The following is a 975,175-nucleotide window of genomic DNA, read 5'->3' on the forward strand; positions in this document are numbered from 1 at the left end:
GATAAAGTATAATGGGAAAGAATCTGAATATATATACATATGTAATTAATGTATATGTAACTGAATCACTTTGCTATACACCAGAAACTAACAGTATTGTAAATCAACTATACTACATAAAAAATAAAAATAAAAAGACTTCTTGTCTATGGTGGGAATGTAAATTGATACAGCCACTACAGAGAACAGTATGGAGATTCCTTTAAAAATGAATCTACCTTTTTAAAGGAATTCCTTAAAAAAAGGAACTACCATATGACCCAGCAATCCTACTACTGGGCATATACCCTGAGAAAACCATAATTCAAAAAGATACATGTACCCCAATGTTCACAGCAGCACTATTTGCAATAGCCAGAACATGGAAGCAACCTAGATGTCCATCGACAGATGAATGGATAAAGAAGTTGTGGTACATATATACAATGGAATATTACTCAGCCATAAAAAGGAATGAATTTGAGTCAGTTGTAGTGAGGTGGATGAACCTAGAGCCTGTTATACAGAGTGAAGTCAGAAAGAGAAAAACAAATATCATATATTAACACATATATATGGAATCTAGAAAAATGGTACTGATGAACCCATCTGCAGGGAAGGAATGGAGATGCAGATGTAGAGAACAGACTTGTGGACACAGCAGGGGAAGGAGAGGGTGGGACGAATTGAGAAAGTAGTATTGCCATACATATGTCACCAAATGCAAAATAGATAGCTAGTGGGAAGCTGCTATATAACACAGGGAGCCCAGCCTGGTGCTCTGTGACAACCTGGAGTGGGAGTGGGATAGGGGAGTGGGAGGGAAGTTCAAGAAGGAGGGGATGTATCTCTCTCTCTCTCTCTCTCTCTCTCTCTCTCTCTCTATATATATATATATATATATATAGTTATGACTGTATATATGTGTGTGTGTGTGTATATATATATATCGTTATGACTGACTCTTGTGTGGTAGTATGGCAGAAACCAACACAACATTGTAAAGCAATTATCCTCCAGTTAAAAAAAAAAGACTCTTTGTTTAAAAATATTAAGTACAATGTCTAAAGACTCCCGAAGTGTTTCCCAGTCAATACCCTTGAAGGCAGAGACAGTGGCAGCAAGGAGACTTCTCAAGCTTGGGAACGAGGCATGGCTATAAAGTGTTCAGTTATCAGCAGGTAGGGGGTTTCCACTTCTGCTCAGTTGTCTTAGAGCCCCGGCATGGGCATAGTTGTCTAACATGTAAGCTTCCAGATTGCCAGATCTACTGGCTTTCTTTGTCAGCTCCTGGCCTAAAGCCTGCCCTGAGTACATCCAGGCTGACTAAGCAGTATGCTCCTATGCAGTTGTACCATTGTTATAGCACTGAAGTACTTCCTAGACGCTGGGTAAAGTGCAGCTATCTCAGGCTTCCCCAAGCGTCCCCTGCAGACTCTACTGCTTCGGCCCCTCCTCTGGGACACTTGAGCATTCTCTACAATCCATAGCTAAAGGGTAAATGCCTGGCACAGCAGAAGGCCTTTAGTATTCTGCACCCATGGTCCTCCAGCATCTTTTCTGGTTGGTTAGTGCCCAAGCTGGACCAGAAGGTAAGTATTTTGGAAATCACTTGGTCCCATCACTTCATGGCAAATAGGTGGGGAAACAATGGAAACAGTGACAGACTTTATTTTCTTGGGCTCCAAAATCACTGTGGACAGTGACTACAGCCATGAAATTAAAAGATGCTTGCTCCTTGAAAGAAAAGCTATGACAAACCTGCTGCTGCTGCTGCTAAGTTGATTTAGTTGTGTCCGACACTAGACAGCATATTAAAAAGCAGAGACATTACTTTGCTGACAAAGATCCATATAGTCAAAGCTATGGTTTTTCCAGTAGTCATATATGGATGTGAGAGTTGGACCATAAAGAAGGCTGAGTGCTGAAGAATTGATGCTTTTGAACTGTGGTGTTGGAGAAGACTCTTGAGAGTCCCTTGGACTGCAAAGAGATCAAACCAATCAATCCTAAAGGAAATCAGTCCTGAATATTCATTAGAAGGACTGATGCTGAAGCTGAAGCTCCAATCCCTTTGCCACCCTGATGCAAAGAATTGACTCACTGGAAAAGACCGTGATGCCAGGAAAGATTGAAGGCAGGAGGAGAAGGAGGCAACAGAGGACAAGATGGTTGGATGGCATCACTGACTCAATGGCATGAATTTGAACAAACTCCGGGAGATGGTAAAAGACAGGGAAGTCTGGCATGCTGCAGTCCATGGGGTTGCAAAGAGTCAGACACGACTTTAGCGAATGAACAACAACTAAGCACATCACAAAATGATACCTTCATTGCTGGCGGTGATGAGGGGAAACATACTGAAAAAAAGCACCTCAGGATCTTCATGAGAAAAACACCAAGAATCTGTTTCATTCCTCAGGGCAGCCCTGAAGCCATGAGCACTAGCATTGCCGCCAGCTCCCTGGGTAGAGAGTATGGCATCTAGTACAAGGGTTGGCCGGAAGTGAGTATGCAGGAAGTGTACATGGTAGCAGGTAATTCCAGCTGCTGAGGAATCTGCTCTTGCCACTCTCCTCAGCCATGATTTTCCTTAAGTGTAGGCCAGTTCTGGGGGTACTGAAATATATCCCAGATAGGAATCACCTGGGCTTTTGATTGAGATCAGAATGGGGAAAGGATGGGTGGAAGGACATAAAGGACCAAAGTGACCTAATCATGATGCTGCCAAATTATGTATGTGCCTTGGGGTAAAATGTCTTACGGACCCACATCAGAAGACCAGAATGAGTCCTGGTGCTGTCATTAGCTGTCTGCTTCAGACATGTCCCTTCATCTCTCTGGGTCTTGGCTCTTCATCTATATCATCAAAAGACTGAGTTAAGTGATCTCTTGGGTTCCTTCTAGCTTTGAAATTCTATGGATTAATCATCATAATTAATAATTAGAACACTCAGTCGTGTCCAACTCTTTGTGACCCCATGGACTGTAGCCTGCCAAGCTCCTCTGTCCATGGAATTCTCCAGGCAAGAATACTGGAGTGGGTTGCCATTCCCTTCTCCAGAGGATCTTCCCAACCCAGGGATTGAACCCAGGTCTCCCACATTGCAGGCAAGATTCTTTACCATCTGAGCCACCAGGGAAGCCTAATCAGAAGCCTACCTTCAATTTATCAGGTACTCACTGTGTGTTGGGAGAAGGCAATGGCACCCACTCCAGTACTCTTGCCTGGAAAATCCCATGGATGGAGGAGCCTGGTGGGCTGCCATCTATGGGGTCACACAGAGTCGGACACGACTGAAGCGACTTAGCAGCAGCAGCAGCACTGTGTGTTGGGCGTGATGCTAAGCATTGGTTGGCCAAATCTTATGGAAAAACCCGAATGAACATTTTGGCCAACCCAATACTTTTCCATGTGTTCTTTTGAATGTATTCAAAATGATTTTGAATGATTTACATGGATTCATGGGCTTCCCAGGTGGTGTACATGGATTCATGGGCTTCCCAGGTGGTGCTAGTGGTAAAGAACTCGCCTGCCAATGCAGGAGACATGAGACGTGGGTTCAATCCCTAGGTTGGGAAGATCCCCTGGAGGAGGGCATGGCAACCCACACCAGTATTCTTGCCTGGAGAATCCCCATGGACAGAGGAGTTTGGCAGGCTACAGTCCATGCAGTCACAAAGACTCGGACACGACTGAAGCAATTTAGCCTCTGCCACACATGGATTCATGTACGTGTATTCTAAAAGTCCACAAAACAACCCTATGAGGTAAGTATTACTGTTGTCATCCGATTTTTTTACAAATGTGGAAGGTCATATAGGTATAGTAGGAAGTATAACCAGGACTCAAACTCATGGCTGCTGGATCTAAGACCCATGCTCTTACCTCTTCACTGTCCCTCAGCTGTGGCTCCATGTGTCTAAGACTGCAGGCTGTGTCTACACACATCTTGGTTTGCACCACTGCCTCTATTTTTCTTTTCCCTACACTCCCTGATTGTGAATTCTATGACTCTCCTATCTCTAGATTCCTCTCTCACCACCTCCCCATCTTCCTGGTGTTTCACAGGCAAATAAATAGAATAGGCAGGAAGCCAAAACTTATACATTGGCTCCTAAAAAATAAATAGACCCACCATCTCTCTTTAGAGGTTGGATTAGAAGAAGAGGGATGTCTGATTATATTCATGACCCAGAAACCATTCTCAAGCAGAGACAGCCAAACCAGTAATATTTAGAAAAATAACAAAAAAATGACTGCATTTAGCTCTGCAGTGGAACCCTGCTGCTTGTTCATGGTTAAATATTAATATCTCAGCTGTTTCTGGCCATCTGAGTGACAGGCTGTAGATCTGGATAAATGACCTTCCACAAACTCAATTTGGCTGTCTGCTTCTCAGAAGAAAAAAAAAAAAAAGAGTTATCTTCATATTAAAAGTTAGTGAAACCAGGGGGTTTTAGCTGTATCTAGTGCATTCACAGTCCAAAGAAGCCTATATTAAATTTAAGTTCTAGATGGTTGGAGCTAAAAGGAACATACAGATTTCACCTCTTTCTCTTGTATTGCAGATGAGGAACTGGCGACCCAGAGAAGGAAAGAGACCCATCCGAAGTCACACAGTTGAGCTACCGGCAGAGTCAGACCTTGACCTGGATTGCACTCATCACCCTTATTTTAAATTAAATTATTTGTATTTCTAAATTAATTTTTATTAGAGTACAGTAACTTAACCACCCTTGTTTTATATGAATGAGGCTGAGGCCCAGAGATTTGTCGAAGGTCACAAGGCCAGAAATGGCAAAAAGGCTAGGTTGATACGTATGCTTTGCCTCCATAGCTCATATTCATTCCTGGGTAGCCAAAGGAATTGACTAGATAGCTTATACATGCAGGGGTTTCTTATCTCAGGTCACAAGCTCAGTTGTGTGAAAGTGAAAGTGAAGTCACTCAGTCATGTCTGATTCTTTGAGACCCCATGGACTGTAGCCTGCCAGGCTCCTCCATCCATGGGATTTTCCAGGCAAGAATACTGGAGTGGGTTGCCATTTCCTTCTCCAGGGGATCTTCCCGACCCAGGGATCAAACCCAGGTCTCCCACATTGCAGGTAGATTCTTTACCATCTGAGCCACCAGGGAATCCCAGTTGTGTAGGAAAAGTAATTTTCTTAAATCTCCCAGGCATGCAATGCGTGCTAAGTCGCTTCAGTCACATCCAACTCTTTGTGACCCTGTGGACTGTAGCCTTCCAGGCTCCTCCATCCATGGGATTTTCCAGGCAAGAATACTGGAGTGGGTTTCCATGCCCTCCTTCAAGGGATCTTCCTAACCTAGGGATTTAATCCATGTCTACTTACATCTCCTAAATTTTCCATAATGAAACCTAATTTCTATATTGAATGTTCCTTCAGGCCGGTAGTAGACTCTCAATCTTAGTCACTTCTGGTTGTCTCTGTCATTTCCAGCCCTCTTCTTTCTCCTGAGTTGTATGTAAGTTCAGAGGAGTTTCAGAGTTTGCCAAGAATGGGGTTGGGGAGATGTGTGGGCTGAGGGGTAGGGGTGGAAGTGCTGGCTTCTACTCACATGTGCAGCATTCTCTCTGATCCTTGGCTGTGGATTCAAGGCTACTGTTGCACTGGCCTTTCTTCTCCACCACAGGGATCCCCCAGGTCCAGCTCTCTCTCAGCCACTTCCATATCCCTCAGGCCCATGGGACACAGGATGTCCCCCTTTGTCTCTTTGGAGCTGCAAGAAATTCAGAAAGGCTGCCTCAGACCCATCTGGAGACATTTCTTCCAATTCCACATAATGTGGACTATGGCAAACTACTACTCTTAGGCCCTTCCCAGACCCACAGGACCAGTTTCCTCTTGGGTTCCCTAAACTAGTGGGGGAAGTTCATAGTTCCTCCTGCCCCCAGGATCCCTCTCAGTGAAGTGTCAGACACAGGATCCTCACGCAGGACTTGCTATGCTGACTCACTTCCAGTCTCTTCACTGCCTCTCTGACCCCCCCATTTGGAAGATCTTTACATTGATGTGGGAGGGCAGAAGAATCTTGTCTCCATATCCTCTGTTTAATGTCCAAAGACTCAGCCCAAGGGATAAGGAAATTGAAGACATTTTGCTCTCACTCAGAGACTTAGAGAAGAGCGTATGGCTGCTGGTGTTGGGAGGGGGGAAGGATGGGGGGAGGGGATAGTTAGGGAGTTTGGGATGAACATGTACACACTGCTATATTTAAAGTGGATAACCAACAAGGACCTACTGTATACCACAGAGAACCCTGCTCAATATCGTGTGGCAGCCTGGGTGGGAGAGGATTGAGGGACAAAATGGATTCGTGTTTTTGTACGGCTGAATCCCTTCACTGTTTACCTGGAAATATCACAGCATTGTTATGATTAATCAGCTATACCCCAAAACAAAATAAAAAGTTAAAAAAAAAACCTGTTGCTCTCAAATGGTTATGTCTTCTGTGAGCTTGTTTCTATTTAATATTTTTAGTGTGTCCTTAAGTTCACAGAAATGGATTCATCAACATCCTTGCTTTAAGTGACACCTTATCTTCATTCCACACATGGCCCTCTGTGATTTAACTAGCTATTTAGTTTTAATAATGGTAATAGACACTCCAAACACTCTCACTCAAAACAAAAACTAGAAATTTAGAACCTTAATAATAGCCTACATCTAGCCATGTGACCCTCCCCCCATCGTATCCCCTTGCCAACCTCACCTGATGTGACCATGATTCTGAATCCCACACTCATCATGCTTTTGCATTTGTGTTGATTTAACTTTAATACATTTACATGTATGATAGAAAGTACTTAACCTCTAAAGCCATGATTGTTTTTAATTCTATGAAAAAGGCATCATGTCTTATGAAAATCTTTTTGGACTTCATTTTTTTCACCTAATATATTGCTAACTTCATCAACATTGTTGTGCATGACTCTAGATCATTTATTTTGATGGCTTCACAATGTTCTACCATGTGAAGAATATGACAGCTTACTCATCCAGGCTCCACAGTGACAGCCATTTGGTTTGTTTCTATGTGAACTTTAAAAGCCAGGAGTTGACTCTTTCCCTTCCTCCACTATTTATGCTATCATGTCCCTACTTGGAAGCAATGGATACTGATGCTGAGTGAATCAGCCTGAATGAGAGAAAGGTAATGGAATAACAGGAAATGCCTAGATGGAAAATGAACTTTGGTTAATACATGCAGATGCAAACTCAAAGGTTTTTTTTTTACCTAATCAAACCCTAAGCATGGCATTCATTGGTCAAAAGGAACAATCTGACGGGTGAGGGGAGAGGAGCGGCAGGGATGGTTCCTTGAAGCTGAGCCTGGGTACTGAGAGAACATCTCAAAGAACTTATTTTGTAGGAATAGAATATTTATAGTAAAAATACAGTATATCACTTAGCCGATTTTCTCCTCCTCTTTCTTCTCCTGACAATTTTTCTCAGAAGTCAGGATAGGTGGGGTAGGGAAAATTTAAGAAAGCATGTGGTTCCTGGCTCTCCATTACCATGAGTATCCTTTAGTCATGTTTTAGATTATCTCGCCATTTACTGAAGAACACTGACTCTGCTAAAGTTATGCTACCATTAGTGCCAATGCAACCCAATCTTGATTTCTTAACGTATTTCCCTTTCTCTGTCACAATTAAGTACCTCTTGATACTGACAAGTGCTACTTAGAGGCAAAATACTGAAAATGAAGAATTTTACTGAAGATTCTGGGTGTGAAATATGTTTATAAAAGGAAGGAAGGTGGTTTATATGGTTTACAAAATTAAAGATGGGGTTTGTTGTGAGGATCTTCTGTCCGTTTAGTCTATGGCATATGAACTTTGATTTAAGGAAAAGATCAGGCAACTTGTTGGTAGGGAGGGGTTCATGATACTCACTGTTTATCTTTTTCAGCCAGTGCATAGCCAGCTGCTGATTTCTACTCCTTTAATTTAACTTCCAATGTTAACTTCCAATGTCAATATGAAGCTTATTCTTCAGAATGACACCATGAGCTTATAGCTCCAAGAGGCATTTGTTGGCAAACAGGTGCTTCAGAGGAGAAAAAGCCTGAAAATTATTGGGGGATACTATTTTTTATTCATCCCTCACCAACATAGGAGTTACCAAAAAAGTAGAGGGAGAAGTATTGGGTGAGCCAATACATGTTTTTCCATAACATCTTACAGAAAAACCCAAACAAACTTTTTGGCCAACTCATAGAAATATGCTACTGATAATGATAAATATAAATATATTATATAATTATATATATATATATATACATATATATATATATATACATACAGTTCTGGGTGAGATACATGTGTGTGTGTGTTCAGTAGTTAAATTGCGTCCGACTCTTTGCGATCCCATGGATGCCAAGCTTCCCTGTCCTTCACCATCTCCAGGAGCTTGCTCAAACTCATGTCCATTGAGTTGGTGATGCTATCTAACCATCTCATCCTCTGTCGTCCCCTTCTCCTCCTGCCTTCAATCTTTCCCAGCATCAGGGTCTTTTCTAATGAGTCAGCTCTTCACATCAGGTGGCCAAAGTATTGGAGCTTCAGCTTCAGTCCTTCACCAATGAATATTCAGGATTGATTTCCTTTAGGATTGACTGGTTTGATCTCCTTGCAGTCCAAGGGACTCTCAAGAGTCTTCTCCAACACCACAGTTCAAAAGCATCAATTCTTCAGTGCTCAGCTTTCCTTATGGTCCAGCTCTCACATCCATACATGACTACTGGAAAAGCCATAGATTTGACTATATGAAACTTTGTCAGCAGAGTGATATATACAGATTAATTTCAAAGTTACTACACCTTTTAAAGGTACAGTGTTTTAAACACTTTGTATTATTGTAAGTATATTTTAATGCAATTTTTACTTTGGAAAAATTTTATATTTATATGAGTTGCAAAGACAACACAGTGAGTTCCCATATAGCTTCCACTCAGTTTCCCCTAATGCCAGTATCTTATACAACTGTAGCACATTCTCCAAAATGAAGAGATTAATGTTATTGGTATATTACTATTAAATAAACTTCAGCCTTTATTCATATTTCATTCGTTTTTCAACTAATAGCCTTTTTCAGTTCCAGGCATCCATTCAGGCATCACAATTAAAAAAATGTATTTTAAATGGAAAGAACCAACCAATTAGAGAAACAGTTGAGAGAAGGCCCTTCATTCCTAAAGCAAATTACTCATTGGATTTTCAGTTGTGTGCGTTTCTCAGAGAATGACAGTAGGGAAGAGTGGGCGGTGGGAGGTTGGGAATAATAAACTAATTGATTAATTAAAGGAGACTTTTTTCATATTTTGTTAGGAGCCACAAATGTTATCAAGAATGCAGAAGAATACAAAGAGCCCCCAAATGAATCCAAACTGCGCCTGACTCTCAGAGCACCCATCCTCATTTCTGCCTACCCTGACTCTACTGCCAAACCAGTTACCAATATTTTGTTAACACCAAAAACAGTTCTTTGGGGAAATTCCCTGGTGGTCCACTGGCTAGGACTCCACACTCTCTCTTCCAAGGGCCTAGGTTCAGGAGACTAAAATTCCACAAGTGGTGCAGGGAAAAAAAATTCTTTTGTTGGATTATCTCCATCTTACCTTAGCAGGGAAATAACTATCAGGAAATCTCCATCTCAGTAGCCAAGTGAGAGAAAAAATCACCGTGAACTCAAGAGTAGGAAACAAAAATATATGAATCTTCCTATCTGTATTGCCCAGATTAGTTGTTGTCTGGTTGCTCAGTCCTGTCCAACTTCTTGGAGTCCCATGGACTGCAGCATGCTGGACTTCCCTGTCCTCCACTATCTCCCAGAGTTTGCTCAAGTTCATGTCCATTGAGTCAGTGATGCTATCCCAACACCCAAATTAGACCCCAATACAAAGTTTCTTCTTTCCTCCCTCCCCCTCTCACCCACCTTCCTTTCTTTCCCTCCTTTCCTCCTTCCCTTCCTTCTGTTCTTTTTCTCTTTTTCCTTTTCCTCTGTCTCTCATTTTTTTCCTTGCTCTCCCTTTCTATCTTTGTGTGTTTAGAGACTTTTAAATGAGTCAAATAATCTTGTACAGTTTTGTCAGAAGGACTTTTTCCCTGAGGATCACCATGCAGGCCAAGCTCAGAAAAATGTGTAAAGTAATCAAAGTGTAAGGAGGCACAGTGATTTAGAGGAAATTTTGGACCAGCAGTTAGTAAATTTGGGTTCCAGTCTAAACACTATTACTTGACACCTATGTGACCTTTTAGAATTCACTAACTGGCTCTCTGCCTCCATTTCATCATCTATAAAATGGGAGAGTTTTACTTAACTTTATTCATCTCAAGGAATTGCTTTGAGAAGCAAATGAGATAATGCATGTGAAGATTCCTTTGGGGGCAAAGGGACGAAAAAGCTATTCTAGGCAAGGTACACTTATTAATAAGAGTAAGAAGGTGATCATGTGCCAATCAGACTGAGCTGATTCTCCATCAAACTTTGTTTTCAAAGCTGAATGTTGGCATTCTTGGTTTCATTCAAAATGTCTCAAGCTTTCTGTGTTGCTTATGCTGATGACAAATTGATTTTGACCTGTTAAGATTTTAGATGTTTCCATTTCCAAAACAAGGCATCAGATGTATAAAATGAAAAGAAGAGAAAAGCAAATTTGGGCTTTGTCTTCCCATCACCCAAGGAATTGGCTGAGAAGTGAAAAATTAAATCAAATACATGCTTTGACTATGTGTAAGCAAGCAAATAGCTCTAAGTGACTTTTTCATTGTATTGACTAGATCTTCCGGTTGTTTGGAGGTCATAAGAGCCTATTTGTGTACCAATTCTGTATTAACATAGCCAAGGAGATTGCACCACTAAGAATTCCCACGGAAAATGGACTCCCCCCATCTTACGTTCACAACATATATTTGATGTGAGATAGATTTCAGTTGATTTGAAAACACTCTACAGTAAATTGTTTGGTCTTTATTCTCTACTTCTTACCTCCTTTCCTGAAATGTTAATGCTTTGACCCATTTTTCAGCTGCTTCAGAAGCATAAATAAAAATGCTGATTATCCTCACTGATTTCCTATCCCCCAATGCTCCTGAAAGGTATATTTGGTGTCTGTGTTACAGCTCATAAGTGCAAAAGAAAAAAAATTGTTGCTGATGGGCTCTAGATATGTGATAATAAGCAGATCACCTTGGCTCAAATTTGAATTCCTTCATACATTAAACAATATTTATGCATTATCTAATATTTATTAGGCAGTAGGGTTCCAAATAAATGCATATGTGCTGAATGATGGTTATGGAATAATTATAATTATGATAGTAATATACACCAGCATTGAGCTAAGTATGCTTTATTTCATTTACTCTCACAACACCCCCTCTTTTTCTTTTTGACTATGTTGCTCAGCCTGTGGGATCTTAGTTTCCCAACCAGGGACCACACCCACATTCCCTGCATGGAAGCACAGAGTCTTAACCACTGGGAGGCTAAGAATTTCCCAACACTCCCCTTTTTAACCCCATTCTACAGATAAGGAAATTAAGTCTCAAATGGGTTAAGTAATAGCTCAGTCAAGATCATATACTGATAAAGCTAAGATTTGAACTCAGACCATAGTGGTTAAAGTTCTTACTTTGTTTACTACTTCCTATACAAAGTCAAAGAACTTGGCTTCTGATACCTAGCTCCAGTTAGGTCAGATGTTCATTCAACCTGGACATCTAAATTAGGATTCATGGACCTAATTAAACTTAAAAGTTTTTGCACAGCAAAGGAAACCATAAACAAGATGAAAAGACAACCCTCAGAATGGGAGAAAATATTGCAAATGAAGCAACTGACAAAGGATTAATCTCCAAAATATACAAACAGCTCATGCAGCTCAATATCAGAAAAACAAACAACCCAACTAAAAATGGACAAAAGACCTAAACAGACACTTCTCCAAAGACATCCAGATGGCTAATAAAGAGATGAAAAGATGCTCAACACCACTTACTATTAGAGAAAGGAAAATCAAAACTACAATGCAGTATCACTTCACACATGTCTGAATGACCATCATCAAAAATCTACAAATAATAAATGCTGGAGAAGATGTGGAGAAAAGGGAACCTTCTTGCACTGTTAGTGGGAATGTAAATTGATATAGCCACTATGGAGAACAGTATGGATGGAGATTTCTTTATAAACTAGGAATAAAACTACCATATGACCCAGGAATCCCACTACTGTGCATATACCCTGAGGAAACCATAATTGAAAAAGACACATGTACCCCAGTGTTCATTGCAGCACTGTTTACAATAGCTAGGACATGGAAGCAACCTAGATGTCCATCAACAGATGAAAGGATAAAGAAGTTGTGGTACATATATACAATGGAATATTATTCAGCAATAAAAAGAAATGAATTTGAGTCAGTTGTAGTGAGGTGGATGAACCTAGAGCCTGTTATACAGAGTGAAGTAAGTCAGAAAGAGAAAAATATTGTATATTAACACACACACACACACACACATATATATATATATATATATGGAATCTAGAAAAATGGTACTAATGAACCTATTTGCAGGGCAGCAATGGTGCAGTATACTATATTAGAATACCTTCTAGAGATGGTAAAATATACTATATTAGATCAAGCAGAGAGGGAGATAGGAAATGTATACGATGAGGGTGGGGTTGGGGTTTGCAATCTTAGGATAACCATATTGAGAAGGTGACATTTGAACAGGTCAAGTAAATGAGCCATGTGGATATCTAGAAGAAGAGTGTTCCAAGCAGGAGTAGCAAATTCAAAGGCCCTAAGATGAGACAGTGCCTGGTACAGTCAAGGAACAGCAAGGAGACTGGTGTGGCTGGAGAAGACAGAGTGAGGGGGAAAGTGGTAGCGAGATGAGGTCATAGAGGGAACAGGGTCAGATCATGGAGGGCTTTGGAAATCATAATCAGAATGTTGATTTTATTTTTTTTTTCAGTTTCATTTATTTTTTAATTTTTTTACTTTACAGTATTGTATTGGTTTTGCCATACATTGACATGAATCTGCCATGGGTGTACATGTGTTACCCATCCTGATTTTACTATGAGGGAGATGTTGAACTGTTAGAGGATTTTGAGCAGAGGGGTGTCATCTGATTTGTGTTCTCATTGGATCATTATGGCTCCTATGTTGAGAATATACTTATGGTGGACAAGGCTGAAGCAAGAACATCAGTTAGAAGCCTATTATAATAATCCATGAGAGATATGATGGTGATTTGGACCAGGATGGCAGAATATGGTAAGAAATGCTCAGATTCTCAATCAGTTTTGAAGGTAGAGCTGAAAACATTTTCTGATAGATCAGATGTTAGGGTTACCCCTAAGATTTTGGATCTTACCAGAAGGAATAAAGAGTTGCCATTTACTGAGATGTGAATTTACTGAGATGTGTAAGAGTAGGTTTGGGGGAGGAAGATCATGAACTGCATTTAGACATATTAAGTTTAAAATACTTAACTGACATCTAAGTGTAGATGTCAAATAGGTAGTTGGCATCAGTGCTGTATTGATGATATATAAAATTAACACCCTGAATGAGATCCTCTAAGGGACAAGTATAGATGGAGAGAAGAGTTACCACAACTAAGCCCTGGGCACTCCAACATTTAGAGGACAGGAAGATGAGGAGAAGTCAACAAAGGACACTGAGAAGTGGCCATTGAAGTGAGGGGATATAGAAGTGAGTATAGCATTCTGAGAGCTAAGTGAGGAAAGAATTTCAAGGAAGAGTGAGTGACCATTTGTGAAAAAGTGTACTGAGGGGTCAAGCGAGATGAGAACTGAGAAATAATCCTTGGATTTAATAATATAGATGAGTGACATCATTAATGGGTGACCTTGCTCAGAGCAGTTTTAGAGAAGTAGAGGGAGTCAATGCATTATTAAACTGGAAGGAAGGAAAAGGGGGTCTGAGAATAGAGACAACCCTTTCCAAGGAGTTTCTCTATAAGGGGGAAAAATAGAGCCATAGCTGGAGGGAGGAGTGGAATCATAAAATATTCAGGGCACTATTAAGGAGGAAAAGTGAGTTGCAGAACAACAGTAATCGCTAGCATTTACTGAGGGGTAAATGTATGTTAGACATTGTCCCAAGTACTTTATTACTATCAGGAGTGCTGAAGTCAAAGGGTGATTTGCACTATTAAATAGACTCAGTGTGATCAGAGCAGAATGAGAGATGGGAAATGTAGTGGGATATAAGGACTACAGTGGGACCAAATCTTGCTAGGCCTATTACCCTAGCAAGTATTATTACCACCATTGCATCCCTGCCTATGAGGTAGGCAGTATCATTACTCCTACTTTACAGATGATAAAACGGAGGCAAAGAATATTTGAGGAAATTCTCTAATGATGCATAAGCGTTAAGTGCTAAAATGGGGATTTGAATTCAGGCAGGTTGACACTAGAACCTATGCTTTTAACTTTCCTATGATACCACTTACATCATTTACACAAGTAAACCCCCACTTTTTATATAAGTATATATTCATATATATTTTACTTCATAAAGATTTGGAGGGATGTGTAATCAAACTGGTAATGGTGGTTATCTTGGCGTGTGGAACTGAGATGAGATAGGCCAAGAGGGACATCATTCATTCTGCCTTATGACTTGAAATGTTAGGAAGGAGAATGATGAATATAGCCATGTGTTATATCTGTAATTTTAAAAAGTTTTTGGAGAAACTAACAGGTTCTACTTCTGGTAATGACCAACTAAATGCCTATTGGACCAACCCTCCTGAAGATAAAAATATAAACTCTGGACAAAATTTGAAAAACAGCTCCATCAAACAACTAAAATGCGACAGAAAGTGAGCAGATTCTGGTGGGTCAATACTTGGTCAAAGAAAATGACAAAGGATGTTTCCTTTTTTACAATTTCTGGCTGAGGGCAGGCCCTCGCCCTTGCCATATTGAGCCAACTAATACTCTGATACAAAACTAGAAGGCTTTCAGAATTGAGGAACCACAAGGTAGAATTTGGGGCAACCACAGCTGCTAGAAAGTGCAGGACAACTCTCAGAAAGGAAAGTTGAAAGGAGAGGTGCAAATTCTGTGTATAAATTCTTCTGTTGACTTCTGAATTTTAGAGATACAGCGTGGACTCCAAGAAGTTCAGCTCAGGATAAAGAACAGATCTGAGATTAAACTGCCACTCAGGAGTCAGAGTTTGTTGTTGAAGTCCAACCAATAAAATTGCCTGTTAGAACAAAAACATCAACATTCATCAAGGAAATATAACATTAAACAGAGTTCCCACAATCTAACATTCATGAAACCCAAGTTACAATCTGAAACTATGTGATAGATGCAGTATCAGGAGAGTATGACCCATTCTCTTGAGAAAAAACCTTCAGTGAAGACCAAATCTGAAATGACTCATGTCAAATTAGTAAGCAAGGATTTTTAAGCAGCTATTGTAACTATGCTCAATGAAGGAAAACATGCCTAAAGTGAATGCCAAGATCGGGAATTTCAACAGAGAAATAGAAACTATAAATTAAAATTCTTTAAACTGAAAAATACAATATCAAAAACATTTTTTAAAATAGTAAAGAAACTTAAGAGTAGAGTGTAGGCAATAAAGGAAAGAATCAGTGAACTTGAAGATTGACCCATAGAAATTATCCAGTCTGAAGAAAAAAGAAAAAAATGGGGAAAAAAACCCCCATAAACTAATACATAACCTCAGGGGTCAGTGCGGCAATATCAAAAGGTCTAACTTTTGTGTAACTTGAGATTCAGAAGGAAAGGAGAGGGAGAGTGAAGCAGGAGAAAAGCTTCTTTGAAGAAATAAGGGCTGAAAATATCTCAAATTTAGTGAAGGATATACATTTAGAGATTCAGGAACTTCAGTAAACCCAAGAAGGATATATACAAAGAAAGCCATTCCTAGGAAAATCATAGTCAAACTGATTCATCAAAGATAAACAGAAAAATCTTGAAAACAGGCAAAGAAAATGATGCATTATATAGGGGATTAGGAAATGGCAACCCACTCCAGTACTCTTGCCTAGAAAATCCCATGGACGGAAGAGCCTGGTAGGCTGCAGTCCATGGGGTCGCGAAGAGTCGGACATGGCTGAGCGACTTCACTTTCACTTTCAGCGATTCAATAATCTAGAAATGATCTATATGTTGGAATTAGCAGGAAAAAAAAATGGAGTGCAGAAGACAGTTGAATAACATCTTTAAAGTGTTAAAAGGGAAAAAAATTCTTAACCTATAATTATATATCCAGAGAAATTATCCATCAAGAATGAAAGTAAAATGAAAATTGGTTTACACAGAAGAAAACTAAGAGATTTTGTGTCCAGCAAATTTGTACTACAAGAAATGATAAAAGGAGTTCTTCAGGTTGAGGGAAATGATACCGTATAAAAACTGGAAACTTCAGGAAGGAATGAAGAATTTCAGAAATGGCAAATATCTAGTAAATGTGAAAACTATTTCCCTCTTAGTTTCTTAAAAAGATATAGCTGTTTAAAGCAAAGACTATATTGTGTTGGATACAAAATGTATGGAGATAAAAAAAATGCCTATATGTGTAAAGTTACTTTGCTTTACAGCAGGGATTGGCACAACATTGAAAGTAAACTATATTTCAATTTAAAAAAATATTTTAAATATATGGAGGTGTAATGTATCTGACAACTAGAGCACACAGATGGGAACTGAGGTAAATTGACTTAAAAAGCTAAAATGGTTCTATATTTTATGTGAACAGACAAAAGATTAACTCTGAGTAGACAATGAAAAGTTAAGGAAAACTGGATATCCAAACAGAAAAAAAGTAGACCTCCATCCCTATCTCAAGTCATACTCAAAAATTTATTTGAGTAGGCACATATACTTAATGTAAAAACTTAATCCATAAATCTTTTAGAAGAAAACACAGAAGTGTACCTCTATGACCTGGGAGTAGGCAACAGTTTTTTAGACAGGACACAGACAGCAATAATCATACAATTTAAAAATTGATAAACTAAACTTCATCAAAATTAAAAACATTTTTTTTTACCAAAAGACACTATTAAGAAAATACATATAAGCTGCATGTGTATGTGCATGTTAAGTCACTTCAGTTGTGTCCGACTGTTTGCAACCCTATGGACTGCAGCCTGTCAAGCTCCTCTGTCCATGGGATTCTCCAGGTGAGAATACTGGAGTGGGTTACCACTTCTTTCTCCAGGGAATCTTCCCAACTCATAGAATAAACCCATGTCTTCTGCGGCTGCTGCACTGCAAATGGGTTCTTTACCACCAAGCTGCCAAGGAAGCCCATAAACCACATACTAGGAGAAAATATTCACAATGTATCTGATAAAGGACTGATATCTGGGATATATAAAGATGAACAATCTAATAAAACAGACAAAATACTTGAACAGAATATTCACAAAATAAGATATGTGAATGGTCAATAAACACATGAATATGCAGTCAACATCATTAGTGATTAGGAAATTGTTTACTAAAATCACAATGAAAAATAAATAAAACCACAATACCACTACAAATCCACAAGAATGGCTAAAATTAAATATACTGACAACACCAAAAGTTGTCAAGAATTTGGAGCCACTGGAATTTGCATACATTTTTGGTGGGAGTGTAAAATGGTAGAACCACTTTGGAAAAGTGTCTTGCAGTTATTTATAAAATGAAATATACAGCAACCATAATACTGAAAAATTCTACTCCTCAGTATTTTCACAAGAGAAATGAAATCATTAGTCCACACAAAACCTGTATATGAATGGTCATAGCATCTTTATTCATAATACCTTCAAACTGGAAATAACTCATGGGTCCAGTAGTAGATGAAAAACTGTGGTATAGTCATACAATGGAATATTACTCAGCATAAAAAGGAATGAATCACTGATACACACAACAGCATGGATGAAACTTTAAAATATTATGCTGAATGAAGAATCCTAACACAAAGGAGTATAAACTTCATGATTCTATTTACATAAAGTTCTAGAATAGGCAAAGTTAATCTATGATAAAAATACAAACACAACACAGCGGTTGCCTGCCTGAGGCAGGGATAAGAGGAGGAATTGAATGGAAAGTGGCATGAGGAACTTTCTGAAGTTTTGGTAATGTTCTATATCTTGAAAGAGGTCCAGGTTACATGTGTATTAATTTTTCATTTCTCACTGGTGGTTCAATGAAGATATATGCATCTCATTTTTATATAACTTTAATTAAAAAAAAATGTACCCTAAACCAATGCTGAACTCTAGTTCATGATAGGTATACTGAAGTATTTAGGGAGAAGGGTATTGTCATCTGTAACTTATTTTGACATGCATCAAAATAATAAGGATGATAAATGGATAGAGGGATCAAGAGATGAAGTGTGTGATAATACAATATAAACTGTAAAATATGGATGTTTGGTATATAGGTGTTCACTGTGAAATTCTTTCAAATTCTTTGCTTTTAAATATTAATAAACTATTAGAGACAAAATAATGGTGGTTATGATTTATCCAGGTGTCCCTTATCTCCCCACATCTCTTCTGTCTGATTTCTTAATGCTCACCCATACTTAGGATCTGAATCACCCTCTCTTATTTTATTCCTGGCTTATGACTTGTACCCTCATACTTCTTACTCCCCAGTGTTTCCCATAACTCACATCTTCCTCACTAACTCCATTTCAGAATATCTGCAGATAAGGGATGTGATCAACTTATCCACTGGACCCTTCCAAGGGCCCTACCCCATCTGATGGAACCTCCCAGCTCAGGCTCCAACAGCCCTCCCTGTCTCCCGCTGAAAAGGATTAGCTTGCAGAGATACAAGCTCACAGTGCAGAAGAAATTGCAACGTACACACAAAGGCATCCATCTTGGCTTGTACAGTTGAAGATGGCCTTGTGTGGGGCTTTCGTTTTACCTTATATCTAGATCAAGCATTTGACCTCAGTTTATTTCAGAGGCTGTACAGAAATCTGTTCAGGGTCCAGGTAGTGTCCACAGGGCCCTCCCAGACAAACCATGATATATTATTTTAGGAACCAAGATGAAGTTCAGAGGTCTTACAAATCCAACAGGCTTGATCACTGGTTCTCATCTTTATGTTCTTGAGTGATGATTGTGAGTCAAGCTTAAAAGGAAATAAGTCTCCAAAACCTCCAGAACTGGATGCCAGAATATCTAGTCCAGTGGTTCTCACCCTTCAGTTCAGTTCAGTCGCTCAGTCGTGTCCAACTCTTTGTGACCCCATGGACTGCAGCACGCCAGGCCTCCCTGTCCATCACCAACTCCCAGAGTTTACTCAAACTCATGTCCATTGAGTCAGTGATGCCATCCAACCATCTCATCCTCTGTCGTCCCCTTCTCCTCCCACCTTCAATCTTTCCCAGCATCAGGGTCTTTTCAAATGAGTCAGTTCTTCGCATCAGGTGGCCAAAGTATTGGAGTTTCAGCTTCAACATCAGTCCTTCCAATGAATATTCAAGACTGATTTCCTTTAGGATGGACTGGTTGGATCTCCTTGCAGTCCACAACAGGACTCTCAAGAGTCTTCTCCAACACCACAGTTCAAAAGCATCAGTTCTTTGGCACTCAGCTTTCTTTAGAGTCCAAATCTCACATCCATACATGACTACTGAAAAAACCATAGCTTTGACTAGATGGACCTTTGTTGGCAAAGCAGTGTCTCTGCTTTTTAATATGCTGTCTAGGTTCATCATAGCTTTTCCTCCAAAGAGCAAGTGTATTTTAACTTTATAGCTGCAGTCAGTCACCATTTGCAGTGATTTTGGAGCCCCCCCAAAATAAAGTCTGTCACTGTTTCCACTGTTTCCCCATCTATTTGCCATGAAGTGATGGGACCAGATGCCATGATCTTTGTTTTCTGAATGTTGAGTTTTAAGCCAACTTTTTCACTCTCCTCTTTCACTTTCATCAAGAGGCTTTTTAGTTCTTCTTTGCTTTTTGCTGTAAGGGTGGTGTCATCTGCATATCTCATATTTCTCCCGGCAATCTTGATTCCATCTTGTGCTTCATCCAGTCCAGCATTTCTCATGATGTACTCTGCATATAAGTTAAATAAGCAGGGTGACAATATACAGCCTTGATGTACTCCTTTCCTGATTTGGAACCAGTCTGTTGTTCCATGTCCAGTTGTAACTGTTGCTTCTTGACCTGCATACAGATTTCTCAGGAGGCAGGTAAGGTGGTCTGGTATTCCCATCTCTTTAAGAATTTTCCAGTTTGTTATGATCCACACAGTCAAAGGCTTTGACATAGTCAATAAAACAGAAGTAGATGATTTTCTGGAACTCTCATTGCTTTTTCAATGATCCAATCGATGTTGGCAATTTGATCCCTGCTTCCTCAGCCTTTTCTAAATCCAGCTTGAACATCTGGAAGTTCACTATTCACGTACTGTTGAAGCCTGGCTTGGAGAATTTTGAGCATTATTTTGCTAGCGTGTGAGATGAGTGTAATTGTGCAGTAGTTTGAGCATTCTTTGGCATTGCCTTTCTTTGGGATTGGAATGAAAACTGACCTTTTCCAGTCCTGTGGCCACTGCTCAGTTTTCCAAATTTGCTGACATATTGAGTGTAGCACTTTCACAGCATCATCTTTTAGGATTTGAAATAGCTCAATTGGAATTCCATCACCTCCACTAGGTTTGTTTGTAGTTGTAGTTGTAGTTGTAGTTGTAGGCCCATTTCACTTTGCATTCCAGGATGTCTGGCTCTAGGTGAGTGATCACACCATCTTGATTATCTGGGTCGTGAAGATCTCTTTTGTATAGTTCTTCTGTGTATTCTTGCCATCTCTTCTTAATATCTTCTGCTTCTGTTAGGCTACACATTAAAATTACCTGGGCACTGATGTTTTTAAAGGCTCTCGAAATGATTCTAGTGTGCAGGGCAAACAAGTTGAATTATCCCATTGGGATTAATTAGTATAGCCATACCCATTGTGAAGATATTGAGAAATACTTTCAATGAAGTTGGTAAATGATCTGAGACCTGAGTGTCCTGGACACCTCATCTCTTCCACTCCAGAGCCCCCAGACATTCCCACAATCAGTTATTAAATGGTTAATGCCTGTCCAGCAAGAGTCCTTCAGAACCCTGCTTCAGCATTTAGCCAGATTCCATTCTAAATAGTCAGTGCCCAGTACTGTACCCATTATTAAACACTTCAAATGTCACTTCTGCAGCCAGTGCTGAGAACCACTGATCTGGTCAGTTCAGACAAGCATCTGAATCTTTTATCTGTACCACACTAAATAACTAGTCTAACTACATTGCTACCTTTGTCCATGCATATAACCAGGCTTATGATCTTAAGCAAGTCCTTTCCTCACCCTGAATCCCATCTGAAAAGTGACAGGATTTAACTAGGTCCACTTTAAGCACACTTCCAACTCTGAATTGTGTGGCACTATGGTTCTATGAATCACAAATTCAGCAAAGCTAAAAGCATCTCCAAGAGAAGTGAAAGCCAAACTGATCTAACCTCCTGTACACTGACCCAAACCAGCCAAAGAAAACCCAGAGTGCATGCTAACTGTATATTGCTCTTCTTAGGAGACATGAATCTTTCTTAAAGCTGCACACCTCCCCCAACCCACCAAGTTATGGTTGGGAACTTGAAGTCTGGAGATGAATTCTCCCCAACTTGGGACAAAGATGCAAATATTATTAGAGCTGATTATGAAGTTATCCAATCTGCTTTTAAAGTATGGTTCCGACACTTCCATTTACAGCTTCTTGCAGTAGTGCCCTGCATAGAGGGTGACATACTACAGGAAGACATAGTCTGTTTTACTTGTTCCATGTTTATTTGCCATCCATTTCATTGAGTAACCCCTTTGTTTGTGGATTATAGGGAAGAGAAGAAGTCAGTTGGTTTTTATTGGTCCCTCCAGAAATTTAAACAGCTTCAAACTGTCCTCCCCCAGCCTACGCCTCTTTTGGCCAAGTGTGCCTTTGATTTTACAATCTCATCACAATCCTCAGTGCTATGGCTTTTCAAGCACAGCTCACTTTATCTGGATCTTTTCACTTTTCACTTGATCTTTCCCAAGGCAATGTTGCCAAGTGGTAACTGGAACCATGTTTACAATAATCTGAAGTGAGATGGTGAGTTGGCAATTATGTAGTTCATACAATCCTTGTGAATGGCCTGAACTATCCAGATCACTTGTCTATACTGAAAAATAAATAGTGTAGTTGCCAAATCATTTCACTTCACGTAGTGGAGGTATAACTTATCATCTTGCTGATATCTCTGAAATGTATATCTATAATACTGATCTATTATCCTGAGTGAGACCAATATCTCTCAAGGCTAGCTTTGAGACTGTTACCTTGGGAAATTTCAATGCAAAACTCAGAGCCCACATCTCCATCTCCATTCCAATTGCTCTAGCCCAATGCACCAAACACTCCCCGGGTATTGATTATTCCCCATATCCCCTAAGTCAGACACCAACAACCAAAGATGAGACTTAACAGTTCAAGGAAACAGATGATCTTTTTACCCAATCAGACCAGAGAAGACTACGTTGAAATGGAAGGATGGGAGTAGACACACTTATCAACCAAAAGTCTGGTTGGCCTGGACTGCTCTTCAGCCAACATTTGTGGGGACCTGGCCAGATTGGTCTGTGACCCACTTCCCTTTGCTTCATCTTGAGACTCTACCATCTTCCTGAGATGAAAGTCCTCCCACAGTATGCATTTGGAATTTTCAAAGTGTGCCCTTTACAAAGACCAACCGTAGCAGAGTCACTGGAAATACTATGTAAAATGGAGATCTCTGAGCCCTATCACAACCTATAGATACAAACTAAAATTGTAGAACCATCACTATTTATTTTGATAAAGTGACTTCATTTGCCTGAACGCTTATTTGCTCAATTAGCAAAATAGCAATTGTTTCCTACTTTACAGAGCTGCTTAGAGAGCATTTTCATTTACACAGTCTGTCACCATCTTAATCTTCAGCTCAAAGTATCTAAACTTAGAGGCATCTTTCACTCTAAATTGTTTCCCCACATAAAATTCTCCACATGTATTAGTGGTGCCACCATAACCTCCAGGATCCCAGAATCAAACCTCAAAGTCCACAGCAATAAATTAGGAAGAATCCATTGTTTGTTTCTGTTTTTTGTTGTTGCTGTTGCTGTTTTTTGTGGTTGGTTTCTCTTCCCCCTAGAGGAGGGAGAGAGTGGTAGATCAAAGCTTGCTTTGTTATCATGCATAGATACTATCACAGCACAATCTCCAAACCCTATCAGGCATGCACTCTTAGGTGGAAATATGAGAGTCTGCAGAAATTCTGTTGTGGGAATCAAAACACCTTATAAGATACCAGTTGGGGCAGGGCGAGTCCCAAACAACTCCTACATGCCTGCTAAGGCTGACTCTTTGCAACCCCATGGACTATAGCCCACCAGGCTCCTCTGTCCATGGGATTCTCCAGGCAAGAATACTGGAGTGGGTTGCCATGCCCTCCTCCAGGGGATCTTCCCAATCCAGGAGATCAAACCCACGTCTCATGTCTCCTGCACTGGCAGGTGGATTCTTTACCACACTAGTGCCACCTGGGAAGCCCCAAACAACTCTCACTCGGGCTCAGTTTCACCCAGATCCCTGACATTTCTTTTCCTATTTGGAGTCCCAGAGACCATTGGATATCTAGCTAAAGTTTCTTTGCTGATATCAAAATAAGAAGGCTCCCACCTTCATTATCTGCCAAGTACCCTTCACTATTACTAATTAACAGCTTACATGTATGGAGCAATTCTATGTGCCAGATACTGTTCTGATGACTTAATAAGGTTTTATAACCAACAGTACAGCATCGGGATTCAGACCCAGACAGTGTGGTTGCAGTGTCCATGCTCTTAACCATCACACTGTCTGCTAACCACTGGCAGTCTTCAGCATCTAGACTATGTGTGAAGCTGAAAGCTGTCTGCCCCAAATAATCATCAAAACCTCCTTCTTCTGTCATCTCTGCCAAAATGATGAGGACATGCTACTAGGGATTTGGTAAAGCCCTTAAAAAGGCTACTGCAGCTACATACATATGTAGTAAAAGAATAAAGAAATTCATGGAAAGATAATCACCAGATTTAGGATAGAAGTAACTTCTGGAGGAAGAGAAGGGGGTGTGATTGGGAAAAGGTGCACTGGGAGCTCCAACTACATTGATAATATTTAATTTCTTAAGCTGGTTGGGGGTTAAACAAGAAGTACATGAACCTTTTTACATCTTAAATATTTCACAGTACATATTTTAAAGGGACTCCTAGGGGGACTTTCCTGGCGGTCCAATGGTTAAGACTCTGTGCTTCCACTGCAGGGGGCATGGGTTTGATTCCTGGTCAGGGAACTAAGATCCTACATGCCGAATGGCACGACCAATAAATAAATAAATAATTGTTGAATTAAAAAAAATAATAGTACTCCTAGTGATTGTGCTGTCTTAAAAAGAGGAGAGAGATCATCCTGCAGCACTGTGCTTACTGTACTAAGGTCTGAAGAATCTAGAAGTGGGGGTGTATCATTCTTGCTCACAAGGGAGAATCTTTCAATTTATAGTCTTTATTTCCTCTTGGCTATTCTAAATCCCCTTCAAGGTCTGGCAGTGAGCAGTACCTTAATATTATGTACACACATATCCCCAAATTCTGGAACTTCATATTTCTAAACAGTATGGACCTAACAGAAGCAGAAGATACTAAGAAGAGGTGGCAAAAATACACAGAAGACTATATAAAAAAGATCTTCATGACCTGGATAACCATGATGGTGTGATCACTCATCTAGACCCAGACATCTTGGAGTGTGAAGTCAAGTGGGCCTTAGGAAGCATCACTACAAACAAAGCTAGTGATGGTTATGGAACTCCAGATGAGATATTTCAAATCCTAAAAGATGACGCTGTGAAAGTGCTGCACTCAATATGCCAGCAAATTTGGAAAACTCAGCAATAGCCACAGGACTGGAAAAGGTCAGTTTTCATTCTAATCCCAAAGAAGGGCAATGCCAAAGAATGCTCAAACTACCGTACAGTTGCACTCATCTCACATGCTAGCCAAGTAATGCTCAAAATTCTCCAAGCCAGGCTTCATCAGTACATGAACCTAGAACTTTCAGACAATCAAGGTGGATTTAGAAAAAGGCAGATGAACCAGAGATCAAATTGCCAACATCCGTTGGATCATAGGAAAAGCAAGAGAATTTCAGAAATATATCTACTTTTACTTCACTGACTATGCTAAAGCCTTTGTATAGATCATGACAAACTGGAAAATTCTGAAAGAGATGGGAATACCAGACCACCTTACCTGCCTCCTGAGAAATCTGTATGCAGGTCAAGAAGCAACAGTTAGACCTGGACATGGAACAATAGACTGGTTCCAAATTGGGGAAGGAGTACGTCAAGCTGTATATTGTCACCCTGCTTATTTAACATATATGCAGAGTACATCATGAGAAATGCCAGGCTGGATGAAGCATAAGCTGAAATCAAGATTGCTGGGAGAAATATCAATAACTTCAGATATGCAGATGACACCACCCTTATGGCAGAAAGTGAAGAGGAACTGAAGAGCCTCTTGATGAAGGTAAAAGAGGAGAGTGAAAAAGCTGGCTTAAAACTCAACATTCAAAAAACTAAGATCATGGCATCCAGTCCCATCACTTCATGGCAAATAGATGGGGAAACAATGGAAACAGTGACAGACTTTATTTTCTTGGGCTCCAAAATCACTGAGGACAGTGACTGCAGCCATGAAATTAAAAGACACTTACTCCTTGGAAGAAAAGCTATGACGAACCTAGACAGCATATTAAAAAGCAGAGAGATCACTTTGCCAACAAAAGTCCATATAGTCAAAGCTATGGTTTTTCCAGTAGTCATGTATGGATGTGAGAGTTGGACCATAAAGAAAGCTGAGTGCCAAAGAATTGATACTTTTGAACTGTGGTATTGGAGAAGACTCTTGAGAGTCCCTTGGACTGCAAGGAGATCAAACCAGTCAATCCTAAAGGAAATCAACCTTGAATATTCATCAGAAGGACTGATGCTGAAACTGAAGCTCTAATACTTTGTTCACCTGATGAAAAAAGCTGACTCATTGGAGAAAGACCCTGATGCTGGGAAAGATTGAAGGCCGGAGGAGAAGGGGACAGCAGAGGATGAGATGGTTGGATGGTATCACTGACTCAATGGACATGAATTTGAGCAAGCTCTGGAAGACAGTGAAGGACAGAGAAGCCTGGCATGGTGCAGTCCATGGAGCTGCAAATAGTCAGACACGACTGAGTGACTGAACAGCATATTTCTATACCTATGAGGAATTGGGGCCTGTATATATTGGGAGGTGGGGGAATAAGGTAGGGAACCAGAGAGAGGGTAAGGAGGGAAGAAACACTGAAAGACTTGAATAAGCTCCAAAGATGAAGGGGAATAAAAAGAATGAAAGGAAATAAGAGCAGAAAATAAGGAGAATGATAAAGCCTAGAAACATACACAAACACAAATGGACAGAGAGACAAGGGAGAGAAAAACAAGAAATGATATAAGGAAAAGGAAAGAAGGGAGGCTGAAAAGAAATGAAGAAGATGCAAATAAGAGCAGAAAGATAATATGTAAAAAAAACAACAACAAAACCTAATTGAGGGCCTACTGTATTTCAGACACTGTGCTGAGTTCTTAATAAGCATTTTCTCATGTGACCACCCTCTTCCCCCACCAATAAACCCAAGAGATAGGCGTTAATAGGCCCAAGTTCTACAGACGAGAAAAGTGAGATTCAGAGAAATTGAAAGACTTGTCCTAGGTCACACAGCTTGATAAAATGCAGTTTTGACCCCAGATCTGAGTAACCTTAAAGGTTGGGGGCTTAACCAGTTGGCTTACTACCTCCCAACAGCAGCCATGAGAAGGAAGAAGAAAAGATGTTGGAGAAAGGAACTGAAATCCTCATATGTACAGGAGACCATCAGGGAACAGATGCTCAGGAGGATGTTGGCTGGGCCTGTGGGCCCTGAAGAGTGTTTGCCTTGTTAAAGGCAGCTGGACTCAGCTCCAGCTGATGGCCACCTTGTAGTAATGTGGGCCAGGTTTACCAGATATTCTGTTTTTCAAGTAAAGTTCAAAATCCAGATTTTTTTATAAAAAGAAAATCTCATGATTGTTTAATGTTAGCAAAAAAAAAAAAAAAATACTAGGAAAAAAACACCCTGTGGGCCAAATAAAGCCCAACTATGGGCTGAATTTGGCTCACCAGTCACCAGTTTGCAACCTCTGGATGAAGAATGGCAGATAAAAAGAAAGGAAGAAGGGAGAAATAAAGAATCAGAGAACAAGAAAGAGAGGAAAGGAGACATTAAAAAATAAAAGACTTTGGGACTTCCTTGGCAGTGGTTAGGATTCAGGCACTTTCACTGCTAAAGGCCGGAGTTCAATCCCTGGTGGGGGGAACTAAGAACCCAAAACCCAGCTAGCCCCCGCAAAAAAACCAGTCAGAAAAGAGTGAAGGATCAAATGATCAAATAAAGGGCAATACAAGAGGGAAGGGGGAGGGGTTGTGAGAAGTCCAAGAGGTAGATGGGAAGGAGAAAGCTAGTGGAGAAAGAAGCAAAGAGCTCAGAAGAGAGAAGTAAGAGGAAGAACAGGGATGAGAAGAGAAGAAAGGCATATTGAAGAGGGTAACCCTCACCCAGCAATTCTGGGAGGACCCAGTTGGTGCAGGGAGAGGTGGGGGTGGGAGACAGGAGACAACCCTGTCTTGGGATTGCTCTCTCCCATTGAAAGGTGGAGCTGAACACAAGATGGCAGCAGCTGCAGCGCCAGTTACACGTCAGGGTGAGGCTTCTCAGGGCTGTCTCTGGGGCTGGACAGCAGGCTGAGTGGCACTCTCTGCTGGTTGGCACTGCCTAACCCATCAGGGAGCTTCCAAGACTGAGGCCAGCTTAGAGCTGCAAGGAATGGGCCAGCCTCAGTCTGCACACACCCTTTCCTGGCATCATTGGGGAGCTTGTGCAATAGAGCAGTAGCCATGGTAACCCTGTATGCTGCTACCCTGTTTGGATTCACAGAAGGGAGCTGAATTTTGCATGAGGACAGCCATATTCAGAAAAGATGGATCCAGTCTGTCCCAGCTCCTGGGCCCCCTCCCTCTGGAAATCCCAGACAAAACAGGGAGAGAGGAATATTGGACAGAAGAAATTCTACAGTCTCTAAGCCTTCCCCTTCCTGCTCCTCACATTACTCCACCAGGGGGCTTTATTGACTCCAATACTTACTAGACCTCAAAGGTAATTCCTGCATCAAACTCCAACATAAATCTTAATGCCCTACACCTCCCCAAACAATAGGTTTTAGGATCAGCTGGGGCCTCTCAGCAAGCCAAACTCACAATGACAATTTCCAGATACTAAGACTCTTCGTACATGTGTATGTGCACAATCTCTCAGTCTTGTCCGACTCTTTGCGACCCCATGGACTGTAGCCCATTGGGCTTCCTCTGCCCATGGAATTTTCCAGGTAAGAATACTGGAGTGGGTTGCCATTTCCTACTCCAGGGGATCTTCCAACCCAGGATCAAACCTGCATCTCCTGTGTCTCCTGCATTGGCAAGCAGATTCTTTACCACTAGCACCATCTGGGAAGCCCCCTCTTCATGCATAACATATTCTAAACACCAAACCTGTTGCTCAAATTGGGCTATATTTTCAATGTTTACATAGCACATGATTACACTTTAAACTAAAAAAAAAAACACATCCATTTGTTTCTATCTGCTCACTAAGAGTTAATGATTAATGTATCTTCTGACTGATGCAAAAGTTTGGAATCTTTGCAGCTAAATAATGTCATGGGATTTTTAATATAACAGTGACTATTATGCCAATTAGGGGTTTGGCTGATGACCATGAATAACTCATAAACTATAACACAATTCTAATTTAAATGTTCCATGGCAGATGGCAATGTTCTACAATAGTATTTTGCTAATCACATCATAATTGCCAGATTTATTTTTAAAATTAATTCACAGTGCAGTACAGGTAGTGGACCAAGTGATGAGACAAAAGTTTAAAGATATGTGCTACATTCCATGGGGTCACAAAGAATTGGACATGCCTTAGCAACTGAACAACAAATATGATGAATATCTTCCTTTTGTCGTATGACTAAACACTGTATATTGAGAAATTCACTCAGGGATAACTTCAAAAATCTAAAGTTGAAGACGTTTGTGAATTCATTGCCCAGGTTAAATGCCCTCCTTCCTTGTTCCCCACCTCCATCCTTTAGAGGGGATTAATTACTTTTTAACACATTATTGACCAGGGGATTTTTGCAGAAACTAATGCCTGTGGCATTAATAATATATCTCAGGTCAATAATGTGTTAATAGTGGACTCTTGGAAGTAAAAGACTTCAAACATCTTGATTGGGGGCATTTTAGACATTAGAATGGAGTTCTGGGTTTTGGAGATTTAATGCCCTTCAAATGACATCACAACATGACTCACTGTTCTTACCTCCTGTCTAAATCTGAATTGAGGTGGCAGCATGATGGGGGGCTGATCATTTTAATGATCTTTTTTTTAATTATGAAATAATAGTAGTGTTTAAAATGAACTCCTAGATACAGAGAACATAGGCGGTTGCCAGAAGCAAGAAGTGAAGGGTGGGCAAAATGGGTAAAGATGATTAAAAAGAACAAACTTCCAATAAATAAGTCCTGGGATGTAATGTACAGCATGGTGGCTGTATTGCATACTGTATTACATACTTGAAAGTTGCTAAGAGAGTAGATTTTAAAAGTTCTCATCACAAGAAAACAATTTTTGTGACTATGTATGGTGATGGATGTTAACTAGACATTGTGGTGATCATTTTGCAATATATGCAAATATCAAATCATTATATTGCACATCTGAAACTAATATAATATTATATGTCAATTATACCTCAATTTAAAAATAAATACAGACTGGAAAAAATTACAAAATATGTCAAACATGCTGTTACAAATGACCAACCAATTTAGCAGCTTAAAACAACCATGATTTTATGCTCATGGAATCAACATGTCAGAAATTTAGAAAGGGCACAATGGGGAAAGCTTTCTGTGCTCCACATGTAGAAAACTTGAAGGCTGAGAGTGACTTGATGGCCAGGGGCTGGAATCATCTAAAATCCTATTCACTCACATGCCTGGTGCCTGGGCTGGGAGGACTCAAAGATGAGAAGTGCCAACCAAAGGGCTTACCTGTGTCCTGTCCACATGACTGGCTATCACACTGTACAGTGCCTTCAAGGTAGTCAAACTTCTTACACAGTGACTCAGGGCTCCAAGAGTAAGTGTTCCAGCAAGCAAAGTGGAAATGAAAGGACCTTTTTTGATCTAGCCTCAGGACTCACATTTCTGATCTAGCCTCAGGACTCACATAGAGTCACTCCCACAACAACCTGTGGGGTACAAAGAGTTTGCAAGAATCCAAGAGTCCTAAGAAATCTGTATAGAATCACAAAAGACCTCAAAAAGCCAAAGTGATCTTGAGAAAGAAGAACAGAGTTGGAGGCATCACACATCCTGTCTTCAAACTATATTACAAAGCCACAGTAATCAGAAGAGTATGATTCTGGCACAAAAAAAGACACATAGACCAATGGAACAGAATAAAGAGCCCAGAAATAAAATTATACATATATGGTCGATTAATCTCTAAAGCTGAAGCTCCAATACTTTGGGAAGTGCTGACTCATTGGAAAAGATCCTGATGATGGGAAAGACTGAGGGCAGGAGGAGAAGGGGCAACAGAGGATGAGATGGTTAGATAGTGTCACTGACTCAATGGACATGAGTTTGAGCAAACTCCAGGAGATAGTGAAGGACAGGAAAGCCTGGTGTGCTGCAGTCCATGGGGTCACAAAGAGTCGGACATGACTTAGCAACTGAACAACAACAGCAGCAAAATCTTTTTTTTTTTTTCAGCAAAATCTTTAACAAGGTGCCCAATAACACACAATGGGGAAAGGATAGTCTCTGCAATAAATGATATTGGGAAAACTGTATATACACATGCAAAATAATGAAACTGGACTCCTATTTTACACCACTCATGAAAATTAACTAGAAATGGATTAAAGACTTAAATGTAAGACCTGAAACTATAAAACTTCTAGAAGAAAATGCAATAGAAATCTCCTTGATTGGTCTTGGCAATCATTTTTTTGGATATGACACCAAAGCAGAGGCAATAAAAGCAAAAACAGACAAGTGAGACTACATCAAAATAATAAGGCTCTGCACAGCAGAAGGAAACAATCAACAGAGTGAAGAAGAAATCTATGGGAGAAAATATTTCCAAAACATGTGTCTGATAGGAGGATATAAGGAACTCCTACAACAAAATAGCAAAATCATCATCATCATCATCATCATCTAAGTAACTAAATGGGCAGAGAACCCAAAGAGATTTTCTCAAAGAAGACATACAAATGGCCTATGGGCACACAAAAAGGTGCTCAACATCACTAAGCATCAGAGAAATGCAAATTAATCACCTAATACCTCACACTTTACACTGAGAAAAAACAGAGTTGGCCAGGATGTGGAGAAAAGGGACCCTCCCCTCCCCCATGCACTGATGGTGGGAATGTAAATTGGTGCAGTCTCTATGGAAAACAGTATGGAGCCTCCTCAGAATGTTAAAAATAGACTTATCATATGATCCAGCAATCCCACTTCTGGGTATTTATCTGAAGGAAAAGAAATCAGTATCTTAAATCAATGATACTCCAATAAAAATTTAAAAAAGAAAAAGAAGAGATCTTGAAGAGATAACTGTACTCCCATGTTTCTTGCAGCATTATTCTTGATAGCTAAAATAAAATAATAAAATTGACAATAACATTGACAGGGAAACAACCTATCAATAGGTGAATGGATAAAGAAACAATCCACTACAGTATTCTTGCCTGGAGAATCCCATGGACAGAGGAGCCTGGTGGGCTATAGTCCATGGGGTGCAAAGAGTCGGACACGATTGAGTGACTCACACACACACATACACACATATATAATTCAGACATAAAAAATAAAATTCTGCTATTTACATGGATGAAACTAGAGAACATTATGCTAAGTAAAATAAGCCAAACAAGAAAGACAAATACATTTGCTGAGAGAGCAGAGCTTAAACATTCTCACCACACACACACACATTGGTTCAGTTCAGTCGCTCAGTTGTGTCTGACTCTTTGCGACCCCATGAATCGCAGCACGCCAGGCCTCCCTGTCCATCACAAACTCCTGGAGTTTACTCAAACTCATGCCCATCGAGTCGGTGATGCCATCCAGCCATCTCATCCTCTGTCGTCCCCTTCTCCTCCTGCCCCCAATCCCTCCAAGCATCAGGGTCTTTTCCAATGAGTCAACTCTTCACATGAGGTGGCCAAAGTATTGGAGTTTCAGCTTCAGCATCAGCCCTTCCAATGAACACCCAGGACTGATCTCCTTTAGGATGGACTGGTTGGATCTCCTTGCAGTCCAAGGGACTCTCAAGAGTCTTCTCCAACACCACAGTTCAAAAGCATCAATTTTTCGGCGCTCAGCTTTCTTCACAGTCCAACTCTCACATCCATACATGACCACTGGAAAAACCATAGCCTTGACTAGATGGACCTTTGTTGGCAAAGTAATGTCTCTGCTTTTTAATATGCTGTCTAGGTTGGTCATAACTTTCCTTCCAAGGAGTAAGCATCTTTTAATTTCATGGCTGCAATCACCATCTGCAGTGATTTTGGAGCCCAAAAAAATAAAGTCTGACACTGTTTCCACTGTCTCCCCATCTATTTCCCATGAGGTGATGGGACCAGATGCCATGATCTTAGTTTTCTGAATGTTGAGCTTTAAGCCAACATTTTCACTCTCCTCTTTCACTTTCATCAACAGGCTTTTTAGTTCCTTTTCACTTTCTGCCATAAGGGTGGTGTCATCTGCATATCTGAGGTTATTGATATTTCTCCCGGCAATCTTAATTCCAGCTTGTGCTTCTTCCAGCCCAGCGTTTCTCATGATGTATTCTGCATATAAGTTAAATAAGCAGGGTGACAATATACAGCCTTGATGTACTCCTTTTCCTATTTGGAACCAGTCTGTTGTTCCATGTTCAGTTCTAACTGTTGCTTCCTGACCTGCATACAGGTTTCTCAAGAGGCAGGTCAGGTGGTCTGGTATTCCCATCTCTTTCAGAATTTTCCATAGTTTGTTGTGATCCACACAGTCGAAGGCTTTGGCGTAGTCAATAAAGCAGAAATAGATGTTTTTCTGGAACTCTCTTGCTTTTTCGATGATCCAGTGGATATTGGCAATTTGATCTCTGGTTCCTCTGCCTTTTCTAAAACCAGCTTGAACATCTGGAAGTTCTCGGTTCACGTATTGCTGAAGCCTGGCTTGGAGAATTTTGAGCATTACTTTACTAGCGTGTGAGATGAGTGCAATTGTGCAGTAGTTTGAGCGTTCTTTGGGATTGCCTTTCTTAGGGACTGGAATGAAAACTGACCTTTTCCAGTCCTGTGGCCATTGCTGAGTTTTCCAAATTTGCTGGCATATTGAGTGCAGCACTTTCACAGCATCATCTTTCAGGATTTGAAATAGCTCAACTGGAATTCCATCACCTCCACTAGCTTTGTTCATAGTGATGCTTTCTAAGGCCCACTTGACTTCACATTCCAGGATGTCTGGCTCTAGGTGAGTGATCACACCATTGTGATTATCTGGGTCATGAAGACCTTTTTTGTATAGTTCTTCTGTGTATTCTTGCCACCTCTTCTTAATATCTTCTGCTTCTGTTAAGTTCATACCATTTCTGTCCTTTATTGAGCCCATTTTTGCATGAAATGTTCCCTTGGTAGCTCTAATTTTCTTGAAGAGATCTCTAGTCTTTCCCATTCTGTTATATGTGAGGTGATAGATGTGCTAATTAACCTGATTATGGTAGTCATTTCACAATGTGTACATATATCAAATCATCATATCCTACACTTTAAACATATAGTACAATGTTATTTGTCAATTATAACCCAATAAAGCTGGGGAAAATAACCAAATGGCACCAATTTAAAATATCAACAACAACAAAAATGCTACAAGAAGGGACAGAGTCACCCCCCATCTATAGGAAAAGTGCCAAAGATTTACATATTTTAAAACTACCACACAAGTTAAGATATAGAGAATAATATAAAAATAAAACATTAAAGTAGCCATAACCCAGAATTTATGCATTAACATTCTTGCATGGATTTTTTTAAACAAATAAAATGCCACTTTAAAAGAAACAATCCTTGGGACTTCCCTGGTGGCCCAGTGGTTAAGACCTCACTTTTCAGTGCTGGAGGAGGGTTTGATTCCTGGTCAGGGAGCTAAGATCCCGCATGACTCACAGCCAAAAAATCAAAACAAAACAGAAGCAATATTGCAACAAATTCAATAAAGACCTTTTAAAACATGGTCCTCATTTAAAAAATCTTTAAAGAAAGGACTCCAGCCTATTGAATTTCCTATTCCAGTATCTGAAGACTGCTAATTGAATAGTCCATGGAATTCTCCAGGCCAGAATACTGGAATGGGTAGCCTTTCTTTTCTCCAGGGGATCTTCCCAACCCAGGGATTGAACCCAGGTCTCCAGCATTGTAGGCAGAATCTTTACCTGCTGAGCCTCCAGGGAAGCCCAATATAGAAATTTACTTTACAATAATAATAATAGGGAGCATTTGGGGAGCTCCTGCTAGGTGCTAGCCATCATACTTTTATATGGATTTCTCTCAACAACCTTATTAAGCAGGTATCAAAATCATCCCCAATTGACAGACAGAAAAAGACACCAAGACTTAGAGAGGTAGGCTGACCAACCACACAAAGTTAAGAGTTCTAGTCAATTCTACAAATATTTGTTGAGTATAGGTGGCACAGTGGTAAAGAACCCACCTGCCAATGCCAGGAGACATGGGCTTGATCCCTGGGTCGGGAAGATCCCCTGGAGAAGGAAATGGCAAGTCCACTCCAGTATTCTTGCCTGGGAAATCCCATGGACAGAGGAGTCTGGTGGGCTACAGTCCATGGGGTTGCAGAGTCAGACATGACTGAGCAACTGAGCACATCTACTATATGCCAGGCCAGACATGGCCCCTTGCCTTATCCATATAACTTATAATCTAGTGCAAGTCAGGTCATAACAATAACAGAGATTATAAAAAGGACTGTGAAAGAAATATATATAGCTAGTGTCTTAAAGAACTCAGGAAAACAGAGAACACAGTCAATATTTGAACCCAGGCAGCCTAATTCTAGAATCTACATGCTCTTGTACTATACAGATTCATATGTGTTTTTCAATTCTGGGTTCATTTTATGTTTTATTTTTATTTTATTATTTTTAAAATTTTTGGCCACACCCCACGGCATGTGGGATCTAGTTTCCTGACCAGGGATCCAAGCTGCATCCCCTACATTGGAAGGCAGAGTCTTAACCACTGAACTGCTGGGGAAGTCCCCAAATTCATATTTTTGAGTTTGGTTTAGGACTGAAACCTAATAAAACTAGGTCTGTGGCACATGGTATCCTTTCCTCTGACCACTATCCTGTATGGCCTCCCTTTTGCCTTCATTTAAATTATTCTTCCAGCATTCATTGCTTCGTGGTTATTTATTTTGCTTGCCTTGGATTTTCCTGGTAGAACTCTCTTGGCAGTAGGCAATCTTGTCACAGAGAGGTTCTATAAAGCAGATATGTACAAACTATCTTTAATAAAATAAAATGGCCTCCCCCACCACAATGAACAATGTTGAGCATATATTGAAACTTCAAATGTCCCCAAATCCAGATTCATCCATCCTGTATCATAAAGGCATAAAGCTGCTTTTATCACTCTGTAAAATAATAGTTGAATGATTTTCTTGGAAACTCTAAAAGCTGGGAGGGGAAATTAAGTGGTTTGGGCCCTTTGGGGATATAATTAGATCTTCCAGGACTATTTGACTAGGTTATGCTGCCCGCGGCCATGGGAGGAAAAAAATGGTTGATATTTTCACCCATGTTGAACTCAAGCATGTGACGCACATGTTTTTGAGATTCCCCATTATTTGCCAGTCTGGGGCTGCACTTTTATTACAATCAGGTTATGCCTTTCTCTGGCAATTTAATTTTATGTCATTGAAATTGTAGGTCTTAATGAAAACATCAGACTTTTTTTTATGTTTAGAAATAATGACACAGGAAATGAGTTGGGTGCCCCTATGTGGCAAAACAAATAAATTAGAACAAAATCCAGCTATGAAATTCTTTCTTTCCTGGTCTCAGTTCTGCACCTGCTCAGTGCCTGGTTTCCTGGGGCTTAATGAGAAAGAAAGGCCGAGGTCTTGACTTCTCTTTTCGGAATGACCAGGCTTATTAGATTTTTTTTAACAGTTTTTTAAAAATTGAGATATAATTCACATATCATAACATGGACCCCTTTTAAAGTATACAATTTAGTGGTTTTGAGTATATTTATGGAGTTGTGATAACATCACCACTGTCTAATTTCAGACCATTCAACACCCAGGAAGCAAGCCCCATACCCACCAGCAGTCACACTCCACTCTCACCTAACACCCACCCCTGGTGGCATACTTTCTGTTTCTGTAGATTGGCCTCTTATGGACATTTCATATACAGAAACCAGATCATTTTTGCATCTTTCCCTTTCTCTCTCTTTGACTCCCTGCAAAGTCAGGCTCCTGAATTGCTACAGTAGTCTCTAAGGCAGGGCTGAATCTGTCTGAAACAGGTTTGCTTTTCTTGTTTTCTCCGCCCAGTTAGCCCATCTGCCTTTTCTTATTCTCTCCTGTCTTCATTTAAACCTGCTCTATTTTTTTTCTTTTGGCCCACAGCTTATAGGACCTTAGTTCCCCAACGAAGGGATTGAACCTGAGACCTCAACACTGAAAGCGTGGACTCCTAACTGCTGGACCACCAGGGAATACCCCAAACTTACTCTTATTTAATCCATTCTCCAGTATTTATTGAACATCAGGTACAACTGTAATATATAAAACTGAGCACTTAAGAGGAGTCAAGAAAAACTGTCCTAAGAGCTTTACTTGCATTAACTCTTTTGATTCAATAACCAAATGAAATCAGTATTATTATTATCATTCTCCTCAGTCCCATTTTATGGATGGTTAAACTTGGGTGTGGAAAGAATCAAGGACTTACAGGCAGCAAGTCAGTGCCAGAGATGGGATGTGCAAAGCAGGAGGGGGCAGGAGGTGGGGTGATCAAAAAAAGACCTGGCTCTTGACCTCACAGAGTTGGGAGAGGAAATACATCACGCGTGCATGCGCGCGTGTGCACATACACACACACACGGGCACAATATTGAAGCAGTAGTATAAGATGGTGGTTTTCAAGTGTTAGTGTGCCTCAGAATCACCTGGAGGCTTGTGGAAACAGAAGCGGCCAGGCCCACCCTTCGGAGTTCCTGCCTCGGGTTTGATGCCCCTGGGTCTGGGAGCAGAGCTGTCAGAGTTAGCATCTGGAAATGCAGCCACTCTGAGTACAAGCAGGCACATTTAGAAAAAGCAGGAACTCTGACCAGATGTTTGTGTGGCATCATGAGTCACCTGAACATGCTGGCAAAGGGAAGAAAGACCTCAGCTCAGGCAAATTAGATCCCCGCCCTCTTACAAGTCTCCTGTGTGTTCCAGCCTCCTACTCCTCACATGTCAAGTTTAAGCTGTACCCGAGGTCCCTCGCAATATGGCTCCCACTGGCCTCCCCAGCCTCACAGTCCTGAGCACTTATCAGTCCCTTTACAGACTAACAATCCCAAGTGGCTCTGGGTTAGCAGCCGTCCACGGCAGTTCACATCCTGCTGTTGTTTCCTCGGGCTGAAATATCCTCTCATATCTCCCTCTCACTCAGGGCCTCCTGGCTCTACCAGGCCCTGGCATGAACTAACCAATGACCTTGAGCAAGTTGGTTACCTTCTCCGTGCCTCAATGTCCTCATCTGTGAATGGGGATAATAGGGCTATTGTAAAGATTAAATAAGGTAAGGTAATGTTTATAAAACATTCAGTACAGAGTCTCAGTCAGTTCACCTTAGTTGCTCAGTTGTGTCTGACTCTTTGCGACCCCATGGATTGCAGCACACCAGGCCTCCCTGTCCATCACCAACTCCCAGAGCTTACTCAAACTCATGTCCATTGAGTCGGTGATGCCATCCAACCATCTCATCCTCTGTTGTCCCCTTCTCTTCCCGCCTTCAATCTTTCCCAGCATCAGGGTCTTTTCAAATGAGTCAGCTCTTCGCATCAGGTGGCCAAAGTATTGGAGTTTCAGCTTCAACATCAGTCCTTCCAATGAATATTCAGGACTGATTTCCTTTAGGATGGACTGGTTGGATCTCCTTGCAGTCCAAGGGACTCTCAAGAGTCTTCTCCAACACCACAGTTCAAAAAGTATCAATTCTTCGGCACTCAGCTTTCTTTAGAGTCTAACTCTCACATCCATACATGACTACTGGGAAAATAATAGCCTTGACTAGACGGACCTTTGTTGGCAAAGTAATGTCTCTGCTTTTTAATATGCTGTCTAGGTTGGTCATAACTTTCCTTCCAAGGAGTAAGTGTCTTTTAATTTCATGGCTGCAGTCACCATTTGCAGTGATTTTGGAGCCCCCCAAAATAAAGTCTGTCACTGTTTCCACTGTTTCCCCATCTATTTGCCATGAAGTGATGGGACTGGATGCCATGATCTTAGTTTTCTGAATGTAGAACTAAATGAAAGAAAAAACACCCAGTTGTGGATGTGACTGGTGATGGAAGCAAAGTTCAATGCTGTAAAGACCAATATTGCATAGGAACCTGGAATGAATCAAGGCAAATTGAAGTGGTCAAACAGGAGATGGTAAGAGTGAACATCAACATTTTAGGAATCAGTGAACTAAAATGGACTGGAATGGGTGAATTTAACTCAGATGACCATTACATCTACTACTGTGGGCAAGAATCCCTTAGAAGAAATGGAGTAGCCATCATAGTCAACAAAAGAGTCCGAAATGCAGTACTTGGGTGCAATCTCAAAAACGACAGAATGATCTCTGTTCGTTTCCAAGGCAAACCATTCAATATCACAGTAATCCAAGTCTATGCCCTGACCAGTAATGCTGAAGAAGCTGAAGTTGAATGGTTCTATGAAGACCTACAAGATCTTCTAGAACTAACATCCAAAAAAAGATGTCCTTTTTATTATAGAGGACTGGAATACAAAAGTAGGAAGTCAAGAAACACCTGGAGTAACAGGCAAATTTGGCCTTGGAGTACAGAATGAAGCAGGGCAAAGACTAATAGAGTTTTACCAAGAGAATGCACTGATCATAGCAAATACCCTCTTCCAACAACACAAGAGAAGATTCTACACATGGACATCACCAGATGGTCAATACCAAAATCAGATTGATCATATTCTTTGCAGCCAAAGATGGAGAAGCTCTATACAATCAGCAAAAACAAGACCGGGAGCTGACTGTGGCTCAGATCATGAACTCCTTATTGCCAAATTCAGACTGAAATTGAAGAAAGTAGGGAAAACCACTAGACCATTCAGGTATGACCTAAAGCAAATCCCTTATGATTATACAGTGGAAGTGAGAAATAGATTTAAGGGACTAGATCTTATAGAGTGCCTGATGAACTATGGATGGAGGTTTGTGACATTGTACAGGAGGCAGGGATCAAGACCATCCCCAAGAAAAAGAAATGCAAAAAAGCAAAATGGTTGCCTGAGGAGGCCTTACAAATAGCTGTGAAAAGAAGAGAAGTGAAAAGCAAAGGAGAAAAGGAAAGATATACCCATTTCCAGAGAATAGCAAGGAGAGATAAGAAAGCCTTCCTCAGTGGTCAATGCAAAGAAATAGAGGAAAACAATAGAATGGGAAAGACTAGAGATCTCTTCAAGAAAATTAGAAATACCAAGGGAAAATTTCATGCAAAAATGGGCTCAATAAAGGACAGAAATGGTGTGGACCTAACAGAAGCAGAAGATATTAAGAAGAGGTGGCAAGAATACACAGAAGAACAAAAAAAGATCTTCATGACTCAGATAATCACAATGGTGTGATCATTCACCTAGAGCCAGACATCCTGGACTGTGAAGTCAAGTGGGCCTTAGGAAGCATCACTATGAACAAAGCTAGTGGAGGTGATGGAATTCCAGTTGAGCTATTTCAAATCCTAAAAGATGATGCTGTGAAAGTGCTGCACTCAATATGCCAGCAAATTTGGAAAACTCAGCAATGGCCACAGGACTGGAAAAGGTCAGTTTTCATTCCAATCCCAAAGAAAGGCAATGCCAAAGAATGCTTGAACTACCGCACAATTGCACTCATCTCACACGCTAGTAAAGTGATGCTCAAAATTCTCCAAGCCAGGCTTCAACAATACGTGAACCATGAACTTGCAGATGTTCAAGCTGGTTTTAGAAAAGGCAGAGGAAGCAGAGATCAAATTGCCAACATCCACTGGATCATCAAAAAAGCAAGACAGTTCAAGAAAAACATCTACTTCTGCTTTATTGACTATGCCAAAGCCTTTGACTGTGTGAACCACAACAAACTGTGGAAAATTCTGAAAGAGAAGGGAATACCAAACCACCTGACCTTCCTTCTGAGATATCTGTATGCAACTCAGGAAGCAACAGTTAGAATTGGACATGGAACAACAGACTGGTTTCAAATAGGAAAAGGAGTACATCAAGGCTGTATATTGTCACCCTGCTTATTTAACTTATATGCAGAGTACATCATGGGAAATGCTGGGCTGGATGAAGCACAAGCTGGAATCAAGATTGCCAGGAGAAATATCAATAACCTCAGATATGCAGATGATACCACCCTTATGGGCCTCTTGAGCCTCTTTTGATGAAAGTGAAAGAGGAGAGTGAAAATATTGGCTTAAAGCTCAATATTCAGAAAACTAAGATTATTGCATCTGATCCTATCACTTCAGGGCAAATGGATGGGGAAACAGTGGAAACAGCAGGGAGCCTATGTGTATTCAAAAACATCACGTGTTTTCACTACTCTGTTATTATTATCCATTTCACTTAACCCATCTTGGGCATTAGCTCTGCCAGAAAGTCTTCCTTGTCACTCTCAGCCCATGCCTACTGACATTATTTGTGATTCTCTCTCTTTCCTGTACTTCCTCTGTGCTTAATTCATGCTTCGATTCAAATTCGTGCTTCATCACTTGTTGTCTGTGTGATCCTGAGCAAGTCACTTAACCTCTCTGAACCTAGGTTTCCTCATCTGTAAAATGAGAATAATAATAGCCTCAAAGTATCCGTCACCTAGGATTATTGCATATATGAAAGAAGGCAGTGCACGAAGCAGCTCTTAGCATAGTGCTCAGTACTTAGTAGAGGTTGAATTCAAAGTTATTCTCAAAGAGATTCAAAGGTTAATCTCAAAGTTATTTTGAGATGCACCATGGCATTGTGAGAAATTAAGAGATTGTGCCTTCTCAAGGTAACATTGTGATGCTCTTATCTCAAGAGGTAGTTGGGAAGAGCAGATGGTTTTATGTATCAGTTCCTGGTTGTGATATCATTATTGCATTTCTAAACTTCACCTCTACCTACCCTGCACCTCATTCCACATTCTCTTATTGTGCCCACTAGCTCCCACCTGCTTCCTCAGCACACAGCATACTGTCGCAAGTTTCCGGTTCAGTCTGTTTCCTCTGTCCCAAATCCCCTTTCCCACGTTCTTCCCTGGCTATTACCTGCCCTTTCTTTATGATTCCAGAAGGACTTCCCTGAGCCTCCAGATTGAGGTGCGTACCACATCTCTGCTTACTCCACCACAGTGCTTATGATATTATCATAGAAATTTTTTGTTCAGGGATCAATGTCCCCAATGAGACGGTGACTTTCTTCCTTTTTCTCCCCCGCTGCAACATGCGGCTTGTGGGATCTTAGTTCCCCAACCAGGGATCGAACCCAGGCCCCTCGGTAGTGAAGGCACTTGCGATATAGTATGTGCTCAATGAGTATTTGCACTAAAACAGAGTGCTGTACCGGTACCCAGCTGTACCGGAACCGGCTTCAGATTATTGTTCAAATGTCAACAAGTTGCCAAAAGCAAGTTACCTTTCCAGAAACTGCAGCATGGAAAACATGTGGGCATTCTTCTAGTGACAGGAAAGATGGTTCATTTGACCTATGACTCATGAAAAACTGGCATTAAACAAAGCTGGCCTTTTCTGTCATTCAAAGCCTGGAGAACGCTGCCATCTAGTGGTGAACTTCAGAGCTGCTGGAACATGAACTTTGTAGTTCTCAATGGGGGTGTACAGAGCACGACGTTTCTCTGAATAAGGCAGATATGTAACTTGCATTTTCACCTGATATAGCTTGTTAATTGAGAAAAATAAAGATTTGAGTATCTCAGTAGTCACCAAGACCTATAAAGGTGGCTGGCTGCTGATAGGGTAGGGATTTAGGAGTCCAGATGGAACCTCTTTGGTCCCATTGCGGTATTCTGTGTCAGATAATGTACGTTGTTTTTTCAAATGTAAAAGTATGGTTGGCACAGAGCTACTCTTGGGCCTTATGCAATCTGATTGGATACAAGAAGCAATTAAGGAATAAGGCATCATTCAACTTGACTCAGATCAGTTGACTGGATATGTGAGTGTCAAGCAAACATGTTCTTGTGGTTTAGTTGCTAAGTTGTGTCCAACTCTTTTGTGACCCCATGGACTGTAGCCCACCAGGCTCCTCTGTCCATGGGATTTCCCAGGCAAGAATACTGGAGGGTTGCCATTTCCTTCTCCAGGGGATCTTCCCAACCCAGAGATGGAACCTGCGTCTCTTGCATCTCCTGCATTGGCAGGTGGATTCTTTATCATTGAGCCACACGGGAAGCCTCCAAGCAAATATACCAGATGTATACAAGAGTATTTGCCATCCTCCTGAGGCTCTCTGTACTTTTTCTAGGAACCCTCAAAGAATTTTGGAATATATTGCCCTTAGAATCATTCTGAGTCCGTTCTAACACTAATAAGAAGCATGACAGATAATAATCTACCACATATCCAGCAACTGAATGCACACTGCATTTGGGTTCCGACTGCAGCTCTATCACTTGCCAGCTGTGTGACTTTGGCCAATTACTTTACTTCTCTGTGTCTCTTCATTTGTGCTTCTTCATTTGCAAAGTAAAAGTGAAAATAAACCTTACCTCATTTGGTTTTTGTAAGGATTAAGTGAGATATACATACAAAGAATTTGAAACAGCTTTGGGCACTTTAGTAAGCGTTTGCCTTTTTAACAAATAATTTGCTCTCCTGAAAACAATGAATCAAGGAAACAAGGAAAGTCATGGACAATGTAATATATCTAATATGTACACAATTTTATGTATGTGTGTCACATAATTTATGTGTGTGTGTGTCAGAGAGAGAGAGAGAGTCAGAGGGAAACACATAGAGACAGACAGAAAGGCCTAACTGTGCTGTTAAGGAGAAATAAAAGGAAAATGTTTGTAATTAATCCATCTGTAAAGGTTCAGGCCGTACAACAGTAGAAGATCTAAGGAAACAGGCAGAAACTTGCACCTTTGTGTAGAAAACCCATAGGTGCAAATTATGCTACAAATACAGACCTTTACAGAGCATTGCATTAGCGACTCCATTACCATGAGCAGCATTGCTGTCAGCAACTTGATCTTCATAAATGGTAACTCTCTTGGGAGAGTTCTGAACAAAACAAAACTCAATTTTCTTTCCACTTACACAGTAGTTGTATTACTGGAAATTTCAAGCAAATACTCAAACCATGCAAAAAATCTTTAATATGTAAAGCAGAGTTATGTTTTAGGCACAGATAATTATAAATAGATTTTTTTTTCATCTACATGAATAACTGGGTAGGGGGAGGTGACATTCAAAAGTTAGGCAGAATCCAGGGCATTCTTCACCATGTGAGACTGTCCAGCAATGTTGGGGACATCCAGCCTCTGTCCACGAAATGCTAGTATGTGGAACCAATCTCTACACACTCACATGCACGCAGAGCATGGAATTCAAGAATCCATTGACAGAAAGTTTCAAGGTAGAAACTGAGTCAAAGCCCTGCTATTCATTACAGGGCAAGACTAGGAGATAGGAATTGGGGATGGAGACTCAGTGTTGGATGGGAAATGGAAAAGGGTCTTATAAGCTGTAGAGTCAATTGAGTCACGTGTCTGGGTGAAGCATGCATGGGGAGAGCATAGCACGTGGCCTTGAGGCAGATCCGGTGGTGGGAAGGCAGTTATCTAAACACTGAAGATTAAAGAAAGGCTGAGAGTCATGGAAAGGTTTACAGCCAGGGTCAGAGCCCAAGCCAAAATTAAAGTTCTAGAAAGGCAACAAATCAGGAGGCATGAAGACAGACAACAATCAGGGTTGAAATAGCAGGCAGAACAAGGGAAGGGGGTCTGAGCATAGGCTGATCGCCTTCCACCCAACCAGTTAAAAGCACAGACATGTAGTCAGAAGGACCTGGCTTCAAGTCCCGACCCTGCTACTCACTGTGTGACTTTGGGAAAGTTTCTTCAGGTCTCAGAACCTCACATTCCCTCCTCAGTAGAGTGAGCACAGTGATGAGTGTCTGCCTGCTCCCCCCATGATGCATGAGCCATGAATGCTATAACTACCTTCCCTGCCCACCTGCTCTTCCTCTGTACCCACCTCTCAGTGAGTGGCAACACCATTCACCTGCCCAGTCACTCAGGCCAGAAGATGATCCTTGAAGGAGCCTCTACTTCCTCATGCCTCACAATACTGCTGATTTTCCCTTGGAAATTCCTCTTGTATCTGCTGCCTCTCCTTCCCCATGCGTGCTAAGTCACTTCAGTCGTGTCCGACTCTTTTGTGACCCTACGGACTGTATCCTGCCAGGTTCCTCTGTCCACAGGGATTCTTCAGGCAAGAATACTGGAGTGGGTTGCCATTTCCTTCTCCAGGGCATCTTCCCAACCCAGGGATAGAACTTGTGTCTCCTGAGGCTCCTGTTTGCAGGCGGATTCTTTACCGCTGATCCGACTGTAAAGTGAAAATACCTTCTGCCATATTAACAAACAAGAAATGTCACAGCCATCAGTGATTTCTGGCCTCCAAATGTGAATGAGGGTTCCCAAAACTGAGATCCAGCGGATGCTGCCACCCCCACAGTGACTGCTGAGGAGCTGGGGGAATGCAAGAAGCAAAGTGAACAAGGAAACAGGATTGGCCCCAGATAGCTGAGGTGCATATGAAAGGAATGAATTCAGTGAGCCCAGAGGCTTGCATCTTCCCATACACAGAATGCTAAATTCCTTAACTGATATCTGATCTTTGATGTTCAGACTGCCTGCTCCCTTTGTTGCAAACTTGTATATAGCCTGATTTCCCCTCCTGCCTCCTTGGAGCAGTTTTCTCAGAGCTACTGAGATGCTGTCTCCCAGGCTCAGAGTCCTAAACATTCCCACCAAATAAAATAACTCTCTACTTTCAGGTTGTGACTGTATTTTTTAGTCGACAGTTTTACTGCCAGGAAAATAATGGCCAGATATGATTGCCAGTTCAACCCATCACCACCACTCACCTGTGTTTGGACCCCATCCTGGGAGCTTGGCTACACCTGGTGGAGGGGAGGGACTATCAGTCCTCCTGGAACTCGACTTGGACGGAGTCTTGGTGGGGATAGGCAGGACAATTATTCAGAATGGTTGGGAATAAATAAAACGCAAGGGGGCGCTGTGGACTAGAACTTAAAAGGGAAGCCAAGGGTATTGTCAGAAGAGTGGCACAGGATAGTGAATAAGCCCTCAGAATGTGGAGCCATGCTTCTTGGGTCTGAATTCTGATTCTGTCTCTTCCTAGTTTTGAACCTCAGGTGATTTATTTTACCTCTCTGTGCCTCAGTTTCCTCATCTCTAAAATGGAAATTAAAACATTACTTCTGTCAGAGAGTTGTGGTAAAGATAAAATGATTTATTATATGTAAAGGGCTAAGAAAGGTGCCTGGTACACAGTCATTATGAAAAGTATTTGTTAAAATATTTAAAAATTTTAGGGAATTATCTGGTGGTCCAGTAGATAAGAATCTGCCTGCTATAAGCAAGGTGAAAAGACAGCCCTCAGATTGGGAGAAAATAATAGACAACAAGCAACAGACAAAGGATTAATCTCAACAATATACAAGCAACTCCTCCAGCTTAGCTCCAGAAAAATAAATGACCCAATCAAAAAATGGGCCAAAGAACTAAACAGACATTTCTCCAAGGAAGACATACAGATGGCAAAAAAACACATGAAAAGATGCTCAACATCACTCATTATCAGAGAAATGCAAATCAAAACCACAATGAGGTACCATTACACGCCAGTCAGGATGGCTGCTATCCAAAAGTCTACAAGCAATAAAATGCTGGAGAGGGTGTGGAGAAAAGGGAACCCTCTTACACTGTTGGTGGCAATGCAAACTAGTACAGCCACAGTGTGGAGATTTCTTAAAAAGCTGGAAATAGAACTGCCATATGTTCCAGCAATCCCACTTCTGGGCATACACACCAAGGAAACCAGATCTGAAAGAGACACGTGCACCCCAATGTTCATCGCAGCACTGTTTATAATAGCCAGGACATGGAAGCAACCCAGATGCCCATCAGCAGACGAATGGATAAGAAAGCTGTGGTACATATACACCATGGAATATTACTCAGCCATTAAAAAGAATACATTTGAATCAGTTCTAATGAGATGGATGAAACTGGAGCCCATTATACAGAGTGAAGTAAGCCAGAAAGATAAAGACCATTACAGTATACTAACACATATATATGGAATTTAGAAAGATGGTAATGATAACCCTATATGCAAAACAGAAAAAGAGACTCAGATATATAGAACAGACTTGTGGACTCTGTGGGAGAAGGCGAGGGTGGGATGTTTCAAGAGAACAGCATCGAAACATGTATATTATCTAGGGTGAAACAGATCACCAGCCCAGGTTGGATGTATGAGACAAGTGCTCAGGCCTGGTGCACTGGGAAGACCCAGAGGGATCAGGTGGAGAGGGAGGTGGGAGGGGGGACCGGGATGGGGAATACATGTAAATCCATGGCTAATTCATGTCAATGTATGACAAAAACCACTGCAATGTTGTAAAGTAATTAGCCTCCAACTAATAAAAATAAATGAAAAAAAAAAAAAAAAAGAATCTGCCTGCCAATGCAGGAGACGTGGGTTCGATCCCTGGTCCGGGAAGATTCCACATGCCGCAGAGCAACCAAGCTTGTGCACTAAACTACTGAGCCCGCAAACCTAGAGCCTATGATCTACAACAAGGGAGGAAACTATAATGAAAAGCACGTGCACCGCAATAAAGAGTGGCCCCTGCTTGCTGCAACTAGAGAAAGCCCACATGTAGCAATGAAAACCCAGCACAACCAACATTTGAATTATAGGGGTCCCAGAAGAAGAGAAAAAGAAAGGGTATGAGAAAAATTTTGAAGAGATTATAGCTATCTTTCTCTTTCTTCAGACTTTGAACATAAGATTCATGTGGGGTTTGATGCAGTCACTGGGGAACTAACTGCAAGTAAACTTTTTATTTTGTTTCATAAGGCATGAAACATTTTTTTCTTCGTGAAAATAGGGTTCAAAGAAGAATTGACATGTCCCAAAATGTCAGACTTGATGTCTTTGGTGATTTCAAGGAAGATGGACTTCGCTTAGACTATCACAGAAGGAACTAGAGAGTGGCAAGAGAATTGGCAAAATTATTTTGTTCATCATGGCAAAAATGTCTAATTGTGGTTAGCCTTCAACTTAATTCAGTTCAGTTCAGTTGCTCAGTCGTGTCCAACTCTTTGCAACCCCATGGACTGCAGCACGCCAGGCCTCCCTGTCCATCACCAACTNNCCCGGAGTTTACTCAAACTCATGTCCATTGAGTCAGTGATGCCATCCAACCATCTCATCCTCTGTCATCCCCTTCTCCTCCCGCCTTCAATCTTTCCCAGCATCAGGGTCTTTTCCAATGAGTCAGCTCTTCACATCAGGTGGCCAAAGTATTGGAGTTTCAGCTTCAACATCAGTCCTTCCAGTGAATATTCAGGACTGATTTCCTTTAGGATGGACTGGTTGGATCTCCTTGCAGTTCAAGGGATTCTCAAGAGTCTTCTCCAACACCACAGTTCAAAAGCATCAATTCTTTGGCTTTCTTTATAGTCCAACTCTCACATCCATACATGACTACTGGAAAAACCATAGCCTTGACTAGACAGAACTTTGTTGGCAAAGTAATGTCTCTGCTTTTTAATATGCTATCTAGGTTGGTCATAACTTTCCTTCCAAGGAGTAAGTGTCTTTTAATTTCATGGCTGCAGTCACCATTTGCAGTGATTTTGGAGCCCCCCAAAATTGAAGTCTGCCACTGTTTCCACTGTTTCCCCATCTATTTGCCATGAAGTGATGGGACCAGATGCCATGATCTTAGTTTTCTGAATGTTGAGCTTTAAGCCAACTTTTTCACTCTCCTCTTACCATGGCACAGGGAACGTAGTCCAGATAGATTCAACTTAGATTGTTCTTTCTCACTTCACTATTTCCTTTTCCATGTTGGGGAAATTTTCAAAATGTTGGTGCATTTAATATTGTCCCAGAGATCTCTGAGACTATCCTCAGTTCTTTTCATTCTTTTTACTTTATTCTGCTCTTCAGCAGTTATTTCCACCATTTTATCTTCCAGCTCACTGATTTGTTCTTCTGCTTCAGATATTCTGCTATTGATTCCTTCTAAAGTATTTTTAATTTCAGTAATTGTGTTGTTTGTCTCTGTATGTTTATTCTTTAATTCTTCTAGGTCTTTGTTAATTGATTCTTGCATTTTCTCCATTCTGTTTTCAAGGTTTTTGATCATCTTTACTATCATTATTCTGAATTCTTTTTCAGGTAGTTTGCTTATTTCCTCTTCATTTATTTGGACTTCTGTGTTTCTAGTTTGTTCCTTCATTTGTGCAGTATTTCTCTGCCTTTTCATTTTTTTTTAAACTTATTGTGTTTGAGGTCTCCTTTTCCCAGGCTTCAAGGTTGAATTCTTTCTTCCTTTTGGTTTCTGCCCTTCTAAGGTTGGTCCAGTGGTTTGTGTAAGCTTCATATAGGGTGAGATTTGTGCTGAGTTTTTTTTTTCCTCTGATGGGCAAGGCTGAGTGAGGTGGTAATCCTGTCTGCTGATGATTGGGTTTGTATTTTTGTCTTGTTTGTTGTTTGGATGAGGTGTCCTGCACAGGGTGCTACTGGTGGTTGGGTGATGCCAGGTCTTGTATTCAAGTGGTTTCCTTTGAATGAGTTCTCACTATTTGATACTCCCTAGGGTTAGGAGTTCTCTGGTTGTCTAGGGTCTTGGAGTCAGTGCTCCCACTCCAAAAGCTCAGGGCTTGATCTCTGGCCAAGGAATGGAGATTCCACAGGTGGTTTGTTATGGCATTAAAGTGAGATTAAAACAAATACCCAAAAATGAGAAACCAAAGATGAACCCCAGACAAATGGCAGTTACAAAATCAGGCAAATAATAATTAAAATAATGGAATATATACATATACACCCATAAGCAAAATCAAAACAGTCCAACAAAAATAAAGTACAATAGATTGACCTGGTGAACAAAGGAAACCAAAAATGATATCCACCAGTTAAGAACAAAACTAACTAAAGCACAAACTGGAAAACAAAACTAAAGCAAGGTGCCAACTGGGGAATAAAGCAATGAAAACAAAACTAACAAATATGGTGAGAAAAAGAAAGGAAAGAAAGAATAGAAATGCAAAGTTAAATAAAGGTAGATAAAGAAGATTTATATATATTAAAGATTAACTGCAAGGGGAAAAGAACAGTAGGAAAAGCAAACAAAGGAATAAATGTATAAAAAATAATAATAGGTTTTTAAAAATTAAAATTAAAAAAAAATTTTAAAAAGAAGGAAAAAAGGCAAGGAAAACTCCACAGAACTGCAAAAGCCCAATGTAGAGGCAGAGGTTTATAACAGCAATAAAAACTGTGATTGAGAAAAAAAACTCAAAAGCTTAATTAGATTTCATAGTGCTAATAAAGTCGACAACTACAACAGAGAGGGGGAAAATGGAAAACAGAAATGGAAAAACAGAAAAGGAAAAAAAGAAAAAAAGAAAAAGAAATTACAGAACAAGTCAAAATATAAGAATAATAAATGTTTTTCTTGAGTCACTGCTGTCAGTCCTTTCCCTCGCTGGGAGTCACAGTCCACCTCACCTCCCTAGGATGCCCTCCAACACTGTGTTAGTCTCTGGGCCTGCTGTGAGGGCAGCTCAGATTCTAATCTGGTCCTACTCCTGTGTGTTCTTGCCTCCAATGTCCACAGCTATCAGAACTAGTGCGTTTTCTTTTGTGGGAGCTCTCAGTGTCCTTTTATATATTCCATAGACACAAAATCTGCCTAGTTGATTGTGTGGATTTAATCTGCAACTTGTACAGCTGGTGGGAAGGTTTTGGGTCTTGTTCCTTAGCCACACTGCCCCTGGGTTTCAATTGTGGTTTTATCTCCACCTCTGCATGTGGGTTGTCCACTGGGGTTTGCTCCTGAGGCTGCCCTGGAGGACTTGGGTCTGCCCCTGTGAGGGCCAGGTGTGGAGGTGGTGCAGCTGCTTGGGTCACAGGGGTTCTGGCAGCACCAGGTACTCAGGGGGGTTGGCAGCTAGGGCAGCAGGAAATACAGTGCTCTAGAAGGGTATGGCAACCAGTATTGGCCAATACACTCCAGTATTCTTGCCTGGAGAACCCCACTGACAGAGAAGCCTGGCAGGCCACAGTCCACAGGGTCTCAAAGAGTTGGACACAACCGAAGTGACACCGCGTGGATAGATGCAGAGCCTGTGGCAGCTCTGCCCCAGGTCAGGGTTGAGCATGAAGGTGATGCAGCTGCTTGGGTCACAGGGACTCTGATGGCACCAAATGTGCAGGGACACGGACTGCCTCAGCCACGGGAGTTATGGCCCTATCAGAGTTTGCTTGTTTTTTGCTGCTGTTGTTCTTGAGCTTCTGGTAGCTGGCAATCAGAAGGCCTCTTTGGCTAGTCTTTCTCCATAGCTCCACCCCGTTCAGGCACTTAGAGGGTTCCCTTGCCTGGGGTCCTTCTCTGTTGTTCCTGTGTCAGGCACATAGAGGACCCCTCCCCCTCCACCCCCGCTGGGGTCCTACTCTGTGAATTGGCGCTTCAGGCACTGAAAGGGGCACCCTGGGTGGGGGCCTACTTTGTAGATCTGAATATCAGGCACATAGAGCACACTGCCCCCCCCACGCTGAGGTCCTACTCTGTGGATCAGCACGTCAGGCACTTAAATGGGGCACCCTGAGTGGGGTACTACTCTGTAGTTCGGTGGGTGATGGGCCAGCCTCGATATTGTTCAGCTGAACAATAGGAACTCTCATTCATTGTTAGTGGGGATGCAAAATGGTACAGTCATTTTGGAAGCAATGTCTTACATAGCTAAACACTGTCATACCCCAATTTTGCTCCTAGATAGTTCACCAAATGATGTGAAAGTTAATGCTCACACAAAAACATGCACATGAATTTTATAACAGCTTAATTCATACTCCCTTTCACACACACAGACACGCATACAAATTGGAGGCAATCAAAATGTCCTTTACTAGCTGGATGGATAAACAAACTACCGTACATCAATATAACAGAATATTATTCAAGAGTAAAAATGAATGAGCTATCAGATCACAAAAAGAAATGGATGAAACCTGAATGAATGTTATTAAGTATAATAAGCTGGTCTGGAAAAGGTTATCCACTGTGAAAGTGAAAGTCGCTCAGTCGTGTCCGACTCTTTGCGACTCCATGGACTACAGTCCATGGAATTCTCCAGGCCAGCAAATGTTGGAGTGGGTAGCCTTTCCCTTCTCCAGGGGATCTTTCCAACCCAGGGATCGAACGCAGGTCTCCCAGTCTGGAAAAGGTTATACACTGCATGATACCAATTATACGACATTCTGGAAAAGGTAAAACTGTACGTGAATAAAAAATATCAGAGGCTATTTACTTTTGCTTCAAAATACTTTTATTAGTTTGGATATATTTTGTCAACACTAAACTACTCCTCTTCTTCGATGTGCAAATCCACTCCATCGGAGTCTCCGGTGTTCATATAATGTAACGTTATTCTGTGCGTCAGCAGAAACCTCGATATTGGGACGCTGGCGTTTCTCACCGGTTGCCTCATTGAATTTCAGATTCTGCACCCTGGACACAAGGTTCACAAGTTCCTTCTCGACCTCGGTTAAGGCACCGCACATAGTCTTTGCCGGGGGAAGTCTTTATCTTCTTTCTTCCTGGAGAGCCAAATGAACAGCCCCGACGGACACGAGGAGTGCACACGTTACTCTTGTCACTGCCTCCTAGAAACTTCAGGATCACCAACAACATGAGGAAGAGTAAAAGCCAGTGTGACTTGCTCCCAAACCAGCCTGGGGCATGCTCTGGTTGATTCTGCCGAATCCGGAAGTGCCTTCCGCTGGGCACCATCCCCAGAAGTTCTTCGGCTTCATCTCTCAGAGCGTAAAACACATAGGCAAAGATAAACGAGACAAACGTAGGCCAAAAAATGAACCATATTACAGACCGCATCGTGAGCTGAAACCAAGTGGCTCCTGGTGCGCTGGTCTGCGCTGGCACCTGGAGACTGAGGACCAGGCAGGGCTGGGCCCTTGGTGACGTCACAGAGGGCCCCGCCCCACCAGAACCCATGTGTATGACTTCAGGGCAGAGGGTAAGGAGGCCTGCAGGGGTCAACCGGGAGTGGGGCTTAAAGGGACATGGCGACATTTCCAGTGGGCAATTGAAAAAGAGGCGAGGAGTGACAGAATGCCATCTCCATGCCAGTGTATTCTTTCTGAACCTGGTGTTCTACTGGGAGGGTCGGTCCATCTTCTATTTTTATTTTTCCATTGTTGGATCCAGACACTGGTGGGCAGAGCAGACCCACGGGCAAGTGCCCCTGTGGAGCAGAGAGCCAAGGGGGAAAGAAAGATATTAAGCCAGAGGCCACAAACTAGGAGCCACTGATGTTTTGTGCGGCCTACCGCTGTTCCTAAAAATGACTGTGCTCAGTGCTAAGTCCTGTCTGACTCTTTGCCACCCCATGGACTGTAGCCTGCCAGGTTCCTCTGGAGAAGGAAAATCAGGGGCATCACCAGTGATGTGGTAGAGGTGGGCAATGGAGTAGGTACTCTCTAAGATCCCTCCCAGATCAGAGGTTCTATGATCCTGCATGGCAATTTCCCAGAGGGCGGGGATGCACCTCCCAGGCAACAAGCAGTGGAACTGGCACATCTCTGGGGAATTGCTGAGTTGGCGACACTACACTGCCTCTGACGCACCTGTGGATGAGCAGGTACTAGCTGCACTCTCCCCCTGTGCTTGTCCAACCGCCACATGTGCTGGAAGGTGACCTTGCTCCGCAGGTGTGGCTTGAGAGCTGTGCTCCTTTTCACTGTCCTTCCCTAGGAAGATGATCCTTCTTTGTGCTGTGCAAGTTGATGATCCAAACGCTTGTGTATGGCTGCAGCACTCGGCACTTTGCCTTTCTGTCTGGGCCGGTGGTTTACACACTTGAGTGTGTATCAGAGTCACCTAGAGGGCTTGCAAAGTCCCATATTGCTGGATCTCAGTCCCCAGTCAGTCCTGGGTGAAACGTGAAGACTGGCCCTTCTGTAGGTCTCTGGGCCACACTGAGAACCACCCTCCAGGCAACGGCTTCACTCACAAAGATGCGGCTTCCCTCTGACTGCTGTGCACTGAACCTGAGGGGCCAGTGGGAGTGGAGCGGCAGCAAGAGCACCGAACTGGAGCCTGAAGGCCAGGGTTCTACACTGCACCTGCGCTCTAGTTAGCTGTGTGACCTTAGGCAAGCCTCAGCACTTCTCTGTGCCTGTAGCTGCCTTGCAGGCACAAGGATGCGATGAAGTTGGTGACTGCTACTCTGGGTGTTTCTGAAATTCAGAGTTGGTCTGTCACTCTTGTCCCCAGCCCAGTCTTCCCAATTGGGAAGCCAGAGAACCCCCACAGCACCCCACCCCCAAGCATCCAAGTGCCCACTTCTGTCCACAATCACTCCGAGCTGGAGTGGTCCACTTGCTTGGGGGTCTCCTTCTACAGCTGGCCCTGTGTATGGAGCCCAAAGAGTGAAACTGGTGTCCCCTCTTAGAGATCCACGTCTACCACTTGGGTGTATGTGTGTCTTGTGTGTGCTATTTCTTGTGTGTGCCTTTTAGCACAGAGATAAGGATACAGAATCCTAGAGCTAGTCTCCTGCAGGTAAATTCTGATGCTAACGATTTACTGTGTTACCTTGGGTAAGTTAGTTAATATTTCTGAGCCTCATGTACCCAACTTTAAAATGGAGAAACAGTACCTACTTCATGGGATTGCTGTGAGGACTAAATGGGATCATGTATGCAAGGCCTTTACTCCTGGCACATAGTAAGTGCTTAACATGGTAGCTTTTGTTTCTCAAAAAGAGGGTATTGCCCTGTCTATAACATTAGACATTGACATTATAATATTAAACAATGGAAACAATGACAGACTTTCTTTTCTTGGGCTCCAAAATCACAGCAGATGGTGACTGCAGCCATGAAATTGAAAGACGCTTGCTCCTTGGAAGAAAAGCTATGACCAACCTAGACAACATATTAAAAAGCAGAGACATTACTTTGCCAACAAAGGTCCGTCTAGTCAAGGCTATGGTTTTTTTCAGTAGTCATGTATGGATGTGAGAGTTGGACTATAAAGAAAGCTGAGCACCAAAGAATTGATGTTTTTGAACTGTGGTGTTGGAGAAGACTCTTGAGAGTCCCTTGGACTGCAAGGAGATCACAACCAGTCTATCCTAAAGGAAATCAGTCCTGAATATTCATTGGAAGGACTGATGTTGAAGCTGAAACTCCAATACTTTGGTCACCTGATGTGAAGAACTGACTCATTAGAAAAGACCCTGATGCTGGGAAAGATTGAAGGCGACGAGGAAACAAGAACTGAAAGAGACACGTGTACCCCATTGTTCATCGTAGCACTGTTTATAATAGCCGGGACATGGAAGCAACCTAGATGCCCATCAGCAGACGAATGGATAAGAAAGCTGTGGTACATATACACAATGGAATATTACTCGGCCATTAAAAAGAACACATTTGAATCAGTTCTAATGAGATGGATGAAACTGGAGCCCATTATACAGAGTGAAGTAAGCCAGAAAGATAAACACCAATACAGTATACTAACTCATATATATGGAATTTAGGAAGATTATAATGGTAACCCTATATGCAAGACAGAAAAAGAGACACAGATGTGTAGAACAAACTTTTGGACTCTATGGGAGAAGGCGAGGGTGGGATGATCTGAGAGAATAGCATTGAAACATATATATTATCAAGTGTGAAACAGATTGCCAGTCCAGGTTGGATGCATGAGACAAGTGCTCAGGGCTGGTACACTGGGATGACCCAGAGGGGTGGGATGGGGAGGGAGGTGGGAGGGGGGTTCAGGATGGGGAACACATGTAAATCCATGGCTGATTCATGTCAATGTATGGCAAAAACCACTACAATATTGTAAAGTAATTAGCCTCCAACTAATAAAAATAAATTAAAAAAAAAAAAAGATTGAAGGTGGGAGGAGAAGGGGACGACAGAGGATGAGATGGCTGGATGGCATCACTGACTCAATGGACATGAGTTTGAGCAGGCTCTGGGAGTTGGTGATGGACAGGGAAGTCTGGTGTGCTGCAGTCCATGGGTGTCGCAAAGAATCAGACATGACTGAACGACTGAACTGAACTGACTTCATTAGACATGCAGGGAAGCTGAGAACACAATGGCTACATGTGTCCTACTTTCTTAATACCTCCTATGGTACATAATAATAATGATAATACATATAGTAACACTAGGGCTTCCCAGGTGGCCCTAGTGGTAAAGAATCCACCTGCCAATGCAGGAGACATAAGAGACTGGTATTCGACCCTTCAGGATTCGATCCCTGCATCAGGAAGATCTCCTGGAGATGGGAATGGCAACCTACTCCAGTATTCTTGCCTGGAGAATCCCTGTGAACAGAGGAGCCTGGCGGGCTACAGTCCATGTGGTCGCAAAGAGTCAGACACAGCTGAAGCGACTTATCCGCTGCAACACATGGATTCATGTACATGTATTCTCAGTTCAGTTCAGTCACTGATAGTGGCTGGCATGGGGCAGAAGCTGCCAGCTGGCTTGAAGGCTCCAGGTTGCAACAGACTAGATGCCACTCCTGTCACCCTTCTGACTTCCAGCTCTCCTAAGGGCAGTCTTTTCTAGGTTCATGTGATAGTAGGCCATGGTCCTCTCCAGGGCACTCTTCATCCCAACTAAATTGCTTTCTGGTACTTGGTGGCAATGGGATAGTATGAGTAGAAAACTGAAATAGTACCCAGTGGCAGGCGGGAATTGCCATTTACCCTTAAGGGTTCAGGGGATCCCTTTCCAGATTAGTGGATTTCTTTCTTACCAGGCTCCACACAGGTGCCCTAGACAGGCAGAAAGAGGCCAAGGAGCTCTCCACTTGTTAAACATTCATTTACCAGTGCGAGTGCTGCTGTGGCAGGTCCATGGCTGCCTGAGTCAAGAATTTGATGGTGTAGAGAAGCAGTAAAGATGAAGCCTGAATATAGGGGGTCTCATGAGATCTGGTTCATCAGCTGTTCGAAAAGCTGTTGTGCAAGCTTCAGGCTGTCATCAGATGTGGGAACTGTCTGAAATAGTGGAGGATTTTGGTCACCCTGTTAGATTTGATCAGGGGTGTCAGTGACCTGAAAGTCTAACTCTGCATGGCCTTGGATCCCATGGGGTTTTGTCTGGGAAGTTGGGGATTCACAAAATTGAGAAAGTTTCCACATGGTTACAGAACTGACACTGCAGAGTTCTGGCAGAATTAGGTGCTTAGTGTCGCAGTTGTATCTGACGCTTTGTGACCCCGTGGACTGGGGCCCGCCAGTCTCCTCTGTCCATGGAGTTCTCCAGGCAAGAATACTGGAGTGAGTTGCCATTTCCTTCTCTAGGGGATCTTCCCAACCCAGGGATCGAACCCGAGTCTCCTGCATTGGCAGGCAGATTCTTTACCACTGAGCCACCAGAGTCAGAGCTGTCGATTTTTCTTTCTACAAAGAGTATTGAGTCCCTTCTGGGGAGGTAGAGGATCTGGTGAAGCTTGGCAAAAACTCATGCTGGAATGTTTGTGGAGGCAAATGTGAGCAAAATCTTGAGATGTACAGGATGCAGTTGCCCTGAAGATGGTAGAAGTTTGGCTTTATAGTCAGAGGAGGCCAGGGATGAAGAAACAGAGTGGAGCTGAGAGATAAGGTTTGCAAGTGACATTATATCTAGCCAGAACATTTGAATAATGCCACATGTGGACTTTTTCTTATACCTCATGGGAGAAATGACGCTTCAGTTGTGTCCAACTCTTTCTGACCCCATGGACTACAGTCCACCAGGATCCTCTGTCCATGGGATTCTCCAGTCAAGAATACTGGAGTGGGTTGCCATTTCCTCCTACAGGGGATCTTCCTGACCCAGGCATGGAACCTGCATCTCCTGCTGCTCCTGCATTGCAAGCATATTCTTTACCACTGAGCCACAGGGCAAGCCCCTTGCTATACTTCAGTGATCATTATTTTTCCGAATCATAGAGTGGGGTTCACCCACACTGGAGCTGGCTTAAGCCATGTGAATTGGCTGGGCAGGGTCCACAGAGATTTCTAAAACCTTTTAGTCTATCAGAAATCTGGAAGTAGTTACCATATGTCCTGGAATGTGCCAGTGCCTGACACATTGTGACTGAGGGCATAGGGATGCTAGGTCTCAGTTGGCATTCAGAGCCGGATTTGACTTGGTTACCCCTTTGCCGGCAGGCCGGGCTGGTCTTCCTGATGGGCAGACTTGCTGCATCAAGGGCACAAGAAAGTTCAACTTCAAGACTGGAATTTCACAATCAGGAAATCTAGAAATGTCACTGGAAGTTCAGCAGAATAATTTGCAGTTTAGTTTTGCTTTTGTTTTAAATTGCGTATGAGGTAGATGTCATAGTCTTTTCCATGCTCTCAGGTCTCTGAGGGTCCTAAGTGGGCCTGGACAACAAGCCCAACAGCTTGGGAACAGTGAGTGTATTAGACTGGATTACAATTATGAAAGCCTTTTGGCGTGGTGGCCCCTCCTGGCCACGGGCACCTACAATGGCGCCATCTGGTGGCGTATGCTGTGCCATGGGGAATGAGTTTGAACCTGCCACGGAGCTGTCCCAGCCTCCTCGTGAAGGGAAGATGGGCTCCTGTGGCAATGGTGAGGAGGTGAGGCCTGGCCTTGTGGCGTAATGGTCAGCTCCGCACCTGAGTTTCTATTCTGTTCTGCCTGCAGACTTGTTCTTTTCACAGCATCCCAGCACCCAACATGAACCCTAAGCACAGATACATCCATCCAGTTCCTGGGCCAGAGTCACACAGAATTCCTAAGAGCTGGGATTTTGACTTTGGGGTGCCATGGAACCCTTTAGCAGACCTCTATTCAGAACCATTTTTTAAAGTTTAACTTGATGGAAGTATAGTTGATTTACAACGTTGCATTAGTTTCTACTTTACAGCAGTGATTCAGTTGCACACATATATATGTATGTATATACATTTTTAATATTCTTTTCCATTATGGTTTATTATAAGATATTGAGTATAGTTCCCTGTGCTATATAGTAGGACCTTATTGTTTATACATTCTGTGTATAATAGTTTGTATCTGCTAATCCCAAACTCCCAGTCCATCCCTCCCCCTACCCCCACCCCCCGCCCCAGCAATCACAAGTCTGTTCTCTAGTCTGTGAGTCTGTTTCTGTTTCATAGACATGTTCATTTGTGTCATATTTTAGATTCCAAATATAAGTGATATCATATGATATTTGTCTTTCTCTGTCTGACTTACTTCACTTAGTGTGATCATCTCTAGGTCCATGTTGCTGCAGATGGCATTATTTCATTCTTTTTTATGGCTGAGTAATATTCCATTGTATATATGTACCACATCTTCTTTATCCATTCATCTGTCGATGGACATTTAGGTTGCTTCCATGTCTTAGCTATTGTGAATAGTGCTGCTGTGAACATAGGGGTGCATATATCTTTTTGAATTATACTTTTGTCAGGATATATGCCCAGGAATGGGATTGCAGGATCATACAGCAACTCTATTTTTAGTCTTTTTAAGGAAACTCCATACTGTTTTCCATAATGTTGGCACCAATTTACATTCCCACCAACAATGTAGAAAGATAGAACCATGTTTTTAAATGCATAAGACAAAATATATAGAAATAAAAAGAAAACCTATTATACTGAAATACAGTTATAAAATATTGAAAAATGAATTTGTGATATACCAATATCTGTGCTTCTTTATGACACATTAAATAACAAGATCTAGTGGAAGGTCTCATTACTACCATGTTTTCGAAGCAATGATGAGCACAAACATTACTTGAAGAGATCTGCAGCTGTTGTAATGTGATACGCAACCATCTGTGACTTCCACTGATGACAAAGTCACAGGTACTGCTAATACCACTGCGGGTTGTCACTTATGTTTATAATAGAAGGAAATGCTACGTTGAATTAAAGGAAACTGAAGTTAGAGATTAGTAACGACAAGGATGTATTTTCTTCATCCAAATTCTCATATCCTCTCTGTAGATGACTCCCGTGTTTGGAGGCCAGGTTAAGAAGTCATGCACTGGGCTTCCCTGGTGGCTCAGTGGTAAAAAATCCGCCTGCCAATGCAGGAGACACAGGTTCGATCCCTGATCCGGGAAGATCTCACATGCCATGGAGCAACTAAGCCCATGTGCCACAACTATTGAGCCTGTGCTCTAGAGCCCGGGAGCCACAACTACTGAGCCCAGGTGCCGCAACTACTGAAGCCCATGCATCCTAGAGCAGGTGCTCTGCAGCAAGAGAAGCCATCGCGATGAGAAATCTGCACACAGCAACTAGAGTGTAGCCCTTGCACACCACAACTAGAGAAAAAGCCTGCACAGCAATGAAGACCCAGAACAGCCAAAAATAAATAAATAAATAAAATGATATAAAGAAAGAAGCCCTGTATTAGAACATCCTGGAGCCAGGAGTTGCAGATTGCAGCTCTGGCTAACCCCTCTCAGGAAGACTCCTAGAAGAGGAGGATCTAGAAATCCACAGAATTCCCTGAAAAGGAGCTGACTGGTTACTAGAGCAACACCCACCCTCTGCTTCTTATTCCCCTATGTCCAGGCTCCTGCACAAAGTGGGAAACCTGGGGCAGGGGCCCAGGCGTTGCTCCATCTTTAGATTCTCTCTCTTTTTTTTTTTTCCCCTGAGATCATTTCCTCTTTTCTCCAGAGGGTGGCGTAAGGGCAAGGCTGAGGTCCCTTGGCGGCTGCACTCTGAGGCATCACCACCCACAGAGGAGCAGCTCTGGCCAATCTGTGGCCAGCTGAGCTGTCAGGAGGAAGCACCATCAAGAGAAATCGGCCTTTTTTTCTCCCCAGACAGCAGGTGACAGCTCTGCAAAGCAGCCCAGAGTTGGAGGCAACTTGTTCGAGTCCCCATTCTATGGCAGTTAGAGGCTGAGACCAGCCCACCCAGGAAGAGGGTAAAGCAGCCTAGGGTTGAGATTTGGTCCAGCAGCCCTGGACGGAGAGTGGCTATTCCTGCTAAAACAGGCTGGACCACAAAACTTGGAGAACTACCCAGGAGGGGTTCCTTCGGAGAACAATAAAGGTGGGATACTAGAAAGACTCAGTACCAAACCCAAGTTTAAGGTCCAGAGGTTGCACAAGAAGCCAATCAAGGGATTAAAATGCCAGAAGGCTGTAGCCTGGCAGGGCTGGAGGAGAGCAGTCTGCAGAGTAATTCCTGTGATGTGATCTGGGTCATGCAGCTAGCCGCTGAGGATCAGCATGCATGTCAGCTGGCCTCAGAGGTTTAGCATGAGGGATTTGGGGGACATAGGAAAGCATTTGGGGGTGTCAAAGTTGCTGTGACAGAGGAGGTTCTAACCAGGACACACCAGCAGTGGTTCTGTGTGAATTCAGCATTTGTGAGGTGCTAGTGGTAAAGAGCTTGCCTGCAATGCATGAGATGTAGTTTCAATCCCTGGGCTGGGAAAATCCCCTGGAGGAGGGTATGGCAACTCACTCCAGCATTCTTGCCTGGAGAATCATGTAGACAGAGGAGCCTGGTGGCTATGGTCCATAGGGTTGCAAACAGTCATACATGACTGAAGTGATTTAACATGACAGCATATCTTCTTAAGGAGGCCACATGCATTCTGTGTAAGCATGCCAACCCTGAAGTCACTCTGCCCAGCTTTAAATCCCAGCTTTGCTTGTTACCAGCTGTGTGATCTTGGGCAAGTTGCTTAACCTCTCTGTGCCTCTGCTTCCTTATCTATAAATGGAGATTAAAATATTAATAATACCCATTTCCACCGGTTATGGGTTTCCCTGGTGGCTCAGACAGTAAAGAATCCACCTGCAGTGTGGGAGACCTGGGTTCAATCCCTGGGTTGGGAAGATCCCTGGAAGAGGGCATGGCAACCCACTCCAGTGTTCTTGCCTGGAGAATCCCCAGGCGGGCTACAGTCCTTGGGGTCGCAAAGAGTCAGACACAACTGAGCGACTAAGCACAGCTCACCACAGGTTACGGTCAGTTAAAATCAAGAAAAGCATGTAACTAACATGATTAAGACAGTGCCTGGCACATAGTGTAAGGGCTCCCCTGGTGGCTCAGTCGGTAAAGAGTCTGCCTGCAATACAGGAGACCCGTGTTCGATCCCTGGGTCGGGAAGATCCCCTGGAGAAAGAAATGGCAACCCACTCCAATATTCTTGCCTGGAGAATTCCATGAACAGAGGAGCCCAGTGGGCTACAGTCCATGGGGTCACAAAGAGTCGGACATGACTGAGTGACTAACACTGGCACATAGTATAAATCTGATATATATTAGCTGTCATGATTTCAGCAAATCAAATTATTTATTCTCTCTTAGCCTCAGTTTCCTTATCTGTAACATGGGAATAATAGTATTATCTAACCCTACAGAAAAAGACCTTCACAACCCAGATAATCACAATGGTGTGATCACTCACCCAGAGCCAGACATCCTAGAATGTGAAGTCAAGTAGGCCTTAGGAAGCATCACTACAAGCAAAGCTAGTGGAGGTGATGGAATTCCAGTTGAGCTATTTCAAATCCTAAAAGATGATGCTGTGAAAGTGCTGCACTCAATATGTCAGCAAATTTGGAAAACTTGGCAATGGCCACAGGACTGGAAAATGTCAGTTTTCATTCCAATCCCAAAGAAAGGCAATGCCAAAGAATGCTCAAACTACTGCACAATTGCACTCATCTCACATGCTAGAAAAGTAATGCTCAAAATTCTCCAAGCCAGGCTTCAGCAATATGTGAACCATGAACTTCCAGATATTCAAGCTGGTTTTAGAAAAGGCAGAGGAACCAGAAATCAAATTGCCAACATCCATTGGATCATTGAAAAAGCAAGAGAGTTCCAGAAAAACATCTATTTCTGCTTTATTGACTATGCCAAAGCCTTCGACTGTGTGGATCACAATAAACTGTGGAAAATTCTGAAAGAGATGGGAATACCAGACCACCTGAACTGCCTCTTGAGAAACCTGTATGCAGGTCAGGAAGCAACAGTTAGAACTGATCATGGAACAACAGACTGGTTCCAAATAGGAAAAGGAGTACATCAAGGCTGTATATTGTCACCCTGTACATCATGAGAAACGCTGGGCTGGATGAAGCACAAGCTGGAATCAAGATTACCAGGAGAAATATCAGTAATCTCAGATATGCAGATGACACCACCCTTATGGCAGAAAGTGAAGAAGAACTAAAGAGCCTCTTGATGAAAGTGAAAGAGAGAGTGAAAAATTTGGCTTAAAGCTCAACATTCAGAAAACTAAGATCATGGCATCTGGTCCCATCACTTCATGGCAAATAGATGGGGAAACAGTGGAAAATAAAGTCAGTGGATGACTTTATTTTGGGGGGCTCCAAAATAACTGCAGATGGTGATTGCAGCCACGAAATTAAAAGACGCTTACTCCTTGGAAGAAAAGCTATGACCAACCTAGATAGCATATTAAAAAGCAGAGACATTACTTTGTCAACAAAGGTCTGTCTAGTCAAAGCTATGGTTTTTTCAGTAGTCATGTATGGATGTGAGAGTTGGACTATAAAGAAGGCTGAGTGCCAAAGAATTGATGCTTTTGAACTGTGGTGTTGGAGAAGACTCTTGAGAGGTCCCTTGGACTGCAAGGAGATCCAACCAGTCCATCAGGAGATCAGTCCTGAGTGTTCATGGGAAGGGCTGTTGCTGAAGCTGAAATGCCAATCCTTTGACTACCTGATGCAAAGAGCTGACTCATTTGAAAAGACCCTGATGTTGGGAAAGATTGAGGGCAGGAGGAAAAGGGGATGACAGAGGATGAGATGGTTGGATGGCATCACCGACTCAATGGACATGAGTTTGGGTAAACTCCGGGAGTTGGTGATGGACAGGGAGGCCTGGTATACTGCAGTTCATGGGGTCACAGTTGAATGCAACTGAGCGACTGAACTGAACCTCACAGAGTTGTTCTGAGAATTAAATGAGATAATAAGTATAAAGTGATTGGCACATATGTAAAGCTCAATCGGTGTTAACTCTAATTACTGATCTATGGACATCAAACAGGTAGATCTGAAGAGTGCCCTCCAAAATCAGTACTTGATAAGGAAAAAAATATTGGAAGGTTACACGAGATATTATTAATGGTGGTGTCATTTAGAGAGAATGAGTAGAAATCAGGGGTGGGAGGTAATAAAGAAGTCCCTACAATTAATTTTATGCTCTTTTGAACTTCTTGTATTTTATTTTACCATCTGTGAATTTCAAAATTCAAGAAATATTAATGGGTTGTCAGTAATTATGGACCATCTGTGATAAGTTCATACACTTTTGTATTAAGAGGGTAAAGTCCAATATCCTGTGTTAAACCATTGGAAAAGAGTATTTGAAAGAACATACATTTATTTGTGTGTATAACTGAGTCATTTTGCTGTACAGCAGAAATTAACACAACATTTTAAATCTACTATACTTCAATAAAAATTTTTTTAAACAGGGGACACTTCCCTGGTGGTACAGTGGATAAGAATCTGCCTGCCAATGCAGGGGACACAGGTTCAATCCCTGGTCCAGGAAGATTCCACATGCCACAGAGCAACTAAAGCCCATGCACCACAACTACTGAGCTTGCATGCGTCACAACTACTGAAGCCTGTGTGCCTAGAGCCTGTGCTCCACAACAATGGGAGAAGCCACCGCAATGAGAAGCCCACACACCGCAAAGAAGAGTAGCCCCTGCTCACTGCAACTAGAGAAAGCCTGCACGCAGCAATGATCCAGCATAGCCCCAAATAATTTTTTTTTTTTAGAAAGGGAAAGTCCATGAGTCGGGGCCTTTGGATAGAGTATGTATTTCTGAAGACTCCGAGACACAGCCACCTTCTGGTAAACAGTGAGGCAGTGACCAAGCTGAAGGCATCAGGGTGCAGGGCGCAAGGGAAGATGTGTCTAGTTTTTGTGTGGATGTCCATGCTGACCACTGCTTTGTGGCCTGGGAATGGTGTTAATCTGTTAGAATGTCCAAGATAGTAAATCTCAACTTATGAGCCATGGACCAGCTGCAGAAAAATCCCCTGGAGGGGGTTGTTGAACCCTACCTGGGACCCTCTGGATCTGAACGTCTGTGAATTTGGCCCTGGGATCTATATTTACAACTAGCACTCCAGGCTGTTCAGAGGTGCAGTAAATCATGAGGCCCACTGATCTAAAGGTTAAAAGCAGAAGTTCTTGCTTTAGACAGAGTTGAACTCAACTCCAGTTCAGTTCTGAGCTGCATTGAAGCCCCCACCTCTAAAATGCATCATTGCCAACTTGTTGCTTGGGCCCCTGGATTCCCCTGTTACATAGCCCTGCCCAAATGCACATCCCCCCCACCTCTTCCCAACCATGTGGGCAGAGGAAAGCCTCCTCCTCATGAAGAGCTGCCCTCTTCTCCTCCTTACTGCACATGTGCCATTAGCACAGGGGCAGCCATTTTGTCTCCTTTCTTTCCCAGGCCCCTGTCATGAAATGGCTACCAATCCTCCTCATCAAACACATTTGTTACAGTGGCTGGAATTCACTGCTGTGATCAATCAAGGGGCTGATAGTGTGTACTTGGCTATTGCTTTCTCCAGCTCATGCTCTGGTAGCAAGCTACTCAAGTGCACACATAAACCCAGGTGAAAAAACCTCTCTAGGTGTCAGGGTGTAGGGTGGATAACAGTAGTGCTTAGTTAATGATATTCTTGTGGTTATTACATGAGATAATACATATAAAATGCTTAGCACCATCCCTAGCTTCTATTACTAGATCATGTCTGGGACCCCTTTTCTGGTAGGGGTGTGGTCTTTTATCTCCCTAGTTGATTTCTCTCTCTGGGCCTCAGTCTCCACATCCCTAATGCTATGGGGGCGGGGAGACAGGTGCATGATCTCTGAGGTTCCTCTTCATCCCAGCTCTTAGAATTGTCTATCAGGGGTTATCCAAAAGACAACTTTTGATTGGCCCTAGGAAAGCCTCTGAGGTCAGTGTCAGGCAATAGATGCTTCAGAGTAGGGTCTTGAAGGATGACTAGGAGTTGGCCTTCCTATACTGCTACCAGAGCAGTTCCTTGCCCAAGTGACTAAAAGTTGGCAGGACTTTCTTGGGCCTTGAAGCTACTTTACATCCTCCTCACTACCTCTGCCTACACAGTGGTCCTTATTCTCAAAGGCTTTTTTCATGCAAACTCTCACTCACTAATGTGGACATCCCTTCTCTTTACATCTTCTGGTTGTGCCCCATCAGTCTGGTTAACTGATGACAAGATAAACTGATGGCTTTCAAACTTGACTGTGCATCAGAACCACTTGAGGACTTGTTCAACACATGGACCCTTGGGTTATACCAGAGAACTTACTCAACCAGTATCGCAAGGGATAAGTTCTGACATCACAAATACCAGGCATCACAAAGTGTAGTTGGTCCATAGAACACCTGCATCAGAACCATCTAGAGTGTTTGCTTAAAATGGAGATTCCTGATTGGGTCCCAGACCTATTGAATCCAGTTCTCAGGCTTAGGGATGATTACATGAAGGTTGGACTAGAGCAGCGGTTCTCAAAGTGTGTCCCTTGACTCCTCAGCCACAACATATCACCTGGGAACTTGTCGGGAATGCACATACTGAGGTCCTAGTCCAGACCTACTGAATCAGAAACTTTGGAGGTGGATATCAATAATGAGTATTTTCACAAGAACTCCATGTGATTCGGATGCAGGCTCCAAGTTGAGAGCCACCATGCTGAGGTGTCACCACTCCCACATCCCATTCCTGCAAGGCCACATCACAATGGTTCTGAGCTCTCCCCAGGGGCCACTGGGCTTGTGCTCTGTGTGCTCAGTCCTGTCCGACTCTTTGTGACCCCATGGACTGTAGCCCACCAGTCTCCTCTGTCCATGGGATTCTCCAGGCAAGAATACTGGAGTGGGTTGCCATTTCCTCCTCCAGGGGATCTTCCTGACCCAGGGACTGAACCTGCATCTCCTGTGTCTCCTGCATCGCAGGGAGATTCTTTACCTGCTGAGCCATTGGGGCCTTCCTGGCCACTGGATGTAGTGGTCAGTTATTTCTACCTCCAGATGAAAGTCCAGCAAAGTTAGACTCAAAACATTTTCTGGGAGAATCCCTCTTAGAGATTCTCTTGAGACAGAATGGTCAATACGGCAAAGAATCATGGGTGAGCTGAGTCAAGACGTACAAGGAACGTGGAGGTGAATAGCTTCAGACATAGCTGGAGTCAGAGGAGGCCTCATCTTTTCTTCTAGAGATCATGCAGAGGGGTGTCCAAACTGAGAAAATGGACAAGACTCCAAGTCCCCTGTGAGATACGTTATAGCCCCAAAGAATCTGTTATTCCTTTGCTGATTCTGAGATCTTGCTATTTTTACATCTGAAGATGCCATGTCCAGCCTCAACCAAAAATGGCTGAGGAATTCATTTTCTTTATTTTCAAATATGCATTTTAGAAAATATTTCACAAGTATTCATTTTATACGTTAATTCTACTCTCTAAATGGCAAGAACTATACTAAGGGCTTTGCATAGATTATCACATTAAAATTCTTACATCAGCCCTATGAGTCATGCAAGAAATTGAGGCTCAGGGCATATTAGCCAAGGTCACACTGCTACTAAGTGGCAGAGCTGAGATCTGAGAATGGGTTTTTCCTGTCTGTTGTTGACAGGAAAGGTCCAGACTGAAGATACATAGTTGAAAGTCAACATTATAGCAATGGAAGTAGAAACTACTAAAATGGATCCTCTCTCCAAAGAGTATGAGTGTAACTATGCCATATTGTCTCCCATGTGTTTGGTGGCCCTTCTGAAGTCACTCAGTTCAGTTCACTCTGTCGTGTCTGACTCTTTGCAACCCAAAGGACTGTAGCACGCCAGGCCTCCCTGTCCATCACCAACTCCCAGAGTTTACTCAAACTCATATCCATTGAGTCGGTGATGCCATCCAACCATCTCATCCTCTGTCGTCCCTTTCTCCTCCTGCCTTCAATCTTTCCCAGCATCAGGGTCTTTTCAAATGAGTCAGTTCTTCACATCAGGTGGCCAAAGTATTGGAGTTTCAGCTTCAGCATCAGTCTTTCCAATGAATATTCAGGACTGATTTCCTTTAGATTGACTGGTTGGATCTCCTTGCAGTCCAAGGGACTCTCAAGAGTCTTCTCCAACACCACAGTTCAAAAACATCAGTTCTTTGGCACTCAGCTTTCTTTATAGTCCAACTCTCACATCCATACATGACTACTGGAAAAACCATAGCCTTGACTAGACGGACCTTTGTTGACAAAGTAATGTCTCTGCTTTTTAATATGCTGTCTAGGTTGGTCACAGCTTTTCTTCCAAGGAGCAAGCGTCTTTTTTTTTTTTTTTCATTTATTTTTATTAGTTGGAGGCTAATTACTTTACAACATTGCAGTGGTTTTTGTCATACATTGACATGAATTAGCCATGGATTTACATGTATTCCCCATCCCGGTCCCCCCTCCCACCTCCCTCTCCACCCGATCCCTCTGTCTTCCCAGTGCACCAGGCCCGAGCACTTGTCTCATGCATCCAACCTGGGCTGGTGATCTGTTTCACCCTAGATAATATACATGTTTCGATGCTGTTCTCTTGAAACATGTTCCCACCCTCGGAAGCAAGTGTCTTTTAATTTCATGGCTGCAGTCACCATCTGCAGTGATTTTGGAGCCCCCAAAAATAAAGTCTGCCACTGTTTCCACTGTTTCCCCATCTATTTGCCATGAAGTGATGGGACCAGATGCCATGATCTTAGTTTTCTGAATGTTGAGTTTTAAGTCAACTTTTTCACTCTCTTCTTTCACTTTCATCAAGAGGCTCTTTAGTTCTTTTCTGCTTTCTGCCATAAATGTGGTGTCATCTGCATATCTGAGGTTATTGACGTTTCTCCCGGCAATCTTGATTCTAGTTTGTGCTTCATCCAGCCCAGCATTTCTCATGATGTACTCTGCATATAAGTTAAATAAGCAAGGTGACAATATACAGTCTTGATGTACTCCTTTTCCTATTTGGAACCAATCTGTTGTTCCATGTCCAATTCTGTTGCTTCCTGAGCTGCATACAGATTTCTCAAGGGGCAGGTCAGGTGGTCTGGTATTCCAATCTGTTGAATAACTTTCCACAGTTTGTTGTGACCTCTGTTATCATTGTTTTGATAGTCTAAACATTCTGACACATCCTCAGCTTTATTTTTTTCTTTTTCATAAAAAGTACTAGGATCTGGGGAGGGTAGGTTAGAGAGCCACATTCAGAGGTTTACTTTAAACATTGAGAGACCTATGGTTTCTTGAATGCTATACTACCTTAGACAGGCTGGGAAACTATAAATCAGAAAGATACATGCACCCCAGTGTTCATTGTAGGACTATTTGCAATAGTCAAGACATGGAAGCAACCTAGATGTCCATCAACAGAGGAATGGATAAAGAAGATGTGGTACATATATACAATGGAATACTACTCAGCCATAAAAAGGAACAGAATTGTGCCATTTGCAGAGATGTGGATGGACCTAGAGACTGTCATACAGAGTGAAGTAAGTCAGAAAGAGAAAAACAAATGTATATTAACACATATATGTGGAATCTAGAAAAATGGTACAGATGAACTTATTTGCAAAGCAGAAATAGAGACACAGACATAACAAATGTATGGATACCAAGGGGAGAAAAGGGTGTAATGGATGGGAAACTGGGACTGCCATACATATACTACTATGTGTAAAATAAGTAACTAATGAGAATCTACTGTATAACAGAGAAATTTATTCAGTGCTCTGTGGCTACTTAAATGGGAAGGAAATCCAAAAAAGAGGGGATATATGTATATGTATAGCTGATTCACTTTGCTGTACAGTAGAAACTAACACAACATTGTAAAGCAACTATACTCCAATAAAAATTAATTAAAAAACAAATAAATGTGATTTCTGCAGACAAAATGGCTGGGTATAGCATCTTATCTCCAGACAGAGGGAAGTGCCGTCATGACAAGCAGAGGATACTTCCATCCTCACCCTGAGACAGTCAGGAACATAAAAGGCCAAAGCAGAGAATTCAAACATATGGGGTGCAATGCAGGAGGTCAAGCTAAGGAAACCAAGTATGGATTTCAATCAGAAAGGGTAAGAACAGAATCCAAATCAAGAAATAGTGTCCAAAGTCAGATCGTACAACTTGAACCAAATATAATGTCCAACCCAAGTCCGCCAGGTATCACCATCTAGGTCTGTCACATCTTCTCTCCAGCCGTTAGCCATCTGGGGAAGAATACTAGACCCAATGGTAAATGTACAATATGGAATAAAAAGTATAAAAACTCACCATCCATTCTAGCAGTGTATGGGAACTCATTGAGTTCTTCCACTGGAGCACACACCAAGACTGTTGCTTTCAAGAGTCTTTTTTTTTTTTTTTCCATTTATTTTTATTAGTTGGAGGCTAATTACTTTACAACATTGCAGTGGTTTTTGTCATACATTGACATGAATTAGCCATGGATTTACATGTATTCCCCGTCCCGGTCCCCTCTCCCACCTCCCTCTCCACCCGATCCCTCTGGGTCTTCCCAGTGCACCAGGCCCGAGCACTTGTCTCATGCATCCAACCTGGGCTGGTGAACTGTTTCACCCTAGATAATATTAACAAGGTAGTGAGGGTTGAAAAATGGAAATCACAATGAGGGTATCTAATGTCACTGAATGTCTTTGCTAGACAAGAAAGGACCAAGAACATTCCATTATTCAATGTATTTATACTCCCACCTTGTCAATCTCTTGAAACTATGCAGTGAACACGAATAATACATTTTGTTAAGGACTTTGATAAAGAATGCCAATATGAGGTTCTGAACATTGGCATGAGGTAGACCCAGAGGAGGAAGTCACCACTTCTCCTTTGGGAAGACAACAGCTTCACTGAGTCTTGAGCTGAGTTTTGAAAAACAAATGTGTCCTACAGGTGAAAGCATTAGTCTTTCAATCGTGTACGACTCCTTGTGACACTATGAACTGTAGCCTGCCCAGCTCCTGTGTCCGTGGAATTCTCCAGGCAAGAATACTGGAGTGGGTTGCCATGCCCTCCTCCAAGGGAGGAGGGATCTTCCTGTATCCAGGGATCGAACCCAGGTCTCCTGCATTGCAGGCAGATTCTTTACCATCTGAGCCACCAGGGAAGCAGTATGAGTAAAGATGAGATGGCATGGCATATGAGGGGAGCTGTAAAGAGCTTAGCAGGGTTTGAGGGGCTGGAGATTGAGTTCAAACCATATAGCATCATTTTTGAACTGCAGCTTATAACCCATTACTATTTTGTGAGGTTGATTTTGTGAGTCATGAACAACATCCAATTAAATGATATGGACTATAGTAGAATAGAAAATATAATGTATTGCCTGCAGTAAAGGTAAAAATTCTTTTGTGAAAAAATTTGTTATTTATATGCATATTTATAGCAGTGGGTATTAGGTTACAACATAAAATGTATTTTGTACTGTGGGTCACAGTCAAAAAGGTTTGAAATCCACTGTCACAAAGGTACTTGTCAACCTTGGTGACATGTTTGGACATTTCTCCTGTAGGCCATGGCAACCTCTTGAAGGATTTTAAGCAAGGTAATGACATGATCCAATTTGTGTTTCATCAGACAGTTTAACCACCTTAGATCAAATTAACCATGGAAAAGGTGTTAGAATCCAATTAAGTACAGATTGACAGCTGATCTTTTCAAAATTAAATGGTCAGGCTAATTTAATCTGTGTATTATAAGGAAGACACTTCAAATTTGTACACATTCCTTTATTTGAAAAATATGTTTGGAGGCATATCATGTGTCAGGCACTGTGCTAGACATGGAGGATACAATATAATCATGAACAAATAGCACAGAGAGCCCAGCCTGGCGCTCCATGATGACCTAGTGGGGTGGGATGGGGAGATGGGAAGGAGGAGGCTCAAGAGTGAGGATGTATACATATATATATATATATATAATTATGACTGATTCGTGTTGTTGTATGGCAGAAACCAACACAACATTGTAAAGCAATTTTCCTCCAATTAAAAATAAATTTAAAAAATCAGCACCATCACCTCCTTCACGGAGTTCAGGCTAGTGAAAGAGACAGGAAATAAACAAAATCTGAATGAATGTGATAAGTGCTGCAGGGAGAAGTCCAGGATGCTATGAGAGAGAAGAGTAGAGTGGAGATACAGGAAAAGAATAGCGATTTAAGCCGTCCAGTCACAGATGGGCTCTCTGAGGAAGTAATCTTTAAGCTGAGCCCTTAAGGATGAATAGGAGTGAGAGCATAGGGGGAAAGAGGGTCTCAGGAAGAGGACACTTAGTGCAAAGGCCTGGAGGCAAGAAAAGAGCTGGGCATGTTCAAAAACAAACAGGAGACCATTGTGGCTGGAGTACAATGATCAAAGAGAAAGAGTAGCACTGGATGAGACAGGAGATACAAGGAGGGCCAGGGGAGGCCATTGTGTGAGGTTTGAAGCAGGGGAAAGGCTGGATAAAACCCAGAAGGACTGGCTTACACTCAGACACTTGTCAGGGCCTTTGGCATAGGCATGCTGGGAGGAGTTAAAGGGATCGATGTGTAAAGAGCACCACTTTTTCTCTACAGGCTTCTGGTGCAGGTGGAATGAGCCATCGCTCCCTCAGAATTTGCCTAGTGTAAAGCTTTAAAGTGTTTGGGAGGATCCAGAGATTAGAATGTACCTCTGCAAACTGTAAAGGCATGCTGTGTACTGCACAATGCCAGGAGCACCATTTAACACTTTCCTAGAGCTTTTCTTGAACCCAGCACCTTTTGCTTAATAAACACTTTTCTCAACTCAGATTGTGACCCTTTGCCCACTTGCTAGCAGCAGAGCAATACTCAGTGGATATGTATGGAGGAGGTTTGCTTGAACTAGAAGAACTTGGACTTGACCACCTCTGTCACCTCAGACCCAAATGGTAACTCTCCAGATTCTAAAATAATTGAGTAGAGAATAGGGTATAGTCCATTCAAATGTCCTTCCTTGTGTTTGGTACTATTTGGCATTCTTTTTCTACCAATGTTTTATAAGGTGATGGTTGTTTTTTGTTTGTTTAAGAGCAGTTCCTAGCTCCTATAAGGATTATCTGGCTCCAGTGAAAGTGGAATAGTAGCAGTGGAAACTGGTTGCTAAGAAAGCGTGTTTTGAGGGATGGGCTACAATGATTTGAGTACATCTCTGTTGTGGTGATTTAAATAAATATTTCTCCAAAAAAGATAAACAACGGCCAAGAAACAGATGAAAAGATGCTCAGTTGCTTTAGTTATTAGGGAATTGAAAATCCCTGTTGCAAATTGCAAAAGATATTAATACAATAAGATACCATTTTACATCCGCTCAGTTCAGTTCAGTTCAGTCGCTCGGTCGTGTCTGACTCTTTGCGACCCCATGGACTGCAGCACGCCAGGCCTCCCTGTCCATCACCAACTCCCGGAGTTTACTCAAACTCATGCCCATTGAGTCGGTGATGCCATCCAACCATCTCATCCTCTGTTGTCCCCTTCTCCTCCCACCTTCAATCTTTCCCAGCATCAGGGTCTTTTCAAATGAGTCAGTTCTTCGCATCAGGTGGCCAAAGTATTGGAGTTTCAGCTTCAACATCAATCCTTCCAATGAATATTCAGGACTGATTTCCTTTAGGATGGACTGGTTGGATCTCCTTGCAGTTCAAGGGACTCTCAAGAGTCTTCTCCAACACACCCACTAGGTGGCTATAATGAAAAAGTAGAAAACAAGAAGCGCTGATGAGGATGTGGAAAACTTGGAACCCTCATTCATTGCTGGTGGGAGTGTAAAATGGTACAGCCACTTTTGAAACAGTTTGATTTCTTGAAATACTAAACATGGAATTATCATAAAGTAAGTAAGTAAGTGAACATGTTAGTTGCTCAATAGTGTCTGACTCTTTGCAACCCCATGGACTGTAGCCTGCCAGGCTTCTCTGTCCATGGAATTCTCCAGGCAAGAATACTGGAGTGGGTAGCCATTCCCTTTTCCAGGGGATCTTCCCAACCCAGGGATTGAACCCAGGTCTCCTGCACTGCAGGCAGATTCTTTACCATCTGAGCCACCAGGGAAGTCCAACAGTAGGGAAACAAGCTAAATGACTAGTAAGACCCTGAGTGATTTATATGCATTGGTTCATATAATTTTCAGAACAATATTATGAAGGAGGCACAACTATTATCATCATTCTCATTTTACAGAGGGAAATTGAAGCAGAAACTGTCATGTAATTAATGAGAGGCAGAGTCAGGATTCAAACTCTAGTCTAATAGACCCCAAATTCCTGTGCTTAATCACCAAGGTGTATAGTACCAGTTGCCCACATTCTTACAGAAAGCCTAGGTGTTTGGTTAAGAGAAGGATATGGGTACATAGGGACATGGGTTCCAGAAGCAAATCTGTTTTCATATGGATAAATTGCTTCCCAGGTTTGTCAACTGGGGGAAAACACACACACAACCTAAAAGTTGAGAATTATGTTTTATTTGACAGACTTTCGGAAGACAACAAGCCTGGGAAGCAGCCTCTCAGATTGCTCTGAAGCACTGCTCCAAAGAGGTGAGGGAGGAACCATGATATTTAGGAGTTTTTGCAACAAAAACTAGATAGTCAGAACATCAAAAGATTACCACTAATTAAAGAAGAGCAGACATCTCAAGTTAATGAATTGACCATTTTTCTGTTTATGGGAAGATGCAAGAGTATGGGCTCACTGAAGTTACTCCTTTGACTATGCACCTCAGCTATCTAGGGCCAGTATCCTGTTCTTTCCCCTCCTGAGTGCCCTCTGGATGAACCGTTGGTAGTGGATGAGTGGTTTCCATCCTGAGTTCCCTCAGGCTCAATTCAGGGAGGAGGTATGGCTGATGGCTTGATGGCCACATCCTTTGTTTGCTGAGAAATCAGGCAACATTTTTCATCGTAAGGTCTAGGAGAGACAGGTACTATACAGCCTAGGAAAAGGGTGGACCTCATACAGGGAAGAAAATGTGTTTCCAGAAAGTGGCCTAAATTTGTGGCCTTCTAGCACCAAAACCCTGAAAGACCAATGGGAAAAGTGGAAAGTGGGTAAAATGTAGTTTTTACTGTTGATCTGCAAGTTACTATCATTCAGGGCAGGCTTCCCAGGTGGCTCAGTGGTAAACAATCTGCCTGCCAATGCAGGAGACTTGGTTCAATCCCTGGGTCAGGAAGATCCCCTGAAGGGAAATGGCAGCACTTCTCCAGTATTCTTGCCTGGAGAATCCCATAGACAGAGAAGCCTGGCGGGCCACAGTCCATAGGGTGGCAAGGAGCTGAACATGACTGAGCAACTGAGCAACACGCATCATACAGGGACCTGGAAGTTGTATGAACTCATTTGGACATTTCCACACAAGTAAAGGTGAGCTATTGAAAGAGTTAAGCAGAGTTGTGTTTCATCAAAAGATTAACTATATTTGATAAAATTGGCCATAAAGACTGTCTTGATTTGCTCCCTCACTTTCACTTTGATATGACCATCTTGTGGCTCACAGGCATTGCCATCAGGGTTGATCTATCATTGCTAGGCCTTCATAGGGTGGTTGGAGGAACAAGTCGTTACTTTCAAGATAGGAGAAATGGCAGCCATGTTCTAGGTCCCTTCAGAAGACATAAACAGACAAACTGTACTACAAGCACAGACACTAAACTTCAGTGGTTGCCAGAAGGAAGCCAAAGTCCCTAGTTCCAGTGGTTTCTGCAGGACAAAGTATAGTACCCACACACTAAGGCATGTGGTATGTGTTATCTCATATGCCTAGGCTAGATGCTGGAGTAATAATGTTTCTCACCTATGTTTTAGGAGTCTTTGCCTACAGCCAGTAACTGGAAGTGATAATATCTTGTTTAAAAAAATCTTTTGGCCACACTGCATGGCATGTGGGATCTTAGCTCCCTAACTGATGTAGGAGATAGATGGGCTCCAGGTTAGACATTTACAACTGGCCTCCTGTTTGCATTTCATGGGGCATGAAGAAGTGGGCTTCAGGCTGGATACTTAAATACTGTTAGCATTTTCTGAGACAAGAGATAGGTGGGCTCCAGTTAAGGCATTTACAATCAGCCTCCTGTTTGCCCTCCAAAATGGAAGTAACAACAGAAACAGGGTAAATAGCCAGTGTTTGTCTCTTGTAAACACCTTAAGGTAAGTCATGGCAAGGACAAAGAGGGGCAAACTTTGAGTAAAGTTAAGGGTTCTCCACTCTCCCTTAAAGGAGACACTATGTATGCGCAGAAAGTTTCCTTGTGGGTCAAAAGTCAGGGAATAATGCCAGACTATAATGAGTCTTGCTCTTCCCAGAAACCTTCCCTTTGATATCCATCTTGGCTGAGGAGGGGAGGTCCGTGTACTCCCAGGGAAGTGTCCAGGGTAGGTCAGGTGTGGAAAAAGAAACCAGATAATTGGCTAAAGGTAAACAAAGACCCAGAAGAACTGACCTATATAAATGACTTAACTGCCTCTTTACTGCACTCCTCCTCACTAGGGAGGATGCCCACACCCTTTCTCTCCAGGTGTGCATCTCTGCCTTGCTTCTATCTTAACTAAACAAACTGTTTCTCTGTGTGCTCTCCCACTTGTTGTGCTATGTCTCTAATAATAAACTTTGTACCTGCATTTACAGTTTCTGCCTCTGTGATACCTGTATTTTTCAAAGGGGGCAAAGATCCAGGGAAAAATAGCTTCTAGCCTCTAGCCCTTGCTGGTCTGGTGGCTAGGATTCCTAGTTTTCATCCAGGCTACCCAGGTTCAATTCCTGGGCAGGGAATTAAGATCTTGTTTCTCACCACCATTTGTTCCTGCCTCACTGAGGTCAGTACCAGGGGATTGAACCCATATCTTTTGAATTGGCAGCATGGAGTCTTAACCACTGGACCACCAGGGAAGTCCCTGGAAGTGATAATATCTAGTGCTACAAGGTCACTAAACACAAATGGGTCTGGATGAAAGCTAGAACCCAAGATACAAAGGGAGCCAGAAGAGGGGCCAAGACAGGAGGTTTGCAGAGGTGAGAGAAAGGCAAACTTTGAAGCATTTTCCTTCATTCACTCAGTAGCAGCCTTGTCTGCAGTGCCCATGACCTTGGGTTTGATCACACTGACTGCATTTAGAGGGAATGAAGTATTAAAGGTGGCTGTGGTGTCTGACTTCCCTTCTGCTGCAGGCCTGGCTGGGCATGTAGCAGTGACACGATATAGTTGAGAGTACAGGTTCTGAATTCAAATGCATCTGGGCTGGAACCCTAACTTTTTGTGTCTCTGTCTACTAGTATGATTTTGATAAGTCATTTAACCTTAGTGAGCCTCACATTTCTCATCTACAAAATGAGAATAATGATAGTAAGTATTTCATAGGGATTTCAAAATATTAAATGAGATAATGAACATGAAATGCTCAGCCCAATTCCTGATGCTTAGTAGTAGCTCAACGAATGTTGGCTCCCCTCTTCCTCCTCTTCTTCTTCCTCGTTATGATTATTGTACTGAATGGAGTTTGGGAGAAGTTACTTGAAGAATTGTCCTAAGGAAATTCCAGGTCAGAGTCATGAAGACCGTCCAAATTCAAGTTTCTAATCCACACAGTTTAGAGAAACAATCAAGAGGAACAATCAAGGTATGAATTTGAGGGAGACGGGAATCGAAGGAGATCAGTGAGATAGGTTGTGTACACAGAGATGGGGTGGGAAGGAAGCCTGGAGTAATGACTATGCCAGGATACAGATGACTTCTGTGGTTTTTCATTAGATGCCATGACCACCATCATGGTTCTTCTGGAAGCATTAAAATGGACAACAGCAGAGTAGACACTATTTTCTTCCAAACATTTTTTGGCAAGGGATGGATACCAGGATTTTTGTGTGTTGGTTTTATGAATTCTGGCCTGTTTCTGACCAGGTAGAATGTGAGGTAGAATCCTAAGACCAGGCCATTGGCTGTGACCCTCCCATAAGGCCAGGTATAGATCTAACCATACGATCAACATGAACCCTATACCTGCTCTCTATGAAATATTAATAATTTTATTCCTAGGTTGTCTGGGAGAGCCACTGAGTGCAAAATGGAAAATGAGATTTAATGGGTTAAGTGTAGACAGGAACATGTCTGGAAAGCTGGTGTCAGAAAGCTACAGGGTTGATAATAGATATTCACTGTCTTTTTTTCTCTTTTTTTTTTGTTGAAGTGTAGTTGATTCACAATGTTGTGTTAATTTCTGCTGTACAGCAAAGTGGCAGTTATACACACACATATACATATATATGTTTATATATTTATATACATTCTTTTTATATTCTTTTCAATTATTGTTTATCCCAGGATATTGAATACAGTCCCCTATGCTATGCAGTAGGACCTTGTTGTTTATCCATTCTAAATGTAATAGTTTGCATCTACTAATCCCAAACTCCAAGTCCATCCCTCCCCAACCCCCCTCTCCTTGGCAACCACAGGTCTGTTCTCTGTGTCTATGAGTCTGTTTCTGTCTTGTAGACAGGTTTATTTGTGCCATCTTTTAGCATCCTCATATAAGTGATATCATATGGTATTTTTCTTTCTCTTTCTGACTTATTTCACTTAGTATGATAATCTTTAGTTGTAGATAATAGATATTCTTAAAACTTTACAAGCAGGGATCGTTGAGCTTCCATGGTGCATACATGCCTAGAAATAACCCAAACATTTTCTTCCATATTGTTTCCCATCAATTCTCTACCCTTTCATGAAAGAACCAGTAGGCCTGTCTTTGTACTGGTCTTTGGCCTACCAGAAGGAGCCCTTTCTTGGCATCTTACAGCTCCCCAGGGTACAAACTGGCTGCAAGATATCCCTGATATTAGAAATGAAAAAAGTAGTGAAGGCCAGGACTGGAGTTATTATGAAAGGAGGTGCTTCCAAACCAGAAATACAGGGAGATGTTATAGGCAGCTTCTGCTGTGGTGAAGTAGGTGGATCATGTGGCTGGTAGGCGGAATAGCAGCAGAGAAATTCTTCTAGCACTGAACTGATTAAACTCTTTGACTCAGTCTGTAGGTGGATGGTATACAAATGGATGAAGCAGGGTCAGATGGCTCGAACGTCCAAAGAGGCAAAGGATCTTGTAAGATAAACAAGGTGGTGGTATCCTCTGCCCATCTTTACATCTTCATTTTGCACCAATCTCCCACTCACTCACCATATTTCAGCATCTTCTTTCTGTTCCTGAAACCTAGGCCCTTTCTTGCCATTGGGACTTTGCACCCACTCTTCCCTCTACTTGCATGTTCCTTGCATGGCTTGTTCCCTCCTGCCAATGACTTTTTCACGTCAGTCTATTAATTTTCTTGTTGAAATTTATCAGCCTTTTCAGATTGATTTGGGTGTTTAACTATTTGTTTATATGCTTGTTTTTTCCTCCTTTCCCTCCTTCACATATAACATCTATGTGATCAAGGACCTTGTTATTCCTTTTTAATACTGTTTCCACAATACCCAGAACAATAAACACTTAATACACAGTTATTGAACAAATAAATGAACGCAGATGTGGATAGGAGTCAGAGTCAGGATATAACATAATTTTTTTGTTAAGAAACCACTGCCATCACAAAGATGGCTTTGTAGATGTGAAAAATGCCAGTTTGGGAAGGAGCTTGAACTTAATGGTGTCCCAGGAACATTTGGTGTCAGGAGTGGAAAAATTGGTCTTTGAGTTGCTTGGACCTATATTTGACTTTGGATATAGGTGTCAGAGTTCATGGTATTCTGAGGAGTGTCACATCAGTTGCAGAGTTTCCTGTAGGCCCTGTATTTAGGGTTAGGATGAGCCATAAACAACTGGAAGTTGGAATAATGTCAGGAAGTGAGAACTCCTCACTTCCTGAGGCCAACTATAAGCGACCCTGAAACTCAGTGAGGTGCTTCTCCATATAGTCAACCCCTTGTGGGCCTGCTGAGCCACCTCTGCTAGTTGGGGTTGCATCTTGACAACTGCTAAATCTCTGTTACCTAAATATCCTTGGGTGAGGTTGCCTCCCCATCTCATAGTACTCCAGATTCTAGGTTTGCCTAGGAAATTCTAGCTGTTTGGGATATAGCAGATGAAAAGCTCTAAGCACTTGAGTCATGTGGCACATAGGGGCTAGTTAAAACCTTTAGAAGCGCTAAAGCACAGCAGTGTGTATACCCTCCCTATTATGACCGAAAATACAAACAATAACTAACTATAAATAGGTCTTAGAGAAGTCCAAAAAAGTGCAAACTTTTTTTGAGATACTAGTTTGGCGATTTAAAAAATATATGTAGCATTTCTTTTTCAAATAGTGCTCAGTAGTGTCCAACTCTTTGCAACCCCATGGACTGTAGCCTGCCAGACTCCTCTGTCCATGGAATTTTCCAGGCAAGAATACTGGAGTTGGTTGCCTTACCCTCCTCCAGGGGATCTTCCTGACCCAGGGATTGAACTTGTGTCTCTTGTGTCTCCTGCATTGGCAGGCAGATTCTTTACCACTGGTGCCACCTGGGAAGCCCTTTCACAGATATATTTCTTAGTTTATTGGAACCACTCCTTTGCCAATCTCTTAAATAAATGCTTTGTGTGGGCTTCCCTGGTGGCTCAGAGGGTAAAGAATCTGCCTGCAATGCAAGAGACCCAGGTTTGATCCCTGGGTGGGGAAGATCCCCTGGAGAAGGGAATGGCAACCCACTCCAGTATTCTGCCTGGAGAATTCCATGGACAGAGGAGCCTGGTAGGCTACAATCCATGGGGTCACAAAGAGTCGGACACTACTGAGCAACTAACACACAGTTTAAGTAAATACCTAATGTGTCTAGAGAGCCAAGCAGCAGTAAGCAGCCACTGTGTTTAGGATGCTCTAGACTTCAGTATTCTGAGTATTCTGTCACCAAACACCTGGATTCTAGGAAGTAACAACATACCTCTAAGAGAGTTCTGATGGTCAGTAGCTTTCTTTTGCAAACAAAGACCTTGATGATGTTCACATAAACGTTGCAGGAGAATCAGACAGGAATGTGGGCACTAGTACTGGAATTCTGATAGAATGGCCCCATACCTTGATGCTATAAGAATCAGCTTCATCAAGTTATGGCCTAGTTTGATAGACCAGAACCTAAATAGAGTTAGCAGAGTCTTCATGGCCATGGTTATTGTCATAGATCAGAGGAACCCATTTCCCTTAGGTAAGAGGTCCCCCATTAGCCATGTCAGGGCAGAGAAGTGGGGATCAATGTTCAGCAGTATCTAGTGAATCTCAGACATTTATAGATATGCTTAATTGACATAAAGGGTTACTACAGCTGGATGGTTGGCGTCTAGGCTAGACAGGATTTGGTTCAAGAATTCCACCTCTGGAATCTAAAAAAGCAGAACATATAAACAAGAGAGTAGAACATTGGTTAATGGAGCTGGGAGTGTGAAAAATGGGGAGACGTTAGTCAAAGGCTACAAACTTTTAGTTATAAGAGGAATAAGTTCTGGGAATTTAATGAACAGCATGGTGACTATAGCTAATAGTACTGTACATGACCTTCCTGAAGTCCACACTGCTATATTTAAAATGGATAACCAACAAAAACCTATTGTATAGCACATGGAACTCTGCTCAATGTTATGTGCCAGCCTGGATGGGGAGGGGGTTTGGGGGAGAATGGATACATGTATATGTATGGCTGAGTCCCTTCACTGTTCACCTGAAACTATCACAACATTGTTAATTGGCTATACCCCAATACAAAATGTTTTTGGTGTTAAAAAAATAAAAATTGAATTTTTAAATAGTACTGTATACTTGAAATTTTCTACTTTCTACTTCAAGTGTATAGATCTTGTGTTTCCACTACACCAAAAAAAAAAAAAAAAAAAAAAAGAGAGAGAGAGAGACAGAGAGATGACTATATGAGAAGATGGATGTGTGAATTAACTTGATTGTTATAATCATCTCATAATGTATATGTATATTAAACCATAGTGTCAGACACCTTAAATACATACAGTGGTTTTCAATTATACCTCAATAAAACTGGAAAAAAGAATTCCTCTTCTGGACTTTGGCATCTGCAGTGTGAGTTCAAGGGTGATGCCACTACAGGCAGTACTAGGCCTGCCAGACCATATATTTGCTTTGTTTTACTTTGCTTTTTTTCTAAAATCAGGTCAGTAAATAAAATATGATGCTATCCAGATAGAGAACAGGCTGTACGTGTAGGAGGTCATATAAGCTCTTGATCATTAAAATAATAGGTAACATTTATTGAGCACTTATTATGTCCATGGTTCTATTCTTATTCTATTCCTACTTTATAAATTATAAAACTAAGACACAGAAAGCTTATGTAAAACTTACCCCAAGGTCGTATAGGTAGTGACTGGAAGAATTGGGATTTGAACCAAGGTAGTCTGATGATAAATGTCATACTCTGAAAAATATGGTACACCACTATCCAGTGTTGCACTCTCTTCTATTCCACTATGTGTTAGAAGATACAGGATGCTGCTTTGGTTAAACCATATTACGGTAAATTTGCCTCAGCTAAGGTACAACTTTTATCTGTTAACTTATAAGAAATAAAAACAACTGTAAGCCTCTAGAGGTCCAGTTTCATAATGATGACTCACTGAGCTAGTCCCAGAGATTGGCAATCAGCATGCGCAGGTAGTGGTGATCACGTCAAGGTCATTGTCATTCAGGTAAAGGTGGAACTCTTCAGTTTTCCAAATCAGAAAGAAAACTGGGGTCTCATTAGGGGAATCAAATGAATCCCTGCAGCAAGTTGGTGTCTTATCCTTGGGCTCTAATGCAGAATATAAGCATTGAGCAGTGACCTAAGCCCTGGAGTCCAGGCTGAAAGGAATGGCTTTGTCCTCAGAGTAAGGGCAGTTTCTCTACTTGCTACCCCCGAGTCTCTCAGGGTGGACAGTGTTCTGGGTGATCTAGGGCTGAGAGGACACATGAGGTGTTGGGTAACTGTATTGTTTTGTTATAAATTGGAACAAAGTCTGAGTTTTGAAGAAGTCCACTTCAAGGACTTCAAGCCATGAAAAGCTGAGGGCCCAGGAGGAAGGAACATCAGCCCCTGGGCACTTTCTCCCACTCACAACTTAATGGAAGATCTCCATAGTCACTGATCCCTTCCACAGGCAGTACCATCAGTGGTGTCAATAATAACAATAATAAGATGAGAATGTAAATTGGTGTAGCAACTGTGGAAAACAATATGGTGATTCCTAAAAAAAAAGAAAAATAAAACTACCATTTATCCAGCAATTCCATACCCAGGTACATCCAAAGGAATTACATTCAGGATCTCATAGACATACCTGCCCTCTCATGTTCATCGTAGCAACTACTGTGAATAGGAACCAAGTTATGGAAACAACCTAAATGTCTGTCAACAGAAGAATGGATAAACAAGTGTGATATGTTCATAAGGTAGAATATTATGCATCCTGAAAAAAGGACATTTTTGACAACATGGATGGACCTGGAGGACATTATGCTAAATGAAATAAACCAGACAGAAAAACAAATATCACACAACCCCGCTTTCATGAGAAATCCAAAATAGTAAAACTGAAAGAACCAGAGAGGAAACTAGTGGTTACCAGGAGCTAGAGGAGGGGAAAATAGAGAGGTGTAGGTCAAGGGTACAAAATTTCAATTATACAAGATGAATAAGTTCTGGAGAGCTACCATACAACATGGGGTCTAGAGGTAACAATATTGCAATCGCATACTTGAAATTTTGCTTAACAGGGTAGGTTGTATGTTAAATGCCCTTACTGCAAGAGGAAAGCATTTTTAAAAATTTTTAAAATAAATTTTAAAAAGTAAAGGGAACAAAAGAAACTTTCGGAGGTGACAGAAATTTTATGGCCTTGATTACTGTGATGGCTTCATGAGCATATACTTATTCCCAAGCTCATCAAGTTACATACATTACATATGTACAGCTTTTGTGTGTTGATCATACCTCAGTGAAGTAGCTTAAAAAATTAAATCTTAAGAAATATCAAATTTTAATAAAATAATGGTAGCAATAGATGGCACTTATTGATAACTTACTATGTTCCAGCCCTGTGCTAAACACTCTATATGCATTATTTCACTTAAGCTTCATTGTTACTTGTGATGCCAGTTCTACTTTTATCCCTAATTTAAAGACAAGAAAACTTAAGCACAGAGAAATGAAATGATTTGCCTAGGGTCACAGAGCAGATGGCTGGGTCAGTACTGATTCCAAGTGTATTGCGTTCAGAAACTGTCCTCTTAACCACTATGATGGAAGCAAGCACCACTCATTCCTGAGTCAGGGTCTTCACACCTGTTGTTCTTCCTGCTTGGAACAATTTCCCCTGGATTGTCCTATGGATCCCTCCTCATCATCATTCAGTGTGTGTGCTGAGTTGCTTCAGTCATGTCCAACTCTGTGAAACCCCATGGACTGTAGCCTGCCAGGCTCCTCTGTCCATGGGATTTCCCAGGCAAGAATACTGGAGTGGGTTGCCGTTTTCTCCTTCTCCAGGGGATCTTTCCAACCCAGGGATCGAACCTGGGTCTCCTGCTTGGCAGGTGGGTTCTTTACCACTGAACCACCCGGGAAGCCCCACTATGTGACGGTTTGTTACCATTTCTGTGATCTGCCAATCAAGACTCCAGTTATGTAGTATGTCCACCATGCCCTGCAGTCTCAGAACAGAGTGTCATCCACAGAAAGCCAGACTACCACTAGCCATCACCAGCAATTTCCTACAGGACTTGGAGTTTTGGCAGCAAAGGCTTAGGCATGGATACTAAAATTTTCAGTTCCAATGCTGGGCTGTCACTTGGCAGAATGTCTACTACCTACATTACTGCCACAAGCCTCCTCTGGGAAATGCAAACAGAAGCCCCACAAGGAGCCAAATAGACTCTAATACTTGTCTGGTACCTTGCCTATGACTAGTTGAGCCAGAGGGATTACTGTAGTTCTGATCAGAGGGATGTCCCTTATACTCAGACAGGCCAAAGCAGGGGGATTCCACTTGCCCCTTGGTGTCATTATATGGAATCAAAAAGCAGTTGCCTAAAGCAACATCCTCAAAAATTGTAGGTTCAGAAAAAGGAAAGTATCTGTTCCTGAAAAACAAATAGGACTTAATAAGAGGAGGTGGTAAAGTATAAGCAGGGGTTTGGTGGTCAGTGCATAACAACTGGCTCTTCGGGTGGGAAGAAACTAGCTTGCAGTGTTTGACCATTTTTGTGGTATAAATCCTCCTATTAAGGATGATTTCACAACACTGATGTGACATCCCTGAAGGCAGAGTTGGGAAGATATGTGTACACTTATCTCTCAAGAGGCGGTGGCAAGGATTTCCCTGGTTGTCCAGTGGTTAGGACTCTGTGCTTCCACTGCTGGGGCATGGGTTTGATCCCTGGTCAGAGAACTAAGATCCCACGTGCCATGTGGCCCAGCCAAAAAATAAAAATAATAAAATAAAATAAACGAGGCAGTGGTGGCTGCTTCTAGCCAATAAAAATGGGGTCTGAAAGCAGCCAAGGAAAACAGGAGTTAGAAGTTGGTGGTGAGGTATGAAGTCTAAATTACTCATTCTCAGCCTCAAGACAGGTCACTGTAGTAACATGGACACACAAGAAGCTCTTACAGGACATGGCAGGAGAACAGGCAATTACCTTTCCCACAACATATTCTATTTCCTGCCTTGGGTCATCAGCCCAGTTGAGGGCCAGAAGAAAGAGAGACAGTGGGGAAATATGCAGTGGAGCAGGCAGAGTAGAAATGCTCTGTATGGTCAGGCCACTCAAGATGGCTGTTCTCTTGCTCTCTGTCCATCCACTGTCTGACCAGTGCCTGCTTCACCTACACCCTACTCACAGGACTGACATTCCTACTCACTTGCCGCAGGATCCAGCTGGTGATTATGCTTATCAAAGGGGAGATGAGAGGCATGCTTCTCTGCTGTTAACACTGAGCCCACCTTATGTCAATTCACCCTGTAACTGGCAATCTCCCCTTCCCCCTGGGAGTGAAGACTGCCACCATGTCCTGCTCACTGTTGGCCTCACACAGTGGAGTGTCACTCCAGATCTTGCTTCAGACGTCTAAGCTCCCCCTTCCATTAAACTGATGTCTCTGCCACTGACTCCAGACTCTTTCTCAGCCTTGAAGCTGAGCAAGCATAGGGATCTAGGCCTGCAGGGTGCAGTCCCACATGCATCAAGCAGATCATATCTTTTAGGAGCTTCAGGTAAACCACTCTTCAGTTGGGGGCAAAGGCAGGAGGACAGCTCCCCCTTGACTAGCCAACATCCTTCTTGTTCTCATCCTAGGCCCACCAGAAGGGGAGCCTACAAGTTCTGTTGGTTGGCCTGTCTATCTTCTAAGTTCTGACCAGCCAGTGGAGTGATATAAGTGCTAAAGAGAAAAGTGATTGCTCTGAAATGGGGCATTCCTCGGGGCAATTCAGTGACTTTCTCCATGTGACTCTTAAGTCTACTAGGTTAGGAAATATGTCCCTGCTGTGCATAGTAGGCGTAGCATAGAGGGATGCCTCCAAGAGCTCATTTAAAGAAGGCATCTGACCACCCATCTGCCAATGGTGATAGGTAGATGCAAAAGTGGAGAACTTTGAATGGTACCCTCCAAAGTAGGGATACAATCATGGTTTTTAGTGAGAGACTGGGTTGATGTCAAGTCCTTAGAGACAGAAAATTTCCTTGATGATTTTGGTAGCAGTGTTGGCACAGCTGGGGTACAATCGCAAAGGCGGTAATATGCCACATGAATAATAGGATTCTTTACTATTAGAATTTTCCCCTAATCCCAGTTTGATAGTGAGGTTTCATGAGAAACATGGCTCCTACAGCAAAGAGGTATGAGTGGCAACTCAAGATTGGCTTGGGCTGTGTGGTCAGCTACATCAAGACTTCATTTGTAAAAGTGTCCATTAGTCAGAAGTCTACTGGGGTCCAGACGTGAAGGCAGGTGCTATGGCTTGAAACTCTACAGGAGTAAAGCAGGGTTCAAGAATGATTAAGGCTTAGGCCCAACCAATCCCAGAGGTTAACACCAGTCCTCTAGTTATTTCATCTACTTGCCCATCTCTTGTCCACTGTTTTAGTAGGTGTTGTGGTGCAGTAAAAAGTGTTTGGTGGGTGACAAAATAACACCATGTAAATGTCTCTGAATTTCCAAAAGACTGAGAGACTTGGACACAGCATCTATTCATTGTGGAGTTCACTGAGACCCTCTCAGAATTGGTCGTCTCTGAGCTATTTTTAGCTGCTTACATATGGGGCTGTTGAATGTACCTTCTCTTTCACCATAGACTGAATCAGCAGATTATGGTGTTGAAACTCTTAAGACAGGCAGAGCATTCATGTACCTCTCAGGGGTTTACAGGAAATCCCTTTAATCCTTCCCTAAACTGTCCATTTCTAGATTGCAAGAGAGTGCAGTGGCTCACTGCTTCACTTCCTCTGCAAGATGTGACTTTCTCAGATAGTCACAAAATCCAGTAACTCCATGTACCCATCTTATATCCCCATCTGCTCTAGGTGGGGATGCCATGTCAGGGAGCTTCAACTAGGCATGGGGCGGGGATGGGGTGGGTCAAACCTCACCCATGATGAAGGGCAGTGTTTGAAATGTGAGTCATCCAACTCTTCCAAAGACTGAAACCAAAATGCAGGCATATCAATGGTTCATCTAGGTTGTCAAGCCAGAGGAGCGCTCAGAGGGGGAGAATTCAGCTATGAAGGGAACCAGTCAAGAGTGATAGGATGCCAAGCAGATAGTGGGAGTCAGAACCTGAGAGAATTTTCCCGAGCCAAAGAAATGTGACCAGAGTGGAAAACCGATAGCGTCACATGTTGAAAAGGGGGAGCTAGTAAAGGCAACCACACTACACTGTCCTCTCCCCTGCTCAGATCTCCTCTGCTGCCCAGGACACGGCATGGTTGTGCTTCCCCATGTGCAACTGATAAAAGGCCTACCTCAATCCAGTACTTTTAGGAAACATGAGCTAGTTTCTCATGACCAGTTTTCAGTTTTCTTGGTGTTTCATTCACTCAACAGATACTTATTGAGTACTTGCCACAACAAGGCACTGTAGCTGGACACAGAATCTTTGGGATTTTTTTTTTTAATCCATGACAGTAGTTTAGAAAAGGTAGCAGAGCAGGGCTTGGATGCCCCAGACCGGGTGAGGTACAGTGGAGAATGGGATAGAGGCATAGGGAAGAGAGAGGCTTAGCTGGGAAGACCATGAAGTTAATGTCAGTTACCTTAAACATGCTCAGATAACGATCTTAAGGTTTCCAACAAGGGCACGGAATGGACATATGTTTGACAGAGATTCAGCCAGCAACTCCTACTTGGACGCCTGCCCTTGTAACTTGGTACCCTTTGAAATACTCAGCCCTTTTTGTACAGCAGGACATCTTAATAGGTGCTTTTAAGAGGCTCATGTTCTCACAGGTACTGCCTGGCTGCTGGGTCTCCATCGTTCTAGGAGAAGAGGAGGACTGTACTGTTGGTAAATTGAAAAATAATGGCTGGCAGATCTTTTCAAGTACTAAGCACACTGATCTTGTGCCTACATCACGTTTCAATTTATTCCTGGCTCATCTCCTGATGTGCTCTGTGTCACAGGTGGACCGAACTCTGCAGACTACATTTCCCAGACTTCCATATTAGTGGACTTCCAGCTAAATCCGGCTAAGGGCAGGTACTGATGTGAGATTGGAGGATGGGAAGTTAGTGCTAGGGGTGAAGACTGAGTACATGCATGCATGCTAAGTCACTTCAGTCATGTCCAACTTTTTGTGACCCCATGGATGTAGCCCACCAGGCTCCTTTGTCCATGGATTCTCCAGGCAAGAATACTGGAGTGGGTTGCCATGTCCTTCTGTAGTGGATCACATTTTGTCAGAACTCTCTGCTTGACTCATCCATCTTGGGTGGCCCTGCAGGGCATGGCTCATAGCTTCATTGAGTTATGCAAGCCCTTTTGCCATGACAAGGCTGTGATCCATGACAGGGTTTTTACTGTTGTTCCATTGCAAAATATGACTCCAACACAGTTTTCAAAGCACTCCATGAACCATTCATGTTTCCCAACTTTCACTCTATGCTCCAGGGATGCTGAACTATTTGATGTTCTCTGCAAATGCTCTTTCTTCTCTATGTAGCTGTATAGGGGTAACTTTGTCTGCCTGCAGTGATCCAGCCACCTATTCGTTGGGCATATTTCTCCTCTTCCTTCAGTACTTGACTGGAGCATCTGCTCTCTGAGGCTTGCTCTGCCTACTTTCCATGCAGAGTGAGTTACGCTTTCCTTGTATTATCATGTTGCACGAAATGAAGAAGACTAGATCCATAGGCCTTGATGACTGAGTGAATACTAGGATTGGTGGAGAGGTAGGAGATAAAGATGGTTCTAAGTTTCTTGCTTGGACAGTCAAGTGGATGGTATTGCCATTCTCTGACCTAGGGAACACAAGTGGAAGAGCAGATTGCATTGGGGTGGGTGATGTGTTCAGCTTTGGACACGTCAGGTCTGAGGAACCTAGGCTACATCCGAGTGCAGGTCCCCAGTAGTCAGTTGAATGTATTAGTGTAGAGCACAGGAGGGAGACCTAGGATACAGAATTCAGGAGGCTGAAGCCATAAAGCTTATGGATAGACTTGCTCAGAATGACCTGTAGAGTGAGAAAAACAGAGGAACCAGGATAGAGGCTGAAGAAATAACTCACACTTGCGGGGCAGAAGAAGAAAGCCTTCTTACAGACAGAATCTATTAGAAATTAAGATATTTGCCAAAGGGACTCTTTTGTGACTCAATTTGGGCATTATAACCAGAAATGTTTATAAGAAATAGACTCTATTGTGTGTATAAAGATCCCAAGGAAGTATGTGATTCCACTTCTTTGAAGTTCCTAGAGTTGTCAAATTATAGACACAGAAAGAGTGGGTGACAAGGGCTGAATGGCAGGGGAAATGCGGGTACAGAGTTTCAGTTTTGTAAGATGAAAAGGGTTCTAGAGATTGATTGTACAATAATGGGGATCACTTAACCCAACTGAACTGAACACCTAAAAATGGTTAAGATGGTATATTTTATGTTATGTGCATGTTACCCCAATTTTTCAAAACCCCAAGAAAGAAAGAATTTCAACATAGATTAGGGCTGGAAGAGTTTAGGGCTTTCTTCTCTTTTCCTTAATAGTTCTTTAAATACCCGAGAAAACTCTTTCCTTTCTCTTCCCACAGGACTCTATCCCACCATCCTCTAGCTCTTGGGTACCTAATTCAGTGCTTAATAGAATCTATTGTTTGAAAATCCTTCCAGCTATTGACTCCAGTCTGACTCTGAAATAAAATGGCCTTCCATTTCAGTTGATTAATATAGATTTCCTCAGTGCCTGCGAATGTAGTTTCAAGATATGAACCTTGCCGTTCTTAGGAGTATTCATTTCCCTGAGGTATTCTCCTGTTTTATAGACAGAGTCTGTGTTTCCTGCTACAGTGAGCACACACAGACGTGGTTGAGTTACCTGGGCCCTGGTGGGCAGAGATTCCTGTGGATATTAGCAAAATGCCAATCACTCCAACACTCATCCCTGGGCTCAAAGAGAACTCAAATCCATTTGCTCAGAGTTGGGCTGATCACAGTCTCTGTGGTTTCCAAGGAGAATTTGCCTTTGAATGAGGTTTGGACTTCTTTTTTTTTCTCCCTGTGAAGTGGGGAGACTTAGGATATATAAGAAGGCTGAGCTTGGGTGTCAGGGTGTTACAGAATAGGTGTTGTGGGGTGGAATGGATAAGATATAGGCAGATGTTGCTGAATGTTCACATAGTATCATTTCTGGGGACTGACAGTGTCCATTTTTGTGTCCCCTCCACAAACCACAATTCTGTCTCTTTCCATATTTATTGTTGACTGGTTCCTAGGCACCCAGACCAGTGCTAGGTCCTATGAGAAGTATAGCAATAGATACCTGATCAGCCTTGTTCTCAATATCTTATTATCTACTTGGGGAGTAATCCAGGGATGATTTCTTAGGGAACTGTTTTCTAAAGCTCCAATGCACAAGGAGTCCTTCAAAGTCAAAAGAGGAGGAAACCCTTGTAGGTTAGGGGTGGTGGGCTTGGAGCAAAGCTGCTCCAAGGCGGTAGAAGAATAAGTAGATGTCTCCTCCACTAGGGTGCTGGAGGGAAGAGAGTGGGACCTGAAATACACTCTGTAATCCCCATTTCCCAAGCTCTGTGCTCTGGCTTGGGTGTGCATCAGCCCTGAGAAAGGCACACCTTTCCCCGAGTTTGTCCTCCTAGCAGGGCTGCCTCTTTGTAATTCACCCAGTGATGGCATATGTGCTGGTGGAGACCCTGGCCTAGAAGATAGATGACATTGCTCATGGCAGAAAAGTAAAAGAACGGAGCTGAGCAAATCAGGAATCTACCTTCTGGAGGAGGGACGGAGGGCACACATCAACATTGGCAAAGGCAACCCTTACACCACCAGCTTTGACACCACTTTGACACAGCGAATATCAGCATGTCAACAGGTTGTGTTTGTTTTCCATTTAAGGCAACCCAGAAAGAAGCTGAGGAAAGTCCATTTCTTCTTCTGGGCTCAGGGGAGTACATTGTTAGCACCAGATAGGAAGGGTACCACTGGTCTCTTTGGAAAGCATGGACAGAAGAGGCCCCAGGGATGACATGATGGGGAAGGTCAGCACAGTAGTGATGCGCTAGACTCTAGGGTCAAACTGGCCAGTATTCAAATCCCACAGCCACTGCTTGCTAGCTATACAACCTTAGGTAGCTTTACTATCTTCCCTCTGCCGAGCCTCATTTTCCTCTTCTGTAAAATGGATATAGTATCTCCCAGGTTATTATGAGGATTCAAGAAGACAATATATAAGGTATCGGGCATGTAATAAGCACTTGATAAATGTTGTAAAAGTGTTAGTCGCTCGGTCATGTCTGACTCTTTGTGACCCCATGGACTGTAGCCCACCAGGCTCTTCTATCCATGGGATTTCCCAGGCAAGAATACTGGAATGGGTTGCCATTTCCTTCTCCATGATAAATGTTAGGTATTGTTATTTCTCTGCAATTTCTTCTAACATTACACAATAAGGCACCGGCAATTTTACAATGAATGGTATATCTTCATCCCAGGGGAACCCAGGAGCTGACAGGCAGAGGCTACAGAGGCTCTGTGTCACCTTCTCAGATGGGACTTTCTCTCACTCCAGTGGTTTGATTGCAGCCTTCTTGCCACCACACGAGTTGATGTGCAATTGTTAGCCGGCTTGGCAGAAATGTCCTTCTCCTTTCTAGCAGCGATCTCCTTGCTTGACAGGTATTTACTCTAGCAAAGAAAGGGTGGCAAGCTGATTTCCAGATGCTCTCATAGGTTGGATATGAGTCACATGTGGATCTTATTTCAGCAGCATGGTCAGCTAACTCTGGAGAGTTGAGGATTTTTTTTTCACTCTTCAGAAAAACATTTCTTGCTTAAAAAAAAAGAAAAAAAAGAAAAAAAAAGAAAGAAAGCTCTGTATTTGTGTCAACAGGGCCAGCTTTCAACAAAGCTGAGAGTTGGTTGAGAAGTGTGTCATTGACTGCTTTTCATTCTCCCTTTCCATTTCTCTCCTCTCTCCCTCATTCCAGGATCTCATGGTCTATTCCCACATGTCCTTCATCTTTGTTCACTTTTTTTAAAACCTAAGATTCAGGCTTATACATTTTAATATGTGGTCCCTATAAGACATGCTTTACCAAATAGCTTGGCCGCTGATGGGGGAAATCTGTGATAGGAATTATGCCCACATATGGGAGCTCCTGGGGCTTCCCTGGGTGACTCAGATGGTAAAGAATTCATCTCTAATACAGGAGACCTGGATTCGATCCCTGGCTTGGGAAGATCCCCTGGGGAGGGCATGGCAACCCACTCCAGTATTCTTGTCTGGAGAATCCTCATGGACAGAGGAGCCTGGCAGGTTAAAGGCCATGTGGTCGCAAAAAAGAATCGGACACGACTGACTGACTAAGCACAGAACAGCACAGCACGGAAGCCCCTGGGTCTGGGAGGTCCCTCAGATAACCTCATGTGTTGCCCCCTCAGCCAAAACAATGTGAGTTTTGGACTCCCAAAGCAAATCCCATCCTGAGCCCTCCAGCTTCAATCCCTGGCTTCACCTCTTTTTTTCTTTCCTTTTCAATCAGAGTGCAATGCGTGGAATGAAAGCAGAAAAATAAAATAAATCAGCTACTATTAGGCCTGAGGGGAGAAAAGAGAAGGGCAGGGTGGACATTGTTTATTAATTAGCATTTCCTGAGAGAATACTATGAAACTGGAAATGCCCTTGGCACTTTCTCACTCCCTACCTTATTTAACCCTTCAGCATTCCTAGGAGGTGAGTACTTTCATCCTGATTTTCCTGATGGGGGAACTGAGGCTCAAAGCAGTTATGAAGTGTCAGAGTCAGTGTTTGGAGGCCAAATCCATACAATGCACCACCAGACAAACCTACTTCAGTGTATCTTACAACATGCCTACCAATCTTACAACTCATCTGTATTTCTTGAACAGTCCTCTATGCCAAATGTTGTGCTGGGAATAACTTGAATCAGCCCCAGGCGATCAAGCACCCCAGTTGTCTCAAGATGTAGGGTGTTGAGTGCTAAAACTTTCACTGCTAAGAACAGAGCCCTGCCTTCAAATCCTTTACAGTAACATTCCTTCCCAACTCTGGTTCAATACCATCAGGTATTAATAGATAACTAAAATCGGCTATGGTCAGAGGATTTATTCCACAGAAATCACTAAGCTCTACAAATTAGGGCCTTTTTTTCCTTTCCCAAGAGAGCTCATTGTTAAGCATTTATTGGCACACCATCACCTACAGTCTAGTAGGAAATGCATCTGAGTGGATATGCAGTATCTATATCTAGCACAGTACCTGATGCATTGTAATAACAAGAGTTAATGTGTATTGAGAGTTAACAAAGCACTGTTCTGTGTGCTTTAGCTAGATTAACTTCTTTAATCCAGTCTTTACAACAACCATATGAAGTCAGAACTATTGTTATCCCTGTTTTACAGATGAGGAAACTGAGGCACAGAAAGCTTAATTAAGTTGCCCAGAGTCATACAGCTACTAGGGCTTCCCAGGTGGCGTTAGTGGAAATGAATACACCTGCCAATGCAGGACATGCAGGTTCAATCCCTGGGTCAGGAAGATCCACTGGAGGAGGGCATGACAACCCACTCTGGTATTCTTTTTTTTTCCATTTATTTTTATTAGTTGGAGGCTAATTACTTTACAACATTGCAGTGGTTTTTGTCATACATTGAAGTGAATTAGCCATGGATTTACATGTATTCCCCATCCCGGTCCCCCCTCCCCCACTCTGGTATTCTTGCCTGGAGAATCCCGTGGACGGAGGAGCCTGGCGGGCTATAGTCCATGGGGCACAAAGAGTCAGACACAGCTGTGCGACTGAGCACATACAGCTACTAAATGAGCAAAGCCGCAGCTCAAACACAAGTATGCCTGGTTGTAAATCTGTACTCAAGGTAGCCTGTGAAGATGGAAGATCCAGGATGAATAGAGTAATGGTGTTGGATCCAGGTAGGCCCTTGAGACAGAGGCAATGTCGGGCATTGAATGAGCTACAGAGATCTACTGGAGTAGCTTCTTGGGCCTGAGTTTTTATCTCTTTCATACAACAATATTAAAATCTCTTGAACCCATTAAAACCCAAAGTCCTCTTTCATTCTAAGAACTCCACGGCCATTCCTCAAAGCTCTGGACCTGCTGGGTATACCAGATTATTTCCAATAACTAGCGTGGGCCTGCTGCTGCTGCTGCTGCTGCTGCTGCTGCTGCTGCTAAGTCGCTTCAGTCGTGTCCGACACTGTGCTCCTCCATCCTTAGCGTGGGCCTAGAGAGCCTCAAATGTCTTAGGCCAGAGGTTTTGACTCCTTGCTAATTCAGCTTCTCAGAGAGAACTACCTTTGGCCCTTGACTTCTGCTGGCCAGAACACCATATTTCATCTCCTTTCATTATGAAAATACATATTCTTCACTTTAATTCTCTATTCTGCTGCCAGGGTTGTTTGTACCCCCTGGGACCTAACTCATCAGTCACCTGAATACTTGGGACCAGAAGTGTTCAGGAAGAATAAGTGCTGCCTTCTCATGAATGTGATGGGAGATCACCCCAGTCCTCAGGACTCATTTGTCTGTCAGGTACGTAACCCTTAGAACCCAATACCCAAGCTGTGTGAATGTCTGCAGCAGCCAGTGTATGGGAGGGTTTCACCCAGCCTCCTAATGCCCACAAAAGCTCTGATGCTCCTTGTGAGAAAGGAAACAGGATAAGTCATCTCTGCCAGGATTCCTGCTCCTGTAACACACTTACTCCTCTGATTATTGACCTCACAGAGCATGGGCTGACCTTACAGAGTCCTATGACTTGGACGGAAAGAGCAAGAGGTGGAGACGGACTTTCCTTCACCAATCTAGAACCTTGACTAGTTTGAAAGTTTTGTTCAGCTCTTGGACCTGTGTGATGCCTGATCCATTGTTTATATAGCTCAACAATTGACAGTTTGGGTTCCAGAGGTAGACTGTGGATTCAAATCCTGGCTCCACCACACCCTGGCTTTGCATCTTTGGGTCGGTTATGTAACTTTTCTGTGGTTCCATTGTAACAGGGATAAAATGAACATAATTGGAATAATGGCAAATAGGAATATGGTGAGAAATAAATGTGATCTTCCATGTAAACATCTTAGAGTGATGCCTGAGTATATAATAAGTATTCAATAAATATTAACTAGCATTATTTATTATTGTTTTTATTATCTTACCCAGGGGATAGCAAACTTTTTCTTCTGTGAAGGGCCAGATAGTAAACACTTTAGACTTTGCAGGTCAAGAGAAAATTTAACAATATTATTATGCAGCTTCATCATAAACATCATAAGCACTTATGATGTACTTTCATCATAAGAAAGTAAAATGATTCCCACAAATTTTTATTGAAAAAATTCTAAATACAATAATGATTGGGTATGATTTTTGATAATACGTGCAAAGACACTTCAGTTGTATCTGACTCTTTGCAACCTTATGGACTGTAGCCCACCAGGCTCCTCTCTCCATGGGATTTCCCAGGCAAGAACACTGGAATGGGTTGCCATTCCCTTCTCCAGGGGATCTTCCTGACCCAGGGATCAAACCCAAGTCTTTATGTCTCCTGCATTGGCAAGCGGGTTCTTTACCACTAGTACCACCTGGGAAGCCCATTTTGATAATATAACCACTAATGAGAAAAATGGAAAAGTTTTTTTAAAATAACATTTCACTTAATTTGGTTTTGAGTTAGCATGACCTGCCATTAAGTCAATTGCAAATGCTTATCTGTAAAAATTGTTTTTAGGGAATTCCCTGGCAGTCTAGTGGTTAGGATTTGGTGCTTTCATTGATGTGGGCCCAGGTTCAATCCTTGGTTGAGGAACTAAGATCCCACAAACAACCCGGCATGGCCAAAGGGGGGGAAAAAAAACTATTCTTAGTTCATGGGCTAAAGAAAACCAAAGAGTGGCTTGATTTTGACTCATGAGCCTTAGTTTGCTGACTTTGGATATTATACAACCTCATCAACAGAACGTTTATTATCTACCTGGAGGATATCCTAATTTATTCCCATGAACTGACCTCGAAAGAATCCCAAGTCTGGGCAGTTCTGGGTCATTTAAAGTAGCACCACCTCTGGGAAGACCTTGAAAAACCCAGAGGTGACTTTCTTAAGTGAAGGCCTGGCCACCCCAGTCATTTGCATAATGCCTGACAAAGTGCCAGCCCCACCAGATTGGGACCCTCAGGTCATTCAAAGTGGTCTATTGATATCTGAAGTTGATAGAGAATGGCTACTGCCTTCTACCCCATTTTACCACACTTACTGGCCTCTAGGTTAACTTTCTCAAAAGAAGAAAGTGTTTATCTGGTTCTCATCATGGCCCCAGTTCTCTAGCAGTTGGAGCCACTTTTCATCCCTGACCTCATGCTGGCCTCCTATACATAGCTAGTCCCACACTGTCCCAACCAGTATCATAAAAACAACAATCAATGCCTATCTAACTAACCCTAGCTGCATCACTGTCATTATGTGTGTGTGTGTGTGTGTGTGTACTCAGCTGCTCAGTTGTGTCTGACTCTGCTACCCCATGGACTGTAGCCCTCCAGGCTCCTCTTGTCCATGAGATTTCCCAGGCAAGAATACTGGAATAGGTTGCCATCTCCTCCTCCAGGGGATCTTCCTGACCCAGGGATGGAACCCATATATCTCCTGCATTGGCAGGTAGATTTGTTACAACTTCCACCAGGGAAGGCCACTGTCATTTTACTCGCCTGCTTCTCTAGGAAGGAAATATCTCTGCCTATGTTCCACTAACTTTGTGTATGTGTGAGGGGTACTGGCCATGAAGGCTAACCTAGAAACCTAGACATGCTACTTCAAGGATATCCAATACCCATGACTGATAGGCATAGACTCCAAGAGCTAGAGCAATGGAGAAAGACCCAGCAGCTCATCTATTGGAGCAGTTCGGTATCTCTGTTGTGGATATGCTTGCATGCCAAGTCACTTTAGTCATGTCTGACTCTTTCCAACCCCATGGACTGTAGCCCACCGGGCTCCTCTGTCCATGGGATTCTCCAGGCAAGAATACTGGAAAGGGTTGCCATGCCCTCCTCCAGGGGATCTTCCTGACCCAGGGATCGAACCCGTGTCTCTTACATCTCCTGCATTGGCAGGTGGGTTCTTTACCATTAGTGCCATCTGGGAAGCCCATTGTGGATATAGTGGTTTACATTTTGAACTGTTACTGACTGTCATTATATGTCAAGCCTTTAGGACAGATTGGAGGACACCCCGTCTAAGTCAATGCCCTTTCTAACTCCTTCTGCTCACACTGTGGTCAAAGGCATCCTAGAAAACTTGTTTGTGTGTGTGAGCCACAGCTTGGGGAATTTTCCCAGGCTTTTTTCCTGCCCTCTGTTTAACAGCAACAACTAACATTCATTGTGAATCTACTGTGTGCCAGACACTAAATATAACATGTACTTTGTAGAGACTGCCATTTTTAATTCTCACAAGTATTCTATGACTTATGTATCCTTTTAAATCTCTATTTCCACAGATGAAGAAACTGTAGAACAGAAAGGTAAGTAATTCATCCAAGGCCAACAGCTAAGGAAATGGCAAACTCAGAATACAAATCAAGTTTAATTAAGATGCTCAAGGCAATTCAACTTGTCTGTGGTGGAACTGAGTAATAACCAAGCCCTCTCTGGCTTTTAGGTAATTTCCCCCCTCTCTACTCTCTTACCTACATCACAGACTCTCCTACCCAGCCTATGTGGACTGATATTTAGATTTGACTATTTGCCTGGCCTTCATTTCAATTTTTCTCTATAATGTTACTGCTTGGATGGCCCAACTCTGTTCTATCTTCTGCAGACTGCATTCCAGCCCAGCACTACTCCTGTGACCAATACAAGTTCCAGTGACAGCACATGCATGCTAAGTTGCTCACTCGTGTCCAATTCTTTATGATGTGATGGACTATAGCCTGGCAGGCTCCTCTGTCCATGGAATTCTCCAGGCCAGAATACTGGAGTGGGTTGCCATTTCATCATCAAAGGGATTTTCCTGACCCAGGGATCGAACCTGGGTCTCTTATGTCTCCTGCATTGGCAGGTGGGTTCTTTATAACTAGCAGCACCTGGGAAGCCCAGTGATAACACACTCCAGTATAAATCCAGTTGTTCCAGAGTTCTACTTATCTGGAAGGAGAAATCCAATATTACTTCAGAAAAAAAATGGAGTAAGAGGGGAAAATGGAGGCAGCCTCACCCTGGTAGGTTCTCCCACAGACCTTGGTTATCCAGACCCCCAAAAAATAATAACCAATGTTAATCCCATCCTCCAAGCACTTGGATAAATGCTTTGCACAAATTATTTCATTTAAATCCTCATGGATGTTCACTGAATGTATTGTGGTAACTGTTTCATGGAGTAAGCAAGACACCGTGCTGTACCGTTTAAACTTAGACAGTGCTATAGGTCAATTATATCTCTACAAAACTGGTGGAAAATATAAAAAATCCTCATAACAATTCTTTACATTTTAGTACTATTGTCATTCACATTTTTAGAGATGTGGAGACTAATATTTGAAGAAATTAAGTGACTTGTCTAATTTTGAAGAGCTAGGTTTGGGATTCAGGTCTCTTGGATTCCAAGCCCCACACCACCACACTCTACAATTAGCTTACATGATCCAGAGCAGGCTGTAGATGGATGCCTGCTCATGGCTACACCTGGCTGAGATCCAACCCTGATAGGCACAGAATATTGTAACTACCTATTCTCTTAGAGGGAGCAATTATATTTCCTAGCTGGAGAAGCTCACACACAAGTATTTCTCTTGTACCATGTACTAGCTCTGATGGCCACTGTGATGCATTCAAGTCAAGACCTTGAACATGATTTTTAGTAGGGCTCCATCACTGACAAAACATCTCCAAGGTGTCATCACTTGTGATAGCTGCTTCTAAGTCGAGGAGTAGACTAGGAGGTCCAAAAGTCTTCTGCCTCCACTTCAGGTCTCCAAACACCTCTGGGATCTCAAACATCTCACAGTCATCTATTTTTAGCATATTCCCATTTTATAACTTCACAAAATCCTCATAGTGGCAGATGCCCTAGGGAGAAAATCAATCATGTGTATTTAGCACCATCTCCCTATCTATTCCAGCTGTGTTTATTTTGTTTATCAATAGAATCTTCTGGTTCCAAATTATCCAGCTATTTGGTCTTTGGTTACTGCTGTCAATAATCATCCCAATTTTGGAGGGCCCCGTTCAAGGTCCCTCATGTTTGTATCTATTTGTGAATTACTTACTGCTATCTAGAGGAGTACCTCTGCTGTTTTGTCTTTTACTAGCCACATACTGGCTTCCCTCCTTACTATTCCCCAGTTTTCTCATAACTTATCACATTCATCCAGCCAGAAATACTTCTTTTTGCAGTAATTATGACTTTTACATCCACTGCCTTCCTCACTCTCCCATACTATGTAGGACATAAGAAGCTGCAATTTACCAGCATTTTGAAGGTCAGGAAAGGAAGCATACTGGACAATTCTGGGTCCTTGAAGAGAACATCACCATGGGAGACAATCACACATACAAAAACACCACCCTATGGGGCACTCAAGGTAATGACCATTACTGACGCAATAGGTTTCCAGCTAACCCCTTTGTGGGAATCTATTCCATTTACCCCCATTCCTTGCTATATCCCACCCACTGAAAGTTCACCCCTATATCAGTGGCTGGGTCCTCAGATTCGAGGAAAGCAAAGTCAAGGACCAAGGGAGATTGGATAGTGGCCAATGGGCAGCAGTGTCCAGTGACACCCTCCTATATCCTTACCTATGAGGTAACCTTGAGAGTCCCCAGTTAGAAAGATGCATTGGTGATAGTCATTCACATAGTGGTGAGTATGGGTTAAATAGGCAACTGGGTTCATTGATCAGTGTTTGGTCTACCAAGCAGTAATGGGTCCTGAGTATATCCTATCCTCAGTTAAGTGGCAGGGTACACTGGCTCCCTTTTGACAAGCTTGGCCACCAAATATATTTCTCAGATTAGTTAAGAGGCCAAGTACTTTCTGAACTTGCAAGAAGTATAAACCTTACTCATCCATGTCTATAGGCATACAGGACATAATTGTTGTTGCTGTTCAGTCACTCAGTCGTGTCTGACTCTTTGTTACCTCATGGATGGCACCACACCAGGCTTCCCTGTCCTTCACCATCTCATGGAGCTTGCTCAAACTCATATCCATTGAGTTGGTGATGCCATCCAACCATCTCATCCTCTGTCATCCCCTTCTCCTCCCAGCTTCAATCTTTCCCAGCATCAGGGTCTTTTCTAATGAGTCAGCTCTTTGCATCAGGTGGCCAAAGTACTGGAGCTTCAGCTTCAGCATCAGTCCTTCCAATGAATATTCAGGATTGATTTCCTTTAGGATTGACTGGTTTGATTTCCTTGCAGTCCAAGGGACTCTCAAGAGTCTTCTCCAACACCACAGTTTGAAAGCATCAATTCTTCAGTGCTCAGCCTTCTTTATGGTCCAGCTCTCACATCCATACATGACTACTGGAAAAACCATTAGTTCAGTTCAGTTCAGTTGCTCAGTTGTGTCTGACTCTGAGACCCCATGGACTGCAGCACGCCAGGCTTCCCTGTCCATCACCAATTCTCAGAGCTTGCTCAAACTCATGTCTGTTGAGTCAGTGATGCCATCCAACTATCTCATCCTCTGTCATCCTCTTTTCCTCCCATCTTCAATCTTTCCCAGCATCAGGGTCTTTTCAAATGAGTCAATTCTTTGCATCAGGTGGCCAAAATGTTGGAGTTTCAGCTTCAGCATCAGTCCTTCCAATGAATATTCAGGGCTGATTTCCTTTAGAATTGACTGATTGGATCTCCTCACAGTCCAAGGGAATAGCTTTGACTACATGGACCTTTGTTGGCAAAGTGACCTCTCTGCTTTTTAATATGCTGTCTAGGTTGGTCATAACTTTTCTTCCAAAGAGCAAGCATCTTTTATGGCTGCAGTCACCAGCCACAGTGATTTTGGAGCGCAAAAAAATAAAGTCTTGTCACTATTTTCTTTGTTCCCCCAACTATTTGCCATGAAGTGATGGGACCAGATGCCATGATCTTCGTTTTTTGAATGTTGAGTTTTAAGACAGCTTTTTCACTCTCCTCTTTTTCCTTCATCAAGAGGCTCTTTAGTTCCTCTTCACTTTCTGCCATAAGGGTGATGTCATCTGCATATCTGATATGCAATATTATTGATATTTCTCCTGGCAATCTTGATTCTAGCTTGTGCTTCATCCAGTCTGGCATTTTGCATGATGTACTCTGCATAGAAGTTAAATAATCAGGGTGACAATATACAGCCTTGACATACTTCTTTCCCAATTTGGAACCAGTCTGTTGTTCCATGTCTGGTTCTAACTGTTGCTTCTTGACCAGCATACAGGTTTCATAGGAGGCAGGTAAGGTGGTCTGGTACTCCTATCTCTTTAAGAATTTTCCACAGTTTATTGTGATCCACACAGTCAAAGGCTTTAGAGTAATCAATGAAGCTGAAGTACATGTTTTTCTGGAATTCTCTTGTTTTTTAAATGATCCAACGGATGTTGGTAATATGATCTCTGGTTCCTCTGCCTTTTCTAAATCCAGCTTGTATATCTGGAATTTCTTGGTTCATATACTGTTGAAGCCTCACTTGGAGGATTTTGAGCATTACCTTGCTAAAACGAGGAATGAGTTCAATTGTACGGTAGTTTGAACATTATTTGGCATTACCTTTCTTTGAGACTGAAACTTTTCCAGTTCTGTGGCCACTGCTGAGTTTTCCAAATTTGCTGGCATATTGAGTGCAGCACTTTAACAGCATCATCTTTTAGGATTTGAAATAGCTCAGCTGGAATTCCATCACCTCCACTAGCTTTGTTTATAGTGATGCTTCCTAAGGCCCACTTGACTTCACACTCCAGGATATCTGGCTCTAGGTGAGTGATCACACCATCGTGGTTATCTGGGTCATTAAGATCTTTTTTGTGTAGTTCTGTATATTCTTGCTGCTTCTTAATCTCTTCAGCTTCTGTTAGGTCCATACCATTTCTGTTCTTTATTGAAAACATCTTTGCATGAAATGCTAATTTTCTTGAAGAGATCTCTAGTCTTTCCCATTCTATTGTTTTCCTCTATTTCTTTACACTGATCACTTAGGAAGGCTTTCTTATCTCTCCTTATTATTCTTTGGAACTCTGTGTTCAAATGGGTGTATCTTTCCTTTTCTCCTTTGCTTTCTGCTTCTCTTCTTTTCTCAGCTATTTGTAAGGCCTCCTCAGACAATCACTTTTTGCATTTCCTTTTCTTGGGGATAGTTTTGACCACTATGCCCCACACAATGTTATGTACCTCCATCCGTAGTTCTTCAGGCACTCTATCAGATCTAATCCCTTGAATCTGTCTGTCACTTTCACTGTATATTATACAGTAAGGATTTGATTTAGGTTAGGGATTTGATTTAGGTAAGGGATTTGATTTAGGTCAAATCCAACTGATAGCTCAGTTGGTAAAGAATCCGCCTGCAATGCAGGAGACCCCAGTTCAATTCCTGGGTCAGGAAGATCCACTGGAGAAGGGATAGGCTACCCACTCCAATATTCTTGGGCTTCCCTTGTGGTTCAGGTGGTAAAGAATCTGCCTGCAATGTGGGAGAGCTGGGAAGATCCCTTGGAGAAGTATTCTGGCCTGGAGAATTCCATGGACTGTATAGTTCATGGGGTCACAAAGAGTTGGACACAACTGAGTGACTTTCACTTTCATACCTGAATGGCCTAGTGGTTTTCCCTACTTTCTTCAATTCAAGAAAAGTAGCTTTCTTTGATTCTGCTGTGAAAGATGGCTGAATATCTTCATATATACCAGCATTTGGAGCCCAAAGCTGGTGGCATGAATCTTTATCAAGCTAGGACATGTTCCAACACAGTGACCAAAGCTTTGTCCTAGTAGGTGATAGGTAAGCATGCAGCCCTGTATCCATGCCTAAAGAGAAAGTTGCCCTCTAAATACTGTCTGATGTTCTTCTCATAATGTAGAGGGTAGGAAGCAGAGCAACCTAGTGAGTTAGTCCCACAAGTCATAGATGGGTAACAGGAGCTGCTTCTTCCTGAAGTTCTTGCTCATGGATCTGGAAGGAAGAAATAACGAAGTTATATGTAAACAAAAAAAACTATCTAAACTAAGTGGTGATGCAAGAGTCTTAGGAAAGCAGTAGAAGTTGAGGGTCAGTGTCAAATGGGAAGAACTAAGAAAGGCAAGAGGAAAATCATAAATTAGGTAGGTGTGGGAAATACCAAATATGTGGTATCTGAATGAATATCAAAAGCAGGAACCAAGTGACAATGGACACTGGGACTATACCTGTTCTAGATATCACTTGCATGAATGAGCCAGGTCCCTTTTAATGGGGCCAGAATGACTATCACATTAAAAATTTAAATAACCAACTAACTAAATAATTTTAAATGCACATAATCTCTAGCTCAGCAATTTGATTTCAGAAATTTTTCCTACCAACATATTTGCATAAAGACATAAATATAAGGATGTCCATTGTAGCATTAATTGTATTAATAATAGACTGAAAAGAATAGAATGTGCATCAATACTGGACTGGTTAAATAAATTATGGTACATTCATACAATGTAATATTACTTAACCACTAATGAGAATAATAAATCAATTTGAAACTAACCCAGAATTAACACAGACACTAGAATTAGCAAAGACATTAAAACAGTTACTTTAACTGTAGTCCATATGTGGCTCAGATGGTAAAGAATCTGCCTGCAATGCAGAAAACCCAGGTTTGACCCCCTGGGTCGGGAAGACCCCCCCCCCACAGAGAAGGAAATGGTTCCTCACTCTAATATTCTTGCCTGGAGAATTCTGTGGACAGAGGAGCCTGGTGGGCTACAATCCCTGGGGCTGCAAAGAGTTGGATATGACTGAGTGACTTACATACATATATTCACAGTGTCCCATAGAGATATGGAAAAAATTATAAATGACCCAAATAGAACTTTAGAGATGAGAACTATAATGTGTAAGATTAAAAACGTACTAAATTGGATTCCAGTAGTCATGTACGGATGTGAGAGTTGGACCATAAAGCAAGCTGAGTGCTGAAGACTTTTGATGCTTTCAAATGGTGGTGCTGGAGAAAACACTTGAGAGTCCCTTGGACAGCAAGGAGATCAAACTAGTCAGTCCTAAAGGAAATCAACCCTGAAAATTCATTGGAAGGACTGATGCTGAAGCTGAAGCTCCAGTACTTTGGCCACCTGATGCAAAGAGCCAACTCACTGGAAAAGACCCTGATGCTGGGAAAGATTGAGGACAAGAGGAGAAGGAGGCAACAGAGAATGAGATGGTTGGATGGCATCACCGACTCAATGGACATGAGTTTGAGCAAACTCTGGGAGATAGTGAAAGACAGGGAAGCCTGGTGTGCTACAGTCCATGGGGTCACAAAGACTTGGACATGACTTAGTGACTGAACAACAAAATGGGATTTATGGCAGATTAGAGACTGCAGGGGAAAATATTAGTAAACTAAAAAATACAACAATAAAAACTACCTTTGGAAAACACAGGACAGAAAGAATCAGTATAATGAAAGGCACATCAGTGAGCTGTGAAACAACTTTTGGCAGCCTAATATATGAGTAATTGGAGTTACTGAAGGAAAGCAAGGAAACATTAGGGAAAATATTTGAGGAAACAATAGTTGAAAAATTTCCAAACTCAATGAAAACTATAAACCCACAGATTCAGGTAGCTTAGAGACTCTCACAAGTGTGAAACCTGAAGAAAATTATACCAAGTGACATCCTAATCAAATTTATCAAAGCCAATGATAAAGAGACCATCTTAAAAGCAGCCAGAGAAAAAAGACAAGTTTACATACTGAAGACCTAAAATAAGAGTCACAGTAGATTTTTCATGGGAAATGGTGCAAGTGAAAAGAGAATGAAAATAATATCTTTTTTTTTTTTTGAAAATAATATCTTTAACGTTCTGAAAGGAAATGTGTTAACCTAGTGTTCTATACCCAGGGAAAATACCTTTTAAAAATGAAGATGACAGACAGACATTTTCAGACACACAAACCTTAAGATACTTCATCACCATCAACCCCACACTACAAGAAGTATTAAAGGATGTCTTTCAAGTTTACTAGATGGAAATTTGTATCTACACAAAAGAATAAAGAGTGCTAGAAATGATGACTACTTGGGTAAATACATATTTTTCTATAATAATTAAATTTCTTTATAGGATAGCTGATTCTTTAAACAGATAAAATAACAATGAATTGTGGGATTTATAAATAAGTAAATAAAGTCTTATAAATAAGACTTCCCTGGTGGCTCAGATGGTAAAGCATCTGCCTACAATGTGGGAGACCTGGGTTCAATCCCTGGGTCGGGAAGATCCCCTGGAGAAGGAAATGGCAACCCACTCCAGTATTCTTGCCTGGAGAATCCCATGGATGGAGGAGCCTGGTAGGCTACAGTCCATGGGGTTGCAAAGAGTCAGACACAACTGAGTGACTTCACTTTCACCTTAAATAAATAAAAATAAAATGTATGACAGTAGCGTAAAATCTGGGAGGGAAAAAATGGATTTATACTATTGTTAGGTTCTTATACTACTTGTGAATAAAGTGAAAGTGTTATTTGCTCAGTCGTGTCTGACTCTTTGCAACCCCATGGATTGTGGCCTGCCAGGCTCCTCTGTGGTGAAGGGGTATAAATTCACTTGACAGTAGACTGTTAATCACTTACAAATGTTTCTGTAAATCTTGAATCAATCTGTAAACTAACAAAATAAAAGCTATAGCTAATGAACCAACAAAGAAGATAAAATATGATAATTAAAAATGAAGAATAATCCAAAAAAAGGTAGAAAAAGAGGTAAAGGGAGCAAGAACAGATGAGGCAAAGAGAAAACAAATTGCAAGATGATAGAGTTAGCACCAACCATAACAATAATCACATTAGAAGTCAATGGTCTAATCTCCTTAATTAAAGGGCAAAGATTGTCAGATTGAATAAAAATAAGATTTAAATATTGCTGAATTTAATATACAGATATACCTCAGAGGTATTGCACACTTGATTTCATACCACCACAATAAAGCAAATATCACAATGAAGGGGATCACATTAATTTTATGGTTTCCTAGAGCATATAAAAGTTATGTTTAAACTATAGTGTAGTCTATAAAGTGTGCAATAGCATTAGGTCTAAAAAAGTAATGTACATACCTTAATTTAAAAATGAAAAGCAAAAATTGCAATACCAATATCGAAGATCACTGATCACAGACCACCATAACAAATATACTAATAATGAAAAAGTTTGAAATATTGGGAGAATTGCCAAAATGTGACACAGAGATCTGAAGTAAGCAAATGCTGTTGAAAAAATGGTGCCAATAGATTTGCTAAATGCAGAGTTGCCACAAACATTCCATTTATTAAAAAATGCAGTATCTGTGAAGGGCAATAAAATGAAGTGCAGTAAAATGAAGTATGCTTTACACACTTTAAATATAAAGACACCAGCCCAGGTTGGGTGCATGAGACAAGTGCTCGGGCCTGGTGCACTGGAAAGACCCAGAGGGATCGGGTGGAGAGGGAGGTGGGAGGGGGGACCGGGATGGGGAATACATGTAAATCCATGGCTGATTCATTTCAATGTATGACAAAAACCACTGCAATGTTGTAAAGTAATTAGCCTCCAACTAATAAAAATAAATGGAAAAATAAATAAATAAATAAATAAATAAATTTCTGTTGTTTAAGTCAAAAAAAAAAAAAAAGACACAAACAAGTGAAAAGTAAAAGGATGACATAAAACACATCATGCTAACCCTGGCCAAAAGAAAGTTGACACAATTGCATTCGTAACAAAGTGAATTTGAAAGCAAAAATTGTATTATCAGTGACAGAGAAGGTCATTTCATAATGATAAGGGGATCAATTCTTCAAGAGGACACAACAGTCCTAAATGCTTATGCTCTTAAAAAATACATGAAGCAAAAAGTAATAGAACAACAAGGAGAAATCTGCAACTATAGTTGGTGATTTCAACAACATTCTCTCAATAACTAATAGAGTAAGTAGAAAGAAAATAAGCAATGGTATTGTAGGTTTAAACAACAGTATCAAAGAACTTGTTTGACACATATAGAACAGTCCACCCAACAACAGCAGATATCACATTTTTCTCAAGTGCAGATGGAAGATCTATCAAGATAGATCATATTGTTGAGCAAAACAGTGTAGTGTGTTAGTCGTTTAGTCGTTGTCCAACTCTGTGTGACCCCATGGACTGTAGCCTTCCAGGCTCCTCTGTCCATGGGATTCTCCAGGCAAGAATACTGGAGTGGGTTGCCATTCCCTTCTCCGGGGGATCTTCCCAACCCAGGGACTGAACCCAGGTAGACTGCATTGTAAGCAGATTCTTTACTGTCTGAGCTACCAGGGAAGCCCCTGTTGAACAAAATGTCTCAATAAATGTTAAGGTATTCAATGTATATTCTTTCACCGCAGTAGAATTAATTTAGAAATTAATCAAAAGCATCTGAGAAATGTTTAAATATATTTAAAAACTGAATAACACACTTTTAAATAACCCATGAGTCAAAGAAGAGATCAAAGGGAAATTAGAAAATATTTTGAACTGCGTGAAAATGAAAATATAGTGTATAGAATTTGTGGTATGTAACTAGAAGTAGTTTAGAAAGATCTCAAATCAATGATCTCAGCCTTCACCTTAAAAGTTAGAAAAACAAATGCAAAGTAACTAAAAGAAAATAAATAATGAAGACTAAAGTATAAATCAATAATATAGGAAACAGAAAGACAATAGAGAAAAGCAATGAAACCAAAAGCTGGTTCTTTGAGAAGCATAGGGGCATCTGCCTGTTGTCTGTTTCACTTGCCTCAATTAGATGCAACTGACTACAATGGCAGTAAAATTCCTAGGTCAGAGGCTCTCTTGAGGTGGGGTCTTGGCTGCACCCAGACCTACTTGACTGGGCATGTACTCAATGGAACAGATTGGATGTGAAAAGTCTACCCCTTCTGGAATAGTGTCACTTCACCTGGCAAAAGTGAGCATCTAATTTTGCTTTGATGGGATCATAATACATAGTTTGGTCTACATCATTATAGATGCAGAGACTCCATGCCTCAAAGGCAGCTCTAACTGCCAGCAGTTCCTGTTCCTACTTAAGCACTTAACCTAAGAGAGAGGCACATAGGTGGAAGTTCTTGGGCTGAGATCTTCTTGTAACAGGATCACTCTACCTTTATACCGAAGGTGTTAGTTTAAATTAAGTAAGGCCAGGTTGGCTCAGGTTAGGCCAGGGTCAATGCAGAAAGTTTTTTTAACTGCTTTATTGACATATATAAAATATACCACACAAAATTCAAATAATTACTATTTCTTTCTTTTTTCCCCTCACCTTTTTGTTTTTTTTCCTTGTCTGACTGTACTTGCTGGAACCTCCACTGGCTGAACAACGATTGTGCCAGGAGGCATCTTTGTCTGGTTTCTGATGTTAAAAGAAATACTTTCGAGATTTCCCCAGGATGATGTCTGTTATACTTATTGGCATAGGGCACTTTATCAGGCGTAGGAAGAGCCCTTTCGTTCCTAGTTAGCTAAGGGACTTTTAAAATAATGAATGAATGTTAAGTATTATTAAATGTGTTTTCCATATTGGTAAAATGATCATATGGGACTTTTCCTTTTTAATCAGCTAATATGATGAGTTATGTTAATTCTCCAAACTAACCTTGCATATCTGGTGTAAACCCAGCTTGGTAAATATTATCTTTTTAATACATTGCTAAATTTAGTTTTCCTTTTTTTTAGTTCTACCAGTTATTGCTACCAACCCATTTCCCTATATCCTCATGCATGCGTGCTCAGGCATACAACCCCATGGACTGCAGCCAGCCAGGCTCTTCTGTCCATGGATTTTTCCAGGCAAGAATACTGGAGTGGGTTGCCATTAGTTTCCTAAGTTTTAAAATAAATTTTACATCTTATAATCACAAATAAGAGTGACTTGTATCATTCCTCTGTTAGGTTTTGGTACCAAAATAACTCTAGGAGTGTACTAATTTTCTTTTCTCTGGAAAAAATTGAGAAATATTGAATGATATTTTCCTTCAGTGGTTGGTAGAACCAACCAACCAAGCCTGTCAAGAACTGTGCGTCCAGTGTTTCCCCTCCGCCCCCCTGGGTACAATTTTATGTACTGACATTTTCTTTAGTGGTTAAAGGACTTTTTGAATTCTCTATTTCTAAATTCACTTTTAGTAAATGTATTTTTCAAAGAATAAGCTCATTTTTAAACCCAAGTTTTCAAATGTATTGATATGAAGTTCTTTGTATTATCTTATTGTTATGTTTCATCTCTGTAGCATCTGTATCTCCCACTTTTTAAATTCTAAAATGTATATATGCATCATCTGTCTTTTTCCCCATTGGTTAATCTTTCTAGAGGTTTTTGTATTTTATTAGTCTTTTCAAAGAAATAATTCTTGGTTTTGTTGATACTTCTATCTATATATTTGCTTTATATTTCATTGACTCTTACTTATATCTTTATTATTTCCTTCCTTCTGCTTTCATGAGGATTAGTCTGATATTCTAATTTCTACAATTAACAAGTTTAATTTCATGTTTCACAGATTAGTTCTGAGCCTTCATTTTTTTCTAGTGAAAGCTTTTAAGTCTATTCATTTTCTTCTAAATATCATTTTAGATGATCTCACAAATTTTGATATGCAGTATTTTTTCATTATGTTTCACATCTAAGTATTCAGTTCTAAATCTAATTTTCATTATAATTTTTCTTTTACCTATAAGTTATCTAATACTGTGTTTCAAGTTTCTAAACAAATGAATTTTTCATAGTCATTTAAAAATACTGATTTATAACTTAGTTGCATTGTAATTAGGGAAGGTGATCTAATACTACACCAAATCCTGGAAATTTGTTGAAGCTAGCATGTGGTTAATTTTTGTTTGTGCTTCAAAAATACCTGAAAGTAATGTATACTAATTGTTGAAATTTTCTACATATATATCTATTATATTCAGCTTGCTAATTATTCTGTTCAAGTCTTTTAATATCTTTACTGTTTATTTTTTGCTTGACCTATCAGTTACTATATAAGATGTGTTAGAATCTCCCACTACAATAGTGGATTTATCAATTTATCCTTATAGATCTGTCGACTGTTGTTTTGAAGAAAACTTTGGCTATATTAATAGGCAATTACACATTTAGAAATATTATATCTTCCTAGTTTAATTTACTTTTTTCCATTATGAAGTGACTTCTTTCATCTCTAATAACACTTTGCCATACATTTAAAAGTATTATATGAAAATAGCTACTTAATGCTTCTTTGGTCAGTTTTTGCCCAGTAAATTTTTCTATCATTTGATATATAGTCTTTCCATGTCCTTACTTTGAAGTCTAAATGAAATTATTTCTCTTTTAAATAGTATATAACTGGGTTTTGTTCATTTATTTATCTTGACAATCCTTGACATTTTCATTGAGTACTTTAGTCTATTTATATTCAGAGTTACTACTGATATATTTGGATTTATTCTTATCCCCTTATAATGTGATTTTTATTTTTCCTTTTTACTATTTCATTTTCCTCCTCCTCTTTTCTTGGCTTTATTTATTTACTTATTTTTGGCCATGCCAAGCAGCTTGCAGAATCTTAGTTCCTCGACCAGAGATTGAACCCAAGCCATGGAAGTGAAAGCATTGAGTCCTAACCACTAGACCACCAGGGCATTCCCTTAGCTTCTTTTAAATTAAGCTTTTTTTTTCTTTTGCATTCCATTTTTCTCTCTACCAATTTGAAAGTTATATGTTACGTGTCTATTCTTTTGCTGCTCACTCTTGCCATTTTAACATGCATGCTTTAAATAGTCTAAAATTAATAATTTCCATTTCCTTTATAATTTAAATTTCAAAGCACCATACACATTATCCATACTCACCATATTTTGCCTTCAGCATCAGTGTCTGAAAACTATGAATTATGTAGTACTCTTCCTACAAGCCTTTCATTTTTCCCAGTTTTGCAAAGAGACGTGTTTAAAAAATTATTACCAATTTTGTAGATCAAGAAATTGGGTCAAAAACAAAGAACTTATCCATAGAAATAACTCATCAACCACGCCCCCTGACTATTTTTCTAATTACGGAATTCAGGAGATGGCCTGGGGAAACTTTATTGTCATAAAACAAAAATTAAAAAAAATTTATATACATTGCCACCTTGCCCTCTAGAGAAATTATACTAATTTATATATAATTTACATATACTAATTATATAGAGCAGTAATTTAAATCCATGATCAATCTAATGCTGAGTTCCTTCCAGTTCTCAGAGTACAGGGACCATGTTTTTTTTTATTATTTGTATTATAGAAAGTTTTGAACATATATAGGGATAGAGAGACTAGTTAATAAATTTTGTGATAACTTTTAAAAAATTATTGAAATATAGTTGATTTACAGTGTTGTGTTAGTTTCTGCTGTACAAGGAAGTGAATCAGCTACACATATATTGTGAGAACTTTTTAATCCCAGGTTGCTGTCAACAGCTTCAGTTTGTATCAGTCGCTCAGTCACGTCCAACTCTTTGCGACTCGATGGACTGCAGCACGCCAGGCCTTCCTGTCTATCACCAACTCCCAGAGCTTACTCAAACTCATGTCCAATGGAGTCAGTGATGCCATCCAGCCATCTCATCCTCTGTCGTCCCCTTCTCCTCCTGCCCTCAATCTTTCCCAGCATCAGGGTCTTTTCAAATGAGTCAGCTCTTCGCATCAGGTGGCCAAAGTATTGGAGTTTCAGCTTCAACATCAGTCCTTTCAATGAACACCCAGGACTGATCTCCTTTAGGATGGACTGGTTGGATCTCCTTGCAGTCCAAGGGACTCTCAAGAGTCTTCTCCAACACCACAGTTCAAAAGCATCAATTCTTTGGCGCTCAGCTTTCTTTATAGTCCAACTTTCACATCCATATGTGACTACTGGAAAAACCACAGTCTTGACTAGATGGACCTTTGTTGGCAAAGTAATGTCTCTGCTTTTTAATATGCTATCTAGGTTGGTCATAACTTTTCTTCCAAGGAGCAAGCATCTTTTAATTTCATGGCTGCAGTCACCATCTGCAGTGATTTTGGAGCCCCCCAAAATAAAGTCTGTCACTGTTTCCCCATCTATTTGCCATGAAGTGATGGGACTGGATGCCATGATCTTAGTTTTCTGAATGTTGAGCTTTAAGCCAACTTTTTCACTCTCCTCTTTCACTTTTATCAAGAGGCTCTTTAGTTCTTCACTTTCTGCCATTAGGGTGGTGTCATCTGCATATGTGAGGTTATGGATATTTCTCCCGGCAATCTTGATTCCAGCTTGTGCTATATCTAGCCCAGCATTTCTCATGATGTACACTGCATATAAGTTAAATAAGCAGGGTGACAATATACAGCCTTGATGTACTCCTTTTCCTATTTGGAACCAGTCTGTTGTTCCATGTCCAGTTCTAACTGTTGCGTCCTGACCTCCATATAAATTTCTCAAGAGGCAGGTCATGTGGTCTGGTATTCCCATCTCTTTCAGAATTTTCCACAGTTTATTGGAAAAAAAATTAGTCAACAGCTTAGATAGGAAATACTACAGTAAAAAAGAAGAAAGTAAGACTAAATAGTATTGGGCTTTATGTTCTATTTTTTTAAAGATGAGGTTCTTTTCAATCTTTTCTCTGTTTTGAGATTACAGTAAAACTTTAATTAACAGGATTCTAATAAACTGGAAACTTTCACTAACTAGATTCTTTCCTGGTACTCTATTTTAAGTAGAGTCTCATTATAATAGGGCTTCCCTCATAGTTCAGTTAGTATAGAATCTGCCTGCAATGCAGGAGACTCGGTTTGATTTCTGGGTCAGGAAAATCTTCTGGAGAAGGGAAAGGCTACCCACTCTAGTATTCTGGCCTGGAGAATTCCACGGTCTACAGCCAACAGGGTCGTAAAGATTTGGACACGACTGAGCGATTTTCACTTTCACTTTCATTATAATATGCTCCTAACAGAGATTTATTCTAAAAATGCAAGTTTCATGGAATGACTCCTAAACAGCCAATGGTCCAAAGAAGAAATCAATAGGAAATTAGAAAAAATCTTGAAACAAATGAAAAGGAAAATACAACATAGCAGAACTTATGAGATGCAGTAAATGCAGTATTAAGAGGAAAGTTTTAGCAGTAAATGCCCACATTTAAAAAAAAACTCAATTAACCTAACTTTACACCTCAAGAAACTAAAAAAAGACAAATTAAGCCTGAAGTTAACAGAACAAAATAGTAAAGATCAGAGCAGAAATAGACAAAACAGAGAAAAGACATATAATAGAAAAAAAAATCAGTGAAACTGAGCTTTTAAAAAGATTTTAAAAATTGACAAACTTTTAGCTAGACTAAGAAAGAAAGAGGGAAAACTGAAATAAATAAAGTCAGAAATGAAAGAGGAGACATAACAATTGATGCCACAAGAATAAAAAGGATTGTAACAGACTACTGAGAACAATTATATATCCGTAAATTGGGTAACCTAGAACAAAAAGATATATTTCTAGAAACATACAAACTACCAAGGTTGAATTAGAAAGAAACTGAAAACCTGAATAGATTTTTAACTATTAAGGAGATTGAATCAGTAATTGAAAATCTGCCAACAAAGAAAAGCCCAGGACCAGATGGCTTTACAGGTGTATTCTATGAAATATTTAAAGGAAAATTAATGCCAATTCTTCTCAAACTATTCCAAAAATATTGAAGAGGAGGGAAAATTTCCAAACTCATTTTATGAGGCCAGCATTACCCTGATACCAAAGCTTGACAAACTAAAGAAAAGAAAGTGACAGGCCAATATCTATGATGAACATAGATGTGAAAATCCTCAACAAAATACTAGCAAGCCAAAATCAACAGCACGATAAAAGGATCATACACCATGACCAAGTGGGATTTATTCTTGAGATACAAGGATGGTTCAGCATATAAAATATCAATTCATGTGAGGCATGAAAGATAAAAATTACATGATCATCTCAATAAATGCAGAAAAAGCATTTCACAAAATTCAACATCCTTTTGTAATAAAGGGCTTCCCCGATGGCTCAGACGGTAAAGAATCTGCCTGCAATGCGAGAGACCTGGGTTTGATCCTTGGGTCGGGAAGATCCCCTGGAGAAGGGAATGGCAACCCACTCCAGTATTCTTGCTTGGAGAATCCCATGGACAGAGAAGCCTGGCGGGCTACAGTCCATTGGGTTGTAAAGAGTCAGACATGACTGAGTGACTAACACTTCCACTTTTGTAGTAAAAACTCTCAACACACCAGGAATAGAAGGAAATTATGTTGGTCAAAGTGTATAAAGTTTCAGTTATGCAGGATGAACAAATTCTGAGGATCTAATGTACAGCATGGTGACTGTAGTTAATAATACTGTATTGTATACTTGAAATTTGCTAAAGTAGATCTTAATATTTTCTTGCCACACACACAAAGAAAGGTAAGTGTGTGAGGTGATGGATGTGTTAATTAGCTTGATTGTGGTAGTCATTTCACAGTGGACCCATATATCAAAATATTGTACAACCTTAAATACATATAATATTAATTTGTTGATTATACTTTAATAAAGCTGGAAAAAAAAGGAAGTCACCTCAATAAAATAAAGGCCATATATGAAATTCCCATAGCTAGCATCATACTCAGTGGTGAAAAACTGAAGACTTTTCTTTTAAGATCAGGAACATGGCAAGGATGCCAACTCTTGCCACTTTTATTCAACATATTACTGGCAGTCCCAGCCAGAGCAACTGGATGGAACAAAAAGGGATCCAAATGGGAAAGGAACCAGTAAAATTTTTTCTGTTTGCAGATGACATGATCCTCTTTGTAGAAAACCCTAAAGACTCCCCCTACATACCCGCCAAAACTGTTAGAATTAATAAGTGAATTCAATGAAGTTGCAGAATATAAAATCAACATACACAAACCAGTTGCATTTCTATACACCAAGAATAAACTATTCAAAAAGGCACTTAAGGAAGCAATATCATTTACAGTAACATCAAAAATAATAAATTGCTTTGGAATAAACTTAACCAAAGAAACCAAAAATTGGTACATTGAAAACTACAAAACACCGATGAAAGAAATGTGAAAAGACACAAGTAAATGGGAAGACATCTTATATTCATAGATTTAAAGACTTAATATTGTTAAAATGTCCATATCACCCAAAGTGGCCTACAGATTCAATGCAATGCCTATCAGCACCCCAATGGGTGCCAATATCCAGAGAATAGAATGGTGGTTGCCATGTATTGGGAGGAGGGGGAATGGTTAGGGGCTATTCAATGGGTATAAAGTTTCAGTGATGCAAGATGACTAAATCCCAGTGATCTGCTGTACATTGTGCCTACAGTTAACAATTTTGGGGCTTCCCAGGTAGTGCTAGTGTTAAGGAGCCCGCCTACCAATGCAGGTAGGGAAAATCCCCTGGAGGAGGAAATGGCAGGCAACCCACTCCAGTATTCTTGCCTGGAGAATCCCATGGACAGAGGAGCCTGGCGGAGTACAGTCCATGTGGTCACAAAGAGTCAGACATGACTGAAGCGACTTAGCACACACACATTGTATACTTAAACAATGTTTTTAAAAGGGTAGGTCTCATATTAAACATTCTTATCACAATAATAAACAAAAGATTCAGGGAATGACCAGGATTCTGTCCACCCTCAGTATAGTCTTATACCTCTAATATCATTTCCAGAGTCAGGTGCCTGGCATCACTTAGATGATTCTACCTGTCAGTCTTGTTTGAAATGGCGACTCAGAAAAATTACGTGTCAGGAGCAAGCTAAAAGAAGCAAGAAGCAGGACTGCACCTTCATTTTGGTCCTCTGTTCTTATTTTCATGTCATCCTTATGTACCCAGAACAAAGTCTCAAACGTCAATCCTGAGCGATTGTTCCTGATTTTCTTCCTGGCAGATGGAGTAAGACATTGTAGTGGAAATTCAATGTGCCTGGAATTCAAGTCCTGACTCTCCTTCTTGGGAGCTCTGTGGTCGTGGAAGAGTCACTTAACCTTTCTGAGCTTTGGTTTAATCAATACTTGTGAAACAAAGGAGTTGGGCTGGAAATAATAACTAATGTCTCTTCCTGTTCTGGGTTTCTGTTATGATGTGAATTTACATTTCCAAGGTCTGGTCTTATTCATGGAACATCTCATACCTAAAAGGTGTGAGGGCACCCAGGAATATCTTTACCACCTTGAAAGCCTGACCTTCTACCATTAGTGATCCATTTCATTGGGCTTAGCATTGTTTCCTCCTGCTAGTCTTCCTTTTGAGAAGCATATAAAGGCACTTCATTCTAAATCTAGGTCATTTTTCCTGGTTGGGAAAGGCAGGGATTTTGATGTCCAGAAAAAAAAAAAATTTGTTTTGATGTCCAGAGATTTTAAGTGGGAAGATAAGGGTGTATGTAACACAGAGAGACCTCGAAGGGTGTCAGAGACAGATTTCACCTCTTTTACAATTTTTCTGCAGCTTGGCTCTGAGCATTGTTATGACTCAACCTCTCTGTGCTTGGCAAGGCTCAAACAAGAATAATCTCTGTTTGGTACAAATCAGAACAGGGAGTCCCTAGCTAAATGTCAGATTCAGGTATTTCTGACAGATTCTGAATGCAGTTCTTTATTATTAAGTCTTTTGATAAAAGGAACTTGTTTAGAAAAGCCAAAACACCCCTTTGAGTAAACCATGTACATTGTTACAAAACTGTGAACTGGCCGATAGGCCCAATCTTAGACACTCTCTTTTTCATCACTGTCTTCAAATCCTGTTCTCTTCCATGCTGGTCCTCAGTAGTTGCAGGAAATCCCTCATCTCTCTTTGTTTATCTTGCCTATCGCCTGTCACTAGCACTGGATCTCTCCTATCCTGGAGAAAAGCAATCTCTTCTTCTGCATGCTCTCTGTTGAGGTACCACTAGTGATAAAGAGTTTCTGCTTTTTTTTTTTAAGAGTTTCTGCTTTAAATGGAGAAAGACCCATTAATGTAGTTGTTGCTTTTCTCTCTCTAACAATAATAGCTATCATTTATTGAGTTTTGCTATGTCTCAGGCAAGTTTGTGTGCCCAAGGCACTGTGAGACCAAACAAATATAAATACGGAAAGGCACACAGAGGTTTATTGCACAAGGAAGCAAGGAGAACCAGGGGGAGGGGTTCATGCCCCCCAAAACCTTGAATTCCCAAAGGGTTTTGTGTATGCATGTTAAGTCGCTTCAGTCGTGTCTGACTCTGTGACCTTATGGACTGTAGCCCACCAGGCTCTTCTGTCCATGGGATTTCCCAGGCAAGAACACTGGAGTGGGTTGCCATGCCCTCCTCCAGGGGATCTTCCTGAGCCAGGGATCAAACCCGAGTCTCCTGTGTCTTCTGCGTTGGCAGGCAGATTCTTTACCACCGCACCACCAGGGAGCATTCTTTTTTTGGCCATGCCACACGGCATGCAGGATCTTAGTTCCCCAATCAGGGATTGAACCCAGGCCCCAGCAGTGAAAACGCTGTATTTCAACCATTGGAAGTTCTAACCAGGCAAGTCCCCAAGCAAAGCATTTTTAAAAGCAAGATGGGGGATGAGGGTCTCAAAGAATGTGATGATCTCCGGCACAATTCTCTGGTTGATGTTGAGGCTACAGGGCAGTTAACATCCTTAGGCACCAGTAGGTGGGTGGGGGTGGGGGGTGCTACATCCTCCTGATCATTAAGTAGTTAATTTCTTCCCTTAGGTGGTGGTTTTATTGAGATACTATTATCTGGGTATTTTAGAGAGAGGCGCTACAACAGAAGATATGGGGGAGATCTGTCCTGAGAAGGCCCCAGAGCATCCTGCTCAGTTACATCATCACTCCATTTGGTTTTCACATCTCTCCACCTATTTTACAAGTGGATGGCAACCTACTCCAGTATTCTTGCCTGGAGAATCCCATGGACAGAGGAGCCTGGTGGGCTACAGTTCATGGGGTCGCAAAGAGTCAGACATGACTGAAGCGACTCAGCATGCACACATCCATACTGAGTCATTCTCCAGGATTTTTCAGCTAGAGCTGTATGGCCCCAGAGCACAGCTTTTGCCTCCAGCACTGCCAACCTTTTCTGCCTGATAGCCATCTGCATACTCTTGAGACTTCCCGGGGCTGCTGTGTGGGAGACAGGGTTCCTCCCCTGATGACAAATGATGGTTTATTCTTGAGACTTAGAAGACAAAGACCTAGCTCATGGGGGAAATATTCATAAGGTTATCACCCCAGGAAATTAAAATAGATCCTCTTTCTGCTGTCCTTTCTGTACCAAATTACTCTTACAGTAGATGTTGGTAGCAGAATCAAAAGAATCATTTTTGTATGCTGGTTGGGGACTGAGACCTAAAAGTTATTACCTCTTTTCTGCTTCATAACTTGTGAGTTGCACCTGAATGCATCCACCTAACTGAAATACCTTTTCAAAATCTCATTTTATTTAATTTCTATTTAGACAATGCACTAAACCATTACCTTCCAACATGGAGATCAATAGATGAATTTGAAATTTCTTTGCAAGGTGTCATTTCAAATAGGAGCTTTGGGAATTGCCTGGTGGTTCAGTGATTAGGACTCAGCACTTTCACTGCTATGGCCTGGGTTTGATCCTTGGTCACTGGGTAACTAAGATCCCACAGGGCCCACAGCGCAGAAAAAGAAAAAAAGAGACAAAGGGGAAAAATGGGCTTTGCTCTAAAAATCTGAAGACTTGAGTCCCAATTCTGGATCTGCCACTTATTAGCCTGTGTGCATGTGCTAAGTCACTTCAGTCGTGTCTGACTCTTTGCCACCCTATGGACCATAGCCCACCAGACTCCTCTGTCCATGGAATTCTCCAGGCAAGAATACTAGAGTGGGTTGCCATGCCCTCCTCCAGGGAATCTTCCCAACCCAGGGATTGAACCCACATCTCTTATGTCTCCTGCATTGGCAGGCAGGTTCTTTACCACTAGTGACCCTCGAGAAGCCCTTATTACCCTGTAATGTGTTGTGGTCCATGCATGGGTTGGAAAAGAATTTCCAGACATGAGGCAGAATGAGAGGAGAATAAAGTTTATTAGAGTGATTGGAGATGCTGTTAGAACAGTGGGCTGGCTCAAGGGAGAGCCAAACCCTTTGCAGGCTAGCAGCCAATTTTTATAGCCTCAAGACAGAGAAAATTCCTACTGGAATGATGGCATTAGGTGATTGGTTAGGATGCTCTAGGGTGGGTATTTTACCTAATACGGGGTCAGGGAACTAGCCAGTTTAGATCCGGAGGCTCATGGCAACAGTTGCTATGGGGTTTGGTCAGTTCCAGAGATTTTTATCCTGTGACCTTGGTACAGGGCTCCTCATAATGTTAGGAAAATACACTTAATTTTGTTAAATCTGTTTCCTCATCTGTAAAATACAAATAATTATATTTTCCTTGCTTAATTCACAGAGGTGACATGGTAGGGGTACCACTATTAGGAAGTGCTTTGTTAATCTACAAGCAGAAGCCACTAGGCAAGATGAATTGGAATGCTCAAAAGGTCATGAGTGAGAAGGAGACCTTCAGCAGGGCTCGAAGAAAGGGGTTCATCAAGGATTCAGTCATGGAGAAAAATTATGCATCTTTCAATTGGTTTCATTTTATCTTAGCTTGAGGGGTGCAGATCTGAATAGTCTCCAGCTGGATGCCTGATATTCTTCAACCCTCTGACTTCCAGGAAACAAGTCTTGGTTCTCATCTAAACTGAGTGCCCCACTTCTAGAGGGAGAGTGGCATGAGGATTAAGCGACTGCTTGACACCAGTGAAACCAGGTATCTGGATAATACTGGCTGGATGAACAGACTAAAAAGTAGAGAATTGACTGCATGCCACCTTGGTTACAGGGCTTCCCAGGTGGCGCTGGCAGTAAGGACCCTACCTGCCTAATGCAGGAGATGTGGGTTCGATCCCTGGGTTGGGAAGATCCCTTGGAGGAGGGCATGGCAACCCACTCCAGTATTCTTGCCTGGAGAATCCCATGGACAGAGGAGCCTGGCGGGCTACAGTCCATAGGGTCACAAAGAGTCAGACAGGACTGAAGCGACTTAGCACCCACCTATCCTCACACCTTGGTACAAGCACAGAGATTTGGCAATGAAGTGAGGGATAGGAGAAAAGGCAGAACTCAGATCCTGTATGAAGTTACGGCGCCTCAACTCCTGAAAGTTAATCCCAAGTTAGAACAGAAATTGCCTTCTGGGTAGTCCAGACAGCGCTGAACGTAGCGAGCAGCTCACTGAATACCATGTGATGGTGACTGTCCTTGGTTTCTTGGTGTCTGTTCTCCTTAGCTATAGGTTTTCCAAAGATACGTGTTAAAGGATGCAATTTATCAGTGCCCAGAAAGAAGACTGAAGGTAGGGACGTGTTCATTAATGGCAGGCCTGGCACCCTAGTACTGAGCGCCTTCTCCCCATTCTCGCTCATTTCACCTCCAACCCCGATCCCCAGACCAGCATAATCAGGTTTGGGAGACTGAAAGGGTTTCACTTCCGCCTGGCTGCAGGAACCATAAATTCCAGACTAGGTCGGAATTGGAATAATCGCAGTCAAAATACAGCCAGATGCTCTTACACACCCAGGCGCGCGCGCATCCCCAGGCCATGGGGCGCACGTGAGCCCACGCCCCGCGCGCCCAGCCCTGCCCCTCGCCGGAGCATCCTCCGCAGCTGCCACAGAAGCCGCCGCCTCCTCCTTCTCCTCCTCCTCGTCCACCTCCTCCTCTTCCTCCCTCTACGGCCACCGCCGCGGCTGCTGTGACTCCCATCCCCTCTTGTCCTCATTCCTCTCCCAGTGCTTGCTCCTCCTCCCATCCCCGGCGCCTGCTGCCCGGCGCCGAAGGGCAGAACCCTCGGCAACGTCTCCTCTCCGCGCGGGCCACGAAGAGACTGGAACAGGTCTGTGTCGGGGGCGCTTTGTTGCAGGCTGTTGGAGCTCCAGTGGCTCCAAGAGCCGTTGGGAGGGGGCACGGGGCAGACGGGAGGGTAGATTATTTCTCAGGTTTTGGTCTTTTTCTATGAATAGATGGGATGCGATGCGGTGGGAGGGCAGTCCGGTCCCTTTGCCAGTTCGCCATCCCTGTCGCTTCATGGAGAGCTTGGTAACTGCCCGGACTCGTGACCCTGCCCACCTCTAAAGCTCTCTTTCTTTGGGCCCCCAATCCCCACATCCACTTCCCGGAGCTGAGCTTTCTCTCGTTGGGGGCGCTCATGGGTGGGGGCGGGGAGAGATGGATGGAGTCGATCCAGCGGGACGCCTGGGTGCATGAGGCTTTGTTGCCTACAACAAAACCAGTCCCCACCAGCTTCCAGTTCCAGGCTAGGCTATAGTCTGCCGGTAGAGTGGGGTGTGGATGGGGCAGTCTGGGGAAGTGAGGGAATGTGAGGGGCACTCCCTGTGTGTGACTGGCATACAGGAATGCAAATTTGGGAGGGAGATGGTGCAGGTTTTGTGTGGGGTTCGTTGAGTGTGAATTGGAATGGTGTGTGTGTGTGTGTGTGTGTGTGTGTGTCTGCAACCATGGGGTTGGGCTACTCTTGGCATTACATGTCCTTGGGTATCGTCCCATGCCAAGCCAGATTGCAGTAACACACAGGCAGATCAGGTCCAACCTGTTCTGCCCACAACGGAAGGGTAATGATGGTTTCAAAGTCATGGAAATCCCCCCAGCTGGGGCTGTTGCTTAGGACATTCTGGATGTGGAATCTCTAGCCAGGTTGGCCAAGTCCTACTGGACATCATTATTGTTCCCCCAAAGATGCCCAACTTTCTTACCAGGCTTCTCTTCTCAGCCAATGAGGATACAAAGCTCTTACAGTGATCCCTGCAGTAACTCCCCCCACCCCACTTCCTCACCCCACCCCTTTAATTAGTGAATCCTCATGTCTTTACTGCAGTGGTGTTAGCGGTGTTTTAGGAGGTAGCTGTATTATGTTTGGAGAAAATGGACATGCTAAAAGCATTATGTGTTAGTCGTGAATTTGGTTTAGAGGGTTTTTTGTTGGTTGATCCATAAGGTGTGAATTGGCATGGCCATTTTTTTTTAACCAAAGAAAGAAGAGATCAGTAAAAATGAACAAAACTAGTAAGTCTTCTCTTTGACATTTTCATTTATGATTTTAATAAAGTGTTGTTTTTCAGGGTCAAAAAATGTACAATTAAGAACAGTAATCATTTAGTCAAACAACCGACATTTATTAAACACCTGCTATGTGCCAGAGATGTTAGGTATTGGAAGTATAGAAATGAATAAATGAATGAAACATCATCTCAGCTCTCAGGGAGTGCACAGTCTGGTAGGCGACAGAGAAGGTGTAAACAGATAATTACGGTAGAGTTTGACAAGGCCTAGGAAGGGTACTGTAAGAACATGGAAGAGGGAAGCCTGGCTGGAGGAGTGGGGAGAAGATCAAGAAAGGTTTCATGGGGGAAGTGACATTTGAATGAGTCTTGAAGAATTAATTCACCAGTTGGTTAAATTGAAGTGACAGTATATATAAAGTTAGAGGAATCCTTGGACGGGTCACTGTTACATTCTCAACAAAGTTAGGATGAATCACCTTGGACTGGGATGGTGATTAATAGTGAATTCAAAAGGAGCCAGTATTGCAGACTGATACAGTTCAGAATACATTCCCATCTTAAGAAATGTCTAGCTCATTTATTAATATTAGTGTGTTTTGCTTTAAGCAAATCTGATATGTGTAATTATGGATTAACAAGGCAAATAAACTAGATGGGGACAGTATTCACATTGCAGAATTTGTTGTTTTACAAAAGGATTCATAATCAGATCATCTTAAATAACAGTGCCCCTGTGACCTTTACAGTGAATATTTTTACAAAAAATCTATTTATACAGAATTGTTCCCATAACCAATGGATGGATACAGAAAGGTATATTTGTATTACATTTACTGTTTTCATACAAATTTACCAATTTCAGTGGAAGTGTTTTCCCTCATGGTGTGGATGTTTAATAAACACCAAAAGAAAACGTGAAAATGGCAGTAATAAATATGAAATCCTTTGTTATCTTCTATCATTTGAATTGTATATGCGTGCATGCTAAGTCACTTCAGTTGTGTCTGATTCTTTGTGACCCTATGGACCATAGCCCACCAGGCTCCTCTGTCCGTGGGATTCTCCAGGCAAGAATACTGGAGTGAGTTGCCATGCCCTCCTCCAGGGGATCTTTCTGACCTGGGATGGAACCCGCGTCTCTTATGTCTCCTGTATTGGCATATGGGTTCTTTACCACTACCGCCACCTGGGAAGCCCCGAATTGTATATAAAATACAAATTAATCAGGACAGAGTCTTCAGGGAGTTTTACATTTTAGGTACTTTTAGTAGTGTCACTGGTAATTAATAGCACAATATTTCTGTGCTGTATGTTAGTTCTGAAATGGATATATGATGACCACTCTAATACTCATGCAATGAAGCCAGAACAGGGGCACATTCTGAGTCTTCTGTTTTGTTGTGTGGCACTGATTGCATGGACTGATGAATGGCACTGGAAATGAACCTAAGAGATGGATGATTTCTACTGGAAGTGCCTGGTGAGCACAAAATTCTGCTAGTTAAGAGTGTGGACCCTGAACGTTTGGACCAGCATCCCAGGCATTTACTGCCTTCAATGAAGACCAAAATAGTTTTGGCTTCTATTCGAAAGGTGCGCCAGCAGAAGTAGACAAGCTTGAATTGGCTTCCTCTCATCTGGCCGGTGCCCTGCTGCAGAGGAAATGATGCCCTGAGGTCCTTTGGGCGCCTCAAGGTCCTTTGGTCACTGACTGTCAGTATCTGAAGGTATGGGGCATTATCTCTAAGAAACATCCTCTACAGCTTGGGCTAGAACAGAATTGATCTGCTACTGTGGTGATACTCAAATTAGTCTAATGGCTAGGACAGTGCTTCCTAATGCAGATTCCAAAAAGACTAGTGCCATAGGATGGTAGTTGGTGTTACACACACACTCACAGCCACCCACCCCACGCACACACCCACTGAGTTTTGTGGTTAACTTTGAGAAATTCTTGCTTAAACAGAAACAGTTTTGTTTATTGCAGGGCTTCTAAAAGCCATCACTAGGCCAGTATATATATCTTTGCCCACAGAACCTGGTGTTCCAGCAAGCATTTGGCTGAGCTGGTGTGGGGAAGAACATTCTTTGGGCAATGCTGGGCAAGACCATTTTTGCATTGAGTTTGGAGGCTGTCATTGTCTTGCCTAGTAAACTTGGATGACTCGCTTCAGCCCTCTAGGCTTTCCTTCCCCCACGTGTAAAATGAAGCTGATAATGATCATTGCTCTCACTGACTGTGATGGTGTGATGACAACTAAGATAATATCTCTGCAAGTATTTTGAGCTCTTTAGAAGAAACACTCTATATAAACTCAAGGTTATTATGAAAAGGAAGTGAAGAATTAAGGCAATTATCTCAATAGTTTGGTCCCTAGTCCTGTTTTTCTGCTGCTTTATTGGGCAGTGTGCCTCTGTTCTCTGCTCTGCTTTGACTGCAAAAACCTATATCCTCATCCAACCTTGGGTGACTCAGTTCTCTGGGCTTGCTTCTTTTCACATCCTGACACTTTCAGCATGGCCTTTAATTTCCTGGTCCAGAGGTATCATCAGTGCAGCCTCAAGGAAATCCCATCAATCTGAACACACCCTGCTGACCAGAGAGCCCTGGAGGTGGGAATTAAGTGTAGCTGGAAAGTTGCTTTTATCCTTCAGACTCATCCTCCTGAAGAAGCAGTTCTAAAGGACCATCTTGGAAGCTGACTGCTACGGGCTCCTCTCCAGTGGCCCCAGTGCCCCATCTGGATCAGAGTCCTGTTCACAGGAGAGGTTTCTTGACCAGTTTCCAGGGTCCCTTTTGCCAGTAGGAAGTCATGGCCATCTTTAAGGAAATTTAAAGGCAAAAGAAAAAACACTCCTGTGGCCATTGACCCTTCCTGATTCCCTTGACTCTTCGTTAATTCCTTCTTTTTCTTACAAGCTGCCTTGAAAGGATAGAGTTCTTGAGGATTAACCACTAAATAATCATTGCAGACTGGGTTTGAGGTAGAGACTGAGGTGAAGGCATTAGAGTTAGCAGTCTACAGTGCTCTGTACATGGACCAGCAATTTCCCACATGCAAGCGGCAAGCTTCCATCACAGTAGGAAGGATTTAGGTTTAACCACAAGAGGAAACTGTGTGACTTTAAGATGTGATGCTGGAAAGTGAAAGTGAAGTCATTCTCTGTCCTGGAGAGCTTATGGAAATGCCTATCCGGGAGGGGAGAGTCATCTCACAGCAGAGCTGCAAGTGCCTCGTGACGTCCATCTGATTCAAACGTTCTCTTTGGATGAGGCAAGTGAGGCCCAGAGAAGTGCAGTAAGCTACTAAGGTCACACAGCTACCATATGTCAGAACGGAAGTCCTCCTAAAAGCTAAAACTCAGATCTGCTGCCTCCTGATGCTCTTTACACAGCTTTATATCCAGCTGTGTTCTTGTACGGGGATTCCTTGGTGACTAGACAGTAAAGAATCTGTCTGCAATGCAGCATACCAGGGTTCGATACCTGGGTTGGGAAGATCCCCTGGAGAAGAGACTGGCTACCCACTCCAGTATTCTTGCCTGGAGAGTTCCATGTACAAAGGAGCCTGGCTGGCTATAGTCTTGTATATTTCAGGGGAGTGTGGATTGGCTCATTCAGTGGCACTTGAAGGTCGTGTGCAGGGCTGAGTTGTGTGGGCTGTAGCAGAGGAACAGGTTTCTCTGGAAGGCCTCAAAGGCCTGCTTCCTTGTATCTCCAGATCTCCATTCCTTTTGAGCATATGGTTGTTTGATTCACCAAACCATACAGCTAGCTGGAAACCTAAGGCCTGGGTGTTCTGCCAAGCTACCCAGTGGGTGATAAAATCATCCCAGTCCCTCTACCTTGGTCATTATTAACATTGCATGGACCAAGGACCTCCTTGAAAGTCTGATGAAAACTATTGATACACTCCCCAGCTAGGGCCCACATCTGCTACCACAGATATGTAATGTCAGGGTCATCTAGGTTTGTAGCTCCTGGTCTGCTGGCTGTTGGTGTTGGTACACAGCCTAGGATCACTTGTAGACACTCCCTAAATTCTGAAGACTCCCAGAGCTGGAATTGTCAGTCTTATCTCAGAGGAAATTGGAAGTACTGGGATGAGCCTTGTGCCAAATAGACTGGGGTGGTGTAGAGGTTAGAGTGAAATTTCTCTAGGATGAAAGAATGGGATTGAATCCTGGACTTGAAGGAAAAACAAAAAAGGAACTGAAATGAGCTAGCCATTTCCCTTTCTCCCAACATTATAAAAGAGATAAAGAGAAAAGGAGGCATGGCAGAAAGAAAGGTGGGAGACTTGGAAGGATGGGAGAGGGAGATGTTCTAAAAAGGGTGTCCATCATGTCACCACTACATGAAACAAGTTCTTCTGAAAAAAATGCAACAACCCTTCTACCTCTTTCCAGACTTTCTCATCCTAGTTCAACTTCTCAACAGCAAAAGCTCATGTCTTTGGGAATTAGAAATTGTCTTAGATCCTGGAACACCATGTCCTTGAAGGGGACATTTTTAGAGGCTTGGAGTGGGAGCTGGACATTGTGGGGGAGTGGTACAGCTTGCCTCACTTCTTGTTTAAAAAAGCATTTTTATGATCAAAATAATACATGCTTATGGCTTGTAAAAATAGGAATGTGAAGTAGAATGTTCCTGGCTTCTCCACCACTGATTACCCACTATGTTCATAGTTTGGTATGTATAGTTATGTGTGTGTTTCTATGAATATTCACATATGTATTCATGTGCCTAAAATAGTAATTAAAGATGTGAACAAGACACCATATACTGCTTTATAGTGTGCACTTCATTGGACACTGTGTCTGGAGGTCTTTGCCTGCCAGTATACATCTAGCTAGTTCACTCTTTTTAGCAGTTGCATAGTATTCTGTCATCCAGTTGTGACCTAATTTTTTTTTTAATCCAAGCTTTATTGATGCATTTTTACATTGTTTCAAATTTTTACAAATTATTAAATACTGGTGCAGCCTATTTCCTTCTACACATATCTCCCCCATTCTGTGGCCAGCATTTTTATAGTGTAAATTCACAGTGGACTTTCCAGGTGGCTCAGTGATAAAGAATCTGCCCACCAATGCAGGAGACTTAGGAGACACAGATTCAATCCCTGGGTTGGGAAGATTCCACCAAAGGAGGAAATGGCAACCTATTCCAGTATTCTTGCCTGGAAAGTTCCATGGACAGAGGAGCCCAGCAGGATACAGTCCATTGGATCACAAAAAGGTGGGACTTGATTGAGCAGCTGAACACACACACAGATTCACAGTAGTGACCTTATTGGTTCAAAGAGTTTAGTTACACATCTGTCTTTTTTTTTAGAGAGCCTGCTCATTTGAAGTTGATGGTGACTTACCTTCTCCCCCAACAATGGCCGTTTCTCCATGCTCTTCCTCACCCATTTCAGTTAGGTTGGTTGATCCCTTTGATCTTTGACAATGTGATTGCTGGAAAAAGTCTCCTTTTCCTTTGCCTATTTTTTGAGTGCTAGTGAGGCCAAAGTATGTGTATGGCACATCTGCATTTCTTCTGAGTTGCCATTTCATATCCTTTGCCTATTTTTCTCCTGGGTTGTTCCTTCTCATTGTGATAACCAGAATCTCTCTATATATTTTCAGTAGTAATAATTTAACTGTGATCTATATTGCAAATACAGTAACTAGTCTATTATTTATCTTTTGACTTTGATTTTAGTGTCTTTCATCAAACAGAAATGTTTATGATTTTAAAAAATAATCATTGCCACTCTGTTCCTTTATGAGCCCTTCAACAATGCCACCACGAACGTCTGTGGACTCTATTATACGCGTTTGGCTCATTATTTCCTTAAGATAAATTCCTGGGATTGGGTTTGTTCAGTTTTTTAATATATATGTTGCCAAAGTGCCTTCTGAAGTGTTTTTTTAAAAACCAATTTGCACTCCAACTGCAGTATATCAAAGTATACTCTATTCCTCCTCTTGAGATCTTCTGATAAGTCAGGTTTTGCATCTTAAATCAAGTGCTAGGCAGGAACTCATATTTGGCATCACCAAAGGCTGGGGCAGAAATCCCTAACTGCATGTGAAACACATGTAATACACATTTCACCTTCAATTATTTAAGCAAACATGTTTTTTAATTCATCTCCAACTAGAACTGTGTCAAAAGCATTTTCCAACATCAAGTCACTCTAAATTCACTGTGAAATGAATGGCTATTTATGGTCATTTCTGCTGGTGGCCGCTGCAGCAGCAGACAATGGCAAATGAACTTTAGAGATGTATGTTGTAAGACACTTGGAACAAAGCTACTGCTGCACCATCACTGAACTCTGAGGTCAGCTAGATTGGTCCCAGAATTTTCCAGAGGCTGAGGGCTGAGTAGGAGTCGGCTTCTCTCCAACTTGCCTTCCTGCAAAGAGGACACGTTTGAGGTCCTCCCATGAGGAGTTATTCTAATAGAAATAAACAGTGATGTCACCCTCTGCAAAGGGAATAGTGACAAACAGGTACAGGTGTAGCTTTTCTTGTCACTCTACCTGGGCTTGCTTCATCTTCTTGCATCTCTGCTGCCAACATCCAGGTACGGTCAAGGGAATTTCGGTGTTTGCTTTAGGCCACATGTAGAATTAGGAGAAGGTGGATATCAGAGCAGTCATTTATGTGGCTTAAGAACTGTCTTTTGTCTGAAGATTGAGAGCAGCAGTAGCAACCTTTAAATCCTTTGGGGGTGGTTGAGCATGTTGTGGGGTATGAAAGAGCAGTGATAGTTGGTACCCATTTTACAGATGGAGAAGACACATCTGGAAAGGAGAAATTCTCTGAGAGTTGGACATGCTGGAAAAGTCTCCTGACATACCTCCAACACATGCTAGTTAAAAATCTGGCCACTTTTCTTCTCTAGGGATGGAATGTGTGTGCTAAGTAAGTTGCTTCAGTCGTGTCCAACTCTTTGCAACCCCATGGACTCGTAGCCCACCAGGCTCCTCTGTCCATGGGATTCTCCAGGCAAGAATACTGGAGTGGGTTGCCATGCCCTCCTCCAGGGGATCTTCCTGACCCAGGGATTGAACCCAGGTCTCCTGCATTGTAGGCAGATTCTTTTACCATCTGAGCCACCAGGGAAGTCTGCATTTGAACTATAGCCAGTTATTATTTGTGGTTTCCCATTTACCTCAAAATCTTGATATTTGGAAAATGACTTAAATCCTAATATATGTGCGTTTTTTCTTTTAAAGGCTTGGAAATGATGGCCAATAATTATTGCTCTTTGCTGCTTTGAAAAAAAATGGCTTTGGCTGTTAAGTTAATGAATGTCCTGGAACTTCCCTGGTGGCTCAACTGGTAAAGAACCCGCCTGCCAGTGCAGGAGACACAAGAGATGTGGGTTCGATCCCTGGGTCAGGAAGATCCCCTGGAGGAGGAAATGGCAACCCACTCCAGTATTCTTGCCTGGAAAATCCCATGGACGAGAGAGGAGCCTGGCAGGCTACTATAGTCCATGGGGTCACAAAAGAGTCAGACATGACTGAACACACACACACACACACACACACACACACACACACTCATCTTAAAGCAAGGGTGTCCCTTCTTTGATGCTGAATTATTTGTCTGTCTATTTATTTATTTTGGCTGTGCTGCATGGCTTACACAATCTTAATTCCCTGGCTAGGGATTGAACCGAGGGCCACAGCAGTGAAAGCACCTAGTCCTAACCACTGGACCACCAGGGAACTCTCCAATGCTGAATAATTTATAACTGAAACATTATAGCCACAAATTTGGTCTCTACACATAAATCATGTGATGAATTTCTCCTTATGGGTGGTCATAATGGAAATGGCTATATTTTCTTTTCTTTTTAAAACTCTGCTTGATGCTTTTCATACAACTGGGGATTGTCATGTTTTGTTTTCTAAGGATTATTCCCCAAAGGTAGCATTGCTGTTTAACTCATTAGAACCAGGAGGGGATATCTATTGTTCCCATACTTAAACTTGAAAGGACAATTTTATTAAGCAAAGTCAGTCAGTTAGTGGAGCTTACAGGAAATTGGGAGGCAGAGACCTGAATCCCAGTTCTGGTTTTGTTCTAATTAGCTGTGTGACCTTGCACAAGTGCTTCACTGTCTCTGAGCCTCAGTTTCCTCACTCTTTGTTAGGAATAGATTATATTGTAGTGCCTTTCATCTAAGCAAAGCATACTTGTCTCCAAAGTCAAAACTTGCTTAGTGACAAAATCATTTGGGGGCACATTAAAAAATATGTTGGAGTCTCCACCTCAACCAATTGAATCGGAAAACTCCAAGAGTGGACCCAGCTAAACTATTTGTTAACAAGCTTCTTCGATGAGTCAGAGATGGCTGTAACCCCTTCCTGTGGTAACTTTCTGGAGGCAAGAACTGAGTTTTCCAACCTGAGGGATTGAAACCCATTTTCCAAAGTGGGAAAGTCCAGGTGTCTCTGTGTCTCTGGCTTAGAAACCTGTGATATGAGACCTCATTTGGGGAGGCTGGTTTGCGACCTTGTTCCCTGGGGCTAGTTTCTTCAGAGGTGAGTGGAGAGCAGACTGTTCTTTTTAATAAGAGCAAGTCTGAATGAACAAACTGACCATTTATTCAATAATGAGCATATTTCAGGCCCTTTGGCACAAAATCTTTGGTTGAGGCATTTCTGAGAAAGGACAAAGTGGTTTCCAGAATTCAGATCTTTCTGCCCAAGTTCTCCTGTGAATCCCTTTTGAAGCTTCCTTCTATCCCTTCTTTGACTTTGTAAACTTTTCTTTCTCTTTCCTTCATTCAGCTCATGGTGTTGCTGTGGGTTCTCTTGTTTCATGGCATTTCAACCTCTGAGCTTTTTAGGCCCTCATCTCCTGCCACTCCACCCCTCTTTAAACACCTTCTCCCCACCCATCACTGCTCACTTCATCACATTACTGATTTCATTTCCTTTTTTTTTCCCATTTATTTTTATTAGTTGGAGGCTAATTACTTTACAATATTGTAGTGGTTTTTGTCATACATTGACATGAATCAACCATGGATTTACATGTATTCCCCATCCCTATCCCCCCTCCCACCTCCCTCTCCACCCGATTCCTCTGGGTCTTCCCAGTGCACCAGGCCTGAGCACTTGTCTCATGCATCCAGCCTGGGCTGGTGATCTGTTTCACCCTGGATAATATACATGGTTCGATGCTGTTCTCTCAAAACATCCCACCCTTGCCTTTTCACAAAGAGTCCAAAAGTCTGTTCTGTACATCTGTGTCTCTTTTTCTGTTTTGCATATAGGGTTATCGTTACCATCTTTCTAAATTCCATATATATGCGTTGGTATACTGTATTGGTCTTTATCTTTCTGGCTTACTTCACTCTGTATAATGGGCTCCAGTTTCATCCATCTCATTAGAACTGATTCAAATGAATTCTTTTTAATGGATGAGTAATATTCCATGGTGTATATGTACCACAGCTTCCTTATCCATTCATCTGCTGATGGGCATCTAGGTTGCTTCCATGTCCTGGCTATTATAAACAGTGCTGTGATGAACACTGGGGTACACGTGTCTCTTTCAGATCTGGTTTCCTTGGTGTGTATGCCCAGAAGTGGGATTGCTGGGTCATATGGCAGTTCTAATTCCAGTTTTTTTAAGAAATCTCCACACTGTTCTCCATAGCAGCTGTACTAGTTTGCATTCCCACCAACAGTGTAAGAGGGTTCCCTTTTCTGCACACCCTCTCCAGCATTTATTGCTTGTAGACTTTTGGATAGCAGCCATCCTGACTGGCATGTAATGGTACCTCATTGTGGTTTTGATTTGCATTTCTCTGATAATGAGTGATGTTGAGCATCTTTTCATGTGTTTGTTAGCCATATGTATGTCTTATTTGGAGAAATGTCTGTTTAGATCTTTGGCCCATTTTTTGATTGGGTCATTTATTTTTCTGGAATTGAGCTTCAGGAGTTGCTTGTATATTTTTGAGATTAATCCTTTGTCTGTTGCTTTGTTTGCTATTATTTTCTCCCAATCTGAGGGCTGTCTTTTCACCTTGCTTATAGTTTCCTTTGTTGTGCAAAAGCTTTTAAGTTTCATTAGGTCCCATTTGTTTATTTTTGCTTTTATTTCCAATATTCTGAGAGGTGGGTCATAGAAGATCCTGCTGTGATTTATGTTGGAGAGTGTTTTGCCTGTGTTCTCCTCTAGGAGTTTTATAGTTTCTGGTCTTACATTTAGATCTTTAATCCATTTAGAGTTTATTTTTGTGTATGGTGTTAGAAAGTGTTCTAGTTTCATTCTTTTGCAAGTGGTTGACCAATTTTCCCAGCACCACTTGTTAAAGAGGTTGTCTTTTTTTCCATTGTATATTCTTGCCTCCTTTGTCGAAGATAAGGTGTCCATAGGTTCATGGATTTATCTCTGGGCTTTCTATTCTGTTCCATTGATCTATATTTCTGTCTTTGTGCCAGTACCATACTGTCTTGATGACTGTGGCTTTGTAGTATAGTATGAAGTCAGGCAGGTTGATTCCTCCAGTTCCATTCTTCTTTCTCAAGATTACTTTGGCTATTTGAGGTTTTTTTGTATTTCCATACAAATTGTGAAATTATTTTTTCTAGTTCTGTGAAAAATACTGTTGGTAGCTTGATAGAGATTGCATTGAATCTATAGATTGCTTTGGGTAGTACAGCCATTTTGACAATATTGATTCTTCCAATCCATGAACACGGTATATTTCTCCATCTGTTTGTGTCCTCTTTGGTTTCTTTCACCAGTATTTTATAGTTTTCTATGTATAGGTCTTTTGTTTCTTTAGGTAGATATACTCCTAAGTATTTTATTCTTTTTGTTGCAATAGTGAATGGTATTGTTTCCTTAATTTCTCTTTCTGTTTTCTCATTGTTAGTGTATAGGAATGCAAGGGATTTCTGTGTGTTAATTTTATATCCTGCAATTTTACTATATTCGTTGATTAGCTCTAGTAATTTTCTGGTAGAGTCTTTAGGGTTTTCTATGTAGAGGATCATGTCATCTGCAAACAGAGAGAGTTTCACTTCTTCTTTTCCTATCTGGATTCCTTTTATTTCTTTTTCTGCTCTGATTGCTGTGGCCAAAACTTCCAAAACTATGTTGAATAGTAGTGGTGAGAGTGGGCACCCTTGTCTTGTTCCTGATTTTAGGGGACATGCTTTCAATTTTTCACCATTGAGGGTAATGCTTGCTGTGGGTTTGTCATATATAGCTTTTATTATGTTGAGGTATGTTCCTTCTATTCCTGCTTTCTGGAGAGTTTTAATCATAAATGGATGTTGAATTTTGTCAAAGGCTTTTTCTGCATCTATTGAGATAGTCATGTGGTTTTTATCTTTCAATTTGTTAATGTGGTGTATTACATTGATTGATTTGCGGATATTAAAGAATCCTTGCATTCCTGGGATAAAGCCCACTTGGTCATGATGTATGATTTTTTTTTAATATGTTGTTGGATTCTGTTTGCTAGAATTTTTCCTTCAACCGTAGGCCCTCTCTCAATATTGTCCTGTTCTCTAAGTGCCAAAAGGAAAGGGGTGAGCATCAAGATACACACCTTTGGGGATTTCCAAGGCAGTCCAGTAGTTAGGACTCTCACTGCCAGACTGGGTTCAATCCCTGGTCGGGGACCTAAGATCCCGCCAACTGCACAGTGGGATAAAAAAATAAAAATGTATACATCTCTTTGCTCCATTTCTTTCCTCGGGTCTCAGCCTTCAGCCCTTCACTTCATTACAGGGGAAATTGGAGCTAGAGAAATTCTGCTTCAAGGCAAAGTTTCAGAGACGGCAAGTCTTCCTCTTTATCTATAGCAATCATTTACTAAGCCAAGTGCCAGGTACTGTGCCACTGTCCTGGCATGCATTATCTCACTGAATCTCTTCCACAGCTCCATCAGATAGGCACTCTTAGTATTCCCATATCCCAGAGGAGGAAACTGAGGTTCAGAGCCACTAAGGGACTTGTACAAGTTCAGTCAGCTGGTGAGTAGCAAAGCAGATCTATCTGTCTGTTCCTAGGGCTGCATGGTTACAGAGAGTATTCTACTATTAAGGATTCCCCATGGTATATATCAGGCTTCCATGATGGCTCAAACAGTAACAAATCCACCTGCAATGCAGGAGACTCAGGAGATGCAGGTTCAATCCCTGGGTCAGGAAGATCCCCTGGAAGAGGAAATGGCAACCCACTCCAATATTCTTGCCTGGGAAATCTCATGGACAGAGAAGCCTGGCGGGCTACAGTCCTTGGGGTCACAAAAAGTTGGATACAACTTAACATGCACACATGCATACAGTATCTACCTCCTACCTTGTGGTATCTATCAGGCTGGATTGTACCTAAGGCCAATCTATGCAGCAACAGATTTTCTTGGGTGTGAAGAGTCTGAGCCTTGAAGAGCCTCAGTAACTTTAAACACCAAGAAAGAAGGGGGAGTTGATTTTAATGGCAGAATAATATTGCCATGGTTATTAAGTATCATTGTAGGGGTGGGCCTGGGAACCTGGTTTTGATTCTTGAGAACTGAAAACTGAGTAAAACTGCAAATTTTGGCATTGAGAAGCACATTCCTGAGACCCTTGTGACTATTGTTAGTTTCATAGACCCCAGGGATGTGAAACATACTTGGTATTTTCTTCCTCCCACTCCCTTCCAGAAGCCAGTGCCAAGAGCAGAGGTAGGGAATGACTTCCTGGATGCTCTTAGCTAAAAGGGGACTGGAAAAGGGGAGATAGCCAGGAAAGGGGCCCAGAATAGGCTGAACAACATTCTTGTTGGCTTGGATTCTTGGGTTTCCAGCTCACCCAAGTCCTTCTTGTCTGATTCTCATTATCAAACTTGCAACACGAGGCAAGGAATATTTGGCATCCACCAATACAGACTCATTGAATTCGTGTTGATGTGACTCAAACTCATGAGTACAACAAATCCATGCCCAGAGATTTCCAGAATATTCCCACGGGAGCAAGTCTGTCTTGGAACCATAACCTAAGACCCCATTTGAAGGAGCCCAAGTTTTCACTTTGACTGGAGTGCATGGATCTATTTAACATTGCTACAGAAAAACAGTTTTTTTTCTTTTTCTTAGCTCCTTCCTGGAAAGATCTTACATTGGCTATAATTTCTGTAAAACCTCTTTTGAGTTGGAGATGCCAGATGAAGACTCCCACCTCTTTCCTACAGGGTTTGTCCTTTTTATTGTCATGTTCAGTCATGGGAGTCAGTGGGCCTAAGGGTCTCTTAAGGCCTCGGTCACTTGCTCCATGTCTAATGCCTGACAAGTCACTTGGTCTCCCAAGCCTCAGTTCTCCCATCTGTAATGATCCCGACTCTCCAGTTTCCATGGGGATATTAAAGCAAGCAGGTCATTGAAAACAAATTGTCCAAGATAGATGATTGTAGTTGTCTTTAGGTTTTCCCTGGTAAAAGAGCTGTTTGGGGGAAAAAAAGAGAGAAGTAGTAGAAGGTTCAAGGGCTGAGAGTTGGAATCATTTGCTTAGGTTCAAATTCCCGTTCTGTCTCCTACTAACTATGCAATCTTGGAAAGTTTCTTAATCACCTAATTGCCTTAGCTCTGTACAATGGAAAGAGTAGTAATTACACCTATGTCATAGAGCAATAGTAAGGAATCAAAGAGATAATACATAGCAAGGGTCTGCCCCACAGTTAGTGCTCAGTAAAGAGCAGCTATTTCTTATATGATGATGAGCGCATGAATCCTAGTCCAGCAACTTTGGGTAAGTCGCTTAGCCTCTTTAAACCTAAGTTTCTTCACCTGTATAATGTGAACAATCATAGTAGTCACCTCATAGGGTTTTTTGAGGAATAAACAAGCTCATTCTTGCAAGGTTCTCAGCATACTGCTTGGCCCGTAGAAGTGCTCAAGAAAGTATTGTCAGTTGCCAACTTAGTGGCCCTGTAGGCTCTTTGGCCCCTGGCTTCTCCATGTCTGGGCCACCTCTGAACCTAACTCCCACCCCAGCAGAGGTTTCTGATGCCTGTTGATGAGGGTGAGCAGAGGAGACAGCCTTTCTGCCTGGAGACCTCCTGAGAGCTTCCTGCAAAAACCCTGCACCCGGGCTGTGTCACCTGGGCAGCTTCTGGACAGCAGCTGATTGATTCCTAGGACCCCTAGTGGTTCACAAAGTGACAAAAATGAGGACAAGGCAGACCTTGCTTATCAGATCCCATAGGAACCTGGCCCCAGGCAGCACTAAGTTTTGTTAGCTGCCCCTCCCTTTCCTCCCTTGGCAGCCCCGCCAGACACGTATTCCCTTCTGGCCTTCCTCCAAGACAACAGGCCAGAGGGCCCTGCGTCTCCTCCCACGTCAAGGAAGGCAAGCAGATGCTGCCATAGTGACAGTTCCTACCTGATCAATAGAGCTGGGAATTGAACCCTGGTGACAGGGCCTGCCTTGAGGGGGGCCACCTCCCAGGGCATCACCTACCTCAGTCTGGTGACCAAGCAACCTGCCCTGCCCTGCCAACCACTGGCTGGGTACCAGCCTTGAACCCTTTCTCTATACCTTTATCTGTACCTCTGGAGCCCCACAGTGACTGCCCATTTCAGGCATATGCTGTCCTCGTTGGATTCCTCAGTGACTTTGCCTTAGTTCAGACCTTATTATTTCTTTCCTGAACTGGTCAATATTATTGTTGTTGCTGCTGTTGAAGCTGTTAATAACAGTAGGAATAGCTAACATTATTGAGTGCTTCCTGTGTGTGAGGCACTATGCTAAGTACTTCATATGTGTTTTCTTAATCAATCCTCCTAATGATCATTTCATGTAGGAGGCAGTATTATTACTACTAGAGATATCAGTCAGCCTGGAGTGTTAAGGGTCCAGATGGGATCTTGGACACCTATAAAATATTCAGAAGGGGTTACATGACCCAAGGGGACTTTTTGATGTGTTAGGGCTAGCCAAAAAGTTCTTTCAGGCTTTTCCATACATCTTATGGAAAAATTCAGCAAACTTTTTGGCCAACCCAATACTTGGTCAAGAAGCACTTCTATTCCACCCCTTCCACTTTTCCACTGGTACAGAAGACATTGGTACAGCAATGTACAATTGATTGACTTGGACACAGCAGATTTTGCTTATTCTGAATCCTGCTGGGCCCCTGGCCATGCCTGGAGATATGGAAGCTATACCACCCCTAACTGCTTGCAGCACAGGAGGATTTTTGCATCCGGTCCACCCTGGGGTTGCTTGGATGCTAGCTGGGATCAGGCTAGGGTAGCTGCATGGTGGACATGACCAAGTAAAGATCACACTTCTTAGCCTGAAGTTTCAGACTTTCTATTATATGGGCTTCCCAGGTGGCTCAGTGGCTAAGAATCTGCCTGTAATGCATGGGTTTGATCCCTGGGTAAGGCAGATCCCCTGAAGGAGGAAATGGCAATGCACTCCCATATTCTTGCCTGCAGATTCCCATGAACAAAGGATCCTGGTGGGCTACAGTTCATGGGGTCATAAAGAGACACAACAGCACGCACACACTATAAGTATAAATGACTATGACACACATTTCCAATAGTATTTACTTAACATAGACCCCATACTCCAGCTACACCAGGCTACCCTCATCCCCAGAATACATCTTGCACATAAATACTCTTTTCCATGCCTCTGTTCATGGTGCTCTCCTACTGGTTCTTCTCCAAAAATCCTTCTGAGAACATCTTACTTCTTTGCTCCTTTATTCTTTCATTCCAAGGACCCATTGAGCATCTGTTATATACGAGGTGCTGTGCTTGGCACTTAGAATGTGATTATAAACTAAACAGACATATACTCTGCCTTCATCAAGTGCACAATTTAGTGCAGGAAACAGACATTAAGCAAACCAACAGAGACATATACAATTAGAGTTGAACCTCAAACAATATGAGGTTTGAAGTACCAACCTCCGTGTCATTGAAACATGTATATTATCTAGGGTGAAACAGATAACCAGCTCAGGTTGGGTACATGAGACAAGTGCTCGGGCCTGGTGCACTGGGAAGACCCAGAGGGATCGGGTGGAGAGGGAGGTGGGAGGGGGGACTGGGATGGGGAATACATGTAAATCCATGGCTAATTCATTTCAATGTATAACAAAAACTACTGTAATGATGTAAAGTAATTAGCCTCCAACTAATAAAAATAAAAAAATAAAATAAAATAAATAAAAAAAAAGAAGAAAAAAATGTATATAACTTCTAGTCAGCCCTCCATATATGTGATCCCAACCTATTTGCAATTCCCACCCATGGATTCAACCACTGATTATGTAGTACTGTGGTATTTGTGCTCAGTCACTCAGTCATGTCTGACTCTTTGCATCCCCATGGACTGTAGCCTGCCAGGCTCCTCTGTCCACAGAATTTTCCAGGCAAGAATACTGGAGTGGGTTGTCATTTGCTTCTCCAGGGGATCTTCCTGACTCAGGGATTGAATCACTTGTCTCTTGCATTACCACTGAGCCACCTGGGAAGTTCCCCCACATCAGAAAATATCCACATGTAAGTGAACCCACACCATTCTGACCTATATTGTTCAAGGGTCAAATGTGTAAGTTGTGATAAGTGCTGTGAGGGAGAAAGGGTGGTTATGAGAGATGGTTACAAGGGAGACAATTTAGATGGGAGGGAATGAAGAAAGGGGGAAGTGACATCTAAGCTGAGATTGGAAAGATGAATAAATAATAACAAAGAATATTCCAGACTGGGGGACCAAGGTGGGCAAACACCTGAGGTGGCTGGCCGTATTCAACTGACTCAAAGAGTTAGTGAATCAAGGAGAAAGTGGTGCTCAGTGAGACTGGAGACCACGTGGGGGCTTGCAGGCCACGGTAATGTGTTCCCTCTTTATGCTGAGTGCATTGGGAAGTCATGGATATGTTTAAGTCAAGGATCAAAATTATTAATTCATACGTTTAAAATAGTCCTCTGTCTGCAACACAGAATTGGCCTGTAGAGAGGTATGAAGGGAAAGAAGGCCAAGATTAGGTGGCTGGGATACTAGTTCAGGAAGAGAGATTCTGGTGGCTTGGACTAAGGGGTGGCAGTGGCCATGGAGAAAAGTGAGCAGATTTAAGATACATATTACAGTTAGAGCCAAAAGGACTTGCTAGTGGACTGGATATGCTGGCAAGGGGAGGGAGCAATCAAGGAGGACTTCCATGTGTCTGACTTGAGTGAGGAAGATGGCAGTCCCACTAACAGACATGGGGTTGTAGCCTGAAGCCAATTCAGAGTTTGGCTCTCCTGTGCCACATTCGGTCTCTAATGGTTGTGTAGCATATATACTATACTGCTTTGTTTTGATGATAACTAGCATGAGAGTATTTGTTGTCTCTCTGTCCCTGCGTGCTCAGTCGCTTCAGTCATTTCCAACTCTTTGTGACCCCAGGGACTGTAGCCCACCAGGCTTCTCTGTTCATGGGATTCTCTGAAGAATACTGGAGTGGGTTGCCATGCCCTCCTCCAGAGGATCTTCCTGATTCAGGGATCAAACCCAAATCTCCTGTATTCCAGGCAGATTCCTTACCACTGAGCCACTGGGAAGCCCCATTGTTTCCCTAGGTAGGTTTTAAACTCTTTGAGGACACTGACTGTGTCTTCCTCATGTCTGTATTCCCCAAAGCACCTAAGACATCATGTATTGAAGACTGATCAATTAAGGGAAGGAACTTGTTTATTTTTCAATTTTACTCTTCTCACTAAGGCATCAGACATGAATGGATGAATCTTTTCTTTAAAAAAGAAAAAAGATATGTGCCTGGATAGACTTTGAACTGCATTTAATCATTAATCCCCTTTTGAATGATTGCTGCTGTGTCAGCATGATGCACAGGGAACACCTAACCTTGGTCCTCAGAACATCTTCATCCATGCAGTAAAGCTTCTGTGTTTACAGAAGTGTGGTTTCATGGGAATGTGCAGGCTAGCTCAGGATGGGCAGAGCAGAAGACTAGAAGTGACCCAAGGGCCTCAGTTGCTCAGGCAGGTGTGGGTTTTCATGGCCATGGGTAAGCACATACTATGGATAGCATGCTGTGGACCTTAGAGTCCATCACAGAATAGACAAAATATAGTGGGGTTGCAGCATCTAGACAAGATAAAATAAGGAGGTGCCCTATTGCAGTGTTTATGTGATTCTTGCAGAAGTTCTCCAGGGAGTTGTCTGATCCTATAGTTCTGAGGTAGGAGCTCAGGAATCTGCATTTTTACAAGCATTCCAGGCAATGTTGGTGCAGGTAAGCCCTGGATCACATGTTGAGATCTCCTGGCTTCAGAGATCAGCCCTGGAACTGAAAGTGTACAGCTAACTCCTTGGGGACAACCTGGCTCATCCCTGCTCCCTTCTTAGAGGAGGTCCAGAGTCATCCTCAGGAGCCCCAGGAGCTACACACACAGTTGTAGACACGCATGGGCACCCAGTTGAGTGACAGAAAAAGAGATGTAACAGTCCTGACCACCAGAGTGGGAAGGGTCAGGAGGTCAGAATCCATAACTTTGCAGCTACACTTGGGAACTGACTGGGCTTCCCTGGTGGCTCAGTAGTAAAGAATCTGCCTGCCAATGCAGGAGACAGGGGTTTGATCCCTGGGTCAGGAAGATCCCCTGGAGAAGGAAATGGCAACCCACTCCAGTATTCTTGCCTGGAAAATCCCATGGGCAGAAGAGCCTGGCAGGCTACGGTTCCTGGGGTTGCAAAGAGTCAGACTCCACTGAGAAGCATGCACACACAGAGGTCCATCTTAGTGAAGGCCTTAAGGGGGTGCTAGGTGGTGGGTTAGTCTGCAGAGGCAGCACCCTGGCTGGTCCCCACAGACTGCTAAGGTTGCTTTCCAATGAGGAACTGAACTGGGCCTTGCCCTGTACTCTAATGGGCTTCCCTCATGACTCAGATGGTAAAGAATCTGCCTACAATGCAGAAGACCCAGATTTGATCCCTAGGGTCAGGAAGATCCCCTGGAGAATGGAAAGGCTACCTACTCTGGTAATACCCAACCAGGGGTATTGGAGGGGGATGGGTATGAATTTAGCATCTCAGTGGGATTAAGGGTACCCAGCAGCTCCCTGCCTCCAGAGACCTGATCCTGGTCCAGCCAGCCCAGCTTCCTACCTAACCAAAACTTGCTTTGCATCCACTCCCTGTAGTCCAGACAGAATGGAAACCACCTTCCTCCAACTGTCCATGGGGTTAACTCTAAGCAGCTTCATCATCACTGCTCCCACTTGCCTTGCCTTCAGCCTCTCCTGATGGAGACCCAAGACTGACCTGGTCATCATTTGCAGAACACACAGCCTATAGCAGTGAACATCTAGGGGTCTACTTCACTTCCTGTTTTCCAAAGCCACCAAGAGAAATTTTCAAGCTATCATCACATCCCTACCTTCTACCCACCTTGGACCTGAATGTACCATCTGAATTCTCCAAATCTGGAACTGGTCTAGGTGGTAATCAACACCTCCCCAGCTTGTTTCAACTCTGGGACAATCACTGGGTGCAGTGATTTCCTTCCAAAAGGAGTCAACTCTGAATTTTGAGACCTCTTAAAGCCTCTCCATTCATGTGATCCTCTGCCACTGTCATAAATGTAAGCCCCTTTCCGCTCTCCTGGGGCTTTTCATCCCCATACATGTTTGTACTTTCTTTTCATCACCCCCATCGTGTCTCCCATGATTTTCTCTATGCCCTTTGAGACTCAGGTTGCACATCGACAAAGTCCCCTGGCCCTTCCCTCTTGCTGTGTCATCCACCTCCAAGCATCACAGCGCTGGCTGCACATTAGCGTCACTTGGGAAGCTTTTAACAAGGACTGAAGCCTGGACTCCCTCCCTGGGAGATTCTGATTCAACTGGCCTGAAGTGGGGCCTGAGTGCTTCTACTTTTTAGAGAGCCACACCCCAGGTGATGCTGATGTGCAGCCAGGTTTACAAACTCCTGACACCTGCTTGCCTTAGACAACATATCCATTCTCTTGCAGTTGCTCATTCTCTGGGGCTGCGCACACCACATTGCTGAGGGGTGATGTCCACATGCTCTTATTCTCTGACACTATTTTCAGGCCTTTTTTGTCCATCTTAAAAAAAAAAAGGGAAATGCTTTCAATTTTTCACCATTGAGGGTAATGCTTGCTGTGGGTTTGTCATATATAGCTTTTATTATGTTGAGGTATGTTCCTTCTATTCCTGCTTTCTGGAGAGTTTTAATCATAAATGGATGTTGACGTAAGTCCATGGCTAACTCATGTCAATGTATGGCAAAAACCACTACAATATTGTAAAGTAATTAGCCTCCAATCAATAAAAATAAATGGAAAAAAATAAAATAAAATAAAAAAATAAAAACTCAAAAAGAAAACAAGCCAACAGATAATAGAATTCAATAACAACTAAATGTATTGTTTATTGTTTTAAAAAAGATTGTTTTTTATTATTTTTTATTTTTAAATTGGAGGATAATTGCTTTACAATGTTGTGTTGGTTTCTGCTGTACAACAATGTGAATCAACTGTGCCTGCATGTGTGCTCAGCTGCTCAGTCGTGTCTGACTCTTTTTGACCCCATGGACTATAGCCTACCAGGCTCCTCTGTCCATGGGATTTCCAGGCAAGAATACTGGAGTGGGTTGCCATTTCCTTCTCCAGAGGATCTTCCCAGCCCAGGGATCGAACCTGTGTCTCTTGTGTCTCCTGCATTGGCAGGCGGATTCTTTACCCCTGAGCCACCCAGGAAGCCCCAAATCAGCTATAAATATACATTTATCCACCCCCCACCCCATTTGCACATCTGTCCCACCCACCCCCCATCCCAGCCCTGTAGGTCATCACAGTCTAAAAAATAGATTGTTTTAAAAATGAAATAAAATTAAATAAATGCTCCTTTGAGGCATGTGCTGCTTATACTATCCACTCTTTTTTTTTGTCAACTCTTCCTTCCCTTTCACCCACACTTTTCCTGGACTTTTAATGCCTGGTTTATTACCTTACTCTCAAACATGAGCCCTGCTTTTATCCTGGAAGACTTTAGTGCCCCAGTGTACAGTCCATCCAGCACCTTGGACTCATGACTTGTGCCTTTGATGAATATTTATGGAGTGTTGTGATATACTGGGCACTGTCAGAGGTGTGGTGTGAAGGCTATAGCAATGAACAAATGGACAAAAATTCCTGCCCATAAGACCCTTACCATCAGAAGGACAGGAGTAGGGGAGAGAGTTAACCCATCAGTAAACCAATAATCATGGATAGAATGTCAGTTGGTGATAAACAGATGGAAAAGAATGAAACAGGGAAACAAGGTAGGACATGATGAGAGAGAAGAATCACTTTTAGATGTGAGAGAAGGAATTTCAACAAGGGTAGCCTTCATTGAGCAGATGATATTTGGGCAAAGACCTGGAGGAAGTGAGGGAGCTACCATGTAAATATCTTGTGGGAGAGCATTACAGGCAGAGAGAACAGAGAGTGCGAATGTTTTAAGGCATTTGTACCTGGCTGGGAAAGGGCCAATATGGCTGAAGCTGAGTTCGTGAAGGGAGAGTAAAAGACAAGGTCGGGGAGCCATATGAGACCAGGTCTTCTTAGGCCTTGTACGAAATTGTACAGACTCTGGCTTTTACTCTGAATTGAGATGGTGAGCTTTTGGAAGGGAGGGTTCTGGCTGGAGAATGGGATAGAGTCTGACTTAATTTGAAGTTTACTTGATTTCACTCGTCTCCACTCACCTTCATCTCTACTCCACTTTGATCATGTGTCCCTATTGCCAGCTCATGTATTTTTTCATTGCCCTGAACTACTACACCTCTGAAATCTTAAACTCAAGTAGTATGATAGCAAAGCTTCTTCGCTTAGTCATATCTGACTCTTTGTGAGGCCATGGACTATACAGTCCATGGAATTCTCCAGGCCAGAATACTGGAGTGGGTAGCGTTTTCCTTCTCTAGGGGATCTTCCCAACCCAAGGATCAAACCCAGGCTTCCCACATTGCGGGTGAATTCTTTGCCAGCTGAATCACAGGGAAGCCCAGGAATGCTGGACTGGGTAGCCTATCCCTTCTCCAGCCGATCTTCCTAACCTAGGAATTGAACTGGAGTCTCATGCTTTGCAGGCAGGTTCTTCACCAACTGAGCTATCAGGTAACTCAAAGCTTCTATGCCCACCCCTTCATTCTAATTATGCTTTCTCTTTCATCTTATCTAAATCTCTCATCTCTTGACTCTACTGAGTTCTTCATGGTTATCAGTTCTTCTGGCTTCTCTCCTTTTCCTCTCCCTCCTAAACCCCATAGTGCAACTTTTTTAGCAATTGTCATGTGTTAACTTTCTGGTCTGGTTAGTAGTTCAGCAAAGCCCAAACCATAGATCATTCCAGTGGATCTTGGTCCTGGCTGCACATGAGAATCACCTGGGATGCTTTAAAACATGCTGATGCCTGATTTCATTGGCCTAGAATGGGGCCCATAAGTTGGTCTTTTTAAGCTCTGTCAGTGATTCTAATGAACCACCAGATTAATCAAGCGACAGGCTCTTATCCTATACTTCTGCACCTGAGCAGGAAACCAATCTCAGTTGTTCCCTAAAACTACTGGGAAATCTGACAAAGTGTGACCCTAGTAAGCTACATCTCACATTCCTCTCGATGGGTAAATTACCCTCCCCCAGCCTCCAACCCCATACCTGTCCATGTCTCTCTTAGAAGGTAGCTTCATTTTCCATTTCATAGAGAAAATAAGAGGCTTCCTTGGCCTCAAATTCCTGTCTTGCTGCCTAGATGCATCTCTTGTTGTTGTTCAGTCGCTCAGTTGTATCCGACTCTTTGCCATCCCATGGACTGCAGCATGCCAGGCTTCCCTGTCCTTCACTATCTTCTGGAGTTTGCTCAAACTCATGTTCACTGAGTCAGTGATGCCATCCAACCATCTCATCCTCTGTTTCCCCCTTCCTCTCCTCCACTTTTATTCAGTTGTCTCATCCACCTCTACCAAAACTTTCCTCTATTTTGAGGATCTTCAACATGTTTCTTAACCATGGGCTCCCTTCAGAATATTTACAGTGTTTTATCTTTCAAGACCTTCTTTTCAATCCCATATCTTCCTCTCTAGCTACTGCCCTATGTCTCTTCTCCCCTTCATAGCCAAGCTTCTTGAACAGTGAATCTCCTCAGCCTGTGCCATCCCCTCTGCTTCCATTTATTTCCACAGTGGAATCTGGTTTCCGTCCTCATCACTCCCCTGAAACATCTTTTGCTGTGGACACCGGTGATTTCCCAACTGACAAATCTAATGAACATTTCTCAGTCTTTTGACTTACTTGGTGTTTCTGAATCATTAATTTTTACTGCCTGCCTTCCTGAAAATTTATTCTCCAGTGGATTCCATGACACTGTTCTTTCTTGATTCACCTCCTACTTCTGTGGCTGCTCTTTGAGCTTCGCTTTCTTTTCCCAAACCCAAAATATCAGTGTTCCCAGGAAGCTCTTTCTGTTTTCCTACTGTGTGCATGCATGCTAAGTCACTTCAGTCGTGTCTGACTCTTTGTGACCCTATGGACTGTAGCCCACCAGGTTCCTCTGTCCATGGGATTCTCTAGGCAAGAATACTGGAGTGGGTTGCCATGCTCTCCTCCAGGGGATCTTCCCAACCCAGGGATCGAACCCGCGTCTCTTATGTCTCCTGCATTGGCAGGAGGTTCTTTACCACTAGCGCCACCTGGGAATCCCTTCTTTTCCTACTCCTTCAGATTTTTTTTTGGAAATTTTTATCCATGCCTGCGACTTCAGCTATCACCTACATTTTATAACTCACAGATGTGTACCTTCACCACAGACCTCTCTCCTGAGCCCTAGATCTGTTTATAAAACTGGTTATGGGCTGTCTCTGCCTAGAAATTCCACTCAACATGTCCAAAACTGAATGTGACCTTTTATATACTCTGGCTCTACTAAATGAGAAACCTGAGTCAGCCAAGATTCTTCTTTCATCTTCCTCACTTTCTACAATTACCAGTTCCTCCCAAGTCTCTCAACCATCTCTTATCTGTTTGTTCCTTTGCATCTTGACTGCCCCTTCTTTGAATTCCCATCATCTGTTACCTGTACCATTGTAGTATCTTCCTAACTGGAGCACCTGGCTCTATAGAAACCTCTTTAAAGCTGTCTTTGGAACCCAAATAATCCTTCTCCCATGGAAAACTTATTGTGTTTCTGCTCTGCTCATATGTCATCAGCAACTCCCAGGGACTCATAGCAGTGGTTTTCAAGTTTATGCTGCAGGGATCCGTGTGCATGTTCTGGAGTGAAGGTGAGGGGCAGTGAGCTGAGTGGACCACTCGCCAGGGTGAAACTCCTTAATTAGGGCAACTGTGCTTTGTGTGTATTATTCTGGGCAACTGAGGACATTTTCCAATAGAATGACAATTCTGTAGCCAGAAGAAAAAATTTGAATGCCATTGACCTTGATCTTCACAACAAACTTTAACAAGTTCACAGTTTATCAGGAATAGAAGAGTATCTCTTATATCAAGAGTATGAAAGCTTCAGAGAGCTTGTATTCAGGAACTTTGACCCTTCCAGATGTGTATAGTTGGTTGCTAAGGTCCAGACCTGACTGAGGGCTCTCACAGCTTGATGTGACTTTTGGCAATTGTTCTAAGGCCCGTCCTCCTCCCTTTGAGGTGCCTGGTGCCTGTCATGGACGTGAACATTGAACTCTGCCTGAAGAACACCCAGGGCCTGCCTGACCTTGATGCAGGCACCATCCCTAGTCAGTCTTAGACATTAAATTACACCCTGTTCCATAACTTGCATTTTTTCTCCTTGACATTATCTCTCATATTCTTCCAAATGATTAAAAAGTCTTTTTAAAACCTGTAGAAGAGTCCACTGAATCAACGATTGTTCCATGTTTACTTTCTCAGAACTAGGAGAACCTTAAGATACCCTGTCCAGCCCCATGCTGTGATCTTAGTGAGAACTGATTCTCCGTGAGCTTAGTTCTCAGGCCAGCTCATGGACCAAGGCCCTGATGACGCTCTTCCAAACTGGGATTGAGTTCAGGCTGGAGGCTTTTCATCTGCCTTCAGGAAAGGGGAACACACACATCGTCACTTATGAAAAGGGAATCTTGGCACTGACAGATCCGGTGGTTCCCAGTTCCATGTTGTAAAATAGTCTTAATCTGTCTAGTTCAGATAATGTTCACGGGTGAGTCAGCTGTAGCCACACCCTGGCTTGACCTGAGCTTCTAGTGTCATTTCTCTCTAAGCCAAGTTAAAATTGCTTGATGGTATAAGCACAAAAACGGAAACCAGATTTTAATGCTGATTGTGCCACCCCATGTATTGTATGACCTTAAGCAGTCACTGAACAAGGAGGATGTTGAACGAGGTGATCTCTAGGCACCCCTTCAGTTCCAATACCTGATTCTTCAATGCTAGGAGGCAATGAGTGTGAAAGATGCTTTGAAAAGTTCAAAATGCTATATAGTTGTGGAGTGTTCTTAATTAAACTTACTGCTTTAAGTTCCCATAACAGCAGCAGAAGAAATAAAGGGCCCTTCCTGATGAATAGACAACTGGGCAAGTCAGCATCTGACTCATCTGCAGTTGGCAGAATAGTGTTGTTTATCAGGGAGCAAAATAAGAAGAACAGCTATTATTTATTGAGACAGGATAATATGCCAGCAGTATGCTAGTGACCTTCATAAACATTTTTGTTATTTATTCTCACAATAACCCTGTCATTATTATCATTGTTGCCCTTTTACAGATGAGGAAACTGAGGCTCTGGGGAGTTAAGTGACTCAGTTGAGATCACACACCTAGTAAGTGATAGAGCTAAGATTGGAACCATGATTTTTCTCATTCAAAAAGCTCAAACACTTTCAAATATGTGAAAGTGGAAACTTATTTCCTACCCTAGTGTTTCTCAAATATTGATGAGCACCTGAATCACCAGATCTTGCTAAAACCAGATTGCTGATTCAGGGTCTGAGCTTCCACATTTCTGACAGGGTCCCAGATGCTGTTGATAGAGTAGATCCATGAACCCCATTGAGTAGCAAGAGGCTAGAGGCTTTTCTAGAGGAAGCCCCGGGCTCCATGTGCTCCCAGGGCCGGGCCACACTGGCTGTGCCCTGCAAAACTCCAGGGGGCACCATTTGCATTCTACTCTATGCAGTGTGCCTCCTGGGGTCCCATACTGGGGTAACCCCCAGTCTGGAGTGAGACCCCAAGGAACAGTGAGCAGATCAACAGACTTTTCATTCACTGGGACCCAGTCTGAAGAAAGGAAAGTGCTCCATCCCCCACAAATGAAAAATTGATCATCCCAGTTGAGAAAAGAAACTCAAAGCGGGTCTGCTCACAATGAGGGTGGCCCATTTGGTGTTCAAGGCGAGCTGGGAAGGAGGGAAAAAAGGAAGCTGGCAGGCTGGCTGGTTAGCAGGCTGGCTGGCGTGGCCGGCTCCATTCTTATGCTAACAAAGCCGTGATTCCAGGCTGCAGCTGCTGCTCGGTGGGGGCTTGGGCCATTCATAGCAGCTTTCTTTCTGAGTGCCAGACCCCCAGAACAGGTGCGGCCCCACTTCTTATTTTGTGCAGCCCTGACTGTCCAGACAGGGAGCTGATTATCACTGTGAATCAGGGATTACTGCTGATTTACTAGCTTCTGTTGAACAAAGGGGCCGGCCTCCAGACAGCTGTCTCTTCTAACCAGCATGAGGCTCACTGCCCTGAAGGCCATGTGGGCCTAGAGGAGGTGAGATTGAAGTGGAAATGGGACAGAGGAAAATAAAAAATCCAGGTAGCATTTTTTCTGGGACAGGTCAAAATGTCGGAGAGTCAGAGGGCTGGGAGCTTAAGCCCACAGTCTCCCAGCAGGAGATCAAAACCAAGGGAACTAGGCCCAAGCACCCCTTCTCTGAGTGGGGGTTGCTGCTTTGAGCCCCATGGCCTGAGCTCTGCTGAAGTGGCCAAGGTTGTGGAAAGGCCCTCATTGTCTCATTGTCCCCTTCCTCCTCCTTAGCCTCAGCGCCAGGCTTTGGGAACAAGACAATCAGCTGCCATTTACAGAAAGAGGGGAGACCTATTAGCCCTGTGGTTTACAAGCCCAGTTCCAAAGTAAGGCAGCTTGGAGCTGGATCTTGACTCCTTAGTAGCCTCACGAGCTTAAGCCATCATTTGATTTCTCCAAACCCAAGTTTTTCCTAGAAAGATAACAACAGTACCTCTATCGTGGAGCTACTGTGAAGATTTATTACCACTAACAATGACAGCTAACACTGCTATGGACCAGGCCCTCTTCTAAGCACTTCACATGCTGTAATTCCCTGCATTTTCACCATAACCCTGTAAAATAGGTACTCTGATTATCAACTGTTTTACAGATGCAAAACCCGAGGATCAAAAGGGTTAACTTGCCCAAGGTCACACAGATAGTAAGCGGCAGAACTGAGAATCAAACTCAGGCAGCCTGTTCCAGAGGCCGCCTCTTAAGCACTATGCTTTCCTCTACTGCACAGACTCATGTAGAGTGATGAGCACAGTGCCCAGTACATGTAAATGTTTGGTAGATAGTGTGGTTATAATTCATTCATCTGATGTAGCCAATGAATGACTAAATATGTGTCACCTAGAAAAGGAATATATTTTTCTTATATGAAAAATGGGTTTCCACAACTGGAGTCTCCATAATGGAAAGAATGGTGGTCTTTGTTGGCCCTGGGCTCCAGCTCCATTCACTCACACACAAAGACGAGGGGGTCAATTCATCTCGCTGCTTGGCTTAGCAGACCAGTTGTGATGTCCAGAGCAGCTTTTCACCTCTACTCACCAAACTACCTCCTCTTCAATCTACACCTTCCATAGGCCCACTGCTCCCCTACCCAAACCTTTATCCCTGTGAATTTGATTCACTTAGTATGTCAAAGAAAGTGAGAGTAGGAAAGAGAGAGGGAAAGAAAAAAGGAAGTAGAGAAGGAGTGGGTAAGAGAGAGGGAGTGAGACTCCCTCTTAGAAAAATGAGAAGGAAAGATAGTACCAACAGTCCCATTCAAATGTAAATGTTTTGTAAGAATTTTTATTGACAAAGAAATATAAAATCTGATTGAGAAAGGCAGGCTACAAAATATATTGAGTGTGACGCTCTTTTGGAGTGTCTCAGTAAACACAGAAAAAAGATTGAAAGGAAATTCATCAATATGTTAATAGTAATTATCTGTAGGTAGTGAGGTTGCAGATTATTTTGCTCCTTTAATTTTTCTCTATAATGTCACCAGAATTCCACATGAGTATGTATGATTTTCATAATTAAAACGACTTTTAAGGAAGAGAAAAAACTAGGGACAGGATATGTCTTATACTCTGTGTCAGGGATGGATTCTGCCCCCTATCTTCGAGAGCGATGCTTTCGAATGTCCTTTGCATGCATGCTCAGTCACTCAGTCATATCTGATTATTTGTGAACCTATGAACTGTAGCCCATCAGACTCCTCTGTCCATGGGATTCTCCAGGCAAGAATACTGGAGTGGGTTGCCTTTTCCTACTCCAGGGGATCTTCCCGACCCAACAATTGAACCCATGTTTCCCATGTCTCCTGCATTGCACGTGGATTCTTTATCATGAAGCCACTGGGGAAGCCCTTTATGTCCTGCCAAAGAGCATTCCTTGTGTGCAAGGGAATGCTAAACCACTCAACAGGGCCTCAGAGAGCTTTCAGACATATGCTCAACTCTCACTTTCAAGAGTATCTAATCTTCCTGCCCAGTCAGGTAGGTAGGGAAGGAGAGCCCTGACCTTAAAACACCCTGTGTCCCTGACTGTGGTTCAGGAAACCAGCAGTACAGTTAACATCCTAAAGGTTTGCCGTGTTCTGCAAGAACCTAAACAAGGCTGAGGGAGTGGGGCCAAAGCAAATAAATTAGGAATTAATGAGTGAGAGAGCTCAGAACTGATAACAGAAAGGTGAGGCCTAGAGGTATCTTACTTGAACTGGAGGCTTCTCATGCAGAGTTCCTATTTGGGGCATGGCCTTGTTAGAAATGGGTGAAAGTTCAGGCAGACAGAGGGTTGGGAACAAAGGCATAACCAGCGGCCACAAGTTCAAATGCCTTTGGGAGGGCCAGGACATAGCATAAATGACTACCAGGACCTCAGTGAGTACTCTGATGGCTAGAGAGAGCAATTCCCACATAAAAAAAGACTGGCAATGTGGGCCAGGGTTTCCATGTCTTAGGACTTTTCAAGAGAAAATAGAAATCCAGAAGTTTATACAAAATCTCTCAACCTTTTTTTTATAAGTTGAAACAAAATGCATATACAGTCCATAATTTTTTAGATTTTTTTGAAAAATTTATTTTTATTATTTTTTGACTGCACTGCGAAGCATGCTGGATCCTTGTTCCCCAGCCAGGGATCTAACCCATGCCCTTGCAGTGAAAGTGCAGCATCTCTAAAGTCTCAAACACTGGACCACCAAGGAAGTCCCTAGACTTAATTTTTAAATAATTATAGATTTACAGGAAGTTGTAAAGATGTTACAGAGGGGTCCTGTGTACCCTCCACTTAGTTTCCACTTAGTTTCCTTGTGGCCTCAGGGTTATATCTTACATAACCATTGTGTAGTATTAAGCCAGGAAATGAACTTTGACACAATGTGTGTGTGTATATAGTTCTAGGTCAATTTATCTCCTATATGGTTTTATGTATCCAACACCACAGTTAAGGTACAAAATTAGTCCATTACAGCAAAGATCTCCCTCCTGCTACCTCTAATTAGTTATACCCACTTTTCTTTCCCCACCATCACTAACCCTTGGCAACTACTAATCTATTCTCCATCTCTGAAGTATTGTCATTTCAAATATGTTATGTGATTGGAATAATATGTAACCTTTTGAGATTGACTTTTTTACTCAGCTTGATGCCCCAGAGACCCATCCAAGTTGTTGCATATATTAATAATTCATTCCTTTTTAATGCAGACTAGTATTTCATGATATGGATAGATCAGAGTTTGTTTAATCATTCTGTTGAAGGACATTTTTGCTGTTTTCAGTTTCTGGCTATTATAAATAAAACTGCTATGAACAATTGTGTACAGGTTTCTATGTAGACAGAAGTTTTCATCTCTTGGATTAATGTCTAGGAGGGTAATTGCTGGGTCAGGTGGTGCTAGTGGTAAAGAATCTACCTGCCAATGCAGGAGATGCAAGAGATGTGGGTTTGATCCCTGGGTCGGGAAGATCCTCTGGAGAAGGAATGGCAATCCACTCCAGTATTCATACCTGGGAAATCCCATGGACAGAGGAGCCTGCCTGGTGAGCTACAGTCCGTGAGGTCACAAAGAGTCAGATGCGACTTAGTGATCAAACAACAGAGGTAAATGTGTGTTTAGTTTTACAATATAAGAATCTGCCAAACTGTTTTCCAGAGTGACTGTACCATTTTACATTCTCATGAGTAATACATGAGCAATCCAGTTTCTCTGCATCCTTGCCGACATTTGATGTTTCCGCTAATTTTAGTCCACCAGTCCACAGGTGTGTAGTGGTATCTTTTGAATTTGCACTTTCCATAATGGCTAAAAATGTTGAACAACTTTTTTATGTGTTTATTTGCTGTCTAAATATCCTCCTCAGTGAAATGCCTTTTACTGTCTTAGGTCCACTTTCTAATATAGTTTTTTGGGTTTTTTTTTGCTGTTGAAGTATTGAGAATTCTTTATATATTCTAGATACTGATCTTTTGTCCACCAGTCTCACAGGTGTGTAGTGGTATCTTTTGAATTAGCACTTTTCATAGTGGCTAAAAATGTTGAACAACTTTTTTATGTGCTTTTTTGCTGTCTAAACATCCTCCTCAGTGAAATGCCTTTTACTGTCTTACGCCCACTTTCTAATATAGTTTTGTTTTGTTTTTTTTGCTGTTGAAGTATTGAGAATTCTTTATATATTCTAGATACCGGTCTTTTGTCAGATACATGGTTTGACAATATTTTCTCTCAGTATTTGATTTGTATTTTCACTCTTTATTTTTATGGGGTCCAATTTATTGATTTTCTTTTCTGGATTATACTTCTGGTGTCGTGCCTAAGAACTCCTCACCAGGCCTTGGGTCCCTGAGATTTTCTCCTGTTTTCTATCAGAAGTCTTCTATAAAAAGTATTCTGCATTAAAAAATAAACTTTTTCACAGAAATGAAAAAAATATCTTCTGTAAACTGTACATAGTTTGTAAAAACTATACAGAATCTATGATCTATTTTGAGTCAATTTTTGTATAAGATGTGAAATTTAGCTGAGGTTTTCTTTTTTTGTGGCTTATGGATGTCAAATTACTCCATTATCATTTGTTGACAAGGCTATCTTTCTTCCATTGATTTTTTTTTTTTTTGCATCTTTGTAAAAAATCAGTTGGGCATATTTGTGTGGGTCTATTTCTGAGTTTTCTATTCTGTTCCATTGATACCTGTGTCTATCCTCTGCCAATAACGGTGCTGTCTTGATTACTGAAATTATATAGTAAGCCTTAATATTGGGTGAAGCAAGTACCCTCACTTTATTATTCTTTTTTAAAATTGTTTACCTATTTTGTCTTTTGTCAAAATTTCCAAATGTATCATTGAATAATATTGCCTAAATCCACTAAAATCTTGATGGGATTTTGATAAGAATTATGTTAAATGTGTGCATCAATTTTGAGAGAATTGACACTGTCACTATATGGAGTTCCCCAAACTATGAATGTGGTGTGTGTGAGTGTGCTAAGTCACTTCAGTCATGTCTGACTCTTTGCGACCCTATGGACTGCAGCCCACCAGGCTCCTCTATCCATGGGATTCTCCAGGCAAGAATACTGAAGTGGGCTGACATTTCCCTCTCCAGTATTGCTGAATAATATGCCATTGTTTACACATATCACATTTTGTTTATTCATTCATTAGTTGATGGACATTTGTGTTGTTTCAACTTCTTGACTGTCATGGTTGTTTTTTATTATGGTGTAACAGTTCTTCAAATAGTTTAGAGAAGTTTCTTATGAGATTTATGATTTGCAAATATTTTCTCCCATTCTGTGAATTGCCTTTTCACTCTCTTTATTGTATTCTTTTAATTTTAATGATGTCCAGTTGCCTGTGCTTTTAGTGTTATATCTAAGAAACCATTGCCTGATTCAAGGCTAGAGTTTTATAGTTCTAGCTCTTACATTAGGCCTTCTCTGGTGGCTCAGTCGGTAAAGAGTCTGCCTGCAATGTGGGAGACCTAAGTTCATTCCCTGGGTCACCTTTGATCCATTTGAGTTAATTTTTTAATATGAAATGAAGAGTCCAACTTCATTCTTTTGCACATGGATATACAGTTGTCCCAGCACCATTTATTGAGGAAATTTTTTCCCCATTGAAATTTCATGGTATGCATGACAAAAATCAATTAGTCATAAATGTGAAGGTTTATCTTTGGACTCTAAACTCTATTCTATTGTTCTGTAAGTATATATGTATGTGTGTGTGTGTGTGTGTATGTGTGTGTGTTTGTGTGTGTTCCAATCCATGAACATGGGATATCTTTCCATAAATTTAGGGTTAGGTCCCATTCTTTTAGGTCTTCTTTAATTTCCTTCAACCATGTTTTGTATGGTACAGATGGTAAGTTTTATATTTATTTTGCTAAATTCATTCCTAAGTATTTTATTATCTTTGATGCTATTGTAAATGAATTATTAATTTTAATTTTAGCTTGCCTATTGCTCCTATGTGGAAATGAAATTTTTTCTATTTTGTATATTATTTTGTATCTTGCAACCTTGCTTTTTTTTAACATTTTATTTTATATTGGAGTACAGTTGATTAACAATGTTGTGATAGTTTCAGGTGTACAGCAAAGTGATTCAGTTATACATATACATGTATCTATTTTTTTCAATTCTTTTCCCATTTAGATTGTTACATAATATTGATCAAATAAACTTACTAGTTTTAATTGGGTTTCAGTGGATTCCTTAGGATTTTCTCATATAGATCATATCATCTGTGATTATTTCCTTTCCATTCAGGAAGCCTTTTATTTTCTTGCCTAATTGTTCCAACTAGAACCTCCAGTAAAATGTTGAATGGAGATGGCAACAGTTGACATCCTTGATTTTTTCCTAATCTCAGGGGGAAAGCTTTTACTCTTTCACCATTAAGTATGGTATTAGCTGTGGGTTTTTCATAGGTGCTGCTTACTAGGTTGAGGAAATTCCTTTCTATTTGTAGTTTGTTGAGCATTTTATGATGAAGAGGTGCTGGATTTTGCCAAGTGCATTTTCTGTATCTATTGAGGTAAACATGTGGTTTTTTTGTCCTTAATTGAAGTATAATTCTATTAAATTACATTAATTGGTTTTTGGATATTAAGCCAACTCTGCACTCCTGGAATAAATCTCAGTTGGTCATGGTATATAATCCTTTTTATATTTCTTGATTCAGTTGTCTAGTTGTGGCAGTCTCACCTGTTTGTTTATTTATTTATTTATTTATGTTGGTAGATGTTCTTTATCAATCAAGGAAGTTTCCCTCTATTCTTGGCTTTCTGAGAGTTTTTTTTTTTTTAAATCATGGATGGGTGTTGGATTTTGTCAAATACTTTCTTGCATCAATTGACATGGTCATACCATTTTTCTTGTGTAGCCTGTTGATACTTTGAATTTTCAGTGTAGCTTGTTGTATGTTCATCTTCATTCTGTTCTGTAGGTCAGAAGTCCTGGTAGACTTGACAGAATTTTCTGTTCAAGATGTAAGCTGGGCTGGGCTGTTACCTAGAAGTTCTGTGGATTAATCTGCTTCCAAGCTCATTCAGATATTTTTCAGAATTCAGTTCCTTGGGGGTATATGTTTGAAGTCCCCATTTCTTGGCTGGTTGTCAGCCAGGTGTCACCCTGTGCTCCTAGATGCCACCAGCAGTTCCTTCTAACATGGCCCCCTCCATCTTCAAAGCCAGTGACCTGACACCCTGGCCTGTCAAATCTTTCTCATACTTCAAATATCTCTGACTTCCTCTTCTGCTTACTTGCCAGAGAGAACTCTCTGCTATTAAAGGCTTCACGTGGTTAGATTAGGCCCATCCAGATAATCTCCATTTTGCCATATGTATGCTTAGTTGCTCAGCCTTGTCTGACTCTTTGTGACCCCATGGACTGCAGCCACCAGGCTCCTCCGTCCATGGGGATTCTCCAGACAAGAATACTGGAGTGGGTTGCCATGCCCTCCTCCAGGGGATCTTCACAACCCAGGGATTGAACCCAAGTCTCCCGCATTGCAGGAAGATTCTTTACCATCTGAGCCACCAAAGAAGCCCATATATTGTAGTATAATCACTGGAGTAGTTTCTCATTAAATTGATAGCTCCACCCACACTCAGGATAGGGGATTGTATAAGAGCAAGGATCATTAGGGATCATATTTAGCATTTTGTCTACCACAGAAATACAGTTTAAAAGTGAATTAGTTTAAAGAACAATGTTGGGTAAATGATATGGCCACAATTGTGAGGTATGTATGAAAACAGCTTGGGACCTAGATAAACAAATAGTTCATTTTCAGATTTCTTCTATATTCTATGATTCTTTGGTTAGGAAGTTTTGGAATATTCTACTCTTCTGTCCTCTGTGAGGTAAAATGTACGAATATCAGAGTCCAGTGTGTTCTTCATAAAGTCATGGTCATGAATGACAAGAAAGACTAAGTAACTATTTCCAGTTAAAAGATACTAAAGAGATATGATACTTAAGTTGAAGTATTCATCCCTGTTTGAGTCCTATCAGATCAGTTCAGTTCAGTCACTCAGTTGTGTCTGACTCTTTGCGACCCCATGGACTGCAGCACACCAGGCTTCCCTGTCCATCACCAACTCCCAGAGTTTGCCCAAGTTCATGTCCATTGAATTGGTGATGCCATCCAATCATCTCATCCTCTGTTGTCCCCTTCTCCTCCTGCCTTCAATCTTTCCCAGCATCAGGGTCTTTTCTAATGAGTCAGTTCTTTGCATCAGGTGGCCAAAGTATTGGAGCTTCAGCTTTAGCATCAGTCCTTCCAATGAATATTCAGGACTGATTTCCTTTAGGATTGACTGATTGGATCTCCTTGCAGTCCAAGGGACTCTCAAGAGTCTTCTCAACACCACAGTTCAAAAGCATCAATTCTTTGGCATTCAGCTTTCTTTATAGTCCAACTCTCACATCCAAATTTGCTGGCATATTGAGTGCAGCACTTTCACAGCACATCATCTTTTAGGATTTGAAATAGCTCAACTGAAATCCACTAGTGGATCCATCACATCCACTAGCTTTATTCATAGTGATGCTTTCAAAGGCCCATTTGATTTCGCATTCCATGAAGTCTGGCTCTAGGTGAGTGATCACACCATTGTGGTTATCTGGGTCATGAAGATCTTTTTTTGTATAATTCTTCTGTGTATTTCTTGCCACCTCTTCTTAATATCTTCTGCTTCTGTTAGGTCCCTACCATTTCTGTCCTTTATTGTGCCCATCTTTGCATGAAATGTTCCCTTGGTATCTCTAATTTTCTTGAAGAGATCTCTAATCTTTCCCATTCTATTGTTTTCCTCTATTTCTTTGCATTGATCACTGAGGAAGTCTTTCTTATCTCTCCTTGCTATTCTTTGGAACTCTGCATTCAAATGGGTATATCTTTCCTTTTCTCCTTTGCCTTTAGCTTCTCTTCTTTTCTCAGCTATTTGTAAGGCCTCCTTCAGACAACCATTTTGCCTTTTTGCATTTCTTTTTCTTGGGGATGATCTTGATGCCTGCCTCCTGTACAATGTCACGAACCTCCATCCATAGTTCTTCAGGCACTCTGTCTATCAGATCTAATCCCTTGAATCTATTTGTCACTTCCACTGTATAATCGTAAGGGATTTGATTTAGGTCATACCTGAATGGTCTAGTGGTTTTCCCTACTTTCTTCAATTTAAGTCTGAATTTGGCAATAAGAAGTTCATGATCTGAGCCACAGTCAGCTCCCAGTCTTGTTTTTGCTGACTGTATAGAGCTTCTCCATCTTTGGCTGCAAAGAATATAATCAATCTGATTTGAATAAATGTGATCTGATTTATAAATTTATATTATAAATTGAGTCCTATAGCAGATAAATTTTGTGTTTTTTTTTGTTTTAAAGGACGTTATTGGGATAATTGATGAAATTTGAAAGGTTTTTGATTAGATGATAATGTTATATCAATATTAATTTCCTGATTTTAATAATTTTACTGTGGTTACATAAGACAGTTACCCTTCTTTTGTTTAGAAAATATACACTGAATTACTTAAGGGTAAAGGGGCATGATGCCTGCAACTTACTCTCAAGTGATTCGGAAAAAAATAATTGTGTATGTGAGTGTAAATATCCATTAAAAGAGAAAAGAATGAAACAATTGTTAGAAAATGTTAACATTTGAGGAATCTGAGTGAAGAGTATATGGAAATTCTTTATACTACACTTTTACACTTTATATTAGTAGAATTTCAGATGAGAATCACAACCCTGGTTAACACCTTTCAGCCCAGAGAGACCCTGAGCAGAAGATCCAGGTGAACTGTGTCTGGACTTCAGACTCATGCATGGGAACTGTGAGATTATAAATTGTGTGTCTGTATGTGTGTGTTTAATTCAATCAAAAGGAGATTTCCCAGGTGGCTTAGTGGTAAAGAATCCATCTGCCAATGCCAGAGACACAGGAGATGTGAATTTGATCCCTGGGTCAGGAAGATCTCCCGGAGAAGGGAATGGCAACCCGCTCCAGTATTCTTGCTGGAGGATCCGATGGACAGAGGAGCCTGGCGGCTTACAGTCCATGGGGGTTACAAAGAGTTGGACATGACTGATTGACTGAGCATGTACACGTGTGTAACAAGCATTTGAAATGAAAGAAGGGGTAGACTCACCACAATTTGGTGCCTGACCACATGAGGTCAGAGAGAGTAGTTGGAGAGGATCCTGAATGTAGGAGCCTGGGAATGGGGATTAACTGACAGAAAGAGGCAAATCGAGATGGAGAGCTGGTTGGAAAAACAAATAAGCTTTTGGCATGTAAAGTTTGAGTAACTAGGTGACATGAGTGGAAAGGAACTATCCAGTAGAAAGGAGTTGGTTAATACTGACACCAAATAGGTCAAGGCTAGAGCCAGAGATGTGGGAGTAAACACAATGATTCTGGATACATTTCTTGTGAAGGGAAGAAAGGCTGAAAACAGAGGGGTGTTCCCACGTCCAGCATGGCACACTCAACCGATTATGAGTACTTGCTCTGATACCAGACAGGTATGGGTTTAAAACCCCAGCTTTGCTCACTGCTAGCTGTGGGCCCTCAAACAAGTTCCTTCATGTGTCTGAGCCTCAATTTTTTGCAGCTATGAAATGATATGCACCACACCTGCCTTCCTATGAGAGTTAATCTGTTTAGAGCTCTTAGCACTGTGCTTGGCACATGGCTGGAGCTGGAGAAACCATAGCTACAATTGTTACTGATTAATATTTCCTTTCATGTGCTTGTCCTCATTAAGTATCCTTTCTCCTCAAAGGCCTATACAGGTCAGTTCAGGTCGCTGTGGTTTGCTGACTAGAAAGAGGCAAAGGTACACCAGCCTGGCATCTTCTGCTTTGTGGGAGCCAGGCCTACAACCTGTCACTGCAGAAGGTAGACTGCTTTTCTCTTCTGGCAATGTGGGCAAATTAAGAAAAAGGTGCAAGGGACTCTAGGAAGTAAGTGTCCGAGCTGATGGAGCAAGGGCAGGGCCTGAAGACTTATCCATAAAGATGTTATGGAAAAGCCCAAACGAACCTTTTGGCCAACGCAGTACTTGGCTCATCATGAGTGGCTCATTCTTCAGAAGCCTTCTCTAAGCCATCTGGAGAAAGGGATATTTGGAGGAAAAGGACAGTCTGACTGAATGTGAAGAACGGGCACAGTATGCAAGGGGGCAATTGAATGAAAGATATCTGGTGCCGACTGGTAGAGAACCCACCTGTCAGTGCAGGGCTTGTGAAAGATGTGGGTTCGATCCCTGCGTTGGGAAGATCCCCTGGAGGAGGGCATGGCAGCCCACTCCAGTATTCTTGCCTGGAGAAATCCCATGGAGAGAGGAGCCTGGTGGGCTACAGTCCATGGGGTCGCAAGAGTCAGACATGACTGAAATGACTTAGCACGGAGCATAGATGACCTGATACATGTCTAGGGAGGAAGTAGGTTCTAAGGGAGTGTGACTGGCTCAGGAATGAAGAGATCTGGCTTCATTTACTGGCATTAATTCTCCCTATGGAAGATGTCTGGCTTTGTGACCCCATGGACTGTAGCTCGCCAGGCTTCTCTGTCCATGGGATTTCCCAGACAAGAATATTGGAGTGGGTTGCCATTTCCTTCTCCAGGGGATCTTTCCGACCCAGGGATCAAACTCGCATCTCCTGCGTCTCCTGCACTGGCAGGTGGATTCTTTATCAGCTGAGCCACTGGCTTGAAGGTTATGGAAGATAGAGCTCTGGGCATTAGACTTCCAGGTTCATTCCCCCTCCCTGCTGCTGTAGCACTGATCAATCTGTAGTCTTCTGCTACTAGCTGTTAATGCAATCAGAGATCACAGTGACCTTAAGATTTCCTGATTAATCCCCCTGCCCATCAACATTACTTTCTTTAATTTCTCAGTGCTGGACTCATTTTCTCAGCTCACTTGGCTCTGCTCCAAGTACCTTTCTCCTGTCACAGGGAGAGGGTTTGGGTGAAGCTGTGAAACTCTAGATGATTTCTTGGTGGCAGCAGATGGAGAATCCTTGTCCTTGAATGAAGGTGTATGCCCCAAAGTGGAAGGTTTTCGGGTCATGACAAAGAGCAATCAGATAAAAAGGGACATTGGGAAATGATAAGTGTGTGTGTGTGTGTGTGTGTGTGTGTGTGTGTGTGTGAGCACGCACGTGCGCACGTGCATGTATGTGAGAGAGAGAGATTGATTAAGAGGTACCAGGAGCCTGTAAATAAATGAAGAATCTTGAAAAACTGGTAGGAACAAACTGAAATCATTATTTCATCTTCGGCCAAAGGAGGCACAAAAAGAAACTTGCTGAGCCAAAGATAAGGAGCAGGGATTATTAATTTTCCAGAGGCCACTCATGCTTTGAGATCCTCAGTGGGAAGGAACTTAAGATACAGAAACTGATTGATCAGCTTCTTAGCTGGGCAGCCAGAGTCGATGCACACTGTCCAAAGCACGACTTATAATTTTTCGCCTACAATGTTCCTCTTCCTCTCGGCCACACATAGTGTATTGATCCATTGCTTGAAACCTTCCATTTATTTCCCAGTGTTCTTAGGATGAAGATAAAACTCCTCACCTGGCCTGAAAGGCTCTAATGATCTGGCCCCTGCCTTCCTCTGCAGTCTCGTCTCACACCACCCTTTCCCATGCCCCAACCCCCACCCCAGCCTTTACTGGCTTTAGGTCTCCGGATCATGAGAGCTCATCCCTGTCTCATTCATTGTATTTCTTGGCTATATACTGTGCACCCCCTCCGACCCTTCTAGAGTGTTTACTATGAAGCAAGGACTTTATCTTGTTCACTAGTATGTCATCACCTAGTACAGTGCCTGCCGTGTAATAGGTGGTCAATAAATATTTGCTGAGTGAATAAATAGCAGGGCAGCAACTGGAAAATGGGCAGCTTCAACCCACCTGAATGGCTCCAAGATGCATTTCTGCTCAACCTTATCGCTAGTGTGCTTTTAGATCCTCTGGTGAAATGAGAGGGCTTCCCTGGTGGATCAACTGGTAAAGAATCTGCCTGCAACGTGGGAGACCTGGGTTCAATCCCTGGGTTGGGAAGATCCCCTGGAGAAAGGAACAGCTACCCACTCCAGTATTCTATCCTGGAGAATTCCATGGGCTATTCCATGGGGTCGCAAAGAGTCAAGACACAACTGAGTGACTTTCACTCAAGTGAAATGAGATGACCAGAAAATGTTGGTTACAGACCGGTTTGGCCAAGAGAAATAATAATAGTCAGCATAACTGCAGTTATCAAAGTATTAGCATGTGGTGGGGCATTGCTTTAGGCACTTTACCCATTTACTCTCCACAGTAACCTTCGGAGGTATTATTAATATTATTCCCATTTGATAATGAGCAACCTGAGACCCAGGAGATTCTGTAACTTGATTCAAATGGTGGCAGTTTGACTGAAGTGCATCTGCTGTACTGTGGAAGGGTGAGAGTATTTTTATTTTCTCTGTTTTTTTTTTAATGCCCTGGAAGTGTTTCCCTTATGCAATCTCATCATCTTGAACCCAGCCCCAGGAAGCAGGTGGGAGAGGTGCCCATGCTGTGTTGGCAAAACCGCAAGTGCAGATCTAGTTAGCATCCCCTTGGGGAAGGAGCCACCTCCATGATTGACAATGTAAATTAAAAAGCTGAGATCTTTTCTACTTTCTTGATATTGAAATCTATAAAACCATCAAATCCTAAGCCAGCCTCCTCCAACTAAAAGGGAGTTGCAATCACAAAGCAAATTTAACACCTCTTCCGTGGAGGTGAGACTGGCATTAACTTGAAGCTCTGCGTGGCTGTAACCTCAGCTATTGCAGGGCCAGATTGCTCCCTGTACCTTCACCTGGGATGTGAAATTGACACACAGGGAAAAGGCAACTGACAAGGCAGACCTTGCAACTGTGGCCACGCATAAAGAGAACAAAAAGTAAAGCAAGAGACAGAAAAAAGGAGAGTGACTCTCATTGTTAGGATGTTAGCCCGACCCTGGGCATGATAGAAATGTTTCTTTTTATCTTTATCCCACTTTTTTGACCCCCTTTAACAAAAGACGACTGTTTAAAACACAATTTGAAATCAGTTTGCCCCTCCCTGCTCAGATCTTGAGTCACATTTGTGGGCTATTTGTAGGGCTTTACCTACATATTTTATCCAAATCCTAGAACTAGAGAAGGGACCTAACAGACCATTTGGTTTAACTCATTGACTTTATGTGGGCTTCCCAGGTGGCGCATGGTAAAGAGCCTGACTGCCAATGCAGAAAACACAGGAAACTCGGGTTTGATCCCTTGGTCGGGAAGATTCCCTGGAGAAGGAAATAACAAACCACTCCAGTATTCTTGTCTGGAGAATCCCATGGACAGAGGAGCCTGGCGGGTTACAGAGTCGAACATGACTTAGCTGCTAAACAACAACAATAATTGACTTTTGAGATGGGGAGACGGAGGCCAAGAGAAGGATGACTTGCTTTTATTTTCACTAAATAGTGTGTGTGTTAGATGATCCTTGGGATCTGTTAAGGGGAGAGAGGGAACAACTTGTATTGTGAAGGTGAAGGGTTGAAGAAAAATGTTAGAATCAATAAGAGTGTTTGATAAAGAGCTAGTCATGTGTCACATAAATGTATACACATTGCAAACAACACCCCTTTCTGTGGCAGAAACAGAAGGGATGTTCTCAACAGAGGAAGGGTCTCAGCCAAGGAAGCTAAATGGGGGTCATTCATCCCTCCAGCCCTTTTCTGCCATCACAAAGATTGATCCAGTCCACCACCTTGGCTCTCCGTGGGCTCACAACATTTTGCTCAGCAGTGACTTCCAAACACTTCCTCACTCTTGGCTGGTGGCATTTACCTTGTGTGGGAGGGATAATGCCTTTTCCTTTCATCCTTGAATCCATTAGTTTTCTTTGAATCATGGTGCAGAGTTTTCTGTTTCCAAATTACATGGCAAAAATAGAAATACTGCCAGTTTTCAGTACAGCCTTGTGTAGGAGGTTTGGGGCAACCTGTCCCTCAGGCAGTGTGTATACAGAGTGCTCATTTCAGAAGTTGATAGTAAATCCTGTAAAGAGGGAGGTAGAAAGTACCAGCTCTTCTTCCTTTTCTACCTTAAAGGGAGATAGACTTGAAGTGGGGTGGAGCTAGAAACTCTGGAGAAAGCCAGCCCAAGAGCAGTAGTAGACCCTGCCCGGGGAAGTCAGTAGTAGACCCTGCCTGGGATAGCTTTTCTTTCATTTGCTGTCAGACCTTGGGTAAATCATTTCCCCTCTTTGTGTCTCTGTATTTTTTTTCTGCCTCTTCTGCCATCTTTCCTGGTGGCTCAGATGGTAAAGAATCTGCCTGCAATTCAGGAGACCTGGGTTTGATCCCTGGGTCAGGAAGATCCCCTGGAGAAGGGAATGGCTACCCACTCCAGTATTCTTGCCTGGAGAATTCCATGGACAGAGGAGCCTGGCGGGCTACAGTCCATGTGGTTGCAAAGAGTCAGACACAACTGAGCAACTAACATTTTGACTAACACTTTCTGACTCACAGGATACCTGAAAGGCATAAATGTGGAGAAAACAGACACACATATGCTTTGGACAGTTAAAATTCAATAAAAGTGCAACTGTTATTGTTTTGTTTTCATCTTCTCCTTGCCTTTGTTTGTTGGACCCCTTGCGGTATGGCCTTGAACTTGAATTGGTATAGAATATCTAGCACAGATCCAAGGTCTCTGGAACTACAGAGGGGAGAGGGTGGAGGGATCAGTAAGGGTGGGAACAGAGCCCCCATGAATCATAACCCCATCACTTCGTTAACCTCTCTCTCCATGTCTCTGAGCTCAATTCCTCATCTATAAAGTGGAGGCGCTGTGAGCCTCAGTTTCCTCATCTATAAAGTGGAGTTACTGCGAGGATTTAAGTGAGTCAATGAATGGAAAGTTCTTATGTTGGCTGCACTGGCATGAAGTAGGTGTTTGATAGTAATGACTGTTATTGCTGTTATTTGCTTCTGCATCTCGAGAACTGTGATGTCTTAATGCCAGTGTATGGCTGGTCCTTGGTAAAAGAAAATAGAGTTTCTTAGGTCTCACGCTGAAGAAATTCTGATTCTGTAGGTTTGGAAGGGAGCACAAGTATATGTATTTAACAAGGACTCCAAGGGATTCTGATGTGGCACCAGATTTGGGAACCATTGGTCTAAAGAAGTGTTTTTCAAGCTGCCAATTATTACCCACTGCTAAGGAAATCAATTTAGTGAGTAGGATTACAAAAGGGGGGGGTGAGCTAGGAAATAATAATGTGCAATATGCACACTAAGGATAAGGATTGCTTCATGATATGTTTATTGTCTGTCTACCTGTATATATTTAGTAATGTGTGCTATATGAATGACAAACATATTTCTTACTGTAGATCATGATCCAAAATGTTGGAGTGTACTAATGGATACTTTGTTCCATTTGGAGACACTGGTATCCAGAGAAATCACCTGTCAGGTTCCAGCCCAGACAATAAATGGCCAACAAGAGAATGGAGTAGGATCCAGTTCTCCTCTTCGGGTTTCTGCCATGCTGTGCTTGGGTTGACAGAGTTGGTTGTTTTCTAATTAGAATGAGTTCTGATACCTTGTAATGGCCCTGGCCTCAGATGTAAGGGCAAGGCAGGATATTGCTATAGGTATCAGGCTAATTGCTTTGACCCCCATTAGACAGAAAATGCATCTGGGTGAATGAGAGTGTTTAGTTGCTCTTGATTAGTGAATGCTTTGTAAATACAATTGGCTTCTCTTCTCTCAGAGTTTGATACTTATTTTACCATTTGAAACTTTTTTTGCCTTTGTGAAATCAAAGAATAAGCTTAAAACTCTGTTTCAATTCACATCAGCCAAGGTCAGTGTCTTCTTACTCCCCACTTGGTATGTAAAGGGTATTAGCACTCCTAAACCTTGCTCCTACATGCACCATCTATAGGAAGCCGAAACACCTGGACTCCAACCATTGTGGTCCTGGGAATAGCTTCCTTTGGCAGAGAAGCTTTCTCAGAGCAGCTTCTGTTAACTGTAGGCCTTGCAGGATTCCCCTCCCCTACTACTTCAGAACTCCCTATCTCCTTTATATTTTCTCTGTGCTACTTATCAAAACTTATCATATTATATTGTAAAGAATAAACAGTTGACAAAAATAATCACGTATGTCCAGATATTGTTTTCTAGAAAGATTGGAATCAAATTTTATGTGAAGTCTTCCACTTTTTTAATGTTGCTAGGTCTTCCTATTTTTTCTAGAAAGCTTGGAAATCTAAATATTTCTATAAAATCTTCTGATTTTTAAGTGTTGCTTACCAGATCAAAACAATTTTAAACAGTATTTGGGCCAAAGAAAATATGTTCCTGGCCCAAATTTGGTTTGTGGATCACCAGTTCGTGGAACATAAGGGCTATAAGAGGCCTTGCCACTGGACATCTACTAGTGAGGAAGGAAGTACTGCCTCAGAGAGGCTGGCTACCTTCCGTGTGGTCACACAGCTAGATTGGAGCAGAACTGGATCTTGAACCCACCTTTCTTGCTTCATTCTCCTCATGCCTGCTGGACTGCCCCACTTCTGCTGAGGGTTGAGCCGCGCTGGCCTTTGTGGAGGACAACATTTTGTTCAGTCCCGAGTGTCCTTCTCACAGGGGATATAACACAGTCATCACCGCCCATCTGATAAGCACCAGGCACTTCTCGGCACAGAGCGTACGAATTTTCCTGCCTTCCCAATCTCAACTGTGGATATGGCCTCTTGTCACTCTTTATTGCTTTTGCTCCAGTGATAGGATCAAGACAAGGTCTTTATAGGAATGTTATTAGCATTACTCCCAGCCAGTGGTACCTTCCAGTAGAATCAGTGTGTTCTAGGATAAAGAATCTGGGGCTTTGAGTCCAGAGGGCTGGGCTGAATTCTGAGATGTGTGACCTGAGACAGCTTACTTAGCCTCCCTGGCCTTCAACTTACTTTACTGTGAAAATTAGAAAAGTAAAATCTTGTCTGTCTGCTATGAAGCAAAAGTAAAATAATATGTATGAGACCTATTTGAAAAGACAACGTTTTACAACTGGGAGGTTAGATTATCATGAAATCAGTAAAATAATTACTGAGCACCTACTAAGGGGAAGCTAACAGACCATTTATTCAGGGCATGCCGAGAAACTCAAGACCTCGCTGCCTCTGTGAGCTCTAATCTAACTGAGGAAAAGGGACATATGTGATTTGAAGGAGAGCCAGCACTGCAAAGCCAGAGATGACCAGGCTGAATGAAATGTACAGACTGTATAATAAGAGAGATTGTGGTGGAAAGGGCTGATCACTGAAGGAGGAGTTGCATTTGAGCTGTGTTTGGAAAAAAAAAAATTAGTAGGATTGTGGTGAAAGAGGGAAGAAGGACATTCTAGAAAGGGACAACAGCACAGGGAAGGGCTGAAATTATCTATGTTGGAAACCTAATCTCCATAGAGCGGAGGATTCAAGTAGTGACGCAATCACTTCTTCACTTGGCTGGAATGCAGAAGAGAAAATCAAGAAAAGTATGATTCTCATGAGATCAAAGTAGAGTCCAGGTGGGGCAGTGGACATGGTTGATTACATTACAGAAGGGGCTAGCACTGTACAATGGTCATAATAATAGTTCCCACCTTAAGGGGCTGTTCTGGGCATTGGAGGAGGTATTGTGTTGGAAACAGCACAGTACCTTGTACAAATAGATAGTAAAGAATCTGCCTGCAGTGTGAGAGACCCGGGTTCAATCCCTGGGTCAGGAAGATCCCCTGGAGAAGGGAATGGCAACCCACTCCAGTATTCTTGCCTGGAGAATCCCATGGACAGAGGAGCCTGGAGAGCTATAGTCCATGGGGTCACAAAGAGTCAGACATGACTGAGTGACTAACACATATTATACATGATTGTATAATGTATAGTTATAAAGAAATGTTAGTTGTCATTATCATCGTAATCATTTTTCATCTTATATTGATGTCGGGGGTAATAACATGGCCTTTGAAGTCTGCCTGATATTAGTTGCATTACCTTGGGCAAGTCATATCACCTCCCTGTTTCTCAGTTTCCTGGTCTTTAAAGTGGGAATAATACTAGTGTCAACTGAAAAGGCTATTGTGAGCCTAAATGAATTAATCCAAGTAAAGTGCGTATCCCCATGCCTGACACATGGAAAGCACTCAGTAGATGTTAGCTATTACAATGACGATGGCCAGGTAATGCAATATGATTGCATAACAAAAAATTGGGAAAACTGAGAAACTGAAACAAAATCACCCAAAATCTTACTACTAAGATACAATTGCTTGTTATTATTTTGAGATCTGGTTCTTAAATCTGAAATGTCTTCTACTGAGAAAATTAATCCTTCTGAAAATGATGTCAATTTGGGATGTACTAGTCATTTCGTTAAATATTTACTGAGCATATACCATCTGCTACTGATATTCCAGGGGTTGAGATTTAGCCAAAAACAGGACATACAGGATCCCAGCTTATACTTAGAGCCCATTAGAGGAGATTAGGAAACAAAAATAAATAAGTCAAATAAAAATATAAGATAAGCAGTGAGTTTTGCCCACAGGCCTTGGATAACAATAATCAAGAGAGGACAGATTCAGTAGTTCCTGTCCAGCTGTCCTTACCACTCTGTAGACCACAGAGAGAGGTTCATTGGTCCAGGGAGGACATGGAGATCTCATAGGAGAAAGATGTAATCTTTTAGAGCTGAAAGGGCCCTGGTTAATGTGATTCTGCCACTGGGTATCTGTTCATCCATCCTTGCCTTAAAATAGCACTGTCTTACCAGGCTACTCCACCTCTTGCAGGACCCTCTCAAGGTCAGAAAGCCTTTTTTGACAGGTTTACTGAAAAATTTGTCTCCTTGCTACCACTAGGTGGCAGTAGTCCTAGTCCTGTCACCTGAGGAACCCAGATAAGTATGTATCTGGGAATGCTTCTGAGATTTGAAAGCCGGTGGGTATCCTATATGGGATGTTTCTCTTTTTTAGACCCTGTGTCTCTGGTCCCTTCAAGAGTCACTCCTGTTATGGGATGGTTTCCAGCTCCTTTGTCAATTTCATGACCATCCTCTGGAGGTGTTTCCCTTTGTTAATGATCCTCTTGCAATGTGGAGCATAGATTGGAACAGGAGACTCCGGGAGAGAACAGCAGAGACTGCAATGTGACAATTATATTCTGAGGTCTATAAACCATACTTTAATTAATACAACCTAAAATGTGCTCTGTTTTTAGCAGCTACATAATTTAGTTACATTACGCTATGGATCAACTTGAACTGCTAGATCTTTTTTGAATTGTCTGTTTTTATGTGACCTGCTGCCAAGCCATGCTTCCCTTATTCTGGTCTCACAAAATAGACTTTTAAATTTTTGAGAATTTTTTTCTTTATAATTTTCACCTTATTCTTTCTTTTAATTTTAGCCCAGTACTCCAGCCATTCTGAGCTCATTTTGAATCTCAGTTTTGTTCTTCAACAAATTTGATATCTCCGCCAGTTTTGGGTCATCTTCAGACGTGGTAAGTACATTTTCTGTGTCATCTAAGTCAGGGGTCCCCAACCTCCAGGCCATGGACTGGTACCTCCTGTCAGATCAGCAGCAGCATTAGATTAGAAATAAAGTGCACAATAAATGTTATGCACGTGATTCATCCTGAAACTATCTTCCCCACCCCCTAGTCCATGGAAAAATGGTCTTCTGGGAAATCAGTCCCTGGTGCCCAAAAGGCTGGGGAACACTGATCTAAGTTACTAGTAAAAGTGGAAAAGCCCTGTGGCCTTTCTCTGGTGACTTTTCTCCTGGTCGCTACCTATGCTTTGTGTAAAATTTTTTGATCAATTGCCAGTCTATTTCACCTGTGTTATAACCTGGTTAATATATCGCTGCCTTGTCTTAACTCATTTGTGGGAAAGTTGTAGGAGACAATTTCAGATGCACTGCTGAACCTAAGATATGTTGTAGTCACAAAAGACAGGATGGATGGAAGATGATCCAAGAACGCTTCTTTTGTTTTGTAAAATGGAAACTATTGTACTCTTTCCAATGATAAAAGTAATATAAGCATGTAAAGGTCAGCAGCATACAAAAGTATATGAATTAGAAAGTCCTTCTGTAATTCTTTGTGCTGACCAGCTTCTGGATAACTGTGGTTCATGGTTTTGTGTATTCATAAACACAGATCTGTGATATAAATCGAATCATACTACAGAGAATGTTGTGTGACCTACTTTTTTAACTTATAAGCTTTTGGAAATGTCTTTCTTTGTCAGAATATATAGTTTCACTTCATCCTTTTTAACAACACAGTGTTCTTTTCTGCAAATGCATCCTAACTTAACTCATCAGTCCCATATTGATGGAGGTTTACATCATTGGCGAATTTTTGCTGTTCTGTAAGCAGTGATGCATGATGAACTTTGCTGGCTTGAGATGTGGTGTTGGTTGCCGGGTTTTGCCTCCCCTGGGTTCCCTGTCCATCTGGGATCTTGTTTTCAATGTTATAAATGCCAAAGGCTGCTTCCACCGAAGAAATAAACTAAGGAAGGGTCTTCCAACTCCTTGCTCATCATGTTTTGAGTTTGAAAATCTAAACCTTATCCTTCTTTGAAGGGTAGTTAAAGATGTTTGAACTCTCTGGGGCCTTAGGAGAACCAAGAACCAAGGTACCCCAAGATCAAGTCTGGAGTGATAAACAGGTTCTCCCCATCACATACTGTCAGCTCTGCCAAGTGAGGCCAGTTTTCAGGCCCTGTATAGTTTCTTTCCTTCTCATCTTCACACTTTCTCTCTTCTTTGGAGTCTTCCCCCCTGTATACATGTACCTCCCAGGCTAAGTTAGAAGCCACCTGCTCTGAACTGGCAGAACATGTTAAGAGTGTGGGCTTGAGAGTCAAACCTGTGTTTGAATATCACAGCTGTACCTTCCCAGTTCTGTGATCTTATATAAGTCACCTATCCTTTCAGGGCCTGATTATCCTCATCTGTAGAATGGAAATAAAACTATATAAGATATTTCAAAACACCTAACCCAATGCCTGGCTGATATAAAGCACTTAATAAATGTTAGCTGCTATTATAGCATCATGGGTGATCATATTACCTATTCCATAGACTTATGAATATTAAAGGAGAATGTATGTAAAACTCCCAACACAGTGCTCCACATAAATTGAGTGTTAAATAAATGACAATTATTTATTGTATCTCTATCTCCCTTTGGATACTTAACCTCAATATATTTTGTGTGATTTCTGTTTGTGTTCATGTCTTGATCTCCTCCTCAAATGTATAAGCTTCCTTGTGAGCTGAGTTCTCTCTCTCTCCCATTCTCTCTTTCTTCTCCTCCCTACCACCTCTACCAACTAGAAAGCATAAAAGACCCAGTGTTGGGGATTAGTGGGGCTCTTTAAAATTTAGGTGAATAAATGCTGCTATCACATCTTAAAATTTCTTTATCACTGTATTGTGTTCTTGTTAGAAAGCATCTTTCCCATTAACTGATCAAGGGGGTCTTGTCCATAGGGCAGGACATGGCATACATATTCCAACCACTGAGCCAATGGTCACAGAATTAGCAATCTATGGAATCATACCTCTTACTTTCACTCATGCCCTCCACACAGCAGCAAGAGCTATATTAGACAACAGTAAATCAGATCACCTTGGAAGAAAAGCTATGACAAACCTAGACAGCATATTAAAAAGCAGAGACATCACTTTGCCAACAAAGGTCCGTATAGTCAAAGCTATGGTTTTTCCAGTAGTCATGTATGGATGTGAGAGTTGGACCATAAAGAAGGCTGAGCACCGAAGAATTGATGCTTTCAAACTGTGGTGCTGGAGAAGACTCTTGAGAGTCCCTTGGACAGCAAGGAGATCAAACCAGTCAATCCTAAAGGAAATCAACCTGAATATTCATTGGATAGACTGATGCTGAAGCTGATGCTCTGATACTTTGGCCACCTGATGTGAAGAACTGACTCACTTTCAGTTAGGTGTTTTGAAATATCTTATATAGTTTTATTTCCATTCTACAGATAAGGATAATCAGGCCCTGAAAGGATAGGTGATTTATATAAGATCACAGAACTGGGAAGGTACAGCTGTGATATTCAAACACAGGTTTGACTCTCAAGCCCACACTCTTAACATGTTCTGCCAGTTCAGAGCAGGTGGCTTCTAACTTAGTCTGGGAGGTGCATGTATACAGGGGGGAAGACTCCATGGAAGAGAGAAAAGAGCCTGATGCTGGGAAAAATTGAGGGCAGGAAGAAGGGGGCGACAGAGGATGAGATGATTGAATGGCATCACCAACTCAATAGACATGAGTTTGAGCAAACTCCGGGAGATAATGAAGGACAGGGAAGCCTGGTGTGCTGCAGTCCATCATGCTGCAAAGAGTTGGACATGACTGAGCAAGTAAACAACAAGAAGGAGGGGAAGAAGATGCTCAACATCACTCATTATCAGAGAAATGCAAATCAAAACCACAATGAGGTACCATTACACGCCAGTCAGGATGGCTGCTATCCAAAAGTCTACAAGCAATAAATGCTGGAGAGGGTGTGGAGAAAAGGGAACCCTCTTACACTGTTGGTGGGAATGCAAACTAGTACAGCCGCTATGGAAAACAGTGTGGAGATTTCTTAAAAAACTGGAAATAGAACTGCCATATGACCCAGCAATTCCACTTCTGGTCATACACACCGAGGAAACCAGATCTGAAGGAGACATGTGCCACCCCAATGTTCATCATGGAAGCAACCTAGATGCCCATGAGCAGACGAATGGATAAGGAAGCTGTGGTACATATACACCATGGAATATTACTCAGCCATTAAAAAGAATTCATTTGAATCAGTTCTAATGAGATGGATGAAACTGGAGCCCATTATACAGAGTGAAATAAGCCAGAAAGATAAAGACCATTACAGTATACTAACACATATATATGGAATTTAGAAAGATGGTAATGATAACCCTATATGAAAAACAGAAAAAGAGACACAGATGTATAGAACAGACTTGTGGACTCTGTGGGAGAAGGCGAGGGTGGGATGTTTCAAGAGAACAGCATCAAAACATGTATATTATCTAGGGTGAAACAGATCACCAGCCCAGGTTGGATGCATGAGACAAGTGCTCGGACCTGGTGCACTGGGAAGAGCCAAAGGGATCGGGTCGAGAGGGAGGTGGGAGGGGGGATCGGGATGGGGAATACATGTAAATCCATGGCTAATTCATGTCAATGTATGACAAAAACCACTACAATATTGTAAAGTAATTAGCCTCCAACTAATAAAAATAAATGAAAAAAAAAAGAAGGAGGGGAAGGAGAGGACTTGGAGACAATGAGCATAAACAGTTGCTTCAAGGTTTTAGTATAAGGAGGAGGGCAGCAGTGGGGCAGTAGTAGTATTTGGAGGTGGGGTTAGAGTTGAAAGAGTATTTTATTAATTTTTTGGATGGGAGAAATAAATAATATGAATGATGCAGTCTCACACCTCAGAATGTAAGTTCCTTGAGGGCAGGGATTTTGTCTCATGTGTCTGCACCACCTCCCATAGTGCCTAGCACAGAGTTGGCATTCCATAAATGTTGTTGAGACATAGAGAACCGACTTGTGGTTGCCGAGGGGGAGGGAGTGAGGGAGCGATAATTAGGAGTTCGGAATTAGCAGATGTAAGCTATTATATATAGGAAGGGTAAACAACAAGGTCCTACTGTATAGCACAGGGAACTATATTCAATATCCTGTAATAAGCCATAATGGAAAAGAATATGAAAAAGAATATATATATATATATATAACTGAATCACTTTGCTGTACACCAGAAACTAACACATTGTAAATCAACTATACTTCAATGACAATAAAATTTTTTAAATTTTGTTGATTAAGTGAATGATCAAATGTTTAAAAGAATTAATGGAGCTAGGGACTTCCCTGGTGATCCAGTGACTAAGACTCTTTGCTCCCAAATGCAGGGATCCAGGTTCGATCCCTGGTCAGGGAACTAGATCCTGCATACCTCAGCTAAGATCTCACATGATGCAACTAAGACCCAATGCAGCCAAACAAATAGTAAAAAACAAACAAAAAAATCAATGGAAGTAAATGTTAAAGCATTGAATAAGAAGTAATAGCAGGATAAAGTGGCAGGTGAGTTGCATGGAATCTTGGCTTGAGTCCCAGTCATTCCTGCCACACTCCTGGCATAGCAAGCTTACCCAAAAGCCAGACAGCCTAGGCATGGGTTGGCCTGGCACAACTCCCTTTGCTGAGAGGGCATGCTGTGTCTCTGCAATCCTCCGTTCCATGAAGCAGACAGGCTTTGGGACTGTAAGAACCGGGTGCAGCCAGATGAGACAGCAAAGCTCAGGGGCGTGCCAGAAGAGAAACCCCTGTGCTTCATCACCATTCTCTGGGCGTGGTCTATCTGTGGCACAGGGCACATGTGAGACATGCACCGCAGTGCTATCCCAGTCTGCCCCTCCTAAGGCTGATTCATAGCCTCCTGTTGCTCAGACCAAGGAATAGCTAAACCGGAGCCCAAGGAAGAGCAGCCCATGGCCAAGCAGCCACCAGAAGCCTTGGACCTGGCTCCTCCCAGTTGCCACATTGCGTAATCCCCACAGTGTAAGGTGATGGTTAGCCCACTGGGGCTTTCCCCAGGGTTCTTGTGACTCAGCCATTGTTAGAAAGATGGCACGGCCCAACATCGGCCCTAGCACACAGGAGGCACTTTTGAATGAATGGACCCTTTGGGACTCTGGGAACTAATACGAATGGTGAAGAAAGAATGCTTCTTTATCCACTCCTTCCCTGTCATTTCACTCAGTGCTCAGACATAGTCCTGTGCAGGGACACAGCCACAGGCAAGAGCATGTCCTGGGCTGGGAAGAAAGGATGTAGTTAGTTGGCAGTACCCCAGACAGACCTTTTCAATCTCCTCACCTGGCACCTGAAGAGTCCACCATTGTGTCAGGTCTTAGGGGTCCAAAAAGTTTATTGTAACCCGTTTATTTCAACGCTTAATCTGTATCACATCCTGTGTATTTTCTCAAAGTCGTTACTGTAATAATAAGACGACAACAGCAACTAATAATAATAATAATAATAATAATAATTGCAGCTGACACACACTGAACATGTACTATGGGCCAGCCACTGGACTAAGCACTTTATATACATTATCTGTTGTTCTCCTTACTGCACACCTGTGAGGCGAATGCTATTTTTAAAAACTGAACTATAAATTGATTTACAATGTTGTTTTAGTTTCAAGTATACAGTAAAGTTAATCAGTTATAGAGATATATAATATATATTCACTCTTTTTTAGTTTGTTTTCTCATATAGGTTATTACAGATTATTGAGTATAGTTCCCTGTGCTATACAGGAGGTCCTTATTGGTTATCTATTTATATACAGTAGTGTCTACATGTTAATCCCACCCTCCTAATACTATTACTGTCTCTGTTACACAGAAAAGGTTCAATCTATGAAGGGAAAGAGTTGAGATTCAAGTTCAGGTCTGTCTCACAACAGAATCAGTTCTGCATGGTTCTCTATTATAGCATCAAAGTGCTCTTTCAAAAGTAAATCAGATAATATAATTCCTTGGCTTGACAGCCTCCAGTGGTTTCCCATCACATGTAGAACCAAATCCGACTTTCTTCCTGGGCCATCAAGGCCTGGCAGAACCCAGGCTTTACCTTCCTCCCTAGCCTCTGCCTCCTTCCCCTACCCCTGTAAAAACCTGTGCCCCAGGAACTGTATCAGTAGTTGGACTCTGTATCTGTAGCCGTGATCTGCTACAAGTATGTTTGGTATGCTGGCTTGGGTGCCTACCCTTGCTCACAGTGTTACCTTCCTTGGAAAATACCTCCCATGGTTCAAACAACCATCCCAGAAGCCCTGTCGATATAAGGTGGAAACTGCCTGTGGTTGTCAGTATGACCATTGTTCCCTGGAGAGTTGCTGGGCTATCTTAGAACACTTGCTCTCTCTTTCTCACTTGTGCTGGATGATTCTAGAAGGTTGAGAGTATCCCAGATCCTCTCCAGTACCAAGAAGAGTGTGATGCTAAAAGATAAATCTAAACAGCACTGGACTAGGAAAGGTATGACCTATACCTTACTCCAGCTTTCTTGCTCAGTAGCTTATGAGGCCTGAGATGAATCCTTTCACTTTTCCATGCCACAATTTCTTTCTTCTTCTTCTTTTTTTTCTTTTTTGGCCATGCCATGCAGCTCGTGGTATTGTAGTTCCCTGACCCCCTGGTCACAGCAGTGAAAGTGCTGAATTCTAACCACTGGACTCCAGGGAACTCCCTAATGCTCAATTTCTTAAAGTCATAATCTCTGGTCTTGAGGGATTGCTTTGAATATCTAATAAGATGACTTATTGGATAGTGTTCTGGAAAGTTGAGTGCTTACTATGTTTCAAATATGGCTCTGAGCTTCTTGCTCCAAATACCCAACCTTAATTTAACCATGAGATAACATTGGGCAGGGCTTCTCAGGTGGTGCTGTGCTGTGTTCTGCTTAGTTGCTCAGTCGTGTCCAACTCTTTGCGACCCCACGGACTGTAGCCCGCCAGGCTCCTCTGTCCACAGGGATTTTCCAGGTGAGAGTACTGGAGTGGGTCAGGTGGTGCTAGTGGTAAAGAACCTGCCTGTCAATGCAGGAGATGCAAGAGACATGGGTTTGACCCCTGGGTTGGGAAGATCCCCTGGAGTAGGAAAAGGCAACCCACTCCAGTATTCTTGCCTGAAAAACGCCATAGACCAGAGCCTGGAGGGCTACAGTCCATGGGGTCACAGAACACTGAACATGACTGAAGCAACTGAACACATCTAGCTGCTCACCTGTATTACCTCCATCATTCCCCAGAAAAACACTACTATATCACTATTAATAGTATCTCTACTTTGCAGATGAGGAAAATGAGGCACAGAGAGGTTAAGAGGTTTGTTCATCATTACCTAGCTAGTAAGTGTCTGAGCCAAATTGTGAATCCACCAATCTGACTTCAGAACCTGTCGACTGAGCCACTTACTTTCACATGTAAGGTAATGTGTTTTGTTTGGGGGAATGTTTTATCTTTTCTGGTGGATGTAACGGAATACTGTAGAGCAAGTGGCTTATAAACAACAGAAATTTATTTTTTGCAGTATAAAGATCAAGGTACCAGCCAATTTAGTGAGGTCACTCCTTGGTTGTGGATGACCATCTTCTCGCTATAATCTCACATGGCAGAGGGAGATGAAGGAGCTCTGTGGGCCTTTGCTTATAAGGGCACTATCCCATTTATCCAGTTTCCATCCTCATTACCTGATCACCTCCCAAAGACCCACATTTTTGTTGGTAGTATTTGTACTACCACATTAGGGATTAAATTTCAACATATCAATTTTGAAGGGATACAAACCTTCAGTCTATAGTAGGTGGGAGGTTATTATTACTTTTTAAAGTAAAAATACTTTTTCTGTCATTTTCTCTAAGTATTATACAATTTTTCCTCTCACTGGGCCATACACTACTTGGGTTCCTTCACCTGTTATTGTTTAACTTTGTGGTAGGGGACCTTCTCCCTACCCAGTTTGCTTACTTTCTTCTTCCTCAAAGTTATAACAGGTTCCCAATGAATGTGATGTTCCAAGAACATAATCTTCCCATGGTCAGAAAGGAGTGCGAGTGCCTGGGGGTCTGATTCCTTTGTGTCTTCATGAGTACTGAGCACCTCCCATATGTCAGGGCCTGATCTAGTCAACTCGGGCTACCACAAGGAACAAACAATCAAAAAAACCCACCATGCACAAGTTCACTTCAGTGGTATTCTTGCTTCAAATACCCAATCTTAATTTAAACATGAAATAACATCAGACAGGGCTTCCCAGGTGACTCAGTGGTAAAGAATCCACCTGCCAAGTGCAGGAGATGTAAGAGATGCAGGTTCAATCCCTGGGTTGGGAAGATCCCCTGGAGGAGGGCATGGCAACCCACTCCAGTGTTCTTGCCTGGAGAATCCCATGGACAGAGGAGCCTGGCAGGCTACAGTCCATGGGGTTGCAAAGAGTCAGACATGACTAAAGTCGACTTAGCACACACACAGAGGACCTGCCATTGTCCTCTGTTTCCAGCTGAGTCAGTGATGACAGAAGCATGAAGGGAAAGAAAAGAGCAGGGAAGTGAAATCACTGAAATCTAGAATCCTTATCCAATTTCTGGTGAGGAAACAAATCATTATTAAGCCCCATAATGAGTTTCTGAATCTCCTGTGCTTGATTCATCACCGATCAGTGAACTCTAATTGATGCCGAGTGTGGCAGTAACACCACAGCTGGAACCATCTTCATGATTTTGCCTTAATAAGTGTCATTAGCAGCATAGAAGGGTCATCTTATTTTTCTTGGCCTAATAAGTGGAAATAAAAAAGTCCAGAGCATTGTTCTGGTTTCATTTATGTGTAGTATCAAAAGTCCCCAAGTCATCCAATTAGCATCATTTGGATATTTGGGGCCTAGTAATGCATGCAGTAAACAGAGTGCAAGCAGTAACGCCACATGGGAAGCAGCCTCTAGGCCTGATGTGTACCTGAGAAAAATGGGCCGAGTACCAGATGGGGTCCCTGGAGCCTCCCCAGCTGGCAGCCATGGCCCAGGATGCTCTCTCACCTGTGCAGGAGCAGAAATCCACATAGGGAAAAGCAGCCTACTGATGGGAGGCTTGCAGACAGTAGTGTTTTCAGAACATCTCAGCTCATCCTGAGATCAACACAAACATGGTGGCCTTGTCCTTATAGTGTGATAAAGATGGAATGAGAGGATTTAGTGGATAGTGTTCTCAAAAATGTGAAATATTACATTTCTGTAAGGTATTACTATGCATGCATGCTAAGTTACTTCAGTCGTGTTTGACTCTTTGCAGTCCCCTATGGATGGTAGCCCGCCAGGCTCCTCTGTCCATGAGATTCTCCAGGCAAGAATACTGGAGTGGGTTGCCATTCCCTTCTCCAGGGGATCTTCTCAACCCAGGGATTGAATCCTGAGGGGTCGAATTCCAGTCTCTTATGTGTCCTGCATTAGCAGGTGGATTTGTTACCAGTAGCACCACCTGGGAAGCCCTAGTGTTAGTATTACTATTATTGTTATTATGTACCATGGGAGGTATTAAGGAAGTAGAACACCTGCAACCATAGTATTTTCAGCTTTCCTGCATCTCTAATGTTATAGAGGAGGCCATTATCTTATTTTTGAGAAACAACAGCTACCATGTTAAGTGCTTACTATGTGCCAGGCACTATGGTAAAGGCCTTGCATACATGATCTCATTTAGTCCTCACAGCAATCCCATGAAGTAGGTACTGTTTCTCCATTTTAAAGTTGGGTACATGAGGCTCAGAAATATTAACTAACTTACCCAAGGTAACACAGTAAATCGTTAGCATCAGAATTTACCTGCAGGAGACTAGCTCTAGGATTCTGTATCCTTATCTCTGTGCTAAAAGGCGTTTGAAATAGCACACACAAGACACACATACACCCAAGTGGTAGACGTGGATCTCTAAGAGGGGACACCAGTTTCACTCTTTGGGCTCCATACACAGGGCCAGCTGTAGAAGGAGACCCCCAAGCAAGTGGACCACTCCAGCTCGGAGTGATTGTGGACAGAAGTGGGCACTTGGATGCTTGGGGGTGGGGTGCTGTGGGGGTTCTCTGGCTTCCCAATTGGGAAGACTGGGCTGGGGACAAGAGTGACAGACCAACTCTGAATTTCAGAAACACCCAGAGTAGCAGTCACCAACTTCATCGCATCCTTGTGCCTGTGAGGCAGCTACAGGCACAGAGAAGTGCTGAGGCTTGCCTAAGGTCACACAGCTAACTAGAGCGCAGGTGCAGTGTAGAACCCTGGCCTTCAGGCTCCAGTTCGGTGCTCTTGCTGCCGCTCCACTCCCACTGGCCCCTCAGGTTCAGTGCACAGCAGTCAGAGGGAAGCCACGTCTTTGTGAGTGAAGCCATTGCCTGGAGGGTGGTTCTCAGCGTGGCCCAGAGACCTGCAGAAGGGCCAGTCTTCACGTTTCACCCAGGACTGACTGGGGACTGAGATCCAGCAATATGGGACTTTGCAAGCCCTCTCGGTGACTCTGATACACACTCAAGTGTGCAAACCACCGGCCCAGACAGAAAGGCAAAGTGCCGAGTGCTGCAGCCATACACAAGCGTTTGGATCATCAACTTGCACAGCACAAAGAAGGATCATCTTCCTAGGGAAGGACAGTGAAAAGAAGCACAGCCCTCAAGCCGCACCTGCAGAGCAAGGTCACCTTCCAGCACTTGTGGCGGTTGGACATGCACAGAGGGAGAGTGCAGCTAGAACCTGCTCATCCACAGGTGCGTCAGAGGCAGTGTAGTGTCGCCAACTCAGCAATTCCCCAGAGATGTGCCAGTTCCACTGCTTGTTGCCTGGGAGGTGCATCCCCGCCCTCTGGGAAATTGCCATGCAGGATCATAGAACCTCTGATCTGGGAGGGATCTTAGAGAGTACCTACTCCATTGCCCACCTCTACCACATCACTGGTGATGCCCCTGATTTTCCTTCTCCAGAGGAACCTGGCAGGCTACAGTCCATGGGGTGGCAAAGAGTCAGACAGGACTTAGCACTGAGCACAGTCATTTTTAGGAACAGTGTAGGCCACACAAAATACATCAGTGGCTCCTAGATTGTGGCCTCTGGTTTAATATCTTTCTTTCCCACTTGGCTGTCTGTTCCACAGGGGCACATGCCCACAGGTCTGCTCTGCTCAGCACAGTGTCTGGATTCAACAAATGGAAAAATAAAAATAGAAGATGGACCGACCCTCCCAGTAGAACACCAGGTTCAGAAAGAATACACTGGCATGGAGATGGCATTCTGTCACTCCTCGCCTCTTTTTCAATTGCCCACTGGAAATGTCGCCATGTCCCTTTAAGCCCCACTCCCGGTTGACCCCTGCAGGCCTCCTTACCCTCTGCCCTGAAGTCATACTCGGGCCACATGGGTTCTGGTGGGGCGGGGCCCTCTGTGACGTCACCAAGGGCCCAGCCCTGCCTGGTCCTCAGTCTCCAGGTGCCAGTGCAGACCAGCGCACCAGGAGCCACTTCGTTTCAGCTCACGATGTGGTCTGTAATATGGTTCATTTTTTGGCCTACGTTTGTCTCGTTTATCTTTGCCTATGTGTTTTACGCTCTGAGAGATGAAGCCGAAGAACTTCTGGGGATGGTGCCCAGCGGAAGGCACTTCCGGATTCGGCAGAATCAACCAGAGCATGCCCCAGGCTGGTTTGGGAGCAAGTCACACTGGCTTTTACTCTTCCTCATGTTGTTGGTGATCCTGAAGTTTCTAGGAGGCAGTGACAAGAGTAACGTGTGCACTCCTCGTGTCCGTCGGGGCTGTTCATTTGGCTCTCCAGGAAGAAAGAAGATAAAGACTTCCCCCGACAAAGACTATGTGCGGTGCCTTAACCGAGGTCGAGAAGGAACTTGTGAACCTTGTGTCCAGGGTGCAGAATCTGAAATTCAATGAGGCAACCGGTGAGAAACGCCAACGTCCCAATATCGAAGTTTCTGCTGACCCACAGAATAACGTTACATTATATGAACACCGGAGACTCCGATGGAGTGGATTTGCACATCGAAGAAGAGGAGTAGTTGAGTGTTGACAAAATATATCCAAACTAATAAAAGTATTTTGAAGCAAAAGTAAATAGCCTCTGATATTTTTTATTCACGTACAGTTTTACCTTTTCTAGAATGTGTAATTGGTATCATGCAGTGTATAACTTTTTCCAGACTGGGAGACCTGGTTCGATCCCTGGCTTGGGAAGATCCCCTGGAGAAGGGAAAGGCTACCCACTCCAACATTTTGGCCTGGAGAATTCCATGGACTGTACAGTCCATGGAGGAGAAGGCAATGGCACCCCACTCCAGTACTCTTGCCTGGAAAATCTCATGGAGGGAGGAGTCTGGTAGGCTACAGTCTATGGGGTCTTGAAGAGTTGGACACTACTGAGCTACTTCACTTTCACTTTTCACTTTCATGCATTGGAGAAGGACATGGCAACCCACTCCAGTGTTCTTGCCTGGAGAATGCCAGGGACGGGGGTGCCTGATGGGCCGCCTTCTATGGGGTCGCACAGAGTCGGACACAATTGAAGCGACTTAGCAGTAAACAGCAGCAGCAGTACAGTCCATGGGGTCGCAAAGAGTTGGACGTGACTGAGCGACTTTCACTTTCACAGTGTATAACCTTTTCCAGATTAGCTATTTTGCTTAATAACATTCATTCAGGTTTCATTCATTTCTTTTTGTGATTTGATAGCTCATTTCCTTTTGTTCTTGAATAATATTCTGTTATATTGATGTTCTGTAGTTAGTTTAAACATTCAGCTAGTAAAGGACATTTTGGTTGCCTCCAATTTGTGTGTGTGTCTGTGTGTGTGAGAGAGAGTATGAGTTAAACTTTATAAAATTCGTATGCATGTTTTTGTGTGGGCATTAGCTTTCAAATCATTTGGTGAACTATCTAGGAGCAAAATTGCTAGATCATACAGTATGACAATGTTTAGCTATGTAAGGCATTGCTTCTAAAGTGACTGTACCATTTTGCATTCCCACTAACAACATATGAGAGTTCCTGTTGTTCCTCATCTTTGCCAGTAATTGGTTTTGTCAGATTTTTGTATTTGGCCATTCCAGTTAGTGTGTAATGGTATCTCATTATTTTCACCAGTCTACTCTAAAAAGTTATCTTATTTCCATATTTCCATTGTGTTTTATTACCATAAATTCTTCAGGCGTTTTATCTTTAATCTGAGGTTTAAATAGATCATCTGCTCAGGGAAACTCCTGCTGCTGTTTATACCATCAGTTATTACTTTGCTAAATTAGTCCTCTAATAATTTTTTCATGAAGGACTCATAACTTTAAATCATGTATGTTGGAAAATACTTATTTTTAATTGAACAGTACTGACCACATTTTCTTTTCGTGAGTATTGCTTTGTCCACTAATGTTTAGTGGCTCCACACAAAAGTGTAAGTTTAACATGAACTTCTCCCTTTTCTTTTTTTTTGGTTTGTTTTGATTTTCTTATATACTTATATAACATCTATGTTAACCAAAGCTATATTAGTACCAGTTGCAGTTGCAGTAGTACATTTACCCTGAAGTTTTACTTACAAGCATATATGTATTTTATCAGAATCTTGACTTTATCTTATGTCTTCTTTATATGGTTTTGAAAAATTATATGCTCATTATTCAAGTATTTTTATAGTCTGTGCCTTTTCTCCACTGAGATTCAAGTGAATCCATTTATATAATGCTAGAAAGAGGAAACAATCATAAAATATGTTGATATAGTTACTAAGGGAGATATATTTTTAAAAGAACCGTAACTAAACTACTTGCTATTTGCTAGCAAAATTAATTTTCTCTTAGTGTATTTTGTAATTATTAAAGTCCAAATGCTCTTGCATATAGTCTATAAGCAGAGAAGATAAGTTAGCAAGCACCTTGGTCTAACATCTATTTATAGAAAATCTAATATTCAGTTTTAACTAGTTTAACTTAGAGTCTTGTTCAGTTATCAACATTCTTGTTTTCAGTCAGTAAAAAGAATGTGCTAGTTTTCTTGGGGAGAAGACTATTTTAATCAATATTTTCCTATGCTTTTGATTTTCAAGAGAACAGAAATCTTAAACAAGACACTAGTTTTCAAGGGTCTGGTACTGTGCCTAATGAATATTTCTCTAATTAATATGTTATCATTAGTAAAACATACATTCTCTTTACTTCCAACACTGATTTAAAGTGACTTAAGATAAAAGATATATTAAATGTTTGGGATTGACATGTACACACTGCTACATTTAAAATGGATAACCAACAAGGACCTATTGTATAGCACAGAGAACTCTGCTCAATACTCTGTAATAACTTAAATGGGAAAAGAATTTGAAAAAGAATAGATATGTGTGTGTAACTGAATCACTTTGCTGTACACCTGAAGCTAACACAACATTGTTAATTAACTATACTCCAATATAAAATAAAATTTTTTTTAAAAATAAACTTTCACAGAAGACAAAAATAGCAATATAAACTAAAAAACATTGAGAATGAGGCAAAATATTATTGTACTCCACGGTATACTAGCTTTATCAATATAAATATTAGTCATTATTTGAAATGGAAGGAAACTAACTCAGCATTGCTCTTTCACATAAAGGCCTACAAATGCATATTCAGATATAGATACAAATAATAATGGCATTTTTTCAATCATTTATCTCCTTTTATGTTGTTTCATTATAATAGAATCTGTGTTTGTTATCTCTCTTAATATAGTGGTATCCTCTTTCATACATCAGTTAAGCACCTACTATATGTCAGAGTGTTTCAGGCACTGGAGATACAGTGGTAAAAAAATTTCCTTGTCCTCATGGAATTTATATTTTGTTCTCAATTTAGGTAGAGATAAGCAAAGAAGCCAAATATATCATGTAATCACTAAGGGCTATGGAGATAAAACAGGCAGAGAGAAAAAGAACTCAATTAACTAAACATACATGGAGGAAGGGGAACACATGTAAATCCATGGCTGATTCATGTCAATGTATGGCAAAAACCACTACAATATTGTAAAGTAATTAGCCTCCAACTAATAAAAATAAATGGAAAAAAAATATATGGAATCAGAAAGAACACTAACTTGTTCTGTGTTTTTCATATTTGTCACTAATATAAGAGATCTGAGACTCTGTGGAACTGACATTGAGAAAATCATGCCCAGAATTATATCTTGTTATTAGTCAATGCAGTGTTTAAAATGGACATGGTGAGTTTTTAGCCACATCCTCAAAATATAATTCTTTTATGTATTTTACATGCAATCTTCTTTTCTAAACTTGAAATACAGTCCATGGGGTCGCAAAGAGTTGGACATGACTGAGGGACTAAGCACAGCACATAGTTGATTTATAATGTTGTTTTGTTTTGTTTTTTTAACTTTTTATATGCAATCTTAACCCTGTTATTGATGATGGATTTCTTTTGCCCTGATGGCTATCTCTTTGTAGAATCTTAGTAAGTTTGAGATTAGAAACAAAGACTTTCCTGAGATGCATGTGATCTTAGTTCTTTTACACATTTCTTATTGGAAGTTTTAAGTTATAGAAAAATAGCACATTAATTTTTTGAAAATGACAACATATCTTATTCAGGAATAACTCTGGAACTTCACGAAAGAAGCTTATTTTCCCACTGTTAATTTTTCTTGCCAAAATGCTCATATCATTAGTCATTTCTCTGAAATATATCCTTGCAATTCTTAACTGAACTGAGCCTATGAATTTAGTAATTTTCTAGTAGCAAATAAGATCCTTCGGGAATGAGACACCGAGAAAAAGGTGGGGTTGGAGATAGTTTTGAGTACAGGTAACCAGTCCATCCTAAATGAGATCAGTCCTGGGTATTCATTGGAAGGACTGATGCTGAAGCTGAAACTCCAGTACTTTGGCCACCTCATGCAAAGAGTTGACTCATTGGAAAAGACCCTGATGCTGGGAGGGATTGGGGGCAGGAGGAGAAGGGGATGACAGAGGATGAGATGGCTGGATGGCATCACCAACTTGATGGGCATGAGTTTGAGTAAACTCCGGGAGTTGGTGATGGACAGGGAGGCCTGGCGTGCTGCGATTCATGGGGTCGCAAAGAGTCGGACACGACTGAGCGACTGAACTGAACTGAACTGATAGGCCTAGAGTTCAAGATGTTCCATAGTATTTCAAAAATATGTGGGAGATACTAGTTTTGGAAGGACAAGCCTGTGTACTTCTAAAGTTTGTTTAGTGTTGGCTCATTTCTGGCTATGCAGTGAGAGTAAGTGTTAGTCACTCAGTCATGTCCAACTCTTTGTGACCCCATGAACTGTAGCCCACCAGGCTCCTCTGTCTATGGGGTTCTCCAGGCACGTATACTGGTTGAGTTGCCACTTACTTCTCCAGGGGATGCATACAATGTATATATTTAATATACATACTAAGTAACCAGAAAATGAAAATTCATGGTTGGAGAGAATATTAACCAAATTTTAATAGTTCTAATGTGAAAGACAATCCCTTTGCTAGCTTGAATTAAGCTATGTGAAATATACTCTATGAAAACATTTCCCGAAGCTGGCCTTTTTGTACAAAAATTTGAGATATGTGCAATTCACACATCTTTGATCAAATTTAAGCACATTCTGTCTTGCTGGCAGGGACCAAAATCTGTAATCAGACATGGAGTCCTCTGATGAGGGAGATGTTAAAAATGGCAATGACAGTATACACGGGTTCCTAATTGAGGAATTTTCTAACAGTTGTCTAGTAATGCTGGGTGCCCTCCATTTGGACTTTGGCAATAAGTTGAGTATTCTTTAGTTCCCAATCAGTGAAGTGAAAATCACTCAGTTGTGTTTGACTCTTTGCGACCCCATGGACTATACAGTCCATGGAATTCTCCAGGCCAGGATACTAGAGTTCTCCAGGGGATCTTTCCAATCCAGGGATCAAACCCCAGGTCTTCCTCATTGCAGGCGATTCTTTACTAACTGAGCCACCAGGGAAGCCCAGTCAGGATGAGCACAATTCAAAATGTTCTCAAGTCCTGGGCCAGGGGGAATGATCTCATTTGGCACGTTATTGAGTTCCTGTGAAGAGGAAAGACATTAACCACTCACAAATATTTTGTCATTGAGTAACTGCAAAGATGTATCTGTTAAAGCCATCCATCTGAGTAGACTAGTTCTCTCGAATATTAAAGAATGTCAATACATCCTAAAAGCGAGTCAATTTGTCAGGCATTGACAAAGCTGCTTTGAAGACAAATGATCTGCTTTGTGCCTTTACCTTTCTTCCAGAATATATTCACCAACACATACAAATCTGGACTCAGCCTCCTCTGATAGAGCCTTTTCAAAGAAAACTGAGTTTCTTTGGCTGCAGTGACACAGATGTTTGGGTGGGAGGAGGGGTGGAGGTGATGGTGGCTGTGCTATTTCAAGGCTGGGGAAATGGGTGACCCAGCCAACTAAATAACATGAACTTCCTCACAGACATGCCAGGCTTCCCCTTCATCTGCTCATGGCTGGAAACAGAAGAGATCCATTGAATCAATTAAACTGACCAGTTAGATTGACCCAAATTCTTTCAGGAAATGCAAAAACCTGCTGGCTCCTGGGATTAGCTGGAGTTTTTCAATTGCTCCCCATCTGTACATCACCTTTGTGTCCACTCTAGCTGCAGATTGCTACATCTGCTCACCTTAGTGGCTTGCTTTCCAAACCAAGATAATTTGCCTAGTTCTAATCAAGCAGTCTTTGAACTCTGGAGAAACTTTGTGGCTAGCCCAAAGAGAAATTTGGCCCTTTCCTTAACTGATTTGCTGCATCTCTGGAATTCTTTTCCACCATCTGCCCTTGCTCTTCTGTAATTCCAGGTGTTGTAACCAACTTGTTAGACACAGCTTTGTGGAGAATACAGCCCAGAGCAGATACCATTCAAGGCTTCATTTCTTATAAAGAAAGAAGGATGGGGCCAAGTGGCTGTAGGGGAAATAGCAGCATGGAAAAATAACTGTTTTGTTCCCATCAGGGTGGTGGCATCAGAAGAAGTGAAGAAAGGTCCAAGGACCTTATAGGCAATGACTGATGGCATAACTCAGATATTTTTTTTATTAAAAAAAATTTTTTTTTCGTTTACTTTTATTAGTTGGAGGCTAATTACTTTACGATATTGTAGTGGTTTTTGCCATACATTGACATGAATCAGCCGGATTTACATGTGTTCCCCATCCCGATCCCCCTCTTGCCTCCCTCCCCATCCCATCCCTCTGGGTCTTCCCAGTGCACCAGCCCTGAGCACTTGTCTCATGCATCCAACCTGGGCTGGTGATCTGTTTCACCCTTGATAGTATACTTGTTTCAATGCTATTCTCTCAGAACATCCCACCCTCACCTTCTCCCACAGAGTCCCAAAGTCTGTTCTGTACATCTGTGTCTCTTTTTCTGTCTTGCATATAGGGTTATCGTTACCATCTTTCTAAATTCCATATATATGTGTTAGTATACTGTAATGGTCTTTATCTTTCTGGCTTACTTCGCTCTGTATAATGGGCTCCAGTTTCATCCATCTCATTAGAACTGATTCAAATGAATTCTTTTTAATGGCTGAGTAATATTCCATGGTGTATATGTACCACAGCTTTCTTATCCATTCGTCTGCTGATGGGCATCTAGGTTGCTTCCATGTCCTGGCTATTATAAACAGTGCTGCGATGAACATTGGGGTGCACATGTCTCTTTCAGATCTAGTTTCCTTGGTGTGTATGCCCAGGAGTGGTATTGCTGGGTCATATGGCAGCTCTATTTTCAGTTTTTTAAGGAATCTCCACACTGTTCTCCATAGCGGCTGTACTAGTTTGCATTCTCACCAACAGTGTAAGAGGGTTCCCTTTTCTCCACACCCTCTCCAGCATTTATTGCTTGTAGACTTTTGGATAGCAGCCATCCTGACTGGCGTGTAATGGTACCTCATTGTGTTTTTGATTTGCATTCCCTCATAGCTCAGTTGGTAAAGAACTCAGATTAAAGAAGACATGGAGCTTAGACAAATTATACTCAGGGCTCACTCTTTTAGCAACGGTTCCTACTCTTGGATCTCTAGGGACCACAGAAAAAGCCTATGGCACACAGGTTCTTAGCCCTGGCTGCACATTAGAATCTCCTGGAAAGCCTAAAATTGTATAGCACAGGGAGCTCAGCTCAGTGCTGTGATGACCTAAAGGAGTAGGATGTGGGGAGGTGGGAAGGAGGTTCTAGAGAGAGGGGATATATGTATACATATAGCTGATTCACAGTGTTGTACAGCAGAAACTAACACAACATTGTAAAGCAATTATTCTCCAATTAAAAATTTATTATAGGCACAAGCACCCTCCTCAGAGAATCGTTCTTAATCAGTGTGGGGATGGGACCATGGCATCGGCACTTTAAAAGCTCTCCAGATGAATGAATAAATAAATAAATAAATAAAAGCTCTCCAGATGAAAACCAGAATTGCCATAAAGGACACCATTGAGCTGATTGACCACATTTGAGTATGGACTGTATATTAGATCCTACTGCTGTATCAGTGTTAAACTTCTGAACTTGATAACCGGATTGTGGTTACCTAAGAGGATGTTCTTGTTCTTAGGAAATACATGCTAAAGTATTTAGGAGTTGAAGAACATGATGTCTGCAATCTAGGTGAATGGATTAAAGGGGAAAATAACATGTAGAAACATAACAAGGGATGAATACAGCAAATATGGCAAAATGCTAACATTTGGCAAATCTGGGTGAGGGTTTACCCTGCTGACAAGGGTTCCTTGTACTATTCTTAGAGCTCTTCTGTTAGTTTAAAATGATTTACAAATAAAAACAAATTCTAAAAATTACCCCAGATGAAGTAATGTACAACAACATTTAGAAACTACTGGATTCAGAAAAACAGAGAATGAGTACCTATTAAACAGTGGTTACAGTGCAAGCCTTTATGAGTTACTGTGCTACACCAGTTCATTTCTCTCTTTAATGATCATGTAAATCTCCTGAGAGTCTGGTTAAAAACTGTTTCTGATTCAGGAAGTCTGAGCTGAGCCTGAGATTCTGCATTTTTAATAGACTCTCTGGTGATGCCAGTGCCTCTGGTCCATGGGCCACACCTGGAATAGCAAAAGCTCTAGGACTGAATCACCCTGCCATCCAACACAGGTGGATCAATCAACACGTTTTTGGAACCATCTCCTCTGGGCTCAGCAGTGTAGGAAAATCCCAAGCTCTGGGATCTAACACCTGATGATCTGAAATGGAGCTGATGTAGTAATAATAGAAGGAAACTGCACCACTAATGTCATATGTAATGTACTTGAATCATCCAGAAACTGTTCCCCCCACCCCCCAGTCCATGGAAAAAATTATCTTCCATGAGACAGGTCCCTGATGCCAAAAAGGTCGGGGACTGCTGCTCTAAGTGAAGTAGGGTGGGCCCGCAGAGCTCTGTGGATAGGTCGTCCATCCATCTTGACCCCTGGACTATGGCATCACCCTGTGAGTCATGTGGTTTGGCCCTGTGAGAATCACTCTGATCCCCAGAACAGAATGGAGTGCCCAATAGAAGAAGCTGAAACAAAGGCTGGCAGCACATGGAAGGGGGGTATGAAGCAAAACTGAGCCCATGATACAGGTCACAGGGCAAGTTCAGCACCTCCTGGTGGGTGGCAGTTGGGGCCGAGCTGAGGCTCCGGCAGAGAGCAGCATAATTCTGATGAGGTGTCAGGGTACAGGCTATCTGAACCTGGCTGCCTCCCCTAGCGTGGAGAGTCATTTCTTAGAATCAGATGTCCAAGGAAGATTCCCATTTCATGCTGACTGTGGCATGCTTCGAATTTGTTGCTTTTGCTTATAAGAGGAGCCAAGATGTCTTTCCCCTGGTGGGAGCAGATGGAGAATAGCCCCTGCCTCCATCAGAATTTTCCAGGCCTTGCCTCCCTCCTTTCCCCCATGGCAAGGCCCTTCCACTCTGCCAGTCTGTTATTTGTATCTCCCTGGTTTACATCCAAATCAAGGCCAACTAACATGGGTGCACAGAAGGAGCCAGCTGGGCTTTACTGAGCAGGCAGCCCCAGAGAAGTTTCTGGAAGACAATTGAGAAAGACCTGGCTGACAGGTCTGAGTTTGGATCAGAGTGTTGCCATCGAAGAGCTATATAAACTTGAGCAAGTTATTTAACATCTCTGAGTTTTAGATTCCTCATCTGTAAAGTGGGCCTGATGATAGCATTAAATTCATGGGGCTCTGAACATCAAATGAGATAGAGAACTGAGCAGGAGCTTTATAGATGGAAGAGAGGCATTCATTTGATGGGGATTTGTTGAGTTTCTTCTATGTATAGACATATGTGTGTATTAGTTGCTCAGTCATGTCTGACTCTGCGACTCCACGGACTGTAGCCCCAGGCTCCTCTGTCCCTGGGATTCTCCAGGCAAGAATACTGGAGTGGATTGCCATTTCCTTCTCCAGGGGATCTTCCCGACCCAGGGATCGAACCCAGGTCTCCTGCATTACAGGCAGATTCTTTACTGTCTGAGCCACCAGGGAAGACCCATATGTATAAACATACTTTATACTGTTCTGAACCTGACAGAGTGTAGGTGTTTGGTGCAGGAAGTGGAGAGCTTCAGTGCCTGGCTTTGGATTTGAGCCTGTACACTTCACTTACTAGGTGACTTTGTAGCAACTCCTGAACCTTCCTGGGGCTCCATTCTCTCATCTGTAAAATGGGTATGATAATAGTTGCTACTTCTGAGGATTGCTGTGAGGATTAAAGATGGGCTTAGAATGGGGGTTTAATAAGGATTAAGTGTTATTTGTGAAAATTCCTGCAGTCAAGAGTCATAGGAGCTGCTTTGAGAAACCACACACACACTCATACACATGCATACACTATCACCACACGAGCGGGCATCCCAGAGAGGACAGGTTACAGGAGAGACAAAAATAGGCATTCACTGCCTGTTAGAGGCTCTTTGAACCCCAGGCCAGGGCCTATGTCTGCAAAAAATTCTCTCTGGGACTGTGGTGCCATGAGCCCCGGGATTCTTTTTTATATTGAAGTAAAATCCATATAACATGTAATTAACCTTTTTTTTTTTTTGGCCATGCTGTGTGACCTGTGGGATCTTAGTTCTCTGACCAGGGATCCAACCCATGTCCTCTACATTGGGAGTGCAGAGTCTTAACCACCAGCAAAGTTCTTGCAATTGACTATTTGAAAGTGAACAGTTCACTGGCATTTAGTACAGTCACAGTGTTGGCCGACCCCTGCTCCCTGAGTTCTTTAGAGTTGGTTTCCCCTTTCAACTGGCTGTATCCAGAGGAGGCAGCATTCATTTGTTTTTGTCAGTCTTCCTGTCACTGTACCATACCTGTCCCCATTCCCACCTGGTTCCTCCCCCTCCATTTTTTTCAACAGGCCTGTCTTGCTCCACCCTTCTACCTTTTGGGGAGACAGGAGTAGGTGTCTCTGGCTGACATCTACATTTAGGGGGAGGGAGGGAGTGTGTTGACCCACTGGAAAGGTGCCAGCTCTGAAGGGTGGCACCGACAAAGAGTTCAGGTTGGAGCTGGTAAAGCCACTTTTTGATATGGATGAAAACAGGCACGACCCATTGTTGCTTCGCCCTCCAGTGGCCCCAGGGACAGCAGACAATGCAAAAGGGATTACTACAAACTAATCAGTCCTGAATATTCATTGGAAGGACTGATGCTGAAGCTGAAACTCCAATACTTTGGCCACCTGATGCGAAGAACTGACTCCTTGGAAAAGACCCTGATGCTGGGAAAGATTGAAGGCAGGAGGAGAAGGGGATGACAGAGGATGAGATGATTGGATGGCATCATCGACTCAATGGACATGAGTTTGAGCAAGCTCCGGGAGTTGGTGATAGACAGGGAAACCTGGTGTGCTGCAGTCCATGGTGTCACAAAGATTCGGACACAACTGAGTGACTGAACTGAACTGAATGGCCTCTCAGAGCACTTTTTGTGATCATGTCTTCCATCTTTGGGCTCCTCTTCCTTTTGAATAAATGTGCTCTGTATCAAAGCATCTATTACAAAATAACCTTGGCAGGCTCCACAGCCTCACAATCTACTTTGTATTTGTACTAGTGAACAAGAGCCACATCTTGAGTATTTTAAAATAGAAAAAGTATAATTGATAGGTACGGAATTCTTCCAGGATGCAAAGCACTGTGCTAAATGCCCTGAACTCATAACTGCTCTATATGATTTATCTCATAGGAGAGTTCTTACAATGACTCAAGGAGGTAGGCAGTTTTGTTATGTATCTACATTTTATAGATGAAGAAATTAAGGCACAGAGCTGGTCAGTGACTCATCCAGGACCACTTGGTAAATAAGGATCAAAATCCATGTTTACGCCACTAAGTAATACTGTGCCCTCATAATCCCAGGATAGATGTTACTTAGTTGGCTGAACAGAAAGAAAAAAAATGTGTAGCAACCACATACAGTAGCTTCCTTCGTTCACTGCCTCCTACATTTTAGTTCTGGATCATGAATTTCCCAGCTTTATAGCTTTGGCTGAGTCATGTAACCCCTCTGAAAATGTTTCTTCATCTATATAATTGGGGTAATTTTCTTGTCTGATATCCATCAGATTTGTGAGTATAAGATGTACAATGATACAGGGAACGTTTGCAAAATGTAAAGTGCTATGTCAATGTCAGGAATTGCTATCACGAATAAATGGCTTTCTGGGATTGTGTAAGAGCCGCACAGTTGCAAGTTGGGAACTGGAGCTCCTGAGGTGCTCTGTAATAACCCTGGGAAGTAGCAAGTTCCTCGGACTTAATTGAATCCTGGACAAGCCATTTTCATTTCTCCTCTTCAAGGCTGTGTGATCTTTCAAGCACTAGCCAACTTCTCTGTATGCAGGTCAAGAAGCAACAGTTAGAACTGGACATGGAACAACAGACTGGTTCCAAATTGGGAAAGGAGTACGTCAAGGCTGTATATTGTCACCCTGCTTATTTAACTTATATGCAGAGTACATCATGCGAAATGCCGGGCTGGATGAAGCACAAGCTGGAATCAAGATTGCCGGGAGAAATATCAATAACCTCAGACATGCAGATGACACCACCCTTATGGCAGAAAGCGAAGAGGAACTAAAGAGCCTCTTGATGAAAGTGAAAGAGGAGAGTGAAAAAGTTGGCTTAAAACTCAACATTCAGAAAACTAAGATCATGGCATCTGGTCCTATCACTTCATGGCAAATAGATGGGGAAACAGTGGAAACAGTGAGAGACTTTATTTTTGGGGGGCTCCAAAATGCTGCAGATAGTGACTGCAGCCATGAAAATTAAAAGACGCTTGCTCCTTGAAAAAAGCTCTGACCAACCTAGACAGCATATTAAAAAGCAGAGACATTACTTTACCAACAAAGGTCGTGTCTAGTCAAAGCTATGGTTTTTCCAGTAGTCATGTATGGATGTGACAGTTGGACTATAAAGAAATCTGAGCACTAAAGAATTGATGCTTTTGAACTGTGGTGTTGGAGAAGGCTCGAGAGTCCCTTGGACTGCAAGGAGATCCAACCAGTCCATCCTAAAGGAAATCAGTCCTGAATATTCATTGGAAGGACTGATGCTGAAGCTGAAACTCCAATACTTTGGCCACCTGATGTGAAGAACCGACTCATTGGAAAAGACCCTGATGCTGGGAAAGATTGAAGGCGGGAGGAGAAGGGGACGACAGAGGATGAGATGGTTGGATGGCATCACCGACATGATGGACATGAGTTTGAGTAGGCTCCGGGAGTTGGTGATGGACAGGGAAGCCTGGGGTGCTGCAGTCCATGGGGTCACAAAGAGTCAGACATGACTGAGTGACTGAACTGAACTGAACTTTTCTGAACTCCTCTGAACTCCCTTCTGTGTCTTTCATCAAGTATAGTTGGGAGAACGCTGGGGACTCCTCAGGCTTTGGTACAGCAAAGGATTAAATAAAGCCAGTTAAAGCCTTCTAAAGGTGGCTCTGGCCTAGTCCATTTCCCCAAAATCACAGCCTATCTATCACAGGGGTTGTCGAGCACATTAACTTGACATGGTATGGCTGACAATGCCTTGCATAGTGTCAGTGCTGGCCTCACAGCACATGCTCAAAAGGTGATGACTCTTTTTGTGACTTGTTTTTCTTGGATGAAAGGCAGAATGCAAAAGGGAGAGGGAAGTAGCAGCCAGGGGCAGGCAGTTTGGGCTGTTGGGCCTCCTGGACCAAAAGGTTTGCCAATTCCCCCCTTTCCTTGAAATGAAGGCATGACTTTGAAACTCAGTTGCTTCCTTTTTAAAGAATTAATTAATTTATTTTAATTGGAGGATAATTACTTTACAATATTATGATGGTTTTTGCCATACATAGACATGAATCAGCCTTGGGTGCACATGTGTCTCCCCATCCTGAACCCCCCTCCCCTCTCCCTCCACATCCCATCCCTGTGGGTTGTCTTGGAGCACCAGCTTTGAGTGCCCTACTTCATGCATCAAACTTGCACTGGTCATCTGTTTTACATATGGTAATATACATGTTTCAGTGCTGTTCTCTCAAATCATCCCACCCTTGCCTTCTCCCACTGAGTCCAAAAGTCTGTTCTTTACATCTGTGTCTCCTTTGCTGTCCTGCATGTAGGATCGTTGTTACCATCTTTCTAAATTCCATATATATGGGTTAATATACAGTATTTGTCTTTTTCTTTCTAACTTAATTCACTCTGTATGATAGGTTCCAGTTTCATCCACCTCATTAGATCAGTTGCTTCCTTTTAAAATTTGTTTATTTATTTCAGTGCTCCAGGTCTTAGTTGCTGCACATAGGATCTTCTATCTTCATTGTGGCATTTGAGCTCTTTGAAGTGAAGTGAAGTGAAGTTGCTCAGTTGTGTCCAACTCTTTGGCGACCCCATGGACTGTAGCCTACCAGGCTCCTCCCATGGGATTTTCCAGGCAAGAGTACTGGAGTGGGTTGCCATTTCCTTCTCCAGAGGAGAAGCTTGAGCTCTTTAGTTGCAGCATTTGAACTCTTAGTTGTGGCATATGGGATCTAGTTCCCTGACCCCCCGGCCCACTGCATTGGGAGAGTGGAGTCTTAGCCTCTGGACTACCAGGGTAAAATTTGAAGCAAACACAGTTTGCTTCTTATTCACTCCAAAACTCTTTATGCACCAGGCTGTGTCTGATTTTTCATGTAGCTTATTTCTGTTTCCCAGGAATGTTGGCAAGGGGCAAGGGGATGAAGCCTGGTTAAAGCTCTCCCCATTCCCTCACCCTTCACCTTTCACCTTTCCTGGTATAAAAATGCTTCAGCAGCAAAGGAGGCAAGCATCTCCAAGTGAGAAATAACTTCTCTTGTCCCTAACTGTAGACATGAAAGATAGGGGAGAAGAGAAACCAGGGATGCAATGGAGGGGAGAGGAGTCCTCTAAGACCCATGGAAAGTTTTCTCTTTTTTTAAAATAGGAATTGAATTCAACTTTTTCAGAGATTATAAATGTTCCACATCTTCAGTGCAACCAGTGAAACAATACACAGGCATATGAAGCAAAATAAGCAATGTGCTCCCCTCTCCTTTTCCTCTCTACAGAATAAGCAATAGTAACAGCCTGAGTCTGAATCCTCCCACTGCCTTCCTGTGCACATGCAAAGGCATGCAGGCACAGAGCTTGTGATTGGAGATTTTGGTGTTTGTACTAGAATGGGATCATGAGATACACATTTCTCTGCAGCCTGGTTTATGCACTTAAGTACATCACATATATGTGCTAGTATGTGGTATTTTTCTCTTTCTGACTTACTTCACTCTGTATGATGGTCTCTAGGTCCATCCATGTCTCTACAAATGACCCAATTTCATTCCTTTTTATGACTGAGTAATATTCCATTGTACCACATCTTTCATCCATTCCTCTGTTGATGGACATTTAGGTTGCTTCTATGTCCTGGCTATTGTAAATAGTGCTGCAGTGAATATCAGGGTGCATGTGTCTTTTTGAATTAGGGTTTTCTCAGGGTATATATGCCCAGTAGTGGGATTGCTGGGTCATATGGTAGTTCTGTTTTTAGTGGAATACAGGAAAATGGTACAGATGAACCTATTTGCAGGGCAGCAATAGAGATGCAGATGTAGAGAATGGATGTGTGGACACAGGAGGAGGAGGGGAGGGTGGGACAAATTGGGAGAGTAGCATTGACACATATATATACATATATACACTACCATTTGTAAAATAGATAGCTAGTGGGAACCTCCTGTATAGCACAGGGGGCTCAGCTCAGTGCTCTGTGATGACTTTAATGGGTAGGATGTGGGGGCTGGAGGGAGGTCCAAGAGGGAGGGGATATATGTACACATATAGCTGATTCACTTTGTTGTACAGCAGAAACTAATACAACATTGTAAAGCAACTATACCCCAATAAAAATAAACAACAATGACCAAAAAAAAAAAAAAAAACAAAACAAAACGAATACATCACAGACCTCCCAGCACACCAGTAGTCATAGATCTGGCTCATCTCTTCAAATAGCTACATAATAGTCCATAACATGATTATACTAGGATTTATTCAGCCATTCGTCTACTGAGGCGTGCTCAATTGTATAGAACTTTGTGGTCATTCCTGTGAAAAAGGTCACAATCCCCATTCATCTTGGCATGTTTACCAAGGCTGGTTAAGATTGCTGGGTTTCAGAGGGCTTTAATTTACCTATGGCGAGATTGCTTGGCTGGTTTTCATAAATAGAATTCTGATTCTCTCCTTTTATTAACAAAAGCTTTTATTGTTCATCTGTTAAGCGGATCTCACTTGCCTTCTAGTACTTCCCCCATAGTAGAGGGTGTGAATTGAAAAGGACTTTTGTAAGGAATGGGCATCCAAAGATAGCATCTTCTTTTCTGTGTGATCCCAGAAAAAGGTGGATTACAATTTATCCAACTGGACCACATCTTCCTTCACTGATCTAGTCCAATTATTCTCCTGCCTTTTCTAGCCAAGAGCATTCCAGGCCCAACCTTGATAAGCAAAGAGAAACTACATTTTGTTGGGAGCAAACACATTCTGGCTTCTCCCCCAGGTAAAGATTCCTTTGTAAGACAATGCAAAAGGGCCACACTAGGAAGATGAGCACAAATTACAGAAAACTATGAATATCAATCTGCTTAGCTAGTTTCTTTTGCAAAACTATTGTTGAACAGTGCCTTTAAAAACCAAGGACATGGGGGGGACATGGATGTCCACTGTGAAGTTCTTTCAAACTTGTATAACAAAGTGTTAAAATATTAATATGTGGTTTGATTTATAAAAATTCTGGTCACATAACATTATCTGGGCATGTAAGATCCATATCTAAATACTTTACTGTGTACATACTTGATGCTTTTGAAAGCACTTTTTAAAAAAATTAATTAATTTATTTATTTTACTTTACAACATTGTATTGGTTTTGCCATACATTGACTTGAATCCGCCATGGGTGTACATGTGTTCCCCATCCTGAACCCCCTCCCACCTCCCTCCCCATCCCATCCCTCTGGGTCATCCCAGTGCACCAGCCCCAAGCATCCTGTATCATGCATCGAACCTGGACTGGCGATTCATTTCACATATGATAATTTACATGTTTCAATGCCATTCTCCCATATCATCCCGCCCTCGCCCTCTCCCCCACAGAAGTCCAAAAGACTGTTATGTACATCTGTGTCTCTTTTGCTGTCTCGCATACAGGGTTATCATTACCATCTTTCTAAATTCCATATATATGCGTTAGTATACCATGTTGGTGTTTTTCTTTCTGGCTTCCTTCACTCTGTATCATAGGCTCCAGTTTCATCCACCTCATTAAAACTGATTCAAATATATTCATTTTAATGGCTGAGTAATATTCCATTGTGTATATGTACCACAGCTTTCTTATCCACTCATCTGCTGATGGATATCTAGGTTGCTTCCATGTCCTGGCTATTATAAACAGTGCTTCAATGAACGTTACTGGAGAAGGAAATGGCAACCCACTCCAGTATTCTTGCCTGGAGAATCCCAGGGACAGAGGAGCCTGGTGGGCTGCCGTCTATGGGGTCACACAGAGTCAGACACGACTGAAGCGACTTAGCAGCAGCAGCAGCAGTGATGAACATTGGGGTACATGTGTCTCTTTCAATTCTGGTTTCCTTAGTGTGTATGCCCAGCAGCGGAATTGCTGGGTCATATGGCAGTTCTATTTCTAGGTTTTTTTTTTTTTTTTTTTTTTATTTATTTATTTATTTTTTATTAGTTGGAGGCTAATTACTTTACATCATTACAGTAGTTTTTGTTATACATTGAAATGAATTAGCCATGGATTTACATGTATTCCCCATCCCAGTCCCCCCTCCCACCTCCCTCTCCACCCAATCCCTCTGGGTCTTCCCAGTGCACCAGGCCCGAGCACTTGTCTCATGTACCCAACCTGAGCTGGTTATCTGTTTCACCCTAGATAATATACATGTTTCAATGCTGTTCTTTTGAAACATCCCACCCTCGCCTTCTCCCAGAGTCCACAAGTCTGTTCTATACATCTGAGTCTCTTTTTCTGTTTTGCATATAGGGTTATCGTTATCATCTTTCTAAAGTCCATATATATGTGTTAGTATACTGTAATGGTCTTTATCTTTCTGGCTTACTTCGCTCTGTATAATGGGTTCCAGTTTCATCCATCTCATTAGAACTGATTCAAATGAATTCTTTTTAATGGCTGAGTAATATTCCATGGTGTATATGTACCACAGCTTCCTCATCCATTCGTCTGCTGATGGGCATCTGGGTTGCTTCCATGTCCTGGCTATTATAAACAGTGCTGCGATGAACATTGGGGTGCACGTGTCTCTTTCAGATCTGGTTTCCTTGGTGTGTATGCCCAGAAGTGGGATTGCTGGGTCATATGGCAGTTCTATTTCCAGCTTTTTAAGAAATCTCCACACTGTTTTCCATAGTGGCTGTACTAATTTGCATTCCCACCAACAGTGTAAGAGGGTCCCCTTTTCTCCACACCCTCTCCAGCATTTATTGCTTGTAGACTTTTGGATAGCAGCCATCCTGACTGGCGTATAATGGTACCTCATTGTGGTTTTGATTTGCATTTCTCTGATAATGAGTGATGTTGAGCATCTTTTCATGTGTTTGTTAGCCATCTGTGTCTTCCTTGGAGAAATGTCTGTTGAGTTCTTTGGCCCATTTTTTGATTGGGTCATTTATTTTTCTGGAGTTGAGCCGGAGGAGTTGCTTGTATATTTTTGAGATTAATCCTTTGTCTGTTGCTTCGTTTGCTATTATTTTCTCCCAATCTGAGGGCTGTCTTTTCACCTTGCTTATAGTGTCCTTTGTTGTGCAAAAGCTTTTAAGTTTCATTAGGTCCCATTTGTTTATTTTTGCTTTTATTTCTGAAATTCTGGGAGGTGGGTCATAGAGGATCCTGCTGTGGTTTATGTCGGAGAGTGTTTTGCCTATGTTCTCCTCTAGGAGTTTGATAGTTTCTGGTCTTACATTTAGATCTTTAATCCATTTTGAGTTTAGGAGTATATCTACCTAAAGAAACAAAAGACCTATACATAGAAAACTATAAAACACTGATGAAAGAAATCAAAGAGGACACAAGCAGATGGAGAAATATACCGTGTTCATGGATTGGAAGAATCAATATTGTCAAAATGGCTATACTACCCAAAGTAATCTATAGATTCAATGCAATCCCTATCAAACTACCAACAGTATTTTTCACAGAACTAGAACAAATAATTTCACAATTTGTATGGAAATACAAAAAACCTCGAATAGCCAAAGTAATCCTGAGAAAGAAGAATGGAACTGGAGGAATCAATCTGCCTGACTTCAGACTCTACTACAAAGCCACAGTCATCAAGACAGTATGGTACTGGCACAAAGACAGAAATATAGATCAATGGAACAGAATAGAAAGCCCAGAGATAAATCCACGAACCTATGGTCACCTTATCTTCAACAAAGGAGGCAAGGATATACAATGGAAAAAAGATAACCTCTTTAACAAGTGGTGCTGGGAAAACTGGTCAACCACCTGTAAAAGAATGAAACTAGAACACTTTCTAACACCATACACAAAAATAAACTATTTTTAGTTTTTTAAGGAACCTCCACACTGTTCTCCATAGTGGCTGTACTAGTTTGCATTCCCACCAACAGTGTAAGAGGGTTCCCTTTTCTCCACACCCTCTCCAGCATTTATTGCTTGTAGACTTTTGGATAGCAGCCATTCTGACTGGCATGTAATGGTACCTCATTGTGGTTTTGATTTGCATTTCTCTGATAATGAGTGATGTTGAGCATCTTTTCATGTATTTGTTAGCCACCTGTATGTCTTCTCTGGAGAAATGTCTGTTTAGTTCTTTGGCCCACTTTTTGATTGGGTCTTTTATTTTTCTGGAATTGAACTGCAGGAGTTGCTTGTATATTTTTGAGATTAATTCTTTGTCTGTTGCTTCATTTGCTATTATTTTCTCCCATTCTGAAGGCTGTCTTTTCACCTTGCTTATAGTTTCCTTTGTTGTGCAGAAGCTTTTAATTTTAATTAGGTCCCATTTGTTTATTTTTGCTTTTATTTCCAATATTCTGGGAGGTGGGTCATAGAGGATCCTGCTGTGGTTTATGTTGGAGAGTGTTTTGCCTGTGTTTTCCTCTAGGACTTTTATAGTTTCTGATCTCACATTTAAATCTTTAATCCATTTTGAGTTTATTTTTGTGTATGGTGTTAGAAAGTGTTCTAGTTTCATTCTTTTACAAGTGGTTGACCAGTTTTCCCAGCACCCAGGCCTCATTCTCTCTGTTGTCTAATGAGACTCCTCATTGGACAACAGAGAGAATGAGGCCTGGAGAAGTAAATGATTTGTCCAAAGTCTCATACATAGTTGGCTTCCCCCGTGGCTCAGTGGAAAAGAATTCACCTGTGATGCAGAAGATGCAAGTTCGATCCCTGGGTCGGGAAGATCCCCTAGAAAAGGAAATGACAACCCACTCCAGGATTCTTGCCTGGGAAATCCCATGGACAGAGGAACTGGGCAGACTATAGTCCATGGGGTCACCAAAGAGTTGGACACAACTTATTGGCTAAACAACAACACTGTATACATAATTGGCAATAGTGTAAAGCTTTGAGTATGGGATCCTGAATCCAGTGTTCATTTCACTTGTAGGAAAGGGGTATGAAATGAGATCTTAATTCCATTTTTCATTAGACCTCTGTTTGAGTCTCGTTTGGCCTAACCCGATTTCTCTCTAACTCTAGGCATACGGATCTATGCTTCTTTCCATGACTGACTTAACACTGATGGAGCAGCAGTAATGTACTAGGTGTTCCAGAGACTGTAGAATTAGATCTGGCTGCTGCCCTGTAGCTCCCAATCTCAATTTGTTGAAGCCCAATCTAAAATAGTTATTGCTCTGCATAGACAGTACAGTCTTATAAGAACATTTCTCCTCTCTAAGCTTGTTTTTCACCAGCATGGACCCCTAAGGGAATATCTTGTCAGACAGGAATATCTGGTAACTGGTGTTTGAGTAGTCCTGAAAAAATCACCCTTATTTTGCCCAATTCACTCTTAAAGATAGATGAATGTGTCAGTTTGTTTTCCAGAAAAAACAAATAGAGGCTAGTTTTCTCTTCTGGTGGGTCAGAAGTACATCTCACCCAACATGTTATAGTTTGAAGCACATTGGAATGGTCTCTTTGATCCCAAATATTTTCTTTATCAGCTGAAATATCCTTTTTAGAGATATTACCCCTTTCTGACTGGGCTTCCCTTGTGGCTCAGTTGGTAAAGAATCTGCCTGCAATGCAAGAGACCTGGGTTTGATCCCCAGGTCGGGAAGATCCCCCGGAGAAGGAAATGGCAACCCACTCCAGTATTCTTGCCTGGAGAATTCCATGGACAGAGGAACCAGGCAGGCTATAGTCCATGGGGTTGCAAAGAATTGGACATGACTGTGTGACTTACACTTTCATAGATACTATTTCTTTCCTTTAAGGACTTCCCTATAGCTCAGACAGTAAAGAATCTGCCTGCAATGCAGGAGACCCAGGTTTGACCCCTGGAGAGGGAAATGGCAATCCACTCCAGTATTCTTGCCTGGAAAATCCTATGGACAGAGGAGCCTGGTGGGCTACAGCCTATGGGGTCACAAAGAGTGGGACACGACTGAGCGACTAACACTACTCCTCCTCCTCCTTTCTGACTCTCACATCCTGTTAGTTAGCATACTATGTTAACCATGCTCTGTGAATATCCTTTGCAATGTTCTGGACATCATTCCCACTGCCCCTGGCCTTATCAACTTCAACAGTTACCACAAGGTTCCAACGGGTCCCCCTACTTATTATCGATATCCTATGGTTCACCCTGCATTCTATCAGCAGGATTCTATTTCTAAAACACCATTCTGGTTATGTCATACCCCTGGTCAAAAACCGTAGCTGGCTTTCCATTGCCTAGAGTTGTAGTTTTCAAAGTCTGTTTGTTCATTTGTTCATTCTTTGGTTTCCAATTACCAGGGGATGCTTTTTTCAAGCAAAATACTAGGTAGTTGAAACTCCCAAGTGAAAAGCAAATATGCTCCAAAAAATGTAGCTGTGCTTTAGTTGAAGCGAGGAGAGAGGACATAGAGGCCTTTGGCCTCAGGGAACACAGTGTGGAGACCACTGACTTACTCCTGAGATTCAAAGGGCTTAACTTGATATTCAAGAATGCACTACCCTGGCCCTAACATGCATCTCCTGTTGGGCTTCCAACTTTCTCCCAAAGGAATTTGCTTCAGCAGTTTGGTTTCCACACAATTGGAGCATTCTCCACATTTTTTTAAACCAAAACTTTCTCTCTCTTTTTTTTAAAGCCACCCTTTAAATAATATTTATTTAGTTTTGGCTGTGCTAAATCTTTGTTGCTGTCTGTGGGCTTGCTCTAGTTGCGGTGAGTAGGGGCTGCTCTCCAATGGCGATGCTCAGACTTCTCACTGTGGTGGCTTCTTGTGTTGCAGAGCAAGGACTCTGGGCACACAGGCTTCAGTAGTTGTGGCACATGGGCTCAGTAGTTGCAGCTTGTGGGCTTAGTTGCCAGGAGGCACGTGGAATCTTTTCCAGACCAGGGATCAAACTGGTGTCCCTTGCATTGAAAAGTGGATTCTTTACTACTAGACCACCAGGGAAGCCCAGCGTTCCCCAGTTTTTACCTTTTCCTGAAATATGCATTGCTGTTCTCCCCTCCTGTCAATTGCATTCACCCTTCAACGACCAGCTACTTCAACAAAGCTTCTCTGACTACCTTGCTTCACAGACTACTCGATTCTCAGGGCTATGATGACTTTATCTTCCAAATAACAACAACAACAAAAATGGAGACAGGAGCTGTTCAGCGAAGAGATTGCCACAGACTCTGTTTTTATGTTCTCCTTCTAGCTAAAGAAGTCTTACGGTGTGAAATGTGAGGCCAAGTTTCCATGAGTTTGTATCCCAGCGCTGCTACTTGTTAGCCATGTGACTCTAATTACTGTACTTCAGGTCTCTTATCTGTAAAATGGGGACAATAATAGTACTCATCTCAAAGGGTTATGTGAGGATTAAGTTGTGTCAAACTCTTAGAACACTGTTTGGCACTTAATAAGCAGTGATTGGAGAAGGAAATGGCAACCCACTCCAATGTTCTTGCCTGGAAAATCCCATGGACAGAGGAGCCTGGTGGGCTACAGTCCATGGGGTCGCAAAGAGTTGGACACAGCTTAGCCACTAAACCACCACCACATGCAGTTGATAAAAGTTAACTATTATCAGGATAGCTCAGACATGAGGTCATGAAAGTCTGAGCTAAGGCAGAGGCCGTGGGGATATCTATCAAGGGCAGAATTGTTGGGACATCTAAAGGTAAGGACATCTAAGTGGACAGAGTAAGATAAAGAGAGGGCTTCCCCAGGGCTAAAGAGAAGGTAAAGAATCCACCTGCAATGCAGGAGTTGCAGGAGACGCAGGTTTGATCCCTGGGTTGGGAAGATCCCCTGGAGGAGGATATGACAACCCACTCCAGTATTCTTGCCTGAAAAATTCCATGAACAGAGGAGCCTGGTAGGCTACAGTCCATAGGGTTGCAAAGAGTCAGACACTACTGAAGTGACTTAGCATGCATGGCATGCAAGATAAAAAGACTAGTACACAACCAGTGAAGGGTGAAATGGGTTGCTCTGTCATCAGAGGAAGGAGGTGCCCTGATAGGTGGTTCCTGCCCAGGCTGCTATCAGCAAGGCTCTATTCTCACAGAGCATGTGCTCAAAAGAGAAAGATAAATATTGTATTCTAATGCATATATATGGAATCTAGAAAAATGGTACTGAAGAATTTATTTACAGGGCAAGCAATGGAGAAACAGACATAGAGAATAGACTTATGGACATGGGGAGAGGGGAGGAGAGGGTGAGATGTATGGAAAGAGTAACATGGAAACTTACATTACCATATGTAAAATAGATAGCCAACAGGAATTTGCTGTATGGCTCAGGAAACTCAAACAGGGGCTCTGTATCAACCTAGAGGGGTGGGATGGGGAGGGAGATGGGAGGGAGTTTCAAAAGGGAGGGGATATATGTATACCTATGGCTGATTCATGTTGAGGTTTGACAGAAAAACAACAAAATTCTGTAAAGAAATTATCCTTTAATTAAAAAATAAATTAATTAAAAAAAATAATGAAATTGGTCAACCATAAGTACCTTAGCAAAATTCTTTTTTTCAGTTAACTGGAAGCTAAGAGAACAGCCATTTGGAATTGGGCCCTAAGACAGAAGTTGTTGGAGAGGTGAAAACAGAGCATAGGGCACTGTCAGGAAGAGGCACCTGCATGGGAACAGGTGGGAGCATTGTGCCAGATAGCATAAACTCTCTAAAATGTTAGCTGGTAGGATTAAAAGTGCACTAGCTTCCTGGGGGCAGGAAGAGACAGTGCCAGAATCACTGAATGGAGACATGGAAAATCCAAAAGAGAAATTTTGATAGCTTGCCTACTTAAAAACCTGTGTGTGTCCTAGAGTGCACAGGGAGAGATCACAAGGTCCAAATTGTTCAAGTATAATTGGGTTAACAATATTATGTTAGTTTCAAGTGTACATCATGGTGATTGGATATTTTCATACATTGCAAAATGATCACCACAGTATGTCTAGTTACCATCTGTCACCATACAGAGGTCTTACAACATTATTGACTATATTCCTTATGCTGTACATCACTATGGCTTATTTTAGAACTGGGAATTTGTACCTCTTAATCATGCTCACCAATTTGACTCATCCCACCCCCCCACCCCCAATCCCTTCTCTGGCAACCACCAGTGTTCTTCGTATCTATGACACCATTTCTGTTTCTGTTATTTTTAAAATTTTTTAAAAAACAAATTGTTTTAATTTGTTTATTTATTTATTTTGGCCATGCCTTGCAGCTTGCGGGATCTTAGTTTCCCAACCAGGGATTGAACCCCAGCCCTTGGTGGTGAAAGTGCAGAGTCCTAACCAGTGGACCACCAGGGAATTTTCTGTTTTTGTTATTTTCATTCATTTGTTCTATTAGATTCCACAGGTAAGTGAAATCATACAGTATTTTTCTTTCTCTGTCTGACTTATTTCACTTAGCATAATACCCTCTAGGTCCATCATGTTGTTGCAAATGGCAAGATTTCATTCTTTTTATGGCTGAGTATTATTCTATTGTATACATGTACATATTTATCCATTTTTTAATCATTGGCCACAAATTTCTGCCATATATTGGCTGCTATGAATGATGATGCAGTGAATCTAAGGGTGCATGTATCTTTTCAAATTAGTGTTTTTGTTTTCTTTTTTTTTTTATGAGTGTTTTTGTTTTCTTTGGAAAAATATCCAGAGGCGGAATTGCCAGATTGTATGTTAGTTCTATTTTTAATTATTTGAGGAATCTTCATACTGTTTTCTATAGTGGCCACACCAGTTTATATTACCACCAATAGCGCACAAGGATTCCTTTTTCTCCACATCCTCTCTAACTTTTATTATTTCTTGTCTTCTTGCTAATAGCCATGTGACAGATGTGAGGTGATATCCCACTGTGGTTTTCATTTTCATCTTCATAATAATTAGTGATGTTGATCTTTTCTTCATGTGCCTGCTGGCCATCTGTATGTCTTCTTTGGAAAAATGTTTATTCAGATCTGTGTGCATCTTTAGATCTGAAGTAAGTGCCATATATTAGTATATACAGCATACATATGGGTCTTGTGTTTTATATCCACTCAGCCACTCTGTGTCTTTTGATTAGAGCATATAGTCCCCTTACATTTAAAGTAATTGTTGACAGGTATGTACTTATTGCCATTTTGTTAATTGTTTTCTTCTTTTGATCTCTTAAGTTGTGATTTGATCACTGTCTTTAGTGTTATGTTTGGATGTCTTTCTCTTTTTGTGTGTGTACCTACTACAGATTTTTGGTTTCTGGTTTCACACACACACACACACACACATATGTATTATTATTTTAAGTTGATGATCTTTTAAGTTTGGATGAATTCTAACAACCCTGCATTTTCACTCCCTCCCATCTTTAATGTTTGTGACATCACACTTTACATATAATTGTTTTGTGTATCCCTTTAACTATTTATTGTGGATATAGATGATTTTACTACTTTTGTTTTTCAGCCTTTCTGCTAGCTTTATAAATGGTTAGTCCACTATCTTTACTGTACATGTGCCTTTACCAATTAAGTTTTTCCTTTTATAATTTTTATATTTATAGTTGTGGTCTTTTCTGCTTAGGGAAGTCCCTTTAACATTTCTTGTAAAGCTGGTTTGGTGGTGCTGAACTCTTTTAGCTTTTGTTTGTCTGTAAAACTTTTTATCTCTTCTTCAGATCTGAATGAATTCCCTGGTGGCTCAGACTGTAAAGAGCCTGTCTGCAATGCCGGAGACCCAGGTATCCCTGGATAAGGAAGACTCCCCTGGAGAAGGAAATAGCAGTTTTCCAAGAATACTCCAGTATTCTTGCCTGAGAAATCCCATGGACAGAAAAGCCTGGCAGGCTACAGTCCATGGGGTCTCAAAGAGTCGGACAAGACTTTCTTTCACAGATCTGAATGATAGCCTTGCCATGTAGAGTATTCTTGGTTTTAGGTGTTTTCCTTTCATTACTTGGAATATATTATGCCACTCCTTTGTGGCCTGCAAAATTTTTCCTTAAAAGTCAGCTGATAGCCTTATGGGAATTCCCTTGTACTTGCTTTTCTCTTGTTGCTTTTAAGACTCTCCTTATCATTCATTTTTGCCAATTTATTTACAATGTGTCTAGGTGGGGACCTCTTTGGGTTCATCTTGTTTGGGACTCTCTGTGCTTCCTATACCTGGATATCTGTTTCCATCCCTAGGTTAGGGAAGTTTTCAGCCACTATTTCTTCAAATATGTTCTCTGCCCCTTTGTCTTTTCCTTCTGGTACCCCTATAATGCCAATGCTGGTATGCTTGATGTAATTCTAGAGAGCTCTTAAACTATCCTCATTTGCTTAATTCAATTTTTTCTGTTCAACTTGGGTGATTTCCACTACTTTGTCTTACAGTTTGCTGATTCATTCCATTGTATCATCTAGTCTACTGTTGATTCCTTCCAATGTACTTTCAATTTCAGTTATTGTATTTTTCAGGCCCTGTTTGGTTCTTCTTTATATTTTCTAGCTGTTAAACTTCACTGTGTTCTTCAGTTCTTCTCCTGAGCTTGTTGAGAATTTTTATGATCATTACCATGACTCTTTGTCAGGCAGATTGCCTAGCTCCACTTCATTTAGTTCTTCTCCTGAGGTTTTGTCTTGTTCCTGCCTTTGGAACATATTTATCTGTCTCCTCATTTTGCCTAATTTTTTGTATTTATTTCTAAGTATGAGATAGGTTGGTTACACTTCCTGTTCTTGGAGAAGTGGGCTTATGCAGGAGACATTCAATCGGGCCCAGCAGCAAACTCCTCTCTGGCACCAGAGCTATATTCTCTAGAATCCCCTCTGTGGGCTACATGGGCCCTTCTCTTGTGGCAGAGCTGACTACTGTGGGCACACTTGTAGGTAAGACTGGCTCCCATTCGGTTGGCTGCTGCCTGCTGGTGGCCTGGGTCACAGCTTGACTGGTTGCATGGTTCAAAATGTCCCAGGGCTGGTGCCAGCTGGCTGGTGGGCAGGTTGGGTCCTGGGTTGGCTGGCCATTGTGTCAGGGGGGATCCAGAAGCTGGTGCTGACCCACTAGTGGGTGGAGTCAGGTCCCAAGTTGGCTGATTCAGGGAGCCAGGGTGGCCTGGGTCTTGTCCCAGCCTGATGTTGGGCAGGGCTAGGTCCTGGGATCCCTGGCTATGGGGCAGGATGGTGGTCCAGGACTGATGCCAGCCTGCTGGTGGGCAGGTAAGACCCTGGACTAAAAGGCTAGAAGGAGGACTCGAAAATGGCACTTGCCAGTGTCCTTATGGTACATAAGCTCCAAAAAGTGGCTGCTATCAGTATCTGTGTCCCCGGGGAGAGTCCCAGTTGCTTTCTGCCTCTCCAGGTCATTCTCTAAGATCAGCAAGTGAATCAGATCCAGGCTTTTTTCAAATTACTGCCTCTGCACTGGGACTTGAAACATGTGAGATTTTGTGCAAACTGTTAAAGAGCAAAGTCTCTGTTTTATACAGCCCTCAGTTTTCCTTGTATGCAAGCTCTGCTGACCTTCAAAGCTGGGTGTTCTGGGGACTTGTCCTGCTGGTGCAGAACCCCCAGGCTGGGGTGCCCACTGTGGGACTTGGACCCCTCACTCCTTGGAGAGAACCTCTGCAATTTTGATTATTCTGTTTGTGAGTCAGCTACCCAGGGATGTGGGTCTTGACTATAGTGTGTCCCAATTCTTCTTACCCATCCCATTGTGGTTCCTTTATATCTTTAGTTGTGGAAGATAATTTTTGCTAATCTTCAGGTTGTTCTCATAGGTAGTTGCTCTGTAACTAGCTGTAATTTTGATGTGCCTATGGGAAAAGGTCAGCTCAGGGTCTTCCTGCTCCTCCTCGTGGACACAGTTATCTTCCCCCCACCCCCAAGTTGGTTTTGTTACCAGGGAGATAATTGACTGTTTGAATTCTTTCAAAGAGTAACCATTATTCCAGATAGAGTGAAGGATCACATATATGATTACTGTTCAGTGAACTCTTGGGGGCAAGGTCCATGCCTTACTTGTCTCATGTGTACATCATCAGTTCTTGTTCAGTAGTGCTTGTTAAATATATATTTTGGAAGGGAGGAAGGGAGAAAAGAAGGAAGGAAGAAAGGAGGGAATAATTATGAGATGATGATTAAAGCATTTGCTTCAGGGACTCTTGGAGATAAATAGGAGTTTGTGACCTGTAACTTTTATTCTAAAATTGGTGCTTCCTTTGGGACTCACAATGCTAAATAGTAAAAATTCAACAAGGATAGTAGTCCCTGCTTTTGGCTGGAAATGAATGTGAGTTTCACAAGGGGCAGAGTAGAGGCTAGACCTAGATTTATTTTTACTTCCTGGGAGTGAGACAAGGGCACCACATGGCTCCAATCCATTTATTTTTATGTACCATCTAATGAAATCCAAGTCTGTGTACACTCTGGGCAAAGGCAAGGCGAGGATAAGAGGTAAAAGCCAATTCAGTCATATAAAATCAATAAATATTTGTTAAACACCTACTTTGAGCAAAATAAGCAGATGTTAAGCACCTATACCTATTCTATGTAAACACAGCAGAAATTATGAATGCTTCCCTACCCTAGGGAGCTTACAATCTAGGTGCGCACTCAGGTCTAATATACTTGAAGCAATAATGAATAATGCAAGTCAGATTAAAATTCAATTCAGAAAACATTTGTTAAGCATTTCCTATGTACCATGCATTGTTTATTCAATGGTTAATAATAAGTGCAAATGGGTGATATCAGCAAGATGGTGGACTAGGAAGCTCCAAGTCCTCACAGAAACATCAAACTAACAATTAAAGACTGACTACGATAATTTTATAAGAGTTTCAGAAACCAGTTAAAAATCAGTAGCAACCAAGCAAATGCCCAATTAAATAAAAGGTACATTAAAAATGGCCAGACATTTCATTACACTTTACTCACCCTTGGTTCACCCCCTCCACAATATGGTGCAGTATGGTCAGAGGTAATCATGTTTCCCCAACTTGGGACAGAAGGAGAAGGATGGAATGTGTATGCAATACTCTGGCCTGTCTGTGGGCTACCTGAGTAACTGGTTTCTGTATCACCTGACTCAGAGCACAGATGAGGAATAGTGACATAATTTGGATTTCAGGCTGGAAGCTATGGAGGCAAATTGCAGGAGAACTACAGACATGTGGATGCTTGGGACCAAGAGATTATGGGCAAGTGAATATAATAACATATCTAATACCTAAGAAGAAGCAGAGGTGAGAATCTTTGGGAAGTTAAAACATTTAAAAGCAGTTGGGCGAACTGTTCACAATAGCCAAGGCATGGAAGCAACCTAAGTGTCCACAGATGAATGGATAAAGAAAATGTGGTACATATATACAATGGAGTATTACTCAGCCATAAAAAAGAATGAAATAATGTCATTTGCAGCAACATGGATGGACCTAGAGAATATCATACTAAGTGAAGTAAGTCAGGCAGAGAAAGACAAATATTATATATCACTTATTTGTGGAATCTAAAAAATAATAGAAATGAATTTATTTACAAAGCAGAAATAGACTCACAGACATAGAAACCAAACTTATGGTTACCAAAGGGGAGAGGGAGGGATAAATTAAGAGTTTGGGATTAACAGATACATATTACTATCTATAAAATAGATAACTCAACATTCAAAAAATGAGGATCATGGCATCCAATCACATCACTTCATGGCAAATAAATGGGGAAACAATGGAAGGTAACTGCAGCCCGAAGATGCTTGCTCCTTGGAAGAAAAGCAATGACAAACCTAGACAGTGTATTAAAAAGCAGAGACATTACTTTGCCTACAAAGATCCATATAGTCAAAGCTATGATTTTCCAGTAGCCATGTGTGGATGTGAGAGATGGACAGCTAAAAAGACTAAGTGCTGAAGAATTGATGCCTTCAAACTGTGGTGCTGGAGAAGACTCCTGAGAGTCCCTTCAACAGCAAGGAGATCAAACCAGTCAATCCTAAAGGAAATCAACCCTGAATATTCATTGGAAAGACTGATGCTGAAGCTCCAATACTTTGGCCACCTGATGCAAAGAGCTGACTCATTGGAAAAGACCCTGATGTTGGGAAAGATTGAAGGCAGGAGGAGAAGGGGACGACAGAGGATGAGATGGTTGGATGGTATCACTGACCTCAATGGACATGAGTTTGAGCAAGCTCCGAGATGATGAAGCATAGGGAAGCCTGGTGTGCTGCAGTTCATCAGGTCACAAAGAGTCACGCATGACTGAGCAACTGAACAACAACAACAAAACCAGTGCATCTATGGTATTTTATTATAGCAGCCTGAGCTAAAATATCAGGAAAACAATATATGAACAAAAGGAGAATATCAATAAAATGTAGAAATTATGAAAAAGATGAAAAATGTTGATGATGAAAAAAAGAATAAATGAATTTCAAAATTCACTAGAGGATTTCAAAGGCAGATTCAAACAGGCATAAGAAACAATCAGAAAGTTAAAGACAGTTTACTTGAAGTTATTCAGTTTGAGAAGCAAAAAAGAAAAAAAGAATCAACAAAAGTGACTAGTGCCTATAGGACTTATGTGATATTATTAAACAGATCACTAAACACATTATGGAAGTCCTAGAAGAAGAGAGAAAGAGGCAGAGAGATTAGTTGAAGAAATAATGGCTAAAATCTTCTCAAATTTGAGGGAAGGCATAGATATACAAATCCAAGAAGCTCAATAAATTCCAAGCAGGGTAAACCCCCAAAGACCCAAATGGTGGCTCGGTGGTAAAGAATCCACATACAATGCAGGACATGTGGGTTCGATCCCTGCATTGGGAAGATCCCCTGGAGAAGGAAATGGCAACCTGCTCTAGTATTCTTGCCTGGGAAATCCCATGGACAGAGGAACCTGGTGGGCTACAGTCCATGGGGTCACAAAGAGTAGGACACAACTGAGCAACTAAACAACAACAAAGACATTATAATCCAACAGTCAAATAGTCAAAAGAGAATAACAGACAAGAATCTTGAACGAAGCAAGAGAAAAATGGCTTGAACATATAAAGGAGTCCCCCATAAGACTGTTACCAAATTTCTCAGCAGAAACCTTGCAGGCCACGCTGAGTGAAAAGCAAACTGTCAGTTGAGAATTCTGTATCCAGCAAAATTGTCCTTGAAAAATGAGGGAGCTAAGACAAGCTCAAGACAAACAAAAGGTGACAGGGTTCAGGAGTTCATTCCCACTAGGTGTACCCTGAAAGGAATGCTAAAGGAAGTCTAAGTTGAAATGAAAGAATGCTAGATGGCAATTTGAAGTCATATGAAAATATAAATTCTCCAGTAAAGGTAAATAATACATGGACAAATACAAAAAAAACACTTTAATTTTAATTTTGTTTATAACTCCACTTGGTATTTTCTAAAGGATTTAAAAGACAAATGCATGAAAATATAACCTATGTTAATGGGTATACAACATCAATAACATAACATTTGTGACATCAATAACATAGAGTAAGTGGGTAGAGCTGTAAAAGAGTAGAATTTTTACGCGATTGAATTTAAGTTGGTATCAATTAAAGAAAGATTGGCATAACTTCAGGATGTTGCATGTAATCCCCATGGTAACTACAAATAAACTATAGAATGTACACAAAAGGAACTAAGAAGTGAATCAAAGAGTGTATGGAGTGGACGGTGAAGGGTCTTCCCTGGGGATGTGAAGAAGGTTGCTAGCCCTCTCTGGGCAATGTATCCCATTTAGACACTCTACTGTATTGATTCACTTCTCCCAGGAATCACAGACCCATGCCAGTGAGGGACTGAGTTACAGTGCCATTTCATGCTGCCTATTTTCCTTGCTTGGAATTTCAGCAAAGCTTCATGGGAAGCTTGGCTTAATGGGGCAACAATCTCCCATACAAATTTTAGATATTTGTTATTCTTGATCTGTTGGTTGTCCCTTGGTACCTTCCTCAAAGAATTGGGAGTCAGTGAAGCCTCAGGAAGTTTTCAGGGGTGGGGGTGAGTTTTAAGGTGTGATTCCCTTTGTCACATCCTGCCTAAAATCTCCTTGTCATTTCTCCACATCTATCAAAAGACTGCAGCAGAATCCCCACCTTCATGTTGAGGAGGTGGGAATCCTTACCAATGTTCACTGAGAAGAAACTTGTGTAGGAGGGTGGCAGGACTGATGTTTGAGGACTATTTAGAATCTGCAGTGAGAGGGAAGGCAGAACTGAAAAGATCTAGGTTTTTAAGAGAGATAAAAAGAATAAAATAAAGAGAGAGATAATGCTTAGTTCAGCCTAACAATTGTTAAATATCAGATTTCCATATTGCCCATCAGAATTTTCATGTGACATTCAGTTTGAGAGCTACATTAACTGTAGAGTTCATTTCCCTTTAAGATTCCAAGAACATTAAACTTCCCTAGTTATGTTAGTTACATAGAAAGGTGGGTGGATGGATGAAGGGATGTTGGATGTATGAATAGATCAAGGATGAATCAAGATGTTGGATGGTTTTTGATGGAAGGATGGATGGATGGATGGAAAGATGGATGGATGAATGGATGGATGGATGGAGAACTGGACTGAGACAAAAGAAAACCTCAAGTTGATCTGCTTGTTTCTTGATTGTTTTTGAAGTTCAGGTAGGCCTGCCTCAAGACATCATGAAATACTTCCTGGTCATTTCCCACTTTTTTCATTAGGTTTTAAGTTAACAGTGTTATAAATGCTGCATCTAAGCTCCATTTGAATACATTTGAATGACATTAATTCTTTCCTTTTAAAATATGTATTTGGCTGTGCAAGGTCTTAGTAGCAGCTCGTGGGATCTTTGATCTTCGTTGTGGCATGCAGTTTTTTTCAGTTGGGGCATGCAAGATCTTTTTCCCTGACCAGGGATTGAACCCAGGAGGCCCCTTGCATTGGGAGTGGGGAGTCTCAGCCACTGGACCATGAGGGAAGTCCCACATTAATTCTCATTGTGAAAGTTTAAGTTACACATTGCAAGTGATTTCATCATTAGCTGAACTCTCCAGTGTCCTATACTTTTGACAACTGGTAAACAACTAATGAAACCCACCCTCATCTTTGTCCCAAGAAAATTACAAATTGGACGAGTGATGTGGTCAAAGCCAATTGTTTGCAACGGCTCATCCATTGGAAATAAGACTCACTAGCATATACATGCAGTGCATACAAATTGAATACCTACAGTGAGAGAAAAAAGCACAGCTCCTATCTTGGGGAGCTCACAGTCTAATGGAAGAGATATGTGAAACAGGGAACCAGGGTACAGCAAGTGAGTACTAGATGACTGGGGTAGTCTAGAGCAAGAAGTGAGTCACTATTTGAGAGGGTTAGGGAAGGCTTCCTATAGGAAGAAGGTACTAGGAATCCCTGGAGGCCAACCGAAGAAAATTAGGCTACTCCTACAGAGAGAAGGAAACCAATAAAGTGCTTCTTTGAGCAGAGAACAAAGTAGTAAAATATATTTTAACCCTTTCTGGTTAGGGCTGGTTTATCATCATGTTCAGTTACTCTAGTGACTGTAAATCTCTATGACTGAATCAGTTCTGACTTCCAAACATTTCCACTGTTGTTGTTTGTTTGTGCACTTGTCTTTGTTTCTTTGTGCATCTAATGCAATCACTGACTTCATTGTTTTCAGCCTCCTTTGACTTTTCAGAGGTGATCAGGTGGTCAGAACATTCTCTTATTTAGGAGTTGCTACTACAATCTTATTTTTCAGCTTTGGTGTTCTCTGTCTCTATGTCTCAAGAAAATTTAATGACTTAGGGATTCATGGATAGAATGCAGGGAGGGTCTATTGAATTTGAATAAGAAAAAAGTATGCTTGTATTTTTACAGATCTCTAACTGAAATTTAGTTTTTGCTTCTGTTACAAATTTGGCAATAAGCCACAGTAGTATTAGCAGTGGTTGTAATTTTATCACCAGTAGAAATCACAGATGTTTTTATCCTATAACATTACAGCCATTGTCAATGTCTTGAGATATCATTTGTGCTGATCACTATTTGCAAATTACATTAGTTATGAGATCTTCTGCTAAAACCTGTTTAACATGTTAATAAAAGGAACATATCACAAATTTTTAAATAGTGGGCTTATTTCAATATTTCCTTGGTAATCCTGTATATTTTATACATTTAAAAACGTTGTTCAGAAAGAGATCCATAGGTTTCATTGGACTGCCATGGGGTCCATAGCACAAAAATGGTTGAGAGGCTCACCGCTGCATTTGCCACAATTGCTTGGTCTAGAGTAAGGAGTAATATTTCTTTTTCACCACCATGTTAGCATCTCTCATCCAGAAACTTGCCCAAGCTTGTAAACATGTAGATCAATATTCTCGAGGACCATTAAACCCAGGTTGTGTTTTGTGTAACTATAGGCGGAAAAGGAACATTATGTGAGTAGCTCTGGTTTTCAGCCAAGCTTATTCTTCAGGGTGCAAGACCTCTGGGTGCAAGATAATCCATTATTGCTCTACTGGTAGCCAGTTCTCTTGTAATTTTCGGGAATAGTCAGAAATTGAGATGGGGCGGCTCACAGCACTGCATTTAACCACTCTTCCCTGGGTGCACCTGTGAACAGTAGACTCTGTAGATTAAATGAAGATAATGAAAAACAAAGGGAAGAAAGCTCACTGATGAGCCAAGCTGCGCAGGTACTTACAGATACTTGTTAGGAAAGAAAGAGGCAAGGAGGTCATGTACATTTCAGCTGAGGGAGGGGTAATTTTACACCATTTCCCTTTCTCTCTTTTTTTAATTTTTTTTCCATTTATTTTTATTAGTTGGAGGCTAATTACTGTACAATATTGTAGTGGTTTTTGTCATACATTGACGTGAATCAGCCATGGATGTCTTGATGTCTGCAGTGAAGGGAGAAGGGGGCAGGGATTGGCTCAGTTGTTGAGGAAATGCAGTAGTTTGGTTCAGCTCCCTGGGGTAGGGACTTAAAGAGCCAAATCTTCTTCCTTGCCCTTCTCTTAAAGGACTCTTCACGGGGATCCTTGTCAGTTTCATGTTCACACGCTTTTTTTTCCTTGTTACTAACACACAGGAAGGTATGCTCACACATGCATGTCAGTGAATGACTCACACTGAGAATTTGAGATGTGCTATACATACATACATAGTCCCATTGTGACTTGATTTTTCATCACTAGATTTAGGTACACTGACCCAGAAACACTCTATATAGTGAGAGTTTGTTCAGTGGTGTGCTCCCATGCTCCCATTCACAGCCTGTCTCCATGCACAAACACACGGTCTTTATGGCCACAGCCCCCTCTAGATGTGTGTCACATGTAGCTGTCAAGAGCCAAATCTTCACACCCGTCACCTACAACTGTGAGAGGTGATGCTGGTTCAGGCTTTCCTGTCTGTGGGGGAGTGCACATTTTCCAATCTGCCATGCCCCTCCCCTCCCTCCTCCTTCCCCCATAACTACCAGTCCAGGCACACACACAGGCATTCATGACACGTGGGGACTAAGGGTGTGGAGCTGGAGGAGGAACCTTACCTCACAGGCAGGGCAGTGCTCTGCTAAAGCCTCACACTGGCATGCACTCACCTTCCAGTTTCTGCTGACAGGGTGAAAAGTAACTCTCTCTGGCTCGACTCTCATTTAGTAGAGACGCCAGAGCAAGCAAAGAAAGCACTCGGGTGGACCCCCTTGATGAGACTTTTCTTAGTGTGTGGGAATTGCAACTCCCTTGGCTAAGCTAGCTAGTGAAAATAGTTACAGGATACACTGGGATGTCTGCCACCCACGCCTTTTAAAGAAGATTCCCTGACACCAAATTAGCCATTTGAAAATTGAGCATAAGTGATTCCCATTTGGCTAATTGCTTTTAGGGAGTCTGTCAAAACCCCTCACTTACTGCAGCCCACACTCAGAAATTCCGAAATAGCTCTGTGGTTGGGCCAGTGACTGGGGAGCAGCTACAGTTCCTGGAATGAAGACAGCCTAGTGTGGTGCCTTGGGCCCTATGGGGACTCCTAAGGGGAGGCACTTAAGGGACTTCCCAAGCTGACCTGATATTTCAGCCACTTGGTTTTTTAAAATTAATTAATTTATTTATTTTAATTGGAGGCTAATCACTTTACAATATTGTAGTGTTACAGTATTGTAGTGGGTTTTGCCATATATTGACATGAATCAGCCATGGGTGTACATGTGTCCCCCATCCTGAACCCCCCTTCCACCTCCCTCCCCATCCCATCCCTCAGGGTTGTCCCAGTGCACTGGCTTTGAGTGCCCTGTTTCATGCATTGAACTTGGACTGGTGATCTATTTCACATATGGTAATATACATGTTTCAATGCTATTCTCTCAAATCATCCCACCCTCGCCTTCTCCCACAGAGTCCAAAAGTCTGTTCTTTATCTGTGTCTCTTTTGCTGTCTCACATATAGGGTCATCGTTACCATCTTCCTAAATTTCATATTTATGCGTTAATAAACTGTATTGGTGTTTTTCTTTCTGACTTACTTCGCTCTGAATAGGCTCCAGTTTCATCCACCTCATTAGAACTGATTCAAATGTGTTCTTTTTAATGGCTGAGTAATATTCCATTGTGTGTATGTACCACAGCTTTCTTATCCATTTGTCTGCTGATGGACATCCTGATGGACATGTAGGTTGCTTCCATGTCCTAGCTATTGTAAACAGTGCTCTGATGAACATCGGGGTACACGTGTCTCTTTTAATTCTGCTTTCCTCGGTGTGTATGCCCAGCAGTGGGATTGCTGGGTCATATCAGCCACTTGGTTTTAACACAAGTCAAGCACCGAGAAACTGGACTATGACTAATAGGGCATGAGAGGCCCTAGGTCCACTTGCACCACCTTGGGACATGGCTATGAGAACCTCAGGGCAAAGGAATAGCAAAGGAGGCTAGGAGGCAATCCTTAGATTCACAGCTTTCCCCTGGAGTTAAAAAGCTCATCTAGATCTTTTCCCTCAACCCTCTCCAGGGCTATGCCATGGTTTTGTTTTGCTGTAAATAAGCAGAAGATCAATGAAGCTGTTGGCTGGAATCGTACTGTGTTAATTATCTATCGCTATGTAACAAATTATCCCAAAGCTTAATGACTTCCCACAAAACATGTTTATAATCTCCCAGGCTCTGTGGGTCAGGAGTCCAGGCACAGCTAAGCAGGTTTTCTCACAAGGCTGCCTCATTGTGCTTGTCGGGATTGTAGGCATCTCAAGGCTCAGCTGAGGAACAATCCACTTTGAATCACTCATATTGTTGTTGGGAGGATGCAGCTCCCGTGGGTTGTTGGACTGAGGTCTTGCTGCTGTCTGGAGACCACCCTCAGTTCCTTGGCACATGGCCTCTCCTGTGTGGCAGTTTACAGCATTAGTGTGGCTAGCCCACAAAGGCAGTGGAGAGAGAGTGTCAGCAAGATGCATTAACAGCCCTTTGGCTGTTAATCAATGAAGTTACTTCCCATCACTTTTGCTATATTGTGTCCCTTAGGAGCAAGTCACTAGGTCCAGCTCTCTCTACATGTCTGTCAATCCCAGAGGGAGCATTGGGGTCCATGTCAGAAGCTCTGAAGCAGATATAACATTATGGAAAGAATGTTGGACTAGGAGTCAGGACTCCTGTCTTCTAATTCTGACTCTGCCATTAGCTAGCCATGGAACCTTGAGCAATTTCCCTTACTTTCTCTTTCCTAGCTTTCTTTATTATAAGGTGGGGACTAATAGTACTGGTTATAAGGATGAAACAAAGTGAAAAGCATAACGGTACTCTGAGGAACTTTTCATAAGTATTATGTCTTATTTTGGAGCAGGGTGGGAGTAGGGGGGAGTCCATTCCCCTGCAGAAGAATAGAGTGTAATGTTTAACTCATAGGCTTTGGAGATGGATGCTTGGATTCAGCCTGAGCTGTGACATTAACAGTGTGACCTTGGTCTAGTTACTTAATTCCCCTAAACATCGTTTGTCTGTAAAATGTGATGATGATAACCTACCTCACAGAGCTGTGAGGAGTAAGTAAAATGATGTTTATAAAACATTTAATTTATTGGCACACAATAAGATCTCAATAACTAGAAATGGTCAGTTTTCATTCTAATCCCAAAGAAATGCTGGGAAAGATTGAAGGCAAAAGGAGAAGAGGGGTGGCAGAGGATGAGATGGTTAGATAGCATCACCAACTCAATGGACATGAGTTTGAGCAAACTCCAGGAGATAGTGAAGGACAGGGAAGCTTGGCATGCTGCAGTCCATGGGGTTGCAAAGAGTTGGACATGACTGAGCAACTGAACAACAACAACAATATCTCAATAAATTTGACCTTAATTTTTTGGTTATTATTGTTATTATACAGCAATCACCTGAGGGGGCATAATCTCATATATTCTTAAAAAAGAATTCTACCATCTTATGCCTTACATTGTTTCAGTGTCAGCACGCTAGTGGAGCTAGAAACTTTTTCTCTTAATTTCAAGTTCTCATTTCTCCTGCCCCTGCGTGCGTGCACACATACAGACATACAAATGCATACACACAATTCTACTCTAAATTTCCCCTGCTATTCTTAATTCTGTCTGTACTTTATTCTCTCCATGAGGATGGCAGCCACAGAGTAAAACTGAAGGATAGATTAGTTCCTGGGAGATGGTCACAGTAAACTACTCAGAAGGCTAAAATATGGCCAAAGATGGAGCTGCTGCTGCTGCTAAGTCGCTTCAGTCGTGTCTGACTCTGTGCGACCCCATAGACGGCAGCCCACCAGGCTCCCTCATCCCTGGGATTCTCCAGGCAAGAACACTGGAGTGGGTTGCCATTTCCTTCTCCAATGCATGAAAGTGAAAAGTGAAAGTGAAGTTGCTCAGTCGTGTCTGACTCTTAGCGACCCCATGGACTGCAGCCCACCAGGCTCCTCTGTCCATGGGATTTTCCAGGCAAGAACACTGGAGTGGGGTGCCATTGCCTTCTCTGCCAAAGATGGTGAAGATATCTATGTGTCTATCTGTCTATGTATTTATATCTGTATCTTCAGAGAGAGACGGAGAAAGAGAGACAGATAAATGCCCAGAGATTTTTAAAAAATGATCCAGAGAGCAAATGGAGGTCACCTTCCATAAGCAAGAGACTGCCTGAATGCTCCAGTGATCACGTTGTCATTGCTTCTCCACTCCTCCCTTTCCAACAATGTGTAAAATACAATTTTTATATAAGCTTCTTTGTCTGATCTTTTAGACAACCTTTGTAGTACTCCATGGATGCTGCCGTTTCAGTCTTTTGGTTATTTCCCAGGTCAGGGCAAGTAGATTACCACGGGGCCAAAGGGTGGGCTTGCTGTCAATAGTCATCTGCTCTTTTTTTCCCAAGATAACCTCTGTATCCTACCTGAGCTGCACTCCTTTGAAATTGACCTTGACAGTTGTGCCAGGCCTGTGGTAGATATAATGGAAAGAGCTCTAGACTAGACCTAGGATCTAATGTCACCTCTTCTGCTAGCTAACTGTATAACCTTAGGCAAGGCTGTCCTTCTCTGAGCCTCACTTCCTCATTTTTTCAGTGGCAATGGTAATATCTGCCCTGCTGGCCCCATAGCCTTGTTGGGTAGTTCAATGGAGATGTCAGGAAAACGTCCTGAACACATGCAGTGCTATGCTAATGGACATAGTTGTGGTTATTGAGGGTCAAGGATTCTGCCTCTTGTTTCAACTGCTGCCATCTGCAGGGACTCACCCAAATCTCTAAGCCTCAGTTTAGTCCCCAATAAATAGCCACTGTGATGCCATGCCCAGAGGGAGTTGTAAGCAGTTGGCTGAATTTTCGCAAAGCACCTGTTGTTCTTTGCTGTGGGTAGCCGATGCCATGCTGGGGACTGAATGGTGCCTGGCATGAGAACTGGGGTGGGGAAGTGGTGTGGCATGCCAGCAGGCAGAGGTTGTGGTCATGGCTATGAAACATTATTAGCTAGATGTTTTCAGGCTTTCCTAGAGAGAGAGAGAAAATAGAAAGAAAATGCTTTAAAAATAGAATTTTACATGTATTAAAAAAAAATAAATTAAAAATTAAAAAAAAATACATGTAAATCCATGGCTAATTCATTTCAATGTATAACAAAAACTACTGTAATGATGTAAAGTAATTAGCCTCCAACTAATAAAAATTAAAAAAGGAAAAAAAATAGAATTTTAAATGCTGTGCGACTAGAAGAGATTATGCTTCAGCTCCCTCATATATATATATTTTTTAATTCTTACTCTGGGCACAGTGCTAAGTTCTTTCCTGCAGTATCTCATTCCTTCTCCACTTCAGCCCCCTGTGAGAGAAGTATTAATAGATGAGAAAATTGAAGTTCTGAGAGAGGTGAAGTAGCTCTCTCAAGATCAAGTGGCAGAGCCTCACTCCACAGTCATCTTGACAGGGGAATAAAACCAGCCCCAGTGGACAGGTCAGGAGACTGAAACAGAGAGGTAAGTAAACTCCCCAAAGCCAAATGGCCAGTCAGTGGAAGAGCTAATGCCAAAACTCAGGCTTATTATCTGTATGATGTGAAATGTGGGACTTGGGCTCCCTGTGTTACACCATTTCCATCAGTTCGTACATCTCTAGGCAGCAATTCCTTGAACAAGTACTCAGTAAAAGGGACTTCCAAAAGTAGGTGGCCCTGGACACAGACCAAAGCCTAGTTGAGACACAAAGAATTACATGAGGCTAAGCTTGACTAATCAAAGTTGTGTGTGCTGAGTGTCTGTTGAGTAAGTAGATAGACCTGTGGACCATAGCCGCCCCTCACACAGACCTCAGGCAAGTCATTAGATGCCATGGGTCTAAATGTAGGCTTTTTGTGAAAAGAAAGTGAAAGTGTTAGTTGCTCAGTTGTGTCTGACTCTTTGTGACCCCGTGGACTGTAGCCCACCAGGCTCCTCTGTCCGTGGAATTCTCCAGGCAAGAATACTGGAGTGGGTAGCCATTCCCTTCTCCAGGGTATCTTCCTGACCCAGGGATCCAGCCTGGCTCCCACACTATAGGCAGATTCTTTACCATCTGAGCCGCCAGGGAAGCACAGGCTTTTTACACTTGTTTTTGTTTTTGTTCAGTCACCAAGTTGTGTCTGACTCTTGGAGACACCATGGACTGCAGCACACCAGGTCTCCCTATGTCCCCTACCATCTCTGGAGTTTGCCCAAGTTCATGTCCATTGAATTGGTGATGCCATCCAACCATCTCATCCTCTGTCACCCTCTTCTCCTTCTGCCTTCAATCTTTCCCAGCATCAGGGAAATTTTACAGAAAGCTTGCCCAATTGAAACTCGCCATGCATAAGAGAGCCCACAGGACTTTCTTTTGCCATCGTTGAGTCCTTTCATTAAAAAATCTTTTGGGGGGCTTATTTAATAGGCAAAAGTTGCTTCTGACTGTTACCTCATTTTATGTATTTTATTTCTAGGTGAGGTTGGAAGCTTTTCACATATTTATTAGCCATTTATAGTTCCTTCTTTAGAAAATAGTTGTATCTTTTGCCCACTTAACCATTAGTGTCTATTTTTCTTGGCAAATTGGAAACTCTTTATATATGAAGGCTGTCAACCTTTTGTGCCAATTTTTTTTAGGCTTCCCGATTCCCTGCCACTGTTTTAAAATTGAGAGGATTTCCATTTGAGGTTTGTATGGGTGTAGATGGCTTTTTTTTTGGTCCCACATCCCTTGTTTGTTCACAAACTGATCTTTCCTTGATACTGTGGTTTTTAATCACTCAAGGGTAACCAAATATTTCAGTTCTTAGAGGAAGTAGAGTGAATATTATCTTCCCCTTAGTCATAGAGACTTGGCATTACCCTGGTAAGAAACAAAATTGAGCCTGTTAAGTAGCACACAGTACAGGTCTGCTGTCTTTCTAGTACACCATATCGAGTACATAGTAGGTGTTGAGGAAAACTTTGTTGTAAAATTAAAGCAAGCATGAGTCTCCCCCACAATGTTTTACTAGTTATATTCTCATGTCTTATCTCAGTTAAAGGCAAAATCCATTCTTTCTCTTTTTCTCTCAAACTATTTCAATATAATAAAAATTTGATTATATCAGGAACAGGATATCTATAGTTATTCATGGACTTTTAACAGTCTTAATCTCCCTTTCAACAAGGGATTCAACAAGGTGCCCCAGTTCTGTGAATATTATGGAGAGGTCTGCGATATAGTGATGAAAAGCCCAGACTCTAGTGACAAAAAGATCTGATTTCAAATCCAAGGTCTGGGTACGTTCCAGGTGGTCCAATGGTTAAGACTTTGCCTTCCAATGCAGGGGGGTGTGGTTTGATCCCTGGTCAAGGAGCTAAGATCTCACCTGCCTTGTGGCCAAAAAACCAAAACATAAAACAAGCAATACTGTAACAAATTCAATTAAGACTTTCAAATGGTCCATATTAAAAAAAAATACAAGTTCTGCAATTTACTAGCTGTTTGACTGTTGGCAAATTACTCGACCTCCTTGTGGTTTGATTTCTATTTCTGTAAAATGAAGATGATAGTTGTAACTATCTCATGGTGTAGAGGTATTTCTCAGGGTTAAGCAAGACAATGTATGCAGAGAATCAGGTACAGATTAGGTAAGCATTCATTGAATGGTAGCTACAATTATTACCAGTAATAATAATGTGTGTGTTAGGAGCAGTGGGTAAGGATGGACATAGCCTTAGGGACTGGAGCATAAAGGACATTAACATGAAGTCCAAACATATAGATTCAAGTTCAAACTCTATCATCAACTCATTCTCTGACTCTTTCCATCCCTGGGTCTGGTACATTGACAGTAAAGTGCTCTGCCATCCTCTGCCCAACTGAACTGGGGCACTAACCCCATCATTCTTTTTTTTCAATCAATTTTTATTGGAGTATAGTTGCTTTACAATGTTGTGTTAGTTTCTACTGTACAGCAAAATGAATCAGCCATACATATACATATATCCCCTCCCTTTTGGACTTCCTTCCCATTCAGTCAAAACAGTGCCTTAAGTAGAGTTCCCTGTGCTATACAGTAGATTCTCATTAGCTATCTATTCTATACATAGTATCAATAAGCTGTGTGTGTGTGTGAATCCCAGTCTCCCAATTCCTCCCGTATTCCTCCTTCTACCCCACCTCAACCATCATTCTTACAGCAATGGCTGCAGCATCCTAATCTGCCTTGCACTCAAGGGTAGAAAAGGCCTTTCTGAGGTTAAATCTAATGTAGCCTTTGGGACTGCAGGAAGAGTAAGTACTAGGACCAACGAAGTTACAGAGGTAAACATGTTTCAGCTCAATAAAAGAGTTTATCACAGTGCAGTGGGTGAGCATACAGTGATAAGCCACATTGCTTGGGTCAGAATCCTGACTAGCTGTGTGAATATGAATATTTTAGCCTCTCTGACACTTAGCTTCCTCACCTGTAACATTGGGATAATAATATTACCTACATCATGCAGTGCAATGCAATGCTGAGTCGCTTCAGTCATGTCTGACTCTTTGCGACCCCATGGACTATAACCTGCCAGGCTCCTCTGTCCATGGCATTCTCCAGACAAGAATACTGGAGTGGGTTGCCATGCTCTCCTCCAGGGGATTTTTTTTCCTGACCCAGGGATCAACCCATGTCTCTGCGTCTCCTGCATTGGCAGGTAGGTTATTTACCACTAGCGCCACCTGGGAAGCCCACCTATATCATAAAGTTATTTTAAAGATTAAATAGTTCAAAATTTGTGATTTGCTTAAATCAGTATCTGACATATATGAAGCACAATGTAAGTGCTAGTTAAATAGCAAAATAGATGAAATTGAGAGCTCATTAAGAACTGTAGGAAGTGCTTTTATGGGTAGCTAGTTCCCTGCCACTCCCAGGATGCTGGTAGTCACTGGTATTATGAAGTGTATTCAAGCATCAGGAGAGGACTAAACAAGATAAACTTTATCATCACTTCCTGATCAGAAGTTCTGTGACTTGCTTCACAAGATCACCCAGCTAGTCAGTAGCAAGTAATACCTAAGATAAACCAGGTTTACTTAGAACTTAGTAGTTTTCTTTCTCCTATGCCATTCACTGTCATTTAAGCTTGTGTTTCCCTGGGTGACATTTGAAGATCGATCCATGAAATTCAGTGGCATAAAGGGCAAGTTCAACCAGTTACCCTTCTCATGCTCACAAAGCAGCTATTACTGAGAAATCCAGTTTTACTTGCTGCCTCCTTGTCAGGTCCTGGACAGCTTTGATTGACAAGAGGCTTTGGGTGAAATTGTTTCATTATTGTGCTGAATGTCACTTGCTGATTTACAGACTTCCCGTTTGTAAGGTTCCTGTTGCTCTTAAATGAGAGGAATTATCATGTCATAAAGCTGATGCCATCAGCTTTTCAGTTTTATATCTGACCTAGCTGTACCTGCATCTGCCATTTGACTTTAGACTCTAAGCAGAAAATAGCATCAATTCATCTACCCTCCACCACCCGCCACTCACTAAAGAAGAAGTATGCCTCCAGGTGAGGTTGCTCAGTGAGAGAGAGTGCTGGAGTTACTCTAAGCTCAGCAGACCAGGCTGATGCTTTAATAGACCATGAAGACAAAGGGCGGTGAGAGAACTGGGGCAGAGATGATTTCTTTCCTGGAGAATCAGGCTAGACTGTAGCCCACACAGATGCAGCCTCATGAATGATCAGAGATGAAGGGTCAGTATAGCCTGCCCTAAACTTGTCTGAAACCCAAACCAGAAAGGCAAGCTAGCTATGAGCAAATAGGTGAATGAATTTCCCTAAAGTGGCTGGGCCCATGGGGCACCCTGTGGCTAAAAAGAGGGTCCTGTGGGGCTTCCCTGGTGGCTCAGTGGTAAAGAATCCACCTGCCAATGCAGGAGACACAGGTTTGATCCCTGATCTGGGAAGATCCCACATGCCACGGAGCAACTAAGCCCTTGAGCCATGGTTATGGAGCCTGCGATCTAGAGCCGGGAACTGCAAATACTGAGCCCACATGCCACAGCTACTGAGCCTGTGTGCTCTGGAGTCCACACTCAGCAACAAGAGAAGCCCCGCAATGAGAAGCAGCGCACTGCAACTAGAGAGTAGCCCCTGCTCACCGCAACTAGAGAAAAGCCCATGCAACAACGAAGACCCAGCAGAGCCAAAAATAAATGAATAAATTAATTAATGAATGAAATAAAGGGTCCTATCAGGCACCCAATTCTAGGGTCCTGGCTGAGAAACACTTGCCCACCCTGAGAATCCTAGGGGGACATCCTGCATATTAGAGAGGGGCTGGGTCCCTCGGAATTCTTAACTGTTCCAGGAAATGCAGATATAGCCAAAAAAAAAAAAAAAAAACTGTCTCCAAGATGCTATCAGAATAGTGGAGGGGGGAGGTTTGCCTGCACTAGAAGACTCAACCTAAGTCCAGAGAGGATGGCACTTAGTGACTGCAAATGGCAGTAGGGCCTTGGAGTCAGAGAGACCTGGGTTCATGTCCCTGCTTTGCCAAATTCCACTGGTTGAGTTACTTAACTTCTCCAAGCCTCAATTTTACTCTTCTCTAAAATAGAGGTGATAATAGAAGTCCTTGATTCATTGGGTTGTTGTGAGAATTATGTAAGATAGAAGATAGGTGAAGCATTTAGGACCCTCCTTGGCAACAACTAACTGCCTATTATAATCATCATCATCAACATTATGGATCAATTATTGAAAGCAGACAAATATAACTAAGAAAATACATATATATTTTTACATACTTTTAATGTGTGTGTGTGTATGCTTGGTTGCTCAGTTGTGTTCAACTCTTTGCAGCCCCATGGACTGTATAGCCTGATTCTCCAGGCAAGAGTACTGAAGTGGGTTGCCATGCTCTCCTCCAGGGAATCTTCCCAACCCAGGGATTGAAAATGCGTCTCCCGATTGGTAGGTGGATTCTTTATCACTAACACCACCTGGGAAGCCCTTCACGTACTTTTAAGGCATACTATATTTCACAATAAAGCCATCATCAGAAAGAAAAAAAAGGAAGGCAGAATGGTTACAAACATATGACAAACCATGGTTCACACCTTCAGCTCTGTGACCTGTGAGTGTCTGGGTAAATCATGAAGCTCCTTCAGGCTCATAGGACCAACCTCACGGGATATTGTGAGAATTAAATGAGAAAACCCCTAGAAAGTGCTTAGAGCAGTGCTCTGCACAGAATTAACTAAGATTTATTCTTGGTTGTTATCATTGTGGATGTTTTCCCTTCTGCAGTTCTCAGCCCTGCTATGTTCCATGTTATTCCACCAGACTTTACTCCATCATGTTGAGCTGTTCCATAGGGAATTCCAGAGTGTCACTGATGGGTTCCTGGAGTGGCGGCATGCTATTGAGACTCTCAGGTCCTAGGATATAACCTTGTGCTAATGGAAACAGGTAAAACATTGTTAGGAGCCCAGCCTATTAACTAAAAGCACTGTGGCTATCAAAGGTCATTGTTTTCCAGTGGCCCCACAGCTAAGTCAGTTTCCCAATGGACCGTGCACTATGATGTAGCCCCTTCCTTCCACACCCACACCCTACTAGCCAATTGAACGTGTACACTCCTGGCTGACGCATTTGCCATTTTCTTCAAATATTTGCAAAAAGCTTCCCAGAGCAGGAAGCCTCGCTGCTGCAGAGCATTCCATGAGAAAGCTGAAGCAGTGGTTTCCATGGCAATGCCTTGGCACTTATTAGTGTTTGCGTAGGCACTGAGGCAAAAGCTGGAGTCCAGACAGACCTTTGCTGGGCAGGGATGAGGAGAAGAGATGGCTGAATTGCTCTCACTTTGCCCTCTTGGGTGGTTGCCCTCAGGGACAATGCAAGGGGAATGTTTGGGATGCAGTCTGCCCAGATGCCCGTAGAGAGTGTTTAACTCTTCTCCCGGAAGCTCTGAAACTACTCACCTTACCCAATACCCCACCTTTGCCACTAGGTTCAGCTTCCCCAAACACCCCTTCATATGCCACTCCTCTGCTGCCCCAAACCTTTGGTGCTGGTCCCCACTAGTTCTAGATCAAGTCTAAATTATGGCTTTTGAGTCCTTCCACATCTTCCTCTTTCCTGAAGCTCTGGCTGCTTTCCTCACCCTATCTTCATCCTTCCCTCCCTCCCTGTCTAGAAGGTTCGTGTATGATTCACCCATATCCTGTAAGTATAATTATTTGGAGCCCTGGATTTCTGTGGGGAGAGTTTCCTGTCGTATTTCTCACATTCTGCTGTTTTGGGCTTTGATTTCTGTCCCCTTTGACCCACAAGGCTTCAACATGAGAACAAATTTTCTAGCATTAGAAAATTCCCTTAGGGCAAAAGAAACTAGCTCCATGCTCACTTAACTTTTTAGGTTCCTATTATCACTTCAGGTTTGTCCTATAGTACTTGCTACCTTGTTAGATCTTTTTTGTTTGTTTGTTTTTTACATGTGTAATATTTTATTGACCATTACTGTACATTTCTTTCCTCTCATCCCATTAGCCTAATTTCTTTTTTAACCAATATCATTAGCTTTATTATTTTTATTGGAGTGTAATTGACATATGACATTATATTAGTCTCTGGTATACAGCATAATGATTCAGTACTTGTATATACTGAAAAACAATCACTGCAATGTCTAGTTAACATTTTTCTTCATACATAATCACAGATTTTTTTCTTCTGTGAGAACTATTCTCTTTGCAACTGTGCTAAGAGAGCAAATATGCAATACAGTGTTAGCTATAGTCACCATGCTATAGATTACATCTCCATGCATGACATTTATTTTATAATGGAAGTTTGTACCTTTGGACTGCCTTCACCATTTTACACCCACTCCACCCCCCTGTCTCTGCCAAGCAGCAATCTGTTCTCTGTCTCTGTGAACTTAGATTGTTTTCTGTTTTAGATTCCATATAAAAGTGAAATCATCCAGTATTTATCTTTCTTCATCTGACTTATTCCATTCAGCATAATGTGCTCAAGTTCTATCCATGTTATTGCAAATGGAAAGATTTGTTCTTTTTTATGGCTGAATAATATTCCATCTTGTGTGTGCATGCGTGCATGTGCGCACACACACACATGTGCAAATGTGTGAATCTTGCACATCTTTTTCCATATCTTGGCTGTTGTAAATAATGCTGCAGTGAACAATGGGAGTACATATATCTTTTTGAGTTAGTGTTTTCATTTTCTTCAGATAAATACCCAGAGGTGAAATTGCTGGATCATATGGTAATTCTATTTTTAGCTTTTTAGAAATCCCCATGCTGTTTTCCATTGGAGAAAGAAATGGCAACCCACTCCAGTACTCTTGCTTGGAGAATCCCACGGACAGAGGAGCCTGGTAGGCTACAGTCCATGGGGTCGCTAAGAGTCAGACATGACTGAGTGACTTCACTTTCACTTTTCACTTTTCTGCATTGGAGAAGGAAATGGCAACCCACTCCAGTATTCTTGCCTGGAGAATCCCAGGGACAGAGGAGCCCAGTGGGCTGCTGTCTATGGGGTCACACAGAGTTGGACACGACTGAAGCGACTTAGCAGCAGCAGCATACTGTTTTCCATAGTAGTTACATCAGTTTATATTCCCACCAACGATGTAATTCCTTTTACTTCACATCCCGGCCAACACTTGTTATTTCTTGTCTATTTCATAATAGTCATTCTAACAGGTGAAAGGTGATACCTCATTGTGATTTTGATTTTTATTTCCCTGATGATGAGTGATGTTGAGCATCTTTTGATATGACTATTGGGCATCTGTATGCCTTCTTTGGAAAAATGTCTGTTCAGATCCTCTGCCCACTTTTAATTGGATTGTTTTTGTTTTGTTTTTTGCTATTGAGATATATGAGTTCTTTATATATTTTGATTTGTTGTCATTCTGTTACTAAATCATGTCCAACTCTTTGTGACCCCATGGACTGCAGCACGCCAGGCTCCTCTGTCCTTCACTATCTCCCAGAGTTTGCTCAAACTCATCCATTGAGTTGGTGATGCTAACCATCTCATTCTCTGCCACTCCCTTCTCTTTTGCCTTCAATCTTTCCCACATCAGAGTAGTTTCCAGTGAGTTGGTGCTTCACATCAGGTGGCCAAATATTGGAGCTTCAGCTTCAGCATCAGTCCTTCCAGTGAATATTCAGAGTTGATTTCCTTTAGGATTGACTGGTTTGATCTTCTTGCAGTCCAAGGGACTCTCAAGAGTCTTCTCCAGCACCACAATTCAAAAGCATCAATTCTTTGGTACTCAGCTTTCTTTATGGTCCAACTCTCACATCCATACATGACTACTGGAAAAACCATAGCTTTGACTAGATGGACCTTTGTTGGCAAAGTGATGTCTCTGGTTTTGAATATGCTGTCCAGATTTGTCATAGCTTTCCTTCTCAGGAGCAAGCATCTTTTAATTCCATGGCTACATTAATCCTTTATCAGATCTATGATTTAAACAAGTATTTTGTTCCATTTGGTGGGTTGCCTTTTCATTTTGTTGATGGTTCTCTTTTATGTACAGAAATTTTTTGTTTAGTGTAGTCCCCTTTATTTGGTTTTGCTTTTATTGCCTTTGCTTTTGGTGTCAGAGCCAAGAAAATCATTGCTGAGATGTGTGTTAATGAGCTTATGGCCTCTGTAGTCTTCTAGGAGCTTTATGGTTTCAAATGTTATGTTCAAGTCTTGAATCCATTTATATCTAAATTTTGTTTATTATATAAGATAATGGTCCCATTTCATTCTTTTTCATGTGACTATCCAATTTTCTCACCACTTATTGAAGAGACTGTCCTTTCCACGTTGTATATAATTGGCTCTTTTGTCATGAAATAATTGAATATATATATTCATGAATTTATTGTGGGGCTGTTTCTTGTGTTCCATTGATCTATGTGTCTTTTTTAATGATAATACCATACAGTTTTCATTCCTATAGCTTTGTAATATAGTTTGAAATCAAGGAGCACATCTCCAACTTTGTTCTTCTTTCTCAAGATTGTTTAGGCCATTTGAGTCCTTTGTGGTTCTATCCAAATATTTGGAATCTTTGTTTGATTTCTGTGGAAAATGCCATTGGAATTTTGATAACAATTGCATTGAATCTGTAGATCACTTTGGGCAGTATAGACATTTTAAGAAGCAACCCATGCTCCAACACATGAGCAGTGAATTTATTTCCATTTATTTGTTTCTTCTTCCATTTCCTTCCTCAGTGATTTATCATTTTCAGTATACATGTCTTTTATCTCCTTGGTTAAAATTTATTCTTTAGGTATTTTGTTGTTTTTTGGATGAAATTTCAAGTGGGATTGTTTTCTTAATTTCTCTTTCTGGTAGTTCATAATTAGTGTGGTTCTTTATTGATTTTAAGACATTAAAAAAACATATTTATCCAGAGATTTTTGGTGGCTTCAACCAGTATTAGAAACCAAAGTATACTGAATGCAATTTTGTCATCATGCTTTGAAGTAGACAGGTAGTCTGGCTAAATTATGTCAGTTTTTGTGGATGAGGAACTTACTTGCCTAGAGCCACACAGTGAAATAATGACTAAGTTTGAAGGAGAATTCAGGCTTCCACCATGTATCTCTTGTACTCTACCACCATGTTATCACCACGTTACCAAACAATGGAGGGGTGTTTTTCCCCAATGTGCTACCCCCTACTCTTCTTTTTAGTATTTAAAGATTAATTTATTATATTATAATATATTCTCCTATTAGAACATTTGAGAATGGACATGTAATCTAACATAATAGATAGTTTCTATTTCTTTCTTTCTTTTTTTGCTACCCCCTTCTCTTGACAAATCCTGAGAATGTGGCTTTCAGTTGCTCCTCATTTTCCTTCTATGTTCACTCAATGGCTGCTAATAGCACATCAACAAAGAACAAGACCTGCTTTTTTTTTCTTTCCTCTTTTTTGGGGGAGGGGGAGGGTCATGCCACATGGCTTGTGGAATCTTAGTTCCCCAACCAGGAACTGAACCTGGACCCTGGCAGGGACAGTGCCAAGTCCTAACCACTGGACTACCAGGGAAATCCCAAGACCTGCTTTCTTAATTTGGTCTTTAACCACTTTGTTTTGTGTAGGAACCCCTAGAAAGAGAGTTGGCAACTTTTCAAAAGCAGTGATATCAAGGTTTCTGGTCCTTTCTTTTCTGTCCAAGTACCTTGGTCACTCCCTGGATGTTACCATAGAAATAGGGAGATAAGTGGTCGCTGGCAAATAATGGATGCTTTGTTGGTTACTCCCATCTATCATCATCTCCGACACTGTAGTAGCAGTCCCTCAGGTGCAGCTTTGAAGAGTGTGCATACCAGAATTCTGCAGTACTTTAACTCATAAGTGTTAATTTTTCCATCTGTGCTATCATCTGTGACTATGAGAATGTGATCTTAGAATGCGTTTTGCAGGTTAGTGGAATAGAAACTCCAAGAAAACCTGCCATTTTGGCATTGCCCACCTAAGCTAGATCATGGAGATTGTGAACATAAGCCTTTTGGGAGGAGAGTGGGGGCTGGCATTAGAGACTCAGAAATGTCTAGAAGATGAATGATTCCAGCTATGACATATGACATGAAAGCTTGCAGTCTGTCTACACAACCTCTGCGAGGGAAGCCTGGAGGAGAGACACCCCATCCACAGACTCCTTTAGCTCTTTTCTCCTCTTTTGCCTTCCACAATGAAATTGACTGCCACTTTAGATCTTAGGCACTGTTAGCTTTTCTTCCCAAGGATCCTCATCAGATGCTACAGGTTTAATCAGGCACAGATGTCTGGAAAGAGGCCAACAAGGGGAAGCAATGGGCAAAGTGCCCAAAATGTATAGGAAATTACCTTGAATGTCAATTTGGAAGCAGTAAGGTGATTTGACACTAGTTAAAAGCAGAACCACACTGCTAACGCTTTCCAGTATGTTATTGGCAGATATTGCCTGGTTGCCAGGATTATGTTATACTTTTATTTTCAACAGTTCTATTTTCTGATGTTTTGAGCACAATATTTCTATTGATATTTGAGAAAAATTGTGGCAAATTTAGCATATGGTTATGGGTTTCTTTTTCATATAAATAAGAGATTTCACTAAATTTGCTATCCCTCTAAGTGTGATGTGATTGCACTCAATCTGATGTTTCCCAGGATAATGAGAAGGAAGATAATTGGGAAGTTGAGAAAGGAAGATAATTGGTTGGATTTGCCAAACAAAATTTGGGTCTATTCTATTAAATAAGGGCCACCTGTCTCACCAGCAGTCACGCCTAGTCACACACCTCCAGCTATAGGGGTGCTGGTGTAATGAGCAAAATTAATTTTCCCCTAGGAAGTCTCAAGATTATGGTCTCAAGATTCTAGGCAACTGCCTCCATGGCTGATTTCCCTGCATCCCACTTGCTGTTTCGATGGTCCAGTGCTGGGCTAGGCTGCGGGGGTAGTGGGTAGCTCATGAGTTGCATTGGCTACCAGATGCCTGTCTGGTGCTCCAGCGGACAGGAACTTTTCAACACTAGTCACCTCTATTTGACCCTGCTTCTGAGCTTTTGTTTCTGCCACCGCCATGCCACTAAGCTGAGGTAGTCTGGCCTTCTCATTTACTGATCTAAGTTTCAGTCTGTAATCTCATATCTCATTGTTAACAAGGGTCATCCTGGCTAACCTGCCCAACTGCAGGCCAGAAGAGATCCTTGACTGATGGTGGGTAGAGTGAGCTATGTGGGAACCGAGACTGAGAGGGCAAGAAGGCCATTATCATTTACTGCACGTTTACCATTTGCTGGGCACTGTTCCACGTGCTTTACATGCATTGACTGTTCTCATTTGCTGTCACCAAATGAAAAGGTCAAAATGGCTCAGCCCTAAAGGGTGGGCCATCCACTTGTTTTCCTTGCCATCAGTGAGGTGGTCCTGTGTTGAGAATGAAGAGAAGTGAAAAGCAAAGGAGAAAAGGAAAGATATTCCCATTTGAATGCAGAGTTCCAAAGAATATCCAGGAGAGATAAGAAAGCCTTCCTCAGTGATCAATGCAAATAAATAGAGGAAAACAACAGAATGGGAAAGACTAGAGATCTCTTCAAGAAAATTAGAGATACCAAGGGAACATTTCATGCAAAAATGGGTTCGATAAAGGACAGAAATAGTATGGACCTAACAGAAGCAAAAGATATTAAGAAGAGGTGGCAAGAATACACAGAAGAACTGTACAAAAAAGGTCTTCACGACCCAGATAATCAAGATGGTGTGATCACTCACCTAGAGACAGACATCCTGGAATGTGAAGTCAAGTGGGCCTTAGAAAACATCACTACGAACAAAGCTAGTGGATGTGATGAAATTCCAGTTGAGCTATTTCAAATCCTGAAAGATGATGCTGTGAAAGTGCTGCACTCAATATGCCAGCAAATTTGGAAAACTCAGCAGTGGCCACAGGACTGGAAAGATCAGTTTTCATTCCAATCCCTAAGAAAGGCAATCCCAAAGAATGCTCAAACTACTGCACAATTGCACTCACCTCACACGCTAGTAAAGTAATGCTCAAAATTTTCCAAACCAGGCTTCAGCAATACGTGAACTGAGAACTTCCAGATGTTCAAGCTGGTTTTAGAAAAGGCAGAGGAACCAGAGATCAAATTGCCAATATCTGCTGGATCATCGAATAAAGCAAGAGAGTTCCAGAAAAACATCTATTTCTGTTTTATTGACTATGCCAAAGCCTTTGACTGTGTGGATCACAATAAACTGTGGAAAATTCTGAAAGAGATGGGAATACCAGACCACCTGACCTGCCTCTTGAGAAATCTGTATGCAGGTCAGGAAGCAACACTTAGAACTGGACATGGAACAACAGACTGGTTCCAAATAGGAAAAGGAGTTCGTCAAGGCTGTATATTGTCACCCTGCTTATTTAACTTATATGCAGAGTACATAATGAGAAACGCTGGACTGGATGAAGTGCAAGCTGGAATCAAGATTGCTGGGAGAAATATCAGTAACCTCAGATATGCAGATGACACCACCCTTATGGCAGAAAGTGAAGAGGGACTAAAAAAAGCCTCTTGATGAAAGTGAAAGAGGAGAGTGAAAAAGTTGGCTTAAAGCTCAACATTCAGAAAACTAAGATCATGGCATCTGGTCCCATCACCTTATGGGAAATAGATGGGGAGACAGTGGAAACAGTGTCAGACTTTATTTTGGGGAGCTCCAAAATCACTGCAGATGGTGACTGCAGCCATGAAATTAAAAGACACTTACTCCTTGGAAGGAAAATTATGACCAACCTAGATAGCATATTAAAAAGCAGAGACATTACTTTGCCAACAAAGGTCCGTCTGGTCAAGGCTATGGTTTTTCCAGTGGTCAGGTATGGATGTGAGAGAGTATGGACTGTGAAGAAAGCTGAGCGCCGAAAAATTGATGCTTTTGAACTGTGGTGTTGGAGAAGACTCTTGAGAGTCCCTTGGACTGCAAGGAGATCCAACCAGTCCATCCTAAAGGAGATCAGTCCTGGGTGTTCATTGGAAGGACTGATGCTGAAGCTGAAACTCCAGTACTCTGGCCACCTCATGTGAAGAGTTGACTCATTGGAAAAGACCCTGATGCTGGGAGGGATTGGGGGCAGGAGGAGAAGGGGATGACAGAGGATGAGATGGCTGGGATGGCGCCACCGACTCGATGGACATGAGTTAAACTCCGGGAGTTGGAGATGGACAGGGAGGCCTGGCATGCTGCAATTCATGGGGTCACAAAGAGCGACTGAACTGAACTGAACTGAACTGACTCCATGAGGCATGAGGAGCCTGTGGTCCAACAAGCATATGACTTTAAACAAGCCACTTCCTTTCACTGGGCTTCAGTTTGGCACGTGTGTGCTCAGTCACGTCTGACTCTGTGTGACCCCATGGATTGCAGCGTGCCAGGCTCCTCTATCCATGGAGTTTTCCAAGCGAGAATACTGGAGTGGGTTGCCATTCCCTTCTCCAGGGGATCTTCCTGATCCAGGAATCAAACCTGTGTCTCTTGCATCTCCTGTATTGGCAGGCAGATTGTTTACCACTGTGCCACCTGGGAAGCCCTACAAATGGGGTGGGGTGTCCCAAATCTCAACTCAGCAACTTGTCACCTGTGTGACTCATCCAAGTCACTCAACCTGGATGTGCCTTAGTTTCTACATCTGTAACTAAAGATATGGCTAACATCTGTTTAGATGAAAAACATTCAGAATAGTACTGAAACGTAAAAAAAAAAAATTGCTATTATTACAAATAATAGATACTAATGAGTATTTCATTCCCCTATCTTCCCTATATGAATTGTCTCAGTGTTTGTAACCTTTAATGCAGCAGAACTGGACTAATGCGGCAATTCCATATTATTATGTACAGCTCTCAGCATGCTGAGTCATAACACATAATCGTGCCCTAGAAAGCACATATGACACAGCACCCGGCCACATGAAGGGGTGGAACTCAGTACTCAGTCCCCAGTGAATGAGAGACAGGCCTATTTGTATTTATTTTCTTTCAGTTTTATTGAGATATGATTGCCTTACAGCACTGTATAAGTTTAAGGGGTACAACATCATGACCTGACTCTACACATCATGAAATGATGACCACAATAAGTCTCATGAGCATCCATCATCTCATGCTTATGTGTGCTCAGTCACTAAGTCATGTCTGACACTTTGTGACCCCCTGTAGCCCACCAGGCTCCTCTGTCCATGGAATTCTTCAGGCAAGAATCCTGGAGTAGGTTGTCATGCCCTTCTCCAGGGGATCTTCCTGACCCAGGGATATAACCATATCTCCTTTATCTCCTGCATTGGCAGAAGGGTTCTTTACCACTGAGTCACCTGGGAAGACCATCTCATTTCATATGGACACAAAATTAAACAAAAACAAAAGCAGTGTTTCTCCTTATGATGGGAACTCTTAGGATTTGCTCTTTTAACAACTTTCATATATAACATACAGCAGTGTTAATTATATTTATCATGTTGTACATTACATCCCTAGTACTTATTTATCTTATAACTGGAAGTTTTTACCTTTTGACTGCCTTCATCTAATTCCCCCTCTCCCACCCCAGCTCTGGTAACCATGAATATCTTGTCTTTCTATGAGTTTTTGTGTTTGTTTGCTTTTTAATTATAATTGCCCTACAACACCATTGTCAGTGCCTTTTACACAACATAGTGATTCGATATGTCCATACATTTCAATCTGATCACCATAATAAGATTCAGGCCTCTTTAAACTGATAGCCTGTGAGGTGAATGCCGTAAGGGATTCCCTTATAGAAACTCTAGATGCTTTTTAACTTTCAAAACAAGCTGACTGCATTGAGATATATCTGTGTATAGATGAAGATGTGATGTCATTTCACACTCTACACATAGTAATAGATACTAATGAGTATTTGTGGCTTAAGGCCTGGTCCCTGATCTCAGAGAGTTACTCGAACATTAAGGGGGAGAGACACATAAACACAATGGGTTATAGGATAGGACAGTGTTAACTATGAGTCTAAATAAGAACATGCATATAACCTTATAAGCTGAGACTATATAAATGCTCATGGTTGTAGTTTTTTCTGTAGGCCTTAAGAACTGCACCAGGAAAAGGAGGGATCATTTCTTGTTGGGGCATCAGGGAAGGTACTGAAACCTGGGATTTTCAATAGGCATGACTGAGGGAAAAGGCTCAATAGATAAATAAACAAATATTTTAAAAAGTCTAACAAAATATGTCAGATCATCACTCATTTGCTTGAAACCATCACTTCTCATTGCACTTGGAATAAAATCCAAACTCTTTCCTGTGACATACAAGAGCCCTACAGGATTTGGCCCCTGCATGATTCTTCAGCCTCAGCTTGTGCCACGTTCCGTCTTGCTCCCTATATTTCAGTCTCACTGTCTTGTCTGTTTGGTAAACAAGTCTATTAGGGCTTCTGTGCCAATTAATCTCTCTATTTGGAATGCTGATCTCCTAATTCTCTACATGTGATAGATGTCTTCTTGTTATTAAGGACTCAGCATAAATGTCACCTTTTCAGAAAGGGCTGTGTTGGCCACCTGAAGTAGACTTCCTTCCTTGCTATCACTTTCTAATACATTAGTCTGTTTTCTTTTCTTTTTGGGAGGAGGACTGTGGTGGGTCTTTGTCACAATGCATGGGCTCTTTGTTGAGGCTAGAGGGCTTTTCCTAGTTGCGATGCATGTGTTTCTCTTGTTGTAGAGCATAGGCTCTAGGACACACAGGCTTAGTAGTTGTGAACGTGGGTTCTCTAGTTGCAGTGCATGGGCTTAGTTGCCCCACAGTATGTAGGATCTTAGTTCCCTGACCCAGGGATTGAACCCATCCCTACATTGGAAGGTGGATTCTTAACCACTGGATCACCAGGAAAGTCCCTGTTTTATTTTATTCATAGTATTTATCTCTATCAAATTTTCTCATTCTTTAAGTGTTTATTCCCCACCACCCAGACACACAACTGGAATGTAAGCTCCATGAGAGTAGGAGCCTTTTCTGTTTCATCTACCCTTGTATCCTCCATGCCTGGAACAGTACCTGGCATGTAGTAGACATACAGTAAATATATATTGAATGAATGTTGAATAAATTAATTGGCAGCAGAGCAGTTACTGCAGTGATGCAACAGGCAGTAAAGTCCCTTTAATTAAATTGGTGATAATAGGAAGCAAAATTGGAAAAAAATATCAATATCAGATCAGACCCGCCCAGATTTCATTTCAGGGCATTTAATACTGGAAATGGTCTTCCCCAGTGACTCAGCAGTAAAGTATCCACCTGCAGTGCAGGATACGCAAGAGATGTGGGCTCAATCCCTGGATCAGGAAGATCTCCTGGAGGAGGAAATGGCAACCCACTCCAGTATTCTTGCCTGGGAAATTCCATGGACAGAGGAACCTGGTGGCCTATGGTCCATAGGATCACAAAAGAGATGGATATGACTGAATATGCACACATGCAATGCTGGAAACACTGGAAGGCTTCTTAGGTCACTATTTCTATTACAGAGATTTAAAACTGGGACCACGGATCAATTAAGAAATAAGTAATTATCCATTCATTAATCAAAAAAATAGGTGGAGGACTAGATCAGTAGAACTTGCTATCTGGAAGTTATAGGAGTGGAAGGAAGGGATAAATGATAATTTCATAGTTTCTTGCCACGAAATCAAAGCAAAACGCTTGGGAGAAGAATTGCTGGTGGGTGGGAAGGAAGGATGACAGCCTTGGTTTAGAACATGCTGAGTTTCACTCATCCCCTGAGGTTTCTGGCAGAGTCTTTCAATGTGGGCCTAGAATCCTACAGGGAGGAGGAGATAGAGGTGGAGGATTTCATCAGCATAGAGATGAGAGTTGAAAGTAATGGCAGTGGGATCCTTGAAGAGTACAAAGCAACTGAAGGGTATAGAAAATTCTTATTTCAAGGGATCTGTTTATCACATCTCATACCTCCCAGGATGTACAACTAGAATGAGTGGGTTATAAGCATCTCCGACTCCCCCAGCCTCTTCCCCACAGTTTACTCCCTCCCTTGAACAATCCTGTGGATTCTTTCCCAGGCAGGGGGCCCTAAGCGTGGGCTGTTAGGAGTCATTGTCATCCTCCCTGATATCAGCTTCATAACATACGCTCCTCACTGCTCACAGGAGCGGATATCAAGATAAGCAGTGGAGAGTGCCTCAGAATGATTGAAGAAAAAGTTGGGGGGGAAAAGCCTGCCTATAAAGTGCCAAAGAATTGATGCTTTTGAACTGTGGTGCTGGAGAAGACTCTTGAGAGTCCCTTGGACTGCAAGGAGATCAAACCAGTCAATCCTAAAGGAAATCAACCCTGAATATTCATTGGAAGGACTGATGCTGAAGCTGAAGTTCCAATACTTTGGCCACCTGATGTGAAGAGCCAACTCATTGGAAAAGACCCTGATGCTGGGAAAAGATTGAGGGCAAGAGGAGAAGGGGGTGACAGAGGATGAGATGGTTGGATGGCATCATCGACTCAATGGACATGAGTTTGAGCAAGCTCTGGGAATTGGTGATGGACAGGGAAGCTGGTGTGCTGCAGTCCACAGGGTCACAAAGAGTCGGACACGACCGAGCGACTGAACTGAACTATAAAGTCATCACCACTATTTTGCTTTCCCACTACAAATGCACTTTCTGATCCCTTATCCACCGGAGACAAGGCAGCATCAACAAGCTCTTCTAGACGCGCAGAGCTTCTTGTAACTCTGGCTAATGTTGTCAGTCAAAACACTGTTATAATTTGTATTCACGGCCAACATGTGGCTTGTCACAGTGAAGGAACTCACTCATGGAATTTAGTAGCAGGGCTGGGATGAGGTCCTCAGACCTCTAGGGCCAGCCCCTCTGTTTAGAAGGAGCTGCTGGCAACAATCTCAGAGTGTTATCCAACCATCTCCCTCTGCCAGTAAGCAAGGTCTCATCCTTCACCCTGGGCTTCATCCTGAATCCCTGCTGGGAGCCAAGAGCCTATCAGAGACTGATTGTTCTACTTCCCTTGGCAGATTGGCACTGGCCAGTGTCAGGACTTGTGCAGAGAGTATATAATAGGGTCCCTAATGAGGACATGACAATGATGATTTTGTTTCAACTGAAGGGCTTATGTGTCTATGTCAGTGTCTAGACCCTACAAGGCAAACCTGGAGGCCAGGGATGGGTGGAGAACACTATAAAGTAGGGACTCAGGACAAAATGGCAAGTGGCCCAAGTCTCTTAGCCACTTTGTGAAATGAAACTTACAACTGTGTGTTGGGCTTTTGGCCTTGGGTTTGAGCAGAAAGAGTGGTGGGTTTGGGTGGTCAGAGTGGGTTGTTGCCTTCTAAATAAAACAAGACAGACTGGATTTGGATTCTGAAAAAAAAAAATTTTGAAAAGAGACATGTTCCAGTTGAGCAGTGACTCTGTGTGGCTTGTGCACATGTCTCTCCCCAAGGCATCGAAGGGTGCCTGGCACATAGCAGTTGCACAGTAAATATGTGTTGACAAAAATGATAAAATGTATGTTGAATATGTGGATGAATGAAAATAGGTTTGACTGTCCATCCCAAATCTTAGAATTGTATTGATAAACTCAGCTTGTCTACTGGAAACTTTTTCCTAGCTGTCACTGGAAGAAGTTAATTTCTGTAACATTCCAGGCAATAAGCCAAAAGCTCACAGAGATTGCTTTTAAAAGATGGTCTTGGGCCCATTTCCTCCCTTTTCGTTTTTCTCTAGACCTAGTCTGCCATATTGAACATTTCAAGATTTTTTTCCCTCTTAAGCTGGTAATAGGAGAAGGCAATGGCAACCCACTCCAGTACTCTTGCCTGGAAAATCCCATGAACAGAGGAGCCTAGTGGGCTGCAGTCCATGGGGTCGCGAAGAGTCGGACACGACTGAACGACTCCATTTTCACTTTCATGCATTCTAGAAGGAAATGGCAATCCACTCCAGTGTTCTTGCCTGGAGAATCCCAGGGACGGGGGAGCCTGGTGGGCTGCCATTTATGGGGTCGCACAGAGTCGGACACGACTGAAGTGACTTAGCAGCAGCAGCAAGCTGGTAATAAGCTCCCATTTTTCCTCCCTCTGTCACTAGGTTGCTGCTGCAAATCTGAGTCTGATAACTTGGATTTCCAGTTTTGTGCTGATCTCTGCTTAGTGTGACATCAGTGGGTGTAGTCCTTATGGGAAATGTGTGTGTTCATGAGTATGCATGTGTGTACATGTATAAGCAATTTTAACTGCCCCGAAGAAGGAAAAGAACAAAAGGCCATGGAGAATGAAAATTCGTGTGTAAGTAAAATGGTTAGGCACTTCTCAGCCTGTCACTGGAACGATGGTAAGTACTAGACAGGAAGATATCTCATTAGAGACCAAGTCTTAAATTGGCCCTAAAGTGGAGCTCTCAGTTCAAGGCAAAGGTGGACCTTCCCCAAACACACAGAAAGTGAATCCATCCTCAGCAGCTCCAAGGTCATTGTAAAATAAGATACTGGGAAGCTTGGAAGACAAACCAGCATGTGGCTATAAATGGTACTTCCTCCCTGGGAGGAGAGTAATGGGTGCAGCAAGCACCATCTAGCCCACTCCTCTGGCCCAGGTTGAGCCTAGCTCTTTGAGCTGCCTAGTTCAGAACCCTGTCACCTCTCAGCTCTCCTGCCTTCCCTCCTCCCAGATTCTCCCACCATCTCTGGAAATTGCTGAGGAAGAGAAATTAGCCTTAAGTTAGATACTTTGTTGGTGAACCGGGAAGAATTGTAGGAGCAGGCAAGAGTCAGACGTCATGAACAATCTATAGGTCATCAACACAGAAGAATGAGTTAAGACAACAGAGCACTGGAATGAGAGCCAAAGGGCCTCCAGAAAGTGTTTTATATAGCTTTATAGCTTAAATGTTTTGTTTGTCATGTCTTATAGAGAATAAAGAGTAATAGTAAATAATTTCTTTTTTTTAAACTCTATCTTGTGGTGTTAATAATAATGGCAGCTAACATGTATTGTAAACTATGTGCCAGATACTGTCCTAATCCTCTTAAGCAAGCAAATTATCCCACAACTTCATTTAATCCTCACAATGATTCCCAAGGGGTAAGTGCAATTAATATTATCACTAGCTTTTATATGATGAAGACAAGACCTAGAGTGGTGAATAAATGTTCTTGGGTCACACAGTTACTGAGTGATTGAGACAAGATTTGAAGCCAGGCTCTCTAACTTCTGTGAACAAACTTGGTGCACCTACAATAAGTGTGTTTCCTTCCTTTGACTCTCTGACATAAGTACCAATTTTATAAGGTTTTAAGCCGACACAATAGAAATGGAAGTGGGTGATTTTATAAACACTTTAGCTTCTTTCTCAGAATAAGGGACTTAATATCTTGGCCACACCCCTTTATGTCAGAAAAGCTAAAAAGGATACGGTGATATATTTTATACTTTTATTAAATAATAGGCCATGTTATCTATGTTGTAAAGCTGTGAATTGACAGTGGTGGCTTCTACTTTGCAAACTTTTCATAGTACAGCACAGGTATCTCATAGGCACAGTTAAATTAGGTTCACATCTGTTCTTCTGGGGCTTCCCTTGTGACTTAGCTGACAAAGAATCTGCTTGCAATGCAGGAGACCTGGCTTCAGTCCCTGGGTTGGGAAGATCCCTTGGAGAAGGGAACGGCTACCCACTTCAGTGTTCTGGCCTGGAGAATTCCATGGGACTGTATAGTCCAAGGGGTTGCAAAGAGTTGGACACAGCTGAGCAACTTTAACTTTCACTATTCTTCTGAGATGTAGGACATATTCAGGAATGTGCCCCATGTGTGAGATGCAGGATATCTGAGGCAGGGCCTTCCTATATGTTTATTTCCAGGAGGAATTTGAGATTAAAATACAGAGAAGTATAGGCTTCTGGAAGACTTGATGGAAAGAGGTGTGCCTGGTTGAGGAATGAATTTCTACCACTGGCTCAGGAATGCATGATGAGACGGTTGGAACCCCAACAGATTCTGAATCTTGATGTTCTCAGTGCTCTTTGGCCAGTAGCTACCAGTGTCTCTGAGTGCAAATGGGAAATTGGAGGCCTGGTGTCTTCTAGATTACAAGATTTTAGGAACAGGTCCAGAAGAATGCCCAGGTTGTCTCTATTTATTTATCTATATAGATATTAAATGGGCTTCCCAGGTGGTGCTAGTGGCAAAGAACCCACCTGCCAATGCAGGAGACATAAGAGACCCAGGTTTCAATCCCTGGGTCAGGAAGATCCCCTGGAGAAGGGCATGACAACCCACTCCAGTATTCTTGCCTGGAGAATCCCATGGACAGAGGAGCCTGGAGAGCTACAGTCCATAGGGTTGCAAAGAGTCAGACATGACTGAAGCGACTTAGCATGCATAGATATTAAATGATGGAATATAAGCCATTGAGTAGTCACCAGTCAGCAAACCTTTGACAGTACTGGTTCCTTGTGTGTTTTAAGTGTCTGGATATAATATCCTTAAAGGCCCATTCCAGGACCAGGCACTTTTGACATACTACATACTATTTAGGCAGGATCTTAATAAGGAAACTCTGAGACCAAGGTACATACAGTGGGTCAGTCATGCCCCACCTAAGACCCTCACATTTGTGCCATACTGCAACACAAGGCAGGCCCTATCCATCTTAGAGCCCCTTCTTTTTTCCTTGACACATTCCTTCAGGGATCTCATCCACTGATCAGGATAACCCCACACAGTACCTTCTCCAACCAAGGTCCACACCACAATGGTGAACCCCACACAGCAGCCCTCCTGGCACTCACCCACTCTCCTAATACTGTCAGGCAACTCTCACTTACATGAGAAGCCATACCCTAACTGTGTGGAGTAAAAGCTTTCTTTTTGAGGTTGCATCTTAGCTGTGATATACACTGAGACAAGCCTGCTCTCCACCAGAGTGCGTCCTACCATTATGGAGTCTTGACAGTGACCTCCATGGCCTACTTCACCAATCTTAACTCTGTGAGGCACCTGTTGCTCAGATTGGAGCTCTTATTGAACTTTACAATGTAATGAAGCCAGTCTTACACGATCTGTCACCATGCCACCACTCTGAATATCATGAGGTCAATCTTGACCACCCAGCCACCACTTCATGCAGGATGGCCAGGTCAGAGACTTCCCTTGTTGGATCTATGGTGAAGCTGACTTTACCAGCTCTCACCTTCACCAGGCTTTATGCTGCCATTTTGCTCTTAGTAATGCAACCCATCTCCTAGACCAAGGTTCACATATGCCTGGTGAAACAACTGTCTGGTGCCCCTGATTAGTGCTGTATTATCCAGAAGGCCAGCTCATATGTGCTTAGGGCACAGCACTGCAGTAGCACCACCAAATAACTTTTTTTAAAGCCACACTGTGAGGCATGTGGTATCTTAGTTCCCTGACCAGGGATCAAACCCATTCCCCCTGCATTGGGAGCCCGGAGTCTTAATCACTGGACCACCAGGGAAACCCTCAAATAACTTTTTAAGGAGTTTGAAATGTGACTTTAAAAAATGAAGTAGTCATGATAAGAAAAATCAGAACTTTCTTGAATTATTTTTTTACACCTGTTATATGGTTTAAAATTATTTCCATTTGAATGACAAAGACGAGGGCAAACTTCCAAAATCTTTTCCATAATTAGGGCTTCCAAAGGCCTTGATTTGGCCTGCATTTTCTGTTTCCCCACAAACTATGAGGCAGTCACCTGTCACTACTCAAAATGCCTCATGCCATCAGATAGCCTTTGCTTAGAATAGTAACCTTGTAACTAGGACCAATATTCATCCAGAATACATGAGTATGGCCATAACAGATGTTCAAATACTGAAATTCTTCCCTACTTACTGATAAATACCTACTTCTCTATATCATCATCCCTTCCCCTTGTGTATCCCATCATCATCCTAGCTTCCCTAGACCCTCCCTAAGACTTTTTGGACCTCCTCAGAATCTCACAACCAAGATATAAGGCCTGCTTTAGCATCATATTCCAAGTGGACAGTGCCCATGTAGAATCTGTTGTTAAATATTTTGAACATCATCCTTTCCTGCAACCACTGCAACCCAACATTATATAGCTCTCGAAGGCTCACTACCTCAGTGCACATGCCATGAGGCACATCTCTTCCAAACCAGCAAGACTCCAGTACAGGTATGCAGTGCGTGCTAACCACTGGCCCACACCATCACTCCCCATCCTTATATGGACCCTTTGTTTGGGGGCTGTTCTTGAGCAGACCACACCCCAACCAAGCTCTTCATGGAGCAGCCCTCCACTTCTTCATCTCCCCACACCATGTGACAGGTTATAACCATGCCTCCACTTCACTTATTGGCTTGATCAGCCACTCACGACTGCTCCTGTTATCTGGACAACCCATGACCTGGCCAGTGGACACAGCTGTAGCTTGAGGAAATGACTGACAAGAGCAGGTCCATATAGCTGGTACCAGTCTTCAAAGCCCAAAGACCAGACCAGAGTCCACCAAGAATATGGTGTCAGCCTGTAACATGGCTCCTCACCACCTATTCATAGAGCATTAGGCTGAACTTAAGAAACCAAGATCCATAACACTGTCTTCAGCAATTCAAGTGAAAGTGAAAATGCTAGTAGCTCAGTTGTGTCTGACTGCCTGTGACCCCATGGACTGTAGCCCACCAGTCTCCTCAGTCCATGGGATTCTCCAGGCAAGAATACTGGAGTGGGTTGCCATTTCCTTCTCCAGGGGATCCAGGGGATCTTCCTGACCCAGGGTTCAAACCCACATCTCTGTGTGTCCTCCATTGGCAGGTGGGTTCTTTACCATCTGAGCCACCAGGGAAATCCCCAACAATTCAAGGGACATGCTAAACAGAATCAGGTCTCAAGTCTCTCTTCCCTCAACAATGAATCAGTCACTACCCCAAGCAGTCCTGTGAAACCACTCAGGACACTGGCTAGAACAGGGCAGCAACTGCTCTCCACATGGCCCTAGGTCATCCCTGACCAGTGTGAGATCCACATCAACACTGACCAGGCAATCACACATACATCCGTGCCTCACATCCTGAAGCAAATCTTCACCAGGCTAGAAAACGAACCTCAGCCCATAAAACTGAAATGTTCTGAGAGACTAAGGACTCCAACAGAAGCTGCTAAGTTGACCAGAGCCCACAGAAGCATTCTCCACATAATGAGATGATTTGATCTGTGAACAAACCTGGCATATGGCCCCATTCTTCACATTCATCTCTTCCTTCCTTCCCCTTCCCTCTTCCTCCCCTCTTCTCCCCTTCCTCTCACCCCTTTACTGCCATTCTCTGTTCCCCTTGTTCTCTTTCTCTCTCAGTCAAGTCACTGCTGTATTATTTGTCAAAATAGTTTGGATGTGTCCCCAGTTCCATTTAGGCCAGAGGAAAACTCAGGAAGGCTCAAAGGCGGTGCCAGCCCCCCCCACCCCCCACCCCTACCGCCAGGCAGGACTGTTGCAGGAGGCAGAGCCTCCTGAATGAGAATCTGTGCTCCTGGAACAGCATGGTTGGGGAACAAAATCCCCTTCCTCTAGTAAGCAGGGCCCCCAAGCCAGCTGCTGGTGAGATAAGACCAGACCCCAGATGAAGGGTGATGTCAGCCAAATTGAGAGGGACTAGAGGAGACCTCAAAGCTATGGTTTTTCCAGTTTTCATGTATGGATGTGAGAATTGGACCATAAAGAAAGCTGAGCACTGAAGAATTCATGCTTTTGAACTGTGGTGTTGGAGAAGACTCTTGAGAGTCCCTTGGACTGCAAGGAGATCAAACCAGTCCATTCTAATGGATGGAATATTCATTGGAAAGACTGATACTGAAGCTAAAACTCCAATACTTTGGCCACCTGATGCAAAGAATTGACTCATTGGAAAAGACCCTGATGCTGGGAAAGATTGAAGGCAGGAGAGAAGGGGATGACAGAGGATGAGATGGTTGGATGGCATCACCAACTTGATGGACATGAGTTTGAGCAAGCTCTGGGAGTTGGTGATAGACAGGGAAGCCTGGTGTGCTGCAGTCCATGGAGTCGCAAAGAGTCAGGCACGATTGAGCAACTGAACTGACCGAGAGGAGATCTTGAACAAAAAGTAGAGAAAATCTTCTGAGCCTCCTCATACCCCACTCCTTGCCATACCACATGAGGGGAAATAATTGTTAAAAGAAACCCTTCATGTGAAAGTTTGTTGTCAATCTTTAGAGATTGAAACAAACCATAATTCATTGTCCTTCTTTCTGCCCATTATTCTCCTTTCACTGCATTCTATTCAGTCTTGGTCTCACATGTGATATCATCACATTCAATCTCACTCCTCACTCCCTCCCTAAGTTGTCAGTGTCCTCCATTTGGTGTGTGTATTTTAGGACCTTTTTCTCTATGTTTATGTATGTATATAGAGACCAATACAAATATAGAGGATTATTCTGTGGGTGGACTTTTTATAATCGTGCTCTTAAGTGGCTTTTCAAAATTTAAAATGTATAAGCATATGTGCTTCCCCAATCCTTTGCAAATATTTTTTCAAACTTTTCTTCTGAAAAATTTCAAACAGAAAAAATGTGATAGTATAATGACTCTCTATATAACTGCACCTAAATTAAATAATTGTTAACATTTACCATTCTTGTTTTATCTATCTATCCATTATAGAGCTATCATTTTTTGCTGAACCACTTCATTGTAAGTTGTAAGTATCATGACTCAACCATCAAAATCCTTCAGCAAGGATCTCTTAAAATAAGGACATTCTCCTATATAAATGCCCATTACATTCAAATGATATCTTATCACCCTTGTGAAAATTAATAATAATATCCTAAGCTTTATATCATTTAATATTCAGTTCAAATTCAAATTTCCCTAAGAGTCTCAAAATGTCTTTTATAATGCTTTATTTTGGCAACCAGGATCCAGTTAAGGCTAACTAATTGCATATTTTATTGAAAGTAGTGAAAAGTGAAAGTGTTAGTCATTCAGTCATGTCTGACTCTTTGCGACCCCATGGACTATAGCCTGCCAGTCTCCTCTGTCCATGGGATTCTCTAGGCAAGAATACTGGAGTGGATTGCCATGCCCTCCTCCAGGGTGGATCTTTCCAACCCAGGGATTGAACCTGTGTCTCTTCCATCTCCTGCATTGGCAGGTGGGTTTTTTACCACTAGTGCCACCTGGGAAGACTTCGTTTTTTTATCTGTGAATATTTTTTATTTTTTTTCTTTTTTTTTTCATTTATTTTTATTAGTTGGAGGCTAATTACTTTACACCTGTGAATATTTTTTAGATTCCACATATAAGTGATAACATAGAGTATTTGTCTTCCTCTGTCTGACTTATTTCACTAAATATATCTTCTAAGTCCATCTGTGTTGTTGCAAATTATAGGATCTCATTCTTTTTTTAATGACTGAGTAATATTCCACCCTGTGTCTCTCTGTGTGTATGTGTACCACATCTTCTTTATCCATTCATCTGTTGATGGATACTTAGGTTGCTTCTGTATCTTTGACTACTGTAAATAATGCTGCTATGAACATTGGGGGTGCATGCATCTTTTTTAATTAGTGTTTTTGTTTTCTTCAGATATATAACTCAGCAGTGGAATTATTGTATTTTATGATAGTTCTTATTTTTACTTTTTTTGAGGAACCTCCCTACTGTTTTCCATAGTCGCTTCACCGATTTACAGTTTATTAGGGTTCCCTTTTCTCTGCATCCTCACCAAAAATTGTTATTTATAAACTTTTTGATGATAGCCATTTTGACAGGTGTGAGGTGATATCTCATTGTGGATTTGATTTGCATTTCTCTGATAATTATTGATTTTGAGCATTTTTTTATGTGCCTGTTGGCCATCTGTATATCATCTTTGGAAAAATGTTCATTCATATTTTTGCCCATTTTAAAAATCAGGTTTTATTTATGTTGAGTTATTTTGAACTTATTGATTTGTTCTAAAAGTTTTTACTGATTTCCTTAGGATTTTCTACATATATGATCATATCATCTATGAATAGAAATAGTTTTACTTCTTTCTTTCCAATCTCAGATACCATTTTTCCCCTGACCTAATTGCCCTGGCTAAAACCTCCAAGCAGTGTTGAATAGGAATGGTAACAGTTGACATTCATGTTTTATGACCTTATAGGGAAACTTTTAGTCTTTCTTTATTAAGATTTTTCATAGACACCCTTTGTCAGGTTGAGGAGATTTCCTTTAATCTCTGGTTTGTCGAGTGTTTTCATCATAAAAGAATGTTTGGTTTTGTCAAATGCTTTTTTTTTAATTTATTGAGATGATTGTGTGGAATTTTCCCCTTTATTCTACTAACGTGGTGTGTTAGGTCAATTGATTTACATATATTGAACCTATCTTGAATATGGGGGATAAATCTCACTTGGTCATGATATACCATCCTTTTTATATGCTGATGGCTTTCATTTGCTTCTATTTTGTTGAGGATTTTATATATGTTATTTGTAAAGGATATTCGTCTATAATGTTCTTTTTTGCAATGTCTTTGTCTGTTTTGGTATCAGGGTGATACTGGCCTCATAGAAAGAGTTAGGAAGTGTTCCCTCCTCTTCTAATTTTGCAAGAGTTTGTGAAGTATCAAGTATTAATTTTTCTTTAAACATCTTATAGAATTCACTGGTGAAGCTTTTTGTCCTGGGCTTTTCCTGGAAGAAAGTAATTGGTTATTAATTTAATGTTTTTATAGCTCTATTTGGATTTTTACAGTTCTTTTTGAGTCAGTTTGGTCCTTTGTGAAACTCTGGTTTTGTTATCTCTTTAGACTCTTTTATTCTAGAACAGTACTCCCACTTCTTTTCTCCAAACATTGATTTTGAAAGATATCAAGTTAATTGTCTTGTAGACTGTCTCCTGTTCTGTATCTGTCTGATTCTTTCAAATGGTATTGTAACAAATGGTATTATTTTACCTGTTACTGTTGCCCTTGTATTTCCTATAACCTGGAAGTTACATCTGGTGGCTTGAGTAATGTTAGGAGAAACATTTTTCTTGTCAACATTTGATGTTTTAGAAAATTTTCATTTTGGCAATCTAATGGATGAAAATGGTATCTCACTGTTAATTGCTAGGAAGATTGGATATATTCTTAGATTTATTGACCATTTGAGTTTACTGTTCTGTGAACTTTTGGTTTTTATTCTTTACGCACTTTGCTACTGTGTTGAGCATCTTTGTCTTGTTGGTTTGTAGGCATTTATTATATATTCTGCATAAATGAAGACTGCATCCATATTTTTCATTTAGCTCTTTCATTCACATGAAAATTAGTTTTCCAAATGATGTATATGAGGTAAGAATATTATTTATTTAAACTGATAAACTATTGTCTAGATGTGAAGTTTTGAATAGTCAGTCTTTTCATTGATTTGAGATGCCAGTTTTATTGTATACTGAATTCCTATAGGTACATGAATCAGTTTCAGGACTTTTCATTATGCTCTATTGATTTAGTTTTGTCTAGTCCTATGTAAATACATTTTAATTACCCAGAGGCATTACATGCTTTGATATCTACAAGTATCTTGTCTATTTAAAACTATCTTGGCTATTCTTGCATATTCACTTTATTTTTAAATTTTAGAATCAGTTTGTCAAACTTTATGAAGTATCTTTTAGAATTTAGATTGTGATTACCTTGATCTTACAAGATTATTTTTGTGAGAATTTATGTTTTTAACATCCTGTATTTCACTTATAAGGTTTTTCTATGTTGTTCAATACATTTTTATACTTTCCTTCATAAAACTTTTGACCATTTTTTGGGTCAGATTTATTCCTATGTATTTCAGAAGGTTAGTTTTTTTCTATTACACTTCTCAGTTGTTTATTGCTGGTATATAGAAAGCCATTATTTTTGGCCTGTGAACCATATACCCAATCACTTTTAAAAGTGCTATGAGGGGCTTCCCTGGTGGCTTAGTGGTAAAGAATCTGCTTACCAATGCAGGAGACACAGATTTGATCCCTGATCCAGGAAGATCCCACATGCCACAGAGCAACTAAGTTCATGTGCTGCAACTATTGAGCCTGTGCTCAAGAGCCTGGGAACCACAACTACTGAGTCCACAAACCACAACTTCTGAAGCCCATGTGCCCTAGAGCCCATGGTCTGCAACAAGAGAAGCCACCACAATGAGAAGCCCATGCACTGCAACTAGAGAGTAGCCCCTGCTCGCTGCAACTAGAGAAAAAGCCCTCACAGCAATGAAGACCCAGCACAGCCATGAATAAATAAATAAATAAAAGTATTTTTTAAGTACTATGAGCTCTAAATAGTTTGTCATTTCATTTTTAAACCTATCTTCTTTATCTGTCTTATTGCATTGGCTTCTACAATTTGTGTATGTTTTAATTTCATCTTAAAACAAGCCAAAAAATGTTCAAACTACCACACAATTGCACTCATCTCACACTCTAGCAAAGTAATGCTCAAAATTCTCCAAACGAGGCTTCAACAGTACATGAACCGAGAACTTCCAGATGTTCAAGCTGGATTTAGAAAAGGCAGAGGAACCAGAGATCAAATTGCCAACATCTGTTGGATCACAGAAAAAACAAGAAGAGTTCCAGAAAAACATCTACTTCTGCTTTATTGACTATGCCAAAGCCTTTGACTGTGTAGATCACAACAAACTGTGGAAAATTCTTCAAGAGATGGGAATACCAGACTGCCTTACCTGCCTCCTGAGAAATCTGTATGCAGGTCAAGAAGCAACAGTTAGAACTGGACATGGAACAATGAACTGGTTCCAAATTGGGAAAGGAGTATGTCAAGGCTGTATATTGTCACCTGCTTATTTAACTTATATGCAGAGTGAAAAGTGAAAGTGAAGTCGCTCATTCGTGTCCGACTCTTTGCGACCCCATGGACTGTAGCCCACCAGGCTCCTCCATTCATGGAATTTTCCAGGCAAGAATACTGGAGTGGGTTGCCATTTCCTTCTCCAGGAGATCTTCCCGAACCAAGGATTGAACCCTGGTCTCCAGCATTGTAGGCAGATGCCTTACCATCTGAGCCACCAGGGAAGTCTGATATATGCAGAGTATATCATGCAAAATGGCCAGGCTGGATGAAGCACAAGCTAGAATCAAGATTGCCAGGAGAAATATCAATAACCTCAGATACGCAGATGACACCACCCTTATGGCAGAAAGTGAAGAGGAACTAAAGAGCCTCTTGATGAAAGTGAAAGAGGAGAGTGAAAAAGCTGGCTTAAAACTCAACATTCAGTGCTCGCTTCAGCAGCACATATACTAAAATTGGAATGATACAGAGAAGATTAGCATGGCCCCTGTGCAAGGATGACACGCAAATTCGTGAAGCGTTCCATATTTTTAAGAGACACGTGCACCCCAATGTTCATCACAGCACTGTTTATAATAGCCAGGATATGGAAGCAACCTAGATGTCCATCAGCAGATGAATGGATAAGGAAGCTGTGGTACATATACACCATGGAATCTTACTCGGCCATTACAGAGAATTCATCTGAATCAGGTCTAATGAGATGGATGAAAGTGGAGCCCGTTATACAGACTGAAGTAAGCCGGAAAGATAAAGACCATTACAGGACACTAACACATATATATGGAATTCAGAAAGATGGTAATGATAACCCTATATGCAAAACAGAAAAAGAAACACAGATGTACAGAACAGACTTTTGGACTCTGTGGGAGAAGGCGAGGGTGGGATGTTTCGAGAGAACAGCATCGAAACATGTATATTATCTAGGGTGAAACAGATCACCAGCCCAGGTTGGATGCATGAGACAAGTGCTTGGGCCTGGTGCACTGGGAAGACCCAGAGGGATCGGGTAGAGAGGGAGGTGGGAGGGGGGATTGGGATGGGGAATACATGTAAATCCATGGCTGACTCATGTCAATGTATGACAAAAACCACTACAATATTGTAAAGTAATTAGCCTCCAACTAATAAAAATAAATGAAAAAAAAACTCAACATTCAAAAAACAAAGATCATGGCATCTGGTCCCATCACTTCATGGCAAATAGATGGGGAAACAATGGAAACAGTGACAGACTTTATTTTGGGGGGGCTCCCAAAATCACTGCAGAGATGGTGACTGCAGCCATGAAATTAAAAGACACTTGCTTCTTGGAAGAAAAGCTATGACCAACCTAGACAGCATATTAAAAAGCAGAGACATTACTTTGCCAACAAAGGTCCATCTAGTCAAAGCTATAGTTTTTCCAGTGGTCAGGTATGGATGTGAGAGTTGGACTGTAAAGAAAGCTGAGAGTCGAAGAACTGATGCTTTTGAACTGTGGTCTCGGAGAAGACTCTCGAGAGTCCCTTGGACTGCAAGGAGATCCAACCAGTCAATCCTAAAGGTAATCAGTCCTTTCATTGGAAGGACTGATGCTGAAGCTGAAATTCCAATAATTTGGCCACCTGATTCGAAGAACTGACTCATTGGAAAAGACCCTGATGCTGGGAAAGATTGAAGGTGGGAGGAGAAGGGGACAACAGAGGATGAGATGGTTGGATGGCATCACCGGCTCAATGGACATGAGTTTGAGCAAGCTCCGGGAGTTGGTGATAGACAGGGAAGCCTGGCATGCTGCAGTCCATGGGATTTCAGAGTCAGACAGGACTGATTGACTGAACTGAACAGGAGATAAAGGCCACTCCCTTGAAGACTGTCACCTGGTCATTGTGGCAATCATTGCTTAGGGCTGACTGGCTTTGCCCTTTCCATGACATACTGTTTGTAGTGCCATATGACAGCTTCTGCTCCTGTTACATGAAGAGAGAAAAATTTACATCTTGCTTCTTACAGTAGTTTGGAAAACCTGGTGGCTGACACCAAATGCTTAACATGTTCCTTTGTCAAGAGAACCTCTCTGCCTCATACTTTGGGGAAATACCTGGAAAGCATAATGGACTGAGTATTCTGCAGTCAGGTCATGGTCCTGTGGAAGGAGCTAGGTGTCCACAGACCTGAATTTTAACATTAGGTCTTTTCCTCATTTATTATGTGAGCTAGGACAAATCACTTGATTTCTCTGTGCCTCAGTTTCGTATCTGCCAAGTGAGGATGAAAATAGCATCTACCTCAAAAATCATTTCATTGTGATGATTAAAAGATGGTATGTATAAAATGCTTAGCAAAGAATCTAACACTATTCGGGGTTCACAAAAATTATCTGTTAGAATGAGTTACTGAATGGAATTATTGTGAAAAGCCTCAGAGTGAAAGGGAAGATATACCGTCTTACTCTGTATCCATTTCTCTCCAGTGACTTGCAAGCAGACACTAAATGATTTGAACCTGATTAAAGAGAAACAAGATTCCCCAGAGAGACCTTCAGTAGCACCCTGCTGCTAAAGCAGCCATATCTTCTTGTAGGAAAGAGTGGGCACATGTAACTGGGCATTCATTGCAAAAGCAGTGACTCCATACACATGAAAAGAAGCTCTAGACTCCTCAACATTGTTCAAGATTAGCTAGACTCGGAGACTGACTTGACTTAACCCCTGAAAATCTCCAGGGTTTTCCTTGTGTTTCAGGGACTTTATTGGCAAAGGGAAGACCACAGTTCCAGGATTGCTCTAGACTACAGACCCCTCCCACATGCCCTGAACTGTGTTAGTCTGTTTACTGCTCTGTACATCAGAGTGCTTTGGTTGTTTAAAGGGGAAACCAGATGGTGTGCCTAATTTGGGCTCTGACATACTCCTACTTTGGCTAAACCATTTCCCTACTCTGTTAAACAGTTTCTTATTTGCAGAAAGAGAATGATGCTGTTACTCATACCTCTTTCACCAGGACTTGGTGAGATAGAAAGTTACCCAATTTAAAAACAAGAATGGTAATAATAACAATAGTAGTAGTAATGTCCAGCAAAAGTAGTAGTACCATTTAATGAGCATATATGATTTGTGAAGGAGAACACTGCTAAGTACTGTGTATGCTTTGTCTCATTCTCCTCATAAGAACCCTGTGAGATAGTTACTCTTGACTCATCTATTTGATATATGAGAAAACTGAGGCCCAGGGAGGTTAAATAACTTGCTCAGGGCCTTATAACTAGTATTTTGCAGTTTCTGTTGCTATGGTAAATGACTACTTTTTCTATCATATATCCTAATAAGTTATTGTAGATATGTAGGAAAGCTATTGATTTTCATAGGATGATATTTTATATATCTTACTAGAGTTTCATGTTGGTTCTAATATTTTGTCAGTTGACTGTCTCAGATTTCTGTATAGCCATATTACTTGTAAACAATAGCAATTTTTTTTTTGTTTTCTAGTCCTTTTTCTCTTATTTTTCTTATCTTACTGCACTGGTTAGGCATTAGAATGTTGAATAGTAAGTGGTGATAGTGACCATCCTTGCCTTTTTCTCATCTTAATGTTCTGTCAATATGTAGTTCTAATTAACAATCATTTCTCGAGTAATTAATATTGTCTGACACTCTTGTAAGTGCCTTTATATATTTTATATCATGTAAACCTCACACCAATACTATTAGGAGAAGGTCCTATTATTTTCCTTACTTTTGTAATATGAGTAAAGTGAAGTTCACAGAGATTAAATAATTTGCACAAGATCACATAGCTTGTATATGATGGAACTAAGACCCAAACCTAACCAGTCTGACTCCAAAGCTTGTGCTTAGAGCCAATATTACCTCCTGGCAGTTTCCTAAAAATTTGCTGAGGAAGTTCTCTTCTATTCCTTGCTTGCTGTGGGTTTTTATCATGCACTGGATATTACATTTTGTCAAGAATTTTTTTCTGCCTCTGTTGAGATGAATGTATGATTTGTCTTCTTAATCTGCCATTATAGTGAAATATGTTCATAAATTTGCTAGTGTTGAACTTTCCTTACTTTCCCGAGATAAACCCTACTTGGACATGACATATCATTTTAATAAGGTGCTAGATTTCATCTCCTTTAGGATTTTTATTTTTTTATTCATAAGTGAGATAAATTTATAATTTTCTTTTTCTTTATTTTCCTGTCTGTCCAATTTGTGAGAGTGGCTCATCTTTTTCTACACTGTCGAACCATTTCTATAATATGGGAATTGTCTGTGATTTAAAGGTTTGAAAAGGTAAAGCTGCTTATGTCTTCAACTTGTTATATGATTTTTGTCTATTTTTTCTATTTCTTAAGTAAATTTTAGTAATTTGTCTTTTCCTAGAAATTTTCTTTTTGAAATATATTAGTTTAGAACAAACACATAGATACAAAGAGCTGAGTAGCTGTTACTAGAGGGGGAAGTTTAGGTGGAGGGTGAAATGGGTATAGAGGATCAACTGCATGGTGACAGACAGAAACTAAATTTTTGGTGGTGAGCACACTGTATGTTATACAAAGTCAAGATATAGTGTTGTATACATGAAACATAAAATATTATAAACCAATGCTACCTCAATAAAAAAACTTTTAAATAAGATTTTATGCAATATTCTTTTATTTTTAATATTACCTTGGTTACCTGTGACCCTATTTGGCTTCCTGGTGGTGTTCATTTGTGCCTTCTCATTTTTTTTCTTAATTAATACTTACTGAAGTTTTGACTTAAAAGTGTTTTGGTTTTATGAATCAGTTCTATTTCATTTGTTTTCTATTTCACCATTTTCTGATTTTTATCTTTATCAATCCCTTCTATTTGCCACAAATAGAAGTGTGCTTTTTGTAACTCCTAGATTTGATAGCTTAATTAATTTATTTTCCATTTTTATTTTCTAATAAGTGAATTTAAGGCCACATGTTTTCCTCTGAATATTGCCTTGACTGCATCCAGCAGACTTTGATATGTACTGTACTCATCATCATTCAGTTCTAAAGCATTTGTAGTATTTTAAATTCGTCTTTTATTTAAGAGGTGTTTAGAAGTGTGTTTGTGGCTTTAATTTATAGATGCATGTTGGTTGGGTCTGTATGATGGGAGCGGGGTATTTGGTTATCTTTTTATTGCCGATTTCTAATTGTTTTTGAGTCCTGCATGGCCTGACTTTGAACCTGTGTTCTCAATCAATACAAAGAGTAATTGTCCATCCCAGTGTGTGTGTCTCTGCTTATCTCCCAATCTGGAAGCAGTGTGGTGTTGACTTGTTTATTCAGCACAACCTAGGAGTGAGCCTTTGAGGATATGAGAAATGAGACTGAATGTCAATTTTGAAAAGTTAGTTGATCCACTAAGAGAGGGGCAGCTTTTTTCCTAAAGAACTTCTCTACAGGGTTGTGGAGAAGGTATTTACCTTATGAGCCCTCTTTGCCGGGCAGTACACACTTAGAATGTTGGCTTATCTAATTCTAGAGGTTTGTAGCTACCCTGAAGGGTCCTGCTTAGTTGGTTATGGGCACATCCCATAGATCATGTAGGACTGAGGAAATAGAATCTTCTAAGTCCACTCCTGGAGAAAAAAAGCTGTCTGTCCATGGAGGCTAGGGCTTCTGGTTAATTTTTTTCTGCTCAACACCACTATCTTCTTGCTTTTCATACCCACTCTATCCATAGCAAAGGGGGTAATTTGTATATTACCTTGTAACCTATGATATTTCTTTGCTTATATTTGTAACTTTTGCATAGCTGTCTTGTCTCCCCATTAATATTTTCAGCTTCTTAGGGTCAGGGGCTGCCTCTTACCTAGCTCCACGGTAGTTCCTCAAGTGGTTTGTAAAGAGCTAAGCAAAACAAATGCCTCAGTAAATTCATGCTGAAAGAATAAATGAGATGAATGGGTAACAATATTCTTAGCAAAATAAAACAAAACCAAAACAAAATCCATCATCTTCCTGCTTAACAATCTGGATGGGTGTTTCATCTCCCTTTGTACCTTATGTGTAAGACCACAGGCTCATTGCCTTGTGACACAGTCTGTATATCATCTGTCCAGACAGAGGCCTCCTTCAGAATGCTTTTGTGGTCTCTTCCTCTACACACTCCTATTGCCAATCCCCCACTGCTGCCTGATGTATACATCCTGAGAATGGTGAGTTTTAATTTGTTTTCCAGATGAATAGGGCCATTTCTTTCCAACTGCACTCTCCAGCAGTGTTTCATTTTCACACCCTCATCCATTGTTTTTAATGTCCTTGCTTCCAGACGACCCTTAATTGGGCTCTTTTGTAGATGAAATCTGACTGCCTTTTTCTTTCTCTCTTCTGTGTCATTAATGACAGTGCAGGACAAAGCAGGCTCTGACATGGCATTCTGCTAATCTCTTTGCCAGATATACGCTGGGCTAGATTATCTATTAGCGCTTTCTTTTTTTTACAGTCAATTTTCTACCCATTCAAGCCATTACAAAGCGATTTTGCATTATATGGGCACAAGGTAACCCTGAAACAAAAGAACAGGCTGGCTGGGATTCCAGGGCAGTTGCACCAACCCAGAGCTGTCTTGAAATGATCATCTGTATGGACTGCGTGTTCTTCCAGTGAGACTCCTATTAAGTACTCCAGGACTTCAAAATGGTTGTGGTCTTGTTCTAAGTTGAGATGTGCCTCAAATGGAGGCATCTTGCCTTTCTGAGACTGGGCTACTTTTGCTGCAGAAGAATCTTTGCAATTCTTTCACTGCAGGGAAATCTTTTCAGTTTAAGTTGAATTGGGGGCAGGAGTGAGGAGGGAAGGTTTTTTTTGTTGTTGTTTGTTTTTTTGAGCACAAGAATGTTTTAATCTCATGGTAAAGTCTTTGTGTAAGGCATTACTGTGGGCTTCCCCAGTGCCTCAGCGATAAAAGAACCTACCTGCCAGTGCAGGAGACATGGGTTCGATCCCTGGGTCAGGAAGATCCCCTGGAAGAGGAAATGGCAACCCACTCTAGTATTCTTGCCTGGGAAATCCCATGGACAAAGGAGCCTGGTGGGCTACAGTCCATGGGGTCACAAAGAGTCAGACATGACTTAGCGACTCAACAAGTCATTACTATACCTCTTGGGTGACTCTTTCAAATGAATCATAGATCTTAGCGCTGGCAAGGACCTTGAGACTATCTGAGGCAGTTCCCATCCTTCTGCTAGGGATGGTACTGTGACCACCATTTTTACAGATGAGGCAGCCGAAGGCCACAGAAAACACCATTCTCTAGTACCAGGATCATCAGAAGATATCACACTTGATGCTGCCACTGTTTGTACTGCCTCTACTTTGTGATATTTTGTCGTGATCACTACATTGATCTGCTGTTGCTCTCCAGAGAGTCCAACCATGTTGCTACATGCTGGGCACCTAATGAGGAGAATATTTATTCATAGTTCCCATGATTGAGGGTGATCTAACTGACTCCTGTTTGCCTGTAGAGAATTGTTGTATCCTTTAATACAATGATACTTTCCCTGAGCCTCCAGAGCTACATGTGGTTCTTTCACATGCAACCTGCCATTTTCTCAACCCTTTGATGTTTCTATTAAAATATTCTTTCTGAGGATACTTCATAGGGTACATGTAGTCATCAGGTGGCTCTCATGGTTAATGAGTGATTGCATGTCAGACTCTAGAATCCATGTAAGTAACCCAACCTAATGGGACAATGTGTGTGTCCCTCAGTCGCTCAGTCGTGTCTGACTCTATGGACCCCATAGACTGTAGCTCACCAGGCCCCTCTGTCCATGGAATTTTCCAGGTAAGAATACTGGAGTGGGTTGCCATTTCCTCCTCCAAGGGATCTTCCTGACCCAGGAATTGAACCTGTGTCTCTTTGCATTTCCTGTGTTGGTGGGCAGATTCTTAACGATTGCACCACCTGGGAAGATGCTTAATGGGACAATAAGCTTATACTATTAATATGTACCTGGATGTTTAAAAGTGTTTGGGGGAATTCTTACATATGCCGCTGAGGGAACCAGTTTACTGAGGCTATATTGGTCTTTCAGTTCAGTTCAGTCGCTCAGTCGTGTCCAACTCTTTGCGACCCCATGAACCGCAGCACACCAGGCCTCCCTGTCCATCACCAACTTCCAGAGTCCACCCAAACCCATGTCCATTGAGTCAGTGATGCCATCCAACCATCTCATCCTCTGTCGTCCCCTTCTCCTCCTGCCCTCAATCTTTCCCAGCATCAGGGTCTTTTCAAATGTGAGTCAGCTCTTCGCATCAGGTGGCCAAAGTATTGGAGTTTCAGCTTCAACATCAGTCCTTCCAATGAACACCCAGGACTGATCTCCTTTAGGATGGACTGGGTGGATCTCCTTGCAGTCCAAGGGACTCTCAAGAGTCTTCTCCAACACCACAGTTCAAAAGCATCCATTCTTTGGTGCTCAGCTTTCTTTATAGTCCAACTCTCACATCCATACATGACCACTGGAAAAACCATAGCCTTGACTAGACAGACCTTTGTTGACAAAGTAATGTCTCTGCTTTTTAATATGCTATCTAGGTTGGTCATAACTTTCCTTCCAAGGAGTAAGCATCTTTTAATTTCATGGCTGCAATCACCATCTGCAGTGATTTTGGAGCCCAGAAAAATAAAGTCAGCCACTGTTTCCACTGTTTCCCCATCTATTTCCCATGAAGTGATGGGACCAGATGCCATGATCTTAGTTTTCTGAATGTTGAGCTTTAAGCCAACTTTTTCACCTCTCCTCTTTCACTTTCATCAAGAGGCTCTTTAGTTCTTCTTCCTTTTCTTCCATAAGGGTGGTGTCATCTGCATATCTGAGGTTATTGTTATTTCTCCTTCCAGCTTGTGCTTCCTCCAGCCCAGCGTTAACTGATAAAACTGGATTCTAAGCTTTGCTCCACTATGAAATAGTGACTACTTAACTAGTTGTGTGCCACTGGACACATTAAGCTTTCTGTGCTTTAATTTCCTTATCTGATAGGATAATAATAGTACATGTCTCATGGGTTTGTTTTAAGGATTAATTCACATAAAGAATCTAGAGCCTGTTATACAGAGTGAAGTAAATCAGAAAGAGAAAAACAAATATTGTATATTAATGCATATATATGGAATCTAGAAAAATGGTACTGATGAACCTATTTTGAGTCAGCATCACCAACTCAATGGATATGAGTTTGAGTAAGTTCCACGAGTTGATGATGGACAGGGAGGCCTGGCGTGCTGCAGTCCGTGGGGTCTCAAAGAGTCAGACATGACTGAGCGACTGAACTGACTGATGAACCTATTTGCAGGGCAGAAATAGAGACACAGATGTAGAGAGTGGATTTGTGGACACAGCAGGCAATCTCCCCAAAGAATAGGATGGAATGAGAAAGTATATTCACCATCATGTGTAAAATAGATAGCTTGCCAGAAGCTTCTGTATAACACTGGGAGCCCAGCCTGGCATTCTGTGATGACTTAGAGGGGTGGAATGATGTGGGGGAGGCTCGAGAGGGAGGGGATATATGTATAATTATGACTGATTTGTGTTGATGAATGGCAGAGACCACTACAACATTGCAAAGCAATTGCATGTGTGCCAAGTTGCTTCAGTCATGTCCGACTCTTTGCAACCCCTATGGACTATAGCCTGCCAGGCTTCTCTGTCCATAGGATTCTTCAAGCAAGAATATAGGAGTGGGTCACCATGCCTTCCTCCAGGAGATCTTTCCGACCCAGGCATCAAATGTAGTATCTCTTGTGTCTCCTGCATTGGCAGGTGGGTTCTTTACCACTAGCACCACCTGGGAAACCCGTAAAGCAAGTATCCTCCAATAAAAAGAAATAAAATAATTTAGCCCACACAGTGCCTACCACACTGTAAAGATTTAGCACATTGTTATCATCATCATCATCATCATCATCACAGTCTCTAACTACTTTCAGGATTGTTGTAAGATTATGAAATAAAATTATATAAACTATATGGCAGTGTTTCTTATCTCTAGTAGTTTCTCAAAACTAGCACCTCTTATGAATATGGTTATTAGAGTGCTGCAACTATACCATGACTCTGTCACATTGCTGGAGCATGGCTTATTTGGTCACATAGATAGTTTATCTTGAGCAAATGGTACTGTTCAAATTTTCTACTGCAAATCCACATGTCTCTGCTAGAGAGTAGAGTGATAAACACCATGGAATCCTTTAGAAATGGATCATCTTTCTGAGTTCCTCATTAACCATCTGTCATTTCTAAAAGCAGTACTAAAATGTACTGTCAGAAAATAATTTCTTTTGAGGATGGAATTGTGACAAATGATACTACCAAGGTGGTTAACTAACAAAGACACAATTTTGCAAGGTAGATTTTTGAGAAGTGCTTTGATTACTTGGTCTCAACCTTCCTTTATTTGCAACATCCACCCATACACCCATTCCCAGCCAAAGTGGACATTGCAAAGGGTTAGGAGTCAGAAAGACATTGATTCTCTACGAGGCTTCACCATTTGCTAGCTCTGCAACCTTGCCCAAGTCCCTGAATGCCAGTTTCCTTATCTATCAAAGTGGTACAGAAATAGTTTTGCAACCCCTTATCTAAAAGCCTAGGGGCCAGATAAGTTTCATAATTCACTATTTTCTTTTTATTTTAAAACTACTACTGCAGAACCCAGCAATCAATCACATCAATATTTCTGCAAGGAAACATATGCATATTTATAGAGAGAGCCTCAACGGTTTTGTCACCATATAAACTTCGTCGGAAAACTTATTAAAAAAAAAAACTGGCTTTCAGAGCTTTCTGGAATTGGGAGTTATTGATCATGGACTGAAGAATTGTACCTGACCTCATAAGATTATTTGAAGGGTTATGTGTGAAGTACATTGTGAGTAGCAGAGGTCCTGCTGCTGACCCTAAATTGAGATTCAGACACATCTGAGTGTGTGAAGACCGCCGCCGGATGTCTATTTGCTTGAGATAATCTGAGGAAAAAGAAAGAGCTCTGTGAGAAGGACCTTCGGACACCTCAGGCTGTGGGGTGGAGGAGCCATCGGGTAGGATATGATGGTGCTGGTCTCTAGGCAGGGGAACAGAGTTGGAAAGTGTGAGGCAGGGTGGTGAGGGCTCTGATGAGGCGGTGTTGCTGCAGGAAGAAGCTGAAGGTCCTTTTCTCCACCGGGCCTCATAGGGTAGACGCAATGTAGTTTTAGGGTCCAGGTGACAAAGTGTGTCACAGGAAAGTGAGGGGGCATTTCTACCTTTCTGGGGAGACCCATCGGTGGCTTCAGCCAAAGCTTCCTGAAGGGAGGGTGGCATTGTTCGTGGGCCTTTGCGGAATTGCAGCTGTGAGTGCCCGGGAATCCATACCCACCCCCAACCGGGTCCTCCATGTTCTCACAGCCTGAGGCGCCCTCCAGCACTGGGTCCTGACGGTCTCTCATTAGAAAAGAAATGTCTCTGTCATGCTCCAAGCAACTGGGCCAGTGCCTGGTACATGGTACCTAAAGAACATTTGTTCAATTCATTTATTGGCAGTTGACCTTTTGTGAGGAGAGAGGGAGTAGAAGAATAACAGGAAAGAACTGTTCTTGAAGATTCTCAGAAGTAACTTGGGAAACAGTAAGGAGAACTGAGCAGGTGGAGGACATACATCAGTGCCATGTGACATACTAAAATGTATGTGATCTCATGTGTAATTAAGGTCAGGTATGGTCTGGAGAAGCTTGAGACCCAATGGTTTATAAAGGTTCAAAATGTCTTCTGGAGTGTCCTGGGTATTAGATAGCTAAGCTTTATGTAGACACCAAGTGGATCTTGGGAAGTTTTTGACTCTTAAGAAGACCTTCGGGTGGGATGAGGACAGAGGGGCTGATTCTGGTAGGTTCTTTCTGAGGTTTAGGTGCTCCATTTGCCTGCGGGAGGTGAGTTTGGAGGAAGGGAAAGCCAACAGTAATAGGTTGGGGCAAAAAAGGACAAAAAGAAAAGATTCTTTGTTGTTCTCCGCTGTGCCAAGAAGAAGCAAGTTTTACTTGAGTTATTACTATTACAGCAAATTCATTTGTCACCCATGTACTTGTGGAAATGCAGGTTACATATATCAAGTATACAGCACTTTTTGTGACATACAGTAGATATCCTTTAATGATTTTTATTTTTATTTTATTTTAAGATTTTATTTTATATTGAAGTATCTACACATTAACATAACATTTTGTTGTTCAGTCACTCAGTCGTGTCTGAACTCTTTGCAGACTCCATGGACTGCAGCATGCCAGACTTCCCTGTCCTTCACCATCTCCCAGAGCTTGCTCAAACTCATGTCCATTGAGTTGGTGATGCCATCCAGTCATCTCATCCTCTGTCTTCCCCTTCTCCTCCTGCCTTCAATCTTTCCTAGCATCAGGGTCTTTTCCAATGAGTCAGCTCTTTGCATCAGGTGGCCAAAGTATTGGAGCTTCAGCTTCAGCATCAGTCTTTCCAATGAATATTCAGGGTTGATTTCCTTTAGGATTGACTGGTTTGATCTCTTTGCAGTCCAAGGGACTCTCAAGAGTCTTTTCCAGCACCATAGTTTGAAAGCATCAATTCTTTGTTGCTCAGCCTTCTTAACATACATTAAGTATCTACATTAACAATGTTGTGTTAGTTTCAGGTGTACAGTAAAGTGATTCAGTTATACATATACATGTATCTATTCTTTTTCAAATTCTTATACACACTGCTGTATTTAAAATGGAAAGCAAACAGAGACTTACTGTATAGCACAGAAAACACTGCTCAATGTTATGTAACAACTGAAATCAGAAAAGAATCTGCATAATATTTTTTTTGTATAATGATGTTTAAATGGAGACTTTCAGCCTCCAATTTCCTTCCTCCATTTCTGATCTCTGAGTATGAGGTTCTTGAGAGCAGGAATATGCATGTAGTTATATTTTGTTTCCTTAATGCCTGTCATACTTCCTGATATATAAAAAGTGTTAATTAAAAAAAGATTGCACATTGCATGAATGAGACATGTTGATAATTAAGACATAGATCTACAAATTAATGCCACAGAAATAATGAAAAGAAGTGATCTTTGCCCAAACAATCTGATATGAACACTAGTAATTTACTTAGCAAAGTTTTTTGGTAGGAAATGCAAAAGGTAACTTTATTTCACCCTAGGTCTGGGATTATCACAAAACTAAATTTGGTGGGCTCAAATGAAGGAAGTCTTCCTATTTGCTTTTCTTGTGGCTTTTGACATTCCTTTCCCATAAACCCAAATACAGCACAGAAAGTGTAACCAGTCTTTTCCTTCATACGATTTTATGTATCATAGATGCTGGCTCAGAGTGAGTTGGCTCACATTGCTTAAGTAGTCCCTTACCTCATTCTGGTTGATGGCTATATTTATGAGGTTTCCATGACTTGCTGCTTGCCTAAATTAGTTTATTCATTTGTCTGCAAGCTGACTTTTAAAAAGGCTCCACTCTTGTAAGCTTGAGTCATTATTATTCCATTTCTCTCTTGCTTGTTTCAGCACTAGTCTTTGGTCTCTTTCTCTTTCACCTGATTTATTAGCATGAACCCTTTCTGTTCTCTTTAACCTCTGTTTTAAGTGGCACCTTCCCTCTTTCCTTTGCCACACTCCATACTCTCTAACATCTTAAGTGATGAATTTTATCCTTGTTTACATCCTTCTTTCTTCCTCTGTTTTTATCACAGCCAATTCTTGGCCTCTTTGATAAACTGTTGCACATAAAACTTCACCTCTGATTTTTCTGGAAGTGCATTGCCATGCTCTTGACAGTGAGCAAAGGAGGACTTCTCCACCCAGGCGGTATCTATCATTGCCCCATGCTTTACCCACTGCCTGCACCAAACTGTTTTCCTTATACAACATGCCATTCACTTGGTTCTCCAATACTGCACACTTCTAGATATTTGGCAAAGCCATTAAGCATCAGTCTTATTTATTTCATATCTAAACAGTCACTTCTTTTACCCATGACATGAATAAAGGCAACTTCAAAATCATTTTTATCTTTTTCATTGCAGATGTACCCATCCTGATTAATCTTGTGTCAACAATTAATTTGGGTGTCTTGAAATATAACATTCACAAACCTCAAAGTATGCTGGAGAGCTGACTGGCTGGTCCATTCAGATGTGTTCATGAAATATTCACAAGTGCACACACATTTCTATTCCTTCCTGGATTATCTGTCTTTGTGAGCATCCAGAGGGCAGGGACTGGCCTGTCGGCCTTGATTTTGGGGGAAAGCTAGCTGAGAGCCACCTCACTCCACTGCGTATAAAATAATATGTACAAGAGGTTACTGATTCACTGTATTCAATTAATTTTCTCTTCTCTGTGCTATTGAAGAGAAGTAGTGACTGTTAAATGAAATGAAATGAATTGACATAAAACTAATCATAGATTGTAAATAGTTTAGCTCCAATTATGAAGCAGCTTTTAAACATGGACTGCTTTCCCTCTGTGTCTTCCTTAGGGATTTTCATGCTCCATCCTGAGCTCAGGCTCTGCAGCAGATATCAGCATCTTCTCTAGGAAGCTTCCTTGGGATCAGCCTCCCTTTCTGTGATGTGGATGGATGGCACAGTTATTTTCTAATTGAGCAGAGTAAATGATAAGCTCTGGTATCTAGTTTGTGGATGGTTCACATCCAGGGTGGTTTCAAAACACCTGGCCCAGTAGCTGAATCCTTGAGCCTGTAAGCCTTTCTGTAATTTATTTATTGTTCAATCACTTTAGTTGTATCCAACTTTTTGCAAGTCCATGGACTACAGCATGCCAGGCTTCCCTGTCCTTCACCATCTCCCAGAGCTTGCTCAAACTTATGTCCATTGAGTCGGTGATGCCATCCAACCATCTCATCCTTTGTCACCCCCTTCTCCTCCTGCCCTTGATCTTTCCCAGCATCAAGGTCTTTTCCAATGAGTCGGCTCTTCACATCAGGTGGCCAGAGTACTGGAGCTTCAGCTTCAGCATCAGTCCTTTCAATGAATATTCAGGTTGATTTCCTTTAGGATGACTAGTTTGATCTCCTTGCAGTCCAAGGGACTCTCAAGAATCTTCTCCAGCACCACAGTTCTAAAGCATCAATTTTTTGGCAGTCAGCCTTCTTTATGGTCCAACTCTCACATCCATACATGACTACTGGAAAAACCATAGCTTTGACTATATGGACCTTTGTCAGCAAAGTGATATCTCTGCTTTTTAATATGCTGTCTAGGTTTGTCATAGTTTTTCTTCCAAGGAGCAAGTGTCTTTTAATTTCATGGCTACAGTCACATCTGCAGTGATTTTGGAGCCCAAGAAAATAAAATCTGTCACTGCTTCCACTTTTTCCCCATCTGTTTGCCATAAAGTGATGGGACCAGATGCCATGATCTTCTTTTTTTAATGTTGAGTTTTGAGCCAGCTTTTTTACTCTCCTCTTTCACCCTCATCAAGAGGCTCTTTAGTTCCTCTTTGCTTTCTGCCTTAGAGTGGTATCATCTGCATATCTGAGGTTGTTGATATTTCTCCTGGCAATCTTGATTCCAGGTCATGATTCATACAGTTCCTAATTTCACATGATGTACTCTGCATATAAGTTAAATAAGCAGAGTGACAATATTTACCTTTTAGATTCAGAAACTTTGAAACTATACTATCACTAAACCAATGGAATGTGTGAGGTTTTATTTTGCTTTGTTTTTGTGCCTCTTTTGCATGTTTTGGCACAGTAAATTATTTGAAAAACAACTACCCTTTTCCCTAGGTGCTTTGCAAATGACCTATTGGGTAAATGGCCTAGTCCATTTGTCTTGGCTAGTGTAGAAAGAGCTTTGGGCTCAAAAATCATTGAAAATGGGAGAGTATCTACTTAGAGGAAAATGTACTTGCTTATTGTTTTTGTTTTTCAGTACAAGCAGGTTTTCCAAAAGTTGCATAAAGCATCCAGCTTATCTTCAAGTGCTGAATTATTTGTAAATGTCATTTTTTAAACAAGAGAATTTGTGTTTAAAAATGAAGATGTTATTTTAAAATAACAAATGAAGATGTTATTTTAAAGCAGTGTATTGTAGCCAATAAAAACCCTCAGACCAGAAAATGGCTTTTCAATTTCACCAGTCTGTTTTAATCCATGTTATCTCAAGGGTCTGTTAAAATACCCATGAGAATGTGTCCCAACCCCACTATCACCTCCCGCCCTTCTAAATCAGAATGCAGAAAGATGATCAGCAATAAAGATGGATGTTCTTGAGACGGGAACTAGCCTTGACTCCTAGTATGGTCAAGTTGCAATTAACCAGAAAGCTGAGGGTCATCAGCACTGAGATGCGTTTTGAATTTCTCTCTGACCGAAAGCCCTGTTTTTGTTTGGAAGTTTCTTAGAGTTGATGACAAGTCTTCCTTGCCTGTATAAATGCAGAAATCTCTCTTTGACATCATGGAGTTCTGATGACTGAGAACCCTTGACCCCATCAGAACCAAACTTGGCTGTGGGATGGTCTCTTCAGTAGGTTCTTTTTCTCTACCAAAAAAATTCCTTTTCTCATCCTCTCCCCCTAAACCTGTAGCAGCTTCTACATTTTCACTTGTGCAATTCATTTCTAAATGAAGATATCTAAAGGATGCAATCCATGAAATGTCTAGGACTGTACTGAGAAGAACTCAATCAGATTTCTTTTACCCAAACCAAGTAAGGAAACAAGCAGCTACCTTAGCTCTTTGGGTCTCTAGGTAGCTGGGAGAAGACATTGAAAGGAAGAATGGAATACAGGAAGGGAAACGACTTTGTTGTTGTTCAGTCACTAGTGAAGTGAAGTGAAGTGAAAGTTGCTCAGTCGTGTCTGACTCTTTGCGACTCCATGGACTATACAGTCCATGGAATTCTCCAGGCCAGAATACTGGAGTGGGTTGCCCTTCCCTTCTCCAGGAGATCTTCCCAACCCAGGGATTGAACTCAGGTCTCCTGCATTGCAGGCGGATTCTTTACCAGCTGAGCCACAAGGGAAGCCCAAGAATACTAGAGTGGGTAGCCTATCCCTTCTCCAGCAGATCTTCCCAACCCAGGAATCAAACTGGGGTCTCCCACATTCAGTGACTAAGTCACGTGCAACTCTTTGCAACCCCGTGGACTGCAGCACACCAAGCTTTCCTGTCCTTCACTATCTCCCTGAGTTTGCTCAAACTCATGTCCATTGAGTCAGTGATGCCATCCAACCATCTCATCCTCTGCCACCCTCTTCTTTTGCCTTCAATCTTTCCAGTGAGTCAGCTCTTCACATCAGGTGGCCAAAGTATTGGAGCTTCAGCTTCAGCATCAGTCTTTCTGATGAATATTCAGGGTTGATTTCCTTTAGCGTTGACTGGTTTGATCTTCTTGCAGTCCAAGGGACCAGGACCACAATTTGAAAGCATCAATTTTTTGGTGCTCAGCCTTCTTTATGGTCCAACTTTCACATCCATACATGACTACTGGAAAAACCATAGCTTTGACTATATGGACATTTGTTGGCAAAGTTATGTCTCTGCTTTTTAATATGTTGTGTAGGTCTCAAAGAGTCAGACATGATTAAGCATAGACACAATGCAACACAGGTTTGTCATAGCTTTCCTTCCAAGGAACAAGCGTCTTTTAATTTCATGGCTGCAGTCACTGTCTGCAGTGATTTTGGAGCCCCCTAAAATAAAATCTGTCACTGTTTCCTCTGTTTCCCCATATATTTGCCTTGAAGTGATGAGACTGGATGCCATGATCTTAGTTTTTTGAATGTTGAGTTTTAATCCAGCTTTTTCACTCTCCTCTTTCTCCTTCATCAAGAGACTCTTTAGTTCCTCTTCACTTTCTACCATTAGAGTGGTATCATCTGCATATCTGGGACTGCTGATATTTTTCTTGGTGATCTTGATTACAGTATATTAAGAATAATTTATAGTTTTGTTTAGGACAGTCCTGTTATGTCCGTGGATTATTGTCTTAAACTGTAGAGAGATGACCCCGATGTCAACATGTGTGTGTTGTGTGTGTGGGATGGGCTTTTTATAAAAAAGTGAAATACAGTTAAAAAAATAGATTTAGTATTTGAGGCTTCTGTTATGGAAATTCTAGATCATTTAGCATTTACTAAAAATCTCAGGAATTTGAAGACTGTGTGGTATAACTAGAACGGGATACTTTCCCCATCACCCCCGTCCACCAAGGAAAATCCAAATAGAGCCTGGGTGAGAGGAAGGTGATAAATCCTCAGCACCCCCACCCCCAATGTAGCTCTGATAAATGTCTCATGATTTCAACCAGAGTTGGGGGGAGAATGATGCTCTCTGTCTGCCTCTCTCCCTTAAGAAAGGAATGAGGGGGTGTGGGCTTTTGAAATCACAAAAAGCCTGGTTAAGAGTTCTTTCTGGCCTTACATGGATGGTGAAATTAAAAAGGGTCAAAGACGATCCCAAGATTACTGGGAAAGTACACCCTCCTCCCGTTTACAAAGACACTGCATGTCTTTCAAAAGAGAACCAGCAAATTACCATGGAAATTTGCCCCAACCGATGGTGCTCAAGTAGGAGTCAGAACCTTTGTTACAGGGGTTTGTGGGGGCCGGCACCACGGTGAACACAGTTAAGCCTCACTAATTCTCTGAATGGGGAAAAGGCCAATCTCGATTTGTAAGAAACTCGAATTTGAAAATATGTTGAAAGAAATGCCATGTGATTATTTCCACAAACCTGCCTGCAGTCAAACTGCTGGCTGGGGTCTGTCCTCTGAACTGCGGAGCCTCTTAAAGGCCTTTAACAAACAGATAAGGACTGTAATTAGCATATTGGTCATTTGAATGCAAAGTGCAGTCAGAGTGGCGCTTAAAACCTGCGTGTTAGCATACTCCCCTAGTAGGCTGTCACTTTCCTGGGTTTATAGTATTAATTTGCCTAGCAACCTACCCCCTTTCCTTTTTGGCAGTAAACTTGAACCTGGCAGGTCAGAATTCGTTCAGTTTTCCATATTAGCTGCAGGGATGAATAAAGAGGCGAGCGGGTGAACCACTCGTAAAAACTCAGCACGAACATATTTTCAACTTTGATTTTTAAATGACCTTTAAAACTCATCAGTTAATTCATATTTATTATTTACTGGGTACAGAATATATTGACTTGGTTGATTAAAAGGAGAGAGGGGCAAGCCGTTGCGGATATCCCCTCCCCCGACAAGTGACCAATCAAGTGAACACAGAGAACATTGAATGTAATCAGTTCCTGGATTATAACAAAATAAGGATTGATTATGAGGCTCAACAGGTGGATAACTATCTGGAACAGCAGCACAGTGATATTTGGATCTATTAGCCACCTCCAAGATGGCCAGCCAATCCTGAGTGCACATATTTAACTTGGTTTTTAAATCCACTCTTGAGATCACTTAATTTGAAGTGTGACTGAGCTGTATTTGGGAAGGGGAAAGAAGGAAAGATGAATACAGCTGCAATTTTACTCAGATATTCAGAGTCTTCATCACTTTGTTCTGCACATGGAAGGAAAGGGCTGTGTTTTTTCTTTCCAGGTCGAACAAATCATCTGGTAGTTGACATGGGGATTGCTGGAAAAAGCAATATAAAGCCTGAGGGAGAATCAAACTTAAATGCCTGCCCTTTGGGAAAGTTCTCCAGTTCGACTTCCTGGCCCTGAGAGAGAGATGGCTAGATGTTACCCACTAATTAAGGAGGAAGGTTAATCCTTAAGTAATGAAACCCCAACTCTAGTGCTTCCCAAATTTTAGGACCCATTTGAATTAGAGGAGAGTATCGTGTAAGATTTTTTTAAAAACCTCAATACCCAGATTCATGCCATACAAATTAAATCAGAATCTCTGGGCAGGGGTCAGGCACTGGCATTTTATACTGATCACCAAGTGAGTCCAAGTGCAGCAAATTGGGACCTACTGCCCTAAAGCTTTCCCACTTTATAGGCATTTAATCTATATTTAATCTTCCCAGTTACCCTAACAAGGAGGAGGCTCAGAAAGGCTCAATAAGTTGCCAGAGTCTCAGAGCTGTTATCTAGTGAATCTAGAGTTTGAATATCAGCAGATTAATTTCAGAGTCTGCACGTTGAACTTCTATACAATACTGTTTCTCTGGGCTATTTTCCCTGGATCCGGTACCATTCCAACAAATCTGATATATGGCAACCCCACATCCACTCAGTGAAAATCTATTAGGTACCTACTATGTAAATCTCAGTTTTAGGTATAGTGTGTGACTCTAGGTAGATTCAAGGAAATATGGTTAACTCTTGATAATTCACGGGGCCTTCCGGATAGCCATAGGTTGGTTGTTGCATTATTTATGTTAAAACTTAATAAGCAAAAGGCTACCAGAGACAAGACTGTAGTTGTACAAAGTCAAATGTTTTGGACTGTCAAATACAGTTGGACAAAGTCAATATGCATTGAGGAAATGCCTTCCAGAGGAACTGTAGGGTACCACTCTTGAAAAGAGGAGGAGGAGGGAACATCTTTTGAAGGATGCTGAGGAGGGTCTAAGGAAGCAGGGATGATTTCTGGATTGATTGCAGTTCCTGAGACAGGATCAGGAGAAGAGGGGTTGAGTAGGAATTGGGTACTGTCATGAGGCAAGGGTGGCTTAGTAATTGGTATTCCTAGTAATACATGAGAATAGCAAAGTGGGTCTGAGCCATCACTGGCAAGACAGTATCAATAGTGGTAGTCACTCAAAGAAGATGGAGGTCATTATGGCATTTTACAGGCACTATGTAACCTTGGGAGAAACTGTGTTTTCTGCTAACTTTGCAGCTTGAGTTCCTTTGTCTGTCCTCCCAGCCTAGTGAATGGCAGGGCTGTTTTTCCTTAGTCCAAGCTGATTTTTCTCTCTTTCAGTCCCAAGCAAGTTTTGACTCTTGAGATTTTGGCCTTTTTTCAGAGGGGATGGGCCTGAGGGGGGAAAAGTTGACATTCATATCTACCATGAATAGTTTTGCTGCTTTTCAACCGAGTTGGTATATTATCTAATGAGAGAGTGCATGTAAAACTGGCGAATTCTGAAAAAGGCTTGTATTTCAGTTAGTAGTACTGTATCAATGTCAATTTCACAGGTTTTGACAAGGTAATGTGGCTGTGTAAAGTAACATAATATGATGTATCAAAACATTGGGGGAAACTCATTGAAGGATACCTGGGAACCCTCTGTACTATTTCTGCAATTTCTCAAAATTTAAAAGTTATAGAAGGTATGTAGCAGAACAGGTTTCTGTTGATCATCTTAATAAGACGTTTTAAGACTTTATTCTCTTCCCCCCAAATAATCCAAAATTGGTTGTATCAACGTTCTGTTGTATGTCGCTGAATTGGAATATGGTACCCAGCAGTGGTGTCAGTCCACATCCATGTCTACCAGGTACAAATAACAGTGGATTATAAACATCAGAACAGTTTGTACATCAATGGAGATGTTATTTGAGTAGGGTTTGGAAATATGCATTAACTATCACCGTGTAGGGAAAGAAGGGACTTCCCTGGTGGCTCAGCTGGTAAAGAATGCACCTGCAATGTGGGAGACCCGGGTTTGATCCCTGGGTGGGGAACCCACTGGAGTAGGAAATTCTTGTCTGGAAAATTCTGTGGACAGAGGAGCCTGGCGAGCTACAGTCCACAGGGCCTCAAAGAGTCAGACACAACTGAGTGACACACACACACACACACACGCAGGGAAAAGAGAGAGAAAGCTATGATAGGCAAAGGAAAGAGCAGGAGGAAAGGCACAGAAGTATGAAAGTCAAGGCATATCAGGGAAACAGATATTGGTTTGATGGAGCTGACGCTTGGAGTATAAGGGAGGACAGGTGGGAGAATAACCTGGAAAGATGGGCTGGAACTGGAGTGTAACTGTCTGGGTGTAATTCTCCTCTTTCTGAAATCTAAGACTTTGGATTTTCCTTGGGATACTTACTACACCTCTCTTGTATCCTAGTTACTTGGGTTTGTATTTTTTCTCCCCAACTAGATCCCAAGTTCCTTGAGGAGACAGTCCAAGTTTAGTTCAACTGTGTAGTATCTGTAGCACCTAACTGTGTGCCCTGTCCTTAGTAGGTGCTAATAAAATTAGATTTGCATGTAGAATGTGTCACAGAGATGCAGTTGATATTCCCTCTCATGAACACCTGGAGCCCTAAGATAGTGTAGAGAGAGGTGTTGACCTCCAGGGAAATGAAAGCATCAGGAAGAGAAGCACATAACTCATCCTCCTCAAGCTCCCTTTGTGTCTGGCTTTGGTGACCAGATATGGCCATGCCCTGCCATCTTTGACACATGCCCTCCATTGACCTTTGACCACACCATGATGGTATCTTTTGAAGAGAGGTAATGCACCTTGCCTATATCAGTTTAATATTCCACTCACACTGCCCTCTGTTCAGCTTCTCTGCATGCTTGCAGAGATAGGCTTCACCCTTCCACCACCTGTTCGTCAGGTCACTGAATTTGTAGTGGATATAATGGTTTAGGTGGGAACTTGCCAATGGTAGGTGAGGAGCTCCTCAAGGAGATTTTTCTCCAGGATTGGGCTGATGTACATTGTCTGAGGGGATCTCCACTATGCCTGTTGGTGATTTTTCTTTTCCCTTCACCTCCCAAGAGAAAAGTTCTATTGCTCACCACTTTGCTATTGCTCACAAGGGAAGGTTGAATGTGGGGACAGGGCCACTTCTGTTCCTGACAACCTCATTATGTGGTTATCAGGAGCAGACACTGCCCAGGTTGTCACGACAACCAGCAATGATTCAAAGCTTCCCTGAAAGGTCTGTATCTCTGGCAAATAATCATCCTTTAGCTCTCAGCAGATGCTGAACTGAGCAGCCAATCACAGGTAAGCTGAGAAAGCATGACATCATAGTCCAGCCAGTCCACACACACAAAAATAATAATAAGATTTGGTTTTCTATTTCTCCCCTTGGTTCTTTGTCCCCTAGATTTTGTCCTCCACTTTCTCATTCTCTCTCTTTTCCCCTAGTAAAATGGAAAGAGCAATGAAACCAACTTTCCAGATTCAGTTTACTCTGCAGTTTGACTTAGGTTTGGACGGCAGTGTGGGGAAGGAACGTATAATGTGATCCACTTAGGAACAAAATCAAACAGAGCATCAGCTCAATTAAATCATGTGGTTTGATATGTAGGACCATGGAAGTGGGGCTAATTAAAACCAAGTCAGAGGAGAGGAACTTCCTAATTCTCATATTAATTCATCCACATCCACCTGCATTTAATTGTCTTCTGCTTTTCCTTCACTAACTCCCTAGTGGAGGGGAGGAGGGCAGAGGCTGTGGGCTTCTGAAAGCTTGTAGATTGTTATAGGGCAGGTCTTTAACAGACGCTAATTATAGCGAGGGAAGGTGAGGAGAGATACCCCCAAGTCCCAAGGTCCCACCATACAGGGAGTATATGTAAGTGGGGACTCATCAAGTCTATTAAGGAGGCCTGTAGCTCTAAAACCTGTTAAAACCACTCCTGTTCCATTAGCCATTGGATTTCCCTGGTGGCTCACTGATAAAGAACCATCTGCCAATGCAGGAGGCGCAGGTTTGATCCCTGGGTTGGGAAGATCCCCTGGAGGAGGGCATGGCAACCTACTCCAGTATTCTTGTCTGGAGAATTCCATGGACAGAGGAGCCTGGCAGGCTACAGTCCATGGGTTCACAAAAGAGTCGGACGCAACTTAGTGAGTAAAAAGCAATGACAACTCCATACAAGAGTCCAGGGAAATAGGCAGGCCAAGTTTCACAATGGAGAAATCTCAAGCTGAGGGAAATTTGTCTTTCCCAAGGTATCCTGGCCACAGGCTAGACTAGAATCTGGGTCTCTTGATGCCCTGTCAAGAACTCTTAAGACCCACATGAATGGTGTTTTCCTAGCCATGGGCTTCCCTCTTTCCCTAGCCTCTGGTTTTAAGCAATGTCGGATGAGACCTCTGCTCAACAGGCTACCCAGCACATTTCCTTCTACAGGACAGCTGGAGCTATATTTCCCCCTTTTAATGTTTCTTTTGTTTCTTCCTAATCTGAAGTAAGCTATATTTCCCCCTTTTAATGTTTCTTACATACAAAATACTGTGTATTTAAAAAAATGTATAAGCAATGCAGAAGCATATAAAGAGCACACCATTCCCCCACAACACACACACACACACACACACACACACACACACACCCATGTGCCTTCCTTCCCACCCTTTTACTTCCCAGTTAACCCTATTAGCAGTTTGGTGTGTATGTGCTCAGTTGCTTCAGTTGTGTCCAACTCTTTGCAACCCTATGGACTGCAGCCCACCAGGCTCCTCTGTCCATGGGATTCTCCAGGCAAGAATACTGGAGTGGGTTGCCATGCCCTCCTCTAGGGGATCTTCCCAACCCAGGGATCAAACCCACATCTCTTACATCTCCTGCATTGGCAGGCAGGAATCTCCTGACCTGAGAGTGGATTCTTTACTGCTGAGCCACCAGGGAAGCGTGGTTTGGTGTATATAATTCCAACTTAAACACATGCACACAATTTTTTAAACAAAAATAAAATAATAGTACAAGTTCTACAACTTTTTTTTACTCAGTATATACTGTGACATATGTACTGTGATTTCTTTAACAGTTCCCTTATAAGGATCATTTAGGTTGTCCTTTATGCTAAATTTTTTCATTCTCTCATAAGATTCAGCATTAAACATACCTGAACATATTTTGGCATGTTTTTATGAGTATATCTATGGGCAAATTCCTTGAGTTGAAATTGCTCGATCAAGTAGCTTATGCAGTAAAAATTTCGTAAGTATTGCCAACTTCCCCTCCAAAAGGCTGTGCCATTTTACACTGCCATCAATGGTATATGAGAGTGGGCAATGTTCCCCTTGGGCTTCCCTGGTGGCTCAGTGGTAAAGAATCTGCCTGCCAATGCAGGAGACCCAGGTTCAATCCCTGGGTTGGGAAGATCCCCTGGAGAAGGAAATGGCAACTCACTCCAGTATTCTTGCCTGGGAAATCCCATGGACAGAGGAGCCTGGTGGGCTACAGTCCATGGGGTTGCAAAAGAGTCAGACATGACTTAGTGACTAAACAACAACAACAATAATGTTCCCTTTAGTTGGGATTTGGCTGAGACAGTTTGAAGATACTCAGTTTATGTCTGTTGCTACAAGCCCTATCCCAGAGTGTCTCACTTCTCACGAGAGTCAAAGGGCTGGTCGGGTTGGTGGGAACCAAAGGAAAAATACAATTGAAGTTGCCATGTAGGGTGGTAGAAAGAACAGAACTGACAGTGGGAGACCTGGTTTCTAGGACCATCTCTCTGAGGCATTGAACAGAGAGATTGATCTTACTTTCAACCCTTGGATCTCCATTCACTCATCTGTGAAAAGCAGATCATAATAATTGCCACAGTACACTGTTGTCGTTGTTGTGAGGATCACATGAGGAGATATGAAAGTTTAGTATGTAACCTAATAGGCAGGATGCACATGAGGAAATATGACAGTGGTATGTAACCTAGGAGGCAGGATGCACACGCCAAGAGGTTATTATGGTAATGTTTTTGTATCCTTAAATCAATGAACTTGGGGGAATCGAGCAGGGGCCAGTGGGAGTTGATGAACACATGAAATCTTCTAAGACATTTCAGTTTCCCTGCAAGGTTCCATGCAATTATCCTATATTCCTGGAGAACAAACCCCAACAGCAGTAAAGACTGCTTTATGGTATCAAGAATGATATAGGAAAAAAAAAAAGAATGATATAGGCTATCACCCTTTCACCGTTATTCTTGCCTGGAGAATCCCATGGACAGAGGAGCCTGGTAGGCTACAGTCCACGGGGTCGCAAAGAGTTGGACACGACTGAGGGACTTCACTTCACTTCACTTCAGTCCATGGGATGGGAGGTGGGAGGGAGGTTTAAGAGGGAGGGGACATGTGTATACCTATGACTGATTCATGTTGATGTATGGCAGAAACCAACACAACATTGTAAAGCAATTATCCTCCAATTAAAACTGAAAGGAAGTTAATGCCCACCAATAAAATAAAATAAAATAAAATGAATTAGTCCAAAGAGTCACCCCAATCTCCAGGTTCCTCAGATGTTGTCTGTGGTGAGTCTAGGGGCCTGGTGTGTGACTTTTCCTAAAAGGACCCTTGCAGATATATTAGTTCATTCTTGACTTTGAAGCTTCTTTTGTTGACTTCATGCTGAAATGATTGCTGGATGTTACATAAATGTTGAGAAAATTGGATAAAAGTGCACTGGGGAGGGTCAGACCCATCTTGACCATTTAAGTATGTGAAGACACACATCTTTATAAAAAGAAGTTTGAAAGTGAAGAGGAAAAATCCCATAATTCTACTTCTTTAACCCAACTATTATAATTTTATGTTCATCCCTGATTTTTTTTTTTTTGCTGGAATGTTTTGCATCATTATAATTTGAATGTACTTATTATTTTGCACTTTTGGTCATTTTTGATGACAGCTTGCTAGCTTCTTGCTGGGGTTTACTCTAATTTACATAACCTAGCCAAATTACTCTAATTGACATAATCTAATGTACATAATCTAGGGAGGATAGATTTTGGAATAACAAAACATGATATTTGAAGTTAGATTTTAGAAGGCTTTTGACATTGGCAAAATTTTGAACTTTTTCTTAAAGACAAGTGATGCCATGAAGTGTTTCAGTGAAAGGATGTACAGAGACAGCCACATCTTAACGATTATTATTATAATGGCACACATACACACACACACACACACACACACAGGGGATTCCAGTCCTTGGGGTCTCAAAGAGTGCAACACAACTGAAGCGACTTAGCACAGCACAGCACATGTACACCTATATATTTGAAGTGGATTAATGGTTCTCTTTTTGTATAGTGCTTTCTTTTTTAAAATGTGTGTTTCATGTGTAGAAGGGTGTTTTTCCTATCTAGATTGTCATCTCTTTGCACCCACTTTGCCATATCTGCCTCTCAGTTTACTGTGGATTCAGGAGACTCCCATCAGTGTAACCTGCTTGCCTGACAGGTGGTGTCCCAAATCCATAGCATTTCCCCCCAGTAAAGAGTGACTGTGTAGCTGCACAGACTTCCTCCCTGAAAATGTACCTGAAATCCCAGTCTTCCTGCGGGGGGCAGTTGAAGAAGCTATACTCAATCACCCCCTCATCTCCTACTGTCAGGTGCATCTCTTTCTCTAAGGCCCCACCTCTGTCTAGACAACCCTGACAGTGTAGAAGTTTCCATCTCCTTTTCCTTTCCCTCTCCCTGTTCCCTCCCCTTCATTTTTTTTCCTCCCAGGCGCTTCCTGCCTGGAAACAAAAGATTGGTCCCCAGTAGCCCACTCAGGGTGATTTTAGTTTTCTGCTCCCTCTCTGATTGGCCTCCGCGCGGTGCAGAGCCTGGGTGACGTCATAGTGGAGCAGGGCGAGGGAGCGGTTGCCGAATAGGGCTCGACCGCGGACGGGCAGCTGTGGCAGCGGACAGTCTGGGGTCTCGCGCGGGGGGCTCCAGCTTTGTCCTGCCCGGAACGAGTGTGCGGGGGCGGGAGGAGAGCCGGGGGACGGGGGTGGGGAGCGGGCCGAGCCCGGGCTGCGGCTGCGGCCGCGGGGCTGCGGCGCCCCAGCCCCGCCAGCCCGCCCGAGCGCTCGGAGGGAGAGGCAAGGTCTGGACGGGGTGGCTGGACCAGTGGCAGGTAAATCCCGCGATGGATGGCACCCGGCTCGCTCTGGGGAAGGGGGTGGCGGCTGGGCTCTGCTTTTCGGCGGCCCGGCAGATTTTCTACCTGCTCGGACCCTCCTCCCGCTGTCGCGGAGCCCTGGCCTCGAGTCCCCTACGTTGCCTCCCCCGGAGCCCTGACACCCGGCGCGCTCCGTGCACGATCCCGGCTCGCGATCGCGGACAAGTGGGTGTGTCGGGGCCATTCCCGGAGGACCAGGGCCCCTTCGCTGGGTCAAGTCCTATACTCGCTTGCTGGGGCCTGGGCCGCTTGAGGCAAAATCCGCCCCCAGAGCTACGTCAGGGTGTAGGTCTTATACCATCTTCCCGCCTCCCTCCCCAGACACTGGAGAGCGGCAGCAGCGCCCCCCCTCCAAGGGGAGGGGGTGTGGCCGCGGGCAGGCAAGTCCGGGGGAGGGGGAACAGCCAGACAGAAGCACAGAGAAAAAGTGACGATTTTCTTAAATGGACGCCTTTCCCCCTTTCTTTATTTTTCTTCATTCCCCCTCCCCTTTTTTGGTGGGGTGGTGGAGGGCAATCAGAGCAGACCTCCTTTCTTCTCGTGTGGGGACTAGAATGATGCAATAATGTCCCTAGAAAGCCCAGGGTCCCTCAGTTGGCCTCTGTCTTTGTCTGGGGAGCAGGGCCACCAGGTCCACTGCCCCCGTTCCCAGTCCCCCTCAGCTTGCTGGGCCCTTGCCCTCAGTTTGTGAACTGGCTTTGCCAAGATACCTGCCATACTTTGGGAGGGGGCAACTTGGACGTTTCTGATTCTTGCTCTGGCAGGTTCTCCTTCCCCAGGTGGTGGTGGAGGGGTGGGGTGGGGAGCTGAGGGAGGGCGGTGCCTAAAGGGAGGGAGCCAGAGGCCCCACTTGTTTTGTTTTGTTTTTTGGTCCCACCTTCCAGAATCTAGGGCCAGACTCTGGACTTGAGGGTTCTGGGCTGTGGTCTGTAGAAGCCAAGGAGAGAAGGGTGAGTGGCTTGGCTTTGGGAAGTATGAAGGGGGCGGCTGCAGTGCTATTTTTAAAAACTGGTTTTCAGCAGGGAAGCCTTTAGCCATGTTAGTCTCGCTCCCCCCATGGTTTTGCAGACTCAAATCCAGGCCAACTGTATGGCTGTCTGAGGTGTTGGAACAGAAGGAGGTCCATTCCTGTTGGTGACAACACTGTGGCCCTGTTCTGGGATGACCGAGGTATAAAGGTCAGTGCGGTTTTCACTGGGCCATCTGCAAAGTTATAATTGGGCAGGTCTGTGATTTGGTTCTTGAGGCCTCTCAAGACACCTTTGGGCAAAGGGGCTTAATATGGTAATAGATGATTAACAGGCCTGGGCTTGGATAGAGTCATGTCAGCCTCTGTTTCTAGATACAAATATCATACCCTCCTCCCCCATGAAAGAGGCAAAATAGCTGGAGACTGGGGCATATGCAGGTAAAAGCCAACAGCTGTGAGATCTCGAGGGCAGGAGGACCTTGGGATGTTAAGGAGCAGGCCCTCCAAGCCTCCAGGCAGGCAAGTGGGCCTTGTAGGAGAGACCTAAGAGAAAAAGGGGGTTCGCCTGTGATAGGGGTACAGGCATGGGGCCACAACATCCTAAGGACATTCCAAGTAGCTGACTAGCTGACCATTCCCACAGGTAGCGGATTTTTAGAGGTGGAGGTGGAAATGGAATATAGAGCAAGCCAGCTTGCTGAGGTGTTTGAGGGGAAGGGAGCAGACAGACGTTAGGAGAGAGAGAATTGAGGAATAACTGCAGGGCTTGGGAGGTGTTACTCCCATCAGAGACTGTTATTACGAGGTCAGAGGCTGAGCTACTGTGAAGTCCAAGTGGGTAGCCAAGACAAAAAAAAAAATCAGATCTAGAAATCATATAGAGTAGGTGGGTAAGGTCAGTGGAGTAGGTAGGAATAAAACCGTAGAGAGAAAGAAGAAAAAGGCAGCGTTTTCCAAGGAGCCCAAAGGCCCTGATTTCCCTGGTGAACTAGTTGAAATTTTGGTGCTGAGGCATCTGTGGCTTAGCCCAGACTTAGGGGGACAATTTCTGCATAGCTGGGGAATCAATAGCATTCCTACCCAAGTAAGCTGCCTAAGGAGCCGGTAGCTTTGGTGGAGGGAAGAAAAAATTTGATGATGAGCAGGGTACCCTTTACAACTAGCTCTTTCTCCTGGGTAAGGAGAAGAGAGTGGGGGGCCAGGACCTCAGAAGGGACTGAGGGAGCTTCTAACCTGGCCCACACGGTAGACTGGTTTTACATGGGGTGGACCAGGGCTGAGCCGGGGGCCCATGCTCGGGGTATGTATCCGCCCATGTTCAAAAAGAAAGCCCTCCTTCCCAGGGGCCCATGGGACCCTGTGCAGGCCAGGGATGGCAAAAACCACTGCCCTAGAAGGTAAGTGAAGCTGCTGAGGCATCTAGAGTGCAGCGTAAGCTCCCCTGTTGTTCCCCCCAACCTCACCACCTGCTGGAGGCCAGGGGGTTGCCTCTACTGGGACGGGGGCTGGGGGGTGGGGGCGGAACTCGTCTGCCTGCTCAGCACTAGGCACTACTCGGCTTCTCCAGCAGGGAGCGGGCAAGGGCAAGCCTTCAGGCGCCTGGGACCCGAGTCCTCCATTTCAGGTGTGAAGCCTGAGCCTCCGATCATGTGACAGGCTGGCATACATTTCAAGTCTGCTTTAGGGGTACCAGATGAACCTTCGGGTCTAGCAGTCTGTTTCCAATTCCTGTCAGAATGTGTCGCTTCCTCTCGTGTCCCGCTTCCTTGGGAAGGTATTTGCATTTACCTCCGTGGGCTTCCCTTGTGGCTCAGCTGGTAAAGAATCCGCCTACAATGCGGGAGACTTGGGTTTGATCCCTGGGTTGGGAAGATCCCCTGAAGAAGGGAAAGGCTAAACACCCCTGTATCCTGGGCTGGAGAATTCCATGGACTGTATAGTCCATGGGATTGCAGAGTCAGACACAACTGAGCGACTTTCCGCGGTGATTACTGGAGTCACTAATATAGTCTAACCCGGAGTTTAATTGGAAATGTTAATCAATCCAATGGACCCGTGTCTGGTTTGCACAATTGGTCAGTTATCTGCAGGTTGGGGCAATCTGCATGGCACCCAGGGGGATGTGAGGAAGGGCAAGATGGCAGAGCCACAGCTGGCTGTACTGGCGGGAAGCAAAATGAAGGAAGTAGAGCCTGAAGGCTGGAAAGAGAGGAGCAGGTTCCTGGTGGGGAATAGAAACCAGGATAAGGCCTGATTGCCTGATCACTGAAGTGAAATAGGACCATCTTGGAGGCCACACTGGAGATGGAGGCCAGGGTTTTGCCCTGAGGTGGGAGGGTCCTGGATTTGGACAAGGGTTTTTTTTGGTGGTTGTTTTGTTTTCTGTCCATGCCATGTGGCACATTGGATCTTAGTTTGCCGACCAGGGATCGAACTTGTGCCCCTGCACTGGAAGGCAAAGTCATAACCACTAGATCACCAGGGAAGTCTGAAGAAGGAAGTTTTAAAGGGAAAAACAGCTGGAGTGGAGCCAACCATGGGGGTCCAAAAGTTAGTGTTCTGGTCTGAGTGTTTCTTCCCCTTCTCTGGGCCTCAGTTTCCTTGTCTTTCAAATGATCAGGGTGAACTAGGTGGTTCCTAAGATGGTAGTAACATTTTAGGAAGTGGGTCCATTTGTTCTTGGTAATGAAAAAAGTTTCACTCAAGGAGAGCCGCTTCCCCTCAATTTACCCCTTTTAAATCATACTTTTGGGCATGCCTCTAATTTAGAGGAAGACAATACAAAACAAGCCCACAACCACTACACACATTTCATCTCAGCAGTGTGGACTTACTTTTATTTAAAATGAATGGGAAGGGGGTGGGATGGGGGGAGATGCCCACATGTAGAATCTCCCACTGTAATCAAGACCCTGATGGCTCAGATGGCAAAGAACGTGCCTGCAATGCAGGAGACCCGCATCTGATCCTGGGTCAGGAAGATCCCCTGGAGAAGGAGAATGGGCTACCCACTCCAATATTCTTGCCTGGAGAATTCCATGGACAGAGGAGCCTGATGGGCTACAGTCCATGGGGTTGCAAAGAGCTGGACACAACTGAGCAACTAACACTTTTTACTTTTCACTTCAACCAAGACCCTAAAAAGCACTATGGGGAATCTCACCCAGATCTTATACCCTGGGGTGAAGGCAGATACCCAATAGTTGCCCTGACTCAAGTCAGTCTGAAAACAGAAGGGCTTGGGGTGAAGGTGAAGGAAGGGCCTGGCTTAGGGTCTGTATCTTTTTCCTTCTGTCTTCCTCACCCTGCTCTCTTTCTCTGAGCCAGGTGGACTTTCTGAAATTCTATACTTTTAAGAGACATTGCCCCTAACAATCAGCTCAATTGCGCCCTCTGGTGACCTCAATGGGAATGCCTTTGACAGAGCTCCCCTTATACCTGGGGTGTCAGTGTTTATTTAACCTGCTGTGCAACTGTTAACTCCCTGTGGAGAAGGGGTCCAGTACTTCCAACAGCCCAAAGAAAAAAGGCAGCTGCAGCTTCCTGCAGGTCCATCTGGGGTTGGGAGTTGAGAGAGGACGCCATCCCACCCCCAGTGCCCAATTTCCTTCTTTGGGCCTGAAAAGGGTTCTGGAACATTCCCAGCTATCTTCAGTGCTGGACCAGGCACCTACCATGGGAGGGGGTGCTCTGTAGTAGAGAGAGTGGTTGTTCACAGATTCCCTCCCCACCAAAGAGGTGTCAACCCTAATCCCCAGACAGATGCTGGCAGGAAGATGGCAGCAAGGCTGGGGTGTTGGTAGGCACACAAGGGCTCCACTGATCTCTACCTCTGCCTCCAGTAGGAGGCTGAGCCACAGGTGCACACACAAGCAGTATAAACACACAAGAAGATACACACAATGTGGCATAGACATATGATACACAATATAGATTAGACCCAGGCACTCCACAGCACAGAATAGATGGAATACACATGCAACACAGTACAGGCCCAGGGCACATACACAATACGGTACTGACCTGATACACATATGTAGTATGATATAAACACAACTACACACACACACACACACACACACACACATACACACACAGAGGACATGGTAGAGGCACACAAATATGAAGTGGTACTGGATGCAGTTCAGACATACCCAACCCCATTTGTGCTCACAAGCAGGACACGCACCACCACCCCCGACTTCCAACACTAACCTCCAGACGGGTGGGAGGAGTGTGACCACTAGGTGGAGCTCTGTGTCCTACTGTTGCTGTTGCTTCTGCATTGGCTCCAGCTGTGCAATCAGCTCAAAGCGGGCTGCCCTGGAGTTAACAAGCGGCTGAAGGGAAGTGGAGGTCGGCCTAAGGAAAGCTCTTGATCCAGCACACAAACCTGGAGCTGCTTGGTTAGTACTGGCTGGTGCAATTGCGCCCCCCCCCCCCCCTCCTCTAGGTCCTCTAGTGTGCCTCCCCACTAGGGGATGGGCAGGGGACTTACTGCGGCCATTCTTCTTGAGCCCTCTCATTCTTCTTGAGCCCTCTCAGGAGCTTTGGCAGCCCTCCTTCCTTCGCCCCCACCCCATGCCCTTGTAGGATGGTCTCACGCAGAGGGGGAGGGGGCAGCATACCGCTCAGCAGTGCAGTGGGTTGGATTTGGAAAGGCTGCCTGGAGTGTGCATGTGGGACGCGCCCAGGGAATGCCAGGGCCCCCTGGGGACAGACGTGCTTGGGAGGCTTGCCAGCAGCAACTGGCATTCCTGGGGGATGGCTTGGTCTTTTTATTCTAGAAGGGGGGAATTGGGAATGACGGGGCTTTTCCTGGCTCCCTGAGGCTTCAATTTTACTGTCTCTACCTTTAGAATACCCATCCATCCATCCATCCATCCATGTGTTCGGATTAGGACCCTCTGTGTGTGCTAGCCTAGATCTGACTCTGTTGGAAGTTAGCCCATAGATGCTGCTCTTCTTTGAGGGCAAAGACTGTGGAAAAGAGGGGGGCAGGGAAGGAAGGAGAAGGATTGCAGAGCTTGGGGTCCTGTCAAGGAAATATCAGTCTGTTCCTTGAGAGGCTCAAGTGATTGTGAGGAAAGGGGGGGTTAGATGGACCCTGTCTTCTTTGTGGTTGGGCATGGAAACCTCTTGGGGGAAACTAGGATAAATTGTAACTGCCTAAAAAGCCCTGGATGTATTCACCCAAAGAAATCTGGAGAAGACTAAGGAAGACATCCCTGTGGCAGAGATTAAAGTTCCAAATAGGATCAGAGGCTGAGGCCCTCGGCAGGTAGCTGTGAGATGATAGCAAGTTAGGGAACCTCAAAGTGCTCTGCCCACCAACTCAGTGAGGGACATTGTTGAGAAGGGAAACAGAAATGATGGTGGAAACTTGGAGGTTAAGGATGAAACAAGCTGAACAGCTGGGTCTTGAGGCAGCTCAGGTGTCACCGAGCCAAACCTCCATTTGCCATTATCTCGTGGTTTCCTCCTGTCCACTTGATGATACCACCTCCTGTCAATATGCAAATATTTCACATCTGTCATATTTGACTGAGTTCTTGTTGGGAAGATCCCCTGGAGAAGGAAATGGCAACCCACTCTAGTATTCTTGCCTGGAAAATCCCATGGACAGAGGAGCCTAGTGGGCTACAGTCCATGGGGTCACAAAGGGTCGGACATGACTGAGCGACTTCACTTCACTTCACTTATCAGCACTTACCCAAGCTGCTGAGGGTAGTCCACTCACTAGCAAGCAGGTCCAGAGTGGTGAAGTGATAGCCATTCTCAACTTGAAATTCCCAGTTCAGTGCCCTTTCTGGACTCTGATGTACCTGGGCTTTTTTATACTTCTTGACTCTGACTCTCTGCCTTCTTAAGGGATTTTCTGATTTGTGTGTGTGTGTGTGTGTGTGTGTGTGTGTGTGTGTGTGTGTGTGTGTGTGATGTTTGGGGGAGATGGATGGAGCAGGAGCAGGTGGGGAAAGAGGTTCCCGCTCCCCCACAATGCATTTCTTGGCAGGTTTCCCCCAAGAGAGAGCAGCTGAGTCTTGCACCCTGTGACAGCTGCTGTTCCCAGCCCTGAGCCCATTGGAGGTCCTGCAGCGGTGGCGGTGTGAGGTGAGTAATGGATTCCAGGGCAGGAAGTTAGGGATCTCCGAATTCAGGTAAATGCCACCTTTCCACCAGAGCGCCTGCCACCAAAGGCCCTACTTTCTGGGGGCTTATACCACTGCCCTTGGTTTCACATCTCTGATATGAAAATGACAGCTTCGACCTACATCCTGGAGTAGGGAAACTAAGCTAACAGTCATTGCCAAGTCCTTTGCAAATGTCAAGAGCCATCTAGGAGCTTTAGTATAACACAGGCACGCATCCCATCAAGCTGTTGTCCTCTTGCTTTCCTGATAGTGGAGTGGCATTTCAGCCATGTGCGACAAATTCACTAATTCTTTCCTGTCATTTATACTGCCCCATGACCTTCATGTTACCTTCCTATTCAAAGTGTACCCCTATCCTGGCCATCCCAGCTTCGGGATCTGGCAGGCTTAACTTAAACTTTCCAGAACCTTCCCTCTGTCTTCCCACCCAGCCAGGGGGTGTGTCCTTCCCCACTCTCCAACAATGCCTGAGTCCATAGCAGGTAGTGTAGCCCTTGTCGCTCTACCGCCTTTAAGCCTTGCATGGTTTCTGGTGTGTTCCTCTTGGCAGGTAAACTAGACTGAAGCTCTTCAGGAGTAGGGACCAAATTTCACAGTTCTCTAGTCTCGCTCAAGTGTCTGCCAGTTCCCTGCCAGCTTTTCCATTTGAGCCTCTCTCTCTTCCTGCCCACTTCTTTCAGATTTCTTGGCCTGCCTCTCTGATCATCTACCTGTGTCTTTTCCTCTCAGGCAGCCATGACAGCTTCTTCCTCTGTCGTCTCCTCCATCTGGCCTTCTGTTGCTATATGCTATAGTCTAGCTATCTGTTTGTATCTTACTGTCCCTCTGTCTGGTCTTGTCTCTTTGTCAGTTGCAGAGATATCTCTCATATTGTCCAAGGCAAAACCAAACAAGCAAAAGAGAGAAACACACCCCATGAGAAAAAGAAACAAACTCAAATAAGAAACAAGGAATATGCAGTGTAGTTCTCCTTCACACTGAGCCTGTCCTGGGCCTACAGGACAAAGGAGAGCTGCAACTCAGTGGCAGGTGTTTCTGTGATGCCTTCTCATGGAGGGGGAAGCTCCAGACTTTTGGCCGTGAAATTGAAGGTGTGAAATTACAGCCTTGTCGATACTGATGCATTCAGCTTTCCAGAGATGCCCTGGCAGGGGATCCTCTATAGAGCTGGAGCAACAGAAGGTAACTAGAACTGGATAAAACAAGAGGCAAGCCCCTGGGTCTCTCCTGGGTATTCAATGACAGCCACAATAATAACTTATATTTATTGAGTACCTACTGTTGCCAGCACTATGCTAGGTGTTTTTATTTGCATGAGACCGTTTGATCCTACAGTAACTCTGCAAGGTAGGTATTTTTTTTCCCCTGATAGTTGCTGTTTTTGTTTCTGATTATGAAAGTGATACAAGCATGAGGTAGGTATTTTTATCATCTCTCTTACCCATGAGAAGATAGAGGTTGAGAGCGGCTAAGGCACTTGCATGTAACTCGACACATATTGTGATTTGGGGGGGAAAGACACTTCCTGAAGTGTCTCTCAGCATCTTAGATAAATTTGAAGCCCTCCACTGTTCACATACACACATATGCATGCACACACAAAACAACCACACTCACACAGTCTTGTACATTGACGTGATCATATTTACCTCCCTGGTTTACATTCACTTTTCACACCAGACACATTTATAGCAATGATCACTCTTAACCCCTCACCCTCATACATGGTCATATTTCCAGACACACTATGTACTGTTACATTCCTACTGCCACACACTGATACATACATTTATTTATTTTATTTTTATTTTAATATATTTGATGCACTGTGTTTTAAGTTTGTTTTTTAATTTTTGGCCCACCACATGACATCTTTTTTTTTTCCATTTATTTTTATTAGTTGGAGGCTAATTACTTTACAGTATTATAGTGGTTTTTGCCATACATTGACATGAATCAGCCGTGGATTTACATGTGTTCCCCATCCTGATCCCCCCTCCCGTCTCCCTCTCCATCCCATCCCTCTGTCTTCCCAGTGCACCAGCCCTGAGCTCTTGTCTCATGCATCCAACCTGGGCTGGTGATCTGTTTCACCCTTGATAGTATACTTGTTTCAATGCTATTCTCTCAGAACATCCAATTCTCCGATCAGGGACCAAACCAGTGCACCCTGCAGTGGAAGCATGGAGTCCTAACCACTGGACCGCCAGAGAAGTCCCCATATGCATATTTATATATTCACTTTTCCATACTGACACACACCCATGCTCACATTCTCATACACTCACCCATTGATGTTCCTTCTTATGTTCTTACACTCCCAGTCATACCTACATGCTCACATCCACACAGATGATATAGTCACCCTTAACTCCCAAATTCCTACACAGTCACACACACTTTGTGTACAGATACAGGTTGACATTCCTCTGCCTGTTTCTCATGCAGTCATACATGCACTCAATTTCATATACTCTAACACATTTTCACTGTCATCACTATTTCCTTCTTACAGTTACACATTTATACATCTCATAACTCACCAGGACACACACGTGTATACATGCTCATATGTTCACATTTATACATGCTGACACCATAAACACAATCTCACCTATTTAAACTCTTGTTTTTGTACACTCTGGATTACATTCTCTTCTACTCATGTACTCAGTGCTGACATAATCACTGTAACTCAGTCACATTTGCATGTAATCACACTTACACATGGCAACACTCATTTTGACATAGATTCACAATAGTGCTAAATAGTGACCCACACTGTAATGTACATACCCACATAATACTTTCCTAAACTCTTATGTATACACATACATTGATTTTTACCACATTCACACACTTTCTTACTTCACATGCACACACACATACACATTGTGACACACTCAATTGTGTTGATGATCACAACTGTCACCCCCCCCCCCCATTTTCCATTGTTCTCTTCTCAGCATCAGCTAAAAGGAGGAATGTTGCTCTTAGGCAGGTGCCAATGGGACTGGATCTTTCTAGCAGAAAGTACGGAGATTTATGTCTAGGATTAAAAAGAAGCAACTCAAATCCTAGATCAAGTTTTACATCTTTTACATCCTTTTGCCATAGATACCTTTTTTTTTTGCCATAGATATCTTTTGCAGAAATCATCTCTAATAGGCAGAACCTTAGCCAGTCCTTTCCAGAGAGGTTAGAATTTAGATGGTTTGTTTATCTTTTCCAAGTTTATGGCTTAACTTGCCACTTCATTTCCCTCCCAAGGGGAGATGAAGGTGAAGCGTGCATTTCTTTAAGCACTGTTAGTGGTTTCCCATGCAAATGTAGGTGTCTGCTTTTATGTTTATGATCTGGAATTGCCTGCTGATTAGACACGTGGAAAGGGCAGTCATGCTTCCAAGCAGGTACCTCTCATCCAGCCAGGTCTGCTTTTCCCCTGTTTACTTTGGATCATGGTATTCAAAGAGGAGAAAGAGAAGGTTAATGAGCCAGCTGGATAATAAAATGCATTTCTATTGTGAGTGTGCACGTGCATATATAGTCTCCACTGGAATTTCAACAGCTGTTAAAAGTCAAGTCAACAGAGGAAATTTCTCAGTAGGCGGGGTAAAGACAAGTTGAAGAAACTTCCTTGCACTCCAGACAGACTGTAGATTTCCTTGCAGAGGGTGAGAAAAAAACCCAGGGGTGAACCAGTAGATCAGGAGCCTGGTGCCAGAGCTGTGAGCCAGCCTAGTCTGCACCAGCAACCTGTAGGAGTCTCCCAGTCTGTGGCTGCCCCTGCTGGAGTCTCTCTCCCTGGAGGAAAAAGAGTGCAAAGTACAACCGTGCTGCCATATGATTTATTTTCTGGCACCCCATAGGGAAGAGCCTGTACTCTGGGATAACAGCTCCCCCTCCACCCTGCCATGCACACCCATCATTAGATTGAGAACATCTTCAATAGCAGAGACCACATCACCTTACCTATTTTGAATTCTCAATGCCTGACATAATGCCAGACTCAGAGCAGCTACTTGTGAAACTCAGCTAAGAAACTAAAAGGAGTGGCTGGTCAGCAGCATATTGTCAGGACAGATCCAGTGCCTCTGTCCCTCCATCCCAGAATTCCAATGGCATTACCAGCTCAGATTGAGAGTCCTCTGTGGACCTTATATAGTGGGGGAAATGCAAAGGGTGAAAGCCCCAGACTCTGCCCTTGATGTAATTTCCTTTGATTGGGAAAGATGAAGTCACCATGAAACTGTAGTCCAAGGCAGCAGTCTTGAAGTTTGGGGTTAGAGGAATCTTTATCATGTCATCCAGTGGTTTTTCAGCATCCAAAGGCCTTGAAGACCCATGAGTGGTTGGAAACAGCAGTCAGGATTTAGGGAAGCCACTTCCCAAAGCAGACTGCCTCATAGACATCTTTCTTAGCACAGGGAAGATTGTTCATCTTTCTAGAAAATTGTGCAACAAAGCACTTTATCACTGGGCATAAGGCAGAGGAAGAAAAGTGAGCCTTTAGACCTTAATGGAAATCTTGTACTTAATTAAGATTTAGCCACAACCTCCTCCAGGAGACAGCTTTAGGGAAATCACCCGGCAAATTTATATTTGATCTTTTCTGCCAATATGCTGAGACTTAACTGAAAGCAAATTATAAAACTGACAGTACTGACTGAAATTTAGGAGGGGAAAAATGCACCTACCTGAATTCACTTCAATGCAGTGAGGAGTGCTAAGTAAAGAGACCCACCCCTTGTATTTATATGGTATTTTATACTTCTCAAAATATCTAATAACCTGTTCATTCATTATGATAGAAGTGTTGTTTTTCATTGTTGTTCAGTCACTAAGTCGTGTCTGACTTTGTGACCCCATGAGCTGTAGCACACCAGGCTTCCCTGTCCTTCACTGTTCCCCGGAGTTTGCTCAAACTCATGTCCTTTGAGGCAGTGATGCCATCCAACCATCTCATCCTCTGGCATCCCTGTTTCCTCTTGCCCTCCAGCATCAGGGTCTTTTCTAGTGAGTCCACTCTTTGCAAGAAGCATTAGGAGCACTGACTCTGGATTTAGCTACCCCAGCTTCTGAATCCCAATTTGGCCACTTCCTATCATGTAACCTTGTTAGAGTCAACTACCTATGCTCCTCAAGTCTCAGTTTCCTCATCTGTAAAATGGGCATGACACTAATACCATCTACCTCATTGAGTTGTTAGGATGAAATGCAATGTCTGGCTCAACAAATGTTGAGCACAAAGTCAGTGCTCAACAAATGGTAGATCTTACTATCCTTACTACAACCCTTGGACTGGGGTGCTTTCAAAGGGGCAGAACCCTGAAGTAACAGAGAAATAGTATGGTTCTTTGCTGTCGAAGATGCAGTTTTCACAGGGTTTGTTGCCTGCTTTAAGTTTTTATTTCTCTTAACCACAAGCTGGGGTCAATGCTCATTCCCACTTAAGAAGAGTGAAAAAGAAAACCCATGAGCATTTCCTTAATTCCTGTGTCATTTTAGGACATCCTTATCTGGCCACTGTAGCAATGTTTCTTGTTCATTTCAATGTCCCCTCTCGTCCTACAACTTTTCCCTTGAGATTGTGAAGCCTTCAGTAATGTCACCTTCATTTGCTGGTATACCGAAACTTAGGGGAGGAGGAATGAAAAAGACTCCTTATGCTAGCGGAGCCCAAGATCTGGTCTCTAACCACAGGCACGCCTCTGACCTTGATTCTAATGCTGAAATGCCTGCATTGTGGGCACTGGGTCTGCTCATTTCCAAGCTTTGTTCCAAAACATCACAATGGAAGCACAGTTCACCCATCTCAAAGCCCTAAGAGCTTTCTTATCTATGCAAAAGCTGTGGTAACTGAGAACTCATCATCTTACATAAAACTAGTGTGATTGAGGAAGCATAAATAAGAACATAGACTTTGGAGTCACACAGACATGAGATTGTATAAACTTTTTTCCATTATGGTTTATTACAGGATATTGAATATAGTTCCCTGTGCTATACAGTAGGACCTTGTTGTTTATCCATTCTATATATAATAGTTTGCATCTGCTAATCCCAAACTCCCAATCCATCCCTCCCCTACCCCCCCCCCCCTTGGCAACCACAAGTCTGTTCTCTATGTCTGTGAGTCTGTTTCTGTTTTGTAGATAAGTTCATTTGTGTCATATTTTAGATTCCACATATAAGTGATATCATATGGTATTTGTCTTTGTATAGTTTCACTCTGTGACCTTGGCAAGTAAGCTGCTGTCTCTGAATGTCAGTTTCATCTGTAAAATGGAAATAATGATACCTCAAGGGGTTATGCAAGTTATGTGAACTGGTTCATGAGTAACTTTTAGCAGAGTGCCTAGGACATAAATCTTAATGAATGGTGGTGATTTTATGGCCCATGAAATCTGTGGCAGTAATTGTAAACATCTTCTGTGGGTAACATACCTTAAATTGCTTTACTCATTTCTCACGTGTGGATCATTTGATCCTCACAGCCTCTTGGTCTCACAACCTTTCGTCTGTGAAGAAATAGATTCAGAGAGATCAAGGGATGTACTCAAGGTCATAAAGCTCATTAGCAGCAGTGCTGGGCTGAGAAGGTTCCAGTCCAGGCTGAATATTTGCATCTTTGCTTCACAGCATCTTTGAGGTGGTGGTTAGCAAGTACGACCTCTTTGAATTGAGCATAAACCTTCTTGTAAAAAAAAATGTCTAAATGGTAGCTACAGTTTTTCTGTTCTCTGAACCATGTGGTGTTTCTCTCTGTGCCTTGTGTGTTGCCCAGCATGTTGCAGAAGTGCAACAAGTGTGACATCGTAAGAGTGCCCTTGGCAGCAGAGCTGAGGGTCATGGTGATATATGGCTATGGCAGTGCCAGTTCCCATCAAAAGGAAAATCTTTCTCAAGGCACGTCATGTAGTTTTTCTTCATGCTGCTCAAGGAGTACCAAATGTCCAGAGCCTGGAAATTCTTGAAATATACTGAAACACATTACTAGACCTCTGGGGCTCCTTGGCTGTTTCTCTTCTGACCTGAAAATGACGAAGCATCAACTTCAGTGAACCCTAGGAAAAGGATGGAAGGACAAAAAGATAAGAGCACTTTTGACCTCTCTGTGACATTTGCCTCATAGCCATGCTCATCTTGGGATACTTTTCTCTTGATTTCCATGATGTCATAGATTCAGTTCCTCCACTTCTTTAACCATATTTCTCAAGGATCCCTGGTTCCTCCTCCAACCCCTAAATATTGGTGTTCCCCTGAGATCTTGCCTTCTGTCATTCTGTGTCTTCCTGACAGATTGCACCTACTTCCATGCTGATGGTCTCCAAATTAATATTTTCAGCCCATGTATCCTGCTCTCCATTGAACCATTCCATAATGCCATATAAACATGTTATGACTGCTGCTCTATTTGTATTTATTGTCTTAATTTTGCTGTCTCTATTGAGAGGAAAGTTTCTCAGGTGGCACTAGTGGTAAAGAATTCACCTGCCAATGCAGGAGACACAAGAGATGCAGGTTCAATCCCTGGGTTGGGAAGATCTCCTAGAGAAGGAAATGGTAACCCACTCCAGTATTCTTGCCTGGGAAATTTCATGGACAGAGGAGCCTGGTGAGCTACAGTCCATGGGGTCGCAAAGAGTCAGACACGACCAAGCAACTGACCACACCCAGTGAGAGGAATAGATATAGCTAGAGAGAGAATTTTTTTTCCCAATCACATGTGAATTTATGTTCCTTTCAGCTTTTTATTTTTGCTATGTAATAAAGACAAGGTTTTTAGATCTTTGTTTTGCTTCCCACTAGATATTTCTAGTATAATTTTTACTGAGGTAACCAATGTGTCACTGTGTTTGTTCTCTTTTTGTATGTAGACTTGTAGAAAAGTTATATATTTGAGGACCATTTGTAGATATTTAGTCTTTGTAGAATGTTTGTGTTTGAGTCTTTATAAAAATTTAGACAGTTTTTTTAATGAAACTGATAAGGGCTGTCCTACTGGCCAAAACCAGAATAATTCTTATAATTCTCTTGGGAATATTAGTACTGCTGGCAGTCCAGTGGCTGCTCATTTAAGGGGCCTCCCACATCATCATATTTGTTATCAGCATACAAACTTCATTAGCTTTTTAAATAATCACCATTCTAAGCTAGTTGTTTACTCTCATTTCCTAAAAACAAACTGAAGCACAGTTCTGTCTGGAATTCTGAACAAAAGGTAAAAGCTACACTGGGGATGTAATGAACAGCATGATGATTGTAGTTAATAATACTGTGCCGTATGCTTGAAATTTGCTAAGAGAGTGGATCTTAAGTGTTTTCAACATACCAAAAAGCAAAACAAAGCAGAAAATAAAACAATGTGAAATGATGGATGTATGACTAATGTGATTGTGATAACCGTTTCCCATTGTATACATATGCTGCTGCTGCTAAGTCGCTTCAGTCGTGTCCGACTCTGTGCGACCCCATAGACAGCAGCCCACCAGGCTCCCCTGTCCCTGGGATTCTCCAAGCAAGAATACTGGAGTGGGTTGCCATTTTAAAATTGTCAATTATCCTTAAATAAAGCTGGAAGACCCCCTAAAGGCTAAAAAAGAAAAAACCCCACATTAGTCCTCCCACACTCCCCTGGGCTTCTTGGGATAGATTTCTATTTAGGGTCCTGAGACCAGTTAATCCCGCAACTAGCATCTTTGCCATCTTTGGCCAATGTCCAAAATAGAGCTACTTCTTGAAACGTCTCTTTTCCTGTTTCCATACTGCCACTCACCTGTGGCTTTTTATCTAGACAGGCAGAGTCCAAACCCCTAAGAAAGGCATATGAGATCCTTCTTAATTTGGTCTTTACTGGTCTTATTATTTTTTTTTTTTTTTTGCATCAAGTTATGTGTAGTTTCTCTCATATACTGCATTGTCTGTAATCTTCTCTTGGTCTTAGTACATGTTGTTCCTTGTGCCTGAAATGTGACCTTTGGTTACTTGTCCTTTTAAATTCAACTCAAGTATACTTCCTCTGTGAAGCTTCCTTCTTCAGGCTGTTGGGAGCCCCTCTCTCGTCCTTCAGTAGCTACTTGTTGTCATCTTCACCCTAAGCTGCCATGGCCAACGCCTGTGAAACTGTTTTCCTGCAGGGACTAACTAGCTCATCTCCAGCCCTAGGCCCTGGTGAGCTCCTACGTACCTTCAATACCTTGCTCAAGTGTAGTATCCTCAGACACCTGTGGGGAGTACTAGCTACCCTTCCTGCACTAACATTTCAAAGCATCCGCCTCCTTGTGGGCACATATTAGACACTATATAAATGCTGAATGAAGGATTGAATTTATTTATGAAGATTTATTGATTGCCTCAAGATTGCACAATCCAGGAGTGGAGCTAGAACTAGCCATTCTTCTTTGGTTGGAGACAATTTTGGGGGGTTTATAAAAAGACCTAACTAAAAATCAACTCCAGAAATTGAAATTAGGGAACAAGATGCAACTTAGTTCTTAAATGGAATATGAAAGGAAGTGGTTTCTTTTTCCACATATTATAGCCTTAATATATTTTCCCCAAAGAAGTCTGTTCCGCTCATATATGACTTTAGGTCTGGAAAATGCTTTGTGTCACCCATACTGGTCCCTTCTATATGTTACCAGGATCCCGTGTTCTGGCTTTTGAAAGTCTTATATGTGTTACTTTCTTCCAGAGTTTTAAGATCTGTTTTTACATAAGACCAGAATCACTTAGTTCAGGAGAAACAGGTGCCCAAACCTTAGAAACATGATCTAGCATGGTTGGAGTATTTGTTTGCTGGAATATACTCTTGAATAATGTATTACACCACCCTAGTACTTCCCATTTCTCAAACCCCAGAGAACTCCTACTCATCGTTCAATACTCTGCCGAAGTGATATATGTCTGATCGTCTCTGAGAACATTAGTTACCCTTTCTGCTCTGTCCCTCTAAAGCATCCTGTGCCTACCTGGGTTGCATCCCATTGTATTTCCTATTGCATGTATGCATGTCCACCATCCTCATTTAACTGTGAGCTCTTTGAAGATTGGGATTGGTCTTCATTCATCTCTATTTGTATATATCTCCATGTACCTGACACAATACCTGGTAGGTATGAATGTTGGTGGCATGGAGATGAAAGGCATGAATATCCATATCAAACACTTGCCTTGAATGTGCAGGTACTGATTTCTCATCAGTATATCAGGATAGCAGTCAAAGAGTGTCTTTTCTTCCTTCTGAACTCCTCCAGGCCCTCTTTTTTTCTCTTTTTAGCACTCTTCAATTTGCAATACACATGCCCTTACCTGTTCTGTAGTTGTATTGTTATCTGTATATTTAATATACATTTTAGATAGAATATGCAGCCAGAGATGAAACCCACTGCTCAAGCCTATAATCTCTTTCGGGGCTGGACATTTACTGATATTTATCTCTTTACTCCCAGCACCTCGCATGGTAGCTAGTACATAAGCTTCAATAAATATTTGTTATTGAAATAGACGAATGCAAGCACAGATGGGTTGCTTAAGAGGCATGAGTTACTATCTGACCTCCTTACAGGGTAGGAGGTCTCTGTTTTGGTCTTCAGATTCTTTGAAATGAAAGTCAATCAGCAGTCCATAATAAGAAGGCATGTACCTGGTTTCTTTTCCTATAAAAAGCAATGTTGGGCTGACATAAGATCTTCCCTTTTCCTCTCATTATACAGCTGTATATCCTGCTAGTGGTTGGCTGACATGATTGTAAGTGCAGGGAATGTGTTAGGCTCAATCTTAAAGGAGAAAGAACACTCTGAGATGACCATTGCTTGATACAGAATTATAATGCAGAGTTATATATATTTATTTATTATGAACATGAAGCTTTCCTCCCCTTTTCCTGCCCCCCCATTTTTCTATTTTTGGTCATGCTGCATAGCATGTGGGCTCATAGTTCCCCAACCAGGGATCAAACCGGTCCCCGCTGTTGAAGTGTGGAATTCTAACCACTGGACTGCCAGGGAAGTCCCTTCCTTTCCCCAGTTTTGGTCAGGATGTGTTCTAGGCCACAGTCCTGGCTCCACAGGAGTCATTGGGAACTACTGATTGAGTCCCCCTGCTGATTCCCACTCCTACTAAATCCTGCTTCTGCTTTATCTGCACTTTTCCTACCAGGATATCATTTCCTTCCTTTGAGAGGTAAGGGCTGGGCCCTATGATCTCAGTCTGGGGACTTCCCCAGGCCACAGAAAGACTTAGGTATCTGACAGCCTTCTCTTTGTGTGTGCGGGTGAGTACTGGGGCATCAAAACTGATCGTGTGCTGGAGGAGGGGTCTGCTCACGAACCAGTCATGAGCCATATCTTAGAGAAGTGGGCAGTGGCAGCTGCAATCACGTGGCTGAGTACCCAGCTGCAAGGAGAATGAATCACTTGGTGGATCCGAAGCTCCTAAGTGAACTTAGCTGGTACAGGAAAGTCAGCAGGCTTGATTGTGAGGTCATCCTTTAGGCTTTTGGTTTCTAGAGGAATTTCTTTGGGTGGACTGTAATCTTTTCTTAGACCCAGGGCCAGTTTTCTTTAAGACAATAATAATCCTTTTCGGTGGGGGTAGGAGATGGGGAATTCCTGCAACTAAGGCTGTGGCCAGCAGTTTATCCCCTACCATTTGTGAAGTGTGATAGATGGAAATTGGGTCTGATCATTTCCCATTCTTCCTTTTTTTAAAGATAATATTTCCTCTTCCTTAACTATAGCCCCCCACATGCTATATAGACACATGCTCCGCTCTTTTGTAAACTTTGGTTGAGGGGCAAAAGCTGGAAGAAGAGTTGCTGCATTTTATACCAGTTCAAATTCTTTGACCTCCAATTCTGGCAAAATGTCTTTTTTGGAGGGGTGGTGGGTAGAATATGAACTTTGCTAAAATGATCTAAATTCCTAGTTTAGAAAAATGTAATGTGAATGTCTCAGTTGACCCCATGTAGCTCTTCTCTTCAAATGTTCAGTGGCCTTCCCTATAGAAAGCCAATTTGGGTATAGAAAAATTGAGACTAGAGCAAGTTCCTCGGTTGATGAGCCATAAGGCAAGGGTTTGAAAACAATGTTCAAACATCTCTATGGTATACAAAGAGCCCTAGCAATTTTAGCAATTGAATTTTTAGGCTTGAGTTTGAGCCTAAACTCAAAGCTCTTTTGTGACTCTTTCACCAGAGTCGATCAGGGAAGGTTATAATTATCACCCATGCATAGTCACAGAGAGCAGTTAGAACCCCAGAAACTCAAGATGGTTTATCATATCCTGTTCACTTGGGCTGCTCTTCTGCATCGAATTTTTCTGTCCAACAGCCTCCAAGGATACTGTGTTCTGTTTTGAGAACTAGGAAGTGTTTTATTACTTGGTTTTACTTCTCTTTTTTCTCCCACGCATTTATTTGAAGCATCTTTTACTTTTTTATGCTTAAACAATTTCTACCTCTGTTCTTCATGCATCTTATTTTCTTTTATTTGAAGCATCAGTGTTGGAAATGAAAAGCCCAAACCTGTAATAATGCATCAGTTTGCAAATCTAAACACACGTCAGATGGCCGTTAGCATTTTCTTGGCATTAGCTCATACAGCATACACAATGAATAATAAAGTACCATGCTGCATCCATTTAGAAGCTTAGGAAGTCGCTCAAATAGGGAGCTACTTGCCCCACATAATATGTGCAGTATGCTGTGGTATACCTATTAATTTCCTTATTTGCAACCTATCATTGAAATTTGCAACTATAATATGCTGGCTTATTGGATTTCATTAATGTGAAGTTCCTGATGTAAACAATGGAAGTCACTCAGAAAGATGTTAGCAGAGAACAGGACTACAGCAGAACTGACCTCATTTGCTCGTGTGTGTGAGACAGAGCATGAATGTGTTCTGTGTGACCATGTTTTGTATGTGTGTCAGTCGTGAGCTATCTTTTGCAGGATCTAAGACTGAAACGAGGCAGCTGTAAAAAGAGCTAGTGCCTCCCTTACTTGTCTGGCTGCTTTTGCAAATCTGCCTAACAAGTAGCTCAGCTCCTTCTGATCAAATGATCTTCGAAATGGCTTCCCTCCATTACACGCTGTAATGGTATCTCCCAGGCGAGGCTCTCTGAAACAGCACACCCCTGTCTCTGATAGCAGAGTTCCCTTGGTGAGTGCCCCAGAACAGACAAGCCCCAAAACAAGGCCGTCTAAGAATTGGTCCTACCAGCCAACGAATCCTCCTGGAGTTGTGTCAGTAAATCTCCTAGCCTTGGGTCTTTGGATGAGAAATGCAGTTGAAATCAGTAAGTACCAGCCTGAAATGGGTTGAAATGAAAAAGGTAGAACTGTCATATGAATATTTGGGGAGGATGAAAGTGTATGTATAAAGAGAAAGTGTGTGCGTGTGTGGGTGGGTTTACCTGGATCCACATTGTAATGGTATCAAGGGAAGGGAATTGAGGAGAGTTCGAGATTCTAGTCTCAGTTCTTACAGTTATTTTACTACCCTTGAGTAAGTCTTTTAACCTCTCTGCCTTGTTAATTCCCCCTGTGGAAAATGCGGATGGTGCTCCCTTCTTCACATGTTGTTGTCTGACTCAAATAAGAGCAGAGCTGGAATAAACTCGTAGTCGTTACAAGGTCACAATGAGGTGTTGAAAATCCAAAGGTGGCTGGCTTCTCCATGATGCCCAGTTTCTTGGCCAATAGACTAGTGCCAAAATGTCCAAACTCCTTCTTGGCTCAGACCTGCTTGGAGTAAGCATATAGGCTTATTCTACATTATGAAAAACATACTCAGAGCTTCAACAAATGCATAGAACATATAGAGTTCCATTCATTCCCTCACGTGTGTATTTAGTGCCTACTGGGAACAAAGCACTGTACTAGGCAGTATGAAAGCATGACAGTTATGACTGAAGAGTGAGTTCTTACCCTCTAAGAGTTTATGATCTAGTGAGGGGGATGACATTTTTAATGACTATGTGCAGTTGGAGACAAGATGGTAAAAATGCTAAGTTGGGCCCATCTGGTTGGCTATTGTTAGGGATCAGGCTCTCGTCTACCTACTCTACCTGGGAGTGGGGGTTTAGGGCTACTGAGGGACACAGACGTGGTGGTTTCTCCTCTCTATAAAATGAGAGGAATGCCCTTTCTCTCTTCTTTGGCATCTTAGCCTATTATGGGAAACAATGGCTGAAAAGTTGCTAGAAATCTTCAGATGCAAGTTGCTGTAAAATGCATAGCACTATATATTTTTTCAAAGGATAATACATTGTCTCTTTGTGGAAGGCCAGGTGTTTTGTTCCTTTTAGGCAATTGAAAACAGTTCACTATGTCTTCTTGCACTGTCAATCATAAGTGTCTGGCTACTTCAGTTGCTAAGAATGTGTCTAAGGTAAAGTGGGTTTAGTATCAGCATAGGCTAGTTAGCAAAGCATCATCTGTGTCCCCATCACAGTTTATACCTGGAAACTCAGCTAGCCATCTTGAAAAATGTGTACTTCTGTTTACAAGGGAGCCCAAGAGAGAGCCAGCAAGTAACTCTTGGATCCTTTTTTCCACAACCAAAGTATAATTCAGTGTATACACCATTCTCACAGTAAAAGCAGTAACCTCATCCCAAAATACAAAGAACAGTCCAGCGTTGGTATCTTTGTCTAAGGAGGTGTTGGCTGACTTTAAATCTGTGTTAACTTAATACCTCCCAATCTGGAAACTTATTAAAAGTTCATTTCTTGATCTGTAGAGCTAATTCTTGCTATAAAGATTTACCCAATTCTAGAAATTTCAAACGCCCTCATGATCTGTTAATGTCTTAACATAGTGAGAGTTCTTTGACTTGTTGACTACATTTTTGTGATACCAAAATCAATCTTCTTTCTTATGTGTGCTTGTCAGTTTGATTGTCATCTCATCAGCTCCAGGTGTCTTGCAGCCAACCCTATTCTTTTTGTAGGTATCTCAGAAACATCAGAAACTTTGGAAATTTTCCCTGGGCTGCATCTCATTCCTGCGTTATATCCTTTAGTTTGATATGAGAGGGACATAAGTAGTATTGATGGGCTCCCCGATTTATAGTAATGGCCTTGTGTGGCTGGTGGTTTGAGAACTTTACCTCTGGGTTTATTAGATCATGGCTGTGTGTCTGCTGGCCTAGGCTTTTGTTTTTGAAAGGAGGCCAGTATTTGTTTCTCATTGGGAAAGTATGCAAATAAACAGTGATTTAGATTTTTGAAGGCAGACCTTATAATACAGACATGCATTGTCTCTGTATGGTATCATATACCATTGTCTCTGATGGTATCAGATATGATGAAAATATTTATTTCAGATGGCCTTGGAAGTCGTGGGGCCAGTATTTCTGGATTCTCACCTTTCACATATGTGAGTAGAGCACCTGTGACAAATGGGCACAATTGGTATTTTTGATTGTATCCAATTCCACACTTATGTCATGGTATGAATTTTGGCCACATTATCTAGAATATATTTGAGCACCTATCTTTCCCCTTGACTCCTGAAACATGCAGGTTGGTGGCTTTTTTTTTTTTAACCTACTGAATGTTCTCTGAGGGTTTCATTTGGTACCACATTAACAGAATACATTTGGAAGAATGAGAGAATGACCATTATATACAGTGCCTAATCATTTCATCTAAAGTTGCCATGCATCTTGATAAAAGTTTTCCTCTGAAATACTTTGTAGTAAATCTCTGTGTCAAAAGGCAACTCAGTGAAGGGGTGTGTGTGTGTGTGTGTGTGTGTGTGCGCGCACCTGTGTGCACATGCCTGCCCTTGCATTTGGGGGTGCGACCGTGGGAGTAGAGAGGAGAGTGAGAGAAAAAGGGAGATAAGGAGGGAGGGGAATAAAAAATTAATCTTTTTTGTACTCTGAAAGAGGGTTGTTCCAGCTTCTTGGTTATCATGAGACAAGAGGCTCATTTCTTACTGCTGATGAATTTCAATTGTAATTACAGAACCTTGGTAAGCCACATTAACTCCCAAGGGCTGGACCAAAAATATACCACCTGCAAAAGCCATTTGAATTCTCTTGGAAAAAACCTAGTAGCCAAGTCTGAAAGCAATTTGTGAACAGATATAAGCTGTTGCTGGGTGTCCATTCAAATTAGCTGTTCCTCCAACAATGCAAAGGGCCATGTTCTAAAAGTGAAATGACATGGCTGGTAGCCATGGGTCCAGCATGACCCACACTTGCAAGTTTCTTCTGTGTTGCCGAAGTGAACAACAACAGTTAAACTTTAAAGATCAACAGTTTTTCAATTGGGTTCCTGGAGAATAATGGTGCTTTTGTACAGTTCTTGAAGTAGAGCCTACAGCCGCCCCAAATAAAATAGTCTCTTTCAAGATCTTGGAAATAATGACCTCATAGGCAGATTGAACCAGCAATCCATTAATAGTTTCCTTTGTAGAGAGGTGTCTCAGGGGAGGGACCTGGCTTAGTAAATCAGCATTGTTTATAAACATAGCAGAATAGACTCTCCCTTTTTTTCCTACGTTTGTGGAATAGCCGGAGATACCTCCCATTTGGGAAGCAAATAGATTAACAGCAAGAGTGCCTTACAGGGCCCTACCCTTTCTCCATTGGTCACCTAAAAGTATACTCTGAAGTCCTTGCTTTTAAGGTGAGTTAAAGATAAGGAGTCTCCCACATTATTCCTTTGTCACAAACTCAGAATTATCTGGGACCATTAGAAAAAGATGAAGATTGGTTATGCCTTGTAAAGGGTCATGAAGAACTGACGTAATATTAGGATAATTTGAGCAAAACTGAATCTGAAATGTCTAGGTAAACTGAGTGTTTATTTGCTTCGTGTTCCTATTGTGGAAATGGGCCAAGATTCTTCAGTTTCATTTCCATCTCTGTAAGAGATTTATTTCTGCCCTTCTTATAATCCCTTGATGAGTTGAACACAGTTAAACTGATTCCAGTTTTCTGGGCAGTAGAAAGATGTGCCATTTAAGCTGGGTCCCTTACAGAATGCCTGTGATGTGGACCATGGCAAGTATGTGGTATTCATATTTTCGGCAGCAATTTCTAGTCTAGTATAGGAGAGTATAGTATGAGTTCTATATTCCAAGTAGCCCTTTTTAATCTCGACCTGAAAAGAAACAGGGCATCTACTTTTTGAGTGTCTAGCCAGAGAGAGTATTTAAGGATGAAAAAGGCCACTGTTAGCCACACCTAATTATCCACAACAAAGGCACCTAGTATTTTAGATTACGTAGGTGCACTAGAACCCTGAATGGCTCAGACTCCTACTTGCCTTATTGTGTAAGATCAGTTTTGTATATCATTTTAAAGAGGCCATGTATGTTTCTCTGGCTTCTGTCATCTCAAGTTAAATATGTCCTCAGAAAATAGATATCATCCAGAACATGGTGGCTCTCTCTCCCCATGAGACACATTTTTCGGAAATCTGTTTTCTAGGTCTTACTTAGGATCTTCAGTTCTTTTGTAATAACTTTCAATTTTCATTATTTTTACCAAGATTCTGTACATTTGAGCTTTATTTAATAATCATCTTATATTCAGGCATTATTTTTGAACCTAGGAATTAAAACAAACAAAACACACACAAGGCGAAAAAACTAGTGCTTTTATTCTTCGTCTGGCAAATTCTTCTTCAACACTAAGTAAAAACCATGAACCTGTCTGATACAGAATACCATTGGTGAAATCAGTCTTAAACTTACTTATCTTCTGGAGAAAGAATGAATTGAGAAGGATCAAAATGTGAAAGGGAATGTAGACCCATTAGCACTGATTTCATATTCTAGTTAAAATATTTACCAGTAGTCTATGGATATACTTGATCCTTGACATCACAGTTTCTTTTTCATTTTACCTTGTGCTATAGTTTCACCAGCTTCCCTGGTGGCTCAGTGGTAAAGAATCCACCCGCCAAGCAGGAGACGCAGGTTTGATCCCTGGGTCAGGAAGATCCCCTGGAGAAGGAAATGGCAACCCATTCCAGTATTCTTGCCTGGGAAATCCCGTGGACAGAGGAACCTGACGGACTATAGTTCATAGGGTTGCAGAGTCATATATGACGGAGTGTCTAAACAATAAAGACAACACAGTTTCACCCATATAGGAAAATGTGAGACTTACAAAGCTGGTGGTGGTAGTGACAATGCATTTACTACTGAACATTTTCACTGTCACAATTCCCCAAAAAACTAGAATTGGTCTTAATTGATTAAGATAATGCAAGGCATGACAGTTAGGCAAAGGAAAATAGATCTCTTGTCCAAATCAAGATCTCACCAGTCATTGTTTGTTGGCGGTCACCTGTGCAGATGGAGAAGCTATGAATTGGTACTGTTATTTTTGAATACTTACAGGCTCTATATATTTGAGAAAATTTTAAACAGTAAAGTTTTTTTAAAATTTCCACTTAATGTAATATAATTTAGAATTCATTACTGAAAATAATAAATGTAACTACTGAAGGGCTGAAAGGAATGATGGCAGGTTATTTCTCATTAGAGCAGATAATGTTTTTGTTGTTGTACTTAGGTATGTTATTGGAATAAAGTGATATGCTGAGTTGTGTTTGGAGAGCTCTTATACTGCTAATTAGCGTCAGTTAATACTTGATGAAATTACAAAGATTTTGTTGCAGTAGTATTTGATTTTCCTTGTATTGGAAGTGGAGATTCACTTGGTAGGTACTCTTTAAAAATTGAGTTACAGAGTTACAATGTTGCATGTATTGCTGCTGTATAACAAAGTGATTTAGCTATATCATGGCATCTGGTCCCATCACTTCATGGGAAATAGATGGGGAAACAGTGGAAACAGTGTCAGACTTTATTTTTTGGGGCTCCAAAATCACTGCAGATGGTGATTGCAGCCATGAAATTAAAAGACGCTTACTCCTTGGAAGGAAAGTTATGACCAACCTAGATAGTATATTAAAAAGCAAAGACATTACTTTGCCAACAAAGGTCCATCTAGTCAAGGCTATGGTTTTTCCAGTGGTCATGTATGGATGTGAGAGTTGGACTGTGAAGAAAGCTAAGCGCCGAAAAATTGATGCTTTTGAACTGTGGTGTTGGAGAAGACTCTTGAGAGTCCCTTGGACTGCAAGGAGATCCAACCAGTCCATCCTAAAGGAGATCAGTCCTGGGTGTTCATTGGAAGGACTGATGCTGAAGCTGAAACTCCAATACTTTGGCCACCTCATGAGAAGAGTTGACTCATTGGAAAAGACCCTGATGCTGGGAGGGATTAGGGGCAGGAGGAGAAGGGGATGACAGAGGATGAGATGGTTGGATGGCATCACTGACTCGATGGACATGAGTTTGAGTAACACTCCGGGAGTTGGTGATGGACAGGGAGGCCTGGTGTGCTGCAATTCATGGGGTTGCAAAGAGTCGGACATGACTGAGCGACTGAACTGAACTGAGTATATATGATTAATATATATATATTATGCATTCCTTTTCATTATGGTTTATCACAGGATATTGAATATAGTTCACTTGTTATTTATCCATTCTGTATACATTAGTTTTCATCTGCTAACCTCAAACTCCCACTCCATCCCTCCCCCACCCTGTTTCCCCTGGAAGGTACTTGTAACACCTGGCTTGAAATGTGTCAGGGCCCTAATGGAAAGACTTGAACTAGAGTGGGAAGACAGCTAGGAACTGAAACAGTTCCTTGAGTTTGTGCTTTTCCAGTTCACGTAACCCTTCAGTGGGATGAAACCCAAATGTGTTCAGTTCTTGGCACAAAATACTAAAGAATAATGAAATTAAGAGCAGATAAGTTGCTAAGACCCAAACTGGTTCTTACCAGCCTGTCACCCCTGTCAATTCCCTTGTTCCTTCTTCAAGGACATAAAATATGACAAGGAATAGGGTTATGGTGTCTCCTCAGGAAACGGTCCTCTCCTTGGAGTTCCTCTTTGCTCCTGGTGACACTTATCTCTGTTTTATCATCTACTCTGTTACTTGAAGATGGAGCAGTGCTTCTCCTAGCAGTCTACCCCAACTTTGCTGAAACTACCAGGTTTACTAGATTGTTTCTCAGTTCTTTCTCATAAAGCAATAGAATGTGTTTTGTTCATCAGGTACACACAGATGTGAATCAGATGCCAAAGGCATCCCAATATCAAAGTGACTAACATGATTGTTGTGGGCTGTCAAAAATCAACAACCAGGCCTATGTCAATTCTAGACTCCGAGGAGGTGGTGCTGCCTGACCAAAATGATCATTATTGTTGTTCAGTCACTCAGTCCTGCCTGACTCTTTGCAACCCCATGGACTGCAGCACTCCAGGCTTCCCTGTCCTTCACCATCTCCCAGAGTTTGCGCAAACTCATGTCCATTGAGTCAGTGATGCCATCCAACCATCTCATCCTCTGTCACCATTTCTGCTCCTGTGCCCAGTCTTGCTCACAAAGAGGAAAGATTGTAAATTGTTCATTAAAAGACTGTGTGTGGACAGCAGAAAATAGAGTGTCTTTGGGAGAAGGCACCTTAGGTATTTGTATCTACATGTTGAAAAAGCTCACCTTTGCTTTCCTCTTTAGGAAATTGCATCATTAGGGAGACAGCTCCCTTCCCTCTAGAAAAGGAACCCCTCCGAATGGTTATCATCAAACCTGAGATAGCATGAGACCAATGCTTCTGTTTCTAAGACATTAGATCTCCTGTATATACCAGACTGTCTTTCAGACCTCTCTGAACTCCTGTTTTCTCCTCCTCTTCTTTAGGAGTTGTGCAATCAGTTATAACTGAAAATGTCTGACGGTCTGGATAATGAAGAGAAACCCCCAGCTCCCCCACTGAGGATGAACAGTAACAACCGGGATTCTTCGGCACTCAACCACAGCTCCAAACCACTTCCTATGGCCCCTGAAGAGAAGAATAAGAAAGCCAGGCTTCGCTCTATCTTCCCAGGAGGAGGGGATAAAAGTAAAGTATCAGTGGCTGGGTGTTGGAAAGGGGCTAGTTTATTCTTTCATTGTCGCTTTCTTTCTCAAGTCATTTCTTGAGCATGGGCTGTTCAGGGTCTGCCTGACTTTTGCATCTCCATCTTCAGAGGTTGCATTTTGTCAGAGGATGATGTTTGATTGACTTACTGTAGGTTTACAGAAAATATACTTAAATGCTGTGTTTGCCTTTCACATAACATGGAATTCAGCGGTAAGCCACGGGAAATCATAGCTAGAAGACTGTTTTACAGATATGAATAGTGCCTTTCTTTCTGATAAAACTTAAAGGAGAATTTATAGTAATCCCTTCCTAACTACAAGTTGTCCTTATTAGGAATATGAGTATTGGTGGATTTACTTCTGTATACCATTTTGACAACCATGAAAATGTTGAATTGAGCATACGGAAGTCAGTCCAAGTGCCACGTTATTGTCTGTCTGACTATATCACAAAGTGTGAAGAAATTTCTGAGTCATTTGTTTCCTCTACCATTCTTCTGCCAGTCATCCCCTACGCGATCAGCCTATTTTGCATTAAGTATCACAACAGTATATTATCATTTATCCTTGGTCCTCAAATATCATATGCTGACACTTTGTGACATTGGGGAATATAAAATCCCTCATAAGTAATTGTCAGGTTGCATTAATTAGCATAAAGCCTAATACATGGCTTCTATAAATGTGACTTATTGTGGCAGAAGAGAGTAAAACCAGGTACAAGGACTCCAGCACCAGAGAAAGTTGCTAAAGGGCAAGAAGAGTGATATCTCTTTAAGAGAAAAGGGACACTCTTAAGCTTCTTAAGGGTAAAACAGATAGCTTTATAGGTAGCTTATATTATATTAATGAATTTCCATAAGGAAAGCTGAAACTCTTGAGGCCAATATTGCCTCCTGTATACCTATGGCATGTAATAAATGCTTTATCCCTTGTGACCCAAGGATGGAAAAGACAGAAATGTTGTTAAACCTCTGGATTGAAAACAAACAAAGGAATAAGAAAACACTTTCCGGTGGCTCAGATGGTAAAGAATCTGCCTGCCAATGCAGGAGACCCAGGTTCGATCCCTGAGTCAGGAAGATCCTCTGGAGAAGGGAATGGCTACCCACTCCAGTATTCTTGCCTGGAGAATTCCCTGGACAGAGGAGCCTGGCAGACTATGGTTAGACATGACTGAGTGACTAACACTTTCACTTTTCCATGCAAGGGATCTCCCATCATGTGAGAGGAATTTTTGAAGACATGTTTTCAGACACCAAAGTGGATCCCGAAAAAAAAAGAGCTGCCAAGAGCAATGGACAATTTGAGAAATGCATGGTGCACCTGGAAATGCATGCACGACCTGGAAACTGAATCTTAGGTGACAGTGGTGCCAAAGAAAGAACCACTAGATCCTGCAGCTCCCGCGTTGTATCTGCCACAACTGTAGAAAGCAACTAAAGAGGAGAGTCATGTGCGTGCACAAATCTTTGGTGCTGTCGAGACTGCCATGCTTTGGAAGCCCTTGAACAATCAATCCTGTTTGCCCTTCTGAAGAGCATGAGCCAACTGATACTGACATGAGGCCAGCCAAAACAGAGAGGCTGGTGTTTCTGTTTTGTGTCAGTAGTTCAGGTGACCTCACAGTGAAACCATTACTGTCTGCAGAAAACTAGGCCCATATCCTCTCAGAGGAAACAACTAAGCTAAGTTTCCAATATACCGGCATGCAAATAGAAAAGCCTGATGACTCCCTCTCTCCTTAAGGAATGGGTTTAACAGTGCTTTCTTGCAGAAGCTCAAGACTACTAAAAAGAAATCTTGAATTCAAAGTCATATTGATTCCTGCTTGTCCTTTTGGTTCCTCAGATGCATTGGCAAATGTGCATGCTCATTTTAAGGTTGTCTTTATAACCAGTGGCATGATTCAGGTCCTGGAACCCTTAGACAGTGTTTTGTCTGACCTTTAAGAAGACTTATGCCAAGCTAATGTATAACTTTGTTGTTCAGGATCTTACAAAGGCACCTCTGTCTGAAGATGGTAGTGCATGGAATTCCTACACCATCACTCATGCTGTATTCTTCATAAAAGAGGCATTAGATAGCTTAACATTAATGTGCTGTGGGAGACTACTGGGCATATACCCTGAGAAAACCATAGTTGAAAAAGACACATGTACCCCAGTGTTCATAGCAGCACTATTTACAACAGCTAGACATGGAAGCAACCTAGGTGTCCATCAACAAATGAATGGATAAAGAAGATGTGGTACATATACACAATGGAATATTACTCAGCCATAAAAAAGAACAGATTTTAGTTCTAGTGAGATGGATGAACCTAGAACCTTATACAGAGTGAAGTAAGTCAGAAAGAGAAAAACAAAATATCATATATATTAATGCATATATATGGAATCTAGAAAAATGGTATTGATGAACCTATTTGCAGGGAAGGAATGGAGATGCAGACATAGAGAATGGACTTGTGGACACAGTAGGGAAAGGAAAGAGTGGGACAAATAGAGAAAGTAGCATCAACATATATACACTATCATGTGTAAAATAGATAGCTGGTGAGAAGTTGCTATATAACACAGGGAGCCCAGCCTAGGCTCCAAGCAGCAGCCCAGCCCTGCTCTGTGATCACCTGGAGGGGTGAAGTAAGAATAAGTATGTATTCTTCATAAAATAGGCATTAGATAGTTTAACATTAATGTTAAACTAATTTCCCCCTTGATGTTGGAGGAAGGGGAGAGATGCTCAAAAGAGAGGTGATATATGGCTGATTTGCATTGTTGTACAGCAGAAACCAGCACAACACTGTAAAGCAATTTTCTCTAATTAAAAAATGAATTAAAAAAACATACATGGGAGAAAATTGGACTAGAGATAGAGAAGTGTCTTTCAGTGATTTCTCCTAAAGACCTTAAGAATATTTGGAACAAGAAGAAGCTGTGGGTGAGGATGAACATTTGGCACAGGAGCAATCATTGGCTGAAGTTGAGTCTTAATCTATTGATGCTGATTTAAGTGATGTGCTGGGCTAGAGGATGACTCAGGAAGCTCACGGGACCACAGAGGTGATTATCATAAGTGATGATGAAGATAATTAGGAAGCTATAGTACTGGAGACAAATACAATTATAAGCAACAGGAGAAAAATTTTTAGAACAAGATTAAAATCTCCCAGAAACCATCTTCAGCCGAGCTTAAATCATCAGGTAGTACCATTTAATATGATTGCTGGACAGCTGATAAACTGCCTTTGTACAAGGCTTGAATGATTTTAATTAAATTTATAAAGAGGTGGAGTCTTTGTTTTTACAACACCATGTTCAGAAAAAAGCAACCTCAGAAGAGCCTAAATCATTAAGTAGTGTCATTTAAATATCTGTGCCAGACAGCAGACAAGCTGCCTTCAGATAAACTTCGTTGCAGCATTATTTACAACAGCTCGAACATGGAAGCAACCTAGATGTCCATCGACAAATGGATAAAGAAGATGTGGTACATTTACACAATGGAATATTACTTGGCCATAAAAAATAATGAATTTTAGTTCTTTTGAGCTAAAGATTTGCACTCTATGCAGACGTGCTATTGTGTCTTCAGAAAAAGACTTGAGAAGACAGAAAGCATCTTGAAGAGCCAAAGTTGTTAAGTCATGCCACTGAAATTCACTTGCTTGTTAGGGCTAAAGCCCCAATCAAACTGTTTTAATCTCAGGATCGGACTTAGATGAAGACTCTGAGAGCACGAAGATCCATGATTTGAACTAACAGTCCACCTCTGTTTGTTGCTTCACCATCACCCTCATTTTCCACTGCCATGAGTGGGTACATCTTTATTACCTCTGGAAACCATTTCAGGCTCTAAATGGAAACTATACACGCCTGTCACTTTTAAGTAATTCAAGCTATGTAAAATATCATTATTCTGTTTATGTAATGTACTGTTATTATTTTGTTTTACTGCATAAAAAATATTTATGAGGACTTTCAAAAGTTCACCTATGACCTCAGTTCCCCTGCCATGTTTTTTTTTTAACCACATAAAATTATAATTTCCTCAGTGGAACTCTCCTATCTAGGTGAGGGTCACTGAGGAACTTGACCCTCATAGGTAAGGAGGGGTTGCTGTTTGTATGTTTCTGCCTGTGAGTGATGACTTTGGTTATACTACAGTCAGTCTCCAATGAATGGAAAGAGCACTGTACTTGGGTTTTGGAGACTTAGGGTCAAGGCCAGCTCTGCCACTGATTATTGTGACTTTGGGCTAATCACTTAGTTTTTTTGATCCTCAGTTTCATCACCTGTTAAATTGAAGATAAGACCTGGCCTACCTAGCAAAATATTTTTGATAATCAAATGTAATTCTCAATATCAGAGTGCTATTAAAGGTAAAATTTTAAAGTGCTAAGTAATTGTGAGGTGTTATTATATCTGTATCATTCTGGAACTTTACAAACAACTAAAAAACTAGGTTTTAGAATTCTTGTTTCTTGTTTTAAGTGACTTTGTCCATAACTAGAATTTATATGTCAGTTAATAGGAAATTTTCTTTAAAAAGTTAAAATCAACTCCAAATTTCACAAGCCAAAGATAACTAACTGGGTTGGTATTTTTCCTCCTAGTTCTCATCATATGGAAATTGTCATCAATAATAAAACCTTGGAAAATAAAGACAAACATATAGAAAAGAAAAACCACTCATATCCACAAATCTCAGAAACAAGATTAACATTTAGTGGCTTGCTTTCCATACTTTTTAATGGCTATATATATATGTAGTTTTTCATATAGTTAAAATCATAATATATAGTTTTACACCAGCTTTTTCACTCACTATTTTATCATGCACATTTTCCCCTATGTTTAAAAATTTTTTCATAAATATAGTTTTTGATGGTGTAGAATATTTCATCATATAGTAACATCATGGTTTATTTAGCCATTTATTTTGTTGGTTATTTGAGATCCTATCCAAATTTTTGTCACAAGTAATGCCACATTGTTTATTTCTTGAGTTAAATGAAAATACTTGCTTTGGTGACAGCAGAGGTTTCTGTTTGTTTGTTTTAAGGACCCTCTTTTATTGCTGTTTCATTGACCAAATGGAACTTCAAGAGACAGGTAGAAGAAAAACAAGCAGTAAATATAATTTCCAGGTTGAGGATCTGTCTTTGTTGGAGGCCTTTCCAAGAGCTGAATCTTGTTTTAGAGCAAAGTAAGAGGGACAGTTTGCTACCATATTATGATGCTTCATCATAGAAAATTTTTCAGAATTTAGACCAGGAAAAGGATATCCTGAACATGAGGTTCGTTTTTCTTTTATGGACCCTGTGAAGTGTGAGATTGATTAGGTTTCTCTTTTGTTGGCTGCTTGAAAACTTAGTGCCAAATGTGTGGCCCGTGCCTGGCACCTGTAATGGGCCTCTATGGTGTGTATGCACTTGGTATAGCTTTCCTCCAGGCTCCATTTTATGAGCTTATCTTTGTTTTGTTTTCCTTTCACTTGATTGACTTTGAATTTCTGCTGCTATCATACTGCATTTTGTGTATTCTTTTTTTTGGTTTTCAAAATTTATTGTACATCAGAGTCACCCTGGAGAGCTTGTTCAGACACAGCCTGCTGGTCCCACCTCTCAGAGTTTAAGGTTTATTTGATCTGGCTTGAGGCCCAAGAATTTGCATTTCTAACAGGTTTCCAGGTGATGTAGATGTTGCCAGTCCAGGGGCCACACTTGGAGACTCACTACTCCAGGTGTGAATTCCTTGAAATCAGGAAACAAAGGAAGACCTCTTTGCTTTCATTTCCCTCTCCCTAAAATATCTTTGGCTGATTTCTCAAATGGATAGAAAAACTATTCAGATTTGGCTGAAGAAGGAAAGAGAAAACTAAGAATTTTAATGGGAGGAGCCTTAAAATCCTGTAACAATTGTGCCTTTTCTTCCCAGGGGCTTAGCATCCAGGTAACAACAAGGGCCACTCCAGTTTCTAAGTGAAAGTAGCCAGGGGCACTTTTCCTTGTTACCTTTCTTTTTTTAAATTTTTTAAAATTTTAATTGGAGGCTAATTACTTTATAATATTGTGGTGGTTTTTGCCATACATTGACATGAATCAGCCATGGGTGTACATGTGTTCCCCATCCTGAACCCCCCTCCCACGTCCCTCCCCATCCCATCCCTTTCTTGTAAACCACCTTATATCCATTACGGAACATGGTGGGGAATAAATACATGGGTGAATAAATCCATAAAAAATACATGAATAAATAAAACAATAAGGCAAAGGCAATGAGACAAGTGAATCAGCTAGGATTCTGAAAATGGCATCGTTCCTCTAAAAGGAAGAACATGTAGGAAAGAGGCAGGTGAGGCTACCTTTGGAGGGGACATGTCCTGTGTGAGGTCCGTGTCATCTGATGTGTGCTTATGCGTCTCATGTCTTGTGCTGCCCTAGAGCTTTAGGTGTCTTTCAGGGGGTATGCAATGCTGTGTGAAGAGCTGTGTCTTTAGGGAGCACAGTTCATGTGCATTTTGTTTGTGGGAAATCCAGATATTCCAGAGCTGGTGAGCCCTGCAGATGGAAGTAAAGGTCCCTACTTCCTGGAAGCAGGCAAGGAGACAGTTGGATAAATCAAATCAGGACGAATAGAAAGTGATCTGCGATTGACTTATTAGTTCCTAGTGTCAAGCCTGTGCCAGGCACATTACATCTATTTGAGCCTTTCAATTCTTATAACTACTCTGTATTAACCCCCTTTTACAGGTGAGGCCATTTAAGCTCAAAGAGTTTAAGTAGACAGCCTAGGGTCACACAGCAGATGCCAGAAGCCAGAAATCTCCTGGGTCTTTCCAACTCCAAACCTTCTGCTTGTGCTACTCTATCACACTGTCCTTTTTATTGTCACTCAGAAGGAAAGACAACTTTTTTCATGTTTTTTGGAAAGAAATGATGGTGAGAAAATATTGTTGACCAGAGAGATGTGCTAACAATTTGATTTTGGTGTTTGATGAGTTAGACTCTCATCCGGTGTGTGTCTACTGGCTTACATATTTCTTACTTTAAAAGGTTGAGGTTCTAAATTGAATATGTTCATATATGTGAAAACTTTTTTAAAACTTTTATTGAAAAAGTTCTTAAAGTGCCACATAGTTTTGTTATTGTATATCATATAATTATTGTTCTAATTCCTAGAGTATATTGTTTTCTATCTATACTACACAGCAGGAAGCATTACTGTTTAACATTAAAGAAGATTCAGTTATCCTTTATGGTCTTGTTATTCACACGTTTTGGTCAATACACATTATTAACTTTATCTAATTGCTCACAATAAAAAAATTCTTAGTGTTCTAACTAGATTGAACAGTATACCATCTTTCTTCAGTGATGCTGAAGACCCTTTGGGGTTATTTTCTTTGCATTAACAATGAGTGGGAGTCCCAATTAATTGAGGATTCTCTTAGCAGAAAGCCAGATGTCAGAGAGGACTACATCCTGGATAGTGTTTACAATCCCTCTTGGTTCTTCAAATGTAGACCATATAGCTCAGCAAAGAGTACTCTTTGGAGGTCATTGCTCTGCCCTTTGGGGAGTCTGAAGGACATGGCGTCTTGTCCTCCAGGGTCAGTGCTCTGCCCCAGGGCAAGAGCCTCCTGTATTACCCCCTTTACTCATAGAAGTCCCCTGTGTTTGAAACGGGAAAATGGTGGGGTAAGGGTGCACTCTGTACTAGGGCCTTTGCTTCTATTTCAAGGCCAGTAAACAGGGAAGTTGAGCACAAATATGGTATCCCACTAGAGACAGCAGACAAATGCAAAAAAAAAAGTATGGAATGTGGGATTGGGAGATAAGTAGAAAAAAGGAAAGAAGCAACGGGGAAAAATTAAGAGAAGAATGAGGGGGAGAAATATGAGGATTATGAGGAATTAAGAGAGTATATGAGGGAGAGATTAAGAGATGCAGAAGATATAGGAAATGGAGAAGAGAGGAAGGTAGAAGAGAGATATATCAAACATTAACATGAAGGGTTGCAAGAAGACTCAAATTGACACCAGCTAAGGGATATGAAGTTGTTTTCCTCCTTAAAACAAATGAGGCCTCCCCAACTCCTTCAAACTTATTTGTGCCCTATATAATTATCCATGTGAATGGAAGTGTATGGTTGAGGGCATTGCCTCATATTTCCTTTTTGTTTTCCAACATTTTCCATTGAAATTGTTGCACGTGTACATTGGGTACAAATGAGAGTGAAACTAGTATGTGTTGCCTTGGAAGAAGATGGGTAAGAGTCAGGTTCCTGATAATTTGCCAGAATGATCACTTTTGCTGAAAGTTTTTGAAGATGATACCACTGAAGTTGACGGCTGTCTGTCTGTATGTGAGTGGGGGGTCACTAGAAGGGCTCACATGGGACCATCATTTCCTTTTCCCTATCATCCTCATGGAGCATGCCACTTTTGAATTGGGCTTATAGCTACTCTTGCAGAATCAGGATTTATAGAGAATATACATTGTTTTTCATAGGCACTGAAGAGCTGACAGGGGGAAATGGACTTACTATTCCACCAGAGGGAATGCAACTAGCCTTAAAGAAATTCCAGATATGCCAATGAAGTATTATCAGTTACTAAGGGTGAAATTTTCTAGGTTCTTTATTGGAGGATGGAGTCTATTGGCTTTAGCACATTCTACCTGAAGACAGGAGAATGAACCTTCCCCCCGGGGCCTTCCCAACTATATACTTCTGGGGTTTGCTAATATAATAAAAGATATAAGAGCAGTGACTGTTTACGATAGCCCAGTTTAATCTCCTTTCTTGGTAGTTATGTTTGAAAGGTCATCATTCACTAGATGGGAAGTGCCGGGTTTAGATGGTGACATGATTCCTTAATTCTCCAGCAAAAGCAGTCACCCTGTTAATATGTATGTATATTCCTAGTGAGATGATGTCTTTTGGATGGCAGTTGTAGGGTTATTACAGTATTTGATGAACTTTCATATCAATCACCTCCTTCAAACCTCCTGTGATGAAGGCAAGGTTTATCCATTTTACAAAGGAAGGCAGAAGTTTAGAGAGGTTAACTGACTTTCACAAAACTTCCCCACTACTAGTTACAAAGTGAGGCTGGCCTAGAATTTAGATCCCCGACTCCTGGTTCAGTGATTGACTATGATACTGCTTGTCATAAAAAGAGAGTCACCTAATGTGTTTTGAAAATAGGTTTGGGGCCAGTGAAATATCAAAAATGGAATTTTTATGGAAGCAGGTAAAACCTAAGAGAATCTAATCTATTTTCTTACTCAACACTTACAACAGTAGTCATTCCTCCTGAGGGCATAACTTGCTAGCAGAAGGTAACAGCCTTTGTTTAAAAAAAGAACATTGTTAATTATTTTCCTTGATTCCTGTATTATATTTTTCCATCCTTTAACTCTCTATTACAAAAGTATCTGATACTTTACAATTAAAATATTAAAGACCTATGTAGAGTCACCTGTCATTCCTCCCTTTAGATTCATTCATAATCCAGTGTTTAAGGGTTTGGACCCTTTCCCTCATTTACTAAACATTAGTTTCCTTTTCTGCTCAATCAGTATGTATTTTGCCCAGGATGCTAGGTTTAAGCCAGAAATATATCTGTTATATAGAACCTCTTTTTAAATCTTTTACCCACCTTGCACTACCAATTGCTTTAAATACTTAGAGCCAAGAATTAAATCTATTTTTATGCCTAATTTTCCATTGTAGTTACCACAAAGTACTTTCAGGTATTTCCAATGGGAAAAATAAATTTGAAGGCCTGCAAAATGTCATTTTTTCTACCAAAAAAAGTAAATAAATAAAGGAAAGCTAGATAACTAGTCTCTCTCCTGTGTAAGGCAAAATGTGCATTTCATGAATCCAAGAGGTGAGACATTCCTGTGGGTCCCCTCTCATAATATGTTCTCCAACAGGATGTTTGTTTATACAGCAGAACTGCCCCAAACTAGAACCGTCTTTGCATAAATCAGTCCCTCTGGAACTATTGTCCTCACAGTGAGCACTCACTTCCTTTTTTTAAACTTTTTATTTTATATTGGAGTATAGCTGATTAACAATGTTGAAACTATCACAACATTGTTATTTGAGCACTCGCCCCTTCGATACCACCTGCAAGGCTGCTCTGTTGCTTTAGAAAGAATTGTTCTGGGATACTTAGTCTTATCCAAGAATAAGGCTGCAAAAGGTTTCCCTTGGGAGAGAGGGAGGTTTACGGCTCAGGGCGCTCAGTGACCCACAAAGCAGGGGATGGAGCAAAATGGCATTTTTTAAAATTAAAGCACCAACCGCAGTACTTAATTTACTTTCCTGGTAGTTAAGCAGACACTAAGGCATTCTAATTCTTAAAAGACCATGAGGGTAACATTTTGTACGTGATCTTTGTGAGTCATTGACTGGCAGCCTCTTAGTGAAATAGAGAAAATGATTGAACCACTGAAAGCATCTCTCATCCAGCTAAGGAGTCACCAAGTCACTAAGGATCGTCTCTTAGGAAAAGTAAAGGTTGTCACCTGTAGGAGATGGGTGGCCCTTTGAAAGTATTTCTCTATCCTTCCAACATGGCATTCCTAGAGCAAAGCTCAGAAATATTGAGAAAGACAAGCATTTTAATGTGATGCATCTCTAACCCAGCCACCTCCACTACCCCTGCCAGAAATGAACTCTCTGTCCACACAAGTTATTTGGCTTCAGGAACACACAACACTGAGTACAGATTGCTCCTGGGCGGGGTGAGCAGGAGAGGGCTTCTAGTGTCGAGCTAGGGGTTGTAGGACAAGTGACCCTCCTAGGAGGGCTGCAACAAGCCTCCTGGTGAAATCTTTTATTAGACCTCCTTTGTCTCAAATGAACTTAATGTAAGATCACATGATAGAGACCTGTGTGCAACCAGCCAATGCTTAAATCTGAGCTGCATGCTGATTTTGAGCCAGATCTAGTTTATTAGCTACCTGAGTTTAAAAATGAGATAGAACAGAATTGGGTGTCAATATAGGCTTACCTGGAGCATCTTTTGCAGTTTACTTACATACTTTACTCAGAAAAGATTGGTGTCTGCTTTTTATGTATCTCGCTCTGTTCTGAGTGTCATGGGGGAATCCTACCTGTAAGACAAGGTTCTCTGTCCTCAGGTCATTTTTGATTTAGGTGCAGAAATCACACACACACACAGAGTTTATATAGAAAATGCCTAGTAGGTGATCTCCAACGCAATAGATGCGGTGGCAGATGGCTCTTCCGATTCCGCCCCCACCATTCATTTTCTTCCTCAGCCTGTGTGAAAGAACAGCCATTTTGAAGCCTGCCCCCACCATCCCATGTGTACCGAGTAGCACAAAGCTACCTGGTTTGTCTTCCAGTAGACACCTTTTTCATCATCACATCCATCTGCTCAGAAGCCTTTCCAAGCACACTCTTTATGACTGTCCAATTTCTTCTTTCTTCCTGATTTCTAAGACTATATCTGATCCATTTACTCTTCTTTCTTCTCAGTTCCTCGTCAGTGTGCTATAGATATTCCAGTGTCCAAGATTTGCTTCTCCTGTTTTTCCTACTTGAGATGCCTTACCTTTCCTGCCTACCACTTCTTTAAGACCAATCTCTCAAACCCTCCTTCCTCTCCAGTAAGCCCTCACTCTCCACTACAGACTTCTCTGATCTTCTTTTCTATGGACATACAACAGCCTTTATACTCTGTTCTTCCCAACTTAGCACCAAATTTTCTTTAGTCTAGTAGTATCGGTTTGTTTCTTTTTTTTTAATTAATTTATTTTTTTAATTGAAGGATAATTGCTTTACAGAATTTTGTTGTCTTCTGTCAAACTGTTTCTTGTTTGCTAAGCTTATTTCCCCAATGAGATCACATGTTTAGAACATTCCTTAGGTTCCCAATGAGTCACCCAGCACAATCTGTCACCACACTGATCCACAATTCTATGTCTACTGGTTAACTGACCCACTGACTGGTTCCAAGGAAAGGGGGCTGGGACCATAGCAAGTGTTGTTCCTCAGAGGCAAGGTTGTGAAATGCTTGCTGTTTAGAACTAGTCAGCCTCTGTGGGTGTTTTCCCCCTTTGGAAAAATCGTTTCTGCATTTTAAAAATGTTTTATATAATATTATGTTTTTTTATCTTTCTGTATTATTATGGCTTTCAATGTCACTTTTTTATTATGCCATACATCGTAATTTTGCATGCTTTCCATTGCTTTTCTAAAAATAATGATTGTTCTATGCTTTTAGGCCAAATTTATGTAGGAAAGTGTTTCTCTATGTCTGTCCTCTGTTATTACTTTTCTTTTCCTTCATGCTCTGCTTTGAAGGAGCTAGATAGTGTTCTAAAAAATAATTCTGCATGTGACCATGACATCCAATGAGAAGGTCCAAAAAAACTTCCAGGAATTTTAGGGGAAGATGACAAGTGGAACTCCTACAACAAAGACGACTCAGGTGATAGTTTTCTAAAATGCTTTCTGAAGTCAAGCATAGCACTGCCCTGGGATTTTGTCCAGGGGAGAATTGGTTGCTTTGCTGTACCTTGAACCCAGCACAACTGAGTTACCAATATATGCTTTTGACCCCAAAGTGGCACCTGGCAAGAGGTGTGCCTGAATGAGTACAGAGTCATCCCCAGTGTTGGGGAAAACAGCAACACTGCCATCACCACCCAGCACAACTCTAAAACATACCCTCCCACCCCTCCAGCCTTCTTGGGGAAACTGGATAAGTGTCTCCTCATCCATGAACACATAATGGCAAATAGGCATGACTTGTCTCCATATATTGGATCTCATTTCATATAATGAAGGTCATTCATTCATCCATTCATTTTTTCATTTGCTTATTCATTAAATATTTAGTGAATCAGGCACCAGGCTAGATAGACGTTGGGGTACAGAGGTGAATAAGTCCCAGTTCCTGCCTTGAAGGAACTGATGGCCTAGTGAGGGACACAGACAAGTCAGTTAGTAGGTAGAGTTTAGCATGGTAAGTGCAATAGAGAAGTAAGCACTGAGAAGGGGTGTCTATTGAAGACTGAGGGAAGGAGCAGTTAGGGAAGGCTTCCTGGAAGAGGGGACCACTCAACTGAGGTGAGTCTTAAAGAATGAATAGAGCCAGCTATGTAAGAGTTGGGTGGCATTTAAGATATAAGGAGCAGCATTATGAAGGCAGTAAGCATGACATAATATTAGTTGAGGTTCTATGACTATAACTACAGGTGGTTCAGCACAACTAGTGCATAGAGTGCTAAGGGGAAGGGTGGGGAATGGAGCTGTGAAAGTAATTGGGGATTGGGTTCCAGAGGGTTTATATATATCATACTAAGGGCTCTGGATATGATTCTGAAGGCAATGGGCCAACACTCAAGCGGGGAAATAATATCAGATTTGTGTTTCAAAATATCACTGTAGCCACAGGAGAAGAATGAATGTGGATGATGCAGGGGGTGGGGGCGTCATGAAAGAAGACAAGTCTGGCTGTGGGAATCACACAGGTGGGAAATAACAGAGGCCTAACCTAAGGGTCAGTATTGTAAGAAGAAAAGAGAGCAATGCAGAGAGAACATTTAGGAGGAAGAATTAATAGAACTAGTCAACTAACCAGGCTTCCCAGATGGTTCAGTGGTAACGAATTGGCCTGTCAATGCAGGAGATGCAAGAGATGCAGTTTGATCCTTGGGTCAGGAAGATCCCCTGGAGGAGGGCACAGCAACCCACTCCAGTATTCTTGCCTGGAGAATGCCATGGACAGAGAGGAGCCTGGTGGGCTACAATCCATGAGGTCGCAGAGGGTCAGACACGACTGACTAAGCATGCATAGCATGCAGACAACTAATCAGATGGTGACAGGAGAAGCTAAAATAGAGTGAGGTAGGGAACACAAGAGGAACTGTAGTTTCTTCCTGTAGATGGGGAAAGGCAGTAGAGAATTTGTTTTCTTTTGAAAATATTTCCAGTGAGGGGGCTGTGAGGCAGCCAAATAAAGGTGTTCAATAGGCGGTTAACTCCATGGGGTCAGAGGAGATCCACCTGGGGAGTCTTGAAAGTAGACAGTAATTGAAACCACACAAGTAGATGAAGTGACCTAAGGGAAAAGTGTGTTGATGATAAGAGATGAGGACCTAGGACAGCTCCTGGGGACTACTAGCTAGAGTCTACAGAAGACCCAGAAATGTACGAATAGACCCTAGGAACGAATTGTGTGAAAGATGGTGGGGAGACATTAGTTTCATGAAGATCATAGTCAGCATGTCAGTTTTGACTGAAGTCAGTGACTGTGAGGACTGAAAAATTGCCATCTCACGGAGGAGATCAGTTTGGGACCTCAGATTCATTTCAGTGGTTTGGAGAGTGAGGGTTAAGGAAGTCTAGATTGCCTTTTCAAGAAGTTGAAGCTAGAGAAGGAGTGGTTGAGAGATTATAGCAACTGAAGAAAGCTATGTGGTAGCAGGGAGTTTTAATTTTTAAGGACAAAAGATATCTCAGCATGTATTTTTAAAGCCAGATATGAAGTGTCAGTAGAGAGGGAGAGACTGAAGATGTAAGAAGAAATAGGAAATAATCAATGGAGTGAGAAACCACCCCCCCTGGAGAAATGAGAGGGACAGGGATGTAGAGCACCAGTGAGGGCATAAACCTCAGGAAGAAGGATAGGACAGTGTTCCAGTAAGATGTGAAGGGAGATGTTACTAATGGAGATACATTACTAGGAGTGGGACTGAAAGTGAAGTTAAAGGATTTCCAAACTCATGGCCTCTGTTTTTTTTCAGTGAAGTAGAAGGAATTTCTTATGCTGAAAGTAAAGGAGGGGAGGATGAAGCAGAAGTTTGAGTGAAGTGGTGAAATTCTAGAATATTCTCTAAGAGGAATGGGAAAGGAAGTTGGCCAGGGCCAAGAAGGGTGTTGCAAGCACCACTGATGACCCAGTTCTGGTCCATGACCTTTATAGTAAACACCAGTCTACATGGTTGTGATTTTTTTCCCCCAACAACTTTTACCAGCCTCGGTATGGAAATGGAGGTTTCATGGCTAGATTCTGTCAGGGTAAGGTTATGTTGGAGAGTTGAAAGAGGAGGTCAAAGGAGCATAGTTTCCAGGGCAGTGGCTTAAGGGCAGTTTAAATGATGTACTGTAGAGTCTAGGCCAGGAGGAAGCTGAGAAGTTGGCTAAAAATGGAAGGATCCAGGGAATGGAGGTTTTGTTGAAATCAAAGAATAAGTAAAATAGGAGTAATGACATGAAAGAGTGAGAAAGCTAGCAAAATGGGAAGCTGGGTCCAGAGAATAAGATAGCAGGGTTATCTGAGAGAATATTACAGAGAAAGGGTCATTCTGGATAATGAAAAGGCCTGAAATAGCTGTGATTCTCCACTCTGCACATCATCTATGGCACTTCAAAACATCATTTGCCTAGGCCTCCCTTTCAGAAATTCTGATAGGGTAGGTTCTGAGTGGGCCCAAGATATTTGGATTTTTATGAAACACTACAGGTTATTCTGATGAGCAGCCCTGGTTAAGAGCCACTCATGTAATGGTGGCCATGGGAATGGATTAAAGGAGTGGAAAGGAGATGAAGTTCATTAAAGCTGAGGGAGATCAAGGAGTTAAAAGGAGAGGGTGTATGTGACAGAGGTGCCCATCTGTATATTATGTTTAACAGCAAGGTGGCAGCACTGAGTGTTGGAAAGAATACTGGGAGCCAAAGTCAATGATAAAGGGGACTTGGCCAGGAGAACTAAATGGCAGTGACCTCAAAGGAGGGGGCTTTGTAGACAAGTGCAAAATTGCTGATCTCAAACAATTTGGAATAAAAATGAGGCAACTTTGCCCTTCTCCATTGCCCTAGGCCTAAAGATGTGGAATGGGGAAGAATGATCAGCGTCCATCAGGATTATCTGAGAAAGTGATGCCTTCGTTGGATAGCAGGGTTTAGAATGATTTTTCTCAACCCCAGCTGCTTAAGGAAATACTGGAGGACGTTTAAAAATCAACGATTCTGGGGACAACCCCAGAGTAGGGCTCTGAAATCTCTCTCCACCACCCCTCCAACTCTCTCTCTCTCTCACTCGCTGTCTGACTTTTTTGAAGTTTCCCAAACAAAATTGATGCATAGTGAGGTTCGAGAACCTAAGGCGAGAAGTCAACAGTGCCTTTAATGAAGAGGTTGGAGTGAAGGTGTAGAGGGATTTTAATGGAGTAAGCCCTAGTCACTAGAGGAAATGCAGAACATTGGAGTGGGAAATATAGGAGATGACAGATGACTTCTCCTTTAAAATGTAGGGGGATGGAGAAAGATGTCAAGATGAAAGACTCTGGAGAGACTAGCTGACCCCTGGAGTTACAGCCAGAACCCATATACATGCAGAGGGTCACAGTACTAAACACCATTTGTAGTTTGTGGTCCAGTCAGCAATTTGTGACCTTTGTTCTAGGTTCCAATAGAATATGGTTGATAGTCTTACAAAGTGGTGCTTCGTTGTGCTTCTGCTCTCTGCAAATATCAATCCAGAGCTGAATAGACTGCATCTTATGAGCCCAGGATTCAGGTTAGGCTGAATCTTAATATAAACAACAAATGCTCTGAGAATTTTCTAGAGGAGATACAGATATTTTTAGTATTCCTTAAAAGAAAAAGAAAGAAAAAAGTTCTTACTTAGGACCCAGTCATTGAACATTTGCTGAAGATTAGGCTCAAATCTATTGATTTTTTTAATGCTACTGAATAATAAATGTGGAAGTTGCTCAGTCGCGTCTGACTCTTTGTGACCCTGTGGACTGTAGCCCACCAGGCTCCTCTGTCCATGGGGATTCTCCAGGCAAGAATACTGAAGTGGGTTGCTATTTCCTTCTCCAGAGGATCTTCCCAACCCAGGGATTGACCCTGGGTTTCCTGCATTGCAGGCAGATTCTTTACCTTCTGAGCCACCAGGAAAGCCTGAATAATAAATAGTGCAACTATTAAGAGCATAGGTTCTGTGGACACAGCTGGGACCTAGATTCAAATCCTGGCTCTACCGGCTGTTGAATCCTGCATATGTGGTTTAACTTCCCTGAGTCTCACTTTCTTCATCTATACAACAATGTGTGTGTGTGTGTGTGAGTGCACACTCACTAAGTCATATCTGACTCTTTGCGACCCCATGGACTGTAGCCCACCAGGCTTCTCTGTCCATGGAATTTTCCAGGCAAGAATTCTGGAGTGGGTTGCCATTTCCTTCTCCAGGGGATCTTCCCAACACAGGGATCGAACCTGCATCTCTTGTGTCTCCTGCATTGGCAGGTGGATTCTTTACCAGCTGAGCAGCTCTGCCATATAAAATTGTGGTGGAAATTAAATGAGATAACCCTAGAAACACTCTGCATGTGGTAAATATTCCCTAAATGCTAGTGACTACATGTGTAGACATAAACCACATGCTAGGAAATGTGAGAATGATACAGTCTCTGCTGTCAAGTGTCTCAAAGTTTAGCTACAGAGATAGGTATGTAAAGAAGAAATGAAAATGCAGTGTTAATCAGGGCCAAGCTCAGAGTATACACTGGGTCACTCTATGGGAGCAGAAAGAGAAGGGCATTTAACTTTGTCTGCAGAGGGAAGACAGCAAAAGTCTTGCCAAAGGAGAGAGAATGCAAGAGTGAGTCTTCAAGAGTAAGGATTAATGGGAGTTGTCCACAGAAAGCAGAGGCATGTGGTAAAAAGTCAGACTTTCCAGGCCTCAGCCTAACACATGTAAAAGCTTGGCGGTAAGAGAGAAGCTGGCAGTTGGGGGAGTATGAAATGGATATGGAACAGTGGGGGCCACATCTAGAATAGACAGTGGAGAGGCAAGCCAAGGGCAGATCATGCAGGCCCTTGGCTTACATGCTAGGGTGCATGGGCTTTGAACATCTAGATAATGGGGGGTCTTAAAGGCAGAAATGTGGTCAGATATGTATATTCCCAAAGATTATTCTGGCCACAGAGTAATGAGTCACGGAGGGCAAAATTGGAGATAGTAAGACCTGGTGAAAAATGCTGGTGCCTTGGACTAAGATGATGATGATTTGTGGAGATGAAAGAAAGAAGATGGATCCAAAATGAGTTAGAACATGATGACTGATTAAGATCTAATTAAAGAAGAAGTCAAAGAAACTCCCAAATTTAGGATTTGGGCAGTTGGGCCAGTATTGAAATACTCAATAGCCAAAGTAAGCATGTGTCTGCTGCTGCTGCTAAGTCGCTTCAGTCGTATCTGACTCTGTGCAACCCCATAGACGGCAGCCCACCAGGCTCCTCCGTCCATGGGATTTTCCAGGCAAGAACACTGGAGTGGGTTGCCATTTCCTTCCCCAAAGCATGTGTCTAAGACCCAGCAAATTAGGGCACCCAAAATGTGAAAACATTTTGGTTTGGGATATACAGTAGTTAGACAAGTTAATCACCATAGGAACATCAGAACTTTTGTGGCTTCCTTACCTTTTTTATGCAGTAGGATTGTTTTTATTTGAGAGAAAGAGTCATAATCTTTTCATTGCTTTGAATCTCCCAAAGAGGAGGAGTCCAAGGCCTTAATCCTCCTCTGATCTGGGCAGTGAGTGGTTATCATTTCACTGAGAACATGGACACTGAAGGAGGAGCAAGTTTGGACGTCCTGCCTCTGTTATAATTAGTGCTATGTGATGAGAATGGCATAATTAGGCTTATAAGGGACTGGCAATTGGGGTGACCTTAGGGATACACCATTAAGCTGATTCTCATAATTCAGCTTAAGTAGTAGAGCTTCCCTTGTAGCTCAGTCGGTAAAGAATCTGCCTGCAGTGCAGGAGACATGGGTTCAATCCCTGGGTTGGGAAGATCCGCCTGGAGAAGGAAATGGAAACCCACTCCAGTATCCTTGCCTGGAAAATCTCATGGACAGAGAAGCCTGGTGGGCTGCAGTCCATGGGGTCACAAAGAGTCAGGCATGACTGAGCAACTAACACTTACTTACATCTTAGTCAACATGCTTCAATTGTGCTGCCGTCGCTAATGGAGAAGTAGGGAGAGCCTGTTTGCTGGCAAGAGAGATCTTGAATGCAAGTTGATATCATGATTAAAGATATAGCCTAAGCTAGGGGTTCTTAACCTGGATCCTAGGGAAATTTTGAGCCTCTGAAGTTATATTCAGAAGTGTGTATATGTGTGTATAATCCAGTTTTGTAGATAGAAGTACCACAGCTTTCTTTAGATTTTTCATAGTGGTCTTTGACACCAAAATAGTCACCAATCACAAGTAGATTTACTGTGAAGTGAGTTCAGCTGCTTCTTCAGAGATTCTCACTTGGGATTTCTCCAAGGCTCTTGAAGGAGTCCTAGCATTTTTGTATTGTTTTTACTTAAAGGGAATATTCCTCTCAAATCACATAAAGTCTTTGTACCCACAAAATCTGTATCTACCCCTGCCAACCACAGATTAGGAAACTATCCAACATGAGTTAGTATCTGGGAGTGAATGCCATCCAAGAGAAATGAATGCCAAAGACTGCTAGGAAAGGAAAGGCAGAATAAGAAATGCCCATCAAATAAAGAATGATTACTTAGGGAGGAGGAGGATCAGACCACATTGTCAAGGAAACAAAGAGAGGTGTTTAGCCAAGTTCAACATGGATGGGAGATCAGGAAAGAGGAAAATAAGAAAATGATTACAGGAGTAGCTGGGTGATCAGTGGTGATCAGTGGACTGGCTGGAACAGAAAGCTGAGTGTTTTGTTTGCCTTTCTGGACAAGTAAAAGTGGTAGTTGAACAATTATAAGTGGTAGTTACGGTCTATAAACATGCAAGGGAAGTAGAAGTATCTACAGAAAATGCTAATCTTCATTGTTCAGTTAAAATGATAGTCAATAAAATAGATTCACTGTAAATCTGGAATCTATACCCAGTTGAATTTAGATGGCACATACATACTTTTCAAAATGAGTCCTAAATGTGTTCTATGGCCAGGCAAAGACTTTGAATGACCCTTGTCCCCCTCACCCACTCCCCCCCCCCCCCACTGACCACCTCGACCTTTCTTTCCTAATCTTGTATCTTAATCCTCTTACTTCTTGAATTTCCATATTTGTGTGCCATATCTCTGTCCTCTGGCTGGCGAAAGGGAGCAGTGAGAGAGTCGAAAGAGAAAAGAAGCTGTAAGAGTGACCATTGGATATGAAATGTTTTGAATTTAAAATTTATCCTGGGTAACCCACAGAACCAGTAATCCATTATGGTTAATTGAATGTTGTCTAAAATTCAGAGCAAGGAAACATCTATTTGAAACAGAATGTTCTAAATTTACCACCCTGGCAACTCTAAAGTTGATTGGTTTCAATTGGGCAAAACTGGTTCATGCTGACTTACCCAGTATTAGGAGGGTATTATTTTTTTGACTGTGAAATACAGCCATAGCAGAGATACATACTCAAATTTGCTGATATATAAATGCCATCTTACAGTGTTTCCACAATAATTTCCTCCTGGGATTATTTTTGAGATAGACTAATTTCATTACAGTTCCCAAATTTATTTCTTCAGTGATTATTCCTTTAAAGTTTTTTGACTTATTAACTATTGAAGTATTTGTTCATAATTGTGTCACTATGAAAAATCTGTTACTTGAGGACAATGATTTTGAATGACTACTATGACAAAATGTATAAGGACATGGAAAAATACCTATAAACTCTTGGAATTGGTTTGAGGTTTCTAGTTCAGTTCAGTCTCTCAGTTGTGTCTGACTCTTTGCCACCCCATGGACTGCAGCACACCAGGCCTCCCTGTCCATCACCAACTCCCAGAGCTTACTCAAACTCATGTCCATTGAGTCAGTGATGCCATCCAAACCATCTCATCCTCTGCTGTCCCCTTCTCCTCCCACCTTCAATCTTTCCCAGCATCAGGGTCTTTTCAAATGAGTCAGTTCTTCCCATCAGGTGGCCAAAGTATGAGAGTTTCAACTTCAGCATCAGTCCTTCCAGTGAATGTTCAGGACTGATTTCCTTTAGGACGGACTGGTTGGATCTCTTTGCTGTCCAGGGGACTCTCAAGAGTCTTCTCCAACACCACAGTTCAAAAGCATCAATTCTTCAGCACTCAGCTTTCTTTATAGTCCAACTTTCACATCCATATATGACTACTGGAAAAACCATAGCCTTGACTAGACAGACCTTTGTTGGCAAAGTAATGTCTCTGCTTTTTAATATGCTGTCTAGGTTGGTCATAAAGTCTTTTAAATTTATGGCAGCAGTCACCATCTGCAGTGATTTTGGAGCCCCAAAAAATAAAGTCTGTCACTGTTTTCGTTGTTTCCCCATTTATTTGCCATGAAGTGATGGGACCAGGCGCTTACTCCTTGGAAGGAAAGTTATGACCAACCTAGACAGCATATTAAAAAGCAGAGACATTACTTTGCCAACAAAGGTCCATTTAGTCAAGGCTATGGTTTCTCCAGTGGTCATGTATGGATGTGAGAGTTGGACTGTAAAAAAAAGCTGAGCACTGAAGAATTGATGCTTTTGAACTGTGGTGTTGGAGAAGACTCTTGAGAGTCCCTTGGACTGCAAGGAGATCCAATCAGTCCATCCTAAAGGAGATCAGTCCTGGGTGTTCATTGGAAGGACTAATGCTGAAGGTGAAACTCCTGTACTTTGGCCACCTGATGGAAAGAGCTGATTCATTTGAAAAGACCCTGATGGTGGGAAAGATTGAGGGCAGGAGGAGAAGGGGATGACAGAGGATGAGATGGTTGGATGGCATCACTGACTCAATGGACATGGATTTGGGTGAACTCCGGGAGTTGGTGATGGACAGGGAGGCCTGGCATGCTGTGGTTCATGGGGTCGCAGAGTCAGACACAACTGAGCAACTGAATTGAACTGATGGGACCAGATGCCATGATCTTAGTTTTCTGAATGTTGAGTTTTAAGCCAACTTTTTCACTCTCCTCTTTCACTTTCATCAAGAGGCTCTTTAGTTCTTCACTTTCTGCCATAAGGGTGGTGTCATCTGCATATCTGAGGTTATTGATATTTCTCCTGGCAATCTTGATTCCAGCTTGTGCTTCATCCAGTCCAGCATTTCTCATGATGTACTCTGCATATAAGTTAAATAAGCAGGGTGACAATATACAGCCTTGATGTACTCCTTTTCCTATTTGGAACCAGTCTGTTGTTCCATGTCCAGTTCTAACTGTTGCTTCCTGACCTGCATATAGGTTTCTCAAGAGGCAGGTCAGGTGGTCTGGTATTCCCATCTCTTGAAGAATTTTCCACAGTTTGTTGTGATCCACATAGTCAAAGGCTTTGGCACAGTCAATAAAGCAGAAGTACATGTTTTTCTGGAACTCTCGCTTTTTCAATGATCCAACGGATGTTGGCAATTTGATCTCTGGTTCCTCTGCCTTTTCTAAATCCAACTTGAACATCTGGAAGTTCATGGTTCATGTACTGTTGAAGCCTGGCTTGGAGAATTTGAGCATTACTTTGCTAGTGTGTGAGATGAGTGCAATTGTATGGTAGTTTGAACATTCTTTGGCACTGCCTTTCTTTGGGATTAGAATGAAAACTGACCTTTTTCAGTCCTGTAGCCACTGCTGAGTTTTCCAAATTTGCTAGTACACTGAGTGAAGCACTTTCACAGCATCATCTTTTAGGATTTGAAATAGTTCAACTGGAATTCCATTACTTCCACTAGCTTTGTTCATAGTGATGCTTCCTAAGGCCCACTTGACTTCTCATTCCAGGATGTCTGGCTCTAGGTGAGTTATCACACCATCATGGTTATCTGGGTCATGAAGATCTTTTTTGTGTAGTTCTTCTATGTATTCTTGCCACCTCTTCTTAATATCTTCTGCTTCTGTTAGGTCCATATCATTTCTGTCCTTTATTGTGCCCATCTTTGCATGAAATTTTGTTTCTAGGAACAACCTGAAATTAATTCAGTAAAAAGCAGCAATTTGTTCTTATTTTTTGTTTTTTTACTAGCAATGTTCTGGGTATGATATGATTTAAAACATTTTTAATAATAAAGAGAGACTTGCAACATTATTGATTTGCAAGAATATTCTCACTGAAAGAAGAAATATTCTCACTAAGCGTCTGTTAAGATATGCTTTGTAATGTAAACATGTAAAATTTAAAAGTTCTAGTTACTTGATATTTAGCTATGGTTTAACATAGAAACACTTATGGATAAAAAACTTATAGATAGTTTAAGCACTTTTCTATTCATTCTTTCTAATAGTAAAGCTTAATTTTACTTGAGTTTAATGAATTTCTTCTTTAGTAGGTGATATTTGATTCAGCAAAGCCAGTTAAATACAATCTACCTGGATACCTGTTGATTATATCATTAGACTGGTAAAAGATATAAATCAATTTGACTACAAGTTTTGTTTGAATTGGATTTGGGAATTTGTAAATTATTTGGACCTGACATTTTGTCCAACACTCAGCAACTTATTTAATTAAAATTATAAATTCTGGAGTTAAATATTGTTATAATTGCATTGGTCTCAATTGTCATTCAGCTTTGTAATTATTTTGATGAACCTAGCTGTACAACTTATGGATGCCAAAACTTTATCTCAAATAAATACATGTTAACATTTTGCCTTTAGCCAATAAGAAGAAAGAGAAAGAGCGCCCAGAGATCTCTCTTCCTTCAGACTTTGAACATACGATTCATGTGGGGTTTGATGCAGTCACCGGGGAATTCACTGTAAGTAAGCTTCTTATTTTGTTTTGTAAGGCATGAAAAAATTCCTTTGTGAAAATCAGTTTCAAGGAAGAATTGCCACGTCCCAAATTATCAGACTTGATGTCTTTGGTGATTTCAAGGAAGATGGACTTTGCCTAGACTTTCACAGGTGGAACTAGAGAGTGGCTTTAGAATTGGCAAAATTATTTTGTTCATCGTGACAAAAATGTCTAATTGTGGTTAGCCTTCAACTTGATTGAAAATGCTAATTTGCCATGGCACAGGAAGCATATTCTAGATAGACTCAACTTGAGATTGTTCTTTATCACGTGAAGTGAATCAGAGAATCATTGACTCAACTTGGCCAATGAAAACAGTCTATCTGAATAATTCAGGCTTTACATTGGAACCTGGATTACCAAGATAAATTAACCACACTAACCAAAAATCTCTGTAAAATCGACCTTTTTTTCCCTTTGATTTCAAGAACATAAGCTTATATACAGGTATATTTTATAGACATTCAAAACAACAAAACTCATATTTCAGGAAGAAATATTGATGGGTGTATTGTGTGCTTTCGTGGTTATATACTTACTCTATATTTGTATATATATAATATTTGTATATATACTATGCAAATATATATATACAATCCACAATAAATACCAATAAGAATTTTCCAGAAAGGCTACAACTATAGATCCACTCTTTCTTTGGATATTGGTAGTGCCCAAATGGCACATAATCTCAGATCTATGATATTTTATGCCTGTTTTTTTTTTTTTTTTAAAGATCTGGCATTTTTCTTTTAGGTGGATGAAGGAAAAGATATAGGTAGAAATATGTCCTCAGGAAGATCAACTGCTTTTTCATACTAGTAAGGACCTCAGTCAAAATGTGCATTCTGAGATAATGAGTAATTTTAAATGCATTCTGGAAAAAACATCTTTGATAGAACCATCTCCATTGATTATTGGCTTCTTAAATCAGAGAGAAATTTAGATATTAAATAAGTAAATTTCCTATTTCATAACACGATGGTTAGTGAGTAGACTTTGTCATAAGATTAAATTTTTAAAAAGAAGGAACAAATTAATTTGATTTAGAGAATCAAACCATGTTTCTGAATTAACAGACAAGTTATCTTTTTTCTTAATTCCGGAAGTAAGCTGTGTGAGAATGAAATGGTAATTGATTAAACATCTTAGTCTTGCAAAGTGATATAAACTTATTGTATGTTCTCAGTAGCAAGTAGAAGAGAATATTAAGAAGTACTGACATTAAATAAAGTTGAGATAATGGTTTCACCAATTTCATCATTGACATCAGAGACATTATTTAAATGGCTTTGAATTTGAGCCCAGTCTCTGTTCTTTGCTGTATTTGAGAATATTCTGTTAGCTACACTTAGAAAATGTAACCCCACTGTCACTGCTACCACCATCATCACCACCACCAAAACCAGCAAATCTTTATATATTTGTATTTTGAATAATCTGAACAAGTTTAGATTTTAAAAAATCATAAAAAGATGACTTTTTTTCTGACGTTTGAAACAGTAAAAGCACTTAATCATTATAAGTTTTCTCTTAAAGTGCTTCACTTATTTAAGAGCTCTCTTTCCCAGTTTTGACCTTTTTGTTTTCTATGTGCTTTTCTTCTGTTTTATTGTCTTATTTCATATTTCTCTTTTCTTTTATTCTTCCTTTTTGTTTTTGGATGTGAAAATTTTCCCCTCCACTATTCTCATGTGATATAGTCTGGTTCCTTTCCAATTTTTAAATTTTTTCCACTTTTTCCTACTTGTCTGACGTCTTATGATACAATTTTTCTTTTCTTTCATTTGTTCTTTATGTGTTTTGAATGGAAGTGAAAGAAAGTGAATCACCAGCATTTTGCTGACTTTAGATCAGTCATTTTCACTTTGCTATCAATTAGAACCCAAAGAACTAATCGGAGCAGTGTGGGGGAGCAATATGTGATGGGCAGACTTTCCAATCATGAAAAACAGTTCAATGCAACTAAACTAAACCGAACAAGAACTTTTCCCCTCTTCTCAAAAATCTAATATTGAAATAAAGTGTTTGATGCAGTTGTTAGAAATCCACTGAATATGGATAAGACACAGGCTAAATTTGGAAATCTGATGTACTTTATTGTCATCATGATAATCTTTCATAGCTATCTGACCCCACATTATTTTTTTAAAATACCAAGTTCTTTTTTTTTTTACCATCTTAACCTGTGACTTATGTTTTCTGGCTTTAACAATACCAAACGATAATAAGCTTTTAAAAGTCATTTTATTGGTAGGATTTAGAATTGAGTCTTAATTGCCCCCGTACCACTAATTGATTATGTGTATGTGCGTGTGCATGTGGAGGGGGAGGGACACATTACTAAATTTGCCCACTGCAATTGTTGAGGTTGAATTTTGAGCAATTGGTTGAACTATCTAGTCCAGTTGTGTCACAAGGGCCTGTTACTTAGAATATTTGGACACTGATTTGGTGTATTGCTTGGTGCTTATCCTTTGACTAATCGGCCCGTAAAACCTTGTACACTTGATCATATGCTTGGACCCTGAGGTTAAAATTAGGTTGGGAGGTGAGATTTGGGGTATGAAACTATTACAAGTCCTTACCCTTTATCTTGCCATTTTTGTCCCAAATACTTCAGAACTCCCCCTTCCAGACCTCTAGACCTGTGACGGTCGCTTCAAGTCAATCAGAGGGAAAAATGGTATGAGTGATATAAATAATAATTTCTTCTGATAAGATAAATGCTTGGCCTGTTGTATCATGCTGCCATTCTCCTGGACTACACTGGACAATCCCCAGCTTGATGTACATCTAATTGTTCTTACCTACATGGTCAGGCCTTGACTGCTCCTGCTTCTGATGCTCACACGTCTAGGTCTTCATGAGCTATCTGACTTCTGGGGTTTGTACCTCAATTTGGAGTAATGAGATGGCTTTCTGTTTACATCCCTTTGTGGCATACATTCAAATTTAAGTGTTAGGTCTCATTGATGAACTGGTTTATCTCAACTTAAAAAAGGAAAAAAGACGTTATGTCAGCAGCATAGTCACATGGTAAGTATAGTTGTCTGGAAGATCTTTTGCAGTTGACAGCAGTTATTCCTGCTGTCTAGTGATCATAAGACTATTATCACAAAAGTTTAGAAGTGCCATGAGAATGTATAGTAACCGCAAATATTCTAATGATTATGGTAATGATCATGCCAGTGATGTCCGCTCTAGTGGTTATGTGCAATGCATACCTGGTTTTGTAACATTTAATAACTCCTTTGGCCATTACAGTATTAACCAAATGCTATTAATTGCACTTAGAATCAGAACTGGGATCATGCATGGGCTCCTGAGTTCAAATTTTTGGCTTAAAGCTTTAGCTTCAAATTGTGTGATGAATGCATGTAAAAGTGTCCTTTTCACTGTGCTTGGAGTAACCCCAAATGCCAGGAATCAAAGACCTGTATCCCAAATCAAACCAGTTGGGTCAAAGCATGTTTCTGTAGTGTTGTAAATAATATCTTTATTTAGACAAAGCTGTTACCTTATATCTGGTCTTATTATGTGGGAAATGGGACTTTGGAACAGCAACATTAAAATGGAGATTGTTCTTAATATGGTTTGAAATGAAATGATTTCCCTTCCCTGGTCTAAATGACTAAGAAATTCAAACAGAGTCTGGCTGTGTGGGAAATCCTTAATCTATTTTTTTCTAAGCCAGCCATGACTTTAGCTCCAAAATACAGAAGAATCACTTTAATGAGGTCAAGGTTAAATTCAGCACCACGGTATAACTCTTCTTTGAATTTTAGCCATTCAGACACTTCCCATGTGAAATTGAAAATGGTTCACCAGAATTGGGAACTGAAATTTGTAAGTTCATCACATGGCCACTGGCTACCTGTGATCACTCAGTTGTAAAAGACGACTTACAAATTATTGTTGAAGCTTTTCATGATGCCATCCTTCTTTCCTCCAAATTCATGTTTCTGCCTTTTAATAATTTCTCTAGCTATGTAATGGTAACTCTTACGATTGCCTATTTATGGAGGAAACATCTGACCAAAAGTGGAATTGTTGCATCCAAACTTTGGAACATTGTCGTTTTCTCTGTTTTCTGAAATCTGTTGTCCTGTAGCCTGTCCTGGCCCTTATTTAGTTAATACCTCCCTATTCTCACAACCGCCCCACTTTAGAAGGGATTACCCCCTCCCCATTCAGACCCATTGGTTTCATCTCCTCCCACCTTCTAAGTTGTCCCACATCCTGTTTTAACTTTCTTTTCTTTCTTTATTTACGTCCATTACAGCCAGATCTCTATGGCTCACAGATGTGCCCAGGGAAGCTCCCAGAGGTGCGTCACAGGCCCAAAAGAAGCTTGCATCAAAGTGCTTCTTTGAGATGTCATAGCACTGCAGCAGCAGGTTCATGTGTGTGCAGTAGAGTTGTTGCTTGGCTTATCTCACTTTTTTGTTGTCATTCCCAAACTCTGGAGGCCCACGTCACACATTGTTTTGCCGAGACTTCATAGGACAAAGCCACGTAAATTGTGTCTAGATGCACTTCAGGAATAGTGTGTCTGTTTCTCGCTCCAAGTTGCTCTTGGAGGTTGGATAATTATGAAATGGGGGCATCCATAGGCCGAACATGTAGGAAAGGATGCAAAGCTCACCTCCCAGTGTAATCTTTGCAATTCTCCTTGGTTAGAGTACCAAACACTCCCTCCTCTCTGCTCTAAATACTTTGGATGATTGCAAATTTTCACAAGGCTTTGGCTTGGTTGCCACAGTCCCCAGGTTCTATGTGGCCAATAAACGAAGTGGGGAGGAGGGGATAGAGGGAGGAGAGGAGAAAGCTGCAGGGAAAATACCCAAAGCAGCCTTTACTATTTAGCATTCCTGTGGTTATTGTTCTGCCATGATTCTGTTTTTTTCTCCTCTCAATCCTTCTTTATATTAAAGTTCTAGACCCCCCAAAAAATTGCATTTGATAATCACAAAATATAAACTGACCAAGGTTGAGGCTTTCCTTTTATTCTAAGAGATATTCTAATTACAACATGCTCAGAAACAGCTTATGTTATTCTAGCCGTATAAAACCTATTGATCTGAACTATACTATGCTGTGCACAAATTTAGAGAAGTCTTGCTATGTCTGCCCTGAGTCGCCAGAAAAAAATAAGCTAAGCCGTAAACATCATTTCATGGATGAGCAGAGTTAATATGGAGGTGATTTTCATGCGCTTTTTTTTTTTTCTATCACAGTCATACTCCCACCCACCCTTTTTAAGTTGGATCCTAGTTTTACCTATGTGTTTTAATTAGAGAAGAGAATGATTGCATTAAGTTACTAACTTTAAATCTAGAGTGTAACTTCAGTTTCCCAAGTGTAATCCTACAGGTAGCATGGGCTTCTTGGTGAAGAACTTTACTGGAACATGAAAATGCAGCTGCCGAATGTTCTGAGCTGCCATTCTTTCCCTTTGGTTGTCCACAGGGAATTCCTGAGCAATGGGCACGATTACTCCAAACCTCCAACATAACAAAGCTGGAACAGAAGAAGAACCCCCAAGCTGTTCTAGATGTTCTCAAATTCTATGATTCCAAAGAAACAGTCAACAACCAGAAATACATGAGCTTTACATCGGGAGGTAAGAATAAATCTAAGATATCAAAAAGTAAAGGAGCCTCCAACTAATAAAAATAAATGAAAAAAAAAAGTAAAGGAGAAGGAATTCCCTGGTGGTCCAGAGGTTAGGACTCCGTGCTTTCATTGACACGGGCCTGGGTTCGATCCCTGGCTGGAGAATTAAGATCCTGCAAACTGTGCAGCACATCCAAAACAAACAAACAAAAAACTGAAGTCATTTCAGTCTCAGAACTTCAGGATTAGAACAGAATGCCTGGAGGGCATTTGAAGACAGATCAAGCTCCTTTTCCAAATGACTTCAACATAAGTCAGCCAGAGGATAAGTTGGAAGCTGAAGTTGATGTTAGAAGATTTATGGTACTTGGGTGATTTTAGAGCTCAAACAAAGAAATTGTCCAGTGAAGTAGTAATTGTCAGTTTGGATCAGCAGTCACAATTGTTGTTTTGTCTCTTCACTGGTGTGAAGACAGTCAAGTCACTTAGGATCAGGCCTTGTGATGTGTTCATGAAATAAGAGGTGTCTGGATCAAACCCTGGTCTCTTGAAATTTATTATTTTATCCCTTTGATCATTGAATTGCACCATGATGGCACAGCGCAAATTTTATGGTTGCTGGATTATTTTGATCAGACCTCAAAATTAGACTTACAAAAAAGACATATGTCTTGGTATAAGAGATCAAAATGGCTGTGTTCCTCCTGCCCTATCTCAGCTTCATTTGCTAGCATGTGATCTGGGCTTTGACATGCTGATGTCCAAATTTGCACTATAAACAACTGGAAAATATACCAAAGAATAATTTTGCATTTTGAAAAGGATAATCTGGGTTGAATCTCTAAAGCAATTTATTATTTTACATGTAAAGGAAGAAGAGAATACTATCATTACAGCTCCAGCTATAAAGAGCCCCTCCCTCTTGGCATTGGTTTTAATACATAGGGCAGCTTTGCAGAATTTGTTCTTTATTCCATGTTGCCACTGCTTTTTAACCGTTTTATTTTTATGTGTCGAATTTTCTCAGCTTACAAAGATGAGATCCTGAAATCTAGCTTAGAACTCAACAGTATCTGAGTTATTGCTGTATTCTGAAACTCACCATGTGTTTTCTTGATGCTCTCATGTTGTGACTAATAGCGTAGGAAGGGGAGGGAAGGAACAGAAGGGGAAAAGAAGGCAGGGTAGGAGGAAGGAAGGAAGGGAAAAGAAGGAAGGAGGGGGAGAGGGAAGGAGGAAGCTGAGGAAAAATTCTGAATATAGATGAGTAGAGTCATACCAGTCAGCAGTAGGTAATCTCAGCATTGCTCAGTATAGGTGCAATTCACTGGAGGCCTTCATTAAAACCTATAAAATGGGATGGCAAGAATATGGTGATGATGCAAGGGTATGAACTATTTTAAGAAAAACATCATTTGTCATGATATCTATTTAATACTGAATTGAAAATTTTCCTTCTGGTCAAACACATGTGGTTTTTTAGAGCATAGTCTTTCAATGAGGCAGTCTTTATAAAACAAAGCTAATATCTTTATCTTCACTTTTCAGATAAAAGTGCACATGGATACATAGCAGCCCATCCTTCGGTAAGTGAAAAATTGAAAATGGTCTTGTATGTTTGGTATTTCTGGTGGTCCAACAGAATATAATTGTGCAGGCCCAGTTTTTAGATACACATAGAGTCTTTTAAAAAAATAGTTTAAGAGGTATAATTTAAAATGATAAAATTCACCCTTTTTACAGTGTACAGTTTGATGATGAGTTTTAGTAAATGTATATACCTGTACCACTATCACCATAATCCAATTTTAGAACATTTTCATCACCCCAATAAGGTCTCCCAAGTCTGCCTAGAGTTAACCCCATCCACCCCACCCTAGCCCTAGGGCATCACTAATATGATTTTATGGATTTATCATTTTGGACACTTCACATAAATGAAATAATATAGTATATGACCTTTGGGGATTGACTTTTCTCACTCAGAATATGACCCAATTAAGTAAGTCTTATCACTGTCTCCATTTTACAGATGAGATTCAGAGAGGTGAAATAACTTGTCTAAGGCCATACCACTACATCTTTTGGTGTCACCTATTCCAACAAACTGAGATGAAGTGGGGAGGGGATAACTAAAAGTCCCATAGATAGTTTTATCAGAGAAGTGACTGGAAAATAAGGAACTTAGCTCAAGGGCCTTGAAAGTGCTATAGTATCTGAAAGAATACTCATACAGAGAAAATCATCTTAGACAAGGCTTCTTTTTGTATGAGTTTCATTTTGATAACCTGATAGAAATAATTTCCTGCCCTGTTTGCTACCTTAAGAGTGAAATATTTTAATTAACATTAGCGAAAGTTTCCTAACTGCTTATTCAGAGTCATAGATAATCAAGCTAATTCTTCCTTTTATAGAGGACAAATGCTAACCTGCTGATGTCACCCTGGGCAGTCAGTGTGACAGCAGTAAATCATTACTGGTGAAAATTAAAGACTCTCAAATAATATGGCAGTTCCTCAAAAATTTAGAAGAGAATTACCATGATCCAGCAGTTCCACTTCTGGATGTATACCCAGAAGAACTGAAAGCAGAGTCTTGAGTAGGTATTTATACACCCATATTTGTAGCAGCAATGTTCATAGTAACCAGAATGTGGAAGCAGTCCAAGTGTCCATCAACAGATGAATGAATAAACAAAAGTGGTATATCCTTACAATGGATTATTAGTCAACCTTAAAAAGGAAGGAAATTCTTACATATGCTACAACATGGATGAACCTCTAGGACATTATGCTAAGTGAAACTATCCAGTCACAGAAAGAAAAATACCATGATTCTGTCTATATATAAGGTACCTAAAGCAGTCAGTATCATAGATACAGAAAGTGGTTGCTGGGTGAGGTAGAAATGGGGTGTTGTTTAATGGGTACAGAGTTTCAGTGATGAAAAGAATTCGGGGGATGGATAGCAGTGATGGATGCACAGCAATGTGAATATACGTAACTCTCCTGCACTGTACACTTAAAAATGGTAAATTTTATATTATGTCTATTTTACCACAACTAAAGAGAAAACTTAAAAGACTAAAGGCTCTGGACATAAGTTGTTAGTCTTTTCCTCCACTTACAAGTGGAGGCCACTTGGGGAAAGTGGCTTGATTTCTGTGACCTGGCTTGATTTCTGTGACCCTCTCTTTCCTCAGTCTTAGCTGGGAATACTAACAATACTTGCTTCCTAAAACATTTGTGACTATTGAATATGATAATGCATATAATATACTTAGTACATTTCCTAGCACCTACTATGTGTTCATTAAATGTAAGCTACTACTGCTGCTGCTTTTAGATGGCAACAAGGACGAAAACTCATTCTCTCCACACATGAGACTTGCATGAGGCCCTGGTACTGGTGCCTTGCTCAGAATTCTCAGAACAGAGCAGAAGGTAGCCCTCCTGTTCTCACTGCTCATTGCCCTCCTGCTGCTTCTTTGCCGTGACAGCTTCCTGAACTCCATTGAAAACAGCACATGAAGAAAGATGATAACAAAGTGGGAAAGACAGAAATGCCAACCTTCCATCATCAACACATACCTTACCTCCCTTGATTTAATTACTGTCATTATTGTGCAATACTAGATAGGTATGTTGACAAATAGTTGTTATCTCTTTAGGGAGGTCAGTTATTTTGAACACCAACTTCCTAGGATGGTCCATGTGTTGGTTTTTATTGTAAACAGCTTTTATCTCCTAAGATACATTGGCCTTTTTTTAGCTTGCTTCTATTCGTTTTACTTGTAGAATTAAAACTAAATCTACATAATGTTCAAAATATTCCATCAGATCAGGAAAGAAACGAATGAACTCACTGTTTGAAGATAAGAACAACTGGAATTTACTTTTTAAAACATGTATCTATCAATGCCTCCTTATCAAAACTAGGAAATTTAGAGCTCAGTCGAGTTAGGGAAGAGAAATATAAATATAAAGAAGCACAGTACCATATGAATCATGTTACACACCATAAAATATGTTCATTTTCTATGAGAATTCAAAGAAAGGAGCTTCCTTCTATCTGGGGAGGGATAAAGGAAGCAGGCCCTTTTCAAGGGCCTAGTACAAAATACGCACTTGGTACATATTTTGAATGTTGAATTAGAAAAATGCTTCGTAGAAAATGTGGAATTTGAACTCGATCCTAAAGTTCAGATGCGATTTGGATCTGTGAAGATACAGAAGGGTATTCTTGGCAAAGGGAAAGCATGATAAAGGGCATGGTAGTGAAGAGAGCAAGGGGACAAAAGGGTAAGAATTTGAATGAAGACTGAGATGCAAGAAAAGGAATCATAGGAGTTCAGCTTTGAAAGTTAGGTTGGAGCCAAATCATAGAAGCCCTTAAATAGTATTCTAAGGAATCTGGTCTAAGTAAGTGTACAGGGGGAAGCCCTTGAAGTTTTGTTGAACAAGAGAGTTAAGTTATTAAAGCTTATGAAGGGTGATTTGATCACACATGTTCAGAAGGAATTAAGGACAGAAGGTAAGACTGGATGAAGGGAAACCGACTGGGGAGATATTGCAAGTATCCAAGGCCAGAGGTGATGTGGGCCTACGTGAGACAGTGGCAGTGGGAATGGAGATTAGATTTAAATTCCAGAGATATCTAGGTTACTGATTAGATGTTGGAGGAAAGGTTTCGGTCAAAGATAATTGCAGGTTTTGAATGATATGCGGGTAGCCAAAAAGATGAGGACATTATCTTTCAAGAGGTGCATATTTCTGTAAGAAGATGCCGAGTTTGCCATCAGGCAACTTGAGTTCAAAGGGCTGGCCGAATTTCCAGATGGAGATAATTGATTAAACTACTTGACTAAGGGTGGGTTTCTGTTGATCAAATGAACTAAATTTGGAACCTTAAGGTCAAGTTGGATCACTTTTTTGGGACTCAGTAACTTAGGACTGTGGAATTGCACTTTATGTACTTCTTGTGGTTTTAGGAGGAGGTTGTACTTCACACTGCTTGTGCTTTTGTTGCATTAGAAACACTCCCAGTAGACCTAGCTATCCTATAGGGTGTGACTTCATGGGATTAACAACGCCTTCTGAATTGTTTACAAGTTTCAGCATCTTCTAGTAGCCTGGATGGGAATCAAAATAGAAACAATGTTGTAGTCACTAAATGTGTTAAACTAATAGCTATATAATTAATGTGGAGTTAATGATGCCTCCCATAGTCGTAGGAATCTGATTTGCTTCTCATCCATCACAAATTCGTTGGTATTAGTGTTATTAAATACTAAATACTGTTCAGGGACCTACTCTTCAATTTGAGGCTATTTGGACATTTGTGTGTATTTATTGTACTATCGGGGCTTCCCAGGTGGCGCTAGTGGTAAAGAACCTGCCCGCCAGTGCAGGAGACACAAGAGATGTGGGTTTGATCCCTGAGTCAGGAAGATACCCTGGAGGAGGGTCATGGCAACCCACTCCAGTATTCTTGCCTGGAGAATCCCATGGATAGAGGAACCTGGTGGGCTACAGTCCATAGGGTCACACAGAGTCAGACACGACTGAAGTGACAGCACACACACACACACATTTATGCCATATCCAGGTGCATGCTCTTATCTTTAGGCACAAAATAGCCCTTTTCTTGTCGATAAACTGTCAGCAGTCAACACAATGACAACTGGCCTGGTACAAATTCAAGACTTTATTAGCAATTTGATTTTTACAATATATTCATTGATTTAAAAAACATTAAAACTCAAAAATGTTATATGAATAGTTCACTGTTTTTGAGCTCAGTAGAAAATGAAAGGAACTTTTAAAATCTCATGGTGCTTAAATCCTGACCTCAAGTTATCTCTGAGTGTGTGCAGGTCCTGGCCACCAAACTGCAGACAGTTCTGCTAATGTGTAAAAGATGAAATTCCCTCCTATCCCTACATGCTTAAATATCTTATCTTCCTTTTCTCATTTCTGAAGAAAAACAATGAAGAGTTAATACCTGGTCTTTGTTTTTATCCTAAGAGTACGAAAACAGCATCAGAGCCTCCTTTGGCTCCTCCTGTGTCTGAAGAAGAAGATGAAGAAGAGGAAGAAGAAGAAGATGACAATGAGCCCCCACCAGTCATTGCACCAAGACCAGAGCATACAAAATCAGTAAGTCCAAAGTGACTGTTTCCAAATGATTCAACAGATGTCCTTTGAAACAATCCTAGAGTTCAAAACTAGTTGATGACTCAGTATCTACTGAGCATCTGTGTTCCCAGAACTAGAATGAGTGAGTGAAAGTCGCTCAGTCGTGTCCAACTCTTTGTGACCCCATGGACTATACAGTCCATGGAATTCTCCAGGCCAGAATACTGGAGTGGGTAGCCTTTCCCTTCTCCAGGGGATCTTCCCAACCCAGGAATCAAACCCAGGTTTCTTGCAATGATAGCTCAGTTGGTAAAGAATCTGCCTGTGATGCAGGAGACCCTGATTCGATTCTTGGGTCAGGAAGATCCCCTGGAGAAGGGATAGGCTACCCACTCAGTATTCTTGGACTTCCCTTGTGGCTCAGCTGGTGAAGAACTAGAATCTAAGATACAAATTTGGTTCGGGCTACTATTTAGAGATACAGATTAGCACGTGAAAGCAAAAGAATAATACCAAACAATATATAAATAAGTGCTAAATTTTAAAACCATGGCAGAAGTTAAGCTAGAGAATGAAATCCATGGGAATCACGTAGGAAGTATTGCATCAGCAGAGGAACCAAGACCGCAATTAGCACAGCATGTTTGGGGGCCTCAAAAGACTAACTCCTATGAGCTTTCAAGGGCAGTATACTTGAAGCATTGTAAAGTTTTTTTTTTTTTAATAGAAATCAGTTGTCTTTAAAAGCTTATTAAAGGCTGAGGGGCAGGGTGGAGGGAGGGATGAATAGGTGGAGCACAGAAGAATTTTAGGGCAGAGAAAATATTCTGTATGCTACCATAATGATGGGTGCATATCATTACGTTGTTGTTTAGTCACTCAGTCTTGTCCGACTCTTTTGCAATCCCATGAATTTTCCAGGCAAGAATACTGGAGTGGGTTGCCATTTCCTTCTCCAGGAGATCCTTCCTGACCCAGGGATTGAACCTGCGTCTCTTGCATTGGCAGGTGGATTCTTTCCACTGAGCCACCAGGGAAGCCCACATGTTTATACACTCATCCAAACCCATAGAATCTGCAACATTAAGAGTGAACCATACAGTTGTTGGATTGAAAGTAATGAAAAATAGGATACTTGAATATCATAATTCTATTGATCCAGTCTGTGTGTGGCCAAAAATATAGTAGCCTAATGCTACCTTTATTATAGTTTGCTCTTCTAGTTCCTCCTGCTTGACTTCTGTAGGTAAATACAGTTCGGTAAATACCTCTATAGAAATTGATAGCCCTGGAGGCTGCCATCTCATACACAAGATGATAGGAGACAGAGAAGGCATTTCTGGAAAGAAAGAATCAAGGCAGAAGGTCAAACATAAATTTTGAGAATTAGAAGAGAGATAGCAAGTATACTCAGACCATAAAACTTTAGGAAGATGATGTAATTATCTAGGGTTATATAACTATTTAGTTACAGAATTTTCACTAGTATCTGTATCACCCACACTCGGTGATTTTAGATTCAAGGGACACTGACTTTATTGCTGTTGTTGTTCAGTTGCTAAGTCATGTCTGACTCTTTGCAACTGCATGGACTGCAGCACGCCAGGCTTCCCTGTCCTTCACTGTCTCCCAGAGTTTGCTCAAGTTCATGTCCATTGAGTCAGTAATTGAATATATTAATGATCTGCAAAAATTGATGCTTCTAAAGTCATAATTGTAAAGGATACATTTAATAATTATGAAAGTACATGATAATAAATCATTGTGTGTATGTTTTTAAAAAAGAGTGAACCACATGTAAACTGCAGACTTTCACTGATTCTGATGTGTCAGTATTGGTTCATCAATTGTCTTTAACTTATAACAAAACTTTTTGTCTTTAAGATCTACACTCGTTCCGTGGTTGAATCGATTGCTTCACCAGCAGCACCAAATAAAGAGGTCACACCACCTTCTGCTGAGAATGCCAATTCCAGTACTTTGTATAGAAACACAGATCGGCAAAGGAAAAAGTCCAAAATGACAGATGAGGAGATCCTAGAGAAGCTAAGTGAGTTTTTTTCTGCCATCATCTGTTTCTTCATGGGAGCATTTCTCATAAACCACTTTGAGTGGGAATTAAACCTTTAAAAATTTGAACCTGCTTGCAGGCTCCCTGACATCATGAGATAAAAAGTTTGAGATGCACTGTATATTTTAAATCTCCACCCCCCTTACTCCTAATTACACAGAAACCAAATATTTTCACTTGAAAAAAATCAATTTAGAGGAAAACTTCACTAAATGAATTAAGTAGTAAGTTTTATTTTAAGATTATATCTCCCCCCAAAGAGATGAAACAGTCTGATGAAAAATATCCTATGATCATACCCCAGGGACGCCCACCTGATCAATCATGATAGATAATTCAACCTCAGAATCCAACACAGTCAATCAAAATGGGCAGCCACAATAAAATAGCCCTTCCTCTTAATTTAGGAGCATTGCTATATGGACAGGAAGTCAGGGCCAGCAGATGCTTTCAGCCTCCTACTTGCAGTGTTATTAGTATATCCATGCTTGTGCATACACAGTTGCTCCATTTTACAAAACACTCCTTTTCTAGTTACCTTTCTGGGTGAGAGACTTAAAAAAAATTCTCTGTTGAAAAGAGTCAAAGTTCTGTGAAGCATACTCATTAAACTCATACTCCAAAAGTATCTAACAAATTGCAAGTTTTCTACACTTTATGCCCTCAGTCTAACTCCTACTCATCCTTCAAACCTCAGCTCAAAAGATGCCTCCTCAGGAAAGCTATCCTTGTCTCTCTAGTATGAGTTGAGGGATCTTTTTACTGCCTCTGTCATGCAATGGTTTGGTAGCATCACCGACTCAATGGACATGAGTTTGAGCAAACTCCGGGAATTGGTGAAGGACAGGGAAGCCTGGCATGCTGCAGTCCATGGGGTCTCAAAGAGTCAGACACAATTTAGTGACTGAACTTTGAACCACTGCAGCAAATAATCCCACTGTACTTGTCTGTCTTCTTCACTAGACCAGGAGCTCTTTAAAGATGAGGTTGTGTCTTCTTTTCCCACATGTCCAGCTCTAATAAAGTGCCTGGTACATAAAAGGACTTAATGGATGCTTTTTGATTGAATGGGTGAAAAAATGAACAAACAAGTGCCTCTTGACCGGGTTCCTATTTGTCTGTTCTCTGCCAGAGTCTTTTGGAGGAAACAATCAAAAAAACAATTTCCTGATATTAAGAAGCTTACAATTTTATTTGTAAGATAAGGTTTAATAATGTGCCACAATTAGAGAAGAGGACACTTTCTTGGTCATGCAACAGTCCATCTAAAAGAACTCAGAAAAGGAAGAGAATGGTGTAGGCTATAGGCCACAGGAAGACTCTGCAGAGGTGGTCGTAGGGCCATTTTGCCCTCCAGGGGACATTTGGCAGTATCTGGAGACATGTTTATTCTCACAGCACAGGGAATGCCACTTGCATCTAGTGGATAGAGGCTAAGGATGCTTCTAAACACTGTAATGCAAAGGATAGGCCTCCTTCCTTTCTCCTCCACAGCAAAGAATTATTCAGCCCCAAATGTCAGCAGTGCTGATGTTGGAACAATCTGAGACAGAGGTATTTGGGAAGGCTAAGTTTCGGGTTACAGTAGTCAGTAAGTGCTCAGAACTGGAACTGAGGGTTTAGCCAATTGACTTTACTGTACGTGATTAAACATGCCTCTTTAGTGCTGACACCAACTATTTCCTGAATAAAAGCAGAAATAATTCCCATTTACTAAGTGCCTTCTCTGCTGGCCACTTTACATACATTATCAAGTTTAATGTTCACCGTAATTCCTTGTGGTAGATTTTCCTAGCCTTATTTTACAGATCAGTGAAAGTAAGCCTCAAAAAGCTAAAGTTACCAGATCACCAAACTAATGCGTGATGTAGCCAGAGTTGGAATTCAAATCTCTTTGCCTTTGGAGCTTGTATTATTTCCATTATTCAGTTTGCTTCTGCATATGCTGGCTGTCTCTTTGTGTAAAAGGGATGAATAAAGGAAAGAATTGCCTGGATAATTTCAGTTCAAGTATTCTTGGAATACTTAATGCCTTAGTTTTCTTTATTTTGCAGATCCTATTATATCAGATTTTAAAAATATGACAGCCTTGCTTTAGTAAACATGATTATTTGATACCTATTACAAATCTCAATAGATTTATTATAATGTAGGCACAGTCCATGTCAAAGTGGACTCCACTATAAGCGGGGAAAGTGGGAAGGGTGGCCTCACCTTTAGTCTCAGGAATCTGATTACTGTGAGGTGGGTAGCCCAGACCACAAAGCTGTCAGGCTGTTCTTCCATGCAGATAGCAATTGTGAGGGCCAGCCCTTGGGACCATTCATTAATGGCTGAAATGAACAGATCATCTTTCAGTTTTACACAGATGGATGGCCTGGGTCTGGCTTGTTCATTGTGGTCTGGTCTGAATCTGATGGAAAATAAGAAACCCCTACATTTTACTGAATTTTTTCAAAAGGTGCTGACTGTCAGCAAAATTGTGCAATCCTAGAAATTGGTTTCGGGCTTCCCTCCTCTGGGTCCCACACCTCCTTCTCTTGCCGCCCCCCACCCCAGCTGAAATTTCCCACTGAAAATTCTTTCTCTTAATTTACCCTCAAATAGAGCCAATATGAGTTTAGAGAGTTCTTTTGTTTTTTATTTGGTTGTTTGCAGAAATCAGAATGTTCATTATGCCAAAGAGAAAATCTTTTCATGGTTGGACAACTTAGTTTATTTGATATGTAGGACAATACACTGATTGACTTTTCTGTCAATGAAACTGCATCATGAGCCCCATTTTTAAATACTAGTATTTAGTGATTTCTTAAATCCTTGTCCTTTAAAGTGAATGGTTTGTTTCTCATTTAGAAAATTGCTCTGGTTGGAAGTTTTTCTGGTATTGCTATCATTTTTTCCTTTTGATTTTGACTGGCTGGTTTTCTTCACTTTGTGCCTATTGTGTCACAATATTTTTTTAATCCTATCTTTAGTATAATTTATGAATACAAATTATAATGGCTCTGATGAAAGAGGTCACTGTAAAAGCTTGTTTTGTAATTCAGAATTGTAAACAAGGTTTCCTGTTCACTTGCTTTGCATCAGTAGATGGCAGCACACACTCTCCTGTGACTGGTAATGGACGTCGGGGTGCCATTTTATTTGAATAGCAGTTAAATTCAGAAGCAGGAGTGCATCAAAATGGTTGTCTTTTGGTAATTCTTATGGAACTTCCCTGATGGCTCAGCTGGTAAAGAACCCGCCTGCCAATGCAGGAGACCTAAGAGATGTGGGTTCAATCCCTGGAAGATCCCCTGGAGAAGGAAATGACAATCCACTCCAGTATTCTTGGCTGGGAAATCCCATGGACAGGGAAGCCTGGTGGGCTGCAGTCCATGGGGTCGCAAAAGAGTCAGACATGATTGAGCATGTGCACACATATACACACAGTCCTTGTGAAAGGATTCATTTCCAGTTTTTGTTATTGTTGTTTTTATCCTGCATACCACAGAAATAAAAGTTGAATCATTTACTACCATAAAACACTGTTAACTAATGCCTGCCAATTGGATTTGGTCATAATTCAGAAAGTGGCTTGGGCTGAAGCTTACTTAATTTTGCTCAGTCTACGAAAAACAGTTTGCTCAGCAACTTATAGTATAACTTTCTTAGAAGACTTTAAACTATTAATAAAACTATGGTTTGAAGTGACTTTAAAATCATCATTTTACTAAAAAAATTAAGCTCCAGGTCCTTACTAACCATTAATAGCTAGCTTGAATAAGAGTAGTTCACAGTGTTGTAGAAATCTGGGAGGCAATTTGAAAAATGAAATAGCAACTCAGGAATCATTAAATTGGTGATAGATATAATTCAAGTAAAATACATCTCTGTCTTAAAATATGGGACATTTACAAAATGAAATTCCTAATTTTATTTGTTTTTAATTCAACAGATATTTATTGAGTAACCAATGTATTCCACACACAGCTTTATATGAAGAAGCACTGGGGATACAGAGATGCATAAGACATGGCTCCTGTCCTTAAGACACGATCTATAAGGGGATGTCAAATACATAGATATAGACAGAAGGATGATGGATTAAGTACAAAGAAGGAGAGCAAGAACAAAAGCAAGAAAAAAGCAAAAGTGTCAGAAAGAGAGAGAGAGAAGGTGCAATCGTAGTACAGAGAAGTTATTAACTTTATTCCAAAAAATCAAGGAAGACTTCCTAGAAGAGGCTTAACTGAAGCTGAGTTGAAGGATGCATAAGAACTTGCCAGGAAGAAAACTTAGAAGGACATTCTAGGCAGAGACTAGCACACAAAGGAGGTATAAAGGCATATGCTTGGGAATGTTAACTCATTCAATACCACCTGAATATAGAATTGGTGGTAGATGTTGGTACTAGAATTTTAAGAGAAGAAGCCAAATCACGTAGCAGGATCTGATCATGAGCTGCAAGTTGTTCATTTTGGTGACAGCATAAGGTTCTAGTGGGGGAGATGAGATGGAGAATGACGCAGGAGCCAGATATGAAGGACCTTGGATTCCATGCCAAGGTGTTTGAGCTTTACCCTGTAGGTGCTGGGGAAGCCTCCAGGAACCCTGAACCAGAGAATCACATGATCAGGTCTGTACTTGGAGCATACTAATAGAGGTGTGGAGCCTAGACTCAAGTGGGTGAAGGCTGAAAATTTTGAGTCCAGTTAGGAGGCTGTTTGAATAGTTCAAACAAAAATGAGGGCCCACCTAGAACAGTAGTAATGAGGAAATGATAGATTCAAAGGTATCTAGGAGGTAAACAGAGATAGGCCCAGGACTCAGTAGAAAATTCCTTGTGGGGATGAAGGTAAGGGATGAGTCAAGGTGATTACCAGATCTCTGACTTGGGCTCCTGATAAGTGGGATGGTAGTACCATTGACTGAGATTGGGAATACAAAAGGAAAAACCTTACAATAACTCACATATGGTGAGTCTTCTTTAACCTAACTGGAACATGAACTTGCTTGTCTTACAAAAAACAAACAACAACAACAAAAACCTAACCACCATGGATGAACCACCCATGAGTGAAACATTTATTATTTTTTCAAGTATACTATGTACTGGTAATTCTGAATTAAATTGTTCACTAGCCCAGAAAGTAGATCATGTCTAAATTAGCACAAAGTATTATCTGTAGCACACAGTTTAGCTCTGGAAAACATTTTCTTGTTCACATTCATTTGGTTAACGGATTCAGTGGAAGCCATTGTTCTGGGCACTGAAGTTACCAGAATGAAAAGACAACGTTCTGGCCCTCAGAAAGAAGCATGTATGGGACTTCCCAGGTGGTGCTAGTGGTAAAGAACCTGCCTGCCAATGCAGGAGATGTAAGAGATGCAGGTTCGATCCCTGGGTTGGGAAGATCCCCTGGAGGAGGGCATGGCAACCCACTCCAGTATTCTTGCCTGGAGAATCCCAGGGACAGAGGAGCCTGGCGGGCTACAGTCCATGGGGTCACACAGAGTTGTACACAACTGAAATGACTTAGCACGCACACAAGTCTCATTAGAAGGATCAGAGAAGAATTCACAAGGGATGACTTGATATTATACTTACATAATAAATAGGAATTCACGGAATTGATAAGAAAGGGAAAGGGGGAGCATATCCAAAGACCAGATCCTTGGATAGTGATGGTGTTGCTAGGATATAAAGTAGGAATGTTGGAGAGGAGAGGAATAATATAAGGTTAGGCTTGATTGGGTAGGGGCTAGATGCTGCTCGATGGTAAAGGGCCTTCTATGCCAGACAAAAAATTTGAACTTGATCCTGTAGTAAGGAGGAACTTTTGAGGATTTATGGATAATGGAGTGAAATCACTCTGAAGTAGGCTGACCTTACATCTCAGTTTACCCAAGATAGTCTTGGTTTATGAATTATATGGTTACCCTATTCCAGAGGCATTGTGGAAAAGGAATTAGAGAAGGCAGAGTTTAGTGTTAGGTAATGACTAGGACAAATGTTTGGACAATAGATATTGAGGGCCTAAACAATGTCAGTGGCCATGGGCATGAAGAGGAGAAAATGGATAAGAGTGACAATTAGCAGATAGACTCCATAATTAGATCATGTGTATAAATCTTGTTTTACTGATTCCACACTTCTTTGAATAGGGGCCATGTTAGTAAGATATAACTTAAAGGTAATGATACTGATGTTTAAGATAATTTAAAAGTACTGATACTGATACTGAGGTTCAGAGAGAAAAAGGAGAGCTGAAAGTATCCAGGTAAATGATTTCCTTCAAAGTTGTCCTCTTGCAAACTTATTCCCATGATGCTGCTGTGACACAGAATTTTCCTGTACCTATTTGAGCATTGCATTTGAAGAGTCAATGTCATTTCCTTTAAATTCATTCTGAGTAATGGCAAGTATTGATCCTCTGAGTAGTGGATTTGATATTCTGAACTTGTAAAACCAGTATTTTTTCCCAGAGCCAAATAGGATAAATGAATGGTTTTCTTGTGTGGTTTGTCAACTTATTCCACAGTGTTTGAAACAAAAACAGTAAATAGATAAGTGCTTGCCCAGGGATGAATTGGTAAGCAAAGAGGGAATCCAGAGTGACTGCTAACCCATACAAGATTTCTTTTTAGGATGATAAAAATGTTCTAAAATCAGATTATGGTAAAATTTAGTAAATTTGTGCAAGCCTAAAGATTTACTCAAAGCCATTTAATTGTGCGCTTTAAATGAGTGAACTTGATGGTATGGAAATCATATCTCAGTTAAACTGTTAACAATGTGTTGAATGCTAGCAGGGTCCTAGGTTCAAGGATGTGTGGAGATTTTTAGGATTTTATTTTATAATTATACAATTTTTAATTGAAGTATAATTGTCTTAAAATATTATATTACTTTCAGGTGTCTGGGGAATGTATGTTTTTAAAAAAAAAACAACAAGCCTCATTACTAAACTGTGTTCTTTATTAGACCCATCCCCATCCCCCATTGCCCTTAGTATAGTACTGGGTACATATTAATTGCTCAAGAGATATTTACCCAGCAGAACTGAATGTGCTGCAGAATTGAATGTACACAACTTCACTCTAATTCAGAGAAGATAGTGATTTTATTAAATACTGTGTTCAAGTCCTTAGCTGTTTTTATCTCCTAATCTACAGTATCCTTTTATGGGAACTTTTTTTATAAATGTTGGGTTATGATTAGTTCTTTTTGTTTCCCAAACATCATCAATTTTGAGTATAAGCATCTGGGTTATTACTACTAGTTTAATTAATATATTACTGTTTATTACTTTAATAAAATTTATCATTATCCATATAAATTTTAGAAACCACATGAAAATGTTTCTCTAACATTTTATTTGTCATTGGCTCTAGCATCTTAAATTTTAGTATTAAATAGAGGCAAATCAATCAACTTAAATGTCTCTCTCTCTCTCTTTCTTCCCTCCCTCCCCTCAGGAAGCATTGTAAGTGTTGGTGACCCAAAGAAAAAATACACAAGATTTGAAAAAATAGGTCAAGGGTAAGTGATTATATATATGAAAACTGTGTGTGCATGCTTGCATGCACATTAGCTTATAGGAAAACTCCTGCCCCCTCTACATCTGTATGGATGTTATGTTTAAGATCCTGTTTCATTGTCAAAATGTAAAGTGACAGGTGGTGGGAAAGGTCCTTACTGAATGATCTAGAGGTGGGCAGAGTTGATGGATTGAGTAAGGAAGAAATAGATTAGTAATCCCTGAATGGGATGGAGTTCATCATTTTCACCCAGTATGCTTATAAGAATGGCCCTGCTGCCAGAGATTTGGTTCAGCAGTCTGGAGTGGGGCCTAGTAACCTGAACTTTGGAGCCGTTTCCTCAAATAATCCTGACCCATCAGCTAGACCTGGAAGCCAGGGGGTTAGATCATTCACTGGAGTTAAAGGTGGGAGTTACCAGTTCTACAAGTCAGCTGTAAATAGATATGTTTCTCAGGCCTCAAAGTGAAACTAAGCAGGAGTGCCTGAGTAGGCAACCGGCTTTGAAATAGGAAAATGTTTTGTTTAAAGAGAAATGAAGCATTCTAAAGGGGTGTCCTTTAAGGGGAAATGAGACAAGATATTGGGTTGGCCAACAGATTCGTTTGGGTTTTTGGTAAAATGTTACACAAAATCCCAAACAAATTTTTTGGCCAATACAATATTTAGGTATACCAACTCCTGTATGCCAGGAACCAAGATGGCACCCCAGAGGTCTCCTGACTGAGACCGGGGCTGGGAAGAAAGGGATACAGCTGATGTACCTGCAAATTGTGCTATCCCCTCAGCTAATGGAGTCTGTTTTCAGGTAAGAGAATGTAGGATTTCTTCAGCCACCTCACTGCTTTTCCTGGGATTCTTAGGTTCAGAAAATTATATATTGTATATAAATTGGGCTATTTTTTTGTGATTTTTATATTTCATTTCTTTCTCCCCCTGCCCCGCCCAACTTTTGTACTAATGTGTCTTTTGAAATTGCCAACTTATGTCAGGAAATGAGGGAAAGGATTCATTAGACATTTTGACTAGAGGATAAGAGGGACACTCGGGGATTGTGCCTGGTAGGAATCAAGGTGAGAAGACCCTAAGAGGGAGGCAGAAACTCAGGGAGAAATATATGGCAGTGTCTTTTTCCAATGGAAACCGTAATGGTGGTGCATTTGAACTTTCTAGAGAGTAGAATATATACCTGTTTGTGCTCTTGCTTCATCCCTCATCATTTGATGTCACTGGTATTCTCACTTGCTCATTTAAAAAGAATTTTGTGAAAAAAAAAAAAGAGTTTTGTGGTGTCTAGAGGTCCCCTAAAACTTAACAAGTCAAATAGTAGTCCTGCCCATTGCTCTAGGACAGTGCTGTCCAGTAGAGCTTTCCAGGATGGTGAGATGGTCTCCATCTGCATTGTCCTATGTGGTAACCACTAACATTTGTCTGTATAAAAGTGAAAGTTGCTCAATCATGCCCAACTCTTTGCAACCCCATGGACTAGGGAATTCTCCAGGCCAGAGAGAATGCTGGAGTGGGTAGCCTTTCCCTTCTTCAGGGGATCTTCCCAACCCAGAGATCAAACCCAGGTCTCCCACATTGCAGGTGGATTCTTTTTTTTTTTTTTCATTTATTTATATTAGTTGGAGGCTAATTACTTTACAATATTGTAGTAGTTTTTGCCATACATTGACATGAATCAGCCATGGATTTACATGTGTTCCCCATCCTGAACTCCCCTCCCACCTCCCTCTCCATCCCATCCCTCTGGGTCATCCTAGTGCACCAGCCCTGAGCACTTGTCTCATGCATCCAACCTGGACTGGCGATCTGTTTCACACTTGATAATATACATGTTTCAATGCTATTCTCTCAGATCATCCCACCCTCGCCTTCTCCCACAGAGTCCAAAAGTCTGTTCTATACATCTGTGTCTCTTTTTCTGTCTTGCATATAGGGTTATTGTTACCATCTTTCTAAATTCCATATATATGCGTTAGTATACTGTATTGGTGTTTTTCTTTCTGGCTTACTTCACTCTGTATAATGGGCTCCAGTTTCATCCACCTCATTAGAACTGACTCAAATGTATTCTTTTTAATGGCTGAGTAATATTCCATGGTGTATATGTACCACAGCTTTCTTATCCATTCGTCTGCTGATGGGCATCTAGGTTGCTTCCATGTCCTGGCTATGATAAACAGTGCTGCGATGAACATTGGGGTGCACGTGTCTCTTTCAGTTCTGGTTTTCCTCAGTGTGTATGCCCAGGAGTGGGATTGCTGGGTTATATGGCAGCTCTATTTCCAGTTTTTTAAGGAATCTCCACACTGTTCTCCATAGTGGCTGTACTAGTTTGCATTCCCACCAACAGTGTAAGAGGGTTCCCTTTTCTCCACACCCTCTCCAGCATTTCTTTACCAGCTGAGCCACAAGGGAAGCCCAAGGATATTGGAGTAGGTAGCCTATCCCTTCTCCAGCATATCTTCCCAACCCAGGAATCGAACCGGGGTCTCCTGCATTGCAGGCGGATTCTTAACCAACTGAGCTATCAGGGAAGCTGTGGAGCACTTCAAATGTGTCTAGACTAAATGAGAGCTATTTATTTGCATAAATTTATTTGTTCACACATTTATTGAATACCAACTATGTGCCAGGCACTATGCTAAGTGCAGGAGAAACAGAGTTTGCTAATGATAGTGTGGGCTTTCAAGGAATTTATAATCTATAGTGATGAATGCTTGAACAGGCTAAATAGGATACCTTGGGTGACATGCCTACTCAATTCACCAAAGTGTAGGGCAGGATTGGCTTCTGTAGCCATTATTTCCCACCTGGAGTTTTCCTTCTTAGCTTCTAGTGAACTGGTTGTTTTATTTAAGTTAGGAAGCTATGGCTTCTCAAGTCCATGTATCAATACAAACCTTAACTCTCTTTTTGTCCAAAAGGTTAACACCATAAGGCAGGTTAAAAAATACAATATTATGTACTAAGGGAACTTGAAAGGGAAAAGTTACCTTTTCGATTTTATTTTAATTGAATTGGGTTCTTTGATGGAGCTAACATTGCAGAGCGATACACAATCCCATAGAGAAATAGCATTCCAGATCTTTGCTGTCCAGTATGGTAGCCATGTGGCTATTGAGCCCCTGAAATGTAACTAGTCCAAATTGAGATATACTGTAATTATAAAATAGGCACCTGATTTCAAAAAGTTACTATGAAATAAATGATGCAAAATACCGTAGTAATAAGGTTTATATTGATTATATGTTGAATTGATATTTTAATACATGTTAAGTAAAATATATTATTAATATTAATGTCACCTTTAAGCTTTTTTAAATATAGTTTCCCCCCAAATTTAAAATATGGCACATGTTAATATGTTTAATGGACAACACTGCCCTAGTTGTAGGTTTAAATGGGAGCTTTTTATTTGTTCATAAAGTGTTTTTTTCAGAGTTGTCTTTTGGGGCATGAAAGATGTTATAATTTTGTTTTGATTCCTTATTCTCCCTAAGACCCAACCGAGCCAAAAACATCACTGAATTTAGAAAAGAAAAAAGTAAGAGATGGTTTTAAATATTTCCCAGATACCAGGTAATGAAGCAAGACTGATTTCTCCAAGAACAAAGATTAGGCTGCCAAGCTATTTTGCATACCAAAGAGATTTCCCCTCCTGGATGGTATTTGTGCTTCTAACCTCTGAAGGTGCAAAAGGAGAGTTCTATATTTCTGCATACCTTTTAAAGTTTTTGCAATCTAAAATGAAAAATCAAAGCAGAAATCGTGCTTGCCACTGCAGAAAGATTTAACATCCCAACAAGTTCATCATTATCAAGAATGATGAAACTGGCAGATAGTTCACTCACAGACCACATTCAGCTTTTAAATAAGCCCTTAGAGGGTAGGGAGTCTTTTTTGGGGGGAGGGGGAAGTCCTCAATTTACCTAATTTTATTATAGTTATATTTGATTAGGCTTCATATTCAAAATATTAATTTGCTCTAACCAGCATTATTTTACAGGGAGGAGTTGAATTGGCCCCAAGCTATTTGGTTTTACATTTTCTATTGCTGAATATTGATGGTTCCTCCAAACCTATCACTTTCACTGCATTCTTTTTTTTAATTAATTTTAATTTTTAATTGGAGGATAATTGCTTAACAATGATGTATTGGTTTCTGCCATACAACAACATAAATCAGCCATAAGTACATATATATGTATATATGTATGTATCTCCCTTCTCTCATGAGCCTCCCTCCCACCCTTCCCCCAGGACTCTTTTTGATTTATCCTTTTTATAGCCTTTTATTGTCTAGCATAGTCCTTTTGTACTTAGCAAATCCCCCTAAAACAGTTTTAATCAACAGCCAGAGTTCATTTGGCCAAGCTCAGAGATTTATATAGCTTCCCCTGTCTGCTTTCCCCATTTCTCTGGATCTGTTTTTGCCCCAATAAATATTTGTTGAACTAATAAAAATGTTTGTCTTTCTAGCTCTTCCTTTCTTCTGTCCTATCTTTTCCTGAGTATATGCATGTCTTTCTAGCTCCTTCTGTCCCTCTCTTTTTTTTCCAATGTGTCTTCAACTGTTTCTCATAATGACTAGATCAGCCTCACATTCTCCTTTGGCTTTATGGCTATTTGTGTGTGTCACATATCTGTCTTTTTTTATCCATGTTGGTTTCACCTTCTGCCCATTTTCACATACACACCCAACTAAAATGGTCATCATATAAAATCAAGATGTATTTACATAGCTATTAAAGATGTAAGCTAGTAACTTAAATCTGTTTATTTACTCTAACTCTATCGTTTATTTAATAAACTCATTTTTTTTCATTTTTGAGTAGATTTTTGCTCTCTTCCTAATTTTAAAGGGAATTAGCAAAATATTGATTTATTTCTGTCTAGACCAGGAGAAAAACACTTAAATTAATTTTCCTTTTACTTAAATTGCTCTCAATGGATTTTCCCATGAAATATTGACCCAAATTAGATAAACTAGATTCTACTCTCAATATGTGGGCTTCCTTGGTGGCTCAGTGGGAAAGAATCTGCCTACAACTCAGGAGATGCAGGTTTGATCCCTGGTTGGGAAGATCCCCTGGAGAAGGAAATGGCAACCCACTCCAGTATTCTTGCCTGGGAAATCCCATGGACAGAGGAACCTGGCAGGCTACAATCCATGGGGTCACAAAGAGTCAAACATGACTGAGAGACTAAAAAACAACAATTATTAATGTATAGAGTTTTTATTTTCCTTTCAAGCTTATAGAGTTTGGGTTTTTTAAAAAATTGTTTTGCTTTACCTACTATGATGGTGACATTCAAACCTGTGTCAGTATCCATTTGGTGCTAGGAATAATCAGCCCCAGTATTCCATTTTTAGCTCCCTGGAGCACAACAACTTACTATTGGGAGCCAGATTTGAGAGGAACCTCTCCATTAATCACCCTCATCTACTTGGAAAATGAAAATTTTTCCAGTATGGGTTCCTGCTCTCCCAGCATTCAGGCCTGGGGCCAGAGTATTGGACTTCATCTCTCATAAATCAAATTCAGAATTGCATGTCTAATCATTTGAGGCCATAGCTGTGACTTGAAGGCTAAAAATGACATTATTTGATCAGATTTGCTGTGAAAAGTATCCTATAAGTGGCTACCAAATCTAAGTATTTAGTGCAGATGTATGTATAGATTAAAAAGAAACAGAAAGAAAGAAAACAGGACTGGTACCCCACAAATTATCATTAACTTGACAATATGAGTTTCTCAGAAATATATCTGGTGGAGATTTAAGCATCTTCACTGTCTAGGATAGTTATAGAAAAGAACTTGTTTAATAAATGAGGTAGGGTGAGACACCAAAATTAAATATTGATTTTCAGTCAACAGCTGTCATTGGCTCACCTGTGCAACTCCTGAATAAGCAGTAGCTGTGTAACAGAGGGCTGAATTTGTGAACATGGCAGCTGTTCGAACAGATTTCTCATTAATATATTTGAATTCATTTTAACGTCTTTCCTTAAACGAGAGTGCACTGAAAATAAACCTTTTTTCTCTTGCAAGTTTCTGTTTGTTTTCTCTTCAACATTTTAATAGAAAAATATTTTTCAGGAAGCAGCTCAGAGGAAATGGTTTGGATCCAGTTTAACAAATAACGTGTTTCATTCAGTGAGCTTTTGTCAAGGGTCTACTATGTGGAATGCAGAGTAGTTGTTAAGAACTAGGTTCTAGGAGTCAACAGAGACCTTACTAGCTCTCAGAACATTTAACACAGAGAAATGGAGAGTTGTATTAAGAAATAAGCTGGGCTGCCTCACTCCCAGATGCATCTACCTTTCCCCCATCTTTATCCACACACTCTTCTTTTCTGCACTGTCATCTCCCTCACAAATCGCTCTCTGGCTGTTGCAGCCCTAACATCTTTTCTATGTCCTTCTGAATCCTCCAGCTTAGATCTGCATGGGCATGTCTACACCACTTATATCTTAGCTTGTCTAGACATATAAAATTGGTTGAAATTCTGAAATCCATGGTGAAATAAAGGGGGACTATTTGGAAAGTTTGAAGAGAAAGAAAGCCCAGATTCTGAAGTCAGAAGGCTGTTGGCAAGGTGTTTAGTTTAAGCACCAGTTCTCAGTCATAGTAGGCAGAATTCACATACCTTATAAGGTTGTGAGAAATGAATGAGAGAAGATATTTAAAGTGCTTTGCACAGTATGTAGCACATAATGAAGGGCTCCAGAAATGATAGTTATCTTTAGGGGTAAAAGTCACACCCACAGTTAGCAAAATACAGTAATTATTATAAATAATTACTAAGAGCTATGAGGACAGGGAGAAGGGGACAAATCGTTTATAGCCAGGGGACAGGTGTGATGAAGAACTCTTCGAGGAGGATGCGGTTGAATATTGGGATTTAACAAGTAGCGATTATAGCAAGTTTCAGTTGAAGAAGACCAAGTAAACACATACTTCAGTCTGTAGGTTTCATTCATTTTGATATCCCTAGGACCTGCAATAATGTCTGGCACAGAGTAAATATTCAACAAGTATTGGATGAATGCATACTGAAAAGACTAGAAGAATTAAATCAAGAATTCCAATTCTATAGACAGTCAAAAGTATATTTTGGCAGGGAAGTTAATAGGACATAATGCTAGAAATATCAGTCAGGGCTATGTTATGAAACACATTGAGAGATATAAGCAATACCGTGTTTTTTCTTTGTTTGAGCTTAATTCTTTTAAGTAGGTAATACTTGGACATGGTAGAAGATACAGAGGAGTAGACAGTGTCCCCCCAACCCTTTCCCCTCAGCCTCTCAGTCACCTTGCATGAAGGAAATGTCCAGAAAGAAGTTGTTTATGATTTCTTATATTTTCACAGAATCTCTGCACACTTACACAAACACATACACATGTGTACATGTGTGCTCCTACACATTATATATGCTCAAATATTAGTTGCACTGTTTTTTTACTCACCTGAATACACAAAGTATTAGATATATGAATAAATGGTGTCTACTTATGACATTTAACTTGTTAATTCACCCTTATTTACATATTTAAAACCACACATTATATAAAATCATGTATAAATTAGGAGACATTTTTCTACTCTCAACAATTCACAAGCGGTGTAATTCAAAATCTGCCCATGCATCTTTATTGTTTTTTCTAATCCCGGAGCCCCCTTTTTGAGTCCCCCAGCAGTTAACCAAGTACATCATCTGACTTCCATCTAAGATCTTTGAGAGGAAATATTTTTGAATCTACATATGATTCTGACCCTGGATATTTTATTCCTAGTTACAATTACCCATTTATATGACATTAAGATGATTGTCTTCTGAATCTATCCTGTAGGTATAGATTTAGATCTTAACAATAACTCTATACTATATCACTTTTAAAAATCTCTGTTACGTTTTTCAGACTTACACAAGAGTAGAGAAAATTGTATAGGAATAGGACCTCCCATATTCTTAACACCCAAATTCAACATTTATTATTATTTTTAATGTAATCACCATGCCATTATAACATGTATAAAAATTTAACATCGAACACCCAGTTGATAATCAAGAGTTGGCCATTTGTCTCAAAAATGCAGTTTTTGTGGAAAGTCCACCTTCACTTATAGAAGTCCACTTTCATTTATGGAAAGTCCACTTTCACTTTCCATAAAAACTGCATTTTTGAGACAAATGGTCAACTCTTGATTATCAACTGGGTGTTTGATGTTAAATTTTTATACATGTTATAATGGCATGGTGATTACATTAAAAATAATAATAAATGTTGAATTTGGGTGTTAAGAATATGGGAGGTCCCATACAGTTTTTTCTACTCTTGTGTAAGTCTGAAAAACATAACAGAAGTTTAAGTTGATTTATTTGTTCAAATCAGTATCCAAAAAGTTTCACATATCACATTTGGTTGTGTCTCTTAAATCTCTGTACTCTAAGCAGCGGTACCCAACCTTTTTGGCACCAGGGACTTGTTTCATGGAAGACAATTTTTCTACAGACTGGTGGTGAGGGGACGGTTTCAGGATGATTCTCATAAGGAGAGCACAACCTGGATCCCTTGCATGCACAGCTCACAGTAAATTTGCACTCCTGTGAGAATCTAATGGTGCCCGCTGATCTAACAAGAGGCAGAGCTCAGGTGGTAATGCAAGTAATGGGGAGAAGCTGTAAATACAGATGAAGCTTCACTTGCTCACCTGCCGCTAAACTGCTGTGCAGCCAGTTCATAATGGGCCACCAACTGGTACCAGTCCATGGCCTAGGTACCCTGCTCTAAAGCATCTCCTTTCTTTTACTGCTGCCATTTACTTACTGAACAAACTCATCATCATCTTGTATATGCACTTCGTGGATTTGTCCATCGGTTATATTTGATTCCATTTACCTTGCTTCCATATTCCTTGTATTTCCTATAAATGAAAGTTAGATCTAGATGCTTAATTAGGCTCAGGTTCAGTTTGGGGTAAGATTTCTTTGTTGGTGGTGCTCTGTGTTTCATAGTATATTATATCAAGAGGTACAGTGTCTGATTGTCCCATGTTTTAGTGATGAGTAGATCAAAAGACTCACTGGGTGATTGTCCCCTCCAATGCAACTTTTGTCATCAGCCTTTCATCTAATAGTTCCATCTATTGATGATTATTGCCCAAATCAATTATTTCATTAGAGGTTACAGAATGACCGTTTTTTAAATTTTAACATTCCATCTACATTTATCGGTTAAAATACTTATGTTAAAAAGAACATTGTCTCTCTAGCTGGGGAGTCTTTGGTTACCTTGAAATACAGCTCATGCAGGAAAGTCAAGATAAATACTTAATTTTTAAATTGCTATTTTTCAGTATAACATGTTGGTACTCAAGCTACTTCTAAAGGTGTCCAATGAGAGGTATTTTGATTTAAGTAGGAGAGGGAAGTATTCTCTTTTATTTAAAAAAAATCTTTATAAACTCATGAGTTTTTTATGTTTTCAGTCCGTTTCAATTCATCTATTACTGTTTTTGATGGTCAAACTGTCCCGTCTTTACCTACTGGAAGCCCTTTTCATTGCATTCGTTTTGTTTTTTGGTTTATTTTTTAAATTAAAAAAAATTATTAGAGTAAAATTGCTTTATAATGTTGTTTTGGTTTCTACTATACAGCAAGATGATTTAGCTATACATATTCATATATCCCCTCTTTCACAGATTTCCTTCCCATTTAAGTTGCATTAAGCTTGGAAGTGACCTTTAAAAAAGTTTGTTTTTATATCTAACACCTGCATTTATGAGGTCATTCCTTAAGAAATAATTTATTTACATCCTTTCTTTCCAATTCTGACAGATACTCTTTATGAGCATCCAAAACTAGCATTGATTGAGAATATTTCCACTTACTGTGTCTCTCCTAAACTGTACTTTGTGGATAAAAATAAATGGGTATGGAGAATTACTACATTATATAAACAATTTTATAAGGATATGAATAAAAGGCCATTCCCTTTTTTTCTGAGGGAAAAATTGGGAGAGAACCCCTTACCTTGTATTTGGGATATATGGTGCATTTCTCTTTGTGTGTGTGGGTGTGCAGGTGCAGGCTGTGCATATATTTTTAACACAAATGTTAACACACTGTATATCTCCTTTGCTATCATGTGCCTATGTCTTAGAGATGGTTCCATCTTGGTGCTCCATTCTTTTTAACAGATGCACAGTGTTTTGCTGTTTCGATGTACCAGGCCCAAATTGATAGACATTTAACTTGTTTCCAATATTTGCTACTATGGCTTACAAATAAGCCATTTCATGCATATGCAAGTTTATCATTAGGATAAAATCCTAAAAGTGGAATTGTTACATTAAGAGATAAGTATATTTTTCATTTCCAAGTTGCTCTCCAGAGAGGTTGTTCCATTTAACACTCCCACCAACAATGTATGAGGGTGCCTCTTTGTCCACACTCTCGCCAACACAACCATGTTCAAATATGTGGGGTTTTAGTACAATAATGAAAACTGTCCCCACACTGATTTTCAAAGGAAAAAATGTTTAAGAAAGATATTCTAACAAGAAATTATGTGTCAAAAGAGAAGGCTATCCTGAAGAATTCAGTGGCCAGTATAATCCATATTTGTACTATACCACAGTAACTTTTTTGTATGTCGTGTCTCTTCATATATTAGATCAGCCATGCAGCTCAATTTGTCAGCAAGTGACAATGGGAGGATTTCTTGAAATCATTTTCTCCTATGCATAAAGATGTATATCTGATGCAAAGAAATTTTTGTCTACTCTCTGGATCTTTGCCAATCATATCATGTAGAACATGACCAGTTACTCAGTAATTGCAAACAAACATTTTTTGGAAGCCCTCCAGTCCCCATCCCTCTAAATTAACTTTAGTTTTAGTGCTTAAGCAAACAAATATATCACATTAAGTATTTTGCAGACTTATCACTTCTTATTATTGTAACATGACATCCCCATATGGAAGACGAATATTTTTGAAACTTGTTTCTTCAAGGACTGGATGAATAACAGCTTGCTTTGCAAATATGACAAAGCAGTATTCAGCATAGAACTCAGGGATAAGTGCTGAGAATAAAACCTCTGACATGTTTTTCTTTGTTCAAGAAAATATCTGCAAGAGCAGAAGTGGTATCTCAAGGGCTTACAGAAGTGATTTTTTGAGTAAGACCACCCACCCCCAAAGTGTTTGCTTCCTCATCGGATCTATTCGGGACTGCACAAGACAGAACACTGTTATGAGGCACTAACTAGATGTAGTATGAGCTTCATAGTAGATTTTGTGATGAAGGGGATTGGAAACACATTAGCATATGTGAAGAACAGTGTTTATGGAGAAATGGAAAATGCTCTTTGTTCTACTTCAGTTCACTTCAGTTCAGTTGCTCAGTCATGTCTGACTCTTTGTGACCCCATGGACTGCAGCATGCCAGGCTTCTCTGTCCATCCCTCCTGGAGTTTACTCAAACTCATGTCCATTGAGTCGGTGATGCCACCCAACCATCTCATCCTCTGTCTTCCCCTTCTCCTCCTGCCCTCAATCTTTCCCAGCATCAGAGTCTTTTCAAATGAGTCAGTTCTTTGCATCAAGTGGCCAAAGTATTGGAGTTTCAGCTTCAACATCAGTCCTTCCAATGAACACCCAGGACTGATCTCCTTTAGGATGGACTAGTTGGATCTCCTTGCAGTCCAAGGGACTCTCAAGAGTCTTCTCCAACACCACAGTTCAAAAGCATCAATTCTTTGGCACTCAGCTTTCTTTATAGTCCAACTCTCACATCCATACGTGACTACTGGAAAAACCATAGCTTTGACTAGACAGACCTTTGTTGGCAAAGTAATGTCTCTGCTTTTTAACATGCTGTCTAGGTTGGTCATAGCTTTTCTTCCAAGGAGCAAGCGTCTTTTAATTTCATGGCTGCAGTCACCATCTGCAGTGATTTTGGAGCCCCCCAAAATAAAGTCTGTCACTGTTTCCATTGTTTCCCTATCTATTTGCCATGAAGTGATGGGACCAGATGCCATGATCTTAGTTTTCTGAATGTTGAGTTTTAAGCCAACTTTTTCACTCTCCTTTTTCACTTTCATCAAGAGGCTCTTTAGTTCACTTTCTGCCATAAGGGTGGTGTCATCTGCATATCTGAGGTTATTGATATTTCTTCCAGCAATCTTGATTCCAGCTTGTGCTTCCTCCAGTCCAGCATTTCTCATGATGTACTCTGCATATAAGTTAAATAAGCAGGGTGACAATATACAGCCTTGATGTACTCCTTTTCCTATTTGGAACCAGTCTGTTGTTCCATGTCTGGTTCTAACTGTTGCTTCTTGATCTGCATACAGATTTCTTAAGAGAGGTGAGTGGTTTTAAGGCAGGTGAGGTGGTCTGGTATTCCTATCTCTTTCAGAATTTTCCACAGTTTGTTGTGATCCACATAGCCAAAGGCTTTGGCATAGTCAATAAAGCAGAAATAGATATTTTTCTGGAACTTTCTCACTTTTTCGATGATCCAACAGATGTTGGCAATTTGATCTCTGGTTCCTCTGCCTTTTCTAAATCCAGCTTGAACATCTGGAAGTTCACAGTTCATGTATTGTTGAAGCCTGGCTTGGAGAATTTTGAGCATTGCTTTGCTAGCATGTGAGATGAGTACAATTGTGCGTTAGTTTGAGCATTCTTTGGCATTGCCTTTCTTTGGGATTGGAATGAAAACTGACCTTTTCCAGTCCTGTGGCCACTGTTGAGTTTTCCAAATTTGCTAGCATACTGAGTGCAGCACTTTCACAGCATCATCTTTTAGGATTTGAAATAGCTCAACTGGAATTCCATACTCCACTATCTTTGTTCATAGTGATACTTCCTAAGGCCCACTTGACTTTGCATTCCAGGATATCTGGCTCTAGTTGAGTGATGACACCATCATGATTATCTGGGTCATGAAGATCTTTTTTTTGTATAATTCTGTGTATTCTTGCCACCTCTTCTTAATATCTTCTGCTTCTATTAGATCCATACCATTTCTGTCCTTTATTGTGCCCATCCTTGCATGAAATGTTCCCTTGGTATCTCTAATTTTCTTGAATAGATCTCTAGTCTTTCCCATTCTATTGTTTTCCTCTATTTCTTTGCATTGGTCACTGAGGAAGGCTTTCTTATCTCTTCTTGCTATTCTTTGGAACTCTGCATTCAAATGAGTATATCTTTCCTTTTCTCCTTTGCCTTTCACTTCTTTTCTTTTCACAGCTATTTGTAAGGCCTCCTCAGACAACCATTTTGCCTTTTTGCATTTGTTTTTCTTGGGGATGGTCTTGATCCCTGCCTCCTGTACAATGTCATGAACTTCTGTCCATAGTTCTTCAGGCACTCTGTCTATCAGATCTAATTCCTTGAATCTATTTCTCACTTCCACTGTATAATCATAAGGGATTTGATTTAGGTCATACCTGAATGGTCTAGTGGTTTTCCCTACTTTCTTCAATTTAAGTCTGAATTTGGCAATAAGGAGTCCATGATCTGAGCCACAGTCAGCTCCCCTGGTCTTATTTTTGCTGACTGTATAGAGCTTCTCCATCTTTGGCTACAAAGAATATAATCAATCTGATTTCGGTATTGACCATCTGGTGATGTCCATATGTAGAGTCTTCTCTTGTGTTGTTGGAAGAGGGTGTTTGCTATGACCAGTGCATTCTCTTGGCAAAATTCGCTCTATTAGCCTTTGCCCTGCTTCATTCTGTACTCCAAGGCCAAATTTGCCTGTTACTCCAGGTGTTTCTTGACTTTTTTTTTTTTTTTTTGCATTCCAGTTCCCTATAATAAAAAGGACATCTTTTTTGGATGTTAGTTCTAGAGGTCTTGTAGGTCTTCATAGAACCATTCAACTTCAGCTTCTTCAGCATTACTGGTTGGGGCATAGACTTGGATTACTGTGATATTGAATGGTTTGCCTTGGAAACAAACAGAGATCATTCTGTCGTTTTTGAGATTGCATCCAAGTACTGCATTTTGGACTCTTTTGTTGACTATGATGGCTACTCCATTTCTTCTAAGGGATTCTTGCCCACAGTAGTAGATATAATGGTCATCTGAGTTAAATTCACCCATTCCAGTCCATTTTAGTTTGCTGATTCCTAAAATGTTGATGTTCACTCTTGCCATCTCCTGTTTGACCACTTCCAATTTGCCTTGATTCATGGACCTAACATTTCCAGGTTCCTATGCAATATTGCTCTTTACAGCATCAGACTTTACTTCCATCACCAGTCACATCCACAACTGGGTGTTGTTTTTGCTTTGGCTCCATCTCTTCATTCTTTCTGGAGTTATTTCTCCACTGATCTCTAGTAGCATATTGGGCACCTACCAACCTGGGGAGTTCATCTTTCAGTATCCTATCTTTTTGCCTTTTCATACTGTTCATGGGGTTCTCAAGGCAAGAGTACTGAAGTGGTTTGCCATTCCCTTCTCCAATGGACCACGTTTTGTCAGAACTCTCTTCTGTGACCCATCCGTCTTGTGTGGCCCTACACAGCATGGCTTAGTTTCATTGAGTTAGACAAGGCTGTGGTCCATGTGATCAGATTGGTTAGTTTTCTGTGATTGTGGTTTTCATTCTGTCTGCCCTCTGATGGAAAAGGATAAGAGGCTTATGGAAGCTTCCTGATGGGAGAGACTGACTGGAAACTGGATCTTGTTCTGATGGGCGGGACCATGCTCAGTAAATCTGTAATCCAATTTTCTATTGATGGTTGGGCTGTATTCCCTCCCCATTAATTGACCTGAGGCCAAACTTTGGTGGAAGTAATAAAGATAATGGAGACCTCCTTCAAAAGGTCCCATGCACGCACTGCTGCACTCAGTGCCCCCAACCCTGCAGCAGGCCACCGCCGACCCACACCTCCACCAGAGACTCCTGGACACTCACAGGCAAGTCTGGGTCAGTCTCTTGTGGGGTCACTGCTCCTTTCTTCTGGGTCCTGGTGCACACAAGGTTCTGTTTGTGCCCTCCAAGAGTCTATTTCCCCAGTCCTATGTAAGTTCTGGCAGCTCTGTGGTGGGGTTAATGGCGACCTCCTCCAAGAGGGCTTATGCCATACCCAGGTCTGCTGCACCCAGAGCCCCTGCCCCTGCAGCAGTCCACTGCTGACCTGTACCTCCACAGGAGACACTCAAACACAGTTCTACTTAATACTCTTAAATGCACTGTGTTGTGTGCTGTCCCTTGTAAAGAAGGATGACACCACTCAATCAGCCACCATTAGCAGAGGTTGCACTTCAAGTTGTTTTTTTCCAGCCACAGTTATGAGTTTGTATTAAGCCACCTGCCTCCCCTACCTTTTTCCTCTCTATGCCCTCTTGAAACCAATGGTGCACACTGGGAAACAGTTGCTTAGACTTAATGTTGGAGTGAGTAGTTGAGAGTTAGCAGGCCTTTCCAGGGATTAAGCCTTGTAAATGTGGCCTCATTATCACTGGACTATAACCCACTGAGGTCCCTGGCCCCACACCCATAATGTGTTACAGCTCTATTTAAAATTAGATGACCATGAATACACTGGGGAAAATCATGCCCTAGCTAAAGAACAAAAAATTGCCTGTTCCTGTTTATAATCCTAGTAATTAAAGACTATCTCACCTGGCCCATTGCCACATTCTGTATACTTAAAAAGGTACTGAGATAACATGATTTTTGCACAATTTTATTTTTTTTTAATTTAGTGATGAATTTTTGAGTGACAAATTATAAGAAACTCTGAATCTCTTCTCTTCTGGCAGCATTATTGCCAGTAATGGTAACATTGTTACCATTCCTGAGCCCTAAGGGACTGTTGTTTAGCCATTGTTTAGTTGCTAAATCATGTCTGACTCTTGCAACCCTATGGACTGTAACCTGCCAGGCTCCTCTGTCCATGGGATTCTCCAGGCAAGAATACTGGAGTGGGTAGCCATTCCCTTCTCCAGGGAGTCTTCCTGACCCAGGGATTGAACCCATCTCTCCTGCATTGGCAAGTGGATTATTTACCACTGAGCCACCAGGGAAGCCCGTTGAAGAACGTGTCTTACCAAAACAAGCAAATGTGTGGTAGTATTGAAAATATGATATCTATATATTTTATATCAAACTCATTAATATAATGAGACAGTTTCTACATAGAGGCCTACAAGGAGTACGTGTATCTTATATGCTCAGAAGAAGATAAAGTCTAGTCCTAAGAACTAATTCTAGGTCCAATTCACTCTTGGCTGCATGACCAATCTTAACTGATTCAGAAACAGGAAGATCCATCTTCTACAGTTCTTTCAAAGGAATCAAACTTATTGTTTCCATTTCAGTTCAGTCACTCAGTCGTGTCCGACTCTTTGCGACCCCATGAACCGCAGCACGCCAGGTCTCCCTGTCCATCACCAACTCCCGGAGTTTACCCAAACTCATGTCCATTGAGTCGGTGATGCCATCCAACCATCTCATCCTCTGTCTTCCCCTTCTCCTCCTGCCCTCAATCTTTCCCAGCATCAGGGTCTTTTCAAATGAGTCAGCTCTTCTCATCAGGTGGCCAAAGTATTGGAGTTTCAGCTTCAACATCAGTCCTTCCAATGAACATCCAGGACTGATCTCCTTTAGGATGGACTGGTTGGATCTCCTTGCAGTCCAAGGGACTCTCAAGAGTCTTCTCCAACACCACAGTTCAAAAGCATCAGTTCTTTGGACACTCAGCTTTCTTTATAGTCCAACTCTCACATCCATACGTGACTACTGGAAAAACCAAAGCTTTGACTAGACAGACCTTTGTTGGCAAAGTAATGTCTCTGCTTTTTAATATGCTGTCTAGTTTGGTCATAGCTTTCCTTCCAAGGAGTAAGTGTCTTTTAATTTCATGGCTGCAGTCACCATCTGCAGTGATTTTGGAGCCCCCCAAAATAAAGTCATCCACTGACTTTATTTTCCACTGTTTCCCCAACTATTTGCCATGAAGTGATGGGACCAGATGACATGATCTTAGTTTTCTGAATGTTGAGCTTTAAGCCAACTTTTTCACTCTCCTCTTTCACTTTCATCAAGAGGCTCTTTAGTTCTTCTTCACTTTCTGCCATAAGGGTGGTGTCATCTGCATATCTGAGGTTATTGATATTTCTCCCAGCAATCTTGATTCCAGCTTGTGCTTCCTCCAGCCCAGCGTTTCTCATGATGTACTCTGCATATAAGTTAAATTAAGCAGGGTGACAGTATACAGCCTTGATGTACTCCTTTTCCTGTTTGGAACCAGTCTGTTGTTCCATGTCCAGTTCTAACTGTTGCTTCCTGACCTGCATACAGGTTTCTCAAGAGGCAGTTCAGGTGGTCTGGTATTCCCATCTCTTTCAGAATTTTCCACAGTTTATTGTGATCCACACAGTCAAAGGCTTTGGCATAGTCAGTAAAGCAGAAATAGATGTTTTTCTGGAACTCTCTTGCTTTTTCGATGATCCAGTGAATGTTGGCAATTTGATCTCTGGTTGTGTCCAGGGACATGTTAAATGGTTCACAATGGGGCACATGGACTAAGTGAATAGAAAATTAGAGACAAGAGAAATATTTTAGGGAGGCAGCTTAGCATAGTAGATACAAATGCGGGCTTTGGGAAGTACCACACTTGCATTGTAAAAATCCTAAAGTTCTGTAGCAGAGCATGAAATGGTGGCTAAGACCATGGGCTGTGGATCAAACAGATGGATTTTTTAGCTCAGCTGCTGACCCTCTGTAACCTTAGGCAAGCTACTTACCATTTCCCAGTTCCCATTTCCTCATTTGTGAAAGAAAGATAATAGAACTTACCTCATAGGGTTGTATAGGGTGAACATTAAGTGAGCTCATCCATTTACAGAGAGCAGGCAGAATGTAAGGCTCAATAAATAATACAGTCTTTTCTAGCAGCAGCAGTAGAAATCGAAGTAGATGTAAAAAATAGCCAACCTGAATGTGGATTAAACTCTTGACTATGATCTCATGAGCATCAGATTTATACTTATGAAACCTTAGATGTGATTAATGCCCTATCCTTGCTTTCTCACTCTTATTCCCATGAGGCTCTCCTTGAACCTCTTTGAACCCTCTAGTCCTCTTCCTCTTTCCATTTTCTCCCAGAGCAAGAGCTTCTTCCTAGCCCCACTGGCCTGCCCTTCTTTACTGCCTCTAATCTATTTCGATGCTGAAATCAGAGTAGTTTATTTAAATTATAAGTCCTACCATATCACTGCTTTGGCAGCTGCTCATGATCATTGGTTGATATTGGCTCTGAGCAAGAAACATCAAAACGTGATGAAGATTGCTGATGCATAAACTGACTTGTCTTGAGAGGAAAAGGAAGAAATAGTGAATTGTTTGTTTCTTTTTGAACCCTTTAGGCTAGATGCCAGTGTTTCCATTTGAGTATTAAGTTCTTGGCCAGGTCAGAAAGAAACTGTTGATAAAGCATCTAATGTGATGCCAAGAACCCAGCAGTACACATTACACTATAATTGCTGATGAGGCCCAATGGTTGAGCTATCTATTGGTTTAATATTCTTGAATCATAGTTCACCAAATTCTCTGTGCTTCAGATTTCTCATCTGTAGTGAGGAGGTTAACCTGGATGATCTCTATATTCCCTTGGGTCCTGATAAGGCATGATTTCTTTATACTATCTGAAGGACTAAGGTTTGGAATACACAAAATCCCCATCGTAAACAAATGTTCTCCCTACAGCAATCTGGCTTCAGTATAACTGCAATAGGAGAATAAAAGGGATCAATGTAATTAAATGCCATAAAAATCAAACAGACGATGTTGACCATTTTAGCACCTCAGCTCCAATATACTAGAGGATTAGGGGTTTTAACTGCCACCTTTGTCACTTTGATTCCTGCCATTATTATCTCCTAAAGTGCTACGTGATACTGACTTTTTTTCCTGTGAAGTGATTAACAGATTTTATAAAGATACCCAATGAGATACTTCAACATACCACAGCTATTGCAAAGTTTCTCTTTTGGGAATTACTGTGGCATCTTGTTGACACAAAGACTGTTTCTTTGTGACTACACACTATTGTGCACCAGCTATTACAAGGAGAGTACTTCCCAACCTTACCAGCAAAGATTCCTTCAATTATTTGTCTTTATGAACTCCAGATTGTAAATAATAATAACTATTAAACTATATTTATTATAGCTTATTTCCCATACTTGGTGAAGCAAAAATAAAAACAAAAAACAAAAACATATAACTGCTACTTAGAGCGTTTGATCAGCATGAGACATGCAACCACAAGTTGATGTAATTCTCACTAAAAGGAAATGTATGTGATATTTTAATTAGCTTCATCTTAGGTAAGTATCAAATTTCTCTTATGAATTTGAAACACCAAGATATCTTGGAAACTCCTAGATACTTAAAAAAATTTCTAGTGATCCACAGATTATAATTTGGAAACTTAATGAATATATTAGATAGTGATCAACCAAATAATGATTATCATTATTACTAACATTGTTATTTATTGGACAATTATTAATATTATATGCCAGAACTGGTTTTAAACAGTGTGCACATTTAATCTTCCTTTAATCCTGAGCCACAAAGAGGTTAAATGATTTACCTGGTATCACACAACTAGGAATTGTGTGGAGGATTTGAACCCCAGAAGGTTTGAGTTGATGGAGATGAGACCTACTGTCCTTAACCCATCAGTGGACAGAGATAGTGCTCTAGTAGGTGAATAAGAGAAAGAGGGAGATTACATTTAACAGTTGAATATTAAGTTGCTGAAATATGGAAAGGCATCAGAACTGAACGGTGGAGAAGTACTGGGAGTGCTGAAATGTAACTGGAGACCAGGCATCAATCTTTACTCTGAAGATTAGTACCTGAGTTTGTGCATCTGTGTTGAGAATTCTACAAAGGTTGAATGTTGGGCCAATCAATAACTTGTTGGTGAGAGCAATGAATTCTGAATGCCTAACAACATGTTTGGTGTGGGCCTAGAGGGGTGAGAAGTTGGGTAGAGGAGGCTAACCCCATTTTAAGACTGGGAACAGAGTTGGAGGGAAGGAGAAAATGGCTGCCCCCGGACAGTGGCATATATGTAATAAGGTGGGGGAGGGGAAATGAGGGAAAAATCTCGTCTTTGAGTTAATAACTCATGTTCTAGAGTTTTAGGGTCTTTATACTTCTGTGGAGTAGGGATTTGTGGCAATACTATACCACAGAATGTCATAAAACCCTGGCTATTGGGCTTCCAGGGTTAGTACTCTTAACAATTTTAAGACAATGAAATGCTGAGGGAGATAGGGAAAACAAAGGTCAAGGATTTGAAAGATAGAGCTCTGGGAGATGCTAATGACTAATCGCCTTTGTATTCTAACTCAATCACAATTTTAGCTCCTAGGACAGTGGAAATGGACTTGGGAGTAGGGGCAGAGCAGTGAATAAGGGGAAGGCCACTTGGACAAGAATGTGGGGCCTCTCTCCCTAGCTTTCTTTTATTGGAGGATAATTGCTTTACAGTATTGTGTTTGTTTCTGCCATACATCAACATGAATCAGCCATAGGTATACATATGTCCCCTCCCTCTTGAACCCCCCTCCCACCTCCCACCCCATCCCACCCCTCTAGGTTGTCACAGAGCACTGGGTTGAGCTCCCTGTGTCACATAACCTCCCTTAGTTTAACTTGAGCAGTTTAACCCTCCTATTTATAGTTTAACCCTCCCATTTTATATTGAGGGTTTATCCATGAGGCTTCATTCGACAGGCATGCCAAACTTAAAGAAAAAGGCAAAACCACTTTCCTAAGGGAGAAAAAAACAGATGAGGGAGCTCTAAAAAGTGTTCAAATAGGTCACCTTTGTCCTTTGTCCTTTCTGAATTTAGGGGCAGACACTAGCAAGGGTGCTTTGGCTGGGAGATTGGGAAGGTCTAAGAAATGACTCAGTGAATAAAACCAATAACAGCAATAGCAGCAATAAATGATAATAATAACAGCTACCATCCCCCACCTTTAGGAGTTTGGAATTAACATATATACATTACTGTATATAAAAACAGATAATCAACAAGGACCTACTATACAGCACGGGGAACTCTACTCAGTATTCTGTAATAACCTATATGGGAAAAGAATCTGAAAAAGAGTAGATATATGTATATGTATAACTGATTCACTTTGCTGTACACCTGAAACTAACACAACATTGTAAATCAACTATACTCCAATATAAAGTAGAAATAATATAAAAGCATAGCAGTTACCGATTCAGTGTCACCTCTGATCTGGGCACAGAGCTGAATGTTTTTATAGATTGTGCCATTCTATTCTCTGTATGCTATGAGCTAGATGCTCATTTTGCAGACGTCATCACTTTTTTGCCTGAAGGAGCTGTGCAGGTTGCCTGAGGATATAGGAATAAACCAAGTAAAAGCATGTTTGAATCACTCTCATTCTGCAAATAGATTTAAGTAATTGCTCAGGGCTTATGCAGCTGAAATACACACCAGGTTGAGATGATCTATTCCTTTGAACCCTGGCAATTCTGAGGTCAGAAGGACAAATCACAAACTGGCCCCTGAAAATTGGGAATGTCTGATAGCTTATTCCAAGCAAGAAGTGTTTTCCATAGATTTAAGTAGAAGAAATGTTTCCTTCACAGAAAGGAATGGTTTTATTGCAATTACATGTTTCCTTGAAAAGACTTATTAATTTGTTCATTGAACAAATACTTCTTGAGCACCAACTATGTGCTCTGCACCCAGTGACTCAAACATGAAATTGAGACAGATTTAATAAAACCCTTGATCCCGAGGAATGTCTGAAATAACCAAATTTAGGTAGAATCTATTAGTCAAGTGTGCTTTTTCAGTCTCATTCCAATGGCTATTTAAATACCCTCACCGAGTGAGGAGGGCAGTAGAGTCCTTGGATTCTAGATCATGGAATAAAAGAACCTTAGTAATGAAACAGCCCCTTTCCTGTATTTTATAGGTCAGGGAGTCAGATGGCCTTGGACTGTAAACTGTATAACCTTGGGCAGGTTACTTAACCTCTCCCAGCCTCAGGCTTTTCATCTGTAACATGGGGGTAAAAGCACTTGCCTTACAGAAACATGGTAAGGATTGCACAAGATAATTTATATCAAATTCTGAGTGTAGAACACAACATGCTCAATATATTATACATTTACTGTTATTGTGATCACCATTTTCTGAGTGAGAGGACTGAAACTCAGGAAGGGGAAATGACTAGCCTAAGATCATATAGTTTGTTGTTAGGGCAGACAGTAAAACTCAGATCTCTGTTAGCAAATATTCCTTCTACTACACCACCTATTTTATTCCCTAGGAACGGGTAATGTAAACTTCTTATGCCTGTCAGAAATAGTTTGGCTGATCCACAGAGAGGAAGGGAGAGGAAAACAAGGAAATAGATGACATAAGGAAAGAATTCCTAGAGTCAGAAACCAAAACAGCCAGGGAGATAACCAGAAAGCAGAGGAGAAACAGCAGTTACCAGAGAGTTTAAATCATAAAATTGCGGCATTATAGTGCCCGCTTAACCATAGAACGGACCTCTATCCTCATTCCTTTATTCACCACAAACATGTCAATGAAATTGACTAAGCTTTTCTTTTTTCTTGGGGATGGCAGCAGGGAGGTGGTTCAGAATGCATGCGTGTTGCACAGAAAGTTCCCCTGCATACAGCTTTACTAGACAATTTCTATTTTCAAAGCGAGGGAGCCCTGTAACTGAGGTTAGAATGGAAGCATGAGTACTACCAAGACTTAAGGAATGATAGACTTTATTTTTTTATTTTTTTTTCCATTTTTTATTTTTTATTATTTTTTTCCATTTATTTTTATTAGTTGGAGGCTAATTACTTTACATCATTACAGTAGTTTTTGTACTAACACATATATATGGAATTTAGAAAGATGGTAACGATAACCCTATATGCAAAACAGAAAAAGAGACTCAGATGTATAGAACAGACTTGTGGACTCTGGGAGAAGGCGAGGGTGGGATGTTTCAAGAGAACAGCATTGAAACATGTATATTATCTAGGGTGAAACAGATCACCAGCCCAGGTTGGGTGCATGAATGATAGACTTTAAAAGATAGTGGGCTGGAGTGAAACCTAAGAGTAGAAGCTATTGAGAAGTTTAACAAAAAGAAAAAAAGGCTTAAGAGTAAAGCCACGTTGTTATTCCTCCGTATGTTGATGATATAGGTAATTACAGTGCTGGGAATGATTGATTTGTTAGATGAAGATATTCTTAAGAATTAGAAATATATGAAAAAGCCAGTCTGTCCATATGTTAAAAGCAAAGATTAATTTACAGTTGTCTAAGCAAAAGATGACATAATCTTTCCTAAAGTATTTAATCGAGGACTGCAGTATTGGTTGTGCAACGTCCAAGGAGTATTCAAAATATTCCGGGAGTTTCCTAGAAGGAACAAGGCCATTTTGCTCAATTCATGACTGCCTAGTTCCATGGCACACATAACATCTGATTAGAGTTTCTGACCCACCAATAGAGATACATTGTGATAGTTTGGGAAGCAATTACTATACAAAATGGTTGTTCCTTTTGTACTTCATCCTTTAATCTTGAGTTTTCTGATTTCCCTCTCCTGAAAATAGTTATATATTATTCCAAATAAAATATACTGATAACACTTCAATTGCTTATTCATTTGATAACTTTTGCCTTCACAGGGCCTCAGGTACTGTTTATACAGCGCTGGACATTGCCACAGGACAAGAGGTAAGCATTAACATTCATTTCTGACTTTTACTTTCCTTCATTCATATTGATCAGAATTCTTCTTTGATGGCATTTGTGCCTGACAAAATGGGTAACACTGGGTTGACATAAGTTTCCTTCATTGGTGTCCAAAGTATCTGCTGTGAGGGATGAATTCATGATTGACCAAAGAAAAGGAGCATGGGTTTGTGGCATTAAGAAAAATCCTAGTAAGATAAAGAATTTGTATGTCTGACTCTGTTGCTGAAAAATATGGATGCTTGTGTTTAGTCTAATGATGGTAATTCATTCTTATCTTTTAATCATGATTCAGGTGGCCATAAAGCAGATGAACCTTCAACAGCAGCCCAAAAAGGAATTAATTATTAATGAAATTCTGGTCATGAGGGAAAATAAGAACCCCAATATTGTTAATTATTTAGATAGGTAAGTTTTTTTTCATCATATAGTTGTTTTCTTTATGGGATACAATTTTCATGGCCAGTTATTTAGGATCTATTCATTTAGCATCCATTCTGCAAATATCTTTCAAATGCTACAAAACAGCATCAGATCTATTGCTAAACTTGTACCCACTTATCTTTGTCCATCCATTAAACATTTGAAGACACATTTTATGGTGTTGCTTCTAAACATGAGCAGTTTGTGTAATTTTCTTTTGAAGACTGTGGTTCTGTATTGCCAGGAAACAGACTATGGCATATAGTAGAGAGCTGTGGTGTTTTAAACATTTAATCAAGTGTTTGGAGCCAATGCAGTCTCTGGCTATCTAAGTAAAGAAGACAGACTACAATGGCCCTGCTTTAATGGGTGCTTTGTGATGAACTGACAGTGAAGTCTAGGCAATTGAGACTTTAATCTCAAACCTTTTTCCTAGACCAGGTAATTAATGTCTCTTTCATCAGTCATGTTAGCAGTGTGTTATTAATAGGTGTTTAAAAGCAGCACTAACTCTTTACTTGTGATTTAATATCTGTCTCATTCAATTTCAATATGTTTGTTTAGCACCCCTGTGCTGTGTACTCTGGGTTGATACAAAGGAAATAAGACCAAGTCTACAACCTCAATGAGCTTAAGATCTCGCTTTCTGTGTTTTATACCAGGTGAACCAGTGGTACAGAAAGGAGGCAAAAGAGGGGCCAAAACAAGTGTCATTTAGGGGCCAACTGCAGCAGAGTCACTTTACTCTGCTTTTGTAATTTTTTAAAAACTGCATTTGTAAAAAAATGCAGATTTCTAGGCTGTTCTCCATAACTAATGAGGTATTTCATTTTTGTGAAATAAGAATTTTAATGATAATTTTCCTTTTGAACAAGCTTTCTGAGTGAATCTTATGGGCACTGCAGCTTGAGCACCACTGGATAGAAAGTCTTGCTTCATACTGACGTCAAGCTGGGAGCAGGATAGGATTGTTGGGATTGTTCCATTCATTGTAATGCCTCTCTCTTGCTAAACGGGGAAAGACAGACCTGATCATACTGTTAAAATGCCTTCAGATGATCCCAGGGGTTTGAATTTGCTCTGGTGACCTGCCTTCCCGTACTTGATCATGTGGGAGGTGCTCCTCAATACCTGCTTAAAGATAATGGGCATGTGATAACCGACTTCTATCAGAACTGAGACTTCAGTGCAGTAAATTCATTGCCAACTTGAATCTTTTTGATTCTCTTTTTAAAAATTTATTTTTAATCAAAGGATTAAAAATTACAATATTGCGGATTGTAATCCAATAAAGGATTACAATATTATGTTGGTTTCTCCCATACATCAACATGAATCTTTGATTCTCTTTGATTCAGTGAATATCTGAAGATTTCAGTAATTAATTGAGTAGCATCAAAAATAATGCTGAGATGTGAGTACATTATCCTATAAAATTGTGTCATGGGGCAGTTCAGTCCAGGAAGTCAACACTATGGCTTGAATGATCCAAAAGGGCTATTCACCAATCCTGTTCATTGAAATTAGTTTTCTACAGTGGAATGACTGACAGTAGTCAGTCACCAAAGACTTCCTTGCTCTTTTCCTTCTTTCCATGGTGCACTTTCATCTCATGATCCTTTGATTTCCATGCATATTCTCTTCTAAGATAAAGGAAGTGTCTCATAAGCATAACTGATATTTTCCTCTTGTTATATAACATGACCAAATGCAGAGACTGACTGCACATTGCCTTCTTAATGGAAATATAGAAGGGTCTCCACTTCCTTAGGCCTGAGTCAACGTCTTTTTCCTCTCTTGTTGTAGCTACTTAGTGGGTGATGAACTGTGGGTAGTCATGGAATACTTGGCTGGTGGCTCTTTGACGGATGTGGTCACAGAGACCTGTATGGATGAAGGACAGATAGCAGCTGTCTGCAGAGAGGTAAGAAAATAGAACATTTTTGGCTGATGAGAACACCCACATTGGCAGTTTTTTATCTTTGATTATTCAGACTGTTTATAACATCAAAGTATCAACAGTGCATCTTTTATGCTAAAAAACAATTGAAGATCCTAACAACAATTTAAATCCTAACCTCTCTCCCCAGCTCCTTGTTTATTTTAGTTGCTTTGTGATGGATCTTTCTGAATTGTGTTATACCATTCACGGGGTACCATATCTAAGCCTGCCTAATGGAATTTTGGTGAATATGGAAGTCAGTAATGTTGACCTGGAACTTCTTCCTGGTTGGGGGGAATTTTTATATGATAGTTATTTTGCCTTGTCTATGCAATATAAGCCATGTACATATACAGATCACATTATAACCCCATCATTTTCTGGAAGGCAGTTTACACGAGGTCCTCCCTCAGTCCAGAAAGTAGTTGCTTTCACAGTACAATCTTGAAACTCCCTCAGACCCCTCCAATAGGTCTGAGTGTCTGCCTGTTTTCTAATAACAGTGACATATCCCCAGTTTCAAACTAAACTTAGGATATTTGTTATATTAATTTTCTCATGTTTTTTTTTTTTATTAGTTGGAGGCTAATTACTTTACAATATTGTAGTGGTTTTTGTCATACATTGACATGAATCAGCCATGGATATACATGTATTCCCCATCCCGATCCCCCCTCCCACCTCCCTCTCCACCCGATCCCTCTGGGTCTTCCCAGTGCACCAGCCCTGAGCACTTGTCTCATGCATCCAACCTGGGCTGGTGATCTGTTTCACCCTAGATAATATACATGTTTCAATGCTGTTCTCTTGAAACATCCCACCCTCACCTTCTCCCACAGAGTCCAAAAGTCTGTTCTATACATCTGTGTCTCTTTTTCTGTTTTGCATATAGGGTTATCGTTACCATCTTTCTAAATTCCATATATATGTGTTAGTATACTGTAATGGTCTTTATCTTTCTGGCTTACTTCACTCTGTATAATGGGCTCCAGTTTCATCCATCTCATTAGAACTGATTCAAGTGAATTCTTTTTAATGGCTGAGTAATATTCCATGGTGTATATGTACCACAGCTTCCTTATCCATTCATCTGATGATGGGCATCTAGGTTGCTTCCATGTCCTTGCTATTATAAACAGTGCTGTGATGCACATTGAGGTGCACGTGTCTCTTTCAGATCTGGTTTCCTCGGCGTGTATGCCCAGAAGTGGGATTGCTGGATCATATGGCAGTTCTGTTTCCAGTTTTTTAAGAAATCTCCACACTGTTTTCCATAGCGGCTGTACTAGTTTGCATTCCCACCAACAGTGTAAGAGGGTTCCCTTTTCTCCACACCCTCTCCAGCATTTATTGCTTGTAGACTTTTGGATAGCAGCCATCCTGACTGGCGTGTAATGGTACCGCATTGTGGTTTTGATTTGCATTTCTCTGATAATGAGTGATGTTGAGCATCTTTTCATGTGTTTGTTAGCCATATGTATGTCTTCCTTGGAGAAATGTCTGTTGAGTTCTTTGGCCCATTTTTTGATTGGGTCATTTATTTTTCTGGAGTTGAGCTGGAGGAGTTGCTTGTATATTTTTGAGATTAATCCTTTGTCTGTTGCTTCATTTGCTATTATTTTCTCCCAATCTGAGGGCTGTCTTTTCACCTTGCTTATAGTTTCCTTTGTTGTGCAAAAGCTTTTAAGTTTCATTAGGTCCCATTTGTTTATTTTTGCTTTTATTTCCAATATTCTGGGAGGTGTGTCATAGAGGATCCTGCTGTGATTTATGTCAGAGAGTGTTTTGCCTATGTTCTCCTCTAGGAGTTTTATAGCTTCTGGTCTTACATTTGGATCTTTAATCCATTTTGAGTTTATTTTTGTGTATGGTGTTAGAAAGTGTTCTAGTTTCATTCTTTTACAAGTGGTTGACCAGTTTTCCCAGCACCACTTGTTAAAGAGGTTGTCTTTTTTCCATTGTATATCCTTGCCTCCTTTGTCGAAGATAAGGTGACCATAGGTTCATGGATTTATCTCTGGGCTTTCTATTCTGTTCCATTGATCTATATTTCTGTCTTTGGGGGCACTTGTTTTAAATGCAGATTCCTAGGTCCCACTCCAGACCTTCTGAATCTAATTATATCCCAGATGCAGATGCTTACTATATCTGCAACAGATCAAGCCGAATCCATATCCTCCAGACAAGTAGATCCAAGTATGATTATAGTAATTGGTTCATTCGACTGTATTAACAATGTAGTGCTGCTTACCACACCATCACTTTTTGTGGCCAAGTCTGATTCAGGAGCTTTCATATGTATAATGCTAAGTTGCATCACTGATGTAAATGGTAACATGATTTCAAAATGGCTTTGAAACATTTATTTCACCTGACAACTTAAGCTTGTACCTTTGCCCAAAATTTATCTAGAAATGAAACACATTTTTAAAAACATTTTGTGATATAACTAGAACTTTTTTCTTCCTGATACAATAGTGCCTCCAAGCTTTGGATTTCTTGCACTCAAACCAAGTGATCCACAGAGACATAAAGAGTGACAATATTCTCCTTGGGATGGATGGCTCTGTCAAATTGAGTAGGTATTATGGTTCAGATGGCATGTGAGAGAGTGTCAGGGGATTTATGCTTTTTTTACTGTCTATCTTGAGAAGAAAAGGGCTCTTGAGAGTGAGGGTTTGAAGGCATTTAGAGGCCAGTTTGAGGTGAAGCATTTTTTTCACATTGTATTCCTGTATTGTGACCAGGTTTGGGGAGGGTTAATAGTTAAGAATATCTAGTAGTTTCTATCTGCTGGATGACAAATACCTAATCTGTAATACATAATTATACTATAATAGTCAAAAATAATACTAAAACATAATAAAATCTTAAGATTAAAAATCAAAAAAATAAAAGAAAGATTCTATAAGTTAGAGGGAACAATATGGGGAGGGAACCAGGATTGAGGTCTAGTAAAAATGGTATCACTCAGTTACTTCAGACTAGTTTAAAGTCTGGAGCAGCTGAGAGATCGGATAGCAAAAGGATATGAGTGAGGCAGTTGCAGAAGCTCAGTGTCTAAAGGAAGGTACAACTATGTCTGAAAGTGACCTCTTGTAAAAGAAAAATCAGTTGAGCTGATTTTAACTGACTTTTGTTCTCTGCAGCTGATTTTGGGTTCTGTGCCCAGATCACCCCTGAGCAAAGTAAACGAAGCACGATGGTGGGAACTCCCTATTGGATGGCACCCGAGGTGGTGACTCGAAAAGCTTATGGTCCGAAAGTTGATATCTGGTCTCTGGGAATTATGGCAATTGAAATGGTAGAAGGCGAACCCCCTTACCTTAATGAAAATCCACTCAGGGTAAGTAAAAAGAATACTCAAGTCCTTCATCCCCAGGGAAGGGGAAAAAGCCAAATGTCATTTCTTGTCTCCACTAAAAGTCACCAGAATGGGCTCTTTGATCAGACAAGTGACATAGAAGCTCCAAATTGTAATTTTCAAAATTACTGTGAGTTATTTATTTTCTGTTTCTCTTAAGATGTCTCAACAGTTTTTTTCAAATGCTTTGATAACACTATTTCTAATGTCAGGGGTCTTTAAAATTCTGTAGCATAATTTTCTGCTGTCAAAAAAATATATAGCTTTTTTTTAAAGCAAGATGTGGGAAGGAAACAGTATTTTTATCACATGCCACAGTTAAATGATCTATATAGGAAACACTTACTTATAGCAAAGTAAATAAATGCATTTCCAGAACAGCTGAAATTTTTTAAATTAGATTTTGTTTCATTATCAGTAATGATTTACTGAGCCACAGCAGCTTGGTGGGTATTGAATAGAGCACAAGATAGACACAGTACCAGCCTGGAAAAATCACAAACTTAATTAGACTGTCAAGTTAAAAATGAATGGAAATTGTTTGTGTTGGGTAACTCAGTTTGCTACTGCAAAATCAGAGGTTAGATCCTTATGTGGTCTGGTTACTTCTATGAAGAGAAAAGCTCCATTTTGGAGCCTAACACCCATTCAAAGAAAGCCAAAGGAACATGAAAGAAATGCTTGCTCAGTGCAGAAGTGAGCCAGGAGCTGTTTTGTTGAATAAAGCCTAAAGGTAAGTCAGATGCTGTGTTTTATCACACTATTAAGAAAAGGAAACATGTACCAATTCAAATTCTAATCTCAAATCCTATGCAGAGTACCAGTGCCAAAGGCATCTTGCATATTGTTGGCTTCCTTACCACTAAGAGTCCAAAATTGAATTTTACCATTAGTATATAAAAATCATTGCCCTTAGTACATGGTTAAGCGTTCACACGTTCAGCTTATAAAATCCATATGTAAGCCAAATATATGTGGCTTTTGGTACATGTAAAGAAACTTACAGACTAATTATCTAGTTATTTTGAAATGGAGCAGTTTGTAATTGGGAGCTGCATTCCCTGTATATGGAGAGGGGGACAGTGTCCCCTTTGCCCCTTCCTAATTCTTCTCTGCTAGTTGGCCTCTTGTCTTAGACCCGGCACTGATTAGAAAATAACAGATAGGAGTGAATGCCCTAATGACTGCTATGGGCTATTGCTCTGGACTCATGAAACAATCTGGAAGTGAGACGTGCACAGTGATTAGCTGCCTGCAGGGCTGAGTGGAAAAAGAAGGGGCATTTTCCCACTGTTTGTGGGTCAGTCCTCCAGGAACTTAATCAAACCCACTCCTGACCTATGGATAATTACATGGGCTTGTCCTTATTGTCTAACCACCTTTGCCCTTTAAGAAGTAGCAGTGAAAGAACACACCAGGCCTCTTGTTTCCATGGATTTCCTCCTCTAAGTCTTCAGAGTTTGGAGGCACTAAACAGATTATGGCTATTTTGCTTTCTGCCTTCTAATGAGTAATTTACAGCTTGCAAAATTTCAGGATTAAATAAATGGCTCTGTAAAGCAGTTGGCCTCAGTAATGCATTTATTACCTTCTTCAGTTCCCCAAGTACAACTGATCGCTCTTCATCAAGGCTGTTAATTGTTAGAAAAAAGGAAACAAGTTGTAATCTTTATGGGCATCTTCTAGCCTGGGATTAGAGCTAATAATTAACAGCTTGTCTCTTAGGATCCAAGCCTTGTATCTAAACAAGTACTTGTAGATTAACAAGCCACAGGTTCAGGAAGCCTACATTACAGCTATAACAAAAAGATCCGTCAGAAAGACCACCCTGTTGAATTCCACTGATAAGGATTTACTGTAACTATGCTCATTATTCTCCATGTGTGATCAACCTCCAGTGACTCAATCAAGTCCGTATGGAGGCAGCCCTCTATCTGTTTGCCAGGCGCCACAAGGACTTTTTAAGTTTTGATTTTGAATATGTTGTCCTCCTGTTCTCTTAAATAAAATCCAGTATCCCTGGCTGTATGCCCTTATTTGGGATTTGAAAAATATAGTCACTGAAACGCTGGAGAGGTTGGACAGAAAAACACATACCATGACCTTGTTGGAAGCTTGTGTTTTCTTGAATTCTGGTGACCAGAGCATGTGTGGAGAATAGAAAATGGCAGAACTGGCTTAGTCCTTCTTTCTTTAACATCCTTCCAAGACTACCACCTGTCTACCACTTAGGCTTTGAAGATGAACAAAAGGAAGGAAGTGGAAGTGAGACAGAGTGGTAGATTGAAGTCTAACATTTTAATATGAAAAGCATTTGACCTATGGAGTCAGGCAGATTTGGGTAAGTCCTGGTTCCACAACCTGCCAGCTCTGTGACCTTCAGCAGGTGACCCAAAACCTCTATAAGCCCTGTTTCCTGTGTGTAATTGGGGACAATATCTCTCTTGCAGAGTTAGTATGAAATCTAAATGAAATCATGCATGTAAACACCTAGTGCAGTGTCTAACTCATTGTAAGGAAAGGGAGAAAGAGCTTTATATGTCAATTGAAAAGTGAGAAAGGAAACAGAACAGATGCTTAGAATACTTTTTACCCATTCATGAAGGGAGATTGGATTCCCCACTCCCCCCAAGCACTTCCCTTCCACAGTAGCATCCCCTTGAAGAGTGGAAGGTCCTACACGGTTCAGTATAAATTACCGTGAACAGGTTACACTGAGGAGCAGAAGTTACTGCTGGGACTATACATTCGAAGGCTGTTGGCATTTTGCTGTGGCTTGTGTGTGTGTGTGTCTCTGTTGTGTCAGTTAGAACTGAGCAAGCCCTCTTGGAATATTGCCTGTTAACATATCACTGATGCAAGGAATTAGCTACGTTTCCTCCCTAGTTTTAAAGCAGTTGGTATTTTTTTTAAAGTAAATTGCTCTGTACTAATTGACCTAATTTGCTCATAAAAGGGCTTTTAAAGGTTAAAGAGTTGTTAACTGTACCAATGTTATAAGGTTGGTACTCTTTCAGAGACAGAGAGGAGACAAGTTCCTCACTGCCTGAAGTCTGTGCACTCAACGTAATTGGCCTTGAATGTGTTGTTCTGTGACCCACAGCCATTTTTGGTGCAGCCTCCAATAATAAAGTACCTTGTTCTTTCTGTTCACCAAAGTGACTGAAGTCAAATTCGAACTTTCTCTGTGGATATGCAAATCAAATGTTGGTATACTGCTCCTCTCCCCAACTTGTGTGTTCGTTTGAAGATATCTTTTTATAAACCTATGATTATAATGACCTGATTCTAAATAAGGAGGCACAATAATTTCCATAAAACAAACCTTTGGTTTGTTGTTGTTGTTTTTTCCTCAGCACCAAGAGAGTGCCTCTATTAACTTGGCATTCCACATAATGGGGCTGTTCTTGTCAATGGGTTTTGAGGGGTTTTGGTGTTTGTGAAACGTCTCAGTGATATCCAGAGGAGGATCCTACTGGACCCTGTAGGTGGAACCCCTTTTCTGTGTAACTTTCCAGACCTTTATCCTACTTGAGATGAACTTTAGGTGTTCTCTTTCTACCCTTGCTTTAAGCAACTGTGAAGCCATATCAAACACTGGATCTTTGGAAGACAATTATCAGTATCAAAAAGAGATATCTGAAGGCTAAAAACAGTATTTAGGAGAGTATGGGATCCACCTATCTTATACCAGTGGTTCTCTTCCTTGATTGTACATTGGAATCCCTGTGAAGCTTCAAGAACCGATGAGGTCAGGTTTTTACACCAAGGACTAGAGCAAATAGCAATACAAAGCTCTGTGTCTAGCCCTTTGTAGAACCCTGTCTAAACAGAAAAAACCATTCTTCATCAGTCCTCTTTGAGCCTGGTTGTTCAACCAGAAAAGAGCATGCTCTCATTCTGGGCACATTTCTCCTTTTCATCTAAAAAAGGCGTCATGAATTACTTTGTCAAAATCCTGGCACATTCTGGCATTCTTTGATTTACTGTTTCCAGCAACGCTATCAAAAAAGAAATGACATTAGTTCAGCATATACCTCCTTGCTATGCCAATTTCTTTTTCAGTTTTGCTTCTCCTATAAATGGAGTCCATCATTACCACCTGATAGCTGTTGTGTACATCACATGTATTGGTGATAATAAAGCCATCAGTCTGACTGCTCATAATTAGGAGTGTATAACCTGTATGGTGAGAGAGAAGGGTGGGAAGAAGTATCAAGTGAGACCTGTTGTCTACAGGAAAAGGCTCCCTACTCCCCCATCCCCACACTTGAAACACTGCACAAGTGTTAGTTTCTTCTTTTTTATTATAGAACTAGGGGAACTGTGGTTAGTTTTTATGCCTAGAGAAGAGAATTAAGCAGAATAGAATCTCTAGCACTAAAAAGCAGCAACTAAGGGCCAAAGTGCTTTGAGCTCCCTCCAACCACTGGAACCTGTGTTGTGGACTGGAATGTCTGGGTTTGATGGAATTAAAGTCAAATATAAACTTCCTGAGTGCCAGAGAAGCAAGCGTACTTTGCTAGCACTCTGTCAATATTGTTTTGAATGTATTTCAGGAAGAGCTGGGAGCATTCCCTTCTTTTTCCATAAGCCTCTATGGAACAGCAAGCTTTATTGATGGTTTGTTGACACTCTGCCTACTTTGAGGGTAAACCTATGCCTAAAAGGAGGGGTGAGTTGGGATAACGGCAACTAAAATAATTATAGAACAGTAACAGAGTCTCTTTTTAATCAGAAAAATATTGCCTGTCAAAACATAGATAGCTCTTAAGACTCATTGGTTGTCCGGAATTTAACATAGGAAAATGGGACCTAGCCATAGGAAAGCTGCAAGTCTCATTTAGATTGTAATTCAGAAGCAGACAGTTCAAACCAGTGATTTATGATCCAGAAGACAGCCAAAGGAGAAACTGATTCCACAGCAAACAAAAGTCTGAGACTCTGACTAGGCGAAGATGAGGCAAAGAGAGATTACAAACGTGGTAACCAGGGACCTATTGTTGGCCAGGACTGATATTCCTTTATCATGTGAGTTGGAGAGTAAATTCTGTTCCCAGGTCTACCCATCAGGAGCCCCATGATCTTGCATAGATTACTTCTTGCTGGGTCTCATTTCTTTTTACTTCAAACAAGTGGAATTTGACAAGATTACTGTTTACCCGTGAACTCTGTGAATTCCATGGACTCCTAGAATTCCATGGAGGTCCTTGGGGCCCAATGGGGAGGTCATGTGGTTCTCAAGTCCACCAAAATAGTTCCCTCATTAACTTGTTTTCTGTATCAGGCTTCCACATGAAATTTAGTTAAATAAAGGGGGAAACTCATGGGTCTCTGTCTCTGATTCTGTTTTCTTAGGCTGTAGATATGCTCCAGCCTCCCATGAGTGCCAGGAGGGCCCAGGTTTGAGTATGCACTGTCTGTAGGAGGGCTTCTAGAGTTGTGATCTTCAGACATCTTGAGTGGAGGGACTTCCCTGGTGGTCCAGTGGTTAAGACTTCATGCTTCCAATGCAGGGGGCATGGGTTTGATCCCTGGTTGGGGAACTAAGATCCCACATGATGAGTGGCACAGCCAAAAAGAAGGAAAGAAACAAAGAAAGCTGTTTGGAGACATCTCTCTCATTATCTCCCGACTAAGTCTGTATTCCATAGAGTGGAAAGAACCCCATTTCCCTACCAAGAAAGACACTCGATCATGATGCACATGAAACATGCTGCATGTGGGGCTGGGTAAGAAGCCAGGGAAGAGTACAACAGTGATAAAGCTGTTGCAGGGACCCATTTTCTACTGGCTTGCACTGAGAATATGTGCATGTTATTGTGTACAGAGCTGTTCAGCTGATGAACTACATATAAAACAGAAGTTGCAGCCAGTTTATGTAAGCAGTAATGCATGTTTCACAGATCATATCACAGTCCAGCTGGTTTTTGGTCCTAACATGGTAATTTGGAAAAACCCCAAAGAATCAGGGACTTAGTACCTTCCTGCTCCAGTGTTCTGAAATGAGACAGGAATAAACATATAATGGTAAACAGTACTTTGAAACTAGAAACTAGGTGTGGGTTGAAGAGAAAATGGGAGATGAGGAAGTCAACAGACCACATGTTAGATGATGTTTTGAGAAGTTTTATGGGAGGAGGACCAGAGAAATGGGGAGGTAGCAGAATGGCTCCTAGGATCAGGTCCCCTTGACCTCCCTGAATTGTGGAGCCTTTATCTCCATTTCTCTTCCTCGTCACTCCACCAGCCACCTTCTCTCCCCATGATCCTTTGGCCCTAGTCCTTGCCCTGTGTTCTGCTACCTCTGCTTCTTGCAGCTTTTCTCCTCTACCTCCTGCCCCATTTTGCTTTCCTGCTTTTCCATCTCTATGCCTATCCCTCCTCTACTTCCAAACCCCTTGTTCTCAAGCTTGGGTGCTTCCTGGGCTGCCCAGGGTGTCTCCCTGAGCACACATAGCCTGCTCCACATTTCTTGACAAACACTATTAATCCTGAGAGATTAAAATGAGCATATACATTGTTGGAGTCATCTGGTCTTTATTTTCTGGCAATGGCCAGTTTTTTATGCTTGAAAGGAGCACTCTAAAGGTAGTTCAACACCTCTGTCGGTGGTACCTAATTGCCTTTTACCATCAACCAGTAAGGGAATAGATCTTTAATAGCTCAATTTTTAATGACTTTTTAAGGATTAAACAATAACAGCAGAGCCCCCCACCATGTATAATTTAGTGACAGATGAGACCTACTATACAAGACAAGTCAGGAACTAAATTAGAGCACAGTGCTTATTCAGTTATCACACTGAACTGTTGGGTTGAATAAGTCAAAGTAGGGAATACAGCATTAGTTATAACAACTTTTTTGTAGATTTGGCCACATTTACTCTCTTCTTAGAAATGTCAGGGCCTTTAATGAAATCCATAAACGCATCAGAGGCAGAAATACACTGTGGCCTTTAACTTCTGAAATCCCAGGTCAAAAGTAACCTCTAAGTCATAAGGTGTCAAGTCACTTGTTGCCAAATCTCTCCTATAAAACACTCAAAGGTAGTTGAAAGGAATTGGGACATAAGTAGGTTATAGGCAACAACCAGAAGACACACTGCTTATAAACACTCAACATATATACAGATACTGCTGAATACAATAGGAAACCTAACTGGGCCTTTTGTCCCCATTTCCAAGTTTAATTGTAAAACGATTGACCTCAAAAGGGTCCATCTCCTTTGTTAAAGGTAGAGGTGGAGTTACACATGCTCAGTGTGTCTCATCTTTTTTTTTTTTAGTTGGAGTTTCAATATCAAACTCTCAGAAATTAATAGAATGAATGTACAGAGAAGTAGAAGAATATAGTAGACCTGAAAAGCATTATGAACCAATTTGACATAATTAAGATTTATACAATTTTCACACAACAGTAGGATACAAATTCTATTCAAGTTCCCATAGACTATAAACTAGGAGACACTGGAACATATCCAGGGACATAAGACCATGGCTTCTTAGATATACCCATCATTTAAAAGTGGACATTTAATTTCCAAATACATGGGGTTTTTAAAGTATCTTTGATATTAATTTCTCATTTTGATATTAATTTCTCATTTAAATGCTTTCTTCTCTGCAATCACCCTCTGTGTTTTTCAGTCTTCTAACTTTATTGAGGCTTTCAATGGCTAAGTCAAAGATCTCTCTTGGTAAATGTCACACTGCATTTGAAAATATGTGGGTTATTTTCAAATATCTTTTGATATTGATTTCTAACATAATTCCACAGTAATAAGAGAACAGACTCTGTATGATTTCAATACCTTTAGACCATGAAATTTCTGTACCTGGTCTTATGTCAGTGTGTCTCATCCTTGAAGAGTCCTTGTCTGCCTCTGCTTACGACAACCACTATCACAGCGGTTGGGAACTCTGTGAGGTGGTGCCATGAAGTGGTCAGGCATATGGACTCTGGGCTCACATTTCCTGGATTCAGATACTGACTCCCTCATTGCTAATTGTGTAATGTTGGGCAAGTTATTATGTTAACCCTACCACCCTCAGTTTCTTTATCTGTCAATTGATCATAATCGAGTATAACTCAGGGGATTGTTGTATGAATCATGTGAGCTAATAGTAATCATTCAGTAAATGCTAACTAATAGTATTTCCCATGAAACAGGATTTATACAGATATTAAGATATAGATGAATAGCTCTCTTGGTCTTATTGTTACATGGTTTGTTAAATAGATTTTTATGGGCTAGTCTGGGAGCCTGTTCACTATGTATAACACCATTTCCATGGGAAAATGTATTTTGAGTTCCAAATATTCAACTTAGAAAGAAATGTTCCACCACTCTCCTCTTTGTAAAGGGAGTCTTTATATCAGTGCTGGGGCCTCTCAGGGTTACTAACTTATTTCCATGTGAGTCTCCTGGTTTGTTTCTAACCTAAACTTTACAAACTGTTAAAATGAACTGAGTCACAAACTGAAGCTTTTTAATTAAATGGTTAGTCCAGTTGCAAAACTGCCTTAATGAAAATGTATTGGGTACCTATGGATTGTTTGGGGACCTCTTTGGAGAAATGTGGTAACTTCTAAGATGACTGCTTTGATCTTTTTTAACTGAGGAAATTGCCAATAAGGTAAATTGAATTATTCCTCCAACTGGGTAAAGTCATGCTGAGTACTTAGGTAAATTTAGTTGCACACCAGGATCCATAGAAAACTGCAACATTTGTTTGTTATTGACAAGGGATGTAAAGTTATTAAGAGTTCCAGAACACCAGAAACTTCTAGGTAATATGTATATCACAATGAAGAAAGGCAATATTTTTTGACCAAAGGTTGTCTGTCTAATATTATAAATAAGGTCAGTAGGTCATGGGGGCTATGTTGTCTCACCTTAGGAATAAAACAGACCTTGTTAAATGATGTAGCAGAAGAAAAATCAAGAGCTCTTCCTATGTTCAAGATCAGTCAGAGAAGACTAAGTTTCTGTGTTTCCAGTTCCAGAGAGAACTAATTGTCTTCACTTGCTCTCTGGGTTTGCCCACAACAGATTACCATGTTGTGGCGATCTCCAGTTTTCCCTCCCTTTGATGGTGTCCCCTTACCTACATCGCTCATGGCACTCTCTTCTTCTCTCACACTGAAGAGTTGGGTAGTCAGAAGTTCCCGCATTCCAGGCCTATTCAACTCAGAAAGGGTGTCATTCTCTATGTATCTTATATGTTCACTCATTCACTTTAGCTTCTGAGCTTTCATACTTCGTATGGCAAAGTCTGTCATATTCCCATCTCAGTGAGATTTATTTATACCTTTTGGTTTTCATTTCATTTAGCAACAAAAATATTTATTGATCACCTGTTTTGAACCACTATCCACAAAATCCAGAGATGCTTGTGACACAATTCCTACCTTCACAGTCTAGGGAAACAGACCTGTGAACAAGTAACAGGTATTCACCCTTGAACATGAAAATAGATGTATAAACAAAGGGGTATAGTAGCTCAAAGGAGGGGAGGGCTAACCATATCTCCATGGTGACTGCCACCCCAGTTTGCTTGGCATTGAGAGATGTAGAACCTTCTGTAGTAAAACCCAGGACAGTCCCTGGAAAACTGAGGTGGTTGTTCACCATATCTATCTGGGAGAGATTGAGAAGACTTTACAAAGGAATTGCCATTTGAAATAGAAATTAAAAGGCAAGTGAAGTTCACCAGGCACTGAAGGGAATAGCGTTTGAGGCAGATATGAAAGAGCATTTCTTATTATAGGAATGAAGAAAGAACTAATTGGCATGAATAACATGTGAGCTTTGTCTAATATGTGTATGTATGTGAAAGTGGGGGAAGCAGGGCTCTCAGATGAGAAGAGAGGAGAACTAGAAAGCGAGGCAGGGGCCATATCATGGAGGACCATCTATGCCATGCAAAGGAATCTTTACTATGTCCAGTGTTTTCAAACAGCTATAGTGACCCCTTGGTTTAAATTAAACCTTGTTTGGAAGCATAGTGAAAGTGAAAGCTTCTTAGTCATGTCCAACTCTTTGCAACTCCATGACTATACAGTCCATGGAATTCTCCAGGCCAGAATACTGGAGTGGGTAGCTTTCCCTTCTCCAGGGAATCTTCCCAACCCAGGGATTGAACCCAGGTTTCCCGCATTGCAGGCAGATTCTTTACCAGCTAAGCCACAAAGGAAGCACAAATAAATAGAGAATAAAATAAGTATTTCTCTGATTGAAACACATGTGGTACAGGGTCCTAGAATCTCTCCATCCATCTCCTTCCCCCACCCCTTTTACCACTTAGCTAGTCTTGAGGGGAATTTGGGGGAGTACAGTTTGAAAACCATGCCCATGGACCACATTGTTGTTGTTTAGTCACTAAATCTGTGTCTGACTCTTTTGCGACCCCATGGACTGTAGCCCTCCAGGCTCCTCTGTCCATGGGATTTCCCAGGCAAGAGGCAAGAATACTAGAATGGATTGCCATTTCCTGACCCAGGGATTGAACCTGCATCTCCTGCATTGGCAGGCAGATTCTTTACCACTGAGCCACCAGGGAAGCCCTCTGTGGGCCATAGAGAGGCAATAAAAATTGCTAAAGCAAAAAAAAAATTGCTAAAGCAGAAAAATGGATGCCATGATGAGATTTTGGATAAGACAGATTGTTCAGGAGGATGGACTGAAGAACACAGAGGCTTAAGTATGAAAAAAACCTGTTGGAGGCTACTGTAACAGTAGGGACAGAGGAAAGTGGATGGGTATGAAAGACATTTCTAAAGATTGCATGAATTGAAGCTACTAAAGTTGGGGGAGCGAAAATTTTCTAGATGAGGAAGAAGGAGAAGTCAAGTAGATTCTGGGTTTCTTATTCAAGAAGCAACCAACTACAAAGGAAATCTCTAATCTCTTTTTTTATTGAGGCATAGTTGATATACAATAATAAGTTTGAGGATTACATCATAATGATTCACAATTTTTAACATTTGTATTCCATTTATAGTTATTATGAAAGATTGGCTATAATCTCTGTATGGTACAATATATCCTTGTTGCTTATTTATTTTATACATAGTAGTTTGTACCTCTTAATTCCCTACCCCTATCTTGCCCCTCCCCCTTCCCTCTCCCTACTGGTAATCACTAGTTTGTTCTCTGTATCTGTGAGTCTGTTTCTGTTTTGTTACATACATTCATTTGTTTTATTTCTTAGATTCCACATGTAAGTGATATCATACAGTATTTATCTTTTTCTGATTTGGTGAGTATTATGTTGAGTGAAATGGTGAAGTGAAAGTCGCTCAGTCATGTCCGACTCTTTGCAACCCCATGGACTATACAGTTCATGGAATTCTCTAGGCCAGAATACTGGAGTGGGTAGCCTTTCCCTTCTCCAGGAGATCTTCCCAGCCCAGGGATCAAACCCAGGTCTCCCGCATTGCAGGCAGATTCTTTACCAGCTGAGCCACAAGGGAAGCCCTTGTGAGTAAAATAAGTCTAGTTTAATTATTGAGCCAGGCTTCCCAGGTGGCTCAGGGGTAAAGAATCCACCTGCCAAGCAGGAGACACGGGTTCGATCCCTGAGTCGGGAAGATCCCCTGGAGAAGGAAATGGCAACCCACTCCTGTATTCTTCTTGCCTGGGAAATCCCATGGATAGAGGAGACTGGTGGGCTATATAGTCCATGGGGTTGCAAAGAGTCAGACAGGTCTTAGTGACTAAACAACAGCAGTTTCTGAGCCAGCCCATTTCCTTTTGAGCTTTCACTAACTTAGATAAAAACCAGAATGTGGTCACTTGTGCCTAGTTTGATTTTCTTCAATCTTTCTTCAGCTAAGATTTGACTTTGCTAGGAAAATCCTTTTTGCTGTGATTGTAGTATTGCCCACAACTGGTTTTGTCTCTCATTAGCAGGGCAGTGAGTAGCAGTTTTCTTTTTTACAAAGATAGGGCCCAGTTTACACGCAAGTTCATTTTAAAGTTAATTATTTGGAACGCTGAGTGCGTTTTCCCATAGAAGCTGCATTATGCCTAGTGAGTAAGTTCTCAGGCCAGTCCACAAAGGCCAGTTCCGCCGTAATATAACTGAAAGTGTGGATTTATGCAATGGAAATTAGTTGGAAATATGTACTGTTGCAATTAAAATGAAAACAATAGCTGAAAAAGAAATTGTCTGGGTTTTTGTTTCCCTCAAGGGGTGGTACTGCATGAAAAGCAGGTTTAATCCTAGGAGGATAAAGAGAAATAGCTGAGGGCTTTTGTGTAAACTGAATGGCACAGCTTTTTAGATTTTATTTTTTAAATAATATTTTAGAGGATTTTTTAAAATAAAGCAGTCACATTCATTGTAGAAAATTCAGAAAATTGAAAAAATGTTTTCAAAGATTACGTCATTAATAATCCTGCCACCCAGGAGGAACCATTGCTCACATGTTGGAGTATTTCCCATCAATCTTTTTCTTAGTACATGAATTGAAGAGAGGTGAGAAAGACTTGAGTAGAGTTGTATATATATACTTGTGAGGAGCAGTATTATTTGGAGTAGAATGTATTGAGCTAAGAAAGGTGAGACAAAAAGTGAGAAAATGAAACAGTATGGCATGTACACAGACTTAGGGAGAGTGGAAAGGGAGAAAAGAGATGTGTTTGTTTAGGATTGGGTTTGGCTACAGAACAGAAAAAAAGCAAGCAAAGGATGCAGAGGTTGGCAGAAATTGTGCCCAGCTGAAATAAGAGAGTTTTAGGAGGCAGCAAATGTCATTTGCTGTAACAATTTTCTTTTAATAACAGAACAAAGATGGCTTGTGAGGACAGGTGCTCTGAGCATTAATCATTAAACCCATTGCTTAATGGGGTGGAATAAACCAGTTCTCAAAGTGTGGTCCTAAAACCAGCAGTTTCAGCATCAACAGGATGCTTGTTAGAATGCTAATTCTCAGACCCCTCTCCAGATTGATCTGTTTTTAACAAGCCCCTCTAGGTGATTCCGATACATGCTATAGGTTGATAGCCACTGGATGAAATGGCCCTTCCTAACCCTTTCTAAAGTACATCTGTGGAGGTTTCTGGAATGGAGGAGAGATGTTCTCACCAGCTGATGAAAACAGGCCTGGGAAAAGACTTTGATAGAAATGTTTTTGATAATAATATTCAGAGCCATGGTGGGAAAAAGGGATGATAATTTGCTACAAAGTCCAAGCCAGTTCAAGAGGGAGCATGTCTTCATAATAGTTAGGAGTCTGGTTGCATAGGCAGGCATAACCCTGGCGGTGATACCTGCAGGAAAGCTCCTGTGTATCCTTCAAGACCCTGATCAGATGTCAAGCTCCTCTGTGAAGTGTTCTCTGAGCTATGGTGTCAATGGCTCATCCTTGTATTGACTTGGCACTTGCAACGTTCCTCTGATTGGCTCTTGTCTCACTGTATGGTGGTTATATGTAAGTCTCTCTTCTTCACTAAACTGTATGACCTTTGAAAGTAGGACATTCCATTATTCATCTTTGAATCTCCAGTGTCTAATGTGATTCCTAATATGTACTTAATACTCTAGAATAATTTGCTTGGAGGAGGCATGAGGAATGGCCAGCTTTTTATGGCTGTCAGGAGCTCAGAAGCCTTTGAAAGATAGTTTACTTTTGTGAATTAACCATGGTGTTGAGTCCAGCTGTGTGCCTTGAAAGTTAGGGCCCTTGATTCTGTCAGCACACCATGAGTTGATCTCTCTCAGTGACCTCAACTAAGATCTCAGAGATATATTAGCAACTTAGTATGTTACAGTGGGCTTCCCTAGTAGCTCAGGCAGTAAAGAATCTGCCTGCAATGCTGGAGATGTGGGTTTGATCCCTAGGTTGGGAAGATTCCCCTGGAGAAGGAAATGGCAACCCACTCCAGTATTCTTGCCTGGAGAATTCCATGGACAGAGGAGACTGGCAGGCTACAGTCCATGGTGTCGCAAAGAGTCAGACATGACTGAATGACTCTCTCTCTCTCCAGCACACACACACACAACTTACAGTAGGATACAGGATTACTAATGTCAGCTTTTCTTACATTTTCTATTATAGCTAGACTTTCATGGGAAACCTAATTAAAATCTATAGGGGTACATCTACTCCAGGGGATCTTCCTGACCCAGAGATAGAACTCAAGTCTCCTGTGTCTCCTGCATTGCAAGTAGATTCTTTACCCACTGAGCCACCTGGGAAGCCCCTGTTCATCCCTGGTCTACTCACAAATATTCTCCAATCAAGATAAACAGTTAGTAAATTACAATCACCTTTGCAACTGTGCCTTCCAGAGGTTATACTTATATCAGTGTGTTCAGATGTGTGTGTGTGTTTCTATAACTCTGTGGCCACAGATTCCCAGGCAGTTCCTTGGTTTCATTTCCTAGGTGGTTAATGACACATTCATTTTATATGGATTTTACTGGCTTCCCTGGTGGCTCAGATGGTAAAGAATCTACCTGCAATGCAGGAGACCCAGGTTTGATCCCTGGGTCAGGAAGATCCCCTGGAGAAGGAAATGGCAACCCACTCCAGTATTCTTGCCTGGAGAATCCCATGGATAGAGGAGCCTGATGGGCTACAGTCCACGGGGTGGCAAAAGAGTCAGACACGACTGAGAGACTAACATTTTCACTTTACTGGTTTAGCTCTCAGAGGACAGCCTTATAACCTTATTTCTAAACTATTGAGGGTAGGGCACCTCACTGTTCCTCAGTTACTGCCAAGAGTAATAATTTCTCAGTGTTACAGAAACTTTGCAGTGTATGCCAACGTCATTCTCTAAACTAGAGTTTTTAAGACCCAAGGTAAAAATCAGAAGAAACTGGATTTGTGTCTTCTGTGTCAACTCAAGATCCTAATATGTATGTGCTGAATAGATTTTTCTGATTTTTTCCTACAGGCATTATATCTGATAGCCACTAACGGAACTCCAGAGCTGCAGAATCCTGAGAGACTGTCTGCTGTATTCCGCGACTTTTTAAATCGCTGTCTTGAGATGGATGTGGATAGGCGAGGATCTGCCAAGGAGCTTTTGCAGGTGAAAATTAAATAGGACAGTTATAAACAGAGAGTCATTATATTGAGCTTTTCCACCTCGATGTGTGACAGTCAGAGAACTCTGTTGAGAGATGCCTAGTTCGAGTTAGGCGCTAACCATTTGATTTGAGATCACAGGCACAGAAATATAGGCATGCATCTAATATGTAATGGATTGGCATGTGGCCTTTCTTCTGAGAAGTTGGCAGTTTAAACTAGAACTCTCTTTTGTTCTTCCTGGAGTCTTATTTTGCAAGGGGAAAAAACAGTGTGAACCTCTGGTGTTGCTGTTTTGTTCTAAACTTTGCTTGTGCCCCTGGATGTTGTACGCAGGTACTCTTGGCCGGAGGTAATTCTCTACATAACTATGCAATTATTTCCATGGCATTTGCTACTCTAATGCTTTACTGGTCAAAGCCCCTTTGCTTGTGATGCCAAATGGCAGGCACCTGCTTGCCTGGGTGAGTACCATCCAGTGGTGAGTGCCTCTGTAACCATTTGTCCTTTTCATGGCTCTCAGGGATTCGTATATATGATGATAATTAGTACCTACTTGATACCAAATTTTTTACACATTTTATCTCATTAATTCTTAGAACACTCTAAGATGGGTGTTATTAATCCCTGTTATGGATATAGAAATTAAAGCTCACACAAGTATTGAATGCCAGAACTTGAATTTGAGCCCTGGATTGTCTTTCTTCCACACAAACCAATTTAGAGGGGAAAAAAGCATTTACATTGATAAAGCAATGCATGCCCAGGATCACTGCTGGGGATGGTCCCTCGGGGAAGAAAATAAAGATCTGTAATAGCCAAGCCAAGAAAAGTGACTACTTGTCCTCCCTGACTTTGAACACATAATCCAGTTAAACAAAAGGCATAATATTTGGTCATGAAGAGTGTGATTAACGATGGACTCAGTCTGTTCTCGGCCAAACAACAAAAAAAGTTCCTATTGCTTCTGAACTCCTTCCAGAGACAGAGCCACAGTCAGGCGAAAATACCTTACGCCAACCTAAGTCATACCTGGGATAAACCAATTTGGAGGAACTGGGAAAGCTACACTTTCTCTTTTCTGCTACCTGTGAGCATTTCAGAGGCTGTCATGAGGCCTGAAAATGTCCTATCTGAAATAGCCCTTTACTAGTCCTCCCATTATTCCAGCCTCAAATTATAGATGAAAAATTGAAACTTTTGAGTACATCATTTCCATGTCTTTTCACGCCTCTTACCACCCCACATACACATCCTGTACACATTCCTATCATGTCTCTTTCAAAGATAAGTGAAAATACAGTTTCACTTAAGGTAGCTATACAGTTATATATGTAATTAAATCAAGTATTTAGTTAATTCCTTACTCAACAATACTTTTATCTGAACCAGTCAGATTACTGATGCAAAATGATATTTTGAGAAGATTGAAGAGTGTGTTTGTTGCATCTTTTGATTTTATACATGTAAGCTATGATCTGCATATTACCTTAAGTCCATATTACTCCATTCTCTGGCTCTAGTCCATTTTAGAGGTTGGAAAACAGAGACTTACATGACATTCACACCACTGGAAGACTTGAGAAAAGACACAAATAAATGGATTTTTATGGAGCAACTTCTATTTGCAAGGTTTAAATGCACTGGGTGATACAAATCTCTTAAAGGCATGATTCCTACTCTTTAGAAGTTCACAGTCTCCTTGGGAATATGAAAAAAAAACAAGATTGTTCAGAGACTCAGTGGAACCAAGTGGTCACTTAAACAGTGAATGTCATAATTGATTAGAGATATGTGTCTGTGGCCTATAGCATTCAGAAGATGTCTGTGAAAGGGAAAGAGTTTGACTGGGGCTTAAAAGACAGATAAGCCTTAGATAGTTTAAGGGGGAAAGGGGAAGGAATTTCAGATGGAAGGATTATCACCTGATCAAAGGCATATAGGCGAGGTTCAAAGAAACAGAAAATAGGTAGTGTGGCTGAAGTAGAGTTCAAGTCAGGACAGCTGCAGGTGGCAGGACTGTAGAGAGCCTTGAACCCCAGGCTAAATCATAGGGGATGTAGGTAATGGGGAAACACTGAAGTCATCTGAGGGACACACATGATAGAAGCTTTGTTCAGGAAGCTGAAGCTGGTGTTCTGCAATAAGAATCAGCAACAGAAACAAATGGAGGCAGGAAGATGGTGGGGGAGGTTATTCTTATAATTCAGGATTAAGTTGATTAGGCCTAGGCAAAGCAAGAGATCATTGTAAAAGGTATTGAAAAGACAGCGTTTGGTAACTGATTGCATGTAAAACATAAGAAGAATACAAAAGTGACTTCAGAATATCAAACCAATGGTAGCATTCAGCAAAAGCAGAAGTGATAGAGGATAATAATACACTGACTAACATTGATTGGCCTTGATATAGCTTACAAGAAACTGTCGCTTACCTCATTTAACCACTGTGATAAGCAGAGGAGTGGATTGAACCTAGGTATTCTGACTCCAAAGCCCCTATAGCTTACATCACATAACAGTACCCTGTTTGAGAAACTTCATAGTATAAAAAACTATATATTTTTAAAAAATCATTTATTTTTAATTGAAAGATAATTGCTTTACAATACTGTGTTGGTTTCTGCCATACGTCAACCTGATTGAATGTACATTTTTCAATGTTGAGTTCAAGGTGGCAGGACATTCAAAAGGAGATAACCAATAGGCAATTAGAGAAATAGGACCAAAATTCAGGAAAGAGATCAGGTCACACAGTAGATATTTGGGAGTCATCTCCATAAGGCTGATGAGAGCTTGGTTGGAACCATGAATAGGAATTAACTCTCCAAGGAATTAAGTTAGAAAAAAAAGATGATGACAGTCAAGTTATAGGAGGTGGAAATAGGACGTGAAACCAGGAAGAAGATAGGGAGGGAACAGTCAGTGAGCATGCATATAGAAGAGAACTGAGACAATAAAATGTTACAGGCCCCGAAAGAGAACATTTCAAAGAAGGAAGGGACATTCACTTGTATGAAGTACTGCAGAGCAACCAAGAAAGAAATGGCAGAAGCACACTATTGGGTTTAGCGCTTAGGAGGCCATTGGTTTCAGGGTCAAGGTCTCTAGTGGTCAACGGAACACAGTTTTTCAAGCACTGAAGGCTGCTCCAGATAAATTCATCAATTTAAGGAAATCGGAAAGTTAGACTCCCAAACACAGTGAGATTTTACAAGACACCTACTCTGAATTTCTAGCTCTGCCAGTCAGTTTCCCAAAGATTTCATGACACTGAAGGACAAAAACATCTGAAGAACAAAAGCTGGCGCTATATTTTTTTAAATGATGTTTAATTGGATCCACAAAATACAAATTTTAATGAAAAAAAGGCTCCTTGCAAGTGTAAAGTAATATACTTGTTGGAGGAAAGAATTTCAGTAATTCCTCTGTTTTTCCTTTTGCAGCATCCATTTTTAAAATTAGCCAAGCCTCTCTCCAGCCTGACTCCTCTGATTATTGCTGCAAAAGAAGCGATTAAGAACAGCAGCCGCTAGGACTGCCAGCCTTACCCCACACCATCTCCCTCATGAGTAAGACTGAAATAAAACTCCGCTGCAGGAAAGATGGAAGAAAAGACAGTCAAATGGGGTGGGGTTTCTTTAACTTTGAGATGAATAGAAACTTCTTATAAGCCTTTTTCCTACTCCCTCAGATTATGTAATTTATTTGTAAGCCTGAATCGCGGCCCATACAGGGCAGCAATGTCGAAGTGACCATAAAAAGGTCACTTCCACCGTGAAGCGAAAGAGCCAGTAGTGAATCCCCTCATTTTGTGCATTCACTTTGAAGAAAAAAAGATTTCTCAAAGATGCACACTCCCTCTCCATAGTGTTGTGTTTGTTTTTAAGTTAGAGAGTAGTCCCTCTTGCATTCAAACCTCCTTCAAAACTCCTTACCCAATGTAATGTTTTTCACTTGCATTGTCATTAGATGTCCAGAAAAAAGATGTCAAAACTTTTTTTAAAAAAAGAAAGTAAAAAACAAAAAGAAAACAAACAAGCAAACTAACAAACAAACAAAAAAAAAAAACAAAATGAAACAAAACAAACAAAAAAAAAACCCAGAGCAAGTACTGTGTGAACATGTGGAAGTCCATGCCCTCATAGAGTTGCAAATTTTATTCTTTTTCTATAGTGGTGGCTTGGTTTGTGTACCTGTTTTTCTGCATTTGTATTGGAAAAGGTTTCTTTTATGACATTTTCCAAAAGCAGAGAGGAATATGTGTGTTCAGGAAGGGCTTTTAAAAACTATCTAAATAAAGTTCAGATGGTGAAATCTTATCACATTTTCATGATGATGCTTAAGTGGTAGTTGATTTGTCATTTGTATAAACCTGCTTGCTCATCTTCATGATACCTGCCAAAAGACACACCAAAACTATGGCACTCCAGTTGGGTAGGTCTAGATCTTAAACCTAGGAAATCCTGATTGGAGAGGCCACACTTAAACAAAGATGGGGCTTTCTCTAAGAGCCAAAAGGAAGATAATATAAGCATGAAATACTGAAATCTTCATTGGACAGTAAGTAAACAAAGATATAGATACCTAATTTAATCCTGTTTTGTGCTTGTGGAACGTATGCAACTGTAAAAGGGCACATCAGGAGGAAATAGACCCATTACCCAACATTTGCTGATGATAAAATCTTATTTATCTTCACAATTTATAACAAACATTAAAAAAGTTTTAAGATATGGAGAACAGAAATATGAAGCATTCAACTCTGCAAGAAATGGGAGGTTAGTGAAAACTACATCCCAGTCAACACTTGGCTCTAAGTACTTGTTGTCATTTCCCCTATATATCACTAATCTCTGTTTCTGCATATGGTGTGTCCATGCTTAGCCCTTTGGGCTTTTGAATTTCGAAAACACGTATCTAAAGATCTTGATGTTCTCCAGTGAAAAGCCTTTGGCTTTGCAATCATGTATCCCAAGACCTATCAGTCCAGCTGAGTTCCTTTTGTGGCTTGGGCAAGATATGAAAATTTGACTATTATTTCACCATTTATCAATTTATTAGACACTCAACAGTCACCACTTCCTGAATCTTCTGAGAGTAAAAAAATATCTGGAGGGTGTCTGCATAGAAAGGATATGCTTCTCTTTTGAGTGTTATCAGTTTTATAAATTCTGCAGAGTTTTTTCTCTAAGCCTTTGAAAAGCTAGCAGTTTGTGCAGTAGAGGGCTCCTTGATTTGTAGTATGTCAAGAATCTGAATAGAACCTATCTGCATTTAGCAAGAGAGGGAAAGAGATCACTGCCACGGGCTTCTCTCCTTCTCTGCTGAGGCACATCTGTCCATGTAATCATCTGTTCATTCCTTAAAATGAAAGCACTTTCTTTAGAGAGTTTCTGCTATCCAACCATATAGTGCACATGTTTATATTTAGAAGATAACACCCCTGGTGGATTTCCTGTTGTTTCCTTTGACTATGAAATTTGGGAGGGGCTTGACCCCTGCCCCTAGAAAATGTGCACAAGGGCATAAAACAACAAATGTGAAAAGATCAAATGGTAATATTAATTTGAACCATATTATGTTATTCTTCACAAAGACGTGGCTGGGCCTGAAAATGTTAATGCCACACTGTTTTATGTGTGAGAGAGAGTGAGGCCTTAATTTTGATTTCTTTTAAAGTTAAGTATTTTTAAATTTTTCATTCATCATACCAGGGAATTCAATGAAACAATAGGTGGGATGCAAATAGAATTCAGTACATTGGTACCTATGCCCTGCCACTGGAGAGAGCCCCAAACCTGGTTGGGAAGCTCAAATTGTCCGTGAGCATCCCTTATATGTCATGAAGGCATTTTTTTGGTGGAAGGACACCTGGAGCAGTGATCCTTCAGATTACTGGAGGCAGAGAAATGGCTGCTCTTTTATGCTTTCAATTCAGCATGTTAACAACAGGGAGTCTTGTACTACTTCACCACATCCTGTTGTACCAAGATTTTATGATAATATATCCCAGTAGGCTTTACTCTTACAGACTTATATCTATGTAAATTTTAAAATGAGAACAGCTTCTAAAGACCATTCCCCGTGTTGGAGAGCTATGTATATTTCTAATAAGTATTAGAGAGAAGCTGTTTCTCCTGCCAAAATGATGCTGAAGGATTTACACTTGGTATACCTGACCAAGTTGTACTCCAGATGGTTAATAGTTTATTCCCTTTTCCTGGATTGTTTTTTTTTGTAGCTCATCTTGACATTGGTGAGTCTATCCAGATCTTTAAAGTCACTAGCGTGCCCTGAGATAAGGAGGGCGCATCATTGAATGTTGATTCCAAAATGTCCTGAGATAGGGATAGGGCAGTGGGAAAGTCAGGGAAGGGTGAGAAGCACAGCAGAGATTATTTATTTAAGAAAGAAAAGACCGTTAATGTTGTAGCAAGGATCCAGCACGTTGTCATCATCCCATGAAGATTTTTGGATGACACATCCCCTCAAATCAGTCACCGTGTTGGGTAATGACTTCGTTCTTGCTGATCTCGTCTTTGTGTCATTGTAAATATTTGTGTGTCCGTGTTCCATTTTGGCTACTGGATGGCCAAGTCATGTAAGAAGATTTAACCCAAGTATTTATTCTTTAATTGTGTTATTCAGATTTCTTTCAGGCTTGTGAATTGCTCCCCAATGTTTGGTTTTAACCACCTGATCCCCACATCTTTCCCTCCCTTGTGAAGCACATTCCATTGCTAAAAGAAAAAGAAATACGAAATTGCTTCCTTTTGTCTGTAAAACTGTTTGATAGTTTGAGATGTTTGTCTATAAACGATATTTCTCAGCTCAAAGATCATGTAAATAATTCTATTCCTTTGCTCAGTGGGTTGTTTATTTCTAATGAGGCTGCCAGTTCTCAGAGAGAATCTATAAAATCACCTTTAAATAACATAAACAGGGATGACAACTATGTAAAAATAAGTGCGCATATGAACAAAGACTGGGAACACAGACAATTGAAATCAGTTGTGTTGGGATGGTGGGATTATGCAAATTTTTTTCTTGTTAAAATTTTCTTTGATATTGTTATACTATTGCTTTATAATAAATAAACATCAGAAAGGGGACTATAGAAACATAGAAAAGACGCCAGAAGTAGATGCCTTCTGGCCAGAGCCCAGAGCATGCAGGGCACAGGTATTTGCTAATTACAATTATTCCATAGGCTTTATATTTGCCTGGATGCTGCAGTTGGCACACACTCGGTATGGCACGTGCTTTCTTCGGGGACTAGTATCTATAAGTTAAAGCTAGGGAGATGTTGCTGTTAGAACTCCAAACACATCCTTCTGCTTTCAAACTGGCTGGCTGCCCCCTCTGCTTTGGTATGGCCTCAAGGTTTCTGTTTTTCTTACTTTAGATTGGAGGGGTCACTTTGGATAGCCTCTTTGACAACATCTGTTTCAGGTACTGCCTTTCTGGATCATTTTAGCAGATTTTAGGTTGAATTTTGGAAGAACAGAAGGTTAAAATCCCCAGCTCCCACCATTTCCTTTTCCAACAGGATATACTATCATTCAGGTAGGATTTTATTTTAATAAACAGTGGGCAAGTCCCATTGATTTCAGTATAGAAGTTATGACTTGCACTTAAAAGCTGACTGTGAAAACATTGAGACAAATATTTAGGACAGCCCTGGCCTCTTGGCATTCAACCTCAACTCCTTTGAGCTTTGGCCTGAGATGGTGACCTCTAGGTGCCTTCTGATCTGCCTAATTATAGGTTGTATGCAGTAACTACTGTCATTTTAAAGGAGAAACAGGGATACCATCTACCCAAAGAGAGGAATTTCCTTGTAACTCACCAAAGACTTTGCAGGTGAGGACCTTTATGATACGGTAGAGCCTCAGGTGTTAGTTTCACCAAGAGCAGACCTTTTATCTAGAGAACCCACTTTGGGCCATTCTCAACATGTAATCTACTTATGAGAGTCTTAACCCTGACATCCCCAGTTGTATCTCATGGTCCTTTTCTGAGCTACTTGCAGTTAATATTTGGTTAAACAAAGGCATGGCCACTGATGGCCTACTCCTAGTCTCTGGGCAAGAGGACTGAAATTCAGCATTTGTAAACTGACAGTCTAACAGATCCGAGATTTTGAGTGAACTTAACACACAATTCTGAACATATATTTGCATGTGGATTGGGAAGGAATTAAAGGGGACCCTGGAAGTAATGGAACTATTTTTCCAAAGAAAGACTTTTTCGTCAGAAATTGGTTTCTGATATGATCTTTCTGGTAGTAAGCTTTTTTTCCCATTCCTTTTCTGATCCCATGCTCCTTTAGTGACCAAGTGAATATAAACCCGACTCCTCGTTCATTGAGGATATCTGTTTAATATCAAGCAATATCTAACTGAATCTGCAAATGTGGGAACTGAGATTATAACTTCCACGTGCACACTTTTGTGTTCAACTAGACGATAATAATGAGGAGCATTTACTGCCATATGATACAGTCACACTTGCAAGATAAACTTATAGAAGCTGTTTAGTGCCATCAGAGTCTCCTTTGGAAGCTGCCGTCAGATGAATGCTATCCCATAATACCAGTAGTGAGGCAGGTACCATGTGCATCTGATTTAGGACCTATGAGGAAATCAACAGCAATTAGAATCAATCAGATGTAATGGAAGAAGTGCTAACCTAGAAGTAAGAATGGTGGTGGTGGTTTAGTCACCAAGTCATGTCCAACAACCCCGTGGGCTGTAGCCCACCAGGCTCCTCTGTCCATGGGATTTCCCAGGCAAGGATACTGGAGTGGGTTGCCATTTCCTTCTCCAGCAGATCTTCCCGATCCAGGGATTGAACCCGGATCTCCTGCATTGTAGGCAGATTCTTTACCGACTGAGCCACCAGGGAAGCCCAGAAATAAGAATACCTGGATTCTAATGTAGGCTCTGCTCCTAACTTACTGTGTGCCCTTGAGCAAGTCACTTAACCATGTTGTGTCTGTTTCCACATTTATAAAATAAAGGTATTGGACTAGCTCTCCAAGGCTTTCCAGAGCTCTAACATTCTGTGGTACTATAGATTGCCTTGCTAATTCATCCTGCTAAAGTGATGGCAGATATCATATGCTTAAGCCTGGGTCTCTTATGTTGCAGTTAAACAATAGAACTATGTAAGATGATGCCAAAAAAAAAAAATCAAACCTCAAGTAAATGAAGTGAATAAATACTAGGGAATGTTGATAAAACTTGTGGCAGCCTTCCAATTCCTTCACTGTTGTTTTGTTTTTGATTTAGTGTTCCTTTTCTGTTGAGTGTTCCAATTTTTCTTTTCCATACACTCTGTATGTAAAGTCTGGTTTTCATTAAGCTGTGGCCAGTATTTGCTACTAGAACAGAAATACACTGTCACACTTGCTAGAATAGACCTATACTTCGGCCTCTCCTTTCCTGTGAAGCAGTGTTGGGCTTTATAGAGTTTACTTCCAAAATGGCACAAGATGGCAGAACCCATGCCATGGCTGGGACTACTGAGTGGGCCTAAACATTTGCATGTTGCAGAGAGATAAAGGAAAAAGTGATTACATGCTATTAGCACTAAGGAGTGTTGACAAATCCACTTGGGAACCAAAGACAGCTTTTCTGATGACAGCTCCCACAGGGATTGGCCAGTTGGATGAGTATGATACTAGAAAGAGGATCAACTTGTAGTTAGTGGACAGTCCCATTGCCCTGCCTACAGCAGTGCCAACTAGCCCTAAGTGTGAAATTCAAGTTCAGTGTGTGTGCTTGTGTGTGGTGTGCTTTATGGACCCGCATATACTATATTCATTAGTGATAATAAGACCTTTCACAGAATTCTGTAACCACTAGTGGGTTGAGTTTTAAGTCTCAGTACATCAGCAAGGAAGAGACAGATCACAGGGTAGTTAGTGATGTGTACTGGGATTATACTCATAATATCCAGACAAAACAAGTTAAGGAGGATCTGTGTTTTCATTATCAGAGTTGTATCTCATTTGGCTGTGCTTTACTTTTGTTAAAATGTGTTATCTGTAAACCCATGTGTGGTGAAATTCTTCTGTAACTGAATTAAAGGTATTTATGGTCTTTCTGTTTGATTTTTTAAGTAAATTATTTCTTTTGTAAACCTGCTGATGGTATGGTTCCATCCTTCTGACCTCAGCATCTGCTCTTTTTAAGGACTTTTGTTTATGATATTGTTACTTTAAATTGTGGTTGAAGCAATAGAAAATTGAAATATGGATTGTGCATGACTGTGTCTTGAGTGTAAAAATAATGCAGTTTGAAACTTGGACCTAAAGTATTGCAAATAAAAATGACAAACATCACTGAGCTGGTGCTTCTCTCTTCTGTCACCCTTCAACCCACCCCCTTGGCATTGGCCATTTACCCCATTCACAGGTTAGAGGGTAGCATTCTCTCAAAGGAATCAAGGCAGGGAAATGTCCAATCTTGTAAGCAATATAGGAAATGTCCTGCAGATCCTGCCACTGGATAACTCAAGCCCAGAATCTCCATCGGGTTTTTACATAGAAGAGCTCAAAGAGACAAATCTGTATACTCCATGCAGGGCAAAAGGTAGATGAAGGAAAACTGCCAAAAGAAAGCATATGTAGTAATTTGTTTCTTTTTCTCATCTTTCTGCTTGGAAAATTTGGAACAAGTTCATCTGCGTAATGTTTAGTTTTTATCTTCTATCTAGAATCAAGGGCCACAAGTCACAGGAGATTCCAAAGCCGTGTCACTGAGAACATTCATTCTTTCATTCACTCTTTCATTCATAAAAGGTTTATTGAGCTCTTGCTATATGTCAGGCACTGTGGACTTTTCTGAGAAAGATAATGTTTGTATAAAAACCAACTCCAAGTGTGACTAAATGACAGTAAAGTTCAGTGAAAGCTGCTAAGTGAACATGTTGGAGTCAGGTTTATCAGAAACTCTCTGAGTCCTTAAGACGAGATAAAAACACCAGAGATTTAGCATAGTGGAGGTTTGTTACCCTGGTAATACTTGTACAGTGGGGTAGTATTCCTTCTGGAGCCTGTCTATATAATTTGATGTCTTTCTAAGTGAATACCCAATGGTAGTGTTCCCTTTGAGTGGATATATAATCTTGTGCTCACTGAGTATTCTTGTCTGGAGAATCCCATGGGCAGAGGAGCCTGACAGGCCACAGGCCACATTCCACAGGGTTACTAAGAGCCAGACACTACTGAAGTGACTTAGCCTGCATGGCATGCAAGATAAAGAGACTAGTACACAACCAGTGGAGGGTGAAACAGGTTGCTCTGTCATCAGAGGAAGGAGGTGCCCTGATAGGTGGTTCCTGCCCAGGCAGCTATCAGCAAGGCTATATTCTCACAGAGCATATGCAAAAGAAAGAGAAAGATAAATATCATATTCTAACGCATATATATGGAATCTAGAAAAATGGTACTGAAGAATTTATTTACAGGGCAGCAATGGAGAAACAGACATAGAGAATAGACTTATGGACATGGGGAGAGGGGAGGAGAGGGTGAGATGTATGGAAAGAGTAACATGGAAACTTACATTACCATATGTAAAATAGATAGCCAACAGGAATTTGCTGTATGGCTCAGGAAACTCAAACAGGGGCTCTATCCTATGATCTTTTCTAACTCATTATTTGTATCATTTTGAGGATTATTAACATCTACCTTAAGCCATCCTTCAAATTGTGTCTGGATCATAGGATTTTATAGGCTATTAGTAAAAGCCCTGATGTCATCTGCACTAACATCTGTACTATAAGGGATGCAGTGTTGCTTGTGCTGGGCCTGTGCGTGGTGCTCTGTGACCTTCCAGGAAGCACTTGTTCCTCTGATGGGAAAGGTGAGGTTTGGCACTTGGCCACAGGCTTAAGGATCCAGAAGATGCCACGTACCAGCTTCAGTTTGCCTCACTTTCTCAATTCTTTGGCTTTTCCACCAACTTTTCTTTTACCATCATGGCATCATAATTGAAGGAGGCTCCCTTCCCCTCTCCCCACCCCCCACACAGTAACACATCATCTCCAGTCACACCTTTCTTTATCATTGCCGTGGCACCTTACTATACTGAGGTGGAGCAGCTCCAGAAGCCAGTTCAAGGACAAGTTTGTCTCCTTGGACTCTAAGTATGTAAGAAGTAAATGAATGAACCCTGCCTGGAGGGGCATTTACTTTGCTGGCAAGCTTGTGGATGGTGGCCCCCTTGGCTTTCCATTAATTGCCTATTGGCTGGGGTACATGCTGTGACCCACTGTGATAGGTTCACCCCATTTTTCTCACTGTCCATGGATAGAGCAACGATTTGGGGCTCACCAGGGAGGCCCCCGATTCCTCGACATCAATTAGCACTCCATCTTTCAGCTGCTGTCATCCTACTCCAGCATTGTTCTGGTACTTCTGCCATTCAATGTTGCTGCAAAATGCCTTGGGAGGTGGCAATCTATGTTTCTGGAAGTTTCTACTTTAGTCTAGTCATATAGTAATATTATATCAGCAACTTCCTAAATTTCCATACCTTCCACTTCCTCCCGCATAGAAGTCTGTGGATTTCCCTCCAAAAATAAAACCATGAGTGTAAAATCATCATTCATAATACAGCAGCAACCCAGAACCCAAATCCTGGCTCCCACCACCTCTTTTGCTCTTGCCTCAACTGCACTCGACCACATGCTGTCAATTCATGCGAATCTCGAAAGTGATGGATTCCCCTTAGGCTAACATGGGATTAAGAGTTTATATTTCAGAGCTAGAACTTCATTCCACTCTTCTTAACTAAGTGTTAGTTTCAATTATTTTGATTATTTATCAAAAGAGGATAAATATACATGATGGGGTTGTGAAGAATAAGAAAGTTAACGTATCAAAATGCTCAATACATATCATTACTCAATACAAAATGCTCAACATATATCAAAACATACGAATAAATGGTAGCTCTTGGGCATCTCCGGTGGCTCAGATGGTAAAGAATCTGCCTGCAATGCAGACCTGGGTTTGATCCCTGAGTCAGGAAGATCCCTGGAGAAGGGAATGGCTACCCACTCCAGTATTCTTGCCTGGAGAATCCATGGACAGAGGAGCCTGGCGGGCCACAGTCCATGGGGTTGCAAAGAGTCAGACACAACTAAGCGACTAAGCACAGCACAGCACATTAGTCTTGTAAAATATCCTGGCCTATTGGAACACCTTCAAGAGTAGCCAGCCCTGAGTGAATTTTGGCTGGCAATCCAAATGCAGAGAAGTGTTTCTTGCATGACACAGTAGCCATCATTAGAGATCTTCTGGTCCAGTGTAGAGCCAGACTGGAAGGTTGTTAAACTGTTCAGTGTAAGAATGCACCCCGTTTTTTCCCATCTACATCCAAAAGCAAGAAAATCTTTGCTAACATGGGTGGCTTGCATCTGGGGGTAGCAGCCCGTTAAACTATCTGTATTGGTGAAATCTTGTGCTGTGCAAAGCAAACTTTTGCCTCACATTTGTATTTCAAGTCCTTACCCATCTTTGGCTGAAATAACTGGTTCTTTAAGAGTTACCAAATCTTTTCCCTTCTTATATTGCCAAATCCATTCTGTAACACTCTTAAAGCCATAAGACAATACTCTTGGGGAAAAACCAGCCATTTCAATTTATTTTTAGCAGGAGGCATTGCAGCATCCATACAAGACATAGTCCACCCAAAACTGAATCATCCAACTAAAGTCAGGCAATCTTATTGTATTTAAGTTATACTTCAATGAAACTGACTAAAAAGAAGCAACAGATCTTCCTCAACTTCTGATGGGGTTGTGTCTCAATAAACCCATTGTAAGTTGAAAGTATTTTTTATTTTTCTTCCAGTTTTATTGAGATATAATTGACATATAGCACTGTATAAGTTTAAGGTGTACAGCATAATGATTTAATTTACATACATCATGAAATGATTATCACAATAAGTTTAGTGAACATCCATGTCATCTCATATAGATACAAAATTAAAGAAATAATTTTTTGTGATAACTCAGGATTTGCTGTCGATATCCAAAAGTCTACAAGCAATAAATGCTGGAGAGGGTGTTGAGAAAAGGGAACACTCTTACACTGTTGGTGGGAATGCAAACTAGTACAGCCGCTATGGAGGACAGTGTGGAGATTTCTTAAAAAACTGGAAGTAGAACTGCCATATGAGCCAGCAATCCCACTCCTGGGCATACACACTGAGGAAACTAGATCCGAAAGAGACACGTGCACCCCAATGTTCATTGCAGCACTGTTTATAATTGCCAGGACATGGAAGCAACCTAGATGCCCATCAGCAGACGAATGGATAAGGAAGCTGTGGTACATATACACAATGGAATATTACTCAGCCATTAAAAAGAATTCACTTGAATCAGTTCTAATGAGATGGATGAAACTGGAGTCCATTATACAGAGTGAAGTAAGCCAGAAAGATAAAGACCAATACAGTATACTAACACATATATATGGAATTTAAAAAGATGGTAATGATAACCCTATATGCAAAACAGAAAAAGAGACACAGATGTACAGAACAGACTTTGGGACTCTGTGGGAGAAGGTGAGGGTGGGATGTTCTGAGAGAACAGCATTGAAACAAGTATACTATCAAGGGTGAAACAGATCACCAGCCCAGGTTGGATGCATGAGACAAGTGCTCAGGGCTGGTGCACTGGGAAGACCCAGAGGGATGGGATGTGGAGGGAGGTGGGAGGGGGGATCGGGATGGGGAACACATGTAAATCCATGTCTGATTCATGTCAATGTATGGCAAAAACCACTACAATATTGTAAAGTAATTAGCCTCCAACTAATAAAAATAAATGAAAAAAAAGAAATGTTGTAATTGTCCTAAATGTCAAAAAAATAAAAAAATATTTATTTACTATAATTGGAAATATTTTAAGTTGAAAATGCGTTTAACACACCTCACCTACTGAACATCATAACTTAGGCTAACCTACCTTAAACGCGCTCAGAACATTTACATGAGCCTGCTGCAGTCCATGAGGTCGCAGAGTCAGACATGACTGAGTGACTGAACTGAACTGAACTGACGGTTGAACAAAACCATTTAACACAAAGTCTATTTGATAATAAAGTGCTGCAGATCTCATGTAACTGATTGAATGCTGCGCAAAAAGTGAAAAACAGAATGGTTGTCTGGGTGCAGAATGGTTGTCAGTGTATCAATTACCTTTGTAATCATATGACTGACTGGGAGCTGTGGCTCACTGCCACTGCCCAGCAGCACAAGAGACTATCGTACTGATTGTCCCTAGCTCAGAAAGAAGTCAAAATTCGAAGTATGATTTCTACTGAATGCAAACTGCTCTTGCACCATTGTGAAGTTGAAAAATTTTAAGTCGAAGCATCGTAAATTGGGTACTATCTGTATATGATTTTAAGTGTGAGTGTTCTGGTGTATGTGTGTTTGTGAATATATGTATATATCCTCTGACCACATTTACTGCAACCAATCTGATCCAAGGCATCTTCATCTCTTGCTTGGTTTCAATAGCCTCTTACCTGGTGTCCTTGTTTCTATCCTTGCCTGCCTAACTCTAGTCTCAACATGACAGTCAACATAAATTAAAACTCTTCTTTGGGTCCATATTCCTCTCCTAGTAAAGACAGGGTCCTTATAATGACTTACATGGCCCTCCACTGTGGGTACCACCCCCTACCTTCTCATCCCCTTCTATTGTCCCCTTCACTCATTCTGTTCCAGGAACACTGGTTCCTTGCTAGTTTCCAAACATTTCAGTCGTGTGTTTGCCTCAGAGACTTTGTGATGACTGTTCCTTCTGATTGGAAAACACTTCCCTTAGCCACACATCTCATGTCTCACTTCCTTCAGGTCTTTGCTCAAATATTTTTCAGTGAGGCCAACCTGATTACCCCATTTCAATTGCAATTCCACCACCAGAATTCCTGATATGTTTTCCCTTGTCCTTTTACTCATAATATCTATCAATTACTTTCATACTCACCATTTCATTTATTTCTTCTATCTGTTGTCTGACTCTTCCTAGTTGAATGTAAGCTCCACCAGGGCAAAGATCTTTTTTTTCTAATTCCTTGAGGCATCCCCAGGCACACAGCAGCCATCCACAAACCTTAGTTAATTCAGTGAATGTTGGCTATTCTTTTCTTCTTTCTTTTTTTAAAAAAAAATGTTTAAGTTGATATTTTCATTGTTATTCAGTTCAAGAAATTTCCTTCCTGTCTTTTTTGGCCATGCAGCACGCAGGATCTTAATTCCCCAACCAGGAATCAAGCCTGAGCCCCTTGCAATGGAAAAGCAAAGTCTTAAACACTGGACCACCAGGAAAGTCCTTGTTCCTGTCTTCTTGAAACTCTGTCTTTTCTTGATTCTGTGACCAGTTTTTCCTGATCATTCTCTTACTTCTCTGTTTTCCATTTATCCAGTTCCCTTTTCAGAGTCCTGCTTCTAACCATCCTTCACATGTGGATGTTCTTCCAGGATTCTCTCATGGTCAATTTTATTCACACCCAAGTCTCCCATACCCCTGACATATCATAGCTCTCTAAGTAATATCTAAGTCTCCTCTATACTTCAGATCCTTCAGATCCAGATTGTAAACCCACTTGAAATCCCCACTAATGTGTCCCAAAGTCACTCAACACTCAGATCGTCCCGAACCGAATGCATCAACTAATATTCACCATATCAGAGCCTCTCCCTGTGTTCTGTTCCGTCTCCCCTCACCACCACAGTCAGAAACCTGGGTATAATCCTTGAGTTCTCTTCATTTTATTTACCCATATTGTCTCCTCAGTTACCAAGTTCTTATGAGTCCTCCTATTAAATATCTTTTCAACTGTCCCTTACTCTTTACCTTCACTATTTATTTGGGGAATATTGCAGCAAAATAAATAATGAAGGCTTGAAGGAACCAGTCTTTTAGTTTTCATTCTCGGCACTCTTCTGATTCACAATGCTGCTAATGTCTATCCTGAAAAGAAAATCTGACAAAGTCATGACCTTTCTTAAATCCTTTCCATAGACTCTCTAGCATCACCAGGACAGGCCCCTTGCTCTCCAGTGCATGCCCTTCATGTGGATTCTCATATCAAGTTCAAGAGCTTGTCAAATACTTCCTAAAAAGAACCATGACCCTTGCTTATAAATCCATGGAGAGATACAGAAACCACATAAGAAAGTCACATCAATAAATCAAAATTAATGAATCCTAGGCCCGTAGGGAGTAGAAAAAGATGCTGAAGAACACTGATTGTAGGTTGTGATTGCAAACTCTTCCTGTATGATAATCCCATAGGAAAAAACATATAAAGTTAATGCTATAATTAGTTCTGAGGCTGAGAACTCACAGACTGAAAAGAGGAGGGGGCATCTTTGTAATGGCCAACATTCAGAATCACACGGTATTCTCTATTTCATGGCGTTTGGATTTGCCCTTCCAATTGCTGCAGTCCAGTCTCCATCCTGGAAGGTAAACTAATTCTCTTCTCACTTTGATGCTCAAGAAGTTATGGTCCTTCACAGAGAACAGACTTGTGGTTGCCAAGGTGTAGGGGGTTGGGGGAGGGATAGAGTGGGAGGTTAAGGTTATCAGATAAAAGCTGTTAAATATAAAATGGGTAAACAAAAAAAATGGATAAACAACAAGGTCCTACTGTATAGCACTGGGAACTATATTCAATATCCTGTAATAAACCATACTGGGAAAAAAAACTTTAAAAATAGAATGTATAAATGTATAACTGAATCACTTTGCTGTACAGCAGAAATTAATACAACATTGTAAATCAACCACACTTCAATTAAAAATTAAAAAAATTTTTTAAAGGTACAGTATGTTAATGCATATATATGGAATTTAGAAAGACAGTAACAATGATCCTACCATGCAAGGCAGCAAAAGAGACACAGATGTAAAGAACAGACTTTTGGACTCTGTGGGAGAAGGCGAGGGTGGGATGATTATGAGAGAATAGCACTGAAACATGTATATTACCATATGTAAAATAGATGACCAGTGCAAGTTTGATGCATGAAGCAGGGCACTCAAAGCCAGTGCTCTGGGACAACCCAGAGGGATGAGGTGGGGAGGGAGGTGGGAGGGGGGTTCAGGATGGGGGGACACGTGCACCCATAGCTGATTCGTGTCAGATGTATGGCAAAAATCACAAATTGTAATTATCCTTCAATTAAAATTAGTTAATTAAAAAAAGAAGGTATGGTCCTTGGCCAATAACCTGGATAGGTTCAATATATTCAGAATCCTTGGAAATGGCCTTATAGTGGTCTAGAGCTAGACACACATACATTTTCCATTAGAGTAAAATGACTTCTTTACATAATTGTCACTGAGACCTGTATCTCAAAGGTTTTGCCAGGTGAGAAGGTCTACACTAAAATGCCAAAATATAAGAGTTGTTGGTTTGACTCTAAGTCCAGCCCCGGGATAAAAGCGATGCCCTTCTCTGGGCAGAGCTTCTTTGGAGAGATGTACTGTGCCAGAGTCCAGGTTAGCTGGGATAAGAACCCTAACACAGACCACAGACTTCCCTAGTGACCCTCAGCATCTGTAAGGAGAATATGGCAGCAACTCAACAGCATAAGAAGGTCCAGAGAAAGGAAGTGACACTCCCTCTGCTAGGTCCGGGAAGCAGGGTTAAAGGTGTTTGGACAGATATTTTAATACACTCACTGGCTTCAGGGCATGGGAGCAGTTGGCCCATCAGAGGCTCTGGAGTTAGAACAATTTTGTTCCCACCTCTGCCACTGAATAGCCCTGTAAGTTGAATCCAATTTCTTAAACTCCCCAGGCTTTCACTTCATCATCTGCAGAATTGAATTGTTATACCCATGTAAGTTCATTGTAAAGATGGAATGAATTCATGTTGTGGGAAAATGCAGGGCACCAGACTTGGCCAACAGTATTGCTCTTGATGTATGGTAGTTTTCATTTCCCCTGGCCCAGCCTGGGACTGTATGAAGAGTGAGCCTGCAAAATCAAAAATTCTCAGGGTCAGAACTGCCTCTTTTTGATATGGCCCAGTCCCTACGTGGCACTAGTGGTAAAGAACCTGCCTGCCAATGCAGGAGATGTAAGAGACATGGGTTCAATCCCTGGATCAGGAAGATCCCCTGGAGGAGGGCATGGAAACCCACTCCAGTATTCTTGTCTGGAGAATCCTGTGGACAGAGGAGCCTGGGGGGGGGGGGCTACAGATCACAGGGTCGCAAAAAGTTGGACATGACTGAGCAACTTAGCATGCACAGCACAGTTCTAATAGCAAGGTCTTTGTTTCTGTTTCTAGAGGACCGGGTAGAAACAACACAAGAGGGACACAGGGCACTTGCTGAGAAGGGGACTGTAAATGGAGTTAGTGTACAATGTTATCAATAAATAATATTTGTTTTACTTTTATCTAAAAAGTAATGCATGTCCCATGTTCATTTTGATGTTGTTAAATTAAATGCTATTTAACATTGTTTGATGTAAATATTACACAATTTGATCTACACATTCAAAGCAACCCCTGTCAAAATTCCAGCTGGTTTTTTGCAGAAATTATAGACTTAACCTAAAATTTATAGAGACATTCAAGAGACCCAGAAGAGCTAAAATAATTTTGAAAAGTAATAACAAAATTGAAAGTCTCCAATTCTTGATTTTAAAACTTACTACAGGGCTTCCCTGATGACTCAGTGACAAAGAATCTGCCTGCAAGTGCAGGAGATATGGGGTTCAACCCTAGCCGGGGAAGGGCCCACATGCTTCAGAGCAACTCAGCCCATGCACCACAACTATTGAGCCTGTGCTCTAGAGCCCAGGAGCTGCAACTACTGAAGCTCACGTGCCCTAGAGCCCATGCTCTGCAACAAGAGAAACCACTGCAATGAGAAACCCACACAACTCAGCTAGAGAGTAGCCTATACAGCGATGGACCCATCACAGTCAAAAAAAAAAAAAAAACTTACTGCAAAACTACAGTAGTCAAGACAGTGTTGTATTGGCATAAAGACAGACATATAGATCAGTGAAATAGAATTGAGAGCCCAGAAATAAACCCATACATTTATGGTCAGTTGGTTTTCAGTAAGAGTGCCAAAACTATACAGCAGTGGAAAAAATAGTCTTTTCAACAAATGATGCTGGGACAACTGAATATCCACACTTGAAAGGATGAATTTGGACCCTTGCTGTACATCAACCACAAAAACTAACTCAAAGGGTCAAAAATATACCTGTGAGAGCTGAAACTACAAAACTTTTAGAAGTGGACATAAGCATAAATCTTGTGACATTCAATTAGACAATGGTTTCTTAGATATTACATCAAAACCATAAACACAAGAAAAATAGATAAATCAGACATCACCAAAACTAAAAAACATTGTGCTTCAAAGAACACCATCAAATGGAAAAGACAACTCACAGAATGGGAGGGTGTATTTGCAAAATTACATATCTATAAAATGAATTAGATCCAGAATATATAAAGGGCACCTATGGTGGCGCCAGTGGCAAAGAGCTCACCTGCCAGTGCAGGAGACACAAGAGACATGGGTTAGATCCCTGGGTCGGGAAGATCCCCTGGAAGAGGGCATGGCAATGCACTCCAGTATTCTTGCCTGGAGAATCCCATGGACAGAGGAGCCTGGCAGGCTATGGTCCATAGGATCGCAAAGAGTTGGACACGACTGAAGTAACTTAGCACACACACACACAACTCAGTAATAAAAAGACGAACAAATTAAAAATGGACAAAAGATTTGAATAGATAATTTTCAAAAAAAGATGTACAAATGGCCAAGAAGCACATAAAAAAGATGCTCAACACTGTTAGCAATCAGAGAAATGCAAATCAGAACCATGAGAAGGCAACTTCATACCCACTAGGATGGAAGTAATTTAGAAGACAGATAATAGCAATTATTGGCAAGGATGTGGAAAAACTGGAACCTTTATGTACTGCTAGGGGACATGCCTAATGGTGCAGATACTTTGGTAAATAATCTGTCAGTTACTCAAACAGTTAAGCATACAGTTATCATATGATCTAGTGATTCCACTCCTAGCTACATACCCAAGAGAACTGAAAATACATGGCCCCACAAAAATGTGTACACAAATGTTTACAGCAACATTATTCACAATAGCCAAAAAGGGAAAGCAACCCAAGTTTCCATCAAGTGGTGAGTCAATAAATGAAATGTGGTATGTCCATACAATGGAATATTAGGGCTTCCCTTATAGCTCAGTTGGGAAAGAATCTGCCTGCAATGCAGGAGACCCAGGTTCGATTCCTGGGTTGGGAAGATCCTCTGGAGATAAAAAGAAATGAAGTATTAATCTATGCTGCAGTGTAGATGAGCCTTGAAAATATTGTACTAAATAAAAGAAGCCATACACAAAAAGTCACACTTTGTATAATTCTATTGACAAGAAATGTGCAGAATAGGCAAATCCATAGTCAGAGAAAGTAGATTGTGAAAGTGAAAGTTGCTCAGTCATGTCTGACTCTTTGAGACCCCATGGACTATACAGTCCATGGAATTCTCCAGGCCAGAATACTGGAGTGGGTAGCCTTTCCCTTCTCCAGGAGATCTTCTCAACCCAGGATCAAACCCAGGTCTCCTGCATTGCAAATGGATTCTTTACCAGCTGAACCACAGAGGAAAGTAGATTAGTGGTTTCCTAAAATGGAGGAGAAGGGGATTAGAAAGCAGTGGGGAGTATAGGGTTTCTTTTTGGAGGTGATGGAATTGTTCTAAAATTGATTGTGATGATAGTTGCTCAACTCTGTAAATAAATCAAAAACCATTCAACTGTACACTTTAAATTGGAGAGTTGTATGATATGTGTTATATTTTTTATTAAAATTGTCATAATAAAAAAATGTTATATGTCCATTACAGAAACTTGAGAAAATTCAGAAAAGCAAAAAGAAGAAAAAAGAAGCTAAAGAGAAATTAAGGAAACAATCCCACTTACCACTGCAACAAAAAGAATAAAATACCTAGGAATAAAACTACCTAAGGAGGTAAAAGACCTGTACTGCAGAAACTATAAGACACTGATGAAAGAAATCAAAGATGACACAAACAGATGGAGAGATATACCATGTTCTTGGATTGGAAGAATCAATATTGTGAAAATGACTATACTACCCAAAGCAATCTACAGATTCAATGCAATCCCTATCAAATTACCAATGGCATTTTTCACAGAATTAGAATAAACAATTCCACTGACACTGAATTTTTTTTTTTTTCTGTTTCCCAATTGGCCTCAGGATTGGTTAAGCCAAAACTTCCTCTCCTGAAATATACAACCTCTCATGATTCATTCTGTTTACTCCTTGAACATCGTCTTTCATCATTTCCACACTGGCACCAAATGTTTCAACCGTAACAAATTGTTTTTCTCCAAACATTGCATGCTCTCTTGCAAGTCTCTGCACTTGGACACATCATTCTCACTATCTGCAACTGTTGGTCCCTCCCTTCTTCATTTGGCCAATTGTATTCATCCATCAGATTTCAGCTTAAACATCACCTTCCAGAAAGCCTTTCCTGATCCCTGGGATTGGGTGTACCTCCTTGGTATCTAACAGTTCTCTATGCGTATTTCTATCAAATCATTCACACTATGTGGATGTTTTAATTAAAATTTAATTATGAACAAAACCTCCAAGATCTCTAGGACAATATAAAAAGGTTTCATATTCATGTCACAAGATCCAGAGGGACTGGAAAAAGGAATTGGTGCAGCAATGGCTGGAAATGTCCAAAAATTTGATCAAGGACATATTTACACATTCAAAAACTCAATGAAATCCAAATGTATAAACATAAAGAAAATCATGCCTAGACAGATAACAAAACTAAAGAACACTAAAGATAAAGAAAAATTGTGAAAGCATATAGAACAAAATGACACATAATACACAAAATATAGTCTGAAGTCAGGCAGGTTGATTCCTTCAGTTCCATTCTTCTTTCTCAAGGTTACTTTGGCTACTCGAGGTTTTTTGTATTTCCATACAAATTGTGAAATTATTTTTTCTAGTTCTGTGAAAAATACTGTTGGTAGTTTGATAGGGATTGCATTGAATCTATAGATTGCTTTGGGTAGTATAGCCATTTTGACAATATTGATTCTTCCAATTCATGAACATGGTATATTTCTCCATCTGTTTGTGTCCTCTTTGATTTCTTTCATCAGTGTTTTATAGTTTTCTATATATAGGTCTTTTGTTTCTTTGGGTAGATATACTCCTAAGTATTTTATTCTTTTTTGTTGCAATGGTGAATTGTATTGTTTCCTTAATTTCTCTTTCTGTTTTCTCATTGTTAGTGTATAGGAATGCAAGAGATTTCTGCGTGTTAATTTTATATCCTGCAATTTTACTGTATTCGTTGATTAGCTCTAGTAATTTTCTGGGAGAGTCTTTAGGGTTTTCTATGTAGAGGGTCATGTCATCTGCAAACAGAGAGAGTTTCACTTCTTCTTTTCCTATCTGGATTCCTTTTACTTCTTTTTCTGCCCTGATTGCTGTGGCCAACACTTCAAAACTATGTTGAATAGTAGTCATGAGAGTGGGCACCCTTGTCTTGTTCCTGATTTTAGGGGAAATGCTTTCAATTTTTCACCATTGAGGGTGATACTTGCTGTGGGTTTGTCATATATAGCTTTTATTATGTTGAGGTATGTTCCTTCTATTCCTGCTTTCTGGAGAGTTTTAATCATAAATGGACGTTGAATTTTGTCAAAGGCTTTTTCTGCATCTATTGAGATAATCATATGGTTTTTATCTTTCAATTTGTTAATGTGGTGTATTACATTGATTGATTTGCGGATATTAAAGAATCCTTGCATTCCTGGGATAAAGCCCACTTGGTCATGGTGTATGATTTTTTTAATATGTTGTTGGATTCTGTTTGCTAGAATTTTGTTAAGGATTTTTGCATCTATGTTCATCAGTGATATTGGTCTGTAGTTTTCTTTTTTTGTGGCATCTTTGTCTGGTTTTGGAATTAGGGTGATGGTGGCCTCATAGAATGAGTTTGGAAGTTTACCTTCTTCTGCAATTTTCTGGAATAGATTGAGTAAGATAGGTGTTAGCTCTTCTCTAAATTTTTGGTAGAATTCAGCTGTGAAGCCATCTGGTCCTGGGCTTTTGTTTGCTGGAAGATTTCTGATTACAGTTTCGATTTCCTTGCTTGTGACAGTCATCAAGACAGTTTGATACTGGCACAAAGACAGAAATATAGATAATGGAACAGAATAGAAAGCCCAGAGATAAATCCATGAACCTATGGTCACCTTATCTTCGACAAAGGAGGCAAGGATATACAATGGAAAAAAGACAACCTCTTTAACAATTGGTGCTGGGAAAACTGGTCAACCACCTGTAAAAGAATGAAACTAGAACACTTTCTAACACCATACACAAAAATAAACTCAAAATGGATTAAAGATCTAAATGTAGGACCAGAAACTATAAAACTCCTAGAGGAGAACATAGGCAAAACACTCTCTGACATAAATCACAGCAGGATCCTCTATGACACACCTCCCAGAATTTTAGAAACAAAAGCAAAAATAAACAAATGGGACCTAATGAAACTTAAAAGCTTTTGCACAACAAAGGAAAGCTATAAGCAAGGTGAAAAGACAGCCCTCAGATTGGGAGAAAATAATAGCAAACGAAGCAACAGACAAAGGATTAATCTCAAAAATATACAAGCAACTCCTCCAGCTCAACTCCAGAAAAATAAATGACCCAATCAAAAAATGGGCCAAAGAACTAAACAGACATTTCCTAGGAAGAAATACAGATGGCACAAAAACACATGAAAAGATGCTCAACATCACTCATTATCAGAGAAATGCAAATCAAAACCACAATAAGGTACCATTACAAGCCAGTCAGGATGGCTGCTATCCAAAAGTCTACAAGCAATAAATGCTGGAGAGGGTGTGGAGAAAAGGGAACCCTCTTACACTGTTGGTGGGAATGCAAATTAGTACAGCCACTATGGAAAACAGTGTGGAGATTCCTTAAAAAGCTGGAAATAGAACTGCCATATGACCCAGCAATCCCACTTCTGGGCATACACACCGAGGAAACCAGATCTGAAAGAGACCAGTGCACCCCAATGTTCATCGCAGCACTGTTTATAATAGCCAGGACATGGAAGCAACCTAGATGCCCATCAGCAGACGAATGGATGAGGAAGCTGTGGGACATATACACCATAGCATATTACTCAGCCATTAAAAAGAATTCATTTGAATCAGTTCTAATGAGATGGATGAAACTGGAGCCCATTATACAGAGCGAAGTAAGCCAGAAAGATAAAGACCATTACAGTATACTAACACATATATATGGAATTTAGAAAGATGGTAACGATAACCCTATATGCAAAACAGAAAAAGAGACTCAGATGTATAGAACAGACTTGTGGACTCTGTGGGAGGAGGCGAGGGTGGGATGTTTCAAGAGAACAGCATCGAAACATGTATATTATCTAGGGTGAAACAGATCACCAGCCCAGGTTGGATGCATGAGACAAGTGCTCGGACTTGGTGCACTGGGAAGACCCAGAGGGATAGGGCGGAGAGGGAGGTGGGAGGGGGGACCGGGATGGGGAATACATGTAAATCCATGGCTAATTCATTTCAATGTATGACAAAAACCACTGCAATGATGTAAAGTAATTAGCCTCCAACTAATAAAAATAAATGGAAAAAAAATACACAAAATATTAACAAAAATTTGAAATACTGTGGATTTCTCATCAGAATCCAAGGAGGGCAGAAAAGAATAATGTCTTTAAATCACTTAAAGGGAACAACTGCCAACCTGAATTCTATATCCAACAAAAATATTCTTCAGAAATAAAAGCAAAATAAAGATATCCTCAGATGAAGGAAAAACTAAGAGAATTCATCAACAGCTCTAAAAGAAATGCTACAGAGAGTTCTTCAGGGTGAGTATAAATTATACTAAAGAGAATCTTGGAACTTTGGGAGTAAAGAAGTGAAACAAAAATGGTAAATATAAAATACTATCCCCCCCCCATTAAGTTCTTTAAAATATGTATGCCTGTTGAAAGCAAAAAATTGTAACATTGTCTGGAGGAATTTTTAATGTATTCAGATATAATATGTATGAAACTTTGAAAGATTAGAGAGGGATGGTAAAGTGTTATAATGCTTTATTTCTTAAAAATTTATTTATACTAAAATTCAGTTGAGTTTTGAGAAATGCAGACAATTGAGTAGGCTTTCCAGTTGGTGCTAGTAGTAAAGAACCTGGCTGACAATGCAGGAGACCTAACAGATGGGTTCCATCCCTGGGTGGGGAAGATCCCCTGGAGGAAGGCATGGCAAGACACTCCAGTATTCTTGCCTGGAGAATCCTATGGGCAGAGGAGCCTGGCGGGTTATGGCCCATAGGGTCACAAAGAGTCATACAAGACTGAAGTGACTTAGCAGCACATAGACAGTTGTGTAACCAACTGGACAATTGATACACAAAGTTTCAGAATGATGAACCAAATCATTACTCCCCAAATGATCCTCAGGTTACTTTGTATTCCTTTCCTCTCTCCTGTTCCCACCTCCCCAGGCAACCAATGAGAAATTTTACATCACTATAAGGTAGTCTGTATTTTTGAGATTTTATGTGAATGGAACCAGGCAGGATACACCCTTTCCCCCCTTACTTCTTTCACCCAATGTTATTATTTTGAAAGTCATTTATGTCATTATCCAATACATATTGATACATGTTCATGCACTTGGTTTATTCTGGGAAGACCAAGTTGACTGACATTATATACATGCATACTTAAGTATACACATGAGTATGTAAATTAGAAAGGTAAAGATTCTGAGAGAAGAATTTGGTGTGCTATTTGCACACTTCTTAGTATGGTATCATGGATGCACAGATGGTAATACAGATGTAGGGAAGATGTTACCACTTTCTGGGGACAGCATACTTCCATTGAACAGCTGAAGCTTTAGGCATCAAATGGACATTATTATCTGATTAATAATCATTATATGATTACTGACCAGAGACCTTGAGTTGTTATTTATTTATGTGTTATTTAGCCTCTCTGTTATAAGTGTGATGATGTTTTATCCTGTCCGTTCCTTCATGTCATTTTTGAAAAACAGAGACAATGACAGCACTGTTTAAGTGAATTCAGATGAGTTCTCATTTCTAAAGCATTGTACATGGAGTCTGACACATCGCAGGCAATCAAAAAACTGTTAGTTCTTTTTCTTTTCTATCTTTTTGTTTGGGAAAAAATTTCTCATTCTTAAAAAATGGTAGAGCATTTGAGTTTAAGCATGATATCATAGTGCCATCTGGTGACCATAGAGAACTATTACCTTATCTGTATTGGATACTTCATTTCTGACAAAGTTCAACGGCTTCAAAATATCCTGGACGTAGGAATTCATCTCTAGTGTGTCTGGGTTAGTGTTGCAAGGACAGGGAATGAGGACTGTGCTTGAGGACAGTCCTGTGGAGGTTGGAAATGCCTCCTTTGTGTGGGCATCCTCTCCTGTCAGGAGGCAGAGCTCAAGGAATAAGGAATTTTCTTCACAGCCTACCCTAAAATGGGCAGAGGACAAGTTGAGTGTGGTAGGAAGTGTGTGAAGTCTTGAATGACCTGGCCACTGTAATTTTGGCCTTGAGTCTAATCTCAGAGGGGTTTCAAAACCATGTAACCCCGGACACCACACAAATATCCCGACTAGAAAAGGAATCCCCTTCTCCAATCTACCAACCCCACTCCCACCTGGATGAATAGAGCCGAGGCTTCTACATCCATCAGACTCATGCCTGGGCTCAGGTTATACCAAGTACCCCTTCCCTCACTCCACCCCCCCACCCCTTGAACAGCTCCCAAACGAGTCTTTGCAGATGGCCACTCTTGTCATCTCTCCGGTGCCGCCAAATCAAGTCAAGACTAATCAATTAATTAAATGTGAACTTTATTGTGCTTTGGATTATGTAAGACAGTGTGGTGGAGGCAGTGGAGAAGTTAGACTGAAAAACGTGGTAGGAAAGAGTGAGCTAAAAATCATCTACAAAATAATTTTTTAAATGATTGCGTGCTGAACTAGACTAAGAGCTACAGCTATGTCATTGTATTCATTATTGCGGAAGCATTGAGATATTCTAGGAGTTGGAGGTTGGAGGATGGGGAGAGGCTTCATGGAGGATGTGGCATTTATGCTGGGCCTTGAAGGAGGGGTAAAATGTTGATAGATGAGGTGGAGGGAAGAACATTTCAGAGAAAATTCTGTAGAAGGACTGAAAAAAAAACAAGAGGGCAAACAAACACCCCCAGGGAGTGACACTTTCCAACTGGGAAGCCTGAGGGGGCTCAAGCCTCCAGATGGGGTCTTCAGTACCAATGATATTAGAAGGCACAGGGCAACGGGCTTGTTTGTAAACCTAGCAGCAGCAGGAGGTTTCACATTGCAGTCAGGGGCCCCAAACTGGCTGAACTACGCCTGGATGGACTCTTTCATCCTTTCATCCTGTGTGGTCCTTATTCATCCTTCCTCTTGCCCACTGACTGCCTGAACGGTAGTTCGTGCGTGCCCACGTGCACGTGTGTGAGTGTAGGTGTGTGTGGATGGGTGGGGGACCGAGGCTTTGTCTCCCACTGCAGCTTCTTCCACTTTTCCCTCTTGTGGCACACAGCTGGTTTCCGTGGAGCTGGAGCTCGGGCCCTTTCCACTGTCTGAGCCTCAGGGAACTCTAGCTCTTGATTAAGCACCTAGGAAACTTCCTCAACATGAAGGTAAAACCTACTGTGGGGGGTGACTTGGATTAGGGCAGGACTACTCTTTCCAGAGGTGGAGATTGATGGTGGTGTTGACTGATGGTGGTGGTAGTGATGGCGGTAAGGGCTGGGGACATATGAACAGACTCTGGCTGCTGTGTAAAATGCTGCTGGGACTGCTGTAGTGTTCAGTCAGGAGCTGGGATGTCAGGCTAGACCTGCTTGGCCTCGATCACCCCTCCCCCTTCCTCAACATGCCCTACAGGGGAGACATACGGGGAACCCGAAAACGGCAATGACACTGGTAGAGTATCCAGGCTGATATTGTCCTGCTCGACTCTCACCCCCGGAAGCCCCAGAGATCTTTTTTCTTGGCCAACATCTGTCTAATCTCCAGATGGGACTGTCACCTCCCCCTGTCCAGCTGCTGGAGGTAAATAGGTTATGTAGCTACTTATGCTACTCAGATCAAGAGGTATAGGGAATTTATCAGAAGAAAAGGAAAGTTAATTACTGTGAATTTCTCTCTCAAAAGATTAGGAATCCTAGATAAAATCTAGCATCTGACAGAAAATGAAAGGATGGAAGAGCTCTGTCAGGCTTCCCTGGAACTGGACATTTAGAGCTCAGTGAGGTCATCGCTCGAAATAACCTTGAAGCTGATGTGGCCTTGTTTCACTTTGGCGGTTGGGCCACCCTTCTTACGCAGGTACAGGGACTTTAGTTCACGGCAGTCACTGGGGTCAGCATCCAGAGTAACCTGGCCCAAGAACTGATCACGGAACTTTCGCTTGTTCCATACCTGGAGAGACAAGTGAACAGAGTGAAGGTGAGTAACCCTCTGTGACACTGGACTCTGTCCCTGTGGACCTAATGCTGGACTTAGAAAGGGCTATTTAAAAACCAAGGACTTTTTCCTAATACCGCTCTGAGTAGGGGAAAGGTACCTCAAAGAGCAGAGATGAAAAGCAGAGTTCAGGATCAAACTTGGCAGCTGGTCAGAAGCAGTAAGTCAGGGGAACACAGCCAAACCATAGTGATCCATCCTGACCTAGCAGGTTGAGGGCCATGTGAACTGGCATATGCTTCCCTACATGGGAATTTGCCACACCTGTGTTAGCATGTGAATCTGACAGCATGTGGGTTTCTGCCCACAATTAAATATGTGGAGGAGAAGACAGTTAGGATGGACTTTCATAAGGAAGTCAGTGATTGTGCCTGGTGGGAGGTATCTGAGTACAAAACAAATAACCCAAAATAACCCTTGCTCTGTATTCTAGCCATCTGTGATGCAGTTGGGATCATTTAGTATCTAGTAGTGAATAGGAGCCACTCTCCGGGTCCCTGTTCACATCCTTACCTGCACTATAATAGGAATGTCAGTGGTCCTTCTGTAGAAAATGGCCTGGGTGTCAAAAATGGCATGAACGGTGTTCTTTTGGACAGGAGAACGGACTTCTTCCTTTCCACACTTGATGATCAAATATGGGTTTACAGCTGGAACAAAAATTTTGAATGCAGTGATGAAAAGTCCTCTTCCTGGATAGTCAAAATGATCTCACTAAGTCTACTTAGGGATTTTTAGCATAACACCTGGTTAGCAGAATGACCTAGGACTTTGGTGTCTACTTTCCTTTTCTTTTCTATATTTTATAGAAGGATATAAAAATGAATACTAGATAGTCCTTGCCCAAAGACACTTATATCCCATTTTCTCCTTTTTAATTGAAGTGTAGTTGATTTACAACATTGTGTTAATTTCTACTATATAGCAAAGTGATTCAGTTTTATATATATATATATAGCCAAAATGTTTGTTTGGGTTTTCTGTAAGATGTGGAAAAGCCCAAACAAGCTTTTCTGTCAATCCTTTATATATATATACATATGCATATATATAAATATATCCTTTAAATATATATACATATATATAATATATGCAGTATATAATGCTTTAAATATATATGTTTATGTATTTTATGTATACAATATATATACATTATTTTTAACTATTCTTTTTTCATTATAGTTTATCACAGGATATTGAATATAGTTCCCTGTGCTATACAGTAAGACCTTGTTTACCTATATCCCATTTTCCTAACTTGGTTGACAGCCACTCTGACTTTTCTACACTGAAAATACCACTGGAGAGACTCATCGGTGACCATCTTTCCTAATCATATATGCAATAAGTGAAACTGCATTTTGCTTTCCCAGACACCCCTGCATTTCTTACTTTCATTGGCATACTTCTTCTCCAGTCCCTCAGCGCTATGCACCGTGATCTGGGTGACAACCTTGGGGTAGCCACGAGCCAGATTCCAGCAGGACATCTTGGGCATGTCCAGAGTCAGCTCCCTGGAACATCAAAAGGAAGACACGTCATCCACGATGAATGCCCTTTGATGAGGAGAAAGGCTAGCCAAAGCAGACCTTGTTGTTGAAAAACATGAAATGTCAAGGGGCCTAGCCCATTCCTCCCCAGACATGGCTTATATTTTATGGGTATGTTTTCCTTTCCCCTTGCTTTAAGGCCCAGAAGATAAATATCAGAGTAGGCAGGGCTGGGGTGAAAAGGTAGCTTTGGTGACCCAGCATTCAGAACATAAGAGAGATGCAATGAGGAGGGCCAGCTGTTTAAGAGAAGAGTCAGCCAGAGAACAGATGATAAAATATAAGCGGAAAAACTTAGGCTATAGGCCCGTTCTCCTTAAATGGCAGCTCAGAGCACTGAAACCCAGACCTCCGCGGGGAATTCCTCACAAACCACCCCTCTTTGAGACGTGGTTCTCCTGCCATCATTTCAGTTAAATCTGACTTGCACAACTTGGCCCTCTGAGTATCCATCTAGGGGGAGAGGGCCAATGGGGTTAGGACTTGGAGGCAAAGCCCAGAATAGGAGTTGGCAGGGCTAGCCAAGGAAACAGCACCTGAGCTGGACAGGCACTTCACAGAAGATTCTCAGGAGGAACTCGCTGGTACGACCATGCTGGAACATGGTTGGGACAAGCACATAGTTGCCCTTCTTCAGGTATTTGCTCAGAAACACGGTGCGTGTGTCGATGTAAGTGGAGGTCCCGGCACGCTCCTGAATGTAGAGGTGGTGGAGGCGGAATTTACGGTTCAATTCCACCTGGAAATGCAAGAGAAGGAAATGCTCCATTGCACTCATATCATAGTTGTTTTTTTTTTTTTTGTTTGTTTGTTTGTTTTGGTTTTGGAAGATTCTAGGTTGTCTTCCTAGCTTCATCCCGCCACCTTTCTTAATTCCCTTAACCCCAAGGCATTCTAATTTTGATGCTGTTTGCCATTACCGTCTCTGCTCCAAAGGCCCATTCTTACCTTGAAGAGCTCAAAGCCGATGATGTAATTGTCAGGTCTTCCCATGCGGCGGTAAGTGCGCAGGTCTTTTTGCTGTAGAGACATGATGACCTTGTGCCCATCCTCTGGCACAGTGAAGATGTACTAGAGAAAAGAGGCCACCAAGGAGCTTAGTTAACGCACTTCTGTTTTAGGTGGGTCAGCTCAAATGTCAGGGTGGAAAACTCTACCTCTTGAAGCAGAGACTTGGGTTATGTTCTGGGCTTTGCCACTGACCAGACAATGAGAACTTGGATAATTCATTGACTTGCTAACTGTGGATTCTAATGTTTGTTCTTCCCTGTGGCGTTCAGCATGTGTTGAGAGACACAACTTCATGCCCAGGCCTCTGATTCCAAAGAGGTATGCTTTCTTTTAATAAACAATTGGTTAGGCTCTTGGTCTTTTTTTCCCCAATTATCCCCTTATTTTTTAAGTTGTACATAAGAAAAATCAAGAATCTATAAAGACAGAAAGCATTCTTGCTTGACTTAACCTGACACAGCAGCATTCCCCTAGGCTAGCCTCTTTTTGCCATCCCAGATGTGTGACTTGTGGGAGGGTTTGGATGCAGTTCCTTGGTGAATTGATGCTCCGCTATCACTATTATAGGGAAGCTACAGGGCTGTGTTAGAGACTTTCCAAACATAATTTGGGGAATCATGCCATTGGGAAGTGAATCTAAAAGGCATCATATTTTTCTCTCTGCCTCTGTCTCTCTCTCTCTCTTTTTCTGTTTCTGTCTCTGTTTCTGTGTGTGTATGTGTGTGTGTGTGTCTTTCTCTCCCTCCTAGAAAGAAACAGGAAACAGATGCAAAATCATAGGTTCACAAGGCCCCCACAGATCTATCCTGTGAAGACACTTAAACAGTGAAGCCAAAAAAAGCCCATTTCACCAGTTTGGTATATTGCCTGACAATTAAAGCATTTCCAGGGTTGTAAATGAAGGGAGGTGGTAATAGGAGCTTTCATCTCTTTAGGGACAATTAAGGTAGAAGGAAAGGAGAAAAGTATGAGTTAAGTAAAGCAGCCCACCAACTTTAGTATCTTCCAAAATGGCTGCCAATGAGGTTCATGGAAAGAAAACACCCATGGCTAAGGCTGCAGTACAGTCAGAATTCTTGTCTCCTGTGGGCTAGCTCATCAGCACATTTGTGGATCAGAGCATCAAGGTTATTATAGGTTAAGGCTTTGAATGTTTGTAAATTTTGCTTTGAGGTGTGCCCGGGCTTGACCTCTAATGTGTCACCTGGCGTAGCACTGTAATGGGAGATGAATGGAATGGGTTCATTGGTATGGTAGTGATTCAAATCCCGGGAATAATGACCTGGGATTCTAGATGAGAAAAGGGAGTCATAATGATGGGGTTCAGGAGAATCACCTGCCTGAGAAAGAGGACACATATAGTCAGTGTGCACGCCAGGGAGCAATTAGGCAGTAAGATATAAAAAGAATTGAGAAAGCAGCAAAGAGCAGATCCTCTCTCTCCAATGTGGGGCCATCACAAGGAAGCAGGGCATGTCAAAGCATACCCAGCAATATAGCCAAGAGAGAGGCAGCCAGAGGAGGTGGCTTGGATTTGATCATGTTGCCAAATTACATATCTACAAAGAGACACAGTCTACTGTGCTTTACAAGCATCTGAGCCCATCTGTCTTCGTCTTGGTTGATGAATATTACACAATAGTGGCCAGTGGGAGAACTGATGTCAAAGAAACATTCCAAGGTGAGACCTGGCTTCCTATTGCCTTGATAGTGAAAAGTGCAAGTGTTAGTTGCTCAGTCGTGTTTGACTGTTTGCAACCCCTGTCCATGGAATTCTCTAGGCAAGAATACTGGAGTGGGTTGCCATTCCCTTTTCCAGGGGATCTTCCTGACTCAGAGATTGAACCCAGGTCTCCTGCATTGTAGGCAGATTCTTTACTGTCTGAACCACCAGGGAAGCCCTATTGCCTTGATAACTTGAAGACAAAAAGAATTTGGTTCAAACCTGGGGGTTCTGCAGGAAGGTATCACGGTTGTTATAGCAACCTCCTGAACGATTCATTAGGGGATCATCGTTCACAGTCCAGCATCCCACCACCGACTCCAGCTCCTTGCGGCCAAAAACTGGGTTGTTCACATTGCGGCAGACATTGAGTTCATGGAAGTTGCGGCAAAAGTCCTCCAGGCTCATCCTGAATGGATGGAGTGCAGGAGAGAGAAATGAAAATGGTACTTAATACCTACCCCTGCAGTTCCATGTGAAAGCCTCAATTCTCTTAGCACAGAAAACTTCTCCTCACCAAAACTCTCCATCATCAGACATAACAATCCCCAGGTTCTTGCGATCTGCTGCAGTCAGTTGTTGCCACTCTTCAGAACTAAAGGCAAATGAACAAAGGGATAAGCCAGTATGTTTGCCATTGACTTCCTACAGGAAGCAGGATGCCAAAGGAACAGAATGTATGAGGATTGGGACAGCTTTGTTTCACTGTCAGCTGAGTCACAGACTCCATGCCCGAGAAGGACCCACAGATGTCACTAAGCATTGACAGCCCCTTAACAACCTGAGGGATGGGATTGGGAGAAGGTATAGGGTTTGGGGGATGCCGCCGTCAAAGTGAAAAGCCACTCACATCTCACTCCAGGGCCCACTCCATTCCTGTCTTCCCAAGGGGTTCCTCAGACGAATCAGGTACAGCTTCTCAGTACTGAAGACTTCCACAAGTCTTTCTCCAAGGCGGATCTTGCGAATATCAGTCATGGTGTAAGTATGGCCCTTCAGCAGACCCCAATCAGTTTCAACTTCTTGTTCCTCCTGGTCAGGAAACTGAGAACAAAAACACATACATAAGGGCACAAGAATTGGGAGAGCCAAGGCTTGGCTCCTCCTCTTCCTTGATTGGTTTACACCAGTATGGTTGAAACTAGTTCTCTTATGTACATGGAAATTTGTTCTTGCTGCCTAACTTGACACAAAGCAAGCCAAGGAAAAGAAGCAAAGAATTTAATATAACAACTCAAACAATACAAATGACCCATCGTAGTACATTGATATGAAGAGCATCAAAATTTCGTGGGACTGGTTAATTCCTTGAGCAAACAGCTATAACCTCCACCTTCAGGAGCAGAGGTAGGAGGAATAATTTAGCAAAGGCTATTTATATCTGCTTGAATGCTGCATGGCCAGGTTGGAATGACTGGTACAAAAGGGTGATACGTTAAATATCCTTAGCCTCTGCACCAGGGCTCAGTGTCTCTTGTTAGCTTTCTGAGTTTCACAGTGGCTTGTCTTGGATCTCCAGGGTTAGGGTCATGTTCCACACTAAATGTCAAGGTTTCCTCCACCAAAAGTGAGTAAAGATTGGTTTTGATGAGTACAAACCTCAATGGAGCAACAGATCAGACCTCCTTTGGTAAATGTTTTGTATAGTTCTTTAAACAGCTTGTACTTCTCCTCAACAAGATCAGAGTATCTTCCCTTCTGCATGTCAACAGTTTCAGCCAATGTGCCAGTGAAGTCCACAATGATATCACTGGTGGTCAGACCATCAAGGGCTTCATAACAGCCAAGGAGCCTAGGGGCAAATATGCAAAGTTACCTTTGTAAAATTATTTTTCCAGGTCTAGGACATCTTGTTCCCTCAAAAGTAGAACACTCCTTGTACAGTCAGTCCTTACCAGCTAGCTTTTCTCTAGGCACAGAAGAAGAGAGATTTTGAGACCATAGTCATATTTCTAGGCTTAGGCTATGTTGATCCAAGTTCATAAATGAAACTTCTTTCCGCCAGTAAATATTAGACAAGGAGGAAACCTGAGGCCATAATGTCATGTGATCCTTAGATTAGCCTCAGAAAGGGGGCACCTTTCTGAGGGAGCAGGTAGGGGTTTAATGGAAATTGGAACAGCTTATTTCTTTCTCATCTAGAATTATGGAGAGCCAGTCCCAGGTCCAGAGCAATGCCTTGGATCAGCCTGACATCCCACCCAAAGCTAAACTGGGAGAGCATGAGTATGAGTTCTCAAGGATGAATATGACCTTCCTTCCCTTGTGTAGCCTGACCACTGACTAATCAACCCCCCGCCTCCTTACTTGGCATAAGCTTTTTCCAACAGAGCATTCCAAAACTCATTCATGGAGGTGGAGAAGGAGAACACAAGATCTCCGTTGATGGTGGGCAGCAAGTCATCAATCACCACCTCAGTCCATTCTCCAAAATGCCAGAACCGGAAGTAAAATATCCCAGCATATTTATCTAGTTTTCGAGGGTCCCATTCCTGTTCCTTATGGTTGGGGATTGTCTGGAAACATAAGAACATTCAATCAGTCAACTTTTATTCACCAGACCATATCCAGATATTGAGATTACAGTTGACGTCTGGAAAATCCATGGGGCAACAGAAAGCACACCAAATACATTTGGCTTGGGTCTAAGTTAGGAAGTCCCTGGTAGGGCATTTTTCCCCCCCACAGTTTTTGCTTCCCCAGTTCAGTTTTGCTGAGAATAGTATTACCATGCTTGCCCTGAATACACATAGGATCATGGAGGGCAGCAAGTTATGGCTTAAATTATTTCCCACAGATAATCTACAAAGTCCATCATGAGAAACTGTCTACATAATCATATTCATGGTTGCATATTCAGCCCTATAAACAAGGCATTTTAAAAAGCAAAAATTATTCAAAACACAAGGCCCCCTGTGCTTTTAGAGGTCACATTAGAGAGTTTGTGCAGATTCTATAGATGATAGATTTTATTCACACCTTGAATAAAATTACATTTTGGAAAGTCTCCTTTTAAAATTCAATTACACTTTCAGCTTCTAAAATTGTTTTTCTGAAGAAAATGCTCTACCTTTGTCCCAAATCAACACTTCATTGCCTTGAACTCTGCCTAAATGCCATAGGAATTTTTGTACTCTTAATAATTTATTAGAACCTTTTCAAGGATATATTTCCATCTTTCTCACCTTTTCTTTTATTCATATCTATCAGTGACTTCCTGGATCCCAGTGGGTTTTTTTTTTTACCCCAGTAGGTACAGAGAGTGTAAGTATGCAGAGCTACTGAGTCAAAGTACTTGCAAGTGAACAAAAGATCAACTAATAATGTGTGACAAAGCAAATAGAGTAAAATGTTAATGGTAGAATGCAGGTGAGTAAATGGCTGTTGACTGTAAAAATCATTCAACTTTCTGTATTTGTGAAACTTGTCATAATAAAATGGGGGAAAATCACCTCCAATCGTGAATACTTCTGACTTCAAGAATTAAGCAAGCTAAGAAGGTTACAAGCTGACTTTTCCTAAAATTACTAAAGAAGACAAGAAGGTAGAAGCCAAGTGAGGTCCTGAAGAAGGGAGAATACCTTTGTCCAGTGACACTCCTGGACAGCCAAACAGGAAAACGCAGAGATCATTGGCTTGTGCCCCAGTCTCCCTTGGGTCAGCTGGTGGTTGCTGATGTTGCCCACAATCAGACGAGGGTCATCGCAGATGTCCTGTGGATACAACAATTGGTTCTAAGATTCTGAGATGTGTTTCCTGTCAGACAGTGTGAGCTCAGCAGCGCAGGACAGACCTCACAGATGAGGTAAGATCAAAAGATGACCAGAATTTCCACGGGTGGGAGAAAGGGAAGGTTGTGGGGTTGTGAGAACAAACACAAAGCAGTAGATCATCAAGCCACAGGAAAAGAATCATGTGACAGGGTGGAAGGTGAAGGTGAGAATGAGACAGGATGAAATGTGCTAGTGCCCTCAGACATAGTTTTTGCAGCAGCAGCCAGTTTGTAAAGAAGAGAGCAAGGGATTAGCACATTACATTTTGATCCTATTTGTCAGGATGAGATTTCCTGAAGAGCCTGTACTTGGAAGGGTGATTGCATTTAAAAGACAAGATCTGATGGAGGTAGACATTAATACTTCTCCCTCTCTAGGAAAATGCGTTAGGAGACTTTACATGTGAAACCCATTCCTAATAAAAAGCAAAGGAACAGTGGTCTCCATGGCAACTAGATTTCCCTACCTCCTTGGATGAATACAGATGGCAGCAACACTAATAGCAGATGGTAATAGACTGTTCTGAGGAGCACTTCAACAGACACTCTTTTTCTCCAGTGGATGTTCCAAGGGATGCTGACAGACTGGCTGCAGCATTTGTTAGGGGTGTATGTGTGTCTTTCCCTAATATATCATTAGCTGTGCCACTCCCACCGCAAGGAGGAAAACGAGGCCCAAATAATACAACTACAACACAAAGTAATAGAGGCATTTTCAAAGTATAACCAGTGCCTGAAGGAAAGATCCCTAAGTTTCCCTGGTGGGAGGTGGAATAATTTGAAAAGTAGTGGCAGTGCTCAGGTTGAAGCCTTAAGAATGACTAGAGTTAGCAATTGGACACGGGAGTGGTATGGAGGTATAATGAGTAAAGAAACAGCATGGACAGAGGCATAGTCACATACATGACACCATATAATTTAAGACACGTTTGTGTGATTCAGAGTATCAACCCTTGGAGAGTTCAAAGGCAGGAAATACCAATGAAGTCTTGGGTAGATGGAGACAGTTTCGTGGAGGAGGCCTTTGGCCAGTACCTTGACATTCTGCCTACCCAGCAGAAATAAACCCTAGTCTCAAATGGAAAGAAAATCTAGACATATGTCCTTTAAAAAATTATTAAATAGACATCTATATTTTTCTGGTTCTCAAAACTCTTTTTTTAATGGACATAATTCTCTTTGATGAAGGGTCTGGTCTACAGAATGAAACATTCCATATATTCTTTAAAAGCCAAAATAACTCTGGGAAGGAACAGACATTCTGGGCAAGGACAAGACCAAACTGAAGATTAATTGGTCATCCTTTTGCCAAAAGGAGAGAGTTAGGTGGGTTGTCAACTTTGTATTTTCTGGTCTTTTTTTTTAAGGTGTCTCATCATTACTTTTTTGTCTTAGAAAAAGACAAAATTTTTTCATGAGTTGGGAACTGCCTGTTTTTTTCACTTAACGGAGTATAGAGCAGGTGTGTTGGGTGAATTCAATTTTTATATTCTTTCTCTTCTGTTTGTTCCTTTGCCCTTTCTAAGATGAAATGAAACCCAATTTTTCCTTTCTGAGCTATGCATTACCATTTTATGTGGAGCAAGATGAAAAGTTATATCATGATTTCCTGGACTTAGATAATGCATCTAATAATTTCCTAGCATGAAAAATCAGTAATGTGAACACTGATATGTGGAAAAGTGTGCTTTTAGATTATTAAGGCAAATTACTTGCTGGTTTTGTGTGGAGTTATTAGTGGTTGTGGTCACATTAGTCTTGAATTTCCACAAGGCTTTCATTCATAGCAGGGATCTAGGCTCAGCAAACACTTTTGGCATGTCAACTTCTATTTAAGACCTAAAGGATCATATAAATAAACAGAGACATGGAAGCAGAACTCAAATAGAGGAACTGTATAATTATTCTCTTTTTGACTAATCTGAAGGTGATTATTTTATATACAATGTGTGTGTATGCATGTGTGTGTGTGTGAGATAGCACATGCTTGTTTGTAAAGCTACATGTAATCATGGGAGAATATATATTTGGGCAAAAAAAAAAAAACTCACCTTATTTTCCATTTCCTCTCATAAACTGACCCATGCCCCAGTTTTACTTCACTGCTCTTCATACGTAATGGATGGTTATTTAACAATGGGTTTAAAAAAATAAGTTAACAGTTCATAGACTGTCAAGCCTGAAAGGAATTTAGAGACTATTTAATCAACCTGTTTATTTTCAAATGAGGCAACAGGCTCAGAGAAAGAGAGTAACTCAACCTTCCTGGCATTCAGCTAGTTAGTAGACCTAGGATTAAAGCTTTAGGTTCCTCACATACAGATAGAGAAGGAACCTCCAAACATCAACTAGTCCATCCTTTTTCCTTTAAAGTTTATTAATGGCCACCATGTAAAGGATAATACTGTGCAGTTCTTCAAGGATGGAGATACAACCAGCTCTCTCAGTCATCCATCCCAGGGCTTTTTGTCTCTGCTTAATGCTCACCAAAAAGCTCCTCCTCATTCTGGAAGACTGGTTTAAGACATGTTTTAGCTCTTGGTTCCAGGCTAAATATAATATTACCAATGAGCTTTAATCTCCTCAACCTCATCCACTAAATATGAATCAAACTCTTACGTATGTCAGCACCATGATGTGAAACATGGGAGAACATTTTTATCAAGCCACTTTTTTTTTTACCTCTTTAATGAAGTGAAAGACTGGAAACATCTAAGGAGGTAGAAAGGGTAAAGGGTAATAAGCCAATGCAAATCTACAGCCAAGTGGACTTTTCGGTGACAAATTTGGAAACAATGAAATGGCTTCTTATTGCATTTTCCCCTAGATTTGGACAACTGGGTATAATTCCTGTGGGGGTAAGGAAGCAAGAGAAATTTCCCTGGAGAAATTTCCCTGTAAGTCAAAGCTGAGATGCAGAGTGCAGATGGGACATTTCAGCCCAAGCTCTGCTGAAATGGTAGGGAGTGGAGTTGGAGGAGAGGTCACAGCTCACACAGTCACATATTTGGGTGGCTTGAGAAGTAGGGAAGATTGCTGAACCCCTAATTATTCCCAGCTGTGTTGGCGTACTCAACATGATCCTGGAACTGGGCTGTTTGTCAAGGCAAATCACTTCTTAGCGGGAAAACACACAACTAGGAAGTCAAAGCACCAAGATTAAGTCCAGGAATGTTCTCTGCAGACCCCCGTCCCAGAGCCAAAGCTTTCTACAAGCAAAGCGGCATCTCTAGGAAATATGTTGCCTTAGCTGAGCACTGAAAGGCCCTCTCGTTGTCTTCACCTCTCCCTTCCCAGACTCCTCGGGGTCGGGGGAGAAGGGGGCTTACCATTATAAGCCTTGGAGCCCCCCACACTCTATATGGCACTTACCACATTCACATCTTTAGTGATTTTTTTTTTACACAGGTGAAATTTGCTGACAATAAACACTGAGGCCCAGGGTAAACCTCAAGAACCACAGTAAAGTGAAAGCCTGCCTAGAAAACCAGCAGCCAGAAGAACAGAGGCGCTTTCAAAAGTGCTATGGGCTGTCTAGCAGTCCTGTGGGGCTGGGGTCAGTGTGGACACTTACAAGTGAGGCTGGCCCTGTAGTAGGTACATTACGAGTAAGTCCAGGATTCTAAGTCATCCTGAAAGGCCTAGGGTTACCATTCAGGATCCTAGGGCTTTACCAGCTACTTCAAGCAATTATCTTATGCTTAGAAAATTGTACCATCTCCAGACACAACATGTAGGTGGACCTCCTCTCAGGGGCCAATGTTGGCCCCTCTGTTCAAGGAATCCACTTTCCTGGGGAGTTTTGCTTCTGTATGAAGATTTTATCATCGGTAAAACATTCTCTTCCTTCCTAATGCCTCCAAGGAAAATTCAATATGGATCTGTAGAATAATACCTTAAGTTCAGCTTCAACTTTCAAACTGGACAAGCAAGTCAGTACAGAATTATCTTTTTTAAACCTTCAGACTACTTCAAGGAGGTTCCAGGGGTAAATCCTAAACTGCTTTAATGGGAAAAATTTGTGTATCTGCAATGAGATACAGTTCGGCAATAAAACGAAACAGGTACATGCTACAACATGGGTGTTCCTTCAAAATATTATGCTAATCAAAGAAGCGAGTTACTTTTATGATTCCATTTTAAGGGAAATGTCTGAAATTGGCAAATCTAGGAATGGGAAAAGAATGTTTTATCAACAGAAACCAAAAGTGGATTAGTGATTGCTTGTGACTGGGAGTAGGAGGGGTTTATTCACTGCAAATGTACACAGGGGATTGTAATGGGATGATGCAACTAGTCTAAGCCTGGATTGTGGTAATGTTTACATAACTGTAAATTTTTAAAAAATCATTGCTTTGATAAAATTGCTGAATTTTATGATATATAAATTATACTTTACTAAAGCTGTTAGTGTTTTTTTAAAATTCAGAATCTAAAATAAATAGGAAAGATGGTAAGAGTAAGGGCCTATTCAACTCCCTTTGATTGTGTCAACAGCTAAAAACACTTAGGACTATTCAGGTGAAGGGATGTGATTTCTGGGAAGAAAAAGGAATTCATGAGTAGTCTAGGCCCAAACTACACTACAAAGGTATTACATTCAACTGGGCGTTGGAAATTTCTATTGGCACAGAGAGATATGTTTCCTCCTTTATTGGTCCCTCTTATGTAATCTGGGCTTCGCTGGTGGCTCAGTTGGTAAAGAATCTGTCTGCAATGTAGGAGACATAGGTTCAATCCTTGGGTTGGGAAGATCCCCCTGGAGAAGGAAATGGCAACCTACTCCAATATTCTTGCCTGGGAAATCCCCATGGGCAGAGGAGCCTGGTGGGGTATGGTCTATGGGGTTGCAAAACGGTTGTACACGACTTAGTGACTAAACCACCATCACCACCATATGTAATCTACCACTGAGGGTTGTATATCCTGCTTTTAAAATCTCCTCTCAGCCTTTTCCTTCCATTCCTCCCACCTTTGCTTTAATATAGAACTTCATCAGCCTCTTCCCATACAAGGTAGTAAAATGGCTCCCAGGGAGGGTACTCCCTGGTGGAAGACCTGGGCAAGGTCAAAGGTAGTGGAGGCTAAATTCAAAATTTGACCAGGAGAACTAACAGATCTTGTGCAGGTGTTGTGTGTTCTCCCATACTGGCTGTGCAAATCCCCACAAGGCCTTGCTCCATTTTAGTCAGAGATTAGTTGAGTCTGACTCAAGGACATGATTGTAGTAGGGTGTGAGTCAGTCAGGAAAAAAAAGCCACAGGTGGGTTGGAGGGAAGAGTGGCTGGAGGGAGCTGGAGAAGAGACTTTCTGTGGGAATTTGGTGGTTAGATTTCAGCCTAAAAATCCTACCTGCCATTTTAGGATCACATGGTAACTCAGTAGAACTCAGCTCTTCAAAGTTTCTAAGGTCCAGGAGGACAGGAAAGCCCAGGAATACAGGTCTCAGGGAATATACCTGTGTAGCCAAGAAGCAAGGCCAGTAGCTGGGGTCATTGGACCAATGGAGGCCTTAAGGAGAAGGATTTTCCTCTGGAGGATATGGGCCAATGAACTGGCATCGAACAATTGCAAAAACCTTCTCATAGTCCCTGTCAATCTAAAGTGGCTCCTTAGGACACAGCAGAGAAGTGGCAAGTGGGAAAAAGAGGAGCTCAATCCTGCCCTAGGATGGTGGGGCTTGACTGCAGTTGGTTGGTTCAATTAGCAGCAATGTTTACAGACACAGAGGCTGTTCAACCCAGAAGGGGAAAGAGACAGAAAATATCAGGTTAATCGTGCTTCTTCCCTTTCAGAGTCTTCAAAAAATAACCCTGCTTGCCAATGAGGCAGTGAGTCCAACGACCCGTCGTGTCTTCCTGAGCCAATTTAGAGAGGCCTAGGGCTGTCTCTCAGCTTTCCTAATGGGAGGCCAGAGAACTTTGACGTGGTTCTTGACCACAGGCTTGGCCTCCACTCTGACTGGAAACTACTCTCCAGCTTTTTGAAGATTCAGATGGTGGTCCAGAGCCTTGTTTCTTCCCCTACTCCCCGCAAGAGGTCCCCTCCCCAACCACTTCAATCCACTATGATCTCCCCTTCTTCAAAACCCTATGTTGATTTACTGTCTGTATGCCTAAAATAGCAGTTCCTCTATCCAGCATTAATTTTTTATTTAACTCTTTGGTAGCTCAGTATCCATCTCTTCTACTATAATGGGAGTCCCTCATCTCAGATCTTATCTGTATCTTGTATAGAGGCTGGCATAGAGTAAGTGCTACATAAATATTTCTCAACTGACTCTCCCTTTGGGCTGAATAAACACTAAGCTCAGAGTATGCTCTCAAAAGGGAGGGTATGGGTCAATTAATGGATGTGCAGCATCAACATGGTGAGGAGAAATGTGAGAACTCACTGGAGGGAAGCTATGTATTTTATCAAAAGACACACAAGCAAATCTATGTTCCCTACATGGCAGTGTGGTTGGGTAAAAACTAATACAGGCTTTGGAGTCAAACCTGGATTCAAATCCCAGCTTGTTAGCAGTCTAAACCTGGGAAAATTCTTACCTTCTTCCTGAGACACAGTTTCCTTGCCAATAAAATGAACATAGTATCCACCTTTCTTTTTAACACTGGGAAAAAAAGAATTACATCAAAGTGGATTTTTAAATACCTACCTTGCTTTGCTGTTGTTGTTTATTTGCTAAGTCATTTCCAGACTTTTTGTGACCCCATGGACTGTAGCCACCAGGCTCCTCTATCCAAGGGATTTCCCAGGCAAGAATACTAAAGTAGTTTGCATGTCCTCTCCAGGGGCTCTTTCCAACCCAGGGATCGAACTTGTGTCTCCTGCATTGCAGGTGGAGTCTTTACCACTGAGCTACCAGGGAAGCACCTTGCTAAGCCATAGCAGATTAGTATGAAATTTTAAAAAATGTATAGAAAACCCCAAACACAGTATTTGGGCAAATAGCAGACAAGCCCTAAATGCTGATTCCTTCTTCTACCATCCCCATTTCCCTTCTCTTTCTGACACTCCCTCACCTTCGAAGGAGTATCGCTTACCTCAGAGGCAAGATGGACGATTGCCATGGTTATTTAAGTTTTTTCCTTCAGTGCTAATCCTTCTAGGACTCAATCCACAGAATTTGAAAGATGAAGGCAAAGGACAAAGGTCTGAGCCAAGACAGAGGGGGGAGGATGTGTCTAAAGATGGGCCAGTACAGGAAGCATTGTTGGCTTGGTTCACAACTGGGGAACGGCTTCATGTTGGCTTGTGATTTTATAGCCCATCAGATCCGCTGCCACCTCCTCCAGGACTTCACCCCATCCATTATCCCTTTTTTCTTCTGAGTCTTTAACCTCTTCTATTTTACTATTTCCTCCTTAGCCTATAAATATGTTCAAGTCTGTCCTATTTGTAAAAGACACCCTCCCCTAGAAAACCTCCCTCAATTTCCTGCTTTCTTTTCAGCTACTTCTACCCTATTGACCTCCCTTTTTTCATAGCCAGTTATCAAAAAAGAGTGATGGTCCTGATTATCACCATCCAGAGTGGCTCTCAAACAGCATATTTCTATTTTCTCCATGTGTTTCAGGAGAAAAAACTTACCTCTCTCTATACTGAATTTGTGGCTAATGAATTTGGCTCATGTTTTCCAGATTTGTTGGTAGGTCAGTGATCTACAAGGGTGTCAATAACCAGAGGAATAGAGCCCAGCAGGAGTGTAATCTTCCCTCTGATGGAGAGAACTTCTCCAAGTCATATTCTCAATGGCTATCGTACTTTATGAGCAAAAACAGAGACATGCCTTTGAATGATATAGAAAACAAGCAACTTAAAGTGATCCATGTGTCTTGGCACCCCCTGGTGGCAACCTACATAAAGTGAAGTAGCTCATGTAAGAATCCCTTTTAGGAGTTCAAGTTGTGGAAATTGACACTAAAGAGTGATAGCTTGTTCATTAATCTTGAGTTGCTGACTGAGATGGTTCCACAGTAGTGCACAGAAAGGTATAATCATGAAATAAGATCAAAAGGTCTTCAGGATAATGTGAAGGTCTACGAGTTTGCATTTCATAACAACCCTAAGTGACCTGTATACCTGGTCACCCACTTTGGGAAGGAGCCCAGATTGAATATCCTTCTAACTTGGTAGACTCTTTAGATTTAACTAGGTTACTATTTATTCTCCAAATGCCATCATCCTATCATTTTATACATTGACCTCCTGCTCACATAGGACTTTTGAAGAGATTCTGACACTTGCTTTAGAGATACCATCTACAGATGCTCCAAAGAGAACCATAGCAACTATTAATAAGTGGTGAAAGAGCTACAATCTTACTTGGATCCCATATTGCTAATGGTGGGGGATGCAGATGATGATATCTAAAGAGCAGCAAAGAAGCCTCCCTCCCCCAGTTCAAACTGCATCTTGTTCCTGTTGAGTTCGTTTCATTTATGCTCACCATATAAAGAGGGAGGTGAGAGGGGGGATTGGGATGGGGAATACATGTAAATCCATGGCTGATTCATGTCAATATATGACAAAAACCACTACAATATTGTAAAGTAATTAGCCTCCAACTAATAAAAATAAATGAAAAAAAAAAGAGTAAAGAAAAGGTAAAGAATCTGCGGGAGACCCGGGTTCAGTCCCTGGATTGGGAAGATCCCCTGGAGAAAGAAATGGCAATCCACTCCAGTATTCTTGCCTGAGGATCCCATAGACAGAGGAGCCTGGTGGGCTACAGTCCATGGGGTCACAAAGAGTCGAAAACGACTGAGTGACTAACAAGCCTATATAAGGAGTTTTTTCCTTACTGGTCTGAGATTATCTTGAAGTTGATCTGAGTGGTAACTCAGTGAAGAGATGAGAGTAGAGCTTTTTGAGTTACCATATTTACTCAAATGAACTTCCAAAAGAAAACAAGAACAGTATCTCTCTCTTTTGGTTCTTTCTAAATTACTAAATCTGATACAATGTGATTAAAATCCAAGATTCCTCATGTCAGAGTCAGAAGCCCAGATCCATAAAACTTCTCATTATAAAGTTGTCTGCTGGGAATTTTTAGGGCAGTGAAAATATTCTAATACTATAGAATTATGGATGTATGTCACTATACATTTGTCCAAACCCTAGAATGTATACTAGGAGTGAACTCTAAGGTAAATAATGAACTATGTGTGATAATACTGTGTCAGTGTAAATTCACCAGTTGTAACAAAGGTACCTCTCTGAGAGGTGGCATTTATATGGGAAATCTCTGCACCTTCCTCTTAATTTTGCTGTGCTCTAAAAACATAAAAAAGATACTATGCTATAAAAATTAAAGTTGTCTGCTAAATTGGTCTATATGCAGCGGGCTGTGTGAGTGAAATAGTGAACCAAGTAGAATTATGATGAAAGAGATCAAGAGGAAGACAGGAATTGAAACCACAAAGTTACCTGGGGACGTTTCCATATCACCTTTCCAGGAAGCAGTCGGTTGTAGAAAAGTGAATCATTTTCAGGCAAAAAGGTTGGATCACAGAAAAGTCTACCATCCCTGATGCATTCCTGCTTCAGTTCCTGGTACTTCTGGTTTTTGAAGAACTTCAGAGGAGGACCCATAATGTCAAACTATGTCTAAAATGAGAAAATTGTTGTTATTGAGAGAAGTTCTCAAGTTTTTGAAAGATTATCTGAGATTAGACCAACAGATATCATCCCAGTGATTTATTCCTGGATCTAGGCAACTTGAGTTTAGTTTTAAAGGAGAAGTCACCATTTTGAGGGAAAGAAGATCTCAGAACTCTGCAACAAATTAGTTAGTTTGGGGCTTGGGGTAAGGCATCTAAATCATTTCCAGGTCTCAGTTTCCTCATATGTCAAATGGGTTAATATGCACTTTAACAATTTTACTGGAAAAATAGATAATAAATGTCAAGATTGAGAGTTAAACACGAGTCATTATAATTTAAAGGGCAATCTTCCATTTTCCACTGGCAGAGACAACTTGAATCACAGAACAATTCCAAATTTGAAGAGAAAGGGGAAGAAATAACTTTACTATGTTCAGAATAATTTGGTGCCTTGAAGGGCCACACACGTGGTGCTTGAAGGAGAGAAACAGCCCCTTTCACTTCTAACAAGCCCTTTTACACAATTCCTTTCCTCTTATCACTAAAGAGTTCTGCATTATTACTGGCTAGGGAGACTAACACAAGAAACAGAGCTCAGCAGATGGCCTCCAAAGACAAGGAAAGGTAGAAAGTTTGCATGTGTCTTTCTTCTTAAAAGTCTAGTGTGCAATCATTTGCCTGCGATAAAATTCAAATTACAGACTAAAATTCAATTACTCTAATTCAGTAGACTATAGATTCTTATTCCGTGGCAATACACTGTTGCTTTCTTTTCTGAAAAAAATAATCATGGCTAAATAGAGAATTAATACAGTGGCTCTTTAGGCAATGTCTATCAGAGTGCCCCACACTCAGATGTCCCTAACAACTGGTTTTTATGAGGGTAATTTGAAAGGCAAATTTGATTTTAAATAACAGGGTTTTCGATGCCTTTTCGTGATCCACAAAGATATATTTGTAGTGATTTTAATGATCCTCTTGTGACAGTCAATGTTTAAATGTGCAGGAGTGTAAAATTTATATGGCACCAAATATTTCAAAAATTTATTTTAAGGATAACTGTGTCTACATTTTGTGATTACAGGAGGGTTGAAACAAAAGAATCGGGCTAAGGTCAGAGTATCTGCTAAAAATTGGACCAAATTTGGTGGGGAGCTAATTAGCACTTTCAAGAGTATCTATGTAGTAGCACAGTTCAAAACTTAGTTAATAATGAGGCAGTTGCTATTTTATAACAAGTGCAATATTAAGCAGACCTCTTTAGGTCATTTTGTGTTCCTTCAGCATTACTTTGAAATGCCTTACTGGTGAAGAAGTCTCCCCATTTGAAAACCATAAAAAATCTTTAATTTGATGTTATTTGCAACCTCCAGTATATGTAAACAAACTTACCCTTTCTCTGAAGCCAAGGACTAAGAAGCTGAAAATAATCAGTCTTTCCACCAGTACTTGTTTATTGGCAATTGTTTTTCAAATGGAAGGCTACAGGATGCTGCAAATACCAAAATGCTTTTAGTCTTCAGGTTTAAGTCTGTCTATAGGTTTGAGATATTAATGTATATTTCATTGTATGTGAAATCCTGGATGGTATCAGTAATACTTTTCTGTTAAGCAGCATCAGAGCCAGTCTGAATGTGTGCCCAGGCTCCCTTCTGGAGCCTTTTACAAATGGATCCCAATTTTCATGTGTGCTCAAATTTATAACAAACACTACTGTGCCTCTTGGCTTTTCCTGGAAGGTTGGGTGGATTGCCAGAGGCTGGGGACCACAAATGGGGGGTCGTCTGGGGCAATTAAGATATTTAGTTTGCTAGAGCCTCCTGATCCCTGAGCATTTTGGATAAATGAGTATTTCCTGTTCTTGGGAAGGCCCTCTGCCCCTACCAGTCTCCCTTGTTAGTTGGTCAACTGGCGAGGCAGGCAGGAACCTGCAAATGGAATCCCTGTTATATCAAGAGGGCCTGTCTACAGACAGGAATGGCATCAACTGAAAAGAAAATCAAGTTTAATTTTCAAAACTGGTATGATCCCAGTTGACTTTATCAGAGGCAGGATGTACAGCTGGTGCGGATCATTCAGGCCTTTGCGTGAGGGCACAAGTATTCTGGAGGAGCACAGGAAATAAGGAAGAGCAAGCTACCAGCCTCAACTTTGACTGGTTCTGGTTAGAGTACAATTGTAGTCCCAAGTCCTCTTGGACTTGCATACTAGAATTGACCCCAATTTCTGATTAGGTAGCAGGAGAACTATATTCCATTTGTTGTGACCTTGGTTTCTTTGTGCCTCAATTTTCTCATGAGGGGAGTGGGGTTATTTATCCTCTCCTTACTCTGTGGCTGTCCCTAATGAGGTGATTAGTGTATAGGTTTTTGAATACATAGAAAGGGCTCCATAAATGCAAGATATACACTGTAAGCCCTCTCACTGCCTGGCACAGAGCTAGGCACACAACCATCATTCAGGAAATATTTGTAGAATGGATGAATGCCTTATGGAGAAAATTTATGTTTGCGTGGCAAATTATTACTTGATGGGTGCATTTCAGCTCATGTTCTCTTCATGGCAGCTATGTTTAGTAGATGTTATCTGGGCCCTTCATTTTGTATCTTCAGAAATGGCTGCTCAAGCAAGGAGCAGCTAGAAAATGGTGGATCTCTGTAACACCAGATTTAGTGTACAGACTTTTATCACACCACACTGCTTCCTTTGCTCACTGCTTTCTTAAAGAAAGGGATTTTTGTTTGTTTGTTTGTTTGTTTTTAGCTCAGATGAGGAAAACCCTCCAAAGCAAACATGATACCTAACTTTGAGGCACTCTGCCTAGAATTCATTGCCGTGGTGAATATTGAAAAGGTCCTTTATTTCCATGGTTTGATAAGCATGGGAGAATCTGAACCCTTCACATCCCAGGGTTCATCCCACTGCGTCTCAGAAAACTTTCAGAGACTCACAAACTTGAATTGGGTTCATCATCAACAACTTGCCCTGTCAGGGCATAAGAGAGTGGAGAAGGGAATGTTCCTTCTTTGTTAACTTGCTGCATGCAGCTGTGAAGACCAGGGAGCCTCTAGGTTAAAGACCACATATAGGAAAGTCGGTAAACAGAATCAGAAACAGAATCAAAGCCGGGGCTGCTTTGAATATCAGTGAAAGGGAGCCTCCAGCTAACGAGAAGGGAACGTTCGCATTTAAGAAGAGGGACCTTGTGTCTCGGAGGGCTTGTATTATGGGAGGCTGGGTGAAAAAGTGTGGAGTTTTGTATTGAGATAATGGTCTTCAGCAGTTCTGTTTGAGCAGGGCTCCTCCACACCCCAGGGTGTGGTGAGTTCGGAATTGCCAAGGGAAGTTGAGGGAGCCTGCCACGTGTTTGAGGTCGCACATAGGAGAGGGAGCTTTTGCTGCTCCCTGGACTGGAAAGCTCGGGCAGCTGGACAAACTCTTAAGAGGAAAATCACTTGTTCTTTACCTGTGGGTCAGCCTTAGAGTAGAAACCAGATTTTGCTCTAAGAATTCAAATCTGCCTCAGTTTATTCAAGAGTGATGATCTGATAGGAGAAATCCAGTCTGCGGTTTATAAACTGGTTTTGATTGGGATGAGTGAGAAGGGAGGGGAGGGCATTTAAGGAAGCGAGAGAGGGAGGGAAGGGGGCCCTCAGAGTGTTGTTTCTGGCTGGTTTCTCCTTTTCCCCCAGTTTCCCCCATGTGCTTTACTTGGGGCAAATTTGGAGGTCAAAGCAATTAGGCATTTGCAGAGCAAACTGAACACGCAAGACTTAACTCTGCCCTGACATGAAGTCACAGCGACTTTCAGCACAGGGGACGACCACTATCCTCACTCCTGCAGCTGTGTGCGATGAGAGAAACAGGGCTTGGAGAAGAGGAATTAATAAAAATCCAGCATCCGCATGTTATATAGAAGAGTGTGTTCCAAGTATACACAGGCAGAGGCATAGCCACACCTGTGGGCACACATCTGCTGTGGGGAACATATGGCAGTTCTGATTCAAATGGTTTGCCAGATAGCCTGAGGTCTGAAAGGGACCACAAAAGTGTTATGACCCAACCTTATATAGGACACATCTACTCTGCCCAGAGAGAAGACTCTGTTCAAAGAAATTCCAAGAAAAACAGAAAACACAATTTCCTTTAATTACATTGTTGCAGACCTCTATCAGAAAAAAAAAAAAAATTCAAAATCCTAAAAAGAGCACGGGTAGTCAGGAGATCCAGGGTCAAGTTCCAAATACCATCATTTAGTGTAAATAACATCTCTGTCCCTCAGTTTCCCCATAAGAGCAATGGGGCTAAAATAGCTGCCCCATTCACCTCAGGGTGTTATTGGGGACAGCTAACAAAATTAGGAATATGAACGTGCTTTTTAACTATTACGGAGAAGACCAATGTAAGGCAGTAGTATTAGGAAACACTCATTTTGAGCAAATTAAATCTCTTTTTTGTCCTTATTGGGAAATGAGGATATTTGATCACATATAAGACACTCACAAACATTCAAAAGACCAATGTAAAATGGCCCCTCTGCCTTTCGGTACCTCCCCTCTGTTCCACCTCTCCGTTCTGGCTGATTTGCCCCTCTAACCCTTTTCTCCCCCTCTTGGCTTGAATAAGCCCATCCAATAATTCTAATTTTATAGCCTTTCAGAAACTTAATTTCAATTTTTCTAGAATGTTACACTGGATGGACTCTTAGAGGTAGATTGCTTAGTCCAATTGCTTGTTTTACAGGGAGGTAGAGGGACTTGTCCAAGGTTACACAGTTAGTGACTGAAACTTGGACCTCCTGACTCGTCTTTTTTTTTAACCACAAAAAAAGCAGAAGTTGCGGGAGCATGCAAACACAAAACCTCAGGACATTGCTTGTGAAAATGTGTATTGTCCTCTTCTTACAAGAATGCACTTAGGAGTTTTGTTTTTGAATTGCTGTCAGAAGGTGAGATGATTTCAAATCAAGGCTAATCAAAGAAACACTGTTTGGGGGTCACAAAGGGGCTTTTTCTGCTTTTAATTTGGGGACTGAAAACTCCCAAGGATACAGAAAGCCTGCTTTTTAACCTATTCCTGACGACACAAGTGTTTAGACTTCTCCCTCTCCTGCTAAGGACTCAAGGATAAATAAAGAATGCTATTCAAATCCGAAGTATTCATACAGGCACACGCGCGTGTGTGCGCACACACGCACAGACACACAAACTGCAAGAGGAATGCCAGTTAGCCGTCCCCCATAGATTCTTTTTCTACATTCCTGCAGACTATAAAACGTCCTTAATGTCACAACAATGATTAGCAAATGAGATATTAGCCGATTTTTGATAAAAACATTAATACAGACAAGGGATACTTTTTATTGAAGCCAGAAGTGACTGTCAGAATGGCAGAAACTATTGAATTTTCCTCTGTGCTTTTCACTATATTTCAAGCTCCAAATCCTCAGAACTAATTTTCAATTGCAATGCTCCAGTCCCTTCTCACTCCAGCCTGCTCTGGTCAAGTGGCCCGGCTGAGCCCCAAGAACAGGGCAGTTGTGGGGTGTGGAGAGAGCCTCAACTGAAAATCAAAGTTTAAACCAATGCAAAAATCAGAGGAAAACAAAACCAAGACTATCCTGAAGTTGCCGAGATCAACCTGTCACCAGGACAGGAGGGTCCCAGCTCTGCAGACAGGAAAGACCTTGCAGCCATTCCCTCCTGCGCGGCAGTACACCATCCAGGCACCGCATTGCCAAGGCTTAAAGACCTTGTGCACAGAGTGTGGCTCCAAGATTTTGCCTGTATTTCAACAATGTGTCCATGGTTGGGGATCAGCAGAAGCTAGAATAAAGCCCTGACAATGTGGTCTCCCTCTTACACTAGCCTCCCAGGAATGGAAAATCAAAAAAACCAACCAAGCAAACAAACCCTGAGCAGATATCACCAGAAAAATCTCATGGTCAGACATCCACAATTACCCCCCTTAAACATCCCCAAAGAAGCAATCCAAAATTTCATTAGTTTTGAAGTTTTCAAACTGTTATTATGCACACATATTCAATCCAGACAAACTGTAAAATGATAGCTGTGGAGTTTACCTATAAAGTTCAAGTTTCTTCACTTCATTTAGATACTCAGTTATCCAGCAAATAAGATTGCAGGATGAGTTTGTGAATGCCTGCCTTCCTCACCTGAGTTATCCCAGGAGACTCGCTGCTGCTGCTGCTGCTGCTGCTGCTGCTGCTCTTCACCAGGTAACCCCTACAAAGTCTGTCCAGTAAGTGTGGCTGAACAAAGATTCTGGCTTTCTTAACCTGAAAACTATTTGGGCTGTACCAAGCTCTGCTCACAGGGGGAGGTGCCCTGCATTAAATTCAGGAGACTTGGCCCCGCCTAACAGTCAGAAACTGATCCTGAGTCATGAGGAAAATCTGGAAAGTGCCCCTACCAGATGTGCAAACGGGATGCCCACTCCAGATCCACCCACCAGAAAACTGAAAAACAAAACAAAACAGGAAAGCCATGTTTGAAAGTGCTTTCTGCTCCAAGGAGAAAGAGGACTTTTCAGGGAGGGGTCTGAGAGATTTCTGACTTTTCTGTCCCAAGGTTAAGAGTGCAGACCTGAGCATGACTCAAGGGAGGACATGGAGAGAAAAATCTCCAAGTGCTGGCAAAGTTCTGGCGGGCTCAGCTGCAGTCCCGGCACTGGTACACAGTATCTATGCTAGTGATGAACCCTTCAGCGAGTGGATGGGAGTGAAATAGGACCTAGTGGGGCACAGGGAAGAAAAGGTTGTTTTGTAAAGCAACAGGTTACCCCTGGCCAAGGGCAGAGAGAGGGTAACAGTAAGAGGAAAGCCAGTGGAGTTTGACTCCATGGCAGCTGGAAGAAGCCTAATTTCTAGCAATGGGGCTGTGGAGAGTCTGCCTGGCCATGTTCGGTGAAAAGCAGAACCAATAACTGGGTTTGCACTGCCGACCAAGAGGCTTTTCAGCAAGATACTCAGAGCTCTGTAAATACTATGGTGCACCCCCGTTGGGGCTCTATCCCCTGAGACATTCCCTGGGCCACAGTTCCAGGGACTAGATTCTCAAGTTGTTTTCTTTGTTTCGATTTTCAGAAAGGGTGAGGGCTCCGTATCTCATTCCCCAACTCTCTAACCTTTGATCTGAAATTACCACCCTCTGCCCCATTCCTGCATCAAATGTGCTGCTGGCTCACTGAGTCCGAGAGGGGAGAGACTGAGAGGAAAGGAAGTGTGCTCACCCTATGCACTGGCCCTGTACTAGTATTTTCATGACACAGATATGAGCAGTTCTCTCACTCTGGTCTCCGAGATCTCCTCCTTGGCGCTTCCCCACACTCCCTCTGTGCCAGGTCACCCGGTATGCCAAGATGGAAACTGAACCAGAAGTAGGGGTGCACCAGATTTGGTTCCTGAGTGACAGATTTCTCAAGCAAGTATCCTCCGTATTTGGGGTTACAGCTTCGAAACCAAGGGGATGTTTTGTCTGGGATCATCTTGTTCAGCCATCTTTTCCACCTCTGTGACTTTCAAATGAGTAAGGAATCATTGAATCTGAGAATTACAAGAAATTTTAGAGGCCGTATCTACCTACCATCCCACCCAGTGCAGAAATACCACCCTGATAATCTAGAAAGCTCATCCCTCTCGAAGGCAACTTGCTCCACATTTGGACATCCTCTAATTGCTAAAAAAAAAAGGGGGGGGGTATTCCTTAGGCTGAGCAAAAATTAACTTTACATAAATTATTTATAATTCCTCTTTCATATGAGAGATATCTGTCGCGTCAGCTTGAGTCTTTTGTCCTCCAGGCCAAATATCTTCAGTTCACTTAAATCATGCCTCATGGGACATGGTTTGCAGGTTTCTTGTCTGCTCAATATGGAGCTTGTAACGCAATTAAAACCCTCTTTTGTTTCTTACACGAACTACTATTATTTGCCAGATTCTATGCTTATACAGTTGACTTTTATTTTAACCTAGATTCTGGGCTTTCCATATATCCTTGATAACCATCACCTTGTTCATTTTTTATTTCAATTTACCCCCTTATGATTTTTCTAGGTTTTGAGTCTCTCACCTAAAATATTGTATTCTTTATACGAATGTTTTTCAAACTTTTTTAAAATTATCAACCCCCTAGGGAGCCTTTTAAGACATTTCTTTCCCCTAATCTTGTCCCATGAAATTTTAATAACACTGATAAGCTGTGTATTTATTTACTCTGTACAGATCTGTGCTCTATATGTGTGTTTCTTTTCACTCCTCAAGAACCAATTTTGCCCTCTTGGGGGCGATATCGCCTCCATTGAAAATGCCTGCTCTGTATTACCAAGTTTCTTTTATATCAACTTGACTAATAAAAATATTGAATAAGATAGGGTCCAGGACAGAATTCTGCAGCATGACCTTAGGGCCCACCCCTTATTAAAAATCACTTTTAATATGATTGCTTAAACTTGAAGCAATCCATGTAAATTCTGCTACCATTCAGCTTCAATTTTTCAATCTTTTCCACAAGGATATGAGACTTTTTCAAATGTCTCGCTGAAATCCAGATACATTACACTCCAGTATATCCCCTTCATCTACCCTTTAAGATACCCATTCAAAAAAGGAAATGGGCTTAGTTAAGCATGACTTGCTTTTACTGAGCTCATGCTTACCCCTAGTGATTTCCGCTCCCTTTCTAAGGCCTCAGAAATGATCTGCTTAATAGTGCATTCTATGCCTTTGCCAAAGACCAATGCCATGCTCACTGGTCTGCAGTTTCCGGAATATATTTGTACTCTGTAACACCAACCTCCCTCTCTTGCTTCAGTAAAACTTGGAACAACATTTGCCTGCCTCTTTCTGTCTCTCACCTCTTCCCTTTGCCATAATTTCTCAAAGGTTACTAAGACTGGCTCTGTGATCACATCTGCACATTCTCTCGGTAGCCTCAGATGTGATTTGTCCGGGCCTGGAAACTTGAACTCATTGAAGGCAACTAAGTATTCCCTTATTATCTCCTCATCTATCTTAGGCTTTAATTCTCTTTCCAGTTCAAAGATCATGTTCCTTGATGGAGAGGTTAAGTAACTTGCCCACAGTCACACACCTAGTAAATTGGCAGAGCTGGAATTTAAACCCAGCCCAGTTGTAGATTTCAAGTATCAAAAGAGTGGTATGGCCCATGGGTGCCATATGAATTCCCAAGTGGGAGAGAGCTCTTCTAGCAAGAGCAGTCAGTGCAATCTTGGTAAAAGAGGTGAAATTTGAACTAAACCTTTAAGCAAGAGTGGGATTCTAATAGGAAGAAAGGAGTGATGTGTGCATTTATGGAAGGATGATAGAGGAGACTGAGGAGAGTATCCCAGGCAGGGGAAATAATCAAGAATCGTCACCGTGGGTCTGCCTCACAGTGCATTTGATTGATCATTATGAACACAGAGAGACCACAAGTGGTCAAGAGATAGCCAGGGTGTCCCTGCCTTCCCTTAGGAAGTAACCATTCAAGCTTTGTGGCTTACTAGTCATGGTGTATTCTTGGGCAAGGAACTATCCTCTTGAGCCTTGCTTTCCTGCGCTATAAAATGGGAATAATAATGAGCCTACATGAGAGGGTTGTTGTGAGGATCCAATCAGCTAGTTAACACATGTAAACTCCTTAGGGCACTGCCTGGGGTACAACTGGGGCTCAACAAATATTGATTAGTGTCATTACTATTATTACTGTGATTCATTTATTCATCTAACAAGCACCTACTGAGCATCTACTATGTTAGGTCCTGGGGATATAATGAAGAGTAATAAGAAACATGATCTCAGCTCTCCATAAGTTAAAGACAAGCCATTCATTTATTTTGTGGAAGCTTTTAGTCTGTGCTATTTTTGTTTGTTTGCTTTGTATTTCAGATAAAGGGGTACATCTGACCTATTCTTTCACAAATTTTGACCTCCTTCAAAAGTTTGTGGGAATAATTGTAAGAATCCTTTTCATTCAGTAGCCCAGGATTGCTAGAGTAAGTTGGTGGCTACTCTCTCCAAGAGGTTCCAGTTAACCCCATGTCAATCCACACCCAGGTCTTGGATTCTACCCTTTTGCACCCTCCAGCTGCATTCCTCTCCTGATCTCTTCTCCAATCTCGGGCATTTTCCACCCAGAGGTTGTAAAATCGAGTTCCCCTATGGGGAAAATACAGCTACACCCAGAGTGGAGTGTCATGGGGCACTGTGGGGCAGCAACATTTGGTTTTGGCCAGCTAACTGCAGCCTCTGCTTCTTTTGACTTTACAATCTCCCAAGGCCAGTGAGAGTGTGAATAGAAGCCACAGAAGAGGCTGGACTGTCAGCTTCCAAACCAAATAGCTTTGGGCCAGTGTGGGGTGGAGTTCAACCAAGACTTTGGGAAGGGGTAAATTGGATGTCTTCCCTGCTGCCCTGGTTAACACGAAAATAGGCTTCACTGGGCTGTCGGCAGAACTTCCTTTAATTAGGGGAAGCAACTCATTTGCCTTGTCAACTAAAGGGCTCCAGTTTCTTAATATTAGTCAAAGGAAAACTCTGTCCCTAGTAATAGAAATAAATGGTCACAGTGGTTCCTAATCTCTGACTATATCAAATCTATACCACTCTGCTTGGTGACCAAGGCCCTTCCTCCACCATGAGATGTCATTTTAGCCATTTCCCACGACTGGTTTTCCCACTACTCTTTGGTGCTAGTCTAGCTCTCCTTTGTATTCCAAATCTCAGGGTTGGACGACATTTTCAAGAACATCCCTCCACTGTTGGGTGCCGGGATAGGGATCTCAGGGCTGGGAAGGTTGGATGGGGATAATACTTTGGATACAGCAGTCATCCAAAACTTACGTATCCATTGTAGCTGAGTGTCAGCCCCAACAAACTGAGCACTGGGTACCAGGTGAGAGTGGGCAAGGCCATAGAAGGCAAGATGAGGAGTCAGGAATTGAGGTGATCCAGAAGTCAGGTCAGGAAGCATGATTCAATCCTTCCCCACTCCCATGTTTTTACTCAAGATGTTCCTCTCCTAAGACTGTCTTTCTCACTCTTCCATCTATCCAAGTCTGGCTTATCCATCGATTCCCCAACCTTAGTTTCTTCATGAAGCCTTCTTTCTCCCTCACTGATCTTAAACGTCTCAGATGGATCATCTCACTTTGGGTCAGTGTCCCATCTCACAGGGTTCTTCTTAATCACTCTCCAACTGTTTCACGTGGGTACTTGGATTTCCTCAAACTGAAAACCCTTGGAGGACAGCAGCTCTGACTTTTGCACTCCCCACAGTGTGAAGCACAGGGTGAGGCCTCCCAGTAGATGTGCAGGAAATAGCTGGCAATGGACTCCAGGGATATTGGGAATGAAGTCAGTAGCAACTTAGCAAGACTCCCTGAAATAGGCCCATCACACACTCACAGAAAGTCCTCAGAAAATCACGTAGAACTGTCTTCTGGGATTTCACAACAACAACAACAAAAAAAAAAAAAAAAAAAAAAAAACAGGGAAAGTCTGAGGGAAATGATACTATCTCTTTGCCCAAGCTATAAATATATCCATAAATAGCTCTTTGAATGCTGGGAAAGCTTATAGAATTGAAACATAAAAGGTGGAGGCAGTCTTGAGCTCCAGAGCGAAGGAAAGACTGGGAGGGGGTTAGAAACAAACACAATTATGAAAGTTTTCCGAATGGGGGAAAGGAGTCTTTTTCAGTCCCCATAAAATGCTGTTCATTTGAGCTCTGCTAATTTAGGAGTCTTGAAAAATTGGACTAAGGAAGGCTGTAGCTTCTTATAGCCAGATCTTGAAAGAAAAGAGTCGCTAAACTAATTAAGCCTCCCTGAAGTTGGGAGAGGGAGTGGGAGATGGGACAAGGTCTTGTTTGACTTAGTTAAGTCTTCCCAGCTCCCTCCTAGAGCTCTTTAGAAGCCTCATTAAGCTAATTATAAGTCCCAGTTGTACAGTCACTCTTGTCCTATTTTCCCGTTGTTGTAAATGCTTAGAAGTATTGAAACAGCATTTTCAAATTGTACAATTTCGACTTTCCACTATTTTTAGTTCATTTCCCCTTCTTAGCTGGTCAAGGGAGCAGGAACTCTGGAACGCCCCAAAGCACTGGGAGCTTTTATGTGCTATCTCATTTAGTCTCTACAAAAACAACTTTGCACAGAGGTATTGTTTTTCCTGGTAAACAGAGATAGGGGAGGTGCGCGTGGAGGCTGGGGTGATGGTGGCAGGAGTGATGGTGGTGGAGTGTTAAGTAACCAGCCTCAGGCCACGCAGGAAGGAAATAATGGAGCCTTGTTTTTATAAAAAATAATTCTTCCAACTCCAAAGTCCTACAGCTTTCTCCTGGCCCAGGTTGCCTCTAAATTGAAAAGAATCATTAATTGAAAGGGGTTTCAAAGACTTTTCTCAACAAATCTTGCTTTACCAACTCATTTAAAGTGGCCATGAATTCATGAGAAGAAAACATGGTCAAAAACAGAGGTGATATTCATAATAGCCAAAACCTGCAACCAGCCCAGATGTCCCAATTTTAGAAATGGTGAACAGATTAGTATTTCCCACGGGTGGGAAAGAAGGTTGTGGGAGGGATGTGGGTGCAGCCATGAAAGGGTAATACCATGAAGGATCCTTGAGGTGATGGCACTCCTCATATTTTGCCTGTGGTGGTGATTGCATGAACCCACCTGTGATAAAATCCCAGAGAACTAAATGCATACACAGATGAGTATAAGTGAAACAGGAAGTTGGAATAAAATCTGTGAATTATATCAATACCAATATCCTAGGTGCCATACAGTAGAGCTTTGCAAAATGTTGGAGAAAAAGCCAGGAAAAGGGTAAACAGGATCTCTCTGTATTATTTGTTACAACTGAAGGAGAATCTACAATTATCTCAAATATTGCAATTTTTTTAAAAAAGGAGTGAAAGCATAAAGTATTTGTGTTTCTCCATCTGACTTAGTTCACATTTACCATAAGACCCTTAAAGTCCATCCCTTTTGTTGCAAATGATAAGAATTTATCTTTTTATGGCTGAGTAGTATCTCATTTATATGTATGTGTATATACCACATCTTCTTTATTCATTCACCTCTCGATGGATACTTAGGTTGTTTCCATATTTTGGCTACTGTAAATAATACTTCAATAAACAAGGGGGTGCAGATATCTTCTCAAATTTGTGTTTTCATATTCTTTGGATATATACACAGAAGTAGAATAGGTGGATCATATATGGTAGTTCTATTCTTCAGGGATGTCCATACTATTTTCCATACTAACTGCACCAATTCATTCCCATCAAGAGTGTATGAGTGTTCCCTTTTGTCTTCTTCCTTACTAATATTTTAAAATTTCTTTCCTTTTTGATAATGGCCATTTTGACAGGTGTGAGGTGATATCTCATTGTGGTTTTGGTTTGCATTTTCCTAATAATTAGTGACATTGAACATCTTTTCCTATACTGTTTGCCATCTGTCTATATTAAGCTAAGTGAAATAAGTCAGAGAAAGACAAAACTGTACTATTTCACTCATATGTAGAATTTTAAAAAATAAATTAATAAACCAAACCAAACAAAAATAAACATATAGATACAGAAAACAGAGTAGTGGTATCCAGAGGGGAAGGCTGAAAAAAAGGGGTCAACTGCATGATAACAGATGGAAACTAAAGTTCTAGTGAGCACACAGTAGTGTATACAGAAGTAGAAATACAGTGTTGTACACATGAAACCTCTATAATGTTGTAAACCAATGTTACCTTGATTTTTTTAAGGGAGATTATATGTAGTAGGGAGGTTTATATATATATCAAATGTATTCTGTCTAATAAGACAGAAACCACTTTTGAAAGATGAAGTGCCAGTGGTCTGGTAGATTTGAGCAACGGACATTCAGCTCAGGGATAAACTTCACACAGGTTGGTGAGCCTGACTGATTACAAAAGAATGGGAATATGGTGTGAAGTTCACAGGAACAGATTTCGTGCTTGGGGGCCTTCCTTCAAGGCCATAACTTTGCAGGTTCCTCTGCTCTTTTCTGGGAGAGTGAACCCTGCTCTCAGAGAACTGTAGGATGGGCCTCAGCCCAAAACAGCTACATCATTTGTGAGGCCCAGTGCAAACTGAAAATGCAGGACTGTTTGTTCAAAATTTATAACGAATTTCATGATGATGATGGCAGAGCACTAAGCCAGGCCCGGGGCCTCTCGAAGCACAGGGTCCCATGTGACTGTGCAAGTCCTGGCCCCAGTTAACATTTCTGCTAAATCCCCACAGCTGCAATGTCTAGAGGATACAGAACAGTACCCCCTTCCCAACCCCTCCCTGCTGGTTGGATTGACTGGGATGACTGAAGTCTAAGTGACCTTTTAGAACATATTTACTGTGAAGTCACAGTACTGGGCACTTGGAAAATTCCTGCCAACTAATCTAGTGCAAGAGAGGGAAGAAGGTGAAGTCTGGGAGTAGCAGGGGGAGGCAAACTGGAAACCCCTGGGAGTCCACTTTCAAAGGGAGGCTGGTGAGTGAGAAGTAGATCTGCTTGGTGGCCATTTTTGATGTGTAGGGTGAAGGGAGCCCTAAACAAGGGCCTGGAGGCCTGGGCTTAAATGTCAACTCTTCCATTACTGGGCAAATTAACTCATCTCTGGGTGTTTCCTCAACTATCAAATGGAGATACTAACAATAGTATGTATCTCATTGAATTGTCACAAAGAGCAAGTAAAATCCTGGATATACAAGCTCTGCTGAAACTCTCATGATGTACAGAAATGTAAGAAATCCTTATTATACACACATCCCAAAGCTGCTGATAGCAGGTGGTGGTGACTGACTTGATCTAATGCCTAAAATGAGATGTCAGGTTACAATTCATGGTCCAGACTTCTGGTCTTGGCCAAGATAGAGGGATACTGTTCCCCTCTCCTTTCCTCCAGGTCCTTCCTCCTACAACTAACACTGGATCTACCACAACAAACAAGCATAGGAAGACTGAAAGATGTGAAGAAGACAGGCAACCTAAGGACCTCTGGACTTGAGAAACAACATAACCTTGAGTTGTCTGGGTTTTCTTTTTTCCTCCCATATATTCCAGATAGGACTCTTCAGAAGCCCCCAACCAAAAACTTCCAACAGGCACCAATCAAAAAAGTTCTAAGGAAAGCCCGTTCCTCCTAGCCAAAGGCCTAGGGAAAAGGTAACCTAATAACAGAACACCTTTTGGGAAGCACTTCCCACCCTACTCCAACCAAACATCAGCAGAACAACAGCATACCACTCCCCTGAGGGTTCAGTGGACCTGAATGGGGAGCTGATCTTCTAAGCCCTGAGTGGCAGAAACAGTCAGCACTTCAACTCCCCTGTCATAATCCCGCTGTGCTGTGTCTCCACGCCCACCTGCAAGGAGGAGACTGAACAGGCAATGTGAGGCAGGGCTAGTTGACCTCCATGAAAGTATTAGTAGCTCAGTCATGTCTGACTCTTTGCAACCCTATGGACTATAGTCCGCCAGGCTCCTCTATCCATGGAATTCTCCAGACAAAAATACTGGAGTGTGTAGCCATTCTCTTCTCCAGGGGAATTCCCAACCCAGAGATAGAACCCGTGTCTCCTGTGTCTCCTGCATTGGCAGGCAGGTGCTTTACTGTCTGAGGCACAGGGGAGCCACACAAGCAATTACGAATTCTTTTGAAAAAAATGAAAAACGCGGGAAATCCCAGCAAAGAAATAAAAAATGTAAAGAAGAACAAAAGAGCAATTATAGAACTAAAAAACACAATAACAGCAAAAGTACTCATTGGATGGGCTCAGTAGCAGAGTGGAAATAGCATAGACTCAGTGAACGTAAAGACAGATCAATAGAACTTACCCAGTCTGAATAGCAGAGAGGAAATAGACTGAAAAAAGTGAGCGGGGCCTCAGGGGTCTGTAGGATAATAGCAGGAGAGTTAATATTTTTATCATTGGGTCTCAGAGGGAGAGGGTAAAGAGTGTGGGGCTAAAAAAAAAATTTGAAGAAATTGTGACTATTTTTTCAAATTTGTCAAAAGATATAAATCTACAACTCAAAGAAGCTGAGTGAACCCCAAACAGAACAAGCCTAAAAAATCCAAGACACACCATAATTAAACTTCTGAAAATTGGAAGTCATGGTCCTAAGGAGAGAGTAGATTTGGGGAAGTTCAATACAGAAGATCTTCAGGGCTGTCAGTCTCCTCTTTCTGGCTCTTGCCAGGCAAGGAGAAATCTCAACTACTTCAAGCCCTAGCTTCCTATCATCAAATCTACCATTCACTCATTCAACAAACATTTATGGGCACCTAGTATTTGCCAGTCATTCACCTAACTGCAGGGGAGACAACAGTGAACCAACCAGAGTCCCTGGAGGAGGCCATGGAAACCCACTCCAGTATTCTTGCAGTCACATTTCATACAACCCAGCTTCTTAAAAGTGAATATGTGTAGGATGTATTGATCTTAATAATGATAGAGCATGGGAGGAGGATTCATTGATCTTAATAATGATAGAGCATGGGAGGAGGATTCATGAGATGAAGAATTTGAATTGGGCCTTGAAGTATAAGCCTGGCTTTGATAAGATCAAGGGGAGGGAGGAATAGCTAGGGGATGGGGGTGGGAAAAGATAGTGGAGCACAGCACACTCACCAGATGGCAAGAAAACTAAAGCCCAGAGAGTACAGGCCCGAGACCTGCCTCATGGTTCATAGGAGTCTGGCTAAATCTTGGCTCCTTTAAGCAGGTAGCAAAGGAGAGGGTTATAAGTGTGATGAGAGGGCTTCCCTGGTGGCCCAGTGGTTAAGAATCCACCTTGCAATGCAAGGAACACTGGCTCAATCCCTGGTTTGGGAAGATCTCACATGCCATGGGCAACTAAGGCCCCTGTGCCACAATGACTGAGCCCAAGTGCTGCAACTACTGGAGCCCATGTGCCCTAGAGCCTGTGCTCCACAACAAGAGAAGCCATCACAATGAGAAGCCTGCGCAACACAGTAAGAGTAGCCGCTGCTCACCGCAACTAGAGAAAAGCATCCAGGTAAAGCAACAGAGACCCACCACAGCCAAAAATAAGTAAATAAATCTTTTTTTTTTAAAAGAGTGATGGGAACTCTAGACTAGTGGAAAACACTGGGAATAATGTTTTAGAGAATGAACACAAGCACAACGCCCCCTAGATGAGCTGATGTTCCAAGCACAGGAAGCAAATCTTTCCTTAGCACCTCCACTTCAGCTGACTTTGATGGAACACATGTAATATACAGCGTGCTTCCTGTTCATCATCAGGTTTAGTTTTCACACCAGTAATAATGGTCTTTCCATGGCAGAGCTGAGATTCAGATCCAAGCTTCTGGATGGAAGACCTGGCCACTTCCTCTGTGTCATACTGCCATGGTGAGCTGGGTCCAAGTTTGGGACCTACTGGCAATCTTGTCATGCAGGATCCCAGCAATGAGCTTCTTGTTTCCCTTGAGGTGAGAGGTAGTGCCTATCCCTCGGTAAGGAAGACCCTAAGGCTTCTGTAGTTAGTGCCTCATGGTGAGTGGAAGGGGTGGGGTGTATTTCTCCCTCTCCCGTTTCCAGAAGCTGAGGAGCTGGATTGCTGTCTACCAAGTGGTACTTTGTCCAGTTTGGCCTTCAACCTGTTGGTTGAAGTTCTGCCACTGCTCATTTCCTAAAAGCGCCTGCAGTCTCTCCTCCATCAGGAAGTCAGCCTCTTCCTTTCCCAACACTTGTACAGACATTCATTCTTCTCTGCCACTCCAGGGGCACTTTGCTTGAGTTGTGCGTTTCTGCTTTTTTGTCAAAGCTTTTCCCTAGAGAGTCTTCAGCCTAAAGAAATAGGGACAAACCCGCCATTGGCGCTTACTGACTCTTGGATCATATTTAAGGCCCTGGAACAGAAGGGAGTAGCCCTGTACCAGGTGTTTACATGCATTGTTTCAATGAATTTCTCCATTAGCCCACTGAGATAAGTACTGTTTATTTCCCCATTTTATTGATGAAGACACTGAGGTTCAAAGAACTTGAGTGATTTATCTATAATTAAGCAGGTAATAAGTAGCAGAACCAGTATTTGAACTTACGAACTTCATTCATCACACTTTTACTACACTTGTCTATTTTATTGTCTATATCCTCCAGTAGATTGTGCATATTTAATTTTTGTTTTCATTTCACAGAATTTAGAATTGTCCAGAGCTTCTTCATGCAGTAGATGAGACAATCCTGAAGGATCATAGTGCTTTGAGAGAAAGTAGGCTTTTGAGGAGGGCTTCCCTGGTGGCTGCAGTGGTAAAGAATCCACCTGCCAATGCAGGAGACACGGGTTCAATCCCTGGGTTGGGAAGATCCCCTGGAGAAGGAAATGGCAACCCACTCCAGTATTCTTGCCTGGGAAATCTCATGGACAGAGGAGCCTGGTGGGCTACAGTCCATGGGGTCGCAAAGAGTTGGATATGACTGAGCGACTAAACAACAACAACAGGCATTTGGAGAATGGGGTAGAGAGAGCTGCAGAGTTTCTAAACTTCAGAGTTTTAGGCCCTGAGTCAGTCAGACGGAAATGTAGTGTGTGTTGGGGATGCGCTTCAGGAAAAAAACAGTGAGGTGGATTGACGGGGCTGGATTTCAGCATTCATGTTGGAAAATAATGGAATGGGAGATCAGATAGGGAATAACCTACATCTGGAGGAGTGAGGAGTTTACGTGAGTTCCCCAAGCTGGTATGTGTAGACACAGGAGGCTGCCTAGCCAAATATAGCTGTAGGCAGTCATGGATTAGTTGACTGGGGCAGCTGGGAAGGCTGCCACTGAGAATGGGTATAATTGAAACTTGAATGCAGACAGTGAGTAAGGGCCCACCCAGGGTGGGATCGCGTGCCAGGGATCTCCACACCTGTGTATTTTGCCTAGCCTTCTCTTTGGACACCCCAGTGACATCCTGCCTGCTCCTTGCAGAACTCTCACCTTCTATCACTGGCCTAGTCTCACCCAGGACCACCTTCTCTACACTGCATCTTTTTCTCTTACTACTGGTGCCCTTTTTTCCCTCCAACCAAACCATATTATTTTTTTCCTCCAGGCTCTATCATGTTAGGAACATAAACCTGATAGGCAAGTGTGCAGTAGATGTTACTGGTTGACAATGTCTTAGTGACATTTTCATTTGAATGGGAGCTTACAATGCCTTTGCTAGAAGCAGGGGTTTTCAAGGGGACTTGGGCTTAGAGAAAAGGGGGATTGGGATGGGGTGAGGGTGGGGGTAGAGGTGGGAATTCGAGAAGGGGCCTTTGGGTGACCTTTGCATAAGGATAGTCCTGGTTATCTCTTAAATACTTGGAAAGAGACTTCCCCCATTCCCCTCCCTGCCCCCTCCACGTTCTGCCTACCTTGTTCCTGCATTCCACTATCCTGCCAGGAATAACTGTATTAATTAAAACAACCTTCAGATGCAGAGAAAATGCCCAATTTGGTTTGGAGATAGAAGCTCTTCCTGAGTTGTCCAGGACCGCACAGAACTAAAGCTGGGACTCTGAGAGCTCATGTTCACAGCTTCCTTGGACACTAAATTTAACAGATGGGACACTTCAATCCAGGCCACAGTTGTCAAAAACCACAGTTTAAATCAGTCACAGACAACTGTTTCATTCCCCACACTTGCCTGGGTGTAACAACTGCAGGAATGCCTCTGCTTAAATTACACTTGGTGACACCACAGGGAGAGACATGTCTCGGCCACATTCATTCTCCATCCTTTCTGAGCTTCTTTTATAGCAGAGGTCAGTGCCCTTTCCTAAATGGGGTGCCAGGGCACTGAACCATGCTCTTTTATGGTCCCAGTGTTATGTTGGTGTATATATTCGATCATGGCAAGGTGGGAGGGTGATGAGGTAGGAGGGAGAGGATGGGGTTATACTGAGTGTCACAGAAGGGAGTGTTTACCCAAGGATGAGCTAGAGACATGGCAGCCCTGGGTGATGACTTACAAAACTAAATGGTGAGGAGCAGTTATACCTATGGTCCATGACCTGTGTGCCTGTAATAATACCTGGTCTATGTATCATCACCTGGTATCCAGCTGCAAGGTACCACCTCTTGCATTATGGAAACCACTCACGCATCCATCCATCCAGGCATTTACTGAGTGACCACTCTGGGCCCATACACTGTGCCAGGTGCTGGGAACACAGACATGAATGAGATAGTGTCTGCCTTCAAGGAGTTTGTAATCTAGCTCCCAAGAGTTCAACTATTAACCCACCCTAGAATGAACTGTCAATCATTCCACTAAGCACTTGCTGGTGCTTGGCACTGCACTGCACTGACTGATGGAGATGTAGAGTTACAAAGAAAAAGAGAACCAAGTCGTTGACCTTAAGAAGATTCCAGTATGGTAGCACAGAGAGATGGGCTTCCCCAGTAGCTCAGCTGGTAAAGAATCCACCTGCAATGCAGGAGACCCCAGTTCAATTCCTGGGTTGGGAAGATCCCTTGGAGAAGGGATAGGCTACCCACTCCAGTGTTCTTGGGCTTCCCTGGTGGCTCAGATGGTAAAGAATCCGCCTGCAATGCAGGAGACCTGGGTTCGATCCCTGGGTTGGGAAGATCCTCTGGAGGAGGGCATGGCAACCCACTCCAGTATTCTTGCCTGGAGAATCCCTGTGGACAGAGGAGCCTGGTGGCTACAGTCCCATGGGGTCTCAAAGAGTAGGATACAACTGAGTGACTAAGCACAGCACAGCACACAGTGTGGACAGACACATAGACATGTCCATTTGTATTCCATGTGAGAAGGGATGTTTGGCTTAGATAAGTCTCCAAGGCACCGTCCAACAAAAGATCCTTAGAAGTTGGAAGAAAGGGATCTGGGAGAGGCAGACTCATGTCTGAGACTTGTTCTGTCATATTACCAGGTTTCTAGGAAGGGGCTTGGTAAGTATTTGTTATTTTTGTTTGAGGAATGATCTCTTTCATCACTCCCTTTGCATAAGAAAAAAAATGAAACGCTTAAGCTAGAGAAATATGAGTGAAATAAAGCAGGGAGGCATCCTGATGAACAGATTATTGTCTACTTCTGGTTCATGGACTTTGGAGCTTCTTCAGCTGGTCGTCATCCTGTCAGGGCGCCCACTACCTTGTACTGGCAGTTCTCAATCTGGAGGTCTCTAAAGGGAGTAACTGGTGCTCTCAAGCTATTTTTTTAAAAAACATTTGTAAAAAGTCTAATAGAAATTGTACATTCGGCCAAGACAAAGCCACAGAAAGCTAAGTACAATATCATGTTTCTTTGCTTTTGACTGGAATTATATTAGCTTGGTATGGTTATCTCATGCAGATCTGAAGCACTGAGTGAGTAAAAATTGGGAAAATGAATTATTCCATAATAAATGTAGTTTTGCTAGATAAAAAATTTTTCCAAATGTGGGGCCCACAGGGGAAAGAGTAATAAGAGGGATCCTTAGTGGTGAAAAGGTTGGAAATCACTGGCCTCTACGTCTGGATGCCAAAGTTTGGCTGCAGATTCAAAGCCTATGACCACAGAATCTTGGGATTATTGGCAGCTGACACCCCTGATGTGGTTCCTGTTGGAAAAGCAAACATGCTCCCTGCCCAGCTTTCTAAAGTGTTATACATTAACCAGCTCACAAAGCACCATTCACGGGGGGACGGGGTTTTTTTGGATCATGGTTTACTGTGTTTTCGTACCTGCAGTGAAAGAACATTTCAGAGGAAGCATAGGCTTGCCTGAAATCTACAAAGCTATGCTATTGCTGGGCAAGCGCAGAGCTCCTTGTAACTTAACGGGGCTGGAATAAGCTGTCCACACCTTTCTCCTCATCAACAGTTTTCATCCACTACCTCTGAGAATACACATTCCATGAACACACTGGAAACAAGTTAAGAACATCCATCGAGTACAAGGGAAAGAGGAGGGACTCTGCAGGCTGTTGGGATGGTGAGGGAGGAGATTTGGAAGTGGCCTTGTCAAAGAATCATTCCCACTCTTCCCATTGTCTGAAAAAGTTTCCTGGAGGAGGCTCAGAAAAGCAGGCGAAAGTAGCACTGAGGTTTCTGCAGAGAGAAGGAGCTCTCTAAAATATGGATTCTTTCAGATCTGGTTTCCTCAGTGTGTATGCCTAGAAGTGGTATTGCTGGGTCATATGGCAGTTCTATTTCCAGCTTTTTAAGGAATCTCCACACTGTTTTCCATAGTGGATTCTAACCCACATTTGAAATTTTTTTAAGACTGTAATTGTGATAAAGTACACATAACATAATATTTACTATCATAATCATTTTTAAGTACAGTTGACCCTCTAACAACACAGGGGTTAGGGGTGCTGACACTCCATGCAGTTGAAAATCCAGCCTCCATATCCACAGTTCTGTTTTCACAGATTCAACCAATTGAGAATTATAATCCTGTAACATGTATCTGTTGAGAAAAAAATTTGTGTATTAAGTAGACCTGCACAGTTCAGATCAACAAACCCATGTTGTTCAAGGGTCAGCTATATATGTTTCAGTAGTATTAAGTATATTTACATTGTTCTGAAGCAGATAGCCAAAAATTTTTATCCTGCATGACTATAATTCTATGCTCATTAAACAAAAACTTCCACTTTCTCCTGCTCTCACCCCCAGGTAATCACCGTTCTACCTTCTGTTTCTATGATTTCAACTACTTTAGATATTTCATAGAGATGGATCATACTGGCTTCTTTCACTTAGCCCTCCAAGTTCATCCATGTTGTAGCATGTGTCAGAATTTCCTTCCTTTTTAAGGCTGAATAATATTCCATTCTATATATATGCCACATTTTGTTTATCCATTTTTCTGTCAGTGGACACTTGGGTTGCTTCCACATTTTTGGCTCTTGTGAATAATGCTGGTAAGAACATAAGCATGCAACTATCTCACTGTGCTCCTGCTTTCAATTCTTTTGGATATATACCCATAAGTGGGATTAATAAATCATATGGTAGCCCTATTTTTAATTTTTTGAAGAACTGCCATACTGCTTTCCAGAGTGGCTGCACTACTTTGCATTCCCAGCATCAATGAATAAGAGCTCCAAATTCTCCACATCATTGGCCAAACTCGTCATTTTCTCTTTTTTTGTTTTACATATATATATTTTAAATGATAGCCATCCTAATGTCTGTGAGGGGCTTCCCAGGTGGTCTAGTGATTAAGAATCCACCTGCCAAGCAGGAGACATGAGTTCAATCCCTGGGTCAGGAAGATCCTCTGGAGAAGGAAATGGCAACACATTCTAGTATTTTTGCTTGAGAAATCCCTCAGATAGAGGGGCTACAGTCCATGGGGTCGCAAAAGAGTCAGACACAACTTAGCAACTAAATAACAATGGGTGTGAAGGGGTATCTCATTGTGGTTCTGATTTGCGTTTCTCTAGTAGTGATGTTGAGTATTTTTTCATGCATCTGTTGACCACTTGTGTATCTTGTCTTTTTGAGTCCTTTGCCCATATTTTAATTGGGTTATTTTGTTGTTGCTGAATTGTAAGTGTTCTTTACGTATCCTGCACATTAACCCCATATCAGATATATGATCTGAAGATATTTTCTTCCATGCCATAGGTTGCCTTTTCGCTTTGCTGATTGTGCCCTTTGATACTCCAGCCCACAGTTTTAAAGACAAGAAAAATACGATAAAATGAAGAAAGAACCCGGCAAGAATGATGCCTCGGGGCCTCATTGGGTGATTTCGCCAAGTCCTTTGAACTCAGTTCTTGGATTCCAGTCTTCCTGGTGATGTTCCTCCCAAGCCTTTTGTACGCTGCTTGGTCTTTACCCCATTAGCTCTAGCCTGCTTCTAGAGAGAACATGTCCCATTCTAAGTACCATCTGCCTTTAACACCCCACAACTTTCTTGCTGCTTCCTCCATGCCTGTGAGATCTGCCTTGTCATCCTGTAGCAGCTTTAGCCTTGGGTGTTGTAACACAGCAGCCTGTTTGCCATGCCAGGCAGAGACGAGTTTAAATTCTCTGCTTTTATGGCAACCTTCATGGTGGGACTGAGTGTAGAGGCGGTTTGCCGTATGTGTCAGAAGTTCTCCAAAATTTGATGTATGACCCAGGAGGGCACCCAAAGCCGGTGCTCTGTGACAACCTGGAGGGATGGGGTGGGGAGGGAGGTGGGAGGGGGTTCAGGAGGGAGGGACACATGTATACCTGTGGCTGATTCATACTGATGTATGGCAAAAACCATCACAATATTGTAATTATCCTCTAAAGTTAATAAAGAAAATTTTAAAAAAATTTAAAATGGCTAAGGTGGTAAATGTTATGTTTTGTGTATTTTACCACAATAAAAAAATACATAGGTGATTAAAAAAAAAAGAACATCATTCCATCACTTCCTGACTTTTGACAGGTCATTTCAACTCTCTGAGCCCCTCTTTCCTATCTGTAAGCATGAGGATAGCACCTCTCCACCCCTCCCTGCTGGGATTTGGTGAGCCTTGCTTGGGATAAAGCATGTGGGGTGCTGAGCTCAGTGCCTGGTGCATCTCAGGAGAGCTGGGCTATGAAAGTTTCTCCTTCTAGGCCCAGACCTTTCAGCCAGAAGGAAGCTTACCCAGCCAGGATTGGGTCCACACAGAGGCTGCACAGCACTGAGGGGTGGAACAGAAGTCCCTCATCCAGCCCTGGCCTTTGGTAGCCCTGTGCCCCAAATAGCCCAGGCTCTGTGAGAGGCTGGCTCTGCCCGGCAGAAGGCCCCTACGTGTCCCTTTCTTGGTGACACCTTTCAGTGGCTCTCAGATCTCCCTGACCTGGAGTTCTTACTATCTTCTGACTCATTTCCCTCCAGCCAGAACTAAAACCTTTTCTCCCTCACCTTGCCACAGATTTCATCCTCACCAAGCCCTGTAGAGTCTACTTCCTGTTGGTCTGCACTGCCATGACCCTTGTCCAAGCTGTTATCAGTTCTCTCCTGGATCAAGGATGTCAATGCCCAGGGCAAATGCTCTCCTTATCTCTTGCTCCAGGGTCCCTCCAGTCCAGTCTCTACAGGGGGGCAGCAGGAATGATCTACCTTCAACTTGTATCTGTTCATCTAACTCTCCTGCTTAAAACTTGTAAATACCTCCCTGGGTGCTCTTCAAAGGGGAAGTTCAAACTCCTTAACTTAGCCTACAGGCCCCTGTGCTCTGGCCTCTGTCTAATCTCCGCACTCCACAGTGCAGCCATGTTGGAGATCTTTCGGTTGCTCCAACTAACTTTTTTCAGGGCTTTCATATATTCTTTTGTCCTAACCTGGAACATTCTTGTTCCCTCTGGCTAACTTTTCTTCATCTGTAAGTTTCAGTTAAGAAGTTACTTGCTCTGCAAAGACTCTTCAAACTACTCCTCAGGCTGAATTAGGTGCTCCACAGATAACCCTGCCATTTTGCATTTTCTCATATTACTGTCTCCCCTAGCTAGACTTGGAGCTCTGTGAGGTCAGGAGCCATGTCTATTTACCCCGGTACAGTATTCAGCATGCAGCATGTTGTAGGTGGTCAGAAGAATGAATCCCTATTTTCCTCTGCAACGTGGTCTTCATCTACTCACTCCCCTGCCCTCCATCTCACTGGAGGACTTTCAGACCCCCAGACACATTGCACATGGACCAGACCCTTTGACTTTGTGCATACTGGTCTTTCTGGCTGAAATGCCCCAGCTCTCCTCTCCCCCTCCCCCAGTCCTCCTTCACCAAACAAACTCCAACTTGTTGTTGAAACCTCGGCTCAAGTTTCATCTCAGTGAAGCCGATGCCTGAAGGGGACCATTAAAATAAAGATTTATTCTCGGCAGGGTAATTCTTAGCTCATTCCTCATCATTAATGGTTTATTATTCTAGCTCCAATATCTAGCAGCCTTCATCACCCCACCCCAGAGGCCAGACTGCCCCTCCTCTGGGCTCTTCCATCTCCTTGCAGCACCTCCATTATAGCACTTTCTCAAGGCTTTGGGTGATGGGGTTTTGTTTGTTTGTTTAAGTCGATTGGTTTCATTTACTTTACTTTTGTTTTTTTCCCTGGAGGAGGTAGGAGGACATTGTGTGACCTTAACCCTTCTGGCTCCTTGTAAGGGGACCTTGGCTCATTTCTTCAATTAAAAGGAGACATAAATTCTGTCCCCTTCCCTACCCTTTGTCTTCTTGCAGCCAGTGTACCCACTCATTGCTGAGACAAACCAGGGCTGCTTCCCTTTCAGGAAGCATCATTTTTCCAATTAGCCTTTGATTAGAAGCAGTACCATTGCAGCTGGGCTGCTTTTAGTGCCTGCTGGTGATAGGCAGCCTGGTCATATGGAAAGAGCACTGACCCATAAGTCCCCAGTGCTAGCCCATCTCTGCCTCTACCTCAGTGTCTGAATGTGGGCAACTTCCCTTCCTTCCCTGGGCCTCACTTTCCTTCTCTTCTGAATGATGGTGGGTGGGGGGTGTTGAACGTAATGCTTTGCTACTTAAAAGATCTGTGCACCAGTGGGGCTTCCCTGGTGGCTCAGTGGCAAAGAATTTGCCTGCAATGCAGGAGATGTGGGTTTAATCCTTGGGTCAGGAAGATCCCCTGGAGGAGGAAATGGCAACCCATTCCAGTATTCTTGCCTGGAGAATCCCATGGACAGAGGAGCCTGGCAGGCTACAGTCCACGGGGTCGCAGAGTCAGACACAACTGAGCAACTGAGCACGCACACCCACACCATGCACCAGGAGCATGGAACATCCCTAGGTAGCTTGTTACAAATGCAGAATCTGCCCCCAACCTTGTAAATCAGACTCTACGTTTTAACAAGATCATCAGGTGTTTCTATTCACAATAAAGTTTGAGAAAGTGCTGGGAACTTTCCAGATGAAAGAATCACTGAGGCTCTTGTTAAACATTCAGTTTCCTTGGCCACTGTCCTGGAGTCCTAATCAAGTGAGACTGGGATGGACTCCCAGAACTTGTATTTGTGACAAGTACCCCGTGTGACTCATATCCCTGGGGAAGTATGAGGAACGCTGGACAAGTGGTTTATAAGGGTTCTTCCACCTTGGACATTCTGCAGTTCTGTATGCAGCTGGTTCATTACTGAGGATAGTCAGAGTGTATGTGTGTGTGTGCGCGCGCGCGCGTGCGTGCTCAGTTGTGTCCGACTCTTTGTGACCCCATGGACTGCAGCCTGCCAGGCTCCTCTGTCCATGGAATTTTCCAGGCAAGAATACTGGAGCAGGTTGCCATTTCCTTCTCCAGGGGATCTTCCCGACCCAGGGATCAAACCTGAGTCTCCTGCTCAATCTCCTGCATTGGCAGGTGGATTCTTTACCACTAGCGCCACCTGGGAAGCCTAGGAGTCGATAGTGGTGCAGAATGCAGGCCCCTAGGACTTACCCTTCTTTAAATTGGGTAAAGAATTTTCAGAAGCATCTAGGGCTATGCAGGTGGGGGATGGGGTGAAGGAAAAGGGATTACAGCAACTGAAGGCAAGTCTTTTTGAGTGAAGAAAATCAGCAGCCTCCGGTGTTCAAAGAGAAATTACCTGCTTACTCAACATTGTTTGCTTGAAGCAATCAGGCTTGATACAATCAGACTATCTGAAAGACCCTCTTGGAGCACTGAAAAGGGAGGATTAGAGACAGAGGGGCAGTGTCTCTCCCATACTGGCAATGGGATCCAGAAGACAAGGCAGATGAGTTAACAAGGAAACCTAGGGAAAGCCTCTCCCAGAAGGGAATCACAATTTCCGAACGCTCAGTGCGGATGTGTGTCCTGACAAGGGATGTTTTCCCATTTGTTGAGTGTATTTATATAAAAACTTTAAGAAAGGTCTAAAAATGAAATCACATTTAGTTATATGTTTAACAAATCACCTTTATTTGGAAAAAGAAAAAAATTACATAAGATCAGGACTGCCCTGGAAAGTCCAGGATAGAAAGTTGCCAGTTTTTCTCCAAGTTAGAATTTGTTTTTCTTATAAATACGCCTTAAGTTCCGTTGCTGGTAGGTTTTGGCTACATGTGAGATTTAGACAGGTGGAGAGAATGTGGAAGGGCATTCAGAGGGTATTTTTCTGGGCAGAGAAAGAAGGGTAGACTCTGTCAGCAATAGTGAAGTGTGAATGAACACAGCATATACAGGGCTCGAGTCAGGGGAGGAGGTGGATAAGAAGGAGGCTGCTGAGCTGTCGGGAGTTGAGGACAAAGTCTGGTGACAAGGGAAGCCAGGACTGCATTGCTCAAGTCAGGGCTTTCCCTGGGTCGTATTCTCCCACATATCCAGTCGGCCCACCAAATCCTGCCAATTTTGTATCAACTGCTCTTTCCTCTCTGCCTCCACTGCGTGCTGCATGCTAAGTTGCTTCAGTCTTGTCTGACTCTTTGCAACCCTATGGACTGTAGCCCACCAGGCTCCTCTGTCCATGAAATTCTCCAGGAAAGAATACTGGAGTGGGTTGCCATTTCCTTTTCCAGGGGATCTTCCCAATCCAGGGATCAAACCTGTGTCTCTTACATCTCCTGCATTGGCAGGCGGGTTCTTTACCACTAGTGCCACCTGAGAAGCCCTGCCTCCACTGCTCTGGCCTTAATTTAGGTTCTCTCATGTCCCCATCTGGACTCTAGCAACAGCTGCAAAGATCCACTCTCTGTATGTCTTTACGTATGCAAGTTTTTTTTTTCTCAAGCTTGAAAGGGCTATCTTTCTTCAGAAAACTGAATATATAGAGATCTTACCAAAATTAACCGCCTCTTGAGTCTTTGTTCTACTGGGCAAAGATGCAAACCCTCTAACTTAAATGATCCATGAGCTCATAGATGCTACTTAGGTCCTCACTGAGTCCTTGTGAAAAGGAAGTGGAATTCACAAGAGTAGGGGTTCTCAAATTAGAGAGGTTCCCAGAAACTGCCAGTTGTGGTGGGTGGTTTAGTCACTCAGTTGTGTCTGACTCTTTGTGACCCCATGAACTGTAGCCCACCAGGCTCCTCTGTCCATAGAATTCTCCAGGCAAGAATACTGGAGTAGGTTGCCATTTCCTTCTCCAGGGGATCTTCCTGACCCAGGGATCAAACCTGGGTCTCCTGCATTGACAGGCAGATTCTTTTCTGACTGAGCTATCAGGGACTCTTCCAGAGGGCTTATCAAAACAGGAATTGCTGGGCCCCACCCCCCAGTTTTTGGTCCAGTGGAGGTGGTATGGGACCTGAGGATTGCATTTCTGTCAAGCGCATGGGTGGTGCTGATGCTCTGTGAGCACTTGAAGGTAGAAAACCAGTTTTATCTCTATATCCCCATGGTCTTTGCATAGGGCCACTGTTGAAAGAGGGCTTCCCAGGTGGTGCTTGTGGTAAAGAACCTGCCTGTCAATCCAGGAGATATAAAAGATGCAGGTTCAATCCCTGGATCAGGAAGATGGCAACCCACTCCACTATTCTTACCTGGAGAATCCCATGGACAGAGGAGCCTGGCGGGCTATGGTCCATAGGGTCACAGAGTCGGACATGACTGAAGCGACTTACCTTGGAAGAAAGTGACATTGTGAGAAATCAGCAACGAGAAGGGTTTGACAATATTGGGGATGAAGACTGGCCTGGCCAGTCCGATTGTTAGATCTTTTCTTTGGATTAGAAACACAAGAAGTCCTCCCCATATACTTTCATTGTCTCCACCAAAGTGATGGTCACGGGGCCAGTTGATAAAATACTGATTGGAGAAAGCATTTCTAATCATCTCAGTCCTTGGGAATACCTAGGATGCTGGCAGTTTGCTTCTCCAAACACAGGTCAGATGCAAGCTGCAGGGTTGACACTCATGGTGAGGTTGGTCAAACTATTTTCCAGGATCTCTGCCTCTTCTTTCTGTGCCCTTTCCTCCCTCCCTCCCTCTCCATCAACCTCTTCACAAGCTCAGCACCTTGTGTTCTGTTAATAAAATCCTAACTGAGAAAAAGACTCAATTAGTCATTTATACCTGAAGGTGAATAAAATACTAGGTGTTCCCTTTCCTGGAGAGTAGCTGCAGATCAACCCTTGGAGAGAGAAGAGCCACACTGTCAAGGAATTGCAGGCAGCAGGAAAAAGTGTTTTGAAGGAACCCATATGGAATCTTTCTTGGGCCTCTGAAATAATTGCAGTACTAGAAGTGACCACCTATTCTGATGGCATGGACTAACCTTGGCTTATGCATCATTAAACATATAAAGAGGTCATTTGATTCCTGCTCAACTCCGGAAGGGAGATTTGAGACCTTACATGTTGTAAATGTGCAGTGATGTTAATTATGGTCTTTCCATCCCACATTGACCCTCAACTTCCCTATCTATAAAATTAAGGGGTTGGACAAAATAATGTCTAAGTTTTTCTGCCAACTTGGACATTTTGTGGTTATATGATCATCGGTTCAATGCTTCAAAAAAAAAAGGTTGGGGGGAAGAGAGAATGTCAGCCAGAAATATTGAAATCGAATTTTATTTTTGGAAAATGACATTACACACATCTTGCAAATGTACACAGAAATGAGCATGAGATGAAGAACAGAGCTTGAGAGCCAAAATGATTGCAAGAGCAGCTCTGTGGCTGCCCGGTACCAAACGCTGTGAATCTGCAGCATTCACAGTTCACAACACGTTTCACACATGGAGAACTTCTCTAGACTTTGAAGTCCTCTGACCAAAGAAAGCCCTCATCAAATTGTGGAGGGAGGAAGAGGGATATTAACAGGCTCAGGAGATGAAAAGGGTCTGCTCCAGCTGGTTTACATGGGCCTCATCAAACCTACCAGTCCAAGTGGGAACAGCAAACCATAAAGGAGGATGCTTTCTTGGAACACTGCTTTTGCATCTCAGCCTAAGAGCAGGCTGGGCATTGCCTGGGAAAATGACAGCAGTGCACATAAACCCATGTCCTTATCTTTTCTCACTATAACTATTCTAAAGGGGCAGCTAAAAATCCCTAAATATCTATTGTCTTTCTCTTTTTCTAAAAAATAATTATTGGTCATTGGTCAAGCAGAACCTTCTGAGAGTCTCTGAATATCTCAACAGCTGCAAGGATAAGTGTTGCCCACTGTGTTTCGATTATGTGTGATTCTGAGAATTATTCAATTTACAATGTCATCAAATGACCAAAGAGGCTCCCAATTTGCCACTGATTTTTATTTAAAGGTGAGCTGAGTCTTTGATCACAATCCCATTCCCTGAAAAATGGTCAATAACTGCTGAGAGACCATTGAGAAGTGTCTTTCTTTCCTCCCCCTTTCTGGTTTGTTTGTTCTTTGCTGATTTTACTTGGCAAAAATTATTGGGCCCTAAATCAGTTATTTACAACCGTAAGACATCTGGGAGCAGGGGGAGGGAGAAGGCAAGGGAGGGAAGAGGGACCACAAGGAAGAATATATTCTTTTCAGAGGTTAAAATGAGTTATTTAAGAAATGTGATGTACAATAATACCATGCATTTACTCTCCAAAGCTAGTCACTAGCAAGCTAACGCCTCTAACACTACAACCACCAATTACAGCTGTTTTGCTACAGTAACTGAGTTCTAACTACAGCTATAGGGCAGAAAGGGTGGGCTGTTCCATTTTGAACTTTCTCCCTTTGAAAATGGCCATAAAAGCATTTTCTGTACAAGTTTAATGGCACAAAAAGGTGACCGAAAACATTGTAAAGAACTTACCACACGTGAGAAATGCAAAATTCAATCAAAACATGCATTAGTTGTGTACAAGTCATAAGGGATCATTGGCTTCAAGCTGCAATATATTACAGGACCATACATTGGAGACATTTTGGTATAACCTCTTACTTACTCAAATCCCTTTAAGAGAACTTAAAAAGAAATGGCATTGGAAAGGGCATTCCATAAGGTCTTGCTAAGCAGTGACATTCCCAAGGGCTGTGCACCCTGTTGAATAAATTAGCACCTCCAAGATGGCTTCTTTAGTGCCATTAATTACTCTTATATGGATTGCCTGCATGGGATCATGAAAAATTGGCATCAATAGTAAATGTTTAGGTGGATTTAGTAACAGAAGGAAAAATAAAATTTAATTATGTGAATGCTTCTGTTTATATTGTGGAATTGCTAAACACCCCTAACATTTAAACCAATCCCAACTGCCTATCAGTTTAGCTTTAAAAAATTCAGCATTTGGCAAGCCATAGTGTTTATAAGGTTATTGTGGAGAGCTTATTCTGTAACAGTAAAAGTTAAAACAAATTGTCCCCCCACCCTACCCAACACCCCTGTCCAGCCAAACCATATGACAGGAGAAATTACCTGTGGTCTCTCACTATATTATATTGCAGCTTTTAAGATTATGAGAAAATCAAACAAAATCAATTCATAGTATTTAGCTGGTATGAATCCATAGGTGGATTTTTCTGTTCAGCTGATTATTTTTCTGAGCATACTTCACTGCACCACAAAATGGTGGACTAAAATGATCCACAAAGTATTCTGTACAATGCTTGGAAGGCAAAGACCCAAAGATATGTGAGCTATAATGAAACTGTGTGTGAGGATCTGCTTCGATGAATTACAACTGAAAATGCTAGAGAAAGGGCCAGGCTCGGATTGCTCCCTACCAACAGACTTCTAACGGGACTCTCGTAGGATCAGGGCTCGTTAAGTCTGGAATTAACTACTCATCACCAAGGCAAAATCACAGGGCTAAGATGAGGTATATATCCAATACTTAGATAAGGAGGAAGGAAAAAATTAAAAGAGAGAGAATAAAAGAGAGAGAGAATTGCAGAGGACAAAGGATAGATGTCTATAATGTGGAAAGATAGAGTATAAAACTGAGAGCAAATATGGTGAAGTAGAGATAGAAAGAAAAGACTGAGATACACAGGGTAGGTAAGGTAGAGAGTGGCAAAAAACCATTGATTTCCTCAGATTATTAACCTAGAAATGAGAAGTTCCAATACTTTTAAGTCTTCATCTTAGTTTACAAGATGTTTGCTCTGACTTCTCTGTGCCATCTTTCCTCTCCCAACTAGACTGTTCTTCTCATTGGGAGCAGGAAGATGCCTTAATTCCCGATGAGAATTCTATACCCTCCAGCCCCAGGCATCCAAGGTAAGACAAGATAGCTTCTGATTCCAGAAGATGTTGAAGCCTATAAACTAAGGAATAAAATGTTAGGCAGTTAGAAGGGGTAGGTGATTCAAGAGTCTTGTCATATGATAACCAGGGTCACACTAGGAGGCCTGAAAATAAGCAAGAAGCTTATTTACACTCAACTCAAAAGGTTGAATGTAAAGATCACACTAGAACTGTGGGGATGGAGACAAGTTTGGAGACCAGGGCAGGAGAGACAGAGGAGGAAGTCACCCTTTCCTGAAGAGATAGGAGGAGCAGAATTCTTCAGCCAGATATACTGAAAGATTGATTGATGGAGAAGCCTTCTTGTCTCTGAAAAGAAAAAGAGGAAGGGGCTAGGTGAAGCTGTTAAGTCTCAGCCCATAGTAGGTTGCCTGCTGGAGCCAGTGCTCTGTGGGTTTAGAAATGCATTTTCTTTCCTGAAGATGTGTCTTGCCTGCTGTGTAGCAAGAACCTCCAGCCTTGTATCTACTAGGGAAGTGAGTTCTGCTAGCCAGAGGAAGAATAAAATTGGGAATTCATTTTTAAGAAATGATTTGTGTTGTCTCAGTCCATTATCATGCCACTTAGAGCTGACTAAGGGCAATCCATTGAGTGTTAACATCACCAGACTGGGTCTGGGTCACCCAAAGCCAGAGAACCTGCTGGAGATGTATCTCTAGCCAAAAGGTAGGTGAGCAGAATCAAGGTGGTATCCTTGTTCCAGGTGGTCACACCTATAAGGAAGAGTCAACCCTGCATGGGATTATAGAACTGTGGATGAAGCTACATATGGGGTCTCCTTCTTGGGCAGAGGCAGAGTGTAACAGCCTCAAAGTTCCACATCAGGAGAGAGACCCAGGAAGCCCAGCAATTATAAGGCTCCATGCCTACATAGGTCTCAGGTCATTTCTGGCATGTCAGTCGCTAGGTCTTTATTCTCTCTAGGTTCCCAGTACTAAACATTAGGACTCCAACCCCTTGCTAGTCCCAGATGAGCTTCAAAACACGGATGGTTTACTTAGGAAGCCAGCCTAGGCCTCTAGGTCAAATCCCTTAATGGAATGACAATACAAGAGTGAGGCCTGGTCTTAGAAATCCAAATGACTCCATGTGGCCAAGGACAGGTTCCAGTGGCTTTAAAAGAAAGAAATATGCATGTTTTTTATTGCCATGGTAAACTGGACAGTGGGGGAGTCATGCAAACACCACTATCCACTGTGTCTGTCTGAGGAAGTCCCTTGGCACAGATGTTTTTGAGGTGCACTGAGCTAGGGGAACATTCTCATCAGTGTGCTGGAGCTCATCTTGGAGACGTGGCATGCTTGTACCCTTGTCCAAGGGAGATGTTTGTGTGTGTTTAAGATAAGCTATTCAGAAATAAATCTGAGGGGGATTAGGGACACATCCATCCAGGGTACCACAGGGACTAAGAAGCTGATGTAGTTTTGTCCAAGGCAAACATTTGATTGCTGGCCTAAGACTTGGGTTGGGTGACTCAAAGAAGAATCTGGAGGTTCAAACCCACTCTTCTTGCCTTCTTCCAATAACAACACATTTCCTTCAAGGTTCCTTGGTTACCACTGAGGGAGGAGGAGAAGCAAGAGGGAGACAGAATTTCCAGAGGAGTGGGGTAAGCCTGGAAGGAGGTCTTTCAGAACTAAACTGATGAATACCTGGTTCCCAGGAAGAACCTCACTGTGGGGAATGCTACATGTTCAGACCCTGTTGCCCTGGTTTCTGCCATGGAAGGCCACAGGAGCAGTGTACACAAGATAAGTATGTATTGTGTACAGCATATAGCTTGCTATTTTAGTGCAAATACAAGGAGTCAATGTTTAACATCAGCCAGGATACATTTTAGTCACAAAGCCCCTTGCTTATACCTGGAAATTGTCTCCACTGATGCAGGATGGCTATGGGAAAATTGTGGATGAGCACAACCACCGCAAGGTCAGGTTATTTTCTCTAGCTAGTCTCATCCCCATATTTTAAAAGAAATCATCAAGATACTGTAAAGTAATTAGTCTCCAATTTAAAAAAATAAATTAATTAAAAAATAAATCATTGCTAGGGAATGGTGCTGTGCTGTGCTTGGTCGCTTCAGTTGTGTTCAACTCTTTGTGACCCCATGGACTGTAGCCCGACAGGCTCCTCTGTCCATGGGGATTCTTCAGGCAAGAATACTGGAGTAGGTTGCCTTGCCCTCCTCCAGGCCAGGGAATGGTAGCCACACTCATTTAAAAAAATACTGAAAAGTCATCTCAGAAAGTCAGGATAAACAAAGCTATTATTTCTCCCTCCCTCCCTCCCTTCTTTCCTTCTTTCCTTCCTTCCTTCCCCTGCTCTAGGAACAAGAAACATTTACCTCAGCCTACAAAGACCAACCCATAAGAGATGAGATCAAGTGAACTGACTGGAGAAACCAGTCTTCCCCCATCCTGTTTGAACAGAGCAGGAGCTCTGGGGACTCTTCTGAGGACTCCTCAAGGTGGGCAGGGATCCCCGGTGCTTGATGGACGAGGGCAGCAATCCCACTATTTCTGTTGGTCCTCAATCCCTGCTTCTCTCTGGGGACATCTGCAGTCCATGTGGATGGGAACCATGTGAATATAGGGAGAAAGAGCTGTATTAGGTTGCTGGGTGGATTTCCCACTGAGATCAGGGCAGCAGCATATGGCTCCAAGATGCAACATGACCCTGGGAAAGAATTCTCAGGAGCCTAGTGGAAGGCAATACAGTTCAGTGGGAAAGGCCTTGGAATGGGAGCCAGGAGATGTGGGTTCTAATCCCAGCCCTGGCCCTAGCCAGCTGTGTGACCTTGGGGAAATTACTTTACCATTGCATCTCCGTTCCTGGCCTGAAAATGAGGAATTTGGAGTAATGATATGATCTGAAGATTCCTTCCAGCTTGAAAACTGTATGATTCAGTCTAGGCTAATACTAAAGTCCGTAAGGACACAAAGCAGTCATGCTAATGGCTATCCTTTCCAAAACAGTGAAGAGAAAAGGAACTTTTCTCTCAATTTACTCCTAGTTAACACTACTTATGAAGTTGTTCAGCCCAGCCCCATATATACATAATTCCCCTTCTTTGTCCCTATTTCTATTTCTGTAAGGGAGAAAAATCAGGAGGTAGGAACAAGCAATAGATGGATTGTGTGTGTGTGTGCGCATGTGTGTCTAAGAGGGAGGCAGAATGGGGGGAGTGGTGGCAAATCCTTGCTGAATCACTTGCTATTTGCTGACTGTGCAGAAGGTAATACAACGGGACATTTGTGGTAAAACTGGATTGGGTAAAATTGTGAATGAATGACAGGACTGAAGGAGCTCAGTAACAACCAGATTTTGTACTTTTTTGCTTTGAAAATGGGCCAATTTAAAATGTAGTTGTTAAAGGCTTGAATTTTTAACTATATCAAAGTCCTCTAAAGTAGCAATACAGAAACATGTCCTTATTTTTTTATTTTTTAAAAGATAGAAATTCTATTATTATTATAAAAGATAATAGAAATGCATTGATTATTATAGAAGGTTGAAAGATCATTCTGAAGAAAATATGGCCACTGAATATTTTCTAATGGGACATGTGGCACCAACAAGGGAATGCTCAGAGAGGTAGCCTAGGGCATGGACATGAGGAAATCTGTATTTCTCCTCTGGTCCTGCTCTTTAACAGATGGTCATTTGGCTGCCTCAGCCTGCCTTTCATCTTAAATCGAAGGAATTGGACTAAATGATATCTAGAGAAAGACTGTGGGTGGAATCTTTGGGGAATCTGGTCTACAATTTAGATACCGACCTCCTACCACTCTCTACAGCCTCCAACCCAAGTACCAATTTTTCCCAGTTAACTACAAATTTTGGGGGGAAGCATAAAGCAAAACTTTAGCTTCCAGAAAGAAGTAGTGGGTAAGTAAAATGGGCTTCTTAATGATTTCTAACAGCTTACAAATAAAGGAGAGGGGGCAAAAAGAGATTCCCATACTTTGGGGTTTTTCAATGACCAGTTTTATCAGGAATCAGTACCACCATCATCTGGATTTTCCTTGTAGCTAAGGACATCTGAAGCTTGTCTTGGGGCATCTGATCTACCCCTTCCATAAGTGCATTTCCTCCTACACAGTGCACATCAGCAATGCCATAAAGTTGCCACTGATTCATGTCAGGGTGTCCTGTAATATTTCCTAAATATGAATCAGCTATGTGCGTGTGTGCATGCATGCATGCATGCACACACACACACACACACACACACACACACACACCCCAAGCTCATTCCAGTTAAAGCAGAGGAACAAATGCAAGTCATTCAATAGCCAAACAGCAGCTTGACTTTGAATGTTGCACCTTTCCAACTATCTGAACAATTACAATGAAATAAGGATATCTTCATATCTGCTAAAAGCAAACACAGAATTGGCATGCATGGCTTTCACTTAAATTTAGTTGTCTTTGCCATTATGGGCTATGATTATAGACAAAAAGCAGTGTTATGAACCTGTACCTCAAAGACTGAGAACTATTTCAAATGATCAGTCCTTATAGCAAAGAGAAAGGATTCTGTGTCTTCAGTATGAAATATCAGGAATATAGATAAAAAAGAGCTGCTTAAAATATGCCGTAACATTTCGTTTAAAATATAATTAGAATGTCTGGTCCACATTGAAATTACTAATGTAAGCATAACTGTTAAAAAGTTATCAAAAGACTGATTCTATTGAATTGGCCTCTGCTATTCATTTTGTTGTTTTTTTTTTCCTGGAAGTTTCTGTTTGGCAGTGACAGCATGATTTCTAAACTACATTATTCTTCTGCATTTTTTTTTTTGGTAAATTTTCTGCATGTGTTTTTTAGACAAAAGAAAAATCACCAGTTTATAAAAAAGGAGCCTGAAGAGTTTGCTCCTGAAATATAGACACAAGGTTTTATAAAAAGGATATTGGTTTCTTGCTATAAAAAGCGACTGAAAGGTGTCAGACCTGAAAACAAATTCTCACAGTGTTTTCAGTGTTGGCTGTTTACAAGGCATTCAATAGAACAGAGATAGATGGATACCGTACAGTTTGTTTCCTAACTCGCTAGGGTAGACAGCCTCTTAGAGGACCCAGGTATATGAAAGCCCCTCACCCCCAACTGTTATTAATTGCTTATTGACTCTAAATTGCCCCAGTGGAGATGTTGACAAGGAATTCACTGTGCTTTATAAACACTATTGAAATGTCTACAGTGTTTTCCAATTTTGCCTAGTCTCTTTAAGCTATCCTACACCAGGGTCCTAAGCCTCTGGTGTCAGAATGACAAGTTGCTGGTGTTTCTCCCCCTTGGCAGCCAGAATTAGTGCTAAACAACAAACTAGAGTTTCAATCAGGAGTGAAGTGCCAGGCTGGGGAGCTGCCTTGCCATCCTCCCAGGATCCTCCAGCTTTCTTGAGATGGGGAGACAAGGGACGCTTATGTTTGTCACTCTTGGATTTGCCAAAGATTTTCCCCTCCCCGCCACCACACACATCTTAAGTGCTATGTGTGTGAACAACTCTCTGCAGAGGGAAGGCTGTCACAGGTGAGGAAAACGAGATGGGGGAAAATAATGCAGGTGCCTAAGAATCCAATAGAAAGATCACGGACTAGTACATTTTGCATCCCTGGAAAGTTTCCCCCAAAGGATGGTTATCAATCTATCTCTTATAACTGGTAACTGTGGATCAGTGGCCCAGAGGAGAAATCACAGGAAAATAAACCCAACATATTACAGTGTGTTTTTAAAAGTAACAACAACAACAACAAAATAAAAATTTGAAAGCACCAATAGCCCTGTTGGACACTTGAGCAGAAGTACCCTATTGTAACGGCAAGCTTGCATTTGTATTCTGGACTCTCCTCCTTCACATGGAATCACCAAGTGAGTCTGAGTCATCCAAGGACAGAGGCAGGTACAGGTCCTGTAAGAAGATAAGAGATAAAGTTAACTCCCCTTTTTTTAACATCTTGGGCTCTGCAATGGGCAAGATTATGTGACTGCTTTTTTTTAAACTAACATTTTCTCTAATTTTTATTTTGAAATATAGATTCACAGGAATTTGAAGTACAAGAAGGTAGCTTTGCACAATGTATCCTTCATTCAATTTTCCCCAATGGTAACAATCTTGCAGTTTTCCATGCATTCATGTATGTGTATGTGTGTGCATATGTGGGTATAGTATAGTCGTATGTGACTTTATCATATGTGTGTATTTGTATGACCATCATGACAGTCGAGATACAGAACTGTAGCCTCACCAAAGGGCTCCTGCGTGCTACCCCTTTATAGCCACATCCACCCCTTCCCCATCCCTAAGCCTTGGCAAACAGTGTTCTGTTTTCCATCTCTACAATTTTGTCATTTCAGATGTTATATAAATGGAAGCATACAGTATATAACCTTTTGGGATTGGCTTTTCCCATCAGCATAATTCCCTGGAGATTCATTAAGCTGTTGCCTGTAAGAGTAGTTCACTCCTTTATATTGCTGAGCAATATTCCATGGATGTACCACGGTTTATTTAACCATTCATCGGTTGAAGGACATGTGGGATGATTCCAGTTATAGGCTATTATAAATAATACAGCTATAAACATCCATGTACAGATTTTTGTGTCAACATAGTTTTCAGTTCTCTGGGAGAACTGCTCAAGAGTACAATTTCTAAGTTGTGTATTAATTGCATGTTTAGCTTGGTAAAGACTGCCATATTGTTTTCCAGAGTGACTGTACCATTTGCATTCTCACCAGAAAAATATTAGTGATCTAGTTTATTCACATTGCCACCAGGATTTGGTGTTTTCACCACTTTTTATTTTAGCCAGTCTTGTGGGATTATAGTGATATCTCATTGTGGTTTTAATTGGCATTTCCCTGATGACTAATGATGTTAAACATCTTTTCATGTGCATAATTGACATCTATAATTCCTCCTGAGTTCAGTTGAAGAAAACATTCCTCAGAAATGTTTCTTCATGTCTTTTATTCATTTTTAACTAGATTTTTCTTATTGTTGAGTTTTAACAGTTATTTTTATATTCTATATATGGCTTTGGTTAGATACATGGCTTGCAGTCTGCAGCTTATCTTTTCATAACTTTTGCATGGTCTTTGAGAGCAAAAGTTTTCAATTTTTATGAGGTCCAATTTGTCTAATTCATCATTTTTTTCTTTTACAGGTTGCACTTTTTGTTGTCATATCTAAGAACTCTAGCCAAACATCAGAAGATTTCCTCCTGTATTTCATTTCTAAATGTTTTACATTTACAATTATAATCCATTTTTCAGTTAATTTTTATGTAAGATGTGAGGTTTAGGTTGGGATGATTTTTTTTCTTTTTGCCTAAGGATATCCAATTCCCCCAACACTATTTATTGAAAAAGCTATCTTTCTTCCACTCATTGACTTTCTTGCCTTTGTCAAAAATCAGTTGTAGATATATAAGTGGATTCATTTCAGGCTTCCAGACAGCTGCCAGACCCTGAACAAATGGATAACCCAGAAAATGTACCCCATCACCTAATTCCAATTTATTTCTTAATACTTCCATTTCCCACCAGGAACTAGGATTCATGACTCCAATACTGCCCCAAATCTTGTCTATGTCTTGAGGAGATGGGATGATATGGCAAAGGTTTTTTTCCTACTGTTCCCAGAGATTTGGAGATCCTTGTGATTACTTGTAGACTTACTTTCCACATGGTCTAAATCAGTGCTTTTCAAATCTCTCTCTCTCAGTCTCTTTCTCACTTCTCGTTTAAATTTTCTATTCAAATGAAATTTTTCTTGGAAGCCAAATACATGAGATAAATAGAAGCGTAGTTATTTTGGTCAAATCAGACATGGGGGAGGCAGAATCTCACCCATCCCCAAATGAAGTGCCGTTTGAAAACCACTGTTTTCATTTACATTATCAGCAAGATACTAAAGGAAACTGGGAATTTGAGGGTCAAGTCTCTGGGTGATTAAGAGGCTTTCTTTGGTATAAACACAGAACTTCAGTAGAGAGCTGTCCAAGAGAATTAGAGAATGCAAATTCTCCTTGAGGTAAAGGAAAAACTGAAGATGATGAAGGGGGGCGAGAATAGGGAGGAGAGGGACTTATTTATCTAACATTGAGAATGCTTTTTGCCGAGAAAGGATAGGAAGTCTGTTAGGCCACTTAGAATGGAAACAGAAGTAAAGTATACTCAGAAATCTGAGGGTGTAGTTAAGTAGTACTCTGACACTGAATAAGTCTTTAAGTCTTGGTTTCTTCATCACGAAAATACAGAATGTATAATCTATAAGGTCTCTACCAGCTCTGAGGACACTCAAAGAAAGACTGAATCATTAAAACACACACACACACACACACACACACACACACACACACAACAAAGGCAACTGTAGCAAATGGATTCACTTCTCACCAACCCACCATCCCTACACTGTAAATCAGGTGTTGGAAAACTTTCTCTGTAAAGGGCTAGATAGTAAATACTTTAGGCTCTCTTTGTTGGTCACATATGGTCTCTGTCACACACTTTCTTTGGGTTTTGTTTCTTTTACAACCCTTTGAAGATATAAGAAACATTATTTTACATTGGGGTGCCATCCAAAACAATCAGGCCATACACAAGATTTGGTACTCCTGCTGTTAATTACCAAACAAAATTTCTTAGAATTCTGATAAACAGGCAGGGAGTACAACACTGAGAAGACAATAGGAGAGCAATAAAAACAGGTAGAATGGAGTTGGGGCAAAGTGGCATACTATGGAGTTGCATCTCTGAAGGAATTTAGTTCTCCAGAAATTGAGTAAAGTAAAATTGGACATAGTCAAAGTATCTTTGAGCCTTAGATTTTAAGAATAGTGGAGAAACTCTCTGAAAATCTGATCCTGCATAAATGCAGTAACACTGGAAAAAATTGTCAAAACCAACTTTTTCAGAACTCCAGAAATTAACCAAAGGCTTGCAACAACCCCAAAAGTATTTCTTCAAGAAAAATGACTGACTCTCAGTAAGAACACCAAAGTTTGTGGTGCTTTAACTGGTCCTATTTCCATTCTCTCTCTCTCCAGCTCCAGGATATCTTTGAAAACCAACAGCCTCAGAACTACAGTATCTGAAAAACAGTGACCTAGATGCCACTAGAGGATGCAGAATGGGACTGGAGTTCCCCCAAATGCCATCTTCCCAGAGAACTGTCACTATTTGAGCTGTCAGTTGATTCCCACTTATGGGGCTCTTCTTTATTTGACCTGACTTAGAGCACACTCACTGTGAACAGCCTTTACAGGGAGCATTAATCAATTGCAATTGTTTAAAATCATAGCTGCCTGATGTGGGGGAAACAGTTGGGGCAAATGAAGCTGCTCAAAACCTTAAAAGGAAAAGCTGGAGAATTCATGTCCATAGGGGACTTTGAAAAGCTCTGACAATATTCCTGGGAATCTCTAGGGCCAGGCACATTTTCAGGGTGTATTCTCAAAAAAGACCTGAGAAATTCTTAATCTCTCACCTCTGGTTGGCCTTGAGGCCCCGAACAAACAGCAAGTGAAGGCTAAGGCAAGCTGCCTAACAGAGCATTGAAATCAGGCTCCAACATACACAAACACACACACACACACACACACACAGCCCTTCAGCAGAGGCCAGGAGACTTACTGAATCAAAGTATTTAAGGAAATCTAGCAAAATTATCCTTCAAGAATGAAGGAGAAATCAAGGCATTCCCAGATAAACAAAGACAGAGCTAGCAGACATGTCATATAGAAATACTAAAGAGAATCCTCCTGGGAGAAATGAAAGGACAGTCACCCACATAACCCATATTAAGTAACACACGTAACCCACATAAGAAATAAAGAACAATGGTACAGGTAAATACATAGGTCAAGACAAAAGAAGTTATTATAAATTTATTTTTCCAACTCTTTTCTTCTATTATCCAATTCAAAAGACAACTGCATAGAATAAAAATTACCAAGATGTGTTGGTGGACTTATTATGCAAGAAGATGTAATTTGTATGTGAATAAGAACACAAAGGGGTGGGGGATGAACAGAGTTATACAATAGCAAAATTTTTATATAAAGTTGAAATGAAGTTGATAGTAATCCAAAGTAGATTGTGTCAAGATGTTAATTGTAATCCCCAGGGCAACTGCTAGAAAAATAACTTGAAATAAAATTAGTAAAAATACAGCAAGGAAATTAACAGTATACTGGAAAAATATCTATTTAACACAAAAAGGGCAAACATCCAGGAGTGAAGGAACAAAAAAGACATACACAAAATAGCAAATGGCAGATGTAATTACTAATTTACCAATAATTAAACATAAGTAAATTAGGCACTCAAATGAAAAGGCATAGACTGACAGAATGGTTTTTAAAACATTCAGCTCTATGCTGTTTGAAAGAGACATAATTTATATTCAAAGACATAAATAAGTTGAAAGCAAAATGATGAGAAAGATTTATCATGCAGTTAGTAAGCAAAAGAGAGCTGGAGTGGCTTCTACTAATGTCAGAAAAAAACAGATTTTAAGGCAAAATCTGTTACTAGAGACAAAGAAGGACATTCATAATGATAAAATATAATTAAAACATATATGTGCTTTAACAACAGAATATCAACATACATGAAACAAAAATTACTGAATTAAAGTAAGGAATAAAGAATTCAACTGCAACGGTCAAAACTTCAATACCCCATCATTAGTAATGGATAGAATAAGTAGGCAGAAGACCAACAACGAAAGAGAAGACTTGAAAGACAGACACTACAAGAAATTACACATCTAACCTATTCTGTCCAACAACAGCAGAATACACTTTATTCTCAAGGTCCCATGTAACGTTCTACATGACAGATCATATGTTAGGCCATAGAATGAGTCTCAATAAATCTGAAAGGGTTTAAAATCATACACAGTATGTTCTACAACTACAGTGGAATTAAATCAGGAAGCAATAACAGAAGAAATTTGGGAAATTCACAAATATGTGGAAATTAAACAACACACTGCTGAATAGTCAGAAATCACAAAGGAAATTAGAAAATACAGTGAGATAAAGGGAAATGAAATCACAGTATACCAAAAGTTTTGGGAAGCAGCTAAAGCAGTGTTCAGAGGAAAATTTACATGAAATGTTCAGAATATGCTAACTCATAGAAACAGAGAGTAGATTAGTGGTACCAGAGGTGTGGGTGGAGGAGAAAGAGGCTGTGACTACTAATAGGCATAGGGTTTCTTTTGAAGGTGATGAATACATTCTTCCATAACTTTGTGATTATTCTAAAAGCCACTAAACTGGGCATTTTATTTAAAAAGGTGAATTTTATCTCAAAAACATGTTGTTCTAAAAAGTAGTACCTTTGGAAAATCCTTCACATTGACAATTGAATACTATATATTTCAAATTTACTTTTTAGTGTATTTGTTATAATGTTGTGTTAATTACTGCTGTATGGAAAAGTGACTCAGTTATACATATATTCTTTTTCATATTCTTTTCCATTATGGTTTATCACAGGATATTGAATATAGTTCCCTGTGCTATACAATAGGACCTTGTTGTTTATCCATTCTATATATACCAGTTTGCATCTGCTAATCCCAAACTCCCAATCTAACCCTCTCCCACCCCTCTGCCTTGGCAACCACCAGCCTGTTCTCTATGTTTCTGGTTCTGTTTCATAGATAGGTTCTAAATCTTGTTTATATGATTCCTGAGCAGGTAACCCTATACAGCAATATGCATATATCAGTATATAGTTTATACAGTAATATTCAGTGTACAAATGTACACTGTACATTGTAATGTTATGTACAAATGTAAAACACAGTTTTGTAGTAGTTTTGCTCTACGACTATATTGTGACCACTGATGAATTCCATAAATTTACACATAAATGCAAGTCCACTGTAGTAAAAAGAGCACAGGATTAAGAGCCAGGAGAACCGTCCTAAGCCTAACTTCCTCTTTCAGGATCTTTGCATCTATATCTGAAAATTGAGGAAGATGAAGACTATAAGATCTTTACGTTTCGTTCTAGCTCTAAAATTCTATAAAATATAACGTGGATCATTACATTTTGCTTTTCTCTAGTTATACAAAGCCAGGGGAGGGGAGGCAGTCACTGCCAAGTTAGTGAACTTCCTGGGCTGTCTTCAGGTCAGCACACAAGGGTCTTTTCATTATGGAAGTCACTTTGAGTCCCACTACACTGAACATTCAACCACTGGACTTCAGTGTAACTCTGAACCATTCATGTAATAGACACTTTAGTGTAGTTGGTTGGCTAGTGGAAATAATTATCTGAGAAGATTATTCCAGACTGTTATCTCAGAGGAAGAGGAGACAGGCCTGGGGTAGAAACGGGAGGCTATTCCACTTTCAGCTGCAGTGACTTGTAATGGGTGGGGTGAGACGCAGGCTATGGAGAAAATCCAGAGGACTAGGCCTAGGTATGAACTTCCGTACTTCTATCCTCCATCAATTTCTTTAGTATTCAAAATATATTTTCTTGTATGAGTAGAACACTGTTCAGGGAAAGAAATTATCTCAACATTCTGTTTTGTTGATTGATATGTAGAAATACAGAAACACACATATTGCTTAACAATACAAATAATTTGCACCTGAAATTCATTTGCTTAGTCCCCTGGAGCCCTACAGAACAAAATGTTTGTAACAAATACAGCTGTGCTGGCGATACTATTGCTTTAGAGAAAACAAAAACTTGGTCTCTGGTCCAAGAAGCTTATAGTCCAAAGGAAGTCAGAGAGGAGTTCTGAGAAACCTGGCTTCTAGTTTGGGTTTGCTTTTTCCCAAATGTGCCCTGTGCTTTTCTGATGGTGTGGCTTTGTTCTTGCTGATTTTTTTTTTTTTTTTTTGAAAGCTGGAATGCCCGTTCTCTTCACCAGCCATCAAAAGCCTACCCAGGCTTTAAGGTTCCACTTAAATGTCACTTGGTCTGTAAAGCTTTTCTGTCTCTCACTCTCCCACAGTTGGATGTCTTTCCTCCTCTCCTTTGTGCTCTTGCAGTTTTTTGTTCACTTTTGATTACACTTCCAAAATCCATTTAGAGTGGTGTCTATGATTTAAGGTTCAGGACCCTGCTTTATTCATCAAACTATCTCTCTAAGCACTTCCAGGATGACAGAAAAAAAAGAGTTTGGAAACACAGAGGATAATGTATATTTAAATAATGTTTGTTATGTTTTCAAATACTATGTCAAATACATTTTCCTTCAATCTCCAGGCAACTTGGCAAGCAAAATGCCTCCAAATTTAAAGCTAGGAGGGTGATCACTAATCTGGAAAAAATTTTTTAAATAAATGAAAAAGTTTCCCTGTGCTTCTAGGCATTTTGAACATCTTTAATATGGTGTGTGCGTGCTAAGTCACTTCAGCCATGTCTGACTCTTTGCGACCCTATGGACTGTAGCCCACAGGCTCCTCTGTCCATGGGATTCTCCAGGCAAGAATACTGGAGTGGGTTGCCATGCCTTCCTCCAGGGAGATCTTCCTGACCCAGGGATCAAACCCATATCTCTTATATCTCCTGCATTGGCAGGTGGGTTCTTTTACCACTAGCACCACCTGGGAAGCCCCCTTTTATATGGTAACTTCTCTGAAGTGTTGAATCATACTGGGGTTGTCTTTATGACTGGGCACCTTCTTTTTCTCATTTGTAAAATGGAAACACTAATCTGCCTTATCCCTTTTGCAGGGTTATCACAAGGGTAAATGAGAAAATGGCTATGCAAAAAAGATAAAGCAGGACGAAAATGCAAAATGTTGTTCTCATTAACTATACTAGGATTTACTTCATGTCCATATTACAGCATTTGAGTATTCGGACTTTGGCTAACCTCATCACAGCTGCATTAAAAAGGATTCTCCATGAGTTGCTTAAGAGGAGAAGCCAAGCAGCTGATTACAGCTTAGGGCCCTGCCACAGCCATCAAAAGTAACCAAAGGGCTGCTGGGACTTCAAGTTTGTTTCCAATTGCGCATAAGGAAAGTCATGGCCTCAGCCACCTGCTTCCTGTCTCCACCATGACTCACACCTTTCAGGTCCACTTGGATGCAATTTCGGATGAGATCTGCTTAGGCCCACTGCCCAAGGACCTCGATGGTGCTAAGGCTCAGGTAACTGTGAAAGGAGGAGCAAAAAGCTGAGCCTGAGCCCCAAGAGGACTGAGCCAAGGTCACAACACACTTTTTAGCTTATTTAGAAAAACCAATTTGTCCTCCATCACTGGTGGTGTAAGCATGAGGCTATTGTTTCTGATAGGATACACTGAGTAAGACACAACATCACTTCTATGACATTTCTGTCCCAAATGCACAGTCTGAATTTAACCACAAGGAAACATCAGACAAACCTAAATCGAAAGACATTTCACCAAATAATTAGCCTGTGCTCTTCACTTCTATAATATACTTCCCTAAAAGATTTTTGAAAAGACTCAAGAACCTTTCTGAATCAAAGAAGACTAAAGAGACATGACCACTGAGAGCAATGTGAGATCCTAGATTGGATCCTGGACCAAAAAAGGAAGGCTCTTGGGACAAGTGATAAAATTTGAATATGGATGAGAGAGCATTACAACCGTATTGAATCAATGCAAACTTCCTGATTTTACCATTGTACTATGGTTATGAAAGAAAATGTCCTTATTCTTAGGAAATACAGACTGAAGTATTTAGAGGTAAAAGAGCATGATGTATGCAACTTAATTTCAAATGGTTAAAAAATTTAGTAAAGTGTATGTGTGGTGGGGAGGGAGAAGACCCACAAAAATAAAGTAAGTGGGGAAAATATAAACAACTGGTGAGTCTTTATAAAGAGTATATAGAAGTTCTCTGTATTATTCTTGCAGCTGTTTAATTAGAAATATCAAAGTAAAAAGTTTAAAAATTTGTGAAAACTATACCAAAATCTAAGTGTTCTTTAAAGTTTGCTTTAGAAAATTATATAATTTATTACTTAATGTTGGTTTGCTTAACTGCCATAAAAAGGGCAGGTTGAAAAATAAGGTGATACACTGAAAACTCAATGATACAAAGAAAATAGTGAGGCTCTGACAAGGCTGCCACCTGTAGCTTATTCTAGTCCTTCAATGGTGAAATTTGTTTTTAGAATTGAGCCCAAAACAAAAGCAAAACAAAATACAATAAGCAATGTCCTCCTAAAGCCTAAAAACCCAACCAGAAGAAATGGTTTAGCAATGTACTCATCCAATGGGCTTATGGGTGGCGGGGCTTCAGCCTAAATGAACTGAACACATCAATTGAAAAGTGGAAGGACTCAAATGTATGGGCCAAATAGATGCCTAGACTTCCCCCCCACCCCAGCCCTTTGAGGAAGGTACTGGTGGAAAGTACTGGGATAGGTCACACTTCCCAGAAGGAAAGTAAGGGCAGAAATGCATGGAACAAAGACACAGTAGGAAACAGTGGAGCATCTCTATAAGGTTCTGTGTAGACAATTGAACAACCAAAGTAGGCTATTCCTCATTCTGGTATGTCCACACAAACAAGCCTTGTTGCTCAGAAGAATCACTGAAAGTTGACTGCTAAAGCAGTTCTCATCCATCTCACAATCTCTGGGTAACATTGCCTACACAGACAGTTCAGCAGATCCTCCTTTGTTAAAATCAAGTAGCTCAAGAGAACAATTCAAAGGTCCCAGCCAGGGTCACCACCAGAAGTTAAAAGAGTCATTAAAGGAATGGAATGAGCATTAGGAATTATGGCACAGGTAATGGCCGAGTTAACCAGGAAATTAAAATCCTGATGTAGAGAAAGGGAGATTTAAATGGGTGTCAGGTAGTGGTGTGCTGTTAAATGTGTAACGACCAGCTTTCTGTGTGAGAAAACAACAGCTCTGATTTATTGCATTTGCTGAATTCCATGGTGTAAATATTCCCATCATGGCTGAGCTCTAGTTGCCAGAGTTGGGAAATGGTGTACACAGTCAGCTCTCATGAGCTAGTGTAAACCGGCTCCAACAGACCAAGGGTCATAACCAGTCTTATGTCTGCTGCTGCCTAGCCATGTCACCCCAGTAAGTAACTTCACCATTCTGGGTCTTAATTTCCTCATGTGTAAAATATCAATCTCACAAGATCATTGAGAGAATCAAATGAAACAAATGTACCTGTGTCTCAGATCTCCTCTACACCGACCCTCTATAGTTCCGTGATGGAGCTGGCCACATTGGTGGCCTTTTGCCTTTCTCCATCTCATGCCAGGTCTTGTGAGCCAGGGGACGACAAGAGAATCCTAGAGGAAGCCACTCTATGGTGTGGTAATCAGAGCAGAGGGCTTCCCTGGTGGCTCAGCAGTAAAGAATCCACCTGCCAATGCAGGAGATGAGGGTTTGATCCCTGGGTCAGGAAGATCCCCTGGAGAAGGGAATGGCAACCTGCTCCAGTATTCTTGCCTGGAGAATTCCATGGACAGAGGAGCCTGGTGGGCTATGGTCCATGGGGTTGCAAAAGAGTTGGACATGACTTAGGGACTAAACAACAACAATCAGAGCAGAAACTATATCCATGTGGCCTGTGGTGAGGTGCAAGGCAATGGCCACTGCAGATTTTTGATACAGAAGAGATTTCTAGGTGGAAATCAGTTTGGAAAGTAGAGGTAGAGAATTTCTACAACGTCTATTATTTTAATGGTATATTTATTGGGGCTAATTTGGAGGTGTAAAGGGTGCCTAGGGTCAGTGCAATATATATATGCCCTCTCTTCCCATACTGTACCAGAATTGGCCTGGTCATGAAGAATACACAGTGAAATTAGGGTCTGTTCATATTTGAATGTCCCATGAATCTACAGGGAGTAGCTCAGGACTAACTTTCTTTATGACCTTTACTGGACCTAGGAACTTAAGTTGCCCTCAACACCCTATTCGCTGGGACAAAAGTTCAGTTCATCCCCTGGGCCATCATTTGGGTATTTGGGTCCTTCATACCTCTTCCTTTTGGTTAAATATAATTAGAATTAAACCAGGGGCCAGAAGAATAAATACAAGTGATTGGAAGCTTGACCCCTGCTGGGATTCCTGAGGCTTCAAGCTAATGGACCAAAAAGTCCAAGTGAAAGGGGGTTTAGTAAGGTATAAGAGACATAATACCTTGTGCTTCCGGAGGCTGCCAGGACTGGTGGGCGTAGAGATGGGAGACTGCTTAGACTTGGGGGTAGAGAGCTGGCTGCTGGAGGTTCCGTTTGCTAGCCCAAGGCAAGAGAAAAGGAAGGGAGAAAAATCAACAGCATACAAAGGAACACGTTATCCTTCCCCTCTGAAGACACTAAGAACATTCAAACGCGCTACACAGACGACCAAGTGATTTGATGAGTAGAACAAAGGTGAAAAGAAACACATTCCTCAGAAAGGCAAGAACTACAATCCTCAGTTAATTAGATCCCCTCGCGGTGCAAGGCGGTAATCCACCCCCCCTTCCTCCCCCCCACCCCCACCTCTTCCCAAGTGCTTCCAATTACAGGGGTCTGGTTCTTTTCAAACCTTTTTCATATTCATTCCCAAGTCTAACCCTAGCAACATCTCTGGAGGTAGTCCGGGAACATGTTACTTTGTTTCAATTTTATAAATGACATAAAAGCAAAGCATGAAGAAGTTATATGCCTCACCTTAAAGGGAAAGGCATGTGGGTGATTTTGGCATGTCCCCTTTGGTGGCAGATGATGTGGTAGTTGGAGGACAGCCCTATTATCTATCTCTTCCCCTCTCTATTTTCCTGCTCATCTTTCCCCCCACTCTCTCTTCCCTACCTCATTATGGGTGCAAAGAATAGAAGGAAAAAAGGAGAGAGAGAGAGCTAATTAGGAAGCAGAATGGAAAAGAAAATGGAGGAGAAACAGTGTGAAACATAAAGAGAGGTGCATACAGCAAAATGGGCAGAGGAGAGAATTGAGAATGAGAGAGAGAGAGAGACACACAAGAGGTTGCTAAGAAAGAGAAGAAGGAGGAAGTTTGAAATCAGGAGAAATGCTTACAGACAGAAAAAGGATGGTGGTATTAACCAGAGTCAGGGTGCATCCCCATTTGTCTCTAGTCAGTAAAATGCTGAAAATGAGATGATTTCGTATTTAACATCTCTATATTCCATTGTTGTTGCAAATTGCCTTATATTCCCTTGCTGACCAGATTTTTTAAAGATCCAATCATGTAAAAAGAAATGTGGTGCATTGAAGTGTAACAATTAAACAGCTTTCAAAGGGAATTCATGTTCAGACATCTCATGTTTAAGTTAATTTATTTTAAAATCTAAGGACCTACATTGTTCCTCAGATATTCTGAAATGTGCTTTTAAAAAAAGGCAAATATCCAAAGGGCATTAGGGGGAGAGGGGAGGAGAAGAGAAAGAGGAGGAAGGGAAGACAGGAGAGAGCCAGTAGAGAGGAAGAGAAACACACAGAGAGAATAGGAAATTGAAAAAGTTGAGCAGGAAGATGACCTGAGAGTGTTGCTGTTGATCCCACAAGTAAAGCTTAAACTGATGTATCATGAATATTTCCTGAAGATATACTTCCTCTGCACCACTCTGGTAATGTTTCCCTAGGTTCTGGAGCCTTCATATCAACTATAGAGATGAAAGAGACATCAGTGTGGTGGTAGCTGAATTTATCCAAGTGCAAGTGAGCTGAAAAATGGGCACTTAGGCATCCACCGTCTGGTTTTACCTGTGTATTAACTTGTCTTTAACCCACTCACTGAGAGGCCTTTCTCCCTGTCAGGGTTTCCTGGGAGTCATTCATTCAATTGGCCAGTGGTTCCAAAGTACTTTCTCTAAACCGAGCCAAGAACTAGACACTGGGGTTTCAGAGGTGAGTAAGTCACTTCAAATGGGGAGGCAGGTAAGAATACTGTAGAATAAGTGCTATGACAGAGCCAGAGGTGTTATTGGAGCCCAGGGAAGTAGGATGCAAACAAGATGAGGCAACACCTGAAAAAAGTCTGGAGAGATGACTCTGGAATAGACAAATCTATTTTGATTAGATATTTAGACAGATTAGATAGCAGATATTTAGACAGAAGGTCTGGTAGATCAATGGTTGCCAGAGGCAGGCCAGCAGGAAGCAAGGAGGCTGGAATGGAGAGGGTCTGCTAACAGGTACAGGGTTTCTTGGCAAGGGGTGGATAAAGATGTTCTGGCATTAAATAGTGATGGTTGTTGTACAACTTTATAACTAAACTATCAACATCCACTGAATTGTACATTTTAACTGAGTGGATTGTTTGTTATGTGAATTATATCTCAATAAAGCCATTAAGAGAAGAGGAATTGGAGCTAGTTAGGCAGAGAGGGTAGAAAGGGTAGTCAAGATCAGAATTTCACCGGGAGGGGCAAAAGGAATGGTAGTGTGAAAGAATACAGTACGTTTACAGAAGTACAAACAGCTCCAAATGGCTCCAGCATACGTGCCAGCAGTGAGTTCTGAGAGATGAGACTGGAGTTGAGGATAAAGACCAGACCCTGGGGGCCTCTTGTGTTAAGTTTTGGTTTGATGTGTGAAAGAAATCATACATTTGATACGTCACAAGTTTGAGACCATCAAAGTTACATTTAAAAACGGACTCCAGTTCTGGTGGGTGGACTGGATTAGGGTGGGGTAAAGGTGGAAGCAAAGAGATTGGTTGAAAGACAATGCATTCATCCAGGTGACAGGTGGTGATAGCTTAAATTAAAGCACTGGAGAGGTGAAGCATGGACTGGGAGAAGAAAAGAGACCTAGAGGTCAGGCAAACTTAGGGTGTTATGTACACATTCGATGCAACAAGCCACCCAAAAAGGAACATGACTTGTACCAAATAGCACAGGGACTGGGGGAGGTGGGCTTTGCCAGGGCACTAGGCTTTCAGGTGAATAAAAGGGACACTTTGGAAAAAGCAAGAGTCTATGGAGACACAATGTGGCGAAGGAGTCAATTACTCTGCAGGAAAAGGGAGTTACTATACCACCTGCAGTACCTCGGGGTCTCCAAGCAGGACCTGGCCCCCTAGAATTCAAGATGCAGAGCAATCTTGGTCATGAATGTGAACTGACATAATGCAAGTCTTCCAAAAGAGCCCTGACCTCAGCCAGGAAGTCTCAAAGATGTAGGTATCCCCAGGTAAGTTCTGCCATTTTGTTCTACACGGTTGCTGTGTCCTTGGGCAAGCAAGTTTCCCAGCGTTTGTCAGCCATGCTACAAGAGGATGGCTACTATACTTCCAGTGTGAAAACTGTCCTTTTTACCTACCCTCTTGTCTAGCTTCTTACCTGAGAGTGAGCCCACTGGTCTTGCCAAAATGTGGGACATTATTAACCATAGCATGTCCGCATGGGAATCGATTCCCACTTATTGGCTGTAGAGCTGCACACACAGGTGTTTTTTTTTTCTTTTCAATTTCCAGTTCTTTTCTCAGCATTTTCTGTAACTCTCTCACCCCAGTTTTAGAGCACTGAAGTTCCATCTATACCTCTCACTAGTCTCTGTATGTCTATGTATGTTTATGTATGTTCCACTGCCACTCTCCCAATCAATCCATCCCCAGATCAATCTTAAGCTACCTGCAAATAAAGGATTTAATTTTGTCATCAACATTCAATAAGCGTTTTGAAAATCAGTTTTTAATCATTTAACTACAATTAACAATTTAATTGTTGGGGAAAAAAAAGCAGACACTTTCCCAGACTTTCCTGATGGAATCAAACCCAAAGATGGACACAGAGCAATGAGAAAATGTAAACACGTACAGGCAAAGGTCCCCCTGGAGTAGGAAATGGCAACCTGCTCCAGTATTCTTGCCTGGAAAATTCCATGGACAGAGGAGCCTGGCAGGCTACAGTCCATGGGGTCACAAAGAGTCAGACATGACTGAGAACACACAGCACACAACTCAGGCAAAGGTCAATTCCCTACAAGCTGAAGGAGCTCCTACGTTTACAGAGGACGTAAAACATATTCTTATATGCATTTCTTCTATGGGTTCTGTGGGAAAAAAAATCTGGAAGGGTGCCATTTGACTTGAATTATGAAGCCAATTCATATAAATGTCAAGTAAAAAGAAGTAGCAGGAAAAGATGAAAATAGGGTCTGATGAACCGTGCATAGTCTGGGATTGGCAAATCCACATGGAAGGCTGTCACACATCATTTTGAGAGTGACTGGAAATAACACCAGTTTGATAACCCTCATTTTTCCTTTATTCTGCTCAGACATCTTTAGCTCCTGTCTCTGAGGTTCCATTTCTCAGCTGCAATTTGAGAATGTACTGGGGGAGTCTTCACCATCTTTTACTGGTCTCTCTCATTTCCCTTCTCATAACCACAGCCTCACTGTGGTCATCTTTTATTTACTCATATTCCAAATCCTTTCATCCCTTTCTTCTCATTGTACAGTTCATTTTTACGCCTCTACAACAAGGCACATCAGGAACTTTTCAACCTTCTAGGCTGCTTTAACAATCTTATCAATAAAAACCGGGATAATAATGCTTATTGTGTGTCTGTGATAAGCCAGGAACTCTTTTCTCTCTTTCTAGTCTCTCACTCTCTGTCTCTCTGTCTCTCTCTCTCTCACACACACACAACCTCATCTAGTCATATTCTAATTTCTGATGGGGAAACAGAGGTTTGTTCCAGTTAGAGACAGCAAATCCTATGTACAGGATTTGAACACAGGTCTTTCTGATTCCAAAGCCTATGTATGTTTTGGTTTGTTTTCAGTTTTTGCTACATTGTTCTTCCCTTTTCACACTTTGCTCCTGGGGGGCCTTCCTATGACAGCTTTCTGACATGGGGTAGGAAGGAGGGAGAAGAGTTGTGGCAGAGAAAAAAAAGAAAGAAATAGGAGCACATAGAAGCAGACACCAGAGCTTATATCCATCTTCTAGGCTTTTTATCCTACTCGATCTAGTTTAGATTGGAAAGTGATTAGCAAGAGCTATCTTTCATTCACTCTGCCAACATTCATAGACAATGTCATGAAACAATAGCAGAGAGAGCAGCCAGCCAGGCATGTAACTACCCTCATGCCACAGAATCCTCTGAGAAGATGGTATCTGCGCTCTGTCTGCCACTTCCCTCAGCTATGCAGCATAATTGCCAAGCTTGGCTTGGCACAATCTTGGCTTACTAGCTTCTCTGAAGGCTCATGCCTGCCCATTTCCCAGTGCTTGTCTTTAAATCCTTGGCTTCCTTAGAATGGAATAAGACAAGCCCAAACAAAAGATGGTGGGTAAGGTAGCTAAGTTGAATTAACTAGATTTACAGGGACTTAAATGTGTAGGGGAATAGGAGCTCCCAGGAGTCAAGAACAAGGTAGAGGGAGTAAGTTCCCAAAGAACAAGGAGAAATTTCAGTTTCTGGCATGGGTGGCCAAGGACAGAGTATGGTCACCAGCCTGGCAAGTTGATGCTGAGCTCTTGGACTCTGAATTCCCTTGTCTGGAGGCTGGACTGATTCCTGGAAATCAAGATGCAATCGTGTGAAAGGTGGGTGTAAGTTGCCCCAGGTACAGCGATTAAAGATTTGTCTGGGCAATGAGTTAAACAAGTCATTTACTTTCTGGGTTCAAATTCGCAAGGTACAGGAAGAAAAAGGTCAGTTTGACATGTGCTTTTCACCCAGTCTTTGGCTGGGGAGTAAACTGATTTGATATTCATTCTCACTTAGCTCTGGCTTTTCCCTGCCATTTGAATCTCCACATTTGAGCTCAACTCAAAATCAAGTCTGCTGGTTTGGGTTTGAGGTCTATTTTGAAATACTGCTCACTGAAAAGAAATAATCCAGTCTACAAAAAAAAGCCATGACAATCATTTCAGAGCCACGTTGAAAACAGCAGATGTATTTCTACAATTGTTTTCAAAGCATTTTGCACTATATGAATTCACATGACTCTCCTGATAACCCCAAGAGATGGTAGCCAGGAATAATGGTCTCCTTTTAATCACAAGAAGAGCCTCAGAGAGTTTAGGACTTGCTTAAAGGGGATAAATAAACTGCTTCTTCTTAATGGATGGTGGACTTCAGGATTTGCTTACAGATTTATTTCAAAATTCCCCCAAAGTTAGCATATCACATACCACCATGATTTTAGTGATTGGTTCTCTGTCTTGTCTTTTCTAATTTCCTAATGTCTTGAAGAGGGAGATCTCAATATACAGTTCAGTCACTTCCTCGTTCTTTTCTCATATTGAGATGCTCAAATGTTCCTTCATTCCAGTCCAAAGACACCCTGGTTTCTTCCTACTTATACAGGGAGGTTTTCTGGAAGGCCATCCAAGTAGAACCAAGGTGGTTTCAACTTACTTCAGAACAAGGCCAAGAGACTGAGCCTGTGGTTTTCATACATTCATTCCAAAGAGCCCTTGGGCGGGGTGTGTGGATTGGTTTGGCTAATTATTTCTGCTCAGTGGGAAAGCTTTTGTCCCTCTCCCCAGACTCGTCTAATAGGGAAGCAAAAACTTAAGGGCCCAAGAAGAGTTTTTCACTGATTTGATCACAAGCCTGGTTCTCAGGCCAAATTCAATCATAGGTTGTAAGACACTGTAACTTCAGAAGTTGGAATTTGAATTTTAAATCAATTCCCTATAGAGTCTTGGACAGCATGCAGTGGTGAATCTTTTAAATAAAGGAGAGAAGTAAGAGTCTTCCCTATAGCAAAACAAAAAAATGTGTACCCATTTCTGCACTATTTTGACACAGATCAGTTTCCTTCAAGAAGAGGACAACTGTAAGAAGACTGATAGATGTGCCAGGATCATTTCCTCAGACTTGATAATGCTGACAATATTTATTTCCAGTTGAAGGTGGTTTTGCTGAGAACATGTTTCTGGTGGAGCAAGCCTGTTGTCAACACTCCCAGTTTTATGGGGCAGGAACTAGAAAAAAACTACACTGCCCTTAATCTGTGAAAAGAATATATGCTTTGGAATCAGTCAGGGTTTTAAACCCTGGCTTAGCCATTTCTTAGATGTGTGACCTCAGGTGGAACCTACCTTCTGTGAGTCTGTTTCCTCATCTGTAACATTTGAATAAAAATAATGCCGATGCCAATTCTTGTTGTTTTGAGCATTACATGACATACTACATAGAAAACGCTTAGCCAAGTGCCTTAGCAGATAGAGAGGGCTCAATAATGACATCTTCCATTGCTATTACTACTGCCACTACTAGAAATGGAAGGAATTGAAGCATTGAGTTAGGAAATCCCCTTCCACGGTGGGTGATTCATCAACTTATGGAGGCTGAGGACTAATTCTTTGGCTAGCAGGTCAGACATTAGAAGACTGAAGTTTTCCCGAGTGAAGCCCATTATTTTTTATTTTTGCATGTTATGGCCATGCTCCCCAAAGCAGAGCACTTGGTTCTCGACTCTCTCAGCAGTACCATGGGGGTGGGATGGTCAATGAACTCCATGTGGAACCAATGAAGGTATCGGAGCAGATAAGTTATACAATGGCTATGCTTTAGGATGAAAAATGTGGTGTCACCACAGCAAATGCCTAAGTGGATAGAGATTTGAAGCAGAGATACTATGTAAGAGTATGTTGAGCAATTCAGGCATCAGGTGATGAGGGAAAGGAAGAGATTTTTTGTGAGAAAGGTGAAGATGGTTTAAAGGTTCAACAACAACAACAGGAACAGGATATGGTAGACATGAAGGATTGAAGAGTGGGAAGAGTCAAAGATAATGCCAAGGTGCTGGGTCTAGGGAATAGAATTGATTCTATTGTCAGGGAGTTGGGGAAGGGAAATATTTTTGATTTGTAGACACATTGCATTTGGCACATGGAGGCAGAATTGTCTGGTCAGCATTCATGGCGCTGATATCCAGAAGGAAGGTGGGGGCTGGAGATGTAGATTTAACGGCAGCCTGTCTGTACCTCAATGTGCTATATTCATTACTACCTCTGCTCTTTTGTTCATGTTTTCTCTGCTGCCAGAAATATCCACTTCTTTATCAGCTGAAATCTTCCTTCAAGTCCCAGTTCTTTCAGGAAGCCTTAACACCCTAGCCCACAGTAAACTCACTTTCCCACAAACTCCAATACTTCCAACAGCACTTACTGCCTGTGTCTCTTACGCACTCGGCATCTAAACAAATCATTATCATTAAGTCTCATTTTCAGCACCACAGTTCAATGGTTAAATTGTAGAGTGTGGAGCCAGATTGCCTGGGTTCAAACCCCAGCTCTACTACTTACTAGCTGTGTGGTCCTGGGTAGGTCAGTCCACTTCCATATGCCCTAGTTTCTTCATGAGCCAAATGGGGATAACAGCTACCTCATAAGGTTGTTGTAGGAATTAAATTAGTTAATACATGTAAAATTATTAGAATGGTTGCTTGGCACATAACTATATAAGTATTTGTAAATAAAAATTTTTATACTGCACCAAAAATTTGGAGAATCACTTGTATTTAAACACAAATCCCAGGGTGCAACAGGTTGCTAGGGCTCCTACTGCAGGGACATGGGTCAACACCACTACATCCCATGGTCTATGGTGTGCTCAGGGCCCCCATTATACTGCTTCTCCAACCATTTCCTAAGCAGTGGAAAAATAGGACAGTTCTTCCACTTCAACTAGACATAAGCTGTGGTGTTAGAAAGAACCAGAATGGGGGAGGCGGTAAGGGAAGTTTTTTCTCTTCCTATGGCCTCACCAAGGGCACAGACAAAGGGCAGCACTTACCCTTGGGTGGACAGGAGGGGAGCTGATGGAGGGTCTATGATAGGCACTGGAAACAAAGGTGCTTAGTTTATGGCTATGTTCTATGCTGCACAAAGAGGATGTCACACATACCACCCCCACCTCCGCCTCCCCACAGCCCTTTTCTGAAAGCTGAGGAAGGTAGAAGGAGCAGAGAGGCAAGGGCCATCCAAGAAAGACTGTTTATTCACCACTCCGGAGCTTCTACACCCTGCCTCAAGGACAAGGCAAGGATTGTTTGCATGGGAGTCAGGAGAGCTGAGCTCTCATTCTTGAGTAGTAAATAGATATTGGGAAGACTGCAAGATTTACTGAACCTCTTTATATCTTAGTTCTCCAATCTAAAAAAAAAACAACTGGATAATTTTCTTTTCCCAACTTAATTTATGGTGCTATTATGAGTGACAACTGAGATGATGGATTTGGAAATATTTTGCAAAGTGCAGAGCATTTACGTCATGTAAAAGATCATTATCTTGAACTTCTCTCAGATGCAGAAGAAGGATATTGTGTGTTGAAGACCTCCTGGAGAAGGAAATGGCAACCTACTCCAGTATCCTTGCCTGGAAAATTCCATGGACCGAGGAGCCTGGCAAGGCAGGTTATAGTCTACGGGGTTGCAAAGAGTCGGACATGACTGGGCAACAGAGCCCACACACAGTCACTGTGGCAAGTGAGCATTTGAAGTGTGGCTAGTCAATTGAGGTGTACTGTAAGTATAAAATACAATCCCATTTCAATGAATGTAAAATATCTCAATAATTTATTACATTGGTTACATGACAAAATGATAAGATTTTGGATGTATTAAATAAAATAAATTATCAAAATTAATTTCACCTGTTTCTTTGATCTTAACTGTGGCTATTAGAAAATTTTAAATTACATACAAAGCTTGCATTTTATTTTTATTGGACTGAGTTGGTACATCCAGACAGTTACATTCAGGACGGTCAGAGCATTCAGTTTCCTCCAGCTTAGTCAACCCAAAGCAGCCTGATTAGTTCAGAAGAGAAGGACTCCCGGATACAATACTCCCATGGACATCCTCCTTCTAACCTGGCTGTTTTGTGGTCCTTGACCTCCCCTTTTAAAAGATGTATATTTTGGTAGAGAAGACATTCATTCTAGGGAATTTGGGAACAGGGAAGATTTGACTTTCAGGAATAGGTGCTCATAGGTTGGGAGACGAAGGGTGGGGAACATTGGGTTGCTACAACAATGACTTACTGTTGAAGAATAGCAAACCAATTATCACATTATAATCCTCTCAGCCTACCAGGGTGGGTAATTAGCTTTTTTGGAGGCTCCTCAAAAAAAGAAAGAAAAAAAAAAGATTCCTTCCCAGCATCTGGCTGAATTTGTCCTTTTAATTCAATTCAATTCAATCCAATTGGGAGGTAGTTGCATAAAGAAGAAATTAACACATTAAAGGCTGAAATAAAAATAGAGAGAGATGTGCAGAAACCTCTTCCTTTAGTTCTGAAGCCAGGCTTACCTTTGCCCGTCATATGGCAAGTCCTGGGTTAATCAAAATGGAGCACTGCATAAACTTCCTTCACACATTCCACAGGAGTCCTCTGGGCTCAGGTTTCACCTGCTTTCCACACAGTCCTTTGCCCTACTTTAAAGACAAGCTTGGCTAATGGGACTTATATTCTCAGAGTCCATCAGCTCTGCCCAGCGAGAATGAGAGCTCCTTAATAGCTATATTATATAGACAATCAAATTTTTCCTTAACTCAAGTTTAGGCTTAGCAACAGACATCCCATTTGGGGCAATACTGCCATCAGTATTGGCAGGCAGGAGTGGGGACTGAACTCGAGGGGAATAAAGTAGAAAGATTTTGATTTATTCATGGGCAGAAGAGGAAAGAGACAACTTAAACACTAAGGAACAAAGAATCAAATTATGATGTAAATTACAGACCAAATAGCATCAATTTACTAAACCTCAATTCAAACTGAACCCAGATATTAACTGAATCATGAATTGGACTATACATATATATATATATGTGTGTGTGTGTGTGTGTGTGTGTGTGTGTGTTTGCAAAGCTAGAAAACTTGTTCAAACCAAACTCAAACCTACATATTTTCTAATGAACTAGAACATCAAAACATTCCTTTAACTGAACCTAAATGAGCCAATGTTCCATTTGGTTTGAATCCCGACTAAAGAGGAACATTTTTGGCTTTCATTTGCCATCAAAGGAAGGTAGTTAAAATTCCCTGGAAATGGCCTATCTTCCACAACCTTTAGTTACTCAGGCTAAATGAAGAAATGTGGATCCATCCACAAATCTCAGATCTAAGACAGACTGACAGAGAACAGAAAAAGGGCAGTATTACCAAGTCCTAAAAAAGAACAAAGAATTTCAGCCCCACCCAATGCCATTATTCTTTAAGTAAGTAAGTAAGTGTTAGTCGCTCAGTTGTGTCCAACTCTTTGCAACCCCATGAACTGTAAGCCTGCCAGGCTCCTCTGTCCATGGAATTCTCAGGCAAGAATACTGGAGTGGGTAGCCATTCCCTTCTCCAGGGGATCTTCCTGACCCAGGGATCAAACCCAGGTCTCCTGCATTGCAGGCAGATTCTTTACACCTAAGCCCCTAAATTAATCTGTATATGTTTCTTGCTGACAGCTCAGAAAACCCTGATGCTTTATGAAAAACTGTGTATTGTCTATAGCTCATCCTTCTTATTATCTAATTCTGTGGAATCTGTTTTACAACTCTGGAAATAACTGATAACCGTGGAGAATGATTTTTGTCTAGACGTGCAAGTTCTGTCTTATCCAAAATGGGAGCCAAGTCTTAGAGAAGGTAAGAAACTTGAACCAAGTCACAAAGCTGGGAAGTGGTAGAGTTGGGTTTTCCTAGAGGGATGTCTTTCTTTCCTCTTCCATATCCTATCCCCCTACACCTCCCAGCTTGGAATGGTCCTGAGTGAGGAGGTGGTGGAAAAGGGAAAATGGGTATGTCAACTCCAAACTTTACCTGAAGTACTGGTTTGCCTGAGATTGGCTTTATCTCTGTGGAATGTTCACTGAGTGGGTGTCCTAGTCTTGACCCTAAACTCCCTTTTACCCTTTGGGGCTGAAAGCATGTGGAGGCCCTAAACACATCATCTAAGATGAGCTCAAATGTTCTGAAAATTGCCAGAACATGAAGGCTGGCTAGACTAGAGTTTGACTTCACTTATGTTCATGAACTATCTGAAATGAAGATTTAAATTCTCTCTACTGAGGATACCACTTTAGATTTTTTTTTTACTGGTAAGAAACAGGGGCTGTTAGTAATTCTGATGCCAAATAAGGTCCCATTTTCCTACCTCAAATTGGTTACTTTGTTTATCTTGTATGTATGAGTGCATCCTCATTCCTTCTCTTTAGCAAGGGAGTTCTAAAAGAACTCAGAGTTCAAGACCTAAGAATAGGTCTTGCCTGCCTAAGCCTACCTTGGGATCTATTAAAACTCAATTTAATATATGTTCCTTGAGTCTTAAATGCATTCCTTCTTTGTCTCAAACACATTAGACTCAGTGAGGTGCATATATTTTAGAAGGGAAATTCTATAGGTAGCATGCTGGAGATCAATTATTTGACGTATGTGTAAACTATGTTTAATTACAGGTGGTCATATTCATGTGTGCTGGGTAACCCAGTTGGATACAGTCTGCAAAGAGAATCTACTTACTTCAAACTTTTGCCAATCCAGCCTTTCTAACTAATGGATTATGTGATGGCTTAAGAACATGCCCACAAATTCTCAGATATCCTTCCCTTCAAGAAATGGAGGCTGCAACTCCTTCCCTGAATGTGGGCTGGTCTTAGTGACTGCTTCCAATAAAAAGGCTAAGACAGAAGTGACAGTATATGGCTTTGGAGAGCAGATCATAAAAAGCACTACATCTTCTTTCTTCTTCATTCTCTTGAATCACTGTCTGGAAGAAGATCTTGCCAATGGCCATCTTGGAAGTTAATTCTACCATCCCAGTTGTGTTTTCAGATGACTGCATCCCGTACTGACACCTTGACCTCAGCCACATGACAACTACATGAAAGATCCTGAACCACCCAGCTAAACCACCCCAGAATTCCTGACTCACAGAAAATGTGAGATAAAAAAGGTTTGTTGTTTTTATGTAGTATGTTTTAGGGTGATTTGTTTTATAGCAAGAGATAAGTAATACAGGTTAAAAATCCCAGAAATAGCCAGTGATACTCTGAAAAAGTGATTAGCTAAGCGATTATTGCCAGATTTTATGAATCTTTTTTATTTATGTATTTATTTGGCTACCACTGAATGGCATGTGGGATCTTAGTTTCCTGACCAGGGATTGAACCTGTGCCCCCTGCAGTGGAAGGGCAGAGTCTTGACCACTGGACCACCAGGGAAGTCCCCAGACTTCATGAATCTTGATTAAGTGCTTCAAGTCCATTTTTTTTTCTGCAAGGCCCTCCTTAGAACCTGTACAAACAATTTCATTCTCAATCCAAGTGTTAAAATCTAGGTCTTTGTAGTTTGAGCAATATGAATTTGCTTACATAGTTTCATGTGCTATTCTTATGTTTAACCAAAATATCATGAAACAGCTGCATTTTAAAAAATTCCTTCAGCAAGTATTACCTACATGTCTACTGGGTTTCTAGTACCGTGCAGGGTGAAATAGGTGCTCTTGTGCATCTATTCATTTACAAACACTATTAACATCTACTAGGACAAAGGTACTGTGCTCAGCACTAAGGATACAAAAATGAACATGACACCTTGCCTTTGAGGGACCCAGGATTTAGTTGAGGAAGTAAATACATACAAGCAAATACATACTTTACAACACAGTTGTGACTATTACCCCAGAGATATGAACAACATGCTATGATATTGTGGAAAATGGAACAACTATTTCTACTTGAGGTATTGAAGGGTTAATAGTTTTCAAGCAAAGAAGAGTGGTGGGTTTGAGGGATGGCATTCCAGGTGCAGGAGAACAGGGTATGCAAAGACATGAAGGTATGAAAAGCCTGAGTTGCCTCTTCACAATTGGGTTCCTTCTTCCTGAGAATAAAGAGATGCCCAGTGATAGGCATGGTAGGACGAGGCCAGCAGGACCAGCTGTTTTTCTAGGCCATGGACATTTCAAAGCCAACAGGTTGCTCAAGCTGCCTCAAACTGAAGATGCGATAAGGAGTGCTTTTGCTCTTTGCCCCAAGGCTCTCTGGCTAGAAGAATTCTCATGGTGAACCCTAAGCCTTGGGAGGATAAATGTGTAAGTCTTCTGGATCATAGAATTTATTATCCATGAAGAGCTCAAATTGTCAGTGCATGAGTCTACTGAGCTTCTAAACTTGGACTTTTGTGGCCCTTTTGCTTTCTAGATCAGTGCCACTTAAAATGTGGGTGCAAGACCTTGCACCAGAATGTAAACCAACACACTGCTGCTTTTATCAGTAAAATCATGCTATGAAAAAAGAGCTGGCTGAAGTAAATGGTTTCTCAGTGGCATGATTTACATTTGGCACCAGCTCCAGTCTCTTCATAGACTGATAAATAGCTCATGCGTCAGCAGTGATCCCTAGACCCCTAGATCACATTTTTTACATCACACACTATCCACTAAATAAAATCCTATATATCAAATCTCATTATTTCCTTTGGGAACCTGACCTATATGTCCTTTACTCCTGTGAGAATGATGCAGTTTATTTTGTTTCCCTTTTTGTTTTGACTTCTAAAAAATTCAAAGTTACATTTAAAGCTCAAGGGCATCTACCATGTTGACACTTTGAGGTAAGTAGCTCTTTTTTTTTAACCTTCTTGTTTTTGATTCTGATTTTCTATCCCAAATTTATGTTTGACTTGATTATATCACTGACGATGCATTTGCTGGATGACGTTGAGAATAATGGCAATGAAGAGAACCATAACAAACAGCATTACGGCAAGCATGGCAAGTGGGCCAGATTTCTGGTCTGTACCCATTTGAGTAGAATCAGGGTTGTAGCTGTATCTCCATGATGCCAAACAAATTGAACTGGTTAGTCTCTGAATGGATAGAATTGGCCTCACGGAGACACAGTGGTGTTCATGAGGAACTCATTCCTCTGCATGCAGAGGGTACTGGCCTCCATAAATGAAGTCAGCGTGCACAGTTAGGAGAAGAGCACTCACCGTCTTGGTCGTTACCTGAGTCAGCTGGAGACTTGCTCCGGCGCATGGGGCCAGGGCTCTTGGCTGAACTCTTCTGAGGTGTTGGGGATGCCTTGGGGCCAGCTGTGGCTGATGGGTTTCCCTTCATGACTCGGCATTCTGGTGGAAAAGGACACAGATGGCTTAGTAGAGCTGGGAAGAACCAAGACTCAGTGTGTTACCAACTTCTGGAAACTGGAATAAGCACCTCATGCCAAAGCACCTTATGTCTTAGGACTACAAGGTGGTCCTCAATGTTTGAAGGAATGATGTGTGAGCTAATTTACCAGTAACTTACTCATGGAGCTTGGACTCAAGTAAAGGGAGATGGGCAGATGTTCACCTCCTTCCTGAGATTCACAATCTTCTGGAATCTTGAGTCACAAAGCATGGGGAATGGGGCAGTAAGCCAGGATGTGGGAAGAGGGAAAATGTTTGACACTAGGAACACAGTGGAAAATAGTTCTAAAATGGAACCACCGACATAGGCCAAATAGCTGGAGGATGTTGACTAGAAAAAAATATATACACATACAATAACTAACTTCTGACTCCAAATGTTCCTTCCCATGGTCTGATTGAGCCTGTCAGCCCAGGTGACATAATATATGGTTCAAGAAATACAGTCACTATGGTGGCAGGTAGTGAGTTTTATTGAGTTTGGAGGCTGAGCATCTGAGATAGGCAATCAACTTTCACTTAGTGGCTCCTATATCCAAATATATGGGATAGAGGGACCACTCATAGATGTTCTCCAGGCCATAGAAACCCATGAAAATCCTAAGGGATAGAAGGAGTGAGAATAATGAAACAATAAAATTCAGTGGTTGTCCTTACCATTTTCATCCAGAGAAAAGTCATCCTGAGCATAGCGAAATTTTTCAGGACCACAGGCAATAAACACATCATCATCGCCAAAGAAATCATGGAGACAGGTTACCTACAGAGAAAGCAGAGACACTGATTTGATATTTGATGCTCTTGTGACAATGAACTTCATACATCATCTTAAGTCCCCAGGGATCTTATTTTTCTCAAAATACCAGGCTCATAGTCTGCACCACAGCCCCTGGAGAGTAAAAGATACACAGAGTGCCATTTTCTTTTCATGTTGCATATGTGGTATTTTGTTTCCATCTTATCAAGAGTAACTTCAAGACCATGTCAAATGGAATGTTACCCTCTGAATAAAAGTCAGCAAGTAGATAGCCCTGTAAACGTCACCTTTCCTCAGAGCTTCATAGATGGAGTGTTGCTAACTCAACTCTGGGGTCAAGGGTGTAGGCCAAGGAAGATGAGAAAGATCTTCCACAGCCTGAGGTAGACTGACTCCGTGGCTGACCAAGATGTGGAAGTCCTTCTCTCCAGCTTCACGAGTTTTGAAGGAAGGAGACCAGGTTTTAACTACTCTGGACCCACTCAAAATTGGACTTTTTCCTAAAAGTGTACCAAAAACCTTGTAGTGGCCCAAAATACCATCCTTTCCTGAAGAAAAGGGAGGGGAAACCTGTCCTGACCACTTAACATTTAATCAAGAGCAATGGGCCCCTGTAGGCATGAGGCTCTGCTGGTAAATTCATGTTCCCAGGATCCTTCCCACCCTCTTGTGTCCTATGTGTTGCTGCTTCTCCGTAGTAGAGAGACAGTCCCCCCAACTCCTTTCTGCACAAACAAATGAGGGTCCTTGGGAAAGTATGCTGCTCTCTGCAGTCTCCCCACTTCTCAGCTTTCCTAATTACATTTGATAATTAGTCCAGCACACCAGGGAAACCCCAGGAGAAATCATAGAGTCAAAACATTCTTATCCCAATCCTTAGCTTGAAAGTGTTCAAAGCTTCTAATTGTTTTAAGCTACCCATTCAAGCTGCCTTCAATGGTTTTCCAAAGGCACAGTGCTCACAAACTAACAACAGCTTGCTGGGTGCAGAGAGCAATATGTTACATTTGAAAAATGTTTATATTAATAACATCATTCCCCACCCAGGGTCTATTCAATCCCTGTTCCCCCAGCCAAGATGACTGCAAGCCTTACACAAAGCAAGAGATGCTTAAAGATTATCCCCATTGTCTCAGCCTCCCAATCACCCAAAGGATGCCAAAAAAAGAGAGGGAGACTTGGAGCACTGCCAAGTTTGCTCCTATTAAGCCTCTTCCCACCCTGGGTCTTGACCTCATCAAATAGGCCACCATCCTTCTTCAGCCCACTCATCCTCACCCATTCATTCCACAATCATGTAATGACAAACAGAGCTACCACTAATTGAATGCTTACTCTGAACAGGCACTCTGCTAAGTACTTCCAAATCTGTCATCCCATTTTACTCTCACAACAAATCCAAGAGGTCGATGTTATTGTCATCACTATGTTACAGATGAGAAAATTGAGGTCCAGAGACAATAAGTAAATGAGTCAGGTAGAACGTGATGAAGTCACGTAAGTACAGATTGATGTGACCCTAACCTGTGCTTTTAGCCACTCAGTAATAAAAGCACTTACACGTGGTTCAGGCACTGGGGAGACAAAAATGAGTAAGACTTAGGCCACAGACTTCATGGAGCTCATAATCTGATGGATGAGATACACTGAAATAGAGCATTTCAATATTGTGTCAGGAGTGCTAGGAGTATTTGCAGGTGCCATGAGAGCTATTTAGTACCACATCCAAGTGACCCAGTCACTAGCTGGCATGTTAGTTCAAAGCAGCCTGCATATTTCCCTGGAGGTTTCCCAGGTGGCTCAGTGGTAAAGAATCTGCTTGCCAATGCAGGAGATGCAAGGTAGACATGGGTTTGATCCCTGGGTCGGGAAGATCCCCTGGAGGAGGAAATGGCAACCCACTCCAGTATTCTTGCCTGGAAAATCCCATGGACAGAGGAGCCTGGCAAGCTACAGTCCATAGGGTCACAGAGTCAGATATGGGTCACTGAGTCAGATATGACTGAGAGAACACACACACATATTGCCCTGGTAGTGGAGACAATGATGGAGGCTATACACATGGCTTCGAACCCTTTCGCAGACTCCCACTAACATCTTGGACCAACAAAATTTGGAGCCCCTAACCTTGACATATTTATTTATGCCCCTGCTGCCTCTTGACCTTGAAGATCTCTGCCACACTCTGTATCTGGGGTTGCCCCTGACTGGCTTCATTTGGCTGTGGTCATGAGTGAGAGAAGCCTCTCCCTTGGGTACCCCTCCATTCGTGGTCTCTAGCATGTAGCACTCTGTTTCAAAACCTGCTTGTATTTTCATGAGTACTCACCTATTCCTTCCCATTAAATCACAGGTCCCCTGACTGTAAAGACCAAATTTAATCCTTCCCTCTGGATCTTCCCATGGTTCCTGCCTCAATTGAATGTACAGAAAATAAGAAGGAGGCTTTGTAAGGGTACAGAAAGGCAGAAAAGTAGAAACAAGAAATCAATAGTGACAGACAATGTGACCTAGCATTCAAAGGTTTTGACAGGTAACAGAAATACATAAATTTAGGAATAAGAAAGGAGCAATGACTGTGAATTAAGAAGTTATTCTTTGTATCACTATGCCAATTACTTTGAAGACAGATGAAATGAATCATTTTTAAAGGAAAACACAAATAAATAAATTAGCAAAAAAGAAATGGAAAACCTCAACCAACTACTAGTCATAAAAAGAATTTAGTAAATACTTCAAACGGCAACCCTTCCCCCAAAGGTACCAGACCATTCATTTTGGAGGTACTTGTGAAAATCACTTCCCCAGAAGAAAACCCAAAAGCTCAAAGGCAGCCATTGTGGTGACATGCCATGCTATCCTATTGTAGAACAACAAAGCCTTCATAGATTGCTCTGGGGGTTGCTGTTAAAATGACCCACCCTTCTCCAACTCCAAGTCTCTCTGCCCCTACCCAGGCTTTGGGAAAAGCCTTTGGATAACCTCTTCTCTGGGGAGCTCCTAAGAAAGGCAAAGCCCCTATGCTTCTGACAAACTCACAATGGTGTGACTGGCTTCAAACACATTCATTTTGCAATCCAGCTGTTCAGCATCAGGTTTCTTGTGTGATCCCACCCCACATTTTACTGGCTCCCGAATGTAGACAAATTCACATGGTGCATGTGGATACCCAGCTTTCCCAAATGCCTTGGATACTGAGACACAACAACCCTTCCCTGCTTTGTTACAGAGTTGGGAAAACAGAAAGCCCTCCATGTTAAATATGAGGAACCCAAAACATAGAATGTCAAAGTGGCTGAAGGATACCCAGATGGATCATAGCAGAGTTGAGACTAGCACTCAGGTATCCTGATTCAATTCAGGACAAAACAATTCAATTGCCTGAGAGGACATGCCCTCCTAAGCCCTAATTTCAAAGGTTTGTTATATAGGCAGGAGAGTCACCTTTTGTCCTCATCAATGCCCGATATACATTAGAATGTTTTAGTGGATTGAAGAAAGAAAACATCTTCATGGATCACATTTTTAATCTAGGGATAAGAAAACTCCTATTCATTGCCATAATTGGTAACTGAGTATGCAGTGGAGAAGGATAGGAGGAGGAAGAGAACAAAGAGGAAGAAGGAAAAAAAGGAGAGGAATGGAGTGTAAGAAATAATTTCCAAATGAAACTCAAACTCATATCTGCTTTTTAAAATTTCATTCAGGGGCTTCCCTGGTGGCTCAGTGGTAAAGAATTTGCCTGCAATGCAGGAGACATGGGTTTGATCCCTGGTCTGGGAAGATCCCACATGCCTCAGAGCAACTAAACCCATGCACCACAACTACTGAGCCTGTGCTCTAGAGCCTGTGAACTGCCAACTACTGAAGTCTGCGTGCTCTAGAGCCTGTGCTCCGCAACAAGAGAAGCCACCGCAATGAGAAGCCTGAGCACCGAAACTAGAGAGTAGCCCCTGCTCGCTGCAACTAGAGAAAAGCCTGAGCAGCAGTGAAGACCCAGCACAGCCAAAAATAAAAAAAAAATATTTCTGTTTGGTTAACATAATACAAATACACTTTAGGTTATATTGCAAATATATAATTTTGCAAGCCAGTTTTTTTGTGTTAAATTTCTGTCGTGAAGGGGCAATTAAAGTGATCAAAATAATAATCATATGATACCACTTAGCATCCTCAGAGATCAAGGGTCTTGCTGACATCAGCTTTTGTTTGAAACACACTTGGGTATTTAAGTCAGAGAAGGGAACACAAAAGCATGACACCTGTCTGTGTAATTAATCAACTGCCAGCACAAAATCAATAAAATCAATCAACTCCTATTAACATTAAACCATTTATTCCCTGTTCTTCCTTAAAAAAAAACAGCATGAGTTGGGGGAAGGGAGGCTAGCTTGGTTGTGCATTAGCACGAACAATAGACTATATGGACCATCCAGTGGCTTCTATGTCAAAGTACAAATGGGGAAATGGAGACAACAGATCACTGTGTGTGGGCAGTTTGAGTCCATTAGCTGCAAATGGCAAATTCACTCTGTGATTTGATTTAAGCTTGATTAGATTTTCCATCCACATATTACAGATGCTGGCAATTATTATTAGTTCTCATACATGCCTGTTGCTGGTAGATTCTAAATTTCACTATCTAACTGTTCAGAAAGAAATGTTATCTCAGGAATTAAGGTCTTGCTTGTCTATGGGACTCACTTTCAACATGCCAAATATTTTCATTGAAAGTTAAATTCCACTAATATTCATTCATAAAGTACTTACTGTGACAAAGGAACTATGTGGGAGATACAGAAACATACAATAAAAGGCCCCCGTGTTCCGAGTTGACAGCATAATACGGAAGTCAGAACTTCACAAATAATTGGACTACAAGGCAGACTGTTGTTAGCACTATTATAGAGGCACTCGGAGCAAGTGGAGTATGGGAGACAAAGAGAAGAATTCTAATTAGGAGAACTGGGGAAGGCTGCCAGAGAAGATGACACGAAGTCTGACTCTTGAAGGATGGTTGGCATAGAGATTGATGAGAGAGGAGTAAAAGGTATTCCAGATAACTGCAGAAATAAATGCAAGGAAGCAGGAACCTGCCTTTTTCTCTTTCCTTTTAGCGCTGGAAAAAGAACTGAATCTTGTCCTCCAGAGACACAGAGATTCTAATTCTCTGTGGCACAATTGCCCAGACCCATCTGCCAGCCTTCTGCACAGACAAAACATCCAGTTGTCGACTGGTGGAATTCAGGGTGAAGAGAGAGTGTCTATGGGGAGAGGAGTGGCCCCAGTGGTGAAGAACAGGGAACCTTGTGGCAAGGAAGTCAAACCACACTGATTTCCTGGTCTTGCCAACAGTGTGCCTTGCCCATAGTGTGGTTGGCAAGCTTTCCAAAATGAGTTAATGAAAGATTTAGTAAACATTACGGATGAGGCTTTTTCTAAAAGGTACTGCTAACTCTCATTCTGGAACATTTCCTGCCTGCCTGCCTTGGATGGACTCCAGTCACAGGCTGGCACAGGGTTGGCATGGTGATCTAAGATGGTGTTTCTTATCTCTAGACTCCTATATTCAACTGCCTGCTTGATAGTTCCACTAGTTTATCTGAGAGGCATCTCAGATTTAAGAAGCCCAAGATGGAACTCTCATTGCTCCCTCTCTAAACCCTACTTCCCTTTCCGCTTTCCTCATCTCATGCACTGGTACCACAATTCCCCTAGCTTCCCGAACCAGAAACCTGGGAGTCACTTTTGACTAGAAGTCACATTTTACCTTGTCCACTGTCACTCTCCTAGTCCAAGATACAATGCAGTAGCCTCGTAACCAGCCTCTGTATGTCCACTCTTGGCAGCACACCCCCACCACCCCGTAGACGTATACTCGCACTCTTCTTACTGTAGGCAGAGTAACACTTAAAAATTTTAATAAGGCATATCACTTTTCTGTGAAAAATCCTCCAAAGCCTGTCAACCAGAGGTAGAATAAAATTCACTTTCTACCTTGGCTCTGTATTATCCAGTCTCTTACATCACATGTGCTAGCTAGCTCCAGTCACACTGGCCTTCTTTCTCCTCAAACCCATCAAGAACTTTCATGCTTCAGAGCCTCCCTCTTGCAGGTCCCTCTACATAGAAAGTACTCATCCCAGATAGTCACAAACCTAGCTGCCTCTTCACCAGCAAATCTAAAGTACCACATACTGGGGGACTTCCCTAGTGATCCAGTGGTTAGAACTCGGAGCCTCCACTGCTGGAAGCCTGGGTTCTGTCCCTCATCGGGAAACTAAGATCCCACAAGCTGAGGGGCTTAGCCAGAGCAAAACAAAAACAACAAAAATATATATTAAAAAATAAAGTACCATATACTGTATTTAAGCCTGAGCAACCCTCAGTTTGGGGCTTCCCCGGTGGCTTAGAAGGTAAAGAATCTTCTGGCAATGCAGGAGACCCAGGTTTGATTCCTGCATCCAGAAGATCCCCTGGAGAAGGGAATGGCTACTCACTCCAGTATTCTTTTTCTTTTTTTTTTTTTATTGTCACCCTGCTTATTTTTTTTTTTTTTATTTTTTATTTTTCCATTTATTTTTATTAGTTGGAGGCTAATTACTTTACATCATTGCAGTGGTTTTTGTCATACATTGAAATGAATTAGCCATGGATTTACATGTATTCCCCATCCCAGTCCCCCCTCCCGCCTCCCTCTCCCCCCGATCCCTCTGGGTCTTCCCAGTGCACCAGGCCCGAGCACTTGTCTCATGCACCCAACCTGGGCTGGTGATCTGTTTCACCCTAGATAATATACATGTTTTGATGCTGTTCTCTTGAAACATCCCACCCTCGCCTTCTCCCAGAGTCCACAAGTCTGTTCTATACATCTGTCACTCCAGTATTCTTGCCTGGAGAACTCCACAGACAAAGAAGCCTAGCTGCTCCTCTGGGACAGTCCATGGGGTCACAAAGAGTTGGACACAACTGAGCAGCTAACACTTTCATTTTTCAGCCCACATTCCATCCTCCCTTAGAGTTTCAGATCTTTTATTTAACCCCACAAATTAGTCACTATTTTAAATAATTAATATTGTTTAAATTTATCTATAAACATGTTTGCCAGTTTATTTGATCCCCATTTCTTGTTAAGCCTCAGGACTTTCTTCTGGGGTCATTTTAAAATTATGTACCTGTTTGACCTTCCTACTCTTATCTTCCATATCTCAGTCTCACCATATTTTCCATCTTCTTATCTCTTAGGGCAACATTCTGGAAAATATCTCCAAATCTGAGGTTTGCTCTGTCTTCAGATATATTTAACTTGCTGTTTTAACCCACTCAAAGAGCTTCAAATTTCAACAACAATAACTTTGACTTTTAGAAATTCTATTTTATTTTTTTACCCAGATTTTCCAGGTCATAGGTGATAAGTCCCTTTTTCTTATCCCATTTTGATTACATATTTTGTTTATCTAAACAATCCATATTAAGTTCCTTTAGGTCCTTACCTGATCATTCTAGTATTTTCTGTCCTAGAGAAACTAAATCTGTTGTTTCTGCTAACTCTCCCTCATGTTGATTTGTTTCCTGTGTGTTTGATAGTTTTAAAATGTGGAGCTCCTACTTGATTAAGTTAAATCTTTGGGACCCCTGAGGGGTCTAGATTGGGGATGCTTTCCTCTGAAAAAGATGGTAATTTATTTCTGCTGGGTGCCAGGGGCACTAACAATGTGGGGGCATTTTTTATTCACCTGTGGTTTCCCTAGTAACATGAGTAGTATGAATTTGTTTCAGACCTGAGTCAGAGCAAGCTTTGGGCTGCAAATTCTCAAGTGAGTACTTCCAGTAGCACCAGTCACAGCAGCAGTAAGAGTAGTGCTCTTGTTTGTTTTGTTTCCTACCTACAGTCATGATAGAGACAAACAGTTTATGTGTAGGTTTTGGGGGTATTGCCTTTTAAGGGTCCTGGCTTAATGCAGAGATTGCAGCTTCAGGTCCCTCACTTTTCAAGGACCTTGTGTCAACTGAAAAAACAACAACAACAAACAAACAGACCCTGCATAACATAAGAGTGTGACTCAAGTTTATTCAGTGTCTTACTGAAGACTATAGCCCAGGAGACAGCCTCTCAGACAGCTCAGAAATTGTTCTAAGAGGTAAGGGAGGAGGTTAGCAGATAGGTGATTTCAGGGAAGCAGGTATGTGCAACTATGCACACATCTTGGTAGAAAGTTGCTGCTAGTCACAAGGAACAGATATCTTAGTTAATGGTTTTAGTGCTTTTCCAAAAACAAAAAGATGCAAGAAGCCAGGTTCATAAAAAGTTGCTCATGAAAATATCTACCCGAAGGCTTGTTCTGCCAGGTTTCCTGGATCACTGAATGCCTCATCTTGATCTCTGTCATGAACTACATTTAGGGTGGGTTGAAGGTCAGTGACTGAAGTGGCTAATGACTCCCCTTGTAGACCCAGATGATAAATACATTCTTTAGTTTGCACCTGCATGTCCTGCATTTCTGATAATATCTAAAGTACTGGCTCCAATTATGGGGGTTTTGCCCTCAGGGAAGCTTAAACTTTTACATAGTGCCTGCTGCTCTAGTTTTAACATCTGGTGCCACTTCCCTCTCCTGGCTTTTTTTTTTTTTTTTTGGTTTGTTTTCCTGAAAGCTTAGAAAAACATTTTTAAAAGTGTGTTGCAGGTTCCTCAAAACACTAAACATAGAATTACATATAACTGGGCTCCTGGAACCAATTTCAACTTCTGAGGGTGTGCATGTGTGTGTTTGTGTGTGTTGTTTCTCCATACCTCCAATAAGTACAACCTGGATACCAGCATGGTGTCCTACAGTTCAACTCAATTATGACACTATCTGGAGATAGCATCAGATTCCACAGGTTAAGGGTTCAGTCTTACAAGACTGCCCCTAACCCTTCAGCGATAAGTCACAAGCCCAGATTGTTGTTCCCTATACTTCTGACCAACTGGCTATAGGTGAGGGGTTAAATTTCTTCCCATTGGAGTAAACAGAGCAGACTTTTTTGGGGTCCTCTAATGCTGGGGAACCAGCAGGAGGACACATTGACCCCATCAATGTCTAGCCTCATTTCTTAATGACCATCTAAAGATTTCCACCTTGCTGGGATGAGTCCTATTTCCTCTTTGTTTCACTCCTATGAATATTTGCTTTATTCATCTCATTTCTCAGTAACCATTTCAAAATTTTCACCTTGTCGGGAAGAGTCCCTTGACTCTCCCCTCAGCCCCTCTCTAATCCCTTGTTAATTAACCTAATGATTTAAAAAATTAATTTTCTTTCTTTATTGGCTGTGTTGGGTCTTTGTGGCTGCGTGGGCTTTTCTCTAGGTGGGGTGAGCAGGGGCTACTCTCTAGTTGCAGTGTGAAGGCTTCTCATGGCGGTGGTCTCTCTTGTTGCAGAGCACGGGCTGCAGGGCACGAGGGCTTCAGCAGTTGCAGCACATGGACTCAGGAGTTGTGTCTCCTGGGCTCTAGAGCACAGGCTCAATAGTTGTGGCACATGAGCTTAGTTGCTCTGCAGCATGTGGGATCTTCCCAGACCAGGGATCGAACCCATGTCTCCTGCATTGGCAGGTGGATTTTTTAACCACTGAACCACCGAGGAGTCCAAACCTAATGTTTTTATTAGCATCTGTAAGACCCGAGGGGAAACTGAGGCAGAAAATTCCATAAGACTTCCAGAACTGTTTTTTTAAGTTTTGCAACAGTAAGATTATAAGGGGCATCCATGTGAAAGAGCCCTGGATAATGGGCATAATCAGCTAATGGATATTCCAGTCATCACAAAGCCAGTCCTCCATGGCTTGCATACAAGCATCTACTGCTTAATCTGGGGTACTCTACTTGACATTCACAGGGGGAGATGGACAGCCCTTCTTTTCAGGGTAAATGTACCTTTCAGTGCACTTTACCCAGTCCACCAGACTGGCTGTTCCCTTGGGAAGAACCTGCTTTCTGTCTGAATCACATACAGACATTGGTGATTGTTTCATAGTGACCTGTGGGTCCTGTGTCAATCCAAACATGCTCTTCCCCAAAACCAAAGACAAAGACACAGTTTCTAAATTAGTCACTCTCATAATCCATTTTGGTAAAGGTTTTTTGGGAAGCTGAGGAAACTGATCCACAAAATGAGACAACTCCTTCACACTACACTTCCTAGTATCAGTAGTTTCTTGGTTTTTCCCTCTCTCCACGCTGACTACCTGTATTGGCAACCAGAGGTCTTAGAAGGTACTTTCTGTTGTCCTTGCACACTTTTTAACCTTGGTGGTGGTGGTGGTGGTGGTGGTGGTGGTGGTGGTGCAGTTGCAGCTCTGAGTCGCAGAAATCTGCTTTTTGTCTAGCATCAAAATCTAACACACTATTCTTGTTTACTTTTAGTTTATCTACTATAGATCACAATAACCAAGGGAGTGAATATTTTGCCTCTGTCTTACGAGTTTACATTTCCTTATGCATCCAGTGACTAAATTCCAAGAGTTGGAGCCATCTCTAAATTCCATTGGTAACTTTCACCTTTAGGAAGTAATTGCAGCATGGTGGCTGCTCCGTACTGTGGGTGACAAGATGACCTTTGATTCCACATTGTTCTCCTATCCTTTTATCCTTTTTCTTTCCAAATCACAAGTTTCTGTGATCCAGGGCTCTTTTAGCAAATCTCACTTCACTGACATTAGTCATCAATCCCAAAGTGTGTGTGTGTGTGTGTGTGTGTGTGTGTTGGCAGGGGAGGTTTCCCACACTAACAAACAATTCTTGGACACCAGCTGGGTGTTCTACAATTCAACTCAATTCTCACACTACCTACTACCCAGACATAGTAACAGATCCTACAGGTTAAGGGCTGAGTCCCACAAGTCTGCCCCCAGCTCCTCCATTTCCTATGCCAATCACAAGTCCAGGTGGTCATGGGTACTTCTGACTGTTTGACTATAAATCAGAGGTTCCCAAGACCCCTTCCTTGTGTTTGATTAATTTGCTAGAGTGGCTCACAGAGCTCAAGAAAATATTTACTTACTAGATCACCAGTTTATAATAAAAGGATATAACTCAGGAACAGTGAGATGGAAGAGATGCTTAGGGCAAGGTATGGAGAAAGGGCATGGAGTGTCCATGCTTTCTCTGAAGGTGTCAATCTCCCTTGCTGTCCATGTGTTCACCAACACAGAAGCTCTCCAAACTCTCTCTTTTGGCTTTTCATGGAGGCTTGATTACATAGGCATGATTAATTAAATCATTGGTAATTGGATATCCTTTCAATCTCCAGTCCCTCTCCCCTCCCAAGAGGTCTGGGTGTGGGGCTGAAAATTTCAACCCCTTAATCACATGGCTGATTCTCCTAGGAAACAGCCCCCATCCTCAGGTGCTTTCCAAAAGTCACCTCACTGACATAATAGAAACATCTTTACAGCTCTCATCATTTGGAAAATTCCAAGAATTTTTAGAGCTCTTTGACAAAAAACAGGGACAAAAACCAAAGATTCATTTCTTATTATGAATCACAATATGAATTATGAATCACAGTTCAGTTCAGTCACTCAGTCGTGTCTGACTCTGCCCCCATGGATTGCAGCACACCAGGCTTTCCTGTCCTTCACTATCTCCTGGAGTTTGCTCAAACTCATGTCCATTGAGTCAGTGATGCCATTCAACCATCTCATCCTCTGTCATCCCCTTCTCCTCCTGCCTTCAATCTTTCCCAGCATCAAAGTCTTTTCCAATGAGTCGGCTCTTCACATCAGGTGGCCAAAGTATTGGAGCTTCAGCTTCAGCATCAGTCTTCCAATGAATATTCAGGATTGATTTCCATTAGGATTGACTGGTTTGATCTCCTTGCAGTCCAAGGGACTCTCAAGAGTCTTCTCCAACACCACAGTTCAAAAGCATCAATTCTTCAGTGCTCAGCCTTCTTTATAGTCCAACTCTCACATCCATACATGACTACTGAAAAAACCATAGCTTTGACTATATGGACCTTTGTCAGCAAAGTAATGTCTCTGCTTTTTAATATGCTGTCTAGGTTGGTCATAGCTTTTCTTTCAAGGAGCAAGTGTCTTTTAATTTCATGGCTGTAGTCACCATCTGCAGTGATTTTGGGGCCCAAGAAAATAAAATTCTATCATTGTTTCCATTGTTTCCCCCTATTTGCCATGAAGTGATGGGACCAGATGCCATGATCTTAGTTTTTTGAATGTTGAGTTTTAAGCCAGCTTTTTCACTCTCCTCTTTCACCTTCATCAAGAAGCTCTTTAGTTCCTCTTTGCTTTCTGCCATAAGGGTGGTGTCATCTGCATATCTGAGGTTATTGATATTTCTCCCAGCAAATCTTGATTCCAGCTTGTGCTTCATCCAGCCTGGCATTTCACATGATGTACTCTGCATATAAGTTAAATAAGCAGGGTGACAATATACAGCCTTGACATACTCCTTTTCCTATTTGGAACCAGTCTGTTGTTCCATGTCCAGTTCTAACTGTTGCTTCTTGACCTGCATACAGATTTCTCAAGAGGCAGGTCAGGTGGTCTTGTATTCCCATCTCTTGAAGAATTTTCCACAGTTTGTTGTGATCCACACAGTCAAAGGCTTTAGCATAGTCAGTGAAGCAGAAATAGATGTTTTTCTGGAATTCTCTTGCTTTTTCTATGATCCAACAGATGTTGGCAATTTGATTTCCAGTTCCTCTGCTTTTCTAAATCCAGCTTGAACATCTGGAAGTTCTCAGTTCACGTACTGTTGAAGCCTGGCTTGGAGAATTTTGAGCATTACTTTGCTAGCGTGTGAGATGAGTGCAATTGTGCAGTAGTTTGAGCATTTTTTGGCATTGGCCTTTCTTTGGGATTAGAATGAAAACTGACCTTTTTCAGTCCTGTGGCCACTGCTGAGTTTTCCAAATTTGCTGGCATATTGAGTGCGGCACTTTCACAGCATCATCTTTTAGGATTTGAAATAGCTCAGCTGGAATTCTATCACTTCCACTAGCTTTGTTCGTAGTGATGCTTCCTAAGGCCCACTTGACTTTGCACTCCAGGATGTCTGGCTCTAGGTGAGTGATCACACCATCATGGTTATCTAGGTCATTAAGATCTTTTTTGTACAGTTCTTCTGTGTATTCTTGCCACCTCTTCTTAATACCTTTTGCTTTTGTTAGATCCATATTATTTCTGTCCTTTATTGTGCCCATTTTTCATGAAATGTTCCCTTGGTATCTCTAATTTTCTTGAAGAGATCTCTAATCTTTTCCATTCTATTGTTTTCCTCTCTTTCTTTGCATTGATCACTTAGGAAGGCTTTCTTATTTCTCCTTGCTATTCTTTGGAACTCTGCATTCAGATGGGTATATCTTTCTTTTCTCCTTTGCCTTTAGCTTCTCTTCTTTTCTCAGATATTTGTAAGGCCTCCTCAGACAACCATTTTGCCTTTTTGCATTTTTTTCTCTTCTCTTGACTGCCTCCTGTACAATGTTACAAACCTTCGCACATAGTTCTTCAGGCACTCTGTCTATCAGATCTAATCCCTTGAATCTATTTGTCACTTTCACTGTATAATCATAAGGGATTTGATTTAGGTCATACCTGAATGGTCTAGTGGTTTTCCCTGCTTTCTTCAATTTAAGTCTGAATTTTGCAATAAGGAGTTCATGATCTGAGCCACAGTCAGCTCCTGGTCTTGTTTTTGTGGACTGTATAGAGCTTCTCCATCTTTGCTGAAAAGAATACAATCAATCTGATTTCAGTATTGACCATCTGGTGATGTCCATGTGTAGTGTCGTCTCTTGGAAAAGGGTATTTGTATGACCAGTGCGCCCTCTTGGCAAAATTCTGTTAGCCTTTGCCCTGCTTCATTTTGACTCCAAGGCCAAACATGCCTGTTACTCCAGGTATCTCCTGACTTCCTACTTCTGCATTTCCAGTCCCCTATGATGAAAAGGACATCATTCTTTGTTGTTAGTTCTAGAAAGTCTTGCAGATCATCATAGAACCATTCAACTTCAGCTTCTTCAGCATTAGTGGTTGGGACATAGACTTGGATTACTGTGATATTGAATGCTTTGCCTTGGAAACAAACAGAGATCATTCTGTCGTTTTGAGACTGCACGCAAGTACTGCATTTCAGACTCTTTTGTTGACTATGAGGGCTACTCCATTTCTTCTAAGGGATTCTTGCCCACAGTAGTAGATTTAATGGTCATCTGAATTAAATTCACCCATTCTAGTCCATTTTAGTTCATTGATTCCTAAAATGTCAATGTTGACCACAAGGCCCAGCAATTCTACTTCTAGGTATATATACCAAAAAAAATGAAAGTAGTAACTCAAATAGAAACTTGTATGTAATGTCCATTATAGTATTATTCACAATATCCAAAAGGTAGAAACAAATATCCAACAGATGAATGTGTAAACAAAATGTGACATATACATACAGTAGAGTTGTACTGTATTGATGTATTCATACAATTCAGCTACAAAAAATGCAGTTTTTATACATGTAGATTGGACTTTGAAAACATTATACTAAATGAAATAAACTAGACATAATAGGACAAATATTATATTTAATTCTACTTAGGTGATATATCTAGAATAGACAACATCATTGAGACACAAAATAGATTGAAGGTTACTACAGGTTAGGAGAAAGGGGATTGGGGAGTTATTGCTTAAAGGTAACAGAGTTTCTATTTGGGTGATATAAAAAGTTCTTGAACTAGGTAGTAGTGATGATTGAACAACACTGTGAATATAACTAATGCCAGTAAACTGTACATATGAAGTGGTTACATGATAAATTTTTATAATATACATTTTACCAGAATCAAAAACATTAATCATATAGTATACCAAAACTATTGAATTTACTTTAAATGATGAGTTGTATATTATGTAGATTATATATTAATAAAGCTGTCAAAAAAGAGAAATGTAAAGAAAAATTTTTCTGTAATTTATCCAGGATTTAGTTGTAGCAGGAAGATTTTTGGAATACTTAGTCTGCCATATTGCAGAAGCAGAAGTCAAATTTCACCTATTCAATTGTGAAGTCTTCCTTATCTTCCAGTCTAAGAGAACCACCACCACCAGCATCACAATATAAGATCCAAGTGAGTAGAGCCTCATCTGTCTTGTTCACTGTTGTATCTTCACTAAGTTAAAAAAGTCAAATATTTGAAAAAATATTATTGTAATATCTTGTAATAACAAGAGTAGGAAGAGTCTAAGAACCATGATAATTAAAATTTAGTGTCATAATTAAGGATATTAGAGTATAATAAGGTGACTCAAGACTACTAGTGACCATTCAGTTCAGTTCAGTTCAGTTGCTCAGTTGTGTCCAACTCTTTGCGACCCCATGAATCGCAGCACACCAGGCCTCCCTGTCCATTACAAACTCCCAGAGTTTACTAGTGACCATTAGCACCACTTATTAGAGAAAGTCATAAGAGATAGAAGATTGACTTGTTTACTAAACTCTAGATCTATTTGTGTTCTAATTATATGCATTAAGAAACACAATGTCAATGCCCTCCCCGACTAAAGACCATTTCTTTAAGCACCTTAGTTACCCTATGGGTTTTATCCTTTCTCTCCCCTTCAACCATCAAAGCACGCATTTCTTTTTTTTTCTTTTAAAGAAGTTTTATTCATGCAAATTTTTTCATTTTTTAAAAAAATTATTGAAGTATAGTTGATTGACAGTGTTGTGTTAGTTTCAGCTGGATAGCAAAGTAAGTCAGTTATACATATACATGTATCCACTTTTTTTTTTTAGATTCTTCTCCCAAATAAGTCATTACAGAGTATTGAGGAGAGTTCCCTGAAAGATACTTGAAAAGTTCTTGAAGACAGTGACCATGATTTGCCTTGTGGTACCTTAGGACTTCCTTGGTGGCTCAGTGGTAAAGAATCCACCTGCCAATGCAGGAGACATAGGAGACTGGGTTCAATCCCTGGGTCAGGAAGATCCCCTGGAGGAGGGCATGGCAACCCACTCCAGTATTCTTGCCTGGGATATCCCATGGACAGAGGAGCCTAGTGGGCTACAGTCCATGGGGTCATAAAGAGTTGGACATGACTGAACAAAGCACGGCACACCTTAGGAAACAGTGTGGACTGGCTGACTGTGCAGGGAGGGATTATTGATAGTCTCTTCCCACTATCTTGAGCCACCCTCTGGAAATTCTCTGCAAGCTAGTTTAACTACTACGGCAAGTCATATTAAGGCTGATTCCCTCTTATCCTCCAGCACCAGATCTGATTGGATCTCTCTTCTTTTCCTGGTGAAGAGTGACTAGTCCTTAGAAGCTCTTCTCACAGGTGTCTAGGAAGTAAAGTACCATGTGAAACTCCAGGAATAAATCACATTTCTGTCAACTGATTCTTTCCACTGGTCTTGGACTCAAAGCCAGTGGTGACTTTTCATCCCACTTCATTCTAGAATTCCCCCCCAGAAAAACCCAGTTAGACTGAAATCTAGGCAGCCAGATCTCAGCTGGGCTATTGGCCCCTCAAGGTTATTCTTTTCAACTTTTAAAATAATATTTCTTTGAGTGGTGAGAGGTCATAATGACACCACACATCTTTTGGTTGTATTGCATTTGTCAAATGATATCACCTCCATTACTTCATTTGGTTCATCAGCCTCATGTTTTATTAATGAAGCATGAAAGCCCATCAGGATTAAGCAACTTGTACAAGATCACATTGCTAGTTAGTTACAGAGCTGATACTAGAACTCCAGATTGCTTTTATTCTGCTACACTGGGTACTTAAGCTAGACGGCAAAGGTACTCATTTCCTACATGGGGAGACAGAGGTAAGGAAATATAGTAGGGGATCCTGGATAGTATGAAAAAGACATGTGACCTGGGAAAGAGAGCCATAGAAGGGGACATGGCAAGGAATAAGACTTTATCCTCTGTTTTACCAGGCGCTAGTGTGATTTAATAACCTGAGCAAGGCTGTGCCAGATCCCCTGGAAGCCTGGCAACCCCTCAGTGCTCAAGGGTGTTTTTTCCCTTAGCTTTTTTTTTTTTTTTTTGCCATTTTCCGAGAGTCTGTGTCAGCTCCCACTTGGGGCCTCACAGGGATGAGAACAGCTGCAGAGGCTCTGGAGTTGGGCTTCTGAGTCCATGCCCAGGACCGACACCTGCCCCTCCACAGGGCCCTGGGGACAAGTTGGCTCCGAGAAACAGGGAGGAGACAGAACTCCATTCATCAGAGGGAACTGGGATGGAAAAACCCTGCCTGATCCCTTGGCACCACTAAGCTCTAAGGTTGGCCCTGAGCCCTACACAGTACCAGATTCTGTTCAGTAGGGTCAATTAAGAGAAGCAAGTGTACTTATATGGCCCACTGCAATTATCAATTGCATGTTAACAGTTATCTGGTGTCTACTGGGCACAAAGTAGAGTGGGAGTATGGCTTTGGAATTAAGTAGAGGAAGGAAGGGTTTTTTTTTAATTAATTTATTTTTTATTGAAGGATAATTGCTTTACAGAATTTTGCTGTTTTCTGTCAAACCTCAACATGAATCAGCCATAGGTATACATATATCCCCTCCCTTTTGAAACTCCCTCCCATCTCCCTCCCCATTCCACCCCTCTAGGTTGATACAGAGTCCCTGTTTGAGTTTCCTGAGCCATACGTAATCTCCACCTTGGTTCTAAGGTTAAAGCTTAGACTTAACTTGAAATCTTCAATAAGCTGCTATCTCTCTGGGCCTCAGTTTCTTCTCCTATAAGGTGAGGATGCTGTTCTAGAGCCATTTGTGGTCTATGTTTCTTTTCTGTTACAAGCCTTTTTGAGAATTTGATGAAAGCTATGAATTTTCCTCCCAGAAAAATTCATCTGTGTACAGAAATAGCTAATTTTGCATATAATGTAGGGAGTTTAAGGATTTCCCTGTGGCCTATCTATAGACCTTAAGTTTAGAACCTCTGGACTAGTTGATTTCTGAGGTATCTTCTAGCTCTGACAGTCTACAAAACATTCCAGGTTGGACACAGTTAATAAGCAGAGACATCAGGGCCAGAATGCTGGCAGCTGTCATGGAATCCCAGAGGCTTAACTGTACCCCCCTTCCCAGGCTTCCTGAGACTCCAGTCCAAGGGAAGCAAAAGGATATAAGCTCATTCTCTGCAAACTTAGTCCAAGGGAAGCAAAGGGGTACAAGCTGATTTACAGCAAACCATAGGCTGGAGTAAGCATCAGACAGTTGCCTCCCAGGATGCTGGAATTTAGCAAGGATACAAACTTTGTGGGAGAGTGTAGGCACGAGAGTTGTGGCCTCTAAATGTTCCTCTGTAGTTGGTTGTGGATAAGACAAAAGAGAATGCATGGTGTGATTGGTAGGGAACAGATAGCTTGATTATAGATGCTCAGAGGTGGTGACTTAGGAGTTAACTCTCCACACGGCTGCACAGAATACTAACGACCAGAAACCTACTGCATTTCCTTCTATAATGTTCCATCCTTTATAAGTATATATTTTACTACAATAAAAAGTCAGGGGAGAAGTAAAGAAAGAGATTTGGTGGGTATATCAGTCAGGATATTAGTAAAAACAAACAAACACATGACATACTCAGAGTAGATAAACAGAGTAGAGTTTAATAAAGGCAACAAATTACAAAAGTATGGGCAGGATATAAAGAAACCATAGGACATGCTGAAGTATCTCAGGACTAGTAATAACGGGATCCATTACCACCCTTAGAGCTGAAATATAAAGGAGAGGTAATAGATACCAGAACCCAGGAGAGAACATGACAATTATACAAAGAGAGCTTCCTGATAGGAGCTGTGACCTTCAATGAAGGGATGACCAGCGCCCTTGCTGGCAGGGTACCAGGGAATAAATAGCCTAACCTCACTGCTCTCCTCCTTGCCAATGTTTCCCACTGACCAAACACAACTGGAATTTTGGAGACAAGGGAGCCTGTTGATATGGGGCAGCCTCCCAGGGCACAGAGCAGGGTAGAAAGTAGAGAGTAGATCTGGAGAGGAAGGCCTAGAGAGTAGGTCTGTTGCTGCAGGTAGGAGAAAAGAACTGTTATTATAGCCTTGACTATGGCATCTATCCGGTGGGCACTGTGACACTTGGGTAAGGATAACTGAAGAGGTGTGAACTATAATTAAGCGATAATACTAATATCATTTTGCATTTGTAAAAGCTCTTCCATGTTTCATGCTGCTTTCCACCCCATTGTCTCTTTGGAACCACATAGCTACCATGGAGACAAACGGGTAGTTCTATTTTACATGTGAGGAAACTGAGGTTCAGCCAAGGTAATGTGATTTGTAAGATCAAATATCTATAAAGAGGGAAAGAGACTAGAACCTAGGTTTGGACACCTGGTCCAAGGCCATTTCCACTATACCCTGTACACAAAACTGTTCTGACAGGCCTTCAGAGGACTCTTACTTCTGACAGACATGAAAATCCACCACACGAGCAAAAATGAGGAAAAAGAGTGCATAGACTTCTTCCTTACTCTTTTTTAAAAAAAATCTGGTAAGAAAAGTGGCTGAGTCAGAAGACAGAGAAGTGGGTACAATATTCTTTGCAAGTATTTCCCAGAACAGAAGTTCTTAGACCTAGTTCTTACCAAATGACCCCAGTCAAAGTTCTCTAGCCTCTCTCCTTTATTCCTAGCCTCTGGGTGTTCCACCTCATCAGTTATATACTTCCACTGTAAATGATATGGTTGAATGAAAGTAAAAAGAAATGGAAATGAAGAAATTAAATTCAAGGTAAAATGAAAACAGGAACTTAACATGTTTTTTAGAACTCATTTGCAAAAAGTATTTTCACATTTGTCCCAATTTGCATGTAAAGTAGGAATGAAAACCATGAGGAAATCTACCCTTCAGTTTGCAATTAAGTAGGATTTCAGGAAAATTCTGAAGGCTCAATATTCTTAGGAACTGCAGTAGTGCCTAATGGGAGAGATGAGCCTGGCACTGGATGTGAAAGAACATCTGTTGGGATTAACTTCCCAACAGACCCTTATACCTGCTACCTTAGATTTCCTGCTCTGAAGATAATTTAGAAGTCTGTGGACCCTAGAATGCTTCAGACCAAAAAGCTTTCACAATCCATAGCTTTTAGAGCAGTGGTTCTCAACCAAGGGCCATTTTACCTCCTCCTAACTCCCCAAGGACCATTGGACATTATCTGGAGACATTTTTGGTTGGGACAGGTTGGATGGATGCTACTGACATCTAGTGGGTAGAGGTCAGAGATGCTGCTAAATATCCTACAATGCACAGAACAATGCCACACAACAAAGAACTATCCCTGCACCAAAATGTCAATAGTACCAGGGTTGAGAAACCATACTCTAGGACATTTCTTTACAGTCAAGGTAGCACCTTTGCTGTGACCACCACACTCTCCACTCCCCACCTGTAAAGATGGCTTCCTTACTCCCACCTATGGATCTCAGGCTGACCACTCCCTAAAATGAGCTCAATTTTAGCAGGCTTCTGGGTGAAAGCCAAATTTATCTCATTTTCTAGGGTGGTATTCTTGTTGTCACCATTGTTCATTGCTGTTTAGAGTTTTTGACATTTGGCCTTGCTTTAACCCCAGTAAGAAGCTTATTTCCTAGTTCCTAACTGCTTTTTTGGTTAATGACTCACAGCCTGCCTAGACCTCTGGTTTCTGCAAAGTTCTTGGCTCTTCTAGTCCTGGCATCCTTCACAGGCTCTGAGGTCCAGCTTCATCCATGGTTTCAGTACAACACTGCCTTACTCATTCCATTCTGGGACACCAAATAGGGTCTGGACTGGTAATTACACTAGACCTGCTGCCTCTTGAATCTGTGTGAGAAAGTTGCCAACTCCAGGAAGGAAAAGACTCAATGAAACATCAGCAAGAGGTCCTCTTGCCATAACTGTCAAAGAAAGCTGTAAGAGAAAGAGAAGAGGCAATATATTTCACAAGACTTCTGTGTCAGCTGGCTTAAGCAGAGACAGAAAGATGTCCTACCCAATGTTGTTTGAAATGTATTTAAGTGTGCACTTCATATTTGAAGGAAAAAAAGCTGAGGATAAATTGATACCCTACAGTTGCTATAATGTCTGATTTGGCCATTTCTCAAATGTTGGGCTCATAGGCCTAGAAAGTAGTATAAAGAAGGAATTTGAAACAACATAAAAAGTATGAGGATTATAACCATGAAGACAGTAGCACTATCTGATATTTTCCTAACAAACCTCCATTCCTGAATTTTGAGACTTGGGGTGATATTGTGCCAAGGGATTGACTTCTAGTTCTGGTTCAGTCACACACTGCAATGTGACCATGAGCAAGTCACTAAAATACTCTATACCACAGATTCCTCATCTGAAAAATGGAACTAATACTACTTTGACTGCTTCATAGTGGATTTTTTTCAAATTCAGAACAAAAAGAGAAAGTGTGTATGAAAATGCCTTGAAAAGCATTAATGCTATACGAGTGCAAATTATTATAATTATTTTGTAAAAGCTGTGTGACCTAAGGGGAAATAAGGTGGGGCCAAGAAAAGTTGGCAAAATTTAACACAACATGGTAAATCAACTATAGTTTAAAAAAAAGAAAATTAAAAGAAAAAGAAAAGCTGCTAAAGTAAGTTAGATTTTGGCAAAGAAAGAAACAAAAAACAGAGAGAGACAGACAAAAAGAGACACCCAGCATGAACTATCTTCACCCTATTTCATAGCACAAGAACTAGAAGGAAAATACACTGTCTTTCTCTGCCCTTATTGAGCACTTTAATTTCACATTCTGTGCATAGTAGTACCTACCTTCTTTCATAAAATCTCTGCAATAAAGGACTCCCCAACATTATTTGGTAATACATTCCAGAATCAACCCTTCCATCAAAAAATTGTTCTTTGTTCTGACTGTGTTTACTTCCTGAATAGCACTCACTGAGTATTTGTGAGAAGGCAGCCACCATGGTAACTGTCAGGGATACAGAAAGTAACAGACACAGCACCCATCCTCAAGGAGCTGCTAGTCTGGTGGACATTTTTGTGTTGAGTCCCTTCTATCACAATTTAGTTCTCTTCTTGCATCTGACCTACATTTAATGGCCTGAAAAATTGACTTTTGGACCTTGTTTATACAAGCATCTAAACTGCTTAGCCATTCCAAGTTTTGACTCATACCAATTGCTTTTTGAGTCTGTTAAGATTGCGAATTTACACAATTAAATTAGTTTCCCTTAAGAATGGGGGACATCATCCAAGTCAAATGTATTGGCAAGGAACGCCAACTGGTTACTGGGAAAGGATCAGTTGCCTGCAAATTTCTGATAAGCTAAATAATGCTAGAGTGTTCATAGCTTAATAGTGCATCCCACCTAGCCTTGGAGGTAATGCCTAGAGAGGACCATAACTGAACCTTAAGGAATAAAGCTCTAATAGTAGACAATTCATACTCCTTAAAATCGCTGAAAGATATTTGAGGGCTTTTGATGGCCCCTTGAAACACTCTTTTCATGTAAACCATCTTTAAAGTTCAGTTTCTACCTTCTTGCCATTCATCTTCCCATTACACAAATCACCATTTTTTAAATGAGCCAAATTGGTTCAAACTCAGCCAAAAGTCAAATGCATAAAGAAGTAAGGCTTATACCCATGCTAAATGAGCGCTTCTATGACAACCCTCAAGGAGGCCAGAAGACAAAATGCTTCTCTCAAGATATCCAGGAGGAACAGCCAGTGAAAGTCCTGTATTCTCCCCCTCCTCACAAAAAGGCTTTTCTTTTCCCTTCTTCAAATCCATTCCACCTCCCACACAGAGAGGCAGGACTAGTGGCAAGTTTAAGCAGGAATGCAAATTGAGGGATGTGTACAGGAAGACAGAAATAGACTGTATAAAATGGCAGCCCGTGTGATCGCCTGGAAGGAGCTCAACTCAAACCTTTCCACTGAGAGCAAAGCAGCTCCTGTTTACATTTGTCCCTTGCATGAGCTGCTGGGATCAGGAATCGGGCTTTCAATGGTTTATAGCAACAGGGTACAGCCCCTTGGAGGGCTGAAGGCCCACTTCTCACTGTACCTCTGACCAAATAAGTGGTGAGATTCACACTGACAGGGACAAGAACCTGAGCTGGGCTGAACCTGCATGATAAGATTTCCCAGTCCCAATAAAAATCAGACCTGCTGCAGCTTCTGCAAAGCAACCACAGTGCTGGGTGGGAAGACAAGCTGCAGTCACAGCAATGTCATTTTCTTTGCATGTACACAGATCAAGGGTCATTTAACTAATCCATAGTTGGAACAGAGAGTTTAGATGAATTTCATTTTCCGGTCATTGAAGGTTAGCCTTTTTAAAAATTCACTTATATTTTGGTTCCAATCTTGTTCAAGAAAAGGCTTCTTAAAAAAAAAAAAAAAAGCCTGAACACCAGATTTTGGCTATTTGCCACTCTCTTATTAAGGTGGTGGTTTAGTCGCTAAGTTGTATCCGACTCTTGCAACCCCCATGGACGGTAGCCCACCAGGCTCCTCTGTCCATGAGATTCTCCAGACAAGAATACTGGAGTGGGTTGCCATTTCCTTCTCCATGGGATCTTCCTGACCCAGGAATCGAACCCAGGTCTCTTGCATTGCAGGCAGATTCTTTACCAACTGAGCTATGAGGGAAGACTTATTAAGGTAGAAGATTTTACAAAATTACTGCAACATCTTTAAGATCATGTCTTTGTCTCCTCTCAGTATCTAGCACAGGACTGGACACGTGGTAGGTTCAGAAAAAAATCTGTTGCTTTTAGTATTCTAATGAATCATCATTTTACCGTACTTTTTGTGTGTATCTACATAGCTGATATTCTCTTTTTCACATATATACAGCTGAAGTGTATCTATTATTAACCTAATATCTGCAATTTCTTGAAACTGTTTTGTTTATTTTCTCTGTCACTAACAGTCACTGACCTAGGTCCTCATCTGGAACTCAAGGGCAGATGTGCATTTTTCTGGTCATTTTTGTGCTGAGGTTACACTTTAGCCATCCAAATTCAGCTCAGAGGAGACAAACTAGAGCAAGAGGAGAACATGGAGCCAAAAGAAGGGGAAGGGAAGAGAGACAGGAAGAGCCATCTGAAATGCTTGCTGGGCCAAGGTTCAGAGAAAACTGCCTCCCTAGACTTGGCTGTCTTTCTAGGCCAGGCCTCTGTCAATAACACATTTATTGGCCATCCTGACTTCAGCCTCTGATTTGCCCAATTCAAATAGACATTTTCCAAGAAACAGCTCTCCTAGTCATGGCCCCTGACCATTACAAACAATGCTGTTGAAAGGTCCGAGTGAAAAGGGCCATTTTCTCCAAATGAGTCACCACCACCTGGAAAGTTCTTGGAAAATGGAAGAGGCGCCAGAAGACTAAAGACAAGAAAATGTTGTCCTACTTTTTGAAAAGGGCAAGAAGTATATCTCAGAAAATACAAACCAATAATTAACTTGATGTTGGTACCCAGAAAAACATATCTTAAAAGGGTTATTAGAATATTGTTTGTGAATACTCAAGAGAAATTATGATAGTAGACACAAACAGGGGTTGACACAAGCTATGCCCAGTTTAATTTTCTTTTGATAAAGTAGACATCTCAGGGTTTGGATGCAAAAATACATTTAAAAACATACTTGAGTACTGACTATGCCCTGGGCCAGGCTTGGCAAAACATTGCCTCCTGAGCTCATGGCTCATGCCTCACAACACTCACACTGAGTTCCTACCCAACCTCACAGTCTTCCTCAGTAGATAGTCACCACAGTTCACCTGCTGACCCAGGCTCAGGTCCTGGGGATGCAAAGAATATATGACCTGAAGGAATTCATAAAATAGCAGAGGAAGTATTTTATTTAATACAATTCTATTGTATAGAAATGGGGCCTGTCAACACTGCTTAAAGGATGAGGAATTTGGACACAGTAATATTTCACAGTGCTCAGTCGCTCAGTCGTGTCAACTCTTCATGACCCCATGGACTGTAGCCCATGAGGCTCCTCTGTCTATGGGATTTTCCAGGCAAGAATACTGGAGTGGGTTGCCATTTCCTCCTCCAGGGGATCTTCCCCACCCAGGGATCGAACCCACATCTCCTGTGTCTCTTGCATTGCAGGCAGATTCTTTACTGCTGAGCCACCTGGGAAGGCCCAACACTTCACAGAGGAGGCAGCAATTGAAATGAGTCTCAATAGATGAATAGGAATTCTCCAGGTAAGGGAGGAGAAATGCCACAAAAATAAAATGTGTCTGAAGTTTTTGAAGTTAGATCTTGGTTATGTATTTGTTGGTAAATTGAAGAACTTGGGGTTGAAAATCAGTACAAGTTATAGTCTTATTTCAAGGGCCTTGCCAAAAGAGATTGATGTTGGATGACAGAATCAAGATTTAGAAAAAAGTTTAAAGGCAGGACTGATGGGCCAAAACAAAGGATTTCTAACATTCCTTTGAGTTCTAGGAGAGAGTATATTTAAGACATTTAATAAAGTTCCACGTTTAAATCTCCAAATTCAACAGTATAAGATGGAACAAAATGGATATTAACAGTGGCCCTAGAACTTTAGTTGATCTTAAGGTTAATATGAGTCATTAAAGTGGGGGATGGCTAATAGTGAGGAATAGTATGGCATCATTAAAAGATATCTGGAATGGAAGTTAAGAGACCTTAAGTTTACTTCTATCAGTTTTGCTAAGTAACTGTGTGGCCTTAGTGAGTCATTTCTTTTCTCTAGTCTACATCATCTCTGAAGAAGTTGGACTCAATTCATGGTTTTCAAATGTTCTTCAGACTCTCAGGATTCTCCTTGGGCTGGCTACTTGGGAAACAAGAAGGAAGTTGAAATGATAAAGGTTCTATAACCTCTCACCCTCCTTTCATTTCAACAAGAGAAACTTCACAGTTAGCTGTTTTAAGGATTAGAGTTCTGGCTAAGACTTCATTTATAAAAGGATTCCATTGCAAAAAAATTTTTTTTTAAAGCATTTAGCTTTAACCTTGCAATGCATAGCTTCTCTATGTTCTGCAAGGGTCAGACAATATCTGAACTCTCTTCCAATCTGGATATTATGCTTTGAGAGGAACATTTACAAAATGGAGTGCAATTAAAGAAAGATGATTCAGGGTGAGGAAGGTATATATATTGAAAATAATTGAGTTGCTTATCTTGGAAAACTGAAGATGTAGAGAGAATGATAAACATATTCAAATATTTGAGTGGTTATCCTATAGAAGAAGGATTTATCTTATTCTGTTTAGTTCTAAAAAACTGAACTGGAACTATTGGACAAAAAAATTTCAGAAAAGATTTTGATTTATAAGAAGCAACTTTTAAACATGTAGCTTTGCAAAGTAATGAGATTACAATAAGAGTAGAAAATGAGGAATAAATTATGCAAAATAAGGGAAAAATTATCACTGTTTTCATACTGTATGATTGTCTACTCAGAAAATTAACTAAAAAACCATTTGCTCCAGAATGATAGTTCAGCAAGGTAGCCACAAACAAGATCAATTTACAAAAATAATAGTTTTCTGGACTCCAGGAATAGTCATTTATAAACAGTTATAATAAAAGCATTCCACTCACAAAAGCAAGCAAAATTATAAGATATCTTGATGTCAGAGGATGAGATGGTTGGATGGTATCACCTACTTAGTAACAGAACAACAACCAAGAATAAATTTCAGAAATGCATTGGACTTACTTGGGTTGAAAACTATAAAGTCTTTATTGAATAAAATAAGATTTTCATTTAAAACTAGATTTTAAACATTCCAAATCTCCCTAAATATAGATATAAAATCCAAAACAATGCAAATAAAGTCTCAATAGAACATTTATGAAAATTGACAAATCAATTCTAAAGTTCATATAGAAGATAAAATGTACAAGGATAGCAAATGATATTGGGGGGGAACTCCCAAGAAGTGGGGACTTACAATATCAGATGTCAAAATAGATGATAGTATTTGAAATATGGTAATACTAGGACAGGAACCGGAGAAGGCAATGGCACCCCACTCCAGTATTCTTGCCTGGAAAATCCCATGGACAGAAGAGCCTGGTAGGCTACAGTCCATGGGGTCGCTAAGAGTCAGACACGACTGAGCGACTTCACTTTCACTTTTCACTTTCATGCATTGGAGAAGGAAATGGCAACCCACTCCAGTGTTCTTGCCTGGAGAATCCCAGGGACGGCGGAGCCTGGTGGGCTGCCGTCTATGGGGTTGCACAGAGTTGGACACGACTGACGTGACTTAGCAGCAGCAGCAGGACAGGAATAGAGAAATTAGTCCATGAATGGAACTTATAGATGAATTGACAATTAAGATGAAATTTCTTGCCAATAAAAAAACAAGCAATTATTTCATAAATTTGATTGAGACCTTGCCTATCTATTTGAAAAAAAGGTAAACCCTTCCTCCCAGCTTACATCAAAAACATGCAAAAAAGATGAACATAAAAGAAAAAAAATGTTTGAAGAAATATAGAAGAATACTTTTTATCATCTTTGGGTAAAGAAGGACTTCTTCAGCAAGACCCAAATCACAGTAGCCATAAAATAGAAATAATAATAAATTTGATTTTGCCAAAATTAAAATCTTTTAATTTCATTTTCTACAAAAAAATACATAAATAAATCCAAAATTCTATTTATGCTTTTGGATTGCTTGAATCACCCAGAAATGATAATGGACTAACATATTATGTGTGTTTTTTTAGACAATAAAAAGCAATGAGTTTCTTGCTTGGGAGATATTCAGAGTTTAAAAGATCACTTACAATAAGAAGAGATTTTATTTTGCATAGAAAATGAAACTGGGTGATGAGTAAAGGCTTTGCCCCTAAAAAAGTTTCATGCTTCTAAGAGGGGAAATTGTTAGTATCTTTAAAATAGCTAGACTTCAAACTCCTGCTTTCATTTCTACACCTTTTGAAGTTTGGTTTTATTAATTTCAGCTAGGCTCTTAAGCTGTTATTATAAACCCAATCTTCAGGTCCATTGGGAACTATCTCCTTATAAAATGTGAAACATAAACCAATCCCAAATACCCAGCTAAGGAAATAAACAAGTTATTTTCCATCAAAGGTTCATTTATAGCTTCTTGTTTCCTCTATAACTGATTTCAAATCATTTGTACCTTTCATTTACAGCAAAATTTACAGCTATAATACACAATGCTAATCCAGGGTTTACCCTTATCATAGCTGACTTGTTTTTATCCCTCAGTGAATGATGGAAAACATAAGCATGAAAATGAAATTAGTGATAACCAAGCCAACTGTGTTATCTACGTCTTGAGTTTAAAGGATTAGCAATGGTCTCCATGGAAATCTCTGGGTTTTATGAAAAAGAGGTATTTCAGTTAGTAGCAACATTCATGATTTCAGCTTGCTCCTCATTTCTGTATCAGGATCCTGGGTCATATGGGAAAGGTTAGGGATTCAGTTAGAATCTTCTTTTTTCTGCTGATGGGACAGAAATATAAGAAAGGCCTTGCAAGAATTCACAGTAATAGATAAGAGGTCAAGAAAAGGATTGTGGGAAAAGAGCAGGGTTTGAAGAGGTAAAATGGAATGGTTGAGAAGAGGTGGAGAAAGCATCACTACTTCAGTTCTTAAGAATTCTCTAGAATCAAAGTTTGAGTTAAAATTTGTTCAAAATGTCATCTTTGTTCCATTTCCAGCATCTGCATTACCTTTCACCCTTTTCTCCTTCTATGTTAATTCTCTTTGAGAGACATTGAGTGATACTTTGGCAGATCTTAGGAGCAATTATGATACAAGAAATGTACTGGTATGTCCTTGTTTCAATTTTAATGTAAATATAGTTCCCTGTGGTATTCAGTCCCTACCCCCACTGGCCATCTCAGCCACACAACTTGCTGGCACAATTTTACCCTTAGGCCCCAAGGAGCAAGATAGGCTTGTGCCTGCTAATGAGCATTTGTTGTGTAGAAGACAGTGGCATTGAGATCACAGGAAAATGGTAAACTATCAAAGGTAGGCTTCACTCTCGATCACTCACAACCTTCATAGATGAAAGCACTATTGACAAGTTAGGGGATGACTGTGGCAAGTGCGTGCGTGCTTAGTCACTTCAGTCATGTCTGACTCTCTGCGACCCCATGGACCATGGCCCGCCAGGCTCCTCTGTCCATGGGATTCTCCAGGCAAGAATACTGGAGTGGGTTGCCATTTCCTTCTCCAGTGATAAAGTATGAAGTGAGTGAAGTGAAGTCGCTCAGTTGTGTCCGACTCTTTGTGACCCCATGGACTGTAGCCTACCAGGCTCCTCCATCCATGGGATTTTCCAGGCACTGGAAAAAAAACCCACTGGAGTGGGTTGCCATTTCCTTCTCTAGACTGTGGCAAGGGACAGCATTATACAAAGGCAGACTCACAGGGTGAGATGTCTCCTTGGGATGAGAGTAGAGAGATGGTAAGATGCCCTACCTTTGCAAAATGCCTCTTCCCACGTGTGTGTGCATGCTTAGTCCTTCAGTCATGTCTGACTTTTTGCGACCCCATGGATTGTAGCCCACCAGGCTCCTTTGTCCATGGGATTTCCCAGGCAAGAATACTGGAGTGGGTAGCCATTCCCTTCTCCAGGGGGTCTTCCTGACCCAGGGATCAAACCCAGGTCTCCCACATTGCAGGCAGATTCTTTACTGTCTGAGCCACCAGGGAAGCCCCTGCCTCTTCATATACTCCTGCCTGAATACTTGGCTTTTCTTCATTTTAAAAACATCAGAATCACAACTTTTTGGCTTTTTTGGTAAAAAAATTATACTTAGCACCCATGTGGCAGATGCCATGCCAAGTGCTGGGGGTACACTGATGAACAAAAACAGACATGGTTTGGGCACTCATGTTGCTTACATGCTGGTAGGGCAAACATATTGATCAAATAGTCACCCAAACAAATGGAAAATTACAACTGTGGTAAGGCTACCAAGGTAAGCTACATGACGTCTATACAAAGGAACATAATTTACACTACTTGTCTACCTATCTACCTCCTTATCTGACTCCCCCACCTCCTGCCACTGACTTAGAAAAGAAGACCATCACCATAGTGGTTGATGTAAGGAAGAACTTAACCTGCCTAAACTCAGACAAAGGTGCAGAAGTCCTTCCCTTTCCTCTAATACCTCTTGGGAACTGGCAAGAACATCTGCTCCATCACAGATACAAGCCAACTGGGAGACTGATAAGGCAGAAGATGTCATGTACATGTGAGACAGAAGGATGGCAGTCAAACAACATGTTGGTAGTGGTGATATGAAATGATTTGTATTCACTGTCCCCCAGCAAAGATCAGGACCCCAGTGGACAGAGTAGGAGGATGTATGGGATAGGGCAACCAAAAGAGCAGAGAGGACCACTCAAGAGCCAGTTTTGGCTGAGCCTCTGGAACCCCCATTTGGTGATCTTGAAATTCACGAGGACTAATCATTCATCTTCTTCGCCACAAGGGCCATAGCTTACAAGCACTCTGGTTTCAAATAATACCCAAGAGTCTTGAAGATGCTGTACATCTAGTTTTATTCCCTAATCAGTATATATCACGTGTTATATTTTTCCTACTTTTCCTTGCCACATCTCTTTCAGTTTATGCCTGAGGGTGGGCAGGAAACTTGTTGATACAACTACTTATTGGGAGTGGTCACAATCACCCAACCCCATCTTTGGTTTTCTCATGTGGGCTAGACAACAGATGTTCTTAATGAAGATTAACTGAAATTTAATGGTCCTAATTGCCATTTGCACGGGCAGCAGATAACATCCAGTTCACACGCTGCCTTTCATGCTCCTTTATGCTTCATCACATATCAGATTTGTATTTGACTGGAGCGAATCTGACTGGCAGTACCTGCTGGCTATTCAGTGTCAAGATGCTGGCATAGCAAAGACTCACAGTCCAGGGAAACACAGAACTGTGGTGAGAATGGGCCTTGCTAATTTGTTTCCTAATATAGCTATGCTCTTGAGTTCTCAGTAATGGCAAAAAGGGGTCATTTTGGTCTGGGTGGGACTCAGGATCTGTGTTAGGAGGAAGGACAGACAAGATACTTGGTAGACTGATTTCTGTATTTTTGTGCAAACTGATCCTGCTCTCTTCTGTTTTTTTTTTTAAACTATTGGAAAGGTCTTATAAAAGTAAGCAAGGGATGTGAACATCACTGAGGAGAATATATGACAGATTCAACAAATACATGAGGAAGATGCTCCATCTCAGCAGTAACAAGGGAAATGCAAATTAAAACAAGAACAAAAGAATTACACTATTTCTCAACTATCTGACTGGCAAACATGAAAAACAAAACAAACTGTTGGGTTGGCCAAAAGTTTCATTCAGGTTTAAACCCCCAAAATATCAAGTGTTAGTGAGGTTTTCAGGAAATTAAATTTGTCAGCTCTCTGGAAGGCAATTGGTTGTAACTGATAAAATTTTAGATGTGTGTTTTTTCCATAACCCAGCAATTTTTATACCCTTTTGGAAACCCTGGCAAGCATGTTCAAGGAGGCATGTACAATGCAGTATTTGTCATAATAACCCCAGACTGGAAGCAAACTAAATGTTATTTAGTAGGGAAATAGAAACTATAGAATACTATGAATCTGTAAAAACCAATGACATAGTAGATATATTCCCATAGTTACACACAATATATGTATAAAAGTATAGATAAAGCTCTGAAAAGTTGTAGCCACAAAACTGGTTATCTCTGGGAAGGGGTCTGGGGTGGAAGAAGCCAGGTTGGTCAAAGGCATCTTCACAGTCTTATCTGTAATACTGTAATATTTTACAAGCACAATGTGTTCACATATTATTTATGTAATTAGAAATCAATTTAAAATTCAAAGGCAACATAGTTATGTTAGAGAATTTACAGACCAGAGAAAAGAAAAAAAATGCATTATCCTGCCACTTAAACACTCCCCTATGATAACTATGATGTGTATCCTTCCAGTATCTTTTTTTTTTTTTTCAGGAGATATGGGAGGAGCTTGGACAACAGAGAAGAGATGGGTGTGAAGCATGAGAAATGAGGATGGAGCCTGATAAGACTGACCCTGATAGCTCAGACCTGAGTGTCAGGGCTTCAAAAATCCAGTTGCCTGTGAGTTTAGAACACCACTTTCATTCGGACTGGCAGTTTTGTCCCCGGAGAGGATGCACCATTCCTGGAAGTACTGAAATACTAGGCCGATGCTTGGAGTGGATGGAGCAAGCTCCTATTCCAACTCCCTGCTCCAAAAATCCATTTAATATACTGTCCTCAGATAGAGGACGTATCAGGTATTAAACTGATAAGAACAGATACTACGCTTGATCTTATTTAAAAAGACTGAGAAGCGATCCAGTATCTTTTTAATGTTTCATATAGTTGTGATCATAATGTGTATCTTGTGCCTCTAATACAGACATCCGAGTTGGGTAATTTTCTGCTGTGCGAGGCTATCTTGCATACTGTAGGATGTCTAGCAGCATCCTCAACCACTAGCCACTAAAGGACAGCAGCACTCCCACAGCTGTGACAATCAGAAATATGTCTTGGCATCATTAAATGGCCCCTAGCAAAATCGCCCCTGGGTTGAGAACCATTGATTGAATATATCATTAGCATAATGTTATGAAATGAATCTTCATAACCTATCCTACGTTTCCAAACTTAAATCCAGTGAGTTGTCTCTATTCTGTTCTCATATCCCTGGCCTGTGGATTTCAACACTGGCCTTTAGAACTTGACCTTTCTCTCTGACTGCTCCTTTTCTAGGTAAGTTGACTTGGGACTCCTTAACCCAGAACTGTACTCTGACCTATCACCACTAAAGCAATTAGACAGTAAAAGCCAAGTCTCTTCCCCTGACATCTGTGGACTAATGTTCAGCTCATGGGACAGGGAATAGGGATAGCAATCAGGAAACCCAATAAGACTGTAGAAAGTAATCAGTCCAGAGACACAGCTGTGGGTCAAAACCACTGGGCGAAGGGCCAAGGCTGAGAAGAGGAAGCCAACTAGATCTCACCCCAGAATCAGCTCGCAGAACAATCATAAGCATGGTTCCCTGGCTAACAATGCTTGACTCTTCCTGTCTGTTTTATTTAGATATTTTCCAGGCCCCCAGGGCATAATCAATTCAGAGGCCATGGAAGGGATGGCATCTGTGCTTATATTCCGAATCGATAAGGAGAGGTTAATGCCAGAAGTCAGGCTTACTCTTTAAAAACATATTTACTAAGCACCACGTATAAAACATTGCTAGGTGCTGAGGATGCCAAAATGACTCTGAAATGCTTTTGTCTAAAATCTGTTTGCCACGTGATCGCCAGAGAAAAAGATCTCTCAGGAATCAAAATGTAAAACTAGTGAGAGCTCCCTTCAGTTTGAGCCCTTAGTTAGACCACGTATCACCAGTATATCACTTTGCCTCTTATAAGGGCCTGGGGAGTGAAAATTACATTATGAGGTTCTGTGGCTCCGAGACCCCAATTCAAAGAGAGGACTGAGTTCATTTCCAGAGCATAGGGAGGGTGGTATCAGATTTCATCCTGTTAGCTCACAACATGGAAATTGGAACTTCCTGCTCCCTACACTCCAAAAGTGCTCCTGTGGCCCAGGTTTCTGCAGCTCTGAGCGAAGTTGGAGGAACCTCCTCCTGCGTCCCTGTCTGTCTGGCCCCTCACTCTGGTGCCCCAAGGGAGTGCAGACAGGTTGAGCACTTAATTTCCTCAGGGGCTGGATCACTTCCCTGTCTGCCCATCTGGCCTTTTCCTGACGAGATGTTCCCTGACAATTTGAGATCTGCAGACACAAAGAAAACAGCCAAGTGAGACTGACCCTGGTGTGCAATCTGGAGAGATGGTAAAATATCCTCATAGCAGGAAAGGGAATGTGGCCGGATATGCCTTATAAATAACCCACTGTCTTCTACAGAGCGAGATGAGTTCAATCAGGGGGGTTTCCACAATGCTTTCTTGAAATTTGGGGTTTTATTGTACCCAGGGTCAGTCGCAGGCCAAATGCTGGACTGCCTCCAGTTGGAGTCCGATAGAGATAATTCCTTGCTGTGAAATACATATTTAATAACTCTACTGAATGCCTATTTCCTTTGTCTTCTTGTAGTCTTTCCTTTGTCATAGGTTTCTCTTGCACTAATGGGGCCTAAGGGAGTCACAAATAACAATGTGCTGGGTAGTAGACTGTAGTAGATTACTCAGTGGCTGCTGGCAGCAGGTTCACAATACTGGGTCCCAGTAACAGCCCCTTCTCAATTTATATTTCCAAGTCCAAGAATTACTGGTCACAGTAATCAGGGGAAGCTTAGAGCAAAACTGAGAAAAAGACCAATTAGTTTTGTTAGCCCCCAAACCCCTAGTTGTCATTCCCTTCCTAGGACACCCATTCTTTTCCTGAGTTGAACAAGCCATCCTATCCTACTCCTAAGACCCTTTATTTATAGCAATATATAAACATAATCTTGCTAAATAGCTAAATACGTTATTTTTCCTTCCAAGGCATTTCCAACACACAAGTTGGAGGGTGAGAGAGCTCTTTATTATGTTCAAAACCATACTATTGATATTTGTGTGTTCAACTCGCTTGAGCTCAGCCGTAGGAATAGGGGATCTAGGTCCCACGCCCCGCCATTTCCGTTTTCTCAAACACATTTATTGAAGAGACCCTGCCATTTATACTTCATCTGTGATGTGCCAAACTATTAAAATTACAGTGGGTTCATGGAAAGCCACATGTGGAGAGACAGGGGTTCTCCCTCTGTGGTTTTGGAACCTTTAGCCACCAGGCTATATGAGATAAGTGTGGTTTTAACATTGCCTCTTCCAAAACCATAGTCTCCATTTCAATGAAAAAAAATATCCATTTTTCTCAGGCCTCAGGTCCTGCAGCTCTCTGTGGAAAACAACAATGGTCCAAGTGGCCTGATTGAATTTAAAGACCTTCCAGAACCACAGGGTAGTGCCAAACCCTGTGCTTTATTAATTATGCCATGATTATTTTTATCTTAGGGGACCTGACTCTTTTTGTACACTACATTTGAATATTCCCTGGCTCCTATCAATCTAATGTTGGAACACGTTGATAACAGTTGGGGTTACTGGCAACTGGATTCAAGAGAGTAGATATGAGTTTATGGAGAACTGAAAATTGAAGAATCCCAATTACTACCCTGTATTTCTTGTTTCCATGTTCCCATCCCTGTGGATGGAACCATCTTTTCTTCCTTACATGAGGTTCTCCAAGGTTTCCGTGAAAGTGAAGTCGCTCAGTCGTGTCCGACTCTTTGCGACCCCATGGACTGTAGCCTGCCAGGCTCCTCCTCCGTCCATGGGATTTTCCAGGCAAGAGTACTGGAGTGGGTTGCCATTTCCTTCTCCAGGGGGATCTTCCCGACCCAGGGATCAAACCCGGGTCTCCCACATTGCAGGCAGACGCTTTTACCGTCTGAGCCACCAGGGAAGTCCACTAAGGTTCCCCTAGTTATCTCTTAATCTGTATCTCCTAATTTAATTCATATATTTATGTCTTTTTATAACAGCTTTATTGGGAGATAATTCACATGCTATACAATTATCCATCTAAAGTATACAATTCAGTGGGTTTAACATAGTCACAAAGCTGTGCAACCATGACCACAATCAATTTTAGGACACTTCCATCACTCCAAAAAGAAACCTTAGGGATTTCCCTGGTGGTCCAGTGGATAAGACTCCACACTCCTAATGCAGGGGGCCCAGGTTCAATCCCTAGTCAGGGAACTAGATCCCACATGCACAACTAAGAGTTTGCATGCCACAAAGAAGATTGAAGACCCTGCATGCCACAACTAAGACCCAGTGCAGCCAAATAAATAAATAGATAAAATATTTAAAACCAAACAAAAGAAACCTATTAGTCACTCTCAAAATCCCTCCAACTTCCCCAGCCCTAGGCAACCAATCTATTCTTTCTGTATACTAGTTCCATATATTTTAACAAGAACTTTTAGAAAACCTGTATTATCCAAGGGAATGACTCCCAAAGGGGTACCTTCTGGTGTGTGGCAGGTCCACGAAAGGAAGCATGTGGCACAGCGGTGGCCCTATGGCTGGCACATGTCAAATCACACACATTTCCAAGAGTCAAAGGTAGTGGGAAGAGGTACCCTGACGGCTCAAGCCAGCATAGCTGGAGGATTCCCCCCTCTTTGGCCCAGTTTCTTCTCATAGGTCCTGGGTCTTCAATCCTTTACCACAAAGCTTCCTTTCTGACAAAGGAACAGGTAAAGTGCCCCCCGAAACACCCACCACATACACACTTACCCTGCTCTAAAGATTTCTAACAAGAAACATTTTAAGTGATCCTGCTGCCATCCAAGGGGTAAGAAGTATATTTTGGGAAGATGCAGCCAGTTTAATGGTACCCATTTACATAAAAAAGATGCCAAAGGGCATTCCTTTCTGACCTTGAAGAGGTTCATGACAGTGTTCTGCCCCAGTAGATACTTTCCTTTATTGTTCTAATAGTTATCTATAGAGCTATGGATAACTTGTCAATTGGTTCAACAAACATATTTTGGGTGTCTACTTTGAGCTTGACGCTGTGCTGGGTGTCAGGCAAATGAAAATGAACACAACAAACCATTTTTACAAACCCAGCCTGGGTGTGCCTGCTTTTTATGGAAAATTCTGTCTATTCTCCAAAAGGTACCCCAGAGCAAAATGTATCTCTCTTTTTGGCTATGCTTAGTTGCTGAAAGTATCAGCCAAATTAATCTTTGGTTTAAGACTTTAAGGGCCCTGCTAAATGGCAAGAAACATGTTAATCTATTTTCAGCCATTACTCCTTAGTCATTTCTCAGAATAACCAAACCCTCCCTGAGCAAAGCCTTGAGGGTATGGAACCCTAGCTAGATGGTGTTTGGTGGAGGGAGAAAGATGGAAGTTACAGGTCCTCGCTACTCAATGTGTGGTCCAAGGAACAGCAGTAAGAGCATCACCTAAAGGCTTTTCAGAAGTGCAGAATCTCAGACCTCACCTCAGACTTCCTGAATCAGAAGCTGCACTTTCACAACATTCCTATTTGACTCATAGGCACTTCTGAGAAGCACGGGTCTACAGCAGAGTTTTTCAGCCTTAGCACTACTAACATTTGGGACCAGATAATTCTTTCTTGCAGGGGGTGGGGGAACTGTCCTATGCATTAGAGTGTTTATTAGTATCCCTATACCTATTGGATGCCAGTAGCACCCATCCCACCACGTTGTGACAAACAAAACTATCTCCAGACATTGCCAAATATCCCATTGTGGGGTGGGGAGGGGGGAATAGATTACCTCAGATTGAAAACCACTGGTCTATAGAATGCTTTATTAATTTCCAGTCATTCAAGTATAACCTTCAGAATTTTTTTCCATCACCACACACACTTTTTAAAAAATGACTATTTTTTGTCTATAGAAATTAGCCTCATCCTAAATAGTAATAGTGATGAAATAATAGGACAGATGTGCTATTTTTTCTAGTACATCTAAAGCCAAATATAACTATTAGAATTTGAAATGCTTATCTAGGAAACCCATAAATATATCATGTATCATGGGTGGAGTGTCTACCAACTTTTAGAAAACCCTGGCCCTGAGTATAGTTGTGGAGTAGGGCAGGTCCAAAGCATTGGACAAATTTGAGTTGCCAGGAATGTTAACAGGATGCATAGTGCTTGGAAGTAGAGAGAGGCCATTAAAAGCAAATTTATTTCTCTACTCAACTTTGTTTCTGACCAGGCCAAAGTAGTAGGTTTAGATATTAGAACATTAGACCTACATATATTTTGGAGACTCCAGGAGTAGCCATTTTGACTTGATCTAGCATATGGCTAATTTCATTTCCCTCCGAACTACTGGTGACTACACTGGTTCCCCAAATGATTCCACTGTAGTCTGACACAAATTTCACACAACGCTTCTTTGGCCATATGTCAGTCTAATTACAGAGTCTTTGCTTCTCCTGGCAGAACTGCCTTTCATATTCAGGGGAGATAATAATCCCATCTCTGAGTTACATCAATGATTAAATGACCTGGTTCACTGCTTCTCAGCTGAATCAGTAGCCTGTGACCCCTGGCACATTGATTGCAGAAGGAAATATTTTTATGTGACTTTAACATATGGGTCATTTACAACGTGAGTTCCTTCCCACATAAAAGCCATTATAGATCCATGAAACTTGAATAGGGGGAAGGGAGAGAGGGGGGAGGTGACAGAAAGGGAAAGAAAGGGGAGGTGAGAGACAAAGAGAGAGAGAGAGAGAGAGAAATTCTGTGTAGGGTTGGCAGCAAATATATGCTCAGTGCACTTTGGAAAGCCCACAGGCTGACACTCTGGGATCCTGGGGCTTCTGCTCCTCTAGAAGAGACCTAAATGATGCTTGTTGGTAACACAGTCCCCCACCAGCTCCTTAAAAACAAGAGGTGGCAAGACAAGAGCTAACATCCAAGCAACTTTGGGCTCTCTTTTCTATGATCCCACAACCTGTGTTCAGCTCTAAGTGTCCCGTCTACCACTTAGCCAGAAGCTGAGTGTCTTCCTCTCCAGCAGCTGCAAAGTAGAGGACTTGTTGTTGCTGTTCAGTTGCTCAGTCATGTCTGACTCTTTGCGACCCCATGGACCGCAGCATGCCAGGCTCCTCTGTCCATCACCAACTCCCGGAGCTTGCTCAAACTCATGTCCATCGAGTCAATGATGCCATCCAACCATCTCATCCTCTGTCGTCCCCTTCTCCTTCTGCCCTCAGTCTTTTCCAGCATCAGGGTCTTTTACAATGAGTCAGCTCTTTGCATCAGGGCAGAACCTGGGGCAAAGAGCTAGTGGATGGGAGTGGGTGGGAGAGGGAGGTGGCTTCTACCTATAATTAACTGATGCTCTTCATTACAGTTCTTCCCAGTGCTGCTTTCAGTTAGAGGAAATGTTTGAGGTTAGGGGTAGAGGGTACAGAGTGGAGATATACAAGTGAGAAGGAGGGATGGGCTATCACTGACTGATGTTATCAGGACGCTTTCAGTTTTGAACCCAGGGACACTTATTGTGAGTTGGCTTTGAGAGTCCAGAGCACATTGTGTTTGTTTTAAAGGCCCTTGAGATTCACCTTGAGAGTTTTTTTTAAAACCTACGCTGGGCTCCCTAGTCCGGACTAACGTAATTCTGAAATTCTGAGGGGATCCTATTTATCAGCATTTTTAAAAAGCTCCCCAAGTGATTCTAATCTATTTTTCCAACATTTTACTATGAACATATTCAAACACATAATAGTCTGTGTCACCTAGATCCTGTAATCAGCATTTGCTATATTGTTTTAACATATATCTGTCCCTCTATCAACCTCTCTTATTTCTGGATATGTTTCAAAATAGGCTGTAGACACTTCATCCTTAAATACTTCTGTAAGCATATAATTAATTAGAGTTCAATATTCGTTTCATTCAGTGAAATGTACAAATTGGAAATGTACCATTTGATGAGTTTTGACAAATGCATGTACCTATATAGTACAAACTCTTATCAAGATATAAAAAAAATTCATGAATCTTCCAAGTGAACACTCAGCCCCACACCTGAGGGGCCATCAGTGTTCTATTCTGATTTTTTCCAGATGATTTCAATTTGTAGCTCAGGTGGAGAACCCCTTAAGGAGAGACACAAATTCCAGCTCCCCAGCCTTTTGTAATTGCGTCAGTAGAGCTTATTAGCTAATAGCGCTGGAGTCAGCTAGCTTGAGGGCAAATCCGGCTCAACCAATTGCTATTTGTGAGATTTTAGGCAAGTTAACCTATATGAACCCGTTTCCTCACCTATAAAATAGGGATCATAATAGTAGCTATCACACCATGTTGATTGGAAGACCTAAATGAGATAACATAAATAAGTTAGCAATAAAGTTAATGTTAATTAAGTTAACATGCTTACAATTGGCTAGGCACTGAGCTAATTGCATGGATTGTCTCATCTAATCCTCCCTACTGTTAGGATCCCCATGACAGATAGGAAAAGAGGCTTATAATCGGGAAGTACCTTCCCCAGAATTACACAGCTAATACTTGGAAGAGCCAGAATATAATCCCAAAGTGCTTTGATTTCAAGGATCAGACTCCCACACTGTTAACTAGTACACTTCTGCCTCTATGCCTGACACACATAGTAAGAGCTCAAAAGTGCTGTATATTGTATTGCACATTGTATCATATAGATTTACCAGTTATTTATATTGTGTTCAGTTACAGAGTCCAAATGAAGGAATGGAACCTTTGACCCAAGCACAGAAAAAGCTTCTCAGCAGCCCAACGTTGCTGGTCCACACCTTGGCATGATCACCTGTATCTATTGTGTTCCTAATAATGTCCTTTCCATGGTGACTCTGAGAATCTTCAGCAATAAGACCAGCCACTGTACTGAACAACACACAAAGGTCCTTGTGAAAACATCCCTCTGGAAGAAAGAACTATGGGAAGCGCTTTTTTTCCCATTAACACATTCAGCTCCCTGGCGCTCTGTTCTGCAGCTGTCTAAGTGTTGCAGTCGCTCAGACAAAGAGCTTGCTGGAATATCAGTGACATCATCCACTTCAGCTCTGACAGACTTGCCAGGAGCTGCGTGATTAACATCTCCACGGTACCAGAGAACAGGCAGGGCTCACTCAAGCTACACTATGCTACTCTTCCTCCTAATGAGAATCCCACTAAATTGGACAATTATCCCCACCCTATTCAAGGTGGCCTTTATGTGCAACCAGAGCCCATTTTCTTCCAAAGTAAGGCAGCATCACACAGAGCCATCTTACTCCTCAGTCTCCCTTATTGGGCCACTCCTTTCTAACAGGCTGGATGATACTGGTTGGTTGGCAAAGGAAAGAGAGTGGCATGCTCTGGGCAGGGAGCAGATGGGTGTCTAGTAGTAAACTGTAGCCGAGGCTTAAGAGGAAGCACAGTGACAGCTGAAAACAGAACAGAACTTCTTTTATCACCATCAGAAATCCTATGAATGGTTATTAAATCGATTTCAAAGCTTTGGAAGCTCTGTTCAGTAGGCAGGCAGCAAAGGGAGTGGGAACAAGATGAGAAGGGGTACTAAGACTTCAGGCTCAGTGCTCCTTTGGAATCTGATTTTCAGGCTTCTTTTAATCATGTGATGGCTATGAGGGACCCTTCCACCAGGGAAGGGAAATAGCTGGCAATTTAGCTAAGCAAGTGCCTGAGGTTATGATGAAGTCAGCAATTAAGAGGTTCTTTCCGATAGAGGAAAGCTGATAACAATGCAATGAAGTGAGGTTCTCTGTTAGGAAGGTCAGTGTTCCATTATCACAACACCCATGGAGTTAACGTCCCCAGAGAATCATTACTATGTATTTGATACAAGTTATTGAACTTGCGGCCAAAACACACCAAGGCTGGCCTTTCTAGCCAGTATCCTATTATCCTTCTAGACCCAAAGTGGCTGAGCATTCCATTTAAGTATAGTGCTGTAGGAACACAGGGATCAAGTTCAAGACACCATAAATACCTTCCCTGGTTCCTAATTCCATATGCTGCATGCTTAGTCACTCATTCGTGTCCAACTCTTTGTGACCCCACAGACTGTAGCCTGCCAGGCTCCTCTGTCCATGGGATTTCCCAGGCAAGAATACTGGAGTGGGTTGCCATTTCCTTCTCCAGGGGATCTTCCCAACCCAGGGATCGAACCCATGTCTCCTGTGTCTCCTGCATTGGTAGGCAGATTCTTTACCACTGAACCATCTGGAAAGCTCTCCTGATTCCACAGAAGAGGAAAAAAATATTTGTGTGAATTTTGACGAACAAAACTGACTCAGTCCTTTAGGATATTTTGCCTGTGTGGATACTCTGACCTTCAATCCAAGGAGTCACATATCTTAGGGAGTGCTCTAGTCCTCTTTCAAGGTTATTAGTACACAACAATGGTGTGTGCTGAGCCAAAAATAGGAAAAACTAGTTGTATTTACTCTTGTTTCTAGGAAAAATTGTGGTTTCTGGGACAAATATCTTCAGACTTGCTAAGAGCTAATGTTAGGCAGCATCAACTCCTGGCTGAAAAGAGAGTCCAAACTACCAGGCATGGCCCAATTGAATCCAGGACCCTCAGAAGTAAAGTAAATTTTAAAAATCAATAATAATATTAATAGATGCCAGTTTTGAGTGCCTACTATGCACCATGGACTCTATGACAGCTATGTTTAATTATCACAAGAGACTTCTGAAGTAGGAATAGTGTCTGGGATATTGTAATTACTCAATAAATACTACCTAGTACCACTGTACCCATTTTACAGATGATAAAACTAAGGCTCAAAGAGGCTTAGTAACTTTTTTAGGGTGACAATCTGTAATTGACTGTAACACTTTAAAGACAGTTGGAATTGGATACATCCTGCCTTATTCTCTCCTAAACAAACCCAGGCTCATTAGAGTAACAGCCATGGGCTCCTTGCATCTGTCCTTTTCCTACTTTGATTCCTGATTTTAGAGTCCATAAAATTACACTGAAATTTGAGAGTAGATGCCTATGTGGGATATATCACCACTATGGACACAAAGGAATTCTTTCTTAAAGTTAATAAAGTAGAGCCTATGCCATAATGAGAACTCCAAAGGAGGCAAAGAAACCAAGGCCCATTGGGCAGGCCTGGAAAGAGTGTTAGGGTTAGGCTAATCCCCTCTACAGTCATTATGTGATTCCCACTACCCACCCACTCAAGCATAGCCCAGAGTAGATTTAAGAAGCTTTCTGTGAATAGCCGTGCAGCACTAAGGCAGCATTCTTGAGTTTCCTTACCCTTCAAGTTGACTGATGGTTAAAATGATTTGTGAGTCCTACTCTTGATTGCCAACTTCATATCTTAGGGTCCCCCCACTCATTTATATTTACAGTGCAGCACCTGGAAAATGATCTGTTGCTCTTAAGTAAACACACACTTTACACAGAGTCCTCTCTGTCAGAAAAAAATATAGTTACCCAAGCTAGTAACACCTTTCTCTGCTACTCACTGGAAAAGCACCAGGGGAAGGCATTGGCCTATAAAACAATATAATTGCTTTGATCATCTTGACTAAGTGGCATGATGTGATTATCAAATTCATTAGGTTGTCTCCAGTGGGAAATGAAACAAAGGACAGACTATTACAACAATCCAATTTCCCCTACTTTGCCTACACTTGCCACAAAGATTTCCAAAGTTAGAATTGACAACAATATTCAGCACCATGGACAACACCACTAGCTGTTAACTGTGCGAAACAGGGTATGGGACACGTTTTAGCTCCCTGAGTTCCTGCTCTTTATTCTGCTTGCCTCCCTTAGCGATCAGGTATTTATAAAGATAGTGGAGTGGGTTTGATACTGTTCTATAGGAAGAACCAGGAATGAAACAGCGGAGGGCTTTAGAAAACAGAGTTTTAAGGAAAAATCAGAATTGAAGGCAGCCGTGGCTCAAAGAACCAAGTGGATTGAAATGTGTCCTTAGATAGTTATTCCTGCATATCAACACTCCCACAGACAGAGCCTTTAATCTAGTGATGAGATGGAGTGTGCAAACAGCAGTTGGTAGCCTGTGCAGACCCTTCCAGAAACCTTCACCTTGACACTGGTCTTTTGGCAAAATGGTCCTTAGAAGTCCCTGCCTAAGAAGAAAAGGGAATGAATGAAAATAAGAGAGGCTATAGAGATTTCTGTACTATGAAATACAGCCCAGACAAACTAATTTGGAATAAACTCCTACGGAGAGTGGGAATGAGAACATGCCATTTCAAATAATCAGCTGACCACTGGGTCTTGCCAAACAGTAAACTAAACCAATGAAAGTGAGAGCTGAAAGGACCCTTATACATTCTCTAGCTCAGTGGTGCTCAAATGTGAGCTTGTATCAAAATCACCCAGAGGGCTTGTTAAACCAGATTGAGGGCCCCACCCCTAGAGTTTTTGATTCAGAAGGTATCATGTAATCTGGTAATCTGCACTTCTACAAATTCCCAAGTGGTGCTGATGCTGCTGACTGAGGAGGAGCACACTATGAAAACCATGTTCTAGTCCAACCTCTTTCAGAGCATAGGAAAGGCAACAGAAGCCCTAAAAGAGCAGTGACTTGTCCTTGGTCACACAGCTGGTTACAGTCCATCTACTGAGTCCTACATCCTGGGCCTCCTGATTATCAATCATGTGTTTTTATTTCAGAGTATGACAATCATATTTAGTCACTATAGTGGCATCTAAGGGAAAACTATAAAGGAAGTTGATCACAAGAGAAATGGATTCAGCCTTTTCTTTGCTTCAGTTTCTAGCATACTTGTCAAAGCAGTGCCAAGCCAGGTGTGAGGCTTGACCCTCCATAACAGCATCAGAATGGCTCTCTCTACTTCTATTACTCTTTTGATATCAACCCCATGCAAAATTCACACAAAATTGATTGCATACTAGGTAGGATTCCAGATTTAGCAAATAAAAAGACAGTTATATTTGAGTTTTTCATTGTTTATCTTTAACTCAGATTGTAACTGGGTGTTCTGTATTTAATCTGGCAAACTGAATCCTAAAATATGAAACTGCTGGGCAGTTTGAAAAAGGGAGTTACCTTCTCAGCTCATGGTTCAACTATGTCCTCCCCAAACCAGACTCTAAGAGGCTAAGAAACACCTGACCCTGCCACCTCCTGCCTCCACCTGCTGCCTGCCAAGCTTATTGGGGCTCTATTGAGACACAGTAGAAAGGCTGTGATTTGATGAACAGCAAAAAAAGAAAAAAGCAGCAGCAGCTGAACTGGTATCCTCCAGCATTTTTCATTTCTATGAAAAGTTTGATTCTGGTTTCATGCCCTGTGATTAACCAAAACAAGAGGAAGACAAATAAAAATTCTGTACAGCTGTTTCACACTGACAGACCTGACCTTCCCAGCTGAGGGTTCTTTGTGCTGGGAAATTGTTACCTAGCAACCATGCCTTGCAGCTGCCAGACTCCAAACACTGAAAGCATGACTTACAGAAAAGAAGCAAGGAGAAGAAGGGTGGGGTGGGGACTGCTTCAATCTGAGCTTTGTCTTAGGGTCTAATACTATATGCCAGTAAGAGAAGACAAGCAGGAAACGAAGCCCCTTCCTGCTGTGATTCAGTTGCCAACCAGGCTGCTTGAGCTCAACTTCCTGTCACCTCCACCTGCTCTAGCAGTTAACCCTGGTAAGGTTGAGGGAGAAATGGGAATGAAGATGCTTCCCAGAGATGTCAAATATTCTGGGTGGTAAACATGGCTCTTACTCTTTGGCAACACACATTTTTAATAATTAGGCATTTCGTTCTCCTTCCTTGTCCTCCTTCGTTCTCCTCCTCCTCTCTCTCTCCCCGCTCACCCTCCGTCCTTCTTTCTCTTTCTTTTTAAATTAAAAATAGAGGGGAACCTCCATCTTTATTTTTTCTAACTGCAGAAGGTGAAGGATTACTAGTTCAACGGCTTTCAAATATTAGCACTTATGTGAGTCACCTGGTCAGTATCTTAAAATGCAGGGTTCTGAGTCCCATCTTCTAGCAAATCTGATTTAATAGATTTGGGTGAGGTTCAGGAAATCTGCATTTTTAACAAGTTCCCCACGTGGATCGAGACTATGAACAACAAAATATTGGTTAGTGGTGTCTTTGACATAAAGGTTTTTCAAAAAATTTTATGTGTTCAAACAGTATTCTTCACACCACCCAACAATCTCCCCTAACAGATAACCATCTTCTAACTTCATACATCCAATGAGGTAGTGGCTTAGTTTCTGTCTCTAGGCATGGAAAGCCTCTTTAGGAGGCTCTAGTTTGGAGGCTTCACTAGTTTGCCCCTAATACATGCCCAGTTGTCTGTCTCTAAGCATCCATTTTATCTCTGTTGACTGCACTGCCCATTTGAAGACATCCTGCTGGTTATATTGTTCATGTAGTAGCTTTCCACTGCTGTATAATAAATTTAGCAGCTTTAAACAACACCTACTCATTATCTCACATTTTCCCAAGGATCTGGAGTCCCTGCACAGCTTAACTGGGACCTCTGCTCAAGAATTGCACAAGGCTGCAATCAAGGTATCTTCTGTATTGCAGCTCTCAGCTGGGTTCTGGGTTCTCTTCCAGGCTCACTCAGGTTGTCATTAGAACAGTTGCTTGCAATTATAAGACTGACGTCCTGATTTTCTTGCTGATTGTCAGCCAGGGGCCACTCTCAGCTCCTAAAAGCCATGTGCTCAACGGGCACTGTCACATGATAATGGTTTACTTCTTCACAAGCAAAAGAAAAGCTTTCTGACTTCTCCCATCTGTGACCTCCAGGCCCTCTAATATTTTTACTTCAATTCTGTCATTCTGTGTGACCACTAGGAGCTACTGTGCTTCAAATTTAAAAGAGTGAAGCATTGCATATTGTAATATATAATATTTTAGTTTATAAGAGTACATTGTAATTCATACATGAACTATATTACTGAATTTGAATATTGTAAAAATAGAAACTTATTTTTAAAACTGACAGCTTTAAAGAGAGAAAATTTACATACCATATAACTCACCCATTTAAAGGATACAATTCAGTGTTTTTTAGTATATTCACAGAGTTGTGCAAATACCATCACATCAATTTTGGAATATTCTCATTACCCCCCAAAAGAAACCCCATACCTATTAGCAGGCACTCCTCATTTCTCCCCAAACTTCCAACCCTAGGCAACCACTTACCTACATTCTGTAAATATGGATTTGCCTATTATGGACATTTTACAAAAATGGAATCATGTAGTTTTGTGCCTGAACTTACTTACTTACTTACTTCCTGAACTTACCATAATATTTTCACAGTTAATTCATGTTGTGATATGTATAAGTACTTCATTTCTTTTTATGACTGAATAATATTCCAGTTCAAGGATACAGCATATTTTATTTATCTTTTCATTAATTGATGGGCATCTGAGTTGTTTCCACCTTTTGGCTATTATGAATAATGCTGCTATGAACATTTGTGTACAAGTTTTTCTGTAAACATATATTTTCATTTCTCTGGGGGTATTCCCCTAAGAGTAGAATTGCTGGGTAATATGATAACTCTATGTTTCCAGATCATTTCCAAAGTGGATGTGTCATTTTACATTCCCACAAGCAGCTTTTGAGGGTTCCAATTTCTCCACATCCTTACCAACACTTTTTATTTTCTGCTTTTTTTGATTATGGCCATCCTAATGGGTATGAAGTGGTATCTCACTTGTAGTTTTAATTTGCATTTCCCTAATGATTAATGATATGGACCATCTTTTCATGTGCTTATTGGCCATTTGTATATCTTATCGGGAGAAATGCCTAGTCAAACCCTTAGCATATTTTAAGCAGAGTATTTGCCTTTTTTTTGTTTTGTTTTGTTTTTACCATTGATTTGTGAGAGTTCTCTCTATATATTCTAGGTGCAAGTCCCTAATCAAATATATTATTTCCAAATATTTTTCCCATTTTATGAATTATCTTTCCACTTTCTTGATGGTATCATTTATAGCACAGGTTCTTAATTGTGATAAAGTCAAACTTTTCTTTGGTTGCTTATATTCTTGGTGTCATATCTAAGAAACCATTGCCTAATCTAAATTCAAGATTTATATATGTTTTTTACAGAAAGTTTTATATTTTTACTCTTATATTTAGGCCTTTGATTCATTTTGGTGAATTTTTTGTATATGGTATTAGGTGGGGTCTAACTTTTTATATGTTTATGCTTTGCATGGATGCATATCCATCCAGTTATCCAAGCATCATTTGTTGGAAAGAGTATTCTTTCCTCATTGAATTGTCCTGGTGCTCTTTTTGAAAGTAACTGACATTAAGTGTGAGGGTTAATGTCTAGACTCTCTGTTCTACTCCGTTGATCTACATGTCAGTCTTTATGCCAGTACCACATTGTTTTGATTAATATAACCTTGTGGTAAGCTTTGAAATTAGGAAATATAAGTCCTTTCATTTTGTTATTCTTTTTCAAGATTGTTGGCTGCTCTGAATCCACTGAATTTCCAAATCAATTCTAGTATTAGATTATTAATTTCTGCAAAGAAGTCGGCTAGGGCTTCCCTGGTGACTCAGATGGTAAAGAATCTGCCTGCAATGCAGGAGACCTGGGTTTGATCCCTGGGTTGGGAAGATCCCCTGGAGAAGGAAGTGGCAATCCACTCCAGTATTCTTGCCTGGGAAATCCCACGGACAGAGGAGTCCATGGGATCACAAAGAGTTGGACACAACTGAGTGACTAAACACAGCACAGTATTTTGATAGGGATTTTATTGAATCTGTAGATCAGTTTAAGAATGTCGTCTTAATACTATGCCATTTTTCTCTTTTGAACTGTTTTATAATATCTGGCTCCTTCACTCATTATACATTAAATAAATCAAATAGTTAACACATGTTCATTTCTTCATCTGTGCAAGAGTCCTGACTTTACCCCTTTTTGAAAAATATCTTTTAACACCTGTAGTTTTGAGTAAGCGTACTTCTTCCATTTCATAGAGGTGGGAACTGATGTCCTGATAGGTTAAGTGTCTGACTTATAGCTGGAACCACAGCCTAAAGATAGAACTGCTTCTGAAACCCAGGTTTTCTGACTCCCAGTCAAAGATGCTTTCACCGGACCACACTCTCTTCCTTTGTTTCTTAATTTACAAAAATTAAAATGGCATAAATGATGCTGTTGAAATAATTCCATTAAGTTTCTGCTTGGAATATAAGTCCTCTTCCCCTCTTTCCCCTTCTCCAAACTCTTTATTAACAATAAGATTTTACTATGCAAATTTTGTGTCCTTATGTTTTATCTGTATATTTATTATAGATGAATTTATCAGGTTTGAAATATTTGTGTAGCATCTGTTTCCTAAATCAAAAGGTATCTGGAGATTCCAAAATTTGGTGCAAAGTATTGGACAGAAGACAGTGTTGAATGAAAGTACCAGTGAAGCACAGCCCATGGCACAGGAAACCCCAGAACTGGAAGCATAACTTGGGTGGTGGAGAATTACCTGTGTGTAGTGATATGGTGAAAGGTCCTTGTTGGGGTGGGTAGGGAAGCTGGCATGGAAGACTGTAGAATTGTTCTCAAGACTCAAGCAGGAGGCCATTTGTTCTGTTACATGAAGAAAACAACTCTGTCCAGAACATTTCAAAACTGTCCTCTTTAGAAAACAAGCTTATCTTATCCTTCAGTTTTGTCTGTTTAAGCAAAATATTTCATTCTCTAGCATTTACTTGCAATAAAAAATGTCTGTGTTGACATGTAAGTCCCAGTAACTGTGCTTGTCCAAAGCTGAAAGTCCTCAATACCCACTTACTCTGAAAATCAGGCTCTGTGTCAAAAAACCCAAAATTCAACAAGGAAGAAGAGGCCTGCAGTTTCAGCTTGTAAGAAAAAAAGACATAAAGTTCTTATTTATAATCCACTCCAAAGGGTTTTTGATGATGCAAGAATATTATTCTGTTTTCCTCATGTAGCCTTTGATTCTTGAAATGTGCATGTAATCCAACTGCCTGCCAGCAGTTGATAAGGCTTCTGATATATATAAATTCAAAACAGAGGAGTTTAGCTATGTCTCTCTGACAGTCACTGTATGCTTCAATATCTATCAGAGATAATCCACCTGATAATCCTTGTACACTACCTCACAGAGTTGTTGTGATGATTAAAACAGATAACAGAAGTGAAAGATCCTCTAAAGTATGAGGCACCGGACACACATAAAATGTTTTTATTACTATTCAACTCACATCTTTCATCTTTGGATTTTTCATTATCCGCAAGTCAATCAGTGGGATACACCACATCAACAAACTGAAGACCATCTTTCATCTTTTATCAGTGGAATATCTACTAAAGCTTAAAGACTTAGGTGAACTACTTCATAATGCAAGATGTAAGAAAAAGGGGCAGGATTTGCTCAGAACTATAAATTTGCAACATACATGATAGTTTGCAGAGCACTTTCACATACACTATCTCATTTAAGACACACAAAACCTTATTCATTAGGCAAGGCAACGGAATTCTTCAAGGGCAGAGGATTTATCTTACTCATCTTAATATATTCCCAACATCCAATGGAACGCCTGGAAAAATCAGTGTTTGTTGAATTCATGTTATTATTTCTATCCCCATTTTATAGTTCCAGGAAGAGTAGGGACAGAGCTGACATGTGAACTCAAGTTTTCCAAACATATTGTGTCACTCCCTTGTACCTTGGATGCATGCATGCTAAGTCGCTTCCGTTGTGTCCTAATCTGTGCGACCCTAGGGACTGTAGCCTGCCAAGCTGCTCTGTCCATGGGGTTCTCCAGGCAGGAATACTGGAGTGGGTTGCTGCGCCCTCCTCCAGGGGATCTTCCTGACCCAGGGATCGAACCCTCATCTCTTATGTCTCCTGCATTGGCAGGTGAGTTCTTTACCACTAGCGCCACCTGGGAAGCCCCCCCCCCCCCCCGCCCGAGCCCTTGTACCTTACTACTAGTATTATTTACAGTAGCAGTTCTCAGACTTTGGTGAAGATCAGACTCACCACAAAGATGGTTGGAACTCAGATTGCTGGGCCTCACCCCAGAATTTTGGATTCAGTAGATCCAGAGTGGGAACTGAGAATGTGTTTTCTAACAAGTTCCCAGATGATTCTGACATTGCTGATCCAGGAACCACATGCTGAGAAACACTACCTGACAGCCTTGTTTGTTCTTCTGACCAGCAGCATCAGCACCACCTGGGAACTTGTCAGAAGTGCAAAATCTTGCATATAAGTTCAAGTTGGACAAGCACTAGAGAACAATGAGGTCAGTGCCAGCTGCACATCAGAATCATCTGAGGGAACAGAATCATTTGAGAATACAGATTCTCAAGCCCCTCCCTGGAGAGGAGGTATCTGGGTGACTCTGATGCACAGCCACTTGGGGAAACATTGCTCTGGACTAGTGATATCCCAATATATTTTTATCACAACTCCCTCACGTTCCCCATCCCCACCCCCACATCTTATTCTCCCAAAAGCTTCCCTGGGTGGTAAAAGTCCATCAGAGAAACATTTTATGGATGTACTGGAACACCTTTAGCAACTGGTAGTTGCCCAGATAAATGGCCTAAGCATTGATTTTTGTAAAAACAATATTCTAAACACTGAGGTACGCTGAAGGGTAAAGTAAGTGCAAGGTGGGATCTGTGGGGGAGATAGACTTATTACACCTTTAAAAAATTACAAAACAATGAATTATTAACTCCCTGACATTCTCAGTATGATTTATATTGAAATAGGATATGTGAATTGAAACAGTCAAGAAAGTTTCACAAAAGAGGTGGGCAGTGGGACTGCATAAAAATTTATCTTACATTTGAATCGTTTTTTTCCCTAGGAAATCATTCAACCAATAGTATCTCAGACAAATAATATAACTCAACAACAGAATATAACTCAATATAACTCAAAAATAGGAGCTAAACAGGGAAAGTAGAAAATGCACTTAACAGCCGACCTCACACTCTGGTATAGAAGGATGAATTACAAAGAATGGATATGGTGGAATAAAGAAAGGGTAGGAATGGGAAAATGTATCTTGAAAGGAAATTACCCTGATTTTCCACCCTCTGCAAAGTGAAGCATCTTCAAGCTCAGTGCAACATGAAGTCTCCCAAACCAGGAGCAAGTGAAGGCCCTTCTAAGAAAAAAGGGCCTGATATCATGCTAAAACCTCATTTCAAATCTCTTTCTCTGCCTCTAGGGATGATGTGCCCCAAACAGATAATATAAGCTGGAAGTAAGCTAGAACTAGGCTAAATAGCTCTCCCTGCTACGGATCTATGAACTCCTACATTTACACTATGCTTATGCTTCTTCTTGAAAAACTGTGACTTTTTAGGGCAATGTTTGCCATCATTGGAAGGACTGATGTTGAAGCTGAAACTCCAATACTTTGGCCACCTGATGTGAAGAACTGACTCCTTGGAAAAGACCCTGATGCTGGGAAAGATTGAAGGCAGGAGGAGAAGGGGACAACAGAGGATGAGATGGTTGGATGGCATCACTGACTCGATGGACATGAGTTTGAGCAAGCTCTGGGGGTTGGTGATGGACAGGGAAGCCTGGAGTGCTGCAGTCCAGCTGCAGTCAGACATGATTGAGCAACTGAACTGACTGATACCATCTTTGGGCTTTTATGGTGGCTCAGCTATAAAGAAACTGCCTACAATGCTGGAGATGCAGGAGACATGTGTTCGATCCCTGGGTTAGGAAGGTCCCCTGGAGAAGGGCATGGCAACCCACTCCAATATTCCTGCCTGGAGAATCCCATGGACAGAGGAGCCTGGCGGGCTACAGTCCATGGGGTTGCAAAGAGTCGAACACAACTGAGCACACACACAAACATGCGTGCCATCTTTATTTACCAATGATTCAATCTAATAATTGGAATGGAACACTGACTCATTTGTTAATTTAGGGAGACCTGGAAAATAAAAGAGAATGTCCTTCTAGTGTAATTTAATGACAGAGGGGATGTTTAGCCTGCTTGCCAATGGACATTTTCTGATTCTGTTGATACAATAAACACATGAATAATGTGTTATGTTATTAGGAGCACTTTCACAGTTATTTTGATATTCAAGGTCCCTTTTACCTCTGAAGTTTTATGATCTAATATTATCCTTCTAACAACCATATGAGGTAGGTTGAACAGGTTCCTTAACCTGCCCTGGGCCTCAGTTTATTCATCTATAAAATGAGAGGGTTGGACTAGAACAATGGTTTGCAATGTAGGCTGAACATTGCCTTGCCTGGGGAGATTTAAAAGATACTGATACTGTTACCTGGGCCCACTTCCAAGGATTCTGATATGATTGGTGTGGGGCCAGGCCTGAGCACTGGGACTTCCTAAAGTTCTCCAAGTGTTTCTAAGGGGCAGCCAGGACTAAAACTCCCTGAACCAGATGAGGTCTAGGCCTTCTCCCATCTCTGACATTCTGAGTCTGAATGTTATTTGAATTTTTTTTGGATGAGGATACTGAGGCACAGAGAGGTTAAATGACTGCCAATAGTTAAAAATTAAGTCAGTTCTAAGATGGGAGATAGAACTTATATCTTTCTACTTCAAAGCTTAGACCTCTATTTCAGGCTGGCTTCAGTTTACCTAATGTCCAAACATATATGGTCCTTAAATTAAGCCTTCTACCTTTATGTATAAAAATCCAGCATTTCAGAAATATCACTCTTGGCCCATTTGGCTTCCTCTGTTGAGTTCACTATGAAAGTGAAAGCTGTGTCTGACTCTTTGCAACCCCATGGAATAGTCCATGGAATTCTCCAGGCCAGAATACTGGAGTGGGTAGCCTTTCCCTTCTCCAGGGGATCTTCCCAACCCAGGGATCAAATCCAGGTCTCCTGCATTGCAGGTAGATTCTTTACCAGCTGAGCCACCAGGGAAGCCCAAGAATACTGGAGTGGGTAGCCTATCCCTTCTCCAGGGATCTTCCTGACCCAGGAATCAAACCAGAGTCTCCTGCATTGCAGGTAGATTCTTTACCAGCTGAACTACCAGGGAAGTCAGCTGAGTTCACTGTACCCTCTTCTCTATTAGAAGGCCTGCCCAAATTTTCTTCTACCTGCCCCTCATCTAAGTGTGCATGCATTCCTTTAGTACTGGCTCAGTTAATAAAGAGTCTGCCTGCAACGCAGGAAACCCAGGTTCTACCCTGGGTCGGGAAGATCCCCTGGAAAAGGAAATGGCAACCCACTCCAGTATTCTTGCCAGGGAAATCCCATGGACAGAGGAGCCTGGTGTGCTACAGTCCACAGGGTTGCAAGAGTCAGACATGACTGAGTGACTAAACCTACCTATCTACTCACTAAGTCATTCTCTACTCTCTCATTCATTCAACAAATATATTAAGCGTGTACCATGGTCTAGATACTGTTCTAGGTCCTGAGGATATATCTATGAACAAGACAAGGTCATGCCCTCAACAAATGTTTGTATTTTATTCTACAGGATTTAAGGCTTTATTCTAGGTATGGAGCATGTCTTCCTAACTAGACTGTATCTTATTGGTTCTGTTTCTCTGAAGACTCCTGGCTAACACAGGCCATACAATAAATATATTGGGCTTTATGATCCCAACCAGTCTCCATCATATATTTTTCTTCTTTTTTATTTTTAAACCTATAGTTTGCAGGCCCTTGACCTACTGTATTGTGAGTAATGGAAAATCACATTCTCCTTTGTTTTCCAAAGGGAAGTTTCCTAGAGACTGCAAATGCTGATCAACTTCACTTCTTTCTAATTCTATTTCACTCTACTTTTGTTTTGTATCCCCACCAGTTTTGCCTTTTGTGTGAAGATTCCCAGGGTCTGTATCTTTACATTTATGCTGTACGTGTTAACATATACAAACTCAGCTACTCCACACCATTCTGTTCTATTTCAGGTCAGGACTTGACAAGGGCAAGGGCAGTATGGAGTTGATGCTGTCATCCTTGAAAGCCACATTCAGCTCAGGGGATGGAAACATATTGATTTAAACAGAATTTTTGCTTTACAAGAAGGGAGGGAGAGAGATTGCTTAATCTGAACTCAAGGTCTCGGCAAGGTCCCTGCGGAGTAGCCAAACGCCACACCACTCAGTGAACTGAACCAGAGCCAGGACTATTAAGCCAAGTGGGGGCTAGGAGTTTTTAGCCTGCTCAGCAACAACTATTTATTTCCTCTAGAGTGTGAGTCCCAGCCTAGTCCCAGTTGGAAGAAAATCCAAAAGCAAGGGTGGCTATGTAAAGTATACCCCATGGGTGGGGGACCCCTCCCAAGTTCTCATCTTATATATCAGTTCTACCCAGTTCCAGCCACCATCAGTTTTCAGGTGGGGCTCATTAATAAACTCTTCAGCAGCCAACTGTGACAGCAGTGGTAGCATTCTGAACACCATTCCAGGCTATTGCTACAGAAGACTATGGTAGGGGTTGAAAAAGAGGTGTCTATATCAATTACCACTAAAAACAAACATGGATTAAAGCCAGCCCCAAGCCTATTTTCTCCAGATGAGCTGCAGTAATCTATCTCATTGTTAATCAACTTCCACACCCCCTTTCACTCAGCTGCCTTCTGCAGTGCTGCAGGCTAAATGACAAAAGCAGTTCCAGCCTGGAAATGAATGATGCCATTCATCAATCTCAGAAGTCTCTCTGTGAAGATGCTGAAGAAGCAGATTCCTATTCCCAACACTTAATCCACCGTGGGCTTCCCTGGTGGCTCAGTGATAAAGAATCCACCTGCCAATGCAGGAGACATGGGTTTGATCCCTGGGTCAGGAAGATCCTCTGGAGAAGGAAATGGCAACCCACTCCAGTATTCTTGCCTGGGAAATCCTATGGACAGAGGAGCCTGGTGGGCTATAGTCCACAGGGTCACAAAAGAGTTGGATATGACTTAGCAACTAAACAACAACAATCCATTAGGTACACTAGGCACAGTGCCTAGGGCTCACCATATGTTTATGAACCCCTGTTTCCCTGGTGGCTCTGTGATAAAGGAATCTGCCTGCAATGCAGGAGCCACAGGAGATGTGGGTTTGATCCTGGGGTCAGAAAGATCCCCTGGAGAAGGAAATGGCTACCCACTCCAGTATTCTTGCTTGGAGAATTCCATGGACAGAGAAGCCTGGCAGGCTATATAGTCCATAGGTCACAAAGAGTCAGACACAACTGAAGCGACTTAGCACACATGCACAAGCATTATTTAATTTCTTTTAAAATAAAAAAAAAATTTAGATTATACAAAATATTTAAATATATAATATTAATATATTCATACCAATGTAGTGGCAAGTATTTTTTAAGTAGAGAAAGGGGTCCAGAGAGACAAAAGTTGCCAAGGGCCCACCAGTCATCATGCATCTGTATGTTTATCAAGTAGTACTGGAGATCTGAAACCTAAAGGGTAGGATGGCCCAATGGAGAACCCACACTTCTCTTAATCAGAGGAGTCCCTGGGAAAGCACAGACATCAGTCCCCAGCGGCGACAGGCCAAACACTTGAAACTTCAAGCAAGGCAAGGCCCCATCCTCTCTGCAAACAGCAAGAGGAAGTTCACCTCTCAACTGCCCTGTTAAATAAACTGTGGAAGCGAAGGCTGCCAGAGGGAAGCTTTTTATCAAGGCTGTAATGTCTCTGGTGAGTAAGACCAGAGATGTCCTGACGTATAAATATTTATATACGACTTCATCAGATGAGACAGCCCGTACTTAAAAGAAACAGGGCACATGCATGCATACGCAGACATAAAGAGACTTCAGGAGGTACTGGTCTCTGGCCCCAAACCTCTTTTAAGGGATATTATCGTGCTGGGCGAGCTGTTCAGACCCCTAGGGTCTGCCAAATTGTTGCCAGTTGGAGAAGCCCAGACTTGGGGCAACAGGAAGCATGCAGCCTACATGAATGGCAAGCACCACTTAGGCAGTTAAGTCTCATTAGTGAACCTGTCTCTGATTCCTTACTCTGCAGCATGAGCTAGTGGAAGGAGTACTGCTTTATACGGGACTAAATCTACTGTGAAGGTTCTAAACCGACAATGGAATTGACGTTGCTGACTTTTTATCACTCTTGTTAGCAAAGCCGAACTTGAATTCCTGTGACCAAAAGGATTCTCCTAATTTCTTACAACTCTGGGGGACTCTTGAAACATCTAGACATATCTCCCTTTTTGGTCAATTTCTTCTTTTCCCTCTCAAGTCTATATCAGAGATAAGCGTGCTCAGCCCTACACTGAACATGGGTAAAAAGGTGTTGCCTTCGTGGTGATTGTTGATGCTCTATCTACAAAGGCTCCCATGCTCCAGTTTATCACCCCTGTCAAAATGTAATGGTGCCTGTTTTCTCTCCATTTAATTACTCCTTTGGGCCTTGAAGTTGTTTTTTTTTTTCTTTTTAAGCTTCTCTAATTAAAATGCAAATAAATACCCAAGGCAGAGGCCAATGATTCCCAAAGTGCATTCTACCACATGGTCATAGTTTTTTATTTATTTTTTAATAATGAGTTTGGTGTTCAAACAAGTTTGGGGAACATTGGTCTAAACAAAATCAAGCAGGTTTCTCTACAGAGGGCTTATTGGAGTCTTTTTTCAAGAGGGGAATATACTGTGCAATGTGACTAAACTTATTTGATCAAAGAACTTCTGATCAGACTAGTATTACATATAACACACTTTGGGAAAAGTTCTCTAAACTGATAGGAGCTAACATTATAGTAAGGAATGATTTCCTTACCGATTGAACCTGTGAGCTGAGATGGAGGCTCTGAAAAAAGTCTGACTTATCTGGGGATACAGCTTAAAGTTATAAGGCAGGACAGGGCACAATAGACAAACGGCTAGCTCTGCATATTAAAATGCACACATGACATAAGTTATACCAGAAGGGCATTTTGGTAACAACATATAACATAGGAGCTGACAGCGAGGAAAGCCCTGGGAAAATGAAACATTGAACAAGCAAGTTCTGATAGATCTGGAGCATGGGGAACTGCCAAAAAGCATCAAATCCCATAGCCTGACCCACTCATGACTCCATCTGCCTACATGCCTCTGAGGACCTTCCTGAGCCAGACTCTGCCCTCTGATCAATTGGAAAATTTTGCCTCCTATTTCCAGCCATAATGACTGTTTGAATGACCTGAATTTGACTGGTTTAATAACCTAAATTGTCATTTGAAATAGACATTTTCTGTCATATTTGACATACTCCTATCTCAAAACTATTCTCTTAGCCTCTCTGGACACATCATCTAGTTATCCACAGTCCTCTTTATCAATTCCTGGGCTCCTCCTCCTACTCACCCCCTTAATGCAAATATCCTCCCATGGTCTTTTCCTGGAACAACTTCTCTACTTGCCTGATTTTAACCACCATTGTTTGCAGATTATTCCCAAATCTATGTATCTCCAGCCCAGACTTCTCTCCAGATGCCAGACCCATATATACCACTATATTCTGGAGATTCCACTCAGATGTAGCAAGGCATCCTAAATTCAGTACATCTAAGCTCTGTTTCTTGCCCTGGATTTCCCTAGTCTAGTGAATGGCTCTACAATCTACCTATAAACCTCAGAGTCACCTGAATCCTCCTCCTTCCTCACCTATGACAGGCAAAATTATAAGAATGATACTTGCCCTTGTATAATCTCCTCCCTTTGAATATGGCAGGAACATGGGAACATGATATGTTATTTTTATGATTATGTTATGTTATATGGCACAAAGGGACTTTTCAGATATAATTAGGGTTAATAATCAGTTGACTTTGGGCTCATCAAGGGGGAGATTACACAGGGAGCAACAATCTAATCATGTGAGCCTTTCAAAAGCAAGAGTTTACTCTGACTGCTGGCGGAAGGGGAAATTAGATTCTAAGCCTGAGAAGGATTTGATGTAACTGTGTTGGCTTGAAGATGGAGAGAGCCATGTGAGAAGGATGTTGGTAGCCTCCAGAAGCTGAAAATGGCTCCCAGCTGACAATCAGCAAGGAAGTGAGGACCTCAGACCTAGTTCCAAGGAACTCAATTCTGCCAAAAATCTGGATGAGCTTGGACCTAGGGTCATCCTCATGCATGCTGCCGAATCGCTTCAGTCATGTCCGACTCTTTGTGACCCCATGGACTATAGTCCACCAGGCTCCTCTGTCCATGGGATTCTCCAGGCAAGAATACTGGAGGGGGTTGCCATTTCCTTCTCCAGGGGATCTTCCTGACCCAGGGATCAAACTTGTGTCTCCTGTGTCTCCTGCATTGCAGGCAGATTCTTACTGCTGAACCACCAGGGAAGCCCAGATTCATACTCAGAGCCTCCCAGTAAGAGCCTTGCCCATATGACACTGTGACTTTAGTTTTGCATGATCCTAAACAGGGAACCCAGTCAAGGCTGCTTTAGCTCTGATCTATACAACTGTGAAATAATAAGTGGCTGGTGCTCTAAGCTGCTACATTTGTAGTAATTTAGGTGGCTCAGTAGAGAATCTGCCTGCCAATGCAGGAGATACAGGAGATGTGGGTTTGATTCCTGGGTTGGGAAGATCCCCTGGAGGAGGAAATGGCAATCCACTCCAGTATGCCTGCATGGGAAATCCTACTGACAGAGGAGCCTGTGGGCTACAGTCCATAGGGTCACAAAAGTCAGACAAAACTTAGTGACTAAATAACAATGTCCAATACCACTGCCTGGGCTTAGATTCTTCTATTTTCTTTCTTATACTACCACACAATCTTCTACTTGGTCTCCCTACTGGTTTTGTCTTCTTCAAATCCAGAACAACAGAGTGACTAACCCAAACTGCAAATCTGATCACACTGTTCCTTTGCTTAAAATCCTTTAGTGGTTTCTTTCCCTACAGGATAATATCCAAGCTCCTTAATGTAGTTTTTACAAGGTTATTCCTGAATCTTTCCCTTGACTTCTTCTCAGATTCATCTTCTGCCATTTTTGCCTTGCACTATTTCCTGTAACACAGTTTCTCAATCATAGCCCTCTTGCCATTTTGGGTCAGATAATTCTCTGCTGTGGGGAGTTGTTCTGTGCATAAGTGAAGTGAAGTCGCTCAGTCGTGTCCGACTCTTTGCGACCCCATGCACTGTAGCCTACCAGACTCCTCTGTCTCCCACATTGTAGACAGACGCTTACCGTCTGAGCCACCAGAGAAGTCTATATGCAGGGAAGTTCTGTGCATGGTAGGATGTTAAGCAGCATCCCTGGCCTCTTCCAACTAGATTTCAGTAGCATCTCACCCTCATTTGTGACAACCAACAATGTCTCTGAAAGTGAAATGAAAGTGTTAGTTGCTCAGTTATGTCTGACTCTTTGTGACCCCATGGACTGTAGCCCACCAGGCTCCTCTGTCTGTGGGATTCTCCAGGCAAGAATACTGGAGTAGGTTGCCATTTCCTCCTCCAGGGGATCTTCCCAACCCAGGGATCAAACCCATGTCTCCTGTGTCTCCTCCTGCATTGCAGGCAGATTCTTTACCATTTAAGCCACCAGGGAAGCCCTAGATAATGCCAAATGCCCCCTTAGGGGCAAAATCGCTTCAGATAAAGACCACTGAGCTAAAAATGTATACAGGATTACAGTGGCTCTCTACACCCAAACTTCTTTTTTTCCCCCTTAAGAGCTAATATCACAAGACCTGGAGAAGGTAGAATCTGTGATATCAAGAATAAAAGTATTCTAAATCTAGGAAAAATAGATGGACTGGGGTTCTGGAGATCCCTTTTGGTATACTTTTTTTAAAGAAGCTTTGGTGGTTAGGGAAGAACCTGTAATTCTTTGTACTAGAAGTTCCTTCTGTTTAGAAAGATTCCTTGATGCTTGAGAGTTAGAAAGGTCAGGGTGGGACTAAGATAAAAAGAAGACGGAAATGACTTCTTTGTATTTGCTCTAGCTTTAAGGAAATTTGTTAAAGGGACCCTCATGTTTCCTTCTAGTGTTTCTTTAGGCAAGAAATCTGGGCCAAATCTCTATACAAAAAAAAAAAAAAAAAGACTGTCAATTTGTTTGCTTGGAGTAGTCTTTTGGGTACATGCTTTAGGAACATGAATTGGTGGTTAGACAAGAGAAAAAACCCCAGCACCCAAGAATTCTATTACTAAGTATATCTTCAAGAGAAATAAAAATATATGGTGACTCAAAAACTTACACACATATGCTCACAGCAACATTAATAATAATAGTCAAAAGATGGAAACAACTCAAATGTCCATCAACCAATGAATGGGTACAAAAAAATGTGGTATAATCATATAATGGAATATGATTCATCCATACAAAGAAATGAAATCCAAATATATACTACAACATAGATGAGCCTAAAACATTATGTTAAGTGAACAGAACCAGTCACAAAAGACTACATGATTCATCTGCATAAAATGTCCAGGGAAGGCAAATCTATAGACACAGAAAGTAGATTAATGCTTGCCTAGGGCTAGGAAAAATAGGAGGTAGAGGAGAGGTAGCTAAAAGTTAACACAATTTCTTTTTGAGGTGATGAAATGTTTAAAAATTGACTATGGTAATGCCTGCAATATGTCTATGAATACACTAAAAAATCATTGAATTGTATATTTTGAATGGTTGAAATATATGGTATGTGAATTATATCTTAATTAAGCTTTTCCCCAAAAAAGTAGTCCAAGCAATTCTTGGCATCTCCCTACTCCCCAGGCCCAATCCTGTGTAACACCACCCTGAAGGGATATGACGTGGGACAAGCAAGTTTGGATGGGTGTGGGATGAGAACACCAAGAGTCTAGAGCATAGGGGGCACTGCCAAGGAACAATAGGTCCTTTTAAGTTCTCTTGAGCCCTCTTATGTTTTTCCTACTTAATGAGGCTTAGCCAACCTCACTGTTATAGCTTTGGATTGAGTTACTGTCCCAGGACATCTATACAAGAGAAACTTCTGTGCTGTTAGTTCACATCCAAAGTTCTTGGAAGAGAAAACTTCACAGAATTTGGCTGCTAACTTTTGAAGTCAAGGTACTTGCCAGATATATGGGTCACTGCTATTTCTAACTCTTGGATTAAACTCACATTAAAAAAAAAATCTGTCTTATCTTTTCAACAAATGGTGCTGGAAATGTTGGATATACATTTGCAAAAAAAGACCAGACAGAAAGAAAGAGGGAGAGGGAGGGAAGAATGAAGAAAAGAAGGAAGGAAAAAAACTTTGACCCTAAAGTCACATGATACAAAAAAATTAATAAACTGGATTTCATCAAAATAAAAAAATTCACTCTTGAAAAATCAAGACAGCCATTAAAAAGATGGAAACACATACTACAGACTTGGAGAAAATATTTGGAAATTACATATGTGATATAAGACATATCCAGAATATACAAAAAATTCTTATAACAATAAGGAAATAATTTAATTGTTAAATGGAAAAGATCTAAATAGACATTTTAACAAAGAAGATACATAAATGTCCAATAAGTATGTGAAAATATATTTGATACCATTAGTTATTAGGGACAAGCAAATAAAAAAAACACAATGAGATATCATTTTATATCCACTAGAATGACTCATAAAAAGATAGACAATAACAATGGTTGGCAAGATGTGAAGAAAATCTCATACATTGCTAGTAGGGATGTAAAATGGTACAGCCATTTTAGAAAATAGTCTGGCAGTTTCTTAAAATTTTAAACATACACATACTATGCAACCCATCAATACTATTCCTAAGTGTTTATCCAAGATAAATAAAGACATAAGTCCACATAAAAATCTGAGCATGAATATTCATAGCAGCTTTATTCATAATAACGAAAGTTTGAAACAACTCAAATTTTCATTCAATAATAAATAAATAAAATGTAGTATATCCTCTTATAATAATATTATTCAGCCATAAAGAGGAATGAAATAGTGCTATGCTACAACATGATGAACATTGAAAACATGCTAAGTAAAGAAGCCAGCCACAACAGATCACATGTGGCATGATTTCATTCATATTAAAAGTCCAGAATGAGCAAATCTGTAGAGACAGAAAGTAGATAAGTGGTTGGGGGATTGGACCATGATGTCTAAAGGGTGTAGAGTTTATTTTCATGATGATAAAAATTTTCTAAAATTGATCCTGGGGATGGATGCACAACTCTCTGAATATACTAAAAGCTATTGGAAAGTACAGAACAGACTTTTGGACTCTGTGGGAGAAGGCGAGGGTGGGATGTTTCAAGAGAACAGCATTGAAACATGTATATTATCTAGGGTGAAACAGATCACCAGCCAAGGCTGGATGCCTGAGGCAATCCCAGAGGAATAGGGTGGAGAGGGAGGTGGGAGGGGGGATTGGAATGGGGAATACATGTATATCCATGGCTGATTCATGTCAATGTATGACAAAAACCACTACAATATTGTAAAGTAATTAGCCTCCAACTAATAAAAATAAATGGAAAAATAAATAAATAAAATTAATAGGGAAAAAAAAAGCTATTGGATTGTACACTTGAATGGGGTGAATTGTATGGTATGAGGTTTATATGCAGGAGACCTGGGTTCGGTCCCTGGGTTGGGAAGATCCCCTGGAGGAGGGCATGGCAACCCACTCCAGTATTCTTGCCTGGAGAATCCCATGGACAGAGGAGCCTGGCAGGCTATAGGCCATGGGGTTGCAAAGAGTCAGACACAGCTGAGTGACTAAGCACACACAAAGGTTTATATCTCAATAAAGCTATTTTAAAAAATGCATTTGGAGACAATGGACTTTCTTTCACTTTGAGGGAATGGCAATAATGGGAAAGATGAAAATAAAGAACTAAAAACAAGAAGCCAGTTACTTTCAAGGTTGTTCATGGAATCAACTTCCTGATAAACTCCCACTTAATGATTCTCCTGATTACTTAAGAAATAGCTCTGATGCTAACCTCTTCCATTGGCAATATTCCTTTTCTGCACTGAAAATAGCACCACTGTGTTGAAGATGCCTTAATAATGGCACTGTCAAATGCTTGCAACAATTAGCAAGCTGGCTTTTATCTCGTTTTGTTTAGTGATTCCTCCACCCTCTCATATCATACACATCCATAAGAAAAGGAAGTCAAATCAAAATTACATTTGAGAGTATTCTCTGTTTATGTCTTCACAGACACCAAAGATCTGAATATAAGAACTGTGTAAATCCCTTTAGGAACCATTCTAGAAAATAACATATCCACCAAGATGATTACTACATCAGGTTGGAGAGACTAGGAGCATAGAGAGGTGGAGGGCTTTGAGAAGAGTAGCAGCTTGGTGAAAAATACCTAAACAGAAGCAACACTGTAAAATGACTACTCTGTTCACATGGAGCTAGAAATACTCCTGTAGGTCATGTACTTATCTCAAAAACTGAGGTCCAGAAAAGAGATTTGATTGGCTCCCAAAACATATAACTAGTGGAAAATAAAGTGAAGACTAGAACTCGAGTCTTTGAATCACAGTTTCAGGCTCTTTCCATCTGCTGAATGTTGGATATTGATAGACTAGTCAATGTGAGAGACTGGAATACTGTGTCAAAGCTTTTGATTGAAATGACCAAGCCCCAGCTCCATCACTGCTCAGAGCCTACAGCATTTCATAACAATAAAACTCCAAGATGATAAATTAGATCTGATAGACAGAGTGCCTGATGAACTCTGGACGGAGGTTCATGACATTGTACAGGAGACAGGGAGCAAGACCATCCCCAAGAAAAAGAAATGCAAAAGGCAAAATGGCTATCTGAGGAGGCCTTATAAATAGCTGTGAAAAGAAGAGAAGCAAAAAGCAAAGGAGAAAAGGAAAGATATACCCATTTGAATGCAGAATTCCAAAGAATAGCAAGCAGAGATAAGAAAGCCTTCCTCAATGATCACTGCAAAGAAATAAAGGAAAACAATAGAATGGGAAAGACTAGAGATCTCTTCAAGAAAATTAAAGATACCAAGGGAACATTTCACACAAAGATGGGCTCAGTAAAGGACAGAAATTGTATGGACCTAACAGAAGCAGAAGATATTAAGAAGAGGTGGCAAGAATACACAGAAGAGCTGTACAAAAAAGATCTTCACAACCCAGATAATCATAATGGTGTGATCACTCACCCAGAGCCAGATATCCTGGAATGTGAAGTCAAGTGGGCTTAGGAAGCATCACTATAAACAAAGCTAGTGGAGGTGATGGAATTCCAGTTGAGCTATTTCAAATCCTAAAAGATGATGCTGTGAAAGTGCTGCACTCAATATGCCAGCAAATTTGGAAAATTCAGCAGTGGCCACAGGACTGGAAAAGGTCAGTTTTCATTCCAATCCCAAAGAAAGGCAATGCCAAAGAATGCTCAAACTACTGCACAATTGCACTCATCTCACATGCTAGCAAAGTAATGCTTAAAATTCTCCAAGCCAGGCTTCAGCAATACGTGAACCGTGAACTTCCAGATGTTCAAGCTGGTTTTAGAAAAGGCAGAAGAACCAGAGATCAAATTGCCAACATCCGCTGGATCATCAAAAAAGCAAGAGTTCCAGAAAAACATCTATTTCTGCTTTATTGACTATGCCAAAGCCTTTGACTGTGTGGATCACAGTAAACTGTGGAAAATTCTGAAAGAGATGGGAATACCAGACCATCTGACCTGCCTCTTGAGAAATTTGTATGCAGGTCAAGGAATAACAGTGAGAACTGGACATGGAACAACAGACTTGTTCCAAACAGGAAAAGGAATATGTCAAGGCTATATATTGTCACCTTGCTTATTTAACTTATATGCAGAGTACATCATGAGAAACGCTGGGCTGAAGGAAGCACAAGCTGGAATCAAGATTGCCGGGAGAAATATCAATAACCTCAGATATGCAGATGACACCACCCTTATGGCAGAAAGTGAAGAAGAACTAAAGAGCCTCTTGATGAAAGTGAAAGAGGAGAGTGAAAAAGTTGGCTTAAAGCTCAACATTCAGAAAACTAAAGATCATGGCATCTGGTCCCATCACTTCATGGCAAATAGATGGAGAAACAGTGGAAACAGTGGCAGACTTATTTTTTTGGGCTCCAAAATCACTGCAGATAGTGACTGCAGTCATGAAATTAAAAGACGCTTACTCCTTGGAAGAAAAGTTATGACCAACCTAGACAGCATATTAAAAAGCAGAGACATTACTTTGCCAACAAAGGTCCGTCTAGTCAAGGCTATGGTTTTTCCAGTAGTCATGTATGGATGTGAGAGTTGGACTATAAAGAAAGCTGAGCGCCGAAGAATTGATGCTTTTGAAGTGTGGTGTTGGAGAAGACTCTTGAGAGTCCCTTGGACTGCAAGGAAATCCAACCAGTCCATCCTAATAGAAACCAGTCCTGAATGTTCACTGGTAGGACTGATGCTGAAGCTGAAACTCCAATAAATACTTCGGCCACCTGATACGAAGAGCTGACTCCTTGGAAAAGACCCTAATGCTGGGAAAGATTGAAAGTGAAAGGAGAAGGGGACGACAGAGGATGAGATGGTTGGATGGCATCACTGACTCAATGGACATGAGTTTGAGTAAACTCCAGGAGTTGGTGATGGACAGGGAGGCCTGGCGTGCTGCAGTCCATGGGGTCGCAGAGTCGGACACGACTGAGCGACTGAACTGAACTGAAGATGATTAATTACTGAAGACATAACCAATCACCAGACTATACTTGGTCCTTTCTTTCCAGAAGAACAGTATATTTGATGTTGGGCCACTTCCATCATAAGATACCAAGCGGTTTGTGGTATCTTAGTCCCTTGACCAGGGATTGAACCTGGGCCCTGGCAGTGAAAGTGCCAAGTCCTAACCACTGAACTGCCAAGGAATCCCCTTAAGCCAGCTTTTAAAGTACAAAATCTACCTTGGTATGAGACAGCTTGAAGTCTATACTACATATGGCAAAGTAGTTTGCAAACCATCTCCTTTCAAAGGGCCCAGCCTGGCTCCACTTCTCTGCTCTTTTCTATTTCATGCTCAAGCCAATCCTCTCAAAACCTGTCTCCAGGAATCCAATTTGTGGAAGGTTGAGGAGAGGGAACTTTTGGTAATACAAACATTACCTTTTCCAGCCTTGGTTTTGTTAAGTGAAGGTCAGTGATAAATGACCTCCCTTCTGGGGCATAATTTATGTCCATGTGGCCTTTTCTATTGAGCCCAACGTTGATTGACAGGACATAGCACTAGGAGGGGAGAGAGGTTGGCTATGGGAGACCTGAAGGCCAAGGAGTATAACTAAGACCAGATGTGGCTGGAGGGGCTGAGATGCGGGGGAGAGGGGGGAGCATGGAGAAGAAACGCCTACACAAGCAAAATAAAGATATATCCACCTTGGGAAATGCGCTCAACATTTCCAAGGTTAAATCCAACTAGTCTTCCTGTGTTGCCTGCAATTACCTTTGTGCTTCCAGCACCCAGTTATTTAGCACAGCAAGATGGAAGGGGCAAGTCTTTCCTGGAATACTTAACAGCAGTTCAAATACCCTTCGTGCTCTCATTTTCCTACTCTACCATCTTATTATTCAAAACATTTCTTAAAATTCCTGTTCTAGCTTCCAAGGCTTTGGGTAATCTGGGAATCATTTAAACCTATTTTCTGTTATTCTGAGACCTAAAATTCCTGGTTCAAGTAGTTGGTACTAGAAAGATATAGACAGAAACAGAAAATAAATTCATCTAATTTTAAAAATTGGCCTAACAAAGCTAACACAAATACTAAAGGCCATACTTATCCCTTAGGCAGGCATGTTGAGGCCATAGGGAATCTGTGACTATACAGAACCTGGATGTAGACAAAACTGAGCCTAGAGATGCCAATAAGTATAACATGAAAATGGATGGTGTGAGAAACAGCTGCAGCTAAAAGTCTATTATTAAAGCTCTGAATCTCTAACAGAATCATCATGCCCTGTGTTTAATGTAAATGACTTTAAGGCTAGACCCTTTATCTACTAAGCCACTACTACAAAATGAACCAGAAATTTGGGTTCTAGTTTTTGTGCGTCAACGACATTTAACCATAAAGGTCAACATGTGGCTTGATTATAGAAATTAATAGTTGGATAATTTTGTCAACACACTGAAACCACTCCAGGAATCAAAAGAACAACTTCACCTGAGAGTGAACTAATATGTATCACCATCCAACCCTTCATCGTGTTTTCCCTGAAGTGAACTGAAGTGAAGTGAAGTGAACTTTGCTCAGTCATGTCCAGTTCTTTGTGACCCCATGAACTGTAACCTGCCAGGCTCCTCTGTCCATGGAATTCTCAAGGCCAGAATACTGGAGTGGGTAAACATTCCCTTCTCCAGGGGATCATCCCAACAGAGGGACCAAACCCAGTTCTCCTGCATTTCAGGTGGATTCTTTACTGTCTGAGCCATCAGGGAAGCCCTGACTGCCTAGAAATCCATTACAGCCCCTGGGAGTAGCCAGGGCCCTACCAACTACTCCTTATTCTACTAGCAATTTATTATTGAAGTGAGGAATAAATTGGGACCTCATCCTATTAGTGATGGTTAGCTTCCCCATCTGAGCTTCCCTGGTGGCTCAGACAGTAAAGAATCCACCTGCAGTGCAGGAGACCTGGGTTCGATCCCTGGGTTAGGAAGATCCTCTGGAGAAGGGAATGGCTACCCACTCCAGTATTCTTACCTGGAGAATTCCATGGACAGAGGAGCCTGGCAGGCTACAGTCCATGGGGTCGCAAAGAATCAGACATGACTAAGCGACTAACACCTGGACTTTTTTCACTTCAGCTTCGCTGTCTACACAGACCACAAATATCTCAAAGGAAACTGGTCTTCTACATCAGCAAAACATAAGCCCTAAAAAGATAAAAGGCTCCAAAAGCACATCCAAACAAAATAAAAACAGAGAGAAAGAGATGAGAGCCATGCCCAGATTGCTAGTCAATCATCAGAAGCCAGTCAAATGGTACACATGAGAACAGAAGCAACAATAAATCGGGTATAATCAACTGGGTTGTTTTAACTAACCTTTATTTAAACAAAGGGAGAGAAAACTACTTGATTTGGTCCATTTGGGATCCAGTTAGAGCAATACTGAAACCAAGTGATGGTCCTGACTTCATGATAAAAACGTTCCATAACAAATGGCCTGGACCATACTTCATCATTTCTGCCTGGTGCCACTTTTAGCCAAAGACAGGCATGGAATCTCAGTCAAGCAAGTACAAGTCATTGCAACACGTGTGCCTTCAGCATGCACAGAGGAAGATCATATTCCCAAGTAGTAAGAGTACCTACTAGCAATCAACATGACATGAGGGCTGTCATCACTAGAATTGGGAAATGGGCTGGGCTCCAAAATTTTGAATTTGGCTCCCATTTTCAGTATACTCAGTACCTATTTTGTAATTAGTAGCTTTTGTCCTCATACCCCTAAATTCTCTACTTTAATGTCCTTGCTGTAACCATATAACAAAGATTGATTTACAGGTTATCCCATGTATGACAATCTTACCAGTGAGATAAAAGCAGTTAGTTCTTAATCATTCAGCATATTCTATAAACAGTATTTCGTAGCATGCTCTCTCTCATGTGTGTGTGTGTGCGCACATCTGTGTTATTCCATGACATATGTTTGTGGTTAAATAAGATTGAGAAATGTGGTGGTTTGATTGCTAAGTCATGTCCAACTCTTGCAACTCCATGGACTGTAGCCTGCTGGGCTCCTCTGTTCATGGAATTCTCCAAGCAAGAACACTGGAGTGGGTTGCCATTTCCTTCTCCAGGGGATCTCCCAATCCACGTCTCCTGCATTGCAGGCAGATTCCTTACCAACTGAGCTACAAGGGAAGCTTCAGATTGGGAAATACTGAGTCTAAATTAAATGGATTTCCTTTCTGTAGGACTTCTCAGAACATTTAATGTGCCAATGGGCAAAGTGAGTCTCTAAGAAAGGTACATAATGTGCAGCATTTCACAGTCTTATTTGACCACAAAACCCTTTCATGAAGAGCTTCTGGGAGTGGGGAAATGGGTTCAATCCTCAGAATATACTTTGGGAAAAATCTTCTTTAAAAGTCTGACCTCAGTGACTTCCAAAGTAAGTAATAGGCACTTCCCAGGTGGAATATGAACCCCTTTGGAAGACCGCTATGTCTTCTGATAGACCTAAGTGTAGTCTGGCACTAGTGGTAAAGAACTCATCTGCCAATGCAGGAGACAAGAGACGTGGGTTTGATCCCTGGGTTGGGAAGATCCCCTGGAAAAGGAAATGGCAACCCACTCTAGTATTCTTGCCTGGGAAATTCCATGGACAGAGGAGCCTGGTGGGCTACAGTCCATGGGGTTGCAGAGTCAGACACGACTGAAAGACTGAGCACAAACAACCCATTCAATCAACAAACATTTATAGAGCATCCACTGTGTATCAGGAGGTGAGCATTTAAAGAAAAGATTAAAATTACTTTAACTTTGCATGATGGAGACAGAGAAGTTTACAGAAATAACATGAGACTGGGACCAGACCTTAAAAGATGACCCCCAGGGGTTAGAGTAGGGAGAGGGAGAAAGTTTAAAGAGAACGAACAGTAAGTGCAGAGTCACTGATGTCTGCCAAGGTATTGTTCTGCTCCCTTGAGCACTCCTCCCTGACGTGTCTGTACACACACCATATCATACCTTGACATTTTGTAAAGTGTTCCCCAAAGAAATGGGAATCCATGCTTGAAAGGAGTTGGAAAGCTTGCTACAGGATGAAAATCCACCATCACTGGACTGGAGCTTGCTTACCTAGGAGGTGGATGTGTCCTTTATCATTATTATTATTATTATTAGGAACAATCCCAGAATGGCAAGGAATGCACAGCTGACAGAATGCACATCCCATATAATGCTGGAGATTTGTGGTAAGAATGATAGAAAGGTAAAGTCGAGGAAAGAGGGCTAACATTTATTAATATGTATTTAAATTGTCTGACAATTTACATATTTTGTTTCACTTCATGATGAATTATATGTACACATATTTATATCGTGTTTTTATTTCCAGAGTGCTTTCATATCCATGATTTCATTTGCTCTTCATGAGAATCCTGTGAGCATGGAAAGGGCAGGTGTGATTAGCCCCTTTGTGCAGAGAAGCGTGAGCCTCAGAATAGTTATGTGATTAGCTAAAGGTTACAGGATAAGTGTGGAGAAGCCAATGGCACTCCTCCACTCCAGTACTCTTGCCTGGAAAATCCCATGGACAGAGGAGCCTGGTGGGCTGCAGTCCATGGGGTCGCTAAGAGTCGGACACGACTGAGCGACTTCACTTTCACTTTTCACTTTCATGCATTGGAGAAGGAAATGGCAACCCACTCCAGTGTTCTTGCCTGGAGAATCCCAGGGACGGGGGAGCCTGGTGGGCTGCCGTCTATGGGGTCGCACAGAGTCGGACACGACTGAAGAGACTTAGCAGCAGCAACAGAGTAAGCGGCAATGTCCAGATTAGAAACTATGCCTTCTAAATCCCAGTCTGATGTTCCTGGTTTGTATTTGTCCTGTACTTCTTCAAGAGGCTGAAGGTACAGGGAAATGGAATTATGCCTAATGTTGGAAAAATCTTTCTAAAAACTGCAGCTGTTCAACAGTGAAATAGGCTTTTATGAAATTGAAATGGTTGTCGATTATATCCTTGCCATGGAAGGGAGATTAAATATCATGGCTTCTGAGGTCACCCTCAACTCTAAGATCCACTGATCATAAAATTCCTAGGCCTTACTTCTCTGAGGTGAGGTTTCTGATGAGTATTCCTATTCCTGGACAGCTCCTGTTCAATATATACTTGGTCCTCAAAAAACAGATACTCTTTAGACAGATACTTCGGAGTTAGAACTTTTCCCATCGCAGACAAACCCATTGCTTTGGTACAACCAACACAAATCACATACAACCAATACCTCCAGGTTTCTCTCAGATCACAAAATGGTGGGGAACAGATAGAAGGCACATATTTATCCAAATCACCATGTACATGAATTTGCGTTTTCCCAGCAATTTAAAATCTTGTAGTGCAGAGTATATAATAGAAATGATAGAAGGAGACATAGCTCTGCATTTGAACACTCATCATCCTGATATAGTGAATTAATTTTTTTATAGAATCTATATAGTTCAAGCACCAAAGGTATTTTAAGAGGTGGAAAGTATGGACTGGTAATAATCCACACTTGTCTTGTCTGATGATGGACCAGGATTCTCTTTAGAGGCAAAGGAACCAGCCACTGTTCCACTTTCCTTGGAACATTTTTTGTCATATATTTACAGCTCCCCATGCTCAAGAGAATGGTGCATCTGTCAGATGGAGACGCCTGGCTGCATTCTTTCCCAGATATTAATATAGGTGGTACTTTATAACATAACCAATGACATGCAGAACCTGATTTGGAGAGGAACAGATGTCAGCATCTTTCTTGGGCTAATTTTAGGATCCTGAAATAGTCCCTTTCTCACAGAAACCATCAGTGGAGCCAAATTAAGACAGCTATGTCACATGGAAAAGAGAAAAAAAAAATGTAGTCTTGTGTGAGGCAAAGACAACAAACCAGGGACTTCAGTGCTTCCCCCATATATGACTTCTTTTATAGAATACAGTGGTCACTTCAACTTCTTTTCATCAGAATGGATGTTGAATACCAATTTAGGAATATCAGAGAGGAAATGAGTGCACAAATCTCATTTCCAGTCACATACATTGAACAATCAAGGTTCCCTCATGCAATAGCTAAATTCATATTCAAAAGAGTGTGTAGGACCTAGGTTCCAACACATCTTTTCTTAGTGGATAAGGAAACTAATAAGTGACCATTCTACTTGGTAAGTCAGAAGCAGATTACATTTCAAAGCTTCAGATTCCTGTTCCATTGCATTGTCTGCTGAATGGACATTTCTTCCAAATGAGACATAACATATCAGGTAGGGATAATGAGAGGTGGAGGAAGGGTCACCCAATCAAAAATGATGTTTGAGGTTTAAGATGGTCAGCTAAGGATTCAGAACAAATGAAGAGTAATTTGGGGGAAAAAGTACCTACCTGCTTTCCATCCAGAGTGTAGAGTTTCTTGACAACCCCGGTCTCCAGTTTGATGGCTTCAGTGATATCAGTGAGGACTTGCTCAAAAGAGTGGGCTGTCTTCTTGTTCAGAAGAACACGCACAGCCTTCCGAGGCTTCACCCCACTGCGGATGATGGTCACCAGCTTGGGGCGCACGAAGTCCTTGTTCTCTCTGGCCTGGGCACTGTTGCTGCTGGCCAGGGACTGAGGGGCTTTCATATTGGCAGATGTCTTCACATTGACAGACCAGTTAGGATTGACATTCTTGGTGTACTCCACCTTCTTAAAGAAGTTGTCTGAGGAGCAAACATAGCTTTCCCCTAAGGGAAGAAATACATGGTGATTAATAGCAGGTATATGGGCTATTCTAACAAGACTAATACACACTGACCTTGAAGTAGGACTTTTGGAGAAATGATGATAATAACAAACTTCATGTGCCATTCCTAATTAGGCTCTCTAACAGTTTGGTTCATTCAAATTCAAGGGCAAGTAATCAGCAAAATAGTCTTCATTATAATGGCATACTTAGTGAAAAATCCTATAAAGCTAAGGGTCCCAAGGACGATGAACATATCTAAGTATAATCTACCAAGTGGGGTTCTCAAGTTTGACATTGTTTTAGTGGAATTGAAATGTCTATTAACTTCTAGGATATGTGTTAATGTCTAGGGGCATTACTGGAGTGTTTTTTAACATGTCTCTATTTTTTTAATTAATTTATTTTTTAATTGAAGGATAATTGCTTTACAGAATCTTGTTGGTTTCTGCCAAACATCAACATGAATCAGCCATAGGTATACATGTGCCCCCTCCCTCTTGAACCTCCCTCCCATCTCCTCCCCATCCCACCCCTCTAGGTTGTTACAGAGCCCTTGTTTGAGTTCCCTGAGTCGTATAGCAAATTCCCATTGGCTCTCTATTTTACATATGGTATTGTAAGTTTCCATTAATATGTCTCTATTTCTTAATGTTCCCATCCTATTTCTGGACTCACAGTCCCATGCCTTTGTTATATTATGAACTGGGGAGAACTTTCAAAATTAATGCATTTTTATTCCAAGTTAAAGTGACCAAAGTAGCCTTCCATATTGGGCATACAGTGAAAACTGGCCAAGAAGGCAGACTGTACTTTGGACAGAGTATATGGTTAAGCAGCAGAATACTAAAATGTGAAATGTGTGTGTGTGTGTGTGTGTGGTGAATGTAGTAAATGTATGCATGTATGTGTATGACTGTGTCTTCTACTGATCATTCCCACAGGCAGGTAGAAAAACTACCTAACTAACAACCTGGACACACACACACACACACACACACACACACACACATATTTCACACTATTTCTTGTGTTTGCAAATCTAGTTCCTGCTTGAGAATGGTTTCCCCTGTTTTCACTACCCACTCCCCATCTTTCCATCTTACCGAATGCTACATGCTAGCTCTATGTGTTCAGGGCCGTCTTCACCAGTGCTCATCCTTGGCTGCCACAAGTAATGAGGTGGAGATGCGAAAATATGTTATACAGCCTGATTTATGGATTGGAGGGATCTAGTGCAGTTTTCACATTTACCATGGGCTAGAGGAAATGACTAGGCTTCCCCAGTGGCTCAGTGGTAAAAAAAAACCTGCCTGCAATGCAGGAGATGTGGGTTCAATCCCTGGGTCAGGAAGACCTCCTGGAGGAGGGCATGCAACCTACTCCAGTATTCTTGCCTGGAGAATCCCATGGACAGAGGAGCCTGGCAGGCTATAGTCCATGGGGTTGCAAAGACTCAGACACGACTGAAGTGACTGAGCATGCATGCACAGGGGAAATGACTAATTCAGCGGAAGAAAGGCAGAGGCCAGGGGCAAGAGGAAGGGATTAGACACCTGGGCCTAGAAGCTGGAGAAAAGAAGAAAAGAGGTAGGCTCAGCCTGGAGGGGGAGAGACTATTGGAAAAGGTTGAATTTGTTGAGTAAAACACATTAGTCTCAAGGTATACAAAAGTTCATCCAGAGGTCAAGCTGCAGAAAACCAGTGTGATTTAATCAGGTTTAACTCATCAGTAAAAATGTTTAATAAATAAATAAATCAACCCAAGCCGGTGCAAAGAAAGCATTAAAAACAATTATAATCTGATGGCTCTTCTTCCTTTGGTCTCAGCAGGAGAACCGAGCAGACATTCAGCCAGGCTGATAATTCACTCCTTGTGCAAATATTGATTGTTGTGCTGTAGCATCAAAGACTTTAAGTCATGTTAATTAACAAATTTCTCAGTTAGTGCTGAGAGAAGATTCAGTCAGATTCTCTAGGGTACCTTTGAGGACATTTAGATGTGAGCGTGGAGGGGGAAGGTAAACTTCCAACCCTGTTCTGAGTCCCAGGAGCTGCTAGTGTTCTGTCTTGACAAAAAGACCAAGACCTGGGTTTGTAGGTGAGCACAGGCTCCCTCCTACACTCTGTGCCTGCATGCACAGCCAGGATGGGGAAGTCAAAGACCTCAGCCAAAAGAAACCCTAATTTCTCTGGCTCCCACTGGCCAATTCAATCCAACCAAAGTGATTAGAGGGTGTGGTCTTTAGTTTTTGACTTAAAGGATGAAGGGACTCTTTCAATTCCTCCATATATTTACAGCCGATATTCCCCACACACTAGAAATGGCCTCTTGCCTTACCACTCTACCAGATGCACGGGCACCTTCCAAGAGGTCAGTGCCTTTGAGTCAGATGTTTTCCATAATTTGTCATGCACTTTAAAACTCTGTCAGACAACTGGTGGTGTGCAAATGTATGAGGCTATATATTTATGATTTCACTCATCTACAGTCTCCTCTGGAGAGTCAGCTGTGTAGCCCTATTAGGACTCTAGACTTTTTTTTGCTTCCATCTCTTAAACCTCTTAAGCCTCTGAACTATGAGTATGATTAACCACCCCAGATGAAAATGAACATGATGGCAGACAGCTATAGTATCATATGGCACCCAAGAACTTTTCCGAGGGCCCAGCTCTCAGCCAAATCTATGTTGAACACTTTCCAACAGTACATTTTAGTCTCTCCACTCTCTTTCCTTTTGGCCCCAATATGAAGTAATGGAAAAAGAGCAGCTGATGTGATGTCAGTCAGAATGGGGTTCCCCAATATTTTCTTGTTGTGCACCCTTGGGCAAATTACCTAACCCCCCTTCACTTCAGTTATTTGTCTGCAAAGTGGGGATGATGATAACAATATCTACTTCTGAAGGTTGTTCTGGGGCTCAAGCTGAGCCCACAGCCTGGTACATAGTAAGCACTTGATAAATGCCAGCCATCACTATTATTAAGGCCCTAATCTGAAGGAATAGAGAGAGAACTAGAAGAACAAAGAGGGAAAGGAGGAAGAAAGAGTTTAGAGAAAGGAAATGAAAAGAGGAGGAGTAGAAGCTGAAGGAAAGAAAAGAAGCAGCAGCAAGGGCAGGCATCTTGGAACTGTGCCATAATCCATATAGAATATGAGCACTGCATGGGACTCATGCTTCAAAGATAATATTTCCTGCTGCTTGAGAGGAGGTCTCCTATTGCTTCAATGCCAAATGTGATAACTTTATGGCTAACACCAAGCAAAACCACTTGCTGCCACTGCTGGTGCACACTGAAGGCAGAATATTTTTAAACATTATCTTTTTCTAGAGCGGTTTTAGGTTTACAGCAAAATTCAGGGGAAGGTACAGATTTTACATAGGTCTCCTGATCCCGTAATGCATACCCTTACCCATTATCTGCATCCCCCAACAGAGGGCAGGATGTTTGTGATGGTGGAGGGGAAGTCAGACAGACCTAGATTCAAATTCCAGTCAGGCATTTACAAGCTGTGTTGACCTCAGGCAAATCATTTAATATCTGAGTCGCAGCTTTTCTGTCTATAATGGAAGGTATTGTGCTAGGTGACATTTCAGTTCCTTCCAGCCCTAAAGGTCTATAAGAAGGAATTTTTTTCTTTTCTCCATCCCAAACAGGCTTTGGGAGACAGAGTTGTTATGGTAATGGCCTGTTAAAGAAATTGGTGCCCCCAACTAAGGACTCTCCTCTTCCAGAAAGATAACAAATGAGCTGCTTCTCTTGATCAGGGTTTCCTTGTTCTGATTTTGTGAGCATCTGCAACGTGTGCTGCCAGAGCTTGATGCTTCTTGCAGGTCCCGCTGCCTGGCACTTGGAGCCGGGGAGGGGGAGGTGTGTTGCACCTTTACACAGCTGGGTTCTACTCCTGCCACAGCTTCCAGGAGCCATTTCCCACCCGCTGGAAGTCGAAAAGGAAAGCTGGCTTCAGAGCCAAGCAAGGTGACAATTTGCTGGAATTGACAATCTGCTTCAGGGCGAGGGGGTAAGGAAATGAAGTCATGGAAGCAAAGCTGAAAGGACAGGAAGGGAACAAGCTGTGGCCTCAAGATGATCTAATGTCTATCTCTCTTCACTTTCAGGAGGACTCCATTTCCAAAAACATTAAATATGTCTATAGTTTCTCAGTGCAAAAAGCACATCTGTCTGGGCTTTCTCCTCTTTTCCTGGGATTCCTCCCTCCAGAAGGAAAATATTAAATGGCACTTTATCATATTATCAGATCTATTAGTGATGTATGACTCTCCCAGGTATCTTAAAATCCTTCTCTTCAGCAATGTGCTTGCTTTAGTAGTTAGAAGATAAATTAGTGAGAAAGTGGTTTCATCTAATTGGAACAAATGAGCTATGGCAAAGAAAGTGGATCATAGCTAGTGTCACCATACAGATCTTTCAACAAGACCGTACCAATTTAAATATTTTGTCCCAAGGTCTGCATAATAATGCTCAAGATGATACCATGAAGATTGATCTGGGTACTTACATACAAGGAAGTGGGGAAGGAATTAGACAATACATGAGGAAAGAACAATTCTCTAATGAAAGACTAAACAAAAAAAGAAGCCACTCTTGGATTTCATTCATTGATCCACTGGTAACACAGCTCATACATATATGGCCACATTCTGTATGGCTTCATGAAGACCTTTCATGTAACCAAGGAACTGTGGGAAAACTGACATCAATAACCTCACTTTGTTCCAAATGGTCCCCTTACTACTTCCAGTATCTAGCGGCAGACAGTTAGACTAGAGAGGCATTAGACAAAGGAGTGCCACAAGGCCATAGTGATTATTAACCAATTGGTTTCCATTTCATTTTATTTAGGCTAAATATTTCATAATGTGCCCATTTGGAAACATAGTATGTTCTATGCTCCATTATTTCTTTAAGATAAACAAGTCAAAAAACAAAAAGATTTCTGTACTCCCAGGAATACCCATTATTGTAGGTAGCTAAAGGGGACCATCAAGATCATTTATTCTAGTACTTTCCCAAGTTCAACTGCTTGTACAGTTCACTTGGGGAAATCTGTAAAAACACACGCTGGAGATTCTGAGTCAATTCCGAGGTGTGGCCCAGGAATTGATATTTTTCCAAAGCCCTAAAAGATTCTGAAAAGCAGGCAGGTTTGGGAGCCACTGGCTATTCCAACCTCTCACTAGCATTATTATTATTATTATTATATCATGAACAATAATAGTCTCTTGGAGCTTCAGCTTTACCTTGTCAATGTGTTTCCATATCTATTATCTAATTTTATCCTCACAATCACTCTAATAGATACAGAAGGCAGGTGTTACTAGTCTCATTTTACAGATAAGAATATTACAATAGATATAACAAAGTGTGTTCTATACATATAATAAAATATTATTCTTAAAAAAAAATAGAATGGAGACTTCCCTAGCAGTATAGTGGTTAAGATTCTGTGCTTTCAAGGCAGAAGGCTTGGGTTCAATCCCTGGTCAAGGAATTAGATCCCACATGTCACCCAGTGCATCCAAAAAAGTAAAATTTTAAAAAAAGGAGTGAAGTATTGATACATGGTATAAGTTAATTAAGTGTTAGTTGCTCAGTCCTGTCCAACTCTTTGCAACCCCATGGACTATAGCCCACCAGGCTTCTCTGTCCATACAAACCTTGAAAACATTATGCTAAGTGAAAGAAGCCAGTCACAAAAGACCACATAGTATATGATTTCAATTTCTATAAAATATCCAGACTCAGCAGATCTGTAGAGACATAGGCGGATAAGTCATCATCTAGGGCTGAAGAGAATGTGGCAAGTGGGCAGTGACTACTAATTGGTACAGTGTTTCTTTTGGAGATGATGAAAATGGGATAAAATTAGATTATGATGATGGTTTCACCACTTGGTAAATTTTCTAAAAATAATTTAATTCAGTTGGTGAATTTTACAGTATGTAAACTAAACCCTAATAAATCTGGGTTAGTCACAGTGATGATAAGAAGAAATCTATAGTCATGTAGCTTAACCAGCTATAAACTAGGATGGCTCAAATACTGGGTTGGCCAAAAAGATCGTTCGAGTTTTTCAGTACCATCTTATGAAAAACTAAAACTTTTATGCCAACTCTATAGTAACATCTACCATTATTGGAATTTTCAGGTGGCGCTAGTGGTAAAGAACCCGCCTGCCAAGGCAGGAGAGCTGGTTTCGATCCCTGAGTCAGGAAGATCCGCTGGAGAAGGAAATGGCAAACCACTCCAGTATTCTTGCCCAGAGAATCCCATGGACAGAGGAGCCTGGCAGGCTATAGTCCATGGGTCACAAAGAGTCAGACATGACTGAGTCACTAAACTACAACCCTTTATTGAGTACTGCTAATGTGCCAGGCAGAATACTAAACAATTTATATTCATTATCTCATTTAACCCTCAAAGCAGTTATGCCCACTTTATAGATGAACAGCTGAGACTCGGGGGGCCTAAATGGTTTCCCCAAGTTCACACAAGCTAGCAGGTGGCAGAGCTTGGATTTGAACCAAATCTGATTCTAAATATTAATTTTCCTGTTATAATCTTCTGCCTCTAAGACAAGAACCCAATGAATCTGACTCTTCCCCCAGGAATCTTTCCAAACTTTTCAATTTGAAGTCTCTTGTAAAGCAATGTGTAAACTATTTGTTTTAATCACTCATTCAACCTCTTCCAAAGGTGAACAAAGTAAAAGATTTTATCCTCCATTACTACATGAGTAGTTGCAAAAGGACAAAAAAATAGGAGCGAAAACAACTGCTGCCCCCCCCCCTTTTTTTTGGTTGTACCATGCAGCATGTGGGATCTTAGTTCCCCCACCAGGGATTGAACCCCTGGTCCCTGCAATGGAAACACAAAGTACCAACCACTGGACCACCGGGGAAGTCCCAGAGACCCCTTTTCTTTATCCTCTTCATATCTGTGCCTTTTCCCATCTGGTGCAACGGTGATGGAAAATTGGTCACACTTCTCAGTGCTATCCCAGGAATACCCTAGAATTTCCTTGATTGAATCGCAGTACTCAGGACTGAGAGGGCATTGAGGGCCACAGCAGACTGTGACTGTAAGTGACATGTGAATAAATGCAAATGAGCCTTAGTCACACTCTGAATAAATTCACACTCTTGCACACTCACCAGAAATTCACCAGGAAGTACTACTACTGCACCCAAGAGTGGTAAATGAGAGGAGTCCAATCTAGCAGAACTCAAAAGGATCAGGAGAAAAGAAAGATGCAGTCTTCAAAATTGTATTTATTACATATATTCAGCTAAGATTATCACAACGCACACCACAATACACATATATGTATGCACGTGTGCATACACACACACACACACACACACACACACATACACGCACACAGAAATCCAGGAAGGAAAATCAATACCAAGGGCCACTCTTTGAGCAAGACATGTTAAAAAATATATTGGGGGAAGAGAGAAACCTGTGCATGATATCTCTCACATCAGACACAAGAACACTGTTCCTTGCTCCAAATACAATGGCACTTGATTCAGAATTCTGCCTGAGCATCTATGGTGGTCTTTAAAACATAGCAGCTAGTAGAAATGTAGACATACTGGTGATTCAGGTGCTTTGTTTACGAAAATTATTACAGAGAAAACACCCCCCCACCCCGTTTGACTGAGATGTGGATTTTACAGTGACAAAAGACACACGCCCTATCGATTACTCTGTTGGACAGCTCCCTGGATCCAGCTTCTAGTCCTTCAAGTTTGCCCTGACTCTCCTTTCTTTTACGATATTTGCTAGGATGGCCAATCTTTCAATGTTCAGAAGCATAGGATTAACCTCTTCCTGGCCCTCCAGCACCTGGTCAAATAATCAAGCCCCATCAGCCTTGTTTCTCAAGGTCCTCTTGGAGGAAAACCTCAGACTTGAGCCCTGAGACCCAGATCTGGCAGCCATATGGGCACTGGCTTTTAGAAGTAACTGGCCCCAAATCACTTGACCTGACTTGAGAAACATCAGCTCTTTGCAAGAATGTGCTCTTGTACAAGGGAAGCCCTCATGCTCCTTTGTTTAGGAATACAAGAAACCTAGAAGCAGTGAATCAGAGGCGGGGCACTGCCTATCAAGTCCTTTAATGTGCTGTTTCTCCTTCCCTGCCAGCTGTTTCAGAATTTGGCTTCTCTTGAGATCTGCCTGTTCTAAACTCATCTTTGCTCAGGGGAATGGAAAGAATGAGGAGGGAGGGTTGGAGAATGGGAAGTTTGTGTGTGTGTGTGTGTGGGGGGGTAACGTTTTCATTATCACAAGGACTCTTGAAGGACTCCTGAAGCTGTCCTTTAAAGTATTGTCAGGTTAAACCAATTACACATATTACACCCATGAAAAAGTGGGGTGGGGAGGCATCCTCAATATACTTGATTTGATAAAGTGAAATATTAAGAACATGTCCCAGATCTATTTATCTACATGATCATGAAAAAGACTTCATGGCTGAGCAAGTTTTGGCAAGAGCTGGAGTTTTCCCTATTTTTGAGTTGGGTGCACAGGTTGTCAGGATTTTCAGTAATCTTGTCATAAAATTCAATTGCAGAACCAAAATCTAGAAATCTGTTTAAATACAGATTTAGGTATAGTGAGTCAGTTCCTAGTCTAATAGGAATAGTGTTTATTAAAATACCAGACATACCTACAGCTTTCTTTGGTATTTCTCTCAATGACCTCAGCCTGAGGGACACACCCTGAAGTGGGCTTTTTAGAAGCAACAGCTGAGCAGTGACCACTTACCTAAAAGTATAATCCTTTGTGAATATGTTCAGGAAGTCCAGCTTTTAGGGTGCACGTTTCCATGAGTTGCCATTTACAAAGAGTCTCTCAGCAGTTCAAAGGATATAAGTATACAATATTTTCTCTCTCTTAACCCAACCAAACCTCCTTCCTCATTTTATACCCCCAAGGATTTTATGGTCTGCCTCAATAGTGCTCTTTAGAGTTGACAATGAACAAATTCTAGAGTAAATGATATAATTCAGATTTTTCTTTGTATACCCTGGGAGATCAACACAATGCATCCTCCTAGTCAGTCACACTTCAACCCCAGCAGAGAATGAAGCCCACGGAGGGTAATGGCTAATGATTCTGATTATGCCTAAAGAATCAGAAGTCTCAGCATCACCCTCATGTTTTAACAAACATAGTTCCTAATTTCTTTTAATCAAAGCCAAGAAATGTAAGCATAACTAACAATAACCCCTCCCACTAAGGGCCACCACCCACTCCTCGAATTACCTTCCTCCAGTTCATCCATGCTTCCAATTTTCCGGGATCCATCAATGGTGTAAATGTAGCGCACTCCCTGAGGCAGGTTGATGTTGTCAGACAGAGATCGTGTCAGGTCAGCCAGCAAGGCGTCGAAGCTGCGAAAACGGTCAGAGGACACAGCGTACACAATCCCCTTGAAGTAGCGGTCCCCATTGCGGTAGAAACGTACCTTCTTGGCTTTCTTCTCGTTGCTCAGTGCCTGCAAGGTTCGGGTTCGGTAGAAGCTACAATGGGCGCTATGAGTGGGGCTAGGTAGCCCGTTCATCCGCGAGCCTCTCATGTTCCTGGATGTCTTATCTCTTTCGTCAAAATGTCCAAAATCAAGTTCCATATTTTGGTGGAACCTCAGAGACCTGAGTGTTGGAGAAAAGCGGGGAGGCGGAGGGGGATGAAAGGAAGCAAAGAAAAGGGGCGAGGAGGGGGAAAAAAGAAAGGAATTCAAATATTAGCCAGATCCAGATCTGCAATCTGCTGCTTGTGAAAAGAACTGGTTGAAAAAAGCCCGTGACCCATCTGCTGCTTGCCCCTGACCTGCAGGAATATTGATCTTAATAGAGAAGAGGGAGGGGCTGGAGGGGTGCTGGTGGTTGTGGGGGTGGGGGTGAGAGATGCGGAGGGAGGCACTTTGGGCACTGTTCCAAAGAGAGGAGAGGGAGGGATTTTGAAATCGCTTAAAATCTTGGGACTTACTGACAGTGGCTCTTATCAAATTGTAACTTCGGGGTAAATACATTAAAACTGGCATCTGTTTCCTCACACATGCCCACATGACTAACGGTTGTAAATGAATCCATAGCCTGACAAAATTCCCCTTGAAGGGAACAGAAGGACCTAGCCAAGGTTAGCATCTCTAGCTCAGGAAGTGATCTTTGCATTTCAGTGAAATAATTATAAGGGTAGTGTTTTAATTTTATTCCAAGCTCCCTTTCCTACTTTAATGTGTGCATCCCCTCCCCCCTAGAATAAAGTAGGATTCTCCTTTAAAGCCACAGCCTCTAGGGAACAGCCAGTCTTTGTGCTATTCATCAAACCCCTTCCCCACCAAGCTGGTGCAGCTATCCGACATTCATAAGAAATAAGCTGGAAAAAAAAAAGGATTACAAGAATCAGTTATTTAACAAGTTATTTGTTCTGGTTTAGCCCTGGTACCATTTGGCCACAAAATCCTTCCTCCCACCCCCCCAGCCCCCCGCTTTCTCTAGGTGTTCTAACCCCCATCAACGATGCAGCCCCACCTCTTAATGGAATATTTTAATTGTGTAAAGATTCCCAAATGAGTCCCTGAACAGCATATGGGACCTTTGAAGCAAGCACACCTTCCATTGTTCTGGGTTACTACACTGAATGAAGGGGCATTTCACCCTCACAGCAGGCAGCACACCCCAAATTTGTATATTGCCTAGGTGTGTTAGCTGAGGCAAAAGATGGTCATCTGTCAGATTTACTTTCCCCCTTTCTGCTGAAAGAATGGAAGAAAGAAAGGAAATCGCAATATGAAACCAAATACAAAGCCCCAAATGCTAGCAAAGGTAGTGACAGCCTAGGAAACAAACTATTAACATGCATTGCACAGATGGGGATAAAAGGACTCACAAAGCACGCAGGGCTCAGCTGCTACACACTGCCACATTGAGATATTTGCAGGGGACCAGGAGGACAGGCAATAAAGGAGGACTGGTGCCTAGCAGGTTTGCCAGGCTCGGTCCCTCTTTTCTTCCAATGTCACCATGACCTGTGCTGAGCTCAGCATTGTCTCTGTCAGACAACCTGCAGTGTAAGAGACCCCACCTCCTCAAAACAAGTAGCAAGCATTTCCCCAGGCATGCCAGCAACATTGGGCTTTGCTTTAGAATCTGGGGTGGTATTATTCTAAAATCAATATCACAGTGAAAACAAAAGAACATCAAACTCACTTTTCCAATGGAAAATCCCAGGTAGAGGCTTAGGGAAAAAATCCAATAGAATAAGGCAAAAAAGAGGAGAGAAGAGAAAGGAAGAGAGAGAGGACACACTGAGAGAGAGGGAGAGAGCGCGCACTTCGCCTTGTGCTTTTTCCGTTTGACATCTCTTACATTCTCCCTGAAAATCACTCCAAAGCCCCACTCACCGGTTTTCTGCTGGTTGGGTGGAGATGCTGAGAGAAAGAAAACCAATCTCTCTATGCCTTTGTTGTCTGAGCTCCAAGCAAGAAATTCCTGCCAGGGTGGATAGATGCCTTCTAGGTCCTAGTGCCTTGTCCAGCTTCTCCCCTTTACTCAGGCTTAGTGAATCCCCCCAACCTCCTTTGATTAATTACATGCTTTTTTTTTCAATTCACAGGCTGCATTAACAGCTAGAAAGGTTTCATTTATAACCAACTGGAAATTGCAGGGTAGCAAAAAAGATTGCACAGGCAAGTTCAGAATGCCCTAATGAGCAACGTGCTAGTCTTTTCTTTTAGGCAATTGGCAATTTCACTTGGCCAAAACGTTGGTCTAATCTGCCTGGGGGCCAGATTCAGGCAGTGGAACCAACCTTAGAAATTGTAGCTCTCTTCATTTAACCTTCTTGACAGAATAACAATCAAATATGTGAATTCTTTATGGCATTTTAGTTCATGAATCCAACAGCTAGTTGTTTTGAAATGAGGTTAGTGGAGTAGACTAAGAAGCAGTAGAAAAGGGACAAGACAAGGGAAAATCATTCCAGAATTTCATGGAGGATGAAGTTGAAGATGGATCTCAGAGACCTTTTAGCTTGGTGGAGTAGTTTTGTTAATGAGATCTACAGAGAGTTTCAGAGTTCCAATCTAACCCAGAGACCTTTCTGTGTGAAGTGAGCCTAGTCTGATGGCTACAAGATAAGTATTAATAGCTCTCTCTTCAAACTGCCTATTTGTTACTAGTTGGCTTCTTTATATCAAATATGTTATACAAAGCCAGGAAACATCCATATTGAATTCAAGAAATCAGGCTGACTATAAGACAAGAATAGAAAAGTGAGAAACTCCAGTGGGGGTGGGTTACCATCTTCAACTGAGGGCTACATACATTAATATGCAGCGGCCTTGAATTATCATTGTTCCATTTCTGCTAGGCTTCTAGGAGGCTCAGAGATAATCGTGTGCTCAAGATTGATCTTCTGTCTGATTCTTAGTGTAATTAACCCTCCTTTCTAGATACAATGTTAGATGACTTATAATTAAGCTCTTGCTATGCATGTGTTTTACTGTAAGCTGCCTTAAAGTGGGATAAAAAAACATAATTTTTCTTCTCTGGAAGGTGCTAGCTCAGCAAAGCCTAAGCAATCTATCTTTGTTGGGTGGTCAACATCAAGTGTGACACCTGCCCAGTCAAGTCCTCCTAACACTTTGCTGCTGTTCTCCTGGTTTCTAAATAAGTACCTCAGGGGACAGCATCCCTGTTTTCTTCCATATGTTTCTGCCTTACATTGTGGCCCTCTTGGAAACACAGGGTTATTCAGGTCAAGGGCAGAAAAATATCAAGGAATAGAAGCAGAAAAATATGGAAATTCTAACTAATGGCTGTAACTTCCTTGTCCAGCAAGGCCAATGTCTTAAAAATTGTTTTATTTCACATAGTAAGCATTCTGTAAACACACAACAATTGATTTTGCATCAGAATTCAAAATCATTTTATTTCTTGTGAAGATATAAGAATGGATGGAATACTAAAACAAACATAAAGGATTTGGAATAGATCTTAGAGAAAATTTCCTCATGGTCTAAACTTTTAAACACTTGTGTGGAAGAAAAATGTCTTTAGAAGACAGTCTAGGATAGATGACTTTGTTTGCTTTATGTATACCAGAGAGCAAAGAGTAAATGAGATCAGTGTTTCCCAGTGTGAGGTATGTGGATGTTAATAGGTGTTCTTTAAGAACAGAAAATAGGTTCCTTGGTCATATATGTTTGAAAAGTGGTGGGCTAAATGAAATTCATTTTCTTTATCATAAACATCTCAGGGCCTTTAATATACTTAAAATATGGTACAAGTCTCCAAGAAGGGAGCTTCCCCAGTGGCTCAGCAGTAAAGACTCTGCCTGCCAGTGCAGGAGATGCAAGTTCGATCCCTGGGTTGGGAAGATGCCCTGGAGGAGGGCATGGCAACCCACTCCAGTATTCTTGCCTGGAGAATCCCATGGACAGAGGAGCTGACGGGCTACAGTCCATAGGGTCTCAAAGAGTTGGACACAACTGAGCACACACACAGGCTCCAAGACAGCAGTTTAGTATTAAGGGCTTCCTGCCTTTTTTTTTTTTTAATTCAGGATCTATTTTTTTTTTTTCCTCCCAGAGCATTCAATAGACTTATGTTCTATGGGAAAACCTTTTACAAAGACAGGACTAGATTATTTCACCAACATAATTCTTCTCAAAGAATTCTCAGCTACCAATCAAAACTTTTTGTCTCACTCCCTCAGAGGAGAAGGAACACTGGCAGAAAAGAATGTCTAAGGCACGAGCCCAGGGGGAAAGTGCATCTTTCTGTATGGAAGACAACTCTGAAGATCAAGGGAGAGTCATGATTGAGGGTTCACTGGAGTGAAGAGAATGAAGAAAAAGTGCAGCAATCCCATTGTGGGAAATATCCCAGTAAGACCTTTTGAGTAAGTTCAATGTGCCTGCCCAGTACCACGTGAAAGCTGCAGAGTAGAAAACATCAGTCCACTGCCCCTGAAGAACTTGAAGATTCACTGAGAAGACAGGACAAGATTATGTATCTTGCAAAAATCATGACGGAGAAGGGCTGTGGTCTGGGTTAATCAAACTCAGCTTTAGGATCAGGGTCAGGAAATAAGACCATCATCCATCTCACACACACACACACACACACACACACACACACACACACACACACACAATCATTAGTTTACATTGCCTATCAGAAACACAATTACCTATCAGAAACCCCCATCTAGGGTAGAGTGGGATGGGCAAACAGAAAGTGAGATTGGAAATGTATACAAACATTTTATAGGGACCAAACATTATGAAGTACATAGTAATAAAGCCAACAAATATGTGTAAGATCTTTACTGAGAAAATCATAATACTATTAAAGAACATAACAGAAGCTATGAATAAATATAAAGCCAGACCATGCTCATGAATGGCAAGATGCAATGATGTAAGGGTGTCAATATTCTCTAAAGTAATATATATATATATAAAAAATGTATGTGAAAAGCTCCAGTAGAAACTTCAACAGGAACTTTTGTGAAATTCACAAATATCAGTTAAATATCTTTTATTATGCCCCAAATATTCACATGACACCTCTTTCACTTCTTTAAAGTGAAATATCAACTTTCAAGTGAAATATCAACTCCCAAATATCAACTTCCCAACAAGACCAACCCAGATCATCTGATTTAAAGTGACAACCTTCCTCCCAACCCAGCACTCCAACTTCCTTTACCCTGCTCTGTTTTTTCTTATCATCTTCCAACATAGTATGTAATATACCTATTTATTATGTTTATTATAGATCTACCCAAAGTAGAATATAAGCTCCACAGGGCAAGCATATTCTAACAGCTTTAATGAAATATAATTTATAATGTTAATAGTAATATTTTGTTTATTTTTAATACTTAAGCAAAGTGCCTAGAACAATGATTAGCACAAAGTAAGTTTGGGTATTTGTTTAATTGGACAGAGTAAAGAAAGCAAAGAGTATTCAATAGATGATATTGGGACAATTAACTTTTGAATGGAAAAAAATTAAATTAGATCCCCACTTCATGCCATACATAAAAATGAACTCCAGATGTTTTAAAGATGTGAATATAAAGAACAGGACTTGAAAATTATTAGAATAAAATGTTGGAGATTCTCTTTAGTTCCTTGTGACAGAAAGATTTTGTTAACCAATATGCAAAAAGCAGAAATCTTATAGGAAAATATTAGTAAATTTAATTATATGAAAATTAAAGCTTCTGAAAGCAAAAGATGGCATTAAAACATTAAAACATAAGTAACAGACTGAGAAAAAGATATGTATGAATCTTATGTAACTGACATAGGAATAATGTCCTGATTTTATATTTTATACCATATCAATTAGAAAAGGTAAAACTTCAGTAGAAAAACATAAAGATATGCACAGGTCATTCACAGAACAGGAAACCCTAGTGGCCAATGAACAGGTAAATGTATGCTCAACCATACACATAACTAGGGAAATCCAAGTTAAAATAGAAATTGCATCTTTAACAACCATTAGATTGATGGAAATTTTTAAAGTGAAAAAGTGAAGGTGAAATTTAGTCACTTAGTCATGTCCAACTCTTTGTGACCCCGTGGACTGTAGCCCACCAGGCTCCTCTGTCCACGGAATTCTCCAGGCAAGAATACTGGAGTGGGTTGCCATTTCCTTCTGCAGGGGATCTTCCCAACCCAGGGATTGAACCCAGGTCTCCCACATTGCAGGCAGACTCTTTACCGACTGAGCCACCAGGGAAGCCACTAACCAAGTATAGGCAAAGGCATAAAGCACCTGGAATTCTCATTTATGTTGGAATAAACATAAATTAGTACAATTTTTGAGAAGCATTTTTGGTAGTAGCTAGTATAGTTAGATAATACATATCAACCTATAATCCAGAGTTTCCATTTCTAGATATCCATCCTAGGGAAATTCTCACACATGTGTTCAAGGAGAGAGGTACAAAGATATTCAAAAAAGCATTATTGAAATGTTGAAAAGTGAAAACAACCCAGATGCCTATCATCAGCTTACTAATTTGATTAGCGGTTATTCATACACGGAATGCTACATACAGTGAAATAGAATAAATGAATGCTAAGTGTAAGCAGTGATGCACAGGTTTCTTATGCAGCCATAAGATCTTATTTATCTGGAAACTAAATGCCCGGAAGTATAACTGCTGTGTCATTTGAAAATTATATACTTCATTTTATTAATATAAAGTGTGAAAGTTTAAGTCACTCAGTCGTGTCTGATTCTTAGTGACCCCGTGGATTATACAATCCATAGAATTCTCCAGGCCAAAACAGTGGCGTGGGTAGCCTTTCCTTTCTCCAGGGGATGCTCCCAACCCAGGGATCGAACCCTGGTCTCCCACATTACAGGTGGATTCTTCACTAGCTGAGCCACAAGGGAAGCCCAGTTAATTTCTTATTAACATAAGAAATTGCCAGACTGTTTTCCAGAGTGGTTTAATATTTTATATACCCACCAGCAATATATGAGAGATGCAGTTTTTCTGCATTTTCACCAGCATTTGGTATTTTTATTTTAGCTATTCTAACAGATGTGTAATGATATCACGTTGTGTTTTAAATTTGCATTCCCCTAACATATACTGATGCTGAAGCTGAAACTCCAGTACTTTGGCCACCTCATGCGAAGAGTTGACTCATTGGAAAAGACCCTGATGCTGGGAGGGATTGGGGGCAGGAGAAGGGGACGACAGAGGATGAGATGGCTGGATGGCATCACCGACTCGATGGGCATGAGTTTGAGTAAACTCTGGGAGTTGGTGATGGACAGGGAGGCCTGGCGTGCTGCGATTCATGGGGTCGCAAAGAGTCGGACACGACTGAGTGACTGAACTGAACTGAACATATAATGGTGGAGAAGGCAATGGCACCCCACTCCAGTACTCTTGCCTGGAAAATCCCATGGATGGAGGAGCTGGTAGGCTGCAGTCCATGGGGTCGCGAAGAGTTGGACACGACTGAGCGACTTCACTTTCACTTTTCACTTTCATATCATTGGAGAAGGAAATGGCAACCCACTCCAGTGTTCTTGCCTGGAGAATCCCAGGGACGGTGGAGCCTGGTGGGCTGCTGTCTATGGGGTCTCACAGAGTCGGACATGACTGAAGAGACTTAGCAGCAGCAGCAGCAGCAGCAGCAATATATAATGGTGTTGAACATTTCACATACTATTTGCTTCTTCAGTGATATAATCCTTTGTGCCTTTTGCCCTTTTTCTAATTGAATTGCTTGCTTTTTTTAACGTTGAGTTTTGAGAGTTTATTATATAATCTAGATCTGAGTCCTTTGTCACATATGTGGGTTTGCAAATGCTTTCTCTTAGTCAGCTTGTCTTTTCATTCTCTGTTAAGCAAAATTAAAAAAAATTTTTTTTAATTTGTTCATGGTTTTTATGGCTTGTGCTTTTGGTATTATGTCTCTTCATGAAGCCTAGGTCCTGAAGTTTTCTCCTATGTCATATTCTAAAAGTTTAAAGATGTGCATTTTATATCTGTGATGCACATTGAGTTAATTTTTTGTGTCAGGTATGAGGTTTAGATTATAGTTCATATTTTTTTGTCTATGGATATGCAATTGTTCCAGCACCATTTGTTGAGAAGATCCTCCATTGAATTACTTTTCCACTTTTGTTGAAAGTGAACTGAGTATATTTTTGTAAGTTTATTTCTGTGTTCTCTATTCTAGCCCATGGATTTATGTATCTATCCATCCTCCAATATCAAACAGTCTTGATTACTGTAGCTATAAAAAAAAGTCTTGAAATCAGGTAGACTGATTTCCTATTCTATTCTTTTTCAAAATTGTTTTGGCCATTTATATTTCCATACAAATTTTAAAATAATCTTGCTTATATCTATGAAAATTCTTGCTGATAATTTTTGATAGGGATTGCAGTAAGCCTGTATACTAATTTGAAGAGAACTGACATGTTTACTATATTGAATCTTCTAATCCATGTATGTGGTAAGTCTCTCTACTTATTCAGGTCTTTAATTTCTTTCCTCAGTGTTTAGTAATTTTCAGCATACATGTCCTATATGTGTTTTGATGGATTTACACCTAAATATTTCTTTTTTTAAAGATTGTAAATAATATTGTATTTAAAGTTTTGCTTTCCACATGTTCATTGTTACTACCTAGAAATACAATTGATCTTGTATTTGGCAACCATGCTGAATTCACTTACTAGCTTCAAAAGTTTTTTATACTTATCCTGGGATTGTCTACATCGATCATCATGTCATCAGCAAATTGTTGCTGTTGTTTTAGTCGTTGAGTCATGCCTGACCCTTTTGCGACCCCATGGACTGTAGCCTGCCAGGCTCCTCTCTCCATGAGATTTCCCAGGCAAGAATACTGGAGCAGATTGCCATTTCCTTCTCCAGGGGATCTTCCCGACCCAAGGATCGAACCCATGTCTCCTGCATTGGCAGGCGGGTTCTTTACCACTGAGCCACCAGGAAAGCCCCATCTGCAAACAGAGATGGCTTTATTTCTTTCCAATTGGAATGCCATTTATTTCCACATTTTGCTTTAAGCAAAGCTTCTAGTTCTATATTGAATAGCAGTGGTGAGAATGGGCATTCTTGACTTGTTAGTGATCTTAGCTAGAAAACATTTTGTCTTTATTGTTAAATGTGATATTAGCTATGAGATTTTGTTTGTTTGTTTTTTGGTAGATGTACTGTATCAAGCTGAGTAAGTTTGTGTATTCCTAGAGTTTTCTGTGGTGTTTCTTTTTATTAAGTCATGAATGGGTGTTGAATTTGTCAGATGGTTTTTCTACATCCATCAATTTGATTGTGTGATTTTTCTTCTGTAGTCTGTTAACATGATTGATTACATAGATTGATTTTTCAGAGTCTGTATAATTTTTCATGCCTTGCTGTATTTCTTAATGATTTTTTAAAAATTTGAATCAAATATGAACTAAGTTAATTTTTCGTATTTCTTCAAAATAATTTTCTTTCTTTTTTTTTAGGATGGTATTTATTTATTTATTTTTTCTACTGATTTTCTTTTCTTTTTTTTCCCATTTATTTTTGTTAGTTGGAGGCTAATTACTTTACAATATCATAGTGGTTTTTGCCAAAAGTACACAGGCAAGTAAAACTTAAGCAGTGTGTTAGCAATCAGGTAATCAGGAAAATATTTGGCAGAGGAATATATAGCATATTTATGCAAAAAAAGAAGTATGTTAGAAAGTTTTACAAAATACTCTTCACTATGATTTAATTTATCTGGTGTAGTTTTGAAGCATTAGTACATTTTAAAGCTACCTTGGTGATTCTAACATACAGCCTAAGTTGAGCACCGCTGGTATAGAGGAAAGAACCTAACAAAGTAGACTTTGGAGTCACATCTGGGTTCAGACCCCAGTTCCACAGTTTATTAGTTATGTGACATTGAGCAAGTTAGTGGAGTCTATTTATAAAACAGGGATAAAGAAACAATCTCATATCTTCCTTGAACCACTGCTATTTACAGTTTCTTCACTTGCTCTACTCTACCTGACACAACAGAAAAACAACTCAATACATAGTCATGCTTGAAATCACTCTTGGTGGGCCAAAAACTGAGGAACTCCTTAGAAGATGTTTTGGTTAAAGAAGGAAGCCACAGTTCAGGACATACATAGGAGAGCAGTGGAGAGTATTCTTATAGGTAGTAAAAGTACCCCAGGAGTTCTCCATGTCAAATGATAAAACCTATGGCAAAAGCGTGGTCTTAGAGGCAACTACTCAGTATAACAGGAAGAAAAGCCAGAAAACTCCTCTCCATCAATTTTCCAACCAGATGGACCAGCAAGCAGTAACAGAGAGATTTGTCTTCAAGTGAAAGCAATCAGTATGGGAGTTAGGACCGTGGGATAGTCTAATATCATGGGTGATAGGCAATGGCAAAATAAATGAGAGTATTAATGAGAAATAGAGAGGTACACAGATTCATCAAGGCACCCTTATTATGTCATGTTCTCCACAACACCCACTTTGATCGAAAACAGCAGATAGATATTTTCCCTCTATTCTCTAAAACAGGTTATATAAATGGAAGGAACAGACAGTCTAAGAAAAATCTCAATTACAGAATGCAAGAAATGTGAGTGCGATCCCTGGGTTGGAAAGATTCCCTGGAGAAGGAAATGGCAACGCACTCCAGTATTCTTGCCTGGAGAATCTCATGGACAGAAGAGCCTAACAGGCTACAGTCCATGAGGTCACAAAGAATTGGACACGACTTAGTGAGAGAAGCATATAATAAGAGAATCACCTAACATTTAAACAAAGCAATACCATTAAATAGAGATAATGTGCTCAACAAATGAAAGGACTTTCATTAGATAAGTAGAGTCCTCAGAACATCAGTATAAAATGATAACCTCAGAATGATAAAGAAAAGATATTACATCTATGAAAGAACAAGTAATTATGAATAATAATAGGTAAATATGAAAAATAAGAGCTTTTTAAAAATAAATAACATAGGTAAAGCTAATAAATGGACCAAACTAAGATTTGTCATGGATGCAAATAGAAATTAAATCATAGATCTAGAAAATTGGACTGAGGCATTTACCCAGAGCATAATATTAAAGGATAGGAGGATGAAAGGTAGTAAAGATTTTAATCAGGTCCCATTTGTTTACTTTTGTTTTTATTTCTGTTACACATGTGTCATTTTGAATGGTGATTTTCTCTAGACCTAAGCCCATGAATGGGATTGCAGGATCATATGATACCTCTATGTCTTGTGTTTCTTGGAACCTCCATGCTGTTTTCCATAGTGGCTTCACTATTTACATTCCCACCAAGATTGTAGGATTTTGTTTTCCATACATTCTGTGCAGGTTTTTATTTTATTTATTTATTTTATCTTTATTCTTTGTAGATCTTTTCAATGATGGCCATTGTGACCAGTGTGAGGTGATACCTTATTGTAGTTTTGATTGGCATTGATTTAATAATTATTGATGTGGAGTATCTTTCCATGTGCTTTTATTATTTTATACCTTGTGAGTACAATTTACCTCTTGAAACTGGCTTCTTGAAACTTGGCCCTGTTTGGAATTCTTTTCTGATGACTTACCCCAGGACATTTCTTGAGGGCAGGTGTCATTTAAAGCCCTGTCAGATTTGTGACTATTAAGAGCCCTTCAGCACCTGTTTTATGGCTTCCCTGCTGGCTCAATGGTAAAGAATCCACCTGCAGTTCAGGAGATTTTCAGAAGACTTGGGTTTGATCCCTGGGTTGGGAAGGAAGTTATAAGAAAGGTGAAAAGACAACCCCTAGAATGGGAGAAAATAACAGCAAATGAAACAACTGACAAAGGATTAATTTCCAAAATATACAAGCAGTTCATACAATTCAATGTCAGAAAAACAAACAATCCAATCAAAAAATGGGCAGAAGACCTAAACAGACATTTCTCCAAAAAAGACATACAGATGGCCAACAAACACATGAAAAGATGCTCAACATCACTCATTATTAGAGAAATGCAAATCAAAACTACAGTGAGATATCACCTCACACCAGTCAGAATGGCCATCATCAAAAAGTCTACAAACAATAAATGCTGGAGAGGGTGTGGAGAAAAGGGAACACTCTTGCACTGTTGGTGGAAATGTAAATTGATACAACCACTATGGAAGATGGTATGGAGATTCCTTAAAAAGCTAGGAATAAAACCACCATATGACCCAGCAATCCCACTCCTAGGCATATACCCTGAGGAAACCAAAATTGAAAAAGACACATGTACCCCATTGTTCATTGCAGCACTATTTACAATAGCTAGAACATGGAAGCAACCTAAATGTCCATTGACAGATGAATGGATAAAGAAGTTGTGGTACATATACACAATGGAATATTACTCAGCCATAAAAAGGAATGCATTTGAGTCAGTTCTAATGAGGTGGATGAACCTAGAACCTATTATACAGAGTGAAGTAAGTCAGAAAGAGAAAGATAAATATTGTATTCTAATGCATATATATACAGAATCTAGAAAAATGGTACTGAAGAATTTATTTACAGGGCAGCAATGGAGAAACAGACATAGAGAATAGACTTATGGACATGGGGAGAGGGGAGGAGAGGGTGAGATAAATGGAAAGAGTAACATGGAAACTTACATTACCATATGTAAAATAAATAGCCAATGGGAATTTGCAAAAAAGAAAAAAGAAAAGTAGTAAAGAAAAAGTGAGAGGCATGAAATATAAACAAATCAAGAAATTTCTGCATTTGTCTAAATGGAGTTCCACTGAGTAAAAATGGAGAGAATGCATGGAAATCAATATTTGCAGATTAAATGGCAAAGCAAATAAACAAACAACTCCCTAGAATTGAAGTCACAAATCCTCAGATTGTAAGGACCCTGTAAGTGCCAAGGATGATAACCTTTTTTAAAAAAGAGAACAGTAATTTTTTTTCCATTTATTTTTATTAGTTGGAGGCTAATTACTTTACATCATTGCAGTGGTTTTTGTCATAACATTGAAATGAATTAGCCATGGATTTACATGTATTCCCCATCCCGGTCCCCCCTCCCACCTCCCTCTCCACCCGATCCCTCTGGGTCTTCCCAGTGCACCAGGCCCGAGCACTTGTCTCATGCACCCAACCTGGGCTGGTGATCTGTTTCAGTAATTTTTAAAAAAGTATTCTAAACCTGGACACACCACAGAGAAATTTTAGAGCATAGAGGATAACATGAAAATACTGAAATTTTTCAAAGAGAAAATAAAGACCATCCACAATGAACAAGGATAGGTTTGACATCAGACTTTCCATTAGCGACATCAGATTGCAGGACAGCAATGGAGCCATGTCTTCAAACCACTGAGTGAAAATAATGTTGAACCTAGGATTTAATGCCCAGACAAACTATTATACAAGTGGGAGGGAGGAATAAAGGTGTTTCGGACATATAAGAACCCATAAAACTTACCACCCCCAGAAACACTTGGAAAGAATTATTACAGAATATACTTAAGCAAACAGAAAAATAATTCATGTAAAGTAATGATGTTAAAGAAATAAAGGTTAATCATTTATGTATTACATAAATACTACATATTTAATTATATAAGTGACTAAAATTAATTTTAAAATATGAGGTATAACCTATCTCCATCTGGGAAAAAATTTGACAAGTGTAAGGTCAGTGAAAGGTGTTACCTATAAATTTTGCTTGAACTGAGCAAAACATCAGCAAAGGGATACATCAACAAAGGGAATCTGAATCCTTACGTAGTTTTTCCAGAAGTTTAGATGAGTGATGGTGCCTGTGGTCACTGGCCTAATTTAAGTCCCAGGAAACAACTAGACAACTTGCTCATCTATAGCCAGTCTCTGGGTAATTTATGGACTAAAATATCCTTGTATGGATCAAAGTGAAATAAGAAAAAAAAATGGACCTACAATAGAATACTCAAGAGTTTAATTCCACAGAATTTTTAATGAGTTTCTTTAATGCACTAGACTCTGTGCTATATGATGAGGGGTGACATGACAAGAAGACAAAGATGAAGTGGAAGATCCCTTGCTTTTTATTCTCAGTGGAAAATTTCTCTAAGAAGCCCATCAGCAGACATTCCTTCAGGTCCCATCTCCAGGATTAATCCCATTTCCATGTAGAAACTTACTACTGACAAGGGGAATGAGACGACTGATTGGCTTCAATTAATTATAATTCACTTCCTCTGGATAAGAAAGAGTTCAGTGCCTTCCACCACCATCATGGCTACACAAAGGAAGGTTAAAAAAAAAAACACCCTGGAGTTCTATTAGTGAGGAAAAAGTGAAAGTTTGCTAAAGTATTTAACATTTCTGAACCTCATAGTGGGGTTGTCATCATATATTTTTTCCTCAAAGAACTATTGTGACTGTTAAATGCGATAACTCTTGTCAAGTGCTCAATAAATGTCAGCTATTAATGTTGTGGTTGATGCTATTTGGTTTTAACTCATTATGTATCAATAGCTTGTTCTTTCTATATTTCCTTTATGTTGCTCACAGTTTGACATCAATGCCTCAGAAGATGGCTATAGCATTTCTAAGCATCACGTGCAGATAATGTTTTTGATCATCAGTTTCTCTATCTGTAAAACATATAATCATATTTAACTCATAGATTTGTTGTGAGGATTAAATAAGATCATTCATATATGAACTCAATAAAGTTAGCTATTGTTGCTGTTATTGACATAAATACCCTCTTGACAGTGCTTGGCATAATATCAAGCTCAAAGCAAGTGTTCAACAAATGGTAGCTCTTTTGTAAATAAACATGTGCATATCTGTATAAGAAAGAGCTGGTAAATCTCCCTGACCTTGGGTTAAGTCAGACCTTCTTACACACAACATCAAAAGCAGAAATGACAAAAAAACACACTGGATCTCACCAAAATTAAAAATACTTGTGCTTCAAATGATACCATCAAGAAGGTGAAAAGACAACCCACAAAACAGGAGGAAATATTTGGCAAATCATATAGCTGACAAGGAATTTGTATGTAGAATATACAAAGAACTCTAGCAACTCAAAAATTAAGAAACAAATAATCCAGTAAAAATAGAAAAGGCTATGAGAGACATATCTCCAAGATACACAAAAGGCCAATAATCACATGAAAAGATGCTTAACATCATTAGTTTTTAGGGGAATGCAAATCAAAAACAAATGAGATATAGGACTTCCCTGGTGGTCAAGTGGCTAAGACTCCATGCTCCCAATGCAGGGGCCCAAGTTCAATCCCAGGTCAGGGAACTAGATCCCGCATGCCACAACCGAAGAATCCCATGTGCCACAACAAAAATTGAAGATCCTGCATGCTGCAACTAAGACTTGGTGCAGCCACATAAATGAATAAATAAACAAGCATTATTTAAAAAAAAACAAATGAGATACTACTTCATACCCACTAGGAGAGAAGAATCATAAAGGCAGATAATGAAGAATGTTGGCAAGAGTGTAGAGAAAGTAATAAACTATAATGGAAAAGAATCTGAAAAAGAATATATATGTATGTAACTGAATCACTTTGCCATACACCTGAAACTAACACATTGCAAATCAACTATACTTCAATAAAAATTTAAAAAAGAGAATGTAGAGAAATTGGAATTCTTATGCCCTGCTGATGGGAATGTAAAATGGTGTAGCCAACATGGAAAACAGTCTGGCAATTCCTCAAATGACTAAACACAGAGTTACCATATGATCCAGCAATTCCACTCCTAGGTATATACTCAAGAGAATTGAAAGCATATGTGCACAGAAAAACTTGCACACAAATGTTCACAGCAGCATTATTCATAATAGCCAAAAGGTGAAAAAATAATAAATGCCCATCAACAGATGAATTGGATAAACAAAATATGCTACATCTATGTGATGGAAGATTATGCAGCCATAAGAAGAAAATAAATACTGATACATGAAACAACATGGATGAACTATGAAAATATTATGACAAGTGAATAATGACACAAAAGGACATATATTGTATTTGTCCATTTATATAAAATACCCAGAATAGGCAAATCCTTAGAGACAGATTAATGGTTGCCAGGAGTAGGAATAGGGGAAAATGGGATTTACTGGTAATGAGTTTGGGGTTTCTTTATGGGGTGATGAAAATTTTCTAAAATGGATTATGATGATGATTGCACAACTGTGAATATACTAAAAACATTGAAGTTTACAAATAAATGGGTGGATTTTATGGTATGTAAATACCTCGATAAAACTATTTTTTTTAAAAAATGGATCAAGCCTTGTTAAAATAGAAAGATGAATAAAACAGTTCTTGCCTTAGGGCACTCACATTCATAAGGAGGGCTAAAAAGTATACAAAAATAGCATTCCTGAATCCATTTTATGTCCCCACCCTCGTTTGTCTTTCATTCCACTTTTAATTTACAGTATCTATTTGTATTCAATTTATTCTTACAAATCACGTAAAATACTTTCTGGAACTAGGTGGGTATTAAGTAAACAAATGACCTCAAACAGTGACAACACAGGGAAGAATGTGTTCAGTGTCATAAAAGAGGCACTGCTGAAGTGCTATGGGAGGAAGTAAAGAGCATTTCAAAAGGGGGAAAACAAGAGTGCCTTCCCTCCCAAAGCATCTTGGTGACCTTGCTCTCCTTATCAGACACAGAAAAAAGAAGTCAGAAGTCATAAAATGGATCCCAGAGGGACATGAGTAGAGCCTGTCAGTAGATGTATGTGCAAATGTTATGGACTCTGAGAACATGGAGTGTGTTTAAAGATTTCATTCTTTGGAGGATTGGGCTCTGCTGGACTGTATCATGAGCTGCAACTAACTCAGTGGTAATATGAGGAAACTGATGCAAGCCTCTGGAGCTGGAATGTGCCTGCAACCTGCACCTGACGAGCAGTGAGCATGTGGAGATGTGAAATTCTTGGACCATTAGGCAGGCCTACTGATGAACAGCCTGATACTGAGAGGTGAGTTTTCAGCATGGCAGCTTCTGGCTGAGCTCAGCTGTTGGTGCAGCAGGCACTGGGCTCTGTGCTCAGAAACTGTCAGAAGCATTATAATTAAACCTCCCTGCCTCCCCCTGACCAAGGCTGACAGCTGTGAGAGCAGAGCTGCTAGAAGAGGCACTTATATCCTTGAATCAATTCTGATCCAGGAAGGGGGTGGGAATCATTCCACCTCCACAATTTCCACAACAAAGGGCACTTCTATTCCTGGGAAACCCATGAGTCAGAGATGCCTAAGGCATCTTGGACAAAAGAAGTATTTCTTCACATTTGGAAAAAGATATGACAGCTACTTATAAACTTCTATATACATATCTTATGATCCAGCCATTCAATTATTCGGTATTTATTCAAGATAAATAAAAACATATATCCAAAAGAGAAGCTTTATTAGCCCAAACTGTTCAGAGAAGCTTTATTAGCCCAAACTGAAACAGACCAGATGTGCATCAAGGAAAGAGTGGATTAGCTAACTGTGATCTATTTGCAAAATGAAATACTACTCAGCAATAAAAAGGAAGGGACTACTGATACAAGCAACATAGATGAATTTCAAAAATACATTAAATTAAAGTCTTGGGCTTCCCTGATGGCTAAGTGGTAAAGAATCTGCCTGCCAATGCAGGAGACATGGATTTGATCCCTGATCTGGGAAGATCCCACATGCCATGAAGCAACTAAGCCTGTTCACCACAACTACTGAGCCTGTGCTCTAGAGCCTGAGAGCTGCAACTACTGAAGTGACTCACCCTAGAGCCCGTGCTCCACAAGAGAAGCCACTGCAGTAAGAAGCCTGCACACCACAACTAGAGAGTAGCCCCTGCTTGCCGCAACTAGAGAAAAGCCCATGCATGCAGCAATGAAGACCCAGCACAGCCAAAAATAAATAAATAAATAAAAATTATTTTTTCAGTCAAAGCTTAAAAAAAGACATCTTACACAAAAGAATAAGATTTCATTTATATCAGGCAAAATCCATGGTGGAAAAAAATTAGAACACTCATTATTATGAGGGGAATTAGGAACAGGGAATAACTGGAAAGAAAACGAGGGAACTCTCTAAAGTGATGACTATGTTGTATCACTTCATAGGGATTTGGTTTCCAGAGGCACATGCGTTTTTCAAAACTCAGTGAATACACATCAAAAAGAAAAACTGAATGGAAAATAAACTGAGAGATAAGTGTCATGTTGAGGGGAAGGGGAGATATGGGATATTATTAAATTTTATTTTTTTTAAAGTCACTCAATTAAAAATGGCAAAAATCTTGAACATTTTACTGAAGGATGTGCAGAAAAGCAGATAATACCACTCTAATGGCAGAAAGTGAAGAGGAACTGAAGAGCCTCTTGATGAAGGTAAAAGAGGAGAGTGAAAAAGCTGACTTGAAACTCAACATTAAAAAAACTAAGATCATGGCATCCGGTCCCATCACTTCATGGCAAATAGATGGGGAAAAAGGGAAAGTGGTAGCAGATTTTATTTTCTTGGGCTCCAAAATCACTGCAGACGGCAACTGCAGCCATGAAATTAAGACCCTTGCCCCTTGGAAGGAAAGCTATAACAAATAGCATATTAAAAAGCAGAGACATCACTTTGTCGACAAAGGTCCGTATAGTCAAAGCTATGGTTTTTCCAGTAGTCATGTACAGATGTGAGAACTGGACCATAAAGAAGGCTGAGCACCAAAGAATTGATGTTTTCAAACTGTGGTGCTGGAGAAGACTCTTGAGAGTCCCTTGGACAGCAAGGAGATCAAACCAGTCAATCCTAAAGGAAATCAACCCTGAATATTCATTGGAAGGACTGATGCTGAGGCTGAAGCTCCAATACTTTGGCCACCTGATGCAAAGAGCCAACTCATTGGAAAAGACCCTGATGCTGGGAAAGATTGAAGGCAAAAGGAGAAGGGAGCAGCAGAGGATGAGATGGTTAGATAGCATCACTGACTCAGTGGACATGAATTTGAGCAAACTCCAGGAGACAGTGAAGGACAGGGAAGCCTGGCATGCTGCAGTCCATGGAGTTGCAAAGAGTTGGACTTGACTTAGTGACTGAACAACAACAAATGCAAATAAGCACATGAAAAAATGTCCATCATTTTCCATTAGAAAAATGCAAATTAAAGTCACAATGAGATTGCAAGCAACTGGAACTCTTGTATATTTCTAGTGGGAATGTGAAACTGTACAGCCACTCTAGAAAATAGTTTGGTAGTTTCTTGTAAAGTTAAACATTCACTTACCATATGACTGAGTCATCCCACTCTTAGGTATTTACCCTAGAGAAATGAGAACTTCTGTTCACACAAAAATCTGTGTATGCAGCAAGAGTGGTTTGTCTCTACTTCATGATGTCTGGGGCCTCAAGTGGAAAGTCTTGAATGACTAGGGATGACTCAGAGGCCTGAGGACTGGAAGCATCTAGGGGCTTCTTCACCCACATGACTAGCACCTGAACTGGGATGACTCAGATACTGCTTAGTGGAAACTATAGTTAGCTATAGCACCTACAAATGGCCTTTCCATGGGAGAGTCCAGACAGTGAGTGTTCCAAGAGATCCAGGTGGAAATTGTGTGGCTTTCTCTGACCTAGCCTTGGAAGTCATACAGTGTTACTTCCTCCACATTTTGTTGATTACTACAGGTCACTGAGGCTAATCCCAGACTCAAGGGGAGAAATATTAGACTCTACCTATTGATGGGAGAGTGGTAAGATCACACTGCAAAAGAGTATGTAGGGTAAGAGATATGGTGTCTCTATCTTTGAAGAGTATAATCTGCCACAGTGAACAAATAAATGAATCTATGTATAAGTCTAAATAGCCTTGGTTACAAAATCAAACAATAACAATAAAAAATAATTTGGGATGGTAAAAATAAAATGGAAATACAATACTTAATAGCAATACATGAAAAAAGCCTATGCATGAATGTTTATAACAGCTCTATTCATAATCTCCAAAACCTGGAAACAATGCAAATGTTCTTCACTAAGTGATAGATAAATGAACTGTATATCTATATAGTGGAGTATTGCTCAGTGATAGAAAGGAATGATGGAGAAGGCAATGGCAACCCACTCCAGTATTCTTGTCTGGAAAATTCCATGGATGGAGGAGCCTGGTAGGCTGCAGTCCATGGGGTCGCTAAGAGTCAGATACGACTGACTGACTTCACTTTCACTCTTCACTTTCAGGCATTGGAGAAGGAAATGGCAACCCACTCCAGTACTCTTGCCTGGGAAATCCCAGGGATGGGGGAGCCTGGTGGGCTGCCAACTATGGAGTCGCACAGAGTCAGACACGACTGAAGCGACTTAGCAGCATCAGAAAGGAATGAACTCTTGATCCTTGCAACAACTTGGATGAATCTCAAAGATATGCCAATTGTTCAGGAATTAGTGATGATGGCTGCATTTTGTACATGTACTAAAAATTTACCAAAAACAATGTATTGTACACTTTAAAAGGATGAATTTTATGGTATGTAAACTGTATGTCAATAAAAAATGGGAGAAACATAATTTTCAGAAAAAGGTAAAATCATGGCTCTCAAACAAATATAAAAGTGAATACATGTTTAAAGAATGAAGGAATTGATTTGCAAATAAAGGCAAAACTGTTTTTTTCCACAAAAAGGAGGGAAGTCAATCAAAACTTTTGGGTACGACAGAGTTGGAATATCCATCAATGACCTACAATTTAGAAAGCAGTTTTGCTCTTTTCAAAACTGCTCAAAGACAATGAACCAGACTGAATCAGAGAGCCTGGAAGAGTGTGCTATTGATTATATATAATTTTCCATTAAAGGACAAAGTTTTTTCTACAGTGTGTTATAGTTTACAGAAATGTATACATCCCAAGTCAACTTTATGCTAATTTAAAGTTTTTAAAATGAGTATTATTACACAGTGACTTTTTGATAACAGATGACTAGAACAGAAATGGAATACCCAATAGGAACCTGTCGCAGTTGTCTACATTAAACACAATGGAAGCCAGTGTTAGGGTGGAGCCTGTGGACAATTACTACTGAGTCCAAGCTCATTCTGCTCTCTACACTACAGGCCAATAAATCCAGGAGATGAAGTGTTGAGGCAAGGAATATGACTTCATTTGGAAAGTCCATTGACTGAGAAAATGGCAGACCAGTCTCAAGATAACCATCTTATGGGGTCTGGATGCAGGTTCTTTTATAGAACAGAGGTGAGGAAATAAAGTAAAAAGGCCATTAATCTTGCAAATATCTCCTGGAATGGCAAGCCTCAGGGAAGGGATGTGTTAATTTCTTCCTTCCTGCCATCCACAGGTGGACAGGGCCCTGAACAAAGGCACTTTGGTTTAATATTCAGACAGAGGGGCAGGGTTCCCCCAGGCAGGCTGTTATGTATAAATAGTATCCTTTTAGTGAGCAAAAGCAATGGAAGCAAAGGTTAATGGTAAAAGATCCAACATAGAGTCAGAATTGGCTTTTTTCTGCAAAACAATGAGAAAAACTGATTTGAGTTTGTGAGGGTTAAATCACACAGTCAAAGTAAGTCAAAGTCAGGCCTGCTCAAACAGAGTAATTTATGAATTTAGAGGAAGCACATCCAGGGATGGATGTCCCTTTTCCAGGCCACCGTGTGAGAGGGACATGGATATCCCTTTTCCAGACCACCATGTGAGAGACCATCACTTTCCCTACCTCCATTCATGCAACTGAAATACCCTAGGGTATTTCCTCAAATAAGAAACATTTAGTAACAGACACAAAAATACAATTATAGCAGCTTTATGCATAATAGCATAAGACTAGAAACAAGGCAGGTGCCCATTAACAGAAGAATGGATAAAATGTGGTGTCCTCAAACAAATGAAATACTACTTAGCAATAAAAAGGAAAGAACTACTGATACATAACAAGTATGACTTAAATGCATTATGTAGAGTGAAAGAAGCCTTCTATAATGAGTATGTACTTTGTGATTCTATTATATGAAATTCTAGGAGAGGCAGGTCTAAGCACTGGCACAAAAATATAAGAATTCTGGTTACATCTGAAGGGCACTGAGGGCAGGGACTATCTGGGAAAGAGTAGGAGTGAGATTTCTGATGATGCTATTCTGTATCTGGACAGAAGTTTGGATTACATATTTGTATATATATATGTCAAAACTCAGCCAACATATCACTAACATATCAACATATCACTTCTGTGGTATGTAAGTTTTACATTAAAAGAACAAAAGAACCTTAGGAAATTACTGAACTCTAGCTAATAACATGCATTCTGAAATGTTTAGGGGGAAGTGTGCTGAAGTCTTCAACCTCCCTTGATATCAAAGGAGATCTCAAAATGATAAATACAGCAGATTGATGTGTGTATTAATAAGGTGGCTAGATGGAAAATATGTTATAAAGCAAGTATAATAAAATGGAAACTCTAGAATCTATATGGTGGGTATACAAGTGCTCACTGAAAAATTCTCTCACCTTTTCTGAGTCTTTGAAAGTTTCCTAATAAAATGCTGGAAAAAAATTAACAGGAATCTTCCCCTCCCCTCCCCAAAAGCAACAACAAGATACTTCAAGAATCCAAGTCAGCAGGGCTCATTTAAAACTGAAACACATCACATGCTTTCAGGCTTAAGTAAGAACAAGGTGAAATAAGAAATTAATCAAGGGCAAAACTTGTGTCTTTGCAAATGATTTTCAGGGCTTTGATTTATTGTTTAGGAGGGAGGTAAGCACTCATTCCTCAGAAGAATCAGCATTTCTAGAAGAGAAAAAGGAGTCAAGTGCCTATTTTCTGGATTCATTTGTAAAGCTGTGTGGGCAAGTGCAAAAATAAAAGCAGAAAAAAAAAACATGCACAAGCATATCCCAGGAGTCTTTCTCTCAGTCCCTAGTTTATGCACTGTGTATTTTATCAAGGGTGTAGCAAAGGGCCTCCTGCTCCCTCTCTGAATCTTCCAAATTCTATCCCTGTCCTTTTCCCTAGATTGAAACCTGAAATCCATTTACAGATCATAGCCTTAAGGTAAGGCTTTGATCCCAGCTAGGTGCAGGAAAGACTGTATGATGTAATTGCAAGATCTAAAGGCAGATACAGGGATGTGGTGGGGTGGGGTGGTGTAAGAGTCTGGTGGGGAGGTTGGTTAAATAATCTGGGAGTCTTGTGGGAAGGGGGAGAAGAAGCAGGAGGAAGGAGAAACCACTTTGATGATCCCCACACATCTGCATGAATAACCCAAATTAATACACAAATAATGTAATTTATATTAGACAAATTCAAAAGTTGTTTAAAGCCCAAAGTAAAAATACATTCTGCAATAATATAGTCACTCACACATAGTACATCTCCATCCAGAATGGAGATACATCCATCCACTTCTTTCTATGCATTCTGAGTTTTTAAATTTAATTTTTTATTTTGAGATAATTATAGATTCATATGCAGTAGTGAGAAAAAATGCTGAGAGGTCTCATGTAACAATTACCTAGTTTCCCCAAAGTTAACATCTTGCAAAACTATAGTGTAATATCAGCACCAGGATATTGGCATTGATACAGTCACAAAACAGAACAGTTTCATCACTGGAAAAAATCCCTCATGGTGCTCATTTATAGTTTCATCCACTTCCTTTACATATCCACCCACACAACCTCTGGCAATCATTAATATGTTCTCCATTTCTACAATTTTGTTATTTCAAGAATGTTATATAAATGAAGCATATAGTATGTAACCTTTGAGTTTGGCTTTTTTTCTCTTAGCATAATCCTCTGGAGATTCATCCAGGTTGTGTGTTTCAATAGAGAGTCTCTTGTAGAAATATATAGTTGGATCATGTTTCTTAAATCCATTCTAGAGTTTCATCCCTTCGTTTGAAGTATCTGCTGATAAGGAAAGGCTTCTGCCATTTTGATTTGTTTTCTATATTACCATAACTTTTGTGCCTCATTGCCTCCTTTACTGCCTTTTTGTGATTCATTTATTTTTCTAGCATACTGTTTTGATTCCTTTCTTGTTTGTTTTTATGTATATTTTAAAGTTGTTTCTTTTAGTGGTTATCTTGGGGATTACAATCACCATCTTAACATTTTTTTATAATTCTGCCTCCCTGACTCACTAGCTACGTGACCTTGGGCAAGTCTACGCTCCAGTTTCTTTCTTTTATTTTTTAATTAAAAAAAATTATTTACTTATTTTTGGCTGTGCTGGGTCTTCATTGCTGCAAGTGGGCTTTCTCTACTTACAGTGCAGTGGCTTCTCTTGTTGTGGAGCACAGTCTCTAGGCACGAGGGCTTCAGCAGTTGCTGCACATAGGCTCAGCAACTGTGGCTCAAGGAATCTAGAGTACAGGCTCAGTAGTTACAGCCCATGGGCTTAATTGCCCACAGCATGTGAAATCTTCTCAGATCAGGGATTGAACCCATGTTCCCTGCATTGGCCCACCAGGGAAGTCCCCATCTTAACTTTATAACAATCAGGTTTGAATTAATAACAACTTAGTTTCAATAGTATAAAAACTATTTTATATTAAAAACTCCTTTACAATTTCATACTCAATGTTGTTAGTGTTATACCTTATATTTTTACTCACTGTATGCCCAATAATATTGATTTATAATTATTGCTTTATTTACTAATTTTTTAAATCATACAGAAGGAAAAACGTAGTTTCAGACAAAAAAAAGTGCAATACTATTGACTTTCATCTTTACCTATGTAGCTATTAATATGTTTATCTTTGAATACATTCCATAGTTCATGATATATAATTCTTTTATATATTGCTGAGTTCTTAACCGTTCAAGGTTTTTCCATCTATATTCATGAAGGATATTGGTCTGTAGTTTTCTTTCTTCCTTCCTTTCTTTCCTTTGTTCTTTCCTTCCTTCCTTCCTTAGTGCTATAACTTTCCCTCTCAGCACTGCTTTAGCTATCTATGTTCCACAAATTTTGATAAATTGTCTTTTCATTTTCACTCATTTCTTTATATATTTTTTTTATTTCTTTTGGTCCCATGGATTATTTAGAATACTGTTGTTTACTTTCCAAGTATTTGTTGCTTTTCCTATTATCTTTATGTTATTAATTTCTAGCTAATTCCTTTGTGGTCAAAGAATACATTTTGTATGATTTCTACTCTTTTTCTCTGACTGCTTTCAAGGATTTTTCTTTCTCTAGTTTTCATTACTTTAATTATGATGTATCTTGGCATAGACTACTCTGGTTTTGGCCTGAGGTTCACTTCTTGAATCAGTAGGTTTATGCTTCTTGCTAAATTTAGGAAGGTTTCAGACATTATTTTTTAAAGTACCTTTCAAGGCTTGATCTCTTTTTCCTTTGCTTCTGGGAGTCTGAAGACACAAATGTAAGATCTTTCGCTGTAGTGCCACATGACCCTGTGGCTCTTTTTTCAGTCTTTTTTCTCTTTGTTGGTCAGATGGTGATTTTTATTGTACTATTTCCCTGTTCACTGAATCTTTCTTGTATTCACTGCACTCTGCTGTTGAGCTATCCAATGGAACTTTTTATTTCAGTTATTCTATTTTTCAATTCCAAAATAAAAAAAGTTGGTTCTTCTTTGTATCTTCTATTTATTTGCTGAGATTTACTGTTTCTTGGCTGAAGTTTTCCTTTTGAAAAATGAGTTAACAGTGTTCAAAATTATGTTTTGGAGTGGTTCTATAATGATTGCTTTAAAAGTGAAAGAAAATGAAGTCGCTCAGTTGTGTCTGACTCTTGCAACCCCATGAACTGTAGCCTACCAGGCTCCTCCATCCATGGGATTTTCCAGGCAAGAATACTGGAGTAGGTTGCCATTTCCTTCTCCAGGAGATCTTCCTGACCCAGGGATTGAACCTGGGTCTCCCGAATTGTAGGCAGATGCTTTACCGTCTGAGCCACCAGGGAAGTCCTTGCTTTAAAATCTTTGTCAAGTGATGCTAACATATCTATCTTCTCTGTGTTGGCATCTATTGATTGTCTTTTTCACTCAGTTTAATGTATTCCTGGTTCTTGTCATGATGAGCAACTTTCAATTGACACCTGGACATTTTCATATTATGTTTTGAGTCTGGATCTTATTTAAAACTTCTGTTTAAGTTGACTTTATTTGACACCATTACACTGGGGGAGGAGAGAGGGCCACCTCATTAGTGGATATAGAAATCCAAGTTTCCTATTTGGCCTCTGTTGACAGCAAAGTTAGGAAAGTGCTCCTCATTTTTGCTATGTGGGGGTGGGACTTCTGGTTCTCCTTGCGTTTTCAATTGACATAATGCTAGGCATAGTTTCATTACTCTCCACTAGGCTTCCTCTGAAAGCACTCCAGTAGAGAATGTTAGGGACTCTGCTACTGCTTGTGGGCAAGGAAGTCCAGGCCCTCCAGGTGGTCTCTCTGATAGCATGGTGGAAGGAGGGCTCATTACTGCCTGGTAGGAATGAAAGTCACCCTATTAATATAATGAAAGACATCTTTATAATTTTCCTGACTTAGGCACTCTGTTCCAAAAATAGGTATAATGAAGACCAAATATATATTCTTAGTATAAACCAAAGTAGCACTATATAGTTGAGAAATCAAAACTGATACATGATATAATGGGTGTCTGTTACAAGAATTCCATCAAGTGTTGGATTGGCTGATACAAGCACTAATGGTAGCAGGAGGAAAAGAGAATTCAGTGAATCAACACAAGGAGGTGAGAATGAGTGTAGCATTATTCCTGCAGACAGGGGTCTCTCTGCCTGACCGAAGATCTTTACGTAGGAGCAGGATGAGTTGCTTGACTGGTGGTTGGTGGTGGGTAAGGGAGCAGATAGAGAGTAGACTAGAAAAATAAAAGAGAAGTATTTGTACTTAATGTGGTAAGCTGATGGGTTGGCACTTGCTGAAGGGACCACATGAGAGAAAAGCCAAGATGCAGCCATATTGGGGTTTTGCCCTCACTCCTTTAATAAGCTGGTTGGCAGCTGCAACTCTCCAGGCATAGTGGGTGAAATATGGTAAAGCAGAGAGACATCTCTATGTAAGGGACCATACCTAGAGAAGTAGTGGGGATAGGAGTCTGCAACAAAACTGATGAGAGCCTAAGAGCTCCAGGATTAAGGTATCAGATTTAGAAAAATAATCTTTCTAGAGGAAAAGGGTAGTGATGCAAAGATACAAGAAATAGTAAGATGACATCTATTTTATATATAAAGTTCTACCCCAAACCAGGAACTTTGGGGAAGCTCTTGATGTCAGATTTCATATCTTGTGTTCCCCCAAATGCTTAGCACACGGTCTCATGCACTGATGATGTTCAACAAATTTGAGCATAAATAGAAACCTTTGTTTTTATTTAGCTTGCTGGTTTGTGCAGTCTTAAGGATCCTAGAGTAGAATGACTGAGTAAAATAAGTCCATCATGGAAATGGTTATTGAGCATCTCCTATGTGCAAAGTACTGCTATTGAGCTAGTCAAAAACAAATCTTTGTTCAGGGGTGATGCAAGACCTTAACCAAAATTGCTGTTAGATTTTTAATACTATGTACCTCTTGGGTAAGCTACATATGTTTGTCTTCCTAGAAATATTAATAACACCTATGATTTCAACTTTCTTGGGCAGATACATTTAAGAGAGACAATACTGCATAATGGTTAAGAGCAGACTCCTGAGTCAGGTGGCCTGTGTTTAAATCTTTGCCATGTCAACTACAGTTTGACTTTTGTCAAGTTATTTACCTTTTCTATGCCTCCTTTTACTGAATTAAAAAATATGATAATAACAGTATCTACTACCCAAGATGCTGTGCAAAATTCACAAATTAATGTAGGTGAAATGGTTCATTAGCTCTTGGCACATTGTATACTTTTGTTAAAAAGTTACCATTATTGTTGCTACTTAGTCCTTCTTAAACACTTGGTTATTTATTGATACTGGTTATTTATATATTAATTGCACATAGACCCTGAGCAATAGTCTTATTGACTATAAATATATTGTTCTTATAGCTTTATGATAACCGCTACTGTCCCTGTTGCTCAGTTGAGAGAAACACTGAGAGATTGCTACTTGCAGGCTTTGGGGTCAGCTTGCCTTGGTTCCAATCTAAGTTCTGCTTTATACTAACAGTATGAGCTGCAACAAGTTATTTTAGCTCAACTGAGCCTTGTGTTTGTCACCTATGACTTAAGGATAATATTATACACCTCACAGGGCTGTTGTGAGACCTAAACTGGATGAGTGTAAAGTGGCAGAGTGACTGGCACAGAATAAGTGATTGACAGTAACCAAGTGGCACACACTGTAACTCTTGGGAGAGAGAGAAATTAGGGACTGAAACTCCCTCCTCCCAGCCAGAGTAAGAGCTCTGGTGTGGATCAAGAGTAAAATGAAGTTCTGGAGTCCACAGAGCCACACAATTAGACCACCCTGCTAGGGGTGGAATATAGGAATTATAAATAGAACTGGCTTAAGGCAAACAAACCCTTGCTTTCTTTTGGCTCTCTTGGAGCCCTTCTTTTCTGCATAGCTTGTTCTTTTTATTCTTTCTGATCCCAGAGGGCTGGAGCAATAAGACACCATTCCCAGGATCTTGGAAATTTGGGCAGGACCAGGGTACAGAGACAGAGAGTGGGTGGCTTAGCCCATTTAGGTCTTATAGAAAAGAGAGGGGTGATGAGAGACAGAGGGAATGGCAGAACAGTTTTCCTTATGGCATCCCTCCCTTCCCCCAGGTTCTAAGATCCAGTGATGGGAGATATGGTGAGGGCCATGGAGAGGGAGACCAAAGAGCCTCCTCAGCATCCTGCTCAGCTCAATCTCCTGTATGAGCTCCATGCAGGAGTGGGAAAAGGGAGTCCTTGTCTGCACACACAGTCCAATCCTTTGGACTAAAGTTCCACTGATTGACTAAACAGTGTTCCCTCAGTGCTATTTATCTCCTGAGTACTGTAGAGGTTTTGAAAAATGACCAAAAATCCATTGGAGCTCCTCCCATCAAGATGTGGAGTCTATCTTCCCCTATAGGAGTCAAGGTGGCTTGTAATGGCTTCAACCAATACAATCTGACAGAAGTGATATTACACTACTCCTGATGTTAAGTCCTAAAAAACCAGGCAGCTTTCACCTGGTTCTTTTAAGATAATCTCTCTGAGGGAAGTCAGTTGCCCCTTAAAGAAGTTACATAACCCTGAGATCACCATGCTGGAGAAGCCACATGTGTAGTAGGCACTCGACGCAATAATCTGTTAATGCAGAGGTGTTTTAGAAGAAGCATCCAAATCAGGTGTGCACTGTTCATTAGAATTCTAGAATTTGGAGGCATAAAGACCCCCAGAGGTCTTCTAGTTCAATTCCCTCATTGTACCATGATAAAACTGAAGCTCAGAAAGTAGAAGTGATTTGGATACATTTTTTAAGCCACTAAGTGACAGAAGCAGAAAGAGAAACCTGGTTTTCCAAGTCCTAATCCAGAGTTATCCTCACCACGCTTGACATCAATGCCTCACAAACTTTCATTTGCGCACAGATCACATGGGGATCTTGTTTACCTTGAGAAATGCCATAAGGGTCTGAGACTGCTTTTGTAATAAACTCTCAGTTAATGTCAATGCTGCTCATCCTTGGACCACACCTTGAGTTAGCAAAGCTATTGGGCAAAATTAGAGGGAGAAGCTAACAAATCCTCTTTCTCTTGAAGTGTCAGCATCATAATCACTGTTTTATCATTTTCATCTTTTACTACATGCTTATTTTTCATTTGCCATCTCCTTATATGCCCCCTTCCTTTTGAAGGTTTTGCCAAGCGCCTTGGTATTAGCACCAGGGGAAGGTGAAACAAACATGTATAAAAAAAAAGATAAGAAATGTAATGGTATGGTTAAGTTCATTCTGCTTCTCCTTAGTGGATTTTGCAAAAGGTCTGTTGAAGGTAGAGGTAGAAATTGGCTCCAAAACAAGTTTGGGGGTTATTTCTGGATTTCCTGTTCCCTGTATTCATGGAAAATCCAGAGCATGCAGTATGAATATATAATAGTGTGCCCAGTTTTCTTGTGTGGTTTGTGGAAACTGGTCACATTGCTTTACAGCCGCACCACATATATTTAAAGGCTATAGCTATGCAATGGGGCTTCAGTCCAAATGATTCAGAAAATTGCTTCAATCCTTTACTCTGTCAGTAGAGTTCTGCTGGTACTTACAGAAGAAGTGGATGAAGAACAGAAACTTATGCCTTCTATTTATGCTAGTGATGACCTTCAACTTAAGTTAGATTATTTCCCTTCCCAATTTTAGAAAATATATGCTCACACTGAAGCTGGTTCGAAGTCTTTTCAGCTCTGTCACCCTTCACTTCCCTCTCTGCAATTCAGTTCCCTCATTTGTTAAATGAGGGATCGGACTACTTCTAAAGTTCTAATATTCCAATTATTGTCTTCAGGCCTGGACAGTGGTCACTGATGAGCAAGACAATGGTTAAGGCCATGAAAATATCTGCTTCAACCTTGTCCTCCAGGTTCTCTTACTTCCTAACTTCCTAAAGAAAGAGATACACATTAGAAAGATTTTTAGCCACAAGAATTGAAGCAATGTCTTTTCTGTTTATACCTTGGTTACCCAGAAATATAAATAAACCAGAACACTTCTCTCAGACATAAAAAAAGGAGTTCTGGTAACCTGAGGCCTCACTCTGTCGAGCTTTTCTGCTTGTGCCCTTTACGCTTGTTGGTGACAACAAGCAGGACTAGGGGTGGGACTGGGAGCAGCTGGAGTGTGGACTCGGTGGGCTGCAGGGCAGGCTGACAATCATTTTTTCTTAAGAGGTGTCAGGAATGATCTTAGTCATATATAAAATGTGAGTGATGCCAGGAAATGTTTTGCAGTTCTTTCAAAGGAGATTCAGATTCAAATTCCTTTGTCACGAGTTTAGAAAGAGAGCAGAGAAGGAAATGTCAGGCTAAGGTTGACTCCCTTACCTTGAAACGTAGACCTTGGGGAGTGCCCTTGGTGAAGGAATTCTGTGACTGCCTAATGCACTCAGTGTTTTAAGAACTGACTTGAATGCTTCTGGTCTCAGAAGAAATAAAAAAGCAACATTATATTATAAAATAGGAGCTAACCCAAATGGAACTGCACTGTTTCTCTATAGGTCCTCACTTCCCTATGGGTCCTCATCCTGGAGTTAGACACTGAGTGATTCATTTGTGTTTCTCTGGTGGTTTTGGGGTTTTTTTTTTGGGGGGGGGTCTGGTTTTTTTTAAAACTGGCTTCTGTGACATTATTTCTCTGGGATCCAATTTTATAGAGCACAGGGTTTCTCAACCTCGGCACTGTTGACATTTGGGGCTGGGTCATTCTTTGTTGTGGGGGATCTCCTGCGCATTGCAGGATGTTTAGCAGCATCCCTGGCCTCCATTCACTAGAATCCAGTAGTACCATCTCACAGTGTGACAACCAAAAATGTCTCCAGGCACGGCACAAGGTTCCCTTGGGTGCAAATCCACCCTCCCTCTTTCAATCCACCTGGCCTGTATATATGAAGCCCACCTTTCAATCAGAGATTATCAAAGATTTTTGTGCATACTGTAGAATCTGCTGAGGGTCTTCCTCCTCTGCCTGTTGATGTCCTTACCCATCAAGGAGCCTCTCCAAAGGCCCAGGTTAGAAGGACAGAAATCTTTCATCTTAGTTTGACACTTTCATCTTCTACATGGGCTCTCCGTTGCAAGTCCTTTGCAACAGTAACAAATCTTAACACAGGGCTGAGGTCTGGTCTGTTCAAGAAAGACATTACACTTGATTTTGAATGTTTGGTTCAGAGAGGCATTGGGGGCTCCTGTGTTTCAAACAGAGATACAAGACAGTAATTAAGGAAGGAAGGAGGGGAGGAGAACAAAGAACCAAAGAGAAGGAGAGGAAAAAAACAGAGAGGGTATCTGGTCTATCTTTCACATCTAAGGAAGTAGAAACCTAAGCCAGCTCACACAGTCTTAGCCATATGATGTTTTAAATTATTCATATAAGGAAATTTCACACTGCAACCTGTCAACACTGTCAGTTCTAGTCATGAATTTTCCAGTCCATTTGAGACTTCTGCTTTTTGGAGTTATAAAAGGAGAGGCACTTCTTGGTAAACATCTTATTCCAGAATATGGTAGAAATGAACCAGAGCTGAAACTATGCATTTTCAGTGTGGCAATGCAAGCTGATAGCCTTGAAACCTGGGTTTTCAGCCTAGGTCTTCTAATCAGCAGTGTGATTTGGGACAAATCATCTTTCTATGGCCTTTTTACTTTCATCTGGAAAATTAGAGCAAGTTGGACTGTAAAATCTATAAGTCCTCCTCTTTGAAGATATTATACCAAATATTTGGTTCTTAAAGAGCACCTTGGAATTTGATTTCCAAGGAACTAATGCTGCCATCTTGTGGCAAAGAAGGGTTTCTTTTTGGCCTTCAGATAGTGTACCAATGATGATTTGCTTTCGCTCAGTACATTTTCTATCTATTCACTTGCCTACTTATCTATCCATCCATCCATCCATTTTATATCTTATTTTCTACTAAAGTATAATATTCACAAGGGTGATAAATTTTGACTAACTGAGCACACCTAGCACCCAAATCATGAAAGAGAAGATTATGAGATCCCAGAAGCTCCCTTATGTCACTTTTCAATCACTTTCACCCCCACCCCACACACATACACACAGACATAATGAATTTCACAAATGTAAGGAACAGAAGGAAATGTATGAAGCAGAAGGAACCAGATGCATAAGTTACTACCTGCTCACTATCCTGATTATTAATAGCATAGTTTAGCTTTGCTTGATTTTGTACTTTATATAAACTGAATTGTGCACTGTGTATTCTTTTGCACCTGGCTTCTTTTGCTCAACATTATGCTCATGAAATTCATCCATACTGTTGCATGTAGCTGTAGATCGTTCTCATTGCTGTATAGTATTCCTCAAGAACCTTTTAAAAATTATTCTGTAATTAAATTAAATTTTATTTTTTAATAAAAAAGTTATTACGTGTATGATAGAAAATATTTTAAAAGTCTTAACTCTCCATCTAAAGGCAACCATCATTAATATTTTGGTGTATTTCATTTTAGTATTTTTCCTATGCATATTTTTCAACATATTTAATAGTTATATAGAATCATATATGCAAATTTCATTATATTAATACTATAATGTAAACACTTTACTGTGTAGTTAAAATATTCATGGAGTGCTCACTTCGGCAGCACATATACTAAAATATTCATGGATATTATTTTTAATAAATACATTCTCTTACTGTTAGACAGCTGAGATATTTGTTTTACTTTGTTTTTTGTTTGTTTTGTTTTTTACTATTAACAAACACAATGAACATGCTTGACCACAAAATGTTTTCTGTTCATTTCCTTGGAATGAAATATCAGAAGTAGGGTTACTGAGTCAAAGCCTTTAGCAACAGGAGACCATTCCAGTTTGTGCCTAGAATGCAGTGAAAAGAGAATGAGGAAGGAACTGGCTCACACTGAACACCTAGTAGTAGTACATGACTCAGACACTGTGCTGGGTGCTTTGCTGACATTCTCTCACTTAGTTCTCACAAGAACTCTAAGAGGTACCTAGAAGCTGAATTTTGGAAGGAGAAAAATCAAGGCTCAGAGAGGTAAGGTCAGTTGTCCAAAGCCACACAATGAGTAAAGCAGCAGAAGCAAGATTTGGACTCATGTCTGTCCCTTACAAAGCTTGAGATCTTTAAACTCTACCACACTGCCCCCCAGAGTGCAATTTTAATAATGCAATTGAAATGCATCCACTTTTCCCAGTTCTCTTCTCCACAAGCCTGCCACAGTTCCTAAAAACCTGCAAATGTTCTCTGGTAGGGGAAAATTACACATATTTCAGCCTTTACACTGAACCAAGGTATCAGAGTGGTTCTGGTCTTCTCGCTGGCCTAAGAGATAGAGATTAAGTACCAAGAAAGTGTGAGCCATGTTTCTCAACTATGTTCATACTTCTAAAATTTCCTCTAGAAGGAAATGAGAATTTCCTTGTTTGTTTCCTCTCTATTAAAGCATCTGAGTGTTTTCTCTTCTTTGCCCACTGACACCCCCCCTAACTCTTCTCCAACTTGAATGTTGTCTTGTAGCCACCTGTTGCACTACTAAAGTTCTTCTGCCCCTCCTCTCTGCAAATGCTAAAGCCTCACTGCTGGATTTCTGGATGCCCTTCTTGCTCATTCCTAGGTCCTTTCTAGTTTCTCTGTTCCTTACCTCCTGCCAAGTCCATCTTCTCTATTTTTCCCCATCTCTTCTTATTATCTGCTGCTGCTACTACTACTGCTACCACTACCACAACAGCATCTTAGTTGATCTCCCAGGTTACTTGCAGGCATTTTGGGAAACAGAAAGAGGAGAGCCCTGAGAGAATGAGAAGGGAAAGAAGAAAAGATTTGTGTTTGGAGCCATGAGCAACCAAAGCTTCAATCCAACCCATAAGTTGCATGTTAGATAAGTGTCAGGCAACTGGAGAGCTTTATAAGCATTCTAAATGCCTGCCATGAAGACAATTAACAGCCTTCTTCGCTCTCATTTAGGGCCGAGGTCTGAGGGAGATGTCAGTATGTCCTGCCTTGTTCTGAATTGCCCAATAAGCAAGACCTTTCTCAGAATGCTGTACGCCCTGCATCTTCAACCTGACACCAAAATAACACTCCATGCAATACCCCCATTCTGATGCTAAAGTCTACACAAAGTTTTGAGGACTGATGAACACAAAACTGATGGATGTCAAAATCCTATTGCTTTCCTGTCTGGTACAGGAACTATTGGATATCCATAGTGAAGTGAGTCATTCAGTCGTGTCAGACTCTTTGTGACCCAATGGACTATAGCCCACCAGGCTTCTCTGTCCATTTATGCAGAAATAAATAAACTTCAATCCTCCTCTCATACTGTAAACAAAATTAACTCAAAATGGACCATCGAACTAAATATAAAACTATAAAACTCTTAGAAGAAAACATAGGAATAAATCTTCATTACCTTGAGTCAGGCTACGGTTTGTAGATATGATAAAAGCATAAGCAACAAAGGAAAATAAAAAATTGGACTTAATCAAAATTTAAAACTTTTATATGACAACAAATTCTTAGAATCAAATTACCAAACCAACTCAAGAATAAATGGAAAATTGTATAGACCTGTAACAGTTAGGAATGATGAATCAGTAATTTAAAAAAAAAGTCTCAACAAAGAAAAGTCCAGGACCAGATGGCTTCACTGGTGAACTTTACCAAACAGTTAAAGTAGAATGAACACCAATCCTTCTCAAACTCTCCCACCAAAATAGAAGTAGAATTCATTCTACTTCTGAATTCATTCTACAAGGACAGTTTTCCCCTGATATCAAAGCCAGGCAAAGGCATCACAAGAGAATTACAGGCAAATATGCCATACGAACACAGATTCAAGCAATTTCAACAAAATACTTGCAAACAAATCTATCAGCATATTAAAAAGACCACAATAAGTGAGATTTATCCCAGGAATGCAAGGGTGGTTTGACATAAGAAAATTAATCAATGTAATTAATACAGTGTATTAACAGAAGAGAGAAATAATGATTTAGTTAGGGTAGAAAAGGTAATTGATGGACTCCAACCACCTTCTCTTGATAAAAACTTTCAACAAAATAAGAGTAGAAGGGAACTTCTTTAGCATGGTAATGACCATTTATGAAAAATCCACAGTTAGTACTATACTCAATAATGAAAGACTGAAAATATTTCCCTAAGATCAGAAATGAAGCAAGGATAACTGCTTTTAGTTTTACTATTTAAAATGCTGATTATACTAGAAGCTTTAGTCCAGATCAGTTAGGCAATAAAAATCATCTAAATTGGAAACACAAAAGTAAAAGTATCTCTATTGCAGATAACATTAACATATGTTGTTTTGTATATCTATAACATTCAAAAGAATACACACACACACACTACAATAAATACATTCACTGAAGTTACAGGGTACAAAAACAACAAAAAAATTTAGTTGAGTTTCTACACACCGGCAATAAAAAATCTAAAAAGGAAGTTAAGAAAAACAATTCTATTTATAATAATATCCAAAGAATAAAAGGCTTAGGAACAAATTTAACCAAGGAAGTAAAAGACTTGTACTCTGAAAACTACAAAACATCACTGGAAGATATTGAAGAAGATCTGACAAAACTGAAAGATATCTCATTTGTGTGGATTAGGAGACAATATTGTTAAGATGGCAATACTACCCAAAATAATCTACAAATTCAATGCAGTCTATATCAAAATTTCAATGATCTTTTTTTTGTTGTTGAAATAGAAAAGCAAATCTTCAAATTAATATGGAATTGCAAGGGGACCCAAATAGCCAAAGTATCTTGAAAAAGAAGAACAAAGTGGGAGGACTCACTCTCCCCAATTTAATCAGCCATTTAAAGAAATGAAGGACTGACACAAGCTACAACGTGCAAGATCCTGGAACACATTAAGTAAAGTGAAAGAAGCCAGACACAAAAGATCACATACAGCATGATTCCATTTATATGAAATAGTCAGCACAGTAAATCCATAGAGACACAACATAGATTGGTTGTTGCCAGAGGCTAGGGAGAATGAGGAATGGGGAACAACTTCTTAATAGGTACAGGGGGCATTTAGGGGGTGATGATGAAAATGTTTGGGAACTAGATAAAGGTGGTGGTTGTACAACATTTTAAATGCATTAAATGTCACTGAATTGTATTCACTTGAAAGTGGTTAATTTTATGGTATGTGACTTTACCTCAATAAAAAAGTGTAAACTTTTGTGTTTCAAAAGATACCATCAAGAAAGTGAAAAGACAACCCGCAATATGGGAAAAATATTTGCAAATCAAGCAAATATCCACAGTAATCACCTTTTATAACATAACAATTAAAAGAAAATACAATGAAAAAATTAAAAACACAATGGCCAAAGATTTAAAAAGATATTTCTTCAAAGAAGATATAAAAATGGCCAAGAAGCACATGAAAAGATGTTTTCTCATAACAGCATTAGTTACTAGGGAAATACAGCTATAATGAGATACCAGTTTATACCACTAGGATGGCTAGAATTAAAAAAAAAACATGGAAAGTATCTAGTGTTGGTGAGAATGAGGAGGAATTTGAACACATGCATTGCTGGTAGAAATGAAAAACGGTGCAGCCTCTTTGAAAAACAATTTGGTAGTTCCTCAAAAATTTAAACATAGAGTGATCATATGGCCCAACAATTCTACATCTATGTATATACCCAAGATAAATGAACATACATGTTCAACAAAAAAATGTGTACATGAATGTTCATAGACGCATTATTCATAATAGCCAAAAAAGTGGAAACAACCCAAATGTCTATCAACTGATGGATGAATTTATAAAATGAGGTATATCCAAAAATAGAATATTCTTCACCTTTTAAGAGATAAAGTCTGTAAAATCTTTTCTAATTCTTTGCCACTCTAACTCCAGGGTTCATTGGGCACTCCCTCCTCCATGTTACCTCAGTATCCCATATATGTATATACAATGCTTTGTTGTACTTCTTTATGAGAAGTGAAACCATCTACCACCACAAAAATTTATTGTCTACATCCTTTGCCTTTACTATTCTACTGTCTTCATCAACATAACTTTACTATTTCAGGAAATTCCTGCCTAGAAAGGTGAAAGTTGCTAATAAACTTTATTACCAGGATCTTGGGCTTCCCTGGTAGCTCAGTTGGTAAAGAATCTGTCTGCAATGCAGGAGACCTGGGTTTGATTCCTGGGTCAGGAAGACCCCCTGGAGAAGGGAAAGGCTACCCACTCCAGTGTTCTTGTCTAGAGAATTCCATGGACAGAGAAGCCTGGCGGGCTACAGTCCATGGGGTCACAAATAGTGGGACATGATTGAGCAACTAAACCACCACCACTACCACCACCACCACCAGGACCTTACCCAGAGAACCATCAACTACTCAACAGAAATCATCAACCAACAGTTTACACCCCAAAACTCTTTGAACCCCTCTCCTCTAAATCCTCATCTACTAGGTCCACCAGTCTTAAACTATTGCATTGTGATCCAGGCCCCTCTTCATCAAAAGATCTACTGTAAACAAGACTGCACAATCTCATGAATATTCTGACTTAACCTTCACCCTTTATAGATGCTACTGAGTCTCTACTGAGCTAGTACTCCCCCTTACATGGAGAAAATAAACTCAGCCTTGTGTCCTCAATGGGTAGTTTTTATTAATATTTTGAAGGAAATAGAATTCCACATTTGTGTGCATATTTATCTCTACTAGATTTGGGGTTCCTTGAGAGCACAGACTATGTTTTTCTTTTAATGCTCCATATCTAGCATACTTCCTGGAATATTGTTAAGGATTTAAGCAAGAATTGTATTGAATGAATGAATGAATGAATGAGAGGTAAGCAAATCTGTAGTCTGTTAAAACTTTTAGGCTATTGAAATAACACAGGGTAAAAAGATGAAGGCTTCAATCAAGGTGGTCCAAATAGAGAAGAGGGTGAAATACATTTAGAAGGAAGAATTAATGAGACTATATAACATATTTAACGTGGTAGGTAAAGAAGAGGACAGAATTAAAACTGACTTTGAGGTTTCTCTCTTGGGTGACTGGGTAGATGCCACTTATAACTTTTTAATGTTGATAATGAATTTAAGAGGAAGAAAAAGTGTTGAGGGCAAAATGATAAAGTCTACTTGGACATTCACTTTGAACTCTAGTGTTTCTATACTTCTATATTGCCATTCTGATTAAAAAGCACTGAACTTGGAGTCTAGAAGCTTGGATTCTGTCTCTGGTTTGACTGATTGTAGGCACTTTGCTGGACTTCCCAAGTGGCTCAATGGGTAAAGAATCCACCTGCTGTGCAGAAGATGCAGGAGACTTGGGTTAGATTCCTGGGTTAAGAAGATCCCCTGGAGGAGGAAATGGCAACCCACTCCAGTATTATTGCCTGGGAAATCCCATGGACAGAGGAGCCTGGCAGGATACAGTTCATGAAATCGCAAGAGTTGGACATGACTAAAGCAACTGAGCACACACACGGGCATTTTGCCATTATGTCCGTGCTTTGTGCTCATCTTTAAAATGAAACTAATGGATCTTCATGTATCATTCCCACTATAATAATCTTGGATAGAATGATGAATTACACCGAATCTCTTGCATGATCTGAAGTAAAGATATATAAGAGAACAGCAGAGGGCATCATTATATAAAAGATACACAGACTATAAAAAAACAGTTTTAAGAATAGATCAGCATTTTCAGGCTGTAATGGGTCTTTGTAAATAACCTTATATTTGCATAATATTTTATAAAATTAACAAAATAAATTGAACTATGAATTTTTAAATATGTGATTTGTCCTTACCATAATCATGTGCTCTGCATTGGAAATAGATTACTCTATTTTATGGTTGAGGAAACAAGTTTTGAGAAACTAGTAAGTTTTCCAGTCCCATAAAGCTAGTAAAAAGCAAAGAAAAGACTAAAGCCAGATCTTTAAACTCATATGTTTTGATTCACTGGCTTGATAATTGACTGAAAGACAAGAAAGAGCATTAAAATGGTTTAGTTAAAACTAAAGATGTTTAAAGAGATCCTCTCTTCTGTGAGGTAAATGATTTCTATACTACACATAAGTGTACAAAAAATATGGCTTCTTTATTTACTGTAACTAGTTTAATTTTTTTCAGGAACCCTCCACCCCAGTGAAATATTGGTGGTACAGAAGAAAATGCACATATCCTTTTAGAAACTGGAGGATGGCTAGCCAATTCTCAGTGCCATCCCTTTCTGCTTGTCTCTGCTGGTGTTTGCTGTAGGATGGCTGGTCTGATCTGGTATCTGGCCTGATATGTATTGCATAGGACTTACTTGGTGGCTCAGATGGTGAAGAATCTGCCTGCAATGCAGGAGACCTGGGTTCCATCCCTGGGTTGGGAAGATCCCCTGGAGAAGGAAATGGAAACTCATTCCAGTACTCTTGCCTGGAGAATTCCATGGACAGAGAAGCCTTGGCAGGCTACAGTCCATGGGGTTGCGAAGAGTCAGACAACTGAGCAACTAACACATACACACACACATACACATATTGCATATATGTAGTTCCATTTGACTTTTTGACATGAAATAGCATCCACTGCAGCTGCCTTATTACACTATTGCCTCTAGACATTGAGGTCCCTACCTTCAATAACCCTGTCCAACTTCCAGGCCTCTGTTTGTCCAGTGGGCCTATTAGTATCTCCCTGATCCTTCAGTGGGCACATGGTAGGTGGGTGAGTTTGTGTCTTTCAAAGAGCAGATACCAAGGTGGGTTAGAGGTATAAGATATTTATGGGGGAAATGCCTCTGAGGGATAAAAGGAAGGGAGCAGGAGTAACCAGGGAGAGTATTCAGACCTAATACAGGTCTGACCTTTGTAGAAAGAAAGAGGGAAAGGAGGCTGGGGTAGAAAGACTCTCAGACTGTAGCACCATTCTAAGAAAGCTTTAGCCAGGTCAATGGAGAATCTCAAAGCCAAAGTTACTCAGTAGAGGAGTCCTGCATCGCTCAGGTCTGGGACAGCTATAGAATACTTGTCATACTCAGTCATTGGTTAGGAGCAGTCTGGGAAAAGCATGCATTTGGTGTCAACGCAATGGTGTATCCATAGGGGTGTAAGCTGGGGCTGTCAGTTATACTTCCTACAAGAGGTTCTCTTGAAGAAAATCTGAGAAGAGCATTTACACAGCTGCCACTATAGAGGAAATAAGATAACAAATGCATAGACAACTAAATGTAGAATATAAAACCAATATCAATATCACTTAGCAATTATTAGTGCCAGAAAGAAAATAAAAATCAGAGTAAGGCCATAAAAAGTGACTTCTGCTTGAAAGGGACAGGGGAGCTCCTATGTTAAATGGCATGGTCATAGAAGGCCTTTCTGAGGTGGTGGGGCTTCCTGGTGGCTCAGTTGGTAAAGAATCTACCTGCAATGCAGGAGACCTGGGTTTGATCCCTGAGTCAGGAAGATCCACTGGAAAAGGAAATGGCAACCCACTCCAGTATTCTTGCCTTGAGAATTCCATGGACAGAGGAGCCTAGTGGGCTGCAGTCCATGGGGTCACAAAGAGACATGACTTGGCAACTAAACCACCACCACTGAGATGGTGACATTTGAGCAGAGGCCTAATGAAGAAAATTCTGTGAAAATCTCAGCAAAGAGCATTCCATAGACTTATGGACATGGGGAGAGGGGAGGAGAGGGTGAGATGTATGGAAAGAGTAACATGGAAACTTACATTACCATATGTAAAATAGATAGCCAATGGGAATTTGCTGTATGGCTCAGGAAACTCAAACAAGGGCTCTGTATCAACCTAGAGGGGTGGGATGGGGGGAGATGGGAGGGAGGTTCAAAAGGGAGGGGATATATGTATACCTATGGCTGATTCATGTTGAGGCTTGACAGAAAACAAAAAAATTCTGTAAAGCCATTATCCTTCAATAAAAAAATAAATTAAAAAATAAGAGCATTCCAAGTGGAATGAATAGTTAGTAAAAAGGTCCTGAGGCAGGAATGAGGTCAGTGGTTTGAGGGAACAAAAAGAAAACCCATGTGTCTAGAGCAGAGTGAGGAAGGGGGAAGTGGTAGGAGATATTAACAGGGGCCTTGTAGGCTTTGATAAGCAGTTTGGATTTTATTCTGAGAAGGGGAATTGTTACAGGTGAGTAACATAATCATCATTCTGCTTTGTAGAGAACTGACTGAGGGTCATATGAGTGGATAACCAGGTGGGAGGGAAGTTAGGCAGACCAGTTAGGAGGCTATGACAATTCAGCTGACACAAAGAGATGGTTTAACTAGAATGGAAGTGCTGGAAGTGAAAGGAGGCAGTTAGATTAGTGATATATTTTAAAGATAAAGCTGTCAGAACATGCTGATGGATCTGATGAGGAGTAAGAGGTAAAGGGAGGAGCCCGTGATGATTCCTAGGCTTGGGGCTTAAAAATACTCCATGAGATCAATAAGAAAGAACATAGGGTGTTTGGGGTGGTAAGGTGTGAATCAAAGGTCTGTGCTCCATGAATATTGTAAAAACTATCGAACTGTACAATTTAAATGGGTGGATTGTATGGTATATGAATTATATCTCATTAAAACTATTATTAAAAAAGAAAAAGTCTGTGTTAGATCTGTAAGAGGCCTCTTAGCCACCCAGAGAACAGTTAGAAATATGAATCTAAAGTTCAGGGGAGAGAGGTCAGAGCTGGAGATACAAATTTACGAGTCATCAACATGTTGATGGCATTTGTTTTGTTATCTATTGCCATGTTTTAAAGACACCCCAAAATTTACTAGCTTAAAGCAATGATGAATTATTATTTCTCATGATCCTGTGGGTTTCTCATGACTCCATGGCTACAATTATCTGGGAGCTCTGCTGTCCCTGGTACATCCACGTCTCGGACCTTGGTGCTCACTGTCAGCTGGGGCAGCTTAGTTCTCCTCTATGTGGCCTTTCTCTCCCCATGTGACACCTTATCATTTTCTCAAATAGTGTAAGTTTCATACATGGGAGCTGGCAGAAGGTACCTGGTCTTTTATAGGCTCAGAATTGCCACATTCTAGTTTCACCCATTGTATGGGTCAGGTCAAGTTACAAGGCAGGCCTAGATATAAGGAGGAGGAAATCAATTTCACTTTTTCATTGGTAGAATAATGTGCATGTACAACAATGGAAGGAATTATTGGCCATCTTTGTAGATAATTCGGGCTTCCCAGGTGGTGCTAGTGGTAAAGAACCCGCCTACCAATGCAGGAGATGTAAGAGACGTGGGTTCGATCCCTGAGTCGGGAAGATCCCCTGGAGGGAATGGCAACCCACTCCAGTATTCTTGCCTGGAGAATTCCATGGATGGACAGAGGAGCCTGGCGGGCTACAGTCCATGGGGTCACAAACAGTCAGACACAACTGAGTGACTAAGCAAGCATGCTCCCACATAGATAATACACCAAATATTTTCAGTTATGAGACTGAAATAGATCACTAAGAGAGTGAGTATACATAGATATTAAGGTATGAGGATGGAAGTCTGGAACACTCCATTGATGAAGAGGAACCTGCAAAGGAGACTGGGAAACAGTATTATGTGAGGTATAGGAAAAACAGGAGATAAACCTGGGTTCAAATCCTGGTGTTCAAAACCTTAGATATCCACTAGACCCTGGATAAGTTTCTTAACCTTCCTAAGCATTAATTTCCTTATCCATAAAAATGAGGATAATAATAGAAATATTTTTCTATTCCTTTTCTTCATCACAAGGCAGAGAAAGAATGAATAAATAAATAAGTGGAAAAATAAGATTGTTCTTTGAATCAAACACAAGAAGCCACTGGTGACTTTGAAAAGTGGAAAATGGGGAGAAGAGGAAAACAACTCAGTGATGCAATATCTGTAAAGAAAAGAAAAGACAAGGGCTAGAGTAGAACAGAATGTCAGTTGTGAAGTTTTTAAAAAATATAGTAGAAAAAGAAGGAAATCTTGTCATTTGTGATGACTCAAGATCCATTATGCTAAGTGAAATAAGTCAGATAGAGAAAGACAAATACTATATGATCTCACTTAATAGGTGGAATCTATAAAAAAAATCCACAAATTGAGCTCATGGATACAGAGAACACAATGGTGGCTGCCAGAGTCAGGGGTGGGTAAAATGGGTGAAAGGAATCAAAAGGTATAAACTTGCAGTTATAAGTCCTGGGGACATGATGTATAGCATGATGACTATAGTTATTAATAGTCATATTATTTGAAAGTGTCTAAGAAAGTAGATCTTAAAAGTTCTCATTACAAGAAAAAAAATTCAGTAACCCTGTATTAGACTTAATATCAAATCATTATGTCATACACTTAAAACTAATGTTATTTGGCAATTGTGGTGGCTCAGTGGTAAAGAATCCTCCTGTAATGCAGGAGACCTGGGTTCAGTCCCTGGGTCAGGAAGATCCCCTGGAGGAGGAAATGGCAACCCACTTCAGTATTCTTGCCTGGAGAATTCCAAGGACAGAGGAGCCTGGAGGACTACAGTCCATGGGGTCGCAAAGAATCAGACACAACTGAGCGACTAATACACACACACACATCTCAATTTTTAAAAGACAGTAGATATTTCAATGTGTTTAAAATGCTGATGGGAAGGAGCTAGTATAGAGGGAGTGGCTGAAACTATAAGAGAAAGAAGGAATAACAGATAGGACATGGTGTTCAGAGTGTGAAAAGGATGGGATCCGAGTAGAGATGGGATGATTAAGTTTGGGCAGAAGTCAGGACTCCTGCAATATCCGAATGGAAACAGATAAAGGAGGAGTGCATATAGGGATGAACCTGTAGGCAGTATCTGCTTTCTTAGTGACTCAGAAAAGAGATGGTCTGTGATGGAGAGAGGCTGGCAGTGAGGCAAACACCAATAAAGGCTGAAAGTGTAGGGAGAATGAAAGATGGCTGAGAAGGAGGGACAGATTCTAGAGTGGTTCCATGTTGAGGATTTAGGTGAACTTGCAGATTATGCAGCACCAATGGGCATGCTGGTGTGGTGGTGTACAGAGCACTGCAGCGCTGGGAAAGGAGCAGAGATGGCCTGGATTGGGTGGCATGACCCAGGATTGAGATTCAGAGGGCAGACACTTTGCTAATGTTAATGCTGCCTTTTAGAAAGACTGGGAATGAAAAGCCAGGTAGGAGGTCTGTGCTGGGCTTCAATTTTTGTTCTTAAGAAAAAACAGTGACCTGGAAATGTCCAAATATCTGAGAATTGAAGAAGAGGAGACAAAATTTTTGAGCATTTACCATTTACCAGGGCCACAGGATACATATGTGCATTTTCTCATTTAAACCTCAAACCACCATAAAAGGTGGATAGAATTATCCTGGATTTACACATGAAAATGAAGGCTCAGGGAGGAGAAGGAACTTGCCTGAGCCTGGTTTTCTTGTTGTGTTTCCTTGGGAATGTGAAAGCAGATGGAATATTGATGGGGCAAAGTGCGCATTGGGGCATGATTAGCTTTATGACATTATTTTGAATCTCCACACATTCTGTGTGTTTGGTGTTCCTATGGGAAATAACCAAGAGGGGGCCAATAAGCGGGGCTGTCTCTGCCTGGATGAGGGGAATATGCTCATTTAATTCTGTCTTTTAAGATACTAGTACTGCTTCTTAGAGATTCCATCAAGCCTTACTCTTTTTCATTATATTTTCATGCAGGAGACTATCTCTTCTTTCTGCCAGCACTAGCCCAGACCTTGTCTTTTATTTTTTTATTTTTTTGATCTTGTCTTTTAAAGCCTCATTGAACGGCTCCTCCAGTCCCCTTTTTGGAATCATCTTTCTTAAATATTGCTTTGACTGGGTCAGGATATCATTTCTAATTATTATATCTTTATATCTGATTACTGACGTCACTGTTTCCTCTCCTTACCAACTTCCTGACTAATGACAAAGAGAGCCTCTCACATTTTAAAGACAGAGAAACCAAGACATAGTGTCAGCCAAAACCAGGTTTGTGGGAGGTTTGCTTGTACCAGGTCTCTGTTGTGCCTGATCAAGCAAATGAAAAATCCTGAGTTAACTTCCTGATGGAGCATCCCTTCATCTTTAGTGCAGGGTTGAGAGTCAAAATAGGTTACTACCTGTGTTAGTCTGCAGTCACTAGTTAGGATGAACCATGGCTTAGCTCTGGAGCCCCTTGCTGAGCTATGCTTTAACCCTTTAGTTGCTGGATCATGAGGAGTATAGTGCAGGGCAGAAGGGGATGGGCCAACTGGGCATGTGATTGGGGGTCCTAGAGCTATAGCTACTTAAACAAACAAATGAAAGATTTAAGGGTTTCACAACTGGAGGAGTATCATGAAGACCAGCTTCAGTGGTTAAAAGTTTGTCTAGGTGTGTTTATGATCGGAAGACAAGCAGGTTAATGCTTTTGTCTTGAAAATTCAATGGTCAATCACAGCAGGATCCTCTATGACCCACATCCCAGAATTTCAGAAATAAAAGCAAAAATAAACAAATGGGACCTAATGAAACTTAAAAGCTTTTGCACAACAAAGGAAACTATAAGCAAGGTGAAAAGACAGCCCTCAGATTGGGAGAAAATAATAGCAAATGAAGCAACAGACAAAGGATTAATCTCAAAAATATACAAGCAACTCCTCCAGCTCAACTCCAGAAAAATAAATGACCCAATCAAAAAATGGGCCAAAGAACTCAACAGACATTTCTCCAAGGAAGACATACAGATGGCTAACAAACACATGAAAAGATGCTCAACATCACTCATTATCAGAGAAATGCAAATCAAAACCACAATGAGGTACCATTATACACCAGTCAGGATGGCTGCCATCCAAAAGTCTACAAGCAATAAATGCTGGAGAGGGTGTGGAGAAAAGGGAACCCTCTTACATTGTTGGTGGGAATGCAAATTAGTACAGCCACTATGGAAAACAGTGTGGAGATTTCTTAAAAAGCTGGAAATAGAACTGCCATATGACCCAGCAATCACACTTCTGGGCATACACACCAAGGAAACCAGATCCGAAAGAGACACGTGCACCCCAATGTTCATCGCAGTACTATTTATAATAGCCAGGACATGGAAGCAACCCAGATGCCCATCAGCAGACGAATGGATGAGGAAGCTGTGGTACATATACACCATGGAATATTACTCAGCCATTAAAAAGAATTCATTTGAATCAGTTCTAATGAGATGGATGAAACTGGAGCCCATTATACAGAGCGAAGTAAGCCAGAAAGATAAAGACCATTACAGTATACTAACACATATATATCGACTTTAGAAAGATGATAACGATAACCCTATATGCAAAACAGAAAAAGAGACTCAGATGTATAGAACAGACTTGTGGACTCTGGGAGAAGGCGAGGGTGGGATGTTTCAAAAGAACAGCACTGAAACATGTATATTATCTAGGGTGAAACAGATAACCTGCCCAGGTTGGGTACATGAGACAAGTGCTCGGGCCTGGTGCACTGGGAAGACCCAGAGGGATCGGGTGGAGAGGGAGGTGGGAGGGGGGACTGGGATGGGGAATACATGTAAATCCATGGCTAATTCATTTCAATGTATAACAAAAACTATTGTAATGATGTAAAGTAATTAGCCTCCAACTAATTAAAAAAAATTAAAAAAAGAAAAAAAAAAGAAAATTCAATGGTATGAACAATTTTTGGACTATTCATTGTTCCATTATGTCCATTCACCCTTCTTCCAAAGTTAAAGGATTTTTAGTTGGGCATATGGCCACCAAGCTCAAGAGTACATTCACCAGGCTTATTGTGGTCATTGATTAAGCTATTGCCAATGGGATGCAGCTAGAAGAGACAGGAAGAAACTCCTGTTCAAACTTTTAAAGGAAGAGGGCACCTCCTCCTTCTCCTACTTTCTTCATCCTGCTAGTTGTCTCCTAGACATCATGGAAAGCCACTTTGAGCAAGGTGGACAAGGTAAATACTCTCAGATTGGTGAGCCACAGGATGGAAGGAGACTGGATACCTGAAAACTCCATGCAGAAGAACTGCTAAGCAGACATGCAGCCTGTACTGACTACCTCCAGGTTGTAATATGAGAGATGAATACACTTTTGTTTAAGCTATTGTTAATTTGGGTTTCTGTTATCATCAGCCAAAACAATATCCCAAGTAGTTGGGTTTTGTGGGTTTCTCTCTTTGCTATTCTTTTGATTCACATGAACTACATGCATATATGTATATGTATTCCTTTCTAACTAACGAATTGAGAAGTAATGTTAGAAAGGCACAGGTGCTGAGATCTGATATTGATTGAAGGTCCACTGTACCCTCTTATTGAGCAAAGATAAGGCCATTTCTTTTTCTACTCAATGGCATGTCTCAGGTCACATTAGCTACCCTTAGAGGTTGATCATTTAGATGCCCCCACATACCTCTTTTACATTAGGAAAATGATATTAATGAACAACTCTGGAAGTGGAATGGAACAGACCTTGATTTTACTTTCTATAGTCTGTAAACAGGGACCAATTCATCTTCCCCTTGAGCCTTAATACTCCCATGAGAAGAATGTGATATGACACACTACATGGAGTGGTGGGAGAAGAAGGAGCCACCTGTTCAGCCAGCCGAGGTTGAGTTAACCCTTGGGGATCTCTGGGTGAGAGGTAACACAACTGGAATGGAATGTCTGACCAAATTGGGCAATGGGATTAGTGATTCCCTACATTAAATTGTAACCTGATACCTGTTAGACATAAAATTTACTTTGTTGCAGAGAAATCGCTTGCTCCTTGAAATAATTTAAGTCACAATTAGCAGAACTTTAAAAAATGAGATGTGAAATACTATAGAGCAAGATTTGTGTGCTCTGGTTGTAGAATTTAAGCTGTAATTCCAGAGATGCTTATCAAGAGTTTATTGTAAGGTTCCAGTCAGGAATTATGATTTTATCAGCTAAGTCTAGGGAATCATAGGGCAGGAACTAGGCCTCCAAATAGATTCAACAAACATTTTCCAACTCCCTTAACATTTACTGAGCATTTACTGTGATCTCTTTTAACGTTCACAACAAACCTGCGAGGTAAACACTATTATCCCCATCTCACAGATAATGAAATTGAGGTTTGGAATGGTTAAACAACCTCAAAATCACCTCCAGCTAGTACTGGGAGAGAGCCAAGACTTGGACCCAAGTTTGTCTTCCTCCAAAGCACAAGCTGAAAGTTAAGTTCTGCAGCTGAAGTCAATTTGTGAAGGACATGCGATGGGGCACCTTTACTTGCACAAGCTGGTTGACTTCTTGAGTCCTGAAGCTTGGAGTCAAGCAGTTTACTGGAGACATACCCACAGGATTCTTGAGATTGGAATGACAGTTGTCAAAGATGGTATTTTAGCTCTAGTGGGGCTGCTGACCTGCTATGGAAAGTCCTAAAACCCAGCAGCATGGGGAGACTGGGGAGAAGCCAAGTATCTGAAGAACCCACAACTTAGATCATTAGCTAGCCTAGAAAGAAAAATGATTATATCTCCAGTTGTTTGGAGCTCATCATAGGGAAACAGATACTTGATTAATGGAAAATTTTATTATGGGAAACAGCTTCAGTTCTAGGTACAAAGATTGCTTATATGTTTTGCAGAAAGTCATCTTCTCCCCTAAAAGTAACCTGCAGTCCCTTAAAAGTAGAAGGATCTTTAACAATCTTTTCAGCACTGCTCTGTAATTCTCCACACTCTCAACTGAGAGTGAACGCAGGAAACCCAGTTTTAACACAAACTCTAGACATCAAGAAAGGAAAGGAAATGAATCTATCTGTTTTGTTTTGTTTTTAGTTTATTTGCTTTAAGGCAATAACTTCTGCCCACCCAAGTTGGAATCAGGACCTGGGCCTAGGGAAATTACACAGTCTGCTTCATTAGTGATTTGAGGACTTGGGGTCCAAGGTGAGTGGACCATGTCTCTTTCCTCTGGGACCTGATGAGAAAGATCTGTTGTTTGGGTACTTAGCTCAGCCTGGTGATTTAACAACAAATAACAGGGAAGGAAAAGGTCCCTGAGGGAGGCTAGATAGAGTTTGCAAAAGAGTCTGAGTTTATAAGACAAGCCTCTAGGGCAACAATCAACTCCTGTTCATATTCGCCATCAAACCCACAGGCTAAGCCAGTCTGGTGAGGAATACACAGCCCTGCAGGTCAGTACCACAGAAGCGCCAAACCAGGGAGGAAATTATAAACACAAGTAATCAAATTAAGCAAAAATAACCACATTCATTCAGTAATCAAACATTTGAGGGTGACTTCAGTTTTCTCTAGTACATCAGAATGTACATCAGAATTTCTTTTCCTTGTCAGTTCCCTGTCATGCAATGACTGCCCACTATCAAACTCCCTAAACGTGGTTGCTAGGTAGTTTGGAATTCACTAAGAGTCTAGACTTGGCTATTTTACTGTTGGTTTACTTGGTGTATCAATGAAGATGCCCTTGGCTGTAAATAACAAAATGACTCTGCCTCTTTTCTGATCAGGTGGTTTTTTTCTTTATTGTTGAGATGTATTTATTGACACTCTTAAACTGTTGAATGAACCAACCCTGAAGCTTGCTCTGACTTAAACGATAAGGTAACATATGGTTTCCCATTGCTGCTGTAACTAATTACCACAAACTTAGAGGCTTAAAATCACTTGGGCTCCAAAATCACTCTGGACAGTAACTGCAGCCATGAAATTAAAAGACGCTTGCTCCTTGGAAGAAAAGCAATGACAAACCTAGACAGTATATTAAAAAGCAGAGACATTACTTTGCCTACAAAGGTCCATATAGTCAAAGCTATGTTTTTTTCCAGTAGTCATGTATGGATGTGAGAGTTGGACCATAAAGAAGGCTGAGTGCCAAAGAACTGATGCTTTTGAACTGTGGTGCTGGAGAAGACTCTTGAGAGTCCCTTGGACTGCAAGGAGATCCAACCAGTCCATCCTAAAGGAAATCAACCCTGAATATTTATTGGAAGGACTGATGCTGAAGCTGAAGCTCCAATACTTTGGCCACCTGATATCCAGTATTCTTGCCTTGAGAATCCCATGGACAGAGGAGCCTGGTGGACCCCAGTCGATGGGGTCACAGAGAGTCAGACATGACTTAGTGACTGATAAACTTATGGAGGCTTAAAACAGCCAAATTTATTATCTTATAGCTCTGCAGATTGGACATCTGAAATGCAATTGCAAAACTAACATCAAGATGTTGGTGGAGCTGCATTCTTCTGGAGAATCTGGGGCAAAATCCATTCCTTCCCCTTTTTTAGTTTATGGAGGCAGCCCCCATCCCTTGGCTCATGATCTCATATCTTTCTGACCTTTGCTCCCATTGTTACATCTTCTTTGATTCTGGCCTTGCTGCCTGTCTCTCCTAAGACTCCTGTGATAACATTGGGCTCACCTAATAACCCTGATAATTTTCCCATTTCAAGACCCTTAATTTGCTTCATGGCAAATAGATGGGGAAACTACGGAAACAGTGACTGACTTTATTTTCTTGGGTTCCAAAATCACTGCAGATTGTGACCACAGCCATGAAATTAAAAGATGCTTGCTCCTTGGAAGAAAAGCAGTGACAAACCTAGACAGCATATTAAAAAGCAGAAACATTATTTTGCTGACAAAGGTGTTTAGTCAAAGCTATGATATTTCAACTATGATTTTTTCGTGTATGGACATGAGAGTTGGACCATAAAGAAAGTTGAGTGCCGAAGAATTGATGCTTTTGAACTGTGGTGTTGGAGAAGACTCTTGAGAGTCCCTTGGACTGCAAGGAGATCCAACCAGTCAATCTTAAAGGAAATCAGTCCTGAATATTCATTGGAAGAACTGATGCTGAAGCTGAAGCTCCAATACTTTGGCCACCTGATGTGAAGAACTGACTCATTGGAAAAGACCCTGATGCTGGGAAAGATTGAAGGTGGGAGGAGAAGAGGACAACAGAGGATGAGATGGTTGGATGGCATCACCGACTCAATGGACATGAGTTTGAGTAGGCTCTGGGAGTTGGTGACAGACAGGGAAGCCTGGCGTGCTGCAGTCCATGGAGTTGCAAAGAGTCAGACACGACTGAGTGACTGAACTGAACTGAACTGAACTTAATCACATCTGCAAAGTACCTGAGAGAGCATATTCATAGATTTCAGGGATTAGAACATGGATATCTTTTAAGGGCCATTATTCAGTTTACCACAGGCAGTTTACTAAACTACATAACTGGGAGTACAGAGTCAGAGCAGGCATCAGAGTTGGTTGATTCAGCAGTTTAAAAGTGTCATCAAGTACAAGCCAATAATCTGATTAAGGCAAAGGACTTCTATAGACATTTATTCAAAGAAGATATGCAAATTGCCAATAAGCACATGAAAAAGTGCTCAACATCACTAGTCATTAGGAAAATATGAATCAAAACCATTATGAGATACTACTCCATATCCACTAGGATGGTTATTATTAAAAAGAAAAAACAGCAACAATAACAAAATACAAAATGACTAGCATTGGCAAGGACATGGAAAAACTGGAACTACTGTGCATTGCTGGTGGAAATGTAAAATGGTGCAACTGCTGTGGAAAACAGTTTGGCAATCCTCAAAAAATTAAACATAGAATGATCCAGGAATTCCACTTCTGGGTATATACCTAAAAGAATTGATAGCAGGGACTTGAACAGACATTTGTATACTTGTGTTCATAATAACATTATTTGCAATAGCAAGAAAGTGGAAACAACCCAACCATCCATAGACAGATGAATGGATAAACAAAATGTGGTACAATGGAATATTATTCAGCATTAAAAAGGAAGAAAATTTTACACATGCTAAAATAAGAATGAACCTTGAGGACATTAGGCTAAGTGAATAACAGTCTCAAAGGACAAATCTTTATGATTCTTCTTATATGATGTTTCTAGAGTAGTCAAATTCTCCGAGACAGAAAGTAAAATGGTGGTTGCCAGAAGCTGGAGGGAGAGATAATTGGGTGGTCACTGTTTAATGAACACCAATTTTAAGTTGAGGAAGATGTAGAAGTTGTTGAGATGGATGGTGGTGATGATTGTGCAATAATGTGAATGTACTTAATGGCACTGATGGTAAATTTCATGTTGTGAGTATTTTACAACTTAAAATAAATGTCACCGAGGACCCAGATTCTTTCCATCACTGTACTCTATTACCCAAAGATCAGCTTCTGTCTAAGCCTAGATTCTTCTCACAGTCATGAGAAATTTGTCAACAGCAATCAGAGCCACGTGCTTTCTTGTTCACAACCAAGGGAAGAGTCCATCTATTAAAAACAAGGATAAAGTTTTCCAAAAGGCTGCAATAAAGCTTCACCTGAATTTTAGGCAGTCTGGGTGTCTGACCCATAACTGGCAAAAGGTTTATCCTCAGACCAATTAGACTTACCCCTTGAACTGAGGTCAATTTCCCAAATTGCCTTGCTGCAATTCAATGGAAAAGGGATGGAATGAGTCCTGAGGAGTCAACTAAAATGATCACTGTTGCCACTTCACAACTCTTGTAGCAACCTCAACTTCTGTGCACAGACTTGGATGCAAAACCTCTGGGTAAAATTCAAGCCATCTTTCCAACTCCTTCCCAATTAACCCCTCTCAGTGCCAGCAACAATCCCCTGCATCTCAATTCTAAAGTTTTCCCATTTCTCATCCTATGGCAATAGGAGAGGTCATGTCTAGGGGAGACAGGAGAGAGCAGGTGGGGAAGGCATCAAAAAAGAGGCCACATTTACATCTGTATCATTATTACCTGGGAGTTCAGTTCAGTCTCTCAGTCATGTCCGACTCTTTGCAATCCCATGGACTCACAGCACACCAGGCTTCCCTGTCCATCAGCAACTCCCAGAGTCTACTCAAATTCATGCCCATCGTTTCAGTTATGCAATCCAACCATCCCATCCTCTGTCGTCCTCTTCTCCCCCCACCTTCAATCGTTCCCAGCATCAGGGTCTTTTTCCAATGAGTCAGTTCTTCGCACTGGTGGCCAAAGTATTGGAGTTTCAGCTTCAACATCAGTCCCTCCAATGAATATTCAAGACTGATTTCCTTTAGGATGGACTGGTTGGATCTCCTTGCAGTCCAAGGGACTCTCAAGGGTCTTCTCCAATACCACAGTTCAAAAGCATCAATTCTTTGGTGCTCAGCTTTCTTTATAGTTCAACTCTCATATCCATACATGACTACTGGAAAAACCATAGCTTTGACTAGATGGACCTTTGTTGGTAAAGTAATATCTCTGCTTTTTAATATGCTGTCTAGGTTGGTCATAGCTTTCCTTCCAAGGAGTAAGCATCTTTTAATTTCATGGCTGCAGTCACCATTTGCAGTGATTTTGAAGCCCCCCAAAATAAAGTCTCTCACTGTTTCCATTGTTTCCCCATCTATTTGCCATGAAGTGATGGGACTGGATACCATGATCTTCATTTTCTGAATGTTGAGCTTTAAGCCAACTTTTTCACTCTCCTCTTTTACTTTCATCAAGAGGCTCTTTAGTTCTTCTTTGCTTTCTGCCATAAGGATGGTGTCATCTGTGTATCTGAGGTTATTGATATTTCTCCCAGCAATCTTGATTCCAGCTTGTGCTTCATCCAGCCCAGCATTTCACATGATGTACTCTGCATGTAAGTTAAATAAGCAGGGTGACAATATACAGCCTTGACGTACTCTTTTCCTGATTTGGAACCAGTCTGTTGTTCCATGTCCAGTTCTAACTGTTGCTTCTTGACCTGCATACAGATTTCTCAGGAGGCAGGTCAGGTGGTCTGGTATTCCCATCTCTTGAAGAATTTTCCACAGTTTGTTGTGATCCACACAGTCAAAGGCTTTGGCATAGTCAATAAAGCAAAAGTAGATGTTTTTCTGGAACTCTCTTGCTTTTTCGATGATCCAGCAGATGTTGGCAATTTGATCTCTGGTTCCTCTGCCTTTTCTAAATCCAGCTTGAACATCTGGAAGTTCACAGTTCACATACTATTGAAGCCTGGCTTGGAGAATTTTGAACATTGTTAGCATGTGAGATGAGTGCAATTGTGTGGTAATTTGAACATTCTTTGGCATTGCCTTTCTTTGGGATTGGAATGAAAACTGACCTTTTCCAGTCCTGTGGCCACTGCTGAGTTTTCTGAATTTGCTGGCATATTGAGTGCAGCACTTTCACAGCATCATCTTTTAGGATTTGAAATAGCTCAACTGGAATTCCATCACCTCCACTAACTTTGTTCATAGTGATGTTTCCTAAGGCCCACTGACTTTGCACCCCAGGATGTCTGGCTCTAGGTGAGTGATCACACCATCGTGGTTATCTGGGTCATGAAGATCTTTTTTGTATAGTTCTGTGTATTCTTGCTGCCTCTTCTTAATATCTTCTGCTTCTGTTAGGTCCATACCATTTCTGTCCTTTATTGTGCCCATCTTTGCATGAAATGTTCCCTTGGTATCTCTAATTTTCTTGAAGAGCTCTCTAGTCTTTCCCATTCTATTGTTTTCTCTATTTCTTTGCATTGATTGCTGAGGAAGGCATTTTTATCTCTTCTTGCTATTCTTTGGAACTCTGCAAAAAATGGGTATATCCTTCCTTTTCCTTTAACTTCTCTTCTTTTCTCAGCTATTTTTAAGCCCTTCTTAGACAGCCATACTGTTCATGGGGTTCTCAAGGCAAGAATACTGAAGTGGTTTACCATTCCCTTCTCCAGGGGACGACATTCTGTCAGACCTCTCCACCATGACCTGTCTGTCTTGGGTGGCCCCACACGGCATGGCTTAGTTTCATCACCCTGCTTATTTAAATTACATGCAGTATACATCACGATAAATGCTGGGCTGGAGGAAGAACAAGCTGGAATCAAGATTGCCAGGAGAAATATCAATAACCTCAGATATGCAGATGACACCACCCTTATGGCAGAAAGTGAGGAAGAACTAAAGAGCCTCTTGATGAAAGTAAAAGAGGAGAGTGAAAAAGTTGGCTTAAAGCTCAACATTCAGAAAACTAAGATCATGGCATCTGGTCCCATCACTTCATGGCAAATAGATGGGGAAACAGTAGAAACAGTGGCTGACTTTATTTTTCTGGGCTCCAAAATCACTGCAAATGGTGATTGCAGCCATGAAATTAAAAGATGCTTACTCCTTGGAAGGAAAGCTACGACAAACCTAGACAGCATTTTAAAAAGCAGAGACATTACTTTGTCAACAAAGGTCTATCTAGTCAAGGCTATGGTTTTTCCAGTGGTCATGTATGGATGTGAGAGCTGGACTATAAAGAAAGCTGAGTGCCAAAGAATTGATGCTTTTGAACTGTGGTGTTGGAGAAGACTCTTGAGAGTCCCTTGGATTGCAAGGAGATCCAACCAGTCCATCCTAAAGGAGATCAGTCCTGGGTGTTCATTGGAAGGACTGATGTTGAAGCTGAAACTCCAATACTTTGGCCACCTGATGTGAAGAGCTGACTCATTTGAAAAGACCCTGATGCTGGGAAAGATTGAGGGCAGGAGGAGAAGGGGATGACAGAGGATGAGATGGTTGGATGGCATTACCAACTCAATGGACATGGGTTTGGGTGGACTCCTGGAGTTGGTGATGGACAGGGAGGCCTGGCATGCTGCAGTTCATGGAGTCGCAAAGAGTCGGACATGACAGAGCAACTGAGCTGAACTGAACTCAGTCAGCCAAAATTACTTTTTGCATTTCTTTTTCTTGGGGATGGTCTTGATCACTGCCTCCTCTACAATGTCATGAAACTCTGTCCATAGTTCTTCAGCCACTCTGTCTATCGGATCTAATACCTCGGAAGTGCCTCAAAATTAGAGATTCCTGGATCCAACCCAAGAAGTACTGAATCAGAACCTTAAATAAAAATTAAACTAAAATTGTTATTTCTCTTTCATGAATTTAGATTTTAAGAGGTGCTCCAGGGACTTCTCTGATGGGCCAGTGGTTAAGACTCTGCCCTGCCAATGCAGGGGGTGCAAGTTTGATCCCTGCAAGTCCCACATGCCCCATGAGTCATGGCAAAAGATTAAAAAAAAAAGAGGTGTTCTAGGTAATTCTGATGTTGATCCATGGAATATGCTTTGAGAAGCACTGGTCCTAAGAACTGTCCTAGGTTCTATGGATATAGTAACACAGATGCTCTGGGTCATAATCTGCAGGTGTTCACAGTCTATTTGGGAGAATAGATACTTAAATAATTATAACAAGACCTAATAGGTGCTATGGTAGAGATATGATCAGAATTCTATTAGACTGATAGTGTCTGAGGGAGTCAGGAAAAGATTCACAGAATATGTGGTTCTAGTGAGATAGCATTATGGGGCTCCATTTAGATTGGAGAGAGAGTGGGGGGGGGACAAACAATTTTGATCATTCAGGCTACCAGGAAGACTCAGTGAATCCCAGATGTGGGTGATCATGAGAAGACAGATGTTCATTTAAGATTCCCTCATGGGATCTGAGTTCTCTACTTCTCACAGCTTTCACATTTTACTATACTGCTCTGAGTGTGATTCCAGTGTTTAATGACACATATTTTCACATACATATTTATGTACAAGGTTGTATAAACAAAACCTTGTATGATATACTTTGGGATGGTTTAGTACATTTTCAAGGGTAGTTTTTACTATGTGTTAGTTAAACCTTATATTTCTGCCCTTAAACTGAATCCCACAGTCCTATGCCTACCCTATCCTGGTACCTTAAACAGCTATTCTAGAAGAGGAGTGGCAGTTACCCAGATGGAAAAGTAGGAAGAGAGATTCCAGGCAGAGGGACCAAGTTGTCAGATCAGGGAGTTACTAAAGAACATGACACATTTGGTAAACAACCAATGAGAAGTTCAATAGGGCTCTCACATGGTGTCTCAAGTAAAGTAGCAGGAAATGTGATCAGCAGGTCCAGTGAGGTCAGATTATTAAAAGACAAAGTTAAGAATTTGGCCCTTACATGGGAGAAAACTGGAAACCACTGAAGGAGTTTAAATAAGTGAATGACAAGATTGGAAACATGTTCTAGAGAGACTGTTTATTGCTCAGGTGGTGATCACTCTTGTACAGCAGAGAAAGGGCTTCTCAGAGGTCCAGGGAGGCTCAGTTCAGTTTCATCTGACTGAAGCTTTTGGTATTACAAAGACAACAAAATTGACAGAAGTCACCACAAGCGTGTACTATTCTAAGTGATTATGTTTGACAAATTAATACTTTTAACACACACACAAACTGGATTGCAATTCTACTATCTCATTTGGAGGAGTAAATCTAAGTTAGAGACCCGGGCCACAGCCTGGTTTTATTTCCTACATTTGCAAACCTTGAATGAGCAGTTTCCTCTCTCGGACTTGGTTTTCTGACTATGGGAATCCTAGCCACTTCATAAGGACTGGGTGAGAGAACATGTGTACAAGGTCTGGCATACTTGGGTGCTCAGCACGGATTTGTTAATATTTCTTCACAGTCTCTAAGTACAATGAGCCTGTGTCCATGTGTGCTCATACAGGAGCCTCCAAGCACATAAACACACCTACTCAGATTCTGATATGCTGCCCAGGGGCCAAGGTTGGAAGGGGGTACTTCCACTAGACTCTCCAGTGCCTTGCCCTGATTCTGTATTGAGCTCGCATCACTGATGAGCGAGTATAACCTCTATCTTGGGCACTGACACATTAGAGCCCCCTGCCTGCACATTCACCACAGTGTGGCTGAGTGAGTCCACCACCCAATTCCTTCTCCCAAGGGTGTTTACATAGCAATTTTAGGTCTGACTATAGAAATAAAGAATGCCCTTACTCATATTAAAGGGATCTCATGTATCCAATAGTCTTTACCAGAAATCCATCGGAAGAGGGACCTTCTCACTGCTCCTGATGTTACACCAAGAGGGTCTTTATCCTCAAGTGCTTTTGGGGCACTTGCCCTTTTCCCCTGCTCAAAGTTAGGCACTCCCTTTGGGCTCAGTGTTTTTGCCTGGGGCATGGAGACCCATAACTCCCAGTAACAATTCCCCAGCTGAACAACAGCAATAATTCACAGTGCTGCAACAGGCATCCTGGGTTCCTGTTAACTTTTCAGAGTCAAGTCATTCGGTTGGCATAACACTTGGCACTCAGAAGCTCTGCTTCATAATCAGGGTGATTTCAGAACATAGCATCAGCTAAATGGGTCCCTGGGCCTAAGCCAACCTCTCAGGGCTCCAGCTCCAAGACTCACTGTTTGCAGGATCCTGTCACTTAGAAGTCCTTGGGGATGGTGTATTTTAAGAGCTAGTAAAGGACTATTCTGAAAAGAAACTTTGGAGGATTATTCACTGCACTATGGCAATACAATCTCCATTTATCATCATTACATGCTGATAATAGATACTACTTGACTGTGCCCTGATTATATCCAAATCTCTTACCAGTGGACATGGCAGAATACAGGGATGAAAATAGAGAAGACTCCCAGCTCCCATTCACTTCTAATTGTCCATTCTCCCTTTAAAAAGATGCAAGCATCATTCTTTATATCCTGTTCAAACAAGAAACAACAGAATTTGTGACTGAAAAAGATTGCATGAGGCCATATTGTCTATCCCCCTGACTTTAAAGAACTCTAGACTTTAAAGAACTCTAGACATAGCTGAATATCTAACCATTTCTTGGTGACCCTCTTTGGGGTTTAACAATTTGTACTATCATTAATGTTTGCAATATCTCAATCCTAAATCTCTCCAGCTGCAATTTAATCTTCTGTTCATTAGTCTTCAGTTTTCCCATTGAATCTCTTCCAGTTGCTAACTAGTCATATTCCATTGCTGTGGGTTTTCTCTCCAACAGTGCTTGTTCATTTAAACACCCCTGGACTTCCCTGGTGGCTCAGTGGTAAGTAATCCACCTGCCAATGCAGGAGATATGGGTTTGATCCCTGGTCTGAAAGATCCCACATGCCTTGGAGCAACTGAGCCCTTGCACCACAACAATTGAGCCTGTGCTCTAGAGCCTGAGAACCACAACTACTGAAGCCCATGCCCTAGAGCCCATGCTCCACAACAAGAGAGGCCACTGCAATGAGAAGCCTGTGAACCACACTAAAGAAAAGCTCAAGCATCAGTGAAGACCCAGAACAGCCAAAAATAAACAAAAAAACAAACAAATAAATAAATACAATTATTTAATTAAAAATCCCTAACAAGCTCTATGTGCCAGCCCTTTAATTGATTCTGTCAATCATCATAAAAGCCTCTTTAAGTCGTCTTTGTTTGTCATGGATTGAGAGAACATGACCAACAAAAAAAAAAAAAAGAAAATTCAGAAAGGATGAGAAAGGGTGAGTCTAAACGATGCTTTTCCCGATTTCTGCTATTTATACCACTGATGTTTCATATACTCTTTAGTGCTATTTTTATAGAATATGTGTGCATAGTAGAAAACTTAAAAGCAACATAGAAGAATAAAAACAAGGAAAAAAGATCTCCTATAAGCTGACCACTCAGCTCCAAGAGTTAAGATTTCCTTTATGTGTGTGTGTGTGTGTGTGTGTGTGTATTTCCTCAAATTGGGAACATACTATATTTGTTACTTTATGTGTTGCTTTCTTTCTTTCTTTTCTTCTTTTTTTTTTCATTTATTTTTATTTGTTGGAGGCTAATTACTTTACAATATTGTAGTGGGTTTTGTCATACATTGAAATGAATTAGCCATGGATTTACATGTATTCCCCATCCCAATGCCCCCTCCCACCTCCCTCTCTATCCGATCCCTCTGGATCTTCCCAGTGCACCAGGTCCGAGCACTTGTCTCATGCATCCAACCTGGGCTGGTGATCTGTTTCACCCTAGATAATATACATGTTTCGATGCTGTTCTCTTGAAACATCCCACCCTCGCCTTCTCCCACAGAGTCCACAAGTCTGTTCTGTACATCTGTGTCTCTTTTTCTGTTTTGCATATAGGGTTATCATTACCATCTTTCTAAATTCCATATATATGTGTTAGTATACTGTAATGGTCTTTATCTTTCTGGCTTACTTCACTCTGTATAATGGGCTCCAGTTTCATCCATCTCATTAGAACTGATTCAAATGAATTCTTTTTAATGGCTGAGTAATATTCCATGGTGTATATGTACCACAGCTTCCTTATCCATTCGTCTGCTGATAGGCATCTAGGTTACTTCCATGCCCTGGCTATTATAAACAGTGCTGCGATGAACACTGGGGTGCACGTGTCTCTTTCAGATCTGGTTTCCTTGGTGTGTATGCCCAGAAGTGGGATTGCTGGGTCATATGGCAGATCTATTTCCAGCCTTTTAAGAAATCTCCACACTGTTTTCCATAGTGGCTGTACTAATTTGCATTCCCACCAACAGTGTAAGAGGGTTCCCTTTTCTCCACACCCTCTCCAGCATTTATTGCTTGTAGACTTTTGGATAGCAGCCATCCTGACTGGCGTGTAATGGTACCTCATTGTGGTTTTGATTTGCATTTCTCTGATAATGAGTGATGCTGAGCACTTTTCATGTGTTTTTTAGCCATCTGTATGTCTTCCTTGGAGAAATGTCTGTTTAGTTCTTTGGCCCATTTTTTGATTGGGTCATTTATTTTTCTGGAGTTGAGCTGGAGGAGTTGCTTGTATATTTTTGAGGTTAATCCTTTGTCTGTTGCTTCGTTTGCTATTATTTTCTCCCAATCTGAGGGCTGTCTTTTCACCTTGCTTATAGTTTCCTTTGTTGTGCAAAAGCTTTTAAGTTTCATTAGGTCCCATTTGTTTATTTTTGCTTTTGTTTCTAATATTCTGGGATGTGGGTCATAGAGGATCCTGCTGTGATTTATGTCGGAGAGTGTTTTGCCTATGCCCTCCTCTAGGAGTTTTATAGTTTCTGGTCATACATTTAGATCTTTAATCCATTTTGAGTTTATTTTTGTGTATGGTGTTAGAAAGTGTTCTAGTTTCATTCTTTTACAGGTGGTTGACCAGTTTTCCAAGCACCACTTGTTAAAGAGGTTGTCTTTTTTCCATTGTATAACCTTGCCTCCTTTGTCGAAGATAAGATGTCCATAGGATCGTGGATTTATCTCTGGGCTTTCTATTCTGTTCCATTGATCTATATTTCTGTCTTTGTGCCAGTACCATACTGTCATCAAGACAGTCTGTATAGTCTGAAGTCAGGCAGGTTGATTCCTCCAGTTCCATTCTTCTTTCTCAAGATTGCTTTGGCTATTTGAGGTTTTTTTGTATTTCCATACAAATTGTGAAATTATTTGTTCTAGTTCTGTGAAAAATACTGTTGGTAGCTTGATAGGGATTGCATTGAATCTATAGATTGCTTTGGGTAGTAGAGCCATTTTGACAATATTGATTCTTCCAATCCATGAACACGGTATATTTCTCCATCTGTTTGTGTCCTCTTTGATTTCTTTCATCAGTGTTTTATAGTTTTCTATGTATAGGTCTTTTGTTTCTTTAGGTAGATATACTCCTAAGTATTTTATTCTTTATGTTGCAATGGTGAATGGTATTGTTTCCTTAATTTCTCTTTCTGTTTTCTCATTGTTAGTGTATAGGAATGCAAGGGATTTCTGTGTGTTAATTTTATATCCTGCAACTTTACTATATTCATTGATTAGCTCTAGTAATTTTCTGGTAGAGTCTTTAGGGTTTTCTATGTAGAGGATCATGTCATCTGCAAACAGAGAGAGTTTCACTTCTTCTTTTCCTATCTGGATTCCTTTTACTTCTTTTTCTGCTCTGATTGCTGTGGCCAGCACTTCCAAAACTATGTTGAATAGTAGTGGTGAGAGTGGGCACCCTTGTCTCATTTCTGATTTTAGGGGAAATGCTTTCAATTTTTCACCATTGAGGGTAATGTTTGCTGTGGGTTTGTCATATATAGCTTTTATTATGTTGAGGTATGTTCCTTCTATTCCTGCTTTCTGGAGAGTTTTAATCATAAATTGATGTTGAATTTTGTCAAAGGCTTTTTCTGCATCTATTGAGATAATCATATGGTTTTTATCTTTCAATTTGTTAATGTGGTGTATTACAGTGATTGATTTGCAGATATTAAAGAATCCTTACATTCCTGGGATAAAGCCAACTTGGTCATGGTGTATGACTTTTTTAATATGTTGTTGGATTCTGTTTGCTAGAATTTTGTTAAGGATTTTTGCATCTATGTTCATCAGTGATATTGGCCTGTAGTTTTCTTTTTTTGTGGCATCTTTGTCTGGTTTTGGAATTAGGGTGATGGTGGCCTCATAGAATGGGTTTGGAAGTTTACCTTCTTCTGCAATTTTCTGGAAGAGTTTGAGTAAGATAGGTGTTAGCTCTTCTACTAAATTTTTGGTAGAATTCAGCTGTGAAACCATCTGGTCCTGGGCTTTTGTTTGCTGGAAGATTTCTGATTACAGTTTTGATTTCCTTGCTTGTGATGGGTCTGTTAAGATCTTCTATTTTTTCTGGTTCAGTTTTGGAAAGTTATACTTTTCTAAGAACTTGTCCATTTCTTCCAAGTTGTCCATTTTATTGGCATAGAGCTGCTGGTAGTAGTCTCTTATGATCCTTTGTATTTCAGTGTTGTCTGTTGTGATCTCTCCATTTTTGTTTCTAATTTTGTTAATTTGGTTCTTCTCCCTTTGTTTCTTAATGAGTCTTGCTAATGGTTTGTCAATTTTGTTTATTTTTTCAAAAAACCAGCTTTTAGCTTGGTGAGTTTTGCTATGGTCTCTTTAGTTTCTTTTGCATTTGTTTCTGCCCTAATTTTTAAGATTTCTTTCCTTCTACTAACCCTGAGGTTCTTCATTTCTTCCTTCTCTAGTTGCTTTAGGTGTAGAGTTAGGTTATTTATTTGACTTTTTTCTTGTTTCTTGAGGTAGGCCTGTAATGCTATGAATCTTCCCCTTAGCACTGCTTTTACAGTGTCCCATAGGTTTTGGGTTGTTGTGTTTTCATTTTCATTCATTTCTATGCATATTTTGATTTCTTGTTTGATTTCTTCTATGATTTGTTGGTTATTTAGAAGCGTGTTGTTTAGCCTCCATATGTTTGAATTTTTAATAATTTTTTTCCTGTAATTGAGATCTAATCTTACTGCATTGTGGTCAGAAAAGATCACTGGAATGATTTCAATCTTTTTGAATTTACCAAGACTAGATGTATGGCCCAGGATGTGATCTATTCTGGAGAAGGTTCCGTGTGCACTTGAGAAAACGTTGAAGTTGATTGTTTTGGGGTGAAACGTCCTATAGATGTCAATTAGGTCTAGCTGGTCCATTGTGTCATTTAAAGTTTGTGTTTCCTTGTTAATTTTCTGTTTAGTTGATCTATCCATAGTTGTTTGAGTGGGGTATTAAAGTCTCCCACTATTATTGTGTTACTATTAATTTCCTCTTTCATACTCGTTAGCGTTTGCCTTACATATTGCGGTGCTCCTATGTTGGGTGCATATATATTTATAATTGTTATATCTTCTTCTTGGATTGATCCTTTGATCATTATGTAGTGTCCTTCTTTGTCTCTTTTCACAGCCTTTATTTGAAAGTCTATTTTATCTGATATGAGTATTGCGACTCCTGCTTTCTTTTGGTCTCCGTTTGCGTGAAATATTTTTTTCCAGCCCTTCACTTTTAGTCTGTATGTGTCCCTTGTTTTGAGGTGGGTCTCTTGTAGACAGCATATATAGGGGTCTTGTTTTTGTATCCATTCAGCCAGTCTTTGTCTTTTGGTTGGGGCATTCAACCCATTTACATTTAAGGTAATTAATTATTGATAGGTATGGTCCCATTGCCATTTACTTTGTTGTTTTGGGTTCACGTTTATACAACCTTTCTGTGTTTCTTTTTGTCTTCTTCTTCTGGGACTCCTATGATTCGAATGTTGGGGTGTTTCACATTGTCCCAGAGGTCCCTGAGGTTGTCCTCATTTCTTTTGATCTTTTTTCTTTTTTCCTCTCTGCTTCATTTATTTCCACCATTTTATCTTCTACCTCACTTATCCTATCTTCTGTCTCCGTTATTCTACTCATGGTTCCCTCCAGAGTGTTTTTGATCTCATTTATTGCATTATTCATTTTTTAATTGACTCTTTTTTATTTCTTCTAGGTCCTTGTTAAACATTTCTTGCATCTTCTCAATCTTTGTCTCCAGGCTATTTATCTGTAACTCCATATTGTTTTCAAGATTTTGGATCATTTTTATTATCATTATTCTAAATTCTTTTTCAGGTAGATTCCCTATCTCCTCCTCTTTTGTTTGACTTGGTGGGCATTTTTCATGTTCCTTTACCTGTTGGGTATTTCTCTGCCTTTTCATCTTGTTTAGATTGCTGTGTCTGGAGTGGCGCTTTCTGTATTCTGGTGGTCTGTGGTTCCTTTTTATTGTGGAGGTTTCACCTAGTGGGTGGGGTTGGACAATTGGCTTGTCAAGGTTTCCTGGTTAGGGAAGCTTGTGTCAGTGTTCTGGTGCATGGAATTGGATTTCTGTTCTCTGGAGTGCAATGGAGTGTCCAGTAATGAGTTTTGAGATGGGTCTATGTGTTAGGTGTGACTTTGGGCAGCCTGTATGTTGACACTCAGGTCTATGTTCCTGCGTTGCTAAAGAATTTGCATGGTATGTCTTGTTCTGGAGCTTATTGGCTCTTGGGTGGTGGTTGGTTTTGGTGTAGGTATGGAGGCTTTTGGATGGTCTCTTATTACTTAATGTTCCATGTAGTCAGGAGTTTTCTGGTGTTCTCAGGTTTTGGGCTTAAGTCTCCTGCCTCTGGATTTCAGTTTTATTCTTCCAGTAGTCTCAAGACTTCTCCAACTATGCAGCACTGATAATAAAACTTCTAGGTTAGTGGTGAAAAGATTCTCCACCATGAGGGACACCCAGAGAGGTTCACAGAGTTACATGAAAAGGAGGAGAGGGAGGAGGGAGATAGAGATAAGGAGGAGAAAAAGGGGGGACTCAAGAGGAGAGAGACAGATCTACGCAGTTGTCTGTTCCCAGAGTGTTCTCCATAGCCCAGACACCCACAGAGATTCACAGAATTGGATTGGGAAGAGAAGGGGAAAGGAGGAAATAGAGGTGTTCTGAGGTAGAAAACAGAGAGTCAAAAGTGGGAGAGAGTAATCAGCACACTCCTGAATAGAAATGGGAACTGAATATTGGATTCTTAAATGTCCAAAATTTATATCACATACTGAAAAACAAAGATTAAAAATCTAGCATAGAGGTTAGACTCTTTGAAATACAATATTTAAAAACAAAAACAAAAAAATTTAGAAATATATATGAAGTTCAGTTTAAAAATAGGGCTTCTCTTTTTTTTTTGCAAGGTTATAGTGAAATGAAAATGAAAATTAAGGAATAATAGAGGAGTATTAGAGGACTTTAAAAGGAAATAAGAGAGAAAAACAAGAAAAAGAAAAAAAAAAAAAAAAAAACAAGAGAAAAAAATTTTTTTCCTAATTAAAAAAATCGTAAAAATCTATGAAAATGAAAGTTAAGGAGTAATGGGGGAGTAATAGGGAATTTTAAAAGAAAATAAAAGAGAAAAAATAAAAAAAGAAAAGGAAAGAAAAAAATTTTTTTAATTAAAAAAATATATATATATATCTAGGAATTTCTCTGGAGCTGTTGTGGTCAGTGTGGGTTCAGTTCAGTTTCAGATAGCTCCTCATTCCAGCTTACACTTCTCGATATCTATAGGCCCCTTCTGGTGTAGTCGGTGTTACCTACAGGGATTTTAATCTGTTGCACCGGTCCCTTCTGAAGCGGTTCCCTTTGTTTATTTGGCTTCTGTTTGCCATCTCTTTGGTGTCTAATTTCTGCCCTGACACAGGCCGGCAGAGGTGATCTCTTATTTAGGTTCGCTAGTTCAGTCCTGCTACGGGGAGGGACGGGGCGCTGCAGACAGATATCGCTGTGTGTGGGTAGCACTCACCGTGTTCCGGCCACACTGGGTTTGCCCCTGCTCATGGGTGTCTGTGCTTTCCCCGTCTACACTGCTCAGGCTCCCAGCTGCTCTATATGGAGCATGCCCTGCGTTGCGTGTGGTTCCAGTTTTCGGGTACTCCACAAAAGCGCAGACTCGGTTGCGCCTGCGTTTTGTGCCTTCCCCGGCCTGAGCGGCTCAGGCAGCCAGGAGCTTGACGGGCGCACTCTCCCGGGTGCGGCGCGCCCTTTCCCCTCCGCGGCCCCAGCCTCAGTTTCTGCGCGCGCTGGTCGGGTGCCAGCGGCTTGTGTTTGTTCTCAGGAGCTGGCCTCTAGCCGCGACCCTCCAGGTAGCGGATGTCCTATGTCTTGCTTTCTTAAGGTTAAAAATCCATGGATATTTTCCATGTCTTATATAGTCTTCCAAAATATGATTTTTTTAATGGCAACATAATTCTCTACCTTATTGATGCACCTTGGCTCACTTAATGTTTCCCCTACCACTGGGTATTTAAAAAGTTTTTAATTTGTCACCATTTATAAACAATGCTATGAAAGTGAAAGTGTTAGTCATGTCCAAATCTTTGCAACTCCATGGACTATAGCCCACCAGGCGCCTCTGTCCATTGAATTCTGGGTAGCCATTCCTTCCTCCAGGCGATCTTCCTAACCCAGGGATCAAACCTTGGTCTCCTGCATTGCAAGTGGGTTCTTTACCATCTGAACCACCAGGGAAGCTCAAATAATGCCTTATCAATGTCCTTATACATAAATTGCTGATCACGTTCCTGATCTTTTCAAACAGAAGTATTATGTGTGTGTGAAAATATATTTGATTTCCTGATACCTATAATCTATCGTTCAGACTTTCAGAAGAGCTCTCTGGATAATTCATAATGTAGGCTCTGAAAGATAAATGAATAAACCATGACTTTCAATTCTTAAATAGCTCCCCAGCAAACTATAGAATAAGGCTTCAATTTTTTAGCAGACCTTCTAAGCCCCATCTTTTTGACACTATGCCTGGAACTGTATACTTTAGTAATTCAGACTGCTTCTAGTTACTTGCACACTTCATGGTGTGTAATACATTGTTCCCTCTGCCTAGAAGGCTTCTCTCATCTTTTTCCCCTCCCTAATCCTACGCATGTCTTCAAGGTTCAGTTCATGTGTCATCTCCTTCAGGAGATCTTTCTTGAATCCCTAGGTTGGGCTTAAGTGCACCTCCAATGTGAACCTGTGGCACCTAATGTGTGTTTCTAATATGTCATATTAAAATCTGGTTTTGTTTCTACTTCTGCCACTAAACCTTAAGCATCCTGAGGACAGAGATTATGTCTAACTCATCCCTCAATGTGTAGTAGAGCCACTAACTTATGGTAGGTGTACCGTTGAATAAAACTGAATACCTTTTTGTGTTCATACCTGTAACTGTTGCTGGTAATTTAGGAAAAAATGTTGAATGAAGTATCAAAATAATAATCTAGTAGAGGAGGTTGGTTACAGAAATATGTAGTTATATAATAACTGTAATTCAATGCTTCTAATTACTTTGGGTTGATGGAGGAAGGAGCAACTGATTCTTCTTGGAGTTGGGCTGTGGTCTGGTCCATATGTTTCTCGTTTACTGCCTGTTAAGCTTAGGAATCTCAGAAAATCCCAGTGACTCTTGATCAGTTGATATCTGTTTTCTTAAATACCATAACTTTTTAATTTTAGTGTGATTTCTACTGTTGCCCTTGAAATTTTCATACCTACAGTCAACCAAATATGGCACTATTTTGCCTCCTTGGAAATGTCTTCTGGAATGTGGAACTAGTGGAAGAAAATGCAAACTAGACACAAGTATCTCTAGATGGAATGAATCACTTTAATGTTTCTGAGAAATCCTCTACATCCTATATTTCTCCTCCGAGTCACCTGTGTCAGAAGAATGGCTACAAAAGTAAAGCCCTGGTTCAGCCACATGGGGACCAGTGTTGCTTCCTTATTCAGCGTGAGTGTGATTCCCATCGCCACTTAATTGTCAATTAGCTCCTGTCAATTAGTGGCACAAAATGCTAATGTTCAGGGGGAAGGGCATGGAGAGACCAGAGGCACTTGCCAGGTAGCTAACTGACAAGACAGGACTAGAGCAAACTGGGGGTTGCCAGTAAGAGGACATTACGAAGACATTTCCTCCATCAGGGTACAGAGGAGTTCTGAACGGGTGCTAAATGCCCAGTATGTCCCCAGGCCTACAGAATGGCAGCTAAGCCAAAGCAGCCCTCTACCAACTGACTTTTCCGGGGAGAAGGTGGTAGCTGGTGGCCTGATGTAAGAGGCCATTACTGACCCACAGGCCTCCTTCTAGGTGGGAACCTAAGGGCTATGACTGAAACAGCTAACACCTGTTTTAAGTGTATTGCCATGATCCCTTCAAGAGCTGTGGATGATCAGGGTCCTTAAGCAAGAGCAGATGGACTGTCAACCAGCTGATTAAACTGATACTGGAGCCTCCACATGGAGAAGAGTTTTTTCCTGTGTGCTTTAAGTTCCGTCTAGCTTTTGAGAATGGCTGAATGCTGTGGAACAAGATTATAACCATGACTTTAATACAGGCAGTCCCCAGCATACAAATGAGATGTATTCCAAAGGTTTAATGACTTGGAACTCAAAACACATTTTCCCTACAGAATTAATGTTGCACATTAATTCTCAGGTTCTCATCCATCCCATTAAAAAACTTATTAATCCTCCAGTGTACCTGAATTATAATACAGTAGTAGTTGGAATGCTATATTCTTATTCTATGTTAGTTGCTGGGGCCGTGTAATATAGACGTAAAGAGGGCAAGAAAGAGGAACAGAATTCTACAACCCTTGCTCCTCTCTTGGAAATAGTCCTGTCCTGCTTGAGGCAAATTTTGAAACGTGCCAACTTGTTTCTGAAAAACACTAACCTTTTTGGCACCTTTCCCAGGCAGGTTCTAGTGTCTTATTCAGTTCAGTTTAGTCACTCAGTCGTGTCCAACTCTTTGCGACCCCATGGACTGCAGCACTCCAGGCTTCCCTGTCCATCACCAACTCCCAGAGCTTGCTCAATGTCCTAGGTTTTGCTAAATTCCCAACTTGATAGCTCCCCAAACTGCCTTAGCATCTGCAGTCCCCTCCATGACTTCCAAATCTCTAGTTTCCCTTACTCTCCATAAAATTACTATTTCCTCACAGAAGACCAAAATTTAGTTCATCCACTCCTGTGCCAAACCTATGTTGCTTCCTGACCTTCCAGGTACTGCCAATAGCTATAAAATTCCTCTTCAGTTAAGTTTAAAAGCCCAGAGTCCTCTTTCTTACCCTTTTTCCTCATCAGTTAAGCATCTTGTTGACTCCTCCTTCAGAAGGTCTTTGGTTATCACCTTTCTTATTTGAGATCTCATCAGTGTAAGGGATTCTTTGACAGCTGCAGTTTTGGAACAACCATATGTGATCTCTTGCTTGAACAACAGACGCAGCCTCCTGACTGCTTTGATTACCTAGCTCCTCCCTCTTCCCTTTTGTGATAGATGAGCTTTTCTCAAACATAGCTTTAATCACCTCCTCTATCCTTACCCCTAAATCTACCAATGGTTCTCCTAACACATAACATCTTACTATATTTATTTTTGTACAACCAAGATAAGGTAGAGCTCTTTATTCCCATTTTGAAAATTAGCAAAAACAATTTACTGAAAGTCACTGGCCTGATCAGTGAGCAGCCAAGGTTTGAACTCAGGTTTATATCCAAAGCCCATGGTCTTTTCATTTTCACACCACATTCTAGTATAGTACAAATAGCTTTTGTTGGCAATCAATGTCTTCCATGATCTGGCTCAATTTTTTCTCATCCTCTCTCATACTACTCCTCTTTCTATTCACTTTATTCCCAGCTAACCAGACTCTTGCTGCTTTCCAAATTTGCCCTGGATTCTACTACCTTTGTCTATACTGGATGGTGAGTCTTTTCCTTGTGAAGGCCCAATTCAACTGCTACTTCTTCAACAAAACCTTCCCTTTTACTGTCTGCTTCAGATGCAAATATACTCAAACACTAGCCAGAAGTTTTCTCCCTTTTCTGAGTTACCACAACACTAACTGTAGCCTGTATTATAGTTATTTGAGTGGGGGGTTATCACCCCAACTACTTCTTTAAATCTATGAGGACAGGTACCCAAATTTTCTATACTCAGTCCTAGTAAGTGGAAGTAGGAATCCATAGTAGGGATTCACTTAATGTTTGAGGAAAAATTATTAGTGGAAATGAAAATTGCAAGGTAAAACAAAGTTGAATGTTATAATGAGGAATTTCTATTTAATCAGGAATCGCCCAGAGGATTTTGATCAGAGAAAGGCCATCACAAAAGTTGTGTATTTTGAGAAACTAATGAAGATTCCAAGTACAGGTTAGAGGAGAACTGTGCTGAATGAAAGTCTTATTTCTGTTATGCATTAGCTCTGTAACTCTGGGCAAGTCACTTCCTTAATAACTGCTTTATTAAGGTATAATGTACAAACCACAAAAATCACCCTGTTGATGTGTAAAATTCAACATTTTAAAATATATTCACAGTGTCATGCAACCATCCCTACTATCTAATTCCAGAGTATTATCATTACCCTGAAAATAAACTCCATACTCATTAGCACTCACTCCCCCTTTTCCCACAAACCTGCCAGCCCTTGGCAACCACTAATCTACTTTCTGTCTCTGTAGATTTGCCTGTTCTGGACATTTCATATAAAAGATCATATAATACTCATTCCTTTGTGACTGGCTTCTTTCACTTAGCACAGTGTTTTCAAGGTTCATCCATGTTGTAGCATCTATCAGTATTTCATTTGTTTTATTCATTCCACTGAATGAAGTAGAAATACTTATCTTGTTTATCCATTCATCAGTGGATGGACTTCTGGATTTTTTCCATTTTTTGACTAGTATGAATAATGCTGCCAAGACCATGAATGTACAATTATTTTTGTGGTCATATGTTTTCAAGTCTCTTGAAAAGAAAGGAGTGGAATTGCTGGGTCATATGTTAACTTTTTGATGAAGTGATAGACTACTTTACAATTCCCACTAGCAATATGTGAGGTTTCAAATTTCTCCAAGTCCTCACCAATACTTGTTATTTTCTATTTTTTTTTTAAAATTATAACTATTACTTTGCCAACAAAGGTCCGTCTGGTCAAGGCTATGGTTTTTCCAGTAGTCATGTATGGATGTGAGAGTTGGACTATAAAGAAAGCTGAGCACTGAAGAATTGATGCTTTTGAAGTGTGGTGTTGGAGAAGACTCTTGAGAGTCCCTTGGACTGCAAGGAGATCCAACCAGTCCATCCTAAAGGAGATCAGTCCTGGGTGTTCATTGGAGGGACTGATGTTGAAGCTGAAACTCCAATACTTTGGCCACCTGATGTGGAGAGCTGACTCATTTGAAAAGACCCTGATGCTGGGAAAGATTGAGGGCAGGAGGAGAAGGGGATGATAGAGGATGAGATGGTTGGATGGCATCACTGACACAATGGACATGGGTTTGGGTGGACTCCGGGAGTTGGTGATGAACAGGGAGGCCTGGGTGCTGTGGTTCATGGGGTCGCAAAGAGTTGGACACGACTGAGCAACTGAACTGAGATGAACTGAACCGTAGCATTAGTTACTCAGCCATGTCGGCTCTTTGTGACCCTATGGACTATAGCCCACCAGGCTCCTCTGTTCATGGAATTCTACAGGCAATAATACTGGAGTGCATAGCCATTCCCTTCTTCAGGATAACTACTTTAGTGAGTGTGAAATGGTATCTTGTGGCCTTCATTTGCATTTCCCTAATGACTAATTTTGTTGAGCACCTTTTCATGTGCTATTTGTACAGCTTTGGTCAAATGTCTATTCAGATTCTTTGCCCATTTAAAAATTAGATTTGTCTTTTTATTGTTGAATTGTAAGAATTCTTTATATATTCTGGATAAAATTCCTATATCAGATATATGATTTTCAAATATTTTCTCCCATCCTGTGGGTTGTCGTTCTTCATGGTGCCCTTTGAAGAACAATTTTTTTGTTTAATTTTAGTGAAGTCCAATTTAGCTATTTTTTATCTTTTTGTGCTTTTGGTATCATATCCCCAAAATTTCTAATCCAAGTTTACAAAGATTACCATCTCTGTTGTCTTCTAAGAGTTTTATAGTTTTAGCCCTTACATTTAGGTCTGTGAAACATTTTGATTTAATTTTTATATGATGACAGTTAAGGGTCCAAATTCATTCTTTTTCATGTGAATATCCAGTTGCAGGGGATGCAGTTTCGATCCCTGATCCAGGAAGATCCCCTGGAGAAGGAAACGGCAACCCACTCCAGTACTCTTGCCTGGAGAATCCCAGGGACAGAGGAGCCTGGCGGGCTGCAGTCCACAGGGTTGCAAAGAGTTGGATAGGACTGAAGTAACTGACTACACAGGCATTCAGTTGTCCTAGAACCTTTGTTGAAAAGACTATTCTTTCCCCACTGAATTATTTTGGCACCCTTGACAAAAACCAATTAGCCATAAACATAAGGTTTTATTTCTAGATTCTCAGTTCTGTTCCATTGATCTATCTGTTTATTTCTATATTCTTTGCCAGACCACACTCTCTTGATTACTATTACTTTATAATAGTTAATTTTGAAATAAAGAAGTATGAATCCTCTGACTTTATTCTTTTTCAAGACTATTTTGGTTTCCTTGCATTCCATTATGAATTCTATGATCAGCTTTTTAACTTCTACAAAAAAAAGCAGCTAGGATTTTGATAAATGCACAACTGCACTCATCTCACACGCTAGTAAAGTAATGCTTAAAATTCTCTAAGCCAGGCTTCAGCAATACGTGAACTGTGAAATTCCAGATGTATAAGCTGGTTTTAGAAAAGGCAGAGGAACCAGAGATCAAATTGCCAACATCCGCTGGATCATCAAAAAAGCAAGAGAGTTCCAGAAAAACATCTATTTCTGCTTTACTGGCTATGCCAAAGCCTTTGACTGTGTGGATCACAGTAAACTGTGGAAAATTATGAAATAGATGGAAATACCAGACCACCTGACCTGCCTCTTGAGAAACCGTATGCAGGTCAGGAAGCAACAATTAGAACTGGACATGGAACAACAGACTGGTTCCAAATAGGAAAAGCAGTACTTCAAGGCTGTATGTTGTCACCATACTTATTTAACTTATATGCAGAGTACATCATGAGAAATGCTGGGCTGGAGGAAGCACAAGCTAGAATCAAGATTGCCGGGAGAAATATCAATAACCTCAGATATGCAGATGACACCACCCTTATGGCAGAAAGTGAGGAAGAACTAAAGAGCCTCTTGATGAAAGTGAAAGAGGAGAGTGGAAAAAGTTGGCTTAAAGCTCAACATTCAGAAAACTGAAGATCATGGCATCTGGTCCCATCACTTCATGGCAAATAGATGGGGAAACAGTGGAAACAATGGCTGACTTTATTTTTCTGGGCTCCAAAATCACTGCAAATGGTGATTGCAGCCATGAAATTAAAAGACGCTTACTCCTTGGAAGGAAAGTTATGACCAACCTAGACAGCATATTAAAAAGCAGAGACATTACTTTGCCAACAAAGGTCCATCTAGTCAAGGCTATGGTTTTTCCAGTAGTCATGTATGGATGTGAGAGTTGGACTATAAAGAAAGCTGAGCACTGAAGAATTGATGCTTTTGAACTGTGGTGTTGGAGAAGACTCTTGAGAGTCCCTTGGACTGCAAGGACATCCAACCAGTCCATCCTAAAGGAGATCAGTCCTGGGTGTTCATTGGAAGGACTGATGTTGAAGCTGAAACTCCAATACTTTGGCCACCTGATGCGAAGAACTGACTCATTTGAAAAAACCCTGATTCTGGGAAAGATTGAGGGCAGGAGGAGAAGGGGACGACAGAGGATGAGATGGCATCACTGACTCAATGGACATGGGTTTGGGTAGACTCTGGGAGTTGGTGATGGACAGGGAGGCCTGGTGTGCTGCGGTTCATGGGGTCGCAAAGAGTTGGACACGACTGAGCAACTGAACTGAACTGATATTAAATCTATAGATCAATTTGGGGAGCATTGCCATCTTAACCATATTAAGTTTTATAATCTTTGAATGTGGGATGCTGAGGCAAGTGATTTAACCTCCTGAGTGTTATCAGCCTTATGTCTCAATTGGGAATAATAACAGCCATTCTATCTATCTCACTGGGTTATAGTGAAGATTGCCTAAGAAAATTCTTCTTAAAGGGATTATTTTTGATAGCATTACAGGAATCAGTATAGCTTCTTGAGGTCATAACTCAGGAACACTAAAAACACCAGTTCATGTTCATCTTAAAACCAGCTGGAATTTTTTACAGCCACCTTTTCTTTTTCTAAGGTGCCTATTGTGTGGTTGGTGTCATAGTAGTCTCCATGGAGTAGTATTAAAAAATGCAGGCTCTAGAGCAAGACTGCCTGTTTTCAATTCCCAGCTCTACCACCCCATTTGAACTTAGAAAAGTTACATGCCTCAGTCATTCACTCTTCTCATTTGTAAAATGAGAACAATGATAGTACCTAGTTCATAGGGTTCTTATAAGATTGAGTGATTAATTCATGCAAAATGCTTGACACAGAGCATTTAATAAATGTAAGCCATCATTACAGAATCTCATAGAAGTACATTAGGGCCCCACAGCCAGTGGCATTTATAATCAAATGCATATGACATTGCGTTCAGACCCTTGGTTTGCATGACTTGAGTAAGTCAAGCATTTATTTACAGCTGGAGTGAGTATCCTCTATAAACTAGAGTGAAATGGAAATTCTCACGTAATAATCTGAAGTCTACAATTTCCCTGTGTGGATATATGAATAAATAATTGCTTTTAAAAGGCATTTTACATTTTAACTAATTTAATTAATTTAATTTAACTAATTTAATTAAATGTAAAATGCATTTTACATTTTAACTACATTTAACTAAGAAGGGAAAATTAAAACCCTTCTTAGTTAAACAGAAAACATGTAGATTGCTTGGGATGATGTTTTGTGGGAAACCAGTGCAACGACATTGCATCATTTTTTTCTCCTTAGTAGTCTATTTTTCTCTGCTCCTCGGTTTAGTTTATTAGAAACAACTAGGGGACAGAGTCAGAGCTATATCTGTACATCTATGCTGAGCCTGTCTCCAGTCCCCCCAGATATAGTCTGATCCCTGATGGCATCTGGTTCTAGGGAGCTTGCTTTGGGTTGATTGCTAGTACAGCGCTCTTCCTGCTGCCAGTCTTCTAGGAGCTAGAGCTCAGAGAAATCATTACTGAAACTGCTGCAGCTAGGGGCAGATTGGAAATCAGGGCATCCAATCTCATAATGACAACCTGGAAAAGAAACAGAGCAATTTCTTTTGGAACCAAAGCATCAAGGAGCCTTGTAGGGACTCTCAACAGGCCACCTAGTTCATTCCCTTGCCTCCAGAAAGACCTTTATGAAAGTCCCCACCCCTGCACAAGCTGCTATTTAGTCCATTTCTTAACAAAGGGGAGGTGGACTTTAGGACACTCGAGCATTTAAATGGAGTTTAAGGGATAAAGTCCTAAATGGGAAATCTTCCCTCCTCCAATCCCTCATTCCCCAGCAAGGAAAACCTAATAAACAAAACAGCAGGGGAGAAAAAGTCAAACAGCAACAGATCCCTTGTGCCAGCAAAGTGTTGCTAAGCAGAGTAACCTGGGCATTGGATGTGGGCACAGCCATGAGGAAGCAGAAGCGTGAGTCAGCCAAAGGCAACGAGAAGTAGCAGGAGCCTTGTAGTCCCAACTTAGAGGAAGGCTCTGCTGCTCTTATGACTTTGAGACATTCTGATAAAAAAGCAATTTCCTCTGTTTCCAGCTGACAATAATTAAAAACTATTTATGGAGCCAAAGGCTAGTAAATACTGGTGAAGAGTTCAATGTGAACCTGAAAAGAAGTGTATTCATTTATTTTAAAACCTAGGATTGTGCACTCAACCCCCTTGTTCTCCTCTCCCCAGTTCTCTCCTCTAGTTGGCCACTGTTTGATTCCTCTCCACCAAAGAGCTCTTCCATCACCCATGTTTACAAATTAAGCTCCCATTCTCCCTGCCTATTCCTGGTCTCTATAGTGAAGATCCGACATGGGTGGGAAGCCACCAGACTCAACTAATTCAGGTGAAGGCAGGGATGATTGAGAGCTCCTGAAGGATCTCAGGACTGCATTTTAAAAGAGCAGATTCGGGTGGAGAGGGAGGTGGGAGGGCGGGTCGGGATGGGGAATGCATGTAAATCCATGGCTGATTCATGTCAATGTATGACAAAGACTACTACAATATTGTAAAGTAGTTAGCCTCCAACTAATAAAAAAAAAAGAACAGATTCACAGAAATTAATTTCTGATCCAGGAGAAATCTAAAACTAAATGATGTGACAAATTCTTGTGGAGGGAAGATTTTGGGAAAGAAGGGGCTTCTTGATGCCCTTTGGATCACACACTCCTTTGCTCTTAGTGCTTTGGCTGTATTCTAAGTGTAAAGTCTTCATCACAGGGAATATCATCACAACTTCAAAATGTCCACCTACTCAGAAGCATAACACCTTGAAGCATTAGATTCTTTTTTTTTTTCATTTATTTTTATTCATTGGAGGCTAATTACTTTATAATATTGTAGTGGTTTTTGTCATACATTGACATGAATCAGCCATGGATTTACAAGTATTCCCCATCCCGATCCTCCCTCCCACCTCCCTCTCAAAAAATGGGCCAAAGAACTAAACAGACATTTCTCCAAAGAAGACATACAGATGGCTAACAAACACATGAAAGGATGCTCAACATCACTCATTATCAGAGAAAAGCATTAGATTCTAAATGAAACTAAGAATCAGATTTTGGAGGCTGTCTATTGCATCTCTGTAGAATTGCCCGGTTGGTATCTCCCTTGGGGAAGGAAGGCTTCTCTCAGAATAATGATTGCCTTGTCGTGGTGATTCTTTGCTGAGAGGACAGTAGATAAGAGATGAATAAAATAAGCAACAAGATGGAGTTTGAAATTTGGGATGCTCTAAGCTCTCCAAGCCAGTCTTCAGCAAAACGTCAACTGTGAACTTCCAGATGTTCAGGCTGGTTTTAGAAAAGGCAGAGGAACCAGAGATCAAATTGCCAACATCCACTGGATCATCAGAAAAGCAAGAGAGTTCCAGAAAAACATCTATTTCTGCTTTATTGACTATGCCAAAGCCTTTGACTGTGTGGATCACAGTAAACTGTGGAAAATTCTGAAAGAGATGGGAATACCAGACCACCTGACCTGCCTCTTGAGAAACCTATATGCAGGTCAGGAAGCAACAGTTAGAACTGGACATGGAAAAACAGACTGGTTCCAAATCAGGGAAAGGAGTACATCAAGGCTGTATATTGTCACCCTGCTTATTTAACTTATATGCAGAGTACATCATGAGAAACGCTGGGCTGGAAGAAGCACAAGTTGGAATCAAGATTGTCAGGAGAAATATCAATAACCTCAGATATGCAGATGACACCACCCTTATGGCAGAAAGTGAAGAGGAACTAAAAAGCCTCTTGATGAAAGTGAAGGAGGAGAGTGAAAAAGTTGACTTAAAGCTCAACATTCAGAAAACTAAGATCATGGCATCTGGTCCCATCACTTCATGGCAAATAGATGGGGAAACAGTGTCAGACTTTATTTTTCTGGGCTCCAAAATCACTGCAGATGGTGATTGCAGCCATGAAATTAAAAGATGCTTACTCCTTGGAAGGAAAGTTATGACCAACCTAGATAGCATATTAAAGCAGAGACATTACTTTGCCAACAAAGGTATTTCTAGTCAAGGCTATAGTTTTTCCAGTGGTCATGTATGGATATGAGAGTTGGACTGTGAAGAAGGCTGAGCACTGAAGTGCGGTGTTGGAGAAGACTCTTGAGAGTCCCTTGGACTGCAAGGAGATCCAACCAGTCCATCCTAAAGGAGATCAGTCCTGGGTGTTCATTGGAAAGACTGATGCTGAAGCTGAAACTCCAATACTTTGGCCACCTCCTGCAAAGAGTTGACTCATTTGAAAAGACCCTGATGCTGGGAGGGATTGTGGGCAGGAGGAGAAGGGGACGACAGAGGATGAGATGGCTGGATGGCATCACTGACTCTATGGACATGAGTTTGAGTAAATTCCGGGAGTTGGTGATGGACAGGGAGGCCTGGCATGCTGCGGTTCATGGGGTCACAAAGAGTCGTACACAACTGAGCGACTGAACTAACTGAACTGACTGAAGCTAATTAATGGAGAAAGAGAAAGAGCCCCTTGATATAGGTCGGCCTCAGTCAACTGAGTGTATGTGTGTGCATGTGTGTGTGTATGTGTGCACACGCCCGTGCTCTGTCATATCCCACTCTTTGTGACCCCATGGACTATAGCCAGTCAGCTCCTCTGTCATGGGATTTCCCACGCAAGAATACTAGAGTGGGTTGCCATTTCCTTCTCCAGGGGTTCTTCCCAACCCAGAGATGGAATCTGTGTCTTTCTTGCTCTTTAAATTTGACAGTGAGTGAAATTCAGTCTTGGGTCAACACGCACAGTTGTGAGATGGGCATGCACTGATCTACAAGCAAACCCACTGCAGACAAGTGACAGGTTCTGCAGTGAAATTCCACCTGGTTGGCTTGTAACTAATTTGCAGGTGCATTGCTCTGCTGGGGCTTTCTGAAACACACTCCTTATTCTATGCTTTTTCCTTTAGGGTTTCCCTCCCATCATCATCAGCACCACTGTCCTCCACCCTCTCCCCACAAAGACACACTACACAAGTTGCAGTGGTGGTAACTCTCCCTACTGGTAAGTATCACCATCACTCTGAATGACGGAACAGCCAAACATGACCCAAGAGAAAGGGAAAGTTAATGAGCTGAAAGACTGCAAAACTTCTAAAGCAAGCTGCCTGAAAACATTGAAAATGCTGATGGATTTAGCTATCTAATATCTTCAACAGAAGCAGTAATGTCTATTGGTTATTAATAATTGTTGCTTTAATCTCTTCATTGACATCTACCTTACTCTTTAATCTGCCCCAAATACCTGTCTAAGTGGTTCTCAATCATGTTGTGAATCATAATTACTAAAGGAATGTATTATTTTTTAATTTAGAAGGCCCAGCTTCACCCCCAGAGCTACTGAATAAGAGTCTCTAGAAATGAGGCACACGTATTCACATTAAAAAAAAAGATTTCCATGTGATTTCTTAGGTACAGCCAAGGTTGCAGACCACTGCCTTAGTCTCCTCTGTACTAATTTTGTCTTTATGACAACTTTGTTGATGTATGTATTATTATCCCCATTTTATAGATTAGGAAACTGAAGCTTATAAAAGTTCAGTGACAGGTCAGGCTCACACAGCTAGAGATGTGTGGAGCTAAGATTCAAAGCCAAGCCCATGGCTCCAAATGACATGCTCTTTCACTTCATGACATTGAAGTGAAATTACACATAATGAGCTAGTATAAATTTTTTCAGTACCCTGATAGAGATCTTGTGTAAACTAGATATCTTTACCTTATTTAGAGTAGCTAGTTCTTCCACAGAACTCTTTCTCTAGGCAAACTTTTGTTCAGAATTCCAATAAGTAAAACAAACATCAGGGACTTCCCTGGTGGCCCAGTAGACCAATAAAGAAGAACTATCTCCTCCATCTTTTTGGGCTTTGAAGCAGCCAATTTGAAATACACAATTCTAGTGAACTCCCTGATTCTGCTGATGAGGAAATTAAGGTCCAGAGAAGGAGATCAACTTGCCCAAGGTCACACAGCATATAGAAAATCAAAATCTAAAATTCAAGTTTACTAATTTAAAGATTAATGCTCTTTCTAACACACTTGATATGATAAAGATGGAAATCAGCAACAAATCCAGAAAGTTCTGGAGAAAATCCCAGTTATAGGAAAAAGTAAAAATATCAACCATTAATATATCTTAAGCACTTACTATATAGCAAGAATTCTTATTTTTTACTTATGGGTATACTCTGTTTCCAAATACCTTCACATGAGTTAAACCTGCTTCATTCACAGGTCGCTGAGATTCTTTTGAACACATTCATCATCTTTTCCTCTCTACTCCTACTACTAGTACCTTAATTCTGGCCCACATTATCTCTCTTTTCAAACAACTAAAAGTATTACTGAGATGAAATTCACCCATTTAAATAGTACACAATACAATGGTTTTTCATATATTCATAGAGTTCTACAGCCATCCTCACAATTTAATTTTAGAATGTTTTCATCACTCCTAAAAGAAACCCCATATCGGAGAAAGTCATCCCCGATTTCCCCCTTGCTGAAGACCTGGCTACCACTAATCTACTTTCTGTCTTTATGATATTTGCCTATTCTGGACATTTCATACAAATGGAATCATATAATATGTGGTCTTTTATGCTATCTTTCACTTAGCATAATTTTTTTCAAGGCTAATCCATGTTGTAGCATAAATTAGTGCTTCATTCTTTTCTATTACTGCTGAATAGTATCCCAGTGTGTGGATACATCACATTTTGTTTGTTGCTGCTGCTGCTGCTAAGTCGTTTCAGTTGTGTCCGACTCTGTGTGACCCCATAGACAGCAGCCCACTAGGCTCCACCATCCCTGGTATTCTCCAGGCAAGAACACTGGAGTGGGTTGCCATTTCCTTCTCCAATGAAGGAAAGTGAAAAGTGAAAGTGAATTCATTCAGTCGTGTCCGACTCTTTGCGACCTCATGGACTGCAGCCCACCAGGCTCCTCCGTCCATCGGATTTTCCAGGCAAGAGTACTGGAGTGGGGTGCCATCACCTTTGTTTACCCATTCATCAATTGATGGACTCTGTTGTCTCTTGTTTGAACCACTGAAATAGCATTCTGACTGATGTTATTTTTTTCTTTTTTTAAAAATTAATAAATTTATTATTTTACTTTATAATATTGTATTGGTTTTGCCATACATTGACTTGAATCCTCCATGGATGTACATGTGTTCCCCATCCTGAATGCCCCCTGACCTCCATTTTCCTCTCCACTCTTCTCAGTGCCATTTGAAATTTTTTAAAACAATTTTTTAATTGAAGGATAATTGCTTTACAGAATTTTGTGGTTTTTCTGTCATACATCAACAAGAATCAGCCATAGGTACACCCATGTCCCCTCCCTCCCAGACCTCCCTCCCATCTCCCTCCCCATCCCACCCTTCAGCCTGTCACAGAGCCCCTGTTTGAGTTCCCTGAGTCACAGCAAATTCCCATTGGCTATCTATTTTACATATGGTATTGTAAATTTCTATGTTACTCTCTCCATACATCTCCCTTCTCCCTCCTCTCCTCCCACTGTGTCCATAGGTCTGTTTCTCTATGTCTGTTTCTCCATTGCTGCCCTGAAAATAAATTCATCAGTGCCATCTCTTCAGATTCCATATATATGTGTGGGACCTAATTAAACTTAAAAGCTTTTGCACAGCAAAGGAAACTACAAACAAGGTGAAAAGACAACCCTCAGAATGGGAGAAAATAATAGCAAAGGAAACAACTGATAAAGAATTAATTTCCAAAATATACAAGCAGCTCATACAACTCAATACCAGAAAAGCAAACAACCCAATCAAAAAGTGGGAAAGGGACCTGAAGAGACATTTCTCCAAAGAAGACATACAGATGGCTAACAAGCACATGAAAAGATGCTCAACATCACTCATTAGAGAAATGCAAATCAAAACTACAATGAGTACCACCTCACACCAGCCAGAATGGCCATCATCAAAAAGTCTACAAACAATAAATGCTGAAGAGGGTGTGGAGAAAAGGGAACGTTCTTGTATTGCTGGTGGGAATGTAGACTGATACAGACACTATGAAATACTTTTTTAAAGTGCCCATTTGCCATCATGACCTCAGGGGTTCCCCATTCTAAGTAGGAAGTCACAAATTTAATGTCCACTAGTGGCAAGATAGGTCATGCAAAAGTGTGAAACTGTGAAATGCAAGACAATTTTGAGTGGTCCTTCAGTAGTTGGTAGAAGAGTGCAAGCCCTGCTTAAAGACATTCAAATTTGAATTAAAAAAAAACCAGTATACTCATTTAACAAATAATCAGGCTGCTTTTCTCCATGCATGGTCTACAGGAGAAAAGCCAAATCACTTAGTGAAGGAAAGTTACATGGCTCAAAATAGCCTGGAGTTAAAACTCCCCTCCGGGTCCTCCCCACCATTCTATGCAAAACAAAGAACTCTCACCTGAAGGGGAAAAAAATGGACATTAAGGTTGATTATGCCCAGCTCCCAGCTGGTCCAGCCTCTGGCCGATCTCCAGAATTCCTTGCCCCAGCTGTTTAAGAGATAACTACTCTGAACAACCTTGGAGAAGAACAGGCCCCCTTAAGACAGTAGATTTCCACATATATGCCTATATATACTTACTCTTTTCTTGGGTTAGTGCAGCAGCTCACTAATCTGACTGCTGCCCCTTCTCGCCTCATTAAAGGTGATCTGTTTCATTTGCTATTATTTTCTCCCAATCTGAGGGCTGTCTTTTCACCTTGCTTATAGTTTCCTTTGTTGTGCAAAAGCTTTTAAATTTTATTAGGTCCCATTTGTTTATTTTTGCTTTTGTTTCTAAAATTCTGGGATGTGGGTCATAGAGGATCCTGCTGTGATTTATGTCGGAGAGCGTTTTGCCTATGTTCTCCTCTAGGAGTTTTATAGTTTCTGGTCTTACATTTAGATCTTTAATCCATTTTGAGTTTATTTTTGTGTATGGTGTTAGAAAGTGTTCTAGTTTCATTCTTTTACAGGTGGTTGACCAGTTTTCCCAGCACCACAACAACAGACAAAGGATTAATCTCAAAAATATACAAGCAACTCCTCCAGCTCAACTCCAGAAAAATAAATGACCCAATCAAAAAATGGGCCAAAGAACTCAACAGACATTTCTCCAAGGAAGACATGCAGATGGCTAAAAAACACATGAAAAAATGCTCAACATCACTCATTATCAGAGAAATGCAAATCAAAACCACAATGAGGTACCATTACACGCCAGTCAGGATGGATGCTATCCAAAAGTCTACAAGCAATAAATGCTGGAGAGGGTGTGGAGAAAAGGGAACCCTCTTACACTGTTGGTGGGAATGCAAATTAGTACAGCCACTATGGAAAACAGTGTGGAGATTTCTTAAAAAGCTGGAAATAAAACTGCCATATGACCCTCTTCTGGGCATACACACCAAGGAAACCAGATCTGAAAGAGACACGTGCACCCCAATGTTCATCGCAGCCCTGTTTATAATAGCCAGGACATGGAAGCAACCCAGATGCCCATCAGCAGACGAATGGATGAGGAAGCTGTGGGACATATACATCATGGAATATTACTCAGCCATTAAAAAGAATTCATTTGAATCAGTTCTAATGAGATGGATGAAACTGGAGCCCATTATACAGAGCGAAGTAAGCCAGAAAGATAAAGACCATTACAGTATACTAACACATATATATGGAATTTAGAAAGATGGTAATGATAACCCTATATGCAAAACAGAAAAAGAGACTCAGTTGTATAGAACAGACTTGTGGACTCTGGGAGAAGGCGAGGGTGGGATGTTTCAAGAGAACAGCATCGAAACATGTATATTATCTAGGGTGAAACAGATCACCAGCCCAGGTTGGGTGCATGAGACAAGTGCTCGGGCCTGGTGCACTGGGAAGACCCAGAGGGATCGGGTGGAGAGGGAGGTGGGAGGGGGGACCAGGATGGGGAATACATGTAAATCCATGGCTAATTCATTTCAATGTATGACAAAAACCACTGCAATGATGTAATTAGCCTCCAACTAATAAAAATAAATGGGAAAAAAAAATAAAGGTGATCTGTTCCTGCAAAGTGCTGGTCTATTCTTTTTCCTAATCTCGCCTTCTCTAACTCCCTTACCCTACACTTAGCAAGGCTCTTTATCATTCCTTGACCTTATCTCCTGGTTCCTTTTCCACTTCTCTTCTTCCTCTGCCCTCCCTTTCCCTCCTACTCCACATGCTCCCGGCATATAGCATTGGAAGGGCCCAAATGAACTCTCTGTACTCTGTGGCCTTGTGCATTTTTGTTCTGTCTAGAATGCCCTCCTACCTCTCTTTCTAGATTGTTAGTTAATTCTCCATCCTTCAAGATCCTGCTTGATTGTCACCTACTTGATCACCCTTTGAAGTATACCTCTATTCCCATACCTACCACATTGCAATGGAACATTCTGTGCACAGGTCAGTCTCCCCTATCATGCCAAGAGCTCCTTCAAGGTAACAATGTTGTGATTGTTGTATTTTTAGAAACCTATCAAAATGCCGGCGAAACTCGTATGGTGGGTTTTTGGTTTTCTTGTCCCACAGACCAAGTGCTTTTCAGCTAGCAACGTTCTTCAGCTAATTACTGTCTGGGCAAAGCAACTCCTCTCTGTCCAATTATTCACAAAGATGCAGCTTCTACTACCATAGCTGGCCAAGAAGGAAGGAGATACTACATTCCTTGTCTTCCCTTGGAGCAATTATTGACAGAACTCCAGGAGAAGTTCTCCAATTCTTGGTCCAAAATCATCTGAAGTTGGTATGTTGAGGTTTGAAATAAGACATGGTGATCCTGGCCTTGAAATTTCAATGTTTCATACAATGTGTATGCCAAATTGCTTCAGTTGTGTCCAAGTCTGTGTGAACCTATGGACTGTAGCCGGCCAGGCTCCTCTGTCATGGGATTCTCCAGACAAGAATACTGGAGTGGGTTGCCATGCCTTCCTCCAGGGGATCTTCCCAACCCAAGGATCGAACCCGAGTCTCTTAGTTCTCCTGCATTGGCAGGCAGGTTCTTTACCACTAGCGTAAACTGGGAAGCCCATTTTCATACCACACAAGGGATGAATCTTATTATCTAGGTGGTTGCAACTGGATAATCCCTGGGACTTTGGAGAGTTTTCCATATGAATTTAACTCATTCTTCAATTCTCCCATTTCTCCTCCTTCCTTCCTACAGTCCTCAACTCTTTCTGTCTCCTAGCTTCTTCCACTTCACTTACCTCTTCTCTCAGTCATCTCTCCCTAAAGTAATAATCAAGCCTCAAGACCTATCAGCTTTCTCTGACTTGCAAATTTTGCATCTTCAGGGGTCAAATGAATGTCAATATATTTTCTCCTTTTGTAAGTTCCTGCTGGCCTGCAGAGATCAGGGTAGGCTGTCTCAGAGGTGAGCATTAGTCACAAAAGAGATGAGGTACACTGGTGACTTTCTACTCAAGTTTGTGGGCTTGTTCACCAAACCCCCAAAATGTCTGTGATTAAATAGACCCTTCTTTGATTTTGAGAAATTCACTTCTCCACTTGACATAACTAGGACTCTATTTCTTGTGAACAAGTACCCCTGCCTTATCCTGCTTAAAAAAATAGCCATCTCCTAGCCCAAAGTCTTTCATTCTTTTTTTAAATTAACTTTTATTGGAGTATAGTTGCTTTACAATGGTGTGTTAGTTTCTACTATACAACAAAGTGAATCAGCTGTATATACACATATATCCCCTCTTTTTTAAAAAATTTCTTTCCCATTTAAGTTACCCCAGAGCACTGAGTAGGGTTCCCTGACCCTTAGAGTAGGTTATTATTAGGTATCTATTTGGTATGTAGTATCAATAATGTATATATGTCAATCCCAATCTCCTAATTCATCCCACCCTACCTTTCCCCCCTTGGTGTCCATACATTTGTTCTCTTCATCTGTATCAGTATTTCACTCTTTTCCATCTTTCCTTTCTTCCTTCTTTCCTCCTTCTCTCCCTCCTTTTCTCTTTTCCTTTCTTTTTAGAAGCAGTGGAAAGGGGAGGATAGGAAGATAATTAAACTTAGCTTGTTATACATTTTATTTGTCCAAAGAAAAAGTCTCAACAAGGATAATCTCCATTACTGAAATACAATGCCACATATTTATTCAATGATTTCTATATGTCAGCAGTAACTATCATGATAGTGATTTGTTTCAACGGGCTAGTCGTATGAAATTTCTCCAGAACTGGACAGATCAAAGAACTTAAACTTTGATGCCAGAAGCCAGGATTTGCTACAGTGAATAAGTTTTTATACAAGGTGAATGGCATTTGACAGAGCCAAAAAATTTGGTTATTTTGGTAGCCAGCTAGAAAATTCTGCTCCCAGTGCTTTCTGCAACAGTCTTATCCAATCAACCAGTTTGGATTGATCACCTACTATGTTCCAGGCACTATATTAATCATTGTGGCTACTACAGTAAAAAGATGTTCATGTCTCATGGAGGAGGCAAATACATATACTACTAAATGCATTACAGTGTGTTGAGTGATGTAACCGAAGTATGAACAAGGTGATTTTGTGCAGAGGTTTGCAAACTGCTCACCAGTTTTTGTGAATGAAGTTATACTGGCATATAGACACACCCTTTCATTCACTTATTGTTTATAAATAATTTTGTGCTATACTGGCAGATGTGTTGCAATAGAGACCATGGTCTGCAAAGTCAAAAATATTTCCTACCTGGCCTTTAACAGAAAAACTTTATCAACTCCTGCCTTAGAGAAGCTAAATCTTTTTTGGGTAACCTGAAAAAGCATCAAAGAGATGTCATTTAAGCTGGAAGTTTTAGAATTAGTCTTACATTTTCAAGTGGACAAGAAAGGAAAGGAGATTATAGGCAGAAAGACCATAGGCAGAAGTTGAGCAGACACATGGAGGTACAAAAAAAGCAAAGCCCTTACTAAAATCCACTGAATTATATAGTGTATGAATTATATATATAGTGTATGAATATATACATTAAATAAAGTTATTTTTCTAATATTACCTTCTTGGGAACTGGTTCAGTGTGTGATAATGGAACACTCCTTTGAGTAGGACAATTCTACGCTGTACATTACAAGTTGTTTAATCCCTCCAGTTCCCATCCATAAATGCTAGTAGAGTCTTCCAGGCTCTATGACAACCACAATCACAAACATACTCCCAAACATCCCAATGTGGTTTGTGTATAGGGTATATGGAAGAAGCAGTAGGAAGTGGCAGGCTAGGAAGTTTACATGTTATCTAGCAGTCAGGCTGCCCCCACATCTATAGTTTATGGCCTTTCTGCAATACGCCAAGGTCAGTCTTGGGCAGGAGATAGTTTTCATAATTCCATCCCTGGCCATTCCCCATCCAGCTGAACGCTGACCATTTCATCAAGACATAAGTCAATTGAAGGGAACAAATCTGCTACAACCATACAGACAGCTGAAGTATGCAGCTCCATATTGAACAAACTGGGCCATTAAGCACACATTACCAGCGGGGAATCTGCCCTTAAAAAATTTCTATTAGAATGCTGATAAAACATTTTAAATAACCCAATAAATAAAAGGCAACTTAAGAATAATGTGAATGTATTTCTATGTTCCAAAGCCCCACAAGTTGAGCGAGATTTATTTCCATCATTGCTGTTAATCCTTGCAACTCTTTCCTTTTCCATATTTATTCAGCATGCATTTGAGGGAAGGCAGGAAGAGGCATTTTCAGGAGGGAATGGGTTAAGAGTGTTCAAATAATAGCATTTCAACATGCTAAGGGTATTGGGAGGTAGAAATAAAGATCTTTCTCTCCCCAGCTCTCAAGGTCAGCCAACCCTGAGCAGCAGTAATATTCCCTGGGCCTTGATGAGAAAGAAATATGGGGATTTTGAACAAAATGACAGGCACACTGTTATACTGGTGAGGTTGTGTGTCCATGTCCAAGAGCACTTAAGGACAAAGTTAATTTCCCCAGCATATTGAAGAGGGAGGATTAGTGAGGGTTTTAGCTGTTTCAGTTCTTAAGACCCTTTCGTGAATATGTTGCAGATTAGATTCCAATCAGCCTACCTTCTCTTTGTGCCTCCATCTCATTCACAAATTAAAACAACATTTTATGGGGTCCAGTTTACTTAAAATTGTTGTAATTATTGCTTCATTGATTGCAAACCAGGAACCACCCACTTCTTTTAAATACAGACAGCTGGGCCATCTGTTCCCTATGAATCATGTAAACAGAGAAGACTTGAGAGAAGGATTTAAACACTTTCCAACCTGGTTCTGCCTTATTTCAAAAATGCAATCAACTGTCCAGAGACTTAACAGATGCAATGCTTAATATCTGACCTGCCAACTTGATCATCTTGTATAACATAGGAAGTTCTAGTTAGAAAGTGAAGTCAAAGCCTCCAACCTAGTCACATTTGTTTGTCCTGTTCATTGAATTAAAGTATTTCTTTTATTATATGATATACACATAAACATGAAATAAAAATTTGAGCAGTTCAGAGTGGTACAAAATAAAAAGTAAAATGGCCCCTCCTCCTTGCTCCCAGACACATTCCTTCAGACCTTTGACTTTTCTGTGTTTGGGACTTTTGAGGTTAATTACATACTCTAGTTCTTTATTAACCGTAATCTGTATCTATTGAGGCTTCCCGTAAGGAAAGATGATGAATTTGGCTCCTTGGTCTTCCCTCTGAATGTAGCCAAGATCCGAGTTCATTAATTCTACCTCCCCTTCTCTTTCCCTTAAAATTGTTGTTATAATAGTCTTTAACTTCAGCTTTCTAATAAGTGAAATTTAATATTCAAATAATACACTTAAGCCTTGATTTTTTAATCCATCCAGTTGGTTTTTATTTTATAATTATATTTTAGTGCAATCAAACTTAGTATTTTCCTTTTCATGGTGTACACCTTTTGTCCTGTTGAAGAAATCGTTCTCTGCCACAAGGTCACAAAAATATTCTCCTATATTTTTTCTAAAGTTTTGTCTTTTATGCATTAGCCCCTAAACCTTCTGGAATATAGATAGTTTGAAGTAGAGTTATGATTTCAGTTTTTTCATATAGGTGATTATTTGTTGCAGCACTGTTTATTAAATAGTGCAAGCTGCCCCACTGTTTTGTAATGCTACTTCTGTTATATACCAGGTGTTCTAAAACACTTTCAATAATAGTGTTTGTTTGAGTCTGAGATCTCTAGTCTATCCCACTGGTCAATTTGTTTAAATTGAATTGTATACCTCGAATTGAGTTACATGCCTTTGTTGCCTCACCTTTAAACTGAGGATAGCAATATTTTGCTTTAACTACCTCAGAAAGTTGCTGAGAAATCAGGTGGAATAATGCAAGTAAAGATGCTTTGATGGAAGGAAATTGTGGAATCAAAACATACTAGCATCACTTAGTTAAACCCTTTATATTTACTGAAGTGGTAACCAGAATTAAGAACAGACAAATGATCTGCCCATAAGGAAAGTATGATTATTATGCTCCGGGACTGTGCTTCCTAATGCTTCAGCACAAAGCAAAGAGCATTGTATATGATCCTACTAAAAAAATCAAGTCCAACACTTAATCTACTAGGAGTGTCTGTTGGACCCTGTTCATGTTTTCCCAAAAATGTGATGTAATCTCTGAAGTTTAACATATCACTTCCGTAGAAGCCTACGCCTTACAGCCAATTTCAAGGTTGAATGGTGCAAGTGCAGTTTTGCATAGGCCACCTCTGATTTAGCAGAGATTGATATAGATCACAGTCACTTAACAACTGGCCTCTGTCCAGTTGGTACCTGTCACACAGCTATTATGTGCTAAAATATAAGGCACAGTTAGGTGATTTATATCCATGTTTTATAAAACAAGAACATCTATTTATAGAAACTGGCTCATCTGCAAATTGGCAGACACACCTGAACAAGAAAACAAAAGTTTGATGTCAACATTAAATGGCAATAAATATAATTAAAAACTTTCATTTTCATTGAGAGGAAAAAATATGTCAGTCAAACATTGAACTGGGCAGATAGGCTAAAAACAGGGAATAATTTTAGGATATGATAATGTAAGGTTATAATGCGTTATTTTTCACTTTTATTGTGAGACGTATTATTCACAAAAAAGAGATTAAACATACCTACAGTTTAAGGATTGATAATTTAAAAAAGTAACCACTCATGTATCTACCACGCAGGTTAAAATATAGTACATCACCAATACCTTAGAAGCCTTAGTATACTTTCTATAGCATTTCCTCACCCCCAGGAGTGACCATAATCCTGGATCTTATGCTACTTATTTCCTTGCTATTGTTTATAATTTTGACACCTATGTATGCTTCTCTTACAAATGCATTGCTTAATTTTGCCTTGTTTTGAAATTTACATTATTCTTGTAATTTTCCTCTTCATTAGCACAAGAATCAAACTGACTAAGCCTTAGATACATCTTCAGTTCAGTTCAGTCACTCAGTCGTGTCTGACTCTTCGCGACCCCATGAACCACAGCATGCCAGGCTTCCCTGTCCATCACCAACTCCCAGAGCTTGCTCAGACTCATGTCCATTGAGCCGGTGATGCCATCCAACCATCTCATCCTCTGTAGTCCCCTTCTCCTCCCACCTTCAATCTTTCCCAGCATCAGGGTCTTTTCAAATGAGTCAGTTCTTCACATCAGGTGGCCAAAGTATTGGAGTTTCAGCTTCAACATCAGTCCTTCCAATGAACACCCAGGACTGATCTCCTTTAGGATTGACTGCATCTCCTTGCAGTCCAAGGGACTCTCAAGAGTCTTCTCCAACACCACAGTTCAAAAGCATCAATTCTTCAGTGCTCAGCTTTCTTTATGGTCCAACTCTCACATCCATACATGACTACTGGAGAAACCATAGCTTTGACTATGCAGACCTTTGTTGGCAAAGTAATGTCTCTGCTTTTTAATATGCTGTCTAGGTTTGTCATAGCTTTTCTTCCAAGGAGCAAGCGTCTTTTAATTTCATGGCTGCAGCCACCATTTGCAGTGTTTTGATAGCCCTAAAAAAATAAAGTCTCTCACTGTTTCCATTGTTTCTCCATCTATTTGCCATGAAGTGATGGGACCAGATGCCATGATCTTAGTTTTCTGAATGTGAACTTCTTTTTCACTCTCCTCTTTCACTTTCATCAAGAAGCTATTTAGCTCCTCTTTGCTTTCTGCCATAAGGATGGTGTCATCTGCATATCTGGAGTTATTGATATTTCTCCCGGCAATCTTGATTCCAGCTTGTGCTTCATGCTTCATCCAGCCTGGCATTTCTCATGATGTATTCTGCATATAAGTTAAATAAGCAGGGCTTTGCGGGTACGTCAAGATGGCTGCCTCCGTATTGAACGTGTTGCTGAGGCGCCTTCCTAACATTTCGCCCTTCAGAGGTGCCAACGGAGTTCAGGTTCCCCTCCAGACTCTTTGCACCAAAGCCCCCCCTGAGGATGATTCTTTGCCCCCAATTCCTGCTTCCCCTTATGAGGATGAACCCTGGAAGTACCTGGACTCAGAAGAATACCAGAACCCCTATGGTTCTCGCCCTCTCTGGGCTGACTACCATCAAAACCACAAAGGTGGAATACTCCCACAGCGGACTCGAAAGATGTGTATTCGTGGTAATAAAGTTGCTGGGAACCCCTGCCCCATCTGCCGGGATCAGAAGCTGCATGTTGACTTTAGGAACGTGAAGCTCTTAAAACAGTTTGTCTGTGCCTACACGGGTATCATCTTCCATGCTCCATATACAGGGGTCTGTATGAAGCAACACAAGAAGTTGACCCAGGCTATCCAGAAAGCCAGGGATCATGGTCTCCTCAGTTACCACATTCCCCAGGTTGAACCCCGGGACCTTGACTTCAGTACCTCTCATGGAGCTGTGAGTGCTACTCCACCAGCCCCCACTCTGGTTTCTGGTGACCCCTGGTATCCATGGTACTGCTGGAAACAGCCACCAGAGAGAGAGCTGTCCCGCCTTCGCCGGCTCTACCAGGGCCATCTCCGAGAAGAAAGTGGCCCTCCACCTGAGTCAATGCCCAAGGTGCCACTCAGGGCCCCCACTGAAGCCACCTCCGCTGAGCAGGCGGGCCCCCAGAGTGCCCTGTAGGTGTAGACTGGGACGGGAACCAGCGTGTCTCCTACACAATACTTCATCCTGAAGAGTTGTGTCTACTTTGTGGCCAGTGGCAAGCTCAATCACCAGAGATGATTGTTGGTGAAAGGGATGAATACTCATGAGGCTGAGGGAGGGCAGTACAGATTTGTATGGGAAACCTCAGTCCCTGCTGTTGTAACTAGATGGGTTATACATTGTTACTATTTCAGACTTGTGCCAGCTGCATTTTCCCACAATAAAGCTGTATCCTGTCTCTGGGCTGAAAAAAAAAAAAGTTAAATAAGCAGGGTGACAATATACAGCCTTGATGTACTCCTTTCCTGATTTGGAACCAGTCTGTTGTTCCATGTCCAGTTCTAACTGTTGCTTCTTGACCTGCATACAGATTTCTCAGGAGGCAAGGTCAGGTGGTCTGGTATTCCCATCTCTTGAAGAATTTTCCACAGTTTGTTGTGATCTACACAGTCAAAGGCTTTGGCATAGTCAATAAAGCAAAAGTAGATGTTTTTCTGGAACTCTCTTGCTTTTTCAATGATCCAACAGATGTTGGCAATTTGATCTCTGGTTCCTCTGCCTTTTCTAAATCCAGCTTGAACATCTGGAAGTTCACAGTTCACATACTGTTGAAGCCTAGCTTGGAGAATTTTGAGCATTACTTTGCTAGTGTGTGAGATGAGTGCAATTGTGCAGTAGTTTGAAGATACACCTTAAACTTAAATAAATTCAACTGTATGATAGGAAAAGAAAAGAAGGAAAAAGAGCTAGCAGAAATAGAGAAAGAAGAATGATCATTTAAATAGTATTAGTTATTCTGTTTTCCATCTAGAGCTGTCAAATAAAATACAGGACACCAAGTGAAATTTGAATTTCAGACAAAAAACTAAATCTATAATATAATTACTACATAGAAGATACTTACACTATTGATTGTTTACCTAATATTCAAATTTAATGTGGCTTCTAGCTTCTATTTGTTTTATTTGCTAATTCTGGCAACCTGTCCCACATCTTTCAACGAGCCTGAATATAGAGGGAATGGGATATGGAAATATGACTCTTTCATTTCTTTTCAAAGATCATTTGACTTCTATAGTGTGATAATTTCACAACATTATGTGTAAATCCAGTGTTCAACTATAGGAATAGTAATGTGTTCTAGTGCTGGAGGCAAGAGTGTCTTGTTGGAAGATATGTGGGTCTAATATGGTACCTTCCCAGGGTATTTTTGAAGGTGATTTTGATTACAGAAAATTGTATCAAGAAGTGCATTCAGCTACTAATAACAGAGACTTAACTATAGCATTTTAAAAACAATAAATTACCACTCATATGAATATAGTCTAGAGATAGGACATACAAGGATGGCATAATGGCCTTAAATGTCATCAGGGACTCAGGCTCCTATCTATCTGCTCTACCATCCTTACTGCTGACTTGCATCTTTAAGGTTACTTCAAGGTCCAAAATGACTACTAGAGTTCCAGCTACTCCAGGCAGGAAATATGAGAGGTAGAAGACAATATGGGACTCACCAGCAGTCTGCCCAATCTTAAATAACTTTCCTGAAAGTCCTTCCTAATAAGGTCCACTTTAGGTCTCATTAACAGTTCCTAGTTGAAATGGAAGCTGAGAAATGTAATTTCTGATGAGCATATTACTATCCAGAAAAAAAATCTGTCACTAAGGAGAAAGGGGAAAGTGGATGTTGAATAGGAAATTAATAGTGTCAGTGATTTATTCCCTTATCTACTGAATTAAGAATCCAACTCCTGAGTGGCTTCCCTGGTGGCTCAGGCAGTAAAGAATCTGCCTGCAATGCAGGAGGCTGCCTGCAGTGCAGGAGGCTGCCTGCAATGCAGGAGACGTGGATTCGATCCCTGGGTCAGGAAGATCCCCTGGAGAAGGAAATGTTCAACCCACTCCAGTATTCTTGCCTGGTGAATTGCATGAACAGATGAGCTTGGTGGTCTATAATCCATGGGGTTGCAAAGAGGCAGACACAACTGGGCAACTAACAAGCATAAGACATAAACCACTGTGATTATTTTCATGGGAAACTGTCTAAAATCTCATCCATTACTTTTTTGATCATAAAGAATCAGTCAAATCATATTACCATGTTCAGAAAACAATTTATAAATCTGTCTATAAATTTAACATACATTTTAATCCAAAATATTACCACACTGCTATAAATAAGTAGCCTCTTCATTCAAATACTTTATTATTAATGCTCTATAATACTTATGTATTAATGGTTGGCACTAATGAATGCAGTCAGTCTTCCTAAAGAACACTTTCTCTTTATTGACAAACCTGACATTGATTTTTATACTAAGAATCCATGTTTAAAGGATCTTTCAAATAACCCAAGTGCAGGGAACATCGTAATGTTTCCTAAACTCTTTGTAAGGCGATCAGAGATACACTATTGGGCCATGCTTCTGGCCTGACATAGGTGTGTGTTGGATGCTACATTTATTTCCTTTGCTGCAGCAGCAACCTACCATGTACATTTTGTGATTTTCCAGAATCCTTGTTTTTTCTTTGGGCCATCATTTGATCCTTTTACCTTCTCTTGAAAGGTGTAGGAGGATGCAGTATAAACAAAAGACAAACACATTTTTCTTTTAAGATGTTAAAGAAAGAGTCAAGTAAGGAATTTTATATAATGAGATCAAATTTAATTTTAGGGTTATTTAAATATTCAACTTACTAGTGATTTCCTACATAATCAAGAGTTTGCCTGCATCCTAAGGTGCTTCAGTCATGTCCAACTCTGTGCAACCCTATGGACTGTAGCCCGCCAGTCTCCTCTGTCCATGGGATTCTCTAGGCAAGAATACTAGAGTGGGTTACCATGCCCTCCTCCAGGGAATCTTCCTGACCAGGGATCAAACCATTGTGTCTCTTATGTCTCCTGCATTGGCAGGCGGGTTCTTTACCACTAGCACCACCTGGGAAGCCTAATCAAGAGTTTATTCTATGGCAAAACCATACAGTGCTTCATAGGATACCTGCTGGCTCCCAAATCCTCAACTTTTCCAAGTGTAAGGGCCAGTCCTGGGGACAGAAGGTGTCTTAGTCAGCTGGCTGCTATAACAAAATATGACTTTTCATTGTATCCTCACATAGTGGAGATCAGAGACTGGAAGGAAAGTCTCTTGTGTTTCTTCTAATAAGGTCACTCACTAATCCCATAAGGTCTCCATACACATGATATAATTATCTCTCAAAGGCCCCACTTCCAAAAAACCATCTCACTGGAGGGTTAGGATTACAAAATATGAATTTAGGGGGGACACAAACATTCAGTCCATAACAGAAGGGCTGCCAACTACTCCATCACCTCTCCCATTAGCCTCCAAAACAAAGTCCAGGAATACAGTGGTAAGTTTCACTGAAGTTCAGTACTCAGCTCCCACTTCTGGACTCAGACTTACCAGCCATCATAGGTGGCTGCCCACACTATGTGCTTGGACTACACAGCTATATAAATAACTATTGTCAAAGGGAAAAAATTAAAATGACATTTCCTTTCATATATTTGTGTCTGATCATGGGATTCCTTCAGGCTCGAATATTCTAACTTGCATTTTCTTTATCAAATCTCAACTCATTTTTTCATAGCCTAGTCAGTGGCTAACTCTTCTGTGAAGGCTTGCCTAGTGTCCTCAGGCAGAACTAGCTCAACTTTCCTCTATACTTTCAAGTCACTTTACTTAGCACTGATAAGTCTGCCTAGTATACACTTCATTCTGCTTTGTATTAAACATACTGACATGTTTGTCTCTTTGACTAGATTGTAAACAATTTGTGGTCTAGGAGCAGATGTTAGTTCACCTTTGTTCATGACATGGACTCCCTCTCTCCCTATGGATTTTGGTTCAAAGTGGTCCTCATCCCATGATATTATTTGGAGGAAAGGTAAATAGTCATTCTTTTTTTATTCATCACTGATAAAGTATGCATTGTAACGAAGTCATGAAGTTCTCCCAAGACATAATTCACTATGAGCCAGTATTATATTTGCTGTGCTTAGTTGCTCAGTCTTGTCTGACTCTTTGTGGCCCCATGAACTGTAGCCCACCAGGCTCCTCTGTTCATGGGGATTCTCCAGGCAAGAATACCAGAGTAGTTTGCCATGCCTTCCTCTAGGGGATCTTCCCAACCTAGGAATCGAACCAAGGTCTCCTGCATTGCAGGCAGATTCTTTAACCAGCTGAGCTACCAGGGAAGCCTGGTATTATCTTTAACAAAAGACCTTTTAAAACTCTATTCCAACAAATGTTTATATTGCAAGAACAGCAAGCCCTCCTTAAGATACACCCCTAAAGTCCAACCTGCAGAAAGTATTATCGAAGTCTCCAGTTACTCTTGGGAAAACATGAACTAACAACCAATAAAATCTATGTGTATATTTATTATTTATTCCTTGACATCTATTCTTACTGTCTCCATAAAAGGAATTCTTTTTAATGTATGAAGCATAACTTTCCCCATCTTTACAGCCAGTTTTACAATCAATTTGTATCCCTCAGTGGCTCAGTGGTAAAGAAACTTCTGCCAGTGCATAGATGCAGGTTCTATACCTGGTTTGGAAAAATCCCTTGGAGAAGGAAATGGCAATATACTTCAATATTCTTGCCTGGGAAATCCCATGGACCAAGGAGCCTGGTGGGCTACAGTTGGTGGGTCTCAGAGAGTCACACAAGGCTGTATATTGTCACCCTGCTTATTTAACTTATACGCAGAGTACATCACGAGAAACGCTGGGCTGGAGGAAGTACAAGCTGGAATCAAGATTGCCGGGAGAAATATCAATAACCTCAGATATACAGATGACACCACCCTTATGGCAGAAAGCAAAGAAGAACTAAAGAGCCTCTTGATGAAAGTGAAACGAGGAGAGTGAAAAAGTTGACTTAAAGCTCAACATTCAGAAAACTAAGATCATGGCATCTGGTCCCATCACTTCATGACAAATAGATGGGAAAACAGTGTCAGACTTTATTTTTTGGGGTTCCAAAATCACTGCAGATGGTGATCGCAACCATGAAATTAAAAGATGTTTGCTTCTTGGAAGGAAAGTTATGACCAACCTAGATAGCATATTAAAAAGCATAGATATTACTTTGCCAAACAAAGGTCTTTCTAGTCAAGGCTATGGTTTTTCCAGTGGTCATGTATGGATGTGAGAGTTGACTATAAAGAAGGCTGAGCACTGAAGAATTGATGCTTTTGAACTGTGGTGTTGGAGAAGACTCTTGAGGGTCCCTTGGACTGCAAGGAGATCCAACCAGTCCATCCTAAAGGAGATCAGTCCTGGGTGTTCATTGGAAGGACTGATGTTGAAGCTGAAACTCCAATACTTTGGCCACCTCATGTGAAGAGTTGACTCACTTTGAAAAGACCCTGATGCTGGGAAAGATTGAGGGCAGGAGGAGAAGGGGATGACAGAGGATGAGATGGTTGGATGGCATCACTGACTTGATGGACATGGGTTTGGGTGAACTCTGGGAGTTGGTGATGGACAGGGAGGCCTGGTGTGCTGCGGTTCATGGGGTCGCAAAGAGTCGGACATGACTGAGCAACTGAACTGAACTGAGAGAGTCAGACATGCCTAAGTGACTGAGCATGAGCCTGGTAAAGTTAGATAAGTAGCTACATATTTCCAATATACACAGTTGTTGGGAGGGGCACTATGCTGATCTGGCTGTTATTCTGGTCTTGTAGAATCCAAGGGAGGAACGATCTTCTCAGTTATCAATTGGGTTTATTTCTTTCATTATTGCAGATATACCTGTGAAAATAGCAAACCTGTAAAATCAGCACTTTGGATCACAGTTTAGTCTACTTTCTGGGCCCAGTTGGGACTCCAGGAACATACATTTCAAAATGAATATCAGAGTATTTGCCCCTGCAGTCCTTGTGGCTGGATGGGGCAAGAGATTGGCCAAGGAGGTGCAATAATAAGAAAAAAGCTAGGTAGTCTCTCTGCTTCTTCAGTCAGGCTCCCAGACAGACTTCTGAATCCTCAGAATGATTCATACTCAATGACACTGTGTTCTGATAACTTAAATGTGGGAGGGTAGAAAGGGCTTCCCAGATGGCACTAGTGGTAAAGAACTCACCTGCCAATGCAGGAGACATAAGAGACGTGGGTTCAATCCCTGGGTCAGGAAGATCCCCTGGAGGAGGGCATGGCAACTCACTCTAGTATTCTTGCCTGGAGAATCCCCATGGACAGAGGAGCCTGGTGGGCCACAGTCCATGGGATCACAAAGAGTCAGACACAACTGAAGTGACTTAGCATGCAGGCAGGGTAGAAAGATCAGGGGATTTGAAATATGCTAAATTTGAGCCTAATTCCTGAACTTGAGATAAATCAATTAAATTTCTTGAAATACATACCATTTTTTAATGTAAAATGGAGTTAATGCCTACCACATAGGATTGGGTAATGTATAACTGAGATGATGTAGGGCTGAACACACAGGAAACATTCATTTAATAGTAGCTTTAATCTATGAGTTGTCAAAAAAAAGCTGCAGGGTAACACAGTCCCTATTGGGCATTTGGTATGTGCACAATATTTTGGGATTTTTGCATGTACTAACAGCCCACATTTTTTTCATAGTAACTATGGAATTCTAAATATGATGTATCAGGTTGACTTCCTCCCAAAAAGTCCCACAGTATTTGCTCATCCTCAGTCTGAAATCTGAAATTCCCTTTAGTTTCACTTATAGTTCATCTAAATTGCAAAGCCTCGAGAACAGCTCGATGTTTATGCAGTATTGTAAAAGGTCCCAAAAGCTGGTTTTGATAAAGAAAAGAAAAATTGATGAAGACACTAGGCCTTAGTGGATGGCTAACACCAAAGGGTAGTGATGGGTAAAGCCAGAAAAAGGTATGCTGTTAATATAATAAGCTTGGTGTATACATCAAGCAGAGAAGGCAATGGCACCCCACTCCAGTACTCTTGCCTGGAAAATCCCATGGACAGAGGAGCCTGGTAGGCTGCAGTCCACAGGGTCGCTAAGAGTCAGACACGACTGAGAGACTTCACTTTCACTTTTCACTTTCATGCATTGGAGAAGGAAATGGCAACCCACTCCAGTGTTCTTGCCTGGAGAATCCCAGGGACGGGGGAGCCTGGTGGGCTGCCATCTACGGGGTTGCACAGAGTCGGACACGACTGAAGTGACTTAGCAGCAGCAGCAGCAGCATACATCAAGACTCTTGGAGAAAAATACTAACACTTAACTATTGAATACTATGTACCAGGCATTGTTCTAAGCCCTTTACATGGAATGTTTTATGTAATACTTGCAATAACCCTCTGAGGCTGTTACCTTATTCTTCCCATTTTGCAGATGAAAATACTGAGGGTCTAAGAAATTAAGTGGGCTTCCCAGGTGGCTTAGTGGTACAGAATCCACCTGCCAATGCAGAAGAAGTGGGAATGATCCCTGGGTTGTGAAGATCCCCTGGAGAAGGAAATGGCAACCCACTCCAGTATTCTTGCCTGGAAAAATCCCATGGACAGAAGAGCCTGGTGGGCTACATACAGTCCATGGGGTTACAAAGAGTCAGACATGACTGAGTGAATGAGCACTGAGTGCACAAGAAGCTGAGTAATTTTACAAGGTTACTTACTTGCAGAGCCAGGATTTGGATGCAGTCTGGCTAGATCTTGAGTTGATCTATTATCTATGATTTTAAGCATCATATATGAGAGCAGCTGACATTTGGTAAATGTTGATGGTAAAATCTATGAGATGTAGTTCTAAGCACTTCACATGAATTATCTCATAATAATCCTCCAACAACCCTTGGGAGTGTCATTGTTAACTCCATTTGACAGAATAAGAGACTGTGATTCAGAGAGTTAAATTACTTGCCCAAGGTCATGTAGCATATGAATGACAAATAAGCCAAGATTCCAACCAAGCACTTTAATTCTGTGGCCTGCATTCTTTTATTTCCATTCAAGTATAGTTGCTTTACAATATTAGCTTCAGGTGTACATAGTGATTCAATATTTTTATAGATTATACTCCATTTAAAGTTATTATAAAATATTGGCTGTATTCCCTGTGCTGTACATTACATCCTTGAGTCTTTTTTTTTCCATTTATTTTTATTAGTTGGAGGCTAATTACTTTACAACATTGCAGTGGTTTTTGTCATACATTGAAATGAATTAGCCATGGATTTACATGTATTCCCCATCCCATCCTTGAGTCTTATTTTATATCTAGTGGCTTGTATCTCTTAACCTTCTATATCTTGCCCCTCCTCCCATCACTGTCCCCACTGGTAACCACTTGTTTGTTCTCTATACCTGTCAGTCTGTTTCTGTCTTGTCATATTCACTCGTTTCTTTTATTATTTAGATTTGTGTCCTGCATGCTTAACAGGCTACATTATACTGCCTCTCCAGGGAAAACAGGTATGACTTACCCCATCTAACAGATGAGAAACAGGTGTCCTGTGGCTGAGGTCGCATAGCCCCTAAGCAGAAACAGATCCTAAAGGCAGGGTCTCAGAATCTTTGCTTTAACCAGGGCATCTGACAACTTCCTGTAGAGACTGTTCTACAGCTTGGGATTTACAGTTTGCAAGGCCTTTCACAGTTTTGCCTCTGTTAGATAGGCAGCTCAAAGGCAGTTTCTCAGGCTTTGGTTATTCCACAACAGCTTGGTGGATTAGTTGCTGTTCTTTTTTGGTGTTCTAAAGCTGAGAATTCCTAAAGGGTTGATCTAAGAAGATTATAAAGAATAGCCCTAGAATGTTCTTTCATAACACTCTGCCTCTCCATCGTTAGGCCTTACAGGAAATACATTGGCAATTATCACAGGAAAACCAATCATTCGGCCAGCACTACCTAACAAATTGCTTTGAAACTATTTTAGAAGTGACAGATGAGTGCCAGGTCCTGGAAGGCACATGTTCTTGCTTCCCTAATTGCTGCCTGACCAAAAAGCATAAGGCAAATAATATTGAGACTCTTATCTCCAAAGTGCACTACTTCTGATGGCAGAAGAAGCTGTACATGTACCTATTAAACAGGCCTACTGAAACCTTGTTTGCTCAATATTAATTAAGAGATGCTAATATAATCCAGCATCTGCGAACAAGGCAAGAAGACATCTGTAGATTATCAGGACAAGTATTCATATTTTTATAAACTTTTAGTAGCTTAAGTAGCTCAAAGTACTTTTATAAACACTGAAATTCAACCATCTAATGCCTCTAGGATATGAGAAAAAGGTTAATGTTTAGGTCTTCCTATTTGGAATAAAAATATCAAGATGAAAAGCTATTAAACAAGACAGGTTTCCAGATTCTTAATTTGCTGCTACATCCTTAAGCTAATGGCTCTACATAGCAGTACTCATTCTAGGCAAAAACATAAACATGATATTTGGTTTTGGGTCTTGCTGCATTTTCCTTTATCCATTCAGCAATCTTCATATCATTTTTGTGATTCTCTCTTCCCTCACTCAAATGGCCTAATGCTAAAAGATTTTTATTCTGGTTTCTAAAGTGGATCAGAGCCATACTCTATGACTTGCTCTCCACATTCCCCACTTGAAAAATTACCCAAGTTCCATTCCAATAGGACTTTCTACAAAGTGTAATTTATAAAAGCAACCAGATGACCTCAAAATCCCAGTTCTGGGAAAGTACGTGGAACAAACAAAAGTGCTAGTAGGTAAGACTAGATGTAGGAAGATAAAAGAGTGAGGTAAACAACTGTCCCAGTTTGCCCATTGCTGAGGAGTTTCCTGGGACATGGGACTTCAGTGCTAAACCCAGAAAAGTTCCAGGTGAACTGAAACAAATCATTTACCTAAGGCATATTGTTTATAGTAAGCAAACAATTAAAAAAAAGAACAAATGTTCATCAGTAGAGTAACGGTTGAGTAAATTAAGGGATGTCATTTTGTAGAGTGTTACCTAGTTATTGAAAAAATGAGGCAAATCTCATGTATGGAATAGAAAATATTACTACAACGAATTGTTAAATTCAAAATCAAAGTATACAATAAAGTGTCAAATATAATACCATTTTTGTTAAAGTTTTTCTTCTTAAAAAGGCAGTGGAAGTAGAAAAGTGACATGATCAGATTTGCCTATTAGATCTAATCCTAAACATGAAAATAACTTGGCATTTAAAAATCCAATTTTGTATTGGATAACACAAGGATGATCCACACATTTGGAAAGATCATTAGAACAATTATTAATAGTTATTATTCCTCAGGCTTATGAATTTTGAAAAATGTATCCTAAATACATGAAAAAAAATAGAGCAATCTAGAATAACTTGGGATTCCCTCATGGATCAGTCAGTAAAGAATCTGCCTACAATGCAGGAGACCTGGGTTCAGTTCCCTGGGTCGGGAAGATCCCCTGGAGAAGGAAATGGCAATCCACTCCAGTATTCTTGCCTGAGAAATTTCATAGACAGAGGAAACTGACGGGCTACAGTCCATGGGGGTCACAAGACTTGGACACTATTGAGTGACCAGAATAATGGAGAATAACAGTGTCATACCAGAAAAGACGAATGTTCAAAAAAATGAATAGAAAAACAAAAGAATAATAGAATGAAAGCAAACAGGCATTATTCTCAATTTTTAAGTGGCCTAAAAAAAAAGCCAAATGCAATTGCTAGTGATGGAAGTAGAGAGAACGAGTAAAAACTTGTAAGATAATGCTTAGCTAGGAAATAAAAATGTTTAATAAATAAAGTTTAGAGCTGTTTGAGTTTCATGGTAGTGCAGATCTTTGATATGAACAGATTCACTATATGACATATATGAAAATAAATAAAAGTAGTTAGAAAACTGTTTTAGTGAGTAGATACAGTCACTGCAAAAATTGTGTTTTGTGAGTGAAATATGTTATAGAGGTATGCAAGACGTTGGGGAGTTGTCAGTGTCTCAGGACTTCTTTCTTTTGTATGTCAAAGGTAATCTATATACAGAAAGAAATAAGAATAAAAATTAACTATAGTACACCAAATGGGTAATGATGATTTTTATTGATTGATACGAATACAAAATATTTTAACTTTTTCTTAATACTCTTCTGTTTTCCAACTGTATCTACAAATGAAATGCAGTCCTTTTATAATCAGAAACAAAAAAAACATTAGTTATTAGCTTCTACTCATCACTGGGGTGCTTCCCTCATAGCTCAGTTGGTAAAGAATCTGTCTGCAATGCAGGAGACTGGGGTTCGATTCCTGGGTAGGGAAGATCCCCTGGAGAAGGAAATGGCAACCCACTCCAGTATTCTTGCCTAGAGAATCCCACGGACAGAGGAGCCTGGCAGGCTATAGTCCATGGGGTCGCAAGAGTCAGACACGACTTAGCGACTAAATCACGATCCATCAGTGGAAAAGGATTTCCACTATGTGGAAAAGGATTGTGTCAATGCAATGTTGGTGAGAGTGTAATGTAGAGGAACAAAACTTGCCACCCTAAAATGTCTCTTCAGGCTGTAGATTATTTCAAGATGAAAACAAGCAGGGCCCAAAAGACTCAGGAAGAACCTTAGACCTTCCTCCTAACTGCCTAAAGAATGTAGAGAAAACCAATTCCAAGATGTGAGATATTATTAATACAATAGATAACTACAGTAAAACTACATGGGCTAGACAGGGAGGGACCTGGAAAAGTCTGTTAAAATTCCTCTCTGGGTCTCATTGTTTTTGTTGTTGTTGTTGTTTAGTAGACTTTTTGTGACCATTGTTTCTGTGATGGAGTAGCCATCATAGTCAACAAGAGTCTGAAATGCAGTACTTGGATGCAATCTCAAAAATGACAGAATGATCTCTGCTCGTTTTCAAGGCAAACCATTCAATATCACTGTAATCCAAATCTATGCTCCTGACCAGTAATGCTGAAGAAGTTGAAGTTGAACGGTTCTATGAAGACCTACAAGACCTTCTAGAACTAACACCCAAAAAAGATGTCCTTTTCATTATAGGGGACTGGAATGCAAAAGTAGGAAGTCAAGAAATACTTGGAGTAACAGGCAAATTTGGCCTTGGAGTACAGAATGAAGCAGGGCAAAGGCTAATAGAGTTCTGCCAAGAGAACACGATTGTCATTGTTTCTGTATGGCCCAGCAAACATTTGTTTACCAAACATTTGCTTTTTAATCTCCATGTCAATTGCCTTTCTCCCCTTTGAAGTCCTAAACCACTACCCCCAACATCCTCTTTTGTTTTTAGCTGAAGATGGTATAAAGGTGAGGGTTTCAGCCTTTTTGGAAAGTTACTCAGTTCTCCTGGGTCTCTTCCATATATACATGTTATTAAACTTTTCTTCAATTTTTTCCTGTTGATCTGTCTCATGTTAATTTCATTCCTAGATCAGCCAGAAGAAACTGAAATGTAGAGGACAATTTTTTTCCTTCTTGACAGTAAATAGGTGACCCCTTTTTAGAAGGCAATTAGCTGTATCAATAAAATGTTTTAGCCTGAAAATCTTTAATCTAGCAATTTCACTTTTCTGTGTGGATATCTGTACATATAAGGATAATTATTGCAGTGTTATAACAGCAGAACTTTGAACAAACCACTATTCATCAATGGGTTATTGGTTAAATAATGTAAGCTATGTACCATTGGAAGGACAGATGCTGAAGCTGAAACTCTACTTTGGACACCTGATGCAGAGAGCCAACTCATTAGAAAAGACCCTGATGCTAGCAAGATTGAGGGCAAAAGAAGGGGGCGACAGAGAATGAGATAGCTGGAGTACATCACCACTGATCACCAACTCAATGGACTTGAGTTTGAGCAAACTCTGGGAGATAGTGAAGGACAGAGAAGCCTGGTGTGCTGCAGTCCACGGGGTCACAAAGAGCCAGACACAACTTAGTGACTGAACAACAACAACAAAAACATATTAAGGACTAAAGGGAAGACAATTAAAAGAACAAGTAAATAATGACATGGAAGGCTGTCTGTAGTATGTGGTTGAATGAAAACAAATTGCAGAAAAATGTATTTGTAACCTTATTCCTTATACATGTACATGTACACAAACATACACAAACATATTTGCATGAGCATAGAAAAAGTCTTGCCTGGAGAATCCCAGGGACAGGGGAGCCTGGTGGGCTGCTGTCTATGGGATCGCACAGAGTCAGACACAACTGAAGCGATTTAGCAGCAGCAGCAGCAGCAGCAGAAAAAGTCTAGAGATATAGAAATGAAACCGTTCTGTTAAAACAGTGGTTACAAGTGGGCTTTATCCCAGGAATGCAAGGATTCTTTAATATCCACAAATCAATCAATGTAATACACCACATTAACAAATTGAAAGATAAAAACCATATGATTATCTCAATAGATGCAGAAAAAGCCTTTGACAAAATTGCAACATCCATTTATGATAAAAACTCTCCAGAAAGCAGGAATAGAAGGAACATACCTCAACATAATAAAAGCTATATATGACAAACCCACAGCAAACATTATCCTCAATGGTGAAAAATTGAAAGCATTTCCCCTAAAATCAGGAACAAGACAAGGGTGTCCACTCTCACCACTACTATTCAACATAGTTTTGGAAGTGTTGGCCACAGCAATCAGAGCAGAAAAAGAAATAAAAGGAATCCAGATAGGAAAAGAAGAAGTAAAACTCTCACTGTTTGCAGACAACATGATCCTCTACATAGAAAACCCTAAAGACTCTACCAGAAAATTACTACAGCTAATCAATGAATACAGTAATGTCACAGGATATAAAATTAACACACAGAAATCCCTTGCATTCCTATACACTAACAATGAGAAAACAGAAAGAGAAATTAAGGGAACAATTCCATTCACCACTGCAACAAAAAGAATAAAATACTTAGGAGTATATCTACCTAAAGAAACAAAAGACCTATATGTAGAAAACTATAAAACACTGATGAAAGAAATCAAAGAGGACACAAATAGATGGAGAAATATACCGTGTTCATGGATTGGAAGAATCAGTATTGTGAAAATGGCTACACTACACAAAGCAATCTATATATTCAATGCAATCCCTATCAAGCTACCAAGGGTATTTTTCACAGAACTAGAACAAATGATTTCACAATTTGTATGGAAATACAAAAACCTCGAATAGCCAAAGCAATCCTGAGAAAGAAGAATGGAACTGGAGGAATCAATCTGCCTGACTTCAGGCTCTACTACAAAGCCACAGTCATCAAGACAGTATGGTACTGGTACAAAGAGAGAAATATAGATCAATGGAACAGAATAGAAAGCCCAGAGATAAATCCACGAACCTATGGACACCTTATCTTTGACAAAGGAGGCAAGGATATACAATGGAAAAAAGACAACCTCTTTAGCAAGTGGTGCTGGGAAAACTGGTCAACTCACTTGTAAAATAATGAAACTAGAACACTTTTGAACACCATACACAAAAATAAACTCAAAATGGATTAAAGATCTAAATGTAAGACCAGAAAATATAAAACTCCTAGAGGAGAACATAGGCAAAACACTCTCCGACATAAGTCACAGCAGGATCCTCTATGACCCACCTCCCAGAATATTGGAAATAAAAGCAAAAATTAACAAATGAGACCTAATGAAACTTAAAAGTTTTTGCACAACAAAGGAAACTGTAAGCAAGGTGAAAAGACAGCCCTCAGATTGGGAGAAAATAGCAAATGAGAAACAGACAAAGGATTAATCTAAAAAATATACAAGCAACTCCTGCAGCTCAATTCCAGAAAAATAAATGACCCAATCAAAAAATGGGCCAAAGAACTCAACAGACATTTCTCCAAAGAAGACATACAGATGGCTAACAAACACATGAAAAGATGCTCAACATCACTCATTATCAGAGAAATGCAGATCAAAACCACAATGAGGTACCATTACACGCCAGTCAGGATGGCTGCTATCCAAAAGTCTACAAGTAATAAATGCTGGAGAGGGTGTGGAGAAAAGGGAACCCTCTTACACTGTTGGTGGGAATGCAAACTAGTACAGCTACTATGGAGAACAGTGTGGAGATTTCTTAAAAAACTGGAAATAGAACTGCCATATGACCCAGCAATCCCACTCCTGGGCATACACACCAAGGAAACTAGATCTGAAAGAGACACGTGCGCTGCAATGTTCATCACAGCCCTGTTTATAATAGCCAGGACATGGAAGCAACCTAGATGCCCATCAGCAGACAAATGGATAAGGAAGCTGTGGTACATATACACCATGGAATATTACTCAGCCATTAAAAAGAATTCATTTGAATCAGTTCTAATGAGATGGATGAAACTGGAGCCCATTATACAGAGTGAAGTAAGCCAGAAAGATAAAGACCAATACAGTATACTAATGCATATATATGGAATTTAAAAAGATGGTAATGATAACCCTATATGCAAAACAGAAAAAGAGACACAGATGTACAGAACAGACTTTGGGACTCTGTGGGAGAAGGCGAGGGTGGGATGTTCTGAGAGAATAGCACTGAAACAAGTATACTATCAAGGGTGAAACAGATCACCAGCCCAGGTTGGATGCATGAGACAAGTGCTCAGGGCTGGTGCACTGGGAAGGTGCATCCCAGAAGGATGGGATGGGGAGGGAGGCGGGAGGGGGTATCAGGATGGGGAACACATGTAAATCCATGGCTGATTCATGTCAATGTATGGCAAAAACCACTACAATATTTTAAAGTAATTAGCTTTCAACTAATAAAAATAAATGAAAATAAAATAAAATAAAACAGTGGTTACTTCTGTAAAGGTTAGGGGAAGGGCGGAGAGAGGCTTTCACTTTCTATATTTGTATATTGCTTAAGATTTTATTTTTTAGTCATAAACATGTAAAATCTTGTTAAAAAAGAAGAGTTTTATCCTGAAAAAGAAATCATTAAACACGCACATACAGACACACACACACACACACACACACACACACACAATCAGATAAGCTCTTTCCCATTGAAGTTTTAGAAGTTGATTGGAACCATAAAATCTGACCTGAGGAGTCAGATGCAATTTAGCTGAGGGTCTCCAGAGATGCAAAATCCTGCCACCAAGGAATGAATGAATGAGTGAATGGCATTTTAGATCTGGTTCAGAAGAAAAAAGAGGTGAATAGTTTTGGGTGAACTGAGGGCAGAGGGTGTTCCTAGTGTTTCCACATTATATCACAACACATGAAAGACAACTAACATAATCTCTCAAAGGGTTTAGGGAATCATTGGCTATATATTACATAATTTATCTTCAGGGCTAGTTCCAGGAAACCATTCTGAAGTCTTATGTACTGATTCCAGCCAGGTCTATAAAGGGCTTCCAGGATGGCCAGTAAAGTGTAATAACATGGCTAAATTTTCCATTGAATTGAACCTAAATATTTGAATAGATAGCCCTATAACAACATGGTTTTCAACATGTACATTCTTCATGGAACATTACGCTGTGAGTTCCTATTAATTAAATTTAACCTAGACAACACTTATCAGTCCACCATCTTCACTCTCCGATACCAAAGAAGAGAAAATAGAAAAGAAAAAAAAGATGGCTTTAATTTGCTCAGATATCCTGGTTTTGTTGAAATGATTTTAAATCCTTTGTTTCTTAATCGATACTTTCCCCCTTGTAATTAAAGTATGGCAATAAATAAGGATGAAGCCTTTTATAATACTTGACAATGACAGGGTCAGGCTCTCAGTCTCAAATTCATCAGCTTGAGATGAGAAGCAGCAGCACGAAGGGGGAAACCCATCTGTCTTTATTAAGACTTGGCACCAATAAAGAAAAGCTCATTTAGTAAATGGCAGTTCCCATTCTGCAAAGTGACAGAAAATTTACTGCACTGTCAGCAGGAAAAAAATAATTCACTCAGAGAAAGTTGTTATATTCAGTTCAGTCACTCAGTCGTGTCTGACTCTTTGCGACCCCATGGACTGCAGCACGCCAGGCCTCCCTGTCCATCACCAACTCCCGGAGTTTACTCAAACTCATGTCCATTGAGTTGGTGATGCCATCCAACCATCTCATCCTCTGTTGTCCCCTTCTCCTCCCACCTTCAATCTTTCCCAGCATCAGGGTCTTTTCCAGTGAGTCAGTTCTTCGCATCAGGTGGCCAAAGTATTGGAGTTTCAGCTTCAGCATCAGTTCTTCCAATGAATATTCAGGACTGATTTCCTTTAGGATGACTGGTTGGATCTCCTTGCAGTCCAAGGGACTCTCAAGAGTCTTCTCCAACACCACAGTTCAAAAACATCAATTTCTTCAGCCCTTAGCTTTCTTTATAGCCCAACTCTCACATCCATACATGACTACTAGAAAAACCATAGCTTTGACTAGGCAGACCTTTGTTGGCAAAGTAATGTCTCTGCTTTTGAATATGCTGTCTAGGTTGGTCATAACTTTTCTTCCAAGGAGCAAGCATCTTTTAATTTCATGGCTGCAGTCACCATCTGCAGTGATTTTGGAGCCCAAGAAAATAAAGTCTCTCACTGTTTTCATTGTTTCCCCATCTATTTGCCATGAAGTGATGGGACCAGATGCCATGATCTTAGTTTTCTGAATGTTGAGTTTTAAGCCAACTTTTTCACTCTCCTCTTTCACTTTCATCAAGAGGCTCTTTAGTTCTTCGCTTTCTGCCATAAGGGTGGTGTCATCTGCATATCTGAGGTTACTGATATTTCTCCCGGCAATCTTGATTCCAGCTTGTGCTTCATCCAGTCCAGCATTTCTCATGATGTACTCTGCATATAAGTTAAATAAGCAGGTGACAATATACAACCTTGACACATTTCTTTCCCGATTTGGAACCAGTCTGTTGTTATATTAGGGAGATTTAAAGAGAAAGCATTTTAGTGATATTACAGAGGATAAAAATTTCTACCTAATAATACATAGCAAAGTAGAAAAAATGAGTAAATAAAAAGTTATGTCATTGTCCATATTGCCTTTCCCTTCCCTAACACCCTTACCTTCTAGACCTATTCTTATCTTTTCCATCATTTATGGCCAGAAATAAGCCCCAGATCTACCCAAAGCCCTCCCTAATTTCAATCCAAACTGATTTCATCTTCCTGCCACCAGATTTTTCTAATGGGCATAATTTAGCACACTAAATTTACTATCTATTTTCATCCTCTAATTATTTAAGTACTGGTTTGCTCTGCCCAACTAGGTTTCAAGTTCCTTGTAGAATGTTTAAGACACCTTAGCACTTGGCAGGGTGCTAGGCAAATAATAAGTGTTCAATAAATGCTTGATCATGAAATATTTTCTGCTCTAAATCTCATTATTCCTGATGACCATTTTCATTGTACAAGAAACTGAAAAAAAAAAACCCAATAGCTCAATCTCTTTAATAATTCAAAAATATTTATCAAAGTAATACACACCCAAGGTTAAAATATAATAGAATACTGGAGGGCTTACAGTGCAAAGCAACAGACATCTGCTCCACCACACCACATCTCATATTTATGTACCCCCCCAGGACAGCCCCCTCTACTTGTTTAGCTGTTTCTTCTTGTAGTTATCTCCAAAATTCTAAAAGATACATGCACCCCAATGTTCACTGAAGCACTGTTACAATAGCCAAGACATGGAAGCAATCTAAATGCCCATTGACAGAGGAATGGATAAAGAAGATGTGGTATACATTTACAATGGAATATTACTCAGCCATAAAAAGAATGAAATAATGCCATTTGCAGGAACATGGATGGACCTAGAGATTATCATACTAAGTGAAGTAAGCCAGACAGAGATAAATAATATCATATAATATTGCTTATATGTGAAATATAAAAAAAGAAAGATACAAATGAATGTATATACAAAACAGAAATAGACCCAAAGACATAGGAAATAGACTTATGGTTACCAAAGGGGAAAGCGGTGGGGGCAGGATAATATTAGGAGGTTAACATATACACACTACTATATGTAAAGTGGATAACCAATAAGGACCTACTGTATAGCACAGGGAACTAAACTCAGTATTTTGTAATAACCTATATGGAAAAAGAGGCTTCCCTCATAGCTCTGTTGGTAAAGAATCTGCCTGCAATGCAGGAGACCCTGGTTTGATCCCTGGGTCAGGAAGATCCCCTGGAGAAGGAAATGGCAACCAGTATTCTTGCTTGAAGAATCTCATGGACAGAGGAGCCTGGCTACAGTCCATGGGGTTGCAAGAGTTGGACACAACTTAGTGACTAAACAACCAAACATATGGGAAAAGAATCTGAAAAGGAATATATATATATAACTGAATCACTGTGCTATACACCTGAAACTAAACATGACATTGTAAATCAACTATACTTTAATTCAAATAAAGAACACTAAGGTCAATATCATTCTCATTTCTTTGTAGGTTACTATTTTCTCTCTGGAAGCTTTGAGGATATCTTTATACTTCTTACTCTGATATTTCATAAGAATATACTCTGAAATTTTCTTTGATAATTCTCTCTACTTTGTTCTCTCTTGAATTACTATTAGTCAAATGTTGAATCTCCCTAATTTTGCTTTTATATATCATGTTATTTTTGATCTCATTTTCCTTCTTTTAGTCTTTCTGTGCTTTTTTTTTTTTTTTAATATTTCCTCAACTCTTCCAACTTCCCTTGAATTACATCTCAATAATCATATTTTTTAATTTAATTTTTAAATATGACTTCTTATTATTTATTTTAAGATATCCTATTCCTGTTATATAAATGCAATGTTTTCTTGAATCTCTCTGAGTATACTAATTAGGGTGTTTTGCCTCTCTTCTCTTTTTTCCCTCTCTCAAGAGCCCTTGATTTTTTTTTTCTATCTGTACATCATTCTTTCATGTTGAAAGTTTTCCTTAAATATTTGGTGATCATTGATTCTTTTGTTCACATGGAAGAATGAGACAGTAAAAAAAAGTGTTTGGGAACTTCATATACATGAATAGGGAGCTAGTTATTTTGTTGTTGGATTTTCTGAATGCAAAAAAATGTGGACGGCTTTTCTCTTGGACCTCTCAATCTCTTTAAAGAATAACACATCAATTTTTGGAGCTCATGGAGGATATTTCTGACTACAAGGTACTCTGTCTACCAGACCGGGGGGGTGGGGGTGGGGGCGGGAAATGGAGGAATCTATAAAAATGACTTATTAAAAAAATCTATAATAATTTATCCCTTTCCCCACCCTTATGCCTTACATCTCACCCATTCTCTTTTTCAAATGTAGCATTTATGCAGAGAAGGGTGACTTTCTCTTTCACTGTATAGCCCCTCTGCGAGTATTGTAAACTGTAGCTTCTTCTATACTACTCTGTCAGTTCCTACACCTCCATCTGCTTTCCAGCTTTTATACAAGTTTCATCCACTAATGTCTCCTTCTCCATTCTCTTCATCATCATGAATTTATATCTTTTGCATTCTTTTTCTATCTTGAGATGAAGAGGTAATATATGTATGTAATCAATCTGCTGTCTTTAACTTACTGAATTGCATAAACCTGTTTTTTGTTTCTTTCTGGCCATGCCACACAGCTTGTGGGATCTTAGTTCCCCATCCAGGGATTGAACCTGACCCTTGGCAGTGAAAGTGCCTGACCACTGGACCACCAGGGAACTCCCTATAAACCTGTTTTGATTTATGTTTGAGCTCTCGCTTAGCTATTTACTTCATTTCGTCTGGAAGTACCATACATATTGCTGTGATGGCATTCAGTTGATTCAGTAATAAAAGCCCATTTTATATGATACTGAAATATTAGAACAATGAACTTCAATATAGTCCCTTCTTGAGCAGAATTTTATTTTTCAGCTTTGTTAGGATGTAAATAACATATACCTTTCATGTATCACAGGCTTGGCATGGTGAAGGGGCTTGAGTAACTCAAAGAAGCTATGCCATGCAGGGCCACCCATGATGTGCCAACAGGTCATAGTGAAGAGTTCTGAGGAAGCTTTACAAATAACTGATGAAAGAAGAGAAGTGAAAAGCAAGGGAGAAAAGTAAAGATATACCCAACTGAATGCAAAGTTCCAAAGAATAGCAAGGAGATATAAGAAGGCCTTCTTAAGTGAACAATGCAAAGAAATAGAGGAAAACAATAGAATGGGAAAGACTAGAGATCTCTTCAAGAAAACTGGAGATATCAAAGGAATATTTCATGTAAGGATGGGCACAATAAAGGACAGAAATGGTAAGGACCAAACAGAAGCAGAGGAGATTAAGAAGTTTCAATAATACAAAGAAGAACTATACAAAAAAGGTCCTAATGACTTGGATAACCATGATGGTGTGGTCAGTCATCTAGAGCCAGATATCCTGGAAAGTGAGGTCAAGTGGGTCTTAGGAAGCATTACTAGAACAAAGCTAGTGGAGGTGATAGAATTCCGAGCTGAGCTATTTCAAATCCTAAAAGATGATGCTGTTAAAGTGCTGCATTCAATATGTCAGCAAATTTGGAAAACTCAGCAGTGGCCACAGGACTGGAAAAGTCAGTTTTCATTCCAATCCCAAAGAAGGGCAATGCCAAAGAATGTTCAAACTACTGTACAATCATGCTATTTCACATGATAGCAAAGTAATTCTCAAAATCCTTCAAGCTAGTCTTCAACAGTATGTGAACCAAGAACTTCCAGATGTACAAGCTGGATTTAGAAAAGGCAGAGGAACCAGAGACCAAATTACCAACATTTGTTGGATCATAGAGAAAGCAAGGGAATTCCAGAAAAACATCTACTTCTGCTTCATTGACTATGCTAAAGCCTTTGTGTGGATCACAACAAACTGTGGAAAATTCTTAAAGAGATGGGAATACCAGACCACCTTACCTGTCTCCTGAGAAAATTGTATGTGGGTCAAGAAGCAACAGTTAGAACCTTACATGGAAACAACTGGTTCAAAATTGGGAAAGGAGTATGACAAGGCTGTATATTGTCACTCTGCTTATTTAACTTATATGCAGAGTACATCATGGGAAATGCCAGGCTGGATGAATCACAAGCTGGAATCAAGATTCCTGGGAGAAATATCGACAAGCTCAGATATACAGATGATACCACTCTCATGGCAGGAAGTGAAGAGGAACTAAAGAGATGCTTGATGAAAGTGAAAAAGGAGAGTGAAAAAGCTGGCCTAGCAGTCAGACAAGCGTGGAGACACTTCTGGAAGTAATATCGCAATGGCTGGCCAATGAGAACTCCAAATTCAGTTCAGAATTGTTTTAGCTGGTGATGGTGTTACTGGAAAAACTACATTCATGAAATGTCATCTGACTGGTGAATTAGAGAAGTATGTAGCTACCTTGGGTGTTGAGGGCCATCCTCTTGTATTCCATACCAACAGAGGACCAATTAAGTTCAATGTATGGGATACAGCTGGTCAGGAGAAATTTGGTGGACTGAGAGATGGCTATTATATACAAGCTCAGTGTGCCATTATAATGTTTGACGTAACATCAAGAGTTACTTACAAGAATGTGCCTAACTGGCATAGAGATCTGGTACGAGTGTGTGAGAACATCCCAATTGTGTTGTGTGGCAACAAAGTGGATATTAAGGACAGAAAGGTTAAGGCAAAGTCAATTGTCTTCCACCGAAAGAAGAATCTTCAGTACTATGACATTTCTGCCAAAAGTAACTACAACTTTGAAAAGCCCTTCCTCTGGCTTGCTAGAAAACTGACCAGAGACCCTAACTTGGAGTTTGTCACCATGCCTGCTCTTGCCCTGCCAGAAGTGGTCGTGGACCCAGCCTTGGCAGCACAGTACAAGCATGATTTAGAGGCTGCTCAGACAACTGCTCTCCCAGATGAAGATGATGACCTGTGAGAAAGTGAAGCTGGGGCCCAGTATCAGAAGTCTAGTTTTATACGCAACTGTTCTGTGATGTCAGTGGTACAGCGTGTTTGCTACTTTATTACAAAGCTCAAAAGAACATGTGCTTAATCTTTGGATGCTGAAGGAGATGGATGGGCTTTGGAGTGAATGTGGCAGTTTAAAAAAAAAAATACCTTCATTTTTTGGACCTGCATATTTAGGTGTTTTGGAACACAGTTGTTTCCTCCTTGAGTTTCAAATATAAGACTGCTATAGTCACATGACAATATTGAGAGGTGGAATCTTGTTTGTTACTGTCATTCCCATTCTTTTCATTTAGAATCAGAATCAAGTTGCATTTCAAATATCTAAAGAAAAAAAAAAAGCTGGCTGAAAACTCAACATTCAAAAAATTGAGACCATAACATCCAGTCCCATCTCTTCATGGCAAATAGATGGGGAAAAAAATGGAAGCAGGGACAGATTTTCTTTTCTTGGGCTTTTCTTGGACTGCAAGAAGATCAAAACACTCAATCCTAAAGGAAATCAACCGTGAATGTTCATTGGAAGGACGGATGCTGATGCTCCAATACTTTGGCCACAATGCAAAGAGTCTGCTCATTGGAAAAAAAACCCTGATGCTGGGAAAGATTGAGGGCAGGAGAAGGGGGGCAACAGAGAATGAGATAGTTGGATAGCAGTACCATTTGAGCAAACTCCAGGAGATAATGGAGGGTAGGGAAGCATGGTATGCAACAGTCCATGAGGTTGCAAAGAGTTAGACATGATTTAGCAACTGAACAACAACAAACTGATATATAACATGTGAAGTTTAAGGTGTACAATGTGAAATACATGTGTGTGTGTGTGTGTGTGTGTGTGTGCGTTAGTCTCTCAGTTGTGTCCGACTCTTTGTGACTCCATGGACTGTAACCTGCCAGGCTCTTCTGTCCATGGAATTCTCCAGGCAAGAATACAGGAGCGGGTAGCCATTTTCTACTTCAGGGGATCTCCCAGGGATAGAACACAGGTCTCCTGCATTGTAGGCAGATTCTTTACCATCTGAGCCACCAGGGAAACCCCAATGTACATATATATATATATACACATATATATATATACATACATACATATATACATACATACATATATACATATATATATATGTATAAGCACCAATATATCATTCAAAAAACAAAGATCATGACATCTGCTCCTATTACTTCATGGCAAATAGATGGGGGAAAAGTGGAAACAGTGTCAGATTTTATTTTCTTGGGCTCCAAAATCAATGCAGATGGTGACTGCAGCCATGAAATTAAAAGATGCTTGCTCCTCAGAAGAAAAGCTATGACAAACCTAGACAGTGTGTTAAAAAGCAGAGACATTACTTTGCTGACAAAGGTCTGTATAGTCAAAGTTTTGGTTTTCCCAGTAGTATGTGTGTATGGCTGTGAGAGCTGGACCATAAAGAAGGCTGAGTGCTGAAGAATTGATGCTTTCAAACTGTGGTGTTGGAGAAGACTCTTGAGAGTCCCTTGGACTGCAAGGAGATCAAACCAGTCAATCCTAAAGGAAATCAACCCCTGAATATTCATTGGAAGGACTGATGCTGAAGCTGAAGCTCCAATACTTTGGCCACCTGATGCAAAGAGCCAACTCATTGGAAAAGATCCTGATGCTGGGAAAGATTGAGGGCAAGAGGAGAAGGGGGCAACAGAGGATGAGATGGTTGGATGGCATCACTGACTCAATGGACATGAGTTTGAGCAAACTCAGGGAGATAGTGAAGGACAGGGAAGCCTGGCATGCTGTAGTTCATGGGGTCACAAAGAGTTGGACATGACTTAGCAACTGAACAACAGCAGCCATATAAGTTTATAAATAAATATATATATATTTCATATATATATATATGTTTAAGGTGTACCATGAGAGTATGATGTGAAATATATGACTTAGCAACTGAACAACAACAGCCAGATAAGTTTATAAATAAATAAATAAATAAATATATATATATGTTTAAGGTGTACCATGAGAGTATGATGTGAAATATACATGCATGGCAGACTTTAAGGTGAGCGTTTCCAGGGGTAGCTGCTATATGGCTAACCTAGCTTTCCAAACCATGGGGAAAATAAAAATCCACCAAATAATCCATTGAAAACATTGACAGATTTAATCTGTACTGAGTAAACTCATTTGGCCAAGGTCATCAATGTGAGTGGTGAAGATAGGAGCAGTACTTGGACCAATCACCATATGTAGTCCAAGCCAGAGAGTACTATTATCACATTATAAATCTATAACAAGAAGGTAAGAAATTACATTATCACAGTGCTAGAGCTTGGCGGAGGAGTCTGGTAGGCTGAGGTCCATGGGGTCGCTAAGAGTCGGACGAACTGAGCGACTTCACTTTCACTTTTCACTTTCATGCACTGGAGAAGGAAATGGCAACCCACTCCAGTGTTCTTGCCTGGAGAATCCCAGGGACGGGGGAGCCTGGTGGGCTGCCGTCTATGGGGTCGCACAGAGTCGGACACGACTGAAGTGACTTAGCAGCAGCAGCAGCAGAGCTTAGCTACTGAGGCTGCTGAGGCTGGGGGTGGGGGGATCCTTCTTGTAAAAAAAGAAATAAGCAAACTTTGAATTTGAGTAGTGTGAGCTAGGTTTTACTGGGCTAAAGGGTTATTTTTAAAAGGGAGAATTAGAATTCTAATCATGACAATCCAACATTATCAATTCACTTTCTTATTTTTAAGGTCTTGCAAGCCCTTCTAGAACTGATATTTTTACCCCCAAGGAAATCAGAAGTGAGCCAGAAAGAGCTGCTGGTTTGCAGAAAGTAAGAAGTGGATCTTAGACACAGCTTTAGTACCAAGGCAGAAGTATGATACAGTGGTTAGGAGCATAGGTTTAGACTCAGGCACACCTGGGTTAAGATTTTAAGCTCCATCACTTACTAGTTGTGTGATCTTGATCACAGTATTTAACCTCTGTAAAATTCAGTTTTCCCTTCTGTAGTTTCTAAAGTGAACTAAGCTCTGTCAAGCTTTGGTGCCTCTGGATAGGCAACTCCCTCTGCCTTGAATACCACTCACCTCCTCTAACCCTGACCAATTCTTACTCATCCTTCAGATCTCTAATCCATATTGCCACTTCCAGGAAGTCGCAATTCCCTAGAGTTAGGTAATGCTCTCCTGTATCTCCTCCCCAGGGATCCTAACACAACTTCAAACATAAGAAATGTATGATAATTGGTGGTTTTAAAAAATTTGTTTCTTACACACATTAGGAGCCAGCAAACAAGGGCCTGTGGGCTAAATCTGACCCATGACCTCTTTTTAGCTCCCAAGAATGGCTCTGCATTTTTATAGAATTGATTTAAAAAGAGAATATGCAAGAGAGATCTTAAGTGTCCCTCAAATCCTAAAATATTTACTATCTGGCCTTTTATGGAAAAAGGTCAGCATTTGCTGACCCCTGCCATAGATCATAAACAATTTGAGGGTAAGGACTATTTTTCATTTCATAGTATGTCCTGTTCTTAGCACAATGCCTCACACATAGGCACTCAGATATTCACTGAATGAAGGAATGAATTAATGTTTATAACCAGCATTTTTTAAAGTATAATTAATGACAGAATCAAAACACAACTTTATTTTGTCTCCCAATGTCCAATAAAATATATTCCTTTGGTATAAAATTTCTCTGACCTTGGATGGAAACTTGGACAAGGCCTATGACTTTTCTGTTCATTCCTTCAAGAATAAACAGTCCTAAAATCACTCAAAGTCACAAAACAGTCTTGATTCAGTAATCAGGACATATTCAGTCCAAGATGTTAATCAAATTCTTCTAGTTTTACTCAGAAGTAAGGTCTGCCCTCCCACCCCACACTGAGGCCTATAGGTGTTGGCCATCTGCCTTGGGAGAAGAGGGGGATGACAGCTTTTCTTCTTTCTCTCCCCACTTGCCAGCTCTGATTTGGACCCTCACCAAGGTGGAAGCAGGAAGAGGGACAAGAGGTAAAGGAATTGGTCATTTCTTCCTTGGTAGAAGAAATGGCTTCCCACTCTCTGGGTCTCTGGATCTTTTTTGGATTCTTTAAATGTCCTCATGACTGAGGATCACTCAGAGATACTATTTGGGAGACCTGGGTTCATAATTCATATCCAGGTTGGTAGTTTACAGCTCTTCCCTCCACCCCTAGGAATCCAATAGTTATCTCCAGCCTTTTTTTTTTCTCTTTTGCTGGGGTCTCTACATCTACGTGGTTCTATTGGACTGTGTCCAGTGTGACCCCACATTTGTTCTCCCTATCTCTAGCATGGCACCCTTTTGATTGATTCCCAGGAAATCCTCAAATATCACTTGCCTGATAAATTCTGGGAATAATGCTGGCTAGTCCCAACACAATCAACCCTATCCTCTTGCCAGTGACCACGTTTGCTTTCTTGGAATGTGCAGCTCCAATTCTCTGCCTCTACTGCAGTGAACAAATGTCGAGCTCTTTGACTGGTCTGGAGAAATCCCTCTCCCTGCTGTTGAGGTGAAGGAGGTAATACCTCCACCATTCCAGCATTCCTGTAGAAGGTGGAGTGGAGTCTTAGCCTGCCAATAGATCTCTTCAGAGACATGTTTTCACAAGTTTTTCTCCTCACTCTCCTCCACAATGAGCCTTCTTTTTATTTCTTGGACTCTGTGCTGGAACATTTCCTTTGTAAATTCTATATATCATGATCTGGCTTTGGAATTTCCCATCTGTTGCAGGGCATCTATGTCTTTCTGGAAATTTAAATTTTAATATCATGCTACCTAAGCCTTTTTCTTCCTAATTATGTAGGAAACATTAGACTATCTCTAATGATATCTCCAGCTATATTCAAGTAACCTCATTTTTTTGACATGTAAAAAATTGAGATGGCAACATTAACATTTATTGAGCATCTACCATGTAGTTTTAGAGATGTTTTCTCTTCTAATACTAATTAAGAGAGTTTTTCCCTTCTTTTAAAATAATAAAACTAAGAAATTAATTGACTATCTCAAGGTAACCCAGAAAATATAGATTAAAGGTGGGGCTGAAACCTAGGTCTATCTGACTTCAAAATCCATCGTCGTTTCATTACAACATGATCTTCAAACTTTTTCACCAAATTATTCCAAGTGGCAGAATAGAATGAACATACATCCCTGGAGAAGTCTGGCTAGCCCAACGAAGCACCACTGCAAGTGCAATATTTCTCTGAAGTCTCATGCTTGATAAAAAAAAGTGTATACAACATTTGCATTTTATTCCACAATATGGTTTCATTGTCATATAAACTATCTTGAAAATTATCACTCAAACTGCCTATGTTCTCCCTATCTGAAATTTCAAGTAAAATTGATCCTCTTGAAAAATGCATCATGTTTACCCTGTAGTTTCATAAATCTTGAGCACACTACTCCAGTTTTCCATATTCCAGTTTTCCTACTCCACAAGGTATTAGACTATGCTGCTGATTTCAAGGAGAGTTTCAACCCATTGTAACTGCTAGAATGAGGGAAATGAAAAGATAAAGGATGCAAGACTTGTTAAAGAGAATTTGGGGAAAAGGAAAAAGCACTGCAGTAATTTCTTAAAAATTGGTATAATACATCATTATGCTATTATTATTATGAAATTGAAAGTGTTAGTTGCTCAGTCTTGTCCATCTCTTTGCAATCCCATGGTCTGTAAACTGCCAGACTCCTATGTCCATGGAATTTTTCAGGGAAGAACACTGGAGAAGGTAGCCATTCCCCTCTCCAGGGGATCTTCCCGACCTGAGGATTGAACCTGGGTCTCCTGCATTGCAGGCAGATTCTTTACTGTCTGAACCACCAAGAAAATCCCCATTATTATTATATACTATTATTATTATTAATTCCATAATAGAAATTGTTGATGGCCATGAGTTTTTGGATGAACAAGGCACTAATGTCACTATAATATTGGAAAAGTGACATGGAAAAATCGGAATATTGGAAAATTTTGGAATATTTGAAATATTGGAAAATATTGGAAAAGGACATTCAGCTGTTCTTAACCTGGAGGCCATGGAGCACAGAAATTATATGCCTATTTCTAAAAAAGTTGACAGTCCATAGCTTTCATTAAGTTCTCACAGCAGTCGAAGACCCACCAAAGGTTCAGAACTACTGCTACAGAGAAAAGATCAGAGACTTTGGGACAGCACTCCTTGTTTTCAAATACTGGCTCCAGGCTTATTAAACTATGTGATATACTTCATCTCTAAGCCTTAGTTTTCTTATTTGTAAAATGAGAATAATAATATTCAAACTACAGAGTTGTTGCAAGGATCAAATGAAATTCTCTACATTAAATGCTTGACATGGGGTAAGCACTCAAGAAATGTTAATCTCCTTACTCTTGCCACAATATATAAAACATGTGCATACGTGCTAAATGGCTTCAGTCATGTCCGACTCTGTGCAACCCTATCGACTGTAGCTTACAAGGCTTCTCTGTCCATGGGATTCTCCAGGCGAGAATACTGGAGTGGGTTGCCATGCCCTCTTCCAAGGGATCTTCCTGACCCAGGGATCGAACCCATATCTCTTATGTTTCCTGCATTGGCAGGCTGGTTCTTTATCACTAGTGCCACCTGAGAAGTCTCATATAAAACATAGTAATGGCATTTAAACTACAGTTGGATGAATCACTTATAATGGCACATGTACCCAGGATAAATATGCCTTATTTAAAGATATTCTACTTAAAGCTTAGACCACCCCTCCACCAATTAGAAACCCAGACCTAGATTCCAAGACTGATGTTAAATCTCCACAAAAACTTCAAAATAAAAGAATTCAGTTGGTGCCTAAAAAAAAGTTTTCCAAACCTGGGGAAATACATATGCACACATACTGTTTATAAAGATGAAATTATTTAAATATCACTACATTGCTTGCTTGGTTTCAATTCTACACATATTAATTACTGTAAAATCTAAGATGAAAAAAGTCTTGAATTGAGCAGGAGATCTGATTTCCTTAAATGTCCTATGAAGAGGCTTTTACAAAAATATGGGAGTCTTCGCTAATCCTACAGATTCATGAAGAAACCTCGAAGGGGTTAAAGTGGAAGGCTTAGACAAACTTTGCTTCTGAGCTTCTCTCTTATCTCCTCCCTCTCAGGCTCCCAGCCGCTAAGGCAAAGCAGAGCTGATTCACTACCTTTCCCGCACTCTCTAAACTGTTGCCTGCGAGAGAGGAACTGGGGACTTAACTATTCAGGCTGCTTCCATTCAGGTGTTCCGGAAGGATGGTATATACACATCCAAAGGGACAATTCTCTTGGCTGTTCGGGGTTTACAAGGAGCAGGCATCTGAAACTGCGCTCTGAAGCTGTAAGTGGCAACCAGCGTTTCAAGTCACTAATAGAGGGTGCTTTTCTCTTTTGCGCTGGGAAGATCTGACTCTTCAGGAGGATGAAAGAGAAAGCGTATTTTGCATGAACATAGTCCTGTTTCTCTGGCAAAACAAGGGTTTCTTTCTATTTTCCAGATATTCCAGAGATGTTCCTGAACAACTTGCCCGTCGGTGTAAGCTTCAAAAGGGATCCTTAAAAGGCCAGCCCCATTCATCCCATGAGCCACGAGAAAGGTAAGACTTGGAAATATGATGATGTTATTTATGGTGAAAATGCGGTTATTTATCCGCAGGTGTGACAAATCGGCACTGTCTGCCGCGGAAGATACAGCAGCTCTCACTTGAAACGCTTATTACTTAATGGCTTCAACCATTGAAGACGCGCTTGCGGCTGGAATTGTTTTCTCACAGGCTCCTGTGGAACTAGATTCTCTAACAGTTCCCACCCCGCTTAGCTTCTCTCCCCCACACCGGGCAGGTAAATGTGAACAAAACGCATTAACTCCTGAAAGCTATTGCAAGAGCCAAAACTCTCTTCTGAGTTGTTTCACTGATCATTTTCCTTAGCTATGTGGTGAGATTTCAGCTCTGCAATTCTATAAGCAGGTGTCATTTGGAAAAATATAGAATTGCCAATTATTTCAGAACTTTATCACATTAAAGAAAAGCAAAAGGAACTATGGGGAGCTCCTTGAGAACCAAAACAGGGATCAGGTTACACTTATCTCTATATCCCCAGCACTTCATAGGGGGCCTGGTACTTGGTTTGCACTCAAAGGTTTGCTGAATATGTCAGTCTGAATATATACAGAACTTTGCTTCTCTTATTCACCCTAGGAATCCCTCTCCATGTTGATGGATGGCCAAAGCTTCACATTCCCTTCTCATTTTAAGGAGCAAAATTCATGGTCTAGGTATGTATGTTATTTTGCTTTTGTGAGGTTATATATACTGTGCTGATGTTGAACATAATCGGAGATTTGGCATTTCAGTGTTCATACCAAAGTCATGATTTTTTTTGCCAAGAGTTTTATTTACCAAGTTAATGACAAAACATACAATTAGAAAATCAGAGATGCATTCACATTACTTGTAGGTGTTTTGATTTACATTAGAAGTAAACCATATGTTCAGGCTAATGTTGGACATTGGCCAGTTATTAAGTTAATTGCTTTTCATTTTCCCTTCCCCCAATCTCCCTTCCCACTTTCCTTTCTTCCTCTCTTTCCCAATGTTTTCCTCCTACCCTATCTTCATCTGTGCCTCTTAACCACTCATTTCCTCCCACTTCTTAGCAGCATTTCCCACACACCTCATCTTCTCACATTTTTCCTTCCTTCTTTCCCCCTTTCCTCCATCTCCCTTCCTTTCTTTTCCTAATGCCTTTCCCATTTTCCTATCCTTCACTCTCCTTATCCCTCATCAGCTTTCCATTACTTTTACAAAGACTAGAGACTGATTTTCATTTTATTAGCTTTCTAGAAAAGAAATGTAGGATACTATAATCTTACAAAGGTCTTTCCACAATAACCAGATTTTTTAGAATTAATAGAATTTTGGCTTCTTTTGAAATTGCATGGTTGTTTTTCTTTCCAAATGGTCCAGACCTTTTAATAGAGCAATCACATTGTCTGTGCAACTCATCAATTAGTTAGCTAAGAGAGCTATGGTGATCCTATTTGGAAAGCTTTTATGAGAAGTTGTCACAGATATAGGAACAGATTAAGAAAGAGGACCCCCTTCACCCATATCTAACTTTTCATCTACTCATTTCAAAATCCTTCAGATTTAAGGAATTGAACTGTAGACCTCTCTGAATTGAACAGGATGTCTGGTGTTCTGCAGACACAGAGGTTTTAAGAAATATATGGTTAGTTTTAAAAACCCTCAAATAAAATGTTTAAAGAAGTTGACAAACTATATGAGAGTGTTGTTATCTACAGCTTCTTCAAGCTTCATAGAATTCTAATAAATATTTAATAAATAGTTAGACCTTAAGGAAAATTCAGGGTTGATTGTGTTAGAGGCAGTATTATTAATTGTTAATGAAAAGCATCTATAGACACAACTGAACTGTCTAAAACTTCAGGCCATGAACCCACTCCATGTAGTTTTCCTTTAAAATCATGGAACTGAAATAATTCAAGAGCAAAGTTTCTAACAAAGTGATTATTCCTTTTTTATTTTGGCTGTGGCACACAGCTTGCAGGATCTTAGTTCCCTGTCCAGGGATTGAACCCAGCTCCACAGCAGTGAAAGTGCCAAGTCCTAATCACTAGACTGCCAGGGAATTCCCCAAAAGTGACTATTCCTTAATTCTAGGTTATACTCAGAAATTTAAGTCTTCTTTGCACAGTAAGAGATAGAAGAGTTGGGGAGGGAAATAAAAAGGGAGTTTCAGGCACTTCTCCAGCCTTTATTATCTATTGAAACAGAGATAACACTGTGCTTCTCTCCAGATTGTCAGTGTTAAGTGCATTTCTTCAGTCATATCCATGCATTTATTCAGTAATTATTGAGCAGCTATTGTAAGCATGGTTATATAAGGGATCACGTGCGTGCATGTGTGCTCAGTCATGTCTGACTCTTTGTGACCCCATGGACTGCAGCCTGCCAGGCTCCTCTGTCCATGGAATTTTCCAGGCAAGAATACTGGAGTGGGTTCGCCATTTCCTCCTCCAGGGGATCTTCCTGACCCAGGGATTGAACCTGTGTCTCCTGCATTGGCAGGCAGATTCTTTTGCCACTGGGAAGCGAATGGAAGGTTGAAAAAGATCCTCAAGGTGTTTATAAATTACAACTTGGGAAAAAACACAGAAAACAGACACTTACAGTATTAGGTGAATGTAACTTTCTAGGAGGTATGATAGAGAGCCTGTGGAAATTAGGATTTGATAAGAAATCAGGGTTAGTTTCATGAGCAGAACTATGAAGAATGGTACCATTTCCCCAAGCAGAGATATACAAAGATAGAAGGAACAGATCGAACAAAAAACATGAAGGCAGGGAAATAGGTGTCAATGAGCATTACAGCTTGATTGGAAAGTAGGGTAGTGGAAGGAATTAAAGTCAGCCAGGACCAGGACATGGACAGCCTTTAATGCCAAGCTATGGAGAATGGAATAAAGTTAAAAGGTAATATGTGGGCTACCAAATATTTATTCCTTTTTCATCCTATAAGAATAGTTATAAATAAATCATATAGTGATGCAATGTGGAGTAAAAAGCACAAAACAAAGAAGACATATAGCTTGACACTTTTTTTTATAAAGTTCAAAACAAAAATTAAAAACATAGTGTTTAGGCATGGGGTGTGTGTATAAAGAAAAGCAAGGTAATGATTAACAAAATTCAGAATATTGAATTTGATAGGGAGGAGCATAGGTAGGCATCATGTAAATTATTATTCTCAATTTTACAGTCAGTAGGTTCTTGTTCACAGGTGTTTGCTCATGGGTGTTACTAAGTAAACAAGTAAAAGATAACCTGGAGGCACCCATGACAACAGTGTGCCTAACCAGGGAGTCTGACTTATCCAAATATGTGTACTTGGAGGTCCATGGGAGACTAAAAAGACAGTATACTACTATTGAGACTTTCCCCACTTGGACGGCACTAACAGTGAGTGTTGATTTTCCTACTAGTTGTGTTCTGGAGGCCAGGTGTAAAAAGTATGCCTCCATGTGGGCTGCTGGGGACTGTCACAGTCCTGACTCTTGGGCACTTCATTCTATTTGTAGAGAGGTGCTTCTCAGCCCTGGCCGCATATCAAAACCACCTGTGGACCTTTAAGCACTATGGCTGTTTGCCCCCCCCCCCCCCCCCGCCCCCAACAAACCCACTGCATCAGATCCTCTAATGGAAGGCCCCAGATAGACATATTTTCAAAAAGTTTAGTAAGTGATCCTACGGGCAGCAGGGACTGGAAACCATTCCTTGTAGAGTGTACTTGGAAACTCTGAATGGGTAGCTTGTCACAAATATAGATTTCAGGGTCCTATCCAGAGAGACTCTGATCTAGAAAGCAAGGGCAAAGGCCTAGAAATCTGCATTTGTAAGACAAATCTTCCAGGTGATTCTCATGAAGGAACTTCCTTCAGAAACACTGCCCCAAAGGTTCCAAAATCCTAGGGCCTCAGGGGAATCACTCTGTGTATTCGTTTCCTAGAGCTGCCATAAACAAAGTACTACAAATTAGGTGGCTTAAAACAGAAATTTATTCTCTTAGGTCTGAAGGCTAGAAGTCGGAAATCAAGGCATCAACAGGGCCATGCTCCCTCTGCACTCTGTAGAGTAAAATTCTTCCCTGATTCTTCTGGTTTCTGGTGTTTACTGGCAATCCTTGGCCCTCCCTGGTTTGTAGGTGCATCACTCCAGTCTCTGCCTCTGTCGTCCCCCTGTATATCGCTGCCTTCTTATGAGGACACCAGTCATATTGGATTTAGGGCCAACCTAGTGACCTCATTTTAACTTGACTACATCTGCAAGGACCACCCCCCTCTTTTTTTTTTTTTTACAAATAAGGTCACATTTGCAGGTACTAGGTGTTAGGACTTCAACATGACTTTTTTGGGGACACAATTCCATATGTGGCACTCTTTTAAATAGTTTTAAAAGTAGGGTCCCCAAACAACCAACAGAACAGTTTAGCTTTGTTCTTTAGCTGGGATATCTAGATAGAAAAACTGATAGTTAACTCTCAAAGCTTGATATGCAAAGCATCACCTGAAAATCTTGTGCTTAGAATACATATTCCTAGGCCTTGATCCAAAATATTAGAACTCAATAGGCCTGGCGAAGGGCCTGGGAGTCTACATTTTAAGTAACGTAGGAGGTTCATGCATTACATTCTTGAGAAAAACTGAGTTTAGGAGAATAAGAAAGGTCGAGAATCCAGTGGTCTGGGGAGAAAGAGCACCCAAGAACAGACCTTGAAATCTGCATTTGTAACAAGCTACTCAGATGAACCACTGCCTTTGGGGCTGGTGTTTTTAAGGAACAAAAGGATACCTATGTGATTACCTTTTCCACTTGTTAGTGAATCAGAAATCAAAATAGATGTACCTTTAAGTATTGCAAAAAATGCTTCCTAGACTATAGCTCCAAAGACAGTAGAAAGATACCCTGTCCCTTTGCTCTTATTTCTGTGAACTAGGTGGTTCTGCACAGGCGATAGAGGCCATAGGTAGGTAGGGTAAGAATCATGCAGATTACAGAAAGTACAGTACCATGAGCTAGTAAATATAAACTTTAAGCTGAAGTGCTCCCAGGCTGGGGGAAAATTCAAGATTATAGGAAGAGTAATGTGATTTTTGGAGCTATTTCTATTAACTCTCCTTGGGCATGTTAACAAGTGACAGAACTGGGCTACCTTGTCAGCTCTCTGCCACTATTGCACATGGAAGATTAACAAGTGATGGTAGTCTATGTTTTGTGGTTTTTTTTTTAGTCACCTATATTCAAAATTCATGTTGGGAAAATCAAGCTAAATCATTTTGGAAGACTTCAACAGCAAATAGTTGACCCTATTTATACACTGGAATGTTTTTGCCAATAAAGACAACATTCCATCTTTACCAATAATGAAAGATTAAGCTACTTGCTCAGAACAAACACACCCTTTCAATTACTTCTGATCTACAAATACTGGGGGGCGGGGGTGTATTCTTACCACACAGTCCTAAATGGGAGATACAGAACACAAAAACAAAATTGGGGGAAGCCTGAATTCCTGAAAATTCCATAATTTGTTAAAGTGACCCATGGCACTGGGACCTGGGGTTTGAAAAAATAAATCCTTAGATTTAGATCTTCATTTCAGTGCTAGCTTTCTCAGTTAAACTAGAGCAGTGGTTTTCAGTCCTGGCTGTACTTTAGTCATCTGAGGAACTTTTTAACAATACCAGTGCTTGGACCCCCCACCTAAGACCAATAAAATCTGATTCTCTAGAGTGGTGAGCAGGCCCTACTGTGGAGATTATGATTCAGAAAGTCTAGATTGGGGCCCAGGGTCTATATTTTAATAAGTACTTCAGGTAAATTTTATGACCAGTTAGTTTAGAAAACACTGTCCTAATCTAGCCAAGTTATTAGCTGCTGTCCTCTGATTGGAATTTTTCTTTAACCTTGTAACAGGTATACCACTTAGAAAAAAAAAGCATTCAAAATGATAAAAACTCAGGATACCATTTTAAAACTAAATTTCATATCTAAAACCATTTTGCAATATATCAGCTAATTTTTATTTCAAAAGAAATCACCATCTCTCTTTCTTAGATACTTGAATTTTTTATTTTTGTTTTTGATTTTCAGGAAAATAAATCTGTTGAGGAATTTGAAGAGTCACATCTTCTAAACCTAGACCTACTGCTGTCAGCATCTCTGAGACCTCCTCCATCTGAGAATTACCAGGTCTGACAACACTTTCCCTCCAGCCTACAGTGAGGGATTTCAACAAAACTGTAGAAAAGTTACATTCTCTAGACTTCCAACCCTCAAGCTGTGGCAATCGGGAAGAAACCTTACAAGCTCCATACTTATGGGGGATTCAGAAAGACAAGAAGGGCGAAAACTCAGATATGCTGAGCTGGAAATATACAAAAGCTTTTAGAAAATCTCCCCACAGAAGAATCCAATTAAATTCACGTAATTAATGCACACATTAGATAAGCTGTAGATAAAATAGAATGCTTTCTCTCTCCACCAAAAGATAGAAAAAGTCTGATTTAATCATCAGACATGCTTGTCCTCATACCAGTATTATAAAGCAGTTTTGCCATATTTATTTTAATCAGTATAGGAGTAGGACTGTGGAAAATAAAATATTTTATTTATATTTTAAGAAAGTAGTTAAGAAGTTCTGATAAAAAAATTTGGGAGAGGGATGCTGTGCTGGAAAATAGAGATGGTGTGGCAACTGCCAAATTAGAATATCATTTTCTTGCTTAGGCAATACTGACTTGGCTCTGGTTGTGATTGCTTTGATTATGTATGAGATTGTTAGAACACCTCCAGCATATTCAGAGACAGTCTAAGTGACTGTGGAATGCCTTGAGGGCAACAGAAATCAACTAGAAATAGGTACTAACTCAAGTCTTGAGTGATGACAGAGGTGCATTTCAAGTACCATGGAAATCTCACTGGACGGGCCCATTTCCCCACCCTGGCAACAGAGGTTGACACTACTTCAGATAAGTATTCCAACCTGTATATGTATGTGGGCTTATTCCTGAGCCTCTTGGCCATTCTCCTCATCCTGCTCTTCATGATGCTCCTTCGACTTAAACATGTCATCTCACCCATCACCTCCGAGAGCACAGAAAGTGTTCCTCAATTCACAGATGTAGAGATGCAGAGTCGGATTCCTACTCCTTAAAGCCAGGATGAAAGTGAGCTTTACTGGATCTCAGTGAACCCTTGTATGTTGATGTCCAGGAAAGCTGACTTCATTACATGTAGCTTCCTGTGTAAGGAATCAACAAGTTGTTCATTTAACAAGTTGTTCATCCTTTCCTTGTGTTATTCTTTATCTTGACTCTGCTTGTGGGATATCTAAGAAGTTTGACTCCTTCCTTGCCAGGAATATAGGAAATGGCAGCTGCTTGGGAAGGTTGGTTTCCATGGTAGCCAAAGAGAGGCTGGGCCTTGAGCAAACCCTCAGATCACAGAAATTCATATGCAGCTGTTGTTTAAAAAACAAACAAACACCACCCTGGAAACTCCAAGAACAAGAGAAATTTGCCTTTGAGAGGGTTGATTGTTCAAAGAGGTTACCCCAAGAAGGGAACAAGTTTTGATTTAGCAGTTAGACCCAAAAGAATCACCTCTGGTTACATGAACTTAACTCATGTTGGAGGTTAATGGAAGGGACCACAAACCCTTTCCTGAAAGAGCAGTGATTTTATCAACTATGGCTATCAGTTTTGTCCCAAATGAAAGAAGAGTCTTTAAAGACACTGTTTCAATTTTAAAAGCAATTTTGCAAAAGTAAGTTTCTAGTAAACAAACTCATCTAGAGAGGGAAAATGTGCATTTTATATCTGTGTTATTACTATTACTGGACTTTTAAAAACTCAGATAATGGTAGATACATTACAAAAATCTGGAACAATGAGCTTCCCTCAAGCCAAGGGAAAATTAAGTCAAAATATGCTTATGATAATGAACATTATATGATACGTGCACCTTCTTTGCCCTTTTCTCCTTCCCCATCACGCTCCAGGATTGAGTTGCACTCAAATTTAAGCTTTGTTTAAAGATGGCCTTGGCAAAGAAGACTCAACTGTACTTTAAAGCAGAAATGAAATAGTCTTGGTATTCTGTTGTTGAATGATTGTGGCTTTGGACAAAACGCTCAAGCCTGTGGTGCCAGGATTTTCTTTCTGAAAAATGATCTGAGAGCTATTCAGTCATCACTAGACTCCTCTTAGATCTGAGTGTAAGAAAAATAGAGACAAAGGAGGAAAGGACTAAACAATACCCTCCAACAAATCTTTATTGAGATCAGTGTCCTCAAATGTCACATTTGTCTTTCCCAGAAAATGTTCCTCCTTTCCTGATCCCTGCCAAAAGATGAAGTGTTTCACTTTTTACCTATAAAAGAAATATATTTTGAAAAAGTTCATTCTCATAAACAGCCCTAGAGTGCCAGTAGTGGGAAACAATTTGATTTTTTAATAATTTACTTTCCAAAAGGGATCCAAAGGAAATGAGTACTGTTTACAAATTAGAAATTAGAATGCTGGTCATACTCTTGCCGTCAAAGAACTAAAACACCCATGTTAATTTCTACCTGCTTTTGAAAAAAATCAGTTCTCGCTTACACCTAAAATATGGTCATCAAATTTCCACCAGGTGCTCCCTTGGGAATTGTGACAGTGAGAGAGAAGTGGAATGGATGTTAGGTTAATGGCACCTCTACCAGACATGCTCTCAAGTTTGTTACCAATTTAGATTGGCTCCTTTACTTTGATCTAAATCTAGCATGATGGTGAAATTCCCAAGTGCTTTCTACTTTTATTCACAGTCATTTGCCAATACTCTCCTCTCCAAGGGGCTACAAAGTGTGAAATCCCTACATGCAGAGCTAAACTTAGCAGCAAGCCTGCCTCTGGCACACCTGTTACAATAGCGTACCATAAGAGATGGCAGCTGCATTCTGTACCATTTGGAAGAGATGAGCAGGTAGGCTAAGAATCGGATAGGGCACGCGCTTCCCCTTTTGGCATTGTCATTTCCAAAATGTAAAGTGATTCATATTATTTCATTTGGGGTTTTAAATTGTCTTTAGTCACACCCAGACCCTATGTACCCTTTAAAATGCTAGTTTTTTGGCAGCCATACATGGACTTCATCAAAGGATGCCAATACACCAGAACTTCTTAAGGACACACATCTCTCCTCATTCCAAGCTCTGCCTTTTGTGCTCACAGTATTTGAATGCACTTTACAGTTAAGAAGTCAGTGACTGGATAAATGAAGGAACTGATTACATTTTTAGCAGCAGTGAATAGCAAGATACCCAATGCCTTGTTGCTGAATCTGATGAAGAGACAAACTGCAAATCTAGTCCCTGCCCATCTGATCTCCCCAACCCAGATTTCAGGAGTTTAAAACTGCTCCTTAATCACCGACTTGGATGAAGATTCCTAATTTATGATTAGGTTACTCACCTGGAAAACAACCACCCTCTTTCATCACAACCACCCCATGGGATCCAGATCTTCACTGAACATTAACTAAAGTACATGGCACGGATTGCACTAAAATAGCAGCATAACCCTTCACAATTTCCAGTGATAACATAAATGGAGATGTATGTATGCAGATGTGTCATTATGGTGACACACATGGTATTTAGTCTTTGGAAAAATAAACTGAATGTTTTCATCATAGCAAACCGTCTGTAAAGAAAACAACTTTTCCATTGATATTCATTTTTATTATATCCCCCAATGTATTAATTAACATATATTACTGCTCAAAGAGGCACCTGGAGCAATCAATGGGCATAATTTGAATTTATCCATCTATGCAAAGTGTTGACTAGGCAATTCCCTCCCTCACCCCCACTCTCCAAAAAATTACATGTTAACCTAAATGTATATAAACAGATAGGTTATTAATATATAGATGTACTTTGTTTTAAGGTAAAAGAATGAGTCTTCACTTTTTATTACACTGAATCACATGAAATTGGCATTTATGTAAATAAAAAAATGCTGAAATATCGATTTCATATAATTCAACAAAATAAAAGGACTCACTACTTGAATTCTTGAAATAGTAAACTCTCCTAATATGTGTAACATAACCCAATTTCTAAAAATGTACTTTGCATACATTTCAGAATCACGTGTTGTATAAAACAAGGTTTATTGTAAAAGGTTTGTGTATTATGTATTATGTACTAGGCAGGAAATATACAGGTAAATCAAGTAAAGACAAGTTCATTCAGCCTAACATTTCCATCTATGCCAAATCTGAACCTTTGGACTCAAAAATGAGTTTGACTGCTACAGACCCCATCATGCTTACTAAATAGGTAAAACAGGTTCATTTAATGCAATGATGTAGTTATATTTAGTAATGCATCTTATTCACCTGCATTTGTATAAAAGAAGCACTTTTTTAAACAAATGAGTTATGTGGAAGAAAAATCTGATTTCTTTAGTTTAAAATCATTAATATTTGAAATAGGCTTATATTGTATATATGAAATATAATATTTGCATGTCATTTTTATTCCCTGCAAAATAAGTTCTGTTTGGCTTACTGATAACAAATATCTATTGTCTGAACAATATAAAGAGTATTAGTCTCTTCATCCCAATATAAACTGTAACAATTACAAATTTGTGGTATTTATAATTTTGAAGTGTCATTATTTTTTCTTATTTGCCAACCTTCCAATTTTTATCTTCTCCCCACTTGCAACCTTATTGGTGTGTTTGTTTCTTTAGTAATGAGATGTGAAAAATAGGTAATGACTATCAGCTGCCAGTGAAAGTGACCTGAGGAGAGAGTGAGATAAGGTATCTCAAGCAGCAATATCATGCAACATTCCCCACATTGTGGGATATTTTTATTGATGTATCTTCCATTTCCTACTTTGTTTCTCAGAGCAACCCTGTGAGTAATGAGTGGAGGTGTTATGAAGTCTGTTTTACAAAAGAGGAAATTCTCACAGAGAGATTGGTGAGACATTCTTGGTTACACAGAGGCCAAGTCAAGAGTACACTGCCAAAAAAAAAAAAAAGTATACTGCTAATCTTTGGACTCCTAGTTAGTTTAATACTCACCTCAAAAAAGTGTCTTACTTTCTTAGCACTGAATAGATATTCCAAAGCTATTCATTCTATTACACTCCAAGTTCTACAGAAAATTACTGAGTTCTATAAGTGATTATCTACTCCCCGTGCCCAAATTCAGAACAAAGAAACAGAATTTTGCTGTCTCATAAATCATTTTATAGCTGCAGCAACATGTATTTAACAGGCAGTAGAGAAGTTTATACAAAGTCAAACCCTGCAGTTCTACTTTACATGGAAGAAGGGAAGAAGTAGAAATATAGATGGGTTATCTACCAACAATGCAAATCTTAATCCTTTGATCATTTGACTTAATGTTCACAGTCAATGAAGGCTCTTCATACACATGACTATGATCTTTCCCTTCCTAGAAATGAGAGCATCTCCTCTTAGGAAAAATAATGTTCTTATAAAATTGTATAGTGTTTTAAGTGTATGCAGCTATTACATTTGTTCTCTTTAATAAATGTGGTGGCATTAAAAGGGAGAGAATTACTGTGGAAGTTCCTCTAGCCATAAAGAATGAATTGTTGTACTTATAGAAAAAAAAAAAGAGACCAAAATGTGGAACATATGTAGAGTGGGAAAAGAAAATGCACATAATAAATACAGGCGAGGAGGTTTTGAAGAATAATTTGAGTAGTTCCAGGAATTTCAATTCGTTTTTCACATCAAATATCTATTGATTAAATCATACACACACCCGGTGGAGAATGAGAGAAACAGATTATACAGCATTCTAAGCTAGGGGATCTGAAGTTTGCAATCACAAAGTTTACAATCTAACAAAGATGATAAATACCTAAATTCATTCATCCATTCAACATTTATTCAGCACCCACTGTATGTGCTAGCAGTGAAAACAGGACACACTAAGTAGGCCCTGGTGAAAGTTGCAGCCTACTGGGATGGACATCTCGGGTCAGATAATTACGGAGAAGTACAGCGTGCTTGGATACATATTAAGTGAAGGGCATACTGCCTAGCCTGGCCTAGAGTGTCAAGGAAATTTACTGAGATGATATCTAAGCTAAAATCTAATGGGTGAGTGATAGAGCAAACATTCCACAGAGAGAACAAACAGCATGTGCAAAGATTCTGAGGTCAAATAAACTTGGCATGCTTGAAGAAGCACAGTGAGTGAGGAGAAGTCTCCAGAAGGCTGGAAAGGTTGATAAGGACAAGAACATGCAAGGCCTTGTGAGCAATGTTGTGGATTTTTAACTTTATTTTAAGCACAGAGAAGATGAGAATTCTTATAGCAGTGTGGAGGATGGACTGAAGAGGGCAAGGGTGGACACAGGGAGACCAGTTAAAAGGTTATGGCAGTGGTTCAGGAGAAAGATGATGATACTTTAGACTTACCATCGAGTGGTAGTGGGAAAGGAAATAAAGGAAAGCAAATAACTTTAGATAAATATAGGCGATAAAGGGCTTCCCAGGTAATGCTAGTGGTAAAGAACCTGCTTGCCAATGTAGGAGACATAAGAGACACGAGTTCCATTCCTGGGTCAGGAAGACCCCTGGGAGGAGGGAATGGTAACCCACTCCAGTATTTTTGCCTGGAGAATCCCATGGACGGAGGAGCCTGGTGGGCTATGGTCCATAGAGTCGCAGAGTCAGATACAACTGAAGTAACTTAGCTTGCAGGTAAACATAGGAGATAAAGTTAGCATTACAGGATGACTTGGATCAGTGGAGTAAGTAAGAAGGGAGAATCTAATATGATTTACTGGATTCTGGTTTGAACAAAGGTCTAGTGGCTCTATTCATGGAGACAAAGAACACTGGAGGAAAATCAGATCGAGTGGGAGATGGATTTTGTTTCAGATATGTTTAGATTAATTTTCTTTTGAGACATCCAAGTGCAGATGTTGAATAGGCAATTGAATATGCAGGTCTGGGGCTCACAAGAGACGCCAGGGTTGGAGACATAAATTTAAGAGGTGTTAATGAATGAGATTGCCCAGGGAGGGGTTGTAGAGTAGACTGAATAAAGAATGACTGTAATGTATTATAGAATATACCCAAGTATTTCTCCCTGTTTTTGGAGGGTCAGTCACTTGTCAATCAGGTTGGGAAAGATTAGGTTTAACGGTCCCCAAACTGAGGCAGATTGCCTGGAAATACTTAGTAGCAGAAGAGTGAGTCGGAGACAAAGTCCTCTCAGGAGAGGGAAGACTCCAACCTGAGGAGACCAAATACAAACATTAAGTAAAAATGTTTAGGAGTAGTACCATAAATAAGAGGAAAATGGGGCTAATAATTTGAAACCAGAAGCCAATGAAGCAGTGTTGGTACAGGACAAATAGGGTCCTAAGAGTTTGCAAGGAACAAGTGTGGGTTGTCAAACATAGGTATGTGATTGTATTGATCATGCTCCTGGCAGGAAACAGATGGCATTCTCATAAAGGATGAGTAAAGAAATTCTAAAGAGACCATCTACTAAGTGGTGGGTAGGATTAAGGGGTCCAAAGAAACAGCAAAGCACCCATGGACTAGCAGCTGCAGGAAGCTACAACCAATCTTAGGCTTGAAGGGGTAAAGGGAGGGAACTGTTTTTAGAATCTGGCATGTCCTGTAGTCATGAGAAAGAAATTAACAATCTATGACCTTAGCTAAATAAGCAAAACTGTAGGGGGATAGAGGATTAAATACCCCAAACACTTTCTCCTTCACCTTCATCTGCTAGTGCAGACTGAATCCACCTGGAAACGAGAGGACAAGCAAGCCCGGGATGCAGTTTGTAGAGGCAAGCTTCCTAAGCAAAGAGCAGGGTGGAGAAAACATGTGAGAATGGATCTGGAGAAGGCTATATAGCACAGAAGTAAGTAGGCAAGATGGGATGGCTTAAAGATCCAACTTGAGGTTTACTGAATACTATTTTACCATAGAAAAGATAGAACATACTACAGATTTTCAAAGGAGGCATATCATTCAGAGACCAATCAGAAAAAAACAGAACCACTCTAGCTATTTCAAATAGAGGAAATTTAATATAAGGAGTTGATAATGCATGCAATAGAAGACAAACGGGGACAGTGAGACAACCTCAAGATCAGCAGAAGCAGAAAGCTATCACCAAACCTAGGGAAACGATGGGAGGAGGTAACATTCCCAGAAACCAGAAGTAGGACCCTCTTATGCAGGGGCCTGCCAGCAGGAGATGAGACCACAATCAGGGTGGAATCTGGGACCTAAATAGAAAGGGCTCTTTGGCAGGAGCTACAACCATGGAGAAGAAAGATTTTAAGCCATTTTTTGTAGATCATGCTGTGATTGAGTAATAATATCTTTTGTGGTGAACAGGGTAATGGCGGCATACATGCCACATATCTTTCATTATGGACCTAGATATATTTCCTTATATCATTACTGTGTAGCATGAAGATGTAAAGTTTTAATGTAAGATTTAGTTGGGGGCAGAATTTCTCTCAGAAAGAAAACTGTCTTTATCTGGCAAAATACTATAAGAGTGCATATTAATTGTGGAAATATAATCCTTGGGGCATAGCTGATTTGGGCTGGAAGCAAGAAAATCATGGATAAACTGTAACATAAGAAAAGAACATGTATTTGAAGGGCTGTTGGGTACGAACTACAGATGAGAGGTAAAGAATACAAAGTAGACAGAGGACCTAGCAACATGGCAGGAGGTTAGAGGCCAAGCAGAAGAGATAACCAGTCAAGATTCTTCCCTCAGAAGAACTTTGAAGAACAGCAATAGTTAATGTTATAGACAATCCATGTAGTCTGAACATATTGATACTTTGGTAAGGGAAGAGGTTGTGATAGTATCTTGCATGGTGATATGGAAAAGAAAAGGGATTATACACACAGAAGGCAGAATATTGTTGGTAAAAACAGGAACTTGGATCTGAAGGTAAGTAGAAACATTTGGCTTTCCTTTACCCCAAACTTTAAATACTGTAACTCATTAGGTGCCTGGAGACTCACTAATTACACATCTAAATCAAACCCTTCAAAATTTAACACTTCAAGCTAACAGAATATCCAATACTTATTCACCAGTCTAATATATTTGTAGGTGATGCTGAAATCTATCTTATTCTAACACTATTTATTCTCTAGAATTCTGACTTGTGGATATAGAATGTTCTAGAGAATAAGAGATACTGATTTCTAAGTTTTGAAGAATTTCCACATTGGAGGGATGGGAAAATTTTACTTAGTTTGAAAAGACAGAACTCAGATCAACAAATAGAATTTAAAAGGAGTAAGGTTTATAGGAAAATAACTTTGACTCACTGTGTTTCTAGTAACAGAGAGTCTCCAAAATAGAACAGCTTTTCTTGTAGAATATGGTTGAACCAGTTCAAGCAGAGGCTGATGACCATATCAGAGATAATGATAATATTAATAATAATAATAGCATATTTTGAAGACATTATTCTATGTGTTAAACTAATTTTTTAAATGCATTTTTATTTAAGCTTAAAATTCTACAAAAAAGTATAATTACTATCCTCATTTTGCCTACAAGAATATTAAAAGGTTAAATAACTTGTCTCAGGTCACACAGCTAATAAATGACACAGAAATGAGATTCTAAACCATAGCCAACTGACTCCAGAACCGATATGCCACCATTATGCTATGCAGCTGTGCTGTGCTCAGTCGTGTCCAGCTCTTTGTGACTCCATGGACTGTAACCTGCCAGGCTCCTCTGTCCATGGAATTTTCAGGCAAGAATACTAGAATGGGTTGCCATTTCCTCCCCTAGGGGCTCTTCCTAACCCAGGAATTAAATCCGCGTCTCTTGCATCTCCTGCATTGGCGAGCAGATTTTTTTTACCACTGAACCACCTGGGAAGCCCCGCATTGTGCTTTACTGCCTACATAATGCTATAGAAGTGTCTATATGGTACCTAGGAAGATGGCCTGGGGAACTTCTAATTTTAAGATTCTATATGTGTATGTGAATAAACATGTACATACAATATATGATCTGTGTGTATATATGCATCTTCATACATATAACAAAAGAGAAAGAAACTCTTTAATCCATGGAAAAGATGAGTAAAAGATGGCCCTCTCAATAGAAAAAATCAACATAAGTTGAAATTGATACAAACTGAGAGGTGGTTTATAAAATTTTGGTTGACAAGACATGGGAAGTGAGCAAGTCCTATGAAGTTGACAAGGTTGATAACTTGTTATGACTGGAATGTAATGAAACATCAACCACCTCAATCACAATGTAACTGTGATTATCACAATGTAATGGTGATGTTGAATTAGAAAAAGAGAGACCTACCTGGCATCTAAAAAAATGGAGACAAAGAGTTGGTCTTTGTTTATGAAGCAACAGTGCTATTTTTAGACATTACTATTTTAAGCCTACAGAAAAATGCAATAAAGTGTTAGGAAAGATAAATTATTTTTCTTTTAAACCTATTATCAAGCTTTGATGAGTCTTAACATATTGCTTCAGATTTTTAAAGAGAAATATAACATTACAGGCAGAGTTGAAGCCCCTGTGTACTTCTCCTTGATGCTATTCCTCTTGTTCAGTCACTAAGTCATGTCTGACACTTTGTGACTCCATGAACTGCAGCAAACCAGGCTTCCCTGTCCTTCACTATCTCCTGGAGTTTGCTTAAATTCATGTCCATTGAGTCAGTGATGCCATCCAACCATCTCATCCTCTGTCGTCCCCTTCTCCTGCCTTCAATCTTTCCCAGCATCAGGGTCTTTTCTAATGAGTTGGCTCTTCGCATCAGGTGGCCAAAGTATTGGAGCTTCAGTTTCAGCATCAGTCCTTCCAGTGAATATTCAGGGTTGATTTCCTTTAGGATTGACTGGTTTGATCTCCTTGCTGTCTAAGGGACTCTCAAGAGTCTTCTCCAACACCACGGTTCAAAAGCATCAATTCTTCAATGCAAGCCTTCTTTATGGTCCAACACTCACATCTGTACATGACTATTGGAAAAACCATAACTTTGACTATATGGACCTTTGTCTCAAAGTAATGTCTCTGCTTTTTAATATGCTGTCTAGGTTTGTCACAGCTTTTCTTCCAAGGAGTAAGCGTCTTTTAATTTCATGGCTGCAGTCACCGTCCACAGTGATTGTGGAGCCAAAGAAAAGAAAATCTGTCACTGTTTCCACGTTATCCCCATCTGTTTGCCATGAAGAGATGGGGCTGGATGTTTTGATTTTAATTTTTTGAATTTTGAGTTTTAAGCCAGCTTTTTCACTCTCCTCTTTCACCTTCATCAAGAGACTCTTTAGTTCCTCTTCACTTTCTGCCATTAGAGTGGTATCATCTGTATATCTGAGGTTGTTGATATTCTCCCAGCAATCTTGATTCCAGCTTGTGATTCATCCAGCCTGGCATTTCTCATGATGCGCTCTATGTATAAGTTAAATAAACAGGGTGACAATATACAGCCTTGACATACTCTTTTCCCAGTTTTGAACCAGTCCATTATTCCATGTCCGTTTCTAACTGTTGCTTCTTGATCTGCATACAGATTTCTCAGGAGGCAGGTAAGGTGGTCTGGTATTCCCATCTCTTTAAGAATTTTCCACAGTTTGTTGTGATTCACACAGTCAAAGGCTTTGGCATAGTCAATAAAGCAGAAGTAGATGTTTTTCTGGAACTCTTTTGCTTTTTTGATGATCCAACGGATGTTGGCAATTTGATCTCTGGTTCCTCTGCCTTTTCTAAATCCAGCTTGAACATCTGGAAGTTCTCGGTATATGTACTATTGAAGCCTAGCTTGTAGTGCTTAAAAGCCTGAAAATAATGAAATGATGAGGGATCATATTTGAAATATTCAAATGTTACAAACTATACAATACAAGCTTGAGAGTTTCCTATGCTGGTTGGCAGGCAACATTTCCTGTTTTCTGATGGTTTTATTTTCTTTTATTAGTTCAGAGGCCAAAAAGCACAAGCCTCTGAAATCAGTAAAAAACCTTTTAAAGGTATATGCAAACTTCAGACTAATTGACAGTTAACGTCTAGTAGAAGATGTGGCGACCAAGCTATAGACAGTTACTTTAAAATTTAGAGAATAATGACCTACAGATTACAATCAAGTTTTAAATTGATTATCTAATAATATCTAATATTATTCAGAACAGTTCTGCTCTGTGGTCAGAGTGGGCATTTCCTGGGAACTTACTAGAAGAAATGTAGAATCTCAGACTCCAACCTAGACCTACTCTAGCAGCCTGCACTTTAACTATATCCCCAAGTGATTCACTTGCACATTCAGTTTGAAAAACATTAATATATTACAATATTCTAGAATGAAAAAGACGAAAATAATATAATGGAGAGATTAGGCCATGGTCAAATTAACTGCAACTTTGACTATCATTGGCACTGATTATCTGTCTCTAAAAGGAGAAAAAAAGAGCTAAACTGAGATATAAAATACAATACCATCCTCTACTGTCACTTGTAATCAATGATAGGATGCACCACCATTTCCTTAAGTAGACCTATACTTGTGAAACATCAACACCCCCATGGTAGGACTTCCATTGTGGTCTAGTGGTTAAGACTGTGTTTCTACTGCAGGGGGGTATGAGTTTGATCCCTGGTTAGGGAACTAAAATCCCACATGCCACGCGATGTAGTCAAGTAATAACTACAAAAGTTAAAATTAGAAAATGAAAAGAAGACTACAAAATTAGAAAAAAACATAGTATTGACGAGCCCATGACTTGATAAAATATGTTGGGCACATTACTCTCAAGTCAGAGCTTTCTAAAGTTGTTCTTAGTGTATTGAGGGATTTGGGGGAAGAAGGAGAAATGCAGAGGGGAGAGGTCAAGGCTAGATAGGGAAATGGTAGGCAACCCCATCCTTGAAGGCTGAGTGGGTCATGTGGACCTAGTATTTCCATTCTCTGGTTCAGAACATGCATTACAAGCTCTTCTAATCAAAGACTTATAGATTTACATCATAGTTTCTTTCAGAATTTGGGGGTATCATTTATTTTAGGCCCTTTCAGCTAACAGAACAAAGAAACATATGTATGTATACTCATGTGCCATCTATTTATTTGTTCAAGTATACATGTGTGTGTAACAGTATTAGGATTGTCAACCTATGCCCCTATGAGAAAGAACACTATCAATTAGATTACAGTGCCTTTTGCTTTTAGTCTTGCAAACTCCATTCATTTCCGAAGTTACTTAAGTTGGGGATCTTAGTGACATGGTTTCATACATCTGTAATGTAATTAGATTGTTTAGTCAAATTCTGCATTCCATTCTTGATGTCAAAATGTTTTTTTAATATGCATACATTGATTCACTTTTTGTGCTTTTGACAAATACATAGTGTCATGTATTTACCATAACATCATACAGAATAACATCACTACCCTAAATAACCCTCTATGCCTGGAAGAAGAAATGGCAACCCACTCCAGTATTCTTGCCTGGGAAATCCCAGGGACAGAGGAGCCTGGTAGGCTACAGTCCATGGGGTCTCAAAGAGTCAGACACGACTTAGTGACTAAGCACAGTCATTCTTTTCTAATATCTAATGAAGTTTTTAAAATTAATTAATTTATTTTAATTGGAGGATAATTTCTTTACAATATTGTGATGGTTTTTGCCATACATCGACATGAATCACCCACAGGTGCACATGTGTCCCCCCATCCTGAATCCCCTTCCCACCTCCCTCCCCCTGGGTTGTCCCAGAGCACCAACTTTGAGTGCCCTGCTTCATCCATCGAATTTGCACTGGACATCTATTTTACATATGATAATATACATGTTTCAATGCTATTCTCTCAAATCACCCCATCCTCGTCTTCTCCCACAGAGTCCAAAAGTCTGCTCTTTACATCTCTGTCTCTTCTGCTGTCATGCATGTAGGATCATTGTTACCATCGTTCTCAATTCCATATATATGTGTTAATATACTGTATTGATGTTTCTCTTTATGACTTACTTCACTTTGTATAATAGGCTCCAGTTTCATCCACCTCATTAGAACTGACTCAAATGTGTTCTTTTTTTTTTTTTTTTTTTTATAACTGAGCAATATTCCATGTACCACAACTCTCTTATCCATTCCTTTGAGCACAGTCATTTTTAGGAACAGTGTAGGCCACACAAAATACATCAGTGGCTCCTAGATTGTGGCCTCTGGTTTAATATCTTTCTTTCCCACTTGGCTCTCTGCTCCACAGGGGCACATGCCCACGGGTCTGCTCTGCTCACCACAGTGTCTGGATTCAACAAAGGGAAAAATAAAAATAGAAGATGGACCCACCCTCCCAGTAGAGCACCAGGTTCAGAAAGAATACACTGGCAAGGAGATGGCATTCTGTCACTCCCTGACTCTTTTTCGATTGCCAGCTGTAAATGTCTCCATCTTCCTTTAAGCCCTACTACCATTTGACCCCTGCAAGCCTCCTTATCCTCTGCCCTGAAGTCATCACAATGGCCGCATGGCTTCTGGTGGGGGCGGGGCCCTCTATGACATCACCCTGGGCCCAGACTTGCCTGGTCCTCAGTCTCCAGGTGCCAGAGAGCAGACCAGCACACCAGGAGCCATTTCCTCTCAGCTCACCATGTGGTCCCACAAATGGTTCCTGCGCTTATCCGTGGGTGTTACCTGTGTCTACGCCTAATGTTTACTTCTCTGAGACAGAAAGCCGAAGAACTCCAGGGGAAGGTGCTCTGCGGAGGGCACTTTCTAATTTCAGAATCTACCAGAGCATGCCCAAGATTGTCTTGAGATCACGTTGCTCTGGCTTTTCTTCGTTGTGCTGATGTACTTTAACAGTGAAGTTGGCAGGAGAACATGGCCAGAGTAATGTGCAGACTCCTCCTGCCCGTTCAGGCGGTTCATTAGGCTCTCCAGGAAAGAAAAAGGAAAAGGCTTCCTCCAACAAAGACTATATGTTCGATACCTTAACCCTGCTCAAGATGGACTTTGTGAAATTTGTGTCCAGTGTGCAGAATCTGAAACTTGCCATGGCAACCGACGGTAACTTCAACCCTCCCAATGTTGAGGTTCCTGCGGATGCACACAATAACATTACAGTATATGAGATCTCAGGCAACAAAGACTCCGATTGAGTGGATTTGTGTGTCAAAGTAGAGGAGAAATAGCTGAGTGTTGACAAACTCTATCCAAACTAATAAAACTATTCTGAAGCAAAACAAAAAGCCTCTGATATTTTTTTATTAGCTTTAAGTTTTACCTTTTCCAGAATGTAGCATAATTGGCATCATGCAGCATATAACCTTTTCCAGACTAGCTTATTTTACTTAACAGTCATTCAGATTTCATCCATTTCTTTTTGTGATTTGATGGCTCATTTCTTTTTATTCTTTAATAATATTGGTATGTTGATGTACCATAGTTTGTTTATCCATTCATCTATTAAAGGACACTTTGGTTGCTTCCAATTTTGTGTGTGTGTGAGAGAGAGTGAGTATGAATTAAGCTATTATAAAATTCATGTGCATGTTTTTGTGTGGGCACTAGCTATCAAATCATTTGGTTAACTATCTAGGAACATAACTGCTAGGTCATATGGTATGACAATGTTTAGCTTTGTTAAGAAATTGCTTCCAAAGTGAGTACCATTTTGCATTCCCACTAACAATGAATGAGAGTTTCTGTTGTAGGAAACAGAAATCTTTACCAGTAATTGGTTTTGTCAGATTTTTGTATTTGACCATTCCAATGAGTGTGTAGTGGTATCTCATTGTTTTAATTTCATCAGTCTACTCTAAAAAGTTATCTTATTTCCATATTTCCATTGTGTTTTATTACCATAAATTCTTCAGGCATTTTATCTTTAATCTGAGGTTTAAAATCATCTGCTCAGGAAAACTTCTGCTGCTGTTTATACCATCAGTTTTTACATCGGTTAATTAGTCTTCTACTAATTTTTTCATGAAAGACTGATAACTTGAAATCATGTATATTGGAAAAAAAAGAAATCATGTATATTGGGAAAAATTTATTTTTAATTAAACAACACTGACCACATTTTCTTTTCCTGAATATTGCTTTGTCCATGAATGTTTAGTGCTTCCACACAAAAGTTTAAGTTCCTCATGAACTTCTCCCCTTCTTTTTTTGGTTTGATTTTCTTATATACTTACTAGATGTTAACCAAATCTATATTAGTATGAGTTGCAGTTGTACCTTTACCCTGAAGTTTTATTACAAGCATGTATGTATTTTAGCAGAATCTTGACTTTATTATGTGTCTTCATATGGTTTTAAAAACCTATATGCTCATCACTCAAGTCTTTTATAGTCTATGCCTTTTCTCCATTGAGATTCAAATGAGTCTATTTATACAATGTTAGAAACAGAGAACAACATAAAATATGTTGATACAGTTATTGAAGAAAATATATTTTAAAAGAACAGTAACTAAACTATTTGCTATTTTTTCGCAAAATTAATTTTACCTCAGTATATTTTGTAATTGTGAAAGTCCAAATGTTCTTGCATATAGTCTATAAACAGAGAAGATAAATTAGCAAGCACCTCAATTGAAAGCATAGATTTATAGAAAATCTAATGTTCAGTTTTAACTATTTTAACTTAGAGTCTTGTCATAGTTCAGTTATCAACATTCTTGTTTTTTTCTCAGTAAAGAGCATGTGCTAGTTTTTTGGGGGGAAGACTATTTTAATCAATATTTTTCCTATGCTTTTTATTTTCAAGAGAACAGAAATCTTAAACAAGACACTTGTTTTTGAGTGTCTGGTACTGTGCCTAATGAATATTTTTCTAATTAATATGTTATCATTGGTAAAATGTACTTTCTGTTTACTTCCAACACTGATTTAAAGTGGCATGATAAAAGATATATTAAATTAAATATGTTTGGAATTGACATGTACACACTGCTATGTTTAAAATGATAACCAAAAAAATAGAAATAAAAAATAAAATAGATAACCAACAAGGACCTACTGTGTAGCACAGGGAACTCTGCTCAATATTCTATAATAACCTAAATGGGAAAAGAATTTGAAAAAGAATAGATATATGTATAACTGAATCACTTTGCTGTACACCTGAAACTAACACATTGTTAATCAACTATACTCCAATATAAAATAAAAATTAAAAAAGAAAATAAACTTTCACAGAAGAGAAAGATAGCAATATAAACTAAGCAACATTGAGAATGAGGCAAAATATTATTGTGCTTCACAGTACACTAGCTTTATCAATATAAATAGTAGTCACTGTTTCAAATGGAAGGAAATTAACTCAGCACTGCTCTTTCATATGAAGGCATATGAATACAGATACAGATATAGATACAAACATATAATGGCATTTCTATCCATCATTCATCTCCTTTTATGTTGTTCCATTATAATAGAATCTGTGGTTGTTATCTCTCTATTAATATAATGGTATCATTCACTTTCATACATCAGATATTTGTTAAGTACCTGTGTCAGAGTGTTTCAGGCACTGGAGATACAGTGGTAAAAAATCCTTGAACTCATTGAATTTATATTTTATTCCCAAGTTAGGTAGAGATATTTAATAAGCAAAGAAGTCAAATATATAATCACTAAGGACTATGGAGAACAAACAGGCAGAGAGAGAAAGAACTCAATTAACTAAAGACACATGGAATCAGAAAGAACACATACTTGTTCTATGTTTTTCATTTTTGTCACTAATATAAGAAATCTGAGACTCTGTGGAACTGACACTGAGAAAGTCATGCCCTGAATTATATCTTGTTTTTAGTCAATGCAGTGTTTAAAGTAGACATGGTGATTTTTTTAGCCACATACACAAAATATACATGCTTTTATTTATTTTAAGTACAATCTTCCTTTTTAAAGTTGAAGTACAGTCCATGGGGTTGCAAAGAGTCTGACATGACTAAGCACAGTATGTAGTTGGTTTACTTCTTTTTTTTTTTTTTTGCTTTTTTAACTTTTTATATGCAATCTTAGCCATGTTATTGAAGACAGATTTCTTTTGCCCTGATGTCTATCTCTTGGTAGAATCTTAACAAGTTTGAGATTAGAAACACTTTCCTGAGATGCATGTGGTCTTAGTTCTTTGGTGCATTTCTTATTGAATATTTTAAGTTATAGAAAAAAAGCACAGTAATCTTTGAAAATGCCAATATATCTTATTCAGGATTAACTCTGAAATTTCACAAAAGATGCTTATTTTCCCACTTTTAATTTTGCATGCCAAAAAGCTCATATCATTAGTAATTTCTCTGGATTATATCCTTGCAATTCTTAACTGAACTGAGCCTGTGAATTTGGTAATTTTCTAGTAGAAAATAAGATCCTAAGGGAATAAGACACCAAGAAAATGTGGAGTTGGAGATAGTTTTGAGTGTAGGTATAGGCCTAGGATTCAAGGTGTTCCATAGTATTTCAAAAACATGTGGGAGATACCAGTTTTGGAAGGACAAGCTTTATGTACTTCTTAAGTTTGTCTAGTGATTGCTCATTTCTTGCTATGCAGTGAAAGTGTTAGTCATTCAGTTGTGTCTGACTCTTTGTGACCCCATGGACTGTAGCTCACCAGGCTCCTCTGTCCATGGAATTCTCCAGGCAAGAATACTGGAGTGGGTTGCCATTTCCTTCTCTAGGGGATCTTCCTGACCCAGGGATTGAACCTGGGTCTCCCACATTGCAGGCAGACTCTTTACTGACTGAACTGCCAGGGAATCTCTTGCTATGCAGAAGAACCATTACAACTTTATCCCTAAAAAAAAGAAGATAAGAGAAAGCTCATTTCTTCGGTCTCCAGAATGTGAGACTTTAAAGACATAACCTTTAAAGATTAGCTCCATTATTCACACTGAGACGTTTATTGAAGATCAACTTTCACTCACTCCAGCATTGTATGATATAAACATTTGACTTATTGAGAGTTAAGAGATACATAAGGTGTGTTTATCTTATCATTCCTTAATATTTTACCATTGTGTTATTTTGAAAAATTCACAAGAACAAATTTGAAACAAAATCATATAAGAAAATAAGAATGCAGGGTCAGGGGAGAGACTTCCCTGGTGATCCAATGGCTAAGACTCCATGCTCCCAATGCAGGGGGCCTGGGTTTGATCCCTGGTCAGGGAACTAGATCCCACATGTCTCAACTTATAGTTCGAATGCCAAAACTAAAAGATGCCACAACTAAAACCTGGCACAGCCAAATAAATACATAAATATTTTAAAAAGAAAATAGAATGGGGCTTTAGGTAGTTATTCAAGCAAAATGAAGAGCTGTCATAGTCCAGTAAAGTAGTTGTTCTATTAAAAAAAAAAGTACACGAATGAAAGGAATGCCATACTCAAACATCACTATGGTATCTATGTACTGGGAGATATGGCAGAAGTTGCCAAGTTTAAATCACTTCTTCTCCATTTACTAGTCTATTTAGAAAAAAATAATTTCATTTTCAAAATAACTGTACACATCTAACCCTTCCCCCTTTTCTGTGATTTTAATCCTAGATGACATATGGAAGGAAATCTTACTATTTTTCTTGGTACCATTTGTTCTTATTTCATTATTTGTTTTGGTAATAACTTGTCTACTTTTGTATAAGTAAAGAAATTTACTGAAAATGGTAAGTTGTATAACATTACCATGTTTAGTCTGAGGTAGTAGATATAAAATATTTTGCATTTAGAACTGATGGACCTACATTTTATAACTTAGCCTGTACACTGTGACTGTACAATTATGCTGTGTAGACTAGGATGATGTCTTCAGAATGGGACAGTAATTAAAAAAATTAACCCTAAAAATCTACATTTTGGGCTGAACTTACTTTTGATGAAATATAAGAATAACCCTTTTGACATGAAACACTACCTTTAATTTAGGGGAAAATATGAGAACTACAGGAGAAAAGCAGGATGGGGAAAAGGAAATGTTTGACTTAAAATGGATGCAGACTGATACATATTACTAGTGTGCCACAGGCGAAACATCACAAAAATTAAAAAACTTGGTGCGTAACCTCCAAGAGCTCACACTCCAGTTCTGCTAGTTATATAGTAGAGTCTATACAAAAAATGTAACCTGCAGTATGAGCTGATTTTAGCTGATTGCTATTTGAGTTATACAGATAATGCTGTCGAATTTCAGAAGATAGAGGAACCACTGTATCTTTGGTGAGCTTTAAGAAGGAAATGTGACTTAGAGAAAAAATACCATAATGCCAAGTCTTCTAAAGATAAAGAGAAAAGTGAATGTGTATGAAATGTTTTGCATTATTTCTCTGCTGAATGCTTTTTTGTCTATTTCGCTGAGTTATTCATCTAAGTGAAATAGTTTGTGTTATTAATGACTATTAGTAATGGAGCTCTTTCTTAAGTTCAGGTTTTTCATACAAAAAATGAAGCCCTCTCTAATTAAGATTCACTCTGTTGACCCAATAAATCATAGCCTTATGGCAAAATGTTAGGTATGAGTCCTATTAAACTGAATTTTTTCCTAAATGTTGAATAAATTTTATTTTGAGAACATTGTTGTCTTCAAATAGGCATTTGATTATTAAAATCCTCAATTAGTAGGAAATTTTCTGGATTCTATTAACAGATTTTTTTTTCTTATTAAAAAACAAAGTTCAGAGACTTCCCTGGCAGTCCAGTGGTTATGACTCTGCACTTCCACTGTGGGGTTGGATCTCTGGTCAGGGAACTAAGGTCCCTCATGCTGGCCGGTGAAGTTAAAAAGAAAAATAAAGCTCAACCAATTAAACTGATGATCTAATTGGCTTTATTAGGTGATTCATGAATCAGACTGCATCCCACCTACCAACTAGAAGAGTGCTCTGAGGGGTTGAACAAAATTGGTTTTCATAGAAAGAAGGATAGGACAAGGACACTATTAGCAAAAGAGAAAAAAAGATTATTTTTAGGCCAAGATATCTACTTTTTTGAGAGGGGAAGAGAAAGGAAGTTTTATCATGCATATTGCCTCTTCTTTCTCTGAGGGGATATAGAGGGCCCATGTGGCAGGTGACCTCATTGGTGCTGACCAAAAAATTCCAGACTGGTTGATCAAGATTACATTTCTGGTGAAGGTTAAAACTGCAATTAAGTTAGTTGTTTAATTTACATTTGCTATCATGGGCATTAGCACAAGTTGTGCCATTTTAGACCTGTAGTTTTCTCTTTAACATTCCTCAATCCAAGATGAGAATGCTACATACAGAAAACTCAAGGGATGGGTCAGAGTCTAATCTGTGATGAATTCATAAAACAATGTGGTTTTAAGAGTGGCACTGAGTCACAGAGATATTCTCAAATTTGGAAGACGAGATTCTAGTTTTTTTTTTAATTGCATTTGGGATGAAAGTATTCACCATGAATGAGGTTGTTTGGCTTTAAAATAAGCTATGGGGAGGATTAGTAAGAAACAAAAAAGTTTTAAGTACTTTCATAGTCTAAATGTGTACTTCCCATTTCATGAAAAGGTGGGAAGCATGCAGTGTTTCAGTTCAGTTCAGTTCAGTTGCTCAGTCGTGTCTGACTCTGCGACCCCATGGGCTGCAGCACGCCAGGCTTCCCTGTCCATCACCAACTCCTGGAGCTTGCTCAAACTCATGTCCATTGAGTTGGTGATGCCATCCAACCATCTCATCCTCTGTCATCCCCTTCTCCTCCTGCCTTCAACCTTTCCCAGCATCAGGGTCTTTTCCAATGAGTCATCACTTTTATCTATCTTCTTTCTTTTTTTGGATAATTGTCTATTCAAGTCCTTTGCCTTAATCAGATTATTGACTTGTACTTGATAACACTTTTAAACTGCTGAATCAACCAACTGACGCCTGCTCTGTGTACTCCCAGTTATGTAATCCAGTAAACTACCTGAGGTATATAGAATATGGCCCTTAAAAGATATGCATGTTCTAATCCATGAAATCTATGAATATGTTATCTCAGGTACTTTGCAGATGTGATTAAGTTAGTTCAGTTCAGTCACTCAGTTGTGTCTGACTCTTTGTAACCCCATGAACTGCAGCACGCCAGGCTTCCCTGTCCATCACCAACTCCCAGAGCTTGCTCAAACTCATGTCCATCAAGTCAGTGATGCTATCCAACCATCTTATCCTCTGTTGTCCCCTTCTCCTCCTGCCTTCAATCTTTCCCAGCATCAGGGTCTTTTCCAATGAGTCAGTTCTTTGCATCAGGTGGCCAAAGTATTGGAGCTTCAGCTTCAGCATCCAATAAATCAGCATCAGTCCTTCCAATGAATATCTCAGGACTGATTTCCTTTAGGATTGACTGGTTTGATCTCCTTGCTGTACAAGGGACTTTCAAGAGTACTCTCCAGCACCATAGGGTTAACTGCCAGATAGACAGATATGATGCCAGAAGATGAGCACCCCAGGTTAGAAGGTGTGTAATATGCTACTGGGGAGGCCCTGTGCTGCTCAATCATTTCCAACTCTTTGCAACCTTATGGATTGTAGGCTGCCAGACTCCTCTGTCCATGGGATTTTCCAGGCAAGAATACTGGAGTGGGTTGCTGTTTCCTTCTCCGGGGGTCTTCCTAACCAGGGATCAAACCTGCATCTCCTGTGTCTTCTGCATTAGCAGGCAGATTCTTTACCACTGAGCCACCTGGGAAGCCCAAGTGGCTAGGGTTACCTACTGAAAACCAAAACCATCAACCTCTACTCTCAGTTGGGACGCGAAGGACAGAAATTACCTACCCTCCCCCACACATACATCACTCTCTACATTAACAAGCGTACTATTCCAGGAGATTCTTACCCATGCAAATGGCTTAATTCTTCATTATAATAATTTTCTGAAACATTCATCAACGTTTCAATGGAAACTATCAACAGTTTTTGTCCTAAGACTCTGAATATCTCTCCTCAAAACTCTCCCATTACTGTTTTCACCAGTACTGGACAGTTATATAATGATCCTTGTCCAGTTGTAAACAAGTCCCCACATTAGAAGACCCATTTTTTTTTTAATTTTTATTAGTTGGAGGCTAATTACTTTACATCATTACAGTAGTTTTTGTTATACATTGATATGAATTAGCCATGGATTTACATGTACTCCCCATCCCAGTCCCCCCTCCCACCTCCCTCTCCACCCGATCCCTCTGGGTCTTCCCAGTGCACCAGGCCCGAGCACTTGTCTCGTGTACCCAACCTGAGCTGGTTATCCGTTTCACCCTAGATAATATACATGTTTCAATGCTGTTCTCCTGAAACATCCCACCCTCGCCTTCTCCCAGAGTCCACAAGTCTGTTCCATACATCTGAGTCTCTTTTTCTGTTTTGCATATAGGGTTATCGTTACCATCTTTCTAAAGTCCATATATATGTGTTAGTATACTGTAATGGTCTTTATCTTTCTGGCTTACTTCGCTCTGTATAATGGGCTCCAGTTTCATCCATCTCATTAGAACTGATTCAAATGAATTCTTTTTAATGGCTGAGTAATATTCCATGGTGTATATGTACCACAGCTTCCTCATCCATTCGTCTGCTGATGGGCATCTGGGTTGCTTCCATGTCCTGGCTATTATAAACAGTGCTGCGATGAACATTGGGGTGCATGTGTCTCTTTCAGATCTGGTTTCCTTGGTGTGTATGCCCAGAAGTGGGATTGCTGGGTCATATGGCAGTTCTATTTCCAGCTTTTTAAGAAATCTCCACACTGTTTTCCATAGTGGCTGTACTAATTTGCATTCCCACCAACAGTGTAAGAGGGTTCCCTTTTCTCCACACCCTCTCCAGCATTTATTGCTTGTAGACTTTTGGATAGCAGCCATCCTGACTGGCGTGTAATGGTACCTCATTGTGGTTTTGATTTGCATTTCTCTGATAATGAGTGATGTTGAGCATCTTTTCATGTGTTTGTTAGCCATCTGTATGTCTTCCTTGGAGAAATGTCTGTTGAGTTCTTTGGCCCATTTTTTGATTGGGAGAAGACCCATTTTTAACCAAACTTACAATTCACAATAAATTCTGACTTTGCCCTCTCCCTGTGAAATAATACCAAAGCTTCCGGGAGGTGGTTTTCTACCTCTCCAGGCTAAGTAAGCAAATAAACTCAAGTTATCATTATAATATATGTATCAATACTGCTATGTAACATAGTTTTGTAATGCATGCTTTTAAATTTAATATGAATATAAATATATAATAAATGTACATGTCTGCTGAAAACTTGTTATGATGATGGTACTTATTAGGTTTGTGATATTTAACATTAATTTTCACTGTTGCATTCCATTGTATAAATACCCAGCAATTGTTTTATCCACTTTTCTGGATGAATGTTTTGTCTGATATTAATAGAGCTATACTAACTTTCTTTTGGTTAGTATTTACCAGATATATAATTTTTCCATTTTTTTACTTAAAGTAATATTTCTTATATTTTAGATATGTATCTTATAAGTACAATATTAGTTGGGTTTCACATTTTTATTGAATTTAAAATATGTATGTTTTAAGTGGTATGTTCAGCCCGTTTATATTTATTGGACTTACCAATATATTTGGACTTATTATCATTTTATTTTCTTATTTCACTTGGTTTTTGTTTGTTTTTTTCCCTTTCCTATATTTCACTCAGTTGCTTAAATTTTTAATTCCTTTTTATTCCCTCTACTGATTTGGAAATTAGGTATTCTACTTCTATTCTTTTAGTGATTAACCTTAAAATATTAACAAAGCTTATAATCCTTAATGTAAAGGATAAAGTTCATCAGAAAGTCTAGTCTCCTCTCTCATAATACAAGGACTGAATGGTAGAATCCTTTACATGCAATTTCTTTCTCTCATCCTCTATATTACTCTTGTTGAGCACTTTACTTTCCTTTTGTTTTATTTTTATTTTTTTATTAAAATGACGCATGAACTAATCTTAAAACATCATGCTAACTAAAAAAGTCTTAGACAAAGGAAAATTATTTTGTGATGACATTTATATTAAATTCTAGAACTCACTGTCCAACATGGTAGTTAATAGCTACAAATGGTTGTTGAGTACTTGATATAAGATTAGTCCAAACTGTGATGTACTATAAGTGTAAATTGTACACTAGATTTCAAAGACATAACATGAAAAGATATAATATATCTCACCCATAATTTTTATACTGATTAGGGTGTAGATTGACTAGAATGTAAGGAAGAAATTTCCTGTGGTGATAACTATATTTTATAACTTGATGGAAGTTAGCATTACACAGGTTACTGATTTGTCAAAATTAAAAATATTAAATTCTAATTATTTATATGCATGCTGAAGTATTTAAGGTGAACTATATTGATATTTTCAATTTATTTTGAAATGTATCAAAAATTAAGATGGTTTGATGGGTGAATAAAGGGCTGAATAAATACACAGTTGTATGATAAAGCAACTATTGTAAACAGTTAATTATAGAATCTAGGGGGTGGATATACATACAATTGTACACTATATAATGTTTTCATTTTTTGTATGTTTGCAAATGTCCATTATAAAATGATGAACAAAATCATCCATACAGATAATTTTAAAAGTTAATTACATGAAACAATGGTTTTAAAGGCACTGGCCATCAGGCAACGAAGGACACTAGTTTGTTGATGTGAGAAACAAATAAGGTGACCTCTATGATTGCTCTAGCTATTTTCCAGATCATGACATAAGGAGGAGTTATTGAAGTAAAGCTTAGTGAATTCTGTCAATCTTATGGAGATAAGAGTCTGGGGAGATCAATGCAGCTAGAGTTAATGAGAAAGAAACAGAATACTGGAGAACTGTAGAGATCCCCCTCAAGTATTCAGCAGAATAACTATTGTGCACCTATGTGGAAAATATACCTGAGGCCAGAGAAAGAAAAAGAAGGGACTAGATTAGAATAAATGACACCTGATACAGAGGGCCAGAAATAGTGCCTATTCCCACCAGTCAGACTGGGAAAATTCATAATTCACAGGATGTTGGAGAGTACCCAGGAAGGTCTGGCCTCAGTTGTGGGAAAAATTAGTCATAGACTGAGGTCTTTGTTGAACTTATGTAAACCAGAAAAATAAGACCTGAAAGGAATAAACTATTTCCAGGTAACTTAACTGCACCTAAGGACACAGCAAACAGAGATTTATGGGAAGACAAGTATATCCAGCACCTGACAAGTTAAAATGTATAATGTCTGGCATCTGATCAAAAGTATATAAAGAAACAGAGATATGCAAACTTATAATGAAGAGGAAAAACATCAATCAAAATTGACCCAAAACTGACAGAGATATTAGAAATAGCAGATAAGGACATTAAAATGTGTTTTTTAACTGTATTCCATATGTCAATAAGCTAAGTAGACATATGCTGCTAAGTCACTTCAGTTGTGTCCAACTCTGTGTGACCCCACAGACAGCAGCCCACCAGGCTCCACCATCCCTGGGATTCTCCAGGCAAGAACACTGGAGTGAGTTGCCATTTCCTTCTCCAATGAATGAAAGTGAAAAGTGAAAGTGAAGTCGCTCAGTCGTGTCTGACTCTTAGTGACCCCATGGACTGCAGCCTACCAGGCTCCTCTGTCCATGGGACTTTCCAGGCAAGAGTACTGGAGTGGGTTTCCATTGGCTTCTCCAAGTAGACATATGAAGAAGACCCAAATTGAACTTCTAGAGATAAAAGCTACAGTTTCTGAGAAGAAAAATTCACTGAGGGAAATTAAGGCAGACAAATCACTACAGAAGAAAGGATAAGTGAACTTGAAAGCATAGCAAATAGAAAAACTATACAAAATGAAGCATATGGAGAAAAAAATGATAAAAAATGAAAGAGCACTACTGAACTATGTGACAATTATGAATGACTTCATATATGAGCAATTGGAATACTTGGGAGTGTTGGGGACAGGAAAAACATTTTAAGAAGTTGGAAGAAGTTTTCCAACATTAGTGAAAAATATAAATTCAGAGGTCCAAAATGCTCAATGAACCCCAAATAGAAGTATTAAAAAAATTATAGTGAGACACATCATAATCAAATTGCTCAAAACCAATGATAAGGAGAAAATCTTAAAAGGAAACAGATTTGTTATACATAGCAGAATAAAAATAATAACAACATTGCCAGAAACAATGCTATGGAAAAGAGTTGAGACCTTTAAAGTGTGTGTGTGCATGTGTGTTAGTCACTCAGTCATGTCTGGATCTTTGCAACCATAAGGCCTATAGCCTGCTAGGCTCCTCTGTCTGTGGAATTCTCCAGGCAAGAATACTGGAGTGGGTTGTCATTCCCTTCTCCAGGGGATCTTCCCAACCCAGGGATTGAACCCAGGTCTCCTGCATTGCAGGTGGATCCTTTACCATCTGAGTCACCAGGAAAGCCCCTTTAAAGTACTGGGGGGGGTGGGAACCCCTTTCAAGCTATACAGAATTCTACATATGGCAATATATATATTTCCAAAAAAATCAAGTCATTTTCAAACATATAAAAACTTAAAGAAGTCATCACTAGCAGACTTGCACTACTATTTCTGGAGAGGAGCCCAGTGTGCTACACTCCATAGGGTTGCAAAGAATTGGACATGACTGAAATGACTTACACACATGCACACTGGATTTTCTACACAGACAATCATGTTGCCTGAAAATATAGTTTTATTTCTTTCTTTCCGATTGGGATGCCTTTTATGTTTTTATTTTATCTTGTCTGATTGCACTGATTTGAATGTTGCATAGAAGTGGCAGAGTAGACATTTTTGCCTTGTTCCTTATCTTAGGAGTGAATCATTCAGTCTTTTAACATTAAATACTAGGTTAGTAGTAGATATTTTGTAGATAATCTTTATCAGTTTAAGAAAGTTCCCTTCTATTCCTAGTTTGTTGAATGCTTTTATCGTAAAAAAAAAAAAAAACTACTGGGTTTTGTTAAATCCTTTTTCTGTGTCTATTGAAATGATTGCATTTTTTCACCTTTTTAGTTTGTTAATATGATACATTGACTGGCTTTCAATGTTAATCTAACCTTGCATTCCTGGGATAAAAACCCACTTAGTCATGATGTGTTTTATTTCTATATATTGCTAGGTTCAATTTACTAAAGTTTTGTTATGAATTTTTGCATGTATTTTCATGAGTGTTAGCCTATAGTTTTCTTCTCTTATAGTATTTTTGTGAACTTCCAGATGTTCAAGCTGGTTTTAGAAAAGGCAGAGGAACCAGAGATCAAATTGCCAACATCTGCTGGATCATCAAAAAAGCAAGAGAGTTCCAGAAAAACATCTATTTCTGCTTTATTGACTATGCCAAAGCTTTTGACTGTGTGGATCACAATAAACTGTGGAAAATTCTGAAAGAGATAGGAATACCAGACCACCTGACCTGCCTCTTGAGAAACCTATATGCAGGTTCAGGAAGCAACTGTTAGAACTGGACATGAAACAACAGACTGGTTCCAAATAAGAAAATGAATACATCGAGACTGTATATTGTCACCCTGCTTGTTTAACTTATATGCAGAGTACATCATGAGAAATGCTGGACTGGAGGAAGCACAAGCTGGAATCAAGATTGCCGGGAGAAATATCAATAACCTCAGATATGCAGATGACACCACCCTTATGGCAGAAAGTGAAGATGAACTAAAAAGCCTCTTGATGAAAGTGAAAGAGGAGAGTGAAAAAGTTGGCTTAAAGCTCAACATTCAGAAAACTAAGATCATGGCATCTGGCAAACAGATGGGGAAACAGTGGAAACAGTGGCTGACTTTATTTTTTGGGGCTCCAAAATCACTGCAGATGGTGATTGCAGCCATGAAATTAAAAGACACTTACTCCTTGAAGGAAAGTTATGACCAACATAGATAGCATATTAAAAAGCAGAGACATTACTTTGCCAACAAAGGTCCGTCTAGTCAAGGCTATGGTTTTTCCAGTGGTCATGTATGGATGTGAGAGTTGGACTATAAAGAAAGCTGAGTGCCAAAGAATTGATGCTTTTGAACTGTGGTGTTGGAGAAGACTTTTGAGAGTCCCTTGGACTGCAAGGAGATCCAACCAGTCCATCCTAAAGGAGATCAGTCCTGGGTGTTCATTGGAAGGACTGATGCTGAAGCTGAAACTCCAATACTTTGGCCACCTGATGCAAAGAGTTGACTCATTGGAAAAGACCCTGATGCTGGGAGGGATTGGGGGCAGGAGGAGAAGGGGACGACAGAGGATGAGATGGCTGGATGGCATCACCGACTCGATGGACATGAGTTTGAGTAAACTCTGGGAGTTGGTGATGGACAGGGAGGCCTGGTGTGCTGCGATTCATGGGGTCACAGAGTTGGACATGACTGAGCGACTGAACTGAACTGAACTGAATATTTTTGTGTGATTTTGGTATTAGGGTAATGATGGCCTTGTAGCACGAATTGGGAAGTATTCTCTTATATTTTTGGAAAGATTTTATATAAAGTTATTATCATTTATTTTGTAAAGGTGTGGTGCATGTGTGCATAATTGCTCATTCGTGTCTGACTCTCTGCGACCCCATGGACTGTAGCCTGCCAGCCTCCTCTGTCCATGGGATTCTCCAGGCAAGAATACTGGAGTGGGTTGTCATTTCTTCCTCCAGAGTTTAAAGGTGTGGTAGAATTCACCAGTGAAGCCATATGAGCCTGGGAGTTTCTTTGTAGGAAGGTTTTAAATTATACTTTCAATTTCATATATATCTCACTCTTCAGTTTATCTGTTTCTCCTTGAGTGAACTTCAGTAATTTGTGTCCTTCAAGGGTTTGTCCATTTCACCTAATTCATCAAATTTGTGGGAATAGTTGCTCAAGTTATTCCCTCATTATTCATTTATTATCTGTATAATCTGTCATGATGCACTTCTCTTGTTTTAGATATTTTAATTTTCATCTTATCTCTTTTTTATTAATTAATCTGGCTAGTGATTTACTAATTTTATTGATCCTTTCACAGAACCAGATTTTTATGTTTATTTCATTTATTTTTCTGTTATTATTCTGTTTTTTAATGTCATGGATTTCTGCTTTGACCTTTATTATTTCCTTTCTCCTACTTACTTTAGGTTTAATTTCTTCATCTTTCTTTTTTAAGTTTCTCAAGGTGGAATACTGTGTTATTACTCTGAGATCACTTTTCTTTTCTATATAGCCATCTTGTGTTATAAATTTACCCGTAAGTACAGCTTTAGTAGCATCCTACCGTTTTTAATGTGTTGTGCTTAAATTTTCATTTAGTTAAAATTATTTCTAATTTTCCTTTTGATCTCTTGCTTGATACATACATATCTAAAAGTGTTGCTTCATTTGCAAATATTGTGGAAAATTCAAAAGATCATTTTGTTATTGATTCCTAAAATTTCATTGTGGTCAAAGGACAGACTTTTCATGACTTGAATTTAAATTTATTGAGACTTGTTTTATGTCCCAGACTATGGTCTATCTTGGTAAATATGCCCTGAGCACTTTAGAAAAAACTACACTCTGATGTTGTTGGGTGCATGCATGTATGCTAAGTTACTTCAGTCATGTCCAACTCTGCAACCCCATGGACTGTAACCCACCAGGTTCCTCTGTCCATGGGATTCTCCAGGCAAGAATACTGGAGTGGGTTGCCATTTCCTTCTCCAGGGGATCTTCCCAACCTAGGGATCAAACCCATGTCTCTTACATCTCCTGCATTGGCAGGCAGGTTCTTACCACTAGCGCCACCTGGGAAGCCCCATTGTTTGGTGATGTGTTCTGTAAATGTCAATGAGGTCAGGTTGGTTGATAGTGGTGCTTGAGTCTACTAAATATATGCTAATTTTCTACCCATTTATTTTATTCATTTTTTAGAGAGGGATATAGAGGTTCCTAGATTATAGTTGTGGGTTTGTCTGTTTTTCCTTGCAGCTATATAAACTTTTGCCTCATAAACTTTGAAGTCCTCTTATTTGAGGCATAACAATTTAGGATTGTTATGTCTTCTGTTTAATTGACCTCATTATCATTATTAAATAAATTACTTTATCTCTGGTAATATTTTGCTCTGAAATCAACTTAGTCTGATAGTCATATAACCACTCCAGCTTTCTTTGATTAGTGTTAGCATGCTATATCTTTTTCTATTCTTTTATTTTAAACCTATTTGTGCCTTTAAAGGGTATTCCCCTATTGTATAGCACATGGAACTCTGCTCAATGTTATGTGCCAGTCTGGATGGGAGGGGGGTTTGGGGGAGAATGGATATATGTATATGTATGGCTGAGTCCTTCACTGTTCACCTGAAACTATCACAACATTGTTAATCAGCTATACCCCGATACAAAAAAAAAGTTAAAGTTTGGGGAAAAAAGTATGCTTCCTGCAGGCAGAATATAGTTGTGTCTTAACTTTTATCCTATATAACAATCACTGCCTTTTAATTTGGATGTTTTAACCATTTGCTTTAGGTTTAAGTGTATCATGAAATTATTTGTTTCAATTTGTTGCATCTATTTTTGTTCACTCTTCTTTCTGCCTTCTTTTGGATTAATTAGGTATTTTTTATGATCCCATTTTATCTCATTTGTTGACTTGTTAGCTATAACATTTTGTTTTGTTATTTTAGTGATTGCTTTAAGGTTTTTGTATGCACATTTAACTTGTTACAGTATACCTTCAAGTAATATTATTCCACTTCACATATAGTAAAGGAACCTTACAATTACATATTTTCATTTCTCCCCTCACAACCTTCATGCTATTGTTGTCATTTTTTTTTAGTTTTGTATATGCTCTAAATCACACAATACATTGTTATTTTTTTTTGTTTAAACAACTTTTTAAAGAAACTGAAATAAGAAAAGTCTTGTATGGTTACCAATTCCAGTGTTCTTCTTGCTTTTTGTTTAAATCAATACTTCCATCTGGTATCTGCCTGAAGAATATCCTTTAGTAAAATAGGGATAATTTTAGGATAAAATTAATGTTTCCTTCTAGCATATACTCCTTGTAGCATTTTATAATCTTTTTCATTTGATAGTAGGAATTTGGGCTTCCCACATGGATCAGTGGTAAAGAACCCACCTGCCAATGCAAGAGATGTAAGAGACACAGGTTCAATCCTTGGGTTGGGAAGATCCCCTGGAGAAGGGCATGGCAACCCACTCCATTTAAGTTTGAATGTCTCCACTTATTTTTCACCAGAATTTTTCATTTTGTTTGATCATTTATTAAACTGTATATGTGCTACTGCTATCAGAGTGGGTTGGCAAGAATACTGGAGTGGGTTGCCATTTCCTTCTCCAGGGGATCTTCCCAATCCAAGGATCAAACCTGTGTCTCATGTCTCCTGCACTGGTAGGCAGGTTCTTTACCACTAGCACCACCTGGGAAGCCCATAGAAATAGTAGTGATGTCACAAACTCAGTATTGAGACATAATTTTGAGGTAGAAAACATGAACATGTACATAATAAAGGAAAATTCTTGCCTCCATCCAAATATATATGATAATTTAAAAAAACACATGAAACATGTTAAAAGCAAATTTTAAATATGCTGATAACTATTTCTTTAAAACTTAATGGAAGTAAACTGTTTCTCATGACAGTTATGCTCATTCATATTGGATTTATGTATATAATCAATCAAAAACAAAGTAGTTACCCAGTAATGACTAATATAATAATGATGAGATTCTGAAACGGGCAATTGAATATGCATCACTTGCTTTTCACATGTAAATTCCATTACTAACAGAGCATTACTGTTCCCTATATAACACAGTAGCTAATAGGAGTATCATAATAGAATAAGGAGAGAAATGGTCTTTATGTTGCATTTGCAAGTTTATAAGAAACAAAAAATAAATCTGATTTAAATCACAGCAGAAGCTCCTCCTTACCTGGGCACTTAACAAATAGTTTAGGATGAGAATGTAACTAACAGATTTGTATCTAATCTACAATTCAGCTGTAAATTCTCTTGTGGGCATTGGTCTGTCTCCTTTTCTTCAGAAGCAAAATGTATAAAGCATTTTTTTCAACTCTAGATTCAAATGAATGTAAATAGTTGAATTCTTTCAGACTTAAAGCATCTAGCTTCTGCCTAGAATGACTAATGCCTGAGCATTTGCCTAGAATGACTACATTTATAAACAGGTCAATTTATCTCTTGAAGAAAAATGTAGATTTTCCAAGTGTTCTGCATTTCTTTTATTTACAGATCAAGAGGGTAGGGAAAGGAATGGAACAGAGACATCTCAATTAGAAACTGCCTGCTGGCCTAGCATCAGAACCATTCCCCCCCCCCCAATTTAATTAGCAGAATAAATAAGAAATATTCACTTAAGTCTCTGCTGGGTATACAATCCTCTAATAAGCATAGTGGAAGGAAAACTTGATAAGGTTCCATCCTTATCCTCAAGTAACATATATATGTCATCTGGATAAGTAGACATGATTTAATGAAGGAGCATAGGGCATCCATAAAGGCTTTCTTCATCTTATTAATGGTATCACCATTTGCTCAGGAAAGACTTTGGTGGTACTATATTCTTGATTACTTTTTCACTCCTACATCCAACTCATCAACAAATCCTGCTTGCTCTGTCTTCCAAACATGTCCAGAATCCACTATTTCTTACCACCTCCATAGCTACTATCCTGGTTCAGACCACTGTCATCTGTAGGGGAGGAAAAAATTGTCCTCTATCCTCTTAGAGTGTCCAGCTGGGCCTAAGAATTAAACTGACATAAAACAGATTAACAGAAGAAAAGTATATAAGTTTTAACTTTTTTTTACATGTACATGGGAGTCTTCATGAGAAAAATGAAGACCCAAAGAAGCAATTAGAGTTGAACACATATGTACTGAATTAGAGGAAATTTTCAGGTGGTGCTAGTGGTAAAGAACCTACCTGCCAATGTAGGAGATGTAAGAGACATGGGTTTGATCCCTGGATTGGGAAGATCCCTTGGAGGAGGGCATGGCAACCCACTCCAGTGTTCTTGCCTGGAGAATCCCATGGACAGAGGAGCCTGGCAGGCTACAGTCCATAGTGTTGCAAAGAGTCGGACATGACTGAAGCAACTTAGCATGCACATACTGAATTGGACAAAGGGTAGTAAATTGTGAAAATGTGACAAGGCAAAGGGGCTTGGGCCATGGTATTTAATTGGGTGGAGAAGTGACTAGGAAGATAAACATTTGTTTAACAAAGTTTGTTTATACAGATTTCTCTTAGCCTCAACTTCCCATCCTTGGAGATAGAATGTCTCTTCCTTTCTGGTATAGGGAGGACATTGTCAGGAAGGAGGAAAATGTCTAGGGTTTTTCTGGCTGCTCGAAGAATTAAATTAACATGAAACAGATTGGGACTTCCCTGGGGGTACAGTGGTTAGGACTGTCTACTTCCACTGCAGGGGACTCTGGTCTCAGAACACAGATAGCATACCACATGAACTGTAGCACACTCTTTCCCCATTAAAACAAACAAAAACATGAAACAGATTAACATAATAAAATCAACAAAATTTATAACATGTATACATGGGAAAGACTCAGATTTTGGACACAATGTGAATGCTGCTTACTAGGCCCTAATAAATTCCACCCACCACACCTAGCCCAAACTCTGGTGACAAACTCTGGATATCTCTGGTGACAACTCTATTCCAGATCCTTTAAATTCTTTTAGGCAGTTAAGGAGGCGGTAACAAGAAAAACTTTCTGAGCCTTATATTTCTTAAAGATAATCAGCTAAGTTACTCCTCATATCAAAGAGACACATTTTGAGGTGGCAAAATTTGTTCCCCTACACCATTGCTTCCCTGGTAGCTCAGCTGATAAAGAATCTACCTGCAATGCAGGAGACCCCGGTTTGATTCCTGGGTCAGGAAGATCCCCTGGAGAAGGGATAGGCTGCCCGTACTCCAGTATTCTTGGACTTCCCTGGTGGCTCAGATGGTAAAGAATCCACCTGCAGTGTGGGAGACCTGGGTTTGATCCTTGGGTTGGGAAGATCCCCTGGAGGAGGGCATGGCAACCCATTCCAGTATTTTTGCCTGGAGAATCCCATGGACAGAGGAGCCTGCAGGTTACAGTCCATGGGGTCGCAACAAATTGGACATGACTGAGTGACTAAGATCAGCACACATCATTGCTTACATGGAAATTTCATCTCTTTTTAAAAGAAAGGAAAAAGGTCAGTCAGAGTATCCTTCTAACATCTGTGGTTTTTCAAGTGCCTTTAACTCAAAGTAGGTGATATGCTAGAGCAGTATATTTTGTGAGGCATGCTGTGAACTCTTTCACTTCTCTCACTTAAACTATGGCAATAGCGTCCTTGGTGGCCTCTCTGCTTCTACTCTTGTCTGTCTAATACTTTTTACAGCCAAAGCAACCTTTTAAAACTATAAATCAGCTCACCTTACTCTCTTGTTGAGAATACTCCAAAGGGTTCCTATCACAATGGAGTCAAATCAAATTCATCACCATGGATTTCAAGGCTCTACCAGACCTATTCCCCACCAGTCTGTCTAACTTCATCTCCTAACATTTTATGCTCGTTCCCCCCACTCCAGCCACACTACCCTTTCTGGGGTTTTTCAAATGCCATGCTTGAGAGACCGAATATGCAAACAGATCATGGCCAGACAAAATATAAATATAGAACTCTGACCCACAATTGGTAGAAAGCACTCAAGAAACCAACTTACTTTCTACAAGTCTGACTTGTAGGAAGTCAGTCTACTATCTCTAGTAACCAATCCATCAAACCAAACAATTATCCATGTTATCATCATCCCCAAACATCCAGGACTTGATTAAAAAATGACAGCTCCCCTAATTTTTGTCCCAGCTTCCAACTTAGGAGCAACCAAACAAAGCCAAATATGCATCAATCACATAGGATTCCCTGCTTCGAGTTAGCCTGCCCACAGTTACTCCATGCCAACAGCCTCCAATCAAGGCATACCTGAAGCTATCCCTTTTTATTTCATGATAAAGTGTCCCTCCTCACCTTCCTAAGGAAATGAAGACCCCAAAGAAACAGTTAAACCTGAGTATTTTTATGCTAGGTTTTATGAATGGAAAGTCCCAGAAAATGTGGTAGGACAAAAGGGCATGAGCTAAAGATACGTGTCTGTTTAACTCCTCAGTCATGTCCAATTCTTTGTGACCCCATGGACTGTTGCCCACCAGGCTCCTCTGTCCTTGGGATTTTTCAGGCAAGAATACTGGAGTGGGTTGCCATTTCCTCCTCCAGGGGATCGTCGCCTGACCCAGGGATGGAACCCATGTCTCCTTGTTTCCTGCATTGGCAGATGGAGTCTTTACCACTAAACCACCCGGGGTGCCCCTATGAGCTAAAGATAGTAAACAGGAAGACTTAGGAAGACTTGTTCAGTCAAGTTCCATCTATCTCCAGAGATAAGGATATTCCTTTCCTTTAGGTATAATGTGGGCATGAGGATCTTTTAATCTGCTTCAGGGAAAGCTCAGAGAGTCCTTCCTGCACCTACAATTTCTTAAATTCCTACAGCTCAAAATTTTCAATATGCCAGGGCACCATATTCTGGTGGTAACGTGTTCTGAAACCAGTCATTAGAAATAGTTAAGAATTTCTTTCACTACTTTATAGTCAGACTAATCTCAAAGGACCACTCTGTTCTCATATTTTCCCAGAGAAGACCCAATTTCATCCTTCTTTATGACTCCCATATGCCTCACAGATAACTCCCTTGTTTACCTGCCTCTATAAAATCTCAAACTCCCTTCGTTTTCTTTGAGATATTCTTCATTAATGAACACTTGCCCTATTGGAATAGTCTGAGTAAAATAATTTCTTTAATTGTCTGGTGTATTTTGTCTTTCATTGTTTACATCTGGAACTCCTTTCCTATCTGTACCCTACCTACCCACCAACCACACACATACATACTCTAATAAGAAAGAATTTTGTTCTATAAGCCAAATAGGTCAGCTAAGCCTTCCATCAGAACATTTGCTTTTGAGTGAAACTTCCATGCAAAATGCCTATTAAAGTCCTCAAAAAGTTGGAACACTGATTTTTCCAAGCTTATCATAACAGAGTATAAGACTTTTTTGCCCTTGGAGCTTCCCTGGTGGCTCAGGTGGTAAAGAATCTGCCTGCAATGCAGGAGACCCAGGTTCAATCCCTGGGTTAGGAAGATCCCCTGGAGAAGAAAATGGCAACCCACTCCAGTATTCTTGTCTGGAGAATCCCATGGACAGAGGAGCCTGGCAGGCTACAGTCCATGGGGTCACAAAGAGTCAGACACAACTGAGCAACTTTCACTCACTAATAAATGTATGTGCAGGGTAATTCAGTTTAAGATGTCTATTCATTGTAACATGCATGCAGTAGCAAAGTTGTGCATTTGAAGACCTATAGTCTTCATCTTATAGATATTCAAACCTAACACATATGAAGGCCCAAATTGGTTTAAGTCAGATTACACCAAAGATATGATAATAAATGGAATTTAATTGTTCAAAATTCACTATTATTAATTTAATGTACAAACATCTATTAATCCTTTCTTATTTTCATTTTATTGTCTTCTTTCTATGAGGCTATCTACATCTACATAGCTTTCTGCCTACTTTAACATGAGTTTACTTTTCCACTACCTTTATCAGCACAATTTTACTATTCTAGGAAATTCTTTCCCAGAAAGATAAAAGTTGCAAATAAACTTATTTTAAATTCCAGGAACTTCCTTAAAGAATCATTAAGAGAGTCCTGAAGATCCATTGGTGGACTACTGGGTCGATAGATATTAAACTATTGTATTATAATCTTTACCCAGTCATATCCAAGCCCCTGGAGACACGGTCCACTGGAGAAGGGAATGGCAACCACTTCAGTATTCTTGCCTTGAGAACCGCATGAACAGTATGAAAAGGCAAAAAGATAGGATACTGAAAGATGAACTCCCCAGGTTGGTAGGTGCCAAATATACTACTGGAGAAGAGTGGAGAAATAACTGCAGAAAGAATGAAGAGGCTGAGCCAAAGTGAAAACAACACCCAGTTGTGGATGTGTCTGGTGATGGAAGTAAAGTCTGATGCTATAAAGAACAATATTGCATAGGAACCTGGAATGTTAGGTCCATGAATCAAGGTAAATTGGAAGTGGTCAAACAGGAGATGGCAAGAGTGAACATCGACATTTTAGGAATTAGTGAACTAAAATGGACTGGAATGGATGAATTTAACTCAGATGACCATTATATCTATTACTGTGGGCAAGAATCCCTTAGAAGAAATGGAGTAGCCCTCATAGTCAACAAAAGAGCCTGAAATGCAGTACTTGGGTGCAATCTCAAAAATGACAGAATGATCTCTGTTCATTTCCAAGGCAAACCATTCAATATCACAGTAATCCAAGTCTATGCCGCCAACCAGTAATGCCGAAGAAGCTGAAGTTGAATGGTTCTATGAAGACCTACAAGACCTTCTAGAACTAACACCAAAAAAGATGTCCTTTTCATTATAGGTGACTGGAATGCAAAACCAAGTCAAGAGATACCTGGAGTAACAGGCACATTTGGCCTTGGAGTACAAAATGAAGCAGGGCAAAGGCTAACAGAGTTTTACCAAGAGGGTGCACTGATCAGAGCAAACAACCTCTTCTAACAACACAAGAGAAGACTCTACACATGGACATCACCAGATGGTCAATACCGAAATCAGATTGATTATATTCTTTGCAGTCAAAGATGGAGAAGCTCTATGCAGTCAGCAAAAACAAGACCAAGAGTTGACTGTGGCTCAGATCATGAACTCCTTATTGCAAAATTCACACTTAAATTGAAGAAAGTAGGGAAAACCACTAGACCATTCACGTATGGCCTAAATCAAATTCACTACAATCATACAGTGGAAGGATACATAGATTTGTATAAATCTACAAATAGATTCAAGGGATTAGATCTGATAGACAGAGTGCCTGAAGAACTATGGACAGAGGTTCATAACATTGTACAGGAGGCAGTGATCAAAACCATCCCCAAGAAGAAGAAATGCAAAAAGGCAAAATGGTTGTCTGAGGAGGCCTTACAAATAGCTGAGAAAAGAAGAGAAGCAAAAGGCAAAGGAGAAAATGAAAGATATATCCATCTGAATGCAGAGTTCTAAAGAATAGCAAGGAGAGATAAAAAAGCCTTCCTCAGTGATCAATGCAAAGAAATAGAGGAAAACAATAGAATGGGAAAGACTAGAGATCTCTTCAAGAAAATTAGAGATACCATGGAAACATTTCATGCAAAGTTGGGCACAATAAAGAACAGAAATGGCATGGACCTAACAGAAGCAGAAGAGATTAAGAAGTGGCAAGAATACACAGAAGAACTATACAAAAAAGATCTTAATGACCCAGATAACCACGATGGTGTGGTCACTCATGTAGAGCCAGACATACTGGAGTGTGAAGTCAAGTGGGCCTTAGGAAGCATTACTATGAACAAAGCTAGTGGAGGTGATGGAATTCCAGTTGAGCTATTTCAAATCCTAAAAGATGATGCTGTGAAAGTGTTGCACTCAATATGCCAGCTAATTTGGAAAACTCAGCAGTGGCCACAGGACTAGAAAAGGTTAGTCTTCATTCCAACCTCAAAGAAAGGCAATCTCAGAGAATACTCAAACTACTGCACAATGACACTCATCTCACATGCTAGCAAAGTAATGCTCAAAATTCTTCAAACCAGGCTTCAAAAATATGTATACCACGAATTTCCAGATGTTCAAGCTGGATTTAGAAAAGGCAAAGGAGACAGAGATCAAATGGGCAACATCCATTGGATCATAGACAAAGCAAGAGAATTCCAGAAAAATCTGCTTCTGCATCATTGACTATGCGGAAGCCTTTGACTGTGGATCACAACAAACTGTGGAAAATTCCTGAAAGAGATGGGAATACCAGACCACCTTATGTGCCTCCTGGAAATCTGTATGCAGGTCAAGAAGCAGCAGTTAGAAATGGACATGGAACAGTGGACTGTTTCCAAGTTGGGAAAGGAGTATGTCAAGGCTGTATATTGTCACCATGCTTATTTAACTTATATGCAGAGTACATCATGAGAAACGCTGGGCTGGAGGAAGCACAAGCTGGAATTAAGATTGCCGGGAGAAATATCAATAACCTCAGATATGCAGATGACATCACCCTTATGGCAGAAAGCAAAGAAGAACTAAAGAGCCTTTTGATGAAAGTGAAAGAGGAGAGTGAAAAAGTTGGCTTAAAACTCAACATTCAGAAAACTAAGATCATGGCTTCCAGTCCCATCACTTCATGGCAAATAGATGGGGAAACAATGGAAACAGTGACAGACTTTATTTTCTTGGGCTCCAAAATCACTGCAGATGGTGACTGCAGCCATGAAATTAAAAGACGCTTGCTTCTTTGGAAGAAAAGCTATGACCAACCTAGACAGCATATTAAAAAGCAGAGACATTACTTTTCCAACAAAGTTCTGTCTAGTCAAAGTGATGGTTTTTCCAGTAGTCATGTATGGATGTGTTGGACCATAAAGAAAGCTGAGCACCAAAACATTGATGCTTTCGAACTATGGTGTTGGACAAGACTCTTGAGAGTCTTGAGACTCTTGACAGCAAGGAGATCAAACCAGTCAATTCTAAAGAAATCAGTCCTGAATATCCACTGGAAGGACTGATGCTGAAGCTGAAGCTCCAATACTTTGGCCACCTGATGCGAAGAGCTGACTCATTGGAAAAGACCCTGATGCTGGGAAAGATTGAAGACAGGAGAAGGGGACGACAGAGGATGAGATGGTTGGATGGCATCACTGACTCAATGGACATGAGTTTGAGCAAGCTCTGGGAGTTGGTGATGGACAGGGAAGCCTGGCGTGCTGCAGTCCATGGGGTCGCAAAGAGTCAGACACAACAACTGAGCGACTGAACTGAACTGATCCAAGTCCCTCAAGCAGTTTGAAAGACCCACTTTAACCAGACTAAAATCTCATAAATATCCTTAGTTCACCCTCTCTACTTATGCTCTATAGATGATATTCTGTCTCTGTTGAGGTAACATTCCCCCTTACTGTGGTGAGAATAAGCACAGCTTTGGGAGGAGCTAAGATGGTGGAGGAAAAGGACGGTTAGACCAATTTCTCCCCCACAAGTTCATCAAAAGATTATTTGAACGCTGAGCAAACCCCACAAAACAAATTTTGATCACTAGCAGAGGATAATCAGGCACCCAGAAAAGCAGCCCATTGTCTTCGAAAGGAGTGCTGTATGGATGGAGAAGTCTTGAGGCTACTGGAAGAATAAGACTGAAATCCAGAGGCAAGAGGCTTAAGCCCAAAACCTGAGAACACCAGAGAACTCCTGACTACAGGGAACATTAATTAATAAGAGATAAAAAAATTAATAAGAGATCATCCAAAAGCCTCCATCAGTTCAGTTCAGTTCAGTTGCTCAGTCGTGTCCGACTCTTTGCAACCCCATGAATCGCAGCACGCCAGGCCTCCCTGTCCATCACCAACTCCTGGAGTTTACTCAAACTCATGTCCATCGAGTTGGTGATGCCATTCAGCCATCTCATCCTCTGTCGTCCCCTTCTCCTCCTGCCCCCAATCCCTCCCAGCATCAGGGTCTTTTCCAATGAGTCAACTCTTCCCATGAGGTAGCCAAAGTATTGGAGTTTCAGCTTCAGCATCAGTCCTTCCAATGAACACCCAGGACTGATCTCCTTTAGGATGGACTGGTTGGATCTCCTTGCAGTCCAAGGGACTCTCAAGAGTCTTCTCCAACACCATAGTTCAAAAGCATCAATTTTTCGGCACTCAGCTTTCTTCACAGTCCAACTCTCACATCCATACATGACCACTGGAAAAACCATAGCCTTGACCAGATGGACTTTTGTTGGCAAAGTAATGTCTCTGCTTTTTAATATGCTATCTAGGTTGGTCATAACTTTCCTTCCAAGGAGTAAGTGTCTTTTAATTTCATGGCTGCACTCACCATCTGCAGTGATTTTGGAGCCCTCCAAAATAAAGTCTGACACTATTTCCACTGTCTCCCCATATATTTCCCATGAGGTGATGGGACCAGATGCCATGATCTTAGTTTCCTAAATGTTGAGCTTTAAGCCAACTTCTTCCACTCTCTCTTTCACTTTCATCAAGAGGCTTTTTAGTTCCTCTTCACTTTCTGCCATAAGGGTGGTGTCATCTGCATATCTGAGGTTATTGATATTTCTCCCGGCAATCTTAATTCCAGCTTGTGCTTCCTCCAGCCTAGCATTTCTCATGATGTACTCTGCATATAAGTTAAATAAGCAGGGTGATAATATACAGTCTTGACGTACTCCTTTTCCTATTTGCAACCAGTCTGTTGTTCCATGTCCAGTTCTAACTGTTGCTTCCTGACCTGTATACAGGTTTCTCAAGAGGCAGGTCAGGTGGTCTGGTATTCCCATCTCTTTCAGAATTTTCCACAGTTTATTGTGATCCACACAGTTGAAGGCTTTGGTGTAGTCAATAAAGCAGAAATAGATATTTTTCTGGAACTCTCTTGATTTTTCAATGACCCAGCCTCCATAACTACACTGAAACCAACAACCACCCAAGAGCCAATAAGTTCCAGAACAAGACATACCATGCAAATTCACCAGCCACATAGGAATATAGCCCTGAGCATCAATATACAGGCTGCCCAAATTCATACCAAACCTATAGACCCATCTCAAAACTCATTACTGGACACTCCATAGCACTCCAGAGAGAAGAAATCCAGCTCCACCCACCAGAACACCGATGCAAGCTTCCCTAACCAGGAAACCTTGACAAGTCGATCGTCCAACCCCATCCACTGGGAGAAACCTCCACAATAAAAAGGAATCACAGACTACCAGAATACAGAAAGGCCAGCCAAAGCACAGCAATCTAAACAAGATGAAAAGGCAGAGAAATACCCAGCAGATAAAGGAACATGAAAAATGCCCACCAAGTCAAACAAAAGAGGAGGAGATAGGGAATCTACCTGAAAAAGAATTTAGAATAATGATAATAAAAATGATCCAAAATCTTGAAAACAAAATAGAGTTACAGATAAATAGCCTGGAGACAAGGATTGAGAAGATGCAAGAAATGTTTAATAAGGACCTAGAAGAAATAAAAAAGAGTCAATTAAAAAATGAATAATGCAACAAATGAGATCAAAAACACTCTGGAGGGAACCAACAGTAGAATAACGGATGCAGAAGACAGGATAAGTGAGGTAGAAGATAAAATGGTGGAAATAAATGAAGCAAAGAGGAAAAAAGAATCAAAGGAACTGAGGACAACCTCAGGGACCACTGGGACAATGTGAAATGCCCCAACATTCAAATCACAGGAGTCCCAGAAGACAAAGACAAAAAGAAAGGCCATGAGAAAATACTCAAGGACATAATAGCTGAAAACTTCCCTAAAATGGGGAAGTAAATAGTCACACAAGTCCAAGAAATCCAGAGACTCCCAAACAGGATAAACCCAAGGAAAAACATCCCAAGACACATATTAATCAAATTAACAAAGATCAAACACAAGGAACAAATATTAAAAGCAGCAAGGGAGAAACAACATATAACACACAAGGGGATTCCCATAAGGATAATAGCTGATCTTTCAATAGAAACTCTTCAGGCCAGAAGGGAATGGCAGGACATACTTAAAGTAATGAAAGAGAATAACCTACAACCCAGATTACTGTACCCAGCAAGGATCTCATTCAGATATGAAGAATTCAAAAGCTTTATAGACAAGCAAAAGCTGAGAGAATTCAGCACCACCAAACCAGCTCTTCAACAAATGCTAAAGGATTTTCTCTAGACAGGAAACACAGAAATGTTGTATGAACGTGAACCCAAAACAACAAAGCAAATGGCAACGGGACCATACTTATCAATAACTGCCTTAAATGTAAATGGGTTGAAAGCCCCAACCAAAGACAAAGACTGGCTGAATGGATACAAAAACAAGACCCCTATATATGCTGTCTACAAGAGACCCACCTCAAAACAAGGGACACATACAGACTAAAAGTGAAGGGCTGGAAAAAAAATATTTCACGCAAATGGAGACCAAAAGAAAGCAGGAGTCGCAATACTCATATCAGATAAAATAGACTTTCAAATAAAGGCTGTGAAAAGAGACAAAGAAGGACACTACATAATGATCAAAGGATCAATCCAAGAAGAAGATATAACAATTATAAATATATATGCACCCAACATAGGAGCACTGCAATATGTAAGGCAAATGCTAACAAGTATGAAAGGGGAAATTAACAATAACACAATAATAGTGGGAGACTTTAATACCCCACTCACACCTATGGATAGATCAACTAAACAGAAAATTAACAAGGAAACACAAACTTTAAATGACACAATGGACCAGCTAGACCTAATTGATATCTATAGGACATTTCACCCCAAAACAATCAACTTCACCTTTTTCTCAAGTGCACACAGAACCTTCTCCAGAATAGATCATATCCTGGGCCATAAATCTAGCCTTGGTAAATTAAAAAAATTGAAATCATTCCAGTCGTCTTTTCTGATCACAATGCAGTAAGATTAGATCTCAATTACAGGAAAAAAACTATTAAAAATTCCAACATATGGAGGCTAAATAACACACTTCTGAATAACAAACAAATCATAGAAGAAATCAAAATATGCATAGAAACGAATGAAAATGAAAACAAAACAACCCAAAACCTATGGGACACTGTAAAAGCAGTGCTAAGGGGAAGGTTCATAGCATTACAGGCTTACCTCAAGAAACAAGAAAAAAATCAATTAAATAACCTAACTCTACACTTAAAGCAACTAGAGAAGGAAGAAATGAAGAACCCCAGGGTTAGTAGAAGGAAAGAAACCAAAAAATTGGGGCAGAAATAAATGCAAAAGAAACAAAAGAGACTATAGCAAAAATCAACAAAGCTAAAAGCTGGTCTTTGAGAAGATAAATAAAATTGACAAACCACTAGCCAGACTCATCAAGAAAAAAAGGGAGAAGAATCAAATAAAAAAAATTAGAAATGAAAATGGAGAAATCACAACAGACAACACTGAAATACAAAGGATCATAAGAGACTACTATCAGCAACTATATGCCAATAAAATGGACAACTTGGAAGAAATGGACAAATTCTTAGAAAAGTATAACTTTCCAAAACTGAACCAGAAAGAAATAGAAGATCTTAACAGACCCATCACAAGCAGGAAATCCAAACTGTAATCAGAAATCTTCCAGCAAACAAAAGCCCTGGAACAGATGGATTCACAGCAGAATTCTACCAAAAATTTAGAAAACAGCTGACTCCTATCTTACTCAAACTCTTCCAGAAAATTGAAGAAGAAGGTAAACTTCCAAACTCATTCTATGAGGCTGCACCACCACCCTAATACCAAAACCAGACAAAGATGCCACTAAAAAAGAAAACTACAGGCCAATATTACTGATGAATGAAGACGCAAAAATCCTTAACAAAATTCTAGCAAACAGAACCCAACAACATATTGAAAAGATCATACATCATGATCAAGTAGGCTTTATCCCAGGAATGCAAGGATTCTTTAATATCCACAAATCAATCAATGTAATACACCACATTAACAAATTGAAAGATAAAAACCATATGATTATCTCAATAGATGCAGAAAAAGCCTTTGACAAAATTCAACATCCATATATGATAAAAACTCTCCATAAAGCAGGAATAGAAGGAACATACCTCAAAATAATAAAAGATATATACGACAACCCCGCAACAAACATTACCCTCAATGGTGAAAAATTGAAAGCATTTTCCCTAAAGTCAGGAACAAGACAAGGGTGCCCACTCTCACCACTACTATTCAACATAGTTTTGGAAGTTTTGGCCACAGCAATTCAGAGCAGAAAAAGAAATAAAAGGAATCCAGATTGGAAAAGAAGAAGTAAAACACTCACTGTTTGCAGATGACATGATCCTCTACAGAGAAAACCCTAAAGACTCTACCAGAAAATTACTAGAGCTAATCAATGAATATAGTAAAGTTGCAGGATATAAAATTAACACACACACACACACACACACACACATAAAATTAACACACAGAAATCCCTTGCATTCCTATACACTAACAATGAGAAAACAGAAAGAGAAATTAAGGAAACAATTTCATTCACCACTGCAACAAAAAGAATAAAATACTTAGGAGTATATCTACCTAAAGAAACAAAAGACCTATATATAGAAAACTATAAAACACTGATGAAAGAAATCAAAGAGGACACAAATAGATGGAGAAATATACTGTATTCTTGGATTGGAAGAATCAGTATTGTGAAAATGACTAGACAACTGAAGCAATCTATAGATTCAATGCAATCCCTATCAAGCTACCAAGGGTATTTTTCACAGAACTAGAACAAATAATTTCACAATTTGTATGGAAATACAAAAAAACCTCGAATAGCCAAAGCAATCCTGAGAAAGAAGAATGGAACTGGAGGAATCAACCTGCCTGACTTCAGGCTCCACTACAAAGCCACAGTCATCAAGACAGTATGGTACTGGCACAAAGACAGAAATATAGATCAATGGAACAGAATAGAAAGCCCAGAGATAAATCCATGAACCTATGGACACCTTATCTTCGACAAAGGAGGCAAGACTATACAATGGAAAAAAGACAACCTCTTTAACAAGTGGTGCTGGGAAAACTGGTCAACCACTTGTAAAAGAATGAAACAAGAACACTTTCTAACACCATACACAAAAATAAACTCAAAATGGATTAAAGATCTAAATGTAAGACCAGAAACTATAAAACTCCTAGAGGAGAACATAGGCAAAACACTCTCCGACATAAATCACAGCAAGATCCTCTATGACCCACCTCCCAGAATATTGGAAATAAAAGCAAAAATAAACAAATGGGACCTAATGAAACTTAAAAGCTTTTGTACAACAAAGGAAACTATAAGAAAGGTGAAAAGACAGACTTCAGAATGGGAGAAAATAATAGCAAATGGAGAAACAGACAAAGGATTAATCTCAAAAATATACAAGCAACCCTGCAGCTCAACTCCAGAAAAATAAATGACCAATCAAAAAATGGGCCAAAGAACTAAACAGACATTTCTCCAAAGAAGACATACAGATGGCTAACAAACACATGAAAAGATGCTCAACATCACTCATTATCAGAGAAATGCAAATCAAAACCACAATGAGGTACCATCTCACGCCAGTCAGAATGGCTGCTATCCAAAAGTCTACAAGCAATGAATGCTGGAGAGGGTGTGGAGAAAAGGGAACCCTCTTACACTGTTGGTGGGAATGCAAACTAGTACAGCCACTATGGAGAACAGTGTGGAGATTCCTTAAAAAACTGGAAATAGAACTGCCATATATGACCCAGCAATCCCACTGCTGGGCATACACACCAAGGAAACCAGAACTGAAAGAGACACGTGTACCCCAATGTTCATCGCAGCACTGTTTATAATAGCCAGGACATGGAAGCAACCTAAATGCCCATCAGCAGATGAATGGATAAGAAAGCTGTGGTACATATACACCATGGAATATTACTCAGCCATTAAAAAGAATTCATTTGAATCAGTTCTAATGAGATGGATGAAACTGGAGCCCATTATACAGAGTGAAGTAAGCCAGAAAGATAAACACCAATACAGTATACTAATGCATATATATGGAATTTAGAAAGATGGTAACGATAACCCTATATGCAAGACAGAAAAAGAGATACAGATTTACAGAACAGACTTTTAGACTCTATGGGAGAAGGCGAGGGTGGGATGTTCTGAGAGAATAGCATTGAAACAAGTATACTATCAAGGGTGGAACAGATCACCAGTCCAGGTTGTATGCGTGAGACAAGTGCTCAGGGCTGGTGCACTGGATGACCCAGAGGGATGGGATGGGGAGGGAGATGGGAGGGGGGGGGTTCAGGATGGGGAGCACATGTAAATCCATGGCTGATTCATGTCAATGTATGGCAAAAACCACTACAATATTGTAAAGTAATTAGCCTCCAACTAATAAAAATAAATGAAAAAAAAAAAAAAAAAGAACTGCCCTATGACCCAGCAATCTCACTGCTGGGCATACACACCGAGGAAACCAGATCTGAAAGAGACACGTGTACCCCAATGTTCATCGCAGCACTGTTTATAATAGCCAGGACATGGAAGCAACCTAGATGCCCATCAGCAGATGAATGGATAAGGAAGCTGTGGTACATATACACAGTGGAATATTCTGCCATTAAAAAGAATACATTTGAATCAGTTCTAATGAGATGGATGAAACTGAAGCCCATTATACAGAGTGAAGTAAACCAGAAAGATAAACACCAATACAGTATACTAACGCATATATATGGAATTTAGAAAGATGGTAACAATAACCCTATATGTGAGACAGCAAAAGAGACACAGATGTATAGAACAGTCTTTTGGACTCTGTGGGAGAAGGCGAGGGTGGGATGATCTGAGAGAATAGCATTGAAACATGTATATTATCAAATGTGAAACAGATCACCAGCCCAGGCTGGATGCATGAGACAAGTGCTCAGGGCTGGTGCACTGGGAAGATCCAGAGGGATGGGATGGGGAGGGAGGTGGGAGGCGGGTTCAGGATGGGGAACACATGTAAATCCATGGCTGATTCATGTCAATGTATGGCAAAAACCACTACAATATTGTAAAGAAATTAGCCTCCAACTAATAAAAATAAATGAAAAAAACTTAAAATAAAATTTAACAAAAAGAATAAGCACAGCTTTGTCTCAAGATGTTTTATTGATGTTGGAGAAGCCAGTCCTTAAAATAAGCACTTTCATAGAATCATTTATAAGCTTATTTCCCTTAGCTTGACATTTCACACAGGGCCTTTGATTCTGCAACCAAGAATTATCCTTCCAAGGTGTTTTTTTTTTTTTTTTGTAACTTACATTGCACTGTTGGGATCTGCAGTTAGAATTTCACACATCTTTCATTCACATACACATCTCTAGTCATTTACTCATAGACACAAAATGTGAGGACCAGTTTGTAGCCTGTCAGTAGTCCAGGTGAGAGATGCTGAGGCTCTGACTAAAGTTGTTGCTATAAGAATGGGGAGAGCCTGAATTTAAAAAACATTAAAGTAAAATCAATAGTATTTTGTGATTAACTAGATTTAAGTGTAGTGAGGGAAAAACACAAGAATTGCACTGAAGCTTCTAATTTTCAAGAATGGTAGAATTATGTATCATTCAAAATACCAAGAATATTTCCATTTTAATTCATATATTTATTGAGCAACTACCATGTGAAAGGGCTTCCCTTATGGCTCAGCTGGTAAAGAATCTGCCTGCAATGTGGGAGACCTCGGTTCAGTCCCTGGATTAAGGACAATCCCCTGGAGAAGAGAATGACTACCCACTCCAGTATTCTGGGCTGGAGAATTCTACGCACCATATAGTCCATGTTGTTTCAAAGAACTGGACACAACTCAGCGACTTTCACTATGTGAAGAGCACATGCATGGAGGAAGAATGGGGATGGAGTTAAGTTAAATGAGAGGTTTCTGGAGGACAGTCAAGTGGATCAATTGAAGAATAGTTGATAATACATGTCTGAAATTCAAGGAAGAAGTTGGTATTGAAAAAAGAGACATGAGAACCATTAGTGTGGAGTTTATTACTGAAACTGTAGAAAAACCTATAAAGTAAGAAAAAAAGATAATAAAAATGGGTAGAGACAGGAGGAGAAATAGGGGGGAAGTAATGTCACAAAAGTTAAAGAAGTAGAGCAGTTTTTCAAAAAGGAGATTTTTAAAAAATATTCCACATATGAGTGAAATCATATGGTATTTGTCTATCTCCATCCAACTTATTTAACTTAGTATAATACCCTCAAGGATAAACCTATGTTACCTCAATTTTACAAAAGAAGAAAGGAAAACCTGGTTAACAAGGACAGATATTGCAGAGGTCAACTAGACCTTGCATCTGGCAAATTAGGATGTCCTTGGTGGTTTTAGCAAAAATACTTTAGAAGAATGGTGGAAGAAAGAATAAACTATATAGTCCTTGTAATTAATTGATTTCAAAGGAAGCCAACAGATATCAATTACTTTATGTTACTGGCTGGTAAGTTTCACTTTGAAAGATTAAGGACATTTTGATTGGAACTTCTCAAGAAGACTCTCTTTAATGGAATGGATGGTCTTTGAAAATGTATTTATTCAACTTTGCATTAACTAGAATCTTGGCCATGGAAAGTGAAAGTGAAAGTTGCTCAGTCATGTCTGACTCTTTGTGACCCCATGGACTATACAGTCCATGGAATTCTCCAGGCCAGAATACTGGAGTGGGTAGCTATTCCCTTCTCCAGGGGATCTTCCCAACCCAGGGATCAAACCCAGGTCTCCCACATTGCAGGTGGATTCTTTACCAGCTGAACCACCAGGGAAGGCCATGGAAGGAATGCAGTAAGTCATTGTCAAACTGAAGATAACACTCATTCACTTTTCTCTCTCTCTCATATATACATATAATTTTGAATAAAATATATTTATATTTTAATATACATACTTAAAAAATAATCATAGATTCACAGGAGGTTACAAAAGAAATGTACAGGGAAGCCCCATATACCCTTTCCCCAGTCTACTCCAATGCTAACATCATATACCACTATAATACATGATCAAAACCAAGAAACTCATTGTAGTTTTGATTTGTATTTCTCTAATAATGAGTGATGTTGAACATCTTTTCATATGTCTCAGGAAACTCAAACAGGGGCTCTGTATCAACCTAGAGGAGTGGGATGGGGAGGGAGATGGGAGGGAGTTTCAAAAGGGAGGGGATATATGTATACCTATGGCTGATTCATATTGAGGTTTGACAGAAAACAGCAAAATTCTGTAAAGCAATTATCCTTCAATAAAAAATTAATTAATTAAAAAAAGAAATTAACTTTGGCACAATCCATAGAGTTTATTCAAATTTCAATGGTTATACATGAAGTAGTTTATGTATGGTGGTGGTCTCTAGAATATTAGCACATGTGTGGTCTTGTGTAACCACCATCATAAACAATATTAAACTGTGTCATCACCACAATACTCTATTATGTTACCCCTTTAGAAGTGTACCTATAAGTTCAGTTCAGTTCAGTTGCTCAGTTGCGTCTGACTCTTTGCGACCCCATGGACTGTAGCATGCCAGGCTTCCCTGTCCATCACCAACTCCCAGAACTTGCTCAAACTCATGTCCATTGAGTCAGTGATGCCATCCAACCATCTCATCCTCTGTCGTCCCCTTCTCCTCCTGCCTTCAATCTTTCCCAGCATCAGGGCCTTTTCCAATGAGTCAGTTCTTCACATCAGGTGGGCCAAAGTATTGGAGCTTCAGCTTCAGCATCAGTCCTTCCAATGAATATTCAGGACTAATTTCCTTTAGGATGGACTGGTTGGATCTCCTTGCAGTCCAAGGGACTCTCAAGAGTCTTCTCAAACACCACAGTTCAAAAGCATCAGTTCTTTGGTGCTCAGCTTTCTTTATGGTCCGGCTCTCACATACATATATGACTACTGGAAAAATCATAGCTTTGACTATATGGACCTTTGTCAGCAAAATGATGTCTCTATTTTTAATATGCTGTCTAGGTTTGTCATAGCTTTTCTTCCAAGGAGCAAGTGTCTTTTGATTTTATGGCTGCACTCACCATCTGCAGTGATTTTGGAGCCCAAGAAAATAAAATCTGTCACTGTTTCCATTGTTTCCCCATCTATTTGCCATGAAGTGATGGGACTGGATGCCATGATCTTAGTTTTTGAATGCTGAGTTTTAAGCCAGCTTTTTCACTCTCCCTTTCAAATACTAGCAGAAGCTCAGCCTAGGAGAAATAGGCCTTGATGTACTGCTTCATATAATTTCTTTTCATTCAAGTGCTTTTCAGTTCAAAAACATCTGAGCACCCTGAGTATCATGTGATGTATGTGTGCTGTGAGGTACAAAATGAATAAGACAAGATCCTTGCCCTCAAAAAACTCACAACCTCGTTGAAGGGAAAGCCAACACAATTAAGATACATTGTGATAAGATATATAAAACGAGGCCAATGAGGCTATAGGAATATCAGGGCTGTGTTTTCCTTCATTTCTTAGCTTAGTGGCTTTCTCATGTGATGACACTGTAGGAGAAGGAAGTTTTCTCAGCTCTGGTAGGGTGTCTGGTTGTATGTGAAAATTAAACTGACAAAGAGAAATTAACAGAAGAGTATACAAGTTTTGCTACATTTTTACATTTAATAAAGAGAATAAAGACCTGAAGAAGTGACCAGAGCAGGAAGGCTTTATACCTTTTAGACAAACAATAAATTTGTGAAGAATTAACAAGGCAAAGGGGTTGGGGGAGGGTAGTTAGTGGTGAAACAGTAACTGGAAGGATAAGGGTTTTAACAAATCTTGTTTATACAGATTTCTCTGCTGCCATCTCTAGACAGATTAGAGTCTGTCTTCAGTAAAAGGAGAATTTATTTCCTGCCTTTAGGCAGAAAAGGGGGCATTTTTTTTTTTACTGTTTAGTGCTTCTTAATTGCCTTCAGCTCAAAATTTGTATGTCAAAGAGACATATTTTGAAGTGATAGATTGTGGTTTCCCTCAACATTCTATCATTCCCTGAGTGTTGTCACAGCCTGAACTAGAATGGCTGATTTCAGGTATGTTTTGTATAAATTAATAGAAATTTTAAAGTATTGTCTACTCTTGCCATTTTCAAATTCCAGAGTTTTTAGTTATACTACACAAAAATGTCTGACCTGAATAGATAAAGTAGAATATAAATACAATGGAAAACTACCCAGTCATTACAAAGAAGGAAATTTTGCCATTCATATATATTAAAGGCTTTAATTATGCTAGGTGAAATAATTCAGATGAAGACAAATACTATATGATCTCACTTATATATGAAATCCAAAATAAAAAAAACTAATAGAAAAAGATATTAGATTTGTGGTTACCAGAGGTGGGGTTGGGACATTTGGATGAATGTGGTCAAAAGGTACAAACTAGTAGTTATAAGATCAACAAGTAATGGGAATGCAATGTATAACATGATGACTATAGTTAACACTGCTGTATTATACATTTAAAAGTTAAGAGAGTAAGATTTATCCAGCCTCATCATCAAAGGAAAAAAATTGTAACCATGTGAGGTGATGGATGTTAACTAAATTTTTGTGGTAATCATTTAACAATAAAGATACATCAAGTCATTGTGGTGTACACTTTAAACTTACAGTGTTGAATGTCCAATATGATCCAATAAAATAAAAAGAATAAAGAGAGAAAGTAGAATGTCTGACCAACACACGTGAATATTTGGGTTCTCTCTTAATCACAGGGGTTTAAAATTTTGGGCTTATATTTAATTCTCTGAAGCAATATGGTTGAACAGTAAGAATTTTGCAGCCAGAGTGTGTACATATGTGTGTGCTAAATTGCTTCAGTCATGTCCAACTCTTTGCAACCCTATGGACTGTAGCCCACCAGGCTCCTCTGTCCATGAGATTTCCCAGGCAAGAACACTGGAGTGGGTTGCCATTTCCTTCTCCAGGGGATCTTCAGGGATTGGCCTGGTCTTATGTCTCCTGCATTGGCAAGCAGGTTCTTTACCACTAGCACCATCTGGGAAGCCATGTAGCCAGAATGCCTGGGTTTAAATCCCAACTCTCTAACCTTCAGCAGCAGGCTTATACTCTCAATACTTCACTTTCTTCATCTGTAGACTATCTAATTTGTAAGATTTCTATGAGGAATAAATGAGTTAATATATACAAACTAGTCAGAATATGCCTGACACATAATAAGTATAAATACACAATTGCTATAAATACCATTCCTCCTTGCTTTGCTCCCTGCATTTGTTTAATTTTGAGCCAGGTATATTTTTCCTCTACCATGGGCTTCCCTGGTGGCTCAGACAGTAAAGAAACTGCCTGCAATGTGGGAGACCTGGGTTTGATCCCTGGGTCAGGAAGACCCCCTGGAGAAGGAAATGGCAACCCACTCCAGTATTCTTGCCTAAAGAATTCCATGGACAGAGGAGCCTGGTGGGCTACAGTCCATGGGGTTGCAAAGAGTCAGACATGAGTGAGCAAATAACGCTGCCACCACCACCATGCCTCTCCAATCCAGCCTCTCTACTTCATTCTCACAGATATTATGCTTTTTACTGTTCCTTTGGAGTATTCATTCCCCTTTTGAATTCATCCCACATTCCAAAGTCAAATTAATCTTCCTAAAATGAAGCTCCAATGAGGTAAAACCTCCCTTCTCCCCATATATACAACAGTGATTTTCAAACTGCAGACTCTGGAACCCTGGGACCCTATGACGTTACTGTTAGAGATTCTGAAATCCATATATCTAAATGTTTTCTCAACTAATAAAATCTACTAAAAATACAAGATGTGATTATGTCCCAGAGGCAGAATTCTAGTAACCTATAGTCTGTATTATGCGACTAGAAATTCTCAAAACCAAAGGCTAGACACTGGACCTGATTTAGTTTTGAGTCCTGGGATTTCTAATGGTGGGCTCCCGGCTGGCTCAGTGGTAAAGAATCTGCCTGCAATGCAGGAGACATGGGTTTGATCCCTGGGTCAGGAAGATCCCCTGGAGAAGGAAATGGCAACCCATTCCAGTATTCTTGCCTGGGAAACCCCATGGACAGAAGAGCCTGGTGGGCTACAGTTCATGGGGTTGCAAAGAGTTGGACATGACTTAGTGATTAACAACAACTCCTAATGGTAAAGGAAACAGGTTTCTCTGGACTTTCTTTTTTTTTTTTTGCCCTACTCATATAATAATGAGGTGTGTATTCAAAATATTTTAGCCAACCACATATTCTGAATACTTTTAATGTCAACAGTGAGAACTCATTTCTAAAGTTCATTATGCTAATTAACAATCCACAAATTTCACCAATAAAAACCAGTTTCCAACGTTCACAATGTGATTAAAGTACACGATATTGCTATAGATAATGTAGCTATAAATAAAGAAAACACTTGTAGTAGCCACTTTATGGATAGATGCCTCCTAATTAAAATAATGGTTGGCTCTCTGGAAAGTGAACTCCTAAGTATGAAACCAAGCAGGACCCTGTGGAGCCCTCTAGGGTACAAGAGCCTATCCATAGCCTTCATTTCTTGTTTGTTGGAAAAATGCTTTCAGTATTCTAGACCTTCCTGAGTTCCAAAGGGCAGATTCAAACAGTTACTATTAGAGGAGTGAGGAAATGCAGAACAAAGGAAAGGCAGTCAAGAAACAATAGTGCAGTGATGGGGCAGGGTCCTGGTTCCTTCTCAAGGAATAGATTAATGCATAACAATCTGGTACATATCTCTGAGTCTTTCTACAGGAACTAAGGGCCCTCACCCAAGTGGAAGATGGTAACTTCAGGCTTATAAAAACTCTTCCCCAAAAACCTTCAGGGAGCTGGAGGTCTTTTGAGCACAGGTTGCCAATTCTCCTTGCACAACCCTTGCAAAAAACCTTTCTCCATTCCAAACTCTGACATTTCAATTTGTTTGGCCTCACTGTGTATTGGTCACACAAACTTGGGTGACAAGTAGAATACTACTCAAACCTGGGCTGTAACTTCAAGTAATACAGAAGCACAGTGTCATATTTTCTATGCTAAAGTGTTTTAAATGATAAATAACCTAACACTTCTGCTTTTATTTCTGGCTTGTAATTACCCAGTTGGCTCAGTGGTAAAGAATCTGCCTGCCAATGCAGGAGATTCAAGAGATGCGGTTCAATCCCTGGGTCAGGAAGATCCCCTGGAGGAGGAAATGGCAAGCCACTCCAGTATTCTTGCCTGGAAATTCCATGGACAGAGGAGTCTGGTGAGCTACAGTCCATGGGGTTGCAAAGGGTTGAACACAACTGAGCGTGCATGCAACTACCCTTTTAGTCTTCCCAGGTCATGTCAGATAATAATTACATAAAGTCTTTCTATAAAGCCCCAATGAGCTTCCGTAGCACTTAGAACTACTCTTAGATACCCACCTTATACTCTTTTAGTCCTTTTCCTCACACTGATTCTCAGAGGTGATAAAGTATAGCATGAGCTCTGGAGTCAAGCATCACCATGAACAATAGTGGAGGGGATGGAATTCCAGTTGAGCTATTTCAAATCCTGAAAGATGATGCTGTGAAAGTGCTGCACTCAATATGCCAGCTAATTTGGAAGACTCAGCAGTGGCCACAGGACTGGAAAAGGTCAGTTTTCATTCCAATCCATAAGAAAGGCAATGCCAAAAAATGCTCAAACTACTGCACAATTGCACTCATCTCACATGCTAGTAAAGTAATGCTCAAAATTCTCCAAGCCAGGCTTCAGCAATACGTGAACCATGAACTTCCAGATGTTCAAGCTGGTTTTAGAAAAGGCAGAGGAACCAGAGATCAAATTGCCAACATCCGCTGGATCATCAAAAAAGCAAGAGTTCCAGAAAAACATCTATTTCTGCTTTATTGACTATGCCAAAACTTTTGACTGTGTGGATCACAATAAACTGTGGAAAATTCTGAAAGAGATGGGAATACCAGACCACCTGACCTGCCTCTTGAGAAACCTGTATGCAGGTCAGGAAACAACAGTTAGAACTGGACATGGAACAACAGACTGTTCCAAATCAGGAAAGGAGTACGTCAAGGCTGTATATTATCACCCTGCTAATTTAACTTATATGCAGAGTACATCATGAGAAACGCTGGGCTGGAGGAAGCACAAGCTGGAATCAAGATTGCTGGGAGAAATATCAATAACCTCAGATATGCAGATGACACCACCCTTATGGCAGACAGTGAACGAAGAACTAAAGAGCCTCTTGATGAAAGTGAAAGAGGAGAGTGAAAAAGTTGGCTTAAAGCTCAACATTCAGAAAACTAAGATCATGGCATTCGGTCCCATCACTTCATGGGAAATAGATGGGGAAACAGTGGCTGACTTTATTTTTTGGGGCTCCAAAATCACTGCAGATGGTGATTGCAGCCATGAAATTAAAAGACGCTTATTTCTTGGAAGGAAAGTTATGATCAACCTAGACAGCATATTAAAAAGCAGAGATATTACTTTGTCAGCAAAATAATATCATCTAGTCAAAGCTATGGTTTTTTCAGTAGTCATGTATGGATGTGAGAGTTGGACTATAAAGAAAGTTGAGCACCGAAGAATTGATGCTTTTGAACTGTGGTGTTGGAAAAGACTCTTGAGAGTCCCTTGGACTGCAAGGAGATCCAACCCATCCATCCTAAAGGAGATCAGTCCTGGATGTTCATTGGGAGGATTGATGTTGAAGCTGAAAACTCCAATACTTTGGCCACCTGATGTGAAGAGCTGCCTCATTTGAAAAGACCATGATGCTGGGAAAGATTGAGGGCAGGAGGAGAAGGGGATGACAGAGGAAGAGATGAGTGCATGTAATCACCGACTCAATGGACATGGGTTTGGGTGGACTCTGGGAGGTGGTGATGGACAGGGAAGCCTGGAGTGCTGTGGTTCGTGGGGTTGCAAAGAGTTGGACACGACTGAGCGACTGAACTGAACTGGATTCAAGCTGCCAGAATTTGAATCCTGACTCCACCTGTGACCTTGACAAATCCTACAATTGCTTAGCAGTCTTTGCAATTTTCTTATTTGTAAAATGGCGATGTAGCAAATTAATTGTAATATACATTTGCTTTACTGACTTAGAATATTCAAGTTTGCCATAGGAAACAAGAAATTAAGTGGGAGACATCAGCAGATGAATGGATAAAGAAGCTGTGGTACATATACACCATGGAATATTACTCAGCCATTAAAAAGAATTCATTTGAATCAGTTCTAATGAGATGGATGAAACTGGAGCCCATTATACAGAGTGAAGTAAGCCAGAAAGATAAACACCATTACAGTATACTAACACATATATATGGAATTTAGAAAGATGCTAATTATAACCCTATTATGCAAAACAGAAAAAGAGACACAGATGTACAGAACAGACTTGTGGACTCTGTGGGAGAAGGCAAGGATGGGATGTTTCAAGAGAACAGCATCGAAACATGTATATTATCTAGGGTAAAACAGATCACCAGCCCAGGTTGCATGCATGAGACAAGTGCTTGGACCTGGTGCACTGGAAAGACCCAGAGGGATCGGATAGAGAGGGAGGTGGGGGGGTGGGGGGAGTGGGATGGGGAATACATGTAAATCAACAGCTGATTCATGTCAATGTATGACAAAACCCACTACAATATTGTAAAGTAATTAGCCTCCAACTAATAAAAATAAATGAAAAAAAAAGAAATTAAGTGGGAGAGATGCAATTCATACATATGTTAAGCACAGACAAGTAGATTAGTAACTGATGAGACATTTTAGACACAGAGTAGATATATGTGTACAGAACATAAATCAGAAGGGACAAAAGAACCAGGTAGGCACTAAATATTCGTGAGGCACAGGGGGCACCTAATATCCATGATACAACAACTATACATCAGGCCCCTGAGGGGTTCACTAAATATTCATGGTACACTAAATATACGAGGCATGCAGTATTCTTGAGGACCTAAATCAGCTACCCACAAGTGTCACGTATTCTGGACCCATGTATCCTCTGGCCAGAAAATGAAAAATTAAAATCCCTAGCTGCTCATTGGGTTATAGCAAGCTTCAGGTTGCTTGTACAACTTTCCTATAAAGTATGTGTGTATAATTGGCTTCAGGCTTCTTTCATCCACAAAGCCCCTTTGCTCAAACTTCATCTCTGGTTCTCCTAACCACACTATGAGCAGAGAAGGCTAATATGGACAAGAGAAACAGGATACGTGAAGATTGCATAACCCTGGTGTGGTTCAGCCTGCTGGCATCATATCCTGAGTACATTAATATACTGCAGTGTATTAATATATAATTTATATTAATATAATTAATATATCTCTCTTCTCTAGTTTCTTACTGTAAATATTCAATTGATTTAATAAATCATGTGATTTGAGTAATCTGAGACTTATCTGAGTTTCTAGGAGCTCATTCATTATTCCTCTCATGCTTTAGTTTTTTATTTTTAACGGCCTTATTGAAATATAATTCAGTATCATATAATTCATACCTATTTAAAATGTAAAATTCAAAGTTTATTGGTATATTATACTAAGCTTTTAAAAAATATATATATAAAATAAAATTTGCCATTCTAATTGTACAATGTAATGTCAATTATTGATATGTTCACATGTTATCTAACTATCACTATTTTCAAAACTTTTTAATAACCCAAAAAAGAATATTTATAACCATTAAGCAATAACTCCCCATTCCTCCTTTAACCAGTCAGGATAACCTTTAATCTACTTTGTTTCTATGAATGTGCCTGACCTAAATATTTCATGTAAGTGGTAGCACACAACATTTGTTCTTTTGTATTTGACTTTCACTTAGCATGTTTCCAAGGTTCATCCATGTTGTAGCATGTATCAGAACTTCATTTCTTTTTATGATCAAATAATGCTCCATTGTATGTATATACCATCTTTTGTTTATTTATCCATCTGTTGATGGACATTTGGATTGTTTAAACCTTTTGGTTATTGTAAATAATGCAGCAGTGAACACTGGAGTACAACTATCTGTTTGAGTCCCTCCTTTCAATTCCTTTGAGTATGTATCTAGGAGTGAAATTACTGGAATACATGGTAATTCTATGTGAAACTGTTAGAGGCTCCACCACCAAACTATTTTCCATAGCACTTGTGCCATTTTACATTCCTACTAGTAAAGAACTAGGGTTCCAATTTCTCAACATTCTGGCCAAAACTTATTTTCATTAAAGAAATTATAGGCAAAAAAAAAATTATAGGCATCCTATAAGATGTGTAGTTGCAACTCACTGCAGTTTTGATTTGCATTTCTCTAATGCCTCCCTTTAGTTTTGTCTAAACTTACTCCCTTGAACAGATTTGGAAAACACTTTCTGTAAAGGGACAGACAATAAGTATCTTAGGCTTCACAGGCTATATAGTCTGTTTTACAACAATTAAACTTCTGCTGTTGTAGTATGAAAGCAGCCATAGGTAATTACAATCAGACTTTATTTATAGAAACAACTGCTGGGCTAGATGTAACCCATGCACCATAGTTTCCAGACTCCTAATCTAGAGCTATAGTCACTGTGGCTGAATTTGCTCCACATGCAAAAACATGAATATGAGGGAATTGCATTTTTCTGTTTATTGAAATATATTCAAAGGCTATTTACTAAGTACCCACTATATCTGTGGCTTCCGGATATAGTCAGTACTCTGTGGTGCTAGCGGTAAAGAAACTGCCTGCCGATGCAGGAGAGGTAAGAGAAACGGGTTCTGTTTCTAGGTTGGGAAGATCCCCTGGAGGAGGAAATGGCTACCCACTCCTGTATTCTTGCCTGGAGAATCCCAAGGACAGAGCAGCCTGGCGGGTTACAGTCCACAAGGTCGCACAGAGTCGGACACAACTGAAGCGACTTGGCACTCACATGTATGCACACACCCACTATATCCAGCATGTGCTAGGTGCTGGGTATACAGTAGAGAACAAAATGGAGTTCTTGCTCTCAAGGTGCACTTTGGAAAGTTCTGAGACCCTTTGAGTGAGATGACTTTTTATTATTTTTCTGATGCAATAGAACACTTAGCTCTGCTATAGAGATATCATGGCTTCATTACAACAGGGAACAACAAAAAAAGGACCCCACAATTAAAGGTTTAAATTCTCCTGGGAAAAGTCTTGACTCAATTCATTTGCTCATTTGTTTTATTTTTTTAAAAGTCACATTAATTATTTAAGAGAAGAAGAGAGGCTCTAAACTCATCTAATTTTCTCGACTACTTTTACACATAAATTTTAAATTTCATGTGTTAAAAATAAGCATATTTTAGGAAAAAAAACAGAAAAAAAATAAGTATATTTTAGGATGTGAAGCTGATAATCTCTTAGAAATTCCTCTATGTTTAATCCTTTCTATTATCCCTCTCACACTCAATGATGTCACTGAGGTGAATAAGAACTGACTCTACAAAAGAAAATTGAAAGGGTGAAAAGGACAAAGATCAAGTCAAATATGAATAGAGATAATAATGTTTTAAATCTTATAATTAATTTAACATGTACAGTCCACAAAAAGATGTGGGCAGCAGTAGAATCTCCCTGGTTTAAATCAAGAGAATTTGGGGATTAGAAATGACATTTAATAGAATTATTATTATAAGCATATCTTATTATTAAGATGAATGAAATTCAAATTTTATTTGAGTTTCTGAACACATACTGAGCAATTACAAGAATGTTTAAATAAATAAATCATCAAAAGTCTTCTACTCAAGTTAATCCCCTTTAATTAGGCAAGAGCTTAGTAGAACAGATTAGTCTTTACAGAGCTATCAGTATTTGAAAACTAAATTCAATTTGACAAATGAAAGAGATTAAATTCAAGGCAAAGCACAGAGCAAGGATCTAGCAATCAGAAGATCTATTTGTGCACCTAATTCCTTGAGTAAACCTGGGCAAAATACTTTAAACCCTAAGCTCTAGATTGATGGGTGGATAGAGGGATGGATAGGTAGAGGAATGTGTGATAAAGCAAGTTAAATAAAATGTTAATTATAGAATATAGATCCTGAGAATATGGATGTTAGCTGTAAAATTCTTTCACCTTTTCTGTATGTATGAAAACTTTAGTAATAAACTATTGCAAATAAGAAAACTCCTCAGTTCCTTATAATTAGTGACAACAGGGTCATAGTCTCACTTTGACTATAAAAGACAGTTTTTGTGTGTGTGTGTGTGTGTGTGTGTGTGTGTGTGTGTATGTGTTTTACTTGACATGCTAACCAACTTTCAGTACCTGCACTACATTTCTCACATATTCCATTATTTTATCTCTAATTTTAGGTGTTGGACTGGAAGGGATAGTTAAGATGGCATGGTATTCCTTCATTATCTTCATTTATGCCCACTCCACTGCAATTAGGAGAGCAGCCACAAGAACAATCAGAAGCTCCATGTCACGAATTTTTATGAAATGATTCCAAGGTTATAGCTGTAAGTCCATCCCACCAGAACAATAGCAGAGTTCACAACCTGTGTGGAATACGGATGAACCATATTTCTTAGGAGAGAGGGGATAATGGAGAAACAAAAGTTTCCTAAAACAAATACTCCTTAGTATTTTGTTGACAACTTATCCAATTTTATGTTTGTATCATCAAAGGAAAATGGGGTCTTTTCTCAAAAGGGAAATTCTATTATTAATTCTTAATCACTAAAGGAATTAATATACAGGGCCCTACTAGGAAGCACACTGGTTAGAAAGGTAGAAAACAATTTTAGTGTGAATTAGGTGAAGAGGGCAAACCATGAGATGTAGCTGGGTATGAGAGCTGCTCTGTGAGGCAGAGACTTTTTGGCTATTTCTGCTCACTACTATTTCCCTAGGTCCTAGAACAGAGCCTAAGATGCAGTTATTGTTGTTGTTTAGTCGCTCAGTGGTGTCCGACTCTTTGTGACCCCTTGGACTGTAGCCCGCCAGGCTCCTCTGTCCATGGAATTTTCCAGGCAAGAATACTGGAGTGGGTTGCCATTTCCTTCTCCAGGGGATCTTCCAGACCCAGGGACTGAACCTGCATCTCCTGCATTGCAGGTGGATTCTTTACCACTAGCCACTTGGAAAGCCCTAGCACACAGTAGGTACTCATTAAATACTGAATAAAGGAATTCTCCCCAGTTGACTAGATTGTAAGCCCATTTACAGCATGTACCAGAGCTTGCCATTGATTATATTAAAAAGAACCAGGCAGTCTAGCCCAAAACTAAAACACCATAGTTTAAAATTAGAATACCAGTAGGATGCAGCATTTCTCATCATTCTTATAGTATGACTCTTTCTCTTTCTCTCTCTTAGCTTGTTCATTCAGAAACTTTAACAACTTAACACTTTGCATGAGATGAGGTATGTATTTTGAAAAAGAAGAAAGAGAACTTTTACTTTCAGATACTAAGAGGACTAACATTTCCTAGTTGTAATTTTAAGATATTTAGGCAGTCATGTGTATATTACAGTTAACTGTTTTCTGTAGAATTTGCCTACCTTTATGTTGCTGTGACTTTTGGATGACTAGAAGAGCTCTTATGAATCAGGAAGTATCATTGATTGCTATTCCTGAAAAAAAAAAAAAGAACCAATAAATTTGTAAATTTTCACTGCCTGTTTGAGATAGAGCTGGGAATTAATCATCTATTCATTCAGTCATTCAACAGGTACTTAATGAGTGGCTATAATGCTTCAAAAGAATTGATGCTTTTGAACTGTGGCATTGGAGAAGATTCCTGAGAGACCCTTGGACTGCAATGACATTAAACCAGTCCATCCTAAAGGAAATCAGTCCTGAATATTCATTGGAAGGACTGATGCTGAAGCTGAAACTCCAATACTTTGGCCACCTGATGTGAAGAACTGACTCATTTGAAAAGACCCTGATGCTGGGAAAGATTGAAGGCAGGAGGAGAAGGGGACGACAGAGGATGAGATGGTTGGATGGCATCACCGACTCAATGGACATGAGTTTGAGCAAGCTCTGGGAGTTGGTGATGGACAGGGAAGCCTGGTGTGCTGCAGTCTGTGGGGTCGCAAAGAGTCAGATACAACTGAGCTATTGAACTAAACTGATAATGCTTCAGGTGCTGAGCAAGGCCTTAAGGATACAAAAACAGTGAGAGTGGATCCATCTCCTACAGGAGCTCACAGACTAGTCAAGAGAGGGAGAGATAAGGATATCAATCAACAGAGTGCAATGTAATAGAAAAGTACAACAAAAAAGCAATAGAGAAATGGGGAACTTGACCAGTTTTCTAGTATAATTGACTAAATAACATTAACTAATAACAGAATCATTTTAAACAATAATAAAATCATTTTCATATCAGAAAAGTTTTGAAAAACTATGAGCCAACCATAGTATTTCACTTAAAAAAAGAAACTAATTTTATATTACTATTTTGTTAGTGTGGGGTGCACATGGTCTTTAAAAATAAAACATGAAAAATGTGAAAAGTGAATTATTATACAGGAGTACAAGCTTTAATAAATAGCATAATTCTTAAACAATTTTGAGATAGAACTCACATATCATAAAGTTCACCTTTTAAAGTGCATATTTCAGATATTTGGCCCATTTTTTGATTGGGTCATTTATTTTTCTGGAATTGAGCTGCAGGAGTTGCTTGTATATTTTTGAGATTAATCCTTTGTCTGTTTCTCCGTTTGCTATTCTTTTCTCCCATTCTGAAGGCTGTCTTTTCACCTTGCTTATAGTTTCCTTCATTGTGCAAAAGCTTTTAAGTTTCATTAGGTCCCATTTGTTTATTTTTGCTTTTATTTCCAATATTCTGGGAGGTGGGTCATAGAGGATCTTGCTGTGATTTATGTCAGAGAGTGTTTTGCCTATGTTCTCCTCTAGGAGTTTTATAGTTTCTGGTCTTACATTTAGATCTTTAATCCATTTTGAGTTTATTTTTGTGTATGGTGTTAGAAAGTGTTCTTGTTTCATTCTTTTACAAGTGGTTGACCAGTTTTCCCAGCACCACTTGCTAAAGAGGATGTCTTTTTTCCATTCTATAGTCTTGCCTCCTCTGTTGAACATAAGGTGTCTGTAGGTACGTGGATTTATCTCTGGACTTTCTATTCTGTTCCATTGATCTATATTTCTGTCTTTGCACCAGTACCATACTGTCTTGATGACTGTGGTTTTGTAGTAGAGCCTGAAGTCAGGCAGGTTGATTCCTCCAGTTCCATTCTTCTTTCTCAAGATCACTTTGGCTATTTGAGTTTTTTTGTATTTCCATACAAATTGTGAATTATTTGTTCTAGTTCTGTGAAGAATACTGTTGGTAGCTTGATAGGGATTGCATTGAATCTATAGATTGCTTTGGGTAGTATACTCATTTTCACAATACTGATTCTTCCAATCCATGAACACGGTATATTTCTCCATCTATTTGTGTCCTCTTTGATTTCTTTCATCAGTGTTTTATAGTTTTCTATGTATAGGTCTTTTGTTTCTTTAGGTAGATATACTCCTAAGTATTTTATTCTTTTTGTTGCAATGGTGAATGGTATTGTTTCCTTAATTTCTCTTTCTGTTTTCTCATTGTTAGTGTATAGGAATGCAAGGGATTTCTGTATGTTAATTTTATATCCTGCAACTTTACTATATTCATTGATTAGCTCTAGTAATTTTCTGGTGGAGTCTTTAGGGTTTTCTATATAGAGGATCATGTCATCTGCAAACAGTGAGAGTTTCACTTCTTCTTTTCCTATCTGGATTCCTTTTATTTTTTTCCTGCTCTGACTGCAGTGGCCAAAACTTCCAAAACTATGTTGAATAGTAGTCGTGAGAGTGGGCACCCTTGTCTTGTTCCTGATTTTAGGGAAAATGCTTTCAATTTTTCACCATTGAGGATAATGTTTGCTGTGGGTTTGTCATATATGAGCTTTTATTATGTTGAGGTATGTTCCTTCTATGCCTGCTTTCTGGAGAGTTTTTATCATACGTGGATGTTGAATTTTGTCAAAGGCTTTTTCTGCATCTATTGAGATAATCATATGGTTTTTATCTTTCAATTTGTTAATGTGGTGTATTACATTGATTGATTTGTGGATACTAAAGAATCCTTGCATTCCAGACACTTCTCCAAAGAAGACATACAGATGGCTAACAAACACATGAAAAGATGCTCAACATCACTCATTATCAGAGAAATGCAAATCAAAACCACAATGAGGTACCATCTCATGCCAGTCAGAATGGCTGCTATCCAAAAGTCTACAAGCAATAAATGCTGGAGAGGGTGTGGAGAAAAGGGAACTCTCCTACACTGTTGGTGGGAATGCAAACTAGTACAGCCGCTATGGAGAACAGTGTGGAGATTCCTTAAAAAACTGGAAATAGAATTGCCATATGACCCAGCAATCCCACTCCTGGGCATACACACCAAGGAAACCAGATCTGAAAGAGACATGTGTACCCCAATGTTCATCGCAGCACTGTTTATAATAGCCAGGACATGGAAGCAACCTAGATGCCCATCAGCAGACGAATGGATAAGGAAGCCATGGTACATATACACAATGGAATATTACTCAACCATTAAAAAGAATTGATTTGAATCAGTTCTAATGAGATGGATAAAACTGGAGCCCATTATACAGAGTGAAGTAAGCCAGAAAGATAAATACCAATACAGTATACTAATGCATATGTATGGGATTTTAAAAGATAGTAAAAATAACCTTATATGCAAAACAGAAAAAGACACACAGATGTACAAAACAGACTTTGGGACTCTATGGGAGAAGGCGAGGGTGGGATGTTTCGAGAGAACAGCATTGAAACAAGTATACTATCAAGGGTGAAACAGATCACCAGCCCAGGTTGGATGCATGAGACAAGTGCTCAGGGCTGGTGCACTGGGAAGACCCAGAGGGATGGGGTGGAGAGGGAGGCGGGAGGGGGGATTGGGATGGGGAAAAATGTAAATCCATGGCTGATTCATGTCAATGTATGGCAAAAACCACTACAATATTGTAAAGTAATTAGCCTCCAACTAATAAAAATAGATGAAAAAAAGTGCATATTTCAGTGTTTTTTGGTATATTCAATGAATTTATAGCCATTATCACTATGTAATTCCAAAATAATTTTAACTACCCTGAAAGAAACCCCATTTTCATTAGCAGTCACTCCCCATTTCTCTTTAAAAACTCCTCCCAGCCCTAAGCAACTACTAATCTACTTTGCCTACTCAGGACATTTCACATCAATAAAATCATATATATGGTATTTCGTGTCTGGCTTCCTTCATTTGGCACAATGTTTTCAAGATCTATCCATGTCTAGAATGTATCAGTAGTTTATTCATTTTCATGGCTAAATAAAATTCATATATATATACACAGACACATATATATATGATGATAAGCATCTTAGTGGTTGTTTACTGGTCATTTGTATGTCTTCTATAGAGAAATGTCTATTTAGATTCTTTGTCAGTTTTTAACTGGATTATTGTTCTTTTATTATAGAGTTGTAGGAGTTCCTTATCTATTCTAAGTACCTTATTATATATGAAATTTTGAAATGTTTTCTCCCATTCTGTGCGTTGTCTTTTCTCTTTCTTGATGGTATCATCCATATCACAAAAGTTTTAAATTTTGGTATAGTCTTTTTTTTTTAATTTTTTATTAGTTGGAGGCTAATTACTTTACAATATTGTAGTGGTTTTTGTCATACATTAACATGAATCAGCCATGGATATACATGTATTCCCCATCCCGATCCCCCCTCCCACCTCCCTCTCCACCCGATCCCTCTGGGTCTTCCCAGTGCACCAGCCCTGAGCACTTGTCTCATGCATCCAACCTGGGCTGGTGATCTGTTTCACACTTGATAATATACATGTTTCAATGCTGTTCTCTTGAAACATCCCACCCTCGCCTTCTCCCACAGAGTCCACAAGTCTGTTCTATACATCTGAGTCTCTTTTTCTGTTTTGCATATAGGGTTATCATTACCATCTTTCTAAATTCCATATATATGTGTTAGTATACTGCAATGGTCTTTATCTTTCTGGCTTACTTCGCTCTGTATAATGGGCTCCAGTTTCATCCATCTCATTAGAACTGATTCAAATGAATTCTTTTTAATGGCTGAGTAATATTCCATGGTGTATATGTACCACAGCTTCCTTATCCATTCGTCTGCTGATGGGCATTTAGGTTGCTTCCATGTCCTGGCTATTATAAACAGTGCTGCGATGAACACTGGGGTGCACGTGTCTCTTTCAGATCTGGTTTCCTCAGTGTGTATGCCCAGGAGTGGGATTGCTGGGTCATATGGCAGTTCTATTTCCAGTTTTTTAAGAAATCTCCACACTGTTCTCCATAGTGGCTGTACTAGTTTGCATTCCCACCAACAGTGTAAGAGGGTTCCCTTTTCTCCACACCCTCTCCAGCATTTATTGCTTGTAGACTTTTGGATAGCAGCCATTCTGACTGGCGTGAGATGGTACCTCATTGTGGTTTTGATTTGCATTTCTCTGATAATGAGTGATGATGAGCATCTTTTCATGTGTTTGTTAGCCATCTGTATGTCTTCCTTGGAGAAATGTCTGTTTAGTTCTTTGGCCCATTTTTTGATTGGGTCATTTATTTTTCTGGAGTTGAGCTGGAGGAGTTGCTTGTATATTTTTGAGATTAATCCTTTGTCTGTTGCTTCATTTGTTATTATTGGTATAGTTTTAATTTATCTTTTCCTTTTGTTTTGTCCCTTGTGCCTTTTTGGTGTCATATCTAAGAAATCACTGTTTTAATCCAATGTAACAGCACAATTTTTAAAGAACAGGTCAAATATAACCAAGTATTGAAAACAACGGTATCTTCACAACTACCTATGGTTGTTGGCTGCCTTACTATCATTAGATCATATTTATTTAACACTTTTATCTTTTTCAAAGTACTTTTTACCTGGAGACTCAGCCTAGCATTTAATTCAACAAACTATCAAAGAGGCTAATATCAGGTACTGTCATCCCCAGGATTCAAGGATGATTAAAACAGTATCCCTGAGAAAGACACTGAATACTTACCTATAATATATTGTGTATAATTATTATGAAGAGGCAATATACATGATGCTATCAGAACACTGATGAAGTAATTCTACTTGACATCGTGTTGGGAGTCAGGGAAAGTTTGCAAAAAGAGTTTAGTCAACTCAATAAATATTTATTGAGTATCTATTCTATGGTAGATATTGTGCTAGGTTCCAGAATGTAGCAGTGAACAATTCTGATATGGCTGTAGCTTTCAAGGAGCTGACAGTCTAGAGCAGATGTGGCCTGTGAATGTTCTGTAAACTAAGAATGATTTTTACATTTTTAAAGAGTTACAGCACAAACAAAGAAGGATATACAACAGCAAGAAAAATAAAACAGATATGCCCAGATGGTCTAAAATATTTACTATCTGGTCATTTATAATAAAATTTTCCTGTCCCTTGGTCTTGAGCAGTGGATCTCAAATTTGGCTACATATTGGAGTCACTTGGGAAGCTTTAAAAAACAATTATACAGATACATGAGTCCCAAACTGAGATTCTTACTTAACTAGTCTGTTGAATGGTCAGAGCCACAGAAATTTTTAAAAGCTTCCCAGTTGACTCTAGCATAGAGGTAATGTTGAGAAAAATTGTTCTAGAGTAATGCTGTCAACTAGAGTTTTCTGCAATGATCAAGATGTTCTATAGAGTCAGTCCTCCCTATCCATGGATGCAGAAACTTTGGGTAAGGAGGATTGATAGTAAGTACTATGCCATTTTATAAAAGGGACTTGAGTATCCACAGATTTTGGTATCCATGGGGGTCCTGGAATCAATCTCTTGTAAATACAAGCCACGGCTGTACTATCCTGTCCAACATTGTAGCCACCGGTGACATGGATACTGAAATCGGGCTACAGTTTTTGCCCTAGGAAGTGAACTTTTAATTTTATTTAATATTAATCAATTTGAATCTAAAATAGCCACATGTGGCTATTGACCACTATATTGGCTATGGCAGTCCTAGAAGGAAGGCTGATATGAAACAAAGATCAAATGATAGCCTTGGAGAGGTTATATGTTCTGTTCCAATTGTTTTACATATGACAACTTCTTTAATGCCCACAACCCCCTGGGCCAAGTATGATTATCTTCTCCATTATTCAAATGAATAAACTAGGAAATAGAGAGGTTTAACTGAGAGTTTAAATAATTTGCTCAAGGTCTAATTGTTACTAAGTGGTAGAATTAACATTAGAACTCAGGTTATTTGGTTCTAAAACCCATGCTCTTAATAATTCACAAAACCCATCAATTAGTAAAATAATATGTGCACAAACATAGAAACCTGGAATGTTATGTCCATGAATCAAGGCAAATTAGAAGTGGTCAAATAGGAAATGACGAGTGAACATTGACATTCTAGGAATCAGCGAACTAAGATAGACTGGAATGGGTGAATTTAACTCAGATGACCATTATATCTACTACTGTGGGCAAGAATACCATAGAAGAGATGGAGTAGCCATTATAGTCAACAGAAGAGTCCAAAATGCAGTACTTGGATACAATCTCAAAAATGACAGAAAGATCTCTGTTCATTTCCAAGGCAAACCATTCAATGTCACGGTAATCCAAGTCTATGCCCCGACCAGTAATGCTGAAGAAGCTGAAGTTGAACAGTTCTATGAAGACTTACAAGACCTTCTAGAACTAACACCCAAAAAAGATGTCCTTTTCATTATAGAGGACTGGAATGCAAAAATAGGAAGTCAAGAAACACCTGGAGTAACAGACAAATTTGGCCTTGGAGTACAGAATGAAGCAGGGCAAAGGCTAGTAGAGTTCTTCCAAGAGAATGCACTGGTCATAGCAAACACCCTCTTCCAACAACATGAGAAGATTCTACACATGGACATCACCAAATGGTCAACACCGAAATCAGATTGATTATATTCTTTGCAGCCAAAGATGAAGAAGTTCTATATGGTCAGCAAAAACAAGACCAGGAGCTGACTGTGGCTCAGATCTTGAACTCCTTATTGCCAAATACAGACTGAAATTGAAGAAAGTGAAGAAAACCACTAGACCATTCAGGTATGACCTAAATCAAATCCCTTATGACTATACAGTGGAAGTGAGAAATAGATTTAAGGGACTAGATCTGATAGACAGAGTACCTGATGAACTATGGATGGAGGTTTGTGACATTGTACAGGAAACAGGGATCAAGACCATCCCCAAGAAAAAGAAATGCAAAACAGCATTTCTGAGGCCTGTCTGAGGAGGCCTTACAAATAGCTGTGAAAAGAAGAGAAGTGAAAGACAAAGGAGAAAGGAAAGCTATACCCATTTGAATGCAGAGTTTCAAAGAATAGCAAGGAGAGATAAGAAAGCCTTCCTCAGTGATCAATGCAAAGAAATAGAGGAAAACAGTAGAATGGGAAAGACTAGAGATCACTTCAAGAAAATTAGAGATACCAAGAAAATTTTTCATGCAAAGATGGACTCAATAAAGGACAGAAATGGTAGGGACCTAACAGAAGCAGAAGATGTTAAGAAGAGGTGGCAAGAATACACAGAAGAACTGTACAAAAAAGATCTTCACAACCCAGATAATCACGATGGTGTGATCACTCACCTAGAGCCAGACATCCTGGAATGTGAAGTCAAATGGGCCTTAGGAAGCATCACTACGAACAAAGCTAGTGGAGGTGATGGAATTCCAGTTGAGCTATTTCAAATCCTGAAAGATGATGCTGTGAAAGTGCTGCACTCAATATGCCAGCAAATTTGGAAAACTCAGCAGTGGCCAAAGGACTGGAAAAGGTCAGTTTTCATTCCAATCCCAAAGAAAGGCAATGCCAAAGAATGCTCAAACTACTGCACAATTGCACTCATCACATGCTAGTAAAGTAATGCTCAAAATTCTCCAAGCCAGGCTTTAGCAATACGTGAACCATGAACTTCCAGATGTTCAAGCTGGTTTTAGAAAAGGCAGAGGAACCAGAGATCAAATTGCAACATCCGCTGGATCATCGAAAAAGCAAGAGGGTTCCAGAAAAACATCTATTTCTGCTTTATTGACTATGCCAAAGCCTTTGACTGTGTGGATCACAATAAACTGGAAAATTCTGAAAGAAGTGGAAATACCAGACCACCTGACTTGCCTCTTGAGAAACCTGTATGTAGGTCAGAAAGCAACAGTTAGAACTGGACATGGAACAACAGACTGGTTCCAAATAGGAAAAGGAGTAGGTCAAGACTGTATATTGTCACCCTGCTTATTTAACTTATATGCAGAGTACATCATGAGAAACGCTGGGCTGGAGGAAGCACAAGCTGGAATCAAGATTGCCGGGAGAAATATCAATAACCTCAGATATGCAGATGACACCACTCTTATGGCAGAAAGTGAAGAAGAACTAAAGAGCCTCTTGATAAAAGTGAAAGAGAAGAGTGAAAAAGTTGGCTTAAAGATCAACATTCAGAAAACTAAGATCATGGCATCTGGTCTGATCACTTCATGGCAAATAGATGGGGAAACAATGGAAACAGTGGCTGTCTTTATTTTTCTGGGCTCCAAAATCACTGTAGATGGTGACTGCAGCCATGAAATCAAAAGACACTTGCTCCTTGGAAAAAAAGCAGTGACAAACCTAGACAGCATATTAAAAGCAGAGACATCACTTTGCTGACAAAGGTCCATCTAGTCAAAGGTATGGTTTTTCCAGTAGTCATATATGGATGTGAGAGCTGGACCATAAAGAAAGCTGAGCACCAAAGAACTGATGCTTTTGAACTGAAATGTTGGAGAAGACTCTTGAGAGTCCCTTGGACTGCAAGGAGATCCAACCAGTCCATCCTAAAGGAAATCAGTCCTGAATATTCATTGGAAGGACTGATGCTGAAGCTGAAGCTCCAATACTTTGGCCACCTGATATGAAGAACTGACTCATTTGAAAAGACCCTGATGCTGGGAAAGACTGAGGCAGGAGGAGAAGGGGACGACAGAGGATGAGATGGTTGGATGGCATCATCGACTCAATGGACATGGGTTTGGGTGGACTCTGGGAGTTGGTGATGGACAGGGAGGTCTGGCGTGCTGCAGTTCATGGGGTCACAAAGAGTCGGACACGACTGAGTGACTGAACTGATACTGATGTGCACAAAGCATAACTTTCACAGCTGGAGGTAGCATGTCTAAGACCTACAGTGGACATTGTTAAATTTATCCACAGGCTTTGACATAATGAGAGGGAAACTAAACAGAGGTAGCTTTTTAAAATTACTCTAATTTATTACAGAATTACTCAACAAAAGACTTTTGAATATAAATTCTTTTTTTTGAATATAAATTCTAATCTAAATCAATCTTCCAATTAAAATACACTACAATCAGGCGTATATTTTAGTGGTAGAGGAAGAAGAGCACAGTATCTTAGCCTTTACAGGCATGCCTGCAATGGTCCATTAGTTGCTTTGCTGGTATGGATGTGCTCTCCTTTTCCAGTGGTTAATTAGGTTATCAGCTTGGACAGGCATTTTATAAAGGCTCTTTCAAAGAAAATTCAAGTGTCTGCAGACAGACTATTATCAAAAGGCAAGAAATAAATATTGGAGAGTATGTGAAGGATAAAAATCAGGAAAGAAGAAATCTACCCTTCTAGATTCTTCTGGCTGCTCTAGGAATTAAGTTTACATGAGACAGGGGAAAAGTTTAATAACAAGAATACATGGGAGAGACACAGGAAAACAGTAGTATTTACCAGAAGGAAATGGGGAGGGCAAAATAAATAAAGGGTGTCAACTGTATGGTGATGGATGGAAACTAAACTTTTGGTTTTGAGCATGCTATAGTGTACACAGAAGTTGAAATATAATGTATTAAAATATAATGAAATATAATGTAAAATGTATACCTGAAATTTATATAATGTTGCCTCAAAAAAAAAAAAAAAAAAAAGGCTGAAACTGAGCAGGACCCTGTGAATCTCCTGGGTATGAAAGCCTTTCTAGGTTCCCTGTTCCTTGTAGGGAACAGACTCTAGCTTCCATGACCTTCACTGAGTCCCAAAGGGTAGATTCAAACAGCTGCTAAACAGGGAAGGGAGAAGATGCAGACAAAAGGAAGGATCATCCAAGAAACAATACTGCAGCCTTGGGGAAGGGTCTTGGTTCCACCTCACAGGGAACACACAGTATCTTTGAGCTCTGTACAGAAGTAAAACCAAAGAAATGCAAGATGTCAGTATTCTCATTCCAGAGAAGAACATTTGAGGCCAGATTAAAAGGAACCAGAAGAGCTCATCAAGCAATTACCAAAGACCAGATTAAAGGAGATTAAACTGATCTGAGACTAAAGGAGGGCAGGTCCTGCACACACCCTAATCTTATCAGTATCCCCACCCTTGGACTGCAGCAGCCAGGCTTCCCTGTCCATCACCAACTCTCAGAGCTTGCCCAACTCAAGTTCATCAAGTTGGTGATGTCATCTAACCATCTCATCCTCTGTCATCCCCTTCTCCTCCTACCTTCAATCAGGGTCAGCATCAGGGTCTTTTCAAATGAGTCAGTTCTTCACATCAGGTGGCCAAAGTATTGGAGTTTCAGCTTCAACATCAGTCCTTCCAATGAATATTCAGGACTGATTTCCTTTAGGATTGACTGGTTGGATCTCCTTGGTAGCAGTCCAAGGGACTCTCAAGAGTCTTCTTCAGCACCACAGTTTATTTTTTTTTTTTTTTGTATTTTCTTTTTTTTTTTTTTTTTTTTTATTTTTTATTTATTTTTTTTTTTTAATTTTTATTAGTTGGAGGCTAATTACTTTACATCATTACAGTAGTTTTTGTTATACATTGATATGAATTAGCCATGGATTTACATGTACTCCCCATCCCAGTCCCCCCTCCCACCTCCCTCTCCACCCGATCCCTCTGGGTCTTCCCAGTGCACCAGGCCCGAGCACTTGTCTCATGCACCCAACCAAGGCTGGTGATCTGTTTCACCCTAGATAATATACATGTTTCAATGCTGTTCTCCTGAAACATCCCACCCTCGCCTTCTCCCAGAGTCCACAAGTCTGTTCCATACATCTGCACCACAGTTTAAAAGCATCAATTCTTCAGCGCTCAGCTTTCTTTACGGTCCAACTCTCACATCTGTACATGACTATTGGAAAAACCATAGCTTTGACTATACAGACCTTTGTTGGCAAAGTAATGTCTCTGCTTTTAATACACTGTCTAGGTTTGTATAGCTTTCTTCCAAGGAGCAAGTGTCTTTTAATTTCATGGCTGCAGTCACTATGGCTGCAATTTAATTTCATGGCTGCAATCACTGCAGTGATTTTGGGGCCCAAGAAAATAAAGTCTGTTACTGCTTCAACTTTTCCTCCTTCCATTTGCCATGAAGTGATGGGACCAGAGGCCACAATCATAGTTTTTTGAGTGTTGAATTTTAAGCCAGCTTTTTCACCCTCATCAAGAGGCTCTTTAGTTCCTCTTCACTTTCTGCCATTAAAGTGGTATCATCTGCATATCTGAGGTTGTTGATATTTCTCCCAGCAATCTTGATTCCAGCTTGTGATTCATCCAGCCCAGCATTTCACATGATGTATTCTGCATATAAGTTAAATAAACTTCTGGCTATAGGTTTTACAAATAGGCAAATTAGGAAACCCTAATATTGATACTGATTATACATAGTGACCATTTCTAGGATATGGAGGCAGCTCTTAAGTATTGATACTGATCAGATATTATGACCAGATCTGAGACTCACAATCATAATCATAATACTCTTCTCTCTGTCTCTGTCTCACACATACACCTTATAATTACCAAGGGAGTATAGGGTTGAGAGAAGTAGGTAGTTGCTACATATGAAATTTAAAATGTGGTAGTTCCAGCATGCAGGAGGTTTTAGATTGTGAATCACACCCACTATAGTTAAAAAAAACAAAACTAGAATAAACCACAGTCCAAAATATGTGTGAAGACCATTGTGTAAACAAGAGTGGTTTAGAGACCTTCAAGACCAGCATCAGTGATATAAAAAGCAAGAAGGAGGCTTTGGGAATTTCAACATAATTAATGAAGAGCTGTATTCAGAGCATTTTGGATAAATGTGCCTCTGGGGGTCAGTGCTTACATAATGTTTAGTGTGGGTAAAAATTTTGCTATTGTCTTTTTGCTCAGAACAAGTGTAGTCAGCTGCCACACCCAAAAGATAAACTACTGGCACACTCCATCTAGAGCATATTATGATTCTTCCCCATAATTATCAAAGGCAGGGTTTGCTTTACAAAGCAACATCTATAGATGAGCTGATAAGGAATCTCAAAAACAAAGATAAGGACACAAGCAAAAAACACTGACTAATATTTGAACAACAGTTATTATGTAAGAAAATAAAATTTATAAACAGAAAAGTTAACATGGAAATAATAGAATAAACAATAGCAAATGAAAAAATATTTTAAAATAACTATAACTAATATTCTCAAAAGAATAAGAAAGGTTATCAAACCCATAAACAAGGAAAATGCTGGCATAAAACAAAACAAATGATAAGTCCTGGAAATTACATAAATAAAAAGGAATAAAAATAAGGAAAGCAATGGATATCTGTAGTAGCATTATGCGACAGCAGAAAAGAACAAAAAAATGTGTGTTAATACATTAAACCAAAAGAGTCTCACAAAAAAGTGCAAAATTAAAAAGAAATAGAAATTTTGATAAAGCAATAATAGACATGGAGATTAGATCCAGAAGTTCAACATCCATGTAGCAGGAATTCTATAAAAACAGAAAGTATAGAGAAGAGCAAGTAAATAAATCGTTAATAGAAGCTAATTCCTCCCAAGTGATAAAAGATACTAGTCTTCAGATGGAGAGAGAAGTGCTAAACCAGATAAACAAAGAAGACATATATAAAATGCATTGGAGTGACATTTCTGAACATGAAGAATTTAAAAAAGGATTTTAAAAAATCCCAAAAGTTTACATAAGGAAGAAAATAGCCAAAAAAAAAAAAAAAAAAAAAGAAAAGAAAAACCCAACCCCAGTACCTTCAGTTCAGTTCAGTTGTTGCAGAAACCAGTACTCGAGAAACCAAGCACCACACTTGGAGAGTTGGAGAACTCAGGTTTATTATGCCAGCGGGCCCAGAGGAGTTAACACTCCAAGCTCTGAGCCCCGAACACAAAGGGATTACAGAGTTTTTATAGACAGACTATAGTGGGCAACACTAGCTGTTAATAGGCTGGTTTAAACTAAGGGGTTTCACACACACGGGAACAGCAGTCAAGATGGGGAGGGGGATGCCTGGCCTGGACAGGCATGATTAAGCAGGTTTGCAGGGGCTGGGCGATTGCAAAGAGCAGGACAAGGGTGAGTGAGATAAACTCCAGTTCCTAGTATTGCAAGTCCCCACTTTCTGAGACTACGTGACCTACGTGATCTAGACTTTGCAAGGGGCAAGCTGAGTTACAGAGGCAGAAGGAGAAGGAGGTTATGTAAAATTTTAACTTTTCCTTCTCATAGTCACTCAGTCATGTATGACTCTTTGCAACCCCATGGACTGTAGCACGCCAGGCCTCCCTGTCCATCACCAACTCCTGGAGTTTACTCAAACTCATGTCCATTGAGTCAGTGATGTCATCCAACCATCTCATCTTCTGTCATCCCCTTCTCCCTCCTGCCTTCAATCTTTCCCAGCATCAGGGTCTTTTCAAATGAGTCAGCTCTTCACATCAGGTGGCCAAAGTATTGGAGCTTCATCTTCAGCATCAGTCCTTCCAATGAATATTCAGGACTGATTTCCTTTAGGATGGACTGGTTGGATCTCCTTGCAGTCCAAGGGACTCTCAAGAGTCTTCTCCAATACCACAGTTCAAAAGCATCGATTCTTCAGTGCTCAGCTTTCTTTATAGTCCAACAGTCACATCCATACATGACTACTGCAAAAACCATAGCTTTGACTAGATGGACCTTTGTTGGCAAAGTAGTGTCTTTGCTTTTTAATATGCTGTCTAGGTTGGTCATAACTTTTCTTTCAAGGAGCAAGCGTCTTTTAATTTCATGGCTGCAGTCACCATCTGCAGTGATTTTGGAGTCCCCCAAAATAAAGTCTGTCACTGTTTCCACTGTTTCTCCATCTATTTGCCATGAAGTGATGAGACCAGATGCCATGATCTTAGTTTTCTGAATGTTGAGTTTTAAGCCAACCTTTTCACTCTTCTCTTTCACTTTCATCAAGAGGCTCTTTAGTTCTTCTTTGCTTTCTGCCATAAGGGTGGTGTCATCTGCATATCTGAGGTTATTGATATTTCTCCCAGCAATCTTGATTCCAGCTTATGCTTCATCCAGTCCAGCATTTCTCATGATGTACTCTGCATATAAGTTAAATAAGCAGAGTGACAATATACAGCCTTGATGTACTCCTTCCCATATTTGGAACCAGTCTATATTTAGCTTTAAGTATAAACCCAGTAAAGTTTACACTTAAAGCTAAATAACTGTGGATACATGAGGTCAAAATAATTTTTATGATTATTTAGAACTAAAATTTTTGGAGATATAAAATTGAGATACAAAAGCAAAGTAATTGTAAAGTTGCAATGGTTATTGTCTAAAATAAAGGAATATACAGATTCTAATGAAATTTAGATTTTGATTTTTATAAAAGGATTATAAATGTCTGGGTTGAGAACCAACCAGATCCACAGAAAGAACATATTCACCTTTGAAAGTACAAGAAGAAAAATAAAAGAAAAGATCAAATCATCAACACAGGTAAAAGGAAGCAAAGAAAAATGACAAATAGAAAACATAAAACATGATAGCAGTACTAAGGAAAAGATGTGCTAGCAATTATAATAAATATTAACAGATTAATTTACTCTAATAATAGAAGACCTTGTGAATGAAAAATTTTTAAACTTTTAATTAGGAAATAATTTTAATATTAAAAATGTTTCAAAACTAGTTAAATAACTCTCTTATAAAATTTACCAAATGTTAACATTTAAAACACTTTGATTTTTCTGTCTCTAATTTTTCCCTGAAATGTTTCAGAGTAAGTTGCAGACAGGATGCTCTTGCACAATTTTACAAAGGACCATCTTACTGGAACAAATGGTGAATACTGAATAAGGTCCGCATTGTGATAATAATATGTCATTGATTGATAATTTGTACTGTGGTTACATAAAAGCATCCTGTCTGCAACTTTTCTTCCCTACGATTTTTTGGAGAACTTCTTTACTTTTAAATACCACAAGACGTTCCAGAATGATTTTATTTTTTTACCTTCCTTAGAACTGGAATCAGTATCTTCTTTAAGGAGTCCTTGTTCCTTTATTGTAGAATCATGTTTAGAAATCAATATCTGGGCACTGGGCGTGCTCATTAGTACTAAAGTTACATGTATTCCTATTAATTCACAGTGGACAAAACTGAGACATATATGTATGCATTCATATACACATACATACACCCATATTTCTGTATCTATCAATCTATCTTTCAAAAACCATGAAATAACACTGATACCTCTAATTCAAACCCAATAGCATAGGGTTTGTCATAGGCTTCCCTCTTTCCTTTTTTTTAAATTTTATTTTTTAAATTAATTTATTTTAATTGGAGGCCAATTACTTTACAATATTGTAGTGGGTTTTGCCATACATTGACATGAATAAGCCATGGGTGTACATGTGTTCCCCATCCTGAACCCCCCTCCCACATCCCTCCCCATCCCATTCCTCAGGGTCATCCCAGTGTACCAGCCCTGAGAACCTTGTCTCATGCATCACACCTGGACTAGTGATCTGTTTCACATATGATAATGTACACATTTCAACGCTCTTCTCTCAAATCATCCCACCTTCGCCTTCTCCCACAGAGTCCAAAAGACTGTTCTATACATCTGTGTCTCTTTTGCTATCTCGCATGTAGGGTCATCATTACCATCTTTCTAAATTCCATATATATGCGTTAGTATACTCTATTGGTGTTTTTTGTTCTGACTTACTTCACTCTGTATAACAGGCTCCAGTTTCATCCACCTCATTAGAACTGATTCAAATGCATTCTTTTTAATGACTGAGTAATATTCCATTGTGTATATGTACCACAACTTTCTTATCCATTCATCTGCCAATGGACATCTAGGTTGCTTCCATGTCCTGGCTATTATAAACAGTGCTGCAATGAACATTGGGGTACACGTGTCTCTTTCAATTCTGGTTTCCTCGGTGTGTATGCCCAGAAGTGGGATTGTTGGGTCATATGGCAGTTCTCTTTCCAGTCTTTTAAGGACTCTCCACAGTGTTCTCCATAGTGGCTGTACTAGTTTGCATTCCCATCAACAGTGTGAGAGGATTCCCTTTTCTCCACACCCTCTCCGGCAATTATTGTTTGTAGACTTTTGATAGCAGCCATTCTGATTGGCGTGAGATGGTACCTCATTGTGGTTTTGATTTGCATTTCTCTGATAATGAGTGATGTTGAGCATCTTTTCATGTGTCTGTTAGCCATCTGTATGTCTTCTTTGGAGAAATGTCTGTTTAGTTCTTTGGCCCACTTTTTGATTGGGTTGTTTATTTTTCTGGAATTGAGCTGCAGGAGTTGCTTATGTATTTTTGAGATTAATTCTTTGTCCATTGCTTCATTTTCTATTATTTTCTCCCATTCTGAAGGCTGTCTTTTCACCTTGCTTATAGTTTCCTTCATTGTGCAAAAGCTTTTAAGTTTAATTAGGTCCCATTTGTTTATTTTTGCTTTTATTTCCATTACTCTGGGAGGTGGGTCATAGAGGATCTTGCTGTGATTTATGTCAGAGAGTGTTTTGCCTGTTTTCCTCTAGGAGTTTTATAGTTTCTGGTCTTACATTTAGATCTTTAATCCATTTTGAGTTTATTTTTGTGTATGGTGTTAGAAAGTGTTCTAGTTTCATTATTTTACAAGTGGTTGACCAGTTTTCCCAGCATCACTTGTTAAACAGATTGTCTTTTCCATTGTATATTCTCACCTCCTTTGTCAAGGATAAGATGTCCATTGGTGCGTGGATTTATCTCTGGGCTTTCTATTTTGTGCCATTGATCTATATTTCTGGCTTGAAATATGCTTGGAATGATTTCAATTTTTTTGAATTTACCAAGGCTAGATTTATGGCCCAGGATGTGATCTACTTCTGGAGAAGGTTCTGTGTGCACTTGAGAAAAGGTGAAATTCATTGTTTTGGGGTGAAATGTCCTATAGATATCAATTAGGTCTAACTGGTCCATTGTATCATTTAAAGTTTATGTTTCCTTGCTAATTGCTAATTTTCTGTTTAGTTGATCTATCCATAGGTGTGAGTGGGGTATTAAAGTCTCCCACTATTATTGTGTTATTGTTAATTTCCCCTTTCATACTTGTTAGCATTTGCCTTACATATTGCAGTGCTCCTATGTTGGGTGCATATATATTTATAATTGTTATATCTTCTTCTTGGATTGGTCCTTTGATCATTATGTAGTGTCCTTCTTTGTCTCTTTTCACAGCCTTTATTTTAAAGTCTATTTTATCTCATATGAGTATTGCTACTCCTGCTTTCTTTTGGTCTCCATTTGCGTGAAATATCTTTTTCCATCTCTTCACTTTCAGTCTGTATGTGTCTCTTGTTTTGAGGTGGGTCTCTTGTAGACAGTATATATAGGGGTCTTGTTTTTGTATCCATTCAGCCAGTCTTTGTCTTTTGGTTGGGGCATTCAACCCATTTACATTTAAGGTAATTATTGATAAGTATGATCCCATTGCCATTTACTTTGTTGTTTTGGGTTTGAGTTTATACACCCTTTCTGTGTTTCCTATCTAGAGAAGATCCTTTAGCATTTGTTGAAGAGCTGGTTTGGTGGTGCTGAATTCTCTCAGCTTTTGCATGTCTGTAAAGCTTTTGATTTCTCCTTCATATCTGAATGAGATCCTTGCTGGGTACAGTAATCTGGGTTGTAGGTTTTTCTCTTTCATCACTTTAAGTATGTCCTGCCAATCCCTTCTGGACTGAAGAGTTTATATTGAAAGGTCAGCTGTTATCTTACGGGAATTCCCTTGTGTGTTATTTGTTTTTCCCTTGCTGCTTTTGATATTTGTTCTTTGTGTTTGATCTTTGTTAATTTGATTAATATGAGTCTTGGGGTGTTTTGCGTTGGGTTTATCCTGTTTGGGACTCTCTGGGTTTCTTGGACTTGGGTGGCTATTTACTTCCCTGTTTTAGGGAAGTTTTCAACTATTATCTCCTCAATTATTTTCTCATGGCCTTTCTTTTTGGAGGAGGAGAGGGCAATCAAGCCAGTAATCACACTCCTAAGTAAAAATGGGTACTGAAGATTGGATTCTTAAAGGTACAAAATTGATAACAAATACCAAAAAGCAAAGATTAAAAATCTAGAGTAGAGGTTAGACTCTCAAAAATACAATATTAAAAAAAACAAAACAAAATCACAAAATTATAAAAATATATATGAAGTTTGCTTTAAAAATAGTGGTTTGTAGGTTATAAAAATGAAAATTAAAGGAGTAATAGAGGACTTAAAAATAAAAAAAAAAAAAATAAAAAAATGATAATAGTAAAAATATATCTAGGAATTTCTCTGGAGCTGTTGTGGGCAGTGTGGGGTCAGTTCAGTTTCAGATAGTTCCTTGTTACCAGCTTATACTTCTCAAGATCTATAGGCCCCTTCCAATGTAGTTGGTGCTAACTACAGGGTTTTAATCTGTTGCACCTGTCACTTCCATACTTCTCAAGATCCATAGGCCTCTTCCAACGCAGTTTTTCCTAACTACAGGTTTTAATCTGTTGCACCTGTCACTTCCAAAGTGGTTCCCTCTGTTTATTTTGGCTTCTTCTGTTTGCAAGTCTCTTCAGTGTCTAATTTCCGCCCTGACACAAGGGGGTGAAGGTGGTCACTTATTTAGGCTCACTTGTTCAGTTGTGCTGTGGGGAGGGAGGAACACTGCAAACAAATATCACTGGCGTGTGTGGGGAGTGCTCGCAGTGTCTGGGCCACACTGGGTTTGCCCCCGCTCACGGCGTGTGTGCTTTCCCGGTCTACACTGCTCAGGCTCCAGGTTGCTCTGCAGGGGACTGTCTAAAGCAGGCCCTGGGTTGAGTGCACTTCCCAGGTCTAAGCCACTCAGGTTAAGGTTCTTGGTTACTCCACAAAGGCGCAGACTCAGTTGGGCCTGCATTTGTGCCCTTCCAGGTCCGAGCAGCTCAGGCAACCAGGTGCTTGGCCAGCGCACTCTCCTTAGGTGTAGTGCATCTTATCACCTTCCCCATCCGAGCCGCTTGGTTTCCAGGGTGCACTGTCTCAAGTGTGCTGTGTGTCTCTTCTCAGAGCTGATCTCTGGCTGCAACCCGCCCAGTGGATGTCATCCATTCAGGATCCCAGGAAAGCTTGATTGGCAACTGGGAGCCTGCTTGCAGTTTGGTGGAAGATGCCGTCTCTGGGGCTGAGTTTGCCCCTTTCTGGCTCTGGTTGCTGCTCGCCTGCCTCCCTGCTTCCTGGTGGGTAATGGGCTGGTCCGCTGCCTGCTAGCTCTCCTCTGGTATTTGCTCAGTCCTTTGTTCTTTTTTTTTTTTTTCCAATTTATTTTTATTAGTTGGAGGCTAATTACTTTACAGTATTGTAGTGGGTTTTGCCATACATTGACATGAATCAGCCATGGATTTACATGTATTCCCCATCCCAATCCCCCCTCCCACCTCCCTCTCCACCCGATTCCTCTGGGTCTTCCCAGTGCACCAGGCCCAAGCACTTGTCTCATGCATCCAACCTGGGCTGGTGATCTGTTTCACACTTGATAATATACATGTTTCGATGCTGTTCTCTTGAAACATCCCACCCTCACCTTCTCCCACAGAGTCCACAAGTCTGTTCTGTACATCTGTGTCTCTTTTTCTGTTTTGCATATAGGGTTATTGTTACCATCTTTCTAAATTCCATATATATGCGTTAGTATACTGTATTGGTCTTTATCTTTCTGGCTTACTTCACTCTGTATAATGGGCTCCAGTTTCATCCATCTCATTAGAACTGATTCAAATGAATTCTTTTTAATGGCTGAGTAATATTCCATTGTGTATATGTACCACAGCTTCCTTATCCATTCGTCTGCTGATGGGCATCTAGGTTGCTTCCATGTTCTGGCTATTATAAACAGTGCTGCGATGAACATTGGGATGCATGTGTCTCTTTCAGATCTGGTTTCCTTGGTGTGTATGCCCAGAAGTGGGATTGCTGGGTCATATGGCAATTCTATTTCCAGTTTTTAAAGCAATCTCCACACTGTTCTCCATAGCGGCTGTACTAGTTTGCATTCCCACCAACAGTGTAAGAGGGTTCCCTTTTCTCCACACCCTCTCCAGCATTTATTGCTTGTAGACTTTTGGATATCAGCCATCCTGACTGGCGTGTAATGGTACCTCATTGTGGTTTTGATTTGCATTTTTCTGATAATGATTGATGTTGAGCATCTTTTCATGTGTTTGTTAGCCATCTGTATGTCTTCTTTGGAGAAATGTCTGTTTAGTTCTTTGGCACATTTTTTGATTGGGTCATTTATTTTTCTGGAATTAAGCTGCAGGAGTTGCTTGTATATTTTTGAGATTAATCCTTTGTCTGTTGCTTCGTTTGCTATTATTTTCTCCTACTCTGAGGGCCGTCTTTTCACCTTGCTTATAGTTTCCTTTGTTGTGCAAAAGCTTTTAAGTTTCATGAGGTCCCATTTGTTTATTTTTGCTTTTATTTCCAATATTCTTGGAGGTGGGTCATAGAAGATCCGTCCTTTGTTCTGTGAGTGGCCTGGCAGTGCCTTAGGTTAGGGCTTTTCACCGGAAATTTCTCTCTCTCTCTCTCTTTTTCTGTCTCTGGCTATCCCACAGTTTGGGTTGCTATCTCATGTTAGCTCCCTCAGATTGCCCTCAGGGCATTCAGGCCTGGTCCTTACCCTAAGCAATGCAGCCAGTGCCTCCCTGTTCAGCCCCTGCTTGCTGGTGGCGGATGCGAGTGTCTGGGCTACTTCTCTGCTGGGAGTTGCCCTTAGGCACGTAATCTGTGGGGTTTGTTTATTTATTTATTTTTCCTCCCAGTTATGTTGCCTTCTGAGATTCCAAAACTCCCCACAGACCCGCCAGTGAGAGGGTTTCCTGGTGTTTGGAAACTTCTCCTCTTTTATGACTCCCTCCCCAGGATGGATCTCTGTCCCTAACTCTTTTGTCTCTCTTTTTATCTTCTATATTTTGTCCTACCTCCTTTCAAAGACAATGGGCTGCATTTCTGGGTGCCTGGTGTCCTCCGCCAGTGCTCAGAAGTTGTTTTGTGGAATTTGCTCAGCGTTCAAATGTTCTTCGGAGAAGGCAATGGCACCCCACTCCAGTACTCTTGCCTGGAAAATCCCATGGAAAAACGAGTCTGGTTGGCTGCAGTCCATGGAGTCGCTAAGAGTCGGACACAACTGAGCAACTTCCCTTTCACTTTTCATTATTGAAGCGACTTAGCAGCAGCAGCAGCAGTCAAATGTTCTTTTGATGAATTTGTGGGGGAGAAAGTGGTCTCCCCGTCCTATTTCTCTGTTATCTTAGGACCACCTCCCCTCTTTCCTTATTTGTAATTTCCATCTCCAACAGTGAGAAACCCAGCTCTCATTAAGGACAATACATTTACTTATATGCTCAATCTCAGAATACATACGTTAATTGCAGAATTGCTAATCCATACCACCATGAAAATCAAAGCTATCAACAAGAGTACAATATTTGTTTCCTACTCCATCTTTATTCTTAATTTATGTTATAGCAACCTAACATGTCATGGGGGAGCTCATATGTTTGGTTCAAATGTTGAAACTCATGATGATCATCTTTTTATATAAGAAAGACAAAACTGTATTATTCAAACAGGGGAGGAAATCTAAAGGCAAGTGGCAGGGAGAATGGCTTTCAGGGAGAAAGTCCAGAACTGAGAGAGACTGAATAGCAGTGTGCAGGTATTTTATAAAGAGAGAAGTCCCACTGGCACAAGATTTAAAAGAGGTTCTTGTCCAAGGCAATTAAGAGTCAGCAAGAGGATCTTGTGAAATGGGAGGACTAGGGGTGATGGGGGCAAGCTTTACCAGAAGGCTGCAGGAGTTTACAGACAAAGGCCAGAAATAAAGTTCAGAGGTTACTGACTCTAAGTTATACATAATTGGAAGTCCAAACTACTTTCCTGGAGTTTTTATAAGGTATATAGTCAAAATACTGTATTTTAGTTACTTATGTTAAGTCTTCATATCTCTCTCCACACACACTTTTGTTATTCACTATGTTATATTATTTGTTTGAAATAAAATTAGGTTCATTTGCTTTGGTTTGTATTACATTTTTTTTTTTTGCTTTGCCCCATCCTTGTTCATTTTATTCATTTTTAAGCATGTGAATATTAACATGATTATAAAATTCAGAACTATACAAAAATGTATATTTAGAAAAGTATGATACTCTTCCATATTCTTTCCACTCTTTTCCATATCCTTTCCTTTCTACTTTGCTCCCAACTATATTTGTAAGTAACCAATCTCATTAATTCCTAGCTTATTTTTTCATATTTCTTTTTTAACATATATACATGTATATCCATATATGTATAATGAGCACACACACACACTGTATATATGTATATGTGTCCATATACATACACAGTTGTTATATACTGATGATTTTGGTTTCAGTACTGATCTAGACCACAAACAAACAAAAAATATGGTGTCAGTCTAGGAGCTCAGACAAAAAGCCTTTTACTCAATGTGGGGCTGCCGGGGCTGGCAGGCGGCCCGGACCTGGGTTTCGGTTTCCCCTGAAATGGTGGGATTCCCCGCCCCCATCGGGCCGCCTGGAGCCAGCCAATCAACAGGCGCCCAAAAGGGAACAAAGGGAACATGAGGGAAAGCGGAAAAGCCCGCGAACGCCTAAGTTTGAACAAAAGCCCGCGAAAGTTTGTACCAATAAAATTGCTTTGCAAACATGTAACCAATCCGCTTAAGCCAGCTACCAACTGCTTATGTTCACCCTATAAATTTATGTAACAGCTGGGGCTCGGGGCTTTTTTCTGACCCTGCACCACTGCGTTGGTTGCGGCAAAAAGCCCTGGCTCGAGTCAGTAATAAACTTCCCTTTTTGCGAATTGCATTGTCTTGGAAGCCTTCTCTCTTCCCGCTCGGGGATTCGGACATCGGGCAAAACACTCAACATAAGTTTTATCATCAAAACCACTTCCCCACAGAAGTATGTATTCCAAAATGAAGTGAAATATCCAAACTTTTAACACTCATTTTTAATCAATTCCAGTGACATTACCATAGATCTAGGTGCAAGCAAGTTTGTTACGAAATCAGCATCATCCACAAAAACAAATTCATCAAAAATTAAGAAGGTCCATAGGACTCAAGATCCAGGTTTCTTAAGACTTCTGATTCATAGATAAAACTTCTTTGCAAAGGGATTAAGAGAATTTGGAGAATTAATATTTTCTGAGAGGTTGTGCAAAACATACTTACAAGGATGGCACAAAAGTGAATTCAACAGTCAGTGCACATGCACACTTCATTCACATCTTAAACAATAAAAGGTATTCTAACACTATAAAACTGAATAAGAATACTAGCTTCAACAGCAACTGTTAAATTAAGCACTAGAGTCACATAAGTTACACCAGAATGGGCAAACATTGCCCAAGAAAAATTCTATTACTAAAGCTGAAACAGATTTAAGGTCATTCAAGTTCAAGCATGGGATACAAATCTTTCGGAGCCCAATCTATTTGTGTTTGAAATACATGACCTTTCTTCTAGCTTGTGGTCTTAAACTTCTGTTTTACAAAATTTAAAAGGAAAATACAGAGGAAACTAATACAATAGACATTATTTTAAATAAGCTTAACATACAAAGCTATAATTAGGATGAATTAAAGAAAGCCAAAACATTAAAATTGTAAAACTTGCTTGTTGCTTGTTGGAACCAGCCCTACACCAGGAGTTGGGTAATACATACAATTATTTTTAAGTAGATTACTTTACATTTCTCTAACATGTTCTTTTCATCAATGCATTGTTAAACTAATCAGAAACTCTACACATGTATTATATTATTCCCTTAAAAAGCAGCACAATTTACCCCTACCTGCAAAGCCATCACTCTCAAATGACTGAGTAAAAGAAAATAAAAAGCAGAGGAATAACATATTAAGGAGAAATAATGGGAATTAGAAGATCCATGCAGTTCAGCTCTTTTTAATCAGCCAGCCAGTTTGCTAGCAACAAGAGATGGTTTCCGTTGAGGAAGGTCCTGTGGAGTGGGAATGTGGTCACCAGTGACCTCTGTCTTATCCGGGGTTGCAGTAGGAAGTTGCTTGTTCTTCATTTTTGCTTTAGCCATGTTGTAATCCCCAGAATCAAAATATTTTTGCCCTTTCTGCAATCGTTTCCTTAAAAAATCGGAACCTCCAGGCTTTTGTCCCAGATGAGGATACCTTGCTTTTAATTTTGCTTCTTCAGCTTTCTCTGGACTAGTCACTTTATCTTCCATTTCCTTCTGCTCCTCCGCGGAGGCTGCCTCGGGGACTTCTGCAGACATACTGCTTGCTACCCCTTACCCCACTTCTCTGGCTTTGCGACGCCCTGAGATTCTAATATTGTTGACCCAAATATCTTCCTTTGCTTGGACACATCATAAAATGATAGTCTTTTTTTAAAAATTGAAGTATAGTTGATTTACAATGCTGCATTAATTACTGCTATACAGTAAAGTGATTCAGTTATACATATATACATATATAATCCTTTTTAAAGAATATTAAAAAAAAGAATGTATATGTCTTTTCAAGTTTCTTTACACAGGAAAGATAACATACTATTTAGCACACTTTTTTCACTTAACAATATATCCTGGAAATCACTCCATGTCAGTTCATAAAGTTCTTCCTTGTTCTTTTTTGCATCTGCCTAGTGTTTCCCTGTGTGATGTATTGTACTTTATTCAGGTAGTCTCCTGAATGAACATTTAGTTTGTTTCCAATATTTTGAAATTACACTGTAACAAATAACCTTTGCATATATATTTTTATATTATTGTAGGTCTATTTTCAGGGTAAATTCCTAGGAATAGGATTACTTTGTTACACAAACGCATATGTCTTAATTTTGTTAGATATGAATAGTTCCAAATCTCCATCCAAAAGGATTGAACTACTTGGCATTCCCATGAATACTATATGAGAGTCACTGTGTCCTTATAGCCCTGCTAATAGAATGTATTGGTATACTTCTCATTTTTACTATCAGATGGAAATGTTAATCCATCTATATACTTTTGTTTTGTTTACAAGAGACCTGCCAAAATAAAATAAAATAAAAGTAAGTAGAAGAAGATACTAGGAAAATGCTAAGAAAATAAAGCACATGTATCAATATTAATATTATGTAAAATAGAATTCAAGCTGAATAATTAACGGGACAAAGAGAAACATTATGGTAGTTTTATCCCCAATAAGATGAAATAGTCATGAACCTTGAGGCATCTAACAAGAGAGCTTTGAAATACATCAGCAAAATGTAATAGAAATATAAGGAAAAAGTTAAAAAATCACTATCATGATAGAAGACTTGAGCTTACATCTCTTAATGGTCAAAAGATCAAGTAGACAAAAACAAGGAAGTATCTTACTTGGGGTTTACTGAGTGCTCACTTCGGCAGCACATATACTTAATTGGGGTTACCCAGAAGGTAGATTTTGGAAAAAGGACTGGGTATGGGTAGTGTATCCAGGAAGCCATCTCAAGAATCACTTCCCAAAGAAACAGTACAACTGCTGTGGGCAACTGGAGTTCAATTCTTCTAGAAACTCTGAATAGCTGTACAGAACAGGCCTTGGAATTGTCCCATCATAGAACAGAGAAGATGGGGCATTTATTTATCTATTGACTTTTGCCCTCCTTTGGTCGAGAGGTGTCCTTCATCCCTGGGACATTAACACCCCATACTTTCAGGTTGCATCTGTAGAGTTTAGTAGCCTCCTATAGCCTCCAAGAAAGCCAGAACAGAGAACTGCCATGATTTGCTCTTGGTTCAGGATATTAGCAACGATACACTGAACTTCTACCATGCTGAACTGAAATCAGATAGACCCAGGGATCTGGCATGGTGCATCTTAAGTATTTGTTATGGTAGAATTACTGAAGATTTGAATGATATGAGTAATCTCCTATGGTGTGTTACGGGTTCACTGTTGGTAAGGTAGAATGAAGCTGTATCTGATGAACCTTGTATGTGTGCATGCTAAGTTACTTCAGTCATATCCAACTCTTTGTGATCTTATGAACTGTAGCCCTCCAGGATTCTCTGCCCATGAGATTCTCCAGGCAAGAATACTGGAGTCGGATGCTATGCCCTCCTCCAGGGGATCTCCCGAACCCAGGGATTGAACTCGCGTTTCTTGTGGTTACTGCACTGCAAGCAGATTCTTTATTGCTGAGCCATAAGGGAAGACCAAACCTTGTATATCAGACTTAAAAAGTAAACTTGATCACTTTATAATGGAAAGTCATTTCATGCTTTAAGCTGCGTTTTCAGTATATAAATCTTATAGAGGATGGTTTGCGGAAAAGCAAGGATGAAGGCAGACTGACCAGTCTATTGCAATGTCCCAGAAGACTGAGATGAATAGGATTTGATCTCGGACAATGAGAATGGAATAAAGAAGAAAGATTTCTGAAGTAATTTGGAGCTTAAAAAACAAGATTTGGGGAGAAGAGTTGGGAGAATAGGTGGTGAAGGTAATCAGTTAAACTTGGAAAATATTGTGTTTGTCTTTGCAGCATCTTAATGAGGTACATAGAAGAAATATAACGATGTGACAGATAAGAAAACTGGTCCCTGTATGAAGTTGTGGCATGCCCCAAATTACAGAGCTATTTAGTTTCAGGCTGAGGACCAGAACCTGGGTTTCCTAACATATTTCTAGTCTTGTGTTCTCTTATTCTAGCACTATGCCATAACAAGCAATTGACACAGGTTATGAATGGTACTAATTGCTCTTCTATCTACCTGCAAAGAATGTTTTACTCATTGCAATACATGACTGCATCATCAAAAACCATTTTTTAAAAAAGCTGAATGTAAAAAAGCTTATATCTTATAGTCTGAAAATCAAAAAAGGTGCTGAAATTTCTCATAAAAATGAGAATTCTAAAGCGATATTGAAATGGAGAATATTAATTGGGACTGTAATATAACAAAACCATTTTAACAAATCAGAATGTATATACATCTGAGTAGCCTAAGAGAAAAATAACATTTATTTCATGGATACCACTATCACTTGCAAACTTTTTACTCCTTTTCAAAATTGCTTCTAAGCCAGTTTATGAGTCATAGAAGGAAAATTAAAAAGAAAATTTATAGTCATATCTCATATACAACTGATGGGAAATTTTTAATCAGTATGCAGCTAGTACTTGTGGTTATAAAAGCTACAGATATGGGAACCAATTCAATGAAAAGATTAAAGTGCACAATTAATTCTGAGTGAATTAGCAAATACCTAGTCTGGGTCAATGATAAATTTTGTTACAAGAAGTTGGCACAGAACCTAGCTGAGTAATGTGCTTAAATAAAGCTTCATGGTATGATGGTGGATGGAAAGGGCAACTGAGTCATACAAAACCCCTGCAGGCTGACCTTGTGAGATGAAAAATCCTGAAAGTAACCCTTAAAGCAAGTAGGCTAGGAATTATACCTGCATTTTGCTGAATTTTTACAGATACTATCACACCAGAGATCACAATTCACAGGGGTGTTGTACTTAATCAGCATAGATTGTGATCTTAATGTCCTCACTGTGATGCCTTTTGCCTGACAAACAATAGTGGGCAAAAAATTTTTTGAGCTATAAAGGTGCTGCTACACTAGATCTCTCTTGGACACAATGAAAATGAGTTAAGAATAGATAGAGGTGATGGCTGCACAACACTGTGAATGTACTAAATACTATTGAATTGTACAGTTTATTTTTTTTTAAATTTCGGCTTTGCTGGGTCTTTGTTGTTGCACAGGCTTTTCTCTAGTTGCTGTGAGCAGGGGCTATTCTCTAGTTGCAGTGCATGGGCTTCTCATTGCAGTGGCTTCTCTCATTGTGGAGCATGGGCTCCAGGGTTTGTGGGCTTCAGTAGCTGTGGCAAGTGAGCTCAATAGTTGTGGCTTACGGACTCTAGAGCACAGGCTCAGTAGTTGTGGCACAGGCTTAGTTGCTCCTTGGCATGTGGATCTTCCTGGATCAGGGATTGAACCCATGTCTCCTGTGTTGGCAGGCAGATTCTTTACCACTGAGCCACCAAGGGAGCCTGAGTTGTGCACTTCAAAATAGGCCATCTTATGTGAATTTTTCCTGAATTTTTAAAAATAAGTTACCACTTCATGAACACTTGCTTCTGGTACTTTGCTCGGCCTTAAATACAGCATCTTGCTCTCCCAACAACCTTCTGAGATAAACATTATTATCTCCAGTTTTGGGATGAGGAATCTGAGGTTCAGTGAGGTTAAGTGTTTTGGATAAGGGAGTTTAATAGAAGAGTTGGGGTTCAAACTAAGCCTATCTGAGTCTAAGATTTGAACTCTAAGGTTTGAATATTTAGAGAAGTCCATAAAGGGGGTGGTCAGTCATGTTATATGTAAATCTTGGTAGTAATTTAACTTAATATGAAAAGAGGAATATGCCTGTCAAAACGTCATTCTTTCTTCACCTACAAAAGTAGTACAATCCTGTTGAAGGGAGATTTAGAAGTATCAAACAAAATTAAGACATATGCATCTGTCTTTTAACAAAGTAATCCTCTTGACTGGGAAAGAAAATGCACAACCTAAAAATAGAGAATTATGTTTTTATTTGGCAGACTTACTGAGGACTTAAGCCTGGGATACAGCCTCTCTCTGAGGGACTGTTCCAAAGAGGTAAGGGAGGAGCCAGGATTTATAGGAGATTTTTCTGGGGAAAAACAAAAACAAACATGCAACAAAAAATAACATGTAGTTGAACATTAAAAGATTACTGTTAATCACAGAGACAGACATCTCAGTTAATGATTATAGTGCTTTTCTATGTATCAATTCAGTTCAGTCACTCAGTTGTGTCCGACTCTTTGTGACCCCATGGACTGCAGCACACCAGGCTTCCCTGTCCATCACCAACTCCCAGAGCTTGCTCAAACTCATGTCCATCGAGTTGGTGATACCATCCAACCATCTCATCCTCTGTTGTTCCCTTCTCTTCCTGCCTTCAATCTTTTCTAGCATCAGGGTCTTTTCAAATGAGTCAGTTCTTCCCATCAGGTGGCCAAAGTATTGGAGCTTCAGCATCAGTCCTTCCAATGAATATTCAGGACTGATTTCCTTTAGGATTGACTGGTTTGATCTCCTTGCTGTCCAAGGGACTCTCAAGAGTCTTCTCCAACACCACAGTTCAAAAGCATCAATTCTTCGGCACTCAGCTTTCTTTATAGTCCAACTCTCACATCCATACATGACTACTGGAAAAACCATAGCTTTGACTAGATGGACCTTTGTCAGTAAAGTAACATCTCTGCTTTTTAATATGCTGTCTAGGTTGGTCATAGCTTCCAAGGAGCAAGAATCTTTTAATTTCATGGTGGCAGTCACCATCTGCAGTGATTTTGGAGCCCAGGAAAATAAAGTCTGGCACTGTTTCCATTGTTTTCCCATCTATTTGCCATGAAGGAATGGGACCAGATGCCATGAACTTAGCTTTTTGAATGTTGAGTTTTAAGACAGCTCTTTCACTCTCCTCTTTCACCCCCATCAAGAGGCCCTTTAGTTCCTCTTTGCTTTCTGCCATAAGGGTGGTGTCATCTGCATATCTGAGGTTATTGATATTTCTCCCTGAAATCTTGATTCCAGCTTGTGCTTCATCCAGTCTGGCATTTCACATGATGTACTCTGCATATAAGTTAAATAAGCAGGGTGACAATATACAGCCTTGACAATATCCCTCCTCCAGGGGATCTTCCCAACCCAGGGATCAAACCCAGGTCTCCTGTGTTGCAGGTGGATTCTTTACCATCTGAGCCACCAGGAAAGCCCAAGAATACTGGAGTGGGTAGCCTATCCCTTCTCCAGGGGATCTTCCTGACCCAGGAATTGAACTGGGGTCTCCTGCATTGCAAGCAGATTCTTTACCAGCTGAGCTATCAGGAAAGCTCCTTCTATGTATGGGAAGATGCAAGAGTCTGGGCTCACCGAAATTATTCCTTTGATATGCACCTTAACTATCTAGGGCCAGTATCCTGTTTTCTTCATCCTGAAATCCCCTCAGGGTGCACTGGTTGGGGGCTCTAGTAGCTGCAACATCCTTGGCTTACTGAAATGGCATGAGAAATTCTTTGTCCACAATCCAGTGTTACAGAAAAAAGAACTAATGTGAGGACTTCTCATGAGGAGGATTTAGTTACTGGAACTGGATTATAAAGTAGAAATGTATTCCTAAGAAACTAGGTAAGAGCTCATTTATTAGATTAGATAATTAGGTCAGAAAGGGACTGGTAGGAAGGCAGTCTTGCTGAGTGACTGAGCTTTGAGTCCAGGTTTCTTAATGTTTCTCCCTGCCTGATAGTCAGATGGCTCCTAGAGATGAGCAAGGCTGAGCCTGCATGTCTTCACCAAGTGGCAGAAGCTGTAGGAACTAAAATGGAACTGATCCTTATTCCTAGATGCTCACTTCAAGGAAACACTTTCTCTAAATGGCCAGTTCCTAAATTTCACCTAGGGAAGAGAATCCATACGATAGCCTCAAATACTTCAGTTTTTTTTCCTGCTGTATTCCCTCTGGGTATTTGCAGTGACTGGTAGAATGGAACTATAATATCATGTGCTTCCTATATAGGTTCGGCCATCTGACATATATAATCTAACTTAAAAATAGTCAATAAAACTGTGAATTCAGGGAATTATTACTTCTCCAAGTTTCAATTCTGAATATAATATTTTCCTAAATAAATAGTACAGACATAAAGAATAAGCAGAAAGTACACAAGGCTTTGGAGACAGATTTGGATTCAAAATCAGTCTCTATTTACCAGCTTGAGCAAGTTATATATTCTCTTTGAGCCCCAGTTTCTTTCTTTGTAAAATGTAGATTCTATCTGCCTCAGGGTTATATGTTATTTTTAAATGATATTTTATACCACTATATATACAATAGTGCCTAAGATATGTACTCAATAAATGATAGTTTCTCTTCCACTCCCTCTCATAACAATAATGTTAGAAACTGTCTGATTGTACAGCAAGATCTCAACAAGAAAACAGAGAAAGTGGGGGCAGGAGTAGATAAAATTTCTGAGAAAGAGAAAATCAGGCTCTGACATTCAGGATCTGGCCTGACTTTTCACAACTAGATCTTGCTTTCTCCTACTGAATGTAAATACTCTTACAGATCATGAACATCAAATAAGGCCACTCTGCAAATACAATGTATCAATATCAAAAAAGAAAAAGACCACTATTTAACCATGTTTGAATACACACTAAATGTAAACTTGGTCTGAGCCATGAAAATAACTATTTCCCAATTTGAGCTAGTATTAGTGACTGCTGCCTCTCTACCATTTATAGTGTTACCCTTAGGCTAGTTTTCTCTTCTTCTAGGTAAGATTTATTGAGATATCCAATCATGAAATTACCTCTGCTTCCTGACAGCATCAATATGCAGTGGAAGGACCTCTTCCTTGAATACTTCCCCAAATCACCTAAAATGTTAGTCGCTCAGTCTTGTCTGACTCTTTGAGACCTATGGACTGTGAGGCTCCTCTGTCCATGGGATTCTCCAGGCCAGAATACTGGAGTGGGTTGCCATTCCCTTCTCCAGGGGATCTTCCCAACCCAGGGATCGAACCCAGGTCTCCTGCATTGCAGGCGGATTCTTTACTGTCTGAGCCACCAGGGAAGCCCAAATCACCTAACATGAACCCACCTCCTATATACGAAGCCCTTTCTAGACTCTTTTAATGAGGTGCTCCATGGGTCCCCATGACATTCATTCTCTCTCCCTGCAAGAACCAATAAAACCAATTTCAAGTATGTTCCCAATGACCTTTGGGCGGAGGGCATTGTCAGAACTGATTATGCAGTATCAGCTTCAAGGTCTGAATAAACCAAAAAACACCTCCATTTTGGTCTTTCAATATAAGTTCCTTTCCTGTCTTCCCTCAGCCCACACTTTAAAAAATTATTTATTTCATTTAATCTAAATATTGTTAAGCCATATCAGGCTATTTAATCTGTACAGAAATATTCAAAATCTTCCTTGAGCTTGGCTGTAGCTTCCTGATTCTTTGCTTATATAACAGATGGATGTCTGAGTTAGTTATTAAGAATGAGGGCACATGATGAGTAAGTAACCCTGTATCTTAATAATTAAGTTTAAAGCTGTAACTATTTTCTCATTTTCAGCAGTAGCTTCTGATTAATAATCATAAAATCAAATCAGTAGGTCACAATCAACATGTCTTTTATTGTGGTAAAAAATACACAACTTAGTTATGGCTACACTGATCACCAATTTACATCCCCACCAACAGTGTATAAGGGTTCCTTTTTCTTGGAATTTGTTATTTGTTTCTTTGATGATAGCCTTTCTGACAGGAGTGAGGTGATAGCTCATTTTGGTTTTGATTTGCATGTCCCTGATGATTAGTGATGTTGAGCATTTCCCAATTCATCCCACCCTCATTTTCCCCTTGGTATCCATATGTTTGTCTTCTACATCTGTGTCTCTATTTCTGCTTTTTAAATAAGCTCGTGTATACCACTTTTCTAGAATCCACATATATGCATTAATGAAGTGCCAAGAAGTAAACTATAGCTGTAGAACATTTAGACAGTTACAGATCAATAGAACAGACACAAAATTCAGTCTTGTTCACTTTAAGAGACAATGCATGCGGAGTTTCTTCAGTCAGTGCACTGATTCTGGTCTGCTCTTTGTCTAGGCTTTCTTTTTTCCTCCAAAGAATCTGTAATCTTGCTGTCCCTCTTTTGCTAAATTTCATCTGAACTCTATTTTAATACAGTCTGAATCTATTTCAGACTTTATATCATTATTTTACCAAATGTTCGTTTTGCTTTTCATCATGTATTTCTTCTGACTGAATTTCCTCTTAGAAGCATGGTTAAGAGCATGTACATTGGAACCTGTCTGTCTGCCTGAGTTCATAATCTCAGCTCTACAAGTTATTAGCCATATGACTCTGGTTAAGAGTCTTAACCTCTCTGTCACTCAGTTTCTTCATCTGTAAAATAGGGATATTAATAGTTTTGAGGATTAAGCAAAACGGTGTTTACTGTGTATAAGTATTTGTTGCTATTATTTTTAGTATTATTATTAACATGAGCCAATTCTCTATTAAGAGAGAGACAAAGGTATCTAGGTAAAAAAAATGTGTATTAGAGGTTGACAGGTTATAGCTGTTAGGTAGTTAGAATAGGGAAAAAGAGTCCAAAATGGCAGTGGCTAAAAGACCTGGAAGGGAAAGCCCATGAAAATAGAACAAAGGAAGGTCCGAGGACCAGAGTGAGAACCTCAGGTAAAACAAACAACACTCCTGGCTGGCCCAATTTACATAAGACAGGCCCAGGGACAGAGAAACATATAAAAAGAGGAGCCAAAGCCCTCTTCTCTCTCTCTCTCTCTCCCGCGCGATGGGGCGATCTTCTCTTCGCGTCTTTGGATCGACGTGCCCTCATGCCTCGAAGATGGATTTTCCTGCTATTATCTAAATAAATAGAGCTGTAACACTGAGCTGTAACACTGATTTATTTAAGAGCTATAACACGGTCTGTCCTCCGAGAGCTGTGACCCGCGAGGGGGCTTCAATGTCCGTCACTCCAAATTTTTGTTGTGACGAGACAAAGAACCGAGGAGCATACACTCGCGTGACATAGCTTTAAGGGTATCCAGTAAGGTAGAAAATAGGAGTCTTTTTCTAATTACATTTTGTTTCCCCTCTTGCTCCCAACTGCAGCCAGCCAAATGGCATGTGGCTGAAGTGCAAGTACTCACTACTAAGTTCTTTGTAAGCTACCTTAAACTGTAATTGGGAATTAACTTATTCTTCATTTTGAAAGACTACCTATAAGGCACCTAAAATGGTATTGTCTATGAAACAGCCACCATTACTTGGTGTTGCAATAGCTATTTTAACATTTTAAAATCTTGTGTATTAGTTGCTCAGTTGTGTCCAACTCTTTGCGACCCTATGGACTGTAGCCCGCCAGGCTCCTCTGCCCATGGGATTCTCCAGGCAAGAATACTGGAGTGGGTTGCCATTTCCTTCTCCAGGGGATCTTCCCAACCCAGGAATCAAACCTGGGTCTCCTGCATTGCAGGCAGATTCTTTACTGTCTGAATCACCAGGGAAGAGAGAAGCTTACAAAACATAGAAATGAAAGCCACTTGAACTTTGTGAGGGGTAGTTCAAAGCTTCTTCAGAGCTTCCCAGAGCATCTTGCATCAGAACATGAACTGTGCAGAGAATTTCAAGTGCTGATCTACCTTAACATAACCCTAACTCTAACTCTACAAGGTCATGGAGTTAAAAACAAAGTATAGGCAATTCATTCTGCCATGATACTTGTTTTCAGTAAAATACTACTGTATTTGGTTGTAGTCTGTTTCTTTAAGACTCACCCCTGCTGGTGGGAGAAGCAAAATATTCATAAAAGGGGCTTTAATCTACATACCTATTTCTTCAAGTTGTGATCCTGAACCACCCTATCAACAACACACCAAACTCCACTCCAGCTAGTTCTGTTGTATGATGCTCACCTTGATATTTGTAGCCTCTTACTAACTCTAGTTCCTATCATTTCTTAGGTACCTTGGTGTTACTGTTCCTTCAGCAACTGCCCATTTTGTTTCCTGGACCTCTGCTTTCCTCCTCTTTCCTGTCTCAGGTTGCTCAGAATAATTACCCAGGATCTAACCTTTTTGGCTAGACCTCAGGATACGTTCTCATTAATTGACTGCCACAGTCACTCCTGGTTAAGTACAGCCAAGTACTCTTGGGAACTGCCCTTTTGTATGGCTCTGGTCTCAGAGGAGTCAACACCAGATAATTATCATTTGGGGGGAGGTATAATATCACCCAGCTTCCCAGGTGGCTCAGTGGTAAAGAATCCACCAATCAATGCAGGAGACACAGGATTCAATCCCTAGGTCAGGAAAATCCCCTGGAGAAGGAAATGGCAACCCACTCCAATATTCTTGCCTGGGTTATCCCATGAGGTCACAAAAGAGTTGGACAGGATTTAGTGACTAAACAACAACAACAAGAACCTTTTATTTGAATAAAGCGAGGAATCATTTCACAGACAATCACTCAAACACAATGGAAAACAAAGAAGTGTATGCATATGTGGGAATTTGTGTATGTATATATTAGCTTCATGGAAGGGGGGCAGCAAAAATTACTCTCAATGAACATTAGTACCAAGCACACATTAGGCATTTAGTGAACATCTTATTGAATTGATTCTAATAATATAATTTTCAACACACAGACCTAGATTTCTATCTACTTCACTATGTAATTAAGTGAACACAGATCATTCAGTTCAGTCCAGTTCAGTCGCTCAGTCGTGTCTGACTCTTTGCAACCCCATGGACTGCAGCACACCAGGCCTCCCTGTCCATCACCAATTCCCGGAGTTTACCCAAACTCACGTCCATCGAGTTGGTGATGCCATCCAACCATCTCACCCTCTGTCGTCCCCTTCTCCCTGCCTTCAATCTTTCCCAGCATCAGGGTCTTTTCCAATGAGTCAGTTCTTCACATCAGGTGGCCAAAGTACTGGAGTTTCAACTTCAGCATCAGTCCTTTCAATGAATATTCAGGACTGATTTCCTTTAGGATTGACTGGTTGGATCTCCTTGCAGTCCAAGGGACTCTCAAGAGTCTTCTCCAACACCACAGTTCAAAAGCATCAATTCTTCAATACTCAGCTTTCTTTATGGTCCAACTCTCACATCCATACATGACTACTGGAAAAACCATAGTTTTGACTATATGGACCTTTGTCAGTAAAGTAATGTCTCTGTTTTTTAATATGCTGTCTAGGTTTGTCATAGCTTTTCTTCCAAGGAGCAAGCATCTTTTAATTTCATGGCTGCGCTTATTACCTGCAGTGATTTTGGAGCCCAAGAAAATATAATCTGTTACTGTTTTCATTGTTTCCCCATATATTTGCCATGAAGTGATGGGACTGGCTGGTCAAGGCTATGGTTTTTCCAGTGGTCATGTATGTATGTGAGAGTTGGACTGTGAAGAAAGCTGAGTGCTGAAAAATTGATGCTTTTGAACTGGGTTTTGGAGAAGACTCTTGAGAGTCCCTTGGACTGCAAGGAGATCCAACCAGTCCATCCTGAAGGAGATAAGTCCTGGGTGTTCATTGGAAGGACTGATACTGAAGCTGAAACTCCAATACTTTGGCTACCTCATGTGAAGAGTTGACTCATTGGAAAAGACCCTGATGCTGGGAGGGATTGGGGTCAGGAGGAGAAGGGGACAACAGAGGATGAGATGGCTGGATGGCATCACCGACTCGATGGGCATGAGTTTGAGTAAACTCCGGGAGTTTGTGATGGACAGAGAGGCCTGGTGTGCTGCGATTCATGGGGTCACAAAGAGTTGGACACAACTGAGCGACTGAACTGAACTGAGTTGAACTGATGGGACTGGATGCTATGATGTTAGTTTTCAAATGTTGAGTTTTAATCCAACTTTTTCACCCTCCTCTTTCACTTTCATTAGGAGGCTGTTTAGTTCTTTGCTTTCTGCCATAAGGGTGGTGTCATCTGCATATCTGAGGTTATTGATATTTCTCCTGGCAATCTTGATTCCAGCTTGTGCTTCATCCAGCCTGGCATTTCACATGATGTACTTTGCATATAAGTTAAATAAGCAGGGTGACAATATACAGCCTTGATGTACTCCTTTCCCAATTTGGAACCAGTCTGTTGTTCCATGTCTGGTTCTAACTGTTGCTTCTTGACCTGCATACAGATATCTCAGGAGGCAGGTAAGGTGGTCTGGTATTCTCATCTCTTTCAAGAATTTTCTACAGTTTGTTGTGATCCACAGTCAAAGGCTTTAGCATAGTCAATGAAGCAGAAGTAGATGTTTTTCTGGAACTCTCTTGCTTTTTCTATGATCCAATGGATGTTGGCAATTTGATCTCTGGTTCCTCTGCCTTTTCTAAATCCAGCTTGAACATCTGGAAGTTCTTGGTTCACGTACTGTTGAAGCCTTACTTGGAGAATTTTGAGTATTACTTTGCTAGCATGTGAGATGAGTGCAACTGTGCAGTAGTTTGAACATTCTTTGGCATTGCCTTTCTTTGGGATTGGAATGAAAACTGAACTTTTCCAGCCCTGTGGCCACTGCTGAGTTTTCCAAATTTGCTGGCATATTGAGTGCAACACTTTAACAGCATCATCTTTTAGGATTTGAAATAGCTCAGCTGGAGTTCCATCACCTCCACTAGCTTTGTTCATAGTAATGCTTCCTAAGGCCCACTTAACTTCGCACTCCAGGATGTCTGGCTGTAGGTGAGTGAAGACACCATCGTAGTTATCTGGGTAATGAAGATCTTTTTTGTATAGTTCTTCTGTGTATTGTTGTCACCTCTTCTTAATCCCTCTACTTCTGTTAGGTCCATACCATTTCTGTCCTGTATTGAACCCATCTTTGCATGAAATATTCCCTTGGTATCTCTAACTTTCTTGAAGAATCTACTGTTTTCCTCTACAGAAAGTGGAAAATTGTGGCTCAAACAAATTGGAGGTTTATTACTTTTTTTTTCTCATGGAGAAGTCTAGAAGTGGGCAGTCCAGGACTGGCATGACTCACCACCATCCTTACGGTATGGCTGTAATGTCAGCTCACCCACCACTTTAAGAAACATCCTCAGAAGTTGTAACCAACAGTTTCTCCTTCATACCTTTGACCAAAAGTGTGAAATAGAGTCATGCCTATATACCAGGGAGGTTGGGAAATGCTGCTCAAAAGTTGGGGCTCTGCTAGTTTAAAAAAAATGGATATTGGGTAATGAACTTATATTCTGTTCTCTAGTTCACTCTAACTTCCAAACATCTGTGCACATCCTTCTTCCCATTATGCAACACACTCATCCACCTCCCAAGAGATGTAGTAATCTCATCTAACTGGGTGATGTGAAGTCCTCTCCATCATGTTTGCATATGGCAGAGAATATCAAAGCAAAAATTCCAATCAGAAAAAGAAGTGCAAAACTCTAAATCCTAACAATTAGTGTCATTCTGAACAGGAACAGAGAAGTAGAATAAATTCGGCAGTGGAATAAATTTTTTGGTTAGTCACCTGGCAGCCCTTGAAATCTCTGAAATTGTCCTGGAGGAGTTCTCTTGTCCATTGCCCTCCATTTTCCTTGACTCTGCTTCTCAAAGTTCTTCCTTGTCCATTATCCTTTTGGTTACATCTGAGCTGGGCTTTGTCAAGGATGTCCTTTCTGGAAGCCACATGGCTTTGGGTACCTTGTTTATTATTGGTGCAGGTTCAAGACCCTGGGGATTGTTGTGGGGTTTAACAACCACAGACTATTCCAGTCAGGTTTGGGATTTTTTGGGCAACATATTCCTCAAAACTTAGTAGATTTCTACCATATTTACTTCTAACCAATTTATATGTTAATCACCTCAACCAAGGATATTTCCTAGACTAGTTCTACCCAAAGTTCCAGACTGTGACAAGGTAAGATGTTTATACCAGAATGTAAATTAACACACTGCCCCATTCACTGAGGAAATCTTGTCACTAAAAAGTCAGCTGAACCTATTATATACAGTGAAGTAAGTCAGAAAGAGAAAAACAAATACCATATATTAATGCATATATATGGAATCTAGAAAGATGATACTGATGAACCTATTTTCAGGGCAGCAATAGAGACACAGACACAGAGAACAGACTTATGGACACAGCAGGGGCAGGAGAGGGTGAGATGAGTGGAGAGAGTAGCATTGAAACATATACATTACCCTATATAAAATAGATAGCCAGTGGGAATTTGCTGTTTGACACAGGGAGCTCAAACCTGGTGCTCTGTGATAACCTAGAGGGGTGGAAGGTGGGAGGGAAGTTTAAGAGAGAGGACATGTGTATACTTATAGCTGATTCATGTTGATATATGACAGAAACCAACACAATACTGTATTCCTCCAATTAGAAAATATTTTTTAAAAGCCAGATGAACTAAACAGTGATCTTAGTGTCAAAGCTGATTTACATTCTGTTCAAGGTTCTTATGTCCTCTCAGACCACTGCCAAAAATCCATTAACTGACAGCCACACTTGGGAGGAGCACTGGTCTAGACAAACTTTTTAAACCTGAGAATTTGGGGCTTATAGCTGCTTATCTTTGCACTCTATCCATTTTCCTCTTCTCCTTTAATTTAATGGTCTCTACCTTCAGAACATATGAAACAATAAGTTTTGTTGAGAAGAAAACACTATTAATTTGATCAGAGAATTTGTCCAGCAGAGCATCAATCTTATTTACCACTAAGGCTGCAGCTTTGTGCTCACCACTGTCGATGGCTTCCTTTGGAGTACAGAAGCCTTCAGTTTTTTCAACCTTGCAGCGCTCCAAATTACAGGAAGCTCAGTAAACTTCAATTGCAGGCCAGAGACTAAAAGCACCTCTCTTAGTACATTTATTTTTCTTTCCATGTTTGCAGCTTGAATTCATCACTTTCTTATGGAGCTTTTCTAAAAACCACAAGAAGAAGCCAATACATGGCAACTTCCAAGACTTCCTACCATTTTTCTTAATCCTAGAGCCTTGGTTGATATTTGGTTTATACTGAAAGGTAGAGCAGGCAAAAGCTTGACTACAATCAAAAGCTTTCCATATTGAAATGAGTGCATTTATTTCCCCACTGACTCAATTCAGCCAATAACACATTTTAGATACTGCAGCACCATTCTGATACCAATTACTGTATAGGTAAGGATTCTTATATATAGATAAATGATTTCACTCTAGTTAATTTAATAACTAAACTCAGCTGACTTTATTAAAGGCCATTAGATGATCCTCAGAATCACTGTGAGACCTGAAGGAGCAAACTGTAGACTACATTTCTAGAAACAATTCCCTACACCTAACTACTGTTGTCGCTGTTTAGTTGCTCAGTTGTGTCCAATTCTTGCAACCCCATAGACTGTAGCCTGCCAGGCTCCTCTGTCCATGGGATTCTCCAGGCAAGAATACTGGAGTAGGTTGCCATTTCCTTCTCCAGGGGATCTTCCCAACCCAGGGATCAAACCCATGTCTCCTGCATTGGCAGGTGGATTCTTTACCACTGAGCCACCAGGTAACTGGCTTAGTAAGGGAGCTGCTATTAACCCAAGTCCCAGAACTATGCTGCTTCTTCTGTAATTTCTAGACAGCTGCCTCCATGGCTAATCCCAGAAGACTGAAATGCCTTTGCCAGTGTATTTGCCCGAAATCCAATCTCCCTGCGTGTGGCCATTGTCACACATTGATCACTTCCTTCTTCCAGTTCTTATTGCATGCAGAATCCTAGCTCCAAGGATGAGAAATAAAGATCTTAGTTGGGAGGGTGTTGAATGAGTCAATCTACAGTTATCTGTCAGAGCTGATCTTTCCCTCCTGTTTCAGAGAAAGGGATGCTTTTTCTTCTTTTCAAAGTTAGTATCTTGTTGAATTTTTCAGGACCTAACTCCATCAGCTGTTGCTCAATAAATGTTCAATCTCCTCTCCACTGTCTGCTTTCTTTCTATCCCAAATCCTTCCTCACCTATACTTTCTTATCAAGGTTCTTGCTTTCTCTTTCTCCTTAACTGCAACAACATCAAATTTATAGAAAAGACAATCTATATAACCTCTTCAGTCCACAACAATCTGAACAGCTCTGCACATCCAAATATTTCTCAAAAATCTGAAGGAAGAGAAAGGTTTAATCTTGCCTGAGTCAGCCAGTATGCAGATAAAAATATGAATTTGCTTGATTTATCAGTGCATATCAGTGCATAGTGTGACCCTATGGACTATAGCCCGCCAGGCTCCTCTGTTTATGGGATTTTCCAGGCAAGAATACTGGAGTGGGTTGCCATGTCCTCCTCCAGGGGATCTTCCCAACCCAGGGATCAAACCAGTGTCTTTTACGTCTCCTGCATTGGCAGGTGGGTTCTTTACCACTAGCGCCACCTGTAAAGCCCATTGTGTGTTATATATGAAATTTATTAAGAGAGTAAATTCTAGGAGTTCTCATTACAAGGAATTTTTTTGTTCCTTTAATTTTGTATCTATATGAGATGATGAATGTTCACTAAAAATTATTGTGGTAATCATTTCATGATATATGTAAGTCAAATCATTATGCTGTATACCTTAAACTTCTACAATGCTCTATGGCAATCACATTTCAATAACACTGAAAGGAAAAATAAGAATCAAAAAGATGAAAAATATTCATAAATTCCAAAGTATGTATTCACATCAACCATCTCCCAACCTCATATTTTCTGGATATTAAACATTGTGTAATTCATTCAGATAACTTATAAATATATGGGAAAACACAAATCTAAATGTGAGACAACTTATCCCCACCTTTCCAAAGTACCATATTTCAGGGCTCCCAGAGACAAACTGCTCATAAATATTCCCTGCCTAAGAAATTAGGAAGCCTTCCATTTGTAAGCTATTGAATACAAGGGCTATGTGATTGGTTGCTTCTGCAATATAACCACTACTAGCATAATACAATAATTGAATAGGATGATCAGTCATGAACTCTGGAGCCTAAATAATTAGACAGAAGTAGAACCATGACTAAAATGCTAAATTTTATATTGAGAATATTAGAAACAAAAAGTAAAAAGGTCAAAGATAAACATGCATGTTAAGTTCTACTAATTTGCTATTCATTTATTGAATATAGCGTATTTTCTTGAATTATGCATTTGCTGTCATAACGCATGTCTTCGCTAGTAGGAAACCTTGTCATGGAATAGCTTCCCTTCACCTCTGAGAAAAAGCTATAACCCTCCACACCATGAGGGCCTACTTAAAATGACTGAATGGAAAAAGAGATAGGTATATGTCAAAATAACTTCATAAATGAGTGAGGGATTTGCATTGACATCATGTATGTGTATTCTGATAAGAACTCCAATTTTAAGCTTTCAGAATTAGGAATGTTTTGCTTGATCTAACTGCATTAACTCATCAGCAGCACATGGAATATTCCACCTTAAAATTCTTTAAGGCCTGTGGTTCTCTATTTTTGTTGTTGTTCAGTCGCTCAGTCATGTTTGACTCTTTGAGACCCCATAGACTGCAGCACGCCAGGCTTCCCTGTCCTTCACCATCTCCTGGAGCTTGCTCAAACTCATGTCCATCAAGTCAGTGATGCCATCCAATCATCTCGTCCTCTGTCGTCCCCTTCTCCTGCCTTCAATCTTTCCCAGCATCAAGGTCTTTTCTAATGAGTCAGCTCTTCACATCAGGTGGAAAAAGTATCAGAGCTTCAGCTTCAGCATCAATGAATCCTTCCAATGAATATTCAGGATTGACTTCCTTTAGGACTGACTGGTTTGATCTCCTTGCAGTCCAAGGGACTCTCAAGATTCTTTGTTTAAAGTTTCCTAATTTACTGATTCTTCTATATGCTCAACTTCTCCAAGGAAGAAGAAAAATATTAGTTTATCTTGTGATCAATAGATGATTTTAAAATAAGATTTTTATTACTGAAGATGCCAATAAGAATGGTGAAAGTAATGAAACCTTTTTTTCCACTGAGGTTTTCAGAAACAGCTTTGTTGAAGAAAAATGACATAAAACAAGCTGCACATCTTTAAAGCATACAATGTGTTAAATGTTGACATATGTATTATTTATGGTCTGACTAATGAGTTCAATCTGGAGGAGGAAATGGCAACCCACTCCATTATTCTTACCTGGAAAATCCCATTGACAGAGGAGCTTGGAGGACTACAGTCCCTGGGGTCGCAAACAGTTGGACACAACTGAGCTATTGAACACATATGCACAGGCACTCACACATGTATACACATGTGAAACAATCCCCTCAATCAGGATGGTGAATATATCCATCATACCCCCAAATTTTCTCCTGCCTCATAGTAATCCCTCTCTCCTTCCCCTCCCTACTCTCCCCTTCTTTAAGCAGCTACTGATCTGCTTCTTGTCAATATAGAGTAGTTTGTATTTTATTAAAATTTATATAAATGGAATCATAAGTATGTGCTCTTTTTGGTGTTGCCTTCCTTTTACTCAGCAAAATTATTTTGAGATTCATCTATGTTGTTGCAAGTATCAATAGTTCATTTCTTTTATTAATGAGTCGTATTCCATGGTATGGACATATACCACTTTGTTTATCCATTCACCTGTTGAAGAATATCTGGGTTGTTTCTACTTCTTTGGCTACTACATGTAAAGTTGCTATAAATATTCATATACAAATCTTTGTATGAACATAAGATTTTTTTTCTTGGGCACATACCTAGACATAGAAGAGCTGGATCATATGACATCAGTGAATTTGACTTTTTAGACATGGCCAAACTCATTTCCAAAGTGGCTGGTGACATTTTACATTTCTACTCTCAGGGTTATGAGAATTCCAGTTCCTGCACATCCTTGCCAGTGCTGTGCTCAGTCCCTCAGTCGTGCCCAACTCTCTTGCAACACTTTGGACTATAGCCCACCAGGCTCCTCTATCCATGGGATTTTTCAGGCAAGAATTTTGGAGTGGGTTGCCATTTCCTCCTTCAGGGGATCTTCCCAACCCAGGGATCAAACCTGCATCTCCTGCATTGGCAGGCAGATTCTTTATTAATGAGCCACCAGACAGCCCTTTTTTACTTAGCATGCTGTTTTCAACATTCATCCATGTTGTAACATGCATCAGTACATTCTTTTTTATTGCCTGATAATATTCTACTGAAAGAACCATATGCATTGTAAGGAAAACACTTTCAACTTATACTAGATGTACCAATACTATAAAAAGAGCTAAGTTTTTCAGTGAAAAGAAATCATCAGTTTACAGTAAAGATAGTGGGTCCATACATACACCATGAGTCTAATCAATTAACAATGGTGAATAAAACCTATTTTTTGATTAAAAATAGAGCACAGATATTATAGCAATGGTTGTGCATCTCTGTGAATATAACAAACACCATTGAATTGCAAATTAACAATGGAGAATTGTATGATATATGGATTCAGTTCAGTTCGGTCACTCAGTCATGTCCGACTCTTTGCGACCCCATGGACTGCAGCACACCAGGCCTCCCTGTCTATCACCAACTCCTGGAGATTGCTCAAACACATGTCCACTGAGTCGGTGATGCCATCCAACCATCTCATCCTCCATAGTCCCCTCCTCCTCCCACCTTCAATCTTTCCCAGCATCAGGGTCTTTTCCAATGAGTCAGCTCTTTGCATCAGGTGGCCAAAGTATTGGAGTTTCAGCTTCAACATCAGTCCTTCCAATGAATATTCAGGACTGATTTTCTTTAGGATGGACTGGTTGGATCTCCTTGCAGTCCAAGGGACTCTCAAGAGTCTTCTCCAACACCACAGTTCAAAAGCATCAATTCTTCGGTGCTCAGCTTTCTTTATAGTCCAACTCTCACATCCATACATGACTATTGGAAAAACCATAGCCTTGACTAGACAGACCTTTGTTGGCAAAATAATGTCTCTGCTTTTTAATATGCTGTCTAGGTTGGTCATAACTTTTCTTCCAAGGAGCAAGTGTCTTTTAATTTCATGGTGCAGTCACCATCTGCAGTGATTTTGGAGCCCCCAAAAATAAAGTCTGCCACTGTTTCCACTGTTTCCCCATCTATTTGCTATGAAGTGATGGGACCAGATGCCATGATCCTAGTTTTCTGAATGTTGAGCTTCAATCCAACTTTTTCACTCTCCTCTTTCACTTTCATCAAGAGGCTTTTTAGTTCTTCTTCACTTTCTACCATAAGGGTGGTATTATCTATATCTGAGGTTATTGATATTTCTCCCAGCAATCTTGATTCCAGCTTGTGCTTCATCCAGCCCAGTGTTTCTCATGATGTACACTGCATATAAGCTAAATAAGCAGGGTGACAGTATACAGCCTTGACATACTCCTTTTCCTATTTGGAACCAGTCTGTTGTTCCATGTCCAGTTCTAACTGTTGCTTCCTGACCTGCATACAGGTTTCTCAGGAGGCAGGTCAGGTGGTCTGGTATTCCCATCTCTTGAAGAATTTTCCACAGTTTATTGTGATCCACACAGTCAAAGGCTTTGGCATAGTCAATAAAGCAGAAATAGATGTTTTTCTGGAACTCTCTTGCTTTTTCGATGATCCAACGGATGTTGGCAATTTGATCTCTGGTTCCTCTGCCTTTTCTAAAACCAGCTTGAACATCTGGAAGTTCATGGTTCACGTATTGCTGAAGCCTGGCTTGGAGAATTTTGAGCATTACTTTACTAGCGTGTGAGATGAGTGCAATTGTGCAGTAGTTTGAGCATTCCTTTTGGCATTGCCTTTCTTTGGGATTGGAATGAAAACTGACCTTTTCCAGTCCTGTGGCCACTGCTGAGTTTTCCAAATTTGCTAGCATATTGAGTGCAGCACTTTCACAGCACCATCTTTTAGGATTTTAAATAGCTAACTGGAATTCTATCACCTCCACTAGTTTTGTTCGTAGTGATGTTTCCTAAGGCCTACTTGACTTCACATTCCAGGATGTCTGGCTCTAGGTGAGTGATCACATCATTGTGATTATCTGGGTTGTGAAGATCTTTTTTTGTACCTTTCTTCTGTGTATTCTTGTCACCTCTTCTTAATATCTTCTGCTTCTGTTAGGTCCATACCATTTCTGTTCTTTATTGAGCCCATCTTTGCATGAAATGTTCCCTTGATATCTCTAATTTTCTTGAAGAGATCTCTAGTCTTTCCTATTCTATTGTTTTCCTCTATTTCTTTGCACTGATCACTGAGGAAGGCTTTCTTTATCTCTCCTTGCTATTCTTGTGGAACTCTGCATTCAAATGGGTATATCTTTCCTTTTCTCCTTTGCCTTTCACTTCTCTTCTTTTCACAGCTATTTGTAAGGCCTCCTCAACCATTTTGCCTTTTTGCATTTCTTTTTCTTGGGGATGGTTTTGATCCCTGTCTTTTGTTCAATGTCATGCACCTCTGTTCATAGTTCATCAGGCACTCTGTCTATCAGGTCTAGTCCCTTAAATCTATTTCTCACTTCCACTGTATAGTAATAAGGGATTTGATTTAGGTCATACCTGAATGGTCTAGTGGTTTTCCTTACTTTCTTCAATTTAAGTCTGAATTTGGCAATAAGGAGTTCATGATCTGAGCCACAGTCAGCTCCCGGTCTTGTTTTTGCTGACTGTATAGAGCTTCTCCATCTTTGGCTGCAAAGAATATAATCAGTCTGATTTTGGTGTTGACCATCTGGTGATGTCCATGTGTAGAGTCTTCTCTTGTGTTGTTGGAAGAGGGTGTTTGCTATGACCCAGTGCATTCTCTTGGCAAAACTCTATTAGCCTTTGCCCTGTTTCATTCCATACTTGAAGTCCAAATTTGCCTGTTATTCCAGGTGTTTCTTGACTTCCTACTTTTGCATTCCAGTCCCCTATAATGAAAAGGACATCTTTTTTGGGTGTTAGTTCTAGAAGGTCTTGTAGGTCTTCATAGAACCATTCAACTTCAGCTTCTTCAGCATTACTGGTCGGGGCATAGACTTGGATTACCGTGATATTGAATGGTTTGCCTTGGAAACAAACAGAGATCATTCTGTTGTTTTTGAGATTGCATCCAAGTACTGCATTTCAGACTCTTTTGCTGATGATGATGGCTACTCCATTTCTTCTAATGGATTCTTGCCCACAGATTATATCTCAATAAAACTGTTTTTGGTAAGATATAATAGATGGAAGTCTATTCATCAGAAAGGGAAAGGAAAGAAATAGCAATGAGCTAGACGCCAAAGCCATAAGCTTATGTGAATTTCTCTTCAGTATTCTACTCCACATAATATATTCTTTGGGAATTATATTAACCATATTTGATATAGAGAGAGTCACAGGAATTAAGACTATATAATATCCTTAGGGACTTCCCTGGTGGTTCAGTGGTTAAGAATCTGCCTTGCAATGCAGGGACATGGGTTTGATCCCTGGTCAGGGTACTAAGATCCCACATGCTGTGCAGCAACTAAGCCTGCATGGCACAAGTAGAGATCTCCCATGCTGCAACTACTGAAGGCTGTGTACTCTGTAGTCTGCTTGCTGCCAACTACTGAGCCTGCACACCACAACTAGAGAGAGTATGCACCACAGTGAAAGATCCTGTGTGCCTCAATAAGACCTGATGCAGCCAAATAAACAAATAAATAAATATTTTTAATAATATATCCTTAAATGTGTGTGTGTAGTCGCTCAGTCATGTCTGGCTCTTTGAGACCCTGGTGGACAAGGCTCCTCTGTCCATGGGATTCTCCAGGCAAGTATACTGGAGTGGGTTGCCATTTCCTTCTCCAGGGGATCTTCCTGACCCAGGGATTGAACCTGGGTCTCCTGCATCACAGGCAGATGCTTTACCCATGAGCCACCAAGGAAGTCCCAATATATTCTTAAATAATAACAAAAAACTTGTTTATCTGATCATCTTAACTTTTCTATACTCCATAAATATTATTTTACTGTCCATCATGTACCAGACACTATTCTAGGAGCCACGGATCAATAGTGGGCAAGGATGATCATGGTATATGAATACACACACACACACACACACACACACACACACACACACACATATATATATATAAGAGAGAGAGAGAGAGAGAGAGAGAGAGAAAGAGAAGCTTCTCTGGTGGCTCAGACAGTAAAGAATCTGCCTGTAATGAGGGAGACCTGGATTGGGAAGATCCCCTGGAGAAGGAAATGGCTACCCACTCCAGTATTCTTGCCTGGAGAATTTCCATGGACAGAGGAGTCTGGTGGGCTACAGCCCATTGGGTCACAGAGTCAGACATATAACTGAATCACTTGGCTATATAGCAGAAAATTAACACAGCATTGCAAATCAACTATACTTCAATACAGTAAATATTTTAAAAATAAAAGACTATGTTTGAAGACAGGAAATCTTAAATCAACTTAATGAAGTTAACCATTTCTTACAAATACATATTGTATTATCAGGAAAAATGATGAAAGATCAAAATGGACAAAAATATATTAGTGGCTCGCCTGTTGATTTAACCCATCAAGGTTATCTCCACTTTTCACTGTCTTCAAATTATCTTATAATTTTAAGTTATAGAAAACTGACATCACTGCATATGATGTTTCTATATGCAAATGAATTCTGTCCAGAGGAGAGACAGTTGATTTCCCTTTCACTGTGGAAAAATCCAGCTTTGAATCTATTCATAAATTCAGTTCATAAGCTATTTCTGTCCTTGAATTTGCCTTGAACCAATAACATCTTTCTGGCTCTTTCATTAGTTAATAAAATCTTTGACATATGTTCATTTTATATTTAAATGACAGTCATAATTTTTACCTTTTAAAAAATATCCTTTAACACTATCTTTTAAATTCCAAAGGATTTTTTTTAAATGTTAGTTTGTGCAATGCTATTATTTAACCATAGCATAGGATTTGTGTGCATGTCATCACCCAAATTTTGCAATGTTGATTATCTGTTTAGTGACAAGTATTTTGCTACTTCCTTGCTTGATACATTTAAAAACTGCCTACTCCTTTTTAAAATTTTTGAATCATGGCATGTATGCTTGAAGTGAAGTCACGTTTGTGCAGTAATGACAGCATTAAAACCTCTAAAACAGGCTTTCAAGAAATCAGCGTTATTTGGTCCCCTAACTAAGATTCTGTACCCTTACTTTTAACATCAGGATAATGGCAAGAAATGTTAATTCTCCCTCACAGTTCATTATTTCAAATGTGCTTCAGTAATCAGTCTCTAAGAGAAATGTGGGGAATCTGGCTAAATACAGGCACATTATTTTTTTTTCAAGCTGAAAGCTGAAGTTCCTAAAGAAATAAATCAAATGCAGCTTTTTGAAAATTGGACCTATTATGCTAAGTTGATGTATCCTCACAGAGGAAGAGAGCAAAGCACTTGGAACTAATAGAATTGGCTGAACACTGGATTTTTTAAAAGGCTTGGCCCATTTCCTGGCTGACCTCTCCCACTGTATAAGGTAGCAGTAAATCGGAGTGGCATCTGAGTAATACAGACTCACATATCTTGACATATACTAGTCACAATCATATTTCACATAGTGTCTGTTACAGTTCTATTCAACTTGAAATGTGTAGAACATGTACTCACAAATAAAATTTAATGTTGGATTATTTTTCCAAAATAGATTGGAGTAATAGAAGGTAACTGTCCCCTAGAAAAAATAGCATTGCTTAATTTATGAACACTAACATTGGCCAGCAGAATCAGACAAAGCAGCCGCGAGAAAATTTAAGCTGACAGAAACATCGTATTGTTGAACACCATGTTATTATGACTAAGAAAACAAACAAAAAAATCACTCAATAATTCCTTTATCCTAGGTAGTTGTTACATGGGGCTTTTGGTTTTGTTTTCTTTCTTCATTAGTACCTTACAATCTGAAAACAGGAACATAATTGTCTCTTAGATCTCATCAATTTTCAAAGAAGTCTAGCAATGCTTTGAAAACATTCACTTATCCAGTCACCAACAGAAATTATTAGGATGTATATATCTTCATCATTATTAAGGGAAGGTGTCTGATAAAGTCGTGGATTATATTCACAAAGCTGTTTGGTGTCCTTTAGATAGAGATGCTTATGTATATAGATATTAAATCATGGCCATGTCTCCTGCAGGAGTAAAAAATTAGGGACTGAGGTCACAAAAATAATTACACTATGATTTCTGCCCTGGAGAAGTTTATAGCCTAGCAAGCAAGAGAGAATTTAACAAATTAATTACAACATAAAATATATAACACAGACAAATATAGAGTGCTATGGAAAAGTGCAAAGAAATAATTGATTATGATGAAACAAAGAAAGGGACAACGAAAGTGGAAGTAGAGGGAAACAGGAGGTGACTTTTGGAGAGGATCAAAGAATTACCAAGCCGAGAAGATAGAAACGGCATTATCATCAGAAAGAACAAATTTAGTAAAATGTACACCAACTTTTACATTACAAAACATGTACATTTTCTTTTACTGGCATTACATAAAGTATACACTTTACTTGGCACCTTGATATAAAGTGATGAATTTGGTTTCCCACTTCAGCACATATGTAAGCAAGATGCTTTTATGTATTGAATATAAGATTAAATAGGTATATATTCCAAACCAGAACTAGTCATAGTCACAGTCACTTTAGTATTTCAAAATGATGTTAATACAGTAAGCATTGGATTTTTAAAAAATTATTCCCAAGATAACAACTATATTACAAATTTTCCCAGTATTTCAAAAGGTCATCAAGTGATATTAAAAAAAAAGATGACTTTACTTTCCAAATGTCTCATCTAGATAGATTTGGTCTAGTTAGTTTTGGTTTTAGGACAGCGCTTCTAAAGTGGATCGTGCTTAAATTTCATACCTGGAGTGCTTATTATAAACCCTTGGATTTCTGCTTAATGAAATCAGAGTACGTGGAGATGGGAAGTAAGAAACAGGAATTTGTACTTCACGCAAATTCCTCAGGTAATGTTTAGATATTACTGCTTTTAGAGAATTCAACCTAAAAGTGAAGCTAAGATAGATTTGTTTCCTAGAGCACCACAGAACTAAGAAGCAATTGCAAATTTAATTGTTTAAGAAAATTTGTAGACAGGTTTACGACAGATAAAACTACAGGTATGAGAGAGGATAAACAAAAAAGCTCAAACTTGTTTAATTTTAATTTCTTTCTTAGTAAGAATAAGAATTCACAAAACACATATTTACTCAAAAATGTTTCCTAAAATTTTAAGAGAAAGGTGGATTCATATAACTATATAACACCATGTCAATTTGCAGGTGTGGGGAAGGAAAAACTTTTCTCTAACTTCTTGGGCTCAGTATTTGAGGACATGTGAATTAAACTGACAAATGACAGATTAGCAAGAGGGGAAAAAAAGCAGAGTTTATTTACATGTGAAATGTGCATATGCAAGGGAGTGCTTAGTGATGTAATCAAAGGCATACTTAGAATCTAGGGCTTATATACCTAACTTGCTGCTGCTGCTGCTGCTAAGTCGCTTCAGTCGTGTCTGACTCTGTGCGACCCCATAGACGGCAGCCCACCAGGCTCCACCGTCCCTGGGATTCTCCAGGCAAGAACACTGGAGTGGGTTGCCATTTCCTTCTCCAATGCATGAAACTGAAAAGTGAAAGTGAAGTCGCTCAGTCGTATCCGACTCTTCGTGACCGCATGGACTGCAGCCCACCAGGCTCCTCCATCCATGGGATTTCCCAGGCAAGGGTACTTGAGTGGGTTGCCATTGCCTTCTCCATATACCTAACATAGTAGAGGGGGAAAAAGGGGGGAGCAAGGGCTTCCACAGGAAGAGCAAATAGGTTCCTTTAGAGAAGACAGATTTCTAGAAGAACAAATAAAAGACAAGAAAGTTTGTGATAATTTTGCTTATGCAGCTGATCTGTGAGTGGTGTTTCTGTGTTCTTCATGGCCATGAAACTTTCCCAGAGAGATGTATGGTAGGTTTACTCTTAGTCTCTCTCCTTGGAGCCAAAGCCTCCCCTAAGAGGGAATTTATGGCAATCTTCATTTCTTGGGAGTTTCTGCCTCTAGTCAGATATGGGAAATTCTGAGATGGCTTCTTTCTGCATCTGCTGAATCTTTAAGTTTAAAATAATCTTTATGACAACTAGTGGTGAAATTCTTGCCTGCCACACAGGAGGCCCGGGTTCAGTTCCTGGCCTATGCAGCCACAGCCTCCCCTTTGGGCTTCCCTCCTACCTCAGTCGGTAGAGTTTGCTGGCAATGCAGGAGACCAGCATTCAACTCCTGGGTTGGGAGGATCCCCTGGAGAAGGAAATGGCAACCTACTCCAATATTCTTGCCTGGAGAATTCCATGGACAGAGAAGCCTGGCGGGCTACAGTTTATGGGGTCACAAGAGTCGGATACTATTGAGCAGCTAAGCACACACATGGGGTTCTGAGCGTGTCCATACTCAGAACAAGAAGCCCGTTTAGAACGGAATGTGCTCAAGAATTAAAAGCCAGAGCAGGTATTTTTGCTCTAAAATAGGCAAATAGAAGCAAGGGTATATACAAATAATTGGGCTAAGCACATTGTGGTACCAGATACTAGTAAAAATTTCTTAAGTCTGAGAGCAGGCCTATTTTCCTATCCCTCTGCTAAGTAATACTGAAACCAGGAAGGCTTTCCTGTCCTTAAACTGGGACCAGGCAAAAAAATTTAGCTCCTCACTATAGGAAATATTTGTTCTTAGAAGGTATTGTGCATTAGTCACTCAATCTTGTCCAACTCTTTGCAACCCCATGGACTGTAGCCCTCCAGGCTCCTCTGTCCATGGAATTCTCCAGGCAAGAATACTGGAGTGGGTTGCCATTCCCTTCTCCAGGGGATCTTCCTGACCCAGGGATCAAACCCAGGTCTCCTGCATTGTAGGCAGATTCTTTACCATCTGAGCCACCAGGGAAGCCCCTCTTAGAAGGTAAGCCAACTAAAATAGTTGTCAAGATTCACTTCAAGATCCTCATTCTTACTGTGCTCAGTAATCCGAAGATATTTTGTCATAAACTCTGTCCAAACTATAGCAAATTCCTGCCTTGAAAATTACCTTAAAATCACCCATTCCTGGGTCAGACATACCTGATGATGCGGAGAGTCTCCTGGAGAGGCAGGAGGCAACTGCAACTCACCCTGGGGACTGAGACTTGGGGAGCTCTTTCTACCTTGTAGACAACACTGCTGGCTAGTTCCATTTTGGAATCCTCCCTCTAGCTTATGAGTATCAGGACCCAGCCCCACATCCATTCAATAGCCTGTAGGTAACAGTACTGGGATGCCTCAGGCCAAGCAACTAACTGAGCAGGAACACAGCCACACCCATCAGCTGACAGGCTGCCTTAAGATCCTTTGAGCCGAGGGGAGGAGCCAAGATGGCGGAGGAATAGGACGGAGAGACCACTTTCTCTCCTACAAATTCATCGAAAGAACATTTGAACGCTGAGCAAATTTCACAAAACAACTTTTGATCGCTAGCAGAGGACATCAGGTGTCCAGAAAAGCAGCCCATTGTCTTCGAAGGGAGGTAGGACAAAATATAAACGATAATAAGGGAGTCAAAAGAGCTACGGACGGAGACCCGTCCCGGGAAGGGAGTCTTAATAGAGGAAGTTTCCAATCACCAGGAAACCCTCCCACTGGCGGGACTGGGGGAAGTTTTCAGCAATCTAACTGGGAGCAAAAATTAAACAAGGCCCACAGATTACATGCCTAAAAGCAACTCCCAGCAGAAAAGTACCCCAGATGCCCGTACCTGCCAGCAACAAGCGGGGCGGAACGGAGAGGAGCGGGCGGCATTGCTTAGAGTAAGGACCAGCCCGAAGACCCTGAGAGCAATCGGAGGGAGCTTTCTTAAACTGTGGGATAGCAAGGGACAAAATTAACTGACCCGAACACACTGCCGGCGGTTCGCAAAACAAAGGGACTGAGAATCTCCAGAGAAGAGCCAGCCCATCCCCGCTGGAGGTAGGAGGCAGGGGGGAGAGGAAAAGGGCAAACTCAGCCCCTGAGAAGCCACCCCCTCCCACACTGCAAACAGGCCTCCGGTTCCTAGCTAAAGACTTCCTGAGACCCGACTGGCGGTGCGTGCTGGGGCCGCAGAGGGAAAAAGCGTGCCGTACCCCGGAATTGCGCCCAAGCCTCTGGCTGCCTGAACCGCTCAGGCAGGGGAAGGCACAAAACGCAGGAGCAACCGAATCTGCGCTTTTGTGGAGTACCCGAAAACTGGAACCGCACTCAACGCAGGGCCCACTCCATATAAAGCAGCCGGGAGCCTGAGCAGTGTAGACGGCGAAAGCACTGACACACGTGAGTGGGGCAAACCCAGTGTGGCCGGAACACAGTGAGTGCTATCCACACAGAGCGGTATCTGTCTGCAGCGCCCCGCCCTCCCCGTAGCAGGACTGAACTGAACTAGAGAACCTAAATAAGAGATCACCTCCGCCCGCCTGTGTCAGGGCAGAAATTAGACACCAAAGAGACAGCAAACAGCTTCAGAAAGGACCGGTGCAACAGATTAAAATCCCTGAAGGTAACACCGACTACACGGGAAGGGGCCTACAGATATCGAGAAGTGTAAGCTATCTGAAAGAGGAGCTATCTGAAATTGAACTGAACCTACACTGACCGCAACAACTCCAGAGAAATTCCTAGATATATATGTATATATTTTTTTTTAATTTAAAAAAAAATTTTTTTTCTTTCCTTTTTTTTTATTTTTTATTTTTTCTCTTTTATTTTCTTTTAAAATTCCCTATTACTCCCCCATTACTCCTCAACTTTCATTTTCATATATTTTTACGATTTTTTTAATTAGGAAAAAAAAATTTTTTTTCTTTTTTTTTCTTTTTCTTGTTTTTCTCTATTTCCTTTTAAAGTCCTCTAATACTCCTCTATTATTCCTTAATTTTCATTTTCATTTCACTATAACCTTGCCAAAAAAAAAAAAAGAGAGAGAGAGAAAACCTATTTTTAAACCAAACTTCATATACAGTTCTAAATTTTTTTTGTGTGTTTTTGTTTTTGTTTTTAAATATTGTATTTCAAAGAGTCTAACCTCTACACTAGATTTTCAATCTTTGTTTTTCAGTAGTTTGTGATATAAATTTTGGTCATTTAAGAATCCAATATTCAGTTCCCATTTCTATCCAGGAGTGTGGTGATACTCTCCCACTTTTGACTCTCTGTTTTCTACCTCAGAACACCTCTACTTCCTCCATTCCCCTTCTCTTCCCAATCCAACTCTGTGAATCTTTGTGGGTGTCTGGGCTACGGAGAACACTTTGGGAACAGATAACTGCGTAGATCTATCTCTCTCCTCTTGAGTCCCCTTTTTCTCCTCCTGCTCACCTCTATCTCCTTCCTCCCTCTCCTATTCTTCATGTAACTCTGTGAACCTCTCTGGTTGTCTCTCACGGTGGAGAATCTTTTCACCATTAACCTAGAAGTTTTATTATCAGTGCTGTATAGTTGGAGAAGTCTTGAGACTATTGGAAGAATAAAACTGAAATCCAGAGGCAGGAGACTTAAGCCCAAATCCTGAGAAAACCAGAAAACTCCTGACTACACGGAACATTAAGGAATAAGAGACCATCCAAAAGCTTCCATACCTACACCAAAACCAACCACCACCCAAGAGCCAATAAGCTCCAGTACAAGACATACCATGCAAATTCTTTAGCAACGCAGGAACATAGACCTGAGTGTCAACATATAGGCTCTCCAAAGTCACAAACCTAACACAGAGACCCATCGCAAAACTCATTACTGGAAACTCCATTGCACTCCAGAGAGAAGAAATCCAATTCCACGCACCAGAACGCTGACACAAGCTTCCCTAACCAGGAAACCTTGACAAACCAATCGTCCAACCCCACCCACTGGGTGAAACCTCCACAATAAAAAGGAACCTCAGACCACAAGAATACAGAAAGCCCACTCCAGACACAGCAATCTAAACAAGATGAAAAGGCAGAGAAATACCCAACAGCTAAAGGAACATGAAAAAAGCCCACCAAGTCAAACAAAAGAGGAGGAAATAGGGAATCTACCTGAAAAAGAATTTAGAATAATGATAATAAAAATGATCCAAAATCTTGAAAACAAAATGGAGTTACAAATAAATAGCCTGGAGACAAAGATTGAGAAGATGCAAGAAATGTTTAACAAGGACCTAGAAGAAATAAAAAAAAGTCAACTAAAAATTAATAATGAAATAAATGAGATCAAAAACACTCTGGAGGGAACCATGAGTAGAATAACAGAGACAGAAGATAGCATAAGTGAGTTAGAAGATAAAATGGTGGAAATAAATGAAGCAGAGAGGAAAAAAGAAAAAAGAATCAAAAGAAATGAGGACAACCTCAGGGACCTCTGGGACAATGTGAAACGCCCCAACATTCGAATCATAGGAGTCCCAGAAGAAGAAGACAAAAAGAAAGGCCATGAGAAGATACTCGAGGAGATAATAGCTGAAAACTTCCCTAAAATGGGGAAGGAAATAGCCACCCAAGTCCAAGAAACCCAGAGAGTCCCAAACAGGATAAACCCAAGGCAAAACACCCCAAGACACATATTAATCAAATTAACAAAGATCAAACACAAAGAACAAATATTAAAAGCAGCAAGGGAGAAACAACAAATAACACACAAAAGGATTCCCATAAGGATAACAGCTGATCTATCAATAGAAACCCTTCAGGCCAGAAGGGAATGGCAGGACATACTTAAAGTAATGAAAGAGAAGAACCTACAACCTAGATTACTCTACCCAGCAAGGATCTCATTCAGATATGAAGGAGAACTCAAAAGCTTTACAGACAAGAAAAAGCTGAGAGAATTCAGCACCACCAAATGAGCTCTTCAACAAATAATAAAGGATCTTCTCTAGACAGGAAACGCAGAAAGGTGGTATAAACGTGAACCCCAAACAACAAAATAAATGGCAACGGGACCATACCTATCAGTAATTACTTTAAATGTAAATGGGTTGAATGCCCCAACCAAAAGACAAAGGCTGGCTGAATGGATACAAAAGCAAGACCCCTATATATGCTGTCTACAAGAGACCCACCTCAAAGCAAGGGACACATACAGACGAAAAGTGAAGGGCTGGAAAAAAATATTCCACGCAAACGGAGACCAAAAGAAAGCAGGAGTCGCAATACTCATATCAGATAAAATAGACTTTCAAATTAAGTCTGTGAAAAGAGACAAAGATGGACACTACATAATGATCAAAGGATCAATCCAAGAAGAAGATATAACAATTATCAATATATATGCACCCAACATAGGAGCACCGCAATATGTAAGGCAAACGCTAACGAGTATGAAAGAGGAAATTAATAGTAACACAATAATAGTAGGAGACTTTTAATACCCCAATCACAACTATGGACAGATCAACTAAACAGAAAATGAACAAGGAAACACAAACTTTAACGGACACAATGGACCAGCTAGACCTAATTGACATCTATAGGACGTTTCACCCCAAAACAATCAACTTCACCTTTTTCTCAAGTGCACACGGAACCTTCTCCAGAATAGATCACATCCTGGGCCATAAATCTAGTCTTGGTAAATTCAAAAAAATTTAAATCATTCGAGTCATCTTTTCTGACCACAGTGCAGTAAGATTAGATCTCAATTACAGGAAAAAAATTATTAAAAATTCAAACACATGGAGGCTAAACAACACGCTTCTGAATAACCAACAAATCATAGAAGAAATCAGAAATCAAAATATGCATAGAAATGAATGAAAATGAAAACACAACAACCCAAATCCTATGGGACACTGTAAAAGCAGTGCTAAGGGGAAGATTCATAGCATTACAGGCCTACCTCAAGAAACAAGAAAAAAGTCAAATAAATAACCTAACTCTACACCTAAAGCAACTAGAGGAAGAAGAAATGAAGAACCCCAGGGTCAGTAGAAGGAAAGAAATCTTAAAAATTAGGGCGGAAATAAATGCAAAAGAAACTAAAGAGATCATAGCAAAAATTAACAAAGCTAAAAGCTGGTTTTTTGAAAAAATAAACAAAATTGACAAACCATTAGCAAGACTCATTAAGAAACAAAGGGAGAAGAACCAAATTAACAAAATTAGAAATGAAAATGGAGAGATCACAACAGACAACACTGAAATACAAAGGATCATAAGAGACTACTACCGGCAGCTCTATGCCAATAAAATGGACAACTTGGAAGAAATGGACAAGCTCTTAGAGAAGTATAACTTTCCAAAACTGAACCAGGAAGAAATAGAAGATCTTAACAAAACGATCACAAGCAAGGAAATCGAAACTGTAATCAGAAATCTTCCAGGAAACATAAGCTCAGGACCAGATGGCTTCACAGCTGAATTCTACCAAAAATTTAGAGAAGAGCTAACACCTATCTTACTCAAACTCTTCCAGAAAATTGCAGAAGAAGGTAAACTTCCAAACTCATTCTATGAGGCCACCATCACCCTAATTCTAAAACCAGACAAAGATGCCACAAAAAAAGAAAACTACAGGCCAATATCACTGATGAACATAGATGCAAAAATCCTTAACAAAATTCTAGCAAACAGAATCCAACAACATATTAAAAAAATCATACATCATGACCAAGTGGGCTTTATCCCAGGAATGCAAGGATTCTTTAATATCCGCAAGTCAATCAATGTAATACACCACATTAACAAATTGAAAGATAAAAACCATATGATTATCTCAATAGATGCAGAAAAAGCCTTTGACAAAATTCAACATCCACGTATGATAAAAACTCTCCAGAAATAAGGAAAAAAAGGAACATACCTCAACATAATAAAAGCTATATATGACAAGCCCACAGCAAGCATCACCCTCAATGGTGAAAAATTGAAAGCATTTCCCCTGAAATCAGGAACAAGACAAGGGTGCCCACTCTCACCACTACTATTCAACATAGTTTTGGAAGTTTTGGCCACAGCAATCAGGGCAGAAAAAGAAGTAAAAGGAATCCAGATAGGAAAAGAAGAAGTGAAACTCTCTCTGTTTGCAGATGACATGATCCTCTACATAGAAAACCCTAAAGACTCTACCAGGAAATTACTAGAGCTAATCAATGAATACAGTCAAGTTGCAGGATATAAAATTAACACACAGAAATCTCTTGCATTCCTATACACTAACAATGAGAAAACAGAAAGAGAAATTAAGGAAACAATACCATTCACCATTGCAACAAAAAGAATAAAATACTTAGGAGTATATCTACCTGAAGAAACAAAAGACCTATACATAGAAAACTATAAAACACTGATGAAAGAAGTCAAAGAGGACACAAACAGATGGAGAAATATACCGTGTTCATGGATTGGAAGAATCAATATTGTCAAAATGGCTATACTACCCAAAGCAATCTATAGATTCAGTGCAATCCCTATCAAACTACCAACGGTATTTTTCACAGAACTAGAACAAATAATTTCACAATTTGTATGGAAATACAAAAAACCTCGAATAGCCAAAGTAATCCTGAGAAAGAAGAATGGAACTGGAGGAATCAATCTGCCTGACTTCAGACTCTACTACAAAGCCACAGTCATCAAGACAGTATGGTACTGGCACAAAGACAGAAATATAGATCAATGGAACAGAATAGAAAGCCCAGAGATAAATCCACGAACCTATGGTCACCTTATCTTCGACAAAGGAGGCAAGGATATACAATCGAAAAAAGATAACCTCTTTAACAAGTGGTGCTGGGAAAACTGGTCAACCACCTGTAAAATAATGAAACTAGAACACTTTCTAACACCATACACAAAAATAAACTCAAAATGGATTAAAGATCTAAATGTAAGACCAGAAACTATAAAACTCCTAGAGGAGAACATAGGCAAAACACTCTCTGACATAAATCACAGCAGGATCCTCTATGACCCACATCCCAGAATTTTAGAAATAAAAGCAAAAATGAACAAATGGGACCTAATGAAACTTAAAAGCTTTTGCACAACAAAGGAAACTATAAGCAAGGTGAAAAGACAGCCCTCAGATTGGGAGAAAATAATAGCAAACGAAGCAACAGACAAAGGATTAATCTCAAAAATATACAAGCAACTCCTCCAGCTCAACTCCAGAAAAATAATCGACCCAATCAAAAAATGGGCCAAAGAACTCAACAGACATTTCTCCAAGGAAGACATACAGATGGCTAACAAACACATGAAAAGATGCTCAACATCACTCATTATCAGAGAAATGCAAATCAAAACCACAATGAGGTACCATTATACACCAGTCAGGATGGCTGCTATCCAAAAGTCTACAAGCAATAAATGCTGGAGAGGGTGTGGAGAAAAGGGAACCCTCTTACACTGTTGGTGGGAATGCAAACTAGTACAGCCACTATGGAAAACAGTGTGGAGATTTCTTAAAAAGCTGGAAATAGAACTGCCATATGACCCAGCAATCCCACTTCTGGGCATACACACCAAGGAAACCAGATCTGAAAGAGACACGTGCACCCCAATGTTCATCGCAGCACTGTTTATAATAGCCAGGGCATGGAAGCAACCTAGATGCCCATCAGCAGACGAATGGATGAGGAAGCTGTGGGACATATACACCATGGAATATTACTCAGCCATTAAAAAGAATTCATTTGAATCAGTTCTAATGAGATGGATGAAACTGGAGCCCATTATACAGAGTGAAGTAAGCCAGAAAGATAAAGACCATTACAGTATACTAACACATATATATGGAATTTAGAAAGATGGTAACGATAACCCTATATGCAAAACAGAAAAAGAGACTCAGATGTATAGAACAGACTTGTGGACTCTGGGAGAAGGCAAGGGTGGGATGTTTCAAGAGAACAGCATTGAAACATGTATATTATCTAGGGTGAAACAGATCACCAGCCCAGGTTGGGTGCATGAGACAAGTGCTCAGGCCTGGAGCACTGGGAAGACCCAGAGGGATCGGGCAGAGAGGGAGGTGGGAGGGGGGATCGGGATGGGGAATACATGTAAATCCATAGCTAATTCATTTCAATGTATGACAAAAACTACACTAATGATGTAAAGTAATTAGCCTCCAACTAATAAAAATAAATGGAAGAAAAAAAAAAAGATCCTTTGAGCCCACAGCTTCTCTGGACACAGGCTTGTCCACCAGAGGGCCTAAGGCCTGGACTCACACAGCAGTGCACAGGCACTACAGAACTCATCAGCCAGAGATTCTAGGACCCAGCTCCACCTACCAGTGGGCAGGCACCAGTCCCAGAATTCCAGGCCCTGCCCACCAGCAAGTTTGCTCTAACCTTGGCACCAGCCTCATTAACCAGCAGGTAGACACTAGCCATAAGATAAACATTGCCCTATAGCCTATGGACCCAGCCCACCCGCTGGCAGGCTAGATCCTATTCTGGATGAGTCAAGCCCTGGTTTTATCCCCAGCAAGCTAACACAAGTGTTGGGAAACCCCGGACCCTGCAGCCAGCCTTATCAGGAACTGGCCCCACCCACCAGCAGTCTGACACCAGCTCTGAGACCTCTGATTGCTGTGGCCAGACCCCAGGATCTGGCTCTGTCTAGGTGTTGACACTAGTCACAGAATCTGGTTTCACCCACCAGTGGGAGGGCACTAGCCCCAGGGTCACCTCGACCCTGACTCTGCCCATCAGTGAGCCAGCACTAGCCCTGGGACCTGGGACACCTCCCCCAGGGTATTGCAGCCAGCTGTTTCATGATCCAACTCCACCAACTGGCAGTCTTCACACAAAACAGTGCCTGGCAACTAGTAGAACTGGGGGCTAACTAAGCCTACCAGACCACCCACAGTAGTCAACCTGCCACAACAAAAGGATCCATGCAACCCACATAGAGGACACCCCTAGAGTATAGAGATCTGGTGACGAGAGGGGAATGCATTGCTGGGATGCACAGGATGTACCCTCTAAAAGGCTGCTCCTCCATGGTTGGGAAATATAAGCAACCTACCAGATAAATAGAAAAAATAAAAAGAAAATCAGCAAGTTAGGCCAAATGAAGCAACAGGGGAACATGTTCTAAATAAACAAACAAGATAAAATCCCAGAAGAACGAAGAAAAATGGAAATAGGCAATCTGCTTGAGACAGTAGTAATGATAATGATAATTATGGCAATGATAACAAAGATGATCAAACAACTTGAGATCTATTATTCTTAATAGATACACAGAGTGACAAATTGGAAGTTTTTAACAAAGAATTAGAAAATACAAAGAACAAACAGAGATGAAGAATACAATAACTGAAATGAAAAATACACTAGAAGGAATCAATAGTAGACTAAATGGTACAGAGAAACAGATCAGTGAGCTGGAAGACACAGTAGTGGAAATCACTAACACTAAATAGAAAAAAAAAGAATGAAAAGAAATGAAGACAGTTTAAGAGACTTCTGGGACAACATCAAGCACATTGATATTTGTATAATAGGGGTTCCAAAAAGAAAAGAGAGAGAAAGGGGCTAAGAATTTGTCTGAGGACACAATAGCCAAAAACTTCCCTTACCCAGGAATGGAACATATCAACACACAAGTTAATTAAAATGGCAAAAATTAAAGAGATAATGTTAAAAGCAGCAAGAAAAAAGCAACAGGTTATATACAAGGGAACGCCCATAAATCTATCAGCTGACTTCAGTAGAAACTGTAGGCCATAAGAGAGTAGCACAATTTAGTTTAAATGATGAAAGGGAAACTCTAACAGAGAATACCCAGAAAGACTCTTGTTCAGATTTGATGGAGAGATCAAAAAGTTTTATAGACAAGCAAAAGTCACAACAGATCATCACTACCAAACCAGCTTTACTGAAACGTTAAAGAGACTTATCAAAACATAAAAGAAAAGGCCACAACTAGAAAGATGAGAATTATAAAAGGAAAAAGCTCATCAGCAAGGGAAAATATAAAATAAAGACAGTAAAGCATCCATACAGAAAGCTAGCAGAAGGTTAAGAGAGAAAAGTAGAAAAATTATCTATATCCACAATAGTTCAGGTCAGTTCAGTTCAGTTAGTCATGTCCGGCTGTTTGTGACCCCATGGACTGCAGCACACCACACTTCCCTGTCCTTCACCAACTCCCAGAGTTTGCTCAAACTCATGTCCATTGAGTCAGTGATGCCATCCAACCATCTCATTCTCTGTCATCCCCTTCTCCTCCTGCCTTCAATCTTTCCCAGCATCAGGGTCTTTTCCAAGATGTGAGTCAGCTCTTCACATCAGGTGGCCAAAGTATTGGAGTTTCAGCTTCAGCATCAGTCCTTCCAATGAATATTCAGGACTGATTTCCTTTAGGGTTGACTGGCTTGATCTCCTTGCAGTCCAAGGGACTCTCAAGAGTCTTCTCCAACACCACAGTTCAAAAGCATCAATTCTTCGGTGCTCAGCTTTCTTTATAGTCCAACTCTCACATCCATATATGACTACTGAAAAAACCATAGTTTTGACTAGATGGACCTTTGTTGGCAAAGTAATGTCTCTGCTTTTTAATATGATGTCTAGGTTTGTCATAGTTTTTCTTCCAATCTTTTAGGTTCATGGCCACAGTCACCATCTGCAGTGATTTTGGAGGTCAGGAAAGTCTGTTACTGTTTCCATTGTTTCCCCATCTCTTTGCCATGAAGTGATGGGACTGGATACCATGACCTTATTTTTTTGAATGTTGAGTTTTAAGCCAGCCTTTTCACTCTCCTTTTTCACTTTCAAGAGGTTCTTTAGCTCCTCTTTGCTTTCTGCCATTCAATATCACAGTAATCCAAGTCTATGCCCCAACCACTAATGCCGAAGAAGCTGAACAGTTCTATGAAGACCTACAAGACCTAGAACTAACATCAAAAAAAGATATCCTTTTCATCATAGTGGAATGAAAAAGTAGGAAGTCAAGAGATACCGTGGAGTAACAGGCAAGTTTGGCCTTGGAGTACAAAATGAAGCAGGGCAAAGGCTAACAGAGTTTTGCCAAAAGAATGCATTGGTCATATCCACAATAACCAGTTAAGAAATACACAAAACAATTTTATGTAAAATATGATATCAAAAATAATTGTGAAGGGAGAATACAAATGAAGCATTATTAAAGTATGTTTGAAATTAAGAAATCAGCAACTATACAGATTGGTATACTTACATCTTATGGTGACCACAAGCCAAAAATTTATAACAGATACACACACACACACACAAGAGAAATGAATCAAAGCATATAACTAAAGACAATCATCAAATCACAAGAGAACAAAAGAAGAAGAAAGGTGTAAAAAAGAACTGATGATTAATGAAATGGCAATAAGAACATACATATCAATAAATTACTTTAAATGTAAATAGACTAAATGCTCCAATCAAAAGACATAGAGTGGCTGAATGGATACAAAAGCAAGACATGTACATATGCTGCCTAAAAGACACTTCAGATTTAAAGACACAGATTGAAAATAAGTGGACGGAAAAAGATATTCCATGCAAATGGAAATCAAAAGAAAGCTAGAGTAGCTAGGATTATATCAGACAAAACAGACTTTAAAACAAGACTGTTGCAAAAGACAAAGGACATTACATAATAATCAATGGATCAATTCAATAAGAAAATATACAAATAATAAATATTTGTACCCAACATAGGAGAACCTAAATGTATAAGGCAAATATTAACAGAAATAAATGGAGAAATTGACAGTAACACAGTATTAGCGGGGGACTTCAACACCATACTTATACTAATGGATAGATGATCCAGACAGAAAATCAATAAGGAAACACTGGCATTAAATGACACATAAGATCAGATGGACTTATATACACATATATAAAACAATGCATCCAAAAGCAGCAGAATAAACATTTTTTTCAAGTGCACATGTAACATCCTCCAGAACAGACGACATGCTAGACCAAAAAAGAAGCCTTACTCAGTAAATTTAAGAAAACTGAAATTGTATCAAGCATCTTTTCTGACCACTAAACATCAACTACTAGGGGAAAAACACAAAAAAGACAAACATGTGGAGACTAAACAATATACTGGTAAACAACAAATTGACCACTGAAAAAATAAAAAAGGAATTTAAAAAATACATGAAGAGAAGCTAAAATGAAAACACTATGATCCCAAATTTACAGGATGCAGCAAAAGCAGTTCTAAGAGTGAAGTTTACAGTGATACAAGCTTATCACAGGAAACTGGAAAAATCTCAAACAACCAAACTAGAAAGAAAATAACAAAACCTAAAGTTAGTAGAGGAAATCATAAGGATCAGAACAGAGATAAATAGAGATGAAAAAAGTAGAAAAGATCAATGAAACTAAGAGGTCATTTTTTGAAAAGATAAACAAAATTGATAAAACTTTAGCCAGACTAGATAAAAAAAAGAGAGATGGCCCAAGTCAATAAAATCAGAAATGAAAAAGGAGAAGTTACAACTGACACCACAGAAATACAAAGGATCATAAGAGACTACTATGAACAACTATATGCCAATAAAATAGACAACCCAGAAGAAATGGACAATCTCCCAAGACTAAACCAGGAAGAAAATAGAAACAGAAAATAACAGAAAATATGAAACAGATCAATTAACAGTAACAAAATTGAATCAGTAATAAATAACTCCTAACAAATTAAAGTCTAGGACCAGATGGCTTAACAGGTGAATTCTACCAAATATTTAGAGAAGAGTTAACAGCTATCCTTCTCAAACTATTCCAAAAAAAATTGCAGAGGAAGGAACACTTCCAAACTCATTCTATGAGGCCAGCATCACCCTGATACCAAAACCAGACAAAAATATCACAAAAAAAGAAAATTACAGGCCAATATCATTGATGAACATAGATGCAAAAATCCTCAAAAAATATTGGCAAACCAAATACAACAATACACTAGAAGGGTCATATACCATGATCAAGTGGGATTCCTTTGAGATGCAAGGATTTTTCAATACCCACAAGCCAATCAATGTTATACACCACATTAACAAGTTGAAGAATAAAAACCCTACAATCATTTCAATAGATGCAGAAACAGTTTTGACAAAAATTCAATATCCATCTATGGTATAAATTCTCCAGAAAGTGGGTATGGAGGGAATATACCTCAATAAAGGTCATACAATGTAAGCCCACAGCTAACATTGTTCTCAATGGTGAAAAGCTGAAAGCATTTCCTCTAAGGTCAAAAATAATACACAGATGCTCCCTCTCACAACTTTTATTTAAATAATATTGGAGGTTCTAGTCACAGAAATCAGACAAGAAAATAAGGATTCTGTTTCAGTAGGTCTAAGCACTGACTAGCTTCCCGATGATGGTAACATTGCTGGTCCTTAGACCACACTTTTCAGTAATAAGGGTCTAAACCAGGAGTAGACAATAGAAATATTACCAAAGCCACAAATGTGAGCTACATATGTAATTTAAAATTTTCTACTGGCTACATTAAAAATGTAAAAAGAATAGTTGAAATCAAATTTAATAACTTATTTAATCCAAAATATAAAAAATACTATCATAACATGTAATTAATATGAAGATGGTTAATATTTTACATTCTTTTTTCATAGTAAGTTTTTAAAGGCAGTCTTTATTTTTACATTTACAGCCTATCTCAGTTCATACTAGCCACACTTCATAATTCATTAGCCACAGTTAGCTATTGGCTATCAAAGTGGATAATGCAGGACTAACTCTTCCATGTAGGAACCATAAAGGAGCATCTGAATGATTATTTATGATACTTCCTCTCCTCATTTCTTTCTGTCAAGTAAGTCATTATTAAATGAGATTTATATTCAGGAATCCAAGTGCATTTGAGCACAGACATTAACAACATCAAAGCATGGGGCTGACTTATGCAGATAAACAGAGCTTTTCATTCTTTTTCTTTCTCTAAGAAATAGAGAAACATTTACATTTAGCAATAGACATAATAAGAGATGTGAACTATTGCATCGGTTTCTGATGGTTGACTGCACACATGGCATTTGCCCAACCTTCTCTTGGTTCTGCCTGGTGAGAGTGGGGTCAATACGAAGATCCCGGACCAAGATGCTGGTATCTCAGAAAAGCTGATCAAGAGAGCTGTCCAAAGAAGATGTCCAAAGATGACTCCAATCCCATTACAGTGATGCAACAGTCTCCTGTAACTCAGTACTAATGCCTTTGAACACCATAACCCAGCTGAAAGAAAGATCCCATTTGCTGAGAAGAGGAAGTGGATCATGAAATGCTTCACTTAGGAATTGTATTAGAGCTGGCACTTGATAGACTGGCAACAATTTTGCAGGAAAAGTTGGAGGGAAATAACATTCCAGAAATAAAAAATATGAACAAAGGTATGTATAAGCCTTGAGGTGAAGAGGAAGGTTTTGAGTTGAATCTTTGCTCTACCACAAACACTATTGTGACTTTCATCCCATTTACTTATCAATGTGAAATTCCTGCCTTGTTCCTTCTAGTTTCTTGTTCCCCTGTTACCTAATTCATGCTCAGTTAGTTAGGTGACTATTTTCTGTGTCTGGGTAGGAAAATTCCCTTATGTATTTCACTACTTTTCTCCACCACCCCATATTCCACAAGGGAAGTTAACTATTGGGCAGTCATTTTACCTCATTGCCTGGTATACAGAAAAACAAAAGACAACTAGATTTGAATTCTGAAGAACTATGCTGAATCCTTTTTTTCCTCTTACCTTCAATAATTAATTTAACCTCTTTGAACAATTTTCTTTATTTATATAATAGTGATAACAAAGTCTTCTGCACAATTTTGTGAGCATTAAATAGAATATGTAAGTAAGAATGACTAGCAATTAGTAGATCCTTAATACATTATTTAGTCACCCTTAAAAAAAGGTGTGTGAGTGAGAGAAACTAGTAACTTTGAGAAGGCCCTAAAAGTTAATGAGACCTTTCTGAGATAGAAAGTATCTAAGGATTAAAGATATATTTCAATTGGTTAGCTTTTCCTCAACATATTACCTCCTGGAGATTGCTTATATGCATTTACAGTTAGAACTCCAATGCATAACTGTAAATAATAAATTATTAAAATATATTACCTGCATCTAAAAATAGTCATGTGTGTGCATGTGTGCTAAATTGCTTCAGTCATGTCCGATTCTTTGTAGCCTATGGACTGTAGCCTGCTAAGCTCTTCTGTCCAGGGGATTCTCCAGGCCAGAATACTGGAGTAGGTTGCCATGCCCTTCTCCATAGGATCTTCCCAACCCACGGATCGAACCTGCGTCTCTTACACCTCCAGCATTGGCAGGTATGTTCTTTACCACTAGTGCGACCTGGGAAGCTCTCCCAAATAGTCATGAGAATAAATGAAATTGTATGTTGTTGAATTTAAGCCTTGCAATAAGGTAGTGTTGTTATGAGACTGAACTGCAAAGTCAACTCTAAGGAACTTGTCCAGGGTCAAAATGCCAGTAATATGCATATGTATGCCAGTATCTCAGTTTATGTACCCAAATTGAAGTTGGAGTATGACCTAGGTCAGGGAGATAAGGTTGGGTCTTATAACTTCTAGAAGACTGATAAACAAAAAGGAAAGAAATTAATAAATGGCTAGACATCTAACCTAGGTCAGGATACAGGTGGTGGAGTATAATCCTCCCGGACAGCAGTTGCTTTCCCTCTGCATAAAAATTTGGTGGCTGACCATCATACACTTATGATTATTTCTCTGTGTAAGTAAAATTTTAAAAGTTCTCTGTTCAAAGAAATTCATTAATTTCATGATATTTTCTTCAAATTAAGTTATGTTTTTAATGAAACAGTATACTACTAGTATATAGAATTTTCATATTTTTATGCCCTTTTCCACTTTGCCAGGGTTTCTAGGAACTCTAAGCAGATATTTACAAAATATAGCAATGTTGTATAAACAGACTCATTCAGCAATTTGCAATGTACTATTCATAGCAATGAGAAAAGTTCAGTGTGAAAACATTGTGGCTAGGGGAACCCAGAGGAAAATTAATAATAGAGAGAGGTACTTGGGAAAGAATGATACAATACTATGTTGATGTTGAGCTATGCAATTTTAATTTTGTTGAGGACAATCACTAAAAATAATATGTGTAAGAATCATTTAAAGAATCCTCTAAAGTCTCTGAATATTTAAAGTAACCACTAGAAAAACCATAAAAAGTTTGATCGTGGGTTTATTATCCTACGACACATTCAATATACTTGGTCAAAAAAGAATCAGTTAAGATGATATCATTGATTAAGAAAATTTCCAATTGGGAAAACAAGCACAAGAAAAATGAAATAAAGGCCAAATGAGGTTAAGATCAGTAGTTTCTGGTGATTGGAAATTTATTGTATTTCCTCCTTCAACCATTTACTCAGGCTCTCAATCCTTAAAGGGAGGGATTACATTTTATGCACTTGAAGTTTTGGCAGCCAATACAATGTTATGGCAGAAAGCTATGGTTTTTCCAGTAGTCATGTATGGATGTGAGAGTTGGACTATAAAGAAAGCTGAGCGCTGAAGAATTGATGCTTTTGAACTGTGGTGTTGGAGAAAACTCTTGAGAGTCCCTTGGACTGCAAGGAGATCCAACCAGTCCATCCTAAAGGAAATCAGTCCTGAATATTCATTGGAAGGACTGATGCTGAAGCTGAAACTCCAATACTTTGCCACCTGATGTGAAGAGCTGATTCATTGGAAAAGACCCTGATGCTGGGAAAAATTGGGAAGGCAGGAGGAGAAGGGGATGACAGAGGATGAGATGGTTAGATGGCATCACCAACTCAATGGACATGAGTTTGGGTGAACTCCGGGAGTTGGTGATGGACAGGGAGACCTGGCGTGCTGCGGTTCATGGGGTCACAAGGAGTTGGACACGACTAGGTGACTGAACCGAACTGAACTTAACAGTGTTATATTCAGGACTACTGAGAGAGCCCTTGATACCAGAGGTTTCCAAAGTGGATGTACAAGATGATCCATGGGGCACAGGAAGGAAAACAAGAATTTTTATTTAGACTTTTAATTTATTTTGTCTCACTTCTTTTTTACAGCACTTTATCTCAATATCTCATATAATTTACATACCATAAAATTCACCATTTAAAGTATAAAAGTTGATGATTTTTAGTATACTAAGATTTGTTCAATCATCCTCAGAATCTTTTTTTTAATAGTTTTTATTTTTTTATTTTTTTTACTAGTTGGAGGCCAATTACTTTACAATATTGTAGTGGTTTTTGGCATACATTGACATGAATTAGCCATGGATTTACATGTGTTCCCCTTTCTGATCCCCCCTCCCACCTCTCTCAGAATCTTATTTTAGAACATTTTCATTACTCCAAAAAGAAATCTCATACCCATTAGCAGTCATCCTCATCCCCTCTTCACCCCATCTCCAATCATTTATCTAATATTTGTCTCTATAAGTTTTCTTATACTGGACATTTCATATACATGAAATTGTATAATAAGTGGTCTTTTACCATAGGTTCTTTCACTTAGCATACAGTTTTCAAGGTTCAACTACAGCATATTATGTTATCATACTTCATTGTTCCTAAAGCCAAAAACTAGTTCATTGTATAGATGTACCATATTTTATTTATATATCTGCTGATGAAAATTTGAGTTGTTTCCACTTTTTAGAGAGTATGAACGGTGCTGCTGTGAACACTCGTGTAGAAGTTCTTGTGAGGACATACATTTTTCAATTCTCTTGGGTATATAACTAATTGTGGACCATATGGTAACTTTAACATTTTGAACAACTGCCAGACTTTTCCAGAGTATCACTTTACATCTCTATCAGTCATGCAGAAGGATTCCATTTTCTCCATATTCTCACTAACATTAGCTATTTATTTGATTATAGTCACCTAGTTGTGTGCAGTGGTATCCCATATAATTTTGATTTGCATTTTCCTAATAACTAGTGATGTTGAAGAATTTTCCATGTATTTATTGGCTATTTGTTTGTCTTCTTTGGGGGGATGTATGTTCATACCCTTTGTTCATTTTTAAACTGGGAAAATTTAAATTTTTATTTTAAAATTTAAATTAAAAAATTTAATGTTCTTTTTATTGTTGAGTTGTAAGAGTTCTTTATATATTCTGGATACCAGTCCCTGTATTTATTTATTTACTTTTTGTATTTTGTTTTATAATTTCTAACTTTTTCTTTCTTTTTTATTTTTTAAATTATAAAAGTATGATAACACATTTACAGGAGACTTGGAAAATACAGAACAAAGTTACATATCACAGTTCCACAATATTACAATTACATATACAATTATTTTTAAGTAGATAAATTAAGATTTTTAGTTGGAGTTTCAATATCAAACTCTCAAAAATTAATAGAATGAATAGACAGAAAAGTAGAAGGATATAGTAGACCTGAAAAGCACTATGAACCAATTCAACATAATTAAGATTTATACAATTTTCACACAACAGCAGGATACAAATTCTATTCAAGTTCCCATAGACTATAAAGGAGACACTGGAACATATCCAGGGACATAAAACAAGGTGCAAAAATTTCATGGTCTAAAGGTATTGAAATCATAGAGTCTGTTCTCTTATCACTGTGGAATTATGTTCAATTCCAGAAAAATAAATGACCCAATCAAAAAATGGGCCAAAGATCTAAACAGACATTTCTCCAAAGAAGACATACAGATGGCTAGCAAAAACATGAAAAGATGCTCAACATCACTCATTATCAGAGAAATGCAAATCAAAACCACAATGAGGCACCATTACACGCCAGCCAGCATGGCTGCTATCCAAAAGTCTATAAGCAATAAATGCTGGAGAGGGTGTGGAGAAAAGGGAACCCTCTTACACTGTTGATGGGAATGCAAACTAATACAGCCACTATGGAGAACAGTGTGGAGATTCCTTAAAAAACTGGAAATAGAACTGCCATATGACCCAGCAATCCCACTCCTGGGCATACACACCAAGGAAACCAGATCTGAAAGAAATACGTGCACCCCAATGTTCATCGCAGCACTGTTTATAATAGCCAGGACATGGAAGCAACCTAGATGCCCATCAGCAGACGAATGGATAAGAAAGTTTGGTACATATACAAAATGGAATATTACTCAGCCATTAAAAAGAATACATTTGAATCAGTTCTAATGAGATGGATGAAACTGGAGCGCATTATACAGAGTGAAGTAAGCCAGAAAGATAAACACCAATACAGTATACTAACGCATATATATGGAATTTAGAAAGATGGTAACAATAACCCTATATGCAAGACAGAAAAAGAGACACAGATGTATAGAACAGACTTTTGGACTCCATGGGAGAAGGCGAGGGTGGGATGATCTGAGAGAATAGCATTGAAACATATATATTATCAAGATATATTATCAAGTGTGAAACAGATCGCCAGTTCAGGTTGGATGCATGAGACAAGTGCTCAGGGCTGGTACACTGGGAAGACCCAGAGAGAATGGGATGGGGGGGGAGGTGGGAGGGGGGTTCAGGATGGGGAACACATGTAAATCCATGGCTGATTCATGTCAATGTATGGCAAAAACCACTACAATATTGTAAAGTAATTAGCCTCCAACTAACAAAAATAAATGAAAAAAAGTTAGAAATCAATATCAAAAGATATTTGAAAATAACCCACATATTTTCAAGTGCAATGTGACATTTACCAAGAGAGATCTTTGACTTAGCCATTGAAAGCCTCAATAAAGTTAGAAGACTGAAAAAACACAGAACATGATTGCAGAGAAGAAAGCATTTAAATGAGAAATTAATATCAAAGATACTTTAAAAATCCCATGTATTGGAAATTAAATGTCCACTTTTAAATGATGGGTGTATCTAAGAAGCCATAACAAGGAAAATTAGAAAATATTTGTAATAGAATAAAAATGAAAAGAGAATTTACCAGAATTTGTTGCATGCAGCTGAAGCTGCTCAATGCAACTAAATACAATGTGGAATCTTGAATAAGGTATGAAAACAAATAATGGACACTAGCATAAAATTTTGTGAAATTTGAACAAAATCTGTAGTTAATAATACTGTGAAAGTGAAAGTGAAGTCGCTCAGTCATGTCTGACTCTTTGCGACCCCATGGACTGTAGCCTACCAGGCTCCTCCATCCATGGGATTTTCCAGGCAAGAGTACTGGAGTGGGTTGCCATTTCCTTCTCCAGGAGATCTTCCCAACCCAGGGACTGAACCCCCAGGTCTCCCACATTGTAGGCAGACACTTTACTGTCTGAACCATCAGATAATAATACTGTATGATACAGTTATTTATTATATATCTGTATTTACAGATACATTAAATCCCTGTGTTTTTTTTACAACATAGTATTTCTTTATATTTTCAGAATTAGAAGTTTCAAGTTTCATTCAAAATATTTTTTTTAAAAAGTCACTAAGATGATAGACTTTCTAGTTTTTTAGCAGTTACATTCGATGCCAAAATACATGAACTGTATCAAAGTTTTGAGTGAATATAAATTAGAAATCTAGCATTCTATTCATACTAAGTCAAACAAGTGGAATCAAAATGTCATAAATTTTTTAGCTAGGCAAAAATTCATAAGTTTTCTATATAATTTCTAATTTTTGAATGTGTTTTAGAGTAAAAATAATAGTACAATAAGTATATATTATTTATAACTAAATTTGGGGGAGTGCAGTTTAGTGAAAGTCACTAAGTTGTGTCCAACTCTTTGTGACCCCATGGACTATACAGTCCATGGAATTCTCCAGGCCAGAATACTGGAGTGGGTAGCTGTTCCTTTCTCCAGGGAATCTTCCCAACTCAGGGATCAAACCCAGGTCTCCCACATTGCAGGTGGATTCTTTACCAGCTGAGCCACTAGAGAAAAAATAATAGTACAATAAATATATATTATCCGTAACTAAATTTGGGGGAGTGTACTCAAAACTATTTTTTTTATGGTTAGTGGCTTACAATTAAATCTCTGTAGAGCACTGGTTTAGACCAAAATTATTATTTTTCCCATTTGCTATTTTCAAGAAGGGAAAGCTGGAGTTGCTAAAGATAAACTTAAGCTCTTATATCTTTTAATCACTGTCCTATTGAGCTATGTCTGGTAAATACAAATTTAGGTTATGCTAGATAATTAATACTTAGGACTTAAGAAATTTTAAATATAGGAGATGAGGAAGGGTGGCTAAAATGTGCTACCACATAGTGACCACTCCAGTAAATATCAGTCAAGATAGACATCATCATCATTTTGATTCTACAGATGGAAGAAGAACCATGTTAAGTAATGTGGACAAGTCATACAGCTCATGAATGGTAAAGAGAGAATTTGAATTCAAGCCTGACTCCAAAGCCCATTGTTTTCTACGTGACATTGCCTATCAGTTAAATTATAGGTGAGATTTCAGGAATGAGCTAGAAATTGGACTAGATGACTTATCTTCCAATTCTCATGTTACAATAACATTTTGATAGAAAAAAGCATTCAGGTCTATATCCGTGGTAATGTTCATAGCTAATAAACATCTAGGGGAAATTACCATTTTATTTTACTGCCTGTGAATAATACCCAGTACCATGACATGTACAAGGGGGATTAATAACTGTCTGAGATGGTGACATGCCAAACAGTCACTTAAAACAAAAGTTATGGAATTACTATTTGTGAATTATTATTTCTGTAGTTTTTTAGTCATCATTTATGTAATAGTCAATAAATTTTGTTTATACTTACTGTACTTAGAATGTGACTTTGTATTTATAATACACATTGAATTTGTACTTATTAAAAGTAAATTTCACAAAATAAATGTGACATACTTTCATTCTAATGGGGGAGTCATACTCCATGTCTAAATAAATGAGATGAATGGATTACAGCATGAAGATCAATTCATTTTAACCAACTAATTTTTACAAATCACCACATAAATAGGCTGTTACTATCAGTATGAACTAAATGGCTTTATTAGTGTTTGGTTAAATCATAACAGTTAAGCCTAGCCAATAGTCTAGGGCTTAGATTATACTGCTACCCAAAATATATCCTGAGCAATAAATCCATTTCATGCAGCTAGCAAATTAGAGGAGAATAATAGTGCAATTATTCTCCATAGAATAGAGAAAGTTCATTTAATTTTACCCAACAGCAAAAAACAGATTTTAAAACACTCAATGTTTAGTGAAGCAAAATCAAGAATATAAAATTCAAATAAGTTATTTTATATACTCAATGCTTTTACTTGCTCCCAATGTTAATCTTTCCCTTAACTGCTATCATTTTACATTTATCGTGTACATTGACTGGTACATGCCTCCTTTGTCAAAGGTATTGGGAAATGCATAATAACTGGTATTCTATAATATATAAGATTTCTGTTGGGAATTACTTCTTTTCAGATGAAGGGTTTATTTTTTCCAATGAAGGATTTATACTATAATTAGAAAAATGATGGTCCAAACCCCAGTGGAAACATTATAATACTTTAATTGGTATTCATTTGTTTTAGGCAAGACCATGGAGAAAACTAGAAACCACTTTTTATTGAAGTTAAATTGTCAACTGTGAAATCAAATAAATCACATTCTCACTTATGTATCTGAAATAATTGGTCCATTTAATTACTTTTTAAGAAGAGCTAGTCATCTGACATTAACTGAACAATCCTGAACAAAAAGTTTTAAAATTCTTCAGGTGAAAATATAGGCTCCAGGTAAATTTGCAGAGGCAGTAGAATATTTTAAGTATACTTAAAGTTACTATTTGCTAGAAAATCTTACATTTTAAATATGTCTAATGAAGTAATATGTTGCACATTTTGAGGGTTTCTTAGAAGAAAGATTTAGCTTAATGTCATATGAGCCAGGATCAAGGCCTGTTAAGGGCAAAAAAATTATACTTGAACTTCTCATTTATAAGATAAGAATGATAACACGTGCTTCTCAGCCATCTCCTAACCTTCCATGATAGGATAAAACCTCATTTCAAATTAATTTAGATGATATTTATTGAGTTCAATTTGCATGGTGACCTGGAATTTTTAGGGCAATCAAGGTAACATTCAGTCTGCTTGTCTATATAAATCATCCAAATGTCTGGGAAAATCCAAAATTTCATCATTCAAACTATCTCCTAGACTACGTGTTATACATGAAAGTAACAAAAAAACCCTTTTACCATAGAATGCTTATTCCATAACAGCATGGTTTTCAGTGATTTTGCCACTGTCAATGCTGAATAAGATTTTATTGACCAAATATGTTAGTTCCTAGTAAGAACAAGTGCTAATAAAATGCAAGTTACTTATTTTGGGTCTGGAATATTCCAAATAGGTCAGTAACTGGCAAATACTATTCATATTAGAGATAAAGAAACTGTGGAACATCATAGATAAGTGATTGGGTCCTTAGAAATAATAAATTCAGCAGGAGAATTTATAATATTTTGCATTTGTATAATTCTGCATAGGACTTCATTCACCTCTCTGCCATCCACCCCTGCAGTTCTCCATAAGTAATCCCAATCTCCAGCCTTACCTGAACTTTCATATTCACATTTCAGTGAAAATTTATTGAATATCTACTCTTTGCAAAGTACTGTGCTAAGTGCAGACACAAAGATGAATGAGATGTTCTCAATAAGCTTAAATCTAGTAAAGGGATCATAATACCATAGATAATATTATAAAAAAGATACAAGTAAATATGTGAACATAAAAGAGGAAGAGCACATTTTCACCATGGCAGAATCAGAGCAGTATTAGAAAAAGTATCTGAAATTTAAAAATAATGCAAAAAGATTGGGGCCACATATTTTCAATGTCTTAAGAAAGTGAGGGTCATCCAAGAACTGTTAGGGCAATGATCAGAAAATGTTTTCTATAAAGGTCCAGACAGTAAATATTTTTACTTTTCTGGGCCATACTACCTCACAAGAACTCAACTCTGTTATAACATGAAAGCAGCCATACACCATTTGTAAACAAATGAGTGGCCAGACTTGGCCCACAGACCAACCCCTGATCTGGGAGACCTAGGCTGCAATTTGCCAGCCCCTGATCTTGGGGACCTAGGATAATAACTTGCTCAGCTCACTATTCACTATTGATTTAAGGTTCCAGACTTAGTGATGTTATATGTTAACTTGTAGATTTTTGTCTTGTATAAATGCAAATAATTTCTGTCTGTAGACAGATAATTCCAAAGTTGCACATTACTCAGTTTGTATCTAATTCAGTAATCTTATATTCCTATCAACAACTGTGTTCTGCTTGACTCAGTTGACTCAGCTGAGTCTGACTCTCTGTGACCCCATGGACTATAACCCGCCAGGCTCCTCTGTCCATGGGATTCTCCAGCCAAGAACACTGGAGTGGATTGCCATGCTCTCCTCCAGGGTATCTTCCCGACCCAGGGATCGAACCAGTGTCTCCTGCTGCAGGTGGATTCTTTACCGTCTGAGCCACCAGGGAAGCCCATGAATACTGGAGTGGGTAGCCTATCCCTTCTCCAGGGGAACTTCCTGGTCTCCTGCATTACAGGCAGATTCCTTATCAGCTGAGCTATCAAGGAAGCCCATTCCTTTCAATATTCTGTTTTAAAATGGTCTTTGACCCAGTCATGACACCTTAATGGTTCCTTCATTAGTTAATAAGTTAAATAAAATCTTTGACATGTATTCGTTTTATACATGCTTGATTAGTATCATTTTAGTTGCTTGAAAGTTATGCTTTGACAGTTTTGGAGGTTCTATGTGAAGTGAAAGTTGCTTAGTAATGTCCGACTCTTTGTGACCCCATGGACTGTACAGTCCATGGAATTCTCCAGACCAGAATACTGGAGTGGGTAGCCTTTCCCTTCTCCAGGGATCTTCCCAACCCAGGGATTGAACTCAGGTCTCCCGCATTGCAGGCAGATTCTTTACCAGCTGAGCCACAAGGGAAGCCCAAGAATACTGGAGTGGGTAGCCTATCCCTTCTCCAGGGGATCTTCCCGACCCAGGAATCGAACCAGGGTCTCCTGCATTGCAGGCAGATTCTTTACCAACTGAGTGATCAGGGAGATTCCATGAAGATGCCCAAATTGACTCACCTGGTGGAGACAAAAAACTACATTATGGGAGAGTGTAGTCGGTTTAAGACCAAATGCCATACATGTCAATGTATGGCAAAAACTACTACAATATTGTAAAGTAATTAGCTTCCAACTAATAAAAACAAATGGAAAAAAACAAGACCAAATGCATTTTTCTTGGCTGTCAGAAGGAATTCCAAGCAACAGTAGAATAAAGCTCAAGTAGAACTTGAACTTTGCTTATTCTGTTTCTATAGATGTTATTTTCTCCTCTCTAGTAATTTTTTCTGTTTTTCTTTCTTGTTTGTATTTGAAAAAAAGTGGTAGTAATGATTGAGAATTTGTTTTTATTGTCTGACCATTTGGTGATTTCTGTTGGATAGATGGTGGAGAGCTATTCTCTCTTGAATGAGAAACAGAATCTAGCTTGTTTAGGCTTTTTGTTTGCTTATTTATGAACTCAAATCAATTAAGAACTTTTTGCCCATTGTAAAGGAGAACAGCTCTTTCGTATCTAGACCTATGAGTTTTTCTGTTTACTCCTGATCCGTGACAGAAGTTGTACAATTGAAGCCATAAGCTTTCCATATATCTGTGTTTCTGTAAATCACAAGGACCTATTCATGTGAACATGAAATAGTTTCCTTCCTATGAAGTTCAGTTCAGTTCAGTCGCTCAGTCGTGTCCAACTCTTTGTGATCCCATGGACTGCAGCACACCAGGCTCCCCTGTCCATCACCAACTCTTGGGGCCTACTCAAACTCATGTCCATTGCGTCAGTGATGCCACCCAGCCATCTCATCCTCTGTCGTCCCCTTCTCCTCCTGCCTTCAAACTTTCCCAGCATCAGGCTCTTTTTAAATGAGTCAGTTTTAGAGATGTCAAATTAAAATAATATTCACTAGCTCCAATGGTCTGCGTAGTACTGAAGGCTAGATTTGTTAGTATTATATGATAATGAAGACAAATTCCAACTCTGTAATGTAATTTGAATGTGTCCTCCTCAATCTAGAAGGTGGGGCACTGAGATATTGATGCTAACAAAATTTTAGACAAACAAGAGTCAGGTTTTCTGACCTCTACTTATGTAAATAATATCTAAAAGCAGGCATGTTAGGATCCAAAGGGCTGCCAAAATGTTGACCAAGTGTCTATAATGAGGAATAGCATCTAGGTACATCTACACCATATTTAAAATGTGTAAGAGACTTAAATCTGCTAAAAATCATTGAATGATATACTTGAAATGGGTGAATTATATGATATGCAAAATATGCCGAAATAATGCTATTAAAAATACCCAAGATACTGAGAAAAATCATATTTTTTAAATATGGAGCTTAGAAAATATACAGATGTGAAATAAAGTCAATTATAGTCATAAGAGAAGGCAATCTGTTAGGCATTATAGATATTTAATTCAAACAGATGTCTTACACAGTTGCATTTTAATGTAGGTGAAGCATGCCACTAGAAATAAATTTATTAATGAAATGTCAGTTGTAATTAGAACTCTAGTTATTTAGGAATAAAATTTTTTCAACATTTTTTTTCATTTTCTGGAACTTTTCCTATCGTGCATATTTTCAGAAATTTGCAACTCATATAACCAACTCATCAATGACTTTCACCTTGACCACAGATTTATTTGTATGGAAAAACACAACAGTATTTGCTAAGTATATGCAATATCTTCCACCTAATTAGTACCTCAGGGCAGGTTGTTTATAAACAGAAAACAATAAGGGACATGTTAAATATCCCTAGCAGTACTCTCTGCATACTATCAGCTTTAGAAATAGAGAAGACAGTTTGTATTTTAAGCTACCAGATTGCCATTAAGTACAAGGAATCCAAATAGAATAATGTGTGATTCATGGGGAGATAATGCTCTCTGCAGCTTTATACACTGGAGAAAGGAACAGTTTCCTTTAGTTTCAAATTAGGAATATGTTTAGAGGGCAACATGGAAATAGATACTATTATTTCTGTTTTCAATATTAATTTAAAAAAGAATGCTAGTAAAAATGTTTCACACTTGATACTAAATATATCTCAACTTTGCATATCCCCCACCTTCCTACAATCACTGCCAAGTGACAACCTAGTATCTATTTACTGGGATCACTGTAGAAATCAGCCATTAATCAGGGAGCATTTGGCTCAAGGGACCTGTAATGGGTTGCAGAGGATTGCACATCATGCTTCACATGCAGATGAGGTTGCCATCTGGTGGATTTTCTCTAACTAAAAGCTAACAACATTTATAGATAAAGCAGAATAATCCTCTTCTAGGTGGGAAAAGCTGATGCTTTTAGAAAACATCTGATTTCTTTTGACATTTATTAAATGCCCATTATGTGATTTGCTCTGAATGGGTGCCTGTTTTTTATAACTTAAATGTGAGGAAGAAATACCTCATATTATATTATATTATAGTATATTAAAACTTCATATTTAAAAGGTAAAAAATGTGGGATGGAAAAAGATATTCCATGCAAAGAGTAACCAGAAGAGAGCAAGAGTGGCTACATTCACATCAAATAAAATAGAATTTCAATCAAAGTCTGTCACAAGATCCAAGAAGGTCACTATATATTGATAAAGGGATCAGTTCAGAAATGGCAATCCAATATAGTAGGGGAGTTTAATACCCCACTTGAAACATTGTATAGATCATATAAATAGAAAATTAATCATGAAAGAGCAGATCTTAATAACACTATGGACTAAATGGATCTAACAGACATATACAAAACATTCTATCCAATAACACCAAAATACACATTCTTCTCAAGCACACATGGAACATTCTCCAGGATAGATCATATGTTGGGCCACAAAGCAAGCCTTAACAAATTTAAGAAGACTGAAATCATATCAAGCATCATTTGCGATCACTAAGGCATAAAACTAGAAATCAATAAAAAGAGGAAAATTGAATAATTCACAAATATGTGGAAATTAAATAACATACTCTTGAACAACCAATGAATCAAAGAAGAAATCAAAGGGGAAATCAGAAGGCATCCTGAGACAAATGAAAACAAAAACACAACATACCAAAATAAATGGAATGTAGCAAAAGCAGCTCTAAGGGTGAAGTTTAAAACAATATATACCTACATTAAAAAAAAAAGATCTGAAGTAAACAATCTAACTTTACACCTCCAGGAAATCAGAAAAAGAACAAATTGAACCCAAAATTAGTAGAAGGAAGGAAATAATAAAAATTAGGAGAGAAATAAGAGACTAGAATGACAATATCAAGAAATCAATAAAACTAAGAGTTGGTTTTTTGAAAAGATAAACAAAATTTAACAACCTTTAACTAGACTAACCAAAAAGAAAAGAGAGAGGACTCAAAAAGTAATAAATGTGATTTTTTTTATTTAGCAGGTTCTTGCTAAACAAAATTTTATGTTACTAATAAAAAAAAACATCTAGAAGTAAGATCTATGACATCACATTGATTCTGTTTTAAATGTCAAAGTGACTTCTGATATTAAGTGTATCTTTACCTAACAGCCTTACTATGGGGATTCAGGAGAAGATACATGGCAGAACTATGAATGGTTCTTTCTCTAATTTACTCTAATACAAAATGACTGTTAATTCAGATATCATCACCTAACGTTTCTACTTTTACTCTTCTCTTCTTCTTTTCCCTAATGAAACTACCCAAAAGTGATTTCCCACGTGGTGAAATATAAAATCTATCCCTCAGAAGGTGTGACAGTTGCTGAAAACAATGTGTTATGAAACCACAATTACTTATTCCATTTTTACACAAAGGCTAGTTAGCTAACTAAATTCTCTCTCATGGCCATTAGTCAGCTATTTCACAACTAATTATTCATTGATCATAAAGGATAACAGGTAAAAAAGAGCATGGGCTTTGGAGTTGGATCTGAATTAAAATCCTCTGTTTGCTGAGACTCCTTTCTCAGCTATAAGAAAATTAAGTGGGGGAAATGACACTAGAGGGATAGTACTAGGTTGTTTTATATATGAGAGCACCTAACAAGTAGATTTTTTAATACATCTTGGTAAATATGAGAAATGGGTATTTTTGGTCAGTTGTTAATGTTGTTGTTGTGTGTGTGTTTTACTGAAGTCCTATTTACTTTAGATCCTGAATGTTTCTATTAACATGACTATGTCTGCATGAAATGCCCCACATCAAAGTTAGTTTTAAAAAATAAATCAGCAAGCAAATATATAATATGTATATACATAAATATATCAATATAAATTTAATACAAATGTAGTGGCTACTTCTAGAAATATGACATCGCCACTGCAAATGGGATGTTATATGAAAGGGTATTTGTGACTTTGGATAAAATTACTTTTACAGTACGATGATGCATGTAGTTTTGTATGTAGAAGTGAGGATGATGAGCTCTGGAAAACAGACGACAAGAATAGGCTCTGGTGATGCAGATACTAATGTTGAAAATACATGTGAAAAATCGGGTATTCCATGAAATAGGGGATAAAAGCAATACAGCTAAACTAATGCATTTAATTTAGAACTTCAATATAACTTATTTTACTAAATTGAAAATGTAAATGACCTAAATAGATATTCAATTCATTCATTTATATCTCTAAACTTTAAAATCCAGTTGACAAGAAAACCTTTTTGCTATCTTCTTACAGAGGTCTTATATTTGAGGATCTATAACACATGCTGATGACTATATAATCTGTATCTCTAACCTAACCTTTCCTCTTGAGCTTCAGACTCAGATACCTAAATATCTCCTAGACAGCTCTACCTAGCATGTTCCACAAAAGAGACAGAAAACCAAATTATTAAAAGTGTACACTAGGGGTTAAACAGACTGGGTCCAACTCCTGATTCTATTATTTACCAGCTGTGAAACTTGAGACAAGTTATTTCTCTGATCTTCAGTTTCTTCATTTGTAAAATGGGAATAAAAATAGTACTGATCTTACAGGATTATTGTGAAAATTAAATGACATATATACCTAATGCACTTGGCTGAATGGACCCTAGTAAACAATAAGTTATACATTCCATTATAAGAAACACATACATATATCTCCCTGAAACCAGTTATTTTTCTCCAAGTGTGCCTTAGCTGGCAGGTCTTTTTCTAGATTTGTTCTACCCAAGCTGGTTTTAATGATGTTTTGCAGTGATTGTCAAAGGCTAGCATATATGAATAGTATACAAAGAAACATATATATGGAATGTTACCTACATAATTCATATATTGCAGGTTGGCAAACAGAAAAATAAAAATATTTTTCATCATTCATGTAGTATTTGTCACATAATATCATATAGAGTATAGCAGCTATTTTGTACATGTCTTACCTTCAACACTAGGTTATGAGCAGCTTGATAAAATAAACAATATTTTAGGCATTTTCATATCCTTTCTCCCATAATGCTAATCACAATGCCTTGCAGAGTATATATTCAATAGATACCAATCAAGTAAGAAACATTTACCTTGTTTTTTTTTAAACAAATTTTCCAATCTTCAACAAATGGAAAGCTGAAATATATTTTACTAATCTTTGGAAGAATTATTTAAATTCTCATTTCCTCTTCAGATTATTTCCTCTAATCCTAAACCAATTTTATACATGTTCCAGACCCATGCATTCTTAGTAGCTTGTTTGACTGAATGTGTATTGATCATCACAGGTTGCTATTATCTAGGAGTTTTGTAAATGTTTGATCACTTGGAAATATCACCATATTGCTTTAAAAATGTTTAAAAATTATAGAAATGTCTTGATGGGTTTCTCTTTATTTTTTCTCATTTTTATTCCATAGCCTCTCTTATGAAATACTTGATGGTATATTTTGCAAAACAGTGAACTATTGCAATCAAAATTCTTGCTTGAAGTTCCAAATCATTAACCTTCAAATTCAAGTACCTAAGATGAATCACTTAATATCAACATACTGAAAGAATAGCAAAAAGCAAGGATAGAGTACAAAATTATGCTAGGAATACAAATAAGTCTACAGTAGTACTTGAGAAAAGGAGGGATGGGGTAGGGAAAGGAAATGAGAATGTTATGACCCTTCAGTGGCATTCTTTCCCCTCTCCTCCTTACAGACTTATCCTTCCTTTTTTTTACTGTTTAAATTCACACGTCAAATAATCACTAACCATTTATTATGAAATAATTCACAAAAAGTTTTTAGCACAGTTACTCACTAAAGGTTAATAAATATTAACAACTAGTATTATTACTGTGTACAACCCCATTTCTTTGCTCTTACCTTGACCTCTTTTCCCAAATGTACATATAGGCAGGTATGTGGTCAGGGTTGAAATAGAGGAGGATCAGACAGATTTTTATTTTTAATACTTAAGGTCTGTCTGAATGAATTTTAAAAAATAGTGTCTTGAATTCACCCACTTCATGAAATCTACACTAAAATGACTGTTCAGTCTCTCAAATCAGGAGTCTTCAGCAAGGAACTAAATGGCATGCTTCTTAAGGTTCCTCAATGAGGGCAATTTATGTATAAAGGTAATTTTTTAAAAAATGCATTCTATATCCAAAAACACTAGAAAAGCCCATATAACTTATGTTTGTATATCTGGTTAAATTACCTATAATTTTAAGTATTTGAAAGTTAATATAACTCAGTTTTCTGTAGCAACAGACTTTTACAGTAAATAGTCATATATATCACTTACATATTATAGAACTGCTTATTTCATGTTTCTCTGAAACAGATTTTCTTTTTGCAGGTGGGTTTCTCAGTCTCCCACCTTTAATGTTATTAGCTTGGATGGCATTATTTCTCCATATAGAGTGTGCTATTAAGACTTCCAGTTAAACTAGGAAGATTAGAAACAACATTTATCTCTGCTGCTGCATGAAGCTACACTGAAGCGACAATAAAGGAATTTTTTAAAGGTATAAATAGAGAAGGATGAAGAGAACAGGAGAGGAGACAACAGCAGACAAGTGAAGTCAACAAAATTTTGGAAGCTGGAGAGCAACAGATGAGATGAGTGTTAAGCTTACTTAAACTGGAAAAGCTGAAACCTAAGGCTGATGGTGACAGGTTCAGTTTTTAATTTAAAGTTACTGAATATCTCTGAGGTACAGGTTGAAGGGAGAGCTAAAAAGAAGAGGATTGATCAAAAGTACATAAAAGAAAAAAATTAGATCCCCAAAGTTCCTTATCAATTTCATCAAAAGATTCAAGAGTTAATGCAATATTCTTTTTCACTGTGTGGAGGGTCAGGTGTTTCTTGTTGTTAAGGAAATTTGTTTGTTGATTTAGTTTAAAGTGAAACAATGGTTTAGGTTGGAAAAAAAAGAGTCAAGTTTTACTTTCTATAGTGCTTGAAATATCTTTGCAGAAAAGAAGCTCTAGTGTTGGAAACAATAAGCATAGCTGGCGGCTGGATTTTGAGGCTTAATGAAAATGGGGATTGTGTGTCAATTCAATAAATTTTAAGACTGCCCTCTGTTACCTTTCTGCTGGTTGGTTTCTAAGATACTATCAGTTGGGGAGATAGGATTCTGGAGAAGCTAACACAAGTGTAAAGCCCTACAGACACTGATATTTGGGGTCTCCCATTAAAAAGACTGAATTTCTTCCCAGTTACTACACAGTGAAGTCCCAACAATGAAAACAGAACTACTTTTTTGTGCATCAAATAGTTATGGCTATCTAGGGCAGGAGGAGAAGGGGATGACAGAGGATGAGATGGCTAGATGGCATCACCGACTCGATGGACATGAGTTTGAGTAAACTCTGGGAGTTGGTGATGGACAGGGAGGCCTGGCGTGCTGCGGTTCATGGGGTTGCAAAGGGTCGGACACGACTAAGCGACTGAACTGAACTGAAATCCCTAGATATTTGAATCAAGTTTCTAAAATGCAAAGCAGAGATCAGAACAGCAGCAGCAGCAGTAACAAAAGTCAAAGAGAAAAGAAACAAAAAAAACTATTATTAATAATATCTTCAGAGAAATGAGATGATACTAAATTCAAGATACAAGAACAGTATGCTATAAAAAGGGAACTTTAAATGAACAAGAAAGAGCTCTTAGGAATTCAAAATCTTATAGAAGTGAAGAGGAACTAAAGAACCTCTTGATGAGGGTGAAAGAAGAGAGTGAAAAAGTGATTTGAAACTCATTAAAAAAACTAAGATAATGGCATCCTGTCCCATCACTCCTCAGCAAACAGATGGGGAAAAAGTGGATGCAGTGACAGATTTTATTTTCTTGGACTCCAAAATCACTGTGGACAGTGACTGTAGCCATGAAATTAAAAGATGCTTGCTCCTTGGAAGGAAAGTTATGACAAACCTAGACAACATATTAAAAAGCAGAGACATCACTTTGCCGACAAAGGTCCGTATAGTCAAAGCTATGGTTTTTCCAATAGTCATGTATGGATGTGAGAGTTTCCTCAGTCTTCTCCTGGTTGGCTCCTTATCTTTTGAGTCTCAGCTTAAATGTCAGTTCTGCAGAGAAGCTTTCTCTGACTGTTGAATCTAAAATTCCCATGCCACCCCACCCCCTGTTATTCTCTCCTGCATTGCTCAGTCCCTTATTTCTCTTTATCACCACATATTTGCATACATCTTTGTGTGTTTTCACTAGACTCTAAGCTGTCTAGTCTGTGTGTAGCAGATATATATATTAATTGTATATACTAAGTGTTGTGCTCAATGAATATTTTGTAATTAATTTGTTTTTATTAGGCAATCTATCCATGACTCTGATATTTATAAAAAAATGGCATGTTATATTCTGTAGTTTTTGCTATGTTAGCAAAAATTAGATAAAGAGAATTAAGTAAAAACAAATTAACTAAAACCAACTCAGATCTTTTAGAAAACTTGCATTCTTGAAAAACATCCAAGTCTTAACAGCTTTTGATTAATCTAAGCACTAGCTTTCTATCAGATAATGGATTTAAGCAATGTCTGGAATTATGTTTTATTCAGTAGAGTCTCCTTTAATCAAACATTTTATCATTTATAGTTAAGCTGATTATGATAATTTTACACAACAGGGCTTAATTAACATCACTGATCCATACAGGAAGCATATACTCATAAAATCAGGATCACATAAATGTTTTTTCCTTCTTCCAAAAATAGTTGGTAATAAGATATATAAATTAGTCTCATAGTCACAATAATATAATTAAATGCTTCATTTAGGTGACTTGTTTCATACTCAATTGGATTTTACCTAAAGAAAGCATTTCATGGTTTCTGATCTTTGTCTTTGTAGCCTAGGGAGGAATGTGAAGTAAAAATCACAAAGGTTCATTTTAATTATTTAAGTAATTTGTAGCTTTGATATGATTTGTAGTATAATTTTTTATAAGCAGCAATTTCATGTACAGATAGGATTTGGAAAATCTTACAATTTAAGTCTGATAAAAAAGAAATCAGATGTGTAATTTGTCTAACATATTGCTTGTCACATTAACTGTGCTCAGTAAAAATTAGTTTTGTCCCTGCCTGTGATAACTCAAGTAGTGGTGCAGCCAACTCTCACTCGTTACAGTTCATTAAAACCTCAATTTTATACTTGTATAGTGTTTATTTAATTTAAGCCAAAGTCTTTGATCTGATTTATTTGAAATCATTGTTTATGCTTCTTCATATTTTCCTTCATATCATTTTTTGCGTATCCTTTTGAATCTTGACTTTATCAGCTCTCTTGCATACTCTTGGGAGTTGAAGTACTTCATTTTACTTGATAGGATCTTGAAGAAACTAGGAAGTCTAGTTGAAATTTTAAAAACATGGTTGAAATAAAAATATCTATTAATAAACTGTCAAGGAGGAAAAAAATCTTTTTTGTCCCTCTACCTTTCTCCAGCTGGGGCCATGTAAATTAGACTGACAAAAGACAGATTAACAAGAGAAAAGCAAACAGAAGTTTATTAACCTGTTTATCAGGTACGTGCTCCATATACTCAATAATGAGTAACTGAAAGGGATGGTTAGAGTTTGACATTATACAGCAGTTTTGAATAACAACAAATTCTTATAGAAGTGACAAGACAAAGGAAAAGGACTTTGAGTTTTTGGGGTGACAAATTAGGAGAAAGTAAATATATGGGGAAAATAATGGACCATAAAAGCTAATTAGTAAAGCTTGTTGTTTAGGTTCCTCTGATGTTGACTTCAGGCTGTAAGGGGCTATACTTGTCTCTGATGGTTAACCTCTGTCCATCCTGGTACAGAGGGGAGGTGGACACCTTTACAACTCAGTTCAGTTCAGTTCAGTCGCTCAGTTGTGTCCGACTCTTTGTGACCCCATGGACTGCAGCACGCCAGGCCTCCCTGTCCATCACCAACTCCTGGAGTTTACTCAAACTCATGTCCATTGAGTCAGTGATGCCATCCAGTCATCTCATCCTCTGTTGTCCCCTTCTCTTCCTGCCTTCAATCTTTCCCAGCATCAGGGTCTTTTCAAATGAGTCAGTTCTTTGCATCAGGTGGCCAAAGTATTGGGAGTTTCAGCTTCAACATCAGTCCTTCCAATGAATATTCAGGACTGATTTCCTTTAGGATGGACTGGTTGGATCTCCTTGCAGTCTAAGGGACTCTCAAGAGTCTTCTCCAACACCACAGTTCAAAAGCATCAATTCTTCAGTGCTCAGCTTTCTTTCTTTATAGTCCAACTCTCATATCCATACATGACTACTGGAAAAAACCATAGCCTTGACTAGATGGACCTTTGTTGGCAAAGGAATGTCTCTGCTTTTTAATATGCTGTCTAGGTTGGTCATAACTTTCCTTCCAAGGAGTAAGTATCTTTTACAACTACTTTTGGGCAAATAAGGTAGGGCAGAGTTTTTCCCGTATCTCCCTCTTCTCAATTACCTTCAGCTCAAAATAATTCTTATGTCAAAGTACCATATTTGCAGTGGCATATGTTGCTACTCTTTAAACCATTTTCTCTACAGTTTTCCAAAAATCGACTCTATTATAGTACTTTGATTTGACCAGTATAGACAAGAAATAATTATTTTTGTGTCTCTAACAGTAAGAAAATTACCACCAATAATATTTGGAAGGAGGAGAAAGAAAGGGCGAGTCAAGTTTTGGCAACTTTTCAAGAACACATTGGATCCACAAAGCATGTTTCAGCTTTGATAAAAGACATTTAATTTAATAATAAAGGATATATAGAAATTTTGGATGAATGATGAAAAATTAAGGAAATAAATCTAAACACAATAGGTAGTTTAAGGATTCTATAACATGCGGTACTTAGATTAAGAAGAAACATTGCTGGTTTATCAGACTTTAAGATCATATTGCTGTTATTGCTTTATATTATAAAACAGACATCATTACTGTAGGCTCATCACTAAAGGATAAGTCAGTGTAGTATGCCTTGGCAAACATCTGTAGACTTAGATTCAACCCACTGCTAGTATTAGCTCTGCTACTGGGGAAGAATCACAATCTATTTGAATCTTTGTTTCCTGTCCATAAAATAAAAAGAATGGATTCCATGGTTTCTTAATTCTAAAAGTGCACAAGCCTTTGATCAGCCTATGAATAAGTTCATCTATTGTTGAGACAGAAAAGGTACTATGTTTTATTTATCTTTGTATTCCTCACAGGGCCGAGCATGGTACCTGATAATATAATTCTTTTTGTTCAATAAACATTTATTGAGTATCTTCTAGGTTCCAAGGACAGTACTAAATTCTAGAAATTCAGAGATGACTTAGATCTGGTCTCCACTCTTTTTAGACTTTCCAGTCCAGAGGAAGAAAACAGTGTATAGGTAATTCAAACATCAAGAATTATGACAAGGGTAGGCAAACAGCAGTATTTACACATAAGGGACATACCTTACAAGGGTCAGAGAAGGGCTTCCTGGAGGAAATTGAACGTCTTCTGAATCTTGAAGAACAGCTAACAAAATTGATGGGGAGGCAGAGGAAATAGCAAGAGGAGAAAAAAAAATATAAAAAGAATATGAATAAATATGGCATATATTTATCACAGTTTTCTTCTGAGCTATTAAAAAATAAAGTAGCTCTTAGGTTATATAAGGGGCTTCCCTTGTGTCTCAGCTGGTAAAGAATCCACCTGCAATGTGGGAGACCTGGGTTCGATCCCTGGGTTGGGAAGATTCCCTGGAGAAGGGAAAGGCTACCCACTCCAGTATTCTGGCCTGGAGAATTCCATGGGCTGTATAGTCCATGGAGTCACACATGACTGAGTGACTTTCAATTTCAGTTATATAAAACCAATATGAAACCACCCTTATCGTAAAGATAACTAATGCTAATTTATCTTCATATTTTCTTTAGATTCTCAGCAATAGCTCCATGTTTATTTTACCTGAGCAAGTATATATGATATTCCTTCTAAAACGCATGTCAGAAAACCTAGACTTCATATCTCATGAAAAACTATGAAAGATTTTGAAAGGGGAAAAAGGATAATTGACATTGTTTAGCACATCCTTCCTGGTTATCTGACTCTATAGTGTTCTGAGCCTTAACTGGATTAAAAAGAATTCTGGAAATTTTGCCTCAGTCCACTGTTCTGGTTTGCAAGTTATCTAAGTGATGGTAGCTCATAAACCTATTCTTTGAAGTGACAGTCATGTAAAATACCTGGTATGGTTCTTTTCCATGAGGCTCTGAGATTATTCATCTTTGTTGATGATACTAACTCTAGCCTATAGTAGAACGTTCAGGTAAGCTTTAGAATACAACAAGATCATTAAGAGATTTAATGGCTGTGGTTAATTGATTGTTATTGTCTATTCTATCATAACAGAGGTCCGCCTAGTAAAAGCTATGGTTTTTCCAGTAGTCATGTACGGATGTGAGAGTTGGATTATAAAGAAAGCTGAGTGCCAAAGAATTGATGCTTTTGAACTGTGGTGTTGGAGAAGACTCTGAGAGTCCCCTGGACTGCAAGGAGATCAAACCAGTCAATCCTAAAGGAAATCATCCCTGAATATTCATTGGAAGGACTGATGCTGAAGCTGAAACTCCAATACTTTGGCCACCTGATGGGAAGAACTGACTCATTTGAAAAGACCCTGATGCTGGGAAAGATTGAAGGCAGGAGGAGAAGGGGATGACAGATGATGAGATGGTTGGATGGCATCACCGACTCAATGGACATGAGTTTTGAGTAAACTCCGGGAGTTGGTGATGGACAGGGAGGCCTGGCGTGCTGCAGTCCATGGGGTTGCAAAGAGTCAGACACGACTGAGCGACTGAACTGAACTGACTGAAAATTCTGCATATAACTACTTCATAAAATATAACAACTTCATAGGAGTTTTGATGAGGTTATTTCTGAAAGTAAAACAGTATTTTGGAGGGCACATTCATCACAGAGGGCACTGACAAATTGCCAGGGACTTCCCATAGAGCATGTAATTTCTGAAATGTTTATACCAATATTCTACCAAAACAAGCTTAATTTAGGAAAGGCTGAATGTCCTTCTGATCTAACAACTTTTCCCATGCACCTTTACTACAGTAACACATTAAACAAACCTAATTATTTCTAGTATTGTTATCAAGTCTAAGCTCACTCTGATCGCCACATGATAGGCCAATAAGTCCTAGAGACGAAGTGTTGAGGCAAGACATGCTAAGTCACTTCAGTTGTGTCGACTTTGTGACCCTATGGACTGTAGCCCACCAGGCTCCTCTGTCCATGAGATTTCCCAGGCAAGAATACTGGCATGGGTTGCCATTTCCTCCTCTAGTGAATCTTCCTGACCCAGGGATCAAACCCGTGTCTCTTATGTCTCCTGCACTGGCAAGTGGGTTCTTTACCACTAGTGTCACCCAAGGAATATAACTTTAATCAGAGAGCTCACTGGCCTAGAAGATGGCAGACTAATGTCCGTAAACAACCATCTTGTTGGGGTTTGGATGCCAGGTTCTTTATGGATCAGAGACGGGGGGAGGTTAGCAAACAAAGTAAAATGACCATTTAATTCTTACAAATATCTCCCAGAATGGCAAGCCCCAGGCAGGAGAATATGTTAGTTTCACTTACTTACAGTCATTTCACAGGTGGTGTGAAATGGAATCTCCTGTCATATCAATAAACAAAGATGCCACAACTAACTGTGATTCTGGCCCCCCAAATGTGATTTTCTGAGCCATGCCAGTAAGCAGCAGATGAGGGGCACCATTTCCCACAGAAAGAACTTAAGAATGTCACAATCCTTCACAGATGGGCAGGGTCAAGCTATATCCCTATGAGCCAAACAAAGGCACCCTAGCCCAACGGTCAGGCAGATGGAGGGGCAAGCAGGGCTCTCTGAGGCAGACCATTATGTACACTTATAATAACAAATAAGGGCTTCCCTTGTGGCTTAGCTGGTAAAGAATCTGCCTGCAATGCGGGAGATCTGGATTCGATCCCAGGTTGGGAAGATCCCCTGGAGAAGGGAAAGGCTACCCACTCCAGTATTCTGGCCTAGAGAATTCCATGGACTGTATATAGGGTCGCAAAGAGTCAGACATGACTGAGCAACTTTCACTTTCAATTCCTTTTCATAATAACAAAAGCAGCAAACTAACAGTTAAAGTCACAGAAGCAGATCCAGTATGGAGTCAAAGCTAACCTTTCCTGGTTACAGTATCTTCTTTAAAAATGAGATGGCAGAGCAAATCTTTGTGATTCCAAGGCTCTCTGAGAAATCCTAGTGGTTTTATGTATAGAAGTCTTAGTTTTATGTATGTATGTAATATATTCTGAAATTTTCATTTGCCCTAAATGTGGGAACTGATTTTGGGAAGACAAAATTAAGGGTTGACAGAGAAGATTTGTGCACTTAATTAGACAGGATCATAATTGATTGAGAAACAATGGTTCCCCACCTATTTAATCAAAATATTGATACAAATAATGCATTTAAAAACTTAGTGTAACATTATTAGAGCATTCTTTATCATTGCCTATCTTTGGGAATGGAATGAAAACTGACCTTTCCCAGTTCTGTGGCCACTGCTGAGTTTTCCAAATTTGCTGGCATATTGAGTGAAGCACTTTCACAGCATCACCTTTTAGGATTTGAAATAGCTCAACTGGAATTCCATCACCTCCACTAGCTTTGTTCATAGTGATGCTTCCTAAGACCCACTTGACTTCACATTCCAGGATGTCTGGCTCTAGGTGAGTGATCATACCATCATGATTATCTGGGTCATGAAGATATTTTTTGTATAGTTCTTCTATGTATTCTTGCCACCTCTTCTTAATATCTTCTGCTTCTGTTAGGTCCTTACCATTTCTGTCCTTTATTGTGCCCATCTTTGCATGAAATGTTCCCTTGGTATCTCCAATTTTCTTGAAGAGATCTCTAGTCTTTCCCATTCTATTGTTTTCCTCTATTTCTTTGCACTGTTCACTGAGGAAGGCTTTCTTATCTCTCCTTGCTCTTCTCTGGAACTCTGCATTCAAATGGGTATATCTTTCCTTTTCTCCTTTGCCTTTCACTTCTATTCTCAGCTATTTGTAAGGCCTCCTCAGACAACCATTTTGCCTTTTCATTTCATTTTCCTTGGGGATGGTCTTGATCCCTGCCTCCTGTACAATGTCACTAACCTCTGTCCATAGTTCTTCAGGCACTCTATCAGATCTAGTCCCTTAAATATATTTCTCACTTCCACTGTGTAATCATGAGGGATTTGACTTAGGTCATACCTGAATGGTCTAGTGGTTTTCCTTACTTTCTTCAATTTAAGTCTGAATTTGGCAATAAGGAATTCATGATCTGAGCCACAGTCAGCTCCCAGTCTTGTTTTTGCTGACTGTATAGTTTCTCCATCTTTGGCTGCAGAGAATATAATTAATTTGATATCCGTGTTAACCATCAGGTGATGTCCATGTGTAGAGTCTTCTCTTGTGTTGTTGGAAGAGGGTGTTTGCTGTGACCAGTGCATTCTCTTGGCAAACACTGTTAGCCTTTGCCCTGCTTCATTCTGTACTCCAAGGCCAAATTTGCCCATTACTCCAGGTGTTTCTTGACTTCCTGCTTTTGCATTCCAGTCCCCTATAATGAAAAGGACATCTTTTTGGGGTGTTAGTTCTAGAAGGTCTTGTAGGTCTTCATAGAACTGTTCAACTTCAGCTTCTTCAGCATTACTGGTTGGGGCATAGACTTGGATTGACTGTGATATTGAATGGTTTGCCTTGGAAATAAACAGAGATCATTCTGTTGTTTTTGAGACTGCATCCAAGTACTGCATTTCAGACTCTCTTGTTGACTATGATGGCTACTCCATTTCTTCTAAGCGATTCTTGCCCACAGTAGTAGATATAATGGTCACCTGAGTGTCAACTGAGGAAAATTCTTAAAGAGATGGGAATATCAGACCACCCGACCTGCCTCTTGAGAAATCCGTGTGCAGGTCAGGTAGCAATAGTTAGCCTTGGACATGGAACAACAGGTTCCAAATAGGGAAAGGAGTACTTCAAAGCTGTATACTGTCACCCTGCTTATTTAACATATATGCGGAGTACACCATGAGAAACCCTGGGCTGCAGGAAGCACAAGCTGGAATCAAGATTGCCGGGGAAAATATCAATTACCTCAGGTATGCAGATGACACCACCCTTATGGCAGAAAGCAAAGAAGAACTAAAGAGCCTCTTGATGAAAATGAAAGAGGGAGAGTGAAAAAATTGGCTTAAAACTCAACATTCAGAAAACTAAGATCATGGCATCCAGTCCCATCACTTCATGGCAAATAGATGGAGAAACAGTGGAAACAGTGACAGACTTTATTTTTTGGGCTCCAAAATCACTGCAGATGGTGACTGCAGCCATGAAATTAAAAGACGCTTGCTCCTTGGAAGAAAAGTTATGACCAAACTAGACAGCATATTAAAAAGCAGAGACATTACTTTTCCAACAAAGTACAAATAGTCAAAGCTATGTTTTTTCCAGTAGTCATATATGGATGTGAGAGTTGGACTATAAAGAAAGCTGAGCACTGAAGAATTGATGCTTTTGAACTGTGGTGTTGGAGAAGACTCTTGAGAGTCCCTTGGACTGCAAGGAGATCCAACCAGTCCATCCTAAAGGAAATCAATCCTGAATATTCATTGGAAGGACTGATGCTGAAGCTGAAACTCCAATACTTTGGCCACCTGATGGGAAGAACTGACTTCATTTGAAAAGACCCTGATGCTGGGAAAGATTGAAGGCAGGAGGAGAAGGGGACAACAGAGGATGAGATGGTTGGATGGCATCACCGACTCAATGGACATGAGTTTGAGTAAACTCTGGGAGTTGGTGATGGACAGGGAGGCCTGGTGTGCTGCAGTCCATGGGGTTGCAAAGAGTTGGACACGACTGAACGACTAAACTGAACTGAACACTATTAGAAGTGAAGAGTTATGTTGTTTAGTTATTTCCCCCTTAAATAATCAAGGATACAAGAAAGGCAACTTAAGTGATAGAAAATTATTCTTGTAAGACAGAATTTCTGCTATTTTGGCAGATTGGTGGTGTTGTTTAGTGGCAAAGTCACGTCCAGCTTTTTGGCACCGCATGGACTGCAGCACACTGGGCTTCCCTGTCCTTCATTATCTCCCGGAGTTTGCTCAAACTCATGTCCATTGAGTCAGTGATGCCATCCAGCCATCTCATCCTCTGTCGTCCCCTTCTCCTCTGCCCTCAATCTTTCCCAGCATCAGGGTCTTTTCCAATGAGTCAGTTCTTCACATCAGGTGGCCAAAGTATTGAAACTGAAGACTTCAGCTTCAGCATCAGTCCTTCCAATGAATATTCAGGACTGATTTCCTTTAGGATTGACTGGTTTGATTTCCTTGCAGTCCAAGGGACCCTCAAGAGTCTTCTCCAGCACCACAATTTAAAAGCATCAATTCTTCAGCACTCAGCTTTCTTTATGGTCCAACTCTCACATCCGTACATGACTACTGGAAAAACCATAGCTTTGACTAAAGGAATCTTTGTTGGCAAAGTAATGTCTCTTCCTTTTAATAGACTGCCTAGGTTTCTCACAGGTTTTCTTCCAAGGAGCAAGCATCTTTTAATTTCATGGCTGCAGTCACTGTCCGCAGTGACTTTGGAGCCCAAGAAAATAAAATCTGCCACTGTTTCTACTTTTTCCCTGTTTTTCATGAAGTGATTGGACTGGCAAGGTAAAGAATAATCTTTCCTATGGCAGGTGGAAGCATTATTTACTAAATAAAGGAAGCAACATTTACTAAATAAAGGAAGCATTATTTACCAAATAAAGGAAGCAACTCCATCTAAACTAATGGAGTACTCTAAACATTTTAACATATTTTGTAGATTCTTTTCAGATTCAGGTATTATAAACAAACCTAACTAAAATTCATTTTCTAAGTTTTGTCTTTTTTAAGTCTCATATTCCTTTACAGGATCTGTGAGGTCAAAACAATTTTCATAATAATATTAAGATGTTGTGTGTTTTTGTTTGACTCTCATCTTCTCAAAGTGGTGAAATTTGGTATCAAGAAACGGGTAGCAGCATACCATTCCTTTCACGAATATATAGTGGAGTTTTCCAGAGGCTGTGTGATGTGTGATAATGCAATGGATTAAATGTCAAAGCAGACGCAAGGACCCAGATTCCTTTCTTTTTTAAGCCCAGATAGTAAACGGATTTGGAAAAATGTGAAACATGCTCTTCTTCTCGTGAAAATGTTTGTTTTGAAAAATAGTTATTTTTCATAAAAATATGTCATTTATGTCAACATCCAAGATGCTCATCATTGTTACTTTTCAAAGAATCAATAAATATTTTTAAATGTTCTCATTTTTTAGCCTCTAATATGATAAATGTCAATAGTTATAACTAACATTATAATCTACATAAATCCAAGCTCTTTGAGGTTCTCAATAATTTTTAAGCACATAAAGACTTATGGAAATAAAAAACTTGCTTTAGAAAAAAACTATTCTTTTTCCTTGAAAAACAAAAGCACAGATACTGTTATAATTCTCTGCACTGCTACTACTTGAAAAGCCTTAACCACCCATATTAACTATAATTTTTAAATAAAGTGATTACTTTCTAATTTAAAGAGAAAAGTGCAGGGTGGATATAATCGAAAACTACCTGACATATATAAGCATGTTAATAGGCTAGCAGAATTTAAGAATACACATGACAACACCTTCTACAAGCCACACAAATTCTATTGACAACTTCCTGAAGTGGCAAAAAAGAACAAATTCATTACACAACTCCAAGACATAGCTTCTCTATAGCATTTCAAATAAGAAGCAAAAATATATAAAGTCAGAATTATGTTTAGTTTAAACCAGTGTTTCAGTTTTCTATTTAATTTATCTAGTTGTGCCACAATCATCCACTAATCATTAACTCAATTTAATGTCAATACACAATTTTTTTAAAAGTGCCTAAAGATCTTGGAAATTAACTTCAAACTGGCATACCAGGAAGCAGTTACTATTGAAATAAAGTTTGCCAGAATATTGACAATGCAGTTGAAAAGAAATTTACAAGAGGACACAAACAGATGGAGAAATATACCGTGTTCATGGATTGGAAGAATCAATATTGTCAAAATGGCTATACTACCCAAAGCAATCTATAGATTCAATGCAATCCCTATCAAACTACCAACGGTATTTTTCACAGAACTAGAACAAATAATTTCACAATTTGTATGGAAATACAAAAAAACCTCGAATAGCCAAAGTAATCCTGAGAAAGAAGAATGGAACTGGAGGAATCAACCTGCCTGACTTCAGACTATACTACAAAGCCACAGTCATCAAGACAGTATGGTACTGGCACAAAGACAGAAATATAGATCAATGGAACAGAATAGAAAGCCCAGAGATAAATCCACGAACCTATGGTCACCTTATCTTCGACAAAGGAGGCAAGGATATACAATGGAAAAAAGATAACCTCTTTAACAAGTGGTGCTGGGAAAACTGGTCAACCACTTGTAAAAGAATGAAACTAGAACACTTTCTAACACCATACACAAAAATAAACTCAAAATGGATTAAAGATCTAAATGTAAGACCAGAAACTATAAAACTCCTAGAGGAGAACATAGGCAAAACACTCTCTGACATAAATCACAGCAGGATCCTCTATGACCCACATCCCAGAATTTTAGAAATAAAAGCAAAAATGAACAAATGGGACCTAATGAAACTTAAAAGCTTTTGCACAACAAAGGAAACTATAAGCAAGGTGAAAAGACAGCCCTCAGATTGGGAGAAAATAATAGCAAACGAAGCAACAGACAAAGGATTAATCTCAAAAATACACAAGCAACTCCTCCAGCTCAACTCCAGAAAAATAAATGACCCAATCAAAAAATGGGCCAAAGAACTCAACAGACATTTCTCCAAGGAAGACATACAGATGGTTAACAAACACATGAAAAGATGCTCAACATCACTCATTATCAGAGAAATGCAAATCAAAACCACAATGAGGTACCATTATATGCCAGTCAGGATGGCTGCTATCCAAAAGTCTACAAGCAATAAATGCTGGAGAGGGTGTGGAGAAAAGGGAACCCTCTTACACTGTTGGTGGGAATGCAAATTAGTACAGCCACTATGGAAAACAGTGTGGAGATTTCTTAAAAGGCTGGAAATAGATCTGCCATATGACCCAGCAATCCCACTTCTGGGCATACACACCAAGGAAACCAGATCTGAAAGAGACACATGCACCCCAATGTTCATCGCAGCACTGTTTATAATAGCCAGAACATGGAAGCAACCTAGATGCCCATCAGCAGACGAATGGATGAGGAAGCTGTGGTACATATACACCATGGAATATTACTCAGCCATTAAAAAGAATTCATTTGAATCAGTTCTAATGAGATGGATGAAACTGCAGCCCATTATACAGAGCGAAGCAAGCCAGAAAGATAAAGACCATTACAGTATACTAACACATATATATGGAATTTAGAAAGATGGTAACGATAACCCTATATGCAAAACAGAAAAAGAGACTCAGATGTATAGAACAGACTTGTGGACTCTGGGAGAAGGCGAGGGTGGGATGTTTCAAGAGAACAGCATTGAAACATGTATATTATCTAGGGTGAAACAGATAACCAGCCCAGGTTGGGTACATGAGACAAGTGCTCGGGCCTGGTGCACTGGGAAGACCCAGAGGGATCGGGCGGAGAGGGAGGTGGGAGGGGGGACCGGGATGGGGAATACATGTAAATCCATGGCTAATTCATTTCAATGTATGACAAAAACTACTGTAATGATGTAAAGTAATTAGCCTCCAACTAATAAAAATAAATGGAAAAAAAAAGAAAAGAAATTTACATTATTCATAATCATAAATCTTTTAGAAGTAATATTAATTTATTTGATCAGTAATCCTGTATAAGAAAAACAGAGCCAAGCAAATAAAATGCATACTTAACACTTAAAAGACAGAGAAAAGACATAATTGCCAAAATTTTACATTAATTATGTAACCTTGGGTTCTTAAAATGTTTCTGGATCAGTTTCTGCAAGAAGATTTTTAATTAAAGTCTAGCACATTTAAAGTATTAATGTAACCAAGCAAAGGATCATATACTTGTGCCACAGTAAGCCAAATTATTGACAGCAGGAGTTTGCAGCAACGTAAGGATTTATTTGCAGGGCATCCAGGAGGGTGGGGCTTCCCTGGAGGCTCAGACAGTAAAGAATCTGCCTGCAATGCAGGAGACCTGGGTTTGATCCCTGGGTAGGGAAGATCCCCTGGAGGAGGACATGGCAACCCACTCCAGTGTTCTTGCCTGGAGAATCCCATGGACAGAGGAGCCTGGCCTGCCACAATCCATAAGGTCGCAAAGAGTCAGACACGACTGAGCCACTAAGCACTGCACAGTAAGGGAGTGGGATACAAATCTCAGATCCACTCCTTCTTGGTCTTTGAATTCTGGGGATGTTTTAAAGGGGAAGCACAAAGTGACATTTCTGATATTTGTTAATCATGATTTCAGGAGTCAAAATGTCTCTGGTTCAGAATTCTCTGGACGGTCGCTCTGGGGTCTGTGAGCTCATCTTGCCCTGGAGAAACAACCTGAGATTTTACCAGAATGATAACATCTGCAACAGCAGCAATTTTAGTGGACTGACTCTGGTTGATTAGTGCTCAGTTAGCATAGGATTGAGGTCAGAGGGGACATGAAAGGGATTGGGACCAGAAGAGACAAGCAAGGGAAAAAAGTTTCAGATAAATTAGTCACTAACTCAGGATGGAAACTCAGTTTTGGCAAGGCTCTGTTTCATTAGATATTCAATTTTCTTATTTTCTAGAAATGTAAGAATATTCAACTTCTATTTGTGCTTATTACTCTCCCTTATTACAGCACCCCTTTAATTTATAACTTCCAGATATAGGAAAAATATCACAAACACAAGGTGAGATCTTTCTGAATTACAGAATATTTTGGAATATTTTGTCTTTATATTCCAATAAATATTCATACTTTATTCTTTCATTGGGCAGAAAATATGCTTATGCTTATATTTTATTATTTAAGCATGATCTTTATTTACTGTTATGATGAAACTGTATGTACCTATGCTAAGTCACTTCAGTCGTGTTGGACTGTAGTCCTCCACACTACTCTGTCCATGGGATCCTCGAGGCAAGAATACTGGAGTGTGTTGCCATTTCCTCCTCCAGATGAAACTAGTTTAATTAATTCACAAAATTCGGTATAAGAAAGGGGTAGCAGCATACCACCCCTCAAAAAGACATTTATTCAAGTCTCAAGATACAGAGAAAGTCTTGTTAGAAATACACTTGAAAGTGAACGTGAAAGTGAAGTCGCTCAGTCGTGTCCTACTCTTTGTGACTCCATGGACTCTGGACTACCACACTCCTCCATCCATGGGATTTTCCAGGCAAGAGTACTGGAGTGGGTTTCCATTTCATAGATAATTTTAGCCCATGTTTAAGGTCTAATTCACTTCCAATCCTCTCTGGTATTTAAAAGAATTTCTTCTCATAGCATCTCTTCTGTATATAACCAGGCAGTGTAAAGCATACGTATCAGCTAAACTGAGATTTTAGGTAGGACATACAGAAAACATTAGAATGAAATAAAGCAGGCAATGATCCTAGTCATGATGGTAGGACAAAGAAGAGTCTTGAAAAATCACCTCTCTTCCTGACTATAACACGTTTGCTGTATTCACTCATGCTAACATATAATTTTATATTTGCTTGGAATTTAAATTTATGGTAATTTTACGTTTTAAATGGTTAAATGAATGGGTTCCAAGACAGAGACGTAGGCTTCCGACCTTAACGCCTCTATTTTACACACAATGCTTGCTAATTGATATTACTTTCTAAAGCTTCCTAGAGACACTGTAGGGCTCCGTCTACTTGAGACCCACAGATGGAAGTGCCCAAGCTAATGAGCGATTTTTAAAAGGGACTTTTTTTTTTTCAGATGCCCTGAACAGACTTGGAAGTAAAACCATCCCTCAAATGTCTTTTGACAAAACAAGGTAGTCAATAAAGAATCCCAAACTTCTGTTATCATTCAAAGATCTGTGGTACCGAACCAGGCTGCAAACATAAGGGTGTGAGACTTCATGATTATTATTTTAAATCCCACTTTTGAAAAAAAAGAATTGTCAATTTCCCACCTCCTTACTATGAGAGTCCCGTGAACTCCTACACGCAAAAAGGCTTACAAAAGTGGCCAGCACTGAGGCCAGGAGCAGTCGTTGCTCTCCTCCCATCCCCGGCGACACAGACCACGCGCCCACTGCCCCCTGGTGGCCATGGCCGACTTCCGGCTCCTGCACATAACACGGCCGCCCGCGTGGCCTCCGATACGTCACATCCGGCCCTTGCGATTCGGGGTTGCGGAACCCGCGCGATGAAGTGCGTTTTTGTTACAGTAGGGACCACCAGCTTTGACGACCTCATTGCGTGTGTATCGGCGCACGACAGTCTGCGAGTGAGTGGGGGGGAGGGGGTGGACGGGTGGCGGCTGGGCTCGCCGCTCTGCGCTCTCCAGTTGCTGCCGCCAGCCTGACCGCTAACCTCGGTAACCTTGCCTGACCGCGGCGCTCGCGAAGAACCCCCAGCAGCTCATCCTCAGGTGCCGCCGCCCCTCGGCCGGCTCCTCCCCGCGCCTGACTAGGCCCTCCTCCCGCTCCCCCGCTCCTCAGAATCCTCCGCCTCCTCTGCCTGTTTCCTTCCGCCTTCCCGGGCCGCTCCTCCCCATCCTTCTCCAGCTCCTCCTTTCCCCCTCCCTGGCTTTTCCCCTCCGATTCTCCGCCTCCGCTTCTCCGTCCTCCGGCTTCGCCCCTCCTTCCAGCGGCTCCGCCTCCCCGAGCCGGGGTTCCGGCCCGCCTCCCGGACCGCGCCCGCCTCGCAGGCCGCTCCTCAGGCCCGCTCAGGGGCGCGCCGTCGACGAGCACCATGGGGCCCGACTCGGCCCCAGCCGACCGGTCCTGATGGCGCGCCGCTCCCGCCCTGCCCCAACTTTGCCCCGCAGCCCTGGGTCCGAGGCCACTGCGCCTTCCCTCCGCCTCAGGCGCCCTCCTGGCCTGCGTCCCCGCGCGTCCCAGGAGCGCGACCTCTCCTCAGGGCTCGTGTTCCCGCAGCCCCAGTTCTGGGCCAAGACGACGTTGTGCGTCACTCTCCCTCCCTAGTTTTCAACGTCTCATTAAGAGTCTTTACCTTGCCTTCTCTATCTTTCAGGGTCTTTTCTTGCCCGACGTGGTGAAATGGGGCGTTTAGATCGCTTATGGTTAGTGAGGCGCCACGTTGGGGCCCACGACGGGGGAAAAGGAGCCTTTTGAAAAACTAGCAAATGGGCTCCAGTTCGACTAGTTGGCATCCCGTGCTTCGATTTGGGGATTTGTGGCCGTCATTGCTGTTTTCCAGTGGCCTGATTAAAAGGCCTCCTTTTTCTTTTTTTCCCATTTCAGATAATCCAGAGCCTTGGTTACAACCGACTTGTCCTACAAATAGGTAGAGGAAAGGTGGTACCTGAACCATTCAGTACTGAGTCATTCACTTTGGATGTTTACAGGTATAAGGATTCACTGAAGGAAGACCTTCAGAAAGCAGATCTTGTTATTAGTCACGCAGGTAAAGTGCTTTAGAATCTCCCGGTTTGGTTTTTGATCGACCATAAATAAGAACAGAAACTTCGAACCTTTCTGATGTAAAATAAAATCACTAGGATGACTCACCAGTAGCCCTTTTGAATATAATACTAATTTAAGTGTAACAGTCGAGACCGAGAACATTATTGGAGAGGATTTATAATTTCTGAGTGATAAGAAAATGGGAAATCAATCACTGAAGCCCAGCTTTAGAGTTAGGAACCCTAAACACAGAGGGGCAAAATGATAAATCCAATGACATGTGTTAAGAGTTGTCAGTTCAAATTAATATCTGGGCTTAGATCTGCAGGAATGTTCATTCAGCTCATTAGTTGGATTGGTCATTGAGATGCTGCTGGCTTTGGAAGATTTTTTATATTTCCATTAAATTAAAAGGTTAAGTAACTTGTCCAGTCAGTAAGTGGTAGGCAGATAACAGTCCGGTACTGGCATCATCTACCCCAAAAGAATTTGCTCACTTAACAGTCTCCTCGCTCCCATTTAAGCTATCTAAATGAGTTTAGATTTAAAAGTTGAATTGACCCAAATATTGTATATGTGCATGTTTGTGGAGATTTATCCTATTTTGACAGGCAGACTCACAAGGAGTGTCAAAGCGACTGAACAACAACAATGGGTTCATGTATAGTATGTTGAACCTGAATCTTACTTGTATTCAGGGCCCATGCCCAGGGCATACTACTGGAGGGCAAGTTGCAAAGCACTGAATCATAGGTCTTAATATTGTTGGCAGTAATAAAGAATTGTATTTTTCTAGTCAGGTTTGTAACACTTACTAGAGAGCAAGTCATAACTATTTTTTGTCATTTTGAATGTATGATTAAAAGGCTTGTAGTGTTGCCTTGAGTTCAAGCCATAAAGCCTGGTGAAGCACCTTAACTTTTTTTAAAACTATATTGACAAATTTGGTATATTTTTGTAGGTGCAGGAAGCTGTTTGGAGACTTTGGAGAAAAGAAAGCCACTTATAGTGGTTATAAATGAAAAGTTGATGAACAATCATCAACTGGAATTGGCAAAGCAGCTACACAAAGACGGGCATCTCTTCTACTGTACCTGCAGGTATACTAGAAACTGATTATTTGACCTCTTGTCTTAATTCCTTCCTAGCTATTCTTACCTGCCTACCTAACCAACCTGTATCTTTGACTTCTTATTTTCTCCCACTTAGCAAACATTTTGAGTTTCTCACCAGTAAAACCTGCTCATTTGTCATCTACTTTGACTGTGATCTCTGTGTTGTATTTCTTTCAGTGTCTATGCTTATTCCATTGCATGTGAATATCTGAATGTGTGTGCACATGTGTCTATGTATGTTCATCTGGGTGTGCAGATCTCTGAGAATATAAACTTTTGAGTTCATTATTTTTCATTATGTAAGGAAGGCATTTGCATATTTTCAATTAAGGTTTTGACTTTAGTAAATCCACTGGAATTCCTGAATTAAATTTGCTCATTCATTCATTCATTCATTCAGCTATCCCTAATGCATAGCAGGCATTGTTTTGGTGTTGTGGAAAGTGAAAGTCACTCAGTCGTGTCCGACTGTTTGCAACCCCATGGACTATACAGTCCACGGAATTCTCCAGGCCAGAATACTGGAGTGGGTAGCCTTTCCCTTCTCCAGGAGATCTTCCCAACCCAGGGATCAAACCCAGGTCTCCCGCGTTGCAGGCAGATTCTTTACAGCTGAGCCACAAGGGAAGCCCAAGAATACTGGAGTGGGTAGCCTATCCCTTCTCCAGTGGATCTTCCCGACCCAGGAATCAAACTGGGGTCTCCTGTGTTGCAGGTGGATTCTTTACCAACTGAGCTATCAGGGAAGCCCTTGGTGCTGTGGATACAGTGCTGAACATGACATAAAGTCCCTGCTCTCATGGTACCTGTGTTCCAGCAGTGGGAGATAGACATTAAACAGTTCATAAATAAGCAATCCAGAGAATTTCACATGGTGAAATGTGATATGGAGAAAATAGGGCAGGGTGATGTGATATCTGGGGTGAAGACTAATTAGAATGGCCAGGGGAGGCATGACTGGGTGTGCATTTGAGCTGAAATCTGAATGTCTAGAAAGACCCAGTCATGTGAAGCTCTAGAGTCAGAAGCAACAGCGGCAACTGCAAAGGCCCTAAGTTGGGAATGAGCTTGGAGTTTGGTGTGTTTGAGGAATAGAGGGTTAGTGTGGCAGAAGTATAGTAAGCAAGGGTGGCTGTAGTATGAAGATGAAGCTGGGTGAGGAGAGCTCACATAAAAATTCTGGTTTTATTCTATGTTTAATAAGTATTTCAAAAGAGTATTTTAAGCAGAGGAATTGCTTTTTGGTAAGGAGTATTATTTTCTAGAAGTATATTAGAATTCAGCAAGAACTGATCAACATCACAATAGAAGGATGAAGAAAATTCCTGATTTGTTTTCTATTAATTCTTCTTCAGACACTAGAAGCTTGCCAAAGGGTCAGGTCAGTAATTCCCAATTATTTGATTTTAAATGCAGTCCTAATTTGATATTTTAAAAGGAAAAAAAACCTCATGGAAGTATTACAAAATAAGTATTTCTTATGTTATTAAAAGTTGAAATTTAAAATAAACTTTAGAAGAAACTTTAACTAGAACATAAGCTTTTCTTTTAATTTTATGCTTTTTGTCTCTTGGGCACTCAACAAATACTTGTTCACTCATTATTTATTGAGCACATATTATGTGTCAGGCATTATTCTAGACATTTGGCATATGTCAATGAACACAAAACAAAGATTTTTCTTTTCTTTTTTTTTTTTAGATTTTTATTTTCATTGAGAGGAGACAGATTCATTGAATGTTGCAGGAGCAATGGTTGGTGTTCTAATCCCTGTAATGATGGAGGAGAGGGAATGTCAGGGTGGCTTTGTAATATAGAAGCCATTCTTAAAATATTGTGAGTGTGGGGAGAAGCCAGATAATAAAAATTACATTGGCTGCAGATAATTGGCATATCTGTCCTTAGGTAGTTGAGATTGTTATGGGTTAATACCATTTTTGAAGAATAAATAATCATCTTCCTTAGTTTATGCAGGTTAATTTTTCCAAATACCTTAATGAATATTTTCATTCTAAATATTAAATTAGCTTTGATTTTTATGTTAGTACATTAAAAAAGGGGACACATTGATTTCATAAACACTTTCTGACTCTCAGGCTGAAAGGGCAGTTGTGCCAATCTCCAATTTATTAATCTTTTTTCAGTTCTAGAATTCTTTTTTACTTGTATTAATTTCAAGAAAGTCACACACATGAGTGCCATAAGAAGAATCAATAATTGGTTGTATTTTCATTTTAGGTGTATTATTTGTTTGCCGCAAATCTAGGCTGGATGATGATTGTATGTCTGTTCTAACTTAAGTGGCTGCTTTAATATTAAATTTCTTGAAGTAATAGTTTTATGTTGTGATTGAAACCTTATTTCCAACATGCATGGTGATTGTACATTGCTTAATTATATATGGATTTATAATAGTAAATTACGAGCAAAAAAAGTTATTTTACAATCTTCATGCATGGTCTAGTAGTCTCCCCCAGCTTATTGTGCTTGCCTTGTAGCTGTCACTCTTGGTTTCATTTATTCTGTTTTCATAAATTAATTTTACTTCAGGTTATATCTGCATAGTCCTGAGAAGTGTTCCAAACCCATATGACCACATTTTTCATGAAATAACATTTCTGAAATATTTTAGTTGACATAAAAGATAAAAGTGTCTATTGCATTGCTATTGACATAAGCTCTGTGTTGTGTTATTATTAGTGTATATATCTGTAATATTAAAATACATTAAAATTCACATAGTTTGAGAAGCATCACAATATTCTTGGAAGTTAGATTCAATCATCAAGTGGGCAGAATTGAATTATGAAATTTTCTCCCATGTTACCTAATATTTTTCTTCTTTTGTTTTAGCATGCTTCCTGGGCTGTTACAGTCAATGGACTTATCAACACTGAAATATTTTCCTCCTGGCCAGCCAGAAAAATTTTCTGCATTTTTGGATAAAGTTGTTGGATTACAAAAATAAACACTAAACTCTCAACACATTAAAAACACCCCTCAAATTCAACCTATGGAATGTGGTTAAATCAAGTTTAATATAGAGTATATGTTTATAGAATAATATAAATTAATAAGCCTCCTACATCTATAGAATGTATAGAAAATTTTATTTGTGAATGTTAACATTTGGGTCCAAATTCTAATTGCAGTTTCACAAGTTTATTAGATTTTTTCCTAATCTTCTTATTTTAGTAAAAGAAATACATAGTGAACATTCACACAGTTTATCCTTGAATCCCAAATGGACTTGGAATCATGAAAAAAAAAGAATTAAATATGAAAGCTTTGACAAAAACCTCAAATGTAGTTACTTTATGTTCCTTAGAAAAACAATGAAACAGTAATAGACTTGTAAAAAAAATTTGAGTCAGAATATTTAGCTTCATACTCTAAGAAGCCAAATCAAAACAAAACAAAAATGATGGGTTGTGTTCTGTGAAATAAATTATTTATATAAGCACAGTAATTACCTTAAAAAGATTAATTTTCGAGTCAGTTGATCTATTATACTTCAAGAAACTATTATTCTGAAGAATAGAGTGGAGTGGATGTATTCATTTTGTTCCTATAAAGTATAAATAGGAAGTGACAAAAATAATCTTACCCAATGTCAAAGCTTTACTGGTTTGAGAAGAGTAAATCAAAAAGCATTTGTGCCAATAGGAATTGCTATTTTTTTTAAGGACCCCCCTCTTACAGTGGTATTGAAACATTTACTGTAGCATCATAGAGGGATTATTTATGTCCTTATAAAATTAGTTTTACGAATAAATGATCTGAGGTGTATAATGCCCTAAATGTATGGTTTTAAAAGTCACATAGCTCAAAATTGATACTTTATGAAATTCTGAATAGGATAAGTAGTCTCAAGACCTATAAAGTAAATTAGATTATCCATAAATATTGATAGTTTTTTGGTAGAAAGTTTAGATATAACTGATCCATAAAAGTAGAGCATTCACTATAAAGATTTATTTTCAATTGTATTATCCCAAGATGTTGAATATTCTAAACATTTTACTTGGGATGCATTAAATAATGCTTTTGTAGATTTATTTTCCTGATTATGTTTTACTTAGGCTAATAATAAAATAAATATTTACTAATGGTAGAAGGTGGTGGCTGAGAAGATTAATCTAAAAAGTGAGTAACCTATATCTACATGGTTGAGAATTTACAGCACCATAATCATAATTGTATTATATATTAGTGTTAACCAAATACTATAGGAAAGTCCCTATTCAAATCCATAGAGTTTCACTTTTCTGGGCTTTCTTTTAAATGTATTTCTCTAGTTTGAGAAAAATTGTGGCTTAAAATTTATGTTGATCATTCAGTCTTTAATTATCTTATGTCATGGAGGATTAGCCATAGGGAATCAGAAATAAATGAAAGGGTCTACTTAAACATTAGACAACTAAAAAGCCCTACATCCTCTGCTTCTTTCCCACGAGTGCATTACCCAGATTTCTTTTTTTTTTTTTTTTGTCTTTTAAAAGTTATTTTATTTTTTTTTCCATTTATTTTTATTAGTTGGAGGCTAATTACTTTACATCATTACAGTAGTTTTTGTCATACATTGAAATGAATTAGCCATGGATTTACATGTATTCCCCATCCCAGTCCCCCCTCCCACCTCCCTCTCCACCCGATCCCTCTGGGTCTTCCCAGTCCACCAGGCCATTTAGCAGAGGCTTCAACCAGTGGTGTCAGTTGTGTGTAGTGACATCTCAACTCAGCTTTTTGGGAAATTTTGTGTCAGTTGGGTTTAAAAATCAGAGAATATCTTAGAATCATTTTGATTTGGCAGGAATCCTCAAGATCATCTAGTCCATTCCCATCATTTCTCAGGTGAGGAAGGCCAGAGGTTACAACTTGTCTAAAATAATAGCCTTTGACAGAGCTGCCACTAGAGGCAACTTCTTGACTCCCATTCCTGTGCTCTTTGTACGATACCATAATACATGTTGTAAGCTTTTTGTTTTCTTCTTATGTTTGCCTAGTATTTAGTTACTTTAATCACATCCAAGGGAGATTTTCTTCATTTCCTAAAGTTTATTTTAGTGGGAATTTCACAATTCACTAAGTTGGGTTTTCCTTTGGTATGTTGGAACCTTACCTTGGACTTAGAAACCAGTGACTTCCTGAGTTTTTGGAATCTAGCAAAATGCCATGAATAGGATTGATACTAGATTGAACAAATAGACTTTAAGACAAAGAATTGTAGATTTTTGGAACTGGTAGAGAATTTTAAAAATTCCTAGTGCAAACCACTCATTTTGCAGATAAGGAAAGAGGCTAGGATAAATTAATTGCCAAATGTTTGTCTAATTGGTCCTTATGAAGAAATTAATGGTAACCAAAATTCTATTTGAAATATGTATCCAGTAAAATAAAATTTGGTTAGTTTCATTACCTGACAGGGCTTCAGATTTTTGAAATCAGTGCCTAAGTGCAGTGCAGTTTATTTAGCAGTTTTATGTTGAGAGATATTGAGAGGTTAAGACAGTGAAAGAGAAAGTTTAGCATTTCGAGAAATTCACATTGTTGGTAGGTTCAGAGGTGGGCAGGTAATGGTAGAAGGTTGATTGATGTTGGAGTAGGTGAAAGGTGATGTGGAGTTATAGGATGCTTGGAAAGTAAAGAATTTATAATAGACTGTGCTTATAATTTGGAAGGATAAAAGAGGATTTGGTATTAGGTAAGACAGTAGAACTGATGAACTTGTTGTGTAGTTCTGCAACATTGAAAAGTAATCATCTCAAAGTACTGTCTAGTGATTCTAGACACCTAGAACCTAGAATTAGAGCACTGCTTTGTGTGTTTTTAAAGGCAAATCATGTCGACACAGGGCAATATAAAAATGTGTACCACTGTGATAATTTGAGGAAGTTTTCCAACACTAAGGATATCAGAAATGACTAACAGTAATATAATTTTTCTCGGTGCTTTATCATGTTAGTAATGTAAGCACTTAATCTCTGTGATTTGTTAAAAATAGAAAATTATCAGAGATGACCAAAAATCTTCATATGGTCTGAGAAATGGGATGTTTGGGCGGATTATTTAAAATTGTGTTTTGGAAATGATTTGGACTTAGTGGCGCTGATAGCTGTGTGGTAATCAATTTTCTGCTAAACAGTACCATACTTTTATGGGGGAGTGGGGAATGAAAAATAATAGTAACAGTTAACACCCATTGGCTGTTTAGTGTGTATGGTGTACTGTTTAAAATATTTTACACAAACATACTCCTTTACAATATAACCTTATGAAATAGTTATTATTGTTCCATTTTGCAAATGAGGAGACTGACCTCATAGCATAATGTGAAAAAGTAGTTTTATGCTACTTAAATACCCGAAAGATGGTCTGGGAACTGTGATTGTAGCTATGCAATCTATTTCAGTTTTTACATTGCTTATTTGAAAGCATAGTGATTGCTAAACTCCCAGTTGGTTACCTGGTTGCAACTTATTTACCAGGCTCTTGTTTTCTCTTAAAATGTTTGTATTTTGGGCTCTGTTTTTGGTCCTCTTTATATATTTTTTTCTTGGTATTTTTCACTCCCAGGGTTTCTCCTATTGTCTCCCCATATATATCCCCCAACTGTGATTTGAGCTCCTGCATGGTATTTCCAGTTGCCTATAGGTCATGTCAGTCTCATAAATTTCTGAAGTATCCTAAAGTTGATGTGCCCCAAACAAATCTTCTTTTCATGCTTCTGAGATCCTTATCTCTATTAATGGTGTCACCATTGAGTCAGTCCTCCAGGCTTTAACTCTTAACATCTCCAATCCTTTATCTATGATTGGTCAATAGGTACTCTCAGGTTTACTTCCTAAATGTCTCAAGCCCACTTATTTATTTGTTCTCTTACTTTTTTTAAAAAACAAATGCATGAAAAGAATCTACTTTTTGTATTAGCAGGACTCTAGACTTGGGTCCTGCTCTGGAGGTACTCTTACAGTATGCTTGAGGAGGAACTATATTTATGAGTCTTCTGCCAGAAAAACAGTAGACTATCCATAAATGATAAATGCACTTCTGTAACTTAGTAGTCTTTTCTCATTATCTTGATTAGGTATTGAGGCTAGGAAACATTGTCATCTTGCACACTTTCACTTCACACTGTCTTTGACTTGACTTCAAAATATCTAGTATGCCTCTCATTCAGAAGAAAGATGTGATGACCATCACATGATATGGTGAAGTTTGTAGGATCAAGCGTTTATAGAAATAGCATGTGAAACATAGCAGTGCTGATCCTATGTCATGTTCTAGTGGTATTTAAAGATCTGCCAAATAACGATACCTGTTGGGGATTTTTGGACAAACATGGTGTTAAAAATCAGAGATTTATAAAAAGCAGTAGCTATAGTGTCTTCCAGTAAAAGAGTACAGAGGATAACCACAAAATCACACTTAATTCCTTGTTAAATGGTTTATTCCTTACATGAATATTCTAGTACAGTCTGGCATAGTTCTTTCAATTCTTAATGATTTTTTAGGTGGCTAGATAAAAGATAAACAAAAAAATCTAGCTTCAAACGGCAATGTAAAATACATGTTTCTTGATGTTGATATTGATTCTTAAAAAATATTTTGAGTGGTTTTTAATGCCATCATGCCCTATCTGTTTTGGTATTTCATTTCTAGATCCTTATTGTCTTTATGAATTTTTACTATATCCTGGCAGATTGATACTCTGTCATGATTGATTTTGGGGGAGGGGGGGTCTGTGTTCTGCAGCCTACTAGATCTTAGTTCCCTGAGCAGGGATCAAACCCATGCCCCTGGCAGTGGAAACACAGAGTCTTAATCACTAGACCTTCAGAGAATTCCCATGTCATGATTGCATTTTGATGGCTACAGTCCTGCTCTCAAAGGCAGTAGTTCTTAAGCTTTTGGGAGATCATGAAACCCTTCAAAATACTTAAAACTATTGCTTCTCTTTGTACTAACATTTTTCCATGAATTACAAGGAATTTACAGGTACCTTGAGGCTGTGCTAGGTTAAGAATCCCTCGATGGAGGCCAACTTCAGTAATTTCATTCCTTGGTCATTGTTCATTAATATTTAATGATAACAGACTCCTTTATAATTAAACCCTCTGATTAAATACATTTAAGTTTAGTGACTTCCAGTTTTTATAATATAATACAAATTATAAACTTTTCTGATTTGAAACATGCCAAGCAGCATTTTGAAACTAACCTGAATACTTTAACTCAGTATCTATAACCCAAAAACTGTTGTAGTAGTTTCTAATTGATAAAAAGAGCTAAATGAAAATTATATACATTTATAGTAGTTATTTTAGGATATATTGCATTAGGCTATCTGGTAAAGCAATATCGTTTTGTAATTTACTCATTTACTGTCAAGTGTGCTTCTGAGGTATTTGCTGAACTGATAGTCACTGTTGGAATGTCTGTGAGAGGCCATATATTGCATCTTTTTCTGTTCATTTCTTCTTTTTTCCAGAATATACTGATTGTTTCTCTACTACTGTATGAAGAGAGTAGATAATACACCTACTCCCCAGATTTAGGAGTGAAGAACATTCCTATGTTTTATCCTAAGTAGTTTTCTGAATTTCAGTTTTTCCATTTGTAAATTAGTAAAAGTAGTTTCCCTCATAGGTGACTTCTAAGACATGTGTGGCATGTTTGAAAATAAAAAAAATGTTGAAATAATACATTTCTCTTGGTTAGAGTTTTTGTTTTAAGAAGTAGGAGTAGGCTTAGAGATACTTTCCTAGAATTCAGTCCTAAGTAATAAAGCAAAATCTTCCTTGAATTTCCTATTTAAATTCATGTGCAGTTTCTAGCTGGGGTTGTGGTTAGAGAATTAAAGTTTACCTAGAGGAGTAAGGGAATGAGTCTCTTCAGTGCATCAAAACAAAAGAATGTTCTGGTATTTATTCTCCCTTCCTTTAATCCCCTGTCTGTCTGTAGACTGATTGGACACTGCAAGTAGCTTAAAAAACAAGAAAAAACAACCTTCAGTATTTGTGTGTCAATATATTTTTAAACAGTACTATGTTTCTTTTTTTCTATTCTGTACTAGAATGCTTCCGGTAGAACTAGGGAAGAGAAGAAATGAAAGCAAGTGGCTCCTGATAATATTTGTTCTGTTTTGCATATCTGAACAAGAATAACTGCTCTGAGAAGTCAGTTATTTTTCTTTATTGCCTCCGTCCTAAAACTTTGAGGAGTTGGTATAGGGCCTTATGGCCAGATTTTGTTTTAGAACCATTGTATTTCTTTTCTTCACTAATCTTGCCTTGATAATTCTGTTTAAATGTTCACTATGAAAAGAAGTGACAGGTTCTAGTTTCAGGGTGCTGTTAAAAATGTTTTTTAAAACGTTTACTATTTTTCAGTAATGAAAGACCATAACAAGTTTCTGTAGAATTGCAGAGCAATTTTCCCCATTGGCCCCATGTTATTTCATACTGAAAAATGACTGAAGTAAATGATTTATCAGTTTTTTTAAAAAAAATGCTAATTGCCTTTTCAGCAGGCTGTCTGTCACATGTTGTTATATACATATATCTATGATTAATTTTTTCAGTTTTGTTGACTTATAATTGACATGTAACATTAAGTTGTATAACTTAATGATTTGATATGTATATATAGTGAAAAATAAGGGCTTCCCTGGTGGCTCAGCTGGTAAAGAATCTGCCTGCAGTGCAGGAGACCTGGGTTCAATCCCTGGGTTGGGAAGATCCCCTGGAGAAGGGAATGATTACCCACTCCAGTATTCTTGCCTGGAGAATTCCGTGGACTGTGTAAGTTCATGGGGTCACAAAGAGTCAGACATGATTGAGTGACTTTCACTTTCATAGCAAAAAGTGATTACCACAATAAGTTTAGTTAACATTCCTCACCACACATAGTTACGAATTTTGTTATGTTTAAAAATCCAAGTCTGTTTATTTCATTTGACAAGGTAAGATTTATTGTTTATTTTTTATGTGGGCCATTCAGTCCCACAATTTGCCAGGATAATATGTTAACCCCCCTGCAAGTTAATGTTAATGGTTAATGTTGATCACAAATTTGATTATCTAAAGGGAGGGCACATCTGTTACCCACTTTTGACTCGAAGAGAATCACACTTCCTTAGACCTGAAAGAGAGCTTAGAGATCATATAGCCTGTCAACTTTATTTTACAGTTAAGGAAACCAATGCAGACAGATTGAAATGGCATAACAAAGTTCATAATCTTTTCATGATACCGTATTGTCTCTTAGAAATTAAAATAATTACTCAAAAGCATTTTTATACATTTACAACTATACCATATATGTCACAGACAGTGTAAGCTTTTTAAAAAAAATCTAGGCATATTTAATTTACTCATAGAAACATGAAGGAGTGTGACCTTAGAATTAAAACTATTAGTATTTATATTCTTCATAGTATAGAGAATTTCCCTATTTCATCAGTGAAAGAAGGAATAGACAATTCCAGTTAAAGCAACAAAGCCCCTTTTCAAGTTGAATTATGGTATGAAAAGTAGTTGTAAAAACACATCAGTTTTATGACAGGTCACATGATTTGTTATGTTTATTTTCTTCAATTTATTTTAATCTATACCCATACAGTGCTTAAAAGGTCTTTTAGGCAATTGTTTTTCTTCCTATTTTCAATGTCAAAGGGAAGAGATGCATTAAGGTTTGGGAAAGTGCCTCTGAGAAGCTATATTTGAATTATGGCTTGATTTTCAGTAGAATTTAGGTGAAATTGTTCTGTTTCTTACCTATTTTTTTCTTGGACCAAAGAAGAATTTCTTAGTGAACCTTTTTGTTTGGCCTATAGCAGTTAATAGGGGGCTTCCCTGATGGCTCAGTGGTAAAGAATCCGCCTGCCAATGCAGGAGACACAGATTTGATCCCTGGGTCGGGAAGATCCCCTGGAGGAGGAAATGGCAACCCACTCCAGTATTCTTCCCTGGGAAATCCCATGGAGAGAGGAACCTAATGGTCCATGGGGTTGCAAAAGAGTTGGAGATGACTTAGCAACTAAACAACAACAGCAAAAATTACTTATTAAGCAGTTATGTAAGTACTTGACATGCAGTATCTAATGTAATTATTCCAATAACCTTAGATTTAGATCACGGAAGAATTCCTGGAGTAACATTTCTCAGACTTTGAAAATTTGAAAGCATTAGCTATAGTGCACTAAAAACCATTAGTAACTTGAATGCTAAAGTTGCCTGTTTAACTTTGAAAGTGAAAGTCACTCAGTTGTGTCCAATTCTTTGTGACCCCATGGACTATACAGTCCATGGAATTCTCCAGGCCAGAATACTGGAGTGGGTAACCTTTCCCTTCTCCAGGGGATCTTCCCAACCCAGGGATCGAACCCAGGTCTCCCGCATTGAAGGTGGATTAACTTTGACTTGGCCTTTTTTTCCCCTTATGGGAAAGACCAGGTCAAAGTTAAGCAGGTAACTTTTGGCGTTCCTTGGAGCCTTTAATTTTGCTAATGGGCATACAGGGTTATAGTATAGGGCCTTGAAACTCTCTTCTCAGCAACACTTACTAATAACTGGTGGAACACCTTGTTCTAGACCACTGGTTCCCAAAGTGTGGTCCTGGGCTGGTAGCATCAGCACCACCTCAGAACTGCTTGTTTAGTTGCTAAGTTGTGCCCAGTTCTTTGCGACCCCATGGACTATAGCTCATGAGGCTCCTCTGGGAAATCAGGCAAGAATACTGGAGTGGGTTGCCATTTCCTACTCCAGGGGATCTTCTGGACCCAGGGACCAAACCGCATTTCCTGCATTGGCACGAAGATTATCACCAAGCCACCAGGGAAACCATTAGAAATGGAAATTCTTGGGACCCACCCCAGCCCTGGCTGAATCAGAATTTCTGGGCATGGGGCAATCTTTTTCCAAGCCCTTCCCTTGAGAACCACTGTTCTAGAAGTTTGCAGTATTGGGAGTAGTTTGCTGTGGGAGAATAGTCAGCCAATTGGGATTTCAAGTGCAATAGATGTTTCAAAGGACAGTATATTACTATGAAATTGCTTTCTGTTATATACAGGAGGAATTTTAGTAATGTCCTACAGGTCTTTTTTTTTAAAGTCCTATTGTACTAATTTGGGGAACATAACTTGTAGTTACCCATTTCTGAGTCTTAGTTTATAACTTCTTTATAATGCAATCCTTCTATAGTAATTGCAAAAATCAGGAGACAATATATAGTTCCAGTCCTAGTACTGTTGCCAATTGGATGTGAAAACATGAACAAGTCTTATAATTATTTGAAACTTATTTCTTCATCTGTAAAACAAGAGGTCCCTTTTAGCTGTAACATTCTGCGTATCATTTTCCCAGTTTATTATGCTGTTCTGTTTTTTGCTCACTTTATTGAATTAATTTATTATTTCCTAAGATAATACATGTAAATATATAAGATATTAACTAGTTCTACAAGGCGTATAACAAGAGACAGCAGTTCTGTGTCCCATTCCTCCTCATCTCTGATCCTGCTTCCTGTAGGTAAACATATGTTTTGTAAGTGATGCTTTCTAACTTGTTTTTTAAATTTAAATATCATCTGTAGACTTCCTACTGTGGAAGAGAGGCCTTATCTCCTTCCTCACTTTCTTCCATTTTAGGAAGTCTGTTGTTGTTTAGTTGCTAAGTCCTGTCCAACTCTTGCAACCCCATGGACCACCAGGCTTCTCTGTCCATGGGATTTTCCAGGCAAGAATACTGGAGTGGGTTGCCATTTCCTTCTCCAGGGGATCTTCCTGACCCAGGGATTGAACCCGCATCTCCTGCATTGGCAGGTGGATTCTTTACCACTGAACTACCTGGGAAGCCCCAAGAAGTCTATAGGTGATAATTAAATTTAAAAAACAAAAACAAATTTAGTTTACCAATTATGGTGAGATCTGTTTTCAGCATTGACATTATTATGATTTCTTTAGTAAATATTCACATATGAGCCATGTTGTGTTGATTGATTACCTTTCTATAAAACTACTTCATTTTTGTTTTTTTTCATTTGCTCAGTTTTCTATAGAACTATTTTCAAGCTCTCCAGCCTAGGAGGTCATCTTTCCTAGTGTGTTTAAACATGCTAGGTTATCTGTAACTTATTATTATTTATTTTTTAATATGTCTGTGATATAGTTTTATTTTACCTCAGCTGGTGGTTCTCTGTCTAGTCTTGCTTAAAAGTCTGTCCTCCTGGAATTTCCCCTGCATCCTTACCTTGAAATTCCTTTTGCTTCTCTTTTGGAATCTTCTCTCTCCAAGATTCCATGCACCCCACCCCTTTTTTGTGGTTTAACTTATTAATTTTGGTTTCAGATGTCCTCCACTAGCTTTCTAATAAAGGATGGCACATTGTTTAATCTTTCAAGTTTGAAAATGCCTTCTTCTAGTCTCCCCATCTGATTGACAGTTTGGTATAGAATTCAAGGTTGGAAATAATTTCCCCTCAAATATTGAACTTCATTGTTTACTAGCTTCTAATTCTTCTGTTGAGAATTTATTGTTATTCATACGTGTGATCTTTTGTATAAGATCTGTTTTTCCTCTCAGAAAGCTTTAGAATCTTTATTCCATGACTTTAGAAATGTTGTCACATGCATTGCAGATCATCTTTTTTGCTTTCATTGTTCTGACTACTTCATGGACTCTTTCAGTCTAAATATAGACAGTCATATACTGCAGTGGTAGAATTTTCCTTACGTCGTCATCATTATTTCTTCCCCTGCACTTTCTTCATCTCATTTTGGGACTCCTGTTCGTTGGATATTGGCTTTCCTAAATTGATCCTCTAATTTCCTTGTTTTTATCTCTACAACCTTGTCTGTTTTGTGAGCTCCTCGACTATAAATTCTATTCCTTCTACTGCTTTTGTTTTATTCATTTTTACATTTAACTATAGCAGAATTAGCATTTTCATGTATAGTTCTGTACATTTTTAAAAATGCATAATGTAAGATACAGAACTCTTCCACGCCATCTTTAAATCCCCTCCTGTCATCCCTTTATAGTCAACCCTTTCCTGCAGTCCTAATTACTGGCAGCAGCTGATCTGTTTTTCCTTTCTATAGTTTTGTCTTTTCCAGTATGTCATACAAATGCAGTCATACAGTATGTAACCCTTTGAAGCTCTCTTCATTGGCTTAGCACAGTGTGTTTGGAATTCACCCATGTTCTTGTATGTATTCATAATTAATTATTCTTTATTGTTGAGGAATATTCTGTTTTATGGATATACCACAGTTTTTCCATTCACCAGTTGAAGGATGTTTGGATTGTTTCCAGCTTGGGAGGAATCATGATTATTAATAAAGCTGCTATAAATATTCAAATATTCATGCACAGGTTTTTGTGTGAACTTTTCATTTCTCTTGGATATTTACCCAGAAGTGGGGTTGTTGGGTCGTATGACAACTCTGTTTTATTTTACAAGAATCTGCTAAACTATTTTTCCAGAGTGGATGTACTGTTTTATATTCCTACCAGCAACATATGAGAGTTCAAGTTGTTCTTCACCTTTGTCAATACTTGGTATTGTCATTTAAAAAATATTTTGGTCATTCTATGATGTATGTAGTAGTATCTCATTAAAGATAAACACATGAACAATAGGTACATGAAGAGATGATCAACATTATTAGCCATCAGGGGAATGCAAAAAAAAAAAAAAAGCAAAACACAAAGAAGATACCATTTCATACCTACATGGGATGGCTATAATCCAAGAGATGGACAGTAATGTGATTTGGGAACTCTCATATGCTACTGATGAGAATGACAGTAGCGCAGCTGAAGCAATTCCATTCCTAGGTATTACCCAAGAGAATAGAAATGTCCAGACAAAAACTTGCAGATAAATGTTTATAACAGCATCAGTCATTTGATTGTCAAAAAGTGGAAACTGCCCACATAGCTGTCAACTGATGAATGGATAAATAAAATCTACCTTAACTATACAAAGGATTGAAATACTGATACATAGGTGCTCCTTGAAAATATCGTGCTAAGTGAAAGAAGTCAGTTCTACAGGACTGTATATTTTATACCATTTGTTTGAAGTGTTCAGAATAGGCAAAAACATAGAGATGGAAAATAAATCAGTGGTTCCCTGGAGTTGGTGGGGATAGGAGAATTGGAGGCTGATGGTTTTGAGATGTGGGGTTTCATTTTGGGGGTAATGTTCTAAAATCGATTGTGGTGATGGATGTATAACTGTAAATATACCAAGAAATCATTGAAATGTACCTTGTGAGTGAATTGTATAGTATGTGAACTATATTATAAAGCTATTTAAAAATCACCAGAATTTTAAGTATACAATTTAGTAATTTTTAGTGAATATGCAGAGTTGTGCAGACATCACCACAAAATAGTTTTATAACATTTTTATCCATCAAAAAGATCCTTTGAGCCTGTTTGCATTTAATACTTATTCCCATCCTAACTGCAGGCAACCACTAACCTGCTTTCTTTCTCTTTAGACTTGGTATATTTCATATGGATGGAATCATATCTTTTGGAATCATGCCCCCTTTGCATCTGGCTTCTTTTGCTTAGGATCCAGTTTCTCTGCAACCATGCTACCACTTGTTATTGTCTGTATTATTTATCATAGCCACCCTAGTAGGTGTGTAGTGATGTCTTATTGTGGTTTTAATTTGCATTTTCCTAATGACTAATGATGTTAAACATCTTCTTATGTGCTATAATTAGCCATTCCTGTATCTTTGGTGATATATGTAGTCAAATTTTTGCCCATTTTAAAATTGTTTAGTTGTTTTCTTATTGTTGACTTTTGAGTTCTTTTATATATTTTGGTACAAAGCTTTTTTGTCAGGTGATATACAGATATATTCTTCCAGTCTGTGGCTAGTGTTTTCACTTTCCTAACAGTGTCATTTGCAGAGCAAAAGTTCTTAATTTTGGTAAAGTCCAATTAATCAGTTTTTCTTTTATTATATTATACCTAAGTTCTCTTTTACTAACTCAAGGTCTTGACGATTTTCTCCTATGCTTGCTTCTAAAAGTTTTGAAGTTTTGTTCTATATTTCGATCTTTGATCCATTTTGAGTTATCATAGAAGATATGAGGTATAGGTTGAGGATCATTCTTTTTTCTTTTGCATATGGCTGTCAAGTGTTTCTTCCAGCACTGTTTGATAAAAACGTGATTTTTTTCTGTATTGAGCTGCTCTTGCAATTTTGTCAAAAATCATATTTGTATGGCTCTCTTTCTGCGTGTTTTCTCTGTGTGTTTACATTTATTTTCCTCTATCTTTGTCTTCCTGCCTCTAATATTTCTTCTGTTCCCACTCTTTCTCCTCTTTTCTGATTCTCTCTCAGATTTTCCTTTTTTCTGTCCCCTTGCTCAAAATGAAATGTATGGGTTAATATTTTTAGTTTAAAGGACTCCTTATTTACTATATGAAGAATGTCTATTTCCTCTACAAGTAAGAAATGGCAAAAATGAAATAACTTTTTCACTGTAACTCAGTTTTTCTCAGTGAATTTGGGGTCTTAAAGAAAGATGGTGATTTCTCTTCCCAAACCATGTTTGCACCAGTGTTTTGATTTCTTTAAAAAAGAAATTAGTCAAGGTAATTTCAAATCGGCATGTTAAAGAAGGTAAAGGTTTTATTTTTTCTACCATGCTTTTATTTCACTCCTAAACTGTAAAATTGATTACTGATGCTTTTCCTATAGGGGGCAGTGGTCATTACTACTGGAGCCACAGATAACAGAAAAAGTTTTGAAAGCAGCTTAATTTTACAGCTTCTCCAAAACCAGCTTTAGATCTATTTATTTTTTAAAAACACTTAGAAAAAGTAAGGATGAAATTGGATTTTGGCATTTAATTAATACTTGACAGTGGAATCAGGTAATGCGAGTGACCAGTTGTTTTTGAGGCTTACAGAGAACGGTCATATTTACTTTGGTTTTTCTCAGAATGAAAAGACAGCCCTCAGATTGGGAGAAAATAATAGCAAACGAAGCAACAAAGGATTAATCTCAAAAATATACAAGCAACTCCTCCAGCTCAACTCCAGAGCAGTCTTTCCAGAAAAGTGCCCTAAACATTGAATCGTGCCTCTAGTGCTGTGCCACAGCATTTTAAATATAGCCCATTAGAAAGTTTGTGGGTAAGATATTTTTCATTACACTAAATTTTACATTTTAATTGTTTGCATTTTCAGAGAAACGCCTTTTTTTGCAATTTCTCTGTTAATGTTATACGATAGTTTGGAGACATTAGTCAAGAACGTGTCAGTGTTTCCTAGTATAACTAATGGGTTTAATTTCTGTCATCCTGAAAGTGACAGTCACTCAGTCGTGTCCAACTCTTTGCGACTCCATGGACTGTATAGTCCATGGAATTCTCCAGGCCAGAATACTGGAGTGGAGTAGCCTTTCCCTTTTCCAGGGGATCTTCCCAACCCAGGGATTGAACCCAGGTCTCCTGCATTGCAGGCAGATTCTTTACCAGCTGAGCCACCAGGGAAGCTCATTATATGATCCTAGCAGAGGGTTATTATCTCGGAGAATTAAATGAGATTATTTAAATCTCATAGCTGGAATAGCCAGATAACTGCTTTGGCACTTGAATTGTGACCTCTACCACTTTGGATTAAGGGAGTCCCCCCACCCCACCCCCATTTTCTTTGTTTTTTAAGATAGTACAAAAGCTTACTTAGTTAATTGTGTTCAGATTTTTTTCCCCTCATCTCCATGAAACTATGAAGGGAGCAGGGAACTTGGGCAGAGGTTGAAAATTCCGGCAGAGGTCTTAAAGCAATGTCATGTGGGCTGGGCTGCATCATACACACCTGAGCCTTATTGCAGTTCCTTTGCAACCTCGTGCAGCAGTTGCCTTGAGTTAAGCTGCAAACTCAGGTTCCTTTTGGTCAGAAAGCTCAGCTGCTTGTGCATACTTCTCTCAACCTTTGGCTGGTTGGGTTAATCCCACCCTTCCCCAACTGGATAGCTCTGCAAGTTCCTGCTCCCTCTCATGTTTCCTTCTCAAATCAAGTTCTTTGTAGGAGCATCGGCTCTTCCTCTTCTTTTCACAGGGTCCTGACATCCTGGGCAAGCCAGCCCTTTGCTTCTGCTCGTGAGAAGTGCCAAGATTCTGCAGCGCTGACTCCAGCTGCCTTCTCATGCCTTTCCGGATACCTGGATAAGCAAGCCCTTGTCACTGCTACCTATTCCTTCCTGCGCTCTGCTTTTTCCTTCTTGCCACACGTGTGTTCCCTTCTCCCCCTGCCCACCTCTATCCCCTGTACACAATGCATAAAGGATGGAAAAAGTACTGCGGCCAGAAGTCACTGAATGAGGCATCAATGGATGAATATTTAGGCAGTTTAGGGCTGTTTCGAAAGCTGACTGCCAAGGATGCCTCTTGCCTCTTTCGTGCTATTTCGGAGCAGGTAAAAAGAAAACAAATGCACCTTTCCCATGCTAAGTTTTCAGAGTTTGAGACTTGGCACAGCACTGTAGCTGAAAGAACTGTAACCCACCAAAACAAAATTCCCTTCTCTTTTTCGTATTTAAAACATCACGTTCTCTCTGGTACTTATTAGCTTGGTGTGTGCCTTTGCCGATTAGTTCAAATATATTGCTGTGCCTTTATTGTCTTTTCTAAATGCCACTTTGGAATGTAAGAGGTAACATAATGGGGTTAAAAAATCTTTGAAATGTATTTTGTTCCTTTATAAGCAACCCTGTCTTCCTCTAAATTTTATACCGAAGGAAAAATTTATAGATGGTGCCCATAAGTAGTAGAAGAGGGGAGCATGACAGAATCATACCTCCTCAGTATCACTAAAGATGATAAAAACAGATTTTAGTAAGATCAGGACTTAATTTCTGAATTTCCTACATATGTTCTGAATGGAGGGGGAGGCTTGAGTGTCTAGTTCATAGTCTTAAGTTAGAAGCTTCTATTTCAAATGACTGATGACAGTGAGCTGATCTTTCTCTTCTTTTTAGTTGTTTTGCAGCCAGGTCCATCACTTGGAAATCAGGAAGGCTTGTGTCTCATATATGAGAGAAAATCAACAAACTTTTGAATCTGTAAGTAGAATATATAACCAAGGAAGAGTTGTTTGTAGAATACGCAGCAGATAGGAAATGGATTTTGAGCACCTATGTATGAATATTGTATCTTGTGGTCTCTTCTCAGTAGCAAATATTTAATTTTCAGTTGGCTTCTTTCCCCCTGGGTAGCATACTTCTGGATCTCCTCCCAGAACTAGATTGTTTTGTACTCTAAAAATTATGAAAGCTAATCTTTATCCTTCCCACCATTTATCCCCCTCATACCCCAACAGTTACATTTTGACCATGTTATCCATTATCACAGTTTTCTTAAACAAGTAATCATAGTTCACAAAAGGTTTGGCTATGTTAATAGTTTTAAACATGCATTTTAAAATTTGTACAAATGAGAACCTTTTCTGTTCTTAATTCTGTGCTCGATGATCATCAGTCAACTTGATGAATCATGTAAAACTTATCTATAAGGAAACAAATTAGTCCTAAACATGTCTTTTCATGTGACAAACTGGTAATTGGAGCTCTTCCACTAATTGATTGACTTTAAAACAACTTCTAGAACACATCTTTGTATATGTTGAAGTATAAGTTGGAGTATAAGTTGAAGTCTTGTTAACAAAATGAGGTTTTATAAAGGTCTGATTTGAAGTGTGCCTTTTCCTGTGATTGTTACTTTTGTTGTTGTTGTTTTTAATACACTCCTAGCCATTCCAGTGCTCTTTGTACTCCTGATTATACTATGGATATTTGCCTGCTGTTGGAGGTTTACTCTTAATTTTCTCAATAGGTTTCAGTGAGTTGTAAAACTATATGAAGCCTTCTTGATTTTGAAGCATTTTACCTTGAAGTTAATTAGTCTTCACTGCACCTGGGGAAAGGGTTATTTGTGAAATTACTTCAAATGCAAGACCATGGTGTAGAGCAGCGCATCTCAAGTATTTTTGTGCATACCAATCACCTGGGAATCTTGTTAAAAAACAAATTCTGATTCAGTAAATCTGACCTGGGGCCCAGGATTTCTGCAGTTAACAAATTCCTGAATGATGCTTCTGTTGTTCATGGACTATGTTTGAGTAACAAAGATGTGGGTAAAATTTTAAAACCATTTGGATGAATCTCAGATTGATTAGGCAGAACAAAAGAAGCCAGACCTTCCAAAAAGTACATGCTGTATGATTTCCTTTATATAAAACTCTAGAAAATACAAACTACAAACCAGTCTGTAGAAAAACAGCAGATCGATCATTGGTTGCTTGGGGATCAGTAAAGTTATAGAGGTGCACAAGGAAACTTATGGGGATGATGGACATACTCAGTATCACAGCTGTCATGATGGTTTCATGGGTACATACGTATGTCAACTTAATTGTGTCATTTAAATACGTGTGGTTTATTGTATGTCAGTTATACCTCAAAACTTTAAAAAGGTGGTTGAGAAAAATTGAAATGATTTTTTAAGTCTAGTGATACACATGATTGGAACTAGATGTATATTATCTTATATTCCCTGAGATTAATTTTTATTGAGGTATATTTTACATCTGATAAAATTCATCTTTTTATGTTTTAGTGTTTTAAGTTTTGGCAATAATATACAGTCATACAGCTGCCACTGCAGTCAAGATATAAAAATATTTCCATCATCTAAAAGTTAGCTTTTGCTCTTTTTGAAACTAATGAAATTCCTTTTAAAGTTCCTAAGTTTAAGTTTGTAAATGAATGTCTGCTATCAAATTTTAAATACTTATAATTATTATGCTTCCTTGATTTATGCAAATTGTTATTTAAGTTGGCATTTCAAAAGAAACTCAAAGGCATACCATTTGATGAAATGCACTGATATGTGGATAAGCCAGGACATTTTCTAAGATACTTTTAATAATAGTCCAGCTTTTCTCCATTCAGCTTTTGTGTATGTGCAAATCTTCTTGAGGTGCTGTGCAAAGTAGTCATTTAATATCATAATTGTTCAGCTGAACAAAAACTCACTGGAGGATTATATTGCAGAATATACTCAGATTTCAGTAATGCTATGTATTTGGTTAAGTCAAGTTTGTTTTATTTTTGAAGTATGTGGAGGGATCTTTTGAGAAATACCTGGAACGGTTGGGAGATCCCAAGGTAAGATCAAATATGGGGGTTTAATCTTTTCAGAGTATTTGGAATAGTAGCCTAAATATCATTCAGCTGTGTCACTTGAACTAGACTCAATCTATTTTCTTAAGTAGCCAGCTGTGTTGAGTCAGATACTTCTTGCAAAACTTTAGATGCTGGCGATTGACCTGTTGTTTTGTGTTGAATATTGAAAATTGTGTGCTAACAATTTTATCATCCATAGACTAGCGAAATTATACACTACTCGGACACAGGACTGACCTAAACCTTTTCACTTTAATGTGGGAGGGGGGTGGTAATGAATGTTACTAGGAGGTCATTGTTTTTATTAAATAATTTCTCTGATTTGTAGTTATCTTTCTTTTATGTGGGACTAAGATTCATAAACATATTTAATTAAAAAATAATTTTATGTGATTAAATTGCATAGTTCTAGACTTAACACATTTACTAAATACCTTGTTAGCTTCTATTCTTACATTAATTGCATTTTTATTGTGCCTTTTAAATCTCCCATATTACTGTCCTTATTTAATAGCAAACTAAGATCTTTAAGTCGATTTTTTTTCAGAATAAGTTTATGTTAATAAGTAACTATCACAGTATCCCAAGCTCAAAGCAAGTTATAGTGTGTTGTACAAATTCTTCATCTAAAACAGTGTTAAGCTCCTAAAAAAACTGTTGAACTTGCAAAAACTTCTACCTTCTAGGTACAGAATGTTTTTGAAAACTTTATGTACTCTTTATATTTAGGAAAGTGCTGGCCAGCTGGAAATAAGAGCTCTTTCTCTAATTTATAAGTAAGTTGAATCTGTTTGTTGAGAGAGTGAGTGTGTATGTGTGTTAAGATTTCTAATTGAGTCCCTCAGTGATTGAGAATATTTGAGGTTTGATATATTGATACGTAAAATGAAGCAGTCTAAGCAAAGTCAATGACATAATTTGTGTCCATTCGAATGGGATGATAAAGGATTTTAAGAATTGTCCGTATTATTCCTTTAGAAAATCAGAATACTCTAGAATTTTTGTATATTTAACTTTGTGCCTCTTGTTCATGCATGCTCTATGGGGCAATATCACTTCCAACAGGGTAGAAATTGTTTCCTGAGGACAAAAAAATGACGTATCAATTGGTTTATGACTTCACTTTCACTTTTCACTTTCATGCATTGGAGAAAGAAATGGCAACCCACTCCAGTGTTCTTGCCTGGAGAATCCCAGGGACAGAGGAGCCTGGTGGGCTGCCGTCTGTGGGTTGCACAGAGTTGGACACAGCTGAAGTGACTTAGCAGCAGCAGCATGATCCTTCAAAGGATCACAGTTCATAAACATATGATTAGAGTAGATATATATATATATAATATAAACTAGAAATATAGTATATTTGTTGTATTAAATTTTTATAGGGAAATTAAGAAAAGTATTTCTTCTTTAGAGAGGCAGTAATGGTGTGAAAATTTGAAGGACACTGCTCTATTGCTTTGAAAGTTCTGTTTAGGTCTTTAAAACTGCAAAGTGGCATTTCTGAAAGCATAGGCTTTTGAAAATAGCTATAAAATGTGGGTTGTAGGGAATCTTGTTCATTTAAGGAGTTGGATCTGTGGATGACTTCTTCATTCTTAGGATGTGAGATGGAACATACCTTGAGAGAGTCAGAACTCTCTTGAATGGGAACTTGTTCAAGGTTAGTGTTTTGCAGTCTGCTTATCCTTCACTAAATCCAGCAAGAAGTAATACAGAAGAGCTATCAAGCAGGTAGCTAATCAGATGATACTTTTAAATAGGGGACCAGCTTTTAAATTGGCCTGCTTTTTGTTTTTGTATGGCTCTAGCTAAGAATGCTTTTTAAAATTTTTTAAATAGTTTAAAAAAAATCAAAAGAAGAATAACATTTCATGGCATATGAAAATTACATAAAATTCAAATTTCAGTGTCCATAAATAAAGCATTATTGGAACATAATCATGTACATTTGTTTATACATTGTCTATGGCTGCTTTTAGGCTAGGAAGTCAATGTTGAGTAAATCATATAGCCTGCAGAAGTCATATGTTTGTTATCTGGTCATTTACCAAGAAAAATTTGCCAACACCTGCTTTAAATAAATGGGAGCCTCCAAAACTTACAGATATTCATACAGTGGGCAATTTATCTTCTTTACTCCTCATTTCCTCAAATTAAAATACATTTTAAAAATGCATTGGACTTTAGGGACAGTTAGCTAACTTTGCTGAATTAAAATTTAACCTCTTAAACATTTGAGTTATTTTATATGAACAAAGTAGGCAGTTTAAAAGCACAACTGTTTGTTCCTATAACTATTTCTTGAGTATACTAAATTGTCTCTTCTCATCCATCTTTGTTTTCTACCCATGTAGTCGGGATTTCATTCTTTATCGCTATCCTGGAAAGCCTCCAACTTATGTCACAGATAATGGCTATGAAGACAAGGTAAGAAGATAAGTGAGTGTTTACTAAAATAAAAAATTGAATGATACTACCAGTTTGCCATCAACAAATCATCCTTTTTTAACCTAATTAATGAAAAATAAGCACAGTCTAAAAGCCAAGCTTTTTTATAACCAAGCCTTTTCCTCCCCAGTTAGCCTTAGTATTGTTAGCTATCTTTCTGAACAACCTGATCCTGTCACTCCTCTGTAGTAGGAAAAACCCACCCAAAACCCTAATTGACTCTTCACTGATTAGAAGATAGGATCAAACTCTGAAGCAAGACATTCAGTGTCCTTGTTGTTCAGTCGCTCAGTTGTGTCTGACTCTTTGCGACCCCATGGACTGCAGCACGCCAGGCTTCCCTGTCCTTCACCATCTCCCAGAGCTTGCTCAAACTCATATCCATTGAGTCAGTGATGCCATCCTAACTATCTTATCCTCTGTCTTCCCCTGCCTTCAATCTTTCCCAGCATCAGGATCTTTTCCAGTGAGTCAGCTCTTCTCATCAGGTATTAGAGCTTCAGCTTTAGCATCAGTCCCTCCAATGAATATTCAGGATTAATTTCCTTTAGGATTGACTGGTTTGATCTCCTTGCAGTCCAAGGGACTCTCAAGAGTCTTCTCCAACACCACAGTTCAAAAGCATCAATTCTTTGGTGTTCAGCTTTCTTTATGGTCCAACTCTCACATCCATACATGACTACTGGAAAAACCATAGTTTTGACTATGGACCTTTGTCAGTAATGTCTCTGCTTTTTAATATGCTGTCTAGGTTTGTCATAGCTTTTATTCCATCTTTTAATTTCATGGCTGCAATCACCATCTTCAGTGATTTTGGAGCCCAAGAAAAAAGTCTGTCACTGTTTCCACTGTTTCCCCATCTATTTGCTATGAAGTGATGGGACCAGATGCCATGATCTTAGTTTTTTGAATGTTGAGTTTTAAGCCAGCTTTTTCACTTTCCTCTTTCACCTTCATCAAGAGGCTCTTTAGTTCCTCTTTACTTTTTGCCAGGGTCCCAAACCTTCTCTCTAGCTTCATTGTCCTTCAGCCTTAGTATATCATGAGGCCAGAGTGTCCAGCTTTCATGATTTCCTATGTATCTCAAATGTCAGTTTCTTTGAAACCTTACCAACTCCCCTGGAGTTATTTCCTCCCTTTTTGTTCCCCTAGCATCACCCAAGTAATTACAGTGTTTATCACCTTATATATGTTTTCATGTCTGTTTTTCTTATTAGTCTGAAAGTTTAAGTACAGGGACATTGTGCTAAACCACTGTCTAGTAAAGTGCCTGGAAAAATAGTAGGAGGTTTGGTTGAGAACTCTCAGCAGGTAAACAAGTTGTTTTTCAGCATACAGCTTTTCTTCCAAAGAGTTTTTAAGAACACCCTTCTATCCACATGATTTGATTAGTAAATACAGATTACACAGTACTTGAGTTTTGTCTTGTTTCATACCATAGAGCAAAATTCAGGCAGCATTTTGATAGTAAGAAAAGAGTAGACAGTGGTAAAACTGTTAGAATGTTACATTAATCTAGATAGAAGACCTGAACTAGGCAAGTGGCATTAAGAATAGAAAAGACTGAATAGGATGCAAGAGATAACTTCAATCATAAGTATAAAGTGGAGCATGTTAATTATTTTACCAATGTGTGCTAAGTTGCTTCAGTCGTGTCCAATTCTTTGTGACCCCATGGACTGTAGCCCACCAGGCTTCTCTGTCCATGGGATTCTCTAGGCAAGAATACTGGAGTGGGTTGCCATTTCCTTCTCCAGGAGGATCTTCCTGACTCAGGATCGAACCCGTGTCTTTTATGTCTCCTGTCCTGGCAGGCAGATTCCTTACCACTAGCAGCACCTGGAGAGTCAAGTACTTCCCATTTTTTTTTCATCAATAGTATTTAAAATACTATTTTACCAGTAGTACTGCCAATTTGTTCAGTAAACATTAAGCCCCTATAGTGTACCAGGCAATTGACTGGGCTTTGGGGATACCAAAATTAATAAAGCAGAATCCTTGCCCTTTTCTCATGAAGACAGACATGTAAATTATATAGTGCAGTGATATATTTTATAATAGAAATATATGCAAGGAGCATAAAAAAAAAGCCCTTCACTGTGCTTGAGGGAGTACATAAAGTTTCATGGTAGTTGTGATATTTAAGTGGAATATCAAAAAATGAATCTAACAAGTATAAAGGGTAGTCTATTCAGAGGAAACACTATATGCAAAGGCATAGAAGCAAGAGTTAATTTGTTAGCTGATTCCTTCAGTCTCCAATTTTTTCAAACAATTTAAAGGTCAGGCTTACTAACCAAATTATTTCAGTAAAAATGTTCCCTGGCTCCATATGATGAAATCTAAGACATTTTTGAATTTTTGTTCAAAAACCTCTGTCTTGTGTAAGGGATGTAATCCCAAGTAATCAAGTGTATTTCATTTTGAAGCCACCTCTGGCACCACCAACCTGAGGTAACAAAGAAAATTCTCTGTGATCTATAAGGGGATAATGTCACCAAGTTTCCTTAGCAGAAAATTATTGTAAGCACTCTTTTTTTCTACTTTCCTACTATACCCTGGCTAATTTCTCCCAATAAACCAGTTCTCTGACCCCAGGTCTATTATTCTTCCCTAGTCTTTTTTTTTTTTTGAAATCACAACTCTATCAATATAATCCATTTCAAAGTTCTGAGAGGGCATATCAAGCTAAAGTAAAACACAACAAAATTTAAGTTGCGAAGTTTCACCCACCCCAAGCAGTATTTACATTTGAGAAGCTTTAGTATTAGTGCTCCTATATAGCATATTGATACACTGCTATACAATACAGTGAATAACATTTTGAAAAAATTAAAATTCCTCCCCCATAGTCTTAAGTTTGGGATTTTGGTGTATTTGTCCTGTTTTCTCCATTTTTAGAAGTTAAGCTATGTTTGTTAGGCTTTCTGTTATATTCACTCAATTTGTAAAAGTTCCCATTTTTTGCAAATTTATAAATCAGGATTGTGTGGTATATTATCAGGAATGTTATTGAGGCTCAGAGTGTTACCTTAGTAGTGGTTTTAATCCTGACATTTAAAAGTAACTGTCTTACCTCCCTTAGCACGATTATCTCTAGGTCCATTCATGCTGCTGCAAATGGCATTATTTCATTCTTTTTTTTTGTTTGTTTGAATAATGTGCTGTTGTGTGTGTGTGTATAAACCACATCTTTTTGGAAATCAACTACATACAGGGATGGTAATAAGGTTAAAAGAAAAGTAGTGAAATATCTATATCCATAATCAGTTGAGGGGTACACAAAATAGATGTAAAATATGTCAAAACAGTAGTGAGGGAAGAAGGGTAAAAATGCAGTTGATAAGATGGATCTGGAATTAAGAGATCAGCAGTTTAAAATTATCACATATATGTAGAGAGATTGCCATATATAAATTTAATGCTAACCACAAACCAGAAATCTATAATAGATACACTCATATAACAGAGAAAAGAATCCAAATGTTAAGATTAGAGGAAGTCATTGGCTCATAAGGGAAGAGAACAGAAGAAAGGAACAAAAAATTACAAAAACAAATTCAAAACAGTTAAAAAAAGAATAAAAGGATGGAAAATTGTGTCAAGTATCTGGAGTAACTTAAATTCTCTAGTGTACTGCTAGTATGAGTATAAATTGCATAGCCACTTTGGAAAATATTTTTTTATGGACATGGTTGGTTTACTGTATTGTGCTAGTTTCAGGTGTGCAGTGAGGTGATTCATTTATATATATATATATACACATATATATATATTTATTTTTCAGATTCTTTTCACTTATTAAAAAGTAAAAGTAAAAAAAAAAGGCCATTGTCAAGAAAATCTTTTAATGGCATACAGCTTTCATTTATCTGTATTTAGATTTTAAAACTCACTTTTTTCCTAGCTCTGTTGAGATTTAATTGACATATATGCTAAGTAAAGTGAGTCAGAGAAAGACAAATACTGTATGATATCTCATGTGGAATCTGAAAGTCACTTTTCTAAAAAGCAAATACATTTAATTTTTGATTTCTGATTAGCAGCTTCAAATATTTCAGGGTTGTAAGATGTCTAACATTAACTATTTGTTCTGTGTGGTTTTTTTTTTTTCAGATTCTACTCTGCTATTCAAGTAATGGTCATTATGATTCAGTGTACTCAAAGCAATTTCAGTCAAGTGCAGCTGTTTGTCAAGGTATGTGAAGGCTTTATAAATGTTTGGGTATGCTTGCAGATGGTTTGTTGCCAATCTTCAAATTGGGGGGCCCACCATAAATAGCTCTTTTAAAACTTTGTTGGTGCCAGTTGAATTTGTATACTGGATTATAGCTATTTTCACATTGTTATGAAAAACTCTTATTTTGACAACTGGAGTCTTGATTATTTTTTTTCCCTTTAGCTGTATTGTATGAAATTCTCTATAAAGATGTGTTTGTTGTGGATGAAGAAGAGTTGAAGACTGCAGTTGAGTTGTTTCGAAGTGGTTCCAAGAAGAATAGGAACAATGCTATGACTGGCAGTGAGGATGCCCATATTGACTACAAGAGTTCAACTGAAGATAGGTAACAAAGGGAAAGGGGATGTCAACTATAGGATCATCTTGTTTCTGTGCATCATTTGAAATTGGAAGGGACCTGGCAGGTTTGTGATTTAGACTATTTCTATACAGTCATCTCTCAACATTTGCAGAGGATTGGTGCCAGGACCCCTGCAAACACCAAAACGCTCAATGCTCAAGCCCCTTATATAAAATGGCTTAGTATGTGCAGTCGGCCCTCTCCATATCCATTGGCTCTGCATCCACAGATTCAACCAGTTCCATCTGCTGTTGTTTGAGTCCGAGAATGTGGAACCTGCTGAAATGAAGGGGCCAACTGCATGTACACACACATGTATGTGTATATGTATGCTCATATGTACAGGGATATACATTTTTTAATGGGAGAAGAGATATTTTACCAAAAGATATGTTGCATTGTGAAACACTCAGGCTTTGAGTGTTTGATACAAGTCAGAATCATTCTTTATTCATTTTCTCCTGTTAATCTATCTTGTGTCAATTTTATTATTAGTCCAGCCAGAAGAACTCAAGAGGGGTGGGGGGGGAGGATTTTCCCCTCCTGACACATCTCGAGTCTGACCCCAGAATCAGTTTTTTAATTGCTAGAAGAAACTTTAGAACTGTCTAATCCCATGATTCTCAAACTTATATACAAATTACTTAGGGTGGTTGTTTAGAAAGGCAATTTTGGGGCCTCCTTTTAAAATTGAAGGTCAGAGTAGGGCCAGGAATCTACTTTTTAAGCAAGTATACCCAAATATTCTATACAGGTATGCCATGACCACACTTTGCAGCGGGGGGACAACTAGTTCTGAATCAGTACTATTGATTTGTAGATGGTAACTGAGGTTCATAGTGGTTACTTGACACATACATCCAGCTAGTAGAAAAGAATCTCTCAGGCTAAAGGGGAGTTTTAGCCGCTTTTGAGTGTCTGCCTTTGGAACTCACTAAAAGTGTACATTGTGTGGCCTCTTAGGAAGCAGCTATGTTGAACAGATTTAGTCAAAACCTTTGAGATCATGAAGTAGCTGTCATCTTATATTTCCTCCTGATTCTTCTGTCTAGAATTCAGATAGGTTTGGTGCTAGTCAGATGTAACCTTTTTGTTGTCTTGCAGTTCTATTTCTTGAATGTTTAATGCTTGGTTTTTTCCTTTTTTGGATAAGGAGGTTTTTTTAAAACAAACTAACTTACAGTCAGCACTCCTAATCCAGATGTGGAGCCTGTGGATATAAAAAGCTTACGATGAGGGACTTGAGAATCTTGAATGTGGTACCTGCCTGGGGTCCTGGACCCAATCTCCCATGGATACCACGAGATGATTGTATTACAGATGTGGGGGGTGACAACCACTTATATCAGGGTAGAAGTTGCTTCGTGCTTCACCGATTATTCATCCTAAGAACTTGAGGCTTAGGGAACAGACTGGTGGACACAGCGGGGGAAGGAGAGGGTAGGACAAATTGAGAAAGTAGCATTGACATACATACACTACCAATGCATAAAATAGATAACTAGCGGGAAGCTGCTGTATAACACAGGGAGCCCAGCCTGGTGCTCTTTGACGACCTAGAGGGGTGGAATGGGGGATGGAAGAAGGTTCAGGAGGGAGGGGATAAAATTATGACTGATGCGCATTGGTGTATGGCAGAGACCACCACAACATTGTAAAGCAATTATCCTCCAACTAAAAAACCCGAGGCTTACAGAAACTTAAAGTAGTAGGAAGGCAAGATGTATTAGTTATTTTTTGCTACATAACAGTATTTCCACAAACTTAGCAGCTTAAAACAACATTCTTATCTCATAGTTTATGTGGGTTAGGAATCTGGGCACAGCTTAGCTGGTTCTTCTGCTTAGGATGTCACAAGAATGTAATGAGGGTTTTGATCAAGATTGAGTTATCATCTGGAGCTTTGACTGGGGAAGAATCCAGATGGTTCTTGGTAGTATTCAATTCCATGCAGCTCTAGGACTAAGAACTTCAGCTTTTTGTTGACAGCCAGAGAGAACCCTCGGCTCCTTGCTGCATGGGGTTAGTGAACATGGCTGTTTCCTTATAGTCAGCAAAAGAGAGAGAGTTCAGCAATACAGGCACTCCATTGTTATGTAGTGTAATGATATCAGTTCAGTTCAATTCAGTCACTCAGTTGTGTCCAACTCTTTGCAACCCCATGGACTGCAGCACGCCAGGGCCTCCCTGTCCATCACCAACTCCCGGAGTTTACCCAAACTCATGTCCATTGAGTTGGTGATGCCATCCAACCATCTCATCCTCTGTTGTCCCCTTCTCCTCCCGCCTTCAATCTTTCCCAGCATCAGGGTCTTTTCAAATGAGTCAGCTCTTCACATCAGGTGGCCAAAGTATTGGAGTTTCAGCTTCAGCATCAGTCCTTCCAATGAATATTCAGGACTGATTTCCTTTAGGATGGACTGGTTGGATCTCCTTGCAGTTCAAGGGACTCTCAAGTCTTCTCCAGCACCACAGTTCAAAAGCATCAATTCTTCGGCGCTCAGCTTTCTTTATAGTCCAACTCTCATCCATACATGACTACTGAAAAACCATAGCTTTGACTAGACAGACCTTTGTTAGCAAAGTAATGTTTCTGCTTTTTAATATGCTGTCTAGGTTGGTCATAACTTTCCTTCCAAGGAGTAAAGTGTCTTTTAATTTCATGGCTGAGTCACCATCTGCAGTGATTTTGGAGCCCCCCGAAATATAGTCAGCCATTGTTTCTCCATCTATTTGCCACAAAGTGGTGGGACCAGATGCCATGATCTTAGTTTTCTGGATGTTACATTTTAAGCCAGCTTTTTCACTCTCCTCTTTCACTTTCATCAAGAGGCTCTTTAGTTCCTCTTCACTTTCTGCCATAAGGGTGGTGTCATCTGCATATCTGAGGTTATTGATATTTCTCCCGGCAATCTTGATTCCAGCTTGTGCTTCATCTAGCCCAGCATTTCACATGATGTACTCTGCATATAAGTTAAATAAGCAGGGTGACAATATACAGCCTTGATGTACTCCTTTTCCTATTTGGAACCAGTTTGTTGTTCCATGTCCAGTTCTAACTCTTGCTTCTTGACCTGCATACAGATTTCTCAGGAGGCAGGTAAAGTGGTCTGGCATTCCATCTCTTAGTTTGTTGTGATCTACACAGTCAAAGGCTTTGGCGTAATCAATAAAGCAGAAGTAGATGTTTTCCTGGAATTCTCTTGCTTTTTCTATGATCCAACGGATGTTAGCAATTTGATCTCTGGTTCCTCTGCCTTTTCTAAATTCAGGTTGAACATCTGGAAGTTCATGGTTCATGTACTGTTGAAGCCTGGCTTGGAGAATTTTGAGCATTACTTTACTAGCGTGTGAGATGAATGCAATTGTGTGGTAGTTTGAACATTCTTTGGCATTGCCCTTCTTTGGGATTGGAATGAAAACTGACCTTTTCCGTCCTATGGCCTCTGCTGAGTTTTCCAAATTTGCTGGCATATTGAGTGCAGCACTTTCACAGCATCATCTTTCAGGATTTGAAATAGCTCAACTGGAATTCCATCACCTCCACTAGCTTTGTTCGTAGTGATGCTTTCTAAGGCCCACTTGACTTCACATTCCAGGATGTCTGACTCTAGGTGAGTGATCACACCATCGTGATTATCTGGGTTGTGAAGATCTTTTTTGTACAGTTCTTCTGTGTATTCTTGTCACCTCTTCTTAATATCTTCTGCTTCTGTTAGGTCCATACCATTTCTGTCCTTTATTGAGTCCATCTTTGCATGAAATGTCCCCTTGGTATCTCTAGTTTTCTTGAAGAGATCTCTAGTCTTCCCCATTCTATTGTTTTCCTCTATTTCTTTGCACTGATCACTGAGGAAGGCTTTTTTATCTCTCCTTGCTCTTCTCTGGAACTCTGCATTCAAATGGGTTTATCTTTCCTTTTCTCCTTTGCCTTTCACATCTCTTCTTTTGACAGCTATTTGTAAGGCCTCCTCAGACAGCCATTTTCCTTTTTTTGCATTTCTTTTTCTTGGAGATGATCTTTATCCCTGTCTCCTATACAGTGTCACAAACCTCTGTCCATAGTTCATCAGGCACTCTGTCTATCAGATCTAGTCCCTTAAATCTATTTCTCACTTCACTGTATAATCATAAGTGATTTGATTTAGGTCATACCTGAGTGGTCTAGTGGTTTTCCCTACTTTCTTCAATTTAAGTCTGAATTTGGCAATAAGGAGTTCATGATCTGAGCCACAGTCAGCTCCTGGTCTTGTTTTTGCTGACCATATAGAGCTTCTCCATCTTTGGCTGTAAAGAATATAATCAATCTGATTTTGGTGTTGACCATCTGGTGATGTCCACGTGTAGAGTCTTCTCTTGTGTTGTTGGAAGAGGGTGTTTGCTATGACCAGTGTGTTCTCTTGACAAAACTCTATTAGCCTTTGCCCTGCTTCATTCTGTACTCCAAGGCCAAATTTGCCTGTTACTCCAGGTGTTTCTTGACTTCCTACTTTTGCATTCCAGTCCCCTGTAATGAAAAGGACATCTTTTTTGGGTGTTAGTTCTAGAAGGTCTTGTAGGTCTTCATAGAACCATTCAGCTTCTTCAGTGTTACTGGTTGGGGCATAGACTTGGATTACCGTGATATTGAATGGTTTGCCTTGGAAATGAACAGAGATCATTCTGTTGTTTTTGAGATTGCATCCAAGTACTATATTTTGGACTCTTTTGTTGACTATGATGGCTACTCCATTTCTTCTAAGGGATTCTTGCCCACAGTAGTAGATATAATGGTCATCTGAGTTAAATTCACCCATTCCAGTCCATTTTAGTTTGCTAATTCCTAAAATGTCGACGTTCACTCTTGCCATCTCCTGTTTGACCACTTCCAATTTGCCTTGATTCATGGACCTAACATTCCAGGTTCCTACACAGTATTGGTTCTTTACAGCATTGGACTTTACTTCCATCACCAGTCACATCCACAACTGGGTGGTGTTTTTGCTTTGGCTCTGTCTCTTCATTCTTTCTGGAGTTATTTCTCTGCTCATCTCCAGTAGCATATTGGGCACCTACCAACCTGAGGAGTTCATCTTTCAGTGTCCTATCTTTTTATCTTTTCATACTGTTCATGGGGTTCTCAAGGCAAGAATACTGTACATCATGTATATAATGATATACATCCTGTCTATTGGTTAGATGCAGACTTAGAGGGGAATCATACAAGCGTGTCAATACCAGGAGGTGGGGACCATAGGGACCATCTTAAGATTTTGTCCCCACAGGAGGGGTGAAATACAGGAGGTGTATGTAGCACGTACTTTAAGAAAAAGAAGCATAATATTGAGATGTTGGTATGAAATATTGGGATGAAAGAGATACTTGCCTCATTTTTAGAACTGAACTACTTTACCACTAGGTGGTGGTATAGTCATTAGACTTAAGACTTCTTAGCTACTGCATTTATATAAAGCTCTTTGTTCTAAATCTTTTCAATTAGGATTGAAGAGTGGGGTGCCTGCTGCAGTGTTGAAAATATACCAGAGGGGTACAATCAAGGAACAGAAGAAACAAAGGTTTGAGATCTTCTAGGGCAAAGAATTTTCATAATCTTGGCTTGCAATATTATAAGTTAAACTAGTAAAGGTCAAATGGTCCATTTTAGTTATATAGGGTGGGGGAGGAGCTGATGTTTTCCTTTGTGGAAATCTTGATCTGAAAATGTAAAATGTGTGCTTAATGTTCTCTGAATTTTTATTCTTGTGAAATTGTAATTTTTTTCCAAAGCTTACTCTGAACACTTCAGAAATTTCAGAAGCTGTTGTTTTCAAGTTAAAGTAATATTAGAAACCTAGTGGATATTTAGTTTGCAGTCAATCTTCTGTTGCTAAGGTTTCTTTTTGTCATTAAGGAGAATAATGTTTATTCCTGTTTTACTCAAAGAAAATAGGCAGTATTCCTAGTTGGAGAAGCAAGAGGAATTTTACCATCTGTATAGGTCTAAAATCAAGCAGACCTTCAGTTTGAGACTAGCTAAATAGGGCAAATATTACTAGAACAATCTTTGTGTATGCCCTCAAGTGCTGGTAATTTGGAAACAGTATGGAATACCATGAAATTCTAGGAAAGCAGAAGAAAAAGCTAATTCTTTGGAAATTGTAACAGATTTCGATCAGAATGAAGTAAAGTTTTCAGATTTGTCCAGGTGACTTTAGGGTACAGAAACACTTGCACCTCTGTGTGTGTATCAAGATGAGACTTGTTGAATAGCCCTGACTGAATCTTTAGTTCTGGTCTGTGTTGCATTGGTTTATATATGCCCTGAGTTACTGGATGCTTTAGGAAATATTTCCCTTCTGCCATCTATAACCTTTTAGATTTCTTCATATTACTTATTTAGACTCCTGATTTTTAAAATACACAGTAAAACTTATTGTGTTTTTTATTTCTTTTAATATAGAAGGAAAGGCCTATATGTACATAGTTTTAAAAGAACCTTATTTATTTCTTCTTCATAGAAGGACGACTTAAGGATGGTGAGTTGTAGCATGATTATTTTTGTTTTAGTCTCCAGAAAATCCATCAAAGATGCTCTTCCCCTATAAGGTGCTCAAAGCCCTGGATCCAGAAATCTATCGTAATGTAGAATTTGATGTTTGGTTGGACAGCAGAAAAGGTAATGAAATAACAGGATATTTTTGAATCCTGACAGATCTAGGAGAACAGTTTTGCAAATTCTTCTTAAATAAGAGATGTTTTCAAACCATGGTTATGAAAAATGCTTTTACATGTTTATATGGTACTTTTTAGCCTACTCAATACATAATTTAAGTCCAAAGGAGGAAGCAAATAGGTTAGAATTGGTAAGGGATCTTTTAGAGTCTGATGTTCATCAGGGACTTCAACTTTGCAAAGACTCTGTCTTTAGATAACTTTAAGAGTACCAGAATTGTAAGTGGAAATAAGTTCCACTTAAGTTTAATGTGTTAAGATGGATGATAGATGAATAGGTTAAGTGTTAGCATACTGTGACATGTGAGTCAAATCCAATCTGCCACCTGTTTTTGTATGGTCCATGAACTAAGATGGTTTTCTATTTTTAAGTGGCAAGGAAAAATTAAAAGAACAATATGTTGTGATACATGAAAATTAATATTCAATTTTCAGTGACCATAAGGTTTTATGACAGATTTAAATAGTTGCAACAGAGTCTGTATGGCCTACATTCTTTAAAATATTTATTATCTGGCTCTTTACAGAGAAAATTTGCCAACCCTTGAAATAGGTAACTGTTTCTCTCTCCTTATAACTAAGTTGATCAAATTAGGTCTTAAAGTTCTGCCATCAGTGTAGCCTTTAATGTTTTGTATTCAACTCCTTGGACCTTGGTAGTGAACCTAGGTATAGTTAATAATCTAGAATGAGGTTAATACCTTGTATAACACAATACATTGCTAAAAATACAGTTGACCCTTGAACAACATGAAGGTTAGGGCCACTGATCCTCCAAGTGGTTGAAAATCCAGATATAATTTGTAGTCTGCCCTCAGTATTTGTAGTCTGCCCAATTCCTCTGTATCCACAGTTCCACATCCTCAGATTCAACCAACCTCGGTACTTGTGCTATTGAAAAAAATCCATATATGAGTGGATCCCTGCAGTTCAAACCCATATTGTTCAAGGGAAAACTGTGTTGCCTTGAAGAAGCTGCATAGTGTTTTTTTTTTTAATTTTTTAAAAAATTGAAGTGTTACTTTCAAATTGAACCTTATTGGTGTATGACTAAATCTAAGATTACAACCTCCAAGTTTCCACTTATTTGTGTCTTATAGCACAGAACTATTCTGGCAAATCTCCTTAAATCGACCATAGTAATAACCTGTTAGGAGTGATGGTAAGACCTTTCAGGACAGTGGTCCCCAACCTTTTTGGCACCAGGGACTGATTTCGTGGAAGACAATTTTTCCATGGACCGGGAGGGGAATGGTTTTGGGATGATTCAAGCACATTACATTTATTGTGCACTTTATTTCTTATTATTACATCAGCTCTACCTCAGATCATCAGGCGTTAGATCCCGGAGGTTGGGGACCCCTGCTTCAGGACATTTTCCCTACAGATTTTAGATTATAGGGGTAGGTAGCATTGTCCAAAACACTGTGGTAAAAACAAATTAGAAAATGGACTGTTGTAAAACAGGAAAGGAGCCAGTTCAGTTGAGCTTGAATCTTCATTTTCTTTTAATAGAACTTCAAAAATCTGATTATATGGAGTATGCTGGGAGACAGTACTATTTGGGAGACAAATGTCAGGTTAGTTTCTTCTTTAAAGAATCAGTAATTTGTTTTTCTGAGATTGTGGTTTTAGTCATTAATATGTGATTAACAAAACTAATTAATGTTTATGTTAGGTTTTAATCACAAACTTGTGATTATATGTAAAGTGTAAAGCTTTTTCAGCTTCTGCTGCCTCCATTGAACTGGACTGGCAGTGTTAACTGCTTTAATAAGTAGATACTTAACTCCATTTGGGGAGAAGTATTTTTGCTTAGCAAAAGCCAGATCTGCTGATAGACTCAAGACTAGATGTGTTCTTACTGTCTCTTCTTCTCTTTCAGGTTCGCTTGGAATCAGGTGGAAGATATTATAATGCTCATATTCAGGAAGTTGGAAATGAAAACAGTTCAGTAACAGTATTCATTGAAGAGCTGGCAGAAAAGTAAGAATATAATAATTTGTTGAGTTAACTAAAATCTTTGACTCTTGATGCCTTTTTATAGTATTAAATTGAGAATTACCATGATGCTAGTAAGAGAACAAAGTTATATCTGGTACTGGCCTAAGATGACTTATCTTGAATTGTAAAAGCATGTGATGAAGTATGAAATTTCAGTATATCTATGCATAAATTTTGAAATCCTAGGTAATAGCTTATTAGAAATATTAAGTACAACAAAATTCTGATATAAATTTATACTAATTTGAAAGCTAGTTTGCTAACTGAGCCTCTGCCAATATCAAATTAGGCTTGTCCATTCATTCTCAAACTTTAACATACCCCAGAATTACATGGAGAGCTTGTTAAAATTCAGATTGATGAGCTCTGTCCCCAAAGTTTGATTTAGTAAGTTTGTGGTGGGGTCCAAGACTTTGAACTTGTAATAAGTTTCCAGGTGATACTAATGCTGTTGGTACACTTTGAGAACCATTAAACTAGGCTGTGCTGCCCTAACAACCAGACTCTCAGCAAACTTAAGATCTTGAGTTCATTTCTTTCTCATTTAGCATGTTCATAGTAGGTCAACAAAGGGGCCCAGGTTGACAAGGGCTCTATCCAGACATATGCTTCCATGATCACGGGCAGGTGGAAAATGAAAACATGACAAACCATGTGCCGACTTTTAAAGCATATGCTCACATTTTACTGGCCAAAACACGTTACATAATTAAGCCTAAAGTCAGTGGGGTGAGAAAATATAATCCTTCTCCAAGGAGAGGCAACAATTATTTGTAAATTAGTCTACCACAATCTTTCCTACTGAATGTGATATGTGCTATAAACAGCTATGAATTTATACAAACTGCTCTTTGTTTTCTAATGTACAAAGAAGGAGGCTAGGGGTTGCAGGTTTAAGTAGAAAACACTTGAAAATGAAGCAGGAGGGATGTGTATCAAATAAGAATTGACTGTTTTGCAGTGGCTTCATGTTGTTATCTCTACCTTTAAGGCATGTTGTTCCACTAGCTGACTTAAAACCAGTTACCCAAGTGACACCTGTTCCTGCCTGGAATGCTATGCCCAGTAGGAAAGGAAGAAGTTACCAGAAAATTTCTGGGGGCTACATCCCAGAAATAGGTTTGTACACTGAAAGTTTTATTATTTTCCTCCTCTTGTACTTATCTACATTGCACTTATTTTTAAAGCTGTAACTTAAGTCTTATCCTGGTTTAGAGTTCCTCCTTTGACACTATTGAAGTTTTGGAATGGATAATACTTTGTTGTGGGGAGTTGTCCTGTGCATTGTAGGATGCTTGGCAGCATCCCTGGCCTCTACTTACTAGGTGCCAGCAGCATTCTTCTCCAGGTTATGACAACCAAAAATGTCTCCAGACATTGCCAAATGTGCCACAAGGAGGGAAGGGGCAAAATTGTCTCTAGCTGAGAACTACTGTGTAGGTGACTTTGTTTAAGCTTAAGCTGGGGTGGACTTTAAGCTCTAAAACTTGAAAGGAAAAGATTTCTCAAAGAACTAGGAAAGCATCTCATGGAGCAACCAGAGATAGTAATAGGCATAATTTTTGGATAATAATAACATAGGAGATTGAATGACTGACTCTGTTTTGATGACAAAAGTTGCCTGTACTAAAGATAGTGCTGAGATGTCCATTGATACAGAAGTTACCTGTTCATTTTGCCCTTCCAAATGGAACACCTAGTACATCCTTTTTTTTTTCAAGTACATCCTTTGAAAATACAGAAATTTCTTCCCTTGTATTCATATGGATTGCCTAGAAAAACATCTTGAGTGTTCTAGACATTTGTGGGATACCTTGGACCTTTTGCTTTGGTTATGAAGCTAATTGCTTACTGCTTTGTTTTCTTGAAAGCTATGTCAGAGATGGACATGAAGCAACGGAAGAAGATGTTCAAGAAAGTTAGAGGGAAAGAGGTTTATATGACTATGGCTTACAGCAGGGAAGAACCCCTTCTCCCACCCAGGCTTCAGCACAGTATGCATTATGGGCATGACTCTCCAATGCACTACTCACAGACAGCTGGCAATGTTATGTCTAATGAACATTTTCATCCTCAACATTCATCTCAGAGACAAGGTCGGGGATATGGGATGCCCAGGTAGGTCTTAATTAACTTTGAAGATAATGTACATCTCTGTTTAGACATTGGAAATAATTCCTGGGCAGAATTATGCTGGAACTTAGAAATATCTTAATAGTTTAAATTTCTCTTATAATCTCTACCTGAAGGTACATAGAGAATGGAAATGATGTATACGTAAATTCTTGTGAAACTTATGGAAGACTCGTATTCTCACAGTCTAGGAGAATATGGAGCAGTTGAAAAGATGCTAGAAGATAGAATGCCATCAAGCTGAGTGCCATGTATATGGCACTGAATCTATCAATAATGAATAGGCCAAACCGTAATGGAAAAGAATATGAAAAAAGAATGTATGTATATGTATAACTGAATCACTTTACAGCAGGAATTAATACAACATTGTAAATCGGCTATACTTCGATTAAAAACAATGGATAGTCCTTATGTCAGTAGTGAGGAAAGCAAAGCTCTTTCTATTTGATTGTTTTTAGAAAGATATGTTAATTCTATTTAACTACAAAGACTGACTACTCAAGCACTAGTAAATAAGAGTTTTGTTCCCCCCCCCCCCCGTTATTCTTAGGGATTCATCTCGTTTTATAAACAGGCACAACATGGCAGGCCCTAAAGTTGGTTTTTACCCTGGTCCAGGTAAAAGGTGCTGCCAGAGCTATGATAACTTCTCCTATAGATCTCGGTAAGTGAACTTTAAGTGCGGAAGGTTAGAGAAAATTAGTCTGACTTCATTGCTATGCAATAAATATATGGACTAATATTTTTAAAATGTCAACATTGAGGCATTTGAACTAGTATTTAGGAATTTAGAAACAAGTTAGTATCATATTTAATCTTTTTATCCCCTTCTCATTCTGCAAACTTCTTAAGTTCCTTTAGACGTAGTCACCGTCAGATGCATTGTATGAATAAGGAGTGCCAATTTAGCTTTGCTCCAGAGAATGGACAGATGCCCAGGGGCTTGGAAGAAACCATTACTTTTTATGAAGTTGAAGAAGGGGATGAGACTGCATATCCAGCTTTACCTGTAAGTAGTTCAAAATTTTACTAACAAAGCTATTTACTTTTCTCTTTTATTTTTTTAAGTAAAGGTAATGTGGATAAATTTTAGCTATTTTGCAAATTACCAAATAAAGCCCTTCCTGGAAAACATGAGTTTTTGTCTTAGAGCTTTTAAAAATTAGGGGAATTTTTTAAGCTGTTCTTACAGCAGAGGTGTAGAGGTGGACTTGCCTATGTAAGTATGGGCTAAAATTTTCTGTTTTCTTGATCATTACTTCCTCACATATTTTTGATTCTGAAGTACATTTAAAATATTTGTAGCTTTTTCTCTGACTATATAGGGACACTGTGTGTGTATCTCTTTGGTACAGAATCATGGAGGGCCCTCTACAATGGTTCCTGCTTCTTCGAGATACTGTGTTGCAAGGCAAGGACATAGCTCAGGCAAACAGCCTTTGAATTCAGAGGAGGCTGATGGCCAGAGAGACGGTGGTGAGTCAGTTACAGTTCAGTATTTTTTAAAAAGATGATTCTTGTGGTATGAGCACAACAGGGCTAAAGTTTTGGTTTGGAAAGGGTCCCACTCTGTTCTGGCAGCTCATTTTGAAAATTAGCAGTTCTTGTATCAGAGCTTGCTCAATTTTGAAGATGTTTTGATATTTTTCAGAAAGACAGACTTCTATTTCTGTAAGGCCACTACATTGTTAAAATGTTAAGTTCTCTGATAGGTCTTCAGTGAGTTTTGATTTGGTGAGATTTCAGTATTGGAAATATCTATTCTTTAGTAGTAAGGAACTGTTCATGTTGTCCATACCATTTGTATAATTACTTTAGACTTTTCCTATGATTGTTATTTTATAAGACTGCCATGAAATACTTTTCCTGAAGAAATCTATTTGATCTGTAAACATTATTATTCATTGAGTTCTAATGGCCATATACTGTACTAAGCAATTATATTTAAAATTTAATATAATACTCTGTCCCTCTGAGGAATGTGTATCTTTGTTTTATGTATGAGGAAATTGAGATTCAAAGGGAAAATGACATATAGCCAAAATCATATACGTGGTAAATGGCAGAGATTTAATTATTTATAACAGCTTTACTTAGATATAACTGACACATTTGTACACTTCACCTAACATGTACAATTCAGTGTTTAAAGTGAAAACGGTGGCTTTCAGTATAGTCATGAAGTTTCATACATCATCACAATCAATTTTAGAAAAAGAAACCCTCTACCCGTTAGTGGCCTTCCCTAGTGGCTCAGCTGGTAAAGAATCCGCCTACAATGTGGGAGACCTGGGTTTGATCCCTGGGTTGGGAAGATCCCCTGGAGAAGGGAAAGGCTACTCACTCCAGTATTCTGGCCTGGAGAATTCCATGGATTGTATAGTCCATGGGGTCCAAAGAGTTGGACATGACGGAACGACTTTCACTTCACCAGTGACTCAGACAGTAGAGGATCTGCTTGCAATGCAGGAGACCTAGGTTCAGTCCCTGGGTTGGGAAGATCCCCTAGAGAAGGAAATGGCAACCCACTCCAGTATTCTTGCCTGGAGAATTCCATGGACAGAGGAGCCTGGCAGGCTACAGTCCATGGAGTCACAAAGAGTCAGACACGACTGAGCAACTAACACTTTTACCTATATTAGTGGTCATTCCCCATTATCCCCCCAGCATCCCTTTCCCTGCCACTAGTCATAGGTAGCTATCAGTCTGCTTTCTGTCTTAATGGATTTGCCAGTTCTGGATATTTCATATAAAAGGATTCATGCAATATGTGGTCCTTTGTGACTGGCAGAGAATCAGTTTTGAACTTGGTTTTATCTGACTCTAAAGCATATATATGTATATATACATACACTGTTAATAGTTGTTAGGAGTGCCTTGCATCATGAAATGTGCTTTTTTTTTTTTTTTACTGTTTTTCTGTAAAATGATATATGCTTACTGAAACACTTATAGAGGAATTGGGTGGATTAAGGAGCTTTGAAGTGGTCTGAATGATTTGACTTACTGGTCAGCGTCTTTTCTTGTTATACTCTTGCTGCTATTTATGATGAAGAAAATATTTTTAAAAATTTAATTAGGACAAAAGATCTAGCCAAAGAATTATCTTTGAAGAATTTTTACATGCATGTGTATGCCTGTGCTTATGTATGTGTATTCTCTGCTCTTTTTCTCGGGATGACTCTTTGTCTATTTCTTTTAGCATGGTGGGTACCTTCAGATGTACTGTTCACCTATAGTGGCATATTTAGAGTAACCAAGTATTTTTTCTCACCTTAAATCCTGTTTTCTGGAGGAGCTGCCTGCTTGTGTATTTGATAAGTGACATGTTTAAGAATCAAATCCACTTTTGACCTTTGAGGTTTTATTTGGTGGAAAGTGGTCCAACTGAAGGTTGATTTTTCTCTGAATTTCAATGATATAGCAGTCTTAGAGAAAAGTACTTCAGTCCTCTAAGCCATCTTCTGACAATAAACTGATTTTCAATATATTATTTACCTGTATCAGGCTGAAAAACAGATGAGGCATGACATATTCCTCTAATGTTCACCTAAGCAACCTGTTGGTTATTATACTCACATTACTTCATCATCACCATTTCCTATATGTCAAGCATCATGCTGTGTTCTTTTCACCCCACTATGAGCTAGGTACTATTATCCCTGTTCTACAGTGAAGAAATGAAGACCCAGAAATTAAATAACCTGCCTAAAGTGATACAGTTATTCAAGATTCAAATCTAGACAGTCCTAACTTCAGAGCCAGTGAAGTTAATCACCATAATCTACTGCCAGAATTGGACAGAGCTGAGTTTTTCACGTCTGCCTGAGCTCTTAAGAACCAAGGGAATTTTCAAAGGAGAAATTTGTGCTGTTTATAGCCAGTCTGATTTTAATATCTGTTGACTAGTATGAAAGCTTTAAATCACTTGTTTCAAGGATGTGTACATTTTAGTTCTGAACATGTACCCATAAAACTTGAGAAAAAGCAAGTGCTGGCCATCTTATACTGCTGAGCAAAAAGCTCTACATAAATGCACTTTTTCTGTCTTTTTTTCTAGGGGGATATCATGAAGAATATATTTATCCTTCAGGTCAGTGAGATCTGATATTCATTATTTATGAAATTTCAAACTATAAAGTAATGCTCATTATTATACTTTGGTTATATCTTCTAGAACCAGACTATGACACTTCAGGTGTTTATAGCACAGCTGAATCTACTGCAAACTTGGTAGGTATTTAATTATAGTCACAAACACATATAGCTCCTGTGTAATAGAGCACTGTTCTAAGAGCTATGCACTTAAATGTTTTTAAGTCAGAACAATCCTATGAAGTATTAGGTTATCATTCTGATTTTGTAGATGAAGAAATTGAGACTCAGAAATTAGCTCATCTAAGATCACATTTTTCTGGAAATTATCCTAGATGTTCCTAATATGTGTTGATACAAGAGGAAATTTGAACATTGGCAGTGATGATTTTTTAAGAGGATTTTGTCATGGGTCATTAATCTCAGGTACTTAATATAGCAAAAGTTTCTTTCTGGGTTATGCTATTTGTGTAGTGGAGGTCTTCAGGAGGGCTCTGCTTAGGGGCTTAGGCTGATGGAAGCTCCATTCATGATTGGTAAGACAGGAAACAAAAGGTAGTGAATGGTGCACTGACTCTTACAGCTTCCACGTGGAGATGACATATATTACTTACTTTTCCATTTCTTTTTCACTTGACTGAACATGTTTCCCTTGAGACTCTTAACTTCTCTGTGCCTGGAAGTCAAAAACCTGGAAATATTTTAATAGCACTAAGGATTACAACATTCAACGAAACTCCTTCACACAGACCAATTACTTCCTTCCACCTCAAAGGATGCAACCCCAAAATCTCCTTCAGTGTGATTAAACTCAGAGCCCAAGGTTTCTGGAAAATGTGTAGTACTCTTTGCATTGGATCCAGATGTGGTTCCTCTTGATCTGGAGGCCTAAAACCAAAGATACAAAGTTATTTACCCCCTACATACCCAATTTACAGTGGTAGAGCAGGGACTAAAAATTGCCATTAAAATTCTCATCAGATCCAGGGAGAATGGGAGAAACAGTTACTGGCCTGTCGCAGTTCTGACATAATGCTGGACAGACATTTTGAGGGCCCCCATCCTGGGCATTGGGACTGTTCCCTGGAGAAGCTCCCTGGTTAATTGTTTACTGGGACTCTTGATTATGCCACAGCCCTTTTCTTCCTTGGTCATATTTGAAGTAGGCATTGGAGAATAATCCTTGTTGGCAGCTGAGTAGCCTCCTCACACTGCTTCTTACTCATAGGAAATTGAGAGCCCAAAGCTGGTTTTTAATTTTAATTGGATAGTTTTAGTTCTGCTCATGGGATTCCCTAGAGGAGGAAATGGCAACCCACTCCAGTATTCTTGCCTGGAAAATCCTATGGACAGAGGAACCTGGTGGACTGCAGTGCATGGGTCACAAAGAGTTGGACACGGCTGAGAGATGAAGACACACATTCCTTCACATTCTTATCCCTGTTTCTCTACTTGAATGCAGATACCTTGAGTTTATCAGTCATTGATAGAAGAGTCATAACCTTTGAATGCTTTCCCATGAGCCATTTTGTCCAAGTGCAAGGACTCACTGGGTGTTATATCCTTAATTGTACTCCTGGTTTGAGATACCTTAGTGCAGTCATATTTTAATGATTTGAATCTTGTTTCAAGGCCAGCTTTTAACTTCTCTTTGTTGTTCAAAATATTTATCAATTTTATCTTTTACAGTTTTGAGTTGAAGCACTTACCTCTTCAAACCCTAAAAGTCCCAGTATTCAAGGATTCTATTCCCTTTCATTCCTGCCTACAAACTACTTTTCTTTATATATCTTAAAGTACCTTGCTAAAATCTGCCAGCAGTAATCAAAACACAAAACTAATGTTCTGTTTCCTAAACCTCTTCCCTTAAGAGCTACAAGTTCATAATCTTCTCAAGTCAAGTTTCTGTTATAGCAGCACCCTAATTTTAGTTACCAGTTACTGTTTTGGTCAAGCTAAGTTATGCTGTGGCAGCAATCCCCCAAAATCTCAGCGACTTAACACAGTTGTTCTTGCTAATGTTATAGGTCCAGTGCAGGTTGGTAGCAGGCCTTTGTTCATCAGAGTCACTCAAGAACCCAAGCTGATGGACCATGTACTTTCATAGTCATCTTGGCAGAGCTGAAGATAAGGAAATTAAACACTGGGTATCAGTATTTTTGCTCATATGTCATTGTCTAAACAAGCCACAAGGGCATAGGCATACCTAACTAGATGAGGCCAGGAAGAGCAATATACCCATGTACCTAGGAGGAGAATTGGAATATCTGTGAAGAAGTTGAATGACTACCTTCTGTTCTCTGTGATTAATTTAAATTTTGATAGATAGCTTCATGTACTTAATTTTTGTTTTTACTGTTTAGGCACTACATCTTAGGAAGGTGAAGAAAACTGTGATACATAATTCTCTTCCCATTATTTCTTCTTACCTTCCTTTGCCCCTGCTAGAGAAATAGTTTTTCCCCTCCCTCTGTCATTACTATTCTCAGTATTACATGCTTTTTATACCATTTCTTGAAATAGCCACCCAAGTTGAAAAAGCAAGTGAAAATCTCACCTTCAGGGATGACAAGAGTAGACATTTTCTTTTTGTCTCTTTAATTTTATTTGTTACATCTTCCTTTTTGTTCTGAACTTACTTTATCATACATCCCCAGTAGGTTTCAATCTCTTCATGATGTGTTCTGCCCCCATGCCCCAGTCATCAAGTTTCTAAGTAATTTTTCCACAGCATTCTGAGAGGAGAGGACCTCTGCAGGACTTTAAGATTTCCAGGCACAGACTCTTTTTCTAACCCCAGCATTTATTATTCTTACTTCCACGCCTAAGTCTCACCTAAATCCTTCTCTAGAATTGTTTGGAATTCACACTGGGCCTTCTGAGCCAGGGCTGAGTTCACTTTTTGGCAGGTATTTGGTTTGCACTCGGGGCTTCCCGAGACCAGAGTTCGATCTCTGGGTCGGGAAGATCCCCTGGAGAAAGGAATGGCAACCCATTCCAGTATTCTTGCCTGGAGAATTCCATGGATTAGGGGAGCCTTGCTGGCTAGTCTATGGGGTGGCAGAGTTGGACACGACTGAGTGACTAACACTTTCACTTTGTGCTGTACTTGAAACAAAACTTTTGAAATGTTCACTCTTTAGTCCACCTTAAGTTGTGCTTGTCTTTGTCACATTGTGGTTCCTCTTGTTTCCTGTGATTACTTCCCCTGATTTCCTCTGTGTTCTTACTATGAGTACCAGTTTCTGCTGCTAGTTTATTTTCCTGTCATGACTATCTGTCATGCATAATTCTGAGTCCTTTAAAATCATTTTTGCTTTCACAAAGACAGGGTCTTGAACCAAAGGAGAATGATGTTTGCATTATACTACATCCTGCTTGTAGGATGCATCTGACCAGTTATCCACCCTTGTCCCAAGCTGTATCTTTAGATGGACTTCTTTCTTTTAGCAACACTGTTGCTGGTCCTACTGATTTTGAGGTTTTTATGGCAAGAGAGGACACTGAGAAAGTGTTTAAATTATAGTCCTCCATTACATTTTAGTATCTGCATTGTGACTAGACTTGGATATGATGAAGATTTCTACAGTAGGACATATTAAGTTAGTGCAAAAGTAATTGCGGTTTTTGTGTTGTTGAAATTTACCTTTGTACTGGAATACATTCTTAAATAAATATGGTTGTGTTATACATGATTTTAATGTGCATTTCTCAGTTTTTATTTTTTTCTAATGACTTGTTATGTGCAGTTTATTTTTTATTTTAGACTGTGGAAATGATGTTAGACAAAAAGTAAATTCGAGTGATTTTCTTATTGAGTTCAAAATGGGTTGTAAAGCAGCAGAGACAACTCACAACATCAACAATGCATTTGGCCCAGGAACTGCTAATGAACATACAGTGCAGTGGTGGTTCAAGAAGTTTTGCAAAGGAGATGAGAGCCTTGAAGATGAGGAGCATAGTGGCCAGCCATCGGAAGTTGACAACAACCAATTGAGAGCAATCATTGAAGCTGATCCTCTTACAACTACACAAGAAGTTGCTGAAGAACTCAGTGTCAACCATTCTGTGGTCATTTGGCATTTGAAGCAAATTGGAAAGGTGAAAAAGCTTGATAAGTGGGTGCCTCATGAGCTGACTGAAAAAAAAAAAAATCATTTTTTGGAAGTGTCATCTTCTCTTATTCTGTGCAACAACAGCAAATCATTTCTTGATTGGACTGTGATATGTAATGAAAAGTGAATTTTATCTAACTGGTGGTGACCAGCTCAGTGGTTGGACCAAGAAGAAGCTCCAAAGCACTTCCCAAAGCCAAACTTGCACCAAGAAAAGGTCATGGTCACTGTTTGGTGGTCTGCTACCAGTCTGATCCACTACAGCTTTCTGAATCCCAGCAAAACCATTACATCTGAGAAGTATGCTCAGCAAATCAATGAGATGCACTGAAAACTGCAATGCCTGTAGCTGGCATCAGTCAACAGAAAGGGCTGCATTCTCCACGACAGCGCCCAACCACATGTTGTACAACCAGCACTTCAAAAGTTGAACGAATTGGGCTCTGAAGCTTTACCTCATCTCCCATACTCACCTTACCTCTTGCTGACTGACTACCACTTCTTCAAGCATCTCGACAACGTTTTGCAGGGAAAACACTTCCACAACCAGCAGGATGCAGAAAATGTTTTCCAAGAGTTTGTCAAATCCCAAAGCACAGATTTTTATGCTACAGGAATAAGCAAACTTATTTCTCATTGGCAAAAATGTGTTGATTGTAATGGTTCCTATTTTGATTAATAAAGATGTGTTTGAACCTAGTTATAATGATTTAAAATTCACAATCTGAAACCGCAATTACATCTGCACCAACCTAATCAGTCACCTTAGTCAGGCACTAGAGTGATGCCTTTTGGAGTGTTATCATAGTAGTCATTTCCAAATCTGAATACTTTTAGGACAGATCGGTTTCACTTAATTTTAGGAGATGTTGAAACAAAGCAGATCTTTTATTGGTGTATTGTTTAACATCTTGATTTCCCCATATTTGTATTTGTGTATTCATTAAAGTCTCTTCAGGCTAGAAGACCATGTTCTGTGCCTCCTCAGGACACAGTTACCTCATACAACTACCCCCAGAAGGTAATCTTTATAGTTTTATTTTGCATTTAGTTGAAGTGGCCTAACAGAGGAAAATGAATTTTTTCTTTTTGTTCTCTCTTCCCTTCATCATACTTGAAAGAAGCTGCTTATATTATGTTAAGTATTCTTGTACTTCCTGATGCCTAGCACAGTATTTAGTAAATTTATTAACAAATTGTTCATCTACTCTGTTTCAGACATTCTTCTATGTGCTGACACTAAACTATTCATAGTCTGCCTACTCTGAACCTCTTATATAATGAATGAGTTAATGTCAGTTTCCTGTCAAGTCTGTGTCATTTCCTGGAAATTAAAATGTAAAGCTTTCCTACAGAATGGGGAGCTGGCATCAAAAAGGTAGCTGAAACCATAGGAGTTAGTAAGATCATCCTGGGAAAAGGAAGAGTTAGAAGAACTTCTAGAACAGAGCCTGTGTATCACCATTTAAAAAATGGGTAGAGAAGGAATAGCCAAGGAGGGAGGAAAGCAGGAGAGTGTATTATTATGGAAGTCTAGGAAGAAAATATTTCAATGAATAGTCATGTCAGTTGCTGCCAAGCGGTCAAGCAACATAAGGACTAAAAAGAGTCTACTATGACTTGTTGTCATGGAGATCACTGTGACTTTGAATATAATTTCTGAGAACCAGAGAGGGTAGCAACCACATTGCAATGGGTAATAAGAAAATGGAGACTGCAAGTAAGGATGGTATTCATGAAGAAGAAGAAGCTGTTATCATTTATTGAACATCTCTTTGTGCACAGCCCTGTATTGGGTGCTGTGGCCTAATCAGATAAACAAATTGCAGTCTCATGAAGTTTTTTAAAAAAAGCAAAGAACACTTTTTTTAAGTGTGTTTGTATGGGGAAATATATATGTATGTTAAAAATGCAGTATAAATTTCTGGATAATATTCAAGAAACCCAGAGGTTACTTGTTAAGAGAGGAGCTAAGCAGATGGAAGACAGGGTGGGAGGGAAGTTTTTCATTGTACATACAATTTTATACTTGGTTTTTGAATAATAATAATGTATTACCTTTCAAGAAAAATATTAAAAAGTAAAGCTCTCAAAGTAATCTGGGATTTTCTAAAAGAAATAACCTTTCTATATTAGGTTTACATGAAGATTGATTTCTTGGTGTTATCAGAATACTATTTCCTGAAATTTAGGATCAGATAAGAGACTAATTTTATTTGAGAAACCAAACAGAGTTCTAAAATTTCTTCCACACTTACAGGTGATGGTAAATTCTGCAGCAATTGCAGCTTCCTGTGCCAATAATGTTCCAGCTCCAGTCTTACCTAACTGTGCAGCCGCTAATCAAGCTAGTAGTACCACTTCAGTTTCCTCACAGAATGCTATACAGCCTCTATTTGTATCTCCATCTACACAAGGCAGGCCAGGTAGGTTATTAGTGGTTGCTTGCTTTGGAGGCCTCTTTTTCTATTCATGGACATGCACATACAGCAATTATAGTGATTAGATAAAGTTACTTGAATCTCCAGTCTTAAGTTTGTTTAACCTACTTAATAATGTATGTTCTATAGTTGAGGAATCCATGAGATTTGAGAGTCAGGGTTTCAATTTTTTTTCTTGCAAATTTGGCTTTGATATGATTTCATAGCTATCGTTCTGCTACCCCATTGAAAATTTAGAGGACTTGTACTAGTTTATCAAATTTTGAGTTAAGTTTTATTATACTAAAATTAAGGTAGAGGTGTTTCACACTCTTACAGAATGAACAGTTTGGCTCTAGAATTTAAGAGATCTAGGTTAGAATCTTGGTTTTACAACTTACTAGCTATGTAACTTTGGACAAGTTATTGAATCTTTCTTACCTGTAAACTTGGGAGGTACTCATAGTACCACTTTATTAAGTTATTGTAAAATTTCATTAATATAATTTAAAATTCTCAGCAGAATTCTGGGAAAGTGATGGCAACCACAGCATAGCTTTTCAGTCTCTGTCACCAAATAAAAATGGAAATAGCAAAACCAGAACCCGTTGGACAATGATTAACAACAAAACTAGGTGACAAGGTCTCCCCATGAACCTTAAAATTTAGCAGGTAGGGACAAACCACCAGGCACAAGGCCTGCATGCTGTCAGGGTCTATGTGGGAGCAAGAAGACAGAAGCACTGGGGATGTTGTCTGATGGACCTGAGAACAGAAGAACCCTGGAAGAGCTAATAAGAATTCACTGGAAAGTGGGGCAGCCAATTTGGAAGGAGCAGCTAAGACTGGGAAGGGATTTGACCTCTCCAATACTCGGTGAGTGCTTTGGGTACATGGTAAAGGGACTGAAGGGCTTGGAACAGTTTGGCCCCTGAGAATTCTCAAAACTGACCTTGGCAGGCCTACCTTTTGGGATAGTATTCCTTACTGGGGGGAAACTGCTGGGACTAGAATCAGAACTGTTGAGGATAGGGAAAAGAGCAGGTCCAGACTGAAGTTATGGAGAACAGAGCCAAGGAATACTAGAAAGTAGTCATATTTTAAGCACTATATAAAAAGCAGTTGAGAGCCATATGAAGTTAGAAGAGCTTTCTTGTATTCCATCTCCTTTCAGAGTTTGTGAAAAATAATTTCACATAAAAATGAATGAAAGAAAAGCCCTACATATACATATACAGAGGTGTTTTAAGGGGAAAATGATGATATCCCTGTAGACAGTAAAAGCATGTCATAAATGTGCACACTAAACAGAACTTAACCAACTATTTCAATATGAGATAAAGACATTAATAAAACAAAATATTAATCAGGATATTATTAATCATAATAAATCAGGATTAGAAAAATTCAGAGGAAGTGAAAGAACTCAGAAAAGCATTAGAAATGGAAGAAAGTCATTTTGGTAATGAAGACTAAGCTACAAAGAACATGACTGAGTATATACAATAGATAATGCTTTAAGAGAAAGATATAAAGGGGGGTAAATCTAAAATGAAAAAAAAATGAAGATAAAGACTCAAAAATGACATATTGAAGTTAGGCAAAGGATATCCAGCATTGATAGAAGTTCTGAAGAAGAAAACCAACGTAAGGGAAAAGAGTACTAAAAACTACAATTCAGAAAATTTTCCTGACATTAAAAAAACTTTAGAACCACATACTGAAACAACACTCAGAATAACTGAGAATACTGAGCCAGAACAACCAACACCAGGATATTGTAGTAAAACAACTGAACTTAAAGAAAGTGCTTTGTTTATCTAGGTAAAAGAGCCTATGGAGCATAAAGGAAATAAAATGATAATGATCCAACTGTGACAGTGCTTCATCTAGAAGAAAATGGAGTGACATTTAATGAAAGGATATGTGAACCAAAGATTTTATATCCAACCAAACATTTTCAGGCTTAACGGGTAATATATAAGAATTCAGAGAATATTGTTCTCATGAGTACTTTTTGAAAAATCTACTAAAGATACACTGTCAAGCAAGGTAATCACTAGCCACATAGGACACTTTAATAATTGCTATTAAGTAAAATAAATCTTCTGTTGTTCAGTCTCACTAACCACATACCAAGTGCTCAAAGCCACATGTGGCTAGTACACTGTAATGGACAGTGCAGATACAGAATACTTCTGCCAAGGAAAGTTGTATTGGATGGACAAAGTATTGAGGAATGAATTTTGACTTTTAGACCACCAAAACAGAGACATCAACATAAGACTTGATTCTGAATATTAGATATGTATTTATACAAAATAAAGGCTGAGACGTTGATGATACACTATGTAAAAGCCTTATGTTTGAACAATGTAGATATAGTATAGCTATTTTTAAAAACAGCAGAATTGAGAGACAATATGCCAAGCATTTTTTAATGCTTTCAGAAAACACATCAGGTTCTGTATAGCAATCTATACTTACTTGTTATTCAGAGATTATAATGTCAGCTACAATACATGACTATGGGATATTCCAATTTTATCCCCTGTGTCCTTGCACGCCAGGTCTCAGTATGGAAGAAAGTTAATACAGATAGATACTAAAAAGGCCAAAGAAAAGCTTTTATGGTATTATATTACACTTGAATTGGAAATATCAATATGAACTTGAAGTATTTTATCTTTAAATTTATTTGCTAGCTCTGTCTACTGAAAAGGCCTAGAAACAATGAGTATCTTTAGCATTCAGTTTGTGACACTGAAATACCATTTCTCACTTAAAAGCAAACAGCTTTGTGGAGAAATTTCTGGTTCCAGGTTTGGGCAGGAAATGTTCAAGATGAGCCTGGGTCATCTTGTCATGCTAGATGGCAAGGAAGCTACCAAAGAGTACTGGGGTCCTGTCAAAAGGACTCAAGAGCCATCTTGGAGAGGTTCTCACTGGCCAGAGATGCAACATTTTGAGCTTGAATAATGATCATTGTAATAGGTTGGAACATACCAAATATATTTAAAAGTTCCTGATGATATTTTAGAAATTTGTTCCCTTTTGATTAACAAACAACTATACATAAAATAGATGAAAAAAACAAAGGACTTACTGTGTAGCACAGGGAACTCTATTCAATATCTTGTAATAACATATAATAGAAAATAATCTGAAATATATATATATAACAAAAAAAAATGGTTCTCAAGAGAATGATATGAAATAATTTTGCTTTCTTGAAAATTGGGCAATATAGTGAAAGAATCAAGTATTTATCCTACCTTTCTTATATGAACTTTCCTACTGGAATAACCAAATAGTAGATGAGGGGAAGTATTTCTATATATTAATATTCTGATTAGTGAAAAAGAAGTGGCAGAATATGCTCATCTTGCAGTCCTTACTGACTGAATGGATGCACATTAAACAGCAATAGTTGTTAAGACTGCAAAGATAGTGAGACATTACCTATAGACTATTAAAGGAATCAATATTGAGTCTGATCTAGTTGCCTATTTAGAGGAAAGACAAGAACATGTTGAAATACTCAGTGAGTATGTAATCAGCAAAATCTAGACTGGGAAACTCAACAAGTCAAGTGTTCCTTGAAAGAAAAATTGAAATGACAGGGATGGGAAAAGGACCAAGAGATTGAAAGAGACTCAGGATCTCAATTTTTAAAAACTTCCTTGGGGATGCATACTTGGGTGACAAAATGCTTAAAAATGCAAAGTGATTACTATGAAAGTCAGGATAATGATTGATTATGGTGGGGTAAGAGGGTGGTAGTGGCTTCCTAGCTGGTGCTAGTGGTAAAGAACCCGCCTGCCAATGCAGGAGGATGCAAGAAGACAAGGGTTTGATCCCTGGGTGGGGAAGATCCCCTGGAGGAGGGCATGACAACCCACTCCAGTATTCCTGCCTGGAGAATCCCATGGATAGAGGAGCCTGGCAGGCTACAGTCCATAGAGTTGCAAAGAATTGGACGTGACTGAAGCAACTTAGCACACAGCACTCAAGACTGTGGTGATTGTGATGGGGTGCATGGAATGTTTCTGAAATGGCTGGCAAACTTTTCTTTCTTAATCTGGATAGTGTCCACTTGAAACAAATTTGTTGGTTTTGTTTTCTGTATCTGTTTTATTTATAATGTAAAAATTGTGTGCTTAGCCACAGTGCCTGGAACAAAACATTCTATATATATGTGTGTGTGTGTATATATATACATTAATGATCTCAGAAATTTTCCATTGAAAGTGTTAATGTAGACAATGATTTTATTACTTTGTGCTCATAATTGTTGGGCTTCCCAGGTGGCTCTAGTGGTAAAGAACCTGCCTGCCAATGCAGGAGACATAAGAGATGCAGGTTCGATCCCTGGGTCGGGAAGATCCCCTGGAGAAGGTCATGGCAAACCACTCCAGTGTTCTTGCTTGGAGAATCTGATAGACAAAGGAGCCTGGCAAGCTACAGTCCATGGCATCGCACATGAATGAAGCAACTTAGCAAGTATGCATGCTAATAATAGTAAGGGAAAATGTTGGCTATCTGCTTCTAGCAGATGTCTGAGCTTAACAAGCAATACGTGAATCAAACATTGTAATACCCTATTTATGTAGAATGATTGAAAACTATTCTGTAAATTCCAGATTTGTGTGTTTTGTAGATATTTCTAAATATGTATCTTGCCTTCATTTTACTTTTTGTTGTGTCTCTTGTGAACCTCAGCTATAACTCTAATAGGTAATGACTGCTTTTTAGTTGTTCTTTATCATTCCTGTCAGTCCTCTAGATAAACTGATGTTTTCCCTTGTTTTTCACATGTGTCTGTCTGGCAGCCCCATCCCATCTTCCTTTAAGTCAGTTCTTACCTGCCAGGTAACTAGATGCTATGATTGCTTTTATGAGTATCTTCATAGGCATTAAATCCTGTTAACTGATTTTTTTGGTAACTGTTTCCAAGTCTTTTGCCAGGGCCAGAACTAGTGACTCACTTGCTTTGGGTGAAAAATTTAAGGGAGTGTTAAAAAAGGGATCAAGATGAATAACACTTTTAATGTACTATATAAAAAAAGGTTAACGCAAAGAAAGAATCCATGATAAACAAAGTATCAAAAATTTTTAAAAAGATAAGAACTCTCGGCCAGACTTAGCATGAGGTGAGTGAGGCAGTCACTCTTGAGGTCATGCAAGTACAAGCTTGGATCCTTGCCGGTACCAGCCGGCAATGTGAACAGGTCTAGACCGCAGCAACACGGAAGCCTGAGAAAAAGGAGCTGAAAGTAAAGAATGGGGTCGAGAGGACTGAAATGCTCTTTAGGCAAGTCAGCGATTTTATTGAGTAAACCTTTATACTAGTACAAGCAGAAAACATAGTTCATAAAAAATGCCATCTGGTGTTTGTTACATCAATACAATTTTTTGTCTTAAGTGATTGCAGAAGCTTACATCTTGTTTTTGGCATTCCAAGATAAACTACTAAGTGAAGGTCACTACTACGTTTTTCTCAAGGAAGAACAAAGGAGGCCCAGCAAAAGTTTTACTACTTTATCATGGGGTGGCGGGACAGGGAACAGCCTCTTTCAAGGCTTTCCCAGAGCCTTTTTGGGCCTTGAGCAGGCCGGCTCCCCGCAGATCCTGTCTTTTAAAATTTTGATATTTTATTAATCATGGATTGTTTTTTTATTTTAATTTGGTGGCCCTTTAAATTTTGCACCTCACTGCACTTTGGTCCTGGCCCTGCCCATTGATCTCTAGAGAATAGAAATCTTCACGTTCTCTTCTGAAATGTCCTGAAGCAGCCTGCAGCTGCATGCATTTCATTGGTTTTCATTCACATTTTAGAAAAGTTTTCTTCCATTTTTCTGGGTCCCTTCTTTGAACTATACCTGTTAAGCCTGTTTGGAGCCCCATTAAATCTGTGAATGAGATGCTCATGCATCTCTAGAGCAACTGGAAGTTTTAAAAATTCTTTCTTATAGAGTATATTATAATATGCATTTTAAAATAAAGGTGGGTTCAGACAAAGTAACCACCAAATTTCTTCTGTCCTTGATTCTCTCAGGCCAATGAGAACTTATTTAGCTACTTATATGTCTAGTAGTTGGTTTTTACCTTGTAATCATAATCACTTCTACTAATTGAACTCATTTCAGTTGCTTTTTTTGGAAAAAAAAAATGGTGTTATTTGAGTGCTAATTTAGAAGAAATGAGTGAGGCTTTGTTGAAGCCATTATTTTATAGAAAACAAATCCATAAAGTCCTTAGAGCATTTGGAGATGTTCTAAAAATTAAATTCCTCTTCTAAAACTGTAAAAGTGGAGATTTCTACATGCATAAACTCCAAAATCAAAAGTTATTTGAACAAATTTTTTAAATGTACAGTAAAATTCATTTTTGGTGCCCTGTTCTATGAGTTTTAACAATGCATTGTACAATCACCACCAAAACCAAGAGAGAACAGTTTCATCGCCCCCAAAAGAGTTATCAAGTTTTAAATCACCCTAAGACTTACATTTCCTTTAACTGTTGGCCTGTAGTTATATAAAGGTTATATTGTTGTTAAGTTGCTAGGTCCTGTCCAAATCTGTGTGATCTATGGACTGCAGCACGCCAGGCTTCCCTGTCCTTCACTGTCTCCCAGAGTTTGCTCAAATTCATGTCCATTGAGTCAGTGATGCTATCTAACCATCTTATCCTCTGCCACCCCCTCTTTCCTTTTGCCTTCAATCTTTCCCAGCATCAGGGTCTTTTCCAGTGAGTTGGCTCTTCGCATCAGGTGGCCAAAGTACTGGAGCTTCAGCTTCAGCATCAGTCCTTCCAATGAATATTCAGGGTTGATTTCCTTTAGGATTGACTAGTTTGATCTCCTTGCAGTCCAAGGGACTCTCAAGAGTCTTCTCCAGCATCACAGTTCAAAAGCATCAATTCTTTGGTGTTCAGCCTTCTTTATGGTCCAATTCTTAACATCTTTACATGACTACTGGAAAAACCATAGGTTTGACTAAATGAACCTTTGTTGGCAAGTGATGTCTCTGCTTTTTTAATATGCTATGTTTGTTAGTAGCTTTTATTCCAAGGAACAAACGTCTTTTAATTTCATGGCTGTACTTACCGTTGACAGTGATTTTGGAGCCAAAGAAAGTAAGATCTCTCACCGTTTCCATTGTTTCCCCATCTATTTGCCATGAAATGATGGGAATGACTGGATGCCTTGGTCTTAGTGTTTTGAATGTTGAGTTTTAAGCCAGCTTTTTCACTCTCCTCTTTAACCCTTCCCTAGAGACTCTTTAAGCTTCCCTGGTGGCCCAGATGGTGAAGTGTCTGCCTGCAATGCGGGAGACCCAGGTTCGATCCCTGGGTTGGGAAGATCCCCTGGAGAAGGAAATGGCAACCCACTCCAGTACTCTTGCCTGGAAAATCCCATGGACGGAGGAGCCTGGTGGGCTACAGTCCATGGGGTCGCAAAGAGTCAGACACGACTGAGTGACTTCACTCACTCACTCATCTGCATATCTGAGGTTCTTGATATCTCTCCCAGTAGTCTTGATTCCTGCTTGTGAGTCATCCAAGCTGGCATTATTTCACTTGATGTACTCCACATATAAGTTGTATAAACAAGGTGACAGTATACAGCCTTGTCTTTCTCCTTTCCCATTTTTAAACCAGTCCATTGTTCATGTTAGGTTCTAACTGTTGCTTCTTGATCCACATACAGGTTTCTCAGGAGACAGATAAGGTGGTCTGGTATTCCCATCTCTAAGTGTTTTCCACAGTTGTGATTCACACACTCAAAGGATTTAGTGTAGTCAGTGAAGCAGAAGTAGATGTTTTTCTGGAAACTCCCTTGCTTTCTCCATGATCCAGTGAATGTTGGCAATTTGATCTCTGGTTCCTCTGCCTCTTTGAAACCCAGCTTGCACATCTTGCTTCACATATTGGTGAAGCCTAGCTTGAAGGATTTTGAGCATAACCTTGCTAGCATGTGAAATGAACACAATTGTACAGTAGTTTGAACATTTTTTGGCATTGCCTTTCTTTGGGATTGGAATGAAAACTGACCTTTTCCAGTCCTGTGGCCACTGCTGAGTTTTTTCAAATTTGCTGGCATATTGAGTGCAGCACTTTCACAGCATCATCTTTTAGGATTTGAAATAGCTCAGGTGGAATTCCATCACGACCACTAACTTTGTAGTGATGCTTCCTAAGGCCCACTTGACTTCACAGTGCAGGATATCTGGTTCTAGGTGAGTGATTACACCATTGTGGTTATCCAGGTCCTTAAGACCTTTTTTGTATAGCTCTTCTGTGTATTCTCACCACCTCTTCTAAATCTCTTCTGCTTCTGTTAGGTCCTGTTTCTGTCAGGAAACTGTTTATGTCTTTTATTGTGCCCATCCTTGCATGAAATGTTCCTTGATATCTCCAGTTTTCTTGAAGAGATCTCAAGTCTTTCCCATTCTGTTGTTTTCATCTACTACTTTGCATTGTTCATTTAAGAAGGCCACCTTATCTCTCCTTGCTGTACTATGGAACTCTGCATTAAGTTGGGTATATCTTTCCCTTTCTCCCTTGCTTTTTGCCTCTCTTCTTTCCTCAGCTATTTGTAAAGCCTCCTCAGACAGCCACTTTGCTTCTTGCATTTCTTTTTCTTTGGGATGGTTTTTGTCACTGCCTCCTGTGCAATGTAGCCTCCATTCATAGTCCTTCTGGGCACTCTTGTCTACCAGATCTAATCTCTTGAATCTATTCATCACCTCCACTGTATAATCATAAGGGTCTTATTTGAATGGCCTGGTGGTTTTCCTTTCTTCAGTTTAATCCTGAATTTTTCAGTAAGCAGTTCATGATATGAACCACAGTCAGTTCCAGGTCTTATTTTTGCTGACTGTATAGAGCTTCTCCATCTTCAACTGCAAAGAATATAATCAGTCTGATTTTGGTATTGACCATTTGGTGATGTCCATGTGTAGAGTCATCTCTTGTGTTGTTGGAAAAGGGTATTTGCTATGACCAGTGTGTTCTCTTGACAAAACTCTGTTAGCCCTGCTTCATTTTGTACTCCAAGGCCAAACTTGCCTGTTACTCCAGGTATCTCTTGACTTCCTACTTTTTCATTGTAGTCCCCTATGATGAAAAGGACATCTGTTCTTGTTGTTAGTTCTAGAAGGTCCTATAGGGATTACTTCTGATAGTTGGCCTTAAATTCCTTTTGCTAAATCATCAGAATAACAAATTCAGCTTATGTGGACAACACTTAACTAAATTAAGTGTTCTAAAACTCTGAATTTAAACCTTTATTGACTACTGAGCCTAAACTGCCTATAGTTCTGAAGGTTAAAATTATAATACAGGTAACACAATGATAAAATTTAGTACTTGAATTTCTAAGTCAGCTAAGATGTTCAATTAAACTTGAAAGGTTGTATCAATAATTTTCAAAAAATTTAACAGATTTATCTAACATAGTATGTATATATGGAGATATTTATTTTTACTAGGTTGGAGCTTCACTGTTTCCTTTATCATCATAGACAAACGCATTAATATTTGAACAAGATTGTATTTAAATTTCTTATGTCAAAAACTATGAAACTCGTAAATGAATCTTGTTTTTAAACAAGTTATAGAAAATCAAAGGAAATAAGGTAGTTTCATGTAGCCTGTCTGTTTTAGATTCTGTAGGTCATCACAAATGGAACTCTTATGATTTAGAGTTCTCTATATTCCTCTGATACTACCAAGTAGAAATCTTCAAGGATTGCTTAAATTTGTAATCTGTGCAATTTAGTCTCTCCTATTAGTGTCTACGTCTTGTGTTTTTGCATATGGCTGAAAACATCCTTAACTTTGTATTAAGCTAAGTGAGAATTTTGCCTTAATAGTGTTTATGTACCTGTTCAAAATCTTGGTAGTCAAACCTTGTAGCTTCAGTTTTCTTTTTTCCTTTTAATGTCAAGTAATTTCCTTAACTCAAAATAACCTATGTTGAACTCATTTTCAGCTGGCATGTCCAATAAAAGAATCTGGACAGTTTACCTTCTAAGTTTTTGTCATAAGACTTAGAGAGTTGCTTGTTGGAATTGAGAACACAAAAGAAATAGATGAGCTACTGCTTATAAGGTGTTACAGTTGTGGCATTGCTACTTTGTTTTGTTTCTTTTGTAGTGTTTGCTTCACCATCCTATCCATACCTCTCTGCTCCTATTCCTGCTGCTGCTGGCCCTCTACCACCTCCACCTCCTCCACTACCACCACCACCCCCTCCTCCTCCTCTTGAGGTAGGAAAGACTTCAAACTTAGCACCACCACTTCCACCTTATTCCTGTGATCCAAGTGGCAGTGATCTGCCTCAAGGTAAGTAGATTTTGAGACTTAGGTGAGGGTTATTTAGATCTGTTTTTCTCTTTTTAATTTTAGAGTATATCTCTCTTTGGTTGACCAATGAGGGTAGGGTGGGGGAACCAAATGGAAACTGAGAGCAGTGCTGGTGAAATGACTAAGGAAAGGAGCAACTGAAAGCTGAGAATATCTTTTGCATCATTGAGAGGAGGATGATTGAGCTGACTCATGCTGCTTTTCTAAGGTAGCTGCATGTCTGCCCTAAAGAAGATTTGCAGCTGGGTATCTGTTCTCAACTATTTTTCTTGAAAAGTAGGAATTGATAACAAAGTTTTCTCTGTTTCTTTTATTTAATGCCCACCACAAGTACATGAAATTGTTACATTATTGATATTTAGGATTCCAACTGAATTTTGAGGAATTGGAAAAGGTTTTTGGGAGAGGAGTTGCTGGGGAGGTCTGGTCTGCCTTGAATTTCCTTACTTAAACTAAGGATAGCTTTCCATTGGAAGTTTGTTGTTACCCCTCAGTGTATCCCAAAAGAGAATTGTAATTGAAAGTTGTTTGTAGCTTATTTATACTTTCTTTTCTTTTCTTTTTTGATGTAACTTTCCATTCATTCTTTTAGCTGCTTCTCTATTTTATTTTGTTTTGTTTTCAGCCCCTAAGGTAGTCTTCAAGATCTTCAACTTCATTCTGTTCTTTTTCTCTTCCTTAAAAGTTGATATCAACTTTATGTAGATGATTTCTAAATCTCTCTGGGCTTGGCCTCTACTTACTTGCTAGACAGTTTAATTTGGCTTTCTTTCTTTTATTTCAGATTCACTCTGTAATAAAATTCATCTTTATCTTCCTTCTCTTTATGCTATGTAAAACATTGACTCTTCTCCTTGGTTTTATATTTTGTTAATAATATATCGTTTCCACTTAATTCACCCAGGATCTAAACTCTGATCCCTTTACTCCTCTCCTTTCAGCTACCTACCCTTGCCCAAGATCTTCTCAGCACATAATGCTGATTATTGCATTTTCCAACATTTTATTATGAAAGTGTTTAAACATAAATTTGAATTTAAAAATGAATATCCATATATCTACCACCTATATTCCTTTGTAAACATTTAACTATACTTGCATTACTATGTATTTCTGTGTTTTCCTCCATCCATCTTTCTGTCCATCAATTAATCCATCTTTTCTTTTTTTTTCTTTTAAAAAATATTATTTTATTTATTTATTATTATTTTTTTAATCTTTTTTTTTTACTAGTTGGAGGCTAATTACTTTACATCATTACAGTAGTTTTTGTTATATATTAAAATGAATTAGCCATGGATTTACATGTATTCCCCATCCCAGTCCCCCCTCCCACCTCCCTCTCCACCCGATCCCTCTGGGTCTTCCCAGTACACCAGGCCCGAGCACTTGTCTCATGTACCCAACCTGGGCTGGTTATCTGTTTCACCCTAGATAATATACATGTTTCAATGCTGTTCTCTTGAAACATCCCACCCTCACCTTCTCCCAGAGTCCACAAGTCTGTTCTATGCATCTGAGTCTCTTTTTCTGTTTTGCATATAGGGTTATCATTACCATCTTTCTAAAGTCCATATATATGTGTTAGTATACTGTAATGGTCTTTATCTTTCTGGCTTACTTCACTCTGTATAATGGGCTCCAGTTTCACCCATCTCATTAGAACTGATTCAAATGAATTCTTTTTAATGGCTGAGTAATATTCCATGGTGTATAAGTACCACAGCTTCCTCATCCATTCGTCTGCTGATGGGCATCTGGGTTGCTTCCATGTCCTGGCTATTATAAACAGTGCTGCGATGAACATTGGGGTGCACGTATCTCTTTCAGATCTGGTTTCCTTGGTGTGTATGCCCAGAAGTGGGATTGCTGGGTCATATGGCAGTTCTATTTCCAGCTTTTTAAGAAATCTCCACACTGTTTTCCATAGCGGCTGTCCTAATTTGCATTCCCACCAACAGTGTAAGAGGGTTCCCTTTTCTCCACACCCTCTCCAGCATTTATTGCTTGTAGACTTTTGGATAGCAGCCATCCTGACTGGCGTGTAATGGTACCTCATTGTGGTTTTGATTTGCATTTCTCTGATAATGAGTGATGTTGAGCATCTTTTCATGTGTTTGTTAGCCATCTGTATGTCTTCCTTGGAGAAATGTCTGTTGAGTTCTTTGGCCCATTTTTTGATTGGGTCATTTATTTTTCTGGAGTTGAGCTGGAGGAGTTGCTTGTATAGTTTTGAGATTAATCCTTTGTCTGTTTCTTCATTTGCTATTATTTTCTCCCAATCTGAGGGCTGTCTTTTCACCTTGCTTATAGTTTCCTTTGTTGTGCAAAAGCTTTTAAGTTTCATTAGGTCCCATTTGTTTATTTTTGCTTTTATTTCTGAAATTCTGGGATGTGGGTCATAGAGGATCCTGCGGTGATTTATGTCAGAGAGTGTTTTGCCTATATTCAACTCTAGGAGTTTGATAGTTTCTGGTCTTACATTTAGATCTTTAATCCATTTTGAGTTTATTTTTGTGTATGGTGTTAGAAAGTGTTCTAGTTTCATTCTTTTACAGGTGGTTGACCAGTTTTCCCAGCATCACTTGTTAAAGAGGTTATCTTTTTTCCATTGTATATCCTTGCCTCCTTTGTCGAAGATAAGGTGACCATAGGTTCGTGGATTTATCTCTGGGCTTTCTATTCTGTTCCATTGATCTATATTTCTGTCTTTGTGCCAGTACCATACTGTCTTGATGACTGTGGCTTTGTAGTAGAGTCCGAAGTCAGGCAGATTGATTCCTCCAGTTCCATTCTTCTTTCTCAGGATTACTTTGGCTATTCGAGGTTTTTTGTATTTCCATACAAATTGTGAAATTATTTGTTCTAGTTCTGTGAAAAATACCGTTGGTAGTTTGATAGGGATTGCATTGAATCTATAGATTACTTTGGGTAGTATAGCCATTTTGACAATATTGATTCTTCCAATCCATGAACACGGTATATTTCTCCATCTGTTTGTGTCCTCTTTGATTTCTTTCATCAGTGTTTTATAGTTTTCTATGTATAGGTCTTTTGTTTCTTTAGGTAGATATACTCCTAAGTATTTTATTCTTTTTGTTGCAATGGTGAATGGTATTGTTTCCTTAATTTCTCTTTCTGTTTTCTCATTGTTAGTGTATAGGAATGCAAGAGATTTCTGTGTGTTAATTTTATATCCTGCAACTTGACTGTCTTCATTGATTAGCTCTAGTAATTTTCTGGTAGAGTCTTTAGGGTTTTCTATGTAGAGGATCATGTCATCTGCAAACAGAGAGAGTTTCACTTCTTCTTTTCCTATCTGGATTCCTTTTAATTCTTTTTCTGCCCTGATTGCTGTGGCCAACACTTCCAAAACTATGTTGAATAGTAGTGGTGAGAGTGGGCACCCTTGTCTTGTTCCTGATTTCAGGGGAAATGCTTTCAATTTTTCACCATTGAGGGTGATGCTTGCTGTGGGCTTGTCATATATAGCTTTTATTATGTTGAGGTATGTTCCTTCTATTCCTGCTTTCTGGAGAGTTTTAATCATAAATGGATGTTGAATTTTGTCAAAGGCTTTTTCTGCATCTATTGAGATAATCATATGGTTTTTATCTTTCAATTTGTTAATGTGGTGTATTACATTGATTGACTTGTGGATATTAAAGAATCCTTGCATTCCTGGGATAAAGCCCACTTGGTCATGATGAATGATTTTTATAATATGTTGTTGGATTCTGTTTGCTAGAATTTTGTTAAGGATTTTTGCATCTATGTTCATCAGTGATATTGGCCTGTAGTTTTCTTTTTTTGTGGCATCTTTGTCTGGTTTTGGGAATTAGGGTGATGGTGGCCTCATAGAATGAGTTTGGAAGTTTACCTTCTTCTGCAATTTTCTGGAAGAGTTTGAGTAAGATAGGTGTTAGCTCTTCTCTAAATTTTTGGTAGAATTCAGGTGTGAAGCCATCTGGTCCTGAGCTTATGTTTCCTGGAAGATTTCTGATTACAGTTTCGATTTCCTTGCTTGTGATCGTTTTGTTAAGATCTTCTATTTCTTCCTGGTTCAGTTTTGGAAAGTTATACTTCTCTAAGAGCTTGTCCATTTCTTCCAAGTTGTCCATTTTATTGGCATAGAGCTGCTGGTAGTAGTCTCTTATGATCCTTTGTATTTCAGTGTTGTCTGTTGTGATCTCTCCATTTTCATTTCTAATTTTGTTAATTTGGTTCTTCTCCCTTTGTTTCTTAATGAGTCTTGCTAATGGTTTGTCAATTTTGTTTATTTTTTCAAAAAACCAGCTTTTAGCTTTGTTAATTTTTGCTATGATCTCTTTAGTTTTCTTTTGCATTTATTTCTGCCCTAATTTTTAAGATTTCTTTCCTTCTACTAACCCTGGGGTTCTTCATTTCTTCTTCCTCTAGTTGCTTTAGGTGTAGAGTTAGGTTATTTATTTGACTTTTTTCTTGTTTCTTGAGGTAGGCCTGTAATGCTATGAATCTTCCCCTTAGCACTGCTTTTACAGTGTCCCATAGGATTTGGGTTGTTGTGTTTTCATTTTCATTCATTTCTATGCATATTTTGATTTCTTTTTTGATTTCTTCTATGATTTGTTGGTTATTCAGAAGCGTGTTGTTTAGCCTCCATATGTTTGAATTTTTAATAATTTTTTTCCTGTAATTGAGATCTAATCTTACTGCACTGTGGTCAGAAAAGATGACTGGAATGATTTCAATCTTTTTGAATTTACCAAGACTAAATTTATGGCCCAGGATGTGATCTATTCTGGAGAAGGTTCCGTGTGCACTTGAGAAAAAGGTGAAGTTGATTGTTTTGAGGGGAAACGTCCTATAGATGTCAATTAGGTCTCGCTGGTCCATTGTGTCCTTTAAAGTTTGTGTTTCCTTGTTCACTTTCTGTTTAGTTGATCTATCCATAGTTGTGAGTGGGGTATTAAAGTCTCCTACTATTATTGTGTTACTATTAATTTCCTCTTTCATACTCGTTAGCGTTTGCCTTACATATTGCGGTGCTCCTATGTTGGGTGCATATATATTTATAATTGTTATATCTTCTTCTTGGGTTGATCCTTTGATCATTATGTAGTGTCCATCTTTGTCTCTTTTCACAGACTTAATTTGAAAGTCTATTTTATCTGATATGAGTATTGTGACTCCTGCTTTCTTTTGGTCTCCGTTTGCGTGGAATATTTTTTTCCAGCCCTTCACTTTTAGTTTGTATGTGTCCCTTGCTTTGAGGTGGGTCTCTTGTAGACAGCATATATAGGGGTCTTGCTTTTGTATCCATTCAGCCAGCCTTTGTCTTTTGGTTGGGGCATTCAACCCATTTACATTTAAGGTAATTATTGATAGGTATGGTCCCGTTGCCATTTATTTTGTTGTTTGGGGTTCACTTTTATACCACCTTTCTGCGTTTCCTGTCTAGAGAAGATCCTTTAGTATTTGTTGAAGAGCTGGTTTGGTGGTGCTGAATTCTCTCAGCTTTTGCTTGTCTGTAAAGCTTTTGAGTTCTCCTTCATATCTGAATGAGATCCTTGCTGGGTAGAGTAATCTAGGTTGTAGGTTATTCTCTCTCATTACTCTAAGTATGTCCTGCCGTTCCCTTCTGGCCTGAAGGGTTTCTATTGATAGATCAGCTGTTATCCTTATGGGAATCCCTTTGTGTGTTATTTGTTGTTTCTCCCTTGCTGCTTTTAATATTTGTTCTTTGTGTTTGATCTTTGTTAATTTGATTAATATGTGTCTTGGGGTGTTTCGCCTTGGGTTTATCCTGTTTGGGACTCTCTGGGTTTCTTGGACTTGGGTGGCTATTTCCTTCCCTCATTTTAGGGAAGTTTTCAGCTATTATCTCCTCGAGTATCTTCTCATGGCCTTTCTTTTTGTCTTCTTCTTCTGGGACTCCTATGATTCCAATGTTGGGGCGTTTCACATTGTCCCAGAGGTCCCTGAATTTGTCCTCATTTTTTTTGATTCTTTTTTCTTTTTTCCTCTCTGCTTCATTTATTTCCACCATTTTATCTTCTAACTCACTTATGCTATCTTCTGTCTCTGTTATTCTACTCATGGTTCCCTCCAGAGTGTTTTTGATCTCATTTATTTCATTATTAATTTTTAATTGACTTTTTTATTTCTTCTAGGTCCTTGTTAAACATTTCTTGCATCTTCTCAATCTTTGTCTCCAGGCTATTTATTTGTAACTCCATTTTGTTTTCAAGATTTTGGACCATTTTTATTATCATTATTCTAAATTCCCTTTCAGGTAGATTCCCTATTTCCTCCTCTTTTGTTTGACTTGGTGGGCTTTTTTCATGTTCCTTTAGCTGTTGGGTATTTCCCTGCCTTTTCATCATGTTTAGATTGCTGTGTCTGGAGTGGGCTTTCTGTATTCTTGTGGTCTGAGGTTCCTTTTTATTGTGGAGGTTTCACCCAATGGGTGGGGTTGGACGATTGGTTTGTCAAGGTTTCCTGGTTAGGGAAGCTTGTGTCAGCGTTCTGGTGCGTGGAATTGGATTTCTTCTCTCTGGAGTGCAATGGAGTTTCCAGTAATGAGTTTTGCGATGGGTCTCTGTGTTAGGTGTGACTTTGGAGAGCCTGTATGTTGACACTCAGGTCTATGTTCCTGCGTTGCTAAAGAATTTGCATGGTATGTCTTGTACTGGAGCTTATTGGCTCTTGGGTGGTGGTTGGTTTTGGTGTAGGTATGGAAGCTTTTGGATGGTCTCTTATTCCTTAATGTTCCGTGTAGTCAGGAGTTTTCTGGTTTTTTCAGGATTTGGGCTCAAGTCTCCTGCCTCTGGATTTCAGTTTTATTCTTCCAATAGTCTCAAGGCTTCTCCAACTATACAGCACTGATAATAAAACCTCTAGGTTAATGGTGAAAAGATTCTCCACCGTGAGAGACAACCAGAGAGGTTCACAGAGTTACATGAAGAATAGGAGAGGGAGGAAGGAGATAGAGGTGAGCAGGAGGAGAAAAAGGGGACTCAAGAGGAGAGAGACAGATCTACGCAGTTATCTGTTCCCAAAGTGTTCTCTGCAGCCCAGACACCCACAAAGATTCACAGAGTTGGATTGGGAAGAGAAGGGGAATGGAGGAAATAGAGGTGTTCCGAGGTAGAAAACAGAGAGTCAAAAGTGGGAGAGTATCATCACCACACTCCTGAATAGAAATGGGAACTGAATATTGGATTCTTAAATGACCAAAATTTATATCACATACTACTGAAAAACAAAGATTGAAAATCTAGTGTAGAGGTTAGACTCTTTGAAATACAATTTTCAAAAACAAAAACACAAAAAACATTTAGAACTGTATATGAAGTTCAGTTTAAAAATAGGGTTTCTCTCTCTCTCTTTTTTTTTTTTTTTGGCAAGGTTATAGTGAAATGAAAATGAAAGTTAAGGAATAATAGAGGAGTATTAGAGGACTCTAAAAGGAAATAGGAGAGAAAAACAAGAAAAAGAAAAAAAAATTTTTTTTTCCCTAATTAAAAAAATCGTAAAAATATATGAAAATGAAAGTTGAGGAGTAATGGGGGAGTAATAGGGAATTATAAAAGAAAAGAGAAAAAATAAAAAAGGAAAGAAAAATTTTTTTTTTAAATTAAAAAAAAAATGTACATATATATCTAGGAATTTCTCTGCGGTTGTTGCGGTCAGCGTAGGTTCAGTTCAATTTCAGATAGCTCCTCCTTCCAGCTTACACTTCTTGATATCTGTAGGCCCCTTCCGGTGTAGTCGGTGTTACCTTCAGGGATTTTAATCTGTTGCACTGGTCCTTTCTGAAGCGGTTCCCTTTGTTTATTTGGCTTCTGTTTGCCGTCTCTTTGGTGTCTAATTTCCGCCCTGACACAGGCGGGCGGAGGTGATCTCTTATTTAGGTTCCCTAGTTCAGTTCAGTCCTGCCAAGGGGAGGGCGGGGCGCTGCAGACAGATACCGCTCTGTGTGGATAGCGCTCACCGTGTTCCGGCCACAGTGGGTTTGCCCCGCTCACGGGTGTCTGTGCTTTCGCCGTCTACACTGCTCAGGCTCCCGGCTGCTCCATATGGAGCGGGCCCTGCGTTGAGTGCGGTTCCAGTTTTCGGGTACTCCACAAAAGCGCAGATTCGGTTGCTCCTGCGTTTTGTGCCTTCCCCGGCCTGAGCGGTTCAGGCAGCCAGAGGCTTGGGCGTACTCTCCCGGGTGCAGCACGGCTTTTCCCTCCGCGGAGAGCGGCCCAGGCAGCCAGAGGCTTAGGCGTAATCTCCCCAGGTACGGCGCGCTTTTTTCCCTCCGTGGCCCCAGCACGCACCGCCAGTCCAGTCGGGTCTCAGGAAGTCTTTAGCTAGAACCCGGAGGCCTGTTTGCAGTGTGGGAGGGGGTGGCTTCTCAGGGGCTGAGTTTGCCCTTTTCCCCTCCCCCCTGCCTCCTACCTCCAGCGGGGATGGGCTGGCTCTTCTCTGGAGATTCTCAGTCCCTTTGTTTTGCGAACCGCCGGCAGTGTGTTCGGGCCAGTTAATTTTGTCCCTTGCTATCCCACAGTTTAAAAAAGCTCCCTCTGATTGCTCTCAGGGTCTTTGGGCCGGTCCTTACCCTAAGCAATGCCGCCCGCTCCTCTCCGTTCCACCCCGCTTGTTGCTGGCGGGTGCGGGCGTCTGGGGTACTTTTCTGCTGGGAGTTGCTTTTAGGCACGTAATCTGTGGGCCTTGTTTAATTTTTCCTCCCAGTTAGAATGCAGAAAACTTCCCCCAGTCCCGCCAGTGCGAGGGTTTCCTGGTGATTGGAAACTTCCTCTATTAAGATTCTCTTCCCGGGACGGGTCTCCGTCCGTAGCTCTTTTGACTCCCTTATTATCGTTTATATTTTGTCCTACCTCTCTTCGAAGACAATGGGCTGCTTTTCTGGGCACCTGATGTCCTCTGCTAGCGATCAGAAGTTGTTTTGTGAAATTTGCTCAGCATTCAAATGTTCTTTCGATGAATTTGTAGGAGAGAAAGTGGTCTCTCCGTCATATTCCTCTGCCATCTTGGCTCCTCCCCCGAATCCATCTTTTCAAAGATGGATTTCAAAGTAAGTTGTAGACACCATTCTTCCCCATTAAAACTTCAGCATACGTATCATTTACTATAGTTTGGATCTATTTTTTCTTTTGATGTGATGTCTACATATAATGAAATGAGCAAAGCTTATATGTACACTTGCTGCGTTTTGACAAATGAGATAACCCAAATACCTATCAAGGTATAGAACATCATTATCCCACAAAGTTCCCTCATTCCCCTTCCCAGTTGTTCCCCACCCCGATCTCTACTTCCCCTTAGAGATAGTCACTATTCTGATATTTTTCTGCCCTAGTTTTACCTGTTTTAAAATTTTATGTGAATATAATCATAAAATAAGTACTCTTTATGAACGGTTTCTTAAACTCAATGCAGTGTTTTTGAGATTCTTCCATGTTGCTTCATATATCAGTAGTCTGTTTGTATTGCTGAGTAGTATTTCATTGTATGGGTATTTCACAGTTTGTCCATTCTCCTGTTGAGGAACACCTGGGCTATTTCTAATTTGGGTCTCTTATGGATAAAGCTGCTATGAATATGCTTGTAAAAGTCTTTGTGAACATGTGTTTTCAATTCCCTTGGGCAGATACCTAGGAATGAAATTTATGGGTTATAGATAGGTGTGTTTAGTTTTACAAGAACCTGCTGGTCATTCTTCCACAGTTGTACCTTATCTCCTACTTTTACAAGAGCTCTATGCACCTGGTTTTCTACTTCTAAGCCTTTGCTAACATGGTGAACCTACTCACATTCTTTGCCCTCCACTCTTCCATCTAATTTCCTATTTAAATCCTATCATTTTCATGATCCCACCCCGATTACATTTCAAAGTGATGTTTTTGAGTTCTTCTAGTCCTTGCCTGCCATTTTTTTAACAGCTTGATATATAATTCATACACCATATAAGTCATCCATGTAAAGTATATATAATTCAGTGCTTTTTAGTATATTCACAGATTTGTGCAGCCATCACCACTATCTATTTCCAGAACATTTTCATAACCCCAAAAGAAACCCTGTACCCGTTAGCAGTTAGTCTTCATTCTCTCTGACCCTGGCAACTACTGTTCTGCTTTCCATCTCTAGATTTGCCTATTCTGGATATACGGTTCTGCCTATTCTGGAGTCATATAATATGTGGTCTTTTGTAGGCTTACTTCTTTCACTTGGCATAGTGTTTTCAGGGTTCATCCATGTTGTAACATATGTCAGTATTTCCTTCTTTTTTTCAGCTGAGTAACAGTCCATTATATATAGATACACTATTTTATTATCTATTAGTTGATGGACATTTGGGTTGTTACCACATTTTTGCTATTGTGAATAATACTGGTGTGTGTTTTGTATGCAGATTTTGTGTGGATGTATGTGAATACCAAGAGGTGGAATCCCATGCCATTTGTGGATTTACTTCCTGCTGTTATCTTTTCATATTCTTCAGCTTGAGCGTTAGGCTTTTATACTGTACTCCCACATAATAGAATACAAGCTCATTCTTTTAAAGAGGCAGTAAATACATTTGTATGTATTGGGAGTCTTCAACTTAAGAAGGAGGGGCTCTCTGAGAGTTTGTTAGTGAAACTCATTACACTGATAAGAATATATGTAAATTCCAGGTCAGTCAGTGAAAATGCATTTAGAGCTATAATTGAAATGCTAAGGTTATTCCCTCTTCTCTCATACATCTAGTTTTTGTTTATTTGTAGGCATTTTTAATTAAGTTCTATGTCTGGAGAAATTTTATCACCTTAGGGTATAATTTGAGTTACCTTGCTCATTGCCTCCTCTTTTTGGAGTTTTAGTGGTGGTGGTATGTTTGTCATGTTAAGTAAAAACAAGGTAGATTGTTTTAAACAGTGCTGGTTATCTTAGTGGACATCACTGATCCTGGCATTCATAGATCATTAATTTGTACTGTGTCTTAACTCCAAAGACAAATATGATTGCTTTTGTAGTAGATTTGTATTAAAATAAAATTTTAGTCTTGAGACAAGCAAGAAAATGCCTTTATTACATTCTTTCTAACTATTTGCATAGCAGTATTCCTATAACATCTGCCTAATATTAAGAGTAGAATTAAAATATGTATTTTTGATTAAACCTTTGGTTAGAACATGATCTTAGTATTAGGTAAATGGTCATTTACTATAAGGTCGGATTGAGGGTAGTGTTGATGTGGGAAGACTACATTTGTTGTATATACATTAATAGTCGAAGAGAAGAGCTCTTTAAGTGGTAAGTTTTAATTTTTTATGTCATCTAGTCACTAAAATTTAAATATTTAATTTTAGATACAAAAGTTTTGCAGTACTATTTCAATCTGGGATTACAGGTAAGAGTCCTGTGAAAATTTCTTTGATTTAAAAAAAGCTATCTTAAAAATGTAAGCTGTTTTGATAATCAGACTCTTGAACCTTATAACTCAAGAACACTTTGAGTGACCTAAAAGGTTTATTTCTGTCTTTATATCTCTGAAGGTGACCCAGGCCAATTTTGTACTTTAACCTCCTAGTGCTTCAGCTTCTCTTATAAAATAGTGAAATTGTTGTGAATGGGGTTTCTATGCGGTACAACTTTAGCATATATTGGCTTCCATGTTTAACATCATATGCTAACCGTTCACTATGTTTTTCTGTCTCAAATGGATTATTTATCCTATTTACTTAAAACATTTTTGTGGCTATTTCTGTACTTTATGTGAAAAGTAATTAGACTAAGTCAAAGACATTTAAAGAGCTATATTATTTTTAAAGCACTTGTGTTCATAGATACTTGCCAAACACTGATTTTTACCATTTCCCTGAGTTGTAGAAAGGGAATACTGACAAATATCTTAATATCACTGAAAGGTATGTCTGATATCAGGTAAGAATCTATCTTCCCCGATAGGCACACATTTATAATTTAAGGGTAATGGAGTGGATTTTTGTTCTTGAAACTCTTATTTCCTAAATGCAGTTTCAAGAATTGGAGAAATAAAATGCTTGCCCCTTCAGTTATGTTTATTATAGTGACATGTGGAAACAAAGCAGAGGCAGTTTTATTATTTATTTATTTTTAGTGTTTTTAAGTATAGTTGCTGTACCATATTATATGTTACGGTGTACAGTATAGTGATTCACAATTTTTAAAGGTTATGCTCCATTTATAAATATTTATAAAATATTGACTATGTTCCCTGTGTTGTGCAGTAAAGTCTCCTACATTTTGTTGTTATTGTCGTTTAGTCATTAAGCCATGTCATATTCTTTTGCGACCCCATGGACTGTAGCCTGCTAGGCTCCTCTGCCCATGGGATTTCCCAGGCAAGAATACTGGAGTGAGTGCCATTTCCTTCTCCAGGGGATCTTCCTGACACAGAGATTGACCCCACATCTCCTGCATTGCAAGCAGATTCATATATAGAATAGATATTTTAATATTTTCTCATATTAAAAGTAATAGCACTCATTATGGAGCATACAGAAAAATACTAATGTATAAAGAAAACTGAAATCACTTGTGTAATCAATGTACATTTTGATATATTTCCTTACAGCTTATTTCATAAAATGTGGACTATGCTATGTAATTTTGTAAACTTTTTAAGTTAAACAATATGAACACTTTTTAAAATTTGATGCCATGATTTTTTTTATTGCCTGTATTGTATTCCATCATGTCTGTGTCATAATGCACTCTAGTTTCTTATTGAATATTTAGGCTGTTAATTTTTTTTTGCCTTTAAAAATAATGCTATAACAAATATCTTTGTATACAAACCATTGTGTATATCTCTAATTTTCTTAGAGTGCTTTCCTTAAAGAATTCCTGGTCCAAATATGAAATACAGAGGCTGCGAAAGATCTTAAAGTTGCTATAGAGAATAGATTTTCTAAATATCATGTCATTTATTTCAAAAGTCATTGTTATCTCACCTGAAAATCATGGCCTAGCTTTTTTTTTTTTCTCAGTGAACAATGGTACTACTTTAAGAAAAGAAATTAGTAAAGTGTTTTTTTTTTTTTTTACTTTCTTGCCCAAGTGCTATCACCACAGTTACTGGCACTCCATGGTCTATGTGCCACAGATGCAACAGCAGCAGCTTCATCCAGAGAATTATCCAGTCTATACTGAGCCGCCACCTCTAGTAGATCAAACCATTCCTCAGTTATACAGTGAGGTGGAGAGACAAGATGGCACACAGGCAGAAGTATCAGCAAATGGTAAGCGTGTAGTGAGAAATTTTCTACAAGAAAGACAATTGAATTTTATTGTGTGTAACAATAATAGACTTCAGATAGACCAACATGTCTTTTTTTTTACGTAACCATGTAACTGTGTATTGCAACAAAATTGTAGAAATAGGAAGTTCAGTTTAAACGTTTTCCTAAATTCGGTTCATTTAACCAGTAGCTTTATTGTTTAATTTTGCATACATATATATATATATATTTTGAGAAGGAAATGGCAACCCACTCCAATATTCTTGCCTGGAGAATCCCATGGACAGAGGAGCCTGGTAGGCTATAGTCCATGGGGTTGCAAGAGTTGGACACGACTTAGCGACTAAACCACCCATATATATTTTTAATTGGAGGATAATTGCTTTACAATGTTGTGGTGGTCTCTACCATACATCAATGTGAATCAGTCATAATTATATATACGTGTCTTCTCCCTCTTGAGCCTTCCCTCCTCCATTTCACCCCTCTGGGTTGTCAACTGAGCACCAGGCTGAGCTCCCTATGTTATACAGCAGCTTCCCACTAGCTAGCTGTTTTACACATGATAGTGTGTATATGTCAGTGCTACTTTCTCAATTTGTCCTACCCTCTCCTTCCCCCTCTGTGTCCACAAGTCTGTTCTTTACATCTGCATCTGCATTTCTTCTCTGTGAATAGTTCATCAGTACTGTTTTTTAGACTCTGTATATGTGCGTTAATATACTATATTTGTTTTTCTCTTTCTGACTTTCTTCACTCTGTATAAGAGGCTCTAGGTTCATCCACCTCACAACCAACTCAAATTTGTTCCTTTTTATGGCTGAGTAATATGTACCATGACTTTGTTATCCATTCATCCTACACCAGCATTTTTTAAAGCATGGTACATGAACCTCTTGGGGTCCCTTGGAACTCTTTCAAGGGCTCCATGAGGCTAAAAGTATTCATTGTAATACGTGGATTTTGTCTCGTTTGCTGTGTTAGATTTGCATTAAGGGTGCAAAAATCAGTGTGGGTAGAAGAGCTGACACCTAAGCACAAATCAAAGTAGGGGCACCAAACTGCTAGTAATCAGCATCTTCACACATGCTTGATATAAAAATGTCAGCTTTATTTGTTTTGTGTTTGATCAAAGAAGCTCTTATTTTACTAAATTTTTAATCTTTGAAAAATTGTATTTAATATTGTATATGACAAAACAGGAAGTATTCAGAAAGCTCTCTACATATCTAAGTATGATAATTGACTTTTAAAGAAAAGGATTTGTGAGCTTGAGTTTCGAGCTAAACTAGCTGACTTTCATGGAATGCTATTTTTACTTGACAGAATGACAGACAAACTGTGGTTGTTCAGACTGGGGATCTGGCAGACATTTTCTCAAATGAACAGCTAAGCCTGTCACTTCAAGGAGGGCAATGGATAGTATGTTTTTTTGTCAAAGATAGAAATTCCAACTTTCAAATATAAGTTATCCAAAATTCTAATTTTTATCTAATAACCATGAGCTTTACAGCTTCTAGTACATAATTGTTTCTTTTAATAAAATAGATGATGGGGGGCTATTTATGATATGGGTTTTTACATTGTATAATGAAATGTGTCAACATGTGGGAGATCTGTATAACTTAGTGAAATAGTATTTTCCCAATTACTGTGTATAGTCTTACCTGTGCATGATTTTGTAAAAGATGTCTGCAAGAAAAAACAATAGATTTTAATGTTAACAAAGTATGAATAGTCTACATTGTGATTGACCTCTCAAATCACCACTTACCTAGTTTTGGTGTAGCATCAAAAAATATCTACAGTTATCTGCAAAGGCTAATTATTAAGACTTCTGTCTTTTCCAGCTACATATCTGTATGAGGCCAGATTTTCTTCATGTATTTCAACTAAATATATTGTAATGTGTATGTGCGTTAAGCTGCTTCAGTCATGTCCGACTTTTTGTGACCCTATGGACTATAGCCCACCAGGCTCCTCTGTCCGTGGGATTCTCCAGGCAAGAATACTGAAGTGGATATATTGTAATAGATAAAATACAGAAGCAAATATGAGAATCCAGCTGTCTTCTGTTAGGCCATACATTAGAGATTACACAAGTGTAAAACAGTGCCACTGGTTTCACAATTTTTTTGGGGGGGTGAATAATACAGATTTTTATGAAAAATGAGTTTAACATAATGGGTTTATTTTTATGTGAAATAACATATTTAACTTAGTTTAATTCCTAATGGGATAAATATTGATACATATAACCCACATAAGGAAAAGCTATTTGAGGTCCTCAATTTTTAAGATTGTAAAGGGATCCTGAGACCAAAGTGTTTGAGACCTCTGTGCCAGACCATAAGGATGCTTGCTTTTTCTGTCAGTTTATAGTATAATATAGATCAGGAGACATTTTGAAGGGTTTAGAATAGGATCTTTGGACTGCCCATCTTAGAATCAGCAGGAAGTAGAACAATGTATACTAACCTAACCAAATCTGCTTTCCATTCCAGCAACTGCTACTTGATGGATGTGATTTCCACTAAGTTACCTAACCTCCCTAAGTCTGATTTATATGTATAAGTATACTCATCCTGTTGCATGTGAGGAATGTGAATTTTCTTTCTCTCCTCCCTTTTCAAGGCATATTATAGTTTACAATATTAGGACTATAAAATCTCATCCCTCATGTGGTGGTATGATGTGCTCCATGGTAATACAAATTAAAATACCAACTTTTACTGCCTTTTTGTTCCACTTACCTTTTATAGAGCTATTTTTATTGTAGTAAACATGAGACAGTGCCTATCTTAATTTCACAAAATGAAGTTAAGTTATCCCAAGTAATAAAGGAATCCATTAAAAAAATTTATATAGTCACTATAATGGCAGAACAGCATCTGTTTATTTCCACTGAAACTGATGCAGTAGAAGTGCTATAAAATTAAAATGATGCTAACATGTTAATGACATTCAAGAGGTGACTATTAAATTTTTGGAATGCTTTTCAGAATTTTGCCTTCAAGTATAGACCAGACTATAAAAACACTTGAATTTTTAATTGCTAAAATAATACAAAATGGTTATTTGGGTGATATGTGTCATACAGAAAAAATATTTGATAATTGTGACCAATTCTTTTAAGAACTTAATTGACAAAAATGACTCTAGAGTATGTTTCTTTGTGTATTTTGTCTGTTGATACCTAACTCATCCAAGAAAGGTAGCTGTCTCTAGGTAGAGTACATTTGATACATTTTATATACATATATGTTTAATTTTTTTAATTAGAAAATTTTTATATTTTAGTAGCCTGTTTTGGTCAGTAATGTTCATATCTAAAGTGTTCCTCTTAGAATTGTAGGATATTTTCTTTTTTTTTGTAGGATATTTTCTTAGAGTTAATGCTAAATTTCATTTTTACCTCAAGAACATCCATTTACGTTGATGTTTAGTGAATCTTTGTATATGAAGTGTACTGTGTGCTTTGTTTCAGGTACTTTTCCAAATGCTGACCCTGCATCTGTCCCTCATGGAACAGTCTATTATCCAGTGATGTCAGATCCATATGGGCAGCCACCTTTGCCAGGTTTTGATTCCTGCCTTCCTGTTGTGGCAGATTATCCCTCCGTTGCTCCCTGGCATCCAGTTGGTGCAGCGTATGGTGGTTCTCCGCAGATTCATGGTGCTATGAGTCCTGGGCCACTTGGCTATATTGCTACCCCTCCCTCAGCTTCTCATTATGTACCTCAGAATATGTAAGATTCAGCAGTATGAAGTATTCTTGCACTGCTATCTTTCTTGCTATTTTGGCTTTAAAAAGTGTTTTATGTTAGTGTTTAAGTGATTTAGGGTGGTTAGAGTGGTTCTATTGTGTCTGTCTTAAAGATTATTTTATCTTTTGATTTAAAGTAGTACTTTAAAATAAAGGAGTATTTCTTTGGGTTGTGAATAACGAAATTGAATGTACAACTAACCCCATATTTAAGCACATTTCATTGTATTCAGCTGTTTTCCTTTCAGCCAGCTTGTTAGCTTTATATTAGCTGATGGTACCAATTGATAAGAGGAATGAATCATACGAACTGTTTCCTTGGTTCAGATGTCACACATCATATTAAATAATGCAAAATTGGAAAGCCTTCTACTTTTTTCTAGAAAATGAAGCAAAACCAAGAGTATTTGCTTGTGGGTAACTAACTTAATAATATTAAAAGAGAGAGCTCTTCAGGTTTCTTAGGAATCATCTGACCTGAGTTGCATTCTATAATATTAACCAGTTTTGAAGGCACATGGTGCTCTGCTTTAGATTTATCCCATATGCTATTGTTTAATATTGGATTTATGTAATTGTTTTACTGCACAGTGTTGATGTCCTTTACACAGCAGTAAATAAAAATTAGCATTTAAAATTGCTAAAATGAGTGAGATGTTTTTCTCTTGCATTTTCATGGCAGCAAAGAGTACCAGTATTTGATTGTTTCAATATGTTTTCCCCCTGGTATTTTGGTTGGCAAAAAACATGAATATATAGCATGAACTGGCAGGGTCAACTGAAATGTTATTTAATCTCAAGATATTGCAATACATACTACCATATCTAGTTCTTTTCTCTTGAGAATGTTCCTTTAAGTTGTGTTTCTGTTTTTCCTTTTTTAAATCTACTAATTCCCTTATGAAATTTTAATCTAGATTTACTTTCTCATTGTCCAGTTCTTCAGGTAGTTGTTGAATCTTTTTTAAATTAATTAATGTATTTTAATTGGAGGCTAATTACTTTACAATACTGTAGTGGTTTTTGCCATACATTGATATGAATCAGCCATGGGTGTACATGTGTTCCCCATCCTGAACCCCCTTCTTACCTCCCTCCCATCCCATCCCTCAGGGTCATCCCACTACACTGGCCCTGAGCACTCTGTCTCATGCATTGAACCTGGACTGGCGATCTGTTTCACATATGGTAATATACATGTTTCAATGCTGTTCTCTCAAATCATCCCACCCTCACCTTCTCCCACAGAGTCCAAAAGTCTGTTCTTTACATCTGTGTCTCTTTTGCTGTCTTGCATATAGGGTCATTGTTACCATCTTTCTAAATTCCATATATATGCATTAATATACTGTATTGGTATTTTTCTTTCTGACTTACTTCACTCTGTATAACAGGCTCCAGTTTCATCTACCTCATTAGAACTGATTCAAATGCATTCTTTTTAATAGCTGAGTAATATTCCACTGTGTATATGTACCACAGCTTTCTTATCCATGCATTCTTTTTAATAGCTGAGTAATATTCCATTGTGTATATGTACCACAGCTTTCTTATCCATTCATCTGCCGATGGACATCTAGGTTGCTTCCATGTCCTGGCTATTGTAAACAGTGCTGTGATGAACATTGGGGTACACATGTCTCTTTCAATTCTGGTTTCCTTGGTGTGTATGCCCAGCAGTGGGATTGCTGGGTGGTATGGCAGTTCTATTTCCAGTTTTTTAAGGAATCTCCACACTGTTCTCCATAGTGGCTGTACTAGTTTGCATTCCCACCAACAGTGTAAGAAGGTTCCCTTTTCTCCACACCCTCTCCAGCATTTATTATTTGTAGACTTTTTGATAGCAGCCATTCTGACTGGTGTGAGATGGTACCTCATTGTGGTTTTGATTTGCATTTCTCTGATAATGAGTGATGTTGAGCATCTTTTCATGTGTTTGTTAGCCATCTGTATGTCTTCTTTGGAGAAATGTCTGTTTAGTTCTTTGGCCCATTATTTGATTGGGTTATTTATTTTTCTGGAATTGAGCTGCAGGAGCTGCTTGTATGTTTTTGAGATTAACTCTTTGTCATTTGCTATTATTTTCTCTCATTCTGAAGGCTGTCTTTTCACCTTGCTTATAGTTTCCTTCATTGTGCAAAAGCTTTTAAGTTTAATTAGGTCCCATTTGTTTATTTTTGCTTTTATTTCCATTACTCTGGGAGGTGGGTCATAGAGGATCCTGCTGTGATTTATGTCAGAGAGTGTTTTGCCTATGTTCTCCTCTAGGAGTTTTATAGTTTCTGGTCTTACATTTAGATCTTTAATCCCATTTTGAGTTTATTTTTATGTATGGTGTTAGAAAGTGTCCTAGTTTCATTCTTTTACAAGTGGTTGACCAGTTTTCCCACCACCACTTGTTAAAGAGATTGTCTTTTCTCCATTGTATATTCTTGCCTCCTTTGTCAAAGATAAGGTGTCCACAGGTGAGTGGATTTGTCTCTGGGCTTTCTATTTTGTTCCATTGATCTATATTTCTGTCTTTGTGCCAGTACCATACTGTCTTGATGACTGTAGCTTTGTAGTATAATCTGAAGTCAGGCAGGTTGATTCCTCCAGTTCCATTCTTCTTTCTCAAGATTGCTTTGGCTATTTGAGGTTTTTGTATTTCCATACAAATTGTGAAATTATTTGTTCTAGTTCTGTGAAAAATACCGTTGGTAGCTTGATAGGGATTGCATTGAATCTATAGATTGCTTTGGGTAGTATACTCATTTTCACTATATTGATTCTTCCAATCCATGAACATGGTATATTTCTCCATCTATTTGTGTCATCTTTGATTTCTTTCATCAGTGTTTTATAGTTTTCTATATATAGGTCTTTTGTTTCTTTAGGTAGATTTATTCCTAAGTATTTTATTCTTTTTGTTGCAATGGTGAATGGAATTGTTTCCTTAATTTCTCTTTATGTTTTCCTGTTGTTAGTGTATAGGAATGCAAGGGATTTCTGTGTGTTAATTTTATATCCTGCAACTTTACTATATTCATTGATTAGCTCTAGTAATTTTCTGGTGGAGTCGTTGGGGTCTTCTATGTAGAGGATCACGTCATCTGCAAACAGAGTTTTACTTCTTTTCCAGTCTGGATTCCTTTTATTTCTTTTTCTGCTCTTATTGCTATGGCTAAAACTTCCAAAACTGTTGAATAGTGGTGGTGAGAATTGGTACCCTTGTCTTGTTCCTGACTTTAGGGAAAATGCTTTCAGTTTTTCACCATTGAGGGTAATGCTTGCTGTGGGGTTGTCATATATAGCTTTTATTATGTTGAGGTATGTTCCTTCTATGCCTGCTTTCTGGAGGATTTTTATCATAAATGGATGTTGAATTTTGTCAAAGGCTTTCTCTGCATCTATTGAGATAATCATATGGTTTTTATCTTTCAATTTGTTAATGTGGTGTATCACATTGATTGATTTGTGAATATTGAAGAATCCTTGCATCCCTGGGATAAAGCCCACTTGGTCATGATGTATGATCTTTTTAATATGTTGTTGGATTCTGTTTACAACAATTTTCTTAAGGATTTTTGCATCTGTCAGTGACATTGGCCTGTAGTTTTCTTTTTTTGTGGCATCTTTGTCTGGTTTTGGTATTAGGGTGATGGTGGCCTCATAGAATGAGTTTGGCAGTTTACCTTCCTCTACAGTTTTCTGGAAGAGTTTGAGTAAGATAGATGTTAGCTCTTCTCTAAATTTTTGGTAGAATTCAGCTGTGAAGCCATCTGGTCCTGGGCTTTTGTTTGCTGGAAAATTTCTGATCACAGTTTAGATTTCTGTGCTTGTGATGGGTCTGTTAAGATTTTCTATTTCTTCCTGGTTCAGTTTTGGAAAGTTATACTTTTCTAAGAATTTATCCATTTCTTCCAAGTTGTCCATTTTATTGGCATATAGTTGCTGATAGTAGTCTCTTATGATCTTTTGTATTTCTGTGTTGTCTGTTGTGATTTCTCCATTTTCATTTCTAATTTTGTTGATTTGATTCTTCTCCCTTTTTTTCTTGATGAGTCTGGCTAATGGTTTGTCTATTTTATTTATCTTCTCAAAGAACCAGCTTTTAGTTTTGTTGATTTTTGCTATGTTGATTTTTTTCTTTTTTATTTATTTCTGCCCTAATTTTTATGATTTCTTTCCTTCTACTAACCCTGGGGTTCTTCATTTCTTCTTTTTCTAGTTGCTTTAGGTGTAAAGTTAGGTTATTTATTTGATTTTTCTCTTGTTTCTTGAGGTAAGCTTGTATTGCTATGAACCTTCCCCTTAGCACTGCTTTTAAACACTGAATCCCATAGGTTTTGGGTTGTTGTTTTCATTTTCATTTGTTTCTATGCATATTTTGATTTCTTTTTTGATTTCTTCTGTGATTTGTTGGTTATTCAGAAGCATGTTGTTTAGCCTCCATATGTTTGTATTTTTAATAGTTTTTTTTTTTCCTGTAGTTGACATCTAATCTTACTGCATTGTGATCAGAAAAGATGCTTGGAATGATTTCAATTTTTTTTAATTTACCAAGGCTAGATTTATGGCCCAGGATGTGATCTATCCTGGAGAATGTTCCGTGTGCACTTGAGAAAAAGGTGAAATTCATTGTTTTGGGGTGAAATGTCCTATAGATATCAATTAGGTCTAACTGGTCCATTGTATCATTTAAAGTTTGTGTTTCCTTGCTAATTTTCTGTTTAGTTGATCTATCCATAGGTGTGATTGGGGTATAAAATCTCCCACTGTTACTGTTACTGTTAATTTTCCCTTTCATACTTGTTAGCATTTGCCTTACATATTGTGGTGCTTCTATGTTGGGTGCATATATATTTATAATTGTTATATCTTCTTCTTGGATTAATCCTTTGATCATTATGTAGTGTCCTTCTTTGTCTCTTTTCATGGCCTTTATTTCAGTCTATTTTATCTGATATGA

The 975,175-nt window shown here is 40.1% G+C and overlaps 6 protein-coding genes, 5 non-coding genes and 2 pseudogenes across 23 annotated transcripts; 6 read left to right on the forward strand and 7 right to left on the reverse strand.

The window, feature by feature from the left end:
* Positions 1–121,601: 121,601 nt before the first annotated feature.
* Positions 121,602–410,329, forward strand: PAK3 (p21 (RAC1) activated kinase 3). Of its 10 annotated transcripts, XM_070462200.1 has the most exons (20): positions 281,847–282,104; positions 283,034–283,099; positions 283,218–283,327; positions 289,133–289,230; positions 310,024–310,225; positions 333,890–333,990; positions 338,314–338,358; positions 339,501–339,654; positions 341,196–341,233; positions 345,674–345,805; positions 347,669–347,834; positions 355,317–355,380; positions 379,139–379,187; positions 379,501–379,613; positions 381,435–381,552; positions 384,049–384,148; positions 384,720–384,916; positions 399,846–399,983; positions 400,316–400,443; positions 403,425–403,513. In XM_070462200.1, exons 5-19 carry the CDS (start codon positions 310,051–310,053, stop codon positions 400,412–400,414), a joined length of 1,689 nt encoding a protein of 562 aa, XP_070318301.1. In that variant the 5' UTR covers positions 281,847–282,104; positions 283,034–283,099; positions 283,218–283,327; positions 289,133–289,230; positions 310,024–310,050; the 3' UTR covers positions 400,415–400,443; positions 403,425–403,513. The 10 variants fall into 10 exon arrangements, with proteins under 10 accessions (XP_070318303.1, XP_070318305.1, XP_070318301.1 ...); XM_070462202.1 differs by lacking the exons at positions 281,847–282,104; positions 283,034–283,099; positions 283,218–283,327 and adding exons at positions 121,602–121,953; positions 170,432–170,527; XM_070462203.1 differs by lacking the exon at positions 289,133–289,230.
* Positions 130,800–130,872, reverse strand: TRNAE-UUC (transfer RNA glutamic acid (anticodon UUC)). Its single transcript has one exon. It is a non-coding gene; the product is annotated as a tRNA-Glu (tRNA).
* TRNAD-GUC (transfer RNA aspartic acid (anticodon GUC)) lies at positions 233,929–234,000 on the reverse strand. Its single transcript has one exon. It is a non-coding gene; the product is annotated as a tRNA-Asp (tRNA).
* LOC139033297 (U6 spliceosomal RNA) lies at positions 254,786–254,892 on the forward strand. The gene has a single exon (XR_011485911.1). It is a non-coding gene; the product is annotated as a U6 spliceosomal RNA (small nuclear RNA).
* Positions 410,330–428,023: 17,694 nt separating the features above from the next.
* Positions 428,024–453,608, reverse strand: CAPN6 (calpain 6). Its single transcript, XM_020903544.2, has 13 exons — positions 453,527–453,608; positions 447,176–447,355; positions 437,553–437,684; positions 436,279–436,487; positions 435,571–435,763; positions 434,822–435,015; positions 434,489–434,566; positions 434,194–434,380; positions 432,186–432,308; positions 431,774–431,976; positions 431,080–431,201; positions 430,201–430,337; positions 428,024–429,642 (listed from the first exon to the last, which is right to left on the reverse strand). The coding sequence occupies exons 2-13, from the start codon at positions 447,338–447,340 to the stop codon at positions 429,460–429,462; spliced, it is 1,926 nt and encodes a 641-aa protein (XP_020759203.1). The 5' UTR covers positions 447,341–447,355; positions 453,527–453,608; the 3' UTR covers positions 428,024–429,459.
* Positions 453,609–477,824: 24,216 nt separating this feature from the next.
* DCX (doublecortin) lies at positions 477,825–890,774 on the reverse strand. Of its 4 annotated transcripts, none has more exons than XM_070462136.1 (10): positions 890,527–890,774; positions 878,721–878,784; positions 788,283–788,354; positions 655,021–655,130; positions 595,650–596,035; positions 586,007–586,347; positions 513,239–513,341; positions 512,399–512,521; positions 497,625–497,719; positions 477,825–486,399 (listed from the first exon to the last, which is right to left on the reverse strand). In XM_070462136.1, exons 5-10 carry the CDS (start codon positions 596,011–596,013, stop codon positions 486,343–486,345), a joined length of 1,083 nt encoding a protein of 360 aa, XP_070318237.1. In that variant the 5' UTR covers positions 596,014–596,035; positions 655,021–655,130; positions 788,283–788,354; positions 878,721–878,784; positions 890,527–890,774; the 3' UTR covers positions 477,825–486,342. The 4 variants fall into 4 exon arrangements, with proteins under 4 accessions (XP_070318237.1, XP_070318235.1, XP_020759204.1 ...); XM_070462134.1 differs by having other exon boundaries at positions 512,384–512,521; XM_020903545.2 differs by lacking the exons at positions 655,021–655,130; positions 788,283–788,354; positions 878,721–878,784; positions 890,527–890,774 and adding an exon at positions 597,790–597,866 and having other exon boundaries at positions 512,384–512,521.
* LOC139033308 (U2 spliceosomal RNA) lies at positions 545,546–545,737 on the reverse strand. Its single transcript, XR_011485921.1, has one exon. It is a non-coding gene; the product is annotated as a U2 spliceosomal RNA (small nuclear RNA).
* Positions 579,719–579,790, reverse strand: TRNAE-UUC (transfer RNA glutamic acid (anticodon UUC)). Its single transcript has one exon. It is a non-coding gene; the product is annotated as a tRNA-Glu (tRNA).
* LOC110143805 (small ribosomal subunit protein mS40 pseudogene) lies at positions 687,745–688,802 on the forward strand (annotated as a pseudogene).
* LOC110143806 (GTP-binding nuclear protein Ran-like) lies at positions 710,742–711,389 on the forward strand (annotated as a pseudogene).
* Positions 718,584–729,816, forward strand: SERTM2 (serine rich and transmembrane domain containing 2). Its single transcript, XM_070462185.1, has 4 exons — positions 718,584–718,780; positions 718,938–719,036; positions 719,640–719,716; positions 725,115–729,816. The coding sequence occupies exon 4, from the start codon at positions 725,905–725,907 to the stop codon at positions 726,175–726,177; it is 273 nt and encodes a 90-aa protein (XP_070318286.1). The 5' UTR covers positions 718,584–718,780; positions 718,938–719,036; positions 719,640–719,716; positions 725,115–725,904; the 3' UTR covers positions 726,178–729,816.
* On the reverse strand, positions 813,089–813,447 carry LOC110130192 (cAMP-regulated phosphoprotein 19). The gene has a single exon (XM_070462244.1). It carries the CDS (start codon positions 813,445–813,447, stop codon positions 813,109–813,111), a length of 339 nt encoding a protein of 112 aa, XP_070318345.1. The 3' UTR covers positions 813,089–813,108.
* On the forward strand, positions 890,726–970,870 carry ALG13 (ALG13 UDP-N-acetylglucosaminyltransferase subunit). Its single transcript, XM_070462133.1, is given in 30 exon segments — positions 890,726–890,843; positions 891,823–891,985; positions 892,946–893,084; positions 911,196–911,331; positions 911,333–911,403; positions 911,405–911,552; positions 912,115–912,198; positions 914,251–914,301; positions 915,049–915,095; positions 916,674–916,746; positions 920,884–920,965; positions 921,170–921,332; positions 926,827–926,902; positions 927,894–928,002; positions 929,574–929,638; positions 929,944–930,044; positions 931,054–931,181; positions 931,934–932,180; positions 932,749–932,862; positions 933,051–933,207; positions 933,554–933,674; positions 936,259–936,291; positions 936,376–936,431; positions 941,358–941,429; positions 942,669–942,834; positions 943,501–943,704; positions 952,990–953,178; positions 964,545–964,585; positions 966,278–966,458; positions 969,946–970,870. Coding segments are annotated over 30 exon segments (3,564 nt in total). The 5' UTR covers positions 890,726–890,762; the 3' UTR covers positions 970,212–970,870.
* Positions 970,871–975,175: the final 4,305 nt, after the last annotated feature.

The sequence above is a fragment of the Odocoileus virginianus genome, unplaced genomic scaffold, assembly GCF_023699985.2.
Source record: "Odocoileus virginianus isolate 20LAN1187 ecotype Illinois unplaced genomic scaffold, Ovbor_1.2 Unplaced_Scaffold_1, whole genome shotgun sequence".
In the NCBI taxonomy this organism is placed as follows: domain Eukaryota; kingdom Metazoa; phylum Chordata; class Mammalia; order Artiodactyla; family Cervidae; genus Odocoileus; species Odocoileus virginianus.

What these genes read in the sequence shown, in the direction of transcription:
- DCX (XM_070462134.1), bottom strand. Translation starts at nt 596,013, where the DNA reads ATGGAACTTGATTTTGGACATTTTGACGAAAGAGATAAGACATCCAGG. An exon ending in CATGGATGAACTGGAGGAAG is followed by an intron (nt 586,348 to 595,649) that starts GTAATTCGAGGA and finishes TTCTTCCCTTAG; the next exon opens with GGGAAAGCTATGTTTGCTCC. An exon ending in ACACTCTGGATGGAAAGCAG is followed by an intron (nt 513,342 to 586,006) that starts GTAGGTACTTTT and finishes CTTTCTCTGTAG; the next exon opens with GTAACCTGTCTCCATGATTT.
- SERTM2 (XM_070462185.1), top strand. Translation starts at nt 725,905, where the DNA reads ATGACAGAGGTGCATTTCAAGTACCATGGAAATCTCACTGGACGGGCC.
- CAPN6 (XM_020903544.2), bottom strand. Translation starts at nt 447,340, where the DNA reads ATGGGTCCTCCTCTGAAGTTCTTCAAAAACCAGAAGTACCAGGAACTG. An exon ending in TTGGAAAAAGCTTATGCCAA is followed by an intron (nt 435,764 to 436,278) that starts GTAAGGAGGCGG and finishes ATTTGCCCCTAG; the next exon opens with GCTCCTTGGCTGTTATGAAG. An exon ending in TCTGATGATGGAGAGTTTTG is followed by an intron (nt 434,381 to 434,488) that starts GTGAGGAGAAGT and finishes CCATCCATTCAG; the next exon opens with GATGAGCCTGGAGGACTTTT.
- PAK3 (XM_070462202.1), top strand. Translation starts at nt 310,051, where the DNA reads ATGTCTGACGGTCTGGATAATGAAGAGAAACCCCCAGCTCCCCCACTG. An exon ending in GACCAGAGCATACAAAATCA is followed by an intron (nt 345,806 to 347,668) that starts GTAAGTCCAAAG and finishes TTTGTCTTTAAG; the next exon opens with ATCTACACTCGTTCCGTGGT. An exon ending in CTGCCAAGGAGCTTTTGCAG is followed by an intron (nt 399,984 to 400,315) that starts GTGAAAATTAAA and finishes TGTTGTACGCAG; the next exon opens with GTACTCTTGGCCGGAGGTAA.
- LOC110130192 (XM_070462244.1), bottom strand. Translation starts at nt 813,447, where the DNA reads ATGTCTGCAGAAGTCCCCGAGGCAGCCTCCGCGGAGGAGCAGAAGGAA.